We start from the raw sequence: 1,133,667 nt of genomic DNA on the forward strand, positions 1-1,133,667 counted from the left end.
AATGTAGATGTAGTTATGCTCACAAATAATTTAACTTGCACTGAGTCAGTATATGCAGGATTTTTCTGAATGAAATTTAGTTCTTAGATAAAGTACTTCATGTTTGTCATTAAAAAAGGTGAACTCGAGGAGCTATGCCGACTGTCAGTGCTTTTACAACACTTGAAAAATCTTTGAGATCAATTTCCTTTAATTTGATATTTGTGTTTTTTTCAATATGAAACCATGAATTCGACTTAGCTTACTCTCTTATATATGGTTTTCTAAAGCAGCAACATTCATAACATTTTTAGAGTTATAACATAAAACATTATAAATAATAATACATACCAAACAACTGAGGAATTACTTTGCTGTCTGCTGAATATTGTTACACTTTGAATAACCAGCAGCTTTTGAGGTATTTATGTGATAGGGAATAAATTCCTGTCTTGTTGTTTCATGAAAGATGAGAACAATTTACAGGGAAGTAAGGAAACATATATAACATGTAACCATGGAAAAATTCTCAGGCACTTTACAGGCTATCACCATACAACGGCTAAGCTGTCCATTGTTTTGGACACAGTCAAGCATGCATGGACTGTTGTCCCATGGGGAAGTTTCTTTATCTCCCAAACACCTTATATAACCTGTGCAAGCTTCAAAGAAACTTCCTCTTCCTTTCACTTGCATCTAATTTAGCTTTATTATTTAGACATTCCTTTAGCTTCATTGAGTAGAAGGCTGATAACACAGTAATTTCAATTGACAGAAAGATACTGTTTTATAACACTGTCATAGATAAAAAATTATTCTTCTACTGATACAATAAACATGTATTTCAGTCTTATTTTTCCTTGGAAGAGAGAGAGAGTGTAAAATAACTTATTAGTCTTTATATTCCTGCAAGGCATCCAAATGCAAAAAATAATTACTGTGTACACCACTGAAATGGAGCAGCTATTGAACAGTGTATAGTGACAGTAAGAAACAGCTTTGAGTAGGACATATATTTTTAACAGTATTACTGACAGAGTGGTAGACTGTGTAACAGTATAACTACTGTGAAAAGAGCTACAGCCATTTTTAGTTGCAGAATTGGAGAACAAGCTGAGACTTTCAAAGCTGGGACTGAAAATGGTACACTGCTGGGGATGCAAAAAAACTCCAAATAAACCTACTGGGCTAAGAATGCAGCCCATAGGAATTATTTACATTCAGGAACAAGTTGAAGTAGAATTTTGTGGGCCACTAGACTATCAGTTATGACAGGATCAGCATGCGCTTTGGTCTTCATACTTCTTTTATTAATATAGCACTGTTAGTAATGACAAATATTTTATTGCCTTACAAATGTGATAATTTGCTTATTTCTTCTATATTTGAATCAAAGTAATACTAATGATTCTGGCCTTTGAAGGTTAAGACACTCATTTAGATATGTTACATGGAAAATGAAGTGGAGGAGTATTCCTTACTTGAAACACTGTGATGGGCAATACACAAACATATGCATAATATAAGCAAAAGAATATAGAAGAACAAGAAGCTGAAGAGAAGAAAAAAAAAATTAGATTGAATTTTAATTACTATTAAATTACTATTGTCACACTAAGAACAAGTGGGAAGTGGAGTAGGGAACTGAGAAATGTTGTGGACGCAAAATTACTTTGATACTCAGGACATACTGTGATAAGGAATTTGCAAAATACCAAGGCAGAATGGAAACACTTTTTTTTCCCTGCAACACAGTAGAATTTTTGTATATACCCTTTTGACTGTGTAAGAAGTTCTGAAGAGGTGTTTGCACTCAATTATTAGCACAGTATCAAATAGCTTCAATCTACAATTCTCATCAAGTGGTTAAAGAACCTAGTGAAAAAATCATAGAAGTCTTTTGATTGTGACAGATTGCTAACATCATTAAGTCATAAAAGTATTTGTGTTTATTAAAGTGCAACATGTATTTCACCAACAAATGTGTGAAGAAAAGTCAAATAAATGTAAGGTACTGCAAAGAGAAAAACAACACAGTCTTATCATAGAATAACATAGGATTTTTATTAATCAATTTTCTTTTGGCAGAAAGGAAAGAAAAACTGTAACAGCCCTTTATGTTCACTTTGAATATGGAAAGATCTGAATGTGCACCTCTGCAGTAAGGTTTAAAATTAAAATTCCATATAAATATTTAAAAATAATATTTCATTTTTTCTATAAAATGTAAAAGTAAAAATAATGACAACTAGAAACAGGAACAAACAAATGTCCATTAAATAATACCACTAGAATCCCATAGTACTGTTTTATGAACTGTCATAACTCTTCAAAGTAACCCACAGAAATCATATACCCAGTAATCTGACTTAAAAACCAACAGAATGCTGCTTGATATTCTTCAGAGATAACAGTGTTTGTATCCAAAGGCTATGTATTTTTCTTCAGTCAGTGCATAAAGATTGAATTTGAAAAAATCAGGTTCTTATTGCACACAAGTTACAAAACAATTTAACAAAGAATATAAAAGAAAAAAATCAGAGGACATAGGGTACTATGATACTAATGTCAAAGGTTAGGGTTGTGCCTTGAACATTTTTAAATATTAAATAATATTTTCCTGTTAAATAAGAATAAGATTTTAATTGATTTATGGCTTTGTAGGGTAAAACCACTAAAATCACCAATGAACTTGTCCAATCAGAACTTAGATTTTACAGCTTTCTTTTCAGAACATTACTGGAAGTTAAGTACCTTGGGGCAAATATCTTCAGTACTGTAAATTCTACTCCAAGTTGATTTTTAAATTGCCTTCTAAGTGTGCCATCACTTAGAAAAAATATCCACATTTCTTTCTTTTTAAATTTAAGTTACCATCAAAGTGAATGGTGATGTATGCTCAGTGAAAAAGCTTTCCATTGCCTCATGTAGAACTCAAATTTTCAGTATTCTTCACCAGTGCGTTATTTATACTTAATCTTGAAGTGAATATTTTCCGCCTTTACTCATCTTTGTTTCTCCTTTAAAGCCTCTAATTCAAGTAATCTGTACAGTATTGCCAATTACGTTTTAAAAATTGTTTTCAGTAGTATATAATAACTGGTCTTGCAGTGTACTGTTATTGAAATTAAATGGATGTTTAGCAGCATCTAATATAAAAATCAACGTCGTACTAGTCCTTCAACTTTTATAGTGGTCGGTAGTTTAAAAAAAAGATATGCTGAACACCAAGATACTCACAACCAAGTACACAATGAGAAAATGATCAGATATAATGTCCGATTTTAATACATAGAGCATAACTCTTCTGTTTTACAAAAAATGCCTAAAGCTCTCTAATGGCCATCGGCAGTATTAAAGAACATGTACAGTTTCCAAAAATACTCAGAGTTGGTCTAATTTTAATTCTCCCCATATCAGTTGAATTTCACAGGGGTCAAACTGTTTGTGGAGATATTTGTGTAAATGTTTTCTCACAAGAATCATCGGAAAGCAAAACCAAACCCGTGACCCTATTAACTAAATGCAGCCCTTGATGTAGGTTCCAGGTCATGACTCTTCAATGTCTCCTTCTTGTTTAGACTATGCCAATACCCAGCGTAAGGGCTTTACCACAGCTGCATGAAATACAGTTATAAAACCCACTTCATATAGTTAGACTTGACTACACAAAGTGCAGGGCTTTAGGGATACAATCTTTTTTTTTGTCTGAATTGTTTCTGTGCTACAATGAAACTGCGTTGTTCTACTTACACTTATCCTTCAGATAAAGATAACACCCTGGTAATAAAAAGATGTAAATTCACTCAGATGCTATTTGAACAAAATATTGAAGTATCCTTATTCATACTTCGTGGTGTAACGTGATCATTTTATCTCATTTCTTGTTATTCTAAGAGATTTATTTTCTAAATACTACTTCAGTATATTTCACAGAAAATGGCTATGCACCACCACCCCCGGAACAGAAAAAAAGCTATCAGTCTGTCACCGTTTACCCTTTCATTAGATTTTTCCCAGCTACAAAACATCTGTTCTTCTCTTACACAGATTTTTATATACTGTTGATCCTCTTGCTTAAACAACATCAGATGCATCACTGATTAAGGACTTTGATTGCTTATATTCTCCTTGTAATATTGATCATCTCTACACACACTCTATAGAGTATGTATAAAACCATTTTATTTTCTTTTCCACTCTTAACCATGGGAAAGAACTAGACAGATTTTTTTAAAAAAACAAAAAAGCCTGATAGTATAGCTGGATGAGGGACTTGGGTAGGAAGGCTGTTTCTTACCTTTTCTACTTATCTAGGGGTTTTGAAGAATATTTATATGTAGATATAAGTAAAAATACTTTTACACATCATACCTTTCAAACAATAAATATGACTGAAATTGTTTATGTTAGAAAAAATATTATTTGTTTGTTACCTTTCCAAACAAGCAAGATTTGATGGTTTTACTTGATGGGACTGTTCACATGCTTAAAGTTAAGCAGAGCATTCTGAACCCTGTTGAAATCAAGTTAGGCAAGAAAAATAATACAAGCTAATTTGTAGTTCATATTAAGCCCTCATATAAAGTGCATTGACGCAATGGAAAAATAAAAAGAAATTAAAATTCTATGACTACTATCTATGTTGATATCCATATACATTTAAAAACTACCCTATTAGGGCTTTTTTCAATGTTATAAAAGCAGGCTCAAATCAGGCAATGTATTTGTTTGTACAGGTGCTTAAGTAAGTTTGAGAGTCTTTTTGGGTTGATGTAAATCAGCTGTAACCACAACTCACAAACAGAGTTGGAGCCTTCAGTTAGGAAGTGGAATTTTTTCTGCAAATATACCGCTTACTAGCAGTAGCACAACAGTCCTGGGAGAAAATACTAAACATTTTAATAATTGGATATTAAAAAAAATCCAGTGGAGCCTTCTTAAAGCAGAAAGGACACTGTGGTGCAACCTGTCTATACAGTCAGCACAAGTCCATACCTAAAGGGAATATTTCTGAAATCCAGAGAGACACAGCAAGGGTCCCAATACAAAATATAAGGAGGTATTATTTGCACACTAGAAAAACCTTCTCAGTGGAGTATTTTCTGCTCTATAACCTCTATATAGATTTGGAAAACCAACAAATATGACACTTGACACATACATAAGATTCTCATGAATCTTTCATAGTGAAGATCAATCAGAACAGGTTTTCCATCCCCAGGAATCATATAGACACCTTCAGGTAAGTTTATTGTTGCCCTGCTTTCACAGGACCAAGATTACTTCTACAGAAATCCTGAACAGTCCTCCCTGTGTGTTTCAAGTACAGGATTGAGGGCAAAAAGCCCCATAACTAGGGTAATGATCTGCCAGTAATGAAGGTAACAAAAATGGCAAGTCCAAAAATATTTCACAGCTGTAAATACAAAATGCAAGTGACAGCTGTGGCTACTGAGAATCTCAGATTTATAAGAAATTTATGCTGACAAAATTTAAATTTTTTTCTTTTCTTTAGCTTCAGAGAGATATTTGAAGAATGTCTAAAAAAAATTAACCACAAAACATTTCCAAAATACATCAATAAGTTCCTTTACCATTACCTTTGCAACAACCGAAGATCCTTGAAGAAGAAGATAATTAAATTCAGACAGATCCCCTAGACTGAAAATACACTGCAAAATCTCAAGCCCCTCAGAGAGGGCAGATATCCAGAGTCTTTTATACTATAAGAAGTTAGTATCATATGTATCACAGTGGATACACTCTCACAACCCGGACAGCTCATCAGTGAGAATGCAAGATCCAAATAGACAGAGTTTACTAGGTTAAAAACAGCACACAGCATTTTTACCTTTTAAAAAATAAATATCAACGAGATACATTCTGCAGCTGCTGAAATTTCCAAATTATTTTAGAATTGCCCTACATAGGACATGTTAGAGTAAACTCTGTTTAAAGGTAGCCATCATCTGCGTGATTTGAGTATATTGTCCTAAGGGACCTCTGTCAACTTCTTGATGACTAGAGAACACTAAAATACATCCTGAAATGATGCTGTGTGTTTTGCCAAGCTGATAGAAGACCTCCACCATTACTCTCAATGTGCTTTCTCACTCTGTACTGCCTACTTCATCTGGAACAAGTTTCAAATAGCAAATTCTCCTCCAGAAAAAAAAAATCATCAGTAGCAAGAGTGGAAGAAATGAGGCCATAGGACATAATTCATTAATGTGCTCAGATACAGAACTTACACTTTTGAACAACAAGTGTCTGTAAGAGGACTCCCCTGGATTTTTTGCTCCAGGTATTTATTTCAAAGTTTTGTTAGAGGTCACTCTTACTCTACTGGACTTCATTGATGACCTATGTAGATGTATGCAGAGTTTTGCAGGAATTTATTTTTGCTTTTGAACGTCGAGAAAAAAACCAAAAGTACATTCACCATAGATTGTAAACTGGCATTTTTGCTAGGTCAAATCTTTTCTTGTCTTTCCTGTAAACCAGGAAAGATTTCCAAATTCAGAGATCTCCTATGCATAAACTGAGACTAGTTGGATTAAAGGCCACAATACCAACTGTCATGTGACTTAGCTCAGTATAGTCTAATTGAAGTCAATGTTATATCAATCAAACTAGTGGAGACATGGCACAACAGTTATGGCATATAAACTACAGTAATGATTTGTAAATAGCATATTTTTATTAGCTTGCAGAGTATACTGTGTATTTAACAGTATAAAGGGAATCAGCACAGACAGAAATCACTACTTCCAACCTGGCTTTTAGGAAAGGAAAAATACCAAATTTAAGCAATGACTGCAATGAAGTTCTAGGACAAACATGAATGTCCTAGGTAAGCTCTCAAGTGCTTATCCAAGCCTCATGTGAACATCTTAGTCTGGATATGCTCTCTTTCAAAATTTCCAGAAAAAAAAGACGTGTAAGGAAAGCCCTTTTCATTTTATGTGGACATGTGTATTTTGGAATGAAAAGCAATAAAGTTAAATACAACTGTCTGGATTGAAACAAAGAAATCTATTCTGTCTGTTTCATTTTATGTATAGAGGGGAGGCCTGTCTTGAAAAGTTGACTTCAGACATGCTTTCAGATGCTGCTCAATAGCCTAAATAGTGGTTTGTAGTAAGACTTCTCCCTCAGGTATGCACAAGCACACAGCTTGAATTTCATTCATGTGCACAAGGTATCCAAAAAAAACCTTTTCCACTGCTCTGAAAGCCAAATATAAGAACAGTACTGGACAAGTGTTTTCCTTCCATCTTAATAATTTATGACCAGGGTTGGCCCTAGCATGTTATCGTATCGTATAAACACATCCTGTAGAAGCACTCTAGTAAGGGAAGTAAGGATAAGCCCAGAGATGATATACCATTTCAGGTGTGGCTCTATTAAATTACTAAAAGATATTTAGAGCACAGATGTAATGTTCCTTTTGCCAAGTGATTGTTTCAAAAAATGGGACATTGCTTCAAATGGCAACAGCTTTTCTTTGGGGATTTCCTCCTCCTTAAAATGCCCTCTATCACATCAAAAGATATAGAATTAACAAGAAGTAATTTTCAGTAGAAATTTTACAGTTATGCTTTGTTGTACAGAAACATATTAAAAAAAAAAGGAAAAAAGGTACAACAGTGGAAAAAATAATAAGTGCCTTTTCCCCCTGGTGTCATGTCTTTGGATATGTACAGCCTTGGAGAAACATATAAACCATTTTATACACGAAACTCTTAAAAAACTAGAGAATTTTAGTACAAAGGAATCAATTCACTGCAAGAACGTCCACGTGTTGTTGCTTTATGGTTTACTATATACACAAGAGGATTAAAAAAAAGGACCTCTGTTTTACAGTTACTGCTGTACTGTACATTAACATGTGGCTAACACCCTTCTCTGGGTGAGATTTACACTTAGTATTACAAATAACATAACAATGCTGAAAATACTGATACAAAACAGCTTCAAGATGACATCTTAAAAATATCCCTCACTTTAATTGAAGTGTTTTCTCCAGTTTTTTTTAAGTTTCAGCTTTATAAAAGACTCTCCAAGAAAATACTATCATTTAAAATGTTCTTTTATGAGACTTATAGATGGATTTTTTTAATAAAGTGGAATCCAAAAATCCCTTTTTCCAGGAAAAAAACCCCAACTATAGATACAGTACATAAGTTAAAATTGAAGAGCTCTTTTTTGTTTGTTTTTGTTTTTGTTTTGTAATGTAGTATAGTACATTTGTATCCTGGAAAAAAAATTCCTTGATTACAGTGTATGTTAATTTGTTAATTTATTTACAGATCTGAAATATAATTGCATACATCAGCTCTTGGGACGAGTAAGTCTGAAATGTATTGTTAGTGAGAACCAACTGTCCATTCAATCTACCATGACTTTAAGAGACTGCTCAGATGAAAATGTGATTCTGAGTAGTGAAATTCTCTTACTACTATTTTTAATTTTTTTGGTAGACTTTAAACTCTGAGTTTCAATGCAGGACTGGGAGTCCTGACTACTCATAGTTAATTCGGTCAAGCTGTGTTTGCAATTTTTGCACATTCTGTTTTGGCAGTAGCAACGCACACACAAACACAAAGTTTGGCAAACGTTTGACTTGATTCTTATGTATCCAGCTCCAAATACCCAAAATTACCACTACAGAATACTTAGACAAAAACCTGCTCTCTTCAACATCAGATAATGTAATAAAATTTGCTCTAACCAAACTAAAATCCTCAACAAATAGAATCCTGAAAGTTCAGGCTGCTGAAATGGCTTTGCAGAATATCTGCCAAGCTCATGGTCTAATTTTTTCTTAATCTAACCAATCCTTGTATTAATCCAAGTATTAAGTAGTTAAGCAGATATATTTAACACTAGGTAAAATTTGTATCATTAATTCATTTTATACGCCGTATGTGACTTACCATTTAAAAGTTACAGCATTTTTAGTGGCTACAGAAGCTTCATTTTTCATTATATATTTCAGTTAAGTAACACTGCTTTGTTTCTTTGTGTGAGAATGTGCTCCACCCTTGTCTTTTGTTATTAATCACCAGAGAGGTGACTTGTCTCAGATCCGCCTCAATCATAATTAAATGTGCCAGATTATTTATAAACTACTAACTGTATGTCCCATTATCATTCAAACAGATTACTCTCCATCAGAGAGGCTGTAAACTGTCATTTTTAGTATATGCCACATGTTTAGAGTAACTTGACTGAGATGCCTGTTTTCAAGCCCCCTGAAAGGGGAAAACAGGCTCTTTTGTTATTGACAAGTCCACAAGTTCTATGGTGTGATCAGATTATTTCACATTCCAGTGAGACCAGCACGCTACGTCAGGTAGCATTAGATTCATCTTACTTGTGTGTAGTATGTCAAGACTAATAAACCCACTGAGTTGGTATAAACCAGGTCGTTAAGTGCAGATGATACAGTCTACAGAAATTACGATTTATACAGGTAATTTGAACTGGGTGATAAGACAATTTCTCTTACTTTAGTCTTTTATCCATTTTTGGTTTAGGAAGTAAAATGAAATTAAATGATGCATTACATAGCATAGAATGTCACATTGTGTTGTGAGTGATACAGTGCCTGTAAAGCACAAACATCACCACAACTTGACATGTCCTCATAGAACAAAACCACTTGAACAAATGTAGCTAAATAAAGGAGGGGAGAGGCAAGGGAAGGTTGAGGAACAAAGTTGACCACACTTAGTTTGGGACCCAATTACTGACTCAAATACTTGGTGAGTCTCTATGAACCTCGCTGTTAGAGGAAGATCAGTCACTTCCTCTACTTGTAGCATGAGGCAACACACCACTACAAGTGAGCAAATTTCATTGCATTGAAAAATAAGTGTAAAAAGATGGTCTTCAAAGATTTCTGACTCCTTATTTCCCTAGTCTTTATGAAATTCAAGAGGGTTTACTATTTACTTATCTATTCATTCCTCACATCTACTTCAACGGTAACATTATTAAACATACACAGTATTATTTAAGATCATCTTCTAGAACTTCAGGGAATGATAGTGGCTTATAGAGAAAAAAAAAATAAATTTAGCCAACATTGGACTAGAAATGCCAGCCAAATGATCCCATTTATTATACCCATGGTGACTTTTGCACGATAAATCAATCTACGTATTTAACAATCTAGTTCATCCTTTTGCCACAGTCCCAGATGGAAAAGCAGGGAATCTACAGACAACATTAATTTTCTACTTTATGTTTTCAGGTGAAAGTAGCAGCAGATGAAAACTGAAGACTGAGATCTAGGTGAGCTTATGTTCCTCTTTAACCAACTCTCCTTCCATGGCAAGAATACAAGCGCTTTGTTACCCATCCTGCTGACCTAAAGTTTGTAGTTCTGCTGTGTGTAAATTGTGGTGGAGGAAAACATTTTTTCTGCTGTACATGTGTAAAGAGATGGGTCCCCTCGGAGGCTGCCCGAGTCTCCCTGTGAAAGTGGTATGCTGCCGAGGTACAGCAGTTTGGTCTTTTGGACCTCCTGAGAACATTGGGTAGCTGTCTGCCTTGGATGCTGGCTTTGCTGTACTTGGTGCCATGGTGGCCAAACCGTTCTGAGTGACCTCTGAAGCAAGGGTTTCGTACGTGCCTCTAGTATGCTTGATGACTTCCACAATCTCCTTCTCTTTTAGGAGGTTGCTCAGACACAAATTAGACAGCTGACAGCTCTTGCTTTCATAGGCCGTTGCTTGGCTGCCTGATGAGTATCTAAAAGGGTCCTCGGTGGGAGTATGTGCTGACTTTCTGTCCCTTGTGCTGAGATTTTGGCTCACCATTCTGTTTGGATATGTAGCCTGGGGAAACAAAACAAAACAAAAAGTATTTGTAATAGAACATTGTAGGAAAATGGCATAGAGTATATAAAACACTCCTGACTACAGATGTACAGCATATGGGGCTGGCAGATTAAAATGAAAGATGAATCTCAAATGCTGCTAAAACTCCCAAAGCACTGCTAGCATAAAACAGAAATATTGTTCATTTGTATTTCACAGAACTAATATTGAAAAATGCTTATTATAGTTAATGATGTGGGCATTCTCTTTAAAAAAATAGTTTAAATCGAAAGAGGAGAATTTTTTTCAGAACATAACAAATGGTTAAAAAGGTTCCATGAACTGTAAACAGATTTTCAAACGCATTTCACATGATGAAACAAGAATTTTGATTACAGAGAGTTCAACTCAGTACTCTCAAATACTTAGAAAATGTAAAGAACACTTTTCATGAATATCTTCATGCCTCAGTTAAGCTCAAAACATGTTCAGTTTTCATTGTCCCTTGAATCTAGGTGTTTTGTTGTGTACTTACAGTTAAATAGGTGCCAAAATGCTCTGCCAGAGCAGAGTAATAATTTTATTTCAGCTGCCTGGAAAAAATACAATGTAAGAAGGATTCCAGCATTTTAGTGACTTTTGATGCTGTGCGAGCATGCATGCATTTGTATTTGTTTAAATAAGGGGAATTTATCTGTACATGGCAAGCCAGATCACTGCAGATTTCCAGTGTGCCCTTAGTGTGATGCTTCATTTTGTCCTCCACAGAACACCTGGCTGGGGAGAAGACGATGGGGCTGTGGGACATTCTTTCACGCATTTAAAAAATATACTCTCAGTGTATAAAGCAAAATAAAGTGTTAAAGGGAAAATGCTAATGCAGTCAAAGCAGGATTCTGCCTGTTCCATGACTGTACTAGGTAGCTTCTAGAGGTGATGCCCAGGAACTTGGCTCACAAGGACATGTGCTTGTGGCTGAGGAATAGCACTAGCCAAGATGTGAATGTTCAGAAGTCTGGTCCCTAGAGGAACTTGAGCTTTGAGACTATACAGCTTTGTAAGAAAGCTTAATCTCTTTCTCTATTGTTACAAAACATATATGACACCAGTTTGCTCAATAAGAATAAAATATCTGAAAGCTGTATGTGAGTTTCAAAAGTTGTTGACGTAACCTACTTAAAACTCTACTTTCCTTTGTCATCTAATATTGTGTGTGCAAAAAAAAAAAAAAGTGGGTGTGTGTTTCATTAACTTCTCAAGATACATATCCACACAATGTTTCAAGGAAATCTTTAATTTACACTGCAATTAGTGCACCTCTGCTATTCCCCCCCCCCCTTTTTTTTTAACTAGTCAGGTTATGGTAACTAAGCTGCAGTTATGTCAAGAAGGATGCTAATAATAGTATTAACTGTACTTTAAAAGTTATTTGGAATAAACATTTGCCCTTGTATTATCACTGTCAGACTTTCTCAGGTACTGGGTGAAGCACCTGGTTCATTTGCAACAAAAGTCCAATTCCACTCCATACAGGTCTTCCACAACAGAACTCTGAAAGGACATAGTAACAGCTTCTTGACATTTACATTGCTATATGGCCTCTGATATTGCAGAACAAAGATGAGAAAATCAAAAATACTCCCAAGCCTTACAACAACACTTCGCTAAAAATATTTCAGGATGTTTCCATGATTCCATAGGAAACTTGTATATGTTGTTTCAGGATAATCTGTATCACTTCACATGCATTTCTATTTTAAGCAACACAGAAGAATGATACAGTCAATATTCACAGCTTACATCCTTTTTTTTTTTAGTGCAGGCAGGCTAATGGTCATACTTCTACGCAGATTCTTATGCAGTTTGGATACAAGTGTTGCAGTGCATTTTAGGCATCAGAGATGGTATTTTTAAAAAAATACTAGTACTGGAGTAACATTTTTCCTACTTAATTCAGTGCTGATTGCACCCAGACTCATAAATGGCAGTAGAATACTTCTGGAATACATCACATAAGTTTTTATGCCTACAGCACATAGATTTGAGATTAAATTCAATTTAATTCCTAGGAAACCACTCTGGGGGAGACATGTCTGTAAGTTCAATAACTTTTTTTTTTTTAAATTTATTTATTTCCATGCCAGTAAAGAACTGGGACAAGAGAGTCAAATGCAATGGCCTGCCAAAAATCCCTGCGTTTGTTGTAAAGGGATGTTTCTGGAGTTACTATATGTCACACCATACCCTTTGACAACCCAGACACTGGTATCATAGAACTGAGAGGAACTTCAAGATGGGACATCTAGTCTCGTCTACACTTCTGGCTAGCATCAGCTTGTCCCTATGTTGTTCCTGACATTTTTTATTTTTTTAACCAGCTGTTAAGGACCTTCATCAATGTAGTCTGTACAGCCTTCTCAGCTAACCTTTTCCACTACATTATGTTTACTTTTAGGAAAGGTCTTACTAATGTCTAAACTGGATACTTCTGGCTGCAAGTCTATTGTGTGTCTCTCTCTCTCTACCATGGAAATGAAGAAAGAATTGCTGTTTGATCTTTCAACACCTGTTTATGTCTTTGAAGAATGCTGTCAAGCTACTCCTTAATATTCTCTGCTCTAGAATAAAAAAAAATCACATTAATTTTTTCTCATAGGGCTCATCTTCTAGACGCTGAGTCGTTCACACTTGTCTTCTCTATGGATTCTATTCAGTAATTCTACATTTTTTCTTGAAGTAGATGGCCCAAGAGTACAATACTTAAGGTAATCCCCTACCACTATAAAGCAGAAGCAGCACTATTAATCATATGAAGGACTTCTTCACCTGCTTCTTTTTAATTCACCCCAGTACGAGGTTAGTAATTTTATTTTGCAACAGCGTGAAATTGTTCACTCACATTCATCTGGCTGTCCACAACAGTTCCAAGTTTTTTTTTTCTACAAAATTATTACAATGTTGTTCAGCTGATTATTGTCACATAGACATAATTCCTCATTTGCCCCTGTTGAATTTTTGTAATTTTTCCTCTGATCTTTTCTCTAAATCAAGATCATTCTGAATTCCAGCTTTATCCATTAACATGTTGGCCAACCCATCCAACTTCATGTAAGCTGTAAATTTAATAAGAATATTCTCCAGTCCATCATCCAGGTAGTAAATGAATAGTATCAAACATTATAAAACCCTGCTTACTATAGCTTTCTGTTTTAATATTGGGCCATTGGTAAGTAATTTCCAAGGGCAGTTTTCCAATTTACTCAATATTTGTTTTATTTAGTCAGCATAATATGTTTATCAAACAGTACCAAAAGCCTTACTAGAAGCAAGAAATCCGACATCTACAGCTTTTCTTCTAGCCAGAAGGCCTGTAACAGTGCTGTTGAATGAAATTAGACTGGTTTTGCAACTGATTTGATCTGTAAGCCACGTTGGCTCTTGTTCATCTCGTTTTCTTCTATGTCCTTATAGTTTGTTTGAATATTTGTCTCAAGTTTTTGTCTGACAATCAAAGTAAAACTAATGGAAAACAGTGTAATATATTTAAGGTGAATCATAACTTCCCCCTAACGCCCACAAAAACAGACACTGACACTGCATTCTGAATAGTATATACTTGTTTTAATAAAAACACCTCAGAGCTTTTTGTGGTGACATACACTGCTCAGTAAAAAGTCTAGGAATTAAGGATCGTTTCTCTTCTTACAGCTGCTATTGAAGTGCCAGTGAAAGCACATAATTTATCTGTTTAGTCAGCAACTACCCTTGTTCTTGTCTTCATTCAGTGAGGTTACTCAGTCACAAGCAGCATGAAATGTGAATAATCGGTTTAAACATCTCACTGCAGACTTTTGTAGCCTTGGCTACAGAAGCTACTTCCAGTGAGAAGCATGACCATTGCTAGAGGACTTACATACAAATTGTCCTGAAGTCTTAAGAATGGCTTAAGAGTAACTTCTATGCCTTGAAATAGAATAAAACCCAAAAACATCTAGGGAAAAAAGTTCTTCTGAAATGAGTTATAACAGCAAGGTAGGTTTTAAGGTAAATACAGAAGAATCAACTGCTTTTGAAAATGAGAAGTGCAGAAGCATAGTCAAAGCAAGGCATACGGTTGAAACTGGGTACCAGTAAAAGGTACAAAGCATGATTACACGAATTTTTTATATTGCATTTTAACTTGATCTTGATGAAATGCTCTATTTTGAATATCTGGCACTGTGATGTTTCTTTCCTCTTCCTTATTGAGGTTATATTTCACAAGAAATATTTGAATTTTAGAAAATACTTGCTGAGTTTGTAGGTCTCAAAAATAATTGCTTCCAGTTGTTGGCCAATGGGTGAGACAAGGTGTGTGTATACATCAATAAATACTTAATAATATATATGTGGTGAGGGAAGGTCTTAGTTTTGTGAAGCTGTAACTTGCTGAAATTCCCATTCTATTGATTAATAGACACAAATACCAGGCTGTAACAATTTAAGAGCTAAAACATCAATAGAAGTTTAGGATATGCCATCAGTATTCTAAGACACAGGTGGTTAACAGGGAAAGACAGATTCATTCTATCAGATGCATAGTTAGACATGAAATGAACAGAGATTTTAATAGGAACACCGCCAAATACTATCATGGTTATCTATGACATGCTACTGAAGATAGCTTCTCATAAGGAAAAGACAGAACAGTGGTCAGATGGGAGTCAAAATCAACAAGAAATCCTTCCCCCACCCAATAACTTTATTCGCCCCCTAAAACATTGTCAGTAAAAAGTCCAATGCTGCTTTGAATTTCATGTAAGTTATTTTCTGCTATCATTCAAACATTTTTATAAAAATCACAACATAGAGAATTGAAAATAATGGTATGTTGCTGTTCATTTACTGAATTCAGATAGTTGAGCTTGAAAGAATGTAGTCCAACTGAGTTTTCTTGCTGGCCCATTTTACAGTTATTTAGGAACGTCATGATCTACTCAGAATACGAAAAATATTCCAGAACGAAACGCACAAAAGTAAAAACCACACATGCATCACCAACAGGAAAAAATACGTTGGACAAACATGCACTTTTATTTTTAACCTGTTTCTCCTTATCTTCCTGTAAATGTTTCACACAAAATTTTCTGTGGTGGACTTTGAGGTAGCAATCACATTCTATAAGCAAGCAAAGCCACAATCCCAATGCATCTGTTTGCCAATTTGAAGGCTGAGTCCTTGTCCAAAGGCAAATGTGGCTTCGTGCCAGTTGTGTTCCAGCCTAGCCTAGAGCAGCTGCAGGGCTGCTGTAAACTGCTGCTTGGCAGCACTCCAAGGAGACGATCTGCCAGCTGGTGACTGCTGAAGTAAAAAATCCATTCATCTCTTTCCCTTTTATTTTTCAGTAACTCAGCTAGAACCAACAACTACTCTGCCCCAGAAATCCCCAAATGCCACCCTACAGTCTGCCCAACTGTGGACCCAGGAAATGGGCTGCAATTAGGATGCAAATGTGGCTCCGAAATTTCTTTCAAAAGTAGCCTATTTAAAATATATGGAGAGAAAAAAAAGCTCCTTCGATGTTTCAAATATGTCTTAAAGTTTAAGAAAACATCTGGATTTTAATTTCCTGATCAGATTGAACACGAAAAAGTGCATGCTTTCTTGCTTGAGTCTATTTCTCAAAAAGAAGAAAAGAAGGCATCAAAGAAAATAAAAAGATCAAAATCTGATTGACTGTAAAATGTTGACAGGTTTGTACCATGACCATCGGTGTTTTAAGGTACAAGAACATGAGAAAGATCTAAATATTTTAGGTTTGATTATTCCATATTGCTGCTAAATACATTAAGATTGAACCAAAAATGGGAGCTGAATATTCTTAAAATATTTTTTCCATAATTTTTTATTGAGGGATCCTCTTTGTGATTGTCATTCTGTCAACTTTTTCTCATATTAAGAAAAAAACCCCAGACCCCTCAATGACCCACTTCAAAATAATGAAAACTGACTGCTCTTACAGAAAGCTCCAGAATGGGACATGTTATTAAAAAAACGACTGCAGTCATTCATCACTTTCCATTTTCAAACCAAAGGAGTGAAATATGACAAGAGTTAACGACAAGACAATACCGCTGCAGGACATTCAAAAATGGATATTGTTGCTGACTGTCTTGTGATAAAGTACTGATATAAAGTGACAGAAAAAGACATGAATTACAAACATACCCCAAAAAAGGTGAAGATTTTAAGATGCCTGTGCCCAGAGGCATCTGGGAGTCTTAGATGCCTATAATGCAATTCTTCCAAGTAGAGCAACTTTCTTAAATACATCATTCTGACAGCAGACAAGAGAAAAACCCAAACAAAATACTCTCTCACCAGTGCACCTAGTGCTCCCTGACAACAAACCAACAACGGTTTATTTGAAGCACAAAGTTTTACCACCCCAAAAAATTTTTGTTTTCAGAGGTGTTAATGGAAGAACACTCTAGAGAGAGTAATTATTCTGACAGAAACCTGAAGACTTTCTGGATTCCCTTAAGGTTTCTATTGCTTAATTATTTTGTGTTTGTGGGTACACAAGGAATGCAAAATGTGTTCTCCAATGCAATATTAACTATATAGCCCAACATAGCTCACTTGGCCCTTGTCAGGTCTCAGCTGGACTGCAGCACCTTCTGCAGAACCACCTCCATTTGCAGCCTAGCCTAGAATTCATAAAATATACAGCAACATAAAGAAGTCCAGAAACAAAACAAGGTGACATGGCTCTATATTTCTTTGAAGGGCGGAAGGGATGAAGCCCTGCATCACACTTGTAAATAACCATTCAGATGCCTTTCACAGTTCTGACAGTTTATACAAGTGCAGATCTAATTAATTTACCAAAACACAAGTTAACTCAGTATTTGGGATGCCACATCTGTCACTACGTCAGCTTCTTAATTTCTACACCTATTCACTTTGTGCTTACTAGCTTCCAGCCTAGAGATGATCCAATACAAAATGTAATTTAGCTGCAGTAGGTAATTGTTCTTCATTCAAATCTCTAAAAAAGCACTCACGCTTGCTGACTTTTGACCATGAGAGTAGCTTTTACAACCCAAATCTGCACCTGTTGATCAACTGATGCTGCCTTCTGGCAACATGCGACACATGAAAGAAATAAAATCCTGTGTATCAAAACAAGGTATGGACTAGTTTCAACAGGTTATGGGGAAGAACAAGCTGCTGATCAATTTGCAAGCTCTACTGTCATCTGTTACAAAACTAATGCAGACAACACAAATCAGAAACATTTATCTTTTTGCCTTTTAATCATCTTTATTTATTTACTGAAAGCAAAAATTATGACATGCTAAAATACATGCCTCTTCCCCATAATGCCCTTTTAACCAACTGGCCAGCTGAATATAAGTGAACTATAGTGATGAGCTAATGCCCTAAAAAGATTTTACAGTAGTGGTGATACAGTATGATAAGTAACTCACAAAGGGCTTAAGTAAGGTATTCATCTTCTCACAGCATAGAACTATCCTTGAAAAATGTCATTTATGTAAGTAATAACGCGCAGCTAAGGCAACAAAGTGTAAAAGGATGTCATGCTCGTTTATAAAGTATGAAGAAAACAGTGAAGAATTTCCCATTAATCTCTAGTAAGTTACAGTCAATCAGTACTCTGCATTCTCAATACTGCATTTCAAGGGTTAACTGGCAGATTTTTCTCATTAGTAGAGCTAATAGAAAATTTTGCGTTTTACAGCTGTTTACCATGCCTTCCAAATTAAACATGTGGAACTTTGGAGCTGTTCACCAGTGTTAATCATATTCTTCAAAACTGCTACAAAATTCATTTAGAAGATACTGAACACGCCTTGTTATACCCTAATGGCTTAAAATTCTAAATACCTATAAAAATAGTAATGAATATGAAAAGCTACTAAATAATGTGGATCTTTCAATGGTATGACTATAGAACAGCAGGACATACTGTGTGAGATAACAAATCTCATTTTACTCAGTCCATGTTTTAGACTTCCCCAAGATCAGAAAGTCAATCCAGAAAAGGTAATTTTTACCAGACAGACTTTTCTTATTTTGGACCTGGGGGCAAAATGGTAAGAAAGATGCAATGGACTTTTACCGCCTTTTAAAAAATCTGTTAAATCCCTAATCTTGGAAACATCCTGTGTTTAGCAAAGACTAGCTTTGCCACCTCCAGCAATTCTCACGACACCTCTGTCCCTTTTGGCATCTTTTTTTATTAACGTCCTATCCCCTCAGATTCTTTGTGTAGCCACACCTATTGCAGCCAATGATGGGGGAAAGTATCTTCATTAAGTTCTTGTTATACACAGGCTCCACCTTTGGTTACAGGCAGCAGAATCTAGAATAAGATGCCCAAGTCAGACTTGCTCATGGACCTTCAGGGGGACTGAATACGCCCCACGCTCACCCAGCACATTGTGTCTCACTATCTCTGTGCAACCCAAGAATTAAGGGCCACTTGTGCCATGCTTTTACCTACAGTTGTATAGAAAGTCATTGGTGTCTACACTCAGGGTCCTCTTTTGCATAGCTGATGCAAAATGAACTGCTAGAAAATGGAGAAGTAGATCCACAGGAATACCAGGGTCACTTCAAAAGACCACAGTTCGTGCAGTATGAGCAGTGAAGTATGACATAAAGTTCCTGAGGAAACACTAAGGGAATTTGCTCTGGAATTACAAGCAGGAAAACTGCACTACCGCCAATTAGCCCTTCTGAAAGACTGTGCTACTCAGCTGACATTTATTGCTATGCTAACACAGGTGTTCTGGCTTTTCAAGGCAAACTAGTATTTCTGTTCAGCAGTTGATGTGCCACATAGACATAATAAGTTGTTCAAAGATCTCCACCTTGTGTCTTATCTATTTTTCTGATGACCAGCTGCCTGAAAGTTGTGAAGTCCATTTCTAGCCTCAGGCCTGACATGTGGTCACCAAAACCTGGTTAACGTATCTGTAGACCATGTGAATTAAAACTGACTTGTAAGTGGCAATTACCTTCGGCAACTAACTTCTATTATACTCATGTTTAGGTTTTAGCAAATTTCTAATTATACAGTTATTTATTTTCCTACTCTAACGACACCTAACATGATTTCCTACAGTACAGGCAATTCCATATGTAAAATGAAATTCATACAACTATGTATTCAGTTAGATGAGATATGAGGATACAGTTGTCTTAGAAGTAGTAGTCTCAAAAAGATTTAAATATGCAATGTTCAATTGTCTATATACTATATAGCTCTAGATCAGAGACACACTTTTAGGAAAAGAAGGAAATAGTGTCCACATTAATTACTTATAAATCCTCATTTAAAAAGTGGAGGAATGCATTAGACATTATGCTTACAGATGTCTTCCTGTTAGGTTTGGATGAGAATCTTAAATACTTTGGCATATGAGGCTTTTGCTTTATCAGATGGACATATAGGAACTCAAATCTCCATTGTGTCTCTGTATATTGTTATTATCCTACCTTCTGTGAAGAAAAAAAAAAAGCATATATACTTAAGTTCAACGTTTTCTTGTCTCACTTTCAGTTACTGAACGACACAAATCAGATTTCTAATGAACGTGTGCCTTCTGAAAAAGGCACTGCTTGCTCTTTCATAAAAAACCCACGCAAAACCCCAGAGGAATTGCACTTAGTCAACACTCACCTTATTGTTACATTCTTTAACAGCAATAATATAATCCTTCCATTAAACTGAGTTTCATAAATTAGCATCCTCACATTTGAAAGCAATAGGGACTGAACTTAGAAGAACAACAGGGGAAATCGTATACATTGGCAAGTGATGTTCAGCTACTGCCATGTTAATCAGTGACACTATCCCTCATCTCAATATACAGTCTCTAAAGGAGAAATCAAAGGACTAACAAAAAGGGCAAATTTTATCCTGATAACAAGAAAAGAAATCTTAATTGCCCTTTAATTAACTTGACTTTTATTTTTATGGCAAGATTACTGAGACCAAGACATCCTTAAAGAGAAATAGAAAATAGTCTTTTATTTTAATATATATATATATATATATATGAGGACACCTGTTTTCAGAACGAAATACCACAGAGTTGCAGATTTTTTTATCCCTAAAGTAAATTTCCACAATTAAGTCTTTTTTTGTGGTTAGATAAAAACATTGTAACATACATACAATCAATCCCTAGCCTTAACTGGTGTGTTCAACAACATGCAGAAATAGTTGCGACTCCTATGACAGGATGAAGCCTTACTATTCCAGAAAGATACTGACTTTCTTTTGTAGGATTCAGTCAGAAAAAAAATAGATGTATGAACTTCACATCATAGGATGATGCTCAGTGAATCAGATTTCATTCATAACAGAAAAATTTCCCTTAAAATATTTTCATCAAAGATCTTACTATCTATTATGGCTATAAATGCATGCTGAGTGAATCATTCCAAGTCTAGTTTTTTTTTAGGTACTGACATCCTTAGAAATAGGGAAAGGACGAATAGAATTCTCTTGGGTTAAGGAATAACTTTTTTTTTTTCTTTTTTCTTTTTTTTCTGTTAAACCAATGACCCAGGAATATATTGGCTTTGTTGGTATAGAATTGGTGCATATACATTCTGTTTTCTGATCTCCATCTGCAATATTAAATGTATTTACAGTAAGAAAATCTTGTAAGTGAGAGGAACGGAACTCAGAGCCAAGAGATATAAGTAGTTGTAGAGGAAATGTGACCCCCATAAAGAACCCATACAACTGATTTACATGAAAGGGACATTGCTCTAACAAAACAGTTAATGTTTGTAGTTGCGTGACATAATTTCTCTCACGTTCTAAAGAAATGCAGAAATGTATCTCCTATCATTTCAAAATCGTGTATCGTTGGCGGTGATTGAGAATTTCCCTTACTGCGTAATCTCAAACCAAATTTCACGTAGGTAAGAGCCCATCAGATAAGCACATAAAATAACTGCTTCCCGCCTATGCCAGTGGCTTACACAAAAGAAGAAAAATGTTTCGTAGCATCTTTACTGTACCTCTATAAGGCTCCATTCAGTTCAGCTGTCTTTAAAGCAGCTAGTGTAGTGTGGTGTTCATCACAAGACACACTACTTGGTGTTCAGGAAAGTCAACTCTAACAAGGTAGAACTATTTCATATATTTCATGTATTTTAAGGTCAGCGAAACCTGCTATAATCATCTTGTCTGACCTTCTCTACAGTAGAAGCCATAGCTTTCTCTTGGTGAAATCATGTAATCCAGAAAAAAAGGTAGAACTAAAGCAGAACTTAAGAGGCTTAAAGTAACGGACAATGTGTTTTATTTCTTCATAATACACTAAAATATTTTTATAACAATACAATCCAGATCCTTACTGGAAATGTTGGTACATTCTGGTAAAGAAATCTTAAATTAGTATTTGAACAAAAGAAAATAAGCAGTATTTGCAGACAAAACTGCTGCTAAAATATGCTAGGAGATAACGTGTCTGTAAAGAGCAGAGGGGACCAGTGTCTAAGACATTTAGGAACAGGTAATTCCTGGAGAAAGGGCTGGTTGTGTTTGGAGTTATCCCTGTCTGGAGAAAGCTTTGCTCATGTCGGTACTTGTGTGTATGATCTGACGGTCCTATTCTCTTTTGTAAATTATTATACGGGATGTATTGACCACGAGGAGCCCATTACAGCCTGCAAAATGACAAAGAATCAAACACTTCACAAAAACCATGTAGTATCAAGATCATATTACTTGGAAAAATAACCTTCTTGTCCATCTTACTTCCCTGGAAACATGCAAAAAATTAATGTAGCTATTTCAAAATATTCAGTACAACAGCTCCTTATTCCCTTCAGCAAAACTGTATTACACAAACTTAGCAAGGGAAAAATGAACAAAAGGAAACAAAAACATAAACAAGCACAAGCTGAAATGTCTTATTTTGCATTTCCTTCCAGGAGAACCAACATCAAAAATTTTGGCTAAAATGCTGAAATACCTTTATTGGTTTCTGCTTTTCTATTCATTTGCCTAGCCTAAAAAAGGTTAGCAAGATTATATTTCATATCATACCTCCAACTTCCAGTAATAACATACAAGGCAGGCATTTACCTACTGCCTGTTGCAGCATACCTTTTCTCTGTAAAAGTTTGTGTTTTCTATTCTTTACAGACCATATTGTGGGTTTCTCACTTGAAAAAAATAATAGAAGATGTTTTGCTCACTTAGGTTTATAGGCTTTTCAGCTGTAAATTAACGTAGTATTGCTGACTTACCAGTTGCTGCATAATAGCTGCTAAAATGGTGGAGGGTTTTAGGTTTCTTGTGACATAAACATCAGCTCAACTCTTAACCTCTACTATTTGCCATCTTATTTCATTAAGAACCATCTTAATGGAACTCCTAAATTGTGAAAGGTTTAAGACAAATCATGATCCTATTGAAACTACCAAATCTTCCACTGGCTCTACTGTGCCGTCTTGAGCAGGAAGGAGCTGAAGCATGTGCCTGAAGGCTAGCGACTACTATATAAATTAGGGATCGGTGTGTTTTTGACTTGCCTGAGCACCACATGCTGCTGTGATGGCAGCATTTTATCTCTCCCTCCTGCCAAATTAAGAATATGTTACTTTAAATAACTCATAACCAAAGCAATTTGCTCAAATATGCTGTTTTGCAAAAAGAAGGCTTTAAAATACTTTTTAAGAAGAAAAAAGGAATGAAAAGGAACAAAAAGATAAATGTATCTTCTAATTAGCAGTCTTGAAAGATGAATACCTGCTTGGTTAGAGCTATATATCAAAGACACATTTTAAATCACAAGGTATTCCCCAGGGATCAATACTGGGTCCAGTCCTGTTTTGACATCTTCATTAATGATTCAGACAATGGGGCAGAGCACATCCTCAGTAAGTTTGCAGATGACACAATACTGGGAGGAGTGGCTGATACACCAAAGGGCCATGCTGCCATCCAGAGGGACTTCATCAGGCTGGAGAAACAGGCTGACAGGAATCTCATGCAGTTCATCAAGGGGAAGAAGCGCAAAGCCTTGCACCTGAGGAAGAGCAGCCTTATGTACCAGTACATGCTGGGGACCAACTGTTTGGAAAGCAGCTTGGCAGAAAAGGACCTGGAGGTCCTGATGGACACCAGGTTGAACATGAACCAGCAATATGTCCGTGCTGCAAAGAAGGCAAATGGTATCCTTGGATGCACTAGGCAAAGTACTGCCGGCAGGATGAGGGAGCTGATCCCTGCCCTTTATTCAGTGCTGGTGAGGTCACACCTGGAGTACTGTGTCCAGTTCTGGGCTCCTCAGTACAAGTGAAATATGGACATACTGGAGAGAGTTCATTGAAGAGCTGCAAAGACGATTAAAAGACTGGAGCATCTCTCCTGTAAGGAAAGGCTGAGAGAGCTGGAACTGTTCAGCACGGAAAACAGGAGGCTCAGGGGGATCTCATCGATGTGTATAAATACCAGAAGGGAGGGTGCAAAGAGGACAGAGCCAACCTTTTTACAGTAGTGCCCAGTGACAGTACCAGAGACAATGGGCACAAACCGAAACTCATGTTCCCTCTGAACATCAGGAAACACTTTTTCACTGTAAGGGTGACTGAGCACTGGCGCAGGTTGCCCTAGGTGGTTTTGGAGTCTTGGAAAAAGGTGGTCCCACTTGAGCAGGGGGTTTGGACAAAGACGACCTGCCAACTTCAACCACTGCGATTCTATGAAGGTGTTGCTAGTCTAAGATCAGATTAAGAGAACAGGTGAGAAGCAAAAGACTAAATAGGTTGGGGGTTAGGAAGTTACATATACATAAAGCCTGCAACTCGCTTTCTACTTTCTCTTTTTATTTACACCCTATCACCAGGGCTGAAGCTCTGAAGTCTGCTGACCCAGTGCATTGGTCCTAAATAAGACCAGAAGAGCTTACAGCTAAATCTGGCAAGAAACACAAATTTTTCCAGGAGGTGAGTCCTTTGACCAGCTTAAGCACTGGCCTGCAGCCATGCCATTCCTGCAACAAATAGCTCTCAAGCCACTCTCAAGTGGAGAGATCTCTAACCTGACCATCAGACTTTCTGCTGTAAGCTCAAATCCTTATGAAGCTGAACTCCTCCATGTCGTAGTGTTATCAGGGTTGCAAATGTTCTTAGTGTTTCCTCCTATCAGCCAAAACAGTACTGTCTTAAAACTGTGATCTATCTATAAAGGATCTGTTTAAGTAATCCATAGGCAATGACCCTGCCTATCGGTTAACAGGCTCCAACATTTAAATTGTCTAAAAATCTAGCCAATGTAGCTAAAAAGGCACTATGCTTAAAAGTCAAGAAAGCCCTAGAAGCAGGATAACAAAACTTTGCACACAGACAACAAAGCTGTCTAAGGCAACATACCAGACACTCCAACCCACTGTACACTTAAAGATAAAAGACGGGCAATGTTTGAAATCTGTGAAGTAGGACAGTGTGCATGCACACACGCACACGCTCCCTGGGGATTGATAAAACATAGCCTCACATTTGACTGACATCCATCAACTCATAAAAGCCTATAAAGCATATACAAACAACTCCCTAGAATACCCCACCTGAAGTAAGCTATGTAGGCTAGGCTTACAACACATCCTAGGGATTATTATTTAGGAGGGGATATCTTACAAGCTGCTCATCTCACCTCTGGATTTCTGCCTCTCAGCTGTTGGCAAATCTCTGCCCTCACTTTCATAAACTTTGCAGGAAACAGGGAATATCGTTATAATTCAGGGCACATATTTGCTCTGCTGCCGCCAGGCATCCCGCTAGTGCACGTAATCTAAATTTCAGTCTCTCAAACACAATCTCTGTTGTGATCCGGAGGATGCTTAGGCATTAGTTTGTCAGTTCTTTGCTCTAGTCCCAAAGTAAAAGCCTTCCTCAGCTGTGGAGACAGAGATTAAGCAGGGCATCCTGGAGTAGAAACAAGTATACTGATGCATTCATGTCTATACTGCTAGGTGTGCTGAAAAAGCACCCTTGTCTCATTAGGAATATCAAGCAGAAATTTTGAAAACCCCAATTCACAAACATTTCCATATCAACCAGGAGTAAAAATGATGAATCAAGTGTTTCTTGGGCACTGGAGCATAACTGAGCAAATTCAACCTAACACACATCTAATTTATTGCTGCCAGGATAGTCCCAAGATTACATTTCCCTGCAACTGGCTCAGCAATTGCATGCAGAGCCACTAGTAACCTCAGGAAGACTGACAAATGGTAGGACACCCACCAACTGCTACCTGCCACATGCAATAAGCAGCATAAACCCACCCCGTCAGAGCAATCTTAACAGTTAACAGGTTAACAGCTGACTTCTGGCTTTTCATGTAGGGAAAACTACACACTTCTCAGCAGACAAACTCTCATGCTGATATGCTGCTCACATAGCACTAGGGAAGGAAACCAAAAGCAGAAGCTCTGCACCAAACCCGATTACCCCAAACCTGCAACACAGCCCTATTTTGTTTAACCACAATCAGTTGTTTCTTAGTGCACAGTATGTTGCTGCTTTGAGAAAATTCAGAAAAATTCAAGAAGCATCTGTTTCATCTTTCTCTTCCTTGTCCTCTTTTTCCACTTGCTCATTTTCCTGGAGGTGCAGCTACAAGAGGAACTTACAGCAGTTGCTTCTATGCCAAAAATCAATTTGCCAAACAGTCATAGTGACAATACGTCGAATAATGGCAACAAAAAGTGTTGAATGTGCCTGAGTGCCAGGCTGCAGTGCAGAGAACTGCTCCTGCCCCAGGCTCTAAGGAATTTGAATGTTGGTGCCAGAAGAGGAGGAGATTACCAAAGCAGGAGTCATACCCTTTCTACAAGCTTGACCTGTGACGTAGCACTCTTGAGATTTCTTTTCCATGAACTATCCTGCCTTGGAAAGTGGGAGACACATGGCTGCTTAAAATCCTTTCATGAGATGCAGTGATAGATGGAGGAAATCATGTTGCAAAAAAAAAAGCTCTGACTGACTCTTTTGCAAACTGGTTTTGAATCGAAATGGGATCTTAACTTTTCAGACTGCTTCCCTTTAAATGCAGGAAAGCGTGTGCTAGAAAATAAATACGAAGCAACTCCTATGTGGAAAGAAAGGCACTGTCCTGAAAATGAATGTTGAAAGCGTGCGTGACTACCAAGCTTTACATGGGAACAAAACTACTTCACATGCCCATGTAAAAAACGAAACTGCTTTTAAGTAGCAGAAACCCAGGTTCTCCTTTCTCTTTAGAAATTATTTAATTGAAAAACAGTCCACATTTAACACCTTTCATTTCAAGACGGAGCATCAGGCTTTGAAACCTTAATAGTGGATTGACAAAATTTATGCTATAAATTCAATACACGTAGTTACAGAAATCTGTAACCAGAACGCCACATTATAAGTTCTTATTAATATTAAACCATGTCCTCCCAAAAGCTCTGATATAGGCATCTAATACTTTTTTTTTTTACCTGATAACAGTCATTAAACTTGATTTTAACAGGATTTAAACCTCACAATATCACCTTAAAATGAGATCAATCAGACTTGTGTGTCCACATAAAGGAAAACAGAATTAAAACTTATACCTATAGACCAAACAAACAAAACTTTCTATATCTAGTAAAATTTACAGAGAAAAAAGATTAATGACTGTTATTTAGGATCTTAATGAAAATATTTGTACTTCCTTCTGTGGAGGTTTTAATATTAAATCATTTTCAAACAATGTTGCCTATAATACATCTCACAAATGCAGAGAAGGAAAGAACTTGCATGGATATGAAAAAGCAGAAAGGAAAAAGAAAAAAACAAAACCAAAAAACTGAAAAAAATAATGGCTTCCTCACCCACAAGAAGTGCAAGAACAGGACAGGTCAGACTAAATCCACGTGTATGTGTGCACATATTCGGACTTATGTCTGTGGCCTCATCAAAATATAGATGTCTCAATATGAAACCTACAGACTGGTCAGGTAATATTCCCATAATGTTGCCAGAAATGTTGATATGATGTACTGGCTGAATTTGACCATTTATATATTATATAATATATTATACATGATTTATACAGCCAGTGTAGACACTAAATCTAACCAGTCCACAATGCCATAAACAATACCTATTACACTTTATTTCACTCTCTTGGTGAAAAAAAATATTATATGGTAATTTGCTAAGCTATTTTCACTTCATTCTTAACATTTACGGCTATTACTAGTAGAAAGCAACAACAGCTTAACGATTTAGCATGCAAAATGCTAGATCAGAAAAAGACATATAAAAGAAAAATATGTGCTACTCTCCATTTGTACTGTGTCAGCAAAGCCTTTAACTAGGTATTCCTAGTAGAGTTTGCTAATTATAGGTGATTTCCAGTTCTTAAAAATTACCAGGGGAAGACAAGGAAATAAGGTATGAAAATAACATAATTTATAGGGGTGTGGCATTAAAAAAACTAATGTCCCTATCTTGCTGACATTTCACGTGTGATTTATAGCAAATGCATGGTATTCCAAAGCCTATTTCAGAAATGCCCCATATTTAAGAGCTGTGGGTGTCTATTCAGACTGTATATTGCTATGTTTAACTGCAGTCATCATTGTTTCCTTATCAAACACGAGGCAACATACTAAAAAGCAGGGTGTAGTATCCACAGAGCATTATTTAAACTTCTACCCTGGGGGCTTGGGGTTCTCTGCAGAATATTTCTCTTTGGAAGCACATTTTTGAAAACAACATCAAATAAAACGGCCACTGCTATGGCAGCCAATACAGGGCACAAACCCACGTGCACAAATCTTACCCTACTATGCTAAGTTTTGTCCCTTTGTCATCTTTACTGTTTAGCTTTGAGTAAACTTTTCCTGCTGCTCCAGGGTGGTGGCCCCACTCCCAGTCAACCCTGCCTGCCAATTCCTTCGTGCCAGTGTCAGGGTTTGAGGGACTATGGAGTGAATTAGATAAGGAAGCTGGTGTGGCTGAACACTACATCTTTCAAATCTCCCTATATGTGGAAATCTATTTTTCAACCAGAACAGTTCACTGATCAAGCTCACCGTGTGGTGATACGAATGCTTTTTATTCACTTAAGGAAAGCAGCCAGAACAATCAGCCAAAGAGGAACAGGGAGACCAAGATCTCTTCTTTTAATGAGAGGGCAGCAGTGTGGCAAGTGAAAGTGGGTTGTGCAAAAACGTTTGGTGAGCATCCCTGTACTCCTCTGCCGTCAGTTGCACAGTACTTCTGCTTCTATGGCATTGTAATGCTAAGCAAACGCACTGTCACACTTGGCCCTGAAGGGAAGCAAGATTCCTGTGTAGACACAGAGTATTATAAAACTCTGGCGGGAATGGATCCCACCTGTCTCCAGTGAGAGACTTGTCCCTGTGCACAACTATAACCTTCATACTCCTAGTGCAACGCCACTGCCACCTCCATCCAGCCTGCCTAGCTACTGGATTTGCCACATTCATCTCTTTCATTCCTAGTTCTGGCTTGTCAAGGCATGGAAGCAGCTGGAAGTACCGGCTAAACTTTCTCTTATATGTGACATCAGTGAGAGTTATCAACTTTGGAATCTCACAAGATCACCATCTAACTATTAATTTTGCTGTTAAAAAACTTCTTATTCACCACTGCACTATGAAAAAGCCATAAACATCCAGCTATCCTAGGTCCTATTAGGCCATTAAATGAAAGCCATCACCATGGTAAATTTCTTGTGTTCAAGCAAATAATGACAAAAATCCAATCAAATCCTAAAATATATAAACAGCCCTTTATTATTCCTTCTAGCATGTGAATTATTAATAAACATATTGCATTGGAATAAACACATTTGCATGGGGTTTGCGTGGGTTCTGCATCATCTCAACACACCAACTGGTCAATTGACCTTCACTCTGAGATCAGATTTGTTCAAAGACAGGCACAGGATACTGTTCTGTAGCGTGATTTCTTTTTTAAATTACCTGCAAAAATGTAATGTTCTTATAATTTTCAAGTTTTAAAAAGAAAATGCAAAGATAAAATTTATTACTAGATTTGAGAGACAAAACGATTCAGTAAATGCTGCCGTAAAACCTACTGGTCATAGGAGGATGTAAAACATTCTTATCCATATTACAGAAGTGGAGTCAGTTGCAAGGATGAATATCACAAATAAAGTACTGGGGTGCCTTGTCTTTCAGCAGTTAGGTTTTGATAAATTTTTCCATTTGAATTTTCCCTCATTTTAACTTCTCCACTCATACAACTGCTACCCCTTATTATATGATCACTTCACAAATATTAATACAATTATTCTTATGACAATCAAGGGAGAAAAGAAAGAATTATCAGCTTATAGGCATACAACAGACAGAGGATCGATGATTTCCTAATTCCATACAAGGATCTTGTGACTCCAGGATTGACTCAGGTTTTCTGGATTCCAGTCCAGAAGAAGATGGTTCTCACCCCTTCACTCTCCATAAAAGTTACTGCTTTTACACAGAGCCAACAGAAGGTTCATCATTTGTTATTACAAAAAAGACAATTAAATTATTAATGCTCTCTCATACTGCAACACCTGAATTCCATTTGTTCTGCTTTGGCAGGCATTTGCTTATTTTTAGAATGTGACAGTCTTTATCAGATTACTATTTATCACCTTTAATGATATTCTCAGACACACTATTCAATATAGCACAAATAAATCAGCATCACTTCTACGTCCTGTTACATATATTGAAAACCACTTTTCCAATAATTTTACAACTTTGAATTACTTCAATATTTCTATCTTGAGAGTGAAGATACCAAGTTTTTTGCTTATCCACATTGTTCACAATCAAGTGATGTAATGACCCAGACAAAGTCTTTTTCATAATTAAGCCTTCCTTTTCTTTACATATTTCTGGGACGAGATCCTGAATTTAGACAAATGATTGCAGATGGTGATATAAAGCTGTACAGAAGATAAATGGTAGCTTTGGCTTTCAGGTGACACTCTCTATTTTATACAGAGCCCTTGTAAGGTCTCCAGAACGTTTTATCCCTGAAAATAGAACTTAACTAGGATTTCAGTCTTTTGTATACACTTCTGCTAGCTGCTTACAAAGAACAGTTGCTCAGTGGATCTATTTCTGTAGTCAGGCATATACCTACACAACTCTTACTGAAGGTTTGGGGCTTTAAGGAATAAACTTAAAAGGCTTTTTCGGTTGGGTGGTTTTTTTTTTTTTTCTTCCCTTCCCTTCTGCTGTCTTTTGAGTAATGGGAAATATGACAGCTGCCAACTCCCAGAAGTATCAAGTGAGAATTTATTGTCCCTGGCTTTATATATAGCATGTCAGATAATTCAGAAGGAAGAAATTTTTTTTCTTCATTATATATAGTGAAATGTATATGTTCAGACTTTAGAGGCAGGTATTTTTATCAGAGTATACTTTAATGCAGATCAGTACGTACATAACCATAGTTTTTGAGCAAGGGTTGCAAAGCAGAAATCCTCCTTCATTTCCCACATTCTCCATTATTACGGAAGCTCAGACATTGCAATGGAGAAGTTGCCACAATACAAGAATCCTTTGCTCCTCGTTTTTATTTCAGGTCTCCAAACTCTGCACAAAAGGCAGTAGAATGGCTTCCTGAGAGAACAATTGTATAAAGTATATGTATTCCATACATACATCCTTACATCCATTGCACATATTGTTTTCAAAACAATGCCATGGGCTTATTTTAATGCCACATGCTTAAGCTATGAGTTTTCCAATAACCTTGTTTGAGACCTAAATTAAAATCTCTTTCAAGTCAGTGTATACCTCCATCAGTGGCCTGAACAGATTTGTTAAAAACATTTTTAATCCTACAATCCTACTCCAAATATCTGGTCTTTGTCTTCCTCTTTCCCCTCCCTTTCTTTTAATGATCCATATAAATTCATAGTTCCTTATTACTGTCTCCTTATTCATTCAGGATTGCTTTCCCATCTGAAATGTGTAACTTCTGCCCTTCTTCCCCAGCACTGCTAACTATCACATATATTAACTTGAAAAAATATGTAGAAAGAATCTAATTTATATTTTCAGGTGCAGTTATATAAAATTCTTAAGCTGCTTCTTAGGATCCAGTTCAGCCCTTAACTGATACAGCTCAGTAGTTCCTTACCAAGGAATTTACAAATCGACCCACTTACTTTAGAGAGCTCTGAATTAGACCCTTAGTAATTGGGATTTATTTCTGAAATTTTTAGTGTGTAGGGAGTTCCAGAGCACATTAGGTCCCTGCTGGAAAGAAGGCTCCTTAATGATATAATAATATATTAGACAATTTTAAAAGAGAAGCTCTTATTGCTACTCTGATCCTGCAGCGATATATCCCAAGTAAGACTGCTTACCAGGATATAACTGAAGTATCATTCCTCCTTTCAAATTAAGCTCCAGTATACCTGCCAAAATGTACCATTATCATGCGGCAGGACAGCAGGCTGAACTTCAATAGAAATAATAGCTCCACTAAAATTCATTACATAAAAGTAGAAAGAACCTCAAAAGATTTCTCTAACGATTGAGGTTTGAGCTTTGTTAAAGTTTTGTAATAATCCTTAAAAATGTTTGGAGGAATTATAAAGGACCTTTGTAATTTCAGTAAGTCTGTGTAACTCTAGTTGACCCTTTTTGAAAAAGAGGTCGTGGTATTTAGTCTTTTCAAAAGTCCCAATAAAATGTAATGATGTAGTATTTAAATTCAGTTTGGAAACTAACTGCTAGGGACTCTTTAAGTAAACAGGGTTTTTCATCTTACTTTTGTCTGTTGTTTTAATAAAAATAAAAAAAGGGAGCTAATTAATTTGTAACAGAAGGCCATTTTATTTTTCTTAACTTTATTAAGTTCCTTGTTCACATTCAAGCTAATTCAGTCCTCAGAAACAAATGGAAAAACTTAATTTGACTTCACTGGGCTTTGGGTCAGGACCCCAGTGGATTGCTGTAATTCTGTGGTCTTTATTTTTTCCTTCTCCTTCATCAGAGACTGCAATGGAACGGGAAAAGATTGTGTACAGTGTAGAACACTGTAGTGGGTCTGTCTGAGTTGCAGCCCTCATCACGCTGTGTAGTGGTAGCTAGAAAGGTGTTGATGACACACCAGTGTTTTGACTGCTGCTGAGCAGGGCTCACACAGCACCAAGGCTGTCTCTCCAACACTACCCCAGTAGGCTGGGGGTAGGTAAAAACTTGGGAGGGGCTATAGCCAGGACAGCTGACCCAAACTGACCAAAGGGATATTCCATACCACGTGACGTCTGCTCAGCAACATAAACTGGGGAAAAGAGGAAGAAGCGGGGGGGGGGGGGGGGGGGGGGGGCGTGTCATTGGTTTCGTGCTTGTCGTCCAGAGCAACCACTACTCGTACTGGAGCCCTGCTTCCCAGGAAGTGGCTGGACATTGCCGACTGATGGGAAGTAGTTTTCCTTTGCTTTCACGTGCAGCTTTTGCTTTATTAAACTTGACCCACATGCCTGTTTGTTATATTTTCTCTCCCCTGTTCAGCTGAGGGTGGAGGGGAGTGGTAGAGTGACTTTGGTGGGCACCTGGCATCCGGCCAAGGTCAAACCACCAGAAACACCATCATCTATTGTAGTCTCAATATAAATTTGGGATTGTCATGTCACTGAAAATTGTCACAGTTCTCTAATTTTACAACACGTAGCAGTCAGTTTGCCATGTTTTATATGGAAAAATTAGTTTCATAAAAAAGACACGAAATCTTTAGGACACAATGCAGAGGGTTTTGGCATATCATTACATCTTTAAAGACATATCTAGATATTTCAGATCTTGAAACTCTTGCTTGTGCTACCAAGATAGCACCCAGCCACCTCAGAAATTCTGTTACAGCTAGAAAGAACTGCCCATTCTAGGGTTGCAACTATCCGATGACTGAATAATGACAATCCCAGCCAGTGAGATTGTCACTCATATTACAGCGGATGGGGTGATGTTTAGATTGCTGTGGTTTATGACCAGCTCCCTATGGTCAACACTCTCTCTTAAAATCCACCCTTTTCCCTCTTGAAGATGTGAAATTCATTAGCATTAAAATCGACAACTCATTTAAAGGAAGAAATTTGTCTCTTTGAAACCACTCAGACTACATGCTGGAAATAATTACAAAACACTGGAAAAAGGAAAAATGCAGACTAACAACTCAAATGTGGTAGCAGTCCCATGATAAACTGAAGAACTGCAGAAGTTATTTTTCGAAGTATGTTAAAATGTCATCAAACTGTTTAATGAAATACTAATTTAGTTAGCATTATACTGTACATCACATTATAGATAATACTTTAAGCTTCATTTCTGAAACAGCTATAGCATATTTTCTGCCCATTTCTTTCTCAACAAGTGCACAAAGTATCTCATTCTGTTGATAAGACTGTTGTACAGCAGCACAGTCAACAGTCCTCAAAAGAAAACAACATAGATTTTAATGGCAGAGTCTGTATAAAATTTTGCTGTATTTTAAACAGTAAAGCTGTAAACCTATCATCTTGATGGAGTCAAAATTTAATCTGGATCAAAACTTGTACAAAACAGAGCTTTGAGCCCATATAGCACTCCTAATATTCATTATCAAAAGCAACATTCAAATTTCCAGTTTAACATTACGATTCAAATTTACCAGGGGAAAGACTGAAACACGTTTGCATTTTCAAGGGAACACCAAGACAGACTATAACTTATTTTGCTATTTTCTTAATTTTGTTCAGTCAAGCAGTAATGAGAAACATATTCTAATTCTTATGACTAATCAATATTCTGTAATGATCTCGTTCAAAAAACCTCACAAGAAGAAACAGAAGTCCCTGTGAGCTTACGATGTGTAATAAAATGGCCAATTTAGGCAATGCATGATATTTTCCATTTTCAGTCTTACAATAATGCATTACTAACAAAGCATTAGTAAAGATTACATTACATTGCAGTCTTCAATTTAATTAGGGAACATTCATCTTTGAATCAGCAATCCCTAGGTTTTATGCTTTTCACCAACCCACAAATTTTATTCTAGCTAAGGCGGCGACACCACCGTGAGGTCTAAAGGGGCTTGTTGTAGCCCTACATGGAGGCCTTGACCCCCTACACCACCTTTCAAGGTAGGCAAGGAAGCTTAAATGGACCCTGTTTTGCACAATCTTTCTGCGAGCCTGTACCAGGGGCAGGTGCCCAGCTTTCGGTAGCGGGTGTCGCTGCGGGGCGGCCCCTGTGAGGGGCAGCCGGGGTGGGCCAGGCCGGGCATAGCCGGTTCCAGCCGGCTCCGACCGACCGGCCGCAGGGCACGGCCCAGCCCCACGGACAAAATGGCGGCGCCTGGGGGAAAGTGTGTGTGAGGAAGGGCAGAAAAGGCTGGACAGAATGAGGAGAAGGAGAAAAAAACCCTATAGTACATGATACAAGCTTCAATACCCTCACTGAAGGAAGGAGGAAAGGAAGGAAGGAAGGAAGGAAGAGGGAGGCATATAAAGGGAAAATTTATTAAGTATTAATAATTCAGCAGAATTTTTTTCCGTCTCTCTGTCTGTTCATAAAGCTATCAACGAATATGCTTTGCATAGCTTTGCTATTTACATGATGCACAAAAATATGCAGAAAGCTGATCTTCACTGGGCATGTTGATCACTGGCAATGAATAATGAAATGTATTTTTTGGTGTGTCTATAAATTCTCTTTCTTTTACTTAAACACGGTAATAACATTCAGAGAAGGAATGCTCTTTGAAATTAGAAAAGTCAGCAGACTATTAGCAGGAAATAATTCCTTTAGAGGTATTTTCAACCTATATTTCACTGAACTATATTACTTACAGATTTATTACCAGAGCCATTCAGTACAACCTGAAGTGTATTTTCAGCACCCCAGACAACAAACTAATGTCTTTTAGGTTTGATAGTAGCGTTTCAAAGCTCACAGTTTCCTTGCTTTATCTGTGTGAATAACGAACAAAAAAGCTTCTCATAAGCCTTCCATTCCTGACTTGGTGGGGGTTTTCCTCATAGAAGAAAGTCTTGCAGCAATGTAAGTGCTGTGCATAGGCCTTTGTTTTCCAGATTTGTTGCCTTAAAAATGTATTTTTTATTCTTAATCAGAAAAGCAGTTTCAGTGTTCAGTGGATATGAAAATGATTCATAATGGAGAGAAAAACACTCTTGAGATATGAAGTGCTTCAGGGAAGAGATGTAATATACATACCGAAAGTAAATAAATTCCCTCTCAGTACCCTCTGATGTGAATTTTTGTAAATATCTACAACGTGTTCAGTCAATACTGATGTTCAGAACATGTATCAAGCATGTGACACAGAAAAGAACGAACCCAAGTAAAATTCATTTTAAAGTCTCTTTTTTTAGCCTAGACCAAGGAAACTCAAGCAGTGACTTTCTCATTAACAGAGAAAGTAATTCTCAGATTGCTCTGGTAGCTTCTCATTCCAACGAGTGGTTTTCTGATCCTTTACAAAAAAACCAGAGAAACCTTGCTAAACAGACTCTGGTTATAGGTTCTTTTTAATCCTATTTGTAAAACAAATAAAGAACAGGAGTAGCATTGTAGATTATCTTTGCAGGTTCTAATATTATCATGATAAGTCCCATCACAACATCTAATTATATAATACTCATGCAAAATAAAGTAAAATTGATACAAATACAGAACAAGTAACTCACATTAGTTTGCTACATTTGATTTAAACAAAGAGGTTTTACATGATTTTATATTATTTTTATATTATTTTTATATGATAGAGGCCTCAGTCACTTAAATAGCACATACTTGAGAAATTTTATTGAATCGTGACAGGACTAGACAGATTCTTACAGCAAGCTTTTGCTAAATGAATTCAGTATAGCAGGGCCATACACGGATACAGATTACTTCTGATGTTATGAGGGTCTGATACACTAGGTAGTGATGTGACACAACTTGACACTGCAAATCATATGCATGAATCTTAGGGCTTTCTCAAAGAGTCTAACTCCATGGCTACCACTAGGAAAGCATCCAAGAATTCACAAAGATTAATATTATAACATTATATGTGTTCTATACATATACGTACATATGTACTGCACATTGAAAATCAGTACATAACAGAATTTGCTTGTTTCTTTATCCCCTGCTCCAGTTCCCCCTTATTCTATAGTGCTCTTAGTGTCTTCTAATGAAAAACACTAGAGGACATGCAGTTGCTAAGGTGATATAAAATTCCTTATTTGTTTATTGCCTACGTGAGACTCACAATAGAATACATGTCCAAGTATTGTGGATCTGTCACTTTGGTGTTTCATGTCTTGCACATACATGTCAGGCTACAAAACTCCAGGAGTACAGAAACATAATTTTAAATTCCATCAGTACTAATCTTAGCAATTCCCACAATATAAGAATTGAGCATAACAAATGCTTTACCTTATCCTCGTAATGTCATTTGCTGAAAACAGGGGTCCTACTTTTTCATGACATATATGTGCACTATTTTAAATGGCCTTATACCTAGGAATGAAGTTAGCCTGCCAAATTTTAATGAAGGCTATACCACAGAGACACAAGTAGATGTTTAAGGACTCCAAAGGATATATGTATGCTGAACTGTTGTCATAAGCAGACATTTTCTCTTATTCTGACAATGTTGATTTGTTGGCAGCATCACAGCCATGAGACTATTTTATTAGAGCTAAAAAACACTGATAAAATTAATGGATTCTACTTTTACAGCCTTTTTGCATTTTACTACAATTTTGAAATTTCTTATATTCCTGTTGTAAGACTGATGTTAGCCTGGGCCGCACCAGCAAACTAAAACATGTGAAACTTCAGTCTGTTGATTTAATGGACTGTAGGTAACACATTTTCGTATTAGTGTTGTTGATATAATGTATTTTACATATATTTTTTGTTCCAAGTCAATCATTCAACAAAAAAGTTATTTTAAATTTAATATATACAAACCTATTTTGTACTCCTCCTCATTCCTCCCTTTACTCTGATTTGAATGATTCCTACAATTCTGTAAAGTTCCTTCTTTAAGATCCCATATCCTGTGCTTACATTTTCTATATTCTTCCTGGTGCATATTTAAAATCAGGAAAGAAAAAAATAATCCTTTTGGCCATCACTTCTGTGGCTTTATACATCATAAGACCTCTGTGAATTTTCAGAATTGGCTTCTGTTTTATATTGCCACACGCACTAGTGTGCAACGGGTAGATAACTAGTCACTTACATTAAAGGAAATAAATGTGGTCCCTGAAAGCTCACATGTAGGGACTACATGTGCATTGCAATGTCTGATGTGCATTGCAATGTCTGATTTGCATGTGTCTCTCAGCTATATAGTTGTAGGTAAGATGGGCAAGTTAACACAGGTAGGTAGACAGGTGACTCCAATTTTGAAAACTGGACTTAACACACAGGAAATACTTTGGTGTTGACTAAAGACATGTCACTGAGATTTTTTTTCCCATGGTAGCTCTGCCTGAAGCCAAAACAAGAGTATAAAGCATCACACTAAAAAACTGCAGTGTATTTGGAAAGCAATGAAGGTTCCAATCTTTCACCCCTGACTAAAACTAACCTTGCATTTCTTTCAGTGAGTCATAACACAACTGGATCAGATAAAAGTAAAATTGCTTCTGATGACAGAGACAAAGAAAAAGGTGCTCATTACAACAAGTTCCATATACGGGTTGTCAATACTGAGACACCTTCTAAAACCACGAGCAACTCTTGAAGTAGTAAGGAGAGTTGTTTCGATGTTTCATTTCTATAATAGATTAGAGAGTTCACAGAGATCTTTGTCATAAATTAAGAAAATCAAACTATGCAGTTTTGTAGAGCTGAATAAAAGGAGACAAAGAATAATATCAAGGTAATGAAATAGTAACACACAACAGTTTCCAGGGGAAGAGTTTGTCTAGCTCCTGACTTTTTTTAAAGATATAGTTCTCTGAATTCTTTTGACTTTTTGAATATACAGCTTTGACAATAGCAGTCTCCTTACAGAAGTGAGATCTGTCATTTTTGCTGAAAGACTTCTGCTTAGCAAAACTGAATTTTCACCTTCAAGGGCACTGTGAAATATTGCCATAGAGACCACCTATTTTTAGAAAGAACTATCAAACGTGCATCTAGAGCTCTGCACTTGCTTTTTCTTCATCTGCATAATGTGAAGAATAACATTTTGGAAGCCAGAAGGGAAGTATTGTTGATATTGAACATTGAGAGAAAAACAAAAAAAAATAATTCAAAGTGGGAAGGGGGGAGGGTATAAAAAGTGGGAAAGAGAAGAATGGAAGAGAGATGTTCGTTTCACTGGGTTTTAATTTTAGTGGCAAGCTTTTGGTCTTCTCACCAGCTTGGAAAATGTTACTTCTCTTCACATGCATAATTTTGATGTGCGTAATTAAAGTTCAGCTTACTCTAATTGCATAACTTTCAATCACTCCCTTGAACGAAATTAAAACCAATACTGCTCCTTGTATGCTTGAATAGTAAACCAGTGGAATCTTTGCCATAATTTCCCGCTTTTGTTTACTTAAATATTTCTATTTTAGCATGTAATTTCTAGACTATAGACTTTTTCATCAGCTTTCCTAGCACCCATTCCATTGGAGCTTGGTGGAGGAAAGCCACAAAAGACTTAAAGTATTAATAAGCAAAGCTGTAGTGCTTGCATCCCCTGCAGTTCGAAACTAGCACAGCACGATTAATTAGAAACAGTAAGGCATTGCAAGAAGCCCCTATCTATATCGCCCTGGCCGGGTTAGCTCTCCGATATCAGGATTTTCTGTGGCTCAAAATATCCTCTAAGATGATTTCTGTAACTGCTTTAGGTTGCTTTTGGAAGAAAAGTGATTTCCACCATCTATGCTACAAAAGCATAACTTCATACACTTGCACTTCTCCAGTAGATCAAAAACACCAACAAAGCCACAAATAAATGGTAAAAAACAGGGAAAACCTGAGAAATTTCTTTTCACATTTTGTTCACCTAATAGAACTATGACTTGTATTAGATGCCAGCTATGGCTTATGATTGGTCTGAAGACTAAGAGCTTTTTAAGGATTCATGGAATAATGAATCAAATCCATCTGTTCTATTGTAAATGTCTATTAAAGAAAAAGCCAAACCTTCTCCTTTCAAATTTTATAATTTTATCACCTACATATGTGGAATATTAACATCTATTTCTTGCTGGAGATAAATACATATAAAGATAGACTGTTTTAGTGGCCCATAACAGCACAGACATGAATTACTACTAATGCGATTTATTGTTCATGGTCCAAAATAAATTCTAAATTATTATATTCAAAGCTGTCTTCACTTACTGTTGTTTTTAACCACCATCATATGAATTGGCTTTTATTCTTTGAGATCATTTATAGACCAATAACACTTTTATTATATCTATCCTCCCTTATGTAAAAATCCTTTTTATAGTAACTTTGAACTTCTTTACTGTCTCAATGAGTGTCATTAAATTCAATGAGACCACATATTCAGTAAGGTTTTATTTGGTATAAACAGAATATTAGGCTCCAGCTCCAGATTTTCCTTGTTTTTCTACATATACTGTGTTCATCAAGATCAGATTTTTAGGTTTCTTTTGCTCCTCCCCTGTTCCCACACTTACTTGTTCTCCTTGGACTCCAAGAGAAACAGTTTCAAAACCATAAAAATTATACTGCATATTTGTAACAATGAGCAATGTCACTCAAACAGACAATTTGTAAACTGATGGGTTAAGAATACGTAAACTGATTTTTTTTTTAGATTAAATTTCATTTGCCACAATTTGTATACTTTGCTTTTTTTTTTTTTTTTTCCTCCCCATAGGATTTGATGTGCTGTGTAATCCTAGGGACCCGTGTGTCCAGGCCACATGTTGAACAGGCAGTGAACTTCACACCAGGTGCCAGTTCTGCTTGGTGGCACCCACACAGAGGGAACAAGTTGCCTAAAGACCCTGACTCTGCATTGCAAGTAGCTCTTGCATGCAAAATCAACCGTGGTTACACCACTAGGAAAGTCAGCTCAAACACACCCTCAAACATGCACACCAAGACTCAGAGTTAAGACCCAGACACACAAGGCAAAACTGTCACTGGAGGATGGAACTCTTGGGAACATGAGGTTGCTTTTGGGTTTCTTTAGCTTAATACCAGATCTATTACATAGTCTTTCTTAAAAAAACATTAGGATTCTGCTTTTTAAATTACACAAATGTAAATGGGGAACCTGGAACAGTTTTTCCACTGTTTCTCAGAATTTTCTTTCCAAGTTTCTAATGCTGACTTGAACATCCGATTCAATTGTCAAAGTGAGTCAGCTACAAAAATTCCTTAGCAAAAATTAAGGAGCATGCAGCCTTTGTTCCACTATCTGTTTCTAGAGAAAAAAATAAGTCTCACGTTCAATAATAAAAAGTCACTGGGAAGTTTTTTTCTTTTTCTCTTCTTTCTTTTCCTTTTTAAACAAAAAAAAAAAAAAATTGCAGGCTTATATAAGAAATTACCCCGGAAAATCAATAGCACATCAAGATCTGTGGCAACATCATTTATAAACCGGAACTCTAGAAAAGAAAATAGTATTGCGTTACCACTATTTATACATAAAAATGCTTGTTAATAAGAAATAATGAAATACGTTCTTTGGAAATTCAGCTGATGACGTTTGCATTACAGAATGTGCATTACAGGAATTAGTACTACAAAAAAGAGAAGGCAGTGACTAAACAGGTTGGCAAATTATTTTCAATCTATGTATAAATCTGCTGACTGATATTGTTGGGAGGGTGAAAGACAACAGCATCTATCATACATAGAATTCTTCAGCTTTTCATCTGAAACACATTATCCCCCCCGAAAAAAACCTGAAAAATAGTATTCTGCAAAGGCTGATAACAATAACTCACACAAATGTCAATGGTGTTTCTGCTCAATGCTGCTCTGACTCGCAATCATGAGAAAAAGTTCCAATGGCACAGAGCTGTGAAACCTGAAACATGGGTTGTGCACGCAGAGGTAAACAACTAGCAAGGTTTTCTGTGCGGTGACAGAAAGGTACAGACTCAGAACCAGTCGAAAGAGCTTCTCAAGTGATAACACACCATATTAATAACAACGCAACAATAATTCTACAGATAAGAAAACCTGAAAGAAAGAACTGTTCTCTGCATAACACAAAGCTGCTGAACAAGAAATGCTCAGGAAATTTATGCACTAAAAATAGTAAGCTGTATGGTCAATCTGACAGAACAGTAAAATACTTTAAGCTCAGTGGAATTAGAAATACCCATTTCATGTACTTTAGTGTGCAGGTTTTAATATCCTAAATTCAGCATTTTATGCGTTAACTACTGGTAAGTATACATGGTTTTTATTGGAGAGATTATTAAAAATTTGCATTTAAGTGTACCCTCTCCAGTAATGATATTGTGTGCAATATAACGTTTATTTTGGGAGATTATGCCTTGAGTTTGTACAGGGCTAGGCTGAAATATATGCGGGTGGGCTGGGCAGGATGAACACACTGCCAAGTTTATAACTCTCTGTGGAAAATGAGACAAACCCAGCAGACTGGGTTTTTGCCTATGGCAAACAGTCATTTATCATGAAGGAGTTTTGTGAAAAATGATTCTTTATTTGCATTAGTGCATATGAATATGGAGTATTTCATGCTTTCCAATTACATTCTGTTTAGCTGCAATGCTTACACCAAAATGATTGCTTCTTTCTCTTTCAGTAAAATTTCCACCTGCATTTGTTGTTCTGTGATTAGAGACAGGAACAAATACAATATAAGTCATATCAATCCCACTGCATTAGACATACTTTACAATGATAATAATAAAAAGAGGTAAAAAGAAACAGTCATTGCAAGACTTTGAGAAGTCATTTGATCTATGTGCCCAGGAAGGATCATTGGTGCTTAAATAATGCTCAATACTGCTAATTTTTTAAGGAAAGCTCTCAGTTGAGCTCCACGCTCTTTGAGTGACTCCTTCCACATGTTGGTAGGAATTTGCCAGTGTTGTGAACATGTTTTCTTGTTTGCTGGAATTATTCAATATTTGGAACTATAATTTCATACTGAAAGCTCCTCTGGATAAAGATTTTCTCTCTTACTTCCCAAAGTACCGACAAAGCCTTCACTTAAAACATTCGTCTCAACAAGAACATGCTGCCACTACAGCTCCCCACCACCAGCAGTTCTCGTGTCTTTTGTAGGCCATAGGTACTAGTAACAGCTATATTTTATGGTCTTTGGAAGTAATATAAGAGGAAGTCATTACCCTCATTTCTATATCATGTGCTCTTCTTCCCCAATATCTGAAGCCTTTATACATTGTTTCCCCTTTTCTTTGAAATAACAAAAAGGTTTTTCACTATCACTTCTCCTGAAAGTGGATGACAAACATTTGGCCAATAACCTGTAAAAACTTGAAGTAGTACATTCACATACTACAGAAATCAGAAAAGACAAAATGGAAGACAGTTTTAATTTTTAATTAATTTTCTGAAGGGTTGCATAAATGGGAAGACTCAATTGAGGATGCGATTTCATATATTGAGTGTGATGAGTGGAAAATTAAAAGCAACAGGAATATATTTAGGAAGATGAGACATGCAGAAAGTGAGGGATTGTCCAGGAGAGTTGAAAGCAAGTGGGTGTTTCAGGCTGGCATTTGTATAGTGGATATATAATGTAGGAAAGCGTGTAAGTACTGCTAAGGTAGCAGTCATGGAGGGTAAGACAAGGACAGCTCACGAAGAAACACTTGGGGACATCATAATGGATTTGAGCTAGGAGGTGGTGATATCACATTGTCAATCATGGAAAAGTGAATGAATAGAAAACAGGAACAAAAGCATGACAAGACAGTAATCACAGCTTCAAGACGAAGAGCTGAGCTTTTATGACCATAAATGTTCACTTTGGGGGAAACTTTTAAACTATGTCAGTCCATAGGCATCTCCTATCCAGAATCGAGTACTACTAATAATGCACTGGTGCAGAGAAGGTGCTCAGAGACTGTCTGTGATTTTAGATGACAAAAATTTTGTACTGTAAGAAAAGGATTGCATCTGCATTGTACACCAGAAGCTGCAATTATTCAGATAGCACAATTCCATCCATTATCCTTAGAGCTCTTTGTATAGAGTTTGGAATACAGAATTTCTCTGTGAAGATCAACGTGACAGTGAGTTATCACCAGATACACCGCACGGAACATCAAATTGTACAGTACAGATACTGTGTTTTTCATATAGCAATAGCTGCACTTTGTTCTTAAAATATCCTGGAAAATGCACACTGCTGTTGCAAAGTGCTGCTCAGAAATTCACAGATATGTATTTTCTCAGACTGTCCTTTAAAATGTGTAAATTCAGGGCAAATATTAATGGATGCTGTGCCTCCTGTAAAGCTAATCTGCAGGATTACCAGATTTTGCTTATTTCAAAGGGACTCTGTGATTCAGAGAAGAGCCCAGCAGAATGTTATGTAAATGATTTATTAAGAAAACGGACCCTAGAATGAATGAAATGAAATGAATGCAGAACACACACCCCACACACCCCCCAAACATGTTCTAGGCTTGCATTGCATCTGGGATTAAAAATAAGACTGCTTTAATAACAGATTTTTTTGTGAAAATCTCATTCTAGGTTAGGGGTTTCATATTTAAGTTGTCATCTCAACTCAAAAACTGATCTCAAAAGTTCAACTCAAACCTAGTATTGCTCTCCAAACAGTTTGCATTAAAAGATAGCGACTGGATTCAGCAGTTCTAAGGCATTATTCTGTTGCAGAGGCATGACTGTCGGTGAATGAGTTTTCAGAAGAAAAACAACGGACTGGAACGAAGGCCTAACACACTGCCTTGGCACTTGATTAGCCATGAGATCTTGAGCAGTAATCAATTGCTACTTTGTAACAATTCTTATCAGTACCCTATCCAGGTTTCAGCCTCATGCAAAACTAACAGGATGCAAATTTACCTGTTACTTTTATATGTACCTATAATTGTGCAAAACACTGTTTCCCTTTACTGTGTTTAATTATAGAAGATTAAAGTTACACGCTACTTTCAATTCTGTGTAGCTTTATGCATCAGCAAAGATGTATCAAAGCAAATGCTTGAACATCTAATTTAATAATTTAGGCAGAAAAAGAGCCAGGACAGGGAAAAAGGGATTCTCTCGTTAATGGTGTTCTCATAGTTAAAGAATTGATATCTTCTAACTGAATTAAGAGCTAAGTTCATCCAACCAGGCTGGTCTTTCTCCAAATTAAAGGAAGTAAATTATTAGGAAAACAAGATCAGGAGTATTGCAGATTGAGTTTGGCCATTAGAAGTAGATGTCACCTGAGCTGGTGGTCAAACAAAGAGCTTGATTTGCAAATTTGATTTAGTCTGCAATTGAGGAGGAAGCCATTTCTGGGACACTAGAAATACTCAAAAGTGGTTCGGGGAAGTGAAGACTGACTAGTCTAGACTTTCTAGACTAGAAAGATTTTAGCGTGGAGGAAAAATTTCCAGTAAATGTTTTTTCCGGTTTATTTGTCCAAATGTTTGGCAGGTCTTACTGCTGTTGTCTTAAATTCTTCATCTATTTCTGCTCTCTTCTTCTCCAGAAAAGTATCATCTTTTGAACTTACAGATTCAAGTGTATTTAGGGATGCTCCAAATTTTTAGTACCTCTACACTAAAGCTACAATTGCTTATTTCCCAATTTCCCGATCTCACTTCTTCCGTAGTTACTAAGGGGTATAAAAAATTTTAAATGTGAAGTCAAACAAACCACTGACTGCTTACCTTCATTGCTAATGTACCTTCCCTATTAGAAGTTACCAAAAATATGGCCTATATAGAAAAAGGAAAACACACATTTATGATTTCAAAACACCAGGTCAGTGCTGCTTCTGAATGTAATCTGGAAAGCGTGAAGGGCATATGCTGTAGTAGGGACATGCAGCTGGACAAAGATTACTGCAAACAGGTGAAGAAGTGACAAAGATCAGACAAGTGAGTTGGAGATGAAGTAGGTGTGCTAAAATCTGCCAACATCGTAATGCTAGAGCACCAACAGACTATTTCTGAAGAAAACTACTGTGACATAATAAACCATCTGCTTAACGGGAAAAGTAAATGCAGACTTTTGCCATTTAAAACAAAAACATTATAAGCAAGGTGAAAGAGCAGGCAAGCTGCTGACAGCAAATGTAGATCTATAAGATGCGCAAATAGGCAATTTATTAAACATAATTTATAACTAGATATAAAAAGCCAATGAATTCCACAGATTTTATGGAAACATCCATATACATAACTGTAATGTTCATATTTACAATTATCTCGGGCATCTGCTAAAAAATTATCTTTTCAAAGGTAACGTACACTGAAAACATGAAAAAGAGGGATCTGTCTTCTTGTAAGAAATAAACAGGCCATTAAGTAATTATAGACAGTGGTTTGACTGTGGGGTTTTACAAACTGTTCTGTGATCATCCAATTCTGGTACTAAAAGCAGCATTTTGGGAAGCAGAGAAGAAAACACATCTGCAGACTACTCAATAGAGAAGGCCACAATACTTATAAACAGAATCTGTCTCCTTAGCTTAAAAAAAGAAAAAAAAAAACGCTGAGCATGTAGCAGGACAAAGTATTCATTACATTGGGCAGAGCATGCACTCCACATACACGTGTGAAGTACATAAAGGTTTTGTAGTTCGGCCTACTGTTGCATTACATCTCTTTACAGAGAGAAGGAGACTGGCAGAGCAGGATGAAGTTGTAAGTTAAAAGTGTGATATAATTTTGGTCCGGGTTGCAATATTTGAGATTCAACATCTATATGACTTTCTGCCTCAGAGAATACTTCTAAATCTATGAGACAAAAAAGCTATGTGTTTCCTTTTAATTTATGATTTATTACTGTCTTTTAGAACACATTCATTAAATCTGTCCTAAGCCATGTATTTCTTATGTGCAAAGGGCAGTAAAAGAGAGGAGAAAAATGCTAAATTAGCTTTTTTATTTTGTTGTTGGTTTTGTTTGTTTGTTTATTTTTCTTTTTAAAATGTTGCTTTCCACTTAATTTTAAATAAAATACCAAATGTAGTATTTTTATTTCCATACAATGTTGGCTTCTGTCTTTGATCTAAATGTATTCACTGAGTTTGATCTAACTTCATGAACTGAACATTTGCTGAATTTGTTCATTGATATTTTGTTAAGTTCTACTTCTTATAGAGCTTTTATATTAAGTTGGATCCTTTGCTGAGAAAGTAGCACGCTTCTTGCAGCATTTTCTGATCCTTCCTTGCCCAACTAAATCCCCACTTCTGTTAAGATAATGAGTTGCACCACGTTAACTATTATGTAAACTCTTTTTGTAGGTATCTTTTATAATTACTTTTGTGAAGTCAGCCCATTTTTCCTGAGCTGTTGTGCATTAGAGGTTACACATGCGTCGTTTACTTTCATTCTTCTGAAAACATATTTGTTTAACCAGCATTAGTTCTTTTCTCATACATGATTAATTCTTAAAATTAAATATGTATACAAATATTTGTCCCAAGTACTTACTACTGCAAATGAGAAAATTTTCAAGTAAAAGCAGTCAAAATAAAGACTGAGTATTTGTCACCACCACATCTCTATCTGCAGATAGCTGAATTATGTGAATGAAATTAAACAGAAGCTTATATAAAAGTATTATAATTATCAGTTGCTTATTTGTTTTTAATATTCAACATCAGTCTTTTATTTCAGGTATCCTCTGGCATAAAAATAATGAAGATTACAGTTTGCTTTATGAATATGATGTGATGTAGTTTAGTAATGACTTGTTCTCATCTAGAAAAGCACTTAAACAACAGTTTTAATCTGAAGTATTTTAGCAACTGTCATTGACTTCACTGAGACTACTTATATGCTTAAGATTACAGTGGTATTAAGATGAACTGTGAACTTTTGATGATTTTTTTCTTCAAAGAAAACCAAACCAAAATGTATGTCCTTCCTAAAACTACATGAGCTGGTTTCAAAATTTGGAACTTCTGTTACTGCTTCTAACTGACAGAGAAAAAAAAAAAAATCAGAAAAATATACAGAAAACTTACAGCTTGCCTAAGAGTTATCACTGTGCCGAACCACTGTTATGCCATATGATAGAATTCAGCTCTTCTTAAATTAAACTTCTGTCAGCGACAGTTCATAAAGACGGCAAAATCCTTTGATTCCTTTGTAATTCAGGAAAATAAACCTGCAATTCCCTATACTCCATATTGATAATTCTTTAAGCTGTTTGTATAAATTGACATTTGACTGAATTCCATGTTAGATAAGTCAGCTGAGAAACAGGGCCAAGTCAAAAAGCACTAAACCTCTCTTTGTTAACATTTACTTGTACTATAAATTGTTTACTTATCATGCCAGAACAGTTCACCTATGGCTTTTCCCATTCCCTGTATATGTATTGGTCTGCGTGTAGATTATGTAGAAACATTTTCATGTCCTGTTCACAAGAGGAGATTATACTGTAGCAATTTCTGTATTTAATGATTGCAGTAGGTGTACCATTATTATGCCCTCAGTTCCCAAGCCTCCCTCTGGTATTTTTAAAAGCTGCTGTTGCTAGTAACCAAAACTCTCTTATGCGTTACGCAAAAGGAACTATGAGCAGTCAAGGCAGATTTTTTTTAATGCTGCTACAAAGTGTCAGAAAGCTCAAAGGAAAACAGCAAATGATGAGAATCCAAGCCCCATTAATAGCCAGATAATAAAGATAGTGGAAATATGCAAAAACAATGGGTTCTCTTGCTCAAAGAGCTATATTTAAGGGAGTTTAATTAACAACTGTCTGATGCACTCTGCTTTGAGCACAGCTTTGACTTGTTTCAACTTTAGTGGCACAGCAGTCATTTATGGCACAACTTTTAAAGCAGATTATCCCCAAATGGCAAAATCCATTATTCTAGTGCTCTTGCAGAGAGACAGAAATTTCAGTCCAAAGCTCATTCCATGGTGATCTTGCTACTCTTTCAAAGTCTAGGAGCACTATCTCAAGCAGATAGCTAAGCTAAGCTACCTGATTAAAACAGGCAGAGGAACTGAAAACTATTTCCGCAGTTGAAATGCTCGTTATTGCACACAGAAATACCTGATGTCACATTTTTTTCAGTATCCCCACTATCACCTGGCTGGACTACAGGCTTGCAGATTTATATGTTAAAGAGTTCTTGCCAGTCTCCCTTGTTTCCTTGCTAAACATAACACTCACCATTAATTAAAGAGGCATCAAATACACAAATGAAAGAACAATAAAAGAACATAAAAATTAACTTCTCAGTGAATGATATTTGTGGAAAGGTAGAACATGTCTTTGCAATGAAAGAAAATTATTTAATGTATTAATTGTGATATATGTTTGAGCGAAATGGTTCCACTCTTTAGGACCATTGTGGCAAATAAAACTGCTTCCAAAACACCAAAGAAAAGGCAAACATACTACTTGTTATTGCACTGCTAAAGAGTGACTGGAGCATATGAAGCTGCAGAGTAACAGCTAAAGAATAGCATATTATCATTCTTAGTATGTCATATTTTCTCCTTCCTCACACATTAAAAAGATACTCGTCAGAGTTGCCCATGACTTCACGAAAATAGTTTCACTTTTCCTTATCATTTTGTAACAAAGATGCAAGCAAAAAGGGGACATATTTTTAGTTAATATACAAAAATATTTAAACTATAAATCTGTCATGATTCAGACATGTAAATTCACTCCTTTCCATATTCTCCCATTTCCACCACAATCCATAGCTTTTCTGAGCTTGTCAAATCATCTTTTTGTCCTCTAAAGTATTCTGGAACAGTATCTTCTGATGACAGTGACATTTAGTGATGACAGTAAAGCTGATAAACTGATTATTGGGTTGCTATCATCTCTGATTCTCCTCCCCCACTTCTATAAAGCTGGAATAAAGTCTACTACCTGTGCTGCATTAAGTAGTCCTTTTAGCCTTCTCTATAATACTAGTCTCAGTAAAACTAAGCTATCCGCAGACTGAAGAAAAGTGACGCTACCAAGAACTGCTGTTTCTTGTCCATCTATACACTCATGTCTACATTACATCAAGGAAAACATTGTGCTGCTAATATTGTATTTCACGAGCAAGAGATTCAAAGCTGATTCTGCTATTTATAATGTACATATTGGTTATCTTGGTTGTCAAGGAAGAGACCCTTTTAATGCTGCAACTTCATATGGAATGGAACGAACAGACCAGAGTATTTCAGTTGGAAATCTAGCCCATCTGCCTGACCACTTCAGGGCTGACCAAAGTTAAAGCAGCATGTTATTAAGGGCATTGTCCAAATGCCTCTTAAGCACTGACAGACTTGGGTCATCTACCACCTCTCTAGGAAGCCTGTTCCAGTGTTTGACCACTGTTTGAGTAAAGAAATACTTCCTGACATCCAGTCTGAACCTCCCCGGTGCAGCTTTGAACCATTCCCACGTCCTGTCACCAGATACCAAGGAGAAGAGATTCAGCGCTTCCCTCTCCACCTCCCCTCCTCAGGAAGCTGTAGAGCGCAATGAGTTCACCCCTCAGCCTCCTTTTCTCCAAACTAGACAAACCCAGAGTCCTCAGCCACTCCTCATAGGACATTCCTTCCAGCCCTTTCACCAGCTTTGTTACCCTCCTCTGGATTGAGCACCTTCACATCCTTCTTAAATTGCGGAGTCAAGAACTGCACACAGTACTTGAAGTGAGGCCACACCAATGCTGAATACAGTGGGATAATCACCTCTCTTGACCGGCTGGGTGTGCTGTGTTTGATAAACATCCCAGCATGCGGTTTGCCCTCTTGGCTGCCAGGGCTCACTGCTGACTCACATCGAGCCTGCTGTTGACCAGCCATCCTCAGATCCCTTTCTGCAGGCTGCTTTCCAGCCATTTGTCTCCCAATTTATACTTGTGTCCAGCATGCTTTCCACTAGCTAGTCTTTGCTCCAAAATCCTTCTGTGTACCATTGAACACTGAAATCTCTTGCACCTTTATTGCAAATGCTTATCTTCATATCTTTGACAAGTATTCTTAAAACAGATAAAGCAATATGCAATCCAACTACTCCTGAATTCAGCCTGAAGACAGCTTCATATTTCCAAATGTCCCCTTTTATCTTCTACTAAGCTTAAGTTTCATTTTGTTCATAATGAATTAAGTATAGCATATTCCAATCTAAGTTTTAAAGCAAAGTTAAAATGTGGCAAAAAGAACTGTTTGAGAAGGCATATCTTATCATGTTTCTAATAATTGGGTAAATATTACTTACTCTTCATTGGGGAAACGCAGACAGAAGGAGAATCTGACTCACCCAGAGTAGTCTACAAGTCAGTAGATCATCTAGGAACAGAACAAATTAATCCTAACTCCCTGTTGTTTTCAGTCTACTCTATAATGTGCTGGTTAAGCTGTACTTTCAAAGTGTTTGCTTAATAAGTGCATATGCAGGAGGACTTAATCAAATCTTCCATTTGCTCCATCTGCGTGAAGCCATTTATGCTTTGGCTAAGTGAACTTTCTTCCCCTGTGGAGCATGGGGGAGGAGGGTGACAAAAAAGCTGTAGCACTATTTGGCATTATCCCCTCGTGCATCAGAAGACAGTGTTTCTCATAAGCAATCCCAGAAGCCTGACTCCATGGTCTTCTTGGTCGGTGCGTACCTACACTTTCTAACGAAATCACATCAGTTTCTGTAGCTACTAGTCTAGTCTATGAGTTTAACTAGAAAAAAGTCTTCTCATGGTAAGAATTCTAAATCGTATGAGATCTCTGTGTAATGGTTTGTCAGTTACGAACTCATGAAAGTTAAGAGTAACAAGACATTTGTTAGAAAAGAAGATCCCATTTTACTCTTTGACACCTTTAACTCTTGTTTCTGTAAGCACTATCAACTTCATGGAATAAGATACAGCTAAGTATAAGTCAGGATATTAAATCTGGTTCTTATTTAATACATCTCAGAGATGTCCTAGCTATGCACTTTAGCAGTTCCTCTTTTCAAAAATGCTATAAAATTTTATGATGTCATTTTGATCAATGTTGTACTTAGCAAATGATAGTGGATGTTCTACTTCTTTCTCAGCAGAACAAAACCAGAAAAGTAACATGTACTTCCCTTAGCAAAGGTGAATCATCAGGATCTGTCCACCTGAGCATGGAACAGTCAAAACTGGAAATAGCTTTTAACATACACTACAGGCTTTGCAAAATACAGAGACGGTATTCCATTCCCGTAGCCTTCTCTCCTGTGTGCAGTGTCCCTCACCATCTCATTTCAGTTTTCTGGAATTTGTCTCACTACATTTCCAACTTGCAAGTTTCAGTTTTTCTAATAAAGGTATCAGTGCTGATAACTTTTTTTTCCTAAGACTCTTTTCTCTTGATAAATAGTAGAAAAGGAATGTATTCTGTTTCTCAAAACTTGGATCTGTGTGTCAGAAAAAAACCCACATCTTTAAGCTCTGTTTCCCTGTGTATACAAAACATAACCGATCCTGTCATGAAAGATGATGCAAACACACAAACATGAGTGAAACTCTAAATGACTTTTTACCACCGCTATTACACATCCATGAAAATGCAAAAGTCTTGCTTATTTTTTTTATGATACTTCACTTCTCCTCAAATCCATTCTTCCCTTCCCCTGCATATGTACAATTTTTCACCAGTTTTTAGGATTCCACATTTCATAATCAATATACAGAGAATTTTGCTTTCTGACAATTGTGCTGTTCCTTGAGTGAATCAGGCTACTTTTCTAATGACTGGAAGATCCTGCATTAATTCTTGTAAACATGATGTTTTCTACCTACTCTATTCTTCCAACCAAAGCAAACTGACTGTAAATGAGAGTTGTCCTGTGTTTCCGTCCCTCTCACTGTCTAATAGATTGAGACATACAAACGACAACTGGTGTGATTCCTGTAACTGTACAAAATAACATTCTCAGATGTACTGCCAGACATATTACCTTTTTTTTTTTTTTAAAAAAAAAAAAAAAGGAAAAAGCTGCAATCTTGCAACTACTCTGTGAAAACTGACTAAAATCAAAACAAAGCTGTTCTGGTGGTATTTGTACCTTTTTTCATTTAATTCTTTAGAGCATTCATTCACAGCATCAGACACTAGATTAAGACCTCAAAATTTATCTCTAGACAATCCAATCCATTTTTAAGAGCACTTCAATAAAATAAAAATAAAAACCGACATAGCACAAAGACTAAGGGGATCTAAGAATTCAACTACATTATCATCCGGTAACATTTTCATTCTATCTATCATTCCTGTTTAGAGAACAGATAAAGAAGCTGAACATAAAAGAAAATCAGATTTTCTATCCAGCTGCCATTTGCTATGTGACTTTGCCAACTGAATGTTGTACCAAGCGCAAAGTGACTGAATATCCAGACTTTCTGCAGCTGAAGTACCAGAACTTGAGATGGGAATGGCTGAGGAAGAAAAGGTAGGTGAATCTCTTCTTCATACATGTGCATACACACCATGTACCTGCCCTCCAACAGATCGCAGCATATGAGTCACTATTCTAGCAGTCTGAGATGACTGAGTTCATGTCTAAGGAAGCAAGTAGCCTTCTCCATGCCCACCTCAGTCCAGTACTCCTCAGTACCACTAATTCTGAAGCTCTTCTAATTCTTGCAGAAAAGGCTTTATATTGGTAACTTAAGTGTTGAAGGTGAATGCGTTAATCTAAACAACAAACAGACAAATAAAAATGAAAAAAAGCAAAAATACAAAGAATTGCAAGTAAAAGATTAGAATAGAGAGAGGCATGTACGAGGCATCTTTTGTGAATGTCCCACTAGCACTTTTCTCAAGCAAGCAGCATACTAGGGGAATGGGTGCTTCAGAAGGCCTGGTGTAGGTTTTCTACAGACAGGTAAATTTGCACATCAGAAAGAACAACAACAAACATTAAACGACCTTTACACACCTGTGGGTTTGGTAACACTCACAGGCTGTGTCTGTGACCACTACAGAGCTGAGAAACTATCTGTCAAAAATTTGGCATTTACCTCTTGATATTCAGGGCCAACATTTGAATCTCATACTGACTATCAATGTCCTCTCCTGGAAACATCAACAGGTCTGGACTAAGCATATCACTTCCACCAGGGGGATCTTCTGTTAACTTCACTGACAGTCCTTTAGCAGACATTTTACTGCCTCTGAAAATTTGTAGCAACACAGACCTACCAAAAATGTCCAATTATCATAATTTGCCTCAAGATAGACTGTGAGAAACCCTGAAGTTAAAAATACACAGGTTGGTAAAGTCAAAAATTGTCCAAATATTATGAAAAAGAAAATTAGCTAAGTGAATAAATACATCTTCTAAAAAAGCAGAATATCTAAATACAGACAGTCATTACTGTAAATCCTGAAAAAGTATTTGTGTGAAGATGATTATAAAATATGCCACTCACTCTTTTATTACTCAGTATTAAACCAGACATGGCATAATAATTACCATTACTGCTGACTGTTTGAACTGCTTTTACTCTACGCTGACTGTATTTAAAATAATCCTGCCTCCAAGAATCTCTTCCCTCGGAAGTGAAAATAAATATTACATCTGTGTACAATTACTTATCCTCTCAAATCTTTTCATTAGCTTACTGCCTTCTCTCCATCAAGGTCCTGAGCAACTTCCCAGGAGCTTCTGTACTCCTGCCATCTCCAACACACTGATGGCTCTCTCCCTCAGTCAAGCTCCGTCTCTTGTATCCTTCCTTTTAAGATAGTCTTTATCCACATGACCTTTTAAGCCTGACGCTTCCTGGTATATTTTACACTTCTTTAATTTTCTCCTTTTTGAGGCTTCCCTCACAGTGACCATATTCTGCGGGGCAGCAGCAAATCCATAACCCATTACAGCTTCCTATTTCCCTCAGCACCTCACACTGCTGCTCTTTGCAAGGTTATGTTGTACATACTGGGAAGGCTTCTACTTGTCTAACAAAACCACAGTCATTTCTGAAGTATTCTGTCATAAATATGTGCTGAGTGTTTTGGTAGTGTGTTTGACACTGCAGTATCTCACCTTTTAAACTCAGTCTGGAGTAAGGATTTGCAGGACCAAGCCCAGGGGCCCCACACTGGATTTAGGGCAATACTTGGCATGTGTTTAATTTTCTTCTGTGTGTTCATTATTGCCTTATGATGAGCTTGATATAGGGCATGAATGGAAGCCATGTTATGAAATTAGACATAGGAGAGCATAGGTAACAAAAAACTTTCATTCCCTGAACTACACTGAATGCTTCACCTATTTTTGTAAAAAACACTATTTTCTAAGATTGAGATTCTCTCTTAGGCTTCATACTGTTACCTGGGTAAGTCAGGTAACTTGCCAGAAGATCTCTGATCATATTTATCATGTCAGCCTGCTTTAGCCAAGATGTTAGCCTGCACTTTCCTCACAAGTACATTCATATTTCTTCAGGGAGACACGTTTCTTAATTTCAGATGGATTCAGGATGCTCCTTCCACTGTTTTTATCAGAGGTTAGTGGATCAGCTTTCACTCAGCCTCCTTCCACACTTCTCCAGTCTTACAAGAACATTATTTCTCCTTACCAAGCCAGAGCATGCCTTCTATATTTCAGGGATAAAAATCTGATATAAAAGCCCAAAGGAATCACGCTGCATGTATTTAAACCCACAGCTAACAGAAACGCAGTATTTCTAGTGCTAATGGAAAAGCAGTGCTGCAAGAGATACACCAGGAAAAGAAACACCCCTTGAAAATAAAAGACTTCTGCATTATTTTATGAAGGATAGAACATAAATAACAAATGCCCTGCTATGTAGCCCATTCTTTCTATTACTCAGTCAGTCAGCTTAAAATTCAGGAGGTTTCTTTTCCCTTGGAAGTAATACAAGATTCTCTGGTAAGTGACCACACATCCCAGCAGAGCACATGCCAGCCTTATGGGAGATCACCACAATGTAAATCCATTTAACTCTGCTGGTTGTTTTATTTCCCCAAACACTCAGAAAAAAATTATCTACTTGCCAATGGAGGAACAGTATATTGATCATTTCTTTGGAAAGTGGTTACAAGAATGATGATGGTTTCTGTAACAGACTACAGTTTTTTGTTCTCTGGGAAGGCAAGGGAGAATTTAGTTGGATGAACTGCCATAATGTTATGTTTCAGGTGCATTAGGAAAGTCTTCACATGTATGCAAATTATCTTTTTTTCCCAAGGCACATAAGCTATAGAAACACTTCCAAAATGCCCTGCAGAGTTGAACAAAGAGGGTGGAGGCACAGGGAGAGGTAGAGAAGAAACAATTTATACAGTGCTGATTAAGAAAAAGAGGAATTCACGTCTTATACAAAGACTCTCTAGGTTGACAGGAAGAGACCTCAATCAACTATAACAAGAGCTTTTGGCTTCTACAGCTGTGCCTAAAAGAAGGGAAAAAAGTTCCCGCAAGATAAGTAGTGATGTAGAAAGGGAAGTTCTACAACACTGAGAAATACCTTCACGGTTGGGAAAACTACATTTGTACCGATATCTGTCTGAGGTCCTAGTCTTTTTTTAGCTACATACAGTTATTTCTATTGTTTTTCCTGTATTCACGCCAGTTACAGTCAAGTATTTACTGCAATTTCTTTCAACGCTGATAACATGCCAAAGATTAACTTTTAAAGTTAATGAAAGTCTTGCTGCTAAAAAATGTAATTTCTGTAATTACTTGCAAGTATTAGTAATAATTGATTTTATGCTGATTTGAAGATGTATATCTGACATGTTTTCAAAGGCAAACCTGAATTAAAATTTGACACAAAATACAGATATTATGAATTATTTTTTTAACATAAGACTAAGAAATATTATGTTTTCAATAACATTTTCAAAAGAGAGTTTTCAATAAAACATTAAGTAATTTATCTAATTAAGAATTATTTTTTCCTTTATTTTGAAAAGAATTGAATGCTTTGTACATTTTGATGTGTGAAGATTGTTCACAGTAATAATAAATTTTATTTTAAAATTATTTTTATGCATTCTTATTGGTCAGAAGTAAGCTTTGTCTATAAATTATGCACAAAAGCTTTGTCTATAAATTATGCACAAAAATTTTTAAGTTGTATGCATAAAGAAACAGATTTTTTTAAAAACAATTATACATAGTGCTTTTTTAATATTGTGCTTCTCCAATTAAAAAAAAATCCTATTCATTATCTGCAATCCAACATTGCCACATGGACAGTTTGAAAATGACGCTGTTGATAAACAAGAATTGATGCATGATTGTCATCATTCTCTTTCTAAAGAAAAGACCTGCAAAAATAAAACAAATGTATATTAAATCCAGCCTAAACAGTAAATACACCCAAACGCAAAAAGCTAGTCTATTTTAATAATGCTGATGTGAAATGTGTGTAAAATTAACTCTCAACTGTCACCTTTTCCTAAAAATGAACTTTTTTTGTGGGCACCTTTCTCTAAATGGATAATCTATAAATTTTTTAAGTAATTTAGATGACAAAGGAAAACAGAAAACCACAATTATTCTAGTATCTTCTCTTCTGATGCTTTATCTGATCTTGTACACTTCCTGAAAAAACAGTGTTACAGCTACCATCCTTAATAAGAGGCATGAGAATGTGATTCTTAAGCATTTTTAGGCCAGACGTTATCTGACATACATACACTCCTGTTTATTCCTACCAGTATTGGTTGGAATGTTCAAAAAGTGATTCACTTTCCTGGTAAGGTCTTCCTTAGGGTGTTATTTTACCAAACCAGATGTAAAACACAAACAAATGATCAATTTTGCCTTCCAGCTGCAAGGAAATTTCTACTGAGTCAGGTTTGTATTATATAAATGAGGCAGGTAAACGTTAAGCACAAAGAATAGCCAGATGAACAATTTCCTTCTGTGGAAAATTAATTGCAGTTCAGCAAATTTATTATGCCTATAACAAAGGTAGGGCTATTTAAGCTGACTGGGAAATACTGTATGTGAAACATAATTTCCTTCCGCTATTGCTTTAAAATTATATAAAATATACATGCCAAATTAATTTATTCTAAATGATGACTCACTGCAACCTGGTAATTTTTCTGACCTGTCATTTAGGCAGCATCTTTCTTTTCTCCCAGCAACCTCTCAAAGGCGTGCTGTGCAATGGCCCACAAGCAATAACGCTTCATCTTAAACATATGTTGAATTTCAATGTATTTCACTACTTTGGTACAAACTAAGCTGAAAATTTTATTTACAGTGCTACTTTCATTGTGCATCTGGACAGAATAAGATGACACCTACTTCTCATGCTACCACAAAGCTTAGATTTGCCCCTCTCCCTAAAGGTTTTTCTTTAATGCACTAGGTTAACATAATCCATTAAAGCACAAGTGTTCTGGCTTTACCTATTTAGCTGAATATCATCTGAAAAAACCCATATATATCAAGGTTGGGCAAATTGATTCAGTCTCAAATTAAACTATTCAGTGGATAGATTTAATGCTGCTCATGCAAAAACAGTAGCTGTGTGCGTCAGTGCTGAGTTTATTTTAGTCCATGTTCCCTGCACTGATATGAAAAAACTCCTAGGAGCCTACATACCACTTACATTGCACTGAAGGACACAGTAGGCAAACAATTAGAGGGCTACATTTTTAAGGTCAGAGTAATTTTGATAGAAAATATAGAGAAAAATTCTAGAAACTTTGACATAGGCTTTTTTTTTTTTATTAAAATGAACAAAAATTTAAGTATCATTTTGATAAAAACAGTCCCTTTTTTTTTTTTTTTTTCCTGTCCACAAGACTGTATGTTACACCAGTAAGGTTTGGATGGAAACCAGAGCTGTTTACTATTTTTGTAAATGAAAAAGACCAAGATTTTTCTGAGCTTTATACATTAGAACAAGCATTGTCCTTAGCTTCCAAGAAAAGTACAGAAACTGCAACTTGAAGAGAGAGGTGAAAAAAGGAGACTGGGAATGATGCTGCATTGTAGATACACCAAACTGGAAACAATATGAACACTAGAAAAAAGGTCAATCACTGTTTTTTAAAGGGTGCATCCTTTATGCCCTTGCTGCCACCAAACTAAGTGTAGACCCCATTTAGCTGTTCTGTTAGTGCTAAACACAAAGATCATCTTAAGCAATTACAGCAGGGAAATGAACACAGGTAAATCTGGTGCAAGTCAAGCAGCAAGTATTGCCAGTGGGTGTGGAAGAACAGACAGGATGTAGCAAATGTGTAAACATAATAAAACATGAAAAAAAGCATGTACTTATGTACTTTTGGTTCTTTAAACCTTCCATCTGAGTTATAGAAAAGTGCTATTCTAAAATCACAAGGAAACCTATTTAGACAGAGGTGATCCCATTCTGTTTGTACACAAGCATATCCTTGGTTTAGCCATACTAAACAATAAGCCCATTCTGAGTCTTGTCAAGCATATATTCTCCGCATAGGACTTAACATTATGCCTGCTGGTTACCCATACTTACAAGAAGTGCTAACACTCAGTAAGTACCATGTGTCAATTCTACTTAAAATTGGGCTTTATAAGTAAATTAATCAAAAGTCAGTTCAAAGTTGAAAGTACATTATTACATTTATTTTATAATGGAAGCATCTGATGCTACATCTTTACAACAGCAGATGCTCGTCTTTGAGCTCCAGAAAACTATCTGTTCAGCTGGTCTCTTATTTCCCTTGTCCTTTAGTGCAAAGCCTTTCACAGACTACAGCATGCAACTTACTCTTACTGGGCCACAGCTCTGGAGCTAGGACTCTACTGAACCACTACAAATATTCTCCCCAGTTGTGCTGGTTTTAGCTGGGATAAAGATAATTTTCTTCATAGTAGCTTGTATAGGGCTACGCTTTGGATTTGTGACTCAAACAGTGTTGATAGCACAGGGATGTTTAGGTATTGCTGAGCAGGGCTTGCCCAGAATCAAGGCCTTTTCTATTTCTCATACTACCCCACCAGCGAGTAGGCAGGGGGTGGGCAAGAAGCTGGGAGGGGACACAGCTGAGACCAGCTGACCCCAACTGACCAAAGGGAAATCCCTGACCATATGACATTTTACACAACGATAAAAGCTGTGAGGAAGGAGGAGGAAGGGGGAACATTTGCCGTTGTGGCATTTGTCTTCCCAAGTACCCATTAGGCCTGATGGAGCCCTGCTTTCCTAGAGATGGCTGAATACCTGCGTGCCAATGGGAAGTGGTGAATGAATTCCTTGTTTTGCTCTGCTTGTGTGCATAGCCTCTGCTTTATCTATAAAATTCGCTTTATCTCGACCCACAAGTTTTCTCACTTTTACACTTCCAGTTCTCTCTGCCATCCCACTGTGGAAGGATGAGTAAGCAGCTGGGGGGTTCTGACCTGCCCACTGGGGTTAAACCATGACATGACACTGGTGGTACCAGGCTGCAGTCAGTCAGCACAACAATTTTAATATTTATGATATTTGCTACAGGTGGCTCAGAATTTTGTTATAGAATTTGAATTCATCTTAATTGGAGCAGATAGTTCAAATTAGTATCCTCAGGTAATTAATTTAAACTATTATAGAGATAGTGGAATGCCATAAACCAAAAGTTCAAGCTATGGTGTGCTTTCACTAACAATACTAGATGGACAACCCTTTATTAAAGCTTTTCTGCTCCTACCCTTTTATAAAACTGCAAAAAAGACCCTTAACCTTTAATATTTCTATGAAAACAAACCAGAGGAAAGCATGACCTGATTCAACTCAGCACTCTACAAAAAAACATCCGGAAATGGTTTATGAATTAAAGATCTCATAAATTTGATGTTAAAAAAAAAAAAAAGTGCAACAGGAGAGACCAGTAAATTGGAGGACAGCTGTGTTAAGAACTGACGCCAAAGCAACCCTGTGTCAGATGGCAATCCGTCAATAGGACAGGAACAGAATTAAAGTACTGCACTAAGGATGGCTTCATTAAGGGCAAACCATGCCTGACTAATTTGGTGGCCTTCTATCATGGGGTTACAGTGTGGGTGGATAAGTGAAGAGCAACCAACATCATCTACCTGGACTTGTGCAAAGCATTTCACATTGTCCACACAACATCCTTGTCTCTAAATTGCAGAGATGTGGATTTGATGGATGGACCAGTTGGTGGATAAGGAATTGGCTGGATGGTTGCACTCAAAGAGTTGTGGTGAATGGCTCAATGTCCAAGTGGAGACCAGTGATGAGTGGCATTCCTCAGGGGTCGGTATTGGGACAAGTGCTGTTTAACATCTTTGTTGGCAACATGGACAGTGGGATTGAGTGCACCCTCAGAAAGCTTGTTGATGACATCAAGCTGTGTGGTGCGGTCAACACCCTGGAGGGAAGGGAGGCCATACTGAGGGACCTTGCCAGGCTTGAGAGGTGGGCCCGTGTGAATCTCATGAAGTTCAATAAGGCCAAGAGCAAGGTCCTGCATATGGGTCAGGGCAATCCCATGCACAAATACAGGCTGGGCAATGAGTGGATCGAGAGCAGCCCTGTGGAGAAGGACTTGGGGGTATTGGTTGACAAGCTCAACACGACCAAGCAACATGCATTTGCAGCCCAGAAAGCCAACCACATCCTGGGCTGCATCAAAAGAAGCATGGCCAGCAGGTCAAAGGAGGTGATTCTTCCCCTCTACTCCACTCTGGTGAGATCCTACCTGCAGTACCGCACCCAGTTCTGGGGCCCTCAGCACAGGAAAGACATGGACCTGCTCGAGCGAGCTCAGAGGAGGGCCACAAAGATGATCAGGGGGCTGGAGCACCTTCCCTACGAGGACAGGCTGAGAGAGCTGAGGTTGTTCAGCCTGGAGAAGCGAAGGCTCTGGGGAGATCTTATAGCATCTTTCCAGTACTTAAAGAGAGCCTACATGAAAGATAGGGAGGGACTCTTGATCAGGGAGTGTAGTGACAGGACGAGGGGTGATGGCTTTAAACTGAAAGAGGGTAGATTTAGATTAGATATTAGGAAGAAATTCTTTACGGTGAGAGTGATGAGGCACTGGCACAGGTTGCCCAAAGAAGCTGTGGATGCCCGCTCCCTTGAAGTGTTCAATGACGGGGCTTCGAAAATCTGGTCTAGTGGAAGGTGTCCCTGCCCATGGCAGGGGGGTTGGAACTAGATGGTCTTTAAGGTCCCTTCCAACCCAAACCTTTCTGTGATTCTGTCATTACTCTTTAGAGAATAAATGTGTAGCTTTGTAGAGAGAATGACAGGAGAATGCACTTCTTGTGAAGCTAAACAAATGGAGCAGTCAAGACCTGTTTGGTTTTACAGTACTGGTGCAGCAACACAAGTATCTGTAACAACTTTCAAAATTCTTTAAAATTCATCAATAACTGCCAGTATTGCTGAGCTGTGGGTGCTTATGGTGTGTGAGCCCTGTTTCACTAAAGTCCAAGCACTGAGGTGCCTGGAAGATGTCCTAAATAGGTATCACAGAGGGAAAGATTTGAATGAGTGGCTATGCTTAGCATTACATTTTCTATGTGAAAGGGCGTTGTTGGACGTTCATTTGAGTTATTCTGGTGTACTCTAGAATGCAAGATGATCTGGGTTTCCACTCATGTTATCACCTATAGTCCAGGTCTTCTGAAAATATTTGCATTCCTACTCCGTTCAGGTATGTTGACTTCCCAGTTAGAAACTGCAAGGAGTTGTCTTTATCATATCATGACAAAAACTGTCCGGAAGATATTCAGTATTATATTCCAGAAAATATTCCAGAATATGGATATATGCAGCTAACAACAAAGAAAAAGAGACAGTCTGATTTATCAAGTAGGACTTGGAAGTCCTTGAGAAAGGAACAGGAGAGAAATGAGGACAGAAATTAACTAGTAAGGATGGTGGCTGAATATGCTTCAGACAGCGAGTTAGTTATAGCAATAGATTGTTGGCCTTATTCTTGGCAGAAAGAACAACTGGACTATGAAATGACTGTACTAATAAAATACCATTTTAAAAGGTTGAAATGATAGCAGTGTAAAATTTAAATTATCCAGAGAAGTATAGCCTAGATTGCATCTATTGGAAGTAATAAGACCAGGGGGCACAACAAGTTACACTATCTGGAATGTGACTAAATTCAACATACACATCAAATTGCAAGGGAATCGAAAGAAAGTGACAGAATAGGTGTGATTTAAGACAGAGAAGCTCAGCAATGCAAATTTGATTAAAAAAGAAGTTAGGAAGAAGACATGTACTGCCAAAGCTGGGTACAGTTAAAACCATATGGAAATAAACAGAATCAGGCAGAAAAGTAAGAATAAGTGAAAAGGAAAGAATTGAGAATGATTAGAAGATAGTATTGATACTGACTATAGGAATTAGAATGTAAATAACACATGGCTGCAACACCACAGCTCTGTGACATTTGGCTGGAAGACAGACTGACAAAAAGACTGAGAAAAAGTCCTACTGGAACTTATAAATATCAATGAAGGAGGCTGAGTGGACGATATACAAACAGAAATTAAATTAGAATCTCAGCATGGATGAGGAGGAATAAAAGCAGCCAGTGAAATAAAAATAGCACAGAAAATAAAGATGAATTGTACCCAGGTCTTTAGAATAAACAGGGTATGAGCAGCTCAATGAAGAGACAATGGGACCATTAAGGGACAAGAGTGACATCATGGTGACAAATGAAATCAAGTTGCTAAGAGGTTGCGTGAAGTCTCTGCCTATTTTTTAAACAGTGAAAGCTGAAGGTGATCCCTGAGAGAGATATATTTCTGACAGAGAAGCGATTTACTTAGCATTTTCAATACCACAGGGTAAAAGAACACTTGATGATGGGGCATGACTTCAAGCATGGAGTAAATATTTAATACTCTGGAATGAATTAAATAGTTCAGTGTGCTGGTAACCAAGATCTGAAAGACCCACTGGAACAATTAGAAGGGCACAGGCTCAGAAATTAATGAGGGAAACAAGTAAACCTTTGGTGGACGGTTTTGTCATTCACACAACGCTGAACAAATTCCAGGAGATAGCCAATATGTGCAGATGTCCCCATAGGTAAGAAAAAAACAAAAACAAAAACAAAAACCAAACAAGAAGAAAGAATGATTCTGCCTTCAGCTGTGAGGTCACACTAATAAGAGAAAATGATTATATACAACATGCAGTGAAGTTAAGGGCCAGCCAGCCCAGATCCATGAAAAGAGGATCACACCTGCCAGACATGCTTGAGTTCCTCCAAGCACATTATTGAACTGAAAAGCAAAAATGTGAAGTAATGGATACAATTTGTCTGAAGTGAGAAACAGTCTCATAGTATAAAAGTCACATCTGCAGTGAGGCTTGATTGCTTGTGTCAGAGTGTCACAGCAGAAAAGAATTATTAAAATGAATTAAAGCCTACTTACAGACAAAAGAAAAGGTCTTAGCAGGAAGTAGTTATGAGAAATGGAGGAAGATAAAAGGTGAACCTGTATGTGCCACAAAGCTTAGTCTTCGGTTCGGGTTTTTACTCCTTACATATGAGCATCAAGGGCGATCGCACAATTTCCAAGTATGATGGAACAAAGGAAATCCTTTTCAGAAGCGGATGCAATATCTCCATTGGCTAGGTAGGGTTAAGAGGTGAACGGAAAGTCCTTAACTATCACAATATGCAGATGATATGTCTCACAATAAAATGTTCAGTAAATTGAAAATTATAACTACTACAGGAAAAGAGAAAGTGACTTATGTAGGAACAGGGAAAGCCCTCTTCAAACGAAAACATAGATGGTACTGCAAACAGTCTTTTTTCTGCCAGTTAGAAAACAAGAACCAACCAACCATACATACCCCTCTAACTCTCACAGTCTGATAATTATTTACAGTCCACATAAGTGGGGTTGGCAAAGCCAGCTTTTTGGTGGACTTGGCTGTGCTAGGTTAGTGGTTGGACTCGATGATCTTAAAGGTCTTTTACAACATAAACTATTCTATGATTCCATTACTCTAAGTGTTATAGAGAATATGGTCCTTCCTATGGCGTTCTTATGGAATAGTCAACTGAAACAGCTTGTTCTAATACCTTGAAGACAACTTTAAATTAATTACAACAAGTGTCAGTAGTCACATAGCCACTACTTTCCTTAATCACAATTTGAGCTGCTTCCACCCCACTGATCCATATTACAGCTACAAACATGGCAATTAAATCTGTGTTCATACCTCAGAGACATGCATAGTCAAGGGCTATTGAGACTCTCCAGTCTACTTTTTAATCTGGTCCTCAAGTTTTAAATCACATTGCAATTTAACCTTGTTTCAACTACAGGAAAATTTTCAGTGATTTATAGGCAGGAGAGAAAAAAAAAAGTAAACAGTAACGAAAGAAAAAAAAAAAACAAGAGAAAACACCAACTGCAGAATGTTCTTGATTTCTACTTCTCATCCTTCAATGTTCTGTAAGAGTTTAAGGAAAAACTGACTAAACCTTTTGCAACTAGCTTGCTGATCGCTGTAAGAAAATAAGATCAATTTTAAGAACAGAGTAAAGGCTCAGGTAATATAGTATAAAAAGTGATCCCACCCTGACAGCCAGGAGGGCCCTAAGACCAAAAATGCTACATCTTTTATTTCTGTATTACTGTACTAAATTTATTTAAAGCACCTTTGAGAAGGGTGGATGTCTCAGACAAACCAGCAAGAATAGTAGGCATGCTTTTTCTTCACCATCCTTTGCAGCCAGTTATAATGCTTGTAATAGAGAAGTTAGTGGTAAGAAAGTTATATGCAGCTCTACCCAAAAAAAAATTTTTAGGACAATATATTGTATAAATTAAATTTTCATCAGAAAAAGTAAAAATAAATCTACTTCCTTTTTTTGATAATATATTTTTTTCTGACTAATTCTGATAATTTAAACCATCATTTAGACATCTTTTACAGCAATCAAAAAAGGATTTTTAAGTGTAACACTACAATGATTTTCGCGTAATATAAATATGAAAAACAAATTAAACATTTTTGCTTTATTACTAAAAATATTCAGAAGTTTTATGATGTAGAAAATTTAATATTATTCTTCCAGTTTGGGATGGAAAGTTTTCTGTATTTGATATTCCAGGTATATAAAAAGTACCACTTCTTCCTTGCAAAGACTGAAAATGGTCACATAAATAGCTTCAAGGAAAAAAGTATAGACAACAGGAGTGAAAATAAACAAAAAGGGAGCACAGCAAGATCATGAACTGAAGCCAGGTATCAGTGAGAAAGAAAGAAAGTGGAAAGGAGAAGGAAAGGATAGGGTAAGATCAGTCAAATGTGAGGAGGTAGAAAAGCAAGTTAAAAAAAATGCATATATCCAGTAACAATACAAAAAACTTCCTATCTTCATTACTCATTAAAAATCTGAGGCCTAAATCATTTATCAGAAACTGTGCATGTATCTGTTTTTCACGATATAGAGGTGGAGTAAACACTTTTGTTTCTCTTCATCTATGTTAGTGTAAATAAGAGAAGAATTTTAAATGCCAGGCTATGGAATGAGTTTATCTTACTGAAGTCTCAGTGCAGAACTGTAAAAATATAATACATAACTCTAAGTTTATAAATAGAAACTTGTGTTTTATTTCCCCACATTATCTCTCCACCTTTATTTTAAACCCTGTATGTGAAGTTTGACATATTTTTGGTCTCACAACCCCACTGAACAAGTGTGCTGATTTTAAATAGATAAATAGGTAAAAGCAGCCTAACATCGCATTTTCCTGCACATCCCTTAAGGCAAATGGCTCTGTAGAACTTGGATGCAATGCTCGCAAAGTGCCTATTTTCTGAAGAGAGGAATTAAATCCTAGTAGCACTTTTACATTAAGCAGATAATTTGGTATAAGCTAGATATCCATATGAGCTGTATCCCTTTATACAGTCAGAAGAAGTGACCCTCCCCTTAAATGTGAAATACTTCACATTTAACAAATAACAGGCATTCTGCACCTGGGCTGTTCAGCTGGGTATTAGATAAGAGAGATTCAACTTTGGCTTGTAAATCACAGCATCCAAACTATTTGAGCCAGCACAGACTGTTTAGTACTGCTGCTGCTATACATCGGCCCTAAAAATCTTGCTTTCCAAAACCAGGTGAGACTGAGAATGGATATAAAACCCAAATTCCTGGAAATACTCCTAAAGACCATCAATTTAGCAAAATCTGATCTTATACTCTTGTATAAAAAGGTCATTCATGCCTGTGAACTTTGACTGACCTAATACACTCAACCTGTCTAGAATTAAACTATAAATCTAGGCCCACTATGCTTAGTAGCAAACCTCTCCCCACATTGCTGGCTTTCATGTACCCATGATGACACCAAATCAGCCAAGGTGCCTTTTCATGTCATCATACTGGAAAACATTCAATGTTCAGAGCAACATGAACGCTAAAATACTACTACTGAAAATATGCAGTATGACAAAGAAAACAGGAACATACTAGTATTTTCTACTTTATGGGGTACAGTTACAGTAATTAAATATAATAAGCCTTTGTATATTATTTCCCATTCACTTCTGAAAATGCTACTTGAAAAGAATTCCACTTTTTCAGGAATACCATCAGCTTGAGAACAAGTAAAGCTACATTAACGGTTGACATTCCTTTTAAGAGAAAACCAGCTTGTGTCTATATTGTTCATCACTCCTCATCTGCACAAGCCTGGAGAGAAGTATCATTTTCCAGATTATCACCCTGTTAGCACAAGGAAGGAGAAAGTGTAATGTATCATAGATTATAAAATATAATTAAAGCCTGCAGAGAAGAAACATCATTAAAATTATGTCAGCCTCCTGTAGAAAAAAAAAAAAGCCCATTAATTATAATGGGGCGGAGGGACGAGAAGAAAGCAGCAAGTAACAAACCTATCTTTAGATGCTCCGATTAATTTCGCCCATAAAAATGTCAGTACACCATGGCACATATAAATTCCATAGATACAGTTTGGATGACTTTGCAATGATGGCAGTAATGAATAATGTGAACACTAAGTATCTTAGGACTGCATACGAAGATTAAAGCTTAAGGTCACAAGTTATGATTGCAGAGCAAGTACTGAGTGAGGTATTTGCATAAAGGATAGGATCAATTTTGAGACACTGATGAAGAGACTGAATTGGGTATGCAGAAGAAGTTACAGAAGGATCCCTGGAATAGCTACAAATTTCTTTTCCAGCATAAAAGGATTTTATGCAGACCATCATATATGTTATATTACATTACAGTATGTATTATATTACATACAACGTATTCCTGTATGCAGCTGGAATCTTTATGCATTTGAACTCACAGTAGAGCACTACAAATGTACACAAGTATGTTATGTACGGATGAATGCACACAGTCAAGCTTCTTTCTTCCATGGAGGAGGAGATCTAACATAACAGAATAATTTCTTTTGACTAGCTATGAAAAAATGCTGCACAGTTTTACAAATAACAAATAACTATAATAAGCAAAAGAAACACTAAGGTTCAGGAAAAGGAAACATTCTCAAATAAGTTAAAATATTTCTGAAAGGAAATGCTTTAAATATTTCTTTTAAACCCTGTACCACAAAATCTGTCAAAACCTTGTCACCCTTCACTTTGATTTGACTTTTTCTACCTAGTTGAACTTATGTTAAGACGTCTTAACTTCTTCACTTCTCCATTATAATTTCAAAACACATCAAGAATTTAGCCATGCACTCTGGTGAAATGAGACATAAATACCACAGAAAATTTTGAACACTGTATAAAATATTTATCTTTATGGTAGCGTTATTTATCTGAGAAACTGCAGGCACGAGGCTCCCTATCAGAGACAATACTCATCCTTCAACCTTGGAGAAAGGGAAAAAAGTGGTTTAAATTTAAAACCAAACAAAATAACCCTACATATCACTGCAGGAGGAGATAACTTTAAGACACTTCTTTTGTTCTACACAAAGTATATGTTATGAGAATAGTGGAGAGTATCAAATAGCTCCAGCTCAGACAAAACAGATTCAAATCTATATATTAAAAAGAATGAATGTGGAGTCCCATATCTGAGCAAGGGACATTACCACAGGGCTACACAATATTCTGAGATAAGACCCATCATTTTTTTCTGTTGGTATTTCTTCATGACAAATATTGAAAATGTGCTGAAATGGGAATGAAATACAGGCAGTACTTTCCCAAGTGTTCACATCCACCTGTAGACCCTCTATTTCCTTCCTCAATGACAAAAACCTCCAAACAAACAAACACGTTTGAAACAAAACACAGAAAAGAATCAACAGGAAAGACTGAAAGTAAGTCACCCCATAATACAGGATGACTCTATGTCTAGGATGAGAGATGGAAACTGTGGCTTCAAACTCTTCAGTCAAGGAAAAAATTCAGTATAGGTGCTCATTGCCTAGGCTACACACTACCTAAACCGAGACCACGATGTCTTCTTGTTTTCTGGCACTGTGACTGACTTTAAAGGTTAGCCCTACATTTCTGTGGCTTTACTTTTACTTAAAAAATAAATAAATGCTAAAAAGAAAGAACCCCCACAAATCTATTTTAAATAGCATTAACATTGGTTTCAAATGAAAAAGAACTAATTGCAAGCTTTTTTTTTCAAGAAAAAATTGAACAAGTAGTCATTTTCATTGGATTGAATGAAAAGTCAGGCTTCTTCCCAGGGCAGGAAAAAAAGAGCATACTTTAGGCTACAAAGGCAAATGAGAAGGCATTGAAACAATTTCTAAAGTAACTGTAAGGACATGTTTTCACAACATAAAAAGGCATATTACTACAGAAGTGTATTGGACATAACAAGTGCGCACACACAAAACACATACAGAATTATGAGATTTTAGATAAATGTTCAGAGTACAGGAAAAACACAGCAACATTACAAAATCCAATCCTTAATTTGTAAAGGAGTGAACAATTTAGTATTTCACTTTCATGTGATTATTCAAGCCCTAAAGCCCCAACCTCTCCCATACAAACTTTTAACTCAAATCAAAACGTTATTTACCAAACTTGTTTCTACAAACAGCTTAAATGGACCTCCAATTGGGATACACAGTGGACTTTTCTGTTCCAAATTTCCTACTCCCAAAACCTGAAAATGATGTTAGAAAATCTGCTGCTTATTTATTTTTAATGACAAATATGAAATTGCTAACATATGCTCCTTTAAAGGAGTTCAGTAACTTAGGGATCTGCAGGGAAGGAATTAAAATTCTCTGTTCTGGGGTAATACTCTAGATAATATCACCATTGATAACACAACATAATACTCTATATAATATAATCATTAGATAATAATCACTGCTAGAACAGCCTGCCATGTAGTTTTATGATGAGAAACACGTGTCCATGCCGGGCTGCCTGCAGCACATCGGTACCCTATACAACATCATCTTCCCCATGGAAACACGGGGCAACACATCACACCGGCACTACATACCTTCAGCCTTCTGCATACCTCCATAACCTGGAAGAACCCAGTGTTGAGATTTGAGGAAGACAACAATGTGGAAAAATGCATTATGCATTTCCAAATGAGGTGCATACTGCGCATAGCTCTATGATGTCACATTTCCTACCTCAGAATTTGTCTAAACGTAAGTAAATTCTATCTAAAAATGCTTGTATCTGTCCATATGGCATCTCTATCTCCTCTAACCTGAGATTACACTATACAGGAAATCGTCAAACACTTATACAATGTAATACACCAAATTACGAAAGTTTGGAGTTAATATTTCAATTCCAGCATGAAAAAGAGCAATCCAGACAATTAATGAAGTGACTTTAGCTCTTCAGGTGTGCCTTGCACACAAAACACTCATAACTGTTCGAGTGCATTGAGTTTACAAAATTCAAATTGCAGGTAACCAGATGCATTGAGGTGAGGCAGCCACTTCCATTCTGGTCACTGTGTGTTATTTTGAGTTTCTATGATGGTACCACACACTCACTGACCTTCATATGACCTCAGGAATGATGCTCATACAATAAATCACTTGCCCAGCAAACACAACTTGGTATTGTTATGTCAAAACACGTCAGTGAAAAGCTTTGCTCTTCTTTTGCACTACATAGTGTGCCAGTGAGATTAGCTGTGAAACCAGAGCTAGATACTCTACTAACCACTCTGAGAGAGACTTAAGTTCATTTGGGACAACTTCCTAAATGTAGGTAATTTCAAATCCCTGAGAAGGATTTGAATGAGCACCAGACAGCATTTCTCCCTCCCCCTTCTCTTCCTTGACATACCTCCTCCATACAATCTCATTTCTCCTTTTTCAGTCTATTGATAGCTTGGCATCAAGTTTTCTTTCTTCTAACACAGGTCAGAAATAAACAAAAGAAAATTAAAGGGATGCAACTGTATCTGAGGGCAAAAGGTTTAACAAAGAGTTAACCAGAGCAATTATAACGGGCATCTTCATTTAAAGAGGGACCTTTCTAAGTCAGGAACCAGTCACAAGTAATGAAACATAAAAATCAAAAAGTGCCCTTGACTGCTGTTAACTCGCAATTTACATTTTAACATTGAGTACAAAATACAGAGGTTTCTGAGTATAAAAAAAATAATCAAAAGCTTAACTCTCTCCTTTTCACCAGGTTGTACACAATGTATTCCAGCTTTTCCTGCAGAAAAGCAGTGCTATATGTACTTCTATAATGCTCTCATCAAAGCAGCATCCATCCGTACTTACACTCTGTTTCAGCAACATCTGCTCGCCTGGAAAAAATAAAAGTCATCCCTCTATTCTCTACAGTGCTTCATAAGAGTAAGGTTTCAAGTATTTTAGTCAGGGACAGAGGAGAAGTTTTACTACTTGAAGACTTCTGCAAGAGCTAATAAAAACTGGAAACATCATAGCAAACAAAATCTGAAGTTCAACACCAGTGTATCAGTGCAGGGATGCAGCCATGTGAAGTTCCTTTGCTCTAACAGAAGGGAATTGCAATACTTCATCTTCTGACAGCGCCATTTTTTCATGAAGCTCTTATGTGGCCTTTATGGCACTGAGATTGGAATGGCTAACATATGTTGCACAATTGTGCCTGTCAAAGGACAAATTTTAGCTCAAGAATTAATGTATTTATTCTCATATTACAAAAAAAAAAAAAAAAAGTTGAGCTGGGGAAACAGCATCCTCTTAAGGAGCAGTGAACTGAGAATGAATGGTTGTCCCACTCCATGTGTACAGAAAGAGAAGAGGAGCTTTACCAAGCAGAAGAGTGAACTACTTTAACATATACCTGTGTTTCTGATGTTAGATCAGGGCATGTTAGCAACACAATGCACAGATGCCCCTACAAAGGACAGCGTATCCAAGAACTTCTCAGTACCTGCCTGTTTATCATTTAGTAGTAAAAAAATTTTGGCCATGTCAGATGGACTGCATGAGCCACAATTTCGTACATACTACTTGAAGACCTCTGCAAGGGCTAATAAAGCTTAAAGTAAATAATTTTGCAGCTAGTGATATCCCATCTTTGAGTTGAGAACATCTTATAGTCAAACATCTAATAAATCATAATGTTTTGATACTATCATCTTTAACTCCTCAAATAATTCTCAAAAATGGAAGCAATTTTCTAGCAGACTTCTGCCTAACTAAAAAACTTTTCCTTAAAGCACAAGTTTCCATGATGCACTCTGAAAGTATTACCAAATAATGCTGTAAACTAAACCTTCATTTTATTGCTGTGCTTGTACAGCTTTGTAGCTAGGCTATAGCTAAGAAACTGAGAACACCTGGTTAAGATCTTTTTACCTATCTCCAGGGCTAGAAGGCATGGTTGCTAGAAGCCCTAACTGTGACAAAGTTTCTACTAGTTTTTTTCTTTAATAACTGTGAGATGAATACTGCATACAAAAATGCTTAAATTCCTTGTCAAGCAGTATGATGAAGGCTATTTTGACTGTTTTCAGCATACCCTTACTAGCATTTGGCAATCAACAATACTACATTTAGTGGAAGACCATTAAGTAATAGCTGAAGCATATATCAAGGAAGCTCTGAAACACCCCAACATTAAACTTCAATTTTACATCTGTTTATGAAGTAGATTTTTTTGTTTAGATAGAAAAATACATTCAAATAAATTCTTGCCAAAGTTTCCCACCTTCCATTAGATGCAAATTGCCTATTGGCAAATGTGTATTTTTCTATATTTTGTTCAACTGCACATGTATTACTTCCATGCAAACATGACAAACTTCCATTTGTCTGGCCCTGTTACTGCTTATGCTGGTAACATAGTCATCCTCTTCAATATTATGAGTCTGACTATTCTTCACTAACACTAACTGACCTAAAAAAAGAAAAAGCACTAGCTCATTGTACCTGTAAGGTACAATATATTCTGATATCTCATATATTTCCTTCTTTAAGGACAAGGAGTAAAAAATAATGCTTACTCAAATACTTCATTTATGCCTATTGGTTTTACAGTATGTAGTGTCAAGAACAACAGGAAGCACTAAATGCAATAAAATCTGTTAAAGTTTAAATGAGTTTGACACTTTTTCTGTTTTTTTTGGAAGACAACAAGATGATCACCTAGGGGCTGGTCAGGCTGGGTTTTTGCTGGCTTTATTACCCAGCAGATGGAATGGCAAATGCGTGACATACGGAGAAAGCTATCTTATATGCCAGTTTGTTAAACAGATTGTCTTCATCATCTGACCACTGTTAGAAAGGCAATTGAAAACCACAGGCTTCGAGCTTCTCCATAATGAATGTTAAAAATGCAAATATGGAGCCATTTCTCACCCTTCAAAATGCCTGTCAAAACCACATACACAGTTAAAAACTCTACACAAGCCAAGGTGAGCCAGTATCGGCAACAATTCCCATCCTGAAATCCCCAATGGGAGCCAGTGAGAATTTAAATCTTAAGAACCGGCCCTTGGCTCTCTTCTCATGGGTATTTTGTGGGAAAAGATTTCAAAAGTCTGTGAGTGTACACCAACAATAAGCACTGCCTTCAAATTACAAAAAAAAAAAAAAAAAAAAAAAAAAAAAAGAGAATAAAAGTGCTCTGGTCTCTTGGTCTGTACACAAGATCTCAGTGTCGGAAAATCAGGGAGATAATTTCTGGTGCATTGTATACGCTGATAATGTACTAGTGTACCACACTGACAGATTCTGGGCATAAAATAGATTGCACTACTTTTAGCATTCTTATTATTTATAACATAGCTACATGTTATCATATATGTACATATTCCCTTTTAGAGTGTGCAGTTGGTATGATCACGTGACAACTGCAAGTAACATGGCAGTGTACAAGTGGTCAAATACTTTGATGCCCTATGTCTTTACACGGTCTGATTTTCAATGTATTAAAACCAGTTAGTCTTGCAATATGTTTAGATAGAAAACAGGAGAAAGAAGTTTTGTAACTGTCCTCCAAACAATGCAGCAGGGCAGGCAAATTAATTGTTTTAAGCTGCAACTTACAAAACTTATGGGAAGGGCAGTGAAAGTCTGTACCACATTTTTACTGTGTGATTCGCACGTGTCTTTATTTCTACTGGTTCTGCACAGGGAAACTTGTCGGCACTGGGAACAAATAACTGTTCCCTTTTTAATGCATACCTTCAGTTGCTACAGCTGCTACAAACAGGATGTAAAGCAAGGTAAATTGGTATGAGCCAGTGGTACTAACATTTCTAAGGTACTTGATGAGTGTCTCCTGTCATGCTCAAGTCAAACCAATTGCTAGTTTTGGGGACAGCAGGGACTCCTTTGCTCCCATTAGGTCAGTAACATCACTGCGGCTTTGGTACATGCCACGGAGTTATATAAGGCAGTTTTACTTAATGCAGACACCAACACTGCAGAGACATTATTGTCCTCTTACCTAAGGGCATGTTAAAGGTTCCACTTTGACTCTTTTACTACAGGTTTTGAGACTGCCAAAGACAATTGCACCTGTCAGGGGTGCAGGGTCAGGACTCTGTGGGCATCACTAGCCTTTTCCAGGGCACTGTGTTCGATAATATATGGATATACTAACTTTCCATCCTGTGTTCCTATATAATGTGATTACCTTTGTGCCATTGCTGAAATTAATACTTAAATTCTTTTTTTTTTAAAAATGACATTTGAAATAGAACTCTCTATCCCTCATTTCTAAAGCTTCCTTCTTCCCATTAAACTAAGCCCAGGGAGCTGACAACAGCAACTCCTGCAAGAAGGACAAAACATTCTGAGAAAGGTACTTGGAAATATTAATGTGTGAGAGACACAACTTTCCTATGAACCTACAGCAATTTCTCTAATGCATATGTTGCTTAGCATGTGAACAGTTGTAATACATTTTAAATCAAGAGAGTAACACTCCATTTCCCTCAGGGAATCTCAAAGGTTAGCATTGCTTCAAACACTTGCAAACCAAGCTACATACAGCTTACTTGGTTCAGGGCTGAACGTAGTGCTGGCTTAAGTGTCAGATGTATTTTACTGAGAAACATAACATTTCTTTCTAGCATCATTAAGCCATGAATGTAAACAATTAGCAGAACTACAACTGCTAGAATCATGCTGTCTTACCATTTACACTAATACAGCCCAATACCATGACACAGTTACAGTCTGTGCCACTGGAAGGCATTCATTAATTTCCACTTCTATGCATTCTCTCCGCTCTTGCTCCTAATGATTTTTTTTTTTAGTTTTTTATTTCAATACCATTCCCTGTTTTCTTTGGTACATGCTTTAACTGAGCCTATGCCTTCAGAAAAAAATGAACAATTTAATTTGTCAGTTTGAAACTTAAGCTTTTTACTTTATGAAGACATCTAAAAACAAGTTATACTATTTACTGCTTTTAAAGATCCTTCCTTTCAGCTGTTTTCTGATTCCTCACAATAATTACTACTCTACCTTTAAAGAAGGGGAAAAAACCCAAAGAGATTAAGTGAGTCTCTCAAGGTGCTGTCAATGGGAAAGAAGCTATAAGAATGAAGTTTCATTAATATCTTGGAAACTTTTTTTAAAGGACAACTTGGTTTTGGTTTTCTTTTTAACAAAAGTATTTACTTCCTTTGAGTTTTTCTTAGAAGACTGAAAACAAATGGTTTCTTCTGAAAACAACCCCTTGGCAGGGGTGCTGGAACTAGATGATCTTCAATGTCCTTTCCAACCCAAACCATTCTATGATTCTATGATTGTGTGCCTTTGTTTTCCAGCTGAAATATTCCTTTTTTATAATGAGGTGGCACAAGTTACTGCTGTGTAACGAATATGGAGATATTTTCTGCTCAGCTATGTTTAGACTTGTTCAATACTCCAGCTTCAGCTTCACATTCACAAGGTTTGAATTAGAGATGCTCCAGTAAAACGCACAACTGCACCCAACACCCAAATACCTTCTCTTTCAAACACCAACTGGTGCTATATTTTCAGCTATTCCCATGAATGAATAGAACCACTCTGTTTCAAAAACAACCCATGAGCTTGAGAACTCAGCAAGTGTGACAGCTGAATGAAAAAGCCTGCTGAACCCAATAGGAAACTGCCAGGCTTGATGCACACACTATGGTAATCTACTTGGAAATCACAATGTAGAAATTGAAATCAAAGAAGGGCAGACATACTTGTCTTAATATAAAACAGAAAGAAAAATAAATACTATGTAAGTTTGGATCCTAACAGCCCAATCTGGAGAACGATGGAGAACTAGGCAATCAGATGCCATTTGCTATTTTGACTCCTTAGGTTGAACAGCTTTCTAATGCTTCTACAGTGTGTAAAACTGTCATAGTCCCATATCAGGCTCAAACCAGAAATCCTTAGTGTGCTTACAGCAGAGATTATTTCTCAGGTTTATTTCCACTGAATTTATTTTGAAGCAAGATATTAGGCACCATAAAGATATCATCAACTAAAATATTATAAACTTCATGAAGAATTACTTATTCCATTCTCTCTTAAGTAGTATGTGGTCATAAACAAGACCTAGTAGAGAACCCCAGGATTTGTACAAACTGTTTAAAGCATCTCAAAGACAGAAGAAACCCAGCAGAACTATTGTATCAGTCTAATCTTTGATCCTAAATACAGGGGAATTTTCAAAGTCATTTATGTGCCTCAAAGCTTGTCTTTTTTTTTTTTTTTTTTTTTTTTTTTCTTTTTCCCCTTTCATACGTGTTCTGTTGACATGAATTATAAGAGAAGTACTGCTTCCAGGTCACTTAACTGATTTTGTAAACCCTTTCTAAAGTGTAATTTTCAAAGCAGCCTGGTGATCAATGCATCTCCAAATCTCACTGAAATAAATACAAACTACACCAAACTTCCACGGCTTCAAATCCTGTCAGAAAACTGAAACAGTAAGTGTTAGATGACACAACTTGTAAAAAATTCATTTTTTTCTAATGTGTTTTAGTGACTCCCTGTAATGAATTCCCCTCAAGCATGGAGCAGTAGTAGAGAAAAACATTTGGAAAACCAGAAGTTGAGCCAATTGCTATTTGCAGCAAAAGACCAGATTAATCATGAGGGGTAAAATAAATAATTAAATATCTGTTTCTTCTAGTACACTAACTTAGTAGAGACCCCAGGAGGGAATATTATTCCAAACGCATATAACTTTTCTAGAAGGAAGTAAGGACACACTGTGTAACTTAGCAGACTATGAAATACATCAATATTTGCCCCTCAGGTAAGAGGGTTTTAATATCTCCAACACTTACTTCAAAAGCATTACCTTTAGTTTTAAGTCTAAGTGAAATGTTTCCATCATAAATGATGGCCCCTGACAATTGATGCAGTTGCAAGTAAACATCTTTTCTTGCTTTGAAGCTGTTAATATGCGCTAAGACAGGAGGATTTATGCTAAGATGCTGCTAAGAACGCAGCCTGTTTTCTAACTGGATTTTTAATTGTCTTTTGCCTCTTTAAAATGACATTCTACATATTTCCAATGGTTTAAATTAACTTGAGAAACTAAAAAACCCAGTAAAGATCACTCAATTAATTCATAGGCACACACCACACTGCCACCCCAAGCTGTACATATAGGACTGAGCAGAGACACCTTTGTCTTAAAACATGGGTAGAAGTCACACTGATTTTAGTAGGAGTTGATTTAGGTCAATGCTGAACAAATCTGGAAATCTGACCTCAATTATTCATCATCAGACTCAGTACAAATTGTAAAGAGAAGAAAAAGCAAGAAAAATAAATTCTCCCTTGTTTTTTTAAAAATCCCATTGCACCTGCCAATGACTCTTCCTAATTAATAAATATTCACTCCTCTGAATACTGTATCTAAGTAAAAGCTGTCATCAAAACCTCATGCAGAAGATGCTAACCTTTCAAGTCTACCCTTCAGTGCAGCTTAAATTATTTTGTACAGTCTTAACCCAAGGTGCTATACATCACAAGCGCTTTAATCACTTAAAATAGGCAACTATCAGAAGACAAAAAAGTCTCTTCTGATTTCAGATGCTTAGGTTCTCTTACAAGTATTGTTTACGGATAGATCAACATACCATATGAGAGTCTTTTATTCATTATACTTTCTATTGCTGCAGTAGCTGGCCACAGTAAATAACAGATCTGACAAAGGTAGTTAATAAAAGGTGCTTACTAAATAATGTCCTATGCTACATTGGGTCCAATCAGAAAAACAGCACTTCTGAAACAAGCGATACAAAACGCCATGTTTCAAAATTAGTATCATTACTGTAACACTGTTCCTATGGACAGCACAGATTACCAAGTCACACTAACAGCTTCATTCCAAACTAAACCGAGTCTATATAGCCTCACATATGTCAAAGTGTATATTAGCTAACAAACTGGTACTTCTGTGCCTGCTGCATTAATTTCTTTTTGGCTCTCATACCGATTTTCCATGGACTTCATTGTTCTTAAGTAAAGGCATCAACTGAGTCAGTAAAGCACCTCTTACTGAATCTGCAGCAAATGTGGAAGTGCTCATTGGAATTCTTTTAACTCAGAAGATTGTCTTTAGACTTGCACAGTTTACACAGGAAAAGATACAACAAATTTCAGCAATATTCAATGACTTACTCTAACAAGTGAGCAGCTTGTGAGTGGGAGGGAGGGTATGAATCTGATAAATTAATGAGAAATCTCTTTCTCACAGAGGACAGGAGCCAAGTAGGACTCTGCCATTAGATCATTTATTTGTGCTTTGCATTGTATTAAACGGCTCCTTCTAGAGGGATAGATACTGAAAAATATGTATAGGTGTGCAAACCCCAGTGATGAGCAGCTTGTTATGGGCAGACGCTATCAGGAAACTGATACGGACACCAAGGCTCAAATCCATATCCTTCACACCATCTGATGAAAGATACAAGGACTTGGTTCAACAGGAGCAGACACCAGATGTCCTGCATCCCAGAGTAGGAACGGGGAACCCAAACTTGAAGTCTTTTATGGAGTCTAAGCACAATCCTTTCAACTATCTCTGACTGCATAAAAACTACCAAAAGAAATCAGGATACAGCTACTTGAACAGTTACTTGTTTGTGCCAGAGACTTCTATAACTAAGAGAATCAATAAATTCTGAAAAGCTATGAAAAACGAATGTAATTGAAACAGCATGTACTGGCCACTGTAGACTTCATACATCTGAGAAACTCTTTCAGATTCTTAAATTAGGAAGAAAATAATACGATTAAGGTTCATTTGCTCATGGAAAACAATTTCTTGCTTTCAACAGCGATCATGCCACAGGCTTCCTGGCTACTAGGAAACAGGACACCTGTGTATGCTTTTGGTTAACAGTGTAGAAGTTGCAACACTACTTTTGGTAGTCTGTGGAAGTGTGCTCACTGTTACAGGGGTGCCACATTGCTATGTTACTGAAAAATGCGTCTCCTCCAGCAGCAGTGTTTTGCAGTCCGCACGAGTGTGGCTGACCACAACCACAGACAAATTAAAGCACGTAAGTGTAACCGCATTACTGAAGGTTACACTTATAAATGTATAAGAACTTTTAAAGAGGAAAAAAATTCAGATGAAGTTAAAAACATGAACACAAATGGAATTCATGCACTCATTGAAGAGAATCACTTCCGACTGTCATCACGTCCATATGTTTGTGTTTTTCATTGTAGGCATGTGTTTCCCACTGACCCATACGCAGGATGGGCATTAAGGTCAGTAACATGACACAAATAACAAGAAGCAAGGAGATCATTATGATAACATCATTCTCCAAAAAGCCAGTATTATTTGGAGGATAACATTTTTAAACAACTCTTTGACCACAGATTGCACTATGCTTCCACTGATGTCATTAAACAAAAAATGACTAAAAGGATCAATTGCACAAGAACAGTACTAACAGTCAGTGCAAAAACCTTGCAAATTTCTTTTTATTACTATATCAATTGACTTCCTTTTATTTCCTCTACCCTTGGAGGAATAAAGAATGACAGTAAATTAACTATTTTTAGTTATAAAAATAGTTACTTCCATCTGCTATAACTTGGAACTGCTGTCCCAACAACTTGCATGCCTGATGAGATATGAACAGCAGAATATAATTAGTAATGTGAGTGATGCATAAAGTCACTTTTCACTAAAATACTCTTTAAAAAAAGGTAATCTAATATGCCATCCCAACATTATGTGTTAGGTATACCCAGGTAATGAGAAGATTTGAAAATTTTTTTGAACATTACATGGAATAATTTTTCAACATTGGGGAGCTCTAGAAGACTAATATCTCAGCACTGTCATCCACAAATGAGTACATCACCAAGACAAGCAGCATGCACGCTTGTTAACAGATAATATTTAAGCAATGATACTAAGAGTCTGGGGGGAAAAAAAAAGCAAAAACCCAAATGAGAGTACAGCTGTTCTCATTTTTAGGCTAAAGTATCTGAGCAAAAAATAAAAAGTTTTAAAAGTGCTTATGTGATACCTCATAGCAGCATATAACTATTTTTTATGCAACCCTGATTTTTTAATCTAAGTGTCAATTCAATTATCCACTGCAATATACAGTAGAGACGCTGCTGCCAAATGACAGTCTCACTGAAAATAACAACCAGCAAACTGAAGCATTCAATCATTTTTCAGGAATATTAAATACACTTTATTCCTAAAAGAGCACATCTAAACTTTGTGAACTAATATACTAAATAAATAAGCTTCATCCTTTATCTTACACTGCCTGAGTCTTTCCATTTCGGAAAAACCTAAAAAATTCTCTCTTGGGGCATATTGTGAGAAGTTGCACTGTTAGGATTGAAATTGTAACTGCTTTAAAAAAGCTTTTTCCTAGCAACTTTTGTCAACAATTTTTTTTCACATAGAAGAGGAGGAAGAAGAGGAGGAACAAAACCTTATATTTAAATAAACTTTGAGGTCTAGCAAGCAATTTATCAGCCAAGGTCTTGTAGCTGTACTCACAAAAAACCCAGAACTTCTCACAAATCTGCAGACATTATGCGCAGCTCATCTGTAGGTAGAGGCTTTCTTTATTTAAGAGAATCAAATCCCTTTGGTTTCAACATAGAGCAAAAAAAAAAAAAGTACAATTTTAAGTCATACTTGGAGTACTTTATTATATTTTCTCTTCAATCACTGTCAAGATTTATCTTCCACAAACAGCACTTTTGAAAGGGACGCTCTCTTTTTCCTCTGAAAAACTCCAACTGTAAAATGTTTGTCTCACAAGTTGGGAACTGAGCAAAAGCAGAAATTTTACTTTAAATGCTAACAGATTTTCAACTTCAGAGAATTCCAAATGATTGCCCCTCTGAAACAAAATTAATAGCAAGGAAGCTCACAGGAAATAAGTTTTAAAATAATCTCTTCAGTATAGGAATATATAACTTTTTTATTTAATCATTGCAGGCAATCACTCCTAATAAATGCTCATAATTCAGGCAAGGCTAAGTAGCATGATGATAAACACCCTTTATTATTCACTGAGGACAACCAACCCTTCCATTTGCAATTGTTTCAAGTGGCTGTGGTTAATTCTATCATCCACCTTTCTACAAGAACTAAACCTAGGCTTATAGTGGGATCTAGATTCCTAAATCCTACTGACTTCAAGTGTACTCGGGTTCCCAATTGCTTCTGGCATCCGAGGAGAAATCTCTGCCCTCTTTAAGATGAGATATGACTGTCTTGACTACATTGAGGAATGAACCACTTTTCACATTATGTTTACTAAAAAAGTCCTCTCTTTTCCAATGTGGACAACCTTTAACAAACAGGGTTTTTTTTTCCCCTGATGACCCTTCGGCACATAATTAGCTTTTAGTGAACTAAAGAGCATGTGAATGAACAAGTTGCAAAAAACGTTGACAATTAAAGGTAAGTTTGGTCATGTTTTGTCACAATGGGAAAGTTAAGGCACATGCAGATGACCTACCTGCCTGCAATCATCATAAGTACACCCATGCAGAAATTAAGCCTCCTAAATGCGGGACTCAGTGGTTCCACTTCTCACCATAATATATGCAATATTTCTGTACATACACAGTGACGTGCTCATGACCTTATCAAAGACAGCACCCACAGTGCTCTGCAATATGTCATTGTATTTTTGAACTCTCAACCACACATTGGTGGACATAATTGTAACACAACAGGCTTGCCTGAGCAAAAACATGCAGACTCCTTTTAACAATCCATTTTAATGTACGAGGGTTGGGAAGGGCTTATTACACACACAAGAGGTTTGCTAAAACAATTTGTACAGGTATTTTCTTTCTTTCAGTTATTTATTTTTGCTTGTACGTATCTTAGGAAAAGCCAAGCATGAAATTGAAGCTGTAAAGCAAGTCAGAATTTATTGATATGACTCTGCTCTGAGAGCTCAATAGGTGTGCAGCAAAGCAGGAAGGGTAAAGGGGCTGAATTATTCATTGAACCTTTAAGCATCAACAAATAACACTTATAGTGAAGAATGCCTGTTTTGCAACAGTAGGTGTAAGGAGCACGCATAAAAGAAAACAGATCTTCCAAAACCCATCTTCTTAGACTATCATAGAATCTTTTTCTTATTAGCAATTCTGAGGGAAAAGAACACTAGTAATTTATTTACAGGAGGTGCACAGCACAAATTTATTTTTATTTTATTTAGCATAACATCTTGAACACTGCACCTACTATATTAGCTTAAAGGGAAAAGAAAAACGGATGAAAAATTGATAAAAGGAAAAATCTTTCTTATCAAGCAACTTCACTGCTGGAATAAACCAGCTGTTATTAGCATAAACTTAGTATAAAAAATGAAAATATGTGAACTACACCTAACAAACTATATATATAAAAATATATATAACAGATATTATAAAAAGTTGTTACTTCAAAGTTCCAACTTCCATTCCTAATTCCACTTTTGTGATAACTTTCTCAGACAAATCCTTTCAGTCATGAAATATTTTTGAGCTAAAAGTTAATTATTTTCTTATTTTTTGCTATTAAAATTTTAAAAGCATATTTTTTTCCTGTATGCCCACATCTGTAACCAGATCCATTTTATGGTGAGAGCCATTCAATTGACTGATAAATCTGAAACACCTGGTTGGTAAAGTCAAATGGCTGCAAAACTTTCTAACAGTGCAAATGGAAAGCTGGTATTATGCAAAAAGATGCAATATTGTTTTCAGACTGAATTAACCTTTGACCAAAGGCATTTATGTTGCAGTTTGGAAATATGCATGTTTACTATTCGCTATTTTTTGATAGATCCAGAAACAGTAATATTTTTCATCCTGAACTAGATTTCAGTGTCCATACTTCTGGTACTTTGATTGGTTTTGATTTCATCTGCTGCAGGCCTAATCCTAACATTTTACCAGCAGCCTACTGCTACATCTTCTGAAGGACCACTTTCAGTATCATTTGGGGAAAATAAAAAATAAAATAAAATGTTACTATCACTTCAACTTTCATTTTGTACCTCAGTGAATTAAAATATTTTTCTTTTCCTTTTAATTTCCATTGTAGTTTGGTTTTATCATACAGACTTTCCAAGTTTCCTGCCTGCTGCTTACGAACAAGGCAACATAGAAGGAAACTGGCAAAATTGTGGCAACCCAGCATCCTAACCCTGTCTGTGGCCAAGGCCTAATTCCTAGGGCAGGGTATAAGACCCTGGACAATCATACAGGCATAGCTCCCAAATATGCTCCACCAGCCTCCAGACTTTTTAAAAGAGACCATGTAGATTTCTACCTTGGCTTTTCTTTGTGACTCTTCAAGAACGTCATATATGAATTAGTTAATAACTGCTGCTCTTAACAAGAGTAAGAAAGCAAGGCATGGGAATTTCGTCCCCTGCAGACTACACCAAAATGTCATAAAAATGCCTTCCCATAAAAATGCACACCGGCCCCACTTGCCACTGCTGTCAAAACCAACTGCACCTGCAGCAGAGGCAGCAGGACCAAATGTGCACCCAGGGCTCAGGGGCTGCAGTTCACTGTTGGAGGGGGCACATAGGTCTTCTCTGCTACAAAGAAGTCAATACACAAACAATCAGTATTAGATGTTATTTTGAGCCAGCAGCTAGACCCACAAGGAGAATGCAGCCTTGTTACTCTTTGCTTTCTAGCATAGGGATTGTACAATTGCATCTCCTCCTATCTCCAGATCGACATCCTGCTCAATATTTATTAACTTCTGGCTAGTGAGTGCATGTTCCCCTTTTCTGTCCTTTATCCCATGTTATTGTTATTTTCTATATACGTTTCTCTATGTGGAACTGGAAATCCATCTATCCAACTTGAAGCCAAGCCTGTCTAAAATACTCCCAAGTTCATTGCTTTCCTTGGCAGTTCCAGCTCAACAGAGAATTTCATCACGTTTCAAGTTCTTTCTCTTAAGTCTTTAAACACACACCAAACAAAACCCTTCTTAATAGCCTCCTATCCGGAACACAATCAGTTCACCTCCCTTGTGTGTCCACTCACATACTTTCTGGCTGCTAGTCTCTGACATGGCCGTCCTCTGCCACAATTCCTAACTTTGAATTTTACTTATTTAAGGCTGAATGGCAAATAATTAATCAGATCACTTCCCCCAGAGAGGAGAGAATTTTTTTAACTTCTCTTCACCAAGTTTACTGTATAAAATTGTCCAAAACTTTAGGGAAAGAAAAAAGGAAACAAGGAAAAACTACATGTGGTAAATCGTTCACTGCCAGAGACGTCTATCAAAGGGATCACTCTCTAAGCTCCAGATGGCAGGTCTCCTACAGGAAGCAGCTGGTCCTTTGGCAGCATGTCCTCGAAAAGTGCCAATGGCTAAGTCCGTCTGTGGTAATTCAGGGCCACCACAGGAATTTTATGCTGAAATTATTTCAGTTGTACAAGCTAAGCCTTTGCTCTTCAGCAGACCAGAGACAGTAGCCAGACCCACTGCTTTACCACACGCCACCCACCATGCCAGAGATGCTCTGTGAGGGGGCACGTGGGTGTACCATGTGCTTTGAACTGCTTTTAACATAACCACAAAAGTTGGTAAACTTGATTTACCAGTTGGGCCACTGGCTGCAATTTCTTCAAGCAGTGACATATTACCGTGTGTGTAAAATAGCTAGCAAACCCATAGTACTAAGATGTGTAAGAAAAAGAACAGTAGGTCATCTATTATGCACAGTGGACAATACCCTGATTTTCTTACTCGATTTTTAGTTCAGCCCTTAAGTAGAAGGATTCTTATATTTTAAATTTGATACTACTTGATTTATTACCCTTTCCAAACTTAATACATTCCATAGCTAAAACTAACCATAAATTGACTTTGTTTTCAAATTTCTTTTATTTCTGATCAGCATATTTGGTGCACAGTTATTTCCTCCTTTCCTTCACTCTATCAGTCCTCTGGAATCTCCTTAGGAGAGGAGATAGATACCTTGCAATAAATCACATTTGTAAAGTCAGAAAATATGTAAATCCTCTCCCTTCTATATAATACTCTCCTCAACATTTTTAAGATGCTGATCAGCGATTCCTCATTACAGCTTTTGTAAGAAAACCACCTAACTTCAAACAGCAATTAAACTCAGTGGGTGTTCAGCAGACTTGTTCTGCGCTACTGTGCAATACACTCACCATTCATAGTATTGATCTTCCTACACCAGCTATATCGCTTGACAGAAAATGCAGTCCCCTAAAAATCAGAACACCTTCTAACTTACTGAAGTACAGTAATGGCTTAGGAAACAGACAATGACACACAATGTCAACATTCCCAGTCAGGCTGCAAAGCCCTGCTCGCTCCACACATCAGTGGCACCAGCTGTAGCCCAATTAAACTCAACAGTGCACAGGTGTTTCCAGAAATGAGTAACAAAGGCAAACTTCCCTTTAGGGTTCTGAAAAAAAATTAAGAGTTCTTTAACTTCTTCAGGTCTCCAAACATCAAGCAGATTGAGGAAACAGGAAAAAGAGAGAAAATGACATACAGAGGAATAACAATAATCTGGATTATAACTCAATTAAATCTAACATTTGGCTAGGACTTGATAATCTTGAAGGTCTCTTCCAACCAAAAGTGTTCTATGATTCTATGATTCTAACATATATTTGTACAAGAAAATACATATGCTCATGGTTTACCTGTACAAACCAAGACTCATGAAACATTTCAGGACTTTGACACAAAAACTCATTTTCGTTTTAGCTCTGCGTTAAAGGAGTTATTCTAATCTGTAATATTTCTAAATAATATTCTAAAGCTTCACCTTTTATTGACATTTAAAAGCTATCTGCAGCAGAGACCATTTGGGGTAAAAGTAACCCAACTAGCTGTCTACAATTTTGGGCAACATTTCAGTGTGTCTGTCAACACATTGGAATCAATTCACATAAAATATCAAATGGAAAATATGCCCAGCTCATTTTGAAAATTTGAAAAAGCTCACAACTGCAATATTCCAAAGAGCTAATTGAAAGACAAAACCAAGGAAAATAATTCTATGGAAATGTATTAAAGGGAAAAAAATCCCCACATTAAATTCACCTTAGAATAACCTGTTTGATGGAAGAATTACACTTCATTTTCATGCTAAGAAATTAATCAAGCTGAAGATTTAGAGTTTAATTCATTAATAAAACATTATTTCATTATACCAATAAACTTGCCCTGACAAAATGAGCAAATGTATGTTTATTAATTAAACTACTAGAGAGCCAAGATACTACAGTACAGTTATCAGCATGTAAAATTCGTAGATTAACATTCTCCTATTAAAAATAAGAGCACTTATGCTGAGTAATTGATCTTATTTTCTCAATAGAAGCTCTATGAGAAGCTGTGGGGCTGTGCAGAGAGCACAAACAATAAAAATTTAATTACACTATGAATGACAGCCTTTTCAATTGGAAGCAATATTTACCTCTGTTGATATGACCAGCCAATATCATAGAATATCACTGGCAGATGGTCAATTGTCTTATAAATTATTCTAATATAATAAGCGGCAACACAGCAGATTTTCAGCTCATAAAAAGATATTCACTAGTAATACTGTCAATACTTAGTCACTGAACAGAGAATTCGTAATTTTGAAAGGTAACAACAGTCCTGCAAAATGGATAGGTCAACAGAGGAGAAGCGGGTGCTTAAAAACTCAAGACACTCAAAATAATCAAAGTCAATAATGCAGGTGCATTCAGTAGACCATGGGACGACATTAGCTCCTAAAATAGTCGTTACAACTGCAGTGTGATAACGTGGAATACTTTTGGTCATGCAGCTTCTAGATGGGTAGATGTACCCAACTCATTCACAGATGCCATTTTTAACAGTTTTTCTTACCCGACATGTTATCAGTTGAGAAAGATAAAGAATAAACAAGCATGTTGCTCTTTAACTAATTAAATAGGAGAGAAGGGAGCTGGCCCAAAAAGAGATTTTACAAGCCCTCAGTAGTAGTTTGGAAAAGTTGTAATTCCAACTAACAGATTCAGCCAAAATCTGTGATGTTTTACAGGTTTATTTTAAACTGAAATTTAAGAATGAAATAAGGCAGGAGAAACAATACCTTGTGAACCAAAGCTGGAAAATGGATCACTGAGTCTCTGAGACCAGAAACTGGAACTTATACTGTACTTTTTTTATGCCAGTGTGTATGAGTGTTTACTGGCCCATGCCTACTGCATCAAATCAAAACACTTCCAAAGAGACAAAGAGAGACAAAGTTCCACACGCCCTCTCAAAAATCTGTTCACATAAATTCTTTTTATTTACTCTGGAGAGCAAAACTCAAGAGACAGGATTGAAGCTTTCTGTGCCCAGCTCAGATCACATCTCTCCTTTTTAAACAACTGATTCAAATTGCAATACTTAGATAGAAAATTTTTTTCAAAGCAATAGCTACTCTTTTTTTTTTTTTCAAATTGCATGCCAAAGTAATGATCCCCATCTCTCATTCTTAATAGGATTGCAGATACTGCTTGATGATAATTGCACTTGTGAACAACTTCCTTTCTTTTTTGTTTTCCTAAAAATAGGATTTGCATGGAAATATAAATCTGAATGTGAAAATCTGCAAAGTCTGTCTGCAGGTTTCACAAGACTTTCTCCATTGTATTGCTGATACAGTCTGACGGTCGGGCAGGGAGCTGGCTCTTCAAGAAGCATTTCATAAGCTTGTCCTTGTTCCCAGCGAAATGCCAAACTGCAATCTTACAAACTATGGAAAACCAATGCTGCAGATACCTCAGAATTTCTGCCTAGGTCTCATTTGAAAAGGAGACTTTTATTTTTTTGAGAGTAAAATTTCTGCTTTTCCGAACTACTGTGCTTTCACTAAGACTCAGTGAAAGGCATGGTGAATCAGTCACAAAGGTGAAAGCCAAGAGATAGCCACAAGATGCCACAACAATTGTCATAAGCAGTGACAGTTTAGCTATTTATAGTTTGGAAAGATTGGTACTCTGCTAAAGAGATATGGCGTTTTAAGTCTGCTTTCTGAAGCCACTCTGAATTAACAGTCATGGGACAGCTCTTTTCTAAAAACATCCTTAATATTGGGGAACCACTAAATGAAGAGCGACCAAGAAAGGAATTTTTTAAACCTTTGAACTCATTACTTTTTTTCTTGGTACCCTGTAAACCTAATTAATGCATTCTGGACAGCGCACGGAGCTGACATTTTCAGAGAATAAAATGCAGAGACTCTGTTTTCCCTCTTTGCTAGTTCATCAGATTTTGAGAAAATGGCTGTAATTAAGGCTAGACTTGGCAGACCTCAGATGACAAAAGTCTGGGTGCAGATGTGCCCTTTGGCATTTTCACTAATAATATTTTTTCAATAACACTAGTGAAAATTCTGGAGACATTACGTTAGGGTGAGAAAGTATTTTCCAAAATGTTACAAGCTCTAGGAAACCACACAATAAAGAAAAGCTACAGGTAGCCTTAAGTATGTCACATGTTGTCTGACAGGTGTTATACTTTTTGTGATATAAGTATACGACATATAAAAGTTGTATTATACTTCTACAATATAACTTACAGCAGCAACTGTCACATAAACACAAGTTGTTTTGTGGTTGCTGGGGTTTTTTTTGGTCACAATCCCTGAGCGAGGGGCTGAAGGAAGATAGGAAAACAGGTCTCAAAACAGTTTAGTCATGACCCTCCCAGGCATAAGAGATGAAGTGATTAGCATTAGTCTTACTATGCTACAAAATCTTCTCAATAAGAGAGGAAACAGAAGCTAGTTCCACCATTAAATCAGGGAACAAGGGAGCCTTAACAGACTCTTAGTTCATTCTAGAGACATACAGTAAGTAGCAGGAATAACCCACTAGTTTCTCCTAGTTTAATTCCACTAGTCTGGAGGGCTTTTCTACAAAGGTTGAAGATTAAACAGAAATAAAACAAAAATATAAAAATCCTTATGATTGCAAGTATAACCAAGGGAGAACTCAATTTCAGAAAGCCTTGAAAGGCATTAAAATGTTATAATGAGATTTTTTTTCCCCCCTCCTTATACAACAGTGGATAATCCTCTGAATTACAAGTCTCTTTTAACATATAGTCATAAATTACATTGTTAAAATATTGATATAGTCAGACCTGGTTAATTCAAGCCAGTTTTGATTCTCATTAAGATTTAACAGAGGCTGAAGCATTTATGGTATAAAGTCATGCAGACTTTGGGACACAGGGAATACAGCAAGCGTGAATTAGGTGGGAATGCAACAGTAATTGAATTGCATTAGAAATAAAAGAAAATATTTGACAAGGAGAAAACAATTTCCCTTTGGGCTAATGGTAAGAGATGGAGACATAGCCAGCCAACCTCCCCAGAGAGTTTACATGACAGTTTAAAACTTTGGTGGCCTCTTCTCATCTGCCACCTTTGCCCAGTGGGTGCCACCAGTATTTATCAGAACACCTCCCTGCACACCACACAGATCTTGTGGGGTGAATATGACCTCTCAGGCAGCCCATTCCAACTGCAGCCATCTGTCACAGCTCTGTGATGGGGTTTGGGCTCTAGGCAAACAGACAATGTGGTAAATCTAAATGTACTATTAAATCACTTGCAAAATAAAAGGGAGTAGTTCAAAGTAACTGCATTAAAAAACACTTTACAAAGTCATCACTCTGCAGAGTGGCAGTACATGCACTGTAGCTTTAGATCAATATAAGATCCAACTTTATTTAATCCAGAAGAAACACCATCATGCAGTAATTGTGACAATGGTAACAAATGTGTTGTTCAGAAGTGTTGAAAAGAAGTGATTATTTCCAGGCAATTGTAAGTTGTCTGTACTATCAGACACTGCAGACCAGCCAACAGTAGCAAAATAAGAGTAAGAAGTTCAATGAGGAAAAATAAGCAAAAACATTCAAGAGCTCAGATCTAGTCCCAAGATATTCAGCTGTAGCATTACTATGATGACGGCTGTTATTTACTATCAGAAAATTGCCTAACCTGAGACCAAGTGACAAAATACAAACTCAGGCAAAAATAACAAGCTTTTCTTTCTTATAGAATCCAAGTTCCTAATGATGAATAAATATTTTCAAAGGAAAATTCTTTGTTACAAAATATCTAAGTTGGAAAATCCAAACAATTGCAGCAAAAAACCCCATCCTCCAACCACATTACATCTCTCCACAAAAAAAAAAAAAATAAATCTATAAATACAAAACAATTATTACACAACATAGATAAGAGAACCTGCTGGTCTACATTGTGACCATACATTATTACCCCGAAACAGTTGCAAAGGCATGGGAATGTCAAGAAGGGGAAAATAAACAATCTTACTAATGTTTTGAGTATAGCGAAATAATTATTAAATTCCAGAGGGAAACAGCAAATACTATCTTTACCAACAGGCAAGTCAAAACTAGGGAAATGTTTATTTGGAATTAACTTATTGTATTCATTTAAAAAAGAAAAAAAAAAAAGGTAGAGTATTTAGTATTTCTGAGTTCTTGGAAAAAGACGCCTCCTTCTGGGTTCCAGCAATAGGAGCCAAACATGCAGTAAGTCTTACACATGATGTTTCAAAATTAGAAAATCTGTGATCACATCCAAGATTGTCTGTTATGGCCAGTTACAGGTCTGTGGTATAGAGCATATAGGTACACTGGTAGTTTCAGGGGATTGCTTAAATGAAATGACACAGCTGCAGGAAGACAGAGGCTTTCTCTCCAGAAGAAAACAAGTCTGCTTCCTGTCTGAGATGACAAAACCAGAATTTCCCTCATCATACATTTATCCTTCAACTATTCCTGTTGTCTTTTTACCCGTAGAGAAGATGAACACCTCCTCCCATAACATCAGACTACATCATCCGTCTGACTAATAATTAAAGAGTGGATAAATGGTTCCTTTTTTACTGAACATCAGAACTAGAGTTCTTAAAAATGGTAAAAATCAAAGAATATAACTCATATTTGGCATACTAAGTCCAATTACATTTGAAGGCATTTTTGGGCCTTAGAGCAGAATTAAAACATAACTCTCCAATCTGTTTCACAAAAGGACCCTGATAACATATCTCCATCATTTCTGAGTGTAGCAGCACTGCACAGCTCTACAGAGATTAAGAGAACTAGAAACTAAAATTCTGCAAACCCTCCTTAAGAAGAAAGCTGCACTGCTGCTATGGTTTAACTGATGAGGCAAGGAAAACTTTATGGTTACACAGTACTTTAGACTTGAGCTCTTACTTCTGACAAACAGAGTATATAAATAGTAAATAAATCACAGTTCTCCATTATTTATCATATAGCAAGCTAGAACTTCCTTCTCAGAAGTCAACAGAAAAGTCACTGAAATATTCACAAGTGTCCTAGTTTACAATATTCAGTACAACTGTAGTGTATAACTAAAACTGCAACTGAGCTCTGCTGGTCCTACATAGAAGGTGCAAGTCTTGGCTTAAGGAATCCTGATGGATGGTTCCCTCAGAGAGAAGGAAGGCATCGTGAAAGGAAGGGTGTTCTCCATGAAGGCACTACTGCACAGCTGTTTTGCAATTCTGCTGGTTTCATTGGGTAGCACAACACTGTCATGGGGCTAAGCTTTCTGCAAACCCTTCACCTGATATTTTGGAAATCAAAATAAAACAGAGCAGTTTTGCTACCATTACAATTTGCATTTCTATCAAAATGAAAATGGTAACATGTTTGGAAGCAGAGGTCTAGCCTCATCAAGAAATGCGCAAGCATATTTCCCATTGTATGCTAAGCAGTATGTATGTATGCACACAGTAAAGGAAGAGACGTCTAAACCTTAGTTGCAATACTTCCTTTATTTGTGTCTAAAACTGTGGCTGTGTGATGGGATAGAAAGACCAGTGGAGATTCTGAAGTAGGTACAGGTCTATACTTGAATAAAATATTCTCCAAAGTTAAGGCATTATTGAAAATTCAGTCTTCTGTTTGAGTGAATGTCTTGTATCGCTTCTTTGAGAAGGCAGCTCAAGAGATATTTAAACAAAACCAGGAGGCAGTACCAATTGTTTCTTAATTTTTCTAGACCAGAAAACTAACAATCTTCCCAACTGCATGAGTGAGAGAGGAGAAAGCTAAATTCAGCTTAATGGCAAAGAGACTCTGATACTGAAATACAAAATAAATATAGAAACTCGAAGATAATAGTAAAGCATCCCTTTGGGAAATTCTACATTAAGGCAACAAATATGGCCATAAGGACAATAGTGAAAGGTCCAGTAAATGGCTACAAGATACACTAGTGATATTAATGAGAAAAAATTTATCACTCTCAAAAAAGATTACTATTACTTATCTGTAATTAAGTGAAAAATTCAGAGAATGCATTCTTCAGCTTTATGGACTACTTATTGAAAAGTTGTGAACATGACAAATTACATGACAGAAGTTACATTAAAATACTGGAAATACAATGATTGTGGGTTTTGAGAAAAGAAACTATCTCTGGGTTAATATTCATAACTGCATTTTCCTTTTACGGCTCCTTTGCCTAGTGGTTCAGGCTACTACTTGTTAGGTGGAAGGACAGATCCTCTATCCAATTATCATTATTATGACTATGACATTATTATTATTAAATTAAAACTTGCTTTTACAGATTAACCAATGGTAGCAAAAAAGGCAACCTCTCAGATCTGAACAAAAGAAAGACAGGTTTGTAGCTGATGAGCAATGAAGTAGATCTGAAAAAAAAATTAGCAAGCACTGAAATCCCAGAGTTGCCTGTAGAGGAGGTTGTTGGTATGGAAATCTCACAAAGCAAAGCAGATGATGTTCAGGAACTTCTGCTGAATCAGACAGGGAAAGCAGGTCTCTTTCATATTGAATCTGGTTAGATCAGAGATGGTTAAAAAGGAAAGGACTAATTTAAAGTTTGAGGTTTTTGCATATCCTACTAAATGAAAATGACAAAATACTACTGACAAAGTGCCTTCCAGAAAGAGTCTAATTTATTTTCAAAAAAGCGAAGATTTTAAAAATGTATCATGAGGTGTCACTTATTCTTCTTCAGCCTTTTCAGGACAGGCTTATTCTTTTACCTTCGTTATCCACATCTAACAAAATGGCTGGTGTAAGCTTGGTGCTACCTGCAAGTCTCTTTCTTAAGCCTCCCCTTTCAGTCCATGGAGAGATTGGCTGTAGTCCTGTCACTGTTCTTAAGCACCATGATGACTCTCAGATCACCTAGTAACACAAACTTGGTAAACACCTGACATGAGTCCAAGACCATATTTTAGGTGGAATGCACAACAAAGAAAAAAAGGAATTTTTAATGTCTTTGTGTTGCCTTTCTGCCAGTTAAGGTCAGGCCATGCCTGAACTCACACAAGGCTTCCCAAGTAAAATTAACCTGTCAAGATTGAGTCAAACAGTGGGTTTATACTGGATTTGGTACTTGATATAAATGTGATGTTTCTGATTTGTATACTAGGAGGTCCACACACACTGCTACAGCTCTTCTCTCCAGAATTTTGCAGTTTGGGATCTGCTTGGACAGGGACATTTAGTTCCAGGCATCAGCCACTTTACAAAAGGAATTTTCCTTCGCTGGTCACTAATACCCCCAAACCACTCAGTTTTCTGTCTTCCAGAGACAAGGGACTGCAAATGAAGAATGATTCATCATTCAGTTCCCCCCAAAGGATTTAGTGTGATGAGACATGTAGAGGTACTAATAGACTGTGAAAGAAGTGTGGGCTAAACTAATTGAGTAGTATTGATCCACTAGTGTTAGGGAGATCATCATGCAAGTTAACTTGCCTAGCTGCAAAGTCTTCATGTTATGGAAAATTTCAGATCAAGTGAGTGAACTGGGAAAAAAATTCAACCCTCCAACTGACTCTCAACTGTACGTTTAGCAACCCTGTTGCAGTAATACTTAACACACACCCTGCATAGCCTGATTTATCTTCAGAGCTTCACAAATATTAGCTAATTAATCTTTCACCAGTGTAGTTTCACTCCACAGCACATCTTAATTTTTCTTTATAATTGAAGCTAAAGATCTTAAGTGGCACAGAACCAGGTACTATTTCAAAGGAGAAAGCTCCATGACCTCATCCTACTTAACTTGCATCATACCACAGCTAAACACTTCAAAAAAAAATGGAAGGAGGAAATATGCATATTTATAGAATGAACTACAACCACTTTTCTGATTACTATTTAAAAAAAAAAAAAAAAAAAAAAAAAAAAAAGGCAGCATGTTGACAGTCCTAACAGTCAGTAATCCTGTTTTACTGGAAGTTTAATGAAGGATATGTGGTTGAAGGTGGTACTTCTGCATTGCAACCTGTTGAAGTGCTAAAATGTCAAGCACTGACTGACTGCTGTCTAATTACAGACCCATAAACAACTTTATATGGCTACAGAATTACTCTCCTAGGTCATTACAGCGTTGTCATCAAGACTAGTTTCAAGAGAGGTGCTTAACTTGTGCACTGTATTTGTCACCAAATTTTCTTCTTGGACACTACAGCATTAGCACTGGTTGAAATCTGGATGAAGATTTCCCAGCTGTCTTTGCAACAAAAGATTTGCCTCTTGCCTCTAAAAATCATTTATTCATTTATTTTTATTTCTAGTCCTTATTTGCTACTGAAGCTGAAAATTGCATCAAGAGACATGGTGGATTTGTGAGCATGTAAATGTTAGCTCAAGACAAAAAAAGAAATCATGACACTGCAACTCAGTTGTGAAGGGGTAGAAGGTTTAGTATGTATACTCAGTGTGTCACCTCTTACTCAAAACATTCAAAAAATAACACATAGTGTATAATTATTTATAAATTTACTCATCCCTGTAAGGGTACGAAACTCTTCTGAGCTCTTTTGAAATCATACATGATTCTCTGACAACAGAGCAAATAGGCAAGGTGAAGTTTGAACTGTTTAAAACTATGACTCTTCCCTGCAAGTAAAAGAGGAAAGACGTAAGTAGAAAGAGCCAAGAGTGAGAGAAAGGCATGAGGAACTTGTCTTTTACTGAGAAAAGGGAAAAAAGTAGATGTTTGTTTCCAATGGCTTGATTTCGGAGTTATCTTATGAAATCTTTGCCTATGGCTTTAGATTATCTGACTTCCTGAAATATCTAAACAGCAACACAGACAAGCACAAGTTCATTTGGACTAGAATTAATAGAGGATCAGTGTGATGTCAAGCTCTGCAAATCTGAATTGCTCCAAAGAACACAGAAAGCAGATTTTAGTAAAAAAATATTTTCTCATTACTCACATATATTTGAATAAAATTCAAAGTTGTTACTACAACTGACATAACTCTTACTAAAGTCTTACTGTTGTTCTTAAATTGGAACATGAATGTAAGTGGAAAATGACACTGTAGTGCATCAGTCTTTAAAGACACTTCTTTATCTCTTTTACACAGTATAGACTGATGCAGTGTTTATTAACCCATCCGTTATTTAATTCTTAGCACCTTATTAAACAGTCCATCTCATTACCTAACTGTATCACACATATTTTAACACCACCACACTGTGAGGTCAAAGATTTTGTTAAAACAATGCAAGAGTAAACTAAATGTTTTCCTTGGCGTATACTTTAAAAGCCAGTCTCAGGTTTGTTTGATTATTTTGTTTCATGCAAATAAGCCATTAAGCTCCCAAGGAGAATTTCACATTTCCCAACAGGCTTTCAACTAATTTCTCTAATCTGAAAGTGCAAACCTAATTTGAGAAGTGTATGGTTTCAGTACCACTGCTGAGTGTAATGCACTTCCTTCATATTGAAAGTGAATCTCATTTTCTGTAATAAATAGCTTATTGTATTTATTGTATATTACATTTTTGTTTGTATCTCAGCATATTTTGCTTCACATAAAAATAACATTTTCACTGCCCTTTTAAGAGCTCAGTACATTTTCTAAAGAACTTGGTTGACTTAACAGCCAAAAAAATGCTGAATATTTGAAACATCTAGCCATTCTCCTCGCATTCTGTACTGCAGAGTGTCCTGTAAATCTACAGCTTTCACTGTAAATTTGCAGTGCAGTGAATCTTTAAAATTATACTGTTTGTTTGCCTTTCTTTTTTGCTCCCCCCAAAAGACTGCATTACAACTCTGATAAAAACACACAACTGGTCTTGACTACTAAGCCCATTAAGACAGATTTGCATGGAGTAGTAGCACTAGTGCCTGTAGCGCTGTCACAACACTCCCATTTCAGTCTTATTCACTGTGTGTTAATCCTGGAAGCTCGGCTGAACTCTCATTTAGACCTAAATCATGTGCCTCCATGGTCCTTTGCACCATCATATTCTAAGTTTGTATATACATATTAAAGAATACTTCCCCTCCATCTCTGAAGATGTAAAATCACATTGTTTTTTGACTGACAATGAAGCTAGTTAAACAAGTTTCCCATCTGCCTGTCCCTTGACTGCTCATTCCTGTCTTCAGGAGTGACAAAATCTCTCTCTACCTGGGTCATGCTGTTATAATTTATGGCACAGCTGCTCTGTAAACCAAATCTCTGATTTTCTATTGACTAAAAACAAACTTGAAATTTATTTAAAAAATTAACCCATCCAATCTGCGCTGTTTCTGTGAAACATAAACCAGGTATGAAACATTTATACACATATCACCTTTGCCTCTGTATATCTACTTTTGAAATTGAAAGAAATGGCATGGTAAAATCCTCTGAAGAGTATTGCAACGACCCCTTCTCCCAAATACTGCCACTGTAACTGCCCAGCACGGATTTGCTGCTGAGTTCTGTACCACAGTATGAGGCAAGAAGTTTTGTTGCAAAAACTGTTCTTCATCTTAAGTCCTACAGAACTGAATTTTACTCATGAATATCCTTTCAGGTTCTTCTCAGAATTCTTTTTGCTCTCATTCTTTCCTTCTCTGCCTGTTTTGCCTCCTGTAACCCTTTTTGCACCTGACTGCAAGCTAGATTACAAGAAAGATTTAGACGAGCCAATGACGGACAAGGTGGCAACTTATTTTCAAATGCCCAGCCTCGGAGAAAATCCATAATCCTTAATTAGGCATCTGGATTCCTTATTTAGTTCTTAAAAGTGCTTCATAAACTGCCTGCTGAAAGGGGAGGTAATCCCCTCTCATGCTACAGCTGCTGACTCAGGATGCAACGTTTGCACCCATAGGGCACCCCAGAGCACAGCATCCTCCCTGGCAAGGGATAACCCCCCATCAGCTCTTAGATAGAAAGGCAGAAGTCTCTCACTCTTGGTGCAAAGCAGGAGGACAAGGGGAAGGTAGACACCTAGGGGGTAATTTTTTAAACAATATTGTTTTCATGCTGCCCTCAGCTGCGTGAGTGAAGTCGCTCATCTCCAAGCTCCTGCTAAGGGGCCGGGTTACCAGCAGAGGGTGAGGGAGAGCAGAGCACTTGCTGCTCCCCTCGATGATGCTGAACTGCTGCAAAAGGGGAGATTTATGGGCTCAGAAAGAACACAGGTAATATAAAGCATAATTTAGGACCTTTGAGGTGAGAGCACTCAGTAGACATTAGTTCTAAACTGTCATTACAAAGACCAGCAATTGACTAAAACAAGAAACTGCATTTAGAGTGAGGCTGGTCACTAGAGCTACAAGCAGGTGAGGAGAGAAGAGGGGAAGTAGAACTGGAATGGGGAAGAGAGGAAAAGTCTGAATAGCATTATGGGTGTTGAGATCTTGATTCTACCTAAAATCGTCTTTAAAATACCTATAGCCATGATACAATGACAACTTTCGTTTTGCTCCTCATGCTTATTATCTCTTTATGTCCTATGCATGTCAGCTGGATGACCACTGGCAACTTTTACTCCATCATGGTTGCTCTCTGTCATATTCCTCAGTTAATTTCTGTATTTTTTTCCCCAATTACTTAAAAAAACATTTGACTACATTTAACTGTTATATCTCTCGCTGATTTCTCACCAACTTGTTATTTATTTGAAGCAAGTACTATATCTCTGAGCAGACATATGTCTCCTTTACATTATTTCTATATGTGGGTTTTTTTCTGCTTTATGGTTGGACTCAATGATCTTAAGGGTTTTTTCCAATCTAAATGATTTTATGAGAAATATACATTAAAATACTTGAAGAAAATGAGAAGATTTGGTTAGACAAGCTAGTAGAAGCACATGTTTTCCTGGATGAAATACCTGGAATGGAAAATAAATAAATAACATTTAAGAAATAAAACAAAAGAAACCAAAATAAGACAGAATTGCTACTTTGGAAAGCCCTAAATAGAGATAATTTTAAAGGCCCGTCAGCACTCTGTGAATACTGTGAGTGGTGAGCTTGGGAGAAGGCAGCATATTTTCCCAGAATAATGTTTTACTCATATTGATTCTGCCTAAACTCACTTACCCCATCCTTCAGGAAATGACTTGAAATTACAAGCCACAAACAACCTGTGGCACTATTCTTATCTTAAAATGTGAATTATTGCCAAAAGCCAGAATGTCCCACTGAGATGCAGGAGACCTGAGGCCTTGGACACAAATGTCCTTGACCATACTTTTAAGACCTCCTGGTGTCACGCACGTGGATCTGTTCTCCTCCAGGGGAAAAAAAAAAAAAAAAAATCTTGATGGCTAATTAGCAGTATGCATAAATAACTTCTGTGGGAGAGACACATTTTGGAAGTAGTAACTGGCACGCTGTTCAGCTTTGATTTGCAGTTATGTTGGATGACAGACATACGGCTGGAAAGAAGAAAATATTCACTGCCACAGCCTAGTGCAGTATCTTCTTAAATAGCTTAGATGAGTGGAAATGGAAATAAAGTGATTATTCCAAAGGCTCATAGGAATACCTTGAGCCATGAGAAATTTACCCTCACTTAATAAACTACTTGAAATTAGAACTATAAAAACCAGCAAAAGTGTCAAAGGCTGTATGAAGTTCAGCCAACCTAACTGCAGCAGCGCAGGGCAGCAGCATGTACCAAGCAAATGGGGACACGTTCCTCTTCCTGGACTGTGCTAACAAACATCAATTAAGACCTCTAAAGGACTCAGACTAGACTTGAAAACAACAAGAATGACATTGAAATTGACTTTGAAGATCACTTATCTATTGTTTAGATTTACTGAAACACACTGCCCTTTGCTTCTACCCTCTGGTATTTGTCCATTACAGTGGTGTACCGAAAGTTAAATGTTTCATTAAAATCTGAAACTGGCTCTCTGAGTTACAAAAATCAGTCTTTTTAAAAGATACTACTTGGTAACAGAAAACGATCCAGTGTCTGCACTTAATTCCATTAAGTATTTATACTCCCAGCGCATTCCAAATTCACCCACAAGCACATTTTCAGAGAAACTCGATTAGTATTTTCTTTGTAAAATAAAATTACAGATAGATTCAATTTCTTGGTTTTCCACAAAATTATAACTGTGTAGAATTTCAGCTGCTTCATGAGTGAAACCACAGATATCTCCTTTCACTTAAGTCTTTGGAGGTTTGGTGTTTTCTTTAAAATTTAATATGTTCTGCATAAATCCAAAACAGCCTCATAAGAAAATCCTCTGGCAGATTTTTAATGGTCTAGATGAAAAAAGTACTTTGAAATCTCAGTATTTCATCACAGAATAACATTGGTATATAATCTGACATATCAATGATATACTGTTTAACGAAAAAGTACAGTATTAATTATATGGCATTCCATTTTCATGAATAAATATATTTATTATGTGTCTTAGTAACCTAATAAAAGAAGCACTGATAATAATTTAGAGTATTTAAATGCCAATAGCCATATCCATACAATCTCAGCGAGGTAGCTCAAATTGCAAAGATGTGACCAAAGAAAAAGTGAAAATACACAGAACAAAAAACTAAGTAGTACAGGCCACATAAAAACAGTACCCCTTGCACACCCTCATTTAGTACTAATTACATCTAAAAAGTGCTAGCTTATTCATGCAATCATTTAAGAGTTATTTGTGATAAATAATACTAGCTGATGTAATCAGAGAAGACTTAGATTACCAACTATTCTTTTTCTCAACTCACTGCAAATTCATGATCAATACAGTATAACAACACTTTTGCATGAATTGCCCTACCCTCTTACTAGCAACATACAATGCAGAAAACAGGCAGAATGATTTTGTAGACTTATTAGCACTGTTGTAAGCGGTGCTACAAGATGAGGCTTTGCTCTTTGTTCTCAGACTGTTCCCAGAAGGACAATACAGACCTGCGTGTTTCATTCAGTTCCTGTTCTTCTCCTCCATTACCATATATATTCACTTCCCAAACGATTTTCAATGACTACAATTTACTGAACTTTGACCAATAGACTAAAGGTTATGCTAAAAAAAAGTAATAAAATCAAATAGCTGCTAGTTATATGGTCCTCATAAATCAAAGGAGCTGCTTGAACTTCAGGAGTGATCTTGAGATTGCAAAACCCTAGTAAAAGTGGAATGTGTAAGAGGTTTAAATCTTCTTTTAAGTACATGACAGGTACACTGTGTGCTTTTGTGACCGAAACACTGTTTTTACTATAGAATTGTCTCTAATAATTTGAATCCAAGAATGCTGCAACATCACTGAGCCTACCAGTGGGATTAGACTCACAGTTCTACAACTGTTCATCCATCCATTACATATATCTCTAGTTATCTCAATGTTTTCAGTTTTTCCTTCTCTAGGAAGCTCACTGTTCAAAACAAATCAATTTTTAATTATTTTAAATCAAATTACATTTGTGCTTTTGCAAAATATGATTCTACAGCAGGTACCATAACAAAGCTATTACCCCATGTGATTACCATAACTGAACCATGATCCTTATCCATTGGCTTAATTGAGACAATTAATACCTAATTTTATATCCCACATCTTTTACCTTACTAATAAGTAGGGAAAATCCATTAAGGTAATGTAATTATACAGGTTGGAACATAACAAGGAAGCAATGATAGTTCATTAGGTTTGACCTCGCACTAACGTACCTTGCAGTTTGCATGCCACAAAGCTGCAGCCTGCAGCTATTTAGGACCATGTCTTCTGGCAACATACATCCTGAATACCTCTACGTAAGCTTGTGAATGAGGTACTGAGACGAACCTTAGCAGCTCTAAATGTTATCACTCAATATGAGAAAAAGTTATACACAAAAATCCAGCTATTTCACAGTATTACTTTAAAAAGAAGTACTTGACACTTCCCTTTTTTTGACTTCCTAATATTTATTACCATTTTACCGTCCAAAGTTGAGGGGACAGACAAAATAGCTCCTACTGTCTTAGCAAAAGAGGAACTCACACGCAAGTTAATTATGTTTACATAGGAAAATGATTATGCTGTTAAAGTTGTTGTAGAGACACTGAAGATAAATATGCAAAAGCTGAGAGATGACTAAAGAGCCTAGAAATAGTCATGCTTCAGTTTTCAAGATTTTTCTTTTCTCATTCAGAAAAGTTAAACCTCCAGGCACACTGCAGCTTAGAGAGTCATAAGGACTGTAAGTTGTTCCAAAACAAACGTTAAAGAGAAAGGACTGGCATTTCAAATGGTTTATGAGATGTGTCGCCATCAGAAGCAACGGATTCATATTCATTTTCACCAGCTCTGGATTCGGTAACTTGCATTTAGAAAGAATGCTTGTTCTTCCTTATTTCTTGTAAGAAAAATGCTTAGAAATGTATCATTCATGTTTAATTTGTCTATGTATAATGAACGTGCATAAACTCATGAGTTCACATTCAGTCACTGTATTAATTTTTATTCCTGAAAAATAATTTGTAAGACATGGTTTTCCACTATCAAGAACAACAGTTTACTTGCAACAGCTCTTTAATGAAATTTTCTTCTGCCAAAGTGCAAAAGCAATCAAGTTACAAGCCAGTCATATTCAGAAACATCATCAGGAAGTTATAAAAATTTGCATGTAAATGGCCATATTCAGGATCTTGCTGCTTTCTCAAAAAAAAAAATAAAAATCATCTAGCCATATAGCAATCTGCACATAACATGTTTCTGACAGCCACATCAACACTGATGAATGACAGTTTGGATACACAGAACTAGAACAATAAGGAATGCCAAAAGTACTAATTTATTCAGTATTGTTTACCATTTCAGAGGTGAAAATTACAGCTGAGTATCAAGAATTTAATATAAACCATTCACAATCACAATAAAAACCTAAGTGAACATGAACAATGCAGCTCAGGGATTTTTCAAAAACAAAACTTCATGGCAGATGTTAATCCACTAAAAAGATTACAGGGTACAGGCCATGACCTATGGACAATCAAAAACCTGTATAGTATTGCTTTCTAGTCCATTAGAAACACAGTACCTCTATGATCCAGAGCATTAGATTAAATTTTAAAAAGTAATTAATTTTAAAAATCACTTTCCTGCAGTTCATATCCAATGGGAAAGGAAGAGAGGAAGAAAAGAGGTTAACATAAAAGAAATTTGCTATGATGATGCACAACACTGAAAACGTTTGAAAACACACATACATGTTTCCAGAGATATGTGACACCATACCTGGTGATGTGGAGAACTGCCTTCACACAGCGGTAACGATTACACAGACTGTAATCAACAATGCAATATGTGACAATGGATGGATGGAAGGAAAAAGAAAGGGAAAAAAAAAAGAGAGAGAGAAGGAATGAGAACAGTAAAACACATATAACAAAGATGGACAACTAGAAAATTTCATGGACATACTGAAGAATCAAATGCCCCCTCCAACACATTTCTGAGACCTCTAAACTAATCTGATCTTTACAGATCTCACCCTGACGTTTGGTCACTTTCTACTTGTAACCACAGTAAAGAAAGATTGGTCTTCTGCGGATATAATTTTCAGTTGATATTATCCTCCACTATTAGAGTATTACAGACTGCGGAAACAAGTCCCACCACTGTCACCAGAGTGTAATTGGGTTTTTGTTGTTGAGTACCTCAACCTTACACATTACATTAGGTTATGAACACATGAAGTGAGATGTTTAACACTTTTGCAATCACTGGAGAAAAAAGTTGGTTAAATCAATATAAGAACAGCCATTGAAAATTTACCTTAAAATTCCAAAGAAGGATAGATGTATAAATATATATAAAAGAAACACCTCCACTAAAACTTCACCCCCTGACTAGATCTTCTGTTTTACAGTATCAGTTCCACTATTTTGCAAGGAAGAGACAAATGGAGAGGTCACACCAAGCTCTGACTCTCTGCTTCAGTGCGGTACCCGAGGGGAGCTAAACAAGAGTGGTGTGATCCATCTCCTTTCAGAAAGCCTAATGCAGGCGTTATTTGGCCTCAAGTGAATTTGGTTCTCCCTAATGCATTCTTCAGCTGAAATCGCTTAGGAGGTTCCTGTTGTTTCTTTCTTGTTCTTCCCTCACTGATGTGCTTAAGGTCTCTCCCCCTGACAAAGGCCATAGTGTAACTGAAGGGAAGGGATCTACTGCCATTCAGGGGAGCTGGGGTGGGAGGCAGCAAAGGGAGGGGACCTCTTTAACTACTGTTGGCAGCAAAGCAAGGGCAACATTAAGCAGCAGCAAGACTGTTCACAATTCCCATGTTCAGCCTTCCAAGCATTACACAGCCAGAAAAATAAAACTGCAGATAACCTCAGACTACAGTAAACCACCGATTTTAAACTGACATTTAGATATAGTGTTTTAATTACCTCTGTTACGCTAAAATCAGATTTACAAATTTTCTGTCCACTTAAGGAGTAGACTCAGTTGCAAAGATGTAATCACTGCTGAAAACCATTCATAGAAAAAGATACAAAAGAAATTACACTATAGGAATCTGCTGTTGTTATTATTTATTGTAATTTTTTTTCTTTCTTTCTTTAAGGGTAAATAGCCAGATTATTGACTGTGGGGGGAGAAAGGGGTTCCATATTTTAACTGTAATGCCCTCTTATGCATAGACAGTGCTCAATAAGAAAGAAGCTGAGGGACTGCTTTTCTGGATTCACAATTAGCTATAAAGACTGGGCTCCTATTATGTTTTGGGTTGGTTTTTGTTAGAATACAGGTTCATGAGAAAGTAAAGATGTTAATATTACTTGGATTGCTGAATCTGTGAATCTTTTGAATAATCTTCTCTCATTCTGACCATATAAATTTCTTAGAGAGGAAAATACTAGCCTAAATATAATTAAAGAATTGCTACCACATGTAAAAAAAAAAAAAAAAAAGAAAATTTGTGGAGTTAGTACTCCTTTGTTTACCAATATTATCTGTATGTCCTCTGTTAATATCACATTATATGTGTATAATATATGTATATATTGTATATATATGTATATGTACTGTATATATATACAAATATATATGTACAATAAGTATATATTGTATATTTTCTGTATATCTGTTGCATGGGTTTTGTATACACGTTCATCTTTTGAACATTACCTACCATGACAATTTGGAAATAAATGTAAAATTTAGGACATGGGTCCTTTAAGCTGACAAGCAAACGAACAACAAATTAATTTTGAACAATTACACAATTATGCTTAATAAGAAATAAGTTTGTATCTACCTTATGCATTTTTTTTTTTTTCAAGGAAAATGTAAATTAAGTGCTATGTAGGGGCTTTGGTTCATGTACTAGCATAATCTGAAAAGCATAACAAATGAATAAAACTGAGAAACCAAATACAACTAAAGCAACCATATAATGATGAAAAATAGCATCCATTTTTCCTGTTATTCAGTTGATTTATCTGAAAAATCATTAATATGATTTTCAAATTAGTTTAAATTACTTTCTAAATCAGCAATAACTAGATTATAGACTGAAATCCTAGGTTTCAAAGCAAGATTTCTATATATTGTGCAGCCAACTGATGGTTCAAAGTAGTGAAATGTTGGAAACACTGCAGGTTGATTCTTTTATGCTACCATTCTCCTTAGTGCACTGTCACAGCGTTCAATTACTGAGAAAATACGTCTAAAAATAAAACACAGAACTAAAAAATAGATTCACACAAAAAGTTATGTTCTAAAGACACATAAATCAAAGAAGTGAAAGCCACTAAAATAACATACAAAGTTCAAGGCACCAGAATGAAACAGCAGTTGAATCTACTGATGCAGGCAGCAAAGTTACCATGTTATCCCACCTCCTAATATTTTCATTACAATTGGAAAACTTGGCTGTAGTTTCAAACAGAGATTCTGCTAAAATTTTGATGGTACGTCAGTAAAGTCATGGTTAACTGATAGAAGTTAAATGTCTTCTACTATTAATTGGATACCGCTAAGGACTGAAGGGAAAAACCAAACAAAGGGCGTTTAACCAAGTTGCCTGCAACTGAAACCATAAATTCTTTTCAAAAAGTCTGCTGAGAAGTGATAACAGGGGCGATCCCATATCATGAATACAATTAATCCTAAATGCAAACCAACACCAGAATCAAGATTCAAATTCAGCAAAGTGCTGAGTGCAAGTGGTCCTGCTGAAACTCTGTCACAGTTCACTTGGCTCTCTATACAGTCAGGCCCCACCCTGGACTGACAATGCAACCACAGGCAAACCCACCATCATTTAAATACACATCACATTCCTAGGCTTTGGTTTCCATCTTACATTTTATTACAATTTGAATAAAAGATGAGACCAAGGAATAATTTAGAAAGTGTCCATTAATCCCCCTACTCCTCCATCCTTTGCATGGGGACCTATCTCATATTCCCACATTGATCTATCAATACTCTAGAGGGACTTGAAGATCTTTTTGTCTGCTGTTGAAATTCACTCACAGAGAAGTTATGCCACTTAATCACTGGTTTTGGTAGTCTGGAGAAAGGTCCGGAAAGTATTTTTTCCTCTTTCTTGCCCACAGTCCTACACAGTCTTGGGACAAACTGTTCTAACTGCTGATATGGGCATAATTACCAGCTGTAAGATTTAAAAGGCAAACACTGATGTGAAAGGGTACGAAACCCTAAGGAGGAAAAATTTAAAAAAAAAGCAGAGGATAGGGGGAGAGTCACCCAGCAGCAGGATCAGCTACTCCAGGGACCAACTAAGGGGGACCTTTCTCTACCTGACTGACCAAAAGGGACTGAAAACAGTATGAGACTGATTTCTCTGAAGGGTGTTTTTTTGGTGTGATGCCCTTGCAGCTCTGTCAGTAAGCAATGCTCTCTGTTCAGTGTATCAAGTGGCAATTTCTTTCACTAATTTCTGCCGGGTAAACTCTGTTCTTCTGCAACCACTTACCATTCCCTTTGCTTATGAATTAATTCAGAACCCTTGTTACTACTGCCTTACACTGTAAACGACTTTTCCCAGATGAAACTATAAAATGTGATTATCTCAATGTCCTGTTTCCTGGTTTAGAAAGACAATTTGTTCTTTTTCTTATTTTTTCATGCAATTTTCTTAATGAACATCATCAGTACTACATTTCTTGGTATGTCTTAATCTGAACACTTCACAATTGTCTTGGCTGTATCTCTTTATTGGGGAAGAAATATGTTTTTGTCTGGAAACATCCAATAACCACTAAGAATTATTGCAAAATGAATGTTTATAAATAGTTCCTTGATATAAACTGATTTTCTTACACTATATAACAAACCTCCAAATTAAAGATACAGCCCTAAATAAATATCTAACATTTGGTAAAACATTCATATTATCTCTCCAATGAAGTATGTGTAATAAGTCTTTTGGCATGAGAGGGAACAGTTACAATTAATTATTCCTATGATGGTTAGTCAGCATGCAAGTAATCTTTCATCAACAAATTTTATATGGCACTGTAAGAGAGAGAGAGATTTATAGGAAGACTGGGAAAATACTCACATTAGTAAATTTTCATGGGAGTTAACTCCACATCTAGTGACACCACAGAAATAGGAGGTTAAGGGAAGAAATTTGTGAGTTTGGCCTTGCTGAAACTTTTGAATGCTTGGGGAAAGTGACAGGACACAATTTAACAGGGGCAGCCTCACGAGGATTTGTATTCAACCTTGAGACTGAGAATGAGACTTTTACATTTAATTCTCAAAGCAAAGGATCAAAGAGTCCAGCGCAATAACTCCCCATATATATCATGCTCAAGTACCTTACTCCATGGGTAGGCATACTGATTTTAATTAATCCATTTATTTCCAGTCATTCTGCTGGCTGGAAAAATCCTCCTTCCCAAAACCACTAAGTTCCTCCTTCAATTTGTCTTTTTACGTAAAAGTAGGAGTGTTTTGGGCATCAGAGATTCATGCACAAGATACTCTTTAGCTACGCACATGTTCTCATGCATAATCTCAGCAAAACACAATAGCAATCCAACTGTCCTGTAAAATAAGAGTTAGGTGGCAGGTACCTTCAACGAATGGCAAGACAAGCAGGCAAACATTGTCCTTTACACACTCTATTGGCAAGCACCTGCATCTGGTGTCTTCTACAAGGCCCTGTTGGAGGCCAGAGTCTGCTGACATTGCTGTATTAAAACCATATCTGAAACCTAAAAGTTTGCTTAGCTGCTTTATCAGAATAGTGATTAACGGTACTCTGGAGTTGTTCTGGGGAAAGAACAAACTTCCCTTCATTTCCTCTTGAAACCTCAAGGCTGCTACCTAAATTCATGGGTACACTGCAGCAGCTATTTAAGAGGATGAATTAGTTTTACACAGACTTTTATAGGAATTTTATTTCATCAGAATTGTCCCCTCCACCCACTTCACGCTAGTACATACTTTCGTATTGAAATATTGTATTGCTTCTCACGATATAAAACCTAAACTAGACAGCAGCATAATTGCAAAATGTTATCTAATATTTCATCTTCCACCAATCCAGAGGATAAATATTAGAATCATATCTATCACTGGTTCATCCCAAACTGTTACTGTTATAATTTAAAAGAAACAAAGAAGTTATACCATCAAAAATAATACTGACTGAAGAAGAAAGAGCTAAGAAAATTGCTAGTAGGATTCCATATGGAGCCCAGGATACGCCAAGTCTTCCTTGCATTGCAAGGGATGCTGAATATTTTATTTCTGCAGAAGCTCAGGATTTTTCAGTTTGTCTAGACCCTCATCTAAGTTAAATACAGGAAATTCTTTGGAACCACTTGAAAATTTTCAGCAATAAAAGCCTGTGAAAATCATGAAAGATACAGTTAGGTACCCTGATTACTCTAAGCTAGAGTAGCAGTTGGGAGATATTGCAGACTTCTGCAGTTTATAACATGCTTGTGGCTTACACTAAACCACTCGGGAGAAAGAGAAAGCTGCACGAGAAGAGCCCACTTCCAGCTTCCACACTGGTGTGGACCTACCACAGACCTACTTATGAGAAACGTGAACTTTTTTAATAAACTCCAAAAGCATATTAAAGCTTGTTGACCATAATGAATTACGTGTAAATGTGTAAAAAGAAACCAACTCTGTGCCATGGAAAAATGATCTCAAGTAATGCAAACACATTTAAAAAAAATAAAAAATAGTGGTGGCAAGAAGAAAAATGATAATGGAAAAATATCAAAAACACCTCGATGATTACCGTGGGTATAGGAGACTCCAGCACATCAGCCTGAACAACGTGTGAACTTCTGGGAAATGACTTCAGTTGAAGCAAGTCATGTTTGCCATCTCAATACACTCAACACCTTGAAGAACTAGTCTTTGAGGGATTTTTTTGTTTGTTCTCAGAAAATTCCTAATTGGGAATGAATGACAAATTGGGGGCACAAGGGATCCTAATGGGTGAATTTTGTACATTTCACTTGTACAATGTGTCTAAATATTCAGCTTGCAGCAATTACTTCATCAACTGTAGTATAAGATCTTGGTTTTTTACTGTGCTAATGAGCTGAGTGGATGTAAATAAAAAGATATTGCTCAGAAACAAAATGTGTTTCACATTTCTCTCTGAGGATACCAATTAGACAAAAAAAAAAAAAAAAAAAAAAAGACATTGATCTTACTTTGAACATTTCACTTAATTTATGTAATTTCTTCTCAAAAGCTTTCTCCTTCCCAGATTTATTCATCCTTGTTACAGCATCAAATCCTAGTGAATGATTTTTAAGTTATGAAAATTTGTCAGGATTTTTTGATATTGTATTTGTCATCGATCTTGTAGTAACCACATGTATTAAGGATGGTTATAGACCACTTGTAGTTCTACGTTCTTCAGCCACAAAGAAAAGAACAGTAATATCATTAAAAAAAACAAACCAGGAGAGCCTTATTGGGAAAACTGAAAAGATTTCTTTTTGCAGATATTTTCCAAAAGATCGTACAATAGCATAACATTGAAAACTATTATTCAATAGTAACACAGAAGTGCTATGCATATATATTTTAAATAATTTGATAACTGTTATGACATTTTAATTTGTGTACACCCCATGTCCTCCATGGAGGAGTTCAGTACACAACAATTCGTTAAATCTGTCAAACTGCATGGTTTTATGTACAACAGTATGCCCTGTTATTAGCTCAGTTGTTTTACTGACCTAGAAGGCCATATTGGACACTTTTTTACTGAGATACACACACACACTTTTAGAATATATCTTCCAAGTCTGGGCTTCAGAAAAAGCAATCTGGGTTTGCAAAGTCTTTTGAAGGCTAACTAGGATTTCCTTGCAGGACAATAATCAATGCCACTTACTGAATATAGGTGGCACAGATTTGCAAAAGTGCACATGCAAACACTTTGAAAGGTATTCAAGTTTCTAGTTCTACATTTCCTACTGAAAACCATCCAAGAATTATGGCAATATGTATACTGTGATTTGTACCATCTTGCTAATTCTTCTGTTCAGCCTCACAGCTAAGCAGAAGAGTCTTCAACATGAAAGTTTCAGAAATTGGCAATGTCCAAGAGTTGGAACTAAATGTCATTTCCATCCCTGATGATGCTGTCAGTTTTATGAGCTGTGGCATACACAGAATATATTGCACACTTAGAGCATGCTCAGCAGAGTTTTTTTAAAACCATGACAGATGTACAGCCCCAGTAGGATCTTACATTACAGAAGCCACAGCAACTCTACCGTACAGCTGATCCCTTTGTTCAAGGAGTCAGAATATCACCCAGGAAAACCAACAGCCCAAACCCATCCAATTCCTCCACCTATTAGGTTCTTACTGAATTCCAACTCAATTTCTAAATTTCATTCTGCAACTCATAAGGTCTTCATGAGACCGACACAATTACGGAAGATGCTTTTCATTTACCAAGTGCTCATCTGTAACAAGAGGAACAAAGGCACACATAGTGATGCTGTTCCTAACAGAAAATTGGTCACTTGACGTGGTATAGTGTTTCTAATCTGATGAATAGGTCTGAAAAACTCTGATGTCCACCACCTTCACAGCAACTTGCAAACACACTTCTTTCTTCAAGACCATCCCTGATAAAGTCAACAAAAAAAGAGCATATGGGAATTCACTCTATATATTTTCAAGTAAAATCTGATGTAGTCAAGCGTCAAGGGTCATGAAAGCATAAAAGAAGAACTGCTATAACTGAGAGAACATTATGGTAGGAATGGTAGGATCTTAGTTAGTGTCTCTCCCACACATTTTCGTGGGTGGTTTTTTTTTTTAACTCATATGCCATCTTTAAAACAAGTCTTTAATACATCCAATTATACATCAAACAATAATCTCTCCAACTCCTGGTGAGAAAAATTAAATTCTGATTCTCTGTCAAGCAAAAGCTCATATAAGAAGCAGTCTAACCTTCTGAAATGACAGTTCTATCATGACAAAGTCTTTATTTGATGAGAGGGAATAATTCTTTCAGAGCATTTTCTAGTTTTTCTCACCCAAGCAACTATCTCTCTTGAGCTGGCTTTTCACTTATAGGGAAAAATCGCAACTGTCTTTGCTGTGTTAGGAGGCAATTTTAAAATTATCTTTCTTTTTTTTCTGTTTTTTTTTTTTTTTTCCTTTTTTTTTTTCCCCCCATTGCTTCATATATCATATATCAGATATCCCCTGGGATCTCTGTTCACAATACGGAACTTCACTTGTGAGAGTAAGAAGTTTTGAATTTCCTATGCAGACAGCAGGATTCAATACGTACTTAAAGTTGTTGCAGGTAGAAGGATAAAATAATCTTTCATGAGAGGGACACAAATATCCCTTATCCCACCTGAGAGCCTATGCAGCTATGAGCATCACCGACCTATCAAGAGCATCAGAGACTAAGGAGAAAATCCAAAGAAAACAGCTGACTGTAGCTTCTTTTCTTAGAAAGGGTATGGATTCCAGGATATTTGGCCCAGTAACACACAGCTATAAGCAACATTTTAATCCTTCTGCAAAGCTGTTACTGTAAGAAGGTAGCAAATTAGACCAAGAATAACCTTGGTGAGAAGACTGGTTTAGAGATTGTAGCATGTCACAGAGACAGTCCTAAAGACAGACACCTGAAGAAGGAAACTTTCATCAGTAGCAAAACAATTGAATGTGCATTACAACTGTCAGAGACAAAACAATCGTGCCAACCTCATATAATTTTCACACCTAGAGTCACAAAAAGGCCAAATACTAGAAGCCTAAGAGCTTAGTCACATTTCAAGGCTTGTACTAGGGTTTTCAATGGTGAACTTTTATGAAGTGAAGCCACAACAACTGTCATTGACTTCAAGTTTTACTTCATATTTGCCTAACACCCAAAATTGATAGAAAATTTACGTTTACTCAAAACTGGAAAGGGTTTCAAAGCACAGAGTTCAAAGTCTAGTAGGAATGTCTTCAAACAAGAAAGGATGGAGGGGCAGGACTAGATTTAGTTTTGACTCAGATATATGTACAGAGATATGATAACTTTGGGAAACTCATATGTTGTTTCCCAATTTGAGAAGCCTTCAAATATTTTTTAAAGTTTTGTCTTTTAGCCAGAATTGCCTAAGTTATATCCAGAAAGCTTCAAAGTCCTGGCACCATCTGCCATGACCTGAAATATAGTTATGACATTGTATAATTTCAGGTGTATGTGGCATATCTACATTGGAAACTGGGTCATTAGCATGCCTTTCAACTTCGCTGCACAACATTTCAGGTGAGCTTTGTGTAATTCTGCGTTTGTTTGGGAACGATTTGTCCAGCCATGTTCCAAAACTTCACAGGTTAATTGGATGCTTTCCCTCCTTCAACTGCAACCCTCAGCCAGCCAGATCTGCCATTTTATGTTAGTCTTCCAATGAGTAGCAAACAGATTTAATGGACCCAAGAATTTGCTTGATCGATTCCCAGACAGGGATAGGATGGTAAGATGGCAGTAAAATGGCAAGGCCATGCCCAGGCTCTTTGAATAGAATACAATTAAGTGGCAGCATTTATTGATTCAAGGAATTTCAACAGCATAAACTTAGTCACATTTCAAAAGGAGAAAATATTTTCAAACTAAATTACAGGGCAAACAGAAAGAAGGGATTTGCTCCATTTTAAAGACAGAATCGGAAATGAAAATCATAGGAAGGAACTGCAGAAAAAATTATTTTCAAAATTATTTTTTTCCAAGTACTATGTTAAAAGAGAAGTTAGAGAAATAGTAAGTAGCACAACCCTTGCTAATATCTTTTCTTACAAATATCCAGGGAATACTCACCAGCTTATAATGCCTCTCTAGCTTACAGGTCAGTTTGAAAGGAGTACTTTCCTGACACTCTATCACTTGTAACTACAGTAACCAACTTATCTTTTAATTTAGATGCTGCTTTGGTAAACAAGTAAGCGGCTGACATGCCGTGACAGCTGATTAAGATTGCATATTATACAGTATTCAAAATTGTCTTCCCAGGCTATCAGTCCAAGCATAATGCTATGTTTTAAAAACATGTGCACTTGGACAATTCCTCTGATAACAATAGTATCCCAAATGTTTATGCAGCTGTTTAGCAAAGATGCTCTTTCTGACAAGAATGGCTGGTTAGACATGAGCATAGAGAGACAATTTCTCTGTGATACAACTACCTTTGAAGATGTTTTAAGTCAAAAAATAGCTTAAATGTGGGTTTGGAAGTTTAGAAAACAACTAGTTCAGCAAAAAGGGCTACATATTCTTAGGTCATAATTCATTCTGCAAATTCTTTCATTTTGCTAAAAGATAAATTTCAAAAGATTTTATAAGAATGACTGATAAATCTTACTTTAATCATTATGATAACATTAAAAGAAAAATATAGTAATTATTATATTTTTAGCTTGTCAGGTGACTTCTTTTCTCTTTTATCTCTTTTGCTAGCTTGCTTCTGAGAATATTTTGTACAGCAATAATAAAAGAATCAAAGTTACAGGAAATGCTCTATATTACTTGCTTTTAAATTACACTGTACACATTTATTTATTTTATACCTACTAGAATTTCATAGTTCTTCATGGGATAGGACTGAAAATTAACATCAAGTTTCTTGAGTTCTAAAACAAGTTGAGATGAATCTATTTGGGTTTTTTCTAAGTAAAAAGCAATTCACAAAAATACTTAGAATAAGCAGACTTTGTTTACAATATATTACATATTACAGAAAATATTCTGATTTTGGATAATTCAGACCTCCATAGCAGCAAATTTACTTCAGCAAAGTAAAATGCTAAATTGGAAGTCTAAAATACCATCAAAAATATAGTCTACTTACTCCTGCCTATAAATGTATCCTTTTTGTTCTAAAGTTATTATTTTTAAATATAAATATTTATTGATACAGTATTTAGAGTAGCTCCTAGTTATCCTTGTTGGTATTATTACCTGTTTCAGTCTGTGAACCTTTCAAACCTTGTAATGAGAATTTGAATCCAAAACCTTTGAGATAAACTGATAAACTCCCATAGAAGTAAATAAGCTTTGAATCTAGCAGAAATTTTCAGTTTTTCAAAAACTGTCAAACACTTAAAAAGTTTGAAGCCATTTCTCCTCTTCTTCTTTGGTCTCAAAATAGGAAAACCCTTTTCCTTCTGACTTAAGGGAAAAATAAATACCATCAAAAAGTAACACATCCAAGATGAGGTATTTTCATTGTCTTCTAGCCTCAACAAAGCTATCCAAATAAAGCTAAAGGCTTGACACTGTGTTTTCACTATGAAAACACTGCTCAGGTAAAAGACAAAATTTGAACACACAATTTTCTCTATTAGGGAAAAAGCTTCAACACCTACCACCTACCAAAACCTAATACACAAGGAACTCAGAACTGCAGTATCAAGTCTATAATCTCTGACACTAATACATCACATACAGTTTTAAAGGCGTCTAGAAGACACAAAACCTCATAAAAAAGCACGTTCAGTGAAATGTTCATATCATACATCATCAATGAAACCTGTTGACTGTTCTAACTTTTGAAGTATTTTAAATAACTAATACAGCACTGCTTCTCCCAAATAAGCACTACACTTCTCCAGCATAAGCTAACCGTGAAATGCCTTCCCATAGGAATAACCCATCTTACTGGAGTAAGGGGAGGAGGAAACGGGCAACACTGTGACTACTCTGTAAAGACATGTGACTGCCCAAAAATAGGCTTTCTGTTTGCAAAAAACCCACACACACATGAACCGAAAAACCACCACCACCACACAAAACCCCAAACAGATAAGTAGTCCTGTAAACTGAAGAATAAAATTAAGGAAAAGATGGGCATGGAAGAATGTATTAGGCAGAAGACAGAGGGGAATATAACAGAGGCAGGACCAGGTGATGTCTGCTTAAGGATCCTAAAGAACCTCAGAGATGAACAAGGGGCAATGGCCTTAAGCCGCACCAGGGGAGGTTCAGGCTGGATATTAGGAAGAACTTCTTTACTGAAAGGGTTGTCAGGCATTGGAACAGCCTGCCCAGGGAGGTGGTGGAGTCACCATCCCTGGAGGTGTTTAAGAGATGGGCAGATGTTGTACTTAGGGACATGGTTTAGTGGTGTTGGTAGAGCCAGGACAAAGGTTGGACTCCATCTTGAAGGTCTCTTCCACCTGAAACTGTTCTACGGTTCTATGGTTCTATGAAATGGCTAATGTCATGCTTAAAACAGCCTTGGCATCAAAGGACTGAAGAATGATAAATGTGATTTCAATGGGGAAAAAAAATGTGACAGATCTGCGGACCCATAGATGCTGATGTCTGTACTAGGGAAACTATTAGAAATAGCAGAAAGTCTAGAATTGGTGTACATCAGAATAAAAGTTTTCTGCTTGAGAGGAGTCGGCTGGCTGACAGTTTACTGATGGTACCATGTTATTCCAGATACAGAGGGCAAAGGCTGACTGTTAAAAATTGCAGGACATTATAAGGCTGAGTGGATGGGCACAAAGTGGCCAAAGCAAGATAATTTCTGGATTATGATCTGTGGCTCTATGGAACCTCAGTTCAATGCTAGCAACACTCAAGAAAACAAAAGATACACTGGAATTTTTAAGAAATAGAGAAAATACAAAGAAAGGTAACAAGGACTACAAAAACATGGAAAAGTTCCTGTCTGAGAAACAACCAAATAAACAAGGGCACTTCAACCGGGAAAAGAAATTATGATAGGACATGGAAAATTTGCTATGAATGAACTATCCACTGAGGATAATCAATGAACAAACAAAAGGAGATGGTTCTTCATGCAGCACGTCACAAATATGTCCTGCAGAATCAGTCGGAGTTCTCAAAGCCACGCAGACAAAGAGCTAGTAGGCAAGGAACTGAGGAAAACTGATCTTGTAATGTGTTTAACTCAACTCTCTGATAATATAAACCAGGTCAAGGCAGTCTGAAGGCTACAGCAAGTAGAAGAAAATGTGACTGAGGGTTGACTATTTGTGGATGATGAAACCTCTGCCTGGAGGGCTGTTTTTGCACAGTGCCTGTAAAGGGTGATAGATGTGTGTATGGAAGCAAAGGAGGGGGGGGGGGTGGGGGGGCAGGAAGAGAGAAAAAGAAAAAAAGAGGTCCTGATTTCAGCATACCAAGGAACAGCACCAGGATCACAGAAAACACAAGGTCACAAATTCCCTTACAAATATACCTAAAAATCTGATCAAATCTCAACTAGAGCTATGCTTATTGGTAATAGATACAGTTAATTTAATGCAATCTGTAGTTGTTAACTAAGCCAAGCCATACCTTCAGCAACTGGTAACATACAGAGTCCCTCTGTGCTGTGAAGCATTGTGGCAAGCCATAATACTTATCTGCCCTCGTAGTAGGGAATACTTTGCATACTGCCTTTGAAAAACAACAGGATCTGTATGGAAAAAGTATTCCATTGAGGGTTATGAAATAGTTGGAAGCATACATGAATTGGAGCTGAAAATACCTGGGCTGTGGGAAAGTATAGGGGAAGGCACTATCATATGGACTTACAACTACCAGAGATAACACAGGGCAAGCTGACATTCATATGCTCTTATTTAGAAAAATCACTGCAGAAAGCAGCCTAAAATTGGAGAAGTGAGGTCCTCAAATCCCTTTTAACAATCAGGTCAAGTTGTATTTGGGGGGCTAAACGGAGGAATACTCACTGCTAAGTCAAGCCATTACTTTAAATAACATCAAGCTCTCATACCAACACTGTAAACAGCATTCTTGATACGACTAATTTTCTATGAGTGTATTTTAGCCAAAAAATTGAAAGTTCTTTTATGTAGCCTGAGTGAACACTTCATTCAATTCTATTCTTCAATACAATTAGGTTCTACCATTGGGTGAATGTGTGAAAAATCACTGCCCTTTCCCTACATAGGATTAAGCATACACATACAGAAGACATAGTTGCTTTTAGTGCAACTAGTTGCTCCTGTGAAAGAATTCAAGTTTCTCTTGTACTTTTTCTCAGAAAAGCTTGATTTTAATCAAAAGAAAAGAATGTCAAACAATTACTCTTCCAAATAATAATAATAAAAAAAGATTAATTTCCCATTAAACAATTGATTCATAAAGTTGTGACTAATGAATAAACATCTCCATTTTCCAAGATAAAACTAATGAATCATTTTACCATGCCCAGTATTCTAGCTATTAATATTTAATTGTGATTTCAGCTTGTTTTTCTTGTCTAGGATTGAAAGAGAAACAGAATAGTGCCAAGTACTGAGGATGTGCAGACGCTTTATTATTAGCAAAGAAAAATTGAAGTAATAAAGGAAGACAGATCTGTGAATTGGCTCATGTATTAACCATATAGAATGCTACTAATGCAAGTAAGCAATGTTCAGTACAAAAACCGGGTGAGATCATGAGTCTGATTCAAGATATCACACTACAAGGCTATGCCACATACTTTAATCTCTGCTTTTCTGTGGAATGCCAACAGCTCAAAGCAACTTTGACCAACAAAATATTTCTGCCTTGGTCTTTTATCTGTCTCAAAGTTGACAACAAAAAAAAAAGACTCATGTTTTCATTGGCCTCAATTAGAAAGGTGGCCGAAAAAGCAGAACAGAGGATTAGGTGAATAAAAGGATGGACAATCTATCTAAAGTATCATTAACTTCTGTGACCTGTTTTCGGTGCTCTGTTGCTATAACACATCTTTGCACTTCAGCAGGAGGTCAGGCAGCATAATCCAACCCAACAAATGTCAGAGTTAACAGGGTACTGCATCCCAGTTAGCTCAGTTTTAAATATTCTCGGGGTATAGTTTTTCCTCATAAAACAAACACTGTCTTCCAAATGTATAGTAGACCAAAAGCAGTAGTAGTTCATGTACACATCCCTACAGCCTCACTTTACTTTTTTTCAAATGGTATATTGTCTAGACTCCCTCTAGAGAGAAAATATCTGGACAGGACCACCATGGGCCAGTCAATAGCTTGGTGGATAAGCTTTCACTTTCCTCTCAAAGACACAGAAAATTAGCATACATAAAACCCTCATGAGTGAAGGCATTGCTTCGCTATACCATGACCTACAGAACATCCAAAAAATCTTCTTCTCTGAAATGGTTATGCCTCATAATACTGTAAAGAAGCTGGCAAGAATGAAAGAAGCAATCAGGTGGATCACGGGGACTTAAGGAATGCTGGATCATTCATGCAAGTGGTGCATCAGTGAAATAAAATCAGATTTCAGCACATCAAGCTGCTGCGAATACCTTCAACAGTAAGAGCGATGACTTGCCAACGCAACTGGTAGGTAACCTTTTGGTGTGTCTCTTGAAAGCTGCCCTAAACACTCCGCAGTGGCGGATTCCATTTTAAACAATGCATTGATCTTTTTGTTGTTGTTGCCCTTTTCACCAAAACTCACTGATATATATTGCTGCTTCTCCTATTTAAAACATTGCAAAAACTAATTGTAGAAATAAAATCTTATTTATGTATAAGGAGGTTCTTATTAGCTGTCAAATGCATATAGAGGCGAAATTCTATTAGCAAAACAAAGGGGAACTTCTGGAAACAAAATTAAATGCTAATCATGCTTAAACAGTGTTTCTTTTAAGTGTTTTTTAAGTATTAAGTCTTTAACCACATTCTTTTAAGCATCTTCCATTGCTAGTGAAAAAAAAGGATGGATATAGTGAAATCTGAAATAATTGTCAGAAGTTACAGTTTGTATGAAGAGAATCCTCAAAAGAGTAAAGAATTATTGTCTCTATGTGTTTCTGTACTTCGCTTATAGGATAGGCACTCAGAACTGTAATTACTGATATTTTCCTACCCTCAGGCCTATTCGAAATACCAAATTGCTCTGTGCCTCCAGAGAGAAGAAAGAATGAAAATGCCCACTTCTACATTTAAGGGAGCTATACCAGATATAGGTTAGCTTTGTTGCTGACCTGTAATGAAGAAGCCATACATTGATAATATGTGTGGGAACAACATAAGTATGACTATGCCAGCTTGCCTTCTCTGTCCTGTGGTTACTCTACCTTGTTTTTAAAAGTGATAGGGGAAAATTAAGACCTCTGTTGAACAGATATACTTACAGAACACACTCCACTGTGTGTCTGAGATAACAGAACCGTGTCAGACTTTTCAGCAGTGCATTTGTTGAACTTTAGTCAATATAGCATACAGTGTGGTAGTGCCTACTTTATGTTCTCCCATCACTTTGTTCAAGACAGGTATATCCTCTCAAAAAAACAGCACATAGAAGAAATTGCAATATGATGACATTAAGAAAGATCAATTATAAGTTCAACTATCTGCAATTTATAGGACAAACCTTTGCTGACTACAGCCAGGAGCTTACTGGTGTGATCTACATCTAAGTGAGGTGCAACATGCTGATAGTTAACGTGCATGCCTGCTTGTGCCTGGGCACATGCCTGCATGGCACACCATCCATGCAAGCAGGGAAAGAAAATATTATTCTGGAAATTTGATATGGTGGATGCAACTTAGATATTTTCAATTGATGGTTATTAAGGAGCTTGCAATTATTTGCACAAAAGCAGAAATAAAAACCCATAAAATGAGTGTGATAAAACTACAGGGATCCGCATAACAAAGAGTCATTAAATCCCTCACAGAAAGTAGTCAAGTCTTGAAGAAAGATGAGATATCCATACAGAATGCTTTCGGAGTCCTGGCTTTTGTGTACGAGAGTGTATTATGTCTCCATAACCCTCTTTTAAGGCTATGTAATCAAAAAGTTATATTTGTGGGCTTTTTTTCACCCTGATATGGATTATTTCTATTTCAAGCTGCAGAACTCATTACAGTAACTACTTCTATGTAATCAGATACATTCTATAGTAATTGATTACCATAATTAATTAGCATTTTCAATATTTTATAAGAAATTTATTACACTCATCCGGAAAATAATGGAATTTTTTTAACAGCTCAAAGAAATGCTGTCACTGAAAATTATTAGTTTGTAAATATAATCACTACGTTATCATATTACTTTCTGCATTTATGATGAAGGCATTATACGGTTTTGAAATCAAATCCTGACATAAAAGTTCTCAACTTCCAGGCAAAAAGCCCTGTTGTTAGTATTTCTCCAAGGCTTCAGAGCACCTGTATATCAACCAGCAGCCACAGCTGGACTCTGAAGTGTTTGCTACATTTGGTACATAAACTCCAACAAATTTGATTTTGTATGTGAATTATCCGTATAGCTTCTCCTACTGTTTCATGGCCTGAATAGTCAGTTTGAAAAATTGAAATATATACTGTGTATTAGAGAATATTCGTATTCAGAATTTGATTAGAGTGCTGGCAGTGTCCTTTTTTTTTTTTTTTTTTTAAATGGAAGAATACTGTCAGCATTTGGTACTTCCAAGCTCTTATTTGAAACTAATAAATGAATATATTAATGGATTTATGGAGAGTTGCCTCTATGGAAAGTATAAGGACCAAAAATAATGAAACTATTCCTAGGGACTAATTAATCACATAACAAATATCAGAAGGCAAAAATCTCTCAACTATATTGCTACAAGGAACAAAATCACTATATTCAGAAGTGATTTTTATTCTAGTCTTAAAAATACCAGGTGATTCCAGACACATTGCTCCACAAGTGGGGAAAAAAAAAAAAAAAAAAAAAAGCAAGACCAAGTTCATGTGATTAATGCTTACTTAGGCTTTTGGTGCCCTTAGCATTTGATGACAATGAAGTAAAATACATGGCAGCATTCCTAATCTCCCCAGAGGAAACAGTGAGGGCAGCAGCACCACCCTGAAACCTCCTCGTGCCGGGAGACACAAGCACAGGCTCCATTTCCATCTCTAAGAGCATGGTGTTTTGTAGGGACCAGAAACTAGCTCACGTGCCTCTCCTGGCACCAGGGAGTCAGTCAGCTTAACTTCCCAGCCCTTCCTCTCTCTTGTGCTTGTGTCTTAGGACTGACTTCAACAAAAGAAAACTTCTGTGTTTTCTTGTGCTACCTCTGAGAAACATGTTCTAGCTCTCTCCAGTTAATGTGAAAATTCAAGAGGCTTCTGATTATTATAAAAATATTGCAGCACTATCTTTCTTTTGTTTGGTAAGGTACAATGTTAATTTAAAAGACAGATGAGAAGTTTTTTGTTTGTTATTCATTGTTTATTATAATACGGTATCTCATACCCAAATTTTTTGTTTCATTTTGTAATGAAAAGCTTTTAATCTCTTAACACTACCACCACCTATAGTAAGTTTGTTAAAATGTAATGAAAAGCTTCATCCAAAAGGCCACAACATTCTGAAAGTTAGATAATAAAAAATTATCATCTCTTTATAATTGTAAAGGGCTGAACTCTCACTCCTTCGTCAGTCAGACACAGTCCTCCATGGGCATGAAGGTAACAGCCTCAAAGTGAAACAGCTCACCCCTGGGCTCTGACTACACCATTTAGCCGTACTTTCCTCTTTCATGCTCTTGGTATTCCACAGGCAATGTCTGGCACTGTACATATTGTTAAGGTGCCTATTACCATGACTTAACACTTTAATACACAATTGAACCAGCTGGTGAACTGTGTTATTTCTGGACGTGGGAAACTTCTCAGAGCTGACTCAGCCACTGCTTCCCACAGCACCTTATCCGCCCTCCTCCATGTGTGGTTTGCTTTATGCACCAGATACAACCAAATTACTGAGGCTATAGCCTGCCTGGGAATAACTTTCTCCTAGAATTCTAGTCTGTAAGATAACAAATTTTCATAATGTGTTAGTAAAACCATGGAACAAAGGAAACAAATATTAGGGATGCTTTATACACACATGCTGTATCTACATACGAAGCTGCAGAACTGCATCCTACAGCACAGCAGGAGCAGGGTGCACAGGATACAGCTATTCATTTATCTATCTACACTATGGATGGACTAATTGGATTAAGACTGAGGGGTAAGAGATGTCCTAAACTCTGCAGGCTTAACAACTTGCTGGAGATGCTTAATCCTTCACAGGAATTGCTCTGTGAAAGGAGAGAAGTATAAATCACATTACCATGATCAGTCTAGAACTTAACATACTTTTCCAATTAAGAAGCACTTTGCTGCATTCACTGTCTGAGAAAATAGCACTGATAAAAGCTGCTAAAAAACAGGAATAAAAGTATCCATTTGAACCCCTGGCTTTACAAACTAACATTTGGTGGTGGTGAAAAATACATTAAACTTCAGATGCCACTTACATTTTTGCCACCCTTCATCACAATTTAAAAAGTGCAAATTATGTAGCTTTATGTAAATAAACACACAATATTGAGTACTTCTGGACCTGGAAGTGCTACCTTCACCTGTCTAAAGCACACCTACAGGAAAACAGGTAGTACTTTTGTAAGAACCACCCAAATAACACACAGGAATTTACTGTAATACACTGTTAGTGACTGTACACCCTGGATGCCACATACTATCCTACCCTAGCACCTATACCAAAAGTCATTAAACTTTACACCTAGCACCAGAAGATGACCAGTCTTCAAAGAAATCTTCCCAGAGCAATGTTTTCTATAATTTAAACAGTTCACTATCCTGACTAAGCTCACCATCAAAAGTATCTTCTGTGAGAGCAAACATGCCTCAAGAATAGCTAGATCGTGAGTGTTACCTGTGTGCAAAAAAGCAATATGTACATAATTTGTTGACCCTTTTCCTCAATTACTGGAGTAAATACTTCCCACATATGCCTCTTTCCCTTTCTCCTAGGAGAACCTCAACTATGTGCAATAATACACAATTATAACATAATTATCTCCTTCCTGCCTCCATAGTGAATGAAGCATATATTATTTTGTCTTTTTTTTCCCTAAGACACTAAACATCTTATTGCACCTTTTTGCTACTAAGATCTCCTCCGTCTTAGAAGTACCAGTTACTGTTCCACTCACATAAATGGATGCGTGTCTAAATAAACTCATAGCAGGTGGGTTTTACATGAAATTTGCCGTGTCTGTGGAGCCCTTCATAGACTTAGAATACTGTTGTTGAATATGATACCACCTATGACATAGTATCTTGATTCAAACAGGGAATAAATGCCACTCTCCATTCCCCTTCAAAAGCTAATATTAAATAAAGGTGTAATTTTAATGCTCAGTTTGATATTTAAAAGGGCAAGCTCCCTTGAGAGATTATCTTTCTGCTTTTCAGCATTGAAATCAATAGTGCCAGCAATCTGTATTGCTTTCCACAGATGAAGAACACAGCAGTTTATCAACTAAGTTCACTCCAGGATCAAATGATTGGCATTGACTTTGAAGCCTTTGAGCACATAAGCAATGCTATCTGAATATCACTTAATGACTGTATTATATCAGAACCCACAATTTTCTTGTATTAAAGTTCATATATCACATTTAATGACGTTCCTCAGACACTGAGGTTTTCTAAATATAAAACATAGTTATTTCTTTGAAGGCAGCATTAAAAAACCCAATAAAGTACACTACTTCACACTTTTTTTTTTCCTCATATCCTACATTCTTTTTGTATTTATAGATTTTATGAGAAAGACTGCAAACAACTTCCTTTTAAAAAAGCAGATTATTCCAGGATCACCTCCCTAGAGACACTACCTCACTTGTGCTTCACTCAAAGGGAATGCTATGAGAGGTTTGGCCAGTTGTTATAATTAGATGGAATTTAAACCATTATGGATTTAGCATAGCAGAACAGCCTTGATATTTTATAGTCTGTCATAGGAATGAATTCATGCCTTGAGGAGTTTCTGGTTTAAACCACAAACAAATAAAATAAAAATGAAGACCCCAAAGCAAATGGAAGACAATAGGTGAACGGCCAAAGTAACACTGTGTTTGTGAGGTCTGTTGTGTTTGAATAAATGTGTATCTATTCAATTTCGTGGGTTTTGCAGGAAGTAGGGGAAAAATAGTGCACAACTAAAACTGAGGATACAGGTGTTTAAAGAACCTGAAAGAGAAAGATACATGGAAGTTAGGAAGTGATGCAGCTGATGAACTATTAGTGATTTTCTTCTATTTGCCTTACACTCAGACATACCAAAATGACTTCAGGTAGGAAGAAAAGTGTTTTCTAGTAGCTTCTTGTTTGGTATAAAACCAAAAAACTATGGTAATTTCTAGCCCATAACTGTTAGCATTAGCCAGATGACTTGCAGTCAGTCAGCAAATAGTTAATGCTGGCCTCAGTGAGCCAGAAGAGATCTGCACACAGGAGACAACACCCATTGGGCCAAGTCCAAACAGTAGTAGTTGAGCATAAACAATTACTTAAGGATTTGATATTTGCCTGGTGTCTCAGTCTCAGAATACAGCTCTCACATCAATGCCCAGTTCCCTAATAATAACAGTGGCAACAGAGGTGTTGAAAGAGTTAAACAGGTTAAATTTATGGGTGAACGTGTATTTCTAAAATATGTTCAAATCCAACCCCATCTTGGATTAGTCCAAAGATGATACACTTCGTTTATGGTATAATAAAGGAATCCATTATTTTTTCTGTATATTCTCCATTCTTTAATACTGTGTACAACAGAAAGCTTGTCTTGGAATAAGTCACAGCAAGAATGAAATCTTTCATGAGAATATAAAGTACTCTGGCTTAAAAGTTACTATGTTTTACCAAGAAAACACCGAGTTCTCAGGTGAATTATTTAAACTTCACTGACAACCAGAAATATTTCTGCCACCAAAGGCTTAAGTCCACTTTACAAAATAAGTTTATTTGTAACGCTCAGTGTAAGACTTCACCTTATGCAATGTGGCATGACTACTGCTTACACACACTATATGTCGGCTAGGTGTTATCCCAGACAGATCTGCACCAAGGATATGAAAGATGGTCTTTCAGCTTTTTTCTCCCTTTTCATCCTGTTAATGTATGCTTAATGGCATCCAATTATATAAAATGATTTATAAGGGAGTGGGAAAGTACCAAAATTATTTCTCATGTCGACAGACTTTCGAGAAAATTCATACCAATATAGTCTCACTTTTTGGCCTGACCTAGGGCTAGGCACAACCTAGCAACATAGTTTGATGGTGTGAAGCCTCATCTGTAATTGCATTTAAATTATTTTATTTAAAATGTGTTACTGTTCATACTTCAAAGAAAGTGTTTACAGCCCTACTTTATGTAAGATTTGGTGCAGCTCTCCAGCTAAATTCAGGAGGAATAGAATACTTGTATCTCTCCTTCAACATAGTCATTCAGCGATCAGGGTGGAGAATGGCCCTTGCCCCATGCTATCGTTACATAAACTGTGTATTAATAGCAATCTTATAAAACATAACTTAAAAGTCATAACCTTATACCAATTTACAAAAAGATAACAATGTCTAATCACACTATTATTGACCACAGTTAGTCTTAAGCAGGTAGGTGAATCAAACCTATGAAATGTATATTTATAAATTCCAAGTATCTTAAAATTACTCCCACAGATGCAAACAATCAAGGAAAAACTACAACTGACAAAACAAATTTTAAAACCCTAGTAAAGCTAAAATCATTATTGCCAGTGGACCAAACACTAAAATCATTGATATCAGTGCATCAGCATTTCAGTGTCCAGGAAAAGCAATAAAATTAAGCACTTAAATTTTCTCACTGAGAAAATTATGGTTTACACTTCTATTCACTTAAATTTACAATGAACTTACAAAATTCAAAGCAAAATTAAAATCTGTGAGGCTACCCGATTAAAAAAAACATGAGAATTTAAGCTAAGTCTGAATAAAGCTGCTAATGTTCGCCTGAAATACAATGAAGCATTTAATACTTCCTATGTCAGGATGCGAAGGTGAAACTAGCATGCAAAATTTTGAATGTGAATCCCGCTGAAGCTTTTGTGAAATGTGTGTTGCAAACAGGATTGTAACAAATCTGTCTGGTTTTACAGACTTGCATTTGTAGCATTGATTTCAGTTGGGAAAGTAAAACCACATGATGTACATCATGTTTTCCTTCAGAGATCTGATTGTGTACTATTCTGTATACCTACAAGGACTTGTGTTGTTTTCTGAGCGATGGCTGGTGATCGAGAAGGAAAAAAGGCCTGTGATAACATCAAATAATGCAACATTTGTCCAAGCTTGCGCAGGTCCCCTTTTTAAGCTTGGCCCAAAAACATCTTAAGTGGAAGGTTGCACTGTAAAATTACAGATACATTTCCTGGTATGATGATAAGTGGGGTTGCCACCATTCATATGAAAATAAAACAGTTCTCAGGAATTTTTCTTAGGAGAGTAAGAGGTGATCCCAAAGCCTGTCTTTATGCTTGCAAGATCTCCATCTTCATGTGTAGCTTTAAGGTTGACTGTATAAGCTTCAGATAAACAACTCAAGCTACTTCAGCAGGACTCAAATTTACATAACTCTTGGCAAATGCAGTGAGGCAGTTCACTGACTGCAGCATGAAGTTAAACGAGGAAATTTTTTTTTTTTTTTTTTTTTTTTGAGGAAAACCATCAGATGCCCTGCTTTATAACATCACCAGCTGCCTCTACCGGACGGAGGATTCGACCTTGCAAGTCAAGCCAGCTGTGGAGCAAAAAGCACAGCCATGTAGATCTGGACTGATAGGAATGAAAAGTGGCATTTTGCCTCTTATCTTCCCTTTCACCTTAACTGAAAGGGCTTAGCTTAAACTATGTTTGATTTAGATCAAGATGGAACATAATGGAATGCTAAAAGAGCCTGAATCTGTTTTGTCAAGTCCAGCGAAAAGGGTAACATCAGTTTCACCTCTTATTTTAGTCTTTCAAACGTAAAATGGTAATTCATTTCTAGTAAAGGATAACCTGGTCAAGACTTACTGGCTTGTTTTCAGCAACAAGTGATGCAGCATTGGTACTGACTGCTCTTTTCTGAATTAACTCATTCTTCTGAAAGAATTACCATTGAAGCCATAGACGCTGTCATGGTAATGACAACAAGAGTAAATAGATATTAAGTTCCCTTGTGGCTTTTCTGATTGTCTTAATTAATCATGTATCTTCCCAACGCTTACTAAAATCATTTGACCTATGGGAATATGCAAATAATAACAAGAACATGGAAAGTTACTTCTTCCACAAAATGTATTTACACATCTACACTTTTTCAAACTATAGAAACCAACGTTAAATTCTACCAGTCTCATTTTTTATTTTTATTTTCACTATCGATTCTGAATGGTTAGCACATAATATGCTGTATCTTCAAATACATTAATGTCAGGTTGTAGCAGAGAGGGAGTAAAACCAGCAATTATGTGTCATTTTGAAAGCACTTGGTAAGCTAATAGGGTGACAGAGGGGAAGTAAAAGGTCAAACGACCCAGAGAATATTTTGCATTCTGATTTTTTCTTCCCTTCATTCCTTTTCATCTTATGAGGTCATTGGCCCAATATTTATTTTCTGCTCAGTCTGAACTACTTAAAAAAAAAAAAAAAACAAAATCAGTTTCAACTAAGTGTTAAGATGTATTTTTTTCCAGATTTCTCTAATTCTATTTCAAGTGAATATATTATCATAAAAAAAAGAAGTTTTACACTGAACAAAACTATTTTGAGAGCTTGCATAAATATGCATTATGAATCTGTATTAAAAGGTCTGGTACACATTAAGAAATACCATAAGCAATAGTCAGCCATTTCAAGCTACTTTGACTGCTATGATAATAGTGCTTCCATATATGCAGAAAGCCTTCATAGGAGTAAAAGTACGCATTGCACTATGTTTCTAAATGCAGTATATAATTTCATTGATATTTATTTTGTAATAAGCTACACATTTATGTTGTAATTCAAAAATGAATTCCATTGCAGTACGTGTTCTGATACAGTAGATACTCTTTTCAGGGATGCTGAACATGCCTGGGGATTTCACAGGACTGCAGAAGAAAGAAGCAGCCCCATTACAGCTCACATAGGCACTGTACAGCACAGCTGTTTGAAGAGTAGCTGGTCTGTACCCAGTAGGTGATCAACAGATGCTAATACTAGCACGGACTGTCAACTATCACTGTAACACAAACACAACCCTGTTAGCTACATAAACCTAATTTAAGCCTCTTGAAATTACTGGCAGAGGGGAAACCAATCTAAACCCAACTGTTTGATCATTCCAAGAACTGACTTCTACTTGCACTTTATTTTGGGGACATATTCTGCACAGTCAAACTTCACAATCCATACACCGATTCCCAACCATTGAATCTATTTGTATTTCAATACCACAACAGAGAGAAAATGGGTTTTTTGTTTGTTTGTGGAGTTTTTTGGGGTTTATTTATTTATTTATTTTTATTCTTTGTCACACAACCCTGATGAGTTTACCTCGGAGCCAAGAAAAGACTGTAATCACATGATGGCATGGCAGTAAGTTACTTTTAAACGCAATTATTAAGCATACTTTGGCTTACGGATGTCGAAGTAAACATATTTTCTTCAAGAATAGCTTCAGAACGGCTCCAGATAGCCATCAGTGCCCTTTCAGAAAAGCTTTGTTGTTCACTTAAAGTCTAGACAGAGAAATAAAAAGGTGAATGAAAAGAAACAAGTACCTAAACTGAAATAATTTACTACTTCATCTTTGAATGTCTAGAAAAAATGATTTAGTTTTAAGTATTTGCTTTGTTTATAATTTTCCTAATTTTACTTTACACAGAGATGCTGTATCTCTCTCAAGCAAAATTAACTTGAATGGCTGAAATAGGAGAGCTTAATTTCAGAATTAAGCTAAACACTACAAGGCAGCACAGTTCCACACACACTCAGTATCACAAGTGCAGAGTTTTAGGGAAGACAACATCTGGCATGTGTTATTGAGATACTACAAACAAAAGGAAGCATGTAAATTCAAAGTTTTGTTAGAAAGTTAGTATTAGAAAGATTATGCCACTTCTGAGAAAAGAACCTTTGTAACATGTAACTTCAATATCCATTCTGTCGGTAGCTTCCTACATCAAAACAATTCAGTTATTTGCTAGGTAACGCTCTCTAACAAAAACAAGAAATAGAGTTCACCATGTCCCTTTAATTGGCAATAAGGCATAGGATTATTTTATAATATAAAGATAATATGAAGAGCCTTTTTTCATCATATATATAATTGGAAAAAGTCTGAAATCCATTAATGACACCAGAAAGTAAATACAGGCATTTAAGAATTAACGTGTAGAATATCAAGGGATTAGCCTATAAAGCTCACTATTACCTAGACCAGTCCTCCTAGAAAAAAAATTGGGCAAAAGCATACGGACTAGATGTAGATGGCCTTGTTTTTCCCCAAATCGGCTACATAACTTTTATAGATTTTACACCTTTTCTTTACAAGTGTGCACTCTCAAACTACTGCTTATCTACTGGTTCATAACGGAGGTTGAGCTACTGCCTAAAACACAAGCCAACAACTTCACACTGATCACATGTAAACACTCCTAGACTTTCTGTTTTGAAGAAAACAGCTTTGTATCAGTGTCATCAATGCACTTTGTCCACAGCTTCTCTCTTGCTGGGAGACGACTGTGAAGAAGCAATGCAGGACCATGTTATTCAATAAGGCGTTACAAACCATACACATGTAAAATATGACTATAAGGCTGCAGGATCCCATGGGGAAAAAAGCTGAACACAAACCTGCCTTTTGCATTTTTTGACATTTTGATTCAGATTCCAGGGGAGTCAAATGGATATTTCACACCACACACCTGGCAAAATCTACTTGTACTACAGCTGTACTGCCATAGAGAAAACCAGTGCATCAGAGTCCCTCTGGCGCCATTGATTCTTCTCCAACATGCGTTAATAAAAAGAAAACAAGGAAAACACACTGTGCCTGGGGTGGGACTCCATATCATCAGCAATCATAAGGATTTATATAAATCATGTAATAATTGGTTCATATTATTTATGCTAAGGGTAAGGTTTGACATGTCACTGGGTCATGACTCCTTCTGTGCCTTCCCAAAGGGAAACTTACAGATTTTCTTTGTAGTAAAAGATTTAGCCACCATAATCCAGAAGACCGTGCTAGGAACAGTTTTGTAGAATCTCTTGACATTTCACATCAAATCAACACAGGAAAGTACAATATTTTTCCTTTGCAGCTGAAACTAGACCTAGACCTTATACCTGCTACAAGCCACATTTGGATGGTGAGGGTCAGCATATGCAAATCCCTTAGTGAGATAAAATGTTAATTGCTACACACTCAAATTATTTGCTTTCAGCTGCTTTAAATACATTGTCCATCAAAGAGAAATTACAGTATTTAAATTGCCTTCTGCCTGCTGTTTTTTGAAAGGGAAAAAAACCCAAATCAGTCTTCGAATAGTTACAAAATATGCAATATGAAGAATTACTCCATATTTGCCTTTCTTGAATTTCCACCTAATTCAAAAGCAGGGCAAGTGCTTAAACAGTATACTTCAAGAACAATAACACCTCATCCTACAATTATTTAGTTCAGTATTTTTAGGGAATCTTTGTTCTATGACATTATGAGTCCATTAGGAAGCAACATTATTAGCCCGCTTCCTGCAGTGTTTCCTTTCGTACTTTATAGCTCAATGTAAATGTGCATGCAGAATCTGTAGTGAGGCACTAGTGAAACATGCATTTGGCACACAGAAGTACTCAGACTCAGTAGTTTTCCTTCTCAGATTAATTAATACTGCAGGGTATTTTGCATGCTATTGTTTTATTCCATATGACTTACTGCACAAATTGTGTTTAAATTTATTTTAGTACTGAAGTCAAAGTGAACTGTAAAACACCCAGATGTGATTCTCATTTCAGTCTTTGGCTATATTTGACTGCTCCTTTAGAAACATCTGAGATACTTATACTATCATAAACAAATATTTAATATCATAATAAATAATAAAAGAGATTGTGCTTGTATCCAAAGACAAATAACAGACTTCACAAAGATGGGCAGAGAAATAATTTTTTTAATCTTGAGACTTATGCTTGTATTCAGCCTGGACATATAACTGAAATTATTGTATTGTTAAAGTTTTCCATAAAGGAGCAGCTCCATTGCTTCTAACAGATCATTTGGATGTGCAACTTGCTTTAAGTTTCACAGCTGGATGTGAGATCTTTCATGTTTTTCTAAACATTTCGTAAATTAATAAAACGCCTTTACTGTCACAAGAAATCTTCCTAAATGCCCCGCTACTCCTGCTATGTGGTTAGTGCTGAGGCAAGAATACACAAAATTCATCATGGGATGGAAACACCCCCACCTCTGCTCCAGGAACACAGACACATTTGGTCATACATGGGAACCATCTTTTTTTGTCCTGTTAACACTCGTGAAGTTAAGCACGTACAACTGCTTGCCTGGCTGAAAAGCATGCTAGCCAAAAAAATATCTTGTATATAGAAGTTGAGAGGGCAGACTCACAGCCCTCCAAGGTGAGCATCCCACCTCCCAGGTCTCTGTGTTCTGCTCCCATAGTATGCCTGAAAGGTCAAGTCAGGTCAAACATATGACTGCTATTGCTAGTATCCAGTCATTACACCTATGTCACTAATTCACATCACATGAGGATGTTGAGAATTTATAATGAAAATCTGTGACACTTTCCTACTGTCTCAGTGGGGGTAATTTAAGAAGACAGAAAGAGGAAAGGAGGTACTGCTCTTTTTTTTTTTATACACTGTCTTTCATTTATGCTGAAGTACAGCCATATTGTTCCCAACATAGAGTAGCAGTTGCTTTACTTTGTTTTAATAAATCAGCTTATTTTGCTAATAGAAGTGACTATTAGATTGTTTTGTAAGGTCAGGAATGCATCGCAAAAATGAATACTTCATGTACTTAAAAGCAGAAAAATATTGGAATGTTATTTCCATTATAATCCAAAGAATACAGGATCAAAGACATTGGTTAGGTATGTGTTAGATAAAACATTTAAAATATATTTTCCAACTTATGAACAACCACTGCTACTGAAAGAAAAACTACATCTGTTTACAGTTAGGTGACAGCAGCCTAGCTTTACCGTCTTTTGTATAGTATAATTGTATTTCATTCTCTAAAATTTCCCAGCCAAGGAATGCGAACAGGCCAAAAGAAATCTTTAGCTGAGCTTTCTCCTACTGAACCCCAGCATATGCTTACACATCATTATCCAAGAAACGGTTGACACAGTCAATGAAGCTAAAGCAACAACTAGATGGTAGTTTTAAATACAGCCATAAACTGGTAAGCAAGAATATTATCCAGGGAGCAGGCACCACCATACATGCCATAGTTGAGGGCTACCAAACTGTCAGGAGACTGGTTCATGCAGAGTCACCCCAAGCACAGAGTTCATCACCTGGCAACTCCTTTCGTTCTCAAGGCTGCCCCTGGCTGCTAGCAGAAAACCAAACAGTCCTGTTTGGCCTCAATCTGTGTGTTCTTCACAGGAAGAGTCCCTTACCCTTTCTAATGAAGACTGAGTAAATATTTCACTGTTTATAATTCATTCAGTTAGGAGTGAGCAGGCGAAGCTGATGCTAGCAGATACACTGCAATGGCCAAGATAGGCAACACCAAAATTAATTTAAAATTTAAAAGCTTTCCGCAAGCCTCAGTGAGAAAAATCTCAACATGCTCAAGATCTCTGTCAAGGTCTTGTCTATAAAAGGAGTATCTCACAGAGTGGAAATTCAGACACAAACCGTAAGCTAGTGAGGCTTACAAAACACTAGCTAGTGATGAGTACAGACCAAGCTGATCCCTCAGTAATATTGTCTCTTTCTCTAGCTCCACAGATTTTGATTTCTTCTTTGAAAAGACACTATGAATAAATTAAATAGAATAATAAGGCTTTTCACATCAGGAACTATTGTTGATGTTATAGGAGATACAACACAGTCAGATAGAACAGGCTGCGTTGAAAGGACAACCCAGAAGCAGGCAGGGACACCTGGTGACACACCGAAATGCTGGGCGGGGGGATTGTTCTGTACGTAAAGCCACGAGTACTGCAAGCTGATCTAGCCTCAACCGTCCTGGAAGGAATACCAGAAGACACGAATTCACACTTCTGGATTGTTTCTGTATCTAGCTAGTGAACCACATGTCTTCATACTCCTGCCTTTGCTTGTCTTCCAAACACTTCTGTTTGTGTGGATGATGGCATTTTTCTTGTTGGGAGTCATGCTTCAGTTAGCTTAAGTGTCCGATCCCTTAATTTCAATGTCTACACATAAAAGCTAAATATAAACAGCTCATGGGTAATGATGATAATCTGATGACTGAAATATTAAATGCTAGCATAAGACCAACTTTATACATATACTCACTATCCTAACAAATAATGGTCTCTGTTAACCCTTCCTGAAGTTTTACCTGTAAAAACATGGAATACTGCATATCCTTTTGTTAGAGAAGCAGAGGGAGACAACTCAATTGCCTATACAAGTCACAGAGCATTGCCGCTTTCTGGTTCTCCAGTCCAAGTCTAGAGACATTCCCAGAGTTAAGTCAAGAGAGCTGGCAGTAGACTGCAGTAGAGGAATGACAGCAACCACAGGACCCCATAAGTAAAACAGAGCAATTCTTTCCACTAAGGAATTACCATTGGCTGTCTTCAGATATCGTGTTAGTACAGACGGTAAAATTTTTCACTGCCAAAACCTGTAATTTTAAAATAAGTAATAAAATCCCAGTATATGTTTAAAATATATAGTAGAGTTTATTTTCACATCTGTTTTCTCTGGAATTACGGTCTTTTAATACCCCAAAGATCAGATATGAAGGCAAATGTCAACATATATTAATTATTTTTTAAATAAAATTCTGGAAGCTGCAACTTTATATAATAAGCTAATTTAACAACAAAAATAAGACAATTATTAGCCTTTTTAACAGAAGGAATGTAAAAATTATTGTTTCTCTATGGAAAAGCTTAACGAGGTTTTGTAGTGAGTGCTGCTTTTGTTGTATTTTCTTATAACAAATGCTTCAAATAGCTTCCAGAAAGCATTCAGCATTACTTCTGAACAATAGACGACTAACAAAGCACATAAAAACCTCTCATTCTCTTCCTGTGTGTTTGAGCTTCAGCAGTATGACCAAATGACAATAATGAATTGACTTTTCTATAAAGGTAGAGCAGTAGATGCTTCCCAGATGTTAGAAATGAGCAGATGAAAAGGAGGGAAAGCTCATAAGAAAAATAACTGAAAGAGGAATGAACTTGAATAAATTGAGTTGATATAGACATATAAAGTATCACATACATTGCTACTTAAAATTGTATGATACCAAATGCTAATTTTTAGCAAACCATATCACATTATTTGTATTTATAGTTCCTACAGGTGAACTTGATAAATAGGCATGAATAATTCAAGCATTAGCAATACCTTGCTTTGTACATTAAAAAAAAGTAATTCTAATCAGTGGTCTATGAAGCATATAAAATCCATGAATTTTATAGGAAAATGACAAAACGAACAACAAAGGGACAAGAAGAGGGAACAACAGAGTGGATCATTTGTCTAGTTTTTCTCTGCAAAGGTACAGACTGTGTTATGTCTGCGCGGGACAGAATGGCAGAGATTGCATTTGCAACCATGCTTCTGTGGCATACAGAAACACTGAATATTTTTATTCCAACTTTTAACTCTTTTCAACCATCTGAAATAAAATGTCTGTCAGTCTGCTTTTTCCACTGTTGACAAAATGCAAAAGTGATTGCAACAGTTGCATGTGCCTAATCTTAGAAGGGAAACCTGGGAAAAAAAATCATGCCTTCTGCACTAGGAGTGGATTAAAGGCAGTGTTTTTTCATCTAACCAATGGATCTGAAAACAATACAGAAAACTGATAAGGGTTTAACAGCTATATCAGAAGAGTGACAAATGGTATCATCCATAATTCAGCCTATACACATCTGCAGTTATGCCAAAGCAAAATGTGTTCATGGTGTCTCTAGTCATATATGCAACAAACAGCAGTATGCCAATAAATGCAGTTTCATAGAATTTCTCCACCGTGTTTAACAATCTAACAGGAACGGCTTGAAAACTTCTCACCGTTGACTTGCTTATGAAGCCACTCAGTAATTTAAATAACCATCTTCAGTAGTCCCAAATTTCATTAATACTCTGAAGACAGAGCTACTGACCAAAACAATGAATACAATAGTTTTTAATTTACCTACATATGAGAGAAAAATCACTATCCATTACAATGATGAATCGAAAAGCAAATACAGTGTCCATAATTGCAAATGCTGAATGTCACCCAAGGTAACTAAAATACAAGTGTGTAGGCCATTAAGTCCTCACCATAAAATGAAGTTGTAATTCCTCATATCATAACATTTTTTTCATACTCGAAATCAGAAAAACATGGGTAAATGTTTTCTTTAGTTTAAATTCTGCCTGAGACTGTTTTGCTTGTCTGTTCCAACGCCAATTGGAAGATCAGTATCTGAAACGGTGAAGTCTCTGACACTCAAAGGCCACGAGAAAGAGCCTTTTAGCTGCAGGTTTTATGTTTTCTCAGCAGATAGTGTTCATTGTTCATGTTCATTCTAATGCATCCTCTCTATCACAGTTTCTTTCACTGGAAGATTTACCTTGAATTGGTATATACTCTAACACCCTACTATACCCATTAATCAGCTAAACCATCAATTTTCTTCCTTTTCCTGATGCTTTCCTTATATAAACAGCTGATAAAACTGTGTGATCAACAGAATATTTACAATAATTGAACAACTAAGCTGTGAATAGGAAAAGTTTTTTCATAGCAAAATTTAATACTAGGCAATTTGAAGGTATGTATTGCTATTATTATAGCACAGTAGATTGTCACCTGGAAAAAAAGGGGGTTTTGTGTGGAAGAGTCCAGGAGCCACAGCAATCTTACAGAGGTCAAAAGGGAAGTATTGAATGAGGAAAATTACTCCACTGACAAAGCATAAGCCAACATATGCCTATACTGACAATTCATTACAATTCCGAAGTAGTTAGGAAAAAAAAAAAAAAAAATACTGTCAGATTTTAGAGAATTCACTAATAGGAAATAAGATTACTTTGATAGGTAATTTATTCAGAATAAATGAATCGCTGATTTTACTCCTGATGGAGAGCTATATGGGATTCAATTTCAGTACTCAAAATAGAGTTAGGTAAATAAGGGACTCTTCAGTTTGATGCTTGAGTGAAAAAGATCAGATCAATCAGACATATTTTGTTATGCCTAAAATGAAATATTACTTTAACTGAAGAACTATTTATTGCATTAACTTTATTTTTAGGTTAACCCCCCCCCCAACAAAACAACAAACAAATGTATCACCACTTCAAAAAGTCAATCTTATTTGAAAAACTTGAAATCAATCATTAACTTCTTTAAAAAAGTATTCCTAAGATGAAGTTGCCTAGGAATTTGCAAACATAAAATAAACTCTAAAGAAGGATGCAGCTTCAGAGGACTGCATTTTTTCCCTTCTTTCCATCCCTATCAGTGCTCCTCAAATTACAAACTCAGAAAAGCATTGGCTGGAAGAGGCCTCTGGAAGTCATCTTGCCTTGCCTCCTGCTTGGGATTACCACTAGCTCTAGGTGAGCTCAGTCATGCAGCCATGAAGCCGTGAAGTCTCTGACACTCAAAGGTCCCAAGAAAGAGCCTTTTAGTTGGAAATAGTGTTTGTAACAACAAATTTGTTTTATTTTTTCTTCCATATTCAGCTGTAGTATGCCTGGCCAAGTCTTGAAAGCCTTTAAGGATGGAGTTCTTACAATCTGAGTGACCTGTTCCAGAACTGCACCATCCTCCTTGAGAAAATTTCTTCCTAATGCCCATTATGTACCTGCCAAGCTGTTATTTATAGCCTGCACCTCTTCTGCATCATCTGGCACTATTGAGAAGAGTAACTCTCAACCAGCTAGTAAGCAGTCACAAACTCTTAAAGAAGTATAGTTAAAAGCCACGTTTTTGTAGACACAAGCTCCAGCATTAGATATGGAATTCACAATTCCCTGAGATCATGTAAAAGTTTCATGAATTTCTGTAGAAAATATAGAGCTCAGTCATTAGGAAAATAAGTATTCATAATTTTAATTATCTCGTTTTTTCCTGAGATGTTAGAGCAAGAAAGGTCTTGCAGACCTTTCTCCCTCTCATAGTGACCACAGATATAGTCACCACAGAAATTACCAATGGAAATGCAAAAAAAAAAAAAAAATAGGGAGTAAACGTCTGTTGGAGGCTGCCATTTCTGCTCATTTTCATGGGAAAAAAAGCTTCCCAAAACCCCAGAAAATGAAAAGGTTTCATATAGAAATTACTTTAAAACACTTTTATAACAATGAATTATATTTTACAGATGTTTTGAAGAAAGTCTTCCAAAACCATACAATTACAGCTACTTGAGGTAGTTCAAGAAGTCCAGAAAAGAACACTTTCTTTGTAAATTTGCCTAGTGCTTTAAAATTAATTTAGTAAGAGACTATCTAGTTTCAATGAATTCCTTTAGTATTCAGTTTTTAACTTTCAAAAGAAGTATAAAAGAACTCATCTCATTTTTAGACACTATAATGGCAGTGAAAGCAGAAACACCACACATAAGCAATTCCTCAGCTCATGGCTTCTGTACTCTACTTTTCCTTGGTTAAGGTGTAATCAAGTCTGTGTGTGCAAAGCCGGACAGGAAAAACTGATTATGTCTGAATTTGGTGAATCTCATCCTGATAGACTATTTATTTCAATGATGAAACACTAAGATTTTGAAGGGCTATTTTATTTAAAAGGAAACAGTATCTGATTTTTAATAAAATTATGACCGTGTTGTTTTTTCTGTGCTCAAGGGTAAGATAGCAAAGCTAGCAACAGCCTATTTGTTTTATTTCTTCTTCCACATTCAGATGTAGTACGCAAACCAAACTTGAAGTTTTTTAATGTAACACTGTACATAACACTCTAATAAATACTATGCTCCCTCATCAAGCACAAACTGATGAAAATAAAAATTCATTTTTCTAAATTCCTCAATGCTCCTAGGTACAGAAACTCATCCCTCAGTGTAATCCCCCTCTTGAGGAGTTCTGTACTAGTACAACTGAAATGCAATATAAAAGTATTTTCTTAATAAATCCTTCTTCTCTATCATGGAAATAAGAAACAAAGACAAATAAAACCCATACGCTAAGCAATAACACAAAATCTTTTCATTTCTGTTCTATATCTAAGTTTCATGAGTTTTTGAGTGGGTTCCAAATTTCCTTAAATGAATTCTCTAGTCCCCAATGTTTTAAAATAATCACTTTTAAAAAACTTTCACTGTGCTAATACTTGTTTCCATAGAAACAGAAGTGAAAGCAGGACCTGCTGTTAAAAGAATCAGAATTCTCTCCCACAAATGAAAGACTTAAAATAATAATATATTAATAAACCTATCGTTAGAATATATATTTTCTCATTTTGCAAAAACAGGGCATGATCTTACATCCACTGGAGTTAATAGGGCTGTAACTTGTGATTACAGAATAAGCCTAAATTACTAAGAACATATTACTGAGTTAAAAAACCTGATCAAAAGATTATTCAGTTAAATGGATCATTTTCTAATGAATTTTAAAATTAAATCTAGCAGGTGACTGTTAGATGAGATCATTTTTAGAAGTATTAGAAATGTAAAACAATAGATACCAAAGATTATTACTGTTTACATAATTTATTTCTAATACTGTTGCTTAATTTTTGAGAGCAAATTACTTCATTAAAGCCTGATTGGAAGTCTTTTAGAGTTAGTCAGATACATTTCTAAACTCCAGCCAAACAGTAATTGAATCTATGGACATCACACCGGCATAAGATTAAACTTCCATAGGATTAAGAGATGCCCAACGAATCAGCATTGGTTACAGCGATAGAAACACCCAGTGTTTGGCAGGACAGTTGCCATCAAGTTTGGAAGGAACCATGGCAAAGAGAACATCTGAATAGCTTCAGACTTCAAGCACTCTTCCAGATTTTCCACTCCTGAGGGATGAAGCAAAGCTATTGTTGCAACTGTCCTACACAAGGTATTACTCTGTACAGAACTTTTTCTGGAGTCAACTAAAATTGCATATTCCATGACACCCACAAAATATTTTCATCTTCCAAGGTTAATTCCTTATTTTATCATCACCTAATTATTTACACTGCTGTTCTCAATAATCTGCCACCCTGCTGCACATGCCTGGTCAAACCCCTCAAGTTGTCCTGAAGCCCCCAACCTAGTTAGGTTGACCAACCTGAATAATGCTGTTGTAAATTTTACTATGCAAATATGTTTGTCATTATTCTGAAAGATGAAATAAGTATTTGCATAATTTCAAGCTAAAACCCATCAAACAACTGATACCAGTCTTGTTATAGACTTTAAGATCCACCACTGAAATTGGTGATCCTGTGTGAGATTGAGACATTAAACTTTTTCTTAGTGAGATGTTCAGCCTGAAGAACTCATATCTGGCCTATGGTTGCGGGGGAGAGTTTTGTACCCTTCTGTGAGGGGAAGACTTCCTTATAAATCTCAAAATACACAACTTGATTTTCCTATGCTCATAATTTTTGTCACAATGGAAGAGAATTCTGATTGATAAACCTTTGCAGAAAATACCATGGTTGGACTTCACAAACCTGCATGTACTTTAAATAAGGTGGTTAGGCATTATTCCAAACTACGACTTATGTCTCTTGACTGCATATATTTTGATCAACTCTACAGGAAAATGGCTACCAATACTTTTTTCTGAGAGAATCTATTTTTATTAGTAGGTTAGCCTACTCATTCCTACATTTCTTTAAAATTCTGAAAGATGACATTTTAAATCTTTTCATTTGCAACTTACACATTTACCATTATCACTTTAGGTTTTTCTCTATATTAGAAAACCACTCCCGTGAAAAAGGTTTTTTCCTCCACAATACACCATGATTCAAGAAAAGAGTTAACTTCTCAGCATTGTATCTACCTTCCTTGTTTTCTCCCTCTGATTGACCAAAGAAGCCACCCACTCCTTTGAAATATCCTGACAGGGGGCAAGTACTTCTTTAAGACTGTTTTATCACTTGAATTATCTATCCGAGGAATTTAACTCTTGTAATTTCCATTCTACATATTTTCTACTGTAATTTATCTCTTAAAAAAATCACTACAGCTGAATTCAAAACTCTGAAGTATTTATGTTTGCCCCAAGTAATTAAACTTCGCTTGTGACTGTAACATTAAAGTGTTATTTATCAACAAACTAAGGATTTTTACTTCCTTTAATTGTGATGTTAGGCTGTTTTATTTTTAACAGTGAATTCTTCATTGTATGAAATCCCCTGCCTAAAGGTTAGTTTAACTGTGTTACATTTTGGCACTTTTCTTACTGTTGATGAAACAAAATTCTTCGGATATATTATGGCTATTTCAAGTCTGATCCAATTTGTTCTGTCTGTAAAGTTGATTGTCAGGTATCACATAACTATTGATTTTTGTTGAGATTCTACTGTGTTTCAGGAACATCTATTACAGCAAGGCTCTTTCTATGATATTTCTTCTTATTGGTTTCTTCTAAGCAGTGCTAATCAAAACTGGTAAGTATTTTTCATTCCTCAAATTACATGCAAATGATAATATGTTTTCTTAATAAGTACTGCCCACTGTTACATTCAATTGGCAATTACTTAACAGTTTGAGAACATTTCAGGTTAAACAATGTTTGAAAAAGTCTTGATAAAAAGTACCACAGATACAAACAAGTTAAAACTTTGTCATTTGGTGCAAGGCCCACTAGTTTAATCCAATGGTTTAACAGAGGATATAAATATGTGTTATTTTCACATATTTTCAGAATTTTCAGATATTTTCAGAATTGGGGGATTTACTCTTCATGTAATATGCAAACAAAATATTCCAGCAACTTAAATTGCACAGTATACCAGTTTCACTGGTGTATTTGTTGGTGTATGTTGGTAATAAAATGAAGACTAGGGAAAACACGGTCCCTCTCTAAAAGGAAATGTGAGACCTGGTTACCCATGATACAGAGAATGCTGAGGTACTCAATTACTTTTTTGCCTCATTCTTCACTGGCAAGTGCTCCAGCCACACCACTCGAGTTGCAGAAGGCAAAGGCAGGGACTGTGAGAATGAAGAACTGGCCACTGTAAAAGAAGATCAGGTTCAAGACCATCTAAAGAACCTGAAGGTGCACAAGTACATGGAACCTGATGAGATGCATCTGCAGGTCCTGAGGAAACCGGCAGACAAAGCTGCTAAGCCACTATCCATCATATTTGAGAAGTCATGACAGTCCAGCAAAGTTCCCACTGACTGGAAAAGGGGAAACACAATCCCCATTTTCAAAAAGGGGAAAAAGGAAGACCCTAGGAACTACAGGACAGCTGGTCTCACCTCTGTGCCCAGCAAGATCATGGAGCTGATTTACCTGGATACTATGCTAGGGCACATGGAAAATAAGGAGGTGATTGCTGACAGCCAACATGGCTTCACTAAGGGCAAATCGTGCCTGACAATTTTGGTGTCCTTCCATGATGTGGTTACAGCGTTGGTGGATAAGGGAAGAGAAACTGATATCATCTACCTGGATTTGTGCAAAGCACTTCACATTGTCCCACAAAACATCCTTGTCTCTAAATTGGAAAGATGTGGATTTGATGGATGGACCACTCAGTGGATAAGGAATTGGCTGGACGGTCACACTCAAAGAGGTGTGGTCAACAGCTCAATGTCCAAGCAGAGACCAGTGATGAGTGGCATTCCTCAGGGGTCGGTATTGGGACCAGTGCTATTTAACATCTTTGTTGGCAACACAGACAGTGGGATTGAGTGCACCCTCAGCAAGTTTGCCAACGATATAGAGCTGTGTGGTGCAGTTGACACGCTGGAGGGAAGTGAGGCCATCCAGAGGGACCTGGATAGGACTGAAAGGTGGGCCTATGTGAACCTCACGAAGTTCAACAAGGCCAAGTACAAGGTACTGCACATGGGTCAGGGCAATCCCATGCATAAATACAGGTTGGTGGAATGAAAGATTAAGAACAGCCCTGCTGAGAACAACTTGGAGGTGCTGGTTGACAAGAAGCTGAGCATGACCTAGGAATATGCACTCACAGCCCAGAAAGCCAACCACATCCTGGGCTGCGTCAAGAGAAGCATGGCCAGCAGGTCAAGGAAGGTGACTGTCCCCCTCTACTCTGCTCTGGTGAGACTGCAGTGCTGCGTTCAGCTCCGGGGCCCTCAGCACAGGAAAGACATGGACCTGTTCGAGAGAGCCCAGAGGAGGGCCACAAAGATGATCAAGGGGCTGGAGCACCTCCCCTAAGAGGACAGGCTGAGAGAGCCGAAGTCGTTCAGCCTGGAGAAGAGAAGGCTCCGGGGAGACCTTCTAGCAGCCTTCCAGTACTTAAAGGGGGCCTACAGGAAAGATGGGGAGGGACTTTTTACCAGGGAGGGTAGTTTCAAACTGAAAGAGGGTAGATTTAGATTAGGTATTAGGAAGAAACTCTTTACTGTGAGGGTGGTGAGACACTGGAATTCAAGGCCAGGCTGGATGAGGCTTGGAGCAACCTGGTCTAGTGGAAGGCATCCCTGACCACAGCAGGGGGATTGGAACTAGATGATCTTTAAGATCCCTTCCAACCAAAATCATTCTATGATTTATGCTTCTGCTCCATGTAATGGACAAGTGACAGGAGAAAATATGACAGCTCTTCTCTCCGTGGGTTAATTATACTGCATGGTATCTGGAGGTGCATTTTGTTTTGACACAACATTTTAGTAAGTCAGAACTGCATTTTGTTAATCGATATTTTGCTTTTAGGTCAGCACTACTCCCATGACAAAAGCCAGTTCATATAGCCATCAATGGACTTCTGACAACACGTATATTAACTTTGGACTCCTCATTCAGTTTGTCCTCTGTCTTTGCATCTTGTTATGTTGTCAGCTACAGATGATCTCATATTTACTGTCAGTTTGGACTGTACCTTCCTTTAGTTACACTTCTGTTACTGTCTTCATTGTAAAACAGAATCAAAGTTGTCTTTTGAAATTGAATAGTTTGCAAGTTTTTATCTTGTGGAAAGGCATCTTAACTATCATATTGTAATTTATTAGTTTTCCTTGTACTCAGTGTCTCATAGTTTATAGCCAGAGTGTTAAAATGCCCATCAGTAGAAGCTTGTTATTTTAAAACGTTAAATAAACAGCAGCTTAGTCTCAACCACTCATTACTTCACCACTTTTCACCAGCAGCTTCTCTGAAGCCTGGGCTACAAGAGACAATGTCATAACACAGCATTGGTAGAGATGCCACTCAGATCTAGCCTACCTTTTGGTTTCTACGTGATAGGACAGAGCATTTGTCCAGTAGCATTCCTGCTCTGGATTCCCAGACATCTTAATTTCCCGTTTGCACATAAACAATAACAATGTTCAATGCTTTGCAAGGACAAGAAAAGTTACTACCAACGACTAGAAGACAAGCTTTGGAAGTTCAAGCTCTAATTTTAGCTCAAATTTTCTGTTAGAAGAACTTTGCCACAACATATTCATAGTCTTTGCCTGCCAGTACACATAAAAGCAGAAAACAGCTGGCTGAAATAATTTCGCCCCCACCAGCCTTTTTTTTTTCCTCCCTGATGTTATGGATTCCCTTATTTATGTGTTTCTTTTGTTTCTATTTGCTTCACAGTTAAGCCACTGACACATTCTATATATGCAGTTTTACACTTCTCCTATCTCACCATTTCAGTGATGTTAGTTTCACCATTATTTTATAGGCTAATCATGGAGATTCTGACCACTTCTTCCAACCTATTCATCCACATATTTAACTCAACCATTATCCATGCCTCTGTTTATTTCACAGTTCTGCATTTTCATTTAGGTACACAAATTTTATTCTGCCAGATAAAACATTTTCTGCCCTTCCCACACCCTCCCTTATGTTCAAATCCCAGACAGTTCATTACATGACATTTCATCATTCATTTCCAACACAGGCTCTGTACAAGGAAGGGATCTGTCAACAGTGGTACCATGCACACTTCCGATTATTTATAACTAAGCATGTTAAAGCATGTTATCATGTCAGTGTGCTTCCAAAGTCTTCACTGATGTTGTTAATCATGTAGACCAGTAGCAGGATCAATTTAAAGTAAGCCAGACAGCAATCTGAATTTCCATTATAGCAGACTGCTAAGTGTCATACATATTGGATAAAAATAACTTCAGCGTTGTTTTTCTGAAAGACTCAACGAGAATATTCTTTCCACCATGCCTCAAAGAACCGTAATAGGAACACAATTGTATTTCATGAACAGTGTTTCATCTTTTTCATAATTTTTTTCTCTCCTTAGATATATCCAGTAGAATAGGAACATCTTCGATAATTGCACAAAAGAAAGGACAGTCATATACAGATCATATTTGTTACTTTTGCAAGACCCACACTCATAGACAAATGCTGTATGTTTTCCTATGAATACATAAGAGCAGCATTGATGAATTTATGCAAGCAACAAGTTTCAAGACTGCCAACAATGAAGCATCATTCAAACTGCACTGTATTTTATGAATAAGCCTGTAATGTTATATATCATGATGAATTTATTTGACATTCAGCGGTGTGATGCAGTGCATAGTAATTAAAATAATGTAGTGCATGGCTGTAGCTTATTATATGCATATGGAAGACACCAATGTCTTTAGGATGGACATTTAACTCAAGGTAGGAGAGAGACGTAAATAGACTCAAGGAATGTAAGTCTTCAGCTCAAAGTCTGATGGTATTCTGAGGATCTATGTATTCAGTATACACACTCACACACACACACTGTTAAAGCAGCAGAGACATCATCTTGAATTAGAAAGTAAGCCTTTCTCTTCTTTTTAAAAGGAATATATAGCACATTATGTTTGTGATTTCTTGGGGGTTTGGTTAGAAGAACAGGGGAAATTTTATTTTAATTTAAAAGAAATATTATCTATTGTCAATATTTCCAATGGATTTAAGGAAAGCAATGCATGAGATTCCCTCTATAAAAGTTCCTTTTCCTCCCCAACTCAGGGGATGGACTTGTTCTTCAAATTAATTAGAAGGAAAGTCTTATAAGAAATACAGCTGATCTCAGTAACATCTGTCTTACACCATATTGTTTGATTTTCCATCTCTTAATTTTTGAGATCCAGATTCGTTTTTGTTTGCACAATGGAGAGATTAATTTGAAGAATAGAAAAGAGATTCTTTAGTTTTAACAATGCTACTCATTAATACGTTGAACACATAATCTGAGGATATTATTCTTACTCCCCTCCAGACTTTGAGTCATTATGGTATTTTCTTCCCTTCTTGCAATTCTATAGTGCACAGCACAGCCCCAATTTATGATGTGTTGAACAAAACACAACAAAGAAATAAAGAAGGGGTCAATAGAAGCTGTTAGCTACAAACACGTTACAGGCAATATACAACACCAGCGGTTGAATATTGACCTCACGGCATTAACTCTATATTGGCATGCCATGCTACAGCACATGAACACATAGTCATCTTTACAACACAGAGCGGAATTTAAGAGACTCACATAATTGCCTGCGAGAAGGTACAGGAGCACTTCCAAATGCTGTGCCCTGTAAATAAAACACATTTTTTTTTTTTTTGGAGCAAAGGATGTCAGATTAACAGCAGCAGCAAATGAAAAAAATGACAAGACATGAAAGAAACGAAAGCAGTGAAATGAAATAGAGACTGTTTAGATAGAGGATCTTGTTATTACTGAAGAACTGCAGTTCCTATTTTCAGATAAATATAAATTATAGTGGAGAATGTTCTATGAGTAATCCACCCATCAGTGGACACAATGAACCAAAAAGAGGAAAAAGAGAGAGAGAAAAAGAGAAGTCAGGAAAAAAAAAAGTATCAGCATGAGACAGGCATGCTTACACTTGCCGGAAACGAAATCTGATGGAAAGGACAACGTACAGAATATATATATTAAAATGAATTCCTTTACAAAAATAAGAAGGCTCAATTACACCAATGTCTTAGCCAATACTGTCACTGTTTGAAGGTAAAGTACATTTCAAACAGATAGGAAGGAGAACAAACACAGTATGGTTTGGTTCCTGCCACTTCCTCCTCATCTTCTCTCCAAAATTCTTTATCAAGTCCTCACTGGGTCAGTTTGACGACAGCTGATAAGAAGCAGCTTTATTAAATCCCCGATCAATATACGCAGTATGCTCTTTCGGTAGATAGTACTTCATCTTTTGTGTATTATGCCAGCATTACCACGCATCTCTGAAATACGAACTGTGCACATGAAGAAAATATGAATCAAACGCCAAACAAGTCATACCAGTTGGGATCTATAGGCAAGCCTCTTCCTGATGTGATCCCCTATCCCCACTCTCCCCCTGCCCCACCCCCAAAACCCAGAAAAACAAGCTAGTAACAGAAAGAGATTAATAGGATGACTAGATAAAGTCTAGTGTACAAAATTTGAAGACCAGTGTTAAAACAAACTATGTTATCTTATTCTGAATGTAGATCACGAATCAGGGCTTTGCTTTGAGTTTGTGTCCAAGACTGCATCCTCCTTGCCAATGTAAAAGGACACACTGATCATTTGGACTGGGTAGTCAAGGATGACTAATTACAGTAGTATTTAGATTGCTCTTATTACCTTAAAAAAAAAAAAACACAAAACAAAAAATAATCAAACCCCTGAAACTTAAGAGTCTTAAGTGGAGCTTGTCTTCCTTGAAATCATTTTGACTTCACCATATTTTTGAATTCAAGGAGGGAAACTGATTTTCCAGGCATTTAGACAGTGCTACACATTTGTTCTTTGAGATCGTTTTCTCTTTCAGGTCTTGGAAAATTCTGTTTTCCTTTACATAGGAAGAGTGAAGCATCCATATGCACATCTAGAAAGCCCCACATAGAAACCATCTTTACACCACTGCTCCCATGCCACTTTATTTAAGGAAAACCAGAATAATTAGGATTACTCATCACTTCAGATGCCATGGCTGTGCCACTGAGAACACAGCTTGCTATGCTGCGGCCACATGCACCGCTGGGTAGCTCTGCAGAAGACATTTGTCTCACTATGCCCCAAGCTTGTCACTCAGAAACTAACTCCTTCCTGCAACTACAGTAAGAGGTCACAGTCACTGCAACAGGTAGCCAAGGGGGCAAGCTGGGATTGTGTTGGGGCAGCAAGCTCTCCAATTTCCCAGGAAACCAGTGCAAGCAGGCAGTGTACTCAAAGCCCTTTCCTCCAGGGCAGGCAGTGCAAGTGCACTACCCCTAACCCCAAAGTTACTTGTGGAGTTATTTCAGCACTGCCAAAGTGCACCTTTATCTCCAGCTAACTTCTCAAAGTAGCCACAGACAAGTTGGTTCGAGTACCAAATCTAATTGTACATTTGGCACTTAAACGAGTTCTTCAGCGACTATTAAGGCTTTACCAACTATTTCCAGTGCTCTCTTAGGTCTTTCAGAAACATAATACAGTTATCTTAAGTACTATCAATACACATATTAACCTAAAACAAAGCCAGAAGTATTGAGGAATACACATTGCACAAGGGCAGTACCACAGCCTCCCCATTCTGCTGACTATATGCTATTCTGCTTTTAAAGGCAGCTTTCTAGAAAAGCTGAGGTATGCAGTCATATCTTACATTGAAGTACCTCCTAAAAATAAGTTTTCAGTTCATCATTTAAGGACATTGAAATGATCTATGAAACCATATATAAAAACAAAAACCATAAAGTACATTGGTCTGACAATGCTTGCTTATTTAGACAGATGTACTTTTTTTTTTTCCTACGCTTTGGATGTGTAGCATCTGCATTTTTCCTCCCATGAAACAACAAGAAAACATTTAGACAGCCTCAACATACACAAACCCATCAAACAAAGAATTGTGAATTCAATCATTCATTGTTAGTTACTATTACCACTACTGGCACCAATTAAGTAATGTATTTCTAATGACATAATGCTTCTTTGAAAAGCAGTGAATTTGACTTCATTACTTTTTCATGTTTCTGATTTCCAAAGCAAACGGCCTTCTGGAAAGAAAAATATATAGCCCTTATCTTTTAACTAGGCCTTCCTTTCCTTTTTTCCCTTCATATTCTAGAAATAAATGTTATCCTTCAGTATCATCTGTCACAATAAGGGCAGTTTTTCAAAACTAAGCCGAGTTTCAGACATTCTCCATGGAAAAATTCAAGTTCTGCTGGAATTCTTAATAGTTCCACAGTTTTAATTACATACAGGTTTGTTGGGTTTTTTTTTCCTGTCCTCTCTGTGTGGTGTAACACTGAATCCTAAAGATGTCTTGGCTTCCATGATAGCTTCAGTGGTAAATATTATACTAAGTTTTCCAAGTGCCCTGTGATTCCTAGAAATGTAGAGCCTTACACAGGGACAAGATAATGCTATTAATAATGCAGAGGCATTGTAGATGACTAGTTACCCTGTAGTAACTAAGATAGTGGCGATTTATAAAATTTAGAACACTCATCTGAAGCTTCTAAGTAGCTAAACCTTCCCTACCTCTTTGCTACATAATTTTAACTAAGAGATCACTTACAGAATAGCATCTCTCAAAATATTGCTCTTAGTACACAGAGAAGTTTGAATTTGGATTGACCTTTAAATACTACTACACATACTAGGTTCACCACAGGACACTGTGTTTGTAACTCCTTTTCATTCAAGGGTATCTAAAAGATGCTAACAATGGCATCTTCTAAACCTTTATTACGTAAAGTTACAGAACAGAGGTGCAGATTCAACATCTCAGGATCACTGTGAAAAATATAAATTTGTTGTTGTTGATCACTCTGCCTGTATCAGCTCAATGTCACTTAATTTTTTAATGTAAAAACCCCAGCAAGTCCATACTGTCACTGATGAGAAGCATGAAAAAAAATTGTGACGATTCTATTTTTTACCTTTCCTAATAGCTTCAATTAGCTCTAAAGAATTGACTTAACAACTCTCTCTCTTTTGACTTAACAAATCTCTCCCTCCTAATTAATTTAACATAGAATAAATTTTTTAAATTATATTCTTGATATTAGTACATACATTATGCTCCCAACAAATACCAAAATATTCTAATGAGCTCAATAGGTTACAACCAATTAATATGTCAGTGTAAGGAAACTGAAGAAAAGCTGTTGTTGGTGATCAGAGACCTTCTGGAGGAAAGGTTTTAAAATGGACAGCCGCTAAATTTCACCTTTGAATATACAGGTGAGGAGAAAACAGTCATCAGTACCTGAAAAGTCAGAGCTCAACAGCCAAGAAAGAATCAGTCAAGATTTGGAAGCCTCTAAAAGTGAAGCTGTCAGGATGTCTCACTTATAACACCTGGCCTATTCAGTGGACCAATGAGGGAAATACAGTTTTTATGGCTGCTTTGCACATGAACACAGTATGACAAGAAAATACACCTGCTTGGGTCTTGATTCCTGCCTGCTTCTTACATACTGTGGCACAAAAAAACATGTCTTGAGATTTCAGTCAGAAGTGCTTGCTGGCCTGGAAAGGCCAGAGCTCATCCTCCAGGTCTGAGCTGCTAAACTAGTCAGCATTTTCTATCTGAGGACAGGCTGAGAGAGTTGGGGTTGTTCAGCCTGGAGAAGAGAAGGCTCCAGGGAGACCTTATAGTGGCCTTCCAGTACTTAAAGGGGGCCTACAGGAAAGGTGGGGGCAATTTTTATAGCAGGGTCTGTTATGATAGGACAAGGGGTAATGGTTTTAAACTAAAAGAGGGTAGATTCAGGCTAGATATAATGAGGAAATTTTTTACAATGAGGGTGGGTAAAACACTGGAACAGGCTGCCCAGAGAGGTGGCAGATGCCCCATCCCTGGAAACATTCAAGTTCAGGTTGGACGAGGCTCTGAGCAACCTGATCTAGTTGAAGATGTCCCTGGCTCACTGCAGGGGGGTTGGATTAGATGGCCTTTAAAGGTCCCTTCCAATCCAAACTATTCTAGGATTCTATGATCTGCAGATGCAAGGCACGTTTTGGAATTTGAAAAACAAAACAACACAAAAACTGCTTAAGTGCTCTGTGCAACTATATTAATTTATTTATTATTTAACATCTCATCAGATGCTGAAATAAGCACTAATCAGCTAGTTAACTCATGCTTAGGATAGATTCCCTAAGAGGTACGTTCTCTTCGAAAGCAGGGCAAAGACTAATTTTTTTATACATTCCCGTGCCATGCAATTCCGTGCTATAGTCTCTGTTCCTCATAAGGCAAGAATAAAAGCAGATTTTATTTTACCTTTTCTGTCTCCATATAACATATCCTTGGCATCCCCCTCATTGTTAATGCATGAATGTTTGATTACCCAAGACACCTGTGGCAGGTCCACCAACCCCAATAAAGGCCAAATTCTTGACTGCTGAAAGTCTTAAAACTCAAACCTGCTGTTTGGGGGTCGAGTGCCCAGCCTTGTGGTGACTGTGGTCACACATACACCTTGGCTGAGGGATAGGACGGGCAAGGCCCTCCAATTGACAGTCAAGGCCCTCAGCCAATGAAACACCTTGGTTGAGAGAAGTTTCTAGACCACTGACCATATATGACCATAGATCAGATTAGACTAGGATATAAATGGAGTCCCATCGGAGGACAAATGGAGCTGATCCTGCTCAGAGCAGTGAGTCTGCAGTCAGGAACTCTTTCCTTGGATTGGGATGCCACCCAAGGTAACTACTTCAAAGGCCGACAGCCTCATCTTTTAGGTGAGTAATACGCACATTTTGGGTTATCGTCCCTAAAACTGAAGCTTAAATTGGCTATATCTGTTTAACAGACATCCAAATCTGTAGTTTACTAATGTTTGTCAGGGTGCTAAACAATTTTGATTAGAATAAATCTCATTTTCGTGTACATGCTTCGTCTATTCTGAGAAACTCTGTGACAACAGCCCTAAAGTGAATGTGGATTTTATGCACCGGACAAGCAGATACACTATTGTTCTGTTCACTTTCCTTCAGTCAGTCATTTATAATTTCTTTTCATTTAGTTTTCAGAAATGCAATCAGAACATTACAAAACTTGGTTCTTTTTTGAAAACACTATCAATTTTTAATTCTGTCAAGGTGAGAGTATGACACAGTTTCCATCAGAAGTCACAGTTAAGTATTCACTGGAAGCTCCAATGAATTCCACAAGGGAATCTGGCATTTAGTTCCCACAGCTATTTTATTTTTCACATCATCACATTGAACAAACCCAGTTACTGTCAATTTTTTAAAGTAATGACTACAAATGCCAGCCAGCCTAAATATTTGTGACTGTAGCTATTCTGGGACAACAGCAGCAAGGAAGTCCAAATGAAACGGGTTCATAATGCAACCTATTCAGTGAAGCAAAACATCGAAGTATGTACTAGTTTGCTGTTTGAACGAAGCCTTTCAGTAAAAAATTATTCAGCAATTGCATACGCTTCCTACATCTCTGATCTCTAAAGCTGTAAGTTCACCTGTTATTAACTGCATATAGCAACTGAAGTCCTCTGGGTTCATCTTGAGCAACTTGGAGGTCTGAGTACTGCAATATGTGAAATGATCAAATCAATTCAACTGAACTGAATACCCCCTCTGCCACAGAACTACACAAATATTGCTGTTCTTTTTGTGTGACTTTCTATGATGAATCTCTGCAAAGATGTGTATTGACAATAGACCAATCAATGAAAGACGAAAATAAAAGAGACCTCACTGCCCGTCAAATGAACACTTTTCCAATAAATGTCCTCTTTTCTCTTAGAGCACAAACCCACCTATTACATGGTTAAAAAGGCACCAATTAAAAAAAAAATACCTGCAAAAAGCCACCCACCCCCAACCCCAGATTATGATTTTTAAAGAGGCTACTCATGGTAGGCAACAGTTTCCCTAGACAAAGCTCATAATACATCAACATAAACTTTGAAAAAGGAATATATCCCTTTTTTTCATCATAGAAATTAGACTAATGGTCCAGAATATTTCAAAGCACTACTAAGAATAAAAAGCATAGTCTTAAATGACAGGCTACACCGAAGTCTTAGTTATTACCATGTAAAAAATGTTCAACTGATCTCACAAGAGTTCTGAATGATAACTCCTCAATACATGATGGCATAAATTCCACTAATACATAAGATTTCCCAGAAACAGAAAAACTTGCTAGATCACTACTACATTCTCCTGTAAGAGTAGAATGTGTTTCTTTCCAAAACAGAGCAAATATTAAAATTGTAAGCTGTGCTGTGATATGACAGCTTTGATTCACACACAATTCACTGGTTGAGTATATCAGTGAAATGGTGCAGAGAGTAGTCTGCTGCTGCTCTGAGTTCAGCAGTGAGTTCAGTAAGGGCCACATTGGATTTCCTACTGTTCCAATGCAATGTCAGTCTTAAATGGTTGTAAAAAAAAATTTAATTCGATATGACATTAACATGTCTCCAGATATCATGGTGCCACCATATCCTAAAACATGCAGACTTTTACCAGACTTCACATCCTTTCTCTAAAATTTCAGTTTTGGTGCAAGAAACTTAGTTTCCATAAATGACCAAGATGCCTGCTGTAGACTTCTTCGTTTCATGGGAATGCACTTTCAAAAAACAAAAAACCAAAAAACCAAAAAAACAACAAAATTACCATTTTGATAGAAAAACCTGCACTTTGTCGCAACATCTATTTTTGTGTGAGCTGATTCAATGGGACTGTTAGTTAGGAGAGCTCTGCCCTGTTTCCTACCTGAAATTCATATACTGCCTTTTAGCTCTCATTCCATTTCTCTTTTTTAAAAAAATTCTCTTTTGAAACTTTAAATGTAGAGACCAGCAGGCAATGACATTCAGGCTCATTTTGACAAGTTGAAGAAATGATCATTTGAACACAAAGAGGTGGAGAGTTTGATACTTTGTAAGAATAATAATTTTTCATAAATAAAAATGAAAAATTGTAGTCAAAACATTAGTATTAAAGAGCAAGACCGAGTTTTTAAAGCCAAACTCAATCAGAACAGGAATTCTTTTTCATTTTAGAAACATGGGATTAGAAACTGCTAAAAACACCCAAGCAAACAAAAAAAACCCCACTACTTCTCACAAACAATTGTTTACAACTTAATCTGTTTTATAGCATTATCCAACTTTGATAACAGCTAACACTCAGTCTTTACAATCCCTGTGCTGAAAACCTGCTTGTAATTTATGTCTTTTTCCTTCATTAGATTTCAGATTGCAATGTGTTTTACCTTAAACAAAGAAACAAGAAAAAAATATTTTGTTCCTATGGTGGCCTGAAATACCACAAGGCCTTCATTCGACTCCAAAAATATTTAAAGCTATGCGCAATTGAAGATGATAACACAGCAATCACACATATTTATTTTATTTTTTTTCGAAAGCTATGCCAGACATGAACAAAATTACTAAAAGAAAATAGCCTTAAGAGCAAATGTGGCTCCACAGTCTATAGATACATTAATATAAATATATTCCTCTTCCAAATATCTTCCAAACTGAAGTTATAACTCACTAAGGAAGACATATTTCCATCTTAAAGTTATCTGTAAATATTTTACTAGCAGTCTCTTGGCACATTTTCAACTCTGAATCAACATTTCCATGCACTTTTCAGCAATCTGCTTCCACATATAAGTGAAAGATCCTAAAATACACTTTCACACCACAGTTTGGATTGCAATATCATAAGACAAAACTGTACACACTATGTTAGATCTAGATACAATCAGACAAGGCAGTAACAGTCTTTCTGGGTACCTAGAGTCCCTTATGTGATAGCAATAACATAATTGTTTCAAATGGATAATCCAACTAGTGTTTCTATATAGCTAGCTTGCATTTGTTAATTAAATGCTTCCTTGCAACTATCTTAGCAGTAACAACAATCTGCTCAAATTGCTTAGGTAGAAATTCCTTATAAAATGTGAATTCCTGCATGCCTTGACATCTGCTAAAATAATATTTTGTAAACATAATACCCCCCCCAACACACACACAAAGCAGAAAAATATTACGTCATTGGAAGAAATCTCATTCACACTAGAGATGTTTTGTTACATTCATTTCTTAATCACTTTATTACCTGTCTGATTCTTTATCCTCTCTGGGGATTTAAGAGGACTTGAATTTAGCTATTTCTGCCTTTAAGCTCATGCAAGTTGTTTTAAAGCCACCCTGCTTTACTCATTTAAGTCTTTCATGAACTTGATCTTACAGGTCTCTTAGGTGCTGTTGCCTGTGACATCTTTCATTTACAGCATATTACCTATACTCACTTCAGCAAAAGTGTTTCTATTTTACGACTGTTCATTGGAAATTCAGACTGAAACCACTAGGCAGCCTCAGTACTTAGTCAACTTCGACCTCTCATTCTCATCAGCCCCCTGTTCCCGCCAAAAGCCACCCTTCTGCTGACAGTCTGATCAGGCTGACGCCATGCATTTACATCCTCTTACTTGCACTAATTTTTCTACAAATGGCCATTTTTTGTCTACTTGTACCCAGTTCATAATTATGATATCCAGTTCTGTAAAGTGATGTTCAGCTATTGTTTGGCAAACATAAAAGAACCTATTAAAAACAATAATGAAAAAAAGGAATTAGTTGCATTATATAGCAAGTCATTTTGGCATATTTTGTAAGGACAATTAGAAGCCTTTACGCAATAAATTGTGACATACATTAGTGTGTCACAGCCAAATAAAGAGCACCATTTAAATTTGTTTGATGTCAGAAAAATACTTTTTGCTGATATTACATTAGGTACAGGACTGTAGGCAGCTTAATGGGTCATGGATACTTGGCTGCCTCTCAGAGTGCATTAACTTTCTAAGTGAGGTGGAGGGGTAGGTGTCATTTCTTACGTGAACCATTTGGCTGGAAGCAATCCCTGCGGATGAATCTGATTTTGTTCAGGAATACACTCAGTGATTCTGAAACATGGCTACAAGGGGGTGGGGGGGTGGGGGGGGGTGGAGGTAGGTTGGTTTTTGGGGGTTTTCAGGTTGTTTTTTGGGGTTTTTTTGGAAGACATCTTATGTACCCCTAAATTACTCCCTGCTTCAACCACAGAAAAATTTCTTCATTAGGTTCAAAAGGAGGCAAAAATGCAAATGATTCTGTTTGTGAAGTTAATTCTTTTTGCTTCCCATTTTTAGCTGCTGTTGTTTTTGTCTACACAACCATCTCCATATATATACATATGCATACATATGTTAAGTGTCTTCACAACATAGAAGTAACACTTCAAAAATGCATATGGTGTAGATGTATGTGCACCTTGTTGACTAACTATCACAGAATCAGCACCATTCTGTTTTGAAGAGTCCTCAGCTGGTCACCTAGTTCCTCCTCCTGCTCAAAGCCAGGTGTCAAAAATGAATTATGACTTAACCACCCCTAAATTAAAATTTCAACAGCGAGAAGGGCAGAGACCCTATATCTAGATCAGAATATAACACTGCAGTAAAAGTTTGTATAAAGCTTAACTGATTACCTAGGGATTCGCATTCCAATTTTAATGTAGAGTCAGAACCTAATGCTGAAGCACAGGTTTACTGCTACTTTTTCAGCTCATATTTCCACTAAAGCTCATTTATTTCTTAAAAAAAAAAAAAAACCCTGTGCATTCACAAGAAACAGCATTACTACTAAAAAGAAATACACATCAACGAACAACGAATGTGTGAATTTTGGACTTTTCTCCCTATTGCAAACCACAAATCTATTCATATGCTTAGAAAGTGCAGACCTGCACATTTGCTTTGCCACATTAAATAATTCCACAGTTCTGTATACTATTTCCTGTAATGGTCTCTGTTTGAAATATCCCAGCAAGACAAACTCATTTTCTTACTTTTAAGGAGTGAATAAGAAGTTTGTACAAATCACCACAAATGCGATTACCACTGCAGGTTTTGATGTGATTACATTACAGGTTTGACCAAAAGTCACTGGAATCTTTTACATCCCAAAGTATTTTCTCCTTGTGTAAGCTCAAATACAGTATGGAGAGCGCTCTCTCTCTCTATATATATTAGTTGTTCATATGAAGTCAGATACTCACAGTCCTCAAGGTGTATGAGAACATTTTAAAAAGCTCTTGTTTAATTGAGTTAATTTTAATTTTACCTGCCACAAATCACATAAGTAGATAACACAAATAACATGAGTTACTAAACTAATTTGATGGCTCAATCAGGAAAATGAGGATTATAGTTGAAAAATACATACCTATAAAAAAAGAAATTGCATTATTATGCACAAGAAAAAGGTGACTGACTGACAAGGAAGAAAAGGAATGGTTATTAGAAGATGAAAAATCTCAGTCAGTATGAAAGCAATTGCCATCAGATCAATGCTTGATGGCCCTTGTGAAACAGTGTTAGTACTCCTGGACCTAACTGGTAAACATTCACATTACAACAAAACACTGTTGCAGGGGGATGGAGATGAGGTAGGCAGAAAGGGAGGAAAAACATTATCATCCTTACTTGATAGAAAAATAAAAAAACCTGATTGGACACAAGCTCTCCTCTTACATCCAACAGTTGAAGCAAACTGTTATTTAAGAAGGATTTTGCTGCTGACATCTATGTTAACTTTTATCACCTTCAAACAGAAGACTCCTTTTTTTCAGACTGCAGATTCAGCTTCATATCAAAATATAAATACAACACAAACCATACAGGAAAAGGGACATGATTCTGGATGCATCTCTATTTGATTTTTATTTTACAGGCAGTGTGACAAGTTCTCAGAACTTTAATTTCAGACTGCCTGTCTTAATTTCTCAGCTCCTAAAGACAGTTATATTCATGTCTATTCTTTTCCCTTAAAAAATCTTTTGTTTTCAAAATAGGTAGATAAGAGTGTCTTGCCAGTTAAACGTTACAAATATTAATAATTAAAAAAACAGCATGCAAATTAAAAACAGAAAGTTTTTTAAGATTCCCCTATCTAAACCACAGTTTGATTTATGTATTGATGCTTTGATCCACTATTTTCAGCATCTGAGCTTCTGCACTGATACAATAAAATATGATTCTTTGTTGAACAGATAACCAGTCATGGAGGTTTGCTATTTGATTTAGCTTTGCTAACTATTTCTTGTTTTTGTTTTAATTTGGTTTTTTTTTAATATATATGAATTAATTTGACTATGCTTACCTAGGCAATAAAGTATTACACCTTTTTTGGCACCTTTTTGATTCCAGATGGAGATCAGCGACGAGTAGTGTCCGTACTGGGACTGTTACTGTTTAACATCTTCATCAATGACATAGACAGTGGGATTGAGTGCACCCTCAGCAAGTTTGCAGATGACACCAAGCTGTGTGGTGCAGCCAACATGCTGGAGGGACAGGATGCCATCCAGAGGGACCTGAACAGGCTTGAGAAGTGGGCCCATGTGAACCTCAGGAGGTTCAACAAGGCCAAGTGCAAGGTCCTGAACATGGGTTGGGGCAATCCCCAGTATCAATACAGGCTGGGAGATGAAGGGATTGAGAGCAGCCCTGCAGAGAAAGACTTGAGGGTACTAGTGGATGAAAAGCCAGACATGAGCCAGCAATGTGTGCTCACAATCCAGAAAGCCAGTCGCAACCTGGGCTGCATCATAAGTGTGGCCAGCAGGCTGAGGGAGGTGATTCTCCCCCTCTACTCTGGTGAGACCCCACCTGAAGCACAGCACAGGAAAGACATGTACCTCTTGGAGTGTGTCCAGAGGAGGGCCACAAAGATGATCAGCATGATGGAGCACCTCCCCTATGAGGACAGGCTGAGAGAGTTGAGGTTGTTCAGTCTGAAGAAGAAAAGGCTCTGAGGAGACCTTATTGCAGCCTTTCAGCACTTAAAAAGGTCTTATAAAGAAGATAGCGGCAATCTTTTTAGCAGGGCCTGTTGTGATATGACAAGGAGTAATAGTTTTAAACTATAAGAGGGTAGATTCAGACTAGATATAAGGAGGAAATTTTTCACAATGAGGGTGGTGAAACACTAGAACAGGCTGCCCAGAGAGGTGGTAGATACCCCATCCCTGGAAACATTCAAGGTCAGGTTGGACGAGGCTCTGAGCAACCTGATGTAGCTAAAGATGTCCCTGCTCACTGCAGGGGTGGTTGAAGTAGATGAGCTTTAAAGGTCCTTTCCAACCCAAACTATTCTATGATTTTATCATTCTAATTAATACAGGCTACCCAGCACCTTTTTACAGAAGCCTGTTAGAACAGTGTTTCAATAGTATTGGCTGTTTAAGGAGGTTATTGCAAAAAAACCCCTACACACAACCTTATACATGGCTGCAGGGAATTACTCTGTTACTAACCTGTGTGGTGCTATTACTACCTGAATATTTCTGTTGCTACTTGATTTTATACCCTTCAGTGGTGAGGGCTGGTGCACCTTCCAAAAACGCTCTGTCTATTCCATTGACTGCTGTCCCTTCCTCAAAATTCAACTAAAAATAATGAGTTGAATACTATTTTTTCCAACCTCTTCTATGTTGGAAAGTGCTTTTAAAACAAGTGAATGCCTTGTGACTACATTAAAACATTCTGAATGCAGCCCAGTCCCTTGCTTTTGTTGCTTATCAGATGCCCTGACATCTTGTTAATGCATATTTCCACAAGAATACAATGCATGCCTCACACAAAGGGTGTGTGGCATAATAAAACCTAAGTTGGTTTCAAACATTTATTCCTTCCCACACTCTACAACTGAACTAATATTTTTATGCAGTCCCAATATGGAATTTACCACCATGTAAATTCATTACTATAATTACAATTCATTACTATAATTACATTTACTGGTAGTGCACGTCATACTCAATTCCACCTTTTTCCTGAATGGACAGTAGGTTATAAGGAAGGAAAAAAATAAAGTATCTATTTTACTAAGTATCTTCATCAATGAGGCATAAACCAAGAGTAAACTAGAGGCGGGGGGGTGGGGACGAGAATGAGAAAACAGAAGAAAAGATAAACCTGGGTAGAATTTGATGGACTAAATGTCTGCTTCTCTTATTAGAATCAATAACAATGTCAAAGTCAAGATGATCTCAACTACAGCATATCGATGATCCTAGTAGCTGTGTGGAAATTACTTCTGATAAACACAGCTCCAAACATGACTTAAAATAACACCGGTGACATTTCTACTTTGAACTCCAAACTGCTGAAGACATTTTGCATTTAGGTTTTGGGACCTCTGAAATTCTCATTTAGTAAGAGCTGATTCACAGCAACATCTAACACATCTTTGCACAGCTGGAGATACATTCAAGCTGTATCTAGTCTTCTAATTTAAACTTCATAACTTCCCAAATCACGGATATAACTACTACAAAACAGATGAGATATGAAAAAAAGAGTAAGCATTAGAAAGGAGGTTACTAAACACAGAAGAATTCAAATCTGTATGACAAGGCAAGATATTAAAGGGGTCTTTTCGTGAGGGGAATGTTAGTTACACACACAGGGGATTTGATACCATACCCAAGTTTCCAGAAGTACCACAAAAATGAAAGTAAAGTGCTTGTTTTCTGTATCACTAATGAGAGTCACCTTCACTTTTCCTTAGTATTTTGAGGTGGTTTTCTTTTCCTTTTTACACAGCCTTGAAGCTTATGTTACTGTTAAAGAAAGGAAATCAGCTATTAAGAACTAATGACAGACAAAACTGTTTTAAAACAATAGTTGTAAAGATAATAACAAACATGGGTTTTCAAAATATTTCCCACCTCCTTTTAGAGAATGTTTACTATAGTAAGAAGGAGGTATTACCAAGAGCATGAAGTATACATGCAGCAGCTTCTATGGGGGTTGAGGGCACATTTTTTTCTGTCTCAATTTTGCAAGCATTTAAATTGACATTTAAAGGGAACTAAATATAAAACCCCCTTCTTTAACTTTGAATACACTTTATACATTAGAAGTCAAAAGTTTCTCATAACAGTACCAACGGAGTATTTGTCATCCCATCAAAGAACTTGTACCTCTGAGTACTTCTTGTCAGAGTGTGCATCTCATTAAAACAACAGCATGCCTATCATAAACAAACAAAAAAATCATTATAACTGCAAAAGCTATTTTAAAAGCTGCCAAGGTGTGATTAGCAGTAATAACTAACGTCACACTTAGAAATCAAATCCTCCTTTACAGATCATCCACTGCCCAAATGATACACCTCCAAATAGAGATGCCATGTTTATAGAATTGCTTTTTTTCGGAAGTGAAACCCATATAATGTAAACAGTTTATTTCACTACACACTAAGAATCATAATTGAGAATTGTAACGGGTCTGCATGGCAAGGTTTTGGTAGCGGGGGGGTTACAGGGGTGGCTTCTGTACGAAGCTGCTAGAAGTTTCCCCTATGTCAGAAGCAGCCAGTGCCAGCCGGCTTTAAGACGGACCCGCCGCTGGCCAAGGCCGAGCCAATCAGCAACAGCGTTTTTCGCCTCTGTGATAACGTATTTAAGAGAGTGAAAAAGTTGTTGTGCAGCAGGAATTGCAGCGAGTGAGAGGAGTGAGAATATGTGAGAGAAACATCCTGCAGACACCAAGGTCAGTGCAGAAGGAGGGGGAGGAGATGCTCCAGGCACCGGAGCAGCGATTCCCCTGCGGCCTGTGGTGAAGACCATGGTGAGGCAGGCTGTCCCCCTGCAGCCCATGGGCGGTGGAGCAGATGACTGCCTACACCCTGTGGAGGGCCCCCACACTGGAGTAGGTGGATACCTGAAGGAAGCTGTGACCCCGTGGGAAGCCTGCACCGGAGCAGGCTCCTGGCAGGACCTGTGGCCTGTGGAGAGAGAGAAGCCCATGCTGGAGCAGGTTTGCTGCCAGAGACCCCATGAGGGGGGCTCATGTTGGAGCAGTCGGTTCCTGAAGGACTGCACACCATGAAAGAGACCCACGCTGGAGCAGTTCATGAAGGACTGAACCCGTTGGAAGACTCACGCTGGAGAAGTCATGGAGGACTTTCTCCCATGAGGGGGACCCCACATTGGAGCAGGGGAAACGTGTGAGGAGTCCTCCCCCTGAGGAGCAAGGAGCGGCAGAAAACAACAGTGTGATGAACTGACCCCAACCCCCATTCCCTGTTTTCCCCCTGTGCCGCTGGGGGGGAGGAGGGAGGAAAATCGGGATCAAAGTTATGCCCAGGAAAGGAGGGAGGGGTGGGGGGAAGGTGTTTTAAGATTTGGTTTTATTTCTCATTACTCCTCTCTGAGTTAATTGGTAATAAATCACATTTCCTTACAGTTGAGTCTGTTTTGCCCGTGACGGTAAATGCTGAGTGATTTCCCTGTCCTTATCTCAACCCCACAAGCCTGTTATTTTTTTTTCTCTCTCCTCTCTCCTGTCCCGTTAAGGAGGGGGAGTGATAGAGCGGCTTTGGTGGGCACCTGGCATTTTGGCCAGGGTCAACCCATCACAAGAATGAAAAATTATTAGCAATTTTACGGCACAAGCACTTCAGTGTTTTGACACACAACTACATAATCAGCTTGCAGTGATGAGGCACGTCTCTAACCGTACTTTGAGTAACTTAAAACCCTTGTGAACACACATGAATGAATGTTCTCAATGTGGCTCATGTACTCAAGTCTACAAAATAGGAATATTCTTTTTTCTCCAGCAGAATATCTAGTGCACACTCTTACTGCCACTATGCCTTCCTCAGTCAGTCATATAGTAGGGAAATACTTCACACTATTTCTTGCTTTGAAAAGCTTCAACTTCTTTTTCACAAACTCAAAAAGATTCTAACAGAGAAAGGGCAGAGAATGGATGGTGAAGAGATAACACCTGTCAAGGAACCACGGTTACTTCCCTCCCCGCCCCTCCCTCCCCGGTACCTACAGGCACAGAAGAAAGGGTGGATAGGAAGGCCATCTAAAATGTACAGGCAGGGCAGAGGAAAGCAAGGAGATTTGAAACAGCTGTTCATTTCCAAAGTCTACTGAACTCTAAGACTTCAAAATCTGCACAGAATCCAGGTCAGGTAGAGAAGAGGAAAAAAAAAATATGAAGAAATTTGCCTAGCAAGCTCTACCTTTCAAAGCTGAAGAAAGGAATAAGATGTTTAAAGAATGAAAATCCTCCAGTTTGCAGCTTGTCAGAGGAGGTCCATCTTACTGTGAAGTAGATGCAAAAAGGCACTCAAAGAAAAACCTAAATTGCCCAGAAAATAAATGTTACATTGTACATGGAGCTAACTTCAATGACCCAAGCCCCAGCAAATGCAGGAACCAAAGGAAAAAGCACGAGACATGTCAACAAAAGACAAGTTCAAAGGTTTTGAAGATCAAGAAAGAAACACATCACCCACCCAAATATAAGAACAATGTACTAGCAGTCGGACAGGAGATCCAGCCAGCTGCAAAGCAGTCTGAAAAGGAAAACCACATGAGTTTGTTGACCCTGCAGCAACCGATATAAATGAAGAATGAGAATTGATGGAGGACTGTAGCTCAATTTCACCAATTTCCCATTTTCTTGTGCTTTACTAACATGGATGAGGCCACCAAGGTCTTGCTTGTGCTCTCAGAGAGAACCTGGTTTGTGCCCAGGGTCACAGAGGTGGAAGGTTAATGTACTGACTCGCAGCACTGGGTCACCATTTCCACACAAACCTTCACGTCTCATTTGAATAGCTCTGTGTCTAGCTGAGCTAGTGCTAGTTAAAATGTGCCAAAATCAATTAGTGAATAAAGATGCTGCTATAGCAATGGCATCTAATTTTCCAATTAGTAATAACTGCTGAAACACCTGCCAGAAAATGTAAATACATTTGGACTGGGGGTCTCTGAAAAGAACTTTACTTTGAAGTTGTTTTTTTTAATTGACCTTTATCATGATAATGAAAAAGAAGAAAGTACCAGTTCTCATTTTCCTGCTATTAAATGTAACAGAAATAGACAAAGTATTATTTATTTTTAAGGGAGTCCAAAGAATGTGTCCTAGAGTCTTAAACTAATTAGCTATGCTGTGCTTAGAGATTCCCAGGCAAGAAAAATTCCAGATGGCAGTCAGTTTACAACGAAGAACAGTGCAATGAATGCAATATTGAAACACCACCTGTAAGATGCAAATGCTGCAACTCACAGAGGAAAAGACAAAGCATATATTAAGTAGTGCTACGGTAAACAATCATGGGATCAGGCAAGATAAAAGTGACTGTATTCACCCTAGACGTGCTCTGAACACTGAACATCTATTTTTCAAATGTAATTTTGAGTCTATCTACACCGTCCAGTTGCAGTCACAAATGGAAGTGGGACTCACATTTGCTCTGTGTTGAACCTAGAATGTTTTTAGCACCCTCTCATAGCAGCCACTATCCAGTCACACATTGGAAGTATCCAAGTATCTGAAGTCACTGAGCTGATGCTAGTTTCCACTCTTTGATAGCACCAGTGGATGAGAGTGTAAATTCTCATGATCTTCACGTACTTAAATTTTCTGTATTTCATTTACCCTTGCTCTCCACCCATGTAGCAGGGATTATATAGTTTTCCAGTGCTTCTCCAAGATTCTTTTCAAGAATAATACCTTGTTTTGCCCATTTTCTGCTATGATACATCTGATTACATAGACTTATCTGTGATCACCCCCCTAAGTACATTCTCATCCACACTGAACTTAGAATAATGTATTTAGAGTAATACGATGGAAATACGTAGTCATAACACACTGATGTTTGTAAATAATTTTTCAAACACACATTAAGTACGGGCAACGTGCAATCCTTGAGGAAAAAGGAGAAAAATAAGAGGTATTATTTCCTGTGCCCCAACTTTTTGTTATTTTTGAAGAACACTAAACCCAGGGCAACTTGACAATCAAGCTCCTACAGGTTTCAAACAGGGAGAAGAAAGCATGCTATTTTCTCCTCTGCAGTGAAATCTTTGATCATACAATGGCAGAGCATTTCATGTTGGTCAGCAATTCAGACTGTAAAAGACCAGCCACACATTAGTTCCACGCTTGTAAGAGCCGGCCTCTTCAGAGATCCTAATCAGAGTGAACAGAAGCAGTTGATCAGAAAAGCAGGTTTCACAACAAATGTAATAAATTCCCAAATGGTCAATCCCAGCAGTGCTTCTTGAAACAGCAGCAGTAACTGCAGTAAACAGATGTTGCTGTTCCACAATTATAAGTTTTAACAAACACTTTAAGACATGGCTCAAAAATAATGTTTCTATATCACAACAGAGTTTTCACTTGTGTTCTGGTTTGAACAAAAAAGGAGTAGAACAGCGGTAAAGAAAAAATTACACTTTTAGTGATTAACAATGCTCACTGTATTTGCAAACTAGTTATACTATCTGTTGGGACCAACAGAAACAATTTGTACATTTTTTTTTTTCCTGGCAGTTTTTAACTTATCAAAATACACTGCTTTTTGTTGTTAAAAAAAAAGAATAGAAAATAATAATGTAGCACTTCAAATTCAAATATTTGACATGGACAAAATAGTTGTTACTACAGCAGACAATCAAGTGCGGGGGAAAAACTATTGTGTTTTAACATACTATTTTTGCAAATGATCCAATTAACGTTTATAAAAGTGTCCTCTAAGTTACATACAACTGTATTGTGCTTCAGAGTTTCAGTAATGTGTTAACTTCAACAACTTATACAAAAAACACAGTCCTTGTCGAGCTATTATTCCTGAACTCCAAAGAGACGTCTTTGGATAGAAGGACTTACCTAAAAATTACTATTTCGTTAAGCAATTCACTTTCCCTTCACCTTTGAAAGGTGATGTCACAGTGACAAATACATTTTGAGAGAACAAAGTTTATGATAAAGGCTTTTGCAGCTTTATTAATTACACCCACACGCTGAATGGCTAAAAATAAGATATGCTTCCTTTACATGCCTAAACCATATTAAGGCACATAAGATGCCACAGAAGCTATTGGAAATCTTACCATTGAAAGGAATGCAAAACTGTGTCAAGACTGAAGAAAAGCCTTAACGGTTCCACTGAACAGCATGAGGTTTTGGTTTTTCTGTTTGTTGGGGTTTTGTTTGTTTGTTTGTTTGCGGTTTTTTGTTTGGTTGGTTTTTTGGTTGTTGTTGGTGGGGGTTTTTTTCTTTTTTTTTTTCCCCCCCTGATGTATTTCAGGCTCTGCAGAACTGGCTTTTCATCCTGAAGCCATTTCTAGGACTTCTATGATCCAAGAGAACTCTTAGATTAAAAACCAACCAACCAAAAAACCCTCCCAAAACAGCCAACTACCCGAAACCATCCTACTTGTTATTACACAGCAAACAGAATCCTCTACACTGTAATTCTAGTTTATGACCAGCTTTTCATAGAAGGCCTTCAATCAGGTAGGAAACCAAGTAAGCTTGAAATGCCAGGAGAACTCCTTCAACTCAAGTTTTCTAGTAGTTTTTAATATAATTGTATTTATGAGATTATTTTTGGTCATTCAAGAACAGAAACGTTTTCAGAACCTTCAGAATGGTACAGGACATAAGCCCACTTGCTTTTAAGTACTGGTAATCTCATTGACACTGATAAAATTATTCATGCTTTGAAAATCAAGTGATTAAGCATATTCTTAATTTTTTTCCTGGGCTGGACCTCCAGATAATAGGCTTAACGCACTGCACAGGCTGCGCAAAGATTTTACAGGATGGAGTAGGTTTTAAAACAAACCAAAAGGTCAAGTATACCTTTTATCTCTGGTCCTCTTGAGCATGTTAGTCTTTCAGGGGGACAACTATGAATCGTGCTTTCTGGAAACACCCAGGCTAGCATGAGAATTAAAAGAGGTAGAAGATATGCAATTACTTCACAAAAGGACAGATCTGGAAAGAATTGGTGACAGGCTACACTGCAGGGAATGAGCAGAGTTAAGATTTGTATTGTGAATTAAGATTTAATGAATCCCCAGGCAAGTTTTATCAAAGAAACTAAAGAAAAAGGGAAAAAGAAAAAGAAGATCGCTTGATCATGGACCAGCTAAATGAAAATGTTATGTATGTTAAGAATAAAATTCATCCAAGATGGAGTGACCTTGAACATCTACCTATAGCACTAATCATCAGAAGGTAAAATACTCTTATTTCAATGTAATGAATTGACTGCCATGAAAAGAAAATTACGTTGTAAGAGTATTTCAAAATCACAGTAGCGTATTTGTAACATGCATTTTCTGATAATAAGAGACTGCTAAATATTTTTTTCTTTATAGAAAGGTTAAACAAGGGAACAGCCTTCTAAAACAACTAAAATAATCAACTAAGTATACAAAATTTCCAGTAGAAGAACATCTCTCTCTCTTTTTTCTTATACCCCTCCCCGAGACACTAATCTAAAATCAGATGGTCGCTGTAGCACATACAATACACAAGTATAACTGTCAAACACGATTACCTGAATGATGGTAAGAGTTCACTGCACAAAGTGATTTTTTCCTTTGATATGTTTGATATCTGTTCTTCAGGACAGAGCAAATAGAGTTTATGGACTGATACAGATATATTATAGGCATAAAGTGGTTATTTGAACAAACATTTCAATCAGTCTGTCATAGAAGTAATTCCATTTCCTACTTCCAACTGATGATAATTTTAAATGTAATTGATGGTAAATTATTTGTGGAACTGGAAACTATGCCTTTCAAAATCATAATTTTGAGGACATTTTTCAACAGTTTTTATACTATACTAGACAAACTCTCACAGAGAACAGTGAGAAATGTTCTGTTCTCAACAAACTGAACTCGTCCATGCAAGATACAATCATAGCCCAAATCTCAAGTACCAAAATTGCTGAATAAGAATGCAGCTACTAAGGAGAAAAAGCATGATCTAACGTCTTAAGAAGATCTCATTGAACATTACACAATCTGCAAAATAACAGCAACAATGGCAATGCTATTCTGTTTGAGGGTCTCTATGTTCTTCTGTGAAATTGCAGGACAAAAAGCTCTCTATGGGAAGTCAAGGAATTTCAAAAAATTTAATTCTAGAGTCATAGTCAAAGGTGAGGCCAGAGGCATAAACCTGATGAGGGGCATTACAGCTTGTCCCCATGACTTGATGGAAGCCATAGAAGTCTATCTGACTGTGCTTAGGCCCAGACTAGCCAGAGGAGACTCGGTGCCCTCTCCTGTTCTGCAGCAAGAATCATTAAGCTGCAACCTCTATGACAACCTTGGCTCCAGCAAGAATTTAAGGTTGTAGAAACATTTTCAGAAACAAAGTATTCTGTATTTTTAACGGCGGATGTCTCACAAATTATTACAGAAAAGCAGATTTTAAAAAAGTATGATTTAAGTAACAGAATAGTCAGAACCTTCACTTTTTTCCCCCTCAGTTTAGTTTTTCCTTAGAAATGAGACCCAAAGGGATTAGCTCCCTTCTGCATGAACCAAATGTAAAATTTTAACATTACTGAAGCTACTTTTCTACTGTATAAACACAGTATTACTAGATGGTAGTAGAATAACTAAAGTTACAGCAACCAGAGAATAGCAAAGCACTGAAAACTCCTATCTACAAACAGGATAAAAAAAGTAGTAAAGAAAGAGGCCATCTTCATAATTTCATGTAAAACTGCTCTCATCTGTTCAATTCTGTATTTTGTTTTCCTTCATCCGCACTTACTTGAAACAGTTGAAAAAAAATGTTCATTTTTATTTGCTATGAGAACCATAGGCCAGTAAGTTAAGACTCCAAAATTCCGAGTGAGATATGGCCTACTAGGAATAGTAAAGAGCCTAATCCCTTCCCTAAAATGATACTATCCCAGAAACAAGAATATATGTATGTTTCACCTGTCTTCAGGACACATATTTACTAGCAAATAAAAACAATAATGCTACTCATTCAATGCTACAAAAATACTTTTAGAGGCAGCCTTCAAAAATCAAGAAATACTTATGCATGAATAGAGGCAGTAAATCATGGCCCTGATAGAAGTCATTTGGCTTTCACCTTCACCTTCTGCTTCTCCATTTCTTCATAATGTAGCTGCTAGCAGCTGCCCTTTATTCCAATATACTCTCGGGTACACATATATCCCTCCTGGCAGTCAACATAAAGACTCATTAGAGACAAACAAAGTGGAAGAAAATCCAAGCACCGTGAGAGAAATTCTGACCTGCTGATGTCAACAGCAAAACTTCTATTTCTGTGTGACCAGTGCATCGTCTCCGTGCACTTGCCCAGAGAGAGCAGTCTAATGGTTTCATGTCAAGTCAGAAAACATGCAAAACTGTGAGATTTCAGGTATGACCTTGGGCAAGTCACACAGGTGCCCTCATTTTCCTCATTTGCAACATGCAGATAATAAATCCGGCAAATGTAGACCGCCATAAAATAACTAAGCACGATTATTGATTTTTGCCTATAAAAGGCAACAGTACAGACCCCAAGTTAAGAACACTGTAGCCCAGAGCTAGTAAGCAGGAGAACCTGGGAGGAACATAATTGTCTACTTTTATAATTATTGATTTTTATAGGGTACATATCACTTTATTACCTTGACATTCTTTAAGTATTGAGCTTCATAAGCAATTAACAAACCAAATACAAGAACAAATGGCAGTAGCAGACCGGCTTTAAAGGACAAAAATGAAAGAATTGCTGTTAAGCAGACTAAATGTCAGAGATTCCTAAGTGCTTACACTTAAAGGAAGACTTTGTCTTAGTACCATATTCTTAATCTAAGGGAGTTCATAGTTAATTTTATACCTGCAAGGAACAATCCCCACAGATTTCTAATTCTATAAACATGAAAAACCAAAGGAGGCTTTTTTGTGTACATCCTATTGGGGAGATTTGTGAAGAACAGCTAAGCACCCTCCCGTATATATTAAACACAGAAACTACTTTTGGAACTTCTCTTAAAAGCCAATGAAGTTTGGTGGTTGGTAGTTTGCCACCAAGACTTTAATCCTGCAAATTCCACACAGAAGCTCCCACTGCTCTGTCGATGCAGTGCAGAGGTCTGCCTGTACAGCAAGTCCCGTATTTGCAGCCACAAATACTATCCTCACAAACACAGCCTATAACAAGTGGTTGGGTTTTTGATTTGTAACCTTCCCATGCTTCTTTTCTTTCATTTGTTTGTTAGCAATAATAACGATACTTTGCTTTCACACAGTGAAAGGTTGTACAGAAGGCTTAAAATATCTAGCAAATCTCACAGGATCTCTCCACTCCACCCCACTGACAAGAAGCTGCTGATCAAAGGGCTTTTCTTTGTGCCACTGACCTGGGTAATTTGGTCCACCAGTTCGTGTTGTCTGTAGAACTTCTAGCAATGTCACCAGACAAAGGGATATTCCTCACAGAGCAATACTGTTTATGGCATGTCACCTACTTACCCTTTACCTACATGAAGTTCATTATTTATGTGAGTAGAAGACTGGTGATAGTAAATTGTGTTTCCCAGAGACTCCTCCAACCAGCTACAAGAAAACACCTAGCAGCTGCATAAACAGAGCTCCTGGTCTCCTCTCTTACAGGACTGCCATTATTAAGGACAGTACGGAATGGAGGAAATCACTGAAGATTGCCAAGGCAACTGCTAAAGGCGAAAAAGAGAAAAACCGAACTGATCAACAGATACGCTTTTTTCCATGGAAACTAAGGTATAAATCCACAGAATAATTTATTTTACAGTAGATCATTTTTTTAAAAAAAGTCTGCTGAAATTTGCTCCTAGGTCCACCCTGTTCCAGCCTCCCACCACTCCCTGCACCGCATCATGTAATTCACAGGCGCTAATTGCCACTGTAACTGAGACAGGACCTGAAACGAGCAGAGGAAAAAAACAAGGGACATAACCTTTTAGACCAGCTTTTTCAGAATAGAAATCACGATGCTGCTATGTACTGGCAAATATAAAACATCTTTACTGAAAAACATCAGGAAGGTTACTGCAACTACCACACCAATCATAAAAAAATATCAGCAACACTGACACATTATATCTCTCTGTGGCCAGACAAGGATCAACAGTGTTTGCCACCTCATGGACAAACTGTAAAATACAGTGTGTATTCATGACTGGCAGCATCTGGAAACAGCATTGGAGGCTTTTCAATGACAATTTGTTCTGTTCAGACGAACAGGATTTGCAGTTTTTCACAACAGTGCTGAATATTGACCATAGCTACCTGTACACAGATCTAGCATTTTCAGATCCCTTTTAAATAGAGGAAAATTGTCTCTTCCTAAACACATTTGTTTGTTTCAAAGGACAAGGTAGAGTTAATAAGAAATCATAAAAAGGAAAAAAAAAAAAAAAAAAAAAAAGAGAGGAATCATTATCTAGCTTTCTGGATCAAAGATGTTTCTAATGTGCAATTTATAGAGCAAGTTTACTTGCATACAGCTCAACTAAAGTAAAAGAATCTTCCATACTAATGGAGAAACTCATTGTCAAACACACAATACCATAGCTCATCACAAACCACATTTACCAGAGAAACTAACACGTATGATTATGGAATATCAGGATAGAGCAAGTGATGGGAGTTCCTCTCCCTCCTCCCCCACCAAAGTTTAGTAGTATCTTTTTTCTTTCAGTCTAACATCATTTGTGACGTGTCAGTCACCTGGCTCCAAATACTGTACCCTTGTCCTAAAAAGCTCCCAAAACTGACATGCTGCTTATTCCAGTCACTGTGGTAGCATAGAAAACATCTTCAACCTCTTGTTTTTCTTCTCAGTCTGTGACTAGGTTGTTTGAAAAATCCATTGCTAATTTGGGAATTTCTGCTATTTGTCTTAAAAGGGATGTTAATGTTAAAGGCCAAACTCAGCCATTTGAATCCTAGTGCTGTTAAACTACTAGATGAAATATGAAGACTCAACCTGAGTCATTAAAATTTCATGATTCAGAAAAGGAGTAGACTAATTTGGTTTTAAATTTCAGTACCAATGTAGAATAAGAATCAACAATATGCTCAACAATCTACTAATAAACCTCACATTTTCAGGGAAACAAACTGGACAGCTTCATTAGTCTCTGCCTTATCTAGAGTTTTCTTCTCAAGAACTGAGCAAATGTCTCATTTTCACAGAATCACAGAATGTTAGGGGTTGGAAGGGACCCAAAAGATCATGTAGTCCAACCCTCCTGCCAAAGCAGGACCACCTAGAGTGGATCACACAGGAACACTTGTACAATATTCAAGCAGTATTTCGATTTGTATAAAAACTGGAGTAAGAGAATTGAGAGTAAGTGAATGTAAACTGACAGCTGGTCTCCATAACCTAAATTAGTTGGAATTACTCATTTATTATCACTTCTAAAGCTTTTTAGTGAGTATGGGATTTCTATTCCCATAATCAATGGTTGAAGAAGGGAGTCAGACACTGACTCCTACCAGTCTGGTTAGGTACTGCCACAGGCAGAATAACTATACTTACCAAAGACAGAATAAAAATATCTAATTTAGAGTGCAATCTGTCTGTCTATAATGTATATTAAGAACTTAAACAAATCTCAAATCAATGAAGCTTACATCAAATTTTAAATAAAAACTGCTGATCTTTTCACCTTCTATATTTTGGTAGTTCACTGCACTTAGTTATACAATTCTCTTTGGCAGTTTTCAGCAGTTTGGAGGTGGTTAGTGTGCAGAACAGCTGATTCTCCAAGAGATTGTCACTTCAGCTCTTGCTCAGATGCAGGTATGTGGAAGTCGGATTTATCTCTTTTTCTTTTCTTTTTTTTTTTTTTTTAAACTAGTAACTAGCATGACCCTTCTTGCTAAACTCATAACACTAGATGTTACATTTAGATCTTTCCTGCAGTGGTTCTTCATAGACTGCAATATATAGCAACTCAGTGATCTTTTCCTCCAATTTAAAAGGAAAAACGAGGACAAAATCATGGCAAGAGCTGCCTCTTGTTTTTCAAGTACAGTATTTAATCAAATGAAAAAAAACTCCATAAAGTAGGGGAGACTGAATAATAGTAAAAAAAAAAAAAGAAGAAGAAAAAAAGGCATTTGTGAAGAGTCAGAACATCAGTCTGCTTCAGAGTTATTCTTAATAGACTAAATACAGAATTTAATTATTTAATTTGTAGCAAGAGGGTAGAATTTACATACTGCCGATAAATCAATTCTTTCATCCTTCTAAATAAATGAGAAAAATCAAGGGGGTACATATGATGTATTTTATGCTCATTACCTTAAAAGCCAGTCTTTCAAAACCCATCAAGGAGGACAGTGAAACAAATTTCAGACCTCTCACCAAATGCATCTTGCCAAATTGAACAAAACACCTGCAAGCAAACAAGTCTGCAGACTTGTTCTAATGGGAACAGCATATAGATAATTGCTCTTTTCCTCCTAATTTTACTCATTTAAGGCCACCTTATTGGTGTTGATACAGAAACTCCCATAGAAACTCCTGTTCTGAGCAGGGCCAAACTATTGGTTATTAATCTTACTTTCCTCCACATCTGCCCACTTCCTTTAGATATCCTCTGAACCATCACATTAAAAGACAAAATTAAACCAGACTAGATTTATGTAGATTAGTGCAGCGTGAGTACTTTTTTCTTCCAAGAACAGAATCCAACTGGATGGTTGGCTTTTGTGTCAATCGTGTTTACATTATTTATGTTTTCACTATGGCTGCTGTTAATTATACAGATCACTTATTAAATTATTAAAACTTTTCAAAGCAAAAACCCACAACAGCGCAATTACAGCCATCATCAGGAATCTTTCCGTTTCCACGCCCATATCATAATGGAAGTAAAGAAGACTCTTTCCCTGAAGCTAAGTTCTGGACACATTTCCTAAAGCTGTCATTCCTGCCTCTAGACCAATATTCATCATAAACTGCCCATCTATCCATCCCATGGATAGATGCAAATTTCACATCACCAGTATTAATAGCATTAAACCTTTGTCCTCAAATCTACCTCTTAGCTCTTAGCAGTGCTGAGAATTCCCTCTTTTTCAGATTTCGCATACCTCACCCAGACGTAACATGCTCCTCCACCCTACCAGAAGGCCTGTGATGGCAAGCCTCTCCTCAGCCCCCATAAAAGCATTCATAGATCTTGTTCTTAGATTCTCCGAATCCTGCCGAATTACTACAAAGCACCTGAAAAGCTGTGCTGGATACCTACCTATACATACAGAGATGGGGTGGCTACTCCTGTAAAAAGGCATCTACAAAACAAAGAGGAAGACTCTCATTTCTCCAGAAAGTTATTGGAAATGTTGCTGCCTCTGTCATGAGGAATGGTACTTTGCTTCTGCAACTGGCTAGCTTGGTACCATGAAACTTCGGAACCTTCATATAGCAAACATGATAGAGCTGCATCTTCCTGCAGCACTAATGATTACAAGTTATTGGTTTTTTTGGTTTTTTTTCCCAGTGTATTAGAACTAGTGATGATATTTAGCCATTATTTTATTTTCCCCAACTGAAAGTGATAGGCAGGAAAAATATCTTGATGAAAATCAGCATAAGCTAAATGAATTAGTCTCAACAGCACTTTTTCCAAGTGAATTGCGAACACATTAGCAAAAATAGAAAAGAGAAGATTGCAGTCACAAGCCATCAGCCTGTCTTGGAAGCAGTTAGAAATAACTGTCCTCCAATACTATTTTGCAAAGAAATCCACATCAAATGCTTCCTCATGCACTGAAAAAAACCAGTAATACCAGGACTAAAGTATATGTTTCCTTTCTGTTTTTAAAACTCTGACACACTCTGCAGGTCACAAGGTGTCATGTCATCGTGTTACATTGTCAGTGGAACAGGGAAAAGCATATCAGGACCTAAGGGAAGGGAATGTAAGTAGACCATAAAACCTCTTTGAGAGGGGAGCAGAAAATAATAATAATTAAATAAGTGAAATGCAAAAAACTTCAGCAGGTACAATAAAAGAGGTTGTTCTTCAAAGACTGAACATCCCACTTGCACAGGAATTTAAAGAGTTTTAAAAGTTTACTTGACTATATTATTTTACTGCTAGATTGGAATAATGGCTTCTTTTCCATGGCCACGTCTCTCCTTGCCTTGGAGAAGCACCAGGATGGCGAGTGAGCCAGAGGTGAGGCAGAGGGGATCAGGGCAGTATGGGCACAAAGGCACTTAGTGGAGTACAAGACAGTTTGCAAGAGCAAAGACGAGAGAGAAGGAGATTCTCCAACTGCAAAGCATGATGATCACGTTCCAGTAGCTCCTGCAAAAACACTAACAGCCAGCCACTGCAACTCATGACCCTTACAATTACCCTTGCACTGGTCTGCATAAAGAGCAATTCCTTTTATCCTACCAGAGCTTCCTGGTGCTCCTCCACCTCTTTAGCTGGCTGTACAGTATCAGAAGAGTCTCTTTTGCCAAGTATGGTACTGATGTCCACTCTCCTGTGATCAAACTGGCTGGAAAAGGAGGAAACAAAAGATGTGCAGCACGGTACCGTACACATGATTTAAAGGGTCGAGTAATGGGTAGAATGAGCAGCGACAGTGAATCAAACTCCAACAGGACTTGAAGCTTACATTGGGAAACAGAAAGTAAATAGCGAATGTAACCTTGTGTGGGCGGCGTGGGGAAGTGAACCTCAATCAGCTACAACATTCAAATTAATTTAAATATTTCTGCAATATCCACAAAGCCTAGAATAACATCATGTAATTTCCAACGCTAGTTAGTACAGTGTAGGTGCTGTTGGAGAAAACAGGTACTCTCACATGTAAGTGTGAATTGTAAGACTACAGTCTATACCACTGAACTTGCCACTGCTTTTTTCCTGAGATGAGCTCTCAATCACTCCTTGTACCACCTATAAATGTTTTCTTCATATACATGATGTCTGTTCTACATCTCAACAGGAGTGACCCATCAGGAATAAGGAACAGAAAAGTTAAAATATTTTCAACTCCTTTAACAGTAATGGAAAAAAATAAATTTCCAAGCATTTATTTTACATTTCTAGCTTACCCAGCCCCTGAAAAGTAAGCTCAACTACAAGCAAGCAGAGCTGCTTAAAACTTAAGACCAAGTTTTACAGACATGGGTGGTACCTACTCCTTCACCACTACTGATTTGCATTTCAGAAGCACAAATTTCAGATGCCAAATTTCATAGCCAATTATAAATGTGATTTATAGACATTTATTTTGGCACAACATTTTCTAGCTATGAGAATTGCTTTTCCCATCAAAAATATCTTGATGAAACCTGCTAACCAGTGTCTTCCCCCAGTGATTTCAGTCAAGATACCAGATAGAAAAATTGGTGTAAAAAAGGCAGGTATAAGGTACCCTTATCCTTGTTAAAAACTCTTCCATACGTATACTTCTCCCAGAAATGAAACCTTGGCCATGATGTATCACTTACAAGTCTTTTCCAACACTGACAGTTTTATGATGCACATGTAATCAAAATAATTTTTTTAAAAAAATACTGTTATTTGATTTGAAACAACAGATCATATTCAAATCTTGTCATAATATTTCTTGCTCCCTTCAAGTCTATCTTGTCTATATTTTGTGAACATATATGCAACAAAAATGTTACTTTTTCAAGATGAAAGAAATAAGCTTTTAGCAATCAAATTGTATAACAACTGAAGTAAATACTTTCATAGAGGCTTGTCAGGATATTGTATTTATTATATATTATGCAGCTAGCCTAATTAGACTAATCAGTTAAGCTGACAATCATTTTAGTAGGGATGAGCTAAACAGCTTGGTGATTATATTCTTTAATAAACATGTCTTTTTGTTTGGTGGCTGTTTTTTGGTTTGTTTGATTTGGTTTAGTTTCAGACAGCTTTCAGTATTAACTTCTGATGCTGAAATCCTCCAGAGATATCTTTAAAAAAGTAAGCAAGCAGCTGGTAGTTAAAAGCCAACTAGCTAGGAAATACAATGTAAACAGTATTTCAAGCATCTAAGTTCCTACACAGAATTACACACAACACCCCGATTAATTTTAAGACTAAAAACTATCAGTGTGCATCCACAGTTTTTAAATTATTATCTTATGCAGCAACACTGTTGACAAGGCAGAGCGCAACCCCTCTTTGGAATCACTTTCCCAATGTTTAGGCACGCTGTCCAATGTCAAACCTCATGGATGCTGAGGAAATTTCATGCGTACCTGACTATGTGGGGTTCACAAACATCATAGTTCTACTCTTTCCTATCCATAAAGCACTTTGCAAACTTTATTGTGTCTTTAAATGCACTGACCTTTAGGCATGAAATAATCACAACTATAATATTTCTTGAATATAGTTTATTTGTACTAAAAGTTCAAGTTTGACAGGGGAAAAAACCAAAACTATGGAGCAATGTCTTCTTTTGACTATTTAATAGTCAAGCAAAGAAACGGGTGTGTGATTTAGCAGTGCCATAGTTACATAAGCATACATTTGAACACACATCCAATTCAAAAACCCCACCCTCTGGGAATCTGTGCCCTAGTTTTCCTGGTAGCCTACAGCACATGCCAAATTTGAAATGGAACTATTTCCCTAATCAGCTAAATCTGGGTCAAAATGTCAACTCAACTTAGGTCCAAGTCATTGCCACTCATGATCTCTAGAAAGGCCATAATGAATACTTGTGCAGCATGAGGGATGCCAGACATTAACAGTGGGGCACAGTATCCTAACAGCTACCACAAAGCAAAAAGATACATACACGCTTAATGCCTTCCTTTGGTACATGTGGATCTGACCACCTTAGGAAAGTAATCAGCAGGACAGAAACACTGCACATGTCTCCGTCGTCTTTGTGCCCTCTCAAAGGCTGCACGGCAGTTCCTGTTCCATAAAAAGGCACTTTGCAGTCATGATTCTTGTTGGGACGCAGCTAATTTTCACAGTAGCAGCTTTTGCATTGTCACTATAGCAAATTAAAGACACTTATTTTTAGCCAGTCAACTATGCTAACTTTACTAAAATACGTAATATACATAACATTTCCAGATAAAAACCCACTTGCAAGGAAGGGGCAGACACACAATACTTAACAGGAATTGCTCAACTGTATTGAAGAGGGGGACTGTGACAACAGCTAAACTCAGGGGTAAGGAGGTGAGCCTCTCACTGACATACAGCAAGACTCTCGCCGTCTTTAGTCAGCAGCTACTGATATTTTGCAAACTAAGTCAGCATCAATGTTATCAGCTGTTCACTTATATTGTATTTTTAAAAAAACACATCAATATAAAAAAAACAGAACATTACAAAAGAAAGTAAGGTCTTCACTCTGCAAACTGCCAAAAAAAGGTGGTGATTTATTACTGAGAAAGACTGTGCTCATACAATTATTGTCTTCAGCAAGTTATACAGATCAAAAGGACAAAACTAAAGCCAAGTCTCAAAGCTAGCTGAACCTCTGACTCTACTAGGCTTATACCAATTTACTCCAGCAGCATGCCTAGCTCTTTGTTATGATGCTTCCATTCTTGTAACCCACTAATGCACAAGCTCAGCATTAATTTCAGATAATTTTTCTAGTCCGTGGAAAGAAGCTACATGTACACGCATGTATTAATCATACCATAAAGACATGTCACGGAAACTTAATTTAAGTTGTAATGTGTTCAAAATCACCTTCCCTTACTTTGCAAACAGTTCCTGTTTTGATGTAATTGGCCCACTGGTCAACAGAAAGCAGATGGGTACAGTAAAACTGTGTTACTTTATTGTCTTGGACTGCATCATTACATCGTCTGGAGGTAAGACGCCATAACCTGTAGAAGGCTATGCCCTTTACCTAAACCTAAACTTTTCACACATTATATATATTTTGTTGAAAATTGACTTTTGTGGGGAGATATATTTTATACCTGAGACAATCACCCAGAAGTTCCTGTACTCTGTCTAACCTAGTGCTGAGAGCAGGCAAGCAGCTTTCCTTAGCTACAGAGAGTGCTGTTTCAGGGGTTAATCATCAGGGATTGTTTAAACAGAGGCACATCTGGCACACTTCCCCATAGAGACCAAACAAATAATTTCTAATCTCTCTGTACTGTATCAGGGTCTGGGTTTCATCCAGTGCTAATGTGCAATTTTACTGTGCATTCCATCATTTCCATAATACCGTATAGTAAAAATACACAGGTTTACATTTATTCCAGAGAATAAAAACCAAAAACAGAACTGTAACCAGAGGAGCTTTAAACCGCCAAAAGACAAAAGAAAGTTTATTTTTTTCTAAAGAACACTCACCTAGTACTGTTGATATTTCTTTTAAGAATACATTTGTGGTATTTGGCAGCACTACTAAATTGTGCAAAACCAAGAGACTGAAGAATAAACACAGCAAAATGTGGCAATACAAAATGTATGTAATTTGAGATAATAGAAAGGGTGAAATGAAAAATTATACTCTTAGAAGTACCAATTCTATAAAAATTTCAAACCATCAATTTTACATAGCAAAATGAACAAAACTCTACAAAGGCAATCACTTATTTCTTTTTGTACTAAACGCAGAAGAAATGGAGTTAAGCAAAAATACTGGTTTTGCACTGCGAACATAAAAGCTTGAAGTTTCATATGTGAAAGACTTCAAGTCTCTTCCCCCCCCTTATTTTTTAATTGTTCTACTCTCCCTTTTCATCTGAATATTTTAATGTAAATCAGAAAGAGGATCATAGGTCTTCCACCAAGGGGCCTCAGTACTGAAGATACACAGATGAAAATTTGACTAAGACAAAATCCATTATATTTTATTTGAAAGATGAAGAGGTATAAAGAAAAAAAGATCATCTGAGAAGTATATCACATGGCATCTGTGTCAAGCAGGGTAAGAAATATGACCATGCTACCCAGCTGTGCCAGGCAGAATATCATAAAACAATTTGAGGATCTATCTCTTCATTTCATCTGTTAACATATGTCCTGTTTTTCAGGGAATAATCTAATACAATACAAGTAATTTAGAGATAATTAACTGTAAAAGCCTTTGAATGGATTATCACTTCAACAAAGAGATCAAGTCATTATCTCTATTCAGGGACTCTTTCATCATAGAGCAATATTACTGCTATGCATCTTGGGAGGTACATCCCATTTTAAAATCTCTCTATTTCAGCCTTAGGACAGTAATCTGAGCTTTATAATTATATCTAAATTATCATTTGAAGTTTCTTTTACAGACTGATAATGTTTTGGAAAAAATAATATTGGGCGGGGTGTATCTATCTAAGACTGAGATGTTGCTGTTCTTCAACTGGTGAAGAAGTAGGCTGCTAAGCCATAGCAATGTCATCAGTCAGTAAACAGAACTCCTCAGCCTTTATGAAATGTACATACTTTTGCTCCCAAACCAAACTGGAATAATCCTGGACAGTTTAAATACGGAAGATTGCGCCAGTGAAACCTCTAAACTCAGGTTTTGTGCACATCTCCTCATATCCTTTTAATTAGTATTAAGAAGAAATAACAATTGTGATAAATATGAGACCTGAAAATTTTATGTCTGGCAAAAAGTTCTGTTGTAGCCTATAATATTCAGTAAATCCTAACTCCTTTTCAGGAGAAAGTGTAATCAGCCTTTCTATCTCCACCTTAACAGCAGCAACAACATAAAAGCAAGCTGATCCAGGAACGGCCCCTGCCTTCACCTTGAAGGAGCCTAGACATTAAGAGTTAGTTATGCAAACATTACTGAACACAATTCAAGCCATTACTCATACTTTAGACTGAGAAGACTCAACAAAAGCTATAATAACATGATACTAACATTCTAGTGGGGAAAAAGATAAATGACATTTACTCAGCAACACCACAGCTTCTGTATATTTAATGATACACATTAGAGAACTTGCCAACATCTGCCAAGGAAGTGATACGTTAAGCAGAAAATTGGTCAAGTTAATAATACTAAGGGTTTGTAATTTAACATCTGAACCTTCAATATTACTGGAAAACATTTGTATATAAACAAATACATACACATGTATATCCAAATGGGCCCATACATAATCCTAGGCCATACTAGTGCTTGTCAGGGCAGCTAAAATACATGGTATCGTTTCTGTGTAAATCTCTACAAGAAGAAACAATATACACCAGAACATTTAAATTTCTATGGATTTACATGTGTAGCTTATTTACACTTTATAAACACAGGGATGTTTGCAGTTAATACGAGATATGATTGCATTGACAGAAAAATTATTTTTACATGTATGTGCACCTATATACATACTCCAGACTATAAATATATATATGTAGGCACTATAAATAAAAATATGTATATACAAATACAGTGTATATTCATGTTTTATTGCTAATTTGATGTGGGCCAGATTTCAGACAGTGGAAACCATTATTTCTCACCAAAAAAATTCCATTCTGAAATCTTGGCATACTTAGATGAGTGACAGTTTACCTTCAAACCTTTAACTGTTATTAATATGGTTTCTATGTAGGTATAAGCTAAGTATACATCATTATGACCTAAAATATTTTGAGCAGAATCATTTCAGTTCAGGTTCTATGACTAGTAATATCTTGGTTAATAAGTTTCAGTGATGTGGTGTCACTTTATTCTGAATTGGAACAGTCAGTGGAAGGAAAAGTCAGTCTGTGGCAGAAAGACATTTCAATTCATCCTGCCTTGCAGATGTAAAGCCCCAGCCATTTCAGCCACACTTCAAATTGTCTTATGTATCAGATACATACATATTTAAATACTTTACACTGTTGAAAGATATATTAACATTTCTATTGACTTTTAAAAATACCTATATAGATTTGGGAGCAACAAATGCTAATTAACTGTATTTCTAAGACTGTACAACCTCATCTTGAAAAATAGTTTCCATTTCCTGGGGTTTCCTAAGCACCATCAAAGAATATGAAATTACATGTCTATATTTCCTCTGCTATAACTAGTCTACCAGGCAAGTTGTAGCAGGCATGAGTTTGATTCATTAGCAATATGGTCTTTCCAGTTTTCAACAGAGATGCAAGAGCCCTGGAAAATGCAGAGTTAAATGGCATAATAATTACAAGCAGGATTTTATCTTCTAGGAAGATGTAGATTTTTTATTGTCCGGAGAAGATCCATACTCATGATAAGACAGCGAGCTCAGACTGGGCACCACGTGCTGGTCATCAAACTTGGCATTTCATTTGCAATAAATATTAGATATACTGGAAGAGACCAGCTCATGGTCTCTAAATGTGGTTCATGATATTACTATACAGATTGAGACATAAATATAAATGAACCACTGCAAACTTTTTTTTAATGGAAACTTATTTTATGTTTAGACAATTTGGATTTTGAGAGAATTACATTCGGAAGCATAGTAAATTTATTCTGAAATCTTCGTATGCATGATGATCTTTCAGATGCTAAAGAGCTAGTAGAAATACAGCATTATAGATGTAATCATCAAAACAGGCACTTGCTCCAAAACTGTAAATAATTCTTTTATTTATAGTTTCCAAGGATTCATAGAAATTTAAACTTGCTGAAAACAGTTCACAGTTCTAAGTGGTAACTAAACAAATACCTTGCTAATTTCTTCTTCAAGATAGGTTCAATGTCCTCTAGAAGATTTCTGAAAACTGTAGAATACGTGCTTAGAATTTTTTATTTTATTTTAATACTGTCTTTTGAATAGTGGTAGTTTGGGGTTAAACCAAGCTGAAAATTTTGGCAGGTATTTCAAAACAGATACACCTCATTGCCACTGCCTTCCATTACTGTCTCCAGGTCTGCACGCAGCAGTCATTACCATGGACTTTCAGCACGCTGCATATTCTGCAAGTGCCCTGGTAGGAAACCAGAGAACCAAACCAGGGCCTAAAGTGTAAGTACAGGGTCGTCTTGCTGACCTTCTTGCATCTCAAAGGACAACAGCTCTTCCTTCCAAAAAACAGGAAGCATTAAAGCTTAAATACCAATTTGAGAAAGATGAAAACAAGGGCATTTTTCTCAGTTTTAAACCTCTACACAATAAAACTAGCATAGGAGCTTAGTTAAAATTAGATTTTGGAATACAGAATACTGACCTTATCTAATTACAGTTTTTCATTAGCAGCATATTTACAGGTGTCATTTTTATCATGAAATTATATAAAACAATCCCTGATCAACAACACTAAACAAAAGCACCTGAAAATATAAACATTTGATGTCATTGGAATTCCAATAATTATACTGGAATAAAATAAAAATTAGTTTTATTTCAGTAACAGCTTCTTTCTTCTACCATCTACAAATAAACAGGAATACCCAAAACTCCACAATGCTTGCAAAGTTTTCAGAAAACAGACTTCTTTTCAAGTGAATGCTTTATCCTTGACAAGTGAATACTTCATCATTTAAAGACTGTCCATGGTTTCTAACATAACATCACAGCAATACTTTTCATTGTGAGATGTTAGCACTACAGCATAGAATGCAACAGAAGGGTGGTGGCGGGGGAAAGGAAGATGTGTGTTCATGTAGAAGCAGATTTTTTGGGGTGGCAGCTACATAAAATAGGTAACAGGAATGGAGGCACAAAGCGAAGCTAATACACTTAGATGAACCACTCAGGTGAAATCTGAGCAGTCACAAAAATGCTTATAAATAAAAATTTGGTTTGTTTAAGATATAGAAAATATTTTGGTAGACAGCTGTACTTTAGTCCTGTGCAGTCAGACCTTCAACACATAAAATGGTATAATCTTTACTGAATGAAATGGGGTAATGTCATGTTACATTGCAGAAATATCTGCCAGGTGTATTTTTAGATACCTATAATGTTCATTGTTGTTAAAGAAGAGAATAATGATGGTATATAAAGCAATATATAGAGCAACATTAAGATGAACTTTACATAATCATTGAGCCTTATAGTATCACATACAGCATGTAAATATAATATGCTTGTAGCTGGAAAGAATTTTAAAGAAATGGTCACTCAAAGTGTTTTAAAGTTTTAGAACTGAAGCAATTTTTTTTATTTCCAAAGGATAATGTGTTTCAAATATGCCATTTATAAAACATTAGGTTTTAAAAATTTTGGTCAAGAAACAGAAAATTGATTTCATATTAAAAACCAGAAATGCTTGCAATGCTTTTCCCTCAACTTTAACTTCAGTACCTGCTATAAAAATATTTTATAGTGTGATTATTTTCAGTGTTAAAAAGCAAATCCTTTACTTCATGAATTTCTCATTTTTCATTAGATCTGAATGATACTATCACCTCTGTGAGCTCCTTCCTGCAGTCATCTCTTTGATGCTTACATCAGTAAGCATCAGTATTAGAGTATTCCAAGTAAGGCCATAATACTGATTCACAGACTTATAATAATATCTTCTGTATTTGACCTTACCCTGTTCTCTCCTGGAAGAGGGTAGGGGAGGATTCATGCTCTATTTCAGACCTTTCTCCTTGCTGTCTGTGTTCTGAGTTTTTGTACAGTTAGCAGAAAGAGCTAAGCTCCAAGTTTATGGGATTGGGACAGAAGACACAGAGATCTTGATGAGATTCAGAATTATCATAGGAAAAGCAGGCAAACAAACGTGGTTTTCCTAACACTCTGAATGACAAGTGTAAAGTTAATGGCAATACAAAATCTTAAATCTGATATATAAAATAGAACAATTAGCTCAAGAAGTATTACTTGCTTTTTGGCCTTCAAAAATGACTCTGCAAATCATCAAAAAGTGTTTGTACTACAAATATTCTAAATACAGTTTAATTTTAAGCTAAAGACTTGGAAGTCCACGAAAGTGCCAGAAAGTCACTTTTACAACCTTCCATTATTGCCCTTTCCAGCAAACTGTAACATCATCGTAACAATTTTCTGCTAGTTATTTTCTGCACAGGGGGCTCATTTGTGAGTGAGCAGTTCCGTCCTATTGTTTCCTCCTTCTTCAAAGTAAGGGTAAGAAGTAAGATTGTAGAAGATTAATGAAGATCAGTGTGACATATCCTTACACCTCCCAGCTTTGCCATTGCCTTTGGCCCTGTGTTAATTACCTGATTTCCTCCACAGAGTAAGAGGGGATCCACAGAGTATCCAACATGCCAAAATATGATAACAGCATGATTATATGCATCTTAACAGCACCTGATGATTTGCATCCTAACTGTAGTAGCAGATTGTGAGAAAAACATAAAATGCATTTTCTGATAAACTATTGAAACTGTTTCTGAGAGAGGCAGAAAGCCGCTCGTCAAATCTACTAATGCTGCCAGGAACAATTTTCTCATTTCTAGGTTCTGAAAAATGCCTTCTGAAACCACGGGGAAGGTACATCACACAGACAGCAGCTAGATCAACTACATCTGCCCATTCCTGGGAGACGCCTAGTGTGCAGATGATATGCAAATAAGTAGCAAAGGCTAACCACTGAAAAGGTGTCAAACCAGTCTGAATAAGCCTAAAGAAGGTGAATGCTCATTCCAGCACCATACTTTGAAAGCCTACAATTGCTGGGGAGACCAAATGTTCTTATATTAGCCTTAAGAAAATACTTTAAATTGCCTTTCCTAAGGGAAACTTAGCATACCATATTCCGACAAAACCAATTACAAACAGTCTAACTAGCTATTTTTTCAAGGAAGCTTATTCTGCCTGAAGCTTATTCAGATATGAAACTTTCTCTGATATAATCCCACCTGCAACTATGAATTATAGTTCTTATTGTAAACTAAGAAGGAAGATCGATTATGCAGTTTTTCCTTCAAGCTTGATACAGCTGTAAAGATTTTAAATGTCTCTTCATCCAAAATTCTAGTTCTGTGAAGGGCTGAACTGCATCTATTCCAATAGACAATGTGTTTTCCAGACTGAATGTGTTTAACTATTGCTTGACATGTGGGTTTTTTTTTTATTTTCTGTGGCACATCTATGTGGACTGAAATGGGATTTAGATTGCTTAGTCAACAACAGGTTATAAAAGCACATCATTAAGAATGGAGTTTACTTGAAGGGAGGAGGCCATCAAAAGCTACTACTGCAATAGCATGGTCAGCAGCTCACCCGCTTGGTGCCAAGACTGGTGTCAACTCAAATAATAAATTACTTCAAGGGAGAGACACAGATAGCAAGCACAGTAAGTGGCTCTATCATCAAAATGCGGGATTACTACATATTTGCATTTCATGAATTCTGAGCTTTTTATTATTGTTAGAAAAAACAAACAAACAAGAGAAGGGAGACCTGCTGAGAAATATGAAGGTGTATTTCACAAGCTGTAATGCAAAAGAAAATAGCAAAGACCTTCATTTCCAAAACAGAACTCAAACCTCAAGAGAGGAATTATTAATCTATACAGCGTGCATCTTTTACCATTTGTGATGTATCTTGTTAGTAGATCTCATGAAGAGTGAGGAATGACTACTAAAGCTGGGAACACGCCTTCATTTTCCAGAGAAAGTTTGTAGGATGTTGAGCAAATATCTGAGACCAGCTACTCTGCTATAGCCTATAAAAATACTTCCACATAAGTAAATACCACATTTTACAGGACAAAGCTTGAACTAGCTCTTTAGGACACTGTAGCATTAGCAACAGCGTAATGGCAGCCACAGAAAGCGGATGAACTCTCCCAAGGTTTTCCATAGTGAGATTTCACAATACTGTAGCACCGCAAGTCTTCTAGGGAAGGAAAGTGTGTGTGTGTGTTTGTACAGCACTGAAAACATTGCAGGTGCCACCATGGTAACAACAACAGCATCAAACACTTTTGGACTCAATCCAAGCAACAGGTTGAATTATATTCTGGGGGAGAGAGGAAATCTAAGCTTTAAAAGCTTAGCATTTGCTCAGATAGTGACAACATTAAGAGGCTGTGAACTTCTCTTCTGAAAACAGTTTGTAACTGCTTCAAAAATAAGCATTTCAGCTTCATCTCAGCATTCACCTGTCAGAGTTGGGTAACATTAAGAGAAATATATACTTGTATTCTATTATCTTTTAATGACATTCACAATTTTTTACTGTCAAAAGGAACCATATATACGAGGCCTTCTTTTATTCTTTTATGTTACAGCTCCACCTTTTCTCCTTTCCTTTCCCTTTCACAGGTAAACAAAGAATAAAGGGGGCTGGGGAGTTATTTTAGACATAGTACCCCAACTGACCACTTACAGAACACAGCACTAAGCAATTTCACATAGAAAAGACTGGAGAATTTGCATCCATTAGCGTTATGATTTGCTTCTACTCCTTTCACAGGCCTGTTTACACCTGGTGAATTTCCAGCCAACTTTGTATTTTTAAAGCAATTCTTCAGTTTGATTTCTTGCAAAAATCTTCCACTGCTCTTTGTTTATGACATCTGTCTTGTTTACTTATGAGGTGTTCCATGGAAATATTTTACTAACACACAACAATACTAAACTGTAATGGGACTGCCTAAACTCATGTCTTCAGGGTAAACTGCATCAGCACAAGGCAGGTTTACAGGTAAAAGAAAATATTATGGCATGTCTTAATGACATGCTTCACACTGCTTTGATCTCTTCAAGAGGCGTTTCATCATAATGACTCCTACAACATAAAACATGTTTGCTAAAAGTAGTACCAAAGATTTGAAAGTATCAGTTAGTAAGTGATCTTCATTGTTTGAAGTGACTGTTTCTACCCCCTTTTGGGTAGAAATAAATATGTGAAAGCCCTTCTGTCCTATTCTGGACAGAATCTGAGAATTTCATTAAATATGCATTTGCCTCCTTAGTTAAGGTATCCATTAAGGTAATGAAAATACATATTTTGGGCCTGGGAAAACCACAAGGTTTACATATGAAACAAAGATTAACAACCCCCCCCCCCCCCCCTCCATAAAAAGCACTAAAAAGAACTGAAATGTTCCTAAATCATAATTCTACTACTGTTCCTAAATCCTAGTTCCCAGAGGAAGTCATTTGGATTTAAAATTGTCTGTAATATAAACCGATAATTTAAATTGCCTCAGCACTGCTTTATTCTCTTAAGTAATTACAGCAAACTGAAGAACTCTTTAGTGTTTCTCAAATAAGAAAATAGTTTGTAGACTTGGCAATTCTGTTCATCTTTAGTATAAAAGTAAAACAGACTTGAATTAGAATTTTATGTATGTTTTATGTACAAATGTGTTCTACCATCCTTCCTCAAAAACCATACAGCTAAAAATACATTAGAAGGGTATTAAGAGGTAAGGCTACCCCTGGCCAGCCTGCATTTTGATACCAATAGAAGTAAATTTATGAGCACTGTAGAATATGCAGAATACTTACTACCTTTTTGATGTACACACACTTCAGAACCAATCCTTTAGGCTGGAAAACATACAGGCTTCTATGACCACAGCATATAAAGAGAATAACGAGGGCTTCAAAAGGCTCTTTTTCAACAGAGCTTTACGTATTCACTTCATATAACTGAGAAAAAGAAAATTCTGTCTTAGCAGAACACAGTGTTTAGATTCAAGTCTCTTACTTCATCCAAGTAATTTATTAATATATTACTCTTCCTCCATCTCATGAATTACTCAATATTTGTTTGGGAATGGCACTAGATTTTCAAGTCATCTAACTTTTGAAATTTCACAATAATTTCCTTTTAAAATAAGTAGTAGAAAAAAAAGGCTGATCATCCTCAGAGGAATTGGGGGGCAGGCAGAAGAAGAAAGGGTGCAACTGAGGTTATAAGTGAAGCTGGCTGCTTCCCAAGAATTCTACCAACTTATCCACTGAAATCATTGCTGGCCTAGGTTCTCATTATATATTGCTGCAAAATTATACTGCCCAATTAGGTTGGTAATCTAATATTCTAACTACACCTTAGATTTTTTTTGTACAGTACTCAGCAGTGAATTCCAAGAGCTAATTAGATAGTCAATTTGAATCCTTGTTCATAGTTTTAATAACTTTTAATGCAAGTTTTTGTTATCTTGCTACTGTCCTAACTCAAAATTCCCCTCTAATTCCTCCCTCTCCTCCAATTTGAAGAAACACGGTGGGAGGATGTTGTACAAGTGATATAAAAATATTTTGACACAGGCAATGAATGATTAATTCATTCTCAGTCAATAATTCAAAATGAGGTTTCCAAGCTAATAGTCACAAGTTGTTCAGATTTTCTTGGAAAAACACTCAAATTAGAGATGTGCCCAATTACGTGAAGCAAACCTGGTAATTCTTAGCTGCACAAGCAGCAATCTAATACACTTTTATGAACAATCACTGGAACTTTCTCAGATTGTATTTACTTTAGTAACAGCCCATCAGCATACCTTTCCACCCATGAAATGTCTGCCTGTTAAATAATGGTTTAGTTCAGTGTCTGGGCAGAAGTTAGCCACAATGCATCAGTCTGCTAGGGCCAACATGATTCCAAATGCATTTCCAAATGCTCACTGACAATATGGCAAGTGTCTCAAGTCTGTTAGCTACCTTTATCAAAGAACACAAAGGTTCTCAATGCAGTGAGAATATAAGGTAAATGAAAACTGTCAATTCAAAATTACTTTTTCTTTTATAAACTAGACAGTGTATGAACGAATAGATTGGTACTTGCTTTCTTCTACACGTGGTCAACAACTATACTTCTCGGTTCTGGGCTAGGGCCAGGCTGAAAGGAGTAGCAGCAGGAATGAAACAGAAAAAGGAAGGGCAGGGAAAAAAGCTAAAAATACCCAAGTTTTTTTTTTCCTTTTGTCTTGCTGCAACAGATCAGCCCTCTAAATACACTGCAAGTAACCCTTTGCCTGCTAAGGTGTCTGCTGTGCGTTGTTCCTATCAGAGGACAACGTGTACCAGAATAAAACCCAAGTTTAATATACATTTTAACTAAAAATCTAAAGACAAAAGTGACAGAAAAATCCAGAGAATAAAGAAAAACCCCATACTATAGGCAAGAGAGTCCTCGCTGAGTTGAAATCTTGATTTTAGGGGGTATGTGATCTGATCAGGTTCCAGTCACAATCTCTAGGTATTGTATGACAGACTAGCTCAGAAATCCCCAGGAGCATCAGCAGGTTTCATGCAGTAGTAGCTTACACTCAAACAGTACAAGCAGGGAGCAATAAGGCCCTAAAAGAATTTGCTCAGAAAATTTTTACTTGAGTTACCACATCCACAATGCAGCCCTCAAAAAACTGACCCTTAAAAGTGAATTCTAACCTTTAAAACAATAGAATAGGTCTTTTAGTGAACTGCTTTATTAGTCATAGGAAAATTTAAATGGCTGTCTTTTTTCCAAGACTGACTTATTTTGCTTATCCTAATGTCATAGTGTTTAGAATTAAAACAAGGTGTCTTTTGTTAGGACATCTATATAGCAAGGAGGAAGTAAAAGAATTTATTCCAAAATGAAATACATCAGACAGATATGTACAGAGATAACACTTCAAGCAGATAGTTATGACTGTGAACATGACTAGCTGCTGATACAGAAGGAAGGTTGGAAATTTAAGTAACAACATAAAGCCAAGCACTTATGCTTCCCTCATCTAAAAAGTCCAAACTGCCAAGTCCAGAAATGAAGCAGGTTTGTTTTCCGATGCACATTCTGCATAGAAATTCTGCCACAGTCTCTTGTCTAGTTTAAACTGCACTCTATCACTAAAAGGAAAGAAGAACCTGAAAACTTGACGTAAACACCAAAGGCTACCTGAAATAATTATCATTTATAGTGGTCTACACTAGTGATGCCCTACCTAGACATTAGCAAGGGGAAACATTTCTTTTTGGTGCATTTGGAACTGTTGAGACTGTTCGAATTGTGATTCCAAATCCCACTTTTCAATTTTCCTGCCATCAATAGCTTTCCAGTCATTTTGTGAAGACAGTAAACGTTCGCAGGCCTACTAATAACTGAATAACACAGTAAAAGGACATAAAACAACTTAACCAAAACAGAAAGCAAGTCCTGTGAAGTAACACAAAAAGCATACTCAACTCCCTAGTATAAAAGTAGTAGCATGTAGAGACCATTGACACAAATGCATTTTTATCACTCTACTGATCAATATATACTGAGCAAACATAATGAAATATAAAGAATTTAACTGGGAAGAGATACTAATCAGTAAGTGTAAGGGTAACAGGATATGATTTACCGTGTTTTCTACATAGTTAAACAGATTCCGGTCCTGCTGTTTTCCAAGTAGGAGAAGCACAGCGCCCAAGATTACACATAACAACTACTTGTTAAATAACTTCTGTGCTTTTGTACACACTGTTCTCTTAGAGGTCCACATATTTCAGTTATAAAAGCAGCTTTCCCTGGAAGCTTTGATCAGCAACCCTATTGTCTGTTGATGGCAGATTTTTTTGGGGAGGAAAGGAAGAAAGCAGTTTCATTTCCAAGCCGACAATATAAAGCACTCAGTGCTTTAATTGAAGCTTATTCCCACTCAAGCTAGTTTGAAATGAACTAGCATGGGTACCTGAGCAGTGTCATCATCCCCAGATAGGCTACCCAAGCCCATCCGTGCAAGTATACTCAGATAACGCCGTGTAGATATGCCCTAAAATGTTAAATTACACCTTCTAGTCTGCAAGCAACACCTAGAAATAATTGACCATGCAGCTTTATTGTACCAGATCCTGTATACTCATTTTGAACAGAAATACAAAGGTGTGTAGATAAGAAAAAGCAGTTCCCTGCCCCACTTCATGTGCTCTCTGATATAACTAAAGATAGATCCTAGATGCAGCTTTCCCTGGAGCCACCTGCAGCTCTGTCTTCAGCCCTGTCGCTGAAAGGAAGGCAGTTTAATGACCCTGCTCACCTCTGCTTCCCTTACTGCGCTCACGCCTCTCTCAGAGGCAGCTTGACATGGCCCCCAGCAACCGAGGTCAAGTCAGAGGCCATGTTCAGTTAAATGCTGCACCCCCTGGGGCCACCTTTCAGGGCTGGTGAAGACTCTGTAGTTGGAAAATACGGCAGGATACGAATCTGTATGTGTACGTGCGTGTGTCTATACTTCTGCACAAGTGACACACAGGAACATTAGCATGACATGAGCTGATCATGCACCAGCATCATGAAACAGTCAGTATAACCATCACTTGTTGAATTTGTGCTTTCCAAGGAATCTCCAATAAGAATTATTATCTTTCTTTTAATCCATGGCCTAGAAGCAGCTGACAGGGCAATTGCCAACCCTCTTCTTTTTGGAAGAGAAAAAACAAACCCTAGACTCTATAGTACCTCAACTACTATGAATGGAACTGAGCACAGGTGGGACTGGCATGGTCCTGCTGTTTGGGACAAAGGAGGAAGAGAAAGCACAGTGAATTTTAATTTTTGTGCAGGGGCCAAAGCCGTGCTTGAGAAAAAAGAATCTATTCTCCCAGAAAAAATTTTTTACTTGATACTTTAAGTATTTGCTCTTTGATATCCTATTGAATTTATTTATTTTAAATTTATACTCTTCTATTTACAGTCTGAAAGCAGGAGAATATTTTTCTATGTGGATCATCTTTTCTTCTGAGAATTGATGTTTATTTGGAATAAACAAACAGGGTGAAAATAGGTTTTCTTAATTTCTTTTAAAAAGAGATATTACCCTGAAGTATTCCTGATTCTTCAAGAATGTAGCTGGAATCTATCTTGCATAAAGACATAACTGTAAAGTTTCACCACAGTCTGGATTTTTCTGCAGTTTTGCTTTTGAAAATGTACAAATACATGCAAGTATATAACATACATAACAAATCAATAATAGCTACTCAAAACAAATGCTGAATGTACCTTTTTATGGAAATACCTGTGGAAAATGTAATTAATAACAGAGTAGTCATTCTTCAGTACATTTCTTTTACTATTTCTGAAGATTTTACCCAAGTGTGATTTTTTTTCCCCCGCTTTGTATCAGGCAATTCTGAGTCCTCTGTGGATTCCAGATTCATTTCTTTAAAGGTACTTATTAATCCCCTTCTGAAAAAAAAAAACAACTCAGTGACACAAAACAGTTGCTGAGGAAAGCGTATTTCTCCTTTACAACAGAAGTTGAATTGAAGTACATTGACTTTTCCCAATACCAGTACAATTTTGAAAGTGTTTTTCTACTGCAACACACAAATTACCTTACACAGAAGCCAGCTATTGCATTTCATGCTGTCCAAAAAAATCCCACAATAAATAAAATTGTTATAACTATGTTCTTCCATTCAAATAAAAAGATAAAAGGACCTTGTGATGCAGGTATGGCTACCTTGCATTCCAAAGCAGAGTGTATGTGCCAAAAATTCAAGCCTAGCTGCTCAGTATGCTTTCCCTTGGAAGTTACTTTCAACAGCATCTAGGCCTGGACCTTCCACATGCTGAAAAACTCCTCTGAGGTTTGAATTTGCTTAGTTCTAGTGAAAGACAGCAAGTCCTGCAAAAGCTCAGGCTTGGGGTTAAGTTCCCATTGTGACACAGTGACAAATCTGCCACAATGCAAAACTCACCAGGTCTTCCAAGTGGGTAAGGTTACCTGACTGCATGAAGTAATTTCTCTGAACTAATTAAAGTACTTTGAAGCCAACTGGATTCTGGGGGAAGAGGAAAAAAATGGGTGGGGCTGTAAATTCCTACTTGACTATAATGAAAATACTTGCTGTTTTCCTCACTGGCTCAAAAGAAATCATTAGGAGCAGCAAGGAGAAAAAAAAAAAAAAAAAATCACAGATAATGCCAAGCGTGTTTTACGAAATAATGGGAAAATATCTTTAAGGGAAATATTTACAAGTGTAGGTCTTTCCAGACTGGTACAGTTTGAATTTCTCCAGGAATAAAGGGAATATATGTTACGGCATAGATGAGGGAGGAAATGAGTGGATTGGGCAGATGTTGACATGTGAAACAATCTCCAAAAAATGAGAAACCCATGCTGTCTTGGATGTTGATCTAGAAGCAAGGCTAATCTGGCCAAAGTTGGGCTCAATTTTTATGCCATGTGTTTTGGGCTGAATGAACTGCTTTCAAGGGCATTGGAAGGAAGCATCAATCACAACTGGGAGATATTTGCAAAGCTTGAGGGACCACACCTCAGCAATTATCTCCACAAGAGCCAAATAGCTGGTTTCCATCTTGAAAGAGCTGCAGAAAGCCAACCCTGCTGTACATGTGAAACGTACACTCAAAGGGATCTAAAGCAGAAACTTTAATTTGCGGACTCTGAGCACATTGCACATAATGGCTAAAGATAATTAGTTCATTAATCATAGTCCAAATGTCAGTCAAGTTTACTATGAGATTTAGAAAATGTAAGTGAAAAACCTCACATAACTAAGCCTATTTTTTGACCCTGTAGATCCTACTGCATCATCTTTTATTCAAAATCAAGCAACTTACCATATTCATGACCTGTCTTAAAGTTATTGCCTAAGGTAAGGGCCAGCTTCTGAGATAGGCATAGCAGGTAGCAATCTGATAGGAAATGAAACCAGGAGAAGATCAGCTATCCTAGAAATCTTAACCCCAGCCATTGCTCAGGATAGAAAGTACCTGAACCACCCCCCAGGCCAAGTAACAGGCAGCCAGAGCTCTGCTAGAAACAGGTCATAGTAACTTTCACTTCAGTTACATCTTCAACAACCCCCTAAAAAGCCTTTTTAAGACAGTCAAGCAGAATAAGAGAAAAAGTTTCTTACCACACATGACTAATAAAAAAAAAAAAAAAAAAAAAGGAAGAAAAAAAGCCCCAGTTTTGGCACAAACATATCAGTTTATTAGCAGAATGCTAAAGTTGCTAAGCCACTATCCATCATATTTGAGAAGTCATGGCAGTCCAGCAAAGTTCCCACTGACTGGAAAAGGGGAATCATAACTTCCATTTTTAAAAAGGGAAAAAAAAAAAAAAAAAAAAAGGAAGGCCCAGAGAACTACAGGTCAGTCAGTCTGACCTCTGTGCTCAGCAACATAATGAAGCTGACTTGCCTAGAAACTATGCTAGGGCACATGGAAAATAAGGAAGCAATTTGTGACTAGGGGCAAATCATGCCTGACAAATTTGGTGGCCTTCTACAATGGGGCTACAGCATTAGTGGATAAGGGAAGAGCAACAGATGTCTTCTGCCTGGACTAGGGCAAAGCATTTGACACTGTCCCACACGACATCCTTGTCTCTAAACTGGAGAGACATGGATTTGGTGGATGGACCACTCTGTGTATAAGGAATTGGCTGGATGGTTGCACTCAAAGAGTTGCGGTCAATGGCTTGATATCCAAGTGAAGACCAGCAAAAAGCGGCACTTCCTCGGGCATCAGTATTCGGACTGATGGTGTTTAATATCTTTGTCAGCGACACGTACAATGGAATTGAGCGCACCCTCAGCGGGTTTGCTGACAACACCAAGCTGTGTCATGTGGTCAATACCTTGGAGGGAAGGGAGGGAAGGTGGGACCTTGACAGGCTGGAGAGGTGGACCCGTGCAAACTTCATGAAGGTCAACAAGACGAACTGCAAAGTCCTTCACCTGGGTCAGGGAATCCCAAGCACAGATACAGGCTGGGTGATGAGTGGATCAAGAGTAGCCTTGCAGAAAAGGACTTCGGGGTGTTGGTGGATGAAAAGCTGAACACGACCCAGCAATGTGCACTCACAGCCCAGAAAGTCAACCGTATCCTGGGCTGCATCAAGAGAAGTGTGGCCAGCAGGCTGAGGGAGGTGATTCAGCCACACTGTTATGGTGAGACCTCACCTGCAGGACTGTATCCAGCTCTGGGGTCCCCAGCATCAGAAAGACACGGACCTGTCTGAGCAGGTCCAGAGGAGGGCCACAAAGACGTTTGAGGGGCTGAAGCACCTCCCCTATGAAGACAGGCTAAGAGAGCTGGGGTTTGTGCAACGTGGAGAAGGCTCCAGCGAGAACTTATAGTTGCCTTCCAGTGCCTAAAGGGGGCCTATAAGAAAGCCAGAAAGGTTAGATATTTTACAAGGGCATGTAGTAATAGCACAAGGGGTAATGGTTTCAAACTGAAAGGAGGGTAGACTTGAAGAAAGAAATTCTTCACTGTGAGCGTGGTGAGGCATTTGAACTGGTTGCCCAGAGAAGCTCCCTGGAAGTGTTCAAGGCCAGGCTGGATGGGCTTTAGAGCAACCTGGTCTAGTGGAAGGTGTCCCTGACCACAGCAGGGAGGTTAGAACTAGATGAGATCTTTAAGGTCCCTTACAACCCAAACTATTCTGTGATGACCTAGGAGTTCATTTTGGTCTTCCTCTTATATGTCACCATTTTCTTTTAACAGAATAGAACAGAAAAGTAAATGAGGTGACAATGATGTAAAAGATGAAAAAATTGCCTCCGTTCAAAATTCCAAGATGGAAGCCTTCTCATAACATGAAGAAGACCACAAAGAAGATGAGCTCCTTCATGTTTTTTTTCTTCTCTTTTTCTCGTCTGCAGTTTTGCTAGTGTCACCACAAAGTCAGTTCCTATTTCAGCATCACATAGAATTTTCTCCTAATCATTCTACTGATGCCCTTACACACATACACGCACACGCTCACACCCCCACCCCCAGTATTATCAGAGTAAGAAAACAGGGGGATGGTGGAGAGGGAGCCTGAACATCTGACTGGTCTGTGTCAGTAGTAAAGATACAGAAAAGCAGCCATCACAGAAGCTGTTGGCAGGAAAAGTGTTCATGCAGACTAACATTCACCCACTGATTAACTCACTTAGGCTGTGCCAGATGAAAAATTCTACCTTTTCCAAACATCTGGTTCTAAAAATGTAATGTTATGGGAAATTTCTGTGACAAAACACATGCAGACAGTAAACAAATTAATGAAACCAGTGTAAAGCCACAGGGACCACGTTTTCTCTACAGTGTAAGTCGTGCTTCCATTAAAAGCAACGACAATACAGTTATAATACTTGTTTCCTGTATATCACCTCTCATCAGACATCATTTTCAGCACCATGCACTATTCAAACTCCACAACACTCTCATATTCCAGAATATTTAAATTTGAGCTTGTTTTGGCAGCATAAACTGATTTGACCATTTCCACTAGTTTCTCAATAGAATCTCATTGCAAATTTGGTCCCAAATTTGACTTTTTTATTGCTTAAGATCAGCGTAAATGAATGAAAAATGTACTCTCATATGTTTTTGTGAGAGATGTTAACAAAATTCAAAAGGAAACAGTTCTTTTAAATAAATATATCTTCAGCAATAGACAAGTCCAAAATTTCAGCATTGTACAGAAGAACATGAAACAAATAAACCTATTTCAATATCACTGTAGATGAAGATGAAGGAAAGAAACTAACTACATATAAATGAGGAGAGAAATAGTAGATTATAATATAGTTAAAACTCTGTTTAATTATCCATATCTAACATCGGTATGATAATATTTTTGCTCTCTTAAATATAAAAATATTTTTACTTAGAATGAAGCAAAATAGTTCTCTGTACTAACCTTTGAAAATGTTTTCTAATATGACTACACAGTAGGAATAGCTATCACCTGATTTGCTCATTTCTTTTAGATGAGGGAAAGAACATCCAAACACAAGCAAGAATTCTCCATGATGGAAAAAGTGGAAATTTTTTTATGACTCAAATGAGTTTAGTCTTACCTGAAGAGTCAGAGTACCAGATGATCACATTATGTTAACTCAGAAAAAGACAAAAATAACTAATTTTTAAATGTCTTTGCTACTTTTTAACCTATATTCTTAATATGATATATATAAATCACCGAATTGAACTGTGTAACAGTCTTTTCAAAGAAAAACACACCAAAACCCACAAACTCTAAGTAGTAATTCCTTTATGTCATATAGAGTGTATCAAACACTAAAAGTTAATAATTTTTTATTGAGAGAGACTATTCTGGATTGAGATGTGCCTCTCTGTAAACAGACAAATGAAGTAAAAATGTACTGATGTTGGGACTTAATCATTCCTCTATATCCAACTATAGAGACTAATATATGAACGTTAACTCAAATATATTTGCATTAATTTAGACTTAGTAATTTCAGTCTTTGCCAGTTACTATACAAACAGATATAAAATGTACTAGATTGAGAAAGCACGTAAGTAGGAGATCTTGTTGATATTTTTTCCAACTAAATTACAGTATTTACATGAATAATACATTATGAAAAGGATGCCAATTTGAGTGTTAGCGCCATTTTAAAAATCTCAAAGTGTTGACTGTTTTACAGGCCTTCAAAGAAAAAGAAATTATTTAAAATTAACTTCTCATGCTTTCATCTGGTGGTTTCCACAGTTAACTAGAGGTGTTCCCTACTGTGAGACGACTATTGTGCGCACAATTAACTTCATATCAATTAGATGGCAATGTTTAAAAATGACACCAACCACAGATCAGAGAAAAGTTATTTCATGAGAAACTCTACTCCTTCCAAAGAAACTCTGCTGGTTTCCAAAACATTAAATAGGCATTTGCTTTGGTAGTAGCAGGAAGAAGTAAACCATCCACCAGTACAAACCAGTATATTAGTTAAAGTGAATTTCACGAAGTTTGAAACTTGTATACTTTTTGTTGTTGGTGGTGTAGGTATATCTAACAGGGGCAGGGGGAGCATTTTAACAGCTAAGAAGCAGTTATCAGAGTCATCTTGACAGTGTAACATAGACGTGGGCAGAATGAGTTAAACTGCTGCTCATGTATGCCATTCTCTCCTGGTTTTCAGTAGGAATTTTAATCTCCTAAGCAGCCAACCAGATGTAAGTGTTAAGAGCCCAACCTATATCCACAAACATGGAATATTATCCTTTATATTGAGTATAGCCACAGAGTACCACCAGTGCAGCTTAGAATGGACCTTACAAACATACATGTTGGTTTGGTTATGAAAGAGAGGTAAAGTAACACTACACAAGTTCAAGCATGATTATAACAATATCATGATGCTATGATGAATGTGAAGACTATGCATGCTTTTATCACAGGGATCTGGTGCTACAAAGAACAAAAGAATTCAAGATGAAATTTAAGATACTAGCAAGGTAACCCATGAGTGAACAATTTGCTACCCATGGAAACATAAAACACAAGCTTGCTAAAAAAATGGTGGAAGATACAAAGGAAAGAGTTATATCAAGACTTCAGAATTTGTGAAGGGTTTTTGCTACATTTATAGAGCTCTTCAGGGAGAAAGGGTGGTTTACACTACGAAACAGGCAGAAAGCCAATGCCAGTTTGCAGTTATCTAGGTCTGCAGGATACAAGAATACACCTGTGGCAAAGAAATTCCTCTGTTAACACCTATTTCTTGCTTATCTGAAGCGTACAATCAAGAAATTCAGCATCCACAGAAAGATGGGAGTGAAAGAAGAGACACTGGTTTTAGGGCTTACATTGAAAGTCTTTACATTTCTAGGAAGAACACTGTTCAACCAGCACACCCAGATGATATGAAGACACAGAGAAACTGTTCTTACTCCCAAACCACATGTATAATTTTTTTTTCTTGAAAAACTGAAGGTCACATCGCTTAGGACTGTAACCCAGCATAGTTCTTAAAATGAAATAACATGCAGGTATATGGAGACCTGTATATGTGTATATATTTTTCTAGACCAGGACAATACACTCAAATGAAAAACTGAGTCAGTGAAGAGGCCAAGATTATAACTATATAGTCCATTTTCAATAGTAAGTTTTGCATTTTTTATATTATAAAAAGTGCTATGAAAACATTTTTATTTGCCCAGAAACAAAACAAACAAAAAGCAGTAAGCATATAGAGCCTACTAATTTATTGCTAAGGGAAAAGTCTTAGCCGGGGGGAGAAAAGTTGGCTGAAGAACCGGACAAGAGACATAAGACCGTAAATCACCCATTTAAAAACAGCTCTGAGTGACACTGTTGGTTAGATTTTCCCTTTTGCCACGAAACGCCTTCTCCTATAACGCCATTTACACAGTCATCACTGGGAAACTGTCTGGGAAAGTCAGCTAATGACTAATTAAAGGGATCACTCATCAGAGCTGGCATGATGGCAGTTTGACCTACCTCCCCCATTTTTATACTTCCTCCAAACAAGTTGCTGATTTGTCATAACCGTTATATCTTCAAACATAATTATACACGTGAAAGTAATCTTTCCACAGCACACATAAAGAAAGCATAAATATTAAAAAAGCAGATAATTGCAAATGACTTGAAAGAGCAAGTGATTAAGCTTAATGCTTGTAATTTAAAAGGCACAGGCAAAGCACATTCACCTACACACTTGCAGAGCTCTCTCGAGCAAATAAAAGCCAACACAGCTCACCAGATAATTTTAGGGTTATTTATTCTGTGAAAAGTACTAAAGAAGAAAAAGAAAAAAAAAAAAAACCACCAAAATAATCCCTGCCTCCTACAGTAGTCAAATTCTGATGACATATGTTCATGAATACTACAAGGATCAACAAAAAAACCCCTTTGAACTAAGTATGATACACACCCCTTTCAGGTTAGGCTGCTATTTGAATACGTTTAAGCAGTACCTGCACTGAATTCTGTATGCTGTTGTTACACAGTAAAATATATTTAAAGCCATAGATACCCCGAGAGGAAGAACAGCAGCTTTCTCAGTTTTTAGGACAAAACATAATTTCACACATCACTATGCATATTCAGTATTAGATATGGCTGTCTGTCAGCATTTTTCTTTTTGTTTATGTTTCATATTTTCTACTTGCAATATCCAGGTGTATTATGTGCATCTAGTTTGCATACAGTACGGCAAACATATCCTGCTTGCTAACTTGCTTTGCCCTAATTATCGGCCACAGCTGGCATATCCCTCACTCGGTCCCAGCAGAATACTGTGGCAAAAGTGCTAGAAGTCATAGCAATTAGACAGAGTCTGACAAGTGCAAAAGATGCATTTGTTTGGGTTTTTTTTTTTTTTAAATTTCTGAAGGGAAAACAAAATTCCCAAACACAAACTGCAACAGAATTCTCTGCATCTGGGAGTTAGCCGATCATCTCTGTGGAGACACTGAATAATATTCACATAGCACACTTTTGGAAAGAAGCTTGAAGTTGGCTGCAAAAAAGGAACAGGAACATTTTGGAGCCACACACAGGCATGGATCTGAAAATGGAATTTACTACTTCACTATAGCTTGTCAATTCTCTCTGAAGTAAGAAATGATAATTCAGACCATACCCTGATTACAGTGAGTATTCAATAAACAGAGAAGTCTGCTTCAGTAAATGCGTGTGTCTAGTTGATCATCTAGGAGTCTAAAAAAGTATTTTTCTCAGCTGCTTCCTCTGAATGAGCTTTACAAGCTTAGATAGCCTTGGCTGTAAATGTAAAGGGTTTGAGTCAGAGTAAGTTTCTCTTTAATGTTAAAGACTGCAGGTTTAGGCATATGAGAAAGTCAACAGGTTTGAATCAAACTGTTTTGATGTATTTTTACATCCTCATCACTAGATTAATAACGAGCTGTTTTCTTTAGTACTGATCTAACTGTAGGTATCTACACAGAGGAACCGAAATGTCCTAATTAGCAGGAGAAATAAGCCAATATACTACAGCAGTAAAGCCAGAAAGTATTCCTCAGAATCACAAATAGTATATGCAGTTGAAATTAGCAGGGGTAATTGTGCCTTTTTTTTTTTTTTTCCTCCTTTGAACGCACTCACTTCTTGACTGGCAACTGAGTGAAGATGGGCTCTATGACGGACCTTCCTGATGTGCACTGGAAAGTTTCTTGGCCAAAAGGAGTTACTGTGCTACTGAAGAACAATTCACCTTTTTTGGGGGTGATGGTCTTTAAGACTCTTACTGCATATATGAAATAGAAAATCACACCTCCCTACTCAACCTTGACTGGCTGGCTTTTATATGGTAACTTCCCTCTCTCATGCTTGACATTTTCCTTTTACTGAGTGCTTTAGAGTATTTCTGACATCCAATTTTAGGAAGGGTCAAAGAAAGCCATTAAATTGCCAAAACCATTGTCACTGATATCTACAAGCCCATAGCCATGTTCAACGTTATGTACCAAAACTGAATAGCCTTCAGGCTTAAAGAATCGATTTATCTTTTCTTAAACAATCCCTGCTTTTCCTAGTTATTTTTATCTTTCTTAAACATCTGTCAGACTGAGCATACCCATGCAGTAACATCATTATGGAAGTGTGAAGCATTGAACTATCCTTCTATACAAACTGACATCCATTGTGGTCCGATTTGGGAGCATTGTGAGCACAACCTAACTCCTGCTGAGTTCACTAGAGTTTTGTATATCACGATTTGAGTCAGAACAAAGTGGTAGATTCAGGTGTTAAGGTTTCACATGAATGCCTGTGGTCTCAAACCATTCTCAACCTGTCACTGAAATATAGGAAGAACCACACCTCTGAGGTCATGTAAGTTCCTTTAAAAGTGTTTGGGAAAGGGCATAACCCAGCTCCAATCACAAGCAAAATACCAGTCAGTGCAAGAGACTAAGTTAGTTTAAGCCACTTATCTTGCGTAGGAATATCCTAAAGATGCTGATAATATTAGGAAAGAAACCAAGAAGCATTTTTTAAATCATTCTCTGGAATTATTGCAACTAAACAGTTATTGTGTATCTAATATAAGCTTTTTTTATTTTCTAATCTTTGGAAAAATACTTTAGTAACATATGCTAATGCACAGGATAAAACAGATTATAGGCTGAGCTGCTAGTTCAGTTCTATTTATTGTTCTGGTTGCTGAACATTTTCCTAGATAAAGCTTATCACTTGCTAAATTTTAAACTGTCTGGACTGATAGTTCCCATCCCTTAAGCTGACTTCTTAAAAACTTGAAGCAGAAAAAGCAAAACACTCTAAGACAGAGTTCCCAAATCAGTATAATTCATTTCAAAGTTTTAGTGCCTCAGAGTTAGGAGGTTAGAGAATTCTTCTCTCAGTTTCTTAGATATGTCCTTTGCCTTTCTTATGGAAAGGAATCAAAACTTGGGCAAATTACAATCCACTGAAAAATCTTCTTCATGCAGCTTCATGGTAGACACACTGGTATTTGGCCTCTACATTTTCTTAAATTTTCTTTTTTCTATGTGTCCTGGGTTACAGTGTAAAATGTGCCAAAAGGAAAAAAAAAATATTCTATTACCACCTTCAGGAGCTGTTGAGACCAGGTGGGGCGGTGCTCCCTGCCTCCCCCCTCTGGACTATCTTCTGTTGATGGGCACAACAATGCCTTATCGCCTGACCCATCGATAACTCGCTCCTGGACTATCTCCTGTTAATGGCCCATCAAGGAACTGCCTCACGACTCCCCATCCCATTGTGAGATGCTCCGCCCGGGGAGGGGGGGAAGGAGCCAAACAGTCCATGCCAAATAAAACCGGAGATTTTGAACACCCTAGCAGCCTTTCTTCCACTGGATTCCCAGAGGAGCTTTCCCCCCCACTGGAGTTCCAGAGGACAAGAGCTACCTACCTACCACTGGACCTTCGGAGGAAGACCAGACTCTTTCACCTGATCGCTGCTTCCACAGAACTACATCCATCACTTCAGGAGGACTGCAGCCAGCATCTTATCGGACTGCTACTGCCACCCTAACAGGGTGTCAGGTTGTATTCCTGACTCTGTCAGTGTAAACCAGTGGGTTGTTTGTTTTTCCCTGCCTTGTGTTATATATATATAAGTAAAGAACTGTTATTCCTATTCCCTATATCTTTGCCTGAAGGCCCGTTAATTTCAAAATTATAATAATTTGGAGGGAAGGGGGTTGCACTTTCCATTTCAAGGGAGGCTCCTGCCTTCCTCCACAGACACCTGTCTTTTCAAACCAAGACACTATGCACAAAACAAACCCTGTTTCCTCCCCAAATGTGCCTACAATGCTGCAGGCGGCTGAGCAGAACTTCACTGGCACTCACTCCTCCCACCAGATGTCCAGAGTTTTTTCCTGCACTTCTTAACATGCTACCAACCCCCCCAATTATCCTCTTATTTTACAGATGCTCACACCGTGTGGAAAACGAAAAAGCACTTGGTGTAAAGAGAAGGCATTGAGGGGAAAGCCAGAAGACAGGCCACGGGATCCAGAGTGCCAGGAAAGAAACAGACAGAGAAAGAAGGCAAGAATCAAAGTTGAGGAATATGTGTGCAGGCACAGTAGATAAGGATGTAACAAATTGGATGCAGGTTTAAGTCACAAAGTTGAAGAGAAGATGAAAAGAAAAGCCTACAACTACCAGACTCCCTATTCTGTACAAAACCAACTTTTCTTACCGTCAGCAACCACCTGTGACATTTCTTTATCCCAAGCAAATCTCTGTCTTGTTCCCTGGTGAAATGAAAAGTTTCATCAGAAACCACTGAAGTTGAAGTCAAACATTGTCAGGAGATGAGATGCAGAATTTCAGGTGTAGCCTGAATGTACAGCAGATTGGGGTGAATCATAATGCAGAACCTGATAACCACACATTTTTCTCTATACCACCTCTTTGATTCAGTGCCCACAGTAAGTACTGCCCAGTGCATAACGAATGAACCTGCTATCTATACCTATCTTTGGTAAGTAGAAAATGGCAGATGTGAAACGAAGGAGTGTTGCGAAAATGAGGAAGTCAATCCGGTCTTGTGCGGCTGGCACTGAATATGCAACAGACGCAAATTGGGAGACAAAATAGTAAACCTTTATTTACAGCAACATTTACAGGTTCTTTTGGATTGCTAGTGATAAATTAAAAGCTACAGGTATAACACAAGGTTTATCACTAATATAATAAAAACAACACACACTATACGCACACATACACACCACCAACAATAACAACTTGCCCACTGTAGGCCCGGCCGCTTGGCAAATAGACAAGCCTGTATAACAGGGATACAGTGGAACAAGAGACAGTAAAGTCACGACAAACAAGAATCAAGGATACACTCAGGGAAGCACAGAAATGCACCTGAGGAGAAAATGTGAAATACACCTGGGGAGGAAAAGTATATCTCTCAGTGTTAGCTGAGGTAAATAATATTACCCACACGGCGTCCCAAGTAGGGGGGATGGAGGAGGAGTGAATTCGTCAATCCGTCCAATCGTCAGTATGGTTCCGAGTTGATCCTGTCCCAGTTTTTGGGCCCAAATTAGGGGGATATTTATACTCAAATTCTTACATTACATCACCAGGGTATACGTGCGGGTGGGGATGACTACAGACAATCTTAATCGCTTACGTTAATGCCACAAAGTCCGTTAATTCACACCTGCATGGGTGAAGGTAGTGGCTCCTTTTGTTCAAGGCAAAGAGAATGGGAGACTGGGACCACGGGGCCTCTGCCCTGTCTCACATTCCTCCAGGCAATCCACAGAACACCAGATATCCGTCTAGTGATGGTTGCCTTCTGCCCAGTGCTTGCCACTTCGCCCAATGACGAATTTCATGCTTCCAGGCATGTAGCTACATTGTGTACGTGACTTAGACTTTGGGATTAACTTTGTGCTGTCTCTACAATGAGATACTGAAATTGCAGAAGAATACCTATAGAATCGGATCCTTGCTTCCACCATGAAGTTTCTAAATGAAGAGAAGTGAACACACTCCATGTTTTCCAGCTATCCACTGTATATTCTATGCTTTCAGGGCTCTGTGAGGCATCTAGGGTCTGATTCAACAAAGTACAGAATGCTGAGAATTGCAAATTAATTCAGTTGGAAGCATGCTTTGGGAAAAAAAAAAAAAAAAAAAAAATCACAAAACTAAAAAAACCCAAAGACTAGTGAAAAAAACATTCACATACAAAACCCATGCATTTTTGACCATTTGAAGCATTAGCATCCCTTTGCCTCAGTTTTCTAGATGTGAAACAGGCATACAGCATTGTTGTGGTAAAGCTATTACTTTTGGGTGAGTTTACTACGCAATAACATCATAGGACTGAGTTAAGGTTGCAAGAACTCTAATTCCACCAGTTTTAACCAAATTTGAAGCTGTAATAATCTTTAATATAGTTGTTGAAATGCAATTTCTGAACACATTAACACACTAAATGTAATAATGTGCTAATCATTAACCTTTGTAATCCAGGCATATTAGATATACATCCATATTCTAATAACGTGCCCTAGTATGATCATCATTATATAATACTGGAACCTACAGACAAAAATTTAAGCTAGTACCTAACAACAACAAGAAAAAACCACCTGGTTTATAATCATAAAACAACAAAAATTCATTCAATTTGCAATAGGTTTCTAAATGCGTATGGCGTATTTCTACCCACCATTTTCAACGCACTGCGTGGATTGCTTCTGAGGCCTCAGAATGAAAAAAGAAGGGATAGTTTATCTTTTGGCAAACTGAGTTTCATATAAACCAGCACACTTTCATGACTGCTTAGGAGACAAAAAACCTGATGTAATTTGATGAGAAATTTAATGAGATTTTATATGCACAAATACATAGGATTTCTATTTAAACTGGGAAAATGAAGAAAATAATCCATCTTGCCACTAATACCTATCACAATGAAAAACCATAAAAATTTCTTTTCCATTTTCCTTTCCAAAAACCAATCAAGAATGAGATCATACATCTAGCTGCAGCTTCTGCTAAAACACAAAATGACAATACAATTAATAGCTGCTCTAGCTGATTATACAAGTTGCCTTTGTGGTAGCAGCATCAAACATTGTCTGTATTCCCCAAGAGCTATAAGGAAGGACAAATAACTCAAGAACTTAAAACTTACCACTGGATTAATGATAAAATGTCAGAGGTTTAGAGCAAAAATTTCTTACATTGCTTTTACAGAGCGTCACCTGCCTATGAACAGGATCGGGAAACTAATAAATTTTCTCACTGTCCTACTGAAGGAAGATGAAGATGGAATATAGGTTCTCTTGGCTAATCTTTTAGCCAGGAGACACTGTTTCTAATGACAAAAGTAAATGAGATAGAGGCACAGAAAAAACTAGTTTTCTCTTTCAGCAATAATCAGTGCAACATTGTGCTAAAAGAAATTGTAGTGCTGGGGAAAAAAAAACAATTAGCACACATTTTAAAGTTTTCTCATGGCTTTAGTTAATGATAAAATATAAAGAAAAATTATATATAAAAAAAGAAGTTGAGCTTGATAGGTAGTAGCTTAATTTCCATTCAAAAGCGTTACAAATAAATAGGGATCTGAACAATCCAAATTCAAGACTTGAAATAAACCCCAAAATAAAAATTTAACTTCCTCAAATGTTATTTTTCTAACTCATTTTGTATGAATACTATGCCTAAAACATTTCATTTTTCATAGACGGCCTTGACCACAAATTTCAGCTCTAGATTCATTTTTCCTCAAAGTTTAATTTTGTTTGCTTTTTAGATGAAGTTTTACTTCCAACCCTTATATAGAAATAAGGGTTAGTCATTGCACAATGACTAATTAATGAGTTTTTGTTTTGTTTTTGTTTGGTTGTTGTGTTGGTTTTTTTTTTAAATATTAGTTGTGCTACAAAACTAGATAATGGCCCCTTTAAAGGGCATGGTTGGAAGTCTAAAATGCGATTTGAATTCCCAGAAAACTCACCTTTGTAAAATGGTACTTTACTGGTTTTATTGCAGGTGGGCAAGAGAAGGAAAAAAAAAGACAAGAAGAAACAACTAATGAAGCAACATAAAAACCAGTGCAGCCCTAATAGTTTATGCTGTATGAATGATTGTTTGATCCATGGTTTCTCTTTGAATCCTATTGGAAAACAGTCAATTTGGAACACAGCGTTCAACGAAAATAAACTTCTGTTTTGTTTTGTTTTCTTTTTACAGGTGTATCAAATTGCAGTCAGAAATCCAGTCCCTTTACAATGGAATTTGTGAATACTATTTTTAAATATATTTGCAAATTCAACTAGGGCATTAAGTACACTCTACTTAAGGTGCTGGGAATGAAAACTCTTATCATGCATAGAACATTAATATTCAAACCAGTATGGTGACAACAAAACGAAACAACATAGCTATAAAATTAATTATTATCTAGTTACAAAATCTATGTTACAACCTCAGGCCACTACAAGATCAGAGTGCTTTCAAGTTTGAACTAAGGCAGTAATTCCTATATCTAAAATCACTTGCCTTGAAGAGCAAACGTGATCCAGCAGCCTCTTCCAAGGCTGTGGACAGAAATCTGATTTAGATGATACAGCTCATCAAAGTTTGTGCTTCCTGTAACAGAAAGTATTTTCTGAGAGTAAAAGACAGGTGAAATCTTTGAAACCTTCCCTACGCAATTCCCTGAGGATCAGCAGCTAAGGAGCTTCCTCAGCTATGGAAGAGCAACCATTTCCACAGCACTGCCAGAGAGCTGCTCAGTGCAGCCCAAGTCTTGAAACACATCTGGCTTGAGATAAAGATATTTTCTACCTCTCACTAGAGCTCCAAGAGAGATTTTCCTTCAAGCTTTGTTAACTGAAAAATTTACCACATATTAATTGAAATACATAGGGACTGTTTGAAAGGACTAATATTTGTCATTACCCACAGAAAATTTAAAAATTCTAAAAAACTAAAAAAAAAAATTAAAATACCACAACGTGACCACCCATATAACCACTATCACAGTATTATATAAAGTACTATATATGCAAGTCAGTAGCTTTTATGTATGAAGGTTGCTTGCATAATCCTCTTCCTAAATATCCACTTAACTATCTCAAACAGCCACTACCAAAAAACTGATGGCACTTCCACTGTCTATGGATATAATGTTATTACCTTTCAAACTATCTTTGAGATGGGATATCACTTAGAATGTCAATATAGTATAATCATGTACTGAAAGCCTAAATCGGATAAATCCAGCATTACTAAACACAGGCAAAACCAGATGACTATGAAAAGTACCAGTTGTGCCACAAAATTTTATTACCTATTCTGTATTTTAATCTCCCAGGAATCTGCCCGATTTCTGAAATCCCCACAGTACTCTAAATATGACATTAGGTAAAGAAGGATGTATGCAAATATCTTTAGCTTGCACTTTTACTACTATTGTCCTTTTCATAAAACCCAAACAAGCTACCTTTCCTTCAGTTAGAAATACTGCACTGTTTAAAGCTGTCCTTGTTCAGTTTTTAGTTCTAAATCACATCATTGTGCATTTATAGTGTAGAGGGTTGGCTATTTAGAATCTAAAGCAGTTATTTTATATCAGCTTTATTTCTAAAATCACATTTAGCTTGAGTTGATACAGAAAAAAAAAGTACTTGTTAAAACAACGGATAGTCCCAAATCAAAATATATTTTACATTTGGTTCCTCTCAGTGGAAGGACATCAGATGTTCTGCAAATAGTCCAAGTAAGTCTTTTATACAGAGAAACAGCTCTTTGAAACACAAGTACCAGCCAACAGTTCTGATTTTTTCACCAGTGGGAAGGAATACAAAAAAGAGAAGTCTCTTCTTCACATCAGCTCCCAGGACCACACCCAAAACCACACCGATACACGTCTACTGGCTTTGCTGAATGGGGATGGCAGCTGGCCTTAGCCTTGAAATCTTGATCCAAAGACTATAGATATTCCTTTGGCTTGACTGAATTATCATGCACTTATACTGTAAATTACTGGTGATAATCAAAGAGATCATTAGGCCAGAATCTACAGGCTTATAAGGAAACTTTCTGCTTAAATCATCTGAATGCAAGTGCCATTAGCAAAAGGGAGACTATGCTAACCCTTCTGAAATCAGGAGAGCGGGAACAGGTTGTAGGTATGTCCAAACTGACTTTAGTTTCATTAATCATCCATCTAGAGTACAGGGTATACATTGTGTCATACATTCACTGCCACTCCACCTCCGATAGCTTGGGCCACTGTATGTTTCCTGCTAGAAATCCAAGTTTGTCACAGTGTACAGTCACCATTGAGAATCAGTCATATTTCCCCAGCTAAAAAGTCACAGAGTACTAAAAATAATCAACCTGAATAGTAATTTATGAGCAAAAACTTTGGGCTTCCACTAACAACTGCCTTGGTAAACAACAGGCAGTGACAGGAATTTTTGGTAAGGTACATGAAAGAAGCTTTTGACTGACCTGTGAAATACTCTTTGAAAACCTCATCAGAATAATAAAAAAAAGTATGAATTTTTAAGCAAAGGAAAGACACAGATATTAAAGAGAAAGAAAAGTCACAGATTGTGTGATCTTAAGAGTTATTTTAGAATTTTTATTTTGCACTATTTTTGAATTTTAAAAAAATCTGCTCATTTACAATGTGACAATACAACTTTTGGGGAGCAAAAATCCATGTCCTGCTAAATCACTGCAGATCGTACATCTGCAGCCCCTAGAAACAGTACAACAGGCACACACTTTCTTTTATAACCTAGCAACCATCAGAGCAAGGTATGAGTTTCAAAGAAAGCATGTCCACTTAAGACTTGCTTTTATTATTTTGAGAATATTAAATTTGCCTGCATTTATCACTTTTCCTGGAAGCACCAAATACTCTCCAAGCGCTACCACAAGGGAGTAAAAATAGAAAGCCCTACAAATTCAATTTTCTGAAGGTTTTTAAAAGTTCTACCTAAAGGTCCACTTTTGCTTGACCACAATTCATATAACAGAAAGTGTTACAGAACATGTATTTTAGGTTAAATAGCTTCCTTCATTAAAATCAGTTATTTTCAGCTTTGTAAGCGTCACTTGCTGAGGTTAAAACCCAGTTAAAACCTAAGTAAACTTTCTAACGTCCTACTTACTCAGATGATAAAGTTCATTCTCCTAATGACAACACTTAGGTATGTGTCAGAGGTATGAAAACAATTAACTGATTTTCCCTCTAGTTTGTTCCCCCTCTTCTGGCTCTCTGCTTCTGCCCTCTCCTCTAATTTCTGTGGTACTAGTCAAAATATATGTGCTTTGCTAAATGACTTGAGCTCCGAATATCTTCTGAGATTTATCACTAGAGCTGATACTTGAACTTAAAACTTTAATGGCACACTTGCAGTCTTATAATTCAGAGATAATTTCATTGAGGGTAATTCACTAAGATCAAGCGGATCTAAAAATAGATAGGGTGGGGAAAGAAAAAATGAAACCAGCAAGTAACGTACCAGTGACACACTCTTTAACAGAGCACCTTTCATTAATTCAAATTCCTAATTAACCACTGAACACTTGCAAATCATGGACAATGAACATCTACAAATCAACTAAAAAGAAAAAAGCCACAGAGCTTGCCATGGAGATCACCTATTAGGCTATGTAATCTGACCTAATACCCTACCTGCGGATGTTTCTCTGTATCCAGGAACTGAAACTTGAATGTCAAGCATCACCAAAGCTTTGGATTCTCATTTATCATTTTTCATGTCTGCATTAATTTTCATCTCTAAATTATCCCTCTGTGTTTACTGTAAGATATGCAGACTAACTTCCAAGTTGAAACAAGCTTAGCAGCATCCCCGCTGGTTTTGCCAGAGGCAGGCTTTGTTCTGGCTCACCTGGCAGACTCGTACTGATGCCCGCGCCTCGGGACTGCCACAGCAGAGGCTGAGACCTGCAGTTATGTGAAAATTGTACACTCTGTGAAGTTTATGAAGGATACTGTAACCCAAATAATTACATGGCCAATCACTCCCCAGTAATCACCAAAAAGGTGCTTAGCATATCACTTTTCTATTATTACTTTACTTTGTTTTGACAACTGTAGCTTATATTTCACCCTTTTTTTTTCCCTCCTGCACTGCCTAAAACCAAAACCACTAATATTTAGTCTTGACTTATTTGAAATTCAAAACATGAAAGAAAAAATACTTAGAAACCTCAAGTGGGTTAAGGAGAGAGTAAAGGTGCATTGCTTAAGCATAAGAAGTCATCCAAAGCCACTACAAAAGGAACACATAGAGCACAGGCTCCTCTCACTACATTGACCTGGGAAAAACAGAGTGGAGAATAATACTCCTGCTCACCTCTTGGAGAATCCCCTGCATGGATGCACTTTTCTTCTTTCTGGATGGACTCTAGCAGAAGACACAGCAGCTGGCCTTAGGAACTAAAGCTAGAAGCATCTATGGAGTTTTACAGTCTGCCTATTGATTTCTGACCCCACAGAGCAGAAACAGAAGAACAGAAGCACAGAATCATGCTTTATACCTGATATGTTCCAGCTGAGAGGGCTTTTCACATGCTTGCATAATGGCACAGGGATACTTGTAAATAGTGATTTTTTTTCATATAATAACAAAGGTTTTATTTAGAGAACTGAAAATTATATACTCTTAGGAACTACAAACTCTGCATGATAAGAAGTAAATGGTTGTGTTTCTGTGTTTTGCCCAAGTGATAGGAAAGTTGAGGTGTCCTATAATGAATAAAGCACCCAGCTGTTAAGACTAGGGATGATTTAATCCTGTCTTGACCTGTTTTTATTAGACCTTAGGAGAAAATGGGTGGAAGACTGATTTTTAATGAGGTTAACTTCACAAACCTGTCTGATCCCCTCTCTCTGTAACCCTGCTGGAAGCTCCTTCCCCACACCCACCCATCCCAGGAGCTTCACTGCCTGTGTAACAAGGACCCTGGCTCTGATACAGCCCAGCTGTAACGCCTTGACTCACGTGGCTAAAACACACCTGTAAGAAAATCTGTAGAGGTATAGGAAGGGTGAAATTACAGCCAGAGGGCAGGCTTGCTGAGATAGGATTGTTGTCAGTTTTGTGATCTGGGAGAGAAAACATCAACATGGAAAGAAGCACTGGGTCTGGCTGGGATGGCCTGTATGATGCTGTGCCTTGTATTTGTGGTTAAAACAGCGTTGATAACAACACCAGTGCTGTTGCTGAACAGCATCAAGGCTTTCTCCCTCCTCCTAGCAAATATGCTGGGGGTGCACAAGAAATCGTGAGGGACACAGTCAGGACACCTGACCCAAATTGACCTAAGGGATATCCCTGACCATATGATATTGTGTTTATCAATAGAAGCTCAGGGAGGGAATGTGTAAGGCAGGGGGGATGTTTGTGGTTGTGGTGCTCGTCTTCCTAAGCAAGTCTTATGCATGCTGAGATCCTGCTTCCCATGAACTAACTTGACATCTGCCTGCTGAGGGCAAGTAGCGAATGAATTCTTCTTTTTTTTTGCTTGCGTGCATAGCTTTTGCTTTCCCTATTGAACTGTCATTGTCTTGATCCCTAAGTCTTCCCACCTTCCTTCTATTTTCACCTTCAAGCGAGAAGGGAGTGGATGTTGGCTGGGATCAGCCTGCTACAAAAGGTATAAAATCCTAACGAGAAAAAAATCCAACTCTGTCTCTGCCAATGGAGCAGGTGAGGTATGGTAACTCAGTAACCTGAGGATGCAATCTAGAGAGCTGTGGAAGCTGAACCTTCCCTTCCTGCCTGATGCCTTCCTGGCCAGCAAAGATGCTTTGGGTGCCTTATTAGTAGTGGTGAGCTTAAGAGCTCAGCAAATCCTTCCTACCTCTTTTGTGTGCCATCCAATACATAATTGCTTTAGGTTTTGAGTTGTGTATATCCTGGTTGCAGAAAACTCTCTGTATCAGGCTAAAGATGCTGGAATAAACTGACACATGCTGCTATATAAATCCTAGATATTTTGACAAGCTGCATGGAAAAAATTCACACTTACGTGTACAGATGCTATGTAGAAAAGTTCGATCTGTTCTGTGCAGGCATTAGGTACAGGGACTCCAGCATCTCAGAAAACCATGTCCTACATGGCCAAGTTTCACACTTTCAAACCAACCAATTTATAAACAATAATGACATTGTGGGCTGCAGGTCTGCTATGAATGGAATAATGTTCAAACTACACAATAATATACCTAGTAAAAGTCTGCTGTCAATATTCTACAACTCACTTTAGCTAATCAGACTGCTCTCCTTACTATTGCACCAACAATTTTCACCAAGTGGCTGAGAGAATTTTTCCATTATGTCAATGTTTGGTTTATGCCAGCTAAGAATCTCTTAACAAAAAAAAAAAGCCAAAATAGCTTCATCTGGACAGGTGACAGCACTTCACTGCACAGTTCTAGATCCGCTGCCTTGAGAGAGACCCCGGCTTTTCTGCCACCCATGTTGCATGTGAGTCCCCTGGGATGCAGCTACAGGATACCACAAGGCAAGTCCTAGTTTCTCCTGAGAGCTCATGGAATATGTAAATGAATACTCATTAGAACAGATAACTGAATCTTCATCTCCCATGTTGTGGGTGACTATCGTAAAAAGAAGGAGAGAATCATGTCACTCTCCACCGCTCTAGGTGTTCCTTTACATATAAATAATTAGAAAGTAATTTTAAAAAGTTATATCAGAAAATTCCTAACAGTTCCAAGTCATTAGCCTTCCCCCCACCCAAGACTAGAGTTTTTAACTATTCCTGTCTCTCTGGCTTACTCACTCATAACAGATCCATTTAATCTCCTGAGCCCATGGAAATTTCCTGGGGTGAAGGGAGGTGGGGCGAAAGAGGTTTGACACCGGCAACGGCAGAATAAAATGATTTTGCATCTGACATTTTAAAATCTTTCTATGGATTTGGACATTCAAATTTCTGTTAATATTTAAAGCATCTTAAGGAAAATACTAATGCAAACTCTTTGGAAAAGCATCATCTAATTCTTTAGATATGCAGTTTGCACCATTTAATGAAACTCGTAAGAGAAACAGTGCTGAGATGAACAAGGAAATGAACTAGAATTTACTTCCTGATTTATCCATATGTTTTCTGTGCAAGCTACTTGCATTTAAGTCTGAACACAAATTGACGCTTTCCCTCTTACAGACTGCAAATTTAATCACAGGATATATTAAGCCATTTTCTGTAGACTATATAGCAGGTCTCTAAAAGAACAAAACTGATGGCACTCAGCAGTATAACACGGCACTCAGCTTTATGGTGATGAAACAGGTAAGTTATACCACAATATAAATGACGTAGTTTTAACAAATTAATTTGAATGTACAAGAGTGGACTAACAACAGCATTCTTCTCAGATACTTAAGATATTATTGGTAAAAGACATTGGTAATACATGGATACATCTTCATACTTACAAGTTACGATGCAAGTGACATGGAAAGCACCATTTAATGTTATTAGAATTGATTTGCTAATAGAATCCATGTACTATTCTCCACTTTTCTTCTTAATTTACATTTATACTCAGCATGCTGTGTTCGATAAGCTGTCTAGCATTTGGTTCTCTAGGAACCAAATTTAGCAGTTAGCTGATAGTATACTACTGCCTGCTTCTATTTCCCAAGCATACCTCGACTGTTGTCATTTTCTCCAATAAGCAAACAGATTTTTTTGCACTGACGCAGCCAACAGTCACCTCAAAACCATCTGTGTAATATACCCATGACTACCCCACTGGAAAGAGCTGCAGTTTGAACCAGACCAAATCAGTGCGCCGGAACAGGTGTAATTATTGCAACGAAGCTCTGCACTTAAAATGTACAATTCTGCAGAGTGAGAACCCAAGTGTCAGGCCAGAGTTGCATGCTGTTCAGCTCAAGACGTCTCTAGCAGGCTCGCACATGGGGCACATCTAGGTGGCAAGCTACAAACCAGCTTACTGTACGAGTCAGTCAGTGTCCTGAAATGAAATCTGCAGACAGACATTGCTTATAGCAGCCATGAGGAACCAAGGCTTCTCATGGAAAGATTTGAGCTAATCAATCTATTAGATGTCAAACCTCTGATGCCACCCTCTGTGGATGTACATTATGAGCCACACTGTCAGCTACCACAATTACAAATCACAGCCAGTTTTCGTCATCAGTAAGGTACATCCAACTAATGGCCATTTCCTGATGAGGTTCAAACTTGACAGGGCTCCTTAGGATCCTACCAGCTGGGCAACAGAGTAAGTTGCTTTTCTAACCTCTTTCACCAAATCTACCCAGTCACCATACAATTTCTTGATGTTACATATTAGCGTGATCATTACTCATTTCCCATAATGGAGTCACATATCTTCTCCAGAGCTGGTGTTCCATTAATGCCTTTTCCCAATCACATTTAAAAATCAATCTATGGAATAATTACCAGTCATGACAATATTATGGATAATATCAAAGGAATTTTAATCAAAATGGAAATACTGACTTGTGGTATCTTTTGAAAGCTGAAAATCATATCCATACTATAAAAAGACTTTTATATGCTATAAAAAACCAGTTATGTGCTAGTCTTGTATGTGTTTTGTTCCCATATTCACTAAAAGTCACCTCTGTGACAGTATATAATATCCCTTGTACCTAAAATAGTGGTGAAGAGTGTTCCTTTGTTATGTCTGAAAGTTGGACCAAACTAAAATGTCGGAAAAGCCTATGCATGCAGTTTTGGCTCATATCTCCTTTTTTTTCTTATCCTTTGTCCTGACCTATTGACAGCCTTTCTTGCACTGAAGTTTGAGTTACCTGTACAGGTACGCTTATCTAGTTACCAAGGCACATTTTGCAGGTATTTGTGCCCTTTATCAATGGCACAAAAGGGACAGTTAGACCAGGGAGAAGAAGCATTGGCAGTAGACTGCTGTGTCTATGGTGGGTTTTTAACCAATGTTACCTGAATTACTGAAACACTTTGAACAAGATTATAACTTATGAGTTATCTATCTTCTGTAAGTAACTATCCTCCAGCAAAACAATGACAGTCCATATTTTAATAACATTTCAGCTGTAAAAAAGGAATCCAGAAAATGTCAACAGCCCTATTTAAGAAAAGCTCTGAATAAATTTGAATCTATCTCTCTGACTGCATCAACATCACCGCACATTAATTCTCCTGTACATGGATTCCATGTGTCGTGTGAACCATCTTCTATCAGAAACCAGGCCTTACCTAAATATTGAAGTTATTTCACCAGAAACATCCCCATCTCACCTCAAGGCACTTGGGTAAACTTATCAGAAAGAAAATCAAGACAAGAAGTACGTGCACAGCTTAACAATGGCACACCCATTACAGCAACGTACAACTGACTATAATGTCAGTTCCTGCATTCTCCCAGCTCCAAATCTATCAATCACAGATGTCTGGTCCATCACATAAACTGGGACAGAATTCAATGGGTCTGTGTTTATGAAATACAGACTCTGATATTACCCAGATCTTCCAGTGTCATATTTTAAAGCAAATGAACTATAAAGGAAAAAAATATTTGAAAACCTGAGGACATTTTTTTAAAAAAACTTCTATTACAAAACCTAGAAAAAAAAGATACACAGCATATATTAAGATGAACTAAAACAACTTTAAGCAATCTAAGGTCAGGAAGCAGTAATTTTTAAAAAATATTGTTGGTGTGACTTTTTGGGGCAGTGTGATTCTAAGAGTAACCTAAGAAATGTTGATGTTACACAGCATATTAAGGTACAGTGTCATAAATACTACATATGATAGTGTACAAGTAATTTGAAAACCAGAGTACTTTGTTAATAAACCAAAAAATTTTAATGTCTAACAATTAAATAATATAGACTGTTCCACTTCCATACAGTTTCACAGACTGCAGTGCAATTTCTGATTACTCTATCACACTCAGCCCACAGAAAAAATTACCACGTCGCATCAAAGTAGGTTACTGAGAATAAAAAAGACAGCCAAAGAATGGAAGAAAAATTCACTAACATATCATTTTCATAAGCAGACACAGTTAGATAATGAGACCCAAAAATACTAAATCACATGACCAATGTCACACAGGAAGCCTATGGCAAATCTGAGACATTCACACAGATATGCTAAACCTGAGTTTGGTACCCTACCAGTTAAAACTTTCCTATCTCTAAGTGTATACCCGTGCAGATCTCGAGAGAAGAAATGCACAAAATACATATTAAGTTGTTCAGCCTAGACAGTATTTTAGATATGGCTTACTCTGTGTTGCTTAAATACTTGATTTCTTTTGTTTTAAAACACTTGCTTCAAGAAGACACTATTTTCAATGAAAATAACCACAACTGGAACCTGTTCAGGAAAGGGTTTTATTAAATAATTCTTAAGCGTAAAAAAAATATTTAAAAATCATAGTTACTCAGCCTCTCTGGACTGGTACTGCTAGCTCCCTGTTTAAATAGGCAAGCAGAAAGAACCGCTCGTACTTGTTATTCAGTGGGAAAAAGAGAAGAATGCTAACTTGTGCCAAACATTTTTAAGTGTTATGAATTTGCATCAGCTCAGAAGTATATTCTTTTGAACACTGAATTTTAAAGTGGGTTAGATCTCTCTTCTGTTCCTTAAAATGCTTTTTCCCCATTTAAAAAAAAAAACAAAAAAAAAAATGTCGCAGTGTGAAAATGAAAATACAGCAGAGTGACTTTTATAATTCAGTATGTGTGACACTTACATCTTCATGATGAAAGCTGCAAACTGCTATTTGCTTATGCTTAAATTTTTTATTAATAGACAATGATTTATAGGTCTTGCCTGTGAAAACACCAGTTCTGATAATTCTGAGACAGAAACATTACCTAGACAAAATGATAGATACTGAGATATTCCTTGTTTCTGCTCTCATTTTATCTCGAAAATTAAGTCCTTTTTATCTTGCTCCACCACAACAAAGAAAAAAAGGGTTGTCTATCGCTTACTCTACAATACCTTCTGCAATCAAATTCAAAGATTCAGTATGTCAGTCATATGAAGAGATCCAGCCATTTCAAAAATGACAGCACTTTAAAAAAAAAATACATGCACATAACAAACCTGGCTTTTAGCTGGCATCCTTGCTGTAAGTATTAAAAAGGCAAACACCAGTGTGGATAATGTATAAATGAAAAAAGGCACATATTGGGTGCCCAAAACACCTACAGAGCCAAAGGGAAAATTGAGGAAAGGAATAATTATCAAATCAAACAAATAATTATGATATGCACTCAGAAACACCAAGCAGACAATGAATGCAACGTGTGACTGGGTTAAAACGAGTTTTGATTCCAGAGAAACGTATTAACACAGCAGTAATTTTTTATTTTTATTTTTAATTTTTTGACTACTATATGAAGTCTTTCCATGTGGAAAAAATTAACTTTCAGGGTAGGTATAGAGAATACAATTCCCAAAGAGAAGCACTATTGCATAGCTGAGATTTTCTGTATTCTTTTAGTATTTTAGTTTCACTTATTACAAATGCAGTTCTTAAAGAAAAAAAGAATGCAGTCATACATAATAGAACCCTTTTATGTTTTTAATAGTGTGAATAATCCTAAGCTTCACCTCACCTGCTCGGGAAAAAGGGGATGGCGGGCAGCAATCCTTTCTGCACATTGCTTACATTACAGAACACAGGAACTACATTATGCCAGCTGTTTTGCTCAGGAATGATTCAATATCGGCAGAAGGGTCAGACCAATATATTGAGAAGATATTTATTCTCCTGTTTGTCATTCTCCTCTCTACCCTCAAGCAGCCACACCGTAGAAAAACTGGTGAAACACAGCAAATGTATCTGTGAGGCTGATGTTGTCACCAGACAACAACTCAAAGCCAAGACAGGTGCTAAAGTAGCACTGCTCAGCCTGGAAGGTGTCTTCGGCTGTGCCCCTCTCCCACCCATACTGATACCTACCCAGTCTAAAGGAGCTTCCATCTGTTTCATTTTCAGATGATCTAGTTTCTGAGAAAGTTAAAGAGGCTGGCATTTAGGTTAAATAAGAGTACAGAATTATTTTTTTTTTCTTAAATTATTTTTTTTCTTATCTTGCTTATTTTTTTCTTAATTAATATGGTGGGAGGAATATGCATTTTGTTTATCTGTTACATTTCTATTTGTAGTATTTTAATGTAATTATTTAATAGCTGAGGCCAACAACAGAAAAGGTTGTGTGCAAACACAGGATCACCCACAAACAAAAGTACTCAACTTGTGTTGTGGTTTTATGTGCTTAAAGCCCAACAAAAACTAAGCAATCATTTCAGTAGCTTTTTGATGTCAGGGGAACATATATTTTATTCCCATTTTATAAAACATGATGGCATGCTGATCCTACAGGGTGACAGAGGCAGCAACCCCAGATGCTTGCTTATTTGCAATGTTAAAAGTTCTGTTTCCACGGCTCCACAGTAAACAGACATGGTACTGTTTGCCAGATAATCTTCTCCCTGCAGAAGCTTGTTGCTGTAGCAACCTGCTGAAACAGCCAGGATGCCAAAGTGGCCACCCCATACGTGCAGGCAACGCACAATAGTTCCAGGAGAACTAAGTTGAAACAACTGAACAAATTCAGCTGCAGCACTGCTGAATGGAGTATTTCTGCAGTCATAATACTATTTAGGTAGTTAAATCTACCAAGAATGAGTCTCTTTGTACAGGCGAGAACATCAGAAGACCTTATGTAGATGGGAATCTGCATAAGTGCAGACTATTAATTTCTGGTGAGTTTTTTCCCCCACTACAAAATGTCATCCTGAAGCCACTAAAGACTACCTAAACTTGGGCTTATCACCCTGACGACTTGTTTTCAAGCCAGCTGGCACCTAGATGCTCTTTGCAGCCTGGTCTTCAAGTGACCTTGACTATGCCATAGTTATGGCATACTTCCAATGCTAAGTTTGAACATTTGGGTATTTACTAGAACTATTTTCTGTTCATAATGAAGTACCAGGTTACTTTGTACATTAACAAATTAAACAAAAGGATAGTTAAGTGCTGATAACTAGGATCAGTATAAGTGACATGACAAATAAAAACCGTATCCTTCGTGTATTAGCCAGTACGGTTACAAATTCATATTTATGTATTTCTTAAATTTGGTAAACTTAGATGCAAAAGGCTGTCTGAAACATTGTCTGTGTACCACTTTTGGCAGCAGTCTTGGCTTTGGAAACTGCACAACCTTACATCCCTGTCTTTTTTCTTCAATTTGCACATGCAGAGGTTTTGTTTTTATTATTTGGGTTATCTCAGTCTCTCCCACTGATCATGAAATTCAAGAGATGTGCTTACATATTCATGAATATGCGTACATATGTACTTCTGAAATAATATTCTCTCTGTGCATATGTACCTGTATATGTAACACACATGGAATATTATTCATATGTATGAGGGATTGAAACACACACATACAAAGTACTGTGAGCATATAGCACAATAATAGGGTTAAGACTACAGTCAACTCGAGTACGTTTCTAAGAGACAAACAAAATATATTAAAATAAATAGAATATTTATGATGATTGCATATGTAAGAATGGATATATGATCAAATACATTCATTCAAAGCAGAACAAGACCTCAGATATATTTCCCTATTGAAATTGAGAGAGGAAATGTATTTCCACATGCAAGTGAGCAGACCCACCAGGATGCATCTAACATGCATGTTTTCTATGTATGTATTAAGTATGTATTAATTACAGAAACATAGAGTGGTTGAGGTTGGATGGGTTCTCTGAAGGTCATCTTATCCAACTCCTCTGCTCAAGCAGAGCCACCTAGAGCCAATTGCCCAGAACCATGTCCAGATGGCTTTTGAGTATCTCCAAGGATGGAGACTCCACAACCTCCCTGGGCAACCTGTGCCAGTGCTTGGCCACTCTGACAGGAAAAAAGTGGTTCCTGATGTCCAGAGGGAACCTCCTGTGTTTCAGGTTGTGCTCATTGCCTCTGGTCCTGTCACTGGGCACTGCTGATAAGAGCCTGGTTTGCATTCTTCCTTCAAGTACTTATACACATTGCTAAGATATCCCCTGAGCTTTCTCTAGGCTAAACAATCCCAGCTCTCTCAGCCTTTCCTCACAGGAGAGATGCTCCAGTCCCTTCAACATCTCCAGTATGTCCATGTCTGTCTTGTACTGAGGAGCCCAGAACTGGCCCCAGCAGTCCAGGTGCGGCCTCACCAGTACTGAGGAGATGGGAAGGATCCCTTCCCTTGACCTAGTCAATAATTTGCCTAAGGTGGCCCAGGATACCATTAGCTGTCACTATGGCTAAGGCACATTGCTGGCTCATGGTCAACTTGGTGTACACCAGGACCCCCAGGTCCTTTTCTCCAAAGCTGCTTTCCAGACGGCACCTCTCCCAATTGCCATGACCATTCGAAGATTTCTGAGAGTGGCCTCACAGTGACAACAGCCATCTCCCCCCGCACTTGTGGGTGCACCCCACCAGGGCCCACAGGTTTATGTATGCACAATCTGCTTAAGTATCCTTTAACCTGATACTCTTCTACTGAGGGTGGTAGTTGTAGTAAATTAGTTATACACAGATAATTAGTGGATGTATACATAATTAGTACCTTTGTAGAGCTCACAAACCAAATCACAGGTTACAGAAGTTATCTAAATTTGAAACAAAACAAAACCAAAACCAGAAGTAGCGTTTTAATCCAAAAACTGAGTCCCAAGCTACTGTTGCTATTCTGTCCTTTAAGGCACTTCCTTCTAGGCAGCCAACAGACTTTAATCTTTTCTGCCTGAAATTCAGCAGCAAGGGTCCTTTCTTGCTCAAAACATTCTTCTGTATTTGTTTAATCAAGAGATTCATCTTATGTAACAAAACACAATCTGGACCTTTAATCATGTTGATTTAAGTCCCCGCTTTTAATTATAACCAGATAAACAATCATAACCAGTGGAAGTCAGAGGAGATATAAAAGATAGCCTAATTTGACTTATTTTCTTCCTAAAAGGAAAATGTTATCTTTTCTAGCTTATCTTGCATTGTACCAGCATCAACATCTGTACATCCAGTAAATATTTTAATAACATTAAAATCCTGCTTAATTATAACAGCACAGATCACTTTTCCCCTGAACTGTATTACCAAAAATGCTTCCCAAACATCATTGCCAAATGGCTTGTTCAAACCTCTACAGAAAGGGCACTGCTCATTGAGAAACAGTGTCAGATCTTTGCTGTCAAAATTATCCACAGGGGACACATTTTACCATCTCATAATGTTTCTAAACCTTTTGAAACACTTCTGTGGTCTCATAAAGATTTCCCTTGATACCCTGTAAACAAAAGATCAGATCTGCATTTACCCAGGTTCCACAGTTATGGGAGATTTATCACTGCATTATCTGAAGATATGGCATGGGCAAGTAAGCTGGAGCACTGTATTTCATTTCAGGCAGCCGAGGCCTCCGGCTCTTATTTTGCTTTTTTTGGTGGCTTTTGTTTTCCTCTTACAGAACTGAAAACAAGTTGGGTTGTTTTCTAGATCACCTAAACCATTCAATGAAAATATCAGAGATAGAACAAGGTATTCAGGTAAAGAAGCATCAGCAAGAAATTTTGATTCTTTTGCTAGGTTTGGCTGATGAGTAGTCTTGAAATAAACCAGTTATCCAGAGATAAATTTTTGGCACAGAAATTACTCCTGATTATCAAGCATCGATGGAGCAGTAACAGTTTAAACATCATAAACAAGCCTGGAGAAGCTTTACATAGTAGAGTACAGTTATTCTAAATCAAATAGCAAAGAAACAATTATTTGTCCTTTCCCATTTGTTAACTTCGGGCATTTGACAGAACTTTCTGTGCAGTTTGTTTTCTCTGCAGTGTCAATGCCCTCCACTCTCTCTACTGTCAGCCAGCACCAGGCACAAGCAAAGGACCAGAAGCTATTTTTAAGTTTTTCCTTCCATCCCTCTCCCCGCTTCTCTTAATTGGCTGGGTTCAGGTCCACATTTTCCCTTTAAGCTAGAAATTGCTTCAGCTCTTAGCGTTAGGTTTTAGCAACAGATGGTACACTTCCCTCTGAGTTAATTCTGAACCAGTATCTCAGGGTTGAGATTGCTAGAGGTGTTATCTTTCAGCAGAGATCCTGTTTTTATAATCATTACCACTGCAAAGCCTACTTTAAAGAAAAAGTTGTTAAGTTCTACTGTGGCATTATTCTGTGTCAAACAGCTGCTTCAATCCATCTAAGAGAAAGATGCTACTGGAATGCTGAAGATGCAACAGTGAAATATGGTATTAAGAGTTATTCACTATTTGCTACTGAGTAAAACATCCTCTCCCAAACAACACCCAAGTTTCTGCAGGTTCTTGCCGATACCAATTAAACAGCTTTCTTCACCCTGGGGTGTAGGCAAAAGTAATAAAATAAAATTGAATTTTTTTTTTAAAAAAAGAGGTAGAATCTCATGGAATCGTCATCATAGAATCATAGGATATCAGGTTGGAAGGGACCTCAAGGATCATCTGGCCCAACCTTTCCTGGGAAAATCATGGTCTACACAAGATGGCCCAGCACCCTGTCCAACTGAATATTAAAAGTGTTCAATGTTGGGGAATCCACCACTTCCCTGGGGAGATAATTCCATAGTCTGATTGTTCTCATTGTGAAACATTTTCCTTTTGTGTCCAATCGGAATCCCCAGGAGTAACTTGTACCCATTGCCCCATATCTTTTCCATGTGACTCCTTGTAAAAAGGGAGTCTCCATCTTCTTTGTAGCCACCCTTTAAATACTGGAACATGGCGATAAGGTCTCCCTTAAGCCTTCTTTTCCCAAAGCTGAACAAAACCAGTTCTGTCAGCATTTCCTCATATGGCAGGCTTCCCAGTCCTTGGATCATCTTTGTGGCCCTTCTCTGGACCCTCTCCATCCTGTCCACATCTTTTTTGTACAGCTGGGACCAAAACTGAATACAGTATTCCAGGTGTGGCCTGACGAGCGCGAGGTAGTGGGGGATAATGACTTCTTTGTCTCTGCTGGTGATGCCCTTGTTGATGCAACCCAGCATCCTGTTGGCTTTCTTTGCTGCTGCACCACACGTTCACTCATATTGAGCTTGTTCTCCACCAGGACTCCCAGGTCCCTTTCCACAGAGCTGCTCTTCAGCCAGGTAGATCCCAGCTTGTGCTGCACTCTTGCATTATTTTTTCCCAGGTGCAAGGTACACTTGTCCTTATTGAACTTCATAGCGTTCTTGTTAGCCCACTCTTCCAGCCTATCCAGGTCTTCCTGCAGGGAGGTTGGACTAGATGATCTCCAAAGGTCCCTTCCAACTCCTACCATTCTGTGATTCTGCGATTCTGTGGCTCTCCCTTCCAAAGCGTCCACTTCCCCATTCAGTTTGGTATCATCAGCAGACTTCATCAGGGCACACTTGAGCCCATCATTCAGATCACTTATGAAGATACTAAACAGCGTTGGGCCCAATATTGATCCCCAGGGGACCCCACTTGTGGCAGGTTACTAGTTTGAAAAAGAGTTACTTACCACCACCCTTTGCGTGCAGCCTGTCAGCCAGTTCCCCACCCACTGCACAGATCACTTATCTAGACTACAACACACCAGTTTCTCTAGGTGGAGGCTGTGGAGAACTGTACTGAAAGCCTTGGAGAAATCGAGACAGACAATGTCCACCGCTTGCACCACATCAACCAAACAGGTTACTTTGTCATAGAAGGTGATCAGGTTTGTCAAGCACAATTTGCCCTTGGTGAACCTGTGCTGGCTTTTCCCAGTCATGTGCTGGGGCATGGGGAAAAGCAGGAAAGAAAACTGGGTAAAAAAAAAAAAAAAAAGCATCAATCAACTGTGAGGGCAAAGCTGAAGAGAAGGCTAAGACAATTTGATGAAGTTAAAAGCAGAACAGAAGACAGTTCTTGGTCAATAAAAAATGGGGAAAGAAGCATAAGGAATCCATGGAAGCATGACAGGATGAGTAAAACAGTGAAAGAAAGAGAGCAGCAAAGAGAAGGGCAGAGAACACAAAATCGCCTAGTCAGGAAAATGCCACTGGATTGAACTGTGAAACAGAGATCTGATGTTAGGAAATTCAATAAACTACAGAAAGATGTTGGGAATTCAGCAGATGGTCACAATAAATACGTATTTTTAATTTAACATGTTCTTACAATAACTCCAGTATTAGCACCATGGGTCATGAATCTATTAAAAATATGGAAAGGAAGGAAAAATGAAAGGAAATTAGCTTGGCTCTCAGTACTCTTGATTCCTTGCATGAAGAAAAAATTCAATTGAAATGCTTCCTGGGGCAGAGAAAGATTAAAAGAAAATTAATGGTACTCTACAGGCACAAATAATGTTTCATAGGGTTTGTCTGTGGTTATCATAGCTAAAGGCTAAATAAAATATTAAGTTTGAGTGAAAGTTTGAATCATAGATATGTAGCTGCTCTTACTTCTTGTTGCCTAAATAAATTCCACTGCACCAATGAGTAAAGAGCTGAAAATGTAATGAATCTTACTGTTTTGACCTCTGATCAAAATCTTTATATTTAGGTATCAAATTGTTAAAGAATCTGTTTGTTTGCCCCCCCGCCCCCCTTTCCGAGATGCTGCGGATGCTTAATTTGCACAGATCTTTTACACAGCAGCCTCTGAATTCTCCCAAAGGCAATCTCATATGTCCTTCAGCTACTGTCTTTTGAGCATATTGACCTTTATCCTTATTTATGCCCAATACTTTCAAATGAGCATAATGTTATGCAGAATTTATTTTGTAAGGGACCCTTAAATTTGTCTGCAAGTAGGACATTTCTCTACAGTAATTTAAAATCAAAATTCAACCACTTATTCCCATTAATTATATTTGTGGAACAACTGAGAACGATTAAAACATGTATGGCATGATGAATAACCTTTGTGCTGAACATTATTCTCTGGTCTTCTTTACTCCTTTCAACCCAAAATTCACCATGTTATCACTACTCACTTCAGCAGGAGTTCTGCTTCTCTTCATCTCTCTCCTTCCCGTTTATAAATCCTGAAATTCATCTGCTAGCTAAAGTTCTGCCTTTCTTCTACATGACATATAATTCAGGAGAAATTCCCAATAAAATACACAGAAGAAGAAAATAGATATATTGTTGTTTGTAGTTAGTGTAAACCTGATTGTTAGCTTGCTTTCTCTCTGGCAGGGCCTGATATTTTCTAAGAGGAACAATATCTCTGCATTCTTTGCCATTTTATGATGTAAGGTTTTAAAATAACTATATTCATACTCTTGGTATAAAAATGCGTAAAAGTGAACAATCAAACCATTGTTAAAAATACAGACCATAAAACAACATTACAGCTACTGTACAAAACCAGGAGGGGTTCAAATATGCTTCCTTTGCTCAGGCAGAGAAGCTCTTGTGCCCTTTCTCACTAGACAGCATGAAAAGCAGGGAGGTTTGGGGTTTTTTTTTTAGCATGTTTTTACTAATGTAACATACAGCTGCAACACCCTGAAGCAAATATAAACTCCTGGCCTTGGAGGACAGGATTAGGAACACACCATCTGTCTGACAGCTGATTCCCAAGGGAGGAGAGCAGGGCAGGGAGAGAGCTACAATTCATTGTAAGAGGTTCTCCACTCAGGCAAACCAGGACAACGGTGGCATGGCAGTGTGCATCTGTCCTGCAAGCCAGACACAACCTCAGAGCTCCAAATTATCTGCTGATGTTTAACGGTAGTTAATCAGTAAAGTAATTTTGCTCAGAATGAGTTCATTATTTTTCTCCAAAGTTGTTTATAAGATGAATAGGCTAATGGTTTATTAGATCAGCACATACAGTTATACTTGCTTTTAAAAACACTGCCATAGCCTGTACTCCAGTCTGACCATTTGCACTTAAAATGCAAAATCTTTAGGGAATAAATAAATAAATAAAAATCAGAAAACATGCAGCACAAATTACTTTAAAATATTTTCCCCAAACCAAATTCAGCTTTGATCTCCCTGTTTATTCCTCTATTTTATTTCCTAGTTATGTACAAATGCATGGTGATACACTTTGACCACACAACTGCATTTGTGGAGCACCAGATGCAACGCCCCAGTCCTGTTCCCTGGAAGTACTTAAGGGCCATCACAGTATGAAATCTTAAAATTAAAGGGTTTCCATTGCTTTTTCCCTTATCATAGCCCTGCTGAATAAGGCTGCGATCCTCTTCAGTAGATCTCCCTAGAAACCAGATGTTTGTTGAGGTTTTAAATTGTTACTTATTGTATCATACTAAATATAGCCTGCTGTGAGAAATATATTATGCACTTGATGTGTGTGCTCATGCCCTGGCATTTTCTTACTGAACCGGGACCTCTAGGTGCCTTCTTATTAGCATTTACTTTGGAAACAGCAGCAAGAAAGAAAAAAACCCACACACTTTAATTCACCATTTGGGATTAAATGGATTAAAGAATATTTTTGCTTAGCTCTGGTTTCCTTTAAAGACATCTGGGCCAACTCCTACTGCCCTGCCTAGAGCTAGCACATAATCAGGAGGACTACAATTTTTCCCAGAATAAGATACGTATCCTGGGCAGAAATTTCCTTTTCCAAAAATACATCTTTTCAACTGGCAAGTTCTAACCTCTCTTCTACACTGAAGGCTTGGGTTAGGTTTGACAGCATCTGGCCCGTTGTATTCAATACAATAAAATACACATGACAGAACTGAGAAGCTTTCTGGAATTGTGAGCAATTTATATTGTCCACTGAACTACATATGATATACTAAACAGCAATATTAGACTTCAGATCTCTTTTTTCAAAAGCAGCAGGGCATACATCAGTAGTGCCTACCATGGATAGTAACAGCCGGTTTTAAAATAACTTTTGAAGTGGAGATACGGGAACAAAGCAATGCAGGTGAACAGACAAACATCAGCCAAGACTTCAGTCAGGTGGAAAATATCCCTCAAAGTTATAAAGTTAAAAACTATTATTTGTGGAAGTGGATAATGCCTGTTGACTTTAAAATAAAGTCTATTTATTTTAATAGCAGATCTTCACAGCATTCTGGAAACATATTACTGTTGAATATCCTATATAATTTATCCTTGCATATGGGAAATATTTGAGAATTAGCATAGCTTCACCCCCTCTCCACCAAAATCTTAAAAGCTGATTTCTCATTTTGGACATCAGACTGCTTGCCAGCCACGTTTTGTCAGGAAAACCTTTTCAGCTCCTGGTGGCAGCTCTCTCAAGGCTGACTATCTCTCCTTCCTCTATGTTGAACTTTTATGTCTAAATGCAGTAGAAAGAGTTCTGAACATTTAAGCAGAGCAGAAGACCAACGTGGACGACACACAGTGCTTAAAGACAATTTTGGCCTCAGTAGTATGTACAACAACCTTATTCACCCTACATGTAGTGCTGGTCCAATCCTGAACGGCTCCAAACCTGGAATGAACTCCATCTCATTCAATTGGTGTTTCCAGAACTTAAATAGAAAAATCCTTACAATGTTTAGAATATATCAGAAACAAGTAAAACTCTAAAAACTGTTTCTCAAAGCTCACACACTTTGAATCCAATCTGGACTTAAATTTAATTATACTCACAACAAATTATTTCACCCATTCATAGTTTGACAAAGACAGTAAGATCTACAAAGTATTAATAACTAGAACATAGCAAGGGTAAAGAAAAGAGGAATGTGACATCCTAGATCAAGGAGAACATCTTGGAGAATGTCTCCAGACTGTCTGGATAGTCTGCAAGCTGCAGTCAGACTGCACAGGACAGAAAAGCTCATCTCTTTAAAGTCAATCTCACCTTTTATGCAACAAGGCCACACTTCTGAATACATTTAGGTACTTTGCTCCCAGTAAAATAATCACAGATCATAAAAGTGCTTAAAAGGTCTTTGAGGATGTATGCAGTTGCCAGTAACCTAAAGGGGTAAGCATATAGACTTTTTGTTGAGGGTGTCAAATAGGAGGAACATCAGGAGGGAATCCACAAAAGGCAGGCTGCTGAAACAAAAGTTTCCCCAACATGACAGCAGAAACAGAGAGGCTTGAGCTTAAGCCCTAAGAATTCAACCAAAAGCTAAGTTACTAAAACACACACCAAGAATGTGCAGTTTGATTTCCATGTTCATCCTCAGGTGATTCAATTCTCCCAGCAGTGTGCTCGAATTAGCAAGCTGTCCCGTATTGTGGACAGGGAAGCTTTGATCTCTCCCACTGAAGCTATTTGACTTTTCAGAGAATAGGAACAGTGCAGCTGCAGTGCGCAGAGAGACAAGAGTTCCTCCCCCTGCTCCAATGGCTGCTCAATGCACCTGCAATGCATTAAAGAATAGACTAGATCTCCCGCTTCCTCTCCCAGGTGGGATATGGAGGAGGCTGAGGTACTCAATGAATTTTTTGGCTCATTCTTCACTGGCAAGTGCTCCAGCAAAGGGACTGGCGGAACGAAGAACTGCCCACTGTAGGAGAGGATCAGGTTCGAGACCATCTATGGAACATGGAGGTGCAGAAGTCCATGGGACCTGATGAGATGCATCCATGGGTCCTGAGGGCCGCATTCTGGTGGATGAAGTGGATAAGCCACTATCCATCATATTTGAGAAGTCATGGCAGTCCGGCAAAGTTCCCACTGACTAGAAAAGAGGAAACATAACCTCCATTTTTAAAAAGGGAAAGAAGGAAGACCTGAGGAATAACAGGCCAGTCAGTCTTACCTCTGTGCCGAGCAAGATCATGGAGCTGATTCGCCTGAATACTATGCTAAGGCACATGGAAAATAAGGATGTGACTGGTGACAGTTAACATGGCTTTACTAAGGGCAAATCATGCCTTACAAATTTGGTGGCCTTCTACAATGGGGTTACAGCATTAGTGGATAAGGGAAGAGCAACAGACGTCATCTACCTGGACTTGGGCAAAGCATTTGACATTGTCCCACACAACATCCTTGTCTCTAAACCAGAGAGACATGGATTTGATGGATGGATCACTTGGTGGGTAAGGAATTGTCTGGATAGTCACACTCAAAGAGTCCACAGCTTGATGTCCGACTGGAGACCAGTGACGAGTGGTGTTCCTCAGGGGTCAGTATTGGGACCGGTGCTATTTAACATCTTTGTTGGCAACATGGACAGCGGGATTGAGTGCACCCTCAGAAAGCTCGTTGATGACACCAAGCTGTGTGGTGCAGTGGACACCCTGGAGGAAGGGAGGCCACCCAGAGGGACCTTGAGAAGCCAGAGAAGTGGGCCTGTGAAGAACTCATGACATTCAACAAGGCCAAGTGCAAGGTCCTGCACCTGGGTCGGGGCAATCACAAGCACAGACATAGGCTGGGTGATGAGTGGATCGAGAGCAGCCCTCCAGAGAAGGACTTGGGGATGTTGGTGGATGAAAAACTGAATATGAGCCAGCAATGTGCACTCACAGCCCAGAAGGCCAACTATATCCTGGGCTGCATCAAGAGAAGTGTGGCCAGCAGGTTGAGGGAGGTGATTCTCCCTCTCTACTCTGCTCTGGTGGAGACTCCACCTGGAATACTGCATCCAGCTCTGGGGCCCTCAGCACAGGAAAGACATGGGCTTGCTTGAGTGGGTCCAGAGAAGGGCAACAAGGATGATCGGGGGCTGAAGCGCCTTCCCTGTGAGGACAGGCTGAGAGAGTTGGGGTTGTTCAGCCTGGAGAACAGAAGGCTCTAGGGAGACCTTATAGTGGCCTTCCAGTACTTATAGCCGGCTTACAGGAAAAGCGGGGAGGGACTCTTGATCAGGGAGGGTAGTGATAGGACGAGGGGTGATTTCAAACCAAAGGAGGATAGACTTAGATTAGATATTAGGAAGAAATTCTTTACTGTGAGGGTGGTGATGCACTGGAACAGGTTGCCCAGAGAAGTTGTGGCTGCCCCCTCCCTGGCAATGTTCAAGGCCAAGCTGGATGGGGCTTTGAGCAACCTGGTCTAGCAAAAGGTGTCCCTGCCCATGGCAGGGGTTTGGAACTAGATGACTTTTAAGATCCCTTCCAACCCAAACCATTCTATTCTACGATTCTATTCTGTTGTACTCTATTCAGTAGAGGGACTGGCTGGGAGCATCATAGACACCCAATAGGCTGGTGGGTAGGTCACCTTCTGGGAGGTAATTGATGGGCAGTCTCACCTCCTTAAGCAGAAAGGTACATAGACACTTGGTTTCCTGAATCCTGGGGGACAGCTCTATTTCCTGGAAGAGGTAGCAAAATACTTTGAAAAACGGGGTTATGATCCAATGCATGTTCTTCAAGAACGACCACTGCAGTGGTTGTTGCAAGAGAGACTGAAAAACACTCCCTAATTCGTGGAGCATGAAGAGCAAGAATGAGATAAGCACCAGGCACCTCAGAACTGCATCCCACAATACGTAATTTCAGAATTGTATGTCACCCCCAGGAAATAACAGCAGCTGAACAGGTTTTTCCGGCTAAACCTTGCACTCCGATATCCAAAGAAGCTTTTAAACATCTTGTGCCTTTTGTGGATCTCACTTCTGGGCTCCTAGGTCTCAGATGAGATTTTACATTAAGTGGCTGTCTATCAACTACTGTCTACAGGAGAAGACAGTCTAAGCTGTTAAATACTTCGTATCTAAGGATATGAACCTCTAAATTTTCCAGTTAAGGGTTAATTAGCCAAGGATATAAGAACAGTTTGAGATTTTTTTGATGGAAGATAAAAGGACACTTGCATTCATTACACTGATACATAAATGCCAATCACCCTTTGTGTTTAATGAGACAACATATATGTGACGTGTTCACAAAAATGGAAAGAAAGTTCTCATCTTGGAGACTTTCTGACAGGTACAAATTTACACACACATACACACGATCATGTGTGATCATGGCCCTAGCAAAACTATAACAAATAAGTATTAACAACTAACATACCTCTTAAGTAATAAGCAAACATCTTGTATATGATGATGAAAACTTTTAAACATCATCCAGTGTACTAACACTTTTGCTCTGCTTTTCCTTTTTTGCATTATGCTCTTTCTTCTTCTATGCCAAGATACAGTACTTCGATATTGAAACTTGTTTTGTAGTTTGACCTCTAAAGAGTCACCTTCAAAGTTTAATTCCTTTAATTGTTATTCGACACTGTGGGAACCAACCTGGCTTGCAAAGGAGGCCAGGTGAATCCCCAAGGTTTAGTGTTCTGTTTCATTTCTATACCCAGTCACTAACTGTGAGACCATTTGGCACCAGCAGTCTTTAAGCCTTCAAATAATTAGTTCTTGCTAGATAGGTGAAGATTGTAGGAAGAACATAATATGAAAGTCTATAACCAAAAAAACCCCCCAAACCCAACAACCCACACTTCTGCAATGTGTCCTACTTGGAAACAGTTGAAGAAAACTTTATCAGCTAAGTTTGTACCTCTATATACCCTTATATTCCAATTAAAAGTGGTGCAAGGGAAAGAAAAAACCTTTCAGAACTGGCATGCGTACAAAGGAAAAACCAATTAATCTCAGCAATTAAAATTGGCAGTAAACAAAAGAGAATTGCAGTGGGGAGTAATTTTCTCTTTAAATATTCTGTACAGCTCCACAATAGTATTTTCACAGATCACTTTGTAGAAATGTTAACATAGAGAAACACATTTTAAAAAATATTTTAAAAGTCTTATTTGCTTAAAAAAATAAAAGAGGTTATGTTTTTCCCATAATCAGATCTGTGGGGTTTTTGATTGCTTGTTTTGGGGTTTTTTGACCAATATTCTCAGTCCTCATTTATGTCCAAGAAGAAACACAGCTTTTCTGAAATCAACATAAATTTTCCTATGGCACTGCTGGAGGTAAGATCTCATACCTGTATCTTAAGTCTCCTAGTCCTGAAGAAAGTGGTCTTTAATGACACCAGCCACTGAACTGAATATATCTCACTGTTAAACACACAAAAAAGAGAGGATTTGGGATGACAAGAACAGACAACCCACTAGACGACCTTTAAATCTTAGAAATTACCTGTGGGACTGGGGAGTGATGGCTAGACTCTGTCAGCCACTAAGAGACTGCAGATGGGATAAAGGGTCTTAAAAAGCTACAGATCTGCCTACAAATGATGCCAGGTGCTGGTGGATGTTCTTCAGAACCAACTCACCCCTTGTTTGCCTTCTAACATTTATTTCCACTGTAGAGCTGGACCCAGCATCATGTTGAGTGTAAAAGACTCTTAGAAGATATTCCTCTCCTATACAATTGACACTCAGCTGTTGACAGGTTCCTTCCACCCCTGGACGTCCCCCGTCAAGTACCAATTTATTTTTTTTTTAAGTAAGTAATTTGAATCTAATTACTTTCTCTGCTCTCACCACTGTTTTTACTCCTCTTTTCATCTTCAGAAACCATAAGTACCAGAATTTCTATAAAGTTTGATACTAGTTACTTTTTTATGTGTGTTAATATTTGCCTTTTAAAAATATTCTTAAAATATTTGCTTGTGAAAAATCAGATATAGTGAGACAGAATTGCTTTGATGTATCACCAAGGTGGAAAATGATAACTGGGGATGCTCCAGCAACCAGCTGTCCTAATTTTTCTGTTTTATGTGGAAGAGAAGGCAAAAGGTGAAAGGACAAATGGTCAAAAGAGACTTTCCTGCTGTTTCTCAAGTGTAAATCAGTGCTTTGATGCCACAGCTTCTCTATTGTTCCCTTGCTCCCCCACCCTACTGGAATATCAAAAATGCAGTAACGGCCTGCAGTTGAAAGTGGATTTACTGGTTCCTGCTGGTGATGTTTACAGTTTATTAGATAAACTGTTTCTGCGGGCAAGAGCATTGCCCATCATCTTTCAGCTTTCCTGCCTGTGTTTGTACAACATCAAAATTCACCGAATACACAAAATCTCAGATGAATTCTATGATGTACTCAACTCAGCACACCAGAATCAAAAGTCCTAGTTTTCCAATGACCTTTTCTAGAATAAGGAGAGCAATATTTTTTTCTTTTCTAAATCAAACAGCTGTTATATATTCCACTAACTTCTTATTCTAGCTGGGGTACGAGACTTCAGGGTTTTGCCGATGTTAACAATATGCCCAAACACATATAACTTCACTATAATGATCTAATATTTTTGATAAGTTTGGGATGTAAAAACCAACCACACCCACAAAGAAACCTCCCCAAACCCATTTGTCTGTTGTGATCACCAAGGCATGGGAATGAACTCTGGAAATAAGCCTACGGTCATGATATTGATATGATTGCATTATAATCTTCCTCTTAATACAACAAATTTCAAGTCTTTGAAGAAAAACAATGCACCCCCAGAACTACTCCTTTCATGTGATCCTTCTGGACCTAGAAGTCCAGTGAAATCTGATAAACTGAATTTCTTTTAAATTACACACATAATAAAAAACAAACTAGCCTATGCCTGGGGAAAAAACCCCACAAACTAATGAAAGAGAGACATGCACAAAAAAATAATGATGCTGTGATAGAAAAGTTCTTCATTATAAACTGTTGGCTGCTGCATTATCAACAGATGGCAATCTACCCATGACAAACTCATCCTGCTGAAGTCCATTACTTGTATCTCCTTATGCTCCCAACTATTTGCTATTCCATATAGAGTCAGATACTTTACAAAACCATAGTTGTGTTTTTTAAAAGTGCAGAAAACATATTTCAGGTAATAAAATTTTTAATTTTTACTTATGTTTAGGTAAGTTGAGGTAATGAAAATACTCCACTTTGATGTTTGGACCTGCGAAGTAGTGATAGGCTTACTATTATGATGTAAGAAGTCGGAGAATAGCTTCAAACTGCTGATTTGGGGATGTTCAACCCAGGACACCATTTTATTTTCACGATTTTGTAAAATCAGCTAGAAATAGAGGATTTTAAACAGTATCTGGGAAACCACCAGCAACCCTATAGAAGTCTCCGATTCTGTTTATATACGTACACAGCTACAAAGTGTCACTTTAGAATATTGTTTTATTTCTATAAAACCAGGAGGACGTCAGTGGTTCAAAAATGCACCTGACCATAGGAGGAAAAAAAAATAAATAAAAGAAATATTGGTCTGGAAATTGTTCTTTTTAAAATGAGTGAATATGTTTTTGCTTTAGTAACCAAAACAAACTCAGAAGAGTGTTCAGAAATACTCAAGATCACATTACATACTTTCTGCATCTGACTGTGTATCTCAGTTCAACGTGTGCAGCGTGCTTCCACACAAACACCCCCATATACCTGTGCATATGTGAAACCATCCTGTATTTTTTGTAGCTTTGGTCAACTTTAAACACAGGTTTTAAAACCTAGACTCAATTTGACAACAAAATATTTACATACATCTGAAGTGATTATCATCTACAAAGAAATAGATGTCTAACTTAATTTTAGGAGAGTTTGTCCTGGAATAGTTTTAGTACAGGCTAAGTATAGAGAAGGAGGATTTTGTCTGTTTGAAACAGTTGGTCAAAGTCCTTCCCCTAAAATGCTTGAACTATGATAATTATATAACTTAACCCTTCCCATATATTTCATAGCAGCTAATAGCCAACTATACTATTAAACATCCTATGGGTGATATAATAAAAATTAATGCATGTTATTCAATTACTAACTAATTAGAAGTATTCACTGTGTTTAACTACCATACTGTGTGATAGCAGAGTGGTGATTTCAACGAATGCACTAACATATTTTATTAATCACATGGTAATTATTGTAATAAATCTAAATAAAAATGGTATTAGAGGATCATAATCCTATTCACCATCCTTCTTAGAGTCAGACAATTATCAACAATCAAGAGGAGATACTCTGCCAATTGCTTATGGTGTAAACATAGTTTGAGTCCACAAAAATCGGAATACAGGGGCAACACAGGAGCATCACCTGCCTCTCTTCAGAAGTTTCTGAGGAGGAGCCAGTTGCAGGTGGTGACAGTGGCTGTGACCAAGCCAGTTCCTGCTCCTCAGCCTTGGCAAAGCCAGCAAGCTCATCAGAGCAGTGACAAGTCTCCTGATAATTATACATTGCCATCACTACCCTGCCAGGCCCACAAGACTATGACCCCCAGCACAAGTCTCTACAACAGCTTTATTTGCTTCATGCCCATTTATATCATCAGTGTTGCCAAGCACACAAAAAAAAGGTCATAGAAGTGTCTAGGCAAGTAACTCTTCAGGCCCATGTCAGCAACAAAATGTTATAACCAAAAATTAGGACTTCAAGCAACTCTTATTTTGATGGCAAGCTGCTCATCTCCATGTGTTATTTATTGGTTTTGGATGAACGTAACAACAGATCTGGCCATAGAGTGGTGATTTTATCTTGCTTTAGAGATGGCAGGCTCCAGCAGAAAAAACTATAGTGCTTTTAAACGAGGTGAGGGATACACAGGTTGTTGCTACAGCTCCACACAAAACTTTCATACAAACAGACGCAATCAATCATATTTATGCAGCCATTCCCACAGTTTTAAAATGAAGCTGTGTGCAAAGACAAGTATTTCTCTGCTAAAGAATCCGATGGGTCAGGGTCAAATTTTGTCAGCTTGATGGCATTTGCTTAGCTGCAAGTACTGGGAGAGTTTTGTTCAGGTAGATTCTGCACCACACAGGAGGGAGGGGAAAAAAAAAAAAGAGGTATAAGAAGGGATAGCATGAGCAGGGCCTGGCAGGTCTGTACCATGCTCTTCCAGAGATCACAAATAAATACATGCAGGTGCAATTTACACATGTAATTTGTTATCAGCGTTTTTTGTCTCCCATGCATCCCAGTCTCATAACCTAGCAATTCACTGAAAATTCCAAGATTTGTGCACCATAAACTATTATAATACCATATTATGTAAAAAAACCCAACCCAAACCAAAAAAAACCCTATGCTAGCCTGATACCTCATGGAGTAACAACTATCAGCTGGTAGGTTTTCACCAAAATTAATGAAGTCACAACAGCATGGAACTGCTGTAAACTAAAGGATACTCATTTTAGAAGCTGGAACCACACAGAAAATTCACTGTATGCACTGGCCTACAGGAGGAGGGTGGTGGGGGAGGCTGCAGCATCCTGCATTAGCATTTTAGAATTCTTCCAGTAGAAACAGCCTAGTTTGCATGCTAAAATCAAAGTCCAGGATAGCAAACAACCCGCAATTTATACAGCTGAAAGTCAAAAGTCAAAAAGCCTTGAGGAAGGTTTATAATCACAATCTTATCAACTAACAAGCACGATTTTATGAGAAATATCTGTGTAGGTGTGCATGGTTTCCAGAAGAGGAAATAATGCACGCCATTAAACGGATTCTAGAAGAACTATACTATGCAGTTTGCATAAAGCAGGTAATTTTAAAACAGGACACTAATATAGCGAGTTCAGTTTCAAATAAGTAATCCAATTCTTCCTCTCCTACATCCATGAAAAATAAAACACAATATAGCTAGGAATATGCATATAATACTGACATTGTACTGTAATGAGTCATTCAATAATCAGTTATATTTTAGTATTCACTTTGTGGTAAGCATTTAAAAAATAAATGCCAATATATGACATGGCTTCTGCATGTATGTAGCTTATTAAAAGACAGTAAAACCAGTGCCTGTACATTTGCAGCAAAAATAGGGAACAAAAGAAATGTTAAATTATTTCCTTGTTCTAGGAAGCATACAAAGGTCGACTCAGAAAAAAAATCTACATCTTACTTAAAATATTGTATTAGATATCTATTTCATGAACATACTGTATTTTTATCTAAATTACATTCTAAGCTTTTTATTTTTAAATTAACGGAATCTCTTCACTTTCAAGAACTTAGTTGAATTTCTCTGTTACTAGTGAGCAGATGCAGCATGATTTTAATAAAAAAAAAATAAAATTTCAACCTATGTTGTATTTCCTCTGTACTGAAGTAAATTATCTAACCCTTAGCCACACAGCAGCTGGGATTTATTTTTCTAAACAGAAATTTTATGCTGGCAGCATCAGTTCTGCTTCATTTGTGATAGAACCACAGATATTTTTTTTTCCTATGAAAACAAACGGAACACCTGGTAGCTGTCATGTCAAAACGATGTATTGCAGCCCATGGCACCCTCCATACCTAGGGACTTCGTGCATAATGACACAAGAACTCCAGTTCTAGCCTTCTCCTTCTCCTGCAAGAGCACTGCCGCAGCCTACTGCTCATAATTTTATACAAATACCAGGTCATTATTGCCCCACTATTAAACCATTCTGGATTTTCATCCAGTAACAAATGCAATATAAAAATTACTCTACCGAGTCAGATCCTTGCAACTCTTGAAAAAATTCATCTCCTACATCTCTCAATTTTTGTGTTTACAAAGTTTGCAGAAACTACTTAAGAACATACTCCTACCCACAACTTCTTGCCTCAAAAAAAAAATCCTTTTTTCATCTTAAAAACATACCAGGCTTTCCTGGTCACAGGCTACAAGAGAAATTCTCCAGAATTTAGGCTATCACAAATAAGTGACACTGAAGTGTTTGACAGTATGTCTTATGTTATTTTTTTTATATTTCTTGGAGTCTTAACTTCAGAATTTAATTCTTTACCACTCTTACTGTTTCCCCCCTGCCCCCCATCTTTGCAAGAACTGATCACTGGAATCAACAGAGCAACTTGCACTTTTCTAACATTTCCACTAGATCAGCTCTATTGATGGCTATAACAGAGAGCTGCCATCCTTGAAGTGCTCTAGGTCTAAGAAAAATACTAGATAACATCCTCATAGAGTTTTATTACTTACTGAAAAAAAAATCTTTCATTCGTGAGAAACTATAATTAAATCATTTAACTTACTTGATTTGTGTGAGTAAGAAAGAAAAGTACTGTCGATTCTGACTCCAGTTGTAAAAAAAAAAAAACAATCGTAAATGGACAGTGTTTTATTTTTGAGGACAATCTACACTTTAAATACTCTCATGCTATATGTCCAAGCAATCTAAAACACCAAAGCACTTTTAATGTATCCTCTCTTTTGAAACTTTGCATAAAATAAAAACAATCTTGTATATATGAAAAAAACCCAAACAAACTGTTTTTCTATGATAGCAAAGTTACAAAATACCATGAAGAAAATAAACAGATGGTAGCATTTCTAAAAGTATCAATGTAACAGCCAGCAAAAGGAAATGCTGATAGATCAATAATTGCTATGTCCATTTGTTCTCCTACTTCTTTCTTACAGCCAAACTTTGGACCAAACACTGATACCAGCAGCAGTTTGACAATTTACTATGAGAATTACAGACACACATATCTTCAAAGCCATTGTAGAAGCACAGCTAGCTGCCTTGGCAAAGTTATAGATGGAAACAGAACTGTTAGGGAGCTCTCCTGTATTTTCCCATCATTCTTGGACTATGTCCCTTTCTGCTCAGACAAACCAACAAGTACACACAACACATGCAAATACCCATACGGATTACAGAGTCATAGTCAAATTTGCCTAAGTCACTCAATGTAAAAGCAGGACTCAAAAGTTGGGAGAGTACATACTATCTCGAGTGAGGTATTTCTGAGAACTGAAAACATAGGTTTTTTCCTTTTTTCTCTAGTTGCGTGTAACTTGATACAATGCAAAATCACGCAACAGCTTTAAAGTCCTCTTTAGTAGGACTATTAAGATTATTGAAGCAGAATGTTTCTCTGTTTTTTAGTAAGTTAAAAGTAAATAAATTAAAAATACATTGAACAAGACAAGGATCCATCCTAACCTGATGATAGTACAGTTCACCTGTGCAGAAAAACTCCACATAAGAGATTAGAAAGCTAAATTTACATCAACCGAAAAGCAACTCGCCTGTGCAGAGCAGTAGCAATCAGCTTTCCAGCTCTGCTTGGATCTGTAAGTCACCAAACAACTAGGTGATCTTCACAGGTTCCTTCCCAAGTTAATTTTCCAGTAATTCTAGGGAGTTCTGGACCCAGAAGCCACAAGGACATCAAGTGAAAACGGACAGATAGTACATGGACCTTAACAGTAAAATCTGCTGAGATGAACTGTAGAAACGAGATGAACTGAAAGACAAATTCCTTCACCAGGCTTTTAGAGACAACTGTAAACACATCTGATGGGTACCCTCCTATTATCTTTGCAAACAAATCAGAAGCTCTAATTGTTAAATGCAATTTAAAAGTAACCAATTTAAACACCTTTTTTCAGTACTACAACAATACCATCTGTCTTTAAATTAAAGTCTGCAATGAAATCCTGAGTTACATTAATGGATTCTTCAGCTTTGAATTTGAATTTCGAGTTCTCATCCTTTTATACATTCTTTCACTGATATTTCCCCCCCATGCATGCGATAACATCTTAAAATGTGTTTACGTAGTGCAAAGAACAAGTCACAGTACAGAAAAGAATCAGACCTCAAAAATCAGAACCATCATCTAAATTCATTCTTAAATTGAGAGCCATCAGCAGCCCAAGTCTTCTTCACTCCACTATGACACCACTCTGACACCTCATCTTTGGTGTTCCTTCCAATGCTCTTTCTTGCTCTGATGCTAATGCAATTAGAGTAACTAACAGAATAAATGTTTCAGCCATCACTGGATCTCAAACTCCTCCCCTCTCTCACCATTGGTATGTATGCTTTTCTTAATCCAAAATGCAATAGACAAAAGAGAGGAAATACTGCTTCTCCAAACTTATTGCTGATTTCCTTGATGAAGGACCTGGAACAACGTTGTCTCTTCAGAATATCTCCATCTGGCACAGAAGCAGCCTTCATTCACCTGACTTTGCCAAAAAGTCAGGCAATTTAACCTTCCTTATTATCCTAGGATTTTGCCAGAACTGGTTGAAAAACCCTCTATCAATCCATAAGTGAACTTCCCTACTTCATTTTACTACATAAACACTTAAAAAACCCCCACCTTCTGCTCAGAAGATGAAGAGTTTCAGGAATACTTGTGTATTCCTGACTCACTGTGTGCGTTTGTAATATAGGTGTGTTTTAGCCTCATGACCTTACTGGGGTCAATCACCCTCATGTAAAGCCACTGTAAAATTCAATACCATCAGCAACTTTATAAGCGAACATGTTGCAGCTATAAACAGAAAATGAACTTGAATGATACCATGAGAATGAGACCCCACAAATGGTGCCTCAGTTATGCAGCTTCAGTAATCCTTTTCTAAAGCGGATATCCATTAATACACAAAACATTTGAAGAATTAGTATGAGGTCCATTCATTACAATTTTTTTCTGGGAACTGACTGAAGGTCAAAAACATCTATGTAACATACTATATATCCCCACCAATGAGTGAGACCTCATTTAGTCGAGTGGGAAAAGGAGATTTCTTTAAAATTGACAACTGCCTCTGCATATCAAAAAGGAAGTCTAATAAACTTTTCTCTCTAACACAAATACGAGTCTTTCCTTAGCAGGCTGCTTTGACTAATATTTAAATGTTAATCTAGTGTTCTGAATTGCTTCACGCCAATGCTATTTTTAAGTGGCAAAATTTCCAACGGGACAGTGGTACGAGAGATGGTGTCTGGTTATATTATGGCAACATTTTCATACAAAATAACAAAGAGATAAGGTAAAAAAAATATAGAGGGTAGCATTCTACACTAAAAATAGCCATGGCTCATGAACAGATTCATGATCCAACAAGAGATTTATCTGCACTTACGATGATTGAGTCACACAGTTGGGATTACCCTCTTCTGTACAGTTAGACTCTGAAAAAGGGGAAAAAAAAACTTTTCTTTTTTATTTCAAATTATTTCTGACATGTGTCACAATCTTTATTTAGTTTGGCACAATATAAACTGTATTTTTAAAAAGAAAAAAAAGAACATCAGGTAGAAGAGATTTAGTCATGCTATATATTCATGAGAAGTTTAAGTGTATGTTATCAAAGAAAATCCAAGCAAGTGTTGAAGCTACTGAAATTACAGTAACACAGTCTTTGTTTCACAGATAGATAAATATCTCTTTTTCTCACTTTTTTTTAAAAAAACTCTCAGTATGGATCCTGTTCCCTAAGTAGTAATCTAACTCACTGCCAACGCCATTAGTAATTTATAATAAATGTTCCTTTTCTAAAGAATCCTGATTTCTCCATTAGATCAAATGAAATGTATATAACTTTCATTAAGCTTTCATTACATGCTTATGAAAGACTATTTTGATTAAAGGATGAGAAGTAGAGAACATCACACAATGCGCAGGCTAGAGATAAAAACTTATTAGAAATAACCCTCTTCATCAGTCATTGATCTAGAATGAGTAATTTAGGTTATCTCTACCACTATTTACCCATCTGTAATAATGTTTGACTGTTTCATATTCAATAATTTCCTTTCATATAACCGCTAGTTTTGGAAATCCCTATATGTTTTTCTTCACATTATTTGGAGACACCTCTTACAACTGATTTCCTCTCCCAGGCCTATAAATATTAGAATTGACAAAATATCTTAAAAATACTGGAAAAAAACAATCTTTTGTCTTCCACTTGAATGGAAAATGTAAAAATTCAAATAAATGTATCAAATAATTTCCCTAGTTAAACAAGTCCTCAAACTTGCCTTACTTAAGAATAGCATTAGGAAAGGATTCATCAAGTCACTCAAACTAATACTTTAATGCTTTTCTGAACTGGAGTACCTTGGCTACAAACCTCTGAGAACAGACACCTCTGTTTTTCACACCTTTCTTTACTTAGATGTGTCAAGCATCAATTCAATCCAGTGACATGCAATAGAATTTATCACGTTAATACAGCATTATTTAATAAAAATAAAGTATTCAGTTAATGAGATCACACCTATCATGCATATGGATTTGAGGCTTCAGTCCTCAAATGAGGATAGATAAGATGCAAAAGTACAATGTGGTTTGCAAAGAATAATGTTTACACAACAGTTTGCACTGCCATCTTCAAGCAGAACAAGGTTGACAAGTACTAGCCTAGGAAGTGCTCCCTCTTCAAGACAGAGGTTTATTTTTATTTCCATGTTGTAATACATCTTGAAGAATAAAAATTATGTTACCAATTTATTTTGAAACAGGTCTGAAATGAAATAATTGCCTAATATTCCTCCTAAATGACAATTTTCAGCTTTGGGTAATGCAGTCCTTTACAAACACACAGCATTCGCGACACAGGCAATATTCATGCGCTTATGGACAAAATTTCTTGGAGATATACCTCTCCACTCTCCCAATAGGATGGATGCACACACAGGCACACAAGTGCATATACACCCACAACCCCTTCAACAGAAACAAGCTGACAATAGGGGACAGATTGACCAAAGTTGAGCAAAAATGACAGGATAAAAAATACCATATTGGGAAGACTCGTGTAATCAAAAAAATGAGGAACTTCCTTCACAACCCTTCAAGTGAAGGACAGTTTGATGGTTCCTCATACTCTTCCATCCTTGTCCTTCCCTTGCAGTCAGTCATGGAGCATTACCTGGCAGAGGCTGGCACTGCATTGCTGTCTCTGACAGAGCAACATAGATTTATATCTGACCTCCTGCTCTTCAGTTCTTTTCCCTGTTCAGAGTTTAATTACCACTCCAATGCTCACGATTTGGAAAATTCAGCCCTTCTCCATTGCTGCTGCTTGTATATTATTTCTCCATGTTTACAGCTCAAGCATAAATTTTATAAACATCCTGCCACCCAACCAGCACATTAAATTATAACAACATTGCAGTATGTATAGTAGGGTAAAAAGGAGCACTGGATAGAGTGTTCATCTGCTAGCACTACTTGGTCTAAAAAAAAAATAATCTGGAGAAACGAATGGAGAGGATAAATAGCTATTTTAATCCCATTCATCAATAAATTCCAAATTAAAACAAGTTATGCAAAAAAATGCTCAGCCTTCCTGCAAAACATACTAATCATCTGATCATTCCTTCAGTTGCATGGCATACAATTTAAGTATTTAAGTCTCCCTGCTTTTACAAATACTGCATTTCACTTTTTTCTGTTCTAACATAACTGCAAAGTAAGCCTTGCCCTGAGTTACTATTGTGTCTGGATCTTTATCATCTTCCTATTGCTTAAGCTAATCATTGTTTCTAACACATTAATGATGTGTATTAAAGACCCTTAGATGCTTAAATGATTTGCTGTGATACTTTAAAAGCATTCCTCCTAGACCGAACTCTATCTTTCCAGAGCTAATAACAGCATTTTCAGATCTTTTGGGAGACAATGCACATTACATTCACCAGGATTGGAGCTTTCTGCCTTTGTATTCTGTGCAGGTATAAATAATCTGAGAACTATTTACATGCATGGAGAATACAAACAAACGAAAAATATTTTATACTATTACACTGCCAAATGTTGTTTCTGTAGTGAAACGCATTTAAATAAATAAATTATACCTATAAGCCATGCTTGTGTGTGGTAATTTTTTTGTAAGCTACTTTGTAGTTGCTAAAGAATTTGTAGCTCTAATGCAAATATTAAAGCAACACCACTCTTTTTGCCCCCCACCAAAACAAACCCCCTTTCAGTTCATTTAAACACTTCTCTAGGGGCTACCTTGTATTTTATTCTGCTTTTTTCTTTGAAATCTATTCATGAAATGGGACAAAACATAATGAAATAAAGACCCCTCTCCAAAATCATGCTGAAGGAATGCCACATTCACATGTTCTTATGCTTGACACACCATTGCCAGCGTAACTCATAGTACATTAAAAGACACATGTGGAAATGTAATTATAATTTTTTATTATAAAAGCGGGAGCTGTTTGGATGCAAGATACACTGTACTAAGAGACTGCACCGTAACTCCGTATCACAGGAAGCTTACTAGTTCAGTAGCAGGCGATGTCAAGAATTGAAACAAGCCCTACACCTGTGTAGGGTTTTGTGGGCTATACCATGGTGACAAACTGAGGCCACCAGTCCCCAAGGAAAAGATGTGACAAGGAAATTGTAGAAACACCAACAGAACTGGGAAGGGACCGACCCTGATCAGAGATAAGGTTCATATGAGCTGGGCTCCAGCTACAAGCCAAACACATGCTTGAACACTTTCTCCAGGAAACTAAAATAAATATCTTCTACTTTCATCATTATTGCCCAATAAACTATGCTTTTTATTACACATACCTTCCAGCTAATGGTGTGCAAAAAGATGGCTTCTCACTTCAGATAGGAGACTTTAAATCTGTTTGATAGCCTTTAGAACTTTATGATAGGTATTAACTCAGAAAGTACTTACAAAGTCAGGTACAAGTGAGGGAAAATTAAAAATTTTGACCAGTCACTAAATTTGTTGCTGGTTGTGTGCATTGTTTTTTTTAAATTACTTGAATTTTTTACAAGTCACATATAGAATTTGCAGCACTCTAATCCCAGGCTAGGGAGGCCTGGGAGGACACAGTGGTTTTACAGTGACCGTTTAAACAGGTATTACCATATCACTAGAACGAAGACAGTATGTGCAGTAAGAAAAGTGTATGTAATTCATGAAATTTCTTCACTGGCAAATCCCAAATAATCTAGTATTGGTGCAGATCTATAAGCATGGTATGGTCAATGCTAGATATTTCATATCCAGCTATGTTTTGGGGACAGACGTTCACACTATGCAAATGGAAGGTAAAAATTAAGAAATTAAGAAAACTAAGAAATAGATCTTTTCTCTTCTTTGGATAGTGCATCTTGGTTAATAGTCAAATAAAGTAAACAGGATGGATGATGGCTTTCTCTTAAGAGCCTGGATAACATTTTAAAGTATTATGGCTACATTTCTAGCTCTGGTATAAATTTCCCTTTTTGCCTTAGGATGGACAGTTTAGGGTCTCCAATCCAACTCAACAAAACACCAAAGAGTGTGTGCACTTCTGTCTACTTATGTTTCTACTAAATGAACACAGTTTAAAAATATATTGAATATTTTATTGAAATACAGACTCTTTCTCAGAGACCTCTCCTACCCCTCTGGGCTTCTTAAGGGCTTACCTTAACGCACAAGAATATGTGTACATCCTCAGCTCATGTAAGTTTTCTTACACACATAACTGAATAATCAACTTTCTTAGAGAAATACAAACATTCAACATATATCTACAAGATGGAGAAATACTACTATTTCAAATTTAGAAAGCTGAAGCTGATAAAAAAGGCAAAGGAGAGAAAGTATTTTAATAACAACTAAACAGATGACCTATACATAGATGCAAGATCAATGGGGCTTACTTGTTTTAATCACGTAGATTTCTTTTATTCAGAGGAGAAAAAAGCCCTACAAATTCTGGGAACTTGGTTAGGCTGCACCATGGCACAATACTTACAGAGAAAATAAGCATTTGAGTGAGGTTCTTCATCTTCCTGTATTTTCTTAGGTAAATACTTGGGTTATTAGTGTTAAGACAGCAAAAACAGATTGCACAATTTTACAGATAGCCAAAAAGTCTACTTCTCTATTACATTAATTAATTGAATTTAATCTCTTTATTCATCAAATTAAAAATAAACCGACCTAGGACATTAAGTCTTCTCATTACTTGCAACTTTTGAGTAAATGACAACCACAAAGATCTTAAAAAGTATATAAATATAAACATAATCTATATTTATAAAGCCTTCATAGACACAGTCAAGGAACTTATGTGCTCTTCTTTCTCCAGTACTACTTTTGCCATTTAACACAGAAGACAATCCTGCTTTTATTCATGGTTTTAAACCAGATAAACTGGGATACACACTTTGAATACTCCTAAGGCAGCATGCAGGGTCACTGGATCTTAGACTTTGTTTGTCTGAAGAATTCTGACTTCAAAAACAGATTTTTCTAATTGCTTTCTGTCTAACTGGATGATTGCAAAATGTTTAATTTTCACAAGTCACTTAAAAAGATGTAAAAAAATCTCTGGAAAGAATAGTGTTCTTGTTCTGGGACATTTTATTATATTTAATAAGCAATACAATGTGACTGGTAAATCACGTCAGGAAGTTTAACAACAAAATTAAACTAACTTGGCTTGAAAGTACCACTAGATGAATCACAACCAGTGACAATCCAGATGCAAAATTGATCATAACAGAATTCCTTCTAGTGTAGATGAAAAGCCTACTCCAGTAGTGGCTGGATGAGTGTTAAAATTTCATCAGACTTCTACAAGTAGTCAGAAAATGAAGAAGCCATTAATTAAATCTGCAAATGATGCAATACATGGGAAGATAGTTAAGTACTAGACAGATGAAAAGAAAAAGTGGTAAGAATTACCAAAATGAGAATTAAAAAAAATGCTACTTAGCACCTTTAAGGGAGATAAGCCAGGTTTTACATGTATAAAAGGCATTAGATTTATGTTTCTATATAAATTCAAAGTAGTATTAACAATGCACTGAAAGATCCAAGACTGAAAATGGAACCGACAACTACCCCCCCCCCCCACCCCCAAATATTAAAAACTGGAAAATTCGCTAAAGCAATTCCAAAACCTGAAAAGGAGGGTGATGCTCTACAGCTGAGACTGCTCCTTGGTTTATAGCATGGAATATATTGAAAAGTTTCCCTATAAAATTTGGTAGTATTTCACAAGCTGCCTAAAGGAAAAAAAATTTAGAAAAACATTGGCTGCTCTAGTTCACCTCTAACTTATTCGAACAGACTGACTTGTGATTATCAGTCTCGAGTATCTCAAGACTCACAGGGTACAGTCAAACAGAATAGCCAGAATAGACCAGTAGTTTAGCCCTCAAATTCCTATCACCACCAGAAATTTGTATTGGTATGATCAGCTAATGAAGTTTCCATAAAAACCCTGCTGCTGCTGCTGCTGCTTATGCTGCCCTACTGAGTAGGATTCCAGTGGTATTTCTTTCTGGGAATGAAGTGAACTATTCTGATCTATGGACAGGCTCGCCCTCTATCTCCATACAATCTACAGACCTAATACCAACAAGCATGAATCAAAATTGCTGTCTTGTCTTGTGGTCAATCAGTTAAATGTTTGGGTTTGTCCTTTACAGAATACAAGTTACTGGATCTAAGAAATTACTGTAGCATAAAAAATAATTTTGTCTGTTTATAGTGGGGTTTCATTGTAGCTTTTTTTTTTTTAAAGCAGAAGTAAAAATTTCTTTCCTTGTATTTTATGTTAATATTGTTGTATCTTTTATGGTGTAACTCTGATTTTATAGGACATGACTATCCTGTGTTTCAGCAACAGCATCCAGATCTTCACCAGTCCCCTACAGTGCCTTACATAAAGCTGTATATTTTACCCCATCTTACTTGCCATTCATGCCCACCCATGAGACACATTACTCAGATGCAAAGATTATAGCATTGTTATGTTGATGATACCTAGATTTATTTCTCTATTAAACATTAATGATGCGGTATCCTGGTATAAATTTAGAGTGCACTTTTAGATGTCCAGACTTGAAGACAGCCATCAACTATATCAATTTTTCTGCAAAACAAATTCTATACTGTCACTATATAGTTAACTGCTACTATTTTACCTTGTCTCTTCCAAAAAATTAATCACAAAAACACATTTCTGTCTGTTATGTTCAGCTGGTCCTGGTAACACCGTAAATCAGCAGAGAAAAGTAACCAAAAATAGTTTATATAAATTAATACTTCTGTAAAGATGACACAGAAATGAGTTATGTACCACTTATTGTTGAAGCTTGTGCTCATGTTGGCACATTAATTTTCTCATGTCCTTTAATAACAGAATTAGACTTTTGATAGACACTGACACAAGATGGCAATGCTTTTTCAAAAAATCCTCATTTTTTTGCATAAGACAATTTTCTCAATTAAATTAAAATTGAAACCTCAGACTTGAGCAGACACTCAAAGGACTAACCAGTAGAGTATTTATCAATCCTCCACTACTAAGTACAACAAGAGAGATGCAAGATATGTAAGACAGCCTAAGCTGGCTTTGGATATCACCATTTCTAGCACTGTCAATAGGAGACACTTAGTAGGACAATTCCTGTTACCTATCCTTCAGCACATCTCTCACAATTTAAACAATGTGCTGCCTCAGCAAAATGGCTTGCTCACAGCTTGCAGGCCTGCTTTCACAATGTAGCTCGTTCTCCACCATGTGATCTCCACCACATTGAAAAAGTAGAGGTCCTTGCAAAGGCAACAGCCATCTGTGATGGCACACGGAGAAAGAGAAATAGGAGGTTGCTGTCTTCCACAGAATTCTGCATTTTCTTTATCCCCAACAACGCTGTTGCAGAGCCACCACTTGGACCAATGAAACAGGACACTTTTTTGGGAACAGTACTTCAAACAAATGCTAGACTTCTCACTAAACTGGCTGTTACATTAAGATATGTACTACAACAAAATATTTTTGAAATACACATATATAAATAATTTTCCTTCTCATAATAAACCATACTTTCCATGGGACTAAATCCTCTACCGTTCTCTACATAACATCTTCTTGAAAGGAACCAGGTAATAAGATATAAGTGCAGGCTTTAGGTTTTACAGTGCTTGCATTTTACTGTAGTATCACAGACTATCCAAGGGAGGTGTGATCTGAGTTGGATGTGTTTGGAGACAATGAACCCTACACTTCAAGAGGAAAAAGAAATCCAAAATACCACCACAAAATGGCTTGCAGAATTAAACGTAGTGTCCTGAAATGTTTACAAAGTAACCCAAAACCATGTCTGTCTGCAATCAGAAACCACTTAAATAACATGCTGGATTATTTTGCTGGTATGTTACAGAAAGAAAATGGCACAAATCCAACAGCAGAGCAGAATGCAAAAGTGCAAGCCAATTGACTGATCATCCATAACAAGACACTAGGACTCACTTGTTACAAGAAAATTCTGTCTTTTTGAGTTATATTTCACTTTTTCATTAAAATCTGATATTTTAGAAGCTCAACCTTGCTACGTACTAGTAGGTTATGGCAGCCCACAGGGAAAACAAGACACATTACATACCGAGAATGACGAATTTGGAAATATCATAAGGCTCATGAGGTAGGCTGCTGTCCAGCTGGCCCATATTTTGTGATGCATTAATCAAAATAGCATTGACTACAGTAGAAATTAATCCTGTCATAACATGCTAAAGCAGAACAAGCTGCATTCTGGTTCCAGGCCATGCTCCCATACACCTTCAGTAAAATAACAGCACACATAGAAATGCAACGCTTCTAAATAACATTATATAATTCTCCACACACACTTTCAACTGTGATTCACACTAAATCAAGAGATGGGTGTCACAGATGTCAATAGAGCCTTTTGGGGAATAATGCAAAAGCTGTATCTGCACATGCACTGATCTTACAGGAGAAAAATTTGCAGTGGTTTTGTTTTGCTAAATCATCAATGAAAAGTTTTAAAAAATTAAGCATCCAAAACCACATAGGCAGTAATCTTAGTCAGAATAGGTTCTGGTTTTTTAAACCTACTCTCATTTTTCTGTAAGAATAGATGTCTCAGAAGCCAGTATTAACTTGATCTAATCTCAGCATCATAGAAATTACTTTCAGCTGAAAATCCTCCATGTTTATCAGAAAATAAATATTTTACCTATGAGGGAGAAAGTAACAACCCTTATTGCAAAGCATTCAAAATGCAGTGCCATGAACCCACACCCACCACACCACACCCTACCCCACCCCATGAAAAAAACCCCAACCAGAAACAACAACAGAAAAACTATCTGCCAAAAACTGCTTAGGTTATATAGCATGAGAATCTCTGGTAAACATTCCAGTTCAAAAAGAAGGCACAAAAACAATAATCTTGATCTTTCCATTCCTGGACTGTTTAAATATTGTCCTTTCTTGGTTTCATTTTGAGAAAAGTTCCAATTTGTTCAAACAACTTTGCTCAGAAACCGCTATATTAATTCATTTATATAGTACATTACTTACAAAATTCAATAATTCTCTCTTCTCATGGTATGGGCATGTTACAGACAATCTTAACAGACAATGGTGCACAGCTACAGTCCAGTGCTATACGCTAAACAGCAGACAAATTTCTGAGCACATATATTTCATGGGTTAATAGTAGCAGCATACAAAATTTAAAGCAATGGCATTTAAACCATGCCAATTTATGACCCACTAAGAATCTCACTGTATTAATTTTCAAGTGAGGTAAAGACAGACAAGGGTGCTAAAATTACCTATTTAAACTGTTAGTAACAATCTGATTAGCTAATGGCTTTTGTACTATGAACATGCATTTTTACTTTGAAATGTTGACACAAAGCCATCGCACTTGTTACCTCTACTAAACTGATACAGACCAATATGTAGTATTGCAAATTTAAATATTTTATGCAAATATTAACAAAGAAAGCTGGTAGTTTCCTAATAAAGAATTCTTGACATTCAGAGAATTCCAAGCACTTCAATAAATGGCAAATAAGGAAAATAAGGTACAGAAAGGAAAAGTGACATAGGTGAGATCATACAGAACATCAGTGGAAGCGTGAGGTCAGAGAACAGGTTTTCTGTTAATGAATTCAGAAGTCTCCTTGCTAAATCACGCTGTGATGAAAAACAAACAGTGGGTACAGAAAGAAAAAAGCAGAAATTCCAGAACAATCCTCAAAACACTGAGTAACACTACAGCTACATACACAGCACAAGATGGCAGTGATACTGAAAAAGCAAAAATACCAATATTAAGATATCATCAATTCATTGTTCCCTTCAGGGATGTAAAATATATTACAGCATTTTATCTTCAACAAGTATCTAATAACACATAGAACTACTGCATTTTTTCAAAAGCTATCAATTGATTTGAGTGGTAACTCTGTTCAAATGGTAAAATGAAAATTTTCATATACATCATACTTTGGTAATAGCACCTACAACCCAGGCATGGACTATTTCTGTTTGTGTATGCTAATTTAGTATTCTGCATCATTTTGAGACAAAGAGAAATGCTTTTGGTAAGACTGAACTTCAATTGCAGTACCCCTATGAAAGTTTTTCCTCCTTTTGATCCTTTACCTTTTTTATTTATTCTTCCTTAGCAATAATACTATGCATGCTCTGTTTTTCTGTCTGGTGGTGTGTAAGGGTTGTTTTTATAAGCCTCACACTTTCCAGAGAACTTCTAATGTTTGCATTGCTCAGAAAGAATTATCATGTCACCATCCCTTACCTTCAACAGCTACCCATAACACAAAGGGAATAATTCTTAAGGTATTTACAATATTGATTACATCATCAAGAATGTGGGCCGCTAACTGCTAGTGTGTTACTAGTTGCATCCCTCAGTGCCGGTTGACACTTGCAGCATGTCTCTCTAGGACCATTCTTGCAGCATTCCCTCTCCAGGAACGTCTGTACTAGCATGAGATATGTTCTCTGGGCACTCTGGGTATACCAGCATCTCCAAGGCTTGTCACACATGAAAGTATTCTGTTTATGACCATCCACCAGAAAAAAATTCTGACTCCAGTGAAAAGTTTCTTTCCTGTTGTGCCCCTTGGCAACACTGGCTCTTGACCCTGCCCATAGAGCACCTGTGTGTGTTACCACTGACAGGCGCACACTGTGCTGGGAAGAGGAGTGTCAGCTTGCCCCAGTGCTTGTCTTCCCTCTCACAACTCAAGATACAGTTTTTAATTTTGCCACAACTAACCTGCTGCAGGGGCAAGCTGCACTGAAAGAGAAGCCAGTAGGTTCTTGCATCCCTCCACCCTTTTATGCCATCTCTACAGATCAGGGAGCTGCAGAACAACTTGGTGCAGGTGGACCTCCCTCACCATGTCAACTGACTCACGCTGTGGCTCCATGATCACCACATTCAATGCTACATGGAAAGCAGAAACCATTTCAGTTAGCATCTTGCTGTTGGACTACCATTAAGTGCAATGTAGAACTACACCGTTATTAGTTACTGCTTCTCTTCCTTTCCTTCATCCACTTTTAACAAAGAAAAATACTCAATTCAACCCATAAGATCTAGTAACAGTTGACTGAATAACTCTCAAGAAAAGAAAGAAATCGACATTTGGAATTAATATACTATGTAAACATCTTACTCCTATACTCAGGGGTTTGCAGGATGTTAGATAAAGGATAGAGCACAAAGACACTTCAGTTGAGTTTGTGGAATATATTTAAGGATGGGTGTGCTTCTGGAAACATTAAGATAAATGTGTCTAAATGAAATATTGATGAACAGATACTTATTTCTTGCCAGCCTTACATTAACAGCATTAAGCTTTCCTAGCAAACATAAAACTACTTCTTTAAGGCTTCTCTTTCAATAGCTTCAGGGTTTTGGCACTATGGTGCGAATACAGTAACTGAACTATTTGTAATGATGCAGTTGAAAACACAGTTAACAAAATTAGTAGTTTCACTTCCATTTATTTATGAAAACAAGTCTATCAACTTACTACACTATGCGGAACTTTGAGATTGATTACTCAAGGACTTAAAACATTAGATGGCTGGCAGAAATATATACCCACCCACGCACAAACCTGAGCATGCATATACTTTTGCCATGGCCTGAACACAAGCTATCTGTACCGCGTTTTAAATTTAAACTGGTTTCCACATATCCCTGTGAATTCTGAAGTCAAGGTCACGACTCTTCTGACCTCACATTTAAAAACCTGTTGGATCAACAGAGCATCAGCTTAAGCTTGAGTTCAGTTCTTTACACCAGCAAGATATTTCTACAGCATATGAAGTCAGTCAAAGTCTGGGCTCCACAGTCCTGTCCTACAGCCCTACCCACTCTCATGCAAGCAGCGGTGACTGCACCATAGGTTACTGGTGTGGTGAACTCTCCAAGACAATGGATTACCCAGACACCTGAAAATCACTGTCCACTGTGGGGAAAATGGAAAAGCCACACTATGTGGTCCCTGGGCCCTCTGCTTTCATGAAGGCCCGAAGTGGTACACCAGCCAGCCGCAACCTACAGCAATGGTATTGTTTGGCCTCCTTTCTTAACAGCGCTGGTGTGAATCTGACACCCCAGCGAGCCAGGTCAGGAGCTCAGCCAGTGGTAACTAACACGATAAAGAAATAAATACCTTCCTAAACTGGCTCAGGTTGTCTGGTGAGACCTAGCGCAAATTATGTGCCGAAGTGCCACTGACAGTCCTAGCTGGAGTGAATCACAACCTCAGGGAGGAGTCAGGCTTACCTGTAATCATGTACTCCTCTCATTTTCATGATACTGCCCTTTAAACCACCAGCCACGGCGTTAAACAGCGCTTGAACTGAGACAGCCAGCAGAAAATTGTTCACTTTTTGCAGAATGAAGACGTAGGTCCATAATATGACTGAGCAGTTCTGCACCATTGAAAGGAGCAGCAGGGGGACACAAGTCTACTCTGTGATGGAATTGAATCCCAGGGGTGATCCTTATCAGGTAACCTCAGCTCTGGATCATTGAAGGCTGCCTTTGCTAATAAATCTTCTTGCCTCCCCCATTCCTATTAATAAAGAATTATTGACATTTTTCTCCTTCCCACTTAGCTTTAATTAACTATTTCAACATCATCATTGCCTATATGCAGCACCCAAGCTGCAAAATAACTGATAACGCAAACGCTTTTGTAGAAACTCTTAGCTTAGAGATCCATGTTGAACAGTTTCTAACACGGTTTCTTCTCATGCTATCCAGATTCCAGCAAATTCTCCGAACAAGAGATGGCTTCTAGACTGGTGCTCATCTCCTTCTGCTTCCTTTGGATTTTCACAAATTAATTAATTTCTGGTCTTGAAATGCAATCCCAAAACCACAGTAGCAATCTCAAGAGGTATAACCAGCATCAAATCATAGAATCATAGAATGGTTTGGGTTAGAAGGGACCTTAAAGATCATCTAGTCCAATCCCCCCTTCCATTAGACCAGGTTGCTCAAAGCCTCATCCAGCCTGGCCTTCAATGTGGACAAGAAGGATTATTTTGGTTTTCTTGCTGATAAATTTCTTGGCTGGTACATGCAACCATGCTGATTTATCTGAACTTTCAGCAAGACAGAGGAGTAGCTAGGGTGGAAAATGCTGTAGCAAACCAGGTTCTGGTAGTAATTTAGAATCCATCCCTGCAGATAATTAGTTTTGCCACTGCAACCACTCACTCTGCTTTCTTAAGGCCTTGAACAACATGAAACATTTAAATGTGACATTCAAGCAATTATGAGAGCACAAGTGAACACCTCAAATGACAACACACATGGAGACTCAAACTGCCTTACCAGTGATTGCTAGCAGCTCTCCTAAGTCCCTGGCAAACATTATTACATAAATTATCACTGGATCACATCTTGTGGCCAGTTGCTTGAAGTTCAATAGCAACATTATTTTAAGAACAACAATGCATAAATTATACAGTTTAAGTTTTAAAAATAACAGAGAAACAGGGACCTACTGAATAACGGTAATTTATCTAAATTTAATCCCAGTAAAGGGAAGGTTGTTCTATTTATCACACCACGTGCTCTGATTCTGAAGCTTTTTCCAGAAAAGTCTTTAAATGGACAAAAATACACAAATTTTAGAGTAACAATTGTTAGTACTTAAAAATCAAATTTGCACTTGTGAATAAGATTCACTTCTTTTTAAGCTTTTTGAGGAAATGACATGTTATGTGAGGTAGGCAACTGTACAGAAAACAGCAGAAATCTCAGTGACACAGAAGTATCACAACATGTGAATTTGTATTCACATGCTTTTCGTGGACCTGGAGAATTAATATGAGGTTAAGAGCAACAGGCTTGATTTCAGAATTTAAAATGAGGGAAGAAACAGGCTATAGAAGGTCAAAAAGATGCAACTCATAATGAAAACTTGCAAGTGGAGAATCTGGTTCAAGTTTTCTGAAACAAATGCAAACAAAAAGCCAGTCATTTGATTAAATCATTTGAGATAACCTTGTCTTGCTACTTCAATCCAAAGAATGCTTTGTTGTTGCATACAGAATCTTTGGTGTCTTCTGGCCCCAAAAATGCATCAGATCATGAATTTTTAAAAAATAAGGTGCACACAAAAATGTGGCACTGTCCTAACAGTCACAGATGGATAACACACTATTAAGAAATCAGACCTGGAAATTCCAGGTAAGCCTCAGTAAGTAAACCAGCTTTTGCTTTTGCTGTTTTCCAGTTTCTTTTTTTCCCCAACAATGATTACATTTGTTTAACATCTGAAGACTCACCTTCCAATGTCAGCATTTCAAAAGCCTTCCCTGGAGACTTTTTTCAAGCAATTAATAAATAAATCAAAAGCACATACAGGTAAATAGTTACCATATTCATGAAAAACCTGCAGAAACAAACCTGTTCATTAAAACTGATGTTCATTTTTGATTCAGGAGACTGTGTAAAACACATTATAACCTGAAAAATGATAATAAAGTTGGGAATGTTTAAAATATTACCAAGTATAAATACAAGCTCTTCAGCATCATCCCTGAAGTTGAACTTTATAGACCAAGTGACAGACAGGAAAATGATCCAAGGAAAAGCAACACTGTATAGTCAGCATATCTCTACAACTAAGGTTATCACCAGCTCATTTGAATAACCTCTGAATTAGGCCTACTGAGCAATTTCAGTGAGTTTTTATAAATTTAATTCTTCATCAGTCTGTGCTGCAGCTTTCTACATATGCAATATGGGCAATTTAACCATCACCACATCATGGATTTATATGACCAGAGGAAAAAACAGGTTACATCACTGACCTGTATTATGTTCCACTATGAAGCCCAATGTTAATACTGACAGCTATGTCAAGATCTCATGTACTCTGGAATCCTGTATTTATTTAAATTAGAAACTTGCACTAGTATTGTAGAAAATACAATAGCCATAATAATAGTTTTTAAAATGTTTGAGACCAAACGTTTAATTTTTTTTATTACAATAGCAGGTATATCCAATAAACAAACCAACAAATATTTCACTAAGCAGCATATAATCACCAATTACTGTTAATGGCTATTTTTTCATGACATGGTCGAAATGTAAGTATTTTTTAACTATTGTTAGTAAATGTTTATTAATAACATTTTTTGACTCATGGTGGGGTACCAAAAAAGTGAAAATTATTTGAAAGCGGTGTATGGATTTAAATACAAGATAAGAATTGGGTTTCAACTATGGGCTTTACTTTAATTTAGAAAGAAGTAGTTTGTGATAGACCAACTATAAAAATAAGATCTGTTAAATTTTACTTTTAGCTTATCATGGTTGAAACTTAATACTTTGCTTACACTAACGTATTGTACAAATCACATATTTCATCACAATGTGCATGTGTACTTTTTAATCTGCCTCTGAAAACAAAACCAAAATTATAGCCTCCAAGAAATTTTCTTCACTTTCAGAATTTTAGATTGCCCAGATTTTGAATTCAGCTCATATATAAAAAGACCAAAAAAAAAAATGTATAGCAATAAAAATCTTCAGATATTATTACTGTTAGCACAAGAAATTTCTTATATTGCATACTGACCCATGCATTATTTGTACACCATGATCAAGTTTACTACTACACAAGGGTTTAGCTTCCGAAGAAGAAAAAGGAAGTATTCATCAAAATGGTAAAAGTAAACCAAAAATCCAGAATTTCCTTCCCTTTCATGTGCAGGTAAATTTAATTAATAGCAATTGTTAAATAAAATGCCACTAACTGGTTCAATTCATCAAAAGATGAATCTAGATTCAAAATCAAGTTTAAGATGTAGATTTTCAACCTCTGCCAAAAATGGCATGTAATTTCCTCTGTTCAGACAGCACTAAGCTGAGTAATGAGAACAAAACCTGTTTGCAAATGTAAATACAATGAAGCAGTCCTTAATTAGTGCATGCAAATTTAAGTTCAGAAAATTGCTTATTATCTACAATGTTCAAAATTGTAACTTCTATTTATACAAATTTAGAGATTATATTTGGTGTAATTACGTGTAAATTTTAAGGATATGCATTAATCATAATTTGTCTTTGCAAATAGGATTAATTAGTGTTTGTAATAGCATATGCAAGTGGAGATTAACTGTGAATCACACTTGCTCAAGTAATAGACTAAATGAAGTCAGCACCACTTTTTTTTTTTTTTCTTTAAACAAAGGAAACTACATAGTTCGGTATCATTTCAGAAACTTTATTAGCAAAAGAAAATGTACCAAAAAAAAACGTATCATGCCCACGCAAAAGACACTGCAATGCATGCTGCTTATGATGGACCAGAACTCCCTGGTGGGGTGCTACAGATTTGCATAGATCAGGATCCCAGAGTTCAGTGTGCTAAAACAGGAGACAGAGGAGAAAAGGTGACAGAATATTTACTTCTCTGCCTCAGAGGCGATAAATGCCTGAATACCCACACTGTGACCTTCTACATAATGTACAGTTCCATTACAAAACTGGATGTGATCAGAACCTAATCAAACAAACTTCAAAGGTGTCATACAAAGCCAAACAGTGGCAGAAAATTCCTTTCTGATAAAACAGCATCACATTGTACTTCACATATGTATACTATACTACGCTTAAAATTCTAACGTTTTCATCAAGCACTTTGTGGGTAGAAAAATTCAAATTCATTTTGCAAAGATAATAAGATTTTCTAAATTCTGAATAGGCAGTCCCCTGCTTTCTTCAGTCAGAGTGCGAGGAATAATAGTAACAGTAAAAATAAACACTACCTGTCTACCTCATCCCAAGTTCTTTGGACAGAAACTGATAGAGAACACAGCCTTTAAGCTCCATGGAAGGGGAGCAAGGCATAACTTTCAAATATTTTTCGAATTTTGAGAGCTAAACCAAGGAAACAACAATTTCTGTCCCCTCTAGTTCTCACAATTTGTAAGTAGTTTTTACTTCAATCTTGATATGTGTTCCCATGAACTGTATAAAGAATGTCATACTATTCTATTTATGCCACACAAATAAATGAACAACACATTCAATTTCAGATCTCATTATCAAAAAAATAAATCGATAGATCCCACCTCTGACACCCTTCACAGCAGCCTATCTGCACCTTCTAAAGGCAAAGTAGATTTCTGTTCTAGCAATGGTGAAACTTCTTCCAGGCAAATACAGTGGAAAGTCCTTACTTCTAGGACATAACAATTTTATGCATTCATACAAAGTGACACAGCAATTAATACTCATTAGTACGAGATAAAGTTTTTGGCACATTTTATGTACAAAAGGTTCACAGTATATTATACTAACTGAGAATATGATGATTGAAAAAAGGAGATGCACTAATGAAGAAGAGCTCTATAAAAAACCCAAATAAACCAACACCAAAAAAACCCCATAAAACTTTAAAATAATTATTATTCTACAAAATCCACCAGCTCCTCATATTTGCATAAAAAGCTGTGCCTGAGTCATTTATGTTACAAAGTTATTTAAATTTCCAACAGCTACCTTGATCAAAATCCACAAACGATATTTAGGTTTTTGGAGGATGTTGACTGCAGCTGGTACTTAAATACCTCTCTGTATCTGGACCAATGTGATACAAAATTTACACATTAAGGTGTCTCCTAATAAGTTCCATGTGTCTGCAAAATCTTCAGAGAAGGTAAGGATCTGTGTACTGATCTGATCCTGTTCACCAACAAATGTCAGTGCTGATTCGCTTTAGTAAACAATTTAATTATTTTTGAAGATGCTGTTCAAGATGGGGTGCTTGGAGATATGGTTTAGAGGTGTACTTGGTAGAGTAGCGTTGATGGTTGGACTTGATGATCCCAAAGGTCTTTTCCAACCTGAATGATTCTGTGATTCTGTGATTCTATGGGGGTTTTTTATGTTTTGTTAAAAGAAGGCTCTGGATCATTCATTTAGCACAACCTTAGAGCCCATTGGTGGCAGTGTACGACACTGCTTAAACTAACTGTTTTCCTAAAACAAGAAAACTACAGTAAGATGTTGAGTTACTGAAGTTAATGTTTGTTGCAGGAAGTAACTTAATCCTTTTCAAAAGGTAATGATATTAAAGCACATGGAAAAAAGTGCTTTGGATATTTTACATTGGTATTATATTAGCTGTAGAGATCCTTTGCATTGATTTGGGCTTTGTTTCTGTTTACAGCTAGTGATGAAACTGTAATCCTCAGGTAGGTATTATAAGCATGTGCAACCATAAACTAGTTTGCCAACTTTGTCTAAAAAGGCACCATAAATAATTTAGACTACAAAAAGAAAAGGTTTCAAGCATGGCTATCAGTCAAGCTGCAAAAGCTAGAGTTTCTACTGGCTAATTCTTACCTCAGCAAATGTAGATTCCTTTGAAATTCAGAGGGTGTCAGTATCGCTATCCAATATCAGCACATTGTTTCTTATAATCATGTATCATTTGATCAGTTTCTCTGGAAAGGTTGCATTGAATTTAAAGCAGTTATAATGGGTAGGTAGCTTTTGTATATTACGATACTTACAGTGCCTATGTACCACTTTTTACATAGAAAAGTAACAATTAACTGATTGGTGATTAAATAAAGTACCCTAGAGACAGATTTTGGCTCCCTTGTGTTTTTTCTAACCAATCCAGGAAATAGTTTGCACCTAAGGATGAGAATCTGAACTGAACTGTGGGACAAATATCTTCTCTCCCAAAACCTGTCATACCCTTAGAGAGCTCTGCAAAGTCATTTTAAAGGACCCTTTTAAAAGGAACCTTATACATGTGTTTTCTTGGTTATTTTAATTGGAAATAAAGTTATGCAAAACAATCTAAATTAATGAAAAAGAAAGTATAAGTAAGTGAAGAACTGCTGCAATTCCTAGGGTCACTGCAATTCTATGACAACTATACAGTTATCAGAAACTGGGCTAACTGCCAGAGCTTTTCCCTATAGTGTGAGGACCAAAGCAGCACTGATCTAAAACATTGCCTCCAGAATCCTCTATTGTAAAGTTTATAATTTAAGTCCAGAGTCTGTCATGTGGATCCTCTAGTTGACAAATATAGCCAAAACTGTCGCCATAGTTGTTGACTATATAGTCAGATGTTGGCTTCTAAAGACAAAGCAGGTGAAAATGATAGCAAATAGTAGGACAAACTGTCAGGATATTTAAATATCACCATTATTATTTCTGAAGTGCCTGCGCACAAGCTGAAGCTGACTTGCATCAGGAACACTAATGTGATAATTCAATACACATTCAGAAAATCAGCAGCTGTCACAGTAACTCAATAATAACTGAGAGCCTGAAGAATACACTTTTGAGACAAAAAGAAAGCTAAAATGGCTATGGATTTTGTGACAATCCTCGATTTAACTTATTTTCTTAACATGGGCATACAGCCTATTTTCTTGTAACTGATGCAGATGTTGAATAAGATAAGTAAAAATTAAGCAGTATCTTTTTTCCAGTTGGAAATTCTATTCTACACCCAAAAGTTTTTTCCTCTTGACCTCCATATAAACTTGCAGTCCAAGTTATTGGTTCTGCACTATCAATATGACTACAAAGAAAATAAAAAAAGACAAATTTCAACAAAAGATTTCAAATAAGAATGAAAAATGCAGATGGGGAAGACGACTGTTCACAAATGAGCACAGAAGTAGCATGGAAACTAAAGTGCTGACAAAGAAAAGGTCTGGGAACTAAAGAAATAGGAAAAAAAAAAAAAAAGAAATACTGTAAGGAACAGAGACTAGGAAATTAGAGAATTGTAATGAGCCAATGAGGCAAGTTTACAAGAACTGGAAGTGAAAGCACCGAAAGTTTTCAGAGAACATTTCAAGGAAAGATAGAATAAAAATATATAAAAACCCGAACATTTCATTAAATATATTGTACAGTCTTCATCCCTGCTCCCCTCCCCAATGCCTCCACCATTGCCCCTTCTAAAAGAAAATAAAGTTTCCTGTAGGCAGCAAAGCTTTTTCAGAAATAATATATTTGTTAACCGTTAAGAAATTCAGTCTTGGGAAAGGTGTAAGAGTGAATAATTGTCATGTACCACGGAAGGTTTCTCCACTAATTATTTGAAACACCAACTCTTACGCACGTACACAGTGGAGCAAATTCACGCAATTATCGGCTACAGAATAACACGTCACATTACTGTTGTGGTTATATTTAATGAGTTTTGACAACGCATTTAGCAAAAAGGAAAGAAACATAAAATTTCTATGTACAAAAGAAAACCCAAATACTAAGAAAATGTGCAGAAAAGATTTTGAGTGACTCACCCTAATGCCTCAGAATAGTTCAATAGAATGTTCTGGCATCCCAAATTTAAGATGGAAGTTGAGTCAGGCTGCCCACAGTCCCTTGTTCTTCAATCAAAACAGAGCTTCCCCTGATTATAGATACCGAGCTCTAAATACTTCTCTAGTTTTCTCTGAGTCTGATGGCTAAGAAAATCTGAAGCAGCAGCATGCTTCCCCTGGGCAAGAATTCTCTAGAGAACAGGATAGTTTACACATTTCTTTAAGCTGGCCTTTAAAAAGCCTCTTGTGAAAAGGAGGTGAAATCTTGTCATGCAAAATCTTCAACCAGTATGCTCTCCCAGGTGTATTTAATCAGGTTTTTAGTTGGTCCCACAACAATCTACTCAAATTAATACAAGAACAAGATGAGTATTTTATGAGCACACGACCTAAAGTCTTTGAACATGTTTTTTATGCTTATGCAGAAATACAGGCACTAATCACAGATTAATTAAATTTATCAGAAGTAAAGCAGCACATTACATTCATTGCTTACAACCAAACAGCATGGGGAAGCAACATTTGGAACAATGCAGGATAGAAACAAAGCTGAAATGGGTGCCTTCAGCAGAAGGAGAGCTGCCCAATACTGTCAAAATATTAAATTTGCCTGTCTTTACTGTAATACTAAGTAACTCACCTAGAGTTTTAAAAGTTAGCTTTAGGAATTTTATGGGTATTTCTGCGTAATAACAAGCACTATGAGAAGTGTACACTGATATATGTACTGAAGTATACAGACTACGAGTATGAAAGAGGAATACATCACGTCAGTGCGCTCTTGGATCTTCCATGGATGCATGACATGATAAACATTCAGAAAGCATTCCGTGTTTAGCCAGAACAATCGCGTGACCTACTGAAAATTCATTACATTATGAAATATAAGGTACTGCAAAGCACTAATGCAAAGTAAGCCTTCTGGCAGTCTGAAAAGTTTTCTGTAGATGCCCAAAAGAATCTAAAAGTATTTTAATTAAATTGTACATCTGCATGGTCAGCTGAAAATACCTGTCTTCTGTGCAGTCCAAGCATGGGGATTTTTTACTTGATACGAGATGGAATGAACCAACATAATATTACAGACATTTAAAAAGATATCTCAAATTACCTTAATATCCACTGAATTGAAAGTGGCATTATTTTCTTTTTACATATTTTGAACATAGCAGCTAGCATTCTGAACTAGAGGAAAAAAATCACTTCCTAGTCCCTGAGCATTATTCTGTATGGGCAGTTTGCCTTAGATGTCTTTTTTCTCTTCCTTTCTGCCCAAAAATAAGAAAAAGACTGAGGAAAAACAGAAGTTAAAAGAAAAAGTGTGACTTTCTGGTTTCTTGTTATAGTTGAAGTTTTAGAAGTGTGCTTTATGGGTGATAAAAATGATGTTTTATAGAAAAGGAAGAAAGGAAAGGATATGCCAAATGGGGCTGTAATGTGGAGAGAGAATAAAAACAATACAGCAAGATAAAAGGAAATGAGCAAAGGAGCAACAGCAGGGGAAAATAATGAGCCAGAACAAAAGCCCCACCACTAACAGATTTTGCAAATATTCCCAACAGCAAGAGAAATCTGCAGACATGGCAACAAGAGATTTGATAAAGGAAGACAGAAAAACCTGGGGTTTAGGAATGGAGTCAGCCAACTAATTTCTTCCCTTCCTGCTGAAGACAGTATAAAAAGCTCTTAGATTCAAGTATTCGGCACCTTCTTTTGGCAATATATGTCCCATATATATGATATCAACCTAATCTGTTTCTCACCATAAATACGTTCAACTAAGAACTACAATGATAGTGAACTACTGAAAATGACTTATAAAAAATAATTAACATTGGATACCAGTTTTATCACCACTGTAGATGATGAGACACATATTAATTAAACTAATATCGTAAAGAAGAAAAATCAAACTAAACCCAAACCAGAACATATTCCTTTAAGGACGCTGTCAGGATAGAGAATTACAGGGGAAATCAACTCATAAACACTAGGTCTATCAGCAATTACCAGTTTTCAGGTTAAGAAAATCCCTAACCTCCTTTGGTAAACTGGACAGCAACATCACTCTACACTTGTTTTTCCTTCTACTTTTCCTCTACTAATGGTCAATATCAGGAAAGAGCATTGAGCTATGAAGACCTTCAGAAGACAGAGTGATTGCTGTCCCCAGATATTTGTTGCAAAGGGAAATATTAAAAAGTAAAGAAAATACTGGATGAAGTAGGTACACTCTGACGGGTTCATAAAGGTTTTGTTTTCCTCCTTGTTCTCACTAGTTTTGTTCTTGCTTTGTCTTTCACACTATTTGTCCATTTTATTTTATCAGTCAGATCACTCAAATCACATCTAGGAGTTCCATAAAAGGAAATTTTTAAAGGTTCTGCTATTTAAGTTACTGTTGAGTTCACAGCTGTACTATTTTAAAAAGATTTGAAAATTTACTTTTCTAGCATTACAAGAGCAGATATAAGCAATGTACATACATGAATTTTATCCAAAATTCTGTAAAAGACTATTATTATTATTTTGCCAAGTAATTTATTCCCACAGAGTAAATTGCCAGCATTTGACAGATGCTTGTAAAATGGCTATCATGGAATTTGCGGCCCAAATTTGGAAGGTAAACTCTGCTTGCTGTACAACTCCTATTTGGTTGACAGCAAGGTTGCACGCTCTCAATTGTTGTAGAGATTTAACAGAAAACATGATGAAGAATCACCTCAGACACAGGACTGCTACTAAAGATGTGGCACACCACTTGGTCAAAGATTTTCCAGAACAGTAATATTAAATGCTAAACCAATCCACTGCCAATAGAGGGGCTTTGTAAAAATATTCCATCTTTAACTTGTCTTTATTTGTACAAAATTTGATTGCTAGATTATTTTGAATGAGAATAGGGCAAGACTGTACCCCAACAGAACATAGCATAAATACTGGTTCCCTTTTTTTTTTTTTAAATTAGGCCTTTTCACTGACATAGAATATCACCTTCTCCCAAATAAACTGAACGCAGTCCCAGCTACACCCAATGACCTCTAATCAAAACTCTTGTTCTTAACTCCATACTATGAAGAAAGAATTCTAGTATTAATACAATTTAATACACTATCCCAATCAATTTATTGACTTCTTCAGGCCAACCTGCAAGCAAAACTCCAATTTTTGAGTAAATCATGGAGGCTAATTGTTCTGAGGAGGTAATCAATGTTATTTGTAAAACTTTTCTATCTGAGGCTTGGACCATCTACCTAACACACTCAATGCAATGCCCACCTCCTGTAGCAAAAACGTTTCTGAGCCTGAGGCACCAATGGAAGTTCTGCCAATGTTGACTCTCTCACTCCAAGGATGAATTCACAGTAGTCGTCACCACCACCACCAGTCCCAGTGTATACAGGTATTTTAGAACAGAAGTTATGCTGAGTTTCATTAGTTTCTGAATTTGCTGCATACCTTAATTCACACATGTAATCAACCATTTTATAATACTCACTCCTCACATATTAACAGACCTGTAAGCAAGTCCAGGGAAACATTTTTTCTAACATGAAAAACAATTCTAAGATTATTAACATTCATCCCATTTAGGTCAACTGTGGGACTATGCTTTGCTTTTGTTTGCTTTTGTAACAGGTTTACATTGCAAGGTGTTGGCAGCGGGAGGGCTGCAGGGTGGCCTCTGTGAGAAGAGATCAGGGGCTGCCCCATGGCAGACACAGACACTTCCAGCCAGTCCACAATGGACCCACCATTGAGGTGGGTCTACAAACGACACAGTGAGCATCAGGAAAGCTGGTGGCACCTCTGCGAAAACATATTTAAGAAAGGGCAAAACACCAGAGAGTATGGGAGTGAAGGAAAAAAAGGTGAGAAAAAGGCCTGTGAACACCAAGGTCAGTGAAGAAGGGAGATGAGGTGCTCCATGCACCAGAGAAGATATCCACACTGTGGCCTATGGAGAGCACTGCACCGGAGCAGGCGGATATGCCCTGAAGGAACTGCAGCCCATGGAAAGTCCATGCTGGAGCAGTTCCTGGAGCAGTCAGCCACTCAGTTCCAGATCCCAGTTAGAAAACAGGAAAGTACAAATGACACAACCTCATAGCCCTGCCTCGATTTCACTGGGATGTTCACATCATTTCCAAAGAGTCCCATAAATAACATTATCTGTGGCTTCATCTCATCTTATATTTAGTTTTGCAATTCAGAGAGCTTCTCACATAGAAACAATGTGCTCACTTCTGTCCAGTTACCACAACGATTAAAAATTCCTGGATTTATTTTGCTATGCACTTATACGAAGCAGTCTTTGGTGGGCAGCTAACCTGTTAGCTATCGTTTCTCTAGTAAGCACGTTCTAGCATCAGGGAACAGTTCCACAAGTCTTAAAACTGAGACACTGGGAGTATCAGTAGATACACGCCAATGTCTGAAGAGCCAACTGTTCATCATTAGTCTCAGGATTTTTATTCATGTTCTGCAATTACTCAAGTTTTTTCAGGGTACCTGGATGCCTGCAAAACATACAGTATCTTAAAAGCTAACTCCACTGGAGCCAGATAGGATCATTTCACTTCAACCAGCAAAACTTGTCTTTCTTCATGGTGTCTTTATTTCTGTAGTACCTGACATTTGGTGATTTCTCAGGGTTTTCCTTTGAAGAATTTATTCATAACCTGACAGGACTCCTGTAGTAGATTTGACTTCGCTTTAATCTTTTTTCCTCAATCTTGTAATCTCCTCATGTGGGAGGTGAAATATAGATGTACACAGATGCACAAATATATATTCCCATGGACACTTTGTAATACCTGCACATTGAGAAGCTCATGGCTTTGACGTGTGCACTTAAAATTGTTTAATATATTTAAGGTATGAAGATCCTACTGCCTCTATCATCTATGCCTCTCATGCAGTTGTGCTTTCCTCATTCTTCACTTGAAACATAATATTAAGTCAGTGAAGGTGTTCGCATTTCTCTGCAAATAGTCAATAGCATGTATGCACCATTACACAATATAGATCAAGCCTGCCTGTTTTAGCATCAAATACAAAGCTATCACTTAATTTCATCATGATAGTTAACATTAATAGCACTACCAAGATTTTCCTGGATGATTTTAGATGAATAAAAATCTCCCTGAAATGAACGAAGCTAGTAATGAATATGAAGTTGTAATATGGTATCTAATTCATGTGCTTTCAACTTCAGCATGATTTAATATATGTACACACAGAAATATATCTTTGCAAGTTTTTTTGTTGTGCCTTTGCTAGTAACCAAACAGAACTTTTTTTTCCTTTTATTGCTGGTATCCAGTAGATTGTTTTCAATTTAATGCTTTTTTGTACACTGCAAAAGAAACGTATTACTGTTCCCCAAATCTCATTTATAATCTATTCCCTTTGTGCTCCTTCTTGCTGTTTTATCATTAATGTTAATATTTTGTTGACTCTTAAGAAGTAGAAACTTCCATTACTAAAAATGAATAAATGAATACTAAAGAAGCACTGTATTGAAATGAAGGCAGAGTACACAGCCTGGATATAGTTCTCATGGCATTTCCATTGAGAAAGTACTAGTAATAGGTCAGGGATAGAAATGGCATTTTCTGTTTCTATTATTGGTGTAACATAGGTCATATACTGTATGCTAACTTTTTCCTCCTAAGGTCTTTCAGTTTTAATGCTTAGATAAAAGCCTAAAGCATATTGAAAAGTTTAAACCGTAACCTAAATGACCAAATAGTGTACCTGCATCTAAAAAACACTGGTTAACACTGGGTAAACTCAGGTCCAGAAGATAAGCCACTGATCTCCTAACTATTTAAGAACAAAATTTCCAGCCCTTTCACCATGCACACAGTACCTATGCCCACAAACAGTCACATTGATTATGTTTCAAATCATTTTAGAGACCTGTTGTAAACATTGTAATCTACAGAAATTCTTTATTAGCCTAAATGCATATTAAGGTACAGCAGTATAATTTATATGCCAGTATTCACACCGTTCTGCATGTTTTCATATTGAAATTGCTTCAGAAGATTAATGTTCTAAAAAGCACTGACAAATGAAAAAAATCTCCCTTCAATTCAACCAGGATGTAACCTTTCTGCCTCTCTATCCCACCCCAGCTTTTGGAGACTTTTCTGTCTCTGACTGCTTAAAACTGTTAAAATCACTCTTGTTCCTTCTCAACCTCTCAACATTTGCCACAGAATATTTGCTTTAGCTGTAACATTTTTTGCACCTATGTTAGTTTTAAATCCAGTGACTCAATTTCTACTTTTTCCCCTCTTACGCTCTATCAAACAGCATGGCACTAGCACATTCGGAAATCCCTGGAGGAAAGCACAGAAAGCAAACTCAAGTTATCTGGTAGCACTTGCAAAACATCAAACGGAGAAAGAACAATGTGAGCTAGTTAAAATAACAAACCTCTGCACTTGTTAAATGTCAATGCTCAGAATGAGAACAAAGTATTTTGCCAATACTGTTTTACCATCGTATCCCAGTTAACAAGGTGTTGCCATTGCTTGTAACAAGACACAGGCTTTGGATTAAGCTAACAACATGGGCATCAAGATTTGTTTTTGTCTGGTCTACCTGGATATTTGCTTTAGTTTTTAAGAGCAGTTATCGAATGACAGGTTACTATTACTATTTTTGCACTAGTTGTTGTCCAGCTTTTCACAGTTGTGTGGAGTAACACCTTGTATTTGGCTTACACGGCAAGGTTTTGGCAGTGGGGGTGTGCAGGAGTGGCTTTGTCAGCCATATATTTGTTTCTTAGAGATACCAGTAACAAGCACTTTGTGAGGAATAATTTTCCAAATAATTACAGGCACTGGATGACACCAAACACCCAGAACTATGAACAACTCATCAATGGCCAGTTACTCACCATCACAGGAAAGAAACATTTGGTGTGGTAAAACCAGTTGTAAGAATAACAGAGACATCATGTGAACATGAAATCAATGGTAAAGAACAAGGTGTAAAACATGTTAACTAACATATCAGTGAGATCCCAACTGGATTCCAGAATGAGGAGAAAGAAATCATCAATGTTAACATCAGACCTCTGCCAAGGAGTTATGATACCAGGTTTACTGCAGCGCTACCACTCCTGCGACTGACCTGAAGCCACTGTCCTCCACAAGAGACGCTGTACAAGAGTGAGCAATACATTAAAGAAAGGAGTAAGTACTAGTAGCTTTATGTACCTTTGACTGTTTGAACTAGATGTGCTAGTATCACTGTAAGTGGAATAAGAAAAAAGAAAACCTTTGATCAGACTGCCACTTGTCAATCATGATTTTTTTCGAGATCCTTTGAATGCTATGTGAGCAAAACACCAAACCCGAGTAATTTCTTATTGTCCTAGGTTACAGTGTAAAATGTGCCAAAAGAAAAAAAAAAAGTATTCTATTACCATCTTCAGGAGCTGTTGAGACCAGGTGGGGCGGTGCTCCCTGCCTCCCCCCTCTGGACTATCTCCTGTTAATGGGCACAACAATGCCTTATCGCCTGACCCATCGATAACTCGCTCCTGGACTATCTCCTGTTAATGGCCCATCAAGGAACTGCCTCACGACTCCCCATCCCATTGTGAGATGCTCCGCCCGGGGGGAAGGAGCCAAGCAGTCCCTGCTAAATAAAAACTGAGATCTCGAACACCATAGCAGCCTTCTTCCACTGGATTCCCAGAGGAGTTTTTTTTCCCCTCACTGGAGTTCCAGAGGACAAGAGCTACCTACCTACCACTGGACCTTCGGAGGAAGACCAGACCCTTTTATCTGATCGCTGCTTCAACAGAACTACATCCATCTCTTCAGGAGGACTGCAGCCAGCATCTTATCGGACTGCTACTGCCACCCTAACAGGGTGTCAGGTTGTATTCCTGACTCTGTCAGTGTAAACCAGTGGGTTGTTTTTTTTTTTTTTTTTTTCCCTGCCTTATGTTTTATATATATATATATATATTAGTAAAGAACTGTTATTCCTATTCCCCATATCTTTGCCTGAAGGCCCGTTAATTTCAAAACTATAATAATTTGGAGGGAAGGGGGGTGCATTTTCCATTTCAAGGGAGGCTCTTGCCTTCCTCCGCAGACACCTGTCTTTCAAACCAAGACACTTATTGGTTCATATTTTTTTGTAAAGTTATATAAAAATGAAAGTAAAACAAAGAATTGTAAAAAAGGTATTGGAAATGATGAGTAATTTCCTGGGAAAGTTAAAATCCCAGATCTTTTGCTCTTTACCCCCAAAGTTAAAGGGCCATGTTCAGTTTTGCACTGAAATGACACTTCTATCAGGTGACAGGTTTAGAAATACACCGGCTGTTTGAGTATTTTAAGTACTTTTTCATAGACTTAGGAGGAATAGGTAAAAAGCTTGTTCATTTAAGAAGTGAAAATAGTTTTCTTATCGGAATCATGAAATGATTTTTTTCTTCTGCTCTTCTTTTGCTGACTTACACATTTTTTCACAACTCTTTCCATTCCCAATATGTATTTCTTTAAGCAAAGCATCACAACGTAAAATGCTCTCTCTATCCTCTTCCAGATAACAGGATCCTACATGGACTGAAAATATTACCATAATAAAGATGGTGAAGAAAAAAGAAAGCATGATGGACAGCAAGAGGTAGACATTTCTATGCAGGAAGGATTGTGCAGTACGAAGGAGGAGAAGGAAGAACAGCAACAGATTAAGTTCAACAAAGAAGGTGAAGTTCAAAAGGATAATATGCACATGCTCATTTCTACTGTTTCTTTAAATTATGTATTTGCTACTTAACTGGATTTTCAAGATACTTCCAAGAAATACGGTAAGAACTATGCAATTATACATGCAAAGAAGTTTCAGGAAGCCTGACCAAAAGGGCAAGAGAGGATGCTGAAGATGGCTGTTATGAACAAAAGAAGAAAAGATTATATAAGATTGCTAAACTATAACACCATATTCAGTGGTACAGAATCAGCCAATATAATGCAACATCACCTGTGAAGAACGCTCATTCACTTTAAAGACCTGTATGAATATTTAGTTGATTGCTTTCATTTCCAGTTCAGATCCAATTAAGAATAACTGATGAAATATTATTTTTGGATGACTAGTACGTCCTATGTTTGAAATGAAAGACACAGGTGCTCAACAGGTGCTCCAGTTGAATAACTTATTATTATATACTACGAGACCTGATCAAAATGGCATAGTAACAACATTCAAGTATCGTCTCTTGTTAGTAAGAAAAGGTATTAGCAGGAAAGCTTTAAGAATACTGCTGGCACAAGCACCTTCTTATCTTACCTGGTAAGGGTGGGAATAGCGTACATCCTAGGGTGAATGAAGTAAATTCTGGGTAAGCAACTAATAGTGGTGACAGGGTTTGTGGTGAACTGTCCAGTTTGCTTCTGATTTCTTGCTCAATAAAGCCACAAACCAGGAATTATCTACCCCCAACTTTGGACAAATACAGCTGTCCACTCAAGTAGCAGAGTCATGTCAGCAAAAACAATATTCACTTTGCCCACATGTATTGGTGCTGTCTTAGCAATGTCTCTTAGAAGCTGAACTCACGAAATAAGATAAAAAGTAGAGTAAAGCTACGATTCTAATCAATACAAAAATCAGAGTGTACGTTTTTAGGATCAGCTCTCCTATTTCCTGGGATAAAGCTCGGTAAATTCTGACTTTGTAAAAGCTTACCAAATCCCCTGTAGAAATGTCTCTTGAATCACACATGAAAATTACATACATAATTTATGAACATTCATCAAATAGAGCACATACTGAAAGGTGCTGACCCTGTAGTCACAAGTGGTGCAAAAGTATTATTACTGGAAGACAAAAATGCAGACTTTAGAAACCTAGTAGTTTCCTTAAGTTTCCAGATCCTGAAGATGTATTTTTTCAATCTCAGAGACAAGCATCACTGAACGATTTTATTACTTGTAATGAATCACCAAAGGATGATTTAGTGCATAAAATGGTAAGAATAACTGAGTTTTATTTCAGAGAACAACTTTGTGATAGCTTACTAAAAATTTATTCATAGATATATTTAATAATGAAGATATTACTGCCAAAAAAGTGATGTTTGATTGTTGATAATACAAGTATTACGTTAAGTAGTAGAATTTTGTCAGTAATGGTAACTTGCAGCTCATTTCATATACAGCAGTATTTAATTAAATCCATAAGTGCAGAATGTCCAGATGTTGTTTTTTAATTTAATAATGATGGAACCAATGAGATGCTGATAGGTTTGTAACCTAAGCCTTCAGAACATGGAGAATTCCACAGGGCCTTTAAAAAAAAAGAGAAAAAAAAAAAAAAAGAAAGAAAAGAAAAAAGAAATGAAATGAAATCTTAGAGATGCATGGTTTGATGGCAACACAAAGTTAAATGAAAAATGATAATTTTTGCTGTATGCAGTCATGCTTGCAGCATGTAATAATAAAGCTTCTTTCACACTAACATAACAGGGAATTAAGTGACAATGCATACAAAAACAGAAACATGACTTGTCAGCTTGTGCACGACACAGTTCTAGTTAGAAAACAGCTATGTACAACAGATGCCATGTTTGTACAAGGAAAAGGTCACCAGAGTAAGCTACTTTATGCTAATAGAGGGAATCTACATGCACCATACACACAACATGAAAACATTTCCACATTATGATAAAACTGCGTAAGCAGATCACTCTGCATTAAAAAGCACTCATTCTAAATGTACTAATACGACAAAAAACATACATGTTGCTTTATAATACATGATTATCCATGCCCCATTTCTGAATTTTGCTTGTTGATCTTTTCTTCAAGGTGAATCCAAGTTTTTATGATTTTAAAGAAAATATACTCAAAGCCTACTGCAAAACATTTCTGTGTTTGAGAATTTCTGATTGTTATTGAATGCACTTTACTAAATGCTCAGTTCATTCTTCCAAACAAGATTCAAAAGATTTCAGTGCTGCTATGATATTCCCAAACGATTCTCTGGCCTTACAAATAGGACACTGCTAGTATTCAGCATAATGCATGAACGGAGTCAGCAAGGTGTAATCTAGTGGGACAAGGGTGGCTTTTTAATTTCAATCAAATAAAAACTATTGAAAGGTCTTGTTTGTCAGTGTCCTACTTCTTTCTATCCTTTGCGTAACAGGTCAGAGTAGAGGTAGTAAAAACATTAATTCTAGGGATAACTGCTCATTTAATTAAAACTTAAGAGGTGTCATGAACTGCCTGGTAGCATCTTTACGATAGAAACAATGTAACTATAACATGCTGAAAATATACTTCTGCAATAATATTTTGATAAGTCATACCCACAAGTACTACACAGAAATTAAACTAAAAATAAGAAATGAGACAAAATTTCTAGACGGATATGCTTAAGTAAAAAAGTAAACTTCTGGAGAACTCTAAGGAGAAGACATGGATGGAGCTAAAGCAGAAAAAGTGGGAAAAGCACTATCTTCAAAAAAAGAACTAGGATGAGTAAGTAGTAATAACTAACAAGACTTGTTTCCTTCTTCCCCTTTTCTACCCCACCCCAAGACATCTAAGCAAAAGTTAGTGACAGTAAGTCTGGTCAATATTTCTAAATACCTCATATTTTATTGAATTTTAAAAGCAAGATAGCAACATCATAACTGCAGATACAAAGACAGAAGAAGTTTATGACAGAGAAGTCTAGAATAAGGAGAATAATGGAAGACTTAACAGGAAAGAAAAACACTGCACTGTTATTGCAGAGTATATCATAGGAAAACAATATTTTTACAGATGCAGAGACTTCAGTGTTATATTAAGTTCTGGTCCACAAGGAACTCAGTCATTGTATCATCATGCCACGTATTACTACAAATATTTAAATAGCACGGACTTTATTTATACAAGCAGCCAGAAGCCAACTTGCATTCCAAAATGCAAAACTGAAGATCACACAAATTGAGCACCGCTACAGAACATAAATTTTACTGTTCTTTATTCCTATAGATGGCAAAATTAAATGCATAATATCTGATAGCAATTAACCACAGAATTAAAGCGATTAGTGGAAGCCTGTCTTTTCCATACTGCAAGTCTCAGTTTCTGTCCCAAAACCTAGTTACTTTTGAAGCTTGTTTATATAAAAACCTGTATCGTTTTTTGTATAGCACCACAAGCACCAAAGCCTCAGCACAAGCAAGAATCCTCTGGCAAGTTCAGACTGGTAACTTGAACTGCTTATCCCTGTAGTACGCCATACCAAGTGTCACAATTCATTCACATTCATGATTTCGTGGCTAAATGGAATTCAAACAGCAAGTACCTAGAGGCTTGATGGTGAGGCAGTATATTTGGTAAGGGTTGGTGGAAGGCAATCATTAAGACCAAACAAGTTTCACTATAATCTTTCACTACTAATGGATGAAAAGTTTGGCAGAATTTGCACAAGTAGAACATCCTAAAACACACACAGATTTTGGAACAGTATTTTGAAATTGTATACTAAAGAAAGGAAAGTGGACGTGAGAAGAAGAGAAAATGACTGCTAGAGGAAGTTGTGGGAAAAGAATTAATATGCCAAGAACAACCTGGCTATCCAGATATAAACAGGTACACAGAAGTACAAGCAAAGCAAAGATTGAAAAGGTTAATGGTTTATTTAATTTCTAAAGGTACTTATTTTCTTAAAAATAATTTTGCACTAGAGAAAGGTATATTATGCACAAATTTGCATTATTTTACTGTATACATTAGAAAAAAGAGAAAGTAAGAAAAGTAATCTAGTAGTAACATACAATAGCAGGTGCACATCAGTCTCCAAGGCAGGAGGGAGGCAGAAGGAGGATGTATTTTCTGGTTTAGGTGGCAAAATGCAACTCATTTCACACTGTAACAAACTATGCAACACTGCGGGCAGGGATATGTTAAGATCAAACTGGAAAGTTGAAGTTCAAGTACTTTAGTATTCTGTTCCCCTGCCTTCCTAAAGTAGAGGACACAATGCAACATGGTCCCTCACAGCATCTATATATCCATGCTGGCTGGCTGCCAGGGAGGATAAGGAGCATAGAAGGGAGGTGGAGGGGAACAGTTGAGTATCCACCTCCATGTCTTCCACTGCCTCGTAGCAAAACACATAGGCTCTGCAGAAAGCAGTGCCCAAGCTTTGATAGGGAAAGAGAAGCACACTGTCCAAGGTAATCTACAGCAAGCTACAAAACAAATGCCCTGAAAAATGTATTAGCATGAATACCTTTTAACTTTAATATTGCATGGTAGTATAGGTGTTTAGAGTCAGCACCTACTTGTATATCACCCAGCATTGTTGTAAATGCAATGCTAGTGATCACCAAGTAAAGGTAATTTTTGTTTGCAGCTATGCAAATCAAACAGTAAGCAGACTAGGAGGAATACACACAAGTTTGTTGTCTGAGACTCTAGAAGCATAATACAAAACGTAAGAACTGCTTAACTGGAAAGGATTCTAATTAAGTGGGCAATGAGTTAAGGACCTGTCCAAAACCTGTTTACATCAGCTTTACTCTCAGTATGAAAGACAAAGAGCAAACAGAATAGCAGCTCTGAAATGTGAAATGTGTAACATCAGCACAAGGCAAACACAGAAAAGACATTGTAGAAATCATGTCAGCACTTAGGAATTTCTACTCTATGTAGAATAAAATTAAGTACAAATTCTTTTCATCCAAAGACTGATAAAGTGACAAAGCAGTGCTGAGTCAGACTTCTTTTAGTGACAGAAATAGATAACTGCACTACGATTGTTTAATTCTGCTTTTGAGACACATTTTAATGAAAACTCATTAGCAATGGCACATGCTGCTGAGTGTTTGTCTGATGTCTGCATGATACTTTGTAATACCTATTTAGCTAGCAGCCACTACTAGAGTTGTATCGCTTAACATGATCTTGTAATCAGTCGCAATGCTAGTTCACTGTATCTATTCATCTTCCGGTCCGTTTTAGTAACTGGATGGACAGGGAAGAAATTTCTCCTTGATCTCTCAGTAAAATAAGGCTTTGCAAACAAAGGAAGGTGAAGGAAGTTAAATTTTGATTGATTATTTAAGACATATTAATCATTTATTATTTCGCAGTCTCCCACATCAATCTGTTGTGCATATGACTCTTCCTGCAAGACTACTAACATGTTTTAAATGATGCTCAGTATATATATTGGAAAATAATACATCTAAGACTATCATAAGGTGGAGATCCCTCGACATTCTGCAGTAGAAAGCAATTAGCTTTCTAAGAAACCTGGATTGCTTTCTAATGTCTTCCCTGCAATACATGTGGCAGCTGGCTTGGTATTTCACTTTCAATTTCGTGAAGTAGCAGTGCAGTCACATTAATCACTTAAGGCAACTGTTGCACTTCTCATCATGGAAGACCTTTTTCCTCCTTATCAAAATTTATTTTAAACTTTATGTTGTAATTCCATAATTAAGTTTCATATTAGATAGTCTTAATATAGAAAAGAGATTAAGCAGTGGGCTTTCCAGTTCAAACAGTTCTTTATAAGAAACATTATCTTTACTGCTACAGACTTTAGCTTCCACTTGCTTGCTAATACAGTACTCTAAAGCAATTTGAGTTGAAAAATCTCAGTGTACTGCATGGGAGAAAACAGAGAAATATATCAGAAGTATTATCCAATAATTTACAGGTATTGCAGGAGACTGCATGGTCCAAACTTTGCTGATTATCTTCGTCGCCAATCTGACTGTGATTATATCTGTTAACGTAAAATACACTACATCAACTTCCATTCCAAATACTTACCCAAAACACTCAGTCAACACTATTGAAACTTTTTCAGAGCAGCTCCACAAAGACAAGAACATTTCTTCCCTTTGAGACATTGCATTTCTTTCTTCTTCACTCATTCTTTCCTAAATATAGACTAGCCTCTAGCCTTTTTTCATTACTGTACATCCTACGGACGAAAGGATTCATTCCTCATCTAAGTCAAAGTCAGAACTTCCATTTACTTTTAATGACATGTCTAAATGAACTTCTAGGCTAAAGAATAGTCACTCAATTACTGGAGACATTGTCCAGAAGTCAAACAAAACAGAGCATTGCTTTCTTTTGGGGGTTAAACTGTCCCAGGATTTTTTGCACTGCAAAACAGCCAACTATTAAGTTTATACAGTGAAATAAAAGAATATGAAAGAATACAACACAAACTATTCACAGAAGCACTAACTTAAGGACTTCTGAAATTCTACATTCTGAAGTGTATACCAATCTTTGTACAACATTGATAAAATAATGCTACGCAAATTCCTGATAACACTTTTACAGGACTACTGTTAGCTTCTAAAGTTGCATTAAGGTGAAATAAAACAGCTGGAATTACAGCAGAAAATCTGTAGTGATGATGGAATGAACTTAAATTTTCTGCTTCCCTGTTAAACTAGGTATCTTAAGTATTCAATGTATGCTACTCTCAGAATGTGTGACTAATGGGGTGAAAATTATATCTTGCCTTCTCTGATCTGTTTTGTGTTTTTCTATTTAATCTAATTTCACATTAGCACAATATTCTTGTAGTTATACACACTTAACGCACATCCTGAATAAAATGATGAACAGATACTACTTGCTAGGGTTACAACTTGTTCTTTAAAATTCCATCTAAAAGTAAAGAATACAAATGTAATTGCCACTTGATCCCAACAGAAACATGGCTGAACCTATCATTACCTGTCATACCTATCCTTTGAAGAAAAGCTGCGCAATCTAATAAATTAGTGACCAAAAGTTTTTAACAATATTACAAAATGTGTTAACTCTATTTGTTTGCACATTCTTCCTCATTTATTTCCCTTCATGATGATCACAGTAAGCATGGCTTATTCCTGTAATTAGCTCAACTTTCTCTGTAGTCAATTCTTTGTAATGCAACTTTCACAAGTTCTCTGTACAAGATAAATACAGGTGGATGTCTTGTTCCATACAAAAACATTCCACATTTCCTTTTGTTGTTGCATTGCATCACTCTATATAAGAAAAGATATGATTGCAACCATGACATGGTAGAAGCATTTTACCAGGGAAGGATGAAAAATGTGTTCCGCTGACGTTGAAAAGAATGCTGGTAAAGAAAAGGATTTTTAAAAATTATTGTTGTTATTATTATCTTTAATACTCCAATCTCACCCAGAAAATTGTATCTGTTTGGGGGAGGGGGTTCTAATTTTATTGCAGAATTGGCAATCATCTACTTTACTGACAGAAGACCTCCCTTCCCCAAACTCCAACGGAACACAGACTGGAAAAAGGAAAAAAGAAATTGAATCTGTTAACAGCAACAGGATCTCTGCAGCATGAGATAAAACATATTTGATTTGGGAGAGAACAACGAAATGCATACATCACTTTTGCTAAAAAAAAAAAAAAAAAAAGAAAAAGAAAAAAAATCAAAGAAAACAAAAAAACCTCAACGAACCCAACCCTACAAATTGCTTATTCTCATTTTTAGGGGAATACTTTTATATAACATTTAAGATGTAATACAGCAGCTGTTAAGGATAACTACTCCCAGAAGAAAGGGATACAGCATTGCAACATACAAAAATGTTTTCAAGTATTTTTGAACATTATGGGATTTTCACCATTAATATGTACACCTCACAGTTTCAGTAAATTTGAACAAACATTATTTCCCAGACTCAGTAGAACATAAGAACTTACAAATAACATATAACTACATCTTTGTTCAAAGTATTTTACTCTTTAATAAATAAAGTTCATACTCCTGGCTTGAATCAGTTTAAAAGACAGTCCAAAAAACTACCAAAGTGCAGGTTGCTTCAGGAACTTTTCAGATTAAAATCTGAAATTTTTATGTTTCTATCTTCGGAAGTCTATCCAAAGACTCAGAAGACAAAACTTTAATGCCATACTGTTACAAAACACACTGAAAGGAAGGTTTCAAAACCTGCTGCAATTCCAGTGTTCTTTTTATACATTTGAAGCAACATGTTGATATACACCAATGCAGAACCACAGCCTTATTTTGCAGAACAGTCTTTGGTAAGAAGCATTGTTAGATTTTGCTCAAATCGCACAACAGAACCGTGCTAAATACTCCACATTGTGGCATTCTTAATCAAAGATCATTCAAGAAGGCTCATATAAAGAAGTGAATCTCTTACGCATATTCAACCAATGTTCCTCAGACAGAATACGTTCATTTAAAAAAAAAAAAACTGTGGAAAAAAAAAGTATTTCTATAGTTAAGGTATCTTCCTTGACTACGTTCTTGTATGAGGATACATACCATCAATTCATCTTCTAGCAGAAATTCTGTCAGATGCTCTTCAGGAAACAGAATTTTAACATCACTTGGCAAAACTGTATTTATTTCGTTATCTTCCAAAATTCAAATACTGTTTGGACAGCGTATGGCGATTATAAGCAAAATAAACTCACTAAATTGCCATTAAGTGTGCAAATGAATACTGAAAAAAAAAAATTACAAACCGGCAATACATATCCTCCACATCCACTTACGCTAATTCTCAGCTCTTTGTAAACCATAAAATAAATAGGGCATTGGTATGCTGGCAGGCAGTTGTAATTATCTTCTCATGCAGGTATTTTAGAATCATTTAGGAGCAAAGGATGGATGGCGTTCCAGTAAATTCTACTAGATCAATGCATGGACACAACAGCAGCAGAAGCAAACAGGCTGACAGAAGTCTGAAGACCCACAAAGATGATAAAAAATACTGTTCGATACGGCTACTTACATCATGGCCTACGAGTTCTGTCTGTGTGGATTTATCTGCTTGAGAAGAAAGAGCCTTCTGAAAGCACTGAGCCTTTTCCTGTAAAACAAAATAACATATCATAGGTGAGTCATCTTTTCCCTCACTGGGCTTTGCAGCTACAAATATCCAAGTAAGTTCAGAACTCATGCATGGACAGCTGTTCCAGAAATCGATTTATTATGGCACTATTCTCACTGGGAGGTTGATTTCCTTAACTGTTAACTCTCTTTTCTCAACTTCGCTTTCCCTTAAACAGACAGTGGACTTGGAAAGTCCAACTATGTGGTAGAGCTGGGCCCACAAGAAGGATGTCACTGAAGGGTGATGTAAAGTGACCTTCTTCCAGAGCAGATACAGGTACAAAGCACCCAGCAGCAGCAGTGACTCTTGCAGATACCAGCACCATTCTAACAGCAAAGAAACGTTTTATTTTTAAGAATCATTAAGGAACATGCAAACTCCACCACAGATTACAATGCTGAGATGACTTCCCCCTTGCCTGATGCAAACACTTTAGCAAAGCCTAAACATTTTTTGATATTGTACTGATTTCTGTGTTTCCTATCCTTGTCCCTCTGTACCTCAATCATTTTTGGAACTGTGGTGTGGAATCTCTGTGACAGGCCTGAGCACCTGTCCGGCTACTTTGACACAATTATGCTTCACCAAAAACAAGCATTTTGATAATTCATTTGAAACTCAACACTAAGTAGAAATGATGGTCCTCATCAAGCCCTTATATATACTATATTCTTTTTCAGAAGAAAGTATACAATGATACATCTGCAAATAACTGGGATAAGGCAGGAAAAGTCACACAGGAGGGGAAAGCTGCACGAACAGAGAACATAAAGTCCCTCACTGCACTGATTTATGTTTTCCTGTCAACTGATTCAGTTTTATTTTTCAGTCCTATCCATACAAAATACTTACCTTGACTCAAATTCCTCAAGACTTACAAAAGTACGTTTTAATGTTACTGACAGTAAACCGGAATTTGTGTAAGTTAAATTTCAAGTTAATTAAATCTCAAGTTGAATGAATCACAGTTTTTACTGAAATAAAGACATAGAAATGTTATTATTTTCAGCTATTGTTCGAGTTGCATTTTCCTTTTGTGGTGGGTTGACCCTGGCTGGATGCCAAGTGCTCAACAAAGCCACTCTACCACTCCCCTTCCTCAGCTGCACAGGGGAGAGAAAATATAACAAAAAGCTTGTAGGTTGAGATAAGGACTGAGATCACTCAGCCATTACTGTCATGGGCAAAATGGACTTGACTTGGGGAAAAAATTAATTTATTTTATTACCAATCAAATCAGAGTAAGATAATGAGAAATAAACCCAAATCTTAAAACACCTTTCCCCCCACCCCTCCCTTCTTCCCAGGCTTAACTATACTCCCAATTTTCTCTACCTCCTCCCTTCAAGCAGCACAGGGGGATGGGGAATGGGGTTGTGGTCAGTTCATCACATGTTGTCTCTGCCGCTCGTTCCTCCTCAGGGGGAGGACTCCTCACACTCTTCCCCTGTTCCAACATGGGGTCCCTCCCACAGGAAACAGTCCTCCATGATCTTCTCCAGCGTGAGTCTTTCCCACAGGTAACAGTTCTTCATTAACTGCTCCAGGGTGGGTCCCTCCCATGGGGTGCAGTCCTTCAGGAACAGACTGCTCCAGTGCGGGTCCCCCATGGGGTCACAAGTCCTGCCGGCAAACCTGCTCCAGGGTGGGCTCCTCTCTCCACAGGTCCACAGGTCCTGCCATAAGCCTGCTCCTGTGTGGGCTTCCCACAGGGTCACAGCCTCCTTTGGGCATCCACCTGATCCAGTGTGAGGTCCTCCATGGGCTGCAGGGGGACAGCCTGCCTCATCATGGTCTTCACCACAGGCCACAGGGGAATCGCTGCTCCAGTGCCTGGTGTACCTCCTCCCCCTCCTTCACTGCCTTTGGTGTCTGCAGAGTTGTTTCTCCCACATATTCTCACTCCTCTCTCCGGCTGCAATTCCTGTGGCGCGGCCACTTTTCCATCTTCTTAAATATGTTATCACAGAGTTGCTACCACCATCACTGATGGGCTCAGCCTTGGCCAGTGGTTGGTTTGTCTTGCAGCTGGCTGGCACAGGCTCTGTCAGACACAGGGGAGGCTTCCAGCAGCTTCTCACAGAAGCCACCCCTGTTGCCCCCCGGCTACACAAATCCTATATATCTTTATAAGTATCTCTTCTACATATTTTAAAAATCAAATGTTATTCATTTCAAGGCAAGATACACGTCACTATGTTAAGTAAATTTTCACCAAAAGCATGTAAGGAGTAGGAAGAAGACAACAGCTAATTGACCCTATCTTCAGTATTTCAGCTCTTCAAATAAGGGGGTGGAGGGGTGGAGGGGAGTGGACCAGACAGATCATTTCAATGGAATGAGGCAACTTGCATCCAAACTTGCTGATGTAATTACCAAGTTAAAACTGGATTCATAGCAAAGGTAATCTCATTTCCAACAGAAAGCTTCATCTTCTCAAGGCTTGAAATTGCTCGTCCACTGCCCACATCATTGTTACATTTGTTTAAAAAAAAAGGCATTTACATTCTTAATTAGACAATAATATTTTACGGTTCAGAAGCTCCGTGAATTTTCTGGTTACAAACCCAGGCATTCACAGAGACTGAACGTTCCAAACCAAAATGGACCAAAACCATTACTAAACTGTGTATCTGATCAAATTTAACATTTGCATACTTTCTCTGTGGATTCACAAACACATATTTTGAAGTAAGTGGGGAAAAAAGAACCCAAACAAAAAATCAAAACATTCATTAAGGCAACCAACTAATTGAGAAAGCTAAGAAGGCTGGAATAATCAAATCCATTTCTTTCTGTGAGCTGCTCATTTAACTGCATATATGCAGTGAGATCCACTTTCAAAACACGCAATTTCTGACTCCGTGTTATCATCTTTACCAGAAGCAGAAGTTAGAGGTCCATGTTGACAAGCAGTATCTTCTTTTTACTGTACAATAAAGAGTATATTCAATTGTGTTGATGCGAAACAACCTTCGTATTATGGACTAATTATTAGTAAGAATACAGTGTATTTTATCTTATTTCCAGTGGACCATCAAAAGTCTGCAAAGAGTATAAAATCATGGAGAAATATTTGCCATACAGAAGTGTAGACATTTTACAGTTTGCTACAAAACACCATCCTACTGGAAGGGGCTATTTACACTTAATAGTCATTCAACTTCATCTCAGTTTTGTTTCCCTAATTTGCGCTACTTTATTTCCAGAATTCTTGTTGCTAGAGTAAAATAGCTGTTCCAAAAGACACACCTTTGTTTATGAAATAATTTTAGTAATATTAAAGTTATTATATAGCAAAAAACACTATAAAATGTTCTTTCCAATATAAAAACACTTCTTAAAATGATAAGTTGATACTTTAACTATAATTTCATGCTGCATTGACTGTATTAATAGACAGACTTTATAATGAAATAACATGGCAAAATGCTGGGAAAAAAATTGTTACACTGTAATGTGCATTTTAGATCTATAAAATATAGCATACTACACAAAGCAAGGTAAATGCAAAACTTCAGTGTAACTGTTTCTGTAGAAGTGTAGCAGACTCCACACAAAAATACATATTAATCCTACTTTACACCAAAAAAAGTATAAACTGACACATTATTTATGTAACGGGTCTGCATGGCAAGGTTTTGGTAGCGGGGGGGTTACAGGGGTGGCTTCTGTACGAAGCTGCTAGAAGTTTCCCCTATGTCAGAAGCAGCCAGTGCCAGCCGGCTTTAAGACGGACCCGCCGCTGGCCAAGGCCGAGCCAATCAGCGACAGCGTTTTTCGCCTCTGTGATAACGTATTTAAGAGAGTGAAAAAGTTGTTGTGCAGCAGTAATTGCTGTGAGTGAGAGGAGTGAGAATATGTGAGAGAAACATCCTGCAGACACCAAGGTCAGTGCAGAAGGAGGGGGCGGAGATGCTCCAGGCGCCGGAGCAGCAATTCCCCTGCGGCCTGTGGTGAAGACCATGGTGAGGCAGGCTGTCCCCCTGCAGCCCATGGGCGGTGGAGCAGATGACTGCCTACACCCCGTGGAGGGCCCCCACGCTGGAGTAGGTGGCTACCTGAAGGAAGCTGTGACCCCGTGGGAAGCCTGCACCGGAGCAGGCTCCTGGCAGGACCTGTGGCCTGTGGAGAGAGAGAAGCCCACGCTGGAGCAGGTTTGCTGCCAGAGACCCCATGAGGGGGGCTCATGTTGGAGCAGTCGGTTCCTGAAGGACTGCACCCCATGGAGGAGACCCACACTGGAGCAGTTCATGAAGGACTGAACCCGTGGGAAGACTCACACTGGAGAAGTCATGGAGGACTTTCTCCTGTGAGGGGGACCCCACATTGGAGCAGGGGAAACGTGTGAGGAGTCCTCCCCCTGAGGAGGAAGGAGCGGCAGAAAACAACAGTGTGATGAACTGACCCCAACCCCCATTCCCTGTTTTCCCCCTGTGCCGCTGGGGGGGGAGGGGGGAGGAAAATCGGGATCAAAGTTACGCCCGGGAAAGGAAGGAGGGGTGGGGGGAAGGTGTTTTAAGATTTGGTTTTATTTCTCATTACTCCTCTCTGAGTTAATTGGTAATAAATCACATTTCCTTTCAGTTGAGTCTGTTTTGCCCGTGACGGTAAATGCTGAGTGATCTCCCTGTCCTTATCTCAACCCCACAAGCCTGTTGTTATTTTTTTCCTCTCCTCTCTCCTGTCCCGTTAAGGAGGGGGAGTGATAGAGCAGCTTTGGTGGGCACCTGGCATTTTGGCCAGGGTCAACCCACCACAATTTACTACATAATAAACTACTGTAAAAATGTGGCAACATTTGCTAGATTTTACAACACTCTATGCTTTTGGCCACAGATTTACTGTTCCTATCCATGAACAGCACAACATTTCAGTGAATGATCCGAGCTCCCAGCTCCAACCAAAAACGCTCTGCAGGGAGGTCAACATTCTCCAACAGATTACTTGCAGGAGATTTGCACCTTTGGCTCAAATACTTTCTTTTCAACATCATTTTAAAAGAACTGATGTCTGAGTATCAATTCATTTTGCTTTTGCAAATGTGTTATCTAATGTGCTGTTTGATATGTCTGCATCTGCACAATCACTTTGGTCTTTGGCATTGGAACAAACAACCCAGCAGTGCTGCCACAAATGAACAGCCTATGGCACTAATCGAGAGGCAGTCTGAAAAGGAAGGTAATCCTTTTTATTTACTTTTCATTAAGCTAACTAATACAAATGGGAAAGACTGACAAACTTCCAGATGCCCAGGTACTGGAAAAGGACTTTTGGAACTAAAAACCTGTCCCATTTTCTCAATTATATCAAATCAGCCAAATAAAAGATCTTTACAAGCCAAGTAGCACACTTTAATCCATAACAAAGAAATAAGTTACCTGGATGTGTATTCCTATAGCAGCCTTCAATTGCCATCACATCATCACTCTAGAGACAGTTACTATTATAAAGTAGTATTTTAAAGCAATTCAAGTATTGAAACTTTCTTGAGATCTTCCTGCCATTTTAAAACACCAAAGTTATCTTCTTTCAGAGGCTTCCTAGTGAAATTGAATAATTACTGACTTTTTCCGTATGTGACCCAGTCTTCATACCACTAACTGTATATGCTGCACCCTCTCACCTTCTCCCGAACCACCAAAAAGCTTCCAAAAGCTTTTTCATAAGTCTATGTTGAAATGTAAGGATATTGACAAAGTCAAAACACATGTGGGGTGCTTTTTAACAGCCCCATTTTTCTTTTGAGATATTTCATAGAATCACAGGTTAAGTTGTCCCATCCTTCTGCTTTCTGCCCTTTCACTTAACTCTCAGCCTTCAAATGTCTTCATACTCAAAAGACTCCACCTTTTTCTCCTATAGCCTGTACAGATTAGTGTACAACTTTATGAAGACAAATCTGTTTTATTTGAGTTTTCTCTAAGCATACATCAAAAATGACCCACAATTGACAGCACTGCAGTCAGATTTACAAGTTACATTTGATTGTTTCACTTGCTTCAGGCTTTTGCCCCACTGCAAATAACAACTTCTGTATTCCACAGAACTGAGGGAGAAAAGCTCTTCTTCAGAAGACTTACAAAAATGCAAAGTCTTTTAATTCTGATGTGCTTTGGGACCAAACTTAATCAACAGAAGCAGTTAGGCAGTGAGAGCAAAGGGATAACAAGTAGCACAAAAAACTGCTCTCCAGCATCTATTCTACCCAATTTAGACTACAGCAAGCTACAGAATTGACTATATGACTGCTATTTCCACAGAAATTGAGTTCCTATTGGTTTGAGTCTCAGTCTGGGAAGAAAACATAACATACACAGTGTAGGTCTAGTGATTGGCTGTGGTACAGCTTGAAAACACTTTGTGGAGCCCAGGAAAAAGTCCAGCTGTCTCTCAAGCCCAGGATAAGCAAGCAGCTACAAGATGGTTCAACACTCATCAGATAAAGTACTAAGAACTACAGTGCTAAAAAGCCACAACAAATTTTGTGACATTACTCTGGAGTCACAGTAGCAAATGGGTGCAATCATCCCCAAGGAGACTAGCCCATAATTCAGGAGAAAAACAAGGGAGAACTTGTTGGGAATGCACCCAAACATGCACAAATGAAGGTTTCATTGAGGGTTATAGTTCTGTCAAATCAAAGACCAAAACAACATGGAATTTCAGTTAACATTTCGTAGTTTTCGCATAGGACTCATACAAACCAAAACAGCCTTTCAGTTATTACATTATAAATTTTTTGTAAAACACAATGGTAAAGTCCTAGTGTATGGTAAGTATGGTATCTGGGATGAAAGACGATATCCCTTCTGCTCTGATTTCTATCAAAACATAGTATCCAGGTGTGAATCAAGAAAGGCTAAGACAAGCCTGTCTCCAAGCAGTTTGCAATACTTTAATAATTAGTTACTGCCAAGTCTGAATACATTTAATGAAAAAAACCCAACTTCTAAAAGTTTAAACACTTCATAATAGCTCTTTGAAGATGAAGATGATTTCAAATCTTAGTAGAATTATAAGCCCCACTATAGTCACACCAGCTAACTTGACTCACAGTAATGCAAAGGTTTACTAGATCCTAGCCAGAGAGAGTTATTGTGATTATTTTCTAAGGTTTTGAAATTCTTATAATCCCAAGTATTTTCTTAAACTTTCCATCCCTAAGCTCTACAAGAGAAAAAACTCTTCTGTTTTACTGAGTGCTGTATCACTTTATCAATAAAAAGAAGACTCCAAGGTTTGAGAGCACAGGCTAACAAATCAGAAACAGAAAACACACCAAAAAAGTGAATTTCCTAGTCCACTGAGCTGATGAATGCCAGAGACAGGAAAAGAGCCTTAAAAACTGTACCTTCTGACTCCCATTTATTTGACTGGATCATGCTGAATCCTAAACATTACGATTACCACTTGTGTATGTATTCCAGAAGTAAATATTTACAGGGACATGAGACCACCACAGAATATCAGGATAAGGATTTTGCAAACATGCCTGAGCTTTTAGCTTTATTTTTCAAAAGCATCTTTGGAAGAAGCTTTAAGATGCAGCATTAAACAGCGGTAGATATCTCTTAATGCCATATTAAAAAAGTAACATTGCATTTTTTGCATCAGGGGATTTTTTGTTAAAAAACAAATGTATTTTAATTAATTATTTCCTGTTTTATCCATTGTATCAACAGAAAGTAAAAGAATCCATTTCCACGTGGTATTACAATTTATAATTTATATTTTAAAGTGCTACCTGGTTATTGTTTGTTACTATCATTCACTCATTCAGTAAAACTGTATAGCAAGTAGTCAGTTCTTTACTGATTATGTTTCCCATAATAAATCAATGCTACTTTAAGACATAAATTTATGTACACACATCACTGAAAGTATAGCAAAACTTTTTCTATTCATCTCACCTCTAAAATAAAAAATTACAAACCACACATTCATATATGGCCCAGATGTGGTCATGCATGCCTTGAATAATGCAACACAATAAAAAAAAGTATATGGTCACATTCTATGAATAATATGGCCATAACAAATGATGCCAATCTTAACATTCACCCTCTCACCAACAACAACAACAAAACCCCAAACCTGAGAAAGCTGTTGAAAGGAAAGAAGAAACAAGCAGAAGTGAGTCATAAAAACCTTCAAAAGGCTGACACATCAAGCATAGTCATTCATGCAGACATTATCTCTACAAGTACAGTCTCCAACTTTTAATAAGCATTCTTGTTAGTCTTAATTTGTGTTATGGTTGCATCCAGATGTCCAAGAAGATATCCTAAGTCTTACAGCAGCTCACCTAATAAAGAATTAGCTCTCTCAACCTGTACGTCCCCAGATTATCATTGCTACACTACTGCTAGGACCACCTAGACAAATACAATCCTGTCCCAAAATATAAGACACCCAACAGACAAGCCTAGGAGACAGTATTATCCCAATTTGATAATTCAGAAATGGTGATACAGGACTCTAAGCCTTACAGCAGCAAAATGCAAAAAGCCATTACCGTTATTGACTTGATTTTCCTACAAATATTTGAAGAAAAATAGTCAAGAGGTGATTTATTTTTCAAGGTCAAACATGAAGCCACCTGCAGAGTAGTGCATAGATCCACAGGCCAAATCTTATGTCCTATGCACAAAAGCAGTCTTCCTCATGAACCCATGAATTTCTGGGCTCAGTTATCTTTTCAGAGTCCACAACAGTGAACAGTACCCAGTACAACTACATGCAAGACTACTGCAAAGCAGGACTATGTGTTCGGGTTCAAAGATCCAACCTGCGCACCCTCAATTCACAGTATTTCAGCATTTTTTTTTAAATGGACAGTGAAATTTTTTCAATTACAGCTCTTATCTATTTAACTGAAAAGTATTAAATAGCCCCACTGAAGTTGTGAAACTGGTTACTGTTCTTTTACACAGCAATTGTTAACCCACCAGCTGTAAAATACTTGATCATCAAGAATAACCTGGTTTTACCTCATTTAAGTTGTGCTTAATGTAGAGACCTGTAAAGTCTCTAACTAAACTGCTTATAAGCCAAGCAAACCAGTGTTCCAGTTTTTCAGAAACAACTGCAAGTTAGAAAATTACTATCCTAAACCTTAAAGAAGGATATAAACATATTTATTTCAAGTATTTGTCTTGTGGGAGCAGCACACTGCCTTTCTCATAGCGTAGCAAGAATTAACTCTTCTAAGAACCTAGATTAGGATAAAATAGGTTAGATAGATGATTCCTGCACTTCTATTTTCATATATTTCATATATTACTGCACTTCTATATATACTGCCACATCACCTCTAGTTAGTATGCTCATGATTCAGCTGGCAGAGTTGTGCTGACACACAAACACAAAACTAACATGAAAATAAACACAACCTATCAAGTGTGATAAATAAAGCACACAGTTTATATTAACCTTAGGGGTTTTTTTGGGGGGTTGTTTGTTTGTTTGTTTTTTCCCTTTTTAGAGCAACCACATTTATTACTTTTATGGTGTACACGATTTTAAATGCTGCCAGGTTCTGCATGGGTAGACGAACAGAATTTCAGTCTGTTCCAAAACATCTGTTTTAGAAAGGTTTTTCTTTTTTTTCCATAACTTCTTCCATGTTTTTTTGGTGACTATCAGTATTCATTGAAGTAAAAACTCTCTGGTTAAACAAATACAATACAAAATAACAGCATTATAAAAATCCTGTAGCAATAGTAACTACAGATGATTCTGCAACACATTTAGTATAATGTTTTACTTAGGGAAGTTATTTTACCAATTTTCAAAAGTATCAAAGGCACTCATTAACTTTTCATTATGTTTTCCTTCCCAACCATATGAAATGTTAACATTACGCACTTTGTCCTTTAGGCCTCTAAGCAGAGATATTTAAGTGCATTGCCTGTCAAACATTTCTGTTGGTTTGCAGTTTCCTTCCCTCTGTGCATGCAGGGACATTCGTAGGATGTGATTAATGTCAGTGCCACCCACTTTGCACATAGATTTAATAGCATGTGCATTATGCAGAGTGCAGGAATCGTTAACTCAGCACATTCCAAATTGCAACTGATGTTTATTGAAGGCTTCTGGCATTAATTAAACCTCACACAGCTAAGTGTTTACAATAATTTTACAGATTGCTGTCCTGAGGAATGAGATTCACAACTGTGGCATCAGAAGCATATAATACAAACACAACAAATTGTCATTTTCAAGTTGGCCTAGCAACAACTGCACGGGGCAGATTTTGATCATTTGTTGGTCAAATGAACAAGAAAAAAAAATCATATAAATCAAATAATTGCTGTCACCATGGAAATCAACAAAAACATGTACCAATCTTTGTAATAAATAAGGCCATAGTTTTATTCACTGATCCCAACAATGTATGATCCCTGTATCATTGTAAATTTACCTAGCAGTACTGAAAACAACCCAGGACTTTTTCCTAGGCAATTATTTGCTTAAGCAAGGACCAAAAGGCACTTCTATCCTTTGTGAACCTCCTCTCAGGGGAAGCCACAGCATGGGTTTTGTCAGTAATTGACACCGGAAAGCTATTAAAGTAGATACCATTTTACTGTGAATTTAGGTTCATCACTCATGCCCTCCACTCTTACCCACTCACCTCAACTGAGATAATGATAATTAAATACAAAGTACATCACATTTAATTCAATAAGACAGAACCAACATCCTCGAATATGCATTTATCAGGATACTCCAAATACTTCTGCACATTTAAGCAAGGCTCACGAGTAATGTTCAGCAGCTTTGTGCTGCTTTGTCAAAGCAGAATAGTTTTGACCAGACAACAAAATTTGCTTTCACTTTTACAATTGCAAAGCAATCCAAACCAGCCTTCTTATTTTTTAGAATACTTGACTGCCTACAATAGAGTAACGTTCCAGCACAAGGTGGGAGAGAAACATAGCAATCTTCTCTTCTTTCAAACATTTCTTTATTTAGTTCAGAAACTTTCCCAGCGATGGGAGTTGGACTTCACATAAGCTGTGTGACTGATATAAATTCTATAGCAAATCATTGGGATGCTGGAACTTAGTCGATATTTTATTTAATTGATGAAAGTAATGAAATACATAGCAAAATATTTTCATCACCATACAAAAGTGGTACTTTTTGAAGCACCTCCAAAAGACGTGCACTAACAGTTCTTATACTGTACACAGAAAGTAACCATTACATTCTAGTTTTCAGCATGATGCATATGGACAAAGAAGCTATAGAACAAAGAATCTGAAATAACTTTTTTCTTACTATTTCTAGACACATTACAGGATCTTCAGGAAAGCACATTGAAAAAAGATCTCTCCTTTTTTCTCCCTTTTAAAAATACAATTTCTCACCACTTAAGGAAATGGTGACTAGACCTCTATTTCCCACTGACATATATCATAAGCAAAACACGTTGCTATGGTCCCCAGATTACTGCTATAATGGAACCAAAAAGATGACTTACGATCATAACCATACGCAGCTGTCACAAAAAACTGTTTGAAGAGGGGAAATAACAATTCAAATTATGATATATTCATAAAAGCATAAGAATCAGGTTTTACAGTCTAAAAAGACACCCTGATACTATCTTATAGAGTTTTTCAGACAAAAGAGGAATAAATTCTAATTTTGCCTCAGAAAATATGAGATGAAAGTGAACATATGGCACTTGAGAAACATGAATAGTCAGTTTATACCATAACATAAATTCAATCTACCAAATAAACTCTCTTTCTTGGCTCATAATCAGCCTGTTGGTACACTATTGTTGATAAAATTGTTTTGCTAAAATTTTTACAAGTGTTCTTTAGTGCTGCCCCAGTTCTGTCTCACCTTATAATGTGTGCCTGCTATCAAAGAATTATTTGTTTGTAAATGCTGCTCTTAGATAAGCCAGCATTGCCTAGGAAGATCCCTCATTTCTCAACACATGCTACACGCTAGAGTATCTTGTAAAGATGCAGAAGAAGAGAGCTGAATCCCGTCTGTTGGTCACAGACCAGGGACTCCCTCTGATCTGTAAGTGTAAACCAATAAGGACTGCTTTAAACAAAAGCACTTTTGAACTAGGCATGTTAAAAGATGCAATGAATGGCTGAAGTAGAAGATGGAGGTATAAAACTACAAACACCATAAAATTGGGTTGGACAAGTGAGCAGCGGAGATCCTTTGGAGGTTAACAAATTAAGAGGTAACTAGCAGTTCAGGAGCTCTTCTGAGCTGCAAAGCAATGGACTGGGAGATCACTGAGGAAAATACCACATGCTTACAGCTTTTCTGTAAGAGACTGCTTGTGGCCACCACTGGAGACAGATGGCTGAAGGGCTGGATAAACCCTTGCACGGAACCCATACAGTTTTTCTTATTTCGTATTCTAAAGCCTAAACCAAACCCACTCTGTTTTGAAATACTGCAATACCAGCCTCCCAAGCACCTGGCTCATACCATTTCAACAGACAAAAAAACTGGTTGTCTCTACTTTTCACCCAGATATTCCTTGTTGCTTAATAAGGCAAAAATACTTTGTGTAGATTTTTTTCTCCTTCTTCACTTAAGCTTGTAGTACTAGGAGCTAAGAAAAAAATAAAAATGAACAAAAACTACAAAATGGCACACCCTGCAGAGAACTTTCTAACTAACTAATATAAGCTCAAATAAAATAGTAATCTCTGTGATTACATTTCAGTAATGTTTGCCATGTGATCTAACAACAGTATGAGTTCTCAAACTGGACGTTATAAAAATAGTCTACATAGAGTTCTCAACTTTGAAAAAAGGTCTTGTCTACATTAATTTTATATGCAAATCCAAACCTGACTATACTTCGGAGATGCAGAATCCAGAGTTTAAATCAGGAATACTTAAAAGACATAAGTAAAAAAATTAAAAAGACTACCACAAACAAAGACCAATGTGGCAGATAAGGGTGTATTTTATATGATTAGGTGGTGGGATGTGGATGGGAGGGGAACAGCCTACACTTCAGTAATCAAAATTAATGGGCAACATACAGTGAAAGGTACTAAGTCAATGTAACAATCCCAGGGTGATTTTACCAATGTACAAAGATGTAATGTTAAAAAAGGTCTTTGCCAAAACTAATGCTAGTAATATCATCATAAAGTAGCTCACTATGTGGTTTGATCTTGAGTTATAAATATTTAGCAACCACGATACATTATCCAGGGACTAAGTACTGGTTAGCATTTTTAGACTACAACAACAAACATCTGTTTAATCTAAAAAAAACCCAAACAAAGTATTTTAACCTAAAACTCTTTGCACTCAATTGGGAGCTGTATGGCAGCTCTCAATCAATTGTCAAAATTTCAAACTGAACCAAAGTTATAAATCATGTTAAAGAAATGGGTGTTCATTAACACAAGAGCAAAAAGAGACTCTACAAGATCCTCTAAAGGTGCATCCAAAAGCTAGTACCAAAAGCAATTTAGAATTTACTTGTGAGACCTTGGGGTAGGTTAATGACCTGTGCCTCTACACCATATTACTGCTACTTGGTTCAGATTTCTGGTTTGTCCAGGAACTTCCTGCAGTGTCCACTGTAACAAGATATCTGTGGATTTAGGAATCACCACAACACAAATAGCACCTACAATCATTAAGTGTAAGCTGTGCAAAAAGCTCAGCCCATTTTTATTTATTGATGATTTAACAAAATCATATAAGGAAAAAATCTGATTTTGCTCCGATCATTAAATGGGTTTTGCAGAACTTAAATCTGACAATAGCTTGTTTCCCCCCCCCCCCCCCCCCCATCAGCATATGAATCCATTTGTTTCCCAATTTCCTACGTATTTTCTTGAAACTCACTGGCACAACAGACCAACAACTCAGAACATTGCTGAACTCTCCAAGTCAGGTGTATAGGGACAAACTGTTTTAGATTGTTGCATATTTGATAATCACAGAAAGTTTACTAGTTTTCACGTCTTGAGCATTTACGGCACATTATTCCATTCATAGCAACAAAAAGCCTCATTCCTCTGAATTCAATGATACATTTACATTAAGTTGTCACACATCTATTTCCAAATTGCATAAAACTTGAAATACAAAGGCAAAAAATAAAAGAGAACTACTTAACAATATAATTTCAAAGTATAGATATTATCAGAAATGGTAGATGTATCTAGTTTTTTAGGGGAAAATAGCTGAATTTTTCATGAGTTCCACAGAATTTCTCAAGTAGGTCATCTTAAACTTTCAGGTTACCCTAGCTAAATGTTCAAGAAATACTGCAGACAAAATTGACTTGTTATTCACAAGCACCATCCTATGCCAAAAGAGTGGCAAGCTTCTTGAAAAGTGATGCAGTGTTCAAAATTTTTGGGAAGAGATACTCAGTTTAGTCTGTATACACTGACTTTTCTAGCATCACTTACAGAGACAGCATTTGCTTTCCTTTCAGAATTTGCACACAAGTGAAGACAGACAGCGGCTATTTTTTTGAAGTGCCAAAACTCGATCTAACCTGTGAAAGACTTAATTGTTTTTGGCAGCCTAAGTCTTCAATTCTACCACAGGGACAATAGTAGACATTACAAACAGATGAATTTTCCTCATTTTTTTCTTCTGAGTGCATTTCATCTCTATCCTAGCCTTAGCTTATTCTCCTGAGGCACTACAGAGGTCTTCCATGGCATCTGATCCTACATATTCAGCTCAGCTGCATTCATCTGCAAAGTTTTACCTGCTGCTCAGACGACAATGTTCCACTAGTTCTCTCTTTTATTTACTGGTCTGATGGTGGCCACTACACAGACTCTTAACGAGAAGGAAACTGCACCATGCACTTACAGACACACACAGAGCAAAGGAAACAGGCAACACGAAGAGATCATTGGTTTGTCAGTGGATATGAAAACTGGGGTTATAAGAAGACTACATCCAGAAGACCATCATTAGCCCAAAGCTGGTCTCCCAGAGGCTCATGTGGTATCACTGAAGCTTTGTTTGCTTACGCTGGTGTAGTATGTGTAATCCTTACCTGGTTAAAGATAATGACCCAACAGTGCAGTCTATTCCACTGATATGAAACAGGAGTTTTCACAGGAAAAAAAACAAAAACAAAAACAAAAAAAAAAAAAAAAACAAAAAACCAAAGCCAAACAAAACAACAAAAAAACCCACACAGAAAAACCCCACAAACAAACAAAATTGCACATGCAACTTCTTCATGATCAGGATAGTTAAGAATAGGACACAAATGCTATAAAGCTAAACTTCTGACACAAAATTCTCCATTCAATTCAGCTTAGTTCATCTCTCGTCTCTTTTCATCTGCACTAGATTTGAGATGACCACCTCTTACATTCCTTTCTTTCCACTCATGTTTTCTCCTAGTAGACCTATTCCAGCCATACTTGTACCTTTTTCTAGTCCTTTCTTTCCCACTACAGAATGACTAACAACCTTTTTTCTTCCTCTGCTAGCAAGAGGTTTTGCTCTTCCCTTTAGAGTTCAGTTTCCGATACGTGCGACCCTTAAACCCAAGGTCTCTCCTCATTACAACAACTTCAGTTTCAGGGGCAGTCGCAACAATTGGCCGCTAAAGTTCCAGGGCTGGCACCCTTTTCAGATTTCTTACTGAAGAAGTAAAGGTGTTATGAGGAGGACAAAATGGAACTCAATTCACTGCAAAAGTTATCTTTGAACTGATACTTTTACAGGCTTAGAACATCCTGACACATGAAAATACAAACACATAGCATCTTTGTTACCCTCTTTACTTTTTTTTTTTGCACAGCACGGGGAGTGCCCGTTTTTCTCCATCACAGAATAATTTATAAACTGCATACATTTGCTCTATATTATATCCGAAATGTGCATCCAGACTTTTAAGTCAAGCTCAGCAATCCTCTAGAGGGTGGGGTGATGTCCCTTACTTTCTGCTTCATCTTCCAACCACTACCTCACATATGATGTTTCTGTTTCTCCATCTGTCTGAACTCCAGGCAGCTACACTGCAACAAACAATGAATCCGCGGCTAGGTCTGTTTCTGTAGCCACAAAATCATCTAGAAAACAAGACTTCCCAGTCACACTAACAGCAGATATAGCCTCCACCACACTGCATGGTACCGGTCTTCACCCTTTCTTACACCTTCCCCACCTCCAGAACTCCTCTGCGTTCAGCAAAGCAGCCCACACAGCTCAGACTTTATAGAGAAGCTGAGCAGACTGGGATGTTAGACAGGTAAATGTGGAGGACTTACTCAATGCCACTTGCCAATACACACACCTACATTGCCAAGTTTTCAGAAGAGAAAATAAGAAGACCCTTTTCATTAACTTGCTGTCCCCACAGCTAGCACAGCTAACATAGTGGGCTGTCATCAGAGACAGGTAAGAAAGCTTTTTGTGAAATGGAGTCCTCTACAGGCCATGTCCTAGGAGCTAGCTGGTATTGATTCCTAGAAACTTAAATTATCATGGCAAGAAAAAATACAGCTCTGTGCTTGCATGCCCTCCTTACATGGTGCAGAGTGGAGGGGACAGAAAAAGACTAAATTTGTTATAAACTTTTGCTAAATACATATATATGCGCTTTTACATAGGTGAAAGAGATCATCCCTTTGATGGCGGGTGACAAGTGGTGCCTTCCACTGATGGAAACCATGCACCATTATACCTTCCTGTTCTTTCTTATAATCCAATTTAAAAACACTCCTGAAGTTTCAGTTGAAATCCCTTTTACAGGCAAAGACAGCATTAGACAATCCAGTTGGATATGTATTGTAAGATGACCTCAGCTATCAACAGTTTTGCAACATTCTCACATGATGCCACATTTGTTGTCACTAATTACTCAGTGTATTGGGTCTGGCTGAGATGGAGTTAATTGTCCCCATAGCAGCCCTCATAGCGCTGTGCTTCGTATTAGGAGCTAGAAGGGTGTTGGTAACACACCTGTGTTTTGGCTACTGCTGAGCAGTGCTTGCACAGCATGAAGGCTGTCTTTCCAACATTTCCCACTCAACAGTAGGCTAAGGGTGGGCTAGGTCTTGGGAGGGGACACGGGCAGGACATCTAACCCAAACTGACTAAAGGGATATTCCATAGCATATGACGTCTGCTCATCAACAAAAGCTAACAGAAAGGAGGAGGAGGTGGGGCATTCTTTATTATGATCTTTGTCTTCCAGAGCAATTGCTATGTGTATTGAAGCCCTACTTCTCGGGAAGTGACTACACTTCGCCTGCTGATGGGAAGTAGAAAATAAATCTTTTGTTTTCCTTTGCTTCTCTGTGAGTCTTCAATTTTGCTTTATTAAATTGCCTTTATCCTGACCCATGTGTTCTTCCCATCTTACTTTCTCCCCCCTATCCCATCCTGCTGAGGAGGGGAGAGATAGAATGACTCTGTGGACGCCTGGCAACCAGCCAAGGTCAACTCACCACAGTCTTTTCTGGTGACCAATGTGGGACATGAGCAATTTGAGATAAGGATAGTAATTGGGAGAGTTAATGGGCAAAACATTGACTGAACAACATTAGAGAGTGGAATTAAAGGGGGGAATTTCTTTGTTGTAATTATGGTGAAGGGACAAGGGGTGGACTGCGTGTAAATTGCTCGCTTCCATTTGGTGTTCTGATGATGTTATTTTGATTTTGGTGTGGGGAATTCTTTTTTCTTGATGTGAGTAAAGTCTGAGAACATTGTGTGATGAACGTGGATTTTAACGATAATTCTTAAACACTTGATTCACAGAGGCAAGGGGTGGAATGCATTGGGTTTGAGTGGCAAGGTGGCTACAGGGGTGGCTTCTGTGAGAAGCTGCTGGAAGCTTTCCCTCTGTCTGATAAGAGTCAATGCCAGCTGGCTGAAAGGCACATCTGCCGCTGGCCAAGGCCAAGCCCATCAGTGACAGCAGTAGTGTCTCTGTGATAACATCTTTAATCCAAAATAAGGAATGAGAATATGTGAGCGGAACAGCTCTGCAGACACCAAGGTCAGTGAAGAAGGAGGGGGTGCTCCAGGTGCCAGAGCAGCGATTCCCCTGCTGCCTGTGGTGAAGGCCATGGTGAGGCAGGCTGTCCCCCTGCAGCCCATGGAGGTTAATGATGGAGCAGATATCCACCTGCAGCCCATGGAGGACCCAACGCTGGCACAGGTGGATGTCCAAAGGAGGCAGTGATCCTGTGGGAAGCCCATGCTGGAGCAGGCTCATGGCAGGACCTGTGGACCTGTGGAGAGAGGAGCCCACCCTGGAGCAGGTTTGCTGGCAGCACTTGTGACCCCGTGGGGGACCCACACTGGAGCAGTCTGTTCCTGAAGGACTGCACCCCATGGGAGGGACCCACGCTGGAGCAAGGGAAGAGTGTGAGGAATCCTCTGCCTGAGGAGGAAGGAGCAGCAGAAACAGCATGTCATGAACTGACCACAACCCCCATTCCTCATTCCCCTGTGCCACTCAGTGGGCGGAGGAGGTAGCGTAATAGAGAGTAAAGTTAAGCCTGGGAAGAAGGGAGGGGTGGGGGGAAAGGTGTTTTAAGATTTGGTTTTATTTCTCATTATCTTACTCTGATTTGATTGGTAATATAATAAATTTTTTTTTCCCCCAAGTCAAGTCTATTTTGCTCATGATGGTAATTGTTGAATGATCTTCCTGTCCTTATCTCAACCCACGAGCCTTTTGTTATATTTTCTCTCCCCTGTCCAGTTAAGAGAGGAGTGATAGAGCAGCTTTGGTGGGCACCTGGTGTCCAGGCAGGGTCAACCCACCACACTCAGTTACTATGAGCCTGCAGGAGATGCACTCTACAGTTGAAGTGCCCCTGGACAAGTGGAATGAAATTTTGAGTGTACGAGCAGGACAAAAGTATATTGCTGCACTGTACCTTTACTGGTAGAGGTCAGAATTCTGGAAAATTTAGTTGCAGTGGTTCAAGCAAACGCTGAAGAATCTTGTATGAGTTTAATATTATAACAGTTTCAACTACTGAAGTTATACTTGGTAGAGTGTAAGTATCTGTTTTGCACTCAAAAAGCCCAAAGACTTTAAATTTAATTTAACACACAATTTTAGTAATACATTCTCAGGAAAAAAAAATATGCTCCAAATGGCATTGGCTTTGATGCTACCTTTCCAGGGAAATCTTTGAATTGGACATAATAAGAGATCCAAGGTCAAAAGGGAGAGGGGGAATCGTTCTGTACCGTACTTCTCTCACACACCCCTTCCTCTTATATTTTCATTAATTTTGCAGTTCAAAAAGGTAGTCACCAGAAATTCAATGTTCTATACCAATGATTCTTGCCAAATTGCCTTGCAGTAGAGGTCACATAGTTCATATACTCCCCTCTGTTATGTCTGCTCTTGTGTTTCAACTGACTGCTTTACACAGATGGTTTCTTTATCCATCTCTGAATTTCTGTTCCCTACAGTTACTGAGTGGTAGTACGAGGATGCTACTCTGCAAAGAACAATAATTCTAATTTCCCCAAGTGTACTGCGTTGTTACAATCTGCCAGGTTAGCATATCCAGCTTATCACTTCATTCCTCGTCCAAAAAGGAAGCTTCAAAATCATATATACCCTTTAGACTTCTTTTGCAAATCTGAACCATTAGCACAACATCATGTTTTAGTCACAAACACAAATGACAGAATACTTCACTGCAATATCAAATTAAAAACAGTAGTGGAAAAGCTGGAGAAAAACATTAATATCTTGCTGCATGCTTGAACAAATATTATTATTTACACAATTCAGAATGTCATAAAATTAGTTGTCTAGACCTTGTAATCTACTGTGAAACTCTTTCATACAAATGTGGTAGTAGGAACATGTTCTTTAAAATACTTTAGCACCTGTGGAAAATCAACTACAGTCAGACATTAGTTCATATAAAATATCCTGGTGAGTCAGGTTCCAAATAAAACATCAATTAAAAAAAAAAAAAAAAAAGCTCATTTATATTGTAATAAGCTGACAGAAGATTTATTTTGAATGTGACAGACAGAATTTTTAGTATTATAGAAATCACTGCTTTCCAAATCCAAGTTTGGTTTTGTTTTTTTAATTAAACAACACCATATAAGCATATTGACCTCTTATTTGTTCTTTAATAGTAAAAACCTTACAAAATGCTGGCCAGCCTTTGCTGTTCCTCGAATAGGTTAGATTTCCTTGCCACTAGCTTCATTGAAATTCAACTTTCTCAGCGTTTTTCTTACCAAACATTTTGTTTTGGGACTTTTTTTTGAAAAAGTGGTTAATGTGTTATCAAAAATTAATCCATATAAAATACAAATTTTTGTTTGATTTCTAAGGCCTCTATCCTTCAGCAGCAACTTCTGGCAGGAAGGTGGAAATTTCCAAGGCTTAGACATGCTATCCCAAAGATTTAGCTCACAAGGAAATAAATTCTATGTTTGGCTAAAATGAGGAAACTAAATCTGAACTGCATAACAAACAATGACTACATTAAAAGCAATAAATTCTCATCAGAAGATTAATTCCTCCCTCTTTCAGGGGCTGGGGTGGGGAGGGGGGAGGCAGGAAGGTGGCAGGCAGGAAGTTGGCTCATGTAACTGGAAATTTTATCACTGCCAGCAGGAACATGAGCAGAATGAAGGCAGTCTTCACTACGGTACTTCCCACGGGAGTGCTTTATTTTGCAGCCTTCATTTTCCTTCAAGGTTTTGTAATTATATTTCCATAATTTAGTCATGTAAACAATATTACTATTTAGGTACTTCTCCTTAATTCTATCCCATAAAAAGAGCAGATTTGAATTTCTCACTTATCAGTGTAATATTAAAAACATGTGGCAGAACTAAGCGATAATACGATATCCTTGCTTTCCAATATTTCTTTTCGAAACAGCTTTTACATACCTCCTTGGAACAGAGCTTCTTGAAAAATACAACTCTCTTCACTGCAAAGTGATTATATCAAATTGATGTTCATATATCTGGCTGATGGACTTGCTTGCAGTTCAAAAACTACATAATGTAAGTGTTGATCTTTTAAATAGAAAAAAATTTTTGGTGATCACCTTACGCTATTACTGAAAAAAGACTGTTCTCAATCATATTTCCTTATGATCAGCACAGAAAATTCTGATACCTAGCCTCAGGGACAGGGTTTTAAAGAACTAAAATTCATTTCTTATGAATCACTGTCAACTAAACTACTCTTCTTGATTAGGATGTCTAGCACTGTTTTTCCAAAGCATCCACACCTGCACCACAACCTCTAAAGCATTTCATTTAACAGATGACACACTTGTACAATTTTGGGTGGTTTTTATTGTTATTTGGGGTTCTGTGGGTTTTTGTTTTGATTTGTTTTGTTTTAACAGAATGCAGCTCTGGATTAAGTTATTAAGGCCATAAAGAACAATTTTTCAAATGCTGGAAGCACCTAATGATTTGTTTTAACTTCCATGTGACTCCCAAATACCAACTGTATTTGAAGACACGTAATCTTCAAGGTAAGGACCCAGAAGCCTAACTGTAATGAAAGAAAAACAAAAAAAAAAAAAGATGAAAACCCCACTTAGTCTCCAAAACTTGGTTGTGTGATAAATTCATGCCCTTAAACCGAAAGAGGAGAAAGGGGAGATAAGTAGTTTACTTTCTATAGCATCAGATTAAAATAACATTTACATATTCACTGCACAACATACTGTCACCAGCTGAATTAAGTTTTCAAAAGCCAATGAGCAAAAATTGTTCCTGTCAACTTGTCAAGTAAAACTAAATTAAATGAAAACCTGAGGTTTTGTCACAGAAGTAGAAGTATTTAAAAAAATAAACATGAATTCAAGAAATTGAGTTGCAAAATGTGAAGGATATTTTTTTAAATATTATGAAAAATATATCCTGGAGATTAGAGATCAGATGGGTTTTGAAAAAAAAAAAACCTAACAAAACCCTAATTCCAGTGAACATAACAGTCTTTGTTTTTATTTATGTAAACATTTAGCAGATATTATTACAGGTATGTAACTCTTCTTTTATAGACTGAAGTCAATCAAATAATTACTTAAGTTAATGGATGTACCTTTTATTTCTTATTTACACAGTAACTTTCAATTAAATTCTTTATGATTAAAAAGGTGGAAAAAACCAGAATGAAAATGTTTTAATGCAGCATTGCCCTAGGTCACTAATTCATGTTATGGCAACACGTATTGAACTTACATGTTGTAAGTTAAGGTTGACATATTATAAATACTGAATTTGTACCACGTTTGACCTTGGGCACCACAGTGTGAATCCAAATGTTATGAACCAAAATCACTACATCATCACTGGAGTTTTAGATGCAAAACATGAAAAAAACTATACATAATTTCATACAGGTGAAAGTAATTTAAGGACCATATTCCTAATACCACATCAGTATTAAAGTGGAAGGATAAACTTGCAAGCACTTGCAATTTAAGAAATAGAGGCTTTACTTTACAGTCAGAGGGATTTAGTCTCTCAATAATTATTCCTGCTATGCATTATTACACAGCATTAATCATCTAATCACATGTTTTCTTAAGTTCCATACAAGATGACATATCTGGGGGAAAAGAAAAAACATGGTTTTGCAAAAGCAAAGAAATAGGCAAGCAGAAATAAAATATAGAAGTAGCAGAGAAAAAAAAGCTGTTTTAATGTTACAGGAAAAAAGCTTAAAAAATAAATTAAACTAAGTATCTGGAAATTCAGGGAACCATGGAAGATGGTAATGAAGGAGATACAGTCATTGCTTATTAACTGAATACATAAAGGTATTCTACCAAGAACACTAGCCGCTAACTGCAAAAAACATATCAGCAACGGTACTTGTACGGACTTTGCTTTGTAACAGAGTTGCTGTATGAACTGGGATATTTTGGTAGATCAATACAGGTACCATAGATGCAAGAACACTGACAATTTACATCAGAAGACCATATGATGAGAAAGACATGATTAAAACCTTGATGTTTGGTGAAGGAAGAACATAAAGTAACTTAACTGGATTTTCAAAAAATCTGAATTCATATAAATTTCTCATAAGAAATAACACTAGCACAAGCCCCAGTTTCTGTCTCAGACAAGCAAGGTAGTATTCAAATGAAAACCAATACAGACAAGCAAATGGAACCAACAGATTTATGCCAGTATTTCTTTAAACTAAAGGCTCCATAGGGCTTGCTCCTTAAAGGACAAGTCATTATCTTTGGTATGAACCAGATCAAACTCCTAAAGCACATACAAATTAGAATGACATACTGCTTAGGAGAGTGAAAACTGCTGGATCAGGTTTTTCAATTTCATATACAGGTATGTAAATGAAGTACAGTTACAGATAAATTACCAGCTATATGGATTTGGGTGGATATTAAAGTCTACAGAGGATTCCAGTATTCAGTATTAAGCTTACTGTATTTTGAAGTGTGCCCAGACTACTTCCCTTTTCTTTGTGGTAACTCAATTCAATGTTTTTTATTACATAGATACGAATTCTTAACACTAGACTCACATTGATTAGATAGGAAGCAATGGCAGCTGCTTTGTGTTGCATGCCTTTTTGAATACAGAACGGTGCATTTTCTTGGTCAAGTAGAAATACAGCTACAGATTAGATCTCTCTACATGCCTACGTCTCTCTTGTTCAACTAAGAAATCCCCCCTAAATATGGATGAGATAGCAGCCATACTAACTATGTTCTTAAAAAGCAATAAAGTTTAATCGGATAAATGGATTAGAAATTAGGATTATAAACTATATGAAATACATATTTCTATATAAACATGTATAAAAGAATCCAGAAGATATGGCTATCCAAAAGATATCCTGGTTTTAATTTCCTTCTGAAAATTTGAGAGCGTGATACTATTTTGGACTTCCTTATTATAGTGTATTATTTTTAAGCAAAATTGATTGAATATCCTTTGCTAATCTGTTCTACCCTGTCAAATTCCATTCCTCTATGCTAAATTCCACAGAATACATTTAATATATACAAATAAAGGAAATTTGCAAATAACTAGGCACCATGTGCATTGACCTTCGCTCTTCTTTTGAATTTGCAGTATGGTTCATTTTAGTCAAGCTGTTGAAACATTTGTGCTATAATGCATCAAATTAAGGCAACCAGCTGTGATGTTTAATTTAAGATAAAAGTTTATGATCTACAACTAAACAATAGCTTAGGGAATAACTGATATTTCATGTTACTAAACTAAATACAGTTACAAAATGGTTACTATCTTCCCCACATTTTACTCAGAGAGCATTGTCTTTTAAGCTTTGGGTCTGTAAAGAGCACAAGCATTCATTCAAGCCTGTGTATTATAGGGAATAAATGAACAACCAGTTCTAGCTTTTGCTGAGTACATAGATTCAAAGCCTTCTGGTCTAATGTGTGGTTAGATTATTCCTATATTTTATCCCTCATTATGTATAATGGAGTTTCTCCATTTGTGAGAAAGCGAGAATTAGGAAAAGTCATTAACTATTTTGTCATAATGCAACATTTTTAGCAGATACTTTGTCCAAACAGATAGGGTACATAGAGTTGAATAACTAGAACAAAACCAACAAAACCAACAAAAACCCAAAATGTTTTCTAGCTATGAAGCACTCTTGAAAGAAAATCCCCTCCAACAATGGTTAAACTATTGTATTGTTTTGAAACACCAATGTATAAAAGAGAAAGAAACAACACTTTATGAATGATTAAGTAACGATGCCTTTTGAATGCCTTGAGAGAGTAATAAAGGAAAGAAAAATTAAGGTATGACTGTGTATCAGATGCAAAAAGCGTGAAATCTAATGTAATGGAAGTTGAAACCTCAGGTTACCTGTCTAGAAAGGAAGACAGTCAGATAGACTATTGATATATGGCAAAAACATCATGCATAGTAACTAGCTCACTATTTTGTTTGTCAGTGGTTGGCTGTTCTTTTAAAAAGTGTAAGCTATAGATGTGAAGTTTTATAAACAAAGGATACATAAGGCACATGCTCCAACTAGAAAGATACATTGATAACTCTTACTGACAATGCCAATGTGCCTGCAGTGAATTAGAAAGCTGGTTTTCATTGATTCTGAGGTGTTCTGGGTAGCTCTTTAAATATTTTCTTAGTCACAACCGACTGTAGCAATCGTCTGCAAGAGCCAAAACACCCAGACAACATCAGCAAAACAAAAGATCAGATCTTCATGCTTACTGCAGCCTCCTGGTAACAAGCTATGGGTTGGGAAAAGAAATTCCAGTATAAGGATGGTCCATAATGGAGGCAGCTCCACCATACGGGTGCACTAGAGCCTCTAGTTATTTTTTTTCTAGCACAGGGCCTACATGAAGGCAGGCAGCTATGGGAAATTTAATTTCATTAAATTAAGCATTTTGTAGACTCAGTCTACCTGGGTTAGTGCAGCTTCCCTTACTGAAAACTGGGAAATTAGTGCTACATCAACAAAATCTCTCTATTAGAACTTGCTTCCTACTAAAAAGAAGGAAAACAATTCTATTTTTCTCATTACTGCAAGAACAATGAGAAGCTCTCCACCTTTAACATCCAGAAACTCCCAGAAATCTTAAATACATGCTACTAAAATAGATTCCCATTTTTATTTCTCTAAATTAATCTTAATCATCACCCTGCTTCCCTGCCATATTTCAATCTTGCATGATTGCGGTTGGCAATTTCATCAAAGGGTCACACAATTGAGAAAGTCTTGCTGCTTGAAAGCTGATTACTACTCCACCATCCTTGTGATAAAAACTATTAAGATCTAGCAAAGGATGAATGTAGCATGAATGCTACTTTCAACTACATGCTGTCTGATACTATTCTGAAATCAGAAGAGTCTGCTGTACAAACATTTGAACTGGAAATTACCTGATACAACATAAACAACTGTTTTCCACAGCAATATTTCAACATCTTTCCTTCAGAACCAGGAAAAAACCCCAAAAACTTAAAACGAACAAAGCTAATCTCAGCCTAAGATAGTTGATAATGTTCTAAAAAATTGCTTAAAGGATTTTTAAAGTGAAAAGCTAGTACTGAATACTTGGCTTGATCTTTAATAACACAATTATGAATTGACAATCATTAAAACTCATATAAAAGTTTATGCAAACCTTATGCCATCTGTACAATTTCAAACAAGCACAATAATTGCACAGTGAGAACTAGAAACTGAAAAAGCAAAGTACTTTGTGGATACAAGATGTTGCAAGGCATAGCACTAATATCTACAACATTTTCAACTGATTACAGTCTTTCATTCAAGCAGACACTAGTTACAACCCAGACAGGAACAAAAACAAAATCCAGCAGGTTCTACAAAATAAAGATCCACGACAATTATACTTAAATACAAAATACTTGACAGTCAATTCCTCCTTTGTTTGCCTGCCAAATACTGAAGTCAGAATTTTATGTTACTCTGGCAACAGTGAATTAGATCAAGTGCCTGTAAAAGTAGGCTTTAAATTCTATTACAAGAATATACTACATCAAGAGTTGCAAAAAAAAAAAACCAGAAAATGAATCCATAATTTACAGTTTTCAAGGTTAAAAAAACCCCGAGTTGAAGCATTTTGTTTTAAAATGCAATTTATTATGCTTAACAAACACCTATAAAATGGTAATCATGAGTGATTTTGTTCTGCTGATTAAAACAGTTAACAAAGAGTATTTCAATCTCAGCAGCACTTTCATTAATGGCCATGTAAATACCAGCAAAAAGTACCGAAAGAACAACACTGATTTCTTTCCCTAAGAATCAGCTGTGTCAGAAACTTCCTGGAGACATTGGCATCTTTAAAATTCAACCAAAGCCATGTCCATAGATGACCATGAATAACTTGAGACTGCTGTTGCTTCCAAAACTTACTCTATCATCTTCTCCCAAAGACACCAGAATAAAAATAATTTTTTAAAAAGGTAGATGTAAGTATAGTTACCTGCATCCTGAGAAAACAATTTATTTTATTCCATACTGGGACTTCAGATGCGCAAGACTGTTGCACACAGAGCTGAACTCCTGTTATTATGGCTAGAAAATGCTCTTTGAGTTAATGGCTTCCCATTCATCAGTATAACTGCTCACGTTTGCTATTTTTTTTTTTTTTTTTTGATCAATACAATTGAGTTTCTACAAATATTACTTCTTTATCATTACAGGTTAGCAAAATAATAAAGCAAGTGTTTAGCAATGAACGTATGCCAGAATACCACTTGAATTTCATTTTAGAGTTGACTTTACCTTTTCCTAACCTACACTGATGACCAAAATTGGTGGAACTTGCACGGATAAGCATTTGGAAATGTAAACCTATCTCACTTTCGTGAATCAAAAATTATGCACGCAGCACGTAACTTCGATGTGTTGCTTACAAATGGTGGACTTGGTGGAGTATCACTTGAATTTGTATTTTGCTGCAACATTATAGTGCATAAATAGTATTTCCTGTCAGAAGCAACTGAGAACATGCCAATATTGATAGATGTACATATCAAAGACTGGACAATGCAATGGAACAAATACACCTTCAAGGATCTTGATATATCTGCAAAAGTAACGTATTAATTAATTTCCTATTTTGTCTTGTGGAACAGAAAAAAAACCACACAAGAAAGTTTTCTGGAAAAAGTTCATATTCTGCAACTTTTATTGTAATATTTTACTAAAGTATTACCTATTAAAGAATACTAATGCTCTATACCAGCTCTGCTGACTACAGGTTTCCTGTACATTATTCTCCGATACATAAAATCAGTGTTTTCCCCCTTTCTATTTCTCTTTTACATTCTAAAACTACAATGTTTTTTGTAATTTTTTAGACTTACCTTGAAGTTCATTTTTACTGAGGGTATGTGTATAACTTGCTTCATATTTTTCATTTTTGACAAAACAATTAGGAAAAAAATCCTTATATTTTGTAAGGATAACTATTAAATATCAATATCTAAGACATGAGCCCTTTTAGGGGGGGAAGGTAGGAGGGAGAAGAGGGTGATAATGCTTATATTTTCCCACTAATCAGAATACATCTGCTTTACATGAGACAACCAGGATGGTTCATGAAAATATAAGTTCTGGTAATACCAAGAATTATACAGCCACAGATTTTAGGGTAAACCTGTATGAAAAATATTTCATTCTCTCACTGTGGACTATACTACAAATATGACTGAAATTACTTACATCATAATCCACACAATCTCTTTCTAAAACACATCAGTGCTGCGTTCAACAAAATCTTACATTCTACACATTTAAATTTTTCCCAGAAAATCTAAAGAAACTAGTAATTCCTAATAACTCCCATGTAAAACTGGCCAACAGGCTTTTTAAACAGACAGATACACAGACTTACAGCTTAGAACTGTATCCTGCAGAGTAAATTCCTGTGAGGAAAATTCACTTTTATCCTAAAGTTTCAGGACACTACCAAGTGCCAGAGTACTTAAGCAGTTTGTACATTCAATAAGAAGTCCCACAGAATAATGGAAATATTGCACTTTCTCCCTTTCAAAATAAAGGCTTTACCTGTCATTGGGCTTTTATTTCTGTTCAAGTGATTAATAAATTGCTTTTTAATTACAAGGAAGGCTACTGTGTGGCGGGTATGGAATATGTTTTTTGAAGAAAAGCACTGTCTTTATGGTAAGTTTCATGTTCATGACTGAAAAGCCCTTCTAGACATCAAGTCACTCATTGCAAGCCACTGCAGAAGTGGCTCATCAAACATAGAAACATATGGCCACACAAAGAAATGTATGGTCAGACACAGAAAGCACCTATTCTTCATGTGAAAAAGGATTTGAAGGCTTCAGTATCCCCTTTACTGGCCAGCTTGTTACACTTGCTCTTTCTATAGTTCAAGGAGAACAAGAAAGATCTGGAATGGAGCAGGAATCAGCTCCCTGCTCTTCTAGGGACTGCCCGTGAGACCTCCAGCAAGCTTCTGGGGAAGAGGCCAAAAGAAGTCACAAACCTCAACATGAGCAGTACTGGTTTTACACATCTAGCATTGCCATTCCAAAGTATAACAGACATTTCCAAGAATGATGCACAGCCTAATCAGCTTATGAGAGACATACCACAATGAATTGCTAATACTGATGTGCATATTTTATTTTCATCTGCAGATCTGAAGGAAGATTAAGAATTTATCAGGAGAACATATGAATACTTATGAGACATGTTAGTACATATCATTACCCGTGAAGTCAGTGTTAATTTCTTAATTCCACATTAATAGAAGCAAGGAAATGGAAAGTGACACAAATTAGTCATGCTGAATATTGATGGAATTTGGGTAGGAATATAAAGTAATATTGAAAACATTTGCATATGTATGTAAATAAATAAATAGCCACATCCAGGCAAACAGTATATTAGATAGAAGGATCCAAATCGAAGGAACTAATTAGATTTTTTAAATACAGCTTATAAAATATTAATATCTCAGAAATATTTTAGTAAATGCATTTTGTTCATATTTAATTCTATTACGCTTAAAATAAATTAAAAAAACCCCCAAAACATCACCTTTAGTCAGTATAAGTCTAATTTTTTCTTTCTGTCTGTCTTAGGCAAAAATAGTGAAATTATCACACGAATGTCACATGAATTTAATTTAGTAGACACTTCCCAAGAATATACTTGGAAACAAATTTGAAGAAAAATTTTAAAAATCACACATTCACCTCAGATGATACTGGAGACCTTGAAAGGTGACCTCAATAAAAAGACAACTTCTTCAGTATCCAGAGTGTCAAAGAAACACCGTTATTTGAAGACTTCTCCTAAGCATAGCAGCATCTTGACATAAGACAATTTGGCTGAATCTGAATTTCAGATAAAAGACTGGCAATCTGTAAATGACAATGTAATACTGATATAAAAAGGTAATACTGGCTGCATATATGTGCATATGTGAGGAGACAATGTATTACTCTAGAAATCTGAAGTCTGTATTACCCAGACTGATGGTTGAACTTCACATTACACCTAACCTGTAAGAGGCATCCTTATCTATCCTTACTCTCCTCCCTCAAACCCCACTGTCCAGCTGTTTGTTTATACTGAATCACACAGAATCACAGAATGGTGGGGGTTAGAACAGACCTCTGGAGAGCATCTAGTCCAACCCCCTTGCCAGAGCAGGTTCACCTACAACAGGTTGCACAGGATCGCATCCAGGTAGGTTTTGAATACCTCCAGGGAAGGAGACTCCACAACCTCCCTGGGCAGCCTGTTCTAGTGCTCTGTCACCCTCAGAGTAAAGAAGTTTTTCCTCATGTTCAAGGGGAGCTTCCTGTGCTCTGGTTTGTGCCCGTTGCCCCTTGTCCTGTCACTGGGCACCACTGAAAACAGCCTGGCCTCATCCTCTTGACGCCCACCCTTTAGATATTTATGAGCGTTGATAAGGTCCCCTCTCAGTCTCCTCCAGGCTAAAGAGCCCCAGGTCTCTCAGCCTCTCCTCACAAGAGAGATGCTCCAGTCCCCTCATCATCTTTGTAGCCCTCTGCTGGACTCTCTCCAGTAGTTCCCTGCCTCTCTTGAACTGGGGAGACCAAAACTGGACACAGGACTCCAGATGCAGCCTCACCAGGGAAGAGTAGAGGAGGAGGAGAACTTCCCTCCCCCTGCTGGCCACACTCTTCTTAATGCACCCCAGGGGACCACTGGCCTTCTTGGCCACAAGGGTTCATTGCTGGCTCATGGCTAACTTGCTGTCTGCCAGGACTCCCAGGTCCTTCTCCACAGAGCTGCTTTCCAGCCAGTCAGGCCATAACCTGTACTGCCGCATGGGGTTATCCCTCTCCAGGTGCAGGTCCCTTCATCTGGTCTTGTTGAACCTCATTATGTTCCTCTCCGCCCAACTCTCCAGCCTGTCCAGATCTTGATGAATGGCAGCACAGCCTTCTGGTATGTTAGCCACTCCTCCCAGTTTTCTGTCATCAGCAAATTTGCTGAGGGTGCACTCTGTCCCTTCATCCGGGTCATTGATGAATATGCTGAACAAGACCAAACCCACTACTGACCCCTGGGGAATACCACTAGCCACAGGCCTCCACGCTGGACTCTGCGCCACTGATCAAAACCCTCTGAGCTCTGTCCTTCAGCCAGTTCTCAATCCATCTCACTGTCCACTCTACCCACACTTCCTAAGCTTACTTATGAGGACGTGATGGGAGACAGTGTCAAAAGCCTTGTTGAAGTCAAGGTAGACAACATCCACTGCTCTTCCTCTCCTCTACCCAGTCAGTCATGCCATCATAGAAGGTTATCAGGCAGGTTGGTCAATCATGATTTCCCCTTGGTGAAACCACGTTGACTACTCTTGATAACTTTCTTTTCCTCCACATGCTTAGAGACGACATCCAGAATGAGCTGCTCCATCAGCTTTCCAGGGATGGAGGTGAGGCTGACTGGCCTGTAGTTTCCCAGGTTCTCCTTCTTGCCCTTTTTGAAGACTGAAGAAACATCGTCTTTCTTCCAGTCATCAGGCACCTCGCCTGTTCTCCAGGACCTTTCAAAGATGATGGAGATGTTTGCAAAAACATCTGCCAGCTCCCTCAGAACTCATGGGTGCATCCCATTGGGGCCCACGGATTTGTGGGTGTCCAGTTTGCCTAAATGATCTCTAGCTCAATCCTCCTCAACCAAGGGAAAGTCTTCCTCTCTCCAGACTTCCTTCATTACCTCCAGGGTCTGGGATTCCCGAGGACCAGCTTTAGCAGTAAAGACTGAGGCAAAGAAGGCATTCACTAACTCTGCCTTCTCCATATCCTCCATCACCAGCATACCCACCTCATTCAGCAGCAGGCCCACATGTTCCCTGGTCTTCCTTTTGCTACTGATGTACTTGAAAAAGCCCTTCTTGTTGTCTTTGACATCTCTTGCCAGATTTAATTCCAAGCAGGCCTTAGCCTTCCTTGTTGCATCCTTGAATACTCTGACAGCATCCCTATAATCCTCCCAAGTGGCCAGTCCCTTTTCCCATGTTCTGTAAACTCCCTTCTTCTAGCTGAGCTTTTTCAGAGGCTCATTGCTCATCCACACAGGTGTCCTGCCTCCTTTGCTCGATTTCTTTCTCACAAGGATGCACCAACCTTGAGCTCGGAGGAAGTGATGCTTGAATATTAACCAGCTCTCTCGGGCCCCCCTACCTTCTAGAGCCCTATCACATGGATTCCCTCCAAGTAGGTCTTTGAAGAGGCCAAAGTTTGCCCTCCTGAAGTCCAGGGTTGGAATCCTACTTATTGCCCTGCTTGTTCCACACAGGATCCTGAATTCCACCATCTCATGGTCACTGCAGCCAAGGCTGACCCCAGCCTTCACTTCCCCAACCACTCCTTCTTTGTTAGCACAAGGTCCAGCAGCACACCTCTCCTCATTGGCTCCTCCACCACCTGTGTCAAAAAGTTATCACTAATGCTCTGCATGAACCTCCTGGACTGTATGTGCCTAGCTGTGTTGCCTTTCCAGCAAATATCACGGTGGTTGAAGTCCCCCATGAGAACCACAGCCTGTGAACGTGAGGCTACTTCCAGCTGTCTGTAGAAGGCCTCATCAACTTCCTCTTCCTGATCAGGTGGCCTGTAGCAAACACCCACAACAGTGTCACGCCCCTTGAGTCTTACCCATATGCTCTCACCTTGTTTTTCATCTCCTCCTAGGAAGAGCTCAACACATTCCAGGTGCTCTCTGACATAAAGAGCAACTCCACCACCTCACCCTGCTGGCCTGTCTTTCCTAAAACATACGTAGCCATCCATGACAGCATTCCAGTCATGCAAGCTGTCCCACCATGTCTCTGTGACTGCAATGAGACCATGGCCCTGAGACCACACACAGATCTCTTGTTCTTCCCATGTATTCCCCATGCTGCATGCATTGGTATACAGACATTTCAGAGAGGTAACCAAGCATGCATCTCTTGCATCCCATCTAGCACTTATGCAATCACATGATGAGCTGGATCAGCTCTTTGACATGAAAGCAAACTCATTTATATTTTTGTTGATCAGTTTTCCATTATATTCAGGTTGACTCTGTTCAACTACTAGCCCTTAAATAGGAAAGGAAGAAGGCAAATGAGCAAAGACATCCCTCACAGAAGCAGATCCTGCAGTCAGACTCAGTAAAATCGACTGACACAAGCGTGATACCTACAGAAACCAAGCATACATTTGGAAGGAGTGGGATATTATTCTTTTACTCTCTGATGTTTCTTACCATTCAAGAATTGGGAGGAATGCTCAGGTGGGAAGCACAATGCAAAGGAGGTAATTTATGCACAGACATGTTGCTAAATAATGCCACTCATAGATAAAGCATATTGTGGATGTAGAAAGTGCAGCCTGATTCAAAAATTTATTTGGCAGCTTTGAAGAAAGAAAAAATAATAAATCCATTAGTGTTTACAAAACATTAACAGATTAAACTTCAACTCAGAAATCTCAAAGCCAGGAAACTGCTGTAAAATGTGAAGCTATGCTAGGAAAAGCAGTAGTGTAGTGTCTTTCCCGAGGCATCTGCTACTTACCACTATCAGAGATAGGACTCTGTACGAGGCAAACAGTTCAGTTGAATCAACTGATGATGGTTCTCATATTTTTTAAAATAAGTGTTTGTTCTTATATATGCTTATATTTTTATGACCTTATGGAGAAAGCTCCAGGCATTACAATGGAGCGGGCACTATAGCTCACAATGAAATTTCAGGAAAATTAAAGCCTAACTTCTGGCCAAGCACTTAAACACATGCCTAATTTTAAGGTCATGCATGATTCAAGTCACTTAAAAAAAACCCCTATGTATTTAAATCACACATATCATCCAAGAGCCTTGCTGCAGCAGGAAATGACCCAGAGGATGGTATGAAACTACTCATAACCTTCCTTACTTTCCAGTTTTAAGTTAACATCTGGTTTATTATAAAGACATAATAAATATATATTATATATTTATTACGTCAGTGTCAGAGATTGGATGCAACTCCAACATACTGACACCACTGCTAATGGTTTTTGAAAACTAAACCAAATAATTTCTGTCACTTTTTCATAAAAGAGGATCACTGAAGTCATTAAATGAGAATATGAAATGCATGATTTTGTTTTAACATGATTAAAACAGTGATTTTACAGATGTCAGTGTTTAAAGGAGTTAGTGTTTCGCTATTCATGTGGAAGACAGTATTTCATACATAGCCTGTAATACTAATATGAAGTCTTTCATTCTATAATTAATGTGTGTTTGGAAGAAGGTACTTCCACTTCGGGAGAGAAATAAGCTAGTATAGCAAAATGTTCACTTTTGTACATTACAAAGCAGGCTATTTTGTTTGCTCCATGATAATGAGGCCTTGAAAATCAAAATGTTACTTGCCTTTATATTATGAAAAGTTATGAGAGTTATGGACATGTAAGAAATTTAAGTACCCAGAAATATACACATTAGAGAACTTCCTTGTGTTTCTGTACTCATCTCTCAGTGGCAAAATATATGTGCTCTCTCATTCATGATCTTATAAACTGTCCTTCCCCACACAGCAGTAACTTTGTTATCCCCGTAAGACAATAAGGAGATGTTCAAGTACGTCCCTAGCAAGTTTGATCACACTTAATTGTCCACTAATGATACTATTTGGTAATTTATTAAACTTCCATAATAAGGTAAGCCTTTAATACGGTAATTGAAAGAGATATAGCACACCTTGACAAAAACAATTGAAGTTCTGATGTTTCAGAATAGAGGCTGTTGATTGCTGCACATCTGCACTCTACCTAACACAGTTAGCGTCTACTCTTACATTGCTCCTTTTAAAGTAACACAAATATATAATAATAAAGTTTTCTGTGGATAAACTGGCAAAAGCTAGATCAGGTACTTGTAGAACCACTGTAAAACATAATAATTTCTGAAAACCCTATTCGAGTCTACCCTTAAACCATGTCCCTAAGCGCCACATCTACACATCTTTTAAATACCTCCAGGGATGGTGACTCCACCACTTCCCTGGGCAGCCTGTTCCAATGCTTGACAACTCACTCAGTGAAGAAATTTTTGCTAATATCCAATCTAAACCTCCCCTGGCACAACTTGAGGCCATTTCTTCTCATTCTATCACTTGCTACTTAGGAGAAGAGACCAACACCCACCCCACGACAACCTCCTTTCAGGTAGTTGTAGAGATCAGCAAGGTCTCCCCTCAGCCTCCCCTTCTCCAGGCTAAACAACCCCAGTTCCCTCAGCCATTCCTTATAGGACTTGTGCTCTAGACCCTTCACCAGCTTCGTTGCCCTTCTCTGGACATGGTCCAGCACCTCAATGTCTTTCTTGTAGTGAGGGGCCCAAAACTGAACACAGTATTCGAATATTATGTGACTGTATGCTAACGCTTATCAATGAACTACATTAATTGTCATGCATATGCAATTTCCACAATAATTCTTTGTCCAGAGTATACTAAAAGGTCTTAATTGCTAAGGTACTTTATCATCAAAAATGTCCTTTAAAAAAAGATATCTTTTTCAGTGCTACAAAATGCTCTTCCTCTTTGAACTAGCAGAAAATAGCTACTGAAAGCATTTAAGTCCTACAAACAACCTGTATTCTGTGCTATGTTTAGACACATTTCTTGTAATAAGGATATTTCTCTTAATGCACAGTGTCATGGTTTAAGCCCACCCAGCTGGCAACAAAGCACCATGCAGCTGCTCACTCACCCCTACCCCTTCCTCAGTGGGATGTGGAGGAGAAAATATAACCAAAAGGCCCGAGGGTCAACAAAAGGGACAGGGAGGGCTCACTCACCAGTTATGGTCACGGGCACAAGGCAGACTCGACTTGAGGAAAACAACATCAATTTAATTTAACCACCAAGGATAATGAGAAACACAACCACCACATCTTAAAACACTTTCTCCCCACCCCTTCCTTCTTCCTGGGCTCAGCTCTGCTCCCAATTCCTCTGCCTCCTCCCTGTCTGTGGCATAGTGAGGGGCAGGGAACAGGGGCTGTAGTCAGTTCATCATCAGAGGTGTCTCTGCTGCTCCTTCCTCCTCAGGGAGAGGGGCTCTGGCAGCCCTCCCCTGCCCCAGCGTGGATCCCTCCCAGGGCTGCTGTCCTCCCAGCCACAGGCTGCTCCAGCGTGGGCTTCCTTGGAGTTGCGGTCTGCTTTGGGCCCAGCCCCTGCTCCTCCAGCCTGGGGTCCTCCACAGGCTGCAGGGCAACCTCTGGGCCACTGCCAATCTCCATGGGCTGCAGGGGCTCAGCTTGACATCCCACCATGAGCCGCAGGGGAACCTCTGCTCCAGTAGAGCTCCCCCTCTCCTTCCCCACAGACCTGGGTGTCCAAAGGGCTCTTTCTCTCACATCCCCCTCCTCTCCTCCACTCCCCAAAACAAAGACACACAAACAAAAAAACTTGCCGAACAGGTTTTTACCCTCTTAAATAGGGTTACTTGAAGAGGAGTGGATTGGCCTGGCCTTGGCCAGAGGCAGGAACGAAATTGGAGCCTGGGAAGCTTCTAAGAAGCCTCTTACAGGAGCCACCTCTGTAGCCCCCTCCCCTGGTACCAAAACCCCACCAGACACCAAACCCAACACACACAGAAAAACAGAAACATTACTGAACAAAGAGAAACATTTTAAAAATCATTCTGCTTCCTTTGCTTGTTATGTTAGTTACCAGTTCCACCTGAAATCCCATTTGAAAACTCAGTCAGCGGGAACACCAGAAAAGATACAAGGTTAAAAATTCAGCAGCTTTTCAGCAGCAACCAACTAAGCTGTTCCACACCTACACAGCATGTTCGGAAAGCAACTTCTTACTGAAGCAGACAAACCTCTATATTGCATGTTGTGGCCTTTGTTACAACTGCATTTACACTGACAGAAAAGCCAACTGCTTCATTTGGGTGCTTACCATTTACACTGCTCGCACCACCATCAGAGAAGCAGGCAGCCCCTGCTGACAGAACCTGCACCTGTGCAGCTCATCTGTACAGGGAATATAAAAGAACAATGATTGTTTTATATTACATATCAGTTTGCTGCTGTAGGTAGAAGCCAGCTGCATTCAGCTGCCCCATCTTTCAAACCTACTCTTTAGAGACTTCTGCACACTGACACTGCAGCAAATAAACTCTGCTATGAACATCGCTCCGCTCAAAAAGCAAGCTCTGCTGGCATAAGAGCTTTTGAACAGTGGTAAATGGATCCAAACTAGGATTTGTATTATATAAAATTAAGCTTAATGATTTTGTAGAGAAGGAACTGTAGAAGTACAACAAAGTTTCAAAGCAACAATAGCTTCTATATTGCAAGACACATCTTAAAGGGTTTAAAAGTACACAGATTTGGACTTAAACTGACTGAACGAGATGATTAGATCTGGACAGTGCATGAAGACTAAGGTTATACTCTAATGTCCTTGCTATTCTCTAACTCCATAATCACAGCCCTTCAACTTATGGAGTTTGGTCAAAGCACATCTCCATTACATATCACTCCAGGTACGGGTACATCGTGGTAACGTTCACTCATAATGAAATAGTCCATTCAAAGGTTTCAAACAAGCTGCTTCCCACTCTAATAAAGAAAAAGAAATACACTTGTAACCTCAAAGCGAACATCTTACGTTTTACACATTAAATTTAACATTGGAACAGTAAGGATAGTCAGCTCTGTTTTGTAACGCATGGCCTGATGGAAAATCTCACTTAATGGGAAGACAAATTTCTATCCCACTAACTCATTTTTAAAGTAATTCAGGACCACTGTACATATTTAATATCAATTGTCATTAACAGTTTCCCATTTAATGTCAACTGATTTGCTGCTTGTGATAGCACTTAATGTCAGGTACTATATGTCACACAGATACCTTTTTCAACCTTGCAAAAAAATACATGGAGTCCAATTACAGCTTCACTCAAGTTGTTTCAGTGAAGGACTATTCGAAATAATAGCTTCAAATAACAGGACTGAGAAAAGCATTATATGGTGATAACGCCTCTATAATAATATTTACAGCCTGAGAACAGGCAATTAATAATCCTGGGTAGCATAAAAAAATAATCCTACAACAATCTGGAATCCACTTCAGATTAAGGGGAAATTTTTCCATTTCCCTCAACCTTTTATAAAAAAAAAAAACCCATAACTACACAAATATCCTGACAACAACAACTGCAAAATCTTGGGAAACGTGAAAGATCTTATCCAAAGGACATTTTTTAAGATTTTCCTGAATTTTATAAAGGCTAATGTTAAGTTCTTACAATGGCACTTCAAAAATAACATCAGAACTATGACAGTGTTTTTAATGAATGGGAGAAATGAAAAATACTGTATTTTGAAGCACTTCTTTGAAGAATACACAGTCTTCCTGTAATTATAAACAAGGACTAAAGAATGTGTAGGTCTTATAAGTGATATGCACAGCATTTAGTACATGGTTGTCCTGTTCATCACTAACACATGAGTGATTTCACTTTCTTCACAACTGAAGGTTTCTAATGTTTGAGGAAGTGGTCAAGGATTTAGCATAACCTTTCTAGAGTGCAACCTCCCATTCCAGAGCTGCAAATAATGCAGTAAGAGCCAGACTTTCAACAAAGCTCTTTAGGTGCCTGGAGATTCAGTCCAAGTTACCCAAGTGGAATAAAACTAACTGCCAGATGCCTCATTTCCCCTATGTTCTAGTAAATATAATGCCTGTGAGAGGCTCAATAACTTCCCTAAAATTACTTTGTTTTATATTAAAGAGGTTGCTCACTTTGCTACTTGAAGATTGAAAACAGACATTTATATCTGGACATAGTACTCCCTATCAGAACTAAGCAATGTTCAGCTATTCAAGGATGTTCAGCTGTTCAAGGCTTTGGTTTGTTTTCATTATCGTTGCTTATAATCTGAACACACAGATTCCAAAATTTATTTGGTATAACAACATATTCTACACATAGTATCAATTCTGGAAGTACACATCATTCAGTATAAACACAGAAATCAGATTTTGGCTTTGAACTTTTGAGAGATATAAACAGAACAGAGATACAAAAGCTCTATTTAATCAATATATTTAGAGGAAATGTACAACAAGAAACAACATTCAGTGAGATAGATCACAAAGCTATCTGCAGAAAATAGAGTTTAAATGGGAGCAAAGCCAAATAATCACAAAATAGCAGCATAAACCTCTTCCATAGCAAATTTGTTTTCTTTGTATCCATAATCACATTGAACAAATCTGACCTGATCAAAACGTAACAGAAATGTTACCATCTACTTCTAGAAGTGACTGGTATCTGCTTGCTCGAAATTGTAGAACTGCAGAGGTTTTTAATATGATGAATCATTCAGAGATAATCAGAAAGAATTAAATGAATTCTGTGCCATTTCATTCATTAACAGCAAAATTTTATGCTATCACCCTGCATTCAAGATCCCATTCTCTCTGTAGAACTACACTGATTATATCACAATGGCATAAATGCTACAACGGGACTAGCAGGATTTTTGTAAATTGATTAGGTGCTGTAAGGGAGGAATAATGATTTTTCCACTTGTAACCTGTGCATCTTTCAGTCACTCACAGTCACCAAAAAGCAGCAAAACAAGGAATTCAAGTGAACATTTCAGTCACCTCTTAGAGAAAGAAGGGGACTTCAAAACACTAACAGAGAGCATTTCATGGTGCTTTCTTAAATATCAAAGAAATCGCATTTTTAGTGCTTACTGAAGTCACACATCACATGTTAAAGTTGTGTAAACAATCCATTTCAGATCATCTTAAAAAGGAAATACAACCACATGTGACACTATATAGCTGCTCATCTAAGGTGGCCCTTGAATATATCGAATACCTATCATAGCTCCAAGATGAGAGGAAAAGATATAGCCTTCAAATTTTTCGACAGGAACCACAGCATCTTGAGTTTAGGTAGGGTTTCCCAGTGCTCCCCTACGAACTTTTAGTTTGTATCAGGTAACAGTCCACTAGTGCACAAACTCGGCTCCTTTCAGATTGAACAAAAACGTTTATTTGAGGAACACACTCGGTGTGCTTCAACCCCTAATGAGAGTCTAATCCAGAGGACAAGATTTGAGAGTAAAACCCCATGAAATTGCATAGACTGGATATTGGATCATCAGAACTAACTGCTGTAATCTTCATTCCTACCTATGCTGACAAGTACTACTTGATAGTACAGAAACAACAGAAATTTACAGACTTCTGGCATAAGCAATGCAGACAACTTCCCTGGCTACAAATAATTGTTCTAGTAAACAGTGATTTGAACTCTGCCTATGTTAAAAAAATCTTTGTACCTTAACATCATTTTTCTTTTGTCAGGTTTTTAAAAGATGTTAACATGAGGGAAAAAAATTACAGTGATACTGAAGTTAATTCCGAAAGTTTCAAACAACTGCAAACAGAAATCACAAATGCATCTCCTTTTCTTCGATTCGGAATTTAACCCTATTTCTGACTAACAAATTATTTCTGTCTTGAAATAAGACAAGTTTGAACCTTTAGGTTTTTCCTCTTTGAGATTTTCAAAGACAATTTTAAACTGAAATTAACCAAGTGTTAATTTGGTCATAGAAGTGAAACCAAAGCTGCTTCAAGCCACTAGACCTGCCTTGCTGACCTGGAGGTACTCTTCTGGATTTTGATCTGAGCAGATTCAAAACCTAGTCATATTCCTACGAATGTTATAAAAGACTGTCAAAATAAAATGAATAAATAATAATAAAAAAAGTCTGGTGTGTAATGGATGGCCTTACAAAGTAGGTCCAATAAACCATCAGTTCTTTCTGGTCCTACTTGAAATAAAAGTAAGCTCTTCCAAAAACCCCAAAATAAAAATTAAAAAAAAAAATTAATAAAAATTATCTACTACATGGAAGTACTAAATGAAACCTTTCACTTTCGGAAGTCGTCTGCAGAAAAGTATTAATCCCTTGTGGAACTGTGCACAAAGCCTAGAACTGCTGAATTTTTATTCCTGCTGAAGAAGAGAGGTCCCCACATTGGTTTAAATGGAGTTTACCATTATTTTTAACAGTATTTTAAAAGAACAGCCTGAATGGCACGGTATGTTCAGCCCTACTTTTTTAAGAACAAACAAGAAAACTTGTGTTAAGTAGACTGTAGGGGTTTCTCAGACGATCATCTGGAACCCCATTTTCTAAAGCTTAAAGGGTAATGTACTGTTTTAAACCCCTGCAACACCACATTGCAGATCTCTCCTTACAAAGATAACTTTATATCTCTCTAGGTACTCATTACAGTATATTCTGTATATATACAAAAAATGCCCCGTCTATTAAACTATAAAACTGTACTCTGCTCTTAGTCCGTTAACTGTCCCTGCCCCAAAAGAAAACATCTTTTTTTTGACAAAAAAATTGTAGTCTAGCAAATTCATGAAGGTAATAATACAGTTTTGGCAGGGTAAGTCTCCTTTGGATGGCCATGGAAAGTGAGAGATATGAAAGAGGACAAACATTCTTTCTTTCATCCTTGTTAATCTCCCCCAATCCTGAGTGGACATAAATATATATAAATACAAATATATTTAATTCTACTATCTCATCACCAAGAGAGTCTGCAATAAAAGCAGTGTCCAATTTCTTTTCACAAAAAGGAATCTTGTACAATATGTAGCTTTTTGGTAATTCCTCTGTCAAAGCTAACATATTCTGGGTCAGTAAAACCTTTTTTTTCAGTACAACTGAAACACCCCTTTAAGCTGATGCTAGTGCCTAAAAAACACTCACAGTCATTTCCTACCTAAGTTTCAGTAAAGCTTAGATGTGTTTTAATGCATTTCTGATTCCTCTTGGTGACAAAAATATTACAGGATTCACAGCAGTTGCAGTAAAAAGAACAATAATAATCACCTCCAATAGATGACCTTGCGAATAGAAGAGAAATTTTCTCTAGCATTCAAGCACAATTTTTTCAAATCTTCCCTAAAGGCCATCTGCCATTCTGGTTGATTTTGACATTGCATTCTTATAGCTTCTATTGTGTACTTCAATTACCATAAATGAAAAATGTCTCAGGAAACAAAAAGAATTACTAAACCTTCAAAATTATTCTCGTTTTCTTCATTTTTACCACGTGAAGCCTGAGAGACACTGTTGCTATTTTACTTCAGAAAGATTAGCTTTCGATTTTCTACACAGATGCCGGGGGGAGCAGTTGTGCGTGGGCGATAGCATATGGCACTGTCAACCTTTTCCTTTCTTCATTTCCAGCCTGATGTTAAAAACCCCCACCTTGTTCTTTTGGTTATTTGTTTAAGGAGGTCACACCACTAATCACAAAGTCCAGACATGCAACTTAGTTAACACTGGCCTTTTTTGCACTCTTCTATTTTCAATGCATTACATACATCATCTTTAAATCAAAAGACACAATCTGATCTAATGAATGACAAAGTAAGTTGCCAACAATCTTTACATGTGAGTTATTACATTAATACACCTGTCCATCAAAAGCATGTTATTAAGTAAATGAAGCATTCTATTATTCTCCTACAAAATGGATACTTACACTTTTCCCCTCTAGGCATACAATGACAGGACTTGCTGTAAATCAGGACAGCTCATCAACACATCAAGTAGCTACGCTTATGCATGCCCCCTAAAGACCTAGCCCTTATTGACAGATAAATCATCATGAGCAGAAATTAGAACTTTCTTTCCTCTTATCTTTTCACACTGAAGTTTCGCAGAGAAAAAGTGCTAGTCAGAAAAATATACTCTTTTTTTTTTTTTTACATTATAAATTGGCTTAATTGTGACTATGGTAGACAAGCTTTCACTTAGAATTTGTTTTGTTTATTCACCTGTTTTTTTTAAAGACTTTGTGCCTCCACTAAATAACACACGTGGGTATAAATGCAATCAAAGCTGGCTGCCAGGAACAAAGCCTACAACAAGAGTGTTCGCGGCACAATTTAAGGTGCTTCCCAACCTTGTGTGACAAACAGAAAACAGCCACTCTGGGGCTGGCACAAGTGAATGAGAAAAGGACTAAATTATTACTTCAAGTCCTACAATGGAATAAGAGATTACATGGCTCTAACCCTAAGACATGAATAGGATGCTATCAACTTGGTTTTTATACTGCATTTAAGTTCAAAGCAGACACAATAGGGAGTCAAGTCCAATGTACATGTTGACGTACAGCTGACAACCAGAATTGTTAAACACAAAACAGCAAAGAACCATGCATAAGCCTGTCCATGCAATTCGCTCACAATAATTACATATGAAAAACCAAAACAGCCAACATTTCAAAGATAAAGGAAGGATAATTATTTTCACTCATTTTAGCAGAAAAACGGATGAGATGTGAAAGATGTCTCCTTGTACATGACCATTCCCAATTGCATTAATTAGTCATAAGTATAAAATTCTATTCCCATGCCTACTGAGAAGTATAGGACTATTTATAGTGCAATTCAGGAACTACTTCACTTCACCGAGTGCCTACTGGGAGACTAGCAACATTACGGGGCTCTGGCACAGTCGTCTATCTTTTATTTACTCACATCAGTGTATACAAGCCCAAGGACTCTAGCACCATGAAACACAAAGAGGGATGCTAATGATACATAGAGCTCTAAGAAAAAAAGTGAAAACCACTGACGAAATGTTGTGTAACTGGGTTTGACACTTCTTTAACATTCTTCACCAATAAACATTTCTAATTTTGCAGCCTGAAGTAATTACCAAGAAAGTTGATCAAGAAACGCTATGGCATTCACAGAGCTAAACTCATGTAACCTGTAAATGTGAAGCCCTTAACACCACTTTAAAGATGCTGCTCCATAAGTTAGACATATGGCACAATACAGTTATGAAGAGACATTCAGCAAACTAAATGAGCAAACTTTTATTAACATTTTCTGTAGATACTTCTAGTGCATACTAACGTAAGTATACATAAAAGCCTGAAAAGCATTCCAGAAGTTACTTCACACAAAAGCTTCCTCCTGTGTACTAGCAGCTACCTGGGCAGCAGCTCTCCAGGGTGAGGTGAACAACTTCCTCACCTTTCTAAACAAACTTCTTTGTGATCAACTCTATTAGCATGGGATGTTCTTTCTCTTAATTATATTATGCCAAGTCAAGAAATGATTAAACTACAAAGCATTCTGTGCAAATGGATGATACTTATCACAAAAATTACAACAGCAAGACATAACCATTAAATTTATTTTTTTTTTTAAGCAGAGCATGCATGCCTATCTATGCATACTGAATAAAATGGTAAAAATAAAAGCAATGCCAACGATGGTCTACAAATTTTAGAAACTGTATTGGTCAAAGCTGTGGAAAAAGAAAGTGAGAGTAAATTTGTTCTGAAAAGGGATCCTATAAGCCTTCAGTGTCTTGTTTTAAGAAGAAGGAGTAATTGTATCCTGGTTTAACTGTAACAAAGCACATAAACATCTAGTTGGTGCGCCATGGGGAAGCTTGAGCCTGCTGCTCATCTGAGTTACACGGTCCCACGTAGTGCTGAAATTCTGAGCTGCAATGACTCATACAGTTCTTCCCTTCCTCCCCCTTATTTTTTTATTATTATTTAATCTACTTTAGTTTTATACAGTTACATGTCCTTGACACAAAAAATATTTTTCCACATATTAATTTTCTTAAGAGTCTTATAGTTAAAAATATATCTTATTTCCTTAAAGATATATCCCATTTCAATATTGCATACCATAGTTACTCAGGCATTTCTGAAGATTCAACTAAACGGAGGCAATGCTGGATTCTCAGCTCTATAGGACACCTTCTACTAGGTCTTTGTATGATTATCCCAAAGGTCAGCATCCGTGTAGAAACGTCAGAGAGAGAGAGAGTCTTGTTGGGATATACACTTAGAGGTCTTACCCTCAAACTGGAGTTCACCTGAACTACTCAAGCTCACTGTTAGAGCCCTTGTTTAAGAAAAATCAAATTGATGCTCACCTGCCTCTTTACACTTAAAAGAGACAGAAAGAAAGAGGGGAAAACAAACAAACAAACCCCACCACACCACAACCCAAAAGCTTCTCCATGGGTAAGTTCCTCACATTTTAAGAGGAAAAATACTAGACAGCCGAAACATCAAAGTATTTCACCTGTAAGTCATAAAATCAAATCTAGCTGAAACCCATAGTGAGTCAAATCCTTTACTATCCATTAGATGATTATTAACATATATAAAATGAGGTGAATTCTGCTTCTACTGAGCAGGCATCTATACCACCAAAACATCATTTGTCATTAATATCCACCTTTCATAAAGTCTAAGCAACCTGATGAAAAATTAAGTGAACACGCAGGCTGAACTTGGTTCTTTCATGTCGCATAATAATTCTCAGTCCAGGGCTCAGTCATATCAGTAAAGCAATACAGTTAAAGACATAAGACACAATATTTGGTGCTTGTGATAAACAGGTTGATTTTTTTTAATCTGTACTTATCCCTTCCCAAAGGCCTCTGGATGGCTAAGTAGAGCTAAAAACACAATTGTAATTTGCACAAATACCAAATCAATACAACTGATGTATGCTTGCTTGAAGTAGAACTCCTTTCTAATTATTTAATCTCTCTTTACTCAAATTTTCTCTGATGTGCCATTGATCATTTCATAAGGTGTTTTTTAAAGCAGATCTTAATATTGAACTTACTTGTATGAAAAAATAAGCTCTGTACTATTACTTCTTATTTACATTTCCAAACAGACTCTGACAGCAAACAGGAGAGCTTTATTCCATTTTACTTAACAGTATATCTAACAATCATAATACATTGTACTTTTAACCCTTTTCACAGACACAGCAGTATGTATAGGAGAACACAGGCCTGTCTTGATTCTTCCTTTTTCTGTGTTTGTTTCATTATTTAAGTACATGAACCCATTTAGAGAAGGAAACACTACGGCATCTGGTAGAAAAGGTAGGTTTTGTGATGATCATTTTGGAGACATGTTAGTGCCTCAGTATCACAGTTAAACATTAACCTAGATTTCAGGCACCTTTCCCAAGTGAAAACCTAATATCTGCACCTTATCCACTAACAGGAAAATATTATTCACCAATACATTGCACATGGCCTCAATTCCCTACCCTGGCCTGAATCCATATTTTACAGTTTCCTAAATAATAAGTTCCTAAATAATAGTTTGACTTCTGATACCATTAGAAGACATGCTAGGAGTCTGACAACTAGCTAGATTTTTGAATAACACCCATATGAGAGAAGGATCATGTTTTCAACCAGTCCAGCACTCCCTAAAATACAATCATGTAAATAATAATTTTATTAAGATGTAATTTGATTATGATGTGAATAATAATGTGATTTTTGCTTGGACTCTAAGATCAGAAGTTTAACAGGGTGCTGGGCTACCATGCCAAGGACAAAACCAGCAAATGACTGGAAATGTTTTTTCCCCTCTTATCAGTGCAATGGAGATTTAATCTGAAAATAACATATATTGTTTTAGGATCCCCAGTATGGGAGGTGGAGGCAAACTGGAGAGAGCACAGACCATTAAGATGGTGGCTCAAATGACATACAAGGAAAGGCTAAGGGAATTGGGTTTGTTCAGTCCCGGAAAGGGAAGGCTAAAGGGGGATCTGTTTGCTCTCTTCCACTACTGAAGAGAGGATGAAGAAGCAGCAGCCAGATCCTTCTCAGAAGGGCACAGAGAAAAAACAAGAGCAACACGCCACGCTGCAATGAGAGAGACTCCTACTGGACACAAGAAAAAAATAATTCCTCACAGGACTGGTTAGACAGGCAGTCCAAGGAGGCTGCAGAGTTTCCGTCCCTGAAGAATTTCAACACATGGCTAGAAAAGGCCCTGAACAACCTGGTCTAACCTTGAGCTGAACCCTGTGTTGAGCAAGGAGGTAGACCTGAAATGGAATTAAGAAAAAACTTCATGAGACACCCTATTCTGCAGGCATGTTTCACTACTGATTCTAGGAATTATTAAAGCCATAACCTCAGCTTTGCCACTCTTTTAGAGTTTGTTCTTTCTACACAGACAAACAGAAAACTGGATATCCATGCAACATGAAGCTTCCTGATTTCCTACAGGTTATGTACATTTTCAATTCCAAGTTAATTGTCACTTTACTGGTTAAGGACTAGCACTCTCTCTCTCCCCACCTCAAACAGTTTTTGGTAATAACAACATATCTGAAAAAAGCTTGGATAGTTCTGAATTTTGCTGGCTAGGCAGAATGGTCCACAGAATCACAGAAAGGTTTGGGTTGGAAGGGACCTTAAAGATCATCCAGTTTCAACCCCCCTGCCATGGGCAGGGACACCTTCCACTAGACCAGGTTGCTCAAAGTCCCATCCAGCCTGGCCTTGAACACTGCCAGGGAGGGGGCAGCCACAACACGAATTTTAAGATTAAAAGATCAAGAGAAATAGCCATACATTACTAACTCAGATTTGATGAATAAAGATCAAATAGTACTAGACAAGTTGTCTTAAACTCCTCTAGCAGAAAGAAGGGGTAGAGAGGATAAGAGAAAGAAGCTGATGAATCACATCATGCCAGTGGTTCTGAATCAGAGGGAGAAAAAAAAAGCAAACATCTTTGTCCCTTAAGAACTGAATCTCATTTCCATAAATTAAACAAGATGCAACAAAATAAGATTACAGAAACTGATCTAAGCTTGCTTATTCACACTAAGTCAGGAACAATCATTTGCACAGGAAGTTCTATAGGCTGAGCACACCAATGTTTGTAGCGGTCTCAAAAGGTGAGTCTAGTGACAATTTAAAAATCCTCTCTATACCACCCTTCCCTTCAGAATCTATCACCCTGTTCTTGAAAGTAGTACGATAAATAGGCGATTCAGCTGAAAAATAAAATGAGCTTTCCTGCTGATCTAGATCATCCTATAATTGCACCACTTTTTATTTTTCCACCCTATTAACCTGAACTCATCCACAAACACACCAACCACACTGAGGCAAGTTTACATAAAGGTAGTTCTTCCTTCTCATCACCGCACATATTATACAACAGTACAATAGCTCAACTTGTTCTTTCCAAAACCATAATATTACAGCATCCTATTGCCCAACCAGCATTGTTTGGTGAAACCCTCATTTGTAAGCTGGAACACAAGATCACACTGTGAGAATGCCTGGTATTATAAAGTCCTGTGTTGATAATCGGTGAATTCTGATAAATACTACAGCCTGCAAACTCTATTACTCTTCTGGTAAATCATAAGAGCTCCCTCTGAGAAAAACAGTATAATCTGTAAGTCAAATTGGGAAATGTAAGATTTCTTGTCTTGCATTATTACTAGAAAACTTCAAAATATGTTACGTGCCTTTCAAATATACTGAATAATTCATAAACAATAGCTCTGAAAAAAGACAACCCAAAACCCACCGAAAGATGTATTTTCACTCTATATCCTGAACTCAACAAAGAATAGCAAGAACCAGTTTATAGCTTTTATTTTACCAGACATACAGAGCAACATAATGAAAAATACTCAGAATTTAACACCCTGACAAGCCAAATAGATGTATAATGTGTGAAATTAAGTTAATTTACTATTAATAGGTAGCTATTTTCTTCTCTTTGTAATTTAAACGTAATACATGGTTAAAAGTCAGTAAGATCATCGGATTTTATTTGATTTTCTGATGATGACCATATATTACCTTTTTATCTTCTTCTAAATCAAGATACAAAGGAGTATAAAAAGCTCATCCAGTTCAACTACCAAAGGAGACAAAATATGAAAGGAGATATTAAATAAATATAAAAGATTAAATATTAAATAAAAGCAATTTTTTTTGAAAGCATTTACCAAAGAAAGTAGAAACTTGCAAGCTAGTTTTCTGCTAGGACGCCAGTCAGGCTTTTGTATATATATAGTCTTGTAACACGCTGTTTATCAATGATATCCCACATGGAACTTTTTACTACCAGTCAGCATGAACGCGCACTATATCACTTCAGTCATCTGCCTCCTCCCTGAAGGGGTGATGAAGCATTTGTACAGATCACTGCCTACCTCAACAAACCTCCAGTTTAAATACAGGGTAATAAGCAGGTCATTTCTGAAAGCTTTGCCACAGAATCCATCCCTTTCTTGTTATATTGGGATACCAGTGAAATCTCATCGAGAGCTGAAGGTATTACAGCTGACCATTAATCTGAATGATGAGCTTGAAAATAGCAGCAGCCGCCACCCCAAAACCAGAACCAGGCATCAAGTCAAAATTCTCAAATAATGGATAAAACATGCACGGGACATTACAAGAAGTGCACACTGTGTGGGGTTTCTATAGAAAGGAAGAGGGAACAATATTTCAAAAGATGAAGAAAGATGCAGGAAATCAAAACAGTAGAAGACTCAAAGTAGAGCATTAAAGAGCTGGATCGAAGAAAGAGGCTTGGCACTGTGACTAAAACCTACCTCTCGCTGTCAGACTCCTACTATGTTAAAAAAAAAAAAAAAAAAAAAGGCATTTATCTTAATTCTCTGAAATAAATGACACCACTTCCAATAGCTATTTAGCATCAGCATCCTTCTCGCCATCCTAGTGAAAATAACACAGGACATCCAAGGTGTTGATTAGTTACTCAAATCTAGAATCATAGAATGATTTGAGTTGGAAGGCACCTCAAAGATCATCTAGTTCCAATCCCCCCTGACAGGGATGGAGCATCCACAGCTTCCTTAGGCAACCTGTTCCAGTGCCTCACCACCCTCAGGGTGAAGAACTTCTTCCTTGTATCTAGTCTAAACCTGCCCTCTCCCAGCTTCCAACCATTACCCCTCGTCCTATCACTGCAGGCCCTTGTAAAAAGTCCCTCCCCAGCCTTCTTGTAGGCCTCCTTCAGGTACTGGAAGTCTGCTAGAAGGTCTTCCCAGAGCCTTCTCTTTTCCAGACTGAACAAGCCCAACTCTCTCAGCCTGTCCTCATAGGAAGGGTGTTCCAACCCTCTGACCATCTTGGTAGCCCTCCTCTGGACTCGCTCCAATAGCTCCATGTCTTCATAATCACTGAAAACTGTGCCTCAAAGAAAGCAGAGCACCTGAGGAAGTGTTTGAGCACCCTTTGGGCCATGCAATATTCATGACACCAGAGCATAAAAAGTATCTCCAGTGAGAAAATCTCTTGTACTTCAAATAACACTTTTTTCTTACAAAGAAACGGAAATTAAGTAATAAGAGAATGACAAAAAAAAAACCAACACAAAACTTGGAAAGAATCCATGGAGTCAGCTTCTTTGAAGCAGTATTAGTTAGATCTAACAAATACATCAATACAGCTAATTCCTTGTTAGGTTATTTATTTAAGAAAGGATAGAGACTGCAGCTCAGGTTTTCAGTGTCTTAAGAAGAGTTTCTCAGTCCTTACATCAAAATATTTTCAAATACATGTTTACTATTTCTCTTTCTAAAAATTCTTACTCATGGACAAAAATGTCTCATTTATGGATAAAAATATTTAATGTCTTTAAATGCTGGAATATACTGTGAGTAAAGGAAAAAATAGTCATTGAGGTTGAAAACCACACGATACTCCTTACAGAACTTTGCTAGAATGTAAACAAAAATGATATTTTGCTATTAAAATACAGATGATTCTTCATTTGTGATGTTTGCTACACCAGTATATACACACAGACTCTTCTGCAAAACATTATTCTTATATTAAAGCTCTAGTGAACCACACAGACAGATATCCTCACATCTTCAGAAGCAAAAATATTTCCCCAACCAGAAAATTAATAATTGGAAGAAACAGTGCCAGCTGATTCATTAAACTTTGCTGTACAGAGCTGAGGATAAAGCATTAATTAATCTGAAATGCATCCTCATCAGATGACTACAGTAAAAACGTCACACAAACACCTTTAGCAACATATTGAAGCTGTTAAGTCATACAAATTAAACTGCTGATCTCAAGAAGCAAAACAAGCTTTCCAGCATACAAGTATTTGTTTTTAAGCAACTTTACTTTTCTTTTTGCTCTTACAAACACACATAACGCAATAGCATGTCATTAGATGATACTGCAGAAGTAATTTTCATGCAAGCTCAAACTTAACTACTTCTTTGAGAATTTATCTACTATCAGGAAGATAGGGCCATGTGAAACAACAGTATGTTTCCATATTTTTAGCCAACTTGCTTTCTACAACCTTCTTTATCACAAAAATACTAGCAGTTCTTAGGTGGAAAGTAACTACCAAGGAGCATACTGAATAAGAGAGACAGTGTGCGCATGTGTGACTGAATGCATGCATGTTTCTGTATCTATATGTACACATTTCTGTATATATATATTTATATGTGTGTGCATGCGTGTGTATGTATACATGAAAAACACAAACTGAATTTAAAAAATCCAGGATTTTGAACAATCAAAACTATACAAAAACCACACTGGGTCTTTGCTGCCTTCTTCATATCCTCTATTGCTAGCACTTATAAAAACCCATAGATTTTCCTTTGCCTCAAATACTCAACAAGTATTCTGCATCACAAAATCTCCCTTTGCAAGTCCCAGGTGAGGACTGCTCCAGTTAGCCCCTTAGGTGAGGCATAGCAGCTTAGTTCCACAGAGCTCCAAGGACACAGGTTAATGCTCTAGTTTGACCTTGACACAGTCATGGTATAAAACAAATACCACACTATATGCTGCTACATAGGAAATATAATCTGCCATAATCTACCACTATTCATTTAAGGCAACGTCTGAATCACTAAAAATATGTGTCAGTCAAAAGTATGTAACATCTACAAAGCTGATGAACTGCAACATACAAAGTCTTCCTCCCCACCACACCTCCAAGACACTGCCACTTCCATTTGTCCTACAATTCATCTCTTGTTGGCTATCTTTGTATCTTAAAATGGATTAATTCAAATCAGTTAAAAAAAATAAAACGAAAAATGGAATGGTGACATTAAGACCTACTTTTTTTTTTTCACATAAACCAAAAAGTGAGGTTCTCTGAGATTTTGGAGTAATGCCAGATCATATTTGCCTGCTTGTACTATAAGTTCCATTAGTAAAACGCTGCACATCTCATGAAGCCAGCAGCCTACCAGTGATACTGCTGCCAAAGACAAGCATATGCGGTGCATTACTCTTAAAGGAGCGTAAGCCTCAGCACTGTATCTCAAGGGAGACCTTAGACAAATTTCATATTTTGGATTTGCTCATTTCTGCAGTGTTATTTTTATGAAATACTCAGGAGCACAATCTCAGTGAAACCAGGAAGACACTACTCTACGCTAGTGACATGGTCATTTATCTATGCCAAACAACACGATATGACAATGGTTTGTGATACGGACTTAAATCTCATATGCAGAATCACCTCCACAAGTGCCAGGGAATATTAAAGATCCTATCTAACTGGCAGCTTCTCATCAAGGGACTGGTGAGACGAGGAATCGGAGCCTAATCCCCATTGTGTGTCATACGATATTGCCACTTTCACACTCCACGTCTGTCTTGTGGAACTGATTCAGGGAGTAATTACAGCTCAGCTAAGCCTTTTCTGGAACACATGCAATTAATTCTCCTGAAAAAAAGGAGGAAAGAAGCTTGACACTTTAATAATGTTTAAGTACACCTAATCTATTTCTTTTCTGCTCCTAATGTTTCCTAAATATGACAAAGAAAGAGGATTTGAAAGTACTTACAACTGCCTGTTCTTATGTAAATCATCCATGGGTCTGTAATATCCCCTCATAAAATAGCCAACATGAAATGATACTACAAAACAGCACAACGTAGAGCAAGTGAGTAATCAGCGTAAAGATTAATCTAGAATTTATTTTTTTTTTAATATAAGGACTACTATTATTTTCAAATGTGAATTACCTAATTTCTTTGAAATTTCAAGGACTACTTTTTTAAAATTTTGAAAATAGACTGGATTAATCAAAAGTTCTCTTTTTCCTAACAATTCAAAAAATGGTATTCACCATGAGTTCATTATCTTATTTTTCCAAATCTCACTCTTGGCCTGTCAAAACAAAACAAGTTGTGATTTTAAGACTATACAATTCAAGGCATCTGTACCAGCCTGACGACATTTTGAGGTGATTTTTACACTTAACCCAAGTGTCTCTCATAAACAGTTCATCAGAAGGATTCAAGTGCATCTCAGGCTTTCTTTTACACTTCAAAGCTGGATAAGAAATACTCATCTTCACGATACTTCAAAACCGCAGCAAATGGCTAATTACCCATTATTGAAATCAACCTGCAGAAAAGAGCTAAGCTTGCCATCATTCTGCCCTCCAGGAACATACTATATTTAGGAAATTAAACAAAAATAATAAATGAAGACCCAAAAACCCCACTCCACAACACAACACCACACCACCCACCCCCAAAATCATTTAACATAGGTTTGGACAAAAAGGTAGAACCTGTTTACAATTTGCAAAGAGAAATCAGCAAAAAAGAGGAGTTATGTTTTGTTGAGTTGATTGCAGAGCATCTAGTCCTAAAGCGTTCATTTCTACAGCTTGAGGTAAAGCTCACTCAGCTTGCACTGTACCTAGCCATTCAATGAATGTTAAAAGTCTGACATCTGATAAAGAGCCACCTCCACAGCAGAAAAATATCTCCAACAGCTGTGCTGTAAGTGGGATTAATTTCCTGGCCTAACTTTGCCTCCAGTTACACTCAAAATCCACACAAACTGCCTCATTACATTTTTTATTTCGATGGGACAACACACATGACTCAAGTCACGCAGGGAAATCAAAGTTGAAAGGATAATGTTGTTAATGCTCATTTTTCAGTGTGAATGCTGCTGTACCAATGGCAGCAGTAGAATAAATGTTACTGTAAGCAGCACTCAGTTATTTTTGCCACTATACACCAAAATATTTTCTGCTTAAAGTCATTCTAAGTGCTCACACTGCAATGGAAAAAGATTAATTTGGAAAACGTACACGAAGATGCAGTTGCAGGTAGAGCTGAGTAGGAGACAGCTGAGGTTTCAAATATCTTTCTGTATCCAACGAAAATGAAGACTTTATCTTTTTTTTGTTTATTTTAGGGGAAAAAAAAAAAAAGGCAGGCAAGTGAATTACTTCTTTTACCAAACCCTTTCTGGATAAGAGGATATTTTCATAAGTACAGCTTTGAGACAAAACGATGCTTCGAACACAAATTTTAAGTTCCTTCTCAGGTTCACCATTTCCAAGGAGCTTTAGAGCAGTTTTGGGCACTTGACATCTTGGAAGCCAAATTCGCCTCCAATTTCTGAAGCAGGTATTTTTTAGGACATAATGAGATAAGGAATTAATTCCACTGCTCTGTCTACCTATATTTATTCCTCCAAAGATGGATAGACCTGATGACCAAGGGAGTCAAGCCAAAATTATCACTAGAAAGCAAACAAATAAAAACATTGGTGAAGGACTATTTTTCTAAGTTCTTTGTTTGCTCAGAGGTGGATGAGGGCTCCATGCATTTCATCCTTTGTACCTGGGTCTTCTAGCAGAATATCTAAACCCCTGTTTTCATTCCTCAAAGATTCACCCTTTTCTCCCTTCAAGAGTAAGACAGCAACTAGAAGACAGAACAGTTGCAGGCGCTCTGAAGCTCCATCAGCTTACAGCAAGTCAGCTCACGCTCCATTGACATTTTTCACCCTCAGCTCTGTTCAAGGTCTCCTTCATAATGCACTCAAATGCAGTAGAAATACTTTTTGAAAATTAAGAAAATCAAAGCAGAGAGGGGGAATACTACTATAAAACTCTAGAAAAACTAGAGAAGAAAAAGAAACAAAAGCTCCTTGAGAGCCAAAATTTACCTGAAGTTCACTTTAGGTTAGTTGCAGAGTTCTGCAGAAAAACTAATTAATCAAGAGTTTTAAATCTGCATGCAAGCATCCAAAAACCACAAGGAAAGTACAGATTTTCATTTACTTCTCTCTAGAAGTACAAAACTGCTTCCCTCTCAAATTGATTTTCATGTTAAAGTGCTATCTCTGAATTAACATCACAATGCCATGATTTTAAGACAGGCAGGTTATATTTACAACTGTTACATTTCTGTATTCTGAATGACAATGGAACATGGGTTGTCCCAAGATACAAGAATAAAAATGATAGTTATCCATCAAGTGCTATATGTTTCATATATTGCAGCTAGCGAAAAGGGATAGTTTCATTAGCCAAAAATTACTGTTCTACTTCTCTTTTGTAAACATTCACTTTCCTAATATTTAGTCTTACAAACACATAAATAACCGCAGGATCTGCAGAATATTAAAGCATGTTTTGCATCAATCTTTGGCTGAATTGCTATAAGTGAAGAAAATATTTTTATCAGCATTTTCTAGCAATCATTTCAAATTTACTTCAACAGCTCTAAAAAGAGAGCTTATTTTCCCTGAATAGTCCACTGTATGCAGCTTCTTAAAGCAGCTCAAGCAATGAGAAGCAAACCACACAAAGCTCCCATTGGGAGGGCAAAGAAACACACAAAGGGGATTGCAACCACCCAGCACCTGCAGCAGCTTCCTTAGCCTGCAGGATGGTAGGTGAAGCTTAAGCAGGAGCTTCCCCTAAGGGCCTGGGGCCCTCCAAAAATCCCCAGAGCAAACCAGAGAGGGAACTCTGGTTGTACCTTTTGGTGGGCCTCAGTATTTAGCAGTGCCGCGGTGGCAGGGCCCAGGGCACCTCCATGAGAAGGACACTGGATGTGAAGTGCAAGAGGTGGTAGCCAGAAGGACTGGAGCCCTGCTGCTCTTCAGAGGATGTCCAGTTGCATCCGTGGCCTCATATAGTCTCATTACAGGCATCAGGGGCTCACTGTAAGTATACTGAGGCTTTCACATGCTTAAGATCAAAACCATCATTGGAAAGAGTTGCACCATAGCTGCCTAATTTCACAGAAGCCTAAGCTGAGTGGGTGCTTCCCCTGTTGGATGCTGAGGTCCTTCAATAAGTAAACTTTAGTTTAGTGATTCCATGGATGCTAACAAAGCAATATAGTCACTTAATTTCCTAAAGATTGTCAGAATGTTCAGCTCTGGCACAAGTTCTAAGTGTGTTTTTAGTGAGTTCTTTTATTAACCCATCACTTTAATTCTAGCTGCTCTAGAAACCCTGCTAGCTCTTACAACACCCTTAAACACGCCCCCCCCCCCCCCAACTTTTTACAGATAAATGGTTATTACAGGAGAATACACAACAGAGATTAAAAAAACACATAGATGGCCAAAGCTAACATATTGACTCTATACTTACACACCTCAGACACAAAAATCCTTTTTTCCAATCCCATGGGCACTCACTACTCTTTTTTTTCATTGGTTTTGTAACTTTAAATCCAGCTTCTGTCATGTTGATCTCCCAGTATGGCTTTATTTAGTTCAATAGGAGTAAATGATACACACTGAGTCAAAACTTAATTTCAAATGACTAAACGGGGTCTCAAGACTCTCACCTGTACTCTCTTTTACAAGTCCAGCAGCATCAAAACTGAAGCCAGCTAATCGTGGATTAAATCCATGATACTTACTTTCAATCATATGGAAATTCTTATTTCATGACCCTATGAAGATGTACTTTTCTCTCTACTATGAGGTACAGGAACTAAATTCTCTGTAGGACTTCTTTTCTGAACTGACATATTTACAGATGAACTTTGACAACAGTTAACAGCATACAAGCTACAGCTCACTGTATCAATACAGGATAATTTTACACCGACAAAATTGTTGACCAATCAAGTAGCATATGTTCTGAACTAGACTGACATAAAATTAATGCTCCAGGACTGTGCAGAAGCTTGATGTTCCCTGTGCCCCATTTTGTCATTTAATTTTACATAATAATTACATAATACATCATTTCTTAATGTAGCCAAATATGAAACAAAGAATATTTATGACCTGTATTTATTTCGCAGATGTTAATATAGCAAAGGAATCTTTTATCTTTGAGCAGCATTACATTTTTACCATGCAACTTGAAACTCATCTATTTGTGCTGGTGTAAAAGTATACTGGTGTTTTTGGTTAGTATATAAAAGATGCAGCAATGGATGGACCTGAATTCATTCTGTTCAAGTGCTGAGCTAGCCACTAGGCATGAGACAGAAAGGCACAAAAAGCCCCTGAGCTCCATCAGATAATTAAGATCTAATTAGGGAAACAACTGCACCTCCCAAAGGGTGATTATACAAAATCTTAGGTGCCTGCACACCTGCAACTTCCATGTAAGCGATGTATATGCTGAACGTCTTTCTGAATGTGACAACCCTTGCTTTCTCTGAGAGAGAGAAGGCAGAAAAAAGCTCTGTCCTTTATTTAAAAATATTGGGGAAATACATGTTTTTTAAACACGTTCCATCAAAAATGGAATTTTAAAACCATGTTACTACAGCCCTAATAAGACAATAAAATCCATTTTCGTGTGTTTAGGTTTTTTAATTGCTACATCACATATTTTACCTCAGTCACTTGAGAGCATTATGGCTAGGCTTAAAATGGTAGTACTCAAGCATTAGTAGCTCATAATGCTAAGGAATGGTTCAGCAAGTCTAAGAATATTTATTACTTTATTTAACTTAAAGACATCTATTAAAGAGAAAAACAGTATTTCATTTTCTACTGAACAATCTCATAGATGTGAAAAGCAGCTCATGATAGAAGTATTCACAATTCATCAGGACATGTGCATGGCCCTTCAAGATCTGTGGCATGTGCATATAGTGCTGTGCTACTCCTCTGCCTCTGATACTGCAAGACAACTGTCAGCACAATCTTTTCAAAGAAACTTCTACTAGCAGTGCATCTACATAGTAGCCACTTCAGAGACTGACAAGTCCCTAGAAATGTAAAGTCAGTGTTATCAGTGTTTATCTGAGTGATTAACATAGTCTCAGGCTAGCTATTCTGTAGTGGGTGTGAAACTGTATTTCTTTAGTTTCTGGTCTCCGGTCAATGACCTCAAAAAAAACCCCAACTGCTTCTGCCGCTTACCAGCTCCTCACGAAGTTGGGCTATGAGTTCATCTCTCTCCTTCAGCTGCAGCTTCAGCACTGAGCATTCATCTTTTATTCCATCCTACAAAAACATCAAAAGAGATGTTATAATAGGCTTAACGCTTTTACTTCACTCCTGACAAGAAAAGGCTGTTTCACATAGTGTGAGATAATTACATTCAAGTAATGAAACTCAATTCTTCTTTGTCATGTGTGGTATTTTCAATAACATATTCTAAGTTGCTGCATAAACAAATTAATGCATCCAAAGACATTACATAGAAACGTGAATAGCTCCCTGCACAGAAGTCCATTTCATTGTTTTCTAAATAATTTAAGCCTTTTTACTGAAGATCCTATCAGGTCATTCCTTTTCAGTTAAGGAACAGCTATGAAATGTTATAATTTTACTCATACAAAACAACATCAGAGAAATATCAGTTTAGAAGCATTATTGTGGAGCTCTTGATCTTGGAGCGGGTGACAAAGAAAGCACAACAGACATGCACAGGAAAAGTAATGCATCCTTCCCATGCATACATCTTTTGTCCCACATCAGCCAGAACAGGAGCAATTCTGGTATTAACCGGGTCGAGGAAAGAAGATAGTTACCGCTTAGCGATATAACCATTGGCTATAACTCAATTCGACTTGCATGAAAATGAACATAATAGCTAAGACTGTAGCCAAACCCAGGTCCGTGAGGCATGCTGCAAGCTGTCCCCAGGCAATTTCATGAGTTCATGTAAGCCTAAACATGTTATTTGGAGAAGAAATGTCAATCACATATTTTTGTGATGTTCTGATATACATCCAAAAGGAGAAAATCAACTGAATTGTCAAAGAATAAAAACCCAACAAACTAATCAGCCAACTAGCTGGCCGTACAACTATAAATCAAGAACTGTATCTTCGTATCCTTCTAGTACAGAGATATATTTACAAAGTTGGGAAATTTACTGGTTTGGAGTATTATTATATTCCCCAAAAGAAACAAGCCATGCAACAAGAAAACTTTTGGAAATATGGTGATGTTTGCACAACACTTAGTTTAAAAATAAGAACATCGGACCTCTAGCTAGCAGATGACAATGAGTATAAAAGCGCAGAAATTATTTAGACCATGAAGAGCTCAGGAGTTCAAAAGGGTAAAACCAGTGTGATAAACTTGAACTCTGTCAGTACTAATGTGTTTGTAGCTCCAAATGAACACATAAATATGAGACAAAAAAGTAGAGTGTGAAGTCCATTTTCCTCACGTAAATGTTCAGTTATAATAATAAATAACAGAATCGGAAGAAAAAAGAAGATACTCACATATAAACCCCCAAATATTTACAACTGAAGTAAGAAGAGATACTTCGCTTCTGGCCGGCAGGTAATGAACCTACTTACACACTAGATCAGTACTACATACAGATCTCCCGAATGATTAAAATTCAGAAAAAAAGCCAGAAATTGCACTATCTCCTTTAGGGAAAAACTCACAGGAATTTTTCTTTGGTACATGGTATAGCAGCATTTCACTCTTACTATCTATGCTGTTTAGGAACATTAGCTGAAAATAAAATACTAGCACATCCCAGAATACATCCCTCAGCACAGAATATGTTATTAGTACATATTTAACATTTTTGTTAGGAAAAGTATCTGCTTATAAAAAAGACAGCTTACAGTATCAAGAACTTCACCATTATTTTGTCAAAGTGAGGTCTTTATTTAAAAAAAAAAAAAGGTTTTAAAAACGATGTGGCATTAGCTATTGTAACTCGATTTCTAATTACATTATTCTGAGTTCTTTTTGTCAGCAGTTTCACATTGTTCCTATCTCCTGATTTTCCCTTTTTAACTTAAAAAAAAAGGTTGAAAGAATACACAGTGGAAGAAGGAAAACAACAAGGTCTCATAGCAAAGACTATGACAAAAATAGCTTTTAGAAAGCATGCACAAGCAAATACAGCAATGAGGCCTGTAATAGTGTATGGCAGATTTTTGGTGTATACATAGATTTTTGAGATGAGCTTTGGCACTAGGTGTTGTCTAAGAGGCAATGCAGGCCTGCCTTGGACTAGTGAGAGCTTGAAGAAAGATTTTGCCTCCCAGAGCTTCCAAAAAACTTAAAAACCACAGTGCACCTCTCCTGGCAAAAAGCAGTCATGCACCCAGCTGGATCTTCCTCAACCACACACCCCTCTTGCCCACCACAGTTCTCCAGGCACTTCTATATTTCCTGCAACAATTTTCTCATACAATATAGACCATAACTGGTGTTACAGTTTGGAAAAACATATCTAGGGCTAAGGTAATTTTTCCCTTGTCTTGCCACATGTCAGTGAAACTCTGATTAACACTTCCAGTGGGACATGATTCTTGTAAATCAATACCCCACATGGCTCCTATGCAGACTATTGCAGCTTTGTAAAAGTACATCCTGCGATTTCTGGGGCACTCACTGTGCTGGGATACTTGAGACTACAAGGGTTGGACCCATGCACTTGCCAGCTTTAGAGAAAAGAATACCTATTGCTTCCTCCCCTTACTTAGCTTAATACTGAAAATCATTTAAGCTAGCAGTCAGGTAAACTTGACTGCAGAATGCAGGCACTATGACCACTGCCGCCAAGCAGAAGACTTCATCTGTACCCAAGCATCTCAGCAAGGACTGACCTTAGACAGGATCTTCCTTGCAACTTGCTGTATAGGCACATGAATGCACAAGCAGGTGTTACCCAGAATGGTCTAGTAAAAGGGAAATGCTAGAAATTCCCAAATTTTCATGTTATTCTTTAGTAAAAGTATAAACATAGTCTATACCCCATCCCTCTATACCACACTGGGTTTGCAAGCAGCAGAGAGTTCTTGCTGAACACTGCAGAATTAGGATTTTATAATCCCTTTTTCTGCATCGTATCTGCAACGGCATCATTTGTTCTGCAAATGCAAGACAACTGGTGCTTACTGCTTCTGTTTCTATTATATTTTGAGGACATTTCTGCTGTAATATCAACTGAGAACACGAATAGAAGAAAGAAAATAACATACACAAATAAAAGAGAAAAAACTAGTCGACTGCAGAAAGACTTGGGTAATTTCAATATCCCATACATCTGTCTGAATGTAGTACTAACAGAATAAAAAAAGTTACAGAACCAACTATCTGTTGCCAAAGTAGTGAATACAGTTCTTCCAGAAAGTAACTATTGAAAGCTAGGGAAGGAGAGAAGGCTCCAAAAATCACATTCTTCTGCAAGAGCCAAAGTATTTCAGTGAAGGCTTGTGTGGAGCATACTAAAGAAATCGCCCATCACTGAAAGGGGCAGCAAAAGCTGGTGGAATCCTGTGTTATTTATTAGTCTGGGGGCAAATAGCAATGCATACCAGTGCGAATTCAGGAATGGATCACCTTTACTCCTTTGGAGGCCTGAAATGTTTCATTATCTACTGTGAAACTGTAGTACAGTGTAAGGCTGCTATAGAAAGACCAAGAAATTTGTTGAGAAAAATTTCTCAAGGTGAATGAGGAATAGGAGACACAGTTTGATGGGGTTTTATATTAAAAATACCAAACCTACCTGAAAACCAGAATTCCCTTCTAAGGAATTGTCACAACAATAGACATCAAAGAGGAAGAGACTTGAAAAGGATGGTCTGCTTTTAGTATAGTGTGCAATCGGCGCATTCTAAGTCTACACTGTAATTACAAAGCTGGAAGAAACATCTTCCCCCATAAAGTGGAGCTTTCAGGACACACTTTGAATACTCTGGGGTTGCATGATTCACTATCCCCACATTCCAGTTGATACTTGACCCAAGCATTCCTATGTTTAGAAATAAGCTTATTTATAATGCTGTCTATGATCATGTATGGAAACTATTTCTCATGTTTTTGCAGCCCTTATAATATTTATAGAGTGTAAGAGAAAAACGGATTGGCATATAACTATTGCTAAGTTCACATGCCCACCAAAAACAATTAAATGACCACATATTTAAAAGCTTGCTAGGTAACATTTACCATTTCTATTTACTAATCAAACAACCTTGGGTACTCTGATTCCTTATCTTTCTGCAAAATGAGTTTATACTGGTATATTTTAACAAGGCTATCAGTCCAATGAGAATATAGATGCTACAAAAATATTAGTCCAAATAATTCAATCACATGCTCTACACATATTTTCATAAGCTACCTCTATACACTGTAGCTTTGAGGTGTTGAGTTTAATAAATTGTTGAGTTTAATAAATTATATGTACTGCATATTACATACACTATTACATATTGTAATGATATTCTCATTATTTTTATGAATGTTGTTCATGATCTCGTTATGAAAAAAAAAAAAAAAGTAATCTGCCCTCCATTGCAGTAAGCATGTTCATAACAGGCTTCCCCAAGTCTGGAAATAGTTAATAAAAATCAAAGTCAATTAACAGCTCATTTTTAAAAAGAACTGTTAGATACAGTATGATCTGTAAATAAAATGCTGCATCTTCAAACTACTTTCTTTTATTAAATGGACGTAATCAAAAAGGTTTGTAGTCTAAATTCCAGGTGTACTTCACAAAAATGCTAAAGCAGCTGCGTGCAAAATGTATATCATATTTTCCTCACTTATATTCTCTGATACCGCAAATAAAATCCAAGATTTAGCTGTATATTTACTATGGATCTGCTGTTATTATTGTACACATTGATGGTCAGAACAGCCTCCAAGTTATCACCTTGGTACTTATTTTCAGTCACAGACTGTCAGCGGTTGCTATGTCTCAGTGATAGTATTTTGCTATTTTAGTTTAATTCTGTCGATCTGGGAAAATGCTAAACATAATAGCAAATCTGTTTCTCATCAGATCAGGTCACGAGATGACAAATTGTACTGCGTGTTTGAAGACAGCTGCAGCAGGTTATGCCTAAGTGCCAAAAAGCATAATCATTTCCATTTTGAAAACTTACTTTATACCTCTTCATACTGCAGAACAAATAGGCATATTGCACTTACTGTAATCAAAGCGCTATAAACAGAACCAACCAAGTATTGTGGAAGATAAATTTACTGCAAATTTACTTTGATACTGAACAGAATATGCTGCCAAAATAGTACCATAAAATTAGAATATTATATAACTCATTTGATAAATGTGCTGAATTCCAGATGCTAAGCAGATTGTTTACCAACTTAGGATAATGCAAAACCCAGCAATTACTTAGTGTCTTAAAAAATATCATCCTGGAACAAAACAAACTATCAAATTTAAAACAGAGTATCAGGTTCAGAAAGCTACATAAATGTCATAATACTTCAAGCTTCCTTTAAGTTACACAGCAGATTCATACTGTAAAATTACTAAATTTCTGGATAACTATCTAGAACATACAGAGAAAACACAGGTTATCTTAACATGTACAGAATTTTAATGCCAGCAGCGTAGCAGTCGAGTATGTACAGGGTTATGGATACCTTTTAAGGTTCACTTTATACCACGGGGCATCTGAAAAGCACCGAGTACTTTTGTGGCTCTTGAAATTTGTAGAGACACACCATTACCTATCTCCAAACTGCGACCCCACTGGTGCTAACATGTATCATGTTGACACACACAGTTTTATTAAAAGGAAGAGCATCTACATATTTGATATTACTCATGTGAGCAGACTTCTAGATATTACATACCGTGTTTTCAGAAACAGGTTTTTTGTCAGATCATGAATAGTTTTATTGCTTATTGTTATTATTGTTTTAATGAAAGTCTTAATGTTCTTAACATAGAATCATAGAATGTATTGGGTTGGAAGGGACCTCTAACGGTCATCTAGTCCAACCCCCCTACACGAGGCAGAGAATCTAAGACCGCATCATTTATTTCAGGTGTCAAAATGAAGTCACTGGTTCATCTCTGGGAGATGTTCCCCTGATATATTTACACCGTGTTACCGTGTGTACGCAGTATGATTTTCTAGTGTTTTATTTTATTTTTCCCTTTCTGTGTTCGCTCTAGCTCTACATATTGTATCAATTTACATCTGTCATATCAATTCCTTTCAATCACACCAAGAGAGATGAACTGCCTGCAGTTTTTCACATTTGCAAAGCACATTGATTTTGCTTCTTTGGCTCATCTGTGGTTTTGGTGCCATGCCAGTCCAGTTAGTCTTGGCTGGAGTCCTGACAGTGTTCTCGAAGAGCAGCCTCTGACTGCAGGCAATGGTCACACTTAACTTGCCTGCTTCTCGTGTCACACTGCCATGACAGCTGTTGCTCAAGCCCAGCACAAGGGCGAGGGGGCAAGTCCATGCTTCAGAAATTCCCATTAAAGCATAACATAGCAACTCAGAGCCATCTCCCATGGCCACCTTGACTCAACGCAAACAGAGTCTCACTACAGAGTATCTTTCCAGTAGGAACAAGACAAATCAATAAAATCCTGAAACAGCTTTGGAAGCTACGGTCATATCAGAAATAGACATCGTTACGTACATCATCTTTCAATGCAACTACAGCATTCAATTGACATTTCTAAAGGAACAGCTCCGTATTTTATTTCTTAATCATGAAATCAAATGAAGTTTGATCAAACGGAGCACAAGATCTGATCTTATAATGATAAATAAGGGTGATTAATCCTCATAAAACCTTATGGAATTCTATACCATGTTCTACATAAGTTCAATTACATGGAATATGTCAATAAATATTTTACTGGAACAATTTATGGCAGCTATATCCATTTGAATAATAGAATTCAATTCATATTTTATGATGAAGGTAACACTCAAAAAGACTACCATAGGCTATGCTACTTTAACCTCAGACATTCATGAATACAGACCTAAATAATGCATTCTTCTGATCCAATTGTCAGTTAACTATGAAATAAAGACTGAGTAAATTAATGGGGGGGGGGGGATTTGCTTCAGCGTATTTTGCTGTCATCATGACTGATAATAGAAAGCATGGAGTTTAAAGGAATGCAGCTTGACTAATAAACTGCAAAACATAAAACTGAATGATCGTACCAGGTGAAACCCAAGATGTATCTAACCTGCAGAAATCATGAACAGCAGCCAGGAGTGCAAAACGTGTAACAAACATATAAATGTATTTTCCCCCCAACATAACCGCTCCTGAGCCATAATTCATATACACAGTACCACGCCTCCTTTGGTGATATCTCTAAATAAATTATACATTCATAAAAAGAAAATCAACCAAGTGAAACAAAAAAGCCAATCCCCCAAATCTCCCTTTTGTTTCAAAACTGCTGCCGAACAACGCCATTGTTCCTGTCTTGAGAATTCCTATTCATCTTCCCCGTGTCTCCCATGGTTTTGTAAGTCTGTGTGCTTACTGCACAACTCCTGTCATCTCTCTTTGAAGCTCGGGAATACCTCCTTTCTTACATAAAGCACCCTGTATCTCTGATAAAAACCTATGATCCACCTTTTCTAGTTGCACTACATCATTCATTCAATCCGGGTAATCAGGATTCCACGTAGCACTCAAGCAGTGGCTTAGCCATCCATTCACACAATTGCATTATGACTTTTTGGTTTGCATTAATTTCTAAGTAATTATTAAAAAGAATTCTTAAGGGTCCAGATTTATAGAAAACCCCCATGTCTCTTACAGTTTCTGTAGAAGGGAGAAAAAATTCAATCACAAACCCTTTCGTAAACCTAAAATCAAGTGTCACATACTTCAGAATAAACAGACTTTAGGAACCACGTCCCAGTACCGAATAACTACTCAACGGTATGCACTTTTTTTGATTTTGGTAAGTACTAGACTGATGTTTTCAGTTAACTATGCACAATGTCTGAAAGATCTCCCTCCTCATTCAGAAAAATGTGTATTCCTTTGTATCTGCTGACATTGAAATTCAACTGCCTTTCATCTTTAAATCATTCAGTATGATGACATCTTTCTACAACATTTCATACTCATTTCAGTTCTGATTATTCTGGACTCTTCTGGAAGTATAATTCTTCCTTTAATAAATGACTGCTTACTCACATCTTTTGTACTTTACACCTAATTTGCCATTAATCCAAGAGAAGCCTTTCCCATTCATCCTTTTATTTTTTAAAAGTATTTAATGAAGGGCCTTGTTCAAAGCTTTTTGGAAATTGAGTTAACTACACAAAACAGATCATCCTTATTCACATGCTGATGACTTCCAGCAGGCTTCCCAGGTATGATTAAAATCTCTGAAAGTCAGGTCTGCTCTTCCCCATTTATTACATTCATTCACAGGCCGACTAAATCTATTTTCCAGAACAGTTTCTACCAATTTAACTGGTAACAAAGTCAAATTAAAAGAACGTCTTTTTTTAAAAAAACCAAACAAACCACAAAACCCCTGTCATCTTATTTCCATCTGTCCTTTCACTAAGAGGAAGACTTAAGCAACAGATAACAGGCAAGAGTTAGTGGCTTGACAATTTCTTGTGTCAGTTTCTTTAGCATACTTGAATGAGTAGCTGGTGCAAGAGATATTTTATTCTCAGATATCTTCAACTGACATTTCAAGACTCATTCCTCAGACTAGTTCCCCCAGTGCTGCCGGTGTATTTATTTATGTGGAAACAAACACAAATCATTTTATTTTTTTTTTTACAATAACGTTATTTTCCAGGAGTGCTTCCTCACACAACAATTATATTATTGCAAATTCTCTAGAAGACCTCATGCCACTTATTAATTTGAAGAAAACTTTTATAATCAGGGTGGGGGTTTTGTTTGTCTGTTTTAGTATTTTGGCCTTGCTTATTTTATTTTTACATTAAATTGTAATGATGAAGTTTATCAATTTAATATTCTCCCATTAACTCTCACTATCATCATGGAAAAAAATACTGCATTCATATCTAATTTTTTGCCGTAGTACCAAAGCAGCAAAATCAAAATCCCTTCACACTCTTACATGCAAATAACGTGAAACCTGTAATAATACAGACTGATTCACCTGAAAGAATACCCATATAACTTTGTACAGATATAATTTCTCTCACAATTGAAATGCAGCCACTTTTTCACTGGTATGTCACAGCTTCTTTCTGCCAAGCAGCATGATAAAACCATTTAGGCCAAGTAAAGCAAAAACATCTGCCAACTGACGCATTTCTGTAAAAGTTTCATTACTGCCAAGCCAGTAAGTGCATTTCTTCATATTCAGAGAATAATGACCTACGCAAAATGTCAGTTCTCTAAACGGAAGGAGATGAGTCCAAACCAGAGTGTGTCTCCCCTGGGAGGAGATCAATAGTACAGTTCCAACACAACACAGGCCACCATGCTGAAGTCTCCCCTGAATCCACTGTAGTCTTCTACTATCAACTTGAAAATGTGACATCATTTCCATTATTTTATGCTGAATTAAACATTTATGTTTTAAAATATTCTTTCTCCTGCTTCCTGGAATCATAAGAAAATTTCAGACAGGACGAAAGGGAGCCTTAAAAGACAGCGACTTCGGCTCTTCCAATTGTGAGGAAAAATGTGACAAAACAACATCTTATGCACAATCACCAAAGGACAAAACATATTTTTATATTTTCCAGTTACTATTTTTAAAGCCAAATCAAGATTTTCTTTAGGTTCTGAATAAAAATAATTTTAGTCTCACCAGGATGATTCAAGAAGGAAACCAATGAATAGTCTTTTAAATCTTCCAAATATATAGGAATTGACATAAGTAATCTTACTAAATGCTCTCAAGAGAATAAGAAAGGGGAAGAGGTCCAGCCAGCTCTGGTTGAGGATATAATTATGAAAATAATGTGTAATTCCAGGCAAGTTTTTAGGATCAAAAATACAAATGCTTGCACACATGGATAATGCGTTCAAATTACAAAGACTCACAGAATTAACAGTGATATACAACTTACCATTAAATACCATTTAGTGCAGGAGAATAAGTGAGAAGAACATGAATGCTCAGGGTGGCAGGGTACCTGGTTCTCTGCCGGGTATTTAACGAAATTATTAAATACGGACAAATACTACAAATTCTTCAATTTATGTAAGCAAGGTGTCTTCATGAGATAGAATTTAGGTTTTTTTCATGCATCACGTTTTATCTTTGTGTAAAATGGTAAATATGTTATACAGACAAATGCAAATTCTAGGGAAAGAGGTGTCAGAAGAGCATATAGACTAGAACAGCAGAGGACATGCAAATATACTTTGGAAATAAAACGTTTACCCTAGATTAACCTGAATGTTTCCCTCACTATTTTGGACTCTAAAGTTTAATTTGATCACTAATATTTTATATTGAGAGACCAAATTCTAAAGACTACTTCTATTCTAGTAGCTAGACTGGGGGAAAATCTTATTTAGAAAATGCCTATCGCCTAATAAATGTTAAGCACAGCACCATTAAAAAAGTATAGTACTATTTTGAAGGTCAGTACACACCCATTTTTCATTTTGAATAAAACTTTGATTTTGACTGTACTTCGACCACCTTAAGTCCAAGTGGTTTTTAAGATGCCCATCAAAAAGAAAGGCATGAAAATAAGCTCACTATTAAGTAGACTACAGAGGGTTTGCCCCTTCTTTGATAAATATTTATAGGAATCAATATTTATTTCATTACTTAAAGAGATGTCTAAAAATTTCTCATTACCTTATTCTACTAATCATCCTGTGTAAATTGCTGCATTCTGGTTTAAATACCTTTGCAATTTCAGCAACCAACATAAGCATTCTGGAGTTCTGATGTTATGAATGAGATCAGACTAGTGCCAAGATGAACAATTTTGAAAAAGGCATCAAATCCAGTAAAATTCTATTTTCTGTGTGCCAAATCTGAAACAATTTCTTTCCAGAGACAATAAATTCTGGAGCAGTGACCCAAAGCACCTTTTAAGAAATCAGTATCTCTGAAAAGGTCACAGATTTTAAATTTTTTTTTCCTTAATTGGGGACCTACTAAAGGATGAATAGATTAAAAATTATTTTTTAAATAAACTTTAAAAATACATAATATAAACTATGTTTTCAAAACCATATGTATTTCACTTTGTGCAATGTTTTTGTTATTATGCTACTAAAAGAATACTACGAGTATTGAGGTAACCATGCATTTTTAAATATAGGGAATTTGGTAATTTTGTTACACTTAGATTACAAATTGCTTTCTTATTTCCTCTTCCCCCTCCAAATTCCCATATACAAAACACTTTGAACTATGGGTTCTTTTCAGTTGTAGATTCCAAATACTTTCACATAGAGAAGTCCATGTCACCCCCTTTTTCTTTTCTTTTTTTTTTTTTTTTTTTTTTTTTCAGAGTAGGAAATTCAGACATACAAAAGGGAGGTAAGCATTCACACAGGGTACCCAGAAGAACCCGCAATAGGTGACACGTTTCCTGAGCTTTGCGCCTACGAAAAAAGACTCCCCTGTTCACAACACACAAGACACCAAGTAAACACCAGTATTTTGTTAACTTTTCTTTGGCAATTCTCAGAGTACTTTCATAGCAGTCTAATTCTTATTTATTCCAAAAGGCTCCCTAGATCCACAATGGTAACAGAAAACCAAGACCCTCACATTTAGACAAAATGAGACCGCAGAAGTACCATAAACTGTGTTTATTTTTATAACATTAAGGGTGGTGGTGAACATGATGTCCTCTCTTAAACTATGCATCATACTTGTAATTTGTTACTGCTTACAGTCTATCAAATATATCAGTAAACATACTCTACAATATTACTGACCCTTTAAATAAAATAGGGGTGAATAGCAAAATGATGCACAGCTGGAGGGCAAATCAGGAATTGATTCTGATATTTCAGAACATCTTGCTACACTTTATGTAAAACTTGCACACATAAAACATGAAGATTTTTTCCTTTTATCACACGTGCTAAACAAAGTCGGATTATTTTCTCTAAATGAGCAATTTTGTGAATTATTGACATATCTTCTTTCACCTACTGACATATAGTACACTGAGCTCTGACACCCACTTTTTGAGTAGAACCACTGAGGTTTTACTCCTTCTTGTCAGGCAGGCAAGAGTGGATTCTGAACTACAGTGAATACACTTCACACTGACTACAGATGTATAAAGTCAATCATTAGACTTCTCACATAAATAAATATTAGGAAATTTCAGTGTACTGAAAAGGATGTCATTTTCAATATCTATCTTATCAAAAAGATAATTGGCTGGGTTGTTGGTTGGGATTTTTTTTGAAACTACTCATGTTACTTGTTATTTTGATGCTTTCAATAAAATATTTTGCTCTATTTTCCTCTTCAAGTGGTTACACCTCCATCAGCTTCCTAGATTCTCTAAAAGAGAATTCTGAATCTTGCATGTCAATGTTCAAGCTAAGCGACCACAGGAAAAAAAAAAAAAATCTAAAAAGACTTAACTACACTATACATTCATTGCCATTCCCTCACAAACTGCACACCCAATTACTTGCTGACCTTAAATGAAAATGCATTTTTCATCTGAAAGCAAACCTTTATTCAACCAATGGGACATTTTGCTTGTAGTTTTTATGCAGCTATATCAATCTTTAAATACTACGAACTTTGAATACATAGAAAATCTAATTTCTGGACTGACATTACCATCATTGCAAAAGAAAAACATCTTTATCTTAATGAGTTTTTAAGAAAAATAAAAAAGGTTTTGTTAGATAACTTAGATAACGGAAACAAACAAGATTCAGCTATTAGAAGACAGTTACACTGTCACAGGACAATTACAAAGATAGTACAAAATTTAAGTCTCTTAAGACAAAACAGCACCAGCTATAAATACCTACATAGTTTGGCTAGTAGGGAATTAGTACAACACTCATTGGCATGCTAATACAGAATCACTCTTCCTGCTTCTGAGCTGCCATGTATAGAGATACATCACTGCACTAACCCAAGTAGAAATAAAATTGTATGCATAAAATAATATAGAAATAGAAAGTGCTAGGGTTTGGTTGGGTTTTGGGTTTTTTTTTTTTATACTTAGGTCCCCTTACATTGCACATTTTAAATCAGAATATTTCAAGTACAGAAGCGTTGCAGAAGAAACCTGAAGTATATTGTTCTTTTCCTAAAAATGAATTCAAAATGTATTTAGGAGCACTGTAAATTTGGCAGTCTCTAAAATTTTCCTCTGTAAAAAGAAACAAACAAAAACCTTAATAATGCCAAGATACCCTGAGAAACAACAACGGCAACGAAGCAAAGGCATCTTTTGTTTCTTTCTTTATAACTGAATGGCAGATTACCACTCTTTCTTTAAGACTGAAGCCAACTGAGGATTTTATAACAACATATTTTCTCACTGTAAAGTGTTTATTTCATTAGAAAAAGCCCTTGACCTTTTTGAATAAAACCTCTTCAGTTTTGAAGAACCTTACAGGGGCACAATGTTTTCATACAATTGAGCTGGAAGAATAGCCATTACCTCCACCGCTGCCTACCCATCAGCTCAGTGGCTGAGGTTATCTCTGGGGAGGTGGACACAGACGCGTGTGCTTCCTCACACTCACAACAGGGACTTGAACCCAGGTTACCTGCATTTACTGCAGCTGCCCTGGTCACCGCCTTATTGAGATTTTAGAGCAGCCTGCACTTTTTCTCTCTACAGGAAAGTGAAACAAAGCCTCAGCAGTTTGCATAAAAATGAATTCCCGTTTCAAGGAGAGCATCATTCAAGCTTCTTTCTACCAAAGAAGAAAAAAGTGCTGATCCTGTGGTGGGGAAGACACCGATGGAAATCTACTGTTGAGTATGGCTGCTGTTTGGAACAGTGTATTTGCTTTACCTTCTTTGTATATGCTGGGAGTATACGTTCTGCAGAACTTTTTATTAATATTAAAATACCTGAAATGAACAGAGGTAAACTAAAGATTAATTTGCCTGGTAATAACATTGTAATTATGCCTGTGGGATTTGAATTAAAGGCATCCAAATGCTAAGAACTAGTTAACTCCAGTGTGTAGCTGTGATTAGCTGTTACTAGACTTGATCTTTTACAGATGGGAAAAGTTGCAGGGTTACAATCTAAGAAAAATGGGTGGTTCTTCTATATGGATATTCATATGAATCATCTCTTTCCACTCATAAATCTTTCTATTTAATTATTTAAAATTTGTTTTTATGGGATTGGGAAGCCTAACCTTGCAACCTCTTCTCTGTTCATTTCGAACAAACAAAGAAAAATGCCAAGAAACTCAGCCAAAAATGAGCCTCATGTTATTTTCTTTAGGCAGTTTCCCAGAGATCCAGTTACCGAAACATTATTTGTAAGTCACATTTTAAGTGAATTGTGTGTGCCACAGAGGCATTAATTATGCTGTCATTTGCAGTGCAATATTACACCTAATACAGTTCCTGCGTGATTATTCCTTCGCCACCGTTACAGGGTCTTAGCTATTTACCCTTTGCCATTTCGATTACTAAAAAGCATATTCCACTTAGAGCAGACCTCTGCTCTGTCTCCTGTTTTTTGTCAAAAAAAAAGGAAAATGCATTTCAGTGTCCATTTTTTCCTGGGCAAGTGTTCTATCCTGACAGACCCCCAGAGAAGCTAAGCCAATAGATGTAGTGAGTGAGACTGGCTAGATTAATGAGCTCATTATAATTCATTAAAGAGTGATGTGGGGATGACTGCCCACTTTAATTAGTTTTATTACTGTAGGAAATTCGTTCATATGCCAAGATCGTCACCAAGCATGCCTAGAAAACATTAGAGTGATAATCAGACTTGATATGAGAACCTTTCATTAGCCTGTAAGGCTAAAGGCACTTATAATGACAAGGAAAGTATTAAAAAGATGGACATGAGAGTGGCTAGCATAAAATAATTTATGGTGTCTAATAATTCAGTGATAAACAGCACAATGGTGATTTCAAGTTCAAAATCTGGTGGAATAGCTGTGTTGCTATGGCATACCATGTACTCTTCTGATCACGACATTAACTGACAATCTATTAGTAATAGATTTAGAAGGTTTAATAGGTCAGGTTTGCTCAGATAATAAATCCTAATGAAAATTAACTATGACTCAAATGTTCTAATGAAAATGTTAATTGGTAACCGGAATTTCTTCAGAAATACGTGGACCTCTTTTCCCAGTCATCCCCCAGATTAGCAAACACATTTCCATCCATTTCTTGACAATTGTATGTTGCAGGCAAACAACGGGTAAATTTTTTTTTTTTGTAGATAACAGCAGGTAAAAAATCCCATGTAAACTAGTAGTAGATTTGGATAGAGAGAAACAGAAAATTAGCTTGACTTTTGTTCAGTCTGCGAAAGACCCACTGAAGAAATGATGACATTCTAGGATCCACTTTTTTAACATTTAAAGGCCTAGAACATATTCACATTCATGGTCTCGTCATCATTACACAAATGGTTTAAGGTCCAATCTCTGTAACCTCAATATTTTTTTTCAATCATGACTACTATATCATCATTTTAATTATACTCTGTTTCACTCTAAGCAACAGTAAATCCTCCTAAGCCCTACATTCCTGATCAGTTGTACTTTGAATATATTGTTTAGTATTACCAAGCTGTACAACTTATCAAGAGTTAGTTATTTGTTTTAATACACATGTTAAGTGAATACCTATAAATGACCCTCTTCTACTCATGAAAAGAAGGAAAGTGACAGAACTATAGTCTAAATTGGTCATAGATAAGATCATGGATGATCAAATTTCTCACTAGTATGTCATAATGAAGTATGGGAAATTATGGCTGAGTGTATCTGTAGTGGTAGGAATTCTTTCCTTTTTTAGATAATGTTCAGGTGCTTTTAGAGCAGCATAATGCAAGATTCCCCCCCCCCCCCCCTCCCCCCCCCATATATGAGTTAATTAAACAACGTAAAATAAAACAGTTTTTAAAGTAATCTCGGTTCTCAAACATACTATTATATTTTCATGCCTTGGGTTGTTCAACCACTCTGAACACTACCTCCAAGACATTCTTTCTCCTCAAATTTTCACAAACAAATCGCTGGCTACTCTTGAATTTTCTACTGCAAAAGAGCAGGTTTCTTTCCAATTACAAAACAGATCACTGTTCATTGCTATTTTGCTTTTTGTAAGAAAATAGGTGTCACTAGCACCTTGCTCCTTTGCAGGAGCTTTGCAACAATTCCCTTGCCAAGCGGCCCCACTGGTAATTGGTTGATTACGATACTGTTAAGACTGACAGGGAAGGAGCATCTAGCTGTCAGATATTTTCACATTCCTGTTGTAAATATGGTACATATGGCCAACACACAGATTTCTGGGATGTCTTCTGTACATTTCTGGTTGCTGTTATCCTAAAGGCAGTCCTCGCTATTGCACTGTGGCTCATGGTACTAATAAAATAAGTCTTACAAAAGTCTTCTGACATAGGTTGTTGTTATGATCTTTCAGAAAAGGAAGCTGAACAAAAAGGAAAATGAAAAATCTCTGACGAGAACTCTGAGTTTTTTATTTTCCATTTGTTGCCATGATCATAACTCAATTCTCTCTTTCGCTTGTTACTGCTCTCACACCCTTTAATCCTTCTTATCCTTGTAAGGCATAATTAAGGGCTGTATATTCTTCCCAGGTACGCAGGTTCTGAGCCCAGGACTTTATATTCCCAAAAGATTTCCAGTTACTTGAGAGTGGGTAGGGTGAACCAATACTACCAAAACGGAAAATATTTACCAATAAGATTCCTGGGTCTAATATCAATCATTGAAACAGATGAAGGGATTTTTGTGGGTGTAATTTTAGAAGTGATTAATACTGATTTCCCAATCAATTAGTATTTGCATGTTTCTCCCTCTTGTACATAATCTTTTTGAGGCTCAGCAGTACCCTTAGCAACTGAATTGGAATATCTAATCAAACATGTGAACCGGGAATCATTTTATATTTTAATAGTCCAACGTAAGGAGAAAGTTTTTCTGCAGTTTAAGTTATGAAACAGATAAAAGAGAAAACAAGCCCACCATACCACACCAACCCCCCTTTCACATCTTGGTGGGAGGATTTGAGCAGATTTCAGCATAGTCATCCGACAATTGTACACAGTGGATTTATGGGAGCTACAGAAAACAAAGTAATTTCAGCAACACAAGATACAAATCCGTCTGTTCAAGTAAAATTTGTGCAACTTCACCATTGTTTATGTATATAGGATAAAGCTAGCTGTCTCTTAACTAATCCTTGCAGACTGATCATTCTGCACATTTTGAAGACTGCCAAATTACTGTCATCTCACCTTGTTCTCACTTGTATCACGTACTTATAATTTGCACTTTTCTGGGAGCTGTGGAGTGGAACTGGGGTTAGGATCAAATCTCAAGCAAGGCAGTAACATAAAAGAGACATTGCAGAGCAGTTCTGCCTTGCTACTTTGAGCTGATTCTCTCTGAACTTGAAGTATAATTGCCCTTGATAAAATAGAATTAATGTAAAGGCTGGTTTTTGTCTGTTTGAAAAGCCGCCCAAACTACCAAAAAGTTGTGTTTGCCCTGGAGTAAGACCTATTTGGTTTGATTTCATAGTTTTCTTTAGCAAGGGGATTATCTTGCCTTTTATCTCAAAAGACTTACCAATTAACAGAATAAATCTCTGTTTGGGGAGAAAAAAAGAAAGAAAATTCTGGAGTTTGGGATTTTTTTTTTTTTGAAGAGAGAAAAGTGGTGGGGGAAATACTGCAATGTAAATGAGGACACTTCTCGTTTCCTTCATTATAGTTCAAATACCCTGAAAAGTTTCATTCTCTTTACCAAGTATGCTTTATTTATTGTTGTACCATAATACCAGCTTAAAACCATTTTAAAACAGTTCCCCGAGATACCACAAGACTGATTTGTATACCTTCCGTTTTCTTTTTATAAGGCTACACAACAGAACCCATTTGTAGAGCTAATGCTTAAAAATCTTACAACAAACCTGTTGTTTAGATGCTTTGTAAATTACTAGGTCATACACAATAAAGACATAGGAAAATAATTTCTGTACTTGTGAAGAGAATACTTTGAAAACCCCTGTTGAACTGGTCGCTGAATCTGTAAATGACACTAATGTTGTTCCCTGTCATCACTGAATAGTCTATTTATATCAGTTTGGCTGTGGAAAGAATAGAGTTAGACTTCTACCACTTGCTGTCAGTTGTTAGTACTAACAACAAAAGCTGTTGCTGAAGTACTTGGCCACATACACAAGAACCATGGGTTTGTTTTGTTTTAAACACTAACAGCAATAGGATTCTTCAGATATTCACAACTATATATGGATGTACAGAAACATATGAGCTACGCTTTCAGAATGAAGTTACAATTTCAGTTCCTTCAGTATTTGGGTAGCTGACGTGGAAATCTGTACAGGGCTCCAGTTTTGAGAAAACACTCAAAAATCTTTCACACAATGTGACTAAGCAAGAATCACTGAAAATTATGGTGACTTCTGCTGTATTTGGACCAAATACATTAATCAAAACTATTATTTTTTAAAAAATAAATACTTGGTTGAAGAAACACAGTCCTACTCATTTAAAACAAATTGTAAATGAAAGCACAAATTGAAGTTCCCTGTTTCACAAGTTCTATTTAGCTTTAATAACAAATCGCAAAGTCTTTTAAATATGATAACACAATCCTTCAGTATTTTATTAGCACTTTATTCACTGTAGTCTATTTCATTATATTTTCTCAAGTATGTCTTTTTGAAATCCATATTGAAAGCTATGGTATCAATCATATTATTCTCCTCTCACGAAAAATAAACCTGAATTTTTCATCAGTATAACCTGTACATGACAAATGACTTATTCAAAGAACATAACTGATCTGTATCAATCTATGTTAGATTCAGTTTTTGGGACTCCCACTTCAAAGATGTGCAAGATCTCAGTAACTCGCCTTTATTTATTTTAAAGAAAAAGTACTTACTGTCCTATACTTCATACTCTTTCTTCATTCATTTTAAAAAAAAAAGGTCAAATCCAAGCATCAGCCCCATCCATGAAAAGCAATAACAAGGTGCAGACTAAACTAGGGGAACTAACGAAAAACAAATAGCAAAATAAGCCTGAAACATTAAAGACCATATATTTATGTACCTAAAATAAAAAGCAGTTAGGCCTATTAACCTGGACCCTGATTTTGCTAGAACATATATGTTTAATAACTGTTAGCATGGAGTTCGCTTCCTCTTGTACAGCTAATTATGTGTTTTGATGCTTAAAAGTTCTTTGTCTTCTTGCTCAATTCAAATTACACAGAATAATTACCTTACGTCAGAGAGTCAGAAGTGGAAGAAAGGGTTATTTCCTTCTCATTTAAGTTTCTCAATTGGAGATTAAATGAAAATCTGAATAAAAGAAGATGATGTCTCTCAGGTCTAACTCTAGCTGATGGACACAGAGTACTGGTAAGGTCTTCCTGAGAATGTATCTGCTCTTGTCATTGCTTAGAACACTTGTCATTCAAAGATCTTCAGTCTGACAGAAAAGCAAGCAGAATTTAGACTTTATTGCTCTTTCTCCGCTGCTGCTATATTTTTGCACCACTGGCATTAACTTTGTCCTATAAAAGCCAAATGCTATCCTTGAAAATATAAAATGGTTGATTTTGCAGTAAAAGAGCAGCTTTAACTAAAGTTAGAAAAACTTAAAAGGTTTAACGAAGTTAGAAAAATCACCTGAGCATGACACTGCTGCGGAAATACGCACAGTTTCATCTCATTGGGCTCCCCGCTCCCCAAAGAATTCAGATGTGTGAAAATCCTGTGACAACAATTACAGAATGACTTAGAAAATTATGTAGTCCTGGAGACACTGTCCTTCACCACCTTTCAGATTGTGGATGAGGAGTTTAATTAAGGCTATAAACCAGGGATAGAGATGACTTCCATAACTGCATATGATTAAACATCTGTCCTAATGAGGTCCTGACCTTTAAAGATGGTATTAAGCACTCTATCTAATGGGTTAAATCTTTGAAGCAAATGTCAGAATTTACTGTCATTGTTGATCAAATGACTCATTTTTACAGGAAGAATATCTCCTTTATGGTATAAAGACATGCTGCTTTCTTTCTCCTGTCTACCATACATAAAAAAAGAACTCATGGAAAAGGCTATGAAAACATTAACACTACATCTGTAATCTATAATAAAGAGGACAGTTGCATCCAGCATGGGACATGCTCGCACTTTGAACCAAACCACAAAACATTAGAAAACTTACTGTAATTTTGATAAGCTTAAGTAAAATAGAACCAAGCAAAGGTCATGAACATAATCTCTTTTTGTTGTTGTTGAAAACTTGAGAATTTTTAAGGTTAAACAAGTTTGCCTGTACATTTAATAGATACAGATGTAGCATCCAGACGCAATACCAGTAACACTGCAGCATAACCTTCCTTCCATGTGCATGAAAACAAATCAGGTGACCACTGCTGCATGTATCATCACTAACAAAACAAAATAAGTACTTTTGCACAAAATTCACCCTCCACCCCTCCACCAAATGACTATTGCCACAATATTCATTGAACAAGATTCTCATCCTCTATATATCTCCGCAGTAGTACGGCAATGGAGAATTTGCCCTACATATTTTCCCAACCAGTGAAAATAGGCTTAGTACTTAGAACTAGGTGTTATGAAAATTAATGGGACTATGCAAACTAGTAAGCCTATGTTATACACCTACAGGAGTGAGCAGCAATTTTTCACATCCTGCAGAGAGATGAGCTTAGACTTCAGAGAACAGAAAAAGGCAGACTGACTTTGCAGAGACATCAAATTGAATGAAAACTCCAGAGCAGAACAACTCCATTAAAAAAGAGGCATAGATTTTCTTGATTCAATGGAAAGAAGCAGCTCATGGGAGAAAAACAATGGTTTATGGTATCATAAAGATCAACTTGGTCAACCCCTGTTTTGCTCTCTACAAGAGCAATGTGTGTTCTGCTAGGCATCTTATTGCCTGGCTGGTTTATAATTTTTTACTCTCATCCCTACAACTTTTCAAGGTGGTATGCAGCCAAAACTGTTGACAAAAGGATGAAATTATTTCATTCTTCATAAAACATCAGATAAATTATTTACTGTTTAACTCTATTGTCAATTTTCCTCACAAGGAAAATCCTTTTGCACTGGTACAAATCACCTATTGTAAAATGCTTCAGGAATGCTATTAGCCTTTGTAATCCAGTCCATCAAAAGCAAACTAGTATACAGGCATTAAACATGAATGAGATCAAAAGGCACTAAACTTCCAGTCACAAAAAGAAAATAAAATTCTAGTTTATTGGCAAAAGAACCATTTGCTGCACAAGAAGTTTGCTGACTGAATCATCTTTCTCAATGCTAAAGACAGTGCCGATATATATTCAATATATATATGACACAACTGAACAAGAAAATGTATATAAACCAGCTTATTTCTAGAGAGCATAACCTGTTATACACAGTAAAAATTTACACATGTGAATGCAGATATGAAGTACACCATCCTTTCCAGTGCTGTAACTGAAATCCTACGATTCTTAGGAAAAAAAAAAAAAAAAGCAGCATCTGTGCAGTTCCTTATCAAATATAGGTGACAAATGATGCATCAAGTAAGGATTGCCCTTTTGATTTACACTTATTCCCTCATTTCATCTACCGACTCCTACCTATCCTACACAAAGTTATTCCATTCTACTAGTAACACAAATAGATGCAGATATCAATATTATATTGCTCTGGGTATCGTGTCTGCTTACTCGGTCTTGGGTATCCCGCAGGGATGCTGCTCCCTCATGGAGGAGTGCAGTAGGTGAATGCTGTATCATGATAGTTGCTTCTATGCCCTAAATCCTTAATCAGCTCCATGAACAGTTGCTAAAGGCTACCTTAAGCTTAGTCCCAGTTCAGACACAGTTTCTTATCCAGGGCCTCACAGAGCCTGCCAATACCTGCTGGTTGACACTGAGTTGAGAAGGGGTTAATCTTATTTTGAAAGTAATGACTTCTCCCTGGCTGATCAGACCCAGGTCTCCAGAAAGCCTAATGAAGTGCCCAGACTTGTCTGTGCAGTGACAAAAACAATGCCCCCAGCCATCGAAAGAGAGATGAAGCTATGAAAAAAGGGTAAATAAGTAATGTAATAGAAGAATGAATTAATTAAGACACAGAGGAAATAGGATGTGATAGAAGAAATATAAGGAATATCATGAAAGAAAAATTAAGCTAGAGGAAGTTATCAAAAATAGCAGAATAAAAGTTTACAGCTTTTGCTAGAAAATACTATGAAAAGGAAAAATAGAGAAACAAAGAATAAAAGCCCCAGAAAATCCAAACTTAATTTTTTCTGGTACAATTTATAATAATCAACACCAAAACCGATTCAATAATGTAAATAGTGCCATAGTATGTATAACCAAAATATAATTTTCTTGTACAAGAACCTGAAATGAGTGTTTTATCAAATGCCCAAATTTTTGATGTGTAAGAAAGTAATTTGCTGAAAGACTAGGTGCGGTATTCATCTTTCATTCTTGCCTTGGAAAGAAAGCCAATCCTGCAGAAAACATCTAGAAGAAATAATGGCCTAAGGAATGAAGTCAGGGTTACATCAAGAAATGCCCAGAGATGGAAAATTCTGAGTATTCAATAATTTTTAAAGAGGCAGCCCCATTGGAAAATTGCTGTTCCAGCAGGAAAACTCAAATCAATGAAAAGACAGTAAAGGAAAGAGAGAAGAGTTTGATGTTACAGACCATAAGAGACAAGAATTTAATGAGTTAGGAAAAAAAAAACAACCGCAAGATCAACTGGACCTTGAGTAGACAGTGCATCTGGACAGAAACATAAGTTAAGGATTATTTCCCACCGGGGGAAGCTGAGAATTACAGACAGAAAATAAAGGGCCAGAGCAAATGAGGCGGCATGAGGAGGTGAGGAGGCCATACATCTGGATGCTGAGTGAAGCGTATGGGGTTTGATGGAAGGGCCAAAATGCCTAATACTTTTTAGTCTTTTTTTTCTATTCCCCAGACAATGATATGATCACTATACATTATTTCTGTATCGTTTTCAGTCTCTGGATTCAGATAAAAGACAGGCCACACGTGGCTGGCAGAGCACTTCTTCACCTATGCCTCTTCAATTCAACCTATGTCTTAAAATAGCCATGCATTGTGCTCATTCTCCTAAGACAGAAAGGATGGATCACCATCTCATACAAGCTTCACTAGTTAAGATTTCATAAATGTTTTATAACTTTATATTGTACCTATTTCAGTATCAACAGAACAGTAATCACAACGTGATTTAATGGAGGAATGTGTATATCCTGAGACAAATCTGACAGAAAATAATAAAAATTTACTTTAAGCTTTGTACAATAATCATAATTAAATACCAAATGGTATTATTTTTGCAATGACAAAAGCATTCTGTCTATGCTTTATGCCACTATAATAATCCTCATGATAGAAAATAGATTAAAATACTGATTACCTTTCTTTTCCTTTTAATGCAGGTGAAACTATTTTAAGAAGGTATCTGGTTTATTTTTAAACATAGAAGGGCCAAAGAGCAATCTAGCTAATCAGAGGATAGTGCTGAGATGCACAGCCTAAGAACCAAGAAAGGAATTACACTTCATTTTATTGCCTTCTCAAGCTTTCCACTGCTGAAAGCCAGGATGGTATGGCTTATTCTCACCAGTGTATTTGGCTGTCTCATCATATTAGTAAGCAGAAGTCATAGCTTATCCTCTCCCATCGTACAAAGTAGTCCAATGCATTAAACTGCAAGGCTCTCCATCCTCAGTCTTCTCACTGTTCAGCAACACTTCTGACATTTTTAAAAGCACAGTGCAAAAAATTTGTCAGATTATATTTTTAACTGTAAAAATTTGTTTGTTGAAGTTGTCTTCTAATAGGGTGAATCAATAACCTAAGTCTGTAATTTGCTGAAGGAAAATTGTAAGAGGACAAGAGCAGCACTTTGCAAAATCGGTTAATTTACACAAGGAGAATAAAACACTCAAGTGTTACAAAATGAAATATGTTCATTCCTTTGTGGTTTGTGGGGTAGTGGTTTTTATTCAGGCTGCTGAGGAGGATGGTGGGATTATTCTCATAGCATTTACGGGCTAGAGGAGGTCCCACTTAAGCTGCTGAACTACTACTGAACATCCCAGAGCTGAGAACCATAATGACTAGAAAGCCCAGCATTAGGTTGCCGCAGAGACAGCAGAGTCAGGTAAGGGAATACTGCAGTCCAGAGCACAGCCTCCAGGGAGGGCAAACAAAGGGAGTACAGCCATGAAAAACATACAGGCAACTAAGGACAGGGTGTGGTGGGGTGGGGGAAGACATTAGTCCAAGGGGTGGGGTCCTCTCACAGAAGAAGTAGCTAGGTAGGCTCAGTAGTCCAGTACTAAAGAAAAGGGCTATTAATATTCCATCCAGAAAGAAAGCCAATGCAAACCTAGGTTTCAAAACCAGAAATAACCCTGAAAAAGGTAAGGAGGAGGAGGTGGGAGACTTGTGCCATGGTATTTAGGTTTTCCAGACCTCAAAGCCCACAGTGGAGGCTAGTACAATTGCCTGTTTCCCCTCACAAAAAACCCGTGGTGACTTATATTGTAATAAAAAGGATAAGAGATTTACAAAGATACGGAATTTGGGTCCAGAAAGACAGGCCAACGAAGTTTCTGGTTGTTTCAGCATGGATCTAGGAGCCAAGGTGGGGCTTTTCCCTTGTAAAGCTCATTGTCTCAGGAAGTTACCCCTTGTCAGAAGGTGAGGAGAATTCAGGGACTGACTCATGCTGAAGGTGGAGTGGGTCTCTGTAAACCTCTGAGGGAGAATATTATGCAGATCAGATCGACTGCAGTGCCATCTCACAGTGAGGGATGCTCTGGAATTACATCCTGCTATAGTTAGACATAAAATATGACAACTAATTTCTAAAAATTACAAGTTTACGATCAGGCATAAAACTTGGATCTTTCATTATTTGAGCTACAGCTAAGCCATTTTTAAAAGTACACGTAAAAACCACTTAATTCAGCTGCACAATAAAACACTTTAAAGTATATGATTTCAATATGTAATTTAAACTTTCCAAAAAGCATTAATGCTATGTAACCTTAGCTAATAAAGCCATAATAAACACAGGATAAATACAGGAAGATGCCAGCATGTCGTACATGGACAAATGCAATAGGAATTGCTCCCCAATGATACCGTTTTGAAAAACTTTGGTAAAAATCAGATTTTCTTAGTTAAAGTTACCTGACTCTAATCAGGATGAAATGAAAACAATGTGTGCTCATTTAGACTGTTAAGTCAAGCACTTCCTGAATCTAATTTTTGGTTTTGCAAATCTTTAGAAGTTAATGATGACTTGACAGATCTTTCATCTGTATAACTATGTTCCTAGGGTGTAAAATACATGTTATGCACTACTCAAATTAAATAATATTGTATCCCAAAGACCTATTAATCATGTAACTTTCCACTGATTAAAAATGGAACATGTATCTTTTTTGAAATATTAGGTTGCAGCTGTATCCTGCTCAGAAAGGTTAAACAGATTTATCTTTCAAGTACAAATAGGATGGTCTTGATATTCATCAAACATTTCTTTTGGCATCACAGGTCTATGCTTTCTTTCAGCAGACATTCGTTACTGTACACTCACTTGGCAGATGCACAATACCCAAACTGTCTAGTTGCCATGTGATGGCTATTCATTCTGAACATCAAGTTTGTTGAAATTATTTCCCTACATATCTGAGGACATAACACTCCTTTAGGTCTCCTATTTTTCTGAGCTGTTTATACAACAGCACTCCTAGATAAAGACACTGGCAGTAAAGATGGCAGATTAACACATTTTCTTCTGAATTTGGCATGGTCATATAATAAAGGAACGCCAGATAATCCCTGGGGTTTTTTAAGGATATAATTGCCATTACTACAACACTTATAATCAGAATATTTTTATATTATAAATATGCAATAGATTTTTAGTTGCTGAACTGTTGGAGTGATGGCAGCTTCTGCTTTTACCTTTCATGTTCCAATAACTAGGACCCTTCCTCAGGAAAGCACTCATTTTCAGTATGGCTGCTTTCATTTTGAAGAGCACACTTCTAATGACTCTTGAATTTTATTTCTCCAGCACTGCAAATGCCAGAGGTAAGCACTAGTGAACCCAAGCATATGTGCAAAGATAAGCACATGCTTATATTAGACCTACTTTTAAGACCATAAAAGGAAGTTGTTGCAGTTGAAGTTACATTTTTCGAAATATTCATTAATTCATGAAGTGCAGTATGCCAGAGTGTCTTCAAAGACCATGTACAGAAAACTTCTGTTTTAAGCAAGACATCAGAGGTATAGAAATAAATTTTCATGAAAATGGAAGGATATTTGATTAATACATTTGGGAGATTTGTAAAATCAATATATTGACAAAGACACGAAGGTTATATCAACATTTCTAGCAGCATCTTATATTTCAGTTGATAAATTTATTCAGTAAAAAGTTGAGAGCAATTTACATTTGCATACAAATACTGTGGTGGCTTTACAAAACAGGAAAAATACATGAACTATAGTAAATATGAACTTGAACAAGTTTTCCAAATAGAAGGGAGAGTTTTATGGCATTAAGTCATCAGAAATGTATTTAAGGTACTAAAATAAGTAGGTACCTTGTATACCTCTTTGAATGTTACTTTGGGTGTGCATTTTACAAACTGTGTACAATTTGCAAATTCTTTTTTCAGACAACCCTATTTCTCCACATGCTGTGTAAACTGTGCAGCTACTTTTTATAACAAAGACTTAATTTATATAAATACCTACTATAGCTACCGTAAATTTTCTTCTCTTTTAATTATCATCAATGACACAGCACAGTGAATGCTTTTAACTGATATTAAGCACTTTTGCACATATAAATGGATCAGTAATGGATTTTATAGTAAGTATTAGAAATACTTTGGAAGCCTTTGACAATATGCGTTGGCAGACTAGCCACCAAAGAAAAAGGCATAAGCTAACTAAAATGTAACAAACTCTTAACTTTTTAATCTTAAGCACCCTAGCTGGTTGCTCTATTCGTAATTTTCAAATATGAAACTTCTGTACAAAGCTTTGTTATGTACCAGAGCAGGCACTAACTGCTCTGAAGAGCAGCCTTTCTTTTTTTGTACAGGAGATGCTTACTAGTGGCTTTTAACGAATCTTTAACTTTAGATACCAGCTATTCTTAAAAGACCTGACCTGAAGATGAAGTACTAATATTTTGCACTCAAAATATCATTCTTTTTCATGTCTTAAGCTAAGTAGCAAAAACTAAGGAGCTTACATCAGTGGGCACTTTTGAGAACTTTAGCTAAAAGCAGCCAGTTTTGAATAACAGCATAACTACAGCTGGAAGAGCTACATTTAAGAAAGAATGTCCTTCCTGAAATCAGCAAACCATTTCTGTCTGGGCTTTTTCACTTTACAGACACTTAGAAATGGGTGGGAGGGGGGACCAAACAGTGAAAAAATCAACTATTGCTTTTACTTCTGACAACCTTGAAACTTCAGCCACAGCTATAGTCTCCTGATTTATCTTAGCACTGAACTGTACATTTAACTCTAAACACCCAGTTAATCTTCTGTGTCTCTGCCCCTTCCTCCCCCACAGAAAAGCCAATGATGGAGAAGTACATTTTCAGGTTAAAAAACAATTCAGTGATTTTCATTTGATCGGCAGAACCTTTTTTTAGACACTGCTAATGCATTCCTTTTTGCACAGTGAGCATTTCACAATTCAAATATAATGCTTTTGCAAGAGCAAGAAAAAACAAATGTTTCTGCAGAAACTTAATGTAAAAGCTCCTGGAAAGGGACACTGAATTAATTTGGTTTTCTGAAGAATTACATATTAGAGTTTAAGAAAGATATCTACATTTGCACTCTCAGGCTCTCATCCTGCTGGGGGACTTCAACCACCCCAACATCAGCTGGAAAAGTAGCACGGCAAGCTTTAGGCAATCCAGGAGACTCCTGGAATAAATTGAGGATAACTTCCTAAGACAGGTAATAGAAAGCCCTACCAGAGGGGATGCCATACTGGACCTGATGGGTCACCAACGCAAGTGAGCTAATCGGCAACACCAAGATTGGAGGCAGCCTGGGCTGCAGTGATCACGCACTGGTGGAGTTCACAGTCCTGAGGGGTATGGGACAGGCAAAGTCAGGACTCTGAATTTTAGGAAAGCAAACTTCCATATCTTCAAGGAGTTAAGTCAATAGGACCCTCTGGGAAACTGCCCTCAAGGACAAGGGCACAGAACAGAGCTGGCAGATCTTTCCATAGAGCACAAGAGCTCTCAATTCCCACGAGTAAGCAAGGCAAAACACTGGCATGGTTGAGTCAAGACCTGCTGGTCAAAGTAAAGAGCAAGAAGGAAATGCACAGGCAGCGAAAGCAGGCACGGGTATCCTGGGCAGAGCATAGGGACGCTGCCTGGTTGTGGATGGATGAGGTCAGGAAGGCCAAGGCACAGCTGGAGCTGAATGTGACAAGGGATGCAAAGAATTAACAAGGAGGGCTTCTACAGGTATGTCAGCCAGAAAAGGAAGATCAAAGAAAGTGTAACTCCCCTAATAAGCAAGACTGGCAAAGTGGTAAGGACAAGGAGAAGGCTGAGGTACTCAACATTTTTGCCTCAGTCTTCACTGGCAACCTCTCTTCCCACATCTCTCAAGCGGATGCATGCAAGGCTGGGACTGGGGGAACAAAGTCCCTCCCACTGTAAGAGAAGATGAGTTTCATGACTGCCTGAGGAACCTGAAGATGCATAAGTCTATGGGACCTGATGAGATGCATCCCAGAGTCCTGGGGGAATTGGCTGATGTTTGCCAAGCCACTCTCCATGATATTTGAAAAGCCATGACAGTCAGGTGAAGATCCTGGTGACTGGAAAAAGGGAAACATTGCACCCATTTTTAAAAAGGGTAGAAAGAAGGACCCTGGGAACTACTGACCTGTCAGCCTCACCTCTGTGCCTGGGAAGGCCATGGAACAGATCCTCCTAGAAGCCATGACAAGGCACATGAAGGACAGGGAGGTGATTCAAGACAGCCAGCATGGCTTCACCAAGGGTAAGTCCTGCCTGACCTTTTTTACTTTTCAGTTAAGTCTCTTCTAAATAACTGCACTTTCTGAAATCAGCAGCATGTTTTTTCCAGACAATGTCTGCTTCTAGTAGTGATAACGCTTGATGTTTATAGTCCAACCAAGGAAAGATGTGCAGAAAGGCTCTTGCTTATACTTGCCTCTATAGCAACCAAGATCACTGCTAAATCTTGCACTCCGTGTTGAAGTGCCATAAATGAAATGGGTCATAATGAAGTAAAAAAAGTCACACCTGTGGGGAGGAGCAAGTCAGACAGGTGACCGAAAACTGACCAACTAAGTATTCCATTTCATACACATCATAATCAGTATAAAGCTGAGGGATCACAAGGGTTAAGGTCTCTTCTCCAATGGCCGACATCTGAGGAGGACTCCATCTGTTCTTCAGTCTTCAATCACAATACGTGAATTCCTGAATCCAATTACTAAATCCAGGTCCTGAGTTCTGTCTGCTCTGTGTCCAGCCCAAGACTTCCTCAGTGCCAGCCTGTAGCATCAGTGGTAACGTACTGCCATCAGAAGGGTTGGGTTCATTATTGGTTTTGTATATATTTGTATATATTTCATTATTTTCTTATTTTTATTCTCTTTTACTGTTATTGTTTCACTAAAGCTGTTTTAGTTTTCTTTTCCAAACCGTAAGTCTCTCTGTCTTATTCCTTTGCTCTCTTCCCCTCTCGTGGGGGGAAGGTGGGTAGGAGGAGATGGGTTAATAGCATCTGTTATTCATTAGTGGTCAGTCCAGCCTCAACCCTTGACAAGCCTAGAGAAGGCTCTGGGGAGACCTTATTGTGGCCTTGCAATCCTTAAAGGGGGCCTATAAGAAAGATGGGAGAAATCTTTTTAGCAGGGCCTCTTTGTTGTGACGGGACAAGGGGTAACGGTTTTAAACAAAAAGAGAGTAGATTCAGACTAGATATAAGGAAGACATTTTTTACAATGAGGGTGGTGAAACACTGGAACAGGCTGCCCAGAGAGGTGGTAGAAGCCCCATCCCTGGAAACATTCAAGGTCAGGTTGGACGGCGCTCTGAGCAAATCTAGTTGAAGATGTCCCTGTCTCACTGCAGGGGGGTTGGACTAGATGAGCTTTAAAGGTCCCTTCCAATTCAAACCATTCTATGATTCTTCTTAGTAGAAAAAAATATACCAAACAATTTGACTGGGAATGGACAAAGAGCTGATATTATTTGGCATCACTGTCCATTGGAAAGATTTACCAGATGCAAGCTGATCTGACTATAATGGAAAGACAGAATTTTTCCTCCCATAGCATCACCACATAGAATTGAAAAAGACAGCTGCAAGCATTCAGTTGATCTACCCAGGAAAAACATAGCATCTGGCTTCATAGCTAGCTGAAACCCTCACTTCATGTAATCTTTATCCTTCAGCCTTGATCGCTTAGATCAGAATTGGCCAGCTTCTGTTCTGGAGCCAACTTCTTTTCCAGGCGAATTCTGGACAACCTATTGTTTCCCAAAATAGTAAGTAGGTGGCATACTCTGAATAATTGAGAAATTAGTGGCAACAACAAGACCCATCACTGAGAGAACCTGCAGCTCAGGGAGGTCACAGGGATGATGCTCAAACCTCTGCCCATAAATACTTTTCTCATGCTAGCACAGGCCCCAGCTGGAATGACCCTGCTCCTAGTGCAGGAGCATTTCCTACATAGCCAAGGCCTTTTCCATAGAAATGACCAGAGTAAAACTGCCTCCACATCACCGTTGTGAGGGACACTGCCCTCCAACCCATCCAGCAGTCTCTTAGTAGCCCCCTTCTCCAAATCTAGTCCTTTCTGCCTGCAGGGGTTTGCTAGCCCAGCCCGGCATCTTTCAGTCCCTATGCAACAGAGTGCGGATGGAGAGGAATTTGGCAGTAGAAAACCAGCTACTTCCAATATAGACTAAACTTTGCATAAGAAAACTAGCCTTGCTCCTGTGAGTCCATCACAACTAAGTCAGTCAAACTAGCATAACTGAACTGCTAAGCCACGCCATTTCCATACAGATTGGCCAAGTAGCTAGAAAAGCAGCAAACCTTTGACTTCTCCTCTCCATATTCAGACTTTCTTGCAGGTGGGGTACAGCTTATCAGCCATTTGGTGACTATCACTAATTTAGGCAACTTCTACTGCTCTTTGCCATGTGGCTTTACTGCTACTTATTATCTTTCTGCTAGTCTCAAAAAAATGTTCAGGCCTTATGAGGTGTATCATTACATCATATCTGTAATCTTTCTATTATGACACATTTAAAGTTTTCTTTTTTCCTCCATCTCATTAATTGCTTTACTAAAATTTAATTTTGATTGATTAACTGAAACGTTGTTATCGTGGTGTAATAGCTACAGAAATCTAACGGATATATCTAGGGGCAAGAAATTAGTGTTGTTTTAACAGAATTTGAATGTGGATCTCGCTTTCTTCACAAGACTGTCTAGTGATGCAGTATTCTTGCTTTTCATACAGAAATTACACCTTCGTTTCACTTCTGAGCAAAGCATCAGCTTGAAGCTTGTTTTCTACTGAAAACAGATAGGACCAAGTCTTACGGGTTTGAGTTGTTCAGGTTTTTTTAAATGAAGTCACTGGAAAGATGAAACCATATGTCATCATTATGTGACATCTTTACCCCTCTGCCTATTCCTAGGTTCTTATCCATCTGGCTGACAGGAAAATGGAGGGATGAAAACAGTAATTTGCTTAATGGAATTTTCATTATTATTTTAGTTTCAATTTCATTATCTGTTAAACAGGAAAGAAGTATTTGTTTCCTCTTGTGATATGAGGGGAGGGGGAAGAGAGTTGAAAAGAGAGAAAAATTGGTAATGAAATGTTGCTTAGAATTCAATGATAAAGACTCTTATCCTAAACTTTCAGACTTTGTATACATAATGTAACAGATGACTACTATGAATTTAATAAACAAAATTTTAAGATTAGCAGCCTTTATAAAAAATTATTCATCTTACATTACTTCAAGCAGCTCTTTCGATCCAAACGTACTCCACAGGGCAACAATACAACTTAGAGGGGAACCCAATTTTCATTGAAACTGTCAAATAGACAGGGTTTTTTAATCTCATCTTATCCATGAGATTAAAAAGAACTAGACCAAGGTGATTCCAACATGTTTCCTGTAATGTAAAGTGTCAATCCTTCTGAAGACCTGTTATGTTCATAATAGGGAAAAACTAATTAAGACACAGCTCTGTTAGGCAAGATATTGCCCAACCCTTTCATGCACACCAGATCTAATCTTACCAGTTTGGTGGAACATCCTCAGATGTGCCAAAAAGTAATAATTAAATCATAACATTCATAACAGTCAAACAGTCAGATGCCAGTGTGGACTATGTGATGTGAATTAATATTCTTATTACCAATTAGCACTCCCATGGTTTTCGGTATACAGCCTGCAGTATCATATTCACTGCCCTATTCTTACATAGTTTGGCATCTAGAACATTTGCAAGTACTAATATTTTGCACATCTACCACAGCTGCCTTCTGAGCACTTCAAAGGATTAATAAAATTAGTCTCACTGTGCTACTAAAAAGAATAAATGTACTCTGGCAGTTCTACAGATAGAATTTAAATCACCTACATTATCTCCCCTAGTAAGATAGGTAGCTTCTGGGACAGAAGTTCAGTATTCTCTGATTTTCACTTTTGTAAGTTAAACCCAAGGCCATCATTCTCTATAAATAAACTACTAAAATAGCACAAGGCTTGCATTATTTGCAATTTAAACACATTTTCGTAAACCACAAATGGAAATTCCCACCCCTGCAATCTTTTCCCTTTTGTCCACCCGGAAAAAGAAAGAAAATTCCAGTGCTACTTTTGAAAAAATCACAGGTAAACACAGTCCTTTCTTCTTTTGAAGCACTTGATAAGAACTTTTGACTGACATTTGATCTACTTTTTTCCCACCTTTTCCTTTATTGCCCTTTTCTCTCACGAAACAAAGGAGAAAGAGAAGATGAGTAGGCTGCTGTCAAAGAGCTACACAGATGTAGCTCTGAACAAGGGCAGGTGTAATTTTTTTTTTTTTTTAAAAAGGGGCCTAGGAATTGACAGCATGTTTACAGTAAGTATTTCTGTAAGAAATATATACCTATATATGTCGGTGGGTATATATCAGGGTGAAATCAGTTCCCAAGTGAGCCTGCTAATAAACTTTATAGTAAAATAAACTTTATATTAAACTTCCTAAAAACTCCACAAACAAGTCTGAAGGGCCTTTAACTCACACAACCAAAAGGCTCTGCTTGGATAAAACAAGAACACATAACTTTTCAAGTAGAGAAACTTTAGAGTTTTCCATGGAGAACTGAACAAAACTACGGTCACTTCTCAGCTGCCCCTATGCCATGGGAGATCTCATCGCTGCTGTGGTGGTCTGGCTTGAGTAGCTCCGCTCACTATCCACAGGGAGCTTTGCCCAGGGACCAAGATTGTCGGTGGGGCCAGCTGGCCACCCTCACTACAGTAGCCTAGGCACCCTGCACAGCCTCCAGATTCCTGCTGCCTCCTTCATCTGACCCTGGAGGAAGGAGGAGGAGGTGGCTCCTCACCCTGGTGTGGGCAGGCTAGCTCTCCCAAAAGCATCAGTGACCTCCTGCTGCCTCCAGAATGGGCCCTTCCCAAAAGCAGAATAATGCTTGTTTGTTTATATGGACTTTATAAGGACTTTGGTAAAAATTGTTCTGCTCTCTAGAGCAGAAAAGCATTGGTCATCTCACATAGCACTTCACTACCTCCTACAGCCTGCTATTAAATTGAATTTGCTCCATGACAGTGGTGCAATGCTGAACTCTCGCTGCCCATTCCAGCCCTGCCACCCATAACACTTCTCAGGTAAGCCTTGCGGGGGTTCTTTTCATGTACCAAAGTCGCTTTATCTGAGAAACTACGTCCTCGTTCCTGGGCATCTTTGCTCCCCATTGGTTATCCTTCCAGCAGGAACATATTCTAGTTGACCAGACCAGATCATTACCACCTACAGATTTACTGAAAGCAGTTTCATTCAGATAATTTTGCTCTAGTTAGACACACAAGAAAAAAGAAATTATTTTTTGAATAATAATAGAACTTACTGTAAGTCAGCTTGTTTTGGACTTACAGTTCAATTAGTAATTTATTTAGAATGAGCAGGTCCTGTGCCAAGAGACCAGGTCCTGCCCTTTCCTCAACCCCAGCTCATTTTCCACCTGTATGCAAGCAAGCAGAGTCAAACCAAAACAGTGATCTCACATATAAGCAGGTGTGATGACAGAAGAGAACTGAGGCTGAAGATATGACTGTTTCTTCTGGAAGCTTGAGAATATACCAAGTCTGAAAAAAGATTAAGCCAGAGAAGCACCAAGTAGCAAACAGGAAGATCGTGAGATCTGGGTCTGTCACTGAGAAGCTCCTTGATTAAGTCACCGCTCCATGCTGCACTTTTCCCTTTTATTTTGTTACTTTAAACCAGAAATTTTTCAAACTTTTTTCTTTTTCTTTTTTTTTTTTAAATTGAAGAAGAATAATCAACTTGTTAAAGAAAAGAACTAGGGATGTTCACACCTCTTGCATGGTTTATGATCTTGACAAAGCCACCCAACAACTCCATGCCTGTGCAACAGAGTGTGACAGCCTTGCCAATCTGTGCTATATATACATTGTTGCAGTGACTCTTTTTTTTAAAGTACTCTTAAGAATTTCATGCATGTAATAAAGATTGACAAGCATACAATTCATTCTGTAGGTCATCTGCTACACAGGTGTATTTTACGTGCCTTCTCAGAACAACTTTTTTCCATTAAAAAAAGGTCATTTTGGATTATCAAATTCTACTCTGGACTATGAAGTCTCTACAGTTCAGATTACAATAGATGGTATCAATCCATCACCCTCACGTTTATTTATGTGTTCACAGTATTTTTCACATAACTCTAAAATACAAAGAAAAAAGCAGCCATATTGCACCTCTGTGGGAAAACAGCGTAAGTGTTTTACCAAACTGTGGATCCTTGTTCACATATCAAGAATCCACTGTTGGATAGAGCTCAGCGAGCACAGAATCACACAGCTCTGACCATCACAAAATGTGCCTAAATCTGTTAAGCGCATGAAGTTTAAAAAGTGACTTCAAGTGCAATAATTGTAGCCTAATAATTATTTAAATAAGGTCTAGCCTAGTAATTATTAAAATAAAAGTTTCCCAATTCTATGGTTTGAAATTTATTTTGATGTGCTTCAGGTATGCAAGAGATCTGATGCCTTAAAATGATGTATATTTACTTTTCCTGGATAATTATTGATTATTTGCAATTCGTTAAATACAGAACTCTTCTAGCCCCCTGACAAGAAAAGTCAGGTAGCAAGTTAAACCACAGGGCATACAAAAGACAATTTGGAAATGAACTTAAATCTAACACCTGCCAAGTACCATGTTAGCTAGTATGACTTGACAATATGCCCTTTCTCCTAGTGACCGTATACATCTGAATATGTCTTTTAGGTTTTCTTGGCTTATAGGCTTGTTCTTATAATGCTCCCATCTGGCATATAAATAACAGGTGATACTCCTAAAAAAATATGTAGGAAGTTATGCAGACACATGAATGCTTGCTGTAACCATCTTCAGATGAGGAATGAAACAGTTAGCTATATGGACTTCCCAGTTGAATTTTAAAATGTCAGTGGGCGTCCTTGGTTGACTCTTCATAGTGAGATGATAGCTGTCATACAAACAATATTATCCTTACAAGTATATCATTTTGCTAAGGCTGTTACATTGTCAATATTCCTAGGCAACTGTCTAAGGGTTTGTACCTTTTCAAACCTCTTTCATAGTCATTTTATCTATCAGACTTTTATTTAGTGCTTTTAAATAATTTTACAGCTAGAGCTGCAGCTTAAATAGATGTCAGTAATTTCTGTAAGGTGTTTCTTTGAAGTATGTTGCATTACTGCTATTTTGTTTATATCACCATGATACCTGTAAATACTGATTTTCATACCAAATGGTTTTAATACCAGAAACGGCTATCACAATTTGCCAAGAGCATTGAGTCGTTCCTCTCTGCTGAACAGTAGCGTAACAAGTGGAGATCAACCTACTCTGCAGGAGGCTCCTAATAACACCACTGGGGACAAGGCTACGCTGTGGCCAAAAGAATCACAGCAGGAAATACAATCAGCTCTCCATAAAAATCTCAACAAGCCCTCAGATTTTACTTTTAAAAATTCAATTGCCTAAAGGACTGGGAAGGAGTGAGACTCAATCTACAGGAAGCTGGTATGACACCGTAAAATTTCCTGAGATGCTCACAGTTTTCACGACATATTTTCACAATGGCAAAACAGAAGTCCTCCCCTCTATTCATATTAGTGTTTCTCATCATATACCATACAAGCATTTTTATTTAAAACCAGGATTAACACCAGTCACATTGCAGACTGTGTTTGAACCCTTTTTCAGGTAAAATATTTATAGAGGAGAGATTTTCTGGTGTTAGCCATGTGATTTTTTATGCAATAATTTTGTTCTGTAAGAGTTGATATCACAGAGACAAAACTGAGTCAAGAAGGCAAAATGATGAACACGCCGTTATTTAAGACAAGACAGGAAAAAAAACAGAGATGGAAAGAGCCACCTGATAAACTGAACTCATGCAGGGCAGGGCAAAGCAAGATGGCTTCTGCTGATTTAACCTAACAATTGGCAAATTCCACTCAACATCTTGGTTGTAAACATTTCAGTTATACTACCAATTGCTCAGTTTTGCTCAATAATCTAACAGTCCATTAGCCACAACATGACAGCCAGGGTTTCTTTTTTCACTCCCATAACACCCACATACCAAGGAATGAAGATGTTACTTGATGCATTTAAAGAAATTGTACTTGCTTAAGGAGGAGTAAGAAATTGCACTTCCAAAGGACTCATAGGTAACTTCCTTTAACCATTACTAAGCCTAAGTTGATCTTATGAAGACTACATCTCAACTGCAAAACGAATTGCTGATAACAGGCTGATACAGCTGAAAAGTAGCACAGAACAGCTTATGTATATTGTATATCTGCAAGGATGTCTTTGCAGCTAAACCCTTTGATGAATTTCCCTGGTAGCACTCTAACTTTTGAAATGTAGAAAAGTCAGGTTAAAAGTCTCTCTTCTACATTAATCTGCCTTCAGACTAATTTAATGCAGGTACAAAGTAGAACATCAGTCATATTGATTAGGGTGGCAATTTTAATTAATACTTCAGTCACTGGTCCAAACTATAGGTCAGTGGTGTCCCACAGTGCACATGTTATGCTTTGGAAGGCACTTGGGGAGGCGTCGTTCCTCCTTCACACCGCAGAGAAATGGCACGGTCCATCTGACATTATCCATCCATCTGTCCCTCCATTCACGCATCCATCTTGAATTGGACACCTTCGGCACAACTGACAGCCCAGAAAGACTGGAACTGCAGGGCTCAGACTTCCTTTGGCTCTTGCTGTGTGAAATAACAAGCCCCAAACCTCCAGCCTGCAAGAGCCTACAGAATCGCCATACCGAGCTCTCCAAACACATAGAGCAGGTGCTTCTTTTGCTTCTGATCTTTTGTTTGACTTAAGTCAAATCACTGTTTCTTGACTACTTGTTTCTCTGCCATTAGGCTCACACTGACATTAAATCCCACTTTTGTTTGCAGTCATATCTGTCTTACCTTTCTCCTGACAAATTATCTACAGTCAGAGGTATAGAAGCACCTGACAAAGTGATCAGCTGCACTCCAGTTCATAACGTCATGTTTAGTTTTATTTTTCACCCTGCCAATACAGCCTGAAGGAATGAAGCTGCTGCAATTGGACAGTCAAATAGCAACCTCTCAGATAGATCACAAAAGAACATTTGATGCACTTGAAATCATAATCATAAGCCCATTTAACTTAATCTGTCCCATGGTGAGGCACACTCTTGCTTAGTTTCAGTTAGTTTTGCCTTTCTGGACCCTTCTGGGAATACTTTTAAGCTAACTGAATCATGAAGCTTGCCTGAACTGTTGCTTTGAATGATTCATGGAGATGTGCAAGACATCCCTATGAACAGATGAACAATTATGATTTCCACAAACCACAAAAAAAGTTTACAAAAATATTAGAAAAGGGATTGAATACAAATGGACACTTATAACTCATATCCTTGTAGCAGAAGAGTGGCTAAATTCTTTTAGCAAATGCTGGCCATTTATATTTCCACACTTAAAGCCCTTGGTGTACAGACTCCCAGAGGGGAAAGAAAATACAATAGAAAAAAATTAAACTTACTTCCGTATGACATGGGAAGGACTCTGTAGACAGAAAATAATAAAAAGAACTGTACAAAAGAATATTTAACAGTCTACATTTCCCATTAAATAATATGATGCACACTTGAAAAATATTTTTTTCATGCTATCTTTACATTCCAGTAAGGAAAGAACTTTTAGTATTATACAGAGAACAGATGCATCACGTAGTACCAATTACTTCTCTGTTTAATGCTATATTGATTTGAAAGTTATCTTAAATTATAATAAATATTCCTCAGATACCACTTCTTTAAATAAAGATAAATTATAATTTCCTACACGTGATTGTGAATGGGGAGACCTGTTTGCAGAGTGGGCTTGGCCCCCCAGCTTGGATAGCAAAGGAGTTGCAGAATTCTTGTTTTAAGTGAGAAGATTAGCCCTTTGGGCAAGGCACAGGTCAGTGAGGAATAGTTAACAGCTGGAAATTGAAACCAGGAAAAGCAGTCTGAGACCAGGACAGTGTGCAGTATCACTAATACAGTGGAAATACCTCACGTCTCTTTTCTGTGAAAGGAAGATAACAATGCTTCATTCGTACGAGTGTTAAAAGAATTAGTGTTTGCAAGAGCCTCAGCACCTCAGAATTATTTAATATTTATGATGATCAGTCCCCTCAAATTTGCATGCTGAAGATATCTAGATGATATGCGAGTAGCATTTATATGATTGTAGTACTGATATATATAAAAAAAAAACAATGACAGCTTCGTAACATTTGTTAATTTTTCCCCAATTAATTTCATTTACTCTAAGGACCTCTTTCTGTCTAAGAGGTGCATACTGCTTTATAAAAAAAAGATTAAACCCAATAATAATGTTGTTTTAATTTATGGACAGATAATTCTGCATTTTTTTTCTTGTCATAATAAAGAATTATCATTTTGCTAACGATTTTGCATGCATCCTCACACATCACTGAGAATAATTATGCAAATCAGAAGAGTACTGGAATCAACCATTCTGTGATTGTAGAGGGAGAGAGGATAAAGATATTCAAATGAGGAGACCAAAGCAAAAGGCTTAAAAGATTAATAACTTAAAGGCCTGTATATATTAGTCATTCAAAATGTTTATAAACATGGCAATAAACATCAAATATACAAACTTGCAACTGAAGGAACATCCTCAAGAATATAGCAGAGCATAAAGTAAAAGAATGAAGATACCAAGAAGCCGTAAGTACTGTTCTGGTCATTTCTAATTATGACAAATACCATATTGTCACAGCTAAAGGCTTTGCTGCTTATAACTAGGGGTGGCCAAATGACACGGCATATGATCTGTTTGCTTCATGCCTGTGCAGAGCACGAGAGTGTCCTGAAATGTTTGACATTTCCACGGGACAGGAAAACCGTTACTCATCCAAATTTAATCCTGTATTGATACGACAACCAGCATTCAAGTGGTCAGGTTCGACGAACTCCTTTCCTTTTCACGAAATCCCTCCTTTTAGTGCTGCTCAGTGAGCAGAGGACACTATGGACAGAGCAGTGAGCGCACATCCAGAACCGCTTGCAGAAAGACGTTGGCCTATTGAGGTTGCAAATGCAGGGACACTTATTTTATGTCCAAAGAGACAGAAAAATTGATCAAAGAAAGAAAACTGTCCTATAGCAATCCAATCAATCACTTGGAAACATTAGTAAGAAGTTATGTTCCTAGTTCCCCTCTCAAACAGTATCCTAACTTCAACCTACTACACAGCTACAATACCAGCATGAAAACAATACTTAAAATCTTTAAAACTTTTCTCTCATAGTACTAAAAAAATTGGTAACTTCTGTGAGTGTGTGAAACTCCTAAATAACACTGACATGCAAAATTAGCTACTTTATTTTAAACATTCACTGTCACCAGTTTTCTTCCTATGTGTCTTTTTTCATGTTTTTATTGCATCTATTTTCATAAGATACATAATTATACCCTGCAGATTTTCAGTTAGTGCATGTTTCCTAGGCATATTAAGTTTGATGCAGATGTAGCAGCTTGTGAAAGAGGTGAAGCTCTAGGTATTTTAGTGAAGGTAAACAAAAAATTTCAACAATAGTATTTCTTTGATGTTGCTTGTAAAAATTTGGTATTTAATTGGCCTTGAAAACAATTCTTTATTCCTCAGATCCAATCTTCCCTTTGTTCAGTTTAGGTAAACCATTTTTCCTGAACTTCTATTTACTGATTCTTTGAAACAAACTGGCTGTTTAGTCATCCTGTTAGAAGAACCAGAAGGAAAGATTTGCTCTGTACAGTCATGTGGAGCACTACGTGCTTCTTTTCACATAAAGATGAAACTTCATTCTCTTTGGAAGGATCCTGACACATTAGGGTGGCGGGGGGCGGGGAATCAATCATGCTTGTTCGTTCCTTTCTCAGTTACTGACAACATCCAGAAATGTAACAATTACAGCAAACGGTAATGTTGATTTCAAGCAATGGAGATAATTAGACCCCAGAAGAACAGAACCATTAGGGGATGAAAAGCCTGTTCTAAGGTGACTTTAACCAAATTACAACTGGGACTATACCATACTGCTGAGAGTAAATATTACAAGAGTAAAGAACTGGTTGGGAGGGAGAGGAGGTCCCTGTCATTCTCAACTCATAACAAAGATCAACCAAGCTGCTGACAGTGATTAACTTTATTATCTGCTGTCTAGGAACTGAACTACCTGGCATCAATGGAAAAATATCTCTCCTATCCCTTTTCAAATCCTCAGTTCTGTACTTACAGATGCCTATCCATTCACTGTCCATATCCTGATGCGTGATGCCCTTGCTAATCTTAATCCCATCAAAATGTACAATTATTTGGACATAAGTGTTCACTGTTCTCTGCCCATACCAAGATCAAAAACTGATATGAATTAACTACAAAGACAGATCCTACAAAGTTACATGAGCATTTTATCACAAAGGAAATCTGCCTTTTACGAGAACAAACAAACAACAGGTTTTACAGATACAGATCTGGGAATCAGATAGGTCCATGATCTATCAGTAACTAAAAAGAACTTCTTTTTACTATGCCCTCATTAGCCTTAATTTAATCTTTCAGAACTCCTGTGTAATATGCTAAAATCTATCACAAGGCTATCTGCAACAGTGTACAGCTCTTCCCCTCACAGCTGTGTAAGTTTAAAACATGTAGAAAACATTATCCAAATTAAAACTGTGTTATTCCTTCTCATCTATAGCATTCATGCTTGCTTGAAGACATCAAATCTAAGAGGAAAAAAAGAAGTTTCTTCCCTGGTTTATGTATTCCCTCTGAATTTCTGTCACGTGATCTGCTGAATATTTTGTTCATTATTTACCTGGTCAGAATCTGTCTGTTTACAGGCTTTTTTTCCCCCTTCCCATTATCAACTCCTTCAACCACAAAGGCAGTGCTCTTTTTTTCCTTTTCACCTTACTTTTTTTTTTTTTAAGAAGCTAATTGTAAGTGAATCATATCCACATCTGTTTATTTAAAAAGTGTTTAGAAATGTATATTATCTAAAATTGACAACATTTTAAAAATTTCTCACCATTACCTGTAAGCTACTTGGAGTAAGAATGGCATTTCCCTATACATGACAGCAATGCATCATACCCACAGTCTAGAGACCAGGTATTCAAGATTTTAGAAAGAAATAAAATGAACACTTCCCATTGTCTCCATCCCCAGCACCTTTCAGTACTCTTATTAATCTCTGATAAATGAAGAGGTCTGAATAAATAGATTTCTTATTCTACACATGTGATGAAACATAACTTTCCTGGCCTACTACTAAGAGCCAGATCATTCAGTCACATTTAAGAACCTTTCAACAAAGAAAGATTGATGTTTTACTTGTCCTGTTTTCTTAAAAAAGAAAAAAAAAAAAGTGTAAAAAAAAGAGGCAAAAGATAACGTGATGATTCTTGAACAAATGATGAGGCATGAAAAGGTCACCATAAACACACGAATTTATTTCATTACCAATGATCAGCGTACTGCACTGTACCGGAAGCAAGGAAAAGGGCAGAGAGTAAATGGAACGCACATGCTATGGCTTAAAATTCAGAAACAAGAAACTTAACCCAATAATACTATAACGACATTACACTTCTAATATTTAAATACAGGGAAGATTATTTTTTTTATGCAGAACTAGCTTTAATGTTACGAAACCACACAAAGGGTGGTGGGAAGACAAACAGCATTTGGAAAGTCCCAATCAAACCTTCTAAGTCACACAATTAAAGCTTCCCAGACAAGCCAGTTTCCTCAATAAAATTAAACAGCCCAGGATAAGTACGTGGCTTGCAAGGGAGATTATAATTCACCAAGAGACACAGCATGGCCAAGGGACAAACTCAAAGGAAGAAGAAAAAAAAAAAACAAACAGGAATACAACAAAAATCAAACAACAGCAAAACAGCATTCATCACCTCTCAATACTCTGCTCTACTAGAGAGGCAGATGGGGGATAGGCACAATATAGCTGGGTTTCTTAAGTGGCACAAGGTGTCTGTGTTTCAGCAATTAAATCTTGCCTTTAATTTCAGGTGATTAAAATTAACAGAATATATCCCACTCTCAATAATGGCTGTCTAAATTACTCACCAAAATATCTGTTTCTTTAAACTCTAGGAGAACATTATCATAATCAGTCAGTTATTTTTAGTATCACACTTCTGAGACATCCAACTTGATAAGAATTTCAAAACCCTGTATTTCCTTCAGTAAAGGATTATGTTTGAAAACATGTGGCTGGGTCGTTACTTATTTAGACACTGGGAAAGTTGTTTACACATGTTTTAATAGAAGAGTCAAGGAACTTTTTAATGGAAGTCTTCCATTTGAAAACTTCTATTTGACAGAGCAGAAGCTTTTTTTCAGAAACATGTTAAGTTTCCATGCAAATTTCTTTCAGAGATTTTCTGGATGAAAAATGAAATCACTGGCCAAAAAAGAGAGAGACCACCTGCCACTGTGAGAATACTTGTCTGAGATGTAGGAAACCCATTTTCAAGTCCCCGGTTTGTTTATTTTATTCTAGAAAGAAAACATCTATTGTTCTAACTCATACTGGAAACCAAATCATTATTATTAAATAAATTCTTGTACTGCAAACAGTTCTACATTTTGATTATATCAAAGGACATTTATGAAAACACTCCCATTTTATGTCATTTACAACAATACAACCACAAAAAGTACTCATGGGTTGGATCAGTCAATACAGATTTACATTTTCACTTCTAAAATAATTGATAGGGTTGAACTGGTCAGTACAGATTTATATTTTCACTTCTAAAGTAATCAATGCCTCTGACATAATCCATGCCATCCATGACCTGAAGGCACATGCCACTGCAGTCAATGGGCACTTGATCTAAACAGAATTTCAGTCCAAATCCCTTAGAATAATTCAGCTCATTAAAAGAACGTTCATATTTTCCAAATGCCAGTGTCCTCCCCCAGATTTACTTATGTCTATCGGTCCCTAGCCAAGGGATCCTGAGGTGTATTAGAAGGGGCATGGTCAGTAGGTTGAGAGAGGTTCTCCTCTCCCTCTACTCTGCCCTGGTGAGACCGCATCTGGAATAGTGCAGTTCAAGAAGAACAGGGAACTGCTTGAAAGAGTCCAGCACAGAGCCACAGAGATGATGAAGGGAGTGCAACATCCCCCTTATGATGAAAGGCTGAGGCAGCTGGGGCTCTTTAGCTTGGAGAAGAGGAGACTCAGGGGTGACCTCATCAATGTTTATAAAAACGCAAAGGGTGAGTGTCAGGTGGATGGAGCCGGGCTCTTCTCGGTGATGGCCAATGATAGCACAAGGGGCAACGGGTGCAAGCTGGAGCACAGAAGGTTCCACATTAACATAAGGGAAAACTTTTTCACTGTGAGGGTGACAGAGCACTGGGACAGGCTGCCCAGAGAGGTTGTGCAGTCCCCTTCTGTAGAGACATTCAAAACCTGCCTGGACGCGTTCCTGTGTGATCTACTCTAGGTGGTCCTGCTCTGGCAGGGGGGTTGGACTAGATGATTTTTGAGGTCCTTCCAACCCCTAACGTTCTGTGATTCTGTGAAATCAGGAGGATTCGCCATGTGTATTAAGATGATTAGGACAAAGAACTTTAAGTCCTCTTACTGGGGATATCACGATCCTCCCATGGAGCTTCAAGAAAATCTTTTTTCATAGTCTTAGTGATAAACATGTTTTCAGCAACCTGTAATGCTCCAAGTTTTATGACTTTTTAATCTTAGATATAGAGTACTCCGCAGGACAAAATTACCCTGTAGGTATGTACCAGAATTTATTGTGTCCACCTGAGGGAAGGAACCTGAATGAACCTGATATTTACCCTTGTAGTACTGATTATATTAATTTTTAAGTTATGCTGGAAACCCTGTTAACTGAAAAAAAGTAATTATGATCCTTCTACATGCCTTTGGTTGAAGCATCACCTGTGTTTCTGGTTGCTTTTCGAGATTTTAGTAAGACAGACATTAATCCTTTTTCTATATGTGCCTCACTGAGAAAATGACTGAATTTATAGCATTAAAAGCATCGATTTTGCCTAAGCCCATGGCTTTCAATTTTGAAATACTGAACTAACCCTCATTCTATGAAGAAAGTTTCAATAAATTAAGGAAAACATACTAAAAGAAAAGAGAATGCATGTTCACAAAATTTGGGAAAGAAGGGCAGCTATAAGCAAGGCATAGAGGCAGAAAGAAATCAGGCAACACAGGCATAATTCCCAGTCTCATTCCTGATCCTTTCAGTAATTATGTCAGTGACGCTGAGAAATTACAGATGTTGTACTTATGCTCTCTACAATAAAAATTAAAATAAAAAAGGGAAAAAAACTAAATATTGTAAAATGTCCTTGTAACAGGACAACTGTACTTCTGAGCCCACTTAAGTCTTATTGAATGATCCTACATTTTGGGTGTTAGGGCCTTCAGCTTATACCTCTCTTGAAGTATTTTGTTCTCAGACCAAACTTGGAGCTGCAAGCCCTGAAGGAAATCATAATCTCAGAAAATACCACCTTGTGTTCAGAACATGTAAATATTTGTCTGTCTTCTCCACACATGAATGCTGGCAGGTATACGTTACCCACAGGCACTCAAGACCACTTTTGCCCGAGTGATTTTTCCTTAACTATAAATCAGTCCTTCAGAAAAGCATATCCATCAAGGGGTTCTTGAGGTTTGCTCTCTTCTACAGTCTGGTTTTTAACACTTCATTACACTTAGATGGGCTAATTAGTGCCACTAACAGAACAAGGATGGAGCCCCAGCCCTGGAGTCAGTGTTTTGTCCTGGTCTTTACTCTGCCATGGAAAAATGCTTATTTAGTCTATTTGTTTTTTCTTTCTCACCCAATTTCCCTAAGAGAGCTAAATCAAATTCTTTCCTTTAGGGAAGGCTAATAACCCAAAGTAGCTAAGCAGTAACATGACCTGAATGATTAACTCGCATACAGTATTCCTAAAATTGTAGAGCAGTATTTTTAGATTATACAGTAGCTCCACTGTCTTCTGTATCTCCTCCTTTCAAAACCTGCAGGAAGAGCTAGATATTTCTGATTCCATGCTGTATAGGACAGCTTTTCCAATGGACACACAGAAGGTACATAAAGACATGTTCAAATTTGGCCATAAATGTTGTGTATTTTCAACAAGAGCAAGAAGTCAGAATCAATGGCAGACACAGAGAGCATGTTGGGAGAAAGACAACTTATTTCCCAGACTCAGTTTACCAGACCAGGATAAACTAAGACCTGAAAGAAATTATTTAGCCAGGGAAAACTGGGCAAGTATATATACATGTTTGGGGCTTTTTCTTCAATTAAGCTCTATTTTGATTATGTTATTCTTTGTCAGTCTATTTCATATCAGTCAAAGCTTAGGAGGAGAATTTCACAGTCACATCCATACCCTGCTGGATGAGCTGATGCAAATATTACTCATGAAACAGGTGATGTGGTTCTACTCAAAACAGACTTGCCGGCAGAGCCCTGTTCTTTAGAAAAAGTGTGCACAGAGCTACTGAGAAAAAGGAAAAGAGAGTGAATACACGTGCAGACGCTTCTTGCAACAGGATTCATAACACCTTCTCACTCCAACCTTCAGAATAAATTCAGTGCTTTTATAGATCTCGTATACTATGATGATAAAGACTACAAAACAAATCAGATGAATGAGTCTTTTATCAGAAATTACAAAATTGAAGGCTTTCATCAAAGGCAGAAAGCTGCTGTGATGATGTGACTTCTGAAAGTTTGTGCTACATCAGTAAGACATAAGGACTCACAGAGAAAGCGAATACTGATACAGGAAATAAAAGTAAAGAGTGGGAGGAATCAATTAAGCCACTGAAGAATGATGAGAGACTGGTTTAAAATAAAATGGAGATTGGGGATTAGGAGAGGTGGGGTTGAGTGAGTCATACTTCTGTAACTATTCACTTTAGTAGAAATACCAAAAATATTTCTGTAACAAAAAAAAACCCCAAAACCCGCAGAGGCCTCAGAGCTCAGTGGAAGCAGAAATTCAGGTGAAGGGTGAGACAAGAGCTAATGAAGCCTCCAGTCCATAAAAGAGGATCACTGAACCCTAACCTATACCTGCCCATGGGTCACAATGTCTATTTCAGAGCCCATTTTGAAAGCACGAAGAAACAACATATTAAAATGGTCTTCAAAGAAGTGCCATTAAATACTTAAAATATTGCAAATAGTGCATTTAAGGAAGAGAGGGTAAATAGGCTGGCTACGTGTCAACTAGCATAAGCAGCTTTTTGAAGTATAGGCCCAATTTGTTGTCATCTGTCATCACTGCTGACTAAGTTAGGACAAGACCTCATTCCTCAGCTAGATATGTAAAGTCACACTGTTGACGCTAAGTTGCCTTGGCTAACCAGCAACCATTATTGTGACTGTCATACTGATTATTCCAAACATCTGCAGTAAAAATATTAATCTGATTATTGACCAGATGGAAAACTTATCTCTTGTTAAAGTTATATGCATGAATCTCGTGAGCTGCCAGAGAGCGCCATGCCCACCAGCAACTGCAAAGATTTGCATTTACAGAGCCTGCAGGACTAATGTCAGAGCTATTACTATAGACCTAATTTAGTATAGATCTATACTTTATTAGACCTACAGCAGCGGTAACACTGATAAGGACCGTTAGCTTTTGCTACTTGTGCTACTGCCATTTCTTACTGGGGGAATTAGCATCAAGAGTATTAATTACAGAAGTCAGAACACAGTAAGATAATAAATGCTGAAGGAAATCCTCAGCTCCCTCAAAGCAGAAAGGAAAGAATATAAAGATTTTTTCTTATGTTTAACATCAATTAGTAAAGCATGATTGAAATTAATCACGGAATTGAAATGTAATTAAACATTGCTATAGTAAATTACTATTATGGTTACTATTTACAACTTAGTTGTGGCTAATAACCAGTGAGACTGATGCTGAGTAAAACAGATAATGTATAATTAGGTAATATTAGCTATCTTATGTACTAAATTACTAAGATGCCTTCTTAAAAGTGCCTGTCACTATATTTTTAGAATAATTTAAAAAAGAATAAAATACTACTATAATAAAGCACAGTATAATGAGTAGGAGAAAGGAAGAGGTTCTAAAAAAATTGATAAGGCATTGCTTGTTAAGTCAACCTTTCAGAAATACCCCTTCTTCACTGATCTTCTAAATGAAAGGCAAGATTATTTTTAACTAGAGCTTATAAGCATAGATACAAGTAGTCATAATTAAAAGTCATCTACATTTGAGTCAGCTACAGTTTTGCTATTATAACACGAGTTAAGGTTGCATGACAAATACCATACTGGCCTGTTGTATTTCAAATTCTTAGTTCTGAATTTTTTCAACTGTGACGTAACTTTTTTCCCCAAGATAAGGCTCTAATTCTTCAAGAAGTATTATACAGGGACAGAAAGATAAACTTCTGTTCAAAGGAAGATCTTCCCTACAGAAAGTTCAGGTGCAAAACCACCAACAAAGATGATGTTCTTTTGTGAGAGAAGAATTAAACTTTTCCCATAATACGGCAAAAGACCTTGCTGTCTTAAATAGCTTAAACCATGGAAAACAGCAGAGGATTGAAAGCTGGAATTTGACATAAAAATAACACTCACTAAAAAGAAATGCCTATGAGTATTTTATCAAAAATTGGTTTAGAAAAGCTTTTCAAAAGTGCACTGTGCATACATGTCTGAACAGGATTTTTTTCTAAGCTTTTGAAGAGTATGGCTAGGGAAAACTCCACAGTCACTGACTGCACAGGGAGAAGGAAACCCAAAGCCACACAAAAAAAAATGGGTTGTACTTTTGACTACTACGCAAAGTTGCTCTTTCCTGAAGCAAAGCCAAATTCCATTACTATTTCACTATTAACAACAGTTATGGAGCGAAGGTTGCTGAACGGCATTAATGATATGTTTACGTTTTCATTTTCTCAGGGTTGCTTTTAGGATTAAAGAGCACTGGAGTTGGTTACCCTTAATTTCTTACTCAATTGTCTCTATTCCTTTTGCTAGGTATCACTGACACTCCTTTAAAGACATTGTCTTAACATAAATAAAACTTAATGATTCCATTAAAGTAATAGTATACAATGGACCAGGGTGGAGTATCTCTTGTTGCACTGGAAAAGGCTTTCCTCCAAATATTCCCGAGTATGGTCTCATGTAATTTGGATATCTCTGGAAGTGCTGCATGTCACAGCATGCACAATACATTGTGAAAATGGTAGCTGAGTTCAGTGTTACTAGAGCTGAGATGCAACATGCAAGCACTCCCACGGGAATCTTGCTTCCAGCTTTCCTTAGATTAAATTTGACCTCTTAAAATGTTTTTGAACAAGCTTAGGTTCTCCTTCATATTTATAGAGTGCATGTATTGAGAGATTAAAAATGACAGATATCTGCTTTGGTGAAGTTGGATGCAATAGGAGTATGATGACAGGATTTGCATTCTTTCTTTATGCAGAAATGCAGACTTTCTTTTGAAGATTAATTGATTCAATCCAAGAAAGGACAGTTCTCTTTCTTGGTATAAAACCAGGCACAATTGAGATCAGGGGCTTGGTTTCCTTTCACAGTCTAATATAAAGGCTCATTAGTTCAGAGATCTTCAACTATCCCAAAGAGACGCAGTGTTTATACCGCCCTGCTTCGTTACACCTGTGTGTTCAGAACCACAGAACGGAATTTCTTTTTCAATCTTCATTTCTACAGCAAGGAGGTGGAAAGTTTATTATCATGCTGCTAAGGGAGATGCATCATCCCATCATCAAAAGCCAATATTATAGACTGATAGTATTTGGAGAGGGTTATGGCTTGTAAAACCAGTCATTCACATTACTACTGGAACAATATTGCTCTCCCTTGGAGTGAGTCAGGAAGAAATAACAGAAACTGTTACATTTTATATTACTTTTATTTCTACTTAAGGGCATTGGCTGTGAGATGTATTTGACTTTTTCCTGGTCTGGCCTCCATTTTACCTGAATTCTGAAGGAAAATGTTTCCAGTTTTGAAAACTGACTGAAAATGAAAGATTAAATAATGCTTCCTGCCTTTTTTTTTTCAGTTTCTTGTACCTTTTTCTACTATAAAATATAAAGTAAGGAGATTTTTAATATGAAGAAATACTTATTTTTTTTTATTAGAGCAACTACTCCACTTCAAAGAAATAATTTATAACCCATTTTGAGCTATAGAAGCACCATTTCCTTTAAAAATAAATAAAGGCACTACACTGTATTTCTCAGAGAGCTTCTGATGCAAACAGAGCAGTGTTTGCTAACCTCAGCTGAGAATTTATGCAATAAACTTTGCAACCATTTCAAGTTAGATTTGCTTACCTCTTACACCTTTATCTGAGCTGAGCAGCCCATTTCTTTGTATGTGACATATCTTAGTGGTTTCCCAGGCACAGGAAGAAACAATAACTACTGAATCTGGTTTATCATGTTGAGTACTCTTAAATGTGTTTTTCCCAATGAAAAAAAGATGAGTGTGCTCTAGTATCTTGGCACAACATTGCTCAATTTCAGCCAAATCTGATTAAGAGCTAGTGGTCTTGAAAACATGAAACCCCAAAAGAGGAACGAGAAAAAGTGAATAGCTGACCACAGATATCCCATCTGCCCCTCCACTGATGAAACCACCAAGCAAGCATAGTCCTTAACCATTCTAATAACAGGAATCAGCTGGCTATCTAGCTGTCTATGAACTGTAGGGTACAACTCTTGCACAGACATATAAAATACGAGAAAAAGAAAAAAAAAAACAAACAAGTTTTTTAATGGGAGTGGCCAGGTCTGAAGGCGGCTAGTATTTTCTGCACTGGAGGCATGTGCAGGAGAGATGCAAACTTTACACCATCAAAATTCATTACTTCTACTTCCTCAGCTTTAATTCAGTGTCATCACAAAGCAAGTGAAAACACAACCCAAGCTACTGTTTTCATACACTAAGTGGAAATGTACTGGGGAAAGGGGAATTTTTAAAAGGGGTGATCTTGTGTAACTTTGTCCATATTATGACACACGTTTGAGACAATGGTGCTGAAAACCCAAGTCCCCTCTCCCTTGTCTCAGCAAACAGCTGGCAAGGCGGATGCTTTGCTCACAGCCACGGCACCGCTCTGAATACTCGGGTGGCCTCTGGAGACCTCTTCCAAGAGCTGGGCTCTGTCTAAGGCCATTCTGTGTCTCAGGGCTGGATACCATTAAGTCAGGTGAAAAATTGACATAGAGCCACTGGCTCCTCACAGCTTAGATCTTACAAAGTTGCAGATATTGTCCCATCGTTTGTTACTAAAATTAAGTAAAATTACAGGCCTATGGCTTACACTGGATTTATGCCAAAACTGTTCTTTGACATATCTTTAACATCTCCTGTATCTTTGTGGTAAATAATAATTGTTTCATTAAAACATGTACTTGAAATGCAATATAAAGAGAAATCTGTTGACGAAAAATGTCATGCACACATATACGGGAATGCACACAGCAAAATATATCACTAGCAGATGAGATGGACAAAAACACAGTTTATAAATAATGGTTTATAGCTCTAGTCTGCTGGAAAAATAATCCTCTCAAAACCAGTAACATTTTATTCTAGGCATTTCTTGAAAACTGCGTGGTATATATGTAAGAACATCTGCTGATATCAAGGTAATTTAAAGAAAAGGAAGCAGTAATAATAGCACTTCATAGTTCACCAGATAAGATGATAAGCTAAAATTCATATACAATTTTTATTATGAAATTAATTAACTGTACCTTGAAAAATAATGGCTCCTCAGGAAGTGGGCTAACAGGGAGTGAGGTGGTGCTACTAGCTGGACTCATGTCTGTACTCTGAAAGAAAAACACACAGGAGTTTGCATTTCCAATCAAGTTCTATAGACATCTTTTCACATTTTGGTTAAAACAAAAAAAAAAAAAAAAAGAGCTTAAAAACGGCCCTGTAATTCCAACAGAATTAGATTGACAAAGCAACCGCAATCTGTTTGGTATTTACCCTTAATTAGTAAAAGTATTTCACTATCAGGTAAGTGACTTGCATTTTCTTTATTTAAAATAAACTCCCCATTCAAAGACTGAAACGTATGCATAAATACCCAAACACACTGTGTCTATGAAAGAGTAACACAAGAGGATAACTGAGAACGCAGCATTTGTTCATATAGAAAAAGCTATGATATACTATTTTTAAAAAATATTTCTTAGTTTTGGGATGGCCCAATAGTAAAGTTAGAAGACAAAATTAACTGGAAAGCAATATATTGCAGGAAAGTATTTGGATTAAATTTTAAGAAAAGATCACTTTCACATGAGTCAATACATCTCACAAATGAGCACTAATATACGAAAAGGAACAGTGAACAGCAAAATTAATAATGAAAATAAGTCAGTGTACTTCAATGGACCTATCCAGTCAAAATGCTTGAAATACGGATCTAAAAACCCACTCCTTTCTTAAGTAATATTTCAGCAACCTGTTGGTTAGCATGGTTATTATTTTTACAGATGTGACAGATATGAAAAGTGTGGAAACTCTTAATAATTTGCAATGCTAATAATAATAATAGAAGAACAAAATCTGGATTTAAAAAAATACACAAACAATACCAAGATTGTTCTGGAGAAAACTAGAATATATGATATTTCTTGGGAAATAAGTCCTTAGTGCTAAAATGAAAAAATCCACCATCAATAAAAGAGAAAAGATGTAATGAAGAATACAAAAAAAACCCCAAGTTCGCATGGGCTAGAAGTTCGTTTCCTTTTTACTCTGTGGCATTGCAATGCAGAATGATTTAATGAATTCAACTTACGCAAGTAACTAATCAGATACCTGGTTTCACATCACTATGAATCTATTACGACCCCTTTGATAAGTCCAAATTCTGCAAGTGAAGAATACCACTTCATCTGTGAAGTTCTAACAGTTCATTTATCAAAAGATTCTTATGCAGAGATACTGTATTTTATTCAGCCAATTGGTACAGGATGAAAACTGAGACAAAATTTGGGGTATGAACTCCCCATATCAGATCCAAAATAAAAGCACAGACATCAAAGTTAACATACTGAGAAAATCACTGAGTTTAATTAAATACGTATCAGTTACACCATAGAAAGAAAAGGCAACAGTTACTTGCTAAATAAAAGGGATGAAAGCAAAAGAGAAAGGAGTGGGGCATGGTAATTATTTCCGAAGAGAAAGAGAGAGACAGGTACTTTATAACCCATGGAACACAGAGAAGTTGTTGAGGAATAAGAGAGATTACAACATGTCAGAAAGCCAATATCTTCCTTGAATCCATCGCTCTGGTATTCAGAAACATTATAAATTTAACATGGACTCCTGCACTTGATCATCAAGGAAACTGGCTGATAATATTTACTAAAGCAAAGTGAAACACAGCTTTTTTAGATTAAACTCAAAGTGCAGACAAAATTGGAGATATCCTCTGTGAGAATGTTTTGCCTCAAAAGCCAACAGTTCATCTGAGGACAATTTGTCATCAGCAAATTAAAAGACATGAAGCTGCGTGGGGCAGTTGACATGCTGGAGGGAAGGGATGCCATCCAGAAGGACCTGGACAAGCTTGAGAAGTGGGCTGATGTGAACCTCATGAGGTTCAACAAGGCCAAGTGCAAGGTTCTGCACACGGGTCGAGGCAATCCCAAGCACAGATACAGGCTGGGGGAACGAAGGATTAAGAGCAGCCCTGCTGAGAACGACTTGGGGGCATTGGTGGATGAAAAGCTGACTATGAGCCAGCAGTGTGTGCTTGTGGCCCAGAAGGCCAACCGCACCCTGGGCTGAATCAAAAGAAGTGTGGCCAGCAGGTCAAGGGAGGTGATTCTCCGCCTCTTCTCCGCTCTGGTGAGACCCCACCTGCAGTGCTGTATCCAGCTCTGGGGTCCCCAGCATCAGAAAGACATGGACCTGCTCCAGCGGGTCCAGAGGAGGGGCACGAAGATGACCACAGGCTGGGGCACCTCCCCTGTGAGGACAGGCTGAGAGAGTTGGGTTGTTCAGCCTGGAGAAGAGAGGGCTCCTGGGAGACCTTCTGGCAGCCTTCCAGCACTTAAAGGGGGCCTACAGGAAAGGTGGGGAGGGACTCTTGATCAGGGAGTGTAGTGATAGGACAAGGAATAACAGTTTCAAACTGAATGAGTGTAGATTTGGATCAGATATTAGGAAGAATTTCTTCACTGTGAGGGTGGTGAGACACTGGAACAGGTAGCCCAGAGAAGCTGTGGCTGTCCCCTCCCTGGCAGTGTTCAAGGCCAGGTTGGATGGGGCTTTGAGCAACCTGGTCTAGCGGAAGGTGTCCCTGCCCAGAGCAGGGGGGTTGGAACTGGATGATCTTTAAGGTCCTTCCCAACCCAAGCCATTCTATGATTCTGTGATTCTATAATTTACACAGAATAGAAAAGAACTAAGAGGGAAAAATCAGGTAGCTGCTTTCCAAACCAAATCAAGTGCCCTAATTTGCAACTAGAAGCGCGCAGGAAGGCCATCCTATCTTTTAAGCATAGAAATAGCCTCCGTATGAAAATCTGCAAAACAGATTGGTATCTGTATGCTACACGAGCTGCAAGTTCTTCAGTGATAGCTGGAATCTAAGAAAGGTGAAACAGCCCTAAGGATGTTGCTGAGGTTGCTTTGAGAAAATGTCTCAGGGCACATCCACACAATGGCCTCAGAAAAACATCCGCTCTTCCATGATGACTGGACATGAGCTAGGCCAGGTCTTGATGCCATGCTGATGTGGTACCACGCCTGAACCAGACAGGCTGCAGAGAGGTGGGGAGTATTAGTAGGGGTACCGTGACTGTATAGCTTCTGGACTGCAAATAGTTTGAGTCTCTCCAGGTAAAAGCACTGGCAGAAGAGCCTGTATCTGGCTACAGCTGTCCACATATACATACCCTCAGTGGACCCTTCAATAACTTCAGTAATTTTCCTCTAAGGAATGCAGAGCAGCTTCTCTGCCAGCGTAAATTAATTAAATTCAGTGGCACTAACACAGCTTATTATAGAGGAGAATTGAGCAAGACAGTACCAAAACAGTTGTTTGTTGAGCCACTGGAAAAAAAACCCTTCCAAACTAATCACTGCTTTGAGAGATGTTGTCAGCTTGCCCTCCTGAAGGGACATATTAACAATTTCAAACAGCATCACACCTCCCACACAAATTTACTGTCCGTGGGGTATTTGTCACAATCACACTTTGCAGTCTAAAGCTCCCCATACATAAAAAACCACTACCACTGTGAGGAATTCACCCAACGATGACTTTTTATTTGATGTTGCCTAAACCTGTTCTGTTCTCATAAAAGCAACCACTTACTTTAAGTCTGGCTTGAAGTTGACAGATTTTAGCTATAAATTAACCAGAAGATGCTACACCATTAGGCTCTAATCATACCTTAAAAGCAGTAGTAGATGTTAAACATCATTTGTATCATAATTATACATATTAGGTAAATTAGGACATCTCCTAATTTTGCAGTACTTTGCTGTGCAACTGTAACATTTTAAAACGTATTTTTGATGCACAGTGATGCCACAGCTGGGTTTTGTAGACCGAGCCTTTTCTCTATGTCACTGAAAACCTCTCAGTGCCCTGGAGGGCAGAAAATTTCCAAAGCTTTAATCAGCTAAACCCCATTTTTAAAATGTCTGAATACCAAGCAACTCACGTATTTCTCAGAAAAACAGTTTAGAAAATACCATCTTGTCTATGTCAAAAACAACCTTATGAGCTTTTCTTTCAGTGCTTTTAGGCCATTTTTTAATTTGGAGCAGGCTGTTAAAATCCAGCAAATGGACATTATTAGAACTTTGCCAAGAATTGTTCCACAATTACAATGATCAATGCTCAAATTTTCCAATAATTTCTAGAGCTCATCAGCCTAAATACACATCACCCTCATTGTGCAACTGAACAGGTACCACGGAGTTACTGCTAGGCTGTGCTAATCATTTATCCCTGGAAAACAATGTTAAAAATGTGATTAACTATCAGGAAATTTCTCGATAATGAGGCAAAGGAAGAAAACAAATCTAATAGAACAAACTTTTCCCACTTGTGTCCTGTTTGGAGGTCCAGGATCAGTATCCTGCTTGATGACAGATTCCCACCATTTTAGCTAGGTGAAAGAGAAGGCAGCTCTTTCTGGAGTTTTAAAGTAGTTACAGGCTTGGTTTTGTTTGGTTTTGTTTTCTTCCACTTGTGTATAACTGCCTCAAACCAGAATGTTTCAAAAACCTACATACTGACATAAGTTGTCTAACGGCAGACCAGAGAATGCAGTTAAGTGTTTTTCCAGCAATACAGAAGATCAAGTATATATAAATGCACATTGTTAAAACCATGCTCCTTTGAAAACAATAGTCGTCTTCCAGTCCTTAAAAGAAAACAGATTCACTTCACCGCATAATTGGGATTTTTGTCTTTACAAACCCTCGTCTTTAATCTGATCTTCTCTAGGAAAAGGCCTATGTATCAACCTTTGTTAATTGTACCACAAAATATGGACCATCCACTGTATATCATCCAGGGACAGAAGCCAATTTAGTTTGCTGCAACTGCTTTTCAACAAGGATAAACACGGCAATGATAGTTGACAGACATCGACTTCTCTGGAGATCGGTATCGCAATTTATTGATCTAAGAAGTTAACACTGACAGAGAAAACCTTCAGTAGATATTAGAGCTAGAGATCAAATAAATATAAAAACTGAAGAAAAGACAAGACAATCTGTGTACTTTATAGCTTTTTCTAAGGAGTAGTGGATGAGTGTTGAACTGACTTTCAGGGTGATAGTTTCAGTTGTAAGTTATGCCACTAGGCATCATTTTATAATCTAGAAGTTGAGTAGAACTAGGAAATTAAATAAGTGCAGTCAGCAAGCTCAGTAGTGACATTTTGATATACAAAGACATGCAAATGGATTTATTAACGGGTCTGCACAACATCTCTATGAAACAGTGTGCTTAAATATTATTAGTCCGTTTTATCAACAAAAGCGATACCAAAGTGGGAGTGATTTGCTCAAAGATATGATGGGCTGTTAGAAACAAAGATAGAAATCAGGAACTCACAAGGCCAAGCACTCCAGTTGTTCATCCAGGGTGTGTAATGCTTCCCTATGCATTTTTGGAGTGCTGTGGTATCTGTAGTTTCTGTATTATTTAATGTCATGAAAAGTTTTTGCTGATACACATACTTCCTGCAAATAAAATTACTATAAACAACTGAGGTCAGAAAAACAAAAATTAGTTTTGATAAGAAAAAACAGCAGATAGACAAAATGAGCTTTCACCTCCCATGCCCCACCGTGTTTGATAAATTTTCCACAACAGCTCCAATCTCACTTGCTAAGAATGCATGTACCTTGTTAAAATGTGTTTAGGATTATTTTCTAACACCTTTCAATATAATCCAGGTGGTTATTTATAAACCTATTTCACATGTCTTCTATTTTTTGGTATAGTTAATTATTCTTACTAATTACCAATATGTGCAATTATCAGCTGAGACATTTAATTATTTTTTTCTGGTATTTGCCTGGTCCATTGCCTAGAGTTTGCCACGCCCATATCTTAGAAGGCTCCATGGGTCTTGGGTCTGACCTGAGTTATCATAGCTCCCACCTCAGGGGTGAACCATAAATTACAGCTGCTACTTCTTTTTTTTACCCCTTTTTATGCTAGTACGTGAGGTGTGGAGAGTCAAGTATGTTTTCAGCGGTTTAATTATCCACTGACTCTCAACTAGCACTTAGACTATGGCCAGACAGATTAGCCTCAATTCCTCTTGGAATCCAAGCTAAGCTAATCACCTGAGCTGTGAAATGCCAGTGGGAAATTTCACCTCATTTAAGATAAGACACTGATCTGCCAGCATTTCTATGTCTAGTACTGTTTATTTCAGACACTGAGTTCTCAGGAACTCTGAGCAAACACATTACATGTAATATTTTGCACAATAATACTTTTCATGGAGGAGGGGTCAGGATGAAGGGTATTTTGTTGACTGCTATTTGATTCCACTTTGAGAAATAGCTGGAAAGATGCTCTTTTAACCTTTAATTAGTCTATATTAATTATAAAGCCCACAACCAGCAAGCAACATAAAGATCATTTAACCAGTCCATGGTTTGTTGCAGGGCTACAGTGTTTGAAATAGTTTAGACTCAGATAATATTTTTCACATTGCTTAATTTATATTTATATATATTTAATTTACTCAAATATTTAAATTTACTAAGCTAGTTATCACCCCTCTCCTTATATTAAATGGAGAAGTGTAAGAAAACCAAAGTACCAGGCACAAATTACTACTATTATCTGCTTTTCAGTTTTTAAAAATGGCAACATAAAAATACCTAACATATAAAACATCTGGTAGCTGGCACAAAGAGAATACCTTAATCAATATTTTTTAAAATTTGTAAAAAAATTTTCAGAAAGCTGAACTAAGCCTCTAAATAGAGGCACAGGAATTGGAGGTTCCTGGTTTACAATTGAGTACGTACAGAGGGAAAAAACCAGTCTGGTTTTACAAGCATATAAATGTCATGTTTCTCATAACAGAAAATGGCATATATTTCACTATGTAGCTAATAGATCTATTTAATAGCAAATATCCCATCCTTTCTGCTCTTTTTCACCTTGATTTTTCATTGCTCAACATTCCAGTTTGTCTTTATTCCCTGCTTTCCTTCACAAGACTCATCAGAAACAGCAACACAAGTTTCCTTGGCCAGATAACTTCCTGGCCCACAGAGGTTAGATGAAGGGTCCATTACTATGTAGGAGAAAACCACTTTTACCTTCCCAAACAGCAAATTCAACCCGAGTTAATCTCTAAAAACCCCCTTCACTCCTATCTGCAAGCAGAATGTAATTGCAAAAGTAATTTGGACAATGACTGCGGTTAACACCTCTTTGAGAAGAGTACCGCAGGATCATCAATGACTGTCACTGTGTGAGTTGGGACTGCTACTATGACACATTATATTAAATACAACTCCAGTTATATTTTAGCCTAATGCGAACCTGGGGGTTGCTTTCATAGATGCAAATGCTTTGTTGACAACACAGGGGAGAGCTTGATTTTCTTGAGCAAAACTCTACTCCCTCTTCAGCTTCTATTGTTTCTTTCATACTTCATTGACTATACTATCCAGGCTTGACTTTTTGTTATTGTATATTCTTCCCTAATAATATCATATAACATCAGCTTTTTCTGCTCTTTCAGCAGTCAATTGGGAGAACCAAGTACTCTCTGGGGATTTTAATCTGCAGGCTGCCTATTTCAATTGCTTTTCTTTCCTTGCAGGAGATCTTTCAGGTTCAAATATACACTTTTTTTTTTTTTTTTCTTAAACTGCATTCAGTTTTGTATCAAGTATGACAGCTGTCTCATCGAGCAGGTTCAGTTATGTTTTGTTATTTTTTTTTTTTTTTTTAATCCAGTCATAAAGATATTTTCTTTCTCCAAATCCTGCATCGCAGCACTAAGAGTAACTACACTGATACTCCATACTACAGCCATAGCCTGAATCTGGAAGAAAATGTCTGCATGCACTCAAAGAAAAGCCTGTCAGTAATGTATCTCTGGGCTCTCTCAAACTCCTATATCTTCCCTGCATACAGATCCATTGTTTTTCTGCCCTTCCAAATAAGGCGCTTAGAAAGTAAGTAATCAGTTAATTAGACCAAGAAGGATCAATTCTGATAACAGAATTGCCTCCTCTCCCTCCTTTACATATTCATGCACGTTCTGCATCATTATGTATCATAACATACTGGAACCAAGATATAAGCTGAAGCCAAAAAGGATCAGATATCAATACAAACAATACATGCACCTACAATTACATTAAAGAGGATAAAAGCATACACAGGACATACATTTATATGCTTCTGGATAAGTGGAAATAACTGTCTTGATGGGTTAGGGAAAAAATGCTCCCAAAACTAAGTTGTTCTAAGTTCCTCTAAAGTATTGGCAGACGGCCACTGCTGAAGCCAGACATGGATTTAGGTGCCAATTTCAGCAAAACATCTCCTCTGCTCACATACTCATACAATTAACTGTTCTCCGTGAAGCTCTGAAAGATGTTAATGATCTCCTTACAGCCTATGTAACAACTTTTATAGTCTATGAGAGAAAGACATGATTCTTTCACAACAAAAATCTATTTGCATTTCCTATTAATGAAAATTTTTCATTAAGGTACACGTTTTCTCATACACTAAATTAATGTCCAAAAAACTACACATGCTTTGTTGCTCAGTATATCCCTTTGCCCATATGTACATATGGCTATAGGCGATACATCCTGCAACACTGTGGTCAGTTTTCTGCCTACAGTTTACCTACAATGTTTCAAAAAGTTAATAAAACTTATTTTTCAAATCTGAATATAAGGCAGCCAGCCTGATTTTCATTAATAATTTGCTGCTCAACTGTCCGGTTGTTTTCTACGTTTATTATACTTTGTAAGCATCAAGAACAACACTGCCAGATTTTCACACTGGTGTTTTAATGGGAGGCTGTTTTATTTTTCCGTGTTTCTCAAAAAGATTCAAGATGCCTTCAATTGCTATGCATTTCATTGAGGTTTTAACAAGCCACTTTGCACTTTCTAAATGTTGTGACTGCAATTATTCTCACTTCTTCATCAGTTCTCAGAAGGGTTTTTACCATTTCAGTGTGGAACCACTTCTGACAGGGTATTTCAACTTATTTAGATGCAGAGGCTTCATTCTCAAAACTGTCTTGAATTCCCCGATAACAGCTAAAAGGAAACATTTTACACATCTGTATGTGTCTGCTGCTAAATCAAGGAAGACAGATTTTTTTTTGTCCCACTGCAAGAAAAGAAGCAAGTGACATCTAACAATTTGAAATATGCTTTCCCTGGCTGCAGCACTTCTTTTGTATGATGTTAGAAATAAAAGGCAAACATTTAGTAAGTAAATCTTGCCATGTTATTTGCTTCACAGTGTTTTTAATAGCAACGTTCTTCAATGTTTTTAGCAAGTTGAATCTCTTTGTGTAAAATAAGGCAATATTTCAGTCCCTGAAAACGTAGAAATTCTGATTACCATAGACACAGTTACAAAGCATGCTAAGTCTGCTTTTTAGTTTAGCAAGCAGGTTCCAAAGTGGAGTTGGGCAAAGCAGAGCAAATATTACTTGATTTTTTAAATATGTGGTATGCTGAGTTTCTACTTTCAGACAGCAGTTTTCATTCTTAAGGGAAAGACTAAGAAGGTTAAGGCACAACGGGCACTCGAACTCCCACCCTGGCAGAGCGTTCAGTAGAAACTACCCCAACTGCAGTAAGCTCTCCACAGTCTTTCTAGCTCTACTTGTTCTTCTCTTCTCTACTACTTATTTCTCTTCTCAACAGCTCAAATCAAGATCTGTCAAGATTGTCTGCTCTTTCTGACCTCTCAGGATACTTGCACAACATCATCTACTCACTGTACTTCCCACACCCACACCCATCCCACCACCAACACTACTCCTGTTGTGCCACCCATCTGAACCTGAAAGTCTTCCCACCTTATCTACCTTTCTCCCTTCCTTTGGTTGACACCCATCCCCTTCAGCCCATACATATAGGCTGATATATACAATATACAAAAAGTATATTTAGTATACATATTAATATACATTTTTAATCTATCTTTAGATATAAAAATACACACGCACACATACACAAAATTGACCAAAGGAATCTCCTTCTGTAGTTGCTGTGATGCAGCAGCCATACGATTGGTTTGTTACTGAAAAGGTACACAACGAAGCTGGTCAAACACTGCATGTCTGAAAAATATGCCAGGTTTCACTACAGTGAACCCCCATTTTGACACAGTTTCTCTGCCCCGAGCTCTGTACAGTCTGGTGAGGCCGAACTGCATTGCCTAAGAAACTGATGCAACTAGCAATGGAACGGAGGAGTTAAAAGTTGCCTGTACTAGTACTTAGCCATTGCATTATAATTATTTTTAGAGCTCTCAGCTGAGCATTTTGTTTTCATTTTTGTGTTTTGCAATGGAATTATATATTAAACTTGCTGAGAGAACTGAATAGCATTTTATAAAGCCATTAGCAATAAAATATTCATTTTTCATTTATATTATGTCCAGGAATACAAATGAGCATAATTTCTTCCTACCCTTCAACATTAACAGGGAAACCAGGGAGAAAAATTGAACACACCTTTCACATTCATTCAACTACAATAAAATATAAAGATCATTTCAAATGAAAAATACTTAAAAAAAATAAATACTGCCTGTTTTCTTCGGAAATATTGTTACATGCATCTCCACTACTGTATTTATTTATTTATTTATTTTCTAGGTTGGTAATTCTACAAAACAGGGTTAAGGTACTGGCTCAATCACCATACGACATATCAGTATTCCTCGAAATAGCTTTGTTAGAATTATTACAAAAATTTATCAGCAAGAGTCAAAGCAAATGAGAAGACATGTCAGAAAACTTCTAGCCTCATGCTACAGACTAGGAGTTTATCCATATTCATGTTATGCCACGAAGCAGCTGGCACCCTGGCTTATCTGATGGCAATCTCTCTACATGGCTCCACTGAATTTCTTTTTTCTGCTTCTTTTCCCTTCCCCTTGCATCCACCACTACAATCTTAACTCTCAGCAGCTGCCAATGCTTACAAGAATCTCTGTAGGCTCAGTCATGGTAAAACCTGAAGTTTTTCTTGTCATCATTGTTGCATCTTTCACTCCTCAGCACCACAGAAGTGATGGCAGGTGCTAACACCACTTGGCTGCTGCAGGGAGGCCATGTGGTTGTCACTGCATCAGCTGCTTCCAGAGGCAAGCTTGTGCAGAGCAAACTGCATGTGACTACCTCGATCTAGGCATTAACTGTCATCTGATCTACAAGCAAAAGCTAGTTCCTTAACTTCTTCCTAAAGCCCTCAAGAACTCCAAGAGAAATTGATATCCAAAAGGATATGAAATAGCACCCAGAGAGATCATAGGATCTGCAGGCAGCAGAAACACTCTGGGTTTAAGTGGTGTCCATCAGCAGAGCTGGGCTGAAAATCTTGGCTCACATTACTCCTTTTCTACTCTGGCTCTTCTTATCCTATTGCTGCTCCCAACCTTTCAGGGGTTCAATACAAAAATTTCATCAGTCTGCATTTTCATGCATCTTATAGTTGGGATAACTTTCTATTTGTGTCCATCAGATACTGCATACGAAGGACAATGTTGGAAAGGACGTTGCTCTGAGAACAGAGACAAATGGTTTTGACAAAGAGTTTGCACTGGAATACAGGAAATGAACAGATCAAATATAATAAACTTTTAGCACATGCATTGCAGATGCAAAAACATACTTGTGGAACACTGCGTTTTCAACAAAAGATATTAAATATTGAAGGAAACTAAAATCAATGTCACCCATGCCAATCTATTTTATCATACCTTTCAATTAACGGACACATATTTTTTCTGCCAGAAGTTCTCCTTCAATCAGAGCACATGATGATGGCTTACAAAAACTTCTCAATATTTTTTTAAACATGTAACAGTCATACTGCAACAGTGGGATGTTGGAAAGGGTGGAAGCTGCCCACGTTCGATCAGAAGAAAATTCTGTTGGCAGGTTTCAATGCTTTCTAGTCTAATGGCTCCATTTCTTTCACTCAGTTATGCTTGTCCTTCAGTAGTATAAAGTCTAACTGGTTTCTGTTTCAGAAGGGTGATGGATAGGTGCCTAGAAGCAGGTTTAACCCCTGTCATAGCCAGAGACACAGAGTTCAGTACCAGGAGTTCTGGGAAATCTTACATTAAGTAAGACAGCATTAATACACTTTTTCAAAATAAGGACAGTTTGCAACTTTTACTGATGCCTCTTAAGGACAATATATTAACAGTGAATACAAATGGCCTGTACACCACTCTTCATTTGTTTGTTTTCTGCAAAGAAGTTAGAGAGTATGGTATCTAGTAAGCAGGGAAAAAAATGCCATTCGTAGCTTTTTAACAGATGCAGGCAAAAATCTAATAGAAAATCTTCATCATTTAAGTATGATTTTCATGAAGGAGAACGATTTTCATAGGATTCTTGCTGAACTCTTTTTACAGGTTATTATACGTAGGCACCTAAACTGAAATTTAAGTAAGAATACCGTGGTTAGAAAGCTACTTGCAGGTATATATTTTTCAGAGGATTTCTACATCATCACAAAAACTAGAAAACAATGAATACTATTATTTCTTCTGTTTACCATAAGTTTCCTAAAACAAAAGAACTTTGCTTTTAAAATGTCACAAGTAAATGCTTATATTGGGAGCATGTGAAAACTGAGCCTATTTGCCTGAAAGTTAGACTGCATTATTTTAGAAAATAAGATCTCTAGCATCCCAAAGCCAGGAACTAAAACCATCCAGGCTTGAAAACTTAAGTATTTTGTAAGAAAAAAAACTATGCCATTCTTCATGAATCATGACCTGGCTATGCCAGAATGGAACCATCCCACTAAACCCAAACTGAATCTAGGTCAGATACATGTATTAAGTATATGTAGTAAAAGTAAGAAAGAAATCTTAAACCCTAACTATTGATATTGTTAAACACTCTTCAGGGGAACCTTGCAGAGCTTGAAGCATAATCAAGTAGAAGGAAACTGCCCTTCGATGATTGCCAGAGCCCCAGAAGACACCTCTCTCTCCATAGGCAACAACACTGGATCCCAAATGCCTACAAATGCATATCTGATGTCATGTGTCCACAGGGACTCCCAATCTATCCCAACATCAGAAAAGAAAAAAATGCACAATGTTTCCAAGTATTATATGAATAAGTAAATAATCTCAATTGATTTGGAAAACACACTCATTCCACGGAGAGGCAAAAGTAACGAACAGTTCGAACAATTTTTTTGTGAGAAAGGGGAGTTCTTCCTTGAACATAGGATGTCATACACCTCAAAATCTTCAAAAAGACAAGCATGGGCCTTTAACAGATTTACACAGCAGTGACTTATACCCAACAATCACAGATTTAAGTGATTGATGTTCCTGTTTTGCAAGCCATTTCAAGCAGATGAAGGGTACTGCCTGCATGGAGTGTCACTTATAATTTGGCCTGAAGTCATGAATCACAATTAATAAAGTTCAATTTATGAAATCAACACCAATGGAAAAAGACAAGGAAAAATTAAGTGGGGAAAAAAACATAAAAATGCATGAACATCAAAATAGCACTGCTAACTTTATTTTCTATTTTGAGCAGTATGATCACTTCTGCAGTCTCATTTGAATACATTTATAATTAAAGCTGATTAATGGCTTATAGTAGAAAATTAATACAAATTTCAATTCACATGATCATTTATATACTTTTCAAGAGAAACAGGGCTTTCTTCTGCTTCTTCTCATTTAAATCTGTGCCTTGGGTGCACAAATTGAATGTTCACCTTAGAGCATTTGTATAAGCGAGGATAAACTAACCTTGCAAAGTTAAGTAAGCAAAAGTCAGTTTCAGTTCTCCATGACTAAAGTACCTTCTCCCCTATGGACTGTCAAGACAGGGAGCTACTGCACAGTTAGTTAGAACATGAACATGCAGAGTGAATAATCTGTTCTGGTGTAACTTCCCATGTGAAAACTCATGTGGCACAATTGCCAGTGTGAAATATAACTAAACTCTATTTTGAAACTGGAAGAAACCCATTGCTCTGTAAATGCAGATTTTAACTGTGCAGTAAGCGCCTCTTCCGGATAAATCTGGGTTTTTTCCTCACGCTTTATGTTTATAAAGCGAAATAAGGAAACTGGAGACTTGAAAAGGTCAAAGCCTTCTGTCATCATCATGCAATTCTCCAGCTAAGAGTACTGTACTCCTAACAACTCAGCTTAAAGTCTGTTGAGTGATTATTATCAGAATAATTTCTAAAATTAGCATCAATTGCTAGATTCTGGGAGGAAAGAGAACATGGTGTGATTGCTGAAAAACAAGTCTGAGAAAAAGAACCTATATCTTTTGTGCTTATTTTAACACGAGTCTTTAAGCATTTGACTTCCTGAATTTCAGCTACCTACACAAAGACACACCACTCATCTGATATATTATGTTTAAAAGAAATGTTCCTTATTTTTAAATGTTTTGCAAAATATGGAGTCTCTGTTTTCTTTATCTTAATCAGACTAAAGAATAAAATTTAATAGTATGTCAAACAATAAAATAATAAGATACTCTGTTGCTATAGGAATATGAGAAATTCTGAGGACAAAAGTCACATCTCTCAGATTTCAATTGTATATTAAATAATAAGGGTAACTTGCATAAAATACAGTATTGTTTTTCATGCATGAAAAAGTCACAGATGGAATCTAAAATAACTCACATCATATCAAAAAAAATTGCCCTACAATTCGATCAAGAGCTAGCATAAACTGTTGATTAATAATACTAACGCCAGATGTCTACTTTTTGTTTATTCTTTACAACAAATACTTTATGAAGAATGAGTGGGAGTGGGCTTCAAATGTTGCATGAATGTCTTGGGAAAACAAATGACTTTTCAGATGTGTTCTTGAAGGCCACCAGATAAGAACAGATACATTTTGTTTCTGGTTGCCAGGAGAAACTGGAAGACTCTTTTCACACAGTGAATCATCACTGCATTTAAAAAATGGTGTTAGCAGGAATTTCTATCACCGATGTGTGGATAAGTCTTTCCGCCACCTTCAGTGATCCTGCAGTGATCTACAGTCCTGATGTAGGATGAGATACTTGGTTTTTTAAGTTTCAATATTAATTTATCCCTGTGGCCTTTACAAAGTACTTTTTGCCATTAATACATAGCAAAACTCATAAATGTGATTACACAGGGGCTGGAATACTTCTTCAGAACAGCAACATGCTGTACAATTCACTACCTATACAATTCTTTAACAATGTATACATTCAGAGTAAGACTTGGTATGACTAAACCTTTGTATGACATGATTTTCACCCAGTTAAATGCCAGCTGAAGACTTTACAGACAATGGGGAAAAAACAACTGCATCTGATAATTCACTGTAGTGGTTTCAGTCAGCATTTTGACATGTGGTTTTTGTGATCCACTTGTATGCCACTTATTGGAGCTTCCATAAGAAGAAACATCAGTTGCAGTTAATTTCCATTGAGCAATCCAAGCTTGGAGGAGGGAAGGGAAACCTTCCAAAGATAATTTTTCGGACACGAAAAGAACGATGTTATACAGAAAGAAAATTTTGCAGCTTACTAAAGGGCTGTCTGAATAAAAGACAGTTCCTGAAAAAAAGTCTCAGTGGCATACCATTAAGAGTTTTGGTATCTCACTTCCATTAATAATTCTTTAGATTGTGTATATTTTATTTTAAGAAAGGCAAATTAATACATTTGTGTATGTAAACATTAACAAGAGAGTCTTTATCATGGCCTCAGTTCAGCTAATGCCTGAAGTGCTTGCTGTGATGAGATGTGCTCCTGAAATGAAGAATCACTTAGAAGAACCGAGAAACAAGGCATTTTACTGGAACATTTTAATGAGAGGGTGAAAAATCAGGAAGCCAAATACAATAGCATCCTAATGGTGTAATTGATACCAGAAGAAACTACAACAGTGCACATAACTAATTTCAGAGGTACATTGCAAGGTATAGTTAGGCTAGATTGGTGCCAGGGCAATAAACAAAACTACATGTGACTGTACAGTGGATTTATCTCTGGAACCACTCAGATTTATTTTGAACAAAACAAAACATATCTGGAGAAGATTATGAAAGCTCTGGGTTAATCTTTTATCTGACAGATAAGATCATTCAATGAGGTGTGAATGAAGAAGAAAAGGACACAAAAGCAATGAGGGCATCTGACAGTGTGCTGGTGAGAGAGCCAGGGTATTCTGTACTGAGGAAACCACCAGAGAGTCAGAAGCAAAAGAACCAAATACCCACTGATGCCAAAAAGGACTAGACTTGAAGAAGAATGTCTCGACATAGATGGTTGGCAGATCTAAAATAAGGGAAATGGAACATTGATTGTAATTTTGGGCTAGGAAGTAGTCACTAGAAACAGAAGAGTTTTTGAATGAAGGAGATGAAGGATGAACTTGAGGAAGAGCAAGGTGACTGGAGAAGCAGAAGCCTAAGTACAGTCTAAGAGGACTCTCAGTAAACCTGAAAGAAGCCACTGAAGTAGTCCTGAGGCTGTCTTCAGTTGAGACAGAAGACATTAAACAATGCTTGTCTTGTGACAAAGAAGACATGGAAAAGGTTAAGGAGGACAAGTAGGAGGAAATATTTACATTAGGTTTTCTGTCAAAAGCTAATTGAAATAGAGTGGGCTGACTGGGGCAAGTGGGGAGACTGGAGAATGAGAACAAGCGAGGATCTTGATATAGACTGAACAAAGAGCAGGATGGAAGTGTAAAAAGAAAAGGAATTTTTTAGAAGATGGAGGTAGGAGAAGGTAATACACAATTTCTTCTCTCTGAAGGGAAAAAAAAAAAAACAGTATGAAATAAAGCAGCAACACACCATCCTCACTATTATTTGGTTTGTTTCTGGGATGGACTTCTCCAGTTTCACAGTGTGCTACACAAACTACAATCTAAGGCCAAAAAAAAAAAAAAAAATAAACCCATCCAAGAAAAGAGAAAGGTCTTGCTATTCCTGGTTAGATAACGACAGATTTCTTGTACAGTTCCATGTGTGTGCTCTAACAGGGCCTTTGCATGTAACTGTAGTCCTGCTATACCTGCCAATAAAGAGAAAAAAAGAAAAAAAAAAAGGCAGAATAAAGTAAAGATAAAGCATTGAAATCAGCCCAAGACCCTAGCCAATAAGAAGGATAAAATAATTTAATGTGCTTAGAAATCAATACAAAGGAAGCCAAACCAAATTAAAACAGCCTACCTTAATGCATGTAACTACTGTTTTTTACCTTGACCAACAATTTTTTTGACTAAGAAAAAAGCCTATGGCCACCTGTCTGTCTGTCAATCTATCTATCTGTCCTCAATACATAGACTCAAGTATGTGTGCTTCACTATCCACTGATGTTCAAACAAAGCAAAAGTGTTTTCGCCTTCCTTCAGGACCATTCTATAAGGTAGATGGTAAAACAGATGAAATACGATGTCTTGTGAGACAGTTTACAGATCAATTTAATTTCTCAGCAGAGCTCAGGTTTGTTTTTCTCTGTTAATGCATTGATATTATATGTAAATCACCCAGTTTATAGTACCTGTGAACAAGGAAGACAGTATTTTCTCCAAATCCAAAAAGAAAATGAAGTGCCAATTTAAGACCAAAAAGTCTATCACAGAAAGGAACAGAAAACAGATAATTATTCATCCAGGTATGGACAATAATGATAATTATCCAAATTATAATTATCAGTCCAGTTACGGATATGCTTAGCAAAATAACCCTATTTATAAAACAAAACAATAAAGCACAAGTGTTACGTAAAAGAGCTCTTCAGTGTCTTGCAATATAATACTAAACTTATATTAGACAAGTTCCCCACATTTGATTTACATGGTTTTGTTCTATCAGCTGAAGGGGAAACCTGTAAACTAAAGATCTTACAAATGCTGAAAGATTTCAATTTGTCTTATTGATTTGGCAGGTACACAATTAAAGTTACTCACATGTCTGCACTTAATTGTTTCCAAGAGTAGGCCTCCGGGTACACACAAGACAGCTTGTAATGACACCTACAGGCAGCCTGCTTAATGTTTTTCATTATAAAGAATTCCTGTGACCTTTTCTTCAAAGCTTTCATGCACACCCTCTTCTCCACGGGTCTTTTATATTTAGTGCAGAAAACAGCCTTGAACTAAAGAAATTACTTCTCTTTGTCTCAAGAAATCTTGCTGAGGTATAAACCACTTTAAAGTACAATTTCTCTACACTTTTTTGCATTCCTTGGGAAAATGTTGGCAGTCTGCCTAAAACAGTAACCCACCAAAGCAAAAACCATACAATTTAGCCCATTGCACTACTAAAGTACTATCGGGTGCTACAAAATCCGCAAGAGAATAGCTGTAAGCTGCCAGTGAGAGGAAACTGTCCATTTGCTGTATGATACAAAACAGCTTCTACCAGGAAATAAAGAACTTTTGTCCTGAATTGAACCATAAGGAGAAATTCATGTAAGCAGAAAAAAAAATAACCTTAAAATGAAATTGCACCAAAGACACCACACCTACATTATATGGCTTGACATGTGACTTTATTACCTAGAATTGTAGTAGCACATACCAGGTGCAACATCTACATATGAGGAAAATATTCAGAACAGTCATTCTGCATTAAAATAATTGTTCAGGTTTCAATTGTGCTTGCTGACTGCTGATGTAGCTGACTTATTTACAACATGTGGGCACCTGCTGTGAAAGAACAGGCAGGAAATGCAGGAAATTTCTGACAGTCACACATAACATGTACAAGGAGGTTAGAAGTAAAATGGGTCCGCTGTATCTGCCAGCAGTTATCCGTCCTCATCTGATTGGATAGATAATGTGTTTTCTGGTGCACATCCGGGAACTTAGGAGGAAGTTCTCTAAGGATGAAATGCTACAGCAGTTCCTTGTGGGTTGGTATGGAAAGACACCAGTGCTGCCTTCAGTTAGAAACTATAGATTGAAGGGGAGCCTTGGAAAAGGCATCAGTGTACTGACGTTCCCCTGTGCCTTAATACTGGTGACCCTCAGATGGATAGAATCATAGAATCATTAGGTTGGAAGAGACCTCTAAGATCATCAAGTCCAACCACTGACCTAATACCACCATGCCCACTAAACCATGTCTACAAGTGCTACATCAACACGTTTTTGACCTCCAGGGATGGTGACTTCACGACTTTCCTGGGCAGCCTGTTCCAATGCTTAACTACTCTTTCAGTAAAGAAATTTTTCCTAATGTCCAATCAACTTCTCCCGGCGCAGATTGAGGCCATCTCCTCTTGTCCTATCACTCGTTACTTGGGAGAAGAGACTGATCCCGCCCTCACTACAACCTCCTTTCAGGTAGCTGTAGAGAGCAATAAGGTCTCCCCTCAGCCTCCTCTTCTCCAGACTAAACAACCCCAGTTCCCTCAGCCACTTCTCATAAAATCTGTTCTCCAGACCCTTCACCAGCTTCATTGCCCTTCTCTGGACACGCTCCAGCACCTCAATATCTTTCTTGTAGTGAGGGACCCAAAACTGCACACAGTATTTGAGGGGCAGCCTCACCAGTGGTGAGTAGAGAGGCACAATCACTTCCCTACTCCTGCTGGCCACACTATTTCTGATACAGGCCAAACAGAGCAGTTTTGTCCTACTACCCCATGCTCTTTTCCTACAAAGCCACCATTTCACCAAAACAAAGTGTTTGAAAGATTGAAAGTGTGGTGGGTTTAACTGTGGTTGGATACCAGGTGTCCACCAAAGCCTCTCCTCTATCACTCCCCCTCCTCAATTGGACAGGGAAGAGAGAAATATAACAAGAGGCTAGTAGGTCAAGATAAGGACAGGAAGATCACTCAGTATTTACCGTCACAGGCAAAACAGACTCGATTAAAGGAAAATGTAATTTATTACCAATTAACTCAGAGAGGAGTAATGAGAAATAAAACCAAATCTTAAAACACCTTCCCCCCCACCTTCTTCCCAGGCTTAACTTTATTCCCCATTTCTCTACCTTCTCCCCTCAAGCAGTGCAAGGTGACAGGGGATGGGGGTTGTGGTCAGTTCATCACACTGTTGTTTCTGCTGTTTTCTCCTCACACGCTTCCCCTGCTCCAATGTGGGGTCCCTCTCATGGGAGACAGTCCTCCATGACTTGTCCAACATGAGTCCCTCCCATAGGCTGCAGTTCTTCATGAACTGCTCCAGCATGGGTCTCCTTCATGGGGTGCAGTCCCTCAGGAACTGACTGCTCCAGCATGGGCCCCCCCTGTGGGGTTACTAGCAGCAAACCTGCTCCAGCGTGGGCTTCTCTCTCTCCATGGGCCACAGGTCCTGCCAGAAGCCTGCTCCGGTGCAGGCTTCCCACGGGGTCACAGCTTCCTTCAGGTATCCACCTATGGCGGTGTGGGGTCCTCCACAGGGTGCAGGCAGTCATCTGCTCCACCGCCCATGGGCTGCAGGGGGACAGCCTGCCTCACCATGGTCTTCACCACAGGTTGCAGGGGAATCGCTGCTCCGGCGCCTGGAGCATCTCCTCCCCCTCCTTCTTCACTGACCTCGGTGTCTGCGGGATGTTTCTCTTACATATTCTCGCTCCTCTCTCTCGCTGCAATTACTGCCATGCAATAACTTTTTTTCCTTTCTTAAACACATTATCCCAGAGGCGCTATCACTGTCACTGATTGGCTCGGCCTTGGCCAGTGGCAGGTCCATCTTAGAGCCAGCTGGCATTGGCTGTATCGGACATAGGGGAAACTTCTAGCAGTTTCTCACAGAAGCCACCTCTGTAACACCCCCCCCCCCCCCCCCCAAAACCATGCCACGCAAACCCATTACACATAGATACCTCAACCATCTAACAATGTCCTTCAGTCTCAAAATGTGGGCAAAATAATTAAGATTAGGCTCGAGAGATCTCACAAAAGATAGATAAATGTGAAAGCAAAAAAACCTCCATAAAGCTCTGTTACTACGGTTTAACATTACTCAGCAGTCACTAACAGCCTAGTTTATTCAGCACCATAAGTGTTCTTCCCTTGCTCTTCTAATACAAAAAAGAGGTTGACTATGACTCCTTTTCAAGGCAAAATGGTTACTCTGAAGCCTTATTTGTTGATCTGAAGCCAGATGGTGATATTGCAGGCTCAGGAACTCAGGTCTGTGCTGGCTGGAAAGCAAAGGTTCATCCGATCCTATCATTTTTCATTCCCAAGTGACAAGCTTTCTGGAAGCATCACTGAGGAGAGGGCGAGATACAGGAGTACAGAAAGGAAGTCTGCATCAGGGAAGTGATGGAGATTGATGGAAGTTGCTGCAGACAGGCCACACAGCTCAACGTGGTTTACGTGCTTGTTTGCATGGGCAGACATAACTTGGCTACGTACAGTCTGTTTGCTAGGGCTATGCTAAAGCTATGGTTTCTATTTATAGCAGAAGAGTCTAGAAATAGTTATTAGTACCAATACAGTTATGTCAATAGCGTTTTATGTGCTTACTACTTCATGTTACCTGCTCTAACAACCATCCTCAGCATTAACCTTCCTCCTGCTTACAGTACAAACAGCATTGTGACACAGTTCACAAAAAAAATGGCAAAAACCTAACTGCATGTAGCATGGTAGAAACAATATATTTGTGCCTTCTCTCTTTAAAGCATAAACAAAAGTTGCCTTCACTTCACAATTTATGTGAGTGGAAAACACTGTGATAGTGAACGTAACTCTCTTATCCAAAAAAATTACACCTCTTCTGAGACTTTTTATTGGCATCTTAAGAAAGCCTTCCTCCAAAACCAAATAAACACCAGCAAACATGTGAACGATTTTCAGCAAAGCATTTCCTCAGTTTTGCAAGTAGCAACATAGAGTAAAACAGAAGACAAATTAAGACAGAAAGCAACAAAGCTTTATAGCTTGCCTATAAACCTTCTGACAATATTCCTCTGTCTCCTTTCTTCACCCTGAGACATTTGTTACCAGTATCTTTAGCATCTCTGTGAAGAATGGGCGAGAAAATATACCATATGCATGGCGCTGCATGTGTATTTTTAAGCGCAGATGTCTCTGTGAACTGGTCTATATAACAGGTCCACAGGATACTAATACATTGTTTTCATTTAAGATGAAGTTTTTATTTCACTGCCTTGAACAGAAATTACTGTTCTGCTTCAGCAAAAAGCATTCAAGATGAACTGCCCCCTTAGTGGTAGCTATAGTGAATGAAAGAAAATGGGAAAGCATTAATAGCGGTCTGTAATCAAAACAAAAGTATATGTAGATTTTTTTTCCTGTATTCCTTGAAGACTGCTCAGAAGTTACAGGGCTTTCTTCAGAACCAAAAGAAGTTAAGGGGAAAATGTCCAAGTTAATCCAGTAAGTCTTCATAGCAAGCAGTCTCAAGTAAAACACCACAAATCATAGGTTTGTGGAGGGTCTGGTACTCTATTATTTTTGCCCCATAGAAACTGTAGAGAAAAAAGAATTGTAAAGAGGCTAAGTTTAGGAACAAGCAGAGGCCAAAGACCTGCAAGTCCTTCTGCTTTGGCTGATTCCTACATTATGTCTGAGCAGCCCTTCAGATTTGCTAAATGAAGATTTAGGCTCAAGTATCAATTATGCAGTGTAGATTCAAGCTCTCTTAGCTAGTGCCAGGGAAATGAAGAGAGCATACCAGACTCACTACTATCCTAATTAATGCAGATCAATTCAAACAAACTGAGTAATAGCTGCTTACGCCGAAAATGAATTGAGCAAACACCTTCAGACTGCTTCTTCACTAACCAGCACTTACTGGTTCTTGTCTGTTAGCATTTCAGAGGCTCAAAACCAGTAACCCTTACCCTGCTTGTTATCCTGTTGATTAAGACAGGGCTAACCAGTATAGCAACAAAGAGATATTTAAGCCTAGTACCAATTAATTAATATTCACAACAGTCTATGACAATAAGACACAAAGAGTAGGTAGATGGCCCAAATGTTTCTATGGCTGATGCAGGCACTAATCTCGTACTTGCCAATGTCTCAAATCCAAGCTTCACCCACACAATTTTTTTCACGTTTGTCAGCTTTAATCACTTGCTCACAGACCATAAACAAAGAGCTTACCAAGAAAAATGAACAATAAGAGCAATGCAAACACTTTGCCGTAATATAGGCACTTTCTCCCTGACAACAACTTATTTCACAGAGATTACAAGATAAATTAGGAAACAATAAAAGAGAATTAAAGCAAAATCTAAAAGGCTGGGTGGAAAAAAATGAGAAATATAGTAGTGGTACATGTTAACTACACAGCTACCATGATAATATATTTTCATATCCTACTACCTCAGTATGGCATTAGAGTTCTCTGTGAGATACTGGGATGGTTTATACTGAATTTTGAAAATTTTAATGTGATAACTAAAGTTGTTGGCACTCTCTGAGTAGAAAGACTAAATCACTGATATCTACCCCTGAATTGTCATGGAGAAAAAAGAACCAAAGGGAAAGGAATATAAAGCACTACAACCCCTTTCTTCATCTCCTGCTCAGCTCACAAAGCAGCTCATTTGAGAAGTAGTTAGGGAAAGTTAATGATACATTGCATTTTTCTGCAGCACATCTGGTGAAGAAGTTTTAAGAACTGACAAATTTTGAGATCCCAAACTCAAAGACATAACTTTCAAGCAGTAGAGAAGGACCATGTTGATTTTCATCTCAGAAAATCTAGATACTTGTAAAAGTAACACAACCGATGCAGCCTTAACTTGTAAAGGATGATTAGTTAGCTCAAGCTCTTTCCAAATTAATACTGTGTAATATCACAGTCACACTAATTTTCTTGGGCTTCGGCACAACATTCTACATGGTTCCTCCCAGAGCTTGGTCGTCTTTCCTCCAGCACCTGTTTCTCGTAAATTGCAAAACTCCTGCTCTTCTCCTCTCTCCCAGGACAGTCAGAGCCCTGTTCCAACTGTTCTGGATCACAGATGTAGCAGAGCCTTTTCTCATCCTATGTCCTCATTCCCACAGTTTTGATATTTAAAAAATCCCTCTTTGTTTAGACACTAACAGTACTCAGCCATTACAGCAGAATCTATTCAAACAGCCCAAACAAAAACTTACTATACAAATACACTACAACATATAAAACCTATGAATTCTATTGACTTCTTGACATGGTGCAAGTAGGTCTGAAAAATGTACTGACACAAAGGGAAAAAAATGAAAGAAAATAGCTTTCATTACAGGAAGGTCCGATGCCCTAAAGGTTCTCTCTCCACTGCTTTCAATTGCTGATGCTGGTCTTGATTGCTGTGAATTTCAAGGATGGCCTGGGAGGACCATGTAATCACGTTTTAGGTGTCTTTGACACAAATCAAAAGCACAAATATTTTAGTTAGGACAGTTGCTTTCAATCAGAGCTTTTTAAACAAATACATCTCAAAAAAACTTCCTTTATCAACAATGCCAAAGCCATTCAGACAATTTCTCTTTCATCAAAATTCCCCATGCAACAGGCAACACTGGTGTATCAGAAATATTACATAAAACTACATAAAACAATTCAGCATACATGAATGCACAAGGAGTGCCATATCAAATTAAATAAACCCCCACAATTGTGAGTACTTAGTCTGATGCCCTGCACAAGACATTCCATAGCTGTCTTGTATTTAGGGGTACCATGTCAATAGTAGTCTGGCTGAAGTCCCTAAGCGTAAATCTTGGCAATAAATTCCTAGGGAAGAGGAGAAAGGGCTGGAAAGAAAGGCAGAATAGAAGTAGGAAAAGAAATGAAGTTCCAGACATTTTCTACCTCACAGCAAAGTTCCTTATGAAAACAAAGTCTTACAAAAGGAAGTAGAGCACTGATTCTTTTAATTAAACAGCTTTGCCCCTCACTATTTGTAGCTGTTAATATTGTTATTATATGGTATTTCCCTCCATCGTACATCCCAATTTTTAATATTTGTATTAGGTTTAGGTGGCAAGGTTTTGTTCCAGGGAGGGGGGGCTGCAGAGGTGGCTTCTGTCAGAAGACACTAGAAGCTGCCCCCACGTCAAACAGAGCCAGTTCCAGATGCCTCCAAGATGGAGCCACCACTGGCTAAAGCTGATCAGCAATGGTGGTAGCGCCTCTGTGATAACATATCTAAAAAAGGGTAAAAAAAGCTATGCAGCAGCTGTGAGAGAGGAGTGAGAAGATGTGAAACAACTCTGCAGACACCAAGGTCACTGGAGGGGAAGGAGGTGCTCCAGGCGCCAGAGCAGATTCCCTTGCACCTTGTGATGAAGACCATGTTGAAGCAGGTTGTCCCCCTGCAGCCTATGAAGGACCATATCAGAGCAGATATCCAGCCTGCATCCCATAGAGTCCTCACGTTGGGGCAGGTGGATGTGCCCTGAAGGAAGCTGAAGCCTGTGGAGAGGCCATGCTAGAGCAGTCCATTCCTGTAGGACTGCACCCTGTGGAAAGGATCCATGCTGGGGCAATTCTTGAAGAACTGGAGCCCATGGGAAGGACCCATGCTGGAGGAGTTTGTGAAAGACTGTATCCTATGGAAGGGATCCCACGCTGGAGCAGGGGAAGAGTGTGAGCAGGAAGGAGCAGCAGAGACGAATCATTATGAACTGACCGCAACCCCCATTCCCTGTTCCTCTGCACCACTCGGGGGGAGGCGGTAGAAGAGTTGGGCGTACATTGAGCCTGGGAAGAAGGGAGGGCTAGGAGGAAGGTGATTTTACTTTTGCTTTATTTCTCACTATTCTACTCTGTTACAATTAATTGGCAATTAAATTAATTAAATTACAATAGTTTCCTCAAGTCAAGTCTGTTTTGCCCATGACGGTAATTAGTAATAGATCTCGCTGCCCTTATTTTGACCCACAAGCATTTAATTGCATTTTTCTCCCCCTGTCCTGTTGATGGAGGGGGAGTAATGGAATGGCTCGGTAGGCACCTGGCTGTTAGCCAAGGTCTACCCACAACAATATTGCACCATGCCAAAAAACCAGTATTACGAACTTACAGAGCTAAAAAAAAATCCTGATTTCATGTGGAAAGATTGAAATAGGCCCTCCTTATCTGGAAAGATCTTTGACAAAGCTCCAATAGACAGGTGTCTTCTTTCACCATCAGCTACACAGCAAATAACAACAAAATAATGTTTGAAAGGAACTATGCCCAAAGTGGATGCAACATTGAGCATCATTCCAAGGGAGAGCATCTAGACAGATGGCCAATTGTATGTAAGTGAAACGGACTGACAACATGAAATTATGAAGAGGAACATAAAACCAATATAGATGAAATTCCAAAGACTTAAAATACTATTGCTCATGAAAAATGAAAATTAAAGGCACTATTTAAGGAGCATAATGTGTGAAAACTAAATATTACAATAACAAAGTCTAAAGAAATCAAAGTGCAAAAGCATACCTTCAGTAACTCATCAACTTAATCAGAACTCATTTTCACCAGCATACTTCAAGATAGCAGTGTTGAAAACTAATTTTAGAACTAAGGTCCTCAAATGCATGTTGACAAGGTTCTTTTGTCATATGCACTGGAGGATCATAGCACTGACTTATAGTGGACCACAGCATTATTATATGAGGTCTATAAAAACAGAATGAAAAGATCAGGCCCTAGAGTAGTTAGCCATAAACTTGTGCACACAAAGTCAGAAAATAAATGAGGCTTTTAAATTCTGTTTTCTTTTGAAAATTCATTTTTTTAATAAAGAGAGAAATAATCCTGCACTTTCCACCTCTGCTCTATCAGAAACTATTAATGCTTGAATTTTAGTTTACTTCACTGGTGCAAGCACAGGATCAGTAAGCGTTCTCAGACAACTGCTGCCTACACACAATTTATAGAATATATACAATATATACAATCATTAAAAGAATACATCATCAAAATGCATGACAATGTGCAGTTATGTGTTATGTAACCTCCATAATTCATATACCCAACAAATAATGGGACCAAGCTAATGTATAATGTGACATTGCCTTGACTCTGCCTTAAAAGAATAATGAACATTCCAGTTCATTTTTCCTGTTACATAAGCACATTCACATCACATTTATAATCTGGCTTCTACATATAAATCTGTTATTGTCATACTTTGCTACATATCATACATCCCAGGCTATATAGCTTATGGTTATCATTTTTAATTGTTCTGTTAAAGTACAATACACTCACAAGACTTCCCAGTTTTTACTAGTTATAGAAATAGACCCCAATTCCTAGGCAGGTCAGCTTTCATTTCCTCTCACTTGAACTGTCAAGACTAAAGCCTTATAACGTTCTGGAAAGAAGAGTGCGGAGTGAATGATGTAATTGTAGTTAGACTACTTTTTCTCTTTAAGACATCCAAATATGCTACAGCTGTGTAACAACACAACTTTAACTGTGCAAATGCCCCAAACTTTCCATAATTCAGTTAAAGAAAACACCTTATCTTCACCAGGAACCTTATGTGGAGAAAAGGCAGAATTTTCCAACAGAGCAAAAGGAAATTGTCTTTCTTTCAGCAACATAAGTCTTTTTCAGTGGACATACAACAATGTTTTGGTGAAGGAGGGTGACCTTAATAACTGTGATCAATAACATAATCAAAGATCAATAGAAGAGAGGAAAACTATACATCAGATGAGTAAATGCCTCCAGGTTACAGGAAGAAAAAATAGGGAGAGTGGGAGGGAGGGAAAGAGAGAGTGAAGCTGCTGCCAGTGGCTTTGAAGAACATAAAAAAAGACAAGAAACTTGATCTTAAAACTGATCTGCTTTAGAATAAGAGGGAAAAATCAGAAAAATAAGAACAAATGCTTCCATAGAAAGCACTTCTAGGCACTGTGGACTATACAGGTTCCCTTGGCAGGATGCATTAGATTGGTAACTGGAACCATGAGTTTCGAATCCCAGGGTTTAGGACAGGGCCATTCAGGAGGCATACTATAAAGGGAGGCTTTCTGCTTCTTTTCGGTTCTGCTTGATGACAAGTACTTCTAGAAATTCCACTAACAGCCTCAACATTTGTAGTTAATGCATTGCAGGAAAGTTTCCAGACAGTGCTGGCGGGTTTCATATAACTTGTCCACAAAACTAGTGTGTATTTGGGGAACAGAGAGAAAGTGCTGTGGAGATTCACATTTGATCATGGAGAAGCTTGTGGAGATTATAAAGAAGGGGAGAACTGATGCTAAAAATGCAAAGTTGTGCACAGTTAAGACAGATTCTCACTCCTCCTGGTGAGGGGAAGCGAAGAAACTCTTCAAAAAGAAGAATGCATATATTACTTTATCTTCCTACTTCAAGTCAATTTAATTGACTTGAAACCTTAAGTCCTGTGGGTTGTCCATTTCCTAGAACCCGTATGTCATTATTACATCAAAATAAAGGCTATGACAAAATCTCTGCTGGTTAGTATAGATGCTGCACATTATGGAATATTTTTTACTTCTTTAGCAACCTGAGATTTAATTTCAGTAACCGATTTAATGCTTCAGACCAGAAGAAAAAGCAGTAATTCTTGCAGAATTGATGAAACTGCCAAATGAATTAGCTTATCAGCTAGAGGCATCTCTCCTTAGGTGGAAGTTAATGAAGTCAAGATCCTGACTTAGGTATTAGACTATGTTCATAATACATGATCTGCAGTTTCCTTAGTGCCAAGGGAAAACTGAAAGGCAAGACAGACCAAAATAACATTTTCTAAGATCCCTGCTTAGGAAACAGGGAACTTACAATTGTTCTTCTAATTGAATTTCTGAAGTATTTATTTTGCTTTTATTCATCTCACTGAAAAAGGCTTATTAACTTCCAAAGCCAACATATTAATGTTTTACTTAAAGCCAGCTGTCTGCTTTCCACATTAGTCTAGCACAGTGATCCAAAATAATTTCTGCAACACATTAAATTACCTCAGTATTTTTACGGTAACTCTTCTTGGTATGTTAGTCATTCCTAAGAACACAATTTGCATAAAAAGTACTGCATTAAATACAGAGATAGTCCCTGGATCCAGAACAAAAAAAACCCAATCAAACAAACAAAAAAGACTTTTCCTTCTTTGACAAGTGTTGAACAAACACCAATGCAAAAATCACACTCACTGATACTCATACAATGCTTGTTGGTTTTTTTTTGTCTCTCTCCCTGAACTAATGAATCTTGGATACTTTTCTGCACAGAGGAATAATGTTGAAGGGAGGAATGGAGAGCATTCACCTCCTGCCTTCGTGAGTCGCTTGTTTAATTGCCAGAAGTGAGTCTGAATTTCCTTGGGTATAAGAAGGACCTAATCACATGCTTCCAGCATCCCTCCCACCCTGCTGTTGTGAAAAGAGGTACCACTGCTACCACTTTCTCTGGTTGCTTACTAATAAGATGTGTGTCTAATCAGTGTGATTGTTGAGGAGACCCAGTTTTACCAGTGTTTGGCAAACACAACCATGTTTCTGAAAACATATATGAGAGAGACCCTTAAGTACAGTTAGGTGAAGACATGCTTCATTTGCCAACCTTGAGCTAGACATTGCATGAGCAAGGGCAGCATTCTGGCAACCTCACAGTATGGTAGACAACATTTGCTAGACTCCAGTTTAGCATTTCAGCAACAAAATTCCCAAGTCACTCTTAAATGGTTTAAGTTTCTTTGAATCTGGACCATTAACAGTTCTGCATGATCAGTAAGAGCTAGCTCTATAAAATAAAAGTGCTTACCACTATATGAACATATTTGGAAATGGTGAAACATATGTAAGTATCTATCAGCGCCTAATCAAATAGAGATTTTTGCTTTTCCACATGACTGGAAAACTGTACTAGCCATTTGGCATGGTACATACTCGATTCAAAATATGCCTACATAACCCAAATTCAAGTATACAACAAAAATAAGTTTAGCAATATTCCCAGTTACAAAGTTACCCATTTAAAATTGATAATAACTTTAGAGCCAAAATAAGACTTTCCAACACACCCACTATACAGACAACGGTATACACCTTGCCCTGTACTGTATTTTGTAAGAACCCAAGTAATTTTGCATGCACACACACATGAGTATATACATAAAATGCACAATAATATATACAGACACACACACACACACACTGATGCACAAACATAAGTTTTAAACATGTTTTTCATACTTTGGCATATATGACTTAAGTCAACTATTATTGTTCCTTTATTTTAATCCAATTCAGAAACTTCAAGTGCTTCTTGGTTTTGAAGTTAAATCTGATAACCTCGAATACAGTTAGTTTTTCTTATTGTCAACAACAGTTACCTAATTAAACTGCTTTGAATGTCATCCAATCATATCTCAAAACAGACTAAAATTTTCTGCTTTGGATTTTAGATTTGACCTAATGAAGCTTAGATTAAAATAATTTGTTGAACAGCGGGTAGGTGTTCCCATAAATAAGCAAGTAGCTACCTACTTATACATCTGCATCAAGTTTACTTAATGCAGATACATTTTGATTTTATTCTTTTGTTGAACAGTCAGGAATAGCCAGGATAGATTTGAACCCTATACTCTTTAAGACAAATCCAGAAATCACAATAAACCATCTTTCTAATAATGGCTAACCACTACACCACATTTATATCATTCATACATGCCACAGCTAAAAACAACTTCATCACAAAATCTCACAGTCCTGGAGGGGCATGCCAAGGTAACTTCATTTCCATGCCATTACATGTCACCATAGTAATATGGAGACCTGGTTGTGCACTGCTGCAAGCCTAGTTTGACTTGTTTGAAAACCCAGACTTTAGAACTGTCACTGTTTTGGCAGGGCAGTTCAGCAGGAAGCAATCACTCCTCGGGCACCAGAGAAGCGTATGACAAGCCTGAGGCATTCTCCAGGCTGGATTAACAGACTGATGCATGAAGCTCTGCAGAGAACAAGACTGCAATGATCACTTTTATGCACCTCTGGCAAAAGAGAAAGGACTCCAAATCTGCCTCTTTTTTTGCAGGGGAGCTACATAACAGTTTTTAATTTCTGACCTAAGTAATAGTTATTTGAGAAACAGAAATGAGAAGCATTTCAGGGCTAAAAAAGGAAGGGTCACTTTTAGCCTGAATATTAGCATCACATTAAAGAATACTTTTCATTGCCTTCAAACAATAACCTCACAATAGACAAGATAGGGTTTTATTTCTTTCTTGTATATACTATTGTGAAGAGTGGCTGGCTAGGACAAAGTTTTCCTGATTCTCTGGTGGGTTTCACAACTCACATGTAACTCCTTCCAGTTCCAGGTAAACAACTATCAATTTTGTGTCAGTACTTTATAGGTAACTCTTTATACACAATACTAACAAATACTTAATACTAAAGTGCAGTCACTAGTGTGACTGCAATGTCATCATATTTTGACATCTTCAGACAGCACTCCTAATTTTTAAGAGATGGGCAGATTTGCTTGTATTAACATATTTATCTTAACTTCAGACAATGGTTTCCCCAAAAAGATGCTTCACTACTGACTTTCTGAACATTAAAGAAGGGTAAAAGAAATATAAGACTCTAGATAGATAATTAGACAGCAAGCAGTCCTTCCTTTCTTCCTTGTGTTACATTAATTCCTACAGGTTGAAGTTAAAACAAGATGCTGACAGTATCCATGTTCACGTAAGAGTCCAGTTGGAGGCCTGTATCTAGTGGAGTCCCTCAGGGGTCAGTACTGCGACCAGTACTATTCAACATATTCATCAATGATCTGGATGAGGGAACAGAGTGCACTGTCAGCAAGTTTGCTGATGACACACAACTAGGAGGAGTGGCTGACACACCAGAAGGCTGTGCTGCCATTCAGCAAGACCTGGACAGGCTGGAGAGCTGGGCGGGGAGAAATGTAATGAAATACAACAAGGACAAGTGTAGAATCTTGCATCTGGGAAAGAACAACCCCATATACCAGTCTAGGTTGGGGACTGAGCTGTTAGAGAGTAGCATAGGGGAAAGGGACCTGGGGACATCCTGGTGGACAGCAGGATGACCACAAGACAGCAATGTGCCCTCGTGGCCAAGAAGGCAAATGGCATCCTGGGGTTTATTAGAAGGGGCATGGTCAGTAGGTCAAGAGAGGTTCTCCTCCCCCTCTACACTGCCCTGGTGAGATCGCATCTGGAATAGTGTGTCCAGTTCTGGGCCCCTCAGTTCAGTAAGGACAGGGAATTGCTTGAAACAGTCCAGCACAGAGCCACAGAGATGATGAAGGGGGTGGAACATCCCCCTTATGATAAAAGATTGACGGAGCTGGGTCTCTTTAACTTAGAGAAGAGGAGACTCAGGGGTGACCTCATCAATGTTTATAAAAACGCAAAGGGTGAGTGTCAGGAGGATGGAGCCGGCCTCTTCTTGGTGATGACCAATGATAGGACAAGGGGCAACGGGTGCAAGCTGGAGCACAGGAGGTTCCACATTAACATAAGGGAAAACTTTTTCACTGTGAGGGTGACAAAGCACTGGGACAGGCTGCCCAGAGAGGTTGTGGAGTCTCCTTCTCTGGAGACATTCAAAATCTGCCTGGACGCAGTCTTGCGTGATCTACTCTAGGTGGTCCTGCTCTGGCAGGGGGGTTGGACTAGATGAGCTCTTGAGGTCCCTTCCAACCCCTAACGTTCTGTGATTCTGTGATAAACAGATCCCTGGTTACTGGGCAGGCCTTTCCTGAACAAAATCATAAACTGAGGTCCCTGTTTCAGAATAAGAGTAAAATAATCACTAACAGTACTCCCTCTTTACACAAACAAATCAAATCTAAGCAGTGTTTGCACCCCACTGACTTCCAAAAGATTTTAAATTGTGTTCATGTACTACTTTGAACAAAAGCATTTTTGAGAATTTCATGGAATATACATGTGGCCATATAGCTGGTAAAGGACATTTAATTGACCTCCATAGTGGTTTAGATCATGCTTTATGTAACTCCATGAATTCCAGGGAAGAAATCTGAAAATAAGCCAAGGTTTGAGTAGTTATTCCAACTCTACCTCACTCTATCACAGCTGCTTTGACTTTCAATTCTCCCATTTCAAAAAGACAGTGAATAGACTGTTTTAAGTTAAATTCAGTATGACTACCACCTCTGGCTGTCAGTAATTTAGAACACAAACTAAAAAGGGTCTTTGGGACTCAATTCTCTATTACATAGGCTCTACTTTCAACAGAAAAGCAGAAATGAAAAAGCATTTTCCTACCTCACTGTGACATTTATAATGCAGGAAGGTGAGCAATTAGATCAGAAATTAAAATATAAGAGAAATAGATTAAATTAGTTCATATTATTCAGAGAAGCTACTGAAAATTTTACTTCTGATCAATCTGATGGACTGACTTGGACCGAGTGCTGTCATTAGCCATTATACTACCCAACACTAATAGTATACACTTATTCTAATCAACCAATGCCATCTGGCTGCTGGAAGGATTCAGGTTAGAGGCGAGTGCTCCGTTACAAGCAGACACAGGGAGGAGAGCTGAGCTGGCTCCATGAGGCTCAGAGCCTCGTCCAACCCTACGCCCACTCCCTCCTCCAGCAAAGAGCCTGGCTTTGACTTCAGCACTTGAACATATCCTCAGAGAGCCTAAGCCAGTTACAGTTTTTAGATCAACATTCCAGCTCCTGCATAATTTCAAGATTGGATTTAGGAGACTGTTTTGGGTCCAATTCTCAGAATAAATTTAAATAAACTGTGCACAAGTGTAACTTTCTTGCTTTGTATTACTCATAGACAAATAATCACGAGAGTGCCTCAAAATAATTGATATACTGATTGAAATACTGATTTTTTTCCACAAGACTATTTTAATCAAATGACAATTGTGTGCAGTATTTAGAAAGACTAAGTAAGCAGAGAGACTTAAAAGACAAAACAAGAGGAGAGGTACTTAGGGAGCTACGAGGCAGGCAATGTGAGTTTATGGGCAGCTGCTGAGAGTTTAGACATACATGTCCCATAAAACTAGCAAAAAGTTATCACTTCCTCTTGGATAGCAAATATAAACCAATACTGAACTATGTTTGCTCTTTCAGAACCCAAATTTTAGACTTCTAAATTGCTGGAGAATCCTAAATTATAATTAAGAATACAACTCGCACTGAAAGCTTCTTTAGCATGAAAATCTGAAACATTATTTTAGACCTTTTCTATTTAAAAAGCTTTGTTGGCATTTTTCTAAATGCTATTTTATGCCACATTTTCACTCAAAATGTAAAACGTTTTTGCTCCTTTAGCAAACTGAACTGAATACATGAGGACCCTGAGAGATGAAAAGTGAAGGTATAAAATAACAGACAATTTCTGGACTTCTTGACAAGCAACACTAAACCTGTGATTTCTTAATTTTCCTATACTGCAAATGGTGTAAGCAAAGCAAAAGATATCCAAGCTATTATTATGTCACACTGAATGATAGCAAAGGGCACTCTGGCAAGCTGAACATAAAACATACTCTTCATTTCAGCAGACAAGCCCTGTATAGTAAAGAAGATGTGATATCCTAGCATAACACTAAAAATGAATGAAAATTATACTTATTTTTCAGGATCAAGAAGATCACATGGTATCAAAAGGTATCATCACAGAACCACAGCATCTTCTAATATATAGTAATTTATACCCATAACATCCAGATGGAGGATTAAAAAAAAAAAAAAAGCTTTTCTCTACACATACACAGGGAAACTTCATTGCTGAATGCTTCCAATTTGACTTGATTTATGAGAAAACACTGTATTATCTTCCAGAAGCTGATATCCTGAAATATTAAAAAATAAACTGTTCAGGATATCCATCTTGCCTACACGGATAGTATGAGCTGTGAGATAGACCTAGTTTATATGAAGAGGAAAAAAAAAAATGAAAAAACCCACAATAAAACCACTTTAGGGATTGACCTGAATTAAGGGAAGACCCATAATCTGCATCACTCCAGGAAGAGTTACTCCTCAGACTGTTAATTCTTCCCAAGTAGCCACCAGGCAATGGGAAAGAGAAGGGAAAGGAGAGGAAAATAGAAAGGAAGATTGTTTGTTGTTTGTCCATGCTTGTTTATTTTTAAATAAAATACAATGAAAACCAGGACACTTAAATTTCTTTTAATGCTTTTAAACACCGTGAAAAATCATTGCCAAAAAAGGTGATGATTCCCATGCTCACTAAGGAATAGAAGTGAATGACAGAACACATGTGGGTATGTGCGTGTGCACATATGTATATACAGAAGGTATGATGTGGATTTCACACTGCCTAATAGCCTATTTGTATGGCACAAATCTAGTTTTCCTCACTGTTGGGGGAAGCAGAGCATTCTGAAACAGAGAACTTTGTCAGAAGACGTACCAGTCTTCGGACTCTTACGAATAACATATTAGCATGTTTCATGTCACGGTCTGATGCTTATTTGCGAAGCTGTCATACCTGAAAGACAGAAGGTTGCCCCTGGCTCGCTCTGGATGGTACCAGCACTCAGAAATACAAATCCATCCCAGCTCACCGACAGCAGCTGAGAAACCACATGCCTCTGCAGAATGCCAGCTGTTGGTGTAAAAAGACTAACTCATCTCAAGAAAAGAAAGGCAGACAGACAGGAGTTTCAGATGTGACAGGCAGAGGACGGGACGAGCAAATTTCCTTCTTCACTAGCTTGGATTTTGTTGTGATTTATCAGTTATAACTTTTGGCCTCATTTCTGGCCTTCACCCAAGTTAGAGGCATATAAGCTATTTTAGACATAAAATTACTTTGCACTACAGGCAATTAGTGAGGCCAAGAGGCCACCAGAGCTGCATATGATGAATGTAATTGCTAGTGGGAAATCCTGGAGGGTTTTTGACCTTGTTGCTAATGTGTTTTTTTTTCTTGCTTTGAGAATATCCTGAAAAGATCACACAGCTGGGACAACACTGTTGCCTCAGAAAGAAACGATGAGGCAATTTACTCATTATAGAATTAATAGCTTCACAGGCTAAAGAGTTTATGAACAAGAACACTAAAAAGATCTTAGTACCAATACATAGGAAATTGTTAACAGCAGTCTGTCCAACTTAAAATCTAGCAGGCTTAATGTGTTTTGCAAAAAAAAAAAAAAAAAATTGAAAGTCTTGGACAGGAGGAATCAGCAACATACATTGCCAGAGTTCTGCAAACATGGCTCAACGTGAGGTGGGGAGCACCTGCTGCATTGTGAGTAACACCACTCAACATGGATAAAAATAACTGAATTGAAACAACTCCAAGGAGTTTGTATAATTTGCTTTCATATTTCTTTCAAAAGAAAAAGGAAGCTCCTTAAACCAATACAGCATTGAAGTCATAGGGAAATGCTGCACTGAAATCACTGTTGCTCAGCAGGACACCTCTGCCCCCAGCATTCAACGAGCTAATCCGGGCACTGTCAGCAAGGAGGCTGGAGCAGCCTGAATTTCACATCAGCGCTAAGGCTGCCTTACAGCCTATTCAAAGTCTCCGGCAGTTTTATAAGCTCACGTTGTGCTTAACGGTGTGGCAGCTACATTACGAGCAACTTCAAGTTTAAAACAAGCTCCATTGCATCTACACAAGCTGTAGCCACTGCACTGCAGATATATGCTATGTCTGCTCCTTCCCAGTTCAGTGTTGACAGTTCTTTTAGACGGGTTTATATTTTTTGGTGTGTAGAGAGCTGCTCTGAGGAGGTTACGTCTCCTACATAGAAAGGAGGATTAACTGTCTAAGAGCAGTGCTCCTTCACTTGGCGTACAGAGAAGCTGATGAAAACAAGTGTTAGGCAAAAAAAAAGCATCAAAGTCTAACTGGAAACGTAATAACAACACTCCTCTGGCAACCACGAGGAACGCTCCGAGCTTCACTGGAGCTTTTCACCAGATACAATGATAAATATGTATTCACATAAATCACTATGCCCACACTGATGGATAATACTTTACTCCAGCTGCCTGTTACATGGAAGGTATTTCAACATCCTCTTGCAGAGCCTTAATAAAAGGAGCATCAAATGGAAGGTTTAATTTTTCATCATCGTACAAACACTCTGATTCCCGCAGGAGTGCTCTCTGCAAAGGCAGGTGGACTGTGCAGTCAGAGAAACGCAGCAGACCTATGCCTTGTAATGAAATCAAACAGCTCACTAAATCTAATATACACTCTAGCTGAAATTTGAGCTTCAAAAGCAACAGCCCACAACTTCAGAGATTAAACCTAGCAGAAAAGCACTGATAGTGCTGTTAGATGTACTATTTTTGTGTCATTCTTGCCTCACATGAAAAGTTTCTTCTGAAAGATAGAGCCAAGCTGTGTGGGCTTGATACTGCCATTAAGTCTTGTAACTGCATTATTTTACTGCATGCTTAACAATGCTGAAAAATGTAGAATTTTCTCTAAAAAGCAAGGAGACTTCCACATAAACTAGATTATTTTTTTTTCTTGTAGTTTTGCCATCGTTTTTTATTTTTTTTTAATGCTTGTTTAATATCTTATCCTTAAAAAGAAAGGCTACAACAATGAAAGTAGCATACGGGAAAACAATTATCTCTTTCTGGTTTTGTACATGGAAAATAGAATACATACCTCCGTGTGAGCAGCCCTATCACAGCAAACTTTACTCCAGCTTTTTATTCTGTTGCTTTCCTCAGTACTACAAAAATGCGAACATGGTAGGTTGCAGTCGCCTTGACCTGTTTGGTTTCTGATTTGAGATTCTGGGAGCAGGTCATTTCCCTAAATATAAGTATCTCTGAGATATCCTAAGGTATTTAAGTCATATGCATAGCAGATATGACATAGGACCTAGAGGAGACCCATGCTCTTCAAGAGACGGAGCTAGAAGCTAGATGAGATTACCATAAGGCATATTAAATGGCACACATCACCTACAGTAAAGGAACTGAGCCAAGCCCTTTCAATATTTAAAAATATTTACTTTATGCCTTGCTAGTTATGAAATCCATAACTTCAAAGAGTGCAGTTTATAAGGCAGAAGTCTAAAAGAACCTTTGTAGGAAGACAGGGTTCTTCCCCTAAAAACCCCCTGAACTTGGAGTGAGGTTTTGCCACATCAGAAGGTGCACCTAGGAAGCTCTCATCAAAACTGAAACAACATGGGAAACTATGACACTACTTACCTTCAAGAGAAACTGTAAGAATAGCTAATCCAAACCAATAATCCCTACTGAGGCTTATATTACATTATTCATCATGCTTTTGTCTTCATCTGTTCATTTTTTTACTTCTTGCTGTGTATGGAGTTATGAAAATAGAGCATAATATCTCATCTCACTCACACTCCCCCTTCAATCCTTACAAACATACCTGCAGGGTCCACAATACGCTCCAGAAGCCAGTGGAAGCTCTGGATTTCCGGAAGAAATTGAAGGTGGCTGAACCACCATGGTGTTTTGTTTAAATATACCTGGTTACAGCAAACAAGAGTAATTCCACCCAAATCCATCACAGTTTCAGCAAGACTACAGACTGAAAGCAGCACTGGCACAGCATTTCTCACAGATGGATGAACTCAAAATGTCACTGCCACTCAATCCTATAACATGTTACTTTTCACTTACAGAAATCACGTGAGAAAGCTTCAGGACACACACTACTATCCCTAACATGTTTCTTAGAATTCAGTGTATTATGTCTGAATACAAACAAATGGTTCCACTGTTCCTATTATACATTAATAGGCCTCAAAAAAATCTCCCAGTTCTCGTAATCTCATTTCCTTCCCATGTACATATTAGCAAACTGCTCCAGGAAGGATGGTTCCTTTCCTTATAGTCTGATGCTGATGGATATATTTCATTTTCTGTTTCCCACACCTTACCACTCCTATCCAATGCCTATAACATTCTCTTTCCCCTCACATGCACTTGAGTATTTTCCTCTTCATTCTCTCTGATAAATGGAGAGTATCATCTATCATATTCAAAACCAAACCCAAACGTTCCTACATCTTTGGGAGACTCTTCTCAGTGAGGGAAGCAGCCACAAGAAGAGCCTTTACTATTCTTGAACTTATCATTAAAAACAGCTGAAGAAGATCTAATTTTGTGCTTTTTTTAGGAAGGAAAAAAAGTTTGTCTTCCATTTCCTATCACAATTTTGATTTAGTATCAAAATTAAATATCCTTTCAATAATCTTTCATATTGTCTGCCAGACAGCAGTACACATTAGCTATTCTCTATCCTCCCTCACTGTACTACTTTATTAATGTGAACTCAAGGTCTCCTGTCCTTTTTCATAATTTCTAATTACCTATAGGCAATATTATAAGGAATGTCCATTAGCATAAAGATTATTTTTGGCATGATAAGATACATTTTAAGGCTATCAATCTTTCCCCAGACTGAAAGTGATATATTTTGCCACCTCTGGGTTTTTGCTTGTAACTTTTAAAAAGTAGTATTCCGCAGAAAGAGGTTAGATTCACTATATTCTGTTTTAATTTTATTCCCAGTTATTTTTATTCCTTTAAGTTCCATTTTAAAGTTGAAGCTTGCCATTATGTATAATGACTGACAGAAATTTTAAAAAGGATAATTTCATCTTTCCCCTATGTTCAGTAACAGTGTTTAGAGTTTGGTCTGTCATGCTGTGAAACTTGCTTGGCTCTGCAATCTGCAAATACACTTCTAAGTACCAGAAAATGTCTGTGTGAACATCAGGCAGGAAACAAGTTCACGATTTGAAAAGGCTTGTCATTTGAATATACAAGTAGGTCATATGTGGCTCATAAATGCTAGCCCTCCTTGTAGAAAGAATCGCCTAGTTAGTTGTCTGTTCTAGTTTATGTATTCTTCAATATTTAAAGGTAAACCTGCATGTGACAACTACGAGATCATTCACAGAGGCACTGTAAAACACACATGCATATTTATATCACACGTTCAAAGGTAAATTCATAAAAGCTGTCTTTCTTGTTCTGTGTTTGCAAAACACTAGTAAATGTTGCCTAATTTGAAAATAAAGAAAGGCTTTTTAGTACATGGAAACCGCAGAAGGAGGTCAGAATTTGCTGGTGTGCTCCCAGCCACATAGAAGAACAAATTACTTCCTCCTCTAACCTTACTTGTCCTACTCAGAAACTACTCTGGTCTAATGACTCCCTTGGTGACTGCCCAGTGGATTCTCCCTTCCTGCCATAGAGGTGTTGAAGCTATACATCAAGAGAAGGCAGAGGTTTAGCTTTCCCGACTTGCAGTCAATGCAGCAGAACAGGCACAAGGCAGGAAATGAGATTCCCTCTGTGAAGAACTGTACTAGTTTCCTTCTCTTTCCTGATCTTCCCTTTCCCCCTCCAAAAAAAAAAAAAAAAAAGAAGAGCAAGGCAGGAAATAAAACATCATTTCTTCCTTGGGCTTCCTCTAAGAAGAGCAGTTACCAGCTGCTCCTTGTGTTCACATGTGCTGAAAGACTGGTGCTATCCCAATCCGTCTGCTGTAGTCTTGGTATAGAGAAAAATCTATTTTATATGAGAGAAAGAGAAAGCACCAGATGAAAATCTCCTGGGTTTCTATAATCTTTTTCAGAGTGAAAAACTAAGACTACAGGAAACATTTGCTAGAATTTTTGAAACAGAAAGAAGCAGCAGCTCAGCAGAATAAATCACCAAGCCCTCACCATTCCGTATGTTGTTTCTAAAACAACTGCTTTTGCTCCCTGAAGGCATTTAACAGTGGACATAGTTTAACAGCTGCTAAGCATGTAAAACTGTCTACTTAAAAATGTCTCTTGGAAGTTTTACACAACTTGTTCATCTCCCACACAAACATATTTCATTTAAAAAAAAAAAAAAAAAAAAAATCTATTCCCACCAAGAAATCAGCTCAGAGGTAATCTCAGGCAATCTGAGAAGCTTTCGTTCTCTGCATGCTATAAATTTTTCTTTCTTCTTTCCGCAGCTGTGTTCGCCTTTTCTTTCCAGGTCTATTGCTTCTTATAATCAGCATCTGATTAAGCCACCCTACTAAAAAAACCTAACAGTACACAAGGACAAATAAACAAATTTTTCAGGTAGTACAAAAATTCCTGAAGATTGGACCTAAAGGTATAGTTTCATTTGAAACTATATACTAATTCAGAATACATACACCAGGTTTTTTTCTTGCTTTCACTAGAACTTAAGACAACCTTCTTTCTACTTCCAAAAGTCATTTTATATATCTGCGTGCACTTCAAAATCACTTCAGTTTTGCCTTTGAAAGCAATCAACATTACCATTTGTATACAAAACTATGTGAACATTTTGTCAATATGGCTCGTAAAACCTAAAAACTGTAAAGATTTTACAGGGTGCATTACTGTTAGGTGTACAGGCATGTACGTGCCCTAAACACAGAGCTGTATGACCTTAGTGGTTGATCTGTTTCTGTCCTTTAACAGTGAAGGTGAAAACACAACAACGCCAATGTACAGGGTTCCACAGAAAATGCTAAGTTTTTAATAGGTCTTTCAAATTCTGAAAAATTCTGCAGTAACTGTAGAGTAATCTATTAATTTTTAGAGGATAGCTAAAAAACCTTAACAAAGGATTATCGTTCTAGATTAAATCCTATAAAATTTACTTAAAAGGAGATGAAAAGAATCTTCTGGAGTCAGCTGACACCTATTATGGTTAATGGAAAGACTTGAACTGACCTTTTATCTATACGGATATTACAAAAAGTGGTATGCATATGCAGAGCAAGCAGCCAGTGATGCACAGTAGCAGAAATTTACTATGAATTAATACACCCCTGGGTGGAGTAAAATAAAAGGAAAACATTGGTATCATGCAATGTTCACAAAATATTCACAAACATTCACAACATCTAGGAGGACTCTTGAAGAAAAAAAAAAAGGAATCTTTAAAGCACAGATGACAAATGCAGATCAAGAACAGCATCATCCGTATCTCCGAAAGTAGGCTTAACCAGCCTTTTGTCCAAAGTCCTGTCTGCAATGCAATGGAAGCATAGGCGAGAGCCACACAGCCATCATGAACAACTAACTTCTGGAATTGATTTGGCTTGAGAAAGTCTTAAGATTCCATTAAAGAATGACAATATTTGTTCTAGTTATAGGTAAGGATTTATTTTGTAAATAGAATTAGCCTGAGCTAACTTGTACTGTACCACTTCTGTTCTATAATCAGTCACATGACAACAGCAACAACAAAGCTTTTTAATTTTCACAGCCAAGGATCTTTCTATGGTCTAGTCAAAGACAAAAAAATCACAAGAGGCAGACTTTCAAAATAAAACTGACGACTGCACTATCCCCTATTAGTATGTGAAAGAATGGAGCTATAAATGTAGAACCGCTCAGAATACATCTGTGCTGCACAGAGACACAGAAGCTACTTGGTGCCCACAGAGGCCTCATATGTGAAAACTCTGTCAAGCTGTTGAGATCTGTAGCTCTTAAAATTTAATCTGGGTCTTCAAAGGTTTAGCAGGAGAGCAGCTAAACAAATTTAACTGTAAATTCATACAGCCATTTTTTTTTAATGTACTGCAGTAGAAGTACACAATCACTGGTGTAGTTCCACTATTTAATGATACTGAAATCTAAGTTGCTTCAAAAACATTTATTTTCTAGATAGACAGAGTCTATGTAGAAAAACGTCACTGTCACCAGAACAGTCAAGGCATGCCTTTGCTTTACACACCAGAACAGAAGCAGGAGGTTTTGTCAGTAGAAGGGCCTGCTATCTAGCACCCCAATTATTTCATTCACAGTCCAGCTTGGATGGCTGATGCAGGCAGGCTCTACGGGCCTTTCTAGACGGTCAGTGCATGAGGAGTGCCTTCATCTGCTATGCACCGGTTATTTTACAACTTGCAAATTCAAGCTGCCAGATTGACTTCACCTGTTTCACGAAGGCCTGTACATCACGCTGCAACTGAGCTGCTGTGTGCTGGACTCAAGTAGAAAACTGGAACTCAGGCATCCATGGCAAAAACTGCGCAAGTGATTATTTGATTACTTATGCTGTAAGAACATGACAAGAAGCAGGCTCATATTTGAAACTGAGAAGAACGGCAGATTTCAGATTTGTTGTTTTCCGTGAAATTTAATAATTATTGGAACGAGTCCACATTAAAAAAAAATTCAGAAAAATACTCAACCAACAGATTGTGCTTGAGTTTACTTAAAAATTTGTCCCAGTTTTCATTAATGTCATTATTTTAATTTCAGCTGTACTTTGCCAATCATGGTGTGAAATTAAACACTGTTTCGGTACAAGCAGCCTCTTTGCTGGTATCCAGTAGTACCCAATATCCTCTAACTACTAGTATTACAAGCTACCAGTGCGTTCTGCTGGTCAGAAACCTCTCTAAATAAAGTTCTGCCTTAAAACCTAATATAGGAAGAAAAACACCCCACACATCCTGCTTTAAGTTAATTCTCACAGTCTCACTACCAGCACTCTACCAACTTCAGAATAAATCCTGAAAGTTATATAATTGTAAACATGTCAATTTTTTTCGTGATTCACTACTTCCAAGATTTTATTTCCTTCAAAAACAGATTAGGCAACTTGTTACTGTAGTGGTGACGAACAAGAAGAACCTGAATAACGTCATGGGCCAAAGCGTACTTTCAGGATAATTTGAGAATTTCAGCAGACAATACATGAATATTTCACATTATTGCTCCAAAATAACTGGAATAATGGCTACCCCAAGCCTTTGTCTTCTTGCTTTCTCTTGTGGTTGGAGCCCACAGGCTTACAATAGGAGACAGTATCAAGGAGGAAAAAAACCTAGTTCTTGATAAGAGAAAGGAATAAAACTTTTAGCACTAGCAGTAATTGGGGCAGCAGACCAGAGGCTCAACTCTCGCATGATGCAATATTGGCTTGTCAAACGGAGGGGGAAAAAAAAAAAGCTCTGCTGCTAGATCTTATTTCTGGAGTTCATGACAAACAGAAAAACACTTGCTAAAGCATACACACATAAACCACAGCAAGACCAGTAAGACAGATGACAAGGAGATCCAAAAACAAGAAATAAAGCATATTTGTTCTTAGAAGCAAGGGAGAAGGTGTTAATCTTAGTGAAATAGGATTCTTGCAGTGCTGGCAAAGTTACTGTCAGGATAAATTACTTGCTTCAGCAAATACCAAATACAGAAGCAGACCTGTCAGGGTGCCAGACTAGCTGAAGCAACCACCCTTCCAGCGAAGCATTTCTATTGCGCACATTCAGTTCATATTTCACCGCTTTTCTCCAGTTCCTATTTTTGCGTCTTTGCTTCATGCCCTGTCCTTTGTGCAACTATATTCCAGACCATGGCAAGAATTTGCAATTTAACATTAAAACCAAGATGGATGCAATAAAGGGGTTCCTTTTTTGATGTAACTTGCACAGAATGCCTTCCTGAATGACACACATGAATAAAGCTGTCACTGCCAGGTATTGCATTTCCCAAAAAGAAGATACGAATGAACAATTAGTTTACGGCTATGTAAATTTTGATTATTCTGACACATTGAAATAGCTCTAGAAGAACACATATTTTCAGTTCCCAGCATGTCAAAAAGGTTCATTTCTACCTTTATTCAATAGAAAACCGAATGAAGTTCTAACTTGTAACCACAGCACGGACAAAACTAAATGAGACTTTAACAGATAAAATTCAGCATCAGAATAATATACTCTTCAAGAATGACTATATATCTGTTATTGTCCTGGTCCTACTGTATGAACAAATGCCAACAATGCGAGAAAGCACTGGCTTTGAAGACCTGTGGTGATTCTGCCACCATACTACACGCTCAGGGCGCCTTCTTCCAGCTCTGATGCAAACATATTCCACAAGACACTTTATCAAAATACCAAAGTCTCAATTGTTTTCCAGTAGCATCTGTCAGACCACACTGCATTTCAGCTATTTGTCCACAGTCCAGAAAATCACTTACAAACAATACCAGTTTAAACACTGTGGAGAACACAGTGTTACACTGACAGCACTATAGGACCAAAGTTCACCCAAATTTGCTTAAGGATACAATGGAAACTTGGTGTTTACACAGCTCAATTTTTTCTACCTTTAAATGCTTCTCTAAGATCCTCTACAGTATTCAGATGGAAACATACAGAGGAAGGAAACTGAACAATAACAAAATACTGTGTACTAATTCTAATAGTTGTATACTATTGTATACTAATTGTTACTAATTCTAGTCAATTAAGTGGCATGTAATGCAAGTCCTAAAGTGACTTGAATATGAGAAAGTTATTTATCCAAATAATGTTACATAATTATATTTCCAGAAAAGTTGAGATATAAATAGTAAACAATTACATTTTGATCCAAAAAACACCCTAATAAATTGTTCAAGAAGCTGCCAAAACATGCCATAACCATGAGATAAACAGAAAGATGTTTAAGTCTTTATGTATTTATGTAATTGAATTTTTGATTTTAAACAAACCAACAGTAAATATTGCACTGTATGAGCAAACTACAGTATATGGTAAAATATAGCCTGCAAATCTGCCAGACAAAATACGCTTATGAAGCCTGCATTGTCAAAACAAAACGGCATCTCAATAAAAAATGACACGATTAAGAAAGAAATTAATCACAAAAGTCAAAAGAAATATATGAAAGTTCATATTCATTAGAAAAATCAGTTGTGAAAGAACAGTCCAATGACAGGTGGAATGACATAGGACAGGAAAGATTAGTATCTAACAACAGGCTAAGAAACAGATTTTAAAACTACTTTGTATTTGGAATTATATTACAGCATTTTAGTATGGTTTCAGTTTTTAGAAGCAAATTCAATACTACCATCAGTGTAATCAGCAAGAGACAGTGGGCTTATTTTAGGTGTATCTGCAAGAACTGTATGCTCATGTGCATATTACAAAGCCACATATATCTTCTTAACTAATTTATTGTAAAAATATATAAATATACAGCTATATAGCCACATTTTACCCACAGACCTACACACATAATCGCAATGAAAAAGGGCAGTCTGGCACGACCAGAATGCTAATTATAATGACAACTACATACAAAGAGAAACTAGGAATACAAATTCATTTTGATGTCACCGTCTTATTCAGGGAGTTATCCAGAGCTCACTAACACCAACGCAGAGCTCTCCACTGCCTCAATGAGCTTTGAAAGAAAACTAGTCAGCATATGCTTATGATAGTTGACTGATTTTACAAAGGTCAGTATGACTAACAGTATTTTTATCCTGGGTTATCTTAAACTTTACCTTGAATGTGCAGTTTGAGTACTCCAAAAAAAAATCTGTCTGTTTAAAATGTCAAAGTAGCCTACACAAAAGGAATACAAAGTTCTTCCTTGTGATGGGGCAAACCAGGAAAAGTCCCACATGAGTGGGACCAAATAGTTAATAACCCTGATTTGCTCAGATCTTAAGTGATTATTTTGGTTAAATCTTTTATCTATAAAACATCCAGACATATTAAACTGTTTCTCTCTACATGCACCATGCTAGTCTTACTTTGAAAGCAATCATTGCTCGTAGCACTGTTCATAAGAAACTAAACATGAGACAGGCAAGGAGTAGAAGTGTAAGACACCATTTGATCCAAAGCTGCATCACAAAGTGTAGATGGAAAAAAGGACTCCTAGGTCTTCTAACCCCACAGGGGGTTGCGGACTGGAGAGAAAAAAAAAAATGCTCTTTCTCATAGCAGAAGGACTGACACAAACACTGCTTGCTTCCTCTGTGCTATTGCCAGAACCAGAAAAGCAGCAAAGGTCTTACACAGATGAGCAAGGCTGGCATGGCTATACACTGGAGATTCAAGCATTTATTTCATCACTGATCTAAATTTATATCATAGTTTAAAACAAATATGAAGAACAGTTTTTAAATTAGATTTTGCATGAGGCTGCAAGTAACAGAAACCTGGTCCTCTTTCCACAGTGGCATCCTGTAGCTGTGACCCAACAGCTGTTTTCTTCACATTAAAAAAAAAGGAAAAAAAAAATAATCAATCAAATCAACAATGATTTGCCCAACAGGAACAGGAAAAATAGAGCCACATAAGAGAAATAAAAGTCCTAGAATGTAAGTGATCCTTGGCTAGCTGTTCATTGAATTTATCTCTATCCTGCTTAAAAGTGGTAAGTTGTCAAACTGTATCCTTGCTTAGCTGCTTTATGACATTCCCAGTTTCTACTAAGGCAACATCAGTTATTTCTGAACATATCTTTGTTCCTATCTAGATTATCTTCACACAGATTTGACATAAGTACTGTTGATAAAAAGAAGAATCCTCTCTTTTAAGCTTGTAAATGAGGATACTGCTTTTACCTGACAACTTCCCAATTCTTTTTATTGAATCCAGGAGTGAAAATAGAGAAGAGTTTTCAAATTAAATTAAAAATATATGTAGATCCTAGGCATAAGCCAACTTTGCATTTTTCATCCCTGAGCTTTTAATCACGTGGATGATTACTGTCTCTGTAAGGGGAACTCACTGTGAACAGGAAAACCTAAGGAGAAAGAAAGATGAAGAGAGCAGCTTTCTGAAAAGGCACCAAGTGCCAGCTGGATTAAATGGACCTATGCTATTTCACATCAATCCTCAGCTCTGACCAAAGGCAGAGAACTGCTGTATTTATAATATTAAGGTATATAAAGGAGAGAAATACTGATTGTCGGACATATGCAATATTTCTTTCTTTATATACACATGCCTACCAACTGTCTCTGGACAGTTACAAAAACAAGTGTAGGATGTCCCTGATGTGTGATTTCTAAATCCTTTTTCAAAAAAAAGGATTTTTTTTTTTTTTCTGTTGCTGAGGATCATCACATCACCCTTCAAACAAATCACTTCATGAATTACAGTGGAGCCAGGCTGCACAAGATCAGCACTATTACTTTGGCCAAAATCATGAATTTATGTGAGCATGCTATATCAACAGTTTTCACCTTTTCTTTCTTCCACTACGAAAATGATCAGCACTGTTCTGATAACCTAGGCTACAAAGTAACGGCATGCACTGTACAGAGAAAACTTTAAATAAATCTGCAGCATAGAGCTAAGCCAAGGTCCATGCTGTGAACTGTAAGAATTTCTCCTGCAACTCACTAGCACTTGTTTCATAAATTCTGGCTGCTAAATGATACAGGATAATTAAGAGATTAAATTTAAATTCTGCCAAGTCATCTATATGGTCATATACAAACACAAATACTGAAATGGGTAACTACATGCACAGTTGGCACTCTGCTACCTGAATACTAGATCTACATTTTTATCTATTACATTTATATTCTTCATGTAAATCCATTTATAGCAACAGCTGCATATCATGAGTTTTAAAGTATACTACTTTATGTATATAACCAGACATTTGTCCATGTCAGGAAATCTCTGAAACCTATCACAAGAAAAAAAAATATCTTAATATAGCAGGAATACAGGACTGAAATTTCAGAAGTGGAGAAACTATTTAAATGAGGATAATTCTTTTTGGTTTTAACCTACTGGACTTGAAGGCAATGGCACCAAAAAGGCAATAAGCCTCATGCTAAATGCTCCTTTGTAAGTTACAAAACCATTACGAGTTGGTATTTTTGTATCTACAACTCCAGTAAATTCGCAGGAAATCCAATTATAGTGTAGCTTGGGTATTGTGCAGCCATTTTCATCCCACTCCTATTTCCAATTATTTTTTGTTAAAAGAACTGGATAACTCATTGAGAAATTTGTTAGATCTGGCAGTATTATTTGTTTTCTTGTCAGAAACTATTCCATCTACCCTGTGTATTAATGTGTCATTCAGCTCAAAATTACTCATGAGCTCTAACAACTGTGTGTAATCAATTCCTTCTATAGACTTTTACAGACATTCTGGATTTCTTTCATTGCTTGCTCGTTACTTTGCAATGCACTTTTCAATATTTGTAGATTTATCAGAAAATGTAATTCGTGTGATCGGCTCCATTGCCAAGGAATGCCAAGTGGGATTTAGCTGACTGACCTGGAGCAACTGATCAAAACCATGGAAGTTCTAAATAGGAAAATGGTTTCATTTTTATAGCTGTTACAATTTTATAGTATTCAGCCACAAGTTAATCACAGCCAATTGCACAGAACTGCTGATGTTGGGAGATTACATATTAATGGGGTTGCTATTTTTAATGCTTCTCTGCAAGGTGCTGTGAAGACTTGGCTGTTGAGGAGGCTGGGGCAGCACACCATGCAAATCTGTGCTGACCTGGAGCGAGCACATCACACTGTTGCATGAAAATGTTTCATTCAGGCAACCACAGCAGAAGTAGAACGAAGCTAAGCACTTGCCTTCTGAATACATGGAGTAGACACATATATCAATATAATCTCTACATGTGGGAGGACAACATGTTTCACGGTGAATCCGGTTTCAGTAAGGCTGCAGCACACAGACATATGTAGTCTACAAAGATTAAGACACTAGGTCAGCAGCAGAACAAACAGAACAGAAACAGAGGAAAGAAATTTTCCATTTTTCAGTAATAAGAATGTATTGTGTCCATTGGAGACTGATAATCTCAAAGTGTGGCTCAAATATGTTCTGAATGTGGCCTGCAGAAGAGCTTCATTGTGAGCGTGGGCAGTGACATGAACTGATAACTGAGTTAGATCATTTCAGAAAATTGAGCTGAGATTAGTGTGACTCCACAGGACCCCAGAGGTGTTTCCCAGTCCCAGCCTGTAACCTCACACTCATGAAGTACTCATAGAGCGTCAGCAAATGAACACACTGTCAGGAGCACCTGTTGTAAAGTATGAAGTTGAAAAGCAAAGGAGCCCAGGAAGCCTGGACATTCTTCAAGAAGGAAATCTTAAAGGTGCACGAGCTTGCCGCCCCCATGTGCCAAAAGATGAGCCAGCAGGGTAGAAGACCGGCCTGGCTGCACAGAGACCTTTGCCTGGAACTCAGGGGAAAAAAAAAAAAAAAAAAAAAAAAGAATTTATGACCAGGGGGAGGCAACTCAGGAGGACTACAAGGGTGTCGTGAGGATACGCAGGGAGAAAATTAGAAGGGTCAAAGCCCAGCTAGAACTTAATCTGGCTATTGCTGTAATAGACAACGAAAAATGTTTCTATAAATACATTAACAACAAAAGGAGGGCTAAGGAGAACCTCCATCCTTTATTGGGTGAGTGGAGAAACTAGTGACAGAGGATGAGGAAAAGGCGGAGGTACTTAACACCTTCTTTGCCTCAGTCTTTAATTGTAAGACCAGTTGTTCTCAGGGTAGCTGGCCCCCTGAGCTGGAAGGCAGGGATGGGGAGTAGAACAGAGCCCGTGTAATCCAAGGGGAAATGGTTAGTGACTGTTACACCACTTAGACACCCACACATGTCTATGGGGCTGGATGAGATCCACCCAAGGGTACTGAAGGAGCTGGTGGAAGTGCTCACCGAGCCACTTTCAATCATTTATCAGCAGTCCTGGCTAAATGGAAAGGTCCCAGTTGACTGGAGGTTAGCAAACACGATGCCGATCTCCAAGAAGGGCCAGAAGGAGGATCCGGGGAACTACAGGCCTGTCAGTCTGACCTCAGTGCCAGGGAAGGTCATGGAGCAGATCATCTTGAGCGCCACCATACAACACGTACAGTACAACCAGGAGGTCAGGCCCAGTCAGCATGGGTTGATGAAAGGCAGGTCCTGCTTGACTAACCTGATCTCCTTCTATGACAAGATGACCTGCTCAGTGGATGAGGGAAAGGCTGTGGATGTTGTTTACCGGGACTTTAGTAAAGCCTTTGACACTGTTTCCCACAGCACTCTCCTGGAGAAAGTGGCTGCTCATGGCTTGGATGTGCGTACTCTTTGCTGGGTAAAAAACTGGCTGGCTGGCCAGGCCCAAAAAGTGGTGGTGAAGGAGTTCAATCCAGTTGGCAGCCAGTCACAAGTGGTGTCCCCCAGGGCTCCATATTGGGGCCGGTTCTGTTTAATCTCTTGATCAATGGTCTGGACAAGGGGATCGAGTGCAGAAGAAGGGCAACGAAGCTGGTGAAAGGTCTAGAGCACAAGTCTTATGAGGAGCAGCTGAGGGAACTGGGGTTGTTTAGTCTGGAGAAGGCTGAGGGGAGACCTTACAGCTCTCTACAGCTACCTGAAAGGAGGTTGTAGTGAGGGCGGGGTCAGTCTCTTCTCCCAAGTAACAAGTGAGAGGACAAGAGGAGATGGGCGCAAGTTGTGTCAGGGGAGGTTTAGATTGGACATTAGGAAAAATTTTCTTCACCGAAAGGGTTGTCAAGCCTTGGAACAGGCTGCCCAGGGAAGTGGTAGAGTCATCACCCCTGGAGATATTTAAAAGATGTGCAGATGTGGCACTTAAGGACATGGTTTAGTGCTGGACCTGGCAGTCTTAAGTTTATAGTTAGGCTTGATGATCTTAAAGGTCTTTTCCAACAAAAATGATTCTATGATTCTAAGATACAGACATATACAACAGTTTTCTTAGCTCTTCATCTTTAAATTCCCCAAAATGCTCAACTTCCACCAAACAAGGTCTTCTGAATCAAGCAGTGGAGAACATGCCTTGATCTACCAGGTAAATGGCTTTCCCAAGTACCATTAAACAACTGCAAACAGTTTTGAGTGATTTTAAATGTTGCACACACCGAAATCTATATTGCACATACTAAAATAGTCTGATGTTCTCCAGCACCTTTATTATCTGAACTAAGGCTTATTCAGCTACGAAACCTGAGCAATAGGATTGAGACTGGAATTGCAGAATTACAACTTATTTCAAAGTATTATATATGCTAAGTTCATCACACACGATGACAATGAAGACTGCATTTTCCCTATGCAGCTTGCCTAAAAAATATAGGGAAAAAAAGTTTTTGTCTAACTAAATAAAACACACTGGGTTTGTTTGTTCCTATTAAATACCTTATAACGGATAATCTTAGAATAAGACATCTTCACTGCCAAAGAGAACATCTGGTTATATCCACCAGCCCCCAATATTCTCTGTTACCCTGAATATGCTACTGGAAAATACACACAAAGTGTGCCAATGGGGTGTTCTGCTCTCTCTTTGCAAACAGCTGGGCAAGAGTATGGCAATGTATATTTCCGAGTGAAAAAGCAATTTAATATGATAAAGTTAAATCCTATTACTAAATCTAGTACATAGTTATTATTAGTTATTTAAATTTATGGGTCTATGCAGTGTCAACACACCATGAAATGAAAGAATTACCAATTTCCAGCATGAATTACTTGATAAAAGGGACTGCATTAAATGCAGACTTGTTGAATAAATCAGTAATGCTACAGTGGTTAATTACAAAGTTACTTAAAGGAAGAAACTTGCAGTATTTTACAGCGTATTAAATTTGCAATTGCTTCTTAAGTGGCTAACAGACAATATTAGTAAACACAATACAGTTCATAGCGGACTGCAGGAAATGCTTTAATGTCTTTTAAAGACCATAGTTCAAGGCCAATTCCATATCCCGCAGCAATTGGCTACGAAACATCTCAAACAACACTTAGCTTTCTCTTAGTACTTTCCATTAGTAGACTGCAAGCGCAGCATAATAGAAGAATCTATAATTATGCTTATTTTACTGATGAGGTGAAAGATGCATGGGGAGAAGTAATGTAGCCAGTGCTATCCAACAGGCTAACTGCAGACTGAGTGCTCTCACTCTGTCCCCCAAGTCTCAGGCAACTGTCATGGCCAGTCTCATAGTGATTTTTACACAATTTTCCACATTTCTCATTTTTTCAACTGCAATCTAAAAACACTGTATTGGACACATTAAGTTCTAATGACAGCCACAGACAGTTGCAATTTCCCTCAGTAAAATAAATGATTAATTAGTAAAACACAGCCTGCAATATATGTCCAGAGTGACTTATCCCTATTGCTAATCATAGCAATTAGCTTCAATTTCTAAAGCTCCACAGCCTGCATGGCATTTTGCAAAACTGTGAAAGAAGCATGGGCATGCACTGAATAATTTATATTCCAAATTACACAAACACACAGACAACGTATCTTAATTTTCTAAATTAGCAACCAGTGAGGTCACTTCCGATAGCCCCATAAAAATATCTAAAAGTAGAATTATGTAGTTGATAACCTACATATTTCACAAAGAATGCAGGCAAAAAGTGATTTCAAGAAATAAGCCTAAACGCGGGCAAGATTTTCTTTTTACTATGACATTCAGTAAAATTAATCAACAAGCTCAATACCTAAAATTTTGAACAAAACCCCATTACCACTGACTAAATGGATCTCTTCCCACAATAACTGTATTTTTTCACTATGTTTATTTTGGCATAAAGACCCTCTCTTGCCAGACACAAACCCGTATGAGTTTTCCTCATATGTCTCTACCTGAAATGTTCTAGCAACAATTTAAACAAAAGCAAAGCCCTTAAACATCCTCTCAATTAGCCAGACTTCGACATTGCTTCAGTTACCTATAACTCAAACCATAAAAAAGCTAATAGATGCAAATAATTTCAGTCTAATCTGGAAGAGTACAGGAAAGCCCATATATTGTTTGGGAAAGAGGCATTATCTATTAATTGTTGATAGCAATAAGTGAGGAAGAAACTACAGTCTGATTTTTAGAAGCTGACTATACAGAATCAGTTAGTGGCCAGAAATGTAATAAAACATAGAAAGTATAGCACAGTGTATGGGTGAGAAAAGATGACAGATTCAGAGCTGAAAACCAGTTCAGAGCAGACAGGCCTGTCTGAAGTCAGAAAGTGAAGAATCCATTTCTTAGGAGATGGCAAGCCTACCAGTTTCATCCATCCAACTCCAAACTTCCTCACCTTTTTTTCTTCTTTTTTTTTTTTTTTTTCTGAGAGGAGTTAGTACTGTAAAACCTCTCAACACCAAGTAAGACTTTCAGGGAAAAAAAAAACAAAACAAAACAGTTCAATAAACATCAGTGAGATGGAGTGAAAACTGAGACCAAGAACTAATTTTAAATCACAGACAGGCTACATGACAGTTTGTATTGTCTTACATGATGGCTTATAAAAGCCACTTATTAAATGGCTTTTATCAAGCTACCTGTGTTGCTAATCTCTAGTAACGCTTTTTCATGAAACTTTGCAGCCCACAAATCTCAGTTACTCTATTTATTGCAGATTTGTCTCTCAGAAATGGAACATCCATGAGAAAAAGCTGAATAGATTCAGACATTTTTTCTGGACGTATTTCTGGTGGATCACAGAGTTTCCTCATGGGCCAGGATCCTCCAGACTATCTTCAGCTTTGTTCAATGAGGTTCTCAAAACATGAGGGGACAATCTGCTTTATGACACTTGCATGGTCAAAGCTATCAAGAATTAGTAGACATTTTCAAGGCTTTTTCACTGAAACTGAAATTGTAATTAATTCTCTTAATTGAACGATCATTCATCAGTCTTTTACTAAATACACTACCTAATAACATTCTCAATCTTGCAAGTTACTGCCATGTCTTCAATTTCCGTTTCCATGATAAGACTAATAACAAGCTAAACTCACAGCTTTATAAAGATGCAGCACAGTGCAGCATATATTGTATGCAGTTTTTCCATTTAGATCCTTCAATTACAAGCAACTGCAACAAAAAAAAAAATTGTATACTGTACTAGCCAGTATTAGATTTTGGCAGATCATAATTAAATTATTCCTTAGAAGCAGCTCAGTGCTTAAGAAGAAGGATTATATTGAATAACAGGGCTAATATTTTAACTGAATTAACATGTTATTTTTCAATAAAGAGGTGTACACTACTGTAATTTCTTCTTCTATGGGTAATATCAGCTATGAAACAGAAATACTGCAGCTTTTTTTCTGATAATTCATGTGTAATTTTTCCCCATGTAGATTCTAAGCTTCGTATATTTTTTAAAGTGGATGAAAACGTGACATATTATTATTTTTATAAATAAATATACTTATTTTATACTGTTATAGGCACAAAATATTTCACTTCTATACCATATAAGCCTGCCAGAGACTATGTTTGACTACATCTAAAAACACGTGAGCATTACACGGTAAGGAAAGAATTCTTCTTTTATGTCTTAATTCTGTACTGTTGTGAGCTTGATTTATAATATTGGTTGGGGCAGAAGTGATTTTTGGATGAAGAAATTACATCTAGTTACAATGGAAGCAAGGTACCTTCTCCATGGAAACTGCCTGCCAAATATGCTCAGATGACTTATCAGATTCTTCAACAGAATATTTCAATTTGATGGAATTATATTTTCCTGGAATCTTTCACTAATAATTTAAAAGTGACATAAATGTATAAATGTCTTTATTTCTGAAGATAATCAAGTTGTGTCATTCCAATATCCATTTGTAATATATTTCAAGGTCATCTTCTCTTCAGTTGTTCAAACTAGCTACTCGTGTTCTTTTGAATCATATTCCAGTTCTGGTTTAATTCCTAATATTTTAACGTGTTTTAAAGACTGTGAATATTTTGTTGTTACTGCTCCTTCATTCTCCTGCAATTATACCATGGATGATGCCTACTGTGTAGTGGACGGGTTTGTTAACTCTTTACGGAGATAAGAAAACTGTAGTTTAACAATTACCTTGAAAAGCAATTTTTTAAAAAAAAAATTAGTATGTGTATTTATATGAGTAGAACTGGAATGTTGTACTACATAACAAACTGCTATTTCTCGGATGGGGCTACTAAAAAGTACATGCCCATTTTATAGCATTTTCCATATCTTTTCTATGACTGATATTATACAAATCACTCTTTAAAAAACAAAATACAAATAACAATTCAAGGTTGCAAAAAATCAAAAAATCGATAATCATCAGATTGGTCATTTCACTCTAGCTATGCAAGGGTTTTGTTTAGCTGTGTACTAGAACAATGTGTACTACTAGGATATTCTATCTCAAAGGTGCTGAAAAACTGGGACGTAAATTACAGCACATATATACATATGCATTGCATATAACGTCCAACTGTAGAATTGGAAAACGGCCATTTTGATTTCATAAGGAAAACAAGACACAAAGAAAACAAAAGGACAGAAGCACAGTGTGTCACAGTCAGGTGGGGAGATGGAAATTATATGGTACAAAGGAACAAGCAAGTAAAAGACTAAATTATTAAGATGAAAAAATAAAATCAATATGAGTTACAGAAGGAGGTATTAGTAACTGGATACGAAATTCCAGTGGGTCGCACGAAATAGCTTGTGTTCCTTTTGTGACAATCACCTGGTGAATGTTTTTAAAGATGAAGTACTATAAGGAACAACATACCTCCATACAGAAAAATCACAGTAGATTCTTACACAAGTTGAATGGAACATGTTAAGTTAAAAATAAAATCCTTACGCTTACCATCATGGTAAGAAAGAACTTTTCCGAGTAAAACATAGAATTATTCACACCAGAAGCAACACGGCATGCTGCCAATCTTACCAGCTGAATGTCACAGCTCCTATGTCATGTAATATTATTATTATTATCATTTATTTCCATATATAATAGGGTTACAAATCCTTCTCAGTGGACAAGAGTCTTCAAATTTACTCTATATTCTGACATCATATAAGCAGGAACTGATGGAGAATTAACGATTTAAATTCTGGATTCAGCAAAACAGAAGTCCATTAAGAAGTCAAATAGCATACATAAAGCTTCCAGTGAACTGAAGGAAACTGGAGTGCAAGAGGCTCGCCATTCAGCACAAACATGCTATTTGGGAGGACGAATGGGTAACTATCATGGCTAAAATTTTACAAACCTTCTCAGACAGCACAATTCGTTGAGTTTAGATACAGATGATCAAGAAGCAAGCAGGAAAAAACAAAACAAAACAAAAAAAAACACAACAAACTTGCCAAAGACTTATTTCGATATTTAAAAGTCTCAATTAAGTGACTAGCACTTTATCATACGATGAAGCCGCAACAAGGAAAATTCTGATTATATCTTAAGAAAAAAAATTACAATGAGATAGTCAAATATTGCAATGGATGCCCAGAGACGATGTGGAAACCACATTAAGGTACCAAAAACTTCAGTGGACAAGGACCTGAGCAACCTGTTCTAAGTTAGCCTTGCTTTGAATAGAGGGGCTGTAGCTCCAGTGAGCCCTCTGAAGCTAAATTATTCTGTAATTCTATGAACTATATAGATAAAACCAAAACAAAAAATTATATTTCTTGTAGATCTCAAAGACGATGCATGCTGCAGTTCACTAACACAAAGATGAAAGCTTGTCAAAAACGTATCTGAGTCAAAGCTCCACAGCTGGAAAGTGTCAAAAAAATCCCAACCCTAAAATTCTAAAGGGAACTGGATGCAAAAGAAAATTTTCAAAGCAACACCAGCAGTCCATGGGTGAAGCAGGAGAATATGCAGGACAGGACAAGCCAGGACTCTTGAAATTGTTAGAATAGCCTAAGAAATCTGATTTCAGCCATCATTTACCAACTCAAGCCAGAAACTTTTAATTTTAGTACTGCTACTTACGAGAACGTTTTTTTCCTTTGTATCTCTCCTCTGAATAAATTTCATGCGACTTCATACTGATTAACAAATGTAGTAAGAAAAATGAAAAGCTCTAAAATACTACAGGAAAACAATACAATTTATTTTGATCCAAAGCAGTTCATCTCCCCTGCCCCCTTTTCCGTAGAAGCTTAAGGGAAGCTTTATACTCTGCACACCAAGATGGCAGTATCAGTCAAACACTGCTATAGTATAAACATTCTGACCTTCACCATGTTGAGGTACTACTACTTACACTTCTACACCAATTCCATATATTCAAGACATATTAAAAGACATCAAGTCCATAAACTTTTCTGACCCTTTTCTGCTGCTTAGCTCATTAATGGTGAAAGCTATTAATTTAATAAATGAGTGGGTGATTACCTCTTGAAGAACCCTCTTCATTTTCAGAAGCAATGTCTTTACAGCTGTGCAATCTTGCAGCATCAATCTGAAGGGCAAAGATTCAATGCCTCCGCCTTCTTCCAGACCAGGAAAAGGCCACTCCACCGATGGGCTGCCAGCCAGCTGGCTAACACGAGGATACCTGGCTTCTCCTTGGTCAAGCTCTTTTGACAGCTTCAGAGATAGGTTCCTTATAAGAGAAAACAGAAAGATCAACACTGAAATATGAAAAAGAACTCCGTATTTTTTGGCTTTCGTTTCCTCTGCATTTAAAGACACATTACACATTCACTTTTTGAGCTTGCTAGCATGAATGGCCTCTATAACGTACATATAGCCATACGGAGTTCACAACAAAAATATGCATAAAAATATGCAGGAATTGAAACCACGCTCTATCCCATACCCTTCAACAGAAAGCCATTTTCTTAAAACAAAATATCCTATGGGCAAAACTGCTATAGGTCTATTTTATTTCAGTTCAGCTTCATGGAAAACTGAATCTGTCACGCACTTTCAAAAGCTCAATCACGTTCTTCTATATGCTTTGCCTTAGAACTCAAAAAAGAAAAGAAAACCACCAAAGAAAATACTCCTCTCTGGGCTGGCCCAGTGACATAAAATGAATCTGGTATTCCATAAAATGGAATTTGAAATTTAATTAATCTGTACTCACTCAGAAGTTTAGTTACCATTTAAGCTATTTAAGTAGAACACAAAACAAAATAACATTAAGTTGTGGTTGAGAATCCATTAAAGATAATGGAAAGATTCGGAAAGATCTTAATGGACTTTGGAGGTAACAGAACGCCATTATTTTGCTGCATATGTACTATCTTCGCTTAATACTAGAGTAAGATATTTATATGAGTTTGCCATGCTGGAGCAAGTCCAGAGAAGACCAACAAGATGGTGAGAGGGCTGAAGAGCTCAATAAATGAGGAGAGGCTAAGACAGCCAGCTTTGCTCAGTCTTCTAAAGAGAAGGCGAAGGGAATCTCACTGCTGACCAGAGCAATGCCCCCACTGGGAGGGCGCAGAGATGATGGAGCCAGGCTATCCTTAGGGATGCACAGCATTAGAATGAAAGGCAATGGACAGAAGCTGGAATGCAGAAAATTGTGACCAGATACAAGAACTTTATTTATTTACTTACTTAAGACCAAGAAGGTGGTCAAACAAAGGAACGGGGGCTCAGAGATGCTATGGGACACCCACCCTTCAAGACATTCACAACACGACGGGGCAGGCCCCTGAGTAACCCACTCTAACTGGACCTCCTTTGAGCAAGGGCTTGGAACAGAGACCTGCAGAGGTCAGCCAAAATCAGCCACAATTAGACAAAAGTTTCATAGTAGCAAAATAACTTAAATAGAGATTACTTCACATTTTGGTGGAACAGAATGTAATTAAAACACTAAGGATTTTTCTAGCCTGAAAGCATTCACAACTTTAATGTTGCCTCTATTTTCTCTTCAACCAGCAGGGAAAAAGGACAAATCTGAATAGAGACTGAGGCTCCATCTGAGGATGTGGCTGCACTATGCAATAGTAGTATATTAATTACTACTAAACTACAAAAGTGTTGTAACAGCAATGCATGACACTCATATTCATACTAAATTAACTCACTACAATTAAAGACATCAGTATAAGTGGTGAAGAAAATGACAATTATTATTCATTTAATGTATAGTTCCAATTTTCTGTTCCATTTGAATTTTCATGCAACACAAAACTGATTCTGAATTTCAAGCATGGCCATACTTTGGCAGGACAAAGAATATTCTTCCATGTGAAATTTTCCTTAATTAACTTCGGTTTCATAGGAACCACATACAGAAAGGGATTAATGTGATTTCTCAAGACAAGCAATTCCCAATGCCATACTAACAAATTGGAAATGAGGCTACTAAAATTATCTTTTATGGATGGCTCATTTTTATATTTTGTAAGCTACGTAATGTGCAGTAGAAGCAATGTGTTAGATCAAAAATACACCACAGAACATGGATATGGACAGATGCTCATGATCATAGAACGGTTTGGGCTGGAAAGGACTTTTAAACATCATCTAGCCCAACCCCCCTGCAGTGAGTAGGGACATCTTCAACTAGATCAGGTTGCTCAGAGCCCCGTCCAACCTGACCTTGAATGTTTCCAGGGATGGGGCTTCTATCACCTCTCTGGGCAGCCTCTTCCAGTGTTTCACTACCCTCATTGTAAAAAACTTCTTCCTTATATCCAGTCTGAATCTACCCTCTATTAGTTTAAAATCACTACTCCTTGTCCTATCGCAACCGGTGCTGCTACAAAGATTGCCCAATAGAACTAAAATTTTCTAATCCAGGCCTTTCAAGACTCTCATAAAACAATTAAATTAGTCTGGTTTATTTTTTAAATACATTGAAACAACTTTATGAGTAGAATATTTTGTGTCCTTTAAAATAATAACCTGAGGTGGATGGTAAAGGTGCTTTTGACTGAAGGACTGAAGCCACTGCTGATTCATAGCCTTTATTAAAGAAGCCTCAGGTATAAATCATACAAAGAAAAAAACAACTTTTAAGTGAAGTTTCATAACATAGGCCATTTTTAAGCGTTTATAAAATAAGTCATATTCAAACTGTTGGAATCTACACTTGAGTAAGATTTATGTAGCCAGAAAAGCACATTATTTAAACCGAGTAAGATGAAACAACAAGGTCCTCTCTTTTCCTGCCAAATGCCTGCCAGCTGGGAGATGAATTATTCCTTAGAATATTCTGCATGTTCACTTCGTGAGTCCCACCAAAGTATCATCTTTCTCATGCTCCTGAACAGGCATCTTACATGGGTAACATGCTGACACTGGGAAAGACCAACTTAAGACATAATGCCTCCCAAAAGGTGTCTTTTAGAGCACATTATTAGGGACGAGAACGTGGTATCAACAGCAATACTCTGCTGCCCCAGTGATGCAGAAACAAGCAGTACTCTTGGAGAACTATCATCCTCTTTTACCTGGAAGTGATACAGTGTTTATGTATAACCTATAAATGTACTGGAAATACAGCAAATCTTAATTTCAGATGAAGAAAATACTTTCAGTGACATCAGTGGGCTTCATGTTGACATCACTCTGCTCAACACATAAAATTACCGCCTTTTCAAATACAGAACCTTGTACCAAAGCATGAAAAGCACCATAATAGCATATCACCACTCACGGCCATAAGAGCTTAAAATCTAATTCAATTGCTACTGGAAAATGATGACTCAGAGTCGGTATACAGTGAGCATTCAGATCATATAGCACCTCTAAACTATCTGAAAAGAATAGAACTGATCTGTGACAAACACTCTTCAATGTCTGATACAAGTCCTACTTGTTGCAGGAAAAAGCTCATTTATAATTCATTCCAGAACTGATATTTCATCAGGTTCATTATTAACAACGTCCAGGTGGTCTATTACAGTACTATTATGGTAATCCACTGCAATTCATCTCGAAGCAGCAGTAGAGATTTAGCAGAGAAAGAAAAAAAATTCTTACTAAAATTAGAAGCTTTCTCTTACTAATAAAACACTTCTGCCTCTGAAGTTGGAGAAGGGGCTGGTTCCTCGACTGGTAGTACAGGAGCTCCTTATGGATGGCCAGCCCCCTCCACCTTCCAAAGATGTGTTTATTGTAATAAAAACATTTCACAGGCAAATGTTATCCATAACAAACTTCTGAAACTGTGGATAAAAAGCCTCAAAAGGTCTATTTTAATGACTAAAGACAATGTATTTCATTTAAATGACTATATTAATTATATAATACTATCAATTTAAAATATTTCAGAAAAGTAATTTGGTGCCTTTTAAATATATGGCTCCTGTCTGAGCTCTAAATTTGCCTGACATACACACATGCTTAGGCGATGTCCCTACTTTAATAAAATCATACTGGGGCAGTGGAAGTCAATCAGTATTAAAGCACTTCTGAAATGTCTTGACCCAACCCAGCTAAAACTCTTTCAAACAATTCCCTGGCATGGTTTGGTTGTCAGTACAGGCAAATTGGATGGGACCGCTCCATTTTGGAGGATGTGAGTAGTGCAGATGTGCACTAAAGAATCATCCCATGTAGATTTCACCTTAAATCTCTGAGCATGGCTATGGAGCCATGAAGCTCCAAGACTGTGACATGAAACCCAGCCAAACTCTTAGGCAAGAGAAGAGCCAGCCTCTTTTGAAAGATCTGAGATGAACTGTGGATGCAGTGGCAAACTACAGCTGAGAAGAATGGTAGGCAACTGCTCTTAATTTTCTCCCAAGTATCACAGACTTCAATTCCAAGATAAGAAATGGTTCTCGTATTCCGTTTGAAGACAATCAGACAAAGTCTGACAGATGGCATCTGAAAACTCTGCCCAGTCCTCTAGATCAATGTCATCAGGAAACAGCATCATTGAAGTTGCTCAAGTGGTGTCAACCTAAAGCCTATGAAACACTTACTATACAGCTGCATGTTACATCTAAGGGGACCACAAACGACATTGCTTTCAAGCTTAATGTCAGTAGAATCACTGTCATCATAAAGTCTGAAAACCCACAGAAAATGTTACAAATTAGTTAATGTTAAATAGGGTGAAAACCTGTTCAACTTGATGGTACTTTCGGCCTGCTGGCTTGTTTCTGTTGTATATGGACATATCCACTGAGCATCATGAATATATTTCCTTGTTTCTAATGGATACAAAAATCAGAAGCTACAATATCCACATTTAGCAAAATGGTAATGCCATTAAGGCAAAGTTCTATTTCAGAATCAATCTTTATTGAAATAGTGAGATAGCATTAAAATAATCAATCAGTGACTTTTAGCATTTTAATAGCCTCCATAAATCCAATGCAACTGCATCTTAACTAACTGAGGAAAAGGCACAATTGTGCAAAGCTTCTTTCAAAGCTTCTTTCCCTTAAGAAGGTAGAACAAGAACAACTTTCTTATTCTAAAGCATCTTTAAAGGTTTTACTGAAAAATAAAGAAAAAAAGAGAACTAAAAAAAGGACCCAAAGATTTGCAACTTAAGCTAGTTTGAGTTATTCTTCTCTTCTTACTGATTCTCAGATAAAGGAAGAGCTTATGGTAATTTGAACTTCACTTATATAAAGATCCGCAGATTATGTGTAATTTAATCTTCCCAGTTTTCATCAGCATTGCTCAAGACATTGCTATAGCAGAATTAGCCTAAAGTAATACAATTGGTCCCACAGAGTTTGCACTTCTTCATACCAGCTTAACAGAAGAGAACTCACGTAACACTACGGGCATCAGGAAGGCTCTGCAAGCAGAGCAAAACACCCCAGCCTCTATGGGAAGAGCTGAACTTCTTTCTTCCCTGAGGGCTTATCTTCTAAAGCAGGGTCTTAGAAAAAGTCTTAAATCACTTATTTTCAATCTTTCAGTGTACATTGTATGTGTATATATTCACATACAAATACATCATGTATGTGTATATATATGCACACACATTTTTTACATATGTATAGTTATAAAATTCATACACACGCTTATATATAAACACATATAAATTTGATCTTCATAAATATTTCAGAAAAAAACCTCTCTTACTTAGTCATACCTTGGCCCACCTGGAAACATATATCCTTTTACACCAGAAAAATGTTATTAGCTCTACACAGAGGTTATATCCTGAAATCCTTGTTCATACAGGACTGGACAGCCTTCAATCCACACTGTTTTCTGCCATCTAGAATTTCCTTTTTTCTCACCAAGAGCTAATAGACAGAAGGGTTCCTCTTTTAGAAAAAAATCACTAATTACTATTTTGAGAAAGGTCCCTCAGTTGGACTACTATGAGAGGTATGTAAGAGCAATTACTTCTTATTTTTAGAGCAAAAGCTGCCTACCTCAAACACTTCCAAAATTCAGTTCAAAGTACTCTGGGCTCTCTTACAATGATGTACATCGCAGTCAAGCCCTACAATCATCCCAGACTGAATCTTAATCTCCAAGTAATCTCTTACTAATCTCACTTAGTAAGAGACATGATCTATCCCAAACAGTTTACAACTGAAATATATGGACAAATTTTAGAAAAAAGAAAGGCATTTCCCCACATTTAGCAGAACTGAGGCATAGACTTTTAAAAGCATGTTCCTAAATATTCCAATGGGCGTATCAAAGTACTGCTAGGTGCCTAACTGTTCTCAAACTCTGGTCAAGGAGGATAAAAATCGCCAAACTCCTCACTCAGTTCTGAAAATGCAGCCTTTGCAATACTGAGAAGATAAAAAGGCAACCAGAACATAAACACTTGGCTAATTACCCATATTAGCATTCATTGGCATCAATATTTATACCTCTTTCTGTCTCACACAATTTCTCAATGTTACTTCTGTTCTAACAGAGAATGCTTCAGAAGTGATAGGGATGACATCTCAGAATATTAAACCACACCATGTTGTAAGATACATATTGTTTGACATTTTACAGCTTTAAGAACTATGTATCATTTATTGGTACTCTGATGCTATGATTTTCTAAGGTCAGCCTTTTAGAAAAATGATGTTCGGTACCTGTCACTATCAAACTATCCACCCACACACAAATGGGCACACAAACTCTAATGGCTAGTGCTGCTATAACTTAAGAGACTGTCAGTCTTTTCCATTATAACCCCTTTTCTTTCAAGGGTTTATATCACAGCCATAAATATTTCCTTTGGGCTACAACCTCGTGATCATGAAATATGGAATCAAATTAAAAAAAAAAAAAAAAAGCCCTCCATTTTTCAGCTGCTGGTAAAGTACAGCTGGTAAGGGCACGTCAAGCACTTCTTTCCTTTCTCTAAATTCTACAGGAGTCACAAGCTCTGTTTATATCCCCTGATTTAGCACACAAAACCACACCACTTGAGATTTCAGTCCTTTTTGTCCTCCTCGAATCTAATAGGAAAATTTAAATGCGATACAAATAAGATAATGTAACACCATACAGTAGTGAGATAATGTCCAAAAAACACAGCTATTCGGAAAAGACCAGTGGGGCTTATTCAATTTTAACTAACAGTGCAGTAGTAAATAAAGCATCACAGACCAGGAAAAGTAAATAAGGCTGTCTGGGCTTTGAGAGTTTGGTACAGTTTCAGTCTTTTGAGCCTTCTAAATTTTTTTTCCTAAAAAAAAAAAAATCAGCAGGAGATCATTCCTGAAGCTATTTTACAACTGGAGTACAAAATATAAATTGCAATTATGCACAACAGCAAGCAGTAACTCACTCGCTCGCTGGGATATAAATGAAAGAAGGTTTACCTTTTGTTTGGACAAAGGATAAATCTACCTGTAGTCATAGCAGCCTTTGTAAACACTACGTACTTCTGACTGGACACTGCCTCAGCACAGATGAAAGCTGAAAGCACTTTGTGTCCTCTCCAAATCTCACCCCAAATGCACTCCATGAGCTGACCAACTCAGCTGACCTGGGACTAGAACAACAAAATTTTGATCCAATCTATTACAGAAGGCAGGCATTCAAGTGTGCCCAGCAAACTTACAGTATTGGGGGAAAGGAGAAAAATAAATCTGTTTTCCCACTGTCACCATCTAGATGAAAACAACATTTCTCCTCACCTTTGTTCTCTACTCTAAATGCTCGAGTCTTGCTTCTAGAAGTGTAAAATGAACATAAAACTTTCAAGTTTTTATGAGGTAAAAAAATGTAAAAAAAAAAACCCCTGGAAAACAGTGATGGTTATTGGATATGATGACTGCCTTCCAAGAAGCACAAGAAGTGCACTCCTTTCATTCAGTCACCAAACTAGCTTCCCTTACTCAAAAACAAGTTGTCAAATACTTCCTACTACGGGTCAGAATTTTTTGCTACCAAGGCTCTTCAAACTTCTGCTCAAATTGATGTGTATTTCAAATTAATGAAAAAAAAAAATAAAGCATTTTCTGTGCCTATTAAGAAGCTTCAGAACTGTTAGTATAGGCTTCAGTGGGAAGATACATACATATGTTAACAGGTAAGGTTAAATCCACTAAAAGACAAAAAGACAGCAGAGTTTATAACAAATATTTGCGTAGTGCCTGGCAGAATTCACAGACATGAGTTAAGATGGACTTCCAATGAGACCAGAAAACTAAATGGACAATACATATACTTTATAAAGGAGACAAGCCACTCACTCCGAGTCCTGTCTGATTTGGTTTGGGAAGCACCTAACCACATTACTACTGCATAAATCAAGGTATTATCTTTTGAGGAAGCTATTAAGCATTAAGCACACTTTCTTTGAAGCAAGCAGGCAATTCATTATCCCTTATGTTGGCTGAGAGGTTCATCTGAGATGCATAACAGTCAGTTTTAAAGGCCTAATTAATATTTACGAAAATACCCCAAAGTCGAATACCTTCAGCATTCTGCTTGCTTTCCTTACATCCCAACCCCTACCTGCCTTCATCCTGGGCAGGTGAATCAGGGAACTCCTGCCAGATTGGGTCTAATTACAGAAACGTCCCAGATTCCGATCATGCCAGGGCTTGAGAACAAATGGCGAGTGTCAGGAGGATGGAGCTGGGCTCTTCTCAGTGATGGCCAATGATAGGACAAGGGGCAACGGGTGCAAGCTGGAGCACAGGAGGTTCCATTTTAACATAAGGAAAAACTTTTTCACTGTGAGGGTGACAGAGCACTGGAACAGGCTGCCCAGAGAGGTTCTGAGTCTCCTGTGGAGACATTCAAAACCTGCCTGGACACGTTCCTGTGTGATCTACTCTAGGTGGTCCTGCTCTGGCAGGGGGTTGGAGTAGATGACCTTTTGAGGTCCCTTCCAACCCCTAGCGTTCTGCGATTCTGTGATCTAAATAATCATCCTATAGTCACGTACATTCCTCCACGAGCAAAAATACACATGCCTACAGGATTAGACGGCAGCTGAATGTCAGGGACTAGAAGAAAGTGGACTAAAATGTCAGCTGAGCTGAGCAGTTAGAGTTAAGGGATGCCCCGTACAACAACTAGGGAGTTAAAACTCTGTGTATGTTCAGAAAATTCCAACTAGTGATCCTAACATTTATCATTAGCTCTGTACATTTTCACATAGTGAAATATATAATCAGTAATTACAAACAGCTAATATAATATAACAGATTATATAATACAATCACCAAAATAATCAGTAATTACAAACAGCTTTCTGACTGAAGATAACATTCAATACTCTGTAATGGAATCAACACAATAGACCTTCATTTTGGTGAAAGTATATGATTAAACAACTGAATTCCTTCTCATTGCCCTCTAACACTTTAAGAATACTGACTAGAAAGGAGTTGTGTTTAAACTCAGAGGGTAGGGAGTTTGATTACTATGTAGGAAGAAACCGCAACTTTAAAACCTATCCTATTTCATTATCACATAAAGTAGCTGGACCCTAACGTTGGACCCTAATGTTACTGTTAAAAGAGCTTTTATGTCAAAACCTGTTTCATGACCAATAAACGAAAGCATGTAACGGATTTAGGGACATAATTTACAAAGAAATCCAGAACAAGCATGTTACTCTATACCCATTCTTAAAAGTCAGCAATCTACTAAAGAGGGGTTTTAATGCTTAAATTGAATTCTTCTATAATGTTTTTAGGAAACATTATGGAATTAATCTTCTGCAAAATTTCCAATTCCACTGACAAACATACCATCAACCACACTGACCTCAAAAGCCTGATTTAAACAAAAGTAACAAAACAACATGAGAAACCCAGCACCAATGCTAATTAAATACATGTTATTTAGTGAAGTTTGCTGATAAAAAACTTCATGCTGTTCCTGGTACAGCAGTTGCAAATAGTGTGTTTTCTTGCTAGCTGAGTACTTGCATATTTGTGTCCATGTGTGCACGTATACACATATATTTGTTCTATATTATCAAGGAGACTCATAGAATATCCTGAGTTGGAAGGGACCCATGAGGATCATCAAATCCAACTCCTGACTCCAAACAAGGCACCCTAACAGTTAAACAATATACCTAAAGAAGTTGTTGAACTTACAAAAAAAGAGCAGTGTTTTCAAGCAAGAAGTGAAAAAGAAATCTTCCTCAGTCCATTCACTGATGTGAAACCTGTTGTTTTACAACTAACAGTTCCTGGCAGACTTAGATGCGAAATTGTATGTATTTTTCCCACAGTTAAATAATATGTGGTTTCTAGGCTCCAGCCAAAACTAATTGTAAATGAAGTGTATAGAACAGAAGAAATAAAGAAACTTCCCTTTAGAGTAACTGCATAAAAGCTATCCAAGAACTGTAGGTCTAACGCTTTGCGCTAAACTGTTAGCTGGATCTTGTCTATGAAGAGTGCCAAGTACCAACGTGAAATAAACAGTTCACATCCAGATCTACGTCACCTTAAAACAAATGTAAGAGACTGAGAGCTTCACAAGCATGAAGAAGTCCCAAGAACCACTCACCTTCCAGAGGATCCAAAGCCTCCCCTTCTCCCGTGAATGCTGCACAGTTCGACACATCAACTTACAAAAACAGCCATTGGCATAAATGGAGGCAAATGACTTAAGAACAAATTCCCAGCTCTATATGGGGATGAAAGCTAGTACACTGCGGGACCCCTCATGTGTTATTTCCTCATGTCCTCTCAAACTACCAGCGGGCTTGTATTCATTCTGACAGGTTTCACTTACAAGGCAGGTGTTGCAATGTGCGCACTCAAGATTTTAATTAGTGAAATTAAACCTCTCCAAAAGCACATGCTCGATTTTTTAAACAAAGGCATTAGAGACCAAACAAAAAGAAAGCAAAGAACTAATTAATGTGTAAAATTAACCTAATTGCGTTGCTCTTACATGACATAATCAATCACTAAGTGCCACAGCAGAAACGTGTTATTTTATCATATGGTGAAAACAGCCCCCCTACACGAGATTCCTCTGCCTTTGCCAGTATGGTCTCCAATGTTTTTCTTTTTGATTGTAAATAACTAACTAGAAAATAATCAGAATATTTAGTTTAATTTGATTAAAGCACTGCAGTAGTGTTTCCGTTCTACCCTCTTTTAGAAGAAAACATTCCTCCTCCCTCCTTTCCCCTATAATGCTATGAAAAAGTAAATCTAAAAAATTGGCAAAGTGAGGCCAGAGGCAGATGAAAAACAGATGTTTGGTTTGGTTGACTATGAAGGACCAAGGCTCAGATCTCTGAATCTTCTTTAAATCTCTCTAAATATTTATTTGTACACCAGCACACAGAAAGAAGTAGCATGCTAAAAGTTTGACACCAGCATTGAGCTGTTTGTTGCTCATGATATTCTTGTGTTGATGCATTATGTGACACATAAGTGCTTACAAACTGTGTCTCATCAGAAGCTTCGTTCTCTCTACAATGCCTCATCTCTCTCTTCACTTCCAGTGATATGGGAAAGTAGAAAATATCTGAAAATATTCTTTTTGAAATATGTGATATGCTTTAGTCTCTTCAATATTAGCTAGCTAGCCTTGTGTTTGGTAAAGAAGAGTGTAACCCCCTGCCCTTGACAGGGCTTAAGTAGGGTCTTTATCACTTGAAGGCCTGAATTGTATTTGTGCAACAGAGCGTGACCATGGAGGGGGATATTGCCTTGAGCTGTGGTCGCGGGGGGGGGGGGGGGGGGGGCGAGACACTGCCCAGCTGTCCCTGAACTGCGCACTCTGGAGGATGGGTTCAAAAGGACAATCGTGATGAAGACTATCGAGGAACTCTTACTTCCTCCCCAAGAGCACCAAAAGACCCTCGAAGGGGAAGACTACGCCTGCGCAAGGGGGAGGAGTTCTAATTTACCTCCGAAGAGGGACAAAGTGATAAATATGTAAATATGTAAGTTTTGTTGCTTTAAATAGGAGGCAATTACAGCGGCTCAGGGTGCAAGCATCCTTGGGGCACCTGCCCCTGGCTGCACCCAGCGCTGCAGAGCTGTAGTAATCATACCTGCTTCACAATCAACTTGGATTGCGAAGTTCTTTCGCAGATCATTTTGGCGAGGCTGGCAGGAGGTCTCCACTTCGCCACGGGAGGTTCGGGAAGCTGACTCCCCAGGCGCGCCCCGGTGATTCCCGGAGGGACTCAGCTAACCGAATCCCACCCCGGGAAGCGGACAACAACCTGACGGCAAGGTATGTTCTGGGGAAACAATTGGGAATTTATAGTAGGTTTTGATTGTGGTCAAATAACAGCCGGCAAGGAGGAAGGGTTTGTAAGACGACTGTGGGGACGCCCTTCGCTAAACCTGTAAGACGTGAGGACGCTCACGCGAAATACGTTGGGACCGGTAAGACGGAGGCCAGGGGATCCTGGGACGCACGGTCAGAAATAGAGCAGCTACATGTGGGTTGATACTGGGAATTTTTATTTTAACTGGTGTTTGTAATTGGTGTTTGTATGAGTAAATGCCCGGGTTTTATGTGTATGGTATGAAAGGGTGTGAATGAGACGCAGCCTCGCTGCGAAGCGATAGTGGACCTCTGAACGCGGGTTCCCGTATCCCGCGAGGGACCGGGCTAGTCACGAGGGAAGCGAGAGAATTATCGTGGCGACTGGAGGAGAGCGATAGTACCCCCGGAAACAGACAGCCGCGCTCGGTCCCGGATCTCGCACTCGCGCTTAAAGGCCGTGCCAGTGACAGTGCATGACTGGGCTGTTTTGAACCCGAGCCTCGCAGTAGGGGGTTGTAGCCGCAAGGAGGAGAAGTTGTTGGCCGCTAGCTCAGGAAGGTAAGTCGGCCAGCCGGATCCGTAGCTTCGGGATAAGGATTGGCTCTAAGGGCTCGGTCGGTCGGGCTGGGGCGCGGCGGCGACTACGCGCGCCGGGCGCTTCCCGTAGCCCAGCTGCGGCGGGCGCCGCCTGCCTCCCCCCTCCGCCCACCGCCGCTCCCGCCCGGCGCCCCAGCGGCGGCCGCCGCTGCTGCGCGCCGCCGACCCCCGGCCCTTTCAGCCCGCACACAGCGGCACGGGGGGGGGGCGGGTATCGGAGGGTTCCCGCGGCGGATTTCAGTGGAGAGCTGAAAAGAGGCTGATACAGATGGGTAAAAGACAGTCGAAAGAAGTGGTTTGCGTAGAGTGCATGATTGGGATGAAAAAGAGCCCGTTAGGTTGTATTTTAAAGCACTGGCAGGATGTTGTGGGAGAAGGAGGAACAGGGAGCTAACAGCAACTTGTTGAGGTGGCCACTATATAAGCTAGAAAATGGGGCGAGGTGGTCTTTGAACGGATCAGTGGACTATAATAGGGTCTTTAAAACTGATGTTGTTTCTGAGAAGAGAAGGAAAATGGGATGAGACAGGGTATGCGGATATTTTTTTCACACTGAGAAAGCATCCTGAGTGGCAGAGAGATTGCGGACTGGTTCCTCCCCAGGACCCGTTGGTGTTGGCTCTAGAGAAGGAGAGACAAAAAGGGGTGAATATGTTTTATTATCCAGAAGAGGAGTCGGAAATAGAAAGGTCAATGGTAAAACCGCCACCCCAGTATCATCAGATATTCGGGGCGGAGGGTGGGGAGAGTGGCCCCCTGAGTGCTCCCCCGGAAAGCCCAGTCACATCCCAAACCAGGGCTAAGACTGTAATACAAGCCCCGCTTAGGCAAGCTGTGGGAGCTGATGGAAATCTGATAATTCTCAAAGCTCCCTTTCTCAACAACTGATTTAGAAGTATGGAAGACAGTAGCATCAGGGTATAGAGCAAACCCTGCCAAAGTAGCTAAGCATTTTCAGTTTATAGTAAAACAATACAATCCCGATTGGAATGATATACAGCTTTTATTGGACTGTGTGACGGAATCTGAAAGGGTGTTGGTGCTTAAAGCAGGAGAGGGCACAGCCAGGGACAAAACCTCACAAAAAGAGGATGTTAAAGAGCGCTTGCCTCTTCAGGATCCCTGGTGGGATCCTAATAAAACAGTGGAGCAGGAGAAATTGAGAGAATACCAAGAACGGATTAGATTGGGGTTTGAAAGGAGAATGCCTAAGACAATAAATTGGTCAGCCCTGTATTCGGTGAGGCAGAGAATAACAGAAACTCCCTCAGAATTTCTAGACAGACTAAGGGATGTGATGCGTAAACACACCCCTTTGGATCCAGATGATCCAATAGGGCTCCAGCAATTAATATCCTTATTCTTAGGACAATCATCTGGGGAAATTAGGAGGAAGTTGCAGAAGTTGAGAACTCTGGATCAGAGGAATATAGAACTAATTCTGGATGAGGCATGGAGAGTTTTCAGCAACCGTGAATAAGAATTGTGGAAAGGGAAAGTCGTAGCCCCTGTGTTTAGAGCTGATCAGGGAAAAAGGGGAAGGGGCCGAGTGGGGCCAGAAAGAGGGGGAACCCTGCCTGGGATGAGACCAGTGCGCCATCTGTAAACGATTTGGGCATTGGAAAGGAGAATGCCCAGAAAGGGAAAAACAGGGGACAGGCCTTGGGGCCCGAATTGTCACTTATACCGAAGAAGATTGACGGGGACCCAGGAATTCTACCCTAGCGGACCCGATGGTTGTAGTCAAGCTAGGGAAGAAACAAGATCCTGTTGAATTTGTTGTAGATACTGGAGCTACCTTTTCTGTAGCCTTTGCTTTCAGGGACCAGAAATCCATCAGACACTTACATTAGCATGCACATCACAGGCCAGGCTGTCATTCTCTAAATCTGATACACAAAACCTTAGGAAAGTTTTAGGGTGTACAAGCATCAACAGGGAAGATGTCACACAACTGCACATCGGACACTGGCAGAAAAGAAGAGGAAGAGACACAATTAATTAGGAGCAGGTAACAGAACGCTGAACAAGCAATTTGCCTGCAATTACCAGAATTTCAGAATTTTTTTTACTTGAGTGGAGTTTTTTGGTTTGGGTTTTTTTTCTTTTTTTGCGTGTGGTTTCACGGATTTTATTTTTTTTTTTTTTTTTTAGAAAATAACTTTGTCGCCTTATACATTTGAACAAGTAATAAGACATTTTGAGAACAACTGTCATAAAAAGAAAAGCAGATAACATGCCTAGGAATAAAGAGGCTTTCTCTGGGCCTGTAATTAGACATGTAATTAGTCTGGAGTTTCTCAGCTTTAAGACTAACGTCACAACTTCTGTACAATATACAAAAAGAACAGACTGTGTTCAGAGGTGCTCTCTGTGGGTCATTTGGGTGGGTGTTCTTCTTAAGGCTTGCACAGAGGTGTGAATACCCATCTCCTGGAACCATACCTCTGTTCCCAGCATGGGCCTATGTGAATGCTATCTCATCTTCTTTTGTGCACACTGAAGGCTACTTGACATTTAAAACCAGATAACACTGGCTGGTAGCAAAGGGGAAGGTTTCTATTCATACTAAGCCACAAAACACCGATCACTATCTTTCCCCAGTTGTCTTTTAAACAAAGCTCAGAATGCAAACAGTGTTCTGCCCAAAGACAGTAAAAATGACAGAAGTCTTCCTCTCCTCTGCGACATCTCCCAGGAGAGACAATCTCATTCTAATAAATACAGTGAAGAGCACTGGTCAAAAAAGGGATGACGTTCATTTTTTCTGAGAGGACTGACAAATACGTGCTGTTTTTGACTTGCTTTGTGGGGAGTCGATAGAGAAAGATGAGCCAGATAGCAAATTGCCCCATAAAAAAAAAAAAACTTGATGTCATAAAACCATAGGGAAGCTAGCAGCATTCACTTAAATCCATAGTTCTTAGGCCCCCAAAATCGAAATGTCATGCCTGTGAGTATGCATCTAGCCATTTATTGATATTTTTACCACCTAACTAAAAAGTTCTTTTATTGGTTAAAATAGAGAGTTGATGCAAGTTGTAGTCAAAGCAGCATTAGACAGGGAAGAGGGCACTAAAGACCTATGGCATGCAGAATGCGTATTTTTGTTTCTTTAATTGTCCAGGAATTATTCACATTCCTCCAATGCAATATAGAGGGGTAGGGATATCTGTCCTTGAAATTTTTGATTCTACTTCACTTCTTTGGTCTCCTAATGTGCCTTCTCCCGCAGTCTGTGAAACCTGCATCTCCCACACTTTCACACCTGACAGCAACCTCTCAAAACTACTACAGAAGTGGTTCTACAAAGGAAGGAGATTATCTCCCTAAACACCCCCAACAAGCCACTACCTCTCTTCTGGAAGGCTTCATGCAGCCAGCATAATAAATTGATGTAATTAAGCACAGTCAAGCTAAACTGAAAAACGGGCCGATATAGAAGGTCCTTTGACCATCGCTAGTACAAGGGTTTCAACAAAACTCCAAGCATAACCTGTAAGTTTTCCTCCTTCCCAACAGAATCACTGTCTTATCTTTTTGCTGAAATAAATTTTCAGCTTAGGCTGAAAATACGGCAAAACACAATGTTTGCCAGCAAAATCTGGTGGCAGACTATTAAATAAGTTTTCCCTTAGATATATTTTTGTTAGTTCTAGAAGCAGCATTTTTAAATTTTAGTATCATCCATCAGACAAAATGAACCCTGATGGAATGCAGCCTGCATTTTTTTTTTTACACACCACCATTTGTCAAGCTTTTTGTTTAACTTTCAAGAACAAATGCAATGTTGGAAAAAGACAAGGAAACAGAAGATCCTAGATCAGAGCAGAGTTTAAGCAAAAATATCTTCTAAATTACTTTAGAAGTCCTGTAATATTACAAATTATTTTTAGAAAACAGAAAATACAGTAAGAATTCTTTAACCTAATGTAGATGCTTCCTCCCTCATTCCACCACTCCTGAATAAAGCCTTTCACAGGTATAACTAAGAGACAAATGAAGCAACTCATTTAAATGAAGACAAAAACTGCAAGACACAGGATTAACACCTTTATCCATGTGTCAGAAAACAGGGAAGACCAAATCCAAACTTACTGGACCTCTGACTTGCACTTGCAAAGCTCTCCAACATGAATGGTGAAAGGTGGGAGATCTTTACTCTTGTTCCTCAGGATAAGCCACCAAAAGATTTTGACGTGCAAAACTTAAAAACTTGCATGTCACAAGTCATGTGCTCTTGCCACCACAATACTAAAGAGAAAATGTGAAAATGTAAAGCAGAAGGCATAGGAATATTAACTTCATTTTAAAAGCAAACTAAGAAAGGATAACCAAAGAAATAATTGCAATTCTCACACCTTTACATGAAAGACTAGAAGCCAGCTTTTTACAAATGGTAATCAGCTCACTACCAACAGAGAGCAACCCTGTGGATCCTACAAGGATGATTAAGCTACACAAGAATAAATGATCACCCCTTCAGAACACGAACCAGAGAAGTCACTTGGATATTTACCGCAGAGACTGAAGTATCAATATAATTGTTGAGGCAGCCACTGAAACAAGCAAAAGTTTTAAGGAAGAAAGTTTAAGATGGTATATCTTTATTAGTCTCTACTCTTCCTTGTTTTCACCCTGCTTGGCTGATTAAGTGAGACAACTGGTAATGTTATTTGTGTAGATGACATTTTTCCCCACAGCATCATCTAAAACAACAGGCTGAGCATTCTATACTTAATTATTTTATTTCCAATTTTGTACATGCTACACCTTTTGTTTTTTAAAAAAAAGTGTGGTATTTTAATCAGCATTAAATTCCAATACTTCAAGACACACAGTGGGTAACTACAGTTGAAAATGACAAGGAATAACCAAGGTCATAAAATAGCAGTTCTGCACCTTGATTGATATATTTATGCCTGTCTATCTCTCTCTACTGATCTCTGAAACCAGTGAAAGCTGTGGAAGGTTGGAAAATACATACATACACTTTATCGACAAGGTTCCTGGAATTCAACCAAACTAAACCAAACTGAAAGTGCTTTTGTTTATAGGCCCATAAGGTTAGCAACAGAAACAGGTGCAAAATGAGTATTAGAGATGAGCGGTAGCTAGCAGTTTTGTCATTTTGTGAGTATCTGCTACATGCTTTCTCTTTCATTCTTCATTTTTTGCAAAAACAATTAAAGCCTTGGATAGGTGCACTGCTTATGACAGTACACATAAGTTTAAACACATAAACCTATTTGCTGCTGAAATGCAAATTTCTCTTTCTAAACTACCAAAAATCTCTTCAAGTTTTTGAACAGTACGTTGTGCAGTAGAGCAGAAATTTAGAAATCAATTAGAAATGATACCTGGGGCTACTGCTTTTATGAAAAATGTGTGGACTTTTAACAACTTAATATATGCAAGAATTCTACTTTATATCCCTGCTTAAGTTGGCACATTTTATCATCACACTAAACTATTCCTTAAATGTGAAAAGAAAGTACTGAGTTTCTCATTAGCACTACTGGCTACATGACTAGTAAATTTCATGGCAGTCATATGACCAAATGTTGGTAATAACACTTAAAATACGTCCTAAAAAGTTTTTAGAGAGAATGGGAAATAATGTAGAATGAACGTATAGGGAGGTGGTGTTGAAGGACATCCTCTTCCCAGCCCCGGGGACACTATTTCACCTACGTTCCAGCAGTCTATCTCTGTGCACGTTCATTCATGTTCCAACTCAGAACGAGATCAAAAGCACTTTTGTATTCTGCTGAGGCATTTCAGAGCTTATCACACTATGTAAGTAACTTCAACTGTGGTCTCCCCTGACTCTCTCCACTGAATTTCAAATTTCAACATCTAAGTGGAAAAAAAATCCATTTTCAGTTAGCTTGCCATCAGTGCTACACCAGGTGCCTTTTAAAAAAAGTCATCTTCTACTAAAACACCTGAAGAGTAGGGGTACGTCTTACACTGGGGATTGTAGGGTCTATCCCTACTAGAATACTAGCAGGTCAACTTGGTCAAGTATTTCTCAGTCATTTTACTCGTGTGCTAAAGGCCCAATGGACATGTCAGTGCCAAACTCAACACCACAGCACACCACAAAGAGAAGTGTATTGTGCCTGCAGAGGGGCCTCAGGGCAGGGGGAGGAAGGGAAAGGGTGAATCCATCCCAGCTAAAAAACATAAGAGCTGTTCCTGCGCTAGGAGTGAACTAATCCTGATATTTTTTTGAACAGATATTCTGAAGCTCTAGAAGATTATTCCTGCTAAAATGTTTTTACTGCCTCCCTCTATTTCATGGTTGCAGAAATTAGGATAAAAATTTAGATACTTAAGAGAAGGAGTTTCATGTAGCAGAACACTGGGATCTATCTGATGCGACAAAAGCTACTGCTGATAAAGGAAACTTTTTAGGTGAAAAAACAAGTTTCATTTACGTAAAGGCATGGGTTTTGCCTTGTATCACCACACCATCTCAACACATTGTATTCACTGCATAAGGAAATTAATGCTGGTTCTTGACTGATCAAAGATTCCTGTCATAAATGGACAAATTGCACTTGGGGGGTTGAGAGCAGGAGGAAGCTCTGAGACACAGCAACAATGCAAGGGCTCAGGCGAAAACATGCAGAACAAGAGAAAGGACATATAATCAAAAAATACTCCCTTCCTCAAGGACTTGTATGTGAAAGCAGAGGGTATAGAAGAGAAGTTACCACCTCATTTCATGCTGCAAATCCCCCAAATTATCCTTCTAAACACATTCCAGCAACACCAGCCAGATGGCAAAGAATGAGTTCAGTGGTTCTAAGGCTAAAAGCCTTACTATTTGTTTCCTTGTTCCTTTCAAAGGCTTTCAAGAATGGTTTGCCCTGCTAGTGATTTCTAACATTTATGTATATTTTCCCCATTGCACTTGTTTTCAAGAAAAACTTTGCAAATGGACAAAGGTAGGAACAGGCTTCTGCATTAGAACTCACTGTGGCAACACAGTCATAGAAAATATAAATATTTTTGAGGATGTAAATGACATTTTTTCCTGCTCTTTAGGGAGAGCTGCTTGGAAGCAAAGGACAATAATAGAGTCTATTCTTTGCTGCCTGAATGCACAAAACCAGGAAACACTTCTTCTGTTTTGGATATTCTTTCCAAACTTGTGATGACAAGACTTGTTATTACTGCGCTTTGAAAAACCTATCGAGTGCCAGAGCCCAAGAGCCACACCACATCACCAGTTCACTACCATCACTGTCTCCTAGTAGAACTAATGACTGGAAAGACAAATAAACATCAAGACAGGCATCTCATAAGGAAGTGAAGCATAGAAGCTGAAATAAAAACCCCCACTGAAGAGCTAACAAATAAATAAATACATGATGAACCATTCATGGAAAAGAAAATCAATAACTGAGAAGCAAAATTTACAGTGAGAGCAATTTGACTGTGTCTAACACAGAGAATGACAGCTCTGAAAAGTGACAGAAAGAAACTGTAAATACGTACAATATATCGAGTACCTAGTGATGAGAGGCAACTAGAACAACACTCAGAACTGTGCCTTAATATATCACTCATGACCACCCAAAATCCATGAAGACAGAATGATGATCCTGCTTTACAAGCTACATACCCTGTCCTGCAATCCAAGCACATATAAGTGACAGGATAAAGCAGACTAAATGTAGATAGTTTAGGCTCAACTTCAGTTTAGCATCACCTGTAATATTATATAGTTCCAAGCAGCCCAAGTGAGAACTACAACATTAGTATATAGCTGCAGGCAAGTCCTGCCTGACAGCCAAGAAAAGTGGTGAATTATTGTCACCTGCATACAGATGGAAAACTTGGGCATAGACTATGTTTCTCATCAAAGCGGACTTGAAGAGGTTTGATGTCAGACCTCGAAAAAGAAACCAAAGCATTTCAGTGAGACAAGCAAGTTAATCAGTGGAAAGTGGTTCACAGAATTTGTGCTCATTTGTGTTTGTACTTGAAAACAAACAAGGGGAGAGTTTAACTGGCATTTTTATACCTTTTCATCCCTTAAGGAAAAAAAAAATAGAAAAAGGAAGAATTCCTGGTAATATCCTGAAGTTATCTTCAGCACTAATTTATCCAGATTTATTGCTTTTATGAAACCATCACTCTCAGATTTACTTGATTTCACTATATGTTCTAGAGAATTTACAAAATAAATAAACTTTAGTCTAGAAAAACAAAAAGCTTTCAAACACGTAATTGGTCACTATATTAAAAAACCAGAAAGTATGAATTAGGAAAATGGAGATTTGAACTATACTAGGAATTAGTCTTTTTACCAAGCTGTCAGTTAAGGTTTTTCTAAGGCAGCTCTCCCACAGATAAGTACCGCTATGATGTACCCATGCCTCAAGGAAGCTGCCTTTGGGAAAGGATAAAGTTTCATTTTAATCTAGCTGTATGTTTATCTGGGCTACATTGTTTGAAAATGACTCCTGGAACCAGACTGGGAAACCCTCACTCTTCCTGCAAATTAATTCAGCAAAATTTTTATGCTTAGGTCAAACTGGTTGTAAGAATTCTAAGTTCATTCTCCTGCCTATGAAGTTAATTAAAATCCAATCTCTCAGACTTACTCTTTCCCAGACAAGCTCCATAGTAACTTGCACACTGTAAGTAATAATATGTATACAACTGTTACAACGTTCTCAATTCAAGAAACAAAACATTTGTTATATTGAAAGTACACTACTGACTTAGCATTTGGCACACATAGTTCCTTCTCTGTTTTTTCAGATTACAGTAAGTATGCTGTAATATTTTTAGCTCGTATCTAGAAAGACTCAGTCATATATTTGTTTATTCTCTTTAAATACCCTCCTGTATAGTAGAAACAAAATGATGGAACACAAGTTACACACCATTCTTGCAAATGGGGCAAAATGGGCAGAAGTAGCCACTCGGATAAGGAGAATTTTTTTTTAATAGAAATAATATGGGGGAAGAAGAGAAGAAAGAAAAAAAAATATGATAAAAATCATAGAAACTTTAATAAATAGCTAATTGCTGTTGCAATGCTAATTACATTAGAAAAATATTTTAATTTTATGAAGAAATTAATTGAAGACCCTCTTCCACACAGTGTTTCTTTGCAGAACTGACATTTCCACCTGTCTTTTTAAATCCTTGTAGTGAAAGTGCATAAAAGCAATATGTGATATAAACCACCCTATACAATCTCATTCTGAATAAAATCCAATAATTTTATTTCATTTAATGTGAGAATCCTTTCTAACTGTTAATGTTTTCATAAAGAGTTCAGTCTCCACTGTCAGAAAAATATAAACCCCAGAGGGAACTTCTGAAGCATAAACAGGATTAAGATTTCTTGATGCTTTTTATATAACACATTTCATACCCCAAGATGAAAAATCTCAGTGTATGAACAGTTCCCGTAAGCCTTTTCTATGCAGATGCTTTTCTTTTTTATCCCAAAGCATAAATACAGTATAAATAACAATGACAGAGTTTCAGCCTCCATAATGTTAGCTTATAAAACAAATATTAAAGATCACATAAAGGGACACTTCTCATTATAACAATGCACAGCAGACAGCAGGCTTTGGTTCACTCCCTATAGAAAATGTGCCAAACATGCTCTTCTGAAGAAAGTGCGTAGCTGAGAAATTCAAATTGTGAAACCTTTGTGCTCCTGCATGTTAATTGCCTTCTCAGTACTGTGTGCCAGAAGGGCTTGCTATGCCAAAAAGAAAGCAGCCGGGAGGAAAAGGAAACAGCAGGAGTAGGATGTAAATTTGGTTTTACACTAAAATGCATAGAATACATTTAAAATGTGAAAATCAGGAAGACAAAGAACTGGATAAGCTATTGCTGCAGCTACCAGATGTGCCAGGTATCCCTGAAACTTAGGCAAGCTTGACAAAGTTGTTGCAGTTCTTCCAAAGTGAGGTTCATGGGGCAATAACCAGGCTGACCTGCTGGCAAAATACAAGAAATGTCTTCCTCATGGTGACCTCCTTGCTTCCTTCAGCAGTGCTCCAAGAACAGACACGGTCACACATCTTTGTGTGAAGTTTTCACCAGAACACATTCTGATGGACCTCAATTCTCCCAAATCTACATGGCTGTCTGCACTTAAAAGGGTCATCTTTCAACAAAGTTCAGCTCTGGGTCAGTTTTACCAGTCAGGTCAACATTATCTTTGTACGCTTTCTCAGAGTAGAGGTGAACCATTATCAAATATACAACACTTGAAACAGTCTGTTGTTTCATTTTCTTTCTTTTATTGCCCAGTTGTAACATTATTAGCTCATTTTTCACTGTAAAACCAAGTGTTTTAGTTTGCGTTGTAATTAAACAGTTGGTGCTTTTTGGAGCCTCTTTTTCATTGGGTAAAAAAAAAGTTTTCAGTATTGAATCAGACTAAACATACACTAAAAAATTAAAGGCAATCCATGAATGGAGTCTGCTATGTTCTGCCATCATCACTGCTCTGGTGATACAGAGACAACAATTTAATTGTATAAACTAAGTTTCTGCTTTGGACTAGTGTAAGAGCACTGGAGCAAGCAGGGAACCCACTTCAGAGCTTCCAACTCTTTGCTCAGCTTTGTTTTCCAGTTTTTGCAGAAAGAGAGATTTTGTTTTCCTTGCTGGACAAAAATGGTGGTATTTCCTACATTGAAAGCTGTCTCCCTGACTGTACAAACATTTTTAGAGTGTGTTTACCCCTACAAAGCCTAAGTTTTAGTCAATGGCATGGGATTACTTTTATGGCATCTAAATCCTATTGGAAACACACTCACAGACATATAGGAGTTTAGCTGCAGTAGTGTAAACCCTGCTGCTCTCAGTTTCACAACTCTCAAGAGTGTTCAGAACGCAGATTTGTATTGAGGTACTTAAAAAAAAAGTCTTCATAAAAATCTGTCCTATATTTGCAAGAATGAACACCTCTGAAGTTTTTTATTCATTCTTTTTTTTTTGCACTAAATATTTGACATCACATTTGAAAAACACACATGAAGAACAACTGAGAAGAAATTTGGTCAGAACAGTGTCTACACCAGCAGGATTTGTGTTTGGCTCTCAGCAGTTACTCATTCAGCACATGGAAAAACAAAACCAGAATAAAAAAACCACAGAGCAATAGCCACTGGCCACACAGGATGGCTTTGTGTGCTATAACATTTGAGATGCTTTTACAGAGAAAGACATGGTTACAATTGTAATTGCTCACAGAATACACAGAATCATAGAATATCTTGAGTTGAAAGGGACCCAGGACGACTACTAAGTCCAACTCCCTGCTCCTCACAGGACAACCTAAAATTAAACCATATGACTAAGAGCATCATCCATACATTTCTTGAATTCTGACAGGCTTGGTGCCATGACCACTTCCCTGGGGAGCCTGTTCCAGTGACTGACCACTCTCTCCATGAAGAACCTTTTCCTAATGTCCAACCAGAGCTTCCCCTGACACAGCTTCATACCATTTCTTTGTGTCCTATTGCTGGTCACCAGAGAGAGGAGATCAGCATCTCCCCCTCTGAGGGAGTCCCCCTTGAGGAAGTTGTAGACTGAAATGAGGTCAGCCCTCACAGCCTTCTCTTCTCCCGGCTGAACAAACCAAATGACCTCAGCCACTCCTCATAAGGCTTGCCCTCAAGGCCTTTCACCATCTTGGTTGACCTTCTCTGGACACACTCTAATAGTTTGATGTCCTACCTATATTGAGGCACCCAAAACTGCACACAGTACTTGAGTGCAGAGTGCGACAATCACCTCCCTCGAGCTTCCAGCTCCTCTTGTTTATTCCCCATGCTGCATGCATTAGTAGAGACATTTCAAACATGCTCCAGTGTACTCAGCACATTGTGGAGCTGACTGAAGGACCTCACTTGCACTGTGAGGACCTCAGTGTCCCTCAGACACTGGCATGCCATCCCATGGCTTATCACTAGTGAGCCTGGTTTTACATCTTCCCCCCCTCAAATCTAGTTTAAAGCTTTTTCAATGAGCCCTGCTAACTTGTGTGAAGATCTTTTTCTCCCTTTGAGAAAAGTGTACCCCATCTGTTGCTAGCAGGCCTGGTGTCATGTAGACCACCCCGTGATCAAAAAAATCCAAAATTCTGCCAGTGACATCAGTCATGGAGCCAGGTATTGATCAGCTAGGTCTGCCTGTTTCTTCCAACATCATTCCCTACAACTGGAAGGATAGAGGAAAGTTCTACTGACGCTTCTGAACCTTTAACCAGTCATTCCAAGGCCCTGAAGTCTCTTTCAATTGCCCTTGGACCTACTGAAATTTCATCACTGGCTACATGAAAAAGCAATAATGGATAATAATCTGAGATCTGTACCAGGGTAGGAAGTTTTCTCATCACATCTTTAACCTGGGCCCAAGGGAGGCAGCAGACTGCCCTAAGAAATGGGTCAGATCAGCAAATTGGGCCTTCTGTTTCCCTCAGAAGACTCCTATGACAATAACCCATCTTCTTAACAGAAGTGGTTTTGATGCATGTGTCCTGTCTGCCTGACAGGCCTGTCCCAGGGATGGCAGGGTGCAGTTCCAGTAGTCTGTCTCCTTCTCAGTCTCCCTGATACTTCTCAACCCACTCACCTCCTCCCGGAGCTCTGCCATTAAGCAGAGGAGTTCCTCTCCTGGCGCACACCTCCCATAGGGGTGCTCCCTGCTGCCGTCAGGTACTGGCATCGGAGTAGGGCACACCCTGCACCCTGGTACCTGGATGGCAGCATGTTCCCTTCGGAGCTCTGTCTGGGAAGCTCCATCAGTTGGGGACAGCCTTCTGTGGCTCCTGCCAGGCCTCCCCCATCCCCTGAGGGAGTCCCTGCTCAGGAGCTTGCCCGCACACCCATCGTGCCTCGGCGACGGCTCTCAGTTTGAGTTAATTCAACTCGAATAGTATTTCTTCACCCCAGAAAACAGCTTGCCAGTATTTAATATTTCTTAAAAAAAAAAAAAAAAGGGGGGGGGGGGGGGAGCAGTGAAACAGAAAAACCTTCCAGGCCTGTCCCTGCCTCGTTAGCGCTGTGAATTCACAGCCTGAACTACGCAGCTGCTTATCAGAGATGTGGGAAATGAATAATGAGACCCTGCGTGCTGTACAGTAAAATGTAAGCACCTATGAAATAAAAGCCCTTACAAAGCCCCTGAAGATAGGCATATTACATGATTCTGGACATATGATAAAATCAAATTTTATAATGTGAGAATAAAACTTCTACCAAGCTTTATCTCTACCAAAACTGGGAACAACGAAGCGATTGATGTTTGAGATTTTAAAATCTGAACATATTTTGCCTGGGGAGAGAAGGCCAGCCCTGATACTTTTGCATTATGACTGAGTTTATCTGCTTGCTTCTCAGATTAACCCTCGTGTCTTCATCTGCCCCCTGTCTTATTTCTGAACTGAGAAGTGCATACACCAGTGATCGTTATTACCTCTGAGACATCATAATTTCAGGAAATGAACCATCAAATTAGAAAATTTTTTATGTGGTTTTTTTTTTTTTTTTAATGCAACATTGCTACGCAGCTGGTTTGGTGTGAAATGATGTGTAATGCTCCAAGAATAAAAGTAATATGGATCCATTTATACTACATGTCAGGAAGGGTAATTTTCTCAAATTCATAAGAATGAAAAAGTAAGAAATTCAACATTTACTCAAACATAGACAGAATGACAGATAATACAACAGATACAAAAGAAATAGAGATGACTTACTACGACTGCAGGTATTTCAACTATTCTTCCTATACAGCACATTTAAATGGAAGAATACGGTGCACGTAAATTCTGCAGTCTGCAAGTTTTTTTTAACAAGTGAGAAGATGCTACCTGCTCTAGGCGAACCTACTTCAGCAGGGGGGTTGTACTAGACAATCTCCAGAGGTCCCTTCCAACCCCTACCATTCTGTGATTTTAAAAGCTAGACCCAGTGCAAGGAAATACATGCAGAGAAGACCAGAAAGTAAGGGCTAATCTGTCAAGTCCTCACTATATTCATAGCAGCTGTTTTCAGGAGTACTATTTTTAAGCAGCTACAGTATTAGTTTGTGGAAGAAAAAAGTTCTCTTAAAAAAAAAAAAAAAAAAACACCAAAACCAGGAAGTTTCTTCTATGTGGGTGAATTCAGCTGAAAATGTTTCAATGACAAGTTTGGAGTTAGTTTGCTTTTAACAAACCAACCATAAAAACATCTTCAAAATTATTACATCTTTTTTCTCCTGTCAAGTAAATTTTGCTTTTTCTTCACAGCAGATATTAGACCCTGGTTTGAAAGAGATCATGGCAGGACGTAGCTAAAGAATGCCCAATGAGAGGCAGCAAATCACTCGCATCCCATTTAGCATTTTGAGGCTTCTGAGGAAGGAATGAAAGATGACGAATTTGTGCCAGGGAAGAGGTTAATCCTTAGCCTTATCTTTCCAAGTTTAAAAAATATTTCTAAGGCTTAGTTCCTTAGTTTTTGATTAATCGCCTCAGCTTTAAAGATTTTTTTGTGGTTTTATTTCCCTTCCCTTTAGTTCCTTCCTCTTTCTACCCAATCTACATTGCATACTTTAACCAATATCCTTTTGATTTCTTCCTTCACTTTCCCCAGTTCTACGTCACAAAATGTAGCACTGTCCCTTACATTGCCAATCTTGCTCCATCTGACACCTTTCAAGAAAAAAATACAGCCACCTAAGTGTAATTAGAAATTTACTGGTCTTTGTTTCAGATTTTCTATCAGGTCTCTGTGACATTTTCCTAGGCCAAACTGTATCTACAACACCTAGTGACTTTACAACCTTTAATTTCACCTGCTGCTCTTATCATACCTAAAGCTTTCTGGTTTAAAGTCTCCTTTCATCACTGCACCCATATCCTCCTTCCACCTAGACACCAACTCTGAAGTGTCTGCTCTACTCTACCTGTTAATATACCCTGGTTGCATACCCATACCTTCCTAATTTAATTTCCTCTCTTCAGCTTCCACACATGCTTTGGTGTTCCAAATTTTAAAAGAAACATGCATCATTTAATGTACATGATCTCTTGATGACTTTGTATGCCATTTACTGCACTGCCTTTTCCCCATAGCACACCTTGCAATTATGTATGTATGCCTTTACCAATACCGGGAAAAAGTATTCCCCATGCCTGATAAAGCCCCAGCTGTGGCAGCAGAATACCTGACCAATACCTTCATTGTATCTCCTGATTATCTGCAGTGATTACCTGCACCTTTCATTCTACCAAATTCCCCCCATCAGACTTCTATAAAGACCTTTATTTTACAAGATAACAGCCATATTCATCACAAGCAGCTGTCTTCCTCAACTATGTTTTCCCTAAATGCCAAAATATTCCTAGCTTTTAAGACTGGAGACTACACACGCCCAGTTAAACAGAAGTATTGTTCAACGTGTGATCTTTGGCCGGAAGGATTCCTTGAGGACAGAGGTGTTTCACAATCAATTTGGATGAACAGTTCTGTATTAATTTTAAATAATTACTTTATTAGTAACTGATTTGTCTAACTGGATTGAGAAAAAACTTCAATTTAAGAATGATTTGTGACCACCATTTGTAACCAGTGTTCCCCAATAAACTGTTTTCAGATAAAAGAGAAAGACCACCCATTTTGGTCTGATGCCAGTTCATAACTTTAACATGAATATCTGTAGCTTCTTGCTGTTGTGTTAATAGTCTTATTTTTCTGCTTTATATATCAATAATACATCTATGATGTCACAGGGGAGAGATTTTACAGAACATCCATAAAAATGCTTTCTTACATTACCTTGCAATTTCACATTTCAGAAATTTCAGCAATTTATCTTTAAATAGCAAAGAAAACCTAATCTGAACAAGGAAACAAAAAACCTACTCAGGAATTAATAAGCAGATGTCTACAGTAATACAATTTCTGTAAAAAACTGTGATCAGAAGTAGGTTTCCATAAGCAGCAAAAGAACAGAAGTTTCAAAACTATTTTCCTACCGATATTTTAAAAGCATTTAACTGTTGTTGACTATGTCTATATTATTAATGTAGTAATAACAGTAAAAATTCATGCAACTATTTCCTTCCTAGAACAAAAAAAAAAAGTAGTTTGGTGATGAACAGTTTTAAGTTTTACATCACCAGTCTTGCAGTACAAAAACTTTAGTCTAATTAAGCAATGTGTAAACTGGGTGGAGACAAGGAATAGAGAAAAAAAAAAAAAAAAATTGCTTGAGATCAGTTTTGCAGGAATGTTGAAATAGTCAGAAAAAGACTAAAAAAACCCCTAAAACCTAAAAAGCCCAACCTCTCATCAGCAGTCTTTCTTTCAAAATTTACACCACAAAATGGAAGACTGAGTTGAATTCCAGACCATAGTCCAAAAGGAGAATTCAATTAGCTGCTTACTACGGATTCTTTTTTGATTCTGGACTCTCATTCCCCCTTTTTTTCCCGTATTTTCCCTTACCACAGTTTGAAACAAGGGTCAGATGTTTCCACTCATATGGCTGAGTTATAAAAAAAATTCACAACCATGACATGGCATTCACTTTTCTTATTTTTTCATTCATCATGAGTTAGAGGATTATGAAAGACAGCCAGTAAAGAAAGTGCTCGTGATAACTGGTAATAACTGTTACAGATAAAGTCAAAGCATCCAGGACACCAACAGTTTTAAACACTTCTAAAGCCCAGCTTTCACTGCATTTCCCTCTTAATTTCAACATCAATGCAAAGGGGAAGACTTGCAAAAGCTGCAACTAATTCTTACTAGAAATGGAAATCAAGTGTCTACAAAATTCTTCTAGACATCAGTGTTTTATAGGACTTATGCAATACTGTAAAATAATTCTTTATTTCTGCTTTGTATTGCAAAACAGACATTTTCACAAGAAATTTGAAAATCAGGTCATGGAAGGAATTACTTCTGTTTCCAAATTGCTTTGGAATAATTTTTTTGCCTTTGATTTCTGGTTTCTTCTAAGTGCCACTTTGGATACTGTAAAGTCATCTTCTTTATAACCAAATGCGTGTTATAGACCGATGATACTTAAAAGTAATTTATCTTTTTTTTTTTTTTCTTAAATATGCTGCCAATATACTAATAGAATTTATCACCACGAACTATAAATCGTCTCCAATTATTGTAGAAATCTGACAAATTGCCTGGAGTCTATGTGACACATTTAGGATATCTTCTGTCAAGGATCAACTTCATCTACCTCAATTAATTATATCCTCTAGAGTTACTGCCTCAAAGCAACCCAACTCAGTTGGCTTTTGTAACAACTTGGGACTCACACAGCAACAACTAACAACATAGTTTAGTTTTTTGAGCAGTTACAGGGATCTGAATTGAATGCCTTCTGCTACTGCTTTTTAATATGACATGCTGGAACACCTGCAGCTCTGCATGGAAGGAATATGGTTAACTTTATTACAGTTGATTTAAAAGAGCTACAATAGATGAGAGAGTTGGCTCCTAAAACATGCAATCATAGCTTGTAACATCATTATTACAAACTTAATCAACCTGTTCCTAGCCTTGAAGTTGCTTTTGCTAACCTGTTCACATGAGATTAGTTGTTTTACTCTTCATTTGCATTGTGGCAAACTCAGAATCATGCCTATATTATTGCATGGACTTCAGACAGTAGCAAGTCCACTGAGGTTTAGTTAGCTACTCGGAGTACCACTGACATGAAAAAACCCTCTGCCTCCCACCTTGTAAATCTGGGGTTTTCCTGTCTTCCTGGGCTCTTAATACTGGTCTTTTAGTGGCTGCAGATGTCAGTGTTTATTCTCCATTCTGACTTACAGGGTAAACCTGACTATTTTCTACAAGTGGTGGAATCGGTTATTGCTAAACCCCTTATTAACTGCCTCATGTAATAGTACTAACTTTGGCTGAGTCATTTGTCTTCTATGCTCCCAAGCAATGGATGAGAGAGGGAACCACAACCCCAGAACATTTGGCGTCATTTCATAAAGGTCACCCTGGGTTTTACCTAACTTTTACAGCCCAATAAGTATTTCTTGTTAGTGCCACCAGAGAATGACCCAATTTCTGGTTTTATAGATTCCATGGACTTAAACAAAAAGAGCAAACTGACTACCAAAAATTTCAGACAGTTGATTTGGTTTGGGTCTAACTCACAAAATGCACACATCTCAGTTTCCCAGTTCTGACTGTGCTTTCTCCTTGCAATTCAGTGCTACAGAGCCGTATTGCTTAGAAAGGAGCACCTCAAACAACAGAAGTATTGCACAGGTTTTCTAGATGCAGCCTTGTAAACTGGCAATAAATTCAGTCCCATAAACTTTAAATTGACTAGGAACAAGAAGTACTACAAGAGTCTTGCCACAGCAATGTAAGAGCTTGAGGGAACAATCCCACACCTCATGGTGTTCGGCAGGGGAAGCAAGAGTACTGCTGAGAGATACCTCCTGTCTTGGAATTTTCCTGCACAGAGTGTGGGACAATAGAGACTGCGGCAAAGAAAACATCTGCAACGCCTTTAAGATCCAAATAGTATGCTGCTTTCTGATCACAGCTTTAAGATATCAGCACTTTCAGTCTTGATAATTTATAAGTCAAGCTCAGCCTGGACAAATAGAGCTTGTACAGCCATGCCACTCATACCAGCTTTACCAGCTGGTGTAGGCCAATGAATGCACAGACCTACACAATTGAGGAAGGGGCACCTAGAAGACAGAACAATAAAGGCAAATTGAATTCTGATGTTATTAGTTCCATTCCAGTAATGCTTTTAGTCCAAATAATCCTCCTCATCTTTTAAAAAGTATTAACAAGTAGTGTGCACGTATTTCAGGACAGAGGAAGAGATAATGGGAAGCAGAAGGAAGCTACCAATTTTATTATGAAGCTACTGCATATATAGCCTTACAACTAACTGTCCTTTTATATGAAAGAATGTGTTTGGGTGTTTTTTCTAGTTAATTTTTCTGGACTTTCTCTTCCAACTGGCCTGAAATTTTTCATGTAAAGACTAAACACTTAACAAAACATATCTTTATGTCATATGCAAATAATATACATCTTACACACTCCACCACACAGTCAGGGCTTTTCAAAATTGCTACATCCACACAGGCACACAACACACATATGTGACAAATAAATGTAATGATTTCACTTCATCTAAGTTCTGTTAAGGCTCCTTACACAGAAGAATTCAGAACCAGTAGGAACACACCAGTCACTGAGTTCAAGCCTCTGCTATACCTGGAAAACCATTTTGGTAACAGAAAACAGCTACAGTAAGGGTGGGGTAAAGGATGAATTTCATTGACCACCAGTCTGCAGTGCAATTAACGTCTTGCTGTACTGGGTTCCATAGTTACTGAATGGGGCTCCATAATCACTGGCATGGCATGGTGCATTCTCTTACCATTATCTCTCGCACATTGGTTAAGAGGCACAGCTCAAAACATGTGCCCAGACAAACTCTTCCTTTATGGATTATCAGCACAGTCTGTTCCCTATCTGTCACCCATTGAGAGACAAGGTTTTCACGAAAAGGGAAGCAGGCAATATTTAGTTTTGTGTTTGTAATGTGGCTTATCAAAGACAAGGGTCTAGGATGAAGGCCATATATTTATTTTCTGAGAAGCTCTCTTACCTCAGTTAACATGGTCATGTACCCTTGTGAAGCTGAAGAGTGCTTCCAATAGCAGTTTTAAGCATTGTATATAAAAGAATTGATTCAGCACACCTAGGTCTGAGATTTTTTTCCTTTTCTTTTTTTTTTTTTTTTCTAATATTGGTGATGGCAAGGAGAAGTTGGCTTTCCTTTGTTTTCTATGAACAGGGAAAAAAAGTAGGTTCAAACTTTGATTGTCTACTTAGCAACCTATTTATAGAAAATAGAAAAGGTTTACTAGCCACTAGCACAGAGAATAAAATTCAACTACAGAAAATTCATGACACTAAACCTGACAGGGGAAACAAACTAATTTAAACCCAGGAAGGGTCTTGTACTTGTTACAGAGCTCAATTTTGATTTTAAGTGCCATATGCTGCAACAAGTGCTTTTTTGGCAGATCTCTCTGCTAGTTTCTTAAATGGCATCAAGTGCCTTTCTACAATGAAAAGAAATTAAACAGCAAGAAGCACAGAGTGGTATCAACAGTTTGTGAGAAAATAGTACTGGAAAGTGACATGAGAACCAATCTCATGGAAGTTCTTCAGCTGCTTATCAGGAAACAACAAAAATTGGAATTAAATGGCCTAACACTATTTCTGACTCATGCCTGCATGACAACAAAAACCCTTTAGGAAGCAAGCTTAATGCCCATCGACTTTAGAATCATTTTTTTCATACTCATACAAACAATAGTAATTAAACCAAATGGATGAATCATGGTTCACTTTTGTTTTACAAAATCTTCATGTAAATCATGACATAAAGCCAAATGTTTCACAGTTAGAAATTTATGGTGGCACATCATTTTATTGGCACAGTAAAAGGCTACAGTCATGTTAATATCTCTGTATAAGATGCTGATCTGCTTTTTAATGTCCATCCTCTAATCACTTCTATCGAGAACCATGAAAAACAGTCTTTTGCTGTCTTTTGGGCAATCGTTAACTTCCTTTAGCTCAAAATCTTTTATTTACTTCCCTTTCCCCCGACATTTGGGGCCAGCCATAAAAAGCCCAGGAGCAATTAGAGTGTAGCACTTGCAAGGTTACAGAGACTACTTAGTTACCCACCTCAATGTTCACTTCTGTGCCTTCACAAAATTTGTGTGCCATTACTCAGACATAATGGGGAAAAATGTGATATAATAAATCTTGCCAGTGTAATAACAAGTGTCTCAAGTGTCTGCAGCACAACAAAGGAAAGATAAGAGTTTATATTGCTCAAGTGAGTTGAAACTTGGTTCTTCATATCCACAGCTGATGCCTTTTTCCTTTGCTGTGTGGTGGGAAGGGCGAGGTTGCTGTCAGTCACTTGGACACCATTACACCCCCAAGGTGTACTTCCAACCGCACGAGTACTCACCAAAAGTCAATTTATACTCTTCGTCTCCTCCAGCTGCAAAGAGTCATCCTGCTACACCTCTGGTAAAGCATCCTGTCTTTCAGCTCTGGGAGCCCAGCTTTATGAACTAAAGAGGTTTCACCTGATCTACTGTTACAAGACATACGACGTAGCTTTTGACCCCAGTGCTTCAGTCAAACCTTTATAGCTATTGGGGAATATGTCACTCCCCTACCACTTCCAACCGTAACTGAGCCTGTTGTAGAGCTGATAAGCTGTGGGGGAAATGAGACTGTGATAGCAATGATCATAAAAGAAACAGTACTAGAGGAGACAAATACCACAGGCAGTAATGCAATAATCTACTGTGCAGAAGACAGTGCACTACAATTCCTGTGTGATCAACTAAAAAGGTCAGAAAATATAATGCTAAAATTATATAGCAGCTTTCAGTTGCTATTAGTAAAATTATTGCTTTAGGAAAGTACCTAAGAAACAACTGTTCGAAGAAATGATAAAAAATGATGGCTTTGCAAAGCTGGAATCACTCTGCTCCATCTGTCCTGGGGTGAATTGAAAGAGGACACATTTTACATTCCAAGCCTGAAGTATTAACAGCCTGGAAAGCACCATATGGATTTTGGCATTCCTTAGTTTAAAAAAAAAAAAAAAAAAAATCAAGATTATGAATCATTAAAAAGACAGACTGAGGGGTTTTTTTCCTTATTGTGAAAAAGTAGGTCTATACGACTGAAAATGTTTTAAAATAACAGAAGTTGTCGCATGCCATAGTTACTCTGAACCAGTCTCCCAAAAGCCCTCAAATTTTTCTGTTACCTTTTCTTAAATTTCGGCAAGTATTACAGTATTTGCAAGAGAAAATGGCAATTGCAAAGCAAAATCGACAAGGTTTTAATATTTGGTGTATAAATAATCTTGTCAATAAAATATAACCTACAGACATTTGACTTTAGAATTCCGTTGGTATCAAGCTTCAAAACAGTAAATACCCAGATACGATGCAGACAGACTGAATACTAAGCACTGAAAGCATCAAGAACAGAATAAAAAATGACATTTAGAACTAAGGACATGTAATAAAAAGAAGCAACAACTTATGTTTGTGAATTAAATTCTCTTGATCAAGTAGAAAAAAAAATGCAAAAACTATTCCAGGCAGCAATATTCAAATGCCTAATTTCTTTTTTCTTTTTTCTCTTCTTCCCCCCTGCCCCCCTCTAAAGAGTCCAAAGCTCATAACATACACAATTCCTGTTCCAGTGCATCTCTTAAAACAGTGGAATATAGTATATATTATTTGAAGTGATTCCTGTAATATATTATTATAGATGCTATTATATCCTACACTCAATTAGAGTACAGAACAGCAAAGGCATTTTGCTTCATTATTGTTGTATATTATTTATGGAGAAAGAAAATGAAATTTGGAAGAAAACCGTGATCGAACATGCTGAACATCACAAATATATGTAAAAAAGAGTGCAAATAGGAGCAAAATCTTCATTCTACAAGCAGAAACAACATTCATGATGAAAATGGTAAACTGGTATAATTTGCATGCTTTTGTTTTGGCATTCTGCAGTAAATGACACTTCCTCAGACATAAAGTGCCTTTTAAAAATAAAAAAAGAAGATAATTTTAAATGCAAATTTTTTACAACTCAGTGCAAAAGCTCATCCTTCATTAGAGATTGTACTGGCATCAGAAATGATAATTATACCACAGAGTTGCTTGTTTCTGCAGCTTAAGGAGTTCAGTAGTTCTTGGAGTTGTTTAGCACTTCACAGCATTGATGTCAGGCTGCCTAATTTCTTCATCAAGGGAGATTAAGCACCAGACACAGTATTAGTATGAAACAATTTATATATAAAAGTAAAAATACAGACCGACTCATTCATTCCTGTTCATTAAAGATAATGTTATTATGGGCATCCTGATGCATTTCCAATAGTTTGTATTCTCTACTGCTAGCTTTTCTTCCCCTGAGACAGCACATCTGCCCAGCAAAATAATACCAGAAAAACCACTATTATTGCTTTTGCTTCTAAATAATTTTGCTAATCAAGAGGAAGCACGTTATAAAATAGAATGAAGTATGGTATATGCTGCCTAGGAGAGCTAACTAGACAAGAAAAAATGGGCTAAACAAAAGTGAGAGGAAAAAAAAGCTGAGTGTCTTTTTATTCCTTCCCAGACTGACATTAAATAAGCTTCTGGAGCTGGATATTAAAACATCAGTTTAACAAGGAAATATCTTGTTTGTCAAATTCAAACTAACAAAGCCCATTTCTAATATAAACCACCAGTCTTACTATGTCTCAAAAAGGTGAATTTTAATAATGTAAGCTGAGATTTTCTTTTTTCTTCCTGTTCTCCTTTTTTTAAAAAAAAAAAAAAAAAAAAAAAAGAAGAACTGGAGGGAAGACAATCACTGGGTCTTCTGAATAAGCTGTTCATACTTGCCTAAATTGACCACTTTGGTCACAGACGTATCTTTAGTTTGGAAGTGACATAAAGAAAAATTGGATTCTTTTCCTCATAATGGCTGCACAGCCAACCTTTATTTAGCGATAAATATCAGAGACAGTTGAAATTAAGAAAAATGCTTAAAATAATTCAGGGTTTGAGCTGTTATTATATATAGTATGTAATGCATGGAACTTCAGATAAAATTGTCATCAAGCTATGAGAGACAAAGACAGGAAAAACTATTTAGTAGGAATAGTCTAACTCTCACTTTACTGTCTTGACTCCTACCTCCATTACTATGGCTCATATTTGCTAAAAAAACAGATTACTTACGCGAATAAAGCAAGGACGATTAGGCAAAAAATTACAGGCAACAAACCAGTGAGATTATAACGCCATCAAACTGTTTATTCGATGCAAGTTATCATTAACTTATGTACTTAAAATACTTCAGGTAATTTTAGGTATTCCTTAGGAAGTATACTTCAGGTATACCACAAAAATTCCTTTAATGAGGTAAGAACACTTACAATGTGAAAACTAAAGAGACAGCGAAGTTGTAAAATGTGTTCATAGTCATCATGAAGATAGAAGCAATTCCTGGCATCAAAATACAACTTTGATGACATGAATTCCAGTTTCCACCTATATCCTATAGAGCAGAAATTGGAGTTGGCCTGAAATTCTTTATTTTTTTAAAGGATTATTCTGCTTTCATACGCATGTGACATATATCGGACAAATGGAAATTCCTGTCAGATTAATTCATTCCTCAACATACAAAGGAAAATAAAACTAGGAATTTTGTACATGCTTTTTTTTTCCTGGCAATACACTATCAGGATTTTAGTTAGTTTAAATCGCCATTTGCTAGTCTTAGCTGTTTTAAATCAGACTTCTCAGACTATATAAAGATACCTCCTATCACCTATCCAGCTGCTTAGAAGTCTTCATGCTCTCAGGGATGGTAGTAAATCTAAAACGATTCAATAAAAATACCTGACAGGATGGATTTCTGCTAATGTTAAAAGGACTCCAGAGTTTTTCAATTGTGGCATGGTAGAGTGATACATGATTCAGTAGCAGGTATCCCAGCAGACTGATGAAGAGGCAGCCTGAGGGCTTTCAACAGGACAAGGCCCGATTCTGTTGCTGTCCCATCCTCCTTACCCAGTACCTTCAAACAACAATTATCATATACTCAGCAAAATCAAAGTAGTATGTTCTTTAGCAATTTTGTCGTTGCACTTTATACCACATCCTTGAAAATGTGAAGTATGTTTTCAGTCCAATGAAATCCACCAAATAGTTGGCGTTTGCGAATTGTATGGGCCTTCACTAAATCTGGAATATTATAACCCAAGAAACAGCAAAAACTTCAGAATAATGATATAATTAGATTGCTACTCTGCCAATAGCTCTCTGTTTCAAAGAGCAGAATCCAGTTTAATCACTCTGAAATGCAAATAGAGGAGGGCCTCAAGTGCATGTAATACTTCCCAAGTCATAAGCAAGTCTTTCAGCTCCCACAGCCACAGTGGGAAATCAGTCCTGCAGTATGATTGCACTCAAGTTGCTTTAGATACTGTAATTTGGAATTTCTTTACTGTTTTGTATTTATATTTTAAACATGACGCTGGAATAACAAAGGTTAACTTGGGCAACTTGTGACCATCTTTTACTACCACATATTTTTATTTCACACTTTTAACACAGTGAAATGCACTGAACACATCCTCACTAACATCTTTGCAGATCTATAAGGTTCAATTATCCAGGCTGTGGTCATTTTTTCAGCTTTTTCAAAAATACAATCTGAAGAACTTTCCTCTGTGACCTGCCACTTTCAGCTGAAGCTCTTCAGATTACCATTTATAACAACAGAGTTCCCAAAGTGAATGAAGTCTGATGCAAAGAGAGAAATGTTTCTTTATCTGCAAATGTTCTTTATATTCTTCTTCCTCAGAATAGCAGATGCAGAAGCAAAATAGCATAAATTATGATTGACCTCAGCAGGAATAATTTATGCTCGTGAGCCACTTTATGTGTGTAACCAAGAGGGAGCTGTCTGACTGTATGAATTTTTACACATCTTCAGCTAATTTACAGATCTGGTGTAAAACCAAACGCTCAAAGACATCATAAGTATTTGCAGCACCCTCTAAAAAACTTTGGGTTCATAAATCAATGAATCGATTACTCCAATCCATAAAAGTATTCCCTCCCTTATACTCTGACAGATACAATCTTCACTTCAATAAAGTGCTTCAGAGCAACATAAGAGAGGGCAGTTCAAGTAGCATTTTCATGGTATGAAAGCCACATGCTGACCTCTTCTAAAACATACCAAAGAATTTGTAACCACTACTGTCAAATACTGGAAATCAGAGAACCAACCGTAATTACCAGAGAGTTAATATCTACATATAGGTCCCCATCTGTTAATGGTACTGGGTCTCAACTTTTTTGAGCTTTCCACCTTCCAGAAAGTAAATTATTTTTAACAATCATTAATATATCCTTTGTAACGATTATTAATGAATCATTTTATGAACAATAAGGGATATCTTGACAAACAGGGGCAGATCTCACATGGCTTAATTAGCTAAACTCCATTAATTTTCACTTTAAGAGGCTGATTTGCATTACTAGAAAATTTGGACATTTACTCCAAAACACAGCATGATGATAAAGATCCATTTTTGATACAGGTATGTTGCCACAAAAAAACTTGCCCACAGATTGCAAATTGCATTTACTGCCATCTTCTTGCAGAGAGTCCTGTAATCTGCCAGTTAGGAGAATAATCTTGAAAGGAGCCAAACTCAGCACTAAACGTTGACGAAGAGAATTTAAATGCCCATGAATATGTTCTCTAGATTTAGATATCAGCCTCTCCCCCCCTTATGTTTTAATGATTTATTCTATATTTGATTTACTTATGAATTTACAAATGAAAACTGTAATGTTAAGAATACAGCAAGTAATACATAATTTAAAGAAAATAAACCTCTTCGTTTTCTTTTCCAGTGCCTTTAAAAATTACCTGTAATCATCTAGATTAAAACATTGCAGAAAAATGATGATTTTAATCTACCCATTAAAACCACTGAAAAAATTCCCACAAACAGTTTAGATTTTTGTTGACTGCTGCTGGTATCATTCCCTTAAAACCTCGAAATTAATATTATTTCCATCAATTTTACCACAGATATTCCCCTACTCCTACACTGGCTCCTCAGCGGAGCAGAATCCATCGGTGTTGCAGAAAAAGGAAATAGTTAATTTTATCAGATGAGAAAAGTGTGAAAGTATCAACACCCCAGTCACCATATTAGATTAGTAGGGTAATGCAATGACAGTCTACATTCATTCTGTAGTCCCAACATAATTACACAACACACTTGAAAGATCACACAAAGGGCCACATTGCTGAAGCCAAGGTTATTATAAGAAATAGCAGCATGTGGTTGTGGGAATGTAAGGTGAAACAAGTTAATAACTTCCTATTATCTACTGGTAAAGCTGCTACCTCCATATGCAGAAATAAATGACATGAGAAAAAAGCTAAATTCAACAACCAATAATTTATGTGAGGTAGCAACAGAGTACAGATGGTGATCCTAAACTGCACATATCACAGCAACAGCAAAAATCACCTCCTTCTATTTGGAAAACACTAATTTAAATGGCTACTTCAGTGAAAAGTATGTAAAGGTAAAAAGCACTTGAAAGCATTAGAGGAACGTTATGGTAAGTACTCATACCCTTACTGGACAAAGAAATCTATGAGGTGCTAAGTCTCTCTGTTCCAAAGCCTGATAATAAGAACTTGGGAGAACATTTAGAAGTCCTGGACTCAAATCCCTCCTCTGCCTGAGGGAGTTTTGACCTACATGTTTCTACTCCTCCTCATGATTCAACCACAAAGCTACAGGGAGTTTTTCAGAAAGTGTTGAATGCTCCACTGATTTTCTGACCATTCTAAACAGAAAAGCTCCAACAGAAAGGAATGAAATATCCCCAGAATACTAACTTAAGGACCTTGCTTTGGATGTATGTTCTCTATGCCAGAAGGACTGAAACGGAGTTTTCCCAAATACAATCCAGTCTTTGACCTACTAGATAAAGCAGGAGCCTATGATTGATCTTTTCCAAAACTTTCTGTCAGGTCAGTTATAGCCTTTTTCAGCAGAAAACCAGTGTGTACAAGTGGAGAGATATAAGACTACCAAAACACTGAGCAAAGAAACTGGTAGAAATATTTCTCTCAAGTTGAAAGAGATTATAATAAGAGAGTTGACAAAACCTGAAACTGCTCCTTAGTATTTTTTCAGTGGCTCTTTGAAAGAACACTTTTAGCATCTTTCTAACATCTGGTCCACAGGTGAGGAAGTCAGGGAAATGCCTGTTCTGTGAATCCCAAAAGACCCGAAGAAAGGAGCCAGATGCAGAGCAATTCATGTTAAAATTAACTGGCTTTGAGCATGCCTAGAGGCATGAAGTTAGGCACCACAAATTAGATAAAGATTTTGTGAATAGTGGAAGTGTCTGGAAGGTCTGTTTACATTTTTAAAAACTATTCAGGTACTTACATCTCCCCATTCATTCTCTCGAGTGAATTTCTTCCTATACATTTTTTTCTGACTCTGGTATTGTAAACAGCATTCTTTATTTAGTTCTATGTGTGGTTTGCCAATTCTGTAGAAAAGTTCTAAATTCTGCAGGAATTTATAGAAAATGACACACCCAAATGTAAGAGATCTTAAATGTTCTTTAAATCCTTAACAATATTATCAGTAGATTTGCAATAGAGTATGCAATGTTTTTACAAAATTATTTATCAAATATTGTGCAAATACCTACAGGCTTCACAGTTCAAAGCCTGCAGAGACTGCAATTCATCTTGTCTCCATTGTCATGTAGGCCAATTTAGAAGAGATTCATTCCTTTAGCACTATGTTGAAAAAAATCACTTGTCTTAGAAGCAGCGTGGCATGAATATATCACAATATACCTATTCAACTAACACAAACTTTTTAATGAGAAATTACTTTACTTAAATGCATAATTAAATAGCTGCACGTTGGTTATGTATATGAATATCAAATTTTAAACTGGTTAAATATAGTATCGTATAGACCTTCGCATGGGCTGCAAAACACAAAAGCGGAGTACATACCTAATAAATCTTTAACAAGGAATGAAATGGAGAAGGCAGCACTGGAGAGAAAATGGGCCACAGAGATAATACTAGATGGAGTGAATACAGGAGGTATATTCCCTCCTCTTCCCATAAGACTCCAGGTGTGGTAGCTACATAGCTAGCAGCCACCAAAGGGAGAGGTTTACAGCTATCCCAGTCACAGTATACAGACACCACCCCCCTGCTGCAAACTCTTTAGGTAATGTGCCCTATCTTAATCTTGTATGCTTGTTTCATACCAGCACAGCTGGGTCCTAATCTCTGATAAGGAGCTCCATGCGTGACCTGTTACGGTACAAGGACAACAAAAATTGTCCTCAAGCAGACCGAAAGAATTATAAATCACCATTTACAAGCGAAAGCAGCAGCAGAGATCTTGTATTTACTTTCCAGGAGCATAGAAAAAGTCAAAAGTCAATCCTTAAATACAATAACTTATGTGCTAGGCAGAAAAAGGGCTTCCATTTGGTAAGTGGTATTACATTATATTATAGATATCAGCACTGAGACAAATGGTGTGTTATCATGATATTAAGAACACTAGAAATCAGTGGGAAAGGTTAAAAAAACCCCATATATATTTCTCACTTAAGCAAACAACAACACTTATTTTCATTCTTCGTAACATTCATGAAGATGGTGTATACAGAATAAGTAACTGGCCTGTTGAAAGTCTCTGAGAAATTTGGATTGAGAACAAGGCACATAATCATTGTCTTCTACGTCCACTAATGGCTGGAACGCTCCATGAGAATAACAGAAAACTGAACATTTTTTTCTCTGCCTGAAAATTATCACTGATACAATGGCTTACACACAGTCTTCTCCCACAGCTTTCACATCACTAAAAGAAAAAAAAAAAAGGTATCTGCTAAAAATCAACAGAGCTCTATATCCTTTCCAAGAAAACAACCCAGATTGCAATTGCATGGGTAGGTTCGTACTGTATCTGCTCTAACTTAGCTGATTTTGCCAAGATTCACATACCTCTTCATATGAACTTGATTTCTTCTTTCTTAACTTGCCCTAATGCCAAATGATTAGGGAATAGGTCTACAAATTAATCTAGCACTAAGACAACTGTGTTAAAACCCCATCACCTATAGTGTGGAAGTTTTCTGTGATGTTGCTGGAAGCATCTGCCAGGAAAGCTGCTCTAGATTTTCCATTCCAAGCTGAATTTTATATGCCAAGCTTTTTGAACCTTAAAGCTGACACCTACCAAATGAGTTGACAAGTTCCAAAAGAGATTTACAAAGACGTTCAGAAAATATTGTGCTTGTAAAAGAGTTGTTTTCAGCATCAGAAAATCCTTAGCAACTAATTCATTCCATCACAAATTTATTCCATCTCACTTCTGAAATAATTGCCAAACAGTTCTCCCTCTTATCTTTTTCAGGCTTTTAGTACCTTTAGACACCAAGCCTTTGTTCTCAAAGATGAAACAGTATGTCTATACAAGGTGGTGAGTTTACTAGGGTTGAGTGCGATCCACTTTTGCTACAGGGATTTTTCTGTGGAAGCAATCTCTCCTTTCAGGGCTTGAATAAGTAACCTGATGCTGCCAATAGCATTTAGAGAGTAAAGAGGTGATGCGAAGTGGCCTGAAATACGTAGAATTCTGCTTTAATTATCAATCTCCTTACAGTACATAGATATCAAGCAAATAAAGAAATGAAATGCAAAGTAAAAATATACACTAAGAATCACAAAACCTCAAACCAGATCCCATTCTATCTCCTTAAAAAGTAGCATCACATTCTTATGACGATTGTGGTTTCTTTTTTTTTCTGGACTACTGATGCTTTGGCACTCCGTTCTTAAGGCTCTCATTGCTGGGATGTAAGTAATAACAATATTGCCACAATTCAAATTCGTGTTACCCAATGAAATGTCAGCCTTGCTTTTGTAAATTCTTCCCTAACATGCTCCTAGATTTTCATCAGCATTTTTAAATGCATACTGTATGGTGTAAGTCCTTTCAAAAGGAAAATCACAATCATCTCTTTGGCTGCAGGTCCTAGTTGAAACCAGATGTAGACTGGCTGATTTAGCATGCCTAGTCCATGTTCAGACCTATGTTCCATAGTCACACCTTTCAACAGTTGACAGCAGTATAAGACTACACAATAAAAATGTTTTACTGGTAAAAATGATTACTAGTTGTGAACAAACCTACTCCATAACACCTTGTGATTGTTGTCTTGACATTTCCCAAATCACTGCTTTCCATAAGCCCGAAATCATTCACAAAAATCAATGGCTACTGGCAGAACAATACTTTACAAAGGTGACAGGCAACAGGCAGTGTAATGTTATCCTTTTTAACCTGTGTGGCAGTACAGATGATATTATTGTCGTATTTTTAGGTGTACATGGCTCTTACTACATATAAATGTCAGGGAATCATACAGGTAAATAAATAAAATTTGTTGAATCAATGGGGTTATAAACTCAGTGCATGGATACCACAGAGGAAAAACAACAAGGAAAATAAGGTTGAGGCTAGAGAGAATAAGGGCTACTCAAATATATGAACACATCACCACTATGTTATGTGTATTGCTATTTCTCCACAGCAAAAAGCCACAAATAGGTTTCACATACATAAGGAATGTTTGCTTACATATGAAGAAAATTACTTATCTATACTTGTTGGTGTAACCATATCCCAACATGAAATTTAACATCCACCAAGAAAAGTAGTGACTACTTCAGAGATCATTTCTGGTAAAGGCTAAGTCCCTGTTCTATGATAGCAGTAAACATACCCTTTTAGACCCTGTGTTCGCAGTAAATAAACTGTTCTATTTGTTAGAAATATAGACCAGAAGAGGTACGAATAATTGTAGTTCTTAAAAAGAAAAAGGAGATTCAGCGTATTGGAGACCAGCAGTGAGACATGAAAATAGTAATTTCATAAATCACTGAAGAAAATTTGATAATATGAAGGATAGCATAGAGTAAGTTAAAAGAGTGACTGACAGTAGCAATTTAAGGTTGAGTAGCAAAGTACAATTTGCTTGGGGTCTGATTTCCAGGATTCTGCATCCAACATCTGCTCTTTTCCTGTGGACTTAGATGCCTAATCCCCTTATTGCTCTAAAAATATCAATCACTGATCATACAGGGGAAAAATAATTTCTCAATAAGAGTGGAAGCATACCTGAACTAAGGTTCTAAACAGTTCCTGCTACTTCCCACATTTCCAAAGCATATGTCAGCACACTGAATAAGTTCTAGCTCATGGCAGATTTTTGAAAAACAGGAGGATGAAAGATTTGTGCTTCAAAATTCAATCATTGACACAGGAGGGAGGGAGTTTGTGTTGTAAAGTCCTTAGTCTTGGAGCTGTACAGAAAAGAGAGAGGAACTGAGAGTAGTCAAGGATATTCTAAATGGCACTGACACAGAGGCAACCCAAGCCAGGCGACTTGGAGTCAGAACTACATTCAGGGAGTAATTGAGTCTGGGAAGTCAATACAGCAATAAAGAAGCTGCAGAAGCACTTTTTGTACGGTGGTTCCTCCAGCTTCTCTCTTTTGTTCGTTTCTTATTTTTCCATAAGACACAAGTTTTCTTTGGATTTAATCACTTATGAAAAGATAACATTACAGGCTTTTAACATCCTTAAGCTCCAAATGTCCCTTCTTAGCAAAAACGTTTGAAAATTTAAGAGCTGTTACATTCACATCAACAGAGACCAAGTAGTTTAACAACAAACTGGAAATCTATCAAGGATATAAATGAATGGTTTTGCATATAAATGCACTTGGATAAATTCTGAACCTAATCCCCAGGTCCTCTGAGAAATTGTCCTCTTCTGGTTTTGACATTGTTTATAGCTATAAACTAATGCCATAAACACTTCCGTCATCTGCAAAGTATTAGGCTATCTGCATTGACATAGCCATAATGTAATTCAGGTAATTAATCTTGTTGGAGCTCCTCACACAGTTGTCAGTCACAGCAATGTTTATAGTATTGTGAAGCCTTGCAGTTATTTTCCTAACACAAGCAAAACTAGAAATGCATCAAAAATCCATCTCTTTCCTGTAGTTTTGTAATACTCTAATCAAGAAAATATTATTTTAACATTTCAGATGCATTACTGTGTGTAAATTACATGTGTGTGGAAGAAAAATAAGTAAAATACTTTTTTTTACTTTATTTTAGCCAGTATTTATCCAACACTCCAAGATTAGTTTAGATAGTCCACCTCAGATTCAAATTCAAAGAACACCAATCCACAGCAGCCAAACTCAAAAGAGTGTGTTCTCCAGCCTTTGCTTTGGGATAAGCTGGAAATGGATGAAGGGAGGCATGAGTGAGACAGGATGAAAACATACCACCAAGGAATGCTTGCTAAAACTACAGGGCTTAAGCCAGAAAAGAAACAATAATTGAGGTTGTGCTATTCACAGTATTCAAAAAAAGAGGGGTAAAATTTAGAAGATATCTTTAAGTAATTAATTTTCCTATATTCTGTAATTTAAGACAAATAGATGTTTATCCCAAATCTCATTAATGGTTAATTGCTTCTACAATACTAAAAGCATAAGCTACTTCTGAAATCAGGATTTTTAATTCAAATTGCTTGAGAAATTATCACCCTTGATGCTGTTACTAGTGACCTGTGACCTCCCCCAGCACTTTCTTCCCTAACCAGAGTATTTTGTTATTATCTTCCCTTCCTCAAGCCCTTCATAGTACACAGTTTACTCCAGATACGGTCTTAAGCTTCCTGATGGTTGAAATAAACCCCTACCGTTTTCGTATACGGCTTCATTACATAAGGAAAAGTGATCTGATCCACTTTGACTGGAATAGCAAATCCATTAGTTATAAGTACACATAGCTATAGTATTCCTAGTAAAAGGGTACTTGAATGAATCCTTATGCTTATTTTAAGGAAGAGGTCAGACGTGATGACCTACTGATCCCAGCTAGCTAGCAGAATCTATGAATTATTTACTATCTTTACTACACGATCAGAATTTATATTTTCACATGATTTGTACTGTTGGCCTTGGCTTATTTTTGCCAAATACAGTAAGAATGAAACTCGACATATCAGGGTTTATATATCAGCATGAGCAGCAGCAAAATAAAATAAAAATATGTAAACTGGGAGAAAAGCAGGTCAGATGTCAGATTTCTGCAGGACAGATGTCATGTTTCTGATCAGGAATGAAATTCTGCTGTATTTTGAGGTCATAACCTACAACATAAAATCTCATCAATATTCAGTAATCTTGTGTATGCACATGGGGAGGGTGGGGGGCAAATCTCCAAAAAGGCTTAATCTAGTCAAGATTTTTCTGTTTGGTTTTCCTGAAGCACAGAACAAGGATAGCATTAAAAAAAAAATAGGAAAGCTGCCTCTCAACCTGTAAGATTTAACTAAGACTTTTGATGGAAAATGATGTAAATGTGCATTGACTTACTCAGCCAACTAAATCCCTATCACGTTTCATAAAACTAAGTTCTTATTTCTAGATGAGATGCAAAATATAAATAGGAAGTGTGTCCTCCAACTGATATTTTGTTTGAGAGACAGTATTATGAGGAAAAAAATAGCAAGTGAAGCTCGTTCTTCTCACAATCTCCTTCACTCTGAGACATATTTATTAAGACATCTTGATTGAATCCCAATATGTTCAATGCTTGTAGCCCTCGCTGACATCTGCAAAAAGCTATAGCACTTTTCAACAGCAAATACCTCATTTCTAACAGATCTCATTTGCAATTTTGGCAATTTCCCTTCAAGCCAATGACTCACATTTGTATTTGGTCTCACTCATGTGCATTGGGAAGTTTATATTCTAGTCTGCACTAGAGGACTGTCTTTCACTATTTAGATAAAAGAAAGCAAACTGACAAGCACAACAACATAACTATAGCTTTAGTTTCTTGCAGTGCAACTAAAGCCTCAAGGGCTTACTCCTCAGCAAAGAAAACTGGAAGCTGCAAATTAATCTGGCTGGAAGTTCCTAATATTACAAGTAGTAGGGGATCATTAAGCTCTCAACAGCCTAGGGTGATACATGGGTTTTGTATACTGTGACAACCAAATAAGAACCTAGAAGACCTTATACGACTCAGGGACTGCTGAAGTTCAATACTGTGTGCCTGCCAGGGCTTTTCCACACAGGTATGTATCTCACACAGGTATAAATCCACAGCAAGGAGATACATGTACGCAACTGTTCCAGAGAGAAGCGTGGTTTCCCTGCAGTACAGCTACACGCATACATAGTTCTACTCCAGCATAACCTAATAATCATCAATTTAACATTGTCCATCAAACAGATCCAACCCTTGACAGGAACAAAAACCAAGATCTACATCATATTTTTTAGAAGAGCGCTGTCAGTACTCCAAGTTATTGGATTCAAACACCTTCAGGAAGTTCAGCGTTACAGGAGAGTAACTGAAGAAAAGCTGACTGGTCAGAAAGCAGACATGGATAATATCAATTCTTCTCATGACACCTTTTCAGTGAAAACTAGTTTGTCAAACGAGTATATTTTGACGGGGTAATCAGACTCACTTTATTAATAGACAACAATAATTTCCTCTATCCTTGCATTTACAAATATTTACAAAAGAGTTTGTTATTTAAGGACTAAAATACCAATGCTGTTAAGGTACACAGCTAAAAATAAAAATGGGGGTATAAATTTTACTGCTTCATTGGACCTCGGTTGATATAATCACAATCCACACAGCTATCTCACCTCAAGACCCACCATATTTAGTGCACAAAAAAGAACTGTGTTTTTGCAAAGAAAATCAAAACCATTTTACAATTATTACTGATTTAGTCACTTCTATATCAAAATCCTATCTATATTACTTTATTTACATAATCCATTACAGCACTGAGTTTTCCTCATTTCAAACAGCATACTACCTATATAAACATCCTACTCTTCCCAGCCATTTCAAGCATGTCTACTGTTATTTAAATAATTATACTAAACAGTGGGCAATTTATCATTTCTAGTTTAGGCAAAGCACTGTGTTTAATATGGTATGTCAGAATAAGCGCGATTCTGCATGCCATTACTTTAAAATATTTTCCCCCATCTTTTTTACTAGTCAGTCACAATGAGTTTTCTCTCTAGTGTTTTACTTTTGTATTACTACTTTTTGCCTTTTTTTTTTGCGTGGGTAACTTCAATGTTCCAAAAGAATTACTTATTTCCTCCCACCTTTAGAGTGGCACTGAAGTCATACGCATTCTCTTATGCTTTCTCATCCAGATTTGCTTTCTTTCAAATGTTCATCTTTCTGTTTAACATTAACCTGTGAACCACCATGCCCCAAAAAAGCCTTTAAGTAAAATAAAAAGTAAGGCACTCCATTACTTTAGGTTGTAACCTAATATATCTCTTACATCTCACAATTTTTTTTTCTCTCATATGATCTAGTACCGATGAATGAACAGTGAAAAGACCTTTCTACTAATTGGACCTCTGCCCTTCACATAAATGTAATAAATAATTCTTTTATGAAATATAGTTTGCCTCTGTCTACTAATTGACAAACATAAATATTGACATTTTTTAGTGAACTGCAAATTCTTTAAATCTAAATTTAACAATAGCTAACTGAAAACTCATGGCAAAGGTCAGGAGGAGATCCCAAATCACATCTGCCAACTATTCCCCCCCAGGAGATATTACCTATACATTTTTACTGAAATATTCTCTCAGTGATGTTGCTGACATTTTTCCATATTCAAACTTCATGGAATATAAAATGTGTTCCTTTTTTTCACCTCAAATTTTCTTCTTATTAAATTTGGACAGTTATGTGCACATGTGTAATAACACTGAATACTACGAATACTGCATTGAAAAGATTACTAATTAATAAAGCCATGCTACTGCTTGGCAGTGTGTCAAGTAAAAGATTGCTGTGGCTGATCACAGCACACAAGAAGACAATCCCTGCTTCAAGAAGATTACAGTATCTTTTGTAATAATAAATGAACAATAATAATTGAACAAATGAACAAAAATAATTGAACAAAAATAATTGAAGCCTTAGGAAAAAGAGGGTTGATAACTTCATCTTTTCTTTGTCCTTCAATAAAAAAAAAACAAAACAGGTGAAGGGATTTTCTGTCAGTGGTTCGTGTCTGGTTGATTAAGCAGCACCAGCCCTTCTGTGGGAATAATTCTCCTGAGACTTTTCCTGGCTGGCTGATGGCCTGGCACTAGGCTCTTGTTCCAGGAACAGGGAGAAAATCCAGGAAAGAGATTTATGGAAAGGATCAAAATACATTTCCATGGCATCACCAACAGCATACTGTAGGGGAAATTCATATGCATATATGCATATATGCATATGTAATTCAGTTATTAATATATATTAGATATGTACATAAACTCAAACGTATATATGAAAACATCCATTTCTTTGAATACAAGCCAAGAATTTAAGACAAAAGTTTTCAGAAGTCTGGCTCTACTGAATACAGGAAGACTTTGCCATTATCTCTACTGAATTAAGGATTCACCTGACAGCTACTTTATAAATTTGTAATACTTCCCTCTATTTAAGACTTTAGTCATAACTTTCATGGATGTTCTTTCTATATCAAACCGTAACTGTATACATAGACTTTCATTAAACCTGGATAAAGACGAATGTAATTAAACGGAATTGTTAATGTGTGTCTTATTAAACACATGGAAGACAGTTCGAAGGATCACTGCCTGAAGGTATGTTTGAACTGTGAGACACAATGTTAATACAGTCCTAACGCAGAATTTACCCAGGTAACTTTTAATCTACCAACCTGGGTACAAGGGCAGCTCTGATTTCAGCCCACGTTTCATCCAGCTTTTGAGTAAGTCTTTGTGAAAGACACATCCACTGTGATACGTGCTTTCTGTTGGCATCCTACGGAGTGCACCTTTCTTTCAGACTTCCTGCTTTTGTTTCATGAATTTTAAGCTTCAAATGATAGAGAAATGTGTCTAGGGAACATTAAAATTACTTTCACACACTTTTTGCTACTTTCTTCCACTTTTGCCCTGTATTTTTAGCGTGGTTTTAATGTGTTGTGGTCATGTTTCCCCTTTTCACACTTCCTTTTTCCTTTGCAACTACAATCACCATCTTGTTTTAAAAAATTCTGTCTCCTAATTTATCAAATGCATTTTTCATCCAAATATAAAAACTGACAAAGCCCCTATACAGTCTTGTCAAAGTTCCTCAAAGGTCTCTAGCACAGATGCTTTATAAGTACATTATTATAAGTTTCATAACTTTTAAAAAAGGGAAAACTTCTGATGGTGGCAGAGCACTGGAACAGGCTGCCCAGAGAAGTTGTAGTCTCCCACTCTGGAGATATTCAAAACCCGTTTGGACACAATCCTGTGTGACCTGCTGTAGGTGAACCTGCTTTAGCAGAGGGGTTGGACTAGATGATCTCCAGAAGTCCCTTCCAACTCCTAACGTTCTGTGATTCGGTGAACCAGTTATAAACCTATTGCATATCACAGGCAGTGTGCTTTCATTTAATGCATTTTCTTATCAAATACAAATGACATTAAAAGTACAGCAACCCTTCTCTCTGTCTTCCTTTTGCACTTAAGTTTTGGGGCATGTACTATACTTTTCATCAATCTTCAGCTCTTTTTTAAAGATATTTAAGTGAAGAGGCACTGCTAAACTTAGAAGCAAACAAATTTGAGAAGTCGGGAAATCCATAATTAGAGTGAATGGACAGAGAACATCTCCCTCAAGTCACAATTCCTGCCAAGGGTCAAGTGTCAAATGAACATCCCTGACAACTTTCCTACTTTTCATTCAAAACTGGAGTCTTTGCAGAGCTAGTGAAGACCAGGCTAGCTTCCTAGTAACTGCCCTATGAAACCTGAATGACTTCAGTGAATCACATCATAGTCATCAACTTGGCCACCATCATGATTAAAACTGGAGCTTACACATAAAGAGAGGATAAACCGAGGTAGCAATTGTTCAGACAGGGATCCTTGTCCACAGACAGAGAAAATGGCATCAGAAAGTTTCTTGTCACATGACCTCAAATTCAATCTACAGGTATACAAGTAAATGGCAGAACTTGGCACTGTTTATTGACAAATTGAAGACATGTAAGATGAAATAACCAGATAGTGCTGATCTTTCTCTCCAGAACTTTGTCTTACAGCAAGATTTACAGGAAAAAATTAACAAAACTTTTAGGCTGTGTTATTCTAGCAATTTGACAAAACACTGTATTAAAATGTTCTTATTTTTACAGTGTCTGATAATCACTCCATTAGCAACTCTTACATTCCCCTGAAACTTCCTTTTATTTTCAACAGGCAAGAGAAAGCAAAAGAACAACAATATTGTTGAACTGGAATAAAATTCTAGGATATAATGAACACCAAGGTCTACTTTAAAACCTCTTAATTTGAGGTGGTGATTACTGAAGTCATTTTCCCATGCAGACTGGGATTGTTCCTATATTCTCATCCACAAACACGGATGTTAGATCGTATACATTCAAACCAGCTGCCTGACAGGCAAGAAATTGTGCTACGGTTGATTGCAAAAGCAGGCAACATATTGTACTCCTCACTGAATAGAATCAAGCCATTAATCTTTACTAGATAAACAATCTCTCAAAAAGGTGTTCCTTCTGCTCATTAGAAAACTCACAGAATTCAAAATAAACACAGCAGTGCCTCATGATCACCAGTAATGACTTTAAGGCTCATTTTACTTTATTACAAAAAACTCTGCACAACTTATGCTGGCTTCAATGGGAAGGAGTACTGGGGGGGGGGTGGGGGGTGCAGTGGGAAAAACCAGCAAGTAGGGGGTTTTTTGTCCTGTTTCCAGTCTTGTACATAAATCCATCTTGACCAGATGCACACATGGTAGAGGTGCTTGGATGAAGAAGGGAACATAGCCAGGATTTCCAGACTTTTGATCAAAATAAATCAGTCTATGTGGACTTGCAAAACATTCAGAACGCAGAAGATCCACAGTATTTATACTTACATAGGAGAGACTATTGTTCTCCTATGATAGTCAACAGAATTTAGGGGTAGACAAGGTATATTTTTGGAAAGTGAGTTTTCGCAGCTGCAGTCTTTGAGCAAAGCTGTGAAATCTTCCATGCCAAATGGAAGAGCGAAATAAGAGCAAGTGAATTTCTAGTATGAAATACAAAGATTCAGTACAACTAGGCTGTTAATTCTATTAAATTAATTTCAGTAATTACCTCCTTATACACATGAAATTCTGTAAGCTTACTTATTGTCACTCTCATTTTTTATTTCCTTCCTTTTTTTTTGTTTTAAACAAACATTAACACAGTCTTTGTAAATAAGGAAAAAACCATTTATGTTTGATTTTAAACTTATGTGAATTAAAGGTTTCATGCTGTTTTGCTAATATCAAGCATTTGACATTTACAGACATGGCAATACTAAAATTGAGAGTGCAAGTCTTCAGAAGCTACATGATATCATTGGGGCAGAAGCATTTTGCAGTGAACAATGATTGCTAAAAAAGCTGTCTGGCATTGAATAAAGTAAGATGAAGCTCACCTGAACTCTGATGTAGTTTGTGAAATCGTCTCACTTTGACTTTCTATCAGATTTTATCTAGATGCCCCTTACAGTCCAAAGCAACTGCTGGTGGCTTATCATCTCTATAGAGCTGATCTGACAGGATTCATAGTCCTCAAAACTACTGTGACCGCATCTTTGTTCTTATAAATGTTACTTGAATATCTGCCTTTCTTTTAACAATGGCAATGGAAAGAGAGATGGGCAATATTCATTTTTGTTCCCGGAAGATGCAAGTGAGAGGCAATTATAGCTGGGTGGCTAACAAAATGCTGCTTAGAGAAATTGCCATCTGCTGCATCAGCAAGAGAGAACAACTCTAAAAGAGCAGAAAATACAAGAGATTATCAACTTGGAATCATCTAAAATATGTCATGGGATTCATCCTGGAAGGTCACTCCCCAAATTACTGTGTAATCTCTTCCCAGATTCACGAGTAAAAGGACAGTCCCGTAAATGAAATAGGTTGTGCAAAAATTAAAACTTCTCCTTTTCTATAAAAGCTGTTCACAGCTTCCTTGAACAAAAGAGAAGACACAATAACCAGGGGAGCTGGTGCAGCTCTAACAACAGCCCAACAGCATGTGATGATTTCTATCATTGTTACTGCAGGTAAGAGTGAATAACTGAACAGCTTAATGCAAGATGGGAAAGGGGATTGCTCTGGGGACAGGGACTCAAGTAAAAATTCCTGCAACCAGTACAATGCCAGGAAGAAAGAATTTAAATAAGCTTATATATGCAGGTATGCCTACACACATATATGTTCCAACCGCAAACATGCAGTTTAGGTACTTTAAAAGTCCAGAGAAGCCAAGAATTTGGCTTTTTGCTGCAGATTTATAAATCTAAAGCTTCTGCAATAAAAGTGGGTTTTGTCTACTCAATTTTCCCCCTCAGTCTTCATTAGGAAGAAAAAATGAAAGGGCAAAAGCACTGCACTGACTTTACTTGAATGCAAAACAAGTTCAATGAAAGTGAAAAAGAATTACAGCTCTGAACCAGTTTTCTTGGAAATCTTTTGCAAAGCATAGTAATAGCTAGTTCTTAGAATTTTTTTAAAAAATATGTAATTTTCAGTTGGAAGTAATTCTTGTTACTAAAATTGCATTTTATTTTTAAGAAGACCAAGAGAAACCATTAAAAGCTTGAAACAGAAGCAAAATATTTTGAGGCTATCCAGCTTACCCTTAGTTCCACATCTGCCAATAAAGGCTTTAATTCCAAATTGGAAGAAAATAGTTTTAAACCGCCAAGTAACCAAAGCATAATAATGCAATTACATTATACTCATGCTTTCTGAACTGTTTATTCAAATGCTGTAAGTGGAGAACGAAGAACACTGAGTGTTGTAGAAAACGATGATAGTTAGCTAACTTGGCTATTTAAACTGGAAGTCTTACAGTGAAAATAAATTTGGTATCACTGTGCAAATAAAGCTATCTATCAGCCCGTAATACTGAAGTTACAAAATTGTACAGGAAAACTTCACTTATGAGCTCCCAGTTTAAGTATACAGAGTGAAGGCAAATAAAAGCAAATGTAAATTTATAATGCAGAGCACATCTAGAAAAAGAATGAAACAACCTGACAGTTCACTGGTTTACATATAGAGTGCTCAGTCTTAATACAACGTTAGCATCTTCTCATCTGTATTATTACTTCAGTCCTGTCCACCCAGTTGTTTCTGCTTTGAAAAGTGATAAGCATGAAATAACAGTGAGTGATGTTATTTCTGTCAGAGAGAAAGTAAAACACTAAGTTTCTGGATTTCAGTCGGGCCAAAGATTGAAGGAAAAGAGATTCTTCCATCTCCAGAGCCTTGCAAAGCCTTTTACTGGAAAACAGGGCTGAGCATTGGGCCAGGCAGTGCCCAGTACAATACCCTCTTCACTGAAACTCCTCCAGATGCAGAGGAGAATCTTGCAGGCCAAAAAAGCAAAAATGTGAACAGCATTGGCAATGGACAGAAATATTTCTTTCAATGTCCAATAGGCAAACTCGTTTAGTGATGTGAAAGTCCATAATGTTGCTGACACAGACTTTAACACAGTGTGATTGGCCACATAGAGTGACTGGAACCTATTTACTATGTGATTCTCAGGCTCTTTCTTCAACCTAATTAAGAAATACCAACCACTAAGGCCTTGAAAAGTTTATTTTCATTGATGACTGGACTTTCCACACCTATTCTCTATGTGAAACTTCTAATAGCAAGGAGTCAGCCACCAATTCGGCATTAAATTGGCACTGCTGACCTGTATATATAAGAGCTAACATTTGTATTCTCCAAAACTGTAGGATGATATGCCTTAGCCCATTACAATCTCCTGGGTAGAAATGAAACAGTACACAAACACTGCTTTGAAAAATGAAAGCCTAGATTTAAATGGGCGTGAAGCTGGAGGAGAAACCCTTGGAAGCTCCTTGTTAGAGTTGTGCCAACAGTTAGAAGGTTATTTTCCTGCCTATGGTGAAGTTTACTGTCTTTCTACATACTGTTAAAACCATCTTTGTCAGAAATTATAATCCCATGGGCACATCAAAAAAATATTCTATAAAGTGAGACATATAATTTGTAAAGGATCTGATTGAGTCAACTAGCAAGTATTTTCCCTGTGTTCACAGAGTCTCTGTCAAGGCTATATCTCTCCCTGTGGCCAAACTGATCTGTTTGCTGGAACCACAATTTAGTACCTAGTTTCTGTCTGAAGTGACAGAAACTGTTTGTCACACTGCTGTTAAGGCAAATGTTTTTAGGGAATGTACAAATCTCTCAGGTAAGCAGAGAGATGCGAATGAATGTGCCCCCCAGCCACACAAATGCCATGTTCTGAATTCACACTTCGAGGGGGTAACCCTGAGGACAGTGCTTGTCTTCAAAGAAAATGCATGTGAGGAACAACACGGTGGGGCGGAGCAGGGGCGGAGGGAGGGCTGTCCGGTTGTCTGTGCTTCATTCAAAGCGTCCCAGTATAGCTGGTGTTCCTGAAGCATTTCAGATTTCATTTCAGCTACAGTTATAAAAAGATGCTACTCTAAACTTCATAACTGTCCTTCAAATCATAAAAAAAAATAATAATAATCCCAAGGTCATTATTCAAGAAGGAAGTCTTTTTTTTTTTTTTTTAATCTTGCTTTACACACTTGCTTTCCAGCTTTGAGTTAATTTATCAGGTTTGTTACTGAAGATTGTCACAAATGAGAAACTAAAACAACTGAGCCCTATTTGCATCAAAACAACTTCACTGCGGTGCATGAAACTTAACTTGATAGCTTTCCTATTATCGATGCAATTGTTACCAGCAATGGGAAGAGAAAAGGGGGGAGGATGTGAGAGAGGGGGAAAGAAAATGTGAGCGAGAGAGACATTGTCTGTAAGCTCGACTGGCATAAATGCTCTTCTCACTTTCTTCCTGCTGCGTGAAGACTTGTTTTCGTCTAAACTACAGAATATTTCAGAAAATCTAATGTGATCTGACAGCCGATCATAAATCGTGTCATTACAGATAAAAGGAAAAAAAAAAGCCCATAGATACTATATTACCTATCATACTTTCAGGAAGTTGCATTTTTCTGCTCTTCTCAAACCTAACATATAACACAAGGATTCACTGAAAAGACTGCTTAATAATTTCTATGATCTTTCTTGAAATGCGTTGTTTAGTAATGAATTTATATTTCTGGTGCAATGGGTAATCATTGGGCCCCTTTCCCATTTTTAGAGCGTATTTACAGACAACGATCTCACCATCATGTGAAGGGATCACTTAAAGCGTTCAGGGAGATGCCTGGAAGCACTGTGCCTCATGGCGTGCTGGAGTCGCTTCCCCCTGAACTTCCTGGGGGAAAGAATGATTTCATAAACCAAAAATCGCTGCCAAATATGGTCTGCCTTTGGTCCTACAGGTTTTTATTTCCAGAACGGAGACAAAAGCACTTCAAGGGCTGTGGAGCACAGTGAAAGACATTGCTCCTCTTAAGCATCCTACCTGTAAACACGAACAGTTCAAGGGCAAAGTTTGACAAATGGCTGAGAGACTAGCTAAGTCTCCTGTGGCTCATGACAACCTTATAAGTACTTTGGTGCCTAAAAATACAGGTCCCAGGTCAAAATCTAAAAATTAGCTTAACTTCTTGCTCACACTAGAAACAGTAAAAGGCAGCATTTTAAAAATCCTGTTATTAGGATTTAAAATTTTAAAATATTAATCTTTAAAAATATGTCTTTTTTATGGCTCTAAATACCATGGAGTTTCCATAAGACTGACCAGACAAACAAACTCCAAAAACTTTGAAGACGGATCTTCTATTTCCAGGAGTATTTAAGTAGGATAGTAAATGGCATTTACACACACCTAGAAGCTGGGATGCTTTTGCAGCCTCTCATTCAGCCACACGTACGGCTGAGCACACACTCTAATCATACACTCAAAAATGTCTTTACTTAGAGAATTACAAATGATTGGGATCTAGGCTATGTCTGCGCTGTAGACTTCATTGCATGCAAAGAAACCTAACATGGTATAAAACAGCTCAAGCATTTGAAGCAGACTCATTTATTGTTTTCAGGCATTTTGGAAAACATTACCTCTAGCAACTCTAATATTCGTTTTATAATTTAATTTCAATATCTAATTTTAAAAGCATTTTAGAATATTATAGAGATTTTTACATTGGACTTTTGTGAAACTGATTTTGCAATCACAACAACTCTTTTGACAGAAAATGACAGAGGATGCAAAGCTAGGCTAACACTAAAAACAAGGGGTTTGCACATGACACTTGCATGTCTAAAGCCAGACTAAGAAGAATGAGGAAGAGATCTAAAAACTAAACATAATTTTCACTAATATTGTATAACAAGTAACTTTACTATCATGACCAAACTTTGTCACCTAGGGTACTTGTTCATCAAAACATCCTCTTGTACCAACCAGTTTTGAACGTTCCTGTTCCAAAGATCCATTTCAATTAATGCCCAGTACTGGTAAGAGCTGTCACGATATAACATACTAACTTCACAAATTCTGTTGTTCCTAAAAACCTGATAAGGCAGCATTATGAAACAGCATTACTAACATTTTTTTATAAAAGCTACAGCACAAAATGCAAGCTAGTTTTTTTCAATGGAGCAAACTCTTCTGAATGTAGTTAGTTCAGACTCCAAGATAAGGTAAGATGTTTTGCCTGTTTGCCAGCTTAATATCTTGCCTGAAGTGGGTCTTCAGATCTGCTAAATTATCTTCTTTTAAACATATTTTTTTCAGACTGCACACAGTGATACATTTAATCTGCAATTAAAGATGAAAATAAATCATAAAAATTGACGAAACACATGATGTAGCTGACATATGGACTATAACCTAACCAGTGACCACTCAGGTTTTCTCTGAGATTCATGTTATTTGCAAACTGCAGGCCAGAGGTGATCTGCAGTCAGTCCTGGAGCACTCCAGCCTTTGTGCTTAGGTTTGATTTCCACAAAAGCCATGGCACATACAGAAGGACGGGGATGATGTGTACACAGTTGCCACCTCCACACAGAGACAGGACACAGCTGGAGTGCACCTTCGCAGGAAGGCACCTTCTTTTAAGCATAACCTTCCTTCCATATGCTAGCCCCACCATCCACCTCCTCATCCTGCATTTTGAGAAGCTTGGGTTGCCTACTATGTTCAAAACAGGGACTGCTTAGATAAATGCCACTCCTCCTGGCATCTGTCCCTGGAAGGCTCTACGTTTCCTCAGGGCTTGCTTTATCTATTTTGAGTTGCATTTTAGAGGACATGGGAAGCAGTCATTGTTCATATACTTTTCCATTCTTCATTCTTTTTTTAAGAACGTACCTTAACACTACCCTCTTCTCAATCTTCCTCTTCTCTTTACACAAAAGAGTATTTCTGCTTATCCCTCCACCCTCCAACCCACATGAAACTTAGAGTTCCCCTTACATTTCAGCTGTCCCTAGGAACAGAAAATGAGGAAAATAAATGGCTCCTAGTTTGGCTCTGTTCTTACATCTTGCTTATATTCAAAACAAAAAAATAAACAACCCAAAAATTCTTGATGAAAAATCATCTGAAAGTCAATATTTTAATATGCAAGAGTGAAGCACCTTAGTATGCCGAACATTAAAAGGGTCTAACAAGGTGCCTACAAAATCTCAGTTTTCTTTTATGACTTTGTAACTATAACCTTGACAATTATATATATATTTACATACATTATGAGACACCATTAACTGTAAACAGTAGCTAAGAAAAAAAAACACCAGCAGCGAACTGATCTAAGGTAGTCGAAGTTTATTCATGTAAGTAGCGATTCAATATAATATGTCAGTTATCTAAAAAGTGCAGTAATTATTGTCACATCAGGTTATCAGCCTGCCAGTCAGGTCTGACTTATTTTCCACTAGCAATGGAAACAACTGAATTTTGAATACATTTCTTTTCCTTTGATAACTGTATATGTGCGTGCACAGCGACATAATTGTAAAGAACAAAGAATGAAATATACAGACTATACGTTTAAACAAAGAGGTGATGTTTAGACATATTTTGTGAGGACTACTGGGCACTAACGTGTCTTACTAGAAAGAATAATTTACTCTTATAAAGAGTCAGTCAAATCTCACAGGAAATAGGCTATGCTAGATTGTGGTCTTCAGCTTGCAAGTGTGGGAAGTACTTTAAAGCAGTAAAAAGAATACAAGCCATAACAAAAAGAATAAGAATAACTTGGCAAAATAGCAGACATTTTGAATCCGGAGTATGAATTTTATACAATTAAGCCCATGATTTTAAAAATACTTGACAAAGCCATTTTTTGAGGCTATTTGGATAGCTCATCTAAAATGTATTCTTTTCACAAACATTAAGCCAGAAAAACAAGCTAAATATGTCAAGTAAATTATGCAGAGTGATCCAGTCACTTGTGGTGAGATCCAAAAGACACTTAAAGATTGTGACATTGAACATGGTAACAAATGCTAAGAACCCAGCTCCTGCAGCAGAAACCACAGCCCTAACTTGGGCACTTAAAAGTTTTTATAAAGAGGTTGGAGAAAAAGAAGTTGCCTAACAGTAGAACAGGCTCAGATTAGGAACCCCTAAGCAACCCATGTGAAACACTCACGTGAGAAGACTGTCTTAAATCTCTTCCATTTAAGGCAACTAAACTGGATGGCAGAGACATGCAAAACTGTAAAATTGCATTGTTCAACAGCTGCTCTGTTACAGACTACAACTGTGAGATAGACACTCGTATTTTGTTTACTGTATTTAGGCATCTAAACCACCAGAACATGCTCCACCATTTATTTTGCCAAATGAGTGCAAATGGAGGGAGGAAGCAAGAATACAGCTGTTTTCCTACTCCCATGATTGTGCCATGCACCAATACAGAGCGGGCATTGACTAGATAGAAAGCAGCTTTGCAGAAAAGGCCTTCAGGGTCCTGGTGGACAACAAGTGAGCAGCAGTCAGAGCATGCCCCAGCAGTGATGAATGCCAAACACATACTGACCCGCAATAGCAAAGCCAGCAGGTTGAAGAAGGCGATTCCTTTTATCTATTCAGCACTGGTGAGACCACCACTGTGGTACTACGCCCAGCTCTGGACTTGCAATAGTAAGACAGACACATATCTACTGAAGCGGAGCCAATGGATGGCCACTGGAACCAGGGGCTGGAATACCATGATGTACAAGGGAAGCTGAGAAAACAGCGTTTGTTCAGCCTTAAAAAGAGTCTCACTGCTGTTTAAAACTACCTAATGCCAGGTGCAGAGAAGACAGAAAACTTAATAACATGTAGATGCAGAACATACTAAATTCGTATTAGATAAATTTAAAAAATTGTTTCTCATGAGGGTTTTCAAACACTGGGAGAGGGTCTCAGGGAGGCTGTCAGACCTCCATCCTTGGAGACACAACTCAAATGGACATGGCCTGAAGCAACCTGCTTCAAATGGACCTGCTCTGAGGAAAGGGTTGGACTAGAGAGCTCCAGAGACCCCTTCCCACTTAAATTATTCTCTGATGGAGCTCAGGGATTTTTTTTTTTTAATAGTAATATTATTATTATACAGAGACTGAGGTACCTAAATACTTTCTAAATCTTCTTTGTGGGTATGAATGCAGTTCTGAATATCCAGCTACTTCTCACTTCACCAGTAGTTTTTCTCTCCCTAATGCCTTGAGCACTTCATCATTCTCTGCTGGAAGTACCACTGCCTGATACCGTCCATCACTAGAAAACACAGACACTCAGACTTCACACACTTTGCGTTCTTTCAAAAAACAAAAATTATATTCAACTAGAATTCTAGATTGGAAAAATCCAGAGCCACTTAACCTTTGGCCATCTGCTTACCTTCTCACTACTCTCTCCTTCTGTCTTCCTTATTTCCTTGTGTCTCTAATGACTTCTACTATGTGAGTACATAAAAGCAGATAAAAATCAAGGGCTAACCATTCAATAGTTTATACTTTGTACTGAATTGCTAATAGTGAACATTAACTTAAGTATTTTGATTAGCCTACTGGTCAATATGAGCACATATACCATATGTAACCACCACAGGAATCCCAGATAATTGTCTAAAAGATGATATTTAAAATAAGTTCAGAGTGTCAAATAATAGATTCACATACTGATCAAATATCACTAGGTTGCAAAAATATTCCTGCTATTTCTCTAAGATGAATAACAGAAAAATAATCAAGGAAAGACATAAAAACCTAACTGAATAAAACTTTCTGGTTTGCCATCTTTAAATCTGCAATCACCTGAATCCTTTCTAAAATAAAATCAATAATAAAACATGTAAGTTATTATACAATTTATTCTACAGGTTTAAAATTATAAGTGTGAATACAATTTCATTCTTCTTATTAAAAAAAAAACCAACACTGGATGTGTTTAAGAGAGATACAGTGTAGTATTATTATCTTAAATGTGAAAAGGTGAATTATTAATCTGCAGTGTAGTTTGTTTCATAACCATGATAAAATACTACTTTAAAAAAATAAAACGCTTAGACTTTTGCAGAAATTAGTTTAATACATCATACCACAGGAAGAATGTAGTCAAGCCACAATATTTCAGAAGAAAAATTGCAAGTGAATCTGTAATTCTCAAACAGTAGAAAAAAATGAGCAGGCTGAACTGAAAAATACATCTGACATGTCTTAGATCTGAAATATTTGGAGATATAAATTGTATTTTAACATGGCCAGGTTTTGTTGGCAAATGGTGCAACAATTTGACTAATGCTCCAGCTGGTATCAGTGACAGAGCCCTCATTGATTCCAAGAAACTGCTCCCATTCAGAGAAGCAAAATGCTTTCCTAGCCCAAGGGAATATCTTAAATTCTTTCATGACCACACACAAAAATAGAAAGAAACAAACAGAAAAGAAAACTGTAACTCCCTTTGCTTTTCTTCGCATACTTAATGCAGTTATTTCTCCCAAATCTCCTTCCAAGTGAGTTTAATGGGAAGAATACTCAGTAAAACCAGTAAGTATCTACTGACATTCACAGGAAGCAAAATTATACTGTATTACACAGACAAAAGTAGCAGAAAAACAAGTCTAAAATCCACCACATAAATCCCATGTCCAAAATGGACATACCTTGCCATTCTCCAACAGACACTGGAAACCTTATCTAGCTCATGATGGTGAAGTTAACAAATGCATTCCAGAGAGGCAAACCTAGATTCTTCCTAGCACCTATAAAGCCTGTAATTTATTAACTTGGCTCCTTCCATTGTGTCTTTTGATCATAGAAAAGGTAACCAGAGTTTGCACCCGTAAGAATCTTGGAAAGCAAACATTATATTATTAGCATGATAATTACTTCTGCTTATCTCAGAATGGTAAAACACTGATGAATGAAAGAAATCATGGATTAAGAACAAGGGGGAGAAAAAAAAAAAGAGACAAAGACAGAAAAGCAAATCAACATGTCACAGAGTCGACATAATGATTTATTTCACAGTTTCTTCTGGCAAGGAATGCCTTCTTTTAACACCCTTAGGTTTCGAAATTGATGACTCAAAGGCTTTCTCTACTACTAACTGCTGTCAACCGAGACTCAATAATTTAGCCCTGGTTTGTCATATGACTCTGACAAGTAATGTTTGATCTTCATCATCCTGTTATAGGATGCCATGCAACGTGATGAATTGGCAATAATATGCCAAGATATTAAGAAATGACAAACACTTCCCTCCCTCTCAAGTCCAAAGGGTCTTTAACATGATAGTGCACAAGGAGATGTAATCTAAAAATATGGAAAAAAGAATACTGCTACAGAGTTCAACTCATAGTTGATGACAAAACCAGGGTAATTTCCTCCAGTGCATGGCTGTACATCACATGGAAGTACAACTCTGGACAGGGATCAAAAATAACATATGTGAGAAAGTTCTGGAGTTTTGATCTGACGGTGTAAGTTTGTTCCACCAGTCCAAATTGCTCTGTTTTCTGAGCTATGGCTGCGAAAGGCAAAATGTGAGACTGAACCGTGAAAGAAAAATACCTGACTCCAGAAAAGTCTTGAAAATTTCACTCCCCGAAAAGCCATTTAACTGAGAGGTAGAAAATATATTGTGGTGGGTAAAGAGAGTAAGAGGAGTTATTAAATTTTTTCTAGTTATTTTGATATATACTAAAGCTTTCCCCACTGGTAATGCCAATGTATTTAGAGCTTCCCCACCTCATTTCCCAGTTTCTCAAACTCTTTAACCCCCCACTTTAAACCACGCATTTCGGAAGAAATCCTTCTCCATTATAAAATCTTTGGTGCCTTTTTTTTTTTTAAATTTCTAAAATGCCTATTTCCATAGCTGATAAAATCCAGGATATTAGAAAAGCACTCCTATCTCATTGAGCTAAATCTTATGCTTTGTGGCTTTGCAAGATAACAGTCTGTTCAAGATTTACAAGAGGCAAGAATCAGCCTTTTCTTTAAATTATTGTGGCAGATTAGGATTTCCGCTTGACTATTTCTATTTCATAGTTTACATTCAGTGCCTCTATCTAATTATTCAAACAACTGATGCATATTGTGCAACAGAGATGTACACCTCCACGAATCGTTGGTTACACATATACACGCTAAGACACAGTGAGCTCAAAACTAATTTAAAAAAAAATTGTTAAAAGATATGCCATTTTATGTGTGATTGCAACATCATGGATGTATTAAAAACAGTTCAATATGCCGAATTGCCTGACTGGATGCTTATGGTGCTTCTGTAGAGCTAATCCAGCCAAGGCAGAAAATTATTATTCATTTCATCTGAGCAGCTAAGCATAAGGTAATATAATGAGGAAGCTCAGCTAGCAGGCTACTTAACATTTCTTCCTTGAAGCACTGAAACCCCTATTAAATTTCTGTACTAAAAGACTAAAGAAAAAAATCTAACTCTAAATCTAAGCACCTTATGATAACTGGTGCTTGCTGGGGAAGGCACTGTAAAATCATCAACTGCAGTGGCACAACAGAGGAAGGCTTTAACAAACAAATAAAAGAAACTTTCAGTGATAGCAACCACATTTAATCAAGATCTGCATGCAGAGGCAAAGGTCAAATACAATTTCCTCCTATACCTTTCATGCAACAATAACAATTTTTTTTAGGGGGCCATTGTTTTCTTGTAAGGCACAATAACGTTGACCTAAGGCCTCATTTCTTTAAAGTGTGCAAATCTTGTAGCTAAGGCTGTCTTCTTCAGTAAACCCTTTTGGGCAACATTATATTAATTCACTGTTATTGTATAAGGCACTGCTCACGGACAAAAGGAGTTTGTGGAGCGTGTAAACTAGCAGGAAAAAAATAGGAAAACCAGGTTTCTTGACAGGAAAGCTAATTCACGGTAAGTCATCTTCGACTATGATTACTGAATGATTAATTTTTATCTTCAACTTTCAGCGATTAACTTCTAAGGATTTAATACTAGTCAGGACAGCTCCTCTACTGAACCGGCTTGATATCATCTCAGACTTGTGCGCATTCATACTACCACAGGCTTTGAAACTGTATGCATTTTATTGATATTGAAACATTTCTCTGTTAGAGAATCCCCCAGGGATGCATTTGCTGTAATCCTGGACTAACTCTACCAGCTCTCCAGAGGTCACCTCCAACAGAGCCACCCTCCAACAGGGTGCTGAAGGCTTTGATGGTCCCCCCACTTTTGACTGGATACCTGTAAAATGAAGCCGTTTTGCTCAACAGCTGGAGAAAAGTAGCACAAGCAGAATATTAGTTTTGTATGGTCACCTGCAAATTGAGAAGAAGTAAACAAGAGAGCGGAAGAGACTCCAAAGCATTGCAGCTTGTTCAGCTGAACCTCTAAAAATTCAGCTGCTCTATCCTATCTTTTCAAAACCATTAATTTCTGGCATAAGATAATTTTCTATTTAAGACTCCCATCGGTGCTTTCTGTCTCAGTACTTGCCAGGAACACCAGCAAAAGGAAGAGACAGCCTCACCACATTTTGGCTTTTCCAGTTGTCATCCCAACTAGAAAGCTACATAACATGGCACAGGGCAGTTTTAGATTTTTCAAAGAATCAATTTTACCGATGTTTCTCAGAAACATATGACAGAGATAGGGCATTAATTTTCCTGCCCTAAACACCTGCTAAATAAAAGCATCTAGTGACTTGATGAGGAATTCCTCAACTGGGATGGGACAGCAAAAACACAAAAAAGATCAAAAAGAGAGTGAAGTTAATTCCACCGCTCCACCTCTATCAGGCAAATCCTCAACGGCTGTGCCAAGCTGACATTTATTGTAGCAAACTAAACTCTGCAGGCAGTGTTTGGCTACTGTGTGCATGTCAGGAGAAAAGAGGAAAAGAAAAAAAAAAAAAAAAAAAAAAGAGGAAAAAAACGGGGAGGGAGGGACGGGGCGAGCCAGAACGGTTAAATATCAACTTGACTTTATAAAGGAATTATAATTTCTAAGCAGGACAAAAGTCTGTAATTGCATTATCTGCTACACAATGGTATCCAGTTTTGCACTTATCTAGTTCTTTCTGCAGTGAGCAGGTAAACTTTCATGCTTCAGTAACAGGCTCATAAATAGTGCCTGATGGACTGCAGAAGGTATTTCTACTGCCCTGGAAAATTACATAAATCAAATGCTGAGCGATTGCCACTTTCCAGCTAAATGCTATTATAAATAACTGTTTGTATGGCCTTATCATATTATTCTACCTGTCAGCTACTGATAAAGATTCACTCCCTAAATCACAGTAATTTCCTTTTAGCTGTCAGAAAGGAGATTTAATATGGTGATAAAGAAATAGATGAAAAAAAAGGGTGCTTTACTTTTAAAAAGAGTTGTATAATTTTGTGTAGTTGTTTCAAAAGCATTGTGCTTTCACTTTTTAGTTCATGTCCAAACAATGACACCAATTTATTGTGACACATGATATTCTCTTTGAAAACTTTGATATGAATAACTTGATAAAGTTTTTTCTCCCCACTCAAACTTAGTACAAAAACTTTAGTTGAGAAATAAGGTCTACTATCAGGCTGCTTTCAGATTTTTTAAAGTAGACTCCCAAAATCAGTCACTTAAATTTTATTGGAATTAGCATTCAAAGCTGAATATCCTTCCTCATAATTCGTAATATCACCTAGATCATCTTAATGCAATTTATTCTGAGTACCTGAAAAGACAGATTCTGTCAGAGACACGAGGATTCATGCATTCACATCTAATATCACAACAGTATTAACTGTACAAACTAATGTGTGTATGGCAGAATTAACATATAAATTTGGGGGTTAAAAATTAGGGAGATTATGTAAAATTTGAATGTAAGAAATTAAGTCCTGCTCATTAGTCTTGTTTTACTTCTACATTCTTGCATGCCATCGTGCAGATGGCAGTAACTGATAACGCAGAAACTGATTTTTTTTTCATCCCCCCAAATAATATTATTTTTAAATTTAAAAATACTTTTCAAAGTAAAACTGTGAAAAATGAATTACATTATGGACTGAAAATTGCAAATAGAAAGAGGAGACCCTTCAAACTGTGGTTACCAAAAATGAATACACACAAATATTGTGTTAGTCAAGAGTTTTAAACAGAGGAAATGATATATTTCTACGTGTAAATAATACCTTTGAGCTGTGATCATCCTTCGGCAGCACTGAAGCGGCATATGTAATTGCTAAAGTCAACAGATTTTCTTCAAGAGCTTTGCTGCTTATGTTTACTATCCAATTTTACAGAGATTAATTTCACAAAAACAGAATTTTTATGTGGCAATGTCCCCAGGGGTATGCAGTCATCAGATTGCATAATGATATTTTAGTAGATAGAAGAATAGCTCTAAGAGTCTTACAAAGAAATACAGCTCATTCTTTTAAAAAAATGTACACAAAAGAAAACAAAACAAAAAATTATCCAGATGATATTAATCTTCATTTCCTCCCTTTTCTGAGGGCTGAAAGTAGAAATTTTCAACCACGAATGTTACTTTCATTTTTTAATTAATAAAATGGTCCTCCTGTGGAATTCTCAGGCTGAAAATATTCATCCTCCCAAAACACAAGTTTTCGTGTCTGGCTTCATACTTAGCAATAAAAATAGTTCAATGCTGCTGTGGCAGACACGAACATCAGTGATGCCCTCATGCTGCTCCAGGTGGCTATTTCATATTAGCTTCTTTTCAAATCTTATTTTTTCCCAAACCTCACGTAATGATCTTTGAAAACACAGTTATTGCCTCGTTTTCACACCTGCATTCAGAAAGGACAGACAACTGGTTTTGACGTACACCTTCATTCTCAGTAAGTCATTATACCTGATGCAAGTTTAGAAAACAGCTTTTCTTGCAGTGTCTTCCTTCACTTCAGATTTCCTTCTCCCTTCTTAGAGCTGGGAGGTGATGTATGGCAGAGGGCAGCCAGGCAACTCTGGGTTTATGAGGACATTTTCACTACTGACTTCCCAGGTGAACCATTTCAGTCATGAAAGAAGAATGTAAAATGAACTGACTGACAGATCCCAACAGGCAGAAGTAAGGGCAACATATGTCTTTCCAACCTTTACTTGTTCAAATCAGGTTTTGTCCTTCAAGCACCCCTTAGCTTTACAGGATACAGAGTTCTTACAAAACTTTTCCCTTTGACAAATTATCTGCTTTCCTGGGATAGGGTCAGTGTTCTTGTTGGCCCCATGATGCTGAGAAAGATATATTGACCTGACTTCTAGTGATTTTTAAAAGATAGGTTTTCATCACCAAGGAGTCACCAGTCATCAATTTAACCAAGCAGATACCATGGACCGTATCTGAAGAGGCAATCTTTTAGTGCATAGAATTTATTGATATTTTTTTATTGATGGCACCAGTATAAACTTGAGCTAGGGCATGAAAATAAAAATCAAATGTTACGACAGCTCTTCTTTTTCCTTGTCCTTGTAAAACCATTCAGATTTAGTATTTAGGCATTTGTGGTAATGAGTATGATTCCCATTGGACTTAACTGAGTTCACAGACCTGAACAGTAAGTGAACAAAATACGTGTGGATATAATATACGTTTATTAAAGATTTTCCTGGCAGGTTGAGGAATAGTGCTTTGAACTGTGTTCTAGATTCTGTCTGCAAAGAGCCTACTATTTCTAGTCACTTCTATCCAACAGCCATAATAAACATTTTTCTAAGCAGAAAGCAAATTCCAGATTTAAACCAGACTTTCCTCTGAGAACAAAGGACATAAGGAAAAGGGTCAAAACTGGATGGATGTCAAGAATACTGTTTGTTGCTTCTGTTCTTTCAGTTTTCTGCATATTTACTAAATTCCTGAAAATTACAAGTGTGCCCTGTTACTTTTCCATACCAAAATCAATAAAGAGTTGCACATCAAACTCATTGTTTTTCAGAACAATAACCAGTTTTTCCTTATATTGCCGTGTTTCCTTTTCATTGCTTTCCTCCTAATGCTAAAAGCTATTTTAAGATGCCTCAATGCAATGCTGTAGCAATTTTCTGTATTTTAATATTGTACCACAAGAAGCAAAGGGTCCATACTATTTTCTATAACATCAATTCAATGGTATTTAAAAAAAAAAATTTCAAAGATCACTCTCCCAAAAGCATAAAGGCTTCTCATGCCATCAAAGGACTATAGATACAACTAAAATGTTCCTTTAAACAAATACTTTGGTCAGATTTGCTTTCTAGTACTTCAAGGATAACCTGTTGTTTGAAACAATCAATTTGAAATGGCTGACTCTGTCTTTGCATTTCTTGTCATTCAAATGATTCAGCTGGTGTCCATACCATAATCTCTTGGGAAAGATCTTTAAGAGACAACATGCTAAAGAACGTACAATTGCTGCACTCTTACAGCATTTTGTGATTTCTAATGCCACGATGAGGCTTACTTCCCTCTTGAAGTTTAAGTATCCAAAGTTTGATTAAAATAAAATAAAAGCTATCATAATGTCAAATTATTAAAGAAAGGCAAGAAGAAAGATAGCAAAACAGTTTTAAAATAATAAATTTTAAAAAGCCTGATAGTTCTCAAGTTCCCTGTATCCATCTGTCATTAGTAAGGCATAGGTACCGTGGGCTAATTAAATGTTAATGAAATATAAATAATCTGCTGGTCTCAAAGCATTAGCTAAGGAGCAGTAACTGCACAACAGCTGCTGCAGCTCACCAAAAGTGCTCATGTCAGCACCTCGAACAACATCTAAAATCTGGCTTCAAACCATCTGAATGAAATAATAATGACTTCTTCATGTAACACATTTCAGAGGACCTGCAATTATTTTTGCTTAAGACAGAGGTGAAAGGTCCAAATGACAGCAACAAAAGCTGAAGAGTTTCAGGGAGCAATACAATTAAATATGAGATTTTTCATCTGCTGTTTTGTTAAAATCTTTTCAAGTAAAGTATAGTGTCTGTAAAAGCAGTACTGTATTAAGATGCTAATGATATCAATAAAAGAGACTCACGCCAGAAACATTAATGTCAGATATACAAAAGCTTTACTCTTCTTCCATCGCATCACAGTCAAACAGCACATTGGGCAAAGGTAAGATTTCAGCTCGCTCCCCATTTAAAGCCTGATTTTCAAGCACGAACTTCCTCCTAACCAGGAAGGTTTATGTCTGGTTGCAGTCCAGCTGGGGACAATGAGGAAAGATGGGAAGGACTAGGATGGGAAGTGAAACATGACACACACAACATGCAGGAAGCTAAGCGAGAGTTTGAGATAGATCACAGGATGTGCTGAGAATGAAACACACCATGCCCTATCCATAGCAAGTAATTTAAAGGCCAAACCCAACAACCTCATGTTTAAATTGTACCCTTGAAATGGAAATCTTTCTCAGGAATGGCAGAGGTGTTCCCTCAGCTCAGGCTGCATGCACTCTTACAGCCTCTTTCTGCTAGCTAGAGACTTGGGGGTTAGGCAACTCATCTCTTTCAGGAATCTAATACGGGCACAGCTCAGATGATCCAAGGTAGGTGCCTGTGCTTCCTATTTGCTCTTAGATAAAGAGAGATGCCACCTACAAGGAGTGGATTCTGAACACCTTGCTTAAAGAGCTGAGGTGTCACAAATTAAAAAGAAAGACTGTCCTCAAAAATCTCCAGTTCACGATAAGACAAACTGTTCTCCTCCTAACATTTAGTCAACCATTTCGTTTCATCCCAAGTCAGATGAAGGTGGCATTCTCAAGTTATCAAACCACTTCTCCCCATCTTTAAACCTGCTTGTGCAACAATGAAAAGATTAAAGAACATTTTGTGTTCTACTGAAATACGATATATTTGGTAAAAACACCTTTGGTTTGAGTGTTGTGTGCCGGGGTTTATAGCTGCCAACCATCCTGTGTACCCCCTGTATCCCGGTCTCCACAGAAAGCAAAGTAAGGCAATGGTTGGAAATGGCCCGGGTAGATTCCAGCCTTCAGCTTCCAGTCCTGATGGCCAGGGGACTGTAATTCTCCTGCCCCACTGCCTAGACACAGGCTGCGAGATGGAGCTCAGGCTCTTCCTGCCAAGGCCGAATTTACGGAAGCGCTGCCACCAAACTACTTGAAAATAAGCAGATCCATCATTACTCGCGTGTTTACAAAGACAGACACAAAATTAAGTATACATCACTCCACAAAAAATTCAGCATGCAATAGTAACGCAGGTGCTCCTACGTGCACATGAACATACATCAGAACGCATTATAAAAACACACCTAACAACTAGTAAAGGTTATTGATTGATGGTTTCTAGGGACCTTCTAAACAACTTGTAAATACAAGGCTGTTGTTTGAAGCTATTCATATCAGTGCTGTATAAAGAAAAAAGATTTCCACTCCATACCAAAACCTGTTCACGCCAAAGACACACACCATTACTGCAAAAATGTAGAATTTTCCTTTAAGAGGTACAGCAAAAACACTCTTAAAAATATTGAACAGTAGTACAGAAACTCTCTTTCCTAAATGCCAACAGAGGCAAAGTCCATCTGACACAAACTGTGATTCTGAAACTATTAGGCAAATGTTTTAACCTGCTGTTGAATAATTTGGCATCTCTTCAGCAAGAAAGAAAATTGCTGGAAATGAGTTGAGAAACTCGATAATCGGTATGCTAGTCACATTCATCCCTTTCAAATAACACAAAGGAAAATTAAACAAACATCAATGTTATAAAGACACAGTGTCAAAATCAATTAAAAACCTCAGATTCTTTGGTGTTCCGAAATCAGGGGAGTTCTTCTTACAGCCTAAACGGAAGTAGTAATTTTATTTACTATACACACAATACATCAATGTTTGTAAAATCCCTTTATACCGAGTGGGCACGTGCATAAACACTAGCATTTGTCATATGGGAAATCTGTACTTCTGTATTCAGAAAAAAAAAAAATACTGTTTTTGAACCACTAGTCAAGAGCTTTCCAGCAACTTCTTGCATTTGGAAAATACAAGCTCTTTCCAGCTCCTTGACTGAGATTATTACACACATCACCAGACAGTGTGTGTGGTGTGCGTTCAGAAATATGGTTACCATTTCAAAGAATCCGATTTTTAATTAGAACAGGTCAAACATTTGCCTGGCATACATAAACTCATGCCACCTGTGCTGGTGTTGAAACTGTATTCTCTAGCAAAACCATTTTTCCAAATGAATACAGGAACTTCCTAACTGAATAGTAAACCTTAGCTGACTGCTGAACTACAATCACCTTTAGGCTGAAACCTATAGACTAAGCAACATCAAAGCAACTCACAGCAGGGATTCAGGACGGGAAGCAAGCAACATCATGTCTAACCGAAACTGCAAGGGGGATAAGGTAGTCACTGTGGAACTAAGCAAAATTAAATTTGGCCAGGACAGGAGGGTGTGGTGGGTTGACCCTGGCCAAATGCCAGGTGCCCACCAAAGCCACTCCATCACTCCCTCTCCTCAACTGGACAGGGGAGAGGAAAAAAAAAAAAATAACAGGCTTATGGGGTTGAGATAAGGACAGGGAAATCACTCAACATTTACCATCACAGGCAAAACAGATTCGATTAAAGGAAAATGTAATTTATTACCAGTTAACTCAGAGAGGAGTAATGAGAAATAAAACCCAATCTTAAAACACATTCCCCCCACCCCTCCCTTCTTTCCTGGGCATAACTTTGATCCCGATTTCTCTCCCTCCTCCCCCCCAGCGGCACAGGGGGGAAAACAGGGAATGGAGGTTGGGGTCAGTTCATCACACTGTTGTTTCCTGCCGCTTCTTCCTCCTCAGGGGGAGGATTCCTCACATGTTTCCCCTGCTCCAATGTGGGGTCCCTCTCATGGGAGAAAGTCCTCCATGACTTCTCCAGCGTGAATCTTCCCACGGGTTCAGTCCTTCATGAACTGCTCCAGCGTGGGTCTCCTCCATGGTGTGCAGTCCTTCAGGAACCAACTGCTCCAGTGTGAGCCCCCCTCATGGGGTCTCCGGCAGCAAACCTGCTCCAGCGTGGGCTTCTCTCTCTCCACGGGCTGCAGGGAGACAGCCTGCCTCACCATGGTCTTCACCACAGGCCGCAGGGGAATCGCTGCTCCGGCGCCTGGAGCATCTCCTCCCCCTCCTTCTGCACTGACCTTGGTGTCTGCAGGATGTTTCTCTCACATATTCTCACTCCTCTCACTCGCTGCAATTCCTGCTGCACAACAACTTTTTCACTCTCTTAAATACGTTATCACAGAGGCGAAAAACGCTGTCGCTGATTGGCTCGGCCTTGGCCAGCGGCGGGTCCGTCTTAAAGCCGGCTGGCATTGGCTGCTTCTGACATAGGGGAAACTTCTAGCAACTTCGTACAGAAGCCACCCCCGTAACCCCCCTGCTACCAAAACCTTGCCATGCAGACCCGTTACAGAGGGTTTTTCCCCAAAAGCACCATGGGTTCTTTAATGACCACAAATGGTCGGAAACATGATTTTACACCTCATTCAAAACCAAGCACCTCATGACTCTGAACCCTTAAGATTTCAGTTCGCAACTAAGTTGTGGAAAGACACCTGCTAAATCACCAGCATCAACCTGCTTTTTCTTTAGGGATGCCTTACTTAAGTACACATCATATCAGAATTCTTTAAAGTCAAACAGGACAGTATCTTTAGTCATTATGGAAAAAAAAGTAGAAGAAAATCTTGTTTATATTGTGCTTTCTATTACAACTTATGTAGTCCTAAAAAACATTAGGTGACACGCTCATTCCAGATTTCAAAATATGTTATCATGAAAAAGATGAAACATGATGGAATATTACTGTCACCTTCAAAGTTCTTCTACTTAACTTGGGGGAAACACAAAGAGATATCAAGCTCTTCTCAATTTTTTTTAACGTTTAGATGGTATCTTTCATCTTTTGAATATGTCATTATGCTCTTCTAATCTTTCATATTTTGCTTCTTTTTAAGCTCTTGTCCACATGCAGGGAGGCAATTAAGAAGGACTTTTTTGTGTGTGCAACTGTAAATAGATAGGTTTAATGAAAGTCTCTCACTTATACCACCAGTTTCTCAAATGGAAGACATATTCAATAATGCATTAGTCTTTGCATTGAAGAATATCTATGGAACATTTAAAAAAATACCTATCACACTTATTTCTGTAGAGAAAAGGCAACAAAAGAGGTAATAACTATGTTTTAATTTCATTCTGTATAAATTCTCACAAAACTTGCCTAACCTTTCTTATCAAAGGAGCCAATAAGGAAAGTCATCACAGACATGACAGGTGTGTCGCTTCCATTTATTTTACTTAAGTATGGTGAAAATACGTTTTATCCAACACTCTGGAAGCCAGAAACTGACTTTTAGCTTTTAATCTCCTAACCTGCAATCTGACCTCAGACTTTGTCTCTCCTCTTTGCAATTAAATGAATGCAGCATATTAGACTAAAACATTAGTCCTTTGATTAAAAAACAAATCACCTTGAAAACAGGATACTCTCTACTGTAATTGTGTGGGTTTTTTTCCTCCCTCCCTCCCCGAGATATAATAAGATTCTTTGATAGGTCATCACTGGAGACTGAATCCTGGATGCACATCACGAAGCTCCGATGCCTGTTCTGAAAGCATGACACCAGGCAATTTCCAAGGAGAGACAGATTCCTAAATCTTAATATATTGTCTCATCATTAATGAAGACAAAATACTTTCTGCACGATTACTGCATACTCCAGAAGCAGGGACTTCAAAAGCAGTCCTGGTGTAGACTGGAAGCCCCTTTTTGCAGTTTTTAAGTATCGTATTCATCCTGACAAGACAGCTAAAGGCACATTTAACTGATGAACCGGCATTCCAAACTCCAGCCATGCTTGGCACATAATTTCTGTACCATACTGGGCATGGAAATTTGAATGTAAACATTGAATAGTTAAAAGCTATATATAAAAATATACTTGAGAATACAGTCAAAAAGTATCAGTATTTTCTGTGGAACCTCAGCTAGTCTAATCACTGCTCGTTAATTCCTGCAGAAAATACAAAGTTAGCTAGTCTACACTCTATTTCTCCAGGATACATATTTTTAAACAAGTCTCTATTAACAAAACTTTTCACCTTCTTTGCCCATGTACTGAGTTTTTCAGCTTTCTTAGTTACATTTCATAGGTGTATTTTAGATATAGAGGCAAGGCAAAACTTAACTATATTGCTGATATACAGCAAGTGCCATGAAGTGACATGTAGATAGGAGCAAGAAGAACCCCAGACAGTGACTTGGACACAAAACTGGTGTTTCATGACATAAAGTGCTGTATAAAACAGCACAGTGTCATGTGAAGAGATGGGACACAGGTATTTATAAAAGCCACATTAAGCAGGCAGCCTTTCACTCCGAATTTGTCTCTCTAGTTGTTGACTGACTGCACATATTTACAAAAGAATTTTAATCAGTTCAAATGAATAATAACAGTAATGAAAGCACTGCTGAACTGTGGGCTTTCTGCAGCTCTTGAAGTATTTTTTGTTACTCTCTTCCTTTTGCCAGGGTCACATAACTGAAGAGTCTTTTTAAAAAAATATGACAGAGGCCTTGAGTAGTCTTCTCTTTTCCAGCATTAAAGCTTGTAGCTTGTTTCTTTACTATTAAGAACTACATGGCAACACAAAGGAGGGTACCATAAGAAAACTGTTTAAATTCCAGCCTACTCTGAGATTAATAAACCAAGGAAATCTGATATTACTGCAGATGCAGAGCATTAATTCCTTCAGGAAAAGATTTAAAAAACTTATTCCATAAAGGTATAGACAAAATACTTCATTTTATTTAGGGGAAAGGTGTGGCATAGACAGTCGACTTCAAAAGTACCTGTATTTCATTAAATGCTATCCCACCGGTACAATGTATTTTTTTGTATTTTTAAATAATTATAACAGAAATCATTACCAAAAGAAACCCCAGTATGTCTCAGTCAACAGATTTAGGATTTGCAGAGTATCAAGACTGCTCCCACAGCTCTGGCAGCATGCCTACTGTGTTGCAACATACTGCTGGGCTCTCCCCAAGCATGTCCCGCATCACCGCAACCCAGCTATTGCAACTGCTCTCACCCACTTGTCCACAGCATCTACATCCTTCAACATTTGCTACAAATTTAGCTTCCATGCCCCATAGTGATGGTTGCTGACCAGTATAATTAATTTCCTAGGCTTCTCTGGGAATCCATCCTATCATTTGGCAAGGAATGCAGCTCTCCATCTGACTCCTATCATGAATCGAGATTATAGTTCAGGGAAAAGAGTTTATGCTTTCATACAGAATATTTTGAAATACAAAAGCCAGTATGTTGATCTTCAAGCAAAACACCATAATTGGCATTCTTTGTGAATTGTGATAATATACATCTCTAAATCAGGATTAAATTTAATCACCATTACAAATTACAAACATCAGTGTATGATTAATTTCATTTCAACAGTCAAAAATTCTACAGCCACAATCCTTTTAACCATCAGGGTCCTCACTGCAAACTGAACAACAGCTGGTACAATTTCACAGCATCAGCCTTCTTCACATACCCACCACAGCAGAAGCTCTGGTAAGGCTGCTGCTGTCGCGAGGGGGGTCTACCAGGACAAAAGGATGGGTTGCATGTGTGTATTTCACTTCCACCCTCATGCTCTAGACATGTAGTGCAACGCCTTTTATTCCCAGTGATGTGGAGATGACCTGGATGAGCTAAGTTTACCTCATTCCCTTCTGCGAAAACCTACACCAAGATTAACAGGTAGACCAGTATCAACAACAGAGAACATCACACTACTGTAACAACATCAGCTCAGCTAAAAAGATTTGACTTTCTAAAACAAGTGATGCCTTCAAAGGACAAAACATCAACTGAGAAATTCTAGACAGATGCACAAGTAGCATTACCCTCTTTGCAGACACACAAACTAGCTTCCTCAACGTGTAATCAGTGCATATTTGTAAAATATGTATTTGTAAATAAATTTCAAGCAATCTTAAATTCTAGTGATATGTCCTGGCCAGATGAGGAGGAGCTGAGAGGCAGGGCTGGGAGAGTGAAGCTGGACAAATGGCGCACTTAAGTAACTGTATACGAGTTTCTAGCACCTAAGACTGCCAGGCTTCTAAACCTGGGGTTTAAATGTGAAAGGTTGACGGGTGGTAGCAACATTTACAGTTACTATGAATGTCAGTAGGCAGAGATGCGAACAAGGAGTTCACACAAACCACATTTGTGATGGGCAATGTGATCTGATGGCAAAACTGATTTAGGACAGCCATAAAGGTAAAACCACATAACTTACATCTATGATTGGCGTAACTTCAAACAAGAGGTCTGTGAACAGGAACTGGGGCCCATGTAATCACAAGTAGTATGAAAAACTAGTCAATATGAAAACAAGCTAATTCTCATCTTCAGTAAGGTTTTACTATCTGGGGGTAAATATCCAGCTATGTACTTCCAGTGAGAAGACAGCTTAAAAATATACATGTTAGAAGTGGACATCAAGGCCTCAGAGACATATTTTATCATAAAGCTTGGGACTTTTCAGTACTTTTGCTTGACTGAAGCAAGTACTATCAATTGCACATGGCAATATTTAATTATTGCTTTGTGCATAATGAACTACAGTTCATTAAAGTAATATTAAATTGCTTGGCAATACCATATTTTTTCATTTATAGAACTTTGCAGTACTGCAGAAATACTGAGGCAACATAAGAATGCAGTATAATATATGACACAAATATAAATGAAGAGCAATAAAATATTACAATAAGAAAATGAAGCTTCTGGCTCAACCACAGATTTGACAGTGAAAAAAGTAATGGTTTATTTATCTTGTCTGATGTTAATCTTTGTTGATATTCCCTAAGGTCAACTACATCCACATGAGCTTATGTTTTTATATGAAATTACGATTACTGCACAGGAGATGATTTTTTACATTACTTTCAAAAGAGGAAAAAAAGAGGCCAATTTTGATTCTCAGTCACTCAAGTAAATCTTCAACAGTTTCCACTGCATTGCACACATCCGAACAAAAGCAGAATTTACACCAAGGAGTTTTATCTGTGTAGGCATATGATTGCCTGGTATCTAAAAAAGCAGAAGCTATTCTTCACATGATGTATCTTCTCATCATTCATACACAGCTTCTAAATTCAAGATATACAAATGTGTAAATATTAGATGTTAGTCACAAATCAGAACAAAACATACACAGTTTTGCCAAGACTCCACTGCTTACACTGTTCATCATCACTTTGGCTTTGAAAATCCTAAGCATATACTGCCCTGCTCAGAAAAAGAAACCCAAATAATTCTGGAGAAAGGACAAGATTTTTCTCTGGAGCTTCTAGAGCTATAACATTAGGTTATACAGCTAATCATTGCAAATTAATGGAAAAGAAACGTTGGGTTTCCATTAAACTCTTCCCTCAAAATTCTTCTGATGGACCGAGCAACACTACAGCAAATGCAAAATATCCTCATGCAAGCAGTTAAGCAAGCTAAAAGCATTACATCATAAGAACGAACTTCCATTGGCTGGATAGAGGGCACTAAAAAGCACCTGAGAATAGTATTTTCCAGTATAGCATTTTTACAGGTGTCATATACCATCTAAAGATCCTATGCAAAACTAATGAGGTTTCTATATTTTGCTATATTGGCAAATTCTTCTCAGATCTTGCATACTACTGCATACTAACAATACTAAAATCTTTCAAAGGGAACATTCTAACACAACTCTTTTCTTGTATGGTGATATAATCCAAGCAAGATTTCTTTTTCTTTAACGTGTTTATAATAAAATGCTTACAAGAGTGAGAAAATTGGGAGTTAAAGCAATATTGCTGGGCTTCAAAGAACGTGAGTTCACTGTAACAAGCTGAAAAAATATCTTAACACGATCACAATGCTTCAGCTAGCACCTCATGATTTCGGATTAAAAAAAACCCAACAAACAAACAAAAAGAAACCCAAACCCAAAAAAAAGACATTCTTTTCTAGCTTAGCAATGACAATGGGTTACAAAAAAACCCCAAACAGCAACCCAAGTTTAAGTAAGCAAAGTATTAAATAAAATCAACAATCTATACAATCAATATTCTGGTATCCTTTTTTGCTCCCAACCACATTTCAACTCCATAAATGAAATTATACATTTGTATGCATATCAACCTCTGGCTTCATGGCTGGTACCATCACGAGGGCTTTGGCTTTTATGACAATGGGACGTTCTTTGATTACTATAACCTGCAAAGAGGAAGGCTAAGGCCCACTTGGAATTAAAACTAGCAAGGGGATGTTAAAGACAAGAAAAAGAACTTCTTCAAGTACATCAGTACTTCATCAAAAGGAAGATTAGGGAAAACATGGGCCCACTGCTGAATGAGGTGTGTACGCTGGTGACAGGAGATACAGAGAAGGTAGAGTTATTGAATGCCTTCTTTGCCTCAGTCTTTACGGCTAAGGCTGGTCCTCGGGAATCCCAGACCTTAGTGGTAAGAGAGAAAGTCTGGAGAAACGAAGACTTTCCCTTGGTCAAGGACAAGTGGGTTAGAGATCATTTAGGCAAACTGGACACCCACAAATCCATAGGCCCCAATGGGATGCACCCATGAGTGTTGAGGGAGCTGGCAGATGGTTTTGCTAAGCCACTCTCCATCAACTTTGAAAGGTAATGGAAGCAGGAGAGGTTTCAGAGGACTGGAAGAAAGTTGATGTCTCTCCAGTCTTCAAAAGGGCAAGAAGGAGAACCTGGGAAACTACAGGCCAGTCAGCCTTACCTCCATCTATCCCTGGAAAGGTGATGGAGTAGCTCATTCTGGGTGTCATCCTAATCATGTGGAGGAAAAGAAAGTTATCAGGAGTAGTCAACATGGTTTCACCAAGGGGAAATCATTATTGACCAATCTGCCTGATAGTCTTCTATGATGGCATGACTGACTGGGTAGAGGAGGGGGAGAGCAGTGGATGCTGTCTGTCTTGACTTCAGCAAGGCTTTTGACACTGTCTCTCATCAGATCCTCATAGGTAAGCTTAGGAAGTGTGGGACAGATGAGTAGACAGTGAGGTGGATTGAGAACTGGCTGAAAGACAGAGCTCAGAGGGTTGTGATCAGTGGCACAGAGTCCAGCTGGAGGCCTGTGGCTAGAAGTGCCTCCCAGGGGTCAGTACTGCATCCAGTCTTATTCAACATACTCATCAATGACCTGGATGAAGGGACAGAGTGCACCCTCAGCAAGTTTGCTGATGACACAAAACTGCAAGGAGCAGCTGACATACCAGAAGGCTGCACTGCCATTCAGCAAGACCTGGTCAGGCTGGAGAGTTGGGCAGAGAGGAATCTAATGAGGTTCAACAAGACCAGATGAAGGGATCTGCACCTGGGCAGGAAAAACCCCGTGCACCAGGACAGGTTAGAGGTCGACCTGCTGGAGAGTAGCTCTGTGGAGAAGGACCTGGGAGTCCTGGCAGACAGCAAGTTAGCCATGAGCCAGCAATGTGCCCTTGTGGCCAAGAAGGCCAGTGGTATCCTGGGGTGCATTAAGGAGAGTTTGGCCAGCAGGTCAAGGGAGGTTCTCCTCCCCCTCTACCCTGCCCTGCATCTGGACTCCTGTGACCAGTTCTGGGCTCCCCAGTTCAACTGGAGAGAATCCAGTGGAGAGCTACTAAGATGATGAGGGGACTGGAGCATCTCTCTTATGAGGAAAGGCTGAGAGACCTGGGTCTGTTCAGCCTAGAGAAGACTGAGAGGGGACCTTATCAACACTTATAAATATCTAGAGGGCGGGTGTCAAGAGGATGGGGTCAGGCTCTTCTCAGTGGTGCCCAGTGACAGGACAAGGGGCAACAGGCACAAACTGGAGCACAGGAAGTTCCAGCTGAACATGAGAAAAAAATTCTTTACTCTGAAGGTGGCAGAGCACTGGAACAGGCTGCCCAGGGAGGTTGTGGAGTCTCCTTCCCTGGAGATATTCAAAACCCACCTGGATGCAATCCTGTGCAACCTGCTCTAGGTGAACCTGCTTTAGCAGGGGGGTTGGACTAGATGATCTCCAGAGGCCCCTTCCAACCCGCACAACCTGTGCTGTGATTCTCTGATTTCCTTGTGCAGTGACATTTTACAAAATTCTACTTGTGCAATTACTTCCAAGCACATTGGACATCAACTGGTGTTTTGACTACGTTGTCATAAAGGAACACATAGAGAAGAAAAATTAGCAAAAGTGATAGATGTACCTTTCACAAAACATGTCAAAGACAACATAACAGTTATAGTTCCTGTACCACCAGTATTGTAGAAGTGGAAATACAGCTAAAGTGAAAAACAGTCCAGAGTATGTTGAGGAAAAAAGCAGCCATATCCCAACCTTGCAAAATCCCAAGACATTATTACAATGATTTTTCTATTATTTGAGTAAATCAAATATATTAGGGAGTTCATCAAATTAAGTCACTGATGGCCTAACAACTAAGGGTGGGGGGTATGGTGTCGCTCCACAGGGCCTAGTAACAAACTATCTCTGTTAGGATTGCTTTTTGGGTTTGTCTGTATATTGTCAAACATACTGCATATAGATGAAGAAAAGCAAATTTTAAGCCACAGAATGAACGTGGCTTCTTAGCAACTGGGGAAAACCAAAAAAGTGTATTTCATACTGCCAAAATAGTTTTGAATGACACAAACTTGAGTCTTTTATTATCTGCCTAATAGGATGCCATGGAAGGTTCACTTAGAGGAAAACTAGAAGAATTATCCCTAACATTAAGGGTACAGAGTAGTTTCCACATCCTCTGAGCTCAGCAGGAATAAATATTCCCTCATGTTATATTCTTAGGATATGACAAATACAGATTATGATACTCCAGAAAAAAATCTGGATTTTATCCTCAAAAAAGTCAGCCTTGAAACATCTGAAAAAGATCGCATCATTTGGGTGAAAAGTATCGCTATAATGTTAAACCAAAAGAATGGCATTACATTCCCTGTTGCACCCTGTAGAAAAACAGTGCATAAATCATGCTTTTATAAATTATTTATACAATCAGTGAGTTTCCAAGAAAGTCTCACCACAAAGTGAAACAAACATTAAGCTTTTAAAACCTTAGCAATAACTAGTATAGTTTTAAATGCCTATCTTAAAACTGAGTTAATACAAAGGCATTCTGTCTTTCGCTGATGCCTTTTGTATGGAGCTATTCCTTCTCACAAGTGTTCTCTTAATTTTAGAAATTCGTTGGTACCAGAACATGCAACTCAGCATTAATTAAACTCATCTATACAATTTATTCCCGGTGTAGATGAAGCTCTAGTGTTTGACATCTAACAATACCTCTGGTTCCCTAGATCCCCCATAGTACTGCTATTCTGTTGCTTAACTAGATTTGCTCATTCCTGCACTGTAATAAACAGAGATTAGATCTGTTATGCACTCAGATCACTATATTTAATTAAACATAAATAGTTTGCACTCAGCCTGCAGGTATGCATGGGTAACTCCCATTCAGCTGAGCCGCTGATTTCAATTCCCATTGACCAATTTCCTTTCATGTGAAGAACAAAATAATGATCAATAGTTCAAGTCCATATGAGGCAGAGGTGAATTTAACATGTGATGAATATGACACTGTATTTCAGAGAAGATTTTGATCTAGTGACTAAATCTATTTTACGATTTTGATGTAATAGAATATTTGAAAGTGAAGAATTTGGTTTCATAAAAGATGCACCCCCAAATTGTCAGTATTAATATCTGCTTTTGAACAGAAAAGGTGAATGTTTCCACTATAACAGCGAATACACATGCAACTTTTGAGTTTCCACTGTATGGAATTGTATCCATATGCTAACATTTTGGCCTGACTTGACTCAATGATTCCATGGTTCCCTTCCAAACAGAAGCACAAAAAACTTTGCTAACGGAACATTGTTGTGAACAGCTGTAGTATCATCAGTTCATGAAGGGCCAATAAATATGTTTAATCCAGAATTCAGCAGGTAGGTAAGGAGATAAGGACAGATAGGGAGATTCAGCAGCTAGATAAGGAGTCTGCTTTCACTGATTTTTCCTTTTAAAAATGTCTCATCTTCTGTTGTAAGCCTGTAGCCTGTATACTAAAATTCCTAATGAGCTGAGATCTATTTTAATGATTATTGATAGTTCATAGTTGAGATTTATTTTAATGGTTATTCCTGATGAGTTTGAGATTTTTTTTTTAATGATTGTTACAGAAGGATTAGTTTTACATAGGAAATATAAAGAAATGAAGTGAAGGGCAGTGGACTCTATTGGTTATTCTGTTTTGTTATTCAAGGGTGCTGACTCTGACAGGGATGGGTTCTTACAAAAATCCCGCTTCTTACTAACATCTACTGTAGCATGCTAAATTTTCTACATCATTTTTTGGCACCTCAAAAATCCATGAAAATAAATGTTTGAGAACAGTAAATACTGTAAACAACAACTTGTGCTACATGTTGTAGCCTGAAAACATGTGAAATGACTTAAAACACATCTGTTACCATGTCCTCACCAAAGTATCTCCTTGAAACTCAAAGCTATAAATCAGCTACATAGTGCTCAGCTAGGGATTAGGACTGTGAGGGTAAAAAAACTTCCTGAAGCAGATTTGCTGTTAAAACCCCCCATTTATTCTCTTGATAGCAGTTACGCTTTAGTAAGTTTCTGCTTCATTCCCTCGCTCCAGACATTCACGCTTCTCCCTCAGTTGTCCGCTTTGAGTTTCTGCTCCTGAGTGACGCTGAAGCAAGTAGATGGGTGGTTGTATCCTAATTTCAAGGTGGGGCTGGGAAGAGGAAGATGGTGGAAAAAAGAAGGCACGAACCTCACTTTTTATCATCTATAGCTGAGAGTAACTATTGTGTAAGTACACGCTGCACAAACTCAGAATGCTGCTGACATTATGATAAATCTGTGCAAGTATGTAGAAATCTTTCCCTAAATGCTCTGGTAGACTCTAAGACTGCAAGTTAAGCTTCCCTCACTGCTGGAAGTGAAATGCCAAAGCACAATGAACAAGGTTTGGAGCCTGCAGAAGGTGACACTTGCCTGGAAAAGCTTCTGTACAAGGCGTAGAGCTAATACGTGATTCAATTAGAATACTGGGTATAACTTCTTTACTTCTTCAAAATGTGATTTGGAATCTTTATCCATCAGAAGTGGTTAAGATCCAGATTAAGCATCCCCATCTGGAAGAAGTAAGAACTTAATTATCTAATAACTAATACTTACTTAGAACTCTATTACCCTGAAAGATTTCAGTCTTCCCTAGTGAAATCACTATGGGTAGCAAATGGATTTATAAGTATGATTAATATCCAAAGTGAATTTTAAATGTGCATTTTATGAAGGACAGAAAAGGTAAGAGATCACCAAATTTCTTTTTAATGGTTAAAACAGTACAAGAGACTTTTTCGCTCTACAATCTTCTTAAAAGAAAGAAAGAGTTTGAATTATTCAAAATGAAGAGTGTCCACTCTTTACAAGGACACAACCTTCACCTGTTTGAATTACAGCTTTGTTCTTTGTATCTTCCCATCGAATAGTTGAAAATTTCTGACTAGTTCTTTTGGAAATAAGAATGCTTTTATCTTTAATTTCTGTTTTTCTTTCAGTTTTAAATACTTATTAAAGAACTTAAAGTTCTTTAAATATTGCCATGCTAAAGTACTTATATTGACATTTCACAGACATATATCATTCCAGTTTGCTTTACAGAATGAAAGAACACTGGATAAAACAGCACAAGCTTGCCACAAAGCCTTATGCACAGGCTTAAATTTCAATGGACCAGTCACTTGCTTAAATTTTAATAAGTATGAAGATAATCATAGCACTTCAGTTGAATTTTTAAAATATATTGACTTCATTACGACACTTTGACACCAGATAAAACTGCATTTATGGTAAGTTACATTGCAAAACTCAATACATCAAAAGCTGTGACTTTCAGACATGGGAATAATACAGAAGAGAATTTTCAAATCTTCTTCTATGTCTATTTTTTCTCACTTTTCAGTGGAGGGTTTGATCAAAGCTATATGAATCCAATTGGCTCCCATGAACTTTGTAATGTTCAAATACACACAGCCATTGTATTTTAGCCAAAAAGAAAAACCACCAAACCCCCCCACAATTTCCAAGACGGGAGTAAAAAAATCAATGGCTACTTGATTTCAAAAGATACTATTCATACACGCTGAAGACCTCCATTTTACAAGCACACATAGGTATGAGGAGACATGTTCTCCTCTAGTTTTTTGGAAGTCAGAGGAGCAGCACCACTCTTGGGCAGTACAAATTACTGGGCAAAAACACTCAGCATAATACAGTATCTGGCATTTTATCGTTAAATGCAGACACCTTTTAATGTCAGGAAATTAAAGTCTAAAAAGCAAATCTCAACTGTTCAGCTGGTTTACCACTGTATTTGCATTAATACAAGAAATGGGAAGGGAGACTGTAATTAGTCTTTTGAAGACAGCATCACAGCTGTCACATTCTATACTTATCTAGCTATATAACTTATGGTTTAAAGTTCCTACTTTTAACTACCTTAATTCATCACTGAGGAAGTAGCAACCTCAGGATAGGCATGATCCTCAATCAAATTTTGGCTGACCCAAGGTTTTTCTTTATTTTTGCTTTGGTAGATGGATAAAGCCATTGTGAACTAAAATTTAAAAAATACAGCCTTTGACCAGCATGTGATGTGATATGCTCATATAGCCACCAATACGCATCCAAGGTGACAGATCTATAGAACAGACATGAATTTTTCATAGGTGTGCTTGAACGAACAAGTCTTTCCCTGTGTCATCAATATACAATGCGATTCATAACCCAAAGAAACCTGAGTGGATGGCAAGACAGCAAACATGCCTTCTGCTCATCAACATTCATAGAATAGACAGGACTGATGTGCATTTTTTTCAGCAGCAGCTTGGATCACAAAATACATACACCCGTTAGAAAAGAATATCCTAATGTAAGCGAGTATAGATTCAAGACTAGATGCCGCACAAAACATAGCAGCTCTATCAAAATGGTCTACAGTTAACCCCTCTTGTAACAGAATTGTGATGACTGAACAAAGATCAGCATGTGTTCTCTTCACCATCAACAATAAAGAACATTTACATGCCTCATTAATCAGTATAATAGATATATAACTTCAAGTTCTTTCCCTCCAACATCAACGAAGAACCCATAGAAAGAGGGCTACAACATAAAAGAAAAAAACCCCAGGTCATACTTAATAAAAGCATTTCCAACACTTGATCAACTGTTCAACTAAAAAAAAAATTATTAAAAATAATTAATCTGCTATCATTTCCAGGTAGCTAGTTGGCAGTATGTAACTATTTACTTATGCCAACAGTGATATGCAGACATACTTCAATCAATTTAGGTACCATTCCATTCAAGCTAAAATACTCAATTTTTCAGTAAAACTAACAAGTGAGCAAGAAAATACTAAGTTAACTGCTGTTTCTAGGGTCCAAGGAAGGTTGCTCAGCAGCTATTTTAGGTTTGGGCATTATATTGAACCACTGATACCTACAGATGTAGTTGCACATATTAATTCTTCAAGAAATACCCTGCAACTTCACTGCTATGAAACAAGACAAGACACCTCTGAGGATAAGCAATGGAACTGCCTTGGACAGCCTGATTATTGGCAAGGTACAGAGAATACAGTGTGGATGGCACAGGCATCCCATTTCACGTGAAGTGTTTTTCCCCATTCTCCCCAGTGAAAACGCAGCAAACAACTAGACGAAGTTCCTTCTGCATTATCAAACAATTAGATGAAATTCTTTCTGCATTATCAGGAGTTCCCTAAGCCTGTGTCATTATTCTGGTTTTATCCTGGTGTAAAGAAAACGTATGCAACAAAACTGACCCTTATGAACCTCACGTATGGTCAATTAAACACACCCAAAGACACATTGCTTACATGTATTCCCTAACAGGTCTGAAATTCTGCCTGCCTCAAATAGTTATTGGTTTGAAGATCATCACAGGGAAGCATGATATTAAGTAAACTCATTTATAACCTCTCCTCTTAGTTTTGACTATTTACTGCTAACTTTATTTCATTATATATAATAAGGAGGATATATTTGGAAAAAAATTTTAGAAAGTGTTCAGGGTCTACAGAAAATTAGTTCAGAATTAAGGAAAATTGCTTCCTTCACCTAAATCAGGCTAATTTTAAGGAAAATGCAGCACAGAAAAGTAACTCAGACTATCACTGCATGAAAATTATAAATATCTATTTTTAAGAAAAGATAAAAAAACCCCCAAATTAATTAGCTAGTCCCATAAGAATGACTCTACCAGACTTTCCATAGAAGTATGCTTCCTCCATAGCCAGCGCTAGCAAAAATATTGCACAAAAGTAAGCCGAAAGATCCATTTTGCCCTTTACTTTCTTTGCAAAGGTTTAAGAAAACAGGTAAATGTGGCATATCAGGCCAACATCACTCACCTGTAAGAACAGAGGCTGCAAGGCTGCTTGTACTTCATCAAAAAGAAACTAATCACTTTATGATATACTGACTGCCCAAAAATCACTGGAGTACCCGGAACCCCATTTATGAAGCCTTAGCGATGGCTAAGCTTGAGTAAGCTGTCTCCAACCCAAGTGAGAAAAACAGTCTATAAAAACATCATTACCTTTTCTTGTCTAAAGCTAGAATTCTTGTCTGTCTTTTATTACTTTTGACATGTTCTGAGGTCATCTTTGAAGCACTGTCAACAAGCAAAGAAAAACAGCCTTTGCTTTCAGTCAGTACTACAAAAGGTGTTCTCCCTCCAGCTGCATACAGACTGTGGCACAGCTGGGCTGCGCCATGCCTGTACTCGCTGCTCTGTTCCCCAACCACCAGCGATACTACCAGGACAGATGATGGGAAACAGGGCTCAAACAAGGAAGTATTTTGAACAGATAATGCTGAGCCCTAAACTCATTTCACTTCTGTTAGCAATTTGTCTGCAGGCAACACAACAGATTTGTCTCAAATCCCATTAAAGGCAATTTCATCAGCTTTTCAATGTGGCTTTGAACAGGCTCAAGATGGCAATGAAGCAGCACATAACAATCATGGCAGCTGCACGTTTGGAGCATAAAGCCTCTGCAGCGGTGCTCGGTGCGAATTTCACAGAGGACTACTAACAGAGATCAGCACAAAACCATCTGTAACACAATGTACTAGCTTGACAGCCCCCAAATCCTCCTCCTTCGTGGAGGGGGATGTCAAGGTCAAGGAACACTTGGGATGTTGAGAAGGCCACTGAGCTCAATCGTACCCAGCATTATCTTGCCCTAGTAGTTTTCTATTCATTCATTCTCAACAGCAATTCGGAGTTAGATTGTGAAAGTTAAGGTTATTAAATGATCTAAACAAATGGATGTGGGTGAAAGTTAAAAGCAATTGTAAAGAGATGTGTTTTCTTTCCCCAAAATGCAGAATCCAGAAATTTCAGTTTATAACACTGTGGCTGCAAGACGTAAAATGCTTTCTCGCTTTTTAAAGGTGACTTGTAAAAGAACAGAAGCTGCACACACAGGCATAGTAAAGGTCCCAAACAAGTAAAAAGGAGTCTAAATCTAGAGAATTTTCCCTCACTCGTGATTACACACACATATATCAGTTAGTCCCAGGTCTCTCAAAAACTATACAAAAGCATTTTCCACAGCAATAGTATTTTTTTTCTCATATACAACTGTGAAAAGTGCTGCTTATCAGTCTCATAATAAATATTATATCCAAAACAAAAGAGTTGATACTTTTAAGTATATATCGTCAGTACCCCTAAACACATGTTTCTCAACATACTTTATTCTTACTTCAGTACTAAAAATAAACAAGCTCTATAGTACTTTTTGTCAAAAGTCTGGCACTCTCACTTTATAAGTAAAGAAAATTAGATTACATATTTAGCAGAGTTTACATTAACTGCTGGGTTGTAGTTCAACGTCAACACATTCCCACATCCGGAGTTCGTAAGAGAGACACAGAAATAAAGCAGTATTGTTTAACACATATTTAAATAACAGTTGAGAATATATTTTCTGGACAGTTTATTTCTTTTAAAAGAAATCAAAGAACCTTCTCCCTTTTAAATTCATTGTCATATCATGAAAGTAAGTATGCTAGTTGGCTTCAGCTACAGCTTCCTTTACTCCAAGGCACCAAATTTCACATGTTCCCAGCTCTCACAGATTGTGCCAGTTTCAGTACAGGACTAAGCTTTCCTGATAATTAAGCTTTTACAGCTTCCTCAATAGATAGATTAAAAACTCTTGAATTAGACCAAGTATAAAAGACGCACTAAATGCTTTTATTTAATATTTGCTCTACAGCAAACTTGATGCTGTAAGTACTCCCCCTGTCTGACTTTCTTGCTTCTAACAAATAAAAAATTGAAGTAGAGATTATAATGTTTAGAGTCCAAAAAAATAATAAAATAGTAAGGTTAACACCTGGCTTAGCAATATTTTAAGTATAACATGCATAATGTGACACTGCAATCCTATTTGAAAGCACTTAAGCTTTAGTGAAATGCAGAACTGATAATTTTCCCTACTTCTTTCTCCTCTAGCATTCATTATCTCCAGATTAAGACAACACAAAGGAAAGTATGCCAAAGAAAGTGTGAAGCTATAGTAAAGATGCCCTGATCTAAGAAAGATTTATGAGATAACATTAGATCTCTGGTAAACGGCCCCAGAAATAACTCATCCACATTGCTCTTTCATTCACTAATCCTCATTGAAAAGCATTTTTTGCCACACAACATCTCTAACTCTAAAAATTAGCGGCAGAAAAATGGGGTGAAAGCAGGAAGGGGGAAAACAAAAACACTTGACATATTGTAGAAAAGTATTTAAAAGCTTTTGCTTCAAACATTTCATATTGTTTAGTCTTTTCCTTGGAAAGCTTTCACAGCTTCTTTGACTCAGAAGAACATAATTTCTGTTGTATACACACAGTGGTTTGTACTGATGAAAAACCTTTCTTTAACTGTTCCCATAGTAACCAAAACCATTCTATTATATGTATTTAATTGTTGCCTTTTCAAGTATAATCTATTATTGTAGCTCGAGTCAGCATGTTCTGTTGCCATCTAAATTATGGATTCCCTGAAGTCTACCAAGCATTCATTATAAATTCAAGTTCACTTTCAAAAATCTAGAATTTAAAGCAATTTAGTGTATTTTATTATGTAGTATCACGTAAAAAAAAATTCAGGAATAAGCATGCAGATAGCTCATAGCTGGAAGAATTAAATATTATTTTGAATAGCTAAATTTTGTTAATTTAAATTCTAAATATGAGGATAAAGAAGCCTTGCTAGAGCTCATATCAAGATTCCCTACCCAAATCGGGATATGACTCCTTTCTGAACTATGGCTCAGTTTTACAATTCTTTCCTGTAACGTACTTGGACTGAACTCTAAGTTCCTAAATCTGTTCCTGGTTTTAGGTGACATCTTTAAAAGACAAAAGAAATTTCTGGGAGAATAAACAAAGAATAATGACTTGCCTACTTAAGCTTCCTTAAATAAAATAATCTGGTTTGTGTCAGCACTGTATTTATTCTCTGAATTTTAATGGCAGTGTACAATTTTAAACTGCAGCACAGTTGAAGACTAGAGAACTTGAAAACAACTACAAATAGTATTTATTATTATACATCATACTTGCATTACTCCATTTCAAGTCCGTCTGATATTAAAACGTATTTTGTATGCTCTTTTTATATATATTTGCTCCCACAATGCCAGCGCAGGATTTAGAAAGTAATATGGTAATCCTACCTCTGAACACTTGTGCTTTCTCACTGACCCATAAATGCTATTTTCCGCCTCCTCCATGAGTTATCCCGAATAGAGTGCACGAGGAGGTTTTTATTTACCTAGGGAGGTACATGGCACATTTTAGAGTGCTGTAACACACTTTGTCAGAATTGAATAAATAATCAACACCGCAAAGTTTATCAACACCGTATCTCTGAAAATGTTTATCTAGAACATTTAAATTTTTCCAGTCAAAAATATCAATCACTTCTATTTATTCATGTTCAAATAAGGAATATAAAAATAAGATTACAACATTAGATTAAAACAGGATTAGAAAAATAAGGCTCAAAATACAGCCCCATTAATAAGGGTCTATTGTAGGACAAAATAACGTGGCACCACCTTACCATTTAGTTCACCTGCCAAAAAGGACTTGCGTTTCTCCTGTTCTGCCTTTAAACTGTGTGCATGAGACATTTAGAGGGATGCAATCAAAACTACAAGAAGCATATTTTATAATAAAAGAATGGTTTTTGTTCTTGGTTCTCATAACGTTTATCCCAGGTTGTTTCATGGCTCTGACTTGAGGTCTCTGTCACTTCTGCACCTGCTACTGCCAGGAGAGATGAGTCCCTTTCAACTCAGCATATTCCAAAGTAGTAGCCTGGGCACATACTAAAATTGTATATAAAGATGTATATTACACAAAAGGACATAATAAAAAGATAATTGGAGTGGGACTGGAATACTCCTGAAAAATCAATATTAAAAAGTTTGAATAAAGGGCTGGGGATGGAGGAGTAGGTCAGTACAACAGTTAGATAAACATTACCATACTTTTGGATGAATATCCTATGGGCTTTCTGTATAAACAAACAGATAGGCACAGAGAGTTTTACCAAGAGTACAGGTTATGAGCATGATTCTTTAAAAAATGGGAAAGGTTACCTCAAAGCTACCCCTCTTTTTCCCTTGCCTGTGCTTCCCTTGATTTTTCCCAATAGCTCACTCCCAGCAATCTCTTATCCATGTTTCCCTCCTCCTACTTGTCTTGCTCATCCCAGGTGTCCTCCTGCGATCTTGGGGATTCACTGAACATATAAAACAGCTGATCTTTGAGCAAAAAAGGGAGAGAGCTCCAGGTTGTAGCCTATGTCAGACTTAGATGTATATATACATGCTTCTGAAAAAGCTACCTCACAGTTATGATGCAGGTACTGGCCTCTCTTTCTTTCCCTGCTTCTCTTTTTTGGAGACATTAATGTTGTGGGCTGCTGTGACGGAAGCTCTAAAGCTGGGTTATTAATAGGTGATCTATTTGCAATACATGCTGCTACATATTTAATCAATGTAGCAGCAGCAAATATTTTACATGTGCAGCAAAAGCTACATACTCCTCCATTGTGTAATGATAAAGAGAGGATTAAAATCCCAAAAGTCTGTAATCAAAACAATTGGAGTAAAATCCTATCATACCCACAAAGACCTAGTAGATTAACCTGGTGCAGGAAGCACATGAAATACTCATAGGTATAGCACAGGAAAATAAAAACAAAAAATAATCTTCCCTCACAAACATCAGTGAACTTTTTACATAGTAGCTACTGTGGCTAATAAGTGATAAAAAGCAGCTTGGCCAGTTGATCTCCTTAGTATAACAAAGCTTAACCCTGCTGCTCGAGTAAAGGAGAAGGAACTTTTATTTGTATTCACTTCATAACTGTATGGATAATTTTTGCAGCATTCAGCTATCTTAAATTCACTGTTGCTTGTTACAATATTTTGTCTTTACAGCTTAACTTTATTGCAATATAATTGCAAATTTATGTCTCAGTCCAACTGCACCAATGCTGCATGTGTCCTAATGTGCTGACGCAGTGTCCTTTCACTTTTATCTCCTTTGCTCCCTACCTCCCCATTTCCCAGCTTGCTTTTTCTTATATCTCTCATATGGTGGCTGACACAGCCACTGTACTGACTGGGAAAAGCCAGGAGGGGGAAGAGGAGAAAAAGAAAAAGCAATAGTACACTTCACCTTTTTAGCTGTAGCCTTCCATCTCCACTATCAGTAAATCCGTGCAAGTAAATCACAACATACTCAACACCCAATGTAAATATAGATTTTGGCTGGTTACTAAAATCCCTGCTCCCAGGGCTATTCATAAATACACTGAAAATGTACATACAAGTGTAAGAGTGATACTGCCTCTATATCTTCGCTACCTCCAGGAAAAAATAAATAAGAAAAAACCAAACTGGAGCTGGAGTGAGGGTAAGGAGATTGTTCTCAAAATTATTTCTGTCCTTTCTCTAATATCTCTTTTTTACTCTGCAAAACAGAGCAAATCTTGCTCTCAGAAATACTAATATTTAGATTATGCATACTTCTGGAACATCTCTCCCCATTTAGGCAAGATAAAAAGTGAAATCCCACTGATGGGAGGCAAACCATAGCATGCAGGTATGTGTATTTTTTTCACATAATTCATTCTCTCTAAGATTCAGGTAATATCTCAACTTGAAGCACCATGAAGCACCTTCTATATTTTTAAGCCGTATGCTGATTGAACTTAGCTTGCTCCAGCAGTATTCTTATTTGAGTCATGATAATATGACTCAGAGTAGTGTATTTTCTAACAAAGTTAACTCTTACACAGCCACTACACAGGATGATGGTTTTTAAGCATGTTCTGCAAAATACATGGTTTAGAAAACACCTCAATAAAACCAGTAACAGCACCATCACAACACTACTGTTTTTCACTGATCAGATTCAAAAGAATACCTGATAATGTTTTCACTGGAAGCATAAAATGAGCTATAAAACAGCACGGCATAGTCCAATAGTTATACCATACACAATCATAAATACAAAGCTACCTAGTTTTTCCCTGGCATCCCTCCTTTCCCCTGTCTTCCAGTGACAGTAAGAAATTACCAAGAAATTATGTTCTTTGTTATACTTCAGAGATATTATTAAATTATTGTGAAACTGAAACAAATACATCTCTGCTATGTACTTGATCTGTTTTTTTCTAGTTTTAATCTACAATGCATTTGTCTAACTAAATTAAATACTTCACAATCCTAGCATTACATGTACAAGCATATTTCCTTCATATTTGTTTTCTATTTTATGATGCTTTAATTGTTCACAAGTAATAACACAGTTGATTAATTTTTATATTTGAGCTGCAATTATGCTTTGAAATCTAATTTGTAAGAACTGGGGTTATACTTTAACACAAACACCATGGACTTCTAAATTACAAAACAAATTGTCCCCTGGTCCCTTCTCCCGCCCCACCACAACCCCCCGCCTCTTTAGCATTTAGAGCATGCTACCTCATACTGATGTTTCTGTTGCACAAAAGTATGGACCCAAATCTGCCTTAATTTCCTTATGAGATGATAAAATACAATCACTGGCTGCGGCTCAAACACAACTCTAATTACAGTTTAGCAACAGACAATCCTTTTACATAGCAGAAAGTATAATTCTGTTTCTGGAGTGGTAACTTAAGACTAAGCACTTCCACTTAATTTTGTGCAAGCTTGAGTCAAAGAAGTAAAGTTTAACAAATATTTTTGCCCCAATTTTGCAGCAATATAACTTCTGTATCCTTTCAAGGTTTTGAACATACTGGCATACAAGAAAAAGGAATAAATGGGCAACAGTTGGCACTTCTGTTTCTCCCCATCTGAATTAAATGGGCTTTCTCCCAAAGCTCTTAGTTCTGTACTTTATTAGCATGTTCTTTTGGTGAAGTCTCACAGCAACTGTAAATTCTCATTAAGCAAAACCGAGAATCGAGGTTAACAACGGGATTTAATATTGCCTTCCCAACTGCTGCAGTATGCTACAAGGATTTACTACCAAAATACAAATTTAAGCACCACTAAACAACATAAGTGCATATGAACTAATTTTATACTTAGACTATCAGAAAAATTGCTTTTTTGAAATTAGGAAAAAAAGCAAACAGTAAGACCACAGCATTTGTTTTGAGGTTTCATTGTTCTGCCCCAAAATGAAGTTCTTTCAGCCCCTTGAATAAGTACCTGCTAAATAAAAACTTCAGATCTCCCTTACTACATGAAGCTGAAGGAGTAGCGATGCTTACTCTGAGTGCCTATGTTGGACATGAATTTAGGCATGATGAAAATTAAGTCTGTTTTCCACAGGGAATTTTTTTTTTTTTTTAAATCCCAAGTAAATGAGTGAGTCATTTTCCACATGCCAAACTGTAACCCTGGCTCAGAAAGACATTATGTCTGAGTGGCTTTGCACAGCCATCCCAGCAGACAATGGATGTGCTCTAGAGGGCTTCGGCAGCTGCCATGTAGGATAACTGAAAGCACCATAATTTTATTAGAATAACGAATGCTGTAAGTAACTTATGCTACAATTTAGAACAGCAACTCTTCGTACATGGATCTCCAGATAAAATAATTGATGTTCAATTGCCTAAGCCTGTTCCAGTGGCTCAGCTTCCTAGAACCTCTCAACCATCTCTGCCTGCATTGCCTAAGGTAGCCATCCTTTTCAAGGAATCAGGTAAGATTTCATTTACTTCAACTACACCCCCTTTTAGACTTGCTCCAGAGATTGAGTCTTGCTATATATGTAATCATTCTCAATTCATCAGACAATAAAAATCTCAGCACAAAATTAAAATTCAAACAAATGTCCTATCTAGTCATAACTGTGTCCTATGGTTCATTGCTCTAATTACAATGTATATGCCAAGAATATTTTGCAATGATTACTCAAGGCCATTAGCTTAGAGGAGTTCTCAGTTGCTTAGTGTTAGGCTGCCACTTTGGGATTCAGTTGCTATTAGTGGTCTGACTCACACTTCCCAGTAATGTAAATAAAGCAGAAACTTCTAGACACTACAGTACACACAGGATAAAATTTCCACTTTAAAGCCAGGTCTGTCTTAAGCACCTGCCTTTATATATGTATCCAGGTGACAATGGCATCTTTTCAAATAAGATCTCTAATTAAATACTGCAAAATTACTTATCTTTATGTATTTTTTGGGGGATATTTCTAGACATGAAGGACAAGCAACTCAGATGATGAAAGCTTCCACTATAGCTGAAGTGTCCAGTAGAGAATATGATGATTCAGAGAATGAAGACATGAAAGATGCATGGGAATGCACAGATTTTAATGTAATTTAGGAATAAAAAAAATGTTTCACGTCTGATACATACATGGATAATCTTACTCTGAAGAACATTCTTACTAGAGTGATGGCCAAAACCAGAATGACATTATGGTATCATAAAGTTATTTAAGTTTAGGGATGAGAATGGTACAAAGTATCCTCAGCAAAGTTGCCAACAATATGAAGCTGGGAGAAGTGGCTGACACACCAGAAGGCTGTGCCGACATTCAGCAAGATCTGGACAGGCTGGAGAGCTGCACAGCCACCCCAGCAGACAACGGATGTGCTCTAGAGGGCTTCGGCAGCTGCCATGTAGGATAACTGAAAACACCATAATAGGGCAGAGAGGAACCTGATGAGGTTCAGCAAGAGCAAGTATAGGGTCCTGCACCTGGGAAGGAATAACCCCGTGCACTAGTTCAGGCTGGGGATCAACCTGCTGGAGAGCAGCTCTGCAGAGAAGGACCTGGGAGTCCTGGTGAGCAGCGAGTTACCCATGAGCCAGTGATGTGCCCTTGTGGCCAAGAAGGCCAGTGGTATTCTGGGGTGCATTAAGGAGAGTGTGGCCAGCAGGTCGAGGGAGGTTCTCCTCCCCCTCTGCTCGTCCCTGGTAAGGCCATGCCTAGAATACTGTGTCCAGTTTTGGTCTCCCCAGTTCAAGAGAGACAGGGAACTACTGGAGAGAGTCCAGCAGAGGGCTACAAAGACGATGAGGGGACTGGAGCATCTCTCTTGTGAGGAAAGGCTGAGAGACCTGGGTCTGTTTAGCCTGGAGAAGAGAAGACTGAGAGGGGACCTTGTCAACACTTATAAATATCTAAAGGGCGGGTGTCAAGAGGATGGGGCCAGGCTCTTCTCAGTGGTGCCCAGTGACAGGACAAGGGGCAACGGGCACAAACTGGAGCACAGGAAGTTCCAGCTGAACATGAGGAGAAACTTCTTGACATTGAGAGTGGCAGAGCACTGGAGCAGGCTGCCCAGGAAGGCTGTGGAGACTCCTTGTCTGGAGATATTCAAAACCCATCTGGACACATTCCTGTGTGACCTGCTCTAGGCTAACTTCCTTTGGCAGGGGAGTTGGACCAGATGATCTGCAGGGGTCCCTTCCAACTCCTACTATTCTGTGATTTTGTGAAAGTGATCTTTTATTCTTGCTTCAGGCTAAACCAGAGCCGTGTTCTAAGTGTTAACTTTAATTTGATGATGATGTTCTTCTTACACTGACTTCAGATCTAGTTAAGAAATTATAGTCATTGATGCAGTTATGTTGTCCATTGCTTGCTGCTGAAGCAGGGAAAATTTGTATTCCAGATTACTATAACTGCATTGTCCTTAGTTTGTACAGTCCAATGCTTTAAGTCAGCTTTGGTCATACTCACTAGCAGTGTAAATCACAATAACTATTTTGACTCCAAGAGTTCTATACAAATTTTCAGCATTTGAAGCTCAGACACATCACTTCTCAGCAAAGCTGTATTATGCCTACACATTTTTATTTCCTGAATTTTCTTTCATTAATAAAGTTTAGATACACAATGATACAACGCATTAGTCTTATTTTGAAATTACAACAATTATCTTAACTTGGAAATGCCCTAGTGTTCTTGATCCTCCATTCTTTGATTCAAAGTGACCTCATTAAGCACATTACTTGATATTCCATCCCTATATCTTTTCATGAAATACCATTAAGTTCAGTGGCATCAGTAATATTTTCAGGGCAATGATTGAAACACTTATGGTCAATTGTCTACTAGAAACCAAGTCTCTTCTCAGACAAAACCTCTTCTATGAGGTTCAACAAGGCCAAGTGCTGGGTCCAACACTTGGGTCACAACAACCCCATGCAACACTACAGACTTGGGGATGAGTGGCTGGAAAGCTGTCCGGCATAAAAGGACCTGGGGGTACTGGTCAACAGCTGGCTGAACATGAGCGAGCAGTGTGCCCAGGTGGCCAAGAAGGCCAGCAGGAGCCTGGCTTGTAGCAGAAATAGTCTGGCACTCAGGGACATGGTTTAGTGGTGAACTTGGCAGTACTAGGTTAACAGTTGGACTCAACGATCTCAAAGGTCTTTTCCAACCTAAACAATTCTATGATTCTATGAAGAGGAAGCTTTCCAAACAATGACCATATTTGCAAAGCATCAGTGCTTCCTTAGAAGGACTATAGATAAAATCTATGTAACTCTTTTCCTCCATAGGACAACTGCCATCATTCCTCTGCCTCCTGCACTACTCACCACCACACCGGAAAAGACAGGACTTGAACTATAAAATACTGAAAATATTAAGTGCTTTAATTACAATTAGTTAGTGGCTCTCAAAAAACAGTTTATTCAACATTTACAACTGAAGATCAAATTAAAGTGTACAGAATATGTTAATCCTTTAACTGCAAACAATCGCCTAAGATATTTAAAATACTTACATAGATTGTTTTCCTGTCAATCTTTCCTATAAATTGCTGGTTGCTGTGACTGAGAAGGAATGTGAGAAGCTTTCTATAACCAGATAGAAAGTTTCTTCCATATTTCCTTTGCAATACAATTATATTTCCTTTGCAGTACAATTATATTTCCTTTGCAGTACAATTATATTTCCTTTGCACAACTGTTATCTATTTTATAATTGTTTGTACAAAATCATTCTCATTTTTGCAGCAGCCAGACACACAGAAAAAAAAATAGAAACATCAGAGTCTGGTTTATTGTTTTGTTTTTCCTCAGAGCAAGCAGAAAGAGGTTACCAATTTGAGCAGCCTAGACAAGAGGCAATGTCAGGTAGGAGTTTCAGCTAGTTAGGGTTAGGGAATAGCAGATAATAAAAAAAACCCTGTAAATACTATATTTTTCTTATTTTGTGAAATGTTTCCCTTTTCAGAGAAGACATGAGTACAGCAAAATAACTCGTTTTCCCATTACACAAAAAAAGCAATACAGGATGTACAAGGAGACCACGGAATTATTATGGCCATGGGCTACGGTTTGGTTTTGCTCTGTTTTATTGCAGAGGGACAGGGAATCAGAATAATCAAAAATAGGTTTTTAATCAAATGTAGCATCTTAGTAGCGCCTTTTAAACAAACAGTTAATTTGTTGTTTGTTACCCTGATTATGTTTGGGGTATTCATCAATTCTTTGCATTGTAATAGCCAGAGTTATATATTTTTAATATGCTCTTCTTGCCAGTACAAAGATTAAAGATTTAAAAATCAAGCAGAAAATATTTTTCAAAAATGAAAACACCTTTGTTTCATTAAGCGTAACTTTATCAAAGGAAACTGACATCTTTTACTACGATATATTCAGTTCATCCCATGTTTCTTCAGAAGACTTTCATATATCCTAGTTAAGTATAGGCACACCTAACATGCAAAACCCACCTGTTCACTAGGGTCTAAAATAAATCAAACATCCTATTGGAAAGGTAATTTTCAAAGTACAAACACATCTACTGCAATTTCCAGCCTTTGCAGGTGGCCTGTCACAGGAAAGGTAGGTTATGCGCCTCACCAGTAACACCTGCATCTCTCCTGTCCATTGAGAGACCAGCAGCACTCATGACTAGTTTCCACAGGTGTGAGAAGGAGACAGCACACCAAAATTTCCAATCATGTGAGACACATTAATGTGTTTTAGCCATCCTTAAATCTACACAGAGAAAGAGCCACACACCCACCAGCAAAGAACCATAAAGTAGGGGGGTGCAGAGTCCTGCCAGGAGCACATGTGGCAGTGAGGAGGAATAGCTGGGCTCCTCAGGGGTGCTGGGTGCAGACGTGGTGCCATGAAGCAGAGGAAGCAGCCCATGGAGGGGATGGGTGGGACCTGGACCCACGCGCGCACGCCCCACCGTTCTGGCCTGCACCCTCAGGAGACTCAGGCATGGCTGATTCCCCCAGGAGGACCTCCAGTATCCATGCATGTCAAGCAATTCTGGGAATGTATTTGGCCCTTGTGGAAAGATATTTGTGTCCTACTAGTCCAGGAAGCGATTTTAAGGGTGCATTTGACCACTGACAGCATAAGCATATGTTAGTTAATTTCAAAATATCTGATTTAAAGAAATAGATATAAATTCTACCTCCTCTACTTCCTACCTATCACTAAAATGTGATGGTGGAAAGTATACTGTAATTCAGCTGATGCGTCTTCTGTTTTTCAGCTGAGCTGGAACCACAGCTTTCAAACCAATGTCATTCCAGAGCAACACTGGGCATCCCTATACGCTCCATATTACCCAGAGTGTGACACATGCTTTCTTTCGTAGTGCATCGTCCCAATTATCCAGGAAACGGAAACAGTTCAATCATCTTTTACCAGGTTGTCCAAACAAGCCTGAAAAGCATTCATTTTTCACATTCCCGAAACATGCCTTATTGAATGGACTGTCAAAGCAGATACAAATCTTGCAGTGGGGTATCACCACCTGACAACCTGGCTGCAGTAAAGACCACACTTCATGTCACCACTAAGCAGCACCAAAAATTATAGAGGTAAAACACCACCACTACCACTCTGAGGGAAAAAACGGGATTTACCAAAATAAAATTAGAGGAAGAGAGAAAAAGGAAAAGAAAACCTGCAACTGAAATAAGTGAAGAATAGTACATAATCAGCTTGGTTTGAACTCCTTTTGAAAGGAATTAGGCAAGCTGCAAGAGTCAAAAAGGATTACCAGTGTCTTCAGATGCAACAATTACATTTTTACAACTTGAAGATCTCAGAGAGAAACAAAGCTCCTAAATTTTGGAATACACTTACTGCAGCTAGTGCATATAAGATATATATGCACCAAAATATTCCTAGATGCCAAACTGAGTATCTGTACAAAACAGTGCAGTACAGAATGGCATTAAAGCTATTATTCTCCCACTTCCTACCCTGTTTCCCATCAGTAAGCACCCAGCTAGTCACCATGACTCCAAGGAGTCTTCTCATGTATTTCAAGTTGAACTCATGCATAAGAATCTTGCTCAGGTAGATACAGTTGCAAGGTACAAGTTAAAGAGCTTTGGCACAGACAGAATATTGAAAAGATTCACTATAGAGACCCATTCATGCATTTACCAGAAGAAAAATCTGATTTGATTCTTAAAGAGTCTGAAGAACTGCCAAAGGAACTGTAGCATTTAGAATCACAGAATAGTTGGGGCTGGAAGGGACCTTTAAAGCTCATCTAGTCCAACCCCCCTGCAGTGAGCCAGGGACATCTTCAACTAGATCAGGTTGCTCAGAGCCCCATCCAACCTCACCTTGAATGTTTCCAGGGATGGGGCATCTACCACCTCTCTGGGCAGCCTGTTCCAGTGTTTCACCACCCTCATTGTAAAAAACCTCTTCCTTATATCAAGTCTGAATCCACCCTCTTTTAGTTTAAAGCCACTACTCCTTGTCCTATTGTTTACTAGGATCTTCATCTGGAAATGTCCCCTAAAGCTCAGAAAATATTTGATGTGGAAAACAGTTCGCAAATTACTGCGTCTGCGTCATGACGCAGCAAGATTTGTAGCTCTAAAAACAATTTAACAGCAAATAATACCCTTAAAAAAAGAATCAGAAACATGACAGCAACTGAAGCACCAATGCACAACCAGCTTTAAATTGGCCAGCTCAGAGGGCTACATGTTGCCATCAGCATTCTGAACTGCAGAGCAGTCATATCCAAAGATACCAATCAAATGGCCTTTTATTCCTCCAATCCTGATAACATCTAATCACTGGCAGTTCAAAGAATCGTTAAACTTTGCTGCCACCACTTCTGGCAGGATGCTTTGCTGCTTACAATAAAATTACATTAAGGAAATACGGTACATTATTTAAAGCCACTAAACAGTTCCTTTCTAAGACAAAATAACATTAGTCAAATATTATACAATTCACATTAAAGGCCTTTTTTTTAACCTGCCCAGGCTTCACAGCTTCTTGAGTCCTGAAGGTCTTGGATATAATTACATCGTGGTTTACAATACAATTATTTTTAGTTATTTATAACTGTTTAACATCTTATTATCATTAACATGTATTTTATCTGTTTTGGATTACACACTGCTTCCTTATGCGGTTTTCAAAATCACGTTACTCTAAACATACTCTGTCCAAGCCCCAGAAGGCAGCAACTTCTCTTTACAAGACCTCAATAGCTGCTCACCACTCAGCCCTCTGCAACAGACATAATTTTGGACCATACAAGTCAAAACCATTCAGGTACACGAGGATAAGCATAGAACCAAAGCATCGACGTTATTTCCCACAGAGTTAATTAAATACCAATTATAATTCACCTGTGCAGATCAGACTATACATGGCCTCTACACTCAAGTCAGTGAATTTTCAACATGTGCCAAGGGCTTCCTCTTGCTTGATATTTACATTGGAGACAGATGACACCAGGACATTTAGACACAGGAATGGGGATCTGTTTTGCTTCCATTAGAACTGGATATGGGGAAAATGATCTACATGTAGAAAGCACAGGGTGAAATCAGAGAAGTTAACGGTATGCTGATGTTTCATAATGCTTGAGATTTTCTTGAAGCTGTATGCTTTCACTCCCCTACAACTACTTTGAAGGTTTCTACAATATTTAATGAATTCCCGATCTAACAACATGCAAAAGTTCTCCAACAAGATGTTTGTTTCATTTCCAATAGACTTGTAAGAAACGTTGGTTAAATGATACCAACACAATGATGCTGTTTCATGTGAAGAAGTTCAAATATATTTAATCTGTTAAAGCACGAGGTTGTTTCTTTTTGAAAGAATTCCAAAGCCACAAGTCGTATTTTCAGACATGAAAATTGGAAGAGTAGCAGAGGTTAGAGCATGTTTCTGTGACCTCTGAGTGCATAAGACAAGCATGATTTAAGTCTATGTGCTCAGAAGATATCACTAGTCAGACTGTAAAGAAAAAAAGCAGCCAAGCACACCAGAAGACAGATTAATATACTTGCTACTACCAATAAGGTGAAGGAAAAAATATCTAGGAGGTGGCATCATTCAGCTTTCAAGCACACGCTAAACAGAGACAAGAGTTTCCTTACTTTACATTCATAAGAGATTATGAAATTCTTAAAATGCTGGCAGTAGAGGAAAAAGCTAATGAAACAACAGTGCAGGCTTGCCTTTTAGTGGAGAGAAGGCAAAAATGTACTATGCTGTTATTTCTGCTAACCACAGAAATTGTTCTGGACTTCAGCACAGTATTTCGCAGCCCATTGCCCTTCCAATTCCTTATATTCAAAGAGCCTTATGACTGAAACACTAAAACAATTAGATGCTAACAGTATTTCAAACATTAAGTCATTGCAATAATACCTAGATGATAGGCAATATACTGTGTTAAATTTTAAGTACAGGTAGACTACATGAAATCAGTTTATCACCAGACTGAAAGAGACACCACAGTCAGATACAGAGTGAAGTCATAGATCTCTACCAAAATCCCATCCCATCTAATCTAATCTGTTATACGGCAGTGTTTGGGTTTTTTTGGTTTTGGTAGGGTCGGGGTGGGGGTGGGGGTGGGTATTGTTGGTTTGTTGGTTTTTTTGGGGGAGTGGGGGGTGTTCTTATTTTCTTACAGTAATAGGCACGCAAGCTAGGACTTTATAGACAAGTTCGAAATTAAATTTATATACACCCAGAGAAGGGGAAAAATGAATGTAAATGGTAAGGACCACTAATTATGTCATATTATCCACGGTCATATTTTTAATTACCTTCCAATCTTTACAATGCACAGACCCAAAACCTTTATTTGTGTTGTAATAAAGCATTACCATTACGTTTTTTTTTCTTTTCATTCTCCAAAGACTCAATTATTAAGAAACAACCATCCTGCCGTGTATTACAAGACTAATGCTACTGTTCATGCTGTGGTTATGACTCTCATCTAATAGAAGAAATCAAATTACAGTCTATTTAATTAAACAGAACTTCCTTGGAAGACCACTACCACACTTCTGAAGATGCCATCATATCTCATACGACAGCAGTAAAATACCCACTGAAAAATACCTAAATATCTCAGATGAGCAGAGCATTTAGGAATTACGTTATTTCTAAAAATCAACTACTGACTAGAAAAACTGTGCAAGAATGAAAGGACTATTTAAACAAAAAGAATTGCCATATTAAGCCTGTTAAAAAGTCAGTTTCTCAGAGTACAAATGCCCATTCCCTCGACATACCTCTTTAGCAAAAGCCTTGGAAAAAAAGGTAGGCTAACGAACAAAAGCAAGAGCCTACCCTCAGGACAATTTCTGCTTTCAGAAATGCCTATGTAACCACTGATGAAACAGAAAGGAGGTGTATATGCATATCCAAAAGAAAGAATTTGGCCTGGTGTTTAAATTGCACCTGTAAAAGATCAAGTTATTTGAATAACTCACTGTTTTGACACATCAGGTATTATTGTCTGTTCTTTTTTCCTTTCCACCGTCGGCTCTACAGGGGTAAGTACTACAGCAGCACATGAGACTATCGACTGGTATGAGTCTTCCCGGCAAACTGTAAAGACAAAAAAATAAAATATCTCAGTGTTAAAGAGTGAATTCAGTTTGTATTCTAAAAGTTTAAAGGAAAAAAAAAATATATAATCAAGTCATACTGTGATAAACAAAAATGCAGATAATTAATCAAACTTCACTGTGGTCACCTGCAATGAAAACTTCATTGCTTCTCACATTTCCTAAAACACTTGCTTGGCACTTTTTTTTGCCATAGACTGACACCCCCATCATCATTCACTGCTACTACCTAGCACAAGATCTGACATCAGTCTGCTCTAGCTCATTGTTGTGTCTGAGTCCTAAAAGGACTCATATTTCCATAAATGACATCAGAATACAATGCTCTACTTTTTCCTTTTCCATCACAAACTGAAAATCAGAGTGGAAATTATGGGACTTTCCACCTTCAAGAATTTCAGATTTTATAAGAAAAGAGATTTGAGAAAATCTGGTTAGCTATTTTTTTGTCTTCAACTGTTACATCTCACTTTAATCCAAAAAGGCCAAATTCAAATGGTCTAGGAGTGGTATCCGAAACATTGATTCATGCTTTCTGTTAAGGCAAATTATCTATGTATTACTGTGCTGGATGATATGACTTATATGATCACTCTTCTAGCTCTAAATATCACGTATTTTAGCTGAGCATCTGGCTCAATTAGCAGTAATAAATGAATGCTCAAAAGTTCCTGACCTCCAAACAGACAACTATATTTGTTAAAAGTTATACATAGTCTAAATTCTAAACTGCAAGTGCTACCAATAATTTAGTACTTACAGTCACCACTCCTACTGATTTTGAAGGTACAGGTTTCCTTTACAGTCAAGGTGTACCTTTACGAGCCAAATAAAAGCTGGAATTAAGAGTTGGTTGTATTGAACAAAGCACAGCAGCTTCTTATATTATACATTTATGGTACTATTTTACATCATATATAAACAATAAGAAATGTGATGACCTATATTTTAAGCAGAAAGTCACACGGTATTTTATGTGTATAACATACAGAACTACTTTAAAGACTGTACACACACACATACACAGACAGAAACATAGCCTGCCAAACAAGGGTGAACTTGACAAATTTTCAGCAATTCAAAACCAGAGAGAACCTATTTTACAAGTACATGCAGTTATGCAAGACTATGACAGCTGGGAACATTGAGCTGTGGCATTTAGTTATCAATGGAAAACTTGTTTCTGAAGACTTTCCGATCTTCCATCCTTCAAAATCACATGCCTCTTTATTGCCCACAGACGACGTACCTTTTGCATAGCCTATGCTCCTCTTGCAAGATTAGCAAAACTGAAGTAAAACTTCATCCATATTGCCTTGACTGGGTCAAGAACAATTAACTGTGGTGTTTTACCCTAAGCATTCAAACTACATTCAGTGTGAATTCAGTGCACATCAACAAGATACACTGCATGCCCGATGAACATCCTGGAGCAGTAACTGGTGCTTTAAGGTTGCTAGAGCGTAGATGTTAAGGAACAGGTCAGAACATGGTTGGATATTTCTATGAAGGTTGCAAAAGCAGAAAGGTTTTTTGTTGGGTTTTTTTTTGGTTTGGGTTGGGGTTTTTTTGGTTTGTTTTTTTTTTTTTTTACAGAGTAATTCTGAGCCATTCAGCAATTTCAGCAAGCAACACAAATGGCTGGAGCACAGGCAGATTCTGGCAGGAAGAAAACCTTTTTGTGGAGTACATGTAATTACATTTAATACATGTGATGTTCTCCGGCATTGCTTACGCTTACATTTTGAAACATTAGCATGCACATTGTGCTAAGTGACTAAGACACATAAGGTGACCAGTACTGAAACCTTACTTCCATTTTCCTTTGGAACGAGCACTACTTTGTCACTATTCTAGACACCCATCTCGAAAACACGGTCACATCCAAAGAGAACTTGCAATATTGCCTACAGGCGTGCAAGTAGGATATAGCTTCATGCATAACAAATTAAGGAGGAAACTAATGCAAAATACATTGAATGAGCGAGACAACGTAAGAAAAAAAGGATTTTAGGTGATTTTTATCCTACAATGTTACTTGCAACCAGCAGACTATCTACTAGCAAGGTGCTATTTGGTAAGCACCAAATAACGTACAAAATAGTATCTTCTCATTACAACCACTGACTGAACATGTGCAAATAAGAACATTTATGTCTATTTGACTCTTGATTTACAGTTAAACAATTGTAAAAAGATAGGTTTGTCAAAGGATGATACTGATATTCAGTAGCTGAATTTTAACCTGAAAGACTGGTAAGAAAGGGAGAGTAAAGGATGAAGCAAATACTTATTTTTCTTTAAAAGATGTGTGGTACCACCGGAATATCTACTTATTACTGTAGAACTTGTAAAATGTCTGGGGACTTATGGAAGCATCACAGGGTAGGATCTTCCCTAGATCAGCCACTGTCTGTCATGGTGATAGGGGGCCACATAGAAAATACACTTTCTAACCGAAGGTATATCGAAAATATTAATAGAGAGCTACATAGAAAACGCTAAAACTATTAAAACCTGCTTTCCCAGAACTAACATGCATGCAAGTAGGCAATTAATTACTAACCCCTGAAAACGGCCTGAGAAGGAGGCCCAGAATGCTGGAGAAAGAAGCTGATAAGGGGAAACAGAAAAGACGAAACCAAGGATGTAATTCATGGTTCAAAGGTGTCAAAGGCGGGAGGAGATAAGGGCTAAGGAGGGCTAGCTAACATCCATCTTCAAACAATAACAAAAGGGAGGTAGCCAGATGTGCACTCAAGGACAGACCAGGCCGAAACCGGTCTGGGACTGCAAGCTCAGCCAAATTAGAGATTTCAGGGGAGAGGTGAAAAGTACAGAGCGAGGAAGACCTATGGCCCTCATCCCTGAAGACCCCTGTTCACGACCACCTGGAGGGACTGTGCAAGCGCACCAAGGAGGGGCCCAAGGTGGAGATTATGAAAGTGGAGTGACCAGAAGGAACTGCCTTTTCGGGGATAGATCATGAATATGTATAGATGTCTCTGGAATATGTAGTGTTTTAATTGGATAAATACTGGACAAGCGGCCACGATGGGCACGCACGTTTGTGGTGGAGCGATCCCCCGTGCACCTGCGCGCAATAAACATACCTACTTTATAACCTTTCAGGTTGTAAAGTTTTTTTTTCCACACGTCAATGGCAGTTAGAAAGAAAGATAAAATAGGAAGACACAAGTAACAGAGATGACATTGCTAGCCTCCTACCTTTTACAGAAATTTCACAAATGAATAAAAACTGTGAAATTGCTTTTATTTAATAATTAATGCTATATAGGAGTTGCATAATCCCCTAATTTACAGCTGAAGACAAACCCAATGGTCATACAGTGATCTGAGCTCACAGAATTTATTATCCTCCCATTCTAGACAGCGATACTCTTTGGTCTGGCTTTCAAAAACCACTACAATTCCTCCTTTTTATCTCAAGTCTCTGTGCACACAGTCATAAGTCATTATGGGACAGTATAATTAACTAAAATGTCATGAAATAGCGACAGCACAGCAGCAAGTAATTTTCACCTACTGGAGTGTATTCTCTTATTATCTGTTTATAACTTAGATTAAAATAAGGAGAATGTGCTTGAATGTGCACTCTCAACTTTAACATTATGGGGATAGGCACCGTTTTACTTGAGACTGTTTTCATTCCACTCTTCAGTGTAGCTTCTTTTCTACACCTTCAGTTTTTAATCTACAGGTGGCTTGCATTACCTCCAGAAAAGCCCATTAGCGATGTTCACATACTGTACTTTTCATGAATCCAAATCTCTTAGATTCTCAAAATATTACAAACCTCAGAATATTAAACAATTACATTAAGGGATTATCCCTTTTTACCATAAATCCTCTCATGTGTCCAACTTGCACTTTAACAGCCAGCAAGAAGCGTACATATTCAGCCTTATCACATGAATTGGTAAGGAGGAAAAAAAAAAAAAAAGAAAAAAAAATCAAGAAAAGCAGAATTTTCAGACGTTTTGAGTTGCTGTTTGGAAAAGCCATCAATGTAAACAGCTGCCCAGCCTCTTACACTATTCCTGATGTTAGTGTGCAAGTTAATTCCATGCTCACCACCCTCTTGGCCCAGCCATTCAGCCAGTTTTCAATCCACCTCACTCTCTGCTTATCCAGCCCATACATCAGCAGTTTGTCTTTGAGGATCTTATGGGAGACAGTGTTGAAAGCCGTACTGAAGTCATGGTACACAATATCCACTGCTCCAACGAAGAAAATTTTTCCGTCTATCTGCTACATTTTTACAACGGCACATAAACATTAAGCACACGTTGTAGGCAGAGGTTCTTCATCACACTTGCTGTTGCACACCTCCGGAAGTGTGGAAAAAACTGTACAAGGTGTCAACATCAAGGGAAACAATCAGCTAATTTTATACTACCTGTAGCAATTTCTTTAAGTTTAAGAGACTAATATTTAGTATTTCAGAATATTATACACTGAACACCTGAAAAAATAAGTAATTTGCATGCAAGACAGTATTTTCCAGTACCGCTGCATCTTATTTATTCACAATTCAACAATTACCAGCTATGAACTGTAGTGAAATAATACAATTTGAGGAGCACCTTTACTATATATTACTAAAGAAACATACTTTTCTTAGTGAAAAAAAAGACACTACATACCAATTACAAGTCATATAAAGGACAACTCTACAGAGAGAGAAAACAAACAGTCTAACTTTATGTAATACTATTATAAAAGATCTGTACTGCTTTTGAGGTTGCATTATCTCTCCCCAGATTCTTCAGTTTATACTTTAATGATGCATACAGTTTGTTTTCTTCTATTATCAAGTGTTTTAAAAGTTCCCTATATATTTATCACTAAGAGTGCTGGCTTGTATTTACCCTAGTTGGTTTAAGCAGGCCTAGAACATCATTCGCTATCAAAACAGATCTCTACATCTAGAGAAGAAAAATGTTAGCTTTTTTTTTCTCTTTGCTGTTTCTTTCAAGAACAATGAGAATGACTAATTAAACACTTTGCTTCTACTCTGAACAAACCAGTGAAAGATTTTTTAATTCGCTAAATAGTAGGACAGTAGGAAGCTTTCAACAGCTACTGAATTGAATGTATCTCCCTGGAGAATAAAAAGATTTTTAAGCTCTATGGGTGTCATTTACAGTGTCTATTTCAAACACTGTTAATTGTACACATTTTTTTCCCCTTTTTTTTAAATAGATGAGAGAGAAAAACTGTTTATCACCACTCACTATCCAAAAAAAAAAAGTCTTCCTTGACACAATATGCAAGTGATGGTTATATGAAATTAGCAGCAAGTACTACCTGCTTAGAGAAAACAGAAGGGAAATGTTCATATGCAGTGTGCAATGAAGCATAAGGGATTAATGACACAGGAGACAAAACCAGTGAAGTATTTCTGCATTTAAAAGATCTGGGCAGTTATGCTGATTCAAAGTATTTACACCTGTGCCTGTAAAGTTTAAAATAATCAGCTCTCATCATTCAAGAGACAGATCAAGTCTGGAAACAACTGCTGTTTTATACCAAAAAACCTCCTGCTTTGGTAAAAATCTAGGCAAACAGCCAGAGGCATGGAAGATGCTAAATACTTTCCCTTGAACTATCCATCAACCACCACTGTAGGAGACAGGGGCTGAAGCATGGGGGAGCAATATCTGGATCCCAAGTTTCCAATCGCACATTCCTTTTACTACTGAAGGCCAGAAGTTATGCTTTAATCACTCCAGAGCACCAATTCTCAAATGCAGACATTTACATTTTGTTTCCTAAACGCGGCTCTGCCATGACAAGGCTCTGGAAAAGAGCCACCCTTTGAGGGGCTCTGAATAAAGGACAAGGAAAAGCTGCAAGATATGCAACCCATATGCAGGTTCTTCATATAAGGGAAACACAAGACAAAAAACTGTTACATGCGAGACAGAGATTTTGCTAAAAAAAAAAAAACCAACCAACACAAAAGCCAACCAACCAAACAAAAAGGAATAGAGGATTTACTGTAAATTTCTTCAGTAGATTAGTCTAGACTTGAGGACAAGTGAAGAGCTAAGGAAAGAAAAAGGAACATTTAAAATGTAACTCAAGCTATTTTCCCAAGGAAACTGTTGACACTAGAAATATTTTCTAACAGAGGATCTTGAAATCTAGTCTATTAATTCCAGTATCTCCAGTGAGAACTGCTGTTAATCACTGTGCTAACCCCTTCCTCACCGCACAGGCATGTCCTTGTCCTCTGATATTCTTGGTTCATTCAGCTGGCTCAGAAAAGAAACGCTGTTCAGACCTGTCTCTTCATCAACCCCAAACATGACCTGCATGAAACACTTCGGCAAAACCAAGTGTATTTCAGTACCATACCCTCTTTCTCAGCCCCAGAAACACAACAATGTGTTTTAATACTTTGTTATTAAACCCTAAAGCCCAAGGAGACTTTTGGTCTCTCTAAAGCAACACAAAAGGTCAAAGTACTTGGCACAAAAGCCATTTTTGCCCATCTACTCAAAAAAAGCCTAATATTAAAAAATAATTTAAAAAAAATTTCCTGTTGCTTGATCCTAGATTTGACAACGGTCTTTGGGGAAAAAAAAAAGAAAATTAAATGGATCTCTATTTTATTATTAGTGTAACAGTTAGTCTAGGGCCTCTTGTCCCTTAGAAACAGCTACATTTCACAATATTGGCCAAATGAATACTTAAGAGAATGAGACTATAAGCTCACAGTCCCCAAAGGGTTTGCTGTAATAATTCTGCAATAAAACCACATGCCCAATTCTTAAACACAGCATAGTCACAATCAGAAATTTTGTAATAGCAACAATTACAGGCCCATTATGGGCAAATGAATACTTTCTATCAAGTTCTTATGTTTCCTGGCTCTTTTGCAGTATTCATGAAGGCTGCATACACATATCTGCTTTGTGCTATTCACACTGGCACCCAAGGGTGAAGAGTACCTATCACGGCATTAAGAAGGAGCCAGGGAATTCTTCTAACACACCAGCAGTTCTGTATTGATTCTGCACCCTTGCCTTTGTATCCTAAGTTTGTTGTCATAAGCCATCGTGATGATATGGTAACGGCTACACGTGAAATTTTGGCCTACTGACTTGTATGTATAAAGAAATTAAACTGTAAGAAACAGCAGATGCTGCTTCTTTTAATGTTAATCCTTAATGGAATGCTGCCGTTAGTGTTGATACTGAATGGAAGGGTATGCCCTGATCACCTAAGGATCCTAAGGACATGGTAAGCTATGGAAACACTGACTGCTAAAATAATCACCTAGATAATGAAGTGCACCCTCAGCAAGCTTATGGATGACACCAAGCTGAGTGGTGCGGTTGACATGCTGGAGGGACGGGAGGCCATTCAGAGGGACCTGGACAAGCTCAAGAAGTAAGCCCATGCGAACCTCATGAGGTTCAACAAGGCCAAGTGCAAGGTCCAGCACCTGGGTCAGGGCAACCCCTGTTATCAATACAGGCTGGGGGATGAAGAGATTGAGAGAAGCCCTGCCAAGGAGGACTTGGGGGTACTAGGGGACAGCTGGACATGAGCCAGCAATGTTCACTCACAGCCCAGAAGGCCAACCATATCCTGGGCTGCATCCAGAGAAGCGTGGCCAGCAGCTCAAGGGAGGTGATTCTCCCCCTCTACTCTGCTCTGGTGAGACTCCACCTGGAGTTCTGTGTCCAGCTCTGGGGTCCTCAGCACAGAAAAGACATGGACCTGTCGGAGCAAGTCCAGAGGAGGGAAACAAAAATGATCAGGGGCTGAAGCACCTCCCCTGTGAGGACAGGCTGAGAGAGCTGGGGTTGTTCAGCCTGGAGAAGGCTCTGGGGAGGCCTTCTAGCAGCCTCCCAGTACTTAAAGAGGGCTTATAAGAAAGAGGGGGGCAATCTTTTTAGAAAGGGCCTGTTGCGATAGGACAAGAGGTAATGGTTTTCAACTGAAAGAGGGCAGATTCATACTAGATACAAGGAAGACATTTTTTTCAATGAGGATGGTGAAACACAGAAATAGGCCACCCAGAGAGGTGGTAGATGCCCCATCCCTGGGGGCTTCTTACATATTTTCTGTTAAGTACACTGCATTGACAGAACAAATGTAGTTTGGTCTCTCTTGAGAAGGACACGGTAGCACCTTAACTCCTGTTCAGAGTCTTCTCAAGCAGCCTTCCCCAGCTTGCAATGACTTGCAGGCTTGCTCAAACAGAGGGGTTGTGTTCCTCATGGATTCTATGAATTTGTTCAGCTACTTGTGTCCTTGCACAAACCTGTAGCATCCACAACATCCTGTAGAGTTCCAAAGCTGAACTATAGGTTACGTGAAGAAATATTCCTTTAATATTCACTTTAAACTTGCCACCAGCTAGTTTCATTCGACTCTCCCAATTTGAGTACCAGAAAAGACAATGCACAAGTTCCCCTTCACTTTCCAGTCAGGATTTTACAGGCTTCTTTTGGATGCTTTGCCATTCACCTCTTCTACAGGCTGCAGAACCTGTGTTTGTTCCTGTATACAACCTGTTCCATATCTCTGGCCACCCTGCTAACATCTCCATGAAAAACCAGTCCTTGTTGCAGTTTCTGTAATGATAGATCAATATAGCAAAACCAGGAGAAACTATAATGGCATTCATGGAAAATTAAGTAGGTTAGATTTTCAGCTGTAATTACTTGTGGTGGGTTGGTCCTGGCCAGATGCCAGGTACCCACCAAAGCCATTCTATCACTCTCACCCCCCTCAGCTGGACACAGGAGAGAGAATATAACAACAGGCACATGGGTCAGATAAAGACAGTTTAATAAAGCAAAAGACACGCGCAGAAGCAAAAGCAAACAAAAGATCTTATTCTCTACTTCCTATCAGCCGGCGATGTCCAGCCACTCTCTCGGAAGTAGGGCTCCGGTACGCGTAGCGGTTGCTCTGGACAACAAACGCAAAAATGAATGTCCCCCCCTTCTTCCTGTTTTCCCCAGCTTATATTGCTGAGCAGACGTCATGTGGTATGGAATATCCCTTTGGACAGTCTGGGTCAGCTGTCCTGGCTATAGCCCCTCCCAAGTTCTTACCCACCCCCAGCCTACTGGGGAAATGTTGGGGAAGCAGCCTTGGTGCTCTGTGAGCCCTGCTCAGCAGTAGTCAAAACACTGGTGTGTTATCTAGCTGCCACTGCACAGCATGGTGAGGGCTGCATCTCAGGCAGACCCATTACACTACTGTACACCAAAACCATTCAAGTATATCTATTTATGCTTGAGGCTGCTCCTAAAATACTTCCTTATTCACAGTGAACTATTTAAAGCAAATATTGTTCCAAGCAGCCTACAAAGGAATTGAAAAGACAGGTTTCAAAAATAAAAGCATATTCTACATCCAGTTTGTAGGTATTGCTTCTCTATCTCAAAAAGTTTTGTTTTGGTGTTAACATTTAGACTTTTAAAATAACAACAAGCTTTCATTAGCTTTTGGCAACACTATCGGTCAGGGTGATGTCACAGGCTTGTATTTTTAGCACTGTAGTCTGTGACTTGTTTTGTGACATCAACATTAATATATTAATATAAACCATGTGCAAAAATGAAGGAAAGGTTGTGATGAAAGACTAATGATCTGAGTCCCAACAATCATGTCTAATTCTGCCTAATTGCAGGAAGACTCATAATTGAGCAGTATGAATATATATTAGAATAAAAAGTGGAGTCTTAGTCATTCAATCTAAGATGCACAGTAATAATCACTATGTGGTCCAAATAACTGCATTGGTTTATTCACAAAGAGACTTTGAAGATAACTGGTTAAATTAATTTGCCATAGAAAACAGCCACAGGTAGGTTCAGAGGGCAAAGGAGGGTCAACCAGATCTCCTCTGGCAGTAGCACATCTGCTGTTCTCGGCCCGTACACCAGCATGAGCTCTCAGACCCCTCAGTACTCCTGACTTACCAATGGAGCCACAAAGCACAAGGCTGCCTGCAGGACCTCTCGCTGGGAAGAAAGAAAGAAAAACACCACTGTCCCCGGGTGATGGAAGAACAAAGAACAGTGAAAACCTCTGCTTTTCCAGTATGAATGCTAAAAAGAATTGCTGAAAAGTGCCAATTTCAGATGGAAGTATAAAGCCATGCCCTGATAATAGCCGTAAGGTATGAGAAACTGGGAAACCCTTGTGTCTCCTCCTAAAGGACATGGAGGAAATCCCAACAGAGATTTCACCAGCCACAAGAGCCAGCTACCTCCAAGTTCCCTTTTCAGCCAAGAGAAGAATTGTTTAGTTCTGGTTTTGATCACATTTGGGTTTCTATTTAAGATATGTGATGCCTTCAAGAAAAGGAGAGAAACAGGAGTGACTGTGACACCGGCATCTTAAAACGAGGAATATAAAAAGACCCGCAGGGCATTTCTGTAGGCACAATACAAGCCCCTGAAGGAACGACTACTCTAACAACAATATCCTCAACTGTCATTCACCGCAAGTAAAACTGTCAAAACTCAATAGCAAGCATTTTCAGGAGCATAGTCTCTTGGCTTCAACTATTATTCTTGGTCTAGCTGAAATAAAGAATGACAGGCAAGCAAGATTAATTTATTGTTGTTTGTACTAAATGGCTGTAGTCACAAGAAATTAATTTAAACAATTAATACACAGATAAACCTCCAAAAGCATAGTTTCCCAAGAGAAATTATTAAACAAAATCACAATGTCAGTTCTCCTTGCAGTTTCTAATAACAAAAGCTCACCAGGAAAATTACGTGAAGTATTTTGGTTTGTAAGAGTACAAGGCTATTTGGCTTTCTATTATAACCGTATTGACACCCGCTAGAAGGAGCACGAGGTAGAGCTGCCAGTAGAGCTGTATGTCTTCTCAGTCACAGAATGACAGACTTTGTCAACCTCATTGACAAGCAACCCTGTAAGCAGTCCCTACAGCAGTACATTTGTCATAGCTATTCCTGACTCAATCCTCCTTTCACAGAAGCCACTCATATACTATGTATTAGAAATTTACACCGGACATTGAAACAATCGGAGGACCGATTACAAAAATGCCCTCCCTCTCTTTTCTCGTGGAATGCATCTTCCACTATTTTAAAATGCAAACAATGTTTTTCACACCTTTTCACTAAGGTGGGTGGTTTCCTTTTTTTTTAAAAAAAAAAAAAAAAAACAAACAAACCAACAACTCTTGAGGGTATTTCACTGTCATTGTTTTTATTTAGTGATTAAAACTGCTTCAACTCTGGAACCTTGGTTGGTTAATAAGTCAAATATTTGCACATCTCCCTTGAGAAACTTCAAGATCATTATGTACTTAACTGGTATTAAGGCTTTGTTTTTCTTGGGGCTAAAATTGTCAAAATTGTATAAAATCAGTTTTCTGGTACTATTTAATAAATCTAACAGCACATACAAAATAAAATCAATCTCTTCAGAAAATAAAAGTAAACATATATTGGGGAAAGTCAATTCCATCTTATTCTTCAGACTCTGCCTGCAGTGGTTACAGACCTTTCCTGAGCTAAGCTGCAGCCTTGTCCCCACACTTGTACAGCATCCTACAGGAAAGCAAACTCAACTCAAATGTCTCTGCAGTCACTTAACAATATTGCATATGAGCATACATAAGCAAACAGCTGGCTACTACACCAGCTGACTGCTCCAGTGTAACCACAAAGCAGTGGGGAAATGAGGAAAGTGGATAGAGCATCACCCACAATCTTACCGCTTGGTACTCCAGCAGCAAAGGAACAGGCCAGCAGCATTATGATCATCTATTGATATACCTCTGAACCAAGAGGGGAAATGGAGAGACTTTAAGGAACAGCAGGTTAAATCCTGGGATGAGATAGAATACACCACACCTTCCTCCTGTGGGCACCTATGGCTAGGCACCAGGTGAACCTGCGTCTAAAGAAAACACTTGCATGTTTGCAGGGTTGGGACGTGAAGGCTCTTCACTGGTATGTTGTGACAGCAAGCAGAAGATGTACTCCAGAAGACAACCAGAATAACAACTTCCTAGGCTGCTCACACCGCTTTTCATGCAATATCAGGGAAACAGTTTTAACAAACTAGCTAGGTGACAAGAAATGTCAGTGGCATTTGTGGAAAGAGAATGGTACAAAGCCTCCTATGCCACAAAGAAAACTGGGAAACAGAATATGACTGTCTATTTGTCATGCCTGCACTTTTAAAATTCTGCCCATTTACATAGCTTCCAGGTTTTGCTAAGCTTTGTGTTTGTCGCATACAATTTACTAGATTTCAAGGCCAAATGAAACTATTGTGTTCATCTGATCTGACATGTGGCACAGGTACATGCTGTGGTTCCTACAAAAGTTTAATATTATAGTCCTGATGCAAAACTTTGAAGGGTAGAGGTGACCTCTATGACAGGTTTGTAAGCGATCTGCCGAGTTCTTCCAATTAATGGTCAAAATAACTGCATAATTTTTCCAATTGGTTTTCAGAAGTACAGTCTGTTAGCCAATTATCTATGCTGCAGATAAAGCATATGCCAAGTAAGATATATGCATCTGTCTGAAAAGCAATAAAACAATTGATCACTACACTGATGCTTTTTAACACTTCCTCTAAAAGTCTCAAATATTCTAAAAAAAAACAAAAAACCAAAAAAACAAACCAAAAACAAAACCAAAAAACCCCTGCCACACTAAAGCTTGAAATCCAATCAAGTTTTGAAGGCAATGTATTTTATTTTAAAAACAAATAAATTGAAATAGGAATAGATTATGCTTGGCAAAAAGCGTCAGGGTCAAAGTGACAGGCAAGCTTAGCAGTCTTGAAAAGCCATTAAACTGGACGATTCTCATGAACAGTGTTTGAAAGGAGCTCAATGCAGGACTATACCCCTAGAAACAAAGAACACAGACTATCACTACACCTCTGAAGTGGAGTTTCTGGTTCACAGCAAACCAGCAACTCAATGTGCTGCCTCTGCAAAAATGTCCAACATGAGCCTTGGCTGTACAAATATGGAACTGGTGACTCTGAAATCAATGAAGTCAGGCTCAACTCTGTTACCTTCTCATCTTCTCAAAAAGACAAATGAAAGGTGCGTCCATTATGCTGTATATGATCCTGTATGGGAGAAAATCTCAGACCTCCCTAAATAAGAAGAGAAAGGTATAACGAAGTCAAGCTGTAGCTTTAAGGGTAACTAAACTAGGGGGCGGGGGGGGGAATAAACATAAAATTGGTGGCTGTCTGTCTTTAGACATGTTTAAAATTAAGACCATCTTTCTGAAAGATGTGTGTTAGTCAAGTATATATTTTAAAGGTCATTACAAGCGTAACTAAGCAAAGCATAATCACTGCTATTTAGGAGACTAGACTTTATGAATTGAGCCCCAAACCTAACTGTGAAAGTCACAAAAGTTGGTTGCTCAAGGTTGCACTAGAAGGGTGCAACATAGATGTCTCAGCTATCCTGACCTGTAAACCATTGTTTTTAATTATACAAGCGGTCATGGCAAGCAAAATAACATTACTATGTATAAACGGATTTTGTAGGCTGTTTTTCTTAAGAAAGTTATCTAAATCATTTTCCTCTTCCTGTAATTTTCAAATCCGGTACTGGCATTTACATTGCAGTCCCACAGAGCTTCATAGAGTAAAAGAAGAATCACGTATCAGAAAATCAGATGCAAAACTATGTGGTTTTAATTTACTCCAAAAATATTTTCCTCTGCATAGGTTGTAACTGTGCATAACATGCAGATGTCTGTCAACAGACCATGTGCTTAGCACCCATATATAAATATGTCTGAAAAACTTCAGAGCAGGCTACCACAGGACAATGAGGCATCATGCAGATAAACTGGTACTAGAAGCAGAATAGTCAGTACTCAGTGGTCTCCAACCAGGCCTGCATTAGATATGTTGTAAGCTCATTAAACATCAGATAACCTACCAATGGGGAGTAATTCACATTCCTAACATGAATCAAATGAAAACCTAACTTGCAAATAAATTCAGTTACTTCCCTTCTTGTTTCACGTTATGTGCAAATTTCTTCACAGAATGCAGTGAGACAAACCTGCGAACCAATGCAAAGCCTAAACCCAAGCCACTACAAATTCAACAGGGTCCATTCAGATTCTACCAGCCATAACAACTACAAAGCAAAGAATGAATAAATAAGTCACTTTTATTTTATTGGCAACCAACGATTTGTAGACTAGATGATAAGAAAATATCCATTTGATATTATCCCCCTACCTTGATTTAAGCACCTTTCCCCTGGTTTTGGCTCTAAAAAGGAAAGAGTGCCATTTAGTGGTCAGGTAGATTTACTGCACCTTTTACACTCAATGCAATACTCTACACTGGTAAGTAACAGAATTGCAAATGCTAAACAATGGCACGGTTATTAATGCTGCTGGTTTTACTTGATGAAATATCTTTTTTTTTTTTTTTTTGAGGGGAAGGATGATGTTTTATTTAAAGCATGATTTGGAACCTACACTGAATCTTTTTGTGCCTCATCTCCCCTGATAGCAAAGAACGACATGCTTTCTCTCCTGCACTCCACCAGGTGATAGTCTAAACCATAAATTTTATAAATACAAAAGAGAATACAGGGAAATTCTGTAGGTGCTGTCAGGAAGATAACACAAAAACCTGTTCCAGAGAAAGTCATTATGTTCCAAAACAGCAGAAGATGCAGAGGAAACAGGAGTGAAACACAAATTACTGATTTGCACAGGATAACTCTGCAGCTGAAGATAAAAAATAAGCGACCAAATTCACCTGGTGCTTTCTTTGGATTCATCAACCTCAGGATTTCTGAACTCAAGGTGAACTGGTTAAGTAGAAGCAATAAGATGAAAACTCAATTCTCAAATTGCATCATTTGTCAAAGCAGATGAAGATTATTCATGACTATGGAAGAATGGTTGTGCATCTGTGAATCCAGCAAAATCTGGCCTAATGACTATTTAAATAGTGAGAACACATTCACAGCCCCACGTTCCATCTTCCCTTGGGAAATCTTCAATCTTTACTTCAGATGTCATGTCAGAGGCATCCGAGAAACCAGTCAAATACAACAGATCCTTTTGAAAGTTAGTGGAGTGCAAATGGAACAGGTTTCTAGAGGTACCTAAAAATGAAGATAAACCACTTTTTTCTAATCCACAGTGATTCTGGAAACATCTTTTACCTACAACTAACACCAGGGAATCTGGTGTTGTATAAAATTAGCTACATCCATCAGTGTCCACCACTTGTTTCCAAGGGACAATACTCCCCTTTACTACATATTTATGTAGCTTGCTCCTAAAGGATGGCACACACAAACACCACAGGCACACAAAAATCCAGGCTCTAGAAAAATCATAACCTACATAGCGAAGCTGGATAAATTGACTCCTGAGTTTCTAAAACGCAGCACATGTAATAGTACCACTCCATTTTCACACAAATGTCAACAGCTTTCACCTCCACAACCTAATTTAAAATCCAAGCACTCACTGTAAGGAGTCCAACTAACTTCAAGAATGCTCTAGACACCAGGGCGGAAAGGTTATCCTTGTCTCTTCAAAGGGAGGGTGACTAATGTGATCTTCAGTACACAGAGTGCTTACTTGCATTTTGGAGTGCATGACCACCAATTCTGGAACCTCCTTCGAACTAGTTCTTTAAGCTGCTGTGTTGAAGAAGGTAATTTACTTCACCCTCTAGTGAACAATTATGCTCTTAGCTGATTGGAATTTAAGAGCAGGCCTAAGATTAACACTTGACATTTGTTGAAAGCCCTCCAATTTAAAAACAAGAATTATTTGGAAGTTACCCAGTATTTTAAATATCATATGTATTAATCAAAATAAAACTTCACTTCTGATAAAATCCCAAATATGAAGGTTATGCACAGCATTTAATCTACAGTAAGAAAATATTCAAAATATAAAGATCCAAAAATTGAAGGAAACTTAACACATCATCCTTCTTAAAAACACTTCCATAATTGAATTGTCCTATTTCCACACTCAATAGCATAAAAAAGCTGGAAAATCAGCTATCTAAAGTAAAATTATTGCATTTGACAGAGTAACTCCTGTTTCAGTCAAAATATAGTTTTATAGCTCTGCAATACGTATATATAAAACAACACCACTCAGATGTGAGATGCCATGCATAAAAAGTGCTAAAGTTACTCCGCGTAGGCCATCAGCACCCATTTAGATTTAAAAAGCAGGCAATGCATTTTCTACTCAACAAAGATTTCTCACTGTATGCTTTTAGTTTTCTTTCAGACATTCAGTTTCTCTTTATTAGCTTTGGTTTCAGAGGTGCTGCTAGTGTACAGTATAAAGCACAAAATACTGTTGTGAGATAGCTGCAACCCCCTGGGATTAAACACTTGACCAAGGTTTCATTTGACTACCATTCTCTGTCTGCCTCTGTACAAGCCAGGTGGATAGCAAAGATTATACACAGAACTGCTACCCACAGATGAAAATGCTATGAAAGAGCAATACATTAAAATTTGATATTGATACTACTTCTGAACTCCGAGCATCTATTTTGATTTTTAGATGTACTTAATGGGTTTGTTGCTGAAATGTGTTTTTAATATGAAGTAATACATTAAACATTTTGCAACCTGTCAATGCCGAGACAGCAGAGAGACTGTTCAATCTAACCAGCAAATGATTCCCAGAGCTGTACTGTCAGTATTAATGATGTCAGGCCACAAACATGAAAGAAAGGAAAGATTACTTACTTTACAGAACCATGATTCCTTCTGATAGAGCAGGAAGCAAAGACTGTACAGTAAGGTATGGTTCACTGCAACTTCAGATAGGATATATATAGGCTCATACAGTCTTCATTTCAGTACTCTTTGTGCAGAAACAGATTAATTTTAAAACCACCCAGTTATGCCTCTAAATAATAAGGAAATGCATTAAAAAAGTGTATACAAAGTGTATAAAAAATAAAACCTTGCATGAAGTCCACGATACAGCTAACGCACCCAGTACCTGTTCTCAATAGGAGTTTCGCAGACCTCAGTTAAAGACTATAACATAAAGATGTGGAGCCTGCAGTGGAGGTTAGCAACAGTGAGTCCTTCTGCTGATGTACAGAGGACTGTAAAGTCAATTACCCCTAGCATTAGCTCTGTTCTTTCTGTCTTGGTTATGGAATATCTAACTTGCCATGAATATAAAGAGAATGAAAAAATACTTCTCAATAAACTAATCAAAACCAGTTTGAGGTTCAGTACACAACAATGTATTAGGCAATCTCCAGGTTCTGCCTTGGTGACACATGGAAAACAGGGGAAGTAACAACCATTTTGGGTTTATGGGACAACAAAACATCGCAAGAAATGTTTGTGGGTCAAGACACTACTACTAAAACCAATCTGGTCACAAGCATTTGGAGTGCACTTGCACAGTCATACAGGCACAACCCCAGAGACACACCCCTGAAAGATGGCAAAACACGGCCATCTTGCATCTTGTATGAATTTTTGGGTCACATACACTGATACTTACACAGTATCTTCCAAACAACTAAAAATAAAACTGCAGAAAATGATGGACTTTTTTAAAAGAGAGCTTGCTAAATGAAAGACAGTTCCCTTGATAGGCTCCACAGTAAATGTCTCAACTAACTAACCAAGATTCAAAAAAACTATTGCATTAGTACTACCTTCCAGTCTCCAGCTTTTTGCTTTGAAATATCAATGGGAATGGTGTTGTGCTTGCTAGAGCCACTGAAAGGCAGAAAAACCTCTTGACACCCTGCCCAGTTTTCTAGTGAATATAAGGCACGAAAATAAATGCTTAATACCAAACAAGTATCACACTTGCTGTCAGAAACTGAATGTTTTTTTTATTTTTAAACAATAAGGCATTTATTCAGGTACTCACACAGAGGTTCACAAGTGTTAGTTTAGACTCATGCTAAAAAAACCAAAAAAAACCACACAAACCAAAAAAAAAGAACACAAACAAACAAAAAAAAACCCACACAAAAAACCCACACAACTAAAACCAGAAAAAGTCTACGTTCAGGAATTCAGCACTACCAGATATATTTCTGGTGCAAGGCTGTACCACAACAAAACTTATCCCAGCAGAAACCACAGAAAACAATGGGGATGGAAAGGGACTATAGGCCCCACCAACTGCTGCAGTGATGCTCAGCTTAATGTGTGGTGCCAGGGCTCTGGGAGGGAAGAAGGCTCCAAGCAGCTACTGCCTGCTCCAGGCAGCAGGTAGGGCAGATGTGGGCATGGTCCTGCCAGCAGGTAAGGCCAGGTAGCCCCGGCCCCATAAGCCAACTGCCAGGGCCATGGTGACAAGGGCTACAGCAAATTCCTTTGCTTGGTTGAGCAAAGGCAAATAAGGGGTCAACTCTTTAAGTCAATGGTGCTTTCTGAGGCACCTTTGCAGGAAATACAAGTGCTGAGGTGCTTTACTACATCTTAGAGGGAAGGCTCAGTCTAGCTCTTCCTTGTTTTTACAGGCTTACCTGAGATTGTGAGCGAAGTCTGAAAATACGATTTCAATGTATCACTGAAACTGGAAGGCAAAGAAAATTTCTTCTGCATTTTAAAAATCTCAACACTTATAAACTACGCTATTTTTTGAGTATTTGAAGTTGGCCATACTTCGTTGTGATCCCTGCCAGCAGAGCCCTGCCCTCTAAGGTCTCCATGTTAACAGAGTACGGATGACAACAATATACCAAATTTTAAGCTTATCAACACTACCTTTTCATTGCTAATGACGAACATGAAACAAAAATTTACAGAGCACTACAAAAGTATATGAAAGCTGTTTAAGCATTTAATAATACTTAATAATAGCTATGCCATAGTTTAAATATCTGTAAGTTTTTATAAGTTCTACCTAAAATATTGAATAGGAAAGCTTTTTTAAAGTAAGAATTTCCTGAAATTGTATATACAATCTACACTCATGCATGCATATCGTCATTTGAAGGCTAATATTGGGCAGATGCTACCACACATCTAAGAATAACAAACATGCGGAACCAAAAAATTAGGAGCCCAGTTAACCTCTCCTTAATGTTACAGGGATAAGAAGAAACAGGTACATGAGAAACCTCACTGCTGTTAAGCTTGTTTGGGAAAAGGTTTGTCTAATGCATACCGAATTTATTGCTTAGAATACTTAAAAACAAAAAGAAAATAATATTGCATACTCAGGGAGCCCACTCCCTCCCTCCCTCCCATGCGCCACCAGCTTTACAGATAAGTGAACCGGCAAGCTGCAAGACGATCATCCTAATGGGAAGCTTCAGCCACTCGTTTCCTTTTAGCCAGTATTTTTGTATATGCAAGTAGGAGACACTTAATTCCTAACACTTCTCTCTATCTACTAAATAGAAGACCTTTCCCCTCCCAGTTACAGCGTGTTTCTGCTCTTGATTTTTAGGAAATTGTGACTGCCTGCTTAAAATAAATTTTTCAATTTTTCACTGAACAAACAACAAAGGCAAGGGCTGAAATCAGTTTGGATGGAGTATCTTAGAAATATTTCTATACAGAAAATAAAAGCACTTCCTACATTTCAAGCTCTATTTGCAGGAAAACTATTACTGTGCTGTTAAACAGGTATTTCACAGTTTTGACTACAGAGCTGCATTCTTTTGAGAGGTATTTTCACCGTTTAGTTAGTATTATTACAATGTGAGAATGCCAAAATCCAATGTAATAGAAATTACCCTTGCATATAATTTGCAGGAATGCTTTGTCATGTACATAAATTAGTAATTCTATTAGGATAGGAATATTTAATAACAGTAGTCAACTTTAAAAATTTTTCATCGTAAAATTTACATTAACACAGCACTAACTTTGCATTTTTAAGAACCTAGTAATCAGTGATGAAGATGTAAGCAAACCACTTAAGCAGCTTACACTGTGTATTAAGCTACACATTCAAGCGGGCAGTTATTTCAGAAAGCTCCAGTTACCGGACAGATGAAGTGCAAAATCTTACTAACATTAGTGAGGAGAAAAGCACATAGAACATGCACGCATTGCATTTTGAATGCTGAATAAAAATAGGCAAACAAGTGCTCATTTCTGTGGAGTGCTGTGAATTACTTTTCAATGTCAACATGAAGAAAAGTTTGTAAAAGCACAAAAACCCAAACTTTCATGGCCCATATCTAATCAGCAAAGTTACTGCCTATGTCAAGAAGCATTTTGACTCACTAAGGAAAAAAAAAAAAAAACATGATCACACCCTAAATTTTAATTCTTTTTCTAATCTTTTAAATGCCTAAATGACTTATGGGCTTCAGATACTTATCATTGTCTTCCTGATACAGAGTTCATGTACCACGGAGACCTTGCACTGTAACAAAACTCCCACAGCGTCTAGCAAAGGCATAAGCAGGGCCGTGACCCTGATATATAATTGTAACGGTGGCAGAGGTACACTTTGCAGAAGTTGTTCCTGTTTAAGAATCTTTATTAATTAGGTACTGTACAGAGAGGGATTATCATTCAACTTCTCAGTAACTTGTTCTGTTGATTTTACGGTGATACGACTAAATCTTTAGTTGCTCTAAGTGTGCTGCTTTTTTTGGATTTTGTTTTCATTGGCGCAGCTTTTTAGGGACACTGATAAATATTCACTTAAAAACCACAGCCTCTATGGACATAATTACCTCGTCACCAGGTTGCTAATTGCTGTTGAAATAAACAGTATCATATAAGATTTTAAAATAATTAGATAACATGCAGGTAAACATTAAACTTACCAACACATAAAGAAATAAACACAGAATTATTCTGCCTACAACACACTGCGGTCCAGGGTCACAGCTCAAGACCACAAACTGTCCCATCAACTTGCTTTGGACTTTGCTGGCTTCAGGTACATAGGACCTACAATTTTGACAGAGGGACTGGGGGGGAGGTGGAGATGAGGGTGCAGAAGGACAGGATACAAGTTCTCACATTTTGCAATATTTCAGATAACCAAACCACACAAGTTTTCCCTAATGCTTAAGAATATAGTCAGAGTACAGAAAACTATGAGGGATGAATTTAGTCTTTTGTGCTATTATCTTCTTTGTGGTTTTAAGTAAAAAAGTTTTGAGCATACGCCATATTATAAAGGAAAGTCTTATTAATAAATAAATAAAGGAAAGGTCTGCAAGATCTTTTCTACAAAAAAAATAAGTTTCTCTTCTCTGTCGCTGAAGTCTCCCAAGTAAAGCAGAATGGATGAGAACATATACAGTTCTAATCCAGAAGAGAAACTCCCAGGTTATCATGTTATTCCGGCCTTTTTATTATAATATCTATATATAGGAATTCCCTGTACTTACAAATCAATTTTTATGAAACAAATTATCACCTCTTTACTGAATTATATATATCTAACTCCTTAGTAACCCAAATGTAGGTAGATTATGCTCATAGGTTCAGTAAGAAATAAAATAATTAAAAACTGCCAACTTCTACCACAGCATACTTCTACAGTAATTTTTCCTTGTGGGCTTAATTCGCATATTTCAAGCACTTTATAGCCATTGAATTGCTGCTTTCCTTTATATCTTCATATTTCTAATTAATGCTTGTAGTTGAAATTCTGTATTTGCAGGATCATAAAAGCATATATATTTATAAAGTAAAAAATTGTTTTCAAAGACTATTTTAAGCTCTAAGGATTTTTAAATGTAGTTAAGCATACAAGATAGCATAGTTAAACTGAAAGTGCATTTTGAGTGAACCTTGAAGCAAGCTTTTTCAGACAAAACTGGAGTGCAGCTGAAGAGGCTAGACATAACAGAAAATAGTTATCATTCCTAAATCCATCACTGATACAGCAAAATTCCAGTAAGCAGACCAGTGCGTTGTGCTCATGTCTTCTGAATTCTAGCCTTCCTTTTTGTCCACCATGTGAAAAGATCAAGCTGAGGTAACACAGACGTGCATGTTGCTTTGCTTAGGCTGTAGGGCTTAAGTGAACCAAGCTCTAATATATCCAAAAGTTTTAACAACTACGAAAGACAACACCTAGCTCTTTTTGGACTCAGGACTTTGGTCTGATTTCAACAGTTCATCAGCCTCCTGGAAGCTTGTATCTCACTGAAAGTCAAAGGAAGAACCTGAAGTAACCAAGTGTCATATTTTATAACCCAAATTGAGCACTAGTATCTTAGTTCAATACGGCTGTTTAATCAGTCCTCTCGGTAGCTTGAGAACACAAACAGCATAAAACATCCGCGTACTGGAAACAGAAATAGCCTATCTAGCTAGCTAAAGCACAGGTATGTACAGTAATGGAGTCTCCATGCAAGACAGACATTTCTTCACAGACATAAAATTGGAGGGGGGGCTCACTCTTGCTTCCAGTTATCCTCTTAGTACTAAGAGTTTTTTGGAGTGAAAGTTAATTTGAATTTTCAGTAACACCCTCTGAAGCCATCATTTATTATCAGGCTCTGTAAAGGACAGCTAACACCTTAAAATGCTACAGCATTAATTATGTACATAAATCACTACACAAAGGACACACAGTTAATTTTAATCATTAATTAATTGTTTGCTGGTTTTGTTACAAAGACTCAAGGCTTAATTAAGTACCACAGGAATAGTCTTTCATGTTTTCTGACAGACACTGTCATAGATGAAAGTGTTCAGAGACTTTCTTCCTCCTCCCAATTAGGCTCTGCAGTCATCCTACCAATTCAAGGCACTATAACAAAGCATATTAAGAAACACCACACGGAGATACACATGACAGATCTAGCTACCTGCAGTTGACCATGTACTCCCAAAGCTCTTCCATTAAAGCCTCTGAGACTATCGAGTACTCAAACAACTGAATGCTATTGTAACACTCCTTACGCTGCACATAGTAGAGCTATACCGCTTATTTTCCAGCTCCTCTGACATTTTCAGAGATTATCAGAGTCTTATATGGTTGAGGCTGCTGTTATAGTTAAAATTCATTGACTTTAGAGACCTATGCGCTGCCAGAGTCTCACTCAACCCACACAGTACTGTTCATATAATTTATTAAAAGATGTTGCAACTTCTTTTGCTAAAGAGTAAATGATAAAACTGTGCAGATAGCTATATCTGAAAAACAGCTCCCACAACAGAATTGATAATTAATTTAAAATAAAACATGAGACACTGTTAAACCAAGGTAAGAGTGCGTTCATCTATGACAGCAGTTATGCTCCACCCGTTTCTAAATAAATATACCAATTAAGCTGGTACAATTTGTCATACAAGCAGTATGATAAAGCCTCAGATAAATCTTTTGCCTTCTCACTAAAAACTTCACATAAGCTTAAGTTAATAGATAGAACTCTCTTGCTCTGGATCATCTGGAAGGAATCTTATTTCACTGTTTTGCTAGGATTTAGCTTATCCACACTCCAGTTGTCAATACAAATCCTTCAGCTGCATCTAAATTCTCTCTTATAGCAAAGATTATAAAAACAGACGGATTTCTTTCTTATTTCCGAGTATTATTATTTATTTTATGATTTATTTTAGTATTTCATAGCCGTAGTATTCACCCAGAGCAGTTGACACCAAACGGCAGATGCTAAGGATTATGACAAACAAATCTAAATGATGATTTCTACCACAAAGAGGCTACTAAGCCAAAAGCATATTAACTAACACAGTCTTGAACGAACAACGAGCTGTTGAATGTATGATCCTAACATACATGGGCACAGATGAGGAATTTACACTATTGAGCTACTCATCTTCACCTTTAGCCCTGGAAGAGTGCTGATGTTTCTTACCTTTAATACACTCTTCTGGGTTCTCTACCTTTGTGGCATATGCAGGAGTCTAAGCTTTTCTCCAACTCTCAGATGGTCAACTGAGTTATCTTGTTATTTATTTTCCATGAAAACATAGAACACTTCGGGAAATACACTTCCTTTAATGACAGCAAGATGAGAAGAACAAGTTACCTTTTAAGAGCAACAGGAGCACCAAGACCAAACTATTCAAATTGGTACTATTAAAGTTTATATTTAGGCACCTAGTAAGCATTCACAGATGGATGAACATAGAAAAGACTAAGTGAGGATCTGAAAGTTGGAAGTGCAAATTTAACTGAACAAAGCCAAACCATTCGCTTCTTTGAGAGTTCTGTTTAAACACCAAAAGAAATAAGATATTTTATTATTTTGGGGACCAGTCTATGTATTCACTGAAAGCAACACCTCAGCATGGCCGTGTATGGGAGAGTCTGACAAGGCCCTGCATTCTCAAAATGATTCTAAAGCAAATATGCTCAATTTATTGCTATAATATTTTTCTTTTCCCTCGTGACATCATCAGAACGCTTAATGTAGCCGTAGCCTCTGGGTTTCTTTTTAGGGTAATGAATCATTGCTAATAAAAATCAGAAGCATCTTGCAGTTCTGTTGATTGAAAAACCTGTTGATTAAGACGAAGAGAAAAATAGTCAACCTCCTCCTTTTTGCACTCTTTCCTCCACTAATGAAGATCAAACAATATTTTAAAAGTCTAGACACTTAGTTTTGTTAGAAAGTGGGCAGACTAGAATCAGAATATGCAACAGAAGCTAACTTACTGAATAAGGTGGTATTTACCTGGATGTTTTCCTTACTACAATGAAGAAAACATACTGCTTCAGGAAAGTCATGAATGAAAACAATGGAGTAATTGCTTGTATTTATAGCTTTTTTAAGAGACTGAACTAAATCTCTCCGGTAATGAGGTTTAAACTGTCAGTTGATTAGTTATATGGCTGTTTCAAGATCATTTCTTTTACTTCTTTTACATAACAAAGAACAGTTTAAATAATAATGTTGCCTATATCAAAAAAAAAAAGTGTTTCTGATTTGTTACCCACATCAGGAGAAAAGAAAAAAAAAAAAAGTTATTTGCATCTTAGATCAGTATCCCTTAAGTTTAAAATACGTGCCTGTTACAGAACATCATAAAAACCATGATTTTCATTAAGAATCAGGGTCACAGAGGTAAGAAATACAACAGTGGAACTCCAGGCACATCACTGTTCACTCATCTCATTGTCTATTTTCCCTCTGCATCACTTCAGGCATCACTCAGATCTATGAATGCTAGATACAAATCAAAATAAGGAAAAAGCTGAAATGTGGAAAATACCTCAAGGCAACTGGCCACAGACTCAAAAATGAGGTAACGGGAAGCTGATAGGGAACACACCATAGGAAACGTCCTGTACTGGCAGGAAAAAGGAAGAAGAAAAACAAACAAAAATGAATGCGCCAGATGAGGTAATTAGCTCTTTCCATCTGTAACTTCTGTGTTATCCACTCCTAGTAGGTGAACTGAATGCTGCTGGTGAAGTGATTAGCAATGAAAGAGGTAAAGCTGGCATGTAAAATTTCAACAGGAAGCTTTAGGGTTATTTGCCTACTGCTGTCAACAGACAGTTTATACTAGTTGAAACAATCATGACAAATTCTTTTTCAAATACATTGGCTTTCACTGCAGGTATTTGGAACCAACCCAGTAAAATGAGGCTTGTTAGGCATAGCTGGAGATTGAGTTTCTCTCATAGGAAGTCATCTCTATAGCTGTTGAAGTTAGCAACTTAATTTGCTTTGAATTTAAAAATTAAAATTAATGGCAGCAAAGAAAACAATTTTCAGCTCAATTTCAGCATAATGAACAGGAGCTGCATACATAAACAAAACTGTTTTGCATTTTAAGATTACGTAGTGAACTTGATTCTCCAGCAGTTCTCCAAATGGAATTCCCATTTCAGTCAATTACAGACTGTTTACTCCATTACTTTTTGAGCCTTCAAACACCACCGGGTTTAATTAATTAAACAAATAAGCAACAGTTTGATTAATCAAGTGCACATGCAAAAGTCATGCAAAAATCAGGATCAAGGAAACCCTCCCAGCAACTTCAAGAGGCTTTGCGACCAGGCTCTGCAAGACCACATCAATAATGGCCTACCAGGAAAAAAAAAATAAAAAAGACAAATAAGAGAATTGAGACTCTGCAGACATGTATCTGTACACCTGTGACTAAAGCTTTAGCACAAAACCTGACAGGTATCTAGCACTTCTCAAACAGAACCCAGTTGTATTTACAAGCAAAACACAGACTGAGCCTTTATATCTATTTTAAGAAGCCAAGATAGAATCCACAAAAACAACAGTAGGATTGATGTCAGAAGGCATCTACACCTGGGTTGGTTGTTTAGACTCCTTCATAGCCCATGCAGGAAGATGGGCACTTCTGAAGCATGTCTCGTGACAAGCAGTGATGCTTATCGGCCAGGAAGCATAGAAGAATCCTTGGTGGTTCAAAAGTAATTTCTAAAATTAGGCAATATGAATTTCAGCCTTGGGCAGTGACAGAGAGAACAGGGGAAGAGAGAGTTAACAAGTGTAGAAGTAACAGCTTGAAGTTGCCTGCCCTCGTGCTCTGCGGATAGTGAGAGACATCACTGGAAAAAGTGATGTATCTCTGGATGTCAACCTAGACACTCAAAACACCTGTTATTAATACTAACCAAGGACTGCAGTTAAGACAGGTCTTAAGTCCTAAGGACTTAGCTTCTGCCTAGATATTTGGCCAAACGAACCAAAGACTTGAGCAAATAGCACTAACATCTTTCTTGGGATAGCTTGCAAGATCATCGCTGTCAGTCTGCCCATGTGGAAAAATGTCTGGGCCGCTCTCAAATCATCTCCTGAACCACATTTTAAGGTAAATTGCCAGTGATCTTGATTTCTCTTAAAATGCCAAGTTCTAAACTGCAGAGGCTCAGGAACCAATTCACTAACAGCTCAGGTATCTGGGCAGGTGGCTTACCAACAGGACAGTTCTCAGTAGTAACTAAATCATAGACTAGAAATATGATTCTAAGTAGCTAGCAATAGTGAAACACAGAGAAAGGCGTGTTCCCACGCCCTTCAAAGTCTTCAAATAAGGGAAATTCATGCAAGTCATACACACAAGCAAGGCAGACTGTATGTGGGCAGATACATGAAAAAACAACAAACTCATGTGTCTCTAGCAGAAGGAAGATTGCAACTACACATGACCAAAAAAAGAACTGAAATAATTTAAAAATGCTGAATACAGCTAATGGTGTAAGAGTGACGTGGAAGAAACAATTTTAAAAAAAAAAAAAAAAGGAAAAAACCTCTCAAAATTACAGTTCACCTAGATGACTGACACTAATTATGACAATGACATGAAACTACAATGCATGAAGAAATATTCATCCTACAAAAATGTTTCACATTAATATAATTAGGCTAGATTCATATATCAATAATTGACAACACTTATTTCTTCCAGCTAAGTGGCTTTAAATAATATGAAATACAATGAATGTAGGTTACTATGGTGATCAGTATAATTCAGGAGTAATTGGTTCACATTTTAAGCAAACACATTTGATTCTTCAACCTGAGGCTTAGAAAACATTTAGTAGCCGCTTTGAACTTCAGTTTTCCTGCTTAGAGCCCATGACATACTGAGGAAACTATGACCTCCCCAAAGTGAGTAATGCATTAAAATGATCAGTCCATGATGCAGAATTACACATAAAACCAAACCATTCTGCCCCTGATTTCTGTTGAGTGATAATATCTGAAATTTATCACAAAAAATACCATATAATTTGCCTGTAAATTGACTGCATTTAACTGATCAATTTTCAGGCGTAGTATTCCAGGCTGCGATCCCCCCATCATGACAGACTGCATTAGGCCCGACCAGTATTTGGATGAGAAACCACTGGAAAAGCAGAAATCACCTGTGACTTGGGGATTGGTTCTGTTTCTCCAACAAGAGCACCGACCCCCTGTCCCAATATTGTGAAAGACAATACCGTGCTTTTTCATATTTACAGTCTAGAAAGACAGATGCTTAGTTCGTTAAGACAAGCCCAACACTACTGATTTTTTTTTCCCAGAACTAGTGATTTATACTGGCTCATAAAATCTATATTTGTTGGCTGGATGAAAGATGTCAAAATATTTTTCACACAAGTAGGGATGGTCATATGTGTTCTTTCAAAATTTCTGTATTTTCTTCTAGTTTTGAAAGTAGTATTTTTCCACTTCTGCAAGTAAACAGATGTTAGCAATACCATAATCAGTAATTTCTACAGCAGAAGCATCTATACTCTCAATACTAGCAGATGCTAGGAAACAGTACAGAGGAGAAGGTCTTATAACCACATGATCCAGAAAGTCACAAACCGATCCAATCTTTTGCAAATAAGATTCTGATACCAACTGGATTGTTTGAGAAATGTTTTGTTACGTCTTTTTTTGCTGTAATTTTGCATAATGGGTATAGAGCATACTGGTAAATGTATGAAAGTAATGTGATGAAAATAGTTCAGTTTTGTCATCTTGGTGGTTTGCAGGGGTTTTTTTCCCCTCGTAGCTTGTTTTCAAAATTGGCTTTTAAACTAAGAATACAATTAGGGATATAATTTCATTAATGTTGCTTGTGGTGCCATAAAATGTTTTGAGATTCTGCAGGATGAAGAGCTCCAGTTAAAATACGGACACATAAATACCTGTGAAAAAGTGCATTTTATATGTTGGTGCAATATGCCAAAGGCAGAACGACAGCACAGAGTGCTGGAGCCCTTGGACAGCCCCTTCTTCAGCCCAGGCTCATTATCACAGCCTGAGGATGGAGCTCTTGATGATCCTCATTCCTGATACTCCAGATCAGAATCTCCTGTGTGCTTCTATTTGCTGTCAATCAATAGACCGAGCTCCCTGTAGAGCATTTTGTTTCATCATTGTCAATTTTAAAGCTATTTACTTTCTCTTTTGTTAAGAGTAAACATCACTTGCAAAATTACAGCAAAAAAAAGGCATAACAAAACATTTCTCAAACAATCCAGTTGGTATCAGAATCTTATTTGCAAAACACTTACTGTAAGTTATTTAACTGCAGAATATATTATAGCACTTGGAATTACAGTATATAAAAACCTATGAAGTAAAGAATGCATCCCAACAGGATCCTTATGCGAGAGAGAAATACTCATGAGGCAGTAAAAGAGTATCTTGCAAAGGCTTACACAGACAATCTGTGGCACATATAGAAGCAGATCTCACATTTCCTGAATCAAGACTACACACTTTTCCTGTAAACTGTATGATTTATTTCTGCTTGTCCAGAGTAGGGCTGTAATTCCATTACAGTTTCGGAGAAGACCATAAAACATACCAGTAAAGAAGCTGTTCAGAATACAAAAGACTAACATACAAGTGGAAAGTTAGTGCTGGTTTAATTTAGGATACTTATCAAGTAAAACTATTTTTAAAATATATTCATTCTTATTCATTAATATTTACACAGCCTCTACCTGTATCCAGTTAAAAAAAATAAAATCGAAACTAACAAGAAAAATATTTCTCCCCTTCTCAACTATTCTTCTCTTTTTTCCTCCATCAAAATCCAGAAATCCAACAACCAAACCTACAACATCTTTGTGTCAGCATAATTATTGATTTCTGGACCAGAGGTATTACAGGGAATCCACAAATTTGCACAATACCCTTGAGCACTAGATGCAGTGTTACAATTTCTCTGAATTATGTGGCAGATATATGAGACCTCACGTTATCAGACAGTTCCCTACTGGGTACAAATGTGAAGAAGAGTATAAATCAAATGTCACTCACTCCAAAGTCACTGGAAGTAAATTCTTTCATCTGACTCAACAGTCACCTATTTAAAATGACAGTACTTGACTAAATTAAACCTCTAATAATATTTTACATCCAGTTGTTTTAGTGTATGCAACGTACTACATCTCTAAGGAAACCAGCAAGCCTACACTAGAAGATACGAATCTGTGCAATTCAGGTTATCCTTGCCCCTCCTCAGTTTCATTAGAGCTGAATAAACTCTATCATCATAAAGCACCAAACAAAAGACCAAGGAGGACAGTCTGATACAATAACAAAATTAAGTTGGTTTGCATTCTATAACTGGAGCAAAATTAGATCTTCACCAATCAGTTTGCTAGGGATACTTTCAAAAGCAAAGCACAGTTCTGCATTCATCTGGAAACTGAAACCAAGTTCCTAACACAAATATTTCTTTAAATTAGATCCATTTATAAAATTATACAGAGAACACAAAACATTTGTTGCTGTTCTCAAAGTCAATCTGTGTCTAAGGAAGTTTATCACTACCTTACCAATGTGAGCTTTCCTTTTACCAAAAATGTTGAAGAAAAATCATCTAACATAAATAATGTATTGAATAATATGTTCCCTTCCAAACTACTCTCCAAATACTCAGCAAGCGCTACAGGGCATGAAGAGATCCCTAGATCACAACCACAAAATCCCATTTGCTGCATTTAACAGGAAGAGAAAACTTGAAGATGAGCAAAATTCAAAGTCACTTATTCATTAGAAACTCTAAATAACTCTCACACTGTCCACAAAAACTCCCTTTTTAAAATATCTGCTGTGTCACCTCCAGAATGTGAATCGCTCTTATTTCCATTTTCATGTGACAAACTGTAGAAGTAATAATCAGCAGTGACTCAGCAGCACTGCTTTGCTGCCACCTCAAGACTTAAGAAAATAAATAAGGAGTTTTAAGTATTTTCAGCATGCAAGAAGTCTTGTTTCTGTAATGTTATCTCACACAAACACACTTAAATCTTCTCAGGATAGTATATGATAATTTTTCAGAATAAGTACCAGTTAAGGAAAAGAGTTTTGAAAAAAATCACAGGAAACAGTCCAAAGCTGTACAATAAATACAGTGTAATACTCATCGTATTTCCTACGGAAAATACAATTAGACATTTTTAAGCTATTACATTGAATTCTAAGGTGAAAAACTGCAAAAAATCCCCAGATACATATTTCTAAATCCTAGCCTCTGCTCAGACCACACACTGGCTATTATTTTTAAAATACTTAGGAACACTAAAAGGATTGAAAAGTTACTAGCTTATTCCTGCAATCTGGACAGCTATACTACACAGAATGATGCATATGAATAGCAAGAAATAAAACAAACAAACAACAAACAAACCAAAAAAAAAAAAAATCCCAACAAAAAACACGACTAATGTCATTAAAAAGCAGAAGGCCAAATCTGGCTGAGTATGGAAAGCTGCATCAGCACATGAGAAATTACAGCTCACCACATTGCTAACAACCTAAAGAACAACGGCTTCATAGATCCGTTCCTTCTGTAAGCAGCCCATATCTAACCTACTTTATTTTTGCATCCATACATATCCTACTATGTATGTACTGCATGAGATTAAGAAAAACAGACAGTATTTTGATTCTTACTAAATGTAACATCTGACACTTCAACAGTGAGTGCTCCATAACTCCATAAAACCACTTTAATCAGTGTGTGATACCTCCATCAGTGATTTGATTACTTTGTACCTAACCAGAACAGTAAGGAGTAGAGGTTAAAGCACTTAATGGCACAGATCATATCCTCAGGTAGGAGCTAAGATGCCATTAAAACACAGTAGATCCAGCCTCCACTTGTTGAGACAGAACCGATTTTCCAGAAATTGTGATTTGATTCTACAACACACAAGCTCTTTCAAAATCAATGCATTTAAGTCTTTCACTGGGGTTTGACTCATTGTTCCCAATGGAGATATTCATATACATCATGTCAGAGAAAATCCTGTAAAAATCCTCTGCTCAAAAAATCTTTTGAAAATACATGTGGAAAAGAAAAAAAGCAGGAGTATAGTTTTAGTCACCTACTGGGAGAATTTAATGGAAAACACATGATCAAGATCCAAAATTCAGGAACAAAACAGTGAGATCATGGTCTTTGCTTTACATAAGAAAAATCAAATACCCTCATTAAGAATGCCCTGTTCAGATTAATCTAGTTATGTAGGCACCTACATATGTGATCAAGGCTGTGAAGAAGGACAAAGCTTCTCTTCAAGAGAAACCCAGACCATAGCACTTTCTAGGCTGACTTGAAGCAATTTCAGGGGCAATCACTACAAAAATAATTGACATAGGGCCCAAAAATGTCTTCTGTTAGATGCAGAACATTCATGCACTGTATTTATGCAAGAGAAACAAAATGTATTTATTTAGGAAGAGATAGTGAGGGACCTAATCTGTTTCTGATCTGTTTCTACTTTATTAAAGAACCAATCTCACATTACTTCTTAAGGAGCCTAATGGGTTAAAAGGCATGCTGAGATTTTAAATGAACCTCATCTAAATGAACCTCGAATAAGTTATTCTTGCTGTGGGTTTCCTCCCCCCCCATAATTGTTCCCAAAGTCTCCTCAGATTACTGAGTGTAGAAAGTTGGCAATTACATAAAAAAAAAAAAAATCTGTTTAAAGAAAGTATTTATTAGGAGTAAAGTCTTCATATTATCTATTTCTACAGTGCTTGGATAATTAAGAATGAGTCAGGAATGATGCCCTCATTGTTTAGTGAAAATAGCAAAGATTGCATAGACTAAGCCTCACTAGAAAAGAGTACCTTTGAAGGATTTTTTTTTTTCTTGAACAGATACTAACATTTTAATTGAAATAAGCATACTGTGCTTTGCTACCAACTCTAATTTTCTTTGCAATACAAAAAAAAAAAATTGTGGTACCTTCAAATCTTTTTCTTTCATATCCATGCCTAGAAAACACGTGAAAGTAAATAGCTAGATAGCATCCTCATACTCATTTTAGGAAAAATAATCATTACTCATTTAATGACTTTTTTTCCCCTCTAAACTATGCTGCTATTAGTACCACAATTCAGAAGAATTTAGTCCATGCATTAGCTATATGTAACTATAAATTTCCTCAGCTGGGCTATGCAGTTTACTCTTGCACCACATCTGTTAGCAATACAGTACTTACATACACTTCTAGCCACAACATAATTATATTTAAGGCAAATGACAGCAACCAAATATCAAAATTCCATCTCACAGGGGGCACTACACGAACCACGTCCAAGCTCCTAGGACCAAGGTCGCTTGTGAATGAGCTTAAATATGAAGTGTATGATCCCACTGACTTCAGTGGAGACAGTTATGTGCCTTAGGCTAAATACATGCTTAATACCCCACTGAGACGCTTTCACAGCAAATTCTTGAAGCGCCGAACAATCCCTGTTTCCCAAAGGAAAGACGTCTTTTTTCTAAGTACTCTTTGATACACTAGTAACATATTTCCCACAAACTAGCGAACATGCATATATACAAATGAGTAAGGACATAGAAGAGATCTGAATTTTTAATGAACTTAAAAAAAGAAATCAAAGGGATAAGTGGTAAATGCAAAACATGCTGAATCATCCTTGATACAGATAGGAATTTGAATAGAATAGTAAATGCAGTGACCTAAATCCTGATGAGATATCAAAATTTCAAATATATTTTTGCAGCAATAAATATAGGGACAATTCATCCCCACACATAATTAGAAAGGAGGTTGATCTCCAAGGTGTTCTGCAAACTCCAGAATGCCCAACCTATAACTTATAAATACACCTAGTGTTATTAAGTAATCATGGTGATTCTATTCTACAATGTAAGAAACAAAACAGTCTATGGGGACACAGCATTCTCCATTATTATATCAGTAAAAATCTGGCAAACTTAACTAATGTCTCAGTTGTGTGGACTTTTAAGCTTGGCTGCAAGCAAGATGTACCACCTTTGACCTACAGTTTCAAAATACACTGTCACCTGAAATGAAGAATTAACCAAAGGTTGAAAAGATACAGGCTGCTGCATCATACCTCAATATGAGACTTAAACAAGAATGTAAAACAGGAAGAAGCCCATCAAAATACATTTCTTTAATAGAAAACAAACAGAACTATGTCAAGAGAAGGACTAAAAATAAACAAGGAAGTAGTTTTTTTTTTTTGCATGACAACTCTAAAATGAGCTGAATCTGCAAAAGTAACTGATTTTATAGGCTGGAGTTGCAATCATAATGAATTCAAATGTCATCTAAGATAACACAGGCTCCTGCATATTCCAGGAAAGTACAGAATGCTTGTTAGGAAAGAAGCGGGAAAAGACATACTAAATGTGAACTGGGGGGGGGGGCAGCCACAAAACAACCTCACTTGTATTTAAGAAGGAAGCTGCACAAATGAAACATGTCATCTTCTACTTGCAGGTACATATTCAAGGCAATACAAATTCTCACACTGGAAGAAAGCACAGACTTTTCTGTCATCTCCTTTGGCCTTGCTGCGTTCCCTTTGCCACCCTTCTAGCACCTGCCACTGAGCTCATTCATTAACTCATTGTTCCTGTATGCCAAGAGAAGAAATCCTCAGGAGCTTTTCATGCAGGTTAGATAAGAGTGCAGGCTATTATGAGACTAGATATACCATGTAACATATCTCTATTACTTCTTACCATACTCTGCATTTGCTCTGGGGAACAAGGGGAGCAGGAGCAGCACACACAGCAAGCATGTTTGTATTACAGAGAGCTCCTGCTTATGACCCCTGCAGCCTGAAGAATGCACTCCCTGATTTCATTCAACCTGTTGATTTCTTTTCAGAATAGAGGGACAGAATAATAATTCTGCTGGTATCTAAAAGCTGGGAGAGTTTGAAAGAGTCTTTTAAGCTGCTTGCCATTTATCATTCTAACACAAATTTAAAGCAACTTCATTCCAAAGTATGTTATTTTTCACAGAAGCTAAAAGTGAGATTTTCCCACACCATTTTTCCTTCTTGCCTCTATTCATTTCTTTTCACCTTTCTATTTACCCCTACTATTTACTACCTGTGATAACTCAGTGTCAAAGGATCACGATGCAAGATTCCACAAAAACTCAGTACAAGGCGATGCGTTTTGCCTGGGGAACCTCCTTCCACGACCAAAACCACCCCTTCCAGAGGCACAACTATACAATCACCAGTTTCTCCATGTGAGTAGCTCCACACAGCTCTGTGCAGCCCGTCTGTGAATACGTGCACTGTATTTGCAAACTGAGGGGCTTTGATTGAAAATCCTCAGAACCAGGAACTATTTGCATTTAATCTAATACACACTGACAATAAGAAGGTTAAGTAACATATTTATGTCATTCTAGCCTAAAACCCGTAATTTCCAACAAGTACATCGTCTCAGTAATGGTATATGAAGAAGCATAAAGAATACCTTTTCCTGAACCCTCAATCCTGCAAAAATCCCCAAACAAGTCAAACAAATTAAGGACTGAGTAGGGAAGAAAACAATTAAATTTAACCTTAGATGTAGTTATTCCATGTTTTACTCATGGAGAAAATATATTAGAAATACAGAGGCTTATCAAAACTATTTTCTGTGAAATTAACACTTTTGGGAAAAAGTACAAAAAATAATATAACGACACAGCTGTACTTTCGTTTTATCTACTGCCTGCTTTTCAACCTCCAAATAAGGGTATTTTTACAGTAAATTGCTTTTTTTATAAAGAAAAACTTCTGTGAGAAAAAATTGGTCAAGTCAGGAAGATCTTCAACAGGTTAATCATGTTGCCTGGGCTTTTGACAGTCAGCAAAATGATAATCTACTATAATAAAGAGAAGTTTACTACCAACACTTTCTTTTTTTTTTCATAAAAGTTCCTCAGGCCTTAGGGCCTCTCTGGTTTCCTTAACCTTTGCAAAGACACCGCATTAATCCTTTTTTCCTAAAATATATAAAAGTGAACAGTGTTTGCGGGGCTAGAAATATTTAGAGAGGGAAAAGAAAATGAGTACGTTATCCATCGTGCAACAACAAAGCACTACATTCATTTACTATCCATTGTCTGTTTTATTTCTCACCCTTGCAGATTCAGCAGTTAGTGCGTCACAAATAAAACCTGTCACTAGTTCTCAAAAGTTGTGTGTGAGGAATTAAAGCATTTAAAACCCTGAAACAGCTCAAAGAAATGCCTTTGTTTTGTCAGGTACGTTTTACATTTATGTATGTACAACTACTAGGTACATATGTCTGTGTACACATTACTTTCAGCACATATACACAGCGCCATGGGCTGAGGGATGCTGCACAGGGCCATCACCTCCAGTAGCTCCAAGGCTGGGGAGATCTCTCCTGTCCAGCTGCAGGGGGAGGTCTGTGCTCCGGCCCGAATGATGCCTGAATGACACTGCTGCCACCTGCCCGTTGGCAGCTTCAACCAGTAGAAGAATTGAACTCCTATGCCAGAGACACACAGACATGCACAGGACACTGACATGGCCAGACACACAGACTGCCGCAGACAAGGCACTGCCTGCAACTGCACCTGCGTACAGGACTTGCATAAAACACAAGCACAGACAGCCAGGTCCCCTCCTCCTCTTAGGCTGGTGAAGACTGAAGGTCACCAGTGAAAGCACACACCTCCCCCCCTTCCTGGATTCACACGCACATTTGTGGATCCCTCAAGTACCAGCACAGCCCCTCTCTCTGCCCGGCACCCCTGCCCACATCCCAGCCCCCCTTCCCTCTTGTGATAATCCTCTGCTTTAGCAACTGCCTATTTTATTGGCAGCTTAAGTGATCTTAACACCATACTACTCACCACAACTAACTGCAACCATGTTTCCCCAGTTCGCAATGCACTGCCTGCAGGAATACACTGCTTTTTCTTTTTTTGTGCCGATACGAAAAAATTCCAGTTTCACCGTTGTTTATGCTGGAAGACAATCTTTTCGTAGAGCAAGATTCAAGGAGCTCTCAAATTACCCACTCATCAGACTGTGCTCTTGGAAGTCGAGAAATCTTCATTGGCAATCAACTTTTCACAGACTAATGCATGGTTCAGCAACTCTAAGCATCAAACTGATAAATGCTTAGTTCTGTGAAAAAAAGGAAAATGATATGGATATGCACAGATTCAGTGTAATATCAATTTGTGCATAACTTGCCGCCCACAGATCCATCAGTATATATATTATCCATCCTGCAATAGACCACTTGTTGCTTGTTCTCAAAAGCACATTCTGAGAATTTTCAACCACAACTACACTTTCCTTTAAATCTTAACTAGAAATAGACTCTTTCTCCTAAAGATGTTACAACATTATGAAAACGGGAAAAAAAAAAACCCTCAAAACCCAGTAATACCGATGTTATCCTGAACAGGCGTAATGAATGCATTGTCTTTTGCAGAAGCTACTGCAGTAGCGGCAAGCAGGTGCTTTAATGAACTTTCATTTTAAAGCTGTTCCCTCACAGTAAGGGTTGCCTGGAAGAATTTTGAAATCGTGTGTGAGAAGGAGATTACCAGGCATTATTCACTTTGGGTCAAACTGAACAATTCTAACGTAATCTTCAGTACAGAAGGTAAACCCAGAAAATTTCTCCAAGGTCACCTTTTGGAGCTTATCTCAAATTGTTCCTTTGACAGAGGTGTACGATTTCCTTCTTACAACCTACTACAGAAAACTAGCTAAGCTATACAATCCAAAAGCACAGACAACTTCTGGGGGTCTCCGAGAGGCCAAAACATTCTCAGAAAGCCTGTGTACCCTGACCTACCTCCAAAGCATTTCCTACTTTTTGGCCCCCCTCCTAAAGCTGAAGCTAGGCTGCAACAAACCCCAGGGCTTACCTGCATGGCATTTATTTGTGAATTCCTTCCCTCTCAAGGGAAGTTGGAGATAGAAACTGAAATAAAAATCAACAAAATCCAAAATACATTAAGTATTTGACAGAATCCTCAAAGTGACAAAAGAAGGGATCACAGGCTCTCTTATCACAAGAGACTAAGGTACAAGACATACACCAATAAAGTCAACTAATATTTTCAAACACTATAGCAGATACAACCCAATCTTTGAGTAATGATGGATGGTAGGTACAATTTTGGAAAGATTTAAAAAGTAAATTATTTTTGAGCCCAGGTTTTAGTTGATGAGTATGATAGGCTTTTGCATTATTTTTTTCCTCCTGTTATAAAGAAATTCGTGCTTTGCTTTGGCATTTTTTCAGCAGAAGGAAAGACAAAAATAGCAGCAGCAGTAACAGTAGTGGACACACCAGCAACAGCAATAGTAGTGTCTGTTCCACTTCCTGGAATGATGTGTGAAGGGGCACAAAATAGAATATAATTGGCCTCTGAAGACTGAAGTTACTGCAGTTATTAATGCAGCTCCATCCCAGTGGTATCTTGAGTATCTCTCAAACTTTAATGCCAAATCCCCGTGACTACAGGAGTACCATTTTCTACAAACTACGAGTAAATTAAGTGACTAGCCCACAGTTAACACTGGAAATCTGTCGCAAAGAACCCAGCTCAACCCAGGAGACCTAGACTCATGTTTTAACTTGTTCCTTTCTTTACCTAAGAGTGGAGCTACAAGGATCTCAGAGATAAATACTTCAAAATGTCAAAAGCCATCATTAACTCACACTTTCTAGTTTCAGTCTGACCTTGAAGTAGGACCTTTGCAGAAGTTGTATGGAACATGCAGTTGTTTTATATAAATTCAGTTATGGCTGCTCTGCAGAATAATTATAAACTTGTAATTGTTCCTCTTAGTCCCTAAATCTCTTGGTTGTACTCATGGAAAACAGAGAAGAAACAGCACGCTCCTCAAGTTCTCATCACATTTCCATTTTGGCAAGACATCTAGTCCAGATCTTTGTAAACTCACAAAGCAGGACAGAAAAGCAGCACTTGGCACCCTACTTAAACTTTGTCATCTAAAATCGCAGAATTGCTTTAAATAGGACTGTATGCTTTGATTTGTCATAATGTTTGTTATTGCATTTATTTTCTGCCTGAAGATATTATTAAAGATGATGTTTCATCTCAATGTATGTATAAAATCAAAGGAATGAAGAAAGGCAGTATGCCTAATTTAATTACTGTCCTGGTTCTTTCAGTAAATGATGGCTAAGCATACCAATATGAGTAACTAAATGTCACACTATAATTACGAAAGAACAGGAAATTGAGATACAGACTCTGATTCTAATTGCTCCATGATACCCATACAAATGCATCTCACTGAAAATATTCTTTCATGACCCTGGAGTTCAGGACTGTGCACTTTTGCCCTTCTTGTCTATTTATGAAGGAAAAACCTCTTGGCATCTAAATTATGGCTGTGATGTTCTCTGATGATGATCTTTTAACTGCTCCATCTAACTGAATAGGATTCACAAGTATGTATCAATAATAAAATTTGTATCAGCCAGAAAGGAACTTAACTTATGCCTACCATTTGAACAGATGAGTCCTTCACCCCTCTTCACACACAAAAAAAAAGCTAAAAATACTAATTTGCTCAGGAAACTGAGTTTTAGGATAAAGATAAATTGGTAGCAGTTCTGCGTTCTGGGTTTTTTGCCTCAATTAAAAGCTGAATAAGAATACGCTATTCATTTACATAAATAACAGAACAGAAACAGGACTCTCAATTCAGCAGTTCCTGTGCAGAATATGGACCAGGGTGTTCTAGTATTCTGAAGGACTATCCTTACTGTCAGTAACTTAAGCTTCAAGACTCGTAATAACACACCTAGCCACAAGCATGCAATGGTTATTTTTGACTAACACAAATATGATCTTTTCATTTGATAATGCTCCCTATTCTCTAACTGCAAAGCCTGCAAAAAACCCTTTGCCCCATGCCCAGTGCTCTTTCAGAGGCTGTAGATCACAGTTAGAAGAGTTTAGAAGACAAGAAGTTTTATTTCATTTCCCTGGAGACCTTAAGTTACTCCACTACTGCATCAGATTTATTAAACAATGCTTCAGGAGAAAACGTGCAGCTTAGTAGAATAGGGTGTTCTGTAAAAACAAAAATCCCTCTGTTCCTAACTTCATCTAGCTATGGAGAAACTAGTGGCATGTGACTCTCCACTGCATACTTCAAAGCCTTGCTGGAGGTACAAATGAAATCAGGCTGGCCACAGTTCTGGCTTGTGCTGCTCCCCATTCACAACAAAAAGTTTCATGGAGGAATAGCAGGCATTTATTCAGTGAGACTTTTTCCTTTGCAAAGTTGAACTTCCCCCTTTAATTGCTATTAGAATATCTATGTAGTGGTGTAACTAATGTAGTGAAGTCATACATCAGGTTTTGTTACACTCATTATTAGTACGGCTTATGTTTTTATTATCTTACTGTCCAAAATCTGTAGATGTACGATGCCACTGAGCTAAATAATCCGTGAATCTCCATTTTGGCAGGGACACAGAGCTCTGTTACTTTACCATCACAATCTTTATTTTGTTCAAAACCTGTAAATATAAACTGAAATATTATTACACATTTCAAGCAGAAAACTGAAATGATGCTGCCCTAGTTTAACCCGATCTGTAACGTATACATCTCTAAAGGTGGCATTTGGAAATGGTGACGCTTTCAAAGGAGCTCAAACAGTTAGGTGCCCAGTTCCAGTTAAAAAAAAAAATAAAAAATAAAAAAATAAAAATATGTCTCTGGTTTTAAAAACAGAAACATAATTTTTTGCCAACAATACATTCACGAGTAAATCAATACATTCAAATTACCTAAGTATCTCTTCTCTGGTTCTAAGCAGCTGTCTGACAAAAATACACAGAATCTTTTTTTCTAGTCTCTTTAAAGGCAAACTAAAACCACTGAAACATCTGCTTTCCTTGCACTGACAAACACGAATGGATTACACGGGCACTTTGTCAAACTCTCGGAGACAACTTCCGCTTGGGAGCTTTGCTAGAAATCTCAGGAAAAATAGCCACCAGGTGGTATTTGCCCCTTTTGAGTGTCTGTGCTGGCACCACTGTCTTACAAAATGAGATACCATCTAACCAGACCACGGCAGTGCTCGTACCAGAGCTTGCTGCCCACCCTGTCCTCCATAGAAACTGATGCCGATTCCTTTGGCTGGTGGGGGACTGGCCCCGGAGCCAAAGGCAACCTGCAAAACCCCTGGCTTTGGGCATGCTAACAGCTAACCCTTTTGTTCTCAATGAATCCCAGTTGATCCACCATAGCTGAGGAGCTGGCTTTCTGTGTTTTGCTGCCAAAGCAAGTAGTACAATTTATAAACACAGCATATCTTTCTATTCCTTTATTACATTTAGAAGATGTTTCACATATTAAAAGCAAGCAAATTTATTTCTGTTTTACAGTTTGTAACTACATGTGTAATGACCCAGTTCCAGCAGTGAACTTTTCTGTGTTTTCTTTAATAGCATTTGTATTTCTCTCATTCCTGCTCAGAAAAAAAAAAAACAACAAAAACATTCCCCCCCCCTCCCCCCGCACAAAACCACACAAAAAACCCCAACCAACCAAAAAACCCACAACCAAAAGAAAACCACCAGAGGGCTTTCAGCTCAGCACTCCTACCCTCCATTAAAAAATTAATACAAATAATTAGTACATTTAATTAATATACACAGGAGGAGCTCCAAACCCATCTCAGAATTTTCACACAGCTTGTTCATCACATTCAAAATAACTCAGCAGCTACCTAATTAATATCACTGGGTCATTACACCAACACTTTAGTTTGGCTGGATACTGATGGCAAGTGATCTGCAGGCTATTTGAATTTAAAAGAAATACAATATAAATTCCTGACTTTTACCTTCCAAAAAGCAAAGTACTGTGGTTTTGGTGGTGATGCTGCTAATACCTAACATAATACTATTAAAAGATCATAAACTGATATGATGACTGTAATTTGACATTTAACAATTATGTTTAAGTTGTGCACCCACCTCAAAAATCAAAACACTATTTCTACCTTGCCCTTGGAAGTTTGCAAAACCCATGCAGTAATCCGTCAAATAATAATTTTTTTTTGTAAGGAAAAAACAAATATTTCCGTTGTGATAGAGTACTCTAGCCAAACACACTATGTTTTGGATCTCACTAATGTACACTAAATAAAAACTAATACAAACACATGACAAAGGTTAGAGCCTGCAGTTTCCAACCACTTCACTAAGATGTGCCTCTCCCTGCTCATTACTGACAGTGCTAAGCAGACACCGTTCCACAGCATTACATTTTAAACATAAAGAGCATCTATTTAATAACTATTTTTCTATTTTTATTAGGTGTGCACAAGCAAATGTTACATCATAAGAGTGATACTACTACATCAGAACTTCACATGCTCATTCCTTTCAGCTATATTATATAACACAAAGCTACACCAAGAACAGGCCCTTCTTTCTCAAATTCCATGAACAGAAGAAAATACATGTAGTGCACACAACAGCCATTGCCACCACGTCAAAAGTCATTTTCTCAAGTCATGTATACCCTTTTTCATTCACAAACTTTGAGCAAGTACCAAAGCATGTAGTACCACGTACACAGAATGAAGCACGCACTTAAAAATCTTCTAACAGAGATGGTGTTAAGTTACGTTTGAACAAACTATGTCCTATCTCTGAAGATGTTTCTTTAAGAGGTGAATAGTATTTAGATGGATGCTAAATTACACTTTCACGTTTCCACTTTTAATTGATTTTTTTTCCAGCAAATAAGACAAATTCATTTCTGAAATACGCTGGGTGAAGTAAGTACGCTTTACCTGTACATTGGATCACTGCTTTACAGACGAGGCTGAGGCATTAAATCCAAAATGGCTAAAGCTCCAGCCAAAGACAAATCTCTTCTAAAAACGACAGCAAGCTACATTATTCAAAACTATTCAGCAAGCATTCAAGCAACAACGTGATGAATGCAGCCAGCCAGTCTGGGTACACGGCTAATCAATATCGCAGTCGTGAATAGCCACCGCATAGCGCGGAACCTGATGCGGAGATGACACACGCATGTGCTAAATATTCGGAACCATGAGTAGTCCCCCTGACTTCAGCCAGGTGATTCGCTACAAATCCCAGCTGCACACATGTCTTTGTAGAAAGATGCAGGCTCTCCGGTTTTATGATGCCTATGGCAAATAGCTAAGAAATTACAGGAGACCTTGGACAGCTATGCCTTTAGGAACTTCTAGAAAAGGCTACTACTTGCTGTAGTCATGACTCAATGACAAAACTAACCACACAAAACCAAGTATTTGGTTTTTCAATAGGCACAACACAAGCACACAACTCACACACATTAATGTGCATTACTTCAATTAATTCCCCACTGCTTATATCACTGAATATAAAGATCTTCCTTATACATTTGTGTGATCAATACTCAGAATCAAGTTAGTCACATTTCACCAGGGAAAAGAAAATTAATGAGGTTAAATTAATGCTGTCACTTTCTATAAACCAGCAATGGTTTCCTGCTACACTACCAACTTCATTATTTTACAACAGGAAATCAACACTGTAGCATATTTTAAAAGTCTAATTTACTTAGAATAATAAAAAGGCACCCTCAAGGCTCATCATGTATGTCATATTATGCTTAGTTTAAAACACTCCAGCTTAAGAACAGTATGCAAAAATCTCAGCAAATCAAGTTGATTAGTATTTTACATTTGTACGCAGTAGCGCTCTCCATTCACCAAGTACTATATAAATATTATTTTATTAAATTTCAAAGCAATTGTGTTCAGCGGGATAATGAAATGTCTCTGTCTTACATTCTTTATCTTGGCAATACAGCCTTTAAAACAGAAGCAAAAGTAGTAATTAATGCAGTAAACTCACTTACAGAAAGAAGGTCAGAAATGAGGGAATTCCAGACTTCATAAACTGTGCTAAGACTAGCAGGGCACAGAAATCTATATTCAATGTAGAAGCATCTACATGAGGCTTGCAGGTATCTCCTTATCTTCAATTGTATCGTTAAAGAAAGAGTTAGGGATATTTTTTAATTTTATACTACTCATAAGGGTTCATAACACCTTTTTGCAGGAGCCCCATTTCTTGACGATGCTGCTGGAGGGCAATCAGCTCATTAGGGAAAAACTATGAGAACATAACAAGAACACAAGTAAAAAATGAGTTGGCGTAATTAAAAAAAAAATTGCAAACAATTAAAGAGGCAACAGATCTTTGTCTCTCCTTACTAGCTCTGTATTTTAATTAATACAGCATTCCACTTCCTGGAACAATGTCTCCTTGTCTGTCAGTTGGCTCCCAGCTCCTCTTTTAAAACTCCTTAACGGTCATTTCTCCCAGAAATCCTTCCAACAGTATCTTATTTTCTATTCCTAAATGGTCACTAAAATTATGGAAGATCAATACAACTATTTTGTTAAATTATTGTTATATCATCAACTTCAGTAGAAAGGCAAAACCACATATATACTCAGCCTAGCAAATACTGTTCTTTTCAACCACAGCAGCTAAAAGCAGAAGCTACTGTAAATCAGGTGTTAACTAACAAGAGTCTCTAAAAATCTGGAGCTCCTAATGGCAGTTAAGAGACTTTCTTAAGCTGGCATTAACCAACCCATCAACTGTATTTATTAACTGTGGCACTAAACTTCAGAACTGCTATGTTTCAGTCATACAGCTTGCTGCATATCACCTCCTGACCAAGGAATAGTTTGTGATAGCCATGTCAAAGATGGAGCCCTCATATTCATGTAATTTGCCATTTTAGAGATTTTCGAGGCCTCTTGAAGAATAGGAATGTGCCTAATCTATTAGTTACCCCTCCGTAACGACCAAACAAAGAACCAAGTTGTTCTCCAATTACAACGCTTCATATTTCAACGTATTTGTTAAAATATTGAACAGAGCTTCTCTTGGAACATTTCTTCCTATAGTAATTCCCCACAGAACTCCTTTTAAAGAGCCAAAGTAGAGCACAAGTGAATTTTAACAGGGCTCTACGACTGATGGCCTTAACCAAATAAATGCTATAATCAGCACCAGTATGCAGAACATCAACAGCATTTTTATTGTACTACAAATAGTCACAATAGTGTTGATAACTTCGACTTCCACAAGAGAATAATTTTAAGGTTTCCAAGCAGGAAGCAGCATTTCATGTCATATTTTTATACTCAAACACACCTTCATTTTGACAACAGATCTAGAAGCACATGCATTAACTCCCAGTTGACTTCAGTACAATATACACACGTGAATCAGATATACAGATCCAAGTGTTAGAGAAACACAAAGAACTTATTAGGAACACAAAATATATTGCTACAAATCTGCTTAAATATGTAAAGCTGACATAATACAGGGCTGAATCCTATATATGATGGACAGCATGTACCAACAAGGAAGAGGAGGCTGACAAACCTGTAGGTCTGGGATTGTCTTGAATGATTTTTGGTGAAGCACACCATAGGCAAACTATTATCAAGCCCATCGTCTTAAAGAAGCCTTTACAAAGAGCCCAACAAACCATCTGTTAGCAAATACTATGGAAATCATCTACTCTTGTTTTCAGGCTGGTAACATACAGAAAGAATTAAATAGCACCTTGGTTTTATTTAAAATCAATTAGAATAACAAATTCTACCATAACAGTACTGGCTTATCCTCAGTATGAAATCTGTTGCCTTCTTGTTTATGAAGGAGGCAAGGTTAAAGATCTTTTAAAGAAAAATATATTGCTTCCCAGTTATGCACAATAGCTTATATGTACATGCCCACAAATATGATCACTTCCAATCTGATGAACTTACCAAAGTTTAAAGCTCTGCATTAAACTAATTGTATATCTTGAATGTGATCACTTGATCAGTTCTGTATTCCAGCACTTATAAAAAAATGTTTGATAATGGATTTCAATTGAAGAAGTTCAGAAGAATTCATTTTAGGTATTAATGGATAGGCCTATTGTAGAAAACAAACAAGCCCAAAAGTGAAAACAAAGAATGGATTGATTTGGAATTACTAAAAAGAATTTTGGTTGAAAAGTCTTAAATCCTGGAAGTGGGCCACATCTTAATACAGCCGTCAGAAAAGCAACTCGTCAAAAATGTTTAGATGTCAGTATCTACCTCTAGTGTTTTATGCACTTCGGTGGTATGTAAATGCTAAAAGACTCTTGAAAATCAAGCCTCTTATCTCAGTGTCTTAAAATTAATTAAGACAGCGACTTACACCCAAGAGCACCTAACCATTTTTTGCCAGATCCTAACCCAGTACAAAGACAGCGGCTTTATTTGGTGAAACTGGGTCAACTTATACTGTGGCTCTTCCATCATTCCAACTCTTTCTTCCAACTGAATGACTCAAAAACAACAGTGACAACTAGGCAAATCCTAATTTTTTCACAGCTAGATCCACCACCAAACAAATAGATCAAAGAGAAAATATTAATAAGATAAACACCATTGTGTTTAAAGATGATGTGTATACTGCAACGTGTGTGTCCACATTACTGCTCAGAATAGAAATGGTCACAATTCTTCAAAGGGCAATGTAGAACTTTCAGTTTTAAAAGCATCTCATTTGCTCTGAATAACGAGCCGAGAGTAGAAAGATTACGTGTCATATCACATCTCCATCTTAATTACTTTCCTATCAAGGGTAATGTCGTTTAGGCATTATGATCTTAGCTGTTCCAGAAGCTGCTACAAATCTTTATAATAATATACCGGACATAACTTTTTCATCACTGTTAATTCAGTGCCTTATAAATTTTAAAAAGGAAAAAAATACAGGTGAGGCCAAGCACAACATGTTAGGGAAGTTTATTGATGGAAAGCGGTTCTGCCAGTTAATTTGTTTCCAACAGGTCCAGGGAATGAACAAATCTAAACACTATGTTTTCTTATAACAGGTAAAGTTTGGGTTTGAAGCTTTTTGACCTACATTTCTTCACCCATGAGCTGACTTTCTGTAACCAGTTAATAGCATTATTCAGTAGTGGTTAGAAAGGGCCTTTTCTGTGTAGTTAATCTGTTGTATTCTAGCTCACAGTAATTTAGGAAACTATGATCACAGAATCACAGAACTGTAGGGGTTGGAAGGGACCTCAAAAGGTCATCTAGTTCAACCCCCCTGCCAGAGCAGGACCACCTAGAGCAGGTCACACAGGAACGCATCCAGGCAGGTTCTGAATACCTCCAGGGGAGACTCCACAACCTCCCTGTTCCAGTGCTCTGCCACCCTCAGAGTAAGGAAGTTTTTCATGTTCAGGCAGAACTTCCTGTGCTCCAGTTTGTGCCCGTAGCCCCTTGTCCTGTCACTGGGCACCACTGAAAACAGCCTGGCCCCATCCTCTTGACACCCACCCTTTAGATATTTATAAGCATTGATAAGGTCCCCTCTCAGTCTTCTCTTCTCCAGGCTAAACAGACCCATGTCTCTCAGCCTTTCCTCATAGGAGAGATGCTCCAGCCCTTAACTATCTTTGTAGACCCACGCAGGACTCTCTCCAGTAGTTCCCTGTCTCTCTTGAACTGGGGGGCCCAGAACTGGACACAGCACTCCAGACGCAGCCTCACAAGGGCAGAGCAGAGGGGAAGGAGAACCTCCCTCGACCTGCTGGCCACACTCTTCTTAATGCACCCCAGGATACCACTGGCCTTCTTGGCCACAAGGGCACATTGTTGGCTCATGGCCAACTTGTCTACCACACACATATTGCTGCTACAACCCTCCATACTCTCTGGCTACTTTGCTTTCTACCAAATAAAATGGAACAGATGTTTCGTCCTATAAGTAGATACGCATACAGGTTTAAAAAGCACAACACAATGGTTAAATAGAATTATCTTAGAGATAATTCAGATATATTCACAGAGTTATCATACAGAGAACATTTGAAACAGGAGTATAACTCAGGCAGTTTATCTGCAACCATTGCTAAACTTGCATAAATGGAGGGACCAGAACTGAAGAACACACACACATCTCATAAACCCCACTTTCACATGAGTCTGCATGAACATGTACTGTAGGTACCTACGCAGCTGGAAGGAGAAAGAGGGGTCAGAAAACAGCAAGTACAAGAGAGGGTGGGAATTGTCACTGCCATAACGGAGTACCACAATAGAGTGCAAACTCAGAGCTCTACCTGTGATCAAGCACAAATCTCACATATGTTTCAAGTCTTTCCATAGCCCATGGAGTTAGCAGGACGACTTCTGTTCATGGACCAGGTCTAACACTGTCCCACATCACAGCCAAAGGAAATGCAGGATTCCCGACTGCAGGTGCCATGACTTATCAAGGATTACTTGCGTAACCCTATTATGAAATCATTCTGTATACACCACGAGTTGACCTTGGTTATCGCTACTAACCAAGGCAGTGCAACAGTGCCTTAACCAACCATGAGAGAAAGGACCAAGCTACACTCATGTCTCAAGTCAAACCTTCTTTATTTGAACCATATTATTCTGGCACACACAAAATGGGATCACAATTATATCAGCAATGGTCCTTTTGGTAACTGCCTCAGGTAGGCAGCAGTCATTTTACGTATCTAGAAATCCAGATGGGTCTGCCTTTGGTGCTGGAATTCTTCTGTAGCTGTAAAAATTACTTCCATTTCATAACTGACCATATAAAGTCCGGACCTGTTAAATGGCAAACGCACTTAGAAATAACACTGCAAAATGCATACTGCTCTTCCCCCTCCAAGAAAATGGCTTTTTTTATTTCCAAGTAATTGTACTGAATACACTTACTTTATATTTCTAGAATAATACCACCTCACTGAAGTCAGTATTTATCTGACTTACCAGAAGGACGGTGATGTTGTTCTTCTAGGAACTCCAAGTCAAGCATTAGGTCATCTTCATCCAACTCACAGGAACCCAAGTTATTCAAAACATCCTAATACATATATTATTAAAAAACAAACAAACAAACACACACACACAAAAAAAAAAAAAAAAAAAAAAAACACGAAAAAGAAGCATTTAGACAGATGTGTTAACCAAACTGTTCTGCACAAAATAATGAGCAATCAGATCTGGGACATACGTTTAAGCAGGAGCTACAGAAAATTCTTCCACTTACATTGGACCAGTGAGAAATTGTATAAAACAACTGTCCAAGTAGAAATGTATTTGTCACCATTCTCTGTTTTCACAGGACCACAAATACTTAACAAACACACACCCCACACACAAAGTACAAGTAATATTATCTATATAACTTTTTTTTTGTACTGTTTAATGATGGTTTTGTGTCTTTCCAGGTTTCATCATAACTTTTTCTGAAGCATAAAAATGTTATTTTTAGCACAACATAAAAGTATCAGTACTTGTTTTGCATTAAATTTTGGAATTCTAAGCACTGCCTGTGCTTACCAATATACTCTGACAGGAGATTTACTGTCCAAGGGATAAAGGGACACAAGTTTAGGGTAAACAGGAAATTCAAGCACGAATTATCAACTCGTGAATTTTTTTAGGTATTACAGTGAGTGTAAAGGCTTACATGGGTAGAGAAGAAAGCCTGACTGTGAACTGCAGCTGCCTAGGTCCCCATTCCCTTTTTGTGATTCATTTTGTTTGCCAAGTTTTAACCAGAGACAGATTAAGGCAGGTTTATAGAATGTATATTTTGGATAGTCAAAAAGCTGGGGGGACTACAACTGAAAGAGAGCAAAACAGTAGCTTTTTCCCTACAGGATTAGCTTCGCAGAAAATAAAATGACTAATTATCTCTCAGGTAGACATTGTCACTCTGTAAACTCTGAGTACAGCAATATCACTATTTACATTTCATTTGGGGTCATGAAATGGTGTTCAGCTCAGCCTCTGCGAAGCCCTGCTTGGACAAGCAGTGCCTGCAGCAAGACACAGGCATGACAATCAGTCTTGGAAAAGACACACTGCCGATGGGGGACAGAGCCACACGCAGGGAGCCATGCCTGAAGAAAGCCTCTCCTCTCTGCCATCCAAGGAGAAACAGCATCAGGGAGAAGGCAATCCACACCAGGACAGTTCACTTCTTCCTTGTTCCCCATTCCTACACTCACCACAGACAACGTTGCAAAATGAGGCGATGAGGCAACTGTTTTCTCTAGCCCCTACCAACCTAAAGCTGTTATACTCAATGTACTAAAAGGGATATTCATTCTCTGTTCTCTTCCTATGTATATTTTATGCTATAGTCATTTCTTTTGACACAATAATATCATTATTTCCTCCACAGTCACCAACATCTAATCAAAGATAATTCATGCATTCTCCAGCTGGCATTTTATTTGCAAATCTACAAGCAATATTGCAACAGGCTTCACACGTTACACTTATTCAACCCTTTCGGTAATTATTTCTTTAAATTCTCTTTTCTACTCTTTCATAAACAACATGCAGGCAACACAAGGACTTTTTCTTGCATTCTTCCCCTGACTTACCATCAGCACAAGAAAAACCTCTTTGAGATAGAGAACTCACTGCTAATGCTGTTATTATATTTTCAGGTGCCAAGCACAGAAAGTGTCAATGGTCAAGTGCAGAGACCTCCACACAGGCAGTGAGCAAGCATTGCACAGAAGGAAGGTTGGAAAAAAAAAAAAAAAAAAAAAAAAATCACATTAACAGCGACAAATACACATCTTATTCCCTCTCTTAACTCAAAGAGCTGCTGATAAGCCTTTGTCATAGTGACTGTTTCTTTCCCTCATGCTGACAAAACGAGTACGTTCAATAATCAAATTATTTATTACTACACAGTACAAAAGCATAAAAATAAAACATGAAAATGCAATACGCAGATACATTAGATTACGTTACTGTACCTGATAGTTTAGTCACAAACTTTTCTAGTCTGGATTTGTGTTAACACATAACAAACCCAAACTAAAAGTAGTTTACTAAAAAACAAATTTAAAGATGAAGTGTTCTTTGGAAGTGGGAGAACAGATATTGCTCAGTTACAGATAACCTAAAACTCAAATAACTTTTGAATCACTGGTGGAGCTAGTGAAACATGGATGATTAAAAGTCTCATTTAGGGCTTATATGTATCCTTTAGTATCTAAATATCTTTCAAAATAGTAGCAGTAAGACACTTCTAAGATTTGCTCTCTGTTTTTTCACAAATTCCAAAAGCACTGCCCGACATGACTTAAGTGTCTTCAGTCCAACTGTTATTACCAGCTGTATTTCAGAAGGAGAATGAATGATTATGGCAAGTTAAGAGCAGATGAACATTAAGGAAACTATGTTTAAACAAAGTAAGAGTTTGGGGATTTTTGCCCCCTTTTTAAATTTAGATGTGTCTTACGCACTGAAGCTTGATCAAATGGTATATTAAGCTACTCATGGACTGTACAATACTTTGTTGATTGAAGAACAATCCCTGCAATTTTAAGCAACAGCTAAGTTTTTCATGCCAGTAGAGGCAAAAATGTAAAAAGGCTGAAGTACACAGGTTTGTTCTTAACCTTAAAATTACCATCTGTATTACATTTGACCAACTGAAGCCATATTGATATTAATGCTAAGCAACCTTTGACGAGACATACCAGTTGTAATGAACATGATTTCATGCTAATTGAGCATCTCCTACATCTTGTGCAGTAACTTATGCATGGTCTGAAATCTTGGGAGCTTGTCCGCAAAAAATGTGGTGATTCACAGCCTTCGTCAAAAAACAAATTCCATTTGATTTGGAAAAAAACCCAAACAAACAGAAGCACTTTTCTAAACTGAAGAAACTCCACCAGGTAAGATGGGCCAAAAAGAAAAAGTTTGTATACAACTCTCCCCCTGCATACTATTGCCTTTCAGGAAGGTCTTCACTTCCAATAACCTTCAGAGTGGAAATAAACCATGCTCTGTCTATCCTCTCTGTCCTATGAAACCATGCTTTTCTATCCTCTCTGTCCTACGAGGCCCCTGCTCCTCACAGCAACATCTCTGCTTGTCCACCTGAGCTAAGGGCCCCCAGTTGCCTTACCAAAGCACCTATGACCCCCTTGCGTTCCCTTTCCTATAGCCTCTTCGACTGCACAAACAGTAGGCAAGCTAAAGTGTCAAAGGAAAGCTCCCCCAGGTTTATTCTTCTCAGAAGTACCTCCACCAGGGAAACAGTCCCCCTGTTTCCCCAGGAGTTCACTTGTTCTTTATAAACAAACAGATTAAAGTGGATACAGTCCATCACAGTGAGAATGAGGGCTTGGCAGAGACTGCTGCTCTGCCCGCCAGGGGCGTCAATGACATCAGTCCAGCTGCTTCCCTGCTCTCATGGCCCACATCCGCGGGTGGAGCACTTCCACAGATACAAAACCAAAACAAACTCATGAATGCATCAAAGCACATCCAAACAGAGAGCATTAGTTAGGTTCCCAGGGCTGTCCTGGATAATATTTTCTGAAACGATATAATTAGAAAACATAATAAGGGAAAGGGGCTCCTAGAATGACCTATCTAATGCCACAAAACAGCTCAGCAGTACTGCCGCAAGTGCATGCCAACGTCCTCCGCCCCTCTGCCTCCTTGCCAGGATCCATTACTCCTTTGTTGCTATGACAGTTATTAACAATTGTAATTTCTTTTTAAGTTTAATATCTCTTGACCCCATTCTCCCCCTCACCACTGCCGCTGCATTCTTTGAAGAATAATGTAATTAAATTTTTAAAAAAACGAAATACAAGAGAGAGAGAAAGGCCTAAAATGCATTGGAAGTGAATAGTTTCAAGGCTTTGCTACATAAAGAAAAATAAATAGATGCTTCTATCAAGGTCCCAAGGAAACATTTGTTGTCTGTTTATGGTGGTATACCTTTTATTTATTCCAGGAGGCAAACCATTTAGTAAAGGCAGAAGCTCCGAAGCAAAAACCTTTTTATTGACTCTGTATTAGCCCCTTAGAATCCTTAAGACACATCTCCTCCTTCTGGTGTCTGCTTGACTTCTACCACCCTTTTGCCTTTATAATGGACCCGAAGTTAATATGACTGTACATTTTTCTTCCAGTTGATGTGGAAGTTGATCATAATCTGTGAGAAGAACATGTGAACAGACTTACTTAATCACTTGCCCAGATCTCTCAGTTTTTCCTCAAAACAGGCCACAGCCCCTCTTTACCTACTACTCTTCCCACCTTTGACTTGGTGAACTACCACCAGAGTTTAACTGATATTTTACATGTTACTAATTCAGAATAAAACACGGTAATTTGGTACAAAGGTTCAGGCTGCTTTTGACAACTGATAATGGCTGTAGCAGAACAGGAAGCTAATCCAGTAATATTTCAACGCATCAATAACTTTTTAGTAACAACTTTCATATTTATAATTCTTTCAGCAACAACAAAAAGTATAAACTGCTGGTTTTCGTCCAACAGCTAGGTATCTTACTGAAAACTCATTGAACTCAATGGTATTCAATTTAGTTGTGACTGGGCCCAGATAATCTTAACATTCTTAAGAAATATGACCTAAGAATCATTTTATTATGGAAAGATACGCAGTGATTTGCACAGATACAGTTCAGAAACAGTTGAAACGTTACAGGGATAGAGATGTATTAGACACACAGTTCCTCCCAGCCAGATGGTGTATAACTGGATAGTAAGTTTACTCAGGGTTGCTGAAGGAAGCTTCCTTCCTACCTTAGTTCCCTCCCTATCTTCATCTTTCTTCCCAGCTTCTCTTCCTATAATCACTCAAAGGAAATCTAATGCATGAAACACAAATTTTCAGTTCTTTTCCAGAATAGTCAAGTATTTCATTATTTTCAGACTTGTTCCAGCACAGAGTCTACAACACTTAAAATGAGTTTGAAAGCTGGAATAAATAAAAACAGCTTTAGTAGTAAATATATATAAGTGACCAACATAACAGCTCTCAAATCTACTATTAGGCTTAATCAAACAACAAAAAGCAAACAACACTTCTTTATGAAGCCCCCTTTACTATGTGGTTTTTTAAATCATTATTCCAAATAACCAACATACATATATAAATAACTAGTGAAATTACTGCTTATGGAATTATAGTATACTCCTCTAAAAATTGGCTACTCTGGTCTTCAAAACTGACAAAACATACTATGAACATAAAAGTACACCAAAGCATATTATTTTCTTAAGTAATGCAATTCAATTCCAAAACAGACCTAAGAAAATCATATCAATTGCACAAAATATATACAAACAAAGCAGGATAAATCCATGTAGAACTGAGTACAGCCAATATGCAAAACCAAGATGAATAATTTGGTTTAGGTGACAAATCTGCCCATTTGAAACAGCCAGCAATCAGTAGCACCAATCAGAAGATTAATTTCTTGATGCTTTCACACATTTTTATTCTAGACATCTTGCTCCCATACCATTGAAATAATAAAGTAACAGCAAGGTCCTAAAGGCAGCAGACACACGTTCTCTGCCATTACCAGCATCTTTGGAGAGTTGTATACATTATTTTGTAATTTTAGTCTAATTAACATGCAGTCCCTAGTCAATATGATGTTCAATGGCTTCTGTTTCTTTTTCATTTTCTGTGCTGGTGTCTTGAGGGAGATTCAGCCCTGAAAAATGTTGTTTTCCCAAGCAAGGGGATACAGATTTTTTTTTCTGACCAGTGCTTTTGTGTATCCATACACAGGTTGCCAGTGGAGCCTGGCATTTTCCAGTGTTTTTCATGGTTCTTTTACACAAGTGACAGATTTCCATTTCATTACAGCACAGTGATACTGCAACAAAATCTTGACTATTGCTTGGAGATTGTTCAAGACCTTCCAGAACCTGAGGTCCAGTAAGCAACTTAGTGAAGGTACAAGACAAGCACTGACATGTTCGCAAATACTGATAAACACTTCTGTCAGACACAAATATGGCTGAAGACAGTCTTCACAGAAGTCACTGAAAGTTAACCCAGGTTATACATACATTGATACAACCTTACTATCATGAACTTGAACATACCGACTACATTTTAATCTTTAATGTATGTTTTGATCAAGCTTTGCACCTCGGCTCAGCAAACACGCTGCTTTTCCTGGAAAGTATTTTGTCACTGTGCTTCCTCTGATGCATGCCTATGCAAAGTACTCACGGGTGCTGCAATTCAAATTGAGCAGATTAGCTTTGGTCACAATCATCCTTCTTCGAAATGCTGCTCTCCATCATCACCTGCACTGTATACAGATGCATTTCTCCTCAAGAATCTGTAATCCTACTTCACTGCCACTTTAGACTATATAAGGAAAGCCCGAAAATCCAGGGGAGTATTTTTAAAGGCTTTTTCCCCCTGACATAATAGCCTGTGCCTCATTTGTATAAGTGATTATGCAGTGATCATTGATTTGTAAAAGACATTTTTAGAACTACAAGAACAAAATTTTTAAAACTTAAAAATAATGCTTTGGGTTCTGTTTTGTTTTCCTTTCTCCCCATGTTGGCCTCTAGCCATCTTTCTGATCGTATTCCTCTGTGTTACTGTTTTTAACTATTTTCTGAATACAGATTTTCCTATCTTATTGGGTTCCGGATTCTTTTTTGGTCAAAGTATTAGGATTTCCCCATTGAAATGATGTGTGATGTACTAAATGTGGTTTATAAAATTCCTCTCAGAGAAAAACAGCCTAGTATTGCATGTATAATAGTATGACAGTATTTAATATTATAGATTCCTTTTTTCCCTTCACTGTAGAAATATATGTGGTGGGCTATTTGAGATCAATGCTTTTGCAAGAGCACACAGAAAACACACTTTAAGGAGAATAATTTGATTCTTTTGTAAAGTCATATGTATGACAATTCACCTGTATCTACTCAGGGTCACTGCATATATGATGCCGGAAAAGATCAGAATTAAATACTTATTTCAAGTCTGAAATGATTTCTAGAGATTGCCAAAAGATAGTGCTTCATCAAAATTGTTTCAGCAAAGGAACACACCACACAATCAGCATAAGAATGAAAACTGAGATATACTGAAGGAAAAAGAAAGACCTTGAGCTATTTAAAGTAATGTTAACTCCTAGAACCGTACCTGAATAATTCATGGACATAATGAACTATTTTCCCTTCTGCACTCTCCCACACACTTCAAAGGGAAAATGAAAGTACACAAAACGCAGCAAACAGGAAAGCCTTTTAAAACACAGAATCCCCGAGAACAGCCCAAAAATCTCTGTATCAAATGTAAAGCTTATGGATGCCTTTCATATACCAAGAGCAGCTTAAAAGCGTTCTTTTTTCCTGAATAGCACCACCCAAAAAGCATATTATTCTCTACTCAAATAAACTAGAGACTTTAGAAAGGAAAAAATAAATCTTGTAACGCTTGGTAAGAACATTTTCTGAGCTAACGTGTGAAAATCCATTTATTATAAATTAATGTGCCCTTAAGAACCAAAGACAGAAAATTATCAGTGGAGGGAACTGTCTAACTGGAGAGCTCAGATTCATCATACTATATTCCTCAAAATATTTTTTGCATACACGCTTTCAGCTGTGTAAGGGAAGCACAGTATTTTCCATCCTATTCTTGTTTCTGCCCTTTTGATTCTCTCTGTGCATTAAATCAATGACTGCAATGATGCTCCTTTTGCCTGAGCTATTATAACTACTGGACTCTCCTAACAGGTCTCAGTTTGCACTCACCCACACAGAGTTCATTCTTCAACAATGTGGCTGAAGCCACAGAAGTGTAAAAGAGCAAAGCCGAAACACTGATGATGCCAGGAACGGGAGCTGGCCATGCTCCTGTCCATCTCAGTGTCAGTCAGGATCAGACAACAGGGAGAAGCAGCACCTACCTTCAGAAGTCCACAGACAAAAGCATTTGAGCAAATATCATGTTGATTTACAGCATCAACGTTCACTCTCCCCATGTTAATCAGCTTTCCTGTCATTGGGACAGCACACAGGGATCACACAGCAGGGTACTTTGACACCCAGAAGTCAGTAGCCCACCTCCCACCACAAATCTGCAAGAGCTTCCCTTCCTACATAGCAGCTGCAGATGCTGCCAGCTGGTCTTGGATACATTTGCTGCTCTTGAGTCATCGGAACACTACAGCACCGGTTAGGATAACAGGTAGCTGAAAGCTACAGGTTGGCAGCATTGATCACAGTGCCATAATGTAAGCTGCTCTAAGACAGTGCCCATGAATGTCAACGGATCCACCTTTGCAGGAGTAACCAAAGTCACACTTAATGTTTATGTCTGCCTTAAACTCAAGACACATGCACATTAAAACAGAGGGGCAATAGCCAGTGTTTTCGTAACACAGTAATGCCACTAAGAGTATAAATGGTAACAACATCCACATATTTTATAACACTGCTAAGCAGAGGTATATAAATAAGTCCCCCTCCCTTTCCCTTTGGGGAGAAGGTTGAGAAGCACAAAACCACCAAGGATGAGCAGGCAAAGATGGGGAAGGAAGAAGCTGCACACTTTGGCACCAGCTTCCAACACCTGAGAGCACAGGAGCTTGGTCCTCACAGCCTCAGTGAGGGCAATGGTGAGGGCCACTGCCATGACTGGTACCTTCATCCAGGTGAAACTGGCCCTGTCAACCTCCTAAACAGCCCCATCACAGCCATCTTTAATTCCTACACTTACATACACATACATGTACGTGCATGCACCCGCTTGGAACACACAGGCCAGCTGCACAGACAAACAGCTTAGAGAGCTGGGAGCAACAGGTGCCCTCAGCATTTAAAATTTAGTGTACTTTCTACATTTATTAAAGTATTCTAATAAATCCAGGTTCAAGTCAACCCTAGATAAGGATCAGATCTTGATAAAACTGATAAACACAACAATCACGTAACCTTGAATTCACTATCTAGCAATAGAATATCAAAGCAAAGACCACGCTTAAAATGTGTACAAGCTTATGTGCACCAGAAAGCTTGAGATTTGAATCTGTGAATAAAAGAAAATATTATATCATTTCAGACAGAGAGGGACTTTGCTGACACTTTGCCATTCTTTCAAGTAATTCTAGAGCGCTCAGATTCACTGTGGTTGTAAACAGAATCAAGACAATGGGATTTTCCGTATTCAAAAAGAAAAAGGTATATACGTTTTTCATACATCAATCTATAACTTCATTAACAGAATCCTAGAAAAAAATTTCTTCTGTTAAGAAAGTATGAAAATGCAGTCAAAGAAATGCAGTAAAGCTTAAAATGACCAAATAAAGCCTCCTTTAATAGATTTTTTTTTCCCCCCTCACTTGTATACACATATGCTTTCCTCCCAGCAGAGGGATACATCTGCAGCACATAATTTGCTTTGTGGATTAGTTAATGTTTTTACAGCTTTTGTAATAGGCATAGTGCTATGCAAGCGTTCTAGTGTAGTCATTATCATCACATAGCTTTGAGAAAGTTTTTACATCTCATGTGCCAGATTTTTCTGCCAAACACAGAAAAAACTCCTTGAGTATCTCTATCCTGCATACATATGGGATATAAACTAGACTACTCTGTGAAGCTTATTTGTATATACCTTAAAGACATGAGTACACCAGGTTATTCAACACACAGAATCACAGAATAGTTTGGGTTGGAAGGGACCTTCAAAGGTCATTTAGTCCAACTCCTCTCATGGATCGGTCAGGTAAATTTTTCTAAACCCACTCAAATTAAACACATAACTTGCAGCTAAAACTTTTGGCAATTGAAACTTTGGCAACTAGAAACTTCTGGCTGTGTCCTGACAGCACCCAAGTCAATGTTTCAGCCAACATTGAAAGGGTCAAAAATTGCTTTATGACACCTAATCAATCTTCAATTTCATTTTTGCCTTTTCTTAGCCAGTAGTACACAGAGAAGGGAAAAAAAAAAAAGGGGGGGGGGATATAACCATATAAACTAGTGAGGACCTGGCTGCCAAAGAAAGAAACATTTACATTCAGGGGCTACAAGAGGAAAAACCTTAGCATTTCCAATCTTGATAAATCACTACCACTCCTAAGATACAAACCATGGCAATCTCTTTAAAGAATATTATTCTTCTGACAAACTACATCAGAACAGCTCTCCTTCTGCCACCATCCAGCACTAGTCACATTCACCTGGCAGAGACAGCTGAATTCAAGCCCCATTTCCCCAAACAGGACTAACATTGTTTAGTATGTATTTTCAGTATTTCTGAAAAGCAATGCAGCAAAAAGTACATCTATGGTACCAAGCTCAAGAACCGGTTGATTCTTCTTGCCAATAGCCTCTCCCCAAAATGTTCTAGTTCTAGTTGTATCACCTATACGGTTGGAGTCAGCACTTTCGGATGCCAAATGAAGACAATCTATTTTATGGCTTGAGCATTACTTTATTTCTAAGAAAAGACTAAGAACTTGCTACCTATGAAAACCTCAAAACTTTCCTAGACATATGATTAAATAAGAAAATATTTTTATCTAGTAACAGGAAAATGTAATACTTTTTCCCTCCCAATATTATTATAAGCCAATTCAAGGCTGAACCTTCTGTTTCTAATTCTAATTTGTAGCCTGTAATATTGGTGATAAATCACTGAAAAGTGAGCCCTGTAAATGAAACCACAAGTGAACCTTTACTATAGCATCATTAACACAACATGATAATAGATATGCTATTGCTACTATTAGTTGAATTCTTTCTGTTTCCATGGCAACTTTGGCCTACGGCTGCTCTGGTAAACAGGGGTTTAAATCATTCTTTGAGAAAGGCTTCTGCTCAAATGTCATTTTTGCACTAGTGCATTCTTTCCTCCACTTTCTTTGTTTTGTTCTTTTTTTTAAAGAAAAAATGTAATGGCAATTACTGATCCAGAAGACAGATTTTTTCAGTTATTGCAGTTGAATGGGCAGTGAATTGGGAACTTGAGAAAGCAAGGCAAACTGTAACGAGTTTTGACTAACATCAGCAACGCAAAATAGAACATTCCATCCTGGAGAGGAATCTAAGTCTATCAGAGACTGAGAAACAACAAGCACTTGCTGGAAATTCTGTAATGCATACATTTTACAGGCTTTGTTACTCCTCTCCTGTACTTTCAAAACTCTTTGATGCTTAAAATTACTCTCTCTTTCAGTATCCACATACGCATTTTCTTTAACAAATACTTAGCCCCCTGGACAACAGAATGGAATAACAGCATGAATACCTATGGAGCAGTGACCTATTCTTTCCCAATTTACACAGTTACTTAAACCAAACAGAAAAATTTTGTTTGTCAGAAATGCCCAGCTTAAGAACAGAACAGTATACTGGTATCAGAGGTCACCTGGCTTTTATGACTGAATTCAGAGATGACCAAACCTGTACATTTAGCTGCCAATCACCTTGCCAATCACATCTAGGGATAACCGACAGAATCTGGTTGTGTCATAGCATGCATGTGTCTACCCCCAAAAAAAGCATCAATGAAATCAATACACTATGAAGGGGATGATCTCCTTGTAGAAGCAAAGTAGAAATACCTGAGAACACACCACTCTTGGACAGGTATAACACTGCTTGAACTAAAGCCAGGGAAGACAATTAAGCTAGTCCTTAAGCTTCCAGGCACCCCGTCTGTTCAGCCTACCCAAAAAATAGCACTAGTTTTATTACTGCTTCAGAGCCCAAAGAAGCAGCTGAAGATGATTCCCTTTGTAAGGCGATGAACTCACAGTCCATTTGCAGTACAACATAACCCTTAGCAATGTTAATTGCATCACAGACTGTCGCTTGCTGACAGGACATCCAATCCTTCAGTAATTTGAGTCAATATTGCTTTCACAAAACAGACTGATGTCAGGTTTATGAGATCAGGAAAATGTAATTGCTGATGCATTCTAACCAGTGAAAGCTCAAATAATAATGTTATATAAAATATACATGTACATACACATGGAGCCCAAATAATGTTATGCATGTATTGCAGAGATTGGATAAGTGTCTGGTTCTTCAGAAGAAAACAGCATTCTAAAAATTACGTACTGGATTTGCCACAAAGCAAAGAACAAAACCTGTTCTTCGCTCTACTTACGGGACTTTTACCCCCAGTTCTGTTTCCATTTATTTCTGTTACTGTGTGGCTTTGCAGTTTAAATGACATCTGCAGTATTTCTTTGACAATTCCCTTTCTTCCTATAAAGTTAACAGAAATAATGTGCATATAATAAAGAACAGCAAAAAAAGAGCACATTTTTGGTTTAAAAGGACAATGAACTAAAGCATTCACTCACTTAATCAGCAACTTGCTTATTAAAGGCTCTCTGGTTTGCCATTAAATATCAATATATATCACAGAATTCTTCATCCTGAGCACATGACAAGTCTACTATTTGAACAAACGGGGACGGGCAGGTTATTACACTGACAAATTAGACCTCAGACAGTCAGGAAAGACTTACCTCCACTAGAAAGTACTCCAAAGAGCTTTTTCACTAATCAACATTTATGCATCTTCAAGTATAGACAGCAACTGAAACTCTTTGAGGTCATGGTGACACTGTCAGAAACTTTCTCGAATCCTTACCAAAACAGACTGTCATTATAATGATTTTCACTTGCCATTAATTCCCAGCTGCCTAATTTAGTAGGGTAGGAAACAGTCCCCCCAGTACTAATTGGAATAAATTTTAATTTAATTGTCTAATGTGCTCCAGTTTGGGCTTTTTTTCCTTTCACGAATCAATGCTCTTATTATTTGTTAACGGCTAGGTGCTCAGGGCACACTTAACAGGGTTAAAATAAGTTAGCCCCTTGGTCAAAAGCCTAGGTTTAAAAAGAATCAGCAATACTACAACACAGGGCAGGTTTCTTTAGTACAGTTATATCCTATTTCAGAAAGAGGTAAAACAGTCTTCTGTTTTGAATAGCATAGTGGCATTTATAGGTTCAGTTAACAAAATATTGCTGTTTCATTCCCACTCTAAACAAGCAACACCACAAAAATTCAGACTTGCTCAGTGATAAGGACAGGCTTTTATCCCATAATGTGAATAAACCAGACCCTCATAGACTAAGCTTCAGTAAGACCATCACCATAAATTCATCCAGAAAACACTTACCACAAAATGTTATTCAAGCATATAAGAACACATACACTTAACGCTCAAATTTATATCAAGAAGAAACTGGACTTTTAAATAAGACCAGCCCTCAATGTCTATGTAGTGAGGACCTTACAGAATAAACTGAAGTATAAAGACAGTAAATGTTTACTATCTTAGAGATGGCAGGTTGACGTTATTTTCAAACGTTCACTAGAATGAGGAAGCACTTGTACTATACTTTTGAGTATAGTACTTCCATAGTAGTTGTACTATACCAACATTAGGGATTTAAAACTACTTGATTGTCTCTTGTGCCTTTGTCTCACCCACATTCAAACCTCACGTCAGTCAAAAGGTTCTAATAAAGCTTTTTACAATGATTAACAGACATCTTCACACATCCAAAACAGAGTGACATGTTCTTGGTCAATATCTCCATTTTTAAGGTGCTTTTCTGCATGTAAGCGCCTTCTGTAGCTGCTGTTGCTTTCAGGGTAAGATAAGAGGAAAGTACAGAGGTAAAGAGGTTTTAGAAACATGCAGTAGAGTCTACATAAAGATTAGATACTATTGAATGTGCTGAGCAAAAGAAATGTGGTCAAATGTCAAAGCCCATACCTTCTACAGCCTTAATTGTGTATGTATAGGCTGGATTAACTGAAAATTAGGTTTGGTTTTCTTTCTATTTGTTAGAGTCATAAAGCAAACACAATCATTGTGATAAAGCCAGCACATGTAAAAGCTGTTGTGGTGTTCAGTACTATGCAGTAGTATTATTCCAGCTCAGCAGTGAAAGCACGAATGTACTTTTACAAATGACAACTTATTAGCCTACTTTCCTAAATAATAAGATTGATGTCATCCCATCGTCTAAGCACAAACTTTTTTTGTTGTTTTCCCAGGAAATTTTGAACCTCTTCACCAACATTAATTGAATTAGTCAGAAAAGTGACAGTCTTAAAGGCAAAATGCAGAACTAAGCAACAGCAGATATTTGGACGGAAGAGTGAGATTCAAGCACTGCATCTGCTATGAGCAAAAGCGCTGCACAACTCACACCTTACAATAGCATGTATGAAATATCCTTTTTGCCTCAACTGCAGAAGTTTCAGCTGAACTCTGCATCCTTCTTTGGTAATGATATCGATCCATCTGTCCCAAAACATAAATCCCCTTGCAAGTCAGGTTTCCCAGATCCAGTGCTCATAAAACTCCTTTGCCCACTACACGATCAAACAGTGAGTAGTCTATGATTACTTTCCATATGCTAATTAATACAGACTAACTCAATATCTTATTGCTTTTAGGAAATACAGAGACAGGTGAAATTACTCCACAGAACGAGATGGCTGCACTGCTGAGACCAGAACGCGGAGTCTTTAATTTCTGCTCCTCTCTTATTTTATTGTATCATAACTTGAGCAAATGTCCACCCTGTGGAACTGACTAAAAGAAGAGAGATGAAGTTCTTAATTTGCCAGATGTTCTTAAACAGGTTTGGCAGCACTAGCCACTAAATCCGTGTCTGTCCTTACAGGTCCTGAAACAATGAGCAGGTACGAGCATAATCATAGGCAGGCCTCTACAGAAGGGAGAGGATTTTCCTCCTTAAATCTGTATTCACTTCAGATAGGTGAGCATCCTAAGCTGTTAGAGAACTATATATAAACTATTGTAGTCAGAGATTTACAGAGCTAAAGGTTAAGTGCAAACACTATGGTTGTATTATTGATATGTGATAATTGAAACTAACTGAGGAACCGGCATGTCCCTTCAATTCAAACGCATACAAATACACATATCGCTTACCAGCTCATCTGCTCCAGCAGTACCCATCACCACAAACACACTATTTCAGGATCTTCCTCTCTGCTCTGAGTCCATTCAAAGGCCAGTGACCAGGTAATACAAGGTGTAAGGAACAATCCTATTCAAGAGATGACCAGCTAGTTATGACTTTAACCTCCTGTGCCACATAGACACAACAGCTCTGTTGCCCAACTGGTAGAGATTTAGGAGTGCAAGAGGTAGACATTTGAACGTACTGGGCCAGAACACTAAAAAAACCCCAAACCAAACCAAACCTGCTTACAACTACAAGCATCATGAACTAATTCCAGTTATCAACTACTCTTTAGGGGATGAGAAAGGAAACAAAAATTGCTCACTACCTGGGCAGCACTTGATCACAGGTGTGATGATGCCGCACTGTTCTCAGTTCCAGTCCTCCACTTCGGCCCCAAGGCAAGTGCCCTTCTACACTCCAAAAAAATTTGACAGTGTATACTTCCCTCTTCAAGATGAAGATTCAGACTATCCACAAAAGTATGAACTGCAAAGATGTAATAGGTTTGTTGTTTGCCTTTCCGTCAGAATACACAGGAGGATAACACTGCAAAATTTGACAATACAGTGTATCAATGACAGTTTGGCATTCTGATCCCTGGGGAAAAGTCCAGTTTAATCTATGAGAATGTAAACATCAAATGTTAAAAAAATATATTTGTGTGCAAAAAGTCATGTCACAAGGTGTTCTTCAGGCACCACCCAAGAACAGCGCAATAGCTGTTCATCTATAGGATTTTCCATACACTATCTACAGAATTAAAACATGACGCTACAGATTGTGTCATTTATCAAATACAAACCAGAGAAAATCTACCAATATGCACTGTTTCATAAGGTACATGAACAGACCCATGGTTTGTGGGTCATAAAAATCCACAATTCAGACTTACACCTTCAACTGTTTCCTAGTGGAAGATATGCTTGCATTGACGAAAGTAGCATCCTTCATATGCTCCACTTACTGCATGGGTTGGGGTAGGAATCCAAGGAAAAGCAGATTTCATGCTTTTGGGGAAAAAAGCAGGTGATAACTTGGTTTTACTCAATGACACTCTGCTTTAAAAGAGGCATTTGCAGGGGAATCTGAGATGGTATATGATGTGCTTTGTTACATAGCTTGTAAAAGCCTTCTGACTTACTATAACTAATACTAAATTTGTATCTTTATCTTGTTTGGATATGAAACGAGATAAAAACTTGGCACATGATTGTATGTTGCTTTGATTCTTTGAGTTTGATGAAGCTATAAACTAGGACTCAAACATTACACCTGAAAGGCAGCATAACCTAAAGGAACACCAACCAACTGAGAAGCTATGAGCTTTGATACACTTTCTGCACTGTTACCTCAGGTACTCTCTTCGACCTGAAGATACTGTCTCCATTCCTACTTCATGTCTGTCTAGCTTATTCAAATACTAAGTCTCAGAAGAAATTACTTTAAGTGATTTTTTCCACTCAGATTCAGCAGGAGATTCAGCAGGGACAGCTGAGATCACCAACCCCATCTCTGCTCCATCCCTCATCTACTTTATTGTAACCTTATGAGGACACATGGAAGAAGTATTCAGTTCTGAACTTCCACAGGTTACCACTAGAAGTGTTAAAATACATTTATTTAAGGTAATTCATCTTAATAGTCTGTGATGTAAACTTTTGTGACCCAGAAGCAGTCACACACCATACTCTGCCTTCCCAGCCAGAAAAGGAGCCAGGTGGAAAATGGAGAGCTATAACTGCCTCAGCCATAATAGCTTCTTTCACTTGCAGCATCATATGCCTATCCAGAATGTCAAGTGTGTATTTCGATCAATGTCTTTATGCCAGTGTTCATATACTAAAAGCAGAAATAAAGAAAGTTTAGTGTAATATCAAACAAAGACAATTCACAAGATATCTTTACTTTTTTTTTTGCATGGTGTCATATTGCATGAAATTTAGCTTTCATTTGTGTAAAATGTCTGTGTCCTATTAAATCATTCTTTTCTGAAATGTCTTGAGATAATTTCTAGTAAAAAAGAAACCAAGCCTAACTTCTATGATGCAGTAATACATTAGAATTTTATTTTCCCTTCCGCATAGTACTCCCATTGCTACCAAGCAACAACTTTGAACAACTGGATGCTCTAGCTCTGCTTCACAAAAAGCTGCAAATTTCTTTTCAAGCCTCTTGCTGCTTACAGAGGCAGAGTAAAAGTGTGCTGAGCCAGCCTGTCCATCACTTCACTCAAAGCATTCCTCTGCATCACAAGAACTGTTTAGCGTACCAGTTGCCCAGGGCCCTTAGGCATCTCTTCCCCATAGGCCACACCACACAATTCTGAAGTTGAAGCTTGGCGCCTGACCCTGCAGCATTTCAACGTAAGGGTCTGACTTGCCATGGTAATCTATCTGTCAGGCTTCTTTACTGCTGAGCGATCTCAGATACTTCCAATCCCAAGGATGACATGCTGCCAATTTCATAGCATTGCCCGGTTACCGCTCCCTGGCTACGACAATGGTGTCATCAGAAATAAAAGCTCGAAGAGGCTTCCTTGTCACAGACCTCACCTGCTGAGAAACCAGACCGCTTCGCTAGCTTTCCTCCCCATGCCTCAACACGTTTTTTCCACGCTGCAGTGGCACGCTTCTCCTAAATGTTTCCAAAATATTATCACACCGTTACTTGTATAAAATAAGGGAATTTATGTTTTAATCAAAAGGCTTAGCTATCATACTACACGAGAAATCAAGCAGCCTTCTACTCCAAAGCACAGGCACATTTCACATCAGCGTTCATGGTTACAAAGCAGCCTACTGCCATCGAGTGGCTAAGAGGAAAAGTAAGTTTCTTGGTGACATGCATTGAGCCCGCAGAAAGCCTGTGAGATCCTAATTTTGATTTATTTCCCAAAAGAATGACTTTAAATCGCAGTTGGCAGTCTGTCTATGTTACAAAATCAGGTAATCAAAAATTAATTTCTAGGCACAACAATCAACAGACATCCTTTTCTGGGTCTCTGAAAGAGACAAATGGTGTATTGATAGCACAGCATAATTGCCTTCAATTTTTGCCTCAGGGTTCTGTATCATAAATTTAAACTATAATGGAAAAGTATATGAATTTAAATATTAACGCTACCCAGAATTTAAGAGTACATCATTATTGCTATTATCAGTACCAGACCTGATAATTTCTGGCATACTTTTCAATTAACTCTGTGTGCAGGAGTTCCAACTGCATTCTCTGTTATACTTTGATTTCAATCAGACAGGCACATGCTTTCTTTTTGAACTAAAAATAACAGGATGATACAGTACTGCCTTCTGCCCTTTATATATAAACTTCATATTTCAAAATTTCACGTAGGAAAAAAAGCTTTTAAGAACTGTATTTAAAAAATTATGCCAAAAGGATTTTTTTTTTTATATCCTCAGAACAAAGTCCCACTTAAAAAGAAAAATCACTTAACTTGTGACTGACAATCGCTTGTCTCACTGCTTATTTCTTCATGGGAGCTCTTAAACTGGGCATAATCTTGTTATGGGCCCACTCCTGGTGATTTGAAGGTACTATGAAAGAAGACACTGTGCAAGTTCTTCAGGTGTGACTTGTCATTTTCTCTTACTGATATGAAAAATGAAGTAGAACAATCGTTGACAACTTTCTGTATCCATATACATTATATAACCTGGTTATGCATTACACCACATAGATATTCTAAATTTCTCTGTTCCATTATCAACAAAAATAATTGTTCAGGATAGTGAACACTGTCGTTTCCTGTCATATATGGTACTAGAAACACTGATAGTTGATGCTACTAGCTGCTGGTTTCAACTCAAGCACAAAGCAAAGAAAAATTACGTCTTCAGACTCATTTTTCCACACCTGAAACTTCTTCTACTCAAGTGAGAGAAAATAACAGCCTCTGGCTTAAGCAATCTTCCTGTACTCTAAGTCAGCAATGGGCAAAAAAAAAAGTTGCTAAAGATTACATTTATTTTTTGAATACTGAGATGTAGTTAAACTCCGTATGAAGATAACTCTCTTCATAGCTTGTCTGCGCACTCAGAAAAGAACTCCTAATTTAATCTTCGCTGCTTTTAGCTAATAATACAGCCCTTAACGTGACATGATACAAATAGAAGAAAAAAGAAAAAGGCTTTGGGAGGAGCTAAGAGCAGCTTGTCATTAGTGTTGAGAAGTGTAGAGAGAAGACAGAATGAGACTCTTCACCGCAGTGCATGGCACAAGGACAGGAGATAACAGAGACATACATTGAAACAAGACGTTCAGACAGGATATAAGGGGAAACTCATTCCCCATGAGAACAGCCAGGTACTGAAACAGTTACTTGAGGCTGTGCACTCCCCAGCCTTGGAGGCTTTCAAGACCCAGCTGGATCAAGCCCTAAGCAACCTGGTCTGATCTCACACCTGGCCCTGCTGTGAGCAGTCCAGACTAGTGACATCCCAAGGTCCCTTCCAACCTGAATGACCCTAAGGTTCTAAAGAAACTATACACATAAGGCTTATAGAGACTTACCTTCGTATTTGGTATTTTAAATTAAGCTAGTAAGAAAGAAAACAACAGGAAAACATCAGAAGCACGAAACACCACAATCAAGAGATAATACATTTCCAAAAGCAGTTATTAGGAAAATAAGCTTGACTGAAAGTAGCAAAATAAGTATATCACTGTTTATCGCATGCAATAATTTTCCAGTACTGATAAGGTAATAAAATTACAGTTCCTTTCATTGACAATACTTGTATCAAATACACATTCAAGCAGAGATTCTCATCTGTAGAAGTCCAGAAACTTTCTTGGAATTTATTAGGACAAGTTAGATGGGATTTCTTACCAAATAAGGTTGTCATCTCAATGATCTCCAAGAAAGAATTTACAGTCTTCTGGATAGCAAATATTTGTCCTATTCTTTCACTTACTATCACCAGACTCTGTTACACTTTTTTCTTTTCTTTTTTTTTTAATCATTAATTGCATTGTGGGCTTAGAATTAAGAGAAGTCCATGCTTATCTACTCATGTGCAATGCCTGTGAAACCTTGACTTCCTAGTTAGGGGGCTGTTAAACCTTCTTGGTTCCCAGCTCATGGCTGGGGGTCAACACACATCAATTACACAAATAAAAGCAACTACCAATTACAAATACAAACGAAAAATTCCCTGAGGACACTGTACAGAAGGAGAGGTTCATTCACACAACATTCAAATAAGCGACCGAAGCAACTTCTCCATTCTGTGGTTGTTTGATGTACAGAATATTTTTCTATGACTGGAAAAAAAAACAGTCTCCTTTCCAGAGTTAGACTTCCAAATTTATGACTTATGAAATTACTTTATGACACCACAGTTTCTTATTATAGTACTGCTGAAGAAAAATTTCAAACCCATTTGCATTTGCTGATACAGTATCATAGGATTATGTTTTATGCTGACAGATAGTATGATACTACTAAATTTCAAGAATAAAAGTTAGCAAAAACAAAAGAAGATGATAGGGCTTTTTAATTCATTTTGAAGCTTGATTTCAGTCTCTGTGCAGTAAACTCTAAAGAACAGCAAAAGTCTTTACATGAAATCTAAGTAACTTGTGGTCTGTCCACAGGTATATTCAGAGCTCACATTGCAAGAAGTGCACAATGCAGCAGGTGCCCTGCAAATTTATCTAAAAGCCATGTAGTGGCAGTAGGTGACTTTCTCATTTCCTACAAAATAACTCATTGATTCAGCTGCTTGGCAAAGACAACAAAGCAGTCATGAGTTTACAAGCAGCATCCCTCAGACTATCCTGCCATCCCACAGACTTGCAAATGAATCAAATACCCTCCAAGAACATTTTCAACTATTCTTTATCCACAGATAGGAGTCTTTAAACAAAAGATGGCTTTCAGAACATAGATGTTATGCTTCACCCGTTTAAAACGCAGGACTAATCAAATTTCATGAACAGTTTTTTGGACAGGAACTAGGCTTTGACTAACAGAAGCCAGGAACAAGACCGAGAAACAGCACTTTTGAATTTATTCACTTACTACCGAAATGACTGCCTTGTTTGGGCACTGCCATTAAGGAGTAAGTGGGCAGTAGAAACTTGTGACTAAGAGCTCAGTACGACTATTTCAAAGTGCTTATTCTGAAGCAGGTCTGTGACTGAACTTAACATCATTGCCCCTCCTAGATGTTTTAGATGGGCCATTTACTTTTTTAGGGAAGTCTGTGGCCTGGCTTCAGCAAGGCTCACATCAAATGGAAGATCTCTTTAACAGTTTTACTGTGCAAGCCAAAGTACTATTCTCACTCTTCAGAATTAAAACAAAAGCTTAATGAAAAAAAGTTTTTGGTGACAGAAATACTGATGAGCACTTTCATTAAACTCCCAGAAGCCAAAATTGTCACGTAAATTCAGTGATATACTTTCTTTTAAAATCAACAAAATTCAGAATCTTATCCCCGTTTCACTTTAGCTGGATATTTAGCCCTTGCTTCTCCAAATTCCTGACATACTGATACAACCCTAAGTATATGCTTTTCCTTCCTTACTATCACCGTGACATTTTCCATGCTGGATTTTTTGGTTTTGGCTTGGAGGTTTTTTTTGTTTTTTTTTCATTTTAGATGTTCTTTATAAGCAGCACAAACACAAGTTCCTGATTTTCAAAAGTAAAGTCACAGACATACTAGGTAAATCCTACATGAACACAAGACAATGCCATATCATTGGGAATCAGGTCTTTTGCCTTTTTTGGAAATGTCCAAGGTTCTTATACAAGCTGCCTTTCAATTTCCACAACAAGCATAATTTGATCATACAGAATCATCTGAAAAAGTTCCAGTTTTGACTCAGCTTCTTTCATTTTTCATCTCAGGATCCAGATAATTTAGGATATGCACTACAATAACAAGGAGGCAGAAATACGATTTTTCTCAAACTCCCAGGGGCTTTTACTGATATAACACATTAAAAAAGATATCCAAGGTCTTCATTCCTGCACTACAGCCAAATCTCCCCATGGATATAGTTCTATCAAAATGGTCCTCTCACTGAGTTTTGATCTGAGTAAAGAAAAACCTCCAAGTATGGTATTACTACTAGTTCTGCGGCGTTAGGCTTCAGGCGAAGACATATTCCTCAGTGAAGAAACAGCATTAGTATAAAAAGCTATACTTTCATCAGTGGTCAATTGCAGGTATAAAAATAAGACAAGGACTACTTCGATGCCCAGCAGATGTTTTGGGGCTGGAGGAACAAATGACCCATACACAGCATTACATCAGCACTTCATTAAAGTGAAGTTCTGATCTGAAATTAATAGCATTTTCATAAGGTGGCACACTGACTAATAAGAAAAAGTACTTGCTGGAAGCTGCAATTTTTTCCTGTTAGTAACGCTTCTGCTCATCCCAATTATTCTCATGAGCACCACAGCACAGTATTTAATCAAGGGTAGAAAGAGAAAGGGAATAGAAAATTAAGTGGTAAACAGGGGGAATGACGGGACACCCTTAGCAGAGCTATTTCCCATCTTGAAATACTGGATATTTTTCTTCTAAACTGCAGATAATACATTCAGTGAATACTAATACATTCTTTCAACTATCTAAAATGCATGCTCCTTGATAAATTTATTGCTGCAGGACTTTCAGACAACTCTAGAAAATAAAAGGGATAACCTTACACAGCAATATTTTGTGTATGGGGGCTGGGAGGGTTTAAAACAATACTTTGTTGCTTGAAAGATTTGGCCAATGTTTTCTGGGGAGAGAAGTAATGCAAATTTTATTTCTGAACACAAGGCCAGTTATCACCTTTTCCCCTCATTAAGAAAACTATAAAAGCATTTTTTCATACTTGGGCTCAGCTTCAGATTGCTTCAATTCCATCAAAGGCACTCTACCTAGTTTTTGCTATTGCTGGTTGGCTCAAGGCTCTGCAGTAGTCAGCAGGATGCAGTAAAGGCAGAGGAAGTTAGTGGAATTTAAGATGACTGATCCTGCCAGCACCACCTGAAACGTTTGAAGCCTCAAAACAGATTTTGCTCCCAGAATAAGAGAGTGGGACTACATCAGTTTGGTGGACAAAACCAGCATTGGTTTTCTACCAGTTTGTTGGTGTGCTAGCATACCTTGGGATGTGTAACTGAAGGAAGTTTGTAAAATGTCACTGTAGGAAAGTTTATAAAAATACACTGGTTGCTACAGTTAAAAAAAAAAATCTCTAAGACATTTCTAATGCAGTTTTCCAGAGTGACTGTGATGCAAAGACATGCACTACGACAGCTGTTATTTCTGCACATTTGAACTCATGACAAATTCATATAATTAAATATACATATATGCACACATAAGCTAATATGAAAAAACTTCACACACAAATACAAATCCAGAATCCCTCTCAGTCAGAAGATATAGGTCCAATAGCAGGGCCTTAATAGCAATGACTGCTACCAAATGGGAAAGATACTTTCAGTCAACGGTGATCTAATAGTGCTTTCAACAGGTTTTTCAGGTTCTCACCAAATCTCTGGTGTTCGCTCTTCTAATAACATGTTTTTCTTCCTCCTCCACTCCTATGATACATGCAGAGAATAAATGAATTGTCCGTTGAAAATCATGCCTGTTTCAACTTTGCACCTTCTCCATACATCAACCTTACCTGCTGGCAAGTCATGCTAAAGCTTCACATCTGCCCACAGAGTGCACAGCATCCAACTCAGAATCATGGGAAGTTGTAGAAAGACTAAAGCAGACTAAAAGCAGTTACTGAGTCAAGTCTGTTACCCCAAGGCAGCAGGAAATACATGTATATAATTTCTATCCAGTGCTTATCCAATTTGTTCTTAGAGATTTCTAGTGATGGAGATTCCACAATACCTTTAGTTGAACTACCTCTGGTTTTTACCACCCTTACCATCAGAAAGCATTTAATACATGTCCTGGACCCTCCTTAATGGCATTTGAGACAAATACTTCTTTATCTTAACCACTTTGAATACAGAGAAAACATTATTTCCCCCATCTTTCCAGCAGATGTTAATGTATTCGAAAGAAGTCACTACTTCCTCCTCAAACTTCTTAGGCTATTTGTCCTCAAATCATTCAAATATTGCCCAGAGTTTTCTTTGATCATTCCTATTGCTGCTTCTTCCCCCATGCTTCACAAATGTTTGAGATATGGGTGCCTAAACTGAACACAGTACTCTACATTGAAAACTCAGTTCATGTTTCTGCATCCAAGAATTAGGGGATATCTCTCCCAAACACTGAGTTTTCCCATAACAGCTATTCAGAGTTATGCAACTTTCAAGACCATGTTCAACTACTGCTGTACAGTATACTCTATAAATCAGAATATGGATATTAAGACTAAGATATATCCACAATAATGTTTTCAGTTCAGTGGCTCCTGGACTTACAGAAACTAAGTTCTATGCTGAATTGGGGTTGTGTAGCACCACAAACTGAAGTATCATCCCCCTTAAACTGCTGAGTAACAGGCACAGTTTTCGACACCACTTTTATCACCAGTACTCCCCAATCCAGTGCTATACTGGCTTGAAGAAACTGAAAACTATCTTCGCCCAGTGAAAACATCCATGATATCTTTATTCTCTCCATAAGCATTAAAGTTATTCCTGTGTTCCCAGCAGAACAGAAACTAAGAAAAAAAGGAAACCACACCAAAACCCCCAGCAAAATCAAGAACATTAAAAGGAAACCTATCAAAAACCATAAAGGTACCAACAAACTGGATGCACTAGAGTACACATAAGCTAAAGAATGGAGGTATTAAATCACGAGAGATGATAAAGACAAGTTCAAGATGCATAAGGATACAGCCATGGAAAGGTGCCCAGTTATTTGGCTTCTGCTGGGTATTCCTAGGCTGCCGCCTACGAGTCTGTATCATGACTGTAACACCAGTGACACTAGAAAAAGCCGAGTTTTAACTATTTCCATTTTAACCCCTTTTCTCCTGTCACTCTTAACTTGCCCATGTCTTTCACAGTCTGAGATAGTTCTTCCCAAGCTCACCTTCACTTTAACATAACATTACACCAAACCAACTTACTGCTAGATCCGGAAGAATGCTGGCACTAATAAAAATAAATTAGTAGCTAAAAACTAAACATACATATCTCAATACAAAAGAAGACTATAGATGGCGTGTGGGAGGATGTACCAGGAGTGGAGCTTACTTCCACTGCTCTCTTCCCCTGCTGCTGCGAGTGCAGGATTTGGCCTGGCTTTTCATACTTAAGACAGACTCTTCTCCTGAATGTAAGCACAGAACATACAACCCCCAAGGACTCACACTGCCCACCAGCAACGTGTTTTTTTTCTGCTAGACCAAGTTTAATATAACTGAAAAAGTATGTTCTAAAAAACACTATTTCCTGATTTGCGCCTGAAGCATCAATATTTTTGTAGCACTTTATTTACCTGCAACAGGCAGCATCAGTATCCCTTAATCTATAAAAGTGTGTTTTATTATTATACCGGTGAGTGAAAAGCTAGCTACCTCACAGTATAATAAACTCTCAGTACTGCAGATCCAAACTTAGGTTTCTCATCTTCAGTTCTGCAGTCTGTGCTGATCTGTAAGATTAGAGCAGAGTCCAGCCAGAGAAGATTGCTCCCCTGGTGATACAGAGTTTCATTAACTTGATCAAGGGTTGTATTAAAGCATTAAGTAAAACCTTAAATCATTGCCTGTTGCAGCTCTTGCACAGACATTTACACACCTAAAATTTATTAGTATGGGTGACCATATTGATAAAAACAACATACAACCACACAACAGCAAGTAAAACCATATAAAACTGCAAGTTATAACAGGTCCTGCATTTCTCAGTGAATACACAGAATTAACAGTAGATTTTTCTCCATCCTCTATGAAGAAATTCAAGGGGCATTTTTCCTCTTTTTTAACACTCTTTTCACTGTCTTTTTAGAAATAAATACATAAAAGGCAACATAACTAACCCCTGCAGATCTACATGCTGCAGTGACAAATTTAAGTGCTCCATTCTGCCTATCTGTCCTTTTTGTACGACAGATACCATTATTTCATGTCCACAGGTAAAATTATCTAAAGATAAACAAATGAAATTCAGTATTACAAAGGCAAACAAGCAAAACTCACCACATGTACTTGCCACTAAAGTAGTGCTCGCAACAGTATCACTACTGCTCTCAGTTCAGTGGGAAAAAAAAAATTGATCCGGTAATCTGGAGAAAGTAACTCTTCCACTTTAAGCATACAGAATTAATTAAGCTTAAATCTGGCATTTTTCACACAGGCTACTAAACAGTCCAAAAGTAGGGGTGGGGGGTGTTTGGGTTTTAGTTATATTAATAAAACCTTAGAATTCTGGTCCCCTGCCATGGATAGCTGCTTCCCTACTCATATTTCATATGTAGCCAAAATAACACACTAAGGTTTGCAGAAAAGCAAAACTCATCTGAAAAAAAGTAAAATTTCATATTATACTACCTTAACCAACTTTGATTGAATGTTCTCAATCATTTCACTGAATGTGATGGTCCCTGATGTCCCAGGCGAGCTGCACTGTCAAATCACATCTGAAGTATAAAATGCAATAGGTTTTAGATGCTTCCTTCAAATAGTTTCTCTGGAGGCACTGTTCAAGCAAGGCCTTGTTTTTCTTATCAAAACAGAATATTCATTCTCACGCTGAGGTTTTTTACATCCAAATTGCTGCATATTCTAAGGGGACTATCACGTGCTTCGATATAGCACCTGCAGGATTAATGGTAAATTTTAATATCATATTTATACAGAGAACAAGAAATGCAAAACCTAATAGTAGTTAATTCTAAAAACAAAAAATCTGGTGCACTCACAAACTGTACCTCTGACACTAGCATGAAAGCCTGTAATTGCCAAATAAATAGATTATTAGTTAATCTTCCTGGTACTTTGCTGAATTTCTGTTAAAGGTCTGCTTTATCAAATTTATTCTGCATACATGTAATTTTCTGTTCCAGATAAATAGCTTTGGTTCATCGTAACAGTTCAGCCATGCCTGCAGGCTAACTGGAGTTGGAGTTTTCATTTTCAACCTGAGATTGGATGCGCTTGGCCAGTCAATGCACCACAAACCTCATTTTTTTTCTTCCAGTAATATAAATGCAATAAAGCCAGTCAAGTTAACGGGGGTTTGCAGTACAGTAAGAGCTAGGAGAACAGGGTTGGCTGGGCAGTTAGCTGGTTGTTTTTTAAAAACAATGGGAAGGACATACAAAGACATTTTTCTTCCCAGACTAAGGAAATTAAGATTTTCCTTAAATCACATAAGTATCTCCTTCACCCATGAGAATATTAATACTTGAAATAAATGTTTTACTAAAACAAAAAGGAGATTTCTGTTTATTGCCTGTAAGGCTAAGAGGAAAAAATTGACTTTCCTCTTGACAGATGCCACAGGGCTGAAGTGTCAATAGCCTCATAAAACTAATTGATACCCACAAATTAGCTATGACATTTTTAATGAATGGGAAATTAATTCTGAACAATGTAATAGTAACTTTACTTGTTGAATCAACATTTTGCAGTACATTTCCAGTCTCAAAATCACCAGAAATCTGTAGAACTGTATCAATAATAAAATGAAGAATATAACATGAAGTAGCTACCTCAGAATTACAGGCATAAATCTTTATCTTTCCTTTGTCCTGAATGTATACACAGCTGCTTCTGATTCTATTTGTTACAGCAAAATCCAGAACTCATACAGGCCTTTAGCTCTTGCATACATTCAGACACTAAACTGAAAAGGACAGATCGAAAGACAGCAAAACCCTCCAGTAAGATATCTCTTATCACCTTATGCTTCTAGGGACAATCCCTCATTACATCAGCACCTTCACATCCAGCAAGATGACTGTATTATTTTTTATTCACATGGAGAGAAAAAAAGGAGGCATTTAAGCAACTTAGCTCAAGCTATCCAGCAAGTCTATGAGAGAGGCTAAGGAACAGCCTTAAAGTTAACAGCCCCTCATCTTTTCACAAACTACCATTCCAGGCATAGCAAATAAAAGTCCTTCTCCGAGAAACATGAACTCAGAAAATCTGTCCAGGTTTTATTACTACACCTTCACTGTGGCACCACAGAAAAACAACAAAGACATTCATGTTGTATTACACTATAAGTACACAGAGTATAACTAACATTATTATTAACTACTTCCTTTCTATTATGGTAGACAAACACCAAAGATCTAGATGAAATTACTACAAGTATTTTAAAATTTCTACATTGTTTCAAGCACATTACAAGCTTTGTACAGATATAAAAGCAATGCTGTGACTATAAAGAATCAGAAAGTTAAACAAATCAGATAAATGTGATCTCCATTAGTCCTGGACACAGAAAACAAACGGAATATAAACATCAGCATGACTGACAATGTTCCGTTACTGGCTGCGATGAAGAGCTCCAAGGGAGAAACTGTGAATACGGAGAATTTAAGGGGACAGTGATTACAGCATTGTCCAAAAAGGTATGGAATAATTTAATAACTAGGCTACAACTTTCTTCTTACAATGTTAAGTCTCCCATTTATAATTTAGGTATTTGTGTTAAGGAGCCAAACGTCTGCATTGTGTTCTCAGTGAACTGTAACTGTATGTAACACTGAGTATCACTGCAGTAGCAAACTATGCAGAATGACCATCAATGTACAGGTTCGATTTTTCTTTTTAACTCCTTTATTTGTAATCACAATGCACTGTTGATCCTTCTTCCCTTTTCACACATTGCTTATACCATTGCAAGGAAGACCAGAAGGAAGGAGACTAATTCCTAAAGGTGCTATTTATGAGCTGTTGACTTGCAAAGACCTACTATCATTTGTCTTTCTTGATAAAATAATGGGTGAAATGTAGTGTATCAAGCCTAAAACAGATTTCACACTGGAATCAGTAAGCAGGAACACTGCAGTACATGATATAGTGCTATATAATATGCATGTATTTAGAAATAAATCCCAAAGGCAGCAGCAAATCAAATTACCCTATTACATCAATCAGAGGGAAGCAGGTAATGAAAGAGTAATATCTGCTCTCTAAATATTAAGCTGTTATCTCTTTATCGGTTACTGCCATATTCTTTCTTTTTACTTCCACCTGTACTTTCAGCTTATTGGCTAAATTGAGATAAAATTCATTCTGCCTTAGAGAGGTATTTTAATACCTGCTTGCAATCCCAGTAATCTCCTTCCTATTCCTGTTGCACGCTTTTTCTACCCTCTGCAAGGGGCCAACGACACAGCAAGCACTTTTCATATCAGATTCTTTATCCAGCAGTAGGAGCATTTACTGTAACAAGTTCTTGTCAGTCTTTTTGCAAAAATGAGAGAAAAAAATTCTTGTACTGCCACAGGCATTTTTGAGAGCAATGCTATTTTTCACTTTTTCTGATCCTTTTTTCCTAGAGAGTATGGTAAGAAAAAAGGGGCTTGAAGTACTGTTTTGAACACTTTTTTTCCACTTTCTCAGGAAAAAAGGAATCTACTTGCTTAGTGACTGACATTTCTAAGTTGATGACATTAAAGGTTTATTTACACAGCACAAAAATCTAGAGTGCTCTTTCACTCATTTCTCAGGTCTTCAACTCCAAGATTGCACAATAAGAGGGTACAGTACCGTCTCAATTCATGTAAGAATTGGGAAAAATATAATCTCATTAAAAAGAAGCCTTTGACTAAATTTGTACTATTTTTTTTCTGGACCTGAAATAAAATAACCATACTGAGAAAGAGGATTAAATAGAGCATAAAATAAGCAATCTAAACTGCAGGTGTTTTCCAGTATTTGACAATGTAACTTATATTTGAATGTCATGAAGAATAACGGTATGATCCTTGGCTGTATTCAAGCTTTTACACCCTGTCCTTCCTGATGCAAAATTTCAATTTATTTTATTAGGAGTTCTAATTCTATTTCTGTTCTAATAAAAAATACAATCCTAAGACAAAATGTCATAAGATCTGTATGCTATGATGCTCTACGAAATAAAATGGGAGGGTGTATTTTTTCCAAGGTTACAGAACCTTATTACAGGTAGCATCAACAACTAAACATCCTCAACATGTAGTCTGAAGTATTATTAAAAAATGCTAATCAATCTATGAATTTCAGAGCAACAGTTGAAGCCTCTTCTAGCAAGTTTCTTCAGTCCTAGTTTCTTCTCACAAATCTGCAATAAAATATTTACATGTCTGACAGATAACAGACTTCAGCTGCTTGAGATTGACTGAGACGGGTGAGGCCAGGATGAACAGTATGTAATTGTGCAGTAACTGTACATTTTTTAGTTTGCTAAATTCAAATGCATTTTTAGACATGACTATGGCCTGCTGGCTTCAAGAATCATAGACTAGAGGAAGGAAAACTGTCCTGAAAATCTGCTGTAATTCGGTCATTTGTTTCATAGTTTATAGTATTTGTGCTTGTAGTTAACCAAAATACTGCCTCTATCATGTCTACTAATGATGAATAACACCCTAATGCTTGATACTGGAATTTCTGGATGGCTTCTACTCTTTAATAAAGTTATCTTCCATCTCCTTTCCCTGAGTCCATCCCTTTACCAAAAGACCTCTAAGGACAGCAAATCAAATGAAAACCTGAAATGAATTATTTTCACTGGCTTGCTGCAACCGTTTATGATACCCTCTGATATCCTTCTAGCCAGGATTTTTGCATAATTTTTTAAAAACATCTAGCAGCAAGACTAAGCAGACTGGAGGATGCAAAATCTCCCGGCAAATAAAAAAAACATTTCCAGAGAAAACATGGATCCAAAGCAGGCCAGCACAAAAAAAAAATGCTACCTCACATCTATTATACACGGCAGCACCAGTCAGTATGAATAGGAAAATACCTCTGTAAAATGTGACAGACTATTTATTTAGCTACATTAAGCCAACTCCAATTTAATAAAATGGGAACTATTTGGTACAGAATCTCAAGTTGAACCTCAACCAGTGTCAACTGGCTCAGACCAGATGAAGGTAAAAACCTCATTTACACAATGAGTACCAAAACACCCTGCAGATACTTAAGAATCCAGCTTACCCAACAGTACAGACAGGCAAGGGGAAAAGCACTATTGTTAACACAGGTAACTATGTGGTACACTCAAAAACCAGGCTGGATCCACAGAGCACATGATTTGCCACAAAAGAGAACAAATTAACAAAACAGGGTCAAATGCTTTAATAGTGATCCAGACTCTCAAAGATGACCAGCCCAATAAGGTTAATCCATTGAGGTCCTCTCAACAGTGAGCGAGAGAACAGTAAGAAAATTTACACATCATTTTGAAGGGAGGTTGAAATTAGCTATTGTTAGTTATCACCTGGAGGAGCCTTTTTCTCCAATGACTACAAAACACACCAGCGAAATTAATCATAATTTAAAGTTAAGATTCACAAATAGGTCCTACTAGGTATGTGCTATACAAGACCACAGAGGACAAATGTCCAGTGTTAGGAGATGAGAAGACTAGAATCCATATGCAGTAGAAATAAGATAATATATAATTTATTTATTACACTAGAGTTAATACAAGACATTCTTAAAAGTTTGCTAAAGTTTATTTTCCTTTAGCTCTAGGCTCAACGACTTGCTCAGTAAAAAATTAAGAGATGTAATCTTCAGTATATAAATGAGAAATGTCATGAAGCTATGTAAAAGTATCATCAACTCTGCTTGCTAGTTGCGAGACTGACCTGAAGGAATGAAGCTGTTCATGCCAATCCTTTGAAACACTTGGTTAAGGCCATATTCACCAAGCCTTTAGAAAAAGCAAGAGGAGAAAAGCAGCCAGGGAAATACTTTACTATCTGAAGGCCTACAAGAAGTTAAAAGCATGAGCAGTCCTTTAGCATGGAAGAACCACCAGGGTTAGTGATCTTTTATGTCAGAGAAATAATGTATGTGGGGCTGACACAGACCATGAAGAGACAGCAAAGAGGCTCTCTCTTAAATGGGCTTGTGCATTCACACAGGCTTTTGTTGTCTTAAAAGGAGGGACCCTTCTGGACCCAAAGAGAGAGAACTAAGAAAATTTGCCACATGGGCAAACCAAAGGAAGTGCCAGATTACTGCAGCTACCAAACAGGAACAGCTCTACTCATCCCCTTCACAAGCCGCCTTTTCCAAGGGAACGGAAGGAATGGCAGCTAAGCACAATAAGAAATTCAGTTGATAATGTCTTTGCTTTATAAAGAGGTAATCAGAAACAGCATGATAAAACCAAACAGCCCACAGGTTCTCAACAACATCTGGTGCAGAAAGCTTCATCTCCAGGAGCCATAAAAGGTTTATCTTGTCCTCCTTTTATAGGGCAATATGATACAAGCTTTCTGTCTTTGTGGTCTCTTCTTAGCTTGTATAGATATACAAAGCATCATTAATTACAACGCAATCAAAACGCAAGTCCCTGAGATCATCACTTCCACTATGTACAAATGAGATTTTCTGTTACCGTGAACACCTTCTATTAGCTTATGTCACCTCCTGTAGCACCTCACGTGCAAATGTTATAAGAACGCTTTATAAGTTGACAGTCCAAGTTAACAAGTGTAGAGAAAATAACATGACAAGCGTGTGGAAATGACACAAGTATCCCCCTTGTGAGCTTGGCCCCCTAATAAAGCTTGGCAGCTTTCACCTAAAAATGTAAAGGATGAAAACTTCCAAATTAAGAAAGGCACCATTTTTTTTTTTCTTTACCCATGACAATTGGCAAAATAAATACAAAGAAATACGAGTTTGCAGTGAATAGCTGCAGTGGGCGATGAGCAATAGCATCACCTTTGTAAAAAGTAGCTGTATAAAAAAGTTGATTAACCAGGTATATTTTTAATTTTTCTGACTTATTGCTGCTTTTCCAGACTTTCACATGTGTGAAAAATAGATAGCTTACATTCTGCTTCTGTTGGCTCTTTGGACATAAAAGCAGGGAGATGAGAAACCTAGAGCTGCTGAAAAACTACATTAGCAGAATTGTTGTAACCATGATTGACTAAAGATCTAGGAGACAAAAGGTTTATTAGAAGAAAGAATACCTTTTATTGGACCAATTTTATTGCTAGAAAAAACAGACATGTTCCCTGGACAAACATTTCTTCCAGGATAATTACTTATTTCCTAAGGAACAGGCCCTGAAAAGGATTTATGTGCCAAAAGCTCGTTCTTTTTCCCTCTATTTCAATTAGACTAACAAAATAAATTACCTGACCTGCTTGCATCGTTCTGCACCACAGTGCAGCACATCTTCTGACAAGAACAAATATCTTTTCACAGAGTCTGTGGAATTCAATGCAAGTGGACTATAGATGAATTAGCAAATTAAGAATATTGACTTAAAGGCTGATAGACAAGTGGTTATGTTCAGCAGCCCTTCCAGAAGATATACATGTAGCCCTCAGACAAATAAAAACAATTATGAACAGCAGAACAGCTGCAACAAAGAAAATCCAGTCAGTTATTTTCCATAACGCACTGGAATAATTTCATATGTCATCCAGCTGAGCTACAACAGGACTCCTACTTCAGTGAATACAACAGATAACACGAAATGTGTGTTGCTGCCTGCACTTTATTTTCTTTAATGCATAAATTGTTGCACCAGCTTTACAGGAAACAGCACAGTGGAAAATTGCCAACTATGCACAAATTTAGAAAGAGCTACTCTCTTCACTGAGCAAAACAATTTATGAGGGACTAGATACTCCTATAATTTGCATGAGTAGCATCTAGGTGAAGCCAATATACTTTGCAGCAAAGAATTCATCTTCTTGGGAGGTGCAGAATATTTTACCCTGCAGAATTAAGGTATTCACTGCTATTGTACCTATCAACTGTACATACAACACTAAGACAGGAATGAAGTGGTGATTTTTGTCTTTCTGTACCATTTATTTTCACAAATGCTTAACAGGGTATTATTTATTATTCTGTTAGAACCAAATTCTTTTTCCATACTTTTGCTTAACCTATCCTCCCTCCAAAAATTTCATGCAGCCAATTAAAAAAAAAAAAAAAAATCTATAAAAAACTCTCAAAATATTCTGCAAAGTAAGATATGTAAAGACCTCAATCTGTTCAACTGAAAAGAAGAAAAGATCAAGAAAGCATCTTTGTTTACAATTTACAAGCAGCTTTAATGGACAGAAAAATGCCAGGTACTAAAAGATACCCTTAATTCTAGGTACAGAAGACAAACTGAGGCCTAATGGCTAGAAGGAAAAACACAGTTACTATTAATTTAGGAACCAGGCTTTTTTTTTTTTTCAAATACCTTTTGATTTTGGTGGTTTGGTTTGTTAGTTAGTATTTAAAAAACCTCACACCTTTGCAATAGCATAGCAAGTGAAAGCACAGCTGTTCCATCTCTTCATGTTTTTGATATCCTTACTCCAACAGAACTCATTGTCCTTGTCTCAGAGGTAATTGGTAGGCTTTTATGACATGTCCTATAGAAAAGGTCTAGCCAGAGGATCCAATGGTCCTTTCCAGCTCTTTTTTTCTGTTGAAACCTGCGGCTACACATGTACCAGGAAGTTGTTTGATATCACCTCTTGTACACACATGAGCAAATGCTCTGTTCTCCTTTACTCTGTGATCCCACCATCTCTGAAGTTTTGCCACACCACGCACATTAATACTTGCCTTCTGCTTGAACACGCACCATCTTTTACCTTAGCAAACACAAGTACAGGAAAGAACAAAATAGTCTGGTTTTGGTCCGGAAATACAATTAGTAAAAATAATTTCCATCAGTTAGTCTAAGAAAAAAAAAATATAGAAGGGACCTCAGACAACACCACAGATAATTTCTTCTTCTATTCATAGATGTATATCCTTTTAATTTATACTCAGGAATATCATTATCTACATAGTCCTATTCAAGTTCATCTTTATTGTCAAGCCACCCATAAGAGTCAAAACCTTTATGATTTCAGCCTTAGCTATATTATAGATTCCGACCTTTGAAGTACAACCATTCCCTACAAATACCTATTAGCATGTGGCTTTTGTAACGCTAGTGTGCAAATCCTGTATGTAGCAACAACGTATCAAAATGGAACTCAGGTCTGAAATGAAATCCTAATCCATGTTAGGATCTGCTAATCCTTTCTGCTCACCTTGAATATGAAAATAACTTGCAGTACATCTATACAAAAATGTTGCCTGAAGCCTCATCTTTCTACCTTTGAAATATGCAGAATGAATAAAAATAGAAATTTCCTTTGTTATTTGCCAAACAGTTCTAAGCTTGAACAAAGCCCTCTACAGAATCTGCAGTGTTTGTTCTATTTTTGGTAAACAAATACAGTTTGCTATCACAACACAGAGACAGAATGATTGACAAGTTTGTTCATCAACTATTAAAACATGCAATAATGATTAAAGCATCTGATCTTGAAAAAGTTTTTACTTACCATAGGATCATTGACTTTTCTTTCCTCACAACAACAACAATAACCAGGCCCATGAACAATTTAGTTTTGGCAGCTTCATGTGTTAGCTCCATTAAACAAACTGAAATGTGCATTACAGGGACAACAGAGGATCCTAAAACCTTTTATCAGGCACCCTGCTGCATGGAAATTTTTTAAAAATAAACATTGAACAACAGCAGATATCTTTGAACTTCTTTAGTTAATAGACCTTACAGACCTCCTACAGTGCAACAACAAATATGCCTCAAGAAATCAGTGTATCACTTCATACCGTTTAATAATGCCACAATTGCCTTTGTTATGCAGACTGTATAGAAGGGTGAATGCTATCCGAGAGCAAAACCATGCATTAATAGTGCCTTTCTTTCTTGTGTTAGTAAGCATAGCATCCCTGCCTCAGTTCTATTCTCTTCCACCTGTAGGTCCTTCCAGTAGACAGCTGAGTCCACTTAAAGCATCAAGTTCAGAATAGTTTGGCATCCAGTTTCCCAACTCAAGTTATTAAAACAAGAACTGCTGTGATTCATGAACCATGGCTGAATGGCTGACTATTCTTTTCACTGAAGTTCAAGATTTTCATTCATGTATCTGTATCTCTTTGAAATAAAAACCTCACAAAGACACCAACATGCTGAGATTCAATGTGTCATCTTATCAGTGCCTAATACAGGCGATGAAGAACCTGACATTCACAAACTCCCATCCTAAATCTGTCTGTTCTGAAGATTTCGTTTGCACAAATAAGCTTTGTAGGTTGCTACTCACTTCTCAATGGGTTATTTTAATCCTGATTTTGCATCTGGGCACAGAAATTTAAGAAGGACATTTTACTTTTCCATTATTTTCTTACTTTAGAAATATCAAGAAAAATATATACATATTTATGAATATACACATTCACAAGAACTCAGGAACACTGTTTCATGTAAATGTACCAGTTCTGATGACATCTTGTTACTAAACTGTAGAGTTTTGAGGAATTAACTTTACTTATGCTTCCCTTCTCCTCTTAGAAACCTGAAAAGCAGTATGAATAGCTTGACAGCTTGTCTCTGAAACAGAGGTAGTTCTCAGTCATTGATGATGACCCTTGTTTGTTTAAAAGACATAAATTTTCTGCACTGTGATCAAGTCAAAAATAATTCTCTTGGGTTTTTTTAAAGTTTTTCTTCCAACAGTAAACTTTAGAAGCAATTCAGTGTACAAACAAGTTAACCTACCTATTACTTTGTAGCTGATTGAGAACTAATTTACATTAAGTAGATATTGTGCTACATAAAACACACGCCCTTAATATGTGCCTGGGAGCAAGAAGCATCTGAAGCGCATTCATGACTGTCTATCTCCTTTATTAATTTTTCTTTCCACATAATCTTTAACAATTGCGCGCACGCTTCCTCAAGCGCAGGAATGGGGAATACAAAGAACAACATCCCAAGCTAGGGGGAAAGCAGAAGTCTCCCAAAAGTTACATTCTGTCTGACACAGGTGAAAAAAAAATTTGTCCTGACTCTGTATCTCTGGTGATCAGTTTAATAGTGTAGGTGCGAATAAGGCACATTAATCCCTTTAAATTAACAGCCACACCAAAAAAGATGTTTTCTCTGCTCTCCACCCTCAATAAGCAATTCCCCTATGCCCACATCACTCCCTACAGTTTGGTGCCATGACTACAGTAAACCAAAACAGGGCCAATTTATCCAGCTGTTGCTTGGTTATTTTTGACCACAGAATTTTCTGGCCAGCAGAAGCCCTGAAGTATAGAGTTAAAAACAGTAGGAATAAACAGGAGACACCACATCTTTTCATAATTCCCTTAGAAATATCAACACATCAGACACACAGAACATTTCAGAAGCTTAATTTTCTATCTGGAGATACATGCTCTCCTGGATACAATTCGGTCCATAAAACAGTTTGTGGTCTCTATTAACTGCTTTTTTTACCCTCTTCGTCTAAATCCACTTAATACAGACTCAGTCTTGTTCTGGAACTGTTCATAAATTTGTTTTAATGTGTCACATTAATACTTTTAGATATTGCCCTGAAGAATGACAAACCATTTAAGGAAACAGTCCATCACATAAGCCTTAATCACAGAGTAAAGAATAAAAAATATTCCTCATGTTAGATGCCTGCAAAATAAGGAACACAACAGTGACATTTTAACAGCTGTGGAAACAGTTGCACCTGGTGAATACAGGGTGAAAGGAGAAAAAAGACACAGAAAAAGAAACATTGTGGTCTATTGCAAAAAGAGCACATAATTGTCACATCAGAAAGGAGAAAATGTATCTTGTATAAAGACTTGAACTAACAAATTAGGGAAGCTGTCAGTGCTGGGGATACTTTGCGATTTAACTTTGATCAGAGCTAACATGAATGGAAGTTATAGGCATAAATCTCTACGAATCAAGATGCAGAAATATTCCTTTTTTTTTTTCTTTTTTTTTTTTTTTGCTTTCCCCTCTTACAGGCTCAGAGAAGGTAAAGTGTTTCAAAAAGAAAAGGTATAGCTTTGATAACAAGATCAAATTGCTTTCCATGTCACATCTGTCCTTCAAGAATAAAGACAAAAATGACAACTACTTACTCTCATCTGGAGGAAAAACTCTTGTTAAAATGTGACGAATGAAAATACAAAAAGACTTACACTACCATGCACACTGCCAAACTTACAGCAGGAAAATTGCCTTACTTTCCTCTTTCAGCTGAAATGCCTGACAGGTTGTTGCCAACAATGCATATTTTACAGTCTGCTTTATTTTCCTCTGAACAATGTCCCTTAGAGGGAATATTCATAGAAAATAAGGCTAACCCCCGGATTTCAATATTTCAGGAAACAGAAAGGTTACAAATTTTTCTTGGCAACTAGTTCTGTCCGCTCTTGAGGTGTTTAGTTCCCAGCTTCTCCCTTGATTCCTGCCTGATTTACAAAAATATAGAAAGCCTTTCCTCTCTTCCCAGCTCCTTCTATTGACCTACTTCCCATCCTCTCAACTCTCAGAGCTCCACTAGCCCCAGATTTCCTCTAAACTTCTTTCCTTCCCAATGCTTCATCACTTCCTTTTCCACATTACCTGCAGTGAACTCTATCACCTACTTATCCCAGTTTTCGTACCTTCAAGCCCGTCCTCTCATCATCATCACTTCATAATCCTCCCGATATTCTAATGGGAACATAGCCCATCCTCCAGAACATCCTACCCTTTCTTCATCCTCCTCACTTCTCTCTGGATCAGGTCCTCACTTTCCCCACTCTTACTTTCTCCACTCCAGTAAGGAGCCAGATTCCATAACCTGGCAAATTTATGAAGACAAAACTCTGCCAGGGTAACAGCCTGCCAAGCCTGCAGATTCATAAAGGCAATTTCTTTTTACTAAGTGTTCCCTCCCACTATTTACTCGTTTTACTTCGCACAACGTAAGTTTCATAATTCTGGTTTGGGGATAATTTCTTTAAAATATATTTGAAACACTTAAAGTCTGATCATTTCAGGTTAAAGTAACTACGTCAAAACTTGTGGGTTTTACTTTTATCAACTACAACATGCCAAAAAAAGATGTCAGGAGACTTCTCATGCAAATGAAAACTTCCAGGTTTTGGAGCATTCAAAACTAACCTCCTTTCCTTTGATACACTCCAAAAAGTTATCCAGTGAAGAATCTTGTAGAAGTCATTTTTAGGAGACAAGGCAAGTTCTGCTACAGTGCTACCTGTTTTACAGGATCAGACATAAGACAGTGCATATGTGGGAGTAACTTAAAACATGCATATGAGAAAAAACAATTAAGGAAGAAAAACTGAAGCCCTTCTTTTTGCTCAAGATATCTGTCTGAGCAACAGAAATAGACTTTGGTGAATATCTTCCATTAGCTTTGGATTGATTAAAGCTCCCCAAGCCCTTGCAGATGTTCAAAATCCAAAGCAGGCTGTTACTAAACATTTTAACTCCTCTCCATAGGTTTTCTCTGGTGTCAAACACTGCATTTTATAAGTGTTGTGCAATGAATTGCTATTACTAACCACTACTTCTCAAGTACCAATATTCCTCTGACTGACAATCAGCTCCTAATCGTAACAGCTAACCAGACTGTTTATGTAACAATAAATCCTAGACAATTATCCAACACTAATATTCTTCAAAATCAAGAAAGCTTCTCAAACCACAAGAATGCAAAATGTTTATTTTGTTATCAAGAATTCAAATACAAAACCACACGTTTCTGTCCTGAAATTAAAGTGTATTAGTTTCAGAATGGTCTGTGTTGTCTGGGGGGTTGTGTGTGGGTTTTTAATGAAAATGTTTATTCAGTGAGTTACAAAAATTTAGAAAGATATTAAGCTATTCACCAGGCCTATGTTATTTCAATGAATTCTATTAGTTTTACTGAATGAATGCTATAAATACAGAAAATTATCTCTGAGGCAACAAAATGTGTTTTAACAACTCATTCCTTCCCTAAATGATCTATTTTTGCCTCCGTCAAAAGGTGAATTAACCTAGATAAGCATTCCCAAACCTCATTTCCATATATCAATCAGTAATATAGCATGCAAAATACAATCCTGAGTCTTTAATGGGCTAGTATGCACTTGACTGTAAATCAGAAAACATTATTTTTTCTAAATGACAAGCTTTTGGGGCATGCAGCTAGTTTTCCAGCCACTGCCACATCTTTAACCCAGGGTTCATCTAGCTCACACTGGAAGGACACAAATATAATGACCAAACAAATGACCCAACAGCATTTCCATTACTCACCCCATTACCTTTTTTTTTGTCAATCAAAGGGATCAAAGGCCTGGAAGAAGCACCCTACCCTGAATTGCTATAGCCTAGGGGAAAAAATACTGTATTTACTCGGAGTTTATTCCAACATAAGCAAAAGAATACAAATAGGCAACTTATGGGAAAGCACTGCAGAACTGTCACTACAAGACCATTCTTGGTCACACTGTTTGAAGGACCTACACGACAGGAAGAGATGTGCACAAGGAGAGGAGCTAAATTAACCACTTTATGAACAAGACCGGGCCAATTTTCAATTTTTATTTTCTTAAAAACCAAGTGAGTGCAAACTACATATGCATCATCTGACCTACATAATGAAAAACCCAAGACATGGTTTAATTTGTATTCACTAGTCATAAATTTCAGCTTCAGTGAAATAGCTCTCTATTAACTGTCTCCCTTAGAGAAGTCACCTAGTGATTTCTGTTTTCCTACTGGATGTATTATTTGCACATGCTAACCTGAGAAGATATACCACAGCTGCAAAAAATATCTGCCAGTGCTAAGGGCACCTCTCAAGATAAAAGATGTGACAGTAATTTTCCAGTGTATAGAAGGAATTAAATTAAAATCTTATTACCTTTTTTAATTAAGAAGGACTTTCTGCTACCAATACTAGATAGAAATATTTTTCCACTTAAGTGCATAAAGACCCCTCTTCGATTTAAAATTCAAGTGTAGTAATTGAAATATGGACATTAGACCAGCCACACTAGGTCACATAACCCTATAACCTGTCTCCACCAACGATAACTCTCAGGTTCCCCTGACCTGTGTCCCTTCTACAGTAAGAAAGAGAACCCAGTATGCAAGCATACCCAGCACATGAAGTTGTGCTACCTCTTCGAATTCCTTCAGAAACACTTGTTATGGTTCCAGTTGCTGCCTCCCCCTCCTTACACTTCTGCTTTCCCATCCACCATCACAGCATGTCACAGGAACTCCCTGTCAACCATGTCCTTTCTCTGTGTCCTAGGTTACAGTGTAAAATGTGCCAAAAGGAAAAAAAAAAATATTCTATTACCATCTTCAGGAGCTGTTGAGACCAGGTGGGGCGGTGCTCCCTGCCTCCCCCTCTGGACTATCTCCTGTTCATGGGCACAACAATGCCTTATCGCCTGACCCATCGATAACTCGCTCCTGGGCTATCTCCTGTTAATGGCCCATCAAGGAACTGCCTCACGACTCCCCATCCCATTGTGAGATGCTCCGCCCGGGGGGAAGGAGCCAAGCAGTCCATGCTAAATAAAAACTGAGATCTCGAACACCATAGCAGCCTTCTTCCACTGGATTCCCAGAGGAGCTTTTTCCCCCCACTGGAGTTCCAGAGGACAAGAGCTACCTACCTACCGCTGGACCTTCGGAGGAAGACCAGACCCTTTTACAAGATCGCTGCTTCAACAGAACTACACCCATCACTTCAGGAGGACTGCAGCCAGCATCTTATCGGACTGCTACTGCCACCTTAACAGGGTGGCAGGTTGTATTCCTGACTCTGTCAGTGTAAACCAGTGGGTTGTTTGTTTTTCCCTGCCTTGTGTTATATATATATATATATATATATATATATATTAGTAAAGAACTGTCATTCCTATTCCCCATATCTTTGCCTGAAGGCCCGTTAATTTCAAAATTATAATAATTTGGAGGGAAGGGGGTTGCACTTTCCATTTCAAGGGAGGCTCCTGCCTTCCTCCGCAGACACCTGTCTTTCAAACCAAGACACTCTGGCACACCTAGTCCATACAGCAGGATTGGGAAATATAAGAGGGTGTGTGTACACATGGGGATGATCCCAGTTCCTGTGGGTTTACAGTATCTTCCCACCTCAGCATGTCTGCAGGCACAGCATGACTGGGCAGAGCCCACTGGCACCACAAATTAGTTGGCAGCGCAACTGAAGGTGACAAAGGAGCTCTGTTTAATATTCCCTGCAGCTCCCTGTCCTCACATTTCAGCCTTGGACTCTCACCTCTTCCCAGTATCAAAGGGCTTTGAGCATCTGACATACAAGGGTGGTCGCGGGGAATAAGAAAGACAGAGCCAGACTGTGGCAGATTAAGGGCACGGACTCCGATCGAGGGATAAACCGAAGACCTTTATTGTTTGCTACAGCACCATTATGTACTTCTCTACCAGCACACGTGCCACTAAGTAAGCTGTGATTGGTGCACAGGCATTGCGCACGCACCACTACCGCTAACCCCATTGGCTGCTGGTCCTGCAGGCCTGCGCTCCTCATGTCTAACGGTCTGCACTTGTTTACTTCCCTGTTATCTTCCTTTACTCGTGTTCAAGGCTCAGGGCAAGAGCTGCCTGAATCCTGTTAACTCTTTCCATCCCTTCTCTCCTTGTTGACTTACTCTGACAACAGACTCTTCTTAGTGGGGCCCAGTGAATAGACAAGAAGGTGCAAACAAATACAAGCAACTCAAGAAAAAGCTTTGGGTTGTTTTTTTTAAACCATAAGGCTAGACAAACACCTGGACAGGTTACCAAGAGAGGTTCTGGAGTCTTCACCCTCAGAAATATTCAAAACCCTACTACACATGTTCCTGCGTAAATCCTAGCTGACGCTGTTTTGAACGGAGGTGTTGGACCAGACAATCTCCACTTCCAGAGGTGTCTTCCAACTTCAGTGATTCTGTTCCTCTCTTACTACTGATTAATGCGTTCTGAGAGTTGGAAGGGAGTATTGATTAGATTTGTTAGAAGATTGTTTAATCCTTGGTAAATCCCTGACCTCTCTTACATCTCCACAGCATGACAGGCACTGAGCAAAAGGTAAAGGTCTTCACCACAAAGTAGTTGTTCCTTTGGAAGTGGTACATAGATGGTGACATGCACATTTTAGTAGCCCACATGCGCAAACAGATTGAAGACAACAGAATGTTTTTTCTTCCAACAACACTGCATAATAATTTTGCTAGAGTACTCGCCTGTACTCAGAACATCTTGTGCTATGGAAGATGTAGTAATGAATAGGAAAGTAAAATGCAAAAGTCAAAATAGCAACTTTTGCTTAACAAATATATTTATCTGTTTAAACAATAGTATGTTTTAACAAATTACCAGGTATTTCTGTGCAGAAAGAAATCTTTCCCTTCGCGTGGGAAAAGAAATCCTTAAAAATCATATCAACTCAATAACATGAACAGCTTTGAAACAAGTTTTCTCTTAACATTAACTGGCAAAATTGTTTGGGGAATGTAGTGAGTCTAGCACAGAAGTATGATTTGTTAGAAAAGTCCATTAACTGGGTCTGTTTTAACACATCAATAAACTGCTAAGTATTCCAGGAAAATATGAGAACAGAAAAATAAACATAACACATTACAGAGTACACCTACCTGTAGTTTAAAAAGCCATGTCCCCTTTACAATAGTTCAGACTATAATTACAGCAAGTACTCCTATATTAGAACTTCAGAAGAAAATACCAGATATCCAACTTGTACTGGTTTTGGCTGGAAAAGAGTTTAATTTCGTCATAGTAGCTAGTCTGGGACTATGTTTTGGGTTTATGACAAAAACACTGTTGATAACACGGGAATGTTTTAGCTATTGCTGAGTAGTGCTTGCACAGCGTTAAGGCATTTTCTGCTTCCCAGACTGCCCCGCCAGTGAGTAGGTTGGGGGTGCACGAGAAGATGGTGTGGAGACACAGCCAAGACAGCAGACCCCAACTGACCAAAGGGATATTCCATACCATATGACATCATGCTCAGCAATAAAAGCAGGGGGAAGGAAGGAGGAAGGGACAGTATTTGCAGTTATAGCATCTGTCCTCCCAAGTACCCGTTACGCGTGATGGAGCTCTGCTTTCCTGGAGATGGCTGAACACCCGCCTGCCGACGGAAACGGTGAATGAATTGCTTGTTTTGCTCTGCTTGCATGAGCGGCTTTTGCTTTGCCTGTTAAACTGTCTTTATCTCAACTTGCAAGTTTTCCCACTTTTACCCTTCTGATTCACCTCCCCATGCCGCTGGAGGGAGTAAGCGAGCGGCTGTGTGGGGATGAGCTCCCCACTGGGGTTAACCCTCGACAGAACTAAAAGAACTAATTCTGTCCTATTTTCACTATGTAACAACGCATCCATCCACTACCATGATTATTCTGGGATTTAAAACTGCTAGTAACTCACTTTACCTTCTACCTCTACACAACTCTATTCAATCATAATTACACCAATGTTAGAGTAACAGTTTAACTTTTTTGGGCTATAATGATTATGTCCTTAAAGAAGCGCATAGAACACTATAGCGTAAGTATTAAGTCACATCTAAATTAATTTTTGTTAGTCACTTAATCTCAAGAATTAATTCAAAATGTCTAACAACTGCAATCTGATTTTCACAAGCTCTTAATATGCTAAGAAATGTATATTATATGACAGACATTAATTTCCCACAGGGTATTTAGCTGAAAAGCTTCTAGTTGACTTGACCTAAAAATCACAGACAAAACGCTTAAATCCCAATTTGGCTTTTCCTTTTTTTTTTTTTTAATGCTAATAGTATATGAAAGGCACTTTCTCCATGCTAAATTAAGAATATAAGGCCCAAATTACTGCTTACCTACAATCAGCAGTTTATTCCTATTTAGATAGCACTGTTCAGCCTTATACTATCAAAGCAGTCCTGACAGTTCTTGCTTTAAATGGCTTCCACAGTTTCTTTACACAAAGGAGCAAAACACCAAATTCATTGCAGAAGGGGAAATTTTGTTACGTTAGTACAAAGCTAGTTATAAATGAATGCTGTCAAGTCCACTTCACTTGAAGGGTGAACCGCTGCCTTACAGGGTTTGCTTGAACAGTTCAATAAGAATTGATGTTCCTAAATAGTCTCCCTTGAGTCGCCCAGCATAGTAGAGAAGAATTTGAATTAAGCAGAAATCCCATAATTCAGTAATAGAACAAAATGTAACATCTATTTTAACTATGAAAAAAAAAACTTTCATGAACATCACAGATACCAGAGATAATATACGTATAGGAAGTTAACAACAGGTTGCAGTTACTCAGAGAAAACATAACCCTGTCAGTTCTAAACAAGGCTGTGCAGAGGACATTATAGAAGCATGTGCATTTTGCTTACCTGGTTCATATTTTTATAACAGTTTTGGTATACCTGAAAAAGACCGTTTTGTTTGGGGATTTTTTTTGAACCTGAACCGAAATCCTGAGCATTCAAATCCTCTCCATATCCTTTCATCCACTGCCTTTTCAGTGCAGGCCGTCAAGACAGTAGCTTATCTGCTGTTAAGACATTATTCATTAACGTGTCTCCAGTCTGTAGATGGAGAGTGTATACCATAGGGTTTTCTCAAGCCTCTACAGGTCACATTTACAGGTCACAAAAACAACACCTTCAATTCCACTTTTAAATCTACTGGTCACCCACTGTAACTCATAAACTGTTCAATTTATGTATTTTCAATTGCATCTTCCACCTAATGTGCTGGCCACAAATTGCATAAAAATTTCAGCTTCCAAATGGCCTCAGTGTAGACCATCTGAAGGTATGAAGTAGAAGGTTGAGTCCATACTCAAGGAGAAAAGAGCAGGAGAAAATAATGTTAAAACAACCTGGAACAAATACAAAAATCACTTCAGTCCTCTCTAGACTAATAGCCAACCTAGTTTTACCCAGGCTTAGTGCTTCATCAGACACCAGCAATTCAACATAGAGCAGCGGAACATAAAACAACATTTTAGCCCTTATTCATGTACATTCAGTGAAGTCCATGGGGGTACAGAATCCTGTTGTTTCTCTCATGATGTAGCAACTAGGTTAGAACTGGTGCTTGATAATAAGACTACTCAGGAAACATTAAAAATAAAGTAATGGGTAAGAAGCACCAATCACACTTTCATGAGTTGCAGATTTGGATACTGCTTCATAACATACAATATCAAACACAAGGATAGATTTTAATACAGTGGTTTGGATAATAGCTCTATCATTGTAAGTATCATTTCTGAAGTACACTAGAAACCTGGCTATTAATTGTTAAGTCACCTCAAATCACCTAGGTAACAAAACCTAGAAACAGTTACTCTCATAGAATATCCAGGACACCTAAGGAAAATTTAGACACCACCTGCTAATTAGATGATTATCACAAACAGATATTCTAAGCAGGGGCCATAACACATTTCCATTAAAATGACCTATGTTTTGCCTTTCTGCTCCCTCCAGAGTCACACCAGGAATCTCAAATACTTGCAGTTAATATCTCTTTTGCTAACATCTCACTATTTCTGAGTCAATCCTTTACCTTTGTCACGTCTTCCCAAAGTTTCAGACTGCCCTCTCTACACTAAATTAGTCAATTATTAATTTTGCAAATTTAATATCTAACTGACATATTCAACCCCTCCCATTATCGAACTGAACCCTGCAGTAGTCCATGAATATTAGCCTGTATCCCAACACTTTTTTGCATCTACTGTTCTTAACTTATATTGTAAATATACTTAGTCAGATATGTTAGCTACTCAGAGAATCCCCATATAATAAACATAGTACAAGCATGAGGAAAAGGGGATTTTGCCTAAGTGTCAGCATTGGATGGATAAGCAAAAAAAAAAATAAATCTCAGTAACACAGTACAGCATGCATCTTGAAAAACTGTCTTAGTTCAGTACGGTGTTGTTACCTGTAGGCAAAGCAAAAAAAATAAAATGAAAACTGAGAAAGAAGACGAAAAATGTTTGTGGTAACTGCAGTTACTCTAGCGCATGATAGGCAGTGTGGGAGAAAACACGATGCAACTATTTGACAGTTTGACAAGTGGGCAATAAAGACTTGTATCACTCTTAAAACTGAGGGAAAAGAGCTAGGATGACCTTGGGCTATGAAAGTCCTTTAACTGGCAACAAGCAGTTTTACCTAATATACTGGAACCATGAAAAAGTTGCAAAGAGAGAAATGGCATAGTCAAAGCAACAATCTGGAAAAATAAGTTGTGCAGCTGTAATTGGACTGACAGAAGCAGGAAAGGTTGCCTTGCTCTAGGCAAAAGGAAAGGACAATGCAGGACTGAAGGCAAGCATTAAAAACTTCTACCTGCAAGGACGAAAACTTGTAGTCGAATTTAAGAAAAAAAAACAGGCAACATTTAGAGAAGATTCAAGCATGAGAAACTGAAGACAGGCTTGTGCTCAGGAGAGTGCCCAGACAAACACAGTCCTGCAGAACAGAAAGGACAGTGGTAATGTTCGCCCACTGAGACAGGAAAAAAACAAAAAATGAGGTTTCTTTTAGTTATATAGCACATATGCTGATAGCCAGGTGTAGGCAAGGCAGTGATCACAAAGACAGACAATTATTTTCTTTGTAAATATTGCAGAGAGGCAGAAAGGCAGGTCTGTGGGAGCCAAATCTAAAAGTGGGCAGTCTCGTTCTACTGCATGTGTGCAGTCATACTTCTAGACAAGGTAAAAACACATGCGTGCATACATCACAGTGCAGCTCACATCTTGAAGTTGGGCAGTATTGGTCTAGGAACTCCAATAACCCCCTGAACTTTTTTTTTTTTTTTTAACTTGAGTGATGTACAGCTACTTTCATTCATATCATCCTTCATGGCTATCCGGTAATCTGTTAGGATTTCAAAATCTCTATCAGCAACTTAAAAACTTTAAAATTTCTATTTTTTTTTTTTTAAAAAAAAAGACATTTCCTTTTTACTACTGGCAAAGGTGATATTTAGGATAGTCATCTTTCTACATTATACACTACAATGAAAAGCGATGGATAATTTTGTATCTTACACCAATCTTAATTTCTACTGTCAATTCGAAGTACTGTAGCATATCAACTCTTTTTACCTGTCATTCTGCCTCACAATCCTCTTAAAGAACTTATTGATTTGAGAGTCTGATCCTATTTTTTTCAATGTGGTTATTCTAATTCTCTCCAACATTGCAACTACCCAAGTTTACATTCTCTTCATTGGTCTTGCAGGGCTGCATATTTCAGGTCATTCGTGTCTTTTACCACACTGCTTTGCATTTTTCTTTCTTTCTTTCTTTTTGCCTCTTTTACACATTGAAAAATAAGAACAACCTAGCTAGAGAACAGAGAGGTCTGCCATAGCCTCTACCCATCTTCTGAGATAGTTAACTAGTCTATATGCTACGTCTAAATATTTATAGTTGTAACTGATGACTTCGTAGTTGGAATTTGAATGACCAGAGTTTCTATAGCAATATGAATCATTTGAAAAGGGCCCGTTACACTGCACCGGCTAATTAACATTAAACTGTTCCAAAAACATGTCCTGAATCATAGTTTTTACCTTTTGTCTAACTATGCAATACTAAAGTCTAAAATCCTTTCTTGTGAAATGGTGGCATCTTGTGGCAGAAATCGGTCACTGCAAGAACGCCGGCTTTGAAACTGTTCTGAACACACATAATCAGCAACCTAAGCACTTAATCTCAAGCGTCTGTTTCAGTTAATTATTCACATTACTATGAAACTCGTACATTTTCAGAGTTATTCCGAAATACTTTCTTCTTTCCCTAAATCTCATTTATGAGTAGCATTGCTCTTGTTCAGCATCTCACAAGTTAATGCTGCTCTTGGAGGAGGTGGTGACCATCTTTGTAGGTTTGATAAATATTCTCAGTATTTAGGAGATCCACCTATCCAAGCTTTTACCTGCTGCCTTCAAAAAGAGCACTGCAATCATGCAAGAACACTCTGCTGAGCAAGTTGTTTAGGAGGAAGAACAGTTTCTCAGATGCTAATCTTCTTCTTCTCATCTCCTGTGAAAATTTAGCATCACCTCAGTTCTTTTGGCTCCTCATTCCCACCAGCCCCTCAGCAGAAGCAGCCCACAAGAGAAAGCTGCCTGCCAACAAGAGAAAGAAAGCAAACAGGGTCTTGGAGGACTTTCTTCAGTTGATGATGAAATGGTATCTTCCACCTTACAAAGCTTCTTCAGCCTAACACAATGACTGGATGATGCCAGAAAAACAGCATCCGCAGCTACTACCTCTCACTCTGTGTGGAAGAGCAGAACTGAACAATGCTGCTCTCGCCTCGGCAATCCCCCATAAACTTGACATCCCTTAAATGCCTGTGTCCATCTTCGTCCAAAATGGAACCAAATTAATACAGACAGCCACAGAAGAGTGAGTAATATTTTTCTAGGCACACAAGAAAGTTAAGGTTTTTAATAATACTTCATTTAGTAACTCTGATTTTTTACCTAGTATTTATTCTTCGGTAGCATCTTTCACTGCTAACAGTCTCCTACAGTGATGTTAAACATTAATTGCTTGTGACAAGCATTTTGAAGGGGCCTTTTCACTGGTCAGATGTGCATTATTACAAACATTCAGTTTCTTCAATTTTTAATTCATTTTCCTTCCAGGGAATTCTGCATATTCTTTTGCCTTCGTGGGGACAGGGTAGAGGCAGGGTAATGCTGGTTTTGTTTTACTTCTTAAGCCTCATTTTTATTATAAAAAAGTTTCACCTAGCATTTCTCTTAACATATGAAGATGATATCCATATCTATTGGGGGAAAGCAGTAATTTTACATTCACTTATGAGTAATCTTGACGTAAAAGTTCTTGGTCTGTGACTACCATGCAAATAAGCATGAGCAAACACTTGGGAATTTGTGAACAAGCTTGCTAACAGAAGCTGAAAAAAAACCTCCATGGATTTCACACAGAAAACATGAAGAGACTCAAATCACCACCTACCTCCCATGCACACTTTGCTTACTTCCTGTTGTTACTGTGTTGTCACCTTCCCAGGCCCATCATTAGTACAGGGCTAAACAGAATGCAGTGCTGCGGCATCAGTCTAGCCTAGTATTTAAAAGAACACAGAGATCTGCCTAACAGCTTGGGTCTAAGAGGCCAAGTAAGGTTTACAGACTTAAGCCAGGGTTAATCAGATTTTTAGGGCATGAACTACATCTGCGTAATGCTCTGTATGCCTATGTGAAACATCATCTTTAAAGGTCATCATGTTCTTTCTGACTTTGGAAAATAAGATGTTATTCACTGATACGTGGATGTGAACTTACTCCAAAACCAGAGAAACACACTGTAACTATACACTTTAATAGCACAAGGGTTTCTTCTACTATTTAGCAATTCTACCTCTTTACGCTGTATCTCTAGGTGTAATAATTCAGTGCATAAAAAAAAAAAAATCAAGGTTTTTTTTTTCTGAAATAAATTTTGCATCACTGTATTACTTGAACTGACAAGTTGGCAACAATCTAGAAACAAGAAAGGCAGGTATATAAAATCTCTCCTTCATAAAATTAATTTACCTCCTGCACTTTCAGGTAGTATAAAAATAACCAGTGAGTACTGATAAATCTGCAGAATCTGATACTGCTAATAAGAGAATAATCCTGTCATTGAAGTGTAGGTATTCCCATCTGCCCAGGTTACACAAAGGGAGCGTATGGGGATGCGTTTCTGTAAAAGACATCAAGTAACTCCATTTTAGTCAAGTGTTTTCAGTGACCATTCCTTCAGGAGACTGGTACACTGGAACATCTGTTGTGCATCAGCTGTACACAGTAAGAATGCGCTTCATATTGAGTAATTTTCTTCTGCCATCCACAGCAGCATTTGTGAGCCCAGCCACAAAGTATCATTCCGATGATGCGTTCAGGCACATGGGTGAGATTTACCAAGACGAAAGACAGATTTCACATCCTCTTGAGAAACGCCCAAACCCCAATTTCCTGCCACAGTTTGCATAAGGGGATTTCACACTAAATCAGATGCTTCTCCGGAGACCTATTTTTCAATGACCAACCAGGAACTAGTATGGCCAAATCTCACAGAGGAAGACAATTTCAGCCATCCTTGGCTTCTTGGGTAAAAAAGAAGATATTACATTTAGTAGCAGCAAAAGCAGCATGCAGTCATAAAAGTTGTCTAAGTAATAGTATGAGTTGTTGAGTTTTGGTATTGGCCTGTAAAACTGTACCAACAGACCACGTAACTGGAAATCTAACATCAGTTTGTACCGATCAGTTTCAAGTCTCCAAAAAAACCCACAAAAATTCTCTCTTCAAAAAAGGCAGTTATGTTCACATCTGTGTCTTTCAGGGATGTGTTTGATCCTGCATCATTGTAAAATAAAAGCTACTACGTAAACCTGAAAAGGAAAAGCCCCTTTATTTATACAACTGGGAGGCAACTATAGGGAGAGGTAAGAAACAGTTTTTTCTTTCCTATGGAAAGCTGTTTTCAGATACAAGTATAAAATGAATCCACCTTTTTTCAGCTAGTACGTTGAATAAATTATTTCAAACTAATAATAGCCATAACAGTCATTTTAGTGATTCCCATAAGCTAAAGAATGGATGCCATTGCTGTAGATGTTCAATCTTAGCATTTTCCTTATTTCTTTCACTGGAGAGCACATGCATAAGTATAATTACACTCACAGAACCATAGAATGGTTTCGGTTGGAAGGGACCTTAAAGACCATCTAGTTCCAACCCCCGCTGCCATGGGCAGGGACACCTTCTACTAGACCAGGTTGCTCAAAGCCCCATCCAACCTGGCCTTGAACACTGCCAGGGAGGCGGCAGTCACAGCTTCTCTGAGCAACCTGTGCCAGTGTCTCACCACCCTCATGGTGAAGAATACTTCTTCCTAATACTTAATCTAAATCTACGCTCTGTCAGTTTAAAACCTATCACTACATGCCCTTGTAAAATGTCCCCCTTCAGCTTTCCTGTAGGTCTCCTTTAAGTACTGGAAGGCTGCTAGAAGGTCCCCCTGGAGCCTTCTCTTCTCCAGGCTGAAGAACCCCAACTCTCTCAGCCTGTCCTCATAGGGGAGGTGCTCCAGGCCCCGATCATCTTCATGGCCCTACTCTGGACCTGCTTGAGCAGGTCCATGTCTGTCTTATGCTGGAGGCGCCAGAGCTGAACGCAGTAGTCCAGCTGGGGTCTCACTAGAGTGGAGGACAGGGGGAGAATCACCTCCTTTGATCTGCTGATCACACTTGTCTCTATGCAGCCCAGGATTCGGTTGCCTTCTGGGCCATAAGCACACATTGCTGGTTCATGTTGGTTTTCATCCACCAGCACCCCCAAGTCCTTCTCCACAGGGGTGCTCCCAATCCACTCATCCCCCAGCCCGTAGCTGCGATTCGGATTGCCCTGACCCAGGTGCAAGACCTTGCACTTGGCCTTCTTGTACTTCATGAGGTTTGCACGGGACCACCTCTGCAGCCTGTCAAGGTCCCTCTGGATTGCCTCCCTTCCCTCCAGCACATCAACTGCACCACACAGCTTGGCGTCATCAGCAATCTTGCTGAGGGTGCACTCAATCCCACTGTCCGTGTCACCAACAAAGATGTTAAACAGCGCCTGTACTAATACTTACCCTTGAGGAACACCACTCATCAATAGTCTCCACTTGGACATCAAGCCATTGACCACAACTATCTGAATGCGGCCATCCAGCCAATTCCTTACCCACTGAGTGGCTGATCCATCAAATCCACATCTCTACAATTTAGAGACAAGGATTTTGCATGGGACAATGTGAAACGCTTTGCACAAGTCCAGGTAGATGACATCAGTTGCTCTTCCCTTACCCACCAACACTGTAACCCCATCATAGAAGGACACCAAATTTGTCAGGCATGATTTGCCCTTAGTGAAGCCATGTTGGCTGTCACAAATCACCTCCTTATTTTCCATGTGCCCTAGCACAGTTTGAAAAAGATCCATTCCATGATCTTGCCAGGCACAGAGGTGAGACTGACTGGCCCATAGTGCCCAGGGTCTTCCTTTTTTCCCCATTTTGAAAATGGGGATTATGTTTCCCATTTTCCAGTCAGCAGGAACTTCGTCAGACTGCCACAGCTTCTCAAATATGATGGGTAGTGGCTTAGCAACTTCATCCACCAGTTCCCTCAGGACCCACGTATGCATCTCAATTAGGTCCCATGGACTTGTGCACTTTCAGGTTCCCTAGATGGTCTCAAACCTGATCTTCTCCTACAGTGGGAAGTTCTTCATTCTCCCAGTCCCTGCCTTTGCCTTCTGCAGCTTGGGTGGTGTGGCTGGAGCACTTGCAGGTGAAGAATGAGGCAAAGAAGTCACTGAGTACCTCAGCCTTCTCCATGTCCCAGGTAACCAGGTCTCCCATTTCCTTTCGGAAAGGGACAACCTTTTCCCTAGTCTTCCTTTTGTCACCAACATACCTATAGAAGGTTTTCTTTTTGCCCTTGACATCCCTGTCCAGACTTAATTCTATCAGGGCTTTAGCTTTCCTAACCTGATCCCTGACTGCTCAGACAACTTGGGAAGCCTGAGACAGCTTCCCACCCCCACCCCTCCACACACACTTCATTACCATCTGTTACTTGTAAAGTTGCTGCTTCTTATTAGAGTTATACCAATCACAGAGTAAAACTCACCATGCTGTTCATTTTCGAAGAGGATGAGCTTGCTCTTTGCTTCCGTAGGCTGTTAAGTTCTTCTGCATTTCCATCCTTTGGTTTTATGATCAGCCGACTGCCTCCAGCAGTACCTTCTGAAGACGATCTCAGTCGTTTCTCAACAAATCTGCCTTCTCGGTACGGACTGAAGCTATTGGCAAGATCAACTACAAACAGAGAAGCAATCAGCAATCATTACAGAAAATTACTCTCTACAATTTTTTTTTGTGAGAATGCTGCTTTGAAATGCTTATGTTGAAAGGCAACTGTGTAAGAGATGTTCTGTAGAAAGCAGGTCCTGCTTACCTAGATAAAAGTGTCACCTGGATCATCAGTTCGCTGTTCAGACTCCAATGACTAGCACACTCGGCACACTACAGCCCAGTACACAGCTCATCACAGAATCCAGAAGGACCTTTGCTCCATCCTTTCCTTTCTCCCCCTGTTCTAGGACACTTCTGAACAGCTGTCCAGTAAAATCCAGCAGAGAAACCATCGCTGGTCCACTGCTGCCAAAACCCAACCTGCCCTACCCTGCGACCCAAGGTAAGTCCAGGTTTTGTAGGGCCAGGTCACAGCTTTGTTATCACTGCACAGGACATGGATGCACTCTGGTTTTGGTTTCTGTTTAGCATTCCTAGGTGAGCTCTGCATTTGCACCCTCCAAATGCAGCCTGCAGCCAGCAGGCTGAATCCCAGTCCCCAACTCCAGCTAAACAGTAACACAACAGAAAAGAGGAGAATAATTACATTTTGAAGTATTAGGGCAAATTTAGAGATGGGGAAAGAGAAAAGCATAATAGCATAACAAATGTAACACAGAAAATCTTATCTTTTTTTGCTTTTTGCAAGAGAACAGGCATTTTCTCTAAGGATTCAAAAAAAAATCGTATCACAGAAAAGTATACTAAGAATATATGGCACATCAAACCTGCTCATACATTAATGTCACATTCATAATGCTATCTATAATGACATCAGCTGTGAGACCAGCTATGGAAGAGAAAATATCTATTCCCGAAGAAAACACACAAAAATATTTTGCATTCACATCTGGTTTTAAATACTGTTTTAGCAAAACCAAATGTTCAAACCAGTCTGTTTGTAACAGATATAACTACTTATAACCATATCTTCCTGAATACCATATTTGTACCATTTCATATGGCAGGAAATTTTACATGTTTTTTCAATGGTCCCTTTGCATGCTTAGCCAGTTTCTAATTTGAAATACATTCTTCACCACACAAGTCAAGAAAAATTGCATTTTGAACAGCAGTATAAAACCCTAACAATTAATCATCAACTTTTATATAGTGCATTATTAGCTCTAGTGTTTCTGTGAACATGAAGCCTTTTAAAAAAAAAAATCTTTCTATCACACCATTTCAACTCCAGTTAGCTGCCTTCCAGAAATACAGATTAAATATACAACTGCTGGTGCATGAGTTTCAAATGCACTGTGTATTTCTGAACATCACTCCAAGCTGCTCACTTGCTGTTCTGTAGTACACTACAGTAAGTCAGATTCAAAAGGATGAGCTCATTCACAGATGAGCCAATGTTGCAAGGAAGACCAACTGAGTGCTCGGGACTGGCAACATATGTACACATAAATGTAAATATTTTTTCTCACAATTGACTTAGGTTCAGAGGGAAAGAGGTCCCTTCTGGTAAAAGCTAATTTAGTGGATTAATTTGACTTTTTATTGCCATTTATGTACAAGATATCCAACCTAGCCTTGCAGTGACAAATAATTCAAAAAGCAAGATTGCTTTTCATTGCTTATAAGCTACATGCATAGGTAAATGTCCAAGCAAAAAGATGGGTACGAATTTATATGAGTTTACACTTATTCATCTTCTAATACAAACACTATAAATATAGTCTTGTTAACTCTCACAAATTTTGGCCCACCAGATGCAGCCTCAGGATTATGCAAGAAAGTACCAGTCTTTAGGTAAATAAATGCCTTCTGACAGGTGTCCTTCACTCAAGGGCCCATGCCTTTATTCATCTGCAACTCTATAGACTGGGATTTCTAGGCACAGCCTTTCCACTTGATCTTGCTAATATTTCCAAATTCCTTTTCATAAGCTAAAGATCTAGTGTGAAATTTAGACGGCAATTAACTCTTTCCATTTCACAGACTACATAATGAGAACTTGCACAATGGTATTTCAGATAGAAGCAGAAATAGGATCTCCTGTACTTTGCCACAGAAACATCCACTCCAAGCTACTCTGTAATATCCGTTGAATCAAGCAAGCAAGAATTGGGAAATTTCAAAACTCAGGTCAATATAAGATAAACTCTGGTATTTTTCATAACCAGACTAAAAGAAGGTTTCTTCCTCTGGCAATGTTTCCATCTCAAACACCGCAACTCTTTGGCTCAAGTCCAAAATAGGCATGCCTCAAAAATCCCAGCTTCAGCCTTCAACAAGAGGCAAGAATCAATACTCTCTTAATTCATTTTCTACCACAGGAACACATAGCTACAAACAGCACTGACTGGTGTCAGCAAACTAAAACATGAACTCAAAAAACCATACACTGTTAATTCCTAACAATTGTGGGAGAAGGACACAATTCGTAACTTCTGAACTTCCTTGCTAGCACTTGCAACTCTACAAAAAACACTTTACAGCCAAAAAATCCTTAAACAACTGCGGCTAAAAAAACCCCTACCAAACCCAACAATGAAAAGACCCCAAGACATACCTTTAGAATGGTTTGTTTCATAACCCTGTTGTGTTTTAAAGGACTGAGGTTCAGAACATGGAACAACCTTAGACTCCATTACAGGAATTGTTTCTCCCGTGTGCTTGGACGGCGTGCTTTCATATCTGTCCCCACTCAACCCCTGTGCCTTTGGAGTGAGTATCACTGGTTCTTCTCTATGCTGTAACACAAAGGTTTCTGTATGTGCATTTGCAGAGTTAATTTCTCCTGTGTGCCTAGCACCGTTAATATGTAGTTCATTGGCTTGCAACAATACTTTTGTCTGATTAGCAGCTGAGGTTTTGAATAAGGTATTGGATTCAACACTACACGAGCTTGCGTGACTCACAGGAGATACACCAGCAGAGTGGCCAGCACTTTCCACAATATCCATTTCCCTTGCAGGAGTAGCAGCAGGATTAAAGAAGATCTGAGAGGTAGAGACATTGTGGCCAAAATCCTCTGTGAGCAGCGCCGCAGTCCCGCTGCTAGGCAGAGCATCAACCTCCGAAACAGAGTCCTCCGTCAGGGCAACAAAGTCAGAGGGGGTCTGGGCAGCTGTGAGGTCAGCCGACAGCAGTGGGGACTGCAAGGAGCTTCCCATGCACTCTGTTGTCTCGGCCGAACATGGAGGAGAGGACTTGGTGATCACAGGTTCACTTTCCACATTCGATTTAACCTCCAGCAAGCACCTGGACTGCTGCACAGAAGAAACTGACTGACTCTCTGAAACTGGTTTGGAAAATTTGTAGTGCGATGAGAAAGACTTAGGGAGAAGTTTTCGCGTGGATTGTTTGACGGAGTATCGGCTCTGCTCCTCTGCAAAGCCTGAATCATCACCCTCATTCTTCCCAGAGCTTATGCAATTTATAAAGACATTCTTATTAGCTGAAGGCTCCTTTCCCTTTTCAAAATCGTCTGTCAAAGACCTTGTTATCTTCTTGCTACGCGAGCTGCCAAAGCCAACCGAATGCCTTCCTCTGCTTTTAATGTGTTCCTCTAAGCTCAGTTTTTGAAAAGTGCTGAGAGAGGACTGGGCACCATTTGAGATGTTAACGTTTTGACTGGCCGAGTCAGGCTTCTGCTCGCTCCCTTTCTTGTTATGGAAGCTAATGGAAGGAGTGCGGAAAATACTCCGGCGCTTGCCTGTGCTCCCTGAGCTGGAGTTAGTGCTGGATGGGGAGGAAGTGTGGACACCAATGGCATTAGCAGAAGAAGGCGAGGAAGGAAGGGAGTCGTGTCTCCGGCTAATACTTCTCCTGAATATTGGCAACCGAGACACTAGAGTCGATCGTCTGTACCCGGAGTCCCCCATCAGGGCACAAAGTGTCCGTGGCTCTTCACAATCAATAAACTAACCTGGGATGAGAGAGAGAGGGGAAAAAAAAAAAAAAAAGAAAAAGATAAATTATTCAGCCTCAAATTTACTTGAACAGGCTTTAAGTCAGCCTAAACGCATGAGATGCCAACATCAATTTTACGTACAGCTGCAAGTTGTTGTGTATGCATTACTGAAGATTTTTAGAATTTCAAAAAGTGATGTTCAATAGGCAGCACCAAAAACCCAGCAGCTGAGCAAAGATGTGCCTCAACACATTCTGTACATGAGAGATGCAGTATTACGTATGAGACATTATACAATGCAGATCACACTGGGTAACAGTATAAAATATACCCGCCAAAAGATATACAAATACATCACCCAAATGTCCTCATAAGTTCTTGGGACAAGTCTTTTAAACTATAAGCTCTCTTAGAAGAGACTGGAGTTTTCATGATCCAAGTAAAACAAAACATTATTTTGTGTTCCTAAATACTTGGATTTTTGCAAGAAAGAAGAGGATGTCAATTTTCCAATCTTCACTGAAATTTCAGTTGGATTTTTAATTCCTTTATGTGCTCCTGCTAAGGGCTGTGTGTATCACCTTACAGCAGAGAAAATGCCAGCACTGCAGTCAAACTAAAATATGCACCACCAAAAATTCTTCCTAAGGAACTGAGTTCTAGGAATTGACTGTCAAAATATGGGATCATGTTTCTAGATTTGAACATTAATGTTTCCTTTGAAACAGTAAATATTCTCTGAAATCCTCTTGCAGCCTACTTGTTTATAATTAGCTATTTTTGCAGGGTTTTTTTGAAATTAGTGAAAAGTCTTTCATACACATACACTTGGCATTTGGCATTTTTTTTTAATAAATATTTAAGCAAAAAACAAACTTATTTCCATCAGCACAGTAGAGGTACCAGAAAATTCATCTTTATGAAATACATACCAGTTCTACCTCCCTTTTGTTCTCATTATAACAAACTACTGCTGTGAGAGATAGGACCACGGATGGAGCAATAAAAACATATGATATATAATCACAAGAAAAAGACAGGGTGTAGGTATAATGCCCAAGTGCAACTTCGTGAGCTGCAAGCGTTCAGCACACAGGAATAAAAATCAGGTTGTTTATCTAAACAATGTTCGTATGTCAAGTGCAAAATCAAATTCGTTCATCTAATGAGCAATTTAATATGCATTATGCAGCTACAACAAATATCTATGAACAATATATATATTTATACAGTGTATAAATACACACGCACATATAAAGATAAAAATAAAAATGGGAACAGAATATTTAAGGAGCAATAAAACGAAATATATGCCATATTACTGTGAAAGAAAGGGTAACAAGTAAGCAGAGACTATTTCTGACTAGACATTAGACTGTACTTTCTGCGTTGTTGTTTTTTAAAAAAGCTAGTACAGCTCCAGTCTGAACATGCACTGCTGAGCAGCCACAATATTCACAAGTACCAGGAATCAATAAGCAATTTTGTAGTTTAAGATGAGAGAAACAGCTTGGGAACAGTCACTAATTCCAAGAAGTCATTGGTGATCTCTGATGACAAGCTAAAACCTGACCAAGATAATACCCAGGTCCTGCGATTGAAATCCAAATTTGAATTCAGTCTGATGGGGACAGAACTGATGGCACAAGCACACACAGAGGTTATCAGAATAGCTTTACATCCATCACTGAAAGAACTGATGCATGGCTGGTTGTTCCCTTTCGCTGACACGTAGGGTAGTTTGCATTTACACCACTGTGAGAGCAAAGGCAGAGGTAACAGCACAGAGAGGCCTGTGAGGGAGGCCCTGTGAACCCACATAGAGGCTTACGTTATATCAGCTGGTTCATCTGTCCACAGTCCAGTCTACTGAAACAGGCTTTGGAAAGCCGCATGCAACCCTCTCCACCCTCCCTGTACAAACCTCTCCCAATTCTTTAACCAATTCCAGACCTATTGCGTTGGGGTTTTGGGGTTTTTTTTTTTGCTTTTGTGAATGTATACTTGCAGGCATGATAGTACGTATGGTTATGCTCATACACACAGTAAGATTATTTAAAGATTGTGAGGGTTTTACTTGTATTTTAAGGAGACATCATAACTGCTGAAAAGACGACTTTGGAATGCAGTTTTATAACTGCAGTAGATGAGCAAAATGTTTTTAAGATACATTAAATCACTGTAGGCATTTTATGCTCAGGCAAAACATTTGCTCCCATTGTTCTCCCTCGTGCCCACACCTTAAATGTCAGTTCACTAGAGAACAAACCATCCTGGTTTACAATTATGAAATTCTCTGAGTTGAAAGCAGAAGGAAGCACAAAACTGAGCAAAAAGCACATATTGTAACTTTTGCTGGAAATAAAAAGGCTGTGTCTAAATAGTAATAATAGAGATTATTACTAATAACTGACCCAAGAATATATACAGCCTTCGCTTTCCTGGTGGTAACAATTTTTAACAGAATACATTGCCTCTAACTGCAGATAACAAAATCACATTTATTCAGTCAGTCATTCTTCCTTTCTTTCCTCTTGAAGAAAGAGCACAAATAAACTGTCAACATTTCTCTTATTGTCTAAGCAGCAGAAATCCTCACCCATAAAATGTGAACTAATTACAATATACTGTTCTTCCTAGGTCTACAATAGCTATCAGAGGACATTTCTTAAAACACACACAATACATGTACATATGCATATATGAACACTTATGTGCAGTTTGAATACTTTGAATATAGTGAATATTTTATCAATATTTTGATCGGTATTTGCATATACCAGGGTTGGGGTTTTTATATATGTGTGTATATATATATGTACATATATACACACACACACAAACATTTTGCAGTGTAAGAGTGCCAAAGTTTAGCACTGAGTTAAAGTGACGATTCTACTTGCAACACACAAAAAAATAATGTATTTCAAGATATTAATACCCTCAGATATTAATGAAATAAGGTTGCTTTTTTTTTTTACTTGCAATATGTGTCCTGTTATGAGCAAAATATGTGCTTCCTTCACAGTTTCTGAGCTCCTGTGCTGACAGCAATGCAAAGGAGAAAAAGGCAAAATGTGAACAAAACATCCTCCCTCTTATTAGCAATTAAAAAAGTTAATCAAACAGAAAGAGTTTCCTTTCACATCAGTCTGTGCCAAGATGTTGTAAAATGCAAATTAATCTTAAAAATATCTTAAAGTCATGTATTAATTGATGGAGAAAACAAAGAGGCCAAGGTTTTTTTATACTTGGGGCTTATTCTTTCCACACAGGTGATCTTTGGAAGAACCATCCAACTATGCAATATTAGGCCTTTATCTTGCCTACAGCAAGTATGTACGAGCATAAAATACACAAATGTACAGGGTAAGAATTATACAACAAGCTCTCTATTCTATATATTACTGTATCTTGTCAAAAGAAACAAATTGTTCAGCTTCAGACAGTGAATGTAGCAGTGGGAAAAAAAACCGCAAATGTTAAAACACCAGAGAAGTCTGTTCCACCAATCCACCAGCTGAAAAATAAAACACGGTATTTTTTATTTCAGCTTCTGCCTAGTGGTTACTCATACAAGTGTGCCAGAATGCAGTGCATTCAATGAAGAGCAACTCTGCATGGTGGCTCTGAACTCCAGTAGATGGAGCCGTGAATCTGCTCTTTCATTGACTGAAGTATGAAAAAGCAACAGTCGGTGCATTTTACATTTCTCGTTGCCTTTGAGGCAAAATTTAGGACTTGAAAATATTTGTGAATTTTATTATTACCATAATTACATGTACATACCAAAAGCTAACATATGCTTATTCAACAGAGAACTGTAATGCGTAGGCCAGTACAAACACTGCCTTTATAAATAACCAACCTGCTAATACCTCTCAACGCTTTTTAAACAAAGCTTTCCTAAAGATGTTCTCCTTAAAGACACAACTCCTAGAAATATCAAACAATATCTTCCACAAAAAGAACAAAACTGAATTAGCTAAGTTTAAATTGAAAGGTGACATGTTTTAAGGCTCCAACCTTAAAACAGAACAGAACATCAATATTTGTCTGCTCCCTACCTCTCTCCTCCACAGCATTATGATTTTAGGCTGCACACATAGTTGAAGGAAGATGATACATTTTCTTTAATGCTTTGAGTCACGAACCATATAATAAAACAAAACATACAGGACTAACATGTGAATCAAACTGCAAACATACTCCATCCCTCATGTGAGCACTCCCACACTGCAGGAGGCAAGGACCACGATACAGTCTTTCTAGACCAGCTGGCTCCAGACTTAATACACAAATTAAATTTACTCCAAGATACTACAACTACTCACAAAAACACATGAAAATAAATATTTTTAATTGCTAGTGAGTCAACAGAAGTCCTAATGCACTTGTAAGGAGTGGTCCTTTAGCCCAACAGGTAACATTGTAGCCTGTGGCTCCCACCTGAAACATTAAACTTCCATCATTCAGATTCCAGTACCATATTGTCCTCAGCATTTAAGCATTACCACCTTCACATTGTTCCAGTTTTTTTCCAATATTAGTTGTGTCTCTAGCATGTTTGTGACTTGTTTCTACCTGCACAGCTCCCAGAGGTCGCTATGTGTGAGCAATCCTGTATACAAGGAGAACATAAGAGCCTAAAAAAGCCATTAAAATACTGTTTTACATTTAAAACAAAACCAAAGAAACACCTGCGTACAAATACTTAGGGCTTTAGTTGTTACCAAGGACAATGTAACTGGATTAGTAGGGCCTTATTGAAAATACTAACAAAGCCAAATGCCTGTACAATGGAATGTGCTACATAAGAAAGGTGGGATTGCTGATACTGAAGCAATTTGGTTTTGCACATGAAACAAGTGAAATTCCTTCTAATACATAACAGTTCCATTTGCCTTTGTGAATAGCACTCTCCCCTTTTCTTTCCTTGCACGTGTAACCCTTGCAGCATGGTACAGAGCTCAAGGATGTATTTTGTGGAACAGCGGCCACAGCTGTATTCTCATAGCAAAGTTTCATAAGCTGCTTCCACGGTCACACTTGCTTGGAGAAGAACACCCAACATAGGGAGCTAGACCTTTAAAAATTATATACGTCTACACATGCACAAACGTACAACTTCGCACTCCTTCTTCTGTACTGAAAACTGATTGGGCAAAACAGCTTTTATATACCTGGAACAAAGGAACACAGAATCCAAGCACTGAGGTATCCTAACGCAAAGCAGGAGATTTCTTTCCATTTCCTGCGTCCTGCAGCCCAGGCCTATCTGTATTTTCAAATGCTCCTGGGCTTTCAGGAAATAAGAGAGGAAGCAGGCAGATAAATTTGCAATAAATAAATTTGAAGCCACACACAGAGTAAAACCTCATCTCCCATTTTGACTGGTTTTGTACCAGTTGAAGACAGCTATTTGATAAGTCCATAAACTGCTATTCCCAGTGCTGGGATGAAATTAGAAGTGTAACAAACATTCAAAGAAGAGAACTGGAGATAAGTTATCTATATATCTTCTTTTGACTTAAATTAGCCAGAAAGCAAGTGTTAGCCTGAGACAGGTTACAAGTGACTCATTTTTTCATTCATTACCACTGGGCATGAAAATTCATCACACTTGTACCAGAGTGAACTGCAGCTTTACTAAAGAGAACCAGGAAAACTGATCTCTAGAAACCTAGAAGCCACAGTTCCAGTTCCCTCCTACCTACATTTAAATCATCCCCTACTTAAAATGCCTCTGTATCACACCAAAGGTTATCTCAAACCACTTCAGTATAATATACAAAATATCAGGACAGAAGTGAACCAGTCTCACTGGTAGTCTTTTCATACACCCAGCAACTAGTTACTCTTCAGTAAAAGCTGGGAACATCTACTGGTAAAAATTTGACTGTGTGAAGAAGATAAATAAAACTTTCACCTATTCAATAATCAGACAAACAGGTCAGAAACCAGGCAAGGACCACCCCACAGTAAAGCAGCAGACAAATTCATGTGACTGGGTTTTGGTGGTGTGTTGGGTTTTTTTAACAGAGGAGAAACCGTTATCTCTCACCTCTACCACTTATCTGAACTCTGGAGAAGTGTATGATGCATTTCTTACAACATCTGGTATTCACAATACTTATAGTTTAATTAGAAACAGTTACAAGTATAAATAACAACCTGGAAATAGTGGTATTGAACAGTATATGCTTGCTTTGTGATTCATACATCATGGCATCCACTTAACTTTCCCAAATGCATTTGTAAGTAATTAATTATTCACTTTTAACAAGTGAAGTGGACTTACACAGGTAGGACGCTGAGTATACATGGAAATCATACCATAACAGGAGAAAAATCACCTTGACTAATGTGACACATCTTTGGTGACTGGGTAGGATTCAATAGGATCAAGTGACATCCTTCTTCCCTGACATCCTTCTCTCCTCTCACCCCCACTCATGATGCACATGGTAACATTTTTACAATGCCTAGAGATCGCAGAAAATCTTGTTCAATTTAGGCTTTAAGGAAAACAATTACGTTTGGACTAAAACCGAGGATTTTGTCATAAATATGGAACGTGTCATAGACAGTGATTTGACTTTGAGCTGTATTTTATTTTAACCAAAAAGGAAAAGCAACGTAGAAAGAATCAAGGATCATCTTTTTTTCTTCACACAGGAAAAATAGGTGTAACATGCCCACTAGACCACTGACTCGTTTGCACATTGCGAAACAGCAGATCTAGCATGTGCCTCAGCCCAGGACACTAAGAGAGGGAGAGGACTCCTTGTCAGCCATTTGCTCTGGAATTTGAGGTGGAACAGATCACCACTGTGCAAGCCAGCTGGTATTCTCACAAGGAAAATACACGGCCCTAGCTCTGTACCCATGGTGCACTCTTCACTGCACAAAATTCGTCATTAGCATAAAGCAAAGCACCAGCACCAATATTGGCTACAACTCCCACAGGCATTCAAAGCATCTCTATCAGCTCCCTCACAAAAAAACCCCAACCAACTTCTTTAAAATACTCTGCTGGCTCACAAGACATTGTAAGTGTCTCTACAGCATGGTCTGGCTGATTTCAACAGTCAGTAGTGAATCCAAGTTCTGATTCAATGTGCTCCTTCCAAAATCCGTCTTTCATCGTATTAGAAAATAGTATCTCTTGCTCACTCCGAGCAACCATCTCATAACTGTCTCAGCCCTACACAGTCCCAGCAGAACCATGAGTCTTTGTTCAACGCTATCCCACGTCTATTCCTCATATCTTCCAGAATCACAAGTTCAGTGTCATCAGCAATTTATTTTTTATGCTAAAGCCTCCTGCACATTTTCCATTCTGGCTGCTTTTCAGTCTCAAGTGCTGCCTGCTTCTGCTGTGTATATGGCAATCACAGTGACAACAATGGCTAGGGTCATTTATTACCTTTGTCACTGGCTGAACACGTGACCTTAACTGCATTAAAACGGACCAAATCCTCATCTGTTGTAAATTCATGGGGCTCCACTGAAGTAAATCATGCTGATTTAAACCATTTGGCCTTTCATCCTTATAAGCCTTAGTCACCCCATCTGTAATTCTTCTTTTAACTCCTGCAAAAACAACACTTGGACATGTAGGATTTAATCACTCCTAGCACACAGACTTCCAGTTTAAGTCAACGGAAGCAGGATCTCACTTGCATCTTTTTTTATTCTGACCAAGTACAGAATTCCTTAATGGACTATAATGATAATTGATAAAGCCCTAATAAATTAATCATGCAATTCTGAAGAGCCATATACCTGTGCTCCATTCCTACTTCTCTCCATCTGCTTAGAGTCACTATTGAAAACAGAGTAATGAGATACAGGGACCTGTGGTCCACCTTACATCCTCACAGTGAAAAGGACTGGAGAATAAGAACTCTTCCAAGGGACCCAGATAAGTGAAAGGTTTTTAAAAATAAAATAAATCAATGTGGCTAATAGTATTCATGAAAGCAAATCATTAAAGCTTTGCCTAACAATAGGCAAACTAATTTCCAGATTGGTCTTTAGTTAATAAGGTAACTGTAGTACATCACTGTAGCAACTATTGATGAGGTTACCATGAAATAATATATCATTAACAGCAACATAAGCAAGAGTGCTCTTCTCCAAATTCCCCTAAACTCAACAGAGGAGAACAACAATTCACAACTTGTGCCTTGGAAGAAGTCTGGAGGTGCAAAATGAACTGATAATCCTCAGACTGACTGTTCCAGCAAGGTACATCTTACTAAATGCTGATGAAAGGGAACCACAGGATTCCTGTTCCCTGCAGGTTTTACCACACAAGACGCATGCTTCGTGGGACTGAATATCAAACACATTCATAATTAACATGCCCAATATTGTATAATTTTATTATTTTAATTGCAAACCAATTGCTTTAGCTTCTTTATATGTTAATGTACTCCACTGGACACCACTTCTAAGAACAACACATTTTTAGGAATCAATCATACTACATTTAGAAATAAGTCATAATACTTATCACATTCCATTTCAGACTTCCATGAATCTTAGCAAAGACTCAAGCAATTCCCCTTTTGCTATATGGAAAATACAATTATCTCTAGATTATATTTATCAGACTCATTTCTTACTAACAAAAACAATGAAAAAGAAGAAAACTCAAGACAACTGAATATATTGATATACTCAAATTCTGATTGAGAGTTGTTAATCAAACATTAAAGCACAGTAGCTGACATCTCTGTGGCAATGTGTACAGTACACTTTAGGAAAATCAAGTGCCATAGCAGTAATGCCCAGAACCACATACACTAAGTTTACACACACATAGTAAAGACCTGCATTTTGTTTTGAAAATTGAAGGTTAAAAAGGTCTAAGCATAAAACTGACGCCTACAAAGCAAGCACAGAAAGGGGAAAAAGAAACCAACTTGCAAACTAAGAGCTGCCTAAACACCACCCTGCCAAAAAAAAAAAAAAAAAAACAACCAAAAAAAAAAAACACCACCAAAACAAAACAAAAAAAAACAACCAGCACAGAAGCCTATAGGTGTCCTAGAAAATTAAACGTCAAATTTCATTTGCTTTCCTCTGGATTTAAGAATCCAACTCTTTGGAACTTCACAGCTTGTAGTCTTGTAGTCACAAAACAACATGGACTACTGTTAATGTTAGGACTCCAGCCAAACTTGAACACAGAAAAGTTTACAAAAAGATAGTATGTATCACAGTTTCCATTTATCCCAAGCACTAAAAAAATATCCAGTTGTGGAGTGGAAGAGTAAGTATCTCTGGAGCCATCAGTTGTGTCCCCTTTACTTAGCAATGATCAGCTCTGTGACCAATGGACCCGTGAGAACCTATCCCTCTCATCTAACACATGGAACACTCAGGCATTGTAGTTTTGTCCTGTAAAAGCAGCTTGAGACAACTAGATAGAAGGCTGCAGAAAAGCATTACTGCGTTATCAGAGAATTATGATGTATTATACCAGGAATGTTTTAACCTAATAAATATTTTAACTTTATGTTTAGAATTCATATTTTAGAAACAGCCAAATAAAGACATTTGGATAATGCCTAACATTATGTAGGAGGATTTTATTAATTAAAAAGTAAGCAAAATAGTTTGTCAAATTCATTTTCTACAACTTTTTAACTTAAATCTTCATTAAAATTATTCACATCAACATAACACCTTATAAACTCAAGATAATTCTAATAATCAGCACTGTATGAGGAGAAGAAGCAGCAGCGACCTGTCCACAGTTACTGTCAGAACCAGGTTTCACATTCAGGTCAGCACTATTTGGCAATCAAATACTAAATCTGATTCCCAAACAAATACTTCTCCCAGGCACCCCCATTAATACAAAAGATGCTGTAGCAAGAAAAGGTGAAGAAGCAATGAAAATCAACCCTTTGGGAAGAATAACAAGCAAGGAGAAACACTGATTATAGTAAGGGAGAGTGTTCCCAGAAAAGGAAAGCTGTATCATGGCTGCTATGGACAAATTATTAAGTTTGTTTCATTCAGCTTGCTCGCCAAACACAAAAGTGTATGCATAGGCCCAAAATGGGTGAAAACAGTTCTTTCAGTTAAGATATTGAATTAATAATCTTTTACAGCTGCCTTTTGTTCTAAAGTTTATTGCCTTACCATATTGCTTCTCACAGCTGAGGCAATTACCTGTTACTTAACCTCCCTCCATCACAATTTTCAAAACTTTTGAACAATTATCCCCAAAACTGATCAGAGCAGCTGACAGTTAATCTTATCAGTAACGATTTTACTGTATGTTCCTAGATTTCTCGCATGTGCCTTGTCATTGTTAACCAAAACAAGCTGTACAGCTTTGAAAGGTCTTTAATCAGACTCAATCTTTATATCCAAGTTAGTATCATTTGCTCCCCTTTATCATCAAATGCAACTCTCAAAGCTAGTCTGATTTTCTGAAAGATCAGGGACACTTGTGAGCATTATTATAGAAGCTAGTGTTTTAAGGCAGTCCTGGAAGTCCAACCAAAAAAGTAACTTCTTAGCAGGTTACAATCCATTTGTACTCTGCCTCCTGGTTGGGACGACAGAGAGCAGAAATGACTTACACCATGCCTACAAGTTTGCTATGAAGATAAATTGCTATTTCTTCACAACATGTTCCCTCAAACCTGAGAAACACATATCGGTAGCCGACATTTTGCCTCCAACAATTTTCATCGTATAAAAAAAGTTCAGCAAATAAAGAGAGAGAGAAAATTGTTGAGCAAGGATGCCAATAACCACAGAGAAATCTTGACAGAAACAGCCTCTCATGTCAATTCAGAGTGGGAAGTTCGGAGACATGTCTCAAGGCAGAGGAATATAGAGAACAGGTAAGGCAGCATCCAAACAGGAGAGATGCCTATTGAAATATAGAACTGCTCAGAAACTCAAAGAAGAAATTCAATTCTGGACCTAGAGAGAAGATACATGTCTAGAACAGACAGATAAAGAAAAAGCAGCTGGCTGGAAAACGCAAAATTTAAAAAAAAAAAAAAAAAGAGACAAAGATGGAAAAAAGAGAAGTTTGGCAATAAAACCACGTCCAAACACAGAAGAGCACTAAAGTCATCCTGATTTATGGTTTGTTTGTTGGGGTTTTTTTAATTCCATTGAAAGATATTGTGCAGAAGAGTTTACTGACACTTATTGCTGAATGACATGATCTCAGAGACAGTCAAACTCAACTGGAACTTACAGAAAGGCCCTTCTGAACAAGCGTGCTACAAGGTTCAGTTTTTCTTGTGCTAACTCATAGATGCTAACTAATTCAATTCTGCCAAGCACTTAAGCACATGCTTGCCTTTAAGAATGAGAACAATCTCATCCCTATTCAGTAAAACACTTAAAAGCACATATTTAACTTTCAAAACATGAGTGGTCCCACTGAAGTCAATGGGACATAAGCACAATGCCAAGTGCTTTGCTGGATCAGTGCACAAGGATATAATTTAGCTCCCCCTTCACTGGATGAGTTGGACATCCTGTATCTTGCCATTTCGTGATAAAAGACAGAACAGTAAAACAAACTTTAAAGGGTAAAATTAACTATACAGTAACTGTAAACTAAATTGTCCTATTCTGAATGCTTTTTAGCATTATTATAAAAGCTGAAATGAATTCTCAGTATGTTTTATACAGTGAGAGCAAATGAATACATTATTTTCTCAAATTTATGCACAAGCCTAATTGCTATGCAGGCACAATTAAGAAGATCTAAGAAATGCAAAACCAAGATACCATATGGTTCTCAGTTCCAAAAATCAGAGACATAAAAGCAGATTTCACACACTTGTGTGTGAACACAAAACTCCGATTAAAAGACAGCTAAATACAGCAGGTCTCCATGCTTTCAAACACAGTTTTGAATGCATAAATGAGGTGTCAAAAAACAAGCCTGAGTACTTCTCAATTACCTCAATCACTCTTAATAAGTAAACAGTTTGCACACTAATTAGTTAAAGGTTAATAATTTCAGGTAAAAAAAAAAAATTATTCAGAAGCACATATTACTCCATGTCCATATATACTCTTACGGGATACCAGCATTTGTATATCATTGACCTCTGACTCTATACAGATATGAGGTTTTGCTGATTTAGTAGTTATGCTCTTTCGATCAAAGTGAGATAAGTAGTTCTGTACACTGTTCATTTTACACAAGCATATTTTAGCTGCTTTAGCAGCACCGCTGAGTCTGAAGAAAGCTGGGGGGGGAGATATTAATAAATGAGAGGGAAAACTCAGAAAATTAAACTGCATGATCTCATTTACTACATAAGCACTCACAACTGAGCAACTACAAACCCACACTAAAAGATCTAGACAGCTTTAAGGCACTGGAAAAGGTTGCCCAGAGCAGCTGTGGATGCCCCATCATTAGAAGTGTTCAAGGCCAGGTTGGACGGGGCTTGAGTAACCTGATCTAGCAAAAGATAGACCCTGCCCATGGCAGGGGGGGTGGAACTGGATGATCTTTACAGGTCCCTTCCAACCTAAACCCTTCTGTTATTCTGCGAGTCTACCCAATTCCCAGAGCTGCAAGAAGTGTGGAAAGGCATCAAAAACCTGTCAGCTGCAGAAAGGCTGCTAGAATAACTCCCCAGAGACCCTGTATGCTAGTGTCAAAATCAAATTCCTGGTGACCCACAAAGGTGCCCCAAAACTAATTTTGAGACATGTAGCTCTGCAGAAGTCCCATAATGAGCAACGTAAAAATGAAAATAAGCCAGTGACACAATTCGGACTCTTCACACTAGGAAGGAAACCATCTTCGGTTTGGAAGTGCTTAACATGGCTGCTGAACCAAGGCCTCCTACACTATAGCACAACATGTGAATGTATTCCCAAAACACAGCACATTTACATCTGAATACAAAAACATCTACTGATCTCCATATATTCTAATTTTCATGCACTGCTTGATCTTCTTGTTTGTTACATAATGAAGTTTTCAAACTGGCAAAAACTAGTAAGTTAAAAGCCAGAACGGGGACACTTAAACTACTGTTATTACCAGCTTCTGTGAATAAGAACTCCTGCTAACATTCAAAATGAGCATACTTGCTCAACAGTGAATCTCTTTGCGAATTTGCAGCTCTCCTTGTATTTTCATGAATTTATTTTCCAGAAATGGAATGTGTTCAAAAAAAAAAAAAAAAGAGTCCAAATTATCTAACCAAAACGCTCTGCTACTTATTAAACGCGTGAACAGGGAATGTTCTGTTAGAAGTTGCAAACTGCAACTAGAATCCAAAAGAATATTGTCAGCTGAATTCCAACAGTGATAATCAGATTAAGCACAACCTTACTTTGAAAATTTGAAGTAACTTTCTGAATCCTGCTGTAGTACACCTACTTGTTATTCTTGTGGGGATATGCACAGACAGTATAACCAAGGCATGGATAGCATGAATCAGGAGCAAGCGCACGCTGTCTAGAAGTGTCACCAGGATGGTGAGTGTATTAATACTTAGCCTAGTAGCTTTCATTAGTACTAACTGTCAACTGCATGGCATGCATTAGACAATAAGGAGTTGTTTTGCACTTTTAAATCACACATTTAAGCAAGCAACCTGCTTGCAGGCCCTCTTTGCTCACTGTAAAAACAATGCTAACAAAATGACACAAAGAGTCCACAGTGGGAAAATCTTTGGAAGTATTAAGGAGTGCTCTGCTGCTGAGCAGCAAACTGCCAGCTTCAGAGACAGCAAATGAACTTCTCTGCTTTAGCAGAGCAGAGTGTATTTTGCATGAAATTTCTAGAACTTAAAAAATGTTACCAAGAAATTGAACTAGTGACAGCACTGTGCCATCTGCCAGCTTGGATAAGATATCCAAAAACATCTGACACACAGCAGTCTTAATTAGTCAATCTTACTGAGATCTTTTGAAAAAAAAAAAAAAAGAATCACAATTCTCTGCAGACGGGCAATGAGTACTTTTAAAAACCTACTGTATCTGACTACCGCTAACATAGGGTAAAGCAAAAAGCTGCATAAACTTCATGAGAATTTCAGTGTTACATTCAATGCCTTTATGCTCAGTGATGACATAGGATGGCAACATCAAATCTCACTCATTTTCTTCTGTCAAGAGCATATGTCACAAAGGCAAATCTCACACATACCATGTGCAGGAGATGACTAAGAAATGAGGTAATAATCCTCCAGCATCTGACAGGGACCAGACAGTGTGACCTAGTAAAGCAAATTAGTGAATGGAAATGAAGTCTTTTCTCAAAAAGAAAAATGCTGCTAAAAGAAGCTTCAAGATAGTTTTTCTTCTCCAATTGGTAACAAAAGCATCTAGTATTTGAAAAAAAAAAAAAAAAAAAAGAAAGAAAAAGAAGCAGCTTATTATTTCAGAAGCCATTTATTATTTAGATTAGATCAGTGTCTGTAGGCTGATTAGATCAGTCCTGTTTCTGGCACCCTATCATATATGACACACCTACATATAAGAAAATGTGGTCCATACTTCAATGGGCTTACAACTCAAACACAAAACAACTTAAGAAACAAAGGTGCAAGACAAAATTAACATAATCACATAGAAACTATGGCTATTTTATCATGGTATGAGGTTTTATATTGTGGTTCTAAATTAGTTTTATAAACAGGAATCACACATCACATGATGCAAGTGAATAGAAAACAGTCTTCCTTCTCTTTGCCTTGACTCTAGAGAAAATACAAGTATTTTGTAAATTTTTAGTTAGCCACAACCTCTTCTTGCATGTTACATTAGGTTTTCTTCTCATCAGTTATTATTCAAATTGGGATTTCTTAGGCCTTCTATGGTCAACCAAACAGCTTAACAAAATACAAGAGATATCTCTTGCTTAGCACACCTCTCGGTCTTTATCTTCTTATCTGCATTCACCAAGTACCTCAAGTCAGTGGAATATCACTAAATTGCCTCTGTTTCTTCCCCTCACTAACTTTTGCCATTCCCTGCAAACCTTCTACACAGATCACAGTCCCTGAGGGATTCCAAAAGTGTCCCTTCAGACATGTTTCTTAGTTAATGCTCAATTATCAAATCAATCAAAAAAAAAAAACAAAAACAAACTTTGTACTTCTTTTAGGTATACGAAATTTTTTTTTTTTTGATGCATGTTTTTGAAAGATCACGTACTTTGTCTGTCTCTTTCTGTTTTCAATCTAGCTGGAAAGCTGATGAAGTCCTTTAACTTCCTTCACATGCTATTGCTGTCACTTCTCCCATAACAACATCAATAAAATTAAGACCTCTGCTTTAGTCCTGAATTCCTGTCAAGCAGTGCAGAGATTGCACTCTGTGTTACCTCTTAAGCTTATTACTGCCTTAATAATTATGTCCAGGGTTACAGCATTTTTTGGCTGTGGGCCAAAGGCCATTCTGTAAAATATTATGATGCACTTTCTTTCAGTCTGTTCTTTTGATCCAATCACGAACTATTTTAGAAGACAACTAGCTGAAAAATAGTTATAGCTCCAGGAATATCAACTAACAGCAGCCCTGATCCTTACAAGTTACTTGACATTTGTTATGTACACACCATAAATACAAAACACAATTCTTCACCCTGCAACAATAGTAAATATATATTCTCTCAGATCCCTATGCTCAGGTCTCAATTTCTCTCTTCTGTCTTAAAGCAATGGGGCAGGATGTGGTTTTTCTCATGCCAAGACGCTAGCTGACTGTTTTTATGCTCTACCTCATCCTTGACTCTGAACTCTTCAAGTTGTTCACAATAAAAGTAAAGTAAAATGGACACATAGAACATTTTTACAACAACTGGAAATACAATCATGGGCAATACTTTATTGACTACTTCTTCAAAATAAACTTCTGTTATATTACAGTACATATTGTGCCAGGGTGCACCAAAAGGCAGAGGGAGGTAACTAGGTTGCACCAGAAGGCACCTGGAGGACACTGGGGCACCAGGACATGGGCAGGACCACCCTGGGTGCTCTGAGACACAAACAGAAGCCCCTGGGCCACAAGCAAAGTTCAGACAAGGCATGCATCCACCCACCAAAATGCATACGGGGGCTGTTCATGTCTACGAAAAGGCACCCCAAAAGGCACAGCATGAGGGCTGGGCCAGGGCCACGCTGGCTGGGTTGAGGCCAACTGTGGGATCCACAGCTCTCAGCAGCAGAGACCAAGGCCCAGCCTGGAGGCATGCGGAGGGCAGCCTGTGGAGGCAAGGGCAGCCCTGAAGCACTGCTGGGGCTAGTGGGCAGCCACCCATGTGCGAGTGCCCGGGCAACGCCCCTGCCATGCCACAGCTCCTCCTCGCTGAGCACTGGCGAGCACAGCCCAAAGCCCTGGGGCTCAGGCCTGCTTCCCCAGTGGGGAGACAGAGCAGCGGGCTAAGATAACCGGATGCTGGGATCCTCCATCCCTCCATCCTTGCCTTGACCTTTCCCACCTACTGGATGCCAGGCAAAAGCCTTTTGACATTACAGGGCATTTGCTGACAGCATGGCTGGCAACAGATGATGCCATCACCTTCTCATTGCATAGATGCCAGGCTGAGCTTGGCTCAGGGTGACAGTGAGAGATTGTCTGTGCAGAGGCGGCAGCTCATCACAGAGCAGCAGCCTCTGTTCCCCAGCAGCCTTGGCCCTTCCAGCCATCCCACCTGGGCCATAGTCATGTGGGATGTGCCTCCCTAGGACGTGAAGCAACAGGGCACTGGCACAGGGAGCCAGTGCTTCTACAGCGGAGCAGCTTCAATCCATCTCTGCCCAGCTGGGTATAACCCTGAGGTCCCTGGAGGTGGCCTGTTTGAGCTGCTCAGCCCTGTGCCTGCTGCTCAGTGGTGTTTTGCTTGTATGCTGCCTGTGCAGAAAAGCCAAGAGATGCCAGAGTGAAGTGAGTGATGGGGGTCAGACAGGTGGGATGGTGCCAGGATCCACCAAGGCCTTGGGCCAATAACGCACAGGACGAGGACTAACAGCCCATGTGGAGAAGAAAGCCTGGGCAGGCACCAAAGGTCCTCTGCCTCTTCCCCAGCCCTTGCCCAACCCCAAGAGGCAGAGGTGGGTCTCAGCCACAGACAAGGAAACGAGGACAGGCTGACCCACAAGATGAACAAGACAGAGCCTGCCTGAGGTCTTGTCACACAACCTGCTGCCTGGTGCAGCCCAGCCAGGCCTGAGTTTCTCCAGGAGAGGCCAAGCCCAGACACAGAAGTCTCAGCCCCCTGAGGCTCCTGTCCCTTTCATCATGATCACTGCCCTGTCATTTCCAGGAGATGGGCCAGACACTCTCAGCTTCTCCAGGAACATGCTGCTAGGGCAATTGGTCCTGCAAGAAGTGGGAGTTCAACTGCCAGCTGAAGAAAAATCTTGACTTGATAAAGAGCACCTGTGCCACTGCTACCTGCAGGAAGACATTCTCCAGAGACAAGAGAAGAAGAAAACGTGGGAAGGCTTAGAAGAGGAGGAGACCTTTCTCCACTTGACCATACATCCACAGCTCCAGCAAGGCTCTGGGCAGCGGTAGGACATCACAGGGGATGCAGCAATGATGTCCCTGTGCACTAGGACGTCTCCAACAATAAATGTTTTATATGAAACCGGCTCGAAGCTAAATGCAACATCAAATGAACATTCAAAGATAGAGGCAAGCCACTCTGCACAGTGATGTTGCAAAGTGCCTCCTAATCAAAGAGAAATCACATTCAATGCTAATTGTTCAAGTTCTCCAAAGGAAAAGCAGGAAACCAGGAGGACTGCATCATCAGTGATTAAAGCAAAGTCACAAAAATCAGACCCCTCCTACACTGCCTGTGAATAACATTACTCCTATAATTAGTCCCACGGGACTAAGTGAGGCTGCTCTCACACTCTGAGTTAAACACATCCAAATGCCTGCACAGACCAACATAAAATTTTACTTCTTCCACCGCTAAAACACTTCCTTTGCTGCTATCACCCTGTTACGCATCCCTCTTAATTCACAGAGAACACGCTTTCATCCTCAGCCAAGGACACAGGTATTGTAATCACGTCTTTGAACAAATTACAGCCAATTTAAGTATTATTACAAATCAAAGCAGGGATTTAGGAACCCATCACTGTAACAGCTGTGACTTTCCACTGTGAAGAAGGGAAAACTGCCTGACTCAAACATAGGGGCACAGGAACCCAATGAATGAGAGAATCCAGAAAGGTAGGAGGCAAACCTGACATAAGTAGTGTTGAGGCTTGAGACTCCCTGGTCTCTGGCCAAAAATGAACTTGTCAGAATCTGGTTTGAAATTCCATCATTTTCAGATTTCTGGTATGTTTAACAAAGCCAGCACATTCCCAATGAGGTATGAACGAATGCTTGGTTATGCATGTATACAAGCAAGAAGTCTTTTGGAGGGACTACAAGATGTAAAGACCATTCCTTATACCACCATAATTTCCTGCTGTGGTGTACATATCTTGTCATGCAAAATTCATCAGCAAAAACATGCCATAGTGAATATTCTATTTGTAATGTCCCCAGAAGAGTAATCTTGCACTATTCATAATGGCTAGCAGCATCTGTCTCAGGACTTATGGACAGATTTTGTCAATACAACACAGTAGCTCTGCAGGAAAAAAACCAAAAACAAAAAAACAAAACAAAAAAAAAAGAAATGACATATGCAACACATTTTGGTTTTAAGCACTAACTTTAGCACATCAACACTCTTCTGCAACTTGTTTCCCTGACTGAGTTACTGCTGTTAATGTATAAGTTCACTATATATTAAGATCTTTTGTTTTACCTCAAGTTCAGTTGTTTGAATCCTCCATCAATGCCTTCAGTAGTTCAGAGCAAGCAATGGGTCAGGATGAGGTCTAGAACTCTTTTTTTAATATCTATTTTCTTATCATAATCCTAATTGCAGAGCTGAGTATTTTGAGATACATGAGATACAACCATTCCAGTCGGTTTGAGAGAGAACACCATTACTTAAGACAGTTATTTCAAACAAGAAAGTGGCTATCTTTTCTTCTGTGCAAGCCACGACCCAAAAGCACTCCAGTATCATTTTATATCCAGTGGTCAAAAGAGTGAAATTTTGAACTATCACTCCCAAATACAATTGACACAGCTGTAACAGAAATGTGTGTGTGGTTTTTCAAGGCCAACCAATGGTTTTTGAGGGTAAAAGTGTTTTGAGAGGTATTTTGTGCCAGTAAGGAGAGTAAAATCCTGAAGTATGTGAAAGCAGATTACTTTAGCTGAGAAGACAAGACACCGTTCTGTACATAAACATTGCTTTAAGAGAAATGGTTTAAATACTTGTAGGAGAGCTGTTTGTCTTCAAATCTGAAGCTTAAGAGCTTCACTTTTGCATACAAAGAAAGTGATTTAGTCTTAGAAGAAAAGGCAAGAAGAAAAACAGACATGTTTTGGAGCCATAGCTACCTGACCGTCCTGCATAAATGAAGAGCACAGTGAAAGTCAAGTTAAAAGATGCCTTTAGCAGACAGGGAAGTTAATGACAGAGCAACTCTCTCCCGCTCACAACAACTTCATCTTCACTAAAACTGACCTTCATTAAACTGCACTTTCTACTGATGGTCAGAGCTAAATCTCTGCCAGTCCAGGATTTTGTGTTTGCATCTAATAGAAAGTTAGCTCAGATCAGCAGCAGGTTATTTGTATATCAATTGGACTTTTAACTCCTCTAGGGACATCAGAGAGGCTGGACTCCATAATTGGACAACTCCAATGCCAAAATGAAGTCCATATCCCTAAAGGCAGCTACTGGATAGGTCCAGGGGCAAAAAAAGCTAACAGTATGGTGTACGTTTTGGAATTAAATCTGACTGGAAGATGATCTGGAACTGTGTCAGGAACTAAACCAAAGTGGGAATGACTTTGGGAGGCTACTCCTTCAGTTCCATTAGAAATAGCAAGTGAAAGCCCACTAGGTAAGATGTGCTGAATGCTAAACTTAATGACTCACTTCCTAGTGAAAATAATACCCATGCCTCACCATCAGAACAACAGTGCATATCCCAGGCAAGTACAGAATATTAGTGCAACTAACGCAGTCTTACATAATTTGATCACTCATCCAGATATCATCAAGAAATATCACTGAACAATAGAAGGATTTTTTGCTTGTGTTTTATGCTTAAAGACACTGAATACCACCATGGACCAATAAGGCAAAATAATTCAAGATGCAACAAAAATCTATTAGAAATTTGCCCACATACTAAAACCATGCCATTTGTTCCCATTTATTGCAATCTTGATAGCTCTGTGCATAACAGAAAGGAGTATTCAGCCTTGACTTGTCCTCAATTAGATAAGAGATACAGATCAAACATCTACAGCCTGAGAAATTACTACAAAGGAAAGATCTGACAACTATTGATTGGCTTAAGCAGAATTCAAGGAAAAAAAAAAAACAAGTCGTGGACTTGCAAATAAACTGTAGAAAGAGACAATAACACTTCGCAGGAAAAGATCAAGTTTTACACTTGACAAAACAGCTAAAAAAGCTTTTGCAGTTAAAAAAATATTGAATAAAAGGGAAGTCTTTTGCTTTTCCTTACAGCTTTGGTACTATTTTCAAGAATTTAAGAAACAAAGTCCCGTAAGACTACATATATCTCTAGCAAAGAGTTATGTAAGAAAGTGGTAAGATGATCAGTTTTCTGCTGAAGGAAAATTATACATATTTCTACACGTTATAATGTATTAGACATTCTTCCATAGAACTGTAAGGCTGAATTGGAAAAAGGAAGTTAATCAATACATTCCTCGGGAGGCTATAAAGGCTAACATACTATTCACAAGAAACAATACAAGATTCCTCTTGGAAGACATGACTAAACAGGAACAATTTCAACTGACACTTTTAAAATTATATCCTATTACAGCCAGTCAATTCCTTTTGGCTTCCCACAGCAACGCTGATTCTAGTGGACTTTTCATTCAGATTACATTCTTTAGACTACTCCAAGGCTAAGCTGATGTATCAAAGCTTGCAATGGAAATCACAGAAACACAGAACGGTAGGAGTTGGAAGGGACCTCTGGAGATATCTAGTCCAACCCCCCCTGCTAAAGCAGGTTCATCAGAGAAGACTGAGAGGGGACCTTATCAACACTTTTAAATATCTAAAGGGCAGGGGTCAAGAGGATGGGGCCAGGCTCTTTTCAGTGGTGCCCAGCAACAGGACAAGGGGCAATGGGCACAAACTGGATCACAGAAAGTTTCGCCTGAACATGAGGAAAAACTTTTTTACATCGAGGGTGGCAGAGCACTGGAACAGGCTGCCTGGGGAGGTTGTGGAGTCTCCTTCTCCGGAGATATTCAAAAACCCACCTGGACACAGTCCTGTCTGGCTTTTTCCCCTGTTCCCATTATCTTGTATCCTGTTCTGACATTAATTTATACCTACCTTGCACCTCCTCAGTATTCAATAGCATTAGAAAGCAAGCACCTTCCACCAGTATAGAAAACAGAAATTAACATCCAGTACCTGGAATTCCCTTTATTAATGAAATATACAGTATTCCAAAGGGGTAAAGAGATGGAGGAGACAATGTCTTTCAGTATTGCCTCCAACGTGGTACCATGTCATTTAACAGATGCTATGCCCCGGACAGCTCCCCATCAACCCTGCAGCCATGGCTGTCTTTGCAGAAACATTAGTGTTCAAGACACCTTAGCGTCCCCCTGCATCTCTGAGATGCCTTGTGTGATGCTGGGGAAGTCACCTAGTCATTCAAGCATTAAAATGGATAACCCTTCATGGTTATTGAAAAGGTTTAATGCAATGTCAACATAAGAGCTCTAAAATCTTCAAGTAGCAAACTCTTCTGAAACACAAATAGGCACAACAAACAGTGAGGACAAATAGTACCAAAAAATAAAAACTGTCTTACAAATGGAACGCAAATTATCCCAAACCCTCAAGTGGGAAAGTTCTGTTGCTAATTGTTAGACTGTACATCAGCTGTTTGCTGAGGAGATATGGTGCAACTATAATGGGAACTGCTGACTAAGGCATAACCCAAGAAGCACTTGCATTGTTCATCATCTTGCACTAACCACATACAAGTTGCTTTACCACAGAGTATGAGCATCAGGGCACATGTTTGCATGGTCCTGTTCTGAACTGTTCACTCCTTACCTGTATTTTTTCCTTTCTTAATACGTAGCTAGGACCCAAAGTCACTCAACAGACCAAACAATACAGGAATAAAGGGTCTTTCTCACTTGCTGGGTTAGTTGTCAATAGAGGGATAACCTCCAGAGAAAATAAATATTTTCAGAATTATCTCTGTTTTGATAAAAAAATAAATTTTAAAAAGTCTGAGTGACAGCATCAGACCTATGATCTGTCCTGAAAGTCTGTATCGAACTCTACAACCAAAATACGCCCATCAAAAACCTGCTAATTTGTGGGTGCTCACCGATTTTAAATGTATGAATGAGCGTAAATGAATTCACGTTTACTTAAACTTCTTATTACTCCAGTCCTCTGCCACCACCCATTCTTCAGCACGCAAGACACTCTTGTGTTTGAGCAGATGAATCATCTGACACAAAAGTGAGTGGATATATTGGACGCTATGGATTAGTCCTTCTGTGTTTTCTCTGCTTTCAACAGGCAAAAAAGGATATTCAGTGCTTTACTGCTCCTTTTACTAAAGCTTCTGTTTTCCTTATATTCTTGCAATGAATTACAAAATATACGTTTTCCTCTTTTCCAGCTTTGACAGATCAGCAGTTTGAATTTGCCAAGCACAGGAACTCAGTGTTCCAGAATTTATTGAACACGGAAGTCATTAGCAGGTCACAGCTAAAATGCTGGCATGACTGTTTAAAGTTATTTTCATTCTTCTACAAATACTTCATAGGCATGCAATGCACATGGCACTTTCACACACTTGCTCCTGTCTGCTCTGAGGAAACTGTGTGCAAGGAAATATTTGCAATATTCAGGCCAATAGGTTACACTAACTGTTATGGTCTTATCTTTATCCATTATGACTGCAGCTTTAAGAATCTCCTTTTATACAAAGGATCTGAAGAAAGTTATAAACAAAAAGCAGGCACACCCATGAAACAGAAAGCAGTCAACTACTCAGACTTTAAATTTTGCCCAGGAAGACAGCTATTAGAATACAAGGAACAAAACACAGAAGAATTTTTAAATAGAAAATACAAAGAAAGTGAGAATTAGGAGCAAGATTACTAAAAATAGAAGTAGAGCCAAACTACTCAAGTATTCCTAAGAAACATAGGAAATATGGTTGGACAGGCAATTCATATTGTACTGAAAATGTAACTAAAAGTTATTTAATATAATAGAGTACTATATATACTGTATTACAGCCCAATACAAAACTTTCAGCCCACGAAAGTCAAGCACTGCTGGGAATTTCCACACCAAAGATACTGGTAAAAATCCAGAAGCTTAACATCAGCCTTTCTGTAGTTGATTTTACGCTATTAGATACACCTGTACTTGCAAGATTTCTAACTCTATTGCTTTAATCCAGGCCAACTGTAGTTACATGACAATAGCAAATCATCGAGTGCTAATCCTACCTCTGAACAGCCAATTCCTACATGTCATCTGCAATCACTAAAGGTGCTGTGGACGAATAAACTGTTGTTTGAAAGAAGAGATGAATCTGTGGTTTTATTCCTCTCTGTTCCCTGACAGAGGGAACTCCTGCTCTGACCTTCTTCTCTTCGAGTTTTCAAGCTGGGGACAGCAGCACAAGGCACACACAGCTGCATGGCTGCTCCTGGTCTAGCTCTGACACTTGTCCATTGTGCCAGCAGAACTCTTTTGCACTAAGCCCAGAGACCTGCTCCAAAACGACTTCCCAGCTTCAGCTTGTAACATCTAAAAGACCTACAAAAGCTTCACAAGCAAATAGCCAAAGTGACAGCTATAATCCTCAAGCTCTGACCAACAAAAACAGAAGTGACAGGAAAACTGACCAAATAGCACAAACCCAGGTTTTCCTCCGCAGTTTCTGAAGCTGAGACTAATATAAGGCAGAACAGTGAGTTTCTGGAAAGGCAGTAAATGCAGAAGGCACTGCAGCAAAGCAAAAGCATTCCCCTGAGACACTGAAATTTCAGGGCAACATAGACTGTGTCCAGGCAATATCAGCATGACGTAACATTAGGAGCCCATACTGCTTCTTTGGAGACTATGAAAACACCAAATCTCAATGCTGTGAACAGGAGTGTTGAAATACATCAGGCAGATCAAGTGAAAGACTTGGACAAGATATTATATAAAATCCACCTTTTTACACAATGAAGACTGTTTAATAGTTTCAAGAGTTGCTCTTGACAGCCGTAAGTAAAAGGCAGTATTGAATGAGAGAGGGGAAGGCTTGTAAGATTGGCCAGGAACACTTCAGTCATTCCCTCATTTGGGAATGGGCTGTACGGGAATACATAATGTACACAATATGTAATAGGAAGCAGCATTTCCAAGGCAAAAACTAGAAGCAAAGCTGGCAACAATTCCCTGATGCTCTGTTTTGGGCTACGTTAACTATTTTGTCTCTTTAAGGGAGGCTGAAATACTTAATAAAACCCCACAGACAAGATCCTATTCTAATAACCTCTCTTTAAACTGTGTGGGGAAAAAAACAATTGGAAAGCATAACCCATGAAGCTCTAATTATTAATTCGGTCAGTAAAAGGTCAAATCAACCCCTGCTTCTGAGAATATATGCAACCCCACTATGAAAAGGGGGAAATATTTATGGTGCTGACAAACATCTAGGTGTAACAGGCCAGGTGCAGTGATGGCTCAAAGGTGTGAGCAGCTACAACGCTCCCGAGAGAGGATGGCCACAGCTACACCACAAGATAAAACCAGACACCAACTGAAACGACACCAACCTCACAGGACTCAGCAACAAGGGTCCTATGAAAGTTCATCTGTAAACACAGTCTACAATTCACAATCCAAACTGTCTGAGGTGCAACAGGACATACAATAACAAAGTGCGCAACCCATACCACTTTATACAAGGAAGGGTGAATTATACCCAGTTATACCTTGCTTGCCCATCTATCTGCATCATTTAAGGTTAATGTGTTATTACACCACTTCCACTTCAAAAATCAGGACAAGCTTTGCTTTGTGCTCACACTTTATAAGTGCATGCACACTGAACTCTAACTGAAACACAGATGTTAATTATCCAATAATTTGGATCTTTGTATTACATAAAAGACAGTAAAATATACCAACATCTTTCGACCCAAAACCAGTACTTGCTAGTGTAACTGTGGCTATGACTGCCAGCATATTTGGGATTGCATCAAAGACCTCAGGAACTAAAAGCATGGATTTCTTTAGAGCAAATCCTTCAGCTACAGTTTGGTCTGGTCAGCCATGCAGAAATTCAGTTCTTCCACACATAATCACGGCTGCACTCACTAGAGGTTAACTCCCTCCCCTCTGCCTCACGCAGCTTCTAAAAACAAAAATACAATAGCCAAAAAGCTCTCTAATTACTTGTACTAAATATTCTAAACACTACTTCAAACAGTATTAGGGTTTGGAAGCAAACACAAAACAGACAGTAAACGAATCAAAGGTGCCAAGGCTTTGTCTAGACCACAGATGAGCGTCACATTTCGCAGCAAGCCCTCTGGAAAGCCTGTACTGTTGCAAGAGCCAGAGAACAGACTCTAGATGCACAGTTTGCCTCCTCAAAGAAATTCCGTTGCCAGTCACCAAGTGCTGAAAATAAGACTCGCCATCTCTTTAGAACCAGGATCTGAGCACAGCAGAGAGCACCAGGAAGAAAATGCAGGCCAAAAAGATAAAAAGCCCAGTTCCATACTGGGAGCATGGAAAGCAGAAAGGAATGAAGCTAAAGGTGGTGAGGAGGATTAAGGAGAAGAGAGAAGGACAATAACATATCCTTATTACCCGGACATTAACAATTTTTGCTATTTTTCTTCTAGTTTTATTTCAACCACCTTCTCTATCATAAATCAGCTAAAGAAAATAAGAAACTTGGAACAGAATGCAAGGGAAAATAATCTGGAATTTGAATCCCTTAAGTTTGAAAAGTAAGATGTGACAGCCAAATTGATTTCATAAATTAAGAACCTTCTAAGCCTCATGGATCATCACGGACATCTCAAAATGAACATTTTAAAATAACTGAGCTATTTTAGCTAGAAGTACTGAAAGAAATTGAAAGAGACCTACTCCTGCATTTTTCTTGCTGTGATCCAGCACAAAAGGACAAGAAATTTTGTCCCACCACATTACCTTGTCTGCTGATTAAGTGACAAAAGAAGTGGGTTTCTGCAACTTCTTTAGTGCTGGTTTTATTGGTAAGCTTCAAATAGCACCCATCACAGTACCACAACCATCAACACGTGACAAACATAGAAAGAGTAAGAAAATTGTACAGCAGCTGTCTAAGTGGTTGTAGGGCACAGCATATCTTTTACTTCGTATCTCTATCTGAACTGTAATTTTGGTGGTATCAGTATCAAAGCACTAGAAATGACTGGCTGCTATCAAATCGAACTGTGCAGGCACACACACTCCCTAGCACCTAAAAATCAATACTGTTATTTAGCTTAGCAACAATGAACTGCATACAGTGCTCCTAGGCTAGATTCCAGGGGTAAACACAGTTTTCCCACTGGCTTTTATGACAGCATAAAAATGGTTGCAAGTCAAAGGTAGCTTACAGATACTTCAGAGGTGGTTCTTCAGAGGGTTTCTGAAGAACTTTATCTGAAGCAGCATCTGTCTGTGAGAATGCAAGCCTATGGCCCCAGGCCTTAAATCTTTATTAAGCATTTTCCAGTCATTTTTCCCTCCAAATGAACGTTAGCAGAAGAGAACGTCCAGTAGCATCAAAACCAGATTCTGGCATTGTCTTAATTCAGAATATAAAAGAAAAGAGACCTTTATCAGACCTTACAGCCATGTTTATGAATCCACCTGCAAAAAACCATCTCTAAGAAAACCAAAGAAACTGAACTATGTTTCAGTTAAGTACTAACTGCTTACTTTTGGGGAAAAAAAAAAAAAAAAAAAATTTGCTGATTTTTTACAAATGAAGTAATGCTATCTAAAGCCCTATAATTAATAAATACCAAATAAAACTGATTTTTTTAATATTGGTGAAGACTGTTTTTCCTGACACTACATTACTTGAAAGATAAAACTGAAGTTAATTTTATATATGACTATTTACCCCAAGTATTCTCATAATGTCATGGATCAATTACTTGAAGCACAGTATGTGTCTCAGTAGCACTGAAGTGACCAATATGATTGGCTGAATAGCCACCAGAAAAGCTGTTATTTTTAAGATTAGCTCCTTGAAGACACAAACAAGATCACGACTCAAATGCCCTGTTTACTACACAAAATTATTCTAAAGAGGTATTTTTTTCATCCGATAATGAAAATGTTTTAAAAATCATAGGCAAACACAGATGATGTTTGTTTTCAGCAGCAATCTTTTCTATCTTTTTCCTACTCCAAAAGTCTTGTTGCAGATGAGACTGACAGTTAAAGCTCAATTAGATCAATTCTTAGCTGAACAATGACAAGAGAGGTTTCATCACTAACTCAAAATGAAATATTTTTAGGAACAAAGAAATACAATAGCTAATAATGACATATATAAGTGCTAGTTGTTCATGTATGCATTTTATATGCTAGGAAACCTAATTCTCAAAATATCCACATTAAGATGCCTGGCCTTATCAGGTATTGTATTGGCAATGTGTTCACGACCCAGAAAAAAAAGTCCAAAAATCAGCTGTTCCTAAAGACTTAGAATAACTGTGGTCTACCTACAGTAATCAGTGCAACCCAGTGCTCACTTATAGATGGCAGCTTATCTGGGAAAGGATTTGTTCCCCAGATGAACTTTCAGCCCCAGACATGCAATGACAGTTCAAGGCCTTTGCTCTCACCAAATCCAACTTCATTAACTACTTTCCATAGTCCAAAGTAAACAAGTTAGAAAAATCTTCAGCTTATGACACAGCAGAATGGAAAATGGATAGAACTTGAAAAATTGGCTCACTGGTATATTAGTCTTCCACACTGTCTGGGCAAGTATTGCTATGAAGATTTTGCCACTATAACCTACACAGAACCAAAATACTAGTGCTTCAAAGTCAAGTTTGTCTTAAAGATCTTTTTAACAAAAAAAAAAGAACAATTACTATTTTTATTTTTAACACTGTTAATTCTTCCTCGATTGCCTAGAAAAACACTGGCTTTTATGTAGTCTAAGAATGAAATGTTCTTTCTTTCAAAGAAGCACAGATAACTGCAAAGGTGTTAAGACATACTTTCAGCAGCAGGCCATGCAGCCATAATGATGGGAAATCACCGTTTCATACGTTAGCCGACGTGCTCACTGAAAGTAGCAGACGCAAGCCGCCCTTGAATGGCATTACACCACATTTCCACTCAGAAAGGGATTTTTGTGAGCCTGGGTTCGACAGCTGACACAGCAGCTCAACAAATTTGGGTGCTACCTCATTATTACAGGTTCTATTAGAATCACTGTAATTAAGGAACTGTCAGCATTTCCATTATGAATTCCTTTCCAGGAGTTAATAATCGAGCTGCAAAATTCCCTTTGGGATGGGATTTTGCACCTTGGTGCGAAAGTCTGTTTCACTGTAAGAAAAAAGGGGTCTGGTTTTTGCTCTTTTCTCTGAATATAGACAATTATAATGTTTAAAAGCATCTGAAAGCATTCTGAAATACAGTGCCTACAACAATAGAGCAGCACTTTCAGAGTTTTTAAGAAAATAATTCAATATGACTGTCTTATCGTGGTTCTCTGGACATAACATGGTCCAGAGATTTATGAGATCTCATGGAGTCAGTTCCTGCTAGCAGACTCTCTTGTTGCTTTAGGCAGGTAACAATGTCCCAGTGCTTTGTCTTCCTTGTCTCTGGAAGGAGGATAATTGGCATAATGATATACACATGAAATGCACTCACTGAAACCTAGGGAATACACTGTGTAACTAACATGTCCTTTTTAACATAATATGCAACGGTTGACCCTTGCACATCTGCAGACTCTACATGGTTCATATGCACATAGAAGCTGTGTGTCCAACCAGTCAGGCCACCTAAGGACATTCAATGTCAGCTTCATAAATATATTTGTCCCATATAATCAAAAAGAGGGCTAATATCAAAGTTTCAAGACCCTGATTACACCTGAATGTTGGAGGCTTAGTCACGGGAGTCTAGACAGCTTAATACGCATATTACAACAGCCTAACCACTTGTTACTACCCAGATAACTCTATGAGGAAATCCTTCTAAGTTGTTCAATCAAACCAAAAAAAAAAAAGTGAACAAGGCTTTTCTTTACTCCAAGATTTTCAAAGTTACCACTGTTGGTATTACCTTTTGTCACCTCCATATGTATACTTGATCCCAAATCTGCGTTACAAAAACTGATCTTTTTAAAAATCTAGAGAAATTTTTTGCCTCTCAAAAGCAGAATCTCCCATATGTGAAAGGCAAACCAACAGCAGAACAGCTCTTGGTAGTAGCACAACTAGAAAGATTGCCCTACTTTCAAAACTCTGAACAAATTAACACTTCTAGGCAGTATTAACAGGCATACTTCTTTCCTGAGGGTTTTTAAACAGAAGGACTCACATCAGACCTGAAGCCTGATGCTGCAGTAATGCCATCAACAGAATCTCAGGGCAATTTGTGAACAAGATATTGCTGTTATCAGTCTCTTCAACATTGTATTTTCTCTACTTGACTTGATTCACAGTCATTGAGGATTGTGGTATCGCTATCCATGGCGTAACACTGACCACAACGGAGAACCCTATATTTGTAAAGGGAAAATGAGCTTTGGGCTTTGATCCTCTGACATTACGTTCACAATCACTGCTCCGTAAGTACTTAAAGCACAAGCTAAATGACAGCAGAAATCAGAACCAAGTTAAATAGTTTAAATTAATACTTCATCGTACCAGTATCACTTACAATGTACATACATTCTCACTTCAGATAAAAATAATATGTGCCTACAACTATGGCTTCAGGAAACATGTAAAAAAATTGCCTTTGAATCACTATTAGAATTACGTTGTTCCTTCAAATAAACACAAACAAGCAAAAAAAAAAAAAAAAATCCTTGTTTTACTCCAGAAAAGTCTTTAGATATAACATACACTTAACTACTCCTTCCTACCACATAAGAGAATCTGAATATCCAAATTCCTTAGAAGCCTGGAACTGCAGGAGGCAGACAGGGGAACCACCAAATAGCATGACAGTTAGGGATGCTTTAATATATGAAACACCCCTGTTTTCCTTTGCATCTCTACTTTCTCATAACAGACAACAGAAAAAAAAATAATCTACCATTGGTTTAAGTGTTTTACTCTGTAGAGATCAACTTGAAAATAAATCCACAGCAGAGTCTGGTTTTAGAAGACTATGTTAAACTGATAATAAAGTGACCACACCTATCTTTCCTGAAAAAGCTGAAGGTCCTTTTTCTGCTCTCTTTTGATCGAAATGCCAAGTGTTTTACTAAAGTCTTGTTGATGTTAATATACAACTCCATCACTACAAGATGAAGAAACCTGCACTTAGTAGATTGTGTGCACTATATTGCAGAACCTGGGATGCCATTACCTTTTTTGAGCCTCTTTAGCACTTTCCCAGCCATTGAAGAAAAATGGGAAGGGCAGCTCCCAAAGGTCCTGCCCACAGGAGCCAGTGTCACCACACTGTCTGTCTCTCTACTTGCTCTAAAGCAGAGTTAGCTCACAGAGTTTACAACACACTAGATTTCATGTTACAGTAAAACAAGATGACCCAGCATTTTACAGGAATAAAACAAGGCCTCATGTTTTACAACTGATTTCAGGTTCAGCTGACGTACAGAATGAACTCTGCAAGCAATAAAGAACCTCCAATAAAGACTATTACAAAAAAACACACTTAGAAAAACTGCACAAGGCCAGAGGAATACATTTTATTAAAATATTAAATAATGTTTCAAGATGAGGTAAAGTAAAATAAAAACACAAACAAAACAAACAACAAACCAAACCACAACACTGAAACGTTAAAGTTTTACAAATGACCTTGTAAAACCATCATCCATTCAAAGACTTCTCAGAATTTTTTCATCCAAATATCCTGGGTGGTTTATAGGTGTTATCCAAGCCACACACCCACCTTGCAGATAAAGACACTACAGAAGGATAAACTGAGACAAAAGATACAAGGTTCTCACTGATGGTCAAACATCAAAACAGTGTCAGAGTTGAAAGCAGTTTCCCACTTCGGAATCTAGGGCAAGATTTCATAAACTTGGGAATTTTTACAATCAAATTAATTCATTGTTAACAATAAGAGTAGATTTCAACAACTGTGTCTATGTGTCTATGTGTGGCTCTCCTGTCATGGTCGAGACGGATAAAGCGACAAGACAACAAATCTTTTTGAAAACCTGGTAGTACAAAAGCTTTTATTGCTCTCTTTCTCTGTTCATTTATACTCTCTTTTCCCTTAGCTTTCCCAGACGTGTCTCTTTCTAATTGGTTCAAAGTTGTTATGCAATCTTAATCATTTGTTATTTGCACAGTTCATTATAACTCGGCTTTTCTGCCAAAAGGACATGTATGCCTTGTCTTGCGGTCGACACTTTCTCAGAACTTGCTTATCTTGCAGCTGCAGCTCTTCTTGCTCCTGTTTGTTCTCTCACGGGTAGACTGGAATCCTCTCAAGGTCAAAGTCGTCCTGTCCAGGGGTCTCAGTCCAGCTGAGATCCCCCACAGCTCGCCCAAGTTGAATTTACTTCCTGTACAGCAAACTACATGAAGATGTCAATTTTTCAGAACTTTCTTCTAAAATCTAGGAAAAGCCTTGCTGAATCTTATTTGGGGAGTACTAAGTTCAGACAGCTCATTTAGTCTACTACAAACCTCACTACCAAATTATAACTGTAGTTTGAATGAAGGAATGGGTCAGTATGTACCGCTTGGCCTCTTCCATAAGCAAATAAAGTAAGAGGTCTATCTCCCCAAAATCAATATTGATAAAGACAGAAAAAATCCATACTGACAAAGAAAGTTAATACACTTGGATTTAACCAGGTGAAAAATTACTGTATCTTCATTTTTTACTGGAAAGAAAATAAATCAAATCATTTGCAGAATCAGCTGTCTGTAACTGGCATTAGACAGCCGCTATATTTTGTATGCTGCTTCACACTCTCTTAGTGATAGGTGTGCATACTGAATACTTCTAGAAGTGAAAACAGTCCAAAAATCAGAATAAAACAAACTGATTTTCTGACTTCAGAAAACAGGTTTTAAGCTAAGTTAGTTTATTTCAGACTGCCACATATTGAAGCAATAAACCTTGTTGGCTGAATATTTTTTTTTTAATTTGTTTTATAGTTCAGCCTCCAAACTAAACATCAATTCAATTTCAGACCTCAGACTTTTTGTTTCAGTACCTTAGTACAACTCCTACGGCTCTTAAGGATTAAGACACCTAGAAGCCAAAGATCAATTATTTGTTCAAAGCCCCACCTGTGTAACAGCACAATACACTTTTTTCTTGGTTATGACTTAAGCAAATTCTACAATAAATGAAAAGTTAGAACAGATATACATATATGATGCAGAGAAGCATAAGGAAGTATAAGCAACATTGCTGCACCAAATAGCAAGAGAAACAATTCCACCTCATTCTTAAAACCCACCAATCCTCTTATCCAATCTTCAAAATACACAATGCCCATTATACAAAACATAAGCACTGTCAACATTCATAAAGATACGCACATCACGTTCTGAACACATATACTAAACACACTCCTGAAACTCAAACCAACATCACTATCACACAGGCTGGGATAAAGCAGCCTTTTTACTGCAAAGATGTTTTCTTTGCAGTAAAGCTTAACTAAAAAGTTAGTTTGCAAAAATCTTAACAAAAATTAAGTGGAAAGGGTTGACTTCAAAAAGTATAATTGCACATAAAAATCTTGCACTTTTTGAAGTCAACAGGCTCCAATACACAGACCGATAGGTGTTCATCTAACAAAAAAATTAATCTTAAATTAGATCCATATGTACATAGAATGATACTTAGATTAGCAAAACTGTGTGCTGTACACATTAAAGAACTGGAAAACAATCCCTGCTCTTTTCCACTTTTCAGTACAAAGTATCACTTACTGTACATGTGTCCATGAGGTTGGTTCTAATGAATTATGGCATTAAGGCAAGTTAAAGCAACAGAAAAGCCTGCCACCAGGAAAGTTTCATTACACATATGTACAAACTCACTTTCCTACACTTTCCAAGCAAACCTGGTATTGAAATACATCTTTATATTAACCCAGCAGATCTTGCACTGATCTGAAATCAGCTTGCTGAAATCACTAACTGGATTGACAGATCAGAACTGCTATATAATTTCCTAAGTCTTCAAATTGATCATGGTGCATTTGTACTCCCACTACAAGGTTCCTAATAAAATAAGCATGTAAAGACCTGACTGTGTGGACCTCACGTTCATCACCCACATAGTCCATTCAAAGTGAAGTTACATATATTAGCTAATAAATGAACACAAACAGAATTCTACTCCAGAGAGCTCCCACTTCTGGCTATGCTGTACCAATTTTGAGATCGGGTCACTAGAACTGGGACTCAGACTTCTTACAATTCAGGAATTACTGTATTTCCACAGATGGAAACTGGTTTTAAAATTTACTTGGAGATTTTGTTTGCTGAATTTATGTGGCAGCTGCAGCTTTGAGTTACAATAAAACTGTATAGATACAGGTATAGTCACAAAAGCTGGAAACAAAGATTTTTCACACATCAATGAGCAGGAAGTACATATTGTTAAGTGTATCACTTTAATCCATTAGTAAAGGAGTCCTTTTAGTGTTCACTTTAATGATTAACATAAGATTCATTCTTGTGCTATAAACATGATATTAAGAGTTTTACCTATCCATTTGTGGGGTCTTTTACATATTTCCCAAAACACATTTCTCCCCATGTCTTGTACCATTCATGCATCCAGAGAAATGCTTTACAAGTTTTAATTTGGAACATGTAATAAGGTTCAAACAAGAGACTGACTATCATTTATCAATTAACATTTATCATAGCAAATCATAATCCAGCTGTGTTTCAGAGAAAAAGCATTTCCACGGATGAGACAAGAGGTAGCAATTTCAATTAAACAATTTCATAAGCATCACCATCAAGCTCAATGTATGCTCTGAGAATGCAATTACAGTGATCTCAACATACAATAGGTCTGAACTATTGAACTGTAATTAGCAAAACCCTTTTCAAATGTGCTGTATGGACAGAAAAGGACACAGAACGCATACCAGATTTAGAAACGGACAGTGTAGCTGTGCTAGTAAAGTACTAAATTAACTGGAAAAATGCATGAGCTAGCTCAAGGGCTTGTTTACTAAATGTTAAATAAATTTTATACAACTTCACGAGGTTGTTGAAACAGAGTCCTCAAACCAAGTAATGGGAATTCTACCTGGCAGCTACATACAGGCCACACAGAAGAACAGTTACGTGCTTGGCAGTACCCTAAAACACAAAAGCACAGGTCAGACAAGCCCTGAGGTCTTAAAGAAGGAAATTCCCATGGAGCTTCACATTCCTCTTCACACAAGGCCAGCTGAAGAAGTGGTTTTAAAGACCAGCACTTAGGAGTGCAGTCCAGTCTGGAATTGCAGAGGGAGTCAGAACAACACCCGGAGCAGGGGTTGCAACCTGCATCCTGAGCAAGTCACACTACTTAGCTGGTGCCCCTGCGTATTCTGTACCAGCTGGAAATTCCTCCTGGCTGTCACACTGCTCTCCAGACACGCTGCTTTCCAGTAAGGAAGCTTATCAGTCATAACTCTGTGTGCCTCAGTAATATTCAAAAAGTAAAAGGAATAGCGACTGCAGACCAAACCTAATAGTATGAATCTTCTCCCTGTTTTCAGAATGGAAAGAAATATGTTAATATTTTTTCCTTTATTTTTTCCTAAATATTTCCTTTCTTTACAATAGAAACAAAATACAATGTTTATTTTCTTTTTTTGTTTGTTTTCAGGCCTGCCAAATCCCCCAGTGAACAGTTGTGAGACACTTCAACCCATCCTGCCACTGTAAATGGGCTCTGACCTCCTCTTCCACCCAGCTGGCACGGATGTTTTCAGGGCATCCAGAATAAATAAAATTAGAGAACTTAACTAGTTGAAAGCTAACCAGACAAAGGCAAAGTGAATTCTCCAAAGACTTAGTTATGACGCAACTGTGATGAGGAATAGCCACACAATGCTAATGCCTGGGACAAAGACGACAACGGCAGCATTGTCCCTCTGGTGGCAGCACGGACATCTGAGGAATTTAAGTAACTGACCACGGCTTCAACGTGTAATAACACCCAACAGTCAAAAATAAAGTGGCAGTACACTGCCTTCTTGTAATTTTCCTCAGTTTAGTTTTAAAACGTCTCAAATGGTTTGTTCATCCTCACCCTCTAGAGGTGACTTAAGTAAGGCTTTGTCAAAAGCATTGAAGATCAATGTTCTTTGCTGCTAAGTTGCCACCCTTCTGAAAAGCATCCGTGTCCACCTTTACGCACTGTGTTGAAGAAAGGTTTTCTAACAAAATGAGTAATACTAGTGTTAGAAATAATCAGTGTACACTATGGCTAAAAAGCTGCTCATTACATCTCCAGCTGTAAGCCTAAGAAAAGCTCATTCTCTAGTTGGCTCCAGAGAATGCCCAAAGATATGCAAAACTGTATGCTAATATATGGATATATCTCATTCTATCCAGGAAACACCTGTGTACGTAAGGGAACTGTACCATTTCCGCAGAGTTTCAAACAAATTATTCCTTCCTTCCTTTCAGACCAAATGGCTAAAATTTGTTCTCTTGCGAGATGAGTAAAGGATAACATTTGAACTTTTACACATTTCCAAATTTTTGCAGGAAGCTTTCACACAACTCCCACCATCTCTTTCCTGTAACCACAAGGCTACACAAAAATGTTTCTCTCCTTCACATGTATTCTGCAGCAGAGAGATGTTTTGCAAGCTCATCTGTGCTGTTTTGCAAACAGAACTTCTCTGCACACAGGAAGGCTGCCCTGACACCACTAATCGCATTCCAGATACAGTAACTGTGCAGCCAGCACTAGCCAAACCTAGGATACACAGATCCTTACACTTATCAAGCATCGTAATTTGAGTAGCTGTCAAATCCTATCCTACATTTACCTTACACCCTCAACAGCACTGTGACTAGTTCCAAGAAGGGGGTGGGGGAGATTTCATAATTTTTCACATCATTTCCTATTTAGGCTAGTATCTGCTCACACCACCTCGTGAAAACAGTATTTACCTCCTTAAACAGGGTTAAGAAACAATGTATGAGGATTTGTGATACTTGTTACAAGCCTTCCATCCTTTAGGGATGAACACAGGAGAAATTTGCATCTTCCAAGTCAGATTTTCTGTCTCACTTGAGCTTCCTCTACAGGAAGGGACTGAAAAACTGCCCAGAGCAGTTCTGCTCCCAGGATTTGCAGGAAAGAAGCATATATTGTTTAATGTCTGGATATAATTTAATAGAAAAAGCAAACGTCTCAAAAGCTATTAGGGAAATGCACTTCTTTGTTGCCTCTAATTTTAAGTTGTCCAAAGCAATCTTTTCTACATCTTGAAACAGTAATCTCCATTAGTCAGCATGGATAAAAAACTGGTTTATTACATAATACCTGATAGTTTTTCAAAACAGTCATTTCCAGGGAAATCATCTCTCTAAAGAAAAAGGGACACCACAAAGAAAAGCAGCATCTTGGGATATATAGATAAATAGATAGATCCCAATTTAAAAAAAAAAAAAAAAAGGAAAAAAACACACACAAAAAATCCACCGCAAAAAAAACAAACCAACCCCAAACTCCACTTTTTTAACCTGTTTTCTTCCCTCCTTCCCCACCTTCCACCACACCTTGATAAAAGATGCATTTGATGAATTATGTGCTGGCTCTGGATCTAAAGCACAAATGAAGGTGATTTTCTTGAGGGCCATCAGCCAGAGAAAGTTGCAGAGGAAAAAAAAACAAACATGCTCTTGCCAAAGCTTCAGCTCCCCTTGGCCCACACTGAGGATGACAGGAAGATGGCACAAGAAAGATCTGTTTCAAACAGAGATGTCTGGAAACGTTTATCACATTACTGTTGGAAGTAATGGCAAAAAGGCTCCAAAATTGCAGGAAAATATCCTGAGGATACACCTTTCTCTTCCTGTTCTACCAGTACTGCAGTAATAAGACTTCCCTTCACTTTCACTGAATCTTTAAGGATAATCAGTACATGCACGTTTCCATTTACTGTTTTGAATACTTACTTTCAGAATATTTTCAATAAATCAAAACAACAGAAGCAAAACAAGGACAATTCCAAGCCCTATGACAATCTCTTAATGCTTTACCTTTCTTTTTTTTTTTTTTTTTTTTTTTTTTTTTTTTTTTGACACGTTCATCACTAGGGTTTGGGGTTTGTTTTTGTTTAGTTTCTGTTTTCTCTTTTTATTCTAGATCTATGCATTTAGGGCTTCTACTGCAATTGCTTGAAGGAAAAAAAAAAAGTTACAGAAATTCTACCACATCCTTTTCTTAAAATTGCTCCAATATTCAAAGGCATTTTGTTGCCAGCTAGTGCAATATGAAGCAACAATACAGGACTCCCAACCATCATTATCTAATATGCACTAGAAAAGTCTCTGAGACAAGATGCTTCTGTTGAATAGGTATTAAGAGCAGACACCACCAGAGATGTTAAACAGCACAAGCTTACCTCCACCAAAAAACAAACTAGGAGCGTCAGCTCATTTTATACTGGTCATTGAAAAGCTGAAAGGTGGTGCCAACTACAGGTTACTGTTCATGAGATTTAAGTAAATAAATATACCCAAATCCAATAGCAGTGTACAACTAGTTGTCTGGATTTGCTTCTGGAAGCACAACAGCTTATTACCAGTGTGCTGGACGCTACATCCTCCGACCTAGCCTCTCCTCGCATACATATAGAGGCACCCATGCTAGTTTTGCATTAAAAGATAAGATTCTTATATTTCTTTTGGCATGTTCAATCCTGCTTACAAGCTACTTTTTATAGCTCTCATTAAGAAGACATAAGTTTATTAGATTTGAAGCCACTGTCCTTCGAACACACAATGCACAAAGGCACCAGTTGTCAGAATATTGAAATAAGGCCCATGAATGCCTTTGAAAATACGCATTAATTAAAATGAATGTTTTAAATAGCAGATGAACAATACTCCACCTCCGAGACTCCCTTTTTGTATAGAAAAGCTGTATGTACTGTGACAGTGCCTTTAAGTTTAACATTCATCTTCTTTCTGAAGGAGAGTTAGTAGCCCCATGACTAAAGTGCTTGTCACAAAGACATTTTTTTATAAAGCTGGAAACAGAGTCAGTTTAACGCCACCAAAGCGTTAGAGGGAATTGGAGGATCTTGCTTTCAAACACATGCCTTTCAACTGTATCAAGGTGTTTCAGTGAAATAAAAATATTACAGTGATGCTTGAGAAGCCTGGTGCTTCCACCAACTGGCTACCAAATTTGTATCATCAGTGACACTTGATCAACCCCCACATCTCAGTTATTGTACCAAACAGAACTGACATCATTTGATGTAAATGCTTCAAGAAGGGGAAAGAATCCTGCAAAGGAATGGGTTTGGAGTTACAGGGCAGTGGACTGAATATTTAACACAAGCTGGGCTCTGCAGGGGGTGTGCTTTAACAGCTACCATGCTAGTATCTCTCTCCTTTGTATGCTAGGACCCTCATTTTCCCTCATCTCAGTGTTGAAACACAATACAGCTAAACAGCAAGACCTGTAGCTGATTTTTATTGATTCTGTACCATTTCACCATCACACCTCTATGTTCAGACTGCATTTTCAATATGTATTTGATACAACATATACGTCTTTGTGATTGATTTGGAGCACCAAACAGAAAGCTAGAAGGTCACAATGTGACATTCGGTTTTCACTCCTCTTAAGAAGCCAACAAGCTGAGAAAATGCATTTGAAGAAAAGGCAACTTAATTTAATAGGCACAGGTTTAAACTAAATGAATATGAGAAAAATAACTCAGAAATAGATTCCAATAAGGGCATTACAAATCGCTCTCAATTGCATTTTGAGAGTTCTCTCAATCTCAATACTGGCCACATATGCTTACAGATGTGAGCTGATATGCCACTTCAAGGAGGGGACAGATGCCCTCAGGGTACAAACATTCACATCAAGTATAATTCATGCTTTATCAGAATGAGGCTATTGCTCTGTGGAGATCTAATCCTGCACTGCAGAAAGAATGTGCTTGTAGAAAGGGGAGTCATCTCACTGCCTGCCTCTGCAGTACAGCTCAGAGGCCTTACATAGCATACTCACACAGGGGTTAAGATTTGAGAAAGATTCAAAAGCTTCCATGAGGGAGCAAGTGCTTGTTAAACAACTTGTAAAAATGGGCTAAACTCAAGACACAATACTAGGATATGATCACCTAGATTTAATTAAATCTGCTATTCATCAACTTTTTATGTGATATCTGTACTAATGCATAGTAATAGTAAAGTGGGCATTCCAAATTCTTATTGGCAGCTAAACTATAATAAAATAAAAATACTATGCTTTCTTGTAAATTGTGGGGCACAAAAAAAAAAAGCTTACTTCAAAAAAGATGCTAGCTTTTCCAAACTCTGCCATATCCAACCAAAAAGCAGAAAAAAAACACAACTTGCACACTTTTCATCCTCCATGCCAGCCCATGCTTCTTGCTTCTAGAGTTGCCACAGACAATCAGAAACCCAAGTGCTTTTGCAATGCATTCTTTCTCCTGATTTTTTTTCAAAGTTTCCCAAGTGTCTCTAGCACATATATAATATTTCTGAGCAAATATATCTTTGAGTGCAATAAGATGCATATACACCAGCCTGAATTTTACAGTTGCAAACGCAAGTGTATGTGGATGAGTAAGCACGAGAAACTATAATTAGCCCTGTCACTCCCTGTTCTGTCTTCACAGATTGGCATAGCACCAGGAGCAGTCTATATAATTGAGTCTTATATGGACTGACTAGTTTTGCAAATAATGAACCGAAAAGAATATTCCACAGACGTGGGATGAAAATTTCCATTTAAACATACTTAATGCATTTCAAAGTCAAAATGTGATTATTTGCAGAAAATACCTGTTCCCAAGAAAATACTATTTTTTTAAATACAAAGACAGAAAAGACTGTTAATCTGCCCTCACTTCTATTAAAAGAAAAAATTCATTTCAACCTAGAGTAATTTTCAAATTTTCAAGTAACAGAAGAAAATATACATAAAACTATCTGTCAAAAAAAAAAATTTACATCAAAATGTTCTGCAAAACCATCACTGCAACCCAAACCTGTATATACCCTGTTTCATGACCTGATCTGGCAGACTACGGTATCAAATCATTTAAAAGAACTATGTAACATGCTGTCCAAAACAAAAGTGGTGTTAGCAGTATCAAAAATGAATACTTGCAAATCAAACAGCTTGTCAACTTGTTTTAATGATCTCCCACTAATCCCTGTTTATGTACTAAGTACCTTAAGAAAGTACACATTTGTATCTCTACAAATGACATAGAATAATAGTTAAGCATGGCATTGTATATTATCAGTAGGCAACCGTCAAGCAGGAGTATCTACGTTTTTAAGCATAATTTTGCTGGCTTTGTCATCTTGGAGCTTACACACATGCACAGCGAGATCAAGCATAATTTTGTAACTTCTTCAAATGTTAAGTGTGCTGTGTCCAGGGTCACTAACAATCCAGTTCAGACAGGTTTTGAACTTTTAAAAGTTACTTTTGCAAATGTAGGAAGCACTGCACAGAAAGTGCACCAGCTCAAGCCTTAGCCATAAGTGAAGCCAAGCAAAGGCTGTGCTAAGCTGGAAGGGGCATTGATGTCTTACTGAGCACTGACTGCCAGATGAAGCCCCGCTCCCAAGCTGTGGGGGTCTTTTGTCAGCTCTGAGGATACTACAGGTCACTGCCATGCTGCCATCTGAGATCGCAGGCCCCTTTCCAGCATTAATATACCTCGAGCTTTTGGTGTAAAGTATTCCACAAATTGGATGGAAGCAAAGAATAAAGGCAGAGCCTGTGCAGTCTATAGTTCACTCAGTATTCTGAGTAAGGCAGTGGCTTTCTTGGTTTGAATTTGCCAATTTTGCAGACTTGTACTTCTGACAATAGGACAGCTCCTAAAATTAGTCATTCAGACACTGTAAGTATATTTTATCTCAGATATATGTATGTATTATCCTCCAAAGGGATGAAGCCTTAAAAGTCCACTGAGCTCACTAGCTTAGCATCGTACAAATTATTCTAAGAATATTTTATTTATGTTTGCCTCTACTGTAAACCCAAATATTCCCAGGAAAGAGTTATATAGTATTTTATGTCCTTTCTGACAAGCCACACTTGTCAACTGAATGTACCACTGATTTATATGTTTGATTTTATTTTCATTATGGGATTATAAAGAGATATCACTCCATATTTCAAACAGACTACACAGCATTCTAAACATTTTCTCAGTTAATACTGTTGTCCAGTGTCAGCCAAAGTGTCTCTGGCCATTCTGTCACTCTCCATGGCACATTTCTTTTGCATGAAAACACCAGCTGTTTGATCAAGAGCACTGAGAATACGCTACTGCAAGAGACAGGAGCAACGGATAGTATAAACATTGTCAACTTGGGACTAATTTTTAATATTTCTTGTTTCTTATGAAAATCACTGAAGCAAGAAGTTCCAAGAATGTATTTCTACATTTCAGTATGTTTTGTTTCAGCTTAGTGAGCAATTTTTTGCCACAATGAAATAACTGAATCAAGATGCATATATGCCTAACTGGAGTAACTTTGTGATCTTACTGCAGCAACCTTTGGGCTCCCTTCCCAGGCCTGGCCAGCTGAACACTGCCGCCCTGTTTCCCATTGCCTCTGATCAGGCTGCAAGTCCCCGGGGCTAGGAACTTTCTGCTTGTACTTAAGGAAACATAAAATGATCTGAAATAACCTATTAGCAAACGCCTGACACTGAGGTGACCTTTTTTAATTTTTTATTTTTTTGAACAAAAAACCACCAAAATATGTCCCCCTTAAACTGGAAATTATAGAAAGACTAAAAAACAGATTACAATAAATAGAAGTGGAATCCTTTGAGGAAGTGAACCACTGACCCTGATCCAACAAAGCACTTCGCCAATGATTAACTTCAAGTACACAAAGTGATCCTACACAACTCACCAGGACTACTAAGAAAAAAAAAATCTGCCTAACTGTCAGCCAGGGAGAAAGCCTTAGACTTGCAATTATTCTTGCAGTTGTGTGCCAATTCTGCTGGTCAGTGATGGTGATCCAAAAGCAGTACTTCTCCTATACATTCTAAATACTACCTTTTTAATGTTTTAGTAAGTCAGACATACCAAAATATCTGTACACACATCCTTAAAACCCACATACTTGAGAAGTTTTACTCAAGTCAGTCAACTAATTCCTTGATATAGAAACAAAAGCATGCATATAATTCTTTCAAGAAGTGTCTCTGATCATTACTCTCAACCGCGAAACATCCAAAACTGAAATGCATGTGTTGTGGAGAGCATCAAAACTATATTATTAATGAAGTTGGGTAAAGGAGTGCCACCATATCTGACTTAGAAGAGTATATTATGAGTCTAGCCTCCCTAAGCTCCCTCTATGAAGAATGGTGGGCTCCGTCAGGGAACAAATCAGCAAAGTAATCCAATTTATATATTCTGAATTGCTTTAGAGAGAAGCCTCTCTGTCTCCACTGACCATAGAAGAAAAATAGACTTCTACCATAAGAATCCAAGTTACGTGACTGAAGTTAGATGATGCAGATGCGTCTTCTCCTCGAAAATGTACTTCTTTAGAATCAAAACACATTCTGAAATATAGCTACTCACTACTTCATTCACGAAGCTGAAGATACATCTTAAAAAGTTTTGTCCCAACATCACCTTACCCCTGAAGAAGCAGCCAACTGGTTATATGCATGTCTCATCCCTCTACTGATAATCAAGGCCAACGGGATCTGCAGCAATTACAGGTTCTGCACTGTAACACTGTAATAACTCATGGGACCAGTTCACTCACTGGCTTGTAAGCCAAATGGCAACTGCTGCGTAAAATCCTGCTTTCTCCTCCAAGCAGGTAACCCACAATGAGTTTTCTAGTACACACACTCATCTTTCACTGGTAGGATTAGCAGAAATGCCCTTCTCACCCGTTCCTCACTTCACACCAACTCAAACACAGAGCAGAGATGACATGAAGCCCCCACCTCCCATAAAATTTCAGTCTGAAGTTGCATTTTATTTTATTTCAATAAAGCTAAAACACCAACAGCAAACTCCCTGCCATTGCTCTCCTGGCTGAAAAGCATCGAAATTATTCTTACGTTGTAGTAGTTGTAAAGTATCATAGCCCCAGAGAGGTGGAAGCTTGTAGCCTGCACTTACTGACACAGGAGATTAGGAAGGGTTATAGAGAAGACAATTTCCAGGAGGTTGTTCAACTACACCCAAATTTTTCCGTTGCTTGCAATGCTACACAGAGATTACCTTAGAAATCTTATGAACATGGCCTACCATATCTTGAGGGTAGCAGGAAATAGTCCAGAAGTTTCCTGAAGTACATCAGGGGATTAAACCCAGAAAATTAACCCTTTTAGCCATACTATGCGTAGTTGGTGTTAAGATAACCTCCTGTCCTTCACTAGGAGGAAAAATTAAAAAACACACTAAAATGTGAAAAAAATAAATCCATACTCAACATTTTGCCAAAATATATGTAACAAAACACAATATAGCACATTGCATAAAAGTTTGTAATTGTTGTACACACACACACACACAAAGCAAGAAAAGTCTTTTAAATAGAGTTATTCAAATAAAACATTTCTCCTGCCAAAAGTTTTCCATTAATCACATTACAATTACTAAATACAAGGAAATAGAATTCCCCGATAGAAAACTGTAAGGCTTCCTTTCAGAAGCTGCTTCTGTATAAGTAATACACAAAGAACTTCAGGCCAATTTTCAAGCAACAATTTCACTTGATTTTTCTTATTTATTTATTTTAAAGAAAAAAAAGCAACAGCAGATACTTCAGGAGGAAAAGAAAAGGAAAGGGTTATCATGTTATTTTGATTTCACCTGAAGCAGAAGCTAACCAAGGTCTTTCAAACCCTTGTTCTTCCTTCCTTACTATAACTTGCATGCTTTATCATACTTGATTCTGATCTAACCGGTGCTAGACAGAGTTTAATAGTTGTACCTGTTTTCTGGAAGCCAGTTTATTTCTCCACAGGTGGCAATTCCTTCGTGCCAAATTCAGATTATTATATGAGCCACTACAAGGCAGGCAGTCTTCCTTCCTGTCAATGACCTTGTATAATAGCATTGCAGTTTTTACTGTTGGAACTCTAATGTGGCAACCAAGCAGTAATTTTGACCTCTGATCAGGTTAGAAGAGAAGTCTCTAGCCTCTGTGCCATCAACATAATTTCCAAGTGATAAGCACTTCCGCATAGAAAGCTCAGTAACCATCCTCACCAAATTCTAAATAATCTCCTGATAGGCATCTCCTGCACAAGCTAAGATACTGGACTTACTCTTCGTAAAAGATCGGCGTAAACAAACAGCACACCATCATGTACTCCAATAATTAGCAGAAATTCTACTTAGTATTTTCCAACATTAATACCACAGCTGCAATAGTGAAAGATATTTCTGATGTAAAAAATACACACTTAGAAGTTAGACCTAGCACTACACAAATACCCCTGTGTCTTGTTCTTTCCATAGCTAAGCAATACTTCTGTTAAAGTAACTTCACCATTCTTCCTGGATGAATCAGTCAGTCTCTCCCTTCCTGAGGAGGCATAAGGAGCTCAACAGCCTTTTCAATTTTAAGGGTTTGCGTTTTTTTAATCAGTACTTCCAATAAATATTCACAAATCAAAGAGAATAAAAGTGCAAATGTTTGTTATTGGAGGACTGATATGTACCAATGCAGCCACAACTCAAAACTAAGCATTCCTTCTGTCATATATGCCTCTAATCTAAGCAATCAGATTTAAAAGGTCTGCAATTCCAGAGACTTAGGTAAAAATCCTTGCTGAAACCCCGATTTCTACGGGTTGCTCCTGACATTCCAAAATGGCACCAGACAAACTGCATAGCCTCCAAGAGATCAATCACAGCTACACAGGGAGTCATTTACTATGTCCCATAACAGACCACTAGATCAATTTCACTACACAAGAAGTACAGTAACCTCCAACATGAAAAAGGAGTTAGATATTCAATTACATAAGGGGATTAGTTTTTTGCTCTGCAGATTGAGGTTGAGAAGAGGGGGGAAATCCCTGTTATTGGCAGGCTTAAGGCATCTGCACACCCCTACCTTTTCTGACTACTTTTTTTTTGTGACTGCAGGTTCTAAAAAGGTGGAAGAATGGGAAAAAATACCACTAAGTCCCTCTACAATCCTCTACCAAATCTTTCGTAAAGTGAAACAAAAAGACTATGCACATCTTTTCTTCACTTATCCATTAGACATGTACAGCATGAAGCTTATCTCATTCATGCATCAAGCCTCCTTGAAGTATCTTTTGATCAGGACAGCAAGTGATGTTACGTAGATGCCTGTAGCCCCACTGCACCAAATGGTTAAGACAGACATACTGCTCTGACTAGAGCAATAGCCCACCAAAGTTAGAGAGTATTGTACTCAATAAAACATCTCAGCCTAAGCAGGTTCCAATTTTCCAGTTAAGTATGCAATGAGGGATAAAGTTCAACTCTAAATGGCTTAAGACAGGACACAGGTGGAGTTTTGGGGTTGTTTTGCTTTGTTTTAGTAATAAACTCACATTGCATTTCACTCCAAGGACAATATACAGTAAACAATAATTCAACACTTCCAATATTCCTTCATGTCCCTCAATCAGGGAAACAGAAGGAAAAAAAGGAAATCTAGAGAAAAAAAACAGATTTCCAACAAGATGTGGGGAAAAAAGTAACAATGTAGTATAAAGAGTGAAACAGATTATGAGAACAAATATTTTGAGTGACAAGGTAATTATATTTAAGGCTAATATCTCCTTCCTCAGCATTAAAAAAATCTAACTATAATGAAATCTACATACCCAGACTGGTTACCAGAGAATAATACATCTCAGCACATATTCAGCTGCTGAGTCACTGTGTTTGAGCATCAGCTAATAATCTCTCAAAAAAACATGGTACCTTCTGTTCAATATTTGTTCATAAAGTGCAGATCAACAGAGAACATACTTGAAATTGCAGCCAGTGCTGAATAAACAGATAGTAAGAAGCAAATTTTTCTTTATTCCTAGTTGACTGTATCTGACTCACGTACTCTGCCTTCTTCTCTCACCTCACTAAGTGACTGCAAATTTTATTACAAAAAGTATGCTAAATCAACAAAGAAGAAACATTTTACTCAGTTTTAAATTCAATTTTTATTCTGTGTTTCCTTGTGTGTACTCTTTCAGTAGTAAACAGATCGAAGCTGTTCAGCTCTGATTAGCTCTTATAATACTCTCAGTATGGTAGTTCTACACATCTTTTCCCAAAAGCTTACCAAATTCTGTCTATCGAGGTATACATCTGTACTGACATGGAGATTAAGAGTTCCTAACCCACTTCTAAATTCTATAACTCATACAAAGCTGCTCCTGTTACTTTACCCTAATAATATTCTTGGCAATAGATCAGGCACAGCAGTTTATCTCCCCATGGTGCTGCACCAACCCTCACGCACCATCTCTGTATTGCGAGCATCTCAATATAGAGGAAGTGATGCAACACTCACTATATAAGTTGAGATTACTGAACCTTTAAGCCCACTATCCTTCTTTTTACAAAGATGATTCAACTGTAAGAAAAACTTTTTATCCCTTTAACACCACTAGCTCTTGCGCTGTTCTAAAGTGAGTAGAGGAGGGAAGTGGCAGCACAGGTCCCTACAGCGATCAGCTTATAGAGCAAAGCACGATAACCTTTATCTTAGCATGCACAACTACTAATGCTGTTATGGGTTATTAAATTATCTGGCCCTGTTAGAATCCAACTCCAATATTTAACTCTCTGACCTCCAGCCGGCAGTCCGCAGTGACGTTTCCTGACAGATTACACACCACAATTTTAATTGCAAAAATTGCTTGGGTATACAGTGTTTATGTTCAATGCTTCCACAAAAAATGTTCCAATACAGATGAAAAACACATACCTCAGCATTATACTGATAGCAAGATCCAGATGGCTAGAAAAAGGAGGCTGTTGCTATCACTTGTCTTTCTATATTCATTCAATTTTGGTTATGTAACATGGATTGCAACATCCTCAAAGCCAAACATCTTTCAGTTCAATGGTTTCTAGTCTTTTTCGTTTATTCAACTAATTGGATAATCATCTATTTGGAGATGAGCATAGAATAACCCTACTGTCCTTGGCAGAGTTACTACAGGCTCATACTAGCCTAAATTTGAGATCAAAATTTTACCCATTACCAGTCTTCCCACTAGCTGAGGTGGTCCAAGTGACCCCTGACTGATCAGTGATCAACACCATAACTACTTAGACACTGGAAAGCATAACTTTATTCGCATATGCAATAGCACAAGCGTGGGGTTTTGAGACCTCTAACACTCTACTATTCTGGAATATATTTTTTAGGCTGCACAGATGCCTTAACCTCTGAAAAGCTGCTAGGGCTACTGTTCACAACACTACTTTGATAATTTCCTAAAAAAAAAAAAAAAAATTGTGCAAACAAATCAGACCTGATATTCAGATGATTAAAAACCTTGGGCCTGTAATTAAGAGACCTCAGCATCATGTAATTTTTTTTTAAATTCCTGTTAGCTAATATGAAAATTCAGATTTCTTAATAAGCAGCAAGCAGGACCTCACACAAATCTTCAGACTTCCTGTTCTGATCACTCGATTTACCATTCCTGCAAGATCTAAGCTGCCAAGAAAAGAAAGATCAAATCTTATGTTTCCAAGCTAAGTTTCTCAGTATAAGTAGGCAGAAAACAAAGCAGAGTTGTTTCTTTGTATCAAGAGAAGACTAAAAGTGTAGGCCTATGTGTAATACTGAATTGCTAGTATGCATATAAACAGTGCATTAACTTAGCAATATAAATATCAACTTAAGAACTTCACCGCTGACCAGTTCAGATAAAGTGTTCAGGTATGTTAACCAAGCATCAGCAGACACAGTGCAATCAGACATTAGAACAAGAGTGGAATTGCTGCCTTCCAAGCTGATGAACTGGGTGTTTGATTACACCTATACAGACCAGTCTTTTAGAGAAAAAAAAAAAAAAAAAAAAAATTGTATTAGCTGCTGCAGTTCTATTTCCCCAAAAAATCCTAAACATTAGTATATATGATCATACAGAAAGCTGCACACAGAAAAATGGAAAGAACTTTAAAAGAAGTGGAGAGCATAATTAAGCAAAGATGTGTACTAAAATTAAAATCTAAAAGACAAAGTGAGTTTTTACTTAAAAGTAACCTGTGCAAATACATTAGCTTTCCAGGTGGTTACGATTTTTACTATGACAAGGTGCCTCTAACAACAGATATTCATCAATTCTTAACTGCCTCTTGAAGTAAGAGAACAAACAGACCAACACTGAAGACACTCTATGCCAATTATGCTGTTAAGAGTCTAGTTTTTAAATTCAAATTTTGTCTTTTTTAAATTATATATATATATACATTCCTCTGCCATTTAAGAGTAATCCATATACTGCGCGTAATAATCAAAATCTGTAATTCCATGAGATTTTAGCACATTCATTGATGCTTTACACCACAGTGATTTATGTTCCCAGCTCTCATTTCTTGAGAGGTACCAAGGACTGCAGATACGTGGCCCACTACCACTTGCAAAGGCTAGAATTTCCGATTAATCAAAAAAACTGTGTTCAATTTTATGTAGAAGACAATGTTGACGACTAGAATATTTAATGTCAACATCCTAACCAAATATTTTTTTAAATCTCAGCTTTCAGGGCTTTAGCAAATCTCAACAGTGCAAGGAATAAAAGCAATGCCTACATAAGAGTCACATCTGCAAATCCTCCTGGAGCCCTTGCCACTCTTTACTGTGCAAGGCAGGACACTGGATTAAATAGGCCATGAACTGATCTATTTCAGCCATATTTGCGTTCTTACTTTGTTAAACGCCTAATAGAAAGTCCAAACCTTAACTAAGATGTGGAGTGAAACACAGCAAAGAGAGGCAATAATATACTGGACTGATTATTCTTAGCTAACAAAGACGCTAAGAAAAAAATTATCGTCTCAGCTGAGTCCATATGACTTCTCAGGAAATAACCATTTATCATAATCATCAGCTAATCAAGTTTCTGTTTCTGGAAGGTCAAAAAAATTGACTTTAAATAAAAAGTAAAGCATTTTAAAAAAATTGTTTAAATGGGAACACCGTTTCCTGAAACTCTAGCAGACATTGCTCTACAAAAACCCAATACCAGTAAAAGTCTGACACATTTCAACATGAATTTTCTTTCTTGCTTTCATCTGCCTTCTTCCTCCTTTCTTGACACCTTCTTCCCTTTCCTATTCAATTTTTCAACTCCGAGCAGCTGTGGGATCTAGAAATGACATCCTGTTCTCCTTGGACAGGATAGGGCAAGACGCACAAAGAAAAGTGCACTGGAACTTGGCAAGCTGCAGTCCAGCAACTATTGCAGAAGCTCAGAGGGCTGCGGGAGCCCAGGCCACACATCATAATCATACCTCACCAAAGGCAGAGGAGCATAACACTAAAGCTACACCTACAATTGGCAGCTGGAGGCGAGGAAAATCTGTAACAGCAGCGGTCCTGGTTTTAACGTACCAGTGAAAGACTGCACTGGAAAGAAGTGTTTCAGTGCTGCTGAAGCGCTCAGGAGGAACACAGTTCTATGTGCTTGGTAACAAAACTGGGATTTAAACAGAGATTTGTGCCAGTTCCTCTGCTGGCAAAAATCAGCACAGGTCCAGTGCACAGTGCACAGAGCAGTGGTGATGGGTGTGGCCTGAGACAATATTTTTTGCTGTTGATACTCATGTAGCTCACTTGGCCAATGCTAATCAGTCTGCTAATGAAATTAAGCGACTATGGCAGCAACTGTTTTGCTACACAAATTCCCATGTGCATGCACTATCTTACAGCTGACCCAATTTGACATGCATGAATATTGGCTTTTCCTTTCCTCTGACTTAAGCATGGGTGAAATACATTGCACCTCTTAAGTCCTGTAATCGTGTTCTTTTTCATAACGCAAAGCGTTTCTGCTTTCCATATTAAGACAATCGTATTCATTCCAATTAAGGAGAAGCTATCTGCCAGGAGACTAACATGCTCTTTCCAATTCTGTCTTCTCTAAGCTTTAATTTCTTATACATCCGCAAAATGGGGAAATGGCAACTTCATTAGACTCCAAGATCACTATTTGGAAGGTAACACACAAATGCTAATCGCTCCTAGTTTGAGGCACACTAAGAGAATACAGCTATATTAGCTGTTTTCCAGTGAAAACCTCAGTGCGCCTGTAAGTATGTAGGAAGCAAAACTTCATGGTGTATTGTCATAGGAGAGATCCGTTAAGAAATAGGCGGGGTCGACTCCTCAAGATAAGAGCTATCAAGAGGTAAGGACAATGAAAGGCAGCTGGCACCTCTGACAATAGTCTTTACAACAGGAAATAACGAGACGTAGCGAGACGCACTCTGCTCTCCTGGCCTGGCTGTCCCCACTGCTCTCAACTACATTGCACACTGTGCAGCTTTTTCAGCCTCAGAAAACAATATTTGTAAAGTGCTTTTGGAAAGGTCAAGCACTGTGTAAGCACTAAATGTTATTGCTATGGTAAGAAGACAGAAAAGGCTTTAAAGTAGTTGAAAAATACATATTAGGTTTTTTAAAGCATTATATATTCTTATAGTAGAACAGATATTTGTTCTTAAGGTTTAATCCACCTTTTTACTTATATCACAGTTCACAAGGAAAAATAATTTTTAAAAAAATCAAAGAAATTTAAACCAGTTTTTAAGATCATTACTACTGCAGAAATCTCTTGACAAAAAACAACATTTAGTCAAATGGACCACAAAACAACTTTCACCAGGCAGTAGCAAACACCTTTATCATAGAAATCATGTATGCAAGAGGATGGAAGCTTATTTAAATATGTACATTTTACACAGCACGTATGCACAAACACAGCATGCATTATGTTTGCTCAGAAATTTTTCCAGGGGAAAAAAAAAAAAAAAAAAAAAAAAAAAAAAGAGAGAGAAGCAAAGCAATATTCACTGTCAGACTGTCCATCTGACACTGCTGCTGCCTTTTCTCTGAAAGCCTCTCCCAGTCGCCAGCTGAACAGGTTCATTCCAAAGACAGCTGCCCAGCTGTCATATAGCAAAAGCAGCATCATTCAAGGTCAACAGTCCTATTGTCATCCTCCAACACACTGTCAAGCTCCTGGTACACAACCTGCACACATACACATAAAACATCACTCTTGACACCAGATTTCTCCACTGCCTCCTCACAGGCCCTTACTGCTGTCCCTCTCTACCTATATCACTCAGAGTCCACATTTTTCCATAAGGGCACATTTCCATTTCTGATGCAGGCACCACCAATGTCCTGAGGATCCCTCTTATATTTCGCTATAACCAAAACTGGAACATGGTATTGTAGTGGTTGATCCAAACCAGTCCAGAAATTTGTCTACCACGGCTAACTGGGCAGAAACAAGGGCACCCCCATCCAAATCCTTCAGTCACCAAAACACTTATGACAGGTCTCTCAGTCAGCAACCAGTGCTCCGACTATAGTCTGTTAGTGTGACATGGCATCCCAGCAATTTTAGCTGATGCACAAAGGACAGCCTTTGAACACGCCCTTTACTTGCAATATCCTAGATATCTAAGGCTCATCTTTGCCACAGATGCCGTATTTTGTGATTTCCATTTTGTTATATTTCATTAGCATACAAGTACTAAATTACATTTAAAATAAAGAAATAAACGGGGGGGGGGGGGGGGTGCTTTATGCCTCAAAGTCATTAAAATATTGAACTTCCCACTATGTCACTAGCTGTGTACGTCTGCTGAGTCTTTAATCACATTTTGAAGAACAAGAAATCAGACATGGAAACCACATGAAAGAAATGGCCTCAATCCAAAAGGAAATAATGTATCATCCTAAACTATATAACTCAGTAGTAGTTTAATTATAGCTTGCCTAATTATACCTCATGACATTACTCTGCAATATTGTAGTATAAAATCAACTCATATATATATACACACACAAAATATATTAAAAAAAAAGCATTATGCCTGTGCTACACACAAGAAAGTCAGAAGTTCATAGTCAGCCAAGAAACATACTGTATGCCCTCCATACACTGCATTCCATGAAATGCTACCACAACAATCTTTTGAAGAATCCAGCTGCAGCAAAGTGGTGGACAACATATGGTACGCCTCAACTATCTACAAGATTTTTCAGCTCGTTTTCCTCTTGAAATGTTGTTGTGTTTGAATATAACTCTTGGCATAAAGATTTCTTTGGAAAAGTACTGTTTCCAAGGAAGAAAGAAAGAAAAATTATCATACACTGAAGTTCTAAAAATACAGAGAATCATGGTGGAAACAAATGAGAGAAACCTGGTTAAACTGTGGTCTTTGTACTGGACAGCTCAGAAAAAAAGACTGGAAACGCTCACTTTCAGTTTCTGTGGGTTCAAACTTACGGGTAAGGTAATTAGATACCTACTAGCGTTCCAGAAAATGTGAACAGGGAAACAGGTTCATAACAGTTTCAAGCCACGTAATGGATGCATAAAGCGTCCTCTAAAACTCCAGCTCAGCAGCGAAACCCCATAGAAATACTGAGCCAATACACTAAGATACAGGAAAGCATAAATATTTCCCCCTTTAATCTCCAGATGGTGACGGACTTTAATAAACAGATGCCACCCATCTTTCGTTTCCGTGAGCTGAAAGAACCAATTAGATGCACATTTTCATAATGAAAATGTGAATTTTACGTGAAGCTTTGTCTAACAACAGGCTTGTACAGCAAAGCCTAAGCAGAGTTAAGCCATGGTCTCTGAGGACTCCTCCTGGCTCAGACTGCTAATGTACAACAGGGAGTGACTAGAACTGCATGCGTCCACAGATGTAAAAGGCAAAAGGCCAGCAGATAACAAGGAAAGCAGCTGCAGTCATAGCTGGGGGGTAGGGGGGGAAAAAACATAAGTTTCTGGTTAGCAAAATCCATAATCACTCAACTTCTGAGTTAGAAAAATGCCTGGTCTTTTTCATTCAGTATTCTCAAGAAATCAAGACTTTAAGTGTACTCTTACACAACAGAATCGCAAGTTTTTAGAAAATCCACTTACACTACCAGTAAAAGCCTACAACAAGAGCTATGAACACTGGTTAGCCATGAGGACCATCCAGAGGACAGCCTGTGGGCCATACTGGGCACATGGGACACTTCCATCTGGTCCATCACCTGGAAGAGACACAGAACAGTTGCTCAAGCAGTGATCCCAGACTTAGCAGCTGAACACCTCCTCTTGAACACAGTCTGGCATATAACCTAGATGCCACTCCTGTAGTGGCCTGGGGTTGACATTTGCTGCCAAGGATGGAGGGAAGCACTTTTCAGGTCCTGAATCTCTCTTTTTACCCCAAAAACTTGAGCCATCCTGTCCCTTAGGCCATATCAAAACAAGTTCCTCCAAACAGATTATAAGCCAAATTTAATTCAACACATAGGCTTACAGAAAACAGTCTTCTATGAGAAAATGAACTGTACCCACATTTTTTTTTTTTTAAGTCCCACGGAAACCAATTACATTAATCAACCTCTCTCCATCAAATTTTTTATTAAGTCTGACCTAATGTGCAAGAACATGAAGACGAAAGAAGCTAGATCATTTTCCTACTCCAAGCTGTAAAAAAAAAAATTAATGGACAGAGTAATCAGCTTGAGCACTGAAAAATGTTTCCATATTAAAAATATTTTAGTGTTAAAACAGGAGATACCTGGACTGCAGACTCTTTGAAAATAATCATTTTTTAATCCATCCATCACAGAATCTTAAAATGTAATTTACCTATGTGATAGTATGCATCCCAGGAATAAATCTATAATTCTCAGATTTTAGGGATGGAGTAACCAAGATGAGCATCACCTCAGACATCCTATATAACAGCCTACACAAAATAGTTTCTTCATATTCAGAGTCCAGATTTTATAGTAGCTCTTCTTATACCTCCAACTATTAAACTATAACTAAACACTACCTTATTTCAAGAAGTTCCCTCTTACCTGCACTTGCATTTCCACATTTCTATTTATCAAGGTCCTGGGGTTTTTTCCTGTTAACTCAAACAAGCATACTTTAACTCTTCTGGGTAAAACATTTTCTGATCCTTGAATAAGCAGACCTCATTTTCTTTAAACCCTCCACAAGTTGACAGCGTATTTTTCAATGTTAGACACCAAAATGACTCATTCTAGCAAGCAGTCTCACTAAGGAAATATACAGCAGGAAAAACATCTCCTTTATATCTGCGCAGTACTCCCCTGTGCAGAGACATGCTGTAGCCTCATCCCCATGAAACGGGGATTGCTTGCCCATTACTGCAGTCACTGTTTTTCTAATGTAGTTTAAGGGTGACCTAAATCTTTGCTTCCTATTCATGCAATGTTTCATCTAGCTTATTAAAACATGAGTTCATCTTCTTATGCAGCACAGATCACTCTTCGAATTGAATTCCTCTTCTTATGTATACACTAACAACCTTTTTCTTCATCCAGAATCTGAAAGTTTAAAAACCAATTTTTGAAAAGAAGTGATGCTAGTCACAGCCACAGCACTTTTCACACTGTTATCTGCTAAGGGGTCAAACTGAGACACGCACATGTTGTATAAGAAAGTAGGGGACATCAGATTTAAAACACAATACCTCCAAGAGAGGATTTTTTTCTTCATATCAATAAAGCTGAGAGGCTAAAATACCACTAGCCATGAGAAATACAATGTTAATCTGAAGTCGTGTTACAGAATCTGAACCTAATTCAGCTGCCAAGAAATTGTTGCCATCATTTGATATATAGAAAACAAGGTCTCCCTTGTTTGACCACGTGGGACAGTGGATTATCAAAGCTCAAAAAACAAAAAGAAGATCATCAGCATTGCCATAGCTCACAGAATAAGATTGTCAGCTCATGCACTTTACATTATCTTGGGCACTGCGGGCACAACCAGCTCTCGCAAAGACTTTCAGTTCTTAATTTCCACAACTGTAAATGCTTTTAATTTGAGGACGCTTTGTGAATGCAGAACTTCGATCTGGCACAGCCATTCCTAAGATGCAGCCAGCCCACACACCTGGCTCAGGCACGGGCAAAAATCTTATGTCCAGGAAGAACATAAGATACTGCCCTGCAAAATTATTCTTCCTGTGCCCTACCATTTTCACGTCAGAATGTCTACGTACTTGGTAACACTCATTGAATTTCACTTCCATAAACTTGTACTGCATTCCCTTGAAAACATACAGACTTTTAACCTTCACCGCACACTTTGGCATGAAGCTTCAAGTTTACACACCCATTGACGAACAGCATATTAGAAAATATTTTTTTAAAACTGGCTACACCTAATTTCATTTGCCACAGCCAATGACAATCAAGAAACACAGATAATATTTTAAGCATAAAAAACAACTTACCGATATTATTTTTACTGTATTTTTCACATTACAACTGATTTAGGGAATGTATACATTGGGGAGGGAAAAAATCCTTTAAACCAAAAATATTTAAAACTTGATAATTACATTTTCTGAGAGCACCCATTCCTTCCATCAAGTTGTGTGAACAACTGAAATTAAGTACAGCCTTCTCCCTTAAATCCACAACTTTATTTTAAGGGATTTCCATTATGAAATTTAAAATCTTTCGGTTATCTATGTCTTACCATACCCAAGCAGTGACACTACCAATTTCATGTCTTGAACTAATACTTCATTTCAATACAGCCTAAGGAGGAAAAATAACAGCATACCTGAAACCTCTATCATGAACCAAAAAATTTCAAAAGAAAAATCCAAAGAAGCCAGAGTTGCTGAAATGAGGTTTTAAATACACTTTAAATATTTAAAATATTGAAATTATTTTAATAAAGTATTCATTGAATATTTAAAAATACAGGGATTAGTTCTCAGATTTTGTACCTGTAGATTATTTTCTTGATCTCCATCACTCGCCCAGTCTGTGCTTTCTAGGGAAGAGTGCTGAAACCACAGTAACAGCCTGAATCACTTAGGGATTTAGGGAGAGATTAACCCAGCTTTTCAGTAATGATAGTATTTTCTCAAAAGCCCATGGAGGTCACGACTAGCTTTGATGACATATTGTTTATTACATCCAGAACACTGACAAAATGTGATTTAGATGAATGAGGTACTTCAGCATGGAAAACACTGTTGTGAAGTTGTGTGCCTTACTCAGCTCTTCAACAGCCGACAGCCTGTTCCTCCACAGCAATCACAAGTAATCATATTCCTTTCAACTACACTAACTCATACACATCATAAAGTAGCCCAGGAGCTGCCAGAAAGCTATTGTCTTCCTAGAAGTATATGCCATCCCCTTCCTCCTGTGGTTTCAAATCTAACAAGATCTCCCCAACATACAGAAATGGTGAAGTGTCAGCTGAGGATAAAGAACGAGCACAACCCAGAAAGCTAGCTAAAGGGCATAGGCGTTTACATGGTAGAGATTTGGAGACGCAGCCAGCTAACGAGGCATGCAGGGTAAAACCAGCCCATGAGCGCTAAGATCCCAAAGACAAAACGAGTTGGAAAACACACAGTTCCTGTTGCTGGAACAGACCTGTTCCTTGTGAAAACTTTGCTGCACAAGCTGTTGTTTCAGGTACAGCACAAAAAGAAGGTCCCAAATCCAAAGCTGCTAGGCTGAGCAACCGAAGCAAAGGATCTGAGGATCCACATTGTCCCGGTGAAACAGAAGACGCACATGCTACTCCATTTGAACAGCCAGAGCCTAAAAGAGAGACAGAAGGTAGTAACAGCATAGAAGGCTGCAATACACAGGGAGCCTGTCAAGCTGCTCACAATATATCCTTACGGTGAACGAAGGGTAAGCAGCAGGACAGATGGCAGAAACTTTTAAAGCCTACCGGTGGCTTTTTTTTTTCTTTTGTAATCAGATGTAGCTGTAGAGATTAGCACAACACAGTAAATAGTTTGAGTATTACACTGAAATTCATTTCTGTGTGTATCTACTACTAAACAAATAGAAAATATATTCTTTTTCATCTCCAGCCAGGATGTGATTTCAATTTCCATTAAATCTGACCTCTCCAGTAAATGCCACTCAGTAGGAAAACCCTCAGGGCATTAAATGGACAAAGTGAGGCATGCAAACACTCCATTCTAGCACAGCACGTGTCTCCATGGGTCTTCAATTGATTTTGAAAACTAGATTCACAATAAAGTTTTGCACCCTTTATAAAAATCTTCCAAGAATGATATGACAGCCTATGACCCAGCATTTGTTACAGGAAAAACTCCTGTTCATTTTTCATGCATTGATTAACTAAAGGCCAAAATCTAGTTAACAGAGAAAAAAAAAACCAAACAACTCATAGCAAAATCTCCTGAAATAATTTCACCTATACATATCACAGTAACTGGTGTCTTTCCCTTAATACCACGAATGCATGTAGAATATTACTGTGTTCAGCTACATTGACTTCACTAGAAGCATACTTTGAGTAAGGATTGTAGGACAGGGAATAAAGAGAATCACATTTTGTTCATAATAGCTTTTGACTTGGGAATTCAGAAGACATCTAAGCAGCATATTCTGGTTAATTTACTTTGATATGTGAAGATTAACTCCAGGGAAATAAAAATAATACATTCAAGGATTCTTTCCACCAACCCAGTAATTGTTTCTATTGTCATAGATTCATTAAATCCCTCTAGTAAACCCCTAAGTATTATAGGTCTGCGGTATTCAAGATATTAAAGTAGCCCAAGAAACAACTTTCTTGAATAACAATCATCCATAATTGATAAATTATAAAAAGTCTTTCTAATATACATGTAGAGTAACCAGAGCACAACTTTAGTGCAATCAGCACTGACTGAAGCACAACTAACAGGAATAAAGGCAAAAGCTTCACAGTGCCAAAGCAAGAATCCCAGCTTACAAAGGACACTTCACCCTTGAGTCACTTTGTCATATCCTGCACACCAGTTTATCTCAGCTGAAATTTTCATTGTAATAAACAGGTGCATTTTCTTCACACAAGCTCAGTAAATGGTTTTACAGGAACACGCCCATGCACACCTGCCTGACAGCTCATTTTATACATAAACAAACCAAGCTCATTTTATATATAAACATGCTCTTGAATACCCACTATAGCACCCTGCCTAAACTGTTTTCCAAAGTAAATAACCACAAGGAAGTTTTTGCCATTGTTACTGTGCCAAAAACCTCACACCATATCATTATTTTTCACAGTCCCTCTCCAATATTTATTTTGTATGTTCTCCACCATAAATTGTGATCAGCTAGAGTTAAAAACATAATACGCTTTCTAAATCTTAGCATAAAGACTGAAGTACTGAAACTTACCATTCCATATGTCTGTTAAGCTTCTTTTCACACAAAGACTCCCTTGCTTTATTTCTAAGCTCATTTTCTACTAGAGCAACAAACCACTTAAAACTCTTTGGTAGGATTGCACACTATTTGAATACAAATACTTGGATTTTGTATTCACTATTAATTGGTAAGTGTTTTGCTATTGCACAGAAAGAGAGGCCTCCATCTGAGGTTTTTCTCCTACTTCTCTACTTTTAACACACCTCCTTAAACCAGAGGCACCAGAGAGATGAATGGCAACAGCACAGTTTACTACTTCCCCATTTTCAGCTGGGTGGGTATCTCTAAGTATCTTTCCTTCAGTTACCTATACTACAGCCAGCCCAACACACAGCTCACTCTCTTGGCATGGCTTCTATTCTTCCAAGCACTTAGGTGCATTAGTTCAAAGCAAAACCAAAAAATCTGCACCTTCCTGACAGCAGGGGTTGTTTGGGCTTTTCCCAGCCTTTTCTGACAACACACAACAAAAGAAGCCAAGTCTGGCCACCTTTGCTTGTGCTGATAGGTTTGCTGGATGTCAATGAAAGCAGACCAGCTTAAAAACACAATACGCGTTAAAAAGCTGAGTTTAACAAAAGCTCCATACCTGCAACTTGCTTCCTTGAGGACTTCAAGTAGGTAAATATTAAGAGCAAAACCAAATCTTTAGGTGGTATAAGCAGATACAGCATACGGGCTTAAATCAATGCTCATCAGACAGGCATCAGTCCAACACCCTGAATGAGTGCTCCACCCAACACTTTTGGAAAAGGTGATATGAAAATAGCCCAGGGGGAGGGAGGAAGACCATTACCCTAAAAAAAAAAACCAAAACCAAAAACAAAAACAAAAAAAACCCACCCCACAAAAAACCAACCACCCCACAACTTAAGAAAACCACTCAGGCTTTTTTCTCACGTATCATTATGAGCGCCAGATCTAACAAGGCCTAGTAACCTAAAGATTTGCATGTTGTGGTTTGTTCATTTCAATGTCTAAGAAGTTCCAAGAAACCAGGACACATACAAGACTCCTCTCCTAGGCTGATTCTTTGATACTGATCATAGAATGAGCTCACCAGACAGATTTTCTCTCTGCCAGAGAACTTACATGAGTCTCTCCTCCAATTTCTAAAAACTTATTAAAATTTTAATTAAGTTTTAAGACCTTCATTCCATTCTTTGATCAAATATTGCTGAAAACAACCAACAAAGTCCAAAATATCTGGTGCGGATTAACATACAAACCATACACCAGGACAGTAGCATAGCAAGTATTGTTCCCATAGGAAATCAGGATAAGGTATTTTCACTCTATATTGTGTTTTCACCCATCTTCTGAGCAACACAATTTACCAAAGGTTTGCAAGCTTCATTTTTGATTTCCAGGACAGAAAACTAGTTTCAAGAGAAACAGAAAAGCACAGCTACAGGTGCTAAAAGCACTGTGGGTCAAACGCTATCGCATTACCTGCCCACTCCATCCTCCTTTCACGGGGCCATCGGCAGTCACTGCTCAGCCTAACAAATACACAGCCAAACAGGAGCTACAAGCAATAGCTGTGTTTTGCTCCATTGAAGGAAGCAGTGCTATAACACTAGCTGAGGATCTAGACCCATAAGTGTACATTTGTAAACAGCTTTTAATTCCTTCATGATTTATTTATTACTATAAAGATCTTCATAGAATTCACATAGTTGCTGGTTTTACTATCTACATTAGAAAAAATCCCAGTAATTTCTGAAAACCAGTAACAAAAACCTAGGCAACAAAAGTAGTTTAACTCCTGTATCTTTTTTTTTTTTTTCTTTTTTAACTGGGAGAGTGGGCCATCCTCACTGTCCTTTCAAACCTTTCTCAAATCCTTGACTTGAAACAACTTGAAGTTGTTCAGTTCCTCACCAATAGGTCTCATGCCTCTCTCAAGCTGTTCTGTGTCATGTCAAGTCTTGTTTTATTTTAACTATATAAACTGTTTATGACAAGGACTTAGTCTATATGTAGAAAATGTTGCATAAAGATATAGTGCTGTGTAAGTGTTTTACAATTTTTCTGTTACTTCAGCATTTTGGAAGTCACATGCATTGTCTTGGGCATTCGCGAACTATAAGGGAAAAAAAGGATCATTAACATGAGCAGAGAACTGCTCCCTCTATGCACACTTTTTTTTTTTCCCTTGACTATTTTCAAAGCATATAGAATCACAAAAAAAAAAAAAAAAAAAAAAAAAAAGAGCTACACTGTAGGGTCTCACTCAAATTCAAATGAAAGAATGAGAAAACAGACAAACTCTAAAATTCTCACATCCTTTTCCAACAGTAACTTCTTGCTTACCTTCTTCAATGAATAGTATCACCTTAAGGGCCACTTAAACTAAGGCTACAAATAATGTATGTATTGCTAATATAAAACTTTCAGAAACATCTTGCCCATAACATATGAGTCCTTAAAATCAGGATAAGTAGTAGTTTTTTGTTTTGTTATTCCCCCCCCAGTTATTAAGTATTTAGAGCTCTGAGAGCAGATTTTAGGAGTTGTGAACTTGTTTGGATTTTATTGTACTAGAGCAAGTAAATGAAAGAAAACCTTTTTTTCTGAACCATTCACTATTCCACATCTAGAACAGAGCGTAGCTTTCAACTGAAAGCACCACAGCTTACCTTCCGACTTTCACAAAGAACAGTTGTATTATATAGATACGTATGTATGCAGTATTTACTCCAGAAAATTGATCCCTATCATGTCTAGGGAATATGATGTATCCCTGTAAGCAACTCACAGGATGGGTTAGCTAAAAACTTCATTCATGTTTTATTAATGCCTTAGTCTTCTTCATCTACTAACATGCTTAATTTGAAACTATTACAGGTATAAATTACATGCGTCTCTTGACAAAGAAGACTCAGATGCATAATCAAGTCACTATGTCTTTAGCTACGCCACGTAAGGTGGCTGTGCGCATGCTGTTAGCTCTTGTCAAACACCAAATGAATAAAGTTCAAGCTATTCGTACATTAAAAATACACACAAGTGTAGCAGGTGTGCAGATCTGACAGTCCGAAACAGCCTTGTAGCTTCTGGTTCTGATTCCTGCCTGTTAAAAAAGTTTAATCTGTAACAAACCCTATCATTAACAGACAGCCATACATTACTCCTTTATTAAGGGCCATGAGCAAGTACTGAAGACTGGTGTGAAATTTGCTGAGACCCTGTCACAGACCGTCAGCCACCAAAAGCATCTTTGACCAAGATCAGGATGTTAAGATGAGGGCTTAGAGAGGATAGAGATTACCTTGTGGCTAATGTGACTAATCCCTGAATTTCTTCTAACAGCCTTTTTGTGGTAGAGTAGAACAAAGGCACGGAGCTGGGAGAACGTAACAGCTGATTTTTCTTTAATTTTCCACCACCTCTCCTCTATCTTTTTCTCCCCCATCTCAGTAGATGCCTCAGAGTTTGCTAGCTATAAAATAAAGATTAGCAAATAAAAAGGAGCCATTTGTGGTGTCAACTCTTAACAGCTGACAAGCTAATATCTCCATATTTTTTTTACTTCTACTCCATATGCATGTTTTCCACAACTTTCAATTTGTATTTTGAAACAGTTTTCCCAAATCTTATATTCTTCTCTTTCCCACTATTCATCAACTTCTGAAAACTTAAAATCCAAGCAACCATTTTAACATCGCTTGACTTTTTAACCTCCACTCCAGCTGGACTTCATAAAAACTCTAAATGCCTTGTTTCCCACCTAATATTGTGCCCTCGCACAATCACCATTAGCATAAAGTAGGTGCCTATAGGTACAGAACAGTTTATTTTTGGACACACTGAAGTTATTTACATCACTTGTATTTGCAGTGTCTTGACCATTCCAAAATTCCTATTCCTATTCTTCTGGACTCTCAACTCACTGTAAGAAAAGTTTTGATAACCTAAGTTTTAGAGGTGCTAAGAATTTAATGATGTAACAAAAACCATCAAAATAGTACACACTTGGTAACTTTTGAAAGTCAGTCTTTGACAAAAATAAGTGCTGCACAAAGCAAACTAACAGACACTAAAATATTATTTCAGGGTATAATCAAGGCCTTGTTAAAATCAGCAGTTTTACCACTGGCTTACGGGGCCAACACTTCTCACAGAGCTTATAGCTACTATATTAAAAAAATAGGTTCAAACCACTGAAAAATTAGGATGCTTGAGTCTTCTACCCACAGTATAATCACTGCACTAACTATAGCTACAAAACAAAACCACATTATTTTTGCTACTTACAGTGAGGGCAGAGCCTGCCATCACCTTCGCACACCACATTCCTCATACCACATGTGTTTTTACATTGGGAAACAGCAAAACCAAAGGAGAACAGAAGATACCTACATGGCTCTTCCACCCCAGGATCCTTAGCAGCTCATTAACATCCAACAGGAGGAAGGTAGGTGGAGCAATTCGAATGACTTCACAGATTGCCTCTGGAAGACACACAGGTGTGCCTTCCCATACTACATGGTTGTCTTCCAAATAGCCAAGCAGTCATGCCACAAGTGATTACACCACAACGTTTGCACTTCTACATGAATATTGAAACCAACATTTACATTACATTATATCAATTTGTAAATGCCACTTCCTACAGATGCTGTGTGCCCCAACAATACTTAAATATCAAGAAATATTCAAAATTTAATACATATTGACATTTATTATCTATAGCTACTCTGTCATTTTAAGCACAATTGATACCTTGCACTCACAACTGAAGGCATGATCCGCTCTCAAGGTGTTTGAGAGGTCTGTGAATCTGAAAGAACGTACACCAATTTGCACCATCACTTTAAATAAATATGGAAAAAGCCACATTATTTTCCCTCTTACCATTTTCTGCCAGTCACCTCCCTTCAGCAATAGAGAGAAAAAACATTAATAGATCGTTGGAAGAACCTGCTTACCAAGGCAGTTTATTAGTATTTTTGAATACTGCAAATGAAATTAGCTTGTTAGTACTTTCATCCTTTCAATATATAGATTAAGTTCTTATTTAAAGCTTCTGTGTCAACAGCAGAATAAGTATTTTTCTTGCCCAGACTAAACCAGTAAGTACGGTGAAAATTAATAAAGAAAATGAAAGGCAATCTTATTTTTGGCAGGACTGTTATTCTATTTCCATTGTACTTGTGCCACAATATGTTCAGTTGGTCACCAAGAATCCAGCCTGCATATTTTAGAGTTATAAAATTTGTTAAAATAGTCAACAAGGCTGCTATTCAAATCAGTCACAGTTCTGCCACTGGCTTAAATTGCCAAAACTTCTCCGAGACTTGATAGCAAAACTTCGCTCTTCTCTCTCCTTACCGGTCATATAGTAAGAAAAGAATGTAAAACACTTTAAATGAATGAATGAATAAACAAGCTAGCCAGGATAGTTCAGATATACACCCCTAGACTGGCACTGCACTAAAGATAGCTGGAAGACGCTGCAGAATTTGGAACTACTACCTAGTACACAGAGCCAAATACAAAGCACAAAATGCTGGTGTATTTGGTTACTGGCAGAGGGGGCAGAAGCTGCCATCACCACCTTTGCATAGCACACCCCTCCTACCGCGTTCTGGCTGTACCAGGTGACTCCATCTTTCTCAGGGTCTGAGACTGTGCTGGCATGGCTAACATTACTGGAAGGTGACATTTGCACAGATGTCATTGCTTCACAGGTTCTGCCTCAAATGACAAGGTTTAGACTATGTCACAGGCAACGTACAGATGAGGAACCTGTTGAACATTTCCATATTCTCACTGAAATCTAAACCTCACTGTACTATACAAAATCACTAAGTCACTTGAGAGATGCTATTTTCACATTAAAACATTTGATAAGATCAACATCAAAGAAGGAGCAGGAAAGAGACCAGAAAACAAGAGTGAAAGAAGCAAAAACAGAGAAGACTGAACAGTTGGAACTGGAAATGCACTAGAACCAATCAACCAAACATCAGAACCAGTGATTTGCACTATCAAAATGTATAAAGGCAAAGAGTATTTTTTAAAGCTGCCTACCAATCTGTCACAACTGATTCTTCACACTGGAAGACAGCTGTGACCCTCAGAAGCATTACTGACTGAGCTCGATCTCAAATTCCTGATATGTTAGAGCATTATAAAAAATTAAGTGGTATTTCCTTAAATAATGTAAAAGTGTCATTACATTCTAAGTGTGCTGAACTTCTTTCTCTCAAACTTAACAACAAAATCCAGGAGAAGCTTTTTCTCCTAGACTGAAAAAAATACTCCACTAGTACTTAGTCTTTACAGAGAAAATGCTGCATAACTTTACACCCAAATTCTACAACTGGATCTGTAGGAAGTTTCACGTCTATGCTAAACCATCAAAAAAACCTATACTAACACGGATAAGTCATGAAGGTAATACTGTGGGACTTGGAATGCATATTCCAGTTCAACTATCTATTTATCACAAGTCAACTGTGTGACTTCAATGCAATCACTGCTTCAATTTCCCATCTATGAAAAAAAATAATTACACATTCATACCTCAGTACTCACAGGTGCTTTCATAGCAATAAACAGCAAAATAATAGTACCATCTATAATCACCGTAGAACATTTGGATACAAAACCATCATCATTCAGGTGTTATAATACACCTCAATAATGTATTTGTAGAGTTTTGTTTTGGTTGGTTGGGGTTTTTTTTTTAGGTTTTGTGCAAAATTAAAAAACATGCAACAGACTACAGCACACATTTAAAAAATTTCTTGGGTTTTTTCCACACCCAGGACTTTTCTGCTTTTACTTGTTGCTTGCCTGTGGTTTCTTTTCCCTTACACTACCGTATTTATTATAAAACAATTATCCTGTACAGGACAGATCACAATTTAAGTAAAAGCAGTAGACTTTGTAGGAAATGTTAACATTTTGTTGCCATACAATGGAGAAACAATACCACAGTCTTCAGTCACAGAGTGCGTGAGTTCACTCTGCCATGTAGTACAGTGAGAACAAGTCGAAAAGCAGTATGTACAAGTAATCACATGTTTAACTAGCGAACAGCTATACGGGTTTAATACAACTGCACATAAAACATATATATATATATATATATGGCCACATCTTCCATAATCTCAAAGTTACAGACCCTTGCTGAAGCATAGGAATATATATGAAATGTTACAAGTACAAATCACACTACACGTTTTAAGTGCTTAAAAGTTCTATTTTACATGCCACCTCACACAGCCAGCACACTCAACAGCTAAAGTCTAATACAAAAGCATATTTACTTTATCAAGCTAACCCAGTTCACTACCATTGCAGAAAACTGCCAAATAAACGCAATAATGAGAGAAAAACCTGATGAAGCTGCGGTTATTTCTCAGGAAACGAACCCAGACCCTAGCCATTATTTATGTATATGTTTCCTTTTGTTTCCCTCCCTGTGATGAGTCCCTCCAATTGCAGCAAAACTACTCGCAAGGGGAAGACCTGAGGCACTGAATCTCATAACAAGCAGTAACTTCTGCAAGATAGAGGATATAGTTCAGTTCTTTCCCCTAACAAGCTGGTAGTTATTCCAAAAATAAAGTATGCACTGCTTATTAATTCGACTTTAAGCATCTACAAGGTTTCTTTTCAATTAATACTTCCACTGACACCCAAATGCTATTTTATCTCATGCTCTACTTGTATTAGTCAACTTCGGAAAAACAACTGTGCAGCTTTCTCACCTTACCTCAAAGTTCAGTAACACCTGGTAAATACACAGCCTCCTTAGATTAGGACACCTCCAGAAGTACAGTGAAAACAACCCAGGAACTTAAAGTCTATGAAAATGTCATGTCCTCAGAATATGCAGATTTTAACGCTTTTCAAAATCTACCATTAAGTTTATTTTCACAAAATACTTTTCTCAGTGTATCTGCACAATTCACAACACCACATAAAAACACATACATTGACCTTCCAAATACTCCAGACAGGCTAATCCAACAAAGCCATAGTACCTTCCATGAACCTTCATGGAGGAGCAGGAATTTGTCCAGATGGAGCAACATCTCTCTTGCAATTAGAGAAACACTCTATCTAGTGGGGAAAAAAAACAAAAAAAACCACTGCCAAATTTACTTTAAGTTGTTCAATGTCCAGGTATTAACTACTATGGCTTATGCGAGGCATTAGGCTTGAATCACGGAGGAGAAATTCAACCACACGCAGCTTACGCAGCATGAGAGACTGAGCTCTCACACAACCATATGCTTAGACCTGAGGATATAACACACTTTTTCAGCATCTTCCGGGACTAACAGACTTAAATACCAAAGTCTCTCTCTTGTAACCCAGACACGCCTCATACCGTATGTACTGTTCCAGGTCCTCCTTCTGGTACAGCTCCCCATGTCTATCCACCTACTCAGGCGCGCACCAAGCTCTCCGGAAGGCAGGCCTAGGTCAAACCAAAGCACATCAGCTATTCCAAAAAGTCCTGCTGGGGACCACAGCCAGGGCTACAGGACTTCACCCTGTGGGCTGACAGACAGCTTCCTCGTTGAACTAAATTCCCTCACCAAACTACCACAGAAAGCTGTCGCACTTCGTATCCCTCCAAGGCAAACTGGGGAAGTTCTTCAAACTACAGGGACCATTGCATGCCAGACTCCAAGGGGTAAAGGAACTCCAATTTACAGAAAACATCCCTTTTTTGTACGACACGCTTTCAGCGGATCCTGGACAGCCATGCACCACCTTCTCCTGAGACAGTGCTGCCTATTTAGGGGATGCTGCTCTCCATTTGGGATGCTAGAGATGAATAACAACTTCAGGGTGAAGAGAGTCATCATCATGTCTCTAAGAGGACTTTCTAAGCTTAGTTGTTCCTGTGAGTTATGCCAGCTCCGAGTCAGCCCTTCTCATTTCCATTTCTTAGAAAACATTCTTGAAATACTGTTTTACTGTTTCTGCAATAATTCTCTGTCCTACAGCAGCCTCAAAAACCATGGCTAAGGCAAGCCACTGCAGACATGACCATCAATGAAAAAAAAACCAAAAACATGTACTATCACTACTTCTAGCTAAATATCAGTATTGCTCTCCTTTATACCAACTGCATTTGTACTACAGAGACACATACAATAAGTAGCTGTAAAGAGGACAAGAACCCTCCTGAATGATTAGGTGCAATGTCTTTGCTATCTGGCTTTTCCAGTTCATTAATATTTCACTTTTATATATTCCTCAGCTGCTTTTACAACATGTTCTTTTCTCTCCTTCTTAAGTATGAGCAAGGAGAATTGTTTGAAGTTAACTAGTAGACCTTGCCTCACATCCCCACCTCCACGCCCCCTGAGAGTTTAACACTTCAAGTGCGATATATATTAAATAGAAAACCACATCTGGCGTAGAAAAGGATAAGAGGAGATTCTGAGTCTCCCTTCTAGTTACATTCAACTATAAAGGTGTGCAACAAGAAAAAGCGTGCTGCAATTTCTCGCTATGCCAAGACACACACTGTTGTCAATCTCAAAGGCAAGATAGAGACATAAAGCTGTGGGGGGTTCCCTTCTGCTTTTCCACAGAGAACCACCCCGTTCCTTTGCAAGACAAGTCGTAGCAACATTCTTTTCCTTGCCAAAAGCGAAAGATAACCTCTTTCAGCCAAGAGAAGCAACACAAAAACTATCGAGACGAAATACAGGATTTTCACCAACCTCTTCCATAATAAGCACCACCATCACCATCTGCTCCACTTTTTAAGCGTGTCATGCGATTTTTGGAAAACACAGGCAACATCCTCCAACTGCTGCCTCCATATCCAACCCCACAGCAAAGGCCACCCACGACTGCCAGTGCCCTGGCCCTACTCACTCGCATCTCTGGTACCGCTTCTCCCAGTCATCCCCACAGGTTAATTGCAGATTGCTTAATAAACACGGGAGGGGGGGGTGTGTGTAAGAAGAAAGAAAAAAACGCCAAAAACAAACCAACAAAAAGGATCTGGTCTCCTTCACCTGCAGCCGCCGCGGCTCCGCCTCCCCCCCACTGTGCCCCACCGCAGGCCGGGCCCGGCGGGCCCCACAACGCCCCCGGGCCTCCTCCTCCTCCAGTACCGCGGCCCCGCCGGCGCTGCCTCTGCCCCGGGCTGAGCCGACCCTCGGGTGACACCTGCGGCCGCCGAGCCCCTGCCCGCCCCACCACAAAGACGCTAAGTGCCTGTGTCGTGTCCCCCCCCCGCCGCCACCCGCCCTCGCTAATCCCCGCCGCTACCGGAGCGCGGCTCCCGGGGATCAGCGCGGAGCTGCGGCACCGGCAGCCCCGATCCCCCGCCGCCGCCGCCGCCACTACTGCAGCCGCGCCGCGGGTCGGCTCAGGGCGGCCGGGAGCCGCCGCCCCGCCGGCGGGGAAGGCGAGGCCAGGCGAGGGGCGGCCGCCCGCGCCCCGGAGCGACACCCGACCGCATCACCTCAGCACCTGGGAGGCGAGGCGGCCCCCGCCACCGCGCACCCCTGCCCTCTCCCGCCAACCGCCGCCCCGGGCGGCCTGGGCCGACTGCCCCTCACGCCGCAAGCCCAGCAGTACCGCCCGAGGCGCGGGGGACGCGTTACCTGGCCGGGCTCCTCCAACGCCCGGGGCTCTCGCCGTCCGCCGGTGAGGGCTGGGGACCCTCCTGCTCCCCTGCGGCGCCGCCACCGCCCCGCTGCCGCTCGCTGGTGGATGGTTTTCTGCGTCCACCCCGGCGCGGGGTGAAGAATCGCCCCAGAGCGGCGGCGCCCCAGTCAGTCAGTCAGTCAGTCACTCAGTCAGTCATGCTACGGCCCGGCGTGTGTCCGTGTGTGTGCGCGGCGGGCGGATTGGCGGCGCGTGGGGAGGGAGGCGACGGGCGGGGGCGGGCCGGGGAGGCGCTTCCGCGTGTGTGCCGGTGCGGTGTGCGTGTGCCCGCGGCCTGATGCGGGGCGGCCTCCGTGTCCGGCCGTGCGGGGCGTGTCTGCACGCGTGGCGCGGGGGTGAGCCGGGCGGGGGGGGGGGGGGGGGTGTGCGTGTGCACGCGTGTCGCTGCGTATCCCCGCGTCCGCCCGTGTCCCCCCGCCGCTGCGGGAGCGGTGAGGGGGGGGCCGGGCCCAGGGCCAGCGCGGGGGCGGGCCGGGCCGGGTGAAGCAGCTTCCCCGGCCTCCGCAGGCGAAAGGCAAATACGCGGGGGCGGGGAGGGGGAAGCCCGAGTCTCCCCGGGAGGAATTCAGCGCCGCTCCGGTGTGTTTACACTCACCATCTGCTCAGGGATTTGTATTTATTTTTTTTCCCTTTCCCGTAGGGCGGTGGAGCCGTCTGATTTCACTTCCTCATCCTCTCTCCTGATACGTGGTTTGTAATTCTCCTGCAGTCGCTCTGTGGCCATCCCGGCGCACCGCCGGTCCCGGGAATGGAACAAGGAAACGGCGTTTCAGAAGCGGCCCCCGCAGCGGCGGCAGGGCTCGTCCGCACCCCTGGGGGAGAAGGAGCGATCCCCGGGAATATTGGGTCAGGGCCGAGGTCAATTATGTGGCATTTTAATGTAATGGATTAAGTTCCTTATTCGATTCAGAAAGAAAAGGTAAAACAGGAGAATAACTGTGTTCTCCGCAACTAATACTTAAGGAGCACGATTTGAGTTTTCATACTGTTTTTTTTCTTGCCAATCTATGCAGGGTTCTTCATTATGTACCAAAATGAAGTACCTTGCCTCAGTAAGGACATCATTTGGGTGAAATGCATGCCAGTTCACTGCAGATATGTGCCCTGTCCCCTCATATTACAAAAAATAACATGCATAATTTGACGCACTGAAGAAACACATTGACTTTGCAGACTTAAGCTTCCACAGGAACAAAGTATGTTCTTCATTCTGTAATGTCATTGCTCATTCTGAAATTGAAAAACCCAAAGAAATTTTAACTATAGGGCTTATACAGAGAGATGCAGACCAGAATGGAGTCAATGAAAGCTTCGAAGAATTTTGAGTAAAACACATTTATACAAAATATAGCTACAACTTAACAGCAACAATGAGGTTCTGCTGAGATTCTGAATAAGAATTGTGTGAGAGTCCAGAAGCAGTTGTGTCAGTATCACATTTGGTATGAAAGGGTCAGGAAACTGAGTGCTTATAAATACATCTTTAGAAAAGCTAGACTTTCAAACAAATTAGTTCACCATACCTAATTATATTTAAACATTACTCTGTCAATTTATTCAACATGTTCACAAGACTGTTCTATGAAATGTAACGTCCAGGTTTGGCCGGGACAGAATCACAGCCCAGCCATGCCAGGCAGGCTGTTAGCAGTTTCAAGTCAGCCAGGGCAGCTGACCTGAGTGAGCTACAGGTGTAGCCCATCCTATAATGTCATAGTCATTATAAAGGGGAAAGGTTTGCTGAGAAGAGCGAGCTCTTACAGTGCTCCTTCTGCTAATTCTCTGGCTTCATAAGAGGACTGCTCTCTGGTCAGTTGTGATGACTGGATATTCATTTGGCTAAGTATAACTCTGTATAGCTCTGTTGGTATTCGTGGTGTTTCATTGCATCTGTTTCATTTCTACGTATGGGTCTGCTCTCCTTTTTCCCAGTTCCCCTTCCTGGCTGATGAGGGGTCATCAGGGGTGATGGAGTGACTGTTATAGTTTAGCCTAGGTACAGGTTAAACAGAGACATGTAATAACTAAATCTAAAGGTGTTTCTATTTCTTCCTGGGTGGCTAATAAACCTAAAACAGATAAAGTGTTCTACAGTCATAGAGGGAAGTTGGGCATATGCAGCACACAATAGTACCAAAACTGCTATGTGGGGAGCAACAGATTTTTAGTAATCTGTCATCCACATTTAAAAGGCAAAAAATATCATGTGATGTTACCTCAAGAGTAGATGTTCATTATTGAAAGCACCTACCTTCACAATCTGGGAATTTCAAACAAAAGTATGCAGTAAACAGGTCATTTTACTGAGAGCTGCTTCACAACCCAGCGAAGTGTTGAAGTGTTTACTCAACTTTTTGTGCATGAGTCGTCTCAATGAAGACTAAGGGATTATTATGGGTCTGCTTAGCCACTTTATTAAGGTGAGACAGCCTTGAAGTTAAGAGGCAGAGGAATCTCTGTTTTGCTGAATCAGGGTTCTCCTAAGAGCCTTGCATGATTTTTGAACTCCATCTCTCGCCTTCCTTGTATTCAGCAGAAAATTCTTAGAGCCTCTCAATGGTTAACACTGTCTCTCCAGCACATTTCTATAAGCTCTCCTGCCTGTCATTGCCCTGAAAGGTGAGCCCTTGTGATTAAGTGGCACTTCAGACACACTCACAAGGATGCTTCCAGTGAAGCTGGCAAGGCTTTGATCAGCCCTGTGACACAGGCAGACAAACAACAGCCAGCAGGTAGAGGTTGTATGGAATAATGGCAGCTTTTCCAACGCTACATGGCTTTCTAGTGAACCGGGAGGAAAAAATGCCCAAAACATTATAATAAGTTTAAGCATTGAGCAATACCTCTTTTGAAGCAGGTTTGCTAACTGAGACCCCAGCAGACAGCTATGGGAGGAGGAACACTTGCGACAACAATGCCCTGGACCTGCCCAAGCCCATGTAACCTGATTCTCTTCTCCCACCAATTTTCTATAGGTACGGCCTCAGTGACTTCAGCAGAAAGCCTCTCTGTATGACAGGGTGTTTCACTAAAGTCTTCATTAGGTTTTGCTAGCACAGTGAAGCCTTAGGAGGGAATTCCAGATTTGGAGATGTGTGGATTCACCAGAACAAGATGTTCTCATTGACTGGGAAATAAATGCCCTGAAAGTCACTACAACTGACATGTCTCGTTCCCTTGCATCTTCTACCTGCTCTTTCCATTCCCTCTCAGTTTGTGCACATTCCTTGTTGCCTGACCAATGGTTTCATATGATACCCTGTGCTTGATGCTACCTCCTTCCTAATAAATAAGAGGGATGTAGTTCTTTTACACTTTTATCTTTTTTTTTTTTTCCCCCACATGTCACTGTGGATCTATCACAGGATGATCACAGGGGGAGCTGAGGCATGGGAGATCAAATCCATTTCAACAGGCACGTCCATCAGGGTTGAGCACGCATCCCGGTGTAAACTTCTTCAAGGCCCCAGCCCTTTGCCAAACAGGCGTCAGACAAGTCTTTGGCACAGAAAAGTGCGTGCTAGTCTGCCTCATTCAATAGACGAGACATTCAGTGGTTGTCTGCATGAGTGACCCAGACTGCATGGAGTTTGGGGCTGGCCATAGCTACAAACAGTCTTTTTGGGGTAAAACAGATTCATCTCTGTTTTCTGGGAGCACTTTATGAGCCTCAAAGGAACCGGTGCTGAGAGGACAGCTAAGTGTGCCAAGAAGTGACTTACAACCATAAGCTGGGGAGTAACATAACCCTGGCACTGGGGTGCTCTGGGGCATCTTGGGAGGTCCAGGGGACATGTGGATGTATGGACTTGACTACAGGTGTTTCTCTAACAATACTATTTAGGCCAGGTCAGCATTGCGGGTGTTGCTGCACCACAGCAAACATGAAGCATTCTGGTCAGGTCCTGGTTTACCTTACCATCACAGGAGAGGACAAAGAAGGCCTGTACCAAGTTGCTTCCACTCTCCTTTCAAGAAACATCTGTTCAGTGGACCATCATGACGCTAATCAATATGTATTGGTTTTGTATTGCATACAATCATATCCACTTACACCTTTGCAGCAATGATTAATCAAGTGACCTTCCACTTGCTGTATAGTGACATGTATGTGCAATGTACTGAATAAATACTGTCACTGAAACCAGTCAGTTTGTTAAAAGCAATTAACTTTATCATGCTAACACTGAAATCTCAAAGGCGGTTGAAGTCCACTTCAGTTAATCATAAAAGAATAGTAATCTGATGCAGTTTTTAAATTAGAGTTCATGGGTTTTGTCCCCTGCTTTTAAACAAGCTGTAAATTGATTTATAGTCTCTGTCACTGGGCTCCCTCAGTGCCAATGGCACAAATCACACCACTTTTTAGGAATATAACCACCTTCTCTGCTGAGGCCAGAAAGAACAATTAGAATTAGAAATATAAGATTTCTATTCATTCAAAAAGATAAATGCTCCTTACACTCTGAAAATGTAGTTTATTAAATTGGACAAAGAAAGGTTGTTTGACTATCTCTGTAGTGAGATAACTGGCATGAATTTACCTTTGACAAAAAAATCTCCAGTTTGCCACTAAAAAAGGATCGATCTTCATGCCCTTGCTTTTCTCCTTGTTTAGCCTGCTAAAACAGCTCAGTTTCACCTATTTTGGATTTGCTATATCTTTTCAAACAAATTCAAATAGTTAACGCAGATATTGCTGTTGCTTACTGCTGGAAATTATGATGCCAGTAAATGTATAACTACCACAGAAGGGCAGCAAAAAGATTTCTCTTTAACAAACCAGCTTTGTGAATACATTTTTGTAGCTAGTCCAGTTTTAGGCACTGTCAATATGCAAGCTTCATGCTTTGTTGTTATCAGTATAATCAAAATAGTACAAATCTTATCAGCTCTAATAGGCATATAAATGAGCTTAGCAGTATGGTTTGTTTATATTTCCATACAGAAATAGGCCATAACTGAAGAATACAGTTTTGTATAAGCGTAAATGTATTTATTTCAATATTTTACTGGCAAGACTGTATTGGTGAGAAAAATAACACTCCTAACTCAGAGGGTTATTTTCCCAGTAAAATCTGTGTGCTCTTGGCTGAGGGTCTGACCATGCAGTAGGTGAGCAACCTCCTGGTTCTCCATGGTAATTCCTGAGGCTCCACATGGATACAAAAACCTGAAGGACTCCAAGGAACTTGGGTATTGTATTTTCACAAACAGTAGCTAATAAAAGCATCCAATGGCTGCCTTGTGTATTTGCATGCCTTTTTATTTGAACAACAGGAGTCTGCATAAAGTCAGTTTTACTTTTCATTCTGAGCTCTTTCACTTGGAGGATCCCCATGGCAAAATATTTTGGTTCTCCAGGCTACCAGCGTTTATTTGTTTGTAATTTGTCTGTTCAGTTTTGTAATCTTTGTACTTAAATTGTGGAAATATTTTGGTTTGTCTGGGGATTTTTAAAGGTTATTTTAGTAACATTTACATGTTTGGCAAAATTGAAGTTGACAAGCATTCTTTTCAGCCTTGTTATTTATCCATTTTACAAAATGGGACTAGGAAGGAAACCTGCTGAAAGGGAAAACTGTATTTCGATTTGAAACGGATTGAGTGTTAGCGTTGAAAATATAGTCTGAGGGTGGTATTCTGTACCAAAACATGGAGGATTAAAAAAGAATAATGAATGCCTCATTTTATCGTATCTATGACTCCAATGCATCATCACAGCAGGAGCTTTCCACAGTACCACTGAACCTGGGGGGGCTGAGCAAATTCTGCATTTAAGTCTCATTAATTAGGTTTGCCTTAGGCCTAAACAGTACCTAAAGTTGTTCAGTTAGCATGGAATTATGAAAGTTTTCCTCGTATGTTTAGTGAACAGCAACTTCTCTGCTTTGCAGACAAAAGACCACACACGAGACAAAAAAAAAGAGGTAGGCATCGTCTGAGATTATGCAGAGGAATGTAGGATGTCCAAGTGTATACATTGAAACATGGAAACCCATATATTATGTGATGTAACACCTAAAAGACCAGTTAATGAAAAGGTTTCCAGCAACAGATAGACTATAGGCCCTGCAGTCCGTTGTCGTAACCGTTACAGGCACTCTGTACCACAGGTTTTGCTCGGTACCATTCACCCAGGTAGAGCAATGCCAGCTTTCCAGCACGCCCTTCCCAAATTTTCCCTTCCACTTCTGCTGCTGTAGATCTAACTTATCCCCTGAAATGCCCATTCTTCGTGCACTGGTCAATCGATACTGACTTTTCAGAGGAGAAAACATTTGTTTCTCTACTTCTTAACTTGGTAAATGAAAAAAAAATCTGCTAGTAAAAACATCTAGTTAAACTTTAAATATTGGTCAAAGAATAAGAATTAGTATCAAAACCAGACAAATATGTCATGTATTTTATATTATTCAGCTGGCTGGTGTGATATATAACCAGCATCTTGGCAACACCCAGAAAAATGTGTAAGCTCAATGAGTTACTGATGTTCCTCCACACAGCCTTTCAGTCTGATCTTCAGTAGGAGGAATCTACCCAGAAAAACATACTGGAAACAAATACGCAATAACTTCTGAGTCCTCTCAATGCATTTTCTCTGTATATCCACTATGTAGTGGTCACATTGGCAGGAATTTGGAAAGCTATATGTGGATAATCACCAGTGCTTTTCCAGGAAGGCAAAGGATTTGGTCTTCATATAAAACATCAGCTCTGGATTTCCTCAAGCACAGGAAAGAGTACATTAGCTTTTACATCTTTAGTAGCCACACAAACAAACCTGTAGCAGATCTTTACAACAGTAAAGATGTACTGAAGCAAAAATTAAAGCATTTGGACTCAACTAAAAATTTGATTTTTTTAATCCAAGAGGCAGATTGTTTATGGGCTGCTACAACATAGTGTGTCTGAATACTCAGTGAGCACATTCCTGTGCCCTATCTGAGGCTGCAGATGGAGAGTGGATGTATGGGACTAAATGAACTGATGCATTGGAAGCCCCTTGCTGAGCTGGGATTAGAAGAAAACTTTCTCAATCTGACCGTGTTGCCTTTTCCACAGCACCATCCTTACTTTGTATTTGCAGCCAAGTGCAATGCAGTCTCAGGCAGATACTTGTACATGTGAGTGAGCGGTTTTGCAGAGTAGTACTTGCATGGAAATTTCCAAAATTTGTAGCAAAGCCTACAAGACACTGGTGCCTTGCATTTCACTTCAGATCGCTATTGTGGCAGGGGCAGCCTCACTTCATCAACCATTGCACTGGCTTGTGTGATCACGAGGCTCCAGGAGAGCAGACATCAAGCCACAAGCTCTCACAATGTGCAATCAAACTGAGATGCAAAGACATGCTAAGATGCATCCATTTTCACATTCATGTCCATTATGCCTAGCTTCATACTTTGTATTTATGGGAGAGGGCATATTTTTTTTTTCAAACATCTCATTTTAAAGTCAGTTTCCAAAAATATTCTAGTTTGTATTAGAGATGAACAGTTGCGGAAACCCTGTGGGAGGACATTTATGAAATAAGGGACACGTGAACAATCCAGCCTTTCCCGAGAATCTGAGCTGGGACGTACCGGAACTGCTGAAAGCATAAACAACTTCTGGTGCAGGGGGCATGAACATCTTGCAGGTGAGGGAGAAGAGACAGCCGCCATTAATGACGCAGTTTTAATTTCTTGAAGAAGATGGGTGTGAACATTTGTGAATGTGACTTGAACATGACTCGCAATGTGGCCAGTCAGGTTGGACTATGGGCTGTTATTTGCGATGAAGCCAATCAGTATTTATTGGGTGTGGTTGAGGGTTATAAATTGCACTGGAAACACGGAAATAAAGGTTCACTTGTTAGATCACATTGATCGTGTCAGTGTCCTCACGCAGCTCCCACAAAACCCTTGTTGTGATTCTGATTTAAGTGCAAGATCTGCTGCTAGTGGCTGGAAATCTAGTCTGCTTAATGAACTTATTGGGCTTTGGCTCACATCCTAAAGGATATTTATTACTCCATTACATACTCTATTATTACACAGTGTTATTGCTATGAACATCACAAACACCCATGATGTATAGCTCTATCATAGTCAGTATGAGAAAAAAATCAGCACACTTCCCCAAATATAGAAATGCTCAGTGTTGCCTCATGCACTGAATATTTGAACAGGTTCATATTTTGGCTCAGGTCCCTGAAGCACATATCCCTTCCTAGGGAACAAGGATCTAGAAAAAGAGGATCTATGGTAATGGGATAAGTCTGGTGTTCAGCAAAAGGCACCAGCTCCCTACTGCTCTTCTCTTGTGGAATTTTCTTTCCCAGTCAGTGATCCGTTTAAATGACCTGAAGGATGACACCAGAAAGGTCTGTTAACCTCATCCTGGGTGACTTAATTATTCGTGTGCTATTTATAGTCACATAGATGTTATAACTGGCATTAAACAGACAAATTTTCAGTGGTGTGGATTTCAAAAGTATTAGCAGTCGCAGCAGAGGATGCGGGTAGAGAGGGACCAGAAATTTGTGGAGTTCAGCAGTGCTCAAACTGCCACATACACACACTTCACAACTAAATCAATAAGAAAACCATTTCCAAAATGCAAAACTTAATTCACTAATATATAGTGATAATAATTCATGTGTCATAACATTTCCTGACTTTTATAGCCCTATTTACTCTTCCCCTGAGTATAATTTTATATTTATCATGACAATCTTTGAATCGTATACAGACAACATATAGGCTCCTTCTGAGATACATGTACAGAGTAGTTATGGAACAGACACAGACATTTGTTACCAGCTCTATTTAATGTTCAGAGCTCTTCAGATTACTAACTCATCTGTGCCTAGACCGTAGATAATGAAGTGCCATTGGAATGGAAGATAAATAAAAATGGAAAATGAAAACCTGAGTGTTGTAGCAGGTAAAATGTGCCAGTATATTAAATGTGTTCATTAACACACACACACAAATGCAGTGTGTGTTTCCCTCCCAAGGGGAACAGTAAGTTATGCCTCAACAAACAGCATGGATTTATGTCCCTAAACGCTTCTTTCTTCAATAAACATTTGTATACCTGCCATGAAACCTGAGGAATCATATGTCCTTTAGTTAATTCCAAGATACTGAATTAATCTTTGAGAAAAAAAAAGTGTGTTAGATAAGTCTATTCATTACATGGCGATTTTAAAAAAAAACTAGGGCAATAAAAAATATTTTTTTCTAAATTGTAGGTATAAGGTATTTTCACGCAAAACTTGTGGTTTCTTCTCTTTGAGCAGATGTTATATTTGAAGTGATTATATACAAGATTCTTTTAGGCAGAAATGGTCACTTAGTCTGTGTTTTAGCCTAGCAGGATTCTGGTCTTTGTTGAAAATTTTGGCAAATAAATAAGTCCAAAATATTCTGGAGAGTATATAGGAGCTGGGGACCTAAATCCTGTTAAAATACTGGAAATTGGATACTAACCCGCACAGGCTTCCTCAAATATTCCACCCTAAATGGATGTACTCTTTAAGACCACACTTTCTTTTGAGTCTATATGAAACATTTCTTTTCTAAAAAGTAGGACCTCTGAAAATACCAACTGATGTCCACAGATTTTATTTAGAAGTTATGACTATCACCTGTATAAGATAACACCACAAAATTTTAGCCCTTTTAGAAGATACACTGACTCAGTAAAAGAGAAATCTTGCTATGGAAGCTCATGATCAAATGTGTGCAAAATATATTTTGCTAATAATTAAGTGAAGAACACAAACTTGTCTACTGAACTTGATGGGAAAGGTCCCAGTAATTTTAATGGCAGCAGCAATGGAGTTTTATCAGTGAGTGAATTATCTATAACCACAGTACTAAACACATCCCCTATGTAAGGATTGTGCTTATATTTAGAGTTCCAAGAATTTCTCCCTGCCTCTTTGCCAAAAATGGAATTTAGGCCTTAGCTATTAGGAATAGAGCAAGGCTTGGAGCTGTGTGTTTTGAAGCATCTATAGCATTAATAGCCAGAACATAAAATCTAGATGGGAGGATGATAACTCTCTAATAGCTTTAAAAAGAGAAAGGTGATTACACATATTTGGGACCTGACCAAAATACTGTTAAAAACATGTGGAGATAAAAAGCAGCTGTCTGCAGAAAACACCTAGAGTTACTGAGCTGCCATTTCTTTCCCACAGTAGCAGAGGTGGCAATAAATATTAAACAATAAATAAATAAATGTATTAAGATTTTTCTTTTAAATTATACATATTCTTTATCTACAAACACATAGAGCATATCCCTGTGAGCAGAGACAGAATTTTATCCTGTTCCAACTTTCACCACCTAGCTTTTCCACAAAGACATCCTCTCAGAAGCACTAAACAGAACAAATGGTTTATTTGCGAATGGAGACGTGTTTTAAAAATTACTGAAACTTGCCATCAAAATGCATGCAGAAATTTCTGAATTATCAGTGATAGTATATGCTATATTCAAACAAAACTCGCTGTTAGGCTCAACTATCAACACCACTCTGCTTTAGCTTTTAAATAGTGTGAAAAAAGTGGGTGGGAGAAGAAAGGCAGCAGAGTGCTAATGCAATTGTTTGATGTGTGTATGCGAGAAGCAGCGAGGAGGAGGCAGGCGTTCTGCTACACAGGCTGCTGGCAATGGGAATCGCTATGCTTTATACTTCTCCAGCACCCTCTTTAGCGAAAAATAATTACAGCTATACATAAAAATCGTACTGTTGATTTTATTGGTCTAATGTCTCCACTGAATAGTCCATTTTTCACGGATCTTTTTTTCTGTCCCTCACTGTATGCTATAGGCAGTGAAGAGAGTTGTGAATGCATCTGCCCCTGCACCGTTCCGTATGGCAGTTTGCCAGTGGAGAGTGACTGACTTCACTTGAAAACATTTTCTGTTTAATTAGTGTGAAAAAAATCAGCAACCGAATTATCTAAAAGGACCATGCAGGTTCTCTTCACAGTAAGGAAAATAACACCACCAATGTCCTCTAGTGCAGGAATATCTACTTTGTTTTATAAGAAGACTGATCAGATATTTAACAGCATGTTCTTAGAATAACAGGTTTTGCTATAAAGCCTTGAGTTTCATGACTGGCCTACTAGAATGTTGCTGTGCTACATGCTGTGTTAGAGTTTCAGCCCTTAAAGCCTGGGATCAATCATTTCCCCTTCAAGAAAGCTTCATTCCAGCCCATGCCTGCACCTTCCCCATGCCCCTGTGCAGCTTCAGAAACCCTCAGCAAGACATTAGGTAAAATGCTTTAAAGGAATCAGGACTTGAGGGCTAGCAAATCAGTGAGGAAATCTGAAGCAGGTATATTCTCAACACATAATAGAAATAATGTCAGGTTTTGCAGCATCCTTCTTGGCTCCAGCATTCTGTATCCACAAAAATCAATTGGAAAAATATCTTTGACTTCAAGGTTGGGTTCACCGCAATATACTTCTTCCTTGGACTTGATCCAGACTCACTCATTTCGATTCCACTTACATTAATTTAACTACACACGGAAGCTGGGCTGAGGGCTGAAGCTGGTTTTGCAGAACAGTTCCTTTTATTCTAATAAAATGCCTAAAAATACTATTTCTATGTGTTGTGTATAAACTATCCATTGATTTATGGCTAAAGTGCACAATTTGAAATGCACACTGAAATGTTTTACTTCTACAAGCCAGAGGCAAAAAAAAAAAAAAAAAACCAAACATTTTCCTTTGTAATAGAAAGCCCATTACATCAATAGAATTTTATGTGTGAACGTGTAGATGTTCATAGTTTAACAAAACATTATCTGGAACTTACTTGTCATATAGTGGGAATATGATGCTCTGACCTACTGCAGGATAAATTTCTAGAAACTCAGATTCTAGTATTTACTCAGCACTTAAAGGAGAGATGAAGTTCAGCACTGGTTGGAAATACTCATTTGTGCCAATTATTGCAGTATTTATAGAAGAAAGCCTTCTGACACTGATTGTAGAGTAAGTTTTTCTTGAGGAAAAAAAAAACAAAACAGGCAGAAGGCCTCCAGGGCCTCACTGTGGTTGTGCCAAGGGACAGATTCGCAGGAAAAAACAAGGGCACCTTTCAGCTCCATGCAGGGACTGCTGCTATCACTCAGTATTGGGCTGGCTGCTACCGTGGCCTGCTTGTAAATATGGTTTTAATGCTGGTATGCAGTTAACTGCATATACAGAGATGCTGCCCAAAGAGCTAGAAAGCTGTTTGAAGGCATGGCAAGTGCCCAAACTTCTACTAGTGCAGTGAGGTGGTTGAGCCAGCGAGTCAGAGAGTCACATTCAGATCCCCGCTCAACCCGTCTGTCTGATGTTCAGGTAAGCACAGTAACTTGGAAGCTATTTTCTGTTCTTCCCGGTCTACACTGCGTAACTAACTCCACATTTGTTAGCCCATGCTTTTACACCTGCAGGCACATGCAGTAACCTGTGGAGCCAGCATCGAGTTGTCTCTTTCTCAAGGTAGGTTCAAGTAAACACCTCCAGAAGCAGAAACCTCAGGGAGACCTCAGCCCTCCAGTGTATCTACTAGCCTGTTTGTCAGGACAGTTCCTCTGAAGAGTGAATCATAGGGAGTCATGTTTTTGTGAAACAGGCAGGACAGGAATGTAAACTTGGGCCTCTCACATGTGACTGCTTTAACCACAAGCCACTGGAAACCAGGCAATGTTGTGCTATGTCCCTCTACCCAGTCCCCACTGGGCAGGAATAATTTAGGTCAGAATGGATCTCAGGAGGTCATCTGGTTCAAACCCTGCTCAAAGTAGGGCCAACCTCAAAGACGTATTGTGGAATAAACTCCCTGAAAAGAGTCACATTTTGGATCCCAAACAAAGGGATGGGTGGCATGTACGTAAACTCCAGTTCTTTCTTCTAATGTTTACATCCTAGCTGTTCCAAGCAGTGTATGCTTTTCTGGTTTCAGAGGATCCCTTCCTCAGACTTTTTTTTAACTTTTTTCCCCAACAAGCCTGGATGCCCAATTTAGGCCTGAATGCTAAATACACATTGAGTGTTGAGACACATGGGGAAACCCCAAGAAGATGGCCCTGATGTGCTGAGCACCCTGGCTTCTCTGCGAGTGCTGCAGCACTCTGGAGCACCTTTACCATGACAGGCATTTGTCTGTGGACCCTCCGAGATATCAAATCAGCCACTGCAAAAGGGGGTTGCCAGATAAAGTCATCTGGGAAAGGAGAGACCAGAATCAGCGGCTCTGGCATCACAGCTCCAATGTTGCTTTTACCTCTGGTGTACTACTGTAGAGACACTCACAGCGTATTCATGAGGGATTTTTTGAAGCACACTGCTTGCTGATTACCAACACTGGCTATTAAAAAAAAAAAAAAAAAAAAGGTAGAATCTTACAAATCTAGACAGATCTTTACAATAGAGAATGTAGACAGAAACTCAGCTAAGGGCTACTCTTTGGGAAACAGAGACAAACAAAATCCCATTAGTATGTGAATTATTATTTGAATAGAGAAAATGCAGGACAAAATATGAGTGAAGATGATTTTGGTAGAAAAGCTATAGGTAGAGTAGAAGAAAGTATGACTCAATACCAGTCACCCTAACACATGACAGAGCTTGTGATGTGGTAAAGAACTGTGGGGGAAAGGCTGTGGACTAACCAGCCTCTTCACAAGCTGACAAAAATTCTGAGGAAAGCAGGAAAAAATGAATAAATAAAACCATTTGAACGTTAGAATGGTAGCTATGCAGTTAATTAATTACAATGGGTTAAGACCAAGGGATAGAAAGTTTCTAACTATCACATAAAGTTGGGGTTTGGTTGTTTTTTTTTTTTCAGTTGCAGAGCCCAAGCGACACTGAAATGGTCAGTGACCAAGGTAGTGATTCACTGGCTGGTTACAGCTGCAGCTAGACATAGCTTAAACTCTAAGATGAATCAAACTGTGCTTTATGGCATAACCTTAGATGAGTCAGTTGATCGTCTTGTTTCACGACCATTCCACCTGGATGACTGAAAATCTGATGATTTAATCTGTAACACAACTATTAAAAATAAAAAATATCCAAGAGAATTTGATGTGTCTAATCATTACAAACTAATTAATAGGGAAGGTTGGTCTGGTAACTAACAGATTGTTTTCTCAAAAGGGATGATGAAGTTTTGGTTGGGCTAGGATGAATGCAACGGTCTGAGAGCTCGTCCATGCTCTGCTGACATCAGCCACAGGAATCTGTATCAGTCTTGTGCCAGAAATAAATATGCTTTGATCTCTTTAGTGAACAGACTATGTGAACCACGGCAGAACAAGATATTCAAGTTTGTTCACCTTCTGGGAAATTAAACACCGTCTCTCTGACCCGAGCGCCTCCTCTTCCTGCGGGAGAGGCCAGGCTGGATGCATAGACGGGCTCTTGGGTTTAGAGAAGAAGAAGGTCCAGTCAGCCCATGGGCTGGAGAGCTGCTTTGCCCTGGCTATGGTCTCAGTGCTTGCCACCTCCTCCAAGCACCTCACAATATAACAGTGTCTGAGCACAGTTTCTCACTGTACAGCTTCTTCCTTTGCCCTGGGGTATGAGTCAAAGGCAGCACATGGGCAAACACCCTCAAAACAGAGATCCCCAAAATTTCATGTTGGCCCTTTGCAGCATTTTCAGTGTATTAGCATCTGAACAAATGGCAAAATCTTACATCTGTGGGTAAGAACTGTTAAGCAATGCTCTCAAGCTGGTCAACCGATGCTCTCAAGCTAGTCAACCTGCAAGTAACTAGCACCCAAATAATTGTATATCAGTAGGAAGAAAAGGTGCATGAGCAACACAAAGCTCAGCATTTCTATTCACATGATGACAGCAGGGTGTTGACAAAGCTTTTACAAAATTTTTCAGTTGTTTCCTGGCCCCTCTGCAGCTGAGGAATAAAGATAGCAAAGCCTTTTTTATAGCAGAGCCAGACGCCTGAGGAACCCCCTGCCCCATGTGATCGGCTCTCCCGTGAGCCCTCCAGCCACAGAGCCATGGGGAATTCACCCCATAATCACAGGAGCAAGGAGCAAAGACAAGGAGGCCCTTCAGGAAACCCTGGGAACAGGCCAGAGAAAAAGGTCTCACTCTGGTAGTTTTTTTGTTACCAAACCAAAGGAGGGGGCTTTAAGAAACAGTTCAAGCTTACCTTTTAAATGAGGTAAAACTTGTACACGACCTTTCCATAGCATCTCCTCATTTCTTCTTAAATGATATATGACACATACACTTGAATCTCATTTATGAAAAAAAAAAAAAAAACCCTCTTTTCTGAACAACATGTCTTTTTTAGGAGAAAGAAAACATTGCTAACAAGTACTACATCAGCCTATGAAACTAATGGAAACCCATGTTTACAAGTAACAGCTAGTAATAACATTGCACATCTGAGATGTTTCCTTCCGTCTGCCAACCATAATATAGAGAAAAGTGAAATTATTTTCTGTGATACAAACCAAAAGTACTCTAGGAAAAGAAAGCCTATGTATTTAATAATTCTTTGCCATTGTGCGTTCAATCAAATCTTCTATCATAGTTGACAAAGCCAACTTTGCACCTTCCTATTGTTTTGTCATAAAGGAACAGGATGTGATTCTGCTGGGGAAAATAATTGTCAACACTAAAGGGGTGGTTTCTTTGACATTTGCTAGTATACTGCTGAAAAATCTCTTTAGTATGGATCACTTCACCTCACTGAGTAGGAGAACTGACTGGAAACTAAGCTCTAAAGCCTGATGCCTACCATTGTGCTTAATATGAAAATGCAATACCTACGTTCCCTATGGCTTAGAGAAAGACATAACCCCTGCCAGGCAAAATGCACACACACAGACTCCATTCTCTTTGCCTCAAGTTCATGCTGCAATGAAACAAATGGCAATTCACAGATACTTAAATTCTATTCATAGGGGGAAAAAAAAAAATAGAAAAAAAAGGAAAAATAGTGCTAAGATGGAGATGGACATGTCTGCAACACCAGCATAATTCTTAGTCTGGTTTAGAAAGATAATCTTGAAAGTCCAGTTATAGCGAAAGCCCAGAGGTAGTTCCATAACCATAAAGATATGAAACACTTTTGGTTAAAATAGTCTGTGGCATATAGCTGATGTTTCAAAGATAAACAGGCCTTCAGGGCAGAGGGAGAAGGAACCTCAGTTAGATTCCCTGATCTGACTCTCATTTTCCAGCATTTCACATAATGCATGTCCAAACAAAAGACACAGTTTTTGCAGGGCTCTTGAATTTTCTTAATTTCATGAGAAAATCGCTACACATTAGACTATGAAGCACATGGTTAGCTAGGTTGTCCATGGTTATCTGATAATGTATGACAATTTACAGTGATTGTCTACAAAGCTAAACACTTGCAGTGCCATCAAAATTAGTCGCTGAGGTTTTATTTGACATGCAAATTAAGAAGCATGAAGAAATTAAGAAGAAAGCTACAGCTTTGGAATGATGTTTCATCTTTTCTTTTTTTTAAATCAACAGTGTGATTACATTATACATGGACTTCCTCGGTTGACACAGAATATTATATCTTAGTGCCTCTAGTACAGTACCAGTTGGGCTGAGTCAGCTGGTGCTTAGAAGGAGCAAGAGAGATGATACGCCTACCTTCAGTTTTCCCTTGCATTTGAGGTTCTCAGAGCCAACCTATCCTTGGCTTCTGCTGCAGGTTGTGGGAGGTGATGGTGGATTCAGAGTCTGCATGATTTCCACCCGTAACAACTCCCCTTTAGCCCAACCCACTGAAGCACCTCTTGTGCCTGCCTGGAAGGAGCAGGAATAACTGCAGGAAAAACATAGCCCTGGTATCCCCTCCCATTCCTGGGCAAAGCAGGAGCGACTTTGTATTCTGACTTAGAAATACTGAAGCTGCACATTTAACCTTGCCTTTTGTTTTCCATCTTCTTTTTCAATTTGCTGCTTCTTCAGTGTTGGCCCCTGCACTTAAAATGATTGTCTCATTAACAAAGGCCAAGTACCAGCTGTATTTCCTTTAGTGCTTAAAGTTCCACTTTTCCCAGTGAACTTTATTGCTCAGCTAAACTTAAACATTCTTAAATAGCTGCTGTTGCTTCTGTGTACTGCTTTCCCACATTAAAACAAATCTTGCAGATCTGGCTCACAAAAGAACAGCATTTACTACAATATGAGCAGAGTCGGACCAGGCGCCAAGTACCTCCTTTTAAGCTGCATGTATGTTAAACAGTTATGTGTTGCATATGTCACTGTAGATTAATAACAAGAACCTGTTTCCATTATTCCTTTCAAGTCACTTACTTTGCAGAAAACGCAAGTCTTACTTTTTTTTTCAGAGAACTACCCATTTATATGTATGTATTGTAAATGTCTGGTGTGCAGAAAGCTAACCATGGAAGTTAATTACAATGGAATAAAATATACATCAGCAGTAATATGTGTACTAAATACACTGTCAATAGCTGCGTGCATTCGGGCAGCCATAAACAGCTTCATATATTTCTTGTAGCTGTGTATGACTTTACCACCTAAGCAATTCACATTATGTGTGAATTCATGGTAAACTACTTTAAGAGTGCAGCGATTAATTCCACTACATAATTGCACTGCATGAATGGCAGTACAGCCAGCGTCCATGTAAGCACTGGGGAAAAAAAGACCATAACGATCAGTACAGTTTCAGATCCGTATCATATTAATTCAGAAAGGAGACTTAAATTGTTATGCCTTATTTATGATTTAGATATAGAACTGACAAAACAAATGAATGCTTATCCTTGGAATTCATTCTACTCAATACTCTGCTATTCATAAAGCTCATGGCTTGTCTTCATTCATGAACTATCCCATTGTAAATCAGATGATACTCAACAAGGCTTTTTTGTATTTCATCTTTTTAGCAAAACAGAGCATCAATTGCCAAAGATCGCCAAGTCAATACAAGAATGTACATAAATGAGAGCTAGTGTATCTGCAGAAAATGCAGCCAACTGCTTCTATTGTTGTTTCAAGAACGTGAGGAGACAGACCTGTATTTCACTTAATCCATTTACACTCCATTTTTTATTTACAAAATTGAGCTGATGGGTGCAGACGGCTGCAGGGTGATTTGTGGTGGCAAGCACAAACAAGGGTCAGGAGCTCTGGGGTATACATGTGGATCTTCCACGAGGACTAACAGCAACCTTCATGCACTCAGTGTACTTGTACTTCTGTTTAATATTGGGCAAAGATACTGCCTCATCTTGGAAAAATTTCCTGTGTTTTTAATTAAACAAGAGGCAATACAACTGTAAAAAGCGGTACTGTAACTGGCAATTTTGCATTGGTTGGATTAGAGTGACAGTAAAAAGCAAAACTCCTACGATTTTACTCTTCTTGATCTGCTACATTGTTAGAAATAGCATAAAAGAAAGTCAGCCGAGTATCAGAACATTATGTTACTAACTCAGGTAGTCCCACATGATAATGGGTTGGAAATATCCCACCATACAGACTGAACGAGTTGGAGTAATAGTACAAAAAGCTTTGAAAGTTTTACCAGGAGCTGGAAAATAGGAAATAGTCTAGCTTGTTTTTTCCTCTGTGTATTTTTTCCTATTGCCAGCTCCTAAGCAGTTTCATTTGTATCTATCAAAAGAAGCCATCAGGGTACACAGAGGGCCTGGAAGCCCCTGTGCCTGTTGACAAACACGTAACAGATAAATCCAGGTGTTCACACTCCACCTCTGCTAGGAGACCACTGCGAGGCACTTTGGCATGGAAAACCAAAGCGAATGACTGCAGTGTCAGATGCAGAACCCTGATCCACGGGAGTGAGTAAGCTCAGTGCAAGCTGTTGTGAGCTGCCTGACACTGAGCACAGCCTAGGAGCATCACAGTGAGCCTAGAAGCCCTCACGTTTTGAAAAAAGTCTCTTTCTTGGCGATGTCAGTCATTCCTGGACTTCCCAGAGCAAGATAATTCCCAGCACTCTCCAAGGAGGGGAAAAAAAAAAATAAAAATTACATCTTTATCATCATATCAGGCTTCCCCAGGGCTCTCCTAAAGACCAAACTTGGAGACTGTACAACAGCACAGCCTTAAGCATGACCCCAAGCATAGCCAGAGGCCGTCCGTCAGATCTCCAGCAACATGAGGCAGCTTTAAACAGTTTGCAGACAGACTGTCAGTATCAGGGTGCCAGGAGGCTGGAAGGAAGCCCTGCATGTGGGAGGAGGTTGGACATGGAAGACACAAGTCTACAGCCATTCTTGCTTCTTCCTGTGATCACCGTACCTCTAAGTTGCTGACATGTTATCAGAAGCACGTCTGTTTACAGAAGCATTAGCAATAATAAAGCCCCTCAGTATCAGCAATCCAAAGATGGTTATGAGAAAAGGGGAAGTGCCTGTTGCCAGTCTTGTCATCTGTCTGCTGAAGTCTACCCTCATTTTCACGATCAGCACAGGGTTGCAACTGTAGCCCACATCAGCAGGAGTTACTGTACACTGACATACCACAAAGGAAACTGAGCCCTTTATCTTCCAAGCAGACTCCTGGCTTATTTTCTTCTGTGATGAAACAGAGATTTTGTGTAGCCTACATTATAAAACTAATTATTAAGCTGTTCATTCTAATACTTTCTTTTCAGAGCCTTGGAAATCTGCAGTTTATTGTTAGCAACAGCGAAGTGCATAAGTATTCATTTGCTTTACAGAAATCAGGTTTGCATTAGAGACCAAAGCAGGGGGAGATTAGTTTAAGAGGCACTTTACGTCTGGAGCTGAAACGTGTGGGGTAGGGAAGAAATAGGTTTGGGTCAAGTTGCAAGCTGCTTCGTAAGTGGGGACCTGCATTACACTTCAGTCAATTCTGTGTTACAGGGAACAGTATCAAAAAGGAAGAAGGCTCTATACACTTGCTACATCCCTTCTGCCAAAGTACACTCAGCTCCTTCCTTAGGCTGCTTCAGCCTATCGTATAGGAGTAGGAACATTTGTGTAGCTCTCACTGAATATGCATTTAGATGGCTTGGATTTATTTCAGTCTTTCTTGATACATTCAGAAATTACTCTAGTCTACCAGTCAATAGAGGACCACGTCAGCCATAACAATGGATGTTACCATCTAAGCATGTGATAAACTAAAATTTTCCTTAATACAGTTCTTTCAGCAGCAGACAGTATTCAGTGTTGAAAAGCAGCATAAAAACAATCACCCTGAGCTTGACTGCATTGCTGGAAAGAAGCGTGCAAGGCAACTGTGTGTCTACACAAAGAAAGCTTTAAATCATTTTCATGTCTTGTAGCTCTAGATTGACACCCCAAGCCCATGCTCTTCACATAGCTGTCACAGCACTTACTCAGATTGAAGGACGTGGGGAATTTCAACACAGCATCTCGTCTGCCTGCTCTGAGAGGTCAATGGCACATGAAATAGCGTAGTGACAATGTGACATACAGCAGTGTCCGCATGACACAAAGGAGATTTTGCATCTCATTCTACAGGGTCGAACACTAGATATCTTAAAAAAGCTGATCACCCTATCTGAACTGTCAAATACTGAGCGATGAGCAGGGTCCCGTAACAATAATAAAAATGTGTTTGCCAGATAAGGCTCAATGATAGTGAAATGTTTCAACTAGGCAACAAAGTTATGTCATCCTTTCTGAACTGCAAAGTGTATTTCAGCGTTTGCTATGATGCGGCTCATTCCTGAGCTCAAGAAAGGCTCCTGCATTTGCCAAAGTATCACACGATGCTTTTTCCTAAGTGTTACTGAATCTTGAGTTCAGATAATTGGTTCTTACAAGTTTTTATTGATCACTGTCCTGGTTTGGCTGGGATAGAATCACAGCCCAGCCATGCTAGGCAAGCTCAAGCCAGCTAGGGTAGCTGACCTGAGTTAGGTACAGGTGTAGCCCATCCCATAATGTCATGGTTATTATAAAGGGGGAAGGTTTGCTGAGGAGAGGAAGCTCCTGCTTGGGTTCCTCCTCTGCTTCTGCTGAGGACTGCTCTGATGACAGCATACTCATTTGTCTAAGTATTTTCTGTTTGTACTGGGGGTGCTTTCCTTAAATCTGTTGTACTTCCACCTACAGGTCCTCTCTCCTTTTTCCCAGATCTCCTTCCCTGACTGGTGAGGGTTCATCAGGTGATAAAGTGACTGTTACATTTAGCCCTGGGCACAGGCAAGCACAGTGGATGACTGCACCTTTCTGACAACTGTTTAGCTAAAACAGGAAACAGCATTTACTCCTGCTCCAAGAGTGTAATCTGATGTTTCCCTTCACATATCAAAGAACAAAATGTAACCTCTGGTATTTAAGTTCACCTATTAAGAGGAGTTATTATAAATATCTTGTATGAACTCATGTACTTTACTAGATTAGGTGTTAAAATGTAATCTAGAAATGTCTACATTAAAACTAGCTTTTGTTTGAGCAGTACCTTCTGTTTCAAAAAGATATCCAAATCTAAGGATGTCAAATGAAGGAAAATCCATTTTTTTCTCTATTCATTTTTTATTCCAATAACTAATTGCTCTTAAAAATAAGTATTAAAATGCATAATTACTTTTCTTGATTATTCTGAATAATTTGACCCTTACGCTATTCATTCTTTATGTTGCTTATAATAAGCAATAAACGAGGCTGGGGAGGGGAAGAAATTTATGTTTTCTGCAGGTGGCAGCGGGTGGAAATGAGAAAACCCCGGGAAAACACAGATCCACCACTGAATGGCAACATCTTCACAATGTAAAAGCCCAGAGAGTTCACTGAGCTCACTAATTGTACCAGTTAAGACTAGTTGATAACCAGGTTTTTTTTTTAATGCTTAAATCTTTCTATGTTAACTTACTCAAGTTTCTGCAATTGTCTGTCAATAGACAATATATCTGAGCAGAATTGGAAAAAAAGACATGCAGGTTTTCCATTGATGGTTTTGTAGCTTGCAGAGAAACTCTCCCAAGAATCATTTGAATTCTCTCCAGGTTGAAGTTTCATATTTAGATCAGCAAAGGACTCTTCTAATGTATATAATATGGATGCTCACACAAGATACACTCATAGCCATAATTCAAGTCCGCTTACAGAGCTCTGAAAATGCAAATTAAATCTTGACAGATGTGACTTTACAGGTATGAAATCTTATACTATTGAACAGTAATTCACTCTCTCCAACTATCCTATATAAATAAGCCATATGCCAACTGTAACGAGTCTGCGTGGCAAGATTTTTGTAGCGGGGGGGGGGGTGGTTACAGGGGTGGCTTCTGTACGAAGCTGCTAGAAGTTTCCCCTATGTCAGATGCAGCCAGTGCCAGCCGGCTTTAAGACGGACCCGCCGCTGGCCAAGGCCGAGCCAATCAGCGACAGCGTTTTTCACCTCTGTGATAACGTATGTAAGAGAGTGAAAAATTTGTTGTGCAGCAGTAATTGCAGCGAGTGAGAGGAGTGAGAATATGTGAGAGAAACATCCTGCAGACACCAAGGTCAGTGCAGAAGGAGGGGGAGGAGATGCTCCAGGCGCCGGAGCAGCGATTCCCCTGCGGCCTGTGGTGAAGACCATGGGGAGGCAGGCTGTCCCCCTGCAGCCCATGGGCGGTGGAGCAGATGGCTGCCTACACCCTGTGGAGGGCCCCCACGCCGGAGTAGGTGGCTACCTGAAGGAAGCTGTGACCCCGTGGGAAGCCTGCACCGGAGCAGGCTCCTGGCAGGACCTGTGGCCCGTGGAGAGAGAGAAGCCCACGCTGGAGCAGGTTTGCTGCTAGAGATCCCGTGAGGGGGCTCACACTGGAGCAGTCAGTTCATGAAGGACTGCACACCATGAAAGAGACCCACGTTGGAGCAGTTCATGAAGAACTGAACCAGTGGGAAGACTCACACTGGAGAAGTCATGGAGGACTTTCTCCCATGAGAGGGACCCCACATTGGAGCAGGGGAAACGTGTGAGGAGTCCTCCCCCTGAGGAGGAGGAAGCGGCAGAAAACAACAGTGTGATGAACTGACCCCAACCCCCATTCACTGTTTCCCCCCCTCTGCCACTGGCAGGGAGGAGGGAGAAAAATCGGGATCAAAGTTATGCCCGGGAAAGGAGGGAGGGGTAGGGGGAATGTGTTTTAAGATTTGGTTTTATTTCTCATTACTCCTCTCTGAGTTAATTGGTAATAAATTACATTTTCCTTTAATCAAGTCTGTTTTGCCCGTGACGGTAAATGTTGAGTGATCTCCCTGTCCTTGTCTCAACCCCACAAGCCTGTTATTTTTTTTTCTCTCCCCTGTCCAGTTGAGGAGGGGGAGTGATAGAGTGGCTTTGGTGGGCACCTGGCATTTTGGCCAGGGTCAGCCCACCACACCAATGTAGAACCTGAAGGCTTGAGGCTGAAAACGTTTACGTCCCTACATCAAGAAGCTAATGGAGGAGTGGGGAAGCGATCAGCAGCTTTGTCACTCACTGATACAGAGGTATCCGTGATAATTAATGGTTTGATATTCTCCAGCTTAGGCAGTCTTTCACAGGTCAGTGAAGAAAAAAAAAATGATCATGGGTTTATTTCACATGGTCTAGTCCACCCCTACCTTTGGGTATCAGTGACAAGTGGGATGCTACGACACAACAATACAGTAATTCTGAGGTCCGAGAAGTCCTTGACAGAATATAAGAAGACATGCACTGCGACAGTTTGCTGACTTCTTGGACCTCATATATCCTTGGGGGAAGAAAAAAAAAAAAGAAAAAAGTTTGTAAACAGTAACACAGAGGAACTGTTTTCCTGTGTTCTGTACATTCTCTTTTTGCCTTAGCAATAAGTTATATTTGCACAATATCTCTGCAGAAGTAATCTTAGGAGTGCAATCACTTTCTAAAAAGATGTAAGAATAGATACTAGTAACCCCTTCATTACCAGAAATGGAATCGGCTAAATAAGAATTTCATATCTCAGCAGAAAATACCCCTTTTCACCCTAGGTGGAATATATATATTTAGTTCACTTAATTTCTAGGAATATTGAGTTCCATTACCTAAAACTGGCTATCTTCAAAACAAATTGTAATAGGCAGAAGCATTACACATCCAAAATAAAGAACAGCAAGAAGAAAGTTTTAGAAAGCGCTAGCAAGCATCCTCTCATCATCAGTCTTCTGCAAATGTGTCTGCAGAAAGCAATGCACATCTGTAGATTGAGACTTCATCATCCACAACATATACCATGGGGAGGGAGGACAAACCAAGCACAGAAGGGAAAGGAAAGCCATCAAGACCCTGAATGCCAGGGTAACTCTTCTGCAGGAAGGAGTCATGGGTTAGGTGAGGAGATCCTGGATCACAGTCTCGCTTGAACATCATGTGTAGTGCTGCATACAAGTAAGTATGAGGTTCTATATGCATATATATTCTACAGAGCAAACGTATTTTGTGTAGGTATACAGCAGAATTCAAGAATAGCAATCTTCTAATTCTTTTGGATTATGGGATATGAGAACAGTCAAAAGACCTGTGATCCAAAAGAGGTGAATTCACAATTACTTTGTCTTGTGAATATTTGCTCAATTAACAAGTGCTTTGAATAGGGTGGTTGCATAGACATAAGGTACTCTTTCTAGATCTAGCCTTTCAAATCTATGATATCTATATTAATACTATTAGCTTCATGGGAAAGACTTTGTAATTGCTTCTGCAGAGAAAGGAGTTTAGGCAGCTCTTAATGCACGACTGTTCTCTAAGCTGACTTTCCAATACCTAGATTTATCTGTTATATTTCAAAAGCAGTTTATAGAGATAAGAAGTTAAGGGGCAACATTTTTCACTATATCTTTCTTTTAGTTTTCTTCTTTCATTTTGGTTCCCCTAGATAAGAATGCATTTTAATTTCACATTCTCCTAATTAGCTATCATCATAACTGGAATATTACGGAACAAGTTGAGACTACAGCATGAAATTTCACATCTCTCCAGCGTACCAATTTGACAATTAGGCAGAATATAAGCACGAACACTCCAGGCTGAGAACAGTTTTATACAGATAATGAAATGAATGCAAAAAGTGTCTCTAAGAAAGGGTGACTATCTGCTATTTCCTTTAGACATTTTGTTGCAGCTACAACCCAATCCATGCAAAACAGGAGAAGTAACCATCTCGCTTCCTTGCTCCCTTTCTGCTTAACTAAAGCAGCTATTTTCTGTTTATCAGTCCTTAGACTTACCTCTGCACTTCAGCCCCTCGAGGTGGATCAGGAATGCTCTGAGACCAGCAAGGCAAAGTACTTGACTGCTTACAGTTGTACTTTCTGGATGTGAAAGCAGGCATAGGGGGCCTCTTCCTAGTTTTCCCCATCTCCTTCTTGGGCCTCCCCATGCCTCCTTGTGCATAGGGCACAGGTATGTATGGGCAGAAGCAAGGTCTGCTCTGACTACCCCATCACATGGCAGACAGAAGACACCTCTTCTCACACCAGTTAAGAAGCAATGAAGAAAAGCAAGATACCTTTCAGCTGGCATATACTGTTAATAAAAGACTCATGATGCAGCCACCTGTTGCTGGTAAAGACAGCAATCAAAATATTAGAGCCCCTTCAAGAAACAACACTAAAACTCAATTTCCATTAAAACCAATACAAAACAAAAAAAAAATCTTTATAAGTTGAAATTAAACTGGTCTTCTGACTTTTAGCATGCATCACAAACTGAAAAAGGGTGCTGTATTTCTCCCAGGACTGATCCTTCTATTTTTTTCCACCTGAGGTTTGTGACAGCTCTTAACTGGAGGACTACAAATGCCAGAGCCAGTCCACTTAGCCAGACCTTTTCTTCACAAAATCAATGGAAGGAATAGTACAGCTACACCTCCTGAAAAAGAGAGAGGGAGAAAGAAGAAAATAACAAGCCTTTTCTTGTCCTCATTTAGTCAGGCCATGGTAGCCCTCAAATGATAAAATAGAAACTCTCCTACGTGTTAACCCTAAAGCAAGCTCCAAAGGCTTGTTCTCACCTGAAACAGGACCCTGTTTAAATTCTCAGCTGAACTGATTCACAGCATCCAGGGTTTATTTTATTACAGAACAGGGCTAGCTGCTCAGCTGCGGCCATTTTTAGCTCATTTCAGGAAGAAAATGTGGTTTTTGCCCTCAAGTTGAATTTAACAAATATATTTGCTGTAAAATAGAAGAGGAGGAGGAGAAGTTTTTTGGAAATAATTAAAGTTTTTGGATCATTTAAAATGGATAAAACATGTTCATTTCATTCACAAAAGAATCATAGAATGTATTGGATTGGAAGGGGCCTCTAAAGGTCATCTAGTCCAGCCCCCCTACAATAAGCAGGGACATCTCCAATTAGGTCAGGTTGCTCAGAGCCCTATCAAGCCTGACCTTGAATGGCTCCAGGGATGGGGCCTCCACTACCTCTCTGGGCACCCTGTTCCAGTGATCCACTACCCTCACATTAAAGAACTTTTTCCTAATATCCAACCTAAATCGACCCTTTTCTAGCTTAAAACCGTTAAGCCTCATCCAATCGCTACACACCCTTGTGAACAGTTCTTCCCCCTGTTAAAGGTGGTTAAAAGATGATTAAATAAGCTGAAAGTGGAAGTCTTTATCTTGCATAGAAGAAATGTTTGATGTTGGACAACACTTTTATTCTTCATTTTTGTCTGGCCTTTTGAACAAGTGCCTTTTTTAAAAGGTGTGAATGCTAAGATCAAAATAGGAATCAGTAAGAGGGAAAGGAATCAGATACTACAGAAAGTTGGAGGGGTGAGGGCTGGAATCTCATTATACTGACACCTGGGTATATGGCAAAAATTAATTAATTTTCATTGTGCTCTTTGTGAGATGAGGGGATGATAACATCTCCGTTATACAGCAAAGGAACTGAAGCACAGACAGCAGGAAAAAAAACTCCCATGCTTTCACCATAGGGATCTCCTTTGATCAATGTAGCACATGATTTTTTCAGAGCACACGGTGCTATGTAGCACTTACTATGGTTAAAGTCCAGCCTTTACACACTAGTGTCTTTAAAAAAAATAAGTACATGATCAATCAGCTCTTGTAAACAATGTGTTTAGAGCATTCTCATGCCAGAGTATGAATTAACAGTTGATAACAGAGGGCTTTGCCTCATTCTTAAAAAAAAATAAGATTGTAAGAATCCTCCCTCAATTTCTGTAATACCTGAGACTATAAAGCACTTAGTAAGGCAAATCATTATCAGAACAGACAGAAACTTTTGCAGATAAAGTAGTCTGTATGTGAACTAACGCTGAGAGGTCTGGTTTTGGTGTCAGCTAGCCTTCATGTCCTGAGATCTGTGTCTGATGTTGATGATACAACAGCAGCTAATTAGTGAATAATCAAGTGCGTACTAGAGAAATCCTATCTTTTTTTCCCCATTTTTCAACTAAAAACTCACGGCCATTCCCTGCTAATTGCATTGTATGGATTACCTAAGTGCCAACATAAGCTGCATGAAAAAGATAACACTAAACTGGGAGATGAGTTAAAAGGATCTGACCTTCATAGTCAAGGTCATTGATAGTGTAATTATTCTGATAAGCTAGGCATAATGATCTCATGTGCTATCAAGACATCCAGGCTATTCAGTTCAGCAAAAATACATTGCATTTTCCAGTATACAATCCACGCATACACTTTTAAAACATGTATCACAGGTTAAAGCTACCCATGCTGATCCACCTGAACACACGGCTGGGTGCCAGGATGATGCTGCCAGTGGAAGAAAGATATTGGAAAGGTTTGTGACATGCAAGGCTGCCCTAGACATTCCTCCCACCGGACAAGCAAAAGCAGGAGGACCAGGTCTGAATTTCTCAGCTCTAGGCAGGAACTTTTCTGCTCTCTCCCTCTCACAGAGCTCTGGGAGATGGGGAATACAAGTGGTACAGCACAGCAGCCTCAGTCTCTGCTGTAAAAGAGCCCCGTGTCAGTGTATAAGTCTGGGAAGCACCATCACACTCCCCAGAAAGGATGCACCAGCAGCAGGACCAAGCTTCAGCTCTGGCTGGGGTTGAAGCTGAGGAAGATATACCTCACAGCCCTCACCAGAAATCCTGGCTAAATCAAACCACTTACCTCCCATGGATTCTCACTATATTGTCCAACCAGCTCTAGTGCAAACTTTAGCCAAAAGAAAAGAACTAAAGAGAAATTACCCGCTCTGTGCAACTGGCATACATTTGCAGAATCAGAAGAAATGAGCCCATGTGGGATTATTGTGGGGTGTAAAGTTCAGAGGGACTTGCTCTCACTTTCCCAGTAAACAGTGGGTTGAAAGAAAGCTCAGACGTCATAATAATCCCCAAATTTAAAAAAGCCTTAATCTTTATTCACAAGGAGATCACTTGTGCATGCACAGTTGACAGGACAAAATGCAAAGTTTCGTTGAACTTCAGGCTGGCTGCACTTTCTACTTTTTAATTCTTTAGGCACTACCAAAAATATTTCAACATACCCTGATAAAACAATGTTATATCACATAAGTTCCTATAAAATCAAGGCAAGGATTTTCAGCACATACAGAACACACCTAGCCTCTGACTAAGACACTTGAGTAACATAACACAAAATATCGCCACGCTTGCAAGGACCTGTGTTTAACACACGACCAACCACTATGGACTGTTCTGTGTGACTGGCAGGAAATTATGTACCCACCACACTGGGACAGCTATCCCCATTGAACAAAAGCAGCTGAGGAAAGGGCTGGGCAGCTGGTGGAAATGCAGCCGGCCAGTACGCAAAAGGCTTCAGAAAGAATCAGCCCTCCGAGGCCTTGTGGAGCCTCCCACCAGAGCCAAAAGTAGACCTGTGCCTGTGTGGAGAAACTAGGCTGAAAAGAAATAGTTCCTTAGTATTGAGATTAAACTAAAAGAAGTTGATTCCAGTGAACAAAAGCAGTGATCTGTGTTCCTGAAGTTATACCAAAGATCAGATGTCTTTTGGGCTCCTTTTATGCTGAAGTAATGGCAGAATATGCATTATTTGACAGGAACAATGTCTTTCTAGCCTCAGAAGGAAGTACAGAGTTTCCCATTGCAGATATCAAAATTATATGCTGGTCTGTGACTTGTTCTGTGTCTTTGCTGCCCAATAACAGAATAGCACCTACTTAATAGTCTCTGGGCTGCTGTAAATGTTTCTGCTGCTACACTTAATCTTCTGATCAATACATCTTCTCCACTTTTGTTTGTTCACAAAAGTAACATATCTCTAAGTAAAGCAACTGAGATATAAATAAATTAATCATAAAAATCATCGCACTGTAGTAGAGTGGTTTTCCCTCTGTGTCTTTGCATTTATTTTGTGATCTTACCGGCATATAGTTGCTTGTGGTGCTTTCACACATCCACAGAAGCGCAAAAGATGCATAAAATATGCAAGTTGATGGACAGACACTTATAATGGAGGATAGCAGGCAATGTACCTCCCTATTCCAGCATAGCTCCCAAATAATATTTTTCTTTTGTTACAGATGTTTTTGCTTTTTATGAAACCACTGAGGCTGGTTTAAGAGTTGAGACCTAACAGCTCACTGATAACACTGGAGCGACATTTTTGTCTTGTTCACAGATCTAGTTCATTATGAGTCCGAGGCCAGAAAAGTCAAACAAGCACTGCAAAACAATGAGATTTGGGAAAATAATCTCATTGACCATTTCATTTTCCCTTAACTGAGGTCCCAAAAGGCGAGACAGAACATGTGTTTTTTCCTCCGTGATCTAGCCACTTTAATCCTTGGCTACAGTCTATCAGCTATTCTTTTCAAGCCGAGGATAATTGTTTTTTGACTCTGAAACAAAATATTCTCTCATCTGATTCCACACAGGTATACCCTTTCTTCCTGATTTCAGGTCAAAGGCAGCACTAACTAGATTCTACACAATAGAAGTCTCTGAATTGCCGTGTAAGCTGTTAGGAAAATTAATGTATTCAAGTCTCTGCAAACCTCCTTCTTCCTTAATCCTCGTTTCGGGGTTGACAAATCTTCTTTTCCTTGGTGACTCTATCTCTCCGGTGGAATATGTATCTTTAATTACATTTTGCTATACATAATCCAAGCCATCCAATGTCATATATGTGACAACACAGAGAATGGCTTCGTAGCTAGGATGGCAGTTAGGCTAAAGGAAGGCTGTCAGGAATATAAAGAAATAATTGTGTGTCATTCCCTGCATTTTGAAAGATTCAAGGGTCATAGCTAAAAACACAACCAAAAATCTGAAATGTTTCAGATTTCACTAGTTTCACAGAGTTATGTTAACTTGGTAATAAAAACAAACAAACAAACAAACAGAAAAAAACCCCAGATTTACTGTGAAACCTGCCTTAAATTGACATTCATTTTCTCTCTAGATTTCTACAAATCACCTTTCTCTGCTTTGCTTCTCAAGCAGAAAGCTTTCCCTCAAAAATAAATGTCTTTTGCTATGTGTCTGTACAGCATAATTCACAAGGTCCACAGCAGCTGCGATGTTTCAGTGCTATGGAAAAAAAATCAGTCAAAAACTATTGCTTTAATAGGAAAAACACACTCCATAAGCTTTGATGCAGCAATCATCACCAGGACTAATTTGAATATATGAGAAAACAAATGACTTCTGAGTAGTAATCAAAGGAATTGCCTGGGCTGGGTAGGGAATCAAAAGCAATGACGTATGCTATGTGGTGGACTGCTGCCCACACGGGCCAAAGATGATATTTAAAAGTTGCTTTTGCAGCTGCTAAGATGAAGAAAGACCACTGTCCCAGGTGAGATAACATTTCTGGAGTATTACTTGGGAACAAGCAATATCTGGATTTACCTTGGCATTTGGCTTATGCTCTATCCTCCTCTGAGCAAGTCTGGGGTGCCTTGATTTTTTGAGAGTGTATGTTGCTCTGCCTTGCAATAATTATGTAATTACTGCACATAGTCATCTAAACATCATATGCTTCGGAGGTGTTGCAAGTGGGACAGGCAGAAAAATCAGGATATTCCTAATAGCTAATTATTTTTAAAACCATTAGCCAAATTGCTTTTAAAAGCAAATGCATGTTACAAGCATGTTAGCAGTACCAAGCATTTTCAGAGCTGCCTTGGGTCCTATATGCCATTGAAATTTTTGATGGGAGGGGCTTTAAATATGGTCCTCTGTTATACTGTCTGTTGCTGTATTTCTGCCCTAGATAATTAAGCAAGAAATTTCCTTTTTTTCCCCATCTTTACTAAATTAGACTCTGCTCACATTAGTCTGCTCCATATGGTCATTAGCTGAGTTGTATTTCATATGCTGGACAATAAGATGGGATTTGTTGTAGACATCCCACAGTTCCAGATGTGGCTGCATGGTCACAGGTTGAAAAAGTCAATTCCCCTCTCCGCCCCCACTTCAGTCCTGTGTCAGATACCGTTTCTGAGTAGCCAAGTAATATGCCAATGCAGTCTGACAGAGGGCACGGAAGAATGCACACCATTAATGCCAAATTAATAAAACTCGTGGTTTTCTCTGATGAAAAAAACCTGTAAGCTTATTTTCTGCTATGGGGAAGCAAATATAGCACAAGTGAACAATAGGTATGGATGGAAGGATTACAAATTTCTCAGTTCAAAACAAATTATCTTAATTAGACAAGTCTTTCTTCTCTCCTTTTTTTTCTTCAATTTTTTGCTCGACAATGAATACTGTGCTCTGTCTGCTACAGAGTAATGAAAAAGAACAGCTGTGTGTCTATGTTTCCACAGCAATTGAAGAAAAAGGCAAATAGCCTTTTTTTTTTCTTTTGCAATCATGCACTTCTGATACAAGTGGTGGGTTTTAGGCATTTAGCCCAGTGGAAGTCAAGAATGCTACAGTGATAAAATATTATCTTGTCACATCTGTTTGGAAGCAATACATAAGTCTTGAAAAATCTTGGTCATGATGGCTTATTAGCCACCCATCTACACTGGCAAGACATGGTAACTTATGTGAGAGTAAGACCCATGCTGGAGATAGAAAGTCAAGGAGAGATGTGGGAGCTGCTAATGTCAGGTCTGAGAAGAAGTCTTGTATTTGCAAATAGAGACCCCCCCTTGTCCAATGCAGCGTCCCAGCTGGTATGTGAGTGTGGCTTTAAAAAAAAGAGAATGAAAGGGGGAAAAAAAAAAAAAAAAATCACAGTGAGAGGATTAAGTAAATAATGATCCTGTTATAAGCAGCATGCAGCCATGTCATGGTTTACAATATTCTCCTGAAAAATCAAGAGAGTAAAACACATTTCTGATAAGAGACAACAGTGCGTGGAAGCTCTGGGTTAAGGGCTTTCATCTTTCATATGCGCAGTTTCTCCAAACCTGTTTGTTTTTCTACCAAGTAGATACAATAAGATTTTCTCTATGTGGTTAAGGTCTATTGACAAGACTATACAAAACAATTATTCTGATCCTGATGGATATAATGTTGAACAGCATACTTCGTTCTAAAACTTAATTTGCTAGGAATGGGAGCTGGAAGTATATTCCTGTATGGGAAAAGTATATTCCTGTATGAAGAAAGACCACTATCCCAGGTGTCCATGTATTGATGAGCTGTTTGCATATTCTAGATTACCCTACCAATCATGGTGCTCTGTGAACAATGAATACAAGTATTATAGAAACATTGGCTTCATAGTGTTTTCAAGTTTGGGGAGGGGGCTACTGTTTATTTTGTACATCTTTTCTCTGCAGCATCCTTGCATTCGAGGAGGTGAGTGAGCAGTTGTTGCAGTGAAAATAACAGAACTCCAGGGCTGATGAGCTGTTAAGTGTCTCTGGTCTGTATTTCCAGCTGTTAGTATGGAAACACTTAGAAGAGACAGAGTATGGTAGGGAGGAAGTCATCATGTTTCCTTCGTCTTTTTCCAGGTGTACAGATTTACGAAGAAAACACTGGATGACTCCCTATTCTCTACAATCCACATACCCACAGATCAGGTGCATCTGTGGTTGCCAATGCCTTCCTGGGAATGGGCTTCTGGAATGAGGTGCCGGCTAGAAATCAATGTAGCACCCTTACATCAGTTTAGGCATCCAGTCTTTGTATATTTATCGTTAATCCCAGCTTCCAAGTTAAATTTTTACCTCATATTTGACAAAGCCTCTTACAGTCTTCCCTCAGTTTAAGCTACGATCTAGCACGTTTGTGAAGGTGGACTCCTGTGCCTGAAGAGACAGGGTCTGTATGGAGGGATGGCATGGGCTGGAGCCAGGGACTGTAGGCTGTGCCTTCTTATTGAGTTGTATAGCACCTCGTGCGTGTTCTGGATTTCTGGGGTCTCGCCATAGAAAAGCGTTAACGAAATACAGCAGAAAGTAGAGTAAGTGCATGCTTCAGAACAGGTAAACTCATTGTTTTTATAAGAGTTAAAGGAACATTAAGCATGTGCCTGCTTGGTTTTTAGCCAGTAATTTGACTGAGAGTAACTCTCTGGATAAACACAACACTGAAATCTTTGCCAGCAATACATATTTAAGTAGAAGTGGCTGACAGATTCAGCTGATACAGCTGTATGCTTGTGGGTTTTTCTTCCATTTCAGTTCTGGGGATTTGTCTTACTTTGCTCTTTTGTGATTTGCTGTTCTCCAGCTACCAATTTTAGAGATTGGGAGGTTTTAGCATGATGAGGGCTCTAGGGAAATAAGCAACAGAATTGCTTATGCCATTTCTTTTGGGACCACTTCTGTGTTTTTACTCTAATCCTAGTGTTTTGGTCATGTAAATAGAGATTATGTGAAAGAATACAAAAGATGTTAAGCTACAGAATTTCCTCCCTCTTGTGAGCATAGACTGGCAGCACCCCGTCTGAAAATCTTTCAGATGTAGGAGACCAGGGGAGGGTAAAGGAGATTTGAGTGATGTAGGCTGGGCTCCTTTTTCAGATTTCAGTCTGATCACTCAGGTTAACAGCAAAGAATTAGCGGCAGTGAAGGGAGCAATCCATGTGGGGTCTTTAGCAGCTGCAGCTCTGCACCACATGCATTACACAGCACCTGTTCACCAGTATGCACGAAAAACATATTGGAAGACAAAATCTCAACCATGCATTTACCGGAAAGGGCGTGTGAAATAGCAGGGTGTAGGAAGACAGACTCTATGCCTGGTTGCCGGTGCGGAAGCAGAGCTGAAGGAAGAGCGCAGGCTTTCCAGCTGTGGCTCCATCAGTAGCAAATCTAACAAGACCTTCATGTCACATTGAAACTAAAGTCAATTCTGCAGTTTTACTTAAACAAGAAGCAAGTGTTTCATAGAAGAAACTTGTGCAGCAGCAGCATGTAATACGCCACCAAACATGACATGTGAAAAATAGTGGCAGGATACTGAAATCCGTGGTAATTTCTTCTTTCCTCCCTCCAGCATAAATGCACCTCTTCTGTAACCTCATCTTTGCAGTTCTTGATTTATAATGTGAACTCATTTTCAGCCATAAAAATTAGTCAAGCTCACATTTTGTCAACAGTAGAAGCAGCTTACTCCTGAGGCTGATGTGCTCTAGACCTCTCTAAGAGGAGATAAGCTGAAGAGTGACGGAGGTCTTCAGAGGAACGTGTCCAGGACACACCTCTTATCTTCTCCATACTTTCAGAGCTGCCCAAAGACTGTGAAAGAACCATCATATCAGAAGTGGCTGTCTAAAAACATGCAGGTACCACTGATTCACAGAAAGCTGAAAGGAAGAGATACACCTGAAATGGGAGGGGGGGGGAAAGAACAGAACAGAAAATAACCAGCAGTGGACAGGAGATTGTGGAGAAAGGAAAAGATATGTAATGAGTTACTTCAAGCTAACAAAGCTAAGGAGGATAATAAAAGCCTGTTTAATGGAACAGGCATAAACAAAGAACCAGGGAAAAGCAGGTCCACTGATAAATGAGGGAGTGAGTCAAATTAACAAGGATTTTATAATGGCAGGGTTAATGAACTGTTATCTTGTATCAGTTACACAGAAGAGAAAAAAGGTGAAGAGGTATGAGGGCTTATGCATTAATTAAGACCTCAGTAATAGGGAAGAAACAGTTGACTGAAGTAACGGAAAAGTATTGTGGAATTTTTAGGAGGGCTAAAAATCCAGGAAAGCTAAGAAAAAATGTTGCCATGAAAGGGCTGATGGAGATAACAGTGTGTATTAACATGAGACACCCTTTTCTTGCCTCCAGCGGGTTTGGATGCAGACCCAAGCAGGTGAGAAGGTCGTGTGTGGCGCTCAGTTCTGCAAAGTGGAGACACATCTGGACTCTGTCCAAAAAAAGCACTTCAATAGGAGATAAAAACTTAAGTACAAAAGTTGCTTTCTTATCTGCCACGTGTCTCTGAGGTTGCTCATGATTAAGCGTACGCTTCGTAGTTTTCAGGACTGACCCCATCTGAATTTGATATTTCTGTCGTCCCAAGATTTGTAGTCTGAACTTGCTGGTAGCCGATGCACAGGAGCTGCTGCATTCTGCAGTATGCCTTTCCCAAAAGGGAAGGAGTGAACTAGATCCATAAATATGTTGTTACGAGAGAAGAATTCAAATGAGGGTTATTTGTTTTGCAGAGGATTTATCCTTCTCTTTCCCCTCTGCGTCCATAGCAGGAGCCATCAGGTAAACGTAGTAAAAAAAGACTGGTATTTGGTTCTTTTAGTAATACTCTGCAGAATAGCTGGCGTTCTTGACACACATAAGTGAAAACTGAAACTGCAGTTTCTGCGGACATAGGTTTATACCTATGTTAAAAAGAAAATATGTTGATGCTGTTTTTAGTGAACTTCACACAAAAGGATTTCTACATTTAAATTACAAATGCACGAAGGAGAGAAGACTGGAAACTACAAGACTCTCTTCTAGCTTGATACTCATTTTACATGTGGAATTGACAGACAGATATGTGATTGCTAATTAGGAAGGGGACAATTCCTTCGCTAGGAAGACATTTCTATTCAAATTCATGTATTTCCACATTAAAAGAGGATTATAAAATTAACAATGTTTTTATGTTCCAGTTAGCAATTGTATTTCCTAGCATCTCAAAATTTAAATATTAAAGATTTTTGTGTGCTCTCTGGAAAATGATTTATATAAACATTTTTTCTTTTATAAACGGTATTAAAAATAAAGCAGTCAGACATTCTGCTGTTGGCAAGAGGCAATTCTCACCGTCTTTCTAATCCAGGTTTGTGTTTAGAGAGGCAAAAGTGCATATAGGCACCTTGTGTCCCCAGCACAGTAAGGCTGCTAGAACTCAAGGGTGTTTTGTCTATGGATTTTGACTTTTCCAGTAATGCGTTACAGCTGTTCTCATGGGAAGACTGTAGGGAGTTCCCGGTGGAAGCAGAGCTGCTGCCAACTATCAACATTTCAAGGGATGCTCTGTGACTGCTGGCTGGCAGTCAGCAAGTCCTTCCCTCTACTTCAGCACCCTCTTGGTCAGAAGGGGAGCTGGAGACAAACCCCATTTTCTCCAGCAGATCAGCTGGTTGTGCCATGTGATTTCCTTTTGCTCCACAAGCTTATCTGGAAGGCCATGGATTCATGCCTGGAAGTGTCTGGCTCTGTCACTGCACTGTAGACCTGCTGTGTTACCAGACCCCTGACATGTCTTCTGTGTTGAGGGAACATGTCTATAATATAGTAAAATAATGCTTCAGTCCTGCAAGCCTGATACCATCCTTTTCACCCCTTCTTTCATTTTGGGTAACTCAGTGAGATATAACAATCTTTCTTGCTTCTCATTTTCAATTGCTGTAAAGGAATTTTAAGTAGTAATTAAGTCCACTAAGGACATGTACCGAGTCTGCCACTAGACTTGAAAAAACATTTTAGTTTGTGCTTACTGGGCTCAGAAACAAACCCAGCCCAACAGCCCCATCCAAGAGACAGTCATGCTGAAAAGCAGAAAAACTCAAGCAGTTTTATCAAATGCCAGAGAGATTTGCAGTTTTTCTGAGCAGTACGATGCTTGTGGAAACACATTTTGTCCCACCAGAAGTCTCAAGTTAGTTTAATGTTAGCTTCATGTGAAGTAAGAGCTTCCTGGGATTGGACAAGTTGATTAAAATGACGGGGTTTTATTTGAGTCTTTTTAAAAAATCACCTAATGATTTCATTCTGTTTGTATGTGTTAGAAATGTTTCAAAACACAAGCTCATTTCTTATCAGACTAAGAAAAATGGGCTCATTTAAGTCCGTAGTATTTCAAACGAATGACTGCTCTTCAAAAACCTGACCATCTAAGGAGCTATTCCTTCCTGTCCAACATGCCTTTTACTTTTCAAACAGTCTCCTGATAAAATGACTGTATTGTTTATCTGTATGAAATACTAATCAATTTCAACTGACCTGTCTTTTTTTTTTTTTTGTCAGAAGTGCTGTAGAATAGAATCTAAGAAATTACTTTCCTTACTAGAGGGGGGAAATAAAGAACTTTCACTGACACATGTTATCGTTCTTATCTGATCTGAAAGCAAAGATGTTTTCAAAATAAAATTTAAAGATGATTTATGTATTAGCCTCTTTTCAGTACGATTTGTAATCCAGTCACCTAAATTTCTTAAGTTACTCATGTATACTTACATATACAAATTCAATACAACCTTTTATTTGAAGTCTTATTTTTCTATTCCCCCTGAAGACACTTGTAATCTCTGTTGTAGGCCTTGTTTGATGGTACTGTGCTGTGAAACACATCAGGGCATTCCTGAACTTTAGATTCACAAGGTGACACATTCAGATAGCAGGGCAATATGACTGAGATGGACACATGGCATGCATTCACAAAACCCATTCATTAACATGTTGATGATTTTCTACCCTCAATAGGGGACACAGGCTGTTCCGACACACAATGAAGACTGAGTATGGAAGTTTAAGCATTGATAAAATACATTTCTATTGGTTAATTTCCAGGTAGTTTTCAAAGGTATGGTAAATATATCCATTAGAACGCCTATCTGTGTTTTTGAAAGTCCCTATGTCCAGGCGTCACTTGCTGGCCTGATTCTAACATATTTGAGCCCTCCTGCTTTGTAACACATTCAGTATATTCAAACACCAAATTTTCCGTTTCTGCTTGGAAGTAGAGAAACCAAAATTTTATGCAGTAATCCCAATGCAGAAAAAGACAGTATGTACTATACATCGAATTTTCCATCTCCCTCATGATAATAATTCTTATGCAGATAATTTTGGTAATCTTGGTTGGGTATTTTATGATTTCACAATATTTTGAAGTAGTTCTAAATGCAACAGAGAATACAAAGGCAAGACTCTCTGCAGAGAGATGCTAATAAGACATTGTGCATGAAATGTTCACCTAGAGACTGTATTGATCATAGAAGATCACCTTAATCATAGATAAAAGAATGCCAATACTAATTAAATATAAAGAATGATTAGTGGGGGGGGATGGGTGGGGTGATCATGCTTATATATATTGTGTAAATGTATAAATTAAGAAGTCTGGAATTTTTACATTAGGAAAGTAATAATTGCAGAACAGTGGTACCAATCATTTCCAAAAGTACCTACCATAAGACCAGCGGTACTGTGATACTGTGCTGCTTCAGTATGGTTTTTGAGCCTCTAGGGAAAGAGAAAAAGCAGGGCTGAGATAATAATGTAACATAAATAAACTAAACAAGCAGGGAAAGGAAGTTACAGGCCAAGATGAGGACACACACTGTTGTTTACAAGTCTTGTGTAAGAGCAGCAGGGATGAATGTATAATACAAGATCTGTTCTGCTGCTGTCGTGCTACAAGTCTGCACTAGACCTGGCAAAAGGATGAAAAAATTATTTCGCAAAGGCTTCAAGTAATTCAAAATCTGTCTTGGCTTCAATATGAGTTACAGTGCAACATGGTGATTTTGAAATCCCTGGGAACGAAATATTCTGGGAAGAAAATTATTTTACTTGGAAGCTCTTTTTTTGACTAAAGAAAACATTTCATTCTAAAATATTAGAAGATACAACGATAGAGGACTGTAATGGCACCAAGATTTGATCTTTTTAGCATCAGTATTGGAGAACAGGAGGTTTGCAGAGATTTGGGAAAGGGAGAGAGCACCTCTGCTCTAGAGGAGGAATGTACCAAGAGGAATAAGAGGATTAGAGGGCTCTGACCATGCCAGCTGAAGTGGGTGCTGCTTGCGTAGAAAGCTGGGGTTGCAGTGTCAGAAAAATTACCAGATGAGCTCTTTTTTGTTCTTTTCCCCAAGGGTCTCTCCCCACCCCCTCCCCCAGCCACAGGTTTACGGTGCATGGTGGGCTGCTTTCCCTCATGTGCTCTCATTAACCACATCTTCAGTTCACGTTCAACTATACTCACTTAGTATAGTTGCTGTCACCAATAATGTATTCTCTTTGATTCCCTTCCTCCCTTACTTCCCTCCATGGCCCTCCAGAAGACATCAGGAAATTTGCATTTCTATCTTGACAGTGCACGACTCGGAAACAGTGAAGATAACTTATGATACACGTAACTGGGAATGGCATCACAGACAAGTCTTACGTGACATATATGCAGGTGTGTCCTGCATAGCTCCTTTGGCAAAGCACTGCTCCCCAGTCAGCCAGACTCCTTTTGTGATTATAACCATTCCGTTATAATTTTCAAAGCAGTCTCCACATACCTTTAGTGCAATGGGAGAAATCAGTACTCCACTCTTCCCCCATTCCCCAGGAGACAGGTTTACAAGGAAATATTTTTTTAAAAAATAAGCATTCAAACGCTCAAAAAGTGCAGGAAATTTTATAACATATCTGTATCACACATGTTACAGTATGCTTTATGTCAAAAGTGGTTTCAGGCACGCCTATATTATTCTACATGGGACACTTGTTACCTGTAAAATTAGTCTTTGGTCTCTTTTGAGTCCCTTATTTTTTCAAAGGAAAACAGGTGGTTTTGTTTCAACATCTATTTTTAAAATGCTGCATGAGTGAGCGTTTTATCTTAATACATGATTTGCTCTGGAAGACTTTCAAGGCTTCGCTGGTTGCATCCCAGCGTCTCCTCAGTCTGCCAACATATGGCAAAAGCAACCAAAGAATTTAGTCACTCCAGAACAATCACAGGTGTGCCTAAAATTAAGCTTGTACTTCAGGACTTTTGTGCCTAAGCTGATGACAGAGCAGAGCACCTCCAAATGTTAAAGCCACAATTTCAATGTTCAGTCTCTAACAGATATTGCTCCTTAGATCTTTCAGTAAAATACCAGACTTTGCTGCTTTGTTTCTCCTGTATTTGCTAATGAATTTTTGAAATAAAGATTACTAGAAGGATGTCATTGTACTTCTCAGCCATGTATTAATATAGTGGATTGCTTGTCAGCAGAAAGGAGCAGTGAATCACAAATGGTGTGACAATGGGGAAAACACGTCAGCTTTATGAGGGGATTAAATCTGAGGTGTGACTGTCTTTGCCATTCAGCAGGATTTTATAGAAGGTGCCACTAAGATTGAAAACACAGCCTTATAAGAAAGCTAAAGGCAAAACATGTGGTTAATACAACCTTGAGCTCACATGCAGATATCCAGCATTCAAAAGGTAAAAATCTAGCTCAAACATTGTAGATAAATGCAGTCGAGCTCAATGCAGGAGTAAAATGTAATTATATCAATACACATGGACCCCTAAAGCATGGCAAAAAGAGAACTTCTTTCTGATCACAAACAATTAGCAGATGGCTGACATCCCACAGCAGGAAGGCCAGTATCCTCTTTTACATTTTATTCTAATGAGTGCAACTGTGGAAATAGCATTATTCACAGACCCACCCTGAAATGGTTTTCTATTGTCATCATATGTAGGCCCCAGTCCAAGACAGCACATAATCTTATCGGCAGGAATTTTAACCCCAACATACGGCTGAGGCAAATAGGTTAGTAAGATTAAAGAGCGATTAGTTGTCCACAGCCACTGTTCAAGAAAGCGTTTATGCGTGCAAAGAGCACTTTTCCATGTACATCTTGGAGACATCCAGCCCAAGCTTTCTTGTTGGCTTTCCTCTGGGAAGGATGAGGAAGTAAGGATAACACTTGCCAAAGGGGCAGCTTCCCCGGGACGCTGCAGGCTCCTGGGAGCAACTGGAATAGAGACAGCACTGGCCAAAGCAGCAAGAGACACAATACTACTTTCTTTTGCCACATCTCCTTGCCCTGAAAAGTCTGACTTGGTCATATGAACAACTGTTTCAGTGCCTCAAGAAGTTGTAGCTCAGGATACACAGACTTTACATCTTTCTTTGACTCCTTCTTTGGAGGCCTTGCAGGAATTCTAAGAAATCACAAAGAAAATCAAATTAGGCATTTGCACTTTGAATATGTAGTGTATTTATTGATCTGAAAAGGAAACCCAGTGGGAAGTAAATAAGAAATGCAAGTGAAGCCACCACTGTACAGACTCTTGAAATACTTTGTTGGGGGTGTTTTTTTGTGAAGGGCAATTTGATCAGCAAAGCTTAGTTTTCCCTTCTGTGTGTCAGTATCTCCTGGAGTGTAGCATCTACCTGTAGCTTCAAAAGTTATCTTTGCTTTAACAGCCATGTCTTCCAAGCTGTGCTACAGATTTATTTTTTCCTTGATATTACGATCCTTCACATCCACTGTTAGTTTTTGTTTCATTCATGTGTGGCTACCTTTCCTGACCATTAAGTCTAGCTGAAACTAAAAGAGCTGTACTTGTTAATCCCTTTGAGTTTCTTTTTAAATTTTTATCTTTTATCCTCTTTTTCTAAATGTCTTTTGTAACAGCAGTATTATATTTTCACAAGAATTTTAAACTCCTTAATTCTAACCTTGGAAAATTCATAGCATTTTGTTTTAAGGTTTTGTTTCAAGGTATTGTTTAAATTTTAATCAAGTAAGAAACAAAATTAATACAAACAGAGGGAAAGTCTTAAATGAATCATGTGTCTTGCTACTTTAGCCTTCTGATACAGCTCTGCTCTACTACTCTGAGTCTTTCATCTGCTTTATGAACACTCATGATTATTTTGGAACAGTTTAGAGAGTTGCTGCCCAATTACTTCATTGCAACATCCCAGCTAAGCAGCTTTTCTAGGCTGTGTGAAGGCTTTGAGTCCACTTAGAAAAGTTAGCCAGGTTATTTTGAAACGCCTTCAGTGGTGATTTAAATGAATTTGGCCCACTGCTTTGAAACAGGCTAAGTTCCCCGAATCCATCAGGATACACGGCCACCAGGAAGTCTGGCAGCACAGGCTGGTAGAACAAGCTTCAGTTTAGCTACACCATTACAGAAAGACAAGTAAAATTACCTTCATGAAATCATCAACATTCCCGTTCACAGATCCACCCTGAAATGGTTTTCTATTGTCATCTTTTTTCCTTTTGCCATCAGGGACTCTATTCTATATGTTGTCAGATATATATTTGGTATACAGTATTTGAAAGAGTTTTCATTGGGTTTTATTTATCTCAAGATAAAGAATCACAGTAAATAACCTGTACAGTTACATCTACATCAAAGCAATATCTCCCAATGCAATTACAAGCCCATAAAAGCCCGAAACACATATGGAGGTCCATAATGCAGTACTCACCACAACAATTGATTTAGAGCTGCTTGTTGAGTCTACCTTTTTTTTTTCCATTAAAATACACTGAAACATCTGTCTCTATTTTGCCTTTTAGACACCTGAGAAATCAATAGGCTTGCTCTGGACTGGTGCCTTCCACACTACTGGGACACAAGCAAAAGGTCACATTTGTGGGAGTCTAAGTATTCGGTGTGCATTACTTACAGCTGATGTTACCTGAAGGAAAGACATTTTAAAATATGCATATTGAAATACTACTTCTTGCAGACCAGATATTATTTAGACCTTAAAGAAAGAGTATATCAGGCAGGTTAAAGCTCCTCATTGATAAGAAAAATCAAATCAGCCAAATTTGGTGGCTGAAGTGTTGTGACATTATATATTTGCGCTTTTTGCTCTTTTTAAAAAAAAAAAAGATTCGATTCATAATCCTTAGCTCTAAAGTACAGCACGTTATCTTATCTTTTTGCCCAAGACTTGAACAGTGTGTGCTGTTCTCTGCTCTGAAAAGGCTAAACTGCCATTTTTAAGTCAGTGGTGTCAGCACCCTTATATTCTTATCACCTTGAGAATGGCTGAAGGAGCACAGAAGCCTTGGCACACCTTCCTATATCCTTGCGGCATTTTACAGCAAATGTTCTTGACACAGGAAGAGCTGAAGTCACATGCTGTACTTGCTTAAAGGATACAACAAGGTGTGCCAAAAAGTTGGTATTTCTCAGAGTCCAGCCCGGCCCAAAGGTATTATTTAATGGAGTCAGCACCCTATAAGACCCTTGCAGAGAGGTTAAAACAGGTTAAAGAACACCCTGTGTATAAAGGCAAATTTAACTCAAGGAAAAACCTGATTCAGTCTTCTAAAATCCGAATTTGGCCTGGAATCAAAAATGCAACAGCACAAATTCTCACATACCTGCCTCACTGACCAAAGGACATTTCACCTGCTGTTTGCAATACAGACCAATGACACCTGCACTTTTTTTGCCAACGAAGTTATCAACCCAGCTTTGATATTTATTGCTGGTGATGCAAAAAATATGGACAACCCAAAGTGATTTTTCTGTCTCAAGCTTGATTTGCAAGCTTATGCCACAATGCTCACAAAAACCCCACCTCCTATTCCCTATGGCAAATTGATCTCCTACCACATTTCTGGCATTTTCTTTCCTCCACTTCAGAGAAGCAATGGGGTGTATTTCTCACACAGATTATTTGTGCAGACGTTCTCATCTTTGTCAGAGCCCCAGCTCTCTCCTTCACTTGGTTTAAGTCCCCTTGAGCCCCAGTTGGGGGACAGTGGAAGAAGCCCTGTTCCAAGCTGAATTACCTTCTTCACAGAATCTTCAAAAGGATGTGGGAAAGGGGTCCCTCTAAGAGCCTGTATTTGAAAATTCCCATGTGCACTCACCCAGGTGATTGCCCTGGGTGAATTAAAAAGACAAGGGGGATGCTGGAGAGGCCACAGAGCCTTGCAAAGGGACATTCCTGCTTTCACCATTGGCAGCAATCATGGTCCACAATGTTTAATTCAAACTACAAATATGAGCTACTGCAAGCTGAGTTAAAGTGCCTGTGGTGATTTTGCCAGATTCTTCTCTCCCCTACATATCAGTCAGCAAAATCTGCAAAATACACACAGCACAAGACTAAGACTATTTTGGGCCTTATTCTGAAAGTTACTGAATAAAGTGTATGCAGTACTTCAGTTCAATTTTTTTTTTTGGTTATTTCAGATGTATTTTTTTTGCTAAGAATATGTTTTACTCTAATAGGCATATTGATGATTCTACAAAAAAATCTCAGTTCTCAGTCTTAAAGAAAAATCTCCTGCTGATCAAACTGTGGCAAATATTGTAAGAAGGATTCATTTTAAATTATGCAGCATAGAATCAACCTGGAAATTTCAAAGCGCATCATGAGGTGCTTTGAAAATGTTTAAATCAACCTTCACATAGCTCAAAAATCCCTCCATTCTGATTTTACATAAACAAGCTTGCCCCGTCCTTACTGATGCTGCAAGGACTACCAACAAGGTGCTAATGAGAATTTTTTTGTGTGTGCGAGTAGGGACACATCTTTTAACAAAGAATTTGACTAATCTGACAAGGTCACTTCTATATAAGCAGCCAAACATCTGTCAGCCCGTAATGACTTCTTCTGATCAATAATGACATGGCCAGGTTTGAAACTGGCAACCTGGAGGCAAAAGGCTTTGTACCCTGTTACTAATCTCCTGAGATTTCCAGTCCCCTCTGAGGTGCTGCTTTCTAATGAATACATTCTACATTCAAAATGACAAATGGCTTCAATTAAAAAAATATCTTTGGGAAAAAATTCTTCTTGTTGAACGAATGACCCTGCAGTATTACTCATTCATTCTTTTAGGCCATTGAAGTTAATATGTCAGTTCTATAAATGAAATGTTTCTGTGTGAATCACAAAGAAAGTTGCCTGTGAGCCACACTGTCTTGGGACATGAGCTGTTCTTCCTACACTCACGATGAGATGGGAAGCACAGGGTGGTGAGGGCTGGGAACGAGAGAGATATGCTCCCAGGAACTTCATTGGTATCTATAGAATTGAAGCCCTACCTCCCTCAAGGCTTTAGAGTTGTTACAGGTGCCACTTATAAAAGACAGCAAGGATTGCAGACACTGCAACAGTGAGAGAACTGGGTAAGCTCAGTGTTCCTCTCATTACTGTGAAACTACAAAAATGAGGTAGAAAGGCCAGTTTCTGCAAAACTGAGCTCTTAACAAGGAGGTTTTCTTCTTTACTCCTCATCCCAAATAATTTTTCATGCCATTAGCTGCAACACAAGCACTTTCTTTTAGCCTTGGTTGCTGGCAACAGATGGAAAGCTAATGCAGGGGTCTAAGTGCACAATAGCCCGCTTTGTGTGCCCCACAGACCTTCTGACCATTTTGATGGTGCGCTTGTCAAAGTTAAGCCTTTAATTCAGTGCCTGATCCTGATGTTCCTCCTGAAGGCTGAGGTCAAGTGAAAGCTGTGCAAATCATAATAGTCCTCACAGACGTACAGACCAAGCAGTCCCGAGTCCACCTGAGTCACAGAGCAGCAAGTTCAGGAGGTGGAGAGGAGAGACTATGCTAGATTTATAACTCCTTGCCTTGATTTTAAGCAAAGTACTGCAGAAGCATATCATTGTGGTAGGGCAAGAAGAAATACGGCGAGGTTTACTGGCTCACATTACTCAATTAAACTTAAGCTTTGCTGCTTAAGTATTCTTGAGGGAGCTGAATGGGGACAGAGGCAGAAACTCTACAGCAGCACTGAAGCTTTTTGGCCTGAACTCTTCACTGCTGAGGCTTATGGAGGATTTGCATCCACCCTGCAACCCCCACATCCTCAGAGCTAGTCAGGCTGTGATCAGCTGTCCCAGCATGACTTCAAGCAGCCCCACCAATTTGCATCCCAGTCTTATCTCACAGCTGGATGCCACAGGAACAGCTGACAGATCACCCAGGCTGTCCTGAGATCCTCATCTTGCGCTCTGTCTTCATTACAGCTGCCCCAGGATTGCTCTATCAAGGTCACCATTTGAATCTCTGACAGTTTGCACCCTCTTGCCTGTGTCATGCTCTGTGGCTTGAAACTGTAACAAAGTCAAACCCACAAGAAAGTTTTCCCTCAGTGATCTAAGATGCAACACAGATGGGGAAAAGCTGGTTTGTTTTAGACCAAACTCTCAACAAATTTTTGGGCACACCATTAGCCTGCTATACCTTGTACATACACAGAAGTTCTGTTGTGTACACAGTGATTCTACGCTTCATCATTAACTGAATCCAAGATGCCCAACTCACTAAACCACACTCTGCATTTACAGGAAACCATTTAAATAAGAATTTTAGAGGTCCGTCTATTGTATTACTCCATTTAAAGTCTACTACTCAAAGCATAGCAATAAGCAGATGTAAAACCTTGGCCTGAGGAGGTTTTTTGACTCTGACATTGAAGGTATGGAACTTGAAATCTACCTTAGCAAGAGATCTGTGCTATAATTTATTTTAGCTTTGTAACAAATCTGAATTCTCTGATGCTTCTCTTCTACTGTATGAAATGCTGAGGAGTCTGTTCAGATTTACAGTTCATTGATCTGTACTGAAAGTATCTATTATGATAAGCAGAGGAGTGAATGGAAGGGAAAATTATCTATCAGCACTCTCAGAGAAGTGAAGTTCTTGAGAACAGCAATCATGGAAGTTATAAGACAGCTATATTTTGCAAGTGTAGGTCCTATAACATTTCCCTATCGGCTCTAGTAAATTGCATCATACTCAGGTATCTCTGTCAGTATATTAATGTCACTATTAAACATCTGATAGAAACAGGGTGTCTGCAGAATCTGAGAGTGAGAGAAATGAACACCAGCAGTAGGACCACAATTCAGTGGTAAACGTATGCGTTTTCATTTGGAAGCAACTACATAGAGCAATCTGAACTGTAACTCAGAGATGTTAGGAGCATTCAGAGGACTTCAACCTGAAGAAACACCAAATATCACTACAGTTATTTACACAGCAGTCCAAACTGCTATGTAATGTGTCATTTAAGGGCTTAAGGTAGTTTAAGGATTTTCTTAATGTTTAGACCGAAATTGCCATGGCACCTGCTTTATAGTTCGCTACTATTTTTTACATCACTTTTATAAAGAGAATTTAAAGCTCTAAACTGTAATCTAAATGCAAACCCCACCACATTATATAACTTAGAAAAATCAAGACAAGCTTTTATGCCAGCTTCACTCTGTAGTTTTCTAGTTATGATTTAAAGTACTAAGAGAAAAAAACTCACCTTGCTAGCTAACTTGTCTGTCTCCCTGAATAGATTCTCAGAGTCAGGATCCAAAGCGTTGACACTTTTTGAAATTGTGTTTTATCCTTTTAAGCGCTGCAAAACTACCTCAGCAAGAGAAGTGTGAAGGACTCTTCTGGCTCCCACATCACATCAATGCTAACCAAGCACCCTCGGCAGGATCTTCGTCAAGCTAAGTCTGTGCCTCAGCTGCACCTTAGCACATGGGATCAAGATTATTGGCAACAACTGCTGATTTATTTGATTGTTATCATGCTTGGGGGCGGCACTGTCTCCTTTCATGTCTGTCAGCACTTAACAAACAATAATGGTTAATTGTAATTAGTAGCCATCACTAAACCTGTGCCAAAAACCAACTTGACTTCAGATTCCTGACTGAAATACTAGCAGCATGTATAAACTGCACACATTTCTCTGCTCATTCCTCCCAAAATCAGGAGGCTTTTCACTTTTCTGGGCGGGATCAGCTGGAGGATTCTTAGTGCTTGTGAGATGTAATGTCAGAAGAACAGAGGAGGGCAATAAAAAGAACTAGATGTTATCTACCCTTTCTCTCTTGCTGGGTGTGCTATGCGGCTGCACCTCAGTACCTTGCCAGCCGTGGCTGCTCACTGAGGTGGAGCAGGCAGCTTTGGAACGGCTCTCCTGCATCACTGGCTCAGGCTCTTTTGGCTCTTCCAAGCTATATCTGTACCTAAGGGAGTGGAGACTTCAAACAAGATTACAAAGGAGAAATGACAATGTCATGAATTATCACGACTAGCACTGATGATTTTCTACACCCTACAGAGCCAAACCCAGCTCAGGGGATCCACCCTGCAGGTTCTAAAGTACATCACCTGTACAATGACTTACATGTTGGAATGTCTCAGGGCGTTAGCTCAGACAGCCGGCACGGTGTAATCACTGTGCTGAAAAGCAGGGCTAGCCACCACGGGAAGAGCAGGGTAGTGCTCTGACTCTCATGCACCTCCTGCTGAAGGCCAGGCAGCCTCTAGGAGGCATGGACAACAATTAGTGTCAGTAAGCTACACTTCAAACACCCTGGCATTACAGGAGTAGCTGCCATTGCATAATTAAAGCTTCCCTTCTCTCTTCCGTCTGCTTAGGAAGTGTCTTGGGAAAGACAAAGCGATGCAACTGGAGTGGGAAATAGAGCTGCTGAGGTAAGCGGGGACACCAGCAGTCTCAAAGAGCTGGAACAAATGGAAATGAAAGGTGGCAAGAGCAAAAATGTTGCAAACAGTTTGGACTTAAAAGAGCAGGAAAAACTACCTCTGGGGAATCAGTAAACGCTGCCCATCCAGTACCTCAAGTACCAGTACCTCCACAGATTCACAGTCCACTCAGAGATGACTGGTTTTACTCAGGATTTCCAAATCACAGTGAGAAAGCAGTAGGTGTACAGCTGGTTGTGAATGTATTCCTACCCAAAAGAGCAACCAGGAAACAATACAACTCAGAATCCACTCAGGTGGAGGCTGGACCACTGCAGATATGCTTGAATGCCCTTGAAGTTAGCTGGCTGGGCAAGGAGTGCTGCAGTCAACATAAGATGCCAATCAACTTGTTTTTCTAAAATTGCAGTCAGAGGCAAGAAACCTACAGCAAGCTGGGAACGTGGAGGTGTCTCTCGTTGTATTTAATCATGGCAGTTGAGAGCAGCCTGTCATTTCTGTTGCTGCTTCTGGACAGATGCATGTAGCACTTCTTCACCTGGAGTGCTAGTAGCTCCTGGAGGAACCTCTCACCCCCTCTAACACCAAGCACTTTGTGACCATTGCCATATGCCTGCTCCAATGTCTAGTTCTGATTGCTCAATGTGTTGCCACTCCCTCTCCCTCTAGCCTTGTTGAGAGAGTAAAAGAGAGAACTCCCATCCACAGCCTCCTCATTATGACCCGCAGTATGGTGGCCTTAAATAACACCTTTTTGTGTAGGTCTAATTGGCCAATATACAGTAGGTTCTATTGGCTCCTTCGAGTAATCGCACAGCACACTGGGCGTGCACGCATGTAATTTATCACGTCAAACTCATTTTCTTTTACACGCTATTGTTCCTGCCTTTCTTCTTCCAGAGAGTTATTATTCTGTGTGAATTTCCTTTGTAATTAAGTGGCTTGGTTGCCGTTCCCAGCTCTGAAAAAATGACAAAGGGAAAAAATGAAAGAGCCGCCGCCTCAAATTGGTTTGCATTCAGCAGGATTGCCTGCCATTTGTGGAGACCAGCAGATGTCAGCCTAAATTGAAAAATGGAAAAGAAATACTGTATCATAATGTTAGCATCTCCCATGCCAGATGGGAGCATTACACGACATGGCAGGAGCAGTTAGCCAGCGGTGGTTAAAATTCAGCGTTGGAACAAGTACGGTTACGCTGCACGCACCAATAGTGTGTTTTGATTATAGAACTTAATTGCATCATAGATCAATGATAGTTTAATCTATGAGGATTGATTTTGTTAATTCAAGCAGTTCAAAAGGCACTGTTAAAGCTTCAGTTCATTTAACTGTATCTGACTTTAGCTTTGCTCATGCTATCAGAAGATAAATGACTGTATATAAAATAATACCTTCACCCCACTATTCTTATATGTATTTCAGCATCTGTCACTAACTGTGAGTTACATTTAAATGCAAAATGTTAGTTGGGCAGGATACAGCACTGGGCTTTGAATACTTAAGATCTGGTAACAAAAGCATCACATGCTTATTTGCACATGCACACTTACTGATTCTTCTGATGTTTTATTATTGCCATATCCCTCAATTTCATAATAGGTAATTGTTGCACTCATATTGAACAGCAGCAGGACAGTCATGAATGCTGTGCAAGGGGGAAAAAAAGGATGGGCAAAGCTATTCAAGATGTGGTTTATATAGACCACAACTTACAAGCTATGGTGCAAATACCTGACATTCAGTACAAGCAAACACAATGTTAAATTTCCAAGAGTCTCACAGGACTCTTTCTTGAAGGTCCAGATCATAAAGTCAGGTTTTACATGAAAACCTTATATTTACTCAAAACTGATATTTCTCAACAATCCATTCCACACACATTTCTATCCCTGATTTTTCAGGCAAAATGTCTGAGAGTTAGAAGATCAGGAAAATAAAATCCTAACCAAAAAACCAAAAACGCATGATTTTTATGAAAGTATGGTGCATTTTCTGAGCCCTGAGAATTTTCAACCTGAATGTGAAAGCAATTTCTTGAAACAAGTCAAATCACAGGTGAGGGCTCGTTTGTCATTCTTTAAATAGACTGATTTAAATTAAAAGTATTCATATGCTCACCTTAATTTCACACTGATTTTTGCTTCTTCCTCTGTCTCTTGCTTAATCTGGATCTAAATCCATCAATACTCACTCCACTCTTGTGCTGCCTGTGATGAGCCAAATCTACACAGGATGCACCTTGCTTCAACCTCTGCACTTCACGGTGAGTCTGAATAGACTTTTGTCACCACAACCAGGCAATAAATAAACATGGATTTTCACTTCTTTGTCTTAATCCTTAATCCCATGCTTATCCTGTATCACTTGCAGTGGAGTTGGGGGAAGGGAGCCGTTGGCTCTTTCCCAAGCCACACACTCTGAAACTTGCTGTGCAGGGAGTCTCCTGTCCCCTTGGATCAGGGAGCAGGACATGCTCTCACTGTTTCCTTCGCTGGTTTCAGGGTTTCTTGGACAGATTTCCGTTTTACAGGACAAGTGGGAAGAGGCGATCAGACAACTCTGAGCTCCTAAAGGGATGTCATCTCTCCCCTTCACACTGCCATGAAGAAGTACTCTTGCTTCCTGATGAAGAACTGGTCTCCCCCACATCTCCCAAGCAGAGGGAGGTTCTTTCCCTGGAACAGGCAAATTGGAGGAGGCAAAGCAGAGCAGGGGCGCTGATCCTCTCACCAAGTTTTACCACTTGAGTTAAGACACTTTTTCAGAACGGTCTTTGTGGCCCCCACCACGTTTCATTTTTTTCAAGCTTTACTTGTAAAGAAGAGCATCGTTTTTCATTTTACCTCCCCCAAGATTTACCTTGTCTCTCCCTCTACTGCTTCATGTAACACAAGCTATAACAGCATGTATCAGCGGGAAAGGAACCAAGCTGCAGTGATTCGTAATAAGTTTCTACAGAATACCACAAGAAAAAATTGATGTGGCTTAAAAAAAAAAAAAATTAGGACTGTATGACAACATGTCCCACTTATCATAAAAATCCTTTTGTTCTTCCCTTCATGGCATCAAACCAGCAAACCTGATATAAATGCTTAATTTTGGTCGAAGGGATGCACTGACTAGGTAAAATGGCATTGCCTCGCTAAAGAGCAGCTTAAGTCACACAGAAAGAAAATCAGCGGTAGGACAGAAATATTTAATCAGTGTCACTCCTGCTCTTTGTTTTATCTTGCTCACCATCTAGACTCATTCCCTCTTCCTTGAGAAGACCGGAATCTATTTTGAAGGATACCTTGAGTCGAGATTTAGCCCTCTGGAATTCGCACAGGTCCCCTGAATGCTAGCTAATGAATCCTTGCTCACAACAATTTTTTTCCCTTGTATTTCTTTTTTTTCTTAATCCTTTTTTCTGTATTTTTCTTCTCTGTTTCAGAAGTGTCTTTTGTCAAATACTGCTTTTCCTTTGTCACTTGATGCTTTCGAGTTTTGGGTGCTCTCCTCCAGCATCATGGCAGCCTTCAGCTCACAGTACATCTTCTCTCCTTTCCCTGTGAGGCATTTCCCTTAATACTGATTTCTCTCACTCCAGTAACATATTTTCTTTCATCTTTATCAGGATAAATTTCACACGTAGGCTTTTAAGGGTTTGTGGTTTTGTTTTTTGGGTTTGTTTTTTTTTTGTACATTCTCAACATACTTTCTCCTTTTCTCCCTCTCCCGCTTTCATTTTCTGCTGACATTCCCAGGCTCAGATCCTGCTGTGCAGCCACCTGTTAGGAAGCAGAGAGCAGGAGTCTCTGGGGAACAGACTGTCATATTTATCTGCTCAGCGCTAAGTTACGGTGGTGGGCAGGTGGCGTGAAACTCGTCACGGCACGAGCAGAAATGTATTAGACTGGCAGCAATGTTACAATTGTTTAAGGGGCGCAGATCCTGTAGGAGAGAGAAATTTGAAATCTGAAACAGAGCCACGTGGCTACCAGAATGTAAGTGAACTCCTGACAGTGTAATTATACTCACCAGAGCACTCAAAAATAATTGCTATCCTTAAGAATCAAGCTGCTTGTTTTAATCTTAATGGGAAAAGCTGTTTTGGACGGTATTGGTACAAAGGAAGGAGAGGCCAGACAAAGCAAGATGCTTTCCTTTTGCTTTCATTGGGTTTGTCTTTAAGCATTGGATTTTTATCCTTCTGTACATCTGCACAACAAAATGATTATGAAATTAGTCACTGTAAATCCTGAACTCATTCCATATGGTCGGATAAAAGGATCATGAGGACACATGGGCGATAAAGACATTTAATTTGGAGGGTTTCAGATTTGCAGGAATAACTGGCAATTCATGCTAAACTGGCAACATACACGAAAATCAGAGTGAGTTTCCAAAGCAAAATGTCACTATTTTCTGAAAGATTATAGCAGTTCAACAATCTGGATAGTTTTGCGGAAGAACTGGGTTCACAACTTCTAGGAGAACAGAGGGAAGATTTGTGACTTCAAAATGTGCAATTTAGATCTGCTAGCTGCAAGGAGAATTAGTCTTGTAATGCAACAGGGTGTGAAAATGAGGGGATTTTTTAAAAAGGATTGCAACTGTTTCTGTGGAAGCATTTTTGTATCTGTGTATTTGAGCAAAGCCTCTTTGAATTTTAAAGTGTTTAGCTTCAAATGTTTGGGTGCTCCAGAGGAATACATAGTTTCAAGCTGTTTGAAATGCTGTGACAAATAGTCCCACTCCAACACGAAGGTATCGGACATCAAAGCGATCCCAGAAGGAAAGGAAAACCAAATCATTCAATATGTTTTAAATTACTTTTCACAAGCAAAATGTATAAAGCCATGTATGACACCAGTTTAGAAGGCAGAGTCTCTGCAGTCACCCATAAGTGTAACTTTACTGAAGTTAGTGTTTTCACTGAGACATAGAAGTCCCCCATTTATCTTTGGCTCTGGGTGTTTGTGGCACTTTCTGTTTCCATGTGAAACCCACCATCTAGAAATTATTCCTGTTCACACTATTCTCAAGCGAAGTGTCCCTGATTTGGGCAGGAAAGCTGGTGAGATGGAAATTACAATTGCCATCCCTGTGTCACAGAAAGAGACATGTCTGCCAGCGAAGTGGGGAGGGGAAAGCTATTGAGGAGCAGCCTTGAAGGGAAGCTACCCCAAAAGGAGAGTTTAATTCTTTAAGGCCCACTTGAATCAGCTTTCGGGGGGTGATAGAAGTGCTATGTTCACAGACCAGCCCCTAAACAGATACATGGGAACCCAGTCATGTTTGTAAAGTTTATAACACAAAATGGATCAGAGATCACACAGCCCACACCCTGAAAAACAAACACAGAGGTGTACTGAGGTGGTAGAGAGAAAGATGCCCTTCCCAAGGCAATTTCTTTTACACTCCTAGATTATGGAAGTAATAGGACTTGAAAGCAAATTCCCAAGCATTTGATAAACAAACCAGTGAGTAATCAGCATAACAACAATGGTGGAAATTATACTGTGTGCTCCAAAGGAATGTAGAAGCTTAGAGCACAGATGTAAAAATTGAGCCCTCATGAGATTTCACAATGTATCTGCAGTGAACTGGCAGGAAAGCAAGTTACAAGCATGAAACTGTATGGGATTCACTACAGAAAGACTGAAGTACTGACCACTTCAGAGGTGAACTGCTGTGATCAATTCTGTCAAGTTTGAGAGACAGGTCTGACAACAGCAGCACTTGCAGCATGCTGTTCTCAGCACACATGAGCATACAGCTAGTGCTGTAACTCTGCAGAGGGTAGTCATCACAGTGGAAAAAGACCAAAACCCAAACAAAAATTCCTCAGTCAAGGTGTTAGCTGGGAAGCGGCTTCATAACCAAGCTGTCACTACCAACATTTTTGAAAATAATTGTGGGAAGTAGCGAATTGGATGGTGAAGAAAGATTACTCCAAGACAGTCCTTTAACCACCAGATATCATTATTTTAGTCAATAGCAAGAAGCAAGAGCTATCCATTTATAAAGAGTGCAATGTAGCTGGTTATAGGCAACACTCTATCCTGAGATCAGTGACCTGCCCCAACACATGGTGGCTTAGGAGCAAGTTACCAGCATTCACTGGTTTTGGTCACACTCTTCATAGACAGCAAACAGACATCGCTGTTCATAATAATTGCACTAGGTGCAGGCTGTGAGGCTCACAATCCTATCATCTTAGAGCAGTCTGAAGGAGAAAACGTGCAAACCCAACAGGGGACTAGCAAGAAAACTTGACTCGAGCAGGAACCTGGCTCTTAACCTGTCAATGCTGCCGGGTACTTGTATTTCTCTGATACTTCAACTTTTTTCATGCCTGCTATAAATGTTAATTTACTTCAGTCAAACATACTGCTCTTTTCAATGTCATTGCAGTAAAGTACCTGACAGGCACGTGCTGCTCTGTATAGCTCTATCTGTCAGACAGGAAGAGTGACACAGGTACAGTTCGGTATTTATTCATTGCTATAACCACCTAAGCCTGAGATTTTAAAGAGTTCACCACGCTAATACTGCCACTAGACCTGCTTTCTGTGTGCAGGAAGAATAGCCTTCCTTCCTCCTACAAGTTCAGTGCAGTCAGCAGAACTGAAGGGCTACAAAAACAACCCCCCATTTTCACCTTGCCTCAATATATACTGAAAAATTTTTGGACAGGTTTTGCTACAATTTTTAAAGTCTGTCTTGGAATTTTTAACTCAAAATGTAATCTCATTATTTTCTTAGACAAATATTTTTGTAATAGATATTACCTGGCTTAAATTCCACTGAGTGGTTTTCATTTTGATAAGGATTCATTTTTTTCCACGGTCAGTTATTGCAAAAGTGTATTCAGAATTGCATACAGCTGACATCAGGTAATTTGACAGGAGACAGACACTTCACTGAATGAGTTTATTCTTATCACTCCTCATAAGCCAGGGGAAGCTCTGTACATACACATCAACACACAAGCTGAACTTAGGCTTGTTACACACCTGTTTGTAAGTTATACCCCAGTTTTTGATCTAACACTTGGGGATAGCACAATAAGAGCTGAGATTACCCAAGATGCCCTAGATGCCCCCAGCTTAATCATGTTCTTCCCAAAGCGAGCATGGCTTTCAGATCCACTCAGATTCTGTTTTGCTATTCCTGTCGATAGCTTTCATGGCAAGTTTCAGAAGTTGCATGATTCTTTGTTCTGTACCTCCCTTCTGCTTTCAGGTGGACATCAAGACTTCACTAATCTCAAATGGTTTAATTAAATCTAATTTTACAGATCAATATGTCTTGCCATTGATTCTCTGTCTTCAGTAAATAGGAAGTTTTTCTGATCAGCACAGAAGGAATTTTTCACCTGACTCTCAGCAGTGGTAAAAAAGTCTACAAAGTTCTTATACACCAGGCAATAAATTCACATACCAGCTCTTGTCTAACTCTTCCTGAAATGTTTAATTATTCTCTGGTTTTAACTGTCCTCTTCCACCTTTGTATCTTTGAACTTGTTCTAGTCCAAAAAAAATAGATTAAGGTCTGCCCTCTGGCTACAGCCTTCTGCTGGGCAGCATTGCTGGGCGACCAACGGTGTATCTTAAAAAGTATCTGCAAGCATTTTTGTAATAGGTCAGTTGTTTTTCTGTGTCTGATACAGACACTTTGACGTACACGTGTTGTCTCATTGGCAGTTGCTGGGAAAACAACCTCAGAGTGTATAATCTGCAGACAGAGGTATGAAACAAGCTACCAAATGAGAGGTCAGGTTGTATATACACTCGTAAAAAAGAAAAGCTTGGCATGCAGTGGCATGAAGCTTAAAGCAGGGGACCACTAGACAGCTTCTCAGCCACGTGCACTTTTTTCTCTAACCAAAGTATATGTCATCTGGTTGAAAAGTAATTTCTCCCCACAAGCTTTTCCTGTTATTGCCTGGGGTGGGGGGCAGGAAGGATCCCCACACAAACAACAACAATGAAATACTGTGTTTGTGTACAAATGGGTTGAAAGAATACTCTACCCCTTCTTCCACGTGAGCTTTTGGAAGTTTAATAGTGTACTATAACAGAACTAAAATGAAAGTAATTGGGCTACCTCTAGGACTTAGCAAACTAAAAACAGTTTAAAAAAATATTTGGGCTTATTTTATGGCTCAGAAGAAGTTTGGTGCAAGAATATCACATCATAAACAATTTCCAGAGTCACCACAGCCTGATCATTCTCAAAACCAGCAGGTAAGTAGAAAGAAATGCAGGGTAGGAGACAGGAAAGGCTGAGAAAAGTCAGAGCTGTGGTTCAGCTCAGCGTTACAGTGAGCACACACGAGTGCCACGAGAGCCTGAAGGACCTTTACTGAGTGCACCAGGCACGGGACTTCGCAGGAGCAGTGGCTCAAGCTCTTGGCCTCCACTGAGATTTGTAGTGAGGCTTTGTACTTGTGTGGTAACATCACATGCCCAACAAATAATCTTCGTATCACACCACAGAGGTAAGTTCCCAGAGGAAAATCTACTTCACACAATGAAATGTGGTAATTGGTTTCCTAGACAACAACTCTATGAGGAAAGTTAGTTTCTATTCTGAAATAATTCAAAATTAAGCCTTTCTACACCATAGGGGAGACCGCTATAAAAGCTCACCTTTCATACAGCCCCTCTCAGCTGGGCATCCTGTTTGTTGATGAACACTCTCCCTTATTGGTCAAGTATATTAAAATATCTCAGTTTTAATTTATTTGTTCTTCATCCTTTTTTAGGAAAGCATATGTGTTGTTATTTATGCACTTTCTTTAAAGCTTTCAATTGTTTAATTTTGCAGACGTTTACTGGATAAAAAAATAACGTGCAGACTATTTAATGTGTGGTTGTTTGTAAGGTATGTCAAATAAGCAAATGGGGAAAAAATTATTTTATGCTTTACGAGGTACAAACAAGGACTGAGCTATTTCCCTGGCTTATGCATCTGTGCCTTTCCTTCACAACTATTTAAGGATCTGAACTTCCTTTGGGGAAAACGGCCATATGTACTAGTTAAGTTGAAGTCCAGACCCATGCAAACAAGATAAGCCCACAGACAAGTTGAAGGGTGGACCTAGATCTGTATCTTCTTCTCTAGAAGCCAGGAGTTCCTCATAACTCTCATTATATTTCTGTTTAGATCACACAAATAATTCAACATATAAAAGGATGATCTTCAGCACTTCTTGGCCAAGATAGACTGCATTTAATGCATTGCTGATGGCATTCCAAATTTTCCTTTGCTGCTTTTGAACTTTTTGTGGGATCTCCCTCCATTTTCTGTAAGCACAGAGCCTGGTTTTCCAGAAATAAATGTATTGTGATAGTGTGTACGTATTAACAAGCTGTAGTAATGTCCAGGTGTTGGGGCCAAGGTAGAAGAGTGATCAACTTGGACCCTGGAAATTATTGACGAAAACCATACTTCAGGTCTACTGTGTTTTTCTAGAATGTGTCAAAATGTTGAGCCTGAAAATTGTCTCTTGCTTGTATAAGCTGGTAACAGCACTTTCTTTGTCAGGAAGTAATGGCAAACAATTTTCTCAAGTGTATTTTTTCACTTCAGTAAGTAACAATAAGTAGCCTAGCAATGGAACTTTTTTTTTTTGTTCATTTCCAAGGCAATTTACAGAGGAGTCAGAGGAGTCAGATAGAGCTGGGGATAAGTCTCTAAACATGTCCATCATTTTAGTAATTGGTTTTTTAATTTCCACCATACTTGACTTTGCCATTAGCTAAGAAGGAAGGATGCTCTAGCAGATGTTTAGTGTCAAACAAGTGATTTCATTTGAGACATACAAGCCTTTGTCGTGCTAAATCTGTGTGGATGTGAGATACACTGGTTTCCAACAATGAGTTCAAAGAGTTTCCCAAAGGCTTTTGATATTTATAAAGAACTTGTGGAAAATTGAGTTCATTTGTATGGTATCTCCCAACTCCTGCAGATCCTAACGGGAAGCTTTCTGGAAGTACTTGTACGTTGTTTGTAAACAGTCATGGTCTGTTTTGTTTGCAACTAGCATTTTCTAGGACAAGAATCTTCAACAGCAACCACCACAAAAAAAAAAATATTTTCAGTAACACTTCAGTTTGTTTACATGTAATATGTGAATGCAGAAGACTGTTTTCAGCTAGCAGCCACCACAGATTTCTGAGGGTGGGGAAGCAGGGCAAGGAAGTTCATTACGAGCCAGTGTGTTGGTTGTAACATATCTATAGCAACTTCAGCTAGGAAGCAGCTTGCTGATAAAGTTTTCTCACCAAGCGCTCTTGACTGGGGTCCCATCTAAGACAGTGTTTCATCATATCTGGCTCTTGACAGTGCTTCTGCCATCACTGCTATCGTGCAAAAAGGGAGAATGGCAGCTTTGCAGAGAGAAAAGGACTACAATGGGACTTCTACTCTACGATTTAAATAGAAAATGGTGATAAATACTTGTAATTTTTATAGAACTCTGCTGAAAATGTCGTTAAACCAGGAAGATTCAGCAAGTACAAAAATTTCCTCCACAATAACAAAACAAGATTCCCATCTTCTGTTTTTGGTAACACTCTAGCATGGCAAGAGGAGTGTGGAGCTTGGACTTTCTAACAGTCAGCTGAGCGTAGAAAGAAGTATGGATTAAGCAAACAAAAAATGGATGAAAAAATGTAGACCTTGCTAACTGTGATACGTCTGATAGCCTGAAGAGGTTAATGAAATCCATGGAGATCCTAGGCAATAGTTTCTGCACCCAAGTAGCAGCCAAACAGTGAAAGATGTGTAAAGCTCTGGTATACATTGTTGTTCTTTGGAAATGTCGAAAGTGGTTTTTTTTTTCTTATTTTGTTTTGCGCTGTTTTGCACTCTTCTGCTCACCTGCCCAAATTTAGCTGCTAGGAAGATTCAGTTTTGCAACTGTCGCAAAGCACTTCTTATCCCACTGTCAAAGGTATTTAATCATCACACACTCACCGATTTTGGTGGTGTTTAGCTGCAGTGTTGCTGCTAACAGGGGCATTCAGGGCAATGCCTGAATTCAGAAAACATGGCTTTCTTCCCGCTTGCTACCAGTGTATGTGGTAGGGGTTATTTTCTCAGAGGAAAAAATGATTGAACCAAAATATCCCAGATGTATGGACAGACGGCAACACAGATAAGTCAGCATCAGGCAGGCATGTGTTAGCAGGGAAGTTTGGCATGAGCTGGAGCGAAGCAGGGTTGTGTTGGCTATTCAACTAGAAAATGTATGTGAGGAAAATACACTGCTGATCTCAGCGTGAATGCTAAGGTAGGGTGACTGATTTTATTGATCCTCAGTTATTTTTCAATATTGTTTGCTTCATTAGTCCAGGCAGCCCAGACACATAGTCACAAGCCCATAAATAAGTCTCAGTGGCCAACGCAAACCTGTCTTCATGGTGAAGAAACTGCATTTTAGCTTTTAACAATGGACAAAGCCAAGTATACTTCATTTTAATACATCCAACGAAAGATTGTAATGGATTATTGCACATTATAAAAAGGGCAGTGTACATTTATATTAAAATATTTCTTCTGTGTTTTAAGTAGTACAATGAGAATAAGCTTCAGTACTATTTTCTATTAGGAAAATTATTTTTCTCTGTGGTATTCCTACAGATACGGTTTTATCAGAATTCTTATTCTACCCCAATGAATTTGGAGTTTTGTGAGGAAAAAAAAAGGAGGAAAGAAAGGAGGAAGGAAAACTAGTACAATGACATAGAAATAATCTGGCTGCCAGGGAAGAGAGCGCCTGTGAAAATGAGGATCCAGCTTGAAGAATTTAGTGGCAAGGGCAGCAAGGGCAAAGAAAGTCACATTAAAACAGAGACGCAGTCTCTGGTGGGTCATTTGAATTTCATCTGCAGAGTAATTTTCATGCCATTTAGCCACAGCCACAGCAGGAACAAAGAGGACTAAAGGACTAAAGAGAGATAAAATGACAAAATCATACAAGGAGGGATTTGGGCTTGTGGTCATTGCATTTGATAAAATTCAATGATACGGTAGGCTGAGTTAGTGCTTTATCAAGGATTTTGAGTGTTTACAGAAAAATATGGTGTGCAACAGGAGAAAGGTCTGTAGCACACTCATTCAGGGTTCATGGTATATTAGGAATCCATCAGGTACAAAGAAGAAAGGGTTTCTGTCCTCAAAGATCCCCAAAGAAAAATACGAACAACAGCAAAACATCCCAACCTGTTAACAAGATTTACAGTTGACTGTTAGAGCAGTGGCTCTGTTTTTCTCTGATCCTTCAAAGAAACACAGGATATTTTAAAAACCATCTATGTGCTGCAAGATCTCAGTGGATTTAGGGCCTCAGAAAAATGGGCTTGGATTGAAAGCTTTCATCAGTTCTCAGTTGCTGTCCTTCAGCACAAGCTACGGTAGGATGTCCCCCTGCAGCTGGGTGCTGCAATGCTTCTGCAGCTCAGGCAGCCTGAGCGCACAGGCACACGGCCACAGACACGCTTCAGTACCAATGCTGCTGGCGGAGAGTGTGCATTTCAGTTTTGAACAACAAAGTGTAGTTTTATACTCCTGAAGAAAGATGTTGTAGATTATCTTAGCTGGCACATACAGCACGGGAGAATTAGGTCATGTCATGGGCACTCATCTCAAGACCTGGTAAGGTACATTAACCAAGTAATTCTAAGAAAAATGCTGAATATTCTTGTGTGTTTTCAAGAAAACTTCCTGACAATGGTAAACAAAATAATTCAGGGAGTTTCTGGGCTTCAATAAATTGTCATAGATCACTGGAGCACGTCAATTAACGATAACTGAATGTAAAGGCCATGGAAGGAGAGTGTCTGCTCCTTTACAGGTAGTTGGTCAAAGGAGCCATAAACAAGAACATGCAGAGACAAACCTGCCTGACACATGGTAAGGGAGGTAGTGATGAGAACAAACCTGGTTGGTGGCACTAAGAGGTAAGGACATGTGGAGTGCAAGAAAGTTTATTTTTTCAGCTGGGAGGATAAGGAAAGGGAGGGAGACAAACACACAGAGACATGAAACCTAATCAATTATAACATAACCAGAAACAAACCTAGTCAGTCACACCAGTCAATGGGATTTCAAGAAACTGCAGCAACCCAGGACTTTGCAACAGGTAAGGATGTGAACCTGAGGGTTTATTTTTTCAGGCAGTCATAGCATGAACCGAAAATATTTTTTTTTTTAATTGGATTGATGCTTGGAAATCACATTGTGGTTTATGCAAACTGAAGTTCATTTCATCTTGCCTCAGTAGCTAGTGGATATAATGCAGAAACAAAATAAATCATAGATTTATAGAGCTCAAACTTAGAAAGAGCTATGATTATCTCATTTAACCTTGTGTATCTTATAGGCCAAAGTTTACATGTAAAAATCTGTGTGAAGCCAATATAGCCATGTTGCTCAAGGCCATATCACCTAAGCAAAATCCAGCTGTGCTTTAAACACTTCAAGCAACAGAGACACCACCAAATCCATTATAATGACTAATTATATTCACTGATGAAAATGAGCATCTTATTTCTAATCTGAATGTATGAACACAGAGCTTTTAAGTATTCCCTCTTGTTTTTTCCTGCTAGATAAAAAACCAGTTTGTTATCGTACTAGTTACATTAAAAAAGTAATGAATCAATTAAACGCTGACATATCAAGGTATGTAGTGAATAATGTCAGGCAAAACGAAAAAGAAATATATTTTTTCCAAACAGAATATATACATATGATTATCACTTGATACAATGAGCTAAGTGATGAGTCGTGAAATCTATCCATCACCTTTGGTATGCACTCAGGTTGTAAAGGAATAATCAAAAGCAGCTTTGATTTATCTTGAGAACTGATTCTTAGCAACCTTCTCTGAGTATGTTTATGCAATGTAAATATAGAACTGCTTCCCAGTCATGCTTATATAAGGAAGATGCTTATTTCCCCACACCCCCCCCATCTCCAACCTGTGCACTCTTCCTAGATGTGCAGGTGGCTACAATCAAACAACTTCTTGGATCAGCACTTCAAACGCCAGCACATCGGTTACTTTGAGAAACTTACTGATGTTAAAGAAACAAAGTATTTAAATGCAAAGATAAATTCACATGCAAGTTGCTTCGTTTGATGGTAACTGTTTACATTTATGACTGACTTAGGTACGATACAACAAGTAACCACTAAACGTAGTTACTGGTGGATACTTGGCTGGTATAGAGCCAGCTGCCAGCCTGAGCCAGACTTCTTGACCATAATTTAACTCTAATAAAGCATTTCCAGTAATTACTCTGTCAGTGTACTTGTTACTATTAATATTTTCAGCCTGGAAAGTGAGTTTGTCTATTCCATCAACGACCAGATAGCCAGAGGCACGTGGACTAAATGATTCAATGGTATATTCAAAAACATAGACCCCCAGATACGGAACATGGAACTTCCCGGTTGCTGGGGCAAATGAAGCTCCGTAGTTGACATCCAGATTGTTAAATCTGATGGGCCCTGGGGTCGTCATTCCATACGTGTGAGAGGCAAAAAAAGCCACCATAGGTGCATATCTGTATGATCCTTTTGAAAAATCTGGAAAGGAATGAAGAATAATTTCAGGTAACTTTACATGTATAAAGGAAACTCCGACCAGACAGCAGATCAAAAGCAGCTTTTCTGCAGTCACATCATCCAGTAGCTTGAGCAAGTGAAACACAGTATTTCTGTATTGTATAAAAAGTAGTTTTCTTCACAATTAGTGCTAGGTGTATCCACAAAAGAATTATTTTAGAAACAGCAAGGGAACTTTATGTTTGCTTATAGTATGTTATCATTAAGTGAGCTGCTATTTTTATCTTCTTTCTTCACCCCACTCCACCTCCCCTGAAGTTTTTCCCACTCCAGGATCTCTTTCATTGTTCATCTGTGTGTGCTGAAGTCAAGAATTTTCTCCACAAATCTTAGACGAACACTGAAGAAGTTTAGCACTCCTGACATTAAATGAGGGAATAAAAGTATACGTTTTTCTCTTCAAGATGAGCCTGCACACTATCATTTGCTGCCACTGTACAAATGATTTTATTCACTATTTGTATGCTGTCATGAGTAAGAATCAGCCAAATGGCTGCTGAAAGCTGTATGGGATTCACATTTCATGTGGCCTGGATGTAAATTAGTTGTTTACTGGACTGAATAAGCACAGCTTCCACTTCTCTTTTTTTGAAATATCTTTCAAGGGCTGCTTCTTTTGCTGATGAAAATCAGAGGCGTGCCCAAAATAACTCCTTGAGGCCATACTCCCACACATCATGGTAGCTACTAGTATGTCTACAGCATTTATGGCCGTGCTGAAGCTAGTATTTCCCAGTGATGTGATTTTACCTCCCCCTTTGAATTCAGTGACATTGTGTTCGAATACATCTATTGTATACCCTCCCACACTGCACAATCCAGCAGGGAGCTTTCCAGCTATTATGGCTGGGCCCAGCCCAATTTAATCCCATCATCTGGCCATATTAAAGAAAGAGATCATGAGTCACCCACAGGGATTAATGTCCTCAGCACCAAAGCACAGGACACTACTACTTGAGTTGGCACTCATTAAAGTGAAATGTGACACCTTTGACCAGCAAATGCTCTCTAATTAGGCTCTGGGGCAGAGCCCGTACTGCCAGCATATTGCGCTATGAAATACTTCACTTGCCGACACTCAGAGAATTGTCGTTCACCAGCTTCGTACTGCAGTTGACTCCTCCAAAGGGGTGGCGACAAGCACAAATAAAACTCTGTCTGTCATTGATACAGGTTCCTCCATTCTGGCATGGGGAACTGACACAAGCTGAATACTGCCCTGTGAAAGAGAGAGAGAAAACCCAACAACCTCAGTTGCAATGTCATTACAGCAACATTTCCCAAGTTTTCAGTGTTTTGGAAAGTCTCTTTGTCAATTCATAATGTTGGTGGAACTTCTGCTGAGGTTCTGTGTGAAGGCCAACTTCAGATCCTGTCCAGGCTGTTCGGACCATTTGCTAGTCCAGCCTCCCTCTTTGTCTGAACACAGCATGCCCTCAGCTAGCCTCCAAGACACTCAGAATTACCTGTAATTGCTGCATTTTACTTGTCTCAGAGGGTCAAGTATGTGTAATAAGATGAAAGATACTGCAAATCTAACTTCCTTGGAGCATCTCACTCAACAAAAATTATGAGAACCATCAAAAGATCAGGATATCTGAACAGCTGTGTTCATAGACTCCAAGAGATCCCTGTCAAGAAACACCAACCTTTTCTTGCTCATTTCTTCTGTCATGTTCTCCTTTGTTTAGTGACCTGCCTCCCTGCAATATAAATTTAAAGCCAGCAAAGCCTGGCTACAGCCAAACATTAGGAAATTCTCCTTCTGCTGTTCCCTACACCAGTCTTTCCATAATAATCTAAGGCAGGGTGGCCCTACAGGTGGTCCTCAGGACAGATTCAGCCTGGAGAATACTAATTCCCATCCGGAGATGGGGGAGCTAAGAATCCAGCTCTCCTTGCTGCAGCCTGACATGGAGACCAGCAGTCCACCCAGCACCAGCTGCTCACTTGCCTCTTTGAGCTAGTCAGAGTGGCAGTGAAATTTTTGTGCTCACCCTCCCTCTTCCCTTTTTGTATGGCAGCCCTAAGACACTACAACAAACCCAGACACAAGTGAAAATCAGGCGGTCTGAGATCATGTGATTAAAGAAATACATTGGACCAGCTAATTAATCTTTACTAAGAACGGCAATGTGCTGAGAGGCTTGAAGCTGACCATACTGCGGGAGCCCTTCAGAAACAAACAGCAAAACTTGGAAGAGACAATACTGACATACCCAATTTTATCTCCTTCTTTTGGTGGGATGAAAGAAATAGTTCTTTTCCTGCTGGTTCAGGCAAATCTGTGCTTTGGTTTCACTAGTGCAGACACAGAGGCTGCTCTTTTCAGACAGCTAGCTTATCCTTGGGAGTACCAAAACACAGATTTTGTACTGCTGGTGTACAGGTTGGGCTGTCCTGTCTGTGACATTGCTCACCCAGATATGTCACAAGCACTGCAGAAGAGTATGGCTACTGGTGATGAAAGATTTTAAATGCTGTCCAGACCACTTCTAGTACTTGTCCTTGCCTGTAAATAACTAAATTCCAGAATCTCTACCAAGATTTATGTAAAAGCTTTGTATCGCAAGCAACACAAATTCTACCAAACAGGGGGTTTTGCAAAGCACCCTCACTGAGAATGTCCTTGCCTCTTTTCCTGACTATGTATGAGCTGGCCAGATCATGCCCAGCTGATATGGAGAAAGCTGTCAGTCTAGGGCTGCTGAGCTCTGAGACTATCTACTGAGTATAACCGTATAATACATTGTCATAGCAGTTGGGGGGGGGGGAAGAACACTCAGGCCACATTAAATATTGCTATGAAAAATTCTGAACAAAAAGCATTCCCAAGGCATAAATTTTTCCTTTATCTCGCTTTGGTCAGGTAAAGGTCCCATGTTTTAGAAAATTGACCTTTTCTTTGCCAGGAACCACCAGCAGAGCTCTGGAAAGAGAACGCCACACAGTTCTGCTACGGTAAATCTAGGTTGGTAGGTGGCAACTGGAAAAGCCTTGATAAAAGGGTCTACTTATTGCCAGGGAAATGTTGAACTGGATCTTCACATAGATATTTCAGTAATGCCCATAGTTACCTTCAGATTCCCATCCAGCCATTTCACAGACTGCTGCATTAAGGAAAACTATTTCTCTGAGAAATTGTAGTTCAGTGAGCAGAATGCTAAAAGCACATTGTATGGTGCCACTTGAACTTGCACTGATGGAGCACATGGACTTAAAAACACAACAGTAATTCTTTTCACAGAAAATAACGTCCATCCCATTATGCCTGAAATAAAGCAATTTACGACTGTCATCACTGGAGTCACAGCACAGGCAACTGGACATCAGGAAATAATGTTTTTCTTCTCAGATAATAGTTTTGCTGCACTCTTAATTGAGGTTATTTTTCACTCATATTTACCAAGTATCCACAACATCTCACTCATATTTACCAAGCATCCGCATATTTACCAAGTGTGAAAGGAAAACGGAAAAGAAAGGAAAACAGCTGATTGTGCTGACTGCGTCGTATTCCCTAAATACAAAAGCTTTGTGTAAGAACACAGCAGCCTCTCTGCTAATTGGCCTCTGCTTATCATAAACAAGAAGTGAAGTAAATAAAAAAAAAAAAAAAAAGATGGAAAAAGGAAAAAGATGACAAAAAGAAAATTATAATGAGAATGAAGACAGTGTTCTAACAGTCTGCTGAGGGGTGATATTGCCTGAACTTAACCTTGGAGTTAAATCAAATTCAGATGTAGCTTTACCTACAATAAATAAACACTCCAGGTGCAGAATTGCTTAACAGCAGCTGGGGAGCCTGCTTCTTTTGCTAGAACTAGGAAAAGCTGTGAAGAGGTTTGAGTCGAGTTAGGAATTTCAGAGTAAGAGGCAAATGCCCTAGCTCTCCACTGAGCAGATAATCTCTATATAACTTCCATGTGATCTTACAATAGCATGTTTTTGCTGTCGTTTCTGGCTGAGGCTGCCCCTCTGCCCAATATTTTCTTTTTCTCTTTCCTTGCTGAAGGGCATTCTGCAACACTATGTCTATATTCTCTGCTTCAGGTAAAGATACCAAGAGGTTCAGATTAGGAAAATATTTCGTACTATAGTACATAACCTAGTTTTAATTAATCTTTCACAATGTGGTAGTGTAGATGGGCAAAAAAGGGAGACTTTATAAATTAAATTAACAGCTATACATTAAATTGCAGCTATTAATAGCAGAGAATAAACTGAACGCAGTTGCTATTTACACTCAGTATGGTAGGAGTGAGGAGAGCCAGTTAATGCTGAGTTTTGCTGCTCTTCAGGAGGGCAAGGAGCCAGAAGCTCTTTTGGGAAATAGACTGCCAGTGCTGGAGAAACAAATAATGAATCTCTGTCAGTATCTACTGGGGTGTTGTTTAGAAGCAAATCGAACATTTAGCAATTTAACAGTCTCCTCATGGAAAGAAGTGACTCCAGTGGTTCAATTTAGAAATGTCTGAACAGGAAATAACTTACCAACATTTTCTCAAGTTATCAGTAACTATCACTCAGGAAGTGCTGGGAGATTGGACAAGCCTGGGAATCTACTAAACCGCCCTGCTCGCACGGCAGTTGTCAGTCTACAATTATTAATCACCTCTGGCTTAGCGCTCTCAGTCTGACAGTGATAAAAGCAATGAGCATCCCCAGTGGCCTAGATGCAAGGAGTGCCAGGGAGCAGCAAGAGAGAGGTATCCCCACTGGGGCTGGCACCTAGGAACTGAGGGTGACAGCAGGGCTGGTGCCTCACCTGGAGAGGTGACAAGCAGAGCATGGCAGGCTGATCATGGTAACCGGGGCTAGTCACAGCCCAGCATGACAGAAAAGGCCTGGGATTTTGGCTTGAGCTGAAACAGGGATCGCAGGCCTGCTGGCAGGGTGTGCAGTCTGGGGGCTAGGTCAGGATGCCCAGGGCAATTAAGGCCATCGGTGCTCTCCAGGCCCTGACAGGGTACTCGGATATAAGCGCTGTGTAGGGTGTTTGTGGTGCAAAAAAAGCACAAAGATTCACCTGCAGCGCTCTTGGGCAAAAAGCAAGGAGGAGTGGTGCCTCAGTTGTCCTCTCCAATTTTGGGTGGGGACAAATTGTCAAGACTGATCTCAGATACTTGGACTTTAGCAATTCTGCTTCTCTGTTAAGCAGAGGTATCCAGTGTGATGATTTCAGCATCACTAAACTAAAAACAACAAAATAGTTTAATCTACCCATTAGTCTAAAGAGTATATATGCAGAATTGAAGTATATGTCAACAAACTGAACCAGAACAACTATCAAACCTGTGCAATAAAACACAAGATGGAAAAAACCCCACATTTAAATAGCTTAATTTCTCTGCAGGCTTGACTGAAAAAGTGACAATGGAAGCTTGCATTTCTGTTAGGAGTCAGAAATCATGTGAAAACAAAATCAGAAATAAGACACAGGGAAAATGAGAAAAGAAATTACCCCTCCCTCACATGGACGCACTGTTTAAAATACATAAATATAACACAGCTGTACTCTGAATTATTCATGTTGATAGGAGGGTGGCATAATTTGAATAAAGCAAAACTATAACTAATACAAGACATGCAACAGGAAAGCATTCACCTTTCGAAACACGGCCTCTTGATTCTCTAGAGCACAGACACAGCACTAAACGGCAGCGGGAAAATGGGAACTGAGCTAAGCTGCCCTCACGCTGCATCATGCACTTCTGTAGTAGAACGGTGCATTGGAATGTAGGACCAGACATAATCCATAACCAAGACTAATGAAGAGTTCACTGTTTATTTTTTCTTTAAAGGCTGTCATCTCCCCTACGTTAGATACTTGAAGCTGTCTTAAGGCCATCACTTTGTTATTCACCCCAGGTTGCCATTACAGTCAGTATTAGGTAAAGGGTTAGATTTTTTTATCCCTCATACACACATTGCAGCCTCTGGCTGACATAAATCTTTTCTTTTGTTCATTCCACAATACAGGAAGTCTCCAAGTCTGTATGTCCCTGCATACATAATGCAATCTCACATCATTTCCCCTTGATTTCAAATACCTACTGAGGAAAGTATTACCTCAGGGTCCAATCCTGAATGCAATAAAGCCAATGAAAATCTCAGTCTGTTAGAGCTGGATCAAAGATTGAACATATAGGAATCAATGAGAATTGTCATTCACCACTTTATAGAGTGTTATTCTAATATTTTTGAATTGAATAAAATCATCTAAGATCGAATACATGTTATAATTAGCCAATTATGCCTTAGGGTTTCTTCTAGAAACTTTAATAGGGTCAGCATGTATCTCTGGATTGTCTCCTGGAACTTGAGAGAAAAAGCTTTCCTGGAGAAGTAAAATCTACCCCGGCAGAAGATGAATGCTTGTTAATTAGGATAATGGTCTTACTTCTATAACTTACAGAAATGTAATGTATGATTTTGCTAGGCATGAAATATCATTGAATGCAAAACTCGTTACTGATGGACAAGTCTACATAAACATTGCTATGTAGAAACCTTAAAAATAGGGCTTTTCAACATCTGCAAAGATCTGCACTTTCTGTAAGAGTAAGCATACACCAAACGTTATCAAGCAAGCTATTTGTTAAAATTCAGCATAAGATAAATAGCAGATAGGAAAGACATTAACTCATTAATGTGGAGTAAAAAACAGAGCAGGTGGCAGCTTCCTGTGTTCCAGATGGGTAGCACTAGTGTTATTATCCAACAAAGTAGAAAGCTTGGTAAGGATTAGAGGTGTCATGTCTCATTTTCCCTTAATTTTAATTGTGAGCAAGGGTTTTGAATTTCCATCCTGCCCAGTGGCAGGAACAGGCAGAAAAGAGAAATGACTGAGAAAGAATTACAATTTTTACTACCAAAATATTCAAATTACTTTTTAGTAAGAATTTGTCAAAACTTGGTGCATTTTTAAGTATGACTGCCTGTTGGAATTGCTGTGTGTCCTCTCTAACTGAAAAGATAGCCAAGGATTGGAATCCTTTCAGTGGGGATGGCTTTCAACGGAAGCCATGGGACTGGGGCTTTAAAAAGAATCCTTTCCATTGATTACTGAAAAGTGTGGTACCTAGTACAGGAGGAGATGAAGGAGAGAGTGGAGGGAAGGGAAGGAAGAGGCATGGAGAGAGAGAAGGAAGAGGATGTTGCCCATGGTCTTAGCACATGAACAGGAGTGGTAGTTCTTGCTACCCCTACATCTGCTTACAATAGAGACCAAATACCATTCCAGAAATGTTCATAAGTTTAAGAATGCTTTACTTAGGAAAGATTTAGGTTTGGGTCTTCAAAAGTATCTGGACATCTTATCTGTCATTTAGGAATCTGTCTCACTTATTTTAATGTGAATTAGAGTCCTCTGAGGATTTCTAGTGACTTAATCACTCATCATTTACTGTATTTTCCTAGAAATGATATTTCCATAAAACATTAGCTGGTGCTATTGATTTTCACTCAAGTCTGATTCCAAAAGTCATAACTCAGAGTTTGTGTTTCTGTGAATTCATCCATATCAACTCATTTCACATGATGATGTTTGAATTTAAGTTCAGATTCACATTTAAAACGTTCATTTTAAGAATGGCAGCTCCTGCTCAGCTGAGCTGTCCTCCAGATGGACTCAAGTCAAACCTACTTTATTGGCTGGGCTCCTGATTCTGCAAGAGCACACCATTGTAATTGTAACTGCGCTAATAATCTCAATGAAATACTGAAGGAGCCGGCAAAAGCCTTGTTACAGTCATTTGGTGTATTCACTTGCTTCAGGTTTTTGATACTTTTCATCCCCATGGACACTGCAAAGTACTGATGCAACTCTAGATTTCTCTCCCAGCTTGCATCTTTATTTACTGAAATTGCTAATTGAGATGCAAGCACAAAATTCTTGTAGTTTAGATTTTGTCTAAATTGTCAGTTACATTTGAAACGTCAGGTTCTCATCTGAGTGTGTGTGCATGCACATATATCTTAAACTGATCAGATGTGAATTTATTAAGGAAAATTAAATGAAGCTTCTAGATGCCTTAGTGCAGAGGCTCCTCATAAGCGAAATAAATTATCTTGCAAGCAAGAGACTAGAGTAACCTCTAGTTCCTCTGAAACACTCTTTATGCCAGTCTTTGGATGTTTTATTCACCCTCAGTCAAGTTCTTCCACCTCATTTCATTACAATGGCTACAGAAGCCTTTATTACAAAGACTCTCGTTTTTAGTAGAGTAAAACTTACTACCTGGATCTATAGTATTATCCGTGTTTCTCTGAGTTCGGCTTGCCAGGTTCACGGTGATGTTTGCTGCTGATTTTTTCACCGTGGATGGTTTCTTTATAACTGGTTTCACCTGCTTCTGAAGTTTGGTGATGCTGTTCATTGCATTTGCCACCGATACGTCAACGTGCTGAGTTAAATTTGTCAAGATAGTTCCTGCTTTTATTTCAAGCACAGATTCAACAAGCTCTTTGAGGCCTCTCTGCAGCAGGGGGATATCTGGCTGAGCAAGTTTAATTAGCACAGGTATACTTGCATTCACTTCTTGGATGCGGCTGTTGGTATCCTGACACAGCCCCCAGGCCTCATGAGCAGTCTTGTTCAGAAGTGGAATGCTGTTTGAGAAGCGGATCGACTTGGCTTCCAGGGCCTTGACCCTGGAACTCAGTGTCTGGAGCTGAAGTGAGACCACTTGTTCTTTCTCTGTTGAGGCAGCTTTGGTTTTTTTCAGAGAGACACAGTTGTTTGCCAAAAACTTGGAAATTTTTGACTCCACATTCAGAAGGCGAACCTCATGGTCCTTTGATTTCTCCACAGAGTCAAATAGTTTTTCTTCCAGGTGGCTGATATCTTCTTGTTGATTGTCCACTCTTGACGATGTATCATTTAAAATATAGAAAACTCTTCTGAAATTTTGGAGGATACTTCTGTCAGACTCTTCATATGGAAGATCAGAATGGGATGGTGCTACTTGTGAAGTGAATTCATACTTCTTGCCAATGAGCAGTGTCCAGAGGGATTCGTTCAACTGTTGGAACTGGGGAATGAAAGCCAGGAGGCTGTCCAGTTTCTCAGCTCTGCCACAGCAGACTTCAGTCTCATTTCTTAGAGCATGTAGCATATCTTTCAGTACATAGTTGTCTTGAATAGAATCAACAGCGCTGTTTATTACTATCATGGTCTTGTTTAATCCATCTTCTATTTCCATGGAGCATTCATTAACACGACTCTCAAACAGTTCCTGATAAGCCTGAGATTCATTTTTAAGTCCTTCCTGAGTTTTGGAAAGCTCCTTAATTGCAGAACTCATTCTGTTGATGACAGTATTGAGGTTTTCAAGCTTCTTATTAATTTCTTCAGCTTGGATTTGTTGTTCATACTCTGAAGTCAGACTAAAAGGTATCCCTTGTTCAATCAAGGGTTGCAGGATCTCCATATCATAGCACAAATCATTAATTTGCTCATTCATTTTGTCCATCTTATTGTCCAACGGAAGGACCAGGTCAGAGAGGCTTTTGTTTAGGACCAGCACATTCTCTTGTGTTGCTGCCAGCTGTGTTTGGAAATCCCTTCTGCTCTCTGACAACATGTCATCACAGACCCCCAGAACAGAGTCTCTCTGAACTTCCAGTGTGACACTGAGATTGCTGATCTTGCTATCTTGGACTCTTAAGTCATCATAGATCTGCAGCACCATCATGCCTTGTTTCTTTACTTTCTCATGCAGTGTGAACAGGTACTCTGTAACGTTGTACTCCATGACTTTATCTGCTGAAGGGATGCTTTGGCTTGAAGACTGTTCAGCTGATAACAGTTGTTCATGAGCACCTTTCATTTCAGTAAGAGTCCTATTTAAAGATTCATAATAAATGACACTTCTTGACTGTTGATGTTCCAAGTTATCTTCCAAGAATTTCTGCTTTTCCCGCAAAGCTTTCATAGGTTTATCACAAGTGAGGGTCATTTCCTCTTTCATCTGAACCATATGACTCTTTAGCTCCAGAATATCAAGATTTGTTGGCCCACTGTCTTTCTCCTGAGCCAATTTTTGCTGGGTTTCATTCAGATGCCTGACTAATTCTTTTGTATTTTCAAGGTCATATGACAAACTAGACATAGTCTTGAAAATTTGAGCCATGCTGTCTTGCATTTCAACTTGAAATACTTTGAAGTGTTCTCTGACAATGTCTTTGGCTAATTCATTAATACTTCTGGTTTTGAGACCTTTGGGGAAAAAGGAGAAATGCGGAAACAATCAAACCAGTTGTGTTAGCAGCATCTAAGTTTTTTTCACAATGTGAGCAAGCACAGTGCTGTACAGAAGCGGAACACACACATCCCCGCCCCAGTTTACCCACCCATAGAGCAAAATTTAAAGTTGAGGAATGTAGAGCATGGCTAATAGTGTTTGAAGACTCATCTCTGTTTCTACTGAAATCAAGAGGAGTTTTGCTATTATTTTGAAAGCGCAAACTCGAAATCTGCATGTGGTATCAACTTTGATCTCCTAGCTAAGCTGCTCCTGACCACTGAAATGAGACCTGAGTGCTTTTGTGGCTTGCTCATAAGAAAGTGATCTGTCCTTTCTCCACTGGGAAAATAAGAAAAAAACACCTGCTTTATCAACGTTATGGTCAAGAAGTGAAAGCAGAGATTATTACCTTTATTACCTTCCTATTCTATTGTATGTGCTAAGTGATCATACAACACACTATAGTGAGAAAGAAGCAAAATAAAAAGAATAGCTGTATTGAATATCTAAAGTTAGTAACATGACAACTGCTGCAAAAGGCAGATATTTTAAAGGTACAAGCAACTCTTTAAATAGCTCCTAGGAATACTGATCCTGAAAAGTACTAGGCAGAGGTGAATGTGTGGGAATTCTGCTCCTGTGAATAACATCAAAATACGTCTCCCATATAGCCTTAGACAGGTTAAGACAGTCATAAAATAGTGTTCATCAAGAGTGCTGCATAACAGCAGTAGTTCTGCTCTGGTGTGAGGGTAGAAGGATTTTTTTAATCCATTCTCCAAAGGTAGCCCCTATGTCCAGCTAAAACACTGAAGCACTCTTTCCACAGTTTTTCTAAACTCTATGAACACTTGCAGACAGCTTGTGATATAATGGTTAAGCGCTTCAAGCTCTACAATGCCTTGAAGATCATCAGTTCTCTGATTAAAACTGTATTGATAAAGACAGAAATTCTCTGTTGCCTTCCTGTATTTTCCTCTCAATTACTTCTATAGCCTGGATTTTATTGCTTCATCTCTAAAACAGCAAGGCATGTTCTGAAACCTTATTTGAAGGTACATTCTCAGCAAGACCAGTAAAATGGCAGGAAATCAGACCCATGAAACACAACGCAACTTTGGGCTCCAGGAGTGCAAAATGATTCCAAACAAAAATGGTTTTGTTCAGTAAGCTAGAGAGAAGCACAGTACTTTTTCTATTCAGGAGATCCATTTGAATTGTGCGTTTGTTTCCAGCTGGAAACAGAGATAAAGTATTGATAATATTTGCTTTTTATGAACTATAAATGAGTCTCAGTCTTCACTACGTCTGCTAAAATGGACAGTAAACACCTTTGATGCTTAGAGGGGAAATCTGTCACTTGTTCAGATGGTGTTTTTTTCAAGGCAGGATATAATAGGCAGGCGCAATAAGTTTGATAGTCTAAAAAAGAGCCACTTCAGAAATACAACATAAAGTTTCCTAAGCAATAGAACTACTGTCAACTGTGGTCACAGATGTCACAGTGATTTTTACACAAATTATAAAAAATAGCAAATTGAAGAATACTGAGATTGCCTTTATTATTTTACTTTTTACTACCTGAACAGCAGGTAAATGACTAGGCAGATGTATACACATGAACATGCACACTTACACACAGAACTTTGTCAGTGAACTTCAGTGAAGGAAAACCAGTAAGATAAGATACCTCAGAATAAGGATGTCCTGGTAGCTGAGAGACAGAATCAAGGAATGAATGCAGTGTAAAATGACTGACGTGTAGAGAAACCATTGTAACTGATGATTTGGTCCGGTTACTTTATGATGCTGAGAAATGTTCTGTGCTTTAAGAAATGCAATGAGCTGCGAAGAAAAGTTTAATGGCTGTGGAAAGAAACAAGGTTACTCTACACCTTCTGTCAGGAGTTAATTAAACTTCTTCATCTCAGCAACAACTCTTGATAATAGACCACCCTGCTGTGAGAGGTTTTCCACAGGATCTGTGCTGGCATTTTCTTTCTGTGACAGTCAAGTACCCGTCAGCCTTTTTTTCTCCCATTCCTACTCTGTTTAGTTGAATCGCAGGTGTTGTACAGAGCTCAGCTCTGGTTTTCAGGTGTTCTTGTTATTAAGGGGGTGGAACTTGATAAAACAGACAGCTTTGGGTTTCTCTCCCTTACTTACTGGCTAGGACAGCTAGGGAGCTGGTAAGCAAGTGCTATTCTAAAGTTCACCAGGAGCTGTGGGAGCACACTTCTCCACAGAAAGACCTGACCCAGCTTATAGATGACAACTGAGTATATTCTTAAGCTTGAGCTGAGAATACAGGAGTCCATTCACGGATGTAACTCAATTTCTCGGTTGCTCATTTTGAAATAGAAAGGTCCAAACTACCTTTGAACATTAAAGATCTCTTGCACTTTTTATGAGATTATAAATTTTAATTTTAACTCCCTGGCTGAAATCCAAAGTGTGTAATTACTTTGTGTCAACATGTACTCCCTTTGCAGTTTCAATTATTTGAAGAACAATGTGCAAAATAAACGAATGTACACAGGAGACTGAGTTAAGGTTATATATCCAGCTGCAAATGACATTTCTGACTTGGCAGTGATTAACTGTTGAATTCATTTTTAGAGGAGTGTACATATTAATAATGAAGAGGAAAGGAGTCTGTAAAAAGGCTTGATGCAGAGTGAAAGGAGGAAAAATGAATAACAAGATGTAAGCAGAGTATTTTAAATCAAAGGGAGAACACCGAATTATTTTCTCTAAGTAGGAACGGTCTCCTGGGTACTGAAAACAATTTTTAAAATGTACAACAGGTTTCACTAATCAAATCAGAGGAGCATATCAGTTACTCCAGTGAATGTTACCCTGTATCAACAGACGACGGGTTTGTGTGACCAATGGCTATTTACAGATGAAACCAAGACATAAATGCTTTGGAAACCATATTTAATTGTTCGTTCACAGAAACAGACCTCACTCCTAACAAACCCTGATACAAAGCTGGGCAGCCATTACAATTTCTGTGATAAGAAAAAAGGTGATTAATGGATATGAGCAAAGGACCTGGGCACCATGGGAAGAAAACGGAAAAGTAAGGGACGAAGGAGGAAGTCTGAGTATCATGAAGCAACTACAGACTTAACTGTGCTTGAACAGCGTCTTGCTTCAGAACGGCAGTGGTAGGGGGGGAAGGTTGTGTTCTGAGAGTAATCTTTAGCAAGTCTGATGTGCCTATACTGCACATCTGTACCAAGTTAGAGGACAGCATGGAAACTCCTTCCAGCTCCTGCTACTTTAGGATGCGCTTTGCCCACTTGGAGTATGACTGACTGATTTTCTCTGGACAGAAGCTGCAGTTGCCCTTTGACATTACATATAGAAGTCAACAGAAACACTAACCTTGCGCTCTCTCCCCTCATTCCTGCTATTTATTTATGTACAAGCCAAGAATAACCTGTATTGGAGTGCCCATAATTAGAGTCAAGGAAAGTAGTTGACAGCAGCATTTTCATTAGAGCTACTTGATTAGGAGATAGATTGAGAACAAAAAAAAGGGCCAGCAAATGGACATTTCATCTAAGCAGGTATAATACAGAGCATTGCAGATAAAAACAATAAAGGCTTGGAACACATTTGCAGAGAAGTGTGAAATAAAGGGGGTCTTTTGTACTGCATATTTTAATTAGGACTTGGACCCTTAAATATAGATAGGGAATGAAGAAGGAGGAGCACATGATGCAGCAAAAGACCTCTTGGAATAGCATGAAAATGACAGCTAGAATGAGTGGTATATAGAAAAAGAATGATGAAGGCAAAGCAGAAGGGAAATGGGAAATATTCAAAGATAAATTAAATGTGTACCCAAGGGTCAAGAATGCCATCTAGCAATATGTGGAAAGGTGAAAGCAGGTCACTGAGGGAGAGATAGGATAAACTTGATCCAGGGTACAATAGAGCCATCTAGCATGTGGCATGAGCAACTCAGGAGACAGAGGACTGAAAATACAAGAAACAGGACCACACTTTGTAAATTCGAGAGAGATACAAAAGGACTTATTGTTTCATTTAGTTTTACCACAATGTAAGGAGCTCCAGTTCCCCCGTTATATTTTTAAACAATAGAAAAGTCCTCTGGGTTCTAAAGTGTATAAAACAAACCATTTGGGGAAAATTCCTGAAAAAAGAGAAAAATATCGCACACCAAGGAAATTAAAACTTCAGTCCCAATATGTTTGTTAAGCACCATCTGTAGTTGGCTAACAAACAGATCTTGCTGCAAGATTCACAAAGAATGAATGTACAATTCTGCTGGCAAGAGTTTGTCCAACCTCCTGATCCCTGGCCATGTCTTTCTCATCTACCAAACATGAGTTTATCAAAAGTAGCCTAATATAATCAGAGCCATATTATTCAGCAGGATGTTTGCCATGTTATAAATACAACCACCACAGAATTCCTTATATGTTTCCTCTGCATATGTGAATTACGTATTAAAGAATATTACTTAGACTTGCTAGCAAAGCAAATACTACGTCCTTTAGCAGCTGTCAGATAAACAAAAACCAGAGATAAGAATATTTGCAGAAGCTCTAAGTAAAAGAAAATGCCTTGACAGTGGCTTAAGTTACCATGTAGACAATGTAGTACCCAAGAACATTTTTTTTTTTTGTCACTATAAAAGACACCTTAACAAATGTCAAAATAAACAAATCCCTCTATTATGAAATGAAGCCAAAAAAAAGACTTCTCCCTATAAAAGCTGAGCAATAGAATAGGACAGTCTACTAATGCTTTTAGCATTTTTTTTTTTTCTGGCACCTTTAACTGGGTGAGTGATTACATTAATTTATTTTTCTTACCTTTTAGAAAAGACTGGAAGTCTCTGCCCTTACCTTCATTGATTTTGCCTTCCAGAGAAGAAAGCGTCTTTCTGACATCATGCATCGCAGCATCAATGCTGTCAACCTTCTTTTGTAGAAAAGCCAGTTTCATCTCCTGGCTGCTAATCTTCTCATTCATTTTTTGCGTAAGTGCTTGGTCAGAGAATAAAATGAGAAAAAAGTAGTGTTAAAACATTGTGGGGGAAAAAAAAAAAGAAAGTGTAATTGACTTGAGAGACATTAGCTGGAAGTGGGGTGAAGTTTCTGAATGTTTAGTCTTGAGTGAATCATCTTGACTTTTGTCATGTATCACGTATTAGTGACATTCAGCAGCACAGCAGTAACTAATTACTGAAGCATCTGTATCCATTATAAAGTATTTATAATTCTACAAGAGTATTTTGAATGGTTAGCATATTTTAATTAGCATAATGCCATTCTTCCCCCACCTAGCACCCTACAGGGTATTCAGTTAACTCTCATTTAGTCTCCTTTAACACAATCACAAAAGCATTGATTTTTATTTACCATTTATAACATAACTTCATGAATTTGCAAGGCTTGTATTTGAAGGAATACATCATCTTTTCAGTGTTGGGGTCAAAACAAAGACTTTTTCAACACAGCAGCAAGGCAGAAAAACAGCTAATAGATAAATGACTTTGGAATAATCATTAGTCTGTCATTAAGAAAAGATGCTCAACCTGTGAAGTCAAGTTTCTTTTGAAACCTGCCCAAATTTTTCGTGACACTTGTAGTCTCTTCAGGTATAAAAAGGCCTAGCTGGACGCTTTTAAGACAGGTAGTGGTGAAGAAGGCCTTGGTCTTGCAAATGAAGACTCCACATGAATTCTGTTAGCCATTTGAGTTTCACAGCTGACAGGAGTGAGACTTAGTCTGGGATTTTCAGAAGACACTGATAAAATTAAATGCTCTAATTCCTTGAAGACAAGCTACAAAATCTCTTCAGCTCCTTCAACAATTCAGCCTAAATGGCCTACCTTAGACACATGATATATTACCGTACATGATCCAGGCCATACTACAATTTAATAAACTGCTATGCAAGAGATTCTTTACAGTAAATAAAAGTATTTATTGGTGTAAATTTACAGTATCAGTATTGATCTTATGTCAGTTTTCATTATGGCATCAGTGTCTATTCTCACAGCAGTAAACAGATATAATCAGAAACCATGCAGAAGCACAGGGGCCTAAAGACTACAATAAAAAAAAAAAAGCAAGTTGTATGTAAAAGTGTATATTCTCCCAGCTAGACTTATTCTCCAAAACTCTAGTACGTAAAAAATAAATGCACCATATCTAACTCAATAGTATTTGCAAAAATCCAGAAAATTCACTAAATGCACCCAGACAGCACAGATGAAGCACGCCAACACCCATGAGAATGCTCTCCTGTAGAGACATGCTGGTTGTAAAATTCATAATTGGTGAATAAGGCTGGCTGGTTTAGGTTAGGAAGTTAGCATCTCCGGCTCCTTACTTTGCTCATGGTGTCCAGTTACACAGACACATAATCATGTTTATAACTCAACCACCTAGTTTAGAGTCTGGCAATTCTCCCCAGCGGCACTGTGGAGACAAGTCATTGATGGACCTTCTTTGCCTGAATACTCTTCATCGTAATACTACTCTGTGACAGACAGACAGGTCTGCATACTTCTGCTCCTGGTTGAATTGTTACTACGAGAAAGTGATTTGAATTCTTTACTGGCTCATGCATAGGCCCCCAAACTGACAACTAACCTGCCGCGTGCAATGCTTTCTGTGATTTGGTTTCTGTCAGTTCCTACTGAAGGGGGAAGACAAACTGCATAGATGAACCTGAAAGTGAGGTTTAGAAGTGGCATGCCTGCACAGTGGGAGCTGGTAACAGAATATGGCTTGTAGAGTCCTGGTAGCTGCTGATGGAACGAGAGACCAGAGCAACCAAGTCACGTTTGCAGGGTTGGCACGCAGAACAAGTATCTCTCCCCTTCTAAACTGACCTCATTTGATTTAAAAATAACTGAAAGTCATTAACATGGAGCTGTGAGATTTCAATTTCAGAGTTATTTTTCAGAGCAGAATTCCTACTAAGAGATGTTTTAATGCTCTGTTGATCAAGCTCATTTTTTCACATGGGTCCTGTCTGCTTTACTAGACAGCATCCTCCTCCCTCTAGCACTGGAAAACTTCATTGCTTACACAACATACATGTGTACTGTCTCCATAAAACCCTGTGGCAGTCTGGATTCTGACATCCTGTTCTCTCAGCATGCATGAATATCCCAGCACCAGAACAGTATGTTGACAACTGCAACACACAGACCTGAGAACATAACTTGCCTTATTATTTGGTTCCATAAAATGTTTTCGGATATAGGCCAACCATGTGAGTAACAATAACACCACAGTGTGTAACAGCTGATGATTATACAAAAAGTCAGTGTAGACATCCATAATCAAAACACCAACAGATTCAAAAGAAAAGGGAGGTAGTAAGTTCAGGGAACATGCCTCCTTTACACTGTCTTTCACATCTTCTCCATCTTTTGGCTCCTCACCATGTAAACTACAAGCTCATCTGACAGTATGTAGAGAATGCTGCCAAATAACTTGCACATAATTTGCCACCAAAGACTTACCTGACAAATGTAGTCTTACCCACTGCTGGGGAGTATGTTGCAAGCAGAGAATAATTTTTTCAAACAACTTCCTTATTCAAGCATGTTTCACATATTTCTTTTGTTGTTATTTAAACACGATATGCTGATTGTTGGCAGTTCTCTGAGTACACAGACTTTCTAAATAATTCCACTTTACCAACATCTCTATACCCTCAAAGGCATACAAACCTTCAGGTGATAGAGACTGGAATATAATATAGTCTGTCAACTACTTAAACACCTCTAAATCACGGATACCTTTTCATAGCGAACTCTTAATATCTGAGTTCATGATTGTCCTAGGTTACAGTGTAAGATGTGCCCAAAAAAAAAAAGTATTCTGTTACCATCTTCATGAGCTGTTGAGACCAGGTGGGGCGGTGCTCCCTGCCTCCCCCCTCTGGACTATCTCCTGTTAATGGCCCATCAAGGAACTGCCTCACGACTCCCCATCCCATTGTGAGATGCTCCGCCCGGGGGGAAGGAGCCAAGCAGTCCATGCTAAATATAAACTGAGAGCTCGAACACCCTAGCAGCCTTCTTCCACTGGATTCCCAGAGGAGTTTTTCCCCCCACTGGAGTTCCAGAGGACAAGAGCTACCTACCTACCACTGGACCTTCGGAGGAAGACCAGACCCTTTTACAAGATCGCTGCTTCAACAGAACTACATCCATCGCTTCAGGAGGACTGCAGCCAGCATCTTATCGGACTGCTACTGCCACCCTAGCAGGGTGTCAGGTTGTATTTCTGACTCTGTCAGTGTAAACCAGTGGGTTGTTTTTTTTTTTTTCCTGCCTTGTGTTTTATATATATATATATATATATATATATATATATATTAGTAAAGAACTGTTACTCCTATTCCCCGTATCTTTGCCTGAAGGCCCCTTAATTTCAAAATTATAATAGTTTGGAGGGAAGGGGGTTCCATTTTCCATTTCAAGGGAGGCTCCTGCCTTCCTCAGCAGACACCTGTCTTTCAAATCAAGACAATGGTTAATTGGAACGATCTGATAAACGATGATTGTTTCTGCTCCCAGTTTAGTGTGCAAACACGCTTGGCATGAATAAAATTCCGTTCCCATGAATACTTATGCAGGCAACTATGAAATTAATTTTCTGAAACATTTATGCTGGTAAACTTTAAATTATACAGGTGGTAATGGAAAACAAATATAAAAGGAAGTGAGAACACCCAACAGTTCTAGAGACTAAGAGGTGGAGAAGCTTTTCATGCAGCAGTCATCTGAGGTAACTTCCCAATATAGATCACTATTTGAATATAAGCATTATTGTTACTAACAAGCTCTTACAATGTTGACGTCTGTACACACCCTTGCAAGAAAATATTGACATTGTGTTCCAAAACCTTACAGTCTATATAGGTTGAAGTAAACACAGTAATGAGCAAAGGAATAGGTAATAAGAAACAGTCTCAAACATCTGTGGTATAAAGCTGTAAACTGTCCCTGTGTTGCTTAGCTATTTGATCATCCTACCTGGAGTAGCTTAAAAAGCACTGCCCTTGCTAAAGTTTGAAGCATAATTGTACTGATTTTGAATAAAGCATCAATTTTTATGAGAAAATATGTAACAATAATCACATATTCAGATAATATAATTAACATCACCGTATTTTCTTTTATGACCAATGCTAGTCTATACTACTCCTAGATTTGATTTTGGGGGTTTTTTTGGCTGTGTTGTTTGGTTGTTTTTTTTTCCCTTTATCTCTGTTAATTCATCTATTCTACTCAGTAACATAATAATTTAAGTATTTCTATGCAGAATGACTTTCCTGGTTTTTGTTTAGTCGCAAGACATTCTATAAATGCTAAGCTACTGGTACGATTACATTCAGTTTCTTCCACCTGTCTTTATCAGAGAAGCATACTGCTGAACCATGACTGCTAGGAACTCTAACAGTTCATTCAGCTACCTTCAGTAGACAAGGATTTTTCTCAAATTGTTTTTGCAGGGATCTTAGTGAGTCACATGGTCAGTGATTGGGCTAGAGGTGTTAGTAATTATAACAGCTGACCTGGCTCACTGAGGTCCTGAGGAGCTCCTGGTGTCCTCTCACTGACAGTTTTGCTGCTTTCAGCCTGGTTGCTGTGTATAAGTGATTGTTGCTCTTGAGCTAAAAGAGAGCAAAAAAGGAAAGGATGTGAGCAAAACACAGAACATGACAATAAGTGTTCCACAACAATTGCTTTCTCTTTTTATTCTATACCAACTTTACCAAAGCCTAATCATCTGCAGTGATTCTTGTTATCTGCTTCATCCATCCATAATACAGTGTGGGACCACATTGATGAAGACAGTGAATGGCTTTACAAAAGGCTTCTTGAGACTGGCAGAGGTTGGTGATAATACTAAAATGTCAAAACTTGTCCTATAATGAACAGAATTTTGAAATCTCCAGGGCTAAAAATTCTAGAGGAATATTTTAGATCAATATAAAACAGCAGTACAAAGACAATACAAATGTTCTCAGCCATAAAATTAATTAGGTTTTTTTATAGCTACAAAATCAGTCAGGTATGTTAAAAACTATTTTTTTTTTGACAGATTACACACATTTTCAACAACAGAAATCTTCCCACTAAAGGCAATGGGATATTATACTGTTGCAGCACCTAAAAAAATAAAAATAATTTCAAAACATAATCAAATTCCAACAAATATCATCTGAGATTTGTGAGTGGTATATACATTGAAAAACTTCATGAAGGTGATAAGTTTGTAAATATTTTGACTTCATTAATGTTTATAAATACATAAAGGGTGAGTGTCAGAAGGATGGAGCTGGGCTCTTCTCAGTGATGGCCAATGATAGGACAAGGGGCAACGGGTGCAAGCTGGAGCACAGGAGGTTCCACATTAACATAAGGGAAAACTTTTTCACTGTGAGGGTGACAGAGAACTGGAACAGGCTGCCCAGAGAGGTTGTGGAGTCTCCTTCTCTGGAGACATTCAAAACCCGCCTGGACGTGTTCCTGTGTGACCTGCTCTAGGTGGTCCTGCTCTGGCAGGGGGGTTTGACTAGATGATCTTTCGAGGTCCCTTCCAACCCCTAACGTTCTGTGATTCTGTGATTTTCTGTGATCGTGGCAAATGGGATTTTCTGTGCTTATTTTACATCTCAGCCCAAAGATCCCAAAGCAATTTGCAAAAAAGCTAGACTAACATTATTATTATTTCAATACTACAGTTGGGGAAGCCGAGGTCCAGAAAAGTAAAGTGCCTTCACTCACAAGAAGCAGTGAACAACTGATAGGCTAGCTGGGAACAGAATTGAGATTCCCACCTTCCTTACTTAATTCTCTAGCCATTAGGCTTAACAGTGTCATTTTCATTTCATTATTGTTTAAAAAAATGAAATATGTACAAAGTAGGTTGTAAATTTGCTAGTGAAAATTCATACCAATTTATATTCTTGCTTAGTTCATGAAGCAGTTTGAAGCAGATGTTGTTCCAGCTGGAGAACATCTAAGGAATGCCATTTATGTGGCACTGATGTGATTTCCAGTCTTTAGTACAGTACAAGCAGAATAACTTGGGTGTGGTGGCATTATCTTCTAGCTCAAATATTAAAACCTAGTCTGGCCATAACATGAGTTTCCAAGGAAACAGAATAAAATGCTGAATCAAGAAACTCCCTATGTTTCATCAGCCTCTTAGAAGTATATATGAGGATCAAGAGATTACATTTAAGGACGATATAAGGTGTTTTATGATGTAAATTAAGAAGGGGGGAAGTAACAATTAGGACAGGAACTGAAAGGAAATTATCATATGGAGTTAAAGTTTCATAGAATTAATTGAAATGGGATGATAAGAAATACAAAATCCTCAAATAGTCATCTTTTCAATAGCTTCTGCTATCTTTCTGTGGCATGGTTATTGACACGAGTTAAATACTTGCATTCAGCCCAATTCATTACACAGGATTTATCAGGTGGTGATGTGATGATATAATCTATGACAAGGGAGTCAGTTACTTGCCTGTGATAAAGACCAGCTGATCGATGTCCTTTTATTCTTTCATTTACCGATCTTTCTGTTGCTCTAAACGTATTCATTGCCACTGTTAGTGCTAGAGAGACTAGAGTTTTTTATTTTATACTATCTTTCTTACATCTTATCTTTCATCCTCCCTATTAAATCAATGCCCCCTCTCACAGCTTCCCATTGTGGAACACCCAAACACAGTTTTACTCACTTTTAGAGTTTCAAGGATATATATTTATCTCTGTGTGCTTATTTTACTAATGCTTTAAACTGTTCAGATAACCTAATCCGTGTAAGACCCAGGACATAGTATCACTCTGTTGGAGCAAACCAGTAACAGAGCAAGCCAATAGTGCATCATACTGCTTCTAGAAGCAGCAAGGACTGTAGCCAGCGATGCACGCACACAAAAAACTCACCCAGAGACAATACCTCATATTGCACAGTCGTTAAATTTCATCATTGTGTAGGAAAGTTACTTCTCAGGCAGCATTAGAAATTCAGGGGTTTCATTTGTGAAACAAATTCAAAAGAATCATTGGCAACGTAGCTGCTTCTACATTATTCTTCCAGTGTGGCTCAGCCCTTTTCCAAAGGAACCACTTTGAGATGTTGTATGGTGATTAAGTCTTACGTACTCTTTGTTCCCATAGCTGAGATTCCCCACCCTGATGCTGAATAGCCGCAGACGGAACTCTAATACACACACTTTTTAGGGTACAAATAGCCATCAAATGACTCATATTTATGACCTTTTGAAAATAGGGTATGCTATGCTCAGTTTCAGCTAAAAAGATAAAATATCAAATAAAAATTAGACTGCTAGACCCACAGTAACAAAGCAACACCACCAAAAAAAAAGCGCAGCAATTCAAAATGCTGAGCAACGAGTTCTTCCTGTTCTTCCAGGAGCTTCAGGGTTCTCAACGCTTCTGAATATCAGGTAATGCACACAGGAATTTAACATTAGGCTCCTATCACTGAATATATTGGCCTAGATGTATAATTTATTGTCCCATGTATTTTTAAACACAGCGTGCAAAATGATTTCAGGGAATATTAAAAATATGGAAATTGGATCTTTTTCTCTCAATATATTTTTGATGAAGCAGGAGTGGCTGAAGGGGGATCTCTGTGGGGAGTTTGGTAGTTTCCTCCCATTCCCTGTGTTTCAAGGTGAATTGCTACCTTTTTTGGCTGCAGCTCGCCCCATGCGGAGGACAGCACTTGCTGCTGTGCAGAATATTTTACAGCCATCTGCTGGAGAAATGACATCTCTACCAGGCGAGTGAATTCAGTGCTAACAATGGCTATGGCATTGTCAGCAACTCTGAGAACCAGTTGTTTCCTCTAAACCACAGCCAGGGCAGATGGAAAAGAATTCATACACATTAGTCACCTCAGCCTCCCTCCATAGCAAAGCTAAATTCGAACACAGCATGATCGACATTTGAAGATGCATCTTCCAGTTCTTGAAATCATTTGTGACACTTAACATAGTGTTCAGGGACCACATGTGCATGAGCAAACTGGGTTTTCTTTCCCTCAGACATTACCCCCCACACACTATTTTCTCCAGCTTAAGGATGAAATGTTAATACAGAGCTGTGTAAAAATGACATCATGAACTTTGCAAGTCAGAATTTACAAGCACTTTCCTTTCAGCAGTTTTGCTCCCAGTTAAGCATTTGATATTCACAAATCAAAATAATGTTTTAATGCGTGAGTTATTCATACTGTGTTGTTTCCTGAGACTTGTAAGAAATTATGTTTAAATTTTTCTTTCTTAAAAATTTTCTTGTAAAAGTGCATTGTCCACGCAGGGCTGGGATCCGTGTCTTATCCAATTTGGTCATGTGTTGCCACATGGGAGGTGAAGTTAGAAATAGAGATCTGAAGATGTCTCTTCCCAGAGGCTCTTCTATCTTACTCACTACTACATTACCTTAAGAAGCATCTGTAACCAAGCAGTTACAAGGAGGCTACCAAATATGGTTTACAGATGTCTAGTAATAACTATCAGATGGTGACCAGTATTTCCTCCTGCCTAGACTATCAGACTGAAACAGTTATAGAATCATAGAATTGTTTAGGTTGGAAAAGACCTTTGAGATAATTGAGTCCAATTATTAACCTAACACTGCTGAGTCCACCACTAAACCATGTCCCTCAGCACCACGTCTACATGTCTTTTAAGTACCTCCAAGGATGTGACCCCATCACTTCCCTGGGCAGCCTGTTCCAATGCTTGACAATCGTTTTGGCAAAGAATAAGTCCAATCTAAACCTCCCCTGGTGCAACTTGAGGCCGTTTCCTCTTATCCCATTACTTGTTACTTGGGAGGAGATACTGACACTCACCTCGCTACAACCTCCTTCCAGGTAGTTGTAGAGAGCAACAAGGTCTCCCCTCAGCCTCCTTTTCCCTGTGTATGATTTCACTTGGTTTGACAGAGAAGCTAAACCAGCAGGCGTTTTGAATTAGCATTTGCCACAAGTGACCCAATTCACACTAGCAGTGCCTGGCTGAGATCTAAAATATATTGTCAGAACACCCCGGTTCTCTTGGCACAGAAACCCTTCAATAACAGTTCCGTTGTTGAGCAGATCAAGTGCAGAGAGGGCAAGCGGAGGGCTGAGCGACTCTGGAGAGCCCCAGTCAAAGCTTACAGTGTCTCTCCCCCCGCCGCTGTAGAAACAGAGTGCCTGGTCCAAGTTCATTAGCTGACATCCCTTCATGGGAATTGAATACAGGCAGGGCTTGTGCTGGTGGTCTGCTCCTCATGGGAGGCAGGATTCCAGAAGCAGGGAAGAAGAGCCTTTCTGACATAACACCTTTCATCCCAATCTCTTTAAGCACTTCTACAAGCATTAATTAATTAAATATCCCAGTGCCCCTGTGAGATAAGTGTCATCTCAATTTTCTAGATGGTTAAACTTGGGTACGCAGATTATAAGTGTCTTCCCCAAATTATTCAGCAAGCCAGAAGAGGTTTGAAAATAGAACCCAAGAGATGTAATTTCCAACCTGCTCCTGTAACACTTGACAACATTTTCCTTTATTCTTATTTTCACACAGATGCCACTACAAATTGAGTTATACAGCTTTTCTTCCTGGTCAATGCTTCCTTGTTGTTTTGATGCCATTTCAGTTTATCAACTGTAGCCTCCCCCCTTCAATAAGCATTTTTAAATCTATTTTTGCTAATGTTTGCATTTTTTAAAAACAAATGTTTAAAACATCTGATCCATGCTCACTGGACAGCCTTGCTGACTGACTGTGTCCCGTGTTAATATCTGACTCCACACTCAACTGCACAGATGAGAATTCTGTGCCTGCTGAGGTTCTGGCTCTTCAGCATTGAAATTTCCCTCCTGGATGTGAGTAACAGTGATTTCTCTTCATTCCTCTACATTAATTTTTAATCACAGCCTCTGCTCTGCCACTGCTGATTGAATTCCCTACCACATCTAATGGCCTTTCTTGTAATATTCATTCACTTAAAATATGTATGCTGATGCCATATCTTATTTTTCAAGGGCTGCTTGTTTAAGGCCAGCAGCAAAGAAACAGCTATTATATGGACGTTAAACTGCAGTACGTTGCCATATGTTTGATCACCAGGGCAGAGGTAAAACGCTATCCTGTCAAAAAAGGGCACAATTATACAGGGATCATGCGTAATACCTAGCAAAATTCAGTCACTGTTGTAATGAACAACAAAAGTCCTACTCAATTCAGAGGGAAACAAAGTTGATACATTATTTTATCATATCTAAAATACATTCTTAGAGCCTGAAACTGAAAGCCAAAAGAGTCACAGTGCTGTAGAATAATTTTACATCAAGTACCCAATAGAGGACCTGGATTTAACATCCCCAGCACTCCAATACTCAATAACTAAAAGGTCAAAAGTAGAGGGGCACTGAATGCAAACTCCATATTTTAGCACAATGGAATAAGGCTGAAGATTTTATGAGTTCTATTTAGAGTGGAAGAGAGGAAAGGAATTCTGCTTAGCTACTCCGGAAATTCATGTGCAGGGAAGGGTCAACATCCCAAAGCATTTTATTTTACTGCGCATTTTTCCTGATTTTAAATTAACAGGAAGGACTGTATTGATTTTCAGCAGAGCCGTTTGCTCACAAATCAGATTGCATTGTTTTATTTTGTTGAAGTTAATAGTTTCAAATCCTTACTACTCTACTCACCTTTGGGTTGGCAATTTTGTCCACTGTACCCAGGACAGCACTTCCACTCCAGCGATGTTACTATTTTATGTTTGATTCTGTAGGCTTGGTGTGCTATTGCCTGGGACCTGCAAAACCAGAACATTTTAAACCTATTTTAGGTGACCAAACAGGATACCTGCATAACTACATTACGTTATCTTACATGTCAAATGTATCCTTTCATTAACTGCTTGAAACTGAAAGTGAAGCCTAGCTAGGGTTTGGTATTTCAATAGAAATCACAGTTTTCATATGGCAGCCTTCAGATCATCTGCATGGACTTTAAAGGAACCTGTCTATTTAGTGCTGTCAGATTTCTTCCCTGAATATCTCATTCAGGAGTCAAATACTGTCGACTTTTACGGAAGATATTACAATTAATATCTACTAAATACTCTGTCCAGAGTGAGCCAAAAATACAATTGCAATATACTGTTTTCTTTCAAACCAGAGAAACAAAAAGCATTCGCAATGAATTTATGCCACATCAGTTCACATTTAGTGCACACTGGAAGCCTTCCATTCTGATTATTTTAAACAAGATTATACAAACATTAATCCAATAAAGCATGAAAATTTCCACTCTGGAAGTCGATGTAAGGAGGGTATGGCTATGTAATTGTGATGCCTCAGTTTTTAAGTTACAGTATGTTAACTGCAGAGGGAGCAGGAATTTTGTTTCTGTGTTCCAACACGTTCTGCATGTCCTGGCCTCACTATCTCTTCTTTTAGCTTTCTTAAATTCACAGAGAAGTCAGTTTAGGATGAACACACTGCAGTAGGGCATACAGCAGAAACTAACTACAGCAAGTCTACTTGCCTCTTTTAGTACGTTGAATACAAAGTTTGAATAAAAAGAATATGACACAGTTCTGCTAGTTGCTAAACGCTAACATGAACACCCTAACATGAAGAACACCTCAAATCTCAGAAAATGCAATGATGAAATAGTCAGAGAACTGTTTCGGACATGCAATCCCTGTCTAAATCATTCCAGAAAGGGAGACAAATTTGAAGGCTGTCAGACCAAAAAAATATTCTCCCAATGAATTAAACAATGCCACCTTGTTTTACACTGTAGTTAGTCTCATCACCCCTTCAAAAGCAATGTAATATTATATATATTAAAATTCATAGCAGCTGTCAGGAGCTTTGCATGTGTCCCCAACCACAGCTTTGCCTCTGAGAAATGGCTTTTTCAGCACCAAGAACTCAATAAAGATTAAGGTGATCTGAAATCAAGAGAGTTCTCAGTTATTTTGTTGTATGTATGGTCTTACTTTATGATAAAACTACCTTATTCTGCACTAGCATAATCCATTCCTGAAAGCACTCATAAAAATGAAGTGTCTATGAAAGCAGTTAATCAGGAATAGCTATTTCAAAAATAATTCTTCACGTAGACAAGCCTCAGAAATGTACATAGGAGAGACTTATTTACAGGAGCAGCACAAGGAGCTAATTTTCCCACAAAAAAGAAATCAGAGTTATTGTGAATCTTAGACTGAATTAGAAAAAAAACCTGGCAACATTTCAACCACAGGGTCCACTCCACCGTTTTGCAGTACAATCAACTATATTTCAGAGTCATCAAATCATAAGGATACTCTATTCCTGGTTTCACCTCAAAATGTTAAGCATGTTCTGCCATACCACCTAGAGGACAATTCTCAGAACAATCAAACTAACTTGTAAGAGGCTTTTGAAATTTTTCAAGGGAAAAATGTTACAACCTCTCTTTTGTTGGTGTTGTTTCAGTTTGCTATTTTCCAGGCCCACGCATTAAAATCCAATCTCATTTACTACTGAAACCTAATGTTTGCAGAATACAATGAGGCACCCAAACCACAAAGGACAATCTGAACATGTCTAATGGAGTTGTTATTTACAAGTTGTATCCAGGCCACTTACTTTTCTAGGTTCACTGCCTGACCAAAAACTATGTCACAAATAAGCACTCAGCAGAGAGGTTATAACAAAAATACTTATGCCTCTCAGTGGAAGCCTCTTGCTCCAACAAAGCACAAGCTTGGAAAACTGCACAGAAAGCATTTTCTTCCCCACATGTGCTTTAAAGCTCTGTACATGTGCATCTTTCCTTGCAGTACTCCAGAACAGAGGAGCAGGCGGTGGGCTTACTTGAAGACTTTGGACAGATCAGAGGGTGCCAGAGTGAAGGCACACCAAGTCACGATCTTTTACACTTCTACACATGTGAAGATGAGGCCTGGAAACAGGCTAATCTGCTCCCTCCTGTTTTCATTTTAATTTCTAAAGTCATAGTTGTATTAATTATGCAGCTGGTGATAATCAAAGTACTTGCAAGCACTGTTTCTTCATGGTTCTACACACCTCTGAGCACAGGATCCAATATGCCAAGTGCAAGGCTTCGCTCTGCCTGATGAGAAGGTTTCCAGGTTGTCCACTACCACTGTAGGTAAGAGTCTGGTGTGGACATAAGCACACCAGTTTCTGTAACATACAGAAGGTAAATACTATTAAAAATACAAATAACATTTTCACAATATGATGAGATCTGATACTTAAAGGGGAAAGTTATATACACCATTTTAGGGATAGGACTAAGATATGAAAATTAAGTTTGGCTTCTCTCAGACTGCCAATGTAGTCTTGGGCAATTCCTTAGTCTTCGTGCTTCAGCTGCCTATTAACAACAAAGAAAACAGACAACCATTTCTTCATCTCTACATGTATTTATATTGCAAATCTAAATTTTTCTTTGTAAATGTTTATGGAGCACGAAGTACAAAGAAGGTCTTCTAGACTGCAGGAACGACAGGTCTTAAAACACACCTACATTTCAGACTACAGAAACTGTTTATCCAGAATTCAAAGAATGGTTTAGTAAGGTTTTTAGCCACCCATAACTTTCACTTTACAGATAGACATTTCTACTCTTCCTCCCTTTCCCCAGCAATATTGTGAGTACACGTAGACCATGTTTTGCAGTGCACTGTAAGTTCAAAGCCACACACAGCAATAACGTGCCATAGTTCTATGCTTACCTGTGCCACTGCCTACCCACCCAGAGAAGGAAGTCGCATGTGAAGCGATCAAACTCTTGACCACTGCAGCACAGGACATAGGAGCCAGTGAGTGCAATGCCAGGTTTGTCTTTTTAAAAAGGTAGAGGTTGCAAAAAAATGCAAACTGTTAAACCAGATTTTGAAACCGAGTGACTTGGTAGAAGCTACAGTAGAGAGTGGAATTAAGTAGAAATATTAAACTGAATAATGGCTCCAGGCAGATTTGTACAGGGAAATCATGCCTCAGAAATCTCTTGGCATTCTTGGAATCAGCAGATAAATAAAGGGGTGATTTTCAGAGCTTTTTGGCAAAGTCACTTACTAAAAGCTATTAGAGGGGGAAAAAAAAGCAACCTGTCACATAGTAAGAGGATAGGTCCTGTTGTAGATTAATAAAGCAGACAACGGGTAATGTTTTCAAATCAAGAGAGAATAGATTTAGATTAGATATTAGGAAAAAATTCTTCACCGTGAGGGTGGTGAGACACTGGAACAGGTTGCACAGAGAAGCTGTCCCGTCCCTGGCAGTGTTCCAGGCCAGGGGATCCAGTGGATGGGGCTTTGAGCAACCTGGTCTAGTGGAAGGTGTCCCTGCCCATGGCAGGGGTGTTGGAACTAGATGGTCTTTAATGTGCCTTTCAACCCAAACCATTCTATGACTCTATGAAATGAAGACAGCCTTATAGAGCATGGCTACCTAACTTAACCATCATCATGAAAAAGATCTGGGAGTCATTGTGATTAGCTCTTTCAACATGCCACTTCGGTATTTTGCATTAACTAAACTAGTGAATCAAATACATGAAATTATTAGGGAAGGACTAGAAAACAAACAGAAATCACCACTGTTTCAGTACATCAACTCCTTGTTGCTGCATATGAGTTTATGGTTAGCCCACAGTTTGAGTACAGAATTCAAGTTCATTCCTACATCCTAAAGAGAAGTGAAAAGAAAGATACAAATAGAAGATGAAGAGCAGAAGGGATGGGAAGTCATGGCATTCCTTATTCAGTTTGTCTTGTTATGACAAAAAGGCATCAAAACAAAACAGGCTTAAACCTAAAGGAAAAAAAGGGGTTGGGGTCGTGTTTCCACAAACATAGAATGTGCCAGATTTTGAAGTTTGGGAAGCCAAAATGGATTTTATAACAGTTAAATGATTTCATGAAGGAACATGCCATTAGGGCATTGTTGGGTTTGTTGGGTTTTTTTAAATTAAGTTGTAGAAATTATGTCTGTGTCAGGAAGTCCCCCAGCTGCAGACTGGAAGCCATTCTGAAGAAAGTATTATTGCATTTCTCCAGTGGAATAATAGTGACTTTTTTTTTTTTTTTCCCTCTGACTTAGTAGAGCCTTTCTCAGGATCAGATATCATTCCCTCATCCATGCTGAAACATTTCATTTTTGACTTCACAAGTTAGGGACAAAATATTGTTTCAGTTGTAGGGCTGGTGAACTTGCAAGTACTTCCATACCAATATTTGCATATAGGAACTTGAAGTTCATCTTCCTCGGTCATGTTTTGCTGCTAACCTTTGCTTCCAGTTGTAGTAGTTCTGTTAGTGTCTCATAATCCAGTAAGGAAATACATATTTACACTACCTAGCTGTCTCCAAAATCAAATCTTGCTATGGGCTCTTACAGCGGAAATCAAAATACAATTAAGACCAGATTAGTTCCATTTACTTAACTGGCATTAGTACAGATTTACACTGCTTCAAACAAGAACAACAGCACAAAACACAAAGTAGTATCAGCGTCTCTCCTTAAGTGATTGCTTTTGTCTACTGAGATCCTATCAGTGCACTCGTATTAAATTCAATAGTGCTTTACTGGGGAAATGATTTTTGAGAAAACAGCTCGGAAGTAAGATGCTAAGTAAGGCCAACAGACTGAACCTCTCAGTATTTCTGCTGTCAGTATCATATTGTGGTGCTCCCTCACACCACACATACTGTTTAATTGATGAATAATGTGTTTCATATAAAATTGGGTTTTATTGAGTCTCTTTGATCTGATTTTGCTCACTCACTCTCCACTTCCTTGAGAGTTCTCATTAGGATATTATTTCTTTTTAGTTGGGTATAAAAAGGCTGTGCTTTTGTTTGATGCTTCCTTTATGTTCTGCCTCCTCTAGACATAGCCTTTTATCTGTGTGTATAAATAGAGACTCCACGAATAAATATTTGCTAAAAATTAAATGCAGGTCTCAACCTCGAGCTTAAAGACTAGGTACTCTTCTCACTATCTCTGTGGAAGCCAGGAGCAACTCTACACAAGCTTGAGACATAACAATGGTAGAATCAAAAGGACATTTAAGTCTTTTGAGTTTTGCAGAGGGATCATAAAGTTACTTACACTACCCCTCTGGTTGGGGCATATGGGTCCTTTACAGTCTCTTGTATCACACAGAGACTAGCAGTAATAGCTAAATGATAGTATTTGCAGTTAAACATTGCCAACAGTTAGCCAGAGAGAGCTTGTGGCTCCATCCCTTCCCGCACACCTCCGCAGCAGCAAGAAAGGATAGGCACTCCGTCTTGCCAAGCGTTCCATAGGAGTAGGACATGGCAGGGACTTAGCTCCCTTACAAGCACAACCAGGAAGACAGCTCTTCCATGGGGCTTCCTTGCTGAGCATCAGCGAACAGCGAGCGCAGGGCTTCTCCCTAACAGAAGGTGAGGGAGGCAACTACACAAGCTAGGCACTGCCTCATCAGCTGCATTCAGTACCACAGCACCAGAGAGAGACAAGCAGGAGCAGGGTGATAGGAACAGGTCATTTAGCAGCCCAGCAAGTATCAGGCAAAGACTAGGTAACAAGTAAAGACCAAGAAGATTACTAGAGACAAACACCTTTATAAGGAGAACAGGCTTAAGCCTGGGCTTAAATAGAGTCCCCGGCGCAAGAGGGTGGGTGGAAGTTTTAGGTGTGGTTTCTTGGGGCTATCAAGGCTTGTTAGCTTGCCCAGGGCACTACCACAGAATTCCTTTCTCACTAGGGGCATGAGGTCTTTTCCACTTCACAGCTGTAGTGAGTGTTCTGCATATTCATGCCCAACATTAAAAACCATATTTTTTCTCTGAAGTGCAGCACAGAGATTAAAAAAAAAAAAAAAAAAGAAAAAGAAAAATCTCTCAGCTTATGAATGGGATACTAAACATTTCTTAACATTTCTTAACAGATGCAAAAAGTGATACTAGGCCGGATTGACAGTGGTCTATTCAGGAGGAATTTGGACTAAGCATGGTGGTTTGCTTATCATTTAAGCTTGGTATAGAGAATGTAAACATCTACATTCCTGAATAACACTCAGCAATTAACTGATGGCATATAAAGTCTGATCAGAAGACATCTGAAGTGATAACACCACCTCAAGCAGTTATGCAGTACCACACCTCTTTTACTGCTGCACATTAGCTGCCTGGAAAGTGAGGAACAAAAAGCTAGCACCTTGGGCAGTTGAGTGCTAAGCTTACCACCTCTGCAAATCAAGAGCCCCAAATCCGAATATGTATCTTGCCACACACTGGACACTTTTAAGATCCAGCTGGACAGGGTGCTGAGCCATCTTGTCTAGACCGCACTTTTGACAAGAAAGGTTGTACTAGATGATCCTAGACGTCCCTTCCAACCTAGTATTCTATGATGACACAGGAGTCACATTTTAAAATCTGGTAATGAGTCAGCAGTGAAGTTAGGACTTGAGCTCGTGGCTCCCAGCCTGCGCTCTGCCCTCACATGCAGATCCAACAGCTCACCAGAGAAAGAGATTAAGCAGAATACAGATAGCAGTGTTGTCAGTGATGACTTTTTCTGCAGTTCACATGATCGGGGTATATTTTTTGGTAATTGAATTCCATTTTACATCTGAGCAAATGTGGCCAATGAAATGACAAAGCAATGAAAACAGGCATAAAAAGCGGTTGTAAAATACAAAAAAGCCCTGGATTACAGAAAGTCCAGGCAAAAAAAAAAAAAAATCTACTTTTTAAAATTCATAATGTAAATCCACTAATTATCATTATTATTATGGGTGGCTAGCTTCAAGGTAACAGCTATTGGAACTTGCCCATTTGGAGATGTCCTCCAAAGGAAAACATGGTACAATATACCCCAAATGTATCAGTTAAAGACTGCTCTTAGTTTTTAAAGATGTTCTGAACTCAGTCTCTGGTCTCTACCAAAAATTTAATTCAACTTGAGCAGATTGTTTCCATTTAAAATATTTAACTTATTCTTAAGTTACATGAGTGCAATGTCTGAAGCTGTGGTTCTCACATGGCCCAGCAATCTTTGATCAGGCTAAATTGGAGGAAATATTCACAGCAAAAGAGCCCCTGGTGTGACTCATAATTAGGTTTACGCTACCAATGAGATAAGCTCATTAAGAGATGTTAAGAATGTAAATATAATTTTGAAATCAAATTGTCTGAAAAATGTAGATTTGGAAATAGAAGGTGAAGCGTGGCGGAAGAACTATGACAGGCTGTGTTAATGCAAAGGCAGAACAGAAGACAACTGATTTGCATAACAGGACTTTAAACCTGCAAATCCTCTCTTTACCCTCCATAGAATAATATATTCCAGATCAGCAACACAGGCTTCTAACACGCAGATTTTGTTAGAGCTGCAGGAGCCTGGCATTTCTTTTGCGTAGAGTCTGATTTCAATCAGGAAAGCTGTATTTAAAAACAAAACAAAATCCTCGCAATGTACAATAGAAATTCAGCCTGGAGAGAGCGGTGCAAGCCCCTCACTGGCATAAAGCCCATGTGACGGATTTCACCCTCCTCCTGTTCATGCAGCTGGAGCAAAACACCTACAACTGGCAGGGCATTAGCAGGACCCAGACAGTGCCTTTAAGCCTGTCTTTAGCTTTTGGGATCCTACACATCCAGTACAGTTTATTTAGATCTTGCGTTAATACCCTCTGGGAAAAGTTTTCTCCATCTTCTGTTTATACCAGTGCTGTTTCTTTTTTTTCCGTGGAGAAAACATTCCCATGAAGCATTTCTTCATTTCCACAGTCAGACAGAAAACAGAAAGGACACAGCCTGGAGATAACTGAAACAGAAGTGGCCTCAGGGCAATTGCAAGCAAGGATTCTATGACTGCCTGCACATCCTCCATGGCAAGAAGCCCAATGCCCAGTCTACATGAGTTTGTACCAGTAATACAGGTGTTTCCCTCAGCTGGAGAAAAAAAAAAAAAAAAAAAAATCAGCTTATTTCTGACAGTGTAAGACAGATTACTGTAGTGTTTCCCTGTGTTCAGCTGACTCACCCTCAGTGATTCATGTCAACCTCGCAATACGGAGGGGTGTATATATGTATATATATAGTGTGAATTACTGGGCAACATCTTGCAACTTCAAAGAGATGCTATTCCCTGCAAAAAAGCAACTTCCTTGTCCGCAAAACGAAACCATGTGGCCTGTGGAAACCTGCCTTGTGATACACAGCGAGGAGACGAATAGAGAGTAACAACTCAGCAGTAGTTATTTACTTACTCTTGTTTAAGCTTTCATGTGCAGCAAATATGGTTTCTTAATTTACTGTGCAGATTTCTGAAGCTAGACTTGACTTTATACGATGAAAAACACCCCACTTGGTTTGAAGTAGCTGTGCAAGCTATATCACTGCCTCCTGATTCTGGGGACACTTAAATGCATCATCGCTTCACTGGCGCCCTCTCAGCGCTGTTAAAACCCCCGCCTAATTGGCAATTAGCAGGGCCTACGCCTTGCTTTACCACCTCTTTGGTGGCAGCGTGGGTGCCCCGCCGGAGCTGCCTGCCCGCACCCGGAGAAGCGGGAGGCTCAGCCCGCCGCACCCCGCGGCTGCCACCGCCACTTGCCTCCTGCTTCTGCCGGCAGCCGGCGCCTGCTTGAGGCCTCTCCCCCGCCCCAGAGCCAGCCCGTACCGGCTCTGCCGCGGGGCAGCGCCAGGAGCCGTGAGGCAATGGCTGCGGGGAGAGACGGGCGGCGTGTGGCGGGGCGGTGCCAGGCGCTGCCGGGCAGGGCCGGCAGGTGGCGGCTGTGGCCCGCGGAGGCGGGAAGCTGCCGGTGGCGGTTAACGCGTCTGTCGCTCCGCGGCGCTGGCGACGCTTGGGGCCGTGTGGGCGCGTCTGCCCAGGAGCGCCACCCCGCTGAGGCCTGCTGAGGGGGCCGGCCCGGGTGGGTGGTGGGGCCGTGTACCTTCGGGTATAGCTCTGGCCGGAGCATCACCGCTCCGAGCGGCTCACCGGCACCTGCCGTCAGGGAGAGCCCCGCCGCCTTCTGCTGAGCTCCCAGGTGGTGGTCAGGGAGCGCAGAGGGCCTGCGGGAAGGAGGGCAGCAAAAGAAGAAAATAAATTTGTTTAACTCCAAAGAAGGAGTGCTGTGACTGCTTGCTGGTGCAGCTATCTGGTCTAGACAGGATTGTCCTGAACACATTCACAGTCAATGGACAAGTTTCCGTTTAACTTCAGCAGGCTGTGAACCAGTCCTCTTGACACCATGATACCCGATGTTGCTGAAAAGTGAAGTACGAGTCACACTAACATGGCAAAATTATAGTTTCCTTAGGGTGAGTGGAAGTTTGAGACTGCAAGGACCCCTTCCACAGAAAATTTCCAGTGTAAATTGTTCTTTGGGTGCATTACCAAGAAAAAAAGAGAACAAAACAAACCCTCACAAAAACTGCCAGCTACAGACTATCAGGTATACCTGTACATGATTGCTCCCACTTGCTTGTAAGCACAAATCCTTGTGAGTGGTCCTAAAGCCACTCAACAGGAACACTGGTGGCAGTCGGGCCACAAAGGGTATAGGTTTTGTTCTGCCCCTTTCATATTATATCTGAAAATCAGTTATTTTTGTCTATGAGTAAATTAGATTACTTGGCTTTTAATAGAAATGCAATTGAATCAGCACAGCTGAACATCACTGAATCATGAAAATGAGATTATTGTGTTGCTGAAGGAATAGAAAAGAGACCAGAGCTGGAGCCATTACTGAAGTCCATGCACAGCTTGGTGGTTGTGCCTCGTTCACATTGTATGCAGTCTATTCATATTTCACAGAATTATGAAATACTAATCTCAATTCTACACCTGTTTTCATTTTGTATTGCCCTTTACACCTTGTCAAAGAGGATGCAGAAAGATGCTACGAGCTATGATAAAATGACTAGCTGGGTGGATGAGGGGGCGCAGTGGATGTGGTCTACTTTGACCTTAGTAAGGCCTTTGCCACTGTCTCTCATCACATCCTTATAGATAAGCTTAGGAAGTGTGGGACAGATGGGTAGACAGTGAGGTGGGTTGAGAACTGGCTGAAGGACAGAGCTCAGAGGGTTGTGACCAGGGGTGCTGAATCCAGCTGGAGGCCTGTGACTAGTAGTGTTCCCCAGGAGTCAGTACTGCAGCCCGTCTTATTCAATATATTCATCAATGACCTAGATGAAGGGATAGAGTGTACCCTCAGCAAGTTTGCTGACGATATGAAGCTGGGAGGAGCGGCAGATACAGTGGAAGGCTGTGCTGCCATTCAGCGAGACCTGGGCAGGCTGGAGAGCTGGGTGGACAGGAACCTAATGAGGTTTAACAGGGACAAGTGTAGGGTCCCACACCTGAGGAGGAATAACCCCGTGCACCAGTACAGGTTGGGGGTCGACCTGCTTGAGAGTAGCTCTGCAGAGAAGGACCTGGGAGTTTTGGTGGATAACAGGATGATCATGAGCCAGCATTGTGCCTTTGTCCAAGGAGGCCAATGGCATCCTGGGTTGCATTAAGAAGAGTGTGGCCAGCAGGTCAAGGGAGGTTATCCTCCCCCTCTACTCTGCCCTCAGATGTGCTCTGAGGCCACATCTGGAGTACTGTGTCCAGTTCTGGTCCCTCCAGTTCAAGAAGGACAAGGAGCTACTGGAGAGAGTCCAGCGGAGGGCTACAAAGATGATTAGGGGGCTGGAGCATCTCTGCTATGAGGAGAGGCTGAGAGACCTGGGGCTCTTTAGCCTGGAGAAGAGAAGACTGAGAGGGGATTTTATCAACACTTATAAATGTCTAAAGAGTGGGTGTCAAGAGGATGGGGCCAGGCTCTTTTCAGTGGTGCCCAGCCGCAGGACAAGGGGCAAATGGCACAAGCTGGAGCACAAGAGGTTCCACTTGAACATGAGGAAAAAATTATTTTCTCTGAGGGTAGAAGAGCACTGGAACAGGCTGCCCAGGGAGCTTGTGAAGTCTCCTCTGCAGATATTCAAAACCCATCTGGACGTGTTCCTGTGTGATCTTCTCTAGGCTAACCTGATTTGGCAGAGGAGTTGGACCAGATGATCTCCAGAGGTGCCTTCCAACTCCTACCATTCTGTGATTCTGTGTGATCTGTAGCCAGAGGATGCCTTGTGAGGAGAGGCTGGGGGACCAGGGCTTGTTCAGGCTGGGGAAGGAATGGCTTTGAGGGAACCTCACAGCAGACCTCAAGCCCTACAACAGGGCTGTTTGGAAACTGGGTCTAGGCTCTTCCCAGCAGTACATGGCAAGAGGGTAACAGATACCAGTTCCACATTGAAACTGGGCCTGTTTCAGACTGGGTATGAGAAACTTATTCCCCATGAGGACACCCAGGCACTGGAGCAGCGCCCAGAGAGGTTGTGCAGTCACCAGTGCAGAGCATGGAGCTCAGTACCTGACTGGATCAAGCTCTGAGCAACCTGCTCTGTCTCACACCTGGCCCTGCTGTGAGCAGGAGGTTGGCCTAGAGACCTCCAGATGTCCCTTCCAAACTGAATGGCCCTGGAGTTCTGTAAACCTGTGATCTTTGCTTATATATCTATCTCCTTTGGGTGATATGATTGTTCTTCTGAATACAGAAGGGTAAGTGCATTCATACATAAAAAAAAATACAATGACATATTGTGGAAGAAATCCGTTTTTTCTTTTTCTTCTTTTTTTTTTTTTTTTTTTTTTTTTTTAAGCTAAGATCTTTTCCAGTCTGAAAGACTCTTACACGAAGATCAGAGTATAGGCCCTGAATTTAGGTTGTATAAAAGAGCATTGCTGTGATATATTTTCAATTTGCTTTAGAAAACCTGCCAAGTTTGGATGAGGAGAGATAATGTTGATTGACATAAGGTAAACACTCGTATTATAAGGATAGGAAGCAACCTCACAAGGTTATTTTGCTATTGCATGGGAAACCAGGTTTTGGGTTCAGCAATTTCCTTTATCTCCACTAGGTGACTACAGAGACCTCTCACCTTTTTGATACTAGTGATACGGTAAATTCTGTATCTTTAAATGAACATCAGTCATCTTTGAAAAATGTAAGCTCTAGTTCAAAGAGAAAGTACAAACCGGAACCAAAATTTTTTAACCAAAATGTTAATGTTTTAGGTTCATTGCCTAGCTTCCTTTGCTCTGAAATGTATGAATCAGCTACAGTAGAAATTCAGTACTCACTAGGGACTGACCATAAGTAAATCAAATTGGGAAATCTGTTTTACATGCTGATTGGAATGGAAAACCTGGACAGCCTTGGAAAAGTGCATTTGATATGCAATATAATACAGTATGTGATGGTAAAATATGTTATAGGATATGTTTTTAACCCTGAGAAACAGCTGACTTGTTGACACTGAAGTATCAGGTGGGGGAGTCGTACCATTTGTTTAATGGGTTTTTTTAGGACTCAGGGTCCTGACATTTTGTTCTGTCTGTTACAAAACACAAATTCTACTGTCATCATTCATTTCCTTTTTTTGTATGTACAGTGCTGAAGGCTTGAACTGTGAACAGCCTCTTTGTCTCATCCAAGTTATTATTTACTGTTGTGACCAATTCTGTGTCCTACCTTGTGCTGCAAAAATTAATTCACAATTTCCACTTATCTAGCACTTCAACAATCTATTTTAGCTTTTAGAAAATTCTCTTGTTGTGACCCAGTTCACCTCCTTTAGACCTTATCTCCTTCTCTGTGTTCAGAATGTTTCAAAATAATCAAACTTTCCCATAGATAGAATTTAGACTTTTGAGAAGATAGCCATTAATCTGCTTTGAGAATCATCCAATAAAACACATTTGAAAAGCGAGACAAACTGCTCTTTAAAAAGATCTTAATTCTGCATTTTTCCTACTAGAATATAAATTTATTTTTGACCATCTAATTGACCCAGAGTACAAAATTCATCAAGCTAGTTCTGGTCTAGTTTACTGTCAGTGTTTTTCAGATGACCTTCAGTGGTTCTGGTTTCCAGTGGTTAGTCCTTTTGTGATCCACAGAAAAGAAGATGGCAGTATGTCAGTAATGGCTTCTCCATTTTGAGAAATACTGACCAAAAAAAAAGAGGCTTTATAAGTGACAAAATGAACACGTTGAGAAAGGAGACCCATCCCAATTCCAGAGGGGTGAATGTTGTTCTTTAATCTGTTTATAGTGTTGTTTGGGGCTGCTTCTCTTTTCTTATTTAGCTTCATTAAATAGTTATATGCCTTGCCGGTTGCTTTGTAGCTGATTTGCCACTTCCTCATGCAGAGCTATGTCTTTATGCTGTCACTGACTGATTTCTTAGGGGGCTCTTGAACAAAAACGATCTGAGGCAAAGTCCATGAAATTCAAGGAGATTTTTTTTCCAGCCTTTTCCTCACAACCTATGGTGTTATTTACAAGAGGCAAAATACAGAATAGATACTTTGAGATTTGGCAGAAAAATTGTCTTTTAAAACACTTGCATTCTTTAACTGGCAACACAGATAATGCCTTTGGAAAACATACGGAGACACCTTGCTGCTTGTCTCTTCCTTGCCACGTCTATTTTAGGAACTAGTGTCAGTTTTCTAAAATGTTAATTATATTCAGATTTGTAAGAATGCATACTTTCTGCGCAGACTTGAGCAGATGTTTCTGCCGTACCTTAAATGAAATGCAAAGAGGCGAATGCTTGCGGTGGCTGGGAGGCAAAACCTAACGCTGTGTCCAGTTTGTTACGGTAATCCCAATATATGCAAAGGGTGAATAGACTTTAGTAGGGATGGAAAATGGTCTGTTCCCAATCCTTGCTGTTCCCATGGCAGAGGAAATAAAGAGCAAGAGCAGAGATAAACATGAGCATTAAAGCAATAGTTAGTGTAATGAGATGAATGGAAACCTTTACTACCATCATTAAAAAATTTCAGAAGTCATCTGTATAGTAGAGCCTTAGATTGTGGGCTTACAGCCAAGCATCAGAAGTACATTCATGATGCTGCTGGACAAGAGGGGCTCATTGGAAAGGTCTTCTGCATGACTGGAATACAACATTGTGAGGGCAAAGCAATCTGACACTTAACCACTAAGGCAACCTAAGTACAAGTGTAAGAGATTCCTCTTTCCAGGTCACAGTGAATATACCTAGTGAGGCAGAAACCTAAGCCATGTGTGACTTTATTTACTGTAAATGCACAGTGATGCAAAATCTTAAGAAATTGATTCAAGAATTGTTCTCTCTGCTCCATTAAAAAGTGACATGATCAAAAGAGACTGTGAAGCTTGCATTAACTAGGCAGTTAAATCAGGTTTTTACGTGTCTTGTGTATTTGAACTATCTGCTGAACTTAACCATTGATTTTAATCTGTCAGTTCACTAGAAATTCTACCAAGCTGATACAGGCAAAAGCAATTTCCGAGAAGAAATGCAGAGGTCTGGTCATGAGAATGAAATATTTCAGCACTCCTACCGCATGTGACAGCTGAGCAAATCTGTCCCTGGTGCTGACTTTAATAAACCCCTCTGTGCTTTGTAATAAAAGACTTCACCTCACCACTAGCCAAGGTAAAGGCTGGGGAAGCCTATGAAGGCCCTCAGTGGTTTCATGGTAATTGGAAAATGTGTAATATACACATACTAAGAGAAAAGAGTAATGCAGAGCCATCTGAAAATGGGAGATAGTGTGGTTAATTTACAGTCTGAACGAAGTCTCATGTATTCAGGAGCTGCCTTGAATAGTAATTAACAAAATTTGGTTCAGAATGGAAGGGTGAGTGTGCTAGTCTCAGGACTCCGCCCCATACTTGCTCCATAGCACCACTGTTATTTAAGCTGCTTTATACAGCAAAATACTGCAATTGTCTCTCCACAGGCTAAAAAAGATGTATCTCTCATGAACTCAGTTGAAAAGAATGTATCATCAATTTCCTTCTTTGACACCAAATTGGTACCCTCATCTAATGCCATTGCACTTTGGAAAAAATTTCCCTCTGCTGCTGAAGCATAGCTCTAGTTTTCCAGCATTTCTTTATTCATCTGTATGGATAGTACCAAATACGTAGAAATAAGAACAAAAAGATGCATATTTGTTTGCAGAGACATAAACCTTACTTTCAGAGCTTAAGTCAAATTCATTACTAGGAGTGAAGAAAGGAATTTTCCTTCAGCTCAGGCCATTTCAGATGTGCTTCCTATGAAGTTTCCTTATCCTTCTGAAAGCTTGGGTGCAGGCCTTCCCAGAAGGGGGGATGCCTCACCAGAGAAACCACTCTTCTGAAATGGTTTGAGAGCAGTTAGCTACCAAATCTGTAAATTATGTCCTCCTGTACCTATTCTAACCATAAAATTGTTCCACTTCACTGTGAAAGAACAGGATTTTTATTTCATTTTCATTCCAGTGAAGAATAAGGAAGAGTTCAGTGTTTTTAGAGATAAGCATATGCCAAATATTTAGCACTTAAAATACCCATTGGGATGCAATACAGAGGGGCTCAAAGCCAAGCTTTGCCTTATTAACAGCAGAAACTTCAATCTGGAGCCTTTAGCCCTACTGACTATGCTCCTCGTCAGGTGACTGCCTGTTGCAGTATGTCTCTGCCCTCAGAAGTTCTGCTACAATGTGAAAAGCCAACCCAAGACAAGTTTTCAAAACAAAGTAATGATCTTTGGCAAATATAGTTCTGTTTCAGTAGGAAAAAAAAAAAAAAAAGAAGAAGATATTAATTCATTCTGGCAGTTCTAATAGTGTGTTTCTTTCAATAAATGAAATGGAAACTTGTCAGGACCCTGATGGCCCTTGTGGATCTTATTCACCCTGACCAGCCTGACCTGGGGGCCCCCACTCATACACCCAGCACATGGGCTCAGGAGCCCCACCAAAGTTCACGCCAGGGCTACATTGTGCCTGTGCCACTGCTGGCCTGCAAGCTGACGTCCTGACATTCTACTATGCATGTGATATCTTTACATAATATTGTCCTCAGATATTCTACGGTAGAGATAGCAAGGGAATTGTCTTTGTAACTAAGTCAGTAAGGCACACGACCTCCTTCAGAAAGGGGTATTTGGGTAATTAAGCTTGTACGATGAGCATATATCGTACCTTGTGGGTAATCTGACAGCCCTGGAGACTCTCCAACAAAGTATATATACTGCTATTTTTTAAATTATAAATATATTTTAAAACAAATGCTCATTCTTGTTTTGTTTTCTTTCCTCTTGTCTCTCCCTGACCTCTCTCTATTGTTCCTTCTATATGGAGCCTCTTAACATCAGCATCTCTGCACATATGTTAGCACAATGGGTCGCCATAAAGGCTTAGAGAGTCATGCAGTTCCTACAAGGCCACTCAGAAATTCATGTTGCAGTACAGACTATAGCCAAAGAGTTGCTTTAACTCAAAGTAAAACCAAAAAGCAAATTGTACTTCCCAGTTTCCTCAGAGGTAGTACGCTTTACAACCATGAAATCTGCTGTTGACTCATTCATGCTGTGCTCAGGCATTAAATGAGTAAAGCTCAACGAAAGCTGTATATCTTCATTGGAAGTTTTACAGCATCTCTTTCACTTTATTTGCAATAAAGATGCAAATTTTTTCTAAAAAAAGAAAACATATGCTAGAAATGGATAACACCTGTGCATAATAAATAGAAATACTTGTGTTCTTGTGTGTGGTTTCTCAGCAGTAGCTTTCCAGGTGTTTCACAGCAGTGATCAGTAACATTGAGCACACTAGACTTGGCATTTTTTCATGACTTTACTGAAAAAAAAAATTAGTCACGAGCTACTTTATTATTCATCCAGGTCTAATTCATAAGGAAAGGGAGACAGAATAGTGAAGTGACGGTCCAGGCCAGTGGCAAAACTGGAAGAAAAGCTCAAAACACCTTAGCTGATTGTAAAAATGTTTGTATGCAGTAGGAAGACAAGGCTTGCAACACAAGAATCTTAATGCGTAAAGGATCGAGCCACACCTAGAACTGTAGACATTTGCTAGAGAGAGGCTATGTAGCCCAACAGTTTGAGAAAGAGAGTGGGGATTCAGCATTCTGCTTTATGCTGGGATTTTATGCTGCTACAGATTTCTGTAACTTTGGTATGCAATCCTAGCTTTATCACTAACTTGCTCAATGGACTGAAAAAAAAATGAATTAAAAGAGCTTTACGCATGTGGCACAGCAGGTTGGTCCTCAACCGGTCATGAAATAAGGTGCTAGCCAATACAAGATTTGCTTATTTTGCCTCTCTGTAGTTGCAACGGCGTGCCATTATCACAGAATCACACAGAATCACAGAACGTTAGGGGTTGGAAGGGACCTCAAAAGATCATCTAGTCCAACGCCCTGCCAGAGCAGGACCACCTAGGGTAGATCACACAGGATCGCGTCCAGGTGGGCTTTGAATGTCTCCAGAGAAGGAGACTCCACAACCTCTCTGGGCAGTGTGTTCCAGTGCAAATAAAATATGAGACCTTGTTCACCAGACCATTTTTTTGCTTTCTATATTTCTAATTATAATTTTTACATTTTATGTAAAAGGTAGAAACAATACCTGCTGATTCACAGAGTTTTTCTGAAGATTAATTTTGCTGGCATGCTATTCCTGAAAAAAGCTGAGAAAGCTAAAGACTCTAGGGTTAGCGTATGCTAAGACCTATTTTAATGGAGATGCAGCTATCAGCTCTCAGGTGTGAAGAGATTCACGTTAACTCAAACACTGCCAAACACCATAGTAAGGTATTGTAACATGACATTCACAACTGAAGGAGTATGCTAGGAAAGCTGTCTGGGAAACACAGCTCCCTACTGGGGTATCTCTTCCTCCAAGCAGAGGCAAAGGGCTCCATTCCTTTGGGTCTTTGTGCATTATTTCACTTATGTGTGATCCAAAACATGCTCAGGTCAATGGGAATCTTCATTGAGTTGAAGGACCATTAGCTTTCAGTCACACATAGCACTATAATTGTAGGAGTATTTCTAAGGGGTGATTTATTCTCTTTTGTGTGAATTTAAGTGAAAGAGTTTTTCCTCCTTTTGGATGCTAACATTTGGGCAAATCCTATCAAAAGAAGAAATCTATATTCTGAAAGACCACTCTCCATAAATACTATGGAAAACAACCAGTCCTTTGTGTCTTCAATTTTCTACCCGTTCTGGATACATATCAGCAATTAAGTGAACCTTGCAACATCTCCAAAGTCAGTGTTAACATCCCCATTGAGAACTGAAGACATTGGGGAACAAAGAAAATAATGGAATGTTCCAGAGCTATGAAAATAGACAGTACAATTTTATATACTCTGTTATGCATAGCTATTATGTATTAAGATACATAGTTCTGAATGCACATTTATCTGCAACTCTACTTTTCGTAAGTTTTTATCACAGAATAAGATGTTTCAAATTGTCACACATCGATGCATTTTGTATTCTTAATTGCTTGTATTTTCAATTTAGTGGAGAAGTTTAGAAACCTAATCATTTCTTAATAGATTCCAAATGAAAAAGTGCATTTGCAATTTCTTTTACCCACAAGAAAAGAAAGAAAAAAATCAACAAAAGTTTACTGTGCATAAAACAGGGAGGCATCTATTGTAGTCCTTTCCTACCCATAAATGATACTGACTTTCCTGTTAGTTTTGAGATAACTACCCTAAAGGGATAAAATACTGCAGCATTTATTCTGTTAAAAATTTATGATTTTGACTAAGTAAATACTGGAGGTTTGGTCCCTTGCTTGTTTTAACGGTCTTCTTTAAGCTCAGAAAACAATTTTACTGAAATTACCAGGACTTTTGCCAATTATTTAACTGGGAACAGGAAAATAGCCTTTCCTAGGCAGTACATAGGAGACAAGAAACAATATGTAACTTTCCTTACTTTCCTCTGGTAGTTTCAAAGCCGGATGCTTTGGGGTTGGCATCCTGCTGGGTACTGGTGATATCAGTGCTGTGGGATGACTGCTTGAGAGATCTGTTCCCTGTAGCTGTATCCCGGTGTGTAGTGACCTCTTGCTGGAGAGGGACCCCTCTAGCCTTGCTCTGTAGAGATATCCCTCTGCTGCTAGATGAGCTTCCCATCTTATCAGAGTCATCATCACTGTGTCCATTTGGCTGGCTTGGAGGGGCAGAGGTTGTAGGATCTGAGGTTTTCTTCACTGCTTTCTTTCCCAGAGACTTGCCTGAAGATGCAAAAGGAGGTCCCTGTGAGGCATTCGCTCCGGCAGCTTGGATCTCAGAATGGGGTGACCCCACAACAGTGGTCGGAGATGGAGTCAAGTCTGAGTGACTTGTCAGGGTTTCACCGCCTTGGCCTGTGGTCCAGAGCTTTCCAGGCTTATTAAATCCAATGCTGCCACTCTGTAAGTGCAATAGGAGCAGCAAGAAGATTATTTCCTTCATTCTGCTGGTTTGTAAATGCTACAAGTTATCTCACATTTATCTCCCAAGCAAGAAATCCTAGAGCTTCTCCTGAGCTGCTGCTCATACAGTGAGCCTACCCAGAGGATGCCCTGACAGGCTTTATTTTTGTAGAAAGGAAACAGGTTTTGGTGTTTCAAACTGACTGAGGAAGCCTGGTTTCCTGTTTCTGTGGATTCCTCTGCAACCTGTGACCCCTTGGAGAGTGGGAGCCTGTCAGCCTTTGGGAGGAAAAAAGAAGTTTCTGCAGAAGGCACAGGATAAAGATTAATGGCACAATAGAAATGTGGAAAAATATGTACTGTGAAGTAATCCCGAGGGATAAAACCTGAAATTTTTAGGTAATTTTCCTTTCACAGGAGAACAGCAGTGACTTGTCACACGTGCCCTTTGGACGATTCGTACTTGTGACCCTGTTATTGAAAAAAGAGTTGGCAAAATGGGTGTGCTACATGAAGCTGAAAGTTTGCTGTGTCTTCTCTTTTTGTTTGAATGTTTAAGCACACTGCTGCCAAAATTGAGGAGATAATAAGGAAGAAGTTCACACTATATTCATCATTGTACCACAAGCCTTCAAATGTAATCATTTACCTGGAGGTCATTGGCCATTTATGCCACATCCTGTTTCTATAGTTCCTACAACAGTGTGTATGAATGGTTTCCATAGCATTGCCCGTAGGTGTCTGGTGTCATTTCAGATTCTCTAGGGTACAAGAAATACCTGCCTAGGTTTGGCAGAAGTAGCTGAATCCCACCCATAGACAAGACTGAAAGGAATATCCTGAATCACTGATTCCTTCCCTTTTATTGCATAATTTTACAATTAATTAATTACAATTAATATTATTCTAAACCAATACTCATTGCAACCTAAACATAATATTGGTAACTTTACATGCAGAAAAGGTCTGGGGAGATGGATATTCAGTATAAAGAGTAAAGAACATTTTTTACACCAGAAGGATAGATGAATACTGGAGCAGGAACCAGAGAGGTTCCATGCCTGGAAATATGCAAAACTCAACTAGACAAGACCCTGAGGAACTTGATCTAAGCCCTGCTTTGAGTTTGGTTTAGGACCAGATGACCTTTGGATGTCCTTTCCAATGTATATTACTCTATGAAATTACACTTGGTAGCTGCAAGGTTGAACTTGCAGTCAGGGAAGAGGAGAAGTAATCTTTCCTCCTCTGCTACCATTCTCCAGCTCTCTGAGACTGAGGAGATTTAGTTTCTTGTTGAAGGAAAAGAAAAGGAAAAGGTAATTGCTGAAGAAGTTGCATAGAGAAATGTAACATGAAATTTTAAAGTAGGGACAAAGCAGTAATAGAATAGACCTGTCAGGAACCAAATAAAGAGGGTATTGTCACCTATTCAAAAACCCTCTAGCCACTGACACAAGTGCTGCTCTAAGGACTATGGACAATGCATCTATGAAAGCAACCTTACACACCTGGAAACAGAACAGCATTTCCTGGGCATGCTTCATGTTATTTGAGGATCACATTTTCTCAAACACAGAAGCAAAATCACCATTCCATGGAAGTTTGATAATTAACAGTGACACCATGGAAAAGCTGGTAAATGGCTTGCAGTTAGTTCTTTTCAGAAGATACTCTCAAAACAAAACCATCGTGGAGCATAAACTACAAGCTCCTATTGCAGATAAGTAAATCTCTGTGGTGGTTGTTCCTGTTTTGAAAGATTTGGGTAACAGTGCCTTGCTTTCAGTTTACAGGTGACAGTCTGGCCTTTTAGGGTTTGCTAAAGGGTTGGATTTTCCATTTGCTATGATTTTATTTTTGTGGTTTATTGTCTCGGTAAAGTGTAGGCTTCAACTGTGCAAGTGAAACAGACGAGATTTTGTGATACAACATGTTAGAAAAGAAACAGAGTTGTGCTCCGTTTTGGACACTTTATTTCCCCTCTCTTTTTCTTATTCATAGTGAAAATCTGTAAATGCCCTTTGAATGAGGGACACAGGAAAAAGTCTGATGAACAATCTCATTTAAAGGTTAACACAAGCTATTTTATGTGAGCCCTTCTCTCTTTGAGCTCAATATTTGAGATTTTGAATTAATACTATTACCTGAATTAGCATTTGTCATCCCCTATTTTTAGAAATCCCAAGACAAAATGAGGGGTAAATTAGTATTGACTGTATTTGCAAATTAAATGCAAGCTGGCTTTAAAAATGAAAAATCACAGCAGCTGCATACTGTGTTTACTTATCCAGTCAGAGTGCCTAATAACTAACAAAGCTTGGATTCTGCTTTGAGTTACTCCACTGCAAGTGTTAATTGTGCCTTTAAAGTCAGGGAAGAAACTGCAGATTTCCACCAGTGCAGGGAGGAGTAGTGTAGAAGAATCTGGCTTTTGGTGGCTGGTAGATTTCATTACAACAGCATTTATTTCCCTATCTGAATACTCCAAAATGAAAATTCATTGTTAATATGATTTTATTAGTACGTCTGGGCTGTTGATTAAAAGGTAAAATTGTTTGAAGCTGGTTTTATTTAGCAAAACAATCTCAGGACTGTAAGAAACTCAGGATATCCATTTTCAGATTGCTGCATGCTGGATCTGAATCCCAAGCTCATTATAGATTGTATTTCAGCATTAGTTCACATCCAAGTGATGCTTGTCTCAGCACAAGCTGAACCTAGGAAAAGATAAGCGCTTGGATGCATTTGGCGAAACTTAGGTAGGATTAGGCTCAAAATTACCATGAAAACTCCTACTCAACATGCTGCTTAGTCCCTTATGCCTAAATCCATAGGTGCCACGGTTTTTGTATTAGCTGTGTATCAGTGCTACTGCAATCCCTGCATGTTGGTCTGGCCTCTTGGGCTTTTATTGTAAAATTTAAAAATTGGCCTTGAAGCAGAAGCTGGATCTCAAGTTCCCAGTTTATATTAAGTGCCCATTCCAGACTCTACACTCATGCTTGCGGTTGTAAACATACTCTTCCACTCGATGAGTTTTAACTTTTATATATATTGCCACATTCAGCAGGAGGGATGGAGAGTCTGTCATCTCCCATGACAGCATAGGATGGTAAAAGCAGCAGTTCCCTGGGAGGTGGAAGTAGAAAATGCAATGGCACTCCTGGTGGGCATATAAATCACCAGACTAGATCACATAAAAGAGCAGTGCCCTTTTGCTCATAAAAGACTTATCTCTGCTGGGTACTGTGGAAGAAGGAACCATATTTATTTTCAGGATTGGAGCTGTGGCTCTCCAGATAAGGCAAGTACTTTACTGAAGCCTGAATAAGCTGACCAAAGGCTGGGGTTTTAGAAACACTTTTAGATTTAGCAACTGCTAATGGCACACATTCAACACTGTGACTTCAGACAAATCCCTGCTCATCTCATTGAATGACTTGAACCATCTTCAGGGTCTTTCAACTCTCCCCAAGCACTGTAAAGGGAGCATCAGGTTTGCTCTCTTCTGCAATTATCACACTGCACAACCACTTTGGCAGAGCTACTGTTGATTCTCCAGATTATTGAGTAACTTCTGTGAGCTCACCTCTGCTACACAGCCACGGTCTGTCTCGCAGCTCTCTATCATCCTTGCTCTTTGGGGTTTACTGGTAGTAAAGCTGTCCCCAGTCTTAGTCAGAGTAGTCCAAATCCGCAGGGGTTAGGCACCCCAGAACTATCCTGGCCAAGGACTGCACAGCTAGATCATCTTCTCTACCTATGCTGCCAGCTACGACAACAGCTGTGGAATGCTGCTCAGACCATGGGCTGTATGCCTGCTTAGCACCTAATGTCCAAAGTGATATGGTAAAAAGTGAGTTTCTATGTGAGAAAGCTGTTGCTGAATAACACTTTATTCCACTGTCATATTTGGCTTTCCCTTGCCCTCAGATAAAACACATTTGTATTTGAGATAATTTCTCACATTACTTGCCTCTTGGTAGCAGCTGAGCTGGTCGAGTGAAAAAGCCATTTTGCTTTCTTCTCTCATATACAGATTGGATAGGGCAGCACTAAAGACATGAAAATAGGCACATCAGGATCCAGAAGAAGAAATCACTTCTGTAGTCACTCTGCAACAACGCAAGAAATTCTCATGAAGTTATATGAAGAACTCTAGTATCCATCTATATCAGAAAAGAAAGCCTCTTGTTCTTGTCTTAATGTTTCCCCTGTAAGCTCCAAAGCATATTGAAGGATTTTTGAGCAATTCTGAAGTCTCGTACTTTTTTCCTAAGTTAACACACTGTATCCGATGTATATAGCACACAATGTAAGAGATGCCATCGTGCTCAAAGTGGCTACATTTTACTGGTTATAACCATTGTGTACTTAGACAAGAACATTTCTCTTGTCAGTCCAAGATGTTAAAATCTTACATCTAAAATAAAACTCAATGAATCAAGAAGATTTCTTTAGGTTTGTTTTGCTTGCATAATACAGACCACTGTGTCTCTCTCTCAAAAAAAAAAAAAAACACCTCCTTTGAATCTTACTTTGCTTAGAACAGAAAAAATCATTACTTTGTGTAGGAAGGATATACCAGCAGAGGGGGTTTCCAATTAAAGGTCAGTATGTGAAGTTTACATGGTTACAGCATGAATTCTTAGTGGTTCTGATGACTCAGCTGCAACCTGGATCCAACAAAGGCCGAGTCATATTCCATCATCAGCATCACTCTTGATCAAACTAAGCAAGCAAAACACCCTTTGTTGTATTTATACAACAATATATACACAGTATTTGAGTATACTTGTGCTGAATTATCATGTAATAGCTATGATTTTAAAGTGTACTCTAGTATATTCTTTTCCTTTGCCTGTGGGCAAGTTTTTAGCCTTTAGCTCTAACCTTCCCTGTACTGCCTCCCAAGTGTGATGGAGGGACTCGTCTTTGATGAGCATTGTAGCCTCTTTTAGCAGCCTTTAGGGATGGTGCTAAAAGACAGTTTAGCTTAGGAAATGCTCACACTATTCTGCAGACCAAACCATTCCCAAGTAACAAGAAATCAGCAAGACATAAGAAACCACCAGTTACTTATATAGCCTTTAAATCCAACACTAAGAAAAGCTTGGCTAGTCCTAGGAGTCAAGGCTTTACCTTCAGGAGAATGTAAGCAAGCTGGGGACTACATAATCATTTCTGAAGGACAGGAACTTCCTGGATTCACTGTTCATCTGTCTGATAGTGTGAAATTCCCCCACATATATGCTATTGACGAAGCTTCGTTAGCAACACCCTGTGAAAAACAAACTGGTGCTGCTAGAGATAAGCACTGAAAAGTTCCCATGCTAGCTTATGCCCTAGTATATCAATTGATAATATTCTGTGGAAACTAGAAGGAAGCCAGGGCTGTGACAAAAGACCAGAGCAGTAAAGATTTCCTCTGTTGGTACCATACCTTCACATCTGTGCCGGGCTGCTTTCTCACAGATGAAGATGGCTCCATAAGGAGTCATCAACCCTCCTGAACAGCAGCGCTGCAGGTGACTGGAAGAACAGCATTTACCCGAACTCTGGAAGCTGTCAAACCCCTTGGCATTCTTATTATGGGCAGGTCTTCAAGTGCTGCTAATTCCTCTGGAGCGTGAATCATCTCTGTTTTGCAGAGTCTGGTGCTAGCAGACTGCATTCAGCATGTCTGTCTCTTCCCTTTAGCAAAAAATGGTTGCTTGGTTTGGCTGGGGTTTTGTTCACATTGGTAGGGAGGAGAAGGGAGATTGGGATGTTTCCACTGCAGCTTTGGTAGCAAAAAGAAGGGAATAATGGAGGGAGTGAGAGGCAACTGAAGATGAACAGGGCATCAAAAGGAAAGGTAGTTGATAAAAGGCAAAGAGAGAGAGATGACAATTACAAAAGTAGTGACAGTTCTGGAAAGAGAAGCCTGAGTTAAGATTGTGATTTGCAACTTCGATTAAGCTTTCTTAGAGTTTGGAGGTGCTTTTGGTGTCCAGCTTTTCCTGATACGGATGAAACAATAAATTTTGAAAAGTAGAACACCAGAATAAGGCCTGCGCTCCTTTGTCTCCAGGGGATCTCCAAAGAAATCCCTCTCCTTCTTTATATTGTGTGCCTGTGCCAGGGTGTAAAGAGACAGGCAAATGGGTAAACGAAATATGCATCAGGGCTACTACTGGCCTCATAAAAATAAGGTGAGAGTCCAGAGTGAAGTAAGAGCCCTCTCCACATTTGCTTTCTCCTTTCCATTTCATTCCTTATATTTCCTGGATATAGAAAGGATACCTAGGACATTTCAAAAGTAGCAGCCAGAAATGACCCATAATTATCGAGCTAATAGAACGGGCGAGTCTATCAAGCTGCATAAGGAGCAGCCTACAGTTTGTTACGTCTGCACGCTGGAAAAATCAGACTGAAGTGATAGTTGGCATTCCTCCCATCACTGTTTCTTGTAACTGCTGTTTCCATGGTAAATATACAGACTTGGCTTTCTACAACCACACTCTTTTATCACTTTTCTTGTAGATATGTGTTTCATGGGAAAATAGATTTCTTTCTGCCCTGAGCAGCTCAGTCTGGAGTGGGAGTCACAGCTCCTTTAAGGGAGAGTAAGAAGCCATTTGGTTTGGGTTTTTTTTTAAGCAGAAGGAATGTTGTGCATGATATGTAAAGCGCAAGTCTTAGTGGATACAATCAAGACAAAAATCCACTATAAAAATTCTGCGTATGATTTCCTAAGACCACAAGAGTTCCGCTCATCATGTTTTGTTATTCTGCACTTTGCTCATCTGAGGCAACTGTGGGTTGATTTCATTTTCATAATTTTATACACAGAATTGCTGCTTCCATTTTCCGGCACTGGAGTCCCAGTGTTGCAACTGGCAGTGTGCAGATAGTTGTGAAGTTCTTCCATTACGCATTGGCTATGGCCTGGTGCCAAGCTCTGCCTGGGGCATTTGAAAAGGCTTAGTGGGATAGAAACCTGAAAGAGAAGGTGATAATACAGCTGTGGACATTTCAGTATGCATAAATTTAAATCTAAATTTATCCATAATTCTGTCTTTTATAATTTTTGCTACTGTGCTTGAAATTTGTCCAGGTTTAGTTGGATACATGACTAGAGCTTGTTGCTGTTCACAGGGTGGGTGTATGAACTGCACAGGAATAAATGTGTCAGTCTCTAGTTTTTGCAGTGATCTTTTGTTTGATAATGGTGTTCTAGTTCAGCAGGGAAAGGCACTTTATTTGCCTAGTGTTTCCCAACAGGCATCTCTGAGGCTTGAAGTGTATTGGCTCAGGATACGGTAGTGTCTTAATCTCATTCGGATGAGACTCAGGGGTAAGTTGAGTACCACAACTGAACCAGTTAGCTCCACATTGCAGGGAGATCTGTACGAGTAGCTCTCTCTAGAGTGGAGCAGTCCTGTAGGAGAGAGATGTTTTGTCTGTCTGGATCTGTAAGCAGGTTTTTATATGAATAGGCTTGGTAGAAAAGTTGAGGATGAGGAATGCCTATACAAGAGATTAACCTGATTTGCAATGACTGACTGGACCCAAGTTCCACCACTGATTTTGATTTAACGTGCTCAGTTTCTTTTATAGAATTTGCTTTATCTTCTTGTACTCCATTTTCCTCTATTTATAAAGATACTTGAGGATTTATGTTCCTTAAGATTCCACGCTTGAAGGTTGGGCAAATTACCTCCGGATGTGTCCAGTGACATTGTATTTTAATTTTCCAGTCAGAAAATGGTGTATAGCCATGGGGAAAGCCATGGATTTTTCAGAAAAGGTATTCCAAACCAGCTGAAATTTGTTCTTCATTGTAGCCTTTGACACAAGGTTTTCAAAAATGCCCTTTCCACCCAGACTTAAAACCTCCTATTCTGCTACTGTGTGGATTGCTACTATATTGGAAATTTTGATAATGTGAAACTTATCTATACTGAAGGCTTCTTAAAATCCTCTGATCTTGCTCAGAAGGACATTGTTCCAAGCTCTAGGACTGAGCCCTCTGCTATTTTCAGAGAAGCTTTCCCCATCATAAGGAAAACAGATTTGAGAGACTTTTCTCTGGCCCATGTGATTAATTCTATTCCCAGAAAATTAGTCAGTAGTCTTGATATGCCCTGGAATCAAAACAAAAGGAGGGCAACAGGAACCTCTGTTTGTAATCTCCAATTGGAGCAATTGTAGATTTTTTGTGGTGACTAATTTTTCCCTTGGAACCAAAAAGCGAAATAGGGTTGACTAATGCGCTATGCAATGGTTGCTGCAGCTGGGAGTTTAGAGTTGGACTGGAGCCTGAAGGAGCCTAATTTAGAAAATAATGAGCTTTGGGAGTGAGCACTAAATCTAAATACATGTATGTATGCTCATGTATAGTAGGCATGACACAATAAGTGCCACATGAGTACTTGGATTTGAAAGGTCTCTCCTTCTTAGCTGTAACAGTAAGAGGAAAACTGGAGGTTAAGACAGGGTCAAAGGAGGTAACAGCAAGTAGTTATGGCCACCAGCAACTGATTTCAAATGGAAGAGCTGGAAAACCTTATACCAAGTGTATAAGCGTGATTTCTTACTTCTCACCCTGGCTTCTTTGGTTTATTCACATCACAAATTGAATCCCCAGGAGCATGCCAGTAAATCTACAGAAGGGTTTTATTCCTTTCAAAAAAGCAGAAGTAATAATAAAGTCTTATTTCATAAAAATGTTTGGTATATCGTTGTTGTTAGAAAATCCCCAAATTAATAAAGTGTGTTTTACATTGCCACGCCAGTCACCAGTGGTGAAAAGATGAAAGGGAAATAAAAGGAAGATAAACAAATTGAATAACTGAGAAAAAGCTTTCACAATACAAATCCCTCACAAAACAAAAAAAACAATGAATGTAAAATTGCTCATCTTTGTAAGCTAAGGATTTTAAATTTCAAAGCTTTCTGTGAAACCTTTTTCCTCTCTTCTGTCAGCTCTGCTATGGAGCTAGAATGGTGATGCATTCAACCTGATATGTTTTATCATGCGTAGCTGAAAGGTAGGACCTTCTACCAGCTCTTTTAGCAACTGAGGAATGTAAGACTGCAGTGTGACACCTAGAACATTGTTCCTACAGAAGGTATAGCTATATCAGCCTGTCTGATCTATTTTCTGGAGTGCCTTTAAATGCTTATGAAAAGATCAGGCAGCCTCCCTGAGCCTTGCCAGGAAGGCACTGAGATTTACTCAAGCCCCCTACATAATATTTAGACACCAAAAAAGAACAGGGAAAGACATTTTCCAATCATCGAACCACCTCACTGTTCAAACTTGACACAGGCGCAGCAAGGGGGCTGTGGGAACACAATCTCTTGGAATGCCCGATGTGAACCCATTTTGGACTGGATCACTGGAAGTATTCAGAGTGAGCAAGGCCTGACCTTCCATTCAAGATTAAACCTTAATTCACTATTTCCCTTTCTAGAGGGAACAGGAAATATCTATTACAGAAAGCCCTAGGGTTTCATTGGAAGTCACTTTGATGGGCCATAAGCAGCAGGATCTTTCAGAGAGCTAGAAAGCACAGAGCAGCCACTAATTTAATCAGCTGCTTCTTGACCTGGGAGGGGAGTGACCCAGACTTCATATATTGTATTGCAGTGAATATCCTAGGTGAGAAAGGCCCTGTAACTTTTCTACATGATTTTAAGTTCTTCCAGTCTTGTTTTAATAGAGAAGGAAATTCTGTCCTGCTCTCAACATCTGCAGAATTTCTTTCTCCAGTTAATCCTACTGCATGTACAAGTGTCTTTCCCCTCCTGGGGAATGCCAGAGCTCTGAGCCATTTGGGGACTGATTATTTCTAGCTCCTCTAGCTCCTTTTTTCCGTTCAGAGGAAGAGGGGGTGAGCTAGATGCTTCTCTTCCTTTCTGTATTTATACCAAAAAGCAAGGAAGGTCTGGACTTATTTTGCTTTCCTTGGAGCTTTGTTTTAACTTGTTTCATTGTAACAGTAATTAGCTAATTTATTATTACCTAATTATTTTAGTGTTTGCTTAGCTTTGCACAGCTGTGTGACGTAACACTTATTGTTATCTGTACTTAACACAAAGCAATAGCAAGCAGTTGTTATGTGGAAAATGAGTTATCTATGACCCTCAAATAAAATGCAGCATAGAGGACCACAGGCATGGGATCAAAGCAGGAGCTTTAAAGTGCAGGCAAAGAAGTATCATAGCAGCAGACCCATGACTATGAACAGCTCAGCACTGGTCAGTTGTTATAAATAGGTTATGAAAGGAAGCAACCTTGGCAGCTGGGTAAAACCTGTTCTAGTGGCAAGGGAAGAGAGTAAAGAATTAGTATATAACATATGTTAAACACATAAATGTGGCTGTAATGTGGTATCATAGACCAAGGAAGAAAAAGCAGTGTAGATGCTGTTACCAAATGTGAAAATGACCCCAAACACAGGTCCTGGGTTGAGAAGGAAGAATCAACATCCCATTCCTCCCAGAAAGGAGATGCTGACTGTGCTGTAACTCACTGCCCACAGCGTGAAGCCATGAACCTTCACACCCAGAGGGGCAGTGCAATGGTAAGCACAATACCAGAGAAAGGGGTAGGTTCTATGAAGTTTGTGTATATGTCATTTTTAACTGTATTTCATTTTAACTGTGTAAGTATCATTGCAACTGTACTAAAAAAAGTTATCCCCTTAAATGGCTTTGAGCTTAACTATCTAAAAATAAGTTCTTGGTTTTGTATGTAAGGTATGTTGCCATTTTGCTCAAGGATTTGGAGTATAATGATGGAGAATTCAGACAATCTAGTCTGTAATATAGATGCAACAAACTGGTAACACAGTGCAGGGCAGAGCCTGCACTGTGAGTAGCAGGCTGGAGGTAGCAGGGAAAAAAACATCAGTGTGTGTTGCAGTCCAGCACAAGCCTTACCAGTAACCAGGGCCGTAAACCAGGGTTGTTTCCAGCTACTGGAGGAGGGGGTTCAGTGGATTAATTTCTTGTGAAAGGACTCGCTGTCAATGATGTGCATTGCTGGTGAAAATCTAAAGAAAATGTAGAAGAACAGGGCAGGCCAGTCTATGCCTGGCTTCCTGGGAAAATCTGTGGTTCTATAAAATGGCTTGTGTAGTCTGCTGGGAAATACAGGCTTGGCACATTTATGAGGCACAGTAAAATGAAATCATGATGGCTTATTCCTGGCTTTTCAAACTGCTTGAGCTGAGCAGCGCATTTTACTGTCATGTGGGAGGTCGGGGCCTAAGATGCTTGCTTATGATTGCGTGCAAGTTATGCTCACCCTCTGCAATAATAAATTTTTTCCTGTGAGCCCCGTTTCAATTTCTACATGTTCTGCTTCACTGTTGGTTTGCCACTGCCAGCTACATTTGCTGAGTTTCAATAAGTCCTAACAGATAAATTTGTGAGACAGAAGAGTGGAAAAGGTAGGTGTATTTTGGGATGGTAGCTGTTGCCGTGCAACAAAATATGCGTATCTAAAGCAGCAGGCTACAGCCTTCCTACAGCCACTCAGGGAGGCATTGTAGGGTGTATAGAAGAATACGGGAACACCTGACTGAAGGTGCATCATGAAGTTGAATAACCCACAATGGCAGGCATGTAATAAATTTGGTTAACATGCAGAAGCTGTGTATAGACCCTTTAGTGTGACCCAGCATTCAGCCTCACTGTTGTCTGGATTAAGTGCAGGGTGGCAGTGCATCACGGCTCCCCGAGCCTAAGTGCTGGATCTCCTTCTCAGGGCCACCAGCGAACTGGTAGATGGGCTTGGAGGTGGTTAGGGACCCCTAATTTGACCAGATTACATTTTGCTTTTTTTTCCCCATCACTTTATATGGTGAACTTTATGTTGGTAAAAGAGGAATGAACCGTCTCTTTGAGTAAAGAGAAGTAGGGGAAACCTCAGAAGTGCAATCGACTCCATTTTAGTTTTATGGTTCCACGGGATTTTTGAACTCTTACCCTTCATAACATATGGAAAACCACTAAAAATTGAAGTGCGGTTATTCTTGTAGGACTGGATGGGGAATAGGGGTATTGTAGACATGGATGTGAGGGAAGCATTAATAAAATACATTTTTATATAAAAGAAATTACAGTGATTGGTGGCACACTTGTATTACCATTATTTTCATTACTTATTTAATTTCACCAAGCTCCTCTCTAACTTTAATCTGCTTAACCTGGGCTGTGGTCAGTCTCCTGTATGCACAATAAATGGGACATTTGGCTTAGAGCAGTGATGAGGTTAGTGCGATAATATGCCTTCAGGTTACTCTGGCTCAAATTATAAATTCAGTGTAAAGAAAACCTTAATCCCTCTCAATATGTAAATTCTTCTTTTGTTTTTAGTTTCCTATAGAGGGAACAGTGTTTCAATACTGTTTTACAGAGATTTTAACTTCCCCCCCCCAAATTATCAAGTCTATACATTGTATCATTACAGCATGATGTCCTATGTTTAATGTCCATACCTCCCCCTTTGAATTTCAGCTGCCTTTGGTGGCATCAAGACTAGTCGTGAGATAGAATATGATTTTAAACACATATAAAAGGGAGATGATAAAATCGAACTTTACTGATATGTTTCTTATGGTCACTTAAGTTGGTTAGCTGCTCTTATGCCCTTTGCTCTGTATTAACAATCATGAGGCTCCATGGGAAGCATCTCAGATGGGACAATATCCTGAAGATGAGAATACACCCTGTATGCTACTTTTACCATCTAAAAGTAGTTCATTGGAGAAATCGTTTGCAAAGAAAATTAGCAATATGCAGCTGAACCCCTCTATTTTTCAGGGTCCTGAGGGCATGAAATGGCCTTCTCCACCCTGAGCAGCCTCACTTGTCCCCACTGAGCACCTGTGTCCAGCCCTAACCCTTTGATGGAGTGGCCCAGGCCATCCTTGACTCCTTGCACTGTTCTAGTTGTCCCTGGGCTGGCAGGAGCCTGTTGCCACCACCAGCCCTATCCTGCCTGTTGGCAAGGTCCATAGTGGAGCCATCCTGCACCCTGTCCTGTCTCTGCTGTGCAGGGCAGCCACCATGCCTGCTGTTCCCTCACAGTGCTCAAGCAAGGCTTTGGGGCCTGGGATCAAGCTTAAATAGGACTCCTAGGCCCTTGCACAGAGTGTATGGGGTGCAGGCCCCAAATGTAGTTATTCAGGGCAGTTAGGCTATTGGTGCCCCTTAGGGCCATGACAGTATTCTCATTAGCCATGCAAACATTCATACAGCCTCTGTATGCTACCCTGAGGTCCAAATGTTTGTGTATTTATACACCACACCCTGTTCAGAACGAGCTTTTTTGCAAAGCAGCAGCTGTGTCACGTGCACCCTTGTAAATCCGGAGGTATTACAAAGCTCAAATATTGAACTGAAATCCCACACTGAAGATGGTGACAGTATGAGCATGCACAAAGAAAATTACATATTTGAGCACAAAGCATTGACCCAAGTGCTAATGACACAGTTTGTCTAAACTGTAATGCAAGGTTTGAGACTTTTTTCATCTGCTATTGTGATTACAGATATCAGCCAGCCTACATATGATAGAGAGAGAAAATCGGGACAGTCAGAGCTGCTTGAGAGAGCAGGGCTTCCTGAGAGAGCAATGGATTTAGCATTCATGGTAGAAACAGCAGAGTAGTGTTAAGCAATAGCACAGCAGGATCCTGTTGCAGTATTCTGTTATAGTTGTAAGGAGAGAGAAAGATAGTTCTTGCAATAAAACCCTATCAATAAGTCCACAGGCTTATTCCTTCTAGCTGAGAATATGGTGAAGATCAAATGTGTTTTTCTCAACGTGTCTGCATACACATGTGTAGAAAGACCTGAGTCTGCTGGAGAAAGTGAGATCAGTCTGGGAGGCTGTATAGCAAAACTCAGCCCTCCTAAGAGGCTCAGTGTGATGTACAGCTTCCAGATCTAAGTAAGCATGCATGGAAACAAAAGCGCCCTCTCTAGCCAAGGGTATTCTATGTTTGCAGGCTTAGCAGGGGAAAAAGTCAGCTTGTCTATGTTGCTGCAGCCTGTATAAAACTGTTAGTGTGTTTCATTTACAGAGTAGATCAAGACTTCATCTTGCTTGCCTCCTGCGTGTTAGCCTTGCCAAGCTTTGCCTTAGTATCATGTTTTAACCTTGGTGGGCAGCTCAGCCCCACACAGCTGCTCACTCACTCTCCCCTGGTGGGATGGGGGAGAAAATTGGAAGGGAAAAAGTGAGAAAACTTGTGGGCTGAGAGTTTAATAGGTAAAGCAAAAGCTGCACGCATAAGCAAAGCAAAACAAGGAATTCATTCACCACTTGCCATCGGCAGGCGGGTGTTCAGCCATCTCCGGGAAAGCAGGGCTCCATCACACGTAGTGGGTACTTCAGAAGACAAACGCCACAACTGCAAATGTCCCCCCCTTCCTCCTTCTTTCCCCTAGCTTTTATTTCTGAGAAAGACGTTGCATAGTATGGAATATCCCTTTGGTCAGTTGGGATCAGTTGTCCTGGCTGTCGTCCCTCCCCAACTTCTTGTGCACCCCCAGCCTACTCACTGGTAGGGCAATATGAGGAGCAGAAAAGGCCTTGACACTGTGCAAGCACTACTCAGCAATAACTAATAACTGTGTAATCAACAGTGTTTCCAGTACAAATCCAAAATGTAGCCCCATAAAAGCTACTATGAAGAAATTTAACTCTATCCTAGACAAACCAGTACAATTAGTTATGATTGAATTACCTTTTAGTCTGGTTTGCAAGCTTCTAGGTTTCCTTCCAGACACGTGAACTGCTATTATGATTAGAAGCTCAATTCCACATCTGTTTACCAGGCTGTAAACTCTCAGGTGCTCTGCTGTGTCACTACTTCTCCTATCCTCCACCATACTTTGTGAGTAACAACCTTGTCTCTCTCTCTTTAGTGAACAAAACTCACATAGGGGGACATGAAGAGCACGTCATTATGTTGTGGTTGAAGAAGCGGTTCAATAACTCAAGCAGACTCATCAACAGTTTCTCCAAAGGATTAACACTTCTCTGTGTTTGACCTTTTGCTATGTTCTTTATAGTTTTTAGATGCTGAACCCTCTAGTCAGCCAAATGCACTGAGTTCACTGAGAATTACGCTTAGATGAAAATTTCTGCTGGTTCCTTCTTCTGTTACCTTAACAACCAGTATGTATACCTCATAAGTAACATTTTCATCTGAAAACATACATTTCCATTATGAATATTCACTGAACAACAATACTGGAAATCAGATATTACACATAATTTATATGTGCCTGTTTTCCCATAGGGGTCCAAAGTGTCAGATGTAAAGCAGCTCTCCTGCCAAGTTGCTTTTTTTTTTTTTGATTTACCTCTTTCAAAAAGGGAAAACTTGTTTAAGCAATTCAGCACCAAAGACAACATTACAAAATAGAGATCAATGGGAGGTTCTCCGTTTTCTCCTCCAAGCTTTGGATAAGAATAGGCAGATATGTTTCAAAAATAATTTCCTTAAGAAGCAACCAGTAACCAAAGCAGAATTAATAACTGATCCTCAATTTCTTTCTATGAAAAAAAGTTCTGCCATGTTCTACATTAACAGCTCCAGGAATAGTAGTTTTCAGTGGAGGACTGTAGATTTTTTTTTTAGATTAAAAAAAAATCTTCAAAATTCAGTTAAATCTGTAAGATTCTCAATGAGTATACATTTCCACCAGATATGTACTAGCATGTAGTCCACAGTATCCTTCAATATGGTGAGGCTTAAAAATTGTTATATTCCAAGAATTCCCCTCTATATGGGAACACTGATAGCTCAGACTCCTCAATTCAATAGTGCACATCAACATGTTCTTAAATTTAAGGTATGCACTGGAGCAACCCAGACTTCATGTATGATTAATGCTCAGTTCGTAAATAAGAGTCCTGATATTACTAAACATAGTCTACACATTTTGTATAGATGGTTGTCTCTAGGACTTTTAAACTGTTGGAATAGTAAGTTTACTTTAAACCCTATCATGAATGCACTTTGAGGATATAACTAATTCATATTACGCGTGTGAGTTTTTCATCCTTCAGTATGGTGTGCAAATTTTCAGTGCCAGTAATCCTCTTCTGACAAATCAAAACCCCTAAGTCATCACATTAAAATGTCTTGCAATGACATTATACTTTTAAAAATTATGTTTCGAACTTGTTAAGACCTCAATCAAAGAAAGGACTTAACCTTTCCTGAAGTACATGTTTCAACACACTCTATCAAGTCATAAAATAATGGAGTTACAATCTAATTGAAATGTGTCAGCAACGTTGAAAGTGGAGGCAAAACCAAAAGCAAATCCCAAACATTTTCTATTACATTTGTCTTGAAATGGTTACTATTTAATTTTATTTTGTCAGCAGGATAAATTACTCTCCTTAAAATTCCAAGGAAATTTTACTTGGCAAGTGCTTAATGAAAGCTAGGTGTTCCTGGAAAACCCTTGGCTAAATTCATAATGCTTACTATAAAATAGGTGGCTGCACTCGCAGTCCTTGCCCTGATTAGTTGTTCTGCTGAAGGCAGTTGGGTATACAAGTGTCCTGGTTTCAGCCGGGACAGAGTTAATCTTCTTCCTAGTAGCTGGTACAGTGCTGCATTTTGGATTTAGTGCGAGAACAACGTTGATAACATGCTGATGTTTTAGTTGTTGCTAAGTAGCGCTTAGCCTAAGTTAAGTATTTTTCAGTTTCCCGTGCTCTGCCAGTGAGCGCGTGCACAAGAAACTGAGAGGGAGCATGGCCAGGACAGCTGACCCGAACTGGCCAAAGGGATATTCGGTACCACAGAATGTCATGGTCAGTATATAAACCGGGGGGGAATTGGCCGGGGGTGCTGATCCTGCTTGGGGGCTGGCTGGGCATCGGTCAGCAGGTAGTGAGCACTTGCAGTGTGCACCACTTGCCTTCTCTGGGGTTTTATTTCTCTGCATGGTTCTTAGTTGCCGGCTGGGGTTAAGCCATGGCAATAAGACAACCAGGTTTCTTACTTTCCCCTCTCCCCACTTCCCTCAATCTTCTTAAGTCTCAGATCTGCTTATAGGCTGGAGTTTCTAGTTTCACCTCCAGAGCTGATCACACTTCCACCTCAGTCATCACACCAGATGAGACAAAACGGAGAAATAGAGTGATATGTACAATCAGTTAAAAGCTCTGCTTCCAGCTCATCTCTACTCAAGCTTATTTTCCTATTCCGCCTCCATTCTTAGCAGTTTCTTCAGGTCTACACCCACAAGAGAGTATCTTCAGATTTTATCTCCAGTATCATTTCCATAAATTTGTGCTGGGATTATATTTCTGTCAGGAAATGTTCTTAAAGATTATATAGTTCAGGTGTGCACCTGTACCCCTTACTGCTTATTGAGCAGAACTCTTCAAAAGTTTCTGAGCATCTTGCAGTAAGAAAAAGATTAACAAAAGAAAAATCCTCAACCTCCTCCTGCTTTGCTGAATGCAATAACTGATATTACACTAGGAATACCAGAATTCCTACATCATCACTCAGAAACTCAGTTTACTGCTTTTAGATTAATTGGTATGTGTTTTACACAATATTTGAAGCTAGTAATATCAATTGTCTTTAAAACTAACCCCTATTTCCTCTCTTAAGAGTGATAAAATTGACTTAGACATAGAAGAAGAGATAGTGTTGTTGCAGAATTGCAATACAATAGTTGTGTTTTCTGATAATACTGGGAATTCCTCATTAAAGGTGTACTGAATTTATCATACAATGTAAGAACATTATATTCTACAATCCCAGTCCCACATTTTTAGCAACAAAATAGACCATAAAGAGACATTCTCTAAATCTAAAATGAGCCTTTGCTTATTCTGCAGTTGTGTGCATTTGTACAGCTCAGAAGGAAACAGGAGCTGTACAAAATTTATTGATGGATTCATTGTTCTATGGCTGGACAATGATGTCCAAAATTGGTTTAGGCCATATGATAATTTTATTTTATTTTATTTTTATTCATAATTATGTTAGGGGAGATTCGCCTCAGTGCATCTACATAACTGGTTTAGATGAGATCAGCAGAGCACTTTTGAAGCAGACCTCCCACTCTGCCTGACTTACTGGTTTGCATCACAAACTTTTCCTTTTGGATGAAAATAAATCGGAAGGTGTGCTCATTCCATTCATGGGTATCCTGTCCACGGGACAAAATTAGAGCTACTGTAGGAACACCTTTGTTCCAAAAGTGTTCTAGGTGCATTAGATATTTCACTTTAAAACACCTTTGTTCTAAATACATATCTTGTGGACTCTGGGTCCTAGCACCAATTTGTTTCTACAGATCTTTGCTTACAAGACTATACTGTTTGTAAGTGTAGACACGGCCCAAGAAGACTGGGCCAGGAAGACCTTCTAGAAGGCAGAAGGACATTGCAACTTGTCTTGTGGAGTGTCTTGGTTTGAAAGACAGGTGTCTGCTGAGGAAGGCAGGAGCCTCCCTTGAAATGGAAAATGCAACCCCCTTCCCTCCAAATTATTATAATTTTGAAATTAAGGGGCCTTCAGGCAAAGATATGGGGAATAGGAGTAACAGTTCTTTACTAATATATATATAACACAAGGCAGGAAAAAAAAAAAACAACCCACTGGTTTACACTGACAGAGTCAGAAATACAACCTGACACCCTGTTAGGGTGGCAGTAGCAGTCCGATAAGATGGTGGCTGCAGTCCTGAAGTGATGGATGTAGTTCTGTTGAAGCAGCGATCTTGTAAAAGGGTCTGGTCTTCCTCCGAAGGTCTACTGGTAGGTAGGTAGCTCTTGTCCTCTGGAACTCCAGTGGGGGGAAAACTCCTCTGGGAATCCCGTGGAAGAAGGCTGCTAGGGTGTTCGAGCTCTCAGTTTTTATTTAGCAGGGACTGCTTGGCTCCTTCCCCCTGGGCGGAGCATCTCACAATGGGATGGGGAGTCGTGAGGCAGTTCCTTGATGGGCCGTTAACAGGAGATAGTCCAGGAGCGAGTTCTCGATGGGTCAGGCGATAAGGCATTGTTGTGCCCATGAACAGGAGATAGTCCAGAGGGGGGAGGCAGGGAGCACCGCCCCACCTGGTCTCAACAGCTCCTGAAGATGGTAATAGAATACTTTTTTGGGCACACTTTACACTGTAACCTAGGACATGGAGCTACTGACTGTTAAGGAAGATAAGGTCCTATGGCAAGGCCATATAGCACCACCTGGAGCCAGAAGCCCGCAGCTCACAGGCTGTGGAACTGCACTGAAGGGTTCAGAGCAGCCAACAGGCCTCAGGTAGGGCTGAAGAACTTCACAAGGACCAGAGCTGAATGTGCAGGTCTTGCTTGCTGCAACTCAGAAAGACACCAAGTTAATCTGAAAGTACGTCTGGAAGCAAGAGTTACTGCCAGAACACGAAGATCAGGGAGAAAGTTGAGTATAAACTATTTTTACTTTCTGTTGGTATAATTGGTTGGGCTAATCTAATTGGGCTTCACTAGTAAATTGGGTTTATTTGCCTAGATTTTACTCAGATCATACATGGCTTTTTGAATGTTTTGATCTTCTTCAGGGAGATTCTTTAAGGAAAGGGACAAGGCTGATCCACCTCAAAGCTTCGGCTGATTCAGCATCTCACACCAGGCCTGTATGGCCCCTGCAAGGAATCCGTCTTCCACAGACCTGGACTAAATGGTAGCCCAATCAGACAGGTAAAGTGAAATGGAGATCACCAAAGTCAAAAGCAGGCGAGGATGGTTTTTGGTAACTACACACTAGATGTGTAAAAAACTGCAAAATTATAACATTGTGTTGAGAAGGTGCTGGATGGCAGCAATACAGCTGACTTGTGGAAAATGTTGGACACTGGAAATGCTGTTCTCAGACTGAGATGGCTTAGTGAAGTGTCAAGGTCTCATTTCCTTATTGATGCTGCTAGTACCTCACTGCACGATGACCGCCACAGAGCGAATGCTATATTGATCACTGTAGGCAAAAGTGGCACTGACAGAAAAACAATGTTTTAAAATCGCCAAATGGAAATTTATTACTCGTCATTTCTTTAAGGTGTTCAGCACACTGATTTTAAGTGAAGAGCACTGAAGTTAATTTAGGAAGCTGAGTGTTCAGTTTAGAAGTATGTCATCAGACACATTTCAAATTGAAACAGAAGCTTGCTGATGATGGGGAATGCCTTCCTTCAGCAGAGCATTCAAGGTAGTCATAGAATAATGAAAGCTGCATTTGGCTCATGAACAGCAAGAGGAAATTCTTTACAATACTAATTTATGACCATTTCAAGTAGTTCTGAAAGTTTACTATTTGGAGGGAGTTGCATAAGTACCTAGCAACATGGGTACGAGGATGCCAGCAGAAGATAGTGCTGATGAATATATGCCACAGGTACAAATAATTTACTGCTTCATTAGAAATTAGCAGTAAATAATAATTATTAACTGTTATGTGTTAGCTCATCCGAATAATTGACTGGACAGAGTCAGCTAAAATCCAATTCAAGTTTTATTAAATTCAAGCAAGCGATAGCAAGCAAACAGCGCTGGGCGGCCGGGGAGTCCTCGCTCCACCAACGGCTCGCTCCTTCCCCCCTGGAGTCCTTGGATTTTATACTCTTCTTCTTCCTTGTACCACGTATACTTCTGCTTTCTGCGCCTGTGCATTGTGTTGCTAGGGGGTCTTTCTCTGCCTCCTGGTAGTTGTAAGGATGAAGGCTGAAGGTCTTCCTCGTTGCCCTGTGGGTGAACTTTTGCAAAAATGTGATTACTCAACTTCCCTCAGCTACGGGTCTTGTTTATTTTGCCGAATGTCCTTCGGTTAAGCTATCAAGCCTTGCGAGCACATAAATCTTCCACACACAAATTTTCCGTACATAAATAGTCCATACCCTCCCATACAGGTTTAATGAACAAAGCACAATATGTTACCTATTACACTAACAATTGACTGAAACTTGGAAAACAACTTAGACCCTTATAAACAATTTATATGCAAAAGCTTAACGTAGATTTTAGCCAAAACATATAAACTGTTACCTATGAGAGGGCCTTGATAGGGACAATAGCAGAAGCTTGCTGCTCCTAACCAGAACAGCACTGTGCCTGATGGCACGGAAAGGAAGAAGATACCGAGTGGGTTTGTGTGCGGTGTACAAAAGGATGCAATGTACCTTGACATAGACGTTTTTGAGCAATGGCATAACCAGGAATCTCAATTGTACAGCAAATCAGATCAGTCTCTTTCAGAGAAGCTTGAAATTGCAGCAACAAAGGCAGCATCTTGTGGCATGTTAGCCACAGGTTGAACACACGCGGACCTTGGCTGCAAACAGCAGAGAAGATTACAGTGAAAGCTGAAGATAAACAATCCACTCCATATTCTAAGTTCAATGCTAAAAAAGCTACAGGGATGCTAAACTCTCATTTCACAGGGCACTTGGTACCTAGGCAGGCAGTGATCTGTGATTATTGGTTATTGTGAATGGTTCACCTGTTTCATTCTCTCTACTCCTTACATCCTTCATCTGTGCTTTATTTCCCTGTTTATATCTTGTCATGAGACCAAGATAATAAGCGCTTTTGAGCAAAGAATATTGTCTGATCATGGCTGTAAAACATCAAGCACAATAGGGCATCCATCAGCAGTTATGAGTGGTAATAAGAAGTGAACACAAAAACATATTGATAGGAAAAACAAGTTTAACCCTGAAAAGATTTTAGTATCTCCTACAGATTAGGACCATGAGGAGCAGATAAACTGAGACACTGATTCTGCACAAGTTCTGCATCTGTGTTTCAAAACATAAAAGGAAATCTGAATTTTGGCCTAGGGAAAACTGCAGATGCCTAACATGAAAGCAGACCCATCTCTTAGGATGTTTTTCCTGGAGCTAGAAGGAACTGATGACTTGCTTTTAAAAAGGAGATTCAGCTGTTTCAGGCAAGACCTTTTGGATTTCTTACACAGAGCACATAGCAGGGGAGTGACTACTGAGGGGTCTGAGCCAAAACATTGGGTATCAAATGAGCCTTCAGGACAGTGCAAAGCCTTAACTGTCTAAATGAAAAAGCCTATTTAGATAAATAAATCAGTAGCCCTGGTGGTTTTGGGGCAACTGATTTGGAGCTGTTACAGGCAACCATGCTGCAAACCTGGCCACTTGTTTAGCTGCTTTGGGGTATCGACTTCACTCACCCAAGCATTAAAACCTGAATATCTCTGAGTCTCACAGTCAGTCACCTTAGAGTGACTGATGGTACGAAGAGCCTGGAAAACAAGCACTCCTACAGCTGGGACTTATGAACTTTTGTCCTAATAGAGGTAGGACATGATTGCTGCAACTCTGACCTTTCTATCTTGGGGCACTTAAAATGATCTGACAGTCTGACAGCTTGTAGGCTTTGGCAAATACAGCTTCTACTCTGACAAATGCAATCTTTTTTCAGTATCCCCTCAATAAACTGCTGGAGAAATAATTTTCCTAGCACATTGCTTCCACCATGTCACCTCTCTTTTTGTTTATCCTCACTGTCCCTTCTTTTTCCTGGACAGAGCACCTCAAGGCTCCCTGTGGCCTGTCCTTACCTAACTGACCACCTCCTCTCTGCTTCCAACATGCCAGTTCTTGCTTCCTTTCTGCCAGCTGCCTGTGCCTTCTGACCATTAATGACCGAAAACGTTTCATACTCTCTTCCCCATCAATCTTCATGCATGAAAAGTCATTCTCCAGAAACCTCTACTCAGCTCACTGACAGCTTGCAATTCCTTTCTGGACAAATCCCCCATTGAGATGCTTATGCAAATTTGACTTAAGTTTTTGACTATGGCCTTTCATTGTGACTACTGCCACCATGTTTGCTGCTTTGTCCTCCCTTTGTCCCTTACCTAACTGACTTGTCCCTTACTTAAGTGATCTTTTGACTCTTTTTCTCCTCCTCCTGGGCATCACTGCAAATGAATGCTTCAAATTGCTTGTGAATTAAAACAAATTGTGTGGAGGTTCTCAGCTGGACTGAGGCCTCTGAACAGGACAGCTTTGACCTTGGGAGGATTCCGGTCTATCCGTGAGAGAACTGACAGGAGTAAGAAGAGTTGCAGCTGCAAGATAAGCAAGCCCTGAGAAAGTGTCGACTACAAGACAAAGCATGCATGTCTTTTGTCAGAAGGGATGAGTTATAATGAACTGTAGAAATAACAAATGATGAGATCGTATAACAATTCTGAACCAATTAGAAAGAGACATCTCTGAGAAAGCTAAGGGGAAAGAGAGCATAAATGTACAGGCAATAAAGGCTTTTGTGCTACCAGGCTTTCAAAAAGATTTTTTTGTCTTGTTGCTTTGTCCGTCTCAACCGCGACAACTGGTGACCCCGACGACCGATCAACGAAACACGAAGAAACTTTGACTGCGGGAGCTGCAGTGGAGATGGAGGCTGTTGAAGCTGAGAGCGGCGCTGGAGCTGCTAAGTCCGCGGACAGATAAGACACCTAACGTACCAAGTGAGCCACCAGGAACACGGGCGCTACTCTCAGGAAAGAGGAAGCGAGTGTATTGAACGTATGGAGAACGATATTGAAAAAGCAGGGACAGAAAATGGATGAATTAATGTTACAGAGGATGCTGATATGAGCAAAAAATAATGGAGTGCCAGCATCCACTGAAACTGCGTTCAGTGTAAAAATACGGGAAAAAACAGGAAAAAGATTAATAGATTCTGCAACATGGGGTGATAAGGAAGCCTTGGGACTTTTAACTACCTGGGTATCATTATTGGAAACTTTAAAAGCTCTTAAGCAACAGCAAGATGACGCTGAAAAAGCTAGTGACAGTAACGGTGAAACAAAGTATGATTTAGGAAATATGGTAATGGCCGCAGAATCGACAAACCCTTTTTTTAATGATTTGAGTGTAAAAGATTCCCCCCCACAATTAACTGGTGCTACAGAGCTGCGGAGGTATGTGAGGCCCCATGAGACTGTAAAACTTCGACAATATTTATGTCCTTGGGATACAGGTAATGAATTATATCCTCTTCTACCTAAAGAGACTTATGCAGAACCGTCTGCACCTCCATTATCGGAGAAGTTGGAAGGGGCGGTGGGGGGATTGGTTACGGACTTGGAGGCTCCTGGATTCTACCCCCACCTGCCACCTGAAGGCACTGGGGGATGATGGGGGGGATGATGAGGAACCGCAAGCAGAATGCAGTGGGCCTTGTCGGCCCTGGACATTAGCCCCCTCCGAGATAACGGTCCTCCACAGAGACCCTGTTAGTTTTCGGAAAGAGGTAAAAAAGTGAGCCATGGAGGAGGGGAATTGGGACTCATCCTAGGTTATCCAGACACCCAGATTGAGAAGCAGGTGCCTTGTGGTTTAAAAAGAGCCTACTGGGGCCACAGCATTTCCAGTAATTCATGCTACTCAACAGGGCCAGAAAGATGAGCGCATTGCGTTCACTTGGAAAGCAATACAAGATTTACAGAAGGCTGCTACGGAATATGGCCCAAACTCTCCTGCAGTTATGCAGTTATTACGCTTGATAGCAACTGATGAGATGGTTCCCTTGGATATAAGCCAACTTGCACGAATTATATTTCAGCCAGTGCAAAATGCAGTATTTTACAACATCTGGAGGCAGTGTGCTGATTTATAGACAGCAAAAAACCTGCAGTTAGATTGGCAGGACCTCAGATATGGGGTGGAGACTGAAGCATTCATGGGATTAGGGCAGCATAATAATGACGAGGCACAAGCCCGGTGGCATCCGCTTGTGTTGGAGCAAGTGAAAAGGTTAGGTATAGAAGCTATAATGAGAACTGCTGAACTTTCAGAGCCAAAACCGCAATATACTACCATAAGGCAGGGACCTAAGAAACCGTTTCTGCCGTTTGTAGGAAAAATAATGGCGTCTGTTGAAAAGCAAGTCTATGACTCCATGTTGCGACAGCTGCTGGTAAAGCAACTAACTCATGATAATGCGAATGAGGACTGTCAAAAAATTATTGAGGCTATGCAAGGTGATCCAAGTATAGAGGACATGGTCACTGCTTGTGCAAAAGTAGGCTCAGTAAAATATAAAATGTCAGAATTTGCCACAGCCATGTCAGCTCTCCGGCTGAAAAACCAGAAGTGTTTTAGTTGTGGCAAGGCTGGCCACTGAAAAGCTGATTGTTGGAATGAGAATTAAAAAAGGGGGCAGTTTTTTCGGGCTGTGGGAACTGTAAATTGTTCAAGATGTGGAAAGCCAGGACATTTTGCAAAGCAGTGTAAATCTCGTTTTCATGTAAGTGGGCAGCCATTGGGCTCGGGAAACTGCAAGAAGAGCATGAGGGGACGCGTGCAGACACAAATGACCCCTCAAAGGGCACCTTGGCCCCTAAAAGCGTCACAGGCAGGACTACAACCCTTTGCGACAAGCTATGGGGAAGGACCGAGGGGTCAGCCGGGATGGATGTATCCACCTCCTGCACAGTGACTTTAACTACGCAGGCAGTGTATAAGGTGCCTCTAGAAGCCTGTGGCCCCATTGGACAAGGACTAAGTGCATTATTGATAGGACGATCAAGTAGTACCCTGCAGGGATTAATGGTGCATGTAGGAGTAATTGATGCTGATTTTGTAGGACAAACAATGGCAATGGTGTCTACCACGACACCTCCAGTGACTATAATTGGACGGATTGCACAACTTGTGCCATTTAGGAGTTGTGTTCCAAGAACAGAACCCACGATTTGTGGGGATCACGGCTTTGGATCCAGCGGGAAACCACAAGTATATTGGACCCAAAGCACTGCAGAGCACCGTCTGGAAGTGACCTGTATATTGACTATGGATGGTGCCTCTCCAAGACATCTTAAACTTGTTGGATTATTGGATAGTGGCGCGGATGTTACAATTATATCTTTGTACCACTGGCCTAAGTCGTGGCCTGTGGTCTCGAACAGTGAAGGGGTCTTAGGAGTGGGAGGAGTTCAGCATAGTGTGTTGGCAGCCAAACCTGTGCTGATAAGTAACCCAGAAGGGCAGAAAGCTACAATATGGCCCTTTGTCACTTCCCTACTAATGAATTTGTGGGGAAGAGATCTGATGCAACAGTGGGGGGTGCGATTAACCACGGATTTTCGGTAGGGGCCACTGTAATGTGGGCCAAAGAGCAACCGACTCTGGCTTTGCGATGGTTGACAGACAAACTGGTGTGGGCAGACCAGTGGCCCCTCAATCAGGAAAAGTTTATGGCCCTGAAAATTTTAGTGGAAGAGCAGTTGGCTGCAGGACATGTTGAACCCTCCCATAGTCCTTGGAACACCGCTGTGTTTGTAATTAAGAAAAAATCTGGAAAATGGAGACTTTTGCTTGATCTTAGGAAAATAAATGATGTAATGGCATCAATGGGGGCTTTGCAGCCAGGCCTGCCATCGCCCACGATGATCCCAATGAAGTGGGATATTGTGGTAACGGACTTAAGAGATTGTTTCTTTACTATTCCTTTAGCAGAACCTGACATGGAAAAATTTGCTTTTACTGTACCATCCGTAGACAATAGTGAGCCTGCTAAAAGGTATCATTGGAAGGTATTGCCACACGGAATGAAAAATTCCCCGACAATCTGACAATGGTTTGTGGCAAAAGCATTGACTTCTGTCAGAGAAAGATATCCGAAGTGTTATTGTTATCATTATATGGATGATATTTTGTTAGCTGCAGCTTGTCTACTGCTTTTAGATGAAATAGAAGAGGACACGTGCAAATCACTAGAAAATTATGGATTGATTGTGGCTCCTGAAAAGGTGCAGCAACAGCAGCCATGGTTGTATTTGGGAATGAAAGTGTTGGATCAAGTGGTGAGGCCGCAACCTATTCTGTTAGAAGTGAATATAAAAAAGCTGAATGACGTACAAAAGGTGGCAGGAATGATTAATTGGATTTGACCCTATTTAGGGTTGACGTCATCTAAATTACAGCCACTTCTGGACCTTTTGAAAGGGGGACGCCGATATAGCTGCTCCTCGAAAACGAACACCTGAAGCGAAACAAGTGATTGAAGATGTAGAACAAGCAATTAGCAGAAGTCAAGTGTGGAGGAATGATTTGACTGTGGCTGTGTGTGGTTTTGATTCAACATGTGACTGGTATCCCTCATTCTCCCACAGGAAAAGCTATTGTGGAGCGTGCCCATGGCACCTTGAAGTGTATGCTCCAAAAACAAAAAGGGGGAATGGGAGCGAAAGTCCGGAAGCACGCCTTAATAAAGCCATGTATGTCTTAAACTTTCTACAGGTAACAGATGATTCACTGCAGTCGCCAATGTTGCGGCATTTTGGATCCCTGGCACCTACCACTGGGGTAACACCAGGGGTCAAGGTGCAAGTGAAGGATCTGGTTACAGATCAATGGTCCCCTTCATGTAAACTGTTGACGTGGGGAAGAGGGTATGCTTGTGTCTCCACAGACGGAGGTCCTCCGTGGGTTCCAGCTCGTTGTGTTCGGCCTGTGGAGGATGGTGTGTGCCAGTGATGGATGGATAGTTTCGCGGCCAGGGCAGAGTGTGTGGATTGCCCCAGCCAACAGGGCAGGACAGAAGGTTGATGGCTAGGATGAATAGGTTCTATGTTAGGCCAGAGTGGCCTTGAACAACAGGAGATGGAACTGTTGCAATCTGTAAAAATGGGTTATTGCATATATTTTGATTGTTTAGGGGGAAGTCAGATAATGGGATAATGTGTGAATTCTAGCTTGATTATGTATGGAAATGATAATTTTTGGTAATTTTTCACGATCTAGTAACTGTCCACTTAGCCTACCCCCCCCGAGTGGTTTTATTTGCGGAGATAGAGCGTGGCTTGGTACCCCCTCACATTTCAAAGGAGGGCCTTGTAGCTTGGGCCACTTAACAGTATTGACACCTAATGATACCATGATCCGCAGTGCTTCTCGCGGACGACCGTGCAGTGGGCAGGCCATTCATGCCTGTATAAACCAGTGTAAGGATAGCTTGAATTTTTAGGACCCTGACAAAACTATGCCCGCATCTATTTTTGCTCCCGCGGTGGCAACAGCTCAGGCACTAACTGCTCTTAACAAACTAAGGTGTTCGTTGGCAGAGTAGAGTAATGTGACCTCAATGGCTGGAAGTAGACTGTTATTAGACATAGAAGTGGACTATTATTAGATGTAGATTTGGTTGGACATGCTACATTGTAAAATGGAGCTCTCATAGATTTTTTTTACTGTTAGCACAAGGGCATAGGCGTGAAGATTTTGAAAGCATGTGTGTTGTATGAACTTGCTAGAGCACTTAGAGTCAACTCATAAGAGTATGCAGCTGCTGAAGAAAGGAGTGAAGAAACCTCAGACTGATGACTGGTGGAGCTGGTTAAATAACCTTTCTGATGACTGGCAGTTGTCTGGTTGGGTTTAATCAGTGGTTAAGACTGGAATTTTGATATTGATTGTTGTTGTAGTTGTGTTATTGATATTGCCCCTGATGCAAAGGGCCCTGCAGAAGGTGACATAGGTAATTTTTGTAGCATAACTACAAAAAGGGAGAATTGTGGGGGTTCTCAGCTGGACTGAGGCCCCTGAACAGGATGGCTTTGACCTTGGGAGGATTCCGGTCTACCCGTGAGAGAACTGACAGGAGTAAAAAGAGTTGCAGCTGCAAGATAAGCAAGCCCTGAGAAAGCGTCAACTACAAGACAAAGCATGCATGTCTTTTTGGCAGAACGGATGAATTATAATGAACTGTACAAATAACAAATGATGAGATTGTATAACAATTCTGAACCAATTAGAAAGAGACATCTCTGAGAAAGCTAAGGGGAAAGAGAGCATAAATGTACAGGCAATAAAGGCTTTTGTGCTACCAGGCTTTCAAAAAGGTTTTTTTGTCTTGTCGTTTTGTCCGTCTCAACCGTGACAAAATTGGAGAGCCCAACAGGAATTAAATGTTTCTAAGGTAGGTTTTTTTCCAAGATCTGAGCTTGAGGCTGTAACTGGAATAGTGGTTTAAATTAAATTAGATTTACAGGTACATTTATTTTCTGCATGAATATGAGGAAAAATAATCTTTTTTTTTTTTCTATTGATTGTCTACATTGCCTAACCCTGAGTATACATCCCCTTGTGAAGAAACCTGAAAAGGCTCCCTGCAGTCACTCTGTGCCCTGCTTAGTGCTGCATATAGATAAATCTTAATAGCCTAGATGTTGCCTTAAAATTAAGAATTTTAAATCAAGACAAGTGCCTAAATAGTTTGTGGCAATAAAAACACAGACAAGAAGGTATAGGCTTTGGGTTGGAGATTGTACTAAGGTAGGATTCTAATAAGTGATTCCATATAATAAATGATGGAGCCAAAGAAACCAAAACAGCCAATGATGTTGTTATACAGATGTTTCCTTTGTTAGTCTTGGTTCCCCCAAGTCAATCTCTAGTTTAATGTCAGCATGAATGGGAGTTGAATTGGACTTGCAGTTGGTGCTACAAAAAAAGGCACTGGCAGCTGATGACCATCTCATGAGTTTTTGGTGATCAGAGTGACACCAGCAAACAGTATCTAAGGGACCTACTTGGCTGGGAAGCTTGTGTGTTGGAATCAGAGAAATGAGAAGAGAATGATATGTGCCTTTTCCAGAGAAGACTTCAGGTTTTCCCTGTGGGTTAATATAACAAAACACAAACAAACTATGTAGTCTTTTTGTACTTGTTCTGTATATCATTGTTTATGTATAATTTTTTTACACACACTGGATGTTCAAACAGGACATCTCCTTTTTGTGTAGCAAATGTTGGTGAATGTCAAATACATAGAACTTTTGTTTGTGAAAGGTATCAGATAGTACAGACTTCTAGCAATAAAGCAAACTTGTTCACAAGCAACATGAAAACCAAAAATTTCTGTGTGGAGATGCAGTCATGTGCTTGGATTGCTCATATGTTTATCACCTCTGATGGCAAAAGTGCGATCTGAATGAAAACTGCCACTTTTCTTTTGTGTGAAGTCTACTTTCCCTTAAAAACTGTAGAATGAAGACAGTGTGATAGAATTAATTATGCTCCTGTTTGAGCTTTGCATTTGTTTAAACAGTTTGCTAGTGACTAACTTTAGTATCTAATTAAAGCTGCTGCCTTCCTGGTATACCTCTTGAGAAATGCTGCCATCCAGGTAATGAACGTGCTGTGCCTGCGCTGGCTCAGATACCTATTTTTGTAGCAGGCTACTTTAGAGCATGCAGTCTTATCGCTGACCTTGGAGACATCTGGTGCTGGCCTCTCACTCAAACAGCATTTGGGACAAGACAGGAGTCAGATCTGACCCTGCACGATGGTTCCCACTTTTCTAGCATTACCGTTTTCAGCCACATGAGATACTGCTGACATGTTGCATCACATGTGAGGAAGATGATCTTTTTCTTTCTTTAAATTACAATCAACCCGTTGGTGCTGTGTAACGGGAAACATCTTAAAGAACCATTGACACTGATTTTGCCAGGCACCCTTAGGTCAGCCTCATCTGATGTACTGGGTGTCTCTGAGCAGAAACATGCTGCCAGATGGCCTCCTTGGCACTTAAGCTGTTGCTTTTCAGAGTACAGCTTTGCTTAATGTCCCAGGTGCAACAGACAGAGTTGCTTTGCCCTTTAGCACTGAATTTCTAGCCCAGATAAATTAATTAATTTATGAAATGTTACCATTGCCTATGAAAGACGTGATGTCTCTGTAACTTCAGCCTTCAGCGCAAGTAAAGGAAGTGAAGGTCAGGCAGGTTTTGCTTATAACAGAGGCTGTATAAAGCTGTGACTCTTTTTTCTGTTGGCTAGAGTTACATCAAGATTAGTGTAGTTGGGCTGATATTTACCAGGTCAGAGACATAAATCAACCTTATTTGAATAAACGTATACATACACACATATGTGTACATACCTCCAACATGGTATTTGGGCATGTACGTCTATCTCAATATATTTTATATGTATATATATACCTTGAAAATATCCTCTCTCATGTATACATATACACCTACATACACATATACATATACCAAATCACCCCAAAGTCATGAGCCATGCCTGGGTAGATTTTGGGGAGGAATTTTGTGTTTTATCTATGCTAAAATATTCTGGTGAACTTTTCCTTTGACAACACTTAATATGGTTCATGTACGGAAGAAGGAATTTGAGGTTTAGTGACCTCAGTTGAGATGCACAAATGTTGGGGGTTTTTTTCAGATATGCTTTCAGTTCCAGCCTAATTTGTTCAAATATTAAGATTTAGAGAAGAAGCCCTCCTTCTTCCATGCTCTTCACCCATACACCTTTTTTCTTAATTGGATCTCTGATGCATCCACCTGCACTGGACATGTTCTGGTCTGAAAGACGAACATGGCTTGGCCTGTAGTTTGCAGACATGAGATGGTACATGATATGCTGCGTGCACCTGAGCTGAGAGCAGGAAGGACTAGACTGGTTGTCTGATCTGACTATGTCAAACGCAAGGGCTGGATCTGCAAAGAAATGAGATTTCTGCAAAAGAACCTGATGCCAGAGAGGAGCAAGTAAATCAGAGGAGAAGCAGCAGGAATAAAGGCTGGAGCTAGGTCTGGTCATGGAGGTCTATCTCAGTGAAGTGTTCTGTCCATGCTCTGGTTTCGATCTGACATGAAGGACTCTTTATGCACAAAGACACTGAGGTTGTTGATCTGAATTTCAAACAAACCTGCTTTGGCTCTGTTTGTGTCTCTTGTCAACGGTCGCACAGCATGACAGCGGACATCCAGTGACCCTGCCCACAGTCAGCACCCAGTTCTATCTATCAAAACAGCTCATGAGCAGAAATCTTTGCAATAGGAGTAGTTTGAAATGGCAACTGCTGCATAATAATGGATATGAATTTTAAAGTAATAAACAGAATGCTTCCACTGGAAAACTAACTCTGAAATGATAATTTGCACCTTAATTGTATGAAGGCTTTAATACATGTGCTTAATTTTCAGTTGAGTAAACATCACTGGAAACACCGTGCAAGTGAGGCACATGCATGCTCTGGAGTGTTACATTACAACACTTACGAGCACGTTAAGATAATGACGTGCTAAACCTTAGGCTTACCTGTGAGCAAATGAGAGGTCATACTGAACTTTTTTTGAAATTGAGCATGTTTTTGACTTCTCAGAAATTGCTCATGCACACAGGCAATTACAGCACAGACAGTGATGACAGCAATGGCCCCCAGAGGGACCTGAGTGGAAATAGAAATGCAAACGTTGCAATGCAAGAGTCTATGAAAATGGTCTGAACTCCCAGTTGCCTCTAAAGCAATGCATATGGTAAACTGTTCTGTAAGAAATCCAAATACTGAAATATATTTGCATAAAATTTTCAGTTTCACACAGTGAACGGATTTATCAAATTTTCAGATTATCTGCGACCAGTAGAAAGACCCTGCAGTGGAATAATCAACATTGCCTGTGAATAGCCTGCCCTGAGACAGCTTCCTTTCATACTGCAGGTGTTCAGGTTTTCAAAGGTACGGTTCTTCTGCGTAACATCACCTAGCAGTTCTGTGGCAACACAGGGAGCCTGTGTGAGTCACTCTTTGAATAAACAGGGGAGAGCTCTCAATTTAGTATGTACTGTTCAAGGGGGGACACCTTTCCAGTGTTTCCATGTGAAGACTTTTACATCTGAATTTTTTAACCTAGAGACGGTAAATTCTGATCAGTTTTACTCTGCAACATTGTTCAATTGTCAATAATTGCTCTTTTGATAGCAATAAAGTAGGTTTACTTGATCACTAGCAACTAATCCAGTAAATTAGCCTGCAACGTAAGATGGATTGAAGGAGTTTTTATTAATACTTAATTGATTTTTGCTCTAGACGCTCATGCAAAGTAAATGGTGTCATTAAATAAAGATTTGTTTTAAATGCGATCAGTGGGCAATCTGCTTGCTACTATCCTTTCTTCAGACAGGAAAGGCTTCAAGGGAAAACTTACTGTGATACTAACAGTACTGAGGGGACAACCTAAAAAAACCCTCACCCAACTGTTGTAGACAGTGATGTGGTTTAAATAGGAATTACCTTGGAGATGCAATGCTAATTCCCTACCATATTTAATTCTGTTTTCCACTTAAGTCCCATTCATTTTCAGTATGAAGGATTTATTGTGTCGATGTTTGTAGTCTATTTTTTTCCTTCTGTGCCTCTTACCCTCTGATTTAGAATTTAACAGCTGCCTGTTTTGAATACTACAGCTGAAATTTTAAGCATTATTTGTGCCATGGTAGCTGATCCCTCTTGCCTTTGCCTCTCTATTTCTAGCTGCATGGTTTTATTAACCGACAAGCTGTTACTTTGTTTAACAGCAGAACATAATGCCTCCCTTCGATAAACAAGGCAAAAAAAAGAACCCTTGCAAATGCTAGGAGCTGTAAACATCTGAACTCATCTTTGTAAAGTTTTCAGAAATAGAGCCATAAATATACAAGGATATCTATCATACTGGATTCTCTGCTATTGAGAACATAATTAAATAAGTCTATCCAGACTTATATCAGCATAACAAAAAGCAACTTTCCATGACTTGATGATCTTAGAGGTCTCTTCCAACCTAACAATTCTATGATTCTATGCTCACAGTCGCTTGCACGTTAGAGAAACAAAAGGCTTCTTTAAATCCAGAAGACAATACTTAGATAAGGAGGGCAATATTCACTTTAATTCTAATTTGAGGTCTAAGTTTACTGGCCTGGGTGGTAGAAAATGACTGAGGGAGTAGCTTTCAATGAGCCAATTTATATATTAAGGTATAGAAATTGCTGCGCCAGTTAACAACACGTAGAAAGAGTATGATTTTGATTCACTTTGTTTTACCGTCTGAGCATATACCTATTTGCCTCTCCCCCAAACTGGGAGGAAATGGAAGTACCACATCTAGTTCTTGCACTACTAAGTATGAATGTGCTGCGCAGGATGAATGAGATGAGGCACCTTCTGTAATTTAATTCCTGGGCTTTTTTTTTTTTTTAAGGCTTTTCTTGGTGGCAGAATAATAAGGGAATGATTAGTATTCTCAGTCTGCAGCTTCCTACACAAAGAAATAAAATATATTGCCGAATGCTTGGTTGATTAAAACTAGTAGTGGAATGAACCGAAATAAAGTTTACCAAACAGTATAGAAATATTAAGGCTTATGGAGAAACCTGACAAGAGGAAGACTCTGCGCTACGTGTCCAGAATTAAAACAAAACCAGGGGATGCATCAGCTGTCTGCATGTGATGATGGATGAAAGATGCTCCTCACAGCTTACAACCTTGTATCTCATCTGTTTCTCCTTTTGGAGGGCAATAAAAACCAAACTGTTTCTGTAGGTCTTGCAGGATTTTATACAGCACATGAACTGATGTACTGAAGCTGAAGGTCCATCTGTTCTAATGACTTGTCTCCTACTGATCTGATCTTGGCTTTTCACGGCTTAATTCTGCTACCAAAATAGAGACGTTTGATAGCTTTCCTTTTCTGGGGAAAAAGTGCTTTCTATGCATCAGATCAAGACTAGAGTAGCAGTGGCTACAGAGTGTATGGTGAGGATGCTAGTAGGGGTGTAGGGGTTGGGCAAATCTGACAGGAGTGAGGCAGGGCTTCTCATGGTGTTCCTGATTTGGGTTGAAATTTTTTTGTGTGTGCAATGGGGTTAATCACAGCTGCAAGAGCATAACCTCCCATACTTAAAAATGAGCTGGGCTCACGAGTCTTGTGAGAACAGTAACGTTGAGCTACAGTCACTTAGGGCTGAAGATCTGGAAGTAGAAGGAAAAAGTGATTAAATGCTTGGGGACATTTTCTACGGCTTTGGTGAAGAGAAAGGTGGAGTGAAACATAGGTGTACGGCAGTCACCGTCAACAACTTCCTTACGCTTCTAAGGTGTGGTTCTCCGGCCTTTCGAGCCAGCGGTGGGTGCGTGGAATCCCAGGGGGACCAAGCCGCCTGAGCTCCCTTTCACTCGTGGTCCTCCCCTGTTCTGCGTGGATGGAACAGGCGCTCCCCGCTTATCAGCCTCCCACTCCGCTCCCACGGAGGACGCGAGGGCTGGCGTAGGAGGCCGGTCGGGGGGCGCAGCCCCCAGCGCAGGGTGGGCCGGGGGGAAGGCAGGGGAGCGCGGCAGGACCCTCCCTGCCTCCCTCCGCTCCTCCCTCCCTCCTCCCTCCCGCGGCGCATCCTCTCTCCGCCCCTCGCCCTCGCCTCTCCCTCACACTCGCCGCCTGCGGGGCTGCCGTCGGGGCTGGCGCCAGCAGACCCGGCCCGCTCTCCCCCGCCTCGGGGATGTGCTGAGAAGGGGCAGCTCCCCTCGGGCCCCTCCGCGCCTCGCCCGCCGCCTCCCCGCCTCCCCCCCCACGCCTGCTCGGAACGGCTCGGTCGCCGGCGGCGGAGGAGCCCGGCGGTAAGTGGCGGGGCAGGCGCCGTCTCCGGGAGCGGCCGGGGGCGCGGGGGCTGCTCCGCTGCGGGGCGGCGGCGGCCGCCCGGGGCGATCTGGGCTCGGGGAGGGGGGGGCGCGGCGGGGCTGAGCGGCTCCGCTCCGCGTCGGTGCTGCCGAGGGCTGGGCTTGCTGTGCCTGTGTAGCCGTAGGGCTGCATGTATGTATATATGTATATATAGATACCTCTCCTGTTGAATGTCCTCTTGCGGGCACGGGGGGAGGGGGGGGGGGCGAGGAGAAGCCGGTCGCTGTGGCCGCCTTGTGCCGACGGCGTTTCAGCTGGAGCCCGTGGGTGCCCGTACGGTCGCGTCGCCCTGCCCTCCCCGTTCGGTGCGCCCCTCTCTCTATACGTGCGTATGTATGGTCACAGCGCCCTGCCCTCTCCCTGCCTCTGCAGGTGCCTGTGTAATATTTGGCACACACCCGCGGTCCCCAGGTGTCCCTGCACCTGCTGGCGGCGCTGCCCTCCCCCCCCCGCCCGGGGATGGGGACGGGCCTGGGGACCCCCGTGGCGGAGGAGCCGGAGGGTCCCGCGGGCTGGGCCCTGCCTGCCCCCGCCTCTGTGCGCACAAGGCACCCCCCAGCCCCAGGGTACCGTAGGCAGTCGGGCTGCAGCACACACACTGCGTTTCTCCGCACGCTCGTCACCAGTTAGAAAGCTGCGGCAGCCCGGATGCCTTCCTAGACATCCATTCCTCCTACTCAGCCCCTGGCAGAGAAAGGAAAATAACAGGCAGCACTTCTTTCTGTGTGGGTGGAGGAAGAGAAAGGACTATCGATAACGGATTCGTTGAAGGGACGCTGACTTCTTGGTTTTAATTACTATTTTACTAGTTTCAGCGTAGCACTGGGTTGTATAGCTGCCACAGAACTCACTTGGTAGCTTTAGTGCAGTGCTTTTAAAATCCTACATTCTTGCTTTTGCTTTTTAGTAAAATCTTTTCTCAGTCCTGATACGTGCAAAGAACCCGTTCGGGAAAACTCAATTTCCAAAACAGTGACATGGACTCTGCGAAAAATGCTAAACTACTGGAAAAGCAGCATTTGCCATTTGCTCCAGTCCTTCTAGGCTGTAATGGCAGTTTCTTATAACATGTGAACATTTGTCATTTAGGAGCATTTAGGGTTTTTGTGGTTCGGTTTTGGTGGGTTTTTTTAAGTTGGTGGTGTTTCTTTAAGTTGGATTTTTCCTCTGGATGGGAGGTGGAGTGTTGTCAGATCACAGGGCTAAATCTTGCAATCAGCAAGTGAACAGAACTGTCCTTTGGAGGAAATGATGCCTTGGTAGGCAAGGAAGGGACTTGTGGCATCAATGAATCCAGCTTTCAACCAAAGCTGCACTATCAGCAACCTCTCTGTGGGATTCTGTGGAAGCAGGATCCCCAAGCCTGGCTTGTGCTGAGGGAATCGCTCTTGCAGCGCTGTTTAGCTTACTGTGTTTGGCAGCATGTGAGAAAATGTAGTGATTCATGTAACCTTACTCCTTGTTTTTCTAGTTATTTAACTGTTCTTTCTATCTTAAGTACTGAGTGCAACCTCACATATAGAGAGGTGTCTTTGTACGGCTAATAGACATGTGGATGAAAGCTACATAATATGGCGATATAAATAATACAATTTTTAAGTAATAGTGATGCTATTAAATTTGAGTTTTTCTTCCCATTCTGGGATAAAAAGCTGGGAAAAAAATCTTACAAAAAGTGTGCTTTTTTTTTCTCTAGAGCTGTGTGAAGAAATTCTTCAGCCATGGATGTGTTCATGAAAGGACTTTCCAAGGCAAAGGAGGGAGTTGTAGCAGCAGCAGAAAAAACCAAGCAGGGTGTGGCAGAGGCTGCAGGAAAGACGAAAGAAGGCGTCCTCTATGTGGGTAGGTGGACAGCAGAGATCACGCTGCTGGTCGGTGTACCCTGACATTCACAGCTGGATCCTCATCAGACCTATTCTTCTGGAAAAAAAAAAAAAAAAAAGAAGTAATCTCTTATAGGAGACCGTTGCAAAACAAGAGGAGAGTTGTGCCCTCTTGAGCTCCAGTTCACTGAAGCTGAATGTTGGTTCTTATGTCCCTCTGTTGTGCTGGCCATGCATTACTGCTCTGTGGAGCCACATCTGTAATGCCACACTGAACAAGGTTGTGTCATAGGAGGTGCCTCACAGTACAGGTTGCTAGCTGGCACTCTATTCAAGAAGTTTGCTACGTTTAGGCTGAAGGGGTAGTTGGTATAGTAAAAATGAATTTAAAAGGTATGTAAAAGCTGAAGTGGAAGGTACCTTCACAGCACCCCATAGAACACGTGGGGTTTAAGTTGGATTTTAAGGGAAGAAACTTGAGAGGTTAGTTCAGGAACTGAGCATAAACCATGCTGACTCCTTGGCATGTCGACAATAACATTTTGCATGACAAAGTGTCATCTCATCTTCTAAAATTAACTTCATGTTCTGTACTTACTATTGCATATCCATAGCAGATATTTTCCTTGACTTCTCAAGGAAGAGCTGCTACAGTTAATGAGGTAGGGCAGGTAGACCCCAAGGTAGCAAAGCAGCTGTTAAGTGATTTATCTAGGCCACACAAGAGTCTTGCACAGAGCCAGGATAAAATTATTTTCAAATCCCAGATCAGTACTTTGGTTGCACGGTCATCTTCTTCACTTAGCAAGTATCAGGCTTTAGAGGACTATCATGCAAATGCTGCCATGAAGAATTCACAGGAAAATAATCTGCCAAGACCATATGAATAAGTGGTTATTTAAAAAAAAAGTAATTATGGACCTGTTTCTTCTATGCAACAAATAAAGTTTGTTTATAAAAGAATGGAGGGGAAAAGGTACTGATTTTGTAGCAGGTCAGTTCTGTAATGGACGCTGTGCATACTTAGGGAGATGTGCACAGATATCAAAGAGAAGCAAAACAGTGTTGAAAACCAGAGGCATTTCTTTTAAATGGGAGCACTGAGGTCTCGGCAATTCTGATGTCTTTTCAGGATTCACTCTGCCCTTGCAGGCTAGCGCCAGTCTGTAACAAATTATTTCTGCTCCAAATCGTTTGGACTACTCATTTGGAATACACTTTTCTCTTGCTGAGCCATAGCAAAGCTCGGTGCTCTTGCCAACAGAGATGGCAGTCATTTTCCAAACTAATTGTAAGATGAGTCTATTTGAGTGTCTGCTCATTTTCAGTATATCAAAATAGATGTTCTTTCACTGTACATTGTGCTTGATAATGGAGTTATTTTTCAGGGGTAGGGGGTTTTTTATTTTCTTTTCTTGTAGTTCCTAACCATGCCTCTGGAGTCATTGATTTCTTTGTATTAGAAACCTGCGTTGTGTGCTGAATTAACCTTTGTGTCTTACCTGTTCTCCAACCATAATAATTTTTGAAACTAGTTCTGCTCCAAAAGGCAAGAGACTTTTTTCATTGTATTCAGAGACGCTTTTGCTGAGGTTGAACTTTGGAGGGCAGGCTTGCTATTTATTTCAAGAATAAAATACTGACGACTGGGGAGACCTGAGTCAGGATAGAGACCTGTGCATATGACTGTAGTAGTGGCCAAGAATCCTTCCCACGGCAGATGCCTGCTTTTCAGGAGGAAGGAGCTATATGCACAGTTTCAGTTGTGCAGGTAAAAAAGCCTTTGGTTGGAAGCTGTCTTCAGGAGCTTTGGCAGCTCATGTGTCTAGATGTCTTGCCTGCTTGCAGGGAGCCACAGTTTCCCCAGCTGAAGTTTCAACAGGATCAAGTAGGGTAAGGGTGAAATGAGGAGCTGGGTATTTCTCTGTCTACTTTGCAAGCACATAGCAGGGGCGGCTCTTCTGAGCAGTGTTAGCAAAGGCTGGTGTGAAAATCTCTTGCTTCTGTAGGCTGGTAACGGCTGCAATGCAAAAGGTGGTGAAACCCCTTTATGAGCAGAGGAGAGGAGCAGCACGCTGCATTAGAGCTCCTGAAGGTTTCTCCCTCCCTAAGTCTCTAGCTGGGATTTCAGATACGAGTTTCACAGCCAGATTATGCTGTGAAAGCTGCGTGATGTCTTGCAGAAAGAACCTAACAATGTTGGGCTGAGAAGGACTTGTTAATCGTTTTCAGTTTCAACAGTCAGCTCCATGACATTCAGCCTTCCATTGCTGCTGGAGGATTAATACGATGCAGTCTTTGGTCCAGATCACCTAGGTGATATGAGCTCGCACCAAAATCAGTGGAATTTAAGTAAATATGGAAAACATCTGGACCTTTCTGTCCAGGCTGCTGTTAGCTATTATGTGAAAGATTGTAGCGTAATTCTACCTGGTAAGAGTTCTATTAACAAAGGCTGCTGCTTGGGATGAAATGTGGTCATTGTAATTTCTTTCTTTTTTTTTCTTTTTTTTCTTTTTTTTTTTGGCACAAGGAAAGTTCCCTTTGGCACAGGGTGAAACTTAGAGCTCTGAGCAAGAGTGGTGATAACTGGGGATTTTTTTCCCTCTCCATGCTGAAGTCTGTTCTTTCTTCCCTCAGTCCGCTGTCTTTGTCCTGTCTTTTAATACCCAAGATACTGTTCAATACAGTCTAGTGTGTTTCTATGCTTCCAAGTGTGGGTTTTTCCCCCCCTAAATTCCTCTGCTGATGTACTTCAGCATCAGCCAGCTGAAATCAGTGGCTCTGTCTTGACTCGTACAAGCACAGCATCAGGACCTTTCTTGATGTCAAGCAATGGCCTGATTATTGATTGGAAAGGAGGACTGAGGGTCAGCAGTCCTGTGCTGCATCGCGTATGCCGTAAATTTAAAACTGGGTCTCTATGTATCCTTCAAGAGCTGTTGGTGTGAAGCAGTGAGGAAAAAAGTGGGAATACTTACCCCACTCACTTTGAAACCAGGAACTGAGAGTAAGAGGCTAATCTTGGATGCTCTTAGTGCTGTACTGCTCAAGAGCTCCTCAAAGCTCTGTGTGTGCTACCAGGGAGCTGAAGTTTTTGCTCAATTGACTCTTGAGTGCATGTTCAGTGCTCAGGAATGGGAAGTTTCCAGTCTGATAATTTTTGATGTATTACACCCTAGGAGAACAAAGGAATAGTTTTATCAGGAGTAGGGTGGCTAGGAGACAAGTTGTTTACTAATCCCTATGCGTAGCTGGCACATGGCCTTAGAGTAGAACAGTGCAGTCATGACCTATTTGGCAAGACCATCCAAATTCCTCTGCTGCACTCTTTTCATAAGGTTTCTTAGTTTCATTTGGTAATAGAAAAGCCAGCAGAGTAGTCAAGGGACTCAAGGTCCATCTGGTGGAATAATGGGCTTCAGCATTTGGGAGCAAGTGTTTTCCTTAGACAATGAGTTCTCCTTTCCCGAATTTGGGCTCCCTGTCTTTAACCATCTCTTACTAAGTGACGTGAATCCCAAGGAGGGCTTGCTTGGAATAGTCTGTTCGTCTCTCAGAAAGCCCAGAAATGAGTGTATTGCCAAGCTGCTGATACACACTTTCTTTTTGGAATAATGACAGTGATGATAATAAATAATGAAATGAAGAGGAGCTATTGTACTTTTTTATACTTACACAAAGGCAAAAATTGTGGTTTTGGCTTCTCCCTCCGTTCACACAAATGTGTATTATAGCAAGGAAAAGTAGCATTACCATGTACTACTATTGCTCCTGCATCACCTAAGTAGTGTAGGTCAGTGTCAGGTTCCATTGTTGTTATATTATCCCTACTCTGATTCCTCCATTCCCCTTGTTATGCAGGGTACAGTGTGCAAGATTATTGATGATTTGGGAATGCCAGAATGAAAGACAGCTAGTTTTTCTCAGAAACAATGTGGATGACCAGCTTTCCTTCATTGCCAGCCAGAAGTAATCCTACAGAATTCAACTGTTATATTTATAGGCCTGTTCTGGCAGATCCTAATGTGCTTCTAGATCCTGTTGTAGTGTGACTGCAGAAACAGATACTTCCATGCAAGTGTGCAGTAGTGGGGCAAATAGTATTTAGCTCTAACATATGCTGTAAGGTCTGGACCACTGCTTAGCTGGTTGTTTGCCAATTAATGGGTTTGGCTATGCATATCTGTGTTCTGTATGGGTCTGCAAGCTGAGCTTTCGTTAAAGAAAAGCCTGTCTTCCACTAGCAGAAAGAGACTAGCATTTCTGTGTTAGTTGCCGTTATAGCAGTGTTACATTAGGGTAAGTGAAGTAAGAATCAACTTGGATATGTCCCTCTGGAGATAGCACTGCTGAGGTCCTCAGGGAGTTCTGCCGTATCGTCCATCCCTTACCAGCCCTAGGGAACCGAGTACTTGCTGTTCACAGTTTTCCATGTATTTAATAGCTTGGCTTGCAGACAATAACTTCAACAAGATGAACAAGATATTGGCCAGGTCTAACAACGCATTTAAAAGCATACTCTTAAGTGTTTTGATAGACACCCTGTAAACCTGAACTGGTGTTTAGTCTCTAGAAGTCTGTAGAACTGTCATCTGCTTGTATTCCAGTATGAGTTCAAAGTACTTCACTTCTTCAGGTCTCACGGTACCACAAGATTGATGACTGAAGTCCTAAAACAAGTACTTAGACATTAACACCTTGGATTTAATAAAATGCATGATGCTTTCAATGTAAAAATTTTCAGTGAGAGAAAACAAGCTTTTTAGAAAGAGAAAATCAGAATAAAGGGGGAAAAAACTTCTCAGCTGTTTGACCTCTTCATTAGCTAGTTAAAGGAACATGTCGTTTTACTTGATGCGATATTTTTTTCCTCTTATTTATCATGGCTTATTACTGTGCTCTTGCTCATGGATAACAGAGCCTTTTCAATGCTGTAATCAATCTGATAGTGCCATAAATACATGGCTTAAGTTCCATAAATTTGCACTAGTAGCAAGTAGGATACATTGATGAATGAACTTCCATTGTATTTCAGTATTTAATTGTATTATTGTAAAGAATTGTGGACAAAGTTGCTTTGTTCTAATATATTTCTGCTTATATCAGTTTGTGTATGATTTTACACATTATTAAGCTAAAATTATATAGATGTTAGAAGTGTAAAGTCAGAAGTATAAATTATAATGTTTCAAATACTGAATGACATACTAGGGTAAGATGATAAACTAGGAGCCATCAACTTTGTCTCTGTAATGCTTAGTTGCACATTGCTGAGCGTGGTAGTCCGCAAATGGGTGCTAATCCCTGAAATGCAGCAAAATTATAAAACTTGACAAGTAGAGCTCTGGTACAGAAAAAGACATGGAGTTACATTTTCAACAGCAGTATGTGCTAATTTGTTTCTCTTCCCATTGAAGACAGGAAGAGATTGTCCCCTTTCATGCAGCATGGTAAAAAGTCATGATATTTTTACAAGGATGTTCCAGAAATTGGTTTGGTCTTCAGGGTGGCAGAGTTACATTGCTTACACAGGTCTTGTGTTATGTCTCAAGCTAGTACTAGCTCTAAGTTGCTGTCTCCAGAGTCTTTACATAAGTTGTCACATGTGCCCGTGTCAGGGAGGACACTGGATGCGGCAGAATTTGGGTTTGACCCTGGTGGCATTTTCATGTTTGCATCCTGTCTACTGTTTAATATTTCCCTTTCAGATTCATGTTTGTCTAAATCTGGCTAGCACAACCAGCCCCTCATGATTTTAACCTTTAGGTCTTTCTGTAGTTCAATAATGGTTGTTAACCCCTGCAAACTGAGATCTGGAGAAGAGTTCTAAGATGAAATTGTGAGGATCCTCTGGAAGCTTTGGCTTTGCAAACGCATGCCTGAGCCTCCTTAGGACATTAACAGAAACATGGTTCCCATGCAGAGTCGTCCATGTGAGTTTGCACAGTGGGAGGCTTTAATTAACACAGCTATTAAGAAAATGGCAAGGAATTCAGTGCGTACAAGAAAAAAACTGCAGAAGTGTTTCCAGTATTATTCACCTTTCCACAGTCAATATACGTTCATGCAGTTGCTCTTTATTGATGGTTTTGTCTTTTCCCTTAGATTGAATTTCTCTTTAATTAATCTTAATAATCTTAGAAGATACTGTATGCAACTGTATGTAATCTATATATTCATCCCTCTTTACCATCAATCAAGTCTTTACCAGTACTTAAGAACATGTATTTCAACTTCATATTGTTCTTTGTTTAGGTTCCAGGACCAAGGAAGGAGTTGTTCATGGTGTCACAACAGGTAAGACAATTATCTCTTAATTTCAGCTGCTTCCCTGTGTTTGATTAACTAACCATTTAGTTGTTAAAAATTCTGTGCATTTTTTTGAGAGTGCTCCAATTTATGAATGATAGAAAAACATGGAAAAATTGAGAGGCAGAAAGCAACATTGATTTTGTCAAAAGGTGTACGCTGTTTTACAATCAAACATGTAAATTTGATATAGTTGTTTCTATGTGAGAAGGGTTTTCTGAGGATTGTTCTGAATCAGTCAGGCTGTACTAATGAGACAGGAGACTAATAAAACCAGATTCCTAACCAGAAGGAATTAACTCGTATGTCTAGAATGCAAGTTACAGAGAAGCTGTGGCTGCCCCCTCCCTGGCAGTGTTCAAGGCCGGCCAGGATGGAGCCTGGAGCAACCTGGTCTAGTGGGAGGTGTCCCTGCCCGTGGCAGGGGGTTGGACTAGGTCCCTTCCAACCCAAACCATTCTATGAAATTGATAAATCAAGGGTGTTTCTGTGGTTTGTTTATTCCAAAAGGTGAAATATTCTGTGCTGGGAAGTTATAAACTAGTTGGCATAAAAAAGTGAAGTTTTTCTTAATTTTTTTTTTTTTTTTTTGGTATGAAGAACTTCCACCTGTAGAAACTGAAAGCCTGGCTTGGGTGCCCGTGTTTGTCTCCTTGTGATCGGAGGAGGTAGAAAGGTGGGATCTGAAGAGGAGCACCACGGGAGGAGGACTGTGGAAGGCAAAGTGGGAGGGACTGGGGCGTACATCAGGAGGACTTTAATCTGCTGATTTAGGAGCTCACGGTGGGACAGGACAGGTACCAGTGCAAGAGACAGTAATTGCTGCAACAAATAAAGGAAAATACTGTAGAAGGAGCCTCCTTCGTGCAGTCAGGGCAGAAAGGCGGAACCACAGGGAGCGTTCGCAGTGAAGGCGAACGAGGCCAGCGGCAGCCTGTCGGCGCTGGAGCCCTTGAGGCTCTCCGCAGCGGAGCTGGGCTGCAAAACCGAGCTCCGCAGTCGCCAGCTCTGCCGTGGGCTGCAGCCTGCGCGATGGCGCCAAGCCGCCGCCAGGTTGGCCGCCCTGCCACCGTGGCGTCGCCATTGCCTGAGGCTGGCGGGGGGGCCGCGGCGGTGACGGGCCGGGAGAGGCTGCGGCTCAGCAGGGGGCGTTCCACGCGCGGCCGCGCCCGCTGATTGGGCGAGTCGGCAGGGGGCGGAACTCGCACGCGGCCGCCTGGGTGATTTACAGCGGCCGAAGCCATTCGACGGCGTGGAGGCAGGCGCGAGGCGGGCGGGCTCCGCCCTTTGCTGCTGCCGGCGCCCCTGCAGCCGGCGCAGCGCCCGCACGCCCGCCCGCCCGTGGGAGGGAGCTGCTCTGCCTGGGGGCCGGCCTGCGTCTGGGAAGGGGATCGAGCTGCCATCTGCCGTCTCTGGGTGCAGAATCTCTGTAGCGGCGGGATAGGGAGATGCAGAAGCAGGTCACGGCACGGAGCTGTAGGAGGAACCCTCTCAGCTGCCTTTACAGAACAGGTATGAGGCTCTGGGTATGGTGGACAAAGCCGTGATAAGATCGAAGAGGAGGAACCTGTGTGAGCACCCGCACCAGGGCACCTCGACCAGCCCTTTGCAGCAAGACCTGTGTTCAGACTGGCGCCAAGAAGAAACAGTGGCACATTCTGGCCCTTGGTGGCCCTCCTGTGCAGAATGGAGGCACCCATTTGCAGACCAGACCCTCTTTTTCAGTGAAGTTTGCTGCCTCTCTGAGGCCCCGATTGGGGATGTCACCAGGTAACTGATGAGCTTAGTACAACCTTCAGGCTGTTACCCGCTCCTTGTTTTTCATGTGGGCACTAATGGTGTTGCCATCAGAAGTGCAAGGTTGATGAAAAGAGATTTCAGGGCCCTGGGCAGACTGCTAAAAGGTTCAGGAGCACATGTAGCGTTTTCCTCAATCCTCCCAGTAATGAGGAGACTTTGGAAGAAACAGGCATGCCCAAGACGTCACTGCTTGGCTCCAGGACTGATTTTTTTTATGATCACGGAAGAGCCTTTGAAACAAGCTATGCTAGGGCCTTATGGGATCCACCTGTTCTGATGAGGAAAATGTGTCTTTGCTGTAAGCTGGCAGGACTGATTGAGAGGGCTTTAAGCTTGTACGTATGTGGCCACAGAGAATTCGCTGTGAAGAGAACTACCCAAGTATCAGCTGTGCTCTTACTGGTTCTTCATCCCAGCCTGAGGCCTGTTTCTAGCACCATAGGGATAGTGCAGTTTCAGATAAGGTGTGCTTGCTGCAACTGTGGTCATGCTGCCACTGCGATGTGAACATGCCCCATCGCCCCCTCTGTTCTTAAGAGTCTTGTGACTCATTAGTGTGTCCCACTGGAGCTGGTTGGGTGGGAAGATGGAAGGGAAATGGCTTATAGGAAACAAACAAATTTCAGAGTTTCAATAAACTGATTTGAATTTGTCACAGTTATGAGGGTTTTAAAATGTTTTTTAGAACTGCCTAATCTCTCAGTAGCACTTTCAAACTTTGAATTTAATGATGGGCATGTATATTCACGTTAGCATTTCTACACTGAAAAAGAATAAATTTGCATTTTAAATTGGTTTGCAGGGATCATTTTAGGTGTGAACTGAAACCAGTAACCAGTAATTCATAGTAAGTGGCAAAATGAATGTGAGTCTTTGAACTCTAGAGAGTGTGGGAAAGCCTCAGCTAACCATAGTGCATTGAATAGAACGTGTAATTTTCTGCTGTAGAGTATGGGACTTCTGGAGATTTGAAGAAAATGTGTGGTCAAGAAATTTAAGGTGTTTTTCTTCCTAAGAAGTTAGAAAACAGCTAAGTAAGGGAGCAGAAAAAAATTTCTTTTTTTCTTTTTGTTCTGTGTACAGCCAGTGTGTCATTCACCTGTGCTTACGTAAGCCAATGCAAAGGATAAACAACTATAGGTGAACAAATGGCAGTACTTAATATCACAACCCAAATAAATGGTTGAGAAGTCAGGAGTATTTTTAATAACAAAACTGAACAGCATGTCTATGATAGTCCTTCAGAGTTTAGCCTCAGACTCAACATGCGTGCTGTTGTTACGAGGTTTGAAATGGCGACTTGTTAGACCTCAATTAAGAGAAATATTCAGGGGGATCATTACTATAACCAGTGGAGAATTGCAGTAGAATGAGATTTGAGGCACATATATCTAATATCATTGAAGATGTGAGAACAGCAGCTGACAGCATTAGCAAGCGAGTTAATAGAGGTGATGTTCACCAAGCTGGGCTGGGGTAGAATAAAAGCCAAGGGCATTTGCACATGTATGAAACTTGCTGAAGCACTGGGACGCTATAGTAGACTGGCTTAGTGGGGAGCTTCTTTCCCCTCTCCTGAGAGAAACAACTGATCTCGAATGCTGTGAGTATCCATCTTTATCTGATTGCAATATGTGTAGTGGGACAGGAAATTTTATGTAGATGAATAGAATTTTTGACAGGTTTGAAAAGTTGTTAAACTTTTGTTCTGGAAGATATGAAACAGACTATATAGCTAAACAGGAGGAGAGCACATCTGTTACATGCTGTGCCTATGAATAGAAATTCAGAAAAGTTACTGCGAATTTTAGGCAAAACAGTGGTCACTCCTCACCTGCTTTAGGAAATGGGTGGCACAAAGTGAAACACCCAAAGCTTGGAAATAATGGTTTCTCTGCCACAGTTTGCTTCCTTCTGGCCTATTAAACTGTTTGAAAGGAGTTTAGCTCTTGAATGAAAATGGAAAATGACTAGAGGGCATGCAGGTTGAAATGTGGCAGTGAGAAGAGGAGACCTACTACAAAATTCAGAAAGCATGGTTTCTGAAATGAAACAATATAGGCTTGGGAGTGTAAGAACAGAGGAGTTGCTTGGGCATGTATTTTAAAAATAAAAAAATAAAGACAAGTTGCAACTCTGTGGAGAGTTGTTCTGGCAAGCAGAGAAGGTAGGTAAAAACAGATTTAGGTTCACTGTGATGATTCTATGAGATATAACATGGAGGCACTGAGGAAATGCTAGTGAAGTTGTCTTAGAAATCAAAGCCATTTAAATCAGCACTATTAGAGTTGGTGTGACAAAACCATCTTTTATGGCCTTGTAAAGACCTACTTGTCTCTCTTCATAGCACCAGGAGTTTGCCAGTTCTGGTGGTCTTATGATGCACCAGGGTGTTAGTATAATGTTAAACTCGAGGTGAATAACACATTTTGTTATGTGAATAAAAACGATTCCGGAGGTTGGAGACAGTCAAATGCAAACTAGAATCACTGATCAAAATGAATGTGCATTCAGTTGGGCAGTCAGTCCTTTCTTACTGTCTTACTGAGTTCCAAGGTCTTGCTAGTTTTGTTGTTTTTTGAATAGTTTGTGGTTTAAAACCCTTTGCTGGTGAAGGGGCTGGGAGCTGACATGCCTCAAAGTGCTCAACAACTAAGTAAGCATTTTGGTCAGTTGCTTTCCAAACCCAGAAATACTGGACTGAGATGTTTCTTGCATTAAACGCAGTGTGACCTGATTGTACCAGGTTTAGTGGCATCAAGACACTGTAAAATGAGGATACCAGGCTGTGATTCACAGGAGTGTGGTGAGCATGTTGTTTGTCAGGTCACCCTTTCTCAGAACTTCTGAAGATGCAGAAGCTTTGCTTATTGGTTTTATGGGGTGTTAGCTTGTGTATCTGACTTGCCTGCCTAATTAACATGTCTGCTGGCCTTTGACTGTAAATGCATTATTTGTCCATCTTGCTTATCTCCCAGGGATAAGTGTCCAGAAATGTACGGTATCAAAGATGAAATGTTTGCAGTCTGTCTCCTGATAATCAAAGTAAAGCACTGGTTTGTACAAAAGATCAGGGCCAAAAAGCCCTTGATACTTCAACCATGTGTCAGTTTCCTGAAGCTGAGACAAGACACAGTAGCAACAGTTAGGAACGCAGTCGAGTGTTTTGCTTGATTCTTTTTTCTGATCATTCTTGTTGTTCTTAACATTCTTAGTCATTGGTATTACTGTTGTGTTTGTTTTAACTCCATCAGGTATCTTACAGTAAACTGTCTGAATTAAAGAATCCCCAATGTGTTTATGGCTTCTTTGTAAATGAATTCTTCAAGTACTTAAGGCAATCTTATTGTCTGAAATACACATTCAAAAGTATATTTAGTGCAGTAAAAGTAATTTCATTAATTCAGAGAAATCCTGTGATTTTTCATCTACTCTTATTGTTCAAAATCGAAAGCAACTAGTTCTCATTTTGAATTGCTCCAAAGGTTTCACCTTGATACTGTATGTTACCCAGTTGCCTATAATAAGTAGGGAAAGAAAGCTTCAATGCTAATAATTTCTGCACAGTACTATAGTCAGTATTAGAACTTCAGTTTCGAAGTTATGCTTGGCGTGATCATTGTACACCGTCCCAGGATCACTTACTGGAATGGGACGGTCTCTGCATAGATGGACAGAAGTAATCAGGCCATAGCACAGTAAAGCTCTACAGAAGCTGATTTACTCTGAGCACTGTGATGCAAAGCAGACATCAACATTACAAAGACTTAATGGTCTAAGATCATTAAACAACCTGGTATTCAGATTAGTTTAATTAGTCAGTATCAACCCCCTGCATTCTGATCCGATTCCTTTGTGCCTACTTAATGCTTTTCCCCTCTTACTACTTAGTGTAAGCAATAAAATACATGAGACTGGAAACCTATTTTGTTTTTTCTTCTCCTGTTGCTAGGGTTTCAGAGCTGAAGGGTCATCAGGCTGGAGCTTATTTGCCACTCTGGTAATACGGATTTTGATGGTGTTTAGATATTCCTTATAGACAGGAAAGAAGACTTTCTCCTACTAGTATGAATGTTTTTGCAAATCTGTGTTATGTGTATAGTTTGTTGGATTTATGTTCGTGGCTGGGACTTCTGAAGCAGTGTATGAGAGATCTTTCACGGTACTTCCTGCATCAGCTTTTTATGCTATCTCTATGTGCTGGTTTTGGCTGTGGTAGAGTGAATTTTCTTCACAGTAGCTAGTCTGGGTCTGTGTTTTGAATTTGTGCTGGAAATGGTGTTGATAACACAGCGGTGTGTTAGTTACTGCTGAGCAGGGCTTGCGCAGAGTCACGGTCTTTTCTGCTCCTCATAGCGTCCTTCCAGTGAGTAGGCTGGGCGTGCACAAGAAGTTTGGAGGGGACACAGCTGAGATGCTGACCCCAACTGACCAAAGGGGTATTCCATACCATATGATGTCATGCTCAGCCATGAAGCTAGGGGGAGGGTTGGCCAGGAGGCTACTGCTCTAGGACTGGCTGGGCATCAGTTTGTTGGTAGTGAGCAATTGTTTTCATTTGCATCACTTGTCTTTCTTGGGTTTTATCCCTTTCTCTCTGTTATTTTCCTTTTCATTACAACTTTTAATTAATATTATTTCAATTGTTAAACTGTTCTTATCTTAACCCATGAGTTTTCTCATTTTTACCCTTCCAATTCTCTTCCCCATCCTGCTGGGGGGGGGAGTGAGCAAGCGGCTGTGTGGTGCTAGTTGTTGGCTGGGATTAAACCACAACAGTCTGAAGTAGAAGCAATCTTAAAACCCCCTGGTTTTGTTGCTACTTTAATCAGGTATCTTGTTGTTGTGCCAATAGCAGTGTTAGTGGCCTGATTCTTTGCTTTTTTGTTTTCCTTGCATGTACTGAGCCTTTCCTAGGGTAATGTGTTTATGGGAGGAGAAATAGACTTCAGAGTGTTCCTGAACACTCTAAGAGTGGGAACGGCAGCCACTGGGTATTTGCTCTTGGTAGGTGGTAGTACTTGCTGTGACAACATAGTCTGAGAAATGTGGGTTTAATAATGGCACTGGGAATTAGGTGGTTTATATTGCAGCATTCACAGTGCACTAAATTTTGCTCTATATCTGGATATTTTGCTTTTGAGGTGCAGTTTTTTTAAGATCTTGCAATAATGACAGTAATTATGACTATTGACAATGAATACAGTGCAACCATGCTTTATCATTTTATCAAAAGGGAGGAGCCCACTTAAGAGCAACAGAGCACATGATCCTTTGTCAGCTGAATTTCTCTCTTTTGAATATTCCACCATTCAATCTATTTTGGAGAACAGAGTTTTCAAAACAGTGTATGTCACTTGCATGCAATAAAATTAATAGAAGAAAATGTATATAAAAAGGACCCTGATTTATATATCTTCTGTTGGTTTTATTTTCTTTTTTCTTTCCACCAAAAGGCAATACTGAAACTTACCCAAAACATATCTCTCAATTTTTTTGATATCTTGGAGAGTATCACTTTAAAATGTATTTTTGCAGGATGCTACTTTTTTTTACATAGCTCTGAGATTTCATCTTGCCGTTCTAAATAGTATGAAAACAAGTTTCTGTTTCAATGTTGCTCAGTTTGTTTCTGAAACACTCTGCACAATCAGATCTTAACCTTCTTTGGAAGGTATAACGTGTTATGGACACACACATTAAGATACATGTTTGCAAGAATTAGTGAAAAACTTCCTATATAAATTTTATGTGTAGAATGCTGAGTTTTTTGTAGTCTGTAGCTGGTAATAATCAAATGAGGCATCTTAATACATGTCTTTCTGCACTTGCTGGCATTAGGTCAAACTTTCCCTGGGGGCAACATTTGCTTTTCAGTAAAACCCACTTCTGTGGGGTTTTTTTTCCTAGAAAAAGCATGACAATAGAGTACTGGATGGATACAATGAAGTTTCTTGTGAATTTGTATCTTATTAGCATGTATAGGTTGGAAGACATTTGGAACAGGCTTTTTTTCTTTCTAGTTTTGGACAATGTGTAGTCCATTGTTGTCCTGCTCTGTAATGAAAGCTCCTGGTTTTGGGCATAATAGAGGTAATACCCAATTGGTTACTGACTTTTCACTTTAAGTTAGTTAGAATGAGCATTAGATGATCTGACTCCATTTTCAGTCAGCAGATATTTATTATTTGGGTCTTTAATAAAAACCACATATTAGGCACATTGTTTACCTTTCTAGCTTTTTCCTAATTGTTATTATTTAACATCAATCATAGCAATCTGTGCTGCATGCCTGTTGATATGGACAGCTGATACTCTTTATGTAAGGCATTAGAGAAATCTAATTTATCCTTAGAAAGTCTTTTCTTCGTACGTGTTGCCCAAAAAAGTCTCTGAAAGGGTGACCCATCTGCTAAGTAGAATCCATCCCGTGCTCACAAAGGCCGCAAATAGAGCTATGAATACATTTTATGATCAGATGGGATTTTGGCTGGAGGAAAGCATAGGATTAGTTAGAATTACAAAACTATATACTGGATGTATTTGAAGAACAGTCTCTTGTTTAGATGAGTAAATGTGTTTTTTGCCAAAAATCTGGCTGTGTAACTTTAAGGCATGAAGTCATCCCATCTGTTTTCTTAGTGTGGTTTCACTATAGTGCAAGCTGCTGTCAGAAAGAGCCCTTGGGGATGAATGAGCAGAAAGAACTCAGTGGTCTTCTGAAAGGTAGAATAGCAGTTGCTGATTTACATGTAGACTAAATGACTTGTTGTTTCCCTGGGGCTTGGAAGTTAGCTATTAATCCAGTTTGTGTTGGCATCTTTGGCATTCAGTCTTTTTGTAGATAAATATGTTATAGATGAACACATCAGCAGTGGGGCAGAAATATCAGAGAATTCGATAAACGATTGTATTTGAAACTCTTTGAGTAATGGTAGCTCTGCTTATTAATCAAGTATATTTTAAAAAATAAAAAATAAAAGAATAATCCCTGGCTTTTGAGTCTAATATAAAAGTCTTGTCTTCCATGCACTGTAACATGCAGCAAGTGTTTGGCGGACTAATTGGAATGCATTTCCAAACTGGGATACACTGAACGCAATTATTATACATTACACAGTGAGTTGGGCATAAGGGCCCTTAAGTAATGACTTTTCTTCCCTGAAGTACAGCTAGACATGATGGAAAATGTCAAATGCCTTTCACATGAAAGAAATTGAGCCACAAATAAGGCTTATTTTTACCTCTGCTGCTCCAGGGTTTCCAGATGGATAGTCTCATTTCTTAAAATCCACTTGGGATACAGAAAGTGTAATGGCCTTTTGGCTCTTTGTGGTGTTGGGCTGTCAGTGATGGATATGATTCTCTGAAAAACTTACAGCTTCCAGAGCAGTAATGTGTTTTTTCCATCTTCTGCTTCTCCTCAGTGGCTGAGAAGACCAAAGAGCAAGTGTCTAATGTTGGGGGAGCTGTGGTGACAGGAGTGACAGCGGTGGCCCAGAAGACAGTGGAAGGAGCAGGGAACATTGCTGCAGCCACTGGCTTGGTGAAGAAGGATCAGTTGGCCAAACAGGTTTGTTGATTTACAGTCTTTTCCAGGTGAAGAAGTGAATGATGAGTGGTCTCCCTGAACTGAGGGGCAGATGGAGTGTTTTCTTTTGTGTCTGTCAGTGGTATGAATGCAGGATGGTTTGTGTTATGCTAAACAAATGAACAGCAAATAAAACGTCTGCAGTTTATAGCTTGTGTTTTAAGTGACTTACAGGATTGGGGAATTTGAGTAGGGTTGGGCATGGAACTTTACTATTCTGAAAAGTCTTAGCAAATTTGGGCCGCGGTTTAAAGTGTGATCTAGTGGTGATTCTGAGCTCAGCAGCTTCTAGTGCAGTCCAGCAGCTGGAGGATCAGTGTACACTCGAATGGGAAGATAACTTTTTTTCCAAAAACTCAGGATTGAAAAACAACCTGCTAGAGCTGAAAGGTCAAACAGCAAATCTGAGGTTTAACAGCACAGTTTGTATCCTCTGGAGATCAAGAGCAGTAGGATTTGTGTGCCAATCCACTGACTGGTGAGATACATTGCATCTAAAGTCAAGATCTAGATGGAGAGTCTCAGTCTTCCATCAACATAGTTACACGAATGCAAAAATGCTTCCAAACTGTTCGGAACTCTTCAGATTAAATTTACTCTAGCTCATCCTATGAAACACTCTGTAGATATTTTTATTCCAGCACCAAGTGAACATTGAGTATTTGCACAATACCAAGTGTTACTACGTTTTTGTTGCGGATAAACTACAGTTACATCCTTCTGCTTACACTAAGTGAAAAGTGACCCCAGGTAGCTGGTGAGAATGATGTTTTCCAAAATGTGTATAGTGGTGTTTGGAGACAAAAATAACTCAAAAGAGGCAAATATCTCCTTTTGTGCTGTTTTCTGGATGAACCTTTAAATGTTAGAAAAAAAAAAAGGATTATGTAGAATATTAGTATTTGCACAAAAACATGGATGTCATGGATTTAGCGTGAAGTAGTTCTATGGTGTATCATATTTCCAGTTAGTGTCTAGAGGAGCTGTTAAAAATGAATCCTTAAAAACTCTTCTTTATCCTTATCTGTTATTGAAGTATATTCCTATCTGTGTGACATCCTATTGGTGCTTTAGTTTGGAGGAAAAAAGGGGTCTTACATTGTGGTAGACATTCACTCCACCATGGTGGATTGGTCTTGAAAACATCTCACAAGCAGTTTTGTTCTCTTTCAAAGCAGTTTTCCTGGGGGGCTTTTTAATCCTTTTTTGTTCAGCTATAAGTAAAATGTTGCTTTTGCTGGTCCTCTGTAAAGGCTTTGTTGAAGATTTATGAAATCAATTATCTAATGAACTGCCAGGAGATAGATGAGTATGGCATGGCCATAGTAGTCTATACCCTTAGTTTCTCCTAAAGCTTTCATAGGTTTTCACTGAGAATATTCTTTTTTGTTTGTGGCTCTTGAAACACAGTGTCATAAGGATCTTCATTATATTATATTCTTCATAATTGCTGTAATATGCAATTACATACTTTAGTATTGACCATACCTAGTTTTTTATCTTAATATTAATATATATATATTGATCTTTATCATTATAAGGTAGGAAGCAAATCTCTGCTGACTTTCGTTTAATTGTGTTCTGAATATTGTAAAGCTTGAATATGAGTCATGATGGCTGTAAGAGAATAAAATCACATCTGTGAAATTAAAGAACGTCCATAACGTACACATGTATTCTACAGCACTATAAATAGCATCATTATTCTGAACTGGTGCTTTGTTCTTTAGATAACACAAAACCATTCGTTTGATTCTTGATGCTGAATAGATGTTTCTAGACTCAGTCATCTGTGCAGTATGGCCATCTAGCTAAATAGTATCTACGGCTCTTAACAGACTGCTCTGCGTCTCTGTCTAGTTTTGCAAGGGATGAGTAGCCATTTCAAAAACGTTAACATCAAAATTCAGTCGTGTAAGGATATGCTACAACCTAGTGTTTCTGCATTCCTGTGCAGTTCAGAGATACATGAGATTGATTTTTACTTGGATTTCTCAGGTAAACTGACAGTTGGGTGGGGACCAGGTATGGGCATTCAGAATACCAGTGGGACACAGGTCGCTTATGTGAAAGTGGGCCTTTATGAAATAAGGGAAGGTACCGACCACACATACAATCAATCAGTATGAGCTGGTGTATTTTATCTCTATAAGGTTATGTTTCTTAAGTCTTTGATACCTCTAGTCTACTCTAAACTGGGAATAAGAGACCACAACTAGTAAATTCATTCCTTGAGCTTGAGCATGACTAGCAGAGCATTTGGCAGATTAATCTTCCTATAGCCATCCCTATTTGGGATTGTCCTAGAGCAAATGGCTGTATACCCCATGTGCAAATGAACGCTTACCTTACTTATGCAGTGTAGGTAAGTCATGGCTTTTGACAAGGAATTGCAAGTGAAGTTTATCCATTAAAAGTGGTTAGAAGCATGATTACAGACTGTTTCTCCACAGAAGACTAAAAGGCATTAGCCAATAATCTATTATTTTTAGTTGGCTTCTAAATATGCGATAAATTATTTCTTCCAGTTCACATGGGCCCACATAATCGAGTCCAAATCCTCCAACTGAACGTAGCAAATGGTGACCTCCTGAGATACCTTCCAACCTGAATTATTCTCTGCGTTGCTATAAAATCAGCTTTTGTGCAACTGGAGGAGTTCGCTTATTTGACATCAGTTACAGGACCAGGGACTGTAAAATAAATATGATTAGCTGCTTCCAAACATGTGTCTGGAAGCCCGTCTAAACTAATGGTCATTGCTGGGATCTGCTACTAGCGATCTGCTCACTTGTGTGAAAGCCTGTAGTCCTGCGTGGTGACTGGCATTTTTCTTGTGCCGTGATGGAAGTCTGGTTTTGACTTTCAACTCATTGAAAACAGTCATAGTAGTTCTTTACCTGTGGATACAGCAATATTCATGCAAAGGAAATACTAATCAGATTCTTGGCAAAATACTTTCTCAAAGGTTGTCCGAGGTTGCCTAGTGCAGCCTTTAATACTGGCATGATTTGGACCATGAAGAACAGGTTTAATCATCCAGCTGAGGCCAGGCTGGAGGGCTGCTGTCACACCACGCTGTCACCTAGCCACCCATTAGCTGGTGTAAGCAGGCAGTACGAAGTGACGGCTGAGACTAGTGAGTGACAGGACTGACTCGGTAGTGCCCATTGGAGGACTGCCCTGGGGGATTATGCTTTGGCAGAAACTCACTGCTTAACACGGGTAGTGGCGGTTAGTACTAGGCTTGAATTAATTATAAAAGGGTTAACATACTGCAAGTAGCATTTTAATAAATGACAAAACAATTCTTAAGATTTAGATTCCAAAAGTTCTTTCATGCGTTTCCAGTATGCATCTACTCACAAATTACTTCTAATACACACTAGCATTTAGCATACAGCCTGTTAGAAATGGATTAACACTTTATAAACTAGTTGTAAATTTGAGCCCGCTTTTGAAACCTGTCCGTAATAATACTGTTATTTGTAATCGTTTGGACTCTTCCTGGAAGGAGAAAAGAAGTTGCTTCTCTTTTTCATGCTTGCTTCTCTCTGTTAAGAGAAGGTGATAAGCTGAAGTACTGGATTATACAGATAAAAGATTTGTTTTAAATTTATTCTGTGCCTATGCACATTTTATTTCTGTGTAAAGTGTCAGTGTGCTTCTGAATTAATCAAGTTAAAAACAAAGAGTAATGATAATTACATTTACTGTAGAAATGAACATATTTTTTCCTACATTAAGAAAGCTGTGAAATCCTTTGTGTTCTATTTTCAACTCGGCATGAACATATAGATCCAGATAGTATGGAGGGGTACTAGCTAGTGAGCATCTAGTGTATAATATTGCCTGAGAACACGGATTACAAAGTTTATTATTTTCAGATAGGCAATTAAAGAATTGAAGTTCTTAACCTCAATAAATTCATGTAATTTGGTTCTCTATTATCTCAAGAATAAATCAGTTGGTAAGTTCTATGATTTCTGTGGTGAATAATTTTATTTATATTATTCTAGCACCAAAATCCCCAGTCAAGCTGAAACCTCAAGGTTCTTTTAGTACCATGCAAAGATATAGTTAGACAGATTTTATGTGCTTTAGCTCTTACTAAAGTAAACAGAGTAGCAGCCTTGGGAGAGATAAGCCAACTTACTATGTTTGAGATCTGTATGATCTATGTGGATCGTGTTTGCTATCTGTATGTGCTAAATCTGTTTTCTTTCTAGAATGTCTCTCAGTTTAACATGTTTACAGTATATAGCACTGTAAACACAAACTTAAAATTACAGTAGCAGATAACATGTAGATAGATAATATACTCACAGAACAGGTAATATAGCTTGGTTTAATTACCGAGCTTTCAGAGGAAAGAATGACTTAAGTGGGAAGACTGTCAATTTAAGCATTCAGCATTTTTTTCCATAGAAAATATTATTTAACTAAAAGCCCTTGCTAATGTATTTACTATGACAACTAATATAGAAGAATGAAAGCCATGGCAACTTTGCTATGTCTTCTTCCTGCCCCTCCCAGCCTATATTTTTTGAGATCTCATAGAATTCAAACACTGACCTAGCATAAGCAATCAGTGCAGTGGACCCCACAGGTGTATTTCTTATCTTGCTATTTTTCTTTGCCAGAGTAGCTAGTCTTATGAACAACTGAATTTTTCCATGGACCACTATGCATTGCTTAGGGCCAGGGTGAATCCACTTTGAGGAATCACCATAATCAAATAGACCATAATCAAAATGTAGGAGACTTTTTCATGCTTTTTACGGAGAAGCTCCATGAGACATTGTGCAATGCTGAGAATAAAGACATGATGAAACACCTTTCAGTTTTGATGACATGAGAGCAACTTAGTTTTGGTTAGGACACCAAGCACCACAGTGTACTCCAGCCAGCTATTATTAGTTCATTTGGGCAATCTTACTGGGAGAAGGGATGCAAACCCTGTAAGTGTCTCTGAAAATTTCTTTCAGTAGAAGAATGGAGGTTTCTTTTCCACTTTATATTAAACACCCATTTTTGAAGTGCAAGCGATGCCTCATCTTTCAAAGAATTCTGTTTTGTCTTATTGCCAATTAAGATTCCTGAGTGTTCCCAAAGAAGTTTTAATTACCATGTGTAGTTAAAAACAAACAAACAAAAAAAGCTGAATGTGAAATCTTTAGGTTTTGCACTTTACATTTTGAATTTTAAAATGCAGATATCAGTTTAGAAATCCATTTCTAGAAATCTTACATGGAAATAACTGGAAGCTTAGGACAGACATTTGACTTTTACTGAAGTTTTCTTGGGTAGCAGTCCTTGAAGTTTAAATGCCCAACATTAAAGTCCCCATCACTGTTTTAGTAGTCCCCTTCCTACCTGCATACAATCTAGATGCCTTGCTTAGTACTTGAAAAAGCTCAAAGAGGCATTTTATCATTTTTGTCTCTTTTTATCTTTTTGAGATACATTTTGCATATTTTATTTCCTACTCTGCCATGATACTTACATGCCACCTGGAAAATTCTTGAAACTTTTCAGACTGATTTTTTAAATGTACTTTTTTGCAAATAAGGTTCCAGAAATCAGTCTAATTGTGGCAAAAATTTGGGTTTAGGTGGAACCATGCATTTGGATCAGATATGAGTATCTCCTAGTTTTCTGACCATCTTTACACTCAGTATACTGTACAGGATGCTCGACTCATTGAAGGATCACCGTTCCCCATCTTCTTTCCAGTCTGTAGGCGAGTCAATTAATCTTGAAAAGCTTAGCTCAAAAACACAAAGGAAAAGCTATGGAGCAGAGATATCCAATTTCCTTCTTCAGAAAGGGAATTAGGGAGTTTTTCCACCTTTCCATTACATTTTATGCTATTAGCCAGCTGATGCCCCGAAAGGCTAATAGACCCCAATGAAAAGCAAGACAGTAAGTGCGAGTTACATGACACTTAAACTGTTTTTCTTTCACTGGAATAAGCAGGTTTATTCATCTCCCCTAGACCTTATTACGAGGAAAAAGTCAAGTCTTGAATTAAGGAAAGAAACTTTAATAAGATTGCAGAAATAGCCTCCACCCACTTAACTTTGGGAGTTTATGCTTTTCTTTAGACTCTGTAAAGCAAGCGGGCTGCAGGGGTGCAGCACCATCTAATTGCCTTTTATGGCTACTTGCCATTTATGGCTCTAATACAAGGTCACAGTAGAGAATGGATATAAGTTTATCACTAAATATATGTAATCTAGAACCCTTGCAAGCCTGCCAAGCAGCCAGAGGTCTAACCCTCTATGCTTGAGCTAAGCAGTGCCAGTTCTGCCTTGAGGTGCAATGCAGCGGGGTGGGATTTTTGGTTCTTCAGGATGAGCCCAACTGTGGTTCTGATGTGACAGTCTTGTTTGGTCTGTAGGAGCAATTACAGCAGTGGTTTGGAAAGCTTGCATACTGTGGTTTCTGGTAGGATGACTTTCAGGTGGTAAATCTTTCTCAAGGAAGCCAAGCTGTTTTAGATGATGCATAGGAGAAGGCCTGCTCAGGTAGTCATAACTGAACATCAGTTAGACAAATTGCTTTCAATTTCTATTTAAATAATGAGGAGCACATAGTTTGAGATAGGTTTTATTTTTTTCCCTTACGGTTTTACTTTTTTTCCCTTATGGTTTTATTTCTTGATCTATGCATAATGTATGAGTGGCTGCTGCAAACCAGAAAGGATATTTAGCAGTGATTAGCGATGTTTCCTTTTTTAATGTCTATAGATGGATTGAATGTGGAAGAATGAGGAGAGAGAGATTCCCCATTAGGGGATCCACATTGCTTAGGACCTGAATCACAGAAGACACCTCTTAAGAGAATGCGTGTTAGCTGTTGTTCTGAATTAATCAAGTGGGAATGTCAGTGAACTGACATATGTCTTTGATTGTAGCATAGCTGGACTGATTTATTTTGGTGGGGCCTTTCTTACTGGTCTCAGAATTTAATTGTATTAAAACATCTGTAACAAGTCAATTCTGTAAAGCTAATCCATATTCTTGAAACAGGAAACTTTGTTTTATTATGAATCATAAGGTGCCCATAGGTAGGTGATATTAAGGTTTGGAATCTGCTTTATATTCACAGTCAAATCTCTCCCTCATGACAGTGCACATATTTTTTTTGGATGGGAAAGCTCAGGAATCATCTAGGTTGTACGGAAGTATGAAATTGTGAAATTACGTGATGATCCTGATGGAATGAAAGTGGCTTTAAGTGATTTGTAATTTGTTTCCAAAATAAATTAAACGATTACAGTTGAGGCCGCTTACCGCAGTTTCATTAATACAGTTCTGTTTTCCTTCGGTGTTTCCATGTGGGCAAGCCCTATGTATGTAGCTTACTATATGTTGATACTGCATGGTGGCATCGTACAGTACAGAGTGCTTGAAGTTTACAGGCAATTTTATTTGGTGAAATATGCTCATGGTGCCCACAGAAAACTGGTTGATAAATAGGAAGGCCACAGAAGTGACAAAGCCAGCAGGAAAATCCCATGTTTTTCTTCTACCTTTCTTTTGCTGTAAGATCTTATCTGTCACTTCCTTCTCAGCAGGTAAGTGCATGTTCTGGTAGCACTTCTGGACATGAGTAGCTTAATTTTATTTCCCTCTGAACACCACTATTTGAAATATTTAAAAAGAGCCGGGCAAGATAGAGATGAATATGCACAGAAAATAACTATACTTGGGGGGAAAAAAAACAGATGGTGAAAGATGGATGACTCTAGGTCGAGTGCTAGAGTTTCTCTGTTGAAAAAAATGTTGAAGTGCTGGGGGGATTTTGAATTGCAACCCGTGCTTGGCCTCCCTGGTTAGCAGAGAAAATGCATTTCCTGCTGTGGGGCATGGTGTCAGTATTTTTTCTTGCACAGAGTGCAAAATAGCAGTATTTAAAGGAAGACCATGTTCTCTGTGTCAAAGCATTTCCACACGTTGACATCTGTGACTCAAGCAGAACTTGAGTTGAGTCACAAGGTAAGAAAACTTGTGTGGTATTATCTAAATATCCTGGAGCTACTGCTCTTTGTTAATTCAGGAACAAATATGAGTTTAATGTAAAGGTCTTGTGAGTTTTCCTGGTGTCCTAATGGCTTTCATGCTGTGAGATAACATTTTAGTGCAGGCTGTTCTGGATATACCTGCTGCCTTCACTGCTTCTGACCATAATATATTCCTAATTACCTGTGGAGGAATTGAGTTGTGGAGCTTTTGAGTGGCATCATATTGCTCTTTGTTTTCTAGCAGTTGCTCAACCACAGATTTAGTATTGACCCTCGAGAAATAAAGTACTGCCATCCTTAAACTGAATGTACCTATCTCCCTTGGTCTCCAAGAACAAGAATTGTTTGGTAGTTGTTGGAAAGGTGAGTGCTTTCTCCACCAGCAGTTGTTCCTATGTCATGATAATGAGAGAGTTGTAATATCTACAAATAGCAGAACACAATTTTTCATTTTTTTTGCTTTACCTTGTGAGGGAGAAGCAAAAGACCCTCCCCATCCTTTTACCAGGAGAACAACTTTTGCATTTGTTGTAAGAGTTTGCTTGTCTGCAGTCTATACTCTTTTTTTTTTTACTCCCTTTTGTGTTCTTCACTCCTGTCTTCCTTCTACCTCCTGTATTCTGCATCTCCAATTTCCTTACTAACTAACCTAAAATGCCCCCATAGCACATTCCAGGCTGCTGTATTAGTCTCCCCTGTGATGTGTGGCTATTGCATTATGCAGTGTCCCAGGCTATCACGGAACTGGTTCTGTTTCACAGTGTCCCAGTCTTTCCTATGCATCCATCTGTGGGATTTCAAGCAGTACTCACAGAAATGTTTTGTTTTGGTTTTTTTCCCCTGCTCTAAATAGTTGCCAGTCTGATGTTAAATATTCAGGATGGTGCTGCTTGCTGAGAGGAATATGTTTAAGTTCGTTTGGGGATGATTCATATTCATGCCAACTATTCCTGTTCTTGCCCACTGTTGCATGAAAGATTTGGCTGTTTCAGGTGGGAAATAGTTTTATGTAACCCATGATAGTTGAGCAAACTTAATAGTGGCATTTTTGTGCAACTTAAGGTACAGGTTTTATAAGCTTGCAAACATTACTGGGTTACAATAATGGTCTCTTTAGCATCTTCTGTCATGTTTCAGTGTTCCTTTCTTCTACTAGCCGAGATGAAGTGTGTAAGCCTTGGAAGTTAAAGAACTTAAATGTGATTCATTCAGTGCCTATCTGGAAGTCATTATCTTCAGAGGATTTGTGATGATCGCTGGTGCCATTTGCTGATATTGTAAAAGCCAAACATTGCAGCTGGCAGGTTTTTTCAGCTAGCAATGAAAGTTTATTGTGCTGAAGTGACATTTTGGCAAAGCACTGCGATGTGTGTTTATGTCTGCCAGTCTCTATTCAGCAAAGCACTGCAGTGGGATGCTTAATAGGTATGAGTGGCAAATTGAGGTCCTGGATTGATGTGCTGATGAGGGTTGTATAAACTTGAAAATGATTCAAGACTGAAGTGTGGAGGAAATACCTCCCTGGAGAAATAGATTAATTTTTCAGAATATCAATCCAATGTAATCCAAAAAGACAAATAAACCTCACCTGTAGGTTAAGAGGAGAGGGAAGAAGAAAGAAAGAAGGCAGAGTGCTTTTATTAGGATTACCGAATTATTGCAGTGCTTTTATTACAATTAGTAGAAAGGAAGTTTATATGAGAACTAGTGATAATCAGCAAATACCAGTGGCATACAATATTTTTTGTTTTGGTGGCTATGTTGACCACTGATAGAACTTCCTAAAGAATATATGGGTTAATGTGTAAAAGCTTGTACATAGCCTGTGGATGTCTGGGACTTCTTCAAAGCTACTAGCACATAATGAAAGAGATGACCTATCTTTTCTACAGTAAAGAGTCGTTAAATTCTCTGACTCTCACCTGCTTTCAGCCATGTTAAATCTGTCCCTTAGAGAAATTTAAGTGGCCTGTGTAAGATTAATTGGTAATAATTTTTGAGTTATTAAAAGCTTCTGTGATATATCTGGAGACTGGAATTTGTTACTGGGGAAGGCTACATTGAATATCTCAGAAATATATCTGAAAAATTAGATTGCAAGCCTTTTTTGCCAGTGCCTTGTCTAATGCAAAATATTCCCTGTAAGGAAACTGGAGGTGTAAGCTGCTAAAGTTGTGCTCTAAAAAACTATGCTTTTTGCAAGAGTAAAGCAGGCAGAGAACCTGATTCTGAAATTATTGGACATACTGATTTCCCTCTAAGCTTTTGGTGTTGGCTTTCAGAGCTGTTTGTTTGTGCTTTGTTAACACATGCCCAGGAGGCTTGCCGGGCTTGGGTCAGAAGAGTCAAAATGAAGCTCAAGATGAGGAGATACAGGCAACAAAGAACTTCTTTTGCCTTGCTTAGTAGGTTAGCTGCAAACAGAAAGCAGAGCAGCCTCCTTCAGAAGCACATAGAATAGGATTTGTGCCTTTGAAGCTGCTTAATTGTTCTGTCCCATCTCCCACTCCATCCTCTGTGGGAGGGACATCACCTAGATCATCCAGTATTACATCAGCCAGGCATATTTCTTCTTTGGGGCTGTGGGACAAAGCAAAGGCTCTAGGCTTTTTTTTTGCCTGACCATTTCATTGTGAAATGTGATCCTTTCTTCATGTTCTATCATATATAAAGAAGATATGTGGCGGGTTTTTTCGTATCAATTCCCAGTGATGGTTTTAGGGCCAAAAGAGTGCACTGTGGTCTAAAAAGACATGCCCTGGAGTGGTGTGAAAAATTCAATTAGGGTGTCAGGGTGAGTGTCACTCATGAGAAGAGTGTTCTTACCCATAGAGACAGGGTTTCTAACAAGGAGTGGCCATTCAGGCTGAAGAAGGGAAGATGCCAGTGGTTGAAACAGACCATTGCATCTAAAGATTTTTTTTTTTTTTTTCAGCTAGAAATGCAAGATATGCTTGGGGAAGGAAATTACAAGGGCAATTGAGCTAGGGTAGAGAATACTTTTAAGAGCTTCTCTTAGTTTTGTGTTAGCCTTTAGGAAGGAGGCTGGAATCTGTAAAACTTGTTAGCAGTTCTAGTATTGAGAACTGACTACCAGCTCCCAATTGGTTCTACTGTGATGTATTTATAATTAAGCTAATAATTCATAATCGGTTAATAGTTTAAAGGTGTTGAAATGTGTGGTTTAGTTCTAAGCATATGTGCAGTCACTGGAACTGTCCAAAACGCCAGTTTGGTAGAATTTATATCCCTAATGCAGTTTGTAGATGATAATGTGCTTATGAAACGCTTATGCTTTGTCTAATGAATATACTTATGGCAATTAAAAATAACAACATTACACAGGCGTCAAACACTTTGGTTCATTACTTAACACCCAGCATATCTCAGCCGTGTAAGAATTGCACTCTAAGATGCTTGTTTAAACCCTGGCTGACTTAGCTAATGCTTTGTGTCGTTGATCTGAACAAATGCTTCTTTTTGGATTCCTAGTAGCATCATTTTTAATGATTGGATCACTTTTAGTTTTGTGCATGTGATACTTCATCTTACAAATCCCTCAAGATATAACTGGCAGAGTTCAGATAGACCTACTGTATGTAAATTACTTTGTAGAGAAAGATCAGAGATCAAACGGAGCTGGAGGCTGCATTAATTTCCCTCTCTGGAGAAAGTTATTCTAACAGGTCAAGAGCAAAGTCAATGGAAAGGTGATGTAAATATGAATGTGTTTTGCACGGATCCTCAGATGGAAGAAAGATTTCTCCCCTCCTCCTCATCCCTACCATGGTCTTAGAAATTTTTCTCAAGTGTATTTGCTGTGTTTGATGGTGCTGGACTGATGCATTTAGGAGCGAAACACTCTTCCTTGTTCACAGCATGGAGAGAGGCTATGTACTGCCCCATTATGACCATATATTTGCATAGCAGAAATTTAAAGGGCAGTGGCAGGGAGGGATCAGTGACAGCTGCTGGATAGAGTGTAACACAGGGTTGTCAGACCAACAGGTCAAGGATAGGAAACCTCTACTAGGAGCTTTATGTCAGTTGTTTCCTTTATACTGAAATGAGGATTAATTTTTTTCGAGCATCGTTATTTCTAATTAATTTTATATGTTACTTTTTTAAAAAATACGTAACAGCTATTCTAGTAGCTTTGAAGGAGGACATGTGTTCACATAAAGCTGACCTGCTGTCTAAACCAGAGTGGTGACCTTGCTTTTCACCGTCATCAGCATAATGTTTCCTTCATAGTCTATTTTTGGAAGGAGTGGTGTGCTCATCACTCACAGGAAAGGTAACAGATTTAGCAGTGCTTCTTTCCACCTCCTACACACCATCTATGCATCTCTGAGATGGGGTTTTAAGTCTTAGTTCTCTGCAGATTTTTCCCTGAGCTTCGTTTCAGATGTATGCTTTATAACGCGGCTGGTTGGACTGCTGTAAATGCCTGCTGTTGTCCAGGCTGAGAAATAGGGGAGGCTGGGAGAAGTAATGAAGCAGGTTTAAAAAGCAAAGCTTAGGCCTTCCTTTGGAATCTATTTGGAGTTGTATAAGTGCCTTGATGACAGTTAAGATGAGGGTAGTGGATTTGTTCATTCATCTTTTCCTGGCTTTGTTCTTTAGCTCACTTTCATGCCTCTAGATTTTGTGCAATACATAATGGGAAGGGAAGCAACTAAACAGAAGCATTTGCTGGCATCCTGAAGAAGAATCACATGTGGCAATTCAGCTTGGTATGCAGGCTGTGAAAAGAGAACACGGAGAACTATCAGTTATACTTGCAATAAAATGTATAAGCGTAGCTGGTCACAGTGCCATCTCCAAGTTAGCATGTTCTACAGACTGTTAAGGACATTCAGTTACTTTGAGTTTTGTCTGTGCATCTTGGATTTAAAGTTGGCCTGAGAAAAAGGTAACTGTTTTGATCAGGACAGATGGTACTAAACCCAACCTGGCAGTGTCCATTGACAAAATGCTGGTAAAGGCTGCTGTCACGATCTTGTTACCGTGGTAGTGTATCCTTTATGCTAATGACTGTTATTTCAGATGGATTACAAGGTTAGTTGGCAGGTAACTTTGAACTGTGTCACTGCTTGTCTCTGCAGCTCTGAAATTTGTGCTACCAAAGTGCCTTGATCAGTTCCACAATGCTCTTTATCCTTTACAGGGAGAAATCAGGTGTTGCGTGTAAAGTTTGCAGGCTGTAATGTTCATCCCATGTCAGGATCTGTTTGTGTTTTAGAAATCTTAAGCAAGTTTAGCTAAAGACTGATCATAGCTGTGGATGCTCTCTCTATCAAAGGCTCTCTTGATTTCAGGAGGAAGATGCACAGAGGGTTGGGACCTGGTCAGAGTTCTCTGTGGAATGATAATATTTCAAGGCTTTAGGCTTTTAAACAGTAATTTACTTTTTTTTTAACTTTTTTTTTTCCAAACTCTTTGTTTTGGAAGTACCTGAATCACTTAGGTCAATGTGAGCAAGTCTGCTCAACAGTGTTTAAAGTAACTCTCTAGGCAGGGCTTGGTGTTTGCAGTCATATGCTTCTTCGTACCTCTGCAACCCCTTATCCATTTTAGCCTGTGGTAAGGGAAGAGTAACTACAAAACTATCCTTTGGGGGAAGAAGAGGCAGAAGGCAAGTAGCTTTAAATCTAGAAGCATGTGTTGCTGTTACAGGACATGCAACAACAGGTTTCTCTCTCACCTAGTATTGAGATCTTCTCTGAAATGTTCTGAGGTTTTTCTCTGCATCTTCTAGTTAGCAAAAGTATTTTGTGGACAGAAAGCAGATGATGGGGATGACTTGGGGTCAGGAAGGGTGGAAAAACTGAGTAGAAGAGATCTGATGGTCAGGGAATGGGGGGAAGAGTGGCTGTACATGAGAGAAGGCAGCTCTTTTATTCCCCTGACATTCAAGCACCATGAGGCAACCTTTTAATCCTGTTTCTTTGGGGTATGGTATGCTGGCACAGAACTCCCCCTCCAGAAATCTGTGCTTCTGCTCCTGGGCTGCTGGGAACAGCTAAGAAAAAGGGCTCAGCCTGTGATATGGGATGTGCAGTGGGTTCTACCTTTCTCTTACACCCAACTGCTCATTTTTTGCCAGCAAAATAGTGGCTCTGAAGTCTGGCTGCCTTAGAACTTGAATGTTGCAGCCTGATGTTTTGCATTTTTGGTGAACATTGGACATGAACATTAATCCTATGGGAGGAAGAGATTGGGTTTTTTTAAAACTGCTCTGTATCATCCTAATGCTGATCCCATTGATAATTGCCAGGAGACTTTATTTGGAGCAGAACGTGATCAGTGCTGACTGCTTTTGAATATCACATCCTAACTACTTGAAACTAGAGGTTTTGCATCTTCTGACTTTGTTTAGAAAAGCAGGGCTTTTGAGTGGTTGTTTTTCAGGGACACAGATTCAGCTAAGATTTCAGTTTATCTGAAAGGACTTGTACAGCATCCATCATGTCATGTCCTCTTCTGCTGCTTTCCTGACCCACCCCCATCAAGATACAAGTCAAACTAGGCTTTTTATTAACCTAATGCTTGGGTTTAGTTCTTTAAATCTATCGAAGGCTACCTTACTTGCCCAGATGTAAACAGATACGTGATTTTTATCCAGAGTGGCTATACATGAGAAACTGATAATGTAACTTGGTTAGAAACATCTTTATTAAAATATAGTGATGGTCTAAGAGAAGCAAAATCTCCGGCTGACTTTTGGGCTTTTCTTGACATTTAGCTGAGCATATCTGGCATTCAGGGAGAAAAACACACCTGTCATGGCATTTACTAAAGCTTCTTTAGAAGAAAGAAAATTTGAAATAACTTGTAATTTTTATTTTGTTGTGAACTGTCCGCTGCTTGCAAAAATCACTTCAACATAGCTTTTAAAATCATGACTGTTTCAAGCTACTGTATGTAGTCTATTAGTGAAGAGCTTTTGTGTTACAGGATCTCATCTGTTATGTCCCTTATTGTGAGACTGTCATGTAATTTCAGATTTTGATATCTGAGATGCATTGGATTGTTTTGGGTTTTTTAAATCTCTTCTGGAGGGGAGGAAGGAACTTGGCTGGCTTATCTCCAGACATTGTGGCCTGTCTTTCAAAACACCCAACTGTCTGTTGATCACTGGCTCTCTTTGTTAGAAGAACACACTGCACTTTGACAAAATGTCATTATGCATGTGACACTGTATGAGACTGGTTTGAGATGTGGGGGCAAAGAAGTGCTGAAATCCCGTTTATCTTTGCATCAGAGGAGCTATCTTTCTCACAATGAGGCATTGCATGAAGTTTCCTCACTTTGTTTGGAGTGATTAACTAACAGAAGTTTGGAAGGTCTGCTAGTAGGATCCAAGCTACGCAAGCTTAGGAGTGAGGGAGCCTGACCAAGAAGCTCCTCTTTTGGCTGATGAATTGAACCGTGCCTCTGGAGAAGCACAGCCTGCTTCATTCCCAAAATCAAAGGGCAGGAGACCAGGGTCTAACACTTGCATGCTCTGTGGGCCAGCAATGGGAAGACTTGGGACACACATTTGCCAGTGGGGTGCATGTAAGAAAAGAATCACTTGCTGAAAAAAACATGCTCATGCTTAAGCGCATGCTTCTCATGATCGTTCTTTGTCCAGGAGGGCTAGATAGGCTTAATTGCTTTAATACATTAATGTTAAAACTAGAAGGGTATTGAGGGTAAGACTTTTCTGTTCTTCAGCCACTCAGTAGTGCTTTGGTGAGCAGGTAAACTGAACTGTGGTCACTGGGGCATCTCAAGAAGTAAGGGTTTCAGCATTTGACAGGTGATTACACATAAAACAAGCAGAAGTGAATGGGCATATTGATAATAAAAAAATCTAAACTACATACACAGGTATGTACGTAACTGGTGAAGTGAAACTAGAGAATTTAGCAATGATAGTACATTGTTTTGTAGTTGTTCTGATGAATAGTATGCTTTCTCAGTCATGTGTCTAAGTCAACTGGCCCCAAGGAGTGCATAGTTCATTTAGCCAAGTTGGGATATTTCCTACAGAGTTTTTACAAGATCATTTGGACTCCGTGTTCAGAACAGGTGTGACTCATTTCTGTTTAGCTTTTACTATTGGCGTAATGCGTGCTGCAGTGTTCAAAGTTTTGTTAATAATCTCAACCATCATCTGGTAAAGTTGTGTATGAGAGAGAAATTATAGTAATTATCCTTGACAAACAAAAAATCTTGAGAGGTGTGCCACCAGGCATTATTGAATAATAATTAAAGGAAGTCTCTAGAGGGTAGAAATAAATGGAATGTGTAATTTCTCTGGATTTAAAATGTGACATGAAAATATTTTGTCCTTCTTTATTCTTTGCATTGTTCTTGTATAGCATTTTGAGTGTCATCTTCTCTGCTTTACTGTGGAAGTCAGCATTAGTCATATGTGCAGGTGCTCCATTCCAGAGACACCAAGCAATAGGTGGATAACATCCAAATAGTACAGAGCAGCAAATAACATTATATTATTCTTACCATGCAAGAATGGTGTTGGGGGTCTCTTAAAGTCATCCCTTGATTCTACTTCATGTCTTTGGCTGCATGAAGAAGGACTGTTTTGAGCCTATCAAAAAAGTCTGTCAAGTCTATCTTGTACCATTGTTTCTTTGATCAATCTGGTATGTCTTGTAGATTGGCAAGATTTTAAAGGAACTAGAATTTATTAGGGACAAGAGGGTAAGATTGGTATGGTGACAGCTGGGCAAAGGTGGCATTTGAGTTTTCTTACTTCCTTTGACATTACGTTTTTATCTCACTGTTTTCTCAGCCACCTCAGCATAGACTGACGCTCTTTGAGGATGAGTACAGCAAGGAGGGATGGGGTAAGACAGGAAGGGATGTTGTCAGTCAGACCTACTCAAGAGAAAAACTTGCGTTAAATTTACTTGGTGTTTGCTTTCTATTCAAGATTGTTCTGGTCTTTGACTATTTAATTATCCCAACAGTTTTGGGTTTTGAGACTGTGTGGAGACTGAACATCTGAGAATCTGAGATAATTTGGTTCATGGCCAGATTTCTTACTGAATGCTCTCTTCCACTTCTTGATCATCAGTACTAATATAATTGTGATATTAGTAAAAAGATTAAGTAGTACGAAAGCCAAGGAGCAGGATGTTCTTGTCAGAGGGAAACTGTTTGGTTCTTCAGCTGTGAAATATACAAAATAATGTTTGGTCAAATGTTGCACAGAAGTGCTTCACAATAAAAAAAATAAATAGCACAGGTGTGAGTTGTGCTATTGGACAAATCATCCAGACTGTCGTGTGTTTGCTTTCCTGAAGTGCTATTGTATCAATATGCATTTAGTCTCTTGTATGTGCCATGGTCAGTGATGGAATATACTGCCTTTTAACTTATTTTCTGTTATGAAAGACTAGCATATTTCCTACTCTGTACACAGACTTTTCAACTCTACAGTAAGTAATAATCATTTAAAACTATCCTATCTTTTTTTTTCCCCTGCTTTCCCCTCCTCATTCCTTCTTTCCCAACCCAAGCAGTTTGGGTCTTTGCTGCCATATTCTCTGGAGTACGATAAGCTACTAGAGTCTTCTTCAGACTGCCAGAGGAGCAATTATTGCAAGTTGATGGGAGTGATCTGCTACCAGATAGAGCAATCACAAGGCTGGTGACCCTTGGGTTCTTGAGGGTTATGTTATGAGGACAGAATGGTAGAAAACCCTATATTCTAGTTTTTGTGCTTCATGTTCATCACTGGAAGGAAGGGGGTTAGGTGGAAACGGAACAGAGAGGGTTTTGTCTCCTGTAGAGTTTGGATTCTTAAAAGTTCTTCAGTCTTATTACTGGTAGTGATCAAGGATGGAGACACGTTTACAACAGGGAGACATTTCAGAAGAATAGACCTGAAGCTATTTAAAATATCAGTGAAATTTTGCACCAAGTAATCACACTTTTAGTTTCAGAGAAATAATTTTGCCTTGCTTATTTTTGCTATATCTTCTAGTGCATACTAATTCTTTCATCCTTGTAATTTAAGTGTTATCTTAGTACTTGGGTTGTATTTAAAGTGTTTCCTACCAGAACACACATGCAGTAGCATGAGATGTGATAGCAGTACTGTTCCATGCGTGTTTTTCTTGACAATGTCTTTCTTCTGTGTCACATTATTTAGACAGGATTGGCTCAAGTGCCTCATATAGATGTCTATTTCTCTTTGAGAAAAGACATGGGAAACTGAATTAAGTGTTCAGTGCCAGTTAGTATTTAAAGATACAGATAAAAATCACTATTCAGACAGCCTACACTGGAAACACTTAGCTCATATGCGACTTGTTTTGCTCAGTTCAGACATGATATATAGAGATGCTGCAGAAACAACTGGATTTGCATCATCAGTCTCTCAGCATTGACTGCATTAGCTTCAAGACCAATCCTTGTGGAGAGTAAATCACTTTATCTCTTGTATGGCTGGGGAGGAGGATGCCTTGTGCCTTAATGGGTTGTGTTGAGGGGGGATGCACACAGGCCAGTGTTGATCTGAAGTTGATACGTCTCTGTCCTGGACCAGACCCACCAAAACCACATTCCCCAATCACAAGAGATTGTCTCTGGAGCACCCACAGTGTTTCCCTCAAACCCAGTATGGACTGAAGTAAAAGTTTGTAAGTAGAACACAGCATGGTTTTTGATAATCTTTGGGTGAAGAGTCCTGTGCTGTTGTCTGAAGTCACACTGTATCCTGAGGAGTGTAGTTTGGATGGATGGAGGAATACAATTCTGCAGGCTTTGTAGGTGTAGTGCCTTTTTGCTTTGGGAGGTTTTTTGTATTTTATCCAAGAAAAAAAATGCAACAAATATAGCTAGAATAGAATCCTCAAACATTCAAACTGACAAAAATCATTAGTCCTTACATTCTGAAGAGCATGCAGATTATTTCAAAGAACTAAAAAGCCAAATGTCACTTTTTATCTTCAGAACAAATGCTTCTAGTCTGTTAGAAATGTGAGGCAGGAAGCTTGTATTTATCTTGCTGTTTGGGAGGCAGAAAAATATAAGCTACATTAATTAGTCCAATTAGTAATGTTGATGTCAGAGGTGGGAATCCAAACTGGCCAATTGTCTGCCAAACTTAGACGTGTATGTAAGTGTAGATTCACTGCCTCAATATTGATTTAGGCACCTATAGGTAGTGTTTAGATGGCTTATTGGGGCTTTACCAGCAACTATTTACACTGGTTAAAATTCACCAGTACTCCTAAAGCATTTTAGAAACCGTGCTGTCAGTGGTTTCTGAACACTGAAAGAAATCTTGATGCCATCTGTCTAGTCAGGCACAGCCCAACCCTGATGAATTGCTTGTCCTCTTAAATTTAAACTAATTAAAATTTTATTTGGGTAACGACTGTTTGTCTTCAGCTTTTTAAAGATTAAGTTTCTTACAGTTACAGGAAATCAAAGCTTGGTAGCAATCTCTTTGAACAACATTTCTATTTAAAAGCTTCTAATACAAAGGCAAGCGGGAGTCTCACGGACCAGTGTGAAATTCAAACCCAACGCTGAGTTGTTCAGACTCAGAGCTGTGTCTTTCAGTATAGCTGCTTCAGTGTTCAGTGCTGGGCCAGATTTGCAGTGTAGATTTAAATTGTTCATTGTGCTTCTTGAAATTATAGCCATCACTGAAATGTTTGAAATTTCTTATGGTGTTAATATTTTTGTGGGTTTTGGAAGGAAAAATACAGGGTTTGGCCTTCTATGCTGTCTGCTGAATTAAAAGGAAATATTTGTGAAGTTCTGTTTCAGTCAAACCAGACTCAGATGGCTAGAACTTCAGTTAACATGTGTTGCCATAGCCTTATTTGTTTCTTGGGTCTGAAATATTTAAAAGTGAGTGTATAAGAATATCACCTGTAGTTTGTCTGTCTGGAAGCTATTCTGTGTAACTGTTATTGGGGTTTTCTGTTGGGGTTTTTTGTTTGGTTTGGTTTGTTTTGTGTGGGTTTTGGTGTTTTTGTTTTGTTTTGTTTTGTTTTTTCTGGGATGAGCCAGAGTATATTGAATTTGGAATGTGACAGCAGGCTGAGAAATCTCTCTGTCTAGAATGATGTTTTATAGCATGAGACATGCTTCATACTCAGCAGACAACACCATCCTGTTGCTATAGAAGAACAAATGATTTAACTCCTGATTATAAACACTCAATAAAACACAACAGTGAGCATTCAGTATTAAGGAACAGAAATATTTTTCCCCCTCAGAGGGAAAAAGGAGGAATTTCGAAATAAAAACGAATGAATGAAAAGAGGGATGGGTGTCCTGTAACTGCTTTACCCCCAGCAAGGATATTTTTCTTACTTGATGGTGGCACTGTTTGTGATTTGAGTTGCTATTAGCTTGAGTAGACATTGATCTTGCAGAAAAAAAAAAAAAATTAGAAAAGCAGTTAAGGACACTTATCTACAGGATTATTCACTTTCAAGTGAATGAATAGTATGAGTATTTACAGGATGTTCACCCTCAAGGAGATACGGTAAGTATCAGGAAAAAGAACAGCTGAAGCAGTCCCTACCTTCTTGAGAACTTCCCTCCAACATACTGGAATCAATCATATGGTTGAGATACTCATAAAAGGTATAAGGCTGTTAATCATCATAGCTCTTTTCATATCCACAGAGGACAGAAATGGCCTTTGACAGGTTCTGAGTTCTTGTGCTTGCCCTTCCACACATGTAAGCTATTTTGAACACATTGCTTTGTGTAAGGGAGCTGTCCCTGGCTGCTTTCTTCCTGCCCCCGCTGCCTTCCTGGTGCCTACTGACTGAGAGAAAACTTTTCCATCTTTAAGGAATCACATTGATTTCTTAGGCGCATGAGTAGTTGCAACAACAACTATCCATCCTCCCCCACCTTGGAAATTAGCATTAGGTGTTTTAGTCCCTTTGCTTAGAAATAGCTGATGCTATAACCTAAGAAGAGCTATAAATGTTGCTGTGGCATGGGACTCTCATCTCGAAGATGCAGGACATGTGTGGCATGGTCTCCCTCCACAATATTCTCCCCTTGCCAGCAGGGCTTTGCAGTTGAGGGACTTCGGAACTCAGAGGTGCCAGTAAACTGTATGAAAGGTGCTATGTTTCTCTGTGATACCACTCGAGTTGTCCAGCAGTTTTTTGAATGTGTGTAACCCTCTGCAGCCACAATGTCCTACGGTAAGGTTTTGATCACGGCACTGGTGATTTTATTTGATATCCTTTAGTTTTCATCTGTGAAGACAGCTGACCTATCATTCCTTATCATCTCTGTGCTGTTTAGCAGGTAAAGGCCAAATTGATGATCAAAAAATATCAAATCTGAGCTCTTTTAGTTACTCTTCATCCTGATATTTTTTGATGTTAACTGGTTTTCTACTTTTATTTGCACTTCACGTTGTAATAAAATGGGAGAGAAGGGGAAATCTTACATTTTTATGTGACTTACCTCAGTAGAGCTGTGGTTTTTGTTGTCATAGACTGAACAATTGTAAGAAACTGGGGGAAAAAAAAAGATAATCTATCCATCTTGATCCTAGTAGCCATCTTTTTCCTATAGTACATTTTCACATGCTTATTTCAAAACTTTGTTATGCAGAAAAGAATTTTCAACTATTGTGTCCACAAATGATATCTGAACAGATTTCAATTTCCATGAATTTACCCATTATTCAAAATTATTTGGCTGTTCCAGCCTATTCATTCCTCTGTCTGTTATTTGTACTCTGCATTTGGTCACTGATTGTGCATAATGTTCTTTCTCTTGGATAGCGCATCTTCGAAGCTCACAAAGCCTTTCTGAAGGGACTGTGCAAATACATTACTGCATGCGTATTTGCAGTGGCTTTTCATATGTATGATAATAGAATGTAAATAAAAGCAATGGTGAATGCAGTTGAAATGATCATAAGAATTGTGTTTGTATGAGTGTTCTGGAATATTTTGTGATGGATTAGTGTCACTGCAGCTTCTCCTGGATACTTAAAATAGCCTTGTGAAGCTACTGTCTTCAAATTGCCCTTTCCTATGCACCATTGAGACGGAAGTTTGTATTGGCTATTTCTGTATCATAAGCCTTAAGTTATTTTATTCTTTATTTAAAAAAAAAAAAATCCATAAATGAAAGTACCCCTTAGTCCAAGACAAATTGTATGCAACTGCTACTGTCTCAGGAATGCTCTGGTGCAGTAATTTGGATATCTGCTTACTTAAAAAAAAATGGTAAGACTAAGCAGTTTCTCTCTATGGAGAGTCTCATCACAGCTGATGTTGGAATTTTGGTGAGAAAGGGAATCTGCCATTGTGGGTATGTATGAGTATTAGCTGGATGCTTCTTTTGTGGCAATACTTACTGAGATAGTTAATTGTGCTGACCTTTAAACTGTTGTTGTTAGGTTTCAGACTTAACAGTCAGAAATGAAGGGGAGAGGTGGCAACTCTGAGCTGTCATTTGGGTCTTCTGTGGTTTTGAGCACACATGTATGTAACAGTTAAACTTGGCTCATGTTTTCAAGATTTTCTGCTAGAAATAGTTGTGGGGTTTTTTTTTAGTGAAACTTCAAGCTTGTGAACAAATACAGATATGGCTTCTAGGATAAATTTTGGACTTTTTGTGCTTGAGATTCAGTTTCTAGAATTTTGTGTTCCTGTTCTGTTGACAGTATTCAGAATTCCTTCCACTTCATTACCACTTCTAAATTTGTGACTAATACACTGTCTTTTCTGTGTCAGATCTTTGAGGAAGATGTTTAAAAAAAAAATCCCTTTAGTAACCGATGAGGCACCTTCCTTCAAACTGAAACATTGTCATTTATCAGGACTCTTTCTTTTCAGCCTTTCGGTTTTAATTCAGAATGCCTTTTTTTAATTCAAATCAATTTGAATTAATTTTTTATTCAAGATTGACGTACAACAGCAGCTGCTTCATTAAAATCTAACTGTATTAATTCCGCTGTGCCCCCTTAATCCGCTAATTTTGCAATTCTGTGCAAAAGAAGCAATCTTGTCAGACAAGATTTACTCTTGTCTTTTATTGCTTGTGATTCTGTTTCCCTCCAGGCCCAGGATTTTCAGCTCTGCATAATGTTGGCCTACATCTCTTATCAGTGCAAGAGACTTACTGGTCTCTTGTGTGAGGGCAGCTTTAGGGCCTGTGTGGTGTGCTTCTCAAATCCCCACCCTAGATGTCTAATTTTTTGTACGTGAGGTGCCAGAGTACCATGTGACTGTCTGTGGTTATTGGTTGACTTTGGTTGATGCTTATTTTAGACCATTTGGAGATCTGGTCAACCAGTCAATAGAAAACTGGTAGGAAGGTAACTAGACTTTCAAAAAACCATGGTATTTCACTTCTAGTTGTGGGTGGTTTTTAATTATTTTTTGGGCTTGGGTTTTTTAGTTTATGTAGGATTGTCCTGGTTGTTTTACTCCCTCCTCTGAAGCAACTGGACGGAAGGTTGACTTCAAACATGTTCTTGCTCTGTCTCTAAGGCTGTGAAAGAGGAGAAGGAGAGTTTGCTTGAGAAAGTGGAATGACATAGCTATTTTAGCTTTCTAAATGATGCAACTCTCTCCCATCAACCTCTACTGACTGTGCAATGGGAGCCTATCCTTGGCAGTGGAGAAGGCAATCCAGTGAAGCTTTATTTGCAGATAACCCTACAATTTTGACTATGTCCAGCTAAAGAAAACTTAAATTGCTGGTTGTCCTGTTGTGTTTTAAAGAGCACCAACTAATTACTTTGCTTCCTTCTCAGCAGCAATATAATAAGTTACATCCTTTTAGCATTAAAAATTAGGGTACTGTCTAAGGCAATTGTTGAGTGACCCATAATTGGAATTCTAACTTCAGGGTGTCTAATTTGAGGTTAATTAGAAGTGCCCTAAAATAGATATTTCTTAAGTGCCTCCAATTGGGCTTTTCAGTGTATAGTGATTCTGAACCACTCTTAAATGAACACAGACTTGGCCAAAAAGTCCAACAACGAAAGTTCCTCAAGCCGGTGATTAAAACCCCACGCTCCACCCAAATACATTCCATAAATAAGTGACATACTCCTACCATGACAAAATTAGTTGAGGAGAAAAAAGGCTCATGGTAAAACTCATAAATGTCATCTTTGTTAGCATGGCGCATGCAGGAGCCTTTTCTAAAAAGGAGAATTCAGTACTCTGTGAATAGATGGGTACAGTATGTTAAGACTCATGAATAACATAGCAAATCTCAGAGTCCTGCTTTATGCAGCATATTGTTGGGAATGCTATTTCTCACTGTTTAATTTGTAAGACACACTGTTCCACCAACTCCAAGGCAGCACTGAAATTATTGCTGCTTTGGGGAAAAGGAAATGAAATAAGGTCATTGGTTTCATGTGTTTGAGCCTCTGAGAAAGATATGATTCTGTTGTGTTCACAAACATGGTACAGAGCTGTTGGAGAGTCTGCAGACTCCAAGTGCATAACCACGCAAGTACAATTTAGGACAGGTCAGACAGAAACTTTATTCACTATGGTCACAGTGAGAGAACATTGGGACAGTGTCTCCCCTACTGCATCCCTGTGATCTGCCAAGTGATTGCAGGGACCCAATCTATAGGCTGTTTCAGGAAAAAAAAAACGAGGTGAGGAAAACCGATCATTTTGGTGTTAACAAAGCTGGGTACCAGTCCCTGGGATGGATGGATTCCTCAAGCAGCTTACTAACCACCACAGTTCTCGGAAAGCATCAAACAGTAAATAACATGACAGTGTGGGGACGTGGCTCTTGGTGGAGCCCACAGGAGTGGCACACCCAGTATTACCCTAGCGCAGAAGTGGGGAGTTAGAAACCATCATGGACTGTTAGCTTTTAGTCAAAATGAATGTTCTTTTAGGTAGGATAAACTTTTTATGCAGACCCGTCAAATCTAATAAATACTAATAATCTTACCACCACAAAGTGACTGGGAGAAAGCAGAGGGAATTTAAAAATAGGAGATTTTTTAAAGGCTGTAGCTATAGTCACTAATGCGAAAGAGTGATCTCTATTTGGGAAGTTCAGGAGATGTGGTGTTCACTGTGTTGCTTAAGAATTTCTGTGTACCTTTGCTGAGAGTTCAGGGCCTTTTATGTTTCAGTTAACTTGTTCCCCGTTAAAATATGTTTTGATACATAATTCTGCAAGGAAGTAGTTCTGTTATGGTTCTCACTTTTTTTCTTTGAACAACATGAGAAACACCAGGGATTCTGACTAAAAAACAATGAAAAGACAAACTGAGCACTGGAATGGGGGTAGCAGGGAAATGAAAATTGGCTAGAAAGTGTGTCAGAAAACTTTTTGGTGAACATCCTTGTGAATTACAACTCCTGCTGGAAACTGATGGAGAAATCTCTGCACCACTAAATGTGAGATTGCATGTTCGGCCAGCCTAACCCTGCTGTGAACAACCTGAACTTGGCATCACCTGCCTGGTGAAGCCTTGCCCTAGAGCTTTGCTTTTGTGGCATGCCTACCACATCTCCCAAGGAGGAGCTCACAAATAGCAGGTGATATGCTTAGCTACGCTTTGAGGACTCAACTTCAGATTTTCCTGCAGGAATTTGAGCATTATTAGTTATTTGAGCAGAAGAGAAGCCAGTACTCTTGAATGCTCTCCACCTTATTTTTTTTCTAAGGGCAGCGAACAGGGGAGCCAGGGATTGCAGAAAAAATGATAGATAGCATGTTCCTGCAACGAGAGACTGAAGATAAATAATTGGTGGGCCATGTTTCTGTGTTTGAAAGATCAGCATGGGGGCTGAATAAATGTCAGAGTTTGTAACCTGCACTAAATAATGATATACAGCCAAAACAGCTATGTACAACCTGTGGCTAAGGTAATGATGGGAGCAGCATACTGTGGGGAAGCAATCTGCGTTATTCCAAAGAAGGACAGCATGTGAAAATAAATAAAAAACATTATTTAACAGGTGAAATATAAAAGCAATGGCAGCATATAAAGTGTTCATCAAAGACCCAACAAGGTATTCAGTGTGGAGAATGTGGCTGAAAAACAGTTTAAGGCTTCCTTTTTCCTAGGAACAATTGATGTTTTGGGGAGGGAGGGAGGAGAAATAATCATCCTGACCAGTATAATTTGTGTGATACACAAACTTTTATATGGCTCCCACTGAAAACCTGTTTAAATGAGGAAAACTTTTTCCTCTCTACATAAGATTCACATCCCTTTTCCCTGATGAGGGCTGGGAGGGTGCTGTGTATGTGAAGTGCACACGCAGGTAGGTTTTCTTGATAGAAGACAAAGGAGTTCAAAGGACAGTTATTCACAGGATGAAACTGAGGAAGGTGGAATGTGTGAAGGCTTTATAAAGGTATATTTAGTTGAATTAAGTGCAGTTATGAAGCTGGTGCATTTTGGGGATTTAACCATTAACAATTAGTTGTTTTGCCCTTGGAAACGAGCAGTCAGAGAAAATGATAATAAGGCATGATAACCTGCCTGATGGCAGATAAGCACATAGTCAAGAGAAGCTCCACGAAAGTATGGGAAGTGACATTTGCAGTTGGTGACTCCGCAGTGAAGTCTGTACATCCTCCCAGGATGTCAAGAGAAAACCATAAATTAATATATTGCATTGTACCGTTTGAAAAAAAGTAATTTCCATGAATTGTTGTTCTGGTGGAAATGGGGACAGTGACATTCAGGTAAGGAATAGTGTAGGAAGCAGAGAAGAAAATTCAAGGTTGGATGGATCAAGTGAAGCTTTTTCCAGGTTCTTCCAGTACCAGTTGTAAATTAAATGTCTGATACTGAAGACAAACTCTTTCTATAATGAAAAGGATCAGTGAAACAACTTCCGTGAAAGTAAGATAACTTAAGGGCATGTTGCTAGGCAAAATTAATTTTTAACTCCAGAGCTTAAAATGCCTGAAAGCATTTTGAGCTGCTTTGAAATTTGAATCTATGGACAGAGACCACTGGAGAAGTAGGAGGAATGGTTCTGCACTGTCATAAACTTCCTGTGGCTTTGCATTGAATTACTAAAGCTCTTAGAAGCCTTGTGTCCCTACCTGTAGAGCTTGTAGTATGTTTCTGCCTTGTCTATGTAAAATGTAAGAGCTTGGCATGCTGTTCTTATAAGCAAGTCGAAGACTTCCACAGATGTGAACATCAGCACAGTGTTTAGTAAAGCATTCAGAATACTAAAATTCATTGGCGTGGATGACAGATGTTTGTAGACTCTACTTGATGTCACTTTAACTTCATGGCAGACCTTGAGTACCACTCTTCCCAAAAGTTGTTCCTGTGCAAGACAGAATAACACTGGATTTTTGCTGGGTGGTCTATTTGCCAGAAGGTGATTACATGAAGATGGAGTCCCCCAGTAACTGGGCCTTATAGGTAACATAGCTGTTACCATAATGATAACACTAGGAAAAAAAATAAAAATTGAAGCATTATATGAAGTGATAGGAAGATGGCTTGAATGTAAGAAGATGTCTGAAGCTGTCTTACTAGCTTTGGGGTTTTTCCTCTATTTCCTTATTGGTTTTCAGTAGTTGAGAGATCAGTTTCCTCACTTGGTTCACGTATTTCCCGTTAGAAACTTTAGATGAACAGAGCCATCAGAACAAGGACTTAATAGTTTCACCAAAGCTACCGTGAAACTATTTCTTTGATTACACCGTGGAAGTTGGCTTAGTAATGACAGCTTTTACTAGTTCGTTCCTTTTTAATATTAATTTTATACGGCAAGATCTAAAGAGAGTGTTTCCCTTGCTAGCTACACGTTTTATTTACATGTGTTATGTTCTTCGTTTTTATTTATTTTCCATATTTAAATAAATATTTTAAGGAAGGAAAAGAAAAATAAATCTACACTACTAATTTGAACAATACTGTAGATGTGTGAATGCCAGGACAAATTACTTCTAAAAAAATTTTTTTTTTCAGATTGATTGGTTAGGAGAAAAGGAGGGTAGTCTTCCTTTTTGTACAGATGTGCTGGGAAATGGCTGTGTGGGATCCCTAATTATTCTCACTTTGCAGGCAAGAACAGGACACCTGGCTTGACTTTTGGCCTCAGGAACAGTTACTACAAAGAGACAGGACCATAGTTTTTTGCCTGTGGCACTGACATTTTCTCTTGCAGTTCTTCCGTAGCTATTTGCTAGTGGCTTGTGGATTCTGCTTACACGGTTACACTTAAAAACCCCTTCATCTGCTCCTCGCTGTCCACCTCTCCTCTCCCTCCTAAAGCAGAGAATGATATTTACCTGCAGTTCACCACAGGGTGATTGAAGGCCTGGGGAATGTGGAGAAAGATGCTGTCACTGGCTTTGTCTACAGTTGCTGTAGGACTGATTCCTGAAATGATGATAATTTCCAGTATCTCTGCTGTTTCCTGTCTACTTTCACCTGCACTTTATGGCCATGCAAGTTAAGAATTTTGGTAATGCTAGAGGAGTCCATGTGATGCAGATAAAATGCAATAAGGCTGATAGCCACATATTTTACTTTTTATTATTATTTCTAAGTGTCCAAGAGTACAAGCCTAAGAGACAAATGACAGCTCTAGTCCTGAAAAGCTTGTAACCACAAAATTCAATCCAAAACTGGACTTTCGGAAATAATGCCACTGACTTTGGATCTGGGCCTTTTACTTAATGCCAAGCACGTTAGCCTTATATGGTTTTGATCAGGTAAAATATAAGCTTGGAAAAGTGCCAGTATAATAGATGCTTGTTTTCTTCTTAGAGAGCTATTGCAGTGTGGGAGCTCACTAATTACTTCAAAGATGCCTTCTGAACATATGTTGGTGGTCACTGTTAGTTGCAGCTGTTGAATACTGTCCAGGCTGTCATTTGATCAGATTTGCAGTAACTTAAAAAGATGGCTTCCTGCATGTGTCAGAAGTATGTCTGCTCTCTCCCTAACAGCTCTACTGGCAGTAGCAGCCAGAGATCAACCAAACAGATCATCTCGTGGTCTCTCCTCTTTCTTCTTGATCTTAAAATTAATGGTTAAAAAGTAAATATCATTTAAGTGATTGATTTAGATGATTTACACTAACAGATAATAAAAAATCTGGTCTGATTTTCAGAAAGGACTAACTAAATAGGATATTCTTTGAGAAATAGGTTTCTAAAAGCTGTCTTATTTTGAATACCCAACCATCCCCTGATAATTTATCCAAAAGAATTCCTTACAGGCCAGTTACAAATGCTTGTCTTCTCTAGCAGAGGTGCTTGTAGTGGATGAACTGTAATGCTATAATTGTCTAATGTTTAGGGAATTCTGCTTTATTGTTCACTTAAATTGTATTGTGAAACAGAACATACCTGATAACATTTCAAATTTTCTGTTTCCAGTAGATTTTACACATTTTGCCTATGTTTTCTTAATCTAGTGTAGTATCATTAGAAACTTCTGGGTTTGGTGCTGTAAGTTTTATTTGATGTGTCAAATAAATGTTTTAATATTCATTTTAATACTGCTATTCTATCAATTTCTTCATTTCCTACTGTGAAGAAACATGGCTCGGTCCACGTGGCACCCAGGAAACCTCTGTGCACAAAACTGGGTAGTAAAAATGACAACAAAAAAAAATTGATACTTGGAAAATAGGCTGAGGCTTGCAGCTGTGCAGCAGGAAAGCACAAAATTCATTAAGTAGTTGATGATCTCAGTGGTTTTAAGTGTGTGGGAGGAATGGCTTTGTTTTATTGAGGTTGGAATCTCAGCAGTGAAGGAGAGAGGAAGGTGACTTTATAAAAACATGCAAATGTTCTGAAATCCTGGTTTTCTCCTGGCTCAACTGGGGAAAAAAACCTAGCAGTTGTAAGGAAACTACTAACCATACTATTTCATATTGGAAAATATAGAAAGTGAAAGATATGCAACTCTGAAAATTGCCTCCCACGAATCACACTGCATGAAACACCAGGACTTTGTGTGTGCTTGGGTTCATTCTTCTGTGTGGGTACGTGAACTCAAGCATGTGTGTGCAAAAATCCTGAGCAGGATTAGGACATTGGGGTGCTGCTGTTAAAATAAGTTGAGCTGGTGGGTATTGTTAGCTTAAGCTTTCTTGTGGAAAGTCCAGAGCTTGGGCTGAGTGAGGGTCATGGGGATCAGGGTCACATCATGTTCCTTCAAGCCTGCTTGCACCAGCTATCTAGACTTGTGCATATTTCTTCCTTAACACATGTGGCATCAAAATAGCTTCTAACCTGAGGGCAAATAGTCTTGTTTTCTGGCTGTGATAGATGATGTTGGTGATACAGGCCTTACATGAGTCAGGTATTGGTTACAGAGCATTCTGCAAAGATGCAGGCTGTAACTTAGCCTGCAGGGAATGGAGTGGCTTTACATAGTGCAGCCACTACTTTCCAGTTCAAACAGGTGAGCAGGATGACAGGGTTAAAGACTTTGGATCTTATTAAAGGTCAAGGCTGGGGCTGAGGTTTTGGTTGGCACCTATGCCAGGGATGCAATGGGGAGAGAGCAGGGGGTACTGTGTGCATTTCCCGGGTGCCAGCTACACCTAAAGGGATCCAGATCACTCAGGTCTCAGCTCAGCTGTGCTGTCTGATGAAAAGCACCTGCGAGCAGCCCTGCTAGGGCTGCCCTTCTCCACCTGCCAGCCAAGGGTGTGCTGGTACTTCTCCCCAGTGCCTATGGTGCTTGTCATGAGCTGCACCCTGGTGTCAGCAGGCAGTGGCTGTGACACACTTTCTGTTTCAGAATAGCAAAAACCTTCCTCACTTTACGTAAAAATAAAAACCATGTGAAGCAGCTGAGTAGTTTGTAATCCTGGTAGTGTAAAGTTGGCAGGAGGGGAAGAGCTTTCACTCCTTTCTTCTAGACACTAACATGAGCTGTGCTTGGATGAGGAGGGAATGAGACTTGTGATCAATATGCAGTTCAGTGTTGGAGCATTGCCTGTCTTCCAAAGGCGGAGAGTTCAATTGATTTCTCTGTCAAGAGATATGCCGATGTAAAAATGGGGCTTGCAACAGGATTTTTCAAATTTTCTGCAGTCATAGTTAAAAACAGGTTTTTGAGAGATTCTGTATGCTGCCGTGGATCTTAAGTCTGCTTATCCCTTTGGTACCGCTGTGGTAGCTGAGCTACTTTGAAAAATGTCCCTGGAGTGAACGTAATATCATAATAAATTTTACTAGTCCAAATTTGTCTAAATAATTTTAACTCACTTTTCTGAGTTTGCACTAGTTTTCTCAGGCATCAGGTAGATCGGAATTTTTCCCATTTATTTTAAATAAAATGCAGTTATGTAATTTAGATTATGGGATCTGAGAGCATAAGAAAAACACCCAGTATCATGAGGAGGGTGACTAATGTTGGCAACACTGGCAATGCTGGTAGACATTAGAAGATAAAGGACAGCAAATGGTATTTCATTATTTTTTTGAGTGCTTTGCTTATCTTGCTATCCCTAATGTAGCCCTTTGAAGAACAGTACCTGAATTTTAACCTTTACCTTCTCTCACCAAAAAGAAAGTGAGAATAATCATAATTTTTTCAAAGCAGAGACTGTGTTATGGTCACATCTGGTACTGTCACAGCATGGTACCTAAAGTGTTTCTGCACACGTGCAAAGATTTGTTTGTGCTTGGAAGGCACTGCTTTGTATCAGCAGTGAGCACTTTATTCTCAACTTTTCCCTCCAAAACTTCCTGAAGACAACAGAAATTGTAAGTAAACATGGCATGCCTTTGACTTCAAAACCATGGCAAATTGCTTGTGAACTTTACAGACTTTGAAATAGGCTCTTTCTCAGCAGTCCTGTGGCACTGGGAGAAAACAACTAACTATGCAGTCTAGTAATTGATGGGAAAGGAAAGAAACGTTATTGGAAAAGTGCTGGCAGATCTATGCTATCCCCACCCTGACAAACACAAAGTTAAATCTGTCACTGAATGTGTGAAAAGCTTGAACAGATTCTGTGTGTACCACGAAAAGTTATGATAGATGTCTGAGGAAAGATTATATTTAGAAGGCAGACAGGTACTGCTATAGCTCTCTGAGGAGCTTCATCCCAAATGTCAACACAGCTTTTATAGTAATAAAAAGTTTTAGTTTAAGGAAGTTTTTCGATCTACTGGTGGAAGACCTGCATTATGAGAGTTGGTGCTGGTATAGACATATCAATAAGACAGACCGTTTTCATAATCCCTGTATGCACAACTAATCCAGCAGAACTTTCCAGTGGAAACTCAGTCTGGGATTTCTGTAGGATATGTTCACTCAGCATTTTGGCAAGCTCAGCAGCTAGAGTGAATTACTTTGTTAAACTCCCCTGTAGAAAGACAACTTTTACTTTACAATTGGTTAAATATGAGTTATTGAGCAGTATCAGATTGCCATAACTAAAGCAATGAAATGTATTGTGGAAGGGGACAAAAAGTTGTTTTATTTGAACTGGAAAGCTCCTCTAGTATTTTGATAAGTACTCTTACTGTGCTAGGACACACACATATGCTGGATTTACTGAGATTTCAAGTCTCAGAGTCAGTTAAAATGTAAAAGTAGTGGAACAGCAGCATTGATGTTCCCTAAGCTGGAGTGTTGAGTGTTAATGCAGGTCTGGTTGGTACTGCATTTTAGTAGTCTTCAACTACCAGGCCAGCATGCTGGAGGAGTTGTGCTGACAGCCATCCAACAGCAACCATAGGGCTTGGAGCAGGGTAGGTGGTCCTTTGGGGGTGTGGAGGAAAGAAGCTTTATCACTTCCAAAGGTCTGACCCCTTGGGCCAGACATCTTCCCATGTAATGGCAGGGGACCATTCACTGCAACAAGTCAGTGCTGACTGGCCTTGGAGGACTGCTCTCACTCAAGGTGAAAAGCACAATGAGATGGGGATGGTGAGGTCCTTGCTGAGGGTCTGTCTGCCAGAGGAGCTGTGGCTTTAAGGGGCAGGCAACACACGGCTGCTGGATTTGCCGTTTGTGATCCTAAAGTGTAAAAAAAAAAAGTTAAAAATCAAAAGCAGAAGTGGAAACAAAAAGTATTTCAGGCAGAAAGCAAAGCTGCCTGAGACATGGACTTGGCTGGGCTGGGCATTTTGTCAGCTGTGAGCTACCCCTTGCTGCAGTGAGCTCAGGTCTCGGGCTGTTGTCTGACAGCAAAGTGTATCCTATGTGGCATGTATAAAAGTAGATTGCTTTCTGTGCTCACCCACATCTGTGCCAGAGAGGTATTTATTTAGGCATGCAAGAGGAGGAATGAACACTTCCTTTAGGCTAGCTGCAGACACTTGTCCTGTGGAAGGAAATTTAGAGTGGTGTTTCCAAGACACAAGTGTTAGGGAATTACTCACTTAGCCTGGTACATCCTGTCTTAGTGGTGTTACAGGCTTTTGTGGGCTCAATCTGGCAGCCGCAGTCAGGGAAGAAGCTTTCTCCTTCCTTTGTGGAGAGCACCATACATGAAGATCTGTGCCTTTGGCTTGGCTGAAGCAGACCACTGGAGCTGAAGTTAACCAACTGTCTGGGAATCAGTGCCCCAAAAGATACAAACAAGCTTTTTTAGTTGATGTCTGGAGTTACTTTTTTGGGATCTTTTAATATTAGTTTTATTATTCAGAAGGTCACTTATTTCCATTTTTCTTGCCTGTCATGACACAGAGAAATACTCCTGAAATTAAACATTGCTAGTTGCTCATTGCTGAGTGCAACTGAGTTACCAAATCAGTTGGTGCTATAAAACTTTCAGATAAAGCTGCAAACATTCTACCTTGACTGTAGGAAGGAAGCAAAATGAGTGAGTATTAATGGAAGTCAAAAATCTCTGAGAAAATATTTGTGGTTCAAGAAAATGTTCGTGCAAGGTTTTGGACCAGATGCCCAATGACACCTGTTTTTCCTGGCCCATTGTTATCAAATCTGCATCCCTCCCAATCAGATGTATATCACTGTAGTATTTTCTTTTCCTCTGAATTTATGCTCTGAAACTTCTCAGACAAGAATTAGCACTTTAAAAACTGAGTTTTGTCATCTGGAGGTGGAAATTGCTCACCAGATTTAAAACTACATAAAATATAACCACTTAAAACAGTCTCAATGAAAAGTATTTATGGATGGATGTGACAGAAGAAGATAAAAGTAAGGCATTGTTACTAGGCCACACAAACCCAAAACCTCATATCCAGAGAACTGTTTCAGCTGTGGTTACTGAGAAGGGAGAGACTAGATTTCCACACGGTGATTATTTTTCACACAGTCAAGCCCAGGAAGTGATGAACATCTGCAGTATGAGCCCTCACAGATGGACAGAATGAGTGTGTGTCCTTTCCTAGAATCAATCTCATCATTAAACTTCTATTACTTGAAGTTACTTTTCCTTCAACATTGGAGAGGTTCATCAGCTTTATGATATTAAGAAAATATTTACAATTTTTTTGTCATGGGAAACATGCAGAACTCTGTCTGCATGTTCATTAATGTGACCTTTGGTTTTATGTTAGTAAATGGTGTTCCTGGGGTTTTGTGTTAATTTTCCATTGCTATGTTCACTGTATAAACTAGCTAATAAAATTAATTTTGCTTTGTGTATAACCAAACCTCCATTAGCTGCTGTGGAGCAGCTTCTGTCTTTCAGAAGAACAAGTGAGATCATCCAGAACTGAGTCTTTACTAAAACTATGTGCTTTCATGCAGTGCAGTTGAACAGGAGAGTTCAGATGACACTGACTGTATAATTGACCAGTCTTCCTCTGAAATTGTATCAGTGGTTTATATTCTAGTTAATTAAATCTTACGTCCAAGTGTTCGGTTAGAACTGTATAAAAGACTTTCCAAGAAGATTTATAGCCTTAATGAATTTTACTTTTAAAGTTGTAATAATTTAGGGTAAATTACAGTCTCGGTAGATAAGCGTTCTATCATGGTAGGTAAGTGATTGATTCTGGGTCTAAAGTCAGCGCAACTGCTCTGATATACACCTGCCAAGTATGTGGTTCTAGATACCTAGAAGGTAAGTATTTTAAGAAAGTGATATGTCAAGGAGTGGTACAACCTTGATGCAGTGCTTGCATATGTATGGAATTTCTTGTGCTACTGTGTCTTGGCTCTAATCTCTATATCAAATGGTACACTTATTGCTGTGAGAAGTTAGAAGAGGGAGTTATTCTGTTAGTCTCCGATAAAGCCTCTTGGGTTGTCTGCATGATTGGCAGCAGTTTTGAAGTTTTATCAGAGAATAAATTGATGGGCTAACTGATGGGTGGGCATAAATTTAAATCAGTTACATGTTGTTAGTTTTTGCTAACAGTGCACTTTGCCCTGGTGTTTATTTGTGCGAAACCTGTTCTAATCTAGAGTATAAGGCCAAGTTACTGTGTAGTTAGCATTAATAAAAAAAGGTCATTTGTCAAATGGAATAAAATGAAGTTGTTAGAGAAATAATTAAGTTAATGGAAATTGTAAGGGATGTAAAGACGGAGCTGTGAATCTGATCCAGTGGTGGCTGGGATGTGAGAGAAAGTGGCAATATTCCTTTCGAAGTCAACGCTCTTCCCCACAACCTGCAGCTCTTTTCAGTTGCTTTCTCATTCTCATAAAACATATAGCACCTTTTGCAGAATATTTTGACGCAGATTTGTTTCCCCTGAAGAATAAATCAATTTGCAGTTCTATGTATTCATTATTTACTCTAGGTTTTTCATTATGTTGAACAAGCTAGTCAGTACTTTTTCTGCAGCAAAGGCAGGGTGGGCTGTGACACAAGACTAATTCTCTGTGCAAGCCCATCACTGGGAATACACCAGTGGTGACTGCCTGGCCACCCATGCAATTTAACAATCACACTTTGAAGGCAGTATTTTGGCTGGTAACAAATATCCAGGAGGTACCCAACACTGGCTGGGGAAAAAAAAAAAAGATTCCTATCGTAAGATATTTTCTGTGAAATTACGAAGTCATTGCTGAAGTGCAAGGCGTGACCCACAAACTCATTCCCTGTGTTTGTAATGCTGAAGCTTGAATTATTTGTAGAGCACGGACTCTGAGCACACCGCAGAAGCTAGCGTACTTAAGGTGATTAATAAAAAGTCTGAACTGGTGCTTTACAATGTAGGTGACTCATAATAGACACACTAACAAGCATGGGAGAATGGGAGCGGGTTTGTGTGGAAGGGTGGAGGAGCCATTTCTCCTTAGGTGAGCCTGTAACAGGGCTGGTTACATCTCAGCGCTCCCAGGTGTTTAACTTCAGCTCATCGCTTGATATTACGAAGAGAAACAATCACATGCACTTCAATGGGTTTAACATGTTCAAGCGCTTTAGGATATTTGTGCCCTCAGGACTCTCGTCCTACACCTTTGAAGAGGGTAGTGTTAATTCTGTGACCTTCGAGCGTGTCTCCAGACACTATTTGCAAGGCACTTGGCTTTGAAAGGGGACACAGTAATTAAAATTTATTTCATAGGAGCCCCCAAGATGGACATATGTTCTGTGCATACAGATGGTGTAGCTTGTGGGGTTCACAACCCCATCTTCTGCCTGTTTATCTTAATTCTGTCTTCTTTTTTCATTAATGTTTAGGAGACATCAATTTTTAATTTGAGGAATTTTTTTTTGCTAGAGAAATGGGCAAATGGTGATACATTGTATTCACATGAAGGAATTAGTATTAGAGTTGAAAATGATTAATCATGGAAGGCAAAAAATTTTTTTTCTTCCTGACTGCTAAATATTTAACAGGCTGCTGAATGATCAAAGGTCCCTTTTAGGATTTTAAAATGACAAGATAAAAATGAGTTTAAATTCACTAACATTTGCATTTGTGACAGCAAGAATATGAGAAGCAATGTCAGATGCTTGAAGTCCTCCCACTTGCACAGTGATCACTGAGTCATTGTACTGATACAAGCCAATTTAGAATTCTTCGCCGCTGCTTATAAACGTTGAGCCTAACTCAACTGGGAAATGGGAGCATCACCCACACAACACAGAGCACTGGAGCAGTTTTCTTTTGCACAGAGTAATCAGCAGCAGTATAAAAAAAAAATAACTTCAGTGCTGAAGGGGTTCTGTTTCTGCAGTGAGCAGTCATTGGGGGGATATTGTCTCCAAAGTTTGCTTTGACTTACATGAATCTTGGTTTCCACGGGGTTATTGGAACATGTGTTAGGAACACACTTTGCTTGAATGCTCTCCCTTTGCATGTGAATCTCAATGCTCCTATTACATTGAGGGTACAGTAGAAGAGCTCTCTTGTCACTGATTTAATTTGGGAAATTACAGATGGATAAACGCTGAGTCTGTCTATCTCACTGGATAAAAATGGTTTGCATCAGATTTCAAAGATGTCATACCTTGTCATATTAAGTAGTTTATTCTTTGGCACTTGAAACACTTTGGATTTCTGAAGTTAGTTCTTGATTCACTACAGTGTTACTTTGATATTAAACCTATATAAAAGCCTTGACTTCTATGGAACTAACTACTTGCTTAAGTGTATGCTTAAAAACGTTTTGCTGAATCAGGGCTTATATGAATTTAAATGTGTAAAAATAATTCAAGTAGATCAGCTTTTAAGCTTTTATTAGTAATGTTATTTTAAGCTTCTTTTATCAGACTGCTTAAATATGGTATAAATTTGTCGTTGTCGCAAAGAATATGTTGAATTCCTTTTCTGCAATAATCTGTTCAGAAGAATGCTTTTGAATATTTCTGGTACTTATAAACAGCTTTTTGAGGATGCTAAATGGTCCAGGGCAGAATTGTCTCCGGTTTAGGTAAATGTAGCCCACTAAGCATCTGCACTTTACATATACATATGTTTGGAATTTTGCAAGTATACAAAAGAGATTAATAATGTTGGAGCAGTTGCTGTTGCAATTTCCAGTGCTGCTTTCTTGGATAATTCTTGGCAGATGGGCAGCTAAACCAGAGAATAAGAACCAGTTGGTTTGTTGCCTGCTCTTAGAGAAATGATACACATGTATAACAGAAATCACTGCTATTTTTAGCAGTATGGTTTCTCATTGAATTTGCTTGTTGAACAATGCTTATTATGAAATAGTGAACACGTCAACTGGCTCTATGCTAAATCACTACAAAAATTAGCATATTTTAATGACAGCCGTTGAAGTACCCCTATGATGGGAATGTACGTATACTTATCATCAGATAATTGAAACGAGATGATTTGGAAATCATGATTGAAAGGTGATATAGCATACTGCTGAATTTAATTTTGTTTGTTCAAGGCAAACTACATTTACTTTTAGCCTTGTATTCCCCATAAGTGTTTTCTAGTATGGCTCATTTCTAAAATGGCATTTGAACATAAATGCACCAGCTGGATGCCTAACTGATATTGCTTGAGCATTTGCAAACACTTGGACATCTGGCTGTGGCAATCACAAAAGTGAGTTGTTTGTGTTCAGACCTTCATGGGTGGTTCTCAAGACCTGGTTCTTGTTCTTATCTAAATATTCACCAAGCCACACATGTGGAGAAACATCTTTATGGCTGGTAGCAGATAGGTTTTTGTGGTGTTTTCAAACTACAGAGAGTCGTATCATAAATGCATATCTCTTTTTCTGAAGCAGGGACTCATCTTGCGAGGCTTTGCATCATCCTCACTACTGAAAATATGAAAGAGCTCCATCATAGTGAGAACCTAAATGCTGAATTGCTGTGGGCAGCATATAACAATGTTCATTGCAAGAGCTGCAAATGTGGCTTGTAGGAGAAAGAACTGTAGCAACTGTAATTATTTCCCATATATGTTCTCTCCATTCCTCTGTTATAATTGAGCACCCTCATCTATATAGAATAAGCTTTGATAATCATTCTCATTGGCATGACGTACATGAAATTATTCTTCCACAGCTTCATCTGAACTTCTGTAAATCAGTTGTAGCTGACTGTTATGCCATGACTTTGAAGAAGTGTTTTGGTTTTTTTTTCTATTTGTCCCCAAAAGTAGAGGGTGTAATGAATGCAATTGCCAAGCAGCATTTCACTCAAAACTGACTGACAGAAATGTGGTTTTACCTGCTGTTCCGGATGTACTGAACAGAATGAATGTTTTACCTCAACTACTTTTTTTGTGTGCTACCTCTGTGGTGTGTATGCATCATTTCTTCCTCTCGTATGCTTAAATACTAATGGGGCAGTGGCTGGAGTATGATTAGAGTCTCTTCTCAAGTCATAAAAGCAGATGTGAAGAGGAGGATATTTCCCTTTTGTTATGCTCCTTATGGCTGCAGGAACAACTGCTGCTGGTGAATTGTAGCTGTTTATGGTGATTACTTTGCTGGGACTCCACTGCATTCCTGGGTGCAGAGGGCAGACCCCTGCTTAGTAGGTGAAGTTTGGGGAGCTACTGTGATTAATAACAAGAAAGGACCAGAAGGAAAGTGTCATTCTAACGGTTCTGAGAACTAACATTCTATGCTTCTTTGATCCTTTAAAAGCAGCTCTGCATTTTAATTTCAAATGGTTGGACGGAGTTTATTAATAGAAGGCTCTGTCTGGTAAAAATTGTGCAGTAACAATTCCTCTTTGAAGTTCCATCTATGGCTGAGGAGATAGTCAGCCCACACTGGTTCAGGCAGTTTTCTGACATTAGACACTGCTGGGGCTTGCCCTCCTTTTCCTCTATCAGCCTGATGAGCAGTGTCTCTGCCCTACTTGACTCTGCTCCAAACACCAAGCAGCCACATGCCAACTCTAGCCAGACTTACCTTGTGTGCAGTTCTCATAAATGAGCACCAGAAATGCAAAGCAGTGGATGCTCAACAGATGTTTCCTAACTGTATTGTGTGAACAGAACGAGCTGTGTTAGTCTAGAGAAGACTGAAATGAGTCAGGATAACAGCTTTTCCAGCCCTTGCTACAGAGAGAAAGGGGACTATGTATGTCCACTGAGAATAGGACTAGAAATACTGTTGCTAAATGGTAGTGAAGGAGATCAAGGTTAGAACCAGGAAAGAGGCTAATGGTAGCCATAATTAAGTGCAGGAACAGATTGCCTGGGGGTGCTGTGGAATTTTTGTCACTGGAGGCTTTTAAGGTGGCTTTTCCCAAAGGTCTGTTAGGAATGATTTAGGGAAAGCTGAACCTGCCTAAAGCAGAGCAGGCCTCAAGACCATCCAAACTTGCACTCTTATGAATTTCTATGTTTTTTAAATAGAGAAAGTGCTGGTTTCTTCCTTACAAGAAACATGTTTTAAAATTCCCCAGCTAGGTAAGGTGCTGTAATAGGTTGGAATTGAAGGAATGCTTGAAAGAGATGCTCACTGATGATAACTGAAGGGTAACCACTTCACTAACAGCACATCCTGTCAATCAGTTACACCCTTTGAAGGTGACCATGCTGCCACTAGCTCTCCTGTCAGCCCCACAGCTCAACCTGCTGGAAAGTAAAAGCAAATGAGTCAATGCTGATTGCATTAGCTTATCCACTCATACTCTAGAGAAAAGTGAAAGGGAGAAAACCCTACCCTCTTTCCACTACCTGTAGAGACGTTTTTCTTTAAAAACTTCCTTCCTTGGAAGTAAGTGAGGTTACTTCACTGCTTTGTGAATACACCCACAGAAGACGGGGTACAGAACTGGAATGTGTGCTGTCTCTGGGGCTATCTGTAATGGAATGGGAGCTCATGTTGTTCTTGATGCTAGAGGGTGACTGGTCCTGCAGTTCTGTGTAGGGGACTTTTTCTAAGACTAGGAGAAGTAACTGTGATTTAGAGATTACTATTTTAGATAATACAGCACAGAATGAACTGTTTGCATGAGTGGAGAATTCTTTTAGAGGGAACTTATTTTCCTCCTTTAATTTTGTTTCTTAGGGAAGAGAATATATACTCATGGAGTCCATACAATACAACTTCTGGAGTTTATCTACACTAAAAATTTATGTAATATTCGAATGTGATTATGAAATTCAAACAGTTTTTAATAAAGTATGGTAAAATAACTGCAGCATTGACTGAGACCATGCTGTTTAAAACTAATCTTTACCAACTTACTGGATCCAAATTTAAACAAGATTGCTCATTTGCAGACTGCAAAGCTGATGTGTACCATTGTTTTAGTTAATGTGATCAGTCAAGATGTAACACTGTGTTCTAGTTTTATTTAATGAAGACAAAGTTCAGGTATCATCCTTGGAGGTCGTTCTTGGTGATGGGTTCATACAGATTGGAGAATCCTCTGTTGCTGCAGGGGGACAGATGGGTTTAGCTAATCCCATGGAGCTCCTTACAGACGTAGGGCCAGGCTGTTCTTAAAGACTTCTGTTTAAGGTGATTCCGTTAGGATTTTATAAACGTAGTTCACATATGTTTCCCTGACAGGTTCTTTCATCTTTCCTCTTTGTTCTAGGATGTGATCATTCCTGCTATTCTCCTTGGGGATCTCTCAACATCCCCAGCAAAGTGCATTGTGTAGACTGAATTCTGTATTCAGGAGAAGGCACCCTTGGGCTGGATTAGACCAAGTAGATTACCTCACAGGCCTTGTAATACATGAGAGAACGGCTTGCCTTTTTTGCCGTAACATGACACTACTGGCTTATGTTATTCTTTGACTTTGCAATTCATTTCTGTGCACAATTTGCACTTCCTCTTTGATTTGGTGAGTGCCTGAGTGCAGCATATTAACACCTTTTCCTGTTGAGCTGCGTCTTAGTTATTTCAGTCACTCCATTTTGTCAAGGTATATTTAAATTATGTAGTAAGAATAACAAAAATAAACTCAGGCTGTTTATTGTTCCTTCTTAATGCATAAAATGTAGCATATAGTTACGTGCAGTCCTTGATCCTTCTTCCAAATGTTTGTTGAAAATAGTGGTATTACTGGACTCAGGATTTCTGTGAAACTGCACTGTGGAACTTCAGTTTTGAAATGTAAATCACAGTGTTGGCAGTGGATATTGTTCGAGCAGATCAATTACCCTAAAATGTTTTTGTTGACCTATGCTTCTTTACCTTGTTCAGGAGAATGTTGAGTGAGGCACAGCTGTGACCACATCCCCCTGATGTGACGTCTAAGTTAGCATGTATCATTCCCACTATTTTGCAATCAGGAATTACTTCAGTCTTCCTAAATGGTGAGCTCTAGGTTTTTCTTTCCCTACCTATGGAGTATTTAATGTCACCATAGATTTGGGAAGCTGAGAAGGATGAAGCTAAAAGGACTATGTGTTCTGAATGCATTTACATGTGTTACTGATGGCACATTGGCTGAGCCCATAGGCAATCTGTTATTTTAAGTCACCTGTGCATTAATGCATGTGTCCATCACTTTGAACTCATCTGACCTGGGCGATGGGTGGGGTCTTATGTAATCCTCATCCATTTATCAGCAAATAACAACATGCCACCAGCTCTAAGTATTTTACCAGCCTGGTTATTGCAAAACATGAATCTGAGTTTGAAGAAGGTTGATTGCTGACAGAAATGTCCCTGTTGTACTCTGAACTGAGTTGAGTCTCATCTTTACAAGTAATACTAAATGGGGAATTTTAGGGGAAGGAAACAAAAATATACACTATCTATGTTGTATTGAAATTTGTTTTTCTTGGAATGTACAACAGTTCATAAATTGTTGTAAACAGCAAGTATTTCCAGCTATTTATAGACACTGAGATGGACCTGTAACCACAGACACTTAGACAGTCTTCACATTTGTTCCTCTTTCCATAGGCCTCAATCTTTATCCCTTTCACTTTTGTCATTGCCAACTGAAGGGCATAAAAACGTGAATCAAAATGCAACCTGTAGCACTTGTGGGCACTATGTTAGCCTCTCACTGGAATTGTGCTATCATGCTGACATTTGTTTGTTTAATTAAATGTCTTTTCTTCACTTCCACTCTCCATTTAAGGAGGAGGAGGGTGGTAGTCCCATTTCATTATTGGTACTCTAAACAAGTTGTGCACCGGAACAGGTAGTTTCCTTCATACATAATGCTTTCTCCTAATTTCCTTCACTTGGGTGTTTAGCTTAGGGATAATTAAAACAGTCTACTTCTTTCTAGCCAGTGCACAGGTATGTCTCCTCTCTATCTCCAGAGTAAAAACACTAGATTGCTGCTAATGCTTTGTCATTTGCAGCTGAGCCTTGGAGGCACTGACTATTGCAAGGAGTGAGCGGAAGCTGTAGAGCATCCTAAGTTGACCTGGCAACTCGGTTATAACCAGTCAGCTCCACATTACTTCAGGACTAGGAAAGTAAATAAATTGAGGCCATTTTAGCATAACTTTTGTTTTGCGTGTTGTTGGGAATTTGCTGTTCTGTTCAAGGGTTTTTCTCCCATTGAGTAAGTTTGGCTTTATGGTCAAAATACCTGTAAAAATAAGGGTATACAAAAGGTATCCCAAAATTTTTCTTTCAGCTCTACTATAGAATGACTGACAGTTCCTGAAGAAAGTTCTCACAGGGTGCGTAATAACAAAAATGAAATGGGTTTCATCAGGCTGGAGGGATATTCAGTTAGCAGTTGTAAGAGCTTAAGGCAACACTGCTGGGTTATAGGTTTGGGATGCGATAACAACAGGAGACCAACAGCTTTAGGGATAAACAATTTTTCTATAAATAATGGTGTGGTAATAAAGACATATTAGTAGTACACTTATCTAGACTGTAACAACAACAAATTCAATAATTCACTAGCACTGGGCTAGACTCAGTATCTCGGCTCATAAAGATGCACGTGACCGTGGCTATCAGGCAGGCAGGGAGGAAGCAGGTGTGGCTGCTTCTCTGGACGAGCTCCTCAGACCAGTTGACAAGCTCGGGGAATGTCAGATTCCCTGATGGGACTGTCCTTTCTGTTGTTGAGTTGGGAAAGCACTGTATGGGCTTGTTCACCAGGCATCACATCCCACCTCTCTGCCAGTTCTTGGTGTGCACAGGGCTCAGAAGTACAGTATGAGCCAATACTACCCTTACTCTAATCTATCAGTACATGGTAATTTTGCAAGGTGATAATGCTATTTGATGTGATTTTTTTAATATTTTTTTTTTACATTCTTATCTTTGTTTCAAGCTCCCCCAGGCACCAGCTGGTGTGTACATGTGACAAACTGGACTATGTTAAAAATGCTTTGTATGGAATATTTCGTTGGGGGTCTCAAAGGACTTTCCAACAGGGACTTTAAATCTCTCTACAAAAGAGGGGTACTGAAATTATCTTGTAAACTAGCTTTTTCCCTATTCTAGTTCACTGCTTTTTCCATAGTGCATCTTATCTTTGTTCACAGCTAGTCAATAATTATAAAACATTCAAACAGACGGGCAAGTGATGTGGTGTGACCAGTGCTCATTGAGTTTATAATAACCTATTTTGTTGAAATTAACTATGACTTCTCATGTTACATTAATTCATTACGTGTTTGAGACAAGCCTCACATTTTTGTGTGTATAATTGATTGTGGACAGTAGAGCTTTCCACTAGAGAAAAAATCCCCCCACAATATCTGCATGGGAAACTTCATAGATGTCACAAGAACAGGCAGAAAATCAGCAAGTGTGAAACAACATGAATGTGAAAGTTTATGGGGGCAGCTTATTAATGTATGTAAATACCTGGGGTGGTAAAGGAGATTGAACCAGACTCTTCAATGGTGCCCAGAGAAATGGCAGGAGGCAGGGGGCACTAGTTGAAATGCAGGAAACTCCACCTTGCATCGAAGAAAAAGCTTTTTCACCATGCAAGCAGTCAAACACTGGACCAAGTTATCCAGCAAGATTGTGGAGTCTCCCTCTGTAGAGATGGTCAAAACCCAGCTAGGAATGGCCCTGAGCAGCCTGCTCTATGTGACCCTGCTCTGAGCTGGGATGTTGGGCTAGACGATCTCCAGAGGTGCCTTCTGACCTCTGTGATCAGTGGAAGTGACTTCCAGGGTGGTCTACTCTTGCCAGTATAAACGTTTTAAGAGCTGACACTTTGGTAGCTTGGTTCGTTTATCTCAGAATATGGAATCACGCTAGAAGGAATTAGTCCCAGTAATCATGAGAATATACATGACTAAGACTCCTTCAGCATTCATAATGGAACGAAAAAATGTATTACTAGCCAGAGAGATAGTAAATTACAATGCTTAGATCAGCTGCTAAATTATAATTACAATGCGTCCTTTTGAAGTTGCTGTTGTCTGTGACTTGAGATTAAATAATTTATTTCTAATGAAAATAACTTGGCATTCAAAGACTCGTCACCAAGAAGACTGAATGCACACTCCTGAAGGTGAACATTTCGCCCCGTGGTGCTGACATAGATGTGGTACCATGAGCAGACCACTTGGTCTGTTTTCCACATGTAGGGGATCTTAAACAGTCTCTCCTCTTCCACCAAGAGTGTTATGAGGTGGGAAAGAGGGTGAAGGGAAAGAATGGGATGTGATTTTCACCAAAAACACTGAAATAAGAGAAACCCCTTTGGTGATGTTTTCCTGGTAAAAGGAATAAGCCTGAAGTTTTGGCAAATGCTCTATAACTTAAACATGGCCAGGTCTTCAGGAAGACTTTTTAATTAGTTTGATAACTCTTTTATTGCAAAAGTGGGTCATTTCACACTGTCACGCACATGGCTTAGCAGGATTCATTCCCGGAGTAAAGGAGGAGGAATCAACATTTTGGAACCATTGCAGCAAAGAGGTTCTACTTCACATCTTATTTTTGCTGCTTGTATACCAGTTATTTTTTACCTGTTCCTTGAGTCAGAACTGACACCTAGGGTCATGCAAATGTACCATTTTACAGTGATGGGACTCTGTCTCCCTTTGTTTATAAAATGACATAGGTTGCTCGACAGAATGAGGGCACAGCATGCTTTGGGAGGGAGGGTGTACGCCATAGCTATTCATTCCCAGGGACGGTGTGGGTGGACTTGCAAGGTAGCCTGATAGCACGTGGGTCTTGGGCTGCGCAAGTCTGATAGTCACAAAGCTTTGTCAAGGCAGACAGGAGAGCCGATAGCACAAACTGACACCACTCTTGCTGCCTGAGATTGGCAGTGTGGTGTGCTCTGCTCTGGCTAGCCGCAAAAGCTGGCTTTGCGTAACATGAGCTCGGAGGGCACAAGAGCTCTGGAGATGCAGAAATAAAAGTCTTACCCAGAGCAATTGTGCTTCAAACCAGGATATAGGTCGGCATTTGCTTTTTCTTAGGGGAATCTTCAGGGAACAAGCAGATGTCTTCACCTCACCGTTCTTTTTACGTCTTGCTTATTGTGTGAGTTATAATTTTCCCTTTTTTAAGTGTTTTCCCTGCAAACGAGCTCATGCTGCCCAGTTAAAAACTAATTTAATCTCTGAAAAGCTTTTGTTTAGCTTTTCAGATCTAATAAAAAGCTTTTCCTCTGAAAATGCCCTTCTGTATCCTTTAAAAATAAAGGTGGCTGCTTTAGGAGAAAAATTACAAGAATTGGTCTATTGGGTGGTTTTCCCCTTCCATAACTGAATTAAGATATGAAATTACTGATCATGAGAATGTAAAATTGCATTTCTTTGTTTTAAAGGAGGTAAATAATGATACAAGGTGTACCTTAGATGGCTCTGTGTTACTGGGGATTCTTGCTTACTTTTGCGATACCCTGACTTCGGAGTGATGGTACATCAGAAGCAGAGAGAGGCACCATTAAAAATTATGTGGTCACCTGTGCTACATTTAAATTTAACAAATGTGACATTGAGTAATGGCATTCTCATCTGAACTGCACTGACATCAACATGAAAGATGGTATTTATGTTGCTGTTTGCAGCTGGACAAAGGCGATAAGTCTTTCCCAGGCAAAGAGTTCCCTTGGTGGTTTGGTATGGCTTATGATTTGCTTAATTTGAAAAAAATATTTGGGTTCTGATTGATGTTGTATTTTACTAGTGCTGCTGATTGTTTTATTTGAAGCTGTAGAGGAATCTCCATCCTGAACTTGTTGAAGAAACTTGAGAAGATGATAAATTCAGCCTTTTTTAGGCATTGTGTGTCTGTAATCCTGATGGACAGTCCAGACCTGTGTTAGAGGTTCCTAACAAACAAGCAGCCTATGAGCTTTGAAGCTCTTCTTTGAAATTCGTCTGGAAAATGTTTTTCTTTGTCGATACTAATGGTCCTGGCAGTTTCGCTTGCCATCTATTTTCCTGCTACAGATAACAGTAAGCTGCATGCTTTCTTCCTGCTGCAACCTCAAGACTGATTTCAGGCACGGTTTTACTTGGTGTATCAATTGTTAGCTGAAACTGTTCTTTAATGATAGGGGGGAGCAGAAATCAAGTTATATTTTGGATTAAACAGGAGAGCAGTAGACCAGAGCTGTAGATGCTTAGAGCTGATATGTTAGATCAAGTGCACAGTAACAGCTTTAAAATTTACATTGCACACACTATTTAGCTATTTCAAAGCTGGTAGGGATGGATGCTACTTCTCATAAAAGTAAATGGGCGGCATAAATAATCCTAAAAATTTTAGAAGCTAGGGTAATTAAATATTGCACATCAAATAATCGTAGGAGCTTGAGTGTTTTGATAAGCTGGGGCAGAACTGGCCTAGTTTTTCTGGTAATTTCGTGCTTGAAAAGTTACCTATCATGTTGAACACCCAAAATTATTAGTTGTTCTGGAAGACATAGGCCTAAATAAAGATATTAGCAACCTTCTTCATTGGTGTCCCTTGACTTATGGAATCTGCCCATGTTATCTATGCCATAGAGCAGCACAGGGTATTAACTGATAGCAGGCACATGCATGGAGGAAACTTGGCAGAATAGTACACATTGACTGCACGTGGACTGTACTGTTTACCTCTAAAGGAAAAAGCATATCTCGCCCCACTGAGAAGCAATCTTCATACAGGACCTTTAAAGTCTGAAATAAGAGCTAGAGAGAAGATTCCACATTGTGGAAGTAAATTCTGCTCATCATGGACTTTGAGGGTAAAAAATGTGAACATGCACATGTATCGGTGCCAGAAAAGGTGACTGAACCAAGGAAGAACAGGATTTGTGTCTGGCAGATAAAGTCACAATTTGTGCATGGAGAGATGCAGCAAGTAAGGAACGGAGTGTTATGACTAAGGTCACCTGGTTAAGCCACAGAGGGACCTGATACATGGCAAACAGTGAAGAGCAGAAGCATGATAAATAGCATGTGAAGGTAAAGAGGGTTTAGCGCCACTTGTTTTGCATATTATTTGCTATTTTCTGTTAAACTCACAGAGGTGAGTTTCAGGTTTAGCTTCTCTTGTTCATATATTATTTGTATCTTAAATTTAATTTAGCATCACTGTCCTATAAATTGCAGTCTTTGAGGAATTACCTCATTAGTCTGATTTGTGACTTAATTTTGTATATCTGTCTATGCTAGCAGCCTGCGCGGGTTTTTTAAAGTGATTTTCTTCCTGAGTGTCTAATTGTTTTTAGTGCATTTCTGTCTAGATTGGCAACTGGTATAAGTCAGCATGGTCTCAATAGTTCCACTGAGCTACTCTGCCTGTTTTCAGGCAATTTTCTTACAGTTCAGGATGAACTCCAGCAGTCTCTGTTCTGCCAAAACTCATGTGTTTTCTCTGTGAACTTCTGTGGTAACAGCTACTACAGGAATGGGCCCAACTGGGATGGTTTTTTTCCTTTATAATTTGTATTTGTTTCAGATGGTGAATAGTACCTATAGTTCTAGGACAACACTTAAGTGATATTACTCAGCATGTTATTCCTTACACTATTGCAATTGCATTAATTCCAAGAGGGTCTTACAAAAATTGCTATATAAAATAGAAGTGCTTCTATAATGGCCAATAACAGATGCCCAGAAAAAAGTGTAGGAAGCTGGATATCAGGTAGTGCCATGTATCGTATACTAATACTGCATACAGTAACATGCTGGTTGACATAAGAAAGCATATAGAGGTGTGACCCATTAAAGGGAAAAAAAGCTTTTCCCAATACAATTAGGTTCTAAAACTGAAGGAAAAAACTAACATGCAATAGTCTGAGTTATAATAGTTCTCCCTTTTTTGGCTACTTTGAAATGTACTGTGAAAAGTCTAAAACTGTAAGATAATGATTTATGAGAGGATTGATGTCTCTTTAACATTCAAAAAATATATAATTGAATTACTAACATTAAAAAGATACATAATTGAATTACTGTTTCGTTTGTGTGTCTTGATACTACCCAGTTATTCTGGCTTTTTGCATACCTGTGACTGTATTTCCCCAAGTATTTAAACAGAAATTCAGATGATAGCCTACTTAAACATTTGTGGGGGACTGTTTCCCAGATCAGTTTCTTAAGGAGCAAAAAAACTTGTTTTGGTTTGCTTCATGACTTGACAAAGGCATTTTCTGTGCGATTAAAATATTTTCCAAAGATATTCAACAAGTTGGTGGTGGTACTGTTCTTTTGTTCAGATTGACTTCTTGGCCTGTCCATGGCAAGAGAGAAATGGGGTATCAGCACTTCAGCTATTCGGAAAGATGATAGTAGTCATTCCCGTGGATACGACTGTGGAATGTGGAGAAGATCTCTCTGGAGCTGGTGTCCTCTGGCTCTTCACAACCCCTGGCAACATCCCGCAACCAAAGGACAGGCCAAGAAGTCAGTCACTGATGGGAAGGAAAGACACGCTTTGCCGTAAATGACAAGGCAAGCAGTTACAGTCTATCACTTTTCTTTCCCTATTTTAAATGTAGAATGAAGAAGGTTTCCTGCAGGAGGGAATGGTGAACAATACAGATGTTCCTGTGGATCCTGAGAATGAGGCTTACGAAATGCCACCAGAGGTAAACCTGTTGTGGTATCTGCTGTGAATTCACATAGGAAAAGGCAGGAGGGGGCTGCATGCTGAAGTTACATCAGCCTGGCACAGGCTGATTCTGTGAGCTGCAAGGGAACAGCAGAAACACAGTCTCTTTGGCCAAGATCTCCCAGAGATAGTGCCGGGAATCAGAAAATCCACTGCATTTTTGATAGTAAGGAAGTTTAACAGGAAAATATTGTGTTTCAAAATGCTTGTGCCTGGATTTGTGAGATACAGCACACTTGTATAATTTTCTTATGTTTGATAGGGAATATGGGGAAAACTACCTCTTCATACACTGTTTTAATAGCTTGGCCATTTATCAAAGCATCATACTTTGTAAAACATAATTCATTTATTATACTCTTAAGTTAATGCAATTATGGGAATAAATTATTTTATTGTTTTCCATGAACTTGCTATCTAAAATATTACTACAATGTATGGCATGATGCGTTGGTAGTTGGAGTGGCAGTGTTACAGTAGCACAGATAGTTAGGTTGAAAATGAGAGGTATAAAACATTTAGGCCATAATGCAGTGAAAAAAGGCACGCTTCATTGCTAACACCTTGAATATCACTGAAATTAGGTGGGCTGCTCATGTACCCATAGTTAAGCACACATTTAAAGGATGGACTGACTCGCATGACTATCTGCAGCACCTGGTGTGCTGTTCATCCCAGAGTTGGTCCTCCTCCCTCTCCGGTTGTAATGAGTGGCTTTGTGAGTCCCTGGCAACATCAGGTGAATGACATGTTAACCACTGTAAAAGCCTAATCCTCCTGTAAATTCCGCAGCTTGTAAGGTACAGTATCTGGAAGATGTGACAAAATAACAATAAACTGCAAGATGCTGATCACGTGAAAATCCATAATATCTTGGCATTGAATCCACTAGGACTAGAGCAAGCAGTGAAAGTAGGATGTTTTTATCTAAAATACTAGTCACACTGATTGCTACTTTCTTCATTAGGAAGAGTATCAAGACTATGAGCCTGAAGCATGAAAGTCCTTTCCTTCCTTTGTATCACCTGAAATCTACTACTAAAGACGTCCCATCCTGTACAAGTGCTGAGTTCCAATGTGCCCAGTCGTAAAATTTTTTTACAGTTTTTACGGTGTATTTTGAAGTCTTCCATCAGCAATGATTGGAGTATCTGTGACTGCATCCACCTTGTTTCAGCATTTCCCTCCTGCTGAAATGAAAGCTGGCTGGCAGGGTCATTGTTGTGCTGTGGATGTTGTGGCTTCAAGTTTAAAAGTTAAAAAAGAAAATATTAAATAAAAACACCTAAGTGTCTACTGCTTATTTCTAACTCTGTACATGTTTTGTTGATAGGCTGTCAGTAATTTGATATTGTTTATGATACAATTTTTATTTGTTTCCTATGACTATTCTTTCTGTGCAGAGATGACTTATTGTGAGAGCTTTATATATCTATGTGTATGTATTATACATATAAAAAAGTAATTGAGCATGAACTATGCACCTATAAATATTAGCTGTTGAAATTTTATTGGTTTGTGATGTATTTTATTAACTTGTGTCTGTAAATAGCCGTGTTCAACTGAAGCGAATAAAATGTAACCCATTAAAAATAAACTTCTAAATTAGTGATGATTTATAACACCACCTTTCTTCTCTAAAAGCCCCTGTTAAAGCATTCAGACTGTATTGCTTCCTGTGAGGGAACTGGGGGAACAAAACCAGCAAATGGAAGCCCAGTCTATACAAAAAATAGTGTGAAGAATGAGATTATCAAGCTGGTAGCTCAGCTGCAGTAAATTGTAGACAAAATAGATTAATTCGTAGTGCTAATAAACTTTCTGTGTAAGGAGAACCTGAGAGTGAATGAAGCCATTAATAATGGGTTGCAGCAGATTATCAGGAAATCATGAGGCCCTTTGAAGAATTACTGTTTCAAGGTTGTTAAAGTGCTGGGCTGTATAGATGAGTGATGGATTAGTTGCAATCAATTTGTCTTGTATAAAGTCCCATTTAGCAGAAGTTCAGTCTACTGTATGTTTGTGGAGATGATAATTTTAGTTATCAGGTTGCCTGGATACATTTCCATATAGTAAAAAGATTTAAATGTGAGATGCTTTTACTTCTCGTGTGATTTGTTGTCTGTTATTTTGGATCAAATGTTGTCTCTAACCTGAATGACACAATGTTCTTTTGTTTCGGGTTTTCCAATCCTGAATAGGATTTTGAACTTCCCTTACAGCTAGTCTTTCCAGTGTTCTGGGGCATGGATCTTAAAACAGGTAAATGTCGTTGGCTCGATTTGTAAATGGGTAAACAACCACATAATGCATGTAACTGGTATGTACAAAAAGAGACCCAAAACCCCAGGGGCTGAACTGTCCAACTTGTTCTTGAACTGAGCTCCTTTCTGGCTTTCTGCAATACCTTCCTGGTATTAGCATGCCGGACATGGAATAGAAGTTTCCGGGTATATACCTATCCCAGCTGTATACAGTGGAAGCTGATGGTGTAGTGCTGTGGGCCAAAATCACACAAGCGTATTGGTTTCATGATGCTCAGAAAACCAGTGCTTCAATTTTCCATGTCATCCCCCAGCCCCAGCCCCGTATTTCTAAGGAATTTCATTTATTTCAGAATTGCTATCAAGCTCTTTTGTCAAAGCCATTAAAAATCTTCCTTATAATTTCAAACAACTTGTGGATATTTTCATCAATAGTTAAGTTGCTTAATGGAGCCTAAAATCCTGCACTCTTTGGAGAAATCTTTCGTGATAACCCACAACAACCCACTAACAATTTGCAGTCTCTTTCACAGGTGGTGTGTCAAACGAATCTCTTGATCTGGACATCTCTACTGTTAAAATTCATCTTAATGCCTCAGTGGCAGATCTATTGATTGCATGCATGAAAAATTAATATCAGGACAGGGCACAAAGCTAGATACTGCTTTTATAATTATTAACGTTGCTTAAGGATCTTTCTCTTCTAGTAGAAGGATGTGGGAAGAAAAGCCCAGTGCTGTAGTGTGATTTTTTTTTTTTTTTAATTTCCCCCCTCCCCCTGTGGCGTGCTAGCAGGGACTCATCCACCAAAAGCAACTGAGAGCAGTCAGGCGCCTGATACTTCAGGAAATAGCACTGGAAATAGCAGCCTAAGTAGAATACATATTTCTGTTGTTCATCTTCTCTTCCACAGCCCAAAGGTCTTGATTGCTCTATTGTTTCTCTATTAGGGAATTAGATTAAACTGTTTGATGCTCACGTGTTGCAAATAGGTTGTGCACCTCTTAAATAAGCTGTGGGGAGCAGTATGTCATAAAAAACAGTAATAAGAATAAATTGACTCCTGAGACTGGCCTATTGTCTGAGTAATGTCTGCAGGAGTTAATTATTTTCTTTCATAGGTTAACATCAGCAAATCATTCAGAGTTTTCAGGTCACTTAAAATGTACCACAGGCAATCAGTTTAGTTCTTGTGCCTCTTGCAAACATGCCCTCAGATGGCCCCGAAAGTCCATGGGACCCCTGGTTACTATGGCAGCACAGTGTGATGCACTGCTCTGGTAAGAAGCTGCATTTTAATTAGATTCCTTAAGGGATGTCTGACCATCCTTTCCAGGTAAACTAAATGCCATTTTGTCTTACTTCCTGCAGTGAGATGAATACTGACAAGCGGATTGCAAATGTCAGAATTGCATTGGGTGCTAAGCTGAACTAAATAGTTACTGCTGTATTCAGATTTTTTAAGCGTCTGCCCTGAGTATTAAAAAATGCTTCTACTGTTGTGATAACATTTGCTTAAGCAATGCCTGCCAGAAAGGAATATACCTGAGCCCTCTTTTCCTTAAGAGTCTAGATTTCAACTCAAACTGAAAGCAATCTTCTGTCCTCAAATTACAAGTTAATAATGAGTCTTAACATATCCCAGTCCTCCAGGGAAAAAACACATGTTGCTTTTTTGTTCTATTTTGACAGCTTTAATTGGTCTTATAATGGCTCCTAATTAGACATATTGTAATAATGTTTTAATTTCTGTAAATCATAGTGTTAATACTTGCGTTACATGCCTTTTGTATAACAACTTTCAAGTCGTATTTGTCTGAGGGATAAGGCAAGAAATGCCTGCCTTCCCACACCAAGATTTTCCTTCATTCACTTGAGAAGTTGTAGGCCAGTTAAGGTAAATTACAATGTCATAAACTCAAGGAAAAGTATCATGCCTGCATCTCTTCAGGAAGAACAGATTTTGCTCATCTGGCTTTTGTAATGTGGACGGTCTAGGCTCAGTGATTCTTATATGGAAGCATCTGACATGGACAGGGAGTCAATCAGCTGCAGCAAACTCTGAGTAGACACCTTTGCCTCCAAGAACTGGGAGACTCGAAGATTCAGGGCTGTCCATTTAGTGGCTGAAATTATTCCAGGAGGACAACGGAAGACAGGTACATAATGGCTGCCTACACATATTCATAAAATCTTAATATACCAAGTAGAACTACTTCATTGCCTCTAAGATTTGATCCAAAGTTCACTGAAATCTGTGGAAGGATTCCTGCTGGCCTCATATGGGCGTATTAGGACCCCTATAGCTCCAGTATACATTTGATCATCTCATACAAATTACATATGGCACTCTGTACTGACGTGATGAGTATTCAGTTCTTTTCTGTATCCTTTTTAGGGAGAAAATAACTGCTGAAACCCTTGCTTCTAGAGCTTCCTGAGGCACTGGCTGTACGGTACTTTTTTGTCAGATGGTGTGCAGTGGAGGTTATGCTCCAGGGCTCTGATCCCTAACTCGCTGAAAATAAAAGGAGTCTTTTTGTTGACTTACATGGGTGTGGATGATTCCTGCTGCCTCTCTTAAGTCTGCATAGAACTGAGATGGCAGAGATCAGATGATCAGGGTCCTCTGCAGAATAGGTAAGAGTAGCAAATGTGGCAGAAAACCAGAGATTACCATAAACTCCCCCAGCAAAGTCCCCACCGGGCTTTTTCAACAGCGCTATGGTCTTACATGCTGGCAAAATACTATACTGTAAGTACTGCGTTGTACAGCATACCTCAAACGTTGGGTTTGAATCGAGTAGCTGCTCTTAGGTATTGCAACTATAGAGGTAATTACTCCTTCAGGTAACTTATACTTAATGACATATTAATGCAAACTAAATCTTTGTATTCTGTCCTGGATTAGGTTAGAAGGTAAATGAGAAAAGATAGATGGTTCCCTGTTACTGGTTTTGGGTTTGATTTCAGTCTACACAAGGCTTCCAATGACTTTGACTAAATTATCTGATACTTTTCGGCCCCCAGCTTAAGGCTTTCAGTATTACTGGAAAAGACTAATAAAGGTCTTCCCAGGGTATCATCATTCTGCTTGGATATAGGCAGGTCTGAACTAATAGCATCCGTTTTCACATAAGCAGACTTGCTCTTGAATTGTGGTAACCAAAAGCAAATGAGATCTTAGCCTTTAGTGTCCATTCTGCATTCTTAATGGAAAATATCATCTGTTTGAATGCAGACATAAACAACTTTTCTCAAGTCTGCCTGACATTTAACGTGTAACTCAGAAGGTTCCTCTGATCTAAAAAAGGCTGGCAGATGGAGAAACAGCAGGTGGAACCTCAGATGAGACAGCCAGGAGGTAACAAACAGGGTAGGAAACTAGGTCAGATGAGATTTCTCCCATATTGGAAGAAATGCTTTGAAAATGCTTCCTCCAGTGGAGGCGTAAAGGTGGTTTTTCAGTATTTTCCATTAATATTTGCATCTCTGAATAGGTCAGACTCTATCAGCATCTGATACATCTATAGGACATATATCTGTGGAAAAGGTGAATGTCTAAGATTTACAAGTGTGGGTTTTTTCAGCTACAGCATAGGAGATCTCTTTACAAGAGGCCAGAGCACCTGTGTGTTTCTGATTATTAACTTGAGATTTAACAAGAAGAATCTTGTTATGAAAAGCCAGCTGCTGGGATAATGCAACTTCTTTTCTTTTTCTCTCTACTCACCACTCTCCCATTTGTTTCTTTCTCTCCACTAATCTGCTAAATTTTAGGAGGGTTAGATGTTACCCTGTCCCCATTGCCATGTCCATTTTATTGCAAAATCTTATTCCAGCTATTGTGTCTAGTACATTGTGATGAGCCCGCAAGTGTGCCTGGAGAGCTGAGGCTTAGTCTTTGACCCTTCTAAAGGTCTTTGGTCCTCTAAAAAGAGGAAGGGCCATGGCTTGTCTCCTCGTCAGGATGCTCCCATCACTACTGTATCCAAAGATACAGCAAGGCACTGCCCAAAAGTGCTGAGGTGGAGTGGCATGGTAGCTGTTGAAGGAAGGCAGAGGAGGAGGTCGGAGAAGCAAAACAGGCGTGAGAGCCTTGCTGAGAATTGGCTGGCATTCATCCTGCCTCCCTCCCCCGGGCAGTGCTTCTGGTGTCAGAGGCTAATCATAGAAGACAGCCTGTGGTTTTACAGTGCTTCCAGGGACAAGCACCTCAAGGAGCCAGGTAAATTCAGAACAGGGCTGCTTTGCTCCCTGTGAGGCAGAATTCCCATGCTGTTTGAGAAGACCTGGCTGTTTATGTTGAATTCCATTTTCTGTTTTTCTGCCACAGGAAGTTCTCTGCATCAAGGAAATAAAAGTGATTGAAGAGTGTTCTAGATTAATAAATATAAAACAAAGTATGAAAGCTGATTTTATCAGTCCTCCTGCATAGAAAAAAGAATTGCACAATGCCCATAGGACTGTTATCCTCTGTTGTTTGATCAGGAGTTTTATTCATGTGAATTTCATTTGTAATATTCCATGAGGCCTTGCAAAAATAACAAAGATGGTCATCTAATGCTAGCATTTAGCAAGAGGGCATCCTGCTGGATTGGTTACATTGCCCACTTCCCAAACCCAGGAAAATCTTACAAGGAGCAGCCTTGGCAAAAAGACAAGACAGCACTGTTAAGTAAAAGTGGACAAACATGTTAAAAGTGGAAATGTAAAGGACAACAATTTACAGTTACTACATAATAAGGCCAAAAAGAAATGAAAACTTCTCTTGGTCTACTAAGTGTTGACTGTTATTGGCAAAAAAAGGTGGTGGCAGCTCCCACGAAACACTTCAAACAAAACTCCTCCTATTTATTCAGCCCTCTAACTCCAAAATTGAGTTCCCTCCTAGCACAGATTTGCAGCAAGGGTGTGATATATTTCATTGGAATAATTGGATGTTCTTAGGTATGAAATAAATGAAAGTGAATTCAAAGTCTTCAATTTTCTTTTTCATTCTTGGTTTTATGAAAGCTCAACTAATTCAAATATGGTGATAATTCCAGTCTGTTACAATCTGTGCGAAAGGCAGTTGCTATGCGTTAGAGGGACAGATCTGTACTAACACATTCCATGGACAGATGAGTTTTTCCTGCCATTAGGAGTTGTTTGGTGCCTGCATGTTTATAACCTAGGTTCACTGTTGACTGCACCCGATAGAGACCTGCTATTTGGAAAGTGCTTGAAGAAAGGGAAGGAATCGTTCTCTCATTTTTTCAAATTTTACACATTTTATAATATGTCTGAAACATGATCTTACACATCCTTATGAGGACTCCATCCTGGATCGTGTTGGATACATAAAAATATACGTATATATGTACATTCTAGTGGATGCTCTGTGTGTGCGTGCACCCATATGGGTAAGTATGTGTGGGCGTTACCATTAAGTATTGGAAAGTGCTACTACTGTAATAATGGTCTTTGTTTGGGGAGATTTATGCCAAATTCAAGGAGTGCATTTTTAAGTCATTTAATATAAATACTAGGTAAAGTAGTTCGAAAGTTTCCAAATTCTAGCCTCATAACTAATAAGCCAAATCTGTATTAGAGGAGTTTTGCAGGTGTAACCACACAACTCTAGAAATACACATGTTGGTTATCTTAGCTACAGCACAGAGTTACCAACATTGTTTGGTCCCTTACAGTGAAATAAACTATATTAATAAAGATGCAGTGTTGCTACTACAGTACTGGACTAGGTGTTCTTGATGATACAGCTACATCAGTCGAGAATCGCATTTGTTCTCACCCGTGTTGTGTTTAGTGTTCTTTCAGGGGCTGAAGCGCTTGTCACTGTGCTAGTTCCACTTGACTGAGCATGATAATAAAAGCATCCTACCCGGAAACCCTGGCATTGCCGTGTTACACAATGGATTTCTTGGCAAACCTTTATTATGTGGGGTTGGCCTTCTGCTCCTAGGAACAGTGTGGTTTTTCTGAACCCCTGACTGCCAGTGGATGTTGGTTCCTATGTGACCATGAACAAGCTCTTCATGTCAACTACTTTACAGTTCACTCTAAAGTATCATGTAAAAAATGTCAAATGAGGGTAGTCTGTTTCTCTCTCATGAAGAGATAAACTATGCAGCTTAAACAAAGGGAATGATCCTGACCTGAGCTTGAATATACACCTGAACAGATGAGTGTTAGCAGAGCAGCCCTGACCTGGAGCAGCTTGATGACGAGGCAGCTCTAGGAGGATGTTAGCTGGATAACTGAAGTCAATCTGGAGGAAATGAAAGCAAAAGCGCACTGTCCCTCAGGAGGGTGGGTAGATCTGAAAGAAGAGAAGTGGTCGTAAAAGGAGTGCACTTTGGGGAGAAACAGCATTTAACATGTTGATAAATTGCCCATCTGTTTTCTCTCTTTAATCACTTTGTCGTGTCTTGCATGTTACGAGGTTGCTGGAGAAAAGGTCATTGCCTATTCCCTGACTGTTCACTCCCCAGTACAATGGGGCCCCAGATACTACTGAAACGCAAGTGAAGTGTGAGGATAATACTGTTAAACTGAAGGTTCGTGAGTCAAGTGTGTTGCCTCTGGAGACCCTTTTGAAATCCACAGGTGAACAGTACAAGTGGCATTGGAGCAGAGTTCAGCTCTCAGCCCCTATGGGCTACTTCAGCTCTTCATAAACTGTTGCCTGAGTTCCTGCCAGCCTTCTAATTGCATAAAACACAGGTGCTGCCACAGAAAGTCGAGTCTGAATTTACTGAACAGCAAAGAATTTTGGCATTGTTTAAAATGGTGTACCTGTGCCTGCCCAGCTCCCATCACTGAGTGTCTGAACCAGCTCTGCCTCCACCTGGCTGATAGGGATGTAATTTTCAGACAAGATGCTGACTTAAAAGTGAGATTTACTTTATCTCATCATGAAAACTGGGAAGGGAAGGAAAGGAAGAGTGTGTGGCTGCACTTTTGCAAAAAGCAGATGCTTTCTAGAGGTAAGTGCTTTGCTGTTTCTTCAGCACCTGCAGAAGCAGTGCACCCAATATAGGGCTATGCCTTCTGCTCTCGTGTCTCTTCTGCTCATATGATGGGCCTGAAGAGTTGCCATTAGAAAGTTAAATCAATGGGCAAGTGCACATCCTACAACACTGTAGCACAGCAAGGGCATCCTTTGGTAATGTAAGATATAGAGGCAGACTTTAATTCAAATTCTGTTAATTGCTTATGGTGTTGCGATAAGAAAGTCACCCCAGCTGAATGTATGACCCCAACTGTAAAACAGAAATAGCTGTACTTGTAAAAGTGCTCACAGATCTCAGAGGTGTTATTACTGCCAATTCTGAAGCTAATCTGACACCCTTGTCTAATATGGACATAATATGGCAAAGAAGGTAAAGAACTGGAAATGAATTTGTAGCTAGTTGCCACAGTTTGATGTTTCTTTTCCTCTGCCTTCTCCTGTCACATGTTTTTATGTCTTTTACCAGGGCTGAATGGCTATCTTGGCTTTAAGAAACACAGCACAAGATCAAGACAACTGAGCTGGAAAGTGTAAAAGAACAAGGTTGCCGGCTTTCCTGTGTCGTGCAGGTATTACTGCTGAAGTGTCCAAGCCATACTGTTTATAGAAGGCTGACTTTTTAAAAAAGGAAACATTACTAGAAGGGTTTTTTGATAGCACATTTATCATTCTACTGGGAGAAAAGACCAACAGCAGGTCTTAGTTTAAACTGAAAGCAAAGAATGGATTCAGTTAGATGTAAAATGCAAAAAAATCTCTAGTTTTCTCATTAAATGAACTGAAACATGAACTTTCATATGGATATAATTAATTTGCACAGCATCAGTTTGCAGCTGAGGTACCTGAAGATTAATGCGTGTCCACCTTCCCGGGCGTGGAGTCATGCCCCAGCCACATGCTGACCTCAAGACCTGGATCCTGACTGCAATGATGTCTGGGCTAGAGGAGAACTGTGACTTGCTCTGATCAGCTCTAAGCTTGTTGATTGGGACACCAGGACTCTAGTTTGACCTCTAGTACCGTTGTGCCCAAGTGTTAGGAACTGGAGTGCATCATCCTTCCTAGCTATTTTTTTATCTGTAGGATCCTGAAAGAATTTTACTCAGAAACAAGAATTGTCTGCCACTGTTCCTGAAACACTCTTGCCAAAGAATAGTCTTTTTTTTCTCTTTTAGCTTTTGTCCTTGTCTTTCTGCTGATCGTAGTGTTCAGTTACAAAGCCAAAGATGTGTTGACTACTAGGTCGTAACCTTGCACATCCATAATTCCCAGTAGAATCTCTTTAGACATGACATACAGAAAGTGCAGGGTCAGGAAAATCGGAGATTGCTGATGTGAAAAAAAAAACAACAAAAACCACCTGCTTTTTTTTTGTCTTACATTTATGTTATTTCCAAACTAAAATGGCTATGAAAACATGTTCATTTTTGTGGGTACATTACTAGATAATAAGTAGGTAGCTTGGCCATCTGAAGGGAAATAGAGCAACAGAGCTAGAGAATGGAAACCAGCATTGTGGTGGTGCTTCTCCATAATTATCTTTCTGTATCGGTGATTCTAGTCCCATGTCACAGTGTGGTGAGTTTGAGTTTGCAGAGCCAAGAAGGAACCCTTGGAATAAGTGGTTCAGGTGACAACCAGGTGTGAACAGGCACTGGGGAAGCAAAATCCATTTTTAATATAGGGACAATTAAAAGTGAGGCAGACCTCAGAGTCCAGATTTAATTAATCTACTCATTGCAATCCAAGTAGTTTATTTTCATGCTTATCAATCTGATTTCCTTCTCCAGAAAGGAGAGTGGGGTCACTTTGCTGTTGCGTTTGAATCCCACTTTGCACAGGACTTTGCTATTCACAAATGCTAAAAGAAGCTGTTTCCTCTTCCTGTCACTGAGAGCATCCAGGCTTCAGATTTCTGCCTCTCTTTGCTGATACGTAGGTTTACCTTCTCCAAAAGTGACTTGCTGCAGGTTTTGTGAGTGTGCACGGCTTTACGTATCATTTGAGAAAATCTTGCTGAAGCACAGAGGGACCTATCACTTTCCTATTGGCATTCACCCAGGTTCACCCAGTGGTGTACTTCCAGTGCCATTTTTAATGGCATTTTCTTTGTAAGAAAATCGCTATTTGTGACTGTCAGGTACAGTTTATTTGCCAGCTTACTTGTGTCATTTCTGTGTTTTCTGATGGGACTGTAAATTCTCTGGACAGGTCTGCAGCCTGTTCCAGATCTCACTTTCACAGTAGTTACATATCCATGAAATCCCAGGTGCTTCAGTTATTATTATTTATTGTCTGTGTTAGGAGAGGCATCTTCAGGCCCTATACATGATTGGGCCAGGAGCTTTAAAGTATCAGGCTGGAGAAACAAACCTGACAAAGAATGTAAATGGATTAGCTGCTATTTACAAAGCTGAAAGGGAGATGAGTTTTGGGTGACTTTTTAGAACATCTGTCTTATCCCCAGTGCCATGCAAGTAACCCACAACATTGCAGGGAAAGGCTGTGAAATACTTTAATTTTAAATACTGTCAGTCCTCCATTTGTCACAAATTACATACACTTGAGGGTGAGGGAGATTTTTTTTCAGACTCAATTGGGAAAAAACCTAGATTGTAAACTGACCTGCTGGGGATTGAGCATTGACCCTCCAATGCAATGTTTTTGCATTTTCTGATGAAAGAGTGGGTAAACTGTAGAGTACTGTTGGTGACTGAGCATCAAGGAGCAGGATAAGCCAGTACTCAGCATGCTCTTAGCTTTGTTAGGATGTCACCTCAAAGTCAGGCCAAGTATTTCCCGTCCTAAGCTGTACAATCACGCCTTACCTCTTGAACACAGCAACAAGAGCGCTCTGGCGGGTATCTCTGCTGGAGTGGTGCTGTTGGAAAACAGAGTCTCACCCCTGCCCTGCAGATGCCGAACAGGGATGCAAGGCAGAGGGTCCCCACTGGTGTCGGTGCCTTGTTGGAGAACCAGTAATCTCAACCCCTGTTAGCCCAAGCCTTTCTACATCCAGGGTATAAACACTAACGGTCAGCTGTGTTTTATTATAAACTACCTGGAGAATCAGACTGGCTTTAAAGACTTGCCTGTTGCTTTTGATGGTTAATTAGAAGTTCGTCTCTATAGTGCCTTGAGAACAGGGCAGAAAACTGTGCTAATACCAGGCTATCACAGCTAGTTCTCTGTGAGCAAGGTACTGAAAATTAGTGTGGTTCTACTGGTCCTGAATAAACAACAGGTCAACCCGTTCAAATGAAATAGCTGGGGACATACTGCATTTTACCATACAGTTTAAGTTTATAAAGATGGAAGGTTTCAAAACAGAAAGAAAATACACACTTTTATTTCCATAACCACTTTGCAATTTAGGGGTTTTTTTCTGCTAAATGAGATTTTGGCAAAATTTGCTCTGTCTTGTGAGGGATTTAAATTTGGATAGAAATTTGTAAGATTGTTCATATTATTTCCTGCTCCACATACTCTAGTAGATCTTTTCAGTGTTTCTACCTTGCAATAAGAAACTGTCTTAAAACTGTCTGTCTTACTATCTGGATAGAAATATCTTAGGCCTATCCTCCCCCCACAGCAAATTCTGGTCTGTAGACTTGCATTGCTCTTATTTTAGATGAATGAGCCCCCCAACTAATGAGACTAACCTTGTTGTGGGGTATCTTGAAAACCAGCATCACCTTTCAGGGCCATATCTGAATATACCTTAAAAACTCTACCAATTCATATGCCATCATTTACATACTGGTTTTGAATGATTTCTTCTTAAAAAGGACTTTAAAAAAACCCACCCTCTTATCTGATTTGTAGCACCAATGTGCCTGTTTTCTTAAACACCATTTGCCATTCAGGGCATCAGACAAGGAGCTGAGGAGCAGACATCTGTTTAGATATGAGATTTTTTGAACAAATGATTCACCAAATGATAGCATACTGTTTGTATTTCAATTAATCCAGTGACAAAATGGTATAAAATTAATTCCAAGTCAGGCTCTCAGTGCAGGCAAGGCAGTGCATCTGAATCACAGTGCTTGCTCATCTCTGCCTCACTGCTGCTTCTCCTGCTCCCCATTTTCTCCTTTCTTTGCCACATGTGGGTATGCAGACTGCAGTGTCTTGCGCAGCTGAAGAGCTTGATGAAACCTGGGGAGTTTCCAGGTCGAGGCTTTAGGTCATTTGCTGATGGACAGAATACATCTGAGATACAAGTATCAGGGTTACAGACAGGTAGAACCTTTTGTCTGAGTATGTTTTGAGGAAGTCAGGGGTACTGTGCTGCCACCTAAAACACTCCACCTGTGTATTTAAATAGCAGCTTTTTGCGGATAGTTTTTAAAATCTAACCTCATAAATTTTTAGCTCTAGAAATGTCAGAACACAAGTCAGTGTGATGGAGATGACTAGTAAGATTTTCGTGGTTTGCCTTTTTATTTGGGAGAAGGTTCTTGTCTTTGCAGCCTGCTCAGTACTTATGGGCAGTCACACCACAGAGACCACTCTTGATTTTTAAATCACTGTTGATTAGTAGTCATGATCCTTTTGTCACTTGCAGTCTGTAACTCAGATGGAAAACAACATCTGCTAGAATGGAAGATAACAGGCATGTTCTCTTTAAGCAGCTCTAAAACCACTCATTTAACTCTCTGCCAAATATATCTCATTTCATATCAGTGAATTCATGTTTGTTTCTTTAGCTCTTGACTTTCAGCAAGCCTTTTCCGCCTCACGCTTAATTGAACTACTTCAATGTCATTTTAAAGGACACACAGGGTGTGGGGCTGTAGTGGGCACTGATTTTGGTTTTGAAACTGAGTTTTTAATTTCATCTTTCAGAAAGAAAAAATCCAGCGGCAAGTTCCCAAGGAAAGTGGGAAAAGAAAAGCCAGTTCTTTCTCTTCCAATCTCAGGAAAAATTACCGTAGAAATGCCCGGCAAGGCAGGTCTTCCAGTCTGTCCTTTTCATACCTGAAGCTTCCTTTCTTTTTTCATCCCTATTCATGCACTCCCAGTTTCTCTTCTTACCCACCCAGGAGCTCAAGGCGATCTCAGGTGTTTGGGGAAAATCCAGCGTTCACTGATATTTCACAGCATCCAGCTGGGGCTTCTAGGAAATGAGTTTTAGATTTTGCACCAACTGTCCAAAGTCTGGGACAAAGGAGGTGTGCAGAGAGGATGGTAGTGAAGCTGAGCAAGGAGAACAGAAATGCAAAAGAGAAAGGTCTGTTGTGAAGAAGGGGGGAACAGAGACAGAGTGATACTCTGCTTCTTTTTCTGCCCTTAGTTGCTGGTAGGCATGCTATGTGTTCTTGAAAATCTGGACCTTCCAGCTCTGAAAGACTATGGTCACTGCCATGTTGAGACAGAGAAAGACGAGTGGCTGCTTCACCATGATAACATTAACAAAACCAGGCTAGACTCAAGCTGATGACTCAGTGAAAAATAGCATACTGCAATTGTGCCATGCCATTTGTTTCTAATCCTGCTGCTGCTTGGTTTTTGTTTAATATCTCTTTATTTGTACATTGCACCACCCTTCTCCATCCTTTGCCAAAATTATATTGCTAATGATTAACTGCATGTGGTGCTCCTGCGGTGCGGTGCTCAGCGCTGGGTTATTTTGTGCAGTGCTGTAGCGAAACATCGTGAGAAAATTCAAGCCTAGAAAAGCAATAATTTATTACAGTAGAAGTGAGCGCAGAATGAGTCACACTGCTGACAGATTCTGACATGCAACCCGATCTATTAGAGGCTTACTTTTCTGCAAGTTTTTTCTCCCTCTCTGTTCCAGATGTGCTATTCTTAAAGGCTGCACAGACAAATATTTCCTCGCTTGGAACTTTCTGTCTGTTCTTATCTTAGCTTTTGAAAAAAGACACTAAACCTGAAAATTGGTAAATGCATGAAGATGTAGCAGGGCTTTTCTTCCATCTTATGATGCTTTGATATTGCTAGTAGAGGATGTATGTTAACAGCAGGTATTTTGGGACTGTAAAATATTGCTTGGAGGCTGATAACTACCTGATCTATGAAAAGATATTTGTGCTAGCCATGTTTCGTTTTTCCAGAAAGAGATCTGTGTCATCATCCGTTTCCTTGGACTGTAGGGCATTTGCTCGGTGCCAAGATATGAAAACTTAGATTAAGGCAGTACTTTAAGATACATGTTTTCTCCCAGCTGCATACTATAAATACTTGGTCAAGCATCCTTTACCTCCTAATGTGGAGCAATCCTCCTAAAGAGTAGGCTATTGAAACCTGCTGATACTTTCCTCAGGACTGAAGGCTGTGTGATTTGGGACTGCGTGAGTTAGAAACCCTGTTCTTGTAGAAACTGCAGCTAAGTCCTACCTTCTCCATAGATGAATGATAGGTGTCTTACATGATTAGTCAGTCTTCTAAATTCAAAGTACAACTGTATTTTACATTGTGGGCTGGGGGGAAGCTGAAGAATGAGACTGAACTTAATTAGTAATCCTTATGTGCAAACTGTTTCTGAATCTCAGCAGGAGTTGCTAAGAAAACTATGAAATAATGTTTGAATATTGACAGTGACAAGGACTGCATCATACTTTAGTTTCTGATGCTTCCTCAGCCCCAGTTTGTTCCTTAAGACAAGGAAAGGCAGCACAAGAAAATGGTATGTATTCAGTTCTGTGCATATAGATGCGGGCATGACATTGACAAACTTGATCAAGTCCTTCCAAGAGAGGAAGAACAGGTTCTGTTTAAATTTTGGGTTCTCCTGCTATCTTTAGTAGTTTATGTGGGGGAGGTAGGCTTGTTGACTCCTCTGATACCATCAGAACAATTCTTTGTAAAGGCTGAGGTGACTCAAACAGATAAACTGTTTTACAGGTGTCCTTAACAGACAGAAACAGCTTTTGTTGTATTCTACATCAACTTTTAAGTTGTTTTGAGTATGTATGTTAACCTCAGCTACATTGCTGGATTCATGAAGAGTGCTTATTTAAGAGTCTGAGGAATCCTAAAAGATCATTTTGGGGTTTGGTTGGTTGGGGTTTGTTTTTTTTTTTTTCTATTTTAATCTCCTTTGCCAACAGTTTGGTCAAAATGTGAACAAAATGTGAAAATTTTGAAAAATGTCAACCAACCTGCTCTAGTTAGCATCCCAAAGCTTAAATTTTAGGTTTATGTCTTGCAGACTTTAATTAAAAGTAATAAATAGGATTAAGTACTTCTCAACTGTGCCTGAGGATCATAGCAAGTCATGTTTCTCAGAGGACAAATGCAGTATTTTTTTTCCCTAAGCAAGGGCAGCGTGTAGTGCCAGTGCTGGGGGCAGTTGGGACCTCCAGGGACTCGCTCATCAGTTATATCATGGAGAGAACAAGGAAAGGGGCCAAGGTGGAGCCTGGTAAAGAACTTAACAGAAAGCAGGTTTGGGACATTTCATTTCAGTGACATGAAGAGTTACAGAAATGAACACAACAGAAAAGGCCAAGGACATGACAGAGGCTCTGAAAGCTCTTTCAGCAGCAACTTGACCGAAGGGCATCGATGGCTGGAAGGAAGGAGGCAAAGCAGCTCCAGACATCTGCTGTGCCCTATGCCTCTGGTGAGCTCAAAGACGATGGGGAGGTGAAGAAGCAGGGGTGGGCCCTGGCGTGAAGTCATAGGCAAAGCAGGGACAGAGCTGAAATGCTTAGTTGTAAAGCTTCACCTTCCAAAGTGCTCAGCCTGCTAATTAAAAAGGGACATGTGAGACTTGCCACTTCCACAGAGCTGTTAATGGACTGTTGGTTTGGGTTGTTTTTTTAAAAAAAATTTGTTCCAAGAAGACGTGTCTTGTTGCCAGCCTCACCTTACTGTCTCTAGAGGGAGTTATTTAAGGCAACACTTACTCTGGCAGACACAGCTGGTGGTTCAGACGGGGCTTGCAGGGAAGGAAAGTGTTGCCTTAAACTGTTTTGTCTGCAAAAGCTTTGCTTCCCACCAGAGACCTTGTGCACAGCGTTTAAACCTTAGGTGCATTATGAACAATAACAAAATAGAAAAGAAACGGAAGCAATCTCTAAATACGCCCTGGCATGCATGGTTACATATTCTCTGAAATCACCCTTCGGTGCTCAGTCACTTATCAGGAAGCCTCCAGCTCTTATAGCACTAGCAGATTTCTGTGCACAGCACAGTGGGGTTTTTAGCCTTGAAACGGGATCTTTTGCATCCCTACAGCAGTAGTTACATTTGCAGCCTGTGCTTTCAGCTGCCTTTCTGTTTTTCACTGGGAGGTGGCAGGGTGTTGGGGTGAGGTTGCCTGCATCGCTCCAGCTGGAACGGTTTCTGGAGAGATGGAGGGGCAGGTATGGTTCTGCCCATCACGGCCCACAAGACCAGGGGATGGATTCAGTCTGCTAGCACTTGGTGTGTTATTATTCCTGAAAAGTGTTTTTAACTGCCGCTAAAACCATATGAGACCTGGAGATGGGAAGATATTCCTAATGGGCAGGAAGAAACATGTAACTATTGGTAGTTATTTGCATTTTAGCTCTCAAAATAGTCAGCTCGGTCTCTGCACTACATACAGTTATATCACTGGAGGGGAAGTTTTGAGGTGGGTAATGAGTATTGGAGCTCTATGGTTGCTTTATTTTCCTGTAGGGAAGCTCTTACATGGGCATCACGATGGTAAAAAGTTTTGGTTTTGTTTTTAATTATCTCTGTTTTCTCACTGCCTCCATAAAATTCATTATTTCTTCCGCAGCTTTTTATGACTCCCTTCTGAAGACAGATTCTGTTTATGTGTGTACTATTGTTCTCCTTCCCTTTTATACATTTTTATCACTATTTCCAATTTCAACTGATTTTATTTCTATCTGGAGTGGTTGCAGAGGGCTGGAGAGTTGCAATAAAAATTTGACTTTTAATGCTAGCACAATTGAAAATTTGCTGATTGAGCATTTGATGTCTCGGTTCAAATCTGGGTTCCAGGTCAGTAAAAGAACTCAATTCTGGCTATTGACTTGTCAATACAGTGTAGATTTCTCACTGTCATCCAGTTTCAAACAACACCTTGGCTGGAATTCAGTTTAGAAAAGATGGATGGAAAACAAATGTCTTGTGTCCTTTCAGCTCAGGTTTACAGCCCTTTCACAAGCTACCGGTTACTGTATTACTTTTCCAACATGTGCGGCATCTTGAAAATATTAGAAACGAAGAATGGTGTGATAAGCCCAACTACTGGAATGCTGCCTATCAAGCATAAGCGGTAAATCACCTTTCCAGACAAAACCTATGTGGAGAACAACCTGCTGCTCAAACCATCAGCATGACGCTCCTGCTTCTCTCTCTAGCTGATGCAGTGTTCTGTCTTGGTTGCTGGTATTTCTTTGCTCTGGATCTGTTTTTCTCCAGTGTTGTTTTCCATAAGAGAGATTGTAGTCAGTTGGAATGGGTGGAATAGTAGCATCATTCTTTTCCTTTCTTTTCATTTAAAAACATGTTTCGCTGTCAGCTTTTTTTCATTTCATTTCATTTTCTTTTTTTTAATTTTTATCAAGATTCAGTCATTTATCAGCAGTTTGTTCATGATGCTCAGCTTCAGTCATTTTGAAAGTGCCAGGGTTTTTCTAGGGAAACAAGTCTATTATGATTGTTAAGCATCTCTTTATGTTATATCAAGGCCCTTATCCAGTGATTTGATAGATTAGAGGGCTTAAATTACAGCATTCCCTGTCCACATACACCAATTACACTTCCATGTCTATTGAACAGAACTCTAAGTAAAGAATTTTTTTTTTTTTAAATATACCCGTTACATATAGAATGTCAAGTATCCATAGGCTGCAAATCTACTGCTGTGTGAAACTATGGGAAATATATACGCTCTTAGGAAGAGCACTTTAAAGAAAATGTAGCAGTTACTGCAATTCTCATGCTGAGAAACAGCTACATATTGCAATCTGTAAATATATGTATATATTAAGTTAGATGAGTTTTAATAGTAATGGTTGCTGCTTGTTAACTTATGAATCAGTGTATTTTTATTAACAAGAATGAAATTTTGCTGTGTGCTCAATAATTGCCACCAAGGGGTACTTGATTGTTAGGTCCTGGGTGAAAAATATTCCTAGTCAATGATCCTTAAATACTTAGACAATTCCGAGCAATAAAATGAGAAGCAGACTTGCCTGCCACTCTTCTAATGTAGCATGGGGTTTTTGAAAGGAGCCTACAGCATTTAAATACCCACCAGGCTTTGTACTGCAGTTTGTTTAGTTTGCTCCAGGTAACTCTTCAATCTTCTTTTAGTGTTTTAGCCACAACTCCAAGCCCAACATGAAATGATGGAGTCTGCCTCTAAGGGAGGTTGCAGGCAGGGCAAAGAACTGATTTTATTGATGGTGGTGTTTTTAAATGGAAAATTACATGTTGCTTTGATTAATCCATTTTTTTTCTCTGCCTGTTGTGGAAATGTTTTCTATTTGAAAAGTCTGTGTTTCTTATGCTATATAAGACTTTATTCTACGGAAAAATTTCCGTAACCTCTAGGGTTTAAAGTAATATTAATGTATTTCTGTGTAATGTCCATGGGGAAAGAAAAGTACAAACCATTACTGGGATGTGAATGGAGGTGTATGTAATTCATTAGGCATCTATTTGAAAATCAAGCTGCTCCCCTGGGGGCCAGCACAGCTCTTGGCTCTGTGACCAGGCTTGTACCCAGGGCGAGACTGGGAGTTAGTGTATAGATGCTGTTTGTATTTTCCTGCTCTCTGCCCTTTAAATCTGTGTATGACCAGCCTACACCTTTGGTCTGTATGTGTTTTGTGTCAACGGGTGCCGATCAGGGCAATCCAGAAAGAAGAGTGGAACTTTTCAATCCACTGCTTTGTGTGGGGGTGCCTGTGCCCAAATGTGCGTGCTTAAAGGTGGAGTCATATCTGCACTGCTTCCTCATGCTGAAATGGGAATCCACCTCAGAAGTATGGCTTCAAGTAACAATGGATGCAGTATGTCAAAAGGTAGTGTACTGCCTAGGATTTAGATATTGTAGTGATGACTTTAGTGAAAAGATCTGACATATTGGGACAGGAGAATGACAGAATAATATTCTCAGCTATAATTTTGAGGGAAAATCAACACAAGAACATGTGAGCACAAAAAATAAACGCCTTCCAAAACACCAGAATGCTTCGTATATGAAAAATTAATCAGCTCTGCTGGGGAATAACTCCCAGTACACACGAGGAAGTTTCCAGTAGCTGTGAGAATAGAATAGCACAAACACAAACCAGCAAAGGCCTCTTAGATTCAAGCAACAGCAGAAGGCCTGCAGGGAAAGTGATCCCATGAGAAATTGTCAATGCAGGTTTCTGTCAGCATATGAAAGCAAGCCTCCTCTCAGGAGACGGACTACTTTGTGGGGAAAGGAAAGCAAAAGCATTTCTGTCCTCTTCAGCTCATTGCCTTCCTGAGCTAGCACCATCATCTCCTGGGCCCCTCCATCACCCTCCTATTGAGTTTATCCACAAATTGTTTAATTTTGCTCCTTCTCTGATCCACAGAGGCGGATGATCTATGGCTACTTTGAGTTACCCTGTCCAGTCAAGTGACAAAAGACTCTGCAATTAATCAAAAAGTTGGATCTATAAAGAAATCTCATTAAAACCTCATGAATTGCTGAGGAGGTGATGGCTAACAGTTCCTGAGGGGCTGGAAAATCATACAGAAACAAGCAACCTTTAGAAATCCCATTAACAAAACATATAGGACTATATACCAAAACATAGAAAAAGATTTCTAAGTCAAATACGCAAAAATGAGATAATAACTTGGTTCTGCTTTTCCCTCTATTATTACTGCACAGCTCAGGCTTTAATTAAATGTGCATCTTATTTTCTGCCTGATCTCCATCTCATTTGGAAAGATTGTCCCTATGAAACCTTCACATTTTCCTGTGTCAAAGCTCTGTATAGTATTTATCCTACTCTGACAGTACCTTGAGAAAAGTAGCCCTACGAAGAAAGCATTGGCACAAAAAGAAAGGAAGACTGTTTGCCATCCAGGGTGCTGGACTGCAGACATCTCCTCCACTATGATGCACCTACTTGCCTCTCTCCAGCGCTTTCAGGGAAGCAGGGATAACAGAAGAATAAAGATTCAAGGGCTTCCTAGCACAGATATCAGACAGTACGTGCTGTGAAGATGAATCATGCTTTCTTTCACCCGTTTGAAAAAACAAGATTTTCGTCTAAGAAAATCCTTGAAAATATAATGACGAGACAATTGCTCTCACATGCAGCTTTCTGTTTCAGTTTTCCAAGAGCAGAATGCTGCGGTGAGTTTTGTGCTGTCCTGAACAAAATCATATTTCCTTTTAACCTTATTCTGCCATCTTTTTCTCAAGTGTAACTGGGGTCTGAAAATGCTCGGCTGCTAAGGTGTAATTTGTGTTAAATGCACAAAAAAATCAGTGTGATTGGAAGAAATTCTCAGACTACCTGACAAATAACATGTATGTCTCAAAGCAAGTCACTCCAGATTTTCTCCTGAGAATAGACGTGGTCATTTCAGTTAGCATGGATTCTTTCACCGAAAGAAATGTGGAAAAAAAAAAAAAGGAGGAGAAGATACTTCAGGATTAAGACTGTTTTGGTGTGAAATATTTCAGGTTCAAATATTTCGATCCAAAATCTGTTGAAATCAGGGGCAGGTTTCCACTTGGCTTTGGCTGGCTTTGGGTCAGCCAGTCTCAGTAAGCTGGAGTCAGCCTCAGAGCTTGGAAGGACTCGTCACCTGGTGGAAGCCGCCACCCTCCCTTAGGCATAACAGTAGTGCGTAGGCAGACAGGCATGGTGCTGCATGCTGGTGCTACATGCTCTGATTTGAAGTTACCAGATGGTAACGTGGTGATGAGAGGAAGTCCATAGATCATCTTGCTCTTCCAGATGCATCCCTGCCTTGGCTGGCATGTCAATTTTTGATGAATGACAGCTCTTTTTTCGTATTTTGCTCCTTAAATTGTTTATCTTGATGTAGTATATTACAGTTTCTGTTTTCAAACCACAGATAAAAGGGACGTTGTTTCTCTCAAGACAGCAAGCTTGTGCTTTTTAAAGATTTTAGTTTAATAATTGTATTTACCCACCTGTTTGTTTGCTTCATTTTTCTTCTTCCCATCCTTTTCATAGTTTTACTGTTGGAAATGTTATTAGTGGAGGTAGAAATCAGTGCAAATACTAATATACTGATATTTCCTGCTGCCTGACCAAGGATGGCCTTCTTCCTTCCATTTTTGAAGCAATCATTTATGGGGGTTTTTTTTAATTAATTTTAGGCTCATTTCCTTTATGCCATTCCCAGTTATTGGCTGCTGTTCAGGAGGATGCACGTGTGTGGCTTGAGGACAGCTGTGCTCAGCAGGGGTGTACGCATGAAGGACCGCCCCCCCTCAAGCACATGCTCAACAGGGAAGGTAGGAACTGGCACTGGAACAATCTAAAGAGCACATCTGCTTCAGGGACCATTCGGGACTAACTGCGCTGCCTGCCTGTGCTGCACCATGAGCGCCCTTGTTTGAAGGTTTCCTGTCCTACCCTTCGCTGCTGTGGGCTGATGTTTTTCTGCTGGATTACTTGCAGCGTGGCCTCACCTCTCCTGAGCCCCTGGGGAGACGGGAAAGCAGTTGTGCTGTGTGATGCACCCTGTAAAGCAGACCGCTAAACCCCAGCTGTGATTGTAAATGCGGCGGTAGGGGTTGGGAAGGATATTAAACCTCAGGCTTTAGGCCTTTAGTTGACTGGGATCGAAGTGGGGTGACAAAGGACATATTTGCATCTTGTGGTCCAGTCCTGGCCTCACTGTGCTGAGATGAAGAGGTAGTCTCTGAAAGTCAGAGCAGCACAGAGCAATTTCCATAGCAGAATGTCATCAGCTTGTGTTTTAATTCTCAGTGTTAATAATGTTATTACTTGCAGGGTGGCAGTACATATGGGTTTCAGCCTAACCAAGATTCAAAATTCTCTTGTGCTAGGTACTGTACAGTCATAAATGCACATTTCATGCCCCAAATACTTTCTATAGCTCCTTTGGGGTGCTGTATTTATAAGTGACTCTTATATTTACTTATTGCTTTTGCATATATCAAAGAGATTTTTTGAAGAGGCAGGTGCTACACTATTACTAGGAGTTGGGTAACGGCAGATGCTTCCTTTTCACAGTACTTGAAGGAAAACCTGTGTTATCAAATGCTGTTGTATCATAAAACTGGGAAAAGGAAGGAATACCTTGTACCAATCTGTATGCACAGTAAAGGAAAATGTCTAATAAGTCTATGATCACCTGGTTTCATTTATTGAAGCTCAATGGATTTTATGTAATATATTAAATGTCACGCGTAAACATAGCTGTGGAGCTTTTCTTCAGGAACTCAGGGTTTTGTCTCCCTCCAGTGAAGCTGGATGCTCAGTGTGTCTCTGAGGAAAGGGAGGTGTTGCAGAGTTTGGTGATGCCTCCCTTGGAAGTGGGTGTCACCTACCTGCCGTAAGCATTGATGCTGTCTGCCTACAGCAGTCACTGGCACTCTGGATAATTGTTGCCTGGTTAAGGTTTCTCATACTTCAGATTGTGAAAAAATGTGTTGGTACAACATTTGTGGAAAGGCCTCAAATCCACTTGACATTTCACTTCTGGCATGGACCTGGATTTGGCTTTGGAGTCGTGTTGGTGAACATGGTCAATTCCAATGGAGGGGAAAAAATCAGATGTCAGTACTAATGTAATTTGATCTGTCATCTGCTTAGAAGTTCAGGAATTATGAGATACAAATGACTGACATCTGTATCACTGCTATCTTAACTTCTCACTTTGGGACTCTTACTGAATCATATATAATCATATGTGTGGAGCAGGGATGTTCTCATGCAGATATCTGGAAGCAATGATGTCAGGCTTCAGCTGTCTCCAGAAGGACACAGCATCTTTGGCATGTCCTGTGTCTTGTCCCAGGAATGAGTGTGGACAACATTGTGCTTGCCCTAAGTGGCTGTCACAGATAAGGAGAGATGGCATAAGGCATCTTCAAGCGTTATTCCAGGCAAACCTGACACAGTGCTGCCCCTGCTAATTTCACTGACTGATGAAGGCTAGAGCTAGATGTTTGGGAGGCACTGCGTGTCATCCTTTTTACATTACAGCAGCTTTCTTCTACTGGCAGCAGAATTTCTTCTATGTGCCTGAAGCAGATACGGGCCTTTGTGAAACAAAAGAATAGAGATGTTAAACATGAATTTACAAATATCCTTACTTCCCAGGGTAAAAAGTTTTCTGGCCTCTTATCTTTTTCAGTAGAATAAGGTGGCAAGAGTCCTTTTTTCCTGTTCTCCAGCTCATATATAGAGACTACAAACTCCCACTCTTATGCGTGGCATGACAGGAAGAATTGTTACATTAGCAAAGAGCTGCTGACCAAAAATTGAATTTCTGTAAATAAAACTCTGCTAGATGTTTCAGAGGTGGCAGATTTCCCAATCTCTTCCTATGCTGCAGACAAATCTTCACAGTGCAATCTGTCTGTGGAAGAGGAAAGAGGCCATTGCTGCCGTCCATTCCTCAGGTCAAATTCCTGAAAAAGCAAAATGCGTTCATGCCTGATCCCTCTGTTTTTCCTTTGTATTTAGCAAGGTGGGCCTTTGGAGGATGGTCAGCATACCCCTATTAGTGTAGGACTCCAAGGAGAAGGCATGTTGGAAGGATGAGTAAGAGTGTTTCATACAGATGCCAAATCTCTGCTGGTCAGAGGTCCCTTAGTGGTCCTAATTGGTTGCCACAGGTTAGAACAAGCCTAAATTGCTCTGATTTACTGACAGGGCCAGAATTGGAGCCACTGTGGCTGAAAGCTGACCCTGGAAACTCTCACTATGCTTTTGCTGAGACACATTTATTCAGGATCAGATCTAGCCCCTGCACCTACCCCTGGAGAGGAACGCAGGAAAACCTTGTCAAAAAGGTATTAGTGAAGGGGGTGGAGGGACAGAAAAAGGAAACCATGCAGTACAGGTTAATTTAAATGCATGTAATCTTCGAACCTCCTCTCTGCATTAATCATTTTGATCTGAAGAACGTGCTGCTGCTGACAGAGTTGATCCTTGTCCAGCTGGCTGTTGCAGCTCTCGCATAAGATGCCAGATCTTCCCAGAAGCCAGGATCGTTAACGCCATGAATCACACAGCCTCAGCTGGCTCAAACTGTGGGGCTTTGTTTCAGAGACCTTTGTGTCCATGCAGTTTCTCTTTTCTTGCTCACCTTGAGAAATGCGGTAGGATTTACACTGTCATGCCTACCCCTTTTCTTGTGCAATGTTTATCGTTATGCTTCTGACATATCTAGTTTGATAGCTGTTGTGCTGTTTTAATTGGCATCTGTAGCAGATCCATGTCAATACTACAGAAATAAGGGAATGCTTATTTCCACTTGTGAATAAATTTGCACCTATTGCATCTGTGCTATTTAATTTCCAAGGGTAAGGGATGCTGCCTTTTGTTCTGTTTATGAAGCACTGGAGCCGTAATAAGGTGTTCAGGACCCTGAAGTCAAATGGCAGCTCTGAGGTCCTCGTGGACCTGAGCTATTAGAGTAGGAGGGATGGTCCCAGGAGGAGCCTTCCCAGCTGAACTTGCAATGTGAACAGCCTTCCATTTTTTCCTCCTTTGTTGTGGTTTAACCCCAGCCAGCAACTAAGCACCATCCAGCCACCCACTCACTCCTCCCCCCTCACAGTGGGATAGGGAGGAGAACTGTAAAAAAAAAAAGCAAAACTCATGGTTTGACATGTTTTAATAACTTAACTAAACTAAAATATAATAATAACAATAATAATAAAATATATCAATAATAATAAAATATATCAGTAATAATAATTGTAATGAAAAGGAATACAGCAAAAAGATAAATAAAACCTGAGAAGAGAGAAGTGATGCACAATGCAATTGCTCTCCACCCGCTGACAATACCCAAGCAGTGATTCGCGCTGCCCCGGCCAACTCCCCCCAGTTTATATACCGACCACGACATTCTGTGGTATGGAAGATCTCTTTGGCCAGTTCGGGTCAGCTGTCCTGGCCATGCTCTCTCCCAGTTTCTTGTGCACCTGCTCACTGGCAGAGCACGGGAAACTGAAAAATACTTAACTTAGGCTAAGCGCTACTTAGCAACAACTAAAACATCAGCATGTTATCAACACTATTCTTGCACTAAATCAAAAATGCAGCACTGTACCAGCTACTAGGAAGAAAATTAACTCCATCCCAGCCAAAACCAGGATACCCTTTTAGGTGCCAGGGAAAGGAAGACCTGACAGTCATGGAGAACATGCACAGCCCTACTCTGCATGTGACTGTGACTCTTCTCTCCAAAGCTCTTTCTGAGTGCATGCTGGTGGCAGGGAACTGCAGGGCAGGGTCCAAGTCAGAGGGGAAATCAAAGCTGTGCCCTTGTCCATCAACAGCAGGCATAAGGATGGTCCCTACTTCTGGAGCTGAGCTTGGGCCTCTTCCATAGTCTGGACAGTGGCAAGAGCCCTTCTTGTACTACCCTGGCTATGGCTCAGGCTATGCCACTGAGTTAGCCACTGTTTGAGCTTAATGCTCTGCTGTGTTCATGGATGCTCCTGAAGGGCACCCAGTCTTGGTGAAGAAATCAAGGCATGGAGATAGTTGCTTTCATTCACAATGTGCTTCAGTGTTTAATCACTCTCATGATGAAAAGTTTGGGTTTACTCCCAGTTTTAATTTCTCCAGCTGCAGCTTCCATCAAGATCCAAGTTATGTTTTTCCTTGCTAGATTAAATAGCACTTCAGGACCTTCTTGTTCCCCTCCCAGGAAAGTACTTGTGCATTGTAATCATGTCACCTTTCAGTCTTTGTTTTGATACTCACTGAGCAGATTGGCCTCTTTAAGCCTTTCAAGTGCAAGTGTACTCTTTGTCTTTCAGGTCCTTGCGGAAACTCTGTTCTGCATCTTTTTCAAATCTTTGCAAAGGAATTAGAAATGCCTAGTTCAATGTCGGTTGTCATACGCTCCTCTTTCTGCTGCAGGGCATGTTTTGCTGTTATAGTATGACACTGAGACCTCAGGGTGGGATTTCTGGGCATTGTGGCAGAGCCTTCCATGTGTTGTTACTCCAGGATGGAGACTGTCATCTCCTAAGTTTGTTCTGTAGTCTGTGTTTAGATACAGTGCTTTGCACTCAAACCTATTAAAATAAAAAAATTCATGGTCAGGCCCAGCTTCTCAGATTGTTTCTGTCGTTCTGTATGACTGCTTGTATATCTCTATTTTCATTCTACCTGTCTGTCATCTGAAAATTTGATCATCAAAGTTTTTGAAAGTACTTCTGGATCACTGGTGAAAACAATTGAGTTGTATCAGATCTAATATACTTCCATGCAAAAATCACTAGAAACAATGTGACTTCAATTATGGTTCCTTAATAAAATTGCATTCTTGAAATCTGTCAGCCTGTCAAGTCAAACCCATTTATATGAGCCAGTTTTTATCAGAACGAGCTGCAAAGCTAAACCGAGCACCTGAGCAAGGTCTATGTACAGTAAACTACACACCTGCAGTTTTCTCCATTTAGAAAAACATAGATCATCAAGGATGTTTTCCATAAAACTGTGTTCGTGGTGTTAATTATGTCCTTCACTGTGTATCAGTTGAATTATGTATTAATTTCCCGATGATTTTACTTGGCACTGATGTTGACGTAATTTCTCTGGGTCATGTACCTTTTTCTTTTTGAATTTTGAGATGAGAAAATTCACTAACTGTGCATGCCAAAACTAGTACATATCGTATCTTTTGAATTTCTGTCCTGTGCTGTGGTATCCGCAGATAGAACTTTTTACACTGCCCTTGTGAGTGTTAGAGACAGCAGATGATTTCTTCATTCTCCTGAAAACAGGTACAAATGACCACTGTTGTTTGATAATCAAACAATAAATATTTGTTTTGTTGGTTGTGTTTTTAGTACTATGTCTGTTTGAGAACATTCACTCCATTCTGTTTAGGAGCAGAAAGAAAATTAAACTCATTGTCAGCTAAATACCTGGTTCTGGCACTTTTTTTTGTCTGTCCATATTGCTTTCTTCAGGAATTCTTTGACAGAAGTTGTCAGGAAGAAAATACTGTCAGGAAAACCTAGGGATACAGTAAGGTTAGCAATAGTTGGCCTTAATTTAGAGAAAAAAAGTAGTGTTCTATTCACTTTAAATAAAGGATATTTTTTCAGAATTGGAGATGAAAATATATGCATTTTAGCAGTTTTCTCTGCTTTTTGATCACCAAAAAGATTAATTTTTAACCTCATATTTAATAACCTGTGACATGAACATATTCGTAGCTTTGCACTGCCTGTTGACTCTGATCTCTGCTGTCATTGGGCTGCTACTGGCTTGGAGTCGTGTAATATACCAAAAAATACAGGCTAATCAAACTTTCCCTCAACTCTTCTTTTTGTGTAAAAACTGTGAAAAAGTATTAATTTGTTTTCCTCCAGCTCTTCAGCTTTGAGTTGTTGTAATTGCATTTGAGAATGAAGTAACTCATGTTTGTATTACTACCATATTTAATTTTAGGTTTTATTCCTAACAAGCTGGTCCATGCAGAAAAGAAACTAGATCATAGTGCTAAAAGCATATTCTGAAGTTTACAGAAAAGGGATGCTGTAATTTGCAAACAGTCTAAATCTTTCTCTTTATTTCCTAACAGGAACTGTAATTTGTAAACTATTTGCAGCATCACTGCCATGCGAATGTGCCAATTAGAGAAATTTAAAAGGTACTAAATGAATAGAGTTTGACTGATTTTTCTGCTCTTCAGGTTTCTTGGACAAATCCCAGATGATGGGAGGTGTGCATTTGGGTCCTGGAATTGAATCCTTTTTTCTTTTCCCCTTAGTCTAGGTGATTCCGTTTGGATATACGCTGTCCAGTGAGGATCCTCTTACTCTGCACCAAAGCCCATCAGAGTGAATTCCAACATTTGGCAAAGACCTTCAGGTGGTGTCCTATTTCCCTCAAAAGGGCTTTAAAGGTTAGTAAGAGTCTCAGATGAACCATGTAGAAATTTACTTTCCCTGCAGATCAGGAAAACATTTCAGTGTACCTGCTGCATGTGAGAGCCTTACTGAGCCTCCCCCCATCCCCCTTGCCATTCTCCAAAGACTCGGTTTGCAATTAATTAGAAAAAGTTCTGGGGTTTTTGGGCCAATAGCACTCCAAAACTTCTCGGGTCCAACATATCTCAATATTGAAGAGGAATGTCTTTGCTGAAACTCCCTCTGTTGCCTAGATTAATCTCCTGTTGTTTTACAGTTCCTAAATGAATGATCCAATTTACTACAAATCTGAGAAAGAGTGTGAGCCTGCTTAATGCCTGGGAATAAAAAACCCCATGAGGTAGAGAGGCAATTAAAAAAAAAAAAAAGAAAAAACGCCATTGCCTTGGCTTGTACTTTATCTCACTGCTACCAGCTCTTTTTGTACTTCAGTTAGGCAAGCAGCATGTTGACACAGCCCAGACTGCTTGTTCTTACATGAAAAAGCAGCATTTTTAATTAAACACACTCAGCTATTTTTTCATATTGACAAGCCTGCTGCAATTTACAGTGTTATTCATTCTCCTTAAAACTGAATTTCTTTTTTCCCAACCAAGAACTTTCATTCTCAAATTCATAATTTTCTCTATCTGCAGTATTTGCCCTGCTTCACAAGGACAGTATCATATTAAGGTTCCTTAATTTTCCTTATGAATTATGTGTTTGGTTAGACATCATATCAGTACCTTGCTCATTTTTCACTTCAGCCATTGCAACAAGGAGCAGGTCCAAGGGGGTACTCTGCTGCAGCCCAGCAGCACCAATGTCCTGCAGAACGTTCCTGGTAGTGGTTGGTTCTTCTCAGACAATACACTGGAAGACAAAGCTAAAAAAAAAGTCCAGTTTCTGTTTACGCTGGTCAGGATTCTGCTGAAACAGCTTTTACTCTTTTATTTCCTTTTCTTTTGAGAACTAGACTTCAATCCCATATCTCATTTCAACTTCCAGCCCTTTCTATTTGGACTCACTGGTTAGCATCATTTTTTAAGTGGAAAGACAAGCTCTTTTTGCTAATCATAAAAGGCAGCAAGTTTGTTAAGTGCAAAGCAGAATGTGTTTGTGGACTGCTAAATAATAAACTCCCTTTAACAGCAAAACATACTGAATATTTCATTTTGATAGCAGAGGCTGGAGGACATATTCTACAGCAGGACAGTTTGGTAGGTACTGTTCAACTTTATTCTCACCTTTGTTTATATTTCAAGATGGACTGGATTAAAAACTGCTCACATTTTATGCGTGTTCTTTAGGAATAACTTCCAGCCCAGAACAGAGGACCTCTCCAGAGCACCAATGCTGCTTGCAAGCTTAGAGTCTCCTTGTGGGCATAACTCTTAAGTGATCTCAAAACCCTCCCATGATATTAAGTCAGTCTGTGCACTTTCCAGTGTATTCATTTGGTAGCTAGAATATTTGCCCCAAAGACACACTTCATGTGAGGTTTTTTTGAGTATCTATGTAGTGAATATCAGTTCTGAAACAGCATGCGCACCAAACTGAATATGGGCAGTAGAAATATGATTCTGAAAACAAGGGCATGAAAATCACAGAATCACAGAATGGTAAGGGTTGGAAGGGACCACTGGAGATCATCTAGTCCAAACCCCCTGCTAAAGCGGGTTCACCTACAGCAGGTTGCACAGGATCACATCCAGGTGGGTTTTGAGTATCTCCAGGGAAGAAGACTCCACAACCTCCCTGGGCAGCCTGTTCCTGTGCTCTGTCACCCTCAATGTCAAGAAGTTTTTCCCTCATGTTCAGGTGGAACTTTCTGTGGTCCACTTTGTGCCCATTGCCCCTTGTTCTGTCGCTGGGCACCACTGAAAACAGCCTGGCCCCATCCTCTTGACACCTGCCCTTTAGATATTTATGAGTGTTGATAAGGTCCCCTCTCAGTCTTCTCTTCTCCAGGCTAAAGCGCCCCAGGTCTCTCAGCCTTTCCTCATAAGAGAGATGCTCCAGTCCCCTCATCATCTTCGAAGCCCTCTGCTGGACTCTCTCCAGTAGTTCCCTGTCTCTCTTGAACTGGGAGGCCCAGAACTGGACACAGCACTCCAGATGTGGCCTCACCAGGGCAGAGCAGAGAAGGGGGAGAACCTCCCTCGACCTGCTGGCCACACTCTCCTTAATGCACCCCAGGGGACCACTGGCCTTCTTGGCCACAAGGACACATTGCTGGCTCATGGGTAACTTGTTGTTCACCAGGACTCCCAGGTCCTTCTCCACAGAGCTGCTCTCCAGCAGGTCCAACCCCAGCCTGTACTAGTGCATGGGATTATTCAGATGATCTCTTTGGTCGAAACATCTTCAGTGAGGAATGTGAACATTTGAACTGCACTGCTTACAAAGAATTACTGCAGATAGTATTCAGTGCATGGTTCCTGATTAAATCCTATTTGGGAAATGAACAATATGCTTTTGCCCTGCACACAAATCTAGACAGAAGCAGAATTTGTCAGATTCACCCTGAATTATTCCTTGAGCTCAGGGTTCCACTTCCATACCTGTTAAGTCCACAACAAAACTCCTCCTGGTTTTAGTGCTGAAACATCAAGTCTGTACTCTGGATGGTGTGTGGGGACAATTTTCTTATACATGCTAAGACTTACTGCCAAGGTAGACTTTTCCATCCAGCTGTTGGGCAGCCTTGGGAAGGCAAAAGTGTACTTTTGCTGGGCTTGAGAGGATATGATCATTTGGCTGCTGAGCATGAAAGGAAGAGGTCCACTAAGCTCAAAAAATAGATTAGAAATTTGATTTGCTGAAGATAATGTGAGCTAAAGTGCATCTGGTCTATTATTGTAGATATAAATATGATCCAAAATATGAATTTGACAAAGGTAGTGTTGATTGGCAAGTCACAGAGAGAAAACTGTAAAGGGATTCTGGCCTCACTGAAGTGAGTTTGTAGTGATGCTATTTGTACCATATTTTCCCCCTTCAGGATCTCCATTGGATGGAGGTGTCTCCAAGGGACTGTGCAAGATACACATTACCATAGAGATAAAGACTGTGATTTTCTATCTATTGACAGATACAACGTAAATACCTGAGGTAAAAGAGAAAAACTGCAATGGATGTCTCCAGTTGCTCAAAGCTCTGTTCATCAGTGCTTTATTTTTCCAGTTACATTCATATTCATTTGGAAAGAGTATTTCTTCAGAGCTGATGTTGGCATGGGTAGAAATCTTTGTGAGGCTGCAGAGGCTCACAGCATCACTAGCTGCAAGTTTCATTCCTCCAGCCTACTCTCCATGTCATCAGCATTAGATGTCCTGAAGGAAGAACCTTCTCAGACAGAAACCACTCTGTTGTATTCTTTCTTCTGCAGTGAGCTTAGGCACAGAACTCTAGGACAAGCCTGAAAAAAACTTTTCTGAAGAATACCTTCTAATATTAATCTTCCAAACTATTAAAAATTTGTTTGCAACAGTATGTAGCACTTAAATATGAGGAGGGTTCATCTTCAGCATAATGTACACATATTTTCTAGTTAATTTAACTAATTAAGTTGCATCAACATCAAAACATTACAAATTGCAAACTTCTTAGCAAAGACTATTATAAATACATTGGAGCCAGATGTTCAATTAAACTATTAATAGAACCCAGGGGTTTTTTACTCTCCTGAAATGGAAGAAAAAAAAAAAAAGAAAAAAAACTAACCAAAAAACCACCCTAAAAACTCTTCTGTGTCCCACGATGTTAGTAAAAAGAGTTAGCAAGCAAGGTGAAACATAAGTAGAATGCTTATGTTCTTCTGTAAATTCCAGTCTATTAGCTACTGCTTAGGGATTAACATACAAAAGCAATGTCTCCTTTGATTCATTTTCTTCAAATTATATTAACTATTTCTAGGAAACATTTTAATATGAAAGTAATATTACCAGTTTCCCTCTCTGCCTTTCATAATGAAGTAAACAAGCCCAAAGACCACTCTAAGTTGTACAAAAGCTTTCAAGAAAAACATTTTGCAGGCTATCTGACAGCCAGGGTAACTTGAACTGCCAGGATTCATTTTTCTTAGAAAATCTGGAGTAAGTGCATCACAAAGTTGTTCATTTAATGTAACTGTACTTCTGGGCTTAAAAGTAAATCTGACCTGAAAACAGTATTAATGAATCATATTCCACAGACATCTGCGCCAACAGTGAGAGAAAGCTGAGCAAAAATACATTTTCAAATTCTCTCCTTACCTCTAATTCATTTGATTTAACAAATGTTTACTAGATTTTTAATGGATCTAGTAAATCACACCAGAAGATGCCTATGGAACGAATTTTCTAAAGCAATTAGAGGTGAGTATTTCATTAAGTATTTTGTTGTATCAGTACTCAAAATAATGTCTCCAGATTGCCAAGGAAATACAGAGGATATTGTCACCAAAGGCAATGGGATGATGTTCACACTGGAATCAACCTCTTGCTTAGAGGTCCGGGTGCCTGCAGGTCATGAGAGTGCTACGTCCCAGCAGCACTCACTTGCTGCAGTATCTCTGAGTGATACTGATGGTGTTCACATGTGGCTGTTGCAGCGCACACCTTCTCTAGGTACTTGGAATTACATTTGTTTGAGGGCAGCGTACTGTCAAAAGGCTTCTCTAGGGAGCAGACTGTCATCAGGCGCTTAAGTTTGGCAGTCAGGCTGCCCATCAGGAAGGCTGTTGTCTGAGTATAAGCAGTGGAAACCTCTTCACTTGTTGACTAGAGGAAGAGCATACTATCCTTTCTTAGGTTGCAAGTGTTCCCAGCTGGTAAGGAGAGATTGAGCACCATGGTGTGTATTGGGGCAGTGTCAGCCATTTCGCGGTTAGGGCCTGTTCCTAGTCCCACTCGCACTGCCTGTTAAGTCAGCCTCAACGTTGAGGCTTTGAGGTCTGGGTTTTCAAGGTTTCTTTCTTACTGTTTCAGTTTTTCAGTTAAAGAGGAGATGGGACAGTTGTATCCAGCTAGATGCAGAAGGAGAGCTGTCATTCTGCAAATGTCACTAGTTTTGGTTTTAATTCAGTTTTGTGATTTCAGAAGCAGCCCAGGCTTGGCCTCTGCTTAGGCTCAGTGCATAATTGTGTTGCCTCTGCTGACTGCACTGACTGACACCATCCAAGGAAATTGTCTAAGTGGCTGGAATCCAACTTCCCACGACCTCTGGAGACTTTCCTGATACGTTGTTCTACACACTGGACTGACTAAAGAGTGACTTTGGTTAAGAGCCCTACTGATACCTTATATCTTAAATACCTCTGGAAAAGGCTGGGCATACCCCTGGGAGTGGGCTTGTACCCTCCACTCAGCACAGCAGCTTTCTTAAGACACTGGTGCTGTGGTCCTGCAACTGGCTGAATTCTGCCTGCTGGTGAGAGGTGTTTTGCAGAGCTGCTGGAGAGGATGGCAAACGAAAATCACACTGCCTCTCTGTTTCCTCTCTGAAACTGGTCTCTGGTAAAGCATTTCTGCTACACAGGTGTTGTCTGGAGGATGAAGGCTAGCCCACTAAACTGCCCAGAGAGCAGAAGGGTTGGTGCCAGGCACGGTGGGAAAGGGAGGAACTCTGCCCCAGATGCCTGCTTGACCTCGTTCTCAGAAGCTGCACTTTAAAGAGCGAAATAATATTTAGCTATCTTAGACACCCTTTGGATATAGAGGATGCCCACCAGTCGGGCTGCAGCATGCTGCTTTGGGAAGGTGGGAAGGAACACAATTCCCCAGTCACCTTTACTCTTAAGGTGACCATTTCCTTGAGGTGCTACTAAGCAGGAAGATTAAATTCTTTAGGGGTATGGCATGATTCAGAAAAAGGCAAGGAAAGCAGCATGCCTGTTGATGATCTCTGCAGAGGTTTACCAAACTGGCCTCTTCATAAGGGAAAACTAACAACCATCGATGTAAATTTGTTGCTCCTCCTCCTTGTTTGCTCTGCTAGAGATTGCTGCAGGTGATGTTGTTTAAATTAATACATTATTTGAGTGAAAGCAGTGATGGATCAGAGCCGGAATGCTTCCTGCTCCCACTTCCCACACTGTTCTAAAGATTCTTGCATTGGTTGATGTTGGCAAAACTGTGCATGGTTGTTTCTTGCACGGCTGTTACGGCTGCAATTACATCATGCTATTTTGTGGAACTAAAGCAAGCTGCAATACAGCTATACTCAGCATCCATGTTAGTGTTCTTTCCACCGGCAGAAAAACAATGGGAAATGTCCTCAGATCAGCTTTTATTCTAGAGAGTGGTACCACACAGAAATGGCTGTACAGCCAGGGTCCACTGTTGATGAGACGTTATTTGATTCTTTTAATTTGATTTCTTCTATTTCAAGCAGAAATCTGTGAATCAGAAATAAAAGAAAATTTGATTTCAGAAGCACCTGAACACAATATATTTGAACCAAAATATTTCCTTCACTCAGCAGCTGCTCCGAGGACCATAATATTCTTGTTGCCAGCAGCAAGGTCTGTGGAGCAGCGAGGGAGCCCCCAGGGTGTCTGTCTCCTGGGCACCCCTGCTGTACCTGTCGCTTCAGAGCAGCCTAAAACTTCCAGCTCCTCCATCCCAGCTCTCTCACGGGAACACGGGCATTTTTAAGAGCCCCATGTCCAACTCTGGTTTAGGGATTTCAAGATATTACTCTAGAGGCTGGAGGAGAGTGTGGTCAGGTTGTGTACCTTCAATTCATTAATTCACTACCCAGGAACCCATAAGAGTATTCAAGAAATCAAAATCTGAAAGTAACTGGACAAAAGTGAAATCTCAGACTTTCTTGTGTTTCTGCATTACTTGTTGTAGACTTTCAGCACACAGCATTTTAAATTATTTAGATGAGAACAGAATATGCATGCCACAAACCAGGAACATTTATGCAGTGTTAGATATATCAGGCATAGCTTTTTATTTCTAATGAGCTTTGTAAATCAAACCAGTTACCTCCAAACACAGTACAGTAGCATTCACTCTTCTCTTAATAATTCCAACTCATGCCTACCAGGCTAGACTTTGATTTAATGGAAATTATGAAGAATTATTTCATTTTGGTTTTCCTTTGCAGTGCCTAGACTGCAGGTATCTGACAAAAATAATCCCGAGGTAAATGTTACTACTTTCGGTCCCTGTGTTCCCACTGCAAATTATTCACCCTTGTGTATTGTAGAGGGTGATAAAAAAACATCGGGAGTAATCCAAACATTTGTTTATAATAGCATTGTACATCTAATTGCTCCTTCCTGGTGACATTCTCAGATGTGTGAAGTGACTGGATCTTTTCAGGCCCTTCCATACAGATCAGAGAAGTCCTTCCAGCAACTCATTACTGACTTACAATAAGCTCGATAGACTGATTAGACTAATAGTTGGCTTGGATTATGGCTTACAGACCTTCCTACTTTCATTTAGATGCATACACTACAGAGTGTAACAACCACACAATTACACAGATTCTTTCTTAGAAATTGCCTAGCAGGGATGGATGATCCCCATAAAAATTTTCCGTTGAAAATTTTAAATATATGAGCAGAACTGCAGCTTCAGCTTCTCTCTATTTTTTTTCAGAGCTGATGAATATGTCTGCAAGCCTCAGGATACATTCACGTGTCTTTGAAATTACCTTTGTGTGTTAAGAATTTGGCTATAGAGCCAAGTTGGGTTTACACCACGCTAAGACTCAGAGAGATAACAGTACTGATCTCTGTTGATGTCAAGAGGAGTCCTGCAAATGCCACAGGACTGAGTTCTGAATTATTTTGGGGGCATTTATATAGTTTCAGAAATTTCAAGGCAAAATCATAGTCTTAAGGATAAGGATTTTACTGACTCTACACTGTAAAACTGGTGGATATTCTGTTCTTCAGATGATGCTTGAATATATATATCTTTCCTTCTAAGACTAGAATGTTGGTAAGCCAGCTAGTTAGTCTGCCTCAGACTGATTTAACCTGGAACAATGGCTTTCATATGACCATGTATTTCTCAGCTGAGGTTCAGGACATATTTGTTATTTTCATCTTCTGGTAGTTTTAATTTTGGTTCCAGGCACAGGTGAGGCAACACTCTTCCAGTAGAAAATCTGACAAGCCTGATGTAGTCTAAGCAGGGACTTGAATATCTACTCCTGACTTACATGTGTGTGCTCACCTGTGTACGCTTTTCCAGAGGATCTTCGCTTATGTTTCTGACCGCTGTACTGGTGTGGGCACGGGGTGCCCAGCTGAGCACCCAGCATATAGAAGAACTAAATCTAAGCTAAAGACATCTCCAAGAAACTGATCAATAATCTACAGGGGGAGGGGGGTACCCTCCCTTTTCTGTTCTTTATATACGGTCTGTCATTTCAGTGATGTGTCCTTGTCTGCTATTCATCACATAGTATCTAGGTTTATCTTTGCAACAGTTACCCAGTTCATGGTTTTCAATTGCTCTGAAAAGACTAAATGTTTTCTTCTGTCTCCTGGGACACTTTTACCAGTTCTTCATCTTTTCAAGCTGCTTCTTTGAGCTGGAATTCTTCCAGACAGTTCTTAAAAGGTCAGGTACACTTTACTTAAAAAAAAAAAAAAAAAAGGTGCAGTATTTTTTTTGTCCAGCTAATTCCCAACAGTTATTTAAACCTCATTAATTTCTTTTTCTTTTTCTTTTTCACAATCAGGCCTGCCCTGGCCATTTCTGTTACATTTCAGACAACGGAATGGTGAAAATCTGGGGTCGATTCTCAGCTTGCACCAAGAGCAGGTTGTGTGTTCATCAGATGCAGATGGGGCTTGCAACATAAGCTCTCTTCACCCCTTCTGGGATTTCCAGGCCCTGGAAACATCATACAAGTGGTCTACACAGAGACAAATTGCCTTCAGCTGCTCATGCACTAGGCCAGCCACTTTGATGTCAGTATATCACCAGGCCAACATATAGCTGTGTCTTGATTTTAAGCCCGGTTGTTGTTAAAAGAATGACAGGTTGTTCAATTGCACGTTAAAAAAATAAATAAATAAATAAATAAATAAATAAATTCAACAGACAGGTTTGAACTTTTGGAGGTGGCTCCTGCTTTTGTTTAGGTATGTGAAACTTTGTTTAAGGTAAGATAAACCTGGCCGTTTTTATCCTCCTCTACATAGCGTATCACAACATAGTGCATTAGGCAAACACAAGTCCACTTCTAAGTCAGAAATGTAAAGACCTACACAGAGGGACACAACTTGAGGAGGTAAAAAGTTGCTTCGGTCTGTTTTTTCATAATAGTGCCATGATGGCATTTTCAGTGCCAAGGAGCTGGATTTCCCTGCTGGTTTCCCAGGTGCTGGTGTGGATAGACTTCAGGAGGAGTGCAGGAATACTCCTGGATTCTTGCTACTTACTTTGACGTTGACCTGGAGAACAGCTTGTGCTTTCTGGTGAGTAGACCTGTAATCAGGAATGCAGCCCTGTTTGCAGATTTGGCAGATGATGGGCTTGCTTCCCTCCTCTTCCTCATCTTCAGTTGAATGTAAACTCTCAGCATCTAATGTAATACTCTCTGCTCACTCTTCTTTTAACTCTGTAAGATTTCAAGGTAGGTACAAGTTTTCCTGAAATCCCATCATGGCAGCTTCTGGGTTTGATGAGTACTACTAACACAGATTGAGGCATCATGAAGGGAATCCCAGCCACACACCGAAAATATAAATTCTCTGTCATGCTAATATTAATGTTCTTTCTCTTGGTGATGTCCTCTCACTTCTTCCCCCACCTGCACCTCAGACTCCCACTCTATAGAGGCTTCCTTTGTGCATGATTAGTCACTGCTTCTTCCTGCCAAAATAAACCTACCTACATTTTTCTTGTTATTACATCTGAGAGGACCCTGAAATTCTCTCTGATTTGCTTTGTTTGAGCAGTGCGTCCCTTTTCGTTTCTTTCCTTCTTCTTTGCCACTAGAAAGTATTCATTACAGGGCTTGAGAGGCCAGGAGAGGTCAGGAAAAGTTGTGTGTGCCCTTTTAATCAACTGTTTACTAATGGTAGGTAAAATTTTCCTCCCTCTTGAGGAACAGCCTTGAGTGTTCAAGCTAAATTGCAAACAGTTGTTGAGATGTAAGTAGAAAGAAAGGATGGACACTAGTCATAACACAGCTACAGGAGTCTCAGTGCCAGACACCAGAAAATTAATTGCATCCTCAGAAGATACAGGTGGAATCTGTATTAACATTTTTTAATACAAGCATCTTTTCCTCAAAGGGGCTGATAGCTCTTGCTCCCAAATTTAGGGAATATCATCTGAGGCAACTGATCCCTTTGTAAACTCGCACCCTGAAAGGTCTCCTTATGGTAGAGGAAAGGGGGTCCAAGACACAATCTAAGCAGCTCATCTGAGGGCACTGGGGATTTCTGACTGTCACGAGTCACTTCAAGATGACTCAATCTAACAGCATCTTTGCTTCAAAGAAAGTCTTAGGCATGGGTGTTCCTGCTGTCACATCTCAACTGGCCCAACAGACTATGTAGCCAATGCAAATATTCAGACAGGCTGCATGCAGGAAAAATTACTGTATTTAGTAATAATTTTGTCTGGTTATGTGTTAGAAAATAGATGGGAAAATAAAAGGAGGGGCAAGTGTCAGGATTAAATCTTGTACCTTTCTGAACAGGATCTGCAAGTTCTCACGGTGCTAAGTGTGGATTTACCCACTGAGTACAGCTTGTGGGGAGAGGGGGAGCTCATTAAGGAAATATCCGGCGTTATCAAGTAAGGTCTTTTCCAACCTGAATGATTCTATGATTCAACCATCAAACACGCTCGGAGGAGGGGGGCGCTGACGATCCGGGGGCAGCCAGGGAACATCTCCCAGGGTGGGAAGCTGCCAGGAGCGCTCGGGTTTGCTGACATCGCATGGCCATCTGGTGACTGGCCGGGGAGAACAGCCCTTAAACCCGACATTGCCACTTTCATCACTACCAGGACGAGCCGTCCCCTCCGCTGTCGCCAATCCGCTCACAGCATGCCCTTCGCAAAAGTGAGATGCTGCTGATAACTTTCCAAGGCTTAAAAGCTTTAGCTTTGGCCTAGGGGGTGATGGTCTTGGTCTCAAAACCAGTGCTGTGTTTGCTGTCCTGTCCTCCTAATTTTAGGATCTTTTTCCTCCTCTGTTCAGCTTTGAAGATGGTCTTCTCCACAGTCCTTGGTGTCACCAAATCCAGTTTTTCCCCTAAAATGTAGGGAAAAGTGGAGCTGGTGAGCTGATGTACACGAACAATTAAGCACTTTGTGAAGCAGTGCTTAATGTTGGGACAAATGTTTTTTTTACTTTCATCTATGTGATATTTTCGTCTGTATAAAAAGGCACAAATAACATAAGAAATTGTGAACAACTACAAAATTTATATAATTCTGCTCGTGCATCACGGACAATGGCAAAATACACCAACAGAGGGAGACAGAGCCCAAGTGAATTGTGAAGATCTGGCTGCAAGATGCTCAGTCTTTAACAAGGATAGGTGACTCATTCTGACTACCAAGAAGACTCAGATTATTTTTTATTTCTTCTGAAATAAGAAAAAAAAAAAAACCAACAGCCTAGTACTTTAGCCTGGTGAAATAAAGAAATCAGTCAAGTCTATATAAACCACTAGAAGCAGGAAACACTTTTGAGATGACAGATATATGGAAAAGAGACTCAGACCTCAAGTACAGCAGCTGAGTGAACTGGTTGCTTTTGACAAAGGCATCTTTATATCTTTGAGGTTGAAGGGAAAACTCTTTGAGAGTTGAAGAGTTACTACCTGTTAGAAGAAGTACAACTATAGGTGTAAAATATATTTATACATTCACTAATGGTTTTCTCTAGATAAAAAGTAGTGTGAAAGTTGCCATGTTAATTGTAATTCAGTTTGAGCACATTAATTACGCTAATTCGAAAATCATCATGATAAGTCATATTAACAAATAGCGTCATGTTTTAAAATTATAGCTTAGAAAATCATGATTTAAAAAAATATTGATCTGAGCCCCAGAAAACTTCACAAATGGTAAAGTTAAAAGTGGCTAGTAACGCCTAGCTGGAAGGATTTCCTGAAGGTATAACATTAGCAAATCATCTCTCTTTCAATCTGTCTAGAGTTCCTGTAAACACCTGTCAGTACAATGCTCCCTGCGCGCTCTTGAACAAGCTTAGAATAATGGGCAGTGTTTTGTACACTCTTTGGGAAATCAGAACAAAAGAAACCCCACATTTGCACTAGCTGTATAAGCACAAGGCTAACACAGAAGATGGCTGTATTGTAAGGAAACAAGAGATTCATTCTAGACCTGAATGAACTAAGAAGATACCATCATCTATGAAGAATATTATCTATTTTGGCTTGAAAGAGAGGCATATCTGTTCACTGCCTAGAGGCACAAGCAAGAAATATTGGAGAACCAAAATCTTGTTACATAAATAAAAATAATCATAGATCAGAGCAGTGAGGGCAGACCCATGGCTGTTCAGGAAATCTACATAGTACTATAATTCCTACGTGTACTACTTAATTTTGCAAGTCCTGCATTATTTTAATGGCAGTTAGTGACCTCAATAGTCTATATAAAAGTAACAGAAGCAAAATTATATTTAATTTTATAACTTGCAAGTCTTAAAGGCTCTACTGGAAAGCATTCAAAATGTACCGGATATAAATGCACATGGCTTGACTAATCAGTGATTGGAGTATTACATTTCAAAGAAGTATAACTGCAAAACAGCCTCTGCTGAAAAATAGAGCTCTAAGTATTTGCGGATACACTGTCTTGTATTTCTATTTTACAATCCTGCTTTTTATAACTAATTGGAGACTATATTTTTTCTCCCTACTGAAGAAGCTGAAAAAAATGGCTTCTGTAAGGTATCCTGATGATTAAAGGGGGATACGATGAGCCCTGTCCATGATGGACAGTGAACGTGCTAAGTGAATGGATGATCACAGGCTCAGGGAAGTTCCAGGGAGCCAGGTGAAGGTCAGCAGCACATCGTAGCTTATATTGCACTATGGCACTTTTCTCAAGACCTGTCTCCAAACATTATAGAGGTTTAATAGTTGAGGTCAATCATAAATTAAAAAAGACCAAAACCAAAAACCTCCTGAATGTATTTTATTCAGCAAGTTAATTCATTTAAACGGTTGAGCATTAGACTCAGCAAAACAATATTGCCTTCCCTTAATTCAGCTTAAGTTTGTAAGGTTACAACTAGCTGCAGTTATATTCAGTAGATATTTGGTACTATCCACCACCATCTTGCATATGTGTATATATATAAAGGAGACAGGTCAGGTCACTAAACCATGTAGGAGTTGGTCGTCCAGTCTGAAACTATCTGCTGGGGTCTCCCTCTAATCAATGTCCTTCCCATTTCTTGGTTTTACTGGCACTCAAGCTGTGACTGAAGCATCCATGCACATCTACATCCCACCCCCTCCAGGAGAAGATACAGTGGTTTCATGCCAAAAAGCACTTTCTGCTCTTAACATTAGCCACAGCCTGTCATTTTCAGGTGGTTTGGGTGCTCAATTGCCCTCAGTCTCGAGGCTGTTCATCATGAGCCTAATAGTCAAATGGCAAGGCATTTGTGTTCCTCGGGCAGAGCCAAAAGCGCTGTCCTGGATGGCTTGCTGTGCTCTGCATTGCCTTCTCAGCTTTTTTCATTTCACAGCTTTTCCTTAAGAGTAATTGGATTTTGCTCTGTTACTGCTGGAACACCAAGGAATGGAAAAGACATGTCAAAGCCAGAACAAAATAGCTCTTTAGGAGTGAGACTAGAAAGTTCTTTTTCTCTTTCTTTTTCAATTGTCTCCTAACAGCGGCTCCTACTGGGCAAAGTCTCAGAGGCAAAACCACCAGGCCTGCACAAAAACACATGCATTTAAAAAATCTCATCTTAATGGGGGGAGAACTGTCATTCAAGCTATTTATAGACCCATGACTCTCGCTATTTTCCTGTTGTCAGATCATTTACTCATGGTAGTTTTCTTTTGCAAACATTGAATGTACATTATTACTTGGCTGTGCCAGGGTGTGGCACAGGGCTTGGAGCTGGGACTACAACCCTCACTGAGATAAAGAGCATTGCTGACAAAGGACAACTGGTGGATTATCTGGCCTTAAAAAGTCTGCATAGATTACCACAGATAGGAAGGCTGTAGCTTCTCTGGCCTCAAACCTGCATTTGGACCAGCACAACTATTTGTGCAGTCAGGTGACAGGCAAGACTTGAGGAACTGAGAAATAGCCTGGCCAAAACCAGTAAAGAGGTTTATTTTTCAGCCTGCTCAATATCCAAGTCTATTCACAAAAAAGCTTGTACCAGTAAAGAAAGGAGTGTGGAAATAAACAATCAGGGAGAAGGGCAGGACTGCCTCTTTCGATGGCTGTGCTTGCTTAGGTAGGCTGACGTTGTCCTTTAACATACAGCCAAAAGCTAGTCATCTGAAAATGTTTGAGTCACTGCACAGCCCAGCTTGATTCCCTCTCCTTTGCAAAATGCAGCTCAGTCTGTTAATGTTGTTAGGGAATTTAAAGTTTGGAATGTTCCCCCCATCTGGATATTTGCTTTGGGAGGTAACCTTGAGTGAAGTTTTGGGGAAAACCATCAGCCTGGGTGACACGCCACCACTGACACTGTTGGTTGTGTTAAAGTCTTTGACATCTTAACAGCGCACAGAGAAACAGGATGCTTGCGAGGCTCAGCTTTGCTATGCTAGCCAGGACAACTGAAATGGGAGTGGGGTGGTACACGCCATGAATTGTTTTGGCAGCTGGCTCTTAAGGCCATGCAATCTTGACTCATTTCTCTTACTGGAATATGTTAGGACAGGGTTACAAGGATATTTCCTCATTGCGTGAGAAGGAACCGAGACATAGCCATTGGGCTGCTCTGATGTCAAGGCTTTTGTGAAATGATTGCAAGATAGCTGTGACATTAACTGTGTCGTTAATGTGGAGGTAATGTAAATATGAACGCATTGATGTCTACTTGCTAGAAACATTTTTATCTCAAATGTACTGGTGGGATTAAAGTTTATAGCTTCCTTTAAATTAGCACGTAATTTCTCTTGCTTAGAATGTGGAACTGCATGTTTGCAGACAGCATTTTAGAGACTGTCGCCTTTAATGGGTGTCAGTCACCTCATCTGTCTGATCTCGGGAGATTATCAATATGAAAGGAAACCATGCTGCTAGCAAGGTTTTACTTTATGACTTTGTGACCAGAACTAAATGTTTCTGCTGAAGTTAATCTGTGCTATTTTGTAATAATTCCAGTATCAGCAATGAACCAAGGGGAAAATGACCGACATTAACTGGAGCCTGTCTAACCTGGTGGTCAACAAGATGCAGCAGATCACTGAAGAAAGATTGCCAAGGGTACGGAGGGTGTGAAACAGCTGCCTGACATACAGCAAACTGTACCAGCAGCATAAGCAGCAACAGCAGCAGCAGCAGCAGCTGAGCAAGCCACCATAGTACAAGCACTGGCAAGGCCAGAGACAGGCTGGAGACATTTATAATGAATTAGTCAGGGATGAAGAGATAAAGAGGACCTTGTAAAATCACTTGAGAAGTCAGAACAAAACGTTCAAAGGAAAGCATTACCTGCAAGAAGCGTAATCTTAGCAGGAAAAAATCAAGGTCATTCCAACTTTGCAGCAAAGGTATACTTGTTTTAAGAAAGGCAGCAAAGTCCTTTGTGTGAGAAGCAGGTCAGAAAGGTTTTAACAAACAGGGTGAAAGCAAAAGGCTGTTTAATTTGTGCCAGTGAATAGGGACAGGACTTAAAAGATCAATACTCATTAGCTACCATTATCAAGGGTAAAATATGATCAGAAGTGAGGGAGTTACACAATGTATCAACTCACCAGTTGAACTGTGGTAACTTACGTGGAAGTTGATGGTCATGGCCATCCATGGCCATTCCATGGCCAATGGAAAACAGAGCACGTCATATGAGGAAGAGACAATAGGCAGAAGTATGCATACGCTGATAAGACTAACCTTGAGCTGTAGTCTTAGGTACTGACTAACCATGATTGATGTTTAATATTCTGGTCCACTAGATGACTTTTCCCTTACCTAGAGAATTTACAGTTTGCTTGTCTGAATGTATAAAAGCATGCAAATCTAAAGATAAGGCAGGATTTCGCCTCAGGGCTTCTCCCCAAGCGTATGTTCTCAGTAAAAAGCAAATGTTCAGACTAAATTTATGTTTCAGAGCCTGCTTTGACACTTAGCATATGGACTCTTCCAGCATGTTCCAGTCATCAACCAAAATATGTGACTTTCAGTCATCTTCAAAACAAGCTGTTTAGGAGTTCCACACAATTCCAAAGGTAACGTAACATTAATGAAAAATTAAATATGTGTTCAACTGCTGCTGGATGAAACAGTTGGTAGTGAAGAGAGAAAAGGGCTCTTTCTTCCTTCTGACCATCTTGGGGGAGGGTGTATTTTCATATACAGGGACTTTTCAAGGGCTTTCTACTTCATATATATGTGTGACATCTAAGAAGCCAGAGAAGTGCTGGGCTGATGGATGTGCAAAAAAGAGGAAACATCCCTCAGCTGTGGTAAGTGCGTAGCTCTGACCTTATACCTCATCTTCTTTTCTGCTGGGTTAGTCACCGTTAAGTACACCACCAGTCGCCTCCATAAGCCGGTCAAGCCCCTAACGTGTCCTCAGAGCTCTTTACAGTTTTGGGCTGCTCTTGCCTTAATCTGAAGTTCATTGAAAATATATTAGAAAAGGTGTTTTTGTTTGTCTGTGTGCCTGGAGAAATATAGCCCCAGCAAGAGTTACCCTGGTATCCAGAACAGAGCAACAGGATGTGTCTAAGACACAGGCTGCAGAAGAACATCAGCATCCAGCATCTCACCTCACACACACTTCCCTTGATAGCAGCAGAGTTAGACAAAGTTGTTCATTCATTACAGAAAGGATCAAATGAGGCTAAGCTGGCAAAGCTATAAAATGTGAAATTATATAAAATTGAATGTGATAGGTGTAAGTGTTAATTAGGAGCTAATTGTCTTCTGTTAGCAGCTGACTCAGAGGTGTCCTGAGCCTCACAAAAAGAGACAGGAGTTTGAAAGGTAACAACAACAGCTTTTTGCTTTTGTTGCAAAATCTTTGTGTTACTGCCTGTTGCAGTTTAGTCTAGGGGTTAAATTCGTGTCTTTTTTGGTGGGTTTTTTTTTTTTTTTTTGGAAAGGACCTAGGGGAAACAAAGTGTGGCTACATTGAAGGGGTACTGCCAGTTCTGCGAGTTCTGTGGCTGGTGGGTGTGGTCAGTCTAAGGTTACACAGAGAAATGCAAGTGCAGAGGCTTTTATTTGCCATTCTTGTTTGAATGCATGTATTTTCAGAGGAAATTCCAGCATAAAGGTGAAAGGTGGGCAACTGGTAATGCGAGCTTAAGATCTGGAGAGGTCCTCTAGTCACTTGATGTTACAACTATCCGTGGCAAACCTTTTTTTTCTATCATGGTAGTAAGCCCTATTTGAATACATCTGGTGGGTTATCTTCATGCTCCTGTTGGAAGAATATTCTGTAAGCTCAGTCCCAGCATTGAACCCTTAAAATAGCCAAGCAAAATGCATTTTTAACTGTTTGGTACCTGTTTGTTTTCCTGCAGTACAGTCCAGTAGTTTAAACAGCAGTAATCAACATTCTGAAATGTTCCTGAGGAAAAATCCTATGCTTTCTAGCTTTCATTTTGTTAGGCAAATAAACTCTGCTTTTTCAGGTTTCTTCGTCATAGGTTACCTGCAGGCATGTCTCATCACTAAGCAAAAATACAGGGAAAACACTGGGAAAGAAAATCTCTGTGCAGAGATAGAGAAGTGGAAGGGGTTATTTCAATGGAAGTAAGAGCAGCAAAGGAAACAAGAAAGTCTGTAGCCTGGGACAGAGTAGTGTGAGGCTATGTGCAGCTGAACAATTCAAGTAAACCTGCTAACCTTGATTTCTTTTTAATCCATGAAAAAGAATGAAGGCATTCGTGGATGTATGAACCTTTCTTCATACCATTGGTAGACACAGAATTGTACAGAATAATTTCTTTTGTCTTTGAAGGAGTGACCTGATACTTCTGGACCATTTCTGAAAAACACAAATTTCCAAATACTTGCTCAGAAAACTGCACTGAAACAAGAAGACATGGGTATAACAAGAAATAGTTGCAGTCTGTTTCTGTGTAGAAAACTGTTGTCCTGTGCTTCTCCAGCACTACCATACTTGCCTGCTGGCCACACGTGCTGGTAAAAAAGTTGTGGTGGCAGACCCTGTCAGGGTCGGTCATTGTCTATTCTGATACGATACCTGATTCATTTTTCATCCATAGAAAAACAGAAGTGTTTTTTTAATTGCTTTCCATTATTCAGAAAGAAGAAACAAAACAGCAAGCTCATTTGGTACCAGTGCTTGTTGCTCTCTTCATGTCGGTACTATGACAGAGTACTCCACAGTGAGGTCTCTCGAGCTTTCTGCAGATGTAATTTTGTTTAAGTGCATTTGAACTCATGCATTTGGGCTACCAGGTCCGACAATAATAAGTGCCAAAACTCTGTATGACTCATGTTAAAAACAAGCAGACTGGGGTACAGACTCAGATCTTCCTTGGTTTTCTCCATATCGTGCTTCTGCGCTTGCTGGTATGGTCTTGTACTCAAGCTGTGCCCTATCATAACTACATTGCAGTTGGATCAACAGGAGGGATTTACCTGGGGCGTTCATTGTTGCTTGAAAAACAGGAGAGAATGCAGGAAATCCTAGACATTTTCCTTTTTTTAATGTATTTTAATTAAGCAATAAAGGTTACAAAAGCTCTTCTAACCTTAAAATAAATGGCTGGGGAAAAAGCTTACATAAGAAAAATAAAAGTAAGAGGATTCTTGAAACAATCTCTAGACAGAGATTAAAACAGCCTAAAATGCTTGAGCAATCGAAAAACAAATGTATTAGCCCAACTTTGGAAGTAAATATATCACATAAATAGATCAGTTCAACTAAGAGACTTACATTTCTGTTTTTAACACGAAAGTTAACTACCTCTTAAACAAATTGTATTCCCGGGCAAAAGGTATGTCACAAATGTAAAACTAAAAAAGTGCAATTTACATTTTGAACTGATAAAAGGGAAGAAAAATTGCATTTCAATGGCTTAGCCACCCTTTATCAGATCTTTTGTAGCTCTTCAGACAGCATCAACTTAACACCATTATTTTCTGTAAATGTGCTATTTTCCTCTGCAGTTATTACATTATTTTCCTCTGCAGTTATTACATAGAGTTCACTTGAGAACAATCAGATGATCTGAATATGCCTCTCACAGACGATGTTTTATTCCACAATGAAGCTGCTTGCTGGGTATAGATGGAAAAGTGTGTCTTTTGCTCACAGGACATATTGAGTTTCTGTAATTTTCCAGGAAACCCAGCAACACCCTTTGTTTAACATACATTTAAATGTGTGTCAAGCAGAGCAAAGAAAGCCATACTAACCATTGTGCTTTGAGGAACAATTACAAGAGTTGACCATCTGCAGACAGGGAGAGGATTCCTAACCTGAACTCTTGGTTGGAAAGAGATTGGCAATATGGAGAAAACCAGGCTGATGCCAGCAAGCATTTGACACTGATCTGCTTGAAAAAGGCATTTACATTTTATTTCAATTGTATGTGTCTGCTTATGCTCTTTATAGATTACAATTTAGTAATAATATTCTAATTGTTATTTATTTTAGTAAAAAAGATAATAAAACTTGCAGTAGGGGGATATTAAAAAGGATATTAGGAGATTATAGAATAATGATAAAGTAAAAACTGCTGCTGCTCAGGCAGATATTGAGCATGCAAAGGAAATTAGAACAAAGTCTTGTGGAGAAAAAAAGAAAAGAAGAAATGGGACAGTCATGTAGAGAGAATGGGATTAAGTTCAGCAGAGTTTGCATCAATTTTCAATTAAGATTGCAACAGTGGCTACTCTGGCTGTAGAAATATATAGTTGAGCGTTGAAACTGGATAAAGTAGATGATTCTAAAGGTTGAAAAAGGCACAGGGAAACAAGTCCTAAAGGCTAAAAAAGACCAAGGAAACAGGATATTCTCCATCCCAGAGCTCTGGCTCAAGGTGTCAAAGATTTTATTTTTTTAATTTTAAATAAACAGCAAATTGAGATGCCATGAATACCATGACCGTCGAATAACAAATTAATAACATTTTTGAGAAAGATTAAAAAATGAGTTGGGCAAACATTGCATCCTGTCATCTGACCTCAGAATGCACACAATTCTGAAACCTGACAGAGAAAATTAGAAACATTGTCCAGTGGTAAATGACAGACTGAAGCAAACTAACTTCTAGACGCATAGACGTATGATTGTTTTGTTAAGACAAGAAAGTAGAGTTTTCATCTACTTACACGTAAGCACAGTATTTGGTTTCATGCCACCAGAAAAAAATTACTATTTAAACTGAGGGAGACAAGATTTAATAGAAGAAAATACAAGGCAGGTAAAAGGCTGCTCAGAGGGTATATAGCATTTGGCAGACAGGAGACAGCTGGCTGGGGGAGATAACAAGGAGCAGGTTTGGGGATGATCTCTGTGGGCCTTTGTGATTGTGCAGATGAGCTTTTATCACATGACTTAACAACTGTTACTAAGTGTTTGATACTGCATCATATGGACTGCATTTGCCTATTCCAGGTGCTCAGCATACATAGGTGCTCCTGTAGTAGATGGTGTGTATGACTGGTGAAGTTCTGCCTCTACGGTAGCAGTGCCATGACTGGCCCCATGACTGCTCTTCAGGGGAGCCACACAGCTCAGCGGGTCTTCCTGATTGAGTCCACAGCAAATGCTGTGCTAAACTGCAAATCGGTTAAGAAGCTCGGAGCTGTTTTCTGAGCTCCATGGAGAAGCTGAAGAAGGTGAGCAGCTTCTGTCTCAAGGCAGGTGAGACAGAGGCGACTCAAACAGAACAGGCCAGCACTGTCATCAGAACATTGTTGGACACATTGCAGGGTCCAAACCTCAGCATTTAAAGAAGGCTCTGACTGAGCTGCTCAGCTATTAGCATCTTTGTGTGACTGCTGCCCCTTAGCAAAATGATACATGGATGTCTCCAGATGTTGCCAGGTTTTCACACATTACAAGAAAGCATGAGATTTCTACTAATCCCTCCTCTTGCCTGAACAAAGATCCTAGTGAATGGCAAATAGATAGAATATAAAAAGAAAATATTTTGTAAATCTATTACCACTAAGCTTGAATTTTAAGAAATGTAAAAATGAGAAAAGACAGACTATTAATTCCATCTAAATTACTGGCCTTATTTCTATTCTAATAATCTATTTTAACTCCATGTAATCACAATATTGCGTTGATTAGCTCAATGAAATGTGATCTTATTAGTGGTTCACAAGGTTGCATTTTATCTAGCTGATTATGCTAGTGCATCTCTGACTAGTTGGTTCTGTATTTTTGCAGCTCCTAATGAACTGTCTGTGCATTAAAATTCGCCAAATAAAAGTTATTACCTAGCTTATTCCAATTTGTTCTAGTGTTCTGCGCACACTAGTTGTTTTTCCTTTATTTGGAGTCTTATGTAAACTTTTGGTTGCTAACAACCTACAAAACCCTTATGCATATGTTTTCTGTATGTCAGCATCTTTGTGGTGTTCATAATTTAAAAAAAAAAAAAAAAAAAAGTAAAACAAACCACCAGAAACAAACCAACCAAACAAGTTTTTTTCCTGTGAATACTAGCGTAGCTTGTTTCTGCACTCTCACTGTGTTGATAACCTCCTTGGTGAAGTGTGCCTGACTTGGTTAGTAGCTCCACAGCTCTATTTGCAGAAGGAAATTACAGCTGCAAGACAGGCTTTGCAGTGGTTTCACTTCCTTTCAGTACTGGATTAGTTCTTCTATTAATCCCTATTAAGAGAAATAACTGTTTATAGACAGCAGCTTTAATAGCAAGCTAAGATTTTCACTCTGCTTGTGCCAGTGTCTTGAAAATCAATCGGCTGTGAAAGATTATACTTCCATTTGGGGACTTGTGCCAAGGGAAAGGGAAGGTCACTCCTTGCAAATGGACAACAATAGCACTTTATGCAGCAATTGCTGCTTTGGTACAGGAGTTAAAAGCCAGGACAATGGAGCTCCAGCTGGTCAGGAAAAAGGAAACATGGAACAAAGGAACAATTTTAGCCTGGTTATATGGAAGTTTCAACCTCACTGAAGCCACTGTAATTACACCAGGGCTGAGTTGAGCTGTCTTCAAAGAAACAAGCTGTATGCAGGAAGACTAAAAAGTGTAACAGATATAGCCTTTTGAAAGTGCATTAGCTGAACAGTGACATCTTTAGCCATCCCACTCTCCAGCACCTAATACGACAGAAAGCTAAGAGAGTGCAATGTGTTCACCTTTCTGCTGTCCTCCTTGTTATTTGTCTGTTTCACTTTCCTATATCAGGCAAAGAAACACTTGCCTCTTCCCTGTCCAGAAGAAGCTTGGTTTTGCAGGTCTCTTCATTAATGTTGTAAATCTAGAACTGCGCAGTAGAAATCAAGGATGCTGGTATACGTTTTCTAGATGTTTATTGCCTGGATGTTTAAGGTTGCCTTTGCTGTGGCAGTTTCTGGAGCTGTTCTAGATACATCTGATGGGATGAAGAGTTTAAAAAGTTAAACAGCAGTTTGCAGTCAATGGAAAGGGAGAAAGAGGGAATGGGCTGCTGTTCAACCTCAAAGGCCCCTCCAGCTACCAGTGTGAGATGGCCTAAACTGCTCAGTGTTTCCCCATATCTCAGAGGACTTTTGCTCATGAAACACTTGGTGCACACTCTGGTCCCTTGCTGAGATGAGGCATTTCTTAGCAGTACTTACCCAGCTGTTGTGTGTCAAGATATACCTACATTTAGCACCACCAGGATGACTTGTGCTCCTGTGCATGGTGGTTGTGTGGCATTAAAGTGCATTTCAAGTGCTCAGACTTTTTTCCATCTATCAAGTTGAGCTTGACCATGAAGCAAATGATCCCTACAGTTGTTGCTAAAATGGTATAATCCTAGAAGTGGAACTAAAGGGCGTAAAAGTGCTTGAGTGCTTATAATTATCTTGTAGTTAAAACAGATGCCTTATACTAAAGGGTGAATAGCAATTTCATGGGATTTGTGTGAGCTACCTCAGCCTATTTTTACTTCTAGCTTATAGCCATGATGGTTACAGGAATGAGCAGCCAAACCCATCTGCCATTTTTGGGCCACCCTGTTTGTCTCACCCGGAGCTGCAGGACAAGGTCACACCATTCCCTGAAAGCCTTTTTTAAATGGTACGCATAGAAACATGCTTTTTTGATGTAGCCAGGGCATGCATTGCAATGTTGATACAGGTGTTCATAGTATACATGAGACAGAGATGCAGTTATGGGTATTTAGTCTGCGATAGTAGGAAAGAATGCATGGTAAGAAAATACCTATTTTTACTCAGCTGCTTTATATGAGATGTGTTTGAGATGCTGTAATCAGGCTTCTTTAGCAGTTCTACCTAGTATAAATTTTTGCTTTTGGCTTTGTACAGATATACAGTGAAAATACAGTGAAAATACTATCTCCTTTCCCTGTGAGTGAGAAGACGGTTAGATCAAAAGTTGTGGTATGATATTAGCTATAAGCTGCCTTTGATGGCCAGTAAGGTTATCATGGTTTCATGATAACCCTACTGACCCAGCAATTCTCCCTGCCTTAGGGGCAGCTTCAGATGTGAGCAAACAGCTCAGAGTTTTAAAAAAGCTTCTGCTGTGCTATTTACAGAGAAAGAGCAAGTGGACACAGTAATAACAGTAATAATCTGACTGAACAACAAGTCACAGAGTGGCTGAGGCTGGAAGGGACACATGGAGATCTTCTGGTCCAACTCCCCTGCTCAAGCAGGGCCAGCTGGAGCAGGCTGCCTAGGACCACATCCAGATGGCTTTTCAGTATCTCCAGTGATGGAGACTTCACAACCTCTCTGGACAACCTGTGCCAGTGTTCAGTCACTAAAAAACCTATGAAACTTAACTTCTACATACTAGGTCAGATACTTAACTGGGACTATCCTTGCAGTCAATATAATCTGCAGTCCACTCTTCTGTCCTGTGCTGAAAACTAACCTTACTCTTCCATATAATTCAGAGTCCTTTCAAGATCCTGAATCTTCCCTTTTGTCTTATGGGCTGCCTCTGGCTAACAAGATAAATTAATGTTTTCAGAGTGGAAGAAAACTTTAATTAGTTTTCCCCCTTCTTCCTACATGCTCTTGAAAAAAGCCCAAAAATCATGACCCAAACTCTGTGTGGCACCCTGTGGTGCCACCTGGGGAAATCATCTTACCTGACATTTAGCTTCAGGCTAACTCCCAAGGGTGCCACCAGTGAGTCAAAAAGACAACAGTTCATGATTGTACTGCAGCTCCCATATTCTTTTTCCAAGCACACTCCGTGGGAGAGGTGAGCATAGGCAGGAATATATCTCTGTTTTGATTTATTGCCATATGACAGCCCTGCCACTGAAGTGCTGTGCATTTGCACAGCACCCGGGGGAGCAGGGGTGTGCCCCGTACATGCCTCCTTTCACCATGGCTTTCCACTGTGCTGCACAGTGCATCTCCAGACAAACAGCTTCATAAAGGAACTAGAGAAAGTCTGCTTGCAACAAGCATACAGCTATGAGTGCATCTCTCTGCTTTGATTAAACGCTGCTTTTTATTCATGGCTCCTTCCACTCTGATAAACATCAGAAACAGCGTAATTATGTTTTTCTCGCTACTCAACTTGTGTTCATTAATCTTATCTACACATATCTCCACATTACAGCATTGAGACTTGGAGTCAGATTTTTCAAAGGCTTTTAAGCACCTTATTCACAATGATTTCTATCAACTATGACAAGGACGATTTCTATAAATTCTTGTTTTCATCATCAACATAAGGAAAGCTAGTAGCCTAGAAAAGCATCACACAAATCATCTGAGTAGAAGTGAGGCAAAGAATGGGAAGTCCAATTGACTGTGAGTTTTCAGATTTCCAGGTTGTTTCATACTAAACAGAAAAATAACAGAGTGAATTTAAACAGTCTGTATTCCGCTCTACAATTGGAAATTTTTAAGTAAAACACATAGAACCAAATTCTTATGAAAAATGAGCTATTATGAAAAGTGGCATGTTACAGTATTGTCAGAATTCTTTTCTTTGCCTTGTCCTCTGACACAATGTTTTGCTAAATCAATACAATTTCACTAAGTCCTGTTTCAAGGAAGACACATTTTTTAAGGGAAATCAAATTCCCTGATCACCGTCCAGCCAGCCCTGCCTGAACTGATGTTTTGTATGACTTGAGCATGTCCATGGATTTCTTGTGGGGTTCTAATGAAAACATGACCTGAATCCTCCCTCCAGGACTTTGTTTGAAAGGTTCATCTCCAGCCCTGTAAATATTCATGTTTTGGTATACTCGCTGTACAATATGGACCATGTGCCCCTCCTTTCTTTTCTGCAAAAAACTCATCTCTAGAAACACTCAGAATAAAGCATGGAGAGATGAGGTGAGAGCACGAGTACACAGCTGGAGCCAGTGCTTGCAGAGAGGTGTCGTGTGGGTTTCTGCATGGATTTTGAGTGCTGAGCAGGTGCCTATTTGAAAAGCCACAAGACAGTTTGATCTGAAAAAAAGCACTGAAGTCAGAGGAATTACCCTTCTAGGTCAGACCATGCATACTGTCTGGAAGTTCTTGGGATTTCCAAAAAAAAAACCAAAAATCCAACCCTGGTAGAAACTGTTGCAGCAAACAAATATGGTGTATTTTTTTTTCTCATCCTGTTCTCTCTTAGTCAGAGACATACTGCAGGCAGAAACCAAAGGCTCTTATCCCTTGCCCAGTATGAACATGGATATTGTTGAAACTTGTGTGTTCTTCTTAGCCTTTTCTGAAAGGTCTCAGTGTAGGGGAGAGATCTGCTCTGCAGCCAAGTGTAGCACAGAAAAGAGTTTCATTTTAACTCATCCCCCTTATCACCTTTATTGGCTGGCCTCTTGTTTTGGGGTTGTAGAATGGGGTAATAGAAGTTTTGTGGCAATTGTATTTTTATATGTAATCATTAGGTCTCCTCTTCCTTGTCCCGTGCCTTCTATAAGACATTCCCTGGCTGTTTCTTAATCTATTTTCATGCAAGAGCTTCTCTAGATCCACAAGGTCTTGCAGTGCCCCTTTCTAGTTTGGTTCAATGTCAGTATCAGACGGTGTTGCTCCAACTGGAAGCCCTTTGCCTCAAGTTACGTCAGTATCACCACACTGCTCTCTGTAATATTTGCTATAGTAATATTTGCCAGGCTGCTTGTCTGGGTTTGTCACTGTACATTGACCAATGGCCTCCCTTCAGCAGATTACAGTCCCCCTTGTGCTTTCCAAGCACCTTAAGTGGTTCTGTTTGACAAGCATGTTCAGCAGGCAAGCAAAGGTTGTCATAATTTTGACTACAAAACACTCTGTCAAAACACAATATTGAATTATTTCAACTCCTAAAGTATTCATGTATTTTAACTTCAGGGAATGTAGGGATTCTAGTGTAACAAAAAAAAAAGGTAGGCTTGTGAGTAACTGGATATCTTTAGAGAAGGTGGAGTAATTAGTTGGTAGGTCATTTCTGAGGAGTATAAAGACATTCTTCAGATTAATAAAATATTGAATCTAGAACTAGAGAAAAGCAGCTGTGCAAAATGTTTCACTTTGTCATGTGTTGGTGGAGGAAACACATCAGGTGCTCGTGAAAACTTTTTGCTTTAGAAGAAACCACTTCAGTGTTCACTCGGAGCAGAAAGCAGGAGAAAGAAAATGGCCTGAATGCTGTCAAATCCACAGCCTGTTCTGCTGCTTGTGCTTTGAATGTCAGATAACAGCCATGAATTTGTGTGGAACGAGGCTGGGTGAGCTTTGTGCCTAGTACCTGTCTATTGCTGAGGCAAGCTGCCCCGGTGTCAGCCTGGCGTAGGGCAGAGCGGCAGATCCTGTCACACCCCTGCAGGATCTTCCTGGGGCAGGGAGGGACCCACCAGCAGCAGCCAGCAGCTCTCATGACAGCGGCTGGCAAGGCCTGGGCATTGACAGAGAAACCGTGGCCACCTGTAAAAACCAGCCTAGGGAGCGCAAGGGACCAGCGCATGGCACGGCAGTTGGCTTGGTGGTTTGTTCAGGAAGGGCATTGTCACCCTACCCACATAAAATGTCCCTTCAATCAGTGGTCACCACCTTCCCACAAGGTGCTTAGCTATGGTAACCACCAGCAGAAAGCCATGTCCTCTGCACTTGCCCAAACAGATGTGGCAACCCAGCCAGAGCTTCCATGAAAACACACAGCCACCCAGGCCTCAGGCTGCAGGGCATGCCAGAGCCTTTCACCAGTAGCTGATGGCAGTAGGGAGAACATTTGTGTGAGGTGTGACCAAGTAGATGCTTTTCTCAGCTTGGTGGTAGAGCTTTGAGAGGAAGTAGACAGGTTAAGGAGCATCAGAGAGTCTGAGAAAGAGAGAGACTGGTGGAACCATGGTCTACCCTCCCTGAGGCAGAAACAGGAACATCCACCAGAAAAAACACAAGATCAAGTGGTTCCTGTATCATCCCCACAACAGCCAGAAGGCAGTAACTTAAAGGAAAGAAGTGGAGGCAAGTCTATGCTTGGGGTGGCAGGCAAACTCTCTCCTTGCCTACCCTGCCTTCCCAGATGCCTCTATACAACAGTTGTAAGGTTCCAGGTGTAGAAGTTGAGTCAATGGCTGATGTCGATGATGGTAGATCTATACCAGCGGTGTCACCAATGTCAGAAAAGCCTGCACTCCATATCATGACCACCTCCACAGGGGAAAAAAAGATGGGTTCTAGTTTTATATTTGATGTTATGCTGGAAATCTGGTCCATGAAGGGAAATTAGTGTCACCAAAAGATATTTAGTAGTGTGGGGTACTAGAACACCTGTTACCGGGTTGAAAAATAAATAAATATGTATTATTTGTGAAGTGAGACCTTCAGGAATGGAGAACAGCCAAGAGCATCTAATACCTCTAAAACACTGAATATGGCAGGGATTCTCAGAGTTACCACTAACATTGTGTCCCATGACCTGATAATAAATCTGATTGTTTTCACCCACTTGTAACAATTTTAGGTTATTTCCTAACTTTTGAGACAGCTGCATGACTGACAACAGAGCTTTGTATTCAAAGTGACTCTTAACTTATTTAGGACAACCATTGCTAACACTTAGGGTGCAAATTCATACTGAAATCTAATTACTGTGTAAAGACCACAGTTTGATGTGTCTACAATTATATTCACATGATGGAACAGTTTAAAAATGGGACTGAAGAAAGTCTCATGTCATGGCTGTGAGACATGACTTGCTCTTTCCAGGTCAGTGTTTCTGAGGTTTCTGGTACAGCATGACATTGTGAACTGACAGAAATGCTTTGAATGGTGTTTATGGACCCATTCAACATAATAGAAATTTTCTGACTTAGGCAAAAGCAAGGATGAGTCTACATTATAGTAGAAGCTTCTCCCAGGAGTGTGGATAAAACATGGCCCAGGAGCAGCTGCTATGAGAAAGCATGCTGTGGCTTTGAAACTCAAGGAGTTTCAGAAATGCCATGGTCTATCAGAGGTGGACAGGAAAGAGGGAGATTGTTTCTTCTGAGATGCCTTTAATAACGAGAAATGTATCCTGAAAGGAGTGATCCTGACAGACAGTTTGATGGCTCGTATGTCACCTCTACTGCAGAGATTTCAGTAGGGAAATCTATTTCTATGATCTTGGCTACTAATGGGAGTGTTCATTCAAATGGCAACAGCGTGTCAGAGCTTTGAAATGGCTCAGTGATGCTCAGCCGTTGAGGCAGAGAAGCAAACTGTGTGCCCTTACCTGGATTCCTTTTATTACTTCTTGTAACTTCTGTGAGAAAGAAAAGAGGAAGATTTTAATGGCAGTTTTGTCACCCTTTAGCAATGGTGTTTATAAACAGTGTAAAACATAGTTTTTCATTGATGTTCAGTTTTCTTGACCCGATTCACAGGGTTACAAGCTTGCTAGAAGACCAGTGGAACCCAACAGAGGTGAAGAAAATGTAACAGATGTAATGGACGCCAGTGGCACTAGCTGGACTGAGGCCTCTGAGAAACTCAGAGTCAAAAAGGCTGAAATAATACAAGTTATCAGTTATTAGAGCTGAGGCTATTTTCAAATAGTTGTTTGGGTTTTTTTATCAGGGCAGTGGAGGTTTTTCTTTTCAATTTTTTTAAAAGTTTTTAGGTCATGGTATCCTGCAAAGAAAAACAGGCACACAGTTATAGCTATGCACATGCTTCAGCGGTGAGGTAAAATGTGTACCTAATACTGAGTCACATTTTGATGATAATTATGTAAAATTATGTAGACTGGGAACTGTAAGAGCAATTTCCTGAAAATTTGACACAGTGATGGCTGTGATTCAGACTAAGACCTTCTCCCATCTTTCCCCTGAAAACTTACGTTTCAAAAACATGCATCTATAATCCTGCACATGCTGCTGTTAGGAACTATGTGCAATGTTGGCAGTGTGCCATATCACATCCACTACAGAGTACTGCCAATGCAGAAGCATCTGGTTGGTTGTAGCCCAAATAAGCAGACGTTTTACACAGAAAGAGCTTTCTACAGCCCTTTAAGATGACTTTCTTGAGACAGTGTCTTGAGGACAGATTCTTGAGGCAGACATGTCTCCTAATGAAGTCCTAGCTTACTGATTTTCACTCTTCTAGCTCCCTACGGAGTATATTTCTTTGCATTTGAGGAATCCAGAAAGAAAACTGGCCTTTGTCAAGAAGCCAATAGACAATTTAATTTAAAGGCATCCCAAGCAATATTGCAGCCCTGATTTCTGCTTCATCTTGGAGCCATCTGCCCAAGCCTCCATGTTTGGCAAGCTGTCATGAGTGTCCAGCCTCCCCAGGTGATTCCAGGCCATTGTTGATGTGGTGCCACTGGGGAGAGGAATTTGCATGACTCGTGACTGATATTGTTCACCGACAGAAGCTGTGAGCTCATACTTCATATATCAGTGCTGGAGGCTTTAAAAGCTAAATTACATGTTCAGGTAATGTCAGTATTTTTTATAGTTAAACTGCCTTGTGCTGTGACTCAGAAAGCAAGAAAGAAATTACGTGCACACAAACTCAGAAGATCCTTACCATGCACAAAATATTGGTATGGCATGATGCCTGTAAGTTGGCAAAACTGCGCATGCTCTTTAGGTTTAGCATTAAATGCCAATTCAGTACTTGATGTGATGAAGCTGATGGATTTTGGAACATTTTTTTATGTCCAGATTTAACACCTGAGTCCCAGGAGAAGACATTGTGAGGACACCAGCAAGATACAGCTGAAGACCCATGGAAGTTTGCTACCGAGCCAAGAAATTACCTGACAGGAAAAAGAAGTATTGCAAGTCCTAGTTTCTTACCTTACACAGTGACCTCAGTGAATGGACTGTGGTAAGTTGACAACTGTGTCTCCCGTTGTAGGCCTTTACAGAGGTTCCGGGTAATGAAATTGTAGCAGAGATGTAAATTCAGCAGCGGAAAAGCTGCTCTAACATTTGAGCAAGGCCAAACATAACCTTGTAAGTTGCTGGCACAGTCAGGCAGTGATTAAAATGCCATGTGTTTGGGCTAGTACAGTGTCTTGTGTCAGTGAAAAAGCTTCTATGTTGTTAAATTGCTCTTCAGCTGAGCCTCCTAGCTTCAAAGTAGCCTCCTGGTGTGCCCACAACACTCACAGTACTAGCTCAGCCCTAGAAAAAAGAAGAGTCAATGAAGTCATGTGGGATTTTGACCTGCAGGGAAAGAAGTCCATGAAAAACTCGAGTCTAATGAGGACTTAGTGCTTGTTACTTGTTCATTTAGGGATTTGTTTTTCATAACCCATCTTGGACAAGCAGAGGGGGGCAGATTGCCACAACTGCGTACGAATTTGTTGTCTCTCCAATGGGCAACTGTAGAGTTACAGAACTAGGACTGGGAGTGGGATTTAGCTCGCATATCTTACTGGGGAGCAAAAAGAAAGGAGGGGAAAAGCAGACAAATGGCAGTAAATAAAGCCTCTGGAGGAGGCTAATGAATGTGGATTGCCGCTGCCACTGGCTCAGGACTAAGGCTATGAAACAGAGTAATAGGAAACAAAATCCAGAGATGGCAACCAGCCATGCATAATTTTGCTTTATAGAAAGAAATACCATTTGGTCTAGAGATGTATCTCAATGAGAAGCAGGAATGAAAATCTGCCTTAAAACAGCTTGTAAGAATGGACAGAATAGTTTGCTATTTTATACCAATCTGTTTTTCTTGCTGATGTCTGTAAATACTGGTGCTTAGTTCTTTGAATTCCTATTTGTTCTGTCCTGGCATTATTATCTCTCTATCATTACCAACAAATGTGGAGTTAGTCATCTGGAAAAAAAAAGTATATTCTAAATTATGTTTCTTTCTCTACTGTCGTGTGATTATTAACTCAGATAAATTAATTTAAGCTATTCTTGGGTCCATTCGCAATCTGCTAGAGAACAACAATAAATTACTTGCTACCTTTTTTAAAAAATGTTTTAAGATGTGTGGAGTGAGAGCATCAAGTAGTAATTCACTCTTCTGAGTGATAATACTGGTCATTACAGCACTTGTTCTCACACTTTCATCCATGAGTCAGAACAGCGGCTTGCCACAGCTTTTCCTGATGATCTACAGGGAGAGGTGTTTGGGGGAAAATGCTTTTTAGTGATTATGAAATGGGTCATACTGTGTCTGTCAGCTCCTCAGAACTGGTATGAATTTCTTTCACTGTCTGCCAAATTTTACTGCTGACCACAGATAGATATTAACTACAGCTTTCCCGTGTGTTGTTGCTCAGGTAAAGCATAACCTTCAACGATATTCCACAGACACCACTTTGAAAAGTAATATTCCATGATTTAGCGGATAGTTCTGGTAAACAAAATGAAAAGGATTGCATCTCATTCAGTTCTAGAAACAGAAACCCTGCACAGCTTGTAAAAGAAAGAAACTAATACTGTAGTAAACAGATATAAACATGTAACAAACATGCTGACTGAGAACAACCTGTTTCGTGACACTTGGGTCTTAGTTTAGATGAGTATTTGGGATTCCTATTATTTGAGAATTTTTGTTCATTTTCCAGGTACTTCAGAGAGGTTATTGTTTAATGACATCAGTATGTGTCTAGATTTCCATGTAAGCAACTGGCTAACCTTTAGAAATTGAAAGTAAACATGTTTGCCTACAATGAATAGATTTGTTTCCCTATTTATTTTCCTCCTGTTCCTTCTTTTGGAATATATATTTTCCATACATACTCTCATTTTAGATGTCCATAAATGGTTGGTATATATAGAGAGATATTTTGGGTTTTTTAATAATATATATATATATGCATATATACACACACGCACAGTGTAATGCTACAGTGACTTGGGAATTGTGTAAAATGGCCTGTGGTTATAATTTTAGCAAAACTGTAAGATCTGAAAAGAAAGTACAAATTGTAAACCTAAGACATCACATTCCCATTCCCACACCATCTCCTGACTTTTTCTGTATCTTAAAGGGCCCCCAGGCCTCTCACAATAAATTTTACATAGGTTATGACATGAACTTTTCTGTCAGGAGTCACTAACCTTGCAGTGATTTGTTCATTAGAGATCAAAGGAAGGGAAGATGCTGTGAGAGACTTTCTATGAGCGCTACCTGCCTTGTCTCCATAGATCTTGCTGAAAGTGCATTCATCATTTAAGTTAATGTATAAATAGATAGATAATTTGGCATAAACTGCTAATTTTCAACACTACAAAAAATCACCATCATCTTCTGCAAATTTTGATCCATATCCCCTGACTTTTTTTTCTTTGTGCGGCGGAGGGAAGGGGGATTTTTTTTGCTTAAAAGCTCATGTCTAACTTACAGCTTAAATGTTTATCAGCTGCTAGCCTAACAGAGCTCTGCTCTTTGTAAAGAAAACCCATTATGCTATTCCTTTACATGATACTCAGTCTTTAGGTGGACATGTCCAAGGGGGAAACTAGTTTCTGACCTTAGTTTTGCAGCAATATTATGACGGCAACATTTAGTCCCCTCCTCCTGTCAAGGAAAGAAAAGGTAATTAAAGAAATCAAAACCCTTCCATAAGTCAAAGTGAAATTCCTACTAAACTAGTAGAGAACGCTTAGTGAATATAAAACCACACCTGTATTTCAGTCATGGCCATGTCTAGAATAGAAATACAGAGGAAGAAACAAACCAGGAATGAAATCTTTCACTGTAAGTCACTAGGTCCTGGGTTCTCTGATGCCCTCTGCACCTGAAGTCTCTCCTTCAGACCGTCCTTTCTATTGGAAGAGGGTTCAGGGGTATGCCTGCTTCCATGGGTGCCATTCCTACCTGCAGTTTCATCTCTGGTGTGTGTCTCTGGCTCCCACAGTTCAGATTTCCTCCATGGGCCCTGGAGGGGTTGGACCATTCAGTTCACAGGTCATATCCTAGTTCTTCCACCTACTCACAGGAACAGACCCCAAAGCTGAGACTCCAGATCCCAGCAGCTGGATGTTATTTTACTGGTGTAATCATTAGAGTTGGCTCCAAGCTTTACCAAAGTTAGTGAAAGAGTCCTATCACTGTAGGGGCTTTGGATAAGCTTAGCATTTAAAGGCAGAAGTTGGCAACTGTCTTCAAATGGATGGGCATGCTAGTGAGCACGTTTTATAGGGCACTTATTTTCTCTCCTACATATAAACAGTGGGCTGAACATAATATATTTTAGCTGCTGGCAAAAGGTCAATAGTTATTCTCTTTCATTTAATGGAAAGAAAGCATGAAGAAACACTCTGATTTAGTCCTTCTGTCTCTGCACTAGATTAATTACAGCCAAAATGATCAAATTTTTGAGTTCACAGGCAGCATTCACTACAAGGAGAAATCATTTCTCGTTCTTGTTGCTTTTTGTATGCAGTTGTGCTAACCAATATTTTTAACAAAGCTTTTTTGACAACAGCACTATTTAATAGTGAGAAAACCAAGTGAAGATGTGCTAATTCGGTACAAGATGAAAACTCAAGACTTTCAAAGGGGAATTATTGAAAATAATTGTATCTAATATAGTCTTTCAGGTGCTGAAACTTCAAGATTTTTGGCAATTTCTAAAGATGCTGAATAGGACTGATTTTTTCTTTTTAGTTGGCTGAGGAAAGCAAGAATGACTTGGTAGCCAACTGGCTGCTGCATTCCCGTTAGAGTGGGACAAGAAGGACATCCTCTGCAACTAGATTCCTTGTTGATGCAGCGTTACTAAGAAACACAATTTGTTCCTGGCACTGTAACTTGCTGTTACCATGTAATTCCTGTGTTCTGCCTAGTGCCTGAATAAGTGACGATGAACATGGCAAGTCTTTCTGTTCAATGACTGTAATTACCATATACAAAATGCAACACCAAGAGAAGTTAAGACAGTTCTGCTATAGGGTACAATAGGGAAGTATGCAGAGTGAAACTGCCTCAAGAAGGGGAAGGTAATGAAGTTGAGCTTCTGGCAGCCCAGACTATTAAGTCAGTAGCTGAAAGAGCAAGGCGTTGCAGGAGGATCATCACACTGCCTTAATATAAAATTTACCTTGTCAGAATACGTGCCAGTTTGTACACTAAAGAGTAGGGAGATGGAAATAAAATATCTAGTTGTGAATTTGGGGCACCTCACTGTTCCGCACGTCAGTCTTTATTGCACTGGGATTTCACTGGTGAAAACCCTGCTCTGCAGAAATTTTACATACCTCCAGAAGGCATGTAGCAAACAAGCAGGAAAATGAAGAGTTAACTTTTCAACTTTACACGGGGCCTTTAGGCAGTACTAAAGTTTCTAAACACTTTTGTAGGTATAGTCCTTCATTAAATATTATTAGTTTCTTATTCATATTTAAATAATAAAGATATCATTATAATTGATTTAGGGAAGCTGCAGCCCTTAATACTAAATGCTGTCTGCCACTCTGTGTAATATTAATGTCTTCAAATTGGTACTTCACCTCTACCTACCTTAGGAGGGTGTGAAAAAAATTTCTTTAATTACGTGTTTTCAAAACAAGGTTACCAAACAAGGAAAGTGAATACATGTACTTTTCTAATGAAATGTGTAAGGCAACCTCTACTTCATTTTTAAAAAGATCAAAGGAAAAGCTCACAGTCAATAATTCTACCTTGGGAGAAAAGAGAGGCAGAGATTAGTATGGCATTCTGTTGGTACATGCCTGTGTGTATGAATAGGAGAGCAATTACCTCCCATAATGAAACTGGACAAAATTATGCATTTCTACACAAGGTAGACAGGAAAAAAATATGTCCTTCTAATTCAAGTAAATTTTCTACAGCAGTAAACTAGTACATTCCACAAATAATGTCCTATTAATATTTCTCTATATTTCGTCTCTTTCTTCCATAATATTTATCCTTGCATATTTCCCTGTATATCAGGTAAATCTGTATATCAGGTTTGTCTGTATATTTTCTTATACAGATTCTGAGGAAAGATTCACATTTCTGAGCACTTCTGAAAAAACTATCCAATCCTATTGTAAAGGGTACCACTTTCTTGGCCTCGATAAGATGTGTGAATTCTCCATTTCTACTATTCTTACCATTTCCTGCTTTTCAAATAGCTATGGGCTAAACCTGAGCATACAGAGAAAGAGGAGATCATAGTGCAGGATACTTTATTACCTGAATGTGGGTCCTGAGTTTGCTGTGCCAGTAATGAGCTGGAATATTGGTTCTGCATCAGGTCTTGCAGGTCTCCCCTAGAGATGCAGAGAATCTAGCTAGGTTGGCATAAATTAAGTTTTATGATCTGTGTTGTGTATTCAGAATAAAACAACCAGCTGGAGCATGTCTTTACTTCCATGGAACATGTCCAGAGAACTCAAGACCAGGCAGTCACCCTCCTCTTCTTGTGTCATTTGGCTACCAGGAATGGTGGTGATCCATTACCTGCTGAGCACTAAGGCTGTAGAGAAACCAAGATATGGACTTGATGTGGTCCCATAGAGTAATTACCATCTGTGTCAGGGTGACATACCTCCTCTTCGGTTCATATTTGACCCTTGTTGTCATTTTTGTTGATCTTTCCCAGTCCAGTGTGAATTCAGTATTGTGTGAATGAAACGTGAGGAAAATGGCTGAGTTAAATCTGCTCCAATTCTTTGCACCAGCCATCCTTCTTTCAGCAGGCTGTTCGTAATTGTGGCTAACACTGAAAATGGTCTGAGAGCCATGACGTACCTCTTGGGTCAGGCATACTTAGATTTTACTATCCACTCTGTTTCCTTCCTGCCCAAGAAAACAAAAGAAATATTTTCCTCTGTGTTGGTCTGCTTGAAATAATATTGTTTTCTGCAGTTCTCAGGAAATCTTTCAAAACCCTTTCCTTTCAGATAATGGACCTGAAAACTGCTGAACACTGGCTGCTCTGCAGCAAAGCACATGTGCGGAGAAGTTTAAGCATGCATTTAAGTGTTTTGCAGGCTCAGGGGCGGAGTTATCAGCATTTGGCTACACAAAGGATAATAAAGTCTCCAGCCCAGTAAAAGAACATTGAAAATTCAGGTTTAGGACGTTCACTCAAGAGCAGTCAGAGGAATCAGATTTTAGTCAGATGACCGTACAACACACTAAGATGCAGAGGGCTGATCTGTGTTTAAGCAGCAGCCTTAGGTGTTTTCCCAGACAACAGGTGGGCTTTTTTTCCGAGAGCTAATGGCAAATGAAACCTTTCTTGAGTTTTGCATCTCTTTCTACAGCATTGCAAGTGTTCATGGCAGAGTGCAGTACTGAAGTCTCAGATGAAATAGGAGCGGCTACTTACTGCCATTTTTAGTAGGTACAGGTTTTCCAAATGGGTGAGGACTCATTGAGACTACCAGAAAGAGAAGCATGAGCTTTCCATTCTCCTTCATGAAAAGATTTAAGCCACCTCAGAGCTCTTAAAAAACCCACGCTATTCTCTTTCTCCTTTTCTCCTCCTCTTGCTTTCAAACCCACCTGATGCTATTAATAAATAATATATATATATATATATATATATAAAATATACATAAGGATGGCTGTCATTCACAATTTCTGGATTTTACATATTCCTTTCATGGATTTTTCACTATCTCTTGTAAGAACAGGGACTGAGATGGAAATAGATAATAAACTTTCTCTGACTACAGAAATTTCCCTGTACCCCGTCAGGGAGTCTACAAACTCTTGTCAAGCTGTAGTGATCAAAAGTAATTCAGGAATACAAAAGAGCTACTTACCTTATACCCCTGGAATTTTCTTGCTTGCTCCAAAACCCTGGTTAGGAACCAGGCTGCCATTTCAGGACATGAAATGCATGTAGACACCAAATAAATGGTGAAAATTATTAATTTTTAAGTTTGTGACCTGGGGGGAATTGCATAGTATGTATACTCATATTTAACATTCACATTTACATTCATTTCTTCAACACACTAACACATATAAATTATGACTGACTTCTAATGCTGTATGTCAAAAAAAGACAAACTAAAATTATTTTAACATCTCCATCTGGGCTTCTAGGTGCCAATGGGAGAATAATAATAACATAGTAATAATAGCACTGAACTAAAAGGTAATATCTGAAAATCATTGCCATTTCACAGGCTTATAAGAATATGCTACTTAAGTTAAATGTAAATTGAAATCATCAAAAATTTTCTACTGTACCTAGGAATGGCATATCATCAAAAATAAAACAAATTGAAATAACTATCTATTTGTCCAGCAGTGCAGGAGTAAAGGGAACAGAAGGTTATATTAGATGTCTACAGTATTTGGAGTTGGATGCTTTATCCATATTAGTAGTGGAAAGGATCCCTGCACAGGAATTACAACAAAATTAGTATGCATCTTTTTTTGTTCTCTCAGAACCTGTCTGTTAACCTCAAATACTAGCCAGGACAAGTCAAAGGTAAAAATCTGCCTAGAGCAACAGTTTTCTTGGAAGTGTGGGAAAACAGCAACAGTAGTTTTCCATGTTCCTGGTCATAGCAATAGCAACATGTGAAATACCAGGATAGGTAAGAACTTCTGTCCCACCTGCATAGATATACTATTTAAATACTGGTATAACACACTTGGGCTGCACGTTGTCTCTTTTCCTGCAGGTTTGCACGCATGTTCTTTCCAGATCCTGCCCACACCCTGTTGTTACCCTCATGCACAGCTGATAAATTACTCCCCTAACCTAGGGTCTTGGCATCCTTCTTGTACTGAGTGCTGAGCAGCTCAGTGGCAGAACCCCAGTGGTCCAGATTTACCAGAGTACAGCCAGAGCTCAGGTTGCAGAGGCTAATACTGGGCTAAATACTTGTGAATAATCACTGCCCAACCTGAGAAGTGGAAAGCATAGAGATGTTGATATTCTGGCAAATATCCTTTCAGGTTTTCCTAAATAAAGATGTTTAAATGGGTGCTGATACCACTTTCCTAGACAGCTAGGATCTTCTTACTCCAGGATGTCTTATCTGATATAGCCCAATATACTCTAATATACTAATGCTAATACATGTCTCTGATATACTTGAACAATGAAAACGGTTTACATCATTTGAAAGGTCACATTTTCCAGAGACTCTTGCATCATTCTTAAAAGAGGCTCCAACAGCTTTTTAAAATGTCTTCCATGAGATGTGTATGCACTCAGCTCTACATCTATCCAGCTGTGGTCCAGCTATCATATGAATAAGAAAACTTAAAAATGCCTCATGGGAACGGATTTGTAATCCTAAACTTCAAGCTTAACTACACCCATTTGAAAAATGTTACAAGAGTGCCTTTGAGCCAATTCAGAGGCATAGTCCATGATTAATTTTTGCAAAGGTTCTAGCAGCAGGTCTGTGGGCTGAGCACTCAGAGGCACTATCAGCAAAACATGTAAACACCAGAGAGCAAAGCCTAGTCTTTCCCACTGCTATTCAAGTATTTTAATTTATCATCACAAGCTCATCATCACCTCTTCTCTTTCTGCTGAGAGTGGTTACCAAGAGGATGCTCCTTACTAGGAACCTGAAACAAAGTCTCTCTCATGTAAGAGTGTTTACCTAAGAGATAAAATAAGGATGAACAGAAAACAAAATGCAGTTTGAAATGCTGCAAGTACCCTTAGACAGTAGGAAAACAGCTGATATTAATGATGCTCTTTTTACAGCACCATTTCTCAGAGGCTCCAGTCCCTAATTGATTTCAGGAAAGTGTGCATTTACACATACCAAGGAGAAGAATACTGTGGTACAGCTTTGTCCTCTCTTCCTGAATTGACCAGCCAGCTTGCACTGACTTGCACCACAAGCTGAAAGCTCAAAAAATAAAAAGGGTTATGAAATTTTATTTTTAAATTCCTTTTCTTCTTTTTCAACTGCTCATGCAATTCTTAAACAGGTAAAAAGAACTCCACCCAGCTCCTTAAAATCTTGACTTAGATATTTAAACACTGTTGTTCTGACTGCATAGCACTCCTGGCCTGTGGTCTGAAACTACCATACAACATGCAAAATCTCTGTTGTCCAAGAGGAAGCAAAATACATTAGGAAGAGCAAGAGGGAATACTCTTAGACCCTAATTGCTCAGTCACCAGTGTTATCTCAGCTTGGTGTGGTAATGGCTAAGTTAGGTAAGAAGACCTTACTGTAGTTTCAGTAAAAGAAATGTGGAAAAACAAAAGAAACCTGTCGTATCGTATGTCCGTTATAGCTCATGCATTCCCATATCAAAGGACCTACCATTCTAGGTCAGCATTTTGGAAGTGCTAAATAGAGTTCTCCATTTTCACTTAGGTCTGTTGGACCAACTTCCCGTGAAGGTCTGCAACTAAATTAATAAAATCATTGTTGGCGGCCAGATGTATTAATAAAGCCTCCTCTGAGGGACAGAACAGAACTGTTGTTCCACTCAGTCTCCACTACTCATTGCTGGGAAGAGGCACATGGGATCTGTAAAGAGATGGCTTGGCCACAGAGCTGGTAGAGCCTCAAGCACTGCAGTGAAAATACCCTGGCAGTGCCACTCACTTAAAACCTTCTTCGGCAAGCACCCTGAAACCTTTCATCCTCACTACGCTTACCATTTCCACAGAAATGGCAGAACTGGTGTGTAACCCTGGTGGGTCACTGCTTGCAGACCAGTTGCAGTGTTCCCCTCTGGGAAGGCTGATCAGCTTCTCCCTTGCTGAGCAGCAGAGGAACGGAACACTATTGCTTGGAGACCTTAACACTACACCTGAAAAGTGTGTAAGCACTGTTACCTCTGCTCCACAGGCTGGGAAACTGTGGCAGCAAGGGATAAAAAGTCGAAATGGTCGAGTGGGTTTCAGTCAAGGCTGCAGTGACTGGTGGTGCTGTCAAGCAGGTAGGGTTTCCAGGTGCATAGCGTTAGGGAGTGAGTCTTTGTGTTGGTAGAGAAACACCCTGCCTCTACCATGTACTGCCAGGGTAGTGAGAGACTTGGCTAAGGATGGTGCACAGTGAGCTGGGTTCACCTTGTTACCAGAGCACCAGGTGAAGATGCCTTCGGAGATATCTGTGTGTGTGCTGACAGTTAATGATAAGATCACCATCTACTGGTACGTGAAAACGCTTGTCACAGCTTAGGTACCTAAATCCTGTACCATGCCTTCCACATTATGTCTGACTTTAGACCTATTTAGATCCATCTGACCTGGCAACCAGCAAAAGCTGGGCTCTTGTGCCATGCCTCAGGACCCTAGTATTATCTTCTGCTTGCTAGAAGGTCAAGCTTGCCCTAGCAGCTCACAATTCAAAGTGCGTGTTGAGAAGTAATAACGTTCTCGGTTTTCCCTCTTGCTTCAAGACTTGACTGTCAGACAAGGATCGCTGTACACAGAAATGACAGACACACACACACACAGCACAAAAGAGGCAGATCGGAAATGGTCTGATAAAATTTTAAATGTCTGAGGAGAAGCAGTGATTTTGAGGAGCTCACAGGTGCCTGAAACCTGACTGTGGCCCATCCGTGTTTTAGCAAATTACTCTGCAGCTAAGGTAGCCTCGACTGTAGCATTTAGATTTCTTTCGAGAGATCTAGGTTCAGTGAAGCAGTGATTTAATCAAAGGGAAAAGCTCTCTGCACTGCAGTCTGTACTAGCTGTTTTCCCTGCCACAAGCACAGAAGTCTACTCGTGGGCCAGCACTTTCACATTTCATCTCATGTAGTCAGATGCCTATAACCTGCTTACGTTCTCTACAGGAACCCAGAGACACTCAGCACCTTTGAAAATTAGGCCACTCTACTTTCTCCTGTCTTCGTGTGCTTAATCAGAATTGATTGCAAGGATTTCTAGAACTTCCCTGAGCTTAGAAAAACAAGAAAAATTATAAAGGAGGAGGAAATTTTCAGTATTTAAAGATCCTGCAAGTGTCACCATCTAACACCTTGCAATTTTAGTGGGTTATCCCACTAGAGAATTGCTGGGGTGGAAAGATGTCCTGGTTTGTCTGGGACAATATCACAGGCCACTCATGCCAGGCAGGCCATTAGTAGTTTCAAATCAGCCAAGGCAGCTGACCTGAGTGAGCTACAGGTGTAGCCCATCCCATAGTGTCATGGTCATTATATAGGGGGAAGGTCTGCTGAGGTGAGAGAGTTCTTGTGGGGTTTCTGCTGAAGTCTCTGCTGCTCCTCTTTTGGCCTCTCCTGAGGACTGCTCTCTGGTCAGTTGTGATGACTGGATATTCATTTGGCTAAGTATAACTCTGTATAGCTCTGTTGGTATTGGTGGTGTTTCATTGAATCTGTTTCATTTCTACCCATGGGTCTGCTCTCCTTTTTACTAGTTCCACTCCCTGGCTGGTGAGGGGTCGTCAGGTGATAGAGTGACTGTTATAGCTTAGCCCTGGGTACAGGCAAAATGTAGATAAAAGACCACCAGTCCCCTTCCTTATTACAGTGCACAGGTCAAATGTGCATTGAATCCAGAATTTTCCAGCCATGGCTATGTTTAGTTTGGATATAGAGGAGATGTGAAGCTTTCACATGGTATACATAAAAGTTAGACCCAAATGTCTATGGTTCATGCATAGCTTTTACTTTATCTGTTGCTCTAATTGAATTTCTGTGGGGAGATGTCACAGACAATAGGGCTTTTGACACTGCCTCATGTGACATTACCAGTAGCTGGCTAGGGAAAGTAACACAAAACATCAAAACTCTTTGGAAAACTCTGCACGGGGGAATACTTACCAGTGGGCCCATCACTGAGGTAAAAGGCTGCACTGAGCAGGATTCTACCAGGCTCTGTTTTAGGTCTGGTTCTTGTTTGTATTTTCTGTAAGAGAGACAATATGTATCACATTTTCATACAAAACCAATCTGGAAAGATTTGCAAGTGGAGTTTTAAAGGATCTCATTAGCAGGTAAAAAGTATCTTGACAACTTGGAGGAATGGATTGGGAAAACAGGATGGTATTCAACCAGAAGAAGTGATTATTCCTACTTAGACAGGAGTTGTTGCTAGCATATAGAAGAATAACATTGGGTATAACTGAAGCGTGGGGCTGGTTTTACACTGCAAGACAAATGCAAGACACAGTGACACAGGGACAGCTGTTCCTGGCTTGAAGCTGGAGATGAACCAGCTCTTTCAGACCGGGTTTTCTTTGCTTCCATGCCAGCTATAAGCAGCAAGAGAAAGGGTGAAGTAGCATACAGCTAGTAGAAGTCTGCCTGCATTTCCCCCCCCCAGGGTGGCTCAGTGGGGCTGTACTGATAGAGACACATGACTGTAGCTCTGGGCTGAATTCCAGCTCATTAGCTCTGCTGAAGACAAAGTTTCTGCTCAGGACACAGGCAATATCCCCATAGATGTTAGTAAAAGCAGCACAAGCACAACCAAGGGCAAAAGACAGACCCACTGCTTTAATATCTCCTATGGTTTTTGTTACTCGTAAGATTGCAAAGAACATCTTCATGTTAGAAGAAAAGGAACAAATGGAATAAAGGCAATTCAATGGCTAAAACATAAGTGCTCCTAATACTGTCTCTCTGTGGTGCCTGCTACCAGCAGTAGTTATAGGAGCTGGAGTTGGAATTTAAAGTTATAGGAGTCATTTATGTACCAAAATTCGTATTACTAAAATATATTCCTAGGGATGTTTCAAATGCATAAATCTTTGCAATTAATAAAAAAATCAAAACCATGATTTTTTTTTTTTCCTTTGTAAACATCCCTCTTGACTGAAAGAAGCTAGGCTTTGGAGGGCAGACTGCAAGACCCTGAAGTGGATTTTTTGGAGGGTATTTAGACTCCAAAATGTGCATATCAGTAAGCCAATAGTATTTTCCAAAATGGCTGAGCTAGGAACCAGCCTGCCATTGATTTTCACTAGCAATTGTGCTTGTGTGTTGCTTTGTGAGCAGAAACAAAAAGTAAGAGCGATCTAGAAAAGAGAAGGCAAATGTGAGAGAGGTGGTTATATGATGTCAGAAGGAAAATGCTTGAGTTCAGGTCTATGGCTGGTGTCAATCCACACTTGGAACAGACAGTTTCTGTGGCTCATAATTCAATGCTGCATGGCAGATCTGGGGTTCTGGGCAGCAGTGATACTACAGGACACATAAGGCTGATTGTAGATAAACTAGAGTTTTTTTTTCTTGTAATGAGGGAATGTAGCAGACTGGGGTTTTTTGACCTTCGCACAGTGGCTTCCTATCATACATCAAGGATATTGTGAGACAACAAGCAAAAACTGGTATTCCTGAGTGACAGTTGAATCCCACTTGGTATCTGAGCTGACCCTCAGAACTAATATATCCAAGTGTATCACATTCTTTAATACCTCACAATGAACCTTTGAGACTGGAGGCAGTTTCCCTGTCTTACAGACACGTAGTACAGTGAAGTTAACATACCTCTCGCATATACTAGAAAGCAGCCTGCTGTGGATTTAGATTATTGTATTGTCTTGCTGAACTGGGTATACCCACCCTAATTAAAGCATTTGAACCTCCTTATGCGCAGAATTACTTAGGCACCCCTGAAAGATATAACTCCATGGACAATCGTATCCCCATGGAGACAAACTAATTGCTTTTTTACACCATTGAACTGTCACTGTTCCACTATGCGTGGACAAAGACACTTTCGTTTTGCGGACCAGGAGTGCTATGCCTTTCTTTCGCAAATGGCAATATCATAGGAGAGGGAAAAATCTGCCTTTATAACATCATCTTATTCTTCCTATGAGAACCGTGACTGCCAAATACAGTTCAAGCAGCAGTACTAGAATAGAGAATAGCTTCTTATCTATCATCAGAGGACAAATATTTTCACGTAAGCCCTAGTTGTGTACACCCCCCTACAAAGTCACCAGAACAGATCTATTATGTGCAGATTTTCTATTTTACAGTGACACCTGCAGTGTTAGGAGGGAAGTGCCACTACAACAGCAGTGCTGTTCAGCTATTTCGCGTCAGGACGCGTGCTGATTAGCTTTGAAGGCAGGCTGTGAAGCAGCACAACATATCATCAGCCTTAGAAGACACTTTCCAAAGAGTGCAGGTCCACCACAAGCTCATCTATAAGTTTGATGAAGAGCAAGAACTGATTGCTCAGTGTTAAATAAGCAAGGCAGTATTTCTCCTATCTGTTCACCACGGTAGGGTGAAATCCCATCTGCTATTGAAGCAACAGTAGCTTCCAAAGCCTTCCTTGGAGTTCACCCTTCAGATCTTATAATTATAATGACTATATATGATATCTGTGCCTTTAAACAAGGTGGTGTTTGAAAGGTAGTTGGTGAAAATAAGCAGCTATTGAAAACCCATAGCACAGTCCATTCTGTGTCTTGGGGAATTTAAATTTGGGGACTGACTTCACTGTCTACATCCCAGGCGTGAATTGTCAGGAATTACACACATGCTATTACTTTCATATCTCTAGTGATATTTCTGAAGTTTTTGAATTTTAAAAAATAGCAATTCTGTTGTCTTTCCATTTTGATCTAGTTTTTTTCTTAACCAAATTCAGCCCTGACCTCTAATGCTGTGATGACAGCTCTTGTCATAAAGCAAAACCAGGACTGAGTTGATTCTTGGAAGGAGAGGTTTTATTGTTTGTAACAGAATATCTCTCTCCACAGACAGGTATGGTTCAGAACATGTTTATAAGTTGTTCTCCAGCTGTAACAATGCCATTCATGTTGAAACTGCTGAGCTGCTGTTGGTAATCTCATAAGATTACCAAATGCAACTGCTGCCAAAAAACATGTGCATGCTATGCTCTCACTAGTACTATATTCGGTTGTATTCACTGATGCTTTCTTTGGGTTTAGCTGTCGATGTGAGCATTAACAGCCGTACAACCCTTAAAAAGATTCAGCTCTATCCGATAGTGTCCAGACTTCAGAAAACCATAGATGTTTGAAGGTACTGACTGCCAGTAGTAATGACCAGCTTCCCTGAGGAAAGGGAACATTTCATAAAAGAAGATATGTGAACAAAACTTTTTGCATGTTTGAAAGTGTGGGTCATTGAATCTAGCTTCCAGAAGGAACTGATGGCTACATTTCATGTTTGTTAAAATGCAATCCTAAAGACTCAGAGCCTGTCTTCTAATTTCCCTGCTTACATGTATGTCATAACGGGCTTCTTGTGCACAGAAATAGAAATATATGGAAGTATATATTGAAATGGAAATTAGGAATTTTTTTTACGTGTAGTGCTGGATTCCTCTTGGAAGTGGAAGAATGAGACAAAGGTTAAAAGAAAAGGACTGGAATTGAAGAAACCTAGGATCAAACCTCACATATCTATAATATCTATAATATAATATACTAAAGAAGCATATATTTACAGACCTTCACCTGTTGCTACTTCCGTGTTCCTGTTTCTGATGGGAGGGCAATCCATGGCATGTGAAAATGTCTCAGGTGAAGCAGTCTGAAATATGTGGAAAGCAGAAGTCCTGCTCTCATCTCTGAAATTGCACTGAGGCCTTGGGAAAGTTGCAGATTTCTGTGCTGACATACATATTTCCAGACACACCAGCAATTTCTTAAAAAAAAATATTTAAACTGCTTTAAGACTTCTTGCTTTACACTTTTTCTTCTCTGATCACCACTAACTGAAGGGACGGGGGTTTTTATGCTGCCTGTGCTGCTACTTTAAGCTTTGAATCCACCTCTTTAGAAAGCCCTGTTTGCCGTTGTGATCTAGCCCTCTGTGTGCAGAGATGCTCGTGACGTGGGAACCTCACTGTTCCCAGCTGTCTGCAAAGGGCCCGTGTGTCATAATAATTCTTCGTCTGCCAAACAGACTGATTACATGAATACAAATGGAACACGTGTAAAAGAACAGATACAGGGTGACCATGTTAAAAGCTATATACTCTTTATGGTGAAAGTCGGATTGCTTCAACTAAAAACTTGTGTTAGCGAAGCTAAGCCTGCTCTTGTTAGTGGGAGCAAGCTCTGAGCCATTTGTCTTTTGTCATTCCCCTACATGTTGTTAGTATTCAGCTACAGTCTATAGCAAGAAGGGGTTTTGGAGAAATGACTGAGCAATGCTTGGGGTTGTGTGTGTATGAATTATATTCTGCCATGTTATTTGCTTTGAACAGCAGATGTGCATGAGAAGAAACATGGGTATGCCTTTACTAGAGGGCCACAACCCAGTGCATGAAGACAAATGAAACAGAGATATAAAAATTTTAAGGTCCTCTGGAAAGGTCAGGACACAAAAACAGATGTTCCAGGCTAGAACATGCAATTTACATTATGCAGTTGTCCAAATTTGTCTCAAGGGACGGTCTTCTTCTGTGATCTTTGCATTGTTGCTGTTACAATTCGTTCCTATGATTTTCTTCCATGAGGCAAGTCACAAAGCAGGAAAGACTTTCATAACAGCTGAAGGAAGTTTGACCAAGGGGATAGTCATGGATGGGGATTTGGGAAGCTTGGTCACTATTCCTGGCTTTACTGGCAATCCTTTTCATTGCACTGAATAATGCTGTTTTCACTGCTGCCTGCTCCACGTTTTGTCTCCACTGCCTGTTCAGCGTGAAAGCCCTCAAGGTCAGTGATGTCTTGCACGTTTATACAGCACCCAGCACTTTGGAGCCCTTGTCTCCATCTGGGCTTCTAGGTATCAATCTAAGTAGTAGTAATAATAATAATATAAAGAAAATAATAATAGAGGAAAGCCAGTGTCACTCCAATCTTCAAAAAGGGCAAGAAGGAGGGCCTGGGAAACTACAGACCAGTCAGCCTCACCTCCATCCCTGGAAAGATGTTGGAGCAGCTCATTCTGGCTGTTGTCTCTAAGCATGTGGAGGAAAAGAAGATTATCAAGAGTAGCCAACATGGATTCACCAAGGGGAAATCATGTTTGAACAATCTGATAGCCTTCTATGATGGCATGACTGGATGAGGGGAGGGCAGTGGATGTTGTCTACCTCATCTTCAGCAAGGCTTTTGACACTGTCTCCATAACATCCTCATAGGTAAGCTTAGGAAGTGTGGGATAGACAAGTGGACAGTGATGTGGACTGAGAACTGGCTGAAGGACAGAGCTCAGAGGGTTGTGATCTGCAGCATGGAGTCCAGCTGGAGGCCTGTGGCTAGTGGTGTCCCCCAGGGGTCAGTACTGGCTCCAGTTTTGTTCAACATGTTCATCAATGACCCAGATGAAGGGACAGAGTGTAGCCTCAGCAAGTTTGCTGATGGCACAAAACTGGGAGGAGCGGCTGATACACCAGAAGGCTGTGCTGCCATTCAGACAGACCTGGACAGGCTGGAGAGCTGGGCAGAGAGGAACCTGATGAGATTCAGCAAGGGCAAGTGTAGGGTCCTGCACCTGGGGAGGAATAACCCCATGCACCAGTACAGGCTGGGGGTTGACCTGCTGGAGAGCAGCTCTGCAGAGAAGGACCTGGGAGTTCTGGTGGACAGCAAGTTGGCCATGAGCCAGTGATGTGCCCTTGTGGCCAAGAAGGCCAGTGGTCCTCTGGGGTGCATTAAGGAGAGTGTGGCCAGCAGGTCGAGGGAGGTTCTCCTCCCCCTCTGCTCTGCCCTGGTGAGGCCACATCTGGGGTCCTGTGTCCAGTTCTGGGCTCCCAGTTCAAGAGAGACAGGGAACTACTGGAGAGAGTCCAGGGGGAGGGCTATGAAGATGATGAGGGGACTGGAGCATCTTGTGAGGAAAGGCTGAGAGACCTGGGGCTCTTTAGCCTGGAGAAGAGAAGACTGAGAGGGGGCCTTATCAATGCTTGTAAATATCTAAAGGGTGGGTGTCAAGACGATGGGGCCAGGCTCTTTTCAGTGGTGCCCAGCAACAGGACAAGGGGCAATGGGCACAAACCAGAGCACAGGAAGTTCCACCTCAACACAAGGAAAAACTTCTTTTCTCTGAGGGTGGCAGAGCACTGGAACAGGCTGCCCAAAGATGTGAAGTCTCCTTCTCTGGAGATAGTCAAAACCCACCTGGATGCAGTCCTGTGCAATCCGCTGCAGATGAACCTGCTCTAGCAGGGAGGTTGGACTAGACAACCTCCAGAGGCCCCTTTCAAGCCCTACCATTCTGTGATGCTGTGATTCTGTGAATAATCTTTTTAAAAAAAAAGAATAGGCAAAGACAGCACATGCAATAATGGTCCTTGTAGGGGATAGCATATGGAAATTGTTGCAGTAGGAACACAAGGTGGAAAGGATATCTGAGCTGGGATGGTGAACATAAAAAGTCTAATGAATGTAAGAGTTCATTCTTTGAGTCATACAGCAAACATAGTGTGACTCATCATACAGACCTAACTGCAGAAGGCAGAGATGCCATGCTACTTAAAGTACAGCTTTGAAAGCCCTAACCAACACTGCAACACTAACCAAAGCCTGGACAAGAATTACTACATTTTACTGGAGGAAAAAAAGAATTCCACTATTAAACCAGGCCCTTTAACACCTTGTAGAAGTATACATCTGCCCAAACTGCTCTCAAAAAGTAGTTGCAGGTAAGCAATGAATGCTATGGTCAGTAGAGCATTGCACAACACAGTCTCACAAAAGAAGCAGAGGGCCATTTAGCACAGTATCTTCAGCCTAATCTTGCCTCAGTTATTAATTTGTCTGCCAAGCCCTCAGCTAAAGGAAGAAATTCCATGTGTAATTGCTTTTTATGAAACTTCCTTTCTGGAAAACCACCAGCTGAAAACAGGAGTGATTTCCTCAGTGTCCTCTGGCTCAAGACAGCAAGAGCTGCCACTGGAGACAATGTGCTGCTGCACATGGAGCTGGCATGGAGCTCGGTCAGTCCTCATTCCTCTGTGTCATGGCAGGAATGGGCTTGCAAGCTCATCTCTGAGCTTCAGAGCAGGGTGGAGAGGAAGAAAAAGAAAGGTTATACTGCTACCTGCTGATTAACCAGCTGTCTTAAATGATATCACCACCTGCTTCCTATCTATACATCTGTAAATCCCCACCACCCCTGCCACAGTATCTATCTAACTCACCAGCCTTAAAGACATGTGTTACCCACACAGGCATCCTGGCCCAGGTGTTACTGCTTTAGCACCTGGACAAGTGCTGCACTGCTTTTTCTTAGCTTAGGTGACTAATTTACTTTCCTACATTCCTGTGAGATAAGAAAATGTGTGGGATTCCAATACAGGATGAAGCAAAAGCAGTGTGATTTTTCAAGAAGGTTGTATCAGATGTGTTGGAGCTGAGCTTCTTAGAGCAAACTCCAGACCTGAAGCATAAACCCTCTTCCCTCTGCAAGCCTTGCTCCTGTTATTTGCATATGGTTCTGCTTATGTGCCTGTAGACACCCAGAAAGTTAGCAACTGGCCAGGTAGAATAGCACAGGTTTGATCTGACATGTGACCCTGATTACCAGTCTGATAATTGCCATATCTTTGGGCACAAATTTTATATTCCAGGGCTTGAGACTTGACTTTTTGTGCCTTTTGTTCCCTTCTCTAGAAAGGGAACCAGTTACTCAGCCTCATTTAAATTTCTTGCTGTACCATAAACAGTTACCCCATTCTGTGTATTCTTCTTTTATAGAACACAGGCTAATTCTGATAGATAAATCATATCTCAAAACATGTATATATATTATCCTTGTCTATTGATGTGATTTTCAAGTCACTGGTGCTGTTTCTTAACAGGCACCAACTGAACCTGCCTTACTAGTCTACTCCAGTGAATAAACACATCTGTGTTTGGCTTGGGAAAGGCAGAAATATCTACAGCCAGAGGAGCTCTATCATCGTTTTCAGGGTTGAATTCAGTTGAGCATGTGTATAGACTATATGCCCTTTGGTTCTAAAATGATAGTGGTTGGAGTACTGGCCTAATCTAATCCTTTATACCTTAAACATCCTCTGCTTTGTTCTGCAGGTCTCAGATAGTATGGGATTAGAACATAAAGTGAAGAGCTTTGGTGCTTAAGCAGTGTTTCTAAGGTCACCACTTATTCCCTGAAATAATTATTTCTCCTATGGAGGTTGAGATGAGGAAGTGGGCAGACTGCGAGGACAAGGATTTGTACTCTTCATTCTGCTCACACCCCCCCCCCAAAAAAAAAAAAAAATCATTCATTGAGTACATCGTGGAAGTCCCAGAAGGGAAGAAAATGCTGTGAAAGCTCATTTCCACCCTCTGTGCTGTATGCCCCTACACACTCAGAACATGGATAAAAAGACAGAAGGGAAGTGACTTCTCTGAGGGTTACTCAACAAGTTAATGACAGTCAGAACAGATCTCAGCCCAGAGAGTAGAGCACATGGGCACAGTGGGGCTGTCTGGCCCTTCAAGCACAAGCATGTGAGACCCTGACCTCACCTGATGGATAACCAGGAGACTGTAAGTTCATTCTGGATCTGAAAGATCATCTTCCTCTTTGAAAGTGTGACACGGAAGAGCTCTCTAGATTTGCTGTGAACTTCCTAACCAAATAGTGAAGCACCAGAAAAGAGCAGTCTGTGCAGCTGCCTCTCATTGATGCAATGACAGGTAAACTTAAACTCCAGATAACCAGCAATGGAGCAAAGGTAAAGTTGTTTCTTTCTTCCACAAATATCAAACAAGATATAACCACTGAAGAGTTTTGCCAATACATTTCACTCCAGATTTTTTTTTTAATAAGTGGCAGTATTGACAAAATTCACCTGAACTTTTCAATTCAGGTTCAGCCACGTGTTTGTTTCTAGAACAGGAACGTTTGCCGTTTGTTAAATAAAAATGCCATGTGTGATCCTCAGTTGGTGCAAAGCAGTGCAAGTCCATTGAATTTTCAGGAGTTCACGTCAGGAAAGAAAGGACTCTGGGTATTTGGGCTCCTCCCATAGCTACAACAGAGCTGCAGTTTCTACATTACTGCACCACAGGAAACCAGGCAATTCCTTCAAGCTGCTATTGTTAGTTTTTCCTGTGAAATCTAAACCTGCTTAATAATATCCCCCTTGATATTTAACTTTTGGAGGCACCATATCTGATCACCTACTACACCAGCTAAAAAGCCAAGTGTGAGGACAATTTTTCTGTTACCATTGTGCTTCTATTTTCAGGATTTCATCCTCCAAGAACAGAGCAAATATTTTCAACCCCAGGAGTCAAGAAGGTTTAAAACTTACAGTAAAGCCCAATCAAACTTCCAGTAAAGACCATTTCAAGTTACAGATGAAGCTTTGAATTCTTATTTTATCTGTACCAACTGTCCTTAGCTCACCATCAACTAGAGCTCGCAGCTGGTATCCTTTGATGACTTCTCAGAAAGCAGAGTAAAGCTTACTAAATAGCCTTCTGAACACATGCTAATTTAAAGGTGCAGGATGAAATTATGGTAATGGATAACTTCTTGTAGCAATAACGCTTTATTTGCACTTTTTTTTACCTTTTGTACCTTACCTTTTTTTTAAAAAAACTGTGTGAGGTGACAGCTCCAATAGCAAACATTGCACTCTGATAGTCACCTGGTAACAGTCGCCTCCTGCCAGAAGAGACAGACCCTTTTCCTGGGAGCCACACAGCAGTGCCCTGCAGGTTGGTGGGGAGAAAATCAGGAGCAGAGGGCATCAAAACTGGGGACAAGTCAAAAAAAGTAGATTGTAGAAGTGTCATTTGATGGTTTCAAACTGGTAAGAACCCAGGGAATTCCTACATTTTTGCTACAGAAAACAGGATGGACTTTGGTTTTTTCTATTCATTTATGGTTCATCTCTCTGATGGTCAGAATTGCACAGGCATTAGGATGCTTAAAGCAGTTGTAGAGGGCTGAGAGCACTGGGTTACCCTGCAAATGCAAAGGAAAGCCGTGGGCAAGCCATCAACTTTGGATGACTGTCAGTCAGAGGAGATTGATGTGGGCCAGGACAGGCAGACGATGCAGGACAGAGCTGAGGACATCTGGCTGAGCTGGCAAATTTGGGGGTAGATGAAGCCTGAGGTGCTGTTGAGTACGAAAGGAATGAAGCAAGATTTTGCAGCAACTTAACATCTTTAAAGATTAAATAACTGGTTTCAGTCAATAGTAACATTCACCCGCTGTATACCCAGTGCCTCTGTTTGTAGGTCACAGCTTTCATTTCATGTTAATTAGCATTAGTGTGCTCTGTAATTACCTCACACTGAAAGCCATGAAGCCCCTCTCTGCCTGTAGTCACCAGTAGCTGGAAATTACAGTGGTTCCCTTTGTGATGCTGTACGTGACAAAGCAAACAAGAGATTAAGCCCTTGTTTCACCTAGTAACAGGTATCTCTGTCAGCAGCAGCCTGGCTTATTGGAAGAGATGTGCCCTTGTTCCTGTAAATCAGACCTGGATGTAAACTAAAGCAGTAAAGTAAACCATGATTGGCACGTTCAAACTGTTAAGGAAGCACATTTTAAAGGCATTTAATATAACTCATGGAAGTACACTTGGTGCTGTGCCTTGTTGCTGTGTTGGAGCAGGACCCCCAGACACGGGGGCTGGCAGAAGTGCATTTGGCCCAGGAGCAGTGCTTGCTGCTCAGGTCCTTCAGCAGTGACCCTGCACAGCTTTGCCAGCCAGCACTAGTGCAGCCAGGAGCTCCTTGGAGAGGCACAGGAAAATGTGTATTGAGTTCCTCTAGGTGGCACAGCACCTTGACAAATCTGGGAATGAGCACGCTTGGCGGTCAGCGAGAGCCAGACAGCCTCCGGTTGTCTCCTGAGAATGCTTTTCCTGCTTAATTGTGGTTATTTGTTCTAATCCACCATTACGCTGGAGCTCCTTCTTAAGGCAAGGCGGGCTTTTGTGTCCAAATCCTTGCCTCAGCCATCAGCCTCCCAGGGCACATGGGCTTTGTGCTGTCTACTCTAGGCATTCACGCAGGGATGGGGCAGGTCCCACTGAGGGCAATGCCTTATGTAAGAGCTGGAAAAGATGAAGAAGGAAAATTTGAGTGATGCCTTATTCACCTTATCCTGCAGCATGCTGGGATTTTTGTTTAACTTTTTAAACAAGTAACCGTATGCAAAGGGTTCAGGAGTGAGCTGCTATTCAGTCAAATCCCTTGCTTGCTAACACAGGCAATTGTTTTCATGAGAAAACAGCTTTCACAAAGCCACTAAGTGGTATTGCTGTCCTGGAACAGCAGCCCTGAGAGAAAGGCACAGGATGGTTCCTATAGAGCTACAAGCCAGGCTGCTCCCTGAGGTACTACCGGAGAGCTGTCAGACCAAGCGTACCCAGCTTGCAGTAACGTGACCTCTCCAGGGCCAAATTCCCTTGCAGTGTTTTGTTCCTCTGGTGAGTTTCATCTCCTTCTTCTGAAAATTCTGTCTCATTTTTAGGAGTGGTTCACAAATTGCTGCAGCTCTTACCTTCCTATAACACACCTTCCTCATAAGGACAGAAGAGCTGTGGGGTTTTTGACCACAGCTGAGGACAGATTCTGATGCTAGAATTTCTTGGATTTATTTCTAACCTGGTTGGCGCCTCTGCTGCTCCACCCCGGTGAGCAAGGAACTCCTTTTGTCCCCTAAAAAAGTCCTAGGGACTGGTCTTAATTAAATAGTTAGCAATTATATATTTGCACCCAGCAAACACCCCCCCCCCCCGCCCCCCGGATCTCTGCCTCCCCAGATATTTTGTTTACATTTAAAAACACAGTAATCTGGGGGGAAGGACCTAATCCATACCGTAAGTAGACTAAATTATACCCACACTGATACAGAGCACAGGAGATTTACAGAAGGCTGAGCAAATTGAGATATACACCAAAGGGGAAAGTACATTTCCCTTGACCACGCAGTGCTCATCAAAAGATAATAAATATGCAAACGACTTTTGACATGCACGGAAAGTTGTAGGCCCAGATTGTACCAGCTGTACTCGAGCAGCGTTTTCCCCCAAAGTCACCTTGGCTGCCTAGCTAGGCTGGGAGCATGCAAAAATACAAATGAGCAAACTGTTTTCACCAAGGCTGCTGCTGTTCTTTAATGTGAGAAATGTTATAGATTGTTTCTAGAACACCGTGCCTGAAGCACATGGAAGATCTTAGTGCAGAGTATTTTTAGATGTAATATTTCTCAGGGCACAATAGATCTGGAATCAAAACCAAGCAGTGATTGCTAAGTTGTGATTGTGTTGGCTTCCTTGTGAGCAGCAGCTTGTTAAGGTAGAGAGACTGTTTATGTGTGAGCTGAGGTGTGAACCAAAATCATCATGCTGAATTTTTTCTAGTTTACACTGTGCACTTAATTTGCACTAGATGTGCTGCAGTATAAGCATAAAGAAAATAGAGAAACGTATGCTAGGCAGGAGGAGAGCAACCGAAGAGTTGCTCTACTTTGTGCAGTTGCAATGTTTGAAGACTCCCAAGTTCTACTGCACATAGTCTTCCCTTTTGGTCAAAACCGTATTTCCATTTGTGCTTACAGCTTGTAGCTTAAAGTGGAGTCGTGCATTTTCCTGTCTGGTCTGCTGCTGTCTGGTTCTATAGAGCTGCATCTGCTATAGCTTTTTTTCTTCACACCATAGATAATGATGGTGTGAATACTGGTAACCAGAAAGCAGCTATGGGCTGCAGTTCCAGGCACCACCTCTTTTAAATCTTGTATAGGGAGATTTTGTACAAAATTAATTATTTAAGTGCTCATCTTCTTTGTGCTCTGTGGCCATCAAAGTCCCTACTCTTTGATCTCCTTTCTTGAAAAACCTGGAAGATCTCTGCACCAGGCCTTCCAGTAAAACTGCATCAGCCTTAGCAACAGCAGAGAGGCTTTCGGGGAAAAACATGTGTGTTTGCGAAAGTTTAGCGATGTCATCCTCCTGTTGTGTATGCCCCTGCACCATCCCCAGTAATTCTGAGAAGGAAGGAACAGCACGACTTCGCTTGCACGCTTTGTTTTGCATCTGTAATTGCCCAGGTTGCGTGTATGAAGCCTGTCTATGGCTTTGGAGAGCTCAGCCTGCCGTCTCTCTGGGTTATTAAAGGGACTCAGAGGTTTAAAAACAACACTTCTGTCAGGAAGCTTTGCACCTGTTATTGCCATAAGTAACAGCTCACGTCACCCAGGTAGGCTAGCACACGCTGCTGCAGCAGCCATGTCAGGGACTGACTCAGCCCATGTCAGGCTCTGGTGAGAAAACAAATGGTTTCCAAGCCTCATGTGCCCCTACTTGCTAGTCTTCTACCATGCATAGCTCAGATCCTACAGACGGGGCTTGGTGGTTTTATTCGGAAAGGAGCTAAGCACAGTGACACAGCACAGTGGCCCCTCTCTGTCCCCTCACTGGAGGCGGTGGGCATCAAGAGAGCTCTGTACCTGGCAGGGTTAAGTCATTAATGTATGTAAATGCAGCAGCAGACAGGAAAAGATGATGGACAGATGTGTGCTGCTTTGGCATAACTTTTACTAGAAAGGAAAGAAAGTGATGTTAAAGTCTGCTGGAAATGTTGCTCATTAGCAAAGCGGCTGGGACAGGGAGTGTCTGTTTTGTGTATTGCCTCATTCTTGCCTGGTCTTTAGCAGTACCATAATAAAATGGATGAATAATCATAACTCTGTTCCAATGCACATTTATAGTTTATATCCTATGCTAATCCTAGCAGTGCAGTCTATTGTACCTGAGAGGAAAGGGGGGGGGGGGGGGGGGGAACCACCCCTGGCTCCAAGCTAAACAAGTCTCTCCTCTGGAAAGGTAATTAACAGCTGGTCTCCATGGAGGCTTTATCACAAAATCAATAGTAGTCAGTTCTGATTTGCCTTGTTCTTCTTTACTTTGTGCTGCTTTCACTGTTCATAAAAATGTTTGTGGGTCTGGCTGTCGGACTCTCATTGGAAAAATGAGGCTAAGAGGGTTGTGTCAACTGAGGTGCATGAAATCAGGTAAGTTCGCTTTGTATAGAGATTTTGGTAAATCTTCATTTCAGCATTTTATCCTACCTTCATTTTTCTGAGCTTCCAATTGCAAGCTGCCAATTTTATCTTCCTTGTGCCACTACAGAAATCATATAAAAATTATGGATTTCCATTGATTTTAACTTCAATAATACAAATTAAGAGGGTTTTTTAAGACTACTGTGACAGCAGCTTCCCTAAACACAAGAACATTTAGGGATAAAACCAGTGGTGAAGTGGAAGATGTAGATGTTCCTATAGGTGTGCACTCACTTTAGGCTCCTTCTAGGATTATCTGGAAAGGCTTGAGAAACCTGGAGTGGATTCAAAGAATCACAATGAGACCTAGTAATCACCTAGCTAAATGTACGCGTTTTATCAGAAAGGGAACAAGCAGAGGGACACTTATTGAAATGAGGATAATCTTGCAAAAGAGGAATTGCACAGGGAAGTTGACAGATTCTCTGTCAAACGGGTGTTTAAACCAGATCAGATGGTCTTCTAGAAATCTTATCATGGATAACACAAAAGCTGTTGGGCCTGATGTGGAAGTGACTGGATAAAATTCTCTGGCCATTGTCATGAAGGAGGTTAGACTAGAGGCACACAGTGTTTTCTGCTGCCCCTAATCACATGAGCATTATAATCTTCTAGCTGCCTGGTACAGTCAGCATGGCTTGTAGCGCTCTTTTCATACATCTTCTGAGAAGAGAAAACAGGACTCTTTCTCAGATAGCATGCACTAAGTCCACAGAGGACTCGGAATTTGTCTGACTTCCCATGCCTTTCTAGATTGGCTAACCTCTTGTTACCTTTCTCTCTACTCTTTGCTTGGCTTTTCAAGTTCTCATTTACCCTGACCTTCAGGGCTGTAATAAGACGGGACTTGTAAGTGGAGTACATTCCCTTCTCTGTTGGCTGCATCCCAAAAGAGCAGAGCTGCCTGGGAACACAGACTTTATGGGATACCAGAGTGTTAAATATTTATTATATAATGTGCGACCTACACGCCATAAAGGCCTTCTTTCCTTCCTGTCCTCTTTCCAACCTTTTTTCCTACCCCTAATAAACTTGCTACACTACTAACAGGAAAAAAATAACTCAAAGCAAGCCCTGGTGCTCTTATTGTTATTGACAGGGAACAAACTGTTGTCAATAACAAAGCAGAAGGATATGAGGAGGCCTTTTTTCCCCATATGCTGGGTAGTGCTCTGGATTTTTTTTCCTATGGATTCTGTATTGGTTTTTCCCCTTACTGTTTGTAGCAAAATAGGGAAATGAGATTAAAAATTCAATACTGAATGCAAACAGACTATTTAGGTTATACTTTGTTCAGTAGTGCTTCATGTTTACTTTGCCAATATAACCTTTCCAGACATTGGCCACTCCTGGTATGATAAATAAATATTATCTTTAAAATAGAAGCCTTACATCACTGCATACGTAATAGATCTGAAAACACGGACTCTTAATAATCACCATAAGTAACAAATAGCCATTTATAGGTACTGAGCTGCCTGTCAAGCTGTGAGCTTTTATATACACAGGAAGATGAAGAATGAGATGAAAAGTGATAACATGTTCACCTAAAACCATGCCTCTAAAAGCACCGTCTCCATGGATTGTTAGGAAGTGGAAGTGCTTTAAAGGACATGTCAGATTTTTCTGTGGAGTTCAGATACTTCTTGATCTTCTTTCTGCTCTCCAAATAAACAAAACCTAGTTCCAGAAACAATAGAGAAACCAAATGCACCCAAATCTAGACATAATTTTAGCTTTTGGAGGAAAAAAAATAGTAGCTAATCCAAACTGGGCATGAGTAAGGATTTCTGGGTCAGGGTCTGATCTGCCACCATACTGGAGAGTGCTTGGGAATGGAAGCTGGGACTGAGACTCGATGGGACAAATGAGTGATCTCCTTTTACCACCTACCATGGATTCCAGGGGTTTTCATCCCATCAGTCAAGGTTTTTAATTTTAAGAAATACAAAATATCAACAAAAGACGTTTAGGGAATATAAGGAACATGAAAATAGATGGAACAGCAGCAAAGAAAAGTAAAACACATTTTTATGTATTCACTCCCTCGTGATTTTCCAAGGATACCTTTAAAAGTAACCTTACATTGCTTCTTGTGTGAAGGGGCTGGTGTGGAGAAAGACTTGGGTTGCTCAAGTTGTGAACTTGATTTATGCCTGAGGAGACTTTGTACTGCATCTTAAAACTTTGTCACATCATGCAGCCCTAATATCTCTGTGCTGTTAATGTTTCTGCCTACTCAGAGCTGCTGTAGCTGCAGCTTTAATGGGGCAGATATTATTTATTTCTTATACAGGAGGTGAATTGACATTGAAGTTCATGTGATGTTGCCCTGAATAGGACCAAGGTAATAGGTTTGTTAGAGCCTGACTGAAATAGCATTCAGATTACCAGGCACCCTTTAGTTGCCTTCCAAGGGTATGTATTGGAAGGGTGGTGCAAAGATGAATGTAGTGTGAGACACCTCCTCAGCTGCTGCAGCCTAAGTCGCTGCAGATAACTAAAGTCAATTGGGGCTGTGCCAACAGGCTCTTCTCTCTGTGTGGAGACACAGGAACAGAATGCCTTACACATGGAGGCAGCCTGTAAGGACATGCAGGAAAATAATTGGAACGGTGGGAAGACAGTAAATAATTTCATCAACATTTCACTGTGAAATAGAAAATAATACCTCCAGCTGATTATTTTCAAGCAATTGCCTGATGGCCTGTGGAAAGATTGGATATTTCTCTTTGGAGTCCTGTGGTAGTGCTAACTGTTACATCCACTACAAATATTACAGGAAATAGTTGTTTAAAACTGGCTAACTTCAAGCTTTTCTATAAGCTCTAAGATATTTCTTCCTCTACCTGGAGCTAATATCTTCCAAAAATTCTGATACTGATAACTAAATACATAACTGTTTGACATCCTACCAGGCCTGCTAGGAACAAGTCAAGTCACTTTGCATGAAAGTAGTATCTCCTAAGTAATAACGTTCAGAAGAAAGCCCAGTCCATGTCTCGCTCAAGGCAATATATATTTTGGGTATTTATGTTTGCTAATGATAGCCTAACACACTTGCTCCAATCCAAGAACAGGCTGCATGCTCGTGGCACCCTTACCCAGGTAAAACAGCTGTTGAAGTTGTGGCACTTATTTTTTTTTGAATAACACTACAAAAACTCTGTATGGCTTTCTGGGAATCTGCAGGGCTTTCTAAGACCGGTTAAGAACTCATCCCTGTGACTATGAGAGGGGACATGCATAGCCTTGCACAGCGACGAGGAGTTTGGGATCACAGACTCTGATCTAGGATAGCAGTGGCTGTCGCATATCTGTTGGGGAAAGGGCTGTTCTGTGCTTTTGCTAGCACTGCTAGCACCAAGTCTGTGAGAAGTATTACATCTTCTAACATGTCCAAATTAATAATTTATTCAGTGGGATAGGCTCCTGAATGCCAGCGGGATGAAAAAAGTGTGTAAACAAAGTAGTCTAACACCTGCCTGACAGCTCTTTGCATTAGTGTAACTTGGCATCAGAACAGATTGCAACTGGGAGAGCCACAAGAGCAGCAATGACTTCCTCTCTTGCCTGTGCAAACTGTGCAGGCACAGCTTGGTTCTTATCCTGGTCACAGGCACACTAGTCTAAATAGACCACGTAAGAATTTCTTTAGCTTCCCAACTGTCACATGTGAGTACCATCCAATGGTGAGGAGCTGGCAGAGGAAACTGAGGCAGATGGCTTCTCAGACCCTTCCTCATCCAAAGTGCTTCAAGTCCTTGTATTTCTCTGGAAATCTGTCAGCATTTCCATTCCCCAGGAAGGAATTAAGAGGAGCATGACATTTACTACCTTATTCTCCCATGGCTGCACCCCATGATGGCTAAAGTCTAAGGACAAATCCATTTTCTTTTGCCCCTACAAAAGGGAAACATGTGCTAAGGGCTCCTGCATCACAAGTGTGTCTTCTTTCCATCTCACACCTTCCCACTCGTTTTCCTCCAGCCTTTCCACTGCTTTTCCAGCTTTGTACAAACACTTCAAAACCTATCTCAGCTTCATACCCCAAGTGCACAGCAGTGCCAGGAATGGCCAGGGTTATCAGCAGGAAGTCTCAAATCCTGCACCAGATGGCTGAGAGAGTCTAGCAGCTCATAACAGTGGGGGAGGAAGAGGAGTGACAGCCTGACATGGCTATAAGGAAATATTTTTTTGCTCCATGGCACACTTGTCTCACTCATTTGCAGAGTTGCTAAGCCATACGGTGTGCTGTGAGAAGAAAAAAGCTCCAGGGAGGGAAGCGGGAAGCACCACTTCAGACGGCAGGCTGGCTTCCTGCAGGAAATTTTTACTACCTCTCTTCCCGTTGCCTTCTTTGCTTTAATGCTGGCTGTTGCAGAAGCAAGGAGTTTGTGAAGGAATATTGCTGGTTCTTCCTGTGTGTTTCTGAGATAAAAAGAGTGCCAGATTTAGATGACTGAAAATTAACTCTGGGTGTTCAGTTTTTTGTTGGGTTTTTTTAATTATGGGCTTTAGGGCTGGGGCATGGTTCTGAGTGCTGGAAAAGGGGCTTGCTAGGGCAGTCATTTTTTGCCTACCATTACAAAAGATGCCAAAGGGGTAACTGCTTACGCACTTTTTTTCTTCAGCCTTCAAAACTTTTAAACTGCTCCCTCTCTTGCTCATGTTGATGAGACAAACTGTAGGTTGTCCACACTGCTTGAACCTGACCTCAGATAAATTAAAGCAGACCATGACATTTTGGAGTAACTTGCTCCCCACCCCACAAAGCCACTGTAAAGCACAGGCCCTTTGTGAAACTGGGCTGCAGAAACAAAGGAAAGGTGTGTGCACACTGCATAATGTACAGAAAAATGAGCTAGGTGAGATCCTTGCTAGCAACTAGTTAGCAAATGCTTGACATTGCTTGTTCAGGACAACCTGGCTATCTCCCTCACCACTCTACCCCAATGGTGTAGCATGGAAGTACCTTTGGAGGTTGCTCCTAACACCAAACATTTAAAGTCACATCAGACAAAGGGGACGGGAAGAGAAGCAGAATTTGCCCGCATCTGCAGGACATCTGGCTGCAGCTGGATGAGGTTGTAGCTGCCTGCTGCAGAGCTAGAAAGAGAAACTCATTCTCCTGAGTCCTGGCCAGTCTCTACTTAACCAGAAAGATGAAGAGCATTGGGAGTGTCAAAGTTGCACTTCACAAGGCTGCTAGCAGAGACTGTACTACAAAGAAGTGGTTTCCCAGTAGATTCATAAGCAAATACCACCATAAAATGAAAGTTATTCTTTCCTGCAGCAGAGCCTATCAATCTGACAATGCATGTATCCAGATTTAATTTATGCTTCCAAGTAAAACTGGCATTTAGAGCAATTTGCATGTATTTTTTTTCATTGGTTGTGCAACCCTACTATGGACCGAGCATAGATTCAGCAGCATTTTAAATAAACAGGCTCTGCCCCAAGACAAATTCTCCAAAGTGACCGAGATCTCCATAATTCTAGCTGATATGCTAGAATAACTGGAGATGCGTTCAGCTCAAGATGTACAACTCTGTGGCAATAACATTAGCGGCACCAAGCTGAAAAGATAAACAAAATGATGAAACACTTTGGGGTGAGCATTAATCAAAACCACGGGGAACCTGGGGCAGGTTCAGAGCAGGATCCATGCTCTGCATGTTAGACCCTTTCTGCCAACCTTGGCGCTGCTCCCATCTAGCCATATTGTGGTATTACAGATCATCTGACAAGAGACAGATGTAATACAAGCACAGCCAGGAAGAAAACTGTTCCCTCCCCAGAAGGCCACGCAATTCATGGTTTTCCTTTAAAGCGTGCCACTACACTTCCATCTCCAGCATGTAAGTGCCTTATTTAACATTTAACATCACCAGTTCGGGACTGATTTTTCAGCATTCTGGCCCCATCTTCTACCAGGATTTCTCAGCCTGCAAATCGTAACTATGCTAAGACACCTATTCCCATAGAGAACGCCTTCAGTCCCTGACTGTATACTGCAAGCAGCCTGGGAGGCTCAGCATGCTGGATGAGCAACCTCACTCTTGGCATGAAAAAGAGATGTACTTCCCCCTGGTAGAGGGGATAAGAAAATCCAAAGACCTGGATCTCCCCAGAAAATGTAGAAGCAGGCCCTCAAACCTCCCCCTGTCCACAGTCCCATAGATGAAAGAAGTCTTATTGGGATCAAGACCCCTGTTCTGTTTTCTTTCTATTTTTAAATGTGTTGTTCAAAAACTATGAACCTTTGGGGCAGGCAGTGGTTTGCCTACATATCTGACCAGGAAAAGGATATTTGGTTACCTTGAAATCACTTTCTTTTTCTTTACCTTTCAGTGTTTTTGCCAGACAACCAGAGAACCTAAACAGTGTCATCTGATAGAGGGGATTGAATAACACCTTGCAAACACAGCACAGGTGGAGCAAATAGCACACATTCAAACTGTAAGCCGGGGTAGGTTTATATTTGCTTTTACAGCTGAAAACTCAACAGTTGCCCCTAGGCCATTCATACAGAGAAGAAAAAAAGATGCCGTCAAATACAGTATTTTCTAGGAACCACTTATCCATATTTATTTAAAAAACAGTCTTTAAAAACAGAAATACCTTAAGCACATGAAAGACAGGCTATGGGGAGCTAATACTTATTTGACATTAAATGCGTAATTATTGTTATTTTTCTCTAAGTATTTATTGCATGTTTGAAATAACTTGTTTGTTTCTCCTTAAGCTGTTGCAAAAACAAACAAGGAGAATTGTTACTATTGTTGCAGTAACAAATAGAAACAAATAAAAATATCTCATCCCATTTTAGTTAGCTAAATTAAGTTTGTGGTTAATTGCCTTTCTAATGACTTTGGACCTAAGGATGACAGTGTTGGTGGAAGGAAGGAAATTATACAGTAGATGACTGTTGATTAAATTGTTATAATGCTTGTGACAGGGAAAAGAGTTTATCCTGTAATAAGTATACTCAAAATATGCTGAGAAGGAAAAACACAGCTCTGAATGAGCTTGTTCCTGCTTGCATTAGGGGTTGTGGTTGTGGCATACCAAGGTGAACTCAGGCCCCCTTCAAACGGTCCAGCTGTGCCCTGTTTCGAGGACAAAGGTGGAGGCACAGGGTCCTCCAGACCTGCTTGGGCATCATGATGAGCTGATCTGTGAGCAAAGGGATCTCTTTTCGCATGCTGTAAAACCAGCATGAGTGGGCACCTTCTAGTTCTCATCAAGCCCCTGGGAGCAAACACAACAGACTCTGGGAGACGGAGGTCAGTTTTGAGGGGGAGGAACTATAGCCATATTATTCCACTGATGGTTTTTCTTTCTCTTCTCTAGTCCACAAACCTTTTTTCCTCATGGTCTGTTTTCCTGGGCTATCTTCTGTCAGGATTCCTCTCTCGGACTGGGGTCATATCAACCTATGGACTTCAGCCTACCTCTTTGTGAAGTGTGAAGAACTGATTACTGGGATCAGTTTATATTGTACCATATGCAGCTCCCCCTTATCTGCTGAGAGTTAACAAATGAAAATGTGCTCACTTTATCTGCATACTCTCTTTAAAACAACTTGGTCCCTTTTTGAGTGGAAGGGTTATGTTTTCTGGAACGTGCAAAGGGTGAGAACAAACATTTTCAAATAAAAAATGAGTGTATCAAGTCTTCACTGCCATTTCTTGGTCAGAGACTGAGATTGGTGCACCTTAAGTGCTAAGGGGTAGAGAGATAGCAGAACAGTAGTGAGAATAAACTGCAGTAATTACAAAATGCTATATTTGTGTAGATAGTCCCAAGCACTGTGGGTATCTACACCCTTGTTTCACGCTGCACTTTGAGATGCACGGGGTTATTCTGTAACACATGTCCAAGGCAATGAGAGAAGGACTGAGCTAGAGTCAGGGATTTTTACTGCCAGAAGCAGTAAGAACAAGATGGCCTTAAATTCTGCTGCTTGGCCCTAGTTATTCTCATGGTGGAAGCTGTTATTTTGCTTTTTGGCCCCCTGCCCATCAAAACTAAACATGCAATTAATGTTAAAAGGAAAAAAGGATCAAACCAAGACCACCTTCTATGTGAACCTTTAGGACTGAAAGGTTTTTCTTCTTCTGTTCTAGCAGACCCTGGTGCAAAGCCAGAATAATAACAGGCAGCTGCTGTGGAGCCAAAATTTAAGCCTTATACCTGACAAGGCTGTTATAAAACTAATATGCCATTGTTTGTATCCCTTATTATGCCTAGAGATGGGAGGGAGGCTGGCAAGTGGGTGTTAGTTCATGGCACGTAAAGGCTGGGGCCCCTTTTGTGGAGATTGCATGCGTGATGTGTGTATTTAGCATCTATTGCCTTGATCTACAGCATCGTGTTTTAATGTATTGCTTGTCAGTGCCAGGGTTACGGAGTTACTGCTGCTGAATGCTACCAAGTGTTATGTATTTCAGCAGTGATCTATTTTCATGTTAAAGTATGAAAAAAGAACACTGCCTGCTAGCTTTGGGAAAAAAAAAAAAGCCAATGAAATTAAATCTAATATGACTGGAAACATTCCACAGTTTCCTTTTAAAATCGCAATCAGACACATCATTGGTGTTTCTATTTAATTTGCCCACAGTGATGAAGGACATCACAAAACATCTTCACATTCCTTGGGCTAAAGGAGGTGAAATACAATGAAACAACACACAAAATCACTCATTTCATTCCTTTCCCCAACAGCCTCGAAAACCCACCTGTTGAAATTACATCTGGCCAAAGCCTGAACGTCTGGCTCTGCCTCAGCTGCACCACACGAGAATGAATGACCAGCGGGGGCTGTAGGCAGGTTCTGCAGGTGTGCAGAGGGATGAGTGTCCACACCTATTGGCCTGGCTGGTCATGTAGGCTCAGCTTGCTGCGGAGGGTGCACTCCAACTGTGCCTGAGCCTGCCTTGTGTTGGTCTGCAACACAGTGAAGCTGGTCTAAAGAGTGCCTCTGGCTTGGAGCTGCTCTACAGTTCAGTCTCCCTTGGTTATATTGGGTCAATTTTTTTGTGCAGCCCACACGTATACTGGGTAGCAACTGCCTCAGGACTAGCTGGGAGAAGGCAGAGGGATGGATGAGCTAAGAAAGACTGTAAAGGGCCAGAAAAAAGATCCAGGTGCCCCACAATTTGCATAACCAGTTTTTCGGAGGTACTCCCTACCCACATTTGCTACCTAGAAAACCCTACCACAGACCAACATCTGGTTAAGGCATAATTTTACTTATTTGGTTAAACTGTTGTGTCTGGCTGTGAGATTATTTGCTTTAAACTAGTTTGGCTGGAATGAATTAAGCCTAATGTTGAGGGAACTATCAATTTTAAATCAGATTTTAAAATGCCGCAACCACATGTAAAGCCTTGATCCAGTTTATGTTCATTCAGCTGGTTTCTATTTGTACAGCTACAGCATCAAGGATCATGCAACCACAACCCAGGAATCAGATTGAGTAAAAATGAAAAAACCCATAAATTTCAGTTCAGGCCTTTTTCTCAAGGTTGTCTTGTAAGGCAAATATGTAAAAGGCAAATTGCCAAAAAAGAATCTGCCTCTGAAAACAAGCCGGTAAACCCCAGCAGTGATATGGTGCTAACTGCATAGGAAAAGCGTGTAGATACTTTTTGTTTTCCAAATGAATGTTCATGTGTTCGTTGCTAAAGATTTCCTACAGCAAGTAGTAAAGTAGTCAAAGAAGGCATATTGTTTTCTTTTCTCTTCATCTTTGTTTCAGCATCAAATACTAACCGTCTTGGTAGCAGATTGAAGTGTTTTTAGCAAGTAAACTTTTGCAAAGGTCTTTTTGTCACCAAAATTCACAATTTCAAAAACAAATACTATTAACATGCACTATTTTAAAATTTTGACTAATTCTAGGAAGCATCAAAAGATTCTCATTTTCATGAATGAATAAAATTCTGCTCAAAAGCACAGAAAATTTGTCATTTCCATTAAAAATTCTTGTGAAAATTTAAGGAGTAAGAAATCCCATAAGTACAGGGAAAAGGGAAATTGCAGCATGTTCCATGCAGTTACAACTCTGAATGCTGTCAGGCTTACATTGGAAACTATAAAAATATTCTGAGGTTAGAAACCAGTTTCAATTTTCTTTTCTAATGCTGTTCTTGACAGTGTAAGTGCATGAAATCATGACCGATTCGGCACTTAAAGCGGGTTTTTAAAATGCCTAGGAGATAGGGATGCCTGGTTCCATCCACTTTAATAGACACTGGGAATCCCTGCAGCAGCTTTTACAGTTTTGATTTAGGTTTTTCTCCACCTCTCCAAACAAATATAGTGTGTGGCTGCCATTGCATGGGAAGATGAAGTAAATGACAAACACAGACTGTCAGCATTGGTTAAACACTAAGGTGACCTTGAAGCCCTTTAATGACTTGGCAGGAGTAACCAAGCAAAGGGCCACAGTGGGATGCTTGATGGAGGCAGCAAAGACTTGGAACAACTGCAGGTATGCAGCACAGAGTGGAGTGGGGAGATGAGCTTTGGCAGATAGAGACACCCTGAGATAACCAGCCTGGAAAAGATAGCAAAGGACCTGATCCTGGAGAGGAACACACCAGACAAGAAGCAGATGGGTCATGCCTTTGAAAAAAGTTCACTGAGCCTTCAAGCTAAGACGTGAAAAAGAGCTGCATTCCTTTAATTGAGGAAGGCAAATAGGGTAAGCCTTGATCTTGGATAAAACCGTGGTGGTGTTTACATTGCTCTTGAACCAGGCAGACTCTGTTCAAACATCCAGGCTGTCCCTCTGCTGCCTGCTGTGGCTCCTCTGCCACGTCTCTTCATCACCCTTCTCTGTCAGTCAGGGAGTCTGGCTGTTAAAAACGATGCTTTTCAAAGCGTACCTAAAGGAATTTATCCGCAGGTATTAAAAAGCCACTGCATTGCAAAATGTTGTGCGCTTCTACCACAAATTATATTTTTTAAATAATTATAGCTCAGAATATCATGTTATATTTTTCATGATGCTTTATGAAGACTGTTACAATCTGGAACTCATAAAGTACCATATTTTTGCACTTCATGCTGTTAACTTGTAAGCCAAAGGGCAAATCGTGAGGACCACATACATTTTGTCTTGTTAGGAATAGAAACAGAATGTGCCAGGGAATGCTAATAATTGCAAAATGGAAACTAGTGCCCCTTTTGCAAAATGACGATTCAGTTTATACAAATGAAATATGAAGAAGGCAATAAATTTTGAGCAACATTTAAGAACTAAGCAAGACAAAGAGGTGTGTTGTTTGCACAAAGAAATTAATGAAATTGCCATTTCCTTCCTCTGCACAGCATGCAGATGCAGCACTAAGCAATTAACATGCTAACTTTGGATTACTCCCAAACTATATTTGACTTCGTTGCACACCCACAAAGGAATGACTGCTTCTCTTTCACTGGTACCAGGAGTGTGCAGTCGGGTCCTGTGCTGATCATGTGGATCACAGGCAGGGCTTTCTAAGATCTTTAATTGCTAGTATTTTCTGAAGCTGTAAGGTTCTCCTTCTCTCAGTTTCTCACAAGTTACCTGTTTTGTGACAGTTCTCTCTTGGCTGGAGAGGAGTAGGTCAGCTTTGCTAGGAAATGAACCCTTCAGAAGAGCCGGTCCTTTAGAATTCTCTGGCCATGGCCTATACGTAGAGATTATATGACTTAACAACCCTGGGATACGTGCAGGAGTCTGGGAGACAAAGATTAAAGTTCTTCTGGAGCAATACCTTACTACACAAAACCAAAAAACTCCACCATCAGATGCTGAGACAATATCCATTGTTCCAAGACCAAAAAACTCCAGGTGGTTCAGTCATCACTGCTACCTAATTTGAATCAGGCAAGGTAAGAGCTAAAAGTTCACATGGCCTACATGCCAGCAAGTGATACAATCACAGGACACAGGGTCCAACTTGCTCATGTGGTCAGTGAAAAGTTAACTGACAGAGCATGACAGAGCTCCAGCTGAGGAGCAGTACAGACTGACTACCAAGTAGCAAAGGAGATGAACAAACCTCAAGTCCCTTTTTAATCTGGTAGAGGAAGAGCCGGGTCTCTTGAGCAGCCTCAGATTTGGGGTTCATTTGATTAAGGGGAAAGCTGTCCGTGTTTCTGTCTGCTATTTTTACTGTCCATTTTGTTCCAAAAAGTACTCTGCCTTTAAAAGTCCATAGTTTTGTTGCATGTGCAATAGAGAAACTTCCTGAAATCTTGACATTTCATGAGACAAGAAAAATACTTTATGCTTGAGTAACTTCTCACTGAAATAAGAAACAAAACTCTCAAAGCAGGAAAAAAATAAAGCTTGCTTAGAGATAACTGCTGTGGGAAAAGTAGCCTACATTGGTACCCTGTGAGGAAAGCTGAGAATCTGATTTGAGCAATTATCAGCTACCATGGTCCCATGATATGGCCTAAAGTGCTTGCTTTATGAGAACTTCTGTTTTCATCTTAATGGAGAGGAATACTCCATTAAAGACAAGAGTCTCTTTCCCCTGTGCTTAAATCAGAGGAAAACCTAATTGTATTTGGACTACCTCCTGAGCAATATATGCGCCGAATTAAATAAAGATGGCAGACCCTGACCCAGCACAAGCCACAAAATATCTGTCCATGTACCAGTATATGCTTTCAGGTCATTTAGTGTTGGTGTGTTTGCAGTCAGATCTTTACTTCCTCTATAAGCGCAAGAGTGAAGACAGGGATGCTCGGAACTGTCAGAACACCTACCAGTATATGAGATTGCCAGATATAACTATCTGGAACATTTCACAGTTTCGAAAGCTTAAAACGCAATATTAATGAGCACAAGGATTGAAATTTTGAGCTCTCAGAAAATACAGGAATTGAGATTACCTATGCAATCCTTATTTAGGTCCCCGTGTATGTCTCTTATTATACCCTTGGCATCAAATAGGTCTGCAACTGACTCAGAACCTTTAACTCATTTTCTAATGCTTTAAGCCCCCCCAAAAAACCCTTCCTTTTCCTGCAGTTCTCTTCCTCATGCACTGCCCACTCTGTACACTCCATGAGCTGACAAACTTCCAGGGCCACTAGCAAGAAAGGAAAGGAGGCGTTTAGATCTGTCACACAGACTGCTAACATTTGCACTAGGGAAATAACTAGTAGAAAACAGAAAGTAAAGCAATAGTTTTTGGCTTATGTACACTATCTACTAGGGGTTGATGTGTATGTGATCCTGCCATTTTACAGACCCATATCTAACCCCAGTGCACAATCTCCAGTCATCTGCAACAGGGTGCTGTGGCAGAGACTGGAGCTGGTATGTTAAAGAACTAGGGGCATAGTTCCATAGAAATATGCTTGGGAAGGTCACTTCAGGGCTGAAGGAAAAAAAAAAAAAAAAGTAACACCACTTTCTAAAGGTTTTACTTTGGTGAAGCAGTTCAGCAGTTATCCGGCTTCCTTATCCAGATCAGATTGTCCAGAATTTGTGTTTACAATTTAGCACAATCTGAAAAATGCTGTGGAAGTTACCGGAGAAATTCTCATAAAAGAAGGCAGATGCTCACTGATAGCTCATGCAAAAATCTTGAGAGAAGTGACCTTAGCTCTCTTCATGCAAGGAAGGGCAGCGCCAACCAGGGCAGTGGGTGCTGTGTCACGTTACAAATAAGATATTTAGTGTCTCTTATTCAGTTGCTTTATTGAAGAGGCCAAGTGAGTGTTTTATATACACGTTCGTGCATTGTTAGGAGTGATTGTAAGGATGTTGAAGCTATACTTATCTGAAAGCATTCTAGCAGATGGAAAAGGCAGCAGGAGGAATTTGAAGAAGGCCACTAAAGAGAAATGGTTTGGTACACTCACACTGACATTTCTGATCAACTTAGGGGCTAATTCATGGGGGAGTCAGTTACATTGGCAGTTCGGACAGTATGAACACCGCAGACTGAATCAGAGGAGCTAACCTGGGACACTCTGGTTTCACATACAGATAATAGGAAGAGCTTGGTCCCAGCTACGTGGTTTGGAGATCCTGCAGGAGACACCACCTCCCCTGCTGAGTGAGCAACCAACCTGGCATGTGTAAACAGTAGCACAGTGTCCCACAAGCCAGAGCTCACAGGCAGTGTTAGAAACTGCCTTGCCCTCTGCTTGCATGTGGAATATACATATGTGTGCATGTGTTTCAGTTAGGACTGCACATTAACATACCCTAAAATGGCTTCCTCCTCCACACCAAGTCCCTCATTTCTTTTAACTTCAGGTCAGGGGTTGTCTCATATGTTTGCCAGCTGGGCATTATTGTAATACTCAGGTTTTGTTGACTGATGCTGTTGATTCTTGAAATCTTGCCATGATGCCCAAACCAAGTTTTTATTTCCTTTCTTCAAAAATACCCCTTTCCATTCTGAGAGCAAGGCAAGGCTAATCATTATTATTATCCTGTAATGGAGTGATAAAACAGTGACACACATGAAGCAGCTGTCACAGCTTCTCTCAGCCAGCCCATCAGCCCCATCTATTTCTTTATGACAGTTTTAATGACAGTGCCATGCTCATGTCAGGGACAGGAAGGGCAGTGGGAGGGGCAGAACATCACATAGTTTGTCCCATTGCCCGAGGTGACTGACTATGCACAGACCTTTGCAAGCTGCATGAAAAGACATCATTTTCATGGCCCTTGTCTTGTTTAATTATCGCTTCAGTAAGATAATTTCATTTCTTCTTCCCCCCCCCCCCCCCATCCCTGCCTATTCTTTATAAAGATCTCTCTTGGAGTAGAAAAGGTCAACTATGGAAAAAGTCATAGCAGAAACCAATGCTTAATAAAGGTTAGATGATTTGATTTGACTCCCATGTAAAAAGCAATTGTGTTTTCTTCTTTGTGATTTATGAATGAGGGAACCGACAGAAATGTCTATATTTAGATTCTGTGAAAGATTTAATTATAATGGATTTTTGAGACATTTTCTTTTCTTGAATAAGGCTGATGTTTGAGAGGAGGACTGCCCCACAGCCACAGAATGCTTCTGCTTTGCTTATGGAGCTCCACACAGCTTTCACTTCTGCTAACAATGTGTACATCCAGAGAGGTGCAAACAGGCTACCTCTTGAAGTCAGTAGCCAAAATATTAATCCAACCAAAGCAGTCAGCAACGTTTAAAGAGATGTAAACTCTGCACTGGCTAGAAGAGGACATTTAAAATTGCTTTATCTCTGTTCTCTGTCACCTGATAAATGCAAATTTTTACAATGGACTCTATTCCCCCTTTGATTCCTAGGAGTGACTGCAGCTACTCCAGACCTAAACTGACATGGGTTAGAAAAAATATACACTTAAGGGGCTAGAAGGTGAAAATAGAAAGGAACTTGACTTGATGTTCTGAAAGCACAGAAATGCCCTGGAAAAAATAAAGCTAAAGTTTAGGTGCTGACCCCTTTAGGTGTTTTGTTACTTGTTTTTTACCTAATACACATACATCTTCCAGCCACTCAGCATGTGACTAAGAGTCCCTTGCATCTCTCTACGTGTGCTTAATGATACGATACTTACACCAGCCATTGTTATCACCTTCCTTTTGGTTTATTGAACTGAACAATATGGAGCTCAGTTGGTCTGTCTCTACTCCAAAATGTCTGCAAGATAAAGTCTCTTGGATAAAGGTGCTATAAAATAATAATGCAAACAAGAAGCACAGGGGGTTGGAGGGAAAAGACTTGCAGAAACAGAGCAGGGTTAAAGAGAGATTTAAGGTATAAGACTGGAGGAGTAAGGGAGTATCATTTCAGTTGCCACAGGCTGAATATTGTTGATGAGTACCAAAAAGCCAGACAGTTTTCACAACAGGCTTTTGCCTATTCCTGTCCTTTTGTATGCAACACATCACACGTTCAAGCTCGTGGAGAAAGTGACCTTACACAAGGGAAAGCGAGAGTGAGCCCAACCACTGTGCTGCTCCAGGGCAGCCAATCCACAGCTGATGCCTTGTTGCTAAATTAAGCAACTGGCCAGGGTCTGAAGCAGACACGGACTCAAGGCCTCATAAATCAAATTTCCCTGCAGCAATAGAAGCTTACAGGGAAAAAGCAAACAGTGCTTTTGCAAACCCATTCATGCATTTCCAGACTGGGCTTCTTTTTTTTTTTTTTTTTGCGTGGGGGGGGTGTGCATTTCTGAACAGTTCAGAGCTATTACTAAAGAAATGTTGCAGCAGATTTCTACTATATGGTAATAGAACACTTATGCCATTACCGAAATATTTACTGAAACTAAACAGTATTGTGTGCAAAACCCAAATCTCATCTGCAGAAAAACTGAAACAGAAGCAGTATAAACGTTGGATTGTAATTATCCTTAATTGCAAAAGCTTTGAACTAAAAAAGAATTGAATCCTTCCACTTGCTGGGCTTGATTTAGCACTTCATTACTCAGATTTTGCACCAGTTACAGAACTGATTTGGAATTCAGCTGGAGTAGCACAGCAGTGAATAATGGGCATGCTTTATGGATGTACTGCTTGTGGAACTGGAGATTTTATGGCTTCTAAGGTTACCTTCTAGAGGGCTGCCAACCAGGCATCACCTGAAGGGATGAATTTCAAAGCTTTCACTTCTATGGGTAAAATTTGAATGGTATGTTCAAGATATCAAGTTGTCCTGCAGGGATGCTAGACCCACTTGGAAGTTCTCTGCTGGAAAAGCTTTTGGTGAATCCTGTAAAGACACTTTCCTTTCAGTGACCATCCAAAGAAAAGTAGGCCCTGGAGCCATCTGCCTGGTTCTGGAGGAAACCTTCCCACTTTGCCTGTTCAGCTGCACAGTGACTTATTGCAGTATTACCTATGTGGCAACAGAGAATGAGGTTTCATTGGTAAAGCCTTGTGCAAATATGCAAATATGGAATAAGGAACAGTGTGTGCCAAATGAGTTTACAGTCTCCATCACAAGGTATTCTCTTATATGGGACTACTCAGCCTTTCCAGGACAATCTGTTTTTCTAGGGACACTGGTTTTTATAGGTTCTCTGCTTCAATAGTAACCACTACATGGTAAGATCCACTAAAATATTTCTTTAATCTTTCAAGCCTTGAAAAAGCCACCCTTCCTTTTGAATTAAACCTCAGAGTATGATGTCTTATTGTAAGAAGGGCATGTTTTTATTTATAGAAACTGAAAGGCCCACTTCTTGTTTCTGGAGCAGAACTGAGAAACAATTTGGTTTCCTATCAGCGTTGAAAAGAGAAGTGGCAGAGAAGTACTAGGACCTTATCCATGACTCAGGTACAGTTCCGCAACATATTAGACCAAGTCAATGATCTGGAGGTTTCACTCTTTTTCCCACCCTTCACTTAAGGTGGTGGGGGCTGCCTACGCGCTTGTGGTGAGATGGTTTGGAGAACTAGTATAGTTAAAACTGATAATATGGAGAGTGACAGTTTTTGCCTGGATTAGCCTTCTAGTCCAGCTCACAGTGGACGCAAGGGAGTGTTTATGTTGGTCTGGGGAGAGGCAGGAGTGTGCAGCAGTGAGGCAGGAGGCAGGCAAGACTGTAGCCAGTGCAAACTGCCTGGAAACTATACTCCCACACATCATTCTGGCAGTCTGCAAGCAAAGACTGTGTCTGTGGCCCCTCTGCTGAAGGATAAGGCTAAACGTCATGGAGCAAACTCCATCAAATTTTGTAAATTCTTGTATCCTCCACAACAGGATGACTGCATTCAAAGTCCTGTTGGGCACAGACCTGGAGCATCCTACCTGCCAGCCAGCCATGCCCAGGAATTACTTGGAAAATTGCTAGCTGGCACTGATAAAATCATGAAACACGTGAAGGAGCAATGTTCTGGTCTAGCAGGTTAAATCAGCATGCCCCCTGGACCCCCCAGGAGTATGAACTTTGTCAGATCAACACTAGTTCTCCAGAAAAACCACAGTCCAGCTGCATGCCCTGTATTGTATGAGCCCTCTGGGCTGCATGAGGATCAGAAAATCCATATAAAGACAGAAAAACATCTTAGGTAATTGCCTTTTTTTTCCCTGTTGAATTCCCTCTGCACCTTTATTTTATTTGTCTGAAATGGCTGTCCTTGCTCCTGCATCATACAGGTGGGGAAAAGTCCTGGAGGAGACTGGACCTAAGTCTGAGCTCAGTGGCTATGGAAAGCAAGCATATTGCTATCCTCTGTGGAAACACAATTAAAACGAGTCAGTAAACAGCACATGCAGCACAAGAAAAAAATCCACACACTGCTGACTTCTATGGAAAAGCAACATGTTGATTACTCTACAAACACAGTGCATCTCTTTTGTATGAGAGACTCTAAATTAACTCATTTGTCCCCATGCACTTCACAATTTTCTTTCACTTCTGAAGAGTCAGTAAGTTAAAGCTGGCACATCAAGGCTCAGCACATGCGAGAGGCTATTTGACAGAACTGCCTATGTAAATGTTTCCAACTTACATTCCCACATACAGATATGATGTTTTCTGAAACAAAAATAATTGACTCTGTAGAGGAGGCCTCACTAGGAACATGTTGTATTTTCCAGAAGTTTAAACATTTGAAAACTGTATGGGCTTGTCTTGGTTTGAAAGATAGGTGTCTGCGGAGGAAGGCAGGAGCCTCCCTTGAAATGGAAAATGCAACCCCCTTCCCTCCAAATTATTATAATGTTGAAATTAAGGGGCCTTCAGGCAAAGATATGGGGAATAGGAATAACAGTTCTTTACTAATATATATATATATATATAACACAAGGCAGGGAAAAAAACTGTTAGGGTGGCAGTAGCAGTCCGATAAGATGCTGGCTGCAGTCCTCCTGAAGCGATGGATGTAGTTCTGTTGAAGCAGCGATCTTGTAAAAGGGTCTGGTCTTCCTCCGAAGGTCTACTGGTAGGTAGGTAGCTCTTGTCCTCTGGAACTCCAGTGAGGGGAAAACTCCTCTGGGAATCCCGTGGAAGAAGGCTGCTAGGGTGTTCGAGATCTCAGTTTTTATTTAGCAGGGACTGCTTGGCTCCTTCCCCCCGGGCGGAACATCTCACAATGGGATGGGGAGTCGTGAGGCAGTTCCTTGATGGGCCATTAACAGGAGATAGTCCAGGAGCGAGTTATCGATGGGTCAGGCGATAAGGCATTGTTGTGCCCATTAACAGAAGATAGTCCAGAGGGGGGAGGCAGGGAGCACCACCCCACCTGGTCTCAACAGCTCCTGAAGATGGTAATAGAATACTCTTTTTTGGGCACATTTTACACTGTAACCTAGGACAGGGCTCTAATGTTGTTGTGAGACATTTCTAATAGTTCAGGTTTTTTTCAGAAGTTGGGGTGCTGAGGTTTTTAATCAGGGACTCTGTTCTGCTCCTTCTGGAATACTACAAAACTCCTGGAGTTTCAGAGAAGGGCATGACTTTGTCTTATCTCTCCCCAGCATGGGATGCATCTTCTTGTATCTTCTTTTCCTTTGAATACTCCCTTACACAAGGCTAGCCTGTGCCAAGTGGTTAAAAAACTTTTAAAAAAAAGTGAACTTCGATTTTGGCCTATGTTTCAAAGGGCAGTATATCTAGCCTAATTCTATGAAGACTGATTCATCTTGTAGGAGCATCCCTAATGACAGAGATGTCTCCATCTGTAGTGTTGAAGGTGCCGAATTCTTCAGTCACTTTGACTGAGTTTAGGTCATGTGTGCCATTTTCTTTGAAAAATAAACTACAATGTGACTCAATGTGCTGGAAATGACTAGTCCCGGGACCTGCTCCTGACCCTGCCATCACCCTGTAGAAAACCAGGTCCAAATGTTATAAACCAGAAATGACCAGAAGCACATCCTCAGAGTTGATGTCTAAGAGTTAGAATGACTGCAAAACGTAGTAGCTGGGTCACTCTGGGGTGCAGAACTGTGGCAGGCCCACCCCAGTACCCTGAAACAGGGAGACCATTTTCACACCCATGCACAAGAAGCAGAGGTGCACCCAGGCCTGGAGGGACAGAAATGGAAGCACCACCCAGAACACACCTTCAGCCTGTGAAAGGCCTGACCAAGCAGGGAGAAGGCACCTGGGCTCCCCATTTTGGAGAGCAAGATGCTGTTTGTGGGAGTTGTGTGTATTCTGAGGGAGAAGCCTCCCAAACTGAGGGAGGAACCATGCCTTTTTGAAAGAGGCTGACTTTACTGAGGAAGCCCAGCTAGGGACGACTGACTTGACCCAGCTGCATGTACCCAAAGATAAAGAGTATGTATGTCAAGACCCTTGTCATCTGACAGAAGTCCTGATCAACACTGTGGTACTCCTTAATGGAGGTCATACAGCAGCACAAGGCAAACAGGCAAGCACATGGAGTTCAAATTCCCCTGTGCCCTGCCACTGCAATGGCTCATATCCCTGATGTAGAGAGGACTGCCTCTGGAGATGGTGTGGTTAATCTGTGCAGTTGTGCAATACAAATTAACACAGGAGTGAATATTGCTTTCATTTCTCTAGCCTCTCTTCATCAATCTTGGTAAATAAACAGGTTTTTCTCTTCAGCCCACTTTTGTCTTAAGTAAATGAGACTAAAAAGAATCTGCCTCTGTGTTTAGCTAAACCTGAGTCTCTTCTTAGCAATGCTACTGAGATCAGAGAAGAATTGCCAACCATTAAACTAGAGAGAAAGCACAGTGGCATCCAGATTTGGTTACAGTTTTTAATAAAAAGCTTCACACTCTTTGGTGGATTCTTTAATGCTATCAGGATATTATTATTTCTTCTATTCCCCACCCCTATTTCAAGAGAGCCATTCAGTGCATTGGCGATATCCAACTTAATTCTTCTAGTTGTGAGTGATATCCTTTGTTAGCAGTATAAATTGCACCTCTTGCCCTCGGCAGAATTCTCAACAATTCTCCTGCTGCCTATTAAAGCAGTTTCATAAATAGACACACTTCATTAATATACACTTTTTGGAAGACTAATTGAATTTTTCCAATATATCCCTCAACAGCCATTGAATTATTTAGCTAGTGGTGGATGTGTGCAAGCTCACGGGCAGTAATGCTGAAGAGTCACCAGTGGCTAAGGGAAAGTACAGGACGTGCTCTGCTTACATGTTGGTTGAGATGCTCCTGAAGGCCACGGTCCTGAGTAAGTAGGCAAAATAGGAAGTTCTTGTCAGCATCATCTTGCTGTGACAGTGATGCTTGCTTGTGGGTCAAAAGACTTGTCAAAATCATCTGATGAGAATACTTTGGGATAGAGAAAAGTAAACAGGCTGAGAAAGGAAGGCAGAGCAACGGATATGTTCAAAACCTGGCACGGCATCCTGGGGAGAAGATGATCTTCTGCAAAAGGCATAGATTGCACTCTGACCTTTGTTAGAAATCTTAACAACTCGAGATTTCCTTGGAAGCATTCTGCAATGATGATAAATTCGGTATCTGCTTCACACAGTTAATTGGCATAACTAGAAGTAAATGCAGAGAATCAATGCAGGAGGATAAAAGGGAACCAGGGAAGAGTGAGAAAAACCCCAGCACTCAAGGCAGGGACCACGTTCAAAGATAAGCAAGATAGTAATTTTTCCTACATTAAAACTAGTACAGACAAACGCATGTCTACGTCTGACAGGAATGAATTAAGAAGTTCATGCTGCAGACTTGTCTAACTAACAGAAGAGAGACACATTAACAATTGCACAAGGCCTCTTAGCTCCATTCAATGTGGAGTCCCAACAAATGCTTGCAAGGAACTCCTGAATTGACTTGGGAATTTTCCTAGTGCAGGTAAAGCAGGAATTAACTTCTCCTCTATTTTTTTTCCACCTCCCCATCTGCCTATTCTGCTCCTGTGCTTCAGGTTACTGGGTTGTAGAAGGAAGGTGACACAGAGAAATGTCTCCTTGAACCCCTGAGGCTTCAGAGATTTTTATTAAAATCACAATAAAGACGGCTTTAAGCATCACATACTTTGCTCCCTCAGACCTGGGGATGGCAATTCCTGTTGGGAAGGATAGGTCATAGGAAGAAGTAGCTTTCAACCTCTCAATAAGGATTTCTGGAGCTGGTTTAGAAAATCTCCCAGCAGCCTGCCATTTATTCTAGGGCAAAGAATTCAGCTTGCTCAGAAAAAGATGGGTTGAATCAGATCAACAGGTTCAGAAGTAAGTTTTCTCTCTGTGTGACTAATGCATACTGCTCTTCAGCTAAGCTCGATAGATTTTTAACATTTTTTCCTCTTGACAATATGAATTCTTTGTATGTATATGCGTAATAGGCAACTGTTCATGTGTACAGGGAGATAATCCTATTGCCATTAGTATCAATAGCAAACTCATTCATCTAGCGGAAATTAATCCTGTTAAGACTTACTTAAAAAGAAGACTTGCCAATACTGACTGTCTTCAATAATTACTAAAGTTACTGTTTATCTTTGTCTATGTTAAAGGTTGATGCTGTGCTGAGCTCAGAAGAAGTTACATAGGGCAGAATTTCTTCCAGAAGCCCTGCAAAGGATGAGGCTTTATTACCAAGTGTATTGTTGAAATGGCTGTATACCATGTTACAGGCTGCTGTTTGTGTCCATTAGCACAGGCCACTTAAAGACTAGTCACAACCAAGTTTCCTGTGCTTAAGAGGGTTCACAGGCTGCTTTTCCAATGAGCAATGTGACCCTTTCGAAAGAAGAGCAGGAATAATGTGAAGTAACCACATACTCTTACTCTGGGACATCCCAGTGGAAAAAATCTCTGTGGTGACTCCTGAAACAGGGTGTTGGTGCCTCCTGGGAACATAATTTCTGCATATACATGCAGGTTAAAAGGAATTAGAGCAAATCTGCAATGACTACAGCTGCAAATAAGATTTACCAAATATAAATCAATTTTTCAATTACATTGAAGATATTATGTCAGCAAAGAATTGACTGCCTTAAAAGATTCTGTTTTGAATAGTAAGCCATTCTCTAGCAAATTTAAATGGCCACAAGGCTTTCAAACACCATGATGCTCTGTGGAGAATATGGGTTGTATGGTTATGTCAAAGTCAAGTGAATAGCAGAGTCTTATCCATCCTTTGCAATCTGGCAGTTAACATATTATAGATTTATGGAGATTACTATAGTTTAACTTACATCTCTCATGTACATAAGGTTACCTCACAGCCAAGTTTTTCTATATGAGTCTCTTAATTACAAGAATGTTTCCCAGAGAGCAATGCAGTAAATCTTTTGGTTGGGAACTGAGTAGGTGATAAGAATGTCAAGTCATATTTATGCTTTTTTTCCCCCTGTAATGAGTAAAAGTGATTTATACTTAGGCAAAGAGCTGATATAAAAAGACCTCTATAAATTTAAAATGCTTGTTATTCCAGTGACATAAAAACAGTTTTGCTAGAAGTAAGAAACATGCTGTCTCTGAGTATTACAAAACGGTAACATCAAGACAGAGTTTAAATTTACAGTTGTTTTTGAAAACTCAAACCTTTTCTGGCTGACCTTCCATGTGTCTTCCTACAATCCAGCCTCATTCATGTCACGACCCTGTTCCCCTAATTCTTACAGCTCTCAATACCCAGCAAAAGGAGGGGCAGTTTCATGACTACTTAACATTGCAGCCAAGTGCTTCATCTCTCAGGGCTTTTGCAGCAACCAAGGGGCTGCTGTATCTGGCAGTGCCACCCTGTGAGTCCCCAGCATGCCCATTTAAGCCAGAGCTTTCAGCTTCAGCCTGTTATGACAGCTTTATGACTGCTGAGGATTGTGTGTCTTACCAGACCATTTAGATCAGCTTTAAGACTTTCTCTATTGCTACAAGCAGATTCTAAATTGCCAGAGATTCATTGATTTCAGTTTACTGATAATGATTGCTTCTTATAGTATTAGCAGTTGGCCTCACTTTGACCAAGATGCTGACTCAGAGCACTCTGGCAGGAAAAATGGGTACAATTCTCTCATTTAAATTCAACATGGTTATATCTGGGGGACTGAGCATTAAAAAAAAATGGGGAGGTCCAGCTCCTTTGAAGCAGCCAGTCACACAGCATTAGGAGTTAGGCATGCAAAACCTTAGCCTAGAAGGTTATACATATCTCTCCGTGTTTGTTTGTGTATATAACCACAGAAAGCATTGGCCATAATGGCTGAGAGCTTTTCAGTTTTTCATCTACGATATGGAAGCAGTAGAGGAAAGAGAATTTTTATTTGCTTTATTCTCTCACTACTTTGGCATCCTATTCAGTGACCACATCCAGGATCTCATGCCCGCTGAATCTGGTGATGAGCAGGAAGGCAAGACTGGTCCCAGGCCTCCGATTTTAGAGTCATCCCATCAGGATGCCATCACAGCAGAGAAAAAGCAGCAGCTGACTCGTAAGCATTTAGCACAAATATGGAAAAGATGGGAGGGCGAAAGGTACCATCACAGGAGGGCTGAGGTCATTCCCAACGGGAGCATGGGGAAGTGTGATCTGGTGGAGACTCATAAGGGTGAGACCTGTCTGTGTGTTTAATAGCGGGGTTGGGGTAAAGAAAGAATTTTATGGCCACTCTAGAGGTAGGAGACTAGGAGGAATTGGCAACTGGGTTGGAGGAAAGTCACTGGGCTGCCCACAGGGTTTTGCCAGCCAGGAAACAGTTCTGTGCTACGTGACAAGGGAACACGGTGTCAATATGTATCCCTTAATACTCAGCAGTTGCTTCTTCAGAGCACAGCAGTCAAGATTTTGCCATGCTTGTTCTGCTATCTGGGCAAATGGGTGATTTCCCTTTGCAAAGCCCCAGGGCATAAGGCTGCCAACAGGACTGCTGTAGGGAATCTGAAAAAGAATTTCTCAATATAAATCCTAAACCACGCAACTCTTGTAGTACTTTGTTTTTAACATTCCTATTTCCTGGGAGACGGCAGAAATTGGCGCCTTAGGACCATATTCAGAGAAAGCTGGGTGAAGAAGCATCACAGGTAGGGAGATTGGTCAGCCTTTCACAGGGAGAATGTGGAAAAATAACCTACTCTGGTGGGACAGAGATAGGTGAGGTCCTCGGCCTGAGCTGGCTGGCTTCTCCCACATGTGCCTCATGAGCAGCAATGTCAAAGCCCAAGAGAATCTGTGAAACCCTCCTATCCATTAAAAAGGTACCATTTTGTATATGAAGCAGGTTTCAGGTAGTTTCTATTCCCAAATATCAAACCTGCAGGTTTTGTAAACAGTTGACTGACAATATGGCTACCACTGATTTTTCTGCCTCTTCCCATTTCACGCAATACTAGCTCTGAAAAAGCAAACCTAGACTCAGTCCTCTCTGTCAGCTCTGGTGATCACAGTACTCAAGTATGTCCCACTCCACTGCAAGCTCGGCAAAGAAGAAAAAAACCTCTGAAACCCCAGCAGCCCTATTTTACAGAGAGCTATCTCCTTTGCTCCCCATAGCTCTCAATTCCGTCATTCTTGAGCACCTGCCCTGTGCTTATGGATTTCTTTTCGCAACTGTCCTGTAAAGTAAAGAGAACCAAGGCCCTAAGGGTTCAACTAACATCGTAAAGGAGGTCTGTGGTCGTGCTGAAATGGATATGAAATAATGATAGAATCTAGTGCCCCAATCACTGAACCATTTTTGTCTTTCTCATATTTGTAAAAAAAAAAAAAATTCTTTCCTGAAGCACTTGAGCCAGCCTTAGTCATTTGTTAGCCTAGAAAATGTTCATACCCAAATGCACAATGAGACATTCAGAGTCCTCCAGCTCCAAAACACTCACATTTCTATGCCATTTGGGAATGTTCCAGTGACTAATTTATAGACTGTAATGAGGCCTATGAGTGCACCTTTAACAAAGTTGCTCTAAAATATTCAGCCTCTCAGATAGATAGATAATCTGTTTCTATTTTACAGTTTTGTTTTGGTTGGGGGGGGACTTGAGGGGGTCAGTTTTGGTTTAGTTTTGCTCTTAATGTGCTGGTCGTCCAGTGGTGTTGATGTTGTTAGCAAGTACTAGCGTAGTCTTTGGCTACACACTCAGCACATTCACTAAGAAGAATGGCAAATAGCAATTGTAAGGGAGCAAATGAAAGACAGATCCAGGGTTGTGTATTCTAGACAGTGTATTCTCTAAAATATCATCTCTTTCTGGAATTTTGGGAGTTTTCACCACTATTAGTACCTAAGCACAACTGCAAGAATCATTCTTGACTAATGCCTACAATGCTTCCTGAGGTCAATATAATAAAATTCACACGTGGTGGGGGTTTTTTGTCAGGTACATCATAGGAATTAATATTTGTTGCCTTACTGTTACACCATGGGCAAAAAACCTGAAGTCATTTGGTCAGATACAGTGCCTGACTTTATATCACGGAGCCAACAGTGTTTTCTTCTTGTGCTGTTACCTGAAACGTGCCTGAAATGCTCAACTGACCTTCAGCGAGAAAATTGTCTTACCTCCGCTATGTGAAGGAGAGGAATTTTATGATTTTTACAACAGCTTTAACTGGTAAACTACACTGTAAAGTGCATTCGTATTCATGGCCAGGTGAGAAGATTAACATCTGTCGAGAAAAGCTTCAATGCTATCTTCAAAAGAAGAGGTTAGAACATCTTCCCTAGTAGAAGATGCCGCATATTCTACCAATTATAGACAGAAAGGATAGAGAAAGTGGCTGGACTCAGGCAGGCAAATGGCAAGCTGGGACAGAATTGGAAGAGGAGAGGTTACTTAAGATCAGCCGATGGAAGAGGGATGTTTTGTAACTTATCCCTGACATGGGATAAACGAGGGATGCTACCCTGAGCATCTCATTTTGAGTTGTCTTGAATGTTTTGACATGTCTTGAATATTGGAGAGAAGTGACTTGCTTTCTCTTTTTCTGTTGTTCCTCCAATCCTGTCACAGCAGTATTTGAACTTTCATGGAAAGGAAAAATTCCACAGCACATGTCAAACATGACAGCTAACATTTCACCTAGTATGCAGGTAGTCCCAGTACTAGGAAGTGTAGGGAGGCACACTGCTGGATTGCAGTTCAGCTTCACAAATTGGCCCAAATGCACATTCCTTCGTTCATTCATTCACTCATTCCTAATGGTGCTTATCCAATACATTCTTAGATAACAAAGACTGCAAGTCCCAAAGTGACACTGAGCATGAGAGCTCCTTAGCTCTGTGTAGCAATGTGCACTCTATCACATGTGGTCAAAGCCAAGGATGTGTCATCGTGACTACTGGTAACGTATACCTGTTGAGTATATTTTCTTGACAGCGAATTCTGGAGGAATATACTGAAAAGAAGAAATAACAGGTCTTAGTAGTTTTTAAATTAACAGCCTTCTAGAGCTAAGCTAAACTCACAGACCATCAGTTTCTGAGTTCAGAATGTTGCTAATCAATCAAAGCTTCTGTCGTAAAGCAACATGACGTTAAATTCCCATTAGATATAGATGCAACAATTATTTTTTTTTCCATGCTGAACACCATTTGAATGTGTTATCAGTAGGCAAGATGTTATAAAATTATTAGAATTAGTTTCAGCTATTTCTCCCTGCCCCTTTTCCCTGGTTAACAGGAGTCTGAAGATTTTTTAGCTCAAAGACAGGATCAAGCTCTTCTGAAATTCTTTTAAGGGATTTTGACTTTAAAGGGACAGTAAAACATTTGCTAATCTGCTTGTGATTTATTCCATTATTTTTGCCTTGTTGACTGAAACTATAAAAAAAAAATCACCTAGAAACTTCAGTGTTAGTTGTGTTGAACTCAAAGACAATTTTTGCTACCCATACATTTCCTTAGGAACAACAGGAAAATGTCCTCTTGCTCTGCAGCTGTGAAACAGGTATCTTCCAAATCTACCCATGAATCCCTGCATCTTGACTAGCTCGTGTTCGGGAGGAATGGCCCAGACTCCAGAGGAAAAAAACATCTTTAAAGAACACGCAGTCAAAGGCCTTATGATAACTATGCTGCTACCCCTAATGCAATTCACCAACAGCCAAAATGGACGTGGTTTTTGGTAGAACTTGAATGAGAAACAGTAATGGTCTATACTACAGAAAGTCCATCTCAAAATGCTTTCCAGAGGTTCATAGGTCATAAAAATGCTGAAATCATATAGAATGGGCCTTGTTCATATCCCAAATGGATCAGTTCAGTCCTGGCTTGAATTAATCATGTCCTTGATATTAGCGACAGTTTGGATGGTCCCTGTGTCAAGGAAGGACTTTAAAAGAGGCAGTAACCAAGGAATGGTGGAAAGTCAGCCTAGCAGAAAGAGTTACAAGGACAAAAAGGTAGGGAGAAACTCTCAGGCCAGCTTTGTCCATTCGAGTGAAACTAAGCCAGTGTGAGCTTTGTGGTGAACCCTGTTCTGGAGGAGCCCACAGGGAAATGCGGCCATTCAGGCAGGCCCCTGAATGGGGCTGGCTGTGTCTGTAGATGAGGGTGTCCACTGTGAATGGATGGAGCTGTTTAGAGCATGCATGAAAGCTTAAACAGAAAATAATCCTGAGAAACAGAAGACAGTGCCTGACCTACTTTAAATTGAGGAACTGTAAAATCAGTTTATTTGATCAAGAGAAGATAGTTACTTCTGTGGTAAGAAAAGGAGCAAAAAGGACAAAACAAGTTTTTTTAAAAGATCAAGCTCAGCTTCTAGAAACAGCCACACTGAGCACAACTGAGCTACAACTAAGCTTTTTTAGCCAAAGATATTGTTTCTATTTATTCGGATAAACAGAGCAGTTATTACCTGTTTCTGATACCAGTAATGCTATTAGACCCACGGCTGGGCAAGAGATGTAATATATGTGTGAAAAGAAAAAAAAAAAAAAAAAAAAAGGAAAGATTTGACTTCCTTATTTTAGATAAAACAACATAACAGGTAGGTGACTGATAGATGATGATGGTAGATACGACAACACAAAAATGGCCAAGAGAAAGTAGATCAGATTTTTTTTATGGACATTATCCATTCAAGGATAATGGGTGCACAGGAAAATTTAAAGATGATAACCAGAAATGTTGCTTCACAATGCACAGTTGCGTCACAGACAGTTGAGACCATATGTCAGTAGGATTCTGGTGAAAACTAGTGAATACATTCAGGAAACAGGAATACCTGATTTTTCATTTTATCAGCTGCCTGGAATAAATGTAAGGCTTTCGGTTCCAATGTAGTACTGATGTGTTTAGAGATCGTATTGACAGGCAATTTCATTCTAGATTTTTTTTTTGACACCTAGTTCTAGACTATGTAAATGTAGTTATTCTTGAGTTGATTATGTTCTTTATATTTAAACAAGAGTCTCTGCTCCTCTTCAGTTCTTTTCATCTCCACTTTTTACTGTTCAAGACACTTATTCTCCATGCTTACACCTATCCATCATTTATCTACCTACCCTGCAGCACCTATGACATCTGCTTTTTATCTCACCTGTTGTATGAATCAGCATAAAAAATCCATGTTGTAGGGAAGGCAACTGTGAGCCATAAACAGCCTTGGTACTGGTCCAGGGAATGATTCTTCTGGTAGCACAAGTTCCCGTCTTCTGCGACAAAATGGGAAAGTATGAAGGTAGCTGCAATAGCCCTGCCAAAGGATGTTCCACTCTGGGATACACTTTAGACAGCCAAGGAAGTAGGGCTGTAGAGTGGTCCCACATCACAGAACTGTATTGGGAATGTATTTCATGTACATTTACATTTACCTTCAGCACTCACAACCACTTAAAAGAATCCTTGGCTGATTTCCTTTTTTCCTTAAATTCTAAAAATGTCAAAGGCTTTTGATATATACAGTCAATACAATTTAAGTAGAGACAGGGCTCTGAATCCAGAGACCCCATGTGTCTGATACTGCATTAGCTTAATTTATCGTTCACAGTAGGCAGTGGTTGTCTGAGCAGCTAGGTTTTCCAGACGTATTATTTGACATCATTACAGTTGAATATGCACCAGAATACCATGTGGTGAGTATGTAATAAATCAACTCATTATGTCTAAAATCATTATGATTATGTGTTGTTCCAGATCTCAGTTTTGTTGACATAAAAGGAGGTAAACAGTATAAATTACTGACTCATCAAATGGTTTGCTTTAATTTGTTGAGAATGGAGAAGGTGGTTTTTTGTGTGGCCTGTTTCACATGTAGAATCACAGTAATGAATATATAGAATATGTGTTAAATGGGAATAGCAGAATTTGAAATTAATCATGCCCAAAGGTACTACATAGATGCTAAGGGTGAACATATAAGTGTCACAACACATTAACCAAAGGTTCCCATCATACCAAAGGAATCACAGAATCACAGACTGCTAGAGGTTGGAAGGGACCTCTGGAGCTTATCTGGTCCAACCCCTCTGTTCAAGCAGGGCCACCTACAGCAGGCTGCCTGGGACCACATCCAGATATATTTTGAATACCTCCAAGATGGAGACTCCACAGCCTCTCTGGGCAACTGTGCCAGTGCTTGGTCACCCTCACAGCAAAGCTGCCTTCCAGCCAATCAGCTCCAGCACATAGTGGTGCCTCCCAGGCACAGGGCTTTGCACTTCCACTTGCTGAAATTCCTCAGGTTCCTGTCAGTCCATTTCTCCAGCCTGCCAAGGTCCCGCTGGATGGCAGCACAACCATCTGGTGTATCAGCCACTCCTACCAGATCTGTGCCATCAGCCATTTCTGAAGGACGGTCTAGTAAAGACTGAGGTGAAGAAGGCATTCTTACAGCCTTTTCCGTGTCCTGTGTAATCAGGTCACTCACCTTGTTCAGCAATGGGCCTGCATTTTCCCTAGTCTTTTTGTTACTGATGTACCCATAGAAGCCCTTCTAGATGTCTTTGACTTAGACATTCCTAGACAGATTAAGTTCCAGTTGGGCTATAGTTTTCTTAATTTCACCCCTGGATGCTGTGACAATATCTGTAACCGTATTCCTGTCAGGTTATCCATCCTTGCTTCCTCCTCTGTATGCTTTCTTTTTGTTTCTGAGTTTGGCCAGACACAAATCCATGTTTGTTAATCCATGCAGGCCTCCTGGCATTTTGCCTGACTTCCTCCTCATTGGGACAGACTGCTCTTGAGCTTGGAGGAGGTGATGCTTGATACTAATCACCTTTCTTTGGCCCCTCTTCCCTCCAGGGCTTTACCCCATGGGACAGATTTTCACAGATTTTTGATGATGCCAAACTCTGCTCTCCTGAAGTCCAGGGTTGTGAGCTTGCTTTTTACCCTCCTCCCCACCTTCAGGATCCTAAACTCCACCATCTCATTTCCACTGCTGTCTTTGACCTTCACACCCCCAGCAAGCCCCTCCTTGTTAGTAAGTATGAGGTCCAGTGAGCATCTCTCCTCATTGGCGTCTCTGTCACTTGGGTGAAGAAGCTGATGCGCTCCAAGAACCTCCAGGATTGTCTATGCCCTTCTGTGTTGTCCCTCCTGTATATATTGAGGTAGTTGAAGTTCCCTGTGAGGACCTTCACAACACAGTCAGAAGCAAAAACTGTCAAAAGGTGCATGGTGAGGGCCAAAGACATTTTCACAACGCTGTAGAAATTAACATCCTGACATATTTTCACCTGCAATTTGACAGGGCTGCCTGAGGTACAGCAACTAGCAAATGTATTCATAGTGGTTTAGAACCACTGTGAAACAGAAAACCATCCCAAATACTGAGTTCACTCACAATGGCATACTATTTGTTCCATTCAGTTTTCTTTATATCCCTTTTATTTATATTTTTATAAAGACCATAAAGTTTAAGGGAAACATTCTTAAAGGAAATAGGACAAACAGGACCTATTCTTTCTAGCCATATACCATGTTATCAGTCCCAGTCTAATGATCCAGGAGTATTATTACTGCGGCTGAACAGCACATTCATTTGTGAGATGCCCAGTATAGCCCATTAGGTATGCGAAGGCAAAGGAAGAGGGAGAAGCTGTGTAACATGTGGAATGATTATTTGCTCTGCCTTGTTGGCTATACGCAAAGTGCATGATCACAAAACACATGCATCGCGTCACCTTGTGTATGGTTTTCTTCCTCGATACATTTGTCTCTAATGGTACAGCTGCTGACTGCAGCTATCATACCAGAGGACTCATACCTCTTTTGGCGCAGCTTCCAGTCCAAAATGAACGTGTTCATCCAGTCATTCACTTGTTTTTCGCATTAATGGGAAGCAAAGATGTAAGTGCCTTCACAAAACTATAAATGTTAAATGACTGTATTCACACGTTTGCTCTTCATTGCTGTTTTCAGCTCAATCTTCAGCTGGAGTTTTGCCCGGGAAAAGTTTTGCTTTTATTTACTTTTTGAAGTATTCATAACTCCTTTTACTAAAGAAGACATGAAAGATGATGCATAGAAAAAAAAGGCTTCTACAGACTTTAAATTTGTTATCAACGTCATCAAAACTGAAAATATATGAGAAATACAGTAGAAGCAGTGTAATAAACAACAGGTCTAATCCACATCAACGCAAACTTGCATATTGCTACCAAAGTAAATGAATCTATGCTAGTTTAGGCCAACTACACATCTCAACATGTTATATCACTACCCATTTTAAAAGTCATTAGCTCTAATTTTTTAGGCTACAGTAAAGAACTTACTTTCTTTTAACCAGATGGGGATATAGTTTGAAGATGAGACTTTTAAGCATGCTAAGAGTCTTCAAAGGCACTGCAGAAGTGTGGTCATCATTTCTGATGTTTAACTGTATTCTGAGAGCTCTAGAAAAGCCAGGTTCCTGTTGCCCTGAGCTTCCTAAGCAAACAAAGCTCCCAACCCCTCTTTTTCACCTCAGAATTACAATTGCTCCTTTCCTGCAGGTGCTGGGACTGAGTCCTCCACATGCTCTGAAGGTGCTTCACAACCCTAAACTAGAGAGGGTACAAGAGCGTGTAGAAAAGCTTCCCAGCCTTTCCAGCTGAATGTATATGATTCTTATTGCTATGACTTTCAAGGCTGGATGATCAACCGCCTTATATGCCTTCGAAAATTCTACCACGTTTCCACTTCAATTAATCTCAAAGTTGGTTTCCAAAGAAGGGAAAGTATTACCTATAAATACTAAACCAGCTGAAATTCTTTGCTTTGCAAATGGTTTCAGAGCCAAATAAGGGTTGCCTGGAGATAAGCCTGATTCTCACCTTTCTGTGGCAGATTATTTCTTCCTGGGCAGGGCAGGTTGCTGTCGAAGGGAATAGCGTTAATATTTTTCAGTGACTTGGACATGAGGAGAAAGACACAGTAAGGAAAAGATGGCAGTGGGGTGTTAAAGGTACATTAAAGGGCACAAGAAGCTTGTCCAGCTTGCAAAATTAATTGACTGGTTAACTGAGTGCCAAGACTGTGATTTCAGTATCTCAGGCTAAGGATGGTATTATTAACAGAAAGGGTCTCTCTTAAGAATCCGGACAAGGAATCTTATGTTTAGGAAAGTTTAGGAAATCTACAGTAATTGTAACTGCCGCTTGCTGAGCAGCCCCTGTGGCCCCATGAAGTCCTTGCAGCACCAAGGTCTGTAAGTGTCAATGGCTACTTCTTCATAAAAGTACAAATTGCTAAAAAAAGGAAATTGCATCATCCAGCCTTTCTTCTTCTTTAACAAAATGTGGAAGTTTCGCTGTAGTAATGTTAATGGCAGCAGGACTAAGTCTAGGAAGTTTAGCAATGTTTCTTTAAAAATAGGTCATTTAGCAGAATAATGAAAAGGAGTTGAAGGCTGACTCAGGTTTGCCAACCTGACCTTGTATTCCTGACTCAGACATGAGCAGGGTGAGGACTGGGCTGTATAGAGCCCTCCAGAGTACCAAAAAAAGTAGCAAGACTCTGAAAAGAATGAAGAAGAGCTACCAGAAACCCCTGGCTGCGCTAGTGCTGTAAATCTTTTCCTTTTCCTGAGAAAGTTTGGTGCTTTCCCCACTCACCCCTCCTCCAGTGATGTTCCCTCGTGCTTGGGATGATAAGGCTCTTAAGAGCACTGCTGATTTGGTTTTGGCACATGTGAAAAAGTGGTTATTGTTGGTGAATATTGAAAATATCTCTTAAATGTTCCATGGTTAAAAAACTGTCAGAAAGCCACATTCAGGAATGGCTATTACATAAATATGTGCTGTTCTTAGTGGCCACTGTTGAGGAAGAAATAACATATGCCATGGCAGGAAATGCAAGACGTTTTTCATGATCACTTAACCCATGAGTCAAAGAGATTTAGGACCAATAACTGAGCCTGAGGGTGTTTTGCAGAGGAGTGAATAAAATATGGGTCCATTCATATGGATCAAGGGAATATGATTCACTCATATTTATGACAATTAGAAACAAAAATTATTTTCCTCTAGTCAACTGTTCTTTTTTCCCCTCCATCTTTTCCATATTGCAACAGAGTTCTCCTCACAGCTTGTCCTATTGCTTTGGAAATCTTCCTCCTATTTATCCCTAAAGGAAGGTAGAAGAGGTAAAATCTTCCTGGCTGAAAACCTGTACTTGAATCTCCGGGCACTGCAGAACCATTTCCTGTGATTGCAGCAGAGAGACAGAAAATTCCACAGTGGTGGGAATAAGCCGAAATTAGATCGAAGATTTCCAGACAATTAAGAGTCTTAACCCAAAATGTCTTTTGCTGCTAATATTTTTGCTCGGCTCTATTTTCTCGCGAGCAGTGCTTCAGACAGGAAGCCAAATTTGCCCATTAAAACCAACAATCCAAATTGAAAGCGTGACAAGAGCCGATCCGTATTTGCATACACCGCAATTCCCCGTGCAAATCCGCACACCCCGCGCAAGCCAAAGGCTCACTAGGTGCCTCGTTACCAGCTGCGGGCACGCTTCCTCAGCCGGCACCTGCGGGGCTGCAAAGGGGGACGGGATTAGTGGATTTGGGATGTGCAGTGGTAGTTCTACCGTGAAGCAGCTCAGCGTGTAGGTTTGGTTGAGGAGCTGGGAAGAACCGGCTCGTAGAGGAGGCAATGCGGAGCAAGCCCTGGCGGCCGAGCTCTCCCGGGGGGCTGCCGAGGGCCCCCTGCCCAGCCCTGTGCGCCTGACGGAGGGCAGGAGCCTCCAGCCCCCCGGGCTATAAAAGCCAGGCGAGGCCTGAGGTGGGGCTGGCGGCAGCTGGAAATGCCTCCCTGGAAGAAGGTACGTGCCTGCGCCCTCCGCATTTGGGAGGGCTGGAGGCGGGGTGCGGGGCTAAGCGCCGACGGGACGGGGGGTGGCGAGGGGCCCTCCCCGGTGTTCGGGGCCCGCTCGCCGCCCCCCGGCAGCTGCCCCGCTCCCCCTGCGGCCGCCGGGGGGAGCACGGCCCCGACTCGGCGCTGCAGCCCGGGCGCTCCCCGTCTCCCCAAGCCGGCCGCAGCTGCGAGCGGCCGAGAGGCGCCGGCGGCCGCTCAGCACGGCTCCCGGGCCGGTGGTGAAGGCTGGCGGGGGCCGGTCTGCTCGAGCCTCCCGCTGCCGCTTCGTAGTCGGCACGAATCGCCTCCCCCACCCCTGCCCCCCGCGGCGGGGAGGGCCGCCCCGGCGGAGCCCTCCTCCTCCTCCTCCTCCTTCCCTCCGCCCGCCCTCCTCCCGGCGCTGCACACCCTGAGGAAGGGCTTGTTTTCCTGCCCGGATGATGAATTTCTCCGCAAGGTCATCCCTGCCCGCGGCGGCGGCGTGCCCGCGGCTCACGGGACGCCGTCGCGGAGGTAAGGGGCGGGGGGATCGGGAGCACCTCCACACCCCCCTTCAGCAAGCTTTTTCGTCGCCGGAGAGGAGCGGGGTTGGGGCGTGGACAGGTGCCCGGGGCACGGCGGGTTGGCAAGGCGGAGGGGATGCCTCGCCCTGCCCGGTGTCGGGCGGGCCGAGCCGTGCCCGGGGAGAGCGCCCCGCGGAGCCGGGACCCCCCTCCGCGGCGGGTGGGGGCTGCGGCCGCCCCGCCCAGCCGACACCCGGGGGTGGGGGGAGGCCGAGCCGGGCTGGGGCAGCCCCGCGGGGGCCTCTGTAATCCTCTACTGGTTTTTACCGGCGCTTGGAAGCGGCTTTGGCTCCCGCGTGTCCGGGAGCGCGGAAAACTTGGAAAAAGAAAAAAAAAAAAAAAAAATCCTGATAAGGGGGGCTGCGCCGCGCCGGGCCGGGCCGAGGGGATGCGCGGCGCGGTCGCCACGGTAGCGGCGCGGTCGCCACGGCAACGTGCCCGCGGCCGCGGTGTCGCAGCGCGGAAGGTGCCCCGGAGGCCGCCGGCGCGGGCGACAGCCCCGGCCCCCGCCTTCCGCCGCCCCGGCGTGGGGCTCACGGCGGAGGGGCGTCCTTCAGGGCCCGGCCCGCTCCTGCGGCCTCCCCGGGGCGAAGCCGGGCGGGAGCAGGCGTGTGGGTGTAGCGGTGTACCCCGGGATGGGTGTCTCCGAAAGCCGGGGCTCCCGAACCCGTGCTTTCGGGGGTGCTGGGCTGAGAGCGGGGCGGGGGTGGGGGCTCTGCTCGGGTTGCGAGCTGGGATGTTGCAGGCAAGTGCCGGCTGGCCTGGTGGTGCCCACCCGTGTCAGCGTTGTGCTGCCCGTTTGCTGGAGGCGGGTCGAGCTGCTTGGCATGGAGTGCTGGGGCTGGTCACAAATCCCTGACGGGCCTTTTCTTTCACCCGCTGAAGTCGGTGACAAAACTACAGGTGAGCTTGGCCAGCTCCCAGCCTGTGACTTGTGTTGCCCACAGATCAGCCTGGGCTTTGTGCCCCATGCAGGCCTTGGCTTCGTTAATACTTTTTTCCTTCATCCTTCTTTTTCTGTCAGGAGAAGGTAACAATGCTGCTGGTGGGTTTATTAGAGTCATAAGGAATTATTATGATCCTGTAGTCTAACATCTTCCATAATATAAAGCACAGACTATTCCCCAGTGAGTCCCAGGTCTGTCCCACCGGCCAGTCCAAACAGTCTTGATTTAATGACTTCCAACGATGGGGAATTTACTACATTCCTGGATAATTGGCTCAGATGGTTAATCTCATTGTTAAACATTTGCATCTTTTTTCCACTTTGAATTTCTCTGACTTCATCTTCTAGCTACTGGATCTTGTAATGTCTTTGTCTGTCAGATTAAATAGCTATCTAGTTTCAGATCGTCTCTCTCTGATCAAATGTTTAAGGGCAGTAATTAAGTAGCCACTTAATGTTGTCTCTGAGATAAATGGACTGGGTTCCTTTAGTCTCTCCCTGGAATGCAGATGCTCCCCAGGAGAAATGGCTCAGCTGCTCTTCTCCGAGCCCCCACCGTTGTCATTGTCCTTGCTGGCCACCAGCGCTGCACAGTAGATGCCAGGAAGGCTCTTGTTAATGTCACGTGCGGAGAGAATAACCTCATGCTCAGTATTCCCCTGTCTATTCACCCAATGGTATGAACTTTTCTTTCCCACGACTACACGGTGGGAATTTATGTTCCGTTAGTTACGTGCAGTGATCCCTGTGTTTCTTCACGAGCCAGGGTTTTCTCAGAAGCTGGTCGCCTGTCCTGTTAAGGGGCATTTAAATTAAATCTTCCTACGTGCACAACTTTGGATCTGACTATATTAAACGGATTTTTCCCTCCTCCTATCACTCCACTTGCAGGGAGTCTGCAGCTTGGGAATGATGATAGAGCTCTGGTGTTTCTTCCTCTAGAAGTGAGCTGCATTTTTTTTCCTGGGACCTCTGTGCTAAAACAGTCTTTCTTCTTCTTGGTAGCATTTGCTCCAGATGACTTTACAGTTATATGAGGTTTAATGGGGGAGAAGTTATACCAAGTAATACACAAACTGCAGACTGAAAGTGCCCATTACACTGAATTGGTTTTGTAACTGCTTTTGTTCAGCTGTGCCTCCAAGTGTTGGTGAGAGAGAAAGAGATTTGCTTTCCTGTCTTACAAAACTGCAGATCCCACTGCTGGATATGATGTCTAGGCTGATACATATATTGTCATTACATTGCAAATCTTTAACTTGAATTTTGTGAGTTTTTAATTACTCTGAAATATGCTTAAGCCTGGATCTATAGCTCTCTTTAGAAAGCGTAGTGCCTGAGAGTATGGGCTAGAGGTGGGTGGCTTTGACAGGATATTATTAAGTTTTCCAGTAGCATGTAGCAGCTCAAAGGGGACTGAAAGGATGAGATTGAGTAGTCTGAAGGCACCTGCTCTGGGAGATAGTACGAAATAGTTATTTGAAATGGGCTTTCTTGGATTGGTTGGGTTTTTTTGGGAGGGGGGTGTGTGTTTGTAACCACCTTGACTTACGCTAAGAGCTTAATGCACGCTGAGGGAGGGTGATGTAAAAAAGGTCCATAAACTAAAGACCTTACCTGTACATGCAGGCTATCCCATGAAGTAAGTGAGGTGATGATCCTTGTGAGTAAGGTTTGTTTGCATGAATGAAGATAGCAGGTTTCAGCCTTTAGAATGACCTAATTGTCTTCAAAATCTTAAAATTAAGAAAAAGTATATGTAATTAAGTGTCAGGACAAAGAGCTTTCTTGAAATTTCACAAGCATTTTTTGGTTTTCTTTTCAAGTCCCTGAAAATATGTCTATACAAAAAGATTGCACTAAGTATAGATAGTAATGTGCTAAGTGTAAACATTGATGGACCTTTAAAAGGTCTGAAAATCATTACTGAGCTCAGATATCACATCTGGTTGAACAGAATAACCTTCTGAGCTCTGGAATTGTGGTGAATTTTCTACAGGCTGTGACAGTATCTTAGGAATTGATAAACAATTGTTTATGTAATTGTATATCCCCTTAATATGAAATTTTGAAATGTTACTACCTGGGAGGCATCTTTTCCCCCATTCGTTCAAGCTCTGCATTTCTCTTGAGTTTTTTCAACATATACTTTCCCTTCTCAAGGTTGCATCTTCTCTTCAAGTCCTTTTGCAATCAGAAGAGCGTGCATATGTTTCCATAGTGTGACTGGTCCCAAAACTTACACATTCTTGAGTCATGATGTCCATCCAGGGTCAGCCCAGCATTAAGGGCAGTGGCTGTTGATTAATCCTACAAGGCCAGGACAGACAGAAGATGGTATTTTTATGAGTCTCAAACTTACAGTGTCAGCTGAAGACTGTCCAGCAAATGTTAGGTTAGAGTTAGGCAGATTTCCTTAGCAAAATATGTTGGCAGTAGTAAAATTTGTCAGATTGGGGCCCTACTGCCACCTTTATTTTTAACAGCACAAACTACCTCCTCATGCAGTCAAAGCTAAGGAAAACCTGATTATATTAAGAAACAACATCCTGCCTCTGATTTGTTTGTGAAATTGCTACTGATGTAGGAGTAAAAGCAAGCTGCTCGTAGTCTTACAGCTATGGAGAGAGCAAAATTTTGTAACTTAGATGACTGTGCTTCTAGCAGTGCATCATTTCTTGATTTATAACTCCCCCATTAAAGGCAGAGGTGGGATATAGGCTGATTCTTACCTTTGTGGATTTAAGAACAGTCCTGGCTCAAGAGCCACTATTACCTAATGGTGTGTAACAACCTCATAGCTGATAAAACTTTCATACCTGCTCTACGGGGTTATGAACTGATTTTATTTGTGCAAAATTCTTTAAAATTAGTTGCGTTGTTACTGGCAGTACTTTGATGTTATTATGGAAGATTGGAAATGTAACAAAGGTCACCCAGGATTGTTTCTGTATTAATCTTGGATATAAATTGGGTGCCCTAGTGACAAGATTTCTAAATTGATCCCCTATTTAGTCTTACACATTGGATCATTTAGGTAATCATCACCTTGAGAGTCAGAACAAAACAAAGATTGATAGTATTTACTGGGGGAAAACAAGTTCTGGATATATTCTAAATTAAATTAAATTATCTTCCAGTGGGAAAAGCTTTTGAGAGTGTATCCAAGCACAGTGCTTTTGCAAATAGTAAAAATAGAAAAGGGCTACATATATCTGTTTTATTATATACATGGACTTTGGACTCGGTTACAGTTCTATAGAAACAAAGACTTGTACTGATTAAAAAATTTAATCACAGATGATCAGTTACTTATTAAAGTTGAGTGATTCGTTTCTTGGGAGTCCATGGCAAAGAGTTCAGGTTTGTAAATTGGCAGCAGATCCAAAAGGGCAGAGGTGTCAGCACGCTGCTGAGTAAATAGGGGAGAAAATGCAACACCAACACTCGCAACTCCATGCAGGGTGTGGGGGAGAGTGGCAAAAGGAAAGGTGGAGACCAAAGGAGTAACAGCTAGGAACCAGCATAATATCATATTGCCCCAATTTGTCCTCTATCAGCAGTGGACACGTGTAGTTGGGGAAAATAATTAAGTAGAGGGAAGAATGCCAGCAATCACACGTATACCAATGTGTTGCTGTTAAAACTTCTATCAGGGTGCTACAGGCAGGTCCACAGAGGGCGGATTGAATTCTTCTCTCACCATCCCCCCTTGCCCTGATATCTAACTCCGTGATTCTGTGTTGTAAAACTTAGTGGCAGGCATGAAAGCTATTACCGCAGCCAATATCAAACAGATATCCAGGGAGATCCTGTTATTTTTTTGAATGATCCAGCAACAAGAGTCCATATCATATGGTTGTAATTGTTAGCAACACCCATTACTTCTACTGTTCTTTTTGCACTATTTATTATACATTAATAAAATGTGGCAGTAACAGTTAGTAATGAGTTTGCTCACTTCCTTGCCTGCTTTCCTCCCTCTGAAAGTAGTTCTGTTAGAAGGACAAGAAGGAGTTAATCAAGGAGGACACAAAGAGACACCTCAGTGCTTTGTTAAACTATTAGTATCTGTACTTTTAGCATCTCTACATATTACTAGTATCTAACATACTGGAGACCAGCTCTGAGAGGAGACTCAAGTCATCACACTTGGCAAATGATAACAGTTCGTTTCCAAGTTATAGCACTGTCATCTAGTTTTGGAGATTAAAATATTCTGCCCAGGGGTGGAGAAGAAATTTTTTAGAATAGGATCACAAGAAGAGTGTATTCTGAGCTATTTCTCGTCTCCTCTTGGACAACCCTCACAGTCACTACTAAGGAAACTCAGCTATGATAAAGTAGATATGAAGCACATTGCTAGACGGGAATCTTCACTGTGGGCTGGTGAACTTCTGATCCAGGAAGCAGCAGCATTGCTAAGTTTAAAATCATTCATCTTTTCTATGGATTGAGTGTAGTTACATAGTAATAACGTATGCATTCTCATTTGTGTGCCTATATGTTAGTGCACACACAGGAATCGGGGGGAAGAGCAGTGTTTCCTGAAGGCTTGGTAGTCTGGCAAGAGCTAACAAAGCTACCTCAGTAGTTCAGTTAGATACAACTATTCAGTTCAACCAAAGCATAATTAGGACAGAAGTAACTAGTGTAGGGCAGGTTGCTTGAAAAGAGCGGGCAGTTAGTGGCAATGTATTCTTATTGTCTGAAAAAAGAATATACCAATCATAGGCAGAAAGTAATGACCAAACATTCAGCTTTGGAAAGGCAAATTTTATTATTTGCCCTTTTTTCTGACCTTTTTTCCTGCTAAATGGACCAGCTGTTTTTAAAAATCTTGAAAAGTAATCAATGTTTGCTTGAATTCTCTGTGACACCTGTCAGATTCTGCTGTAGCTCAGTGGTGGTAATTAATATTGTTAGCTCTTCACAATCATCATGCAATTATCACCAGTTGGTGTTTTGTCCCAGAGAACAGGATGGCTTTCTATATGCATATGTGGTTTTCTTTTTCTTTTGGAGAAAGTTGAATAAATATCAGTTACTGTGATCAGAATCCCAGATTGCATTCTAGTGGTAAAAATCTCTTTTGCAGGGATGATAATGTGCAAACAAACAAAAAGCTGAGTTTTTAAAATGGAAGGAAAAAAAAAAGGGCAAACTGAAACAAGGTGCAGTGCAATTATTTTTATTGCTCTTCATGCGAAAGGACAGCAAATTCAAATAGAGGACATGAATACTATGCTACATTATGACTAATCTTGAAAGCATACTATAAAAAGCAATGTCTCGAGTGGTGATAGTGAAGTCAGTGAAGATTTAATTCAGAAATTTTCCAGTGGCTCCAGGTCCCCTTTTTACATGCAAGACTAGACCTGCTGCTCCGTGGGAAAATCACTAGAAATCTGAGAAAATCAGTCAAGGTGTTATCATGTAAACAGCAGGAATTTCCAAGACAGGATAATGAAGGATCTGATTATTCCTTAAACTTGCATAAACAGGAGTCAATTCATTAACATCTGTGTGCAAAACAAATAAAAATACTTATGTGATTGGGTGTAAGTTTCACATAGGTGGATTTTTCCTTTCCTGGGTGGAACAGAAAAAGAAAAGAGTAGACTGGTTACTAATCTGTTTTTACATGGTTTTGGGAAGAGATGAGTGTTCCTGTTGGTAGAGCTGGAGTGTGGTTTCTCTGGTACCAGGGAAACATGGTGCCTGTCTGCTTAGGGGTGAGCAGAGTCCCTTAACCTAAATCCAAACTGACTGAAAGTGATTTTCTACTCTTGGGCAGTCATTTTGCCTTAATAAAGAAACTGTAAAACATTTTGAAGTCCAAGGACTGGTGCTTTACCTCTAGAGTGTTGCCAGTGGGATCGTAGTCCAAAAAATAGTGTGTCTGCCGAGTGCTTGGGGAACAGTTCCTCCCCTTCCATGGGGCCCCAGGACTCTGACCGTGGCCTGTTTCCAAAAGCAGGGTCAAACAGCAGAGTAAATCTGGAAAGTCAGTGTAATGGACTAGAAGGAAACCTAGCAAAGCAGATGATGTGGACAGGTCACTGTTGCATTTTAGCAAGCCCTCGTTTTCTTAGACTACTGGAGCTACAATTCAGAGCAGCTTTTAGGATGTCCTTCGGGCACTGAGGAATGAACTAGGTATCACCAGGTCCCAACTTTAGAAAGAGGAGAGGTGTAAAAGTCCTATAAATCTTCCCCGCTGAGCTCTCCTGGAAGCAGTCTAGCTGTTGGGAAGTTAGCTAGCCCTTTAGACTAGAAAATGCTGAAAGATAATCAGCCCTTAGTATTTAACGAACTAAAGGGTCGCTATCATTAATGGCACTTTCCTTCCTCTGAAGCATCAGCTTCATGAAAAACATCACATGGTTGAAAGACTTAGCTTTAGAGATGAGTCATTAGGAAAATGAGAAAATATAATAAGTGTGCTGGGGGGTGTAGGAAGGGGTGTAAGTAATGTGATAAAATATTTGTCAGAAAGATGATACTCTGAGAAGAGCTGTATGGAAACAAGATGACAGAATTATTCCACCCTGAAAGGCTGGTAGTTCACAACAAGTGCTGAACTTTTTATAACACTGTAGCACACCATGGCATCTCCATATTTATTAAAAGAAAATGTTAATCCTTCCCTTGAGGTTAATAATTAGGGACTATCTGTTAAAAGCCAGTAAACAGTCTATGAAGGTCTGTGTAAGTTTGAGAACTCAGATTTCTGCTCAAGCTAAGCAGTAGCCTTAGAAGATCCCATGTTTCAGTACTCTGAAAAATAATGTACCAGTTTCCATCCGGTCTGTAGGGACAGGTATCCCAAATACAAATGCAGCTGTGGTAACATCTGACAATTCTTAGTTGCAGCACCAAAGGCATTTTCCCAGAAAGGGTAAGTGATATTTCAAAGGGTTACCAGTCTGTGGTACAGCAGATTAAAGTGACCAGGCTTTTGAGTCCATGCCTGCTGCCTAGTCTTTCAAATAAACCTGTTCATGCCTTAAGCATGAGCACTACTGATTGCAAATGTGTTTTCACCTACCTCAGCCAAGGGCTGAATAGACTTGGAAGACCCATACCTGCACATTGTGACTTCAGGTCAGGACTGTGCAGAATTTGTGCTGTTTATCTCATGCATGAGAACATAGGGTTCATGGGGCTAAATTCAGCCTGTAGTTTTGGCCATGGGCTGATGATGCTAGAAATGCATGACAATGCACAGCAGACTAGACTGAAGAATAAAAGCTGTTCATTAATTTCATGACAAGTCAAGCAAGCTCCATCAGGAGATGCAGAGGAAAGTTTTAACGAATAGGTATTACAGAAGGAATAACTTGACTAATTTAGGTGCTTGTGCTTTTGGCACTTAAGAATTAATCCAGCATTTATTGATTGTTTAAGTCTCTATTAGCATGATGCCCAAGAAGTGGAAGGGAAAAGCAGTCTCCTCCTGCGTATAGCAGGAGTAGAAACTAACAGACAGATGGTCTTCCCTTTGGTAAGGAGAAGGGTCTTTACCTCCTGCCTGGGTTCACTGTACACCTTAACCTGAAGAGAACAATTCAAACCTGAAGTCATGGGGCCACTTTACACCATCCACAGTGCAATAAAAGCAGATAATATCCTGTGATAAGGCCTGGGAGCCTTCCCTCAGAAATATTCCTGTATTAAATGGTCGGCTTTGAGAGTTGCTTCCAGCTGGACCATGCTTGGCCTTTATCATAGAAACATGTGCAGTTGATATCAGGAAACAGCTGAACAGCATTTTATCCAGTTCAAAAGACGCTCTTAATATGAAGTGCCTCAGGGGAATAGTGCTTGGAAAATGTATTTTCATAATAAAATGACCTATTTTAGAGCTAGTTTTCCATGCTGGAAGAGGCAGGAAGGTGGCAGGAGGCTTGCCAAAGAGATGGACAATAAGCACACTCACACTTGCTCCCTAACGAGAAGATGAGTGGACTGAATGTGTTAATAAGATAGCACATGGGTTTTTTTCAGCTAGGTTCCTGCATGCAGACACTTTGTATGTGCAAAAATCAACATGCCTGCAGGAATGTGAGCAGATGTTCTATCAGCAGCCAACCCAAACACGCAGATGACAGGGAGAGAGCCCACACAATGTCTGAGCTGCTCCTCAAAAAGCCTTAGGAGAAGAAAATAAAGTAAAAGGAGGACAAAGCTAATAATAGTTTTGTTAAATACCTACCAAGAAAGCAAGCTTCAATTACATTACACTTCTCATACTACAATCCCAAGTAGTGAGCTGTGTAACAAGTGTTATTTGCTGTTACTCATCAGTTCCATCTGTATGGATGCTCAAAAACATGTGTTGTTGCTTCTCCAGTAGCTGAGCCTGCCTTCTAGCGACTAATGAATCCCACCTACTCAGCCTCAGTTTGCCTCATACTTTGTCTATTGAAGCCTTTCTTCTTTTTTATTGTGACTTATAATCTAACTTCAGCAATCAAATTAGTCTTTAACTACCACATGATTTCAACTAGTTGGCAATCAAAGCCACACCTGTTGTAAAATTGAGTCAGAGTCAGCACCTAACATGCGGCTCAGAAAAAAAAACTTAATCAGATGAGTGAAATTTGACCTTGCAGTTAAAGGCTGTAATTCCTTTGATGCTAACCCATTAATGGAGCTGCTATAGTTTATATGAGGAATAAATTTGGCCTTTTACCACAGCTATCTAACCAGAGATATTAAATTGATATGAAATTATTCTAAACACCTTAGTTGCCATTGTGACATGAAACCAAACAACATCATCCTTTCAATCATCCTATCTTAGGCAGCTGATTCAGAATGAATTTAGGGCAGATGAAGTAGAGATGAATGGATAGAATATTTAGCTATGGTACTTCAGCCAGCCAGTAGCATGCCCTTTGAAATCCTGTCCTCTACAGTCTTTACAGGATGGTCTGGAAGTACTCATGGCTTGTACAAAGCAATGTTGCTACCCTAAACAGCAGATAATGATGATAATGAACTCCCAAGAGTTTAAAGTTTGATTGTACCTGGGCTTCTGCAAATCCGGAACCCAGCTCCAATGTGCTCTGCATGGATGCAAGTGTGCTATGCAGAAGATTTCAAGCCCAAAGTTTTCTATGCAGTGGTTTGTTGCAATACTTCCTGTCATTGAATCTAACAAAGACCAAATTTGCAGAGAAAAAGATACTGAATAGGTCTTGTCATGACCTTCTCAGTTTTGTGCCTGGTTGCAGAAAGGAGTTTTCTGATCAGTTTTATGCAGTCTTCCTGATGCTGCTTTGAACCTTTTTTCTGATTGGTTAAACTTCTCGTATCTTGAATGGGAACAGGAGTGTAAAAGTACCCATTTTCTAGCAGAGCATATGGTGGCTCTTGCTAAGCTTTTGCATAGCAGAGTTAGACACAGTTAAATGTGTTTTGGGGTGGACCCATTAGCTTAGTTTTGGAGAGCATTTTGAAGAAGAAATGCACGTGAAAATATATATTGCCCCTCAAATTAATACCGCATTCTTCCATCTCTCCTTCCCCCTCTTGAAGGCTGACTTTGTGTGTTGCATATGGAATTTCGTCCGTGGGCTCCTGAGCTGAGCTCCATGACCAGAATTTAAGTTGGATAAGTCGCCTATAGTCACCTAGTCTTGATTTGAAATTCTTCACTGCTGACAGTTGAAATGATTAGTCAGTCATATACACTTAATGACTAATTCTGCCTTTCTTGAGAGTGGGTTTCCTGTTTGTGGCTGAAAAGAGAGCAGGCAGTCTTTGGGAAAATAGGCTTTCCCCTTCTGCACATATGAATTTTTTAGTTAAGCCTATTTGCTTTCCTTTTTTTTGCTTTTTATGTCCCTATATACAGAAAAATACATTCTGCCTAGTCAGAGAGCAGCTTTTTGAATAGTGTTTGCTATCCGTCACCCGTTGAAAGAAAGAGACCTAACTGATTATGGGGAAAAAAAAAAAAAAAAAAAAAAGGAAATGGGAAAAGATAGCCATCGGATGCCTAGAAAGACAAAGCAATGCTTACCACATTCAAGTTGAGCATGCAGTGTAAGGTAGCAAGAGGTATGAAATCGTATCATAAATATTTAAGCACTGTTAAAACACCCTTTCAAAATGATGCTATACCATGGTGCAAAATGCGATTTTAAAACGTCCATTACTTATGAACAGTTTCCTGGCCTTGAGCTGCATGAACCTGTGAAATAGTCTGGCAAGTAGCACCAAGTAAGAGACAGATGGGAATCAGTGCTGGAAGAGCATTCAAGCCTAGGTCCAGGAGGCAGAGGGCCAACAAATTTCGGTATCACATGGACCAGCCAACTTACTTTCTCCTGCATGTCGTCTTTTTTTTTTTTTTTTTTTTTTCTGATAGAGCAGCTCTCCCCTTCACCTCTCACCTCCCCCTGCCTTCTTACTGGGCCAGAATTCTCTCAGCAGTTGCAGAGATAGGTGAGCCTCATAAATGAAATAAAGTCATTGATTTCACGTGGAAGAAGGCTGGTGTTCCTGGGATCAGCATTTAGCCTCATTCTCCAATTTTGTAGGAGAAACTTGAGACTGAGGCAAGCTAACCTTGAAATTCAACAGCTGAGCAACTCGAGATAGTTGCCACCCAGAGAGAAGACCAGGGGGCTAATGAATTTCCAGGGGTTGCAGCTTAAAATAAAGGGCAAAGCCTCCACACAGTAGGGGAAAAGAACATGTTTTGTGTCTCCCTGGAAAAGTAAAAGGGTGAGAGTTTTGAAGTGGTGATGGGGGATTTTCCAGCCCAACTGCAGTGCTAACACAACACTTGTCTGCCTTGAACCACCTCCTGTGGCAGACTGCATTTGCAAAATTTTTCTTCTGTTCGACTTGAGTCGAACAAACCCAACAGTTTTCTTGTGGCTGCCCACGCTTGTGGTTTAGAGTTCTTAATAAATAGATGAGAGAGCAGAGTGAACAGAGATGAGGTAGAGAGGATCAGGCGATAGTAATTACCTGGACTGTGCTGACCAGCAGCTGAGCAGGGATGGAGTGGAAGGTGCAGGCTCCTCACCTTAGTGACAGCCAAGTTTCTTGGAGTGGGGCCTGAGTGTCTGATAATATGGTTATATGAGGAACACCTGATAAATTGCTCTTAGTTTCCTAGTTCTATAGCATGGACTTACTTCATCTTCTGACCCAATCTGCCCGTCTGTCCACATACTTCTTCCGTTCATTCTTGGTCTGCTCCAAGTCCCCTTGCTCAAGCACACAGATTTGTAGGAAGGGTCATTCAGGTCATTGCCAGCTTTGCTTTCTGTAAAAGAAGCAGCCACCTGTAAGAAGAAAAAAAGATAGAGTGGAGTCCCTTGCTCAGTATCTCATTGCCTGATGCCCTCTTCACACTGGATATCCTTTCTGTCAAATGTTCATACCCCATCTGATCCCATGCCCTGCCTGAGCCTTCTAAAGCGCCAAGAGCATTAACAGAGCCTTTTCTAAAAGTGCTTACCTCCTCCTGTGAACCCTTACAGATCTGCAGCGGTTGCAAGTACTCTTCTTGGGTAGCCTTCCTAGGCCAGTAACATCCATTGCTTGTTCGGCTTTAAGGTGGTGCTTTTGGTGTTTTGTGGGTTCTGGGTTTTCTTCTTCACAAATGCTGGCAGCAGCATATTCTGTACACTGCTTTGGTTTTCTAGCTTGTGCTTTAGCGGAGGTACCAGTCTGCTGCACCTCTTTATAGATTCAGGACTTGCTGTATGGCAGTAATCCAGCAAGGGGAGACACCCTTTCGAATATTTTTTGGTAATGTTTCAGAGGTCGATCTCTAAAGCTGGACTCCTACACTCAAGATTGGAAAGAGTTTTTAGTAGTAGATGATGAGGTGTAGGAGAAAGATGTTCTGTAGTTAAATCGCTGGCATCAGACACTGACTGTTGCATAGTTTTGTCTGTGATCTTCAGCTGTGTTAGCTTCTAAAGAGGCAGAAGAAGTACCAGTTCCTACCTCTGCTCTGTATCTTGCCTGCTTAAGCTATGAATATTTATTATCTCTATGCTCACATATAGCATCCAGCGAAATGGCAGAATATGTTAGGGCCTTCTGCCATTTCTTTAATAAGAACAGGAACAGAAGAAATTGTATTTTCAAAGGTATTGAGCAACTTTTGACTCCCACTGGCTTTACTGTTGTTTCTGATTATTCAGCACTTTTGAGAATCAGATTTCTTTGATTTCAGCGCGTAGCTTTCATCACCCAGGTTAGGCTAGATGGCTATGTTAGCATATATCAAATTTTATGTGTATATGTATGTCTGTCTGCAGTCATGTGTGTGCATACTTTGTGGTAAGAAAAATTGCATCCATAAATAGGATGTCAATAAAAATAAATTGTGATAGGAAGCCTACTGTGCTTTCACGGCTATCGGATGACTGGTTGAAGTATCTAGTGCTTGTCTTCAGGAAGGTCCTGTATGGAAATAAACCATCGTGTCTGGATTTTCATACTGGCTCTGAGGTTGCCATGTGTTTCCTCACTCCTTCAAGTATGTCGCTGTGCGTGAGGCATCTGTGTTCAATGGGAGTCCAGTAATTAAGCCCTAAGCTGTGAATGATCCTTTTTCACGCCCTGCCAGCTTCCACTCCAGCTGACTTAGAAACAAGGACAAAGCTATCACGCAGACCCGGTCACTCACAGCTGTGCTTTAGCAAGGTACAGCCTGACCTCATCTCACTTCTAAGATTTGCGGGTTAAATATGCTGGCAGCTTGAGCAAGGGCAGCTAAAACTGCTCCAAAGAGGAGTAAAAAGGAATGCAGCCTGATGTGAGGAGCTGGGCATTAGGTGATAAACTCCATTATTGCTTGGGGTTGCTACATCTCTCTTGGTTTTGGTTTGTTGTTTTTTTTTTTTTTTGAAGGCTTGGGAGCATGTTTTGCCTTTGTACTGTGATGCACATGTGTGTGGCTTGAAAAGCTTGCAGCTTCACCATACGTGAAGGTGAGCTGGAGGGATAGCTGCCACAGTGAGTGCCAGTCATGCTGCTCATGGGGCTGTCTGGTTTGGGCTTGGCCAGGTGGTCAAGGCAGCTAACTTTAGTAAACCTGAGGTTTTGTTAAACCCAGATGTGATATATCTTGTTTGAGCTGTCATTTTAATTAATGCTAATTATACTCATTAACCAATTTGGCAATCATCCTGAGGAACAGTGATTCAAGTCAAAGTTACTGTCTTTTACTAGTGCCTCCTTCACTGTGTGTGTTGCTTCAGCCACCTGATAAGTGAAATTGTAAATATGCCTGGCTTAAATGCAGAAGAAACAAGAAGAGGAGGTATGCCCAGCGTTAGGCTCAGTGTAAATCTCAAACTCTAGCACTGGAAGATCCTAGCCCTTGACAGGAGTGGGTGTAACACCAGCTGGTGTAAGCCATCGTGTCCTTGCAGAAGTGCAGGATATGGACTGTACATCTGGTATGGATAAGGCAGAGGTCCAGGGTATGGATATGGCTTTGCCATATCGCAATAGACAAAGCTTTGGCTTGTGACAATTCCAGTAATTGACTCCCAATATTATTATTAGCTTTGAAAGGATTTACAAAGGAAAACATGCTGGGTCTTTGTTTCCAGCATGTTTTATTGAACTAGTTTCCAGATTTTGCATTACTATCTCTTAGATATTTGCTGTCTTGAGGAAGTATTTCTGGGTTTAGTTTGGTTCTGACACAGATGGAGCTTCCCTGGTCTCGAACACTAATAAGGATTTGTCTTATGAGCACTGTGATTTTTAAGAATTCAGAAGCAGAGTATGTTAAAATTCTTGAGCATGTGAAAATCCACATTTAAAACATAGTATAAAAAGCCGTAAGCAGTTGGGAACCTTAGTCCCCCTTGTTGGGGCTGGAAGGATAGAGGCATATTCATAGAATCATAGAACGGAATCTAAGGATAAAAATACATGTTTTGAATAAGCCATTGTTAGGAAACAATTCTAATAGAAGGTTCCTGCAATTGTTACTGTGAGAGATTTTTACACCTGTGGGCTGCCTGCAAGGGCGATTCCAAAAAGCTATTACCATCGGACACCTGTGGGCTAGACAGAAAATAACGAGTTGTTCCTAAAGCAAGCCATTGTACAGCACAGCTGTTGGTGTTTTTCTTTGCTGCAGGAAGGCGGAGGTGTTGAGAGAGTGACTTGGTGACTGAGTTGGCTTCTTCAGCCTGGGAAAGCACTGCAGTCTCTTTGGTCAAGCACATCCACATGGTGGATGGAGAAGACTTAAGAGCCTCTCTTTGTTCTGAAGAGCTCTCTGGCTATATAGTGGATTTCAGGACTCAAAGTTAGTGAGGTAAGGTTTGGGGGTTGATTTTTAACAATGGTGATTTGGTATCAGTGCCAGTACCTCCTTTTTTCTGAAGCCAAGAGCCAGAACAGTATGTTTCTCTCAATTTTACCTGATCAGATCTGCCACAGTGGCAGTCACTGTCATCTGGAAGGTTTCTGTCAGCTCTGGGTGGAGACTGAAGAAGACATGATGTGGTTTATAGGTGTAATATTTTACCAACATGTTCCTGTCTAGCATTTGCCTTCATTAGGGTGAAGTGGCTGGAAGCCTTACACAGCTGCAGTGCTGTGTACATGCTTAGGCTGTTCTGTCATTTCTAGGTATAAAGAACGATGGTGTTACTGATTATCTGCAGTATGCGACAAGTCTCATTTTTCCTGGCTTTGCAAGGTGCCATTTAGGATGAGTCATCCTGTCCGTGCTTGGTTAGCACATCCTGCTTTCCCCATGTCCCACGTGCAGTACCTCAGTTAAAATAACAACGAATGAGGCACTGGTCTTTGGTTTGATCCAATTCCACCAGGGTCAATGTTCAACAAAATAGAGCGTATAGCCTCAAGTAAAGAAAAAGAAGAGTTTGAGACTGAGCTGACAGCTTTTCATGTAACGGTCCCACTGAAGTCATATCGTAAGATCATGTGACTGAGGTGAGCAGCTTGGAGTCCTTAGCTGGATGTACAGTTTTGAGTCATTACCCTCAAAAGAGCATTTACCAGTGTTGTAAAAATACCACTGAATTGCTCCGATTTTATCTCTGAACACTGAAGGCTTCCAACCTGCAGCCGTTTGGCTTCCTGCAGAGCCTCAATACATCAGACAAAAAGTGGCCCAGCACATGGTGCTTCCTCTTGTATTTTTTCAAGAAGGTGTTTAGCAGGAGTTGGTTTACTAAGGAGATTATTTTGTTCTTTTTACTGCTCTTATTGTCAATGACAGACAGCAGCAGAGCAAAGTGAAAACATGAAGAAGCAGGAAGCAACGGCTGAGCTGGCGGCAGGAAGAAGGCAAGATATTTTTAACTCTGTGGGTTTTGTTTTGGTTTTTTTGTTGTTGTTGTGTGATTTGGGTTTTTTTTAAAGCTGTGGTAATAGCTGTTTCAGCTGCCAGCCTCTTTATTCACATTAGTTGTGAATAGCCAGGAGGCAAGAGCAGACATGGTGAGATCATCATCGTGCCTTTCTTAGGTTAATCATACGCTATGGCAAATTTCTGTTACAGTAATGACTGGTTAGGCTGTGCATCCTTCTTCTGTAATTACATGCCATTTGGAGTAGTTCTTTTCTGTTGGGATAACGCCTATAAATGACAATGGGTATGTCCTTTGCCAGGTGCCTGTTATGTATAGTTCTATTCCCTTCTCTAATACTGAGCCCAGCGTCTTCATTAAAATAATATGAGAACTTAATTTTTCAGATGGTGCATGAGAGTTAAACATTACTGTCGGATTTTACCTTGTGCAAAAGGCATTTCTGTTATCAGCTCTTCAATGTCAACATTTCCTTACTTGCAAGGTTGGTAAAAAAAAAAACAAAGTGCTTCTACAATACACTTCTCTGGGCACAGATAACATGGTTACTCAGCAGTAAATCAGGCCCAATTATCTGGGGTGCTGCCATCACTACTGGGGCTGCATCACTCATGTGATGAGTGTTTGCATTCAGTGCACTGGGGGAATATTCTTAAGGAGAAGGTCATCAAGAAATTCAGGAAATTTGCTTTCAAGGAACTGAAAGCATGTTAAAAGTAGATAACCTGCCTTGTCCCATAGAGCCACCCTTTCCAAGACATGCCTACTCAGCAGGCATTATGTTTTCTTGTCCACACAAAATACGATTTTGGTCCAGCTCCCAATAGATGGATGTCTACATAAACCTCACCATCCTGGTTGCTGCTGGTTGACTGGAGTCTTAGCAGAGAAAGCAAGAATTGCATGGGCACTAAGCCAGCATTATGCTTTTGCCCTTAAAGACAATCATTCTGCTTTATAATGAAGTCAGGTTGGCATTGCTGTGTAGGAAAAAGGTACTTATTTTTGGGTATTGTTAAACTGCTCTCTCGAAAGGCAGGGCTTTTGTTTGTCAGCTGTCGATGTTCAAATGCATTCATTTGCATGAAATGCATTAATGAGGGGTTAGATTTCACTGTGCTTTTATCAGACAGAAGAAGATAGCCGAATAGATAAGGAATAAAATTCCCACTTGGTTGATGGGCAATTCTGTTGCTTTCAACATCAAACATGAAAGTGGTGTTTGAAAGGTCCATCCCTCAAACAGCACTTGTTGTTTTTACTCTGTAAGCTGAAGAAATATAATGTGGCAGTGAGCTATGTGAAATGGAGTCACCTGCCTGATGTGGACAGCAGCTTGCTGGTTTCCTCATGTGCATGTGTCAGGAGTGTGTGCACAGACGTTCCTCCTGAAATGGGGCTTACCCTGGAAGTCAGGCTGAGTTTCCTTGAAAGTGACTTCCAGTGTCAGATACTGAAATAAAAAAAAAAGTGCCAGTAAATAATGAGTTTAAGCATACTAACATGCAATTAAAAAAAAAAAAAGGGGGGGGGACACAAAATATATGTCCCTGTGGGTTTATCCACATGTCGCATCCCCTCTAGGGTGGCCTGGGATATGAGGTAGGAATGTCGCTGTAGCTTATGCGGCTGTTAGAGCTGGCTGCTGGTCAGTGTAGTTATTTGATTTGGCTGTTTTTGTAAAGCCATTTATCTTTCCCTTTCACCTTGGAGGAGAAAGACTGACAGGCTCTTGGTGGTGTTCTGCAGTAAGCCCGGTGTTCAGCAGGGACTTTCACATACTTATACACCTCTCCAAAGAAAGCCTTTCTACCAGGTGCTGTAACCCTGGGAGGAGGCATGCAAAGAGAAACCTTGTCTTTGCAGTCCTGTGCTGCTGCCCAAGACACCTCTCTGCTGGCAGGGAAGATGCTTGGGAGCACAGCAGAGCATGAGCTGAGTGAGAAAGTAGAGGGGCAGGATGGGGGTGTGGAGCAGAGGATGGGATGGTGTGGGAAGAAGGGAGTGGAGGTGGTGCATGTTCAGGCCACTCAGCCCTCCTGCGGTTCCTTCCCATGCCACCCCCTCTGACTGTGCATGGGGCTCTTTTGAGAGATTCTAGAGGCTGTGATTACATGAGGATCTCTGCTTCCCCTGGAAAGGCTTTTAATCTGTGAGGAGGAGGCGAGCTTTGAAGGCTCAAAACTTCAAGGGCAGCAGATGATGCCACAATTCTTAACTTAAATGAGGCTTTTCAGTCTCCTTTCTGAAAGTTGATTTCTAGCAATCTTCTTGAGACTGTATTTTCTACCACTTTTAAATATTGTTTTTCGCTGCTTTAAAGTGTTGGAGCGCAAAGCGATCTCATTTTCCTTCTGGAAACCTGAAAGGTTTTGCAAAACTGGGATGCGCCTGTAAATCCATAACCACTTGGTCCTTACTCCCATGAAAACAAGCCATTCTTGCAGCACTTCCACAGCACATGCCAGCCAGCTGCCTTTGGCTGTGGCCAGAGGACGGTGACCTATTCAGCAGAGCCAGCCCAGCTTTGCTGCTGGAGAGCCTCTGAGTGAATGTCACTGGTGTGACTGCCGTAGCTGTACGCATCAGGGTATAGAAAAGGATAATGTGATCTCTTCCGATACAATGACTTCCTGACAGAGATTAAAAGCAAAATGCAACCAGGAGTGAAGCTTACGTGCACACAGAAGATTTATATCGTGACACTACTAGCAGCGCACAGGCTCCCATCAGGGCCCTGTGAACAGGCACCGGAGCTGGACATAGTGGTTGTTGCTCATCTCTGGGCCAGGATGAGATGGGCACTGCCCACGGGGAACAGATGGGACACAGGCTAGAACGTGCTGTCTCAGAGCACAGCTGCAGTCGTACTTCCTTTTAGATGGACATATTTTAATTGAAAGCTAATTATTCTTCTGCCAGCAGGACAGTAGAGCTGAATCAGGCTTGGTCACCACACAGTTTTTATTCATCCATGGTTGTGGGCCTGCCTATTAAAAGCTGGTTGCAGATATTCCCACATGACTGCCCCTGGGCAACTGCTGAGATGCAAACACGTCTCTGGACTGTTTCAGAGTGTTGGGGTGAGGTTCTGCACAAGCTCACAAGCCCGCACTCTTGGATGAGCTTGTCAACACTGTCCTGCACTCAGGCAGCCATGGGACTTGGACTGGTTTGCACCCTTCGGCCTGAAGTTGGAGCAGAGGTGTACCCGAAATTGGTTCAGTGCACCCTGCCTGGGTGCACTCTTTTTATACCAGTCTAAAGCTGCTTAGACCAGTACTGATTTTTCTGGCAATCCTGAGCTTATGCTAGGGGTGGAGTGACTGATGCTTGGTTCTAAAATGGAATAAACACTGCAGTACCAAAATTATAGGTAGACAATCCCTTGTGTTCACTGCTAAGTACCTGAGGGTACTTAAGAAAGATCCAGTCACAGCAAGCCTCCTCTGCAACCTGCTGGACACTGCACTTTCTGAACTCCCAGGAACTCAGTAAGAATCTAGGGAGCATAGACTTAAAGAGAACACAAGCGAGAGCTACCAGCAGAAACAAAATCTGGCAATGCTATCTGCATGCTGCAGTGAGAAAATATTAGATTTTTAACAAGTATTTAAAATTAGTCAGAATTGGTTTTGCATCTAGTTGAGTAGATGAGTACCTTGGGCTGTTGGAAAGGTGTACTTAAGGTTTGTCAAAAGCTTGGTGAAATTAAGGAAGATGCAAAGCAGTTTGCTTTGCTTTGGATTAGGCCTAGAGGCCACTGTGCCATTTGGTAGGACTGGCTTAACCCATCTTCTTGTCTGCAGGTTGTGGGCAGCAGGTTAAGCTGGGCTTTGTCCTTTTAAAGTGGAGCTCCCATGCTCAGCACTTTGCGGAGTTAAAGCCTATACCTTGCAGAGAGATGCAAGATGAGAGGAGCCAACAACCAGAAAAATATATTTCTTCAGCTTATACAAAATGTTGCTAGATAAATCCTCAGTAGCTGTCAGGCTGATTGGCAGCAATCTCTTTGGCAAAATGTGGCAGTGCATCTTGCCCTTGATTTTTTTTTTTTTTTCCCCACGTGATTTTCCTTGGTTTATTACCATTACAAAGCAAGGATAAGCAGAGCCTGATGTTTTTTTTAAGTACTTACCCTCTGTTTTTCCTTTTGGACTCATTTCCCGTTTTTCCCTCCACTTTTTCCATTTTTCAGCTTCTTGTCTTGACACCTGTGCAAGCAGACCTGCTAGGTGCTGTGGCTGTGTCTTGGCATCCAGGAGGAAGAGCTGCAAGTTCTGGTGAGGAGCCAGGTTGCACCCTGAGAACCCTGGCAAGGAGCTGGGTTTTCCTCTGGGCTGTGCGTGCGGTTCAGTTGGTAGTTTCTGCTGATTTAGTATTGCGGAGTGATTCACAGGTGGTTAAAAAGTGCTTCTAGCACAGGTGCTGGGAATGGTTTTAGGAGGGGCTGTGGTGTTTTGTTTGGTGGTGTTTGCTTTAATACTAAAACAAGTGGCCTAGACTTCCAGTGACCAGGCTTGTACAAGTAAAGGCCCTTTTCTCATGGGGCATGCAGGTGTGTGTTGCCACAGCATTTCATATAGTCCAGATATGCAAAGGGGTTTCATAAATAGATGTGCATTCATTTCCAGAGGTCATTAAAGTATGTCCTTCAATTCAGAAAATCCTTAAACTCCTGATGGCCAGCAGCAGGAAGGGTGTGCAGAGGATCCATGTCTCTGTGTACTAGGACTTCAGGCTGGCCAGAGCCTTCAAGTGGAACTGACATTTTTCTAAAGCAAACTTCCCTACCTCAAAAAATAACAGAGAATAATTGAAAAGCTTTTCAAATAAACCCCCACACACCTAGAGTTAAAAACTCACAAATGAGAAATGTAATTTTTAATATAGTGAAAAATAAACAGGTATGATAACAAGTCCTTGTAGGCAGGCCCTTGCTCCTAGGTAGGGTTGCAGCCAGCACAGAGGCTTCTGAGCTGCTGAGGCTGCCTGGTCCTCTCCAGTCCCTGGGAAATTCCTCCTGTCACCCTTGGTGCCTGGCTGGATGCTCCCTGCAGGGGCTGCTACATTGTGGCTCCTTCTCAGCTTCCTCTCCAGCATTTGTTCTGTGGCCCATCAAGCTCAGCTGTCTTACCTTCTCTTTCTAGAGGGGTATGACTGACCCAACCAGCCATTTAAGGGAACATAATAACAAATGCAGAAATAAGACACATAGCATCTATCACATCTTGCCCTGTTTCTGTCCTCAGGGCAGCTGTGATAGAGCGGGCGTGAACTAGTATGACCTTTGTATGGTCACACTATTGAGCGGGCCCGTAACAGCTAGCCCTGAGCCCAGACGCTGCAACAAAAGTGCTCGGATACCATGATGATGGGCTCAGCTGATGAGTGGAGTTGAGGTGAGTTGTAGTTTAAGGCAGCAGAAAAGCATCAAGAAGGAATAGGAAAAGGTGAATAGCAAAAAAGGGCAGAAGACTCCTTATTGCACTGAAAGCAGTCTAGCAATAGGCTGTTGTCCATCTGGGCTGAGTTAACTCAGTCATATCACTTCACTGGGTAGGGAGGGAGTAAATAGGTATTTTGCAGTATCTGCTAAAGTGTTGCAGCATTTCTGCTAACTGAATCAGCAGAGGCCGGTCAAAAGCAAACCACCACATAGTCACCCACTGTGTGCATATTGTCTGCACAGAGAGTGCTGCAACCCCATGCTGTTGAACTTGTCACTTCTGCCACCCACCTCCCTGTCCGTCTCTGGCACGGGTTCCCGTGGTGTTTGCAGGTGTGAACCACAACAACATATGCGGTCCTCAGGTGTAGAAGGGGGAATGGGATTTCATGCACCTTCTCCTTGAAATGCCAACCCCGTCTCTCATGGGAACTGCATATATGCAAGGTATCTGTGGACATCCCCTGTCACCTCTTGCTTCTGCCTGACTGTAGCATAAGAGTCTGTCTCCTGTCAGCATCCCAAAGCATGCTGAACAATGGAAGCTGTGTATCTTGTATCTTACCTCTTTGGGCAACCTCTTTTGTTTTTTTTAATGAATATGTCCTTGGTTTGCACTGTCCTTCGTTTGTAGTGCCAATCTTCAGTCCCACAAATAGTTAGAGAAAATAACCCATGAAGCAAATTTTTCACAAACAAACAGAACAGCAAACACCCTTTGACACTAAAAAGGAAGTCACAGCGTTTACAGAGAGCAACAACTTAATAAGCTGGAAAAAAAAAATGCACTGGGTGCAGAATTAGAAGGATGCAAGTGCATGTGTTTGTTTAGAATGTAAAGAAATGTGCTTTGTTCTAATTCAGTGGTCTAATACAACTTAGAGGGTGCCATTGTCTTTTCCTCAGATCAAGAAACGAGAAGGAAGGCTGAATTCTTGCTTCAAAAGACGTTTATCTGTGTCCTTAACCCATAGGTTCTGTGATGATTTTTGTGATGATCTGAGAGATCATATGATGTTAAGAGCAAAAGTTCTTCCATGTGTAGAGACAAGGGTGAAGAGATGGCTTGAAGAATGGGGGGCCTGTGGAATGGAAAGCTGATAAGAATCCAGAATAGGGGAGGGTGTCCCTCTTTCATTTGGGAGCTGCTTTTTAATTGTTTTTCAATTATTTTTAAAATTGAGGGTAGGTGGAGATGCTGGCAGTCTTATACGTGCTTTTGCAGATTGTCAGATTTTTCAAGAGGGAATGGGAGTCAGAATCTTATGCTGGAATTTCCTGGAAATTTCTTGTTTAATTAAACATTCAGACTTTCTGGTTTTGTTGACATTCTCGTAAGCAGCAAGAAGGAAATTGGTAGTATTGTTTTATTGGGGGATGGGTGATACTGAAATAAATAAGAGTTTCTTTACATTGTCAACATGGAGTTGCCTGGAAAATTCTTAAGGTTTGGGGTTTTGAGGGGGTTTTTGGGTTTTTTTTAAAGGACATAAAGGAGACCTACTCAGCGACAAGAGGCTATGAAGGTCTGCTGGCCATGCAGGGACCCTCCCAGGGGGGATTAGCCAAACTTAGACTTTGTCAAAGTTAGAAACTTCTTGTTGCAAAAGGTCCAGAAAAATTTTATGTTAAGATGACATTGATGCAGTCAGACAGAATAATTTGGTCTGAAGGAGTAAGGTGAAGGAGAACTGTAGGTGTAGAAAATCGGTTCTTATTACTAAAAATTGATCTTGACCTTTGTGAAGATACTAATTTCACCTTCCAATAAAAGAAAATTTTGGATGATTGCTTCAGGTCAGGCATACAACACTTGAAAAATTCATCAGCAGTCTTGATTTGTTTTGGCATGGGTTCTGGCCTACTGCTGCGTTTTGTATTTCTGTTTCTTCTAGGTGTTTCCTTGTCAGTGTTGCTTGTTGGTTTGAATCCTTACTATCTTGGCAGTTGAATAGTGTTGCCTACAGGTCCCAGGATTGTTGTTCATTTCTATATAATAATAGCACTCCAGTAATAAAAATGAGACAATAATCATAAATAAGACTCTGATAATAAAAATGCCTTTCCAATTCTGTAATTAGCTGAGTTTGCTTGCTTTTCTCTTGCATAAGACTTACACTTAATTCTGATTTTTATTAACTCTTAAAGAGCATTGTCAAAAATCACCGCATTTATTTAGACTACTACAGTGCCTTTGGCTCCTGTTATTAGGATGGCTTAGTGAAAAGTCTAACAAGAAAATATCTCCCATGACTTTGACAACAAAGTCTTATTAAAAAAACCTTATTCTCATAAACTGACTCATTTTCAGAGTCATCCCAGGCAGTAGAATGTCCCAGCGCCCCAACCCACGTTCAAGGGTCAAGTGAAATGCCTGAGTTATGCTCTGTTGTTCCACATCGGAGAACAGGTCCGTGTGGGTTTTTTGGGGCAGAATTTCCTCTGCCAACATTATGTGTCAGGGGCTTGGTAGCAGAATTGCTTTTAATTAGCATGTGTGGCAGTCATTTTAATGTCTGTTTCTAGTGATGCTGGTGAAGAGCCACTAAACAGATGGGGAGAACTCATGTGGGGGCTCAGATCAGAACTAATTCACTTAATTGAAATATTAGGAAATGTTCCCCCATTGAGTGGGTATGAGTAAAAGACTGCTCCAGTGTGCAGATTGCCTTTCCCAGGTTGTGCATAGTGAAGAGCCAAACAGATTTGCTCTGCCTTCTTTATTTCTGAAACTGTGTGCCGAGTAGTATGTCTCATCCTAAAAATGGGAGTTGGTTTTATTCCATTATTTGTTTAGTTGTTCTTAAATAAACGCTAAATCTAAAAAAAAAAAAAAAGTAACATGACCTGTCCAATTGTATATACTGGTTTGGCTTGCATCGATATTTGGAAGAAGAGAGTAACAGAATTTAAACAAACAGATGCCCAAAGCCATCTGCTCCTCTCCTCATGGTCATTAGATGTTCATAGTACAATGGCATGAACTTGGAATGGCTCTCCTTTCCTTCAGGACTACGTTGGCCGGTCTTAAAATGAGCACAAAATGAAGTGAAGACATCTTGTAGGCAGACACAAACTTCCACCAATTTGCAGTCTGGTTTACATAAACGCAGTACTTCTCAAAAAGCTTAGCAATCGTTAGCCTTGCTGGAAAGCCATTTTGGAGTAACACAGGGCTGCTATCACAGATTGCAGCTAAGAAACTCAGGATCCTTCAGGGGCAGGATCACAGTTTCCCAGGGCTGGCTTAACCCAGCAGACTGTGTATATATCTGTGGTTGGACAGACTCCAAAGAAACAGTATAAAAATAATAAATTATTAATATCTGAAAGACACAGAGCTTAATGAATAAGTAATAAGTCACAACATTTACCTTTTCTTAGAAAAATAGACTGGCTGTGCTTTAATTTTCCTTTCATTGACCATTTTTCTCCTCTTGCTCTTCCTAAGAACCTTAAGGTGCTGAAATTTAGGATTAATTTTACAGGAACTAAGGAAGTTATACCACTGCCGTTCAGGCTGAGAGAGAAGAAAATAAGGATGTTTTCTGGAAAGGGCTTTTGCTGATTTTGCTAGTCAGTAGGGAGAGTCTGGAACAGCTGAGCAATTGCACAGCTCCTTCCAGCAGCATCTCCCAAGTGATTTATCAAAGGAGACCCCACTGTGTGCCTGCAGAGACATGGGCACACAAAGGTACAGTCATTTTCCCAGTGTCATCCCTCTGGTTAACATAAAACTAAATGTTCAGGGTGTCTCCCAAGTCTCATTCATACCCATGCTTTGCTCGCAGCATAAGCTGAGGAAAACCTTTTAAACAAGCGTAGGTAGCCTGCAATTTGAAAGAAGGCTGGGGTGAGATTTTATCACTGCCCACCTCCACTCTGCTGATACTGACAGGGATCCAGCCCTTGACCTCTAGCAGGGTCCCAGTTGGACAGTGCTAAGTCCTTTTGAAAGCCCAGCCAGCAAGCACATTTGGAGATCGCCTCCTGTTTGAAGCAATGGTTTCTCTGCAGTCCTGGCTGGATTTCAACCTGGATAACTCTGCTCCACCTGCTTAAAATCCTTCTCCAGTGTTTCACTGGGTATGGAATTGGCCCCTCCTGTTCTGTGGTGCTGCAATGTTCCCCTTTCGGTTTCATACCACCTGCTCATAAATTGATTTCTAGATCATCTGTGTCCCTCTTTATTAATCGAGCTGGCTTCCTTGTAGTTATTTCAAAGGATCTAAATGTGAAAGCAGTAAGTATGTGCACAGCCCCATGCTGTACGGTACAGTAGGTTCTCTTGGTGTTTATCTGCACCACCCAGCAGGTTGTCGTCCCTCTGTGTTCCTTTTACCAGTGGGTTCATCCATTAGTATGAATTGACCTGGTGCACCGTGTGAGCAGGTACTTGTTGGTAGTGGAGTTAGAGAAGGGCTTTCCATGAGAAGAAGGGGAGCTGGTGCTCAGCAAAGGTGTATGATCCACTCAAGTCACAGGGTGAGAATCAGATCTGTTCTTCACATAGGGACAACAGGCAAGGTAGCACCTTTCCTTCCACAGGCAGCTTGCTAGAGGATTTTATTGCAATGAGTTTATTTTGTGACCTCAAACTTCCATACAAAGTCTGCTCCCCTTCCCATTCATCCCTGCTTTCACTTCATATACTTCATATTTCTTTTTTCTTTTTTTTTTTTTTCCCCCCTTCCTCTTGGCATGTCATTATGCTTTCATTAATGTGTGAACAACAGGGCAGCTGATGGTGCTTTGTCCCTAGTATTGTCTTTTCCATCCGGACCTTGGAATTGGGAGATCCTTGAAATCCATGTCTTCTATGTGACTTTTAGGCAGAATCAGGTGCTTTGCTTTCCCTCTTGTCTGCAAGTATTTCTCTCCAAGCTGTAAAATCAATCTGTTCTGGGTACTTTTTATTCTTAAATCTGACCATTGCTAACACTATGTTTCTTTCATTAACAGATTAGTGTTGAAGGAAACCTGTTGCTGACAGCCTGCCCTGTTGTACCCACCGCCTGGCAAGAAAAGCTGAGGAGAAGCTGAGGGCAAACCACATCTCAGACAGTCCATGGGGACTGTACCAGATCCTCTAAGATCTGCCAAGCTTTCCCTAGTCACAGATTCTGCGGAGGAGGACTCCCTGGGAGACCTGCAGTCTGCTAAGCACCAGCCCCAACTACCCAGTGGAGAGAGGGCCAGCAATGGCTTCCCGCACATGCCGTCTGGCCCTGCTGGAGTTTGCTTATTCGACCTGAAATGCACGGCGGCTGCCAGTGCGCAGAGGTGCAAGCAGTGCCAGGAGGGCGATGCTAGCCAGCAGGAAGCCTTTCCTCCTGGGCTCACCAGCAAAGCTACGGAGGGGTGTCCTGCAGCCGTAGAGTCTGCTGGTTGCTCCCGGCTAGCGGACAGTCAGGGACCAGCAGTGCCGTCTCCCGCTGCAGCAGGAGCCCCCTTGGTGGGGCGGGGGCCAGAGATGATGCCAGCCCCGCAGAGCTCCCGGCAGTTTATGCGAGGCAGCCAGGCAAAAACGAGCTCCCTGACACAAATGGATGACTCTGCCTTGAAACCTCAGGGGACTGATGATCAGCCGGCACTTGAGGTGTTAAATTATTCTTCCCCGGGAGACCCCATCAGGGGTAATGAGTCCTGTTGTACTTCTCAGGCAAACCTCCTGCAAAGAGGGGAAAAAGATAGAGGAGATGAAAAAAATGGTTCTGCTGCGTGTCAGTCAGCCTCGCCAGCAAGGCACACCGAAGCTGACCTGGGGAGAGACGCACAGACCAGTCTGGAGGTAAAAAGCAGGGCTGCAGACACCACGCAGTTGCATGCCACAGGTAAAACTGAAGCAGCGCAGAGCGATGAGGCACCAGCCCAGTCTAGCCACGATAGTCCACATCCTGTACGCATTGTGGACACCGAGCCGGGGAGTCCAGGCCCTACCCAGCTCTCCAAATTCAGAGAAACGGGTACAATGACGGTTCAGCCAGAGAGCAGCTCTTTAACTCAGGAAGCAGTAAGCAGGACATGGCGAGATGCTGAGGTTCAGGCTGTGGCTACTGTGGAGAGCAAATCATCCTCCACTAGTCCCAGCATCCTTTCTTCATTTTTAAAAGGGAATCTTCCTCCAGAGGAGAAGGAAGAACTGCATATAATTTACCAAGGAGGTGTGGGGCTGAGCCAGTCTGCACTTACTGGCAGTTTATCCTCACAACAAAAGTCCCCGTATTCTCCTGGTATCACATCAGAATCTACTGTTGTTATGGCTGTAACTGCTTCAGCCCAAACCCAGCCTGTCAACCTGCCTGGGGTCCCATCTGATGTGGTGCCTCCAGCGTCAGCAGATAATGCGAAACCTGTTCTTCCCTTCTCCCCTGCAGCCGTTACCTCCCCAGGGACATCTATGGGTAATGCCGAAATGATCGGTGCAGCCCGTGATGGCAAGGATGCTGCTCGGCTGCTGATGGATGCTCCAGTCCCACCAAAGCCCGTCCCTGTTGAGCAGCTTGCAGTTGACTCCAGTAATCAAACTCCAGCCCAGTCTGGGTCTGGTGCTGGAGAACCGAGCACCACTTCTGCTACCGCTGTCCCAGGAACTGAGAACAACGTGCGAGATCTTGTCTGTGGTGCAGGAAGCAGCCGGTTACCTTTACTCTGCAACACAGACAGTGAAGTCAAGCGGAAGGAGGTCCTGGGCAGCTCTGAGCAAAAGCCTGTGCAAAGTAAGGGTGTGAATCAAGGGGAGGCCATTCCTAATCAATCTGTGGTAAAACCAAAGGAAGAAAACTCGGTGGTGCTTGATCCTAAAGGAGGGATGAATGTTAGCAGCCAACCTGCTGCTGTCTGCATAAAGATGTGCTCAGAGGATGCAGGTGAAAAGGAGGAGAGCAGAGGCCAGGGAGACGCTGGCCAGGCTCAGACGGCCAGTGGCCAGAGCGTGCAGGCAGGACTGACGCCCAAGTTAGGTACGAGTTCTGCACATCTCACCCCTCCCTTGGAGGCATCAGCAGCTCCCCAGCAGCAAGGCCTCCAGGCCAAGGAGTGCAGATGTGAGCTTCACACAGCAGCTTTTCCTGCTTCAGCTCAGGCCTTGCCAAACCTGGGGGAAAACAAAGAGCAGCCCACCCCAGCCATGGAGGCAAAAGTGCAGGTGAAGCAGTCCAAACACGTCAGGGATGTTGTTTGGGATGAGCAGGGCATGACGTGGGAGGTTTACGGTGCTTCCCTTGATCCAGAATCCCTGGGAATTGCCATCCAGAACCACTTACAGAGACAAATTCGGGAACATGAGAAACTGATCCGGGCCCAGAACAGTCAGACCCGGAAATCCATTTCCTCTGATACATCCTCAAATAAAAAACTGAAAGGGAGGCAGCACAATGTGTTCCAGTCCATGCTGCAGAATTTTAGGCGTCCTAATTGCTGCGTCCGACCCGCTCCTTCTTCTGTGTTAGACTGATGTGGTTGGCAGGGGTGTGTAGATGTCTGCAGTGATAGAGAGAATCCCTTCCCTCAAGTCTCGAGTCCTGCTGTTCAGTCGTGTTATTTGGGTTGTGATGCAGCAATAGTGGAACATTATTCCCCTTTGTTTTCTGAGTAGCCACGTGCTCCATCATGCCGTTATTATTGCCACAGCTGGTGTATTTCCACATTATGCCCCCATCCCGACTACTGTCAGATGAAAAGGTAGGCACTTAGCAAAAGCACAAATTTAAATTGCCACCTTGCTGCAGGGAGAGCAGCATCTTCTGATAAAGCAAGAAGCAGAGAGATCGTCAGGATTATTCTAGGAAGTTATTTGTGTGCATCACAAGGTGTTATACAAAGGGATGGGCTGGGGAAAGCTGGGTAAAAATACAAGACAACTTTCCTGATGTGTAAGTTACCCACAGTGAGGCAAGTCTATGAAAAGACTACTCATTGATCACTGAGCAATCTCACTTCTGTTAATACTATGGGACCCTGTTCTCATGTGAGCCCCGGAGAGCCAAGTCTTCCCCTCCCACTGAAATGGAGAACCAGGCGAAGAGTGAGGATTGAGGCTGAAGAATTCTCTCTTTGGGAGAAGTTAGGTCAATGGGGTTTTGATGGCTAGAAGGGGACATGAGAGAGGGATATACTCAGCAGGCTTTTTCTCCCTTGCATCAGCCACACTTAAGGTATAAGCAGGCGATGCACACAGGGCAGGCGAGGCATGAGAGAGCACGTCAGTAGATGTACCTACACCCAACAGGACGATGCCCTCACTCGTGCTGTGGTGCTCCAGCCAAGTCTTTCAAAAGCAGTGAGCTGTTCTGGCTCCTCAGCCAGGGTGGGCAGGCCCTGCTCCCTGCCTCCCACGACACTGAGCACCTCTCCTCTAAATCGCTCTTTAGAGTGATATGGATCTTTTTCTCTCTCTCCATGTTTTTCCATAGGAGCAGGCTGTCCTGTGCATCTGGGTCCATGAGCCTTCGTGTCTAGTGTGTTACACTGATTTTTTTCCTTTTAAGTCCTTAGCAACTCTTACTTTTTTTTTCAGTATTTTGGTGCTTTTCTTGCTGCCTTTCATAAACCGAATACCATTTATGTAGCCTGTGTGTGTTTTGTTTCACCTAATGCTCTCTATATTATAAACCATTGTTAACTTGAAACATTTACTTTACAGAAGTACTGAAATCTTGAGACAATCTTTGCTGTATTTCTAATGTTAGAAAAGTTGTAGAAACTGCTAATAAAAGGTAGCTTAGTGACTGTTTCTCCAGAAGTGTGATATACAATAATGTCTCTCCATTTCTCACCTTAATATTTTTCAACCTGGGAAGTGTGTTTCCCACTAGCTTTTTATTCTGTCCACTAGAGTTCACAATGGGAGGTGGGGGAACTCCTGCAGTTTGTAGAAAATTTAGTTTTCAATCCTGCAAAGCACTGAGGATTTGGATGTTGTAATCCTTCAGAGTACTGGAGTTAAATAGGGGTTATTTTTATTCCATTAAAGATTTTTCATGAATTATGATGATAATTTATTTCTGTCTCTAGTACCACACACTGAACTTACTCTGTAGATCTTACTCTTACAACTTACTCTGTAAATCTTACAGGTTTACACAGTGTAAATGAGTATTAATTTTTTTTTTCTGTGAAGCAGACCTGAGGTGGTCCCCTTTTATTTAGGAGGCCAGACTTTTTGAGTCTATCAACTGCCAAGCTTTCAAAGCAGCTGTTTTGGGGCAGATTTTCCCCAGCAGAGAAATAAAATACTGTAATATACAATATTTTAACCTGTTCAACGAAAGGTGTTGCCCCTAGGCGTAGTACCAAATTGACTCCTAGTTTTCCTCTGGTATGTATCTGGGTGCTTTGTGGCACGTCCTTGTTCCATTTCTGTACATTATTTCAAGTCCTCTCCCGCTTGATGCTGAATCGCTTATTCTGAAATATGACATTACAGTGGTCTTCCCACCTCTGCCTCCCAGGAGGAAAGACTCCTACCTTTTTTCTGTTAATATTAGTATTTCCATCCCCTTCCTAGCAGTGTCCGAGATGTGAGTTTCATGTGAAATTTTGTGGGGGATTAATAATGGCAGTATCATTAGGTCAGGTTAGTTGACAAGTTTGGTGTCTTTTCCCACGTTATGTCCGTGTAAGCCCTGAAGAGGTTCCCCGAGTTGTCCACGGTTTTTGCTCAGTCCTGTCCAGGTCCAAGGCTTTGTGCTGCTCCTTTCGCCTCCCTTCTGCCGCCTCCCTCGCTAGCTGCTGCCCAGCCTGTCTTCCTGCAAAACGGTGTCCCTTGGCTCAGCTTGTGTCCCTCCATCCACTGTCCCTCTCGCTGTAGCATTGTGAGCCAGCTTACTCTGAACTATCCCTTTACAAATATGCTCAGTCTGAATATATAAATGGATTGTCTTTTTTTTTTTTTTTTTTCAGAGGAGAATAAATGACTATCACACATTCACCGATTTCCATGAGCTTTATCCTTTAGCTTAAGCTCCTCAAAGTATTTCTAGCATATGGGTGTGAGTTGCTTTATTAAGACCAAACTGGGCTTGGCAATGAATGAGCAGAGTGCCAGGCCAGCACTGGAATTAGCTGTTTTTCGTGAGGAATGGGAGATCTCTGCTGGTTTGCTGCAGCTGCTTCCAGCTGTGAGTCTTCACCAGCTGGTCCACCCACACCTCCCTCCCCACCCCACATGACCTTTCTTCCAGGAAAACTTCACCAATACATACATACCACAAAACGCCAACAGGCAGGTTACTGAGTGGATGCATCTGAACAACTGTGTGGGTATAACTGGAGAAACCATAGTGGTCAGCAGAGCACTGTGCTTTTGTATTCTGGGAAAATAGGAGCACAAAGACAAACTGCAAAATGTCAGTGACTCTGCCTGGTGGGCACAGAAGGCCCGCAGGCGTCCATTTGAAGCCAAGCAATAACATGCCAAAAACCAACACATGAAAATAATCACCAGCGCATCTCCTGGAAAATATTCTAGGTTTTCACTTTGCTAGGGCAGACTGTAAGCAACCTGCTAGTTTAACACTGGTAATTTATGCTTTCTTCTGCATACAATGTCTAGATGATGATGTGAATTCCTCATAGGGATGATGCATCTTTCACCAGCAGCGAAATAGAACTGTGTTTTGGGTAGCAATTAGCAAATATTATGCATGTGAGTGGTCTTGTAGCAGCCAAGAAAGACTGTTCTTTGTGTGACGTCAGCATTGAAAATGGAAGCATGCTTGGAGTAGCAGTATGGCAGAGGGTAGGGGGAGATGATCCATGTGCCACCACCCTGTTCTTTTTGTCTGTCCAGTGACTCAGAATCGCATTGCATTGGTTGGATGGTTAACAACCAAGGCATCTATTTGTGCTAATAAAAAAAGGGTTCAAAACAGAAAGTACTTTGTCATTCCCAAGAGTAAATCTGTAAGGGGGGAAAAAAAAAATAAAAATAAAAAGACCTGTGTTGCAGCCTAGCCACTTGAAGTAACTTCTAAATTCAGTTTATTGCAAGATGAGAAATTTTGGGAAACAAGCTAATTGTCAGGAAACTCTTCCCTGTTGGTTGCATCCTCTGGGAAAGTTCTGACATGGCCAGAACCATTAATAAAAGCAATGAATAAGAATGGAAGAGTTACTTCTAGTTTCACTTCCTAGCGCTTTCGGCTAGGAAAGATGAGAATAAACATGTTTCAATGCTGCCAATAGAAAACCTGAGTTGAAGGAGGATCTCATTGCAGGCAATTTGCAATATATTCCTGGATTTCATCTGAGGCTGTGACATCCACCAGTGTCTGTATGCGCTTGGTTGGTGTCTGGCAGGTTTGTGTTGCCTTGAGCACAAGTGCTGAAGTCCTGCCTCATTTCTGCTGACTTGGTTTGGAAAAAGGAGTGGGGCAAGAGCTGGAGGGACAAGGAGCAGAACATCTGTCTTCTCCATTTCAGAGGGAGAAAACCTTTTAAATAGACAAGAAGGAATTGCTGAGAAACGTGGGGAGGGAGGGACCAAAAGAGAAGTAAAACAAAGTTGATGTAGGTGCTTCACAAGGAATTCCCATTCCTATGTCTGTAAAGCCAATGTTTTGCTTCGTTTGCCCATTTGTTCATATTTTTCTTATTGTTGGTGTCCCATGGCTTTTAGCAAAATGAACATTTCCAAAGGCTGGATATTTTGCTAGTATGTGTGGATATATCCAAACAGAATTCAACAAAACCACTAGGCAAACAACCTGAGTTTATTACTGCTACTACCATATAAGAGCTTGTAAAATGAACCATTTGGAGAAGTATATTCAAGGGATTCAGAAAAGGTGGATATATGCTCTAAAGATAACACTAGCTTTTATCTTGAATTTCATTACTATGTTGAAGTGTTAAAGTCAGAAGTGGAAATCCAGATGAAAATCCGTGATGAAGTTGATGTGAAATTCAAGTTGGCTGCCACTGGTTTTCAGTTTGGAAACTTGATGGAATTTACCATACCAGTGTTTCATTACTTAGCTCGATATATGCAAGGTTTGTATCAAAGTACAAATTTTATTAGCTTATTAGCTATATTGTCTTGTTCCATGTCTATCCTTCTGCACCTTTTAAAGATGAGTGCTAAAGGTTACCTAGACAGAGTAAGTCTTTGACACCCAGCTTATGAAAATGGCTGCTCTGAATGAGAGATAACTGATGCTGAGAAACAACAGGCTCCATGGTCTTAGAAAGTTAAGGGCTACAGTCTACTTCCCTCCTTTTATTTTCCCCCTGTTTTTGTAATGTCTTGACCGCTGATGGGTTGGTTTTTTTTGTTGTTGACTGTGATTCCTGTATGAGTGATCAGCATTTTCAGTCATCCCAAAGAGATGCACATAGATTCTTACCCAAACATTGCACACTACCAAATGTGTTTGGAGTCAGTGGATGCTGCGGTGGTCTGTGGGCGCGAAGGTCAGCAGGTCCTGTATATTGAAATGGCTGCAATGTTCTCGTAGGGGCCTAAATTGTCCAAATGTAGATGTTTAAAAGAAAGAATGAAGTATTACAGCTGAATTGAACCAAACTGAAATTAATATAATCCTTTTTTTTTTTTTTTTTTTTTTTTTTTTTTTTTTTTTGAAACGCTGAGATTTATGGGGTTTTCTGCTTTGTGCTTTTCTGAGCAGCTCTTCCTTCGCGGAGTTTATAATACGGATTTTGCATCAAATCCTGGCAAGGAAGATTTTGCAATGTGAAACGTATCTCATCATTCAGGGTTCTTTAAAGAAGAAAATTATGTTATTACTAAGCCCAGTCTCACAGAGAGGAAAGATTTTTTCTTCTAGGAAAACATTTGCTGGAGGTAAGCTTATGTGTGCGGGTGTCCATGTTTAGAAGGGGTATGCATGTCTCATGCATTACTCTAAGACAATTTTTTTCCTTTGCCCTTCTGATTGAATGCTGGAGGCTTAGCATTTTCCACAACTTTGAGGCAAGTTTACATCACTCTGCAATACAGAAACAAAGATTTTCTCCTTATCTGGTTTCTAAAAAAAATTCCCGCAGCTATATCTAAAAAAACCACCAGTTGGCCACCCTCTGTGTTTAGACTGTCAACAGAAAGTGCAGTGGCTGGGGTCTAGAGATGCACACTGGCTCCTGAGCTTTGTGGAAATCCACACTAGTATGTACAAACTGATTTCTGCACAAAGACTATGGATGATAGGAAGCATCTGAGCTCTTTAGGAAAAGAGTCACGTCAACCCAAGTCCTGTTTGAAATACTAGACCTTAAGTTTTTGTCCGCTTTCTGCTTAGACTGACACTCTGGAGTAGAAATAAATTACTATGCTGCCAGCAAAGTCTCTAGCAGTTTGCTGCAGAATACAAGTCTCTCAGATGCTTCTCAGCAGCTCTGCTACAACAGGCAATCCTTCTGCTGGAGGGTCCTCCTGACAACACTTCCCTTAGCCCAGTTCATAATAAATAGTTTCAAATAAGTCAAATGGAAGTTTAGATGCTGCCCTGAGGAATTTCAGTAAAATGGAAGAGAAGGATCCATGTGTTTGTGGTACATAAAATCACATCTGAAGTCTGAAGTTAAGGTCTCAGTGGCACACTGAAAAGCGTTGGGAGTTTCTACCCAGAGTTAAAGGGAGAGAGGGTAAGTGAACTTTGAATTCCTGGCTGTTGCAAGAACCACAAAAATGATGGCTATGAATCAGTCCGCAGCAGAAGAAAACCAACCTGGGGGCTTCTAACTACAACTAATATTATTGTGGCTTTATTATTTTTATAGCTACACTGACCAAACGTGATGTACTGTACAAAGTAAGGATAGTATTAGGCTTCCAGGTGTACCGTGGCATTCATGTGAGGCATACCAACAGAAGTTTGCATGTGAAGTCTTACAGTGATACTAAAGCGATGTTACCCACCCAATCGAGTCCCTTAGGAACTGAATGTTTTGCTGGTTTACATCTGGTTTCCATGCTGAGTACAATAAAATGAACACTGTCTTAATTATTCTGGGTCTCTGTTTGTAGGCTGACATGGGAAAAGAAAGGACTTTTAAGTGTGGCAGTTATGGATAAATCCGTCAATGTCTGTAAGACAGAGCAGCTCTGAAGGGCTTTCTGAATTCAGGCCTGAGACCTGGCACCTTGCAAAGCTCGGTGCGGTGGAAGCCACCACGTGCTGTCCCTGCCAGAGAAGGGACCAGTCTGCTTCCTTCCTTGTAAGTGCCTTTGCCTTTTCACATTTGTTCATGAGCACAGGCTTTCCTGCCAGCCACTACTCTACCCTTCCGCATGAATTCACTCAGCCTTTCAGCAGCCACACAGCAACACATTATACATCCAGCTCAGCCACCCAGGAGCTGAGGTGGAAAGGGCAGCATTTTAACCCTGCAGTGTCACTGCTATAACAAAATGTCACCACCACCCACCAGCACGCCTGCACACCATGAACAAAGCTAAGGTCATCAGCGTCAGTAAACTGAACCATTTTCCTCCCCGAAACTAAATAAAATTTTATATCATAGTACAAAACAGCATAAGACAACAGACAATAGCAGTGAAGTATTTTGATCTGGTGGTGTTACCAGGTACGGTATTTCCATATGCCTGTCTGCTACTAGAGGGCATGACGACCCACCTCGGCGTACTCTTTCCTATGGTGAGGGGAGAGGAGCAGAACAGACCATGAGATAATGTGGTTACATAGTCCTCCTGCTACCAGGGACGTTCTGGCTGCTCACCCCAAGCTGGAGCCCTCTTCCCAAAAATAGTTGTTTCCTTTGCTGTGTTTCTGTACTTCTTGTGTGTTGTGGTTGGCTGCTAGGGTTCAGGCTACTTCAACTAACTGCGCAGTGCTTTGGGCAGTCACACAGGGTATTTTATTAATGAGCTTTCCTGCATTCCTTGGTTCAGGTTCCTGCCTGCCAGTGCCTGCCAAAGATAGTCCCGAACCCAAACTGCCAGTTTCCCTACGGCAGCTGGGTTCATTCATCTGTGTACCACAATTGGCAAGCTCTCTTTGTAGGCAGGAAAACAGATCTCTCTTGCCTACTTCATCCCTGTATGTTTGATGCGGTAGGGAAAAAGCCTAGAGCTCAGCTACTCCCAGGGGACTGACCCAGCAGAAAAAGGACCAGTGCAGAAACCAAGTTAGCATCCTATCAAACCAATGATCACCAGTGCACATTTTCCATCTGACACATATTTTATATAACATAGCAGTTTCAGGGAGATAGTGCCTCCATATATAAAGAATAAGTCTGGCTCCTTGTTCATGCATCAGCTGGTTTACTGAGGACGTGAGATTTCCAGCCAGCAGCACTACATCCTGGAGTATCTGCTTCGCTGTTTTAACAGCTAAAGAACCTGACATGCGTTTAGGGATTTGAATGCCATCAAAACCACTCTGTGGTCAGTGGCAGAATTGTGAGTGGAGAACCTAAGATTTCCTCATCAAATTTCAGATTACTCCTTTGAGAACCATAAATGGCTAGTTTCACTGGCCAATGTTTTAAAAAGCAGGCACTTCAATCTTCAACTGAATATTTATGATTAATATGGCCTCATTTGTGAGAAGTCTAGGGTGCTCTTACCTCTTGTTGAGGTCAGGTCCTGGAGACCTGTGGGTGCTTGATATCTCCACAAAGCAAGTCACTGTTAATGAGGCACCTATACCCAGTGTGATAGTAGGTAACTCATAGTAGGCAGCTCTGAGTAGTAATGACAGTCTGCATGTTTGGACCAACAGAAAGTTGTCAGCGCAAATTAGGAAATAGTAAGATATGCCCCATTGCTACTCGTATTTTGGCAATGTTTGCAGGAGTGAGGGTACTGCTACTTGCATCGCAAAGCACCCTGCTTCCTAAAGCGTTGTCCTTCACCTTACAAAAGGCAAATTAAGTGGGATCAGCAGCTTGGGAGAGTGGGTGCCAGCCTGCAAAGGCATTTGCCTTTGCTGTGCCATCTTAGTGATGAATTAACTTGTTTTTAAAAAAATGTTTTCTAATAACCTGCTGTGGACTGCGGCACAAGGAAAGGATTTGGGTCATTCATGCTGAGGTTCTGCCTTAATTCCATAATTCTATTTATTTCTTTTCCTAATTAGAAACCTGTTCATGGCAGTACTTTTTCCTAAATCCACTTATGTAACATCAGAAAGACATAAGCGAGTTGAGCAGTTAAGGCCGTGTTTCTCATGGGCTGTTGAAAAATACCCCGGCAGCTAGAGCACAACCGCTCAGCACCTGCCTTTTCCTCAGTGCCTATCAGAAAATGCCTGGTGCGTAGGAATGGCTGCTGGGTTCTGCAAAGGCCCTGCATCCTTGCTGGACCGGGGCCTGACGGGCTGCATCACCTTGGGCTCAGGAAGGAGGAGAGACGAGGTGTGCCCAGGAACTGGCAGAGGTGAGGCCATCCACAAAGCTGTTCCTCCTGTGATTTGGGAGCACCTCACGGTTCTTCCCTCACATTTGTGTCTGTTCCTATTTTAAGGACAGTTACTGAGCTATTAATTAGTGAGACAAATTGCTTAGGTTTAGTAAGTCTTAAGCTAAGGGAACAGCCTCTGGGGAGATACTGGCTCCATGCATTGGGTTTCTCACTACGGCTCTCGTTAGGTTTTGAATGCTTTGAGTGCCAGTTCTGTAGGCAGAGGCTGGTAGACAGGCTTCCCTGTTTTTTCCTGGCTCCAGCAGAGAAGGAATGGTGAATAAATAGGGCTGACACTTGCTTGGGTCATATCCAAATGTCTCTCCATACCCAATGTGACTGTATCTTAATGTATACCAGCTATTTAAAGAAAAAATGCTGGCTAAGGCTAAGAAAGCTGAGAGCTATACGGCATTCTAGGTAAGATATTTTAGTCAGATGAGTCCTACAACTTATCTAAGACAAATGCAAATGCAGCATATGTTCCCGTTTCAGTTAATGATGTGAAATATTCTTTATTATAGGTTTATCTCCTTGCCTTTACTGACATGGCTCTGCATGCTTATATATTTGTCTGCTGGGAAAGTTTTCCTGGTATTCACCCTAACTTCCCTGCTGCTCAGCTTATGCTACAGCAGGCTGTATCTTCTTCATCCACCCATCTTAAGCAGCACTCTCTCTCCTCCCAAACTCACTCTTGGCTTAGCTGATGTTCCAGGACTGTTTGGAAGAGTGAAGTGGTTGGTCACTCACTCTCTTCTGCTCTTTGCTTTTTGGGTGTTGCCTTGAGTGATACTAACAACTGTCTTGCATTTCTTAACATGAGTTCCTGTGCTTTGGGGACGTATCCTGAGATCGTCAAACTAAATGCAAAAAACACAGCCAGTTACATGGCTTTTGCTCCCTGGGGTGGACGTGGGTGAGTAGCCTTTTCCCTGTTTACCACTCATCTCTCACATCTCCCTCTTCCCTTGCGAAGCCACAGCCAGATTCTCTGGCCCATTCCCCCATGGCAGCACAGGTGGAGCAGAAAGCAGTCACATTTTCTCCACTGGACATTTCCCTGAGATGACACACTTCCCACAGGCAGAGCACTGCAGTAACCATCTCATAATGTTCACTCCTTTGATTGCAGGGAGAAAATCTGTCCCATTTCCTCTGTGCATTTTCCTTCTGCTCTGGCTCAGATACAGGCTGGAATACCTACTGCAAACTAATTGATGGCGCTGTAGAGAAAGCCTACAAAATTGAGGGCGGTCCCTAAACGGTCCTAATCTTTGCTGAAGCAGAAGCTGGAGCATTTGTAGAACCTGCCCCTGACAAGAAGAGAGCTATATGGTATAGCTTACATCTTTTTTTGTAGCTACACATGTGGAGGTTGTGTCCAGCTTCAGCACAGCCGGTCCTTCCTGTCCCCAGCGCAGGTTAAAAACAAAAAGGAAAAAAACTACATTGAAGCCTTCCTCTACTGGGGCACACTTCTCTCTCTTATTCATTCAAGCACATATAGTGGCACAACATACGTATTGCTCTTTCCTGGCAGTCTGCTCTGATCACACACTTTTCTACCATTGCAAGGCATCCAATACCAGCTCCAGAAGAGCTTTCATACTTCTTCAACTTGTTTGGCAAGTTTTGTTTGAATAAATTAGTTGGGTCTTTCAGGGCTGTGGCTTATTTCCTTAAAAGGTCATATGCCTAATCAAAACCAAAAACCCCCTATATTTCGAGATGCTAAGAGAAAAAAGAGGTTTGGTTTCAGTGTCCCTGTCTGAGAATGCAGCATGTGCAACAAAAAAGTGCTGTTGGGAAGAACACCACAGCGCAGAGCTTTGCTTTGATAGTAGAGAGAAAAGTCTCTAGTGGGGGAAGGGGATGGGCTGGCTTAAATGCTCCTTTGCCTGGGATGCTCCATGTTTTTCCAAGTGAATGAATTATATTTTGCAAAGGCATTTCATCATTGTTAAAACAGTCCAATTTGGACTGTTTCAAAATCAAGTGATTGACATGTTTTCCAAAGCACTGCAATGTGGATGAAAATGAGCAATAGCTCATTAAAGAAAAACACTCTTTTGGATGAAAAGTCTCTGAGCAGCTCTCCTGTGAGGAGGCTAACCAGCAGTCTTGGCAGTTTGGACCTTGCCAGGGAGGACAGTGAGAAAGGAGGCTCCTGTCTCTCCCCACCTTTGGAAACACCAGGTGTATTGTTGTACATTAAGCTCAGGAGGCAGTAGAGGCTCTGTCGGGTGGGAGGAGGGCAGGGGCACAAGTGCTCTTCATTACTTAAGCCCAGTGAGCAGAGGGAGATGGGAGGCAAGAGCCTAAAGACAGTTGATAAAGATGCAGTGAGTTGTAGCAGAGACCTAGGTGTAAGAGCAGGCAAGGGTCCCTCTCAGGAGAGATGGGAAGTGATGGCTTGTGAAGACTGTTCATCCTGCAGGACAGCTGAAGGAATTAGGGAAGATGCAGGTAAGATGCAACATTGAGTTCTTGCCTGTGTGATTACTTTATTCAAGGTCAGTTCAAAGAGTTGTGAGGCCTGAATCTGGTGAGCGGAGAGGACGAAGAGCCTACATTGAGAGGAGGGACCCAGAGGTGGGACACCATGTAACATGGAGTGCATAGTGTTATTAATGCATAGCAAGGAAAAGGTGCAGCTTCTGGGAGAGGCATCAGTCCTCTGTGTGGAAACAAAGTTGTTTGCGACGCTGGGATTGGCTTATGATTCTTGCTTTGCAAACCAAGAGTAAGAACAGGTAAAGCTGGACCCAAAGAAAAGAAGAACAGAAGAGCTAAGGCTGCAGCAGGTGTTTATGTGCTCACACCAGCCAGGGCAGCCCAGGGAGCGCAAAGTGGCACAACTGTCTGGACTTATCAGAGAGGCACACAAAACCCTGTAAGGCCAGGATTTTCCCCAGAGTTTTTATTGTTTTCCTTTGTTTCTCTTGCCAACAGACTTATAGCTGCAAAAAGAAATATGAAGTTACTGGTAGACTGTTTACCTTAAGTTTGCATTGGTTTTAGCAGAAGAAAAATGTGTGGACTGGGTTTTGATAGCTAGAAAAGGCAGATGTCAGTTGATTGGGTAAACTCCCAGAGTACTAGAGAAATGTGACACGAAAGCTTTTACATATATAAAAAGGTATTGTCAGCAGACTTTTTTTTAGCATTAAGACTCCAATAAAAGAATGAAAATGTGCTCTGGTAATTTGGATGCTCTTAGCAAGGGTTGTGACATATCTTATATGAGATCTCTTTTAAACGGAGCTAAATTATTGAGTCCTCTGTCTCATAGCTCTTATCCTAGTTCTGCCTGCCCTGTTTACCAGGGACCAAGCATTGCCTGCAGGTATACATAGGACACATTGATTTTAATGTCACACTAACACACTGCACACAAACACTAACTATGACAGTTCTTGGGAGCGGCAGCAGCCATGGCGTCACATGGATATTTAACTCTTTCTCACCCTGTGCCTTTAGCGTGCAGGTCCTGAAGTAGATCTGTCCTTGCAGAGTCTCTGCTTCTGTTTGGGAGGGAAAAAAATTCTGAGGATTATCTCCCTAAGGTGCAAAGATTACCTTGAAATTGTGCATTCAGCATAATCAATGCAGCTGTATGCCTTAAACCTGCAGGTAACTGTAAATCATTTCTTGCAGTGCAAATTAATATCTGACTGAAGAATCAATGTTAAAGCCCAAAAAGACTGTTGGCAATAATTGCGCGCAGAACTTGGTCCTCTCCTGCTGTTAGCTGTGGCACAGGATAGAAAAGCTGGAAGAGTGAAGGTCATTTTTTCTTCTTTGTTTGAGCAAAAGGGTAAGACTATGCTTTGCTTCTAAGTGAAGCAAATCAAATCTTTTTCCCTTCTAACTTTTAATGAGCTGTCAAACCTTGAGAGAAACACATAGGAAACATCTGATCTTGGCAGGACTCTTGTACGGCAAAGATAATTGTCCCCTCTGGAAAGAGGGACCTTCCTTATGTCTATACAGCTATACAATGCATGATGACCAAGTTTACATCCTCCTTGATAAACTGTTTCAGCGAACTACAGACTAAACTATACTTCAAGCCCAGGGAAATCAGAAGTGTCACATAAAGTAAAGCTTGCATGTTACAAGCAGCAAAACATTGCACCCTGGTAAATGTGCTTTTTAGCAAAGGAAGTGCCTTCACCCTTCCGAGTGCCTCTTTCCATGGCTCAGGGCTGGCATGCTCAATGTCTGAGCTCCCGCTCCTCCCAACTTGACCTTTCTGAAGAATTTTGCAAATGGGTCACTCTGCCTTAAGGAAACCACTGAAACCCAAAGGGAGCGTCTACCAAGAATGACTACTTAGGTCGTGGTGATACAGTGCTTGCATACAGCCTCTTGTTCACAAGAGTGACGAATTTGCAGTAAAGAGGGCAAATGTGCTGGCCCAGAGTTTAGTTCTCACATATGTCACTCTAGTGACTGACACCACCACCCCCATTAGTGCTCTCTTTGCCTAGTGAACCAGCAAGGGAGTGGTTAGCCTCAGGACTGTGTCACTGTGTATAAATTGCCATCAAAATGGCCAACCTGGTAATTGTGGAGGTAATATTGATTCTTAATGTACTTAGCCTACAATAAAAGTGGTGTCTATCCCAAAGCCATCAGCCAATAGGCAATCCTGAGCACCCCTGTGTAGGCAGGTCTCAGATGGTGATCTAGGCACCCTAAGTACTGGTCTTCTATGCCTTGGCCTTAATGTCAGAAAGAGAGGCTCCTTAATCTTCTAATTATCTGCCATATTTAGAGAAAGTCTTTCCTTCCGTGTCATTTGAATAAATACCTTCACCTTCTGTTACCTCCAGTCTAAGAGAACATTATTCTCTAGGATGCACTGATAGCAGGGGAGCTGGAGAATGCTGCAGTCACACTGCAGGACATTTTACAGCTTCTGTACTGAGCCCAAGCATTTTAACCCTCAGGTATGGTTTTGATTGGCTTTTTTTTTTTTTTAAAGCCACTCAGCTGTTTACCAGCTCATGGTCTGAACAGGGAGCAATATATGGAGGCCATAGTGAGGCAATGCTGGCTGGCAAGTATTGAATAGTGAATGTGCCAGAGTCTAGGAATGTTGTCCAACTAAATCACTTGGGAGTGTTCCAGGCAAGACCAGTAAGCTCTAGCTCAGTCAGCTGAGTGCAGAAATTAGTTAACATGTTTCTCTGGCATATATTAGACAATCTGTTCAGGTGATTAGGAGGGTCCCTTCTGGGGATAAAATCTGCAGAAGACCTGCACTTTGCTGGGCTTTTCCATGTCTCAAAGGACATAACCTTGCAGAAAACAGTTTCTTCCAGAAGCTGAACACACTCATCTCCCACAGGGCTCAAGAGGGAGCAAAGGCCTCCAGGCTGGGTTCCCAGTAAGTGGAGGCAGACAGCCTTTGCATCCCTTTGCTAAGCAGCCAAAATGAGTAGGGAACCTCTGCTAATTAAATGCATTAAATAATGGTGCTGCTTGGAATAATTTGTAAATCAATACCTGTCTGTCAATCTGCCCGAGCATTGTCACCTTCCAGCCAAATCTGCAGCAGCATCACTAACTAACAGGCCTATGACACATCTTGGTGCTGCCTATGGCACCTCGCTATCTCTGATGTCGTTACGCAGGGACACCTTACAGCATACCCTCTGCAGAAGGGTGAATAAGGCACAGCATCTGCACCATTTGCTCTGTACCACCCAGCCTGCCCTCAGGCAGCACATGCTTTGGTTACACTTCAATGCTGTCTATGCAGTCCTGCGATTAGTGCTCACAGCCTTACCTGGATCACTAGGAAAGGGGGTGGTCAAGGCTTTTCTTGAGGGAAGGCAAGGTTGCAGGAAGCCCACTCTCCTGTCGCCTTCATGTTGGGCTTTGGGCCCAGCTGTCCTTGTGCAAGATGGGAACAGCCTGGCTGCTGGCCAGCAGCCAGCTCTGCCTGGGACCTTCACCTCGCCTGACAAGCCCCTACTCCCTCCTGCCCAGGCCAGGTGGGATGTTACATTAATGCTGTCCTCCTCCTAGGATCACATGCAGGGGTGGTAGAAAATGGATTTCCTTTCAGCTTAATCCCACCTCTACTTTACCTTCTCAGTAAGACTCCCCTTTGAAAGTCTTGTCACTCCTTTTGCTCCTCGACCCTAGGAGTTGATCAGATTAAAGAAATTCCTGAACTGTGGGAACTCCAGGAGGATCTCTGGCACCAGAGCACAGCAGCATTCCCCAACAGGGAAATTCTTACCAGGAAAAAAAATGAAGAGTTTTAATTTCCTTCTGAAAGTCAGAGGGAATCTGCATTTACCTATTCCCCAGCACCCTATTCGGCTTTTAGTTCAGCCAGCTCCTGGACTGCAATCACCAGCACCCAGGGCATTACAATTGACTCAGATGACTGCACTGGAATGTAATGAGGCTGCAGCATATCAAGAATGATAACACCCGTCGTACTCCTCAGCTGCACTGCATTGTTTTTATGTATAAGGACAGGGACTTTGGTTTATATAGCTTCTTCTAAAGACACATATCGGGTCTGACTGATGTTAGATTTGAAAACAAAACAAAAAAAAAACACCAACACAAAGCCTAAACTCATAGCTGTTAAACATACATGGAAAAATCACCTCTTTCTTCCTGTTCTAATCAAAGGGCTGTCCACAAATGCATCTGCAGCTTCTCATGTTGGTGTTTAGTTGATTAAAGATTTGTGTCTGAATCAAACCCCAAGGGCCAGATTATCAGCTGGAGTTAATGAACATAGCATTATCGACTGCAACAAAGCCATCAGTCAGTTTACAGCAGCTGATGAATTGACTTTGATTCTGAATAGCTCCATACACAAGTGCACCTAAGGCCTGAATCTGACTTGCACAGCTGCTGTCCTGCAGGCAGTGAGACTGAGTTTTGCATGTTTTGGGGGAGGTTAGATGCACTACGCATTTTGAGGCTCAACTTAACTAAGCCCTTCACAAATTCAGTGTTCAGAGTTGATAGAGCCCAGTTTATTGACTATTTTTTCACCTCCCAGCCCCGAGTCACTTTAGTTTGCTGTTCTGTTCTGTTTCATTCCAGTCCTCAAGGACTGGGACTGCAGATCCACATGCGTAGGGAAACCACCCTCACCCCAAGCTGTACAGTGCCTGGTGTAAAGGGGCTCTGCCTCCCGAATGACATTCTTGTTGTTACCTGAACATGGAGTCACTGAGTATTTGTGAGAAGCCGACAGGACTGTTGGTGCTAACCATAGGGGCATTCAGTCCCTCCACTGAAGTGCCCTTGATTTAATTATTCGCTTGTCATAGTGTTTCTATTCAGGAGTGACTGAGGGGGTTGCTTGTTTGCTGTAGCTGTTTCCACATCTGGGTGCGATCTTCACAGCTGCAGCCAGCAGAGCCAGAGCCTGACCCCTGAGCTCCCTCTGATCCCTGAAGCCTCCTGGGGATTTCCCTCCTCACCACATGCAGGGCCTGAAAACATTGCTGCAGCCACATGGCTGTGCCACGTAAGCCTGTTGCTTCCCCTCTGCTTTGGGAAAGGCTGCAGTCCTACCTGCAAGCCTGACTGCACTTTTGAGCCTGGTTAACACGTGCGCTTCTTTGTGTAAACCCAGTCCAACGCTGTGGTCTCTGCCAGGAAGCCACAGGAAACATCTCCCAGCTACCATACTGTGCGTTGCTAACAACACTAAACAGAAGGTTTGGGGTGTTGCTGATCACTACCAAATGACCTTTTAATCCCATTCCTATGGATGTTTATCAGATTAATTTTTCAGCTGTGAGTGAGCACATTGCATCTCCAGCAGTGATGTGAGGGCAGCTCCTTCTCTTCACTAGGTGTCATCAGGGGGTTTATGCACACTGCTGTAGTGAAAGTCAATGGTAATGGGCATTTGGCATCCCAGATTTTATGAGTCTGTTCAAGCAGAGAGGGTTTGGGAGGCAGAGAGCACCTGTAAATTCTGACTTCTCTCTGAAGATGTGCCTGAGAGATAACAATGATCAGCAGCATAATAGCTAATAACAGCCTGAGGCAGCTGCACTGATAAGAAATGGCCCGTTTGTGGAAGTGGAGCTGGCATAGCCTGTATAGTCATTTGGAATGGATGGGGGAGTGGGGGAAATACTCCGTTTACACCAGTGTGGCTTTTGTCTCTGTGAATGCAGCACAATCAGGAGATGCTAAAGCTCCAAACTTGTCTCCTGGGTACTTCTTACACCCAACTTGAGCAACAGGGAATAGCAGGCTCTAATGGCAGCCCTAAGCAGGTGAGAGCTCAAGGTCTGGGTGTTTGAGCAGTCAGAGGATTTGTGCATGTGCTAGCAAGAGGTAGTAAAGAACTCAGCATCAGGCAAAGTCATCCTTATTCCAAAGGCAAGTGTTTCTTCGTCAATTCTTCCAGTATCTCCTACTTCTGTCTATAATGAACTGATTTCTAAAGCTTTCTGTCTTTTACTGTGGGTCTTCAGCTTGTTGCAGAGGAAGTGGCTGTGGCCTGTGATGGTGTGTGGAAGAGAGTGTTTTGTGGCTGAATTGTATCGCCGCTCTGTGGCAAACATTACTTGATCATCAATGTCCATTTTTTGCAATTTGCCTCTATGAGAAGGAAGCTGCCTTAGCTCTAAGCAATATCTTCAATATTCCTTAAATCTGCTGCCTAACTGCTCCTTATGCTACTTAAGGAAACATGCAGAAATAATTAGATGAGTGAACATATGTTGGTTTAAGGCATTGATAGCATATCTTTAACTCCTCAGATGTGTCCAAATTTGGAGAAAAAATTATGAGAACAGCAAGAAATTCAGTGAGTCTTGACAGGTCATTGTGGTTTGGTTTTTTGTTTTTCTTTTTTTTTAAATAGACAAGCTGAGACTGTCTGTTTAGTGCTACTACTGTCAGGCTTAAAGCATAAGCTATGAGGGTCTCCTCTGCACTGTTCCCTGCAGCGAATTAATGAAGTTATCCCAGTGCTTTAATACCTAGTCAGATTCTGATTTGCTGAATCTTTATAGAGAGTAAGTGTCTCTCAGTGAAACTGTACTATTAAAGTAGTAATTTTAGGGAGGAATAAAGTAACAGCAAGTCCATCATTTTCACCAGGCAGAATTTCATTATTTTGAAACTGAGGGCTCAGACAACTGCATTTAGATTGATTTGTCATACTGTTCTTTCTGGTAAAGACCAGAAATGGCTACAAAAGGGATAACCCAAAATTTTTGCTCAGTATATATATTTATGCCCTCAGATCACTGCAAAATCCTGGCTTTTTTGAAGTCACGGGCAAGACTTTCACTGATATCAGAAGGGGGTTTTGTTGTTTTTTTACTTGGGGAGCATCTTGTCTTTCTCTCTAAATTTCCAGCAGAAAAAACATCAGAGACAAGTTTGTGCCAACTTAAGGCCCAGCTGAAAACCAGGATATCTTGGAAGTGGCTTCCTGCAGGAACAGTCTTCAAGTGCCTGTCATGACATTTTGAATGACCTTTGGGGTCCAGAGCAAGAAAGCCATCACTGCAGTCCTTGAGGACGCTTCGGACAGCTCCACATCCAGCATGGAACTCAGTGGGGTGACAGCCCTGAACAATAACTAAGGGGTTATTCTGGTGTTTTGGGTGTGTTGCAAAGCACTTGTCTTTAGATGTGTCATGCACATGTCCCTTCTTGCTACAGGGACGCAGGGGGCACTGTTGACTCAGGAAGGCTATCTACTCTTCACTCCATCCTTCTTCTTCATTGCAGTGCCTAGAACAGCACCTGGCAGGTCCCTGATGAATTTTCCCTCTTGTTTCAAGAAATCAACACTATGCTTCTAAACCATTAGGTATATGAGTTCTACTTCTCATGCATTGATCCTGACAAAGTGAATGTGCGTCCCTGGCTAAAAACTGCATGGCTAAGTTAACTGGGGCTAATATTTATGGATTAGCCCTGACTTCAGCTTTGCCCCCCCATGCCTTCCCAGACAGGCATGCCTGTATACATCACTTCAATGGGGAGAGCATCCTTCAGATTACATAGGCCTCCTTCCTGTTTGGATAAAGCTTCTACAGAGCAGTGAAAGAAGCTGTGTCTAGGGGATATAAATAGACAACCTTTCTGAATTAAAACATGTCTGTCATCTTTAAAACAACAGCAGTGAGAAACAGCCCAGGGATACGTGTGACAGATGCCCTGTAATAGATACCACAGGAGCCATCTATCAGCACTGCTTGTCCACTGCTGTACCTGGAGTGCCTTTGAAACTAGACAAAATATTTCATTCTAACAGAGGAACCCATGGGAAAATTAAAAATATCTTATGATTTCAACCAGATATATTTTCCTTACAAATAGAGCTCAGATATCAGCTTATGATCACCAAATCTGACTCTTCACTCCTTTGTGACAGTTTAGGTTGTTTTTCTATTGACATGGTTTTCTTAAATCTTCACATTGTTTCCAAGTCTGGTCCAAGAAGGATTTTTAAGACTTGCTTAGCTATAATGCAAAGGTATGCAGGTCTTAGAAATCCTGTTACTTCTGTTGAACTAGACCATATATATTAGCAATAGCATCTCTTAAATAAACGAAGTAGACAGAAGTTCCTTGGTCTTTTACTGGAAGAAGCATGATCTGGCTACAGAATATGAATGCTACCAAACTTGTGAGTCCAGGAAAATGAGAAACAGCTAGTAAATGTTTAAAAACTCTTCTTTCTACCCACGGGCAAATGAGTTACAGAAACAAGATATCAAGAACTGCTAAAATTTTCTGTAAGTGCACCTTTGAGGTGCTTCAATTTTGCCTCCACGCCTGGAAACAAGAGCTCTGCTATTCCAGCAGCATTTTGAGGCAATGTTTTCACTTCATTAAATACTGCCGCTTTTTGCATGCACTATTTATACTGAGCCTCTTCCTACTTACCCTGCCACAGAGACACTGGCTGCAGTGGGCTGGGAGTGTAAACACCTTCATTTCTGATTTTCAAATATTTGGCATTTAAAATTTTGAAGTGATTGATGCAAAAGCTCTCCAAGATCATAGAGGCTTTGCTCACTCCCCACGTGTTGCCTGTTTTTTCAAATGACACCAATACCTGACAGCAGCTGTGGCAGGTCAGTGTCATCCAAACCTGGTATTTTTGCCCTTGGCTTGGCTGTGGAAGAGGCACAAATTACCGTGATTTAATGTTTGATGCATACGCTCTTGCAGGCGAAAATTGTAGTAAAACAGCACTGAAAAGAAGAGATACAATGGCTGTGTAGAGATCAACTTCGTGGTTCAGTGGAAGGTGTGTCTAATGTGACAGAGTAATAAACTTAGCAATTCCTATATTGTTTTCCATCAAGTTGTGTGAGTACTGTCTACCCAAACACTTAAAATATCATCAGAAAATTATTACATCTTCATGACAATGCATATAAGCTATTTATCTGTCTTCTAATTTTTATGTTTCTAGGTTTTTTGCCCATAGCTAAGTGATCCAGAAACTTGTAATCAGGAGGTGGTAAAATACTGTACGTAACAGCAAAACTACTTTGGACACTTCAAGTCCTGTCAAATAATGCTTCATGTTCTGTGAAGGGGGCGACATACATACTCTGTCTGTAATGCTTCTCTAAATCCTCTTCATTCAGTGTAGCGAACTTTGGTCCTACTCTTCTTTCTATAGAAAAGACCAGCTGAAAATGAAGTAAAATATTTCTAAAACAAATTAACAATGTGTGGTGCAAAAAAGCCACTGAGGTTATTTTCATACTGAGGAAGAATTTTGCTGGTCATGAGCCTCAGTGGTGCTACATTCACTTAGTGCCTGGCAGGTTACTCAGTTCAGACTGATAACTCATGACACGCAGAGTTAGAAAACAGGTTTTTATCTTGCTAGACTGACTCCACAGGGCTCTATCTAGCCTTGCTCAGCTGTGATGCAGCTGCTGCTCCGTGCTGTCAGCAGAGTCAGGCTACAATGCATTTGGTTAATGAGCATGTTTGTGTGCTAATTGCAAGTATCGTGATTTGAGTGGGGCTCAGCCTGGCCCTTCTTTTTGCTCTGGTTTGTTTCTATCACTGGGAATGCAGAAGGAAAAAAAAAAAATGGCAGAAATTGTTCCTAATGTTCTCCTCTCTTTTACACTAAGTAGAAAAAGAGGGCAGTGCTTGGCAGTATTCACAACTATAAATATCTTTTAAAATGAAGAGTGGCTTAAAACTATGCCCCAGATTTTGGCCTGTAAACGCCAGGGCCCGAAAAAAAACAAGTTTACTGACTTGCATCTCAACAGTGCTTCAAGTCCCAAACGAGAAACCAATGGTACTTGTGCCAGCAGAGGGAGCATTCATACTCACCGTATAGAATCTCCTTGTGCTTCTTGTAGGTTGGCCGTCTACATAGCGTATGAGGGAGAGCTGCTGTTCGCAGCATCTACTTTCTGCGCTTGTAGTACAGCCAAATCATGAACGATTCTGTAATAACTAGTGGTGGACCATCCCTGTGTTAGGTCCCAATAGGAAAATGAAGCTCCATCTTAAGGCTGCTCACATGGTTACCTTGCGACAGGCCTTTCTGTACACCTATTACCAACATTTCTTATTTTCCTTTTGCCTGCAAAAGATCCTAGTTTTGATTCTTGGAGAAGTAAATGTTGGTTCAACTCATTTTTCGCTCATGCAGGGTTTGACTGGATACTAGTTTGATGCTTCTGCTGATGGGAAGGTTTACTGCAAACTTCAGCACTAACCATAATGGCGTATGTGTGCGCTTAGTATACTATAAGTCATAGAATCATTTAGGTTGGAAAAGACCCTTAAGATAGAGTCCAACAATAAACCCAATACTGCCAAGTCTGCCACTAAACCATGAAGATGTTAGAATTAGGGACTGATCTGAATGGCTATGACTGCCATATGGCTGAGATGAGTTTGAGGTTAGTCATTAAAATCCGTCAAATACTAATACTTGGTTCTTTTCTATAGCAACCTGCCTTTCTCTCTTACGATTCTGGGCAGCTTCATCAGTTTAACACTTGCCCTGGATGGTGATGGAGGCCAGTGAATCTCCTAGGCCTACGGGAAGTTGACAATTAGTTAGACCCAGAAAGCTTGATCTTTGATTCACTGACAGACACAGTATTTCTAAGAGCATTTCAGGCTTCCCAGGATCTTGGTGCTAATATGCCTCAGCCTACACTAGAGGAACCATAAGTATTCCAGGAGTTTCACTGGCATTTCCTGCAAGTTTAAAATGCATTTGCTGCTTTTGCGACAAAAGAGAAAACTATGGAGCAACTCTCAGCGTGCTCAGCAACAGAAAGGACTTCTGTACAAGAGCAGGCATGCTTTTAAGGTGATCCTATAACTTTCTAGGCAGAAGGTAAAAAGAGAAAGGAAACTGGATGCAACTCTGTGCTAGGCTGTAACTTTCTTTTAGACATTTTAAACCGGAATTTCATGTCTGTATTAGATACTGTCCATTTAGATCATAATGTTATCATAGCAGCACCGGCAGCTGTGGAGAAGACATAGTAAAGAAGGCATAGCTAAAAGATAAGTTCTACAAAAAACTTTTGGGATAATTGGCTGTTAGTACCTTCAGCTTGAGTATATTGTAATGAGTGTTATTTCACAGTTGAGCTGAATAACGCAGCTATACTGCTGTACTTTAAAAGTTGTATTTTACCTACCAGGGAAAGTAATATGAAAAAGCTTAACATAAATCTGAATTTAGTATGGAATCTGTGGTGGCTGCTCCAGGAGTAACTGTTGAGAACAAACAGTATTAAGCATTTCTGGTCAAAACAATGATTTATCACAAGGCAAATGTTCAAAGTCAGTTTGCAATCCAAAGATTTATCTTTGGGAGCTGTCTCTTACCCCACCAAAGCCAACAAACAATACAAAATAAGAATGACAGATTTGGGGGGGGGGTGTGATTAAGAATGAACTTTAGAAATACTAGAAGCTCTTGAAACTAGGCAGATATTTCTTTCACTTGAGTAAAGCTGTCCCTCGCTTTTACAAATTGCTCAGTCAATCACAATCAAATACTTTCCCAATTTTCTTAAAGAGCTTCCTGTTCATACTCTGTGAGAATTTTTTCTTCCCTCTAGATGCAGTTCACACAATCATATACTAGTTGGGGCTGGAAGGTGACTATGGAGATTGTCTAGTCCAACTCTCAAGCTCAGAGCAGAGTCAGCTAGAGCAGGTTGCTCAGGGCCATGTCCAGTAGGGTTTTGAATATCTCTAATGATGGAGACTTCACAACTTCCAAACATCTCTGGGCAACCTGTGCCAGGTTTGACCACCCTCACAGGAAGGAAAAAAAAAAAAAAGTACATTTAATTTTATGTTTAAATTGGATTTCCTGTACTTCATTTGTGCCCATGGATAGCACTGAGAAGAGTTGGGCTCCATCTTCTCTATCCTCTCCCCCCATAACAAATATTTTTACATGATGACGATATCCTTAACTGTCTCTTTCTGAGGCTGCACAGTCCTAGCTCGCTCTGTCTCTCCTTGTATGACATGGTCCACTCCCTTAATCGTCTTGTGACCCATTCTCTGGACTCGCTCCAGTAAATCCATATCTTCCTTGTATGGGGAGCCCAGGACTGGACCCAGCACTCCATTTGTGTCTCACCAGTGCTGAAGGAAGGACCACTTCCTTTGACCTGGTGGCAATGATCCTGCTAATGCCCCCCAAGAAACTGATGGTCTTCCTTGTCACAAGGGCATGTTGCTGGCTTATGGTCAACTTGGGTGTCCACCAGGACCCCTATGTCCTTTTCTGTAAAGCTGCTTTACAACCACTTGCCCCCCAGCAGGTACTGATGCATGGGGTTTTTCCTCTCCAGGTGCAGGAGTTTGCACTTTTCCTTGTCAAACTGCCTGAGGTTCCTGTCAGCCCATTTCTCCAATCTGTCAAGGTCACTCTGGATGGCAGCATGATCCTCTGGTGTATCAGCCATTTCTCCCAGTTTTGTGTCATCTGCAAACTTGTTGATAGTAGACTGCCCAATCATCCAGATCACTAATGATTTTTAACAGCATTGACCTCGGTATTCTCTCTTGGGGTACACTGCTAGGGACTGGCCTCCAGCTAGGCTTCATGCCACAACTGGACTTCATAATCACAACTCTTGAGTTTGGCAGTTCAGACAGTTTTGAGTCAACTGTCCGTTTATCTAACCCATACTTCATCAACTTGTCTATGAGGATGTTACAGGAAACAGAATTGAAAGCCTACGAAGTCTACTCAACAGATAAACAACATTGGCTGCTCTCCCTTCATCTACCAAGACAGTCATCTCATCATTATCTTGGTCAGGACGCTTGCCCCTTCATAAATCTGTGCTGACTACTCCTGCATCTTGTCCTTCGTGTGTTTAGAATGATTTCCAGGCTTACTTCCTCCATAACCTTCACAGGGATCAAATTGAGGCAAACTAGCTTGTACTTCCCCAGATCCTCTTTCTTGTGCTTCTTGAAGACAGAAGTGACGTTTGCTTTCCTCCCATCCTCATGAACCTCCACCAAGGACCACAATCTTCCGAAGATTAGCAACAGTGGCCCCACAATACTACCTGCTAGCTCCCACAGCACTTGTGGGTGCATTGCATCAGAGCCCATGGACATAATGTATGTCCAGTTTGTTTAAAGGTTCGCTAACCTGATCCTCTTCCACCAAGGATAAGTCCTCCTTGCTACGGAGTTTCCTACTAGTCTTCGGCCTCGGACTGCTTAAGGATAGTCTTATTGGTAAAGAATGAAACAAAGAAGACTTTGTGTACCTTGGTTTTTTCTGTGTCCTTTGTTACGAGGCTCCCTACCCCTTGCTAAAAGGTGTTCCCAAGTGATATCCCTCCTGTAGGCTTATTTTTAAGAAAATACGTAGAGTAACCCCAAGAATATCGTTCCAGCAATCTGTATTGTCTGTACAGCTATTGGGCAGCAGTACAGCAAAGCACATGAATTATCCCTTTGCTGTCAATAGCATTACTCATGTGCCCAAAGTTAAGCACATATTTAAAAGCTTTGGGAAATGGGCCTTTAATTTCCATCAATGTGAAATGCTTGAAACACAATCTGCTGCTATTTAAATCTTGTCTGAGACATCTACAGAGTACAAAATTGTACACATTCAAAGATCAATTTAAAGAATTGCTGGTAGCAAAGAAAAATGATAGAAAATAAGAGAACAGCTAAGAGTGGTGATTTTAAGGAGGACAAGGAGCTGGACCAGACTGGTGTTCTCATGCTTGGTATGCGTTCTGCAAAACTGGATGCATTTGTTTGGATGCATTTGGAAAAGGACTGTATAAAGCCTGAAACACTGATCTTAAAACACAGAAGACTTAAGATATGCAGGAAAAACTTAAACTCGTCCAAGCTCTGAGCATCTCTTTTCCTCAGATAAGGAGTTGCCTTTCCTGTGTGCACTGACACTTTCAGCTACAGAAATTTGAGTATGAGTTTTACGGGGCCTTGGGTGTTTTCCTCTAAGCCTGGTAACATGAAGCCCAGTGCTGAGTGTCTTGCTGAGTGTGCCAGTCCAGCATCCTTGGGGACGCTTCTCTGTGTATCTTGGCCCATTCCTTCATTAGCCTCTCTGCTAGGACGCACATTCTTGACTGTAATGACAACTTTGTACAGGGTAGAAAAGGAGTTTAGCTGGTTCCTGTAAATATGACTGAGCTGGGAGACAGAAATTTAGTGTTTTCAACTTTGTGATACTGCTGATGTAATTTCATTTCTTGAGGTGGAAGAGTTGCCTTTGTAAATTGTTTCCAGCAAGAGTTGTGTCTTTGCACAGTCTCAGTCTCACTGGGACTCACAGCTTTTGCCTAGTCTGCTACTTAAAGAGTAATAACAGTCAATTATTGTAATGGGACCAAGATCACAAGTCCTATTCTGAAAAGCAGCAGAGCAGCTACCGTGTGCCAACAGGTTAATCAGTGCTGGCTTCTGAGACCAGCTCCTCTCAAGAGATTATAGAGATGACAGTCTGACCTCAACTTTTTAAGGGATCTCTTGTAAAACTGAAAGATCAGTTTGACTTAGATCAGCCCTGTCAGATTCCAACCTGGCTGTTTGCATCCTTCTTCCTGAAATTATCTTTGAAGTCTCAGTGAGACTTGGTGTAACAAGGCTCTTTGTTACTTAACATCAGCTTGCTGTTTTCTTCTGTCTTCTCTCTGGAGTAGGTCTGTGGGGACACACAGAAGAGTGGCTGCACTGTCAAACATGAGCTGACAAAAAAATGCAGGTTTTCAATTTTTGCAAGTGCCCTGAGGTTCCTCGAGTTGAGGAATATAAGGAAAACATAAGCATTTAATATTGTTCATCTACGCATACTTTTACTTGATTAACATATGCATTAATAGCGTTATCAATAGCACCATCTACTGCCTTCAGGATAGCAGGACACAAGTTTTGCATTATAATAGTAAAGATGACTAGTGAAATGAGAAAAGGGCATCTAAAGAGGCTGCTTTCCTCACCTCTGGGCAGCAGCAGTGCTGGAGAGCCACTGTGTTCACAACGCAGGCAATCTGCTGGGAGCCAGTATGGCAAATCTCTGTCAGTGCTTTGCAGATCTGTTTTCAAGCTATTGGGACCCTCTTTTCAGATGCCAAAGCATCCCATCTGAATTGGTAACAAATACCAGGTATATTATTTCTTCCAGCGCTTTGCCTAGTCTTCTCCACTTGCCCTTGTCAGTCTTTAAGCCCATTCAGGGGCCAGCATCACCTTCTCCTCACTGCCAACCCACTGCAGCTGCCTCTCTGCAAGGCCATCACAACATGATTTCCATTCTCCCCTCCCCAAGATACAAGCTGCAGATGCTCCTGAACCTTTGTTCAGAGAATAAGCCAGGCAAGGGAATACAGATGAAGAGACACAGATATGGCTGACCCAAACTAAAATCATGAGCTGATACGAGCCATTATGGGTTTTATTAACCATACAATGTACATGTTTTAATAGGAGACAATATCATAGCACACAGTCTGAAAAGCTGCCTGAGCATCAGGGGATGACCAGGTCCATATCCTTTGCACAGGTCAGATTAAGGGTGATCTGCATATGATTCCATCTAATTTATTCTCCACTCCCAGGAGAGCATAAGACTTCGGACCTCTTGTCTTAGCAGAACCATAGTCCCTTATCTGGTCTGTGAAGAGGGAGCTTGATCCCAAAGTGAGTGTTATGGAGGTTTCTGGATGCTCCAGCCCCACCCCTGGGATTGATTATAGAAAGCAACCACCTTATTATTCACTCCAGATGTACCCTTTCATCAAAAGGAACTCTTCTCTTGTTCCTTTGTTTGGCCTTTTTTTTGTTGTTGTTCCAGGACATGATGTCTCACTTATAAATCTGATTTTTTTTAATGAGGAATTCAATTTCTCATGCTGCCGCCAGTTGCTCTCCAGCATTCACAGAGCCACTGCTCTGCCCCAGGGAACTGGAGGAGATATAAAAAAAATCATAGGCAAGGAAACAGAATAACCAGAAGTGACCAGCATCAACATGGGAATGAGGAGTACTAGGAAAAGCACCAGTTGTTTCCAGTACTGCAGAGCCAAGGACACCTGGGATATGGACATGGATTTTCAGGGGAGTGTCTGGAGTCTGCAAAAGGGCAAGCCCATATGCCTATCAACCCCGTGGGAGGGCATGAAAAATAGTTCTTTCTTCTTCCTCAGCCAACTATAGGAACCTAATATCTCTGAGGCTCCTAATCACCTCCAGACTCCAGCAGAAACCGACAACTGGGTTCAGCAGTGACTGTGGTTAGGGGCAAGGGCTGGGATGGGATGGGACGAACAGAGAGATTGTCCCCTCGTGCTCCTCTGACTGAACTTTCTGCAGCCTGATAGCCCGACATAAGGCTCAGGGTCAGACACTCAGCACGAAAACAAAAATATTCCTCATGATAAATTACCATGGGGTTCTCTGGAGAAAAATATTGTGTGATTATGTAATTAAGGGCTATATAATGATGCATCTGCCTTTGGGGTCAAGATAAAGCTGTGCAGACAGCCCTCATTATCGCTCCTCCTCAGTTCTGAGTGTTTGGCTATGCAGATTAAATAATGTTCTTTTGCTGCAGGATTTGGGAGCGTTGTATAAATTTATGCCATGTCAAGAAGTGACAGCAGTTTAAAGATCTGCTCAACAGAAAACTAAAAAAGAAAAAACAAATCCAAGAAAAAAAACCCCCAAATAACAGCTGAAGAACACATCAGTCCTGTCTGGATTTGAAGATTAGATAGCTTCATAGCTAATATCAAACAGGAGAAAAAAAAAAAAAAAATCCAAGTTCTTACAAGACACTCAGGACTATGTCTGAACATTAATTATGAAGCTGACCTAAAAACTGAGATGCTTCTATGGGGATGCTTCTATTGGCTTAATTGTAGTAGTTGTCTGATGGGGCAGCAGTGATATGTGAACAAACACCTTAGTCCTTGGGAAGGTCAGGGATCCTACTTGTACTAGTCAGTTAATTGGCTAACCTATGATTCAACATTGCTAAAACATTGCCAAGTGCTTTGAGGAGTATTTCAGCACTGCTAATCACTGTTGGAGCACTTGGGCATTCACTGCCGGCAACAGGAGGCAGTTTTACTATTGAGCAGTTCCTGGGCTTGGCAAGACCTCACCTCCTCTGCCTCCCTACGTTGCACCCTATTTCCTCCCCATCAGCATATACAGTGTATTTTTTTCAGCTCAGAGCCTTTCTCCAGTCCCCTCTGCTGCTGTCTTGCCAGGCCATTAATCACAAATGCCAGGCCATTAATCACAAATGCATCTAATTAGAATTCTTTTGGGACCTGTTAACCTTCATGCCATTAATTTGGCTGCCCATGAATCGGGGCAGCTTGAAAATGGGAATTTCCCCCCTGTGACCATGAGCTGGCAGGCAGAGCCCTGGAGCCCCTCCCTCGATGCCCTGAGGGATGCATGTTTCTGTTCATTGCCAACTTCTGCAAAAAGCAACTGACAGCGAAGATCAGCCTGCTTGCCACAAAGCAAACTCCAGGCCCCTCCTTTGTACTCCTGGACAGGTGAAAATGTCTTTAGTCCATTGGCAACAACCTGTAAGTTTTCTCTGAGACTCCCTGTGCTGATAGTGAGGAGGGATCTTTTTTTCCACCTCATCCTGAATAGCGGGAAAGGAAGAAGTTGCTTGGGTAGGGAGAGAATAGAGAGTGAGTTGGGCAAATCCATGAGGTTGGATAGATGAGGACATGTGCTATCATATGTTGTGTTCTGCAATCCAGCACAAAAACAATTATTAGCAAGTGCTTGCAGCAGGCAACGAGCCACAGAGACACATGAAAATTACCTTGTTTCTGCTTTCTCCTCATCTGAATCCTGACTGTGCTATAAGGGGACTCAGGACAGATCCCAAGGAGCTGAGTGCACGGTGAGGTCCTTCGGCGAGTAGTGCATGTCAGTGCTGCACGCCTGTGCTTGTTATCACATGCCTCTGTATGCTGTGTTGGCTTTTTAGTGTTGGTTTAGCACCCACAGAGCTAGAGCTGTTGTGTTATATGCATCTATACAGTACTTGAATTCATACTTCTGGGATCAGAATTCTTTGGAGAGTCTAGACTCCGCTGCAATTCCACCACTGCCTTTGAAAATTGGTTTAATACCACCAGCCATGGGTACCCTCTGCTAACTCAGAGCACTGGGTTGAAATGTCAGAAAGACATTTGTGTTCCTGTCTCTGACTGCCCATGGTTTTTTGGTGGGCTGGGTGGGTGATGGGCAGCAGTAGTTGCCCTCTGGGGGGCCAGAGCTGTGGGTGGCCATTGCTTTGTGTGTTCACAGGGCATACTCTCTCCCCACTATTTTCTCCCTAAGTTGCAAATGAAGCATATGGAGGTCTTGCTGGAAGGACATTGCAGGATCTGTCTACACCTTCACTGTGAAATGGGGATTGTGCTCCTTTCCTGTCATGCTGAATACAACTATTCGACGGAAGTGTGTTTTGTAACTGTGGTACCCTAAGGTGACTACTGTGTTTCATCTATATCCAAGCTCCACTGTTTCCACTGACCTTGTCTGGCATCTGTATGACCCTCAATACCCCTATGGGCTGTGAAACATGAACAGAATTATCTGTACATAGAAACTTTCCTGTCTTCGCTGAGGACAGCGGTGGCACAGCAAGTGGCAACAATCCCCACTGCTTTATGTTTCCTTTTATAGGCAAGGGTGCTGTGACTCTAAATCTTTAGGCACCGTGTGGGAGAGATACAGTAAAAATGACCTTACAGCCTCTCTAAGCCATCACTAAATCAGTCAGCAGCTACAGCAGGAAAAGAAGGCTGTGGGTAAAAAAAAAAAAAACAAAACAAACAAGGGTAAATCAGAGCAATCAATCATGTCTGAGTCAGATCTGCGCACGTCCTTTTTTGTTCAGCCAGGCTCTGACAAGTGGGGACGAACTGGAGGAGAGCTGCTGCCTCCACTGCCTCCCACAGAAGCTCCCAGGGATGAAGAATCCTCTTTCTTTCTGCAGCAGGAAGCACAGTCTGTGTATGTGTGTGTGTGTGTGCGTGCGTGCATGGGCATGCTTTTTTTCACTAGCCAACATTGCAAAGAAGCTGGGTTGTAACCCAAAATTATGGATTGTACTTGGAACAACTCCTGAGCTGTGGGCAGTATGAAATCACGAAACAAATCTGAAATCTGTGGCTGAGCACCCCTTGCACATCTTGCTGATAATCAAGCTTTTAAAAAGCTGTGTGAAAGAGCTGAGCTGAATTCTGTGCTAAGTCGAGCTTGTTGAACTACATTTCCCAAGACACTTGTATGTGCAAAAATGTAGAAGACCTGCCTGTCAAAGGATGCATCTTCTCCAGGAAGATAATTTGTTATTCCAGATGCATAAGATATACAGAGCTCCATGAGACTCACAGGATGAGTGAGCAGGCAAGTAGGAGAGAAGGGTTCTGCTGCAGTGAATAAAACTTCATTTCTTCTTGAACAGAACAATTTTGTAATGGATCATTGGAAAAACAGGCTCTTCAATCCCATTTATTCTTTTCTTGAAACAGGATCACTTTTCAAATAATTATATGCTTTTTACTGTAGCCTGGGTTCCTGAAATGCCTCCTCTTTCAACCAACACAACCCTTGGCTGATTATTGAAAACAGTAATTTATTATTAATTTTTTTACCCTTTCACTCAGCTTTCTTCCATTAAGAGTCTGGGCATTGCAAAGTTGTGCTTGAGCTGTCTATGGTCAGGTTCATCGTATGGTTTACATCACTGCAGAAGTCCCCGCTGCAGCCTGGCCGCTGTCCGAGTGTGTCGGGGTTGCTCTTTGCCCTGTCCTCTCAAAGACAGCCTGTGGAAAGGAGAGCTGGCAGAAGCTGGATGGACTTTCTGCTTCCCTCGCCTGGTCATTCATTATTTGCCTGTCTCGCCTGGAGTCTTTGGCACTGAAGAAACAAGGAGACAAGGCCATTGCCCAAGGGGTTTACAGTCCAGACGTTAGCGCTCAGGCTTCTTGAAAATTTCCAGATGAACTACTTTTCAGTGGAAACAGCTTCTTGACTAAATGAACATGTTTGTGGAATGTGTCTGCGTCCCATGGGTAAGTCTTCTTTTGCTGAAAAAGTGAAAGTCTCAAACTCAAAAAAAAATTTCAGTTTGGAAACTCAGTTCCTGTAAAACACTGTGACCTGGGGTTGCCATGTCATGTGTCTTTCCCTATTAAGCCTTCCCTTGTACCACAGATAGGAAAAAATCTGCTGGGTCCACAGGGCTGCTTCCTGCTGTAAGAGCACCCCCATCGCATAATCCACCTTTGGACTGGTTAGATTTCTTGCCTTTACTCCTTCATCCAAAAAGTTACTCCGGAACTTCACTAGGTTTTAAATGTTTTTATTATTTCCACCCTAAAATTACTCACTAGCCACATATGCCACTTTGACTTTCTGCTAATAATGTTCCATACATCATAGCTCTCTCCTCTCTCTGGTGTTTACTTCTATGTTGTGGCAGTAAGCAATTGTACTTGTTTTCCATTTTCATGTTGCAACATCAAACTGAATTTTCTCCACTCTCTTTTATCCTGCTAGATCTCTTTTGCCCTTCATTTAAATTAATCTTTCATGAAGCAGGACTGAACACAGCACTGCAGATGAGCTTATGCCCATGCCTCAGACGGCAGAATTGATATTTCTTTGAATCTCCTGGAAACACATCACATCACAGATCCTAGGATTTTCACCAGGGTTCATTACCATATTGCAGCCGAAGCAGGTCTTGGACTTCAAGCTAAAGCAAAGGATAGGAGCAGGACTCATCTGCCCAGAATGTCAATGAGATGTGGTGGGGGAAATTCAGAGCTGAAATAATTGATCTGCAGCCAAAATGGTGTGTGCTACCACTTTACCAAAAAAAAAGAAAAAAATCCACCACATACTCTTCTGAAGAAAACTAACTCTTATCCTGACGAGCTCTGCTGACGTCCAGAGGTCTTCTTGGTACTAGCTTTCAGGGCACTGGACAAGCCCAGTAAAGGTGACTGTAAAACTTGGATAAAATCAGATTTGCAAAACTTGCCTCTGAGTTTTTCTTGGCTCCAGGATGCACCATTTCTAACCAGAACAGGTACTCAGTGGTTTTGTTACAGTTGCTTTTTGAACACCATTTGAGTGGGCTTCAGCTGGGATGCTGACTTTGACTTTTGCAACTTGTCAAATGTCACTCATTTTCAAAGTGATTATTTTACATACTTGCTAAATGCCTGATAAATTGAAAATATATCTAAAAACAACTCATAGGGCAACAATAGCCAACACAAGATCTTCCTCATTCTCTGCAGAGCAGCTGGGTAGCCACAATAAGGCTGCAGAGCTTTGCCATGAAGGTTGACTTTTGCTTTCCTTGTGGGCAATAACAAACTCCTGACAGACCAGAGATTCCTAAAACAAGGTCAGATTAAATGCAAGTGTTCTGTGTTTGTACCACAGAGCCTAAATGCAAATTCCCGCTTGAGTGGCTTTCATCTCCAGTGCCCAAATCCTGGCTTGTGGGCTCCTCTGCTCATAGAAATGAATGGATCCTTTAGCAGTATCAGACATGACTTCCTGAAGTCTGGTACTCGGAGACTTTTTTGTTATTTACACAGAGTTGTATTTTCAAGACAACAGCAAAAAACCACCAAATGTGTAGAAGTTTTATTTAGGCCCAGCTCACACATTTCTCCCCTATGGGTTGTGCTTTTCTTCATTCTGCAATAAGGGACGTGTGATTTCTGTTGCCTCTTTGCTTAACTCTGTGATTCACAGCCTCTTCTGAGGCAATGTCTGCTCATAACACACATTTTGCAATGTTCAAACCCAGTAAAAAGACAGTTTTCTGACAAACTAACAGAAGCTCATAGACACGGTCAGCTCTGGGTAAGACTTCATGATATTTTGAGTTGGGAGACATGTGCAAGTACATTTTTCCCCCAGTTACACTTGAAAGAGGGTGAATGACTGATCATAATTTGCCCACTGGTACCTCGTCTTTGAGGCCACCAAGTTCACTTGCAAAAGTCAAGGCAAAGGTCTGTGTTTTATGGCTATGTTTCCCTCCTTGCAAAATCCTCAGCAAACAAACTGAATAGTTTGGTAGATTTTGAGGGGTCTTTGAGCAGTGGTTGAGTCAGCAAATTCAGGGAAGTCTCAAGGGATGCTGGGGAGTAGCTTCTTTGAAGGGAGAGCCTTTTACATCTGTCATGCAGAGAAGCAATGAAAAACACAAAGTTACTGAAGAGCAGAAAATCCTGACTGCTGTGAGTAGCCAGCCCTGCTGCCTTGTGTTGCTTTTGCTGCCAGCCACCTCCTGGGCAGGCAGCTGTGGGGACATAACTGCAGGCTTTGCCTGAGAAAGGGCTCTGAGATTACGCTCATGAATGTAACAATGAAATTTCAAGGCAAAAAAATAAACCTGGTCTGCTGCATGTAGCTGGGCACTGAAAGATGAACTTTTTTAATATGTAGTAGTGGAGATATTTCCCTTACCACAGTATGAGAGCAAAAAAAAATTGTTGCCCTCCCATTTTTTCCTCCCTTCTGCCATTTGTCACTCCTTTATGACAGTTTCCTGGAGTTACTGTCACTCTTGAAATAGCAGCAGCCCAAACACTTTGGGCTGTGTTGCAACGTTTTCACAAAGTCCATTGCAGATTCAAGAGCTGAGATTCTCTTTTCAGTTGACTTAAGTCTAAATCTTCACTTATGGCTAAGGCTGCCTCATTACCATGTGTTAGCTGAGCTCACACAACACAGTCCAGTTTGCAGATAGATTCTAGTGGGGTCTCCATCCCTGTAGAGCAAGTGTCCTGGCCTGCACTGGGCACAAAGGTGTAGCCAGACATAGAGGCTGGATTATGCTGGTTTTCTAGGTCAGGAAATACAGGCCGAAATTTTGGAGGGCTTTGGAGTAGAGTAGACATCCCACTAATGTCCCCAGTGTGTTTCAACAGAAGCACAGGCTCCCACACTTACCTTGTCCCATGGGCATCCTACATACCTCTAAGCATGCTGCAGTCCTGCCAGCTGCTGCCTGGATCTCCCTGGTTTTAAAAGTGTGTGCAGGTTTCACCAAGCACCAGTTTTAGGACCATGTAGCTCACTGTGGGATAGGGTAGCAATGCCATTCTCTCTCCTTGTAGAGCTGTTGATCTTTAGCATTTTAATTGCCAAAGTGGACTCACAACCTGAGGTGAGAAAGAGGGGAAAACCATGCTTATCTGTAAAGTTCATCACTATTCTCACAGGGTTTCAAATGAAGAATTATGATTCTGCTGTAGGCTTGTTACATTTTTTTGGCACTCTGACCTTCCCATGCCTCCATATTTCAAATCGTTCCTTTGCTTCTGAGATCTTTATAACATGTCCCAGCAGCTGATGTTGGGTAGAACACACAACTCTAATGTTTGGGACACAACACACTGCGCTTCTCTGCTCTGTGGTCAGTGTGACCACATACATCACCCAGCATAAGTACGAACCACTCAGAAATAGGGCTTTCTCTCAGAGGTGAAACGATCCATGCAGTAGGGTATTAAAATCTGTATGCTCAAAGTGAGACCCCCACAACCAGTGAGTGTATTGAGACTGCCACAGCAGCAGTGTTCCAACAGCTCTGCTGGCAATGCTCAGCTGGTTTCTTGGTCAGTTTTGTAGTCCCTAAGATTTTCCTTCCCAAACTGACAGGTACGTTTAAACATCTGTCTGACAAATCAGACAGATGCAAAAAAATAAAGGGAAAGAACTTTGGTAGAAGTGTATCACCAAAGACAGAAAATACTTTCCTAAAAGTTAAGGACGCAAAAAGAGAGATGGGAACGGCCAAGTAGTCTACATCCAAAATAATACTGGATGCTTTTAATGTACCGTGCACTGCGAAAACATAACACCATGTAACCACCATTGTCAGTTCTCACTATAATCTCTATTACCTAGAAACTGGCTCAAGCAAATGCATACAAACTTCATAACAAGGGTGTCTGTACAGACTGAGCATGCAAACACCAGTCAAGAAGGCTTTGCTGTGCAAACATAGGACTAGCCTCTCAAGAAAGTGCCTTCTGGAAAAACAGACCTATTCCCTGTTCTGATTTTCACAGCAGCCCATGACTCTTACCTCCTGTTTTGCTTATAGCCCTGATCCAAAACTTATCAGCAGTCTATGAAATTAACAGACTTAAGCTCAGGCCTCTGCTGCTAAAATAGGATTGAGAAGAGGATGCTGTTCCTAAAGTACGGCAATCAGATTTTCTAAACTGGCTGGCACAGCGCTGGAATGGAAACTCTTTCTACACCAACCGAAAGAAAGTCTTTGGAATTTTGCTGAGATTTTAGAAACAAGACAGGATTTTCCTTGGGCCCCTCTATTGATGTGGCAGGAGAACCGGAGGCAGGGGACCCGGTATGAAATTAGAAACTGCATGACAGCAGTTACTGTGCCAAGAGGACATGCCTTATGCTTGTTGGCTGGCTGTAAAACTGTGGCTACCCTAGGCCACTAAATAGATTTTTTCTTCTACTGCCTTGCAATCATTCCCTTTTGCCACAAGATGGGGATGTAAGCACGAGCTTAGGACAGGCATGAGCGGCTTCTTCCCCTGAAGGAATCAATCTCCATGACCCTTGCCCACTCAGGGGCCTCGTTTTGTTGCTATGATTTGGAGCATGCATACTGGCAACGCACATTAATTCATAAATAACAGTTGGTCTGCTTTGCTGTTATTGAGGGATTCTTGGGTCTGAAAAAATTCTATTCCTTATCTTTGTTGAAATTAAAACAGCTCCACAATGTAGTTGGACCTTTGAGCTCCTTGCAACTCCATGTCAAATTTTAAATCATTGCAGCAAGAGGCAAACCTCTCTCTGAAAATATCTGTGTGAATTTATGTCACTAAGTAGAGATTAGTGAGCTAATGATTAGTCAGCTGATAGCTAATGATTTAGTCAGCTAAATCAATTCTAAATCTAGATAAGCTGCTTTATTTTCTGTTTTCAACTTCAAGAGTCATCAAATACCCACAAACGTTCTGTCCCAAGTGGCCAACGGAAGAAATCCAGGCTGGGACAGGCCCTTGTCCTGTAGATCCAATATTTACCTGGCAGTGACTGGCAGCTTTGCTGAAATGAAACAGGCTACATTTCATAACAGAGCAATGAGCGGCCCCTTAAAGGTTTTAGTAGAAAATATGTCATGTGTATATTTATTTTCTTTACGTTGCTGTAATGAAGCCTTCCATTCCTTCTGTGCTAAGGGCAAGTGTTTAGCATTCTCAGCCATTCATTTAGCCAGCATTTTCTTAGGCCTTGCACACATTACAGGGGGTTGAAAGGGACTTGAGCACGCATCTTGCATCATCCATGCTATGAGGTGATACATCCTTTCATCACCAGTTTAGGACCACTGACATCTTTGTGAATAGCTCTAATCACTCTCACAGGTCTGCTCCAGGAGGTGGGAGCTCTACAAAGATCCAACACTGCAGCACTTTGATGAAATTCGTGTGTACAGTTATCTGGGGGGAAGGAAAGCAAAGGAGAGGAGAGGAAGAAAATGAAACTTCAAGTACCAAAAGCCATAAACCTTAAAAAAAATCTACCACTCCATAAATATTATATCAGTAGGTACTTCATTGTTTACCTACGATAAAAAATAATTTATTTATAAACCCATTTCCTATTTATCACCACTGACTATTTCTGCACTTTCTTTTACAGTATATGTAAAACTTATATGATGAAGTACTCATCGTTCAGACTATTCTACGTTCAGAGAAGTCACATGTAATGTGTGCCTCCAACAAATACTGACTTTTTCTAAGGCAAATTTTGTATACATAAAGTGGGATGTCATAGATAACAAGATAATGTTGAACAGCAGAACAGCGTTATTCAGGCTTGATTAAACTGTAAATTGTGTTTCAAGAACAAGAATTTGTTTTTTTTACTTTACTATCACAACTTTCATCTCAGATTTCTCCTTCTTCCTACATCCTCCCCTGCCTTGAAGGGCAAAGGTGCTGTGAGGACATTCAAAATTCATCCTGCCATTTCTGTAGGGTTTGCACCAGAAAAGAGCCACACAACAAAGCCCTGCCCCATCTTTCAGTGAAAGAGCTCTCAAAAATGCTGGTTTTAATTTTCTGTCCTCCATGTGCTCCCCAGCGGCTTTTGGTGTTTCTCCATTTGGACAATGCAATGAAGTGAAAACAAACTAGTTTCTAGTCCCTTTCACTTTCTGTTTTTCATGCAGAAGTGCAAGGTAGCCATGTATTTGTTCACAAAAGCAAACAAACAACAACAAAAAAACCCCATTTATATTAGTTTTAGATATTTAAGACATTTAATCTGTTTACAAGAACAACATCCTGGGGCAAGTCATCCTTCTTTTGACTCTGAAACCAAATGTATTTTGGTCTAGTGTTACTGAAGGGCAGCTACTATCATTAAGAAGCAAAGATACCCAGAAAGCTGATCAAATTGGAGCCAGCAAAGGAGAAGGCAGTATTTTGCCCGGCTCCTTGGAGAAGTCAGTTTGTGTATTTGTTTATTGATTTACATTTATTTTGTGTTCTCCAGCACTGGCACCCAGGAGAGTACTGTGCAGGGCCCTGCTGCTAGCCCTGACTGCTGGCAGGCTGAGCCCAAACGCTGGTGCCATCGCCAGCCTCTGCACATCTTGCTGTGTAACACAGGTGTAGGCTGTGTTACTGAGGAGCAAAATCCTCAGGAGCAGTTTGGCTGTTGGGCAGCTTCCACTGCATTTAGGCAGGAATTGTGTAACACTCTGTGTGCTTTTAGTCTCCCACATACATTTAACAACCACTGTGATTTTTAGAATGACTTCATGCAGACACAGTGATTTGCCTGGGCAAAAGTTAATTGCTGTGATATAGTTTTGGTTTGGGGAGGGAGGTGACATTTCTGTGTTGTGCTACAAGCCGTGAGCTGGGGTGGCAGCAGCAGACGCAGCAGCACTCCTGCTCTAGGTATGCTATTGCTGTTCTAGAAATTCAGCTTTTCCTGGATCGTAACCTAAATTATCACACAGTCCTGCAATGGTACTGTCTCTCTGCACAGCAAAATTACTTAGATCACCAAAGCCTCAAATGTCAAACAGTTTTGCACGGACATGTTTAGGTAATCCTGAAGAAGCCTTGTATTATTTAAAATAATTTTGTAATTAGTACGACTGTGTCCATCTCAGTGATTCAATAGGCTGGTAACCTACTGCTTCAGCATACATTAACTTTGTACTCAGCTCTTTCATAGCTATTTGTTTTTCCTTGGTTCCTTATCCTTAGAGTTGTATTTTACTAAGCCAAACCAGTTGAGTAATACTTCACATAGATGTCTCGATCAAAGTGAATCGCATGGTTTTTATCGCATGCTTTTTGGGGTTTTTGTTGTTGTTGTTGTTGCGCTTTTTTGGTTGTTTGTTTTGGGTTTTTTTAAGAAAAGGTGTCATCTTGTTGCGTTTTGGATGAGAAATACCAGTTAGTTACACAACAGTAGAGAAACCTGTCAGCCAGATGCATTGGTCTGGCAATTTCCAGCTGCTCTTGCATGCTTCTTGATTTGTCTCCTGCTCTCACCTGTAGCTGCCAGGTCTTACACCATGCTGGTCACTGGAGTATGCCCCACGTTTAGTTGGACTGGCCTTCTACTGAGTGCCCCGGAAGGTCACGGCAAGTGTCCTGCAGCTGGCTACTTGAGCTACCTAGGAGAGAATGGAGTAATGTTCCAGGATGCCAGAGCTGGCAGTAGACATTTACTTCACAGCAGCCTGCTTTTATGTGGGCTGTTGTGAAATGGGGGCTGAATTCTGATGTCACAGTGGAACTGACGAATAATAGTCAGGTTAAAGCAACATATTGCATAGCCGAGATAATGGGATTATTCACAGAAGTGGCGGGAGGAAGTTCCTTTGAACTTCCAGCACTACCCCAGCTGTTCTTCCCCTCTGGGAATGTTGTTTCAACATCTGAGGTTAAACACTTTGTTTGTAAACAAGCGGAAGGGAAAAAAAATATTTTTTTTCCTTTCTTAATTCATTGCATGATTTTATTAGTCCGCCCTTTGCAGTGTTTTTAAGCTGTTACATGGAATTAGAGAGCAGATGATGGGAGATGTATCTCAGCCAAAGAATATATTCTGTTGGCCCCCCTTAAAAGACAGGCATGTTAAAAAGCCATCGAGCACTTCCTGTACCCAGATGATAACAATGAACCTATAGGAAACAACTGTTTCACCAAAGGTGGGTAGGCATCGTATGTCATAAAAGCTAGTGACACTCAGCTTGTGGGTCTCATAGACTTTTCATCAGTCTTTTACAACGTGTTTGCTCTGATTTGAGCTCTCATGGCTCATGCATAAATATTGATCCTGCAGTTGTACTGCCCATGCAGTATAAAATTCCTTAGGTGTAGAAAAGGGAAGAGACAGCGGTTTGATGCAACACCTTAGCTGGAGAACATGAAATAGCATAATGGAGATCCTATACAGATGTGTGTTTTTTTGTTGTTAGGCTTAGGGAGTTATTTGTTTCTCTGTGATAGGCAAGACTGCTTCTGTTTTTTGTTTTCTATGGGTTTTTCTGAATTGCTTACAGGAAAACGGTGGAGGTTTCCTGAGTAGGGTGCAACCTAGTCATATAGCACAGCACACCTTGCCTGATTTCTGTGGTGCCAGGAGTACTACTGCTGCTCCCTCACTCATCACACCTTCCTTTTGAACAGTCATCCTGAACAGCAGTGTTTCGGTGAAGGGATAGGACGAAGGTCAGGATATATAGAAACATGTCTCTGTGGGAAGAGCAGAAGCTGCAGGAAGGAATCCATTTAATTCTAGGCTGAGGTTAAGGAAAAGTTCAGGTAAATCTTACTCTGCCCTGCACAGGGGAAGCTGGCCCTGTGGGGTGCTGATGAGGAAAAGTTAAGAGGGGACAACAGCATTCAGGAAGTTTCAGTCCAGCTTCTGTTCTTCTGCCACACAGGAGATGAGTATGCTGGCCTTCAGCTCTCTCAAGACTTTAAGCAAGTACAGAAGTGTCTTTTTTAACCCAGAGAAAAGTTACCAGCATGTCACAGCCCCAAGTGTGCCAGAAGTGTGACTTCCCTGTCTCTGATAAACATCTGTGGTGGAAAAATACTGTTGGTTTTGGGTTTTGTTTTTTTTTTTTTTTTTAAATCTCTGGGGCTGTTGCCACTAGTGCTTGTCTTCTGGCCTTGCTTTTGTAGAATGAGAATGTACCTGCTGTCCCTCAACACGCATTTATAAAAGGCTTAATACCATATCTGTTGTTCACTGCAGGTTCACGTCTGGACTCTTCACCCCCAAAGTCTCCAGGGCGCTGCAGTTTCTCACTGTTCACTCTCCATATTACAGTTTGAAGCATGCCATTGGGTTTTACTGCGAAGCTGCAATTAGGACTAAGAAGAAGAGCTGTGTGTGATTTATGTGAAAAGCACATTAGAGGCTTGCAGTAAAGAGGGGGTTAGAGGAGGAGGAGGATGTTACATTGGCTCACTTTGAGAGTCCCATAGAGGAAACACTAATGCCATAGCCTAACTTTCTGTTGTAGACTCACAAACTGGTGAAGTAACCATTTGGGGTTAGATGGGCTTAGAGAGGAAAACAGAAACTGAGTATGAAGGAGATTCTGGTTGCAGTACTTAATAAAAAATAAATTGTGAATGAAAACTCAAATCTGTAGGTAACATTTTCCTTCTGATGAAGAGCTCAATAAAATGTTCTTCCTCCTCCCTTTTTCTCTACTTGGACAGAATTTCTTTTGTCCTCGTACCAGAAGCAGGTATTTCTGAGGGGTCCCTTCCAAAGACCTTTGCTTCTACCCCCATGCTAAGGCATTGCTTAGCAACACTTGCATCTGAGCAGATACAGAAACAAGTATGCGTGTGTGTGCTTTCCTTTCACAAAAAACGGGTCAAACATTTGAAACACCTCAACTTCACAGCTCTGTTTTGAAATGTGCTTTTAAATTTCTAGGACAAACACTGCTTCCAGCCAGTGTGACCAGGAGCAGGGCTCCAGGGGAACGAATTCTTCTTCCCACCACTGCCACGACTTGACTGCTGGCAGTCACTAGCTGTGTGGGGTGTCTCCCTCTTCCCTTTCGCTTTAACCTTTCTCTTTTTTCACCAACATATCCCTAGATGGAAAATCACAGAGAGATTATGTTTACACTGCTTCACGCTTTCCAAATTCAGGCCAAACATTACACCACGCCATGCTCTGCTGGGGCCTGGCACGCCTGGCTATGCTGTTGCAGGCTTCCTTGGCACAGGGGTTTGTTTTGCCTCGCTGACTTGACTCCACGCCACGCTGGCCGGCTCCGCGTTAACCTTTAAGCATGCGAGGGCAAGAGACACCGGTGATTTTCACCGCAGCCCCGCTAATGTTACTTGGCTGGAAGCGGGTTTTGTGGTGGACTGTTCAGTGGCGGCCCAGTTCTGACCGAGCCCAGACTC

At 39.2% G+C, this 1,133,667-nt stretch overlaps 4 protein-coding genes across 7 annotated transcripts; 2 read left to right on the forward strand and 2 right to left on the reverse strand.

Moving 5' to 3' along the window:
• Window positions 1-10,343: 10,343 nt before the first annotated feature.
• On the reverse strand, window positions 10,344-659,401 carry CCSER1 (coiled-coil serine rich protein 1). Of its 2 annotated transcripts, XM_086464487.1 has the most exons (12): window positions 658,087-659,401; window positions 655,342-655,529; window positions 601,544-601,637; window positions 552,827-552,944; window positions 448,251-448,461; window positions 390,379-390,456; window positions 338,551-338,634; window positions 280,394-280,459; window positions 91,975-91,987; window positions 54,097-54,135; window positions 52,588-52,592; window positions 10,344-10,829 (listed from the first exon to the last, which is right to left on the reverse strand). In XM_086464487.1, the coding sequence occupies exons 1-12, from the start codon at window positions 659,399-659,401 to the stop codon at window positions 10,344-10,346; spliced, it is 2,697 nt and encodes an 898-aa protein (XP_086320613.1). The 2 variants fall into 2 exon arrangements, with proteins under 2 accessions (XP_086320613.1, XP_086320612.1); XM_086464486.1 differs by lacking the exons at window positions 52,588-52,592; window positions 54,097-54,135; window positions 91,975-91,987 and having other exon boundaries at window positions 280,382-280,459.
• A 132,479-nt stretch (window positions 659,402-791,880) lies between these two features.
• On the reverse strand, window positions 791,881-838,053 carry MMRN1 (multimerin 1). 2 transcript variants are annotated; one of them, XM_086464526.1, is made up of 8 exons: window positions 837,533-838,053; window positions 820,735-820,854; window positions 818,362-818,468; window positions 812,177-812,269; window positions 807,445-807,618; window positions 800,584-802,563; window positions 793,414-793,560; window positions 791,881-792,302 (listed from the first exon to the last, which is right to left on the reverse strand). In XM_086464526.1, exons 1-8 carry the CDS (start codon window positions 838,051-838,053, stop codon window positions 791,881-791,883), a joined length of 3,564 nt encoding a protein of 1,187 aa, XP_086320652.1. The 2 variants fall into 2 exon arrangements, with proteins under 2 accessions (XP_086320652.1, XP_086320651.1); XM_086464525.1 differs by having other exon boundaries at window positions 812,177-812,275.
• Window positions 838,054-875,264: 37,211 nt separating this feature from the next.
• SNCA (synuclein alpha) lies at window positions 875,265-941,886 on the forward strand. The gene is made up of 5 exons (XM_086464261.1): window positions 875,265-875,385; window positions 881,625-881,666; window positions 890,906-891,051; window positions 940,774-940,863; window positions 941,854-941,886. Exons 1-5 carry the CDS (start codon window positions 875,265-875,267, stop codon window positions 941,884-941,886), a joined length of 432 nt encoding a protein of 143 aa, XP_086320387.1.
• Window positions 941,887-1,089,322: 147,436 nt separating this feature from the next.
• Window positions 1,089,323-1,091,710, forward strand: GPRIN3 (GPRIN family member 3). Of its 2 annotated transcripts, XM_086464661.1 has the most exons (2): window positions 1,089,323-1,089,965; window positions 1,089,996-1,091,710. In XM_086464661.1, the coding sequence occupies exons 1-2, from the start codon at window positions 1,089,323-1,089,325 to the stop codon at window positions 1,091,708-1,091,710; spliced, it is 2,358 nt and encodes a 785-aa protein (XP_086320787.1). The 2 variants fall into 2 exon arrangements, with proteins under 2 accessions (XP_086320787.1, XP_009952407.1); XM_009954105.1 differs by having other exon boundaries at window positions 1,089,323-1,091,710.
• The last annotated feature ends 41,957 nt before the right edge of the window (window positions 1,091,711-1,133,667 follow it).

This window comes from Leptosomus discolor, chromosome 4 (assembly GCF_034619465.1).
Source record: "Leptosomus discolor isolate bLepDis1 chromosome 4, bLepDis1.hap2, whole genome shotgun sequence".
Classification (NCBI taxonomy): Eukaryota; Metazoa; Chordata; class Aves; order Leptosomiformes; family Leptosomidae; genus Leptosomus; species Leptosomus discolor.

What these genes read in the sequence shown, in the direction of transcription:
- SNCA (XM_086464261.1), top strand. Translation starts at nt 875,265, where the DNA reads ATGGATGTGTTCATGAAAGGACTTTCCAAGGCAAAGGAGGGAGTTGTA. An exon ending in AGAAGGCGTCCTCTATGTGG is followed by an intron (nt 875,386 to 881,624) that starts GTAGGTGGACAG and finishes TTCTTTGTTTAG; the next exon opens with GTTCCAGGACCAAGGAAGGA. An exon ending in AGGATCAGTTGGCCAAACAG is followed by an intron (nt 891,052 to 940,773) that starts GTTTGTTGATTT and finishes TTTTAAATGTAG; the next exon opens with AATGAAGAAGGTTTCCTGCA.
- MMRN1 (XM_086464525.1), bottom strand. Translation starts at nt 838,053, where the DNA reads ATGAAGGAAATAATCTTCTTGCTGCTCCTATTGCACTTACAGAGTGGC. An exon ending in TCAGGACCTCAGTGAGCCAG is followed by an intron (nt 807,619 to 812,176) that starts GTCAGCTGTTAT and finishes TCTCTGACCAAG; the next exon opens with CACTTACGCAAAAAATGAAT. An exon ending in CGACAATTCTCTGAGTGTCG is followed by an intron (nt 792,303 to 793,413) that starts GCAAGTGAAGTA and finishes ATTCCTTTCCAG; the next exon opens with ATTTTTCAAAAGGATCATAC.
- GPRIN3 (XM_009954105.1), top strand. Translation starts at nt 1,089,323, where the DNA reads ATGGGGACTGTACCAGATCCTCTAAGATCTGCCAAGCTTTCCCTAGTC.
- CCSER1 (XM_086464487.1), bottom strand. Translation starts at nt 659,401, where the DNA reads ATGGGGGACTCCGGGTACAGACGATCGACTCTAGTGTCTCGGTTGCCA. An exon ending in ACAACATCACCGTCCTTCTG is followed by an intron (nt 552,945 to 601,543) that starts GTAAGTCAGATA and finishes TTGTCTTTACAG; the next exon opens with TTTGCCGGGAAGACTCATAC. An exon ending in AGGAGCCATTATTTTTCAAG is followed by an intron (nt 338,635 to 390,378) that starts GTACAGTTAATT and finishes ATGTTTTTGTAG; the next exon opens with GATGGAATAAAAGATGAATG.